General features: G+C 45.1%; 4 protein-coding genes, 1 non-coding gene and 1 pseudogene across 9 annotated transcripts; 3 read left to right on the top strand and 3 right to left on the bottom strand.

Annotated features, from left to right (window-relative positions):
* Positions 1–283351: 283351 nt before the first annotated feature.
* On the bottom strand, positions 283352–340704 carry KCNK9 (potassium two pore domain channel subfamily K member 9). The gene is made up of 2 exons (XM_069465954.1): positions 340422–340704; positions 283352–284202 (listed from the first exon to the last, which is right to left on the bottom strand). Exons 1-2 carry the CDS (start codon positions 340702–340704, stop codon positions 283352–283354), a joined length of 1134 nt encoding a protein of 377 aa, XP_069322055.1.
* Positions 340705–364603: 23899 nt separating this feature from the next.
* TRAPPC9 (trafficking protein particle complex subunit 9) lies at positions 364604–969347 on the bottom strand. 5 transcript variants are annotated; one of them, XM_069465949.1, is made up of 23 exons: positions 968754–969341; positions 965844–965864; positions 958359–958504; positions 955885–956013; positions 947477–947503; positions 933191–933312; positions 926446–926571; positions 914124–914340; positions 901497–901640; positions 873100–873226; positions 860435–860580; positions 853511–853596; positions 850134–850260; positions 846287–846419; positions 839134–839297; positions 821125–821277; positions 798163–798287; positions 610254–610396; positions 581046–581156; positions 512526–512679; positions 493557–493647; positions 366216–366439; positions 364604–365425 (listed from the first exon to the last, which is right to left on the bottom strand). In XM_069465949.1, exons 1-23 carry the CDS (start codon positions 969335–969337, stop codon positions 365258–365260), a joined length of 3468 nt encoding a protein of 1155 aa, XP_069322050.1. In that variant the 5' UTR covers positions 969338–969341; the 3' UTR covers positions 364604–365257. The 5 variants fall into 5 exon arrangements, with proteins under 5 accessions (XP_069322050.1, XP_069322054.1, XP_069322052.1 ...); XM_069465953.1 differs by lacking the exon at positions 965844–965864 and having other exon boundaries at positions 968754–969347; XM_069465951.1 differs by lacking the exons at positions 581046–581156; positions 965844–965864.
* LOC138381883 (V-type proton ATPase subunit E 1 pseudogene) lies at positions 667175–667818 on the top strand (annotated as a pseudogene).
* LOC138382059 (U6 spliceosomal RNA) lies at positions 759384–759490 on the top strand. The gene has a single exon (XR_011233235.1). It is a non-coding gene; the product is annotated as a U6 spliceosomal RNA (small nuclear RNA).
* Positions 969348–1018566: 49219 nt separating the features above from the next.
* Positions 1018567–1021791, top strand: CHRAC1 (chromatin accessibility complex subunit 1). The gene is made up of 3 exons (XM_069465948.1): positions 1018567–1018758; positions 1020203–1020329; positions 1021307–1021791. The coding sequence occupies exons 1-3, from the start codon at positions 1018612–1018614 to the stop codon at positions 1021432–1021434; spliced, it is 402 nt and encodes a 133-aa protein (XP_069322049.1). The 5' UTR covers positions 1018567–1018611; the 3' UTR covers positions 1021435–1021791.
* Positions 1021792–1037532: 15741 nt separating this feature from the next.
* On the bottom strand, positions 1037533–1141074 carry AGO2 (argonaute RISC catalytic component 2). Its single transcript, XM_069465947.1, has 19 exons — positions 1141023–1141074; positions 1090817–1091012; positions 1074448–1074568; positions 1067596–1067777; positions 1065594–1065730; positions 1064461–1064595; positions 1063487–1063574; positions 1062398–1062545; positions 1061535–1061654; positions 1061310–1061432; positions 1058617–1058750; positions 1056715–1056899; positions 1055287–1055446; positions 1050804–1050894; positions 1047436–1047630; positions 1045977–1046111; positions 1041213–1041314; positions 1038707–1038906; positions 1037533–1038436 (listed from the first exon to the last, which is right to left on the bottom strand). Exons 1-19 carry the CDS (start codon positions 1141042–1141044, stop codon positions 1038328–1038330), a joined length of 2583 nt encoding a protein of 860 aa, XP_069322048.1. The 5' UTR covers positions 1141045–1141074; the 3' UTR covers positions 1037533–1038327.
* Between the last annotated feature and the right edge of the window lie 12359 nt (positions 1141075–1153433).

Here is a 1153433-nt window from a genome sequence, read left to right as displayed (position 1 = left end):
GTGTCTAGTTCTGAAATAAGTTACCAAACCGTCTTCCCAAGTAGCTGGTCCATTTTGCATTTCCAGCAGTGAATGAGAGTCCCTGTTGCTCCTCACCATCACTAGCATGTGGTGTGGTCAGTGTTTTGGATTTTAGCCATTCTAACAAGTGTGTAATGGTATTTCAACATTGTTTTAATTTGCAATTCCTTAATGACACATGATGTGAAGCATCTTTTCATTTTCTTATTTGCCAACCATATATATTCTTTGATGAGATAGCTCTCAGACTTTTGAATCATAAAGGAAACAATATTTCCTGCATGTCCACTCTGTGCCCCCTTTTCTCTCTTCCAATTTCTCTACTCACTAGAATATTACCACCATTTCACAGATGGGGAAAGTGAGATTCACAGAGGCTAAGGTGGTTCCCAAGCCAGCAAACAGCTCGGGCTGCAGACCACACTCATGCCCATTTGACTGTACCCTGCTGTACTGTGGCTGGATGCACTATTTGTAAGCTCATCAACAAAGAGGAAGCCCTGAAATTTAAAACTTCCCTAGTACACCTCTTGTGATTAAATTAGAATAGATCAACAGGTGATTGTAACAGGTAGAATTTTGGATTTCTGTATTTCTGCTGGGAGAGAAATGTTTAAAGAAAGAAAAACTATGGTGACATTAGTTTAGGGTTGAAGTGATTAATGTAGAAGTTGGAGGTACTTTGACAGTGGCCAAGTTCTCAGCTGGAGAGGCAGGCAAGACAGCGCCATCCCAGGGACTGGCTGAAACCAGAGCCCAGGGGGTCATTCCTGAAGTCTTAGCACAAGTGGGAAGATACAAGGTAAGTGTCCTGTGCTTAGTGACACAGGATGAGAGACTCTCATCAACCATCTCTCATCAACCACATTGAGGACAATTCAGAAACAACACTAGAAAGCTCTCTGGCTTAGATGCCATCAGGAGGGTCTCCTAGGTGAGAGCTCTAAACTTAGACAAAATGTGCAAAGTATATTCAAAAAACCCCAAAGTCGAAGAGAGGCCATTCTTCTTTCTAGCAAGCCTCTCAAAACTGTACTCCAAACTTCTTACTTTAGTCAAGAGACTTCCACTTTTTGAAGTGTTTACAAGATGTTCAGGTGCATTTCCACTGACTGGGCTCCACCTTCTCCTGAATGTTATGCAAGGTGCTTACTGCACGGCCCAGGGATGATGGGAACAAACACGTGTGTCCCAGCACATCTCTCCAGAGAAGAGAACCCAGAGATCCTGCCTGGCAAGAAGTGTCCTGGGGCAGCTGCCGGCCCAGGCAGACCTCTTCCTGGGGAGTCACTAGCTGGTGCATCCCCTTCTCCATCTCCCACTCCCCCTAAAATTAGCAAGCTCCATCTTTCAAGAGAATTTCTAATGGGTACTCTCTAAGGGTAGAGAGAGAGAAATAGCTTTGAAAATTAATAATAAATAAAGAAAGTAGGTTTAAAGACAGGAGTAAGAGACACATAAACACAGTAGAAGCAGTAGCATAGAAAAAGAAGAGGAAAAAAGCCTTCCCTTTGAGCAGAAATGCAGCGGCAGCCACCCCCAGAGAACAAAGCTGAGTCCAGGCTCTGAGGGAAGGAACTGAGGAGAAGGAAGCAGCCTCACCCAGAAGATGGCTGGTCCTGAGACCAGAGGAGCAGGGCTGGGCCTCTGGGGCAGGAGGAAGACAGGTGGGGTCTGGAGAAGAGCCGGAAAGGGAAGGGAGTGAGTTTCAGGGGGCAGCAAGGCCACTTCAAGGAACTCAGGAGAGGGGTGGACAGATCCCTGTCCAGAGGAAATGTGGGCACTTTATACAGGTGTGAAATGACCTTTCACAGAAACAGCAGGGGGTGGCTGGGGGGCAATAGGGACACGGCACATCTACTGTTTACCTGGACCTCAGAATCCCAGTCCCAGCCCCCCTGCAATGCCCATTTGTCTGAGTAGGCTGAGGGAAGGCTCCCTGACCCACGTCCAGGGCACACATTCCATGCCAGGGGCTCTTCCTACAGGTAGCCTGGCTGTAGGCAGAGAGGGCAGTGGGTGCAACACGTTTAGTCTGGGATGTGGACACCAAGGCTCCCAGAGAGCCATCGCCTGCCACCGTGAGTGCACAGCAGCACCGGGGCTTCCCCCGTGAGACACACACAGATGGCCTTGGGAACTTATGTTCTCACGGGGCCTTAGAAAGGACCTCCTAGAAGTACTTTAAATTGGATGAGAGCATGGTTTGGTTGAAATTACCCTTCCAGCCACCACCCACTTCCAAGTAGGCTCCTGAAATTAGGGAGTTTCTCTCTTTCCTTCCTTCCTTTATTCCTTCCTTTTCTTCCTTTTCTCTCTTCCCCTGCCTCCTGCATAGTGGCAGATTCATAAACAGACAGTGTGGGCTCATGAGAACACAGAATTCTCCATCTGGCCTCCGCCACTCCTCTCTTGCCTCTTGCCCAGCCACTCCATTGACAACTCGTTCCACACAGGCTCACTGAGGTCCTGCCTGATGCCAGCCATGTGCTGGAAGGACAGGCCTTGGCACGTGTCATTGTGATGGGGACAGCTGAGTACCCTGTGGGTCAGAGTTGACTGTGGGGGGCATGAAAGAGGATGTGATCACACCTGCCTTGTGCCTGTTCAAGGAAGCTGTGGGATCATCACTGTGCAGCCACATGCCCCGGGCTGCACCGGGGCTGGGTGTCCTGGTCAGGTGGGGCAGGAGACTTCATCCAAGACAGGGAGGCCAAATTCAGGACAAGGCAGTGAAGAGGACCCATGCATTTCATAGCTTTGAGTTCAATAAAGTGCATATAAAGGAGAAGTTGAGACAGGATAACCAGGAAAGGGGTGGAGTGACAGGACTTTAAATTCAAGGGCCAAGAAAGGGCTCCCTGAGAATGCAGCAGACTGATGTATGGCAGAAGCCCCCCAGGTGGAGCTCAGCAGGGGCTGGGGAAGAGAGAAGAGCTTGAGCACAGAGTTGAGGACCCTTATGGCCTGGGGCTGCAGGGACGTGGCCAGGGAGGCTAGATGGGGAGCAGGGTGCAGATGTGGGGCTGGCAAGGCCTGCGAAGGGTGTGGACTTGGTCCTTAACGTGTTTGAGCAGCATCTGCTGTGGATGCCCAGGATGACCTCTCCCCTCTGAAGTCCTTTGTGTCCTGAGGCTGGGGCAGACTCCGTAGCATGGTGGCTTCTCCCCCAGGGATGCCCGCCTCTTCCCTTCTTCCAGGTCCCAGCCCCTACCCATGGCTGTGCATGTCCAAGCAGCACCATGGACAGGGCTCGAGTCCCCTCAGCACACTACCCACTCCCTGCTGCTGCCCCCTTGGAAACAAGGACACAGAACCGGACCAAGCCCCTCTGCCCGCCCCCATGTCTCAGGGAGTTGCCCGAGGCCCACAGAAGAGAAACACTTGTTGAAGGGCTGGTGGATATTCAGGTCCAGGCTCTCTTTGTAGAACCAATTTCTCTGCAGAAATAGAGCCATGGGGTATGAACCTGTCCTGAAGCTCTAGGAGACATTTATTTTTTTCATCTCGGTCTTTGCCCTGATGAGAGCTGATAAGGCAGGAGGCAGAGGCAAGAAGCCTCCAGGGAGACAGGGTCTGACGCTTTCCCCTATCTGTGCCTGTGAACTCACACAGAGGAGCACAGCCTTCTTACCAGGACATGAAACCCTCAGACCCTCCTCCTAGGCTGTCTCCAGGTGAAAAATCAGTAATATGCATGTGCGTGTGTGCTGCGTGTATGCACGTACCCATTTAAACAGAAACTGTATATTCTTAAAGTAAAAGAAAATGCCCAGTGAACTTAAATTTTTATTTCTCCCAGGTTCCAAGGTAAATATTTTTTAAATGACTGTAAACTAATAGTAACAGCAAGAAAAAAACAGTATGAATATAAATACTTGATCATTAGAAACAAGTAGAAGAAAAGCCTCAGGCAGGCTGTGGACCGATCAGTATGTGTCTATGAGGATGAGGGAATCTATATGATTTACAGGATGTGTGTGTGTGTGTGGTGTGGGCCAGGCTTTTGTCTTGTGTTTGCTGCTCCTGTTGGATTTTTGGTTTTCTTTTGTTTTGTTTCTCTTCCGGCAAGAGTCTAAGCTTTGTGGAACAAGCCCCACCGTATTTTTCTTTACAAGAAACAATGTGTGACTCAGAAGAGCACAATATCCCAGGCAGGCTGGCTTGAACTGGGAGCCCTGCCGAGCCCTGCATGCTGCTCAGACCCCTGAGCCTTGTTTCTTCCTCAGCAAGACAGACATCACAGCAACACCTGCTCTGCAAGGTTGCTGGGAAGACAAGATGAGAGATTTTGGTCACCCAGCCTCCATCAAAGTGCTTCCCCCAACCCCATGCACCTCCTGTAGCCCCCACGAGGTAACACTGTGAGGCATACAGTTGCTCCTGGGGCTCCTGCACCTGCAAGGATACCTGCTCAGGGAGACTCATCTAAGGATTAATGGGAGGACTGTGTACAATCTTACTAATGTACCATCTTACTAATGTAACCATCAAGGAACCTAAAGCACTGGGGGCCAGTTTAAATCAATCTTTGTAAAATCCCTTCATTCAAAAAGTAATAAGTGCCTTAGTCCACTTTAGCTGCTGTAACAAAAATGCCATAAACTGGGTGACTTATAAACAACAGAAATTTCTTGCCACAGTTCTGGAGGCTGGGAAGTCCAAGATCCAGGTGCCAAAGATACAGTGTCTGGGAAGAGCCTGCTCCCTGCTTCAAAGATGGCACCTTCCTGTTGCATCCTCACGTGGTGGGAGGGGCTGGCCAGCTCTCAGAGGCCTCTTTTAAAAGGGCACAAATCCCATTTATGAGTGCAGAGTCTTCATGACCTAATCACCTTTCAAAGACCCCACCTTCTAACACTATCACACTGGGGATTAGGTTTCAACATATGAATTGGGGGGACACAAACATTGAGACCATAGCAATAAATGTTGAAGACCTACTATGTGCCCGCACTGTTCTAGGTGCCAGGAATAGGATTGTGAACCAGATGAAAAAGCACCCTGCTTTCAGTGTGTTCACAATCAAGTGTGAAAACCTGGGTAGACAGTTAGGACTCAGAGACGTGAACAGGATAATTTCAGATGGTGGTGACAGCTGTGATGTCATAAAGTGGGATCGACCTTAGACTAGATGGGCCACCTCAGCTCTTAGAATCCATGAAAAACAACATTAGGGGAAGGAGGATAGAGTTGTTGGGTGAACCTGCCAGTGGGGTGGGGTTCAGGGTGGAGATGATGATAAGGGAGACCCCAATAATGAATGTTGCCAGTGGATGGTAGACCCCATGAGGATGGAGTGACCCAGACCAGAAAACAGCCACAACCCTCACAGGATTCTGTAGAGGGGGCCCCTGCAGAGGGAATTGTGTCCTGCTGGGAACACTGGGATAAGAGGCAGAATGATGCCCGTCCAGAGATGTGCGTGTCCTGACCCCCAGAACCTGTGAAAATGTCCTTTGGTGTGGCAAGAGGACTGTGGAGGAGTCAGTTAAGGATTTCAAGACAGGGAGATCATCCCAGATTATCCACATGGCCCATGTCATCACGGGGACCTTTATAAAGCAAAGACGGAGGCAGAAGGGTCAGAGTCAGAGAAGATGTGACAATGGAAGCTGTGCTCAGAAGGTGAAGATGCTACACCGCTGACCCTGAAGGCAGAGGAAGGGGCCACAACCCACGGAATGCAGGTGCCTTCTAGAAGCTGGAAAAGACAAGGAAATGGATTTCCCCCTGGCACCCCCGAGAGAATGCAGACCTGGTGACAACTTGATTTTAGTCCAGAGAAACCCATTTTGTACCTCTGACCTCCAGAACTGTCAAATAATACATTTGTGTTGGTTTGAGCCACTAGGTCCGTGATAATTTGTTATGGCATCAAAAGGAAACTCAGACATTTGGTGAATCTTCCTGGTGAATGTATTCAGATGCCCATGACAAGGAGGGAACAGAGGGTCCTCAGTGCCAATGCAAAGGAGCAGTGACAAGCAGCAGAGAGCAGATGACTTTGTCAAGGGTGACCATGCTAGGAGTCACCTGACTCTCCCCCTCCCTCCTTCCTGCCCCAACCCTAGAGTCCATGTGGAGTCACAGAGGGAAGAAGGAGGCAGGAGGTGTTTATCAGGGTGGACCACACTCTTCCTCCCCATGCCAAACTGCTTGGGACACCCACTCCCCTGCTCTAGTGGTGACGCAGACTCTGAATCTAATAAGAAGTCCAAGGTTTGAAGTGCAGCAGACCATCTGTTGAAGCAGCACCCTGGTGAAAGGACATGATGTCTAGGATCTGCTTTGCAGCACATCCAGGCCCCACCTGAAGAAATCAGGGCAAAGATGGGACAAGATGAGTAGTGATAATCATTGAAGCTGGTCGCTGGGTACATGGCCCTATCAGCGTTTATTCATGTTTGAGAATTTCTGTAATAAAGGGGTACAGGATAGGTATTTCTAGAGTTTGGAACCAGAAATTCCGTGAGTTTCTCAACTACTATTGGAACTGCAAAAACAAATGAGGAATAGAGACAAAGTAATAGGAAGAAAATAAAGTTATTAAAAAAATTTTTTTTTTTTTTTTAAAAAAGAAGGAACAGAACAGGCTTAAAATCAGAAAGTGACTGAATGGTGAAATTGGCCTGAAATGCTTATAAGGGAGCCCATCACCAGGGGGCAGGAGCTGCAGTCCACAGATCCACATAAACTGTTTGTTAGGACCCACATCCACGGTACAGAGATGCTGGCTCCCCTCTTCTTTGGAGAAAAAGATACAATATACACAAAGTGATTAGAAACACACACACCTCCCACACATGCAATTTTCCTGTGAGTATAATTTCATGTTTTTAAAAAACAAAAGACAGAATTTGCTTTAATCAGTTGTACAAGATTATCTGAAACCACCAAGGGTGTTAAGATGCACAAGGAGAATAAAATGTAATTAGATTCCTTTGTAAGAGATGTTACAAACTCTAAGCATCTGAAATTTCTAAAATTATTTTAACTCATTAGCATGATTCCAAATGATATGTATTTATTTCAGAAGAATTATAAAATTCAGAGAAGCAAAAAAGAAACCATCACCCCACCCTGATCCCATCAATCAAAAAGTAAATTGTTTCAACACACAGGTGAAAGGACGTGATGTCTTAGGATCTGTTTTGCAGCACATCCAGGCCCTGCCCAAAATAATCAGAGGAAAGATGAGACAAGATGAATAGTGATAATCATCGAAGCTGGTTGTTTGTTACACTATCCTCTTAGTGTTTATTCATGTTTGAGAATTTCTACAGTAAAAGGGCATAGGATAGGTGTTTAGAGAGTTAGGAACTAGAAATTCCCTGAGTATACTTGTAGCATACTTTTGTAGACCACTTCTATACGTGAAATAAGTATTTAAAGGACATAGTATTTTCTTTAAAATACTATGTTTCTTTCCTATAAGTATTTAAAGGACATAATCTTTGTCTTTAGTGCTGTGTCCAGCTTTTCTATACTGTGGGGTTTGTTTTTCATCAGGTTTGCTTGGATAGAGGCAGTATTCTTTAAAATCTAGATCTCTCCAGGGTTTGGCAGAGCCTCGTTTTTTAACTATTTACAACTTCTTAGGAAAGACTTTGTAAGATGAACCTAAGATACCTAACAGGTTTTTAAGGGAAGAGACACAGGAAGGAAAAATTCTTGTTGTGATTTAAGCAGAAGAGAGAGGCTCCATGTGTGGGCCCCTGAGGTTCTAATTAGAGGCCACAGTAAGGCCGTTTCCAAAGGCAAGAATGCTCACCAAATACACACTTCTCACAGAACTAGGCCTGGCCAAGCTGGATGTGATCTTGGACATACTTCAGTTTTTTGCATTTTGCAGATGAAGAATCTGAGACCCAGAGAAGGACAGGGAAGAGCCCAAGACCACACAGCAAATTGGAGGGACGTGGAGTTCCAGAAGAGAGACCTCTGCTCCACTCTGCGTTGCATTCACGGAGACCCCCAGCTGCTTTAGGCACTTTTCAAATCATGCAGCCTTGGGGGAAGCAGAGAGACTTTGGACGGGGCCTCTTGGGGAGTCCTGCCCCAATTACAGTTTGCCTTCCCCAAGATCTCCTTGCCTGGGACCCCCTCATCCCACCACCACCCCTGCTTTTTCCTCCTAACAGAGTCCTTTTGTCTAAAAAGAGAACATCCCTGTGGCCATTTCTGCCTTGCCACTCTTCCCTCTTTAGGACATCTGACCATTTGAAGAAGCCATTTGATACCACAGATAGGTTGACCCCCCACCCTTATATAAAAAGGGTGTATCATTAACTTTTATTGCTAAATCCACTCTTTGACAGATGCTCCAGCCCAACCTCACTCCATGCCTGAGTCCTGTAGGTTTATTCCACCCCTCATTCTCACCTGGGCTTCAACAGCATCAGGGTGGGAGAAGGTATCTACTGCACATAGGACTTCAGGGCAAAAGGGAAGAGTGAACCCGAAAGCTTGTTTATCTGGGGCAGCAACAAGACACCTCTGTTGCCAAGGTGAAAGGGCCATGCCTGAACAACAAAGTCACCTCCCCTCCTGACCACTGCTGCCCCTGTCTGAGAGACCGGAGTTCTGGAAGACGGGGACCTTGTCTTCTTCCAAGAGCACTCATCACGGGCCTGGCACACAGTACGTACTGAACAGATGCCATCCTTTGTCATACAGCACTGCCACCATCATCACTCTCAATCCCCCTGACCGGTTTATTTTATTCTTTAACATTTATCAGCAATTAACACGCAATCTATTCATGCATTTATTACTTTAGTGTCTGTCCCCTCACAAGGCAGCCGGCGTATGTTCTCTTCACTACTGTGTTCTTAGTGCCTGCAAAGTGGTCGGGCACATTGGAGACCTTTCTATAAATAATTAACGTTCTAATGGACAACTAAATGAAAAAGTGATTAAATTTAATCAGTGGTGTATTTGACAAGCTATAACGCCTTGTTGCTATATTATGTGATATAGCCCAATAATTTTAGGGACTATATTGAAGAGGGAATATATACATCTCCCAAAACATGTAGTAAAACTGCCACATACACAACAGGTGCTTCGTAAGAGCTTGAAATTTATTACCTTTTGCTAACTTACAAAATGCATCCAGATGTATAGGTTTTTCAAATATCAGATGAAATCATTCTTACTACTTATTGCATAGACAAGGAAATCAAGAATAACTTGAATGTCTCCATAATATAGTGAGAAATGGAACGGAACACAGAATTTACAAACGAACTGTACCTGAACTGGCAAGACAAAGAAACTGTATCGAATTATGCATTACCACACAAAGTAAGCATAAGTTTCTTTCCTATAAACTTACATAACTGACAAACTCTAGCCAATCTGTGCCTGAACCACTCTGTAACTAAAGCTTGCCTCAAAACTTCTCCGTCAACGCCCCCCTTCTGAGCTGGTTCAGAGACTTTGTTCACGTGGTTAGTGCTCATGCTAAGCCTAGCTTTGACTGGCCGCCGCTTTCCCTGCTGTCTTTGTGTGGGGCTTCAACAAAGAAAATTACATTTTAAAACAACGGATATTATACAAAGGATTTTTTTAAGCCTCAAAGCCTGAAAGAGCCATTATTTCAGTACTTTATTTGATAAGTCCAGCTTCCTTTTTGCTACATTTTCTTTTCATTTCAAGAGTAAATTGCACTTAAAGATGAGATTTGGGGATAGAATCCATTTGTTTTATTCCATAAAATTGCACACTTCTCTTTTAAGAAACTACATCTGTGTCTAGCAAAACAAAATGTCGATGTGCAAAGCCTCTTTGTTTCTGGAAACTGCATTATCCCAATTTGGAGCAAATTATCTGTTTTCTGGAGTTCTTGGACTCGTGTACAGCCAGCCTTAACCTGCCCAGGCCCTCATGCCATGTCTGGGCCAAGCATGGCACCACATGATGAAATCGTCCTCCCCCTGGCTCTGGGGTAGACGCCACTGATGTTTCAGGTTAGAACCCACATAAGGGTAGACACATCAGAGTCTTCAGAGGATATTTGGGCAAAAGCAGTTATGACTACAAATTGAATAAGTGCTTTCCCCCAGGGACCTGAGAAGTCACCTTTTCTGTCTTAGCTTTAATGAAATAAAGGGTCCCCGTGTCTCAATCTCCTTTGGAGGTGGAGTGTGAGAGGCGTTTGGAGTGGATGATCCACTGACAGATACTCTGGTCAAGCCCCCATTGCACTCAAGCTCCCATCCCCGTGCTCCCACAAGCCACTTCCAAAGGGTCTTTTTAAAATGTAAATCAAATTGCCTCACCCATATGGGAAACCTTTCCAAGGCTTCGCTTAAGCCTTCCTGGGCCTTTGAGTTCCTAGTGATGTGTCCAATGGCCCCTTCTCAACCTCATCTCCCTCAGCTTGTCCCAGCCACACGGTTCTTCCCAGTCACCACGCTCCCCGCTCAGGGGTGCCACTTGCTCTTTCTTTAGATGTCCTCTGTCCCCTCTTCCTTCTGGTCTCTTTAGATAGTCCTTCCCTGACACCTTTTTCACCAACACCTACATCACACCCCATCTCCTTACTCTGTTTATCTTTTCTTTCCAGTAATCATCGAGCTTATTTTTGATAAGTGTGTTTTCTTATGATCTAAAATCTCTCACTTGAACGTGAACTCCACGAGAGCCGTGGCTGTCCGTCCAGTGTCTAGACCAGTGCCCGGCACAGTGAATGAAGTTCATGCTTCATTCCACCTGTCTCCCACTGCAGTCTCAGGGCTCTGCAGGGAAGAAACGAATAAGAATCAGCAGCAGTATATCCCATGTGCCAGGAGTCTTGCGCTTCCTCGGCGGTGCTGTGTCCAGTGCTCGCGGCACTCCTCGCAGGTGGAAAATGGAGTGACGCAGCTCAGTCCTGCAGCCCTTTGAGTGGAGCTGCACGGCGGGAAAGGGGCAGGGGCAGATTCCCGCCCCTCCTCTGCCATGAGGTTTGCACAACTACACCAAGTGGAAGAAGACTTTAATGATCCTCTTTCTGTTCTAAGATTCTTTGATTTCTGAAAGGCTAGAAGAGATGGAATGCTGAAAAAATAAAATTCAAGTGTCCTAGCAGTTCAGAGTTTTCTTCTGATCTGGTGAAGAAAAGAAAGCGTCTTTTCCTGTTTCCCGTTCAGTTCACTTGAACCGAAGGAGACTGCCACTAACTCGGCCTTCTCAAAGCCACTCAGGGGCCATTTCTTCAGCCACATGAAGCCTGGATGTTTAAGAGGTTAAAAGCAGTTACATCAAGGCCAATAAATGACTCTCAGATCTCTGAGTCCCCTGCCCACTCCTGCCATTGGCTGTGTTCTCCCCTTCGAAGATCTCTGGCCATCCCCTGGGGGGTGGATGACCTACCCATGTCCATGGATCAGTGGCTCTTCCCAAGACCAGCTGGCGGCCTCGGGCCTCCACAGCACCCGACCTGACCCCACAGCGATGAGGTTTCTGTGGGCTCTGCAACATGGCTGGTGCCGGCCAAGCTGCCGTGGCCCTGGATTTGCTATCCCCGAGTGGGAGAGTCATCCCCTCTGCCAATGACATGAGCCCTGTGGTCTGCATGGCCTAGCTCTTTGGAAGTAAGAGGAGAAAGTCTGGGTAGGACAGGAGAAGCAAGTGCCTACTGCCCTCGCCCGGGCTCCCCTGCCAGTCCCATGGCCACCACTTGGGTTGTGCTGCAGCTTTGACCTCTCTCTTACCCTTCGTTAAGCCTCAAGGCTCAAGGGGATACAGCATGGTTGCTCTCATTGCCGGGTTCTTCCTGTCCCTGCTGTCCTTACTGTGAGCCTCTGTGAGCTAAACAATTTACGTTCATTAATCGTATTTTATCGTCACGACAGCCCCTCGGGATGAATGCTCCTATTTCAGGAGGAGGAAACTGAGATTCAGAGGTTATCTTGTTCACAGTCTTGCAGCTGGTAAGTGCTGAACCATTTCATGGCTTTGAAATTAATCAACAAACACAGAGTGCCAAATGTAAACATGAAAAACTTCTCATTTGTTCTAGCACCTAGTAATACACTCTATACAGACAAAGATAAATGCACAGGATGTTCATCTAGGCACTATTTATAATTGTGAAAAATTGGCAATAACCTAAACATCAACACAAATAATGAAAACTCCATATAATGATATATTGGGCAGTCATCAGGACTGTGATGTAGAGTTGTACTTATTTTCATGTAAATTTGTCTAATGCATATTGTTGAATGAAAAAGGCGGATTGGAGAACAGGTCTCCCAAGGCCATTCTCTAGAAGTTAACACCAACCTGTGTCTTCTGCAGCTTTACAGATATTTTCAGTGTGTTTAAAGATATTTGGACATAGACACAGAGAAAGATAGAGAATCTATTTTACAAAGCAAGAACGAAGTATACATGCTGTTCTGCAACTTGCCAACTTGCCTTTTTCACTTAACAATCTTGGGCATCCATTTCAGTTGATTTAGATCTACCTTATTCTTCCAAGCGGTCACATTGCACTTTATTTATTTATTTACACATGTATTTATTCAACACTTACTGAACATTGCCTGGTACATGCCAGGGGCCATGCCATGCACTGAGAAGTTGTTCTCAGTTTAATATACTGTTATTTATTTCACTATTGCCCTATTAGTGATTTTTTTGTTTTTTCTATTACAAACATACTGCAACAACCACCAATGCATGTCTGTATTGCTTTGCTGTATGTCTCTGAGACAAATTCCTAGAAATGGCATTACTTGGTCAGAGGGTAAGCACAGCTCCAATTTTGACAGAATTTTTTTTTCATGAACATCTTAGCTGTTGCTGTTGCTTAAGAGTTGGTGTCAAACATTGACCACTGATGTGAACCCCAGAGGAGTTCAGACCCACAACTACTTAGTAGCCCTGGAAGGAGGCCCTTTTGCCCAAGACAGGAAAATGGGGTTGGAAGGCTCCGGTCCCATTTGCACAAGGGTGGACGACCCCCACCCAGGGCTTGTGCTGTGAGCACCTACTGCATACCTGGCCAACCCAGAAGCTTTTGTATGCTTGCTGTATGGTGTGAGAATGAGTATCCCCATCTGTAGCTGAGAAAAAAAGGAAATTCAGGCAAAGGCACTCGCCAAGCTCGTTTCCTTGGTCTCCTGTGCCTCCTGTGCCCTGTCTGCCTCTCTGCCTTCACCTCTGTCCACTCCCTGCCTTGAATCCCATCCAGCACTCACACCTCTGGCTTTGCATTCGACTCTCCTCTGCTGTTCTTTGCATGCTAACTCCTTCCACCCTCGGTCTCCACACAGGAAGTTACTGGCCATAAAACCGACTACATCCAGAGGTAGCCTGGTGGTCAGGCGTGGGTCAGGCGGGGCTCTGGTTCGGGTCTCTGTGATTTCCTAGCCCTGGGCCCCTCCAGGTGACACTTCCCCATGGAAGTAGAAGGCGGCTGCAGCAGTCCCAGGTCTCACATCCAAAGAAAGGGGCAGCTACCAGTCCCTGGTGTATCTCCCGCAAGGACCAAGAAGTTCTTTCTCAAAAGCACCCAAAAATGCACCTCCTTCACAGCCACTCATTCCCAAGTAGGTCACAAATTCTTCCGCCAGAGAAATCACACTGTGGACTGGCCTAAGTCCTTTCTTTCTGAACTAATCACTAGCAAAGTACAGTGTATGGTTTCATCCGGAATACCCCGGGCCTGGCCTGGGGCTGGACTGGAGTCAGCATCTCTTTAGGCCCCCAGGAATGTAGGGGAGAGGTGACCCTCCCTGTTTGTAGAGGTGAAACTACAAACAAGGAGGAAATGAAATAAATGCTAATCACACCTCTACCTTTTCTATGACCACCCAGGTCTATTTCTGGCACATAGTAAATATTGGAGCAGCACCTGTTTCAACGTGACTCACTGGTTACTCCTGTCGTGTCCCACAGGGTGGTGTGTCTCTATTAAGCACTGGTGATGGGCAGGGACAGGAGAGATCAACCTTCCCATGTCTGTCATTTAACTGCCTCAGAGTTGATAATCCGGGTTTTGGAAGCCTGTTGGAATGTTGAAGGGAGTGGATTCCCCTGCCCGCCCCCGCCCAACTATGGCCTTTGCCACCATTCAACTGAAGCAAGAAGTTCTAGCTGCAAAGGCTCCAGAGTTAAACCAAACCATTGACAATGAGGAGAGAAAATTCTGGTGCTGTCCCACCCCTGGTCCATCCCTTGCAAGAGCTTGAGATCTCTTACCATACTTTTGGGGGTTCCCTATCCCACTTCTATTCTCCCCAACTGCTGACCCTCCATCTTTTCCACCCCAAGTCCCCTTCTGTCCAGTGTCAGTGCACAGCTGCTGGGGCCTCTGTGGGTGTCAGGCCTTCCCTTCTCTACCCGGTTTCTGCAGCTGGTGGGGGAGCAGTTCCCGGCCCTATGAATGGGAGAGAAGAGATGGTAAGGAATTCCCACTTCAAGATTCACTTGTTTTTTTGTTGTTGTTGTTTTCCAAATATCTTTTGAAAAAAATATCTTTGGCACCATGAGGATTAGTTTAAGTTTACATAAGAGATTCATACTGCAATTCAGGGCAGCTGGGGTCATGGCTGAGTTCTGCGTTAGGTAGAGGGAGCCTCCTGGGTGGGAAACAGTCTCTGCCTGGAACAAGGTCAGGAGGTGTTCACAAGGAAGGAGATGCTGCAACTGGGACCCTAAGGATGAACAGGAATTTTCCAGTTGGCAAGCAAGTGATTAACATTCCTGGACAGTAGGTAGACTCTCTTAGTCAGTAGCTGACTTAGTATTTGAATCGAGTCTTTTTGCTAAGGACTATACCCCACCCATCACAACATGTTCTGGAGACTTCTGGAATAAGCTTCCATTTCTTAACAGCGTCTATTGCATTTTACTCACTCTCTAGCCCCTGGTAGGGCAAACTCATTACCTCAAGCCCAAGAGCACTACCTCCAGGTGCTGTTTTAACAGTTGTGTCTGTACCTTCCAGACTTTTCTTTGTGCTCATATAATCATATGCTGATCCATAATCAATATATTGTGATGGACACTTTTTATTTTACAAGTTTTCCACACTTTCTATCAAGAGAAATAATCAGGTTGTAATGTAATAAATATACAGTAATCCCATTTTTCTGGGGTTTTGTCCTGCCACAAAAATGCTGCAAAGATATCATTGTGCATCTATTCTTACATGCTAGCAATTTTATTTCTGTGCTATTATATTCCCCAAAGTGGATTATTGGTCAAAAGTTAGATGCATTTTTAATTTTCATAGAACAGATTACTTTCTGAAATGACTGTAGTAATTTATAATCCCATCAGCAATATACAAAAAGTCCTTTTTCTCTAATCCCTTGCCAGCCATGAATTTCCTAAATCCTATTAATTTTCGTCAGTTGAATAGTAAGAAGTTATATCTCATAGTTAATTATATTCCTGTTTCCCTGACTCTGAGTGAGGTTGAGCAAGTAGCTGACTTCTGTTGCTGAGGCGGCAGCTGGGAAGGTCACCCGTGGCCGTGCAGGAGGGAACAGGGCCTGTAAGTCAGGACCTTCACACCCCCGCGTGCCTGCCGCTGCTGCCCTACCATGTCCATGGCAGATGGCTCCAGTCAACCATGCCTTCCTCTTCTTTAGCCACCTGAGGCAGCCTCAGAATCCTTCTTTAACAATATCACACAGGAGAAATTGGAACACATGTGCACTGTTGATAGGAATGGAAAATGGTGCAGCAGCTATGGAAAAAGTATGACAGCTCATCAAAAAGATTACCGATAGAATTACCATAAGATCCAGCAATCCCACTACTGGGTATTTACCCAGAGGAGAAAAAGACATTCTATAAAAAAGACACCTGCACTCGAGGCTCATAAGTTGTAAAACCAGTTTGAACTGTTAAGCTGCCTTAGTTGCCTTAGTACCCTTTAGTTCATTGTGGTACTAAAGTCCCCCCGCCCCATGGGAAGTACTGTGCATGCAGAACCTGTATTGTATGTAAATAGACAACGATGCAGAGAGAGCTCTGTATCCCTTGTCAAAAAGAAATTTAAGGCTCCACAAACAGGCAGGCAGTGTGGATCTCTCTCTGAAGAACTCCTGCCTCCCAGGAGTGAGTGCCGGGCAGATTCCTATCTTGACTAGGAATGAGAGCCCAGTGTGAGTCACCTCTAATAAACTCATCTAAGTCACCACCCTGGATTGGTCTGGGTCATTTCTTTGGTCCCTCAGCACCACCTCTGTTTGAAGAGCAGTTTTCTACACCATCCTGGGATTTTCCCAAAATAGCATTTTAAATTGTGGCCGTAATATATGTACAAATACACATAATATAATAGAAACCAAGTGAAGCTGTCTTTACCCTGTGTACCACGCTGTCTTTTTAAAATTATTATTCATTACCATTTCACTAAAAAAAAAATACTGGTTGTCACTCCACTAAATTAATTTCACAAACCATGAATTTTAACAACTCAAGCTTTGTAAAGCTTTGAGAAATTCTTATAGGTGAGCAAAGAAATGCCCAAGAAATACACACATGAATTTCATAATGGGGTTTGTTTGTTTTTATTTAACACGTGTTTTAGAGTGTTTACTATGTGCAAGCACTCTTCAAAGCATTGTAAAAATGTTAACACAAGTAATCCTCACAAAAAGCTATGAGTTAGACATTATAATTACTTCCAGTTCACGGCCCAGGAAGCTAAGGAGCAGGTGGAGGTAGAGCCCGGTGCAGCCACACAGCAGGGAGAGGTACGGTGGGGCTTCATACCCTAGTCTCTTCACCTCGATGCTGGGTAGCATTTGTGTACACTACAAAACACACAGACCAGGAAACAGCCAATGAAATTTAGATCACAACACACGCACATTTCACAATGGAGTGAACAAAAAATCAAGATTGAGCTAGTGCTACATACAGCCCCACATAAGCATTTAGAATGTTGAGCAAGTTGCACTGTAGAATACCATAGAATACTATGTTTTGCACAAAAATGATCTTATAAAGCTTAAAGACAAAATAACAATGTTATTTAGAGATTCATATATATGTGGTAAATTATTTCCTTAAAAACAGTATGTTGAGAGACAAAATTCAGGGTATGGGGACTCATAGGAGTTCTATTCACAGGTGGATAAAACAGTATCGGTGATGTTCTCTTTTTGGGGTGTAGTATGTTCTGGCTTTTTGTTTATTATTGTATAGTCATGCATCACTTAACGATGGGGATATGTTTGGAGAAGTGTGTCTTTAGACAATTTCATTGTTGTGTTACACCACAGAGTACACCTAACACACACCTAGATGGTTTACAGCCTGCTACACACCCAGGCTATGTGGTATAGCCTACTGCTTCTAGGCTATAAACCTGTACAGCGTGTTACTATACTGAATACTATAGGCAGTTGTGAGAATGGTAAGAATTTGTGTATCTGACCATAGCAAAGGTACAGTAAAAATATAGTATTATAATCCCACAGGACCACTGTTGTTGACTGAAACATTGTTATGTGGCATATAACTGTACTCTATAAGTTGAATATTTATATGTATGTATATGTATAAATATAATACACATGTGTATATACCCTCTCCTATATAACTTATTGTATATTTTTATTTTTTTATTTATTTTTTTATATTTTTAATTGTGATAAAATATACATAAAATTTACTGTTTTAATCACTTCTAAGTGTACAGTTCAGTGGCAATAATCACATTCATACTGTTGTGCACCATCACCACCATCCATCTCCAGAACTCTTTTCATCTTCTAAAACTGAAACTCCATACCCATTAAACAATGCTTTCCTATTGCTCCCTTCTCCGAGCCCCTGACAACCACCATTTTACTTTCTGTCTCTATGAATTTGACTACTCCAGGTATCTCATGTAAATGGAGTCATCATAATCATAGTGTTTGTTCTTTTTTGAACTGGCTTACTTCACTCAGCGTAATGTTTTCAAGGCTCATCCATGTTGTAGAATGTGTCAGAATTTCCTTTCTTTTTAAGACTAATGATATTCCATTACGTGTATATACCACATTTTATAAATCAATCCATCGACAGACACTTGGGTTACTTCTACCTCTTGGCTGTTATGAACAATGCTGCTACAAACATCTCCTTGAATCCCTGCTTTCAATTCTTTTGGGCATATACTCAAAAACTGGATTGTTGGATTACATACAATTCAATTTTTTTAATTTTTTGAGGAACTGCCATACTGTTTCCATAGCCATTACCCAATTTTACAATTCTACCAACATTGCACAAGAGTTACAATTTTCTACATCCTCACCAACACTTGTTATTTTCTGGTTTTTTGATACTAGCCATCCTAATGGATGTGAGGTGATGTCTCACTGTGGTTTTGATACGCAATTTTTGAAGGATTAGTGATGTTGAGTATCATTTCATATGCTTGTTGGACATTTGTACAGATGCTCTTTGACTTACGATGGGATTATATCCCAATAAACCCATCACAAGTTGAAAATATGATACACAGAAAATGTGTTTAATATACCCAACATACTGAACATCATAGCTTAGCTTAGCTGAACTTAAATGTTCTCAGAACACTTATTTTAGCCTACAGTTGGACATAATTATCTAACACAAAGCCTATTTTATAATTTCACTTTATTATAGATAATATTTCATAAATAATATTTCATGTAATTTATTGAACACTATACTGAAAGTTAAAAACAGCACGGTTGTATGAGTACTTGAAATGCTGAATTTCTACTGAATGCATATGGCTTTTGTAACATCATAGAGTCGAAAACTCATAAAATGATCCATCTTCCTGAATTTTCTTCTAAGAGTTTTATAGTTTTATCATAATTTTAAGGGCTTATTTCTAGGTTTCCAATTCTATTTCATTGATCTATGTATCTATCCTTATGCCTGTATCATACTGTCATAATTAATAAGTTCATGGATAAAATAAGAGGTCATAATGGAAAGTCAGCATACTTAGTCTTAAAATATAATAAAAATATATCAAAACTGGCCAATGAGAGACAAGGTCATGGGCCCTCTGCCAGAGAAATAATCATAATGGTTTATTTTGAGTTTATTTTACTAAGTACAAACAAGTTTGTAATTGTTTTATGTTACTGTTGAGTGGGTCGTCATCCTTACACAATGACTATTCTATCCATCATTATTTTTGCCTTAAAATATGTTTGTCTGCTACTACTTTGTTTACCAAACATCTCCTTCATGATTTTTTGCCTATCACATGCTTTCTTTTATTTTTTTTCATTTTTAGTATTTCTACATCTTTAGTTTTCTAGGTGAGCCTTTTGTAAATAGTGTAAAGCTGAGTACAGTCTCATTTTAATCCAGTCTGACAACCTGTGTCTTACTATGTAAAATTAATGCAGTTTTTCAGATATCATCATTTATATGTTTGCATTAATTTTTATAATTTTTGTTAGTCATTTTTTTTTATTTTCATGCATTTATATATACCTCTTTTTACCTCCTCTATTGGGTTTTTGCCTTATTTTGATTCCCAGTAAGCAGGCCTTGCAACACCGATGTGGGTCTAAGTGGTTTTGGGGGATGTTATCTCAGGAAGTGTGAGTATGAGGGAATTGGGAGATAACAGGAGACAGGAAAAGGAGGGAAACCAAGAAAGAGCATATTAATTATGGGTTAATTATGGGTTGCCACTGTGGCAACAGGTTTAATTCCAGTGGAGACATTGGGTGGTGGGTTGGGGAGGGCACCTCAGAACTGCCCCTCCCAGGGTTGAGGAAGCTGAGGTATTTGTCTACCAGTTTCCTTTCTCTCTGGTGGAGGGTGGCTTCTGGGGCATTCCCTCTGCAGGACCTGAGGCAGACAGAGGCACAGAGACCCTGCCGTCCCAGGAACCTGCAGCTTAACTCCAGCACAGACTGAGAAGGTATAAGAAGGTATGGATGGGTTCCAGAAACTTTTGCTAAACCTTTCGGGTTTTTTCTTCCTCTAACATTATTTGTTTGTTTGTTTATTTCACTTCTTCCAGTTTGGAATTTGTTCACACTTTTTCTATTTATTTCTATTCTTTTAGAGGCTATCCTTGACCATTTACTAATAAAGGTACTTCAGAAATTCCAAAATTAATCACAAATATTAATATATCTTCATTTCCTAAATAATATAAGCATATTATAGTAGTTTGATTCTTATAAACTTCTACTGGCTTACATGCAATTATGTTGGAATTCTATCATGTCTTCTTTAACCACATATATTTTAATTTTTATTATTAAATTCAAAGAATGTTTCTTGAGAATTATCTATTTATCCATCTGTATTTTCACTATTTCTTCTGGTATATTAAGCCTTCCTTTGGGGGTCTTTTTCCTTCTTTCTGATACACATGCTTTAATAATTCCTCCAGTAAATTTAGGTAGAGATAAACTCTCAGATTTCATTGTCCAAATTGTCTATATTTTATGCTTGTTCTTGAGAGACAGCTTTGTAGTACTCTGTTCTCTCAGTTGACAGATTTTTTTCCCTCTCCGTGTACTTTAATATTCCCTTATTGCTTCCAATTTTGCTTCTGTAATCTTAATTTTGATTTCTTTGTAAATGATATGCCTTGTCTCTATAGATGTTTGAAAATCTCATCTTTGTTCTGTAGCTTTAATGCAATATGCTTAAGTATGAATTTGCTTTTATTTATGTTGATATAAATTATGCTTTCTGTCTATGTGGATTGGTGTCTTTCAAGTGTAGAAATTTTTCAGTCTTTTTATCTTTAGATCACTGTTTCTCTTACAATATCGTTCTCTCATGGAATCAGATCAGATATATGTTAGAATTTCTAAATCCAGTTTTCATATTCTATAAACTCCTTTTGTATTTTCTCCCTCTTTTCTTTGCTGCTGCCTTTAAATCTATAATCCAAGTCACTAATTCTTTTTCAGAATCTGTTGTTTAATTTCAAAATATGTCTTTTTACCTCCAATCATTCTATTTTGACTTTCATCATCTTCGTGATTATTTTTAACATCAACTTTATGCACAAAATCTCAGCCTAGAATTCAACAAGTTTTGACAAATGTCTGTAATTATGTAATCACCACCACAATTAAGATATAGAACATTCCTACCACCCCAAAAGTGGTAGCAATCTCACTTGCCATTTGCTACCAAGCTTTCCTTCCTCCCCCAAAACTAATCAGGTTCCTATCATACAGGTCTCTACTTTGTTTACCAAACGCCTCCTTGATGATTTTTTGCCTATAACATGGTTTCTTTTATTTTTTTTTTTCATTTTTAGTATTTCTGCATCTTTAGTTTTTTACGTGAGCCTTTTGTAAATAGTGTAAAGCTGAGTACAATCTCATTTTAATCTAGTCTGACAACCTGTGTCTTACTATGTGAAATTAATGCAGTTTATCTAGAATTTAATATAAATGAAATCATACATGGTCTTCTATGTTTGGATCTGTGTAGTTTGTGGAATGCTTTGAGATTTATCTGTGTCGTTGCACATATCAATAGTCTGTTCCTTCCTGTTGTTGAATGTTTCATTGTGAAGACAACCAAAAGTTCTTCAACCACTCACCAGTTGATGGGCATATGGGCCATTTTCAGTCTCTGGCTGTTATGAATAAAGTCATTGTGTGGACATAGGTTTTCATTTCTTTAGATAAATACCTAGAAGTGGGATTATTAGTCCATATGGTGTATTTGCCTATGGGTATATTTACCTATAAAAGAAATGCCTTATTCTGCCTTTCTTTGACTTATCCAAACTGGACGCTTAGTGATAGTACTTCTTCTAACATCCGTAAGTGTTTGGCTCTCTCTCTAGCATAAACCCTCCCTTACTTCTCCCTATTGTCTCAACATTATCCTAGCACTATGGTTAAATCAATGCATCACGCTTACATTATTTACCCCGACAATGCTTCTCACTGCAGAACTGAGCAGTGTCCTGGGATGATACTTCCCTATTCAGCTACTTTTCTCCTGAGCTTTCTTTTCCATTATTTTCTTGTAATTTTTTCCTTCTATTTAATCTGCCTTGTTATGATTCCCCAAAGCCGTATCTTTTCAGCTGTTTTCTTTAGTCTCCTTCTAAGTCGGACTCCTCTTTCAGAAAAACATATGCTCCTGCTCCAGACTGGGTCTCGTTCCCTCTAGGGGTACTGCACAGAGTTTACCTTGTGGTTTCTCTGATTGTTTCCTGGGATTAGCCCCACTGTTTCCTGGATTCCTTGCCATATTCTGCATTTATTTTTCCCAGGATCTCTGGATGAGAGACTTCAGCCACTTCCTACAGAAAGGAAGCACACAGTCTGCAGATCCACTTCCAGGGAACACATGTGGCTTCAACTGTGCTCCCAGCATCATCTTTACCATCTCTGTCACCTAAATATCTCAATCCTCTCTGCTTTTCTGAAAGGGTAAATCACATCCCTTATTAACGATATCCCCCTCTGTGGTTTCTCCTATGCTGCTACATCAGTTACCACCCAACTGTCTGAATTCCCTCTTCCAGAAATGTCTTGATCATAAACCTGCACAATTTATTTGTATAGGTTTATAGCATTTTATACCTTTACTACCCCTTTACAGCCATCTTCTTGTGGAGAAGGGCCAAATGATTGAGTTCATTCTGCCCTATTCAATTATAAATCCAGAAACATCCATTGGGGATAGTCCAGTCTTTTTTGATGCAGTTATTTAAGGTCCAGTCTCATCTCTACTATTTTCCTTCCCTCTCTCTCTCTACAACACTTTACGCTGACAACTATAGTGATTTATTTATACTGTAAGAAATATAGCCTAATATGATCAACCCAAGTTGAGTTAAGGTGTCTTCTCTGTTCCTAGAGCACTTATCGTTGTCATGGCAATTACCATGTATTTTTCTTTCTTTTTTAAAATATTTTTAAATTTTATTTTTAGTTGACAAATAGTATTGTATGCATTTGTGGGGTACAATGTGGTGTTTCGATATGTGTATACATTGTGATCACTTCTTTTATTTTAATTTCAGAATATTACGGGGGTACAAATGTTCAGGTTACATATATTGCCTTTGCCCCACCCGAGTCAAGAGAGTAAGAGCTACAAGCGTGCCCATCCCCCAGACAGTGCGCACCACACCCATTAGGTGTGAATATACCCATCCTCTCTTCCCCCCTTCACCTGCCTGACATCTAATGAATGTTACTACCATATGTGCCCATAAGTGTTGATCAGTTAATACCAGTTTGATGGTGAATACACGTGGTACTTGTTTATCCATTCTTGTGATACTTCACTTAGTAGAATGGGCTCCAGCTCCATCCTTTTTCAATTTTCTTGTAATTTCTTTGTGCTGCCACTAGACAATGAGATGCCCAAGACATGGTAACTCTGTCTGCTTTATTGTTATATCCTCAGTTCAAAACCTAATGTCTGGCTCATAACAGGTACTAGGATGAATCAAGATACTCCTTTAGACTAAATAATATGTTTTCTCCTGTCCCTGTCTGAGTGTGCTCTTCACTCTTAGGTTAGCATTTTCTCCAGAGGGAACACAAAGTTAAGAAGAGGTAATAATCAGCTTTTACATAGGAAAAAGGATTATAGAGCCTAATAATAACCTTACAAATCAGACTGTTTTCTTGAGAAAATAATGTTCAAGATGTTTACATGGCCGTCTTCCCATTTCAATAACTGAGGATGGAGTGCTTACCTCTTGAAATTGCTTCTAAAGTTTTTTTAAAACTTTTTTCTCCTCCTCACCATTAAGGCCACGAAGAGGGAGGATATGACAAGAGGTTTGTGGAAGATGAGCCTTTCTCCTCTCCACCCTGGGACAGGGTATAAAGAAGGGAAGAGAAGATTTGTCTACATTGATTTTATTCATTTATTTATTCATACTTTACACAACTGAAATCATATTGTAGTCATTCTTATATTGTGATTTTTATCACCTTCCATGATATCATGGGCATTTCCCCATGTCACTAAGTGATCCTAGCAAGCATGATTTCTTTATAGCTGTTTGGCAGTTTATTACATGAATACAACATCATTTATGGACCAGTGATTCAGCTTTCTCATCTCTAGATGGAGAGATAGACAGATGAGATAATATGAAAAAAGTGCTTCTCTCAGGGCCCTGCCACAAGAGCTGCGCAATAAATATGAGTGATTTTCTTCCATTTTTATTCTCCTTTCTCTAACATACTTGGATGCTCTTTAAAGCTGTAGCACTGTTCCTGAATACTTGTCCTGGAGTCTGTCTTTAATAGTCCAGAGGATATGAGGCCCTCAAATCCTTGTCTGCTGGTTGGAGTTGAACAGTGAGAAAAGCAACATGGGTGGAACCCAACCATCAGTCTGCCCTCCCTTCATTTCTCCCAGATTAATGACTTTCCTCACACTTTTAATCTGACCACAGTTTCCATTTTATCTAGTGGCTTCCCCCAGGGCCAGCTGGGACAGAAGGTCAGATCCAATTGACTTCAGCTCCAGATCAAGAACAGCTCCTGACCTGAAAGGCAGGGAAAGTCACGTGTGAGGTCTCCCAGAAGTGGAAATAAATTAGGCAGGTGGGTACGGCTACCTGCTTTCCTGTCCAGATAGATCAGTAGGTAAATAGCCATAACAAATTGGCTCTGTGGCTCCCAAGTAGATTGAAATTTCAGGAAATGAAGGTATATATGTATACATAGACATATAATGTATCATTTTAGTTACAAAATTAATATTGAAAGGTATAAGAAAACATACATTTCTTTCATTGTTATCAGAATGTAAAATAACAGAGATTTTTTTGAAGACAATATCAATTAAACATTAAAATGCACAAACTTTGACCAAAAAAAAAAAAAATCAGTGTTGATGCTGTGTGCTTATGTATTTAAATATTTATGTATATTTATCTAAAGAAATATTTAGAAATATGCACAGATGAATATATTCATTGTGCAAACATTTATTTGTATATGTGTCTTCAACATATACGTGTATTTCTTTGCTTCAAATATATATTTATTTCCTTTCTTCTTACCCAGCTATGATGTTGTTAAAGGATAACTTTCAAAATATTAAAAATCATGACTTTCATACAAATATAAAATGAATCCATATCAAAGATTTTATCAAATTCATTATTTAATGAGGGAACCAGTAAGATGTTAAAACTTTTCAAAAAAAATCTGGAGAAGAGACACATGTAATCAAGAATCAGGAATGCTGAAATAAATTTGCTAACAGATACAAAACTGGTCACTTTGTGACAAAATGTAATGTTTGAAATATGCTTTTCCATTGGGTGGGGTGGGCAATCTACTGACCTCAGCACTAGACAACATTTTTTTATGTCTCTATGGAGGAAATTATATGTTTTACTCTTAAGTTTTCTGAATAACTTACAGCATTGTAAAATAGCCTAGTTAAAGATATTGGAGGGATCAGACCCCTATCAAGTCAGATAATTCCACAGAATTTACTAGGATGCCCAGTATTACATTAAGAGAATACCCAGTATTTTCTTGCCCATTTCCAAGTCTTTCATGATTTTCCTGGCAGTGTAATTAAAAGAGCACTGATTATGGAAAAAGAAGATGTGATTCTGGACCTGGATACCCCATTTCCTCTGTGTGAACTTTGGACAAATTACTTAATTGTTTTTGGGATGTCATGGAGAGCTTCACAGAGAAATAGGCTGAGTCCTTAATCTTGGAGGATGAGTAGAAACATGTCCAAGATGACGTGTAGACACGTGGACATTCCTGCTGGGAGAACGTGTTGAAAGGCACATTGAGGTGGGGTCAAGGAATCAAAGACATCATCCAGGTGTTCCTGATCCTAGAGGAGATAACTTTATACGTGTTCTTCTGTTTTCTTACCTATGAAACTCCTGACCTATGTACACCAAAGAGAACCTGTGAGAATCACATGAGTTCATGTTTGGTAAAGTATTTTTAGGTATCCAAAGGACTGTGAATTTTTTAAGTACTACTGTGCTATATGCTTTACACGTATTATATCACTTAATCCTCTCAACAATCCCATAAGATAGATGCCATTATGATCCTGTTCTCTGAGTCGTATAGAAATGAAGGTCTCTTGGCCAAGGTCACACAGATACCAAGCATTAGAGTCTAGGAACAATTCCAGGAAGCCTCTTAATATTGCAGCTAAAATAAAAAAGTAGAATGTTGAATAAAATATCCCTGGTGACCTGGAGGGAGAACTTGTGTGGTTTGGGGCTCCATCCTTGGTCCTTCTCCCTTCAAGATTTTTCATTCATTGATTCATTCATTCACTCACTACCTTATTGATTTATTTAATTGTCCTCTATTATATCTGCTGTTATCGAACAGACCTTCTGTTTAACACACATTAGGTAGACTAAACTTCAAAAACCCTATGCAGATTCTATTAACTTCATTTATCAATGAGGAAATTGAGGTGTGAAGAGTTCGAGTAAGTTTCTGAAGCTCAGGGAACCAGTACAATCTGAGCTGTGTCCAGAATCCATGAATCCAATTTGCCTTCCAGAATATGACTTACCCGAGTCCATGTTCCAACCCAAGCCAGAATGACTCCAGATCCAAACTAAAAGTCTCCTCTGTTGCACCTTCTTCATCCTCTCTGCCACTGCATTACTGAGGGCCCCCAGCCTCCCTCCCACTCCCCCCGACCCCTGATTATGGCAACAGGTGTCTCACCAGGCTGCTCCACTCTCATCTCTCCTCGTTGTTGTTTCTATGAAATTAAAACTCAAACTCAGCCTCTCACACAAGTCCCTCCAGTTCTGACCCTTCCTTGTCTCTTTAAACTCACATTGTCCCACTTTTCTTCTTTCTTTATAGCCTCATTCTCAAATCTCATGGAAGCACTTCCCTAAACACTTAACCTCACTCTTATTTGGAGTCAAAGTCTGGGTATCAACTACCACGATTAATTTATACTAGTGTCTTTGGGCTCTGTTTTGAACATCCCTGAGCTCAGCTTTTTCTTCTATAAGAAGGGGAGAACAGGAGCCCAATCTCCTGGGGTTCTTGTGAGGATTGTTTTAGAAAGGGCCAGTAAGGAACCCAGAGTATTGTACAGCCCATCATAAGTACCCAGTTCACATCAGTTTGGTTGATGCTGTTAACATCATGTGCTGTTTTCTCTGCCTGGTGTACCACCCAGCCTACCTCACAGGCTAAGCTTTGTTCATCTTGAACACTCAGCTCATTTCTCTGGGAAGCCTTCTCTGGGTGCCCAGACTGGGCAGCCTCATCTCAGCTCTTACAGCACCTAATGCTTCCTTTAGCCGAGCACTGAGTGCCCCGTAGTGTGGTTGCCACTTACTGCTAATTCTCCTCCTTTAAACTTGAGTGTCTTGGAGCTATGTCTCTTCATCTGTGTCCTCCTGGAATGTCAGTTTGTGCCTGATACATAGTAGGGGCTAAATATACATTTGTTCAATGTATGAAAGAATAAATGAATGAATTAACATGATGATCACACCTCTTACACCTTCAAGGGATAGCAGAGGTGCGGAGTTACTTATGCCAATGGATCATTGTTCCACAATTACATTAAAAGCTTGGTTATCTCGGGGATTGTCAATTAGATTACATCTCCATTCTAAATGAACAAGAAGAGAAGTAGATCATTAGAATAATGACTAAGGAAATTCAATCTATGACATTTAAAGGGCACCATCAGGAATCTGGGCCTCAAGTCAATGCTTCTTGCAAGTGACATTATCAAGTTCGGAGGGTCTCATAGCATCATGGAAACAAATTAAGCCATGGAGGTCATTTCGTTTAATCTGCTCATTGTCCTGAAGGAGACTGAAGCCAAAGGGAGAGGAGATTTGGCCCAAGAAATTTTTAAAAGAACCACTTCTGGAGGCTGGTTTTGTGGCTCTCACCTAAATGACAATATTCCATGATATTTGCATCAACCTGTGCTCCAACTACATGAAACTGCTAAACACAGCCATGCCTGCCCTCTTCTGAGCAGTGAGCCACTTTGATACTTCTGTCTGAGTTACTGCCCTGCCAGGGCAGTGCTCTTACCATTAACCAGGATGCATTCCCATCACTGCCTTTGTGCAGGAAGGGGCTAACCCAGCAGACCTGGGCTGCTTAAACCCTGCATGTTCCCCAGGTCTTCAGGATTGGATCTTGGCCCAGGGAGACCTTGGAGCATCCTAACTGATTAGAATGTTTTTATATCCCTGAGGCTTTGATGCTTTGGGCCACACAAGATAAGTTATACCAACAATGGAATTTATTGTGAATGCCTGTTTGTGTGTGCTTGAGGCTTTGGGCCACACTGCATTAGTTTGCCCTTGGGAGAGGTTGGGGAGAGGGGATGAATAGCTAAGGTCAGTCTCAAAGGCACGGCATGCCTAAATGATTGACTCCCAATAAAAATGCCGGACATGAAATCTCTGGACACCAAGGCTTAGATGAGATTCCCTGGTTGAGAAAAATCTGCACAGGCTGTCACACATTACTGCTCAGAGAACTAAGCATTTCTGCACAACTCTGCTGGGAGAAGACAACTGGCAGCTTGTGTCTGGTCTCTGCTAGAGTCCTCCCTGTGTGCCTTTCTCACTTGATGATTTTATTCTGCATCCTTTAGCTGTAATAAACAGTAACCGTGAATGTAACAGCTTTTCTGAGCTCTGTGAGTCCTTCTAGTGAATCATCACAATATAAGGTGTCTTGGAGACCTAGACACAGTCCTCTGCTCTATTGATCAAAACGCCACACACCTGTCGTGAGTGCTCTATCAAGACAAAGAGCACATGGTCCAGACCAGCATACTGATTACATCTGCAAGCTTTAACCATGTAATAATCCCAAGTGGCCTAAAACAACTATTTATTTAGCTCATGATCCTGTATATTTCAATTTGGGTTGGGCTCAGCCAGACTGTTCTTCTGCTCCCTAGTTTACTCCGTGGTTGGCTGACATTGGTCAGTGGCTCTGCATTGGGAGTTACCTGGATTCCAGATAAGGCAATGAGGGAGGCTGGAGTATATGTCTCTCTTCATCTAGCAGGGTAACTCTGGCCTGTCACATGGCAGTGAGGTTCCAACAGCAGCGAGGGAGCAAGCCCCAACGTGCAAGCACTTTTCAAGCCCCTGCTTGCAGCGTATTTGCTAGTATCTCATGGTCAAAGCAAGTCATGAGGCCAATCCAAACTGAAGGGGAAGAGAAATAGACTCTGCACAACATCATTGTGAGGGTGTAGATACAGGGAAAGGAAGAATTTACAGCCATTTTTACAATCTACCACACACTGAGACACCAGTGCTCTGCCAGAAGTGACAGACAGCAGGCTCTGAGCTGGGTAACTGAAGGCCGGCAAACGTCATCACACTGCTTTTGGCAGTCCCTGCCTGGGGCAGACTGTCACCAGCAGCTGGGTCAATAAAAAAGCAAAGGAGGGGATGGGTGTATACATACATAATGAGTGCGATGTGCATGGTCTGAGGGATGGACACACTTGAAGCTCTGACTTGGGGGTGGGGGAGGTAAGGGCAATATATGTAACCTAAACAATTGTACACCCATAATATGCTGAAATAAAAAATAAAAAAAGAAAATGATATGAATATGGATGCATAAATTCTAAATACAGTATTAGCAAATTGAATAAAGCAGTGTATTAAAAGAACAAAAAAAAAAAAAAGCAAAGAAAATACCCCACTACTCACCACAGATCAGCAAACCACAGTATATATTTTTGGTCTAAAAAATAAATTGGGAAAATTATACTAATACCATTAAACTTTAAGAAAATTATCCTGAGTCCTCAAGGCTATGGCAGATTTGGAAGGAATTTTTCAAAGCATTAAGAATAAGCCATAAGAAATGCCTTATTCTTGTTTTGTTTTTTTTTTTTTTTTTTTTTTTTTTTTTTTTTTTTGAGACAGAGTCTCACCCTGTTGCCCAGGCTAGAGTGAGTGCTGTGGCGTCAGCCTAGCTCACAGCAACCTCAAACTCCTGAGCTCAAGCGATCCTCCTGTCTCAGCCTCCCGAGTAGCTGGGACTACAGGCATGCGCCACCATGCCCGGCTAATTTTTTCTATATATATTTTTAGCTGTCCATATAATTTCTTTCTATTTTTAGTAGAGATGGGGTCTCGCTCTTGCTCAGGCTGGTCTCGAACTCCTGAGCTCAAACGATCCGCCCACCTCGGCCTCCCAGAGTGCTAGGATTACAGGCGTGAGCCACCGCGCCCGGCCAGAAATGCCTTATTCTTAATGCTTTGAAAAATTCCTTCCAAATCTGCCATAGCCTTGAGGACTCAGGAAAATTTAATGAGTTAGTAACTATTATCTCCATTTTGTAGATAAGAAAATTGAGGCAGGGAGAGGTGGTATAAGTTGCCCACGCAGATTCATGCTCTATGTCCGATTCCAACGCCACTCTCCTATCACGGTGCTGGGCTGCCTTATGTTCACCGTCACAGACACTTTGAGGCGTGTGTTCCTGCTCCCTTTACACAGATGCTTACAGCAGTTTGTAAGTAAGTGATCATGACATGCTGAGAATCACTTCTTATGTATTTTATAACATTAATCAGACATGTGTCACTTCTTTCTGGGTGCTGGTCCATAGCAAACGCCTCCAAAATGCAGCAATAACACACCCAAGTTCTGCTTTAAAGGAGTGCCAAGTCATTAAAAATGTATCTTCACAGTTTTTTTGTCATTCTGTTTGTTTAAGTAACATACAAGAATGCAGAGATCTGGGCAAGTAAAATTTCATTTCAAGTAGGTGTTTCAGAATATGTGCAAACAAGAGGAATAATCTCTCAGTTTAGAGGGGGCAACAGAAAAAGAAAGAGACAAATACAACCAGCTGGTTTGAGGGCGTAATTGCAATGCTCATTACACTGGCCTCTCCCCCACAGTCACGCTGGGCTCTGGGGCCAGGGAGATGAACATTCAAATGCCAGTTTCTGCCTCAAACAGTCGCCAGAACAGTGAGAGGATTATAACAGTGTGAGAGGTGCCAGGATAGGAGAGCCAGGAGGGGACCCTAAGTCTCTCAGAAGTGCATTGTATCATTATATCATTATTGCACGATAGACTATTGAGGGAGTTGGGCCACTGCTCCTGATTTTTTCACTCCCTGCCTGTATCAGAATGTTGCATACATGCTCTTTTTATGTGACTTGCCAACACTACTCTCTAAGTGGGAAGGGTACTGTCCCCGCCATGGCATTGGCTATTGCAATGTGGACAATGGTGGTTGCTTCATCTCAATGCAAGGAATTAAGAGGCATTGCGAGTTTCTATTTGCTCCTCTCACACTCCTGCTACCAACACCATGGGCCTGAGGACAGCAGAGACACCGGGACCTGGAGACCTGTAGAACTGTGGACCTGGCTGCAGCCTGGAGACTTGTAGAACTGTGAGGGAGAAATAGAAATATGTGCTGCCAGAAGCCACTGAGATTTTGAGTAGTTTATTAGGTAGCAAAACAGAACTCATAAAGGTGCATGCTCTGCAGGCCAGGAGACCCCACTCTTTGCCCCAGGTAAGGGTTTGTGTCTCCCTAGACTTGATCCTTCTCCCAAAGTCAAGAACACCTAAGTGGAAGAATCAGGTTTGGCTCCATCCCTGTGTGCTTTTCCACGACGCCTCATTGGCTCCATGGAGACATGCAAGAACGCTGAATACTGACCCTCAGGCAGGTGTCCCATTGTTCCTGGAGCTGACAGTGGCCCTGAGTCACCATGGGCCAAGGATCAGCCAGAAATAGCAAGTCCAAGCCAAGACTCTGTAGAGTTCCTGGGATGCTCCCCAGAAGGGCAGGAAGGGCCTCTTGGATTCTTCCAACTCACCCTAGGCCTGAATCTCACTTCTCCAGTCTGAGGCACATCCTCAAGGATGAAGGACTTTGAGGCTCCGAAGTCAAAAGCTCATTCCTCACCAACGACCAGGCCCTGGGGCTGCTGATGTTTGGGAGGCTGAAGAGCAGAGGGCAGGACTGGGATCAGGATTCAGAGACCCAGAGGCAAGTGACCTCCAGCCAGGAAGATGGAGGGGCTTCTGGGGCAGATTTCCCATCCTGAAATCACTCTTTCACTTTGATATCAGTCCCTTCCTCTCCTTCCTCATCCTCACTAGGGTGATCACTCAGCAAGCTTGGAGTCCAAAGCACCTTCCTCTTCTGTGCCCACCCGCTACGGGCCACGGGCAAACGAGAAGAAACTAGCACCATCCCAACCTCAAGCATCTCCTAGTCCAGAGGATGAGACAGACAGGTAACGAGGTGGGTTGTGACCTTTATTGAAAGTATTGGACCACTGAAGCACATGGTCTCAAGTGAGCCCAAAGGTGAGAGGCCAATGTTGGCTGAAGGAGGAGAACGAGCCATTAAAATTCCACAGAGCTATTGTGAAGGCAGAGAAAGTATCGATGGGCTTAACATCCAACACAGAGAGCTCAGGAAGGGGTAGATAATGATAAAGAAAATGATAATATGGCCGGGCGCGGTGGCTCACGCCTGTAATCCTAGCACTCTGGGAGGCCGAGGCGGGTGGATCGCTCAAGATCAGGAGTTCGAGACCAGCCTGAGCAAGAGCGAGACCCCGTCTCTACTAAAAATAGAAAGAAATTATCTGGCCAACTAAAATATATATAGAAAAAATTAGCCGGGCATAGTGGCGCATGCCTGTAGTCCCAGCTACTCGGGAGGCTGAGGCAGTAGGATCGCTTAAGCCCAGGAGTTTGAGGTTGCTGTGAGCTAGGCTGACGCCACGGCACTCATTCTAGCCAGGGCAACAAAGCGACACTCTGTCTCCAAAAAAAAAAAAAAAAAAGAAAATGATAATATTATTGAGAGACGCAACTTACTAAGTTTATTGGAAAAACAAGGCTTTTGGAAGTAAAGAGCAGGGAAATAATCACTATGGTGCAAGGAGCAGGATTGTCTGCAGCTACCATGGGGTGCCTATTCTGTTGCCTAGACAACGGGCTCCCAGGGTCCTGGGTCCCAGCCTTCGTCCAGGTAGAAGAAGCTGCACTCATGCCCAGCTTCCCGCAGGACTATCGATTTGACTAATCTTATTGTGCCCCTCTGGCCTGCGGCAGTTGGCAGCTGGTGTTCCAGGCATCTCTGAAAACGTGCCACCCAGAGCTAGACTCCCTGGCAAGTTTTCAGCCCTTCACTGACAAGGCAGCTGTCCCTCCTGTCCTACCAGAAGGCAGAGCCTCGGGGCACGTTCCTCCACTGCTGCACTGAGACACTGGCCCACCATGCCCTGGCCCTCTCTGGGCTCACTAAAAAGATCGACTTAGGTACCACGTTAATAGTTTAACGCGTTTATTTGAGCACTCAGTGATTCATGAATCTGGTAGCACCTGACCACAAGCAGTTCAGCAGTTTAAGGTGAGAGGGGGAAATTTTATGTGGTGTGCATGAAAGCAAGACAAAGAAAATACTTGGTTAAAGTGGAAAGTCCTTAGTGAGGAGTTAGCTGGTAATTTCTGATTGGTTAAGTTTAAGCGTATACCCAGCTGGGTTTCCATTTGCTTGCATGGGAGCCCTGCTGGAGCCATCTCAGCTAATGGCCTCCCCATTAATCATCTTAACAGGCTTGGGGGACACCGAGGGACTCTTGCCTTCCTTCTCTTTACATGCTAACTCTTGCTATGTGTTTCCCTACTTCTAAATCAAGCCTGCTCCTTAACCTCTGCCATGAGTGTTGCAGAATTTGTCTCCAGCCCTGCTCCATGTGTGTTGGTGACCTTAAAGAGAGCACCATGGCATGAAATCATCTTTTTACTTCTGTACTTTAGGCCAAACTGGCTACAGTGCAATTCACTCACTCATTCAACAAATTGGATCCACACCACAACCCCGAGAGGTAGGTTCTATTATAACCCCTACTCTACGGCAGAGGAAATGGATGCACAGGCTACACGCCCGAGCTCATGTGGCGGATCACAGGTAAGGGACGCTGAGGAGAGAGGAGGGGACCAGACAGACACAGTTCCTGCCCTAGGGTGCTGACCAGCTCCTGGAGGTGAGAGACATCAAACAAACGTCACTCTGTAGTGATGTCAGTACTCAGTGTCCTTTGTGCCATAAGGAAGCAGATGTGCGAGGAGGAAATAACCAGGGCAGGCGTGTTTGGATTAGGTGAGGAGGGCAAGGTGTCTCCAGGGAAGTGATGTTGGAGGTGAGGCCTGAGGTTTGAGCAGGAGCCAGGCTTTCAAAGTGCCCCTCCAGGGCTGTCCGAGCAGAAAGACGGGTGTGTGCAAAGTCCCAGTGTGGGGCTGGAGCCCAGGAGGGAGAGGAGTATGTGGGGGGTGAGGATGGGGCAAGAAGTAGGGAAGGGAAGTGGGAAAGATCAGCCCTGGCCTAGGTTCCTAGTAGGTCTTTTGGATTGGGAAACCAATAAGAAGGGGTTTAGAGAACCTGGGCTCTCACCACAGGTCACAGACAACATGAGTGCAGGGGACCAGTGTTTGAAAGCACAGACCCTTCAGCGGGGGGCTCTCTGGGAGTGGGGAGGGCAGGAAGTTCCAGAGGGGTGAGTCACTGCCCATGGCCAAGCAAAGCGTCCCTAAGGCTCCGGAGGCTTGCTCTGTGGGCTTCCAGATAGTGAAGTAAGGAATGGCACAGATACACTGGTATGGGATGCCTTTGTACCCCAATTCTCTTTCCTCTTGTCCCCATAGAATCTATCTGTTTCAAAATGCTGTCCTGGTGAGGGATATGGGATAACCACACCACCGTGAGAATTCTGATGCTACTAATATAATTATGGCAAAATTGATTTGACAGCCATTTCCCAACTCAGCTAACATCCCTATTCCTCCTCTTTCGAAGACTGAATTCTCCTGAATTAAACCCAGTTCCCTGGAGAGACCCTGGGGCAACGAATGTGTTTGTGAGACAGAAGTCTTTGCTAAGCCAAAATTCAGAGGAGGATTGGGACTCCTTTTCATTTCAGAAGGTTAGAAAAAAATGGTTCTCATTTATTCCTCTGCCAGGCCACTGGGGAAGAATTTGGAAAATTTATTCACACAGACAATAAGCTTGGTATATGAGGGGACTGATGTACCCAGCTGCAAAGAAGGATTGGAGAATTCTGGATTGTGCCGCTCTGTTTATCCTTTCATTGTGATGCATAATCACTGTTTCCTTAAAAAAAAGCCTATGTATCCTAATCAGATTTGACTTTGCAAATCTTGTATTTTCCCGAGAGAACCTGCAAATGGTTGCCTTAACTGATAAAAGATTAACCCCAATTTTGCTTCTTGCAAAAAAAACCCAGGAAATTCGATTGAAGACTTTGAAACATTAATGCAAGATTCCAGAGAGCAAGAAGCACAGGGACTTTAACTTCTACCCTATGGGTCCCTTTCTCAACATCCTGGCCTGCTCAGTTGCTTAGGCCTGCCTTCTGCATGCACACCTCTACTGGGAATGGGGCAATCACCACTCTCCCTGAAAGACATTCCCTTGCTGGACAACTGCAGTGCCAGAGATTGCTGTCTTTCATTAAGGGATAGCTGCTTCTGCTGTTCCACCCCATCCTTCTCCCCTCTGAAGGGCTGCTTGTGACGCACTCCTGAGGACAGCCCTGCTTTTGTGTATAGCAAGGGACCCTCCCACTCTCACTGCTCTCTCTGGGGAATAACACAGGTTGTGACTACCTTGGGCAAATCATTTCACCCTTCTGTTATTCAATTTCCCCATCAAGAAAATTGTCATAACAATAATGATTATTTCATGGGATTGTTGTGACAATTTCATTAGGTGGTACACTCCTGACATACAACGACCTCTGTTAGCTAATGATGTCATCAACATCTTCATGATTACCATCATCAACATCATGAACATCTTCATCTTCTTCTTCATCATCATTTTCTCATAAATAGTAATAAACATCCCTGACTCCTTCTACATTTTCTCATGTGCTTCTGCATATTACACTTTTCTTGTCCTGGTTGCCTTTCAGAGAAAATGCTTCTTAGACCAGTCACCCAACTCCCTGACGCTTGGTTTCCCCATCTTTAAATGGGAAAACTCATGTATAAAAATGCCTGTCTATTGCTAACCCAGAGTGGAGGTGGTGACAGAATCAGTCCCCCTGTTGATCCAAGCTCCTCCTCCAGGGCGAGAACATCTTTTGTCTTTGCTCCCCTGAAGGAGCTTGGGCACTGCCATGAATGCCTTGCACATTCACCATTGTTCTTAGAATGAGATGCCTCAGGCTGTTGCTCTTCCTCTACACAATGAAGTTTGGTGATATCAGGGTAGACGTTGCTGCTCCCATTCAAGCTGTAAGGAAATGAAAGCACAAAAGGGTGAACTGGTTGTCTCAAGGCCCCATATAAAGCAAAAGTCCACCTGCCACCGTCAGCCAGGCACTTTTCCACAGGATAGAAGGTTTTAGGATGACATCCTTTGCACCCCACAATTTCAGCCAGTGGCTTAGAATCACATAGGCCTGATTTTTAAATCTACTTAAACTGCAGATATTTATTTAATATCTTTAAGCCTCAGTTTCTTCATCTTGTTAAATGAGGCCATAGCGGTACCCACATCACTGGAGCTGTTGAGAATGGAATGGGATAGTTCATCTCAAGGGCTAGTACGGTACATCTCAGCAGGAAATGCTTGATAAACTGTTCTTTTTCTTCGTAAATTGAGTTTAACACTCACAACACAGCTCTTGCAGAGAGAGCTTTGCAAGCCTGGCCGGGAGCCTGCACGTTCAGTGGCGGCTTCTGTGTTATTATCATCTTTACTATTAGTTTGCTCCAAAGCGCCAGCCCTTATGCCCAGCACATCTGGGCCAGCTGTAGTCATTGCATGTGTCCAGTCTGATTGGCAGAGTTGGCAGCTATATCAGCCATTCCTGACTCTGATGCTTTCACAAAAGTTTTCAAGCCTGATTCCAGACAGTAGCTCCGGATGGGCCGCACAGGGACCCAGCGCTCACACAAGCTGCTCACTCCCCAAAGCCTCCTTGGCTGCTTCGCCTGGCGCCTGTGCACCAAGGCCTGGGGGCTGAAGAGCGCTCAGGTGGTGGATAATTATCCCTGGCCCTGCTGCCAATGCCTGCATTTAGATGAGGCATTATTCAAATCCGCCCTCTCTCCTAGGAGCTTTGTCATCTTCCTGGGCCCCAGGACATGCAGCCACAGAGCCTGCAACCCAGGCAGCCCTGGGAGTAGGCGGTCAGAAAACTCTGCACAGTTAATGTTTGTTTTCTGCAGTTTTTAAACTGTTGGAGATCCTGCTCCTGCCCTGTCTTCTTCCCACCATCTCTAATCTTCTTGGTTCCTTTCAAGGAAGGGAGGGAAGGAGGGAGGAAGAATGAGGGGAGGGAAGGAGGGAGGAAGAATGAGGGGAAGAAAGAAGAAAAATTTCTGAGTGCCCACAGATTTCTGCCTTCTCTTCATGTCCCCAGACTTTCCTTCCTTCCCTCCAAAATGCATCAACAGTATTGCAGAAGGGGACCCAGAGCTCAGAGAACTCACAACAAGTCTTCCCTTCCTACAAACACCACAGCATTTTCACCAAACTCTGCCTAAGAGAACCTCAGTAAGACTCAAGCCTGAATGCACAGAAACCACACATCATATAAATATATAATTTTTTGGCAAAGAAAAATATCTGACTCAAGAATGCCATTGTAGCAAGACAAAGAGGCACCCGGACCCCTTCCGGGGAGGACTTCTTGCCCAGCACTGGGCAGAAATTCAGCAGATAGCCCCCGGCTCTCAGCTTTTTCAGGGCCCACCCCAGCTGCAGAAAACCACCACCTCTGAGGCCACGCTGTCCCAGGGACAGTCCACATTCAGTGACTGAGTCAGGGACATACAGTCTCCAGCATCCCAGCCCACTGGAGATATTCCAGAGCTCGGGGTGAGCCGAAGGTCTGCCAGGTCATCACTGCAGTTTGACCTTCTCCTCTTCCCAGTCCTACTTCCTGCCCCTTCCTTCACACACGGTGGTGCCCAAGAAACCTCTTGGACCCCAAGCTCTGTTTCGGCATCTGCTTCTGTAAAACCCAGCACGTACTAGTTGGTAGTGGGAGTGGGTTGGGAGGGTGCTCAGGTGGAAGGAACTATGCTAGTCTGTGGGACATAGCCATCCCTTGAAACTATAAGGAAGCTATCAGGATAGGAGCATGGGATGGTTGTTATTGGGCGCTACTAATGTTCTTCAGAAAAATAATGAACAGCTGGGAGCAGAGACCCGCAGCTGAAACCCAGGTGCAAACAGCAGAAAGCCTCTTTTGAAGGCAAAGAAATTCTCATCTCCTGCAGCTGGAGGCTAGAGAAAGCTGAGGACCAAGTCCAAGACTTAATAATCAGAGTGGCTGAACTTCAAAGACTGTGCAAAGTCCAAGCAAGCCAGGTCTGTAACGCTTCCAGGGAAAACCTGGGACCCTGACCCTTGGATGCCTGCCAAGGATATGGACTTCCCAAACTGCTCTGAGCCTTCTGAGGCTGCAGACTTAGCCTATCCCTCCCTATTATGGGATGGCACTCCCCCATGCTTGGAAGACAATGCATAGACCCCAGAATGAGAGGCTATTATAGAACTTGGCTCACTGATAGCAGCAGTGATAACAGCCACCCCCAAAATAAATGGGGCCACGTGGTAGCTCTTGACCACCATAAACCAAGGGGTCACAATTACCACAATTGCTGGCAAGGCTGAAGTGTCCCCCAAGGGGCTTGACCCTCAGAGAATCGTAGAGATGGTTGACAGAACATGGCGCCCCCAGGGCAGAGTAGACTGGCAGCCAACCAGTAGAGAGGACTAGCCAACTTGTGCCAGAAGAGCACATCACGGATGAATGACCGGAAGCTGAATCATAATGCCTTGCCCAATTTCTGCACTTGGCATTTCAACTTTGCTCAGTGTGGGCCATAGCAGAGGCCTGACAGGTGAGTGAGACAGAGATACAGTAAGGACTCTGTTACAGGACGAATCCTGTCCTCCTGAAATTCCTATGTTGAAGCTCTCACCCCCAGTACTTCAGAATGTGACTGTATTTGGAGATAGAGTCTTGAAAGAGGTGGTTAAGTTAAAACAAGGCAGTCAGGGTGGGCCCTAGTCCAATCTGAATGGTGTCCCTGTAAGAAGAGGAGTTCGGTATCCACAGGCAGATGCAGAGGGATGGCCAAGCAAAGGCAGAGGGAGAAGATGCCCATCTGCAAACCAAGGGGAAAGGCCTCAGAAGCAACCAACCCTCTTGATACCTTGATCTTGGACTTCCATCCTCTAGAACTGTGAGAAAATAAATATGTGTTTCTTAAGCCACAGAGTCTGTAGGGCTTTGTCATGGCAGCCCAGCCAGAACCAACACAGATCCCGGCTGCGGGAACACGGATCTCCCCGCTGGGTGAGGAGGCTGCACTGGGTTTGTGCTGCTGTTTCCCTTCTACCTCTATCTAGTCTTTCCTTTGAGCCTGCCTTTCACAGGTGTGACCCCTTATGTACGTCTCACCTCAAAACTCTCAGCGTCAGCCTCCAAAGGGCTCAACCCATGACAGTTACACATGGTACAGAGAGGGGCACAAGCCCTAAGTACACGCTCAGTCATCTTCACAACGTGATTTCACCTGTATGACCCCCACCTAGGAGCTCAAAAGTGTTCCCTACGCCCACCCAAGACAATGGCTGTGAAATTTTTCCATAGGATTCCTGGTAGAAATTCGTTCTTTGTAATGACCCTATGGTTTTCCAACATATAAATATACCACAATTAATTTCTTTCATTCTTTTGTTGATGGACGTCTCAATTTCTTCCATTTTTTCTATTATGAATCAAGCTCTGCTATGAATATTTGTGTATATTTCTTCTGAGATATATGCATTTATTTTTCTTGGGTATATACCTAGGAGTAATATTCTTGGATCATGGGGTAAGCATGTGTTTAAACTTAATAGATAATGCCAAGCCATTGTCCAAAATGGTTTTATAAACTTACACTACCTTCAGCAATGTACAAAAGTTCCAGTTCCCCAAATCCTCACCAAGAACTGGTGGTGTCAGTATCTTTATAAAATAAATTTTAGATGATAGAGTGAGCATTGTAGTTTTAACTTGTATTTTCCTAAAAAATAATGGTGTCTGACACCTTTTTGGAATACTATTGGTCATTTATTTATTTTTTTATTTCAGCATATTATGGGGGTACAAATGTTTAGGTTATGTATATTGCCCTTGCCCCCGCATTTAGATATTCTGCCTTGTGAAGTACTAATTCAAGTCTTTGTCCATTCTTTATTGTCTATTTTAATATTTGTAGGTATACTTTATATGTTTGAAATGCAATTTCCCTGTCAGATATATATACTATGAATCTTCTGTTGATCTGTGGCTTGTCTTTTTATCTCATTTAGTGATGTTTTCAAGCAAAAGTTATTTTAATCAAATAATATATATGTGTGTGTGTGTGTGTGTGTGTGTGCATGTATATATAGTCATGTGCCACATAACATTTCGGGCAACAAAAAACCACATATATGATGGTGGTCCCATAAGATAATACCATATTTTTACTGTACTGTTTATGTGTGTAGATACACAAATATCATTGTGTTACAATTGCCTGTAGTATTTAGTATAGTAATGTGCTTTACAGGTTTATAGCCTAGGCATAATAGGTTAACACTGTATAACCTAGGTGTGTAGTAGGCTACACCATCCAGGTTTATATAAGTACATTCTGTGATGTTCACACAATGATGAAATCACCTAACAACACATTTCTTATAACATATTTTCATTGTTAATCAATATATGACTGTATATATATATATATACACACATATTAATATATAAGTTAAATCATTTATATATATGGTTATTTTTTTCTTTTTGTTTACTGCTTTATTGTGTCCTATTCGAGAAATCCAAAGCCATATTCTCTTTTGCTTTATTCTAAAAGCTTTATTTTATATCTTACATATAGGTTTATAATGTATTTCAATTGCTTCACGTGTGGTGTAAGAGTCAAGGTTTGTTGCTTTCCATATGACTATCCAGTTGTGCAGCACCATTTATCAAAAAGAAAAATCTTTTCCCCACTGAAATGCTGAGATCCCTTCCTAGTAAGCCAAGGTGATAAAATATGTGTGGTTCTATTTTTGGACACTTTTCTTTTCCATTTGTGTATTTGATTATCCTAATACCACTATCACACTGTCTTAACTACTACAGATTTAAAATAAGTCTTGCAGTAATGTACAATAAGTCCTTCAATTCTATTTTCTTCAAGTTTGTCTTGGTTTATTCTAGGTCATTTGCATTTCCATATAAATGATGATTTTGACTTGTATTGCTTTGAATCCCTAGATAATTTGAGAATTGACCATACTGAGTTTTCCATATGAATTTGTCATATCTCGTATGTTTAGATGTTCTTTACTTCTCTCACTTAGGTGTCATTGTTAGAAGTACAAGGGCCGGTTTTCCTCCCTTGACTGCAGATGAGATGGGAAGAGTCCATACTGCAGCACAGTCAGAAGCAAGGTTAGGAGAGGCAGCAGGAGCTCTCCCACCAACACTACCCATTGGGAATGGTGCCCTGCAGGAACACACCCGCGGTGGAATCCCTGTGCCCATCTCTAGCTGGCTGAGAGTAGCTCATGGGAAATGTGGCCTTATCAAAAAAGCTATGGCTGGATTACGAATGCAGCAGGCAGGGATGTTAGTAAGTGGCAGAGCCAGGATTTAACCCAATAAACCAGGCCCCACCGTCAATTCTCTTCATTGCTACACTACCTGATCTCATCAGGCTGTCACAAGGGTTAAAAACAATCGTAAGGTGTGAAGCACTGTGCACCTGGAGCACAGTATGCGCTCATCAGCTGTCATTGTACACATCTTTGCACTGCTTTGTGGCAGGTTTAGTTGTAACACCAGGCAAAAATAACTTCAGCCTAGTTCACGTCTGCTTTTACACCAATACTTAAACCAGGACCAGAATTTGTCATCTGACCTGTCTCAAGTTATTTAAAAAAATAATAATAACCATATAGTGTTTATACTTCTGAGACTGGCTTATTTCACTTAGCAAAATGTTCTCCAGGTTCATCCATGTTGTTGCAAATGATAGGGTTTTCTTCTTTTTTAAGGCTAAATAATTGTATTAGTACATTTTCTGTTAATGACAATAGAATACCTGAAACTGGGTAATTTATAAAGAAAAAAAATTATTTCTTACAATTAACAGAGGCTGAGAAGCCCCAGGTCGAGGGGCTGCATCTGGTGAGGCCTTCTTGCTGGGGGGCCTCTCTGCAGGGTCCAAGGCAGTGCAGGGTGTCACATGGTGGGGGAGCTGAGCTTGCTTGTGTGCCAGCTCAGGTCTCTCTTCCTCTCCTCATAAGGCCACCCATCCCCTCCCACGATAACCCATTGATCCATTAGTCCATGAGTAGATTAATCCATTCATGAGGGCAGAGCCCTCATGACTCAATCACCTCTTAAAGCTCCCACTTCTCAAAACTGCCACATTGGGGGTTAAGTGTTAATATGAGTTTTGGAGGGGACATTCAAGCCATAGAAATAATATTCCATTATATCTGTAGACCACATTTTCTTTATCTGTCAATGAATATTGGGGTCGTGTTCGTATTTTGCCTATTGTGAATAATGCTGTGAAGGACATGGGAGAGGAGATCCTGATTTCAATTCTTTTGGGCATATACCCAGAAGTAGAAATGCTGGATCATATGGCAGTTCTATTTTTAACATTTTTGAGGAACCTCCGTAGTGTTCTCCATGGTGGCTACAGCATTTTACATTCTCACCAGTAGTGTTCAAGTTTTCAAATTTCTCCACATCCTCACCAACACTTACCTTTTGGGTTTTTTGGATTTTTTTTGCTTGTTTGTTTTGTTTTGTTTTTTGATAATAGCTATCCTAACAGGTAGGAGGTGATATCTCATTGTAGTTTTGCTTTGCATTTCCTGGATGATTAGTGATGTTGAGCACCTGCTCATATACCTGGTGGCCGTTTGTATGTTTTTCTTTGGAGAAATGCCTATTCAAGCCTTTTTCCCATTTTTTAATCAGGTTATTGGGGGGGTTGTTTGTTTTGTTGTTTTATTTGGTTTTTGTTTGAGTTCTAGGAATTTTTAAAATTTATTTTGAATATTAACTCCTTATCAGATAAATGGTTTGCAAGTATTTTCTCCCATCCCATAGATTGTCATTTCATTCTTATGATTATTCCCTTTGCTGTACAGAAACTTTTAAGTGTGATGTAGTCCCACTTGTCTATATTTGCTTTTATTGCCTGTGCTTTTGGTGTCATATTTGAGAAATCATTGCCAAGACTAATGTCAAGAAGGCTTTCTACAGATATAAGATATCTGGAATACTCAAATCCTAAAGGCAGAGGTTAGAACGGTGGTTTCCAGGCCCTGAAGGGCGGGGGAGATAGGGAGTTGTTCAGTGGTGTGAAGTTTCAGTTGTGCAAGATAAGTGAGTTCTAGAGCTCTCCTGTGTAACATAGTGCCTACGTTAACAACATGGTATTGTACACTAAAACATTGGTTAGCAGGGTAGAACTCCTGTTAAGCATTCTTACCCCCCAACCCCCTCCCCACACACACACACAAACATAGCAACAAAAGGAAACTTTTGGAGGTGATGGATATGTTTGTAGTACCTCGATTGTGTCGGTAGTATCACATGGGTATATACATATGTCCAAACTCATCAAATTGTATACATTAAATATGTGCAGGTCTTTTTTTAAAATTTTAGTTATACTTCAATAAAGCTGTTAAAAAAGAAAATAAAAAATTATAAATCAGCAATAACATTAAATTTCTTTTGCCAGCATACATCCTTTCTCTAAGAACTGAGCCCCTGCCCTGTCCCCTCACCCACTTCTGAACTATTTACTCTCCTGAGTAAATACTTGGCTCCAGCCAAACTGGTTCCTGCTCTGTTCCCACAGTGCCCACTGGGCTTATTTGGTTCACGCTATTCAACTGTCTGGAAACAGCCTCTCCCTGGCATTCCCTTCCCACTCCTCCCCAACCTGTGTACCTCAGTGTCCCAACCCCTCCAGGGAATCTTCCCTGCACCTCCCAGCCCGCATGGAGCTCTCACTTCTCTGAACTCGAACATTGTCTCTATCAGTCACTTAGCAATTAATCATGCTGCACAAAAGCTATCCTACTGTGGCACTGAAACATAAAATTGTTATTTTATTTTGAGTGTTTACATATTGTCTCCTAAACTAAACTGAAAGCTCATTCACGAACTATGTCAATTCAAGAAATCTATTCAATTTATCAAAATTCTTCCTAAGCTTTTTAAGCCACAACAAAATTTACAAAAACCAATTAGACTTTCTTTTCCTTTAAGAAAAGGATGTGTGACTGAAGAAAGAGCCCTGGATTAGAATGCCAAGGATGAGAATTCAAGTTTAAATTCTGCCACTCTCAAACCATCTGACCTTGGGTAAATTACTTAGCCCCTACAAACTGTTTGTCAAAAGGGAACAACTCTTCCACAGGATTTGTTTTTTGAGATGGGGTGAGAGGATTCCAAGCAGAGGAAACAGAGTATGAAAGATCTTTGGAGACAAAAGAGCTCGATATATTCAGGCAAATGAAAGGAAACCAGGCTGGTTATACTAATTAAGTATTTAGTATGAACTGACATTTTCTTAGCATTTTGCATGTATTATCTCACTTCCATCATCATCATAACTCTAAAAAAATTAACCTTACAGTTGGGTAAGTTGAGATTCGGAGAAGTGAAGTCATTTGGCTGCACAGCTAGTGCATGCGAGAGCTGGGATCTCAACTCGGGCCACATGTTCCAGGCCTGACCTCTTCCGTCGCCCTCATTATCACACCTCCTGTAGAGAAGGCTGGACCGAGTCCTGCAAAGCAGTGCAGACCTGGCCAGTGGGTGTAGATGTTCTATTAAGCATAATAGAAAGTACTTATTATGTATAATCAAACTACTCAACGGTTTTAAGTAGGGAAGTGCACAATAATTTTATGCAGTAAGAAGGTCACTCTTTAACAATAGATTTTATCAGAGTACAACCTACATACAAAAAAGTGAACAATATCCAATTTGATGAACTATTTCAAACGAAACACACTTGTTAGCAACACGCAAATAAAAAAATCATAAGCAGAATGTAAAGATGCCTCATACTCCCTTCCAAATGCCACCCATCTCCTGAGAGTGCTCACATTGCTAACTGCAAACACCAGGTTAGGTTTGCAGATTTTATAACTTTATGCACATGAAATCACATAGCATGTTATCTTTTCTGTTTGCCTTTTTTTACTCAAAGTTGTTTGTGAAATTCACCCATGAGTTTGTCTATAATTGTATCTCATCCATCCTCATTGTTAGTATATAATCTATTCAAGGAACAACTACCTTGTTTATTCATTCTACTATAGATGGCCATTTGGGTTGCAAATGTCCAGTTTGGTGCTACTGTGAAAACTGCAGCTCTGAATATGTTTGTTGTTATTATAGACACATACAAACACACAATTCTTTCAGGAATATACATTAAACCAGAACAGCTGAGTCATGGAGCATACCAATGTGAACATGCCGCTTACTGTCATCTGCTGAGTTCTGAGAAGGTGATCACCTTAGGTGCTTGGACCCGATCTCGTTTCTCCCCGTGTCCTCATTGCCTGGGGAGAGGCAGCGTGGAAGGAGCACTGTTGGAGTGGGTGAGCAGACCACTGAGTCATCCTGTCTGGTATTAACTGTCCCACAGACTTCTCTGAGGTAAGTTTCCCAATGTTTCCCTCTTACAGAGGGGGACACAGAAGCTCAGAGCGCTCAAGTATCTTGCAGAACCATATAAAATACAGTATGAATCCACATCTGTCCAAATCCAAATACCAAACTTGATTTTGAAGCATTTTTACATATGGGTAACATATGTAAAAATATTTGACCAAAAACAATCTTTAAAATGTTAAGTGTACCCTGGAGTACTACTCAGCTATAAGAAACAATGGTGATCTAGCACCTCTTGTATTTTCCTGGATAGAGCTGGAACCCATTCTACTAAGTGAAGTACCCCAAGAATGGAAAAATAAGCACCACCTGTACTCACCATCAAATTGGTTTCACTGATCATCACCTAAGTGCACATATAGGAATAACATTAATCGGGTGTCGGGCAGATGTGGGGGGGGAGGGGATGGGTGTATACATACATAACAAGTGCAATGTGCACTGTCTAGGGGATGGACACGCTTGAAGCTCTGATTTGGGGAGGTGAAGGGGGGAAAGGGCAATATACGTAACCTAAACTTTTGTACCCCCATAATATGCTGAAATAAAAAAAAATTTAAAAAATGGAAGAAGAAGGGAAATAACAAAAAATAAATAAATAAAATGTTATTCTAAAGGAAATGTACACCTTCCCCATATATGTATATACATATGTACACACAAGGTAATGCTATTCCTTATATGCAAGACATAAATACATGTCTGTTTAGATGTAGTATGCAGGTATATGTGTGCACTTATACTAACAAATCTATGATTGGTGTCACCATTTTAACAGTGAGGACACTGGTGTTTGGAGAAGGTAAACGTGTTAATCCAGGCTCTAGGGGGACAGAGTTGCTATCTGTCTCACGCTGAAGACAGGTCTGCCTGACTGTGACCACTACGGCTATTCCCATGTATTTGCAGTGTTCCTGCAGGCTATGCTGCATAAGGGTATGGTATACCTGTATGTAGTTTATGCTCAAAGTAGGTATGTTCTATCAGATTTCATTACACATGTGTGTAGAGGTAGCATGCTGCCATCTGTACGTAAAGTTCCTGTTTCTATACCTGTTTAATGTAAAGGGATCTACATGACATACACATATGCATGTAGGAAGATAATTTTTGCTGGCTTAAGAGTAGAATTGTTTTTATCCTCTTTTAATGTGCTTTTTCCTTGCTTACCTGGCATGACATTAATCATGGCAAGTTTAAAATGAGTTTAAATTCAATTTTCTTTCCTCTTGAATGCCAGCCACATAGCCCTGTTTACAGGGAGCATTAAACAAAAGCGGAGAAAGAGAAAAAAAAGGTTCAATCAATTTTCCTTCTTGCTAATTGGGGATTTATTACTGGCTGGTTTGCTCACAATGGCGGGGAGCAGATATGCCCTTCCCGGGGCTCAGGGTGCTAATTGGAATGCATATGGTGTTGCCAGGTTACTTTCCCCTGCCACCTCACAAGGAAGCAGAGGGATGAAGACAATGGGATGAAGATGTTGTAATGCATGTCCGCATTGCTCTCTCTGCAGCATGGGAGCAGCTCTCTGGAGGGTGGTGGGCTTATCCTCTAGCATGCTGAGCTTTAGCAGAAGGGGGTCAGGCCCGCATGGAGTTGTGCTTATTCATTCACTGACTCGAATACTCATAGTTTGATAAACATTAACTGACTTCCTACTAAGCATGAGGGCTGTGCTTGGCCCTATGGGGTTCAAGCACCTCCAGCCTCCAGGGAGCTGAAAGTGTAAGGAGAGACACAGGCCGTGAACAGATAAGGATCCTACAGCCCCATGAGTGTTCCCCTGCAAGTGAGGACTCGGGGGTACAAAACAATCATCCTGGGATTCAGAGGAGGTCAAGTGGCCACATTTTGAAGGGTGAATAGGAGTTCAGAGAGTAAAGAAGAAGCAGAGGCATTCCAGAAGACATCATGGAAGCCCAGAGATGCTACTCTCAGGGAGAGCGAGTGGCCGATGAGAATGGAGTATGGCTGAGGGAACCTGGGTGGCCATCAGCATCCCTGTCCCTCCAGGTGGCCTTCAGTCCCCACGGAGAGCATCCTTGACAGTGTTCAGCATCCATGGCAGACAAAGCCCTCGGGCCCCGAGAGAGCACAGTTCAGAGAGTCATGTCTGACACTCAGAGGAGACCTGACATTGCCTGGGGGCTGTTTTAGGAGGGAAGAGTGGTGTAGCCAAATGTTTGAAGAAAGAGAAGCAGGGCCAAGAAGTTAAGAGACGGATGCCAGGAAGGGAGAGAAGGGGAGAGAAAGAGCCAACTCTGCCTGTGTGGAGTTCCAAGACCCTGCACCTGGGTGGCCTAGAGAGGCTGGGTGAGTGTCAGCAATAGTGCACTTGCAGCCACTTGGGAGATGCATGGCTCAGTGCTAACTTACTAACAACTGGGATGAAGACTATCCAGGCAAATTGTTAAAAGATAAATGTAAGCACATTGAAATTTTAATGAGTTTATGTGAGCATTCAGCAATCCATGTACTGGGCAGCAGCAGACACAAACGGTTCAGTGCTCCACCTTGGGGACAAGATGGGGCTGCTTCCATAAGGTGCTCATGGAGCAAGACAAAGAAAATCTATGCAAAAGAACAAAAGACATCTGCACTAAATAAAGACATCTGCGCTAAATAAAGACATCTGCACTGGAATGTTTATAGCAGTACAATTCACAATTGCAAAGATGTGGAAACAACCCAAGTGCTCATCAATACATGAGTGGATTAATAAGACGTGGCATACGTATACCATGGAGTTCTACTCAGCCACAAAAAACAATGGTGATCTAGCACCTCTTGTATTATCCTGAATGGAGCTATAGCCCTTTCTACTAAGTGAAGTATAACAAAAATGGAAAAACAAGCACCACATGTACTCACCATCAAATTGGTATTAACTGATCAACACTTAAGTGCACATATAGTAATAAAACTCATCAGGTGTCAAGCGGATGGGAGGGGGGAAGAGGGGATGGGTATATGCACACCTAATGGGTGCAGTGTGCACCGTCTGGGGGATGGACACACTTGAAGCTCTAAGTCGAATGGGGCAAATACATAACCTAAACATTTGTACCCCGGTAATATGCTGAAATAAAAAAAAAAATTTTTTTTAAAGAAAATATTTGATTGGTTAAAGTGGAAAGACCCTAGTTAGAGGTTAGGTGGCAGTCACCAGTTGGTTAAGTTTCATTTTGCTGCTTACATTGAGTTGGGTGTCAGTTTGCTTATGTAGGAACACAAGCCACTGGAGAGGTCTCAGCCCTGTGGCCTTCAGTTCATCATTTTAACAGCACTGCACGTACAGTTTATAAAATTCGTTCCCACTCAGAGCCCCATCTGAGCCTCTCAGCAGCCCCCGGACGTGACCTGGTATCTGCATTGCGCTGATGAGGACACAAAGGTTGTGCCTCTGGTCCGTCAGCACCTGCCTTCCCAAAGCTCTGCACTCAGCTCCCCTCCAATGATCCAGCAGGGCTGGCAGCTGCAGGAAGCACTTGCTGGATACCCTGGGTAACCCTCTCCTGTCTGTGCTCCTGGCCTCAACCGCCTGTAGTGGTGAGGGGAAACTTCTCCTTCACCCCCACAATTCTCCAAAAGATCAATTCACCATAAGGCAGATTAATAAGAGAAAGAGATTTATTTACAGTGTGCACAGGGAGAATCACAGAGTGATTATCCAATATCTCAGTGGGGTCCAGAAATTTATATACCCTCATTTTAGAGAGGATGGGGAGATGAGGAATATAGGTACTTCTGTTTAGGGGCAATAAATTGTTACTAGGTAGGATGAATAGATGCTTGGGAGAATGAATGGATGGGGAAAACAGATTTACTTGTAAATGATTCTCTTTGGAAACTAAATTAACCTGGTATTATAGACAGCTATTAAATCTACAATGATTTGGGCCAGATCTGGTTGCATTCTTGATCTTCTTTCCTGCGATATATTGAGATAACAGGGAGGGGGAGGAAAGGCAATTGTTCTTTTTGATAGGTCCGTCTGGTTTTATGCAGATAGAGGGAAAGCCGCTTCCAACCTGTTGATCTCTAAGGGTCCTTAATTCAAAATACTCTTTATACCAAGGAGTTGCATTTTTGTGAAATTTCCTGAGCTCTTTCACCCTGCATAGTCCGGCCCTGCCTCCCTCTCCTCTTCTTCCTGATGGATTTGCCTCCTCTCTTTTGTAGTCTGAACACTCTGACCTGTTCTCCAATTCCTTCGTCTTTCTGCCTCAGGGTCTTAGTGTCTACTGTTCCCAATACCTGGACCAATCAATAATCCACCCCTCCTCTCCCGGCTCACTCCTACACAGAGCCCAGGTCTTCCGAAGCTGAGTCATCACGCTACCTAAAGTAGCCCCACCGATAGTCCTCACCTTTATAATTTAAGTCAAATCCATAAATTATACATTTATTCATGTGATTTTTATTTAAGGTCTCCTACCCCTAGTCTTAGGGCTATAGGCATATTCTTATTCCCTGTAAGTATGTAGCACAAAGTTTGGCTCACAGTAACTGATCAAAAATATTTTAAATGAAAATATACATTTAAGAAGGTTACAAAGAATTAGGGTACAGTTAAGACTGGAAAAAAGTTTCTGGCTCCAACCATGTGCCCTTGTGATAACATTGCACTACCTTTGTGTGGCCTTGAGCAAATCACTCCACTCACTCTGGTGTAAATCCATCCACCTGTAAGAGGAAGGCTCTACATGAAGTGCTACCTGGCCTTTTTTTTTTTTCCACCACCAGGAATCCAACAGTCTGTGAAAGGCCACCCCTTGGGGTTCAGTACTGACAGCAGCACTGACAGTACATAAGCCACAAAGTCAAGATTAATGGGCCACACAGAAAAGATGATTTCCCACAGTACCATGGCTTATTTGACAATCAGCTGTCAGCCTGTTGGCCAGAGTCCTTAATGCTATCATTTTCTGCAGCTGTCTCTGGTTAGGGAAGCTCATCTCTTTGTTCATAAATGGATCCTAGAAGTCAAAGCTGAAAGGAATCTCAGCCATGGAATCATCTAGTTCAGATACACACAACACATGGCATTTGTATCACCCCTCCCATGCTGCACCCTGACAGACATCACTAATAGATCACAGCACTCTTTCAACATACACCACTGCAGGCAGCCATTAGCAATCAATCTGAGTTGACCTTCTGGATAACAGCTAAAGTAGTTAGGGTGCCTGGCAGGAAACACATGTCCCACACAGCTGGAATTTTTGAAGAGTCTGTGAATAAAAACACTCTTTACATAAGGGCCCTAACCTTGTAATCAGAGCTAAGAGAACCAACAGAATGCCAAGTCACCAGGGGCTAGCAGCAATGGGGTTGGGGTGCAGGTCACATCTTCCCCTAAAGAAGAAGGGACGGGAGGAATCAGCCTTAAGAGTTGGGTTTAAAGCTGGAGCCATAGAGAGGAGCTGCCTGACACACTAACACAGGGCAGGAGGAGAGGAATAAACCCCCCAACTTATCTCCCCTCTGCCCTCTGGCCTGCGGCCAGCCTGGAAGCCAGGAGGCAGTGGACAGCAGGCGACACATTTCCCTGGGGTCAGTCAGGTCCCTAGAACACAGGGCAAAACAGAGGAAGTCTGAGCACGGAGTCTCCTGATCACAGCATGGGGCAAAGCTCTGGGTTTGGGAGTCTGTCTTAGGTCAGGTCCCTAAAAGCAGAGCCTGAGGCAGGGATTTGAAATCACAGGACTTCTTGAGGGTCTGACTCTTAGGAAAAACCCAAAGGAGTGAGGGAAGCAGGACAGAAGTGAGGGAGAGCTGAGCAGGACCCACAATTGCGGGCAGCCTTGGCTGAGCTCAGGCAAGAGCTCTCCCTCAGGCAAGGGCTGGCTGGGTGCGCTCCCTCCCCAGCCATGCCAGGCTGCAGGCTGTCCCTGGGGAGGACACCTCCTCTCCGGCAAGGACATCTCCCAGGAGAAGGAGTCACCGGGAGCCCTCTGCGGACAACACTCACAGCAGGCGGGGGGAGGGGTACAGATCCCACCGAGCACCAGCACCCCTCGTCATGGGGCAGACACCAGAGTCTCATCCAATTTCAGCTGCTTATTACAGGACTGACTACAGGCAAATGTTTAACTTCTCTGAACCTCAGTGTGGCCGTCTATAAAATAAACTTCAGTATCAGTGTAAGGAGTAGGTTAATTACAGTACATAGAGCCCCTGGAACAGTGTAGGCTGCACCTCCTTCTTTCCTCCCCAGCCAATGCTCTTTCACCTCTAGCAGCCCAAAATGTAGGGTCATGGAGACCTGACTCTCCAGAAGTCAGGGGAAGGGTGAGGGGTGGGGAGGGAAGGGGCAGCAGTAGGTTGCTCTTTCAGCAGGTAGCAGAGCCCAGGGGCTGGCCCCAGGACTCGCTCCAGCCCCCTAGTGGAACGGGGCTGTAAGAAGCAATGGCTGGGCCCCAGTGGGCGGATGGTGAAAATCCATGAGTGAGGCTGAGGCATTCTTCCAGAAATAAGACAGGATTATGAGAACTGAATCATTGGATCAGCTGGAACTGATGCTAAGTGTCCCTGGATACTCTGGCAAAATCTTCCCTGAGTAAGAAGATGCTGTTACTGCAGCATTTAGCAAGGTACCTTGCAAACAGAAGCCATTGAATAAATAGCATTGATAATCACACGAGGATTACAGCAAGTGGCATCCAAGTGGCTCCAGCTAATTGGTGGGGGAGAGGTGTTGCCGCAAAGTCTCTATGAGAGCTATGAGCTTCATCATGTTCCCCGAAATTCATATGTTGAAGCCCTAACATGTTAAGGTTAGAGGAGGCTCTAAGGGTGGGTCCCTAATCCGACAGGACTGTGACCTTCTAAGAACAAGAAGAGAGAGGAGAGAGAGATCTGTCTCCTTCTGCCAGATGAGGACAGGAAGGCAGCCATTTGCAAGCCAAGAGAACCCACAGCAGGGCCTGTGCATGCCAGCGTCCTGCTCTCAGACCTCTGGCCTCTAGAACTGTGAGAAATGAATGCGAGTTGTTGAAGCCCCCATCTGTGGCATTTGTCACGGCAGCCCAAGCTGAGGAAGTCAGCAAGGAAGGCAGATGAGAGCCATCCCCACCCTCATGGTGCAGAGGCCAGAGTGGTTCCCGCTCATCTCTGTGGCAGGGCTGGGGACAGGAGGAAGGAGGAAGCCCTTGCCTCTGGGAGCAGGGAAGGGGCTGTGACGGAAGGGATATTGAAGATGGCCCTGAAGACCGTGGGCTTGAGGCAGAGGTAGGAGGCCTTCCTGGAGAAAGATACCTGCTGCAGGTTGGAGCAGGGGGATTATCACCTACAGCTGTTCTTTCAAGACTGACTCATCTTCTATTCATTCAGAGTTATTTATTGAGATCTGCTGTTTGCCAGCCCCCCCTCAACCGCCCACCCGCCCCCGTGCAAGGGGCAGATGAAACTGAAGCACCAAGAGTCAGTCAGTCAAGAGGATCATGATTGGGTTTCTAACTTCAGGGGGAAGAAGGCTGGGGTGCAAGGACATAGCCATTCCTTGGTGAGACAGAGATCACATGACATATTCCTTGTCATCTCATGTGCCTGCCTTCATACTCCTACCTCTTGACTTCAGAATCTAAGGTTCTCATCCATCGCCACCTTGAATGTGTTCAAAAGGCTCCTCCAGAGAGCCTCTGCAGGTGGGGCGTTCTGGGTGAGCTCCTTCCTACCATGTCTATGTCCTTGGAGCACTCAGTATGCAATGGGAGAGAGCAGTGGCCAAAGTAACGGTGCAGTGCAGGATCGTGAGACTAGGAGACCTTTGCAGGGGGTGCAGGTGAAGGGAGGAGGGCCAGCTACCCTCCGTGGCCACCGCCTTCACAGCTACCCTGGACGTAGGGCTGGGAAAGTGTCCTGGGCAGGGCACATCTTGTTTTGATGTGGCAGTGGTTTCCATGCTTGGTGGAAGGAAGAAAACAATGGTATTGGGGGGCAGCTCCCCTGCATTTGGGGAATCAGTGGTGAGAGGGGGCAGTCTGGGGAGGGGTGAGGGCCAGATCAGAGGGGGTCCACATAGAAGTTTGGACTTTATATTGGTTGAACAAGAAGCCCAAGAAAAGATTCAGAGGTCAGAACTGCATTTTTGAAAGATCACTTGCCAGCACTGGAGATGGAGGCAGGTGGACAGAGCACACTCACAAGCCTCCTGGTGAAAACAAGGTCACCTCCCTGACCTGCTCGTCTTACCTTCCCCACACCTGAAAGTCCAGCGAAACCCCCACTTCCCCACACAGCTTTTCTTCCCACCGGCTGCTTGCCCAACTGGACATGGGAAGTTTGATTCATTTTCTTCAAAATCAGCTAGTAAATAGGGGCAGAATTGAAGGCAAGAGTCCAAACTTGTGCTGTGGACCCTCACAGGAGAACTGGTGGGCTTGAATGTGGGCAAAGTTTTTGCTGAAAATGAGTCTCTTACAGGGCCTCTGCATGGGTTGGGAGAGCTCAGAAATGAAGCAATTAGGTGCGGACTTCTCTGACTTAACAAGTCCAAGCAACTCTTGCTTCTCAAACTCTGTTAAGCTTGCTTCTCCAACAATATCCCCAGCCCTGTAAATGGCGCTCACTCTACTGGAAAACTCAGGAGACGCACTTGATTCGAAACACAATCCAAATCACCACCTGCTCACTGCCTCCACCCTTCAATCTCACCCAATCCATCTACCACCTGAGCTCCAGCTTCCAAGCTTAGCCTCAAGAATAAGCCCATGACCTTTCACGACCTCTGAGAGCGTGTTCCTGATTGTGGTTGCATCTTGTCCTCTGCAGCTACCTGTTCCTTCAACACACACACACATGCACACGCATATGCACACACACATGCAAGCACCACTGTAATCAGCCCTGCAAAATGCCCCCCTCCCCATTTTTTGTTCCCTCAGACTTTGCCAGCCAAACCTAACAAGCAGACTTAACTAGTCTTTCCACAGGACTCACCATCCATCAGCAACAGCTGAATATTGAATGAGACCAGCTGAACACCCTATGACTCCAAATCCCACGCAGCCTGACCTGCCTCCCGCACCCACTATAAAAGCCCTTCCCTTAGCCAGTTGGGGAGGTGGATTTGAGACTATTTCTTCTGTTCTATGCTTTTCATATTGAAATTCCTTTCTTCCTTGACAATCTATCCTTGTCTAAATAATTGGCTTCTTTACGTGGCAAGTGGCAGAACCTAGGCTGGAGCACTCTGTGCATTCAGCAATGCCATGTCTGGTCAATACATGACTGATTTCACTTCTCTGCATAAAACATGCTTTTCCATCTCATGTCTCTGTTCCTTTGCAGTTTCTCTCCCCTCTATTCAGAAAGCCTTTACCTCCACTCAGCAAGCCTAAAAAACTCCTATAAATCCTCTGAGCTCTTTCAGGTGGAGTTTCTTCTTTAACAGCTTCTCTGATATCTTATCCCCTCTTGAATTACGTGGTTTATATGTGATATACACGTGTCTGTGTTTACCTTCCCAGCACTGCACTGTGAGCTCCTTGGGATAAGCGGGCTTGGCTCCTCCACATATCCCAGGGCCTAGAGCCTAGCAGGTGCTCGTGGAATATTTGTTGGTGTGAGAGAAACCATTCAGGGCCAGCCACAGCACAAACACTCTCATGGAAGAATTGATCTGACCCCTAGGAAAGGGAAGATGAATGGTGAAGGGACTTCCCCAAATTCCCAGTGCAAGTTCCTAGTAAGCAGTCTCTAGCTGAGAACCCAGAGGTGGACTCCAGCCCAGGGCTTGTTTCTAGAATTCGTGCTTCCCAGAGATCTGGGGACTTTGAACAGGACCTTAAAGGCCAGCTGCAGTGGGGACAAGAGTGTGAATGTAAATAATGGAAAGTTATTCATCAGCTAAGTGACTATTTGTGACTAAAGCTGTCCAAGGAACAGAGAGCACCCCCCAGGAAGTCGTGGAGAAGGGCTGGCTCCATTGAGCTCTTAAATCTCTCATTTCCACTCTGTGTGTCTTTGCCTCATCCCCTGGAAAGAGAGATAATTAAAAATGCTTTGTTTTCTTTTGTTGCCAGCCCTTAAAGACTTGGTATGTTTGGGGCTGAGTATGAAGTGTGCATTTGGAGGACTTCTTCCACTTTTTTTGTACCCTCCAAATCCCTGTACAGTTAATTAAAAGCAATGGTATCATCTCACTGCAACATGGAACAATCCCATCTCCACAATCCGTCATCCTAATTAGTAAGGAGAGAAGGGATTTGTGTTCCTTCAGTTTGTATGTTCTAAAGCTAGCAAAATTCACAAGAGATGGACCTGGCTGTATCCAGCATGGAAATGTGCTTAGAAGATTGCGAATTCTGAAATATGATCATTTAGCTCCAGGTGCCCTGCATTATTTCAACTGATAAATAATAAAACAACAGCAATAATTATGACAGTAATACTAACAGCAGATACTACTTTTAGTGCCTAACAAAAGCCTTGCCAGTATTTCCACAGTGTGTTCCAAGAACACTAGTCCTGCAAAATGCTTCTTAACACATCTGGTCCACAAGGCACACACAGCTCACTGCAGACGCCTCTTGGAAGCTTATGATATTCAGTAGACTATGAGAAACTGAAAAATTCTGCAGCTTAGAACAAAAGTAACTTACATTTAGACTTATTCAAGACGGAATTCATTTGTGGCATATATAATATAACTTCTACTCAATACTACCTTTAATTGTAAAAACGCCTGACTAGGTAGCTTCCATATTACAGATAAGAAAAATGAGGACTACAGCGATTGGTCTAAGGTCTATGAGTAAATCCTTGGAAATTGAACTCACATTTTAAAGTCCATGCTCCCCAGTCTGCACTGCCCCATGCTAGCAGCATGGCCCAGGTCTGCACCTGCATAGACAGTTCAAGTTCCCTCCTCATCCCTGCTTTTTAAAGGCTAGCACAGCCAGCAACACCAGGTGGGGAAGGGAACAGGGACAGAAAAGAAAATAAGTACTTAGAGCATCCCTGGGCACCAGACACTGCTCAACCCAGAAAATGCAGAGATGCAAATATCCTAGTCCCTATCTTAGAGAGATCACCATCTAGAAGGACAAAGAGATGAATGACCAGCTTGTTACAAAAGCACAGGCTTTGGAGCCACACAGCCCTGAATCTTGTTAGATGCTGATGATGTGCCAGACAGTGTTCTTAGCACAACCATTCCCTAGCAGTGGACTTTGGGCAGGTCCCTTCCTGTATGAAGGTTTCCACCCACTATGTAGGGTTGCAATAGGAACTAGCAAGTCTCAATGTTCTAATGCAGTATGGGTGCTCCCACCTAATAGGGCGTTTAAGGAGTCCAGTGGGGAAACCAGCTCTGGTCAGAGGCTCAAAGAAGGCACCAGGGAGGAGGAGACGTTGGGGAGAAGTTCGACAACAGAGAGAAAACGAAGGGACAACCTGGCCTGGGTCTAGGAGTAGGAACAGTGTTACCCAGACAAGCTCTGTCTCTTAGCTCTGTCTCCTATGCTGAATTCAGCCAGGCAGGATGGGCCTAGGAAGCTTCAGCTCACACACTCCCCCCACTCAGCAAACTCAGCAGAAGAACATGTCCTTCTAGGACTAGTTCCAGCAAGTGTTATCAGCTGTGGACCCTCCTTTGTAGTAACTACAGGAGAACCACCTGCTTCCCCCAGGAACCATAAAACTTGTTTTGAGATTCACGGAACTTACTCTGTTTCCTTTCTTATGTAATATTCTAGAATCCTTAAAGACTTCTGTGCCTGGTATAATACCTGACTGTACAGGACACGTTACTCTATAGCTCCTACATGAGTTTATTTTTTAAAAGAGTAACAAGAAATTCCAGTGATTTGGGTCAAATAGGGTGGGTGGAATGGATGGCTTTGCTGGGAAGCTCCTGAAAATGCACTTATTTTTCTTTTGGACTTTTAGGACAATTGGAAAATTATTGTCAACTCTTGTGAAAAGAGTAAGGTTTCAAAATATGAGTGTATAGTTCTGCATATGTGGAAATAAGGAATTTGGAGTGAGGATGAAAGGCATTGACTCTTCCCTCATTTGCCTGTCTGGAACTCACTGCAGATCGATTCCTTTTTGGTGCAGGACATCCATAAGGCAGTGACTCAGCCTCTTGGTGGAGAATCTTCTTCCTTCCTGAGTTGGCAACCTGAGTTCTTAGTCTTGACACCTTTTATATGGCTGCTTATAATCCAAACCACCCTTCAACCTAACTCTGTTCACTAGCCCTGGTTCATTATGTTTGACCTCGCACAGATGCCCCATTTATCTAGAATAATTATTCATTAACACTCTAAATGTAACTGTTGGCCATTTTGAGCATTTCTCCAGATATTGCCTCAAATGTCATTTTAAAAATCAAATGAGATGAATGAACCCAAATCCAAGCTTCCATTTGATATCTGAGAAGGCTATTAGGATAACCTTACAAAGTAAATAGTCATTTATAAAATGAGCAATGATTTGTCAGAATTATGTAAAATAGTGTCCCCAAAGTTTGGAAAAACAAATGCAATTTCAGAAGTTTCCCATGGAATTAACTCATTCTGCTCACCTGATTTGTTCTGACTCACCAGGATTTCTTTTTGCTCCTTAAGGAAAAGAAAATTCATGAAAGAGAGCTATAGAATAAGTGACATTTCTTTATTTGTTCATCCATCCAGCATTTTTCAAATGTCTATTAAGAGCCAGGTCTAGAACTAGGCATGAAAGATTCAAAGATTCTGGACTATCAAATAATAAAGGGAACTGAGAGACTGAGCCCCATAGATCCCTCAGGAGTTCTCCAGGAATTCTTTGCAGGACAAGGAAGAAGCTGTGCACAGGTGGCTGTTGTTATAATGCTCCTGGAAAAGGAGGCCTTCTCGTCCTCCTGAGGTTGCTGAGTGGATGGGATGTAAAGGGAGCTTCCTGTCAATCATCTTGCCATTGCACAATAAGAGCCTGCCTGGATGAAACCAACACAGGAGAAAACAGAGCAGAAACACAGACAGATGTCTTGTCCAGGAGACATCTTTTCTACTCCTAGATTTAGCCATGCCTGAAGTAATCTCCCCTGGATGTTCTAATCATATACATCACTGCATGGGATACCTCTTGTGTTCCATTTCAAGGTGCATGGCCTCACATGTTGTTCCACACAAGCCCATGGCAACCAATTCTTCACAGGTTCCCACCGTCTGCATTCCCCTGTGGCCTGACAGGCACCCCAGGTGTATATAACCTCTGGCTTCTGGTCTCAGGCCTCAGGCCTTCTCTGATTCAGTGAATGGGGTAAGAACAGTAAATACTTCATATTCATGCATTCAAAATCCAGAACTCTGGGAGAGTTTGCATAACTTTGGGGAAATCCATGGAGCATGGAAGTCAATGAATTGGTGCCTGCCGTATTCATTCCTCAGGCAGATGGCGCTGAGGCGCATCCCACAAGGGTGCTCAACAGCTCAGGCATCCAATCAACCCTCCCGGCAACACTTTATTAGCCTTCCTCCCTTTCCCACTGTCCCTCACTCATGCACAATATGACCAAAATCCCAAATGAGACATCTCATGTCATCTTTTGTTTCTGATTCAGTGAAACAAAAGGTGAAGGCACCTCTGGGAAAGAGTGGCTTTAAAAACATACCCTCAGGATAGATTTTTCAATCTGGATAGCTCACAACCCAGATGGCAGCAAGACCCCACTGCTGCTGGTAAGTGAGGTGCTGAAAACTGCCCCCCAGCACACAGCACGATCACAAAGGCATTAGTGTATGGTTTGTTGGGATGAGGTACAGATTCAGGGAGAAGCCTTGGAGCCTGCAGCAGCTATGATATTTACACAGTACGATATTTACATAGTACGGAGGCAGCGGCAACTATAGGGTGTGTGGAGTGGACTGGCTTTTGTTAACTGCTTTGGAAGCTTTGAAAAGAAAATGACAGCCTTGGGTTAGCCACATGTGAGTTCAAGACTCTAGGATACAATTTAAGAAGATTCTCATTTCAGCAGCTAGAAGGCATAGTGTGCTAAAAATCAGGCCGGGGTCTAATGGTAAGACTAGCAGTAGCTACAGAGGAGACTGAATGCACGGCCTCAGCTTGTCTCCCATGTCAAAGTTAGGATTCATGGATTCATGTAGGAAGAGAAAGTAGGACCAGAAACAGGACAGCTCAGGATGAGCCTGCTAAACTTGGACCCCCCCCCCCCATTTTCCTGAATCCTCTCAGCCTGCAGAAGTAGTCCTGGCCACTGGCTACAGGAGAGGAGGTCCCCCAAGCAGGGACCCTGAAACACGTCAATCGAGGGAGATACCTTACAAGATATCATTTGCACGGGACTCTTTTCCCTGTCAAGTTCTGCACCCGTATCTCCTCATTGCCTCCAGGAAAATAACTGAGGTTATACTTTATGATACGTTATGTGGGGAAATAAAGTCCTTCCTCCAGGAGGAAATAGCTTACACACAGAAGTAATTACAAGATCAACTTAAAATGTGGCAGTGGGAGTGAGGAGTGGGTTGGTCGTGTGGAGACATGTGGGAGTGGACAGTGCACGAGTTGGAATGTCGGGTTTGAAGGGGAGAATATACTGGCATGGGGGCGGTGCATGCCCCTGTGAATTGGGATTCAATGTTTTGACAAACATTCCTGAGCTAATCCTAATACCCTGCTTGGGTTGCTTCTTGAAACTTGGATATGACAATGACGACCTAGAATTGGAAAAAAAAAGAGATGCCAGGCTTGATTTGAAATAGTGTTGAGGAGAGGGTCAGAAGCCTAAGGGAATTGGGAATATTCAAATTAATTAATATGTAAAACCAGAAAATGCACCACCTACGTTCACCAGATGGACCCCTAAAAGCAGCTGCTTCACTGAGGCAGTAAGAAATGCACTGATGACAGGTGCCACTGGTTGACCTCTGTAGGCTACATTGACATGGGAGATGCTGCCATGGAACCAGCCTCCTTGCTGTCATGGGGATGGTGAAGTTTCACTATGGCAGCAGTCAAGAGACAGAGGCAAGGTAATGGGCAGCAAAGCCATAGAGGTCATCAGAATTCCTTGATCTGCAGGGGGCTTTAATAAGGGCTAATAAATCATAGTGCTCCTACCAGCAAGATAAATGGGCAGCTGCCTAAATTATTTCTACATTTTTTATCATAAGAAAATAAAATAAGGGCTAATGAAAGTGCCACTCAACTTGTACAATAACAAAATTTGAGGGCTGATTGCAGAAGGCCTATATAGCCTCCAAGTTGAAAGTTGCAATTGGAGTACCTCATCCAATTATCAGTTCTGATCACAGACACAGAACCCATTGATTGAAAAACAGGCTGGATACTCTTGAAGAAGTACTCTGCAAAACCACTACTCTATTGATAATATTCTCCTAATCATTCCCTTAAAGAGAACTGCAGCAACTTATCAAGATGTCTATGAATGGTGGAAGAGGCGTAGCCTGCATATTTGAGGATTGTTTGGTATGAAGTTTGGGCTAACATTAATACCAGGGAACCCAAAATGCCATCATGGTCCTTTGGCTATGGTGTTGGCTTCTTGAGACCAGGTGATAAATGGGGTTCTCACCCAAGTCCCGTCACAGTCCAATGCACCTGTGGGTCTGAACTGTGGTTAATCCCAGGTTCCCAAGGGCATAGTTGAGGTGCATCTGGCTTAGCATCTGGCTTACCCTGATGTGTGGAACGAGATCTATTACAGTAGTAATGAAGACAGAGAAGTCCGTGGAGATGTCTGCCAGCCTGGCCAGCATTGTAAATCAGAAGCAAAACTGCATACCTGGAGGAATGGCAGAAATCAGCACCACCATCAAAAGTGAAAAGATTCAGGGATCAGTGACCCCATTAAATCATCACTCAAGTTACCTGTCTGGTTCCTGCAAACTCCAGATGGATCTTTGCTGATTATGGTGGACTTCAGTAAATTTAAACAGGTGCTATTCCTAATCACAACTGCCATAGCATTAATAGAAATGATTTCTTTTCTGGAACAAATAATTGGATTCTGGTTCTTGTTTTGAGGCTACTAGTCTGGGAGTTGTATTCCACCAGCAGTAAAGAAGAAAAATAGATTGCCTTCACATAACAGGGACAGAAGTAAACAACCACTCTTTTTCCCCATGGCTATTCTACCTCTCCTAATCTCTATTAGTATACAGTTCATAGGGAAGAGATTGTCTTGATGTTCTGCAGATGATCACATTGTTCCACTAGATTAAAGACATTATGCTAAGCAAGTAATCCTATGCTCTGGTATAATATGAGCATACCAAAGATGACTGATAAACGCAAGGAAAATTCAGACAGTTACTACATTAATAAAGTCAGTAGAGGTTGCCTAAAATGCACTTGGAAATACTGACTGATTTACCAAGTTACTTGGGAGGTCACCATGTTTGAATGGGGCCCACAGCAGAAGTTGCTCTAGCAGGTTCAGATTGCTTGGGCCCTATGACTCACAGGATTTGATTCTGGTGGAGATGTCCAGAGCTTTAGTTAAGGATACTGCAGGGAGTATCTGTCAAGCCATAAGAGTCACATTACAGACCTCAATGATTCTGCAGCATGGGTATATTTCTGTAACAGACAACATGAAGATGTTTGGAAAGCAATGGCTGTTATGCTGTTAGGCCCTGGGAGAGACTCGGTACTTGAGAGGTTTTATTTTATTTTATTTTATTTTATTTGTTTATTTATTTATTTAGAGACAGAGTCTTGCTCTGCCACCCAGGCTAGAGTGCCATGGCATCAGTCTAGCTCACAGCAACCTCAAAGTCCTAGGCTCAAGCGATCCTCCTGCCTCAGCCTCCCGAGTAGCTGGGACTACAGGTGCGTGCCACCACAACTGCCTAATTTTTTCTATTTTTAGTAGAAATGGGGTCCACTCTTGCTCAGGCTGGTCTCAAAGTCCTGATCTTAAGCTGCAGGACAGCCAGTAATAGAAGCTAAGGAGCTGTTCAAAGTCTTACCTCCGTGTGGAGAATATAACTCATTTTTCTTGGTTAACAAAAGTACAGACCTCTCTACTACCACCAAGCAAAACACTTGAGGCAGCGAGGGCAGAGAGGCTAAGGCCCCTGACTCTGGGTGCCAGTCCTGGTTTAGCCCCTGGAACCCACGAGCTCTTGGACAAATTACTGAATGGTTCTTTACTTATGCAGATTTTGCTAATATCTTGTCTGGGATTTTTGCATCTACATTCATGAGTAGCTTGGTGTGAATTTTTCTTTCTTGTACCGTCCATGTCAGGTTTGGGTATGGAGGGGACATTGACCTTACAAATGAGATGGAGAATGAATGTTAATCTCTGTAAGCATTGGTATAAAACTGGAGTTACATATTTCCTCAGTGTTTGGTAGATCCCAACTGTGGAGACATTTGAGTCTTAGTTGTCTAGAAAATTTTTCATTGTGTCTATTTTTAATTTGTTGACATACTATATGCATACGATGCTGTTATCACTGTGTTAGCATTTGTAATCATGTCCCATTTTGATCCCTACTGTTTATGTCTACCCTCCATCTTTTTTTGTTTGTCAAGATTTTCAGATGTCCAAATTATTAGTATTTCAAAGAAACAAATATTGCCCTCTTTTATATTAAGTCATTTTTTAGTCTTAATATTAATATTTAGATTTTTCTTATATTGGGGAAAAGGGGGGATTTATCTTTTTTTTTTTTTTTTTCAGGCTTTCCGTTTCCTCCAACATAAAATACTATAGTTTGGTATATAATACTTTCCTTATTAGCAGTTTACAAAATATTGACAATTTTCTATTGCAATTTCTTCTTGGAACTGTGAGTTATTTGGAACTTGATGTAATTTCTAATTCTTTTGAGGCTGTAAAGGACACCAGCTGTTTGCCCCCTCGGGTCTCTGGTCTGTTTCCTTCCCCTGCTCCCTGCCCAGTAAACTGACAGGTGGGAACTGAGTCAACCAGCTCTGGGACCCCTGGCTTCCAACTGAAAGGAGATTAGAGGGAGGAAGGAGAATGAAGTCAGGCATATCTTTCCCAGACTCCCCTTTCATTCCTGTGTTTCTTTCAGAGCACATGTCATACCCTGAAATCATGCTACTACTTACATTCACTTAACTACTTCGTTTTGTGTCTCCCCTCTGAGAAGGTAAATTCCACTACAGCACAGTCTCCCAGCATCCAGCCCGGGGCGTGCTGCTAACATAAAGTGAGCAGAGGTCAGGAATGCTGTTAAAACTCCTGTTATGCATAGGATAGCCCTCATGACAAAGACTTATCTGACCCTAAATGCAAATAATCCCAAGGATAACAAACCTTGACCTAAGGTTTGCATGGAAAACTGGACTAATTCCGCAGGACCTTCCATCTTCGTTGGTTTAACTTTCACCATCTAGGATGCATGCATCTTACCAAGGTCTCCAACACACTCGCTACTTCTTGGTCAACCAGTCCAATTGGTCTGATGTCATCCATGTGTGGTCAATAATGTCATATTTTGGGGGGATTTCCAAATGCTCTAGATCCCTTCAGACTGTATGATGGCAAGAGACATAAGATTAATAGGGTTTTGGGCAAGAATGTAAATGTTTACTGCTGTCTGTCCCACGTGAATGTAAACTGTATACTTTCTGATTAAGATTTTTTAAAAAGACCAAGTTTTCCATATCAATGGCCTCTTCAAGGCTACATCTGAAACTCAAGCATTTTTTAGTGCGCTGGGAAAGAGAATAGAATGTGAGTTATGAATAAGGGGGAATGAGTGAACACCCATACATGCAAACATCCACACACAAAAACATGAGAGGGTTCTCATACACACCATGACAGTGATGATGATGGTATTCAATGAACTTGGGAATATGATCAGCTCGTCCCTCCCACTGGGGGACCCCACCCCTGCACATCCAAGGAAGGATAAGAGACAGAGAGCAGATGCAGAGAAAGGACAGTGATTGGTTGGTTTCATATCGGCACACCAGGTGCAGGTGCTCACCAGGAAGAACTGGAGATGGTGACCAGAGACGTGGCTCGAGGGAGAGCCCAGCTCCCAGGGAGAAGTGAAGCCTGAGGACGGATGAGGTCCCAGGACAGCTGCAGGGAATAACTAGTGCAGCAGGCCTAGGAGAGAGCCCTGGGGAACCCCAATCTTTAGGGGAAGAAAGTGGATCACAAGCCCATCCAAAAAACTGAGACAAAATGCCCGAAAAGTATGAAAATTACCAGAATAACAAGGCACAAAGGAAGCTGGGCTAGAAGAGAATTTCAAAGGCCCGAGTGAACAGCAGTTTCAAAGGCAGCAGAGAGATGCTGCAAGATAAAGGCTGAAAGCTTTTTTAAAAGATGAGCCATGATTTTTGCTTTTATCATAAGATAAAGCACTGAATTGAGGTGAATGGGTTTAGGGGAGTGTGGAGCCAGGAAAAGGCTCAGAAAGCAAATCGGCAATTTCTCCAGTGCAGCTCCCTGTTCTGCCACAGACCTCGTCTGGGGCCGGCGGTGAATGTCTGGCCCCCAGTGTTACCGTAGATGGAACAGGGATACTAACATGTGCCTCGCAAGGTTTTGTGTTGCTCAAGTGAGAAAGGAAATGGAAAAGTGCTTTTTCAGTTGTTCCTTAGTTCTTTCAACACATTGGCTACAGCTACCATGAGAGATTTGGATTATTATAATATAAACCACTGAATACCTTCCAGATACGGATTGTGAACTTTTCATGAAGCTCCCTTTCCTCATCTCCCTTAGGATGTCACAAAGCGCAAGCCCAGAGCATTGTCTGAGTCAATGAAAAGGAGCTTTGAAATGTTAAAAAATGCTGATGGGATCACTGTTGAGAGCTTTTGCAAGTCACTGCTTTTGATCTGTCTCTACCCTGTGCAGAGGGGCCCTGAACTTACTGATACTTGCTCCTGCCCCCTCCACAGGCAAGACAGTCTCACTCACCACTGTGCCCTTCCCAGTGCCCAGCAACAAGGAAGAGCACCCCAAAAGGGGTGTTGAGTGGCTGCATCCTAGGGGAAAGAAGACAATACGTGCTAGAAAAAAAAAAAGAGAGAAATAAAGAATAAACAAATGAGAGGGGCCTTTGGCCTGAAAGAACTAGAAGGTTCCATGGTAAAGAAACCAACTGACCAAAACTTTGAAAGAAGGGAGGTCTGGATGGTTAGAGAGTACAAAGAAAGTATAATGCAAGTCTAGAGGGAAATGTGAACAAAACATCACTGAATAAAGAAAATGCAGGGATGTCAGTGGCCACCCCGGTGTTCTTTCCAAGGATCTTGAAGAAAGTCGCCTGAGTTGAGCATATGCTTGCACCAGGCACCTGCTGGACATTTCCCTCATCATTGAAGAGGGAAGGGCATGAGTACCAGAGACGGTCCACCCCAGCAGGTAAGGGGTGGGCTCTAGGCTCAGACCAACGTGCGTTCTAATCCCATGTCCACCACGTACAAGAATATGGCCTTGGGCAACCTAATGAATTTCTTACACTCTCTTGCTCCTCATCTGCTCAGGGAGGCAGCAGTACTTACCCAGGGAGTGTGTGATGATTAAATGATACAATGAACCACATATGCGCCCAACATTGAACATAGTAGATGCTCAAACAACATCTGCCCCGGTCCCTCCCCCTGGAGCCCAGTGATCCTAGGCAGCCCTAGGGCACCTTGAGGTCCTCAATGGCTCCTTTTTGCTCTCTTTGGACAGCAAGGACCGTGGGAATGCAAGGTGCCGTTCCTATGCCAAGAACGTAAACAGCACTATTTTTCTCCCAAGTCAGGTCTTTATGGTAACCTTAAAATGGTGTAAAATTCCAGCACCTTGACTCCCTTTCCCTGCCTTTATTTTTATCTCTTCTCACTCTGTCATGTTCATAGGATGCTGCCTCTTGCTGCAGTGACAGACACGAGGCTGGGTTGGGAGCAATCAGAGACAGATGGGAAGACCTGCTGGAGGAAGCCTGGAACTCGGGAGCTGGAAGTCACATTCCCTGGCTTCCCACAGCCTCCCCAGGCCTGCAGCAGGAGGCAGACCACACCCTCCCCTGCATCTGGGCCTGTGGACCTAAGAGGCCCACCCAGGAAATCAGTAAACTGATTTAAGCAGAGAATGCTGTTATTTAAAAAACGCACACATATTTGATATTTTACTCCAAATATATCAGTCTTCATATGGCACATCAAGGGAATATTTTAAAGTCACTTAAATTTTTTTCACCAAAATCTGTGCATAAAATCGATGTTCCAAGTATAAATCTGCACTGGAATGTTTGTCTCTCCAGTGTCAAGCAGTGCTCATAACACGTCTGTATTGCCTGAGGGAAACGTGGACCTGAGAGTGGGAAACCTGCGTAGATCTCAACGTCAAGCTAAAGCCCAGAGATTGCAAATCAATCTTTTTTATATTTTTACTGTGTTTTCCACTTATCTTCATAAATACTATCTCATTTAATCCTCACAACAAACTTGCAGGGAAAGGAGGCAGAACAAGGCTGTTATGATTTCCATTCTGCAGGTGACACCCTGCCAGGTGATGGGGTTTGGCTGCAGCCTCCCAGGTTGCCATGGTGAGTCCACTCTAGAGAAGAGGATGCATGCAGGGCCAAGGATGAGAGTGCCATGGACATGCTGCAACAGAGGGAGAGAGGCTTGATGGGCGCACTGGGGGGCAGGTGACACAGCCGGGACAGTCACGGAAGGCCTGCGCCTCGGCTCGAGGACAGGCAACCTACGCAAAGAGTAATTGCTCCTTGCAAATACAGGTCCAAAATGGACCAGCCTAACACAGGGCCAGCTACGTAAGTGAGATGACAACTAGACCACACGGAGATGATCTAGTTGGCAAGATGAAGGCTCAGAGAGAAAAAATAAGGATCAAAATATATAATTAAGACGCCCTGGCTGGGCGCGGTGGCTCACGCCTGTAATCCTAGCACTCTGGAGGCCGAGGGGGATGGATTGTTTGAGCTCAGGAGTTCGGGACCAGCCTGAGCAAGAGCAAGATCCCGTCTCTACTAAAAATAGAAAGAAATTATATGGACAGCTAAAAATACATATAGAAAAAATTAGCCGGGCATGGTGGCGCATGCCTGTAGTCCCAGCTACTCGGGAGGCTCAGGCAGGAGGATCACCTGAGCCCAGGAGTTTGAGGTTGCTGTGAGCTGGGCTGACACCATGGCACTCTAGCCCAGGCAACAGAGTGAGACTCTGTCTCAAAAAAAAAAAAAAAAAAAAGGAAGAAGAAGCTCTGTCTACCTTTCTCAAAAGAAATAAGCAGACTGATAATTCCCTCTACACGATGTAAACAGCCCTTGGATGAGTGTTCATCTGACCTGAAGAGCAGCATTAATGAGCAAAAATCCTCCAGACTCGGGCCTGTGAGCTTGTGGGATCCCAGCCTCCACCCTGCTCACATCAGCCAGGAGGCTGCCTGGCCCTGACACCTGCACTTAATTGCCCCTGCTTATTCATGAGTGGCTGTCTGTCTCCCTCAGTCCTAAAGCATTCTGGAGCTTCGGGAGGAGATTTTCCTAGTCCCAGTGACACCTTAGGGGCAGGGGTGGAGACGGATGTGCCTGGGCTAGGTCTCCCTGCTGAGTAGGTGACCCTGTCTCGCCAGAGTATATCGGTGGCTATGCCTCACAAGGATAAATGACCAAACTGGGAATTGACGAAGGGGACAAAAACCCTAAAGGAACTCTCGCTTCCTAAATAGCAGAGCAAATGCTCTGCTCACTTCAACTGCTCTTCCTCACTTCAACTCCTGAGAGAGTCTCACTTGGGCTTGAATTTCTCATTTGCAAATAAATGTGGATCAGTATCCTACGGGACCAAAGGAGCCTGCTGTCAGAACAGGTACATAGAGAAACGGGCCTGCTCAGGGGCCAGATGGCCCCACTAGGTGAGCCCCTGGCCCTGCCACCTGCCACGTGAACACCTGAGTCCACTTCACAGGCAGATGGTCCCGTGAGCTTAGCAGGTGGCCCAAACCCCATGGTGAGGTCTTGGGACACACTTACGCTGCACAACCTGCAACATGTCTACTCGATAACCACTCACTCCTCTACCTATTTACAAAAGCTCTATGATATTTGGGGTGGGAATGAGCACAGCTGAAATTACTTCTCCAGACTCCTTACAGCAGGGATGGGGGGCGTGTGACTTAGTTCTGGACAACTGAACTTGGGAAATTCCCTAACGCGCGTGCACCTCCTTCTTTGATGAAAAGGATAAAGCCACAACAGAAAAAACCCTTCCTCCTTCTCTCTTTCCCTTTCTAACTACCTGAAAAGCAGCAGCCATCCTGCAACCGTAAGAATAAAAGCTAAAAGGAAGAAATATTCCGGGTGCTTGGTAGCTAGCTACACTAGCTCTGGACAACTTATATCTAAGCAAAATTCAGCCTGCATTTTTTTAAGCCATCTATATTAATTTGCTAGGGTAAACCACCACAGATGAAGTGGCTCAAACAACAAAAATTTACTTTCTCATGAATCTGGAGGCTAGAAGTTCAAAATCAAGGTGTGGGCAGGGTCGATTCTTTTCAGGGTTGTGAGGGAAGGACTCTCTCCTTGGCTTGTAGACAGCCGTCTTCTCCCTGTATCCTCTTGTGGTCGTTGTCCCTCTGTGTCTGTGAGTCTGTCCTCATCTATTCTTATAAGAACACCAGTCATAATGGATTAGGGCCCACCCTAATGACCTCATTTTCATTAATTACCTCTTTGAAGACCTTATCTTCAAATACAGTCACATTTGGAATCCCGAAGATTAGGTCTTCAAGATATGGATTTGGAGGGGCTCGATTCAGCCCCTAACACCATTCAGTGTGGGGTTTTCTGTGATTTTCTGCTATCCACATGGTTATTTGCCACATTATATCAACAGAAGGGCTCCTAGTTTGAAGGGCCATTTGTTCCAGGACTGGGATGCAAGGGCCGGCAGCGCTTCCTGGTAGGCACAGGTGTGTGCAAAGGTGCAAACACTAGCCTTTAGGAGAAGAAGCCCCCGGGGAGAAGTGAGCTTGCCAGCTGGTGAACCGTGTCAGACGAGAAGCTCCACCAGCAGACGGCAGGCAGTAGCACCACGCAGGCACCACCTTCCAGGGCCAGCACGTACTAGCCCGGTCTGTGTTCCTGTAAAATGTGCATATGCCCATGGCACACTCCATCAACATTGCCTGTGCCTGGCACTTTGGCACAAGTGGGAAGCAGCTGCTGTGATAATAACTATGAACCTTTACCAGCCCAGTGGAACCTTTGCCAAGACTCTGATCGAAGCTGTGTGATGCAATCGAGGAGCAGTGGCTGCAGCACAGTGAGGGGCTAGAGCACGGCCCCTGAGCGAAAGCCAGAGTCACTCCTCGCTCACTGTGTGACCTTTAATAATTGAATACCCTCTCTGTGCCTGTTTCTTTATCTCTAAACAGGAATGAGGATCACCCACTGGTCTTACTGAGTTATTATAAGGAATAAACCATTAGCATTTATGAAACTTAGAGTACCTGGCATGTACTTTCTTCAAATGAAATTTTTAGGTTTTTGAAATCTTTCTTCTAGCCCTAACATCTCATCCAAAACCACAAACCCGTGGGTCAATCACTACTCATTGTCAGCTTCCGATTTCTCTTTGTAAATATTTGCTCAGCAAATTCGTTCAACAAATATTCATGAAGCACCTACTGTGTGCACAGCACTAAGGTTAGTAATGCCATCCCTGTCTTCCTTAAAGGGTTTGTTGTAAGGATTAAATAAAAATATGCGTGGGAAAATGCTTTGTAAAATGTAAACTGCTGTGCATATTTTAAGAGTTGTTAATATTACCTTCAATATGTATGATCACACATTTTTCAGCATCCTGAAGGAGCACCCAGGGCAATGTGGGACAGGAGACCAAGAGAGAGACCAGGGGCAAGCGGGGAAGGGGCAGCCACTGACAAGTTCCCACTAGGGTTGGGCATTGTGCTGCCCTTGGCAAGCATTTTTCATGGTGCATGTGCTCCTGGGGGTTCCAGTTCCCTGCTCCTGCCGGGGCCCTTGGAGAAACTGCACCTGCAGCCCCCTGCCATTAGGTGCAGCAGTGACCACTTCTGCCAGGTAGGCTGTGCATGGGAATGACACGCCACTTCTAGGTGGCAGGATCAAAGAACAGATGTGGACGCTGCTGGCTTCTCTTTCCCCTCCATGGGGCTTCAAAGCCATGTGTCCCAGATGGCAGCCCTAAAAGATGAAGGAGGTTGGCCTTACCCACATCAGATATAACATGAGCCACAACTAGACCTACAACCCCTTGGTTTGCGATTGCATTGTTGGGGTTAATTTGTTCATTTATAGTCTTCCAAATCCCCCCCCCCCCCCCCCACTACCACTTCACACTCATCCAGTAAGCTGTTCTCAACACAGCAGCAAGAGCAATCCTGCTATAAGGTAAACCCACAGCTCACGGCAGGCCTCCACCCCTCCGCCCGTCCCCCTCCGCCTCTGCCCCTCCCGCCTGTCCAGCACCCGCCTCCTGGCTGCTCCTCCCACACGGGGGCGCCACCAACGCCTCTGCATGGCCGTTTCCCTGGTCCTCTGCTCTGCCCGTCCAGGCTCCCGCTCTCACTTCCTCCCGCTCTTCGCTGGGACGTGCCCTTCTTAGCAAGGTCTTTCCTCACCATCCCACTGAAAACTGCACCCTCCGTGGCCTCCTGTGCTTCATTTTTCTGCATCGCTCTTAGCACCCACGGCATGTTTATTTATGTCCAAGAGTCTGGACCCAGCGCCAGCTAATTGGGTGACAATATAATCTCCAGGAGGCAGAGAGTTCAGTCTGTATACTTCGCTGCTGTCTCTCCAGGGCCCAGAACCGCGCCTCACACGCGGCAGGCACCCCGGGACTGCCGACCAACGATCCTTCAGAACCCATCGGTGGCCCCAGATCCCACAGCTAGAAAGTGGTGATTCCGGGATTGAACCTAGGTTTTTGTCTTGGGTCAGTTTCCTGAGCAATCGACTGTGAGATGGAGATTTGAGAACAGGACATTTATTAGGGCAGGTGCTCGGGTCTTAACCCCGGGGGAGAAGGGGCGGAAGCGGGATTGGGCAGAGAGAGAAATCGGAGCGTGGTGCGGAGTTCCGTGGGCCTGCAGGGTTCGTGGGAGGGCTGGAGCTAGGATGACTTTCAGGGCTATTTTTCTTGAGCCAGGGGACCTGGTCTTTACGCCCTGGGTGGCCCAGTCCTGGGCTGTGAGCTGCACCTGGGCAGGCGTGCCTGTGAGGCCATAGGCTGTATGTGCAGTGACCCCCTGACACCCCCACTTCCACGGCTCTCTCCCTCACTCTAGGCCGGCCTCATGCGGCCTCACTGCTCCTGAATCCACAGTCGCACCGCACAGGGGCTTCTGTCCCCCTGGGCCCTATCCCTAGAATACCTTCCTCCTAACACATCTTATCTTCCCCAGGTCTCAGCTCAAATGTCACCTCCTGGGAGGGGCTGCCTGACCGCCTCACAGAGGTAGCCCTCTCCCTTCCTCTGCTCCTTACCTGCCCTATTTTTCTTCGTAGAACTTACTTCTACCTGATGTCTAACTCTGTATGCATGTATGTATGCGTGGTCCTCCCCCAATCCCAACACGATGGAAAATAAACTCCCTGAGAGAAGGTTGTTGAATGAATGAATGAATGAATGGATCAAGCCTGCCCATCCACTCACAGCCCTTCCTTCCTCCAAACTCCAGCCTGTCTCTCTTCTTTTGTAAATCATGCTATCCAGAGCTGTAACCTCCCAAGAGGGAAATTGGACAAATCAATTGATCGCCCTGGCCTTTGGTTTCACACATGTGGAACTGAGCCGATAATGACATCCTGGTGTCATGATGGGAGTCACAGCACTACGATGAGCTCGCGAAGTGCTGTCTTACGCAGGGTAGAGCACACGGTATGCTTATTACATCAGCATCAAGAAAGGGCCCCACTCACTTCTCTTCCGGAAACAGTGACCTGCGTGGACACACAGCCTGGGATCCCAGCCACTATGTAGAAGCCGGGAGCTTCCTGGCCGAGCCTTTGCCCAGCCCCTGGCTGCAAAGCCAGGGGAGCATCTGGGAAACCGCAGAAGGGCTTTCTCTCTCCTAAAGGTGTACAAACACAGCAAGGGCTCCTAAAAGCTGGCTGGGAAATAGCTTAGCAGAGAAGGTTTCTGGCTTCATTATCCCTTTTACTCTGAAACAGGTGCTTGGGAAAATAGCCCCGGTGGCCTGAGATGAGACACTATCAGGTTGAGAAATTGAACAACAACTAAGAGGGAAGCTCATAAGTCAATTCCCCAGACCCAAAGCCTCCGGAAAGTATTGGCTTGGTCCAAAACAAGGCAACCTTCTCTGCTCGACACAAGGCACGTGGGGTTGTTCCAAGAACACAGGCTCAGTTCAGGCAGACCTGAGTTTCAGGTCTCCCTCTGCCCCTCCATGGGATTCTGGCAAAGTTTGCTCTCTTCTCTTCCATTTTGAGGTTGTAGGTTCCCCCACTTTGAGGATCTGGTGAAAATTGACGCTCCTCCTCGCCAAAACACTCCACGGGCCCATGTCTGCATCTGAAAGATGGGCATACAAAGGCCTGGCACTCACCCTGTCCCCTTCAGTAGACCCAGCTGTATTTTAAGGCTCGTCCCCTTTCTGCCTGGTTTGTGCCGTGTCACACAGGTAGTTCTGTGTCCTGGATAGCACCCCTGGGAGTGCTGTGGGGACAAGATGAGGCTGTAAGGGGCATCCCTGTCACAGAACCTGCCCAGTACCCACCCAGCGCAACACCTGCCCCTTCCTTGAAGATGAACAATTAACTCTAGATGGCTCATGGCATCAGTCCTGGCACAAGTACACTTTGACATTATAAAATCCTTCCTTGAGGTGTTTTCAGGTTCTTCCCTTTACTAAAGGACTCAGAGGCAGCATGGCCGGGGGGTGGGAAGAAAATACCTTGAAGAGAGTCACACCTGAATAAAGGACTTTCCGCTAATAAAGTTTCACTGATGCTCCCATCTTGTTGGAAAAGACAATTTATGGCCAGAAGCTTTTTCAGTTAGTTGCTGAGATATGTGAATTGTCTTTTTTTTCTCCCAGTAAATGTGACCACATGACGAGGAAGTGAGGACACGCATGAAAGCACTTCAGCTGGTTTAAAAAAGTGACTTTCCAGGCTGTTTGTTTAGTGTCTCTCTTTACAGCAGTCAGTTCTTACCAGTAACAGACTTGAGTTCCTATACAGGCTTTTGTACTAACTTGCTGTGTGATCTTGGAAAAATTGTTCATCCTCTCTGTTTTTTATCTGTTTTTTTATCATCTGTTTTTTATCTTAAGGATGATATGACTAAAATAGATAACATCTCAGAACTAGAAGGATTCTTAGGAAGCATCTAGTTTAATTTCTGACCTTTCAGAAGAGGAAGGTAAGTTCCAAAGAGGGGAAAGGGCTTGACTTCTGATCCCTAAAGCCTTTGAGCTCTAAGTTTTAAACAACTCATACAGCCACTGCAGAGAGTGCTAATATTAGATGCAGGGAGACAGCCCACCCGGGAGGCTTAGGTTCTTCCCAGACATGCCTGCCAATGATGAAGATGGAGCCTGAGTAAAGGCTGCTTCCGGATCCTATTCCTTTTCTTTGAACATGTGCCTGCCAGGCCATGCAAGGTGAAGAGGAAAGGAATTGACTCCAGCTCCCTACCCAACTGATAAAGAGGAGGCTGGCAGCAGAGATCAGAGGCCAGCATGTCAAGGGGGTGGCTAGAAATAGTTTCCATCTTCCCAAGATACACTCTCTGCAAGTAGTGAGATGTATTCCTTTGTGGGTCATTTATTAGATGATCTGATGAAAATTGTTGATACCCTCACCAAGAAAAGGCTGTAAATACATATGCAAGAACACAGATCACAATTGCAGGGAGTTCAAAATCCTTGGTCTGTATACATTGGTGGGTTCCATGTATTCCAGTAGCTTCTAATATTCCATTTGCTTGCAAATTTATATCATTTACCCAGAATTTTTCTCAACCATCATCCATTGGCAACCCAAAATACCCTCTTCCATCAATACAATGGGGAGAATTTTTACACTACCTACATACCCCACAGGATTTTTGTATGAAATGAAATACCCAATGAAAAAGGCTAAGGAGCATAACAAGGTATCATACAAACATCTTGGGGAAGATTGAGTGTGCTCTTAAGCTAAGGAGAAGACTATCCACACAGAAGGGGAGCTGTCTTTGTCATTTTCATCCAAAAGGGCAGAATAAGCAATGGAATTTTGCATGGCAGTATACCTCAGGTAGATGAAAAAGGGAATTTTTTCCCAATTAGAGAGCAGCTGTAAGATTCAAGTATCTGCTTCTTGGCTTTTAAGATTTATTTTGGAGGAGAGCTCTTGGTTTTCAAGTATATTTCCAAACCCTGCATCTAGCACATGTACATTTCGATATAGATTTCTCTCCCTCATTGCAGTCTGTAGTGAAGCTTTCCTTGGGTTACAAGTATGCGTGTTATTTCAAAACAGAGTATAGACTGTAAATACTCCATAGAGCTACTGGGAAATGAGATCTACCCTGCAAAATAACTCATTAGAAAATATGTTCATGGTGCTAGCACTTGGTTATCCAAAAACCTTAATCATCTCTCACTCTGGATAGAACAGAACAGGTAAAGCCAAAGATGTGGAATCAAAAAGACCCCAAATGTTTACGTATCAGTTCAATCTGAAATCATTTTCAAGAACTCTTTTTCTGGCACTGTTTATTCTGCAAGCCCTTCACTAACTTGCATGGAAGTATCACCAAAGCCTTCTCCATGATTTAGAACTAAGATTAATTCTAAACGTAAGCTCAAGGTTTGTAAAAATGAGCACAATGTAGAAGCAGAGGCTTGCTGAGGAAATGGTGGGAGAAAAAGAAAACGTTTTTTTCTCTTCACAGTGAAGTTCACAAACTATCGTCATCAACTTTTCTTCAGCAATGAGTGTGCTAATTACTACTGCTGATAACTATTTGTTTATTGTCACCTTTCTCAAGATCCTCGGAGGTGTTTAATTTGATTGACTTTTTCTCTGTCCCTGATGGCTGTGATACTCCACTTACTTGAGATTAATAAAAATCCAGTCCTTGTTAAAATAGTAAATAATGGAGAGGGTTGAGGGTTTTAGAGGCATCCTTGCATAGGAGTTAGGACCATGGATTTGAGGCAAGAACTAGGTTTAAAACTTGAGAGTCATTTTAACTTTTAATGTTCTCACCTATAAAATAATATTAATGATAGTACCTATTGGTAAGGATTATATTGAAGATGAAATGTGGTAATGTATCTGAAGTGCTTAGTATATTGCCCAGCACATAGTAACACTTCCATTGAATGCTTGTAATTTACATTTAGGGCTTGCTACTAATTTTATTATTAAGGTGAGCTAAGTTGTTTCTAAAATTATATGGGAAAGCAAAATATTTAAAATAGCCAAAAAAATCTTGAAGAAGAAAAAGCTGGAGTACCCACACTACTTGGTATTAAAACTTAATATAAAGCTACAATATTCAAGAGAGTGTGGCATTGGTATAAGAATAGGCAAATATATGAATGGAACAATCAACATGGATCATAGACCTAAACATAAGCTAAAATTATAAATCTAGAAGAAAATATAGGAGAAATATTACAACCTTCAGATAAGAAAATATTTTGAATAGGATATGCACCAAAAAAAAAATTTAATTTAATTTCATTATAATTAAAAGCTTCACCTCATCAAACACAGTGCTAATATAATGAAAAAAATCAATCACAGATTAGAAAAAGTACTCAAAATGCACATATCTGACAAAGGACTTGGATCAAAATTATATAAAGAACTCCTTCAAATCAATACTAATACCAAGAACCCCATTTAAAAGTGAGTAAAAGACTTAAACAGACACCTTGAAAAAGGAGGGTAAAAAATGGCAAGTAAGCTCATGAAAAGGTCTAACAGCATTAGTTATTATGAAAATGTAAGTTAAAATCACAATGTAATGTTTTCCTACTCACTAGGTGGTTAACATTAATAACTGATATCACCAAATATGGGTGAGTAAGTCATACACATATTGCTGGTTAGAAAACAAATGGTTCAACCTCGTTGGAAAACTACCAGTTCCTTATGAAGTTACATACCTGCCTGCCATATGACTCAGCAGGCCTAGTCCCAGATATTTAACCAAAAGAAATGAAAAATTATGTTCACAAAAATTATTTAAGAGTGATTATAGGCCGGGCGCGGTGGCTCACGCCTGTAATCCTAGCACTCTGGGAGGCCGAGGCGGGTGGATCGCTCGAGGTCAGGAGTTCAAGACCAGCCTGAGCAAGAGTGAGACCCCGTCTCTACTAAAAATAGAAAGAAATTATATGGACAACTAAAATATATATATATACAAAAAATTAGCTGGGCATGGTGGCGCATGCCTGTAGTCCCAGCTACTCGGGAGGCTGAGGCAGTAGGATCGCTTAAGCCCAGGAGTTTGAGGTTGCTGTGAGCTAGGCTGATGCCACGGCACTCACTCTAGCCCGGGCAACAGAGTGAGACTCTGTCTCAAAAAAAAAAAAAAAAGAGTGATTATAGCAGCTTAATTCACTTATAGTCAACAATTAGAGACAACCAGAACATTCCTCAAAGAGAATAAATAAATATGTTGTGTGATACTATTCCTACCCTGGAAAACTACTCAGCAGTAAAAAGCTATCAACCACTGATACACATAACAACATGGATTAGTACCACAGATAATATGCTCAACACAAAAAGCCATACACACAGGGCAAGTGTACCCAGCATACTATTCCATTCATATGAAGTTCAAATTCAACAAAATAAGTCTGGGATAATAGAAATCAAAACACTGTCTACAAGAGATGGGCATTAACTACATGGTAGAATAAGAGAATTTTCTAGTGTGATAAATATTTTCTGTATCTTGATGGAACTACTGGTTTTATGAATATATGCATTTATCAAAACTCATATAATTATATACTTAAGACTGATTATTCCACTCTATGTACATACTATCTCAATAGAACTTTTTAAATCCTAAAAAAGTTCAAGAAATCTCTGAAAATTTTGGAGTTCAGCCCCCTCATTTTATAGATGAAACTACTCAAGATCAGAGAAGCAAAGCAACTTGCCCAAAGTTACACAGCAGGTGAGACAAAACAAAGATTAGCAGCCAGGTCCCCAGACTCCTTATCCAGTGCCCCTTCCAATATATTGTGTTAATGCCCAGCCAAAGCCACACAGCCTGTGACAGTAGATCTAATGCTAGGACCAAGGTTTTCTCATGTAAAACATTACATTGTTTTTATGATCATTCCATTCTCCAAGAATAATGCTAGGAATTATCCAAAAGAGGAAGCCAAGGCTGTGAAGAGTCATGCTGAGGGAACTGTTAATAGACTTGGAGTCAAGAGATACACACTTCTCTTCTGGCTCTTTCAGTACCTTACTATGCAGTCTTAGGGAAGTTATTTTCCCTCTCTGTGCTCAGTAGCCTCATTACACTGAGCTAAATGGTCTTCAGGAGTCTTTCTCTCTCTAATGTCCCACAACTTAAGTGGACAAAATATCTGCCTTTCTAAGTTTATGGAGTTCTCTGCTGACCTGACACATGCAAAATCCAACATTGAAATTGTCCATTCAGACCCTGCTTGAGAACTTGGACAAATTGCTCCTCCAGAGCTCAGAGGATGGTGTTACCTGACTCTGGAGAGAGACCAACACTTGGTGTGGCTGTCCTCTGGCTGATCTGGCACCATTTGCTCTAGCTTCCTGCTGTGGAAACACTGTAGGTCCCTCCGCCTTAGCTGGTGAACCTCTGCAGCTCCTCCAGGCAGGAAACCTGGAAACCACTGTGCAAGACAATTGGGCATTGAGGTGGGTTTCTTAAATGTTGGAAAATATGAGTACTAACATTCAGTGTGCTCTTACTATGCATGTGGTGTGCTGTGCTGAATGCTTCATAATCACTTGGCTTGTTTAATCCTCATAACCACCAAATGAGGAGGCCACTATTATTCCTCTTATCTTTCAAATCAGGAAACAAATTTAACAAAAGGTTAAATTACACATTTAAGGTCATGCAGCTGAGATATGGTGGGGCCAGGAGCTAATGTATTATAGAATTTTTACCTTCCAATCCACATGTTTAAAAATTTCCCTATACTGCCATTCCAGCATGGTGGTCTGCAAAGGTCCTAAGTAAATATCCAGCCAACTTTTTCAAACCACTTCTCAAATCATTATTTGCAAGGGATGAGAGGATAAGGCAAGATGATTTCTAAGGTAGCTTTAGATTTGGAGAGTCTGTCCAGGCAGTAGAGCTGGGGTGGACTCCAGACCTTCCTGGGCACAGCTCAGCCCACTACACCGAGCTGCCTCCTCACAGCAGGGCCCACCTCTGCAGGCTGGGAACTCATGCCGCCTCTGGGACCTCAGCAGCCCTTGTCATTGCAGAATAGAGATTAATCCAAAAGCATCTCAAGGGCTTGGCAATGCACTTCGTATCCTCTCTCATCCTGGCCCTGAAATTATACTGACGTGTTTTAAACTCCAGAAGTGTATGTAGGCTGCAACTTCTCTCTAAAGTCACCAGAACGTATAAAAATGGTTCCATGATCTACCAGCTCCCAGGCAACACCAACTTAGTCATTCTGCCTTCCTGAGGAGAAGTGGCCTTGGGTCCCTCTCAGTAGCAGGTACCGTAGGCAAATCCCCAATACCCACATCAGGGATCACCTGCCTTTTGGATGATGTGTCAGATTATAGGAGGCTATAAAGAACTAATTAAAGAGTTCAGGGTTGATCCTTAACCCTTAACCCTGCATATATCTATAAGAGGGTAGCAGCCCAACCTGATAGAGAAAGTAATGATGAAATCCACAATATTAAATCATTTCCTACAATATATCAGGTGCTACCTGAGACGAGATGTGGAGCCAAAGCAGACCTGCCATTGCCCTCATGCATCACACAGTGCATCTCCTTAGTCTTAATAAGTCACCAAAGCACCTGGTGACAGGCAAGTGATTATATTGGAGACAGAGCATCCTGATTCAGAAAAGGTCAAAGCCATGGAGATTCTAGAAGGGGGTGACATTCAGGATAGCATCAGGGCTAAGGCTGACGGTGGATGGGGTGGGAAGAATGGCAGGACCCAGCAGCATTCAGAAATTGAAGGGTACAACTGCTCAGGAAGATAGACACCGGGCTAAAATCTGGGGGAATGGCACTTGGGGTGAGATCACAAGGTTTGGCATGAATTGAAGACCAGAAGGATGGGAAGAGGAAGGTCTATACTGGACAGAAACTGCAGCACAGAACCCCTGTATTGGGATGGGCCATGGTATATTCAAGGACAGGAAAGGCTGCGGGGAGGCTGTAGCAAGACCCAGGCAGGGGAAGGCTGGAGGGCTGGGCACTGGCCTCGGGAGGGTGTCTCCCTTCACCCTAAATCAACGGGAAGACACTGGAGGTTCTAAGCAAGGGTAACAATGATGCACTCTGTGCTGAGAAATAAGACAGAAATCTGCCTCTCAAGATAAGGAATCAACAAATGCTTATTCACTATATAAATATGCATCAATAATATAAGCACCAAAAAAGTGGGGAGAAGTGGACACTGAATTGGTTAGAGTGGTTATCTCTGTGAGATGATATATCAGGAGGATTTTGCTTTTCTTATGATACATTTCTATATCTTACAAAATATTTTATATCAGTACCTTTTGCATTTTCTGAGAGGAAAATAAAGTGTTTTGTTTTCCCTTTTCAAGCAGAATCTCTGCAGATGATGACTTCTCAGACAATAGGAATAAATTGCAAAGGAAATTGCCCTAATGTGACCCAGACTGGGACTGGGCATGCTTTAAACATAAATAGAAAGGTCTTTTGATGATGTAATTTTTAAAGTGTCCTTGACATTCTTGAAGGTTTTAGCAGGCCCAAAGAAAAGAAAAAAATAGAAAGGGACCTTACAGTTCAAACAATCCAACTCACATATTTTACCACTGCAGGAAATGAAGCCGAAAAACAGACACTTCAAAGAGAAATCCACTCAATAATCAATAACATTTCTAAACACCAATAATAAGCAATTGGGAATTTAAATTTTAAGAAGACTTCAATCATTAATAGCAAAAACCTGATGTTAACTAAGAATAAATCTAACCAAATATATAATATTTCATCACAAACAATGAGAAAAACTATTTAAAACATAAAATATGAAATAAACCTACACAAATGAAGATTTTATTCACACACACCCCACCATGGTCAAGGATGAGAAGATTGACCATCAGGACATGCAAGATGGACTGACAAACATAGTAGTTGCTCCCTATGTCTTAGAGTGAATCCACCGGATATATGTAAATTCTCCCTATACATTAAGAATACATTCCCGTAAAGCCCTGACAGGATTGGTTGGTGGTTTTTTTCTTTTTTAAATCAATTTTATTAAGACACAACTTACATTAAACAAAATGCATCCAATTTCAAGTGCACGGTTTGATGAGTTTTGACAAACATCTATATCAGTGTAACCACCACCCCAATCAAGACTTCCATTACCCCTGAAAAGTCCCACCAGGCTTTCCAGGAACTTGGCAAATTGATCTTAAAATATACACTGTGGAGCAAAAAGTTAAGAATAGCTTAGACAATTTTGAGGAACAAGTTGGAGGATTTTATCTAACAGATATAAAGATTAATTTTAAAACCGCAGTAACTAAGATATAAACAAATAGTCCAAAGACATAGTTATGAGTTCCAGAAATAGATACACTCTCATGTAAACACTATATATATATATATATATATATATATATATAACTAAATCTACCAAACATGGCATTTCAAGTCAGTTTTATTGGAATACAGCCATGTGGATTCATTTACAGATTGTCTATGGCTGCTCTCCTGTTGCAACAGCAGAGTTGAGCAGAGACCATATGGCCTGCAAAGCCTAAAGGATTTACTATCTGACCCTTTTAACAGAAAAAGCTAGCCCTACTCAAGGCATTTACTGGATTCTGAAGCTCTATGATATGGGAAGCTAAAATGCTGAATTATTTGTATTCCACTTCCCCATAAACATAGAAATTTAAAATTCTCTAATTCTGTATGCCTCCTGTGTTTTGCATTAGTACTTTTATGAATTTTGGTTCTACATTTATATTAAACTGTGGCTCTGCATTCTGTCCTACATCTCTGTATATTCACGTGGGGTCATTTTCTTCTCCCTAAAGAGTGCCTTTTGCTATTTAATGCAGGTGTGCTGATATTAAGTTATTTCTTAATTTTTTCTGAGGTGTTTTTATTTTGCATTCATCTTTAACAAGCATTACTTTTGCTAGATGTGGAATTTATTAGACAGCATTGTTTCAGCATTTTATTGGTTACTGTATGCATCCTTGATTTATTACAAATCTAATACAAACTATTCTTTTCACCAGTCCCCTTGTAATGCTGCATCTTGGAGCATTCAAATTCCAATTATTACCTTCATGTTTTTCTGTCTTTTTAGACTACAGTCAATGAAGGATCCACATTTTAATCACTGGTAAACACTACAAGAATAGGAACACATGCTAACTAATAATTTAATAGAAGAATAAAGGGAACGATAATTTTTAAAATCTGAAAGAAGGTCAAACATAAGGGAAATGGAACATACAATAAATAGATGGATCAAATAGAAACAAATAGTGAGAAGGTTGATTGAACCCCAAGTATATTCGTGCTTTTAGTTGTAAATGGAGTAAATATAATATTTCAATTAAAACCCTTAGATCATCTGAATAGATATAAAAGAAATATCAACAATATTTTTGCTTACAAGAGTCATACATTTATGATGAAATGTAAAAAGAAATATATACAAATATGTGAAGTATAAGGATGGAACATGCATAGCATGCCAATACTAACTAAAAGAAAACTGGTTCAGTTATCCATACTAATATCACTTAAGGTAGATTTTAAGACAAAAACATTACTAAAGAAAATAAACATTCTTTTAATAAAAAAGGAGTGAAACTATCAGAAATAACAACAATTCTGAATCTGTATATACCTTTAAGATATATATAGCAAAAACTGACAGAACCAAAAGAATAAAGAAATTCACAATGATATTAGAAATTTTATCACACTTCTCATAATAGCTGATAGATCAAGCAGGGGAAAAATCCATAGAGATAAAGAAAAACAAAACAACAAACTTAAATTAATTGACACATATTGAACACTGAATCCAACATTGACCATATTATTGGTCAAGTGTATATGAATACTTCCTAAAATTGACCAGATAATAGATTGCAAAGTAAACCTTAACAAAATTCAAAGACCTAAAATTATTCAAATTATAGTCTCAGATCACAGTAAAATGAAGATAAATACTCATTAGAAAGATAATTTAAAAATCATCAATACTTGGCAATTAAGTGGTACACTTTTAAATAATACACTTTAAGTCAAAAAAAATCACAACATAAAGAAACTGAACATTAAAGGTACAAGGTTTTGCATTGCACAACTTTTGCAATGCAACTAAAGCAGTCCCTAGAGAGAAAAGTATAGCCTCAAATACATAGGTTAGAAAGAGAAAAAGATAAAAAGTCGTTCATCTAATTCTTCTCAAAAAAACTAGAATAAGAAAAAACAAATTAAAAGGAAGCATAGAAGAGGAAATAAAACAATAAAGAATGGAAATCAATGAAATTCAAGAAAAAAATGTAAAACAGAGAAAATCAAACCCAAATTTCATTCTTTGAAAATATTAATAAAAACCGTAACTTTCTAGCAGTACTAAAGAGAGAGTGATAGAATGAACATGCATTACCGCTAAGGAATCAAAAAAGGGGCAATAACTACAGACCCTGATACATCCCTGATGGGAGTGTGAATTGGGAAAACTGAAGAGCAATTTGGTAATTTGTGTGATATTTGGAGATCCCGTAATTCCAAGGTATGTCACTGACGGTTAGTGGTTCTGAGACTGGATGCACGTTAGAATTGCCTAACAAGCTAGAAATCAAATAAAAATAAACCAGCCCTTCCCCTAAGAAAAAAACTAGACTAGTGAAATTGAAATGTCTAGGTGCAGCACCTGCAATATGTAAACTTTTAAATTCTCCCTTAATGTGCAGCCACAGTTGAGAAATACTGCCCAGTAGAAACACTTATAAGTGTTTACAAGGAGACATGTTCCCAAGGAGACAAGAATGTTCTTTGTACTACTGATAATAGGAAACAAATAAATAGAAACAATGTAAAATCTATCAACAGAAAAATTAATAAATTTGGAAACATTTTAAAATGACGAATGAACAAGGCCCAAATGTATTAACATACATGACTCTCACATAGTGGAAAGAACAATTTACATAAAGAAAAGTATGGTATGATACCAATTTTATAAAGTTTGTAAAGATGTAAAAATCTATATGTTTACATTACAGTGTAGCATAGTAGTTAAGAACTCAGAATCTGTTTCATATATCAACTTTCCTACCAATAAGTATGACCTTGGCAATTATGGAATCGCTGTGTCTTTTCTCCCTCTACAAAGTGAGGATGCTCTTACTGCCTGCCTCAGAGGATTGTTGTGGGGATTGGATGAGCTGATAGATGGATGTGAAGTGCCCGGCACATCACAAGTGCTTTATAGCTATCTGTTGTTACTGTTACAGAGCAAGCTTCAACTGTATCTGTTTCATTTCTTAAAATCCTCTGTAGAAAGTGTAGCAAGATGTTAGAACTTAATGGAACTGGATAGTGAGTATATATCTGTTTTAAAGCACTGTTCTCTGTTCTTTCCTGCACACTTGAAATATTTCACAAGAGGAACAGTCTGAGACTCAGAGACCACGGTCACTAGTCGAGTCCTCTACTCGGACACACTGTCCAGCTTCACTCACCTGCTTACTGATAACGCCAACAGTCAAACCCAAGAGTTCTGAATCTACATAAAACAGCAACCTAAAATGCTAAAGTCATCTTGCCCCAAATATCTTCCCCCTCATTTATCAAATGTGATATGAGAAATAAAACTCATAATGTGCACTGGAATTATTTCTATTCCAACCACTGAAACCCTGGCCTACCGGAGGCACAGTTTCAAAAGGCTTTTGTGATTCTGTAATTAGTTTTTTGTTATGTTGGGTTATGTTTTGACTTTGCTCACCTCCCTTCACGGACTTATGACTAGAAAGCTAAATGGTAAATAAACACTCCAGTGACTTATCATTCCACTCAGAATAAGATGCAGATCCGGCCTCCGCAACGCCCTGTGTGGTGCCTGGCCCTGAAAGCACCGATCAGATATTCTACCCCCGCCTCTTTGCTCCCCTGCTCTCGCCACGCTCACAGCCATTGTTGTTTTGTTTGTGTGTTGCCTTTGAGACCTGCCAGGCATGCCCTCTTCTCAGAGTCCTGGCACTCATCCGCAGGTGTCTGTCTCCTGCAATCACGCCGTGGCTCCCTGCCTCCCTCCTCCTGAGTCTCTGCTCAGAGAGAGATCCTCCCTAACCAACATGTCGAAAAAAGCCATTTCCTACCATGACTCTCCACCAGCCCTGGCATGTTTTTCCTCACAGCTCTTGCTCTTCCCCGGGCCAGCCCCCAACATGCACAAGACCCAGAACAAGGCTATAAATCTAATTATTTACAAGTTATAAGTCAAGGGGGCAAGTTGTTAGTAAGTTGTCTTCTATTCTCCTACATTGACAAATATGCAGTCATAACCACCTAGCAGGCTAAGTTTGAATTTAGAATTTTCCATGGAGTTTGGTATCGGAAAGCAGGGAAAGTGGTCCTGGACTCTGTCTCGCCCCTGTCTTTTCCACTCCAGCCCCTCACTCCCCAGGGGCCTCCCACACAGACAGCCTGGCGTACTGTCCATGCTCCATCCATGCCCCCCAGATGGTATTATACCTTTCAGACACCCTGGGGCCCAGGGGCGCCTAGCAACCAGGGCAAACAGGCCCTGCCACTGAGTTTCAACTGCCCTATGTCTTTGCTAATGCAAATTCACTGAGAAGGAGTTCTGATTTTCTTGGTTTGGGCAGAGCCTTTCAAGTTATCAGTTATTCATCAGACATCAGTGCCTAACAAACATCTCAGTGCCACTCTCTACTCGGGGCTGGGGCAGAGATGGTTACCTTTAACGAAGCTGGGTACTGCAGACAGATTTTCATGCCTGACACGAACCTGTGGCTCATAGGCATGAAGGCAATAGTCCCAGTCACCCAGTCGTGACAGACAGTGTCAGGCTGCATCCCCGATACGGAGGAGGGTTGACAACAGGGGCTCTTAAGTCATTTGGCTCATGTTTAAATTTTGTCTCTCACTAGCTGGTGACTTTGAAGAAGTTATGTAACTGTCCCTTGTCTGCTCCAGAGGGTGTCTGAGGTGAGAGCTTGAGTTAGTACAAGTGATTAGAACAGGTTCAGGCAGTTATTAAATCCCTGAGAGGTGTTAGGCGCAGCCGTGGTAGTAGCCGTGAAAGAACTCACTCTTCCCCACCACTAAATCCTAGGGACTTAGAATAGAATCAGGGACTAATACACAAATTAAATGTCTCCTTGAAAATAAGTTCTGAGTCGTCGGCTTTATAGTCCGTATGAGTTTAGAGAAAGGAAAGGAGAGTAGGCCCTGGAGTCACTCAGAAAAGCTTCCCAGAGGAGGTAGGACCACGAGGAGAGCAGAGGGTGAGAGTATTTGTCTGGGGAAGGGCTTCCAAGGCCGCTGGTGCCAGGACTGCTTCACTGGAACAAGGATTGAGTGTCCTAAGGGCAGTAGTTTGAAGGACACAATGAATTTGGGTGTTTAAGCACAAGTTTGTAGAACAGTCACATTGTATTCTAGTTGTCACTTACAGTAAGTTCCCTCCCCTGTGCATGGGGAAGGGGAAGGGCAGGTCTGCTCAATCACTCCATTTCCTGTCCTTTGACAAGGCTTTCTTTCCACCTTAAGACAGTCCTTTCTTCCAAGTGGTCATTTGTTTGTGCTGTTTCAAGTGAGCTTGTTAGAAACCCTGCCTGGAATGTTAAGTAAAGTTTGTCCACAGAGCAATTCAGCTTTCTTGTCTAATTGGAGTTTTCTAACAACATGCGGGTGGGCGATGGTCTCTGCACAGACACCGCATCGATTTCAGGACATCCCTAAAGCCTCTCCGACCTCACGCCCACATTATGTTCTCTGCTAATTAAACCCTGGTGGCTTTGGAGCCAAGCTAGATCCAGGAGACTCTCTCTCCCTGCTCCTGGACTCCCCTCCCTTCATCTTCTGAAGATTGACCTAAAGGGCAAGCCAGCACTTATGTCTGGAAAGGCTATTTAAGAGCATGGTGAATTTACTATCTCAAAATCGAACCCAAAAACAAGACAGGTTGGTTTTCAAGAAATCTAGTGTTCAATTATAATATATCAATAATATATATTGTTAGTATAGTATATGATATGACATATTATATTTTCTGTATATATATGTATGTGTATATATCTCAAAGGGAGGAAAGGATACACACGCATACACACATATTAGCCTGGTGGTACAGCTTGTAGCTTTTACTCAAAAATCATTCAGCACATTTCGGTAGCTCTCTTGTAAGCAGTAGTCATTTCCATTTGAAAGTACATTTCCATTTGCCTCAGACCCTCCCCCTCTCATGTCTCACTCCCCTACCCTGTGTTCTGATTCTTCTGAACTTGGTCTGCCTGGTAAATGCTGTGATTACCACGCTTTTGTTCCTTGCCGGCATTTTTCTCACCCTCGCACTCTCCAGGGCCTGATTGCAGTGCCTATAGTTTTATGTGCTGCCTCTGAGCCAGTGTTTGCTAACTCCAGTGCTATGACACTTGGGGCCAGACGAGTCTTTCTTGCAGGGGACTTTCTTGTGCCTTGTAGGATGTTCAGCCACGTTCCTGCCTCTGCCCTCTACATGCTAGTAGTGCACCAGCCCACCAAGGTTGTAATAACCCCAAATGTCTCCAGACATCACTGAATGTCCTTGAAGGGGCAAAACTGTCCCTGCCTGGGCACTGCTGGTCAAAGATGACGCCTTTCCAATCTTCACTTGCAGCCCTGAAAGGAAGCAGCTATAGCTGACCACTGTCTGGAAATCTCCCCGTGGAGCTCCCACAGGGCCCCCCAGCAGCTGGTCTGGATCCCAGCATCTCTCCTCAACCCTTTTCTTCTTTCTGCATTGCTGACTTCAGTGATCCTGCAGTCCTCCTTTCTTCCCTGGCCAGTCAGCCTGCCAAAGCATCTCTGTGTGCAGCCTGTCCTCTGTGTCCACCACCGTTGTTCAAGGTCAGAGCCTCATCTTCTCTTGTCTCAACTGCAGCCTCCCGACTGCTCTCTCAGCCCTGGGCAGGAGCTTCAATTCCAGCTTCCACAGAGCAGCTGGCTTGGTCTATTTAAAATGCAAATCCGATCTGATCACTTATCACCTCACAATTTCAAAAGGGATCCATAGCTTGGTTTCTTCTGTCCCATAAAGTCCAAGCTCCAAATCTTGTCCCTCAAGGCTGTCACCTTCCTTTGTTTCCAGAGTTCTTTACCAATTCCTCAGCTCTGTCAACATTGAGACATTACAGTCCGGCTATAAGTCACATTCTTGTGGCACTGGACCTTAGTTCTTGCTCCTTCCTCTGCTGGGAATGTCCTCTGCTCCCTCTGACATCCAGCTAGCTTCTAGAACTTTCCCAAGTCATCACAGACATCTGTCTCACAAAGCCTTGCCCAGACCCCCAGCCAGCTCTCTCTCTTTCCTCCCGGCTCTCACAGCATCGTGTAAGTAGCTCCAGCGGGCACTCGCCACAGCACCACATTCCCCAGCAGATTGTGACTTTGTTCTTCTCAGTATGCCCAACACTCAAGCAGTGCCTGCACCTGCAGTACCTGTTTGCCAAGCCCAACTTCAGGCCCTGGCTAATCACTTCTCATCCTTTAAGACTCAGCTTGGTGTCTTCTCCTTTCAGAATCCTTTCCAATGCCATCTTCTCACTCCCTGTGTGTGTGGTTAAGTGACCCATTCTGCTCTACACAGCATCCTTTCTGGAGGACTATTCAAGTCCATCATGGGTTGAATTTTGTGCCCCTGAAAGGTATATTGAAGTCCTAACCCCCAGTACCTGTGAATGTGACCTTTCTTGGAAATTGGTGCTTTGCAAATGTAATGAGGTTAAGATGAGATCATTAGGATGGGTTTTAATCCAGTATAACTCAAGTCCTTATTATAAGAAGTGAAAAAGAGACACGGATGCAGAGAAAAACAGGGGAATGTCATGTGACAATAGAGGCCGAGACTGGAGTGATGCACATACAAGCCGAGGGATACCAAGAATTGCCAGCAGCCACCAGAAGCTACAAGAGAGGCTTGGACATTTCCCTCAGATCCCTCCAGAGGGAACCAGGCTTACTTAACACCTGGATTTTGAACTTCTAGGCCCCAGAACTATGACATCATAAATTTCTGTTGTTTTAAGCCACCCAGTTGTTGTCCTTTGCTATGCAGCCCTAGGAGACTAATCCAGGGTTGGTGTACTATTCGTCCTCAACACCACATGGCACATCAGAAACTCAAAGGGAATTTGCTATTGACCTTGCATCCACCAGCTTCTCTGGAGGGGCCTCTTTGCAGGTCTGTCTTCCTTCTAGTTTTTGTGATGGTTTCAACTAAGTGTTAAGTTGCTCCCCCAGATGTAAACTTCTTCTATGCTGCCAGATCTATTGATATAAACCACTCACCTACCCTGAGTTTAGCATGAAGAACCTGAAGCCAATGAACGGACAGAGAATCTTGCTCAAGTGAGAATAAAACTTCCCAGAATGGCCCCTGAGGTGTGTGACTCATCAATTCTGATTATCCAGTCATGGTTCTTTCTGAGAATAGATACTCTTTGACATCATTAATTCTCTAGACCTGTCTCTTGCATTAGCATTTATTCATTTATTCACTCAACAAACATGTATCAAGAGAATATGGTATTGTAGACATCGTTCTAACTGCTGTAACCAATGGGGAGACAGCAGTGACCAAAAGAGACAAAAATCCAGCCTTTGTAGAACTTACATTCTGGAAGGTGAAGCCAAGCGATAAATATACCAAAAATTAGAAAAATATATAATATATTTGATATAGTATCATATATACTATATATTATAGGCTTTGTGGACAAAAAGAAATCAGAAAGGGGATACAGGAAGTCCCCCGAGTGGGAGACAGGTGATTTCCATTTGATAGAGTGCTTTAGTCAACCTCCTCTTTGCTGACAACTAATTGCCAAACCTCATTGCCTCACAGCAATCATTTCTTTCTCACTTACGGGTCTCTAGGTCACTTGCAGTTCTAGATTCATGTGGGCTTAGCCGGGGCCCATTTCTCTTCTCAATTCAGAGTTCAGAGTGTGGGGTGGCCTTTCAGATGGAACCCCAATTCCCCAGCACATTCATCCTCACACCCTTGTGTCACCTCCTGTGGTTGAGTGTGGGCTGGACTTAGTGACTCACTTGTGTTGAATGAATAGAGCAAAAGCAATGGGACATCACTTCTGATGTCAACTATAAGAAGATTGTGTCTTCTGTCCAGCCTGCTGTATCTCGTCCTTTCTCCAAGTCCTTGCTCAGGGGGAAGCTGCCAGCCAGGTAAGGAGCTACTCAACAAGAAGCCTGTGGATCAAGAAACTGACTCTGGCCAACAGCCAGTGAGGTTCTGAGTGTCAGTCTCGGGATAAGTCAGGAAGTGAATGCCTCTGCCAGAGGATGAGAACGAGAGAGCCGTGAGAGTGCCTGGTACTGGGCATGGAAGGCTAGACACCTCCTAGAAGGTGGCATCCTACTAGGATGGAAGAAAACGTACAAAACACATTTTTTCACAAATTTATTCTAAGAAGATCAGATGCTGCTGTATTTCTTTTTTTGGAAAGAGTGAAGTGCGATGAAGACAGGAGATTTTGGTTTTAAGATTCCCCACTAAGGGGCCATTATTATTTTGAGTTCCTTTGCTATTTTTTACTGATCTGATATCTTATCTTTTTTTTCACCATGGTTTTATTAGTTTTCCTTTCACGTGGAACTAGAAAGACAACATTTGCTACTTCCCCCCAAAATCTAGTTTTTGAGATATTTAGGCACAAGACTATTTGGGGTCTTCTCTCTCCCCTTTTTAAAATAAACCTCTGTTGATGTGTTTCAGAGTGCCTGCTGGAGGTGGGAGGCCAGCCCTTGAGAGGAGCTGAGCCCATGCATGGCACAGGCAGGCTGAGCTGGAGGCGGTGGGAATGTACAGTTGCCCCCACAAGCACCCACTCAGGATTTAGAGTAAGAGAACCTGGGTCCACGTCCCAGCTCTGCCACTAAACATCATGTGGCCTTTGGCAAATCCCTTCACCTCTCTGATTAAGTTTGCTCACCTGAAAATGGAGAACCATGACAGTGCTATTCTGTCTCAAAGTTCTGATAGACTTTGAATAACCTGATATGTGAAAAAAACTTCATAAAATAGGGCACTAAACAAACGCAATGGTGTGACACCACCAAATGATGGTAGGTGACATGTTCTGGGAAAAGTGTAAGACAGTGTACGTATATTGTATCTTGCTATTATCACTACTCTAATAAGTGATTGGCCACCCTTCCCCAGGGACAGAATGGAGCTGAGTAAGGAATGAAAGTTTGACTCTTGAAGGAAAGAACTAAACTCAATTCAAGGGCCTGATGACCTTTAAAATCCAACAGTGAGAGAGACTTCCAGAATAACCATCTTATTAATAGATTTTGCCTAAACCTGCTCACCACCCTTGTCTTTTTTCTCCCTTTTCTTCCTTATTTCTTTCTCTTTTACTCTTTCATGTCCATCCCTCTCACCTTTCTTCCCTTGGCAGCATGGAGGTGCACAGCTCAGATGAGCCTGGGAAGTGGACCTTGCCCATCAGCCTGGAGGAAGGAGGTGGGCTGACAGCTGCCCCTGCAGCACCTCCGGGCTCCTCCGCACAGCTGAGCCAGCAGCCCAACATCATGACTGAGCATGGCCTCATGAGGGGCTCCTGTCGGGGACAATCTTTGCTCCAACCTCTCTTGGGATTGATTGAGATGCTGTCGGACCTGCCTTGCAGGGGGAGGTGCTCCCTGCTCAAGTCTGCTTCCTTCTCCATTTCCTCTCCCAGGCGTGGACCTGCACTGGGGTGGATGGTGGATCTGAAGGCTTTCCTTGTCTCTTGTGTTTCTAACTCCATCTCGTCATCTGCTTACTGACCTCACCCGTTTTCCTTCTTTACCTTTCTTTCCTGCCTGCTCCTTTTATCGGACATCAACTGTGGTGCCCAGCACAGGTGCAGGGCATACAAGAGAATGCAGCCCTTTCCCTCAAGAATCTTGCCTTCCTTTGGGGTAGATAAGACATGCTTGTCCATATACAGCCCAAAGGCCTTTCCTTCATAGATCTACATTCACTGGCTCTGGAGTGAACCCAGGAATCCATGCTGTAAACAAATACCCCCAAAGAATTGATGTGATTAGGCAATTTGGAAAATAGTGGTGGGAGACTGGGGCCAGCAAACCACTGCCTGTGGCCAAATCTGGCCCTCTGTCTGTATAAATGGGGTGTTACTGAAACACAGTGACAGTTGCTCATTTAAGTACTGTCCTTTGCTGGGCCCAGAAAGCCTAAAATATTTACTATTTGGCCTTTTCCATAAAATGTTTGCAGCCCCCTGATCTAAAATGGTAGTGTTCAACCTTGGCATTAGAATCACCTAGGGGAGCAGTTAAAAACTCCATGCCTAGAATGCACCCCAGGTAATTAAATCAGAGTCTCTGTAGCTGGAACCCAGGCATCAACCTGGGCAAGAGCATGTTTTAGATCCCAGGTTAGTCCAGTGGCAGCCAAATTTGAGAACTGGGAGGATGAATATACCAATGCACAATGGTCAGACCACATACAAGAGGAAAATAGAACTCCGGCCAGCAACCTCTGCAGCAGCCACCCTGGGAGGCCAAACCACAACCTCTGAAGTAATCCTTTCCAGATGGGCAGAACTTGGCCAGTGCCTGCCAGGTTCCCTAACTTTTGCCCCCACCTCTAACCCAGGGCTGACCAGACAAAGACAAATGCTCCCCAAGTCAAGGCCACAGGGTGCACCACTCCAGGTCAGCCGTGTCCTGCTTCCTCACACCAACAGCCTCCAATCAGAGCCTTCTTTTTCCCATTATCATGATTTCCCACTCCGCTGGCTCCCTCACTCTAGCAAGCTTTGAATAAATGGTCTCTGCTTGCTCTCCTGGGGTGGTCCTCACTTCTCTCTATGGGACCGCTGCTCAGGGCAGATGCCAAGCTTGCCTTGGAGGACCCAGCCATGCTGGAGACACTGTGCTTCTGGAGAGTGAAGAGGCCCAGGGACCCCAATCAAGAAAGGCAGGGGCAACTCTTAGGGATAAATCTGGGAGGGACGTTGACAAAGAGGAGTTCCAAGATGTCCTTCTCCCATTGTCCAGCTCAGGGTTTCAGAGTGTCAGGAACCACATGCCAGGATATTCCCTCTATGGGGTGGGGGCCTCATGACCTGGGCCTACTCTGTGGAGAGAACCCACCACAATTTACATCTTCATCCCACTACAGGAGGCCGAGCAGAAAAGGCAGAAGAGGAAAGGGTAGCAGGGTACCTGTGGGCTGGGTACAGGCAGATCCGTCACATTGTCATGTGTGGGAAAGGTTGGCCAGCTGGGACCTCAGGGAAGTGTGCAGATGTAGTCTCAGCATTGGAGGTGAGGACCAGGCATCGAGTCTCCCAGCATCATCCCTTTGCGAACTCCATTCTCCTTCCAAAGTGATGATGATACTCCAGGCACTGAAGTCATTTTCTCAGGATTTAATCTGGACCACAGGGTCTCCAGGAAGTGGCTTGATCTTGGTCGTGCCAGGGGAGTAGGGAAGAAGCAAAGGGAAGACTCCCAAGAAGCAGCAGCCAGATGCTCCCAGGACCAGGACCAGCAGTCCTGTTTATGGGTCTATCTTGTCTCCTGCTGTGTAGCTTCCCCAGGCCCACACCCCTGGGGAGCTCACAGCCCCCTCCCACCCCAAGTATTTAGTGCCTTTAGATCTCAATCCCCGCTCTAACCAGCCCTGGAGAGAGTCTGGTTAACACAGCTGTGGCTACAGTACCAAGACTTTCAAAAGCTTAAGGAATTTTTTGAGTGACAATTGGACTAACCCAGAGGACATATGTATGTTAACAAGGGTGAAAGACAATGCCTTAAGCCAGAGAAAGGCATTTTAAGCAGTCTGAGTCCCGATCTGGTAGGAGGGAGAGGGCTTTGTTGTGTTCTACTTTACAATTCTCAGATCGCATTGATTATTCACCCACATCTCTACCTGTCAAGAGCGAAAGAGACCAGCATTTACTGACTGTCATTCTGTGTGGCACAGCACTAAGCTTTTAAACATATATTATTAGCAAGAATTATCTTATTCACACTTTACAACAGTCCTCTGAGGTAAATATTGTTAATGGAAAGAAACCTAAATTCTGTAAAATAAGTTAAAGAGGTTTATTCCGAGTGTGTGTGAATGATGGCCAGGAGCACGTTTTCAACAGATTCTGAGAAAATGTGCCCGTGGCAGCCAGGTTACAGTTTGGTTTTATACATTCATGGAGACAGGAATTACATGTAAGACCATAAATTAATAATATGTGGATAGCGTATATTGGTTTGGCCCAGAAAGGTGGGACAACTTGGTGGGGGGCTTACAAGTTCTAGGTGGGTTTAAAGATTCTTTGATTTGTAATTGGTGAAAGAAATGAAGCTTCATCTAAAGGCTTGGAATGTTTTAACTTATAATAAGGATGTCTGTTAATCAGACACAAGCCACCAGACATTTACTGAAATTCAAGTGATCAGTTAAGTAATTGATGGCCTGCAGATGTGGTTAGGGTTATAGTGATTCTGCTCTTTCATGAACATAGTTTATATCACCATGTAGTCTGTCTTCTGTTATATCTTTTAATAATGTGTCAGAATTTTCTACATGAAGGCCTTGCATGTTCTTTTTTAGCTTTACCAAGTTATCTAATGAAATGACTGGGTCATTTTTGCCATTCCAGCCTCTAAGTAGTTATAGAGCATAGCTGTGCCATTGACTTATGTGAGTTTCTATTGAATCCAGCAACCTTGATCCAGTAACCTTGTATCTGGCACCTTTTTGATCAGCTCTATTTTTCTGCATATTATCTTAGATTCTCTATGTAAACAACTTTATTAGCTTATTTGCAAATACGGGCAATTTTCTCTCTTCCTTTGTAACTCTTATGTATCTCCTTTTTTATTCTGCTTGTTTTATGCTTATTAGAATCTCCAGTAAAATGTTAAATAGATATGTTCATAGAAATTATCTGGTTCTGTTTTCAATATAATAGAAATGCTTCTAATGGTTCACCACAATATAATGCTTACTATTATTCTTCAAATAAAGACTTTTTAACCAAAAGAGACTTCCTTTTATTACTATTGTAAGACTTGTAATCATGAGTGTTGAATTTTATTCAACACTTTTTTATGCCAAATGATATAACCATATCTTTTCCTCCTTAAATATGTTAAGGTGTTGAATTACCTTAATGAATGTTCTAGTTTTAAATTACCTTTGCATTTCTGGAATAAGATGTTGCCATTTAAAATTTATTTAAAAATTAAAACCAATTACCTTAATCTATTATAATACAGGATTATATCAATAACCTTTCTACATAAGTGTTTTCTAAGCAGTATTATTTGTCTTCAGGATAAAACCACATATCTAATCATCTCTTTCTCCTGTTTAAAACCTTTCAATGGCTCTCTATCAAAGACAAGATCCTTTGCTGTACACAAAAGTTTCTTCATGACATAATCCCCAAATTGCATCTCTAAATTCTCTGCTTATCTCTGGCTCCTTTTCTTTGCTTATTACATATAACTTATCATCAACACTTGTTAACTTTCCCTTTAAAGTATATTACTTAATGTGTGTGTGTGTGTGTGTGTGTGAATGCTCCTGCTTCTCTGTCTATGGTCGGTTGTTTACTTCAAGAATATCTCATCCAGCTTATTGCAATGGGCTTCCAAATGGTTTCCTGGATTGATGTTGTAAAGCACAAATTGATTTATGTCACTCACTTCTTAAAAATCCTTTAATTGGCTGTGTGCTGCAGTCTACTCATACTGGCTTCTGAGAGTCAATTGTTAATATTCAGGAATTTTTCAAGCTAGTTGTTAAATTGATGTTAGCTTGGAATTGACCATGCTAGAGAAAAAAAAATAGTAAATTCTACAAATCAGTGATTTTTCTTTTTGAGAGCCAATTTTCCAGCATACCACTGAAGAGAGCCCTTCACTTATGAGATGAAAAACACTGCCCACAATCAAGCTTCTATCTTGTGCCCTACTCAGATTTGTAGTTGCCAGAGCTCTTATGCTTTGATTTTGCACCATCCTCCTTCTGGTTGTAATTCACTTCCTTTCTTCAGCCCATAGACCCCTCTGCCTGAACCCAGTTCAATATTCTTCCCCTAAGGAAGCACTTACAGAATTCCTTTTTCCTGCTCTTCTACAAAAACCACTCAGCCCATGATGCCCTCCCTAGTCACTGGTTCCCGGTTCTGTACACTCCTTAATATCCAAGCTCTTTAAAGGCATCCACTCTTATTCCTCATCTCTTTGTCCCCCCGTAGTTAATATACTGTCTGGAACATGACATAAATGTTGGCCATACAAATGATGTTGCATAAATGTTGGCCAAATAAGAAAGGAATAAAAAAATTTTTTTCCTCTTTTTATATCCGTGTTTCCTTCATGCTCACCTTCTTTCCAAGCTTTAACTTCCTGCCATCTCCTAGGCCTGTCCCATAAAGAGAACTCCAGCATGGCACCATATCTAATTCCACCCTCAGCCACAAAGCAGAACTAGTGAATTGACCCCAAACCCAGAGAACATCCCCATATCTGGAAAGAAACCAAAATGAATGGGAATTCTTATATTTCTTCCCATCTGACTGGAGAGAACTGGAAAAGGTTACTGGGGCAATATTGGTGAAAGAGGGTATCTATTGCTGCATCACAAACTACCCCAAATTTTGGTGACTTAAAAGAACCATTTTATTTTGCTCCCAATCTCGTGGGTCAAGAATTCAGGAAAGCCTTGGCTGGGCAGTTTGACACTTATCCATGAGGTCCACAGTGGTGGAGCTGGGGCTGGAGGACCCGCTTCCAAGACGGCTCCCTCACTCAAATGTTCAGCATCTCTGTGTTCTTTGGCCTCTTTGTCTCCATGGGACATATCATCTGCCAGGGCTTCTCCAGGTGGCTTGGGCTTCTCACAGCATGGTTATCTCGGTATAGTTGTCCTAATACCACACCTTTCTTCCAGGAGAACAAGGTAGAAACTGGCAGTGTTCCAAAAGGGTAGCCACAGAGCAGGCATATGATTACTTCTCACCTACTCTATCGGTCAAAGAAGTCCCAGGCAAGCCCAGATTCAAGGGGATGGGGAATAGCCTCCATTTTCAATGAGTATCAAATACTTTGTGACCATCTTTAATCTGCCACAGTGGTGACTCATTGTTGTCTGATGGGAATGAAGATAGCAAAGCTATGCTAAGGGGAAAATATGATGTTCAAAGGTATCTCCCATGCAAATAGTTGCTCTGAGTGGAGTAAAACCTGCCACCAGACAGTTAATCAAATCCCAAAGGAAAGTGCTGAGCTCATTATTTTCTAACATTGACCCCAAATCCATCCTGGCTACCTTAATACCCTCTTAGCTAACCTGTAGCAATTCCCTAAGTCAGAAGAGTAGATAAAATATTTTCTTTAACTGTAGCTATTAGAGAAAAAGTCGTCCTTCACATATGATGAGCAGTGAGTCAAGAAGTCATCCTCACTAAAGCAGAGAAAATAGAAAGGATCGAGCCACCTAAAAACGGTCAAAATGAAAAGGAATGGCATGTAACCACTCAGCCATGCTACTAGAAAGGGAAAGCAGCAAAAACAGGCCCACAAAACAAGCAAGGAAGCTGAGCTAGTTTTTTTCCCCAGACATCTACATTTCAAGGTTTTAATGTGTTTTCTGAGGAATATAAACTTTAATCACTAAAGCCTTTTTATGCTTGCAGATCATTGTATTGGCCAAGGTGAGACAGAAAACCAATGGCGTATTCACAAGGGGTGAATGAAAATAATGGGAACATTAAGGAAAATCAACACACACAGTGAAACTCTGGGTACAAACCACAGCAGGAAGATATTGTGACCCTGGGTCTAAGGAGTCAGGGAAGAAGCTAACCCTGAATCCAATAAGAACTGAAGTTCCAGGAAAGAGCTGCCTGGCATAGGCAGGAGAAAGCCACGGCCACGCCATAGCACAGAAGGAGGGAACTTTGTCAACTATGCCCTGATCGCCCTGTGCTCCCTTCTTCTAATCTCCTGCCAGTGCCACTCTTGCCTGGATGCAACTGGAAGGAGACAGAACACAAAGGGAGCTTTTTTGACACAGTCTGTAGGATTTAGCCTACAGGAGCACACAGCAGGGTGGGAAAGTGTAGAAACCGGATCTGGAGAGACAAACGTAGATTACACAACCAAGTGTTGGCCTGGTAACAATATTCCATTTAATTTGCATAATATTTGAATATATGTCAATAGTGATTCCCTTTAGAAGAAAAATCTTGAAATTATCTTCATCTTCTCCCTTTATATACAAAGCTTTTAAAAATATCTGAATCCATTTGATCCTTATAAACAATGTATATGGAAAATTTATTTAAATTGACATTGTAGAACTAATAAGCTTTTTAAGCAGAATAAACATAGCAGACTATTAGACTATCAGCATAGAAGATAGACTTAAGATAGTGATTTCTGATGAAAAAGTGAAAAAGTAAAGCAATCAAAGCTAAGCTAATTATGCACGTAGGAAAAAAAGAAGCCAAATTAAGTATAATTGGTGGCTCTAAAGTTGAAAACTCAAGAAAGGGTACAGAAGACGTATTTAAAGGTAAAATGCAAAAAGATTTAGAAAATACAGAAATGATGACATATGAAGATTGAAATGAATATATAACCCAGGAAAATATTGTTTCAAATCCCTCAAGTCCATGGCGTATTTGAATTGATAAATTAAACTCAACAATTAATTTTATTTCAGGCAGAAAAAAAATGAAAAAGAAAGCAAAACATTATGCATGACTCAGATATCTCCAGATCAATATTAAATATCAGAAAACAATAATGTCTACAAAATTTCAAAAGGAAAATGTTTAAGCTAAGAATATGATTACATTAAAGGCAAGATGGCCAAACTAACAACCACCCATCTTTTTCTTGGCTAACAGAGTTTAGATTTTTTTTTTCCCCCTGGCAGCAACTCACCCATCAGCCCAGTACATGAATCACAGTTGGTCTGAGGTAGGCACAGCAACGTACGTGGTTGATGCAGAGTAGCGCATGGGCCCACTTCTGATGACTGATACCTGAGAACAAGTCTCATTGAGATGCCAAGAAAAATTTTCCCCAAAAGACTGATAAGAGAAAAGTCCTTTTATTCTGCCCCTTTTGATTCCTGACTTGATAGCTAAGGTGTGAGGATAGATGGTTTAGAGGTCCAGCAATGATCTTAAAGCCATGATGGAAGACATCACCACACAGCAATGGCAGAGCCCAAGGACCAAAGAAGCCTCGGAGTTTAATGACATCCTGCAAACATTAGAATCAATACTGGGACTGCTTGCTTCTGGGCTTCTTAAGTAACTCATAAAAGTCTTGGCATGTTAAGCTATCATTAGTCAGATATCCATTTACTTGCCACTGAAATTATTCTAAGAACGCTCTTCCCATTAACAAAATCCTCTGCATAGCAATTAAATCTAAGCTCCTTGGGGGCAGAAATTTTTGTTGATTTTGTTTACTGATGTCTCTCCAATGCTTAAAAGAGCTCAATGGCATAGCAGGTGTAAAATAAATATTTGTTGAATGAATTACAGTAAAAAGCAAAACAAAGCAACATGTTTTATCTAGGAGTTTAAACATTAGAAGCATCCCAACAGCAGAATTGTCCTGAAATTTCTTTAGAAGGATCCCTCTAAAAACAAACAAACACAAGCCTGGCTCACTAATACAAAATCCATTGTCCATGGTCCATGGCACATGGCTAGGATGTGTCAAGAAAACTGTGAGTGATTGGTTGGTTATGTCCCCATCCATGCAATACAGATTACATGGGTCAGATCACACAGAACCAATGCAATAACACTGGGTGCTCTTGAATATTTCATAAGAGTTGTGACTGTTTAAAAACATGTATATGTTTTAGTGTATAACAACCATTCTAAAACATCAATTTGTAACAGTGTGTGTGTGTGTGTGTGTGTGTACATATATATATGTTCAATATCCCATATTAAAATTCCTATAGGTAGAAGGAAAACCTAAGAGAATATACCCAGATGATGTGGGGCTGGATTAAATTGTCTAATTTAATCTTTAGATAATTAAACCCTCTAGTGAATTGATTGGTCTAATCTCCAGAAACATTATTTGTTCAGAATAGAGCAGGACATAGGAATTCTAGGAAAATTATCTTCTAATGCACATTTTCAGATGGGAACGTTCTCTCGAGAAAGCCAAGACATTTATAAAATAGAAATTAAAAAGAAAGATATTCCTTGTTATCTAGAAGAACAGTTCCCAAATATTGTGTCAAACTCTCTGGTGTATATCAGTGAGCTAAGAGATATGTCACAAGTAATTTGAGGATAATAACCATTAAAGAACTGATGTACTTTATAAATAACTTAGAGAAAATTCAAGGTTACCTCTATGAAAGCATCCCTCTTGCAGTCTGATGTTTCCTTAAAATGTCATGCTGGATATCACCCACTTCTAGGACCTTGCTCTGTGCCCCAGAGGCTGATCTGAATTGAGCGCATCAGTGGAGTCTGTGGGAGATTGCCAGCAATAGCCACACAGTCCTCCCTGACCTGCATCCGTGCCGTGTGCTCCACGCCGTGTGCAATGTGGCTTTGTTGCTCTTCCCACCAAGAGGAAGAGTCTAGTTATCCACTTCCACCTTCTCCTCCAGTCCCAGGAATCTGAAATGGCTTGTGACTTACTTTGACCTATAGAATGTAGTAAAAGTAAATTGTGAGAGTTCTGAACCTGATTCTGGTCCTGAGAAGGCCTTTCAGCTTCTGCCCTCTCTTAGAACCCAAGACCACCATAGGCAGAAGCTTGGACTACTTCCTGGAGGATGAGAGACCCCCAAATAGGGGAGAGAGGCCAAGCCAAGACCCAACACCAATTGCCAGACATGTGAATGAGGCCACCTTAGACCATCCTGCCCTGGGTGAACTGTCAGGTGGCTCTAACCACATAAGTGGGCTCACTCTTCCCCTTGCCCCTACAGACACACACACACACACACACACACACACACACTGATTCATGAACATGGACTCAAAGTTTGGCTAGAAAGTCAGGGACTTGAAAGTAAAATGATTGTAAATTTGGCACCATGGCAGCCTGGGGAGGAGGTCTATGAATATGTGGATAGACCTCTCTTAATGGGCACAACCATGAAAATATTTGTATCACATATCAACGTTCACTGAATAGCAACCTTAGTGGAGGAGAATCTATACAGTCAGATGGATACAATGACTAATTCTGTGGATTCCAGTTAATTTCTTTCCCCAGTCAACCCTATCTTTAACCAATAGGCTCATGAACAGAGGGCATGGTGACAAGGATAGAAATTGACATGAGCTCAGCAGCATGGACCTACAGTCATCAAAGCCAATTTGGTCACAGCTACTGCAGAATGTTTAACTCGTCCAAAGCAGGGACCAACAATGAACACTCACAATGTTTATCAATTAAGTTTGCTGTCTTCTATGGGCATGGTTCATGGTATCCTGAAACAATTATAAAAGTAACATCAAAGATCATGATCAGACAGCACCATAACAAATATAAGAATTAAAAAGCTTGAAGTATTGTGAGAATTATCAAAATGTGACACAGAGACATGAAGTGAGCACATGCTGTTGGAAAAATTGAACCGATAGACTTGTTCAATGCAGAGTTGCCACAAACCTGCAATTCATAAAAAAAACAAAACACTATCTGTGAAGCACAATTAGGCCAAGTGCAATCAAACGAGGCAGGTCTGTGCATAGAACTACTTCCACCATAGAAGAAGCAGCGCTCTGTTCTCACTGAAAGAGAAATTTCCCTGGATGGAGATTTGTCCCTTTTGTCCACAATTCTTCTGCTAAAACCAGAATCTTTGGACTTCTTAGATGCCCTATTCACCATCATAGCAATTCACACTTCATAACTTCTGACCAAAAAATATTTTATAGCAAATGAAGTTTAACAACAGACTCATGCTCATGTAATTTACTACTTACTATATTGTTTCATGAATTAGCTGGCTCTGTGAGATGGTGGAAGGGCTTTTCAAAGACTTGGTTTTGGTACTAGCAGGGTGGCAACCCTTTGAAAGGATGTTATATGCTCAGAATGAGCAATCGATACCTAGGAATTTCTTCCTTGCCATGATTCCCAGGTCCAGATATCAAGATGGAATAGGGATAGTTCTTCATATTTTCCCATAGTGACCTACTAGCAACATTTTTATAATCAATTCCAGCAATTTTACACTTTTCTAGCTTAGAGAGTTTAGTTCCCAGGGGAAAAATGTTCCACCAGGGGACACAGCCATCATTCCATTAAACTGCAAGTTGGATTGCCACCTGGACGTTAGACCTTCTCAGTCTCTGAACCATAAGGCATATCTAGGATTACTGTACCAGCTGGGATAATTGATTCTATCAGGGGATTTTGGGTTGCTATTAAACAACAGCGTCAAGGAGGAGTATGTCTGGAATGCAAGAGACCTTCTGGGAACCTCTTAGTACTCCTAGATCCTGTAATAAAACTTAGTGAAAAGTTACAACAACACAACACCGACAGGACTGAAAATGGTCCTTTTTTGCTTTTGTATGAAAGTATTTGTACAATATTAACCAAGTCTTTTTCTTTTTGTCTCTCTCCCATTTTCAAACTATCTAGCATGAGATATATTAGTGGTTAACCTTATATCTCAGGAATTGAGTTACAGGCTATCAAAGGGGAGTATGATTCAGCTAAAAGAGAAATGAATACCATCAGATGGATGAAGTGAACATGCAGGACTTTGTATTTTCCTGTGAACTAAAAATAAAATCCTAAGCTCTCTGCCAATGGAATGGACTCCTCTTGACCAAGAGGACCCCAGAAACACCTTAAAACTGAGTTCCCGCCATGACATGATGGGCTGGGAGAGATAAAGCACAACTGCATGTGTATGATTTCCCTTCACAAATATTCATGACCCCTCCTATAGCTTGTTGAATGTGTGTATTTGACCACGCCCCTCAGCATAAAATCCTGTTCCCTTTTGTCTCTTCATCGAAGCACGTGTGCCTGGCTTCTGGCCAAGGCTGTGCTTCCCAACCTGTTGGAATGGCCACCCAATAGGCTGCTACCCTTGATGAGAAATAAAGCTCTCTTTTGCCCAAAATATAAACCTAATTATTTTTTTTAAGTTAACATGCCTTTGGGCAGAGGATTTCTGCATTTTTAATTTTATGAGGAATTATGGCTTCATGTTAGGCAGAAGCACGATTTTGCTTGCGTTTTTATTTGGAAGGTAGTTGTGGTTCAAAAGGCACATATGGAGGAAAGTGAGAAGGAATGGGCAGTGCTGAACTGTGCTGTGTCAACTTGGCTGGGGTGGGCAGAGTTTCCCACATTTCCCTCCCCTGAATGATTCCAGATTCCAGTTGTCCAAAAGAGGAATATGTTCACAATTTAGAAGGCAGCAGTGAATCAGTCACCGTCACTCTCTGAAGGTCGCTGTGGTCAGATGCATGGACAGAGATGCAGAAATGTCCACCAGGCTCCATGTTTTCACGTGACTCCTTTCTGTGTCCAGCTCTTCTTCCAGGCAACTCACTCTGCTGTGCCTGCAGACTCACCTCCAGAAGCTTGGCTGTGGACCCACAGAGGGGGTTGCCACACAGACCCTTTCAGCACCGCTTTGAAAGCTGTACAAACATGTCTTCTCTGATTGAGTAGTTGGTACCTCCTGTTCTGATTCTCTTAGTCCTTCCGGACTTTCATTTCCCACCTCCTCCAACAAATGGGTCAGGTCTAATTTCAATGATGAATCCCTTATTCCCTAATCTCATAAAGACTCTCCTCCCTAAATGAATCCTGACTGAGACTATTTATTTGCATCTTGGCTTCTGATGGGTTCAGCTGATGGGGAAGAGCTGACAAGACCTGATCAGAAGAGGTCAGTCAAGGAATTCACTCCCCTGGTTCTCCCCACGTGCTGCTGAGTCATGCTAGGCAGACGTTGTCCTTAACTGCAGGTCACAGCTCCCATCCGTCAGCCCTCACCACAGAACTTTTTCCACGTCTAGTCTCTTGTCATTGTTCTCGCTCCTTGTCCCTTCAGCTCTTTTTCTAGCCCTGGGGAATTGCACTGTCACTTCCGGCTTCCCTTCATCCTGCCCACACCTTTGCAAATATTCACTTCAGTAAACTCTCCTCAAGTTCAAGTATGCCTCATAGACACAAGTGTAAGAGCTAAAACTACAAAACTGTTTGAGGAAAACATGGCCCTTGGGTTAGGCAATGGTTTCTTAGAAATGATAACAAAAGCACAGGCAACAAAAGGAAAAACAGATGGATTGAACTTTAAAATTTTAAACTTTTGTGCTTCAAAGGACAGCATTTAAAAAGTGAAAACCCAACTCACAGAATGGAAGAAAAAAATTGCAAATCATGTATCTGATAAGAGTCTAGTATCTAGAATATATATATATGTATATTTTAAAAACCTCTTGCTACTCAACAACAAAAAGACAAACAACCTAACTTAATAAACAGGTAAAGATTTGAATAGACATTTCTCTAAAGAAGATATATAGTTGGCCAACAAGCACATGAAAAGATGTTCAACATTCCTCAAAATGCTAAACAGAGAGTTACCATATGACCCAACAATTCTACTCCTAGGTATAAACCCAAGATAAATGAAAACATACATCAATGCAGAAACCTGTACATGGATGTTTATAATGACATTTTTTTATAAAAGTAAAAAAAAAAATGGGAACAACCCAAATGTCCATTGCCAGATGAATGGATAAACAACATGTTGCATATCCATATAATGAAATATTGGCAATAAAAAGGCATGAAGTACTGATACATGCTATAACATAGATGAACCTTAAAAAATTATGCTAAGTGAAAGGTCCAATTATAAAAAATGCCATATTATATGATTCCATTTATATGAAATGTCTAGAATAGGTTAATACATTGAATGGTTGCCAAGGGCTGGGGACAGGGCAAAATGGGAAGTGATTGCCAATGGGTATGGTATTTCTTTTTGGGGTGATGAAAACATCCTAAAGGTAAATAGTAGTGCTGGTCGCACTACTCTGTGAATATACTAAAAACCACTGAATTTAAATTATAACTTTAGAAAGATGAATTTTATGGAATATAAATTACATTTCAAAAAATCTGTTATTTAAAAAGTTAAGTGTATTATCTGCTTCCTGCTAGGACCCTGACTGATGATAGTTGGAATAATAGATGTCCCAGCCTGTTTTATTTTAAAATCTGGTTTCACCCACAGGGTCCATCCTGAATCCAGCATCATATATCATGTACATCATGAAAGAAAAAAGGTGGTCTAAAGGGTAAAGTATAAATGCTCAACTATGCCATACAGGCCACTTAAGAAATAGCAATAACTTTTAATAATACCACCTGGCCACAGCAAAACATAGGACTATGAGCCCTGAAAGAACCTTAGCACTTTCAATACTGAACTCATCTTGGTTCAGTTGGGAAAACTGAGCCCCTGGGCAGGAAACCGTTCTTCCAAGAGCACATGAGTTGGGTCACAATGCTATGGATGGGAAGCTTCATGATTTAATGGAGAGAATTGTGAACTAGGAATGAGGAGTTTGTGGTTTCCATTTTTTCACTCAACAAACAAAAATTGAGCCACTACACACATAATGAGGTGAGGGGGCCGGAGGGGGTTGAGGTTGGATTCAAGACCTGGGAACTTGCAGGCCGTGTGGATGATGGCAGGAGGCCCCCATCAGGAGTGACCTGTGTGTGTCCTAGGAGGCAATGACGCTATCTCATGTTCATCACTCACAGCTATGTGTGGTGTTGGCAAGTCCCTGGTCCTTTCAGAACCTCCATATCCTTGTCTGTCAAATGCAATAAGGTCTCCACTGCAGGCTGCCCAGAAAGATTAAAAGAGATAGATACAGAACATGAGTGAAATGCTTGGCAAAGAGTGGGTGCTGCTGTGGGATGATGGGGTCCCAGGTGAGTCTTCTCTCTCAAATGTTGGTGTTGAGTTAGGTTCATGATGACTAAACTGAACGTATATCAGAACCACCCAGGAACTTGTTTAAAACAGAGACCCCAGGGCCAGGTCTGCCAGCCTGGAATATGGAGAGACAGGGATTGGGAAACTGTATTTTTAAACAAGCACAGCAGGGGCTTCTAATCCTCAGATGGCTCCACGGACCAGGCTTAAAAGCTGCTACATGAGATGTCCTCCAGGGCCTTGGAGCCCGCATGCCTCCGGCTCTGGGCTGTGTTGAGTGTGACCCTCTGGAGGTCACCTCTGCAGACAGGCTATTTTCAGATCCACCTCTCAGGCCTCTGGCAGAGCCTGTGCAGATTGCATTGGGCGCTTCTCTCTCTCCATCTCTCTGCTTCCTAATCTAATTATCACAACAACCAGATGTGACAATCTCCCTCTCAAACTCATTTGAAGGTCTCCAAAGGAACCTTTCAGTAGCCAGGCTTCTATTATTCTCCCCCGGCCTCCTTCGCTGGACACCTTGGCTCCTGACACTGCCCTGGCTGTGCCAATTAGCAGTGAAGTATCCTTCTGCCGAAATCATCCAATTATCAGGCGCTGAATAGCAGCCATAGTCTGGCACAATCAAACACTTCTCCACAAAGAAAAGAAAGGCGACTCTCTTAGCATCCTAAGGGATCCGCCTCCTGGACAGCTGTACTTCTGAGCACTTTTGTAAGTCTGTGCCTCTCTCCATATCATTGAAAATAGGGTTGATGGAAAGACCTCATTCCCAGAAAAATGTGCATGTCTGCATTGATTTATCTCCAATTTCCAGAGTCTGGGGCCCCTTGGAGACCATCCCTGGACCCCTGGACCCCTGGCCCACTGCGTCTCCCCCGTGGCTGACATGACCCAGCCCAGGCACATCACTCACTGTGCAATAAAGGGAGTGCTCCCTTCCAGACCTCCTCTTATACTAGACTTTTCTTTTCTTTCTAGAACAGTTAAGTGGGATCTTGTTATCCTCATCCTTCCCCTCACAGTCCTCTTATTGCTGAACAATAATACATCCTGGCCATCTTCCCCTGCTCATCAGTGCTAACACTGTGCTGATCTCATGGCATGGATTTTTCTTAACCACTGGTGGACGACTAAAGTGTTCCCCCCCTACTCTAAGGCAAACGATGCATTGCCAGAACACAGAGAATTTAGAAATTGTCACAAACAATACTGATCAGAAAAGGCTTCAGGGAAGAAAAAACAATATTTTAAAATGCTGCTAAACACAGATCAAATCATGTTCTAACAAACAGACCTGCCCTAGGCCCCCACTGCCTGGCAGATAGACGCACAGTCCTTAGCATGGCCTGATTAAGGCCATGGCCATCTGGCCCCATCTCCATTTCAAGCTCTACCACTCAAACTCCCTGCAAACCCTGCCTGGGTTATTTATGACTTCCTGAGCAGGCTGTGCCTTTTTCTCCTGCTAGTTCCTGTCTGGAAGGCTCACCCTTTCCTCTCCCTTTACTGCATGCTCAGACTCCCTCCGGGAGATCCACCAGACAATTTACATATTAAAGGCTTAAAGATGAGCTGCAGGGAAGGGACAGATTTCACTTCCATTCACAGATTCATCTATTTCTTCATTCAGCAGTTCTTGCACAGGGTTCTATAGCCTGCCTCCCCCACGGTGGCTCCAGGGGCAAAAGAGGGAAGGAGCCCACCAGGCTCCTCCCTGCAGGGAACTTGTGAGCCCTTGGGTACGGAGCTGCTCAGTGGCCCTCCTCTGTTAGGATTCCCTCAGATCTGTAGTGTCCTGGACTGTAGCAGGGTAGTTTCCATCTGTCCAGCAAGCTTGACCATCCTCCTTTCCTGAGGATACACCGCCCTTCCCTGCCTTCCTCCTCCATCAGCCAAGCCTCAGGTGGGGCTCACACCAGGAAACGGTTGCATGGCCTGATGGTGGGCTCTTCCCACCAGGGCACCCAGCCGGGACTGGCCTTGCAGAGAGGGTGGGGGACAGGACGTGAGGCCGCTGTGCAAAGAGAAACCAAGCTGCGGAGGAGGAGAGAGAGGGAGGGCCACCTGGGTGTCACGGACTCAGATCAAGTCCCTGCGGCGGAGTCCGTCCTTGATTCTCCAAGCCGCCCCAGACTCCTTTCCATCAACGCAGAACAGTAAAATCCTGTTTTTAATAAAACTTAAGTCACTTTGACTTGGGGTTCTGACACTTGAAAATTAGTGCTGTGACAATATGTAAACAGTCTAGCAGCTAGACCGGTCCTTTCTGTTTGGTTAAAAGTCTCTGCTTTCACTGGGCTCTTCCACCTCTCTGAACTCATCTTGTTCTCCCACATCCAGAACAGCCCTTTTATTCTGCTTCTGGCAACATATTCAAGGACTTTGCAGACATCTCCCCTCCAGCTTAAAAGTCCCTGTGCCCAGATTTTCTCACAGCAAGTTTCTTCTTGTGATTCGAATGTGAGTTCACAAATCTCAGAAGAGCCTTCCTCACCACCCGTCTAACACAGGGCTCATCCCATATCCAGATCTGCAATGAGCTTGGTGTTTCCTAATCTGCTCATTGTTTGTGGCCCCCTGCAGAAGGTCAGCTCTGAGAACAGAGACCTTGTACAACCTGTTCCCAGCTGTGCCTCTAAAATCTAAGATGGTGCCTGGCACATGGTGTGAAGTTAATAAATACCTGTTGAATGAATGAGCAAAGTAACAAAGGAAGGAATTAACATAAAGCAAAGGGCTCAGATTTTGAAACAGATGACCTGTCTTAGTTCAGGCTGCTATAACAGAATGCCATAAAGCGGGTGGCTTATAAACAACAGACATTTGTTTCTCATAGTTGTGGAGGTTAGAAGTCCTGGATCAGTGTGGCAGCAGGTCGGGCTCTAATGAGAGCCCTCTTCCCGGTTGCAGTTGGACAAAGTCTCCTTGTATCCTCACAGGGAAGAAAGAGAAGGGGAGGGAGCTCTCTGGGGTCCCTTTTATAATAGTCTCATTCACGAGGGCTCCGCCCTCCTGCCCTAATCACCTCCCAAAGGCCCCACCTCTTATACTGTCACACTGGGGACTGAGTTTCAACATACGAATTTGGAGGGGACACAAACAATCAGGCCATTGCATAACCTAAGATCACATGTAAGCTCTACAACTTATAATCTTACTTTTCCTTGGAAAAAAATTATTCATTTTCTGAGACTCAGTATCACTACTTGCAATGAGGAAAGTACTAATGCACGATACAGTTTTATTCATTTATTTGTTTGTTTATTTATTTATTTTACCTCCTGCAAGATTGGAAAATATGAATGTTCTATATAAACTGTGAAGTCTGACCACACAATGATGACAATGTTAACAGCAACTAACAATTATTAAGCACACGCTGTATTTTGTCAATTTAACCAGTACCGTGACAGTTAGGTAGGTGTTAATACACCAGTTTTAATGATGAAAAAGTAAAGCTGAAGCTTAGAGATATAAGTGGTATCCAGAGATCACCTGGAAAATGTGAGGTTCAGAATTTAAAACATGATCTACAAGAACATGCTGAGCAAGGAGACCAAGTAGCTGGTGGGAGGGTTGGGCTGAGTTAAAGGTACCTTTGAATGCTGGATTCTGTGCACAGTGAGTCAACCAGCTTCCTTGTATAACCTATTTCTCCACTGCTGCTGGGCTTCCTCTTGGCCCCTGTTTAATCAGCATGTCACTTGGTTTGGACTCCAGACACCCTGACCATGAAGCTTCAGGTGGATTCAGGACACTCCATTACTGGGAAAAAGAGTGGGGTAGGGTTTAACTTGTGGGCTCTGAACCCAAAATGCTTAAACTTAAACCAGCTCTGCCTCTAACTAGCTGAATGATCTTGGGCAGGTTATAATCTTCTCTTTGCCTCAGTTTCCCCAGGATAAAAGAGGCAATAGCAAGAGTCCTTCCTTACAGGGGGTTGTGAGGACGACATGAGCCAACATAACCGAAGCACTGGGACTAGTGTCTGGCCCAGAGGGAGGCTTCAGTAAACATTCACTATTTCAAACAGAGCTATGAGGAAATAAATGGGAAGAAAACAAGTCAGAATTAGCAAAACATTCTGAATTATACAACACCCTTTGAGAAAAGACAAAATAATCTCAGGGCCAACTCACATAGCACAATACTCTTTTGAATTCTTGCACTTTTTATAGCATCCATCTATACATTCATTCAGGGAAGAAAATCTTACTGAGCACGGATAACACTCTTGCCCCTCCCTCCTCCCATCTGAGACTTGTACAATTATTAGTGTTATGAATCAAGATGGAGACAATGTTATTCAGCAGAGTTCCTCCCAGTAAGAGAGGGATGCAGCACTGTGTATAGTCAGGGGAATCCTGTGGGAGCCTCTTGGGGTGGGAATGAATCTCTCTAAAGGCTCTTTGTAAATTTCCCACTAAAAAGGATGCACCCTGCTCAGAGGTGGCCCCTCTGTCTGCAGAGCACCAGATGGGTCCACATAGGTACGCATGGGGAAAGTGCTCAAGCGGAGCTCACCTCTGCATAATGGACTGGGAGACTTTGATAATGGAGTTGGGGATGGAATCCACAAAGAAAGAGGAGAAGAGTGTGGAAGCTTGATGTTCAGGAGGGAACAGGTGGAGGCAGCAGAGGGAAAACATGACTAAACCATCCCAGTGGAGGGTGAGGTAGTAGAAGGTTCTAGAAGGAAGCACACTTTCCATGCTTCTCCAAAGGGCAAGCTCTAAGGAACTAGATGAATCTTCCAAGGCAATATTTGCTTTCCATATAAGGAAGATTTATTTTTATATACTTGGATGTTCATGGCAATGTTTTCTTTGAGAGGTGGTGAGGTCTCTACCAATGGAGGTATTTAATCAGCAATGGGACGGTCTCTGAGGGAATAACTGGCTTCTGATTCACCTGTTTGGAAAACAGAAAAGTTGACTTGTGATTGTAAATTGTGTGTTATAGAAGGTGTACAATTACAGCCCCTCGTCCATCTCCTCTGTGAAACCTTCAAGCCAGGATTTTCCACACGTGGATTATTTTAGTCCAACATGAAAATCCACTTAGTTCTGTATCCAGGTTGGTGATGGGATGAATATAAGAGCAGTGAGTGTAGACAAAGAATAACCAGGTAGAAGGATGTTATGGGCTGAACTGTGTCACCTCAAGATTCCTATGCTGAGCGCCTAACCCCAGTAACTCAGAATGTGATTGTATTTGGAGATGGGGGCATTTAGAATGGTAATTAAGTTAAAATAAGGCCTTTAGGATGAGGTTTGAATCCAATCTGACTGATGTCTTTATAAAAAGAAGAGATTAGGACACATGCAGAGATACCTGGGAAGTACCGACAGAGGAGACCAGTCAGTCTGAAAGCCCTAGCAAATGATGCAGAGGAGAAGTGACACACAGTCCACCTCTGTTGTATGGAAGGGAAGCCTAATGCTTGGTGAGATTGAGAGATTTGCCCCCAGGTAAATTATAGAAGAGGATGTTACCCCACGTACGCCTGATTCTGGTGTCTGTAAAATCCCTGCTCTTCTGCACTGCTTCTTAAGTGTGGGGTATCATGCTCAACACTATATGAAATAAAAATAGGTGAATTCCAAGTAAATGATCCCCTCAGAGAGCATCCCATTCCTGCTTAAATACCTCGGTTGCTAGAGAGCTCAGCACCTCTCAAAGAAGCCATTTCCAGTTTTGAACATCTGAGTGGATAAAAATAAATCTTCTGTATATGGAAAACAAATGTTACCTTAGAAGATTCACCTGTTTTTTATGGTTCTCTCTTTGGAGCAGCAAGGAAATATTTCTTTCTATTCCCAGAACGTCCTTCATGTTCCGTCAGGCACATATTGTGCCTTCTCTCCTCAAGACAAAGCAACTACAATGTCATGAGTGCATTCTTCTATGACAATAATTCCAAATGCCCTCCTTGTTATACTAAAATTAGGTTAACCAAGAGTTGCCTAGTCCAATTAGTAAAACCATCCTTAAAAAACGTACAAGAATGATTTGAGATGAGTATAACTTGGCATCTTTACCAGTTCATAGGCACAGGAAATTATTCACCAACAGTTTGCCTTCTTCCCGAGCCAAAGGCATATTGGGAGTGACCTGGAGCATGGACTTGGGCTGCCAATGTATGGAGCGATGAAGTGAAAACCACCATCTGTCACATGGAAATGAGAGCACCTGAGAGGTACCTGGAGACAGCATCTTGTCTCAAAACAGAATAAAGAGTCAAGTGCCCACACCATCAATGGGAAAAGAGTCTAAAAAAGACCCTGTCCCTACCCTATACTCCAGCACATGGAGCAGACAGGGGAGTGTGTAACGTGGTGCTAGAATTCCTGGGGAAGCTGGCTCTGGTTGGCATGTTGGAACAGTGGGAGGGACATGTGGCACCCTCTGCATCTTTCTCATTTCCTGGCTGCCATCCCCTCAACCCCAAGGTTCCAGTCATTCCAAATCATTGTCAGGCCACGTTGAGGTCCCTGCCAAAGAGAGGAAGGAAAGAAGGTGTGCCATGAGCCACCCTGGAGCCCAAAGAGAGACCAGTGACTGCAGGGGTTACAGAGAAGTCACTGAAAATTTTGAGTAGTTTCAGCAAAAGGACCAGAAGGTGCAACCCAGGACTGCAGGACATACTGAGAAAAAGTGCCAAGCAGAAAAGACAAGCTTGGGTGATGGATATGCAGGATCTCAGGGGCATAATGTAGTCGTGACTATTTGATGAGAAGACAAGTTGGAAGACATATATCTTAAAGCACTTTTAAGAGGTATATAATCTTCTACTTCCAAATGCATACAAATGTGCAAAGAAAGCTAATAAAGGGACACACAATAGAGAGTCTCAGAGAACTAGCTTTAATTAAGTTACCCCATTAAGTGTTTCTTAATGACTTTTTCTAATGTGCCTGAACATTTACTATTAAGTACATTAAAACATTTTTCTCTCATAAGAGCAACAAAAAGAAATACTTGACAAGCTTAAAATAAATTAACACAACTTATTTGAAAACAAACAAAATAAGGAAACCAAAAATACCCACTATGCACTTAAATATGACAAAAGTTTATTGATGGGTATGAAGCAGATTTGAATAAATAGAGAACTATAATTGTTCCCAAATAGGCATATTCAATATTGTAGAACTGGCAGTTCTTTTTAAATTAAGTTATGTTTATACAACTCCAACCTAAATTTTAGTGTGAAGTTGTGAAAATTCACAAAGGATTTCTAAAGTTTGTCTGGAAAAAAAAATAAGCACAAGGAACTAGCCAAGATGTTTTGAAAATGAAGAAAACCAGGTATGACTTGCCCTTCCCAGCTAGCAAATGTAATAAACCTAAAATAATTTAAACAGGGTGGTACTATTCTGAAAATACATAGGAAACTGGAATAAAATAAATAAACCATAAACAGATTCAATTATATGAAGTTTCAGAGTATAAATTCAATGATTCTTTGAAAACTGGTATTTTTTAGAGAAAAATCAACTTACATTCTCATCTAACACTATATAAAACTAATTGAAGATAGATTAAAACACTAAATATATTTTAAAATGAGTCATAAAAGTTCTAGAAGAAAATACAAGTTCATATTTTTGAAAAACTGATAGGAGTGGGCTGTATAAGAGTAAAAAAAGAATGGTTAAAACTTCACAAAGGAAAAAATAGATTTTGTTAATGAAAGCTTTAACCTTCAATATTTCAACAACAAAAAAAATTAACAGGTAAAGGAAAACCACAGTTACACTGGTGCTTCACATGTGACAAGGGAATCAATCTTATAAATAGTAATAAATATTCACCTAAAGCATGAAAATCTGTGAAGTAAAAGTATACCTTTATTTACTCTCCTATTGGCATGGTATTAGCTGATATCTTTTTTACTTGGTAATAGATTCTAGCAGATTAGGTATTTCGAAAGCATGTCTGTATCCCCACAGTGTTTAGTACAAAGAGTACAGTCTTCTAAAATATATTTGTGCAATCAAATCATTGAGCTATCCAAGCAGAATGACTGATTTAAGCAAAGAGGAGACCAGCCTTGAGAACAAATGTATAAACAAAAGCACAGTTGATTTTCTAATTGTTCCTTCCTCTGGAACATCTACATTATAAAATAAGTCTGTTTCACATATTCAAAGGCAGAATGGTTTTAATCTGCTAAGTACAAACAACCCCAAAATCTGGTGTCTTAATGTAACATCATTTATCGAACTTTCGAGTCTGTAGGTTGGTGACATGAACTGGGCTCAGCTGGGTAGCTCTGCTGACCTACCCAGGTCTGTCTGATATTAACTGGGGCTTAGTGGTGAGTCTGCTGTCAGCTCCAAGGAGGGCTGAGGGCCAGCAGAAATCCACCAATGTTCTCCTCCACAGAAACTCCAATCCTTCAGCAAATCAAACCAGACCTGTTGCTATGGAAACTGGATTCCAAGAGTGAAAGAGGAGCTTGCAACTCCTCGGTAGACTTAAAATGACATCATATCACAGCTTTCTTCTTGGTTAAAGTAAGTCAGAAGGTAGAAAAATAGACTGTACTCTTGATGTTCCAAAAATGCTGCAAAGAATTGTGGCTTTTTTTTTTTTTCTTTTGCAATCTACCGTAGAGGTTCTACCTAAAAAGTCAAAAAAGTTCTGAATTCAATGACAATTTGTACATGTATGTTTTGAATTCTAGACTCTGGGGAAATGATTTACATTAAAAACCATGGGTTATCAAACTACAACCCATGGATCAAATCCACTCTGCTGCCTGTTTTTGTAAGTAAATTTTATTGAAACATAGATACTCATTTTATATTGCCTATGGCTGCTTTCATGATAAAATAGCAGAGTTTAGTTGTTGCATCTGAGACCAGATGTCCCACAAATTCTAAATATTGGTTGTCTGGCCCTTTATAGAAAAGTTTTCTGACCTCTTTTCAGGCCGTCATGCAATATTAAGGGCTTATATGCATTTTTGCTTACAATCATATTGGTACCAAGTGGCTAGTAATACTGCGTTAATTGTCTCTGACTAATGAGAGAAGAACACAGTAGATTAACTCATAAAATAATGGGTTTGTCTCTGGGCAAGCAAAATAAAATAATATTGTAGTTAGCTATATTTATGATTGCAAGTTTCTTGGTAGTTTGGAATGAGACGCATGAGAGGAAATTAGGTCATCACATGGCAAAGAGAAGTAAAGGCATGAACAAGTCAACAGAGTTTGTTTCTGCCGTAGTCATGATCAAAATAATTTCATCTATCATATTAATGTTGTCATTTTGAGTTTTATTGCCTGTGTGTTTGTATTTCTCTTATAAATTTTCTTTGCTTCTTTTGTAATGTTAGGGAGTTCACTTATTCTCCCTAGGTAAGAGCAGAGCCTTTAACTTTGCCAACCCCACTTTTGGTACAATTCACTAGGATATACCTGGATTAGATCTCAAGAGACAGAGGAATCTATTTCCTTATCTTGGCTTCAGTCATTATCTAAAATAAAGTATTTTAACTTGAACTGTGTTTCTCAAACTTCAGTGCACATGTTTAAAATGCGAGGCTCCAAGCTTCATCTCTAGAAAATCTCATTAAGCAAAGAGGGTAAGACAAAAACAAAAACAAACAAAAATGGAGCAAAAACTGACAGAATTTAAGGTAGAAATAGACAATTCAACAGAAGCAGTTGAATATTTTAATACCACACTTTCAATAATGTAGAGAACAAGTAGGTGATCAACAAGGAAATAAAAGACTTGGGCAACTAGAGCTGCCAGACCCACTAGACCTAAAAGACACTCTCTCCAACCAAAGCAGAATACACATCTTCTCAAGCACACATTCTCCAGGATAGACCAGAGGTTAGGCCACAAAACAAATTTGAATAAATTTAAAAGAAGTTAAATCATATAAAGTATGTTCTCTGACCATAATAGAATGAAATTACAAATCAGTATCAGAAAGGAATTTGGGAAGTTAACAAATATGTGGCAATTAAATAATACTTTCCTAAATAACCAATGAGTTAAAGAAAAAAATCACAAGGAAAATTAACTTTAAGATGAATAAAAATAAAAACACAACATATCAAATTTTACAGGATTTCACTAAAGCAGTGTTTAGAGGTAGATTCGTATTTGTTGCAGCTATATTAAAAGAGAGAGAGAGATCTCGCATTGATATCCTAACTTCCTACAGTAAGAAATTAGAGCAAGAAGAATAAACTAAACCTAAATTGAGCAAGAGGAAGTAAATTAGATTAGAGCAGAAATTAATGAAACAGGGAATACGGAAACAATAGAGAAAACTTGTAGTTGGTTCTTTGAAAAGATCAACAAAATTAACAAACCCTCAGGTGGACTGACCAAGAAAAAAGAAGACTCAAATAACTAAAATCAGGAATGAAAGAGGAGATGTTAGTATGGACTTCACAGAAATAAAAAAGACTACAAGAAAATACTATGAAAAATCTTATGCTATAGACATCCTAGATGATATGGAAAAATTCCTAGAAAGACAGAACTACCAGAACTAATTCAAAAAGGTAGAAATCTGAGTAAACTTATAGCAAATGAAGAGATTAAATCAGTAATCAAAAACCTTTAACAAAGAGAAATCAAGGACCAGATAGCTTCCTTTATGAATTCCACCAATCATTTTAAGAAGATTTAACACCGAATTATTAAATTCTTACAAAGAGAAAGAGAGGGAGAGAGAGAGAGAACACTTCCCAACTCATTCTATGAAATCAGTATCATTCTAATATGAAAAACAATGACATAACAAGAAAAAACTATAGACCAATATCCTGCATGAATATAGATGCAAAGTCCTCAACAAACTGGAATGGAATCTAGCAACACATAAAAAGGATTATTAGGCCGGGCGCGGTGGCTCACGCCTGTAATCCTAGCACTCTGGGAGGCTGAGGTGGGCGGATCGTTTGAGCTCAGGAGTTCGAGACCAGCCTGAGCAAGAGCGAGACCCCATCTCTACTAAAAATAGAAAGAGATTATATGGACAGCTAAAAATATATATATAGAGAAAAAATTAGCCAGGCATGGTGGCGCATGCCCGTAGTCCCAGCTACTCGGGAGGCTGAGACAGGAGGATCCTTTGAGCTCAGGAGTTTGAGGTTGCTGTGAGCTAGGCTGACGCCACGGCACTCACTCTAGCCTGGGCAACAGAGTGAGACTCTGTCTCAAAAAAAAAAAAAAAAAAAAAAAAAAAAAAAAGGATTATTAAACACAACTAAGTGGGATTTATCCCAGGCACACAGGGTTGGTACAACATTCAAAAACTGTTAGTGTAATATACCAGATTAGTAGAATAAAGAACAAAAACCCTCTAGGATCAGGAGCAAGACAAGGATGTCCACTCTCACCACTGCTATTCAACATTGTTCCGGAAGTGCTAGCCAGGGCAATGAGGCAAGAAAAAAAATAAATAAAAAGCATCCAGACTAGAAAGCAAGAAGTAAAACTATCTCTACTTCAGATGACATGACCTAGTATATGGAAAATCCTAAGGAATCCATAAAAAGAGCATTAGAACTAATAAACAAGTTCAACAAGGTTGCAGAATACAAGATCAGTATACAAAAATCACTAGCATTTCTAAACACTTTCACTGAACAATCTAAAAATAAAATTAAGGAAATCATTTCATTTATTATAGTATCAAAAGAATAAAATATTTAGAAATAAATGCAACAAGTGTAAACTCTATACACGTACATAATAATATATATGGCACATATGTTAACTGTTAATAGGACTAAAAAGTCATTTATAATGATAAATGGTCCAATTTATAAAAAGGACATAAACATCTTAACTGTGTATGTGCCTTAAAAGAGTGTTTCAAGGTACATGAAGCAAAAATTGTGATAGAACTCAAAAGAAAAAATTGATAAATCCATAAATTACCTTCAGACATTTCAACAACCCTCCCCAATAATTGATAGAACAATACGAATGAAAATTAGGAAAGATATGGAAGACTTGAGCCACATTATCAAACAAATTGAACTGACTGACATTTACAGAACACTGTACCCAAGAACGGCAGAATACACATTCTTTTTAGGGGCAAATAGAGTATTTACCAAGCCAGACCATATTCTGGTCCAGAAGCAAGTCTGAATAAATTTAAAAGGATTCAAATAATGCAAATCATGTTCCCCAACCACCACAAATTAAATTAAAAATCAATAATATAATAGAACTATATCTCAGAAATCCCCACATAGCTAGAAAGTAAATAACAGAATTCTAAATTATGGGTGAAAATAGGAAATCAAATGGGAAATGAGAAAGTGTTTGTATTGAATAAAATGAAAACATAAAATTTTAATATCTTGGGATGTTCCTAAAGCAGTACTTACAAAGAGTTTGTAACATTAAGTGCCTATATTAGAAAAGAGATGTCTGAAATTAATTACCTCTGTTTCTACCTCAAGAAAATAGAAAAGGAAGATCAAATTAAACTCAAAATAAGCAGAAGAAAGTGATGAAGGACTGAGCTAACTAACAATTAGTGAAATTGAAAAAAAAGAGAAATGTAATAGAATCAATTAAAATCCAAGTCTGGTTCTTTGGGAAAATCAATACACTGATAATCCTCTAGGCAGATGAAGCAGGAAAAACAGAATCTGTAGTGACATCACCTTTCTCATTCCTAATATTTTTAATCTGGGTCTTCTCTCATTTTCTTCTACATTCTTATTGACTGTCATTCGACATGTTTTACCAATTTTAAAGGAAAGGCATTGATACGTGTGATGAAGCCACTTTGGCAAGCTCCGATGGTTCAGAGGAAGCTGAGGGTGCAAGAGTCTCAAGTGCATAAAACCAGGTCTCCCAGACCAAGTCTCAGAGTCTTTTCCTCCTGGATATAGATGCAAAAATACTAAGCAAAAGTGTAGCAAATCAGATCCAACAGTTTCTAAAAGGATAATACATAGTGACCCAGTGGGGTTTATCCTAGGATGCAAGGCCAGTTTAACATTCAAAAATCAATCATAATTCACCATATTAACAAACTAAGAGAGAAAAATGATCTCAATAGACACAGAAAAGTCATTGAACAAAATCCAACAGGCATTTCTGATAAAAATTCTCAGCAATCTAAGAATAAAAAGAATCTTCTGCAACATAATAAAGGACAGCTACAAACACCTGCAGTTAACATTACACTTGACAATGAAAAACAATTTTTACTCCCTAATTTGGGACTGAGGCAAGGATGTCTGCTCTCATCACTTCTATTCCACATTGTACTGAAGGTTAGCAAATGTAATGCGGGGGGAAAAGAAAAAGTGATAAAAGGCATCTAGATTGAAATGATCTTCATTCGCAGAAGACAGGTCATTTACACAGAAAATTCTACTTCATCTACAAAAGAGATTTGTGAGTTAATGAGCGTGTTTTGCAAGGCTACAGGAGACATGATCAATATGAAAAGTCAATTGCGTTTCTCTATCCTAGCAAGGAACAATCAAAAATTACACACAGCATGATGACCATGACTAAGAATCATATATTGTATATTTCAAAATTGTTAAAAGAGTAGATTTTAAATGTTCTCACCACAAAAAAAAAAAAAAACAGTTGATGAGGTAATGGAGATATTAATCACCTTGATTTAATCTTTCTACGATGTATACATATAGCAAAACATCACATTGTGCCTCATAAATATATACAATTATTTGTCAATTAAAATTTTTAAATGTAATTTCAAAACAATACTAGTGGGTCTTCCACTTCCAGGAAGATGAGTATGTGCTTTTCCCTATCCCTCCCACTGAGTACGATGGAAAACTCAGGGCATTATATATAAAAGAAACATAAAAAGACTGAAAGGCAGGGAGAAGAAGGCAGACCTACTAGGAACTTCAGGACCGAGGAATGCGGTGGAGCTGGGCTCCCTGGGTTTTCCTTTTGCCTCATAAATCCCAGACTGGAAGCAGATGAAAATGGCATTGCAGAAACTCCAGCGGGGCAAACCCCAAAAGCCCCAACACAGAGCCTGTTAGCGCCAGCCAAAGGCCCAGGAAGGCAGCAGCCCAGTAAGACAGAAAACTCTTAGACAATAGCCACTTTACTCCAGCCAAATGCCACAGAATAGACCGTGGCCCCAGCCCACCCACACCAGTAAAGGCCAAGTGGGGAGCCTAGACCTCCACCCTTTGGATCAATCTCAAAATAATTATACTGAGTGAAAGAAGCCAAACAAAAGAAGTACAGCCTGCATGACCCCATTTTTAAAATTCCCTACTTATAACACAGAACGCTGATCAGCGGTTGCCTGGGAACCTGGGAGCGTGGGGAGGGCTGCAAGGGGGAGACCACCAGGGGACACAAGAAGGCTTGGGGGCATGATGGATTTGTTCATTATCTTCATTCCCCGGGTTCATCCTCATTGACTAGAACAGGAGGGTCTGGAGCACTGATTAATTAAGTTGGATTCCTTCATTAGTAGAAAAAAGAAAAAAAAAAAAAGAAGATGAATTTCCATCTGAATTTGAAAAAAAAAAAGTTATAAATGGACAAGTTTAAGGTAAAATATAAGATTTTATCACTCAACACACTTGGAAAACTTTGCACTATACAAAAGACGGCTTTAACAAATAGCACGGTCCTGTTTGCGTGGTCTGCAAGCTGAATCCTGGATGTACTTGTCACTTCAGAAACATGGGCTGAGCACTGCAGTCAACAGAGCTGAAATTCTCTGAATCCGGAAAAACCCATTAACACCTTCGCACAGAATAAACTGGAATGCATAATGGATCATGCCTTCAAATTTATTTTAATAAATGGTCCAATAATTTGAGGTTAAAATAAATAATTCATCCTCCTCTCTCTCTCTAAGCCCTATAGCTTAGAAGATATATTGTAGGCTGAAGTCATGGTGCAATCTCCAGCAGATTCTTTTACTGAATTTCAGTCTTAAAGGCACGACTGGGATGGTTCTTAATGAGCAGCAGTGCCCTAAACTCCCACGTTTGTCAGAGACGTGGGTAGAAATAGACGTGGCACAGCAGTGGCCCAGAGGAAGCGGTGGATGCTCTCCATCTCTGCTAATTAAATGTTGCTGCTCCTCTCCCCCTCTATTTTATGGGGACCTGTTTGGATCATTCATTTTGGAAACCTTGCTGCGTTGCTAGATCTATCACTCATGACTTTCTCTCTCCCCTCAGCCCCTGGAAACTACTTTTAGTCTCCCATTCCAGGGATTCAGCCCAAATGCATCCAAAAGTGAGACAAAAACATCTCGTGCTGTGTTCTTTCAGTCCCATGAAGTAAAATCAAAAAGCATCTTTATACTAGTCACAGAAGCATCCAACCTCTTGGTTGGGTTCCCTTTTCAGCAGAAAATATTTGTTTATTAAACCCTTCCTGCATTAAACTAAACCAATGAAAGAAAAACATGTTTTTAACAGTCCTGTGTTTCTGAAAAATAATCTTAACTATCCTAAAAACAGAGAAGGGACAAACAAATTATATTTCCTTCACAAAGTACATATTCAGCTCCTAATATACTTATGCTACAAATATTTATTGACCACCTACTATGTGTTTTGCCTGCACTGGTGACACAACAGTGAAAAAAAGACACAGAATGCTTGTCTTTCCAGAGGACATTCTAGTGGGGGCAGAGGAGACATGCAATAACGAAGATAAGTAAATGTGTGAATCTGTAAGAAAATACTACATTTTGGGAAGAACTATGGCCTAGGGATGGCGATGGGGAGTTCTGGGTGAGGAGGGCCAGACCAAGCAGGGAGAGAAGGAAAGGCCCCGGTGCAAGGCGGATGTGAGCGAGGGTTTGAAAGAGGTGAGGGGGAGCCCGTGGGAACAACGCAGGGAACAGCGTTCGGGCAGAGGAACCAGCACAGGCTGGTGCTCAGAGCAGCAACAGGCCCGCGGTGTCTGGGGGACTCTGGCAGCCCCTGTGGCTGAGGAATAGAGTGAGCTCAGGGAGGTCTGGGGCTGATCCCTGAGGGTTTGGGCTTTATTCTGACTGAAGGAGATCACTGAGAAGGTCTAGAGAGGGGTGACATGATATGACTTAAGTTCTGGGTTTTTTTTTTTTAATTTTGGTAAACATAAAATTTTAACTTTTTTTTTTTTTTTTGATACAGATTCTCACTCTGCCACCCAGGCTGGAGTACAGTGGCATCAACACAGTTCACTGCAGCCTCAAACTTCTGGGCTCAAGCAGTCCTCCTGCCTCAGCCTCCCGAGTGGCTGAGACTACAGATACGTGCCACCACACCTGGCTAATTTTTCTATCTTTTGTAGAGACGGGGTCTCACTGTGTTGTTCAGGCTGGTCTCAAACTCCAGGCCTCAAGCGATCCTCCTGCCTCTGCTTCCCAAAGTGCTGGGATTACAGCTGTGAGCCACCATACTCAGCCAATTTTAACCATTTTTAAGTATACAGTTCAGTTGTGTTAAATATGTTCACATAGTTGTACAATCATCACCGTCCATCTTCTGAACTCTTCATCTTGCCAAATGAAAAGTCCATATCCATTAAACACTGACTCCCATTTCCCCTTCCCCCAGCCCCTGGCAACCACCATTCACTTTCTCTATGAATTTGACTATTCTTACATTCCACTCACATAAGTGAAATCATACAACATCTGTCTTTTTGTGACTGGCTTATTTCACTTAGGATCATGTCCTCAAGGTTCACCCATGTTTAGCATGTGTCAGAATTTCTTTCAATTTAAGGCTGAATCATATTCTGTTGTATGTGTGTTCAACATTTTGTTCATCCAGCCATGAACTGGTGGACACTTGGGTTGTTTCTATCGTGAATAATGCTGTAGATAACTCTTCAAAACCCTACTTCCAGTTCTTCCTATTGGCTGCATGGTCATATGTGCAATGTTGGACCATATGGTAGCTCCATTCTTCACTGTTTGAGGAATTACCATACTGTTTTATTGCTGCAGTTCTTAGGGACAGACTACAGATGGGTGAGAACAAGAGCAGGAGGGTCTCTGAGAAGGCTGTCTTAGATCTGCTTCCCTGTCAGACCCCAAGGTGGAACTTTGCAGGTAGGAACGGTACTGGAGATTGCGTGGGAGGGGAGAGACACGTGTGGGGAGAGAAGAAAGTAGGATATGGCAGAGCAGAAGGATGGTTGGAACGGAGATGTGGCTGCCAAAGGTCTTCATCTGATTGATCCCAGAGGACTCTGAATGTGGGAAGATCCTTTAAGGTTGTCCCACCTTGAGACAAGGTCTTCATAACCCCACAGTGACCAGTCACTGGATGCGTGCTGACTCCAGGACGCAGGTGTGACTTGGACTAGGCAGCTCTCTTCATTGCAGAGACACACTGAGAGCCTCAGCTACCATCCCTACAGCAGCTGGGGGAATGTGGGCTTCAGTTTGACAGGGGCAGGTGGGGGTCTGGGCAGCACACCAGAGCACCCACGACAGAGACACCCGCAGTCATCTACATGACTGCTAACAGTGCCTGGCCAAGGGTATTAGCAGTCCAGTCAATGAGAAGTGTTGAATCTTTGAACTATGTTGGAGGTAGAGCAAAAATTGTTTTCTGATGAACTGGATATTTGATGTGAGAGAAAGAGTTTAAACTTGAATGACTTCAAGATTGTTGGCCTAGTAACGAGGAAGCTCAAGGTGCCATTGACTGAGGTGGCGAAGACTGAGGGCGAAGCAGGTTTGGGTGATGCTCGCAGAAGTTTAACTGTAGACATCCTATGTATGTGGTGCCCGCAGACATCCAACGGCAGATACATACGGTGGGCTTCAGAGAAAAAGTCCAGCTGGGAATATAAATGGAGGGAGTTGTTAATGGATAGATGATGTTTGAAGCCATGAGACTGGATAATGTCAACAAGGAAATGGAGACAGAGAAGAGAAGAATGGGCCTGAGGGTTGAGTCCCAGGAATCCACCTTTTAAAGGTGAGAGAGACCCAGTATAGAACAGTCAGTCCCAGGACAAAAAACAGAACATTTAGGGTGTGGTCTATTCTCTGTCTTCTGCTACCAGACTGGGTTCATTCTTTGTCCTTTCCAATTGTGATGTGGCCTGGAAGGTGTCTCTACTTAATCCACCTGCTGGGCCTCCTTGCCCTGTGGCTGCCCTTTGTGTGCAGCCAAGGGGAGGTGCTGTCGGGAAGCGGGTGGGGCAGGGGGAGAGATAGGATGTCACTCCTCGCCACTCCGTCCTTTGCCAAAGCAGTTCTGGTGGGCACTGTCTTACCCCACAACCACACCTTTTGCCTGGTTTCTCCCCTTTCTTTGACCCCAACACTCAGCTAGATTCTGGCAATAACCTTTCCACCATGCATTCACCCCTTCAGGTCTGGGATTGCTAACAGCTCATGGGGTCTTGCTCCTTTGCCATGTTACCCTTCTGTACATAGTCCACTCACTGCAAAGTCTCTTTAAAATCCCTGTCCAGTATTTCATCTGCATCTGCCAAGACACTGACTCATGTATGTGTGGTCCTGGAAGGAAAGTAAAATGAAAAAAATTGAAGGAGAAGGACAAAATCAACTGCGTCAGGAGCTGCTTGTGGTTTCACTAAGAAGCAGGACTGAACAATGACCACAGGGTTTCACAGCAGGGAAAATGGTGGCTGTTATCAAAAGCAATTTCCTTAGACGGTGGTGGTGCATGGATGCTCAGAACGTGTTTAAGGAGAAAAGGAAGAAAAGAATTTGAAAAAGCAAGAGCAGGCAACTATTTTAAGGAGTTTTGCTGTAAACAAGAGCAGAAAATGGAGCGGTGCAGGGAAGAGAAAATGAGATCAACACTGGGTTTTTAAGACGGGAGAAATATTAGCATGTTTTTATGCTTGTGGGAATGATGTAGTTGGGGGGAAGGATGATGCAGGGAGAGAGTGGAAAATTACTGTAGCTGTGTGCTTGAGCAGGTGAGAGTGGGAGCTACCTGGTGCAGGAGAGGAGGGGCTGGCTGGAAAATGTTGCTTAGAGGATTTGTCTACAGTACTCAGAAGGAAGGCAGAAGGTATAGGTGCAGATGCTGACAGGTGAGCAGGTGTGGGAGTGGAAACGTGTGGAAATCCTTTTCTTACCACTTCTATTTTTTGAAGCTGAAGCAATATCATCACCTGAGCATGAGGATGAGGATGAGTGCAACATTTTTGGAGGTTTGAGGAGAGAGGGACAGGGTGCAATTGTTTAGAGTGGGAGAGTAGCCAATGGACCAGGGAAGGTAGGGAGATTGTGGAACGACATTGAGGGTCGCTTGAAAGTCAGAATCATACATTCAAAGTAAGGCATGGTTTTTCTGCGCTTCTCCTGTCCTGCAGGCACAGTGTAGGGAAGATTTCTTTTGCAGTTTTGGAGTTTTTCCAAGAGAGGACTACAAAGCAAGAAAGGGCACGAGAACTGAGAGGGGCACACAGAGAGAGAATGACTGAGACTGCCCAGGAATCTGAGCATGTCAAGGAGAACTATGGACAACATACAAAGATGTGAAGTCAGGCACTAGAAGGCATGATCTGGGACATAGGTGGCATGTTAAATATATCAAGCCCCATCCAGCATACACTGAAGAATACAAACGAGTTTTGTACATATTCCTTGCTCTTGATAGGCTTAAAGTCTGATGGATGGGGATAAATTTCCCAAGGTGGGGGAGGAGTTTACTAGGTTTCTTTGCATACTTCTAAATGCAAGGAATTTTACTTACAATTTCTGATTTAAGACACTTCATGGAAGCACAGTTAGGTGGTATCATTATTCCTTTTTATATATGAGGATCCTCAAGCTTAGTAACTTGCCTCGTGTTGCAGGAGCTAGGATAATTCAAAACAAGTGTTTTTGTCAGCTCAAGCTGCCATAACAAAATATCACAGACTGTGTGGCTTCAGTCACAGAAATTTATTTTCTCACAATTGTAGAGACTGGGGAAGTCCAAGGTCAAGGTACTAGATAATTTGGTTCCTGGTGAGGACTTTCTTCCTAGCTTATATTAATAGATGTCTGCTTCTTGCTGTGTCCTCACATAGCATAGAGGGGGAAATAGCTCTCTATTTCTCTCTCTCTTTCTTTCTTGGAAGACACCAATCCTATCAGATTAGGATCCCACCCTTATGACCTCATTTAACCTTAATTACCTTCTGAAAACCCTGTCTCCAAATATAATCACACTGAGGGTTAGGACTTCAATATATGAATTTTTGGGGAGACACAATTCAGTCCATAGCACCAAGATCTTCTGATTCCAAAATTCCTTGTTCTTGCCTCTTTGTTTATGATAGAGAAATACAGAGAACATTTCTAGATGAAATAACAAACAAATTCTCTGCCCTTTCATGATGTCCTCAACGCCCTTGAAAATTGCTCCCTTGTAAAATAGAGGCTGTAATATATTGCATTCATATCTGAACTTTAAAAGGAATGATGTAATATAGATTTATAAGTTCTGCCATAGATATCCCTGATACAGCAAGTGAAAAAAGCACGCCACAGATAGCCAAACTTACAGAAGCTGAGAATGGGAAGATGGTTTCCAGAGGCTGGGAGAGGGGTAATGGGGAGTTGTTGTTCAATGAGTAAAAAGTTGCAGTTATTCAAGATGAGTAAGTTCTAGACATCTGTTGTACAACTTAGTGTTAATAGTTAACAATACTGTATTGTACACTTAAAAATTTAAGAGGGTAGATCTCATGTTAAGTGTTCTTACCACAAAACAAAAACAAACAAAAAGAATCCAAAAAGGGACAAAAGGAAACTTTTGGAGGTGATGGATCCATTTGTTACTTTGATTATAGTAATGATATCATGGGTGTTTCCACATGACTAAACCCATCAAAGTGTGTGCATTAAACATGCACCATTTTTCTGTATAACAATTATACTTCGCTAAAGTTGTTTACAAAAAAAACCCAAGGTTCAGAACACAAGCATGGTGTGATGATACCATTTGTTTTCAAAGGACAGTATATGAGTTCATTAGGATTGCCATAACAAAGCAGCACAGGCAAGGTGGCTTAATCAACAGAAATTTATTTTATCTTAACTCTGGAGGCCAGAAGTTTGAGATCAAGGTGTCAGCAGAGTTGGTTTCTTCTGTGGCCTCTCTCTCCTTGGACTGCAGATGATCATCTGCTCCCTGTGTCTACACATGGTCTTCCCTCTATGGGTGTCTGTATTTGAATTTCCTCTTCTTATTAGGGCACCAGTCAGATGGGCTTAGGACCTGTCCTAATTACTTCATTTTAACTTAATTACTTCTTTAAAGAGCTATCTCTAAATACAGTCACATTCTGAGGTACTAGGGGTTAGGACTTTAACATGAATTTGGGGGAATTCAGCCCCTAACAGACATCAATATTGTATGTATGGAGTGTCCACGTGTGTGAGTATTTATTTTCATATAACATGCAGGTGTGTTTGTAAATGCATAAAGCAGTGTTGGGAACAGTTCACAGTATCATAGCACTTGCCTTTGGAGGGGGGAATTGGTTTTGAAGATGAGGCATAAAGAAGAACTTTTGCTCTTGATTCCACACAGCTCTTCATTCTTGATTTCTTAGAAAAGAACAAAAGAATATCTTTCATTTGTATTGAAAAGAATAAAACATTTTAAAACAATAAAACGAGAAGTATGCAACAAGGGCCATTTCTACTTCATTAGGTAAATAAAGCTATACACTGTAGACTCCAGGCTTCCAATTTGATACCAAAACCAGGTAGTAGTTGCTGGTATTATGGCTAACTTATGGGGACTTACTCCCTCTGTGAGGGTCCCTAACTGGACCTCAGTGCTATCATCTGTACAATAAAGGGTCTGGTCTAGCAATTACATTTCTACATGTCCACATGCCATGGTTCACGTAGGTTGAGGGGAGAAACAGTGGGCAGGAAAGAAAACTGAATAGTCAGATGGGAATTACAAGCCTCATGTCGATGCCCGTATCACTGTGTGAAATTGGGAAATTTACTTTTCCTCTCTCGGTCTTGATTTCACCATCAGTAAAACAAGAAGCTTGAACTAGATCAGTGGTTCTTACCTTGGCTCTGGAGTATCCTAACCAGGATTAACTTCACATGTGGCTTAAAGGGCAATGGCAGGGATCTCTCTCCCTCTCTCTCTCTCTCTCCTATCACAAATGGGCAACTTTGTATCTGTCTACAAAATAATCAACTTCTGAAGAAGTTTTTACTTAGAAAGAGGAAATGGTTAGAAGGCTAAAGGAAGAGTTTCACAGAGAAAGGGATTAAAGTTTTATAGGTGGCCTGGCAGTTTGGAGGCTTAGGATATTAAGCAGAAGGCAAAACATCTGGTGTGTTTAAGCATTTATATGTATCCTGGAGCATGGAGTGTGCATGGAGATATAAATCTGCATAGGCTATGTGCGACCAGATCGCAGAGGGTATCCTTCGACATATTAAAGGGCTTGACTGTTGCTGTGCTGTATGTATTTGGAGGCTGTGTTATCATGTGCATACTAATTCATTATTATGCCTTGGTAAATCATTTCCTTTATCTCTATGTGATACCCCTTTTCACATTACTTGAAATTAACATTGGCACATTCATTTTTAAATTTTATATCTCATCATTTTCATTTCAGCTATTGGTTTATTTTTCTTTGCTGATTTTGTTTTAAATGTGACTTCTGTAAGCAGCTTAGATGCATTTTTTTTTATTTTTCTTTATCAAATCTAATATACTTTGTCTTTTAATACATAAGCATAATCTATTTACTTTTATTGTAATTATTGATACATTTGATCATTTTTATCAGTATGCTTTCTCTTTCCCTGGTTTGTCTTGGATTAATAGAAGTTTATCCTTTTCTGTTACAGACTATTGATTCTATTTCTTTTTCATTAGGAGTCACTCTTAAAATCTCAAAATGTACACATTTTTCCCAACCACATACAGAGTTATTCTGTTTTATTATTTTTCACCATCTTTAAAAAAAGGTTTAGAGCCCTAGCATGTTTTAATTGCCCTACATTAATGTACATATTACTGTAACTGTCTAATATTTTCCCACATTATATAAAAACAAATAAGCAAATGTTATTTGCTGCTATAGTTTTTTTAAAGGTCAGATTTCATTTTTGATTTACCAACATAGTTTACTAGTTTCTTTCTCTCTCTTTTTTTCTTTTAACTTATATTCTAATCCAAGTATTTTTATTCATTTTTCCTCTTGCTGAAATGCATTCTCAAGGAACCAGATCTTTCAGTGAGAGCGAGGTGAGGTAAACTATCTTTGTATGTATGAAAACATCTTTGTTTCATCTCTCTTTAGAATACTAATATAGGTTGGGTTTGAAATTCCAAGTTGATATTTATTTCTCTTCCACTTTTGCAGATGTAACTCTGGCATCTACCATAATTGATTAAGTTTCCTATCGGTCTGTTGTTCTTTTGTACATAATATTTGTTTCTCATTCTGGTAACTTGTAAGAGCACACCTTTATCCTTGATTTCCTGAAGTTTTACCACTATGTTATTAGGTGTGAATTTATGTTACTTAGAAAGACCATGTCTGTCTTCAATGGAGAAAACGTTTTCTCTTAGAATATTGCTCATTTGACACTCCCCCTCTGTTCTAGTTCTGGGAATAATATGAGATGTGTGTTAGAGCACCACAATCTGTCCCCATTGTCTTACAAAATCTGTTTCATACCTGTCACAATTTCTCCTTTCTGTGCTATGGTCCAGGTGAGTTTGTCACAATTATCTTCCTATTCTCAGTTTTCTCTTTGATTATGTCTAGTTTAGAGTCGTTCTATCTATTGGCTTTGAATTTTATCAATTTTTAATTTTTTCACCAGAATTTCTAAAGGCTTTGATTCCTTATCCACTTGTTCCTCATTTTTCTCTGTTATTTTCTTATTGTCTAATGCTCCAGAATTTTGATCGATTTTTTTTCCTTTTTGGTTTCCTCTCATTTCACTCCCAAACAAGTATTCTTTCCTTTTTGTTTTCTTTTTTAGAGTTTTAAGTGGCAATAATATTCCTAGCAGTTTTTTCTTATTGTTCTCTCTATGTAGTTTTCTAAGTCCCCAGTTCACAACTGTGTTTAATATCATCAGTGCAGAACTCCTGCCCCACAGGGTGCTCCCAGCACCAGTCCCTGACTCCCTGACTTGGGTCATGTTTCCCCAGTTCTGCCTCTGTGTATTCTGCTCCTTTGGAAAAGCAGAGTTCTGTGGCCGTGGCCATGGCCTTGAACCTTAACACAACATCTATCTGCCTCTTTTTAGGGGACAAGTTCACCTCCTAAAGTGATCCTGGGTCATGCATTGTCATGCGCTGAGCCTGAGGCCTCCTTGTTATTCTCCCCTACAGGGCTTGAACACTTACTTGGGTGCGCATGTGTGTTTCTGGCCCGGTGTCCAGTAGGTTTGCATAACAAGCAGTGTGTTTCGGTTTGATTTCTGATCTATGAGGATGCTTTGTTTATATTTTCAGTGTGACTAAGCCCATCTATGTAAATGTGGGTGCATGCACTCACATGCACATGCACCCCACCACCACCCCCCACACATAACACAAAATCATTGTTCCAAATTTAGAGTTGAGATTGAATAACCTCCATCTAATAACCAAACTTAGTCCTTAGGCCAAGGGGTGCCCATGGAACAAAAGAATGATAAGATCAGGTTTACAGTGTGGCAAGATATTCTTGCAAAGTAGGAGGAAGAGCTTGGTCTTGTTACGAAACTACTCAGAAGTCCAGTGCAGAACTATAATGGGAAAAGTCAAGGCTGCGCAGCCTGGTACGCCTGGTTTTGTGGCTCAGCCCCACCACCTACTTCACATGGTGCTGGATAAGTTGCTTGACTTCCCTGACCTTCACTTCTTTATCTGTAAAAATGGGCATAATAGTACCATTTACCAGTAATGTTTGGGAAATAGGCTCAAATCCTGGGGCTCAACAGTTCTGACTATAATTTACTGACCAGTTCTTGTGCTAAGTACTTTGCATATATTATTTCAACCAATGCTTATGAAAACCCTATGAGGTAAGTCTCATTACCCTAAAACATAGATATATTAATAAAATCTGAGCCTTAAGAAAGTTGAAATCATTTACTTACCCAAGGAACAGCAAGTTAGCTGTGGAATCAGTACTGATGTTGCCTCCATCTGGCTCTTGACTAAAGGCAGAGGAAAGCTTTTATTCCACTATTCTTATTGATAAGGCCAAGTCTGGAGGGGTAGAGGGAAGAAGGCAACAGTGGGAAAGGGAGCACAGATGCAGCAGGTGAGGGGCGGGGAAGAGGCAAATGTAACTCAGTGTGTGCACTAGAGGAGATACAAGGGGGCTGAATTCCCCAAAATGAGGGACAACAATTTGTCTTCTATAACCCAGATCTGCAAGCTTAGTTTCAGGCAGACAGACATAAGTTTCAGTCTGCACACCTGTGCTTCCCAACTGGGACCTTGGGAAAGTCACTTTACTTTCTGAGCCCCAAGTTCCACATGTGCAGGGTGGGACAGATAGTCCATACTCTGCAGGCTTGTTGAGAGGATAAAATGAAATAGCACAGTCCTGTTCATAGGGTAGAGCACAGCCCGGAGTCGGGATCAGGTCCAGGTAATTTTGAAGCTCTTACTTCTTTCTTTTAGTATTTTTTAAACTTATTTTTTATCTGTATATATTCATGGAGTTCAGTATAATTTTGCTACATTGATGCATTGCATTGTGGTGAAGTCATTGCCTTCAGTACATCCATTGCTATAGCAACGCACATTGTACCCACTGAGCAACCTCCTATCATCCACCCATCTCCCTCCCCCACCCCTCCAAGTTTCCATTGTCCATCGCTCCACATTCTGCTTCCATGTGCACACAGTATTTAGCTCCCACTTATAAGTGAGAACATTTGATATTTGTCTTTCTGTGTCTACATTGTTTCACTTACGATAGTAGCCTCCAGTTCTATCCATGTTGCTGTAAAAGACATGATTTCATTCTTTTTATGGCTGAATAGTATTCCATTGTGTGTATATGCCACATTTTCTTTATCCAATCCTCCATAGATGGACACTTAGGTTGATTCCACATATTTGCTATTGTGAATAGGGTAACACTCTTACTTCCTTCACACCCACCTTCTGCTCCCCACGGAGGATGAGACAGGGGACCAGGGCTCCAGACACATACAGAACTTGAAAATGCAGAAGGAAGATGGAAGGATGTTTCAGTTGGGGAGAAGTCTATAAATCCAGGAAAAGCTTTATTTATTTTTCAGCAACTTTTAATCCTAAAACATTTTTCATACTCTGGTAATAAAGCAAAATTTCAAACCAACCTAAAGAGTGTAAGGGTGAGGGGTACTTCTTCTGTTTCTTCTTCTCTCCTTTTTTTATGCAACTCTTGTAATTAAACACAAATCTTGAATAATGCAAACCTATAATTCATGCAAATTGATCCCTAATGTGATGGAAACAAGCCAGGTTTTAATTTGTTGAACTTGTGGGAGATAGTATAATGAGTTGGAAGGAACAGATGCAAAAATATGTCCCCTTTCATCTAAAATGATCCCAACATTTCATTTTTGTGCTGTCGCATAAGCTTTTCATGTCTTCAATACAATTTTAATTTTTTTCCTTTTCCTTTTTTTTTTTTTTTTTTTTTTTTGCCAAGGATATGATCACTCACAACTCATTATATTTTTCCTAGCTCTCCATAGTTGACCAGAATCTTTGTTGACCTCATAACCTAAGACTTTTAAGCCCTGGAAGGGAATTCCATCCATTAATGGTATGTGACCAACAAACATTCCACATGCAACCTTATCAGAAGCCTCAAGAATTTTTGTAAATTGTTGGTAATTAGTTCTAAATATGGAAAAAAAAAGAGTAAGATACTCATAAGCTCTGTTCTGTTGGTAATGCTGAGAATGGGAGCCAAAGAGGAAAGCATTTCAGGCAGAAGAACTGCATAAGCAAAAATATGGAAGCATGAATATGCATGACTTGTTTGGCACATAATGACTAGACTGAAATTATTCTCCTCTTGTATTGATTTTCCTCATAGGTACACAGAAAAGGAGGTTAAACACTTAGAATTTCTCAATGTATCCCTTCTTCAGTTACAATCCTCCCAGTGATCTGAGTCTGTTCCCTTAACAGTAAATAATCTTCACTCTGAATGAAATAAGGAAGAAACCAGTGTGACTTGTATGAAATCCATGCTGGGTAATTAATGAGTGGGGGTGCTCCAAAATATGGTCCCCATCTGTGTAGCATTTGCGATTTAATAAGGATGGGATCTAGGGATCCCAAGATAATCCATGAGAAGGACCCCTAGGACTCGGCATTTACTAGCACCCATGGCTGAGCTGTGTTACGATGAAAGAACGCAAAGTGAGCAAAAGGAAAAGTCACACAGGGCAACATCCAGAAGAACCAGGTAAAAGCTTCCAAGAGTCTTTCCCCAGTGGAGTCCCATAAATGCATCTAATGCCCACAGCAATGAGATGTGAAACACACTTGAACTGCTGTCCACCAGGGAAGCTTATTAGGGACCCAGTGCCCTAGGTTTGTATTGGGGGCTGGTCTTGAAGGCACTGTTTTCCTAGCACATACTGAACTCCAGATTCCCTGAAAGAAAACAGTAGCTCAACATAAACTGTACTGTCTGTACAAATAGTTCACACACAGCAAGCTACTCTTATCAGTTCTGGGCATGGTGAGATCCTCCCCCAAAATCCATGTTCTCATCTTCCCTCTGCAAAGGTCTTTTTTGGGATTGTAGTCTCAGGTCTGCTATGCTAAATCTCTTTTTCACAGGAGGATAGACAAGTCCTGAAACAATTATCATCCACAGAAGAATGCAGAAAATGAACCTAGACAATACAACTTAATCTAAATATAAATACCAAGAAAAGGGAAATTATTTCTAAATTAGGAAAATTTAACCAGTGTTTATCACAGGCTTATGGAGCAGCATAGTACAGACAGTATGAGAGGAAAAGTCATGAGCAGGAGTGAGAAGGACAGGCTCTCCTGACCTGGGTCTTGAAGGAAGAAGACAGGCAGGTGGGAAGGCCATGCAGGGAGATGGAACAAACAGCACAGGCAAACGAGTGATTTAAGGAACATACATGATAATTGATGAGAATAGGCTCATTCATTCATATGTTCATCTAGCCTGTGTCAGCTTCTTATTGCTGCTAAAACTAGTTACTGCAGATGGACTGCCTTAAAATAACACAGACATTTTCCTGGCAATTCTGGAAATCTGTAATGAATATTACAGGGTCAAAACCGAGGTGTTGGCAAGAGTGGCTCCTTCTGTGGTCTCTGAGGGGGAATCTGTTTCCTCTCCTTTTCAGCTTCTATGGGCCACCCACAGTCCTTGGAGCACAACTCCATCCTCACACCATTACAGCCTCTTGCTTCCATCATCATATTGACTGCTCCTCTTGACTCTTGTGATTGCATTGAGACTTCCAGATGATCGAGAATAATCTCCCCATCTCAAGATCTTTAACGTAATCACACCTGCAAAATACCTTTTGCCATGTAACGCAGCATTCATGTGTTCTGGGGATCGGGATGTGGACATCTTGTGGGGAGCATTATTCAGGCTGCCACACAGTCATCCATATATTCATTTATTAATTGAGCAGATATATATTGATCTGTTGCATATTAATATCCTGCACTGTACTAATCAAAGGGAATGTTTTTAAAAAAATCATGTCAGTTGATAAGTATGCATGTGTTTGTAGTAAGAGTCTTGGTCAAGATCTTCCCTGGGTGTGGTAGGAGTATACAGAAGTCACATGAGCAAGCATAGAGTTAAATTAAAAAAAAAAAAAAAAAAAAAAAAAAACTAGTCATATCTGGAAAAATAATCAGGAAATTTTATTGGAGTATTGCAATGAGAACAGATAAAGAATGGTCTTGGAAACTTTGCAGAGGGTCTTATCTCTTACAATAAAGAAATATTTGTTCCATGGCAGCCCCAGCTTCAGAAGACAGGGATAGAGCTTCAGCAATTCAGAGATTATATCTAAAACATTATAGTTTTGGAATAGAATGAATTCATTACCCACTGATGGTCATTAGCCTGGGTAGAGTAAAGAAGCTACTTTAAGATTAAACCAAAGAAAGGCGGTCTGAGATAGCCTTATGCCAAATTATGGAATACATTTACTTGGTCAATGCTTGAATCCATTTTTACAGCAACTTAACCAAGTCATTAATTGTTGGTGATCTAAGTTGAAAATAATTAAAATACTCTCAGATATATAAAATCTTATTGGCCATCAGAAATCTGAGTTATGGATAGTACCAATCAAAATGTCATTTAAAACACAGATTGAGTGTGCAAGTCCTTTCTTCAAGTTATAAACACAAATCCTTTCAATATACATTTAGTGAACACTTAAATAGTTCAAGGTATGTATTAAGATGAGATTCACAGACCCTGATCTCTAGGGGTCTAGTGGAGAAGATGCATGCACAAACACTCGTGCAAAAATCTGACCTTGATTAATGAAGCTGTGTAAGTACATTGTACCATGGAGACACAGGAGGAAGTGTTTACTTTTGACTGAAAGAATGCCACAAAATTTACAGAGTGAGGCTTATTTAAGTTAAGCCTTGAAAAATGATGATAATGATGATAATAATAATGTCAATAATGGTATCTACCTTTTGTGTCCCTATGATTTTTTTTCTTGATGAAAAAGACTCAAATCTGTGAAGGAAATACAAAAAACACTGTGTTAAATGTGACCCAGTTCTTGCTAACACAGAGGAAAAGGCATGGGTGACATAGACTCACACAGCCCAAGATTCAAATGCTAGCTCCTACACTAATTATCTGTGTTTATTCGAGTAATTAGCTTAACTTCTGTGAGTCTTAATGTCCTCATTTACAAAACAAAAATGTTAATGATGCAACCTACAAAAGTTATTTTTTTCCATCCCCTCAGCCATTTCCTAACGGTGTAATCCTGGATAACTTCTTCATCTTTAATGTCTTCAAATGCAAAATACAGAAAATTTATGCTATTTACTTCACAGAAATAAATAATAAGTAATAAGGTCATGAGATAATGTATGCGAAATCTGTTCTGTGAATCACAGAATGCTAAACAAAAGTTAATATCTTTAATTTAATATCACTTCTAAAGGGATAAAACTGTAGATATTTAGAGGTTCAAGGAATGGGAAATTAGAATAACCTCAGAAGACTTCCTGTAGGAAATAGGATATGGATTGGGATTTATGTGACTTTGTAAGTACTAGCTATAAATACCACAATTCAAGATCCTGTGATAGATTAGTAAGCACTAAGACATTTCCCCTGGGGGCGTAATCAATGTACTAGACTTCTACATTATAATATTGTCATTAATTATTGGTTTTATTTGATTTTTATAATATAATTTATTTTATTTGCTTTACTGAAATAGAAATTCTTTTATCCAGGAAGTTGATGAGGACACAGCTCATCCAAGGTCAGTTTCTGGTGTTAGGGATGGTCAAAATTATAGTAAATGCATCTAGGCAAGCAGGTGACATTTTGATTTTTCAGGATCATGCTGGTAGCTGATGACAGTTTCAAAGGAGTTAAGGATAATTAGGATGCCTAGAAGTAGGGAGAGATATTGACTTAAGGAAAGAGAACAGACTTGGGATTTTGGCCAGGGGAAACAGAGTGTCAGACAGATGTCATTCAGCACCCTAGACAGTGCCCTAAACACCTTGAAGAAATAGGTCACTCTAATGCCTGGCTGCAGATCTAACAAGTTTCTGACCATCACTTCAGTGTGCCAAAAGGAGTACTATGTGAACAGCCCAGCTACTGGAAAAACTGTAATCTGAAAAATATCAACCTCATTTCATACCAAATAAGCAAAATATGTAAATATATTGGTCCTATGAAGAATGGCATGAGCAGGAAAAGTCAAGTTCATCCACAGAGTAGAGCACTGAAGATGATCTACTGTAAGATCCATGAGAAAAGCCCAGGATACTATTTGGGATTTTCAAAAGGTACAAGGAGATATATCCCTCTGCCCTGAGGACTAGAAAACCACAAGGAGAATAAAACTTGAATCAACTAGGTAAGATGGGGAAAAATGAATGAGATGAAGTTGAAAAACTAGAAACAAGTATTTTAAAAATCATACCAGAGTCTATACAAATAATTTTTAAAGTGAGTTTAAAAATTGATGGAATCTAATAAAAGATATGGATGACAAATTTGCAAGACCACCTCAGGTTGCAGAGGAAAAAGTAGAGGTGAAACACAAATATTCAAATTACTATCATAAAACAAAGCTATAATAATGGAGTTCAAGAAAATTAAAAATATAAAAATACTACCTTAATTGGAAAATATGAGTGTAAATATTTTTATAATACAAAAAAGTAATAAAATAATACTAAGAAACGTAGATAACCTGAATAGAACAGTAACCAGGAGCAAACTGGAATAAAAGTAGTTATGGAATTGCTTCTGAAAAAGTGCTCAGCCTCAGTTTGTAAGTGACCTTTTAAAAATTTTTATCCTTTATAAACTATGCTGGAACATAGAAATATGGAAATGCTCTCAATTTTACAAACCCAGTATATAATCTTGTTTCTAAATCCTGGTGAAGATAGCATAAGAAAATCATTGAAGTCTCACTTTGAAATATTGCTATAAAATCCCATAAAATGTCACAGGCAATAAAATCTAGTAGTCAATTAAACTTAAAATAATAAAATATTATTTTAGAATGAAAGGATGGGTTCTTAATGGAAAACGTTAATATTTCTGTTATTCATGGAAGAGACACAGACTATCTGCCATTAATATCACTGTGTCCTCTTTCTGGTAAAACTCAATGTATTGTCTGCCGTGCACATCTCTATTTCCTCACCTCTGATTCTGTCTTGGCTAACTCCATCACTCTTGCACTCAGTACCTCAGGACCTCAGTGAAGCCTGTCCTCCATCCTACAATGTCCAGCAGTCAACTCTCAGTGCTCACACTCAGTTTCTCATCAGCATTTGACACAGGTGAACATTGTGTGCTTCTCAAATTTGTTTTCTGCATGTTGCTTCTGGGATACCACACTCTACTGGTATTTTCTTCCTGCCTTTCTGGTTACTCGTTTGCTTATTCCTCTTCCTCATTTAAATGTTGGTGGCCTGGGCTTATGCCAGGGACCGCTTCTCTCTGTATACATTTGCTATGTGATCTCAGCCAGCCCTGTGGTGCTATCCACCATTGCCCCTCTGTCAACTTCCATATTTGTATTTGTGTGCATTGCCAATGTGTGAGCTCCAGTTTCTCTGTGCTGCTGCCTGCTTAACATCTGTTCAGATGCCTAGTAGTCAAAACAGCTTCACAGGTCCTGAGTGCAGCTCCTCATTCCTCTCTCCCTCACCTGCCCCTCTGTAAAGGTTTCCCGACAGGGTCACTGGCACCACCTATCTGCTTCAGCCAAATCTTAGGTGCCATCCTTTGTACCCCCCATACAATCTGTTAGCACATCTTGCCAACTCTGTTTTCAAAATTAATCCCCAAATTTGGCACTTCATTTCTCACCACCTCGACCACAATCACCCTCATAGGCAGATGTTTTCATCTTTGAGCTGGGAGTGTGTGAGCATTCTCAGGATGTACGTAAGAACATGTGTGTTATTCCATGTCCATTTATCCTTTGCCTTCTACTCCCACACCAGAATTAAGCTGTCTTAAAAATAAATGACACAGGGTTAAGCAAGATTATCCATGCCATTTAATATGTTTTCATTGATTCAAAGCCAATCTCAAACTCATGTGGTTGTCCCTCCCAACATTGCCCAAAACTCTGGCCACAATTCTGCATATACCACCCTCACAGAACTTACCTCTGCTGGTTTTCCATGAGTTTCCCCTCCCCACCCCAGGGAGTAACATGCTTCTGTAGCAGTGGAAGTTCCTGTCCCCCCTCTGTCCCTCCACAGCTCTGACTCCACAACTTGATTATAAGCATCTGTGAGAGGAGGTACTTAGCAAGATTGAAGTTTACATGTGTGTGAGAGAGAGAGACAGAGAGAGTGAGGTATTGTTCTAAGAGCTGGCACGCAAAAATAAAAGATCTTTGTTCAGAAAGGAATCTTTTTTCTTGATAAGCTACTTGAAGTAAACACTGAATTCCTGAGTGTGCAGGAGTTGACGAAACACATGAGAAAGCTAAAGTGCTTAGTCTTTGAAAAGAACAGAGCGTACTGAGCATATGGTGTGTTGAGAAGAAAGGGGAGAAGGAGGGTTGCTGAGAAGCATGGCTCACTAGCCAGTGTCCTTTTAAGGTCAGGGGACCTAATGTCCAATTTAAACATGATTACAATTGTGTCCATGTAAACAACTTTTGTCCTTCTTCCCAAACTCTCAGGATCATTGACTATGTGTAAATACTACACAATTGTGTGTGTGTGTGAGTGTGTATGTGGCAACGGAAAGAAGAGACTGAGTTCCATAGAGGGACCAGCAGGGGACAAAATAGAGCAGGCGGTGGCACAAACTAAACTAACGCAGCAGAAACAGGACCCTCGAGCCAAAGATGAAAAGGAAAATATGGGTCTACCCACTGCACTTCATCATTGGAAATGCACAGAATTTGAGTACTGGGCTTTCAGAACATGCAAAATAGAGTTGTTGCCCACATTACATGGATCGTAGGGCCAGGGAGACCCCAGTTACCACGTGGACCTTGCATACTTATCACCCTCCAGTAAGCACTAAAAAATGTACAAATAAATGTGAAGCCTGAAGACCTGCTGGTGGCGTTAATGTGGATGGAGGAGGAACAACTAGACCTTCCTCCCTGATAAGAAGATGCTGGTGGCTTTGATGGTTCAGGAAAGGATCTTTGCCAACTCCAAGACATGGCCTTAATGAATGCTGGCAAATCTCCAAAGTAAAGAAGGAAATAAACAAATAGAACTAATCTGTGCTCTATCAAAGGTGTAAACAGATGCTAAGTATTATAAATGTGCTTCAAGGGAGATTTACTTGCTTATAGCTTTGCAATGATCTCACACGCACATCCCAACAAGAGCTTAGCCCACACATCCCAACAAGAGCTTAGCCCACACATCCCAACAAGAGCTTACCCCACAAACATACGCAGAGTCACATCTCTTACCACTTGTGTGCCTCACCCCATTACCACCCAGCCTAACTCTACCCTTTCAGAGTCAAAGAATATCAGGGCTGGACGTCACTGCACAGATTCCCAAATCTCCATCCGTGGCCCAGCGTAGTCCATAAGGAAGGTGCTCCTGATTCATAATAAAGTGACCAGCCCACCCAAAAAACATGAAGATTCAAGTACAAAAAGTTAATTTCACTCAACTGAGAGGATTGATTGACAGACTACATATCATAGGCTCAAGAATATAGTGGACTCTGAAGCCAGACAACCTGGGTTCCAAGCCTGACTCTACCACTTTTTAGCCACACGACTTTGGTTAAGGTGCATGACTCCTTTCAGCCTCAGTTTCTTCACTTGTAAAGTGCAGATCATAACAATAGCATTACCATATAGTTTTGTTTTGAGAGTTAAATGATGTCTGTAAAGCACTTAGAACAGTGCCTGGCACATGGTAAGTGTCACATAAGTGTTTGTTAATAAGCGTAATTTCATTTAATCTTAGATGATGTTCCAACTGCTTGTCTAGTGTTTTTAATCCCTTATGAAATGTTGGTTTTAGTAAATTATATGGCTTTTTGTTGATTGGGTTTTCGTACTCTTGTTTCATAGAATAAACAATTAGCACCCAACTTTATGATGTTTCTGTGCCCTCCACATGTGTTTTTTCAATTCTCATTGAAATCTCCAAATCTGGAAAATACTACATTAGTGAAATCCTCTATTTATAAACAGAGAAACTGAAGTCTGTCAATTATGAGTTCCCATGATCTAACAATCCCATGGGATTTGGCTGCTACCTATCACAATGTCCTCTCTGCCCAGCACTTTCCCACTGTTCAATATCTTCCAACTACACTGGCCTTGCTTCTCTTCCTCAGATGCTCTGAGCACATCACCAACATGGAGCCTACTTTCTTACTTGAAAGGAGAGTTAGGCAGTACCCATAGATCTTTTTGCTAACATACAGACAGTGTTTATGTTGAGTTTTTCATGAGAAAGTCTGTGTTCATGTGAATGATTTTTAATGAATGCACCTGAGATTAAAATTGCAAGGGCTATGATAGCATGAGAACTTTGCCTGATTCATACATTAGCATCAGAATCTATGAGCTGATTGGCATGATGGGTTGCAGTGTGCTCATAGATTTCTGAGCATAAATTGACTGACTTCACCCATGAAGAAATTAGTGAAAATGTGGAATTTTATATGAGACTCTACCTTTTGTACCCTCTGCAATTTTTAAAAGCAGTTAAAAAATAAAACAATGCTTTCTATGAGCATGAAACATTTCAATTTATAATAACTACACAATCAAATTTTAAATGTAAAATTTATTACAAATTTTAGTGAAGAGTTCCCTCTTCAAGAAGGAAGTAGCAGGAATAGTAACAGAATCATTTAAAACTTCCCAAGATATAAAAATAAGCCTCTTATTTTCTTTTCCCCCAAAAAAGTGGTATGGCAAAACATAATCTAGATATCAGTAGACGCATGCTACAAAATGTCCCCCAGATATCGGGTCCTAACTCAGGTAAGAGTCTCTGCAGGTTATATAACTGTGTCCTGTGACACTGGATATATTATAGCTAGCCTGAGGTGGAAACAAGAGTCATTAATCTCTACCAGTGAAGTAAAAATAGTTTCATAGATTGTATTAACTTTAGAATGGTGACATAATCTAAGGTATACATGGTAACCAACTTAAGTCTTAAATAAGAATTCTGGTATTTTAGATTTTGGGGTATTAAAAAAGGATTATATAAAATTCTTAATAATGTTGCCTGAAGATATATCTTGATAAAAATAAAGTATAAACTCTGGAATGTTCAAGAGTCTCTAAGCAGAAAGAATGTATATTCCTGGTTTTATTCCACAAGATGGAGCCAGTTATAGATCCGTGATCTTGCATCTGCAGTCAGAAATCTGTTTTACTTGTAAAATAGGAACGATCCCATCATTCTTATTTTTAGTGACAAACAGTGGGTTATAACAATAAAGCGTTCCACTTCATTTATCATTCTGAAGAGGGTTTTTTAATGCACAACAGTAGCCCGTGTTTCCAAAGAAAAAGTGTCAGGAATGTCACCAGCAGGGAAGTTTGTGGCATGAATTCCTATAAGGCGGCCAGCATGGGAGTAGAGAGGGCAGGAACACTGCCACGCTCTCAGATGTGCTAGCAGTACTGACAGACGCAGTCTGACATCTGCACACAGAGAACCTGAAGCCTGTTCTCCCAGAAACATATTTGACATTATTAAGGAAGAGAAGACCAAAACCCTGGGGATATTTATTACTTAGGAACCTGGACTACTTGGAAAATAAAGAAAATGCTTATTTATGCAAAAACTCCATGAATCACCGAGAAAATGGGAAATAACTGATAAAGCAAACACTCTCATTATGGTCCCCACCCTTCAGAGCCCAATTCCTTTCTATGTCCATCAGAAAACTGAGAAATTGCCAGTTTATACTGATCTTTTTCTCTCCTCTGAAATTCTGCAGCATAACTTACATCCATACCACAAAATTGGCTTTACAGTTTAAGCTATTTTATCATCCACTGGAATGTTTATTCATTAGGCAATTATATCTGATATCCTTCTACAGGTACACCATGGTCTCAGAATCTTGGAAAACATTACCTATTGCAATATCCATGTAACAACTCTGTCTGAAAAGATTTCAGTCTACTTCTTTTCCCTGGGGTGAAACACTATGTAGAATCCTCCAAGTCCTCGCTTCAACTGTACACACACCCACACACCTGCAAAATTAAGCCACTTCTCACATTCAGTTAAATTACCTGAGAATATATCCCTGAACTCAAGTCTACATTAGCCTCCCTTATCTAAATCTTAGCCTCTTTTCCAGTCCAAAAGCTGGGGGTGGGATGCAGTTCCAAACAGAAATGAATAAATGGTATCACCACCATTGTTTAAAAGACCCTGTATTCTGTATAAAGTACATTTGTTGAGAAACAGAGAATTGTTTCTCAGTGGAATTCACAAAAAGTACTTGCAGTCTGAAAGTATGACCTTGGAGTCAGATAAATTTTGTTCAAGCTCCAGCTTTTCCCATTCTAACTTTGTGGCCTTGAGCACTCACTTCACCTTTTCTTGTCTGTGAAATGGAGATAATACAATAGGAACCCACATTTGCCACTCCTGGGTCTGTGTGTCTTCAGAGGCAATTTCTCATCTCTCTCTTCTTCGGCTGCTATTGTCCAAATGTAGGATCTTTGCTTCACATTTAGTATATGTGGTTGTTTTGCAAAGAGTATCCAATGCAGAGGACACATTCAATCCGGTAGACAAGATGACCACCTTGACCAATCAGCATCTTCCCTACCCTGGTGCTTCTTCAGAGTGGCCATGGTGGCAGAGATGCGTAGGTTATGCTGTTTCAGAACAAGGGCCATGGGCTCAGAAAGGCTGCTCTGGTTACCACATGGTTATGCGTCTCATGTGCCAATAGTACATGCCACAGCTGAGTTGCCAGGTATTGCTGATCTCCTGGAGAGATCAGCCAGCCACCCACAGGCAGGTTGGCTATATTGGATCCAGTTCATCATGGAAGGTGCAGTGCTTTACAGTTATTGGAAAATACTTATGTTCTGGCTAAGGATTTGCCTTTCCCATACACCATACTTCTGCTGGCACTCCCATCTGTGGACTTATAGAATTCTTTGTTCATTCCCGTGGTATAACAGTCATTGACCGAGAAGTTCACTTTATCACAAAAGCATCACAAAAATGGGCTCCCATTCATTTTATTTCCTGGTCTACCACCTGCACCAGCTACATCTAGAGGTCATGGACTGCTAGATGCTGTACTGGTGGAATGTCCTACTGAAGCCTGAGAGATAGCATTAACTAGGTGAAAACCTTGCAACCCTGGGGCCCTGCACTATACTAAATGACATATTTTTGAACTAGTGACAAAAATACGATCTTGTTTCTTCCAAAGCCAATTATACAGGACTAGAAAATAAGGGATGAAAGTAGGAATGTCCTTATCAATATAACACCTAATAATCCACTGGCAAAATGTTTGCTTCCTGTCTTAAATCCTTGGGTGCTGCTGAATTAGGGGCTTTAGTTCCCAAGGGAAGAATTCTTCCATTAGGGGACACAAAAATGGTCTAATTAAACTTGAAGCTGAAACTACCACCTGGTTAATTTGGGCTCCTTATATCATAAAACAACAAGCAGATGGGATTTCCATTATGGCTGGGATGATTGATTCAAATTACCAAAGTGAAATTGCTGGCTGCTGCAGAGTAGGGCAGGGAGAATGGTGAGTGCTGTCTAGGGGATTCACTAGGGCACTTCTTAATACATCTTTGTCCAATAGTAAGTGTCAATACAAGGTTACAGCAACCTGCCAAAAATCAGGATCACTAAGGACTTAGACACTTCAGAAATAAAAATTTAAGCACACAAGTTTAATAAATATTAACCAAACAAGAAGCTGGTTGAGGACGAAAGTAATATGGAATGCAAAAAAGGGAAGTAGCAGATATCAACTTGTGGCCTCATCACCATCACATATTTGGGAACTGTAGAGCTACGCATATTTTTTGTATGAACAAAAGACTTCCTTTTTCCTCTACTGTCTCTTACTATTTGAATAAAGAGTTTTGTTGATGATTAACCTTATAATTTAGTTTATAGACCATGAAAAACCTCCAAGAGAAGGACCACTTATCACCTACAGATCCCGAACTTGAGTTCATTGTCATTAATCTATGGCCTTTGGTGACTCAATCCCATTGGCCAGATGGCAGGAATATCTTCATTTAGACAATGTATTCTTGCCTCATGCTAGGAAGAAGCATACAGGTGTTTAGAAGAGTTAAATGTGTGTAGAAGTACATTGAATAGTATGTTGAAGAGAATGTCAAAATGAGAAGGGCTGCGTCTGTCCTGGATCTGTTTTCCCTTACTCTAGTCCTCCCTCTCACCTGTCCTGCCCATATCAAAGGGGCTGACCCCAGAGAGCTGATTTTTCACACAACGAACTGGCAAGAGGCTAGAGGATTAAAAGAAAGGAAAACCCAGGATGTCTCTCTTCTCTCTGTGTGGCTCAGGCAGTGTCCCCACAGCAGCCCCATTCCTGACACAGCTATACCTCCCATCACACGGGTCCCTGGCTGTCTCCACTCCTGTGAAGGAATGCTGGCACAAGGAATTCAGTAACAACACCACCTCACTGTGTCCCTCCAGAATGATGAAGGTAGTGGATTTCTGGCGTGACTAAATCGGGGCAGGCTAACCACCATCCCCTATTCATTTATCAGCTCTTCTAATCACCTCTACATTTCCTGCATTAAGTTCCCTCTGTTTCAAAGACTCAAAATGGTGTCCACTTTCCTGGCTTTATCCTGACTGATACACAACCTCTCTGGGTTGTTTCAAAGTTATAAAGTGAATATATGAATGTACCTAGTACAGTGCCAAGTATCAAGTGAACACTCAATAAATGGTAATTATCTTGGATACATTGCTTTGTGGTAAAGACCAGACTGCATAGGTTTGAAATCTGGTTCTATTCCTTACTAGAGAGGTGACCCCCTAGTGCAAGCTGTGTAAGTTCTGGGCCTTGTTTCCCAAATCTGCAAAATCAGGACAACAATAATACCTACTCAAAGGGTTGTTGTAGGTGTTAACTGGATTCACATAAAGTGGTTGAATAGTCCTAGCTACAAACAGGCTCAATACATGTGGGCTGTTTTCATGAGATTATCATTTTTTAAAAGTCAGTAAGTGCCCATCAATACATGAGTGGATTAATAAAATATGGTATATGTATACCACGGAGCACTATTCAGCTACAAGAAACAATGGTGATATAGCACCTCTTGTATTATCCTGGATAGAGCTGTAACCCATTCTACTAAGTGAAGTATCCCAAGAATGGAAAAATAAGCACCACATGTACTCATCATCAAATTGGTTTTAACTGATCAACACCTAAGTGCACATATAGGAATAACATTCACTGGGCATTGGGCAGATGGGAGGGGGGAGAAGGGGATGGGCATATATATATATATATATATATATATATAAAATGAGTGTGATGTGCACCATCTGTGGAATGAACATGCTTGAAGCTCTGACTTGGAGAGGCAAGGGCAATATATGCAACCTAAACATTTTTACCCCATAATGTGCTGAAATAAAAAAAAATCAGTTGATAAAATTCCAACAGAAAAGGGAATGAGAAATAAATTTTTTGAGCACCTAGTTTAGTCTGTGCTTTGGAATTTCATGATTCCAAAGACAAAACACATATCTTTTAAATTAGTTCAAGAGTTCAAGAGCTAAGAGGTATTATCCTGGGTAACCGACAGTCTCAAACTAGACTCTATTGTTCCCTATAGAAATGAATGGTGAGAATATGTGTGTGGGTGTGAATGTGGGTGTATGTCTTCATAGTTACGCAGTATCAGCCAGTTGGGTTGTTCCTAGCTGGGCACATCTAGTGAACAGGGCCCTGGACTTGGAGTTAGAGGTTAGAAGATTGGATGTGTAGTTCTGGTTGCACTGTGTAGCATTTATGTGATTGAGCACAAGTTACAAACTTTCTGAATTCAATTGCACTTACCCATGAATCGGGCATAATATCTGCCTTCATAGTTTGTCATACAGATGAAATGGCATTTTATCTATCAGAAGATAACTGAGAATTATGAAAGGGATTTCGGGTGTACTCCAATAAAAAGCAGAGGTGGAGTCTCAGTCAGAAGAAACCAGGAAACATGGCTCTATCTCCTTGATCATTCAAAATAAGCCTATGGTTTTGGTTCCATTAGTCCATCCCTTTTCCAGAAGAGGAAACATATTCATAGAGAACCTCACTATCTTGCCCGAGTGTTAGTAAGTTGCAGAGACTGGATTTGAACCCAAAGTGTATGGAGTCAGAGCTCAGGTTTAGCAGCCATGACCCTGGCTAACCAGGTGGGGTGGTGGGGCTGGACTATGCAGACCACCTGTGTGGAGTGACAGCCACTGCAAGGGCAGCTCGGTACTGAAGAGATGGAAAGACCCGTAGGGTAATTTATAATATTGTTCTCAGTAATTTCTCAGGCCCACAAGAGAGTTTTCAACAACATAGCTTGAGTGAAATTTGATTTATTGATAAAAATGGTGGAAGGCTGCAATCTGCACCAACTCATACAGGGTAACTGAGCAGACAAAGACATTTTCAGGTGTGCACAGAGGAGACCATGAGAAAGTGATGGTGAGACATGACAGACATGCTGGGAGGGTACCAAACCCACCTAACCTCTGACATTGGAGGTTCAGGCCTTTGGGGAGGTCCCATGTCACACCCAGGCCCCATAACTGTGTGCTAAGAGAATCTGCAATAGCATAGGAATCAGCCTTCCCTCAGATATGAGGTGACATGAGGATGAGGCAGGTTCATCCACCTCTCTGTGCACAGGTTGTTCATCTAATATGGGAATATTACCTGTTATGTCTATGCCAGAACATTATGATAAGACAACAGATTAAATCATCACGGATTCATTATATGCATGTGTTTACAGAGTGTTTCCAAACACATCATGCCAGTTGAATCTTAAACCAATCCAACATTATTGATAGAAACTCATAGTTATTGAAAACTTATAATGGACCGGGCACGATAGTAAGCACTTGACCTGTGTTTCTAATTTAATCCTCAAAGCAACTCCATTTTACAGATGAGGAAACTGAAGCAATGAGAGATTAAGTTACCTCTTCAAGGCCTCCCATCTAGTGTCTAGTGGGAACATAGATCCCAACACAGACAGTCAGCTTCCGGGAGGCAGATATAAAACCCCAAGCCACTGATAAAAGAGTGGCCATGACACTCGATGACTGATTGGGAAATGACTTTGAAAAGTATTGAGTGCTTGGCAAAGGGATCCTTTCGTGCAAATACAGACCTCATTGCCAGTGGCAGACATCAGTGCCAAAGTTTCCTCTGCAGCACCCTGACCAGATTGCTGCCCTGCTGGTGCGTCTGCAGTTGGCTGCCTCGCCTGACAAGTGCCACACTGGAGTCGGCTTCCGACAAGTGGGGAGAGCCCTCCCCACCCCTGGCCGCATGGACCACATGGCGGATTTTCAGGCCTCTGCTTAGTCATTGCATTTCAAGCAGAGTCAGGCTTACTCCTCTCTGAATATTTTATATTGTCAGGGCAAGAAAGATGCCTATTGTTTACTTTATACTTGCGTTTTCAGCCTTTAACCCCTTACCATTGCCTGAAGATGGAGCTGGAATCTGGAAAGAGCCTAGGGCTGAATTAGGAAGGGAATTGGAGTCCAGCTGTACTTGCTTTATGGCACTGTTGTGAGATCAAACTGAGTTATAGGTGTGAGCAGTGCAACCCACCACAACAGCCCAGGGACCAGGCCAACCTCGGAAGGGCCACAGAACAGCTTTCCCAGCACGACTAGTGTCCCCTTCTTGGCCATGGGTTTTCCTGCTCTAACATAGTTAGTCCTGCTTCTAAATACAAAGTAGAAAGGAGGTGGGAAGACCCTGCCCACTCCATGCCACCATCCCCCTTTTCAGTTATGTTGTTTCTGTCCCTGTGCAGGTTAAGAAGTGACCACAGCCTGCGCACAGCTCACTATCTTAGGCACTGCTTCCTCGATGCTCTTGCTGTTCTGGTTCAGCATAGGCATCAGTGGTTCTTCTAGAAGGAGAACCCCAACCCCTCTGATGTTAGCCTAGGCCCCAGCCCTGCACCGCTGAGCCAATCAGTTTATATTCACAAGCTTGGTCTTTTCTTAGAGCAAACTCTTTGGGCCAGGGTGACTGGGTAGGGGACAGGCTTTCCTTGTACCATGTCAGAACCCTGCCCTCCACATTAGGATGGTTGAGATAGTGGTTCTCAAACACAGAATGCATAAAATAAAGATTTCCAGGCCTACTTTATTGCTATTTCTAATTTTAATATAATTTCATTAAAAAGGCTAAATGGAGACAAATGTTAGAATGAACAGCATACTGATATAATTGGTATAATCCCGTCTGGGCAGGACACACAGGTTCTATGTCATCAAAGCGAATATGGTTCTTATTTCTAAATAGCTTCTGCAAGTGGTTGAAACTCCTTGATTATAAATTACTGTTTATTTTATGATGTATCTGGTTTCTTCCTTGTATCTTAAAGAACACTGTAACAGAGAAAAACACTTAAATGCTGTCTGTCGTGGGGACAAGAATGGAAAGAGTCCTCATGAACAAGGTTTCATCTGAGCCAGGTCTGCAAGGCTGATGGGATTGTAACATCCCTCGGGGGACAGAGAGGGGGAAACGGGGTCAGCAGGAAGAGGGTGGACAGGTGGGGGAGTTGACCGTGGCGATGGGTGTCACAGGACTGATGAGCTGTCCACTGTGGAGGAGGCGGAGGATTAATGAAAAGAGAAGGAAGTGGGATGGAGAAGTAGTTTGCTGGGGCCTAGAATGTTCTCCAGGAAGTTTAAATTTGATTCCCAAGGGAATATAGATCGCCTGCCGCAGAGGATCGCAGTGGAAAAGTAGCCCAATTAGACCTGGATTCAAAGAAAATGCTGGCAGATCTTTGCACATTTCATTAGGGGAAGAGGAACTGGAGGCAGCGCGCACAGCCAGGAGGCTGCTGCGAGGGCAGATGAGAGGAGCCTACATCAGGCTGCAGCGGCGGGGAGACGGGAGACGGGGGCAGAGGAGACATCGCCGAGAAAATCAGCAGAACGCAATGTTCACCAACTGGATAACATGAAGCCCTTGTCATCTGCTCCTTCTGAACCGGGAGACAGGCCGGAGCGCGTGAATAATAGATGAAGTGCTATGTTGATGATGTCGATTAGAATGAGCATTTTAACAATGTGCTTAAATGAAAATTTCAGGGCTGGAGACCCAATTAGGAGTGAGCGTCGTTAGAAGCTCAGCACGAGAGGCTCCAGCTTGGTTCTCTGGATGGTTTGTCGTGGCGGGGCTGGTGGCGAGGAAGGGGAGAGACGGGGCTTTTCAATGATAGATGTCACTGGCGTGGTTTGATTTCTGGAGGGGTCCTTGGGGGCAGAGATCTGGAGAAAGGCAGCTGCTGCCACAACAGCACAGATCTGAGGATATACCATGATTCAACATCCCTCTTGCACCTGTTTCTGGCAAAAATCATCATAATTAATTTTAGGGTCTTTTCTTGGATTCCCTCAAAATAGAACCTGTGCATTTGTACCAACTTTCCCATTTCATAGGATCCAAAAGCACACTCACCTGAAAAGGAAAGACTTCTGTAATTAACAAAGGCCCCGATGTGGGCTCCTGCCATGTGCACTGGCCCTATGACACGACAAACAAAACCACCGGTGTCCTGGTGGTCATGAGCTGGCTGACTCTAACTTAAACTTGGGTCTTCACTGAGAACTTAGGCTTTGGAAATTTACATTGTAACTGTGAAATCAGGCTAAGTGTCTTCAACATTATTTTCAGTAATAATAACACTGGTTAGTATTTACTGACCACTTACTAGTGCCAGGCTCTGTGCTAAGTGATTTACACATGCTTTTCTCATTTAATTCTTACAACCGCCACTGAGGTAAATTCTATTAATTTAATGTACAAGGAAACTAAGGTGAGAAGTGGTTGACCAATTTACCCAAAGTCTCCCCAGTAACAAGTAGCAAGACAGGAAACTGATTTCGGTTCCTTCTGATTCTGAAGATGTTGCAAATATATGTGGTATTGAGACCTAACAAACAGCTTTCACAAGCAGCAATTTGCTGTATGTTTGTGAGTTTTTTCCCCCCAAGATAACACAAGGATGTTGCTATTAATAGTTTCTTCTCAGAGCCGAAGTAACTGAGGCTCAGAGAGCTTAAAGAGACTCACTTAAATGCCACACAGCTTGCAAGTGGCTTTTTAGGGATTTGTAACAAGGTCTTCTCACTCTAAAATATGTGGGTGAGTCAGGTATGGAGCCCACCCTCTTCCTCTCCTGAACCTGTTCCTCCTCCTCTACTTAATCTCTGTTGTGGTGCGTGGCATCCCCAAAACCAAAACCATCCTCAGTTCGTCTCTCCCTCCTTCCTACCCACATCCAGTCACCCGAACCCTCTGTCTTTACTTCCTGCTCTTCTCTTTCCCCCCGTGGGTGTCATCTCCCCGGACTTAAATAAAGCCCTTCCTTCGCTGGCCTTTCCCAGTACTCTCTTCATTTTTTCCCAATGGTACTCAAACTTGAGCATGCATGAGCTGCTTCTGGAGGGATTTTTAAGACACAGATCACTGGACCCCACCCCCAGAAGAGTATGATTCAGTAGGTCTGGGGTGGTACCCACAAATCTGCATTTCTCACAAGTTCCCAGAGGAGTCTGCAGCTGCTGGTCTGAGGACCTCCCTTTGCCCACCTCTGCCTCGCATCATAACCTCCAAAATGATCACTTCTCCTCTGTAAACACAAACTTTCCACGGCTCCTCAGGTCTAAGGCAGACAGATACCCAGCATTTTATAACCTTTAGTCGTTGTGAGCCCAGGTGGGATAATAGCAAGTCCAATACCAATCAGAAACAAGAACTCAGAAATGCCACCACATTGATTGGACTGGCACATGCCTAAAGACCTTCCTCTGCTCAGAGACAAAAACTAACCCTGAGGACAAAGGAGTCTGAGTGACCAGGTCAGGAGGAGCTCGACTTTATTAACAAATCTTTCCCAATTTTAATTTTACATTAATTTGTTTGATCATTCCTTTACTATTCTAGGCAAACAAACAAAAATCTTGCCCTCTTTAATTAAGTATTATGACAGACATAGTCAGTTTTTAGGGAACGTAAAGAAGAAAAAAAAAAAAGTTGAGAGAATAATTCCCAAGAAGGCAGGAAGCACCTTCTCTGCTTGGAGCAGCATGAGGTGTCTGCCCTCGCCACTTCCAGTCCACATGTGAATGGAGGTGCTGGCCAGGGCTATCAGGCAGGAAAAAGGAAAGTCATGGGAAGGAATAAGTAAAATAATTTCTGTTTGCAGATGAATTTATCTTGCATATAGGAAATATAAAGGAATCTACTAAAAAAAACTATTAGAGCTAATAAGTTCAGCAATATTGCAGATACAAGATCAAAATACAAAAATCAATTGTTTTTCTGTACATTAGCAAAGGACAATCCCAAAATGAAATTAAAACAATTCCATTCACAAGAGCATCAAAAAGAATAAAACCATAATAAATTTAACAAAAGAAGTACAATGCTTATATATGGAAAAGCACAAAACATTATTGACAGAAATTAAAGAAGATCTAAATAAACGTAAAGAAATCCCACATCCATGGATCAGTAGACTTGATATTGTTAAATGACAATAATCCTCAACTTGATCTACAGATTCTTTTATAAATCACTTTTATAAACCCAGCTGGCATTTTTGCATAAATTAACAAGAGGATTATAAAATCTATTTAAAAGTGACAGGGACTCAGAATAGCCAAAACAATGTTGAAAATAGCAAAGTTGGAGGTTTCACATGTCTCAGTTTTAAAACTACTTCATTGCTGGGCAAGGTAGCTCACATCTGTAATCCTAGCACTTTGGGAGGCTGAGGCAGGAGAATTGCTTAAAGCCAGGAATTCAAGACCAGACTGAGAAAAAACAAGAGCAAGATCCTATCTCTAAAGAAAAAAAAAAAAATAGAAAAATTAGCCAGACATGGTGGCATATACCTGTAGTCACAGCTACGCGGGAGGCTGAGGCAGGAGGACTGCTTGAGCCAAGGAGTTTAAGGTTACAGTGAGCTATGATGATGCCACCACATTCCAGCCCTGGCAATAGAGAAAGATCGTGTCTCAAAAAGAAAAATTTTAAATTACTCAAACAGTAATCAAGATAATGTGGTACTAGCATAAGACTATGCATATAAATTAATGGGATAGAATTAAAAGTTAAAAAATAAACCCTTACATTTACAGTAATTCATATTCAACAAGTGTACTAGAACAGTCCAATGAGGAAAAAAAATAGTATTTTCAACAAATAATACCAGGACAGCTGGATATTCACATGCAAAATAATGAATCGGACCCCTCCCTCGTGCTGCATACACACAAAAAATCCAATTCAAAGTTGATCAGAGACCTAAATATAAAAATCAAACTATAAAGTAAAGTTCCAGAAGAAAAGCTAGGCATAAATTTTCATGGCCTTGGATTAGGCAATGGTTTCTTAGATACCACACAAAATAAAAGCACCAAAAGAAAAAAAAAATCTACAAACTAGACTTGAACAAAATTTAAAAACTTTTGTGGTGAAATAATACCATCAAGAAAGTGCAAAGACAACCCACGGAATGGGGAAAACATATGCAAATTATCAGATAGGGGACTTTTATCCAGAATATATAAGAATAACTTTTGCAATAATATAAAGAGGAGCTCTGACTCAGGGGGATGGACGGTACATGGGCAACGTATGTAACCTGAACTTTTGTACCCCCATAATAAGCTGAAATAAAAAAAAAAAAGAAAATGTACAAAAGATTTAAATAGATATTTCTCCAAAGAAGATAAACAAATGGCTAATAACCACATGAAATGATGCTCAACATCATTAATCATTACAGAAATGCAAATCAAAACCACAATGAGATACCACATCATATCCACTAAGATAGCTATAATCAAAAAGATTGACAATAATAAGAGTTGGCAAAGATGTGAAGAATTTGGAACCCTCATACATTGATGGTGGGAATATAAAATATCACAGCCACTTTGGGAAACAGTGTGACAGTTCCTTAAAAAGTAAAACATAGCATTACCATGTGATCCAGCAATTCCATTCTTAGGTATATACTCAAGAGAAATAAAAACATGCAAAAACCTATATATGAATGTTCATAGCAGCACTATTCATAATAGCCAAAAACTGGAAATAATCCAAATGTCTACCAATTGATGAATGGCTAAACAATATGTGATATATTCATACAATGGAATATTATGGTACTATAAAAAGAATACAGTATTCATTTATGCTACAGTAGAGATGAACATTGAAAACATTATGCTAAGTAAAAGAAGCCACATATTATATGATTCTTTTTATATGAAATGTCCAGAATAGGCAAATCTATACAGACAGAAAGTAGATCAGTGGCTCCCCAGGGAAGAGGGGACGGGAGGATGAGAAGTGACTGCTGATGGGTATGGGGGTTGGGGAGGGGGAAGAAAATGTTCCAAAATTAAATTGTAATGATAGTTATACAACTCTGTGAGTATACTAAAAAATATTGAAATATATACTTTATATTTATGAAATTTATGGTATGTGGCTTATATGTTAATGAAATGATTTTTAAAATCACATTAGGTTAAACTCTTGCCTAGATCCAGCAGAAGAGATGTTGCATAGGAAAATAGCACTGAAAAAATCACCTGGAATGTCATACAGAGTGATAAAGAAATGAAAAAGAAAATGAAATACCTGGCAAGAAGCACAAAGGCTAGATTGGGAAACTCCAACATCCATGTAATGAAAGTGCCAGAAGAAGAAAATAAATGGATGTTGACAAAGGAGATAATAACCAAGAATGTTCCAGAAGTGAAGAACTTAAAAAAAATACATATGCTCTCACATTAGAAGAGGATATTATTCTAAGTTCTAAGCAATAGGCATAGCTGTCGAGAAGTTTTAAAACATAAAGAAAAATGAGAAAATCCTAGAAGCTTTCCAGAGAGAATAGATTACCTACAAAGAAATCTGTTTGAGAGCAGATTTCTCACCAGCAAGAAAACAGTTGCAGATGGAAATGGAATAATATCTTCCAACTGCCAAAGGGAAATAACTGTCAACCCCAACTTCTAATCATAACTAAGCCATAATTTATGTGCAATGAAAAGTAGTGATTGAATACATAATTCAGAAGCCAGATCACGTGGATATTTAACCTAGCTCTGTTACGTATTATTCAGGTGGTCTTGGGCAAGTTTGCCTCAGTTTTCTCACCTGTAACATAAAGATAACCACCTTATAAGGGGCTGTGAATATTAAATAAATGTGTGTAATGGCCCTCAAAACAGTGCTCAGAACAGGCAAGCACTATTTAAGGGTTAGTTAGTGAGTAATTCAAGAAATACAATTTAACAATGAATACAGAAAATACCTTTTCAGTCATGTAACCAAGAAAGTTATATTAGCCATATGTAGTATCAGAACACACAAAAAAAGAATCAAAGGAAAAACTTTTAAAGAATAAAAGGACCAACTCAACAAAAGGATAACTATCCATCAAAAATATATCTCACTCAAGACCTTGTTTATACCTCTGTGCACAAAACATGGCCTCAAAGTATGTACAATTGATACAACTTAAAGAAAAAATTTACAAATCTACAATTATTAATATAATTGTATATTTTAATCTAATAGATTAGAACAGAACACAACTGAACAAATAAACACACGTGTGCACATGCACACACACACACATTTTCTTTCACAAATCTCATAGAAATGTTTCAATGAGTTGACAAGCAGTTCTCAATCTTTTGCCATATGGTAATTAAATTAGAAATCAACATTAAAAGAGTAAAACAAAACAGAACAAAAAATATGCACTTTTAGATCACAGAGGAAAAAAATAAAAACAAGAAAGAGTAAATATAAATGAGTTAAGTGTTCAACAACCTAGAAAATAGAGTAAAGGGATGGAGCAAATAATAGAGAAGTTTGTTGAAAATTCAGAATTCAGAGTCCAGTAATATTTAGTTCTAAGAGTCTCTTCCTAGTTTCTCTCACATGTAAAATACTGCAATGTTTACTTGCTACATATACATTCAAAATCTTACTAAATTCATTAAAATTTTGAGACTAATCCCACAACAGTGTGCCTATGTGTATGTATTTGTAATGCTTAATTGAGATTATAAATTCCAGGAGGAGATGGATTATGATTTATTCACTACTATACCCTCATTCCATGTAATAGTGCCTGACATCTAGGAGAGTGATAAATATTTATTGAATATTGTAGTTGACTATGAAGTCACATGAGTCAGAGCTAAACCTCAGAGAATTTTTCAGGGAAACACAGAACTGGATTATAATCCTGGTTTGGGAAAACTCTGGCTGAAATCTGGAAAAGTTTAATATGTCTCTCAGCTACAATTTTCAATGACACAAAATGGAAATGACAGAAGCTACTTTGCAAGGATCTTGCAGGACTTAGAAAGATGACCATCTATCAACTATTGAATAACTGTGTTTTAGCTCTGCCCCCACCCTTCTATCCTCTGCTCTGTGATACCAGGGCTGGGACCACAAACCACATTTCTGCTTGGCCATCTGGTTCTGTTAAAGAAAAATTACTGAGTGACATTTGTTAAGGTGCAGTAAGGAAGACTTTATTCAGGAGCTTCCCAAGACCACTGCAACAAGATCTTGCAGTAGGGGAGAGAGCTTGGGCTCAACTACAAATACAGCACGGGCAAGTGGGCATTTATAGCCAAGGAGTAGGGTGGGAGGTTGGTGGATGGGGAAAAAATGACTAAGAGGAAACATCAGAGGTAAGGGGGTTCTGGCTGAAGACAGGCCACGATGCTCAGACATCCCCTGGGAAATGGTGGAGGAGGAGGAACCTGACCAGATGCGGAGGAATAGCAGACATTAAGCATGGAGGTTCTTTGCTAAAACAGGATTGTACAAGGAAGTTCACAGATGGGCCTAGCAGACTCTTCAAAAGCTTGGCTGAAGTTTGGTAGTCTTTGTCAGGTCCTTGATAACCTCTGCCAACAGGGGGCACTGGAGTGGGCTGAAAGGCTGGAGGAGAAAGGAGGCATTTGCTGCTTCCTGTTCACCTCCATGGACTTCCTGTCCATGTCCTGTTCCTGTGAGCATCACCTCACATGCCTTCTGCACTCTGCTAGTGGCTCATTCCTTCCCATAAGAGCCACAGTACTCTGATGGCAGTTTTCCCAGCACCCACAGAACCAGCTTTTTCAGGTCCCCCCAGACACGAGCACCACTGGGGCAGCCCCCATCCTCAGAAGGCTCCCTGATCCCCTTCTAATGTCTCTGTTTTAATATGGGTCCTTCTAGCCTCTCCCCTCTGATCCCTGAGCCCTGTGATTTCTACCTCTGTATCCTTTTGGTTACTTGGTCATTTTTATACCTAGTTAACAATTCTTTATATTAAATTCTTTCTGTTAACTGGTGTGGTTTCTCTCTCCTGACTGGCCCCAGATTGGTAACGAACTCAAAGCCCTCAATACAGTAGTTCCTATCATCCCTCCTGAAGCACTTTAGCGTGTTTTATCACGTGGTCCTCATAACACTGCTGAGAAATCCTACGGGTAGTTGCCCATTAAACAAATGACAAAACTAAAAATCATAAAGCTTAACTTTCTCAAAGTAACACTCTAGTAAGCAGCTGAGTCAGAATCAAATCCACTATTTCCAAGATGCCACCCTGCTCCTTGTTAGATATCCTTTTTCCAAAATTTATTGGCCATTATTTTGTTTTAGGATAACAATCTGGACTACATGTTGAACTAGTCTTGTTTGATTTATTTCAGCAGAATACTGAATTTGATAAAAATCTTTCTATTCTTTTGAAATAGTTTTTCCTTAAAGCAATACTCCAAACAATATAAATATTTGATAAATTGAGAATGTTTGGTATGAAAGTAAAGAATACAGGCCTTATTTAACTTGGTTATTAACAGTCAGCTTTTGGAACCTGAAAGACCTGAATTTGAATCTGACCCCAACAAGTTATTAGCCGTGTGAACTTGTAAAAGATACTTAAGTTCTGAACCTAGATCTTCTCATATGTAAAATGCTAATGCTTGTTGGATTTTATGAAGATTAAATGGTTTATGTATGTACAAAGTATGTATATAAACAGTCTCAAATTAAAATTGTGTTAAAATATCACAGGATATAGAGATAGATGGGTCCTATCCTCAAAGTGAAACACAACATACTGTCTTTAAAATTTCCCCAAAATATAGCTGGATAATTTATATAGTTCTCTGGATCCAGAGAATAATTTCTTTTCCATCCTGTTGCATCTCTGAAAGAAGAGTTGCACTTGATCCATGGTTTTAAGATATATCACTTGCAGCCCCAATGATCCCAAAGTCATTTCAGAGGCTGACATGAAGGAGACTAGAGATCAGTGGAGAACCTTCAACCCTGAGAAGATTCTGGCTGCCGGAAAGGAATTAATCCCTAGTCAAAATGGTACAAAAAAAATAGGGAACTCAATCAACTCACATAATGTTAAGTCCAGAGGTAACATAGGCTTTAGTTCCTTGAAGATACTAACAAGGGCCAAAGTTGGGATTTTGTTTGTTTCTTTTTGTTCTTTTATCTTTCCATTTTGCCATCCTCAGTGTTGATTTTGCCATCAGGCCAACAGAAAGATTGTTTTCAATCTTACAAGCTTCACATATGGCCCACTGACATCTTGTGGAAGAAAAGAGTGTCACCTCCTGGTTTTCTATTAGGACCAAAGAATATTTTGCAGGCTCCTCAGACTTTACCTGATACCTCATCAGCCAGGACAAGACCATATCTTCTTTCATGAGAAATGAGTGGTACAACCTGATGATGGAGTAGGGTTGGCTTTTCCTAAGACACATTGCTGCTTAGAAGGAGAGACTCTCAGAAAAATACAGGTTTCCATTAGCAAGAAAAAAATGGGACTTGCAAAAGAGATACTATTGCAAATAAATATTAGGATACCAATGACTCCAGTGACATCAAATGTTCTTCTTGGTTATCCCCTCTATGGAAGATACCTGTATAGATTAGCATCGTAGGACTGCTGAAACAAGTTACCACAATCTGAATGGCTTGAAACAACAGAAGTTTATTCTCTTACAGTTCTGGAGGCCAGATCAGAGATCAAGGTGTTGGCAGGTCTATGTTCCCTCCAAAGGCTCTGGGGGAAAATCTGTTCCTTGGCTCTTCCAGCTTCTGGTGGCTCCAGGAATTCCTGGGCTTATGGTTGCATCATTCCAATCTGATCACATGGCCTCATCCTCTTCTCCCTTTGCCTCACTCCAATGAGATTGGATTTAGGCCCTGCTCAGGTAATCCAGGATGATCTCATTCCAAGATCTTTGACTAGGCAAAGAACCTTTTTCCAAACAAGATAACATTCACAGGTTTGGGGGATTAGAAGAATGTGGAAATATCTCTTTTTGGGGGGAAGGCATTCACTACACTGTACTACAGGGTTATCATAAGACAGTGTATTTAAAAGCTCCAGCAAAGGACTGGCACCAGTATGCATGAGATAAATATTGGTTGAATCTAAATCCATTTATATGTCTTTGCAGCTTCAGTTGGCATTTTACTCACTCTCTATGCCATTACTTCTGGGGATTCTGGCAAAAGACAGTATTATCTTGGACTGAACAAAAAGAATGAGAGCCAGTAGGACAAAGGGTATAACTGTGGGGATGGAGAGTCAGATGGTTAGGAGAAAGAACAACATGCCCATCGCAGCAAGAGTGTGGGTGAGGGGAGACTGGAATGAGCAAGTACCCAGTACATGCAAAATTGCTGGCCACTCTGTTGCACTGCTTTTCTTGGTCCTGGCATGGGCTATAAATAACTTATAAGCCTCATGTCAAGCAGCAACCCCAAGAGTATGTAACTTCTTCCTTCTGAAAAATGCACAATTTTATAAAGGGTACACTTTACAGATCCTACATCCAAGCTTATTTATTTCTTCTGGGAAAACACATCAATCTTCCCAATCCTTCATTTTTCAAATAATGAGCCAAAGCAGTTTTCTCATTACTCTATATTTCAAAGAAAGGTGATACTGAAATGTTATACTCAAATTTCATGCTCAGAGAATTTCCCAGGTGGAATGAAGGGACCACAGGAGTCACCTGTCCTGGCTCTTCAGGCTACAGAGAAGGAATCTGAAGGTGCGAGATTTCAAGTTATTTGTTCAAAGTCACAGTCAGTGGGTTGGAAGGAAAGGATATGCTGTCAGAAGGAACAGTTTGAGCCAAATCCCAGATGGGAAAAGGTTCCTGGAAATCCAAGATATCAAGCAGGGCTGGGAGTGTGGAATGGTTGATAAAGGCAACAAGCTTGTCACCTTCCTGGGTCACCAACTCTAGTCAAAAATGTCTATGTTTTGTCCCTTAAATTATCCCTAATATTCTTTACACAATCTCATTTGCCAAGGAAAGGTTACACTTTTAAACTGTAAAAGGGTCATTATTCATGTTCTGGAGATTCTGAGCAAGTGAAGTGAATCCAAAGTATGAAATAATAAGATTCATAACTTTGTCATTGATTACATTAAATGAAGCATTTATCACTGACCATTGGCATGCAGTCACCACCCTCAAACCGGTGCCTATAATACTCACCTTTTTAAGAATATATTTTTTCTTTGCTTTGGCAAAAAGCCAAAAGTCTAAAATGGCATGAAGAATAGATGAGGTCACCAAACAAAAGAGCAACCTTGAACTAAGCAAGTGAAATTGCAAAACTGCATCTCTCTTTGTACCTCTGTTCATTCACAGGCTCTGACCAGACATAGCGAAGTCCAAGGGAATGTCAGCCCATGAGGAAAGACAGACCCAGAGAACTTAAGTGACTTTCCCATGACCATACATTCAGCTGACAAAATTGGCAAACTGGGAATTTCTACTGCCTGATTACTAGTTCTTTCCACAACTCCACATTGTTAAACCATCAACTCAAGGTATAACTTTGTCTACAATAAAAGTATCTGCTCAAAACTTTTGGAAAATTGCAAATAGAATAATTCCCTTGGCAACAGAGTAATTGTACCAGTCAAGGTTCAAGCACAGAAGCAGAACCAGTGAGATACATGTGTGTATAGAGATGGGGGGAGAGAGAGAGGGAGAAAGAGAGAGAAAGAGACTAAGATGAGTTTATTATTAGGGATTGGATTATACAATTGGGAGAGTGGGGCCTGGCCAAGCAAGCCTGAAGTCTGTCGGGCAGGCCATCAGGGAGGAAGAGTCATAAGCACCTGGAACCCAACAGGCATGTTACCCACTGGCAGAAGCCTCTCTCCCCAGGAATAGTGTAAGCCCCCTTTTAAGGCCTTCAAACTGATTAAGTCAGACCCACTCAGGATAATTCCTATAATTTAAAGTCAATTTATTATGCACTTTTCATCTGCCAAATTAATTCACAGTAGCATCTACCATTTTAGTGTTTTACTAGGTAACTGGTGACTGTAGTTCAGCCTAGACAACTTGATACATCAAGAAACTATCACAATAGCAAAGATGTGGAAAAAACCCAAATGCCCATCAATACATGATTGGATTAGTAAGCTGTGGTATATGTATACCATGGAATATTACTCAGCTAAAAGAAATAATGAAGATACGACATCTCTATGGTTCTCCTGGAGAGAGTTGGAACCCATTATATTAAGTGAAGTATCCCAAGAATGGAAAAACAAGCATCACATGTACTCACCAGAAAAGTGGTTTCGCTGAACATCACCTAAATACAAATCTGGGAATGACACCAATTGGATATCAGACTGAGGTGGGGGGTGGGGGAGGGGATGGGGGTATGCCTACACAATGAGTGCATTGCACACCGTTTGGGGAATGGTAACGCTTGAAGGTGCTGACTCGGGAAGGGGGGGTTGGGGAAGGGAGGGATATATACCTACATGATGGGTGCAACACGCACTACCTGGGGAACAGACACGCCTGGAGCTCTGACTTGGGGGGAAAGGCGGTACATGGACAATGTATGTAACCTGCAATTCTGTATCCCCCATAACAATAAGATGAAATAAAAAAAAGAAAAAGAAAGAAAAAAAAAAGAAATTATCACCACAATCATGGTATCTGTTCACCAAATTTCCAGATGAGTGGAGTGGAAAGTCAGGACTGAAAAGAAATAATTATTGGTGAGAAAGTGCCTGAAGTTTATGACAGGATTTTCAAAGTTTGTTTACAATGGAAGAGCTCTTTCAAGAGACACAAAAGTTCCAGGTGCATTATTGAATATAAGTGGCTATATTGCTAGACTCAATTTGCTAAGGATCTTTACAACTATTTTTTTTTTCATGAGATGCAGTGGCTTTTCCTTTCTTGTAATATCTTGCTCAGGTTTCAGTATTTTTACAAAAACTTCGGCACTTGCACTCAAGGATGCATCAGAAGAATGAAGACAAGTGGTCTGAGGAAAAGGAAAGAGAAGTGTATTAATTTGCTGGCAAATAAGAAGGATGGCAGACTCACATCTTAAAGTACTATTTTCCTCCCTATAAGCAGAAATACAGAGCCTTTATTTATTTATTTATTTATTTTATTTTTTTTTTTTGAGACAGAGTCTCACTCTGTTGCCCAGGATAGAGTGAGTGCCATGGCATCAGCCTAGCTCACAGCAACCTCAAACTCCTGAGCTCAAAGGATCCTCCTGTCTCAGCCTCCCGAGTAGCTGGGACTACAGGCATGCGCCACCATGCCTGGCTAATTTTTTCTCTATATATATATTTTTAGCTGTCCATATAATTTCTTTCTATTTTTAGTAGAGATGGGGTCTCGCTCTTGCTCAGGCTGGTCTCGAACTCCTGAGCTCAAACGATCCGCCCACCTCAGCCTCCCAGAGTGCTAGGATCACAGGCGTGAACCACTGCGCCCGGCCAGAAATATAGAGCTTTTAAAAGCAGTTTTCAGCTTGGGGGTATTGCTGTTTAGCTATAGTTGATTGTCCTGATCAATCCCATCTCCACGGAAGACGATCTTGTGACTTCTGCCTAGATCCAATGAGTCATCTCCTGTGGTACAAGGAAGAAAGGACATTTCCCTACCCCTCTGATTACTGGCCTTGGGCAGGGATGCAGGTTTTAATTACCAAAAGAGTTTGGGGGGGGGGTAGTTTTAAAGAGACAACTCATAAAACATTTTACTCTTTTTCAGGCTGTTCTCTGTTACAGTATCAATATTGTGCTGTTGAAAGTCAGGATGGCAATGACCCTTGCATGGGGTAGAAACTGTAAGGAAACACAAGGGGGATTTTCTGGCCCTGGGAATATTTCTTTCTTTATCTGTGAGCTGCTAACATGGGTGTATTCAAATGGGAGCTTAAAAAGTAGATCTCATAAAGATAGAGAATAGATTGGTGGTTACCTTACCAGAGGCCAGAAAGGGTAGAAGGGAGAGGGGATGATGAGCACAAATATATGGTTTGATAGAAAAAATAAGACTTGGTGTTTTATAGATCAGTAGGGTGACTGTAATTTACAATAATTTATTGTACATTTCATAACAGCTAGAAGAAAATAATTCAAATGTTCCTAGTATAAAGATAAGATAAATATTTAAGGTGATAGATATCACAATTACCTTGATTTGATTATATGAATGTATCAAATTATAACATGTACCCCCAAAAGATGTAAGTTTTATTGATAAAAAATAAATGCTTTAAAAATTTTGAAAATTCATTGGTTTGTACACCAATGAAAAATGCACTTTTCCATATGTAGATGTGACTGTTCAGGTACTTTCAGAAGTAGACACTAAGAAGGAACTAAGCATGCAAGAGATTTATTGGGGGAAATGTCCGTGCATAGGTGTGGAGAGCTTGCAGGTCTGATACCTATAAAAGGAGATAGGGAAGGAAAAGAGATTGGAAAGAGACCACAGTGCAGCCCTGAGAAAGCCTCATTCAGGCTAGTGGGGTGCCCCAGAGCGAAGACCACTCAGAAAAGGAGTCCACATTGGGCAAAAATATTCTAGCTCTGCCATCCCCACTGTGCTCAGTCATTATCTGGGAGCAGCTGTAGGAAGCAGAGCATTGGCATGAAAACCACAGCTGATCCACAAGGGGCAAAAGCAGGGGGCTGACTGCTAATCAGCCCCTTCATGGTGGGTTCTCTCTTGAAGGGAGAGCTGAGAAGCCCACTCCCCATCACTGCCTTGGGAGTGGGTGGGGGGAAGACAGCATTTGGGATTGAGGACTTCTAGTTTATGGATGAGAAAACTGGCTTAAACAAGTTAAACACACTTGGGCCCCAAACTGGGAAGTCTTGAGGATGCAGAATTCTAGCCTGGATCACTTTGGATGGATCATCTTTGTTTCCTTCCCATTATGCCAGACTCCAAGATGCCAATTCCTTATAAGACTCCAAATCAAGGTCTTTTCTCCCTGTTTCCACATGGTAGTGAAAGAATAGATCTGCCCCTTACAACATTCCTGTGTTATGCAAATGCAGGAAACTTGAAGAAATAATGTGTTAATGAAGGCAAAGTCTTCCTGGGTTATTTTGCAGACAACCCTTCTCAGAAACTGGTGATAATTAGTATTCTGGCTGTTTTCCTAAGGATGAATTCCTCAAAGGTGAAACAGTTCATCTTAGCAATACCTAAAGCAGAAATAATTTGTCATGAGAACAGGGAATAGCCCAATAGCCGCCCAAAGGGTGTCCACTTAGAGACTTGTGATCAGCCCGTTAAGACAACAGGGCGAATTGATGATCACCGCCCCTGCAGAGGGAGACAGGACGCCATAATGCTGGAAAGTCCAGGAGCGATTCTGGGCCAGGCAAGGACTGTCACCCATCCTCAGGCACGCAAGCAACAGCCTGTGAGATTAAAAGAGGATACCTTTACTTCTGATGAAGCCCTAGGGAGCAGGGTGGGAGGCAGACCTCGTGTCCCTGAATTGGCACCCCTGCTTCATGTTGTCCCTTGGGTGGACCCACCCTCTATAGGGCCTCATTCCCCTCTGTCTTTCCTACTACTGCTGTGACAAGTTGCTCCAAAGTCAATGGCTTAAAACAATACAAATGTATTTTCTTACAGCTTCGCAGGACATCAAATCTGGGGGTTCACCTGGAGACCCCCCTTTCTCCCTTCTGCTTATCCTCCTTCCCCAGCTTATCCTGTTATTCTCCCACTGCCACCCGAGGAGGTGGTCTTGGCGGTAGGTGTGTGGTCAGTGTATAAGCATCTCTGTGTGTATGAGTGTACACAGATGAGAGCGTGTATATATGTGTGTGAGTGGGGGGGTTATGTATGAGTTCAGGTGTGTGTGAGCTCATGTGTGAGTTCATGTGCATGTGTTTGTGTGTGTGAGTTTATGTGTATGTGAGTTTGGTAGGGGTTGGATGGGGGACCAAGGTGTGTAAAACATACTTCAACAAGTCCTATATCCACACAAAGATGTTTTCCTCATGGCAAAGTTTCCTCTACTTGCCCTCCAGCATGACCACACACTCTTCTGGTTGTCCTCCTACCTCTCTGTCAGCTCTCCCCACCCCTGGTTCCCTGCAGTCTATCCTTAGCTTCTTGATTCTTAGGCAAGTACCCAGAAAGCAATCTCTTGACTTCTCTCTCTGCACTCCGTCACAGGTAATCTTTTAGCCCCAAGACCACCTTAGCTGCTATCTGCATACTGAAAGCTCCCCAATCCATCTGGAGCTTCAGAGTGGTGCATCAACTTGACCCCTCAACGTAGCCACTTGGATGGCTGAAAGGCATTTGGAACTTACCACACCAAATGCCAAGGTATGGATCTTTCCCCAAGAAATCTGCTCCTTTCATGTCTTTCCCATCTCAGTGAATGGCAACAACCCTAAAGTTGCCCTCAAATTCCTTCTCACACAGCTCATCCAAACTCAGCAGGAAATCGAGTTGGCTGCACTGTCAAAGTCATCCAGAATTCAACATCTCCAATGCTACCATCTTGTGCAGACCACTAGATTTGTGCAGTAAGAGGCTAATTTATCTCCCTGCTTCTATGCTTGTCTCAAGAATATGTCCTGAAAATGCCAAAGTGACTCTTTGCCATCAGGGGTCAGGTGCCCTAGAAGTAGAGCCTGAGGTAGAGATCTTGTGTGCATGTGATTTACTGAGCAAGTTCTCTGTGAAAAATAACCTGCAAGGGACTGAGGGAAGCAGAACAGGAAAGGAGAAACATCAGGGCAAGGATGGGCTCCCAGGTACAGTCTGGCCTTGACCCACAGTGGTGAGGACTCTGAAGCATAAGCCATAGGGCAGAGTTGTCAGCCCTTGAAGCAAGAGGTCCAGGCTTCTGTATCCCTCATCAGCCGTTGGCTATGGACATCTGTGGGCAATTTTCCAGAGAAGGGGCAGCTGAGAGCCATCAGCATCGACACACCCAGCAGTGCGGTGGTTATGCTGGCCAGGGCGGCACGACCTCCAGGGCAGGGGTGCTCACTCTCAGTGTTCAACAGAATCACCTGGAGGCAGGGTCACCAGGGTGAGCAAATACAACTACAGGATTCCCAGTTAAACTTGAATTTCAGATAAAAAATAATTTTTAGTATAAGTATTCAATATGGCATGAGACATACTTATTCTAGAAAATATTCAGTATTTATCTGAAATTCAAATTGAACTGAGTGTCCTGCAACTTCTCTCCTCCCTGGAGGACTTGTTGAAACACAGATTGCTGCTGTTTCTTGCTAATTAGGCCTGGGGTGAGGCCTGAGAATGACCTCTTCTAGCAAGTTTCCACGTTTAGCTGATTCCAGGACCACGCACACATGAGACCACTGTTGTAGTATACCCTTTGTATTGCTCACAGCTGTCCAGGGCTCTCCAAGTCCCTTAAAGGAAAAGCCAAAGTCCTGACAAGGGCTTCCAAGGGTTCACAGGACCTGGCCTTGGAGTTGCTTCTCTTGTCTCTTTCCCTGGTCCCCACCCTTCCCTCACCACTGTTGAAAACTGCTGGCTACATAGCTGTTTCTGGAACAAACCAGGCACAATCTAACCAATGGACATTTGCACAGATAGCTCCCTGTTGAAATGATTCTCCCTTAGATTGAATGAGGGGTTAGTCCTTTGCCTCCTTCAGCCTTTGCTTCATCCCACCTGTTTGCCCTGTTTTAAATTGCACCCCACACACAGCCCCAGCCCCATTGTTTTACTGTGGTTTTTCTCTGCAGCTCCGTCTCCTACAAGCAAAAAAAAAAAAAAAAAAAAAATTATTTGCTTGTTTCCTTCCCCCCTACTAAAATTTAAGTTCTATGAACACAGAGATTTGTGTTTATAATATTCATTGCTATCCACAGGAGTGATATCATTTCCCCATGCATAAGAGGTGTGTGACAAATGTGTGGAATAAATGTTTAAAGGCAAGGAGATGCCCTGATCTGATACTGCAGGCCTGCCATTTGTTCATTCTGTGAGCACCGGCAATGAGCCACCCTGTGTACAGGCATAGAGAACCATCTGCAGAAAAGATCTTCTTTATAAGTGGGTAATACCGAGACATCCAATTGCCTCGGGAAAAATACATGGACTTTAAAAAAAAAAATGCTATTTCAAAATGACTTAGGGCAATTTGGACCATTCAGCAATGGTTGCTTAAGTGTTTTCTTTGTTTGTTCTTAAAATCAATAGGCAGTAGAGGCAGGTGAAAGGTATGTCCTGTCTCCTACAACCCTATTAGCAGACAATGTGTCCCAAAAATGACTTAGAGCCCATTCTTCCCTCGTCTCCAGTTTTATCGAGGTATACCTGACAAATAAAAAATATATTTACCACATGCAATGTGATGCTTCATTATATGGATACGCTGTGAAATGAATACCACAAACCATTACAGCCCATTATGATAAATGTACAACTATTCATGAGTAATCGAGCTCCAGTCATATACCCTGTTTTTGTAAGTCCAGAGAAGCCCCTACACTCTGTTCTCATGCATTCCAGAAACAAAATGCAAGATTTACTGTGAGGCAAATGTAAAGATATTCTCCAGGCAGAACTGGCCAAACCTTTCATCTTCCCAGGGCATTTGAATCCTCTATGAAGGTAGGGAGGCTGGAGAGGAAGACCCCCAAATAGCTCTGGATACAGAGTATAACCAGCAAGGTGGGGGGTGATGGGCAGCTCCTTCCTTAGACCTTGTTCACCCAAGGGTGTTCACCAAGGCACCCATAGGGCCCCTCAAGCCAGCCTCCTGGCATGGCCACAGCTCATCCAGCCAAAGAGAAATTATTGATACTTCCAACATCCCTTAGGAAAAAGATGAAGGTATTTAAAGTGTTCAGTGATCTCCTGGAGAGTATGGAATCTCATTGTTGCTTTGAAGGCTAACTAAAGGCCCCCAGGGTACAGATTAAAGGTAAACAAACAAGTTACACTGTTTATGCTGAAATATTTTTATTTAAAATACACAAAGGCAACAAATGTCCTATATAAAGCTTAAAATTTGTTACTTAAAATCATCACATGTATTAAAGTGGAACATCTTTCAAGAGGCTTTGATTTAACATCAAAGCTGGCAACAGAAACAAGAACTATGTTAATTTATTGAACTCCCTGGATTTCCCAGTCCTGGGGACAAATAAAATGAAAGAAACCCACAAATATTGTATAGTTAAAATTCCAGATTCTTAACTCTAGCCACTTAAATTATGTTTGTAGGATCAACTCTCTTTTATGGCCATGGAACCCTAACACTAAAAATCTGACATTTAACTCCTCAAAAAGGGATAATCCAACTTCAAAAAAATAATCTCCATGTATACAATCGATTTGAGTTTATTCATAACAAATGCTCAGAGGTATACATTTAACAAATCTCATAAAACTCTTAGCCTTCCCACTACAAATTAAAATAAATTTAATTGAGAGTAATAGGAAATGCTTCCTATCTTTAAATAGGCAGAGTTGGGCTATATCTAAGGTAGTTTTAAAAGCTAAGTCATTTAAGAAAAATTCCAGGACGTTCCATTAGTGCGGTGCAGAACATCTTACAGCCGCCGTCCTCTGCACCATGGAGAATTTACTCCAACGCTGGGGAAACGTGCTCCGCTCTCCTCTGTGAGGATGACCAACCTCTGGTTTGCCCGGCTCCACACAGGACTTTCAGTGCTGCCACCAAGCAAGTCTCGGATCAGTGGGGATGAAGACGGTCGTCTACCTGAATCAGTCTCTTTTCAGGAATGACCCCGAGCAGCTGCCCTTAATGGCTGGCGAGAATCTTCCACAAGTAGTTTTCCTTGATCAAAGCAAGCTGAGCCTCAGAGAACTGTTTGCAAGCCTCTCCCTCCGCCTCGCCTCGTGCAGCAAGGTGCATGGCAGCTGCCCCCTGGGTCCAGAAAGCTCAACAGGATGCCAAAGGGGGGAGGGCAGGTTCGAGCTGTGGGCCCAGGTGGGCCTCATTCCAGGTAACTGGGAGGGCGGGGAAAGGAGGGAGCATAAAAGGGAAGCTCCGGCTCACCCAGTTCCTGGGTCTGGGTGGGAAACAGCAAGGGGTTGTCGTGTTTGTTTTTTTTCACTTGACAAAGTAGCTCTCTTGTTCTGGGTCCTTTCTGAGAATGTTTAAGTCTCTCTTCTTCTTTCTCTCTCTGTGCTTGAGGACGAAGAGAGACACGGCCAACAGTGAGCCTTCCCTGGCCTGTCTCCACCTGGAAGGCACAGGCGGGTTCTCGGCAGTATGATCCGAGGCTGCCTCTTCCCACAAAGACTGGGTTCTGCTTCATGGGCCTTTCACTTTCTCTTTCTCTCAGAAAAAGATGCTAGGAATGGCAGCCCCTTAGCTCGGGGAACTGCTGAGAAGGTTTGGTCATTTTATCTAAAGTGAAAGCTAGGCAGGAGCTACCTGGGCCCTGGCGACCTATCCTCAGAGGGGAGATAGAACGGGGCTCCCAAGGGCCTCGTTTCCAGGAAAACGGGGCAGCAGGGGGGTGGGAGCTACAAGGCATGTGAATCAGAAGTTGAGAAATGAGGGGCACCAGGTCTCAGGCAGAAGATGGGCCCTGTGACAAAGCTGTCCCTTAGTGACAGGTCTCCATCTACCTTCCATGAGAACTGGGCTAGCTTGACCCTGGTAAAAAAAAAAAAAAAGCTCCAGGTCAAAGGGAAAGTGACAGCAGTCACTAAAGAGATTAACCCGAGCCCCTCCTGAACAACAAAGTTAGCAGCTGCAGTCCCAAGCCCGACCTCCTAAATGTCACTTCATCTAATACCTCTTGGCGGGGGCGGGGGCGACGTGGCATCTCGGCAGCCTCCTAAGACCGGAGGTGGCCAAGGACACCCAACCCAGCTGTCCCGAAACAGTGGCTTAGTCACTTGACAGATGTGACCTTAGAACAAAGGCTACCTAGCAGAAAGACGTAGGAGGATCTTGCCACAGGCTTTGCCTGAAAGTCGGGATGCAGGTTCCTTCCCTGGGCTCTTGTCCTTAAGTCTCCCTAATTAAACCAGATCGCTTACTCCTGGGAGGGAGGGAGAGGCCTTCAGTGGCCGTAGCTGGCCGACAGGAAACCTTGTTGTGATCACGTCTCCCTGACTCTTGAATCGTGGGCAACGCTGCCTGCTGTCACTTGAAGTACTGCCTGGCACAGACTTGGCAAATATGAGCTGCAGAACTTGTATTACTGTAAGTTTAATAAAGGTCAGCCTCCCATTAAGACTCGGCAGGTCTCAAAATGCCAGAACCTGCTTCTACTAACCCAGCAGGGGTTCAATTTACCTCGTCAACTTAACGTTTCTGTAGTAAGCACTTATGTCACCAAGTAAAAGTGACCCTGATGGCTTAGTGCTATGTGGATGTTTCCACACTTGCATCTTAACCTCTCACTCGTACGGGGTCAACAGAACGTGTTACCCCTACCTTAGAAGGGAGAAAATGTCTTCTCATCTGGGAATGCCTCAAATGCAACTAAATCTACTTACTGATAGATTCAGACCCAGTTCTAACAATCCTGTGGCCTCTTGTTCCCTGATGCTAGCAGCCAAGTGAGTTTAGCTGCAGCTTGACTTTTTTTCAACCTAGTAAACCTGGGCTTAACTGCTGGTGCCAAGTTGGCTCCACCTGAAAAACAAGGCAAGTAGATGAGTTTGAGGCTTTCCCAGAGCCCCTACACCGTGCCTAACGTTAGGGTACCAGCTGTATGACTTCCGTGGGTGCAGGAACAGACACCCAGCTGGAGTGAGATGCCAGCTGGATTGTTGAGGGTGACCCCAAATGCTGTCGTAGACAGCAATCAGATGCAGTTTGCTTCCAACGCAGACGATCAGTCTCCTTGTGGAGAACTTGGTAAATGCAGAGGACTGGGAAGTGCCTCTAAGCACTCACCCTGGAGACAGGCTAACAACATGGCATGTTGCCTAGCTTTTGCCGTCCTGCTACAAGTACTGACATACCCTGAAGTCGCCTTATGGTGCAGAAGATGTTGCAGTCTAACCCATGTGCTTAATGGGAGGAAGCTACTAAGAAACCATCCTATACAGTCACAAGCCTGGCTTTTCTGCTCTGGTTTCTGTGGTCTCTCATCCCCTCTCTCTACACTAAGAATCACCTTCAGGGTTTTTTGCTACTCGAAACAGCTCAACAGTATAAGGCCCTATGTCACGGGGTGACAACTTTTCAGTTAAGTACCAACATACTGTCTTAAGCTACCTTTCCTTTAACTTGGCATTAACATTGCCTTATGAGGTATTGAGTAGATGGTCAGTTTGGTCTTCATACATCAAAGTCTATAACTTTGTGCTCATCTCGGCCATCCCATACCTGCCCTTGTCGCAATCAAATGTGTGTGGAGTGTCGGTGTCCAGAGGCTACTTGTTGAGTAGGTAGCATGCAGCTGGGAAGCTGACCTCACCGGTGAGCTGTGTGTCCTCTCGTGAAATCTTCACTAGAGCCGTTTGGACACCATCCTGCAAGAAGCTGATGGGCCCAGGTGATCCTGGGTTTTGAACTGGGAGGCACCAGGTTCCCAGAGGATACTCGTCACACCTGCAGGGAAGTGAAGCTTATAACTCCCACTTAAAAGCCTGAATGTGCAGGCTCAGGTAGAAACTTCTATGTTGCCAAGACCAGCCTTTCACTCCTGAACCCAACTGAGGGTCTCCTCAGGGTACAAGTTTACTGGGGTGGGAAAAGCATCTTACTCATCTGAATACTAGGCCTGTGTCATATCTATAAGAATACTTAGACTATCCCAACTGAGAGCTCTAAGAGTCTTGTGTAATAAAGACCAGAGCTCATAAGTGTGTACATACAGCATTAAGCGCAGCATAACACCAGTCTTTACCCTGAACTGTATCCACTGTCCTAAGGGGAAGTGGTTGATTCCAAGTTAGGAATATAGTCTGAAGTCGGGCATCAGGGGAACAAGATATATTTAAACTGTTTCTTAGCATGTTCTGATGCTCCAAAACTAGAGTCCAAGCAGGAACTAAATGGGCTAGATTGAACAACTATGCACTTGAATCGGGTCCCTTAGAATTAGCTTGGATGTCTGGCCCTAGGTTAGTGTCCACCTGGAGTGTTCAGTCCTGTCTCTGCTCTATCTTCTGACCCACGTCCCATGTCTGGTCTTGATATGGAAGTGTTGGATCTTCTAAGACATGCATGGCCCCTTCAGAGTTGTGCTCTATGGTCCTTGGCTTGAGTCTAACCTTAGCAGCTAGTATGAATTCCACTTAGAAAAGTCTTATGTCAAACTTAAGAGCTCTAACTGAAAGTGGGACCAGATGTTACTGAGTACTGAGCATGGGCTTGGGAGTAAGAAGCATGAGATACAAAGTGAACAATCGGCCTGCAGTAAGGTTGGCAGCTGCTGGTCCAGGGGATTAGTTTGTAGAAAGGGGGCCTATTGGAGGGCAAGGGCCTGTGGTGAAGCCTCCAAATATGAGCATCCTTGTTCTATTAATATCTGACTTAGGTGTAGCCAGAGGCTTGGTGACTAAGTATGAGGTCAGATGGACCCTGGCCTTGGAGCTTTCTAGGGTTTCTCCTTGCCAGCACTAAACTCCTCTTGGTGAGCTGGGTAACTCGGGTGGCTGTCAATCAGATGCAGCTGGGTCCTGCCCTATCAGTCTTGCCCTCTAGCCAGTGAGGTTGACTGGCATTAGTAACTCGTGCTCCTGACAAGGAGTCGAGCTCCATCTCCCTTGTGGGGGTGGGGATATTTCTTATGTTTCTCTAGTCCCCCTGCCATGTGCAATTGAATAGGACACTGGTATGAAGCCACAGGTATCGACTAAGGAAATCTGGGTTAATTGTACCTTGATGGCCTAGCAAGTATCCCAGGCAGGCAATTGCTACTTTTAACTCGGGTCCTGGGTGTTACCTCTGAGCTAGAGACTGCTGGTGGCACTTGCTCAGATGCCAGGATCACTAAACTTTGAGTGGCCTGCCTTCTAGCCGCAGTATGACATCCAAATGTGTCAAAGTTAAAGCCTAGCAAAATGGGCTATGTGGAATGCATGTACCAGCTGTGATTCTGAAAGATGTATTCAAGGTGAACTCCAGGGTGACAGGGTCCAATGACACAGCACCCAGCAGAGTTCCTGTGACTAGATCAACATCTGTCCTCCTTGTGGTAAGGTGGGACATCCAGGTGCTGACCAAATGGTCACATTCCCTTTGCATGCGGACACTATGGCTAGTCAAAGGCTGCACAACACAGGAGGCCTGGAGAGGTCCTGAGAGATCCAGGTCCCAAGTACTCCTTCCCCTCCTCTGCTTCACTGCCATAAGTTCACCCCAAGGTAGCATGAGATCACTCGGCAAAAACCACAGCATTGTAGTCACTTCTATGCAAAAACAAGCAGCCATTTAACTGATGGACACTCAAGTGCACATATAGCAATAACATTCATTGGGTGTTGGACAGATGGGAGTGGGGAGGGAGGGTATGGGTATATACACGGGATAAGTGTGATGCACACTGTCTGGGGGATGGACGTGCCTGAAGCTCAGATTCAGGTGGCACAAGGGCAATATACATAACCTAAACATTTGTACCCCTATAATATGCTGAAATAAAAAAACTCCCATGGCTAGGAAGTTCCTCACGAAGTTGTGAATGGGTGTCAAAGTGACCCTCTGTCCAATAGATTCCCTGACGTCATGAAAGCTCTGAAAATGGGGCTTTGTCATGGGTGCAAGGTGTCTTCTCACATAGTATCAGGGTGCACCTTTGGGATGGGTAGTGAACAAGAATTCTCCAAAAGAACAAAATGATCTTTAAATCTTTAGTCTTCTCAGGTTCCTGACTCGTGGAGCTGTCTACTCTTAAATGAGAGCTGTTGAGAATTAAAGTACCCAATTCCTAAGGCTATAACAAAACAAACTGCCTATTGCCAAGTGGTCCAGGGAATAAACAAGTTCACACAAACTCTAGCGTGCTTTTACTCGTAAGATCCCGAGTCAGAGTAGACACCAATGTGAAAGAACTCCAGGGGAAGTGACCAGACTAATGTGACCAGATGTACTTTCCAAAGCTTTGTCACTGGCGGTGATGACAAGCTCTGAAAACGGGTAGGGATTACAAAGGAATTTGAAATGTTGATCTGCCAGATCTGACCAACTTCTCCATCCCCTGAGTGGATGGCAAAAGCATAAATTTCTATCAAATCATAGATGTCAAAGAAGACAGAATAATGGCTAGCAAACACATAAAAAAAAATGCTCAACACCCCTAATCATTAGGGAAATGCAAATCAAAATCACAGTAGGATATCGCCTAACTCCAGTGAGAAAGGCCTTTATCAAAAAGTCCCAAAACAAATGCCGGTGTGGCTGTGGAGAAATTGGAACACACACACGCTGCTGGTGGGACTGCAAATTAGTACAACCCCCTACGGAAAGTAATTTGGAGATACCTCAAAGAGCTAAAAATAGAAATACCATTTGATCCAGCAATCCCACTACTAGGCATCTACCCAAAGGAAAAAGATGTTCTATAATAAAGACGTCTGCACTTGAATGTTTATGGCAGCACAATTCACAATTGTGAAGTTGTGGAAACAACCCAAGTGCCCATTAATACATGAGTGGATTAATAAAATGTAGTATGTGTATACCATAGAATCCACTCGACTATAAATAAACCACGGTGATCTAGCACCTCTTATGTTATCCTGGATGGAGTTTGAGCCCATCCCTCAAAGTGAGGTATCATAAGAATGGAAAAAACAAGCAGCACATGTATTCGCCATCAAATTGATACTAACTGATCAGCACTAAGGTGCTCACATGGTGGTAATACTGGGTGCCAGGCAAGTTGGGGGGTTGGGGGTGGGTAAACTCACAACTAATGAAGACAGTGCACTGTATGGGGTTAGGGCACACCTCTAGCCCTAGCTTGGGTGAGGCAAAGGCATTACTTGTAACCAAAATGTTTGTACTCCCATAATCTGAAACCTTAAAAAAATCGAAAAGGAGAAAGTTATGGCATTGGAAAGGGTTCCCACACCTGCTGAGGTTCGGGGTTGGGAGGCCACCTCTCCACGGCAGTGGTTCTCTGCACTTGCTGCAGGTAGAATCAACTTAAGACAGCCTTTTAAAAGCCACTGATGCTAGGACCTCACCCTCAGAAACTGGGATTTAATTGGCCTGAGTGGGACTGTCTCGTTTCATAGCTCCCCCAGCTGACTCTAATGTGAGGCTAAAAACAAATGGGGTCCACAAACCAGCAGTACTGGCATCCTTGCCTCCAGAGGAGTTCATCAGAAACGCAGGCTCTCAGAACCACCCCCAACCTTCTGAATTAGAATCTGCCTCTGAACAGGATCCTCGGGTTAGTCTTAAGCAGATTACAGGTTGAGAAGCTCTAGACTGTGGAGGGTCATGGAATGACTCGACTCCAACCACTCTACACCCCTGAGGATCTCGCCTTGGGATGCAAATCCCTGAAGACAAGCGTTTGCTGGGCCCTGATTCAGTCACACGGTGACAGAGGGTGGAGATTGTGCCTGGCGGTCCCATCAGACCCACAGGCAGGCAGAAGGGCTGTCCCTGAAAGGATTGGGATGGAGGATGGATAAATATTACACAGGCTCAGCACAGTGGACAAGTTCAGAGATAGTGATGCCAACTACCATGAAGTGCCTACTATATGCCAGGCACTGTGCCAAGGACTCCAGTTAGCTTACATAATCCTCCCTATAATCTACGGGGCAGACATTACTATTCTTACATTACTATTCTATTGCTACAACTATAACTACTGCTATTTTATGAAGGAAGAAACTAAGGTTTAGAGCAGTAGATCTCAAACTTTAGCATGAACCAGAATTGCCTGGATTTGTGAAATCGGACTTCAGACCCCACCCTCAGTTTCTGATTCCATGAATCTAGAGTAAAACCTGAAAATTCATATTTCTAACAAGTTCCCAGATGATGCTAGTGCTATTTGTCCATTCACACATGTTGGGAGGTAGGCATTAAACCTGCAAGTCAGGAAAAGGCAATAAAAACCAAGTTAACGATTTTTCAAGAAGTCCAGAAACTGACTATACATTCACCAAAAAAAGTAATGCCTAAATACTAGGCAAGTCCTCATCTTCACAACAAGAACCCCTCCAACCTCAGCTTGGAGAAATAATTTTCCCCAGAAATGGGTGCAGCTGTTCTGCAGAAAGCATTTTGCTGAAAGCATACATTGGAAAGAAGCAAACCTGCTTAGAAATACAGTTCATGGGAATTCTTTGGAATTCATAGGATCAGGAGAGAGTCATTTCCCTCAGCCACATAGCTGGCTGAGAAAGTTACAATGCCCTGAGGAGGGGGAGACACGGGGGGCGGGGGGGGGTAGGAACTTAATATCAGGGGCCTGACTTTTATTTGCAATGTGTAGCAGTGCTTTTGCTCAATTTACATCTTTAGCAAGCTGAGCACAGTAAAGCTAACCACTCGGGTAGAATTACCCTCAACTAGTCCATCTGTCTTGCTAAAAAAAAAAAAAAAAAAAAAAAAAAACCAGCTCGTAGAAGTCAAACCCGGGAGCCACTGTTTGGTGGCTGTGGTCATTACGCAAGGTGCTTAACCTCTTTGTGCTATAGCTTCATCTGTAAATGGGGAAATTAAAATACCTAACCTATAGGTCACTGGAAGGACTAAATGAGATAACATGTAAAATTCTTAGGTAAGATAGCTGAAATATTATAGGCTCAAAGCAAGTCTATTTTATTATTGTTGGTGGAAGTGCTAGTGGTATTAAAATATCGTTGGCAATACCTGAACACTATCTAGATCCCTGTCAACAATTGCAATCATGATTCTGACATCTCCCACTCCCATGGTCGGGAATGTAAACAGTACAATTTTTCTAGAAAGTCATTTGGCAATACGTATCAAGAGCCTTACAAATATGCACTTGCTTTGACCCACAGTCTGCTGCTAGGAATTTTTCGGGACACTGATCCAGTATGGGGACAAAGTGTATGCCCAAGGATGCTATCACATTATTGCAAACAGCAAAAAAAAAGTGTCGACCAATAGAAAAACGTTCTTAAAATTATGCTGTGTTCATATAATGGAATGGAATTTTTTGTAGCTATTAAACTGATGACTTAAAAAATTCTTTGGTTTTTAAGGGGAGAGGTGACTCATCCTGATGAAGTTAGATAACCTGAAGAAAACAAAACTGGTGCTCGTATGCACACGTCCATCACTTGAGTTCAAAAACCCACGGCAGCAAACGGGGAGGAGGAATGTCTCCAGCAGTTCAGTCTTTCCAGATAACACGGACCACACACCACTCAGGATGGACTGAGTGTCTCTGCTCCTTGCCCGGACTTGGACTAGGTCCTGACCTGACTCAAGCAGAAAGACCAGGCATGTGAAGAAATTGCTTCTGCCATGGGTGACCTGTCTGTACTGACGACTCCGTAAAAGCCATAATGGGAGAGGATTCACTTTCCAGTCCTTGTGCCTGACTCTCCAGTCCTAGCTTCTGTCTTTCCACACACACACACACACACACACACACACACACACACACAGGACACTTCAGGCTATACAGTTGCGCCATCGCCAGAGATGGAACTTGGATGAGTGTCTGCTAAATGCAGTCGGGATCCTCCTGGCTTTAAGCTCTCATAGCACAAAGCCCCCGAATTGTTCCTTGGGGGGGCCATGTCTTCTAACCCCTGGACACTAGTGATGAGGAGGCAAGACTTGCACAGCAGTGAAACCCAAGAGGACCCAGCAAGGCTTTGCTCTCAGATTTGGCTTCTCTGCTGTTCCTAGTACTTGCCTGGGTGCTCCCCCTCAGTGTTGAGATGCAACCCCAGGGGCCTTTCCTGATCACTGGCTTTCCTGCACATGCGTATACATAGCAAACCTGGTCATACATGTCACAGGAGGCCTGCGAGTCTTCCTGTGGCTGATCACTCAAGGCTGGCTCTCTGGGTTGAGCAGACATATAGCCGCCCCTGGCTCCACACCAGGGGGTTCCTGAAATTGTGCCAGGCCCACCACCTGTCTTTGTGTTAGCATTTGTAACTCTTCCCTCATGTTCCCTCAAGGGTGGATTCTCAGTCCCAGATGGCATGTTGGGGGGTCTATGCCGTTCTTTGAGGGCAGTCTCTGCCCTGGAGGAAGATATCTCTCATCTACTCCATGGCATTCCTTCCCCCTCTCTGGAAAGTCTGCCACCTCCTAGCAGGTCCTGATCTGCTAAGACCAGGGTCTTGGTCATGAAAACTAGTCTGTCCCCTGCTATACTTGACATGGCATGTTCACAAGATTTCTCCATACTGCTGGAGTCTGAAGACTCACGTTAGTCTGAACGCCTCCTGAGCAAGTAGATTCCAAATCCCTCTCCTGCACCTACCTTGAGGATTTGGACTGAGAGGGCTTTTGAATGCCACCTGGTCTGGTGGCCCACACAAGTCTGTTCAACTTAGACCCCTATGCAAGCTCTTTTGGGCTGGTCCTAATTGCCCCAACTGGGGTTATTTTGGTGGTAACTACCCCATGGCTTCAACTAACAGCTTTGTGCTCCTATTCTCTGACCATCTGCACCCGCAGTGCAGATCTTCTGAGCTTCAACATTCTCCAGTACTGGCTATCTATCCCAGGGGTCTCTGGCAGGCTTATTCTAAGGCAGGTGGCTCTCACTGGCATTCGTCCACTTCCGACACCATCCATGTCTCTGCAATTCCCCATCTCGCTTTGCTGCCTGGAATAAGAGTGGAAACGTTCCTCTTCCCTTCGGTTTTCCACTTGTTCCATGATGGTGAAGCCTCATATCTAAGCAGCTCTGCCAAGACTGACAGGAGAGGCTTGAGGGAGAGATGGCCACTCCCACAACGTGGGTTTTAACCGGGTGGTGCTGCTACTGCTGTAAACCCCCCTTAGATGTGGTGGCTGTTCCTGCGGGGTGTCAACCCCTCTCAACTTCCACCCCCACTGCCTCTTCCCTCAGAAGACCTGAAATCTGTGCCTGGTGACTAAGGCCCTGAGAATGGCATTGGCATCTCAAGGGGTTGGGTGAAGCCTCAAGTTATAAATACCATGAATGGGCAATTGAAGAATGCAAAGCACATCAGCCTTTAAACCTCTCCACAAGCCAGAGGGGCTATGGCATAGCCAGGCCCAGCTTATGAACTTGGCCTTATGGTGACTTGTGACTAATGAGCTTGGTAAGTGACACTGTCACCTGCAATTGACTTAGAATGGCAAAAATGCCAGCTTTTATTATAATGTACATCCCAGTAAGAGCTGGGTGCACTTGAGCCCCAAGAAAGCAATGAAAGTTGAGGCTGGAATGGATCCAGAATTCTGTGGTGCCAGGAAATACTATCTTGACATACTCTAATTGACAGATGTGAAGCCCTAAACCTTCAAAGGGCTGCTGGCAGTGCTGCTTTTCTGGTATCCTGAGGTTCTGCAATGAATTTACCAAGTCTTCCAGAATGACTCCATTGGGAATCTTACCACACTTCCCCAAAGCAAGCCAAATCTGTCATATCCACAGTGGCCAAGGTAGTTCTTGGAGGTGCATGTCATGCATGTGCATCCAAGACCCAGACTGAAGGCTCCAGTTGCTGGGGATGGAGGGACATGCCAGCTGCAAACTGCTTAGACTCAACCTGTGAACCTGCTTGTCTCTTGGACATTATTTCACCAAGAGAAGTCAGGCTGAAGGAATGTTGAAATGAACCCACCCATGAAACCACAACCCAATGAAACAAGGAATCTTCAAACTAGGTGCCTTCCCTTGCCTCCTAGTCACTACAGCCAAAAGTAAAACCAGTCAGACATGCCAAACAGTTGTCTTAATCTGTAATACTGACTCTACATGTGCATCTCTTCTCTTCACTGAGACTTGGGCATGTCATATGTAGTAGTAACTTGATCTTCCCATCTCGTACTGTCTTAATATATTCTGATTTGCCCATTCTAGTGTTGATGATAGATTCAGGTGTTAGCTTGGACTATTATAATTAGCAGAGTCATAACGCTGTTCAAATACATGCATGTACCTATGCTTTCCTGGTGTGTGTACACGATGCATGAAAATCTCTGGGCCATGCACTTTGTGTGATTGGCTTTGGCATATACCTCAAACAGTCTTCTAAAACGTGCCACTTAATGCTCTGCTGGTATGAGAGTTGCAATTGCTCTGCATAATCAATGTTCAGTAGCTGTCAGTTACTAACTTCAGCTGCCCTGGCGGCTGGGTAGCAGTATTTTTACAGTACTGTGAGTTGCTGAAAACATCAAGTTGTGTAACTATCCTGTCTGGAATCCAAATATACATGGTATTCTCATCAATGTGACCAGATTTCTTAAGTCTTAATTTTTTTCCAGGGCAGCACAAGGAGTGGTCACCATGGCAGCAATGTGGGCATGTTTATGGGGGATGGGGGAGTGGTAGGATGTCACCAGAAGTTAGACTTGTTCCTTCTTCATTCTAGAACTTGGCATCCAATGGGTAAATGGGTCCTGAATACTTCAGAGCCTTGACTGCAAGGTGAAAGGAGAGCCAAGAATGCTGTGGTAGTTTCTCCTCCACTCTCGGGGATCTCAGTCCTACAACTATAGATCTGGGTCAGAATGTGAGCCCTTGATCTGGAGCTGATATTTTTCTTGCCCAAGAAATCAGTCTGTTGCTGGGTCACTAAGTGTCTCTCCCTCTCCAGCCTCTGTTTGGTTCATGTGCTTGGTGTGGTCTTAGCTCTGGGCAGTTTCGGGCTGGTCGTGCACCTGGGGTGAAAGCCTTCAGGTACTGGAGCAATTAGCTGACTAGGCTTCCTTCCTAAGGTGGGTTCTGACTTTTTGGGGAACTACCAAGAAAATCCTAGTAGCACACAAGTTGACATTTGCAGGGGTTCAGGGCCACTGCTGGCCTTGGCCATGTCCCAGTTCTGGGGTGACTACTTGCTATTTAGTGGCAGCACACCTGCCTGAGACCTGACCTCAGCCGGGATGGTGCTGATCACCTCGTCTATTCCCTCACTACTTTCAGAAAGGAGAACAATGTTGACTCAGAACTTGGGTTAGGTAAGATAGCAGATTCCCCAGTGAATGCCTCCCCTATAAATACTACACAACGTGGAATTTGTTAGAAATCCCAGGTGAATTAAAACACAAATTCTAAGATGATAAAACAAAGGTCAAATATGATCTTGGGAATCGGATTTCTGGGAAAGTATCCAGCTGTGGCTGAGAAAGCTTTTTCCGGCTGGAAACCAGCTTATACCTCACCGAGGAACACTGAGCTATCACTCTGTATGAGGATGCTTAAGCCTTTTCCATATTTCACTGTGATCCTTTAATAAGTAGAGACTAGGAACTCTTGACCCCTAGTCTCTGGTGACTGAGTGACCATAAAAATACAAAACTCATAGTGAAGATCTCGGACCACATGGCCACGACACTCTGGGCCCTCGGTCTCAGAAGGGGAGTGGAGGCAACCGGTCCTGAAAGGCAGAAACCGGACTCTTCTGTGGGTCCTCCCCTTCATGAGGACAGAGCACAGAAGTCTAGGGGTTCTCAGAACTCGTCTGTCCTGGGTCTACGTTGTTGACAGATAACGCATCTCGCTAGCCAAAGTGGGAAGCCCTTGCTTTCCTAATGTCAAGGAGCCCTCATTTATGGTCAGAAGGTATGGTTAGACTATCTGGCTCCAAGAATGGTATCCTAGAATTCCCCTCAACACAGGTGGGTTAGGGCATGTGAATTCTGCAAAACAAAGTCCTACTAGAAATAGCAAGGGCCATGAACCAGAAAGATCGGCCTGATGCTGTGATTGAAATGGCTGTGGAAGCCAGAAACTCTCCAGGGATATTGGAGAATAGTCACTCTGCCTCACGGAAACTGCGTACACCCGGCAGTGATGGGGGAGAGGACGACTCTGCTCACTCTTACTGCATTCTGAATTAAGCATTAATGTCTAACATCACTTGAATAAAACTCAACTAATGAGGTTGAGGTTAGAGGAGATGAAGTTGTGCCCCTAGCCTCACTGTACTCAGAAACCAAAAGGCACTCTTCTCAGTCCTTAAGTTCATGAAATTGGGAAGAACTTCTGGTGTGCAGGTCCAGTCTGGTGGATGAGATTACCCCTTAGGTTTAGTTAGGTGGGAGGAACTCCTGGCTCCAAGGTGAGGGCAAAAACAGAGGTGGGGGTGGGGGAGGGGATGGGTGTATACCTACATGATGAGTGCGATGTGCACTGTCTGGGGAATGGACACGCTTGAAGTTCTGACTCCGGGGGATGGGGATGGGGTGGGGGAGGGGATGGGTGTATACCAACATGAGTACGATGAGCACTGTCTAGGGGGGTGGACATGCTGGAAGCTCTGACTTGGGGGGATGGGGGGGCATGGGCAATACATATAGCCTGAACTTTTGTACCCCCATAATAAGTGGGGAGGGGGGGACAAAAAAACAGTATGGCCCTACAAACTTTTTCACGATCTGTCAACAAACTGTCAGTGGTGGAGATGAATACAGCAGTGTTTCCCCAGTGGGTACCCATGCTTCCAGAGGCTGTTTGAGCAAAGGAGAGTTGGAGTTGGAGGTATTTTGTGTTGGTGGCCAGTCACACCACAGGGTCATCTCTAAGTTTCGTACGAACAGACTTGGGTTGTGGGGCCTGGAGTAGCTTAAGGGCCTGAGCTGTTACAGCTCCTGGAGTGAGTAGAGGACACCTGCTTCCTGGAGCTTCTGTGGGGGTTGTGGGGTAGGCCTCCCTGAGAACCCAATGTCCTGGTACAGAGATCTGACACCAAGGGGACACGAGTCTCTGCAGGGTTGGCTTAGAGATGGGGAATGAATGTGGGAACTCTAACATATCGGCTCACCTAAAACTCGTAGCTGGAAACACCCCCTGAAGCGATCTCACTGGGCAGGTGTCTTCCCTTTGCTTCCTGTGGCACCCACACGTGACTGTTGCCCCCAAGGCTGACTGAGTCAAGACTTCTTCCACAGTCTCAGGCCTCGGCTATGCCAATGGGAAGCTCCTTGTGAGCCTGGAAGGGGCGCGACAAGGTGACGATGGCATGTGTGTTCCTCTGCCTTCTCCCTCAAATCCATCTTGAGCTGGCCGTGTCCCTCAGCTGAAGGTGGCTATGATCCCAAGGTGATCAGCTCTTGGAATGTCCCAAAAATCATCTGTCTCGGTCTCTTTACTATCTAACACCCCGAGTCTGGGGGAAAAACTCCTGATCTTTGGCCCTCACCTGGGATTATGAACATCCATACCAGTGGTTCTCAGTGTTTCCTGGGCTGTCACTACCTGGAAACTTACTGGAAATGCAAATTCTCATGTCTCCTTCCCCCAACCTGCTAAAGCAGGAATTCTAGGGGGTGAGTTTTAGCAGTCTGCTTAAACAAGCTCTCCAGGAGGTTCTGATGCTGGATGAGCTGTGAGCTCCCCTGATCAGGATGGAGCCCAGGGCTCATTCCCTTGGGGGGTCTGATGTGCTCACGTCATTCTACAGATGCTCACTGGGCATTCTTGTTCAAATTCTTAAGTCCAGAGTACCATGTGTTTCCTGTTTGACCCTCCCCTTGCAGATGCCTCAGTTAATGCCCTGGAGCTTTAGGTCTACTGTGACTGTTGATCATCGATATGTAATGTGGCCATGAGGAAGGATGTCAAGCGTTGGGATAGTCCTTGGTAGTAATGTAGTGTTTCCCGAAGGAGTGTCTTCCTTCTGGACCAAAGCAATTTAGCCAAAGTTATAGGACCAGAGAGAAGATGCTGTCAGAAGACAGCCTCACTGAAAAGGAGGCCCTGGTTAGAATTATGGAATCAAAATCTTCTATGCTGTCTTCAGTGCTGAGTAACCTCTCGCTGACTTGTACAGTGTGGCCATATCCTAATACCAAGTCATGGCCGAGACAGGCAAGCCACGGCTGACTTCCAATCCTGTTGCCTTTGAGGTTGCACACAACTGCAGAGCCTGAGATCCTGACTTGGAATTCCCAGTAGAATCCCAATCTGGATATTCAAGCTCAAGACTCCCTAGAGTTACATACGTGGGTGGGGAACAAGGCCTTTTGGTGCCCATGACGTTGGGAATTACTCTATTGGTTAAGAGATCATTGGGATATGAGTTACCTTTCCTGGCCCCTCCTTTGAAGCTATAAACCCACCATTGTGGGCTTGAGCAGTGGTTCTCACACCAGGTACACAGAAAGGGAATGCATAAGTTGCCTTCTGTTAGAATATGCAGAGAGACTAGGCCTGGTCATCCCCTAAAACTTGAGGGATCAGAGTTACAGCTACTCTAAATAGTCCATGAATCTGAAATAAACTTCAGGGAACAGTGTGTCAGGGGATTCCTCCCCACTATGGAGTTGTGAGTAGGAGTTGGGACATGAAGCTCAGCATTGGGAGCAGCAGGTACGATGGGTGTCAACTTCCTGCAGATGAAATCCCTTTGACTTTTTCAGACCTGAGCCAGCTGTCTCTGAGATGCTGTTTTCACATTGACATCTTATGATGTACAATCTTAACCAGCACTTTAGGTGCCATATAGTTCACAGGTAAAAGCTGAGCCACAGGGAACTTTCAGGCATTTGGTGAATTATTTTCAGGTACTCATTGCTACCAAGACTAAGGAACAAGGAGTTGTAGTTCAAAGGTAGAATACTTGTAGGCATAAACTCTTTTCCTAGAACCTCTGCTGTTCAGTTGGGGCTTTCCTGTGGCTTCATATAGCAATACTCCCTGCCACAGGTTTTCCACTATATCCACTGAGACAGTCCATGTGGATTGGCAGCTCATGTCTTAATCTAGAAGTGAAGGTAAGGTCTTTCCTTGCTGTGTCCAACTCATAGTGGCAGCTATAAAACTGATCTGTTTAGTGGATCTTAATGGAATCCCAAATGTTATATGCCGTCCAATTTCAAGAGGACCTACAAGACAATGTCTATTTCCTTTCTCTATAAGCACAAAGATCTTTGTCTTTCGGTAGACTTAGGTGGGGGATATGAGTGAAGTCTTATATGTTGGGTATACTGGGCAGTGGCAGAGTCTGGGCTTCTAGTGTACCCATCACCTGTATGGTATACATTGTACCCAATAGTTGACTTTCTATCCCTCACCCCCCACACTCCCCCGTCTGAGTCCCCAGTGCCCATTATCTACTCTGTATGACCATGTGTGGCTTAGCTTCCACTTAACAAGTGAGAACACGTGGTACTTGGTTTTGCGTTCCTGAGTTGCTTAGGATAATGATCTCTAGTTCCATGCGAGTTGCTGCAAAAGACACTTTTATAATTTTCATGGCTGAATAGTAGTCCATGGTGTATGTATACTACACTTTATCTACTCTTCGGTGGCTGGGCACTTAATGCAGTTGTAGCAACTTGCCCATGTTTTGAGGCTATCATGACAAGTTCCAGACTGCTGTACACAGCAGTGACTTTGGGGCATGCTGCTCCCCAGAGTGAGTTTGAAGCATATTCATGATCCTCGGCCCTTCTACCCCTAGAAGCAAGATGCTTTTCACACAATGAGAAGCCAGCAGAACAGGCCCCTGACCAGGAATGACAACACATCCCCAGAAAAGGTGTGTTCTGACCTGCTCAACCATGGTCTGATCTGGGGTCAGAGCTGTTCTTGCTGCTCAGATGGAACTGGCCACATAAACAGCTGCTTAGAATAGGCAGGCACCTGCTTTAGAGATGTTGGTGATCAGGTGGGCCTCCCTCCCTCAGAGCCTCCATGGATGTGGCTGTCCTGCCTGGCACTACTACACCTCTTTCAGAGTAGAGGGACTATAGTGTCTTAGGAAGAGTCTGTCTACTCCAAGGCTTTGACCAAAACTGTGGAAGGGAATGCTAAAGCCCCCTGCAGGTAACGTGCCCCATGAGGTCATTCTCCCTGACCTTGACCTGAGCTGCCTTGAGAGATGATCCATGGGATGTTCTAAAAGGAATTTTCTAGCTGGCTTCACAAATATTTTTGGAAAACCTGAACTTTATTATAGAGTAGAAATAGTAGGGAGAACAGACTCTAGAAGCTCAAGGCTAACCTGACTTCCTATTATTGGAGTAGGAGCACCTCAGTAATCTGAAGGTGGGTCCTGGTTCCACAGACCCACTCAGTCCTGTCAGTCTCCTTTCTCTCCAGGTTTTATCACTTCTGTTAGCAATCAAGTTCCTTAATTCCTCCTATCATCTCCTTTCTGCTATCTTGTTCATCCAGTGAGTTTTTTACTCTTATATATTCTAAAACTTCCACTGGGTTTGTCTCCCTCCCAATTCTTCTTCAACTTGTTTTAAGAGTGTTCATAACCGTTTGTTGGAGTATTTCTTAAATCCCGTCTCTGGAAATCCTGATATTTGCGTCTTCTCCATGATCACATCTGTCGATCGCCTTTCCTTGTTCAAACTGAAGCGTTTCTGGCTCTTGGTACAAGTAAATCTGGACTACAGCTTGGGCTTTTGGGTACCAGACTGATTCCTATTACTCTTCCACTTTGGCATACATTCCATCTGTGCATTAACTGACATTTGACTCGCACTGCAATTCTGAAAGTGCTGTGCATTCTGAACACTGAGTTTCTTTGCTGCTACTCTGGCCAGTGCTGCTTGTTACACTGATGAGACTCTACCCCAGTGTCTCCTCAGCACCAGCTTGCATGGGGGTCAGTGAGTACCTCATTACCCAAAGGAGGAGTAGTGTGGACCTCAGTCCTCTTGTCAAAGGCTGAGAAAAGAAGGGCAGCCCCTAGTCACTACAAGGGGTGAAAGAGGAGATTGTTCCTGTGAACCCTGCTGCAGTGCCCACCATGGCGGAACTTACATAAAAGGAAAAGTGGACCCACCACTGACTGCTTCGTGGTTGGTGACAATACAGCTTAATTCCCTTTTCCACTAAGAAAACGAGATTAAAGGCACCTACAGTCCTTGAAAGAAATTTAATATTTACGTGAAATGATAGACACTGTTCTTGGCTTCTTCCAGTCACCTATCTTTCTGTTACTCAAGGTCTAAAAACTCTGGCAGTGAATGGGGAGCAGGAAGGTCTCCAAAATCCCCACTGGAACACTGTAATTGAGTCCATCCAAAGAACACTGATCTTGTCATGCAATACAAAGCAAATGTCTTCCTCCAGAATGGAGGGACCAAGTCCTCATCTGACAGACCAAGACTGTGGAGAAATGAGCTTCCCACGGGTGACTTGATTATACTGGGAGCTTGGGGTAAAACTGTGGTTGCAGAAACAGGGCTGTCACTTTGTGCCTGAGCCTCAAATCCTGGATTCTTTCCACAAAAGGAAATGCTTCTACTCACATGGGCTTTTCACCATGCTCTCCAGAGATGCAACTTGGCTGAATTTATGCTAAACGTAATACCATCAGGATCCTTAAGGCTTTGAGGTCACTGGGCCTTGGGGCCTGGACTGGCTCCCAGAGGAGCCATGGTGTTTCTGCCCTGCCCTGATCCCCAATACTAGGAGACAAGAAGGAGAGGGGTTGTACGGCCTGAAATCCCAGGGCCCACACAGATGTTCACTCTTCCACGTTTTCTGCCTCTTTGCTTGGTGTTTGCCTGGATTCTTCCCGCCCTCAGCCTGGGGAGATCTTGGCCCCAGTACTCTTAGATCTCCTGCCTTCCTGTGCCTGTGGGGTTCCTGGTCTTTGAGGTCATGGTAGGCCTGCAAGTCTTCCTGTGGCTAGTCCCTCAAGGCTGGCTCTCTAGGTTGGGTGGACTCAACCCCTGGCTCCATATCTGGAAGTTTCTGGAATCTCTTCTGCCAGCATCTGCTGCTTGCTCTTCATGTTTCCCCAAGGATGCATCCTCAATTGAGGAAGAGACCTTAAGGTCTGTGTCACTCATTGGAGTGATCTGTGCCTTGGAGAATAATATCTTCTACCCGTTCTGCAGGATCCCTGGCATCTTCCTTGAAAATCGTTTGCCTCCTATAATAGGCTCTGAGTCTCCCAAGACAAAGGGTCTCAACCCCAATAACTAATGGTTCCCACACTGGCCCTTACCACGAGGTTCTCAGAAATCACTCCAGATTTCTGGGGTTATACTCTTATATTAGTCTTAATGACTAACTGAACAAGTGGATTCCAAATTCCTTGGACCTGCCATGAAGATTTGGTCTGTTAGAGCTTGGCCCTGAATTCTGCCTGGTCCCATGGTCCACACCCATTGGGTTATCTCTTACCTACTACAGAAGCCATCTCTTGGCTGGTCCTCATTGCCACAGCTTAGGTCAGTGTCATGGTACCTGTACTCCATGGCTCCAGCTAACATCCATGCATTCTTGTTCCCCTCTTTCCATCTGCACCTTTAGTGCAGCTCTTCTAAACTTCAACTCGACGTCCTCCAATACTGACTACCTGTCCAGGAGGTTGGAGGGGCATCTCTGGTAGGTTCTTCAGTGGCAGGTGGTTCTCACTGGAGTACATCCACTCCCTGACATCAACATTGCTGCATTCCCCATCTCACTCTGCTGTCTGGAATGAGAATGAAACATTCCTTTTCCCTTTAGTTTCCTATTGTCATTTCATGGATGGTTTTAGTGATGGCTCAGGGGTTTTAGTAGCTCTGCCAAGATTGATAGGGAGGGGCAGAAGGTCTGAGGGGCAAGATAGTGATCCCTTCTAGGAGGGCTTGAGTCAGACAATGCTGGCATTGCCACGAGTCCCTCTTATGTGCAGTGGCTACTCCTGCCGGGTGTTAGATCCCTGTCCTCCTACCACCCCACTTTATCAAAAGTTCTGAAATCCACATAGATGGATGCCTCGGGCCCCTGATAATGGGATTGGCATTCCAAAGGGTCAGGTGAAGCCTCAAGTTGTGCTAAATATGATGAATGAGTGACTTAGGAGAGCAGTCCAAGGTGTTATCAGCCTTTCTCAAGCTTATCTCCAAGCTGGAGGGGCCGTGGAGTAGCCAGGCCTAGTGTATGAACTTGTTTTATGGTGACTTGTGACAGACAAGCTTGGTGACACTGCCACCTGTGACCAATTTAGGATGGCAGAAATGCCAGCCGCCTTATTAAAATGTGTACTTCAGTTAAAGCTGGGTGCACCCAATGGAATGCCCTTCAAGGAAATAATGGTGAGGTGGGAGCAGACCCTGAGATTTTTGTGGCATTAGGAAATAATTATCCTGGTCTTGCAGCTATGGAAGCCCTAATCCCAAAATGGCTGCTGGCAGTCCCTCTTCCCTGTTGACACCCAGATGTTCTGCAGTGGATTTCCCTGAGTGCCTAACTCACTACTGGAAACTGATTTCCATTTTCCCCTCAACATACAGCTCACAAGAGGTCTAACTCTTGCTGGTAAATACCAGGTGAGCAATGACTAGCTACTTCATCTTGTCAAAACAGCAATTACTCTTTTCTGTAAATCTTGCCATGTTGTTTTTCCAAAGGTGAAACTAACTTGCCTTGTCTCCAGAAGTGATTGCATCTAAGACCCCTGTGTGTTCAGTTCCCTGGGAGTCTGTGATCCACCCTTAATGCTCTGGAGACATGTACAAAGGCCAGGCTGAGAGGCTCCATGGTTACCTGCCATGGGACTTGTGCCAGTGTCCCTCTTGATGAGTTATAAAGTGGGGAGAGGCAGGGTCCTTAGTTTTGGCCCTGACTTCATTCTCCCCAGAACAACTAGTGCAGTACTGAAGTGACTTCTCAAAGTGTCAAACTGTCCCATAGGACACAATGTTAAAGTGACCTTGGATCCATGGCCCTTGTCTAACACTGTCCAGAGATCACCGTATTGAAGTTGATGAACTCAGGGTTGAGTAAGACTAGTCTAGGAAACGCAGTGAGTCTAGTCATCCTTGTCAGTTCTGACAGGTTATTTTTGATGCCCAGTTGTAGTTTTGGCTTCGTGCTGGTCTGGGTGTGATTCTCAGAGCAAGCCAGACTTGAGGCCCTTAGTTGATAGTTCTGGTCTGAGCTCTCTAGCATTTGGAGGACTCTTGTCTACACTACGCACAATAGGGCTATCCCATGTTACTAAGATCAAGATCTATGGCTGAGCAGGGCCTTTATAAATGAGAAGACAGCATGGTGCCAGTCCTGGGCAGGTGGCAAGGATGTATATGGCTGAGACAAGAGTTCTTAAGGTCTCTGCTGGAGAGGAAAGGGAGGGATAGATAAAAGGAGAAGGTACAGTTGGGAGGGGCTGGGTCTCGCATGCTCTGGGAGCAGGAGCAGCTTCTACAGGCTCACTGTAAAAGAATAGGCTGGTCACATGAAGAGTATACAGTGTCAGGATGAAGGATGCTGTTTAGGAAGCAGGAGGAAAACCTAGGCCATGCATAACATTTTCTGTCCTTGGAGCACTAAAAGGACCTGGATAATTTGAAGATGGCACAATCCATGATCTCTAACTGAGCTACAGGTTGAAGAGATGTCTGATTACAGCAAATATCAGGTCTTGATGTTTCCAGGGCATTATCAGTAAATGTGCTTTCCAGTTGGGAGTACACTATGCCTGAAATCGATGAGTTATGGGCACTGTGTATGGTCAAGTTTTGGAGACGCCAAGCAGCCTTCCAAAAGGATATGTCACTTTACTTTGTCGGTGTATGAGAGTTGCATTTGCTCTACACACTTGCCAGTGATAGGAAGTTCAGTCTCTAATCTCGGCTGTTGTAGCCCCTTGATGGTTGTATCTTGTAGTTCTTGAATTCCTGAAGTCTTCTGCAGTCCATAGTTACGTCTCCTATCTGGTTAAACTATCCAAGGCATGCCTATCGGCATAATATAACATCTCATAAGATTTCCTGCATTTTGTTGTGCTGTTTGCCAGGATGGCACAAAGAGCGGTCACTATTGCAAAAATCCGTGTATGCTTACGAGGGTGGGGTGAGTGGGGAATGATTGTCCCTTATGGGATCTTAAACTGGTTCCTGCAACTCCATCCTAAAGCCTGGATGAGTAACACTTCCCAAGTATTTGTTTTGGCTGCAGGATGAAAGGAGAACCTTTATCCAGAGCCCCAGGACTTCTGTGGTTCTCTCACCTCCCTTCCTTAAGGGCCTCAGTCCTACGACCATAGACTTGTGTCAGAAATGGATTTCCTCTCATTGGGGTCCAGAGCTCCAGAGCTGTCCTCTGTCCTTCCCCAGGAAGCCACTGTCAGTTGCTGGATCACTGAGTGCCCCTCCCTGTCCAGCCTCCAGGTTCACATGCTCAGTGTGGCTGTGGTGGCTCTGGGCAGCTTAGGGCTGGTCATACACCTGGAATGAGAGGGGTTCCTCCACCTGGTCTTCAGCTGCTGGCATGACTCCCCATTAACCTTCCCTCCTGAAGTGGGCTTTGACTTATCTGTTGGGTGGAAAGGGAATTCCTAACAAAATCCTAGTTTCATGTCATGAGGTTCCGCTTCCAGGGACTCGGCAGGAATTTGGTGGATCCTCACAGTTCCCTTTGTAGTGCTGCTGCTGGTCTGGGCCATGTCATCTATTTCCAGGGTGGCTGGGGGTGGTGACAGCACTTCTGCCTGAGACATGACCTAAGCAAGGAGGATGGTGCTGGTCTCTTGTTTTTTAAATGCAATTCAAGGGTTTACTCTAAATTTGATGTTTGGGAACTTGCTATATCAGTTGTCAATACCTCATCTACAACTAGAACACAAGATATAATTTGTAGGACATCCCAGGAAAATGAGACAAACTCTACACAAAGGAAAAGTTTTCCATGAGGTTGTTGGAGTCCCCAGCAGTGCCAGGGAGAGACTACTCTGCTCCTGCCTGTTTTATTACATTCTCAGTCCAGTAGTTTCTAACATACCATTTAAAAAAAAAAAAAAAAACTGAGGTCAAGGTTAGATGTGGTAAGGCTGTTACCCACCTAGTGTCTTGTTGTGTATTCAGACGTCAAAGGGCTTTCTATCTAGTCCCTAAGTTCATGAGATTAGTAAGAATTTCTGGTACAGTTGATCCTTCAATAACGTGTCAATCTCTATTCTCAGAAGCTCAAGGGACAAACAGGAGCAAAGATCTCTAGGGGCTAGTTGAGAGTATTTGGGACACTTGACCAAATCGGCCATAGCAGATGAACAAGTAGGGGCAGATAAGCTCTTGTGTGTTCGCATCTAGAAAGGAACCACAAGAGTGAGATGAGTGCCTTCTGTGCAAATGTCATGGTCAGAAATGAGTGGTGACTCCCATAATGTCCAAGTGAAATTAAGCCAGCCTTCCAGCGAGTCTGGTGTGTCCCAAGGTCCCCCACAGATAGCATTGTTGCTGGAGTGGCAATCATTCAAAGTGGGAAGGTTAGAGCAAACTGTGCCATATAGAACAAGAGAATGGCATGTTCTTGTCCACCTGATGGGACAAAGATGAGAGTGTGAAAGGAAAGGGGCTCACTGGTGATCTCCTAGTATTACACAGTGGAGAGCAGGACTGCAGTGTAATCCTTTTACTACAAAAGGAACCCAAGCTCACTATCTTCCCTGTCTCCCAAGCAGAACTCTGTGCCATGTGGGCAAGGAAACTACATTAGTGACTTTGAGTATTTGGAGTATGTGAAGCTTCAGAAAGCTGGGGGGAGAGCACTGAAAAAGTCAACTTCAACAGCCTCATGTAGAGCTGAAGGTAACTCGGGCCTCAGGAGATATTCCCAGGAAATAGGCTAGAGGTGCATAGGGTCAGGTACAGCCATTGGAGCTCCAGGAAGCAAGATTAAACTTGTTTTCCTTACCGTGTGTGTATGTAAACCTATCTTCAGTAGATGTTTTTCTGCTTTCTTATATAAAAGAACCCCAAGCATGCACCTTTCAAGTATGTAAATAATTCATTTCTGGGATAACTTCCAAAGAATCCCAACATTACTATATAGAGAGCCAGCATATCTCAAATAGTCTGGCAAACGAGGGACAGGAAAATGGGCCACAACCCTGGCTCCAGGCCCATTAGTACCAGCTCAAGCCTGGATCACGGGCACTTCACAGAAGGTGCCCCACATTAGAAGATTTCTGTGATTCTACGCTGTATATCCAGTTCCTATGCTGAGTAGCAAAACTACTCCCGGTGACACCACGGGAGCTCCGGGAAGCCTGACCAGGAGGCTGAACCTTCCACTTGCTTGTCACCAAGCAGCAGGGCCCCAGGCTCCCACTGACTCTACAGGGAGTGTGTGGCTTCTCCTGCCCACACAAGTTGTTTCCTGTGTGTGGCTTGTGGGCCTGAACCCAGCTTGCTGCCTCTAGCCACACTGGTGTTGGTCTCTCCCTGGATCTGATGCTATACCCTGAAAGTTCTCTGAACAGCATGCTATCAAGTTAAAGCCACCAGTGTCTCCCATTGACCCACTTTTCTTGTGTTTCCTCCCTTCATCTGAACAGGAAGTCATTCATTGAAACTTAACAGAATGTTATAGAACACACCCTTGAGTGACGCACAATGTGACCTATAGCATGTGGATGCCATCTCCATCAAATATTAGATCCCTACAGTGTGTAGTGTTGCTAGAACAAGTACACCCTTAGGTTATACCTGAGTCAATATGGATAAAGCTATGTGTACATCTGAGCCACTTAAGGATGGGGCTAAATTCTGGGAAATGTATAATTAGCTAACATTGTGTGAACATCAGATACTTACAGAAACTTAAATCATCCAACCCACTGTGCTCCTAGGCTACATGGTACAGCCTGTTGACCTGACTGCTGCTGCATGTGCACTCCATGGTTAACTGGAATGTCATTTGGCATGTGACTATACATGTGTGTGTATAGCTAAGTGGTGTAAATTCATAAGAATAGAGATCATGCAAGGCCTTGTAGGCCTTTGTAAGGAATCTTCCTTTGAAGCGGGGACTGTGTTGGTGAGTGCTGAGTGATCGGCCTTTTTGAAGGCCCTCATTGGCTCTGTGGAGAATCAGTTGTAGTGGATAACACCAGTAAGGACCAGCATGTAGATGCTGTCATGATTCAAAGTGGCAGCTTAGTCCAGGTGTGCCTGGGAGCAGAGGCAACAACTGGTTGGATACTAGCACATGTTGCAGGAAGAGCTGATAACTTCCCAATATTTGAGGTAGGAAGCCTGCATGGGGAAAGACTTTGGGGAGAAAATCATTAAGTTTGAGATGTACAAAAGCAAATGGCTGCTGAAAGCAAATTGCTACTGACCATCTTTCAACTTCATTTTAAACTCTGCACATTCCACTCCATTCTGATAGTAGCAAGGAATGAAGTTCTTTGTGTGGGCTAAAGGGAGTGAGTTTGCAATGGAGTAATTATGGGGATGGATCATCCACACTAAGTCAAAGAAGGAAGTTAGTTGAGTGATAATCAGCTATAATAAGACATAGGATTGACAACTGAATTGGCCTCTACTTCTACAATGGTCCTTGTTAGGACAACAGTAAGTGATGTGGAATGACAATGCTGGAAGTAGAATGATTGTCAAAATTTAGAGACTTCCTCCAAAGATCAAGATGGCATCTATAGACAACCGTGGGAATGGATTGGTGTGGGTTTGTCTGTCTGATGGAAAAAGTCTTTGGATGTGAAAAGAATGAGGCCAACTCCTTTGTCTTCTTCAATATGTATGAAGATGATCCAAGTGTGATAAGTAGTGCTGAGAAAGGGAAGGGTGAGGTGCTGATGTAGTCAAGGAATGAGAGTCGCCATGTCGTGAGAACACTGATGAGCTGCTGAAGATAGAAAATGGGCTTGCTTGGACCCTGAAGGTGCTATGGACTTGAAGGCAGGAATGTTCTGGAGAAGCTAGGAAGATATCCTCCTGCCCTACTCCCTGTGACACTGAGAATATGGGAAGAACATAGTCTTACCCTCAATCCTCATGAGCCAGATGCAGTACCTTCAAGGTACAGCCAAGTTACTATTTCACCAAATCAATGAGGAGCCCCCAAGACTTTGGCTCTTTCTTTGGCAGAGTTGCTAACATCCTCAAGGACTCAGTGTAATGTTTCAGGGCATCTCAGGATTGTGTCTTATTAAGGAGTAAGCTCAGATAGGGAGTGATCAGGGCCAGACATCTTAGCGTTTTCTTTTTGATTCCCTATTTTCCATTTTTTTTTTTAAGAAATTAAGGTATGTTTATCACAAGAATGGAAGAATAGGCACCACATGTACTCACCATCAAATTGGCACTAACTGATCAACACTAAGGTGCTCACACAGTAGTAATACTCTTTTGGGGTTGGGGGTGGGTAAACTCACAACTAATGAATGTGGTCAGTGTTGGGGGGGAAGGGCACATCTCAAATCATGGTTTGGGTGTGGCAAAGTTATAACATGTAACCAAAATGTACCCTCATAATATCCTGAAATAAAAAAAAAAGTGAGGAAATAAGTTAGGGAAGGGAAGGAACCAATAAAGAATTCATTATAATGCTACTTACTACAGTGGGCAACTGGAGCTTATTTCCACGGAGGAATTCAAGGACAAAAGGTTGAAACAGTTTTGATTTCCTATTTTCTTGACCACAACATCTTACACTATTTCCTGATGTTCACCATTCTTCACCAGCCTGCATCCTTCTGACTCTTAAGGCCAGTGCAGAGCCTTGGAGTTCTAGATCCCTTGTTTCATACAAATTTGTTCTTATTCATGGTAAGGAGTGTCTTTGACTTTTCTACTTGATGTTTTTATTTAAAACTTTCCCATTGACCTGAATTCTCGGATCCCGCTGCAACTGAGTGACAGCCTCTGAGGTTGGGTAGCTGGAGGGTAGGTATCTCTTCCAGAAAAGATGGTCTCTGTGACAGAATCCCTAACCTGAGCTGTCTGCACCATGCAGATACGGTTTCTATTTCCTCACTACTTATTCTTAGCTACTCAAAGCTTGGTTAAGTTTTTTGTCCTCCAAAAACAAGAGTAATGGATCCATACCAGAGACAAAGAAGTTGATGTGAGCCTAACTGCCACTTGGGAACAGAACTCTAGACCCAAAAGTGGGTCAGGTTTTTGTGCCAGAATCAAGTATAACAAGACTCGAGAAATACAGGGGACTGAGCTCAGAGCCATCTCCCATGCATGGGTCTGACCTTGAAAAATCCCCCCGGGACCCTGGTGTCCTACTTGGCCTTTGTCCCATCCTCTGTGCTCACTGAGGGGACTCCACTATTAACTCATCCATTGGAGTCCAGCGTCCTACTTGGAAAGGTCGGTCTCTTCATATAAGAAACCCTCATGTCTTCCATCCAAGCTGTGCTTTTAAGGGGCAGGCTAACAGCACGAAGGCCTTTGAAGTCTCCCAGATGGTTAGATCTACAGTGTGAGAAGTAAGAGTATCCTTACCAAGTGCATGCGTACCAATAAACACTGTCATAGTTCTTTGGGGACTAAGGATAAGGGAGAGTGAAATGCAAGGAGCAGGGTTTTGTGGTAACAACGTGGCATCAGGAAGGAGTTGGGAGGCTGAGGTCATTGACTAAAAGAGAAGACCTACAGTATCGCTGTCGGAGGGTTCCTGTAGCCCTGGCAAGAGGGGAGGCTGCAGACTGGCAAGGAGATGGGTGGGGTTTGCCACAGCAGAGGCCCAAGGAACTTAGAAAAACTGATGCTGGGAAGCTCAGTTGGTGGGAAGCAAACTATATTTAGTGAAGAATATTCTTTTAATGAGGTCAGAGACCTCCAGGGTTACGGCCAAAACTGGCTTTGGATCCTGAGGCTTAAAGTACCAATGTTGGGCAATCTGACATCCAACTGAACAGAACCTGGTGTTTCAGTTGAATTTAAAAACTAATTTTCCTTTAGAATGAAGCAAGACTGAGTGTGCCCCATAATGGAATCCAAAGGTCCCTGGACCTCCACATCAACATGAGAAAGCCAAACTTATGTCCAATTAGAGTAACACATTTAGGCCTTGGGCAGAAGGTGAATGCGGAGAGAAGTCCTTCTACCAGCCCCTCATTTGACTTTGAGGACATTGATGTGTGGGCCTCCAGATGATGTGCCCCATGCTACATGCACAGAGGACTGCAGGTCTGGCTTTGAGTCTTCACTTTCTCACTCCTGCCAGGTTCTAGCTGATCAGGTTCTGCTGCCTGGGCACATATTCACAGGCTCATTGCCCATGTGATGAAGGTTCAACTCTGACCAAAAACTGAATAGTCGAGGGAAGTTTGAAACTAGGATTTAGATAGAATCAAGAAAATAACACAATTGGAGGCCCCATGCTGTTGCTTGTAGCCAATACTATGAATGTATTTTAGGTTAGAAACTACTGAAGTGAACTTGGGGTACTGAAGAACTCTCCATAGGTCTCAAGTATTTGGAAGTTAAAGTGGTAATACATTGAGTCTCTCTGAGATGCTGGGAGAAGACTTGTCCCATCAAAAGTTGTATTTTTTTACCTTCACTTTGAGACTTTAACAGACACTTCTGGGGGCAAGAGGCACTTCTTGCCCTTTGTCAGCTCTTACCTGAGCAGGAGTAGGCCTAAGCACAGCCTTTGTAGCTATGCAGTAACCAGCCTTAGCAGCCTGGCAAGAGTCAGATACATACGATGTGAGCAGAAGGGGGAAGTTGGGCTTCTGGGTGTCCTAGATGAGGGGTAGTGGCAGGGCCTGTCTGGTGTATTATATTACCTCATAAGGCATACTGAGGAGTGGAGTTGGGGGGAGGCTCCTGGCTGTCAAAGGTGAAGGTGGAAAAGATAACACAGCATGACCTAAATGACCTTATGAGGTTCTACCAAAAAATTGTCAATGTTGGAGATGAAGACGGTAGAACAGCATGAGCTCCCTCAAGGGGTGCCCATAGTTCTGGGGGCTGTCCAAGCAATGGAGCTAGGTCTTTGGGAATGGAGGCATTTTGGTAGTAATTGGTCACATCACAGGGGCAACTCTAGGCTATATAAAAGCAGATGAGGTTGTATGGCCTGGAGTAGCTTGAGAATCTGAGCTGTCAGAGCACCTAATGTGAGGAGTGGGGGACATGCTAGAACCATTTCTTCCTGCCATGGAACCCCTTAAATATGAGGACCATCCTACTTACATTCTTCCTTTTAAGAAGGGCAGTCATGAGGCCTGATAAATGAGTATTCAAAGCCCAGACTCTCCCTAGTTCCAGCTCTGTTTCCTGAGCCACTTCTACCACTGATGTCACACAGACCCAGGGAAGGGGAGAGGACGGATGGGGGTTTCCACCCTCTGTTCTGCTGCAGCTGGAGCCGCTCGACGCCTCCAGGTGGTCAGGCTCTGAAGAGCAGTCCGCTTGTGTTCCTTTGGTAGCTCAAACAGTGTAACAAGAAAAAATAGAGATTCCTCAAACTCCAGCCAGGTTTTATAGATTAAGAACCGTGATATTTTAGGTGATGACTCGGGATCAACTCTCCTATGAGAGCTCAAGCTTGAAGCAAGACTATTAAACATGGCCACCCTTAATGTTCTAGAAAGCAGCAAGGACTTTCTAAAGACTCTTGGGCTGGTTGAATGTTTTGAATAGCTTTTTCACCTATTAAAGAAGAGCAATGAGACTTAAGTTACTAGGAGCTGGAAACTTCCTACGACCAGTCCCCTTGGGGTGCACAATCTTCCCTTTGCCTCCAGGATGGTGCCATTGCACCCACATACACACTTCCTGCCCCAGGAGGCTGACCTCCTGAAGACTTTTCTCATTTGGTTTGGCCAATGGGAAGCTGTGCAGGAGCTGTATAGAGGGACAAAGTGACAACAGTGTGACTTTGTCTCCTCCCTCCATAGTCGCCTCCAGCTGATTCGTGTCCCTCAATTGAAGGTGGCTGTAATCCCAAAGCAGTCCTCCTCTCTACCCTCCCCACCCCCTTTGCACATCACCTATCCTCTAGCTCTCCAATTTTAGTAATGACTCATGTTCCTTAATTCTCTGGCCTACAATGATTAACTTCCATACCAGTTGTTCTCAAGCAATTCCTGGATGATCAAGTACTGAGGAGCTTATTAGAAATGTGAATTTTCACATATACATCCCAGCTTACTAAAGCAGAAATCCCAGGGGTGTGGACTCAGCAACCTGTGTTTTAACAAGCTGTCCAGGAGATTCTGATGCTTGAAATTAGAGCTCTCCTGCTCTGGAGGACCGAGTGCCTAGGGCTGCATTCCCTTGCAGATCTGACCTGCCTTCTGTGCATCGTGCCTCTTCGAATCTTTTGAGTACAGGATGCCACATGCTTCCTATTTGACCCCCTCTGGTGCCTCAGTAATGCCCTGGAGCTTTAGTTATATTGCAGCTATTGGACATTTTTCAGGAATGTGGCCAGGAGGAAGGACAGATGCTGTAAGCTTTAGAATAATCCATGAGAAGTTAGTGTTTCCAGAATGTTTCATTCCCTCCCAACCCTGACTAAAAGCAGCTTAGACAGTTTAGGTCAAGTTATAGGACCAGGGAGGAGATGGTGTTAGACAGCCTCATTGACAAGCAGGCCCTAAATAGAACTGTTGAATCACAATCTCTTGTGTTGCCCTGATTCTGATTCTAGAGTAAATTCTCCCTGATTTCTATCATGTGGCCATATCCTGACATGAAATTGTCATCTAGACAGGAAAGCCATGGCTGACCTCCAGCTGTTATCTCTGAGGTCACCTAGAACTGCAGAGCCTGTGCGATCCCAACTTGGAATTCCTGGTAGTGTCCCATTCTTGGTACTGAAGATCAAGACTCACTGCATATTCATATTTCAGAACAAGACCTTCAAGTGCCTGTCATGCTGGGCACCTTCTATTGGTAGATCACTAGGGTTACAAAAGTTACCTCTCCTAGCCTCAAGTTAGAGGCTGTAAACCCATCTGCCCATCTTGGCTTCCTTGGGCTCTGCTGCTTGAGCCTCAAATTGTGAGAAGGGAGAACACCTAGGAGTGACCTCATCAGAAAATGCAAGACGTTTGGCTTGGTTATTCCCCAAAACTATGGTATCAGAGTTTTTGCTTCTCTAGAGAAATGATGAATTCTAAAGAGAAGCTAAACCTGAAAACAGGATGTCAAGATACTTGCTTCCCACCATGCAGCCATGGGTAGGAGGTGAGTGAGGATTAAAGCCTGGTGCTAGGAGCAGGTGCCATGGCTGTCTCAACTTCCTGCAACTGAAGTTTTCTAGAGGCTTCCAGACCTGAGTCAGCTGTCTGATATTTCCATGTTGTGTTGGCATTCTAATGTGTGGTATGACTCTATGTACTGATAGCAGTGGCATCTAGCTCGTGGTATGAAGTCCAGCCACTGGGAACTTCCAGGCATTCAGTGAACTACCTTTAGGCATTTATTGCTACCAGGACCCAGGAACAAGCCATGAAGTTGGATTTCAAACAGTATTTGCTTCCAGAAGTAGACATAGTTCTTCTGGAGCCTGTGGTGTTGAGCCTTCAACTGGGGCTTTCCCATGGCTTCATGTAGCAACTCTTGCTGCCATAGGTGTGCTCTACTTTTGCATCTACTGAGACATGGTCCTGTGGCCTGGCAGATCACATCTTAGGCTGGACATGAAGCAAAGCCTTCTCTTGCTCTGTGTCCAACTCAATGGCAGCCTTAAGAATGACCTATAGAGTGCATCTGAGCAGCACCCACAAAAGTATCATATGCCTTCTTGAAGCCTACCAAGTGCTGTCTCTCCAATGTTAGTGCAAATGCAGCACTAACTTCTTTTGAGGCTATCCTGACAAGTCCCAGGTCACTGTAACATAGCAATGACCCTGAGGCACACTTCCCCTAGAGAATGCTTACTGCCTATGTTTGAAACAGCCAGGTTCTGGCCTCCTACAAGCAGGATGTTGTCCTGGCTTCTCAACACAGACAAGATAGAGCTCTGACCAGAGAAGGTACCTGTCCCAGAAGGAGGTATGTTCTGAGCTGCTCAGCCATGGTCTGACCTGGAGTCTCAGAACTATTCTTTCTAGTGGGAGGGCACTGGTCCCACCAGCCAGGATGCTTGGAACAGGTACCTGCTTAGAGATGTCAGTGATCAGGTCGGCCCCTGAGGCCTCCCTCCCTCAGAGCCTCCATGGCTGTGGCTGTCCTGCCTGACCCTGCTATGTTTTTCCTTCAGATAGGAGGAGGGACTATAGTGTCCTAGGAAGAGTCCATCTACTTCAGGGCTTTGACCAAAACTGTGGCAGGGGGATGCCAGAGCTCTCTGCAGGTATTATACCCAATGAGAGTGTTCCTGACCTTGAGTTTCCTTGAGGCAGTTCTTTAGAGTATCGTGAAGGAACTTTTCTAGCTTGCCTGCTCCATCAAGTTTTTTTTGGAAGACCTGAGTTCAATGTGGAAATGGTAGTGAGAACAGAATCTAGAAGTTCAAGGCTGACCCAAGTTTCTACCTATTTACTGGAGTTAGAAACACATCAATAACTTCAAGGTGTGTCCTTGTTCCATAGACCCACTCAATTTTGTTAAACTATTTTCTCTCTGTTCAGACTCTATCATTTTTTTTTTTTAAATTTCAGCTCATTGGAGGGGTACAAAAGTTCAGGTTATACACATTTCCCATGCCCCCCATCCCCCGAGTCTGAGCTTCAAGCGTGTCCATTCCCTAGACAGTGCACATTGCATTCATGTAGGTATGCACCCATCCCCTCCCCCCACCCCCATCCCCCCAGTCAGAACTTCAAGCGTGTCCATTCCCCAGGCAGTGCGCATCGCACTCATCAAGTAGGAATACACCCATCCCTTTCCCCCTGCCCCTACCTCTGTCTGATACCCAATTGGTGTTATTCCCAAATGTGCACTTAGGTGATGATCATGGAAACCAGTTTGCTGGTGAGTACATGTGGTGCTTATTTTTCCATTCCTTGGATACTTCACTTAATAGAATGAGTTCCAACTCTCTCCAGGAGAACCAAAGAGATGCCATTTCTATTGAACTTCAAGTTCATGACATCTCCCTCCATTAGTTCCATCCTGCTTACTGAATCCATCTAGTGAGTAGTGAACTTTCCACTGTGTATTTCCATTCTAAAACTTCCATTTGTTTTCTCCTGATAGCTTCTATTTCTTTGAGAGTTCCTACTCATTTCAAGAGTGTTTATAACCACTCACTGGACTTTCTTAAAGTTTTCGGATATTTGTCTTCTCAGCGTTCACATCTGTTCATGTCTTATTCAAGCTGAAGTGTTTCTGGCTCTCAGTAAAAAGAATAATCTTGGGCTGTATCTTGGGTGTTTGAGTATCCTCAGGCTGAAATTGCCACTGAGATTCCCTGTTTAAACTGGCACTTGATTCACAGCCCACAAAGGTGATGTACACTCTGTCTGAACATACAGTTCCTGTGATGCTATTCTGGCCGATCCCATTTACATGACACAAATGATGACACTGCCCCACAGTACCCTTGGACCATCTTAGGGAGAGAAGTGTGGTGGAGGTAGGCATTCCTCCCATAGGCTGGAGGGTGGGGATAAAGAAGGCTCTTTCCACAATTCTACTGCTACAGTGTTCATTAAGATGTGTGTGGGGGTGGGTGGGCAGCATTAAATTTTTCTGCCTCAAGAACAGGCAGGTATGGTTAAAGTCTTCCTGTCATGTTGGGCTGTCCTTGTCCCAGACATCTGGCAAGAGAGTAGATCTTCCTTATGACTATTTATCTGAGCCTGTTGGCTTTTCCTACTTGCAGACTTTACTAGTGTCCAGGCAAGGGCATATAAGAGGCTAGACAAAAATGCAGCAAACTCACTGCTGCATGGGTCACATCCCAGGGTCCCTACCAAGATGCCCTCCTCTGCACACCTGAGTCTTCTGGAAGGTGACCTATGTGGGGAGTAAGCTTTCAGCCCAAACTTCTAGCTAATACCGCAGGGAATGGACTGTTTCACCCAAGACAATGAAATAACTTTCCGATTTCCCCAACATCTTTATTTCCCTTGCAACTGCTAGTCTTACCTACTGTTGTATTTTTGACACTTCCTGATGACCAACTAAACATTTCTGTATGCTATTATCCTCCATCTTTTTACTTCTGATCCCTTGTGGTCATCTTGTGATACTTGAGCAAAACCAGCAACATTGTGTGTCTTTTCTCAGACTACGGTGATACTGTGAATTTAACTGATTGCATGTCTTAATCGCCTCCTATTAACCTGCTTGGTGAGGGAGTGATTCCCACCCTAGGGCTCTGACACTGAACAGGCGAAATCAACAGCTGCCTTCACCTGAGCTGTGAGTGTGAAGAGGATGACACCATGCCACCCATTTGCTACACAAGTGGGGTTTGAGAACAGAGTAAAGAACCGCAGTTTGAGAGGCAGGCTTCGTAGTGAGAAGGTGGGTGTCTCCTGACTCCTACGGGAGGGATGTCATTAGTTTGTTTAACTAATCCTATGTGCTGGCAGGGAAGTGAGCCTGGGCCCCATGATAAGGAAAGGAGTGTTGTCTGGCTGGGCAACCTTATCCATGGGAGAATTGCAGTGAGGCCATTCTAGTACCTCCCGGTCTCAACAGATGTTGAGATAACAATATTGTGTCTTAACTTTAGGCCTGATTCCACTTTCATGCTGCTAAACCAATTCAATAGGTCCTTTAAACACTCTGGAAAACATTTCCTTCTGAAGTTTCCTTCTGGTTCTTAAATTCCCCTCAAGCTATTAATCTCAGTCCCCAATCTTGTAACAGTTCGGACTTTTGAGTTCATTCCAACCCTATTAGCAAAACCCGGCCCATCAGGTGTATAGATACTAGTAGTGGGCTATGTTTGCTATAATAGCTCTTTTCAGAGATACTTCTTGCTTTGCAAGAACTGTTTACTCAAAGATATACTCCCACTTAGAAGGACACAGTAGGCTAACTCTGACAAAACTTACACTCAGAAGCCAGTGCTTATCCAACTCGGAAATAATTGCTATGCAGAGACCAGGCTTACATCTGCCCTCATGTCTGGAACATTGACTTACCCTCGTATTGGGGTTAACTGTTAGAAACTTCCAGATATTGAAAACCACCTCCCTTCCAACAGGCCATGCTTCCCTGAGAATATCCAGTATAAAAAACAAATATGAGCTACTCTCAATTTCCAAGAACAGTAATTCACTTTTCATGCACACGATCCAAACCTTTGTTCCCAAAGGAAGAATAATACAAATGAAAGGTGATAACTTTCCTTTCACCCTGGAGGTCTTATCTGGAGGCCCAACAAGTCAGTCTTACATGCATTAGCCCTTGTGACGAACAATCACAGTACTTAGCTAGACGGGAAAGAATTTGGCTAGCACGAACACTTCTTGCTGGAACTACATAAGTACCAGTCGAGGACAACAGTCTAGACTAAAAGAAAAAGCCACTTGGTTCTCTGCAACAGTACCAGCTGGATTTTAAGAAATGTTTTTGATACTGAAATTTTAGTGATATGGGTTTCTGCTATGAGTCCTGTTTATGAGGACTAGTAAGCCTTTTTCTAGCAGTTTCCTCTATTACAGTGGGTTGAATCCTGCCCAGAGTCTTCAAAGCTACTACTGTGCACCTGTTAAGTCAAATGATTCTACAAATTGGGCCACAAAAGGAGTATGAGGGATGAACAACTCTCTTCTGACCGCGTTACCAGATCAAGTTGTTCCCTACACAACCTCCTAACCAGAACCGCAGTGGTGTGAGGGTCTGGGTTCTGTGACTTCATATGCCTTTGCCCAAAAGGAAACAATGAGGACAAAGCTTGCTACAGCTCTCCATAGCCATTATGACTAGAACTAGTGGCTTTACAGTGATACCAGTATCTGGTCACTCTGGGGACAGTGATAAGAATACAGCTCAGTAGTGTCTAAACACAGAACAGATGCAAAACAACAAAATGGCCAAATATCCTCCTCCTTGATGATGGGCATGGGCTTTTTTTTTTTTCCTCTAAATCTTGTATTTCTGTCATGTCCATATTTTACAGGATGCATTCCTCATAAATGTTGAGAAACAGTCTGATAGAAAGGATGTTTATTAGACTTAGAACCTGGGGAAAGAAGCAGCTAGGACTGGTTGGAGGAAATATTGAACTCTAATGCGGGTCTTGACAAAGCCTTGGGTCAAATCAGGCAGAATCTTGCACCCCACTCTGTGGCCCATCACTGTGGCTGGCCGTCACTGGAAATCCGAATGCCAGAGAAAAGCATAATCCAGGCAAAGCAGCTCACACGAGGCCAGTCCTGCCGGAGTTAACACCTGGAACTGGCCTGTTAACCTCATTCCCTCCAGCTGGGCAGTAAAACCTTCTCTAAAAAGGGAGATCTAGGATCATTCAAGCTTGTTAGAGCACACTCGCCCAAGAACTGGCTAGGGAACAGCTCTTTTGAGAGTAGTTGGTCTTACTAATCATTTTAGAATTTCAGAGATCTAGAATATCAATGCAGATGCCTGGTTTTACAAGGAAGTTTCCATTTCGTGTTGCTCTGTTACTTGTCCGCTCAATGTGAAATTCAAATGTAGAGAGAGGACTAGGCCTGAAAGGGTAAACACACGTTGGGGCATGGTATGTGGTATCACGATGTGCCAAGACCAGAGGAGCTCCAGGGTGCAGGTCTCCTAACAGACCTAGGTCCCCATGGGGGATGGCCGGGCCTTGGAATGACAACTTCTATTAGATGACGAGGCTGAGGGACTTACAGAGGTGTTGGCAAATGAACATGTTGGCAGTATGGCCTTAACTAGATGAAAAGGAAGGTGAAAGCAAAGCAGCTGGGTGAAGTGAATAGAGATAATTAAAAAGTAGAACTTAAACTTTCTCAGAAGTTCATGTAGAAATTGCAATAATCAAACAACTACAAACATGGATAATGGAAAAATTAAAATAGAAACAATCTAACTGGTTAAGTACTTTACAGACACTGTCTTTAAATTCCCACAACAGACCTCCTAGGCAGCTACTGTCATAAGTTCCACCCAACTCGTGTGGAAAGTTCAGTTTGAGTAATTTAAGTCTTAATTTAAGTAAATTAAGAAACAAAACTCAAGCTAAAAAAAAAAAAAATCAGTCTGTAGGATGCATTTAGTGGGGGAGAGTCTGGAGCCAGGTGCAATTTTGTCTTGATATAAGTTTTTAAGTTCATAGTGTTTTTGAACACTTATTAATAGGACTAGTTCTGTGAAATTTGGGTGCAGTCAAAAGGCCCACTCAAGAATCCAGAAGGCCACATGCGGCCCCAAGGCCACAAGTTCTGCACCCCTGCCAGGACTGTGACAATGCTCAGTGGTGGGATCTAACTGAAACCCCGTGCCTTTTGACTGACATCTTCCCTTTTCCCATTCCTGCCCCTCCTTCCCTGCAGCCCCAGCCTCTGGGTACCTGTTTTTCATTTTCCTGCCCCTGACAGGGAGAGATTTCCACAGGGCCTCTATAAGGCCTGAGAGAACCACAAAGCTAGTGGAGGAGGCAGCAGGTCAAAGACTATTCATGTTCACTCCTAACTAAATGAATTCTACTGGGAATTACCAAATACCCACTGTGTGTTCTCCATATTCTTGATAAGGCATGGAGTTGGAAAACACAAGATAAAGGGGCTCTTTGGTCCTGTGGAATATGCCAGGGCTGAATATTCAAACACTATCCCAAGAGCAGGAAATGGCTTCTGTGCAGAGCCAAGGGCACTCACCCAGCCAGGATTAGACTGAGCACAAAGCTCCCTCCAGAGATACGAGATGAGCCTGTGTCAGCCCCTGGGCCAGGCAGGAAGGGAGGGAGTAGGGGAAAGGGCCAGTCTGTCTCAGGGGTGCTCTGAATCCTGAGGTTCTCAAATCCCCCACCCCCACCCCTATCTTGTATTTCTGCCTGTGGTTACAGAAGGCCAAGTTTCTCCTCACTCCAAGAAAGCCAACTTTGTGCTCATGAAGCTCCCCATTCTCTACAACTATGGCTCTTCCCAGGAGAATGCCTGCCACTTCTCAGATAGGGCAGGGCCAGGGTTCTTAATTCTTGCTCTGGGAGTTATTCAGCCCTTGGCATGCATCTCCTGGAGACTTCACCGTGGGCCTCTCTGGAGCACAACCCTGATGCTCACCTGCCTTCGTTCTGAAGGCAGGACACTCCTGGATGTCCCAACACAGGAGCTGAGGAGTCATTGCCAATAGCCTATCCTTCTGAGACAGTGGCCAGATTCCTACCATGTGGGTCCAAGAGAAGATGCAGTGAGGGAACCAGAGCTGCTTTTGGCAAAAGCCATCCAGCAGGTGCCAGGGCAGGACTAGAGCACAAAGAGGCTTGAATCGGAGGGGCTGGAATTGAAATGAGATAAGGGAGCTTGTCGACTTGGAGACACTTTCTTGCAATACGGGATTTAACGCTCTGGCAAAGACTTCATGGGATGGTGCACACTCCATGCCAGGTGTCACCTTGAAGTCCAGGGAAGCCCATTCTGAGCAAAGCTGAAGTGCCATAGTTTCGTGGCACACAGTAGAGAAAGTAATGTGAAGAAGCTCAGGGGAATAGGCACACCAGGTGTGCATATAATGTGAGCCCAGAGGATGAGCAGAGGATGTCTGTCTGTGCAGAGGCCCAGAGGACACATGCACAAGTGAGGGGCACAGCATCACTAAGAAGTGCGGACCAGGGCTGATGGCAGGGGAGGGGTCTGTGAAATTTGGTTCATTGATAGCAATGGGGACTATTCCACACCATATACCCACCCGTGCAATAGAAATCAACCTAGACACCTAATGGCTGACAAGGGGACTGCTGTAGCCAAGGGGCCATGACCTGCAAAGAATGGTGGAGACAACGAGTAGAACATGTCATACAAAGTGATACACTGGCTGACCCTCTATGTTGCACCATGGATGTGATCAAAAGAAAGCAAAAGTGAAAAACAGAAATCCGAGAGTGGTGGCCACAATAGTTACTATTCCTTACCCAATTCCTGGGCCTAAAATGGCTTTTGGACCCAGAATGCATTGACTGAAGAGGTGGTAGATACCCACAGAAGAACCTATGTTTTCATGATCTGATCAGCTCTTTTCCTAAGTGATCTATGACAATTCATTTGACTGTACCCTGAGAAATGGAAAGCCCAGTCATTTCAAGGATTATTTAGAAACAAGATAGGACTTGACATTAATACCTGAAATCCTTATAATTGTTATGAACCTTGTTAGATGGAAGCCTTAGTGACCACTTAAACTGGTCCCATAGACAAGGTCCAGATCCTACTAGATCTATTGCATCTCTAGATACAGCTGGTGGTCATTTCCCCAGTCCCCGAATACATGATTGAAGATGACATCCTTAAGTTAGTAGGACTCACATTGGGCCTTTGGCCTGTTGGGTAAGAGTCATCGCTGTAGTCGAGGTCACGTAGAAGCTGCTTAAACTACCCCCTTTCCCAACAAGACAAATCCAAAACAATATTGCATGCTGGGGCAACAGCAAAGATTCATGCCACTCTTGAGAATACTAAGGATGGTGGGGTGGGGAGGGTTTTTTTCTGTCACACTACATGTTTTCATCTGTCATACCTGTGCAGAGATTGGAGTCTGCAGAATGACTGTAGACCAAAATGGAAGTCCTGATCCCAGCTGCTGTGCCAGATACAGCATCACTGCTAGAAGAGGTTAGTACTATGTACCCAGGTGTATCAGGCACATGCTCTATACACACTGACTGGGAAAATGTATTGCCTTACATCCCAGTTGGGGAAAGAAGGTCAGAATTGTTTTCACTTGCATATAACACCCAACAACATGCAGTCAGTTTTGTTCCAGGACAATGTAAACTTCCCTGCTCTGTCATAGTTCAAGAAGATTGAACTTTCTGAGCATCCTTCAGAACAGCATAGTAATCCATTACATCAACACCATGCCAGTTGTGCAGGATGAGCAAGGTGGGGGGCCCACACGGGGGAGGCCTGGATAAGACACATATGCACATCAGGCTGGGAGAGAGATTCTACAGAACTTTGAGAACCTCTTGCTTCAGGGAAGACTTTAGAGTTTCAGAGATGAAGGGCATGCTGCAAAGGAAAAGATAAATTGTGGTATCTTGCATCTATGACCACGAAGAACTGAAATGCCTGGTAGGCCTCTTGGGGTTCAGAGGCCATGTTCCAAACCTAGGTAACACACAAGAGGCTTCTGTCTTTGTGTGAGGTTGTGAGCATGAAAGGGCTTTGCAGCAGTCCAGGCTGTGAGGCAGAAGACACTGACACTTGGGTCATATGATCAGGCCAGACCCTAAGGTGTTGGAGGTGTCAATGGTGGGAAAGAGCATGTTGTCGAGTTTATGGCAGACTCCCTTGAGAGAAATCCCCAGGGTTCTAGGGCAAGGCATGCCATACCTTGCAGCACCATGCAGAACTGTCCTGATACAGCAAAACGTGATGGCCTGCCATACATGTAGCTAAAGCACCAGCTCAGAGGCAAAACTCTGAGGGTAGGTGCTATCCTGAAGAATGCACACTGAGTTGGACAATTCTATATGGCCTTCTACACTACTTAGAAAGAACACGCATGAGTCTGGAAACCATGAGGTGTAGAAGTAGGTGTGGCCCCACTTGCCAGCATTCCCAAATGACTCATGAGGAACTCTGTGCTTACCATCTCAAACTCTAAGCTCTGCAGGATTGAAGGTCCTAATCCCAAGGGGAGGGTTCATCCTTGCCAGTGGGGCACAAGGGTCCCATTGAAGTATAAGCTATAACTACAGCCCAGGCACTTTGGATTCCTGTGTCCAGGGGCCAGTAGGCAAAAAGAACTGTCACCATCCTGATGGTGCCTGCCCTGATGACTGGGTGGAGGTAGAGCACCATGATAGAGGGAGGGAAGGGGTGGGTGTATGTGGCCTCAGATGGTCTACTTGGACACTTCTTGGTATCCTCTAGCCCAGTTATGCTGGTAAATAGACAAGTGCAACAAGCCAGCCTGAGAAAGATCTGTCTACCAGGGGCTCAGACTATCAGGAAGGTCATTTTATGCCTCCTGAGCTAGTGCATGCAGCACACGTGGTAGCTGAAGGCTAGGGAAACCTAAGACATGGAGAGTGGAGAACGGAAACGGGTGATATGGTGCCCATATGGCTCTGAGACTAACTGTAAGACACAGGCTTTAGGTCACTTCACCAGCCCCCTTTTCCTGGGTTTGCCCTCAGGAAGTGAGGGCCCACCAGAGCCTAGGAAAAGCTCATCCCATAGCTGAGACTATGGAGGTGCCACTCTGCCCTCCTTGTGATCTGCTTCAGACTGTGGCCAATGTGATTCAGAGGCTTCCTGGAAGAACTTTTGCTGACAAGGACTCTGGGAATGATACTTGTGCCCCTTCTCTGGAAGGGTATGGGTTCACTTTCAGAAGCCTGAAGGTCCGTGGCTCCTTAGTAGTAAAATGTCTACCTTACCTGTTGCATAGAAAAAAATGCAAATCTATCCCATGAAATGGGTCTTATGCAGCTTTGGAAGGATGTATGTCCTTGGTGAGGCTCGGGAGTGATCTCCCTGTTGAGAGGTGACTCAGTGGCTCCATAAATGGGTGGATATAATTGTGAGGGGTTTAGGAACCTGGGGCAAAAGTCAAATCCCTTTCTGTCAATTAAAAGTTGTTTTCCCCAGGCATCCCATAATTTGGAGTGAGATGCTTTTCTGTGGCATTTATGCGTCTTAAATTGACAGGACTTTAACAGGAGTCAGATGTAGAAATTACTAATGAGGAGACTAGAAGCATTTGTTCTCATCATGACCTTTAACCAATGAAGTGAGGCTTCTAAGTTTTCATTGTGCTAGTTCTATTCAACTTAGAGCTCATAGAGAAAGGTCATGTGCCTCAGGATATACATGCAGTTCTTACAGAGAAGGGATCCTTGAGCCACCAGTGGAGAATGAGATTCTCCCTGGCACTTGCATTGCCAGGTCTCTATGTCATAGAACAATATCACAAACCAAGCTTCCCAACATTCAGACAAGAGGAAAGCCAGGAAGGTACTATGAGTATAAGGGGGAACTCTCGGAGTCAAGGTATCCACGTGGAGAAGAGCTGATAGAAGTTGGTGCTGAGATGCTGTGACAGGAGTGTCCTCAGAAGAAATGAAAATAGTCTTGGCCTGAATATTCCCTATTCTAAGTGGGTAATGGGGCTCTATTCCACATCCCTGCCTTGCTATCTTACATTCTCCTTCCACCACCTCTGGCTGGGGCATCTCTCTTGGAGTTAGTATGGTCTCCATATGGCACCTTGTGACCACCTCGTGAGCTCTCCAGAATCTAAGGCCAGAGAGTGTTGACCATTCCAGTGCTAAACCCCTGGCTGCAGGTGTCTGGGGCACATAAGTGGGTCACTGAGGGAAGTGGGGTTAAGGCCTCCCTTCTGCAGGGAAGGCTGCTTCTTGGGCAGTTGATTCTTGATATGGACTCATTCCATTGGACGTCACAGAATGTTCTATCTTAGGGTTTTCAGAGAACACTGGTTACAACCTTGAATACTGTCCAGGAGTTTCATACCATCCCTACTACTTTGGGTGACAAGCTGGCCTTTTGCACATTGCCTTTCTACCTTTTAGACCTGGTTGAAACATTACAACATGGAGTATGAGATCTGGATTCCCAAGAAAACACTGATGGGGCTTGAGTAAAGTGTCTAGCTCTTCATGGGGTAAGCCTCAAACTATGAGAAGGAGCAGGCTGATAGTCTCCCTTGTTTCTCTCTTCCACGGACTACTTGCAGTGTAACTGTTTCTTGTGACTCTCTGACCCTAGCAAATGTACCTGTTAGCAACACCTATGTCAACTTACACCTCTTCATGACAAGGGTAGTCGGAGCAGGAATTCATTAAATCATGTTGTTTCACATCTTCCCTTGCATCTTATTTCCTCACCCCCACCATCTTCACCATCCTAGCTAGGTCCAGACCACAATGTGGATTTGACAATTTTAATTAGCCAAGCTGGGAACTCCAGAGCACAAATTGCCCCTTCAAGAGCATTGGGCAGAGGTGGCCAGGTGCTAGTACATCAACATGCTCAGCTGCTGGCAGAGCCTGCCTGGGAAGAATATCTACACAACTCAAAGGCTGAGATGAATCCTGGAAGCACTGACAGCTGGAAGCCATCACACCCATTCTCCCGGAAGGTGGCCACCTTTCTCCACAAGGGAGGATCCATGGCATGTACTTCCATGGCTGCCACAGCCCAGCACTGTGCCATGTGGGTTCATTTCTGTGTGAAGAACAGTCTCCATGGCCTCTGGCAGGACTTTCTGGGGGTGGGGGGAAGAGGGATTAACTGAGGAGAGAACTTAGAATGGACAGTGGGGGGAAAAGAAAGTGACCAGTGCAGCTCAAGCCTACCACAGCAACCAAGTTATAGCTCACCCCTCCATACTCATCTTCCCAAGGATCTGAGCCCTGATGACCATCCTTTCCTAGGCTAATGTTGCTGTACCAGTTTGTTCAGCCACAACTGAGCAAGGTGTGCCCCAGGAGACCACTCGAGTGCCACAAATCCTCCAGTCGGCCAACTTGTGTCACAGCAACACTCTCGTCTCAGGCCCAACAGCCCTACCAAGGTGGTGACTCCTCTTCTTGCCTGCTAGGTCCTAGATACAAGGAGCCCAAAGTGTCCAAGCAGCAGTCATAACTCGAGGTCCTGCAGAACCCTTGCTAGGCTCCCTGGCGATAGTGTGCTGCCTTTGTGGGACAGACCTCTAACCCTACAGAACTGAGAGTTGCACGGATAGGAAGCATGAAGTCCCCCAGTGGGTCACTGGAGTTACAGCAAGTAAGGCCTCTCCTGTTTCTACCCCTTGGTTCCCAGACCTGTGCAGCCCTCCTACTGGGGACACAGTACCACAGAGGCATGTTTGAGTTCATATTTTGCATCCTAGTGGATAGCACTCATCCTTGTAGAATATTGCCTCTGAGCTGGTGCCTTAGCTGTGCCTTCAGGAAGCTGTTTCAATACTCTAATAGGCCAGCAGCCTCTGAATTGTACAGTGATGCCATCAGTGGATCCTGGGGGTCTCCCTTCACCACAAAGTGACTCTGCTTGTGGGACACTGTGATGTCCATGCTGTGAGTCAGATGTTCAGTAAACCTCCTAAAAAGTGGTTTCCTACTTGAGGTCCCAACTATAGGAAAGGCAAACCCATGTGTATTAATGTGAGAAGGAATTGCCCCTCCAGGAAGGAAGGAAGGAACCGGATAGAATACACATGGACACCACATGGCAAGCTTGTCTTCTCAAGGCATGGGGCCATGACAAGGGCTCAAGATTGGTCACCATTGCTGGCAGGGTGGACAGTTGGGCAGCAAGAGCTGGCTTCACTATCCTATTTGGCTTGTGTGTAGCTGCTGTTGCTGACACCATTGCCTCTCTATTCGCGTGTCTACTGTGCCAGTTCTCAGGTGACTGCTGGGCAAACGCCAGCTGATATTTTGACAGACTTGAGATGAAAGTCACATACCATAAAGTTCACCCATTTAAAGTATAATTCAGGGATTTTTAGCATACTCAGAAAATTTCACAACCATCACTATCTAAATCTAACTGTAGAACACTTTCAGCACCTGATGATAAGGAGCCCTGGGCCCCCTCAGCAGTCACTTAGCCCCCTAATCCCCAGCTCTAGATACTGATCTACTTCCTGTCCATGACTTGCCTTCTGGACATCCCCTAAATGGGTTCATACAACATGTGGCCTTCCATCTTGATTCTTTCACTCAGCATAATATTAAGTTTCATCTGTGTCATAGCTCAAGTGCTATCAGCAAAGGTGAATGCTGTGATATCGGTCAAACATAAAGGTTACACCCCACCTCTGTCCCACCACATATCTACATCTGGATTTGATGGTGAGTTTTGAGCAAGAAGTGCCTTTTTTCCTGTCTCATGACAGGAGCACAAAAGGCCTACAGAGCTGGTTTCTCAGTTGGAAGCCTCTCCCAAAATAAATCAAAGTGAGTCTGTGACCTCAGCAGTCCTTAGGCCTCCTCCAAGGACAAGGACAAAATGTCACTATGGAAGAACCTTGATTTGTTACCAAAAGGCAAGGGGTGTCAATTATTCTTCCATTGTCCACTGACATCCAGAGGTGGAAAGGCCACAGGCTTTTGGAGCTTCCAACTAAAAGTCTTTGTACACAGGCCAAAGGAACTGTTTCCAGTCACAAACAGCACTTAAGCATCCATAGGAATGTCCAGACTGTGTGGTGCCCTCGGGGGGGATGCTGCCCTGTAGAGTTCAGATCCTGTATATTCTGCCCAGCCCCTGTGCTGTTGGGCATCTAATGCCGCAGGCAGGGTAGGACAAAGGCCAGACAGTGTCTACAGCTATGAAAATCCATGTCGTGCAATCAACCACAGGTGATTTTTGTGGGGCTAGAAGCATCTCCTCTGATTCCAATCAAGGCTGGGCCAGTGGTTCCTTTTTAAGGTGAAGTACTCATTGAGCTAGATGTTAGTAAGGAGAGCACAGCTGAGTGGAGTGTAGGCGAGTCTTATGTGTACCAAGTGTGCAAGTCCAGGAGTACTGGTTCCCAGAATAGGATTCTACCCCAGGAGGGTTGGCTCTGCTGACTACCAAAGGAGGTGGATTTCTCCACCAATGGGCCTTTGCCATAGCCTTTATCTGCTTCTAGAATAAGAAAGAAAGCCCTGGACTTTTGAAGGTTGTCATCCATAGAAGGTGGGATGCCATGAGGTCTAGCCCCCAGCATTCCAGCAGTGTCTCTGGCCTGAACCACAGTGATGGCCTAGTTGATGGCTGAGTCCAGCTATGGTGCCTGATTGGAGCCCAGTCATAGTTGGTGCTTCAGAAGCCCGGAGAACCCAGAGAGGCTCCAGACCTATTTTCTCAGCACTCTATTGAAGAGAGTTATAGGAAATCTCAGTTCTCCTTGGCTCTAGCTGGGTCTCCTGCTAGATTTGGTCCAAAACTGAGGCAAGAGCCACCACCCCAGGGCTTTAAGGGTTGGCTAGGGTCCACATTCTCACCATATTTAATGATGTTCTCCACCAAGGGTGGGAATGTCAACCCCAGGTGCCACTTTTGCCACAAGTGTCCCTGTGCTTGTCCACCCCAGTGCTTCTGAGCCTTATCTCCAGGTTCTGTCCACTCCAATTCTATCCCTGGATTCCTTCTCTGGGTGCTGCTGTCTTTTCTCCTTTGCTGGCTCTTTTTCCACCATTTTCTCTTAAATGGGTGTGTTCCATAGGATTCTACATGCACAGTCTCCAGGGGTATAACAACATCTATATGTCCTTCTCTTTCCCAGTCTTATACCTCAGCCTGAATGTGAACTGAGCTCCAGATCCACGTATTTCAATTGTAGATCTGAACATCTGTCCTTTCCAACTCATTTTACTCTAAATGTATAACATGATATTTCTCTCCAAACCTGCTCTTTCTCTCTTGTTCCTCTGTCTCCAACAGTGCCCTGCACCCAGACGGTTGAACCAGAATACTCAGCTCCTCTCTCCCCTACCACCAAAACTAACTTTTCATTAAGTCTAGATTATTCTAATTATCAACCTCTTGAATTCGTCTACATTCTTTGATTTCTACTGCTTAAACCCAAGTTCAAACCAACCTCATCTTCTCTCTCTGTTCACTACATAAGTACCCTAAGTTAATTCCCACCTTCTAGGTTTACCTCCCTATAACCCTTCATATTCCCTGTATAGGTTTGGTCATATCCATTTCAGTGTATTGCCTTATACCTCCTTGTTCTGATTCTGATGTCTATACTAAGCTGAGGCATGAGGAGGGCATAAAAAGGATTTGGAGTCAGATTGTGTGAGATCAAATCTTAGCTTTGCTTTAGTGGATATGATTATGGACACCTAGTTAGAGTTTGTGTCTGTTTCTTTATCTGAAAATAGGTGACCCTAAAAACCCTATTAAGTCAACTCAATTTACACATAACTTAAAACCATGCAAAGTCCATAGAGTAATGTCTGGTACATGTTAAGTATACAGACATAAGTAATTGTACTACATTTGCTTTCATCTGATGTGTGTGTTTTAGGAAAACTATTACCATCCCCACTAATTTCTTGAACTTTTAGCTTGATATGCTGCTGTTTTGTAAATGTTCAAAATATACATTATCTTAAACTGTTTGCATGAAAGTATGGACTCCCTAAGCTGATCTTTATAAAAGTCTGACATTAGATGACTTCATATTTCCCCTGCCCTCTCCCCCTTCCAGTTTTGTTTTCTTTATGAAAATTGGCACTTCTTTCCCTTTTTATAAATAAAGCTTTTGAGATGACTGTAGATTCATATGCAGGTATAAGAAATAATACAAAGAGATCACATGTATCTATACCCAGTTTCTCCCAATGATAACATCTTGCAAAACTATTGTATGATATCACCACTGGGTGTTGGCTTTGATACAGTCAAGATATAAAACACTTCCATTGCCACAGGACCCTGCACATTGCCCTTTTATAGCCACACCCACTTCTGCCCCATGCCTACTCAGTCATCCCCCCCTCCGCCCCCCGAGGGCAACAACTCATCTACTGTACGTTTCTGACTTTTTTGTTTTAAATGTTACAAATGGAATCGTTCAGTATGTAAACTTTCAGGATTGGCTTTTCTTCATTCAGCATAAATCTCTAGAGATACATCAAGTTATTGCATTTGCTGAGAGTAGATCTCGGGCATTCTCACCACCATGTCAAATGGTAACAAAGTGATGGAACAGATGTGGCCATCAGGCATGTTTCTACATCTCTGGTGTAAAGGAGCCCTGGTGACCCACAGTCATGCCCTTCAGGTCCCAGAGGTTTTTCCATCTAGTACTTTCTGCTTCATTTCTTTCCTTCTCTCACAACACATTAAATTATCTGCTCCTAGTCTCCCACTCCCATTAGGCCAGGTCACAGAGCTGAAGAAGAAACCATGGAAACGAGCAGTTTCTGTTTCTGCTGTCCAGCACCCCGCTGTGGCAGGCATGTTTGACCCTCAAATCGCACCCCTCAGAACAAGTGATTTCAGCCCTAGCTGTGCTGGACAGCTCCCCTACACACAAGTGATTTCGGCCCCATTTGTGCTGGACAGCTCCCTTCAGTTCCAGTTGTGCTGGACAGCTCCTCCTACCCGCAGGGCAGACTATGCTTCCTTCTGGCTTGCTTGCCAGTTTCATTGTTCTGCTTCAGAGCTTTTTCCAGTGTCCAAGACCACTGGGCCTTCCAGCCCAGCAAACTGGGGGCCTTAATGCCTCTGGGTAACCCTCATACGATGAGGTGAGTCAGATAAAAGCTCCTGAGTCTATACTAGTTTGCTGGTCCCAAGAGACAATTGGTAGGTCCTGAAAGGTTCTGTTGCTGATAATGTCAACCTCCACGATGCTACCTTACTGTGACTTTTACTACCTCCCTTTTCTTTTTCCACCACCACTTGCTTCCTAGAATTAGCTCCCAAACTACAGCATCAAAATTCCTTCTTCAGGAAGAACATGGCCAGCTCGAGGTGATGTGACATCACGGAGAGGAATCCAAGTTTTAAATGTCTAGACCTCTCTCCCTTCCCTTTCTCTGTCCTCCTGGGACTCCCCTTAGCTAGATACCAGAGGGCACTGGAGCCTGTGGACAGGAACCAGGTAGGCTGGCCCCTGAACATACAGTGGGGGGGGGGGAAGTAGGGTAAGTGTGGAAACTGGATCTGGAGGGCCAGAAGAAGATACTGTGTATGTTACCTCCTTTTTCTTAAATTCAGACTATAACTTTAAACTAGAGTACTGATTATATTTACAATGAATACAATTATCAATAATTAACTCTAATATCCTATTATGTGCTTTCTATTAATCCCACATACTAAGTTCTGATCTTCCTCCTTTCTTGCTTTTGCTTTTTTTAGGTTAATCTTTATTTTTCCTTATTTCTCTGCCAAGCTCTAATATTAATTCTTCTAGTAGTTATTCTAGGGATTTCTATAACATTGACATCAGAATCTGATATAAACTGGGACACTTACCTCTTCTGCAGAAAATGAGAGGACTTTAGATTACTATGACAACACACTCCTGGCTGTATCTTATTTCTATGTATGCTATTTTAATACATATTTTTAAACCCCTTATGTTGTCTTAGTAAATATCTATATTTACTTTTTGTTACTCCTCATTCCTTTGCTCATTCACATGCCAGCCTGTGATCACTCACTTCTTCCTGAAAAACAGTCTTATAATTCTTGTGGTATAAGTCTGTTGGTGACAGCTTTCTAGTATTTTTTCCCACTAAAGCATTTAACTTCATTTATAATATAAACTATTTAGCATACAACATAGATTCAGAAAAGTACCTACCACCAGAGAAATTTGGAAATTAATCGCAATTGTAACCACATCCATGTAATCAGTACTTCTTATTCTACTTTCTGCTGCTTTGTTGCTGAGTATAGTATAGAAATACAATTGACTTAAGAATATTGACCTTATATCTAGCAATTTGTTTCTTTAAAAGTATTACAGATTGTCTGTAGCTTCTTTTGGATTTTGTATATAAAATCAGATCATCTGTGCATAAGTTCTCTTTAAGAATCCTTGGGCTTTCAATATCTTCTTGCACTATACCCCCGATACATTGTTCAGGGGAAATAGTAATATCGGCCATCTTTTTCTCATTTCCAAGCTTGAGGAAACTTTTCACTATTCACCCAAAGGTACAATGTTTTACTTCAAGGTTGCTTTAATTCTTTATTTGCTGGGACTTAAAAAAAAAAAAAAAAAAAAAAAAACTATGAAAATGTGTTGTAATTTTGCTGTGCTATTTCTGCACATATCCCTATTTTTTTTTTAACATGGTGAATTTCATTGTTTTAAGTGTAAAACAGCCTTTACATTTCTGGGGGGGGAACAATTTAATTTTGCTGGATTATTTTTACGTCATTGGCTCTGATCTGTTAAAGATGGTTTAGAATTTTTTAAGCCATATTCATGAAAGGGATTAGTTATAGTTTTCCTTTTATGCTACCTCCTTGTCATACTTTTATGCTGGCCTCAAAGGATGAGGGACTCTTCACCTGTAGGTGGTAAAGGGGCCCTGAGGGGAGCACTCACATTGTCCACAGAGCCAGCATCTGAATGGCCATTGTCTCTTTGCATGTCCAGCAATTTGACATTGTGAATAAAAACCTAAGAGCTAGCCTCCTGCCAGAGATGACTCCTTCCCTATTAGGCACGTGGATTGAGGGGACTGGCCCCTCGCCCTAATCAGAACTTACACTTCTCTGGGTCAGGTGGCAGTTCTAGTAAGACCTTATCTACCTTCTGGGTTGTCCTTATTCCTGGGCTTCTGGTTGAGAGCCTAGAACTGTTTTTCCAGCCCTGGAGGGTGCAGGAGATCTGGTTTTGCCTCTCAGAGGGACCCTGTATAGCTTCCCAGCCTCTCTGCCCGCAGTCTCAACATCTGGCATTCAGGGCAGGCCCCCTTCGCTGGAAGGTCTATGTCCTGAGTGTGGCGCGGCCTGCTGATGGTTTCCCTCCACTGTTCAGAAGCTTTCAGCCCAAGTCCCAGCCTTCTGTCCAGCTCCACAGCCTGGAATATGCTTCCTGGGAAACTGGTTGTGTGCTCAAAGCCCTTCAAGTTTTCCAATTTGTCACACCAGCGATGTATAATCGATAAACGGTCTGCTATTCTCCTGGCCTCAGCCAAGGCCTTCTTGCCCCTGTGTCCACCCCTGCCCATCCACCCCACCACCCCCACTACCCCCACCAGGCTGTGCCCAGAACAAGCAACCATCATCTGCAAAATATGGCTGGCTGTAAGCAGCTCACCCCCAGCCATTCACCCATCTCTGGGAGAGACTGTAAAATGACTAGTTCATCTAGTCATTTTTGCCTTCATGGTTCTGATACCTGTAAAAGTATGATTCTATCTTTATAGATTTTTTTGGTAATTATTTAGCTTTCCCTAGCTTCAACTAGAGTTATGATCTGTATCCTATCTAGAAGTAGACATAACTTAGGGCAACTCTTATTTTTGATATAGTTGCACAAATTTGGGGTACATGTATACAATGTGTAATCAAATCAGGATAACTGGGATATCACCTAAAACATTTATCTATGGTAAAATCATAATTTTTCTCCTCATTCTAAAATATAACTTATTAACTAATTTCCCTACTGCACTGTCCAATACTAGGACTTATTCCTTGTAACTGTATCTTTGTACCCACTAACCAACTTCTCTTCATCTCCCTGCCCTCCCTCCCCCTTCCCTTCCAAGCCTCTGGTAACCACTATTCTATTCTCTACCTCCATAAGATTAATTTTTTAGCTCTCACATGAGTGAGGACATGTGATATTTGTCTTTCTAAGCCTGGCTTATTTCACTTAATGTAACAACCTCCAGTTCCATCCATGTTGCCATAAATGACAGAATTTTATTTTTTTATGGCTAAATATTCCACCATGCATATATACCACATTTTCTTTATCCATTCATCCACTTATAGGAACTTAGGTTGATTCAATATCTTGGCTGTTGTGAATAGTGCTTCAATAAACATAGCAGTGTAGATACCTCTTCTATACACTGATTTTTTTTTCCCCCTTTCTTTCAGAGATATATCCAGCATTGGGATTGCTGGATCATATGATAGCTCTGTTTTTAGTTTGAGGAAACTTCATGCTGTTTTCCATAGTGGCTGAACTGATTGACATTCCCACCAACAGCGTATGAGCATTCTTTTTCTGCATTCTTACCAGCAATTATTTTGTCTTTGATAGTAGCCATTCTAACTGGAATGAGATATCTTACTGTGGTTTTGATCTGAATTTCCCTGATGATTAGCAATGTTGAGCAGTTTTTTCATATAATTGGCCATTTGTATGTCTTTGAAAAATGTCTATTCAAGTCTTCTGTCCATTTTTAATTAAATTATCTTTTTTGCTATTTGAGTTCCTTTTATATTCTGGCTAACTAATCCTTGTCAGATGGATAGTTTGCTAATATTTTCTCCCATTCTCTAGGTACCTCTTCACTTAATTGTTTCCTTTGCTGTGAAGCAGCTTTTTAGCTTGGTGTAATCCCATTTATTTAGTTTTTCTTTGGTTGCCTGTTTTTGAGGTCTTGCACAAGTCTTTCCCCAGACCAATGTCCTACAGGATTTCTTCAAGATATTATCCTCTAGTACTCTCATAGTTTCAGGTCTTAAATTTATGTCTTTAATAATTTTGAGTTGATTTTGTGTGTGTGTGTGTGTGTGTGTGTGTGTGTGTGTGTGTATGGTGAAAGATGGAGGTCTAGTTTTATTCTGCATATGAATAGCTTATTTTCCCAGGACCGTTGGTTCATGAGACTGTCTTCTCCCCAATGTATGTTCTTGGCACCTTCACCAAAAATGAATTGGCTATAAGTACACAGATTTATTCCTGGGTTCTCTATTCTGTTCTATTTGTCTATGTGTCTTTATGCCAGTAATATGCTGTTTTGGTTACTACAGCTTTGTAGAATAACTTCGAATTAGGTAGTATGATCCCTCTGGCTTTATTCTTGCTCAGGATTGCTTTAGCTATTTGGGGTCTTCTGTGGTTCCATGCAAATTTTAGGATTGTCTTTTTCTATTTCTGTGAAGAATGTCATTGGATGGTGATTGCATTGAGTCTGTAGATTGCTTTGGGTAACGTAGACACTTTAACAATTTCTTAATCCATGAGCTATGGGATGTCTTTTTCATCAACTGCTTTCATCAGTGTTTTATAGTTACAGAGACCTTTCACTTTCTTAAAACTGATTTTCAAAGTTTTTTGTAGCCATTATAAGTGGGATTGCTTTCGTTTTCAGATTGATAGCTGTTAGTGAATAGAAATGCTACTGATTCTGTATGTTTTCTTACATTCTACAAACTTATTGAATTCAATTATCAGTGATAAGTTGGTGGTGGAATCTTTAAGTTTTTCTAAATATAACATGTCATCTGCAAGCAAGGATAATTTGACTTCTTCCTTTCCATTTTGGATGCCCTTAAAACTCAACCTCACTTTACTCTTTCTTGGGAGGTTTGGTTTCTAGTAAAGTGTTTAAAGTGCTGTCTGTATTATCATATCTCATCCTAGGGTATAAGCACAATGTATGGATCAGTAAACATACTGACGACAGTATGACACACACAATGAGATGACACACGAATGAGAAATGTAAAACTGGTTACATCTGAATAATGTCTATGGATTATACTAATGTCGATTTCTAGGTTTTGATACTGAGTGATAGTTACATAAGATGTTACCATGAGGAGAAACTGTGTGAAGGGTATACGGGACCTCTTCATGCTATTTTTGCAACTTATAGTGAACCTATTTTTTTTTTTCATGTTTTTATTTTTTTTTTTTTATTTCAGCTTATTATGGGGGTACAAAAGTTCAGGTTACATACGTTGCCCATGTACCGCCTATTCCCCCAAGTCGGAGCTCCAGGCTATTTTTTAAGGATCAATAAATGATGTTAAATAATAGAAAAGCTCAAGATACTATAATGTAGAAAATTTACCTTATGGTGACAAGTCTATATCCCACTGATGTTTAGACATAGTTTAAATGCCACCTCCCCACGTGTCTCCCTTAGCCCGGGCTAGCTTCATGGGCATGAGCCCGGGTCACGAATGGGAATGTTGTCAGCTCAGCCACTATGGAAAACAGTAGAGAGGTTCTTCAAAAAACTAAAAATAGAACTATCATATGATCCAGCAATCCCAACACTGGATATATAGCCAAAACAAAGGAAAATCGGTGTATCAAAGAAATTAACATCTACACTCCCATGTGTATTGCAGCATAATTCACAATACCCAAGATAGCCTGTACTGGGTTCATGTTCTGCTGTCACCTTCTTAAAAGTCCTGACAATCTTTGAATTTAAAGGCCCTTGTTCACTTTCATTTAGCATTGGGCCCCACAAATTAACTGACCACTTCTGCACTTAATCTTGGTTGAGGTTATCATTTCTTCTGAAATCTTAGCTCCACCCCAGAAAGATCCCAAAGGATGACATTTGTTTACATCACAAATGTGCCATGAAAACTATCACCGAATAGTTTACTCAATAAAAATAAGATGTAAGAATCTAATCTGGCCAGAAAACTGACCTAGCCACCCTCCAGAAATTCTCCAAGACCCCGAGGTCCAGAATTCCTTAGCCCAGAGAACTTAAAAACATGCATCTGCAAGAAAAGTGCTCTAGCCCAGATGGTCCTCAGCCCAGTTAAATGGGGGAGGAGAAGGTAGAAGAAGTGGGCAGAGAATAGGCCTCCCTGTTGGGTTGAGCTTGTACAATGAGCTTCCTGGTCTAGTAGCTTGATTCTATTAGAGAACAGGCCTATGAGCCCTGGGAGCCCAGGGTAGGGGTAGGGGTGGGGGGTCAGAAGTGCTGTTAGACTGTGGTGATCATGGCTGCTAGAGATTCTGCCTTTACTTAGGAAACTTGTGCCCCAAGGCTCCCCAGCTGCCTCCTTCCCTCCCTCACTAACCAGCTTTCCTGTCCTCAGTCTTGTTCATTGCAAGGGGTCTGCGAGTATGACAGCCTCTGTCCAGTGAGACCCAGAAGGAGGCCACAAGAAGGTCCTACCACAGTCCCACCAGAGAAAGAGCCCTTCTTTATCATGAGCTTTTTACCATCCTTCAAAAAAAATTTTGGTAACTAGTTATCCTCGGCTCAGGAAGCCAGGGTGAGGCTTGGGTTATTGATTCAGAAGCATAAGGCAAGGCAGAGATGGCTGAGCCCCCAACTGGCCTAATGACCCTATAGAGACTCCACATCACCATGGAAACCATGACCAGGCAGGGAACTTTGTGGAGGTGCAATGGAGAATAGCTAAATGCTGGAGGGATGAGCTTCCAGTCCAAGTGGGAGATCCGGGCAGTCAAGGTTTTCCTAATGCCTTTTACTGAATTTGTCCTCATTAATTTCTGCTTAACCTGGCAATTCTGTAGAGACAGCCAAGCCTTGTGTGGTTCTCTATTGAATGTCAGCAGTCATGTCAATTCTTGAACTGGAAGATAAAGAATAGTCTAACTGGAGACGGTCTCCATCTACATGATGAGAAAAATAGCTGTTGTGGCATTGCCCACCAAGAGCCAGGCACTTCTAATTCAATAGCTCCTGTGGTTTCTGAGGATTTAGCTGTGAGTGTAGTCACTCTCCTCATCTATCAGCAGGTATCTATATAAAGCATCAGCGTATCACTTGCTTCATCTAAATAAACTCATATTGTGGCAGATGTCATATGGAATTGTGAAGAACAGAATGCTTGTGGTAAAACTTGGCCTGAAATTCTCATTGCTGGTTCTTCATCTAAGTAGTTAAATGAGTAAGTTGCCTCTAGGTCCCTCTTGAATAATAAAACCACATTAACTATGCCTGGGGTATGAGACATGGATGAGGCCTCAGCAGAAACATGGGAGGTCATTGAGCCTCTTCTGCCACCCAGAAAACTTGCAACTCAACTTACGAAATACTGACTGGGCACCACAGCTACAGAGCTGTCTTAAAATTAAGTAGTAGTAACCACAGAATTTGAGTATTTGCTCATATAACTTAAGTACTACTGGTCCATTATGACTCAATTTGACAAAAACTAATTTTGGTTAATGTTTCTCCTTAGCCAGAATATCTCTTTGGTAGCTCCCAGTGTTTCCATGGTTTGTCACTGTACACATGGGGACATTAGTACTATGGCCTCAGACAACCGTGGTGATTCTGTGGTTGGGAACATGGAAGCCTGTTGCTGTCTCCCTCTCTCCACTCTGGCATGCCAAAGCCACTATCCCTGCTTTGGAAAAGGAAATTGAGCTTGCTGCTTGACTTGCTCAAAGCAACACAACCAGTTACCAGTAGAAAAGGAATTGACTCCCAGGTCTTCTAATTTAGGTTCAAATACCTTTACCATCTGAAGATGGGAATCGGTGAAATGGAACTATAGTCCCATATTTAACAAAGAATCTTGTAATCTTTTACTAGTCTCCTAAGTAATACAAAGCTTCCCATATATATAAACAAGAATCTTCCTTGAGGTTTCTAAGATCTCGCCTCCATGAATGATGTAGTCAACATTAAGGATCATAGCTGAGAGTTGGTGATGTGACAGCCATTCTATTGGAACTGGACTGTTGGTGACACAAGCTGAAAATGCCACTGACCAGCGAACATGCCATCTTAGAGCTCTCCAGAAAGAGGCAGAACCAATGGGGGGTGTGTGTTGAGAGAGACTTATAGGGCATTGGCTCATATGATTACAAAGGCAGGCAAGTCCCAAAATCTGCAGGGTGAGTTGCAAACTGGAAACCCAGGAGAGCTGATGGCATGACTCTAGTCTGAAGGCCAGCAGGCTCAAAACTCAGAGAGCCAATGTTTTCACTTCTCAAAGGCTAGAGGAAAAACCAATGTCTGTCTGAAGTCAGGCAGGAAGAGGTTTTTCTTATTTGGCAAGAGGGTCAGCCTTTTTCTAGTCGGGTCTTCAACCATGTTTAGAAGAGCCTCACTCATATTAGGGAGGGTAATCTGTTTTATTCAGTCTACAAATTTAAATGTTAATGTCATCCAAAAATGCCCTCACAGAAATGCCCACAACGATATTTGACCAAACATCTAGGGTGCCCTGTGGCCCAGTCAAGTGGGGACCCAGGCAGCCATCATACCTGCTAACTCTCTTTAAATATTGCAGACGAAGTTCAGCATTCTTTATTGAAAACTTGGAGATAAAGGGAAGCACTAGAAAATAGCCCATAAATTTAAATCTCAGATGAGTTTAATGTGGTGTTTCTCTTGGTTGTGGTGTTCTTACATAACAGATGACACTGCTATACGCTAAAGCCCTCTTATGGCGTAGAGAATACTGCAGTCTAACCCCTTCCCTGTGGCTTAATTGGAGAATCTTTCTAAAATCCCTCCAATAATGGTCACAGCTTGGCTCCCGTTCTGGTTTAATTTTCTCTCCATAACTAGCACATTAGAATTTTCAGTGTGCACAAGGGTGACATTGTTAAGATATTTGTTTGCCAGTCAGAAAGATGGTTCTCAAACATCAGTATATGATTCTCTGGCAGCATACATATCTCTCGCTCATTCTACAAATTAAAAGTTAGGGCTGATGCTGTGAGTCTCATATAAACCCAGATAATTAATGTCTTTGATATTCATATTGTAATACTTCTAAAATGTTGAGTTAGATGATAGTTCAGTCTTATTCACCAAAATAAAGTCTACAACACAGTCCCCCTCAAAACTAAAAATAGCTTGAAAATCTGAAAGTCCTGGGCCACTTCTCAACAGGGCATATTTTTCTGGAAATCAAAATTTGCTGGTAATATCTGTTTGCCTGTGAGGTCTGAGTCCAGTATAGTTATGACGCTGTCTTGCAGGAGACTTGCCTCCGGATGGATGCGTGCAGAACCAGTACCACCTCAGGGAGCAGGGAAGCTTGGCCCCAAGGGTAGATTCTGACACAAGGATACATGGCACTAAATATGTTCATTTATAAAACGTATTTGGAAGAGTGAGTAAAAATGTGGTGCTAAGATCAATACCAGGGACACCTAAGGTTAAAGATAGCATTTGCTGGTTCTGTGCTCATTCTTAAATAAAACTCATGCGGCTACCAGATCAAGAATCATGTACAAAGTAGTGACAGCTCTGACTTTCTGGTCACTTAAGCACCTAATCAAGAATAAGCCATTTGACTCCAGACATGAACATAATTCAGTGTTCTGGAACACATTTCCTACAGGGAATAGCTCACACTGGGGCTCTTTAGTCTCTCAGACCTCTTCATATATTTAGAGAATACTATCTAGTGTGTGAAGAATTGGTATTGATCACTGTGTCAGGACTAGAACCTGTGAATATTTATAAGGCAAATGTGGCTCAAAATAAGGATTTTTTTTAACCAGCAGTCAAGAGGTGGAAATGAGTAAACTAGTCACGTAGTCAGAAGCAACTCTTTGGCCTGTAATCCTAGCACTCTGGGAAGCCGAGGCGGGTGGATCGCTCGAGGTCAGGAGTTCGAGACCAGCCTGAGCAAGAGTGAGACCCCGTCTCTACTAAAAAATAGAAAGAAATTATCTGGCCAACTAAAATATACATAGAAAAAAAAATTAGCCGGGCATGGTGGCGCATGCCTGTAGTCCCGGCTACTCGGGAGGCTGAGGCAGTAGGATTGCTTAAGCCCAGGAGTTTGAGGTTGCTGTGAGCTAGGCTGATGCCACGCACTCACTCTAGCCCAGGCAACAAAGCAAGACTCTGTCTCAAAAAAAAAAAAAAAAAGACAACTCTTTAAGAACACTGGAATTTAATAAGAAACTTACACCAACCAATGAGATGCTTAATGAGACAAGCTGCTGAGTGTGGGCAAAAGGTGCTATAGCATTTTAGCTTACCTGCTTACTACTCCCCCCACCGCCTCCCCAGCTCAGCAGCAGCTATGAAGAATAAACCCCACATTCCTGGTGGAGGTTGCTGGTACCAGAGAGAAACATGAACTTCATTCTCAGGGAAATGTGATTGTGTGTTTTTTTTTTTGTTGTTGTTGTTGTTGTTGTTGTTGTTGGTTGGTTGGTTGTTTGTTTTTACCTGTTCAGTGACCTTCAGCCTGTCCTGGCGTTACCTACCTTAGAGCTTCCCCAGAGATGAAGCAGGTGGCATTTGTTCAGAGAACTTAAAGGCAAATGTGTTAGCCACAGCTTCTTGAGGAAATGGATGACAGACAGTGGATCAAAAGGCCTGGGGAGAAAGGATAGGGAAGGAGATTTTTGGAGGAATAAAGGCCCTGAAAAAACTCCCATATACACTGAGAGAACTAGAATGCCACACACACAGGTGCGTGACAGACCCCCACTCAGGAAAGACCTGAGAAGACCCCAAGCTTTTCCCTTGGGCTGACCTTTCAGGTACTCTACAAGGAAGTGAAGGCTCAGATGGAGTCATGATGGCCTGACAAAGCATCAGAGGGGTGCCCAATACAGAGGCAATTTGCAAAGATTAGGAGACTACTTTGGGGGGGGCGGGGCTTGAGTTCAAAGAAATCTGTGAAATTACTAGCTGAACATGAGACTAAAAGTATAGAGACATTAGTGGCCACACATGACAAAGAATACAAACCTTACAAAAATAGTTCAGAAAAGTCACTAAACACAATCCACAATAAGAAACAAACCCTGGGTAATGGGGGAAAGTGGGATTTTTCAGTCTTGCTATATTATAATGTCCAGTTTTCAACAAAAAGCATACAAAGTAGGTACATCTACAGGGAGGAAAATGTTAATAGGTACTGCTCCTGAGGAAGTCTAGATGTTGGACTCATTAAACGATTACTTTAAATCATTTGTCTTAAACATGCTCAGAGCTAAAGGCAACAATGGGAATAGAACTAAAGAAAAATAAGCAAATGATGTCTTAAATAGTAAATATAAATGAAAATACAAATTATAAAAAGGAATTACATAGAACTTCTAGAGCTGAAATGCACAATAACTAAAATGAAGAATTCACCATAGGGTCCAGCTGCAGATTTGAGCAGGCAGTTTAAAAAAAAAAAAAAAAAATCAGCGAATTTGAAGGTAGATCCCAACTGGTCTTCCAGTCTGAGAAACAAAGAAAAACAAACAAACAAACAAAAACCTAACAACCTAAGAGACCTGCAAGGCACCACCAAGCATACCAACATGCTCATAGGAGAAAAAGGGCAGAAAGAATATTGGAAGAGAATGGCCAAAAAATCCCAAACTTGATGAAAGACATCCAAGAAAAGAAGCTCAAGTTCTAAGTAGGGTAAAGTGAATGAGCTCCACACTGAGGCACAGTATAATCAAATTGTAGAAAGACAAAAAGAGGCTCTTGAAAAGCAGCAAGAAAGAAGTGACTTGACACATACAGGGGATCCTCAATGAGATTAAGAACTGATTTCTCATTAGATTGTGGAGGCCAGAAAGCAGTAGGATGATGTATTTAAACAACGAGTGAGTTTATCATTAGTAGATCTGCCCTACAAGAAATACTAAGTAGTCTTTCAGGCTTAAATGAAAAGACAACAGATAGTCACTATTTACTCATATAACTGAGTTACTATGGTGTTTTCTTTTGGGGTGATGAAAACATTCTGAAACTAGACAGTATGATGGCTGCATGACATTGTGAATATGCTAAATTCTATTGATGTGTATACTTTAGAATGGCTTATAATTGATTTTATTTGATTTTATTTTATTTTTTTGGTAAATTTTCCATGAGTTAAAAAGTCTTCTGGGATACATACAGTAAACTGAGGAACTACTTAAGACCCATATGATGGAACTATTGTACTCCCAAAAGATCGTATGTCTGCAAATCCAAGGTGTATTTGTTGGAGCTATACAATCTCTTATTTTGGAACAGCCAAGATTTCTGGAAGTTGTATTTGGAAAGACGTGTGCACAGATTAGTTTGCCTTAGTAGAACTTACTTCAACCTTAACCTTGATGAACCTTTAATAAAGTTTTAGTTCAAGAACCATCACATTAAATCAATGCCATCATGACCCAGGCCAAGATTACTGCTGAAAATCTCTAGACATTGAAAGATATGTGTTCAATGCTATCTTATCTACTATCTCTTCCTCATATCTGATTAACTTCAGGATTTGGGAATAAAAGGTAGATCTTTTCCCAGTATCTTAGTTACTCCCCTTTTTTTGAGCTATGTTGGCTCTTCCTATCAAAGCAAGACCAGCGCCTAGCCAAGACAACCTAGTCCTTAGCAACAATGGTCTCATGAACCACAACACTTGAATTTCTGAAGATGAGGTCCCTTTTTCTTTCATGCTAGGTCCTACAGGATGAAGCCCCCATGGCTATAACTGTGGCTTCTCTGTCATGGATCATTAATGAAAATAAAATACCTGCCACTTAATGCAGAGTCTCTGGAATTAGATTCTTAGTCTTAAAACTATTAGAGAATGAGCCCAGAAAGTCAAATGAGTCTGGACATGATTCGTAAGGGCATAAGCTATTGCAGATGGAGTTCCTCTAGAAGCATATTGATGTGTGTAAACTGTTTATTACAGAGTGATTTGGAGATTAACACCTATAGAAAGAAAGTAAGCAGGATGGAATAGAGAAGTTGACCTCTGACACAGTCCAATGAAGAGCATAGCTTACCCTGCAGGACATTTTGAAGCCAGGATGATGGGAGAGCTAAGAATCAAGATTTATGGAGAGGACCAAGACTTAATGCTCCTCAGTTAGTCAACACTATGGAAATGACTAAGGTGCATGACCTTAGGCAAAAAAAAAAACCCTTCAGCTGAGGCAATCACCACAGAGCAGGTAGTAGCTTAGGGTTTTCAATCCTCACAGAGCAGTAGTAGCTTGGGTAGCACTTCAGGTAGCTACCTGAAGAAAGCCCTAAGGAAAGTGCTAAGGAGGAGCAGCCCTTTGTTTCTGATAGGGAACGTGAGCAGCATATGACAGTGTCTACCATATTCTATCCTTGTACCACCCAGATCTACTTCTTGGTATAAGCTTTATGAAGTTACCCTAGGATTCCAGAGGGGCTCCCTTCCTGAGAGAGAGAGAGGGAAGGAGGGTAAGAGAAGTTCTATCCCATGGAGCAGCTGGTGTGTGCTGGTGTCAGTGGCTTACCTGGTAGCATGAACCAGATCCTCATCCCTCATGGGTCTGAGTTCCTTACATCACATTCTTCTCAAGCTGTGGACTCTGTACACCTACCCCTTTGTGGTCAAAACAGAGCAAGAGATTACCAAGAGGTACCCAATAAGTCATCTGAGTGCCAAACATACCCTTTCCCACTCCCCGGGGTAAAAGCAACCCTATCTCCTCCTGATGATCAGAGTCGATTACTTCTGTCCCTTCTTCTCACCTGCTTGTCCCTTAAATCAAGGAGTCTGGCATGCTGAGGGAGCAACCATAGCTTATAGTCAAACAGGTCTCTTGTGGTGCCACCTTTGTAGAGCCACTATCTCTATATCTGAGAAGCCCAGAATTGTGAGATCAGAAAGAGGGAAAATCCAAACGTGGGTCACTTGAGGGTCATAGCATATGAGAGCCACACCTACCTCAAGCCCTTGGTTCCCAGACCCATGACAATGTCCACCATAACCACCTCCTGCATACTTAAATCCACTTCTTGGTATTAATGATACAGTACAATAGGAAGGTCTCTGATTTAAAGTGTAATGCTCAAGAGATTGTCACACCAAATATTGCCTCCAAACTTGTGCTTCGGCTCCAAAACAATTGTACTTGAATAGTAAAGGAATTAATTCAGCACATCTGAGTGGTCTATACCCTGTTTATTCTAATGACAAGTTTGGCCCCTGCCTGGCTCCTGGGGGTAACTTCAGACTTTGGAATATCCTGCCAAATAAGAGTGTCTGTTTACCTGGGGGCCTTAGGCCACATCAGATAGTCTTACTAACAAAGGGATTTATGGTGCCGGGCCTTGGCCAACATGACATCAGCCTAACCTCTAAAGGGGCTAAGACTAAGGTCATCCATGTGGGTGGTCAGCCCATCTGCTCCCAGTAAAGAGCCTGGACACTGAGGCTCAGGTGAGCTTCCCTGCTTGGCCACACTGTGTATTGTCATATCATTGCTGGGAGAATGAAGCACTGTCTGCCTAGTTCCACTGGGAGAGGACAACAGGAAGTTTGTGCCTCATCTTTCCTGGACTTGACCCTATATGCCTTTTTTTGATGCTGGTTTTAATCTATATCCTTTCACTGTAATAAACTGTAATTATAACAGCTTTTCTGAGTCTTTCAAGGAAATCACTGAACCCAAGGGAGCATTTGATGATTCCTGAACAGAATACCCTAGAGTTGATCCCACCATGAATCAAAGAGCCAGGTCTTCATACCTGATGTCTATCAGTCATTAGTCCCTGGCTTTCCCCAGAAGGGCTGGGAAAAGACCAGCCAAGTGAGACAGTTTAGCAAAGGAAATTCTCCAAAGAATGGGGCAGCTGTAAGCTGGTAGCAGCCTGCACTGGGGCTGTGAAATGGGGTCTGGGGGAAGGGCAGGAGCTGAGCCCACTGCAGTGGGACTTGGTCAGAAATCATGCCCTCATTTTAGTCCTTCCCTTCCCATATCCTGTCACCCCTACCCCAGCTGCTTTCTCTCAGAAGCACTTCTTTAATAAGTCATTGTCCTAAATCATCTTTAATGCTTTGAGTAAATCAAACTAAAATGGTGGCAGAAGTGACTCTAGGAGGCAGAGTTACAGAATGGGATTTTTGGAGGTGGACAACACACCAGCCATGTGACAACAGGGGACCCTCTCTGGCAATAGGTGGGCTATCAATAGTAATGGTAAAGCCAGACCAGTGGTCCTCAGAGCGTGGACCCTGGAACTTGTTAGAAATGGGAATTCTCAGGCCCCATCCCAGACCTACTGAATCATCACCTCTGTGGTGGGGCCCAGCAGTGCTTGCTGAAAGGCAAAGACTCCACCCCTGGTGCACCTGGATGGTACAAGGGGATGAAATGACTTGAGCAGTATCTCTGGTATGTGACAGAGAGAAGGGAAATGCTAACTATAAAGACAAGAATTAGCTGAATGTGGCTAGGTCAGCCATTTATATAGCTAAGTGTAAAAAATTAAAAGGGCCCCAAGGTGATGTTTAAAGAGGACTGAATCTTCCACAGCCCTCAGTTTCACGAAGGCAGCCTGGCCTCTACGAGGCTACTCGTGTGGAGTTTAGGGCCCTGTTACCTCACTGATCTTAGGCTCCTGGACACCTCTATTTCCAAACTTAAAACCCAGTAGGCTGCGGCATCATTCCTGGCTTTGTCACTTCTAAATGTATTATTTTTTCTATTTTGAGATTGTGGGAGATCTAAAAAACGTACTCACCATGTTGGTAGTCTGGGATTTATTTTAAAAATAGGAGGCTAGATGTCTGGCCTGACAAGGACTTTAAGCCCAATAATTTAAAAACTTTCCCAGACTCGGGGGGATGGGGGAGCATGGGCAATATATATAACCTGAACTTTTGTGCCCCCATAATGAGCTGAAATAAAAAAAATAATAATTTAAAAACTTACATGTAGCTAGGAAAGGGCTTTTTCACCCCAGAAGTCTAAGACTTCTGAACGATTGTGCGTAACTGGTCACCAATTTAGATGCCATATTTGCTTCCTCAGTGGTATTAAATTTTCTTTCAGACTTGTACAAACTCCTTTTTAGCACCAATTAAGTGTGTTGCAATTTAGTTTTGTCCACATTCATAGAATCTCCAAACTGAAGTATCCAACTTAATGAAGTCCTTTCAGGAGAGATTGTATCTCTGGACTTTTGCGTATTTTAACACAGTCTATTGTTTCTGAAATGTAACTTCCTTTAGACAGGCTTGCCAGATAAAATGCACAATGTTCAGTTAAATTTGAATCTTAGAAAATAATTTTTAATATAAATATGTCCCTAATCTTATGAGGCATACTTATGCCAAAATAACATGTATTGTTTTTCGAATTTAAATTTAACTGGACAGCCTATGTTTGCTAAATCTGAAAAACTTCTCTATACTAAGGGCAATAAAAACAAAGACCCCTGCAGCCTTCACATAACAACTTCCTTAAACCAATATTCCAATTTCTCGGTATTTGCCACCAAAAACAAAGCTGCTAACTAAACAAGGTATTGGGATCAGAGGCTATCATAACTCTGTGAATGACCTCCAGGATAGGGGGACCCAGACAAGATTAAATCACCCCAAAAGTCGCCACCTTATGCTCACATTCCTGATGGCACCAGTTGCATGAACTGAACTATGAAGTAGGACCCTGACTTCAACTTTCAACACCAGCAAAAATAATATGGAAAACCAAGCACTGGGATCTGAGAAATCAACTGGAGGCCTCTAACTTTGCAATAATTTGGAATCCAAAAATTTTTTAAATTCTTATTTAGTATGTATTCCTTGATTCCCCTCTCTTCATTTGTCTCCTGGACATTTAACTAAGTCTTAGACCCCCCTACATGATTGGGTGAATTGGGGGAATCTGTCTTTTAGCATTTTCTTTATGAATGTCCTTCAGTAAGTCATTTTCAACTGATTCCCGTATATTTGGTAACTTTTTTTACTTTAGGACTATGTTTTCTCCAAACAACTCCCTTACCTTTCCTCTATGCTTATTTTATTACACTCCAACGTGCCAGGCATTACCACCTGGGCATCATGTGATGGCACGCAGTCCTCTAACTTCTTATAAACCCTCACATCACCACCGTGGCTAGCTGCATGGTGAGATGGCCCAGATGGCTTTCCCTGACAGCAGCATCTGAGCACAGCCAGGCTGTCTGAAGACAAAGGTCGCACCAGGGCTCACCTGTGGACACAGTGGAACAACATATAGAATCTAGGCACTTCGATAAAACAGCAAAAAGAAAAACACAGGTAGATATCACTCTTGAAGTTTTGTCTAAACCTTCTTTGTTATGTAGGCCAAAAATCTAGATCTTCATATTTATTTAAAACATAAAATATTCCTAAATTTTTTGGAAATTTTTAAAGCTATAAAAACCAGTAGTCTATCCTTCACCCAGATCACCATTTAATACTTTCTTATATTTGACATCTAGACTCCTCTTTTATTCTTCCTCCACTTCTCAGTTAAGGTTCTTGCATTGTATTTATTTATATTTCAGTCTTTTTTATACATTTTTATAAGTTTTAGTCATAATTCATAAGCCATAAATTCCACCCATTTAAAGTGTACAGTTCAATAGGCTTTAGCATATTCCTAGACTATGCAACCATCACTGCTACCTGATAACACTTTCATCACCCCATACAGAAATGTCATAGCCATTAGCAGTCATTATTTATTCCCCCAAGCTCCCTGCCCTAACCACTGGCAAACACTAATATATTATACTTTGTCTCTTTCACTATTCTAGATATTTCATATGAACAGTCATACAACATGTGATCTTGTTTTTTTTCATGTGCCTTAATGTCTGTGTTCACACACATTGTACCACATATCAGTATTTCATTCCCTTACACAGCCAAATTATATTCACTGTACAGATATACCACAACTTCTTTAAATCTATTGATGGACATGTGGATTGTCTCCATTTTTTTTGGCTATTAGGTATAATGCAGCTATAATTTGCATACACGTTTTTATACAGTCATGTTTTCATGTCTCTTGAGTTTGTACCTAGGAATGCAGTTGCTGGATCATATAGTAACATAATGTTTAACATTTTGAGGTAAATGTCTGTTTTCTAAAGTAACTGCACTGCTACAATCTCACCGGCCACATGAGGGTGCAGTGAATTCCTACACTCTCAGGGCACCTGTTTTGAATATAAGTTGGCCTTTCTCATACCTGAGATGGGGCTCAGTCACCCTTGACACATGTGCTAGTTCTCTGCCTCCTCCCGGTTCCTTGGTGTGGTCAGTCCAGATACCTGCCTTGTGCAATTGCCTCCTGGTGACCACCTCCCCGTGGACTGCCCAGATACACCACAGTGGCCACCTCTCAGTCACAGTGTGACCCCGTGGAACTCACACCTGCTTGCTCTAAACCTACCAGTTAGAACTCCCCACGAAAAATCTGTAGGGTAACACCCTGGACCCCAAAAAGGACTCTGGCCCACAGGTCCTCTCTCAATCCCCACCACTGGCTCAGTGAGCATGTCTTAGATGGCTCCTCTCCTATTGGCACAGTGTCCTCTTCCTAGCATCTGTAACTAACAAACTACTTCTGTTATTTTACATGTGTTAAATTGCTGCCTCTCTCACCTTACCAATATGCCCAAATCTAACTCTTCCCAGAGGAGGCTCTCCTAGAGAGCGGCTATCTTGGTAGAAATAAGCTGGACATAGGTCAGACAAGAGCCACAGGCTGTCCGCCAATATGAACAGGTTTCCTGTGAGAGGGACACCTGGCCATGCATGGGTCAGACACTTGGGCATTAGGCCATCCACCAGGATGAGGAAGTGCCCCAGGAAAGGCACAGCATAAACATCATGGTCCAATCCTCTGGAGCCTGGTCAGAGCAGGGCTGAAGTTCATAGTCACTCTCGAGAGACCTCAAGACCACGTTAAATATAACAGAAGTTTCCAACTTCTCCACATCCTCATCAATACTTGTTATTGTGTGTCTTTTTATTTTGTCCATTCTGGTGAGTGCATTAGTATCTCACTACATTTTTATTTCCCTAATGACAATGACTTTTAGCACTTTTCTTATACTTGTTAGTCATGCACGTGTCTGCTTTGGAGAAATGTCTAATGCCCACTTGAAAAATGTGGTCATTTGTCTCTTTGTAAGAAATTTTCACATTGAGTCACATATCCTACATTTAATATTCAATTATTCAGAGTTTATTTTGCACCAGGCTACTTGGAAGCATAAATCACTGATTTTCTGAGTAATTAAGAAACTCAAAGACTTATTGCTCAACTTGGCCAAGACACAAACATATTATAAATAGGAGATTCTAAAATAAGCATCTGACAAATTTAGCAATGGAAATTTCATGTCTCCAATTAAGGATCATAATTGATTGTTGAGAAGGCATCTTTCCAAACAATGACTTTAAAAACTTTGCAGATGCTGAGCACTAATTTTAACTCAATTATCTCTCTATATATTTGAACAAATTAAAATCCAAGACCAGAGTTCTTTATCAAGTTTGCTATCCAGTTCCCTTGCCAAAAGTGGGATTTCTTTTTCACCGTTTCAGAACCTCCACATTTTAAAGCCAAAAAACTCAGGAACATATTTAGGTATGTGTGTGTGCTGGCTATTGTTTACGTTTGTTTTGGGGGAAGACAGCCACAACTCATTCTGTTCTCCCCTGTGCCATAGGGGCTTACAAGTCTAGTAACCCTTCACTAGAGCCCTTTACCTCCTAGATAAAATTTACATTTTGCTTGTGAGAAATATTCACATAAAGCCTGGAAAGTGAAATCGAAATAGATTCCATTGCTTCATCTCTGTATGTGCTTGCCAAATGTGAGCTTCCAGCAGTGTCCTTCAAGTTCCTCGATAATCCTGCCTCAAGCCTGTAGAAGAGCTATGAAATCTGCAATGATTCTTTAAGAACCTCAACTCTGGGTAGCAGCTGCTGTCTGCCTCTTTGTAGCAGTTGGTCCCTCTAACTTCCACTCCTAGCAATTCTGGTAGTTTTGTGCGATTCCCTAAGTCAAATAATTTCTGCTTGAAATATCTACAGTGATTTGTTTGTTTTCCTGTATGCTGAATTAGATGGTATTTGATGCCCCAAAATGGGGCTGCCTGGCTACTTCTGGTGGTACCGAAGAGCTTACAGACTTAGAAGTGACAAACTCAGGCCTTCACATTGTCACTGCAAGGAGTTGTCAGAATCAGAGTTTCTAAGGCTTTCCCAAACATTTCTCATCTCTCATAGCTATGGGGTCAGTGTATCATAAAATCAAACCCAGACTTTGATCCTTCAAGTTGTAAAACAACTACAAAATTTAGCTTAATATCTGCATCAGCTCAACGTAAAAGTCAGATTCATTCTCACCATTCCAAACCTCAGGATACTGTTTTCAAATCCCATCACGAACTCCTAAATCCTACTGTGCATCATTGTTACAGAGGTATTCTTTCCTTACCTGTCTGAGGATTCAATCTCCTTTTGCTAAAAGATCCTGTACTGATTTCACCTAAGGAAGTGACCCCTCACGGGGACTCTGGCTCTCCACAAAGCCCACCTCCACCAACCCTCATCTCTTCCAGACCAGTAATGAGAGTTAGAGCCAAACGTGCCCTGGAGACAGAGTTGAATACAGAAAGCAATAGTTCCCACGCTGCTGGAATTGCAGTGCTTGGTGGGTTATATCAGCAAAAACCTAAGTATGTGTGTGGAAATAGATTATAGAGGTGTTAGAACAGAGAAGAAGAAATGTAGCATGGTGCTAATTCAAAATTATCAGAAACAGAGCACTTACTGTAAAAGTCCAGATTTAATGTGTTATCTAGAGCAGTTAGCATCAGTCGTTCAGCTTGAGCATGAGTTCAATGATGCCCTACACTAAGTGAAGTTAATATGCCAGGACTTCTTTCATAAAATATAGAGAAAATAATCCAAAGACTTAGGTGTAGATATTGTTGGAGTGTAGATCTAGTGATCTTTTAGGCCCTATCTCACATATTCTTAGCCTACCTTCTTGCTCCAGGTTGCTGCAATTATATAAGCAGCCTAATGACATGCCAACTCATCTGCTTGTGCCACAAAGCAAATTAGCACTTGAATCCTTGCACCATGTCTGCTTTGCCGCTGCCATGGGAATGCCTGTGGGAGCCACTTCTCCAGTTTCAGCTCAGGCACAAACCTAGACTTGCAAGGTAGCTTACCATGGGACCAAATTGCATGATGGAATATGGTAGAATTATACTGTCCTGTTTCATGCCCTATGTGGCACATTCTACATGTTTCTTCGAAGGGTTCCAAAAAAGTTTAGGGTAGTCCCAGTTTCCAGCAGTGATAAGAACTCCAATAATTCACTGCAGCAGTTGCCAACAGTTCCCCCCATCGCCATGCACGTGGTGACCACCACCATCTTCCCTCTCCAGGTGAGCACTGTCTCCAACCGCTGGAGCCTGCTCTGCTCACACACACTGCAGACCTGAAGTGCCTGAGCATCCACAACCCTGAACGCCCCCTCAGGGACTGATAGAAAGTTGGTGCATAAATCCCCAGCCCCCTTCCCCTGTGGGCGGGATAATCCTGAGCCGCTGGTTCTGAGTCCTCCAGTGATAATAAGCTCTGGTTACCCACAAGAGTAGCTTGCTTAAAAATGTGCCCTTGATTCAGAAGATGATCCTGGGAAATGGTGAAGGAAGGAGCAAATAAAGGGAAAGGCAGCAAGTTAGCACTTGGATCCTTGCCCCAAGGCCTGCTTCTAGGGGAACTTTAAGACATTTGTTACTGGAAATGTCACTAGGAAACATGCTCAGAATGGAGATTGCTGGACAGATTGCAACAAGGATCCCACTCTAGTACGTTGTGACACTCCCCACAGCCCAGCATGCTAGAGATTCCATTACTAGGACTCTTGATGCATTTCATTGGGATGGGACATGGGTGGACTGTCTTACGTGGTATCTTTAACCCAGGGAATGCTTGGCAATGTCTAAGACAGTTTTGGTTGTCATAGCTGGATGGGGGAGCTGCTGGCATCTAGACGGAGGCCAGGGATGCCACTGGACTTTCCATAATATATGGGACAGTCCCTCACAAAGAATTATTGGGCCCAATATCACCCAGTGAGTATCAGAACCCCAGGTACTTTTCAAGTCTTTAATTATGCTAGTCTCTAAGATTTATATTTTTTATATTAAAACGTTTAACTTTTAGATAAAATTCAAATTAATCTGACAACTGTTTTCAATCTACATACTAGTCAAACAAAATGCTAATTTTAAAGAGCACTTGCAAATCCTCAAATTAACACTTTAAAATCCCCAGATAAAAAGCAAATGACACATGCAAGTCTTTCTTTAAAAAAAAAAAAAAAAGTGGCCAATAAGTATGTGGGACAATCTCCTCATTTAGTAATCAATGAAATATAAATGTATCAGTCAGGATTCAGTTAGGAACACAGAACCATGGTTGGTAACTCAAGTAGGCAGAGATTTAAAACGGAATAATTGGGTGTTTATAAAACATCTGGGAAAGCTGAAGGAATGAAATTTGGTGAGGGTCCCTGCTAGCTCTCAGGAGTTCCCCCAGAGAATCAGAAAGTTGCTGTGGCCACCCAGGCCGGAACAACAGGAAGCCACGTGAATGGCCATCACTTGCTACCAGCAGCAGCAAGGAGAGGTTGGGGGAGGATTTCCAAAGAGATCAAATCAAGGATTTCTAAGCCCCGTGTCTTTGGCTTACTTGCAGGAGAAAGAAGGATGGCTTCTGCTTCCTGGAATGGTTCCAAATCTTGCCTGAGGGCCTCTCAACTAGTACTGAGCTGGAGAGGGTTTCTGGAAAATGTAGCTTCCAGGTCCCAGTCCTTGTGAAGTAAGGAGAAGAATAAAAGTGAACGAGAAAGGAGAGCTGCTAAATGCAGACAGGGTTGCACCTTAAGTAAAACAGGTGCCGCAACTGCCAATCATGGCTTGCTTATCAGACACTGGCCCTCAGTGGATGAAGCAGCGGACCTCCAGAAGGGTAGTACAAACTCACACTTTGACCAGCATGGATGAAATATGATCACTTAAAATCTGCATTATCAATGGATCCACCAACCCAATTCTGGGAATTTATCTTAAGATAATGATCACACAAATTTATAAAAGCATATGCAGTTACTCATCACATCATTGTTGAAGATAGCAAAATTGACATAGCTTAAGTATCCATTAATGGGATTTTGACCAAATCATTCTATATCACACAAGTATCATGCAGCCATTAAACATAATGAGGCATATTTGTATTTACTGATACATTCGTTTTCTGTGCTGCCTTTTGCCCTTAGGATAAAATCAAAGATTCTTACCTACAGGTGTCTGGGTGCCAAGGCCCCTGCTTGCTGGTCCAACTTCATCTGATGCTATTCCTAGTGCCAACTTTGCTGCCTCCCTCCCCAGGGCCCCCATTCACACCATTGCTCTGCCTGGAACACTCTACCGTCCTGTTTAGGTATTTATGTGAAAGCTCACATAAATATATGCATAAAGAAAATGGGTTTAAAAAGGAAGACTTTCTTGTATTTCTGTATCTGTGGTTATTTGCAGCTCTACAGAAGCTTATTAAATTACTTTGCAACTCTATGACAGTTAATTTGAAAATCTAGAGGAAATTATACCTGCAACTTCACAACAGATTTGAAATTCTAGTGGAAACAGATGCTTTTCTCACAAAATGTTTGAAAGAGAATGACTCACCAAGAGGGAAAAAATTTGGCCAACCCCATAACCATAGAAAACCTTCCTGAGTCACTAAGTTTACAAGTTTCTCTTGAAATATCCTAGAGGTAAATGGTGTTTTACAAACCAGTTTTGAAAATCATGGTGTTTTTTTTATAGTGAAATGTGTCATCGACATAGAAGGGAGTTTATGACATGGGTATCATATTTTCCTTTAAATACATATTTACTATCCAGGTTAAAACATAAGCCACTAACCAGTGCCTTGGAAGCCCTCTGTGTTGCCATAATAGCGTCTCCTTTTCCTCCCAGAACCCAAGAGATTAACACAAAAGTTAGCATACTAATGATGACTTCCTTATTTTTTAAATAAATCCTACATAGGAATACCAATACAACATATTGTATACCGTTTTTGTTTGTTTCTTTGAGATAGGATCTCACCCTGTTGCCCAGGCTGGAAGGCAGTAGTGTGATCATAGCTCACTGCAGACTCCAACTCCTGGGCTCAAGAGATCTTCCCACCTGGCCTCTTGAAGTGCTGGGATTATAGGTATGAGCCACCATGCCTGGCTTGCATACCTTTTTAAGTGACTGAATAACAAGCATAATCTTAGCTAAGGAAAAGATACTATTACCTTTATTAGACAAAAGCTCCTACGAGAAGATAAACAGGTTCTTTGGGTCTCATTCTGGCATTACCTTCTCTGACCATTTGCAAGGGTCCATTTGGTACAGTTAGTGGACAAGCTTGTGAGTGGGTTCTAGGAGATAAGGAAGTTCACCATAGGTGGGGCATGTAGCTAATTTATTCTTTATCCTCTCCCTTGCCTACCTCTAGTTCTGAGAAATTTCTGAGAAAAATTGTTTTGACCTGAGTGTCCTCCAGGGACTCCAGCATCTGGAACTGGAGGGGAGAGCAAAACGTCATTAATGTGAACTCAAGACAAACCAAATACCACGAATATAGGTCTAGCTTACCTGGAGAATTTTGTCTTCTGATTGAAGAAATAGGTCTCTTGGGTTGCTCCTTCTTGGGACACTGTTTCTGAGAACCCAGCCAGCAAGCTATGAGAAGTCCAAGCTCCCTGAATAGACCATGTGAGAATGTTGTAGTGGTTCTCCAGCCAGCAGCTGAGCACCCAGCATGGCAGCACCAACTGCCGACCCTGTGGGTGTGAGCCATTGTACCATCCTGCCTGGTGGAGCCTTCGGATGACTCCAGACCCTGTGTGATGGTTTATCTTATGTGTCAACTCAGCTAGGCTATGGGGCCCAACAGTTTGGCCAAACACCAATGTCGATGTTACCGTAAAGGTATTTTTTTAGATGTGACTAGCATCTAAATAAGTAGACTTTAAATAAAGCAGATTACCCTCGTGGGGGGCAGGTAGGCCTTATCTGATCAGATAAAAGCCTGACTAGAACAAAAAACTGCCCCTGAGCAATAGGGAATTCTGCCAGCTGACACACTTCTGATGTGAACTGTAATATTGGCTCTTCCCTGGGTCTGCAGCCTGATGGCCTTTGAACTTGAACTACTGGAACTAGCATCAGTTCTTCTAAGTCTCCAGCCTACCGGCCTGCCCTGCAGATTTTGGTATTCCCAGCCTCAAAATCACATGAACCAATGCTTAAATCAATCTCAATAGATACACATCATATTGGTTCTGTTTTACTGGAGGGCCCTAATATATCTGCCCACAACAATCAAGCTACAATAGCAACTGCAAATAAGATACACAAACATAACCACAGTCATGCAAGCATTCCCAAGCAAGGACCACCCAGCTAAGCCCAACCAACCCCCAGAACCATAAGAGAATCATGAACTGTTCTAAACCACTAAGAATTGGTGTGGCTTGTTACACAGTGATAGATAACTGGAACACTCAGCTAAAGTGAGTTTGTTTTTTTTTTTTTTTTTTTTTTTTCATTCACAACCAAAAGAATCTTCACACACTGTCTACACTTTCCTCTCAGTTTTTCTGTGAGGTCTTAGTATTTGAGGCTTCTTCTGGTCTCTTCAGTTTCCCCTAGCAACCCTGCTTCATTGGAGAATATTTGCTTTGTTCAGACTAATTTTCTCTTTTGACCTTATATTCCAAATATCTGTAGAAAAAATTGATTTATGAGGAGACAAAAAAAAAAAAAACACGAAAGTTCCTTTTGACATTGGTTCTGCACTGATTTCTGCTGTAACCATTTGAAGTTCTAAACAAGGCTTTTCACAAGAACACACTAGCACTAAAGAATTTTCACCCTTAGATCGGACATTTCAGCAGGATTTGAGGAAAGAAATGAAGTCACATATAAGCATGATTGGTAATTCTTAGAACTTTGTACCCAGATTCACAAAAAATAGACTGTGAGTATATTATCAATATTTTGTCTCATGAATTGGATCACTTATGAATATAAAACAGCCCTTCATTCTGTTTTATGCTATCTGATATATCCATCCCAGCTCTCTGTTTGCATTGCCCTAAAATAAAAACAAGGTTAAAGAAAAAAAGATAAACAGGTTTATGTGAGTTTCTGGTAAGCCAATGTACAGTTGAATTTTTAGCCCATCTGCGAGTTGGGCTTTTTAAAAAATTTCTTTTTAATAAATGAATTTAATTCATTTATACTTTCTTTCCTAATTTGAGGGTTCTTTTACAATATTTTGTGGTGCTTTTAATTCTGGTGGTTCACGTATGAAGGGAAGACAAGTTCAGTTACATATGGCCCTAGAAGTTATTTCCCAGAGAGCTTTTTATTTAAAAAAAAAAAAAAAAAAAAAGATAGTATTTAAGCCAGGTAAGCATTGCTGCTATAATTGAGTTAATTATGATTTTAATCATGTACTGTTGCAAGGATTAAACTAGATGATGTACATAAATAACATGTAACCCTACACATATATAAGCTAAATCTAGATTTAATGTTTGAATTAAGTTTAACTATATTGATCAGAGAATTTATATTTTAGTAACAGTAATCTGTAACTGAAAAAGTAATCTGGATCAAGTTATTGCAAAAACTTGAAGTGTGAATAACTAAGAATGTCTTACTCCGTTTGGGTTACTACAACAGAATACCATAGACTGGGTGGCTTATAATCAACAATTTCATTCCTTATACTTCTGGAGGCTGAAAATCTGAGATCAGGGTGCCAATATGGCTGGGTTCTGGTGGGATCCCTGTACCGAGTTAGAGGGCTGACTTGTCCTCGTGACCTCAGGTGGCAGAAGGAGGGCTAGAGAGCATTCTAGCTTCCCTAACCCCATTCACCAGGACTCGGCCCATAACCCAATCACCTCCTAAGGGTGAATATGTTAGTGAGCCCCAGGGTTTGCTCCTTGGTCTCCTTTTCCATTCACATTCACCTCTCTAAGTCAACTCTTTTAGGGCTTTGAATACCAGAAACAATTATCTATATTTAATGTAACCATAATATCAAAATCTAATTAGCATAAAAACAAAATGAATATAAATGCAAAACATGAAATCCAGTACCATGGCGAAGTATCAATTGTAGACAGTGCTGTAGTGCACCACACGGATCTCTGCACACCCCTTTTATTGACTCCAAAAGGATGGGAGCATTGGTGGCTGGTAGTTTTCAGCTGAGCTCCTCTCTGGGCATTGGCCTTGGCTGATTGGCTGAAGAGAGCCATCTCGCCCAAGCACCAAGCACCCCCTTCCTAGTGGGTACATGGGTACTAAGGCCCGGCCAGCTTGCCTCAATCCAAGTCAACTCTGAGCCATCCAGTTCCAGAGTTCCCTGTGGGGTTAGCCATTCAGCTTCTCCTTCCCTATAACCCTGCTTCCCTCACTCCCTTGCAGCTCTACAGCACATAAACCTCTATCTTAAAATCTGTGTTCATGAAACCAACCAGCAACGTGAATAGACAATGACCAAGTCAGTTCTAATCCAAGAATACATAAAGAAGTCAACATCAGGAATCCTAGTCTGTTGATGTACTATATTACATCATAAAATTGCTAAAAGAAACAAAGTAGGTTACCTCTCAGTATTAGCAAGCCCCAGGGGTTGCTCTGTGGTCCTCTTCTGTTAGTGTTCACCTTCCTAAGTGAGTTATTTAATATGTTAAATATCAGAAACAGACTGAAATATCAGTCTGTTAGTGGTGCCCAAATTGGCATTTCTTACAACTCCTCAACGGTAATGCCTGATAAAAAAAAATTATGTATAAAATAGGATTAAATAGATACTACTTACTGCTCACTCTGGGTTTAATGAAAATTCCCTTAATATTTTTCCATGGGTGTTTGTCTTTACAATGTGTAACAGCAATCTAACAAAAACTATTATTCTCAGATATTGACAAGCACAATATGAAAAGTAAATGCTCAGAACAAATAGTTTTAAGAGACAAATTATTTACAGATGCTATAATTATATAACTATAAATCCAGAAAACCCTGGGGACTTGGGTTAAAAAAATTTTTAGATCTAATTTAATTTCTTAGGATAAAGAATCAAATATATTCAAGATAGCTTTTCTCCATATTAAAAAAGCTAGAAATAAAGATGGAAGAAAACCCCATTTACAATAATAAGTCTAAGATTTCTAAAAATAAACTTGCCAAGAATTATCCAGGATCTGTATGTAAAATATTGCAAAGTCTTATTGGAAGACAGGATAATACCTGAACAAATAAGACACATCGTGTCCCTGGATTGGGGGAGAATATATATAAAAATTATTGATCTTCTAATGATATAAACATACGGATACACTATAATATAAACATGAGTATGATGTTTTCAATCAGAATTCAAATTGATAATTAAGTTTAATCAAGTCATTTGAGAATTTAAATGAAGAAATGTTCAAAGTATTAAGACTTCGACTCCTGAATTTGTCCTGACAGATATCAAGACTTACCATGAAGCCATTATAATAGAAACAGCAAGGTATTGAAAGAACAGATACGTGGGTCTATGACCCCCTGTTGTAGGGAAAAATTGTGCTTCACAGAAGAACTGTGCACTGCCTATAGCATGCACTTTATCTGATTCTGGGGGAACTATGTTACAGTGCTGAAAGTTGTAGATAACAGATACCACTGCAAAACAATTCAGTTCCGCTCTCCTCCTTTCACCCTGGCACTCCAACTGAGAAAAGAAACTTTGCTTCCATTTACACATTTATTTCAACATTCCTTATCTAGAAATGCCTGTTCTTTGGATTATCCTTTGTGTACTGACTGTAACACTTCTAGTCTCCTCACTAATTACATAAAAATGTTAAATAGAAGTGTTGAGAGCAGGCATCTTTCCCTTGGCCTTTATCTTTTTTTTTTTCATCTTATTGTTATGGGGGATACAGAATTGCAGGTTACATACGTTGCCCATGTACCGCCTTTCTCCCCAAGTCAGAGCTCCAGGTGTGTCTGTTCCCCAGATAGTGCGCGTTTCACCCATCATATAGGTATATATCCCTCCCTTCCCCCCCTTCCCGAGTCAGCACCTTCAAGCGTTACCTTGGCCTTTATCTTAAAGGAAATGCTTTCAGGTACTGGAAGTGCTGGCCAGAGCAATTAGGCAAGAAAAATGAAGGGCATCCAATTCAAAAGGAAAACTGTCTCTTTGTAGATGACATGATGTTACATGTAGAAAATCCAAGGATTCCACCAAAAAAAAAAAAAGTTAGAATTAATGAATGCAATGAAGTTGCAGGATATAAAATCAACAGAACAAGAAGCAACCTAAGTTTCCATCAACAGATGAATGGACAAAACACATAATATATATGCACACAGAAATATTGTTCAGTCTTTAAAAAGAGAGAAATCCTGCCATTTGTGACAATATGGATGAACCTGAAGTACATTATGCTTAGTGAAATAAGACAGGCACAAAAAGACAAATATTGCTTATGAAATATAAAAAAGTAAAGCCCATAAAAGCAGAGTAGAATGGTTATTGCCAGGAGTTGGGGGTGGGGCAGGGAAAATAGGGAAATGTTAAAGGGTGCAAAGTTTCAATTATGCAGGATGAATAGGTTCTGGAGAACTAACATACAGCATGGTGACTTCAGTTAATACTGTACTTGTATACTTGAAATTTGCTTAGAACAGACTTAAGTGTTTTCATCACAATAAAAAAAAAAAAACAACTATGTGACATGGACATGTCACACAAAAGCACACAAAAAGATGCTCAAAATCCTTAGTCATTAGGGAAATGCTAATCATGAGAGACCACTCCATACCCAGCAGAGTAGTTAACGATAAAAAGGATAATAACAAAGATGTGAAGAAATTGTAACTCTCATACATTGCTGGTGAGAGTGTAAAATGGTATATCCACTTTATAAATCTTAAACATAGCTATGACCCAGCAATTCTACTCCTAGGTATCTACCTAAAAGAAATGAAAACTTATGCCTACACTCAAACTTTACACAAATGTTCATCGATGTCTTATTCATAACAGATCCAAAGGGGAAACAACCCAGATGTCCACCAACTGACAGAATTAAAATGTGATATGTATGTACAATGAAATGCTACTGAGCAATAAAAAGGGAATGAAGTTCTGATGCCTGCTGTAACATAGGGTTAGCCTAAAAAGCATTATGCTAAATGAAGGCCAGACAAGAAAGACCACATGTTATGATGCTGTTCATATGAAATGTCTGGAACAGGCAAATCAATGGACACAAAAGTAGATCAGATGTTGCCTAAGGCTGACGGGAGTGACTACTGGTTATGGTATGGAGTTTATTTTAGGGGTGACAGAAACAATTAGATTGTGATGATTTTTACTTTCAGCTCTATACCAAAAAAACATGAAATTGGATAATTAAATGTAAATTGTATCTCAAAGATATTTTTAAAGAGTTAAATCAAGGCCGGGCGCAGTGGCTCACGCCTGTAATCCTAGCACTCTGAGAGGCCGAGGCGGGTGGATCGCTCAAGGTCAGGAGTTCAAGACCAGACTGAGCAAGAGCGAGACCCCCGTCTCTACTAAAAATAGAAAGAAATTATCTGGCCAACTAAAATATATATAGAAAAAATTAGCCGGGCATGGTGGCGCATGCCTGTAGTCCCAGCTACTCGGGAGGCTGAGGCAGTAGGATTGCTTAAGCCCAGGAGTTTGAGGTTGCTGTGAGCTAGGCTGACGCCACGGCACTCACTCTAGCCCGGGCAACAAAGCGACACTCTGTCTCAAAAAAAAAAAAAAAAAAAAAAAAAGAGTTAAATCAAGTAATTTAAGAAATCAAGTTCATAAAATTAAATCTTTAGGAAATGAAACTATTTTAATAAGGATTTATCTAATCTTAGACTTATCAGTGTTAGCATAATATAAGCATATTTTTATTCTACTTGGGTATTCTATTTAGGTTCTTCCTAAACTGATACAGGTCTACCAATCAAAGGAGCTAATATTATTTCTACATATTTAAGAAAATAGATGTGATTTTGCATTTAACTAAATTGAACTATTATTATGATGAACTTGCATTTCAACATTTTGTTTGTCAGCTTATTTCCAAGATCTTTATAGCTTAAAACCTTGGACTGATATTGAGTTACTTAATGGATATTCATTGAATATCTAGATAATTTCTAAGTAAAATGGAATTGTGAAACATGGATTACTAAGCATCATTTTAAGATGACATGCTTTTGCTTAAAGACAGACTGTACCTTTGGGTTTGGTGAGATCATGTTCATTTTTGTCACTTTGAGAAGTTGTATGAGGAATATTTGTGGCTGTAGAAAGCTGTCTCTGTATTTATGCGCTCTGATAGCTAAAATGCTGCTGTGTGACAGACAGTCCTCGATTGTCCACCGCCTACTTTCTCTGTTAAATAGTTATTTGTTTAAAACTAGTACAGCGGATAGAAGTGGTTGAGACTATACTTAAGGGCAATGGTTTCAGAGAAATAGAACTATGCATGTACCTCTGTTTTTCCAGGAAAAGAGTAGTTTTGTCCAAAAGCAGCAGCATTCAGGGCGTTTTTATTCTCCAAAACCCCTTTTCATTTTTCAAAGATCTTATTTTTTCCCCAGTAATTTAAACTTAAAGCTGTTATCTTCGAAGTTCTCAAGGATTCATTTATTAAAAGTACAATCTGAGATTCCTTATGAAAACTTCTAGCAACACAAACTTAAGGCTTATAAGGTAAATTAATCCTCTTGGCACATCGGTGTGATAAGAAATATATTTTCTTTGAGATTAACTTTCTTCAAAAGTATGGAGATAGTAGGGAAAAATTGTACTTCAATGGAAAACTATAGAAAAATATATCTGAGTTTGATTCTCATGGGAGCTGTTTTACAACTTTAAGTTGTAGCTGATTAACAATGCAAGTCAATTTTTGTGTATAGAAACAAATGAGCCCTCCACGTTCCCCGCGCCCCAAATTAAACCCATTTCAGTTCCATTTGCACATTCGTTTTAACATTTTGATTTATAAATGTGTTTTCTGCATTCTCCTATGAACTTGTTGTTCCACCTCAGTTTTCTCATTAATTAAAATCTTTAATGTTTTATCTTCAGATCTGTATGATGAGGGTCATGATTTTAACCTCTTTGAAAAGTCTTCTAACACTGTTTTGTTGAACTGATTTGCGTGCCTTGGAGAGCTGTGTGATGAAGGCCATATCATAGTGTGGGGAAAGGACTGTCTCATTTACAAATGTCACTGATATAATTGGCTCCCCATCTGGAAGAAAGCAAAGCTAGATCCCTTAAATGATACTATCTACAAAAATGAACTCCAGATAGAGGAAATACTTAAACGTAAAGATGTAAAAAATCTAAAAAACATAAAGATTTAAATGTAGAAATAAATGTATAATAAGACCACAACAGTTAGGAAACATTTTAATAAGCTGGGTGTGACAGAGGCCTTCCTAGGCAGGCCCAGAGAGTGTGCCACCCGCATATCAAGAATGCTAAGGTTTCTCTTTTGTGTGGGTTATAGACGACTCCTGCCTATCAAATCAGTAGTAAAAGGTCAAACATTTCCTCAGGCTATTTGCCTTTTGACTTTAGCGTGCTTATTCTTATTCAAAATTTCAAACTTTAGTCAAATTTATCTATTTTACTGTATGGTTTCTGTGTATCTTGTCTTGCTTACGAAGGTCTCTGCTATGCCAAAGTTATTATTTTTGTGTCCATATGTAGAGAGAGCTCTTTGGGGATTTAATAATAGAAAACATATCTGGATGGTTATATACTAAAGCATTCATAGTGACTTTTTTCTGAGGGCAGGATTACAGGTAATTTTATTCTCCATTGGTTTCTGTTTGCTTATCTTCATTAAACAAATAATATATGTTCATTGTGGAGACATTAAAAAGGAAACATAACTTTCTAAGAAAACGTAAAATGCTACCTGTAGAAGAATACATAAAGACCTGGGTGAATCGGTTGCCTCTGTGGCAGGGAACTAAATAGATGGGAGGCAAGAGTGAATGAGGAACATCTTACCAAATACTTTCTTATACCTTTTGAATTTTGAACCCTGGAAATGCATTACCTATTCAAAAAAATAAGTTAAAATGTGAAGATTCCTATCCAAAGGGAAATTCTCTCCCCCACTCAGTGTTTTAGGTACCAAATTGTCCAATCTTATATCCCACCAGCATCGTGTGGGAGACCCTTAAGGGGTGATTAGGCCATAAGGGCTTCTCCCTCAGGGGCGGGTCAAATGCCTTAAAGGGCTTTCAGGCGTGGGCGCTCTCTTTCTGCCCTCTTGGCTGCTACCAGTTTATGATGTGGCAAAAATGCCCTCACCAGATGCTGGCACCTTGATACTGAACTTCTCAACCTCCAGAACTATGAGGCAGTAAGTTTCTGTTCATCGTAAATTACCTAGTCTACGGTATTGTCATAGCAGCACAAACAGACTAAGACAAATATCTTTCCATCAGGTTAAACACAGCCCACTCCACAGCTTGGTAAACTCTGTCATGGGTGTGTGTGGCTCCTTTGCCCAGGGTTCTAGACACTGAAGGACTAAGTTTGAGTCAAAGCAATCTCAATTTTGTCAACCTAAAAAGAAGCTGAGGCAAATTAATATAAGTAGAGTTTATTTGGGCCAAGCTTAAGGATTGCAACCCAGGAGCATAAATTCAAGTTGTCCTGAATGGACACTGCAATTATCAGCTACAAGTGGATTTTTAAAGGCAAAAATAAATAGAGCAAGGAGTGGGCTGATACAAAGTTGTTTGTCAGGAATTCTCATTGGTTTATAGAAATTGATTGATTAGTGAATGGCTATACACTGTTAAGCTATAGGGTGTATGTTAGAGTGTCCAGGGTAGTAGTGTTTGGCTAGTTTATAGCTACTTATGACAACAGCAAGCAGTTTCCGGAGATGAATACATAGCTCAAAGTGGAGAGTAATTGCTGTCTCATTTTAATGTCTCTTGAGTCTGATAATTAAAAGGACTTGCAATTCCTCAGATAAAATTTCTGTTCCTTTCTCAACTTGAATCCATGTCCCAGGCCCTTAGTGACAGATCATTGTGAGGAACTTGCTTCTGCTCTCTGCAGAGTGTCCTCATTTCCAACATGAAGGCAGTTGACCTCAACAAGCCTGAGTCTGGAGTTGAAATGATGTATGCAACATGCTTCATACATAGTAGATGTTTAATAAATGGTAGCTGTAATTGCATTTGACAACCTAGTCTCTTCTATAGCAGAGTTTCACAACTTGGCATTGGTATTTTAGATGAGAGACTTACCCATCTTGGGGCCGTCCTGTGCACTGTAGGATCCTTGCAGCACTCCTGGCCTCTAGTCTGTAGATGACAGCTGCATGCATCCCATGAAGCTATGACAACCAAGAAAATATCTTCAGACCTGTCCAAATATCCCTTGGTGGGGTAATATCTAATACTTAGATATTTAGAGGTCTAGAGTCCAGAAAGGTCCTCAATTAAGTCAACCAGTGCTCAGTTCTCATATACAGGCTGGCTCATCACCCTTCCTATATACCTGCTTCAGAAGGTGATTGCAAGAGTTAATTTTCCTCATTATCCTGTGACTTGCCCCAGGTACCAGGATCATGAGGAAGGGAGCTAGGGTTGGAGTCTGGGTCAATCTCCCAAGCCCATCCTCTTGCCATGGCCTGCACTACCTCAGCACAAGACCACCTCACCTATACTTTGCATTTCTTTATAGAAATGTGGAGAGAGGACAGCAAAATGATAGAAATCAGGCTTTCTGATCCTTCTCTGCTCACATTTACAGATATTCAAAGAAAAAAAAAAAAAACCCTGCACTTAGACACTTGTCATCTAGTGGTCACCTGGTGTCCAGGATAAGGCACAACCCTGACTTCCTGAACCTTAAGACATTTGAGGAATGAATGAGCAAATCTCCCTGGGACACAGGAGCGAGTTGTGATGACCTTTGGATACGCAAGCTAGGAAGCCACCTCACCTTTCTGTGGGACGTAGTGGCTTCCTGTGCCACCATGACTGTGTCTGCTGTTAATATTTTTTACCACCCCCACCACTGGTGGAACTGCCTGGACATTCAAAAAGTGGTTGCAGCCACAAGAGTGGAGAGCATGAGAACTTTCTGAGAACTGCAAAGGGCTGACGACTTGAGGGGAGTAGCTTCTTTCTGGGGCCTTCTGTGTTGAGCCATGAGTCCCTGGACTCTGGCCTTGATGGTAGTTCCTCTTTTCAACCCCATTAGGAAGGACAATCCCCCAGAAGGATGGAGGTGGACATTAATGGAGGATCCATCCTAGAAATATTAATAGTTGGAGCTGACACTGTGTTCCCAGAAAGACTGAATTCCCGCAGGACAAGGGAGCACTAGGCACAAAATAGCTTCTCAAGCCTCTTAAAATTAGTGGAAAAGAAGGCTGGAATCAATGACTGAATAGTGTTTTCTATGCATGGTGGGAATAGGACCCACCACTGTGTGTGTACTCATGGAGGTGATAGTGGGTGACACTATGTCATCCATATCAGAGCCATAGAAAGTTCACTGTCTCCAGGGGCTGCCTTCTGATTTTTGAATCACCTGAAAACATTGTAGGCTTACTCAGCCAAAAAGCTCCGTGGAGAGACAACTAGAGATCTTGACTGATGGCTGACCTGGGCTTACACAGAAACCAGTTTGTCTCAGCATGCCATCATGAAAACTGTCCCAACTCTCTGCTTTGGTGATGCCCAGAGTTGTCTGAAGCCACACAATACCCACAGTGGGGTCCCAGAGCACGAGCTCCTTGGCTTTCCTGCCTGAGTCAGTTGTCATCCCAGCTGAGGTGGCTGACTTGAGTTTGAAGCAGAGACATTGTCCTAGGTTGGTCTCCCACCTTCCCCAAAGCAGAACTTGGGCCAATGACTTTGGAGTAGGGAGGTTATTTGGGAGGCTACACCAGGAGACACAGTTATGGACTAGGTGAAGTGTTAAGAAGAAAAGCCAACAAACCAAAGTGCTTGAACACTGCAGGCAACAGGCCCAGACACACTGAGTAACCACATCTGTGACCCAGAACCATCACACACAGGACTCAGGAGTTGGCTCTGTGCAGCTGCTCCCACCACCCTCAGTTGAGGTTGTTCCTCAGGGACATTAACTCCCCTGTGCTTCAAAATTATGCCTTTATGTGGCTGAGCAGTTTTTGATGGCCTCAGAAAAAGCAGAGGAGGGTCACCTTATCTGAGAGGGATGTGGAACCATGCGTGGAGCTGTCCAGCACCCCAGTGCTAAAATCAAATGACACCATGAATGTCTGCTACAGATGTCACCAAGCCTGAGGCTCCACCGTACTCTATGGAGCAGCATGACACATGGCCACATTCCTATGCTAGGGTCTACTGAATCTCTGTCTCTCCAACAACCCTCAGTTTGCTAATATTTACTCCATGCACCACACCAATTTGGCTTCATATTATCACCTACACTGTGCCCTCTGCCCAGACAGCCTCACCCAACCTTTCCTGTCCATATGCCTCTTTCTTGCTCATCCTGTGAGTATCACTTCAGCATATATTCATCTGACTTTTGGGTTCCTCATCTGTAAAATGCCAGGGAAAGGAGGGTATTGTCAGAATTGTGAAGATTATATAGACATATATGAACAAACACACAAAGTATATGAAGTAGAGATGATAGCTAGCTAAAGTACCTGGCACACAGTACATTTTGTCAGTGAAAATTGTTACAATAACCATCGATCCCTTAACCATCTCATCCCAGGCCCTGCCTCATTTCCTTGGCAGGATTGCAAGAAAAGTCTTTTCTCAGATAATATTTCTAAGACATCTGTGAATGCTATCTTGAGCTTGGGCATTGGTCTGCCTGAGGGGGGAACCCCCAGCAATGTGAAGTAGAAATGTCAATCAGCCGAGCAGGAGTATCCACTCCCCTCACTGAGAGGTCCTTAAGTGTCTGCATTGTGCTGCCCCAGTCCTGGGAATGTGGACATGAAGGGCTTTGGGGAGCCTTGTCCTCCCCCTCAGATGTGTAGTCAAGCAAGAGGGACTGTGAATCTAGTTCCTGGTGCCTCTCTTCTCCCCACCCTGTGAACCATAGAGATATACCTCCAACTCTCCCTTCAAGAAAGAACTTGCCATTCAGCTGCGAGTAGTGCTGTTCACTGACAGCTTCCAGCTTTTAGCAATTTCAGGCTCCACCACAGCTCTTGATCTGAGGCTATACTCTTCCTGGGCAGCCAACAGCCCATGACCAAGTGCTGCAGGGGACAAGGGCCTGGCCTTGAAGGAGCTGTCTTTGCTCCAAAGCTCCTTGTTGGGTTGACCTAGACTTTGTAAGATTTGTTCATGATCCAAAGGCTTTCTCTGTCAAATCCTGCTGCTTCCCTGTTCTGTCATAGATGTTGTCTTTGAATATATCTCTTGCAATTCTGTCTTGTGATCAGATTCCTGGAGGCCTCCATCACTTCCTTGGCCAGTGCTGCCTCAGGTGCCTCAGTCTCCCCATCTGGTCATGGAGGGATTGGCCTCACTGAGCTCTAGGTTTCTTTAAGCTTTGGCCATTGCTGAGCTTAGCCTCATTAGGATCCTTACTTAGAAAGCTTCATCATCATCATGTTGACATCATACCACTGGTTTTAGCACCCCAGGAGGACTTTAACCCTCCACCACTGACAGTTCCTGCTGTTTTGTTTTTTGCCATATTTTAAAATCCCTCTATTGGCCCTTCTCCTCCCCTACAAAGCTTCATGGTCTCAGTTCCTATCTAGGGGGCCATGTCCTATATGAGCATGGATTTGAGAGAATCAGAGTTTTCCAGTATTAATCTCCTCATCTGGACAAAGAGGGCTTTGAAATAAGACACTCTGAGGCCTAGAGAATGGAAGGACCAGGCCAGATCACATGGGGGACTATGGGCAGAGATAGCACAAGAGAGGTGTGTTCTGGGGATCTTCGACCTGAAACTTTGTCTCTTCTAAAGTTGGCATATTACGTGAACATCTGATTTCACTCTCTCCTGAATCCCCACTAAAACTACAGAAAAGGGAATTTTTAAAGCTCTAAGTCCAGAAGAACAAGAAGAAAAGAGTAGTGGTCAGCAACACATTATAGTAACAGGAGGGCAGCCTGGATGGTCATATTTAGCTTGGCCTCCCTGAGAAAGTCAAATACTGTAAGCAGGCAGCTGGGAAAGCCAAGAGTTAACTGGAAATGCACCATGGAAAATCCTCAAAAGACTCCACAGTTGATGGTGCCAGGTGCTTCTAGAGGTGGAGGGAGGAGGCTAGAAGAGAGGCTTCATTGAGAGAGCTGCCTTGGAAGCAGTTCTAGCCTAGAACCCTCACCCAATACCCGATGTGGCTTTCCCTCCCCCACTATGGTAGAAGACGAGAGCTTATTCACTGGAGTGAGTAAAACAGAAACCCTACCTCAGAGGACACCAGAAACACTGAAGGACTGAAGCACTTTTAGAAGTCCAGGGCATTCCATGGTCATATGCACACTGGATACTGAGACATTACATCTCTTTTCCCTTCTTAGCCCTCAGTCATGGGCAGCCCAGCCTTAATCCTTCAGACAGGAGTTGAGAAGGGTGCTCTCGGGGGACTCTGACCAACTTCAGGGGGTCCTCCTAGGAAGGTCTTGCTAGATCACCTTATGTTGAAGTTCACAGTCAACAAGTCCTACCATGTGCTTAGAGACCTTATAAACTTCACTGTTCACCACTCTTAAACATAAGCAGATAAAGATTCCCAGAAATCTGAGGAAAATGTCTAACATGAGAACATAACAAGTAGATAAAAACAAAGTTGGAAATAATTGAAACAAAGCAGGAAGAAATGTCAAAGTCATCAATATCGTCAAAGACACTGCATCCATGACATAGAACAGGATGCTATTTTTTTTTTTTTTTAGGAGAAAATGTTAGAGAACAAAAAATGAGGTTTTGTGATTTGAAAATAAATGTAGACATGAAAAACTCAATAGAAGTAAATTCAATAGAAGCTGTTTAAAAAAAAATTGAAATTTCCAGGAAGTAATAACAAAGATAAAAGGTATGAGAATACTAAGAATATCCCAGGACAAATAAGTTATAAATAATAGGAGTTCTGGAAAGGGAAATCAGAATAAGAAAACATTAATGAAATAAGTTTAAGTGTTTTCCCAGAAATGAAGGACATGACTTTCTAGACTGAAAGGTCCTAGCAAATTTCCTGTGTACGGGTGCCCATCACCATGAAATATACAGAACGACAGAGATGAAAAGATTGTATATACCTGTAGGAAAAACAAACTCCCATACACAGGAGCAGGAATCGGAATGTCTTCAGACTACCTGGCAATGATGCTAAAAGAGAAAATTCTAGAGCAATACCTTTAAGAATTTGAAGGAAAATAATTTTCAAATCATGATTCTATTCCAATCCAAAGTATTAATCAAATGTGATGGTAAAATAGATATTTTTAGACAGAAAAAGGGTCTCCAAAATGTCCCTCCCATGCAACCAGTTTGTATGAAGCTGCCTGGGGGATGTGACCCAGCAGAGCAAAGGAGCACAGAGTGAAAGTGGAAGATGGAATGGAGGAAACAAAAGACGAAACACAAAGTCGAAGCAAGGTCAAGGGTGACTGCAGTGTAGTGAGCAGTTTGTCTGAATTGGAGAAGAGTGAATCGGGGACAGACATTTTGAGGACCGTTTTTACCAACAGACCTGCTGCCATTGTTAGTAAGATCCAGGATTCATTTTGCCTGAAAGTGTTTTTATTCTATCACCACATATAGTTAATTTTGCTGGATATAGAATTCGAAGTTATAAGTCATTTTTCTTCAAAATGTTATAATAAAATACAGAGCAAGTATAGCTTTAACTCAAATGTTATGAACACTGTTATGCCAATATTTGCTGACTCTGTTCTTTCCAAACAAAAGTTAATGCCTGGCTAACCCGGCACTTTGCACTCTCAAATCACTTGTGTGCAGCTATTTTATAAAAGATATTCTATTTAACTGTTAGGTAAACTTTGTGGCCTACAGTTTCTATCAAATTTTAATTAAGGTAAAATCAAAGAAATGTAGGGCTTATGATTATGAATTTCTACCAAAAGCACATGAGATTTGCTATTCAATGATTGCAAAAGAACACTAATAGATTGGGCATCTGACTTCTTCAGCAGTACAGATGTCTCCATAGACACCAAAGTTTGATGCATTTTTTTACTCTGTCTATAGACTGGGCTGGCCTACCCTTTCTCTCCATTCATATGGTCACTGAATTGAAGATCTGAAGAAGCTACCCACTATCTTTTCCTGCTTGGGCTATCTCCATAGCCTTCTCAGTTATTTAAGACTATTTAAACTTTCTGTGTCCCAATTTCCTCCCATGCAAGTTGGGGATAATAATAGCACCACCCCATAGAGGCGTGATTGAGATGATGCACGTACAGCACTTAGGACCGTGCCTCGTGCGCAGTAAGTGCCATGGAAGCATCTGCTATATGAGAGATTCAGAGATTGATGGAACAAAAGAGGAAAGTTCATCTTCCATAACAGATGACTCCCCAAATGTCTATTTTCTCTTTCAATGAAAAGTCATACTTCTATTTATTCATTTAATTGAACAAACATTTATTAGTGCCCACTGGGTGGTAGGTGCTCTGGTGCTGAGCGCTGAAGACGTAGCAATGACACATCAGATTCTGCTCTGAGTAGGGAGAGGCATATACAGTTGTCCAATTACTTGGTTAATGTCATCTTAACACGTTTTCACAAATGCCATAAAAGTTCAGGACATCGTGAGAGAGTAGAAGAAATGATTTACATTGAGGGGCAGGAGGGGGGATGGTCAGAGAAGCCCCCTCTGAGTCCTAAAGGATGAGTAGGAGTTGACCAGGCCCCAGGAGGGGCATTCGAGACAGAGCAAGGGGGGCAGGTTCTGAGTCAGGAGGACACTGGGTGCCCTGAACATGCAGCAAGAAGATTGTGGCTAAGGGTAGAACAACAGGAGGGGCAAGTTGGAGGACAGGAAGGTGGCTGAGCCATGCCTCAGAGTCTCATGGTCCATGGCAAAGAATTCAGACAATGGCCTTCCTCTGCCCAAAACCCACTCATGGCTTCTCATTAGCTTAGAACAATAGTACTCTGGTCCTGTCAGGAGTTGTCCATCAGAGAAGGTGGAAAGTAGTGTTGTCATCACCCAAATGGGCTCGGATTAGGTTCAGGGCAGACAGTGACCATTTGGCTCCCTGGTGAGATTTGAGTCCTTGATACCAGTTTGATCACCTCAAAATCCCCTGGAGGAGTTTATTGACGTGACATTGTTCTAGTTTCTTTGGTTCACCCAGGGGTAACAAGGAGGGTGACAGACATGGGCACTGAAGGGGCCCTGTGCTACGGCTCTGCTGTTGGTTCTGTTCTGTGCCGTCTGGAGGATGCCTGGCTCAGAGTGAGCATTGCAACAGGCCATCTGAGCAAGTGAGCACAGGCACAGGCTCTGTTATCAGTGAGGCAAGGGATGCCCAGGCAAAGGCAGGCTCATATAGCCTAAATTCTCTGCCTGGCATCACTGATTAAACACAAACTTTTCATCCTTCCCTGTCAGGACTTCAAGAGGAAGTAGCCTATGAGTTGACATTGTCATTATAGGAATTAAGTATGACTAGGGTGATGCAGACCCTACAGTGAGAGGCACAGAGAAGGAGCACTTATCTGGTTATATTTTAATGACCATTAAATTCTCAGTAATTGTGCTGGGCCCTGGGGATGTAACCTGCCACGCAGTTACGCTGAGCTGGGCCTTCAGAGGGAATCTGGTGCTGGGGGTGGGGAGGGCATCTCTGGACTGAGCTTCTGGAGATGAGACTGGAAAGGAGAGGGCCTGCCAAGTTGCTCCTTTCCCTGGGCCTTGGTCTTGGCAGGGTCAGTCGCTCCCACATCCTCTGCAGAGCCTGGACCAGAGCACCTGGCGATGGCTTTGGGCATCTCCCAAGGATGACCCATCCCTCACACCAGTGAACAGAGTGGCTTGACTCGGAGTAACCACTGTCCTGGGTTCCTGGGACTGAGGGGATTTCAAGAATGTGGGACATTTGACCTTAAAATAAGGAAAGTCCTAAGTAAACCAAGACAACTTCAACTTCATCACCCTGCTTTCTCCCTTACACATTCAATGGGACCAGGCCTGGCGATCCTACCTAAGGCTCATAAAATGTGATGTCCTTTTGAAGAGGCTACAGTGGCCCTGCTCACCCCCTTCTTCAATTCCTATAAGGACCCCAGGTGTTCCCCCATCGAGCAGTCCTCCCAGCCTACCAGTTAATCAGGGCTCCAACAGGGAGGAGATGAAACACCCAAAGAGTTTCCTTGGAGAGTTTAAGGGAGGGACAATAAAGCGATTAACATAGTTAAGAAAGGACCAGGAAGGGATGGTGAGGTACCTGGGAAGCATTTTCCACCTGGGCCTGGAGGGATCTGAAGGTGGGGTAGTTGTCAGAGCCCAGAAAGAGATGGGCTACTACCAGTTCATGTCAAGGCAGGGAGGTGCCAATGGTTAGTGATATACATCCTGATATCTTCCTACTCTCCCACCTCCTACCAGTGTCTCCTGTTGATCACCTCCAAGTAGAAGCCAGAGGGAGCCTGGCAGATCAGCTGTGGAGTCAGCCTTCTGGGGCCCAGAGCAGGGAAGGGGTGGGCAGAGAGCAAATCTGCAGAACAGCTAGCATAAACATCATGAGGCAGTTACTCCAAAACTGAGCCTTGGAGCTTAAGACCCCAAGGCCAACCAGGCAATTCCTCCAAAGATGAAGAAGTATCTACAGGTGTGCTGGCCTGGGAGTCCCCTGGACTTCGGCTTGACTCCTTGCCTTACCTACAGCCAAGTGTCCTCAGTTACCACACAAGGAAAATGCCACCCACTGTATGGGGACACTGAGGACTAAAAGAGAGTAGAGGTGTAGAGCATGCAGTGGGGGGGCAGGGTCTATCACCTGCTGCGAGAAAGACAGGGGAATAATGGGTGAACACTCGAAGTATTTCTTCACCCTTACTGGACTGAATTTGATCCTCTCACAATACTTACATGTAAAGTGCCCACCATAGCATATGGTAAAAAATATCATCATCTTTGGTTTCTGGACCCTGCTGGTTCTTGTGAGATCTTAAATTTAGGTTAAGTAATTTGACTCTGTTTCCCCTTTGGTAAATGAGGATTGCTATTATTTGAATGTGTCCCCCAGAATTCACATGTTGAAAATTTAAGCCTTGATGTAATAGTATTGGGAGGTGGGACCTCGTAGGTAACTGGATTAGCGTTATCTCAGAAGTGGGTTGTTACAAAGGTGAGCCTAGCCCCTTAGGCTCTCACACCAGTCCTTCCTTCTGCCTTCTGGCACTTCCACCCTTTGGCCATGGGATGACCCTGGCCAGATTCTGAGCCATGCTCTTGGACTTCCCACTTCCCAGAACCATGAGCTAAATAAAACTATATTCTTTATGATTACCCAGTCTGTGGCATTCTGTTATAGGAACAGAAAACAGACTATAAGACAAGAATCGAAATGGCACCCAATATATAGGCTCATCGTGAGAATTAAAGAGGTGCCTAGAACACGCCTGGCCCATCTCAGGCACTCTAAAAAGGCTGGCTACAGCCATCAGTCTTGTTATTGCTGGAATTAGGCTTAAATGAAATACCTCACATGAAAACCACTAGCCTCATTTTACAAAGTAGGTACTTGGGAGAGTCTTCCTTCATGTATCAACTTGGCTAGGCCACAGTCCCCATCACTCAACCAAACGCTAATTTAGATGTTGCTGGGAAGGTATTTTATAGGTGTGATTGAAGGTCATAATCAATTGACTTTACAGAAGATCATCCTAGGTAACCTGGGAGGGCCTGATTGGTCAGGTGAAAGGGCTTGAAGAGACCTGAGGCTTCCCTGATGGAGAATAAATCCCACCTTTGGTCACTATCTTCCACCCATGTCCTAGAGTCCTGACTGCTGCTCCTGGAGGCCTGCCTTTCAGAGTCCAGACTTGCCTAGCCAGACCCTGCAATCATGTAGCCAACTCCTTGCAATAAATCTCTCTATATTTCCTGCTGGTTCTGTTTCTCTGGCTGATGCCTGGCTGATAAAACATCTGAGCCTTGAAAAGGTTAAGGAACTTGCTTAGGGTTTGCTCAGCAAGAGGTGGAGAACTGGAGAGCTGGAATTAGGAAACAGAGCTCCTGACTTAAGGCTTGCACTTCCCCATTAACGGTGGGAGGTGGACTGTGTGGCCAGGCTGGATCCTGACCTGCAGGGCTCCCAGTCCCCATCCCCACAGCAGCTCCTGAACTTTGTCCCTCACTTCCCCACCATGCCCTTGACGGTGACCTGCACTCCAGGCAGGTGGTGGGTGTTTGTCTCAGAATGAAAGACAGAAAGGCAGACCTGCTGATGGGACAGCAGCCCTCGAGGGTGGCAGGACCCTGGACCATAGCACCCTTGAGGAAAAGTCTCCTCACTCCCAACCTACTAATATTTTTTCTTAACAAGATGCCCTCCCCCATTCCAAAACCATCTATTCCTGGTGCTGCACTGGGGGGTTGTCATGGCAACAGGCAAAGCGGGAGGCCCAGCAAACAGACTCACTTCTCTGATGGCTCTATGGGGACTTCACTGCTCTCAGAGGCTATGTGAGCCAGCACCATCTGCTCTGAGCAGCAGCAAACGCAGACCACCCCCACCCCTCACTTCCTTCCCTCCTCACCTCACACCTAGACCCTGGTTGGGGGGCAAGGGCCCCGGATGCAAGGACCAGAGAAGTCCAGAAAACCCCAAGTTCCAATCCCAGTGCTGAAGTCATGAGTCGGTTGTACCCCTGTGCCATTTGGGCCCAGAGTGAGGGAGGGTGGGGTTCCCCAGGGAGCGAACAGGACTGTTATCTGTGAAGGGGGAGTGCTGGGTGGGTGATGCTTCCAAGAGGAACAGTGAGATCAGAGAACTGACATGTGTGGTCATTTCCTTCAAGAGCGATGCTGGAGCCAACTGTCTCCTGTAGCACTAGGAAGTTACATCACTGGATGGCAGGGGAGGAGTAAAAGGTACTTGTCCCTCTCCAAGGTCACATACATGGACGGCAGTTACCACCCTAGCCTTGGACCCTTCTCCAGGCTACTGCCACCCATCAGTCTGAACTGGTACCTACACCAGGCAAGATAGCATGTGATGGCAGACCCATGGGTGTCTGACATGGATGCGTGGGAGGCAGGAGCAGAGTGGACACATGGACTTGCACACTGGCCATCCTCACCACACCTTATCCCATGGAGCAGGCACACCAAGCCTGCCTCAGAGCCCCAGACCATGTTGTCTCACAATTCTTAGCCATAACCCCACAAGGCAGGGTCCCAATGAGGTCACTTGCATGGAGCACATGTCAAAACTCCCACCATCATGGACCCTAGAGCCCCTAAAAGAGAGGGAGGGACCACCAGGCGGGAGTGTGCTTCCTTCTCTGCATCCCACCACCCTCCTGTGTGCGGTTCTACAGATGGCCACACCTGCCTCCCGATTCTGCCTGAGGTGTCACCTGCCGAGTCAAAAACTAGAAAGCAAAGATGTCCCTCAAGAGTAGACTGGCATGTTCACAGAATACCATGCAGCAATGAGAATGAACACACCACAATGAAACGTGGCATGGATGAAGCTTACAAATATGTTAGGCAAACACAGCCAGATACTAGACAGTACATGCTTAGGACTCCATTGATTCAAAATTCAGAAATGGAGATTAGAAGGTAGGAGAGTAGTGACCTTGTGGGGAAGGGGACAGCAGGACAGCGGCTGGAGCACCTGTCAGGTTCTACATCTGGACTTGGGGCTTTGGTGCCATGGATGGTTCAGTCTGTGGAAAGATTGTCAAGCTATACACTTAAAATGGGTGTATGATTCTATGGTGCATGTCATGCTTCAATAAACTTAAAAAAGAAAAAAATCTGAATTCAGAATTGCTTCCAGCAGAGGATGAGCTGATGTTGGATGGGCCATAAAACATTGAACTAAACTCTAAAGTTCTTCCGGAGTAGTAGGGGAAACCTGGCATCAGACGGTGCTCAGCACGGTGTGTGGCAATAGCACAATGCCAACTCATGAGTCAAGCAGTTACTTTGCTTTCCAGAATGACCTATGTTAACTTTCCCAAGAGCCCTCCCTGGACCAAGACTTGCACCCAGGCCCCACGTTGAGATGCTCTCGTGATGATTGTAATGACATTTTGTCCATTCAGGCTGCGCTGTCCGGGTGTAGCAATCAAGTGGTGTGTGGGGCCAGCAGGGTCCACCAGGAGACAGATGGCAGCTCCCACTGGGTGGTTTGTGGATGCTTTAATGAAGGGACTATTTTCAAGAGCACAGCAGAGTACAAGGAAACCATAAAGGATGGTGCAGTACTGAGGACTGAGAATGGCAGGGCATCATTATCTCCCTAGGCCAGGGGAAGAGGGGCCATTCAGAACCCCGGGAACAAGAAGCTGTGTGGGGAGGGCCTCCTGACAGACCGAGATGCTGGCTTTAGAAAACATCCAGACCCGAGAGTTGCTACAAGGCAACTGGAGGGAATGAATCCCCCACCCCCTGACATCATGCCAGAGCTCCCCATTGGCCAAACTTCCCCATTGGCCAAACCTATAGAGGAAGCCACACAAGTTCACTTCCATGGACACTGGGCAGTGTGGGTAAAGGTGGAGAGAGATTTGGAGGGGAAAATAGAGGCTGCCCACCGCAGTGACTCAGGCCTCTAGAGCCCGTCATTGCATCCAAGATCACACTGGCATATTAAAAATTGATCAGTTTATATCATCAGCCAGTGGAAGGAGTAGGGAGTGGATCTGGCTGCAGGGACTACCTGATCCAGAACATAACCACTCCTGGGCCTTGCAAGGTATCTGCGTGCTGGCTCCATCCCTGCCTGCCTACCTCCCTCAACCCACTCCCATGCCACAGCCCACAGCGGCAGATAGCTCTTCCCTTCCAGTTCCTTCTGGGAAAGAATAGGGAGGCCTCTGATTGGCCAATTCGGGCCCCATATACTAGGCAAGGTCTGTTACCAGTTATGCATCCTGGAACTTGGGGAGCAGCCACAGTGTGGATTGGGGACCCACTATACCCACTTTGAGATGGACCTGAGCTAAAACGCCATTGATAACTGACCTCTGTAACCACCTGCTCTGCCAGACCATGGTGATGGTCTGAGGCTCCTGGACTCAGTGTCAGTTCAGAGCCAGTGTCTGGTAATCCCCAAGGAGTCTACATGTCCCCTTTCCTCAGTGCAGTCACCCTGGTGAATGGCCACAACTCCCTTCAAGAAAGGCTAGGAGAAAAATTAATATTTAAATCTCTGGCAGGGTGTCAGGGTCCTTAAGGAGTCCTGGGTCTCCCTATCATTCCAAGGTCCTGGGTCTGTGCCCCGGCTCCAGTCTAGACTATTGCTGGAAAAAAATGGGGTGGGCACCAGGCCAATAAACACACCAGAAAGCTCTTTACATGGCAGACACACAGCCAGCAGGAACATGTCCCCGAGTGTATACAGCTGAACTAAAAATGATAACCACAAAGGCAGTGCCTCCGACAATGCCTGGCACATAGCTGCATTTATTACGAGCATTACATACATTATCTCAGTAGGTGCCTTGACGCGTGGGGCGATGTTAATAATAATAATTCCTCAAAAGAGCCCTGTTTACACATGAGAAGCCTGAGGTGTTGCAAGGGTAAGCAGTACCACCCAGGATCTGTGTGACATGGGCGCTGAGCCTGAAAACAGACCCAGTCCCCACCCCAGAGAGCTCTGATCCTCCCAAACCCCCGCTGGGCCCTGCCAGGCGGCCAGGTGAGTGAGCTGTGGACAGGGCAGCCCACGCACTCGGGCTCCTTGGGCTCATTTATCCACGTCATTCTTGGCCTGGCTCAGATGGAGTTGTCCCAAGCTGCCAAGGCAGAGGACTTGAGCTTCTCTGGCGGTTCCCCCAACTGAGTCAACAGACCTAACTCCACGGCAAGGCCTCAAAAAGGCTGCCTGGGTTCCGCCAGTGAGCCACACTCCTTTGAGCTCCATCCAAACCTCCTCTGTTCTCTCTTTGGATGAATGAGTTGGGCACTTGTGAGGACTTGGCAGGACCAGAATCACAGCTGAGGCTCGATTTGTTCCTTGCAGCCCCCAGCTCGACATAGGTTTTGAGAAACAAGATCTGGATTTTTATACCAAGCCCGTGCCTTTCTAATCCACCCTCTGCTGCTGTGGGTTAAGAGGTGTTGAGGATCCAGAAAAGGATGTGACTCCCAGATGTCCTCATTTATAGAGGCGTGTCACCATCCCCTGATGTGCCCCCCACAGTCCTGTTTTAAGGAAGGAATGTGGAGAATTGGAAGTGAAAGTCAAATTTAAAAGGATAGAGCTGTATGTGCAAAAGAGACTTAAAAAAGAGAAAAGTCCCCAGAATGAGGATAGAACTAGAGTGGGCAGTGCCTAACCCAGACCAGCCCCCTGCTAGTGCCTGCAGTGTGGGATTCCATTGCATATAAGGCTCTCCCTAGAGACCCCTCTTATTGGGCCAGTCCATTGATTCAACAGATTTTTATCATGAACCAACCATGTGCCAGGCACTAACCACCTGAGGAACTCGTGTCCCTGGGAACAAACGTGGGTCAGTAAGGACAGGCTGATACCCTGGTGTCCAGGTAGTTTACAGGCACTTTTCTCTTACTGTTTGTGTCCACTGAGGGCCAGCTGGAACGTCTTCACCTCACTTCCTCTCCTCGGGACCTGGGCTTAGCAGCCCCTATCCTGAAACTTACCTCTCAGTGTGACAGAAGGAAGGAAAGTTCTAGAGGGTCTCACACTGACAGTTAATGCTGTCGCCAGGAAATGACCTGGGCCACTTCACCCATGACCCACTGGCCAGAACTGATCACATGATTGCATCCACCCAGGGGACCAGGAACTGCAGCCCTGTGGCCTGGAGGGTGTGGCACTTGGCCTACAGCATGGCTGACCCCAGGCGTGTGGGGGTGGTGGTGAAGGTGCAAACCGGGTGTTCTGGGGAGAACAGATGTGCCAGGAACCCCTGAGCTAACACAGCTCAAAAGTTTCTTTAGGACAGTAGATGCTGTGAGCCATCTTGTGATGTGGACAGTTGGAAATCTGCAGGAAGGGGACTTAGGATACAGCAATGCACACAACCTTTTATGGCCGTGGAGAGAACTTACAGGACTAGCATTCCATGGAAAGCACTTCAGGAAATGCTGAGTTATTACATGAAAAGAACTTAGCACCTGGTGCCTGGCACACAAGTAATAGTAGCAGCTCAATAAAGGTGAGCTACTAGGTTGTTACTTAATAAATTCTACCTGTTTGCAGATGAAGAAGGTGCCCAAGGACACAGGGATAGTAAATGGTAGAGCTCACTTCTCTGTGTTGCTTGCCAGAATTATAAATCATCATAAAATAAAGAAGTTCCTGATATTGCCCATTCTGGAGCAGGACACAGAGGTGCCCACATGAGAAGCTCAACTAAAGATTAGCCCCTGCAATCTGAAACATTTACCCTGTGGCTTTTGATTATAGGATTTTTTATTTGTGGAAAGGGAGAAAAAACATCTTTGAAACCTCACATTCTTTACACAGTGGCACTTCGCTACCAATCAGGGGTCACCTTGGTTTCAGTAACCATGAAGTGTAACTGCTTTTCCTTCTGGGGTCCTCTTCAGGAACCCCACAGTGAATGTTGCGTACGCCTGCTATTGTGGACTCCTGTAGCTCATGTCAGACGCGCAATGTGTTCTGCATACTTGGTGAAACTCTAACCACATGATATGGTAACAAACAAAGATATATAGAAAACCAATTATTCTATTTTAAATGATCATTTTTATTAACAACTGCATGATGATGACAGTGTTGAAGATGATTTCGTGGAATGTGCCCCAAAGTCACTAGCCTGCCCCTGTGGTGGATAGGGAGCCACACGTGGACTGCTAGTTTGGTGGCCTCTAAAGGCCCTGCGTGTCTGGATTAAATAAGGCACAGGTGAGCCAGCAGGGCCAGCAGGGACAGCGCTGCAGTGGAGGGAGAATCCCAAAGAGTTGCAATCAGGGAGTGAAAAGAAGTTGTGGATTCTCCACTGATTAGCCAGGGACAGGAGAAAACTCCTCATCTGTGACCGCCCTGGGCGTCCCTCCGAGCTGAGTGGGACTCAGCCAAAATAAAAATAGAATGACAGGAAAGGAGCCCTGCCTATGTCATCCCTCGAGGATTCTGGAAAGCAGAGAGTGTGTTCTTAGGAAGCACTGACTTCATTCATGGAGGACAGAAATTGCCTTTAGAGAGAAGAGAAATAGACGTTGTCTTAGGTCTTAAAGCAAGAACCAGCCCTGTGCCGTGGGTCCTGGATGCACACACTGGGAGCCACCAGACCCCACGGGGTGGGGGGGAGGTGCGAGGGGCGGGCAAGGGTTTACACTGTTGCAGTAATCCAGGTGCCACCAGGGTGGTTTGGTGTGGGGAGCAGGAGAAATGGGGTCAGATTCTAGAACTATGTTGCAGGTAGAGCCAACAGGATTTTCTGAGAGATTGGATTTGGGGTGGAAAAGGGAGTTAATAATCCCAAATTCTTAAGTTTGAACATCTAGAAGGGGAGGGCCTTTTACTGAGAGGAGGCCATGTCCGTGGACAAGTGATGTCTAGATGCTCGTTAGAAATCCAAGTAGAGATGCGGGAGAGGCCATTAGATATATAAGCTGGAGGACTGAATGGATGTTTCTGGGATGGAAGGAAAAGGAGATGGGGGGGAGGAAAGGGGAGGAGGGGGACAGGCCAGACCCATAAGCACCCTGGGGCCTTGGTGTGGAGCATGCAAGACAGAGACACTGTAACCACACAGGGAGGCAGAGGCTCGGAGGGGAGAGATCTCCCTTTCTAAAATGTGAACAGAGCGTAGGTTTAAATCCTGTGGCAGATGTTGCATATCATCTTTTCACAAGCCCAACAGAGGAGGGGCTGTGGGGACCTAACCTGCGCAGGTTCCCTGAGGAGGCAGCAGGTATCTGTGGGTGGGGGTGGGGCGTTTCCTCTGGCCCTAGACAGTGACATTTGGCGATGATGGCGCATTGTCTGTGGGAGGGAACTGAGGTGGTGCAGGACAGGACGACGGGAGGGAGGGACACATGAGCTGAGGGTCAGGGAAGCCTTGCCTGGGCTCTGGGCCTTCCAAGGAGTGGAAGCCCAGGGAGGATGAATAAGACTAAGACTCCCCCCATCCAGGACCTGTTTTTAGCTCTTGCTGCTCTTGAGAGAATAGTGTCATGGCTGAAAGTATGGGTCCTGGCAGCGGCCGACAGCCTTCAAGTTCTGGCTATGCCACACGTTTTACAGACGGGCACATCGAGGGGCTAATGACGGTGCTGACCTCAGTGTGGGAGGATGGAAGGAGCTCAACTGTGTGAGAGAGCTCAGGACAGGGATCCTCAGACCGTGGGCCCCAGGCCCAATCCAGACCAGTCTGTATTTGCACGGTTCACTAGCTAAGAATGGGTTTTTAATCTTAAAATACTAGGTGGTACAAATGTTTTAGGTCACATGAATCATTTTTATAATGCTTGAGTCCTGGCTATAGATGTGCCTGTCACCCAAATAGTGTTCATAGTACCCATTAGGTAGGTTTATTCTCCTCCCCCCTCCCCCTTGATTTCCACTGAGTTTTCTTTTCCTCTGTGCACATGTGTGCTTATCAGTTAGTTCCAGTTTAATAGTACATGTGGTGTTTTTCCATTCTTGTGATACTTAGGAAAATGGCTTCCAGTTCCATCCAGATTGTTGCAAAAGGTGTTAATTCTTTTTTATGTCTAAGTAGTATTCCATGGTGTATACATATCACATTTTATTAATCCACTCATGAATTGATGGGCACTTGGGTTTTTTGTTATTAAGTGGTGGTGGGTGGATTGAAAGAATGGTATTTTTGCAACACATGAAATTTGAGATTTGAATTTCAGTGCCCATAAGTGTGGCTTTATTGGAACACAGTCATGCCCTTTCATCTATGCATTGTCTATGGCTTCTTCTGTGCCACAATGACACAGTTTGGTTCTTTGTACTGTGTGGCCCATTACAGAAAAAGTTTGCCAACTCCTGGCTTAGAAGACCCAGCTCTTGAAACCAACTTTTTTTATTAGGGGACACACTACAGTGACTTAGTGTAAGTCATTAAGAGTCAAAGTTTCTTACCAAGACTCGGGCCCATCTGTGTGCTAAGTGACCTCCTACCAGGTACTGGCAGAAGAGAAACAGCTGAGCCGGCAGCTAGTACTCAGTGAATGGAGACACGTCCCCCAGGACAGGCAGGAAGGAGCCTGGCTTGGTGCAGCCAGAGATCCGGAATGTGACCTGTGGCTGGGGTCTGCTCTTGGCCAGAATCTCCCAGTGATCTTAGATTTGGACAAGGAGAGGCCCGGTGGTCCTGAAGAAGGAAGAGTTGGTGTCTCTACACCAGCTGCAGCAGCATCACCTGAGTACTCACTAGAAATGTACCTTCTCAGCCCCACCCTGGCCCCCATCTGAGGGCAGGGCCCAGCTATCTGTTTCCACCAGCCCCCCAGGTGGACTCCCAGAGCCCCTAACACTTGGGCAGCTCCTGCAGGGTTTGAGGGAGCAGATTTGACCTTTGACATAGAGATAATACTGAGCCCCCTTTATCTGCCTGTCTTTTTCCCTCTTTTTTCCACACACACAGTAAAAAAAGGGACGACATGTGTTATCTCCCATTTGAACTAAGATTCCTTGGCCAGGAAGGAAAAATAAAAAGTCAACAAAGGTAGTCTCAGTTCAGTTGGAGGTCAAACTCTCATTTCGATTTGGTTTTATTCCCTCCTTGACACAATACTCATCTACCTTCTGGTTCCTGGAGCCAAGTCAAGCCACACAAAATGCGTTAAATACATCTTTCTTTGAATCCACCTGCTGACTGAGTCAAATTCCTGACTCTACTAGGGTTTTTAGGGGAAGGGCATCTTAGCAGAGCTGTCTGCAAGGAGGAAGACCAATAGCCCCCGTGATGCACGACTGGGGCTGTCCACCTCCCCTTCTGCTTTCAGAATGTAGTTTAAAGGCATATACAGGCTGAGTCAAGGTGGCTCTTGTCCTACTCTAGCAAAGAAAAACACCAAGATACATTTGCAAACATGCCAGAGCTTTTAATGAAAAATTAGAAAGGTGCATTATTTTACACCACCACAGTAAATGATTCTTTTTTTTGTAAAGACACAGTAAAACATATACAGGGTTGCTTAGTGCATTCATTACAAAAGAAAGATGCAATCCTTGCATAAGTTACATATTTTACATGGGCTGGATGCGCACTTGGACTTGTAAACATTGGTGATAGTTTTTATATATTATCACATAAGCTGCAATAACAATAAATAACTGATATTCATTTGGTAGTCTCTTTCTGCCAAACTTGAGAACAGCATTCTAAGGCCATTTGTGAAGGTGCCCTCTCCACACATGGAGAAGCCCAGAGAAGATAAACAAAAGGAAAGCAGTTAACAGTAGGCTTCTTTGAACTTGGTTCTCCGTGGATGAGTTGGAATCACTGGTTCTGCCAGGTGCGGTGCAGCTTCCCACCAACAGTCTGGAACATAGACCACAGTTGGGCCTATTGTCCAAGTCCCAAATGTTCACCACGGTGGGAAGGTAGGTCTCTGCTAAGCACTCAGGACAAACTGTGCCGCCATCTTGGAAGGTGAACAAACTGGTCTCTGGGGTCACTGACACCACTTCTGGTAGAACTTTCCTGACTTCCATCGCCCTGCCCCCAGAATGTTCTGGTAGTCCTCTGGCAGCATCTTCATCAGAACCCAATCCAGGTCCTCTTATCACATAGTCACAAATGTCCAGCAATGCCGGAAAAAAAGAAAAAAAACAAAAACAAACAAACAAACAAAAAAAACCCCACAAAAATCCAGAGACCCACAGATACCCAGTCAATGCACACGCGCATGTGCCCCAAATAAATACACAAAGGGTGCCTGTCCCCTGTGCTCAACCCCCCAGGATGGGCCTCCGGTGAATATATGCTGGTCATTCTGATGGGTGTGACTTTGGAACTATAATTCAAGCTTAAGTTCTATGCCTGGGGTCACAAATCACGGGTTCTCTTTGTGCATTTTTTGTTTTGAGGTACAAGGATGCAGTTTGCTAAAGTCAAAAATATTATACATCTAAGAGGGATTATCAGCAATTTTTGGGCCTGCTGGGGATAGACTAAAAATTCTTCCTCCTTAGTAATCAGTTCGGTGGTTTACATTCCACTCATCTTTGATGTCTTTGTCCTGTGTCTCCTATGTTTAATTGCAAACCTCCTAATGTACAGTTTTGGACATATAAGATATCCTCAAATCTCCCAGTTGGGGTAAATCTTTTATTTAAATTTTACTCAAGGATGCAACAGCTTCACTTAAACCCAAGGCAGGGTCTATGCAGTGGAGATTTCTGATAAAGCAGGGAATAGACTAAGATGACCTAGTAAGGTCCTCTCCAGCCCTAAAACGGATGTCAAAATGCTATTTGTGGGCCGAATAAACAAATATATAATTAGCCTTCTTCAGGAGTGGGCTCTTCTGAGGAGCCATCAAATTATAGAGAAATCTTGTTAATTGTGGGTTCTGCTTCATTGGGTTCCCACTAATCATGTTTTTCCTTTCATGAAATTTTTAGTTTCCTACCCAACTTCTAAACTTCAGCTTGACAAAATGAAACAGTTGCCCAGGCAAGTTCTGATTCCACTCCCTGCTCATGGGCTCTTGCTTCCAGACCTCATGCATCCTGGAAGCATGTCGGCCACTGGGATTGTCATCTTGTGGGCCAGGGACTTGGCCATCTAGGGCACCACAGTGGCCCCTTCACTGAGGCTGACACACAGCAGGTACTTGGTGTGCTCAGTGAGTAGTGGCCCAAGCAGTGGCCAGCCCTGCACAAAGGGGCCCCACAGAGCTGCTGGGCCCATGGTTGCTGCAGCTCCCACCTGGTGGCTGCATCCTCCTCTCAGTTAAAGAGAGGTAAGACTTTCCATAAGATTCAGCAGGGAAGAAGGGGACTTGGCTCCCTGGAAAACACTCTGGCCCACACCACCATCCAAGTGACTGGGATCATCAAGGGAGTGCCCATTTGATGGGAGAACCCATCAACAGAAGGATTAGAAGAGCTGGGTGGGGACATGAGTCATGAGTCTACAGAATGACGCTACCTGAGATATGTGAGGGCCCAGGGGAGAGGAGCTGACTCCCACCCAGGAACCAACCCCGTGCCGGAAGGACTTGGCCCTGTCCCTCCTTCTAAGCCCCCACCAAAATGTCAGTCTAGTACATGAGGACACTTAGTTCACTTCATCCTCAGCAGCGGCTATCTGGGAGACACCTGCTTCTCACCTGGCCATCTCATCTTTTCTAGAAGAGGTTAGGAAGTGACTTACCGGGGCCACGTGGCCTGATTAGAAATTGAGCGGAGGAGGGAAGCCAGGGCTAGGTGCTTAGGAAGGCCCCTGACATCTCCACTCAGTGCCTGATCATGAGTAGGAAGAGGCCAGGCTGGGAGCTTACACTTCTAGAGGCCAAGACTCCTGGCTAAACTTTACAAGACTCCATCCTCAAACTCAAGTGCTGTTCTCTGGGTGCTAGAGGTCTCCAAGGAACTAGATTAGAATTTTCCAAGAGGCCCGAGTTAGGATCGAAAAGTGAGTGGGAAGATGTCAAAAATAAAAATTCCCCAAATAAAGTCTTCTTGCCCCTCAAACGCTTCTTCCCCTCCTCCCTCCAGCCCTGGTCCCCCCTTTCTGTCCTCCCAATGGTGCCCTTCATGTGCTGGAACCAACTGTGTCACCATGTGAGGGAGATAGATGGTGGGGACAGGAAGCCAAGTCCCACTTCCCCAGATGCCCCCCCCCCGCCCCCGTGAGTCCCACAAAGTTTCAAAAAAAAAAAAAAAAAAACCCAGGCAGCCCCTAGGGGTAGACTCCTGGCCTGTGTTTTGGACAGGCAGTCACACCAGCAGTGGCAGGACAGGGGTTTCCGTCATCGCCCGGTCCTTCTGGAACAATCTCAACCTTCCAGACCCTTCCTTCACAGAAGGGGACATGATGGCTCACAGGTGAGGCACATTCGTCAGATGATATGCTTGAACATTGCCGTCCCCCTCTAAATCATTCTCAGATCTACCACCCAGGAAAGGAGACTGGTGTGGGTCACACGGTGCAAAGTGGAGAGAGGGGCCCAAGAGAAGTTCTCTCACCCCCCAGCTGGGCCCTTTGTCCTGTGCAGGGGGCGGCTGCAGGCATTCAGGGAGCCTGGGGCCCTGCAGTCATAATCTGCTGCAAACTGCGCCCCACTTGGGTCTGCTATCCCACCCTTCGCGCCAGAGAACTTACTACCGCTGGTCTCAGGTCTGTCCTCCGGGCTCCACTGGCGTGGGGAAAGGACGTCTGAGGACAAAGGTCTGCATGGTTAATAGCAATCAAAGGCTTAGTCTGGGCACGGTTCTCATCTTGGAGTCTTGTCCATGGTGCCGAGCACAGAGCTGGCAGATCCCGCAAATACTCGCTGCCCTGGAACTTTCTCCTGGCCAATACCCGCCCATCTGGAACACTCCCTCCCCAGCAGGAAACCCCCCACCAATGTGATTCACCTGAAGACACCCCTCTGCCTTCTCCTGAGGCATGCCCCCATGTCCTTCTCTTGTGGCAACTGGAGGGACCCACCCCTCCCTGCAAGTTTGAGGACAGGCATCCTGAAATGTGCAGGTCAGAACATCTGGCTTGGAGTTGTAACTTTGCCACTTCTCTGAACCTTGTCACCCCACCAAATGGGGGTGCTCTGGCCACCCCTGCCCAGCACAGAGAACGAGTGTGCAGTGGGAAGTAGCGTCTTCGTGTGCACAGTGCTGCACTCAGCGCAGGTCTCCGAGCTCTCACCGTGGTTTGGGCCCCAGCAGAGCAAAGACCAGGTGACTTGGGGCAAGATCCCTTGCTGGGCTGACTGGCCTCTATGGGTGGGGAACATATCCTCCCAGGGAGCAAAGATAGCCCTGGAATAAGGACAAGCCAGCACAGGACATAGGGTAGAACTGCACCTTTGGGGTACATCTGAAGGCAGATGCTGGGGGGGAGTCGTAACCATGTCCTAACTAGGAAGGGTGAGCTCCAGGGCCAGGCCGGTGGGCTGCCCTACAGCCATCCACATCCCATGGCTCTGATCAGCTTAAGGCTTTCTCTCTTGAAAGAAGGGCACCTCAGGCAGTCAGGATGGGAGGAGAGCCTACCAGGAAATTAAGCAGAGATGCAGCACAGGGGTACTGGTTAATTAAGCATCTAAGTGGGAAGGAGACACCTGTAGCACAGGTATCCAGGGAAAGACTTTCCAAAGCAGTTGACGTCAGCCCAGCCAGTCCTCCCCAGGCTGGTGTCCCATCAGTGGCAGGCACTCGGGGGCCTTGGGGACTTGGGAGCTTGGCCTTTAGTCTGGAAATGAGTAAACCCAGACCCAGAGAAATGACTCGTCCCAGGTCACGCAGCAAATCACGAAGACAAGATCCTGGTTGGATCCGTGTTCCCTGGGCTCCACTCCCTTCCTGCACCACCCCACCCACGCCGCATCACCCCACCCCACCCCGGCCTCTGCCTCCCCCGGAGGCCTCTTCCCAACATCAAGTTCATGTTGTAATCCCTCATGGGGGCAGCTTTGCTCCAGAGCTCCTCACCAGGAGATGCCATCCCTGGGCCACCAGCACTCACCATGATGGCAGACACCGCTGAATCTTCTGCTGACACCCTCAAACGGACCTTGTCCTGGGTACCAGACCCAAGGAGCGGCCTCATCTCCATGGGAGAAACACATAACGGTAGCAGGTGCTGAGCACTACCAGCTCAAGCTCCCACAGGGCTGAGCCGCCTTCTGTCCCTGGGGGCCTGGTCACAATGTCAGCTGTTCATAAAACCAGTGAGCAAGCAAGTTCTTCATGCCAAGCAAGCCCAAGAACTTACTTTATACCTCTTTTATACAGTTTTCCTTTTTTTTTTTTTTTTTTTTTAAGTGTCATGCTAATCTTTGGTAACTCTGTCCAAAGACTTCAGGACATGTCCCCAGGATGCTTAAGTAAATGACCAACTAGATCTTACTTAGAAATATTCCCATATGCAAATTAGAACTAACGTTCATCAAAGAAAAAAACAGCAATGAACTCCACCTAAACAAGAGCATGCCACAGAATGCAAGTTTGGTGAGACTCCATGATCTGTTTTTAGACTTTTATTGTTTAGAGAAGGACCAAGGAGGGGGACACTGAGATTAATAGCTGTTCCAACAATGCCTGAGGCTCAGGCTTAGGGTTATCATAGTACAGGACCTTAAAAGGAACTTACTGTGCACACAATGGGGAGCCAGGGACGGTTCACGGTTTCACGGTTCATGGTTTCACGGTTCACGGTTCACGGTTTCACGGTTCACGAGCACAAGAACGACTTGAATAACTCGGGATGTGACCAGGTTTGAAGGGCCTTCAAAGTTACGCTACCTCATTTCTCAGGCATGGCAGGGCCCCCCTCCGGTTGCAGGATGGGGTCTGTGCCCCCTGCGCCTTCACACTACTGTGCCTTTGTCCGTGCTGTGCCTCTGCCTAAAATTGCACCCACCTGCTCCACCAAGCCTGTTCTCAGATTTCCCAAATCCAGTTCCTCATCCAGACTTCATCACTTTCTCTCCAGAGTTTGATTTCCAGTAAAATGCCCCAGGAGCCACCTGGGACTCAGGCCTTGCTGTTCTGAGAAATACAAACATGTCTGAACACACGAGCACAGTGCTTGGCACAGAATAGGTGCCTGTAAATGCCGTCTCGTCTAGTTCTCATAGGCACCCTAACCAGTAGGGGCTATTCACAATCTCTGACTGAAAGGTGGAGAGGTGAGGCTGAGAGGCGAAAAACCACTACCCACCTGTGCGTGGCAGAGGCTGGTCCCAGATGTGTGAGATGTCATGGCCTCCGCAGCTTCCAAGTTCCGCGCTGTTCTATGAGGGCAAGAGTCATCTGCTCTTGCCTTTTTCTTGGGGCCCTAAAGCCGAGAGGTGGGCAGGTGCAGGGCCACGGAGGCCCAGGCATCCTGTGTCACTGTGAGTGTCCCCACACTCGGCAGTCTCCACCACAAGTGCTGCCGCAAGCGAAAGGTGTGGACCCAGTTCCCTGGTGACGTTCTCTTCGCAGGGCCCATCCACTCCAGGGTGAAACATCACGAGCACACTCCTGGAGTCTGAAGACGGACCAATCACCAGCCTTATGGGAAACGCCCAGCCTGGGAAGCTCCCAGCCCTCTTGTGCATGGCACGCTCGACCCTGCCAGGAGAGTGCCGTGGCGGGTTTTCATCACAGATTCGGATTCGTTTCCAGGGGCACACCAAATGCCTGCATTGAACGACCCTATTCCCATTCTGGCAAGTTCAGATGCGCCTTAATTATGGCGGTGCATAGCCATTTGGGCAAGATGCTTAGACATCTGACTGCCTTTATTCTGTGACTGTCCTCCCCTTTGGGGAGGGGTGCCCTACACTTGCTGCCACTACAGCCAGAGCCATAGAAGGTTTGGCCCCCGGTATGTTCACCCACGATAGAAACAAGGACCAGGGCAGCCCGGAGGAGGATGTCACTGAGTCTATCAGGGCAAAAGGGTCAGAGGCAGAAAGGAGGCGTCAGATGCTCTGTCCATACCTCCAAGCTGGGCAGCAACAGGGAAACCTTCCAGGTGGCGGGAACAGCACGGGCAAAGGCAGAGGTGGGAACCCACGTGGACGAACTTTCCTGATCAAAGTGAAAGTTTCCTTAGCCACTGTAGGTAGGCTGCTTCCTGTCATCAGAACTGACAATGCTATGCTATAGAACTTGTCCGAGCAAATAGCTCAAGGACAGAGGTCACAAATCTTAGCCCTTAATGGCCAAGAGTACTGCCATAACAATAGATTACATTATGCTTACTAACGAGGAAAGGCTTGGTAATCCTTACCACCTACCGGATGCCAAAATACCCCAACTTCTTTGCAGAGACCCTTACAACAAGCATTTCTCTGTGCTTTGTGTCTATTTATAGCTTGACCATCCCCACCAATGTTCAGGGGAAAGTACTGACGCTCGCCCAGCACAGAAGAGGTCCACGTGAGAAGTCAAATCCCGAAGCCTTGCCCGGCTTTGGCAGTGAGAGCCAACATCCATGGACGCCTCTCTTGAATCTGCAGTTACTTCCCCTAACGGAGGAAAACAACATTTAATATGACTTATTTATCCACCATGCAAGCAGTAACCACAGAAATCCCCAGAGAGCCAAACGTCAAATGTATAAATCATGGCTACACAACATCAGCTACATTGTTTTCTTGCCAAAAATTCTTTAACCTGAGGAAACAAGTAGACATAGCCAATCCTTGGGCGTTCGCCAAGACACCAGCCTGGGTTCTCAAAGCATCATCATGAAAGACAGGGGTGCAGGGGTGTCCTGGATGGGGAGTCTGGGATGAGGAGACAAACAAGCATGGGACGTGGTCCTGGGCTGCATCTTAAACCCACAAAAAAAGCCCCAGAGGACGATTTTGGAGCAATTGGGGGATTTGTTAGATAATATTATATGAATGCTAAATTTCTTAGGTATGACAATGGCACTACTATGTAGGAGAATGCTCTTGTTCATGCCAGATAGATAAATCTTTCTTTGGCTGAACCACCTAAAAGTTTCAGAAATTACACTTTGTCCTCCAAATTTTAGTGTGGATGTGGGAAGGGGGAGAGGACACTAAGGAAAGGTGGCATTGTCCCAAGGCTGGGGGTCTGGGTGACAGGTTAGGGAAGCTCGTCAGACTCTTCTTCCAACATTTTTCTGTAATTCTGGAATTTTCAAAACAAAGTCTGGGGGAAATCACAGCCCTTGACTTGTTTTCCTGAATCGGCAGCCTCTATCAGGGTGTGGTCAAAGAAGAACCGCACAGCAGGGGTTCTCGCTTCCAGGAGCCCAGGAGGCAGTGGGCCTGGCCACGTGCCAACTATCGTCCTCTTTGCCATTGCTTGTTTATCTCCATCTTCCCAGCTCCCCGTTCCCTGCCAAACTGATGACTTTAGTTTGCTTTGTTGGCTCAACCTTCAAATGTGCCCCGTGGTCAGAACATCCAGGACAAATGTCTTTTGGGGACAAATTCACGCTGTGCCAAGTGCCCATGCATCTCGCCCACTGCCCCATCATGCACATGACGAAGGAACAGAGGCCCTGGGAGTCGAATGACCACCAGGAGCTCAGTGGAGCAAGACAGGACAACAAGGGCCCTGCCCTGCCCCCACTTCCTCACCTAGGATGCTTTCAGGGTCCCCGTGCAGACCACAACTCTGGAGGAAGCACACTTTAGACCCCCAGGCAGCTGGCCTGCACGGGGCAGGCCCCCAAGTCTCAGCACTTTGAAGACACAGTGTTTGACAGTGGACAGCATCCAGCACACTGATAGGATGGACACGTTCCAGCACATACCTCCCACTTTGCTCAGTGACCCTTAGTAGATAACTTAGTTAGGACCTATTTTAAAAAGAATATTACAAAAAGAAATGGGGCCATAAACCTCAGTGATGGGTGATTTTCCTTCCTTGACCATCATCTTCTCCTACCCTCTCCCATCTAATGCGCACAGGCAACAGAGGCCTCTAAATAACTGTTTCCTCCAACTTCCAGATGCAAGTGATTGTCACTGAGAATCGGACCCGTAAGGCTTTGAGACATGTGTGGGGCAGAAAAAAAATGGCCTGCCTAGGCTTATCTGTCCAGATGTTCTCTTCATCAAGGCCTGTGAGCCAAGATTAATCAATCTCCGCCTTTTTTAAGGGTGGGATTTTAATGAGCGTCACCCAAGGAGGCTCTTCAGGTAATGATTGACGTCAATTTGCTTTCTCTCCTGGAAGGATTATGGACCCAGTGGGGACTCCTTGGCTGCAAAGAACCTGCTGTGATCATGCCCAAATTCAGGCATCCCCCTCCCAATCGGCCATGCACAGTGGGAACACAGATGCCTCAGAGAGCAAGTTTAAATTTAGAGCACCAGGCAGCTTGCTGTGCTTAAGGGACCGCTGCCTTGGTCTCAAGATGGAATGGTACAGGCAAAAAGAACAGATCTGATCCAGCTCTGGGGATGACCAGGTATTTTAAAACCCAAAAAAATACTTGGTTCACTCCAAGGTAAGAAGAGAAGAAAGTCAAACAGGCCAAGAATAGCACCTTCCACCCTGGATGGATGTGATGAAGATTAAAGTGGGATGGTCTCTTAGCATTGAGCCCAGGGATCTTAGGGATAATCAGTGCCACTGGCCACCTTCCTTCTGTCTCTGATAGAGTGGAAAGATGAAGCTTGAGAGCCTTAACTGAAAAATAGGTCAAGTGAGAGTCAGAAATCTAAGTATCAAGGCATGTTGAGTTTTAGGGGCTGGCTGGTGGGCCAACCTCCCTGATTCTGGTGGAATATGTGGCTCTTAGCTCATTCTAACAGAAGCTGAATCCTATATCCAAACAATCTGGTGTGATGTCATCTTCCTTGATGAGTGGGCATGGTTAACTAGAGGAAAGGTATGAGAATCACCTGGCTGAAAGAAACAACCAGGAGGAAGAGGGAGGAAGAGAGACTTGGGCCTGAGACACTGAGAGGTCCAGCAACAAGGGATCTTTGGTCGTTGCTATTTACAGCCTTCTAAAGCAGGCTGGAATATGGGAGAAAGGGAAACCCGTGAGAAGAGCTAGATTCTGGTTGTGTGACCTTAGGCAAGTGTTCACCCTCTCTGGACCTCAATTTCCTTCTCTGAAAATGAGGGAGTTCAGTGAGATGACTCAGACTAAGCTTCCTCCTGGCTTTGAGGATCTGAAGATTATCGAATGGTGGAGATCTCAGCAGAGATCTTTTATCAAGACAGAAGAGCCCTGGAGACCCTTAACTTGGTCCCTGCCCCAAGAGATTGGATGCGCCTAGAGAACTTCTTGGCCAGAGACCATGGTAGGGAACAGATGGACCATCTGAGAAGATGACCATCACAAGGGAAGAAAGCCAAGGCTTACTCCCTCCCCTAAACACAAGCAAGGATGTTTAGCTGTGGAAGAGAGACTCAGTGGTTGTCCTTCAGGGAGCTAAACTAGTAGCAAGGAGCAGAAGGTAGGAGGGAAATAGAACCCAGACCAATTGTGAGTTACCTCAGATGCTTAAGTCAGTGGTCACCACATGAGAAGACTTCATCCTATAATTCTTAATTCTATTATTTAAAAGTCAACTCGGTGAAAATATAGAGCATTTTTCTGTATTTCCCTGGGAAGAGAGGAGGTCCTTGTTACTGGAAGCATCCAAGCAGAAGTACGGCCCCTGCATGGCCACTGTGCACAGATATTTCAGTGGGGCAACCAGCTGTGTGTGAAGGGTTGAGCCAGTGTCCCTCTGCCTCCCCCCGCGGGCCTGGCACATGCCCCTGTGGGGAAACAGCAGGCACCCTCGTGTGAGGGCTGTTAGGACACCTTGGTGCGCTGGAGACAGCTCCTCAGGTCCTTCTGGGGCCCAGGCTGAGACTGTCTCAGTTTTGGCAAGGACCAGCTCTGTGACATTGAACAAATCACTCATCTTCAGGGTCATTTATACATCAGATTATCACCCACACCCCCCTTTTGAGGGTACATCTTACAGAGGTTTTTCACGAGAACCCCCATGTTTATCCCAGGCAGCCTCCTCCAAAGCATAAAGCATAAATGCAACAATCTCTTCCAAGAGAAAAATAAATTAAAAACAACTGCTTCTATTCTCTGGACACACTTCAGGGCCCTAAATAAGGCATTCCACAAAACAAAAATCTTAAAATGAATAAATTGATAAAGACCTTTAAGGTGGAGAACTGTCAACTTTGGCCTAGAGAATCTGAGGTTCGCAGACTCCTTCGAAGGCCCTGTGTTCTAGACGAAGGGGAAATTTCAACAAGGGATGTAGCATTAAAGTACATGCACAGCCTTTTCAGAGGAGTCTTGAGTGCTCCTACGTTTCGGCCCAGTGGCCCAAATAGCGTTCGGGTGCTGTCTCAAAGAAATCCTGTAGGTCTACTCTTTCTAGGGAGCAAAGCCTCCTTTCTGGGAGATCTCGCTGGGGCCTTGAGACAGGCCCATGAACGTGCTCCTTCTGAGTAGAACAGCCAAAGTCCATTTCCATCCAAGAGCCATGAACTTCCAGTTTACGAAAAAAGGGAGTGGAAGGATGGGTGAATGGGTGATTTTTAGAAATGGCAGAGATGGTAATGAGGGAAATTAAAGTCCCCTCTGGGAATTGGGAGGTCAAACTGTCCTTTACTCCTGCCAACCTAGGGGCCTCCCATGTACTATATTCCACAGCCTAAACTGCCCTCCAAGAGGTTAGCAGCTCTTCCCTTTGGGGTGATTCCCCTATTCAGAGTGGGGAAGAATTTCTACACTGCTCAAAATCGTCCCCTGAGATTGGCAAGTTCCCAGCAGGCCAAGACACAGATCCTTGCCTCTAAACTCTTCCTGAGACCAACATGAACTTATTTACAAATTAAATGCAATTAGAGAAAATCTTTCTTGAAATATATTTAAATGAGGAACGCCCTGTCCCTTTTCATTAGGACAATAAGAAACCCTATCCACATAGTAGCCACTCTCTTCCAAGCATTCCGGAACTAATTCTTATTCGTGCAGGTAGATGCTGCACAAAATCATCAGTAGGAGGGAAATAATAGATACTGTGGTTCCAACAATTTTCCAGTTTCTCCTAACAATTCCAGTTTCACGGTAAATTGTTGGAAGTGGTGGAAGTAGAGATGATAAAATTAAAAATGTCTCAAATTAATAGAATTGGCTTTTGATTATTCCATTGCTAGTTTTGTTGTGTCGATAATGTATACCAGTTTAGATGCTTCTTAAAATTTTTTCAACTGGCAAGCTTAAAATGATCCAGGTTGTCTTGCCTGCCCACCCCCTAAAAAAAATGTTAATATAATTTAGAAACTAGCATTTAAAAAATACAATCGTGACCCTATCTGGGATAAAGACTGCTTGTGAAACATGCTTGATTTGGCATGATGATAAATCAAAAACCTCGTGGGTTTTTTGTTTCGTTTGGAAGCAGCCAAAAGCAGGCTATGGCAAAAGTGTTACGGGAAAAATACCTGATACTTCCCATTTTGTCACATTACACACACATACTCACACCATACACAGTCACCCAGTCCTTGGGGAGAAAGGAATCAGGTCAGAGACCCCACTACAGGTAGGCAATCGAAGACTCTCAGCCTGGTGTGCAACTCTGGGTTGGGTCTCCTCTCAGCTGTCTCCGTGGTCTCAGTCTCACACCTGTCTTGGGAAGGCCACCCTGGAGATGGGGCAGGTCGGGGGAGAAAATATAAGGTATACTTTGCCGGGAAGGGGAAGAAATCCATGCTTCGTGATCAGATTTGAGTTTCAGAGGAGGATGGGCCTTTTGTTTTCCCTTGGGCCTGGTCTGTCTGGGTAGAAAGGTGGAGAGAGAATGAGACCAAGAGACCAAGAAAGGAGAGAACGTAATGATGACAATAATAATAAATAAATAAGAAAAGACGAGTTGGACCAATGGAACTTAATGTTAACTATGAAGAATGACTTTCCTGTTTCCCTCCCATACTTAAATCGACCTCCGACGTCTCATCAGCCTGCACTGGTGGACAAAGCTCTGTAACCCAGGAGAGATGGAGCTAAGAGGGGACGGAAAGAAGCTGTGCTGTAATGTGCTTGCTGAGAGCTCCTCGATCCTGGACGAGATGGATGGGGGGGGCATGGCCCTGGCGGCGGCGGCGGCAGTGGCTTCCAGCTCTGCCTCAGGGGGGTCAGCACCGTCCAGCTGCGACTGGGAGCATGGGCAGGTCCACAGAGACAGCAGATCCAAGAGGTCCAGCCAGTACCTGCGCCGGGTCGGCTGGTCCTCCTCGGGGACGTCGATGACCGTGCTGTCTCGGTTTCTGCACCAGCACCCAACCTCCTCAAGGGCGCGCCGCTGCTCCTCCTCGCTGTTCATGGTCAGGAAGCGGAGGACCACCAGGTTGAGGAAGGCCCCAATGACTGTCAGCCCCACGAGTATATACATAAAGCTAAAGGCCACATAGACTGGCTTCTTCTGCAGCGCACCCTTGCTTTGCAGGGCCACGTAATCCCCGAAGCCGATGGTCGTCAAGGTGATGAAACAGTAGTAGTAGGCATGGAAGAAGCTCCAGTCTTCGCACTGGGAGAAGGCGGCAGCCCCGATGCACAGCGTTCCCATGCAGGAGAAGAAGCCCACGGTGACCATGTTCTCCATCGACACGTCGGTGTTGCGCAGGCCGCAGACCTTCTTAAGACGCTTCAGCAGGTAGCGCACGCAGGTGTTCATGCGCTCGCCCAGGCTCTGGAACATGACCAGGGTCAGCGGGATGCCAAGCACAGCGTAGAACATGCAGAAGGCCTTGCCAGCGTCGGTACCGGGAGCAGCGTGACCGTAACCTGGGGAGGGACGAGAAGAACAGGAAGAAGGAGTGAGGAGAGAAGGCTCTTGAGGTGGGGGCATGGGGTTCTCCTAGAGAGAGAACCAATTAAAAAAAAAAAAAGTCACATGAGGGTTGGGGCAGAAGGGGGTCAGGGCCATTGCAGTAGCGAGGGCTTGAGGTGTGCTGTGACCTGAGAGGAAGGAGAGAACAAGGGAGAACCAATCAAATATCACTTGGGATTTGGCATCAAGGAGTTTTGATGGCATTCCACTGTTGTCTTAGAGTGATAAAAGTTTTAAAAAAGAAAACATTTATTACTGTGGAACCAAGCTCAAGGGAGAAAATTATTTATGCCCCCAAACCACATGCTCATGGTCACAACCCGTTGCATTACCTTGGGCCCTAGACAACTTCTCCCAACCTAGGTTTTTTTATCTGTCATATGCAATAATAGTTCCCAGGTGGGGCTATTGTGTGGATCTACTGAGATCAGAAAACACCTACCCCTGAGCCTGATCCACAGTGGGGACCTGTCAGACCCCAGACTTCTACCTGTACCTGCAGGAAGCCCCCCCTGACTGCTGTAGCCTACACTTTTCTGCCAGGGTTCAGTCTGCCTATGTCTTTCCCTTAGCATGAATATGTGCCAAGACCCACTTGCCCCATCTCACTAGAGAAGTGACATCACATGTTTGCCTGTAAAAGGTCTCCTCCTCACCCTCTCTCTGGCCCTCAATCCCACTACCCTAGCCCTCACTGAGCTCTGCCCCCTCAGAAACCCCTTAGTCCTTACAAAAGGAAAAATGACAACATTGGAGTCAGGCCAGGAAGGATAGGATAGGGAGATAGATCTGTTGTGCTCTCTTTTCTATGGATGAAAATCCAATCTGAAACCAAAGACTGTATGTTCTCACTTATAAGTGGGATCTATGCATGGTCATACAGAGTGACTTAATGGACATTGAGATTCAGGAGGGGAGAGGAGATATGGGATAAAAAATTACCTATTGGGTACAATATACACTATTCAGGTCATGAGTATATTTAAAGCCTTGACTTCTCCACTATGCAATTCATCCATGTAACAAAAAACCACTTGTACTCCCTAAATCTACTTCAATAAAGACTATCCAATCTGAAGAAAAAAAGCCTTGGGGATACATAAGACAATATCAAAAGGTGTCCCATAAGGAAAGGAGAAAGCAAATGAGAAAAGAAAATAGAAGAAATGATGGCTAAAATTAACAAAATTTGGTGAAAGACACAAATTTACAGATTCAAGAAGCTCAGAAGGGCAAACACAAAACTACAGCCCACAGAGAAACAACACATCACATACAGGGGAACAACACTGCTGACTTCTAATCCTAAACAATGGAGGCCAGGAAACAGTGGGATCATATCTTTGAAGAGCTAAAAGGAAAGAATGGTAACCTAGATTTCTAGATCCAGAGAAACCATCCTTCAAGAATGAAGACGAAGACATTTTCAGGTTAAATAAAACTAGGAGAATTCATTACCAGCAGATCTGTACAACACCACTACTGAAGGGAGTTCTGTCTGGGGGCGAGGCTACCAAATGGAAACTGGGGTCTTCGGCAAAGAGCATGTACACAGGCAGGGTAAATATAAAAGATGCAGGAGTGGGACTCCCACTAATCACTTTAGAGGTCACCTGTGGAACTGATACAGAAGCCAGATGGATGTTAGAGGATAACAGTAGATTGGTGGAAACTTAATAGTAATACTGACGGTTCTGGATATATTTACTGAAGGAAATCAGCATTTTCTGGGTCAAAAACTGCACACCAGGTGGCAGGTCCTACCCATACTGGCACACACATTTCCATCACATAGTGTCTACAGATTGTAGAAGATACAGTGGAGAACATAAAATACACATTCTGGTCATACGTGAAGGGAAGGGAACTGCCAAGCCCCTTGCATGAGAAGAATGGGGTACAAATCTGATACTCCCACAGCACCTGAATGACAAGAGGGGGGGTCCCCACAGGATGACTTCTTTAAATGAATGTATCTTAGGCCTCCTGGGTTGGCAGATGCATTCGTCTGCTCAGGAGACCCCAGGGAGCCAGGCCCAGTGCTGCACCCACAGCAGCCACACCCCAAACACCATCTTTGCTGAGATTCCAGGACACCCCAGAGGGAGCTATCCTGAGTCACCTGGCAGTCAGTTTCACTTGATTACCTATCCCAGCTTCAGCAGCCCTGCCTACACGCCCTGGCCCTGCCCAGCCCTCAGGTCACAGGACTTGTCATCACCCCCAACCTCCAGCCAGTGGTGTTTGCTGAGCACCTGTGGCCTGCCTAGGGCAATCCCAGTGGGAGGCGGCTAGTGCTGGGGCTGACAAGGACACAGCTTTCAAATCAAGTGCCCCTGTGGGTCTCCAGCCAACAATGTCTGGGCATGAGGGACTGACACCCTGCTTGCCTCACTCTGTACCTCCTTCCCACCCCAAAGCTGGGGCTGGGGCTCCCAGGGCAGTACCGCCCAGGCTGCACACCTCACTCTCCCACAGGCCCTGATTGGCCCCACTGGGCACTCATAGCCAAGGCCACCTTGGGCCAGACCATGAGCTCTCCAGGAGGGCAGAACCCACCCTTGACTCAGCTCTGCATAAGGCAGCTCTCAGTGTCAGAGAGGCGTCCCAGCCACTCCTGAGACCCTGAAGGTGCTGGGTGGGGGCAGCTTCGCCCAAGACACTCATCAACCAGCCTGATTTTCATGGCCCCTTTAATACACTTAACAGGTCTCTTTGATCTGTCCTGGGAGAGGCTTTGCAGAGAAGAGGCCTTCATCTCTCTGCTGCAGCTGGCTAACAAAACAAAATGAATAGGCTCCGTCTTCCCTGAGGGAAAAGAGGCAGAGGATAATAAAACTAATCATTTCAATTGGGTCTGGGGCTCCCTGAAGAGCCAGCTGTGGTTGGAAGGTAGCGCTCAACTTGCAAAATGCCTCGCTCCCCGCTGGCTGCTGTGAGATTTCCCAGAAGCGTGACAGCCACCAGGTATGAGAAGCTTCCCAACCCGGCTCCTATTCTGAGCAGTATTTCATGCACACGCCATGTGCATCCCACGGGCTGTCCCCACTGGAAAAAGGCAAGTAAGGCCGTCTGGGCCTGGTGGATTGCAGACCAGCCCCAATATTCCAGAACTGTCTGTGGTTCCCTCCAGTCTCCTGGCAATCTAGGCCCATCAACACCTGGCCATTTCAGTTTGCAAAGCCTCCACCCTCTGTTGTGGAGCACATTGGGGAACAAAGTGGGGGCCCTGTGCCTTTCTGCTGCTGCACCCAGCCCTTCTACTGGAGGACACCCTGATCATCACCCCACTCATTTTTAAGGCCAGCTCAAAAAGCACCCCTCCAGAACCTGCCCTCATCCCTTGGCCAGATGCCATCAAGCTGAGCTTTGAATTCCCACCGAGACACAAGAGAATGGAGATTGGCCACTGGCGTCAGGGCAATCTGAGTTTGGCCCTGGCTCTCCCACCTTGGGGACTGAATGGCCACCACCCTTGCCATTCCTCTTCCTTCCCTTCTGTCATGCACACTGGGATGCAGACCTCCCAGGGAGCCTGGGCTTCTCTGTGAGCTGAGGCATCTGTCATGGCCAAGTGTTGGGTGAGGGGTGGTCACAGCTGTCTCCCCCCAGCTGCCAGAGTGCAGACTGCCCAACACAGGGAAGGAGAAGGCCATGCATGTACTTGGGCATCAAAATTTGCTACCGGAAGAGTGAAATATTTATAAAGGACATACAAGGTTTTGTGTTGGCAGGAATTAAAATAGGCGCAAATCCCATCAAAGCATGACGCAGGTGGCTCTGAGAAGGGCATGCTGGAGACACGAGCAGCCTGCCCCCGGTGGCCTCTGGCTGGCGCCCCGCTGGATCCTGCAGCAACCATCCCACTCACCCTCCCACGCGTGCTGGCCCTGCTCAAGCCCTCGAATGAGCTCAGGATGATTAAGACCCAGGTGTCCCAAACATCAGAAGGAAAGTGATTCATAGGCCCCATAGATGGGAGAGGTTGGGCAGAAGGGACTTTCAGGAGGCTCCTGGGCAGGAAATCAGCAGGTCCCAAGGTCTGAATCCAGCTCTGTCTCCCACTTACCAACCATAAACTTAGGCAAGCCCCCTTAGATTCTCTAAGTCTTGACTGTTTCTATAAATACAAAATGAGGCAGTCTCTTCCAGTTACACAGCACTTTACAGTTTACAAAATTCTCTTAGATTCATTCTGTCAGTAAGGGATACCAGTTGTTGTGGCTGCCCTGTGTTGTCATCACCCTTTTTGCAGGACAGCAGACCCCAATTTCTACTGGGTACCACCACACGGCCCAGGTGTCCCATTCAGTCCGAGTGGGGACTGTGCTTCCAATGGGCTCTGATTGAGTCACCAGCCAAGCCCTGAACCAGGGAGGCTTTTGCCCTTTCCTGCCAGACGGGAGGGTGCCAGGGTGTGAGGTCCGGAGCCACTGTAGTCATTTCCATACCATGAGGACGAGCCCAACCACAGAGGAGAACATCCCTGATCTCGGAGATGTGGAGCCATATGGAAGATGGTGACTTGTCCTAGAGTCAGCCCCTACTCAGAGACAGTCCCATCCGCCCCCTGATAAACCTTGTGGCCTCAGCCAGTGTTTTGATTGCAAGTGATTAGCACGCAACCTAGAGTATATCCTAATACCTTAGCATGACTACAAATAATGAATAACAGCTTTGTTAACAAAGCACTGTGCAACTCACACTTCCCTGCATCTCAGCTCAGAAGCTGCCTCAGATCTGTTCAGGGCAGAGGGGCTGGGGTGGTGACCAGGGCTCTGGGCAGGCAATGGCCAGCAGGAAGCCAGGTCCTCTCACAGAGCAGCTGTTCCCCATCCCAGCACCCAGGATGAGGGCCAGGGTGACTCAATTTTCTGAGTTTTAAAGAGACGCTGGAAATATGGATTTTTAAATTGTGCTATCTAATAAGGGTCTAATTAAACATTCTAAAACATGGCACAGGCCAAACAAAATAAGACAAAACAGACCATCTGTTTGTCAAAACAGAGGTCACACATGCTTCAGAAATGGTGAAAAGGGAGAAGAGAGAGAACAACAGAGGAGACATGACGTGGGAGGGGAGTCAGTGGGACACCCACAAATGCCGTGGCTCCCGTCCTGGTCACACAGGCTACGGGCGCAGGGATCCCTAGTTGGCTCCAGTTCACAGGTGCACAAAGGCAGTAAGGATGGCATCACATGCAGAAGTGCCTCCCCCCGGGCTGAGGCTAGGCCCTGCCCTGCACAGGGGGCCAGGGAACACCACATGCTGGCAACCAGGTCATGCTGGGGAGTCCAAGGCCCCTTCCCACACTCCCCACAGGGAACCCGACCCCACAGCACCTGGGACCCCATTCCACAGCTGGGAACACGGAGGGTCTCTGTCCTGGACCCTCGCTCACACCATGCAGGCAGGGCATGCCACTCACCCTCTGCGTCCACCCAGGAACTGGGATTCCAAGTCCCAAGCTCTTAGCTGTGCTCGGAGCCACCAGAGGCCCTAGGGACTTGCTTATTTACGGGTTTGGCATTCTGTTCCCTAAAGGAAAGTCTGGCAGATTTGGTGTTTTATTTAATGAGAGCAATTTCCTCACATGATTTATTATTAATTTCCAGAAAGAACTTCAGTTCCCTTTTGGCTTTCCTTCATTTTATGTCTTAAGGGGGAAACAGACTAAGTATTTAATTTTTTTTTTTTTAAAGACACAAGCTTGCAAAGCACAAATTTCCAAAAACAGCTAATGACAGGCCTTTCTCCTCTCTTGTTCTGTGTGGGGCCTTAGGTGAGGAACCCCCTTGGGAGAGCCCTAATGTCCCTCCCCACAGCTGGCCCCTCGCCCCCCACACTCACGCTGCCCACTTGACACCCACCCCCCGGGCTGCACTGAGCGAACATCTCAACCCCTGGGTGGCTCATGGTTGTCACTCACCGGGAACCTCTGGGGGGCCCAGTGGGCACCAGCACCAGGTCCTTCTCTGTTATAAGGAGCCAGTCGGGATTAAATGAAGCATCATCATCCCCACTTTATGGATGGGGAAACTGAGCCTCGGCAGCCATCGATGCACATCAGTTGCCACAGTTAGATGCGATTACCCTTTAGTCCCTGAGGTGATCCTGTCAGGCACATGGGGGTGCCACCGTGGGCGAGGGGAGGTAGAGCCTGTGCAGCTTGCCCCGAACTATTCTCAACTCTTAGCTCATACCCAAGTAATAAAGAAATACCTTCTGAAATCATTTTGAGCAGCCCCACGCCTGGGTGTTTACCTATCATAACAAGTACCTGTAGACACACATTCATGGCAGCGTTATCCACAGTGGCCAAAAGCCACAGGCAGCTCGAATGTCCTTCAGTGGGTGAACAGAGGAACAAACGGGGTCTGACCATGTGACGGCATGTTTCAGCCTTAAAGAAGGAAGTCCTGACACATGGCGCGACATGCATGAACCCTGAAAGCGTTATTCTACATGGATCAGCTCCAGCTGCCACCTCAAGATGCCACAGACTGGGTGGCTTCAAGAAGAGATGGTGATTCTTCCCACAGTTCTGGAGTTCAGAACGCCACGATCACGGTGCAGGTGCATTCGGGTTCCGGAGGACCCTCCTGCCGTCGTGCAGGCAGCCATTTTGCTGTCCTGTCCCCCACATGGTGCATGGACAGCGACGGCTCCAGTGTCTCTCCCTCCCCGTATAAAGACCCCAGCCCTACTGGATTAGGGCTCTACCCTAGTGACCTCATTTATTCTCAGTTACCTCCGTACAGGCCCTGTCTCTAAATACAGTCCCATGGGGAGTTAGGGTTTCAAGGTATGAATTTGAGGAGTGGGGTGGGGCGTGTGGAGACACAGTTCGGTCCACAACGCCAAGTGAAAGAAGCCAGTCATGAAAGAACAATTGTTGTAGGATCCCACGATGCCCAGAACAGGGATCTCTAGGAACAGAAAGCAGATCAGCAGTGGCCTAGGGGATGGGGGGAGGGGGCAAGAGGGTAGGACGGTGACAGGGTGTAGGTTTCCCTTGGGGAGGATGAAAATGTCTTGGAGCTCAGCAGGACTGGTGGTTATACAACATGTGACCGTACTAAATGCCACTGATTCGCATACTTTGAATTTTGTTATATGAATTTTGCCTCAACCAAAATGAAAACGTTGCCTTTAAAGCCTAACTCCTAAGCTTCGCCTGGAAGGCTGAGGGAGTGGTGGGGGAGCAGCTTTGTGGGGTCCTGGAAAGACAGTGTCCGCTCACAAGGCTTAGAGGCTTGGAAGGCTCTGCAGAAGCCTGGCCCTCTGTCTTCTCCCTGGGAGGATGAGGGACTAGCACCAGCCCTCCGCCCCAGACCTCTCAGAGGCCGCGCCCAGCTGCACCAGCCTCGGGAGCTGCAGCCACCCAGACGTGAGCCCCTGCTGACAGCAGGCCCCAGAATGTGGCTTTGCGAGCACAGCTTGGACCGCAGGGGGTGAGGGAGGCACTGAGAAGGCCTGCATCTACCCAGGGGCCACGCAACCCTGACCTGGGGGGCCGTCACCTGACCTGAGCACCAGACAGACTCAGGGTGCAAGGAGGGGGACATGGTCAAGGCACCCCCTTCCCAGCCCCGCCAAGATCCTGAGCTAGGAATCACAGAAGGATGCCATTACGTCCCTCGGAAGCGGCTGAAGGTCAGCTATGCACCAAATAAGTTTGCTTTTGAAAGAGACTCACAGAAAAATGTTGCCAGGGAAGAGCAGCGATGACGGTAAAAGCCCCTGGCCTTCGTGGTTTCCAGGACGCTCACCAGAAGGGACTCAGGACCGGCCACTGCAGGTGCAAGATTGCCCTCTGGTGGGCGCTCTGACCACTGCAGAAACGTGGATGCGGGAGCAAGGACCACCTGTGTCCTAGGGGGACTGTACCCAGAACCCAGGAGTCCTAGACCACAGTCTCCCATCTCTGAGCGTGTGTCACGTGGTGAGTTTTTTCTCCAAAGCTACCCCCCTAATCAATTGCATTTTAGCGTTGACAATATATAATAAATAATAATGACCACCTGATACTGAGTGCATGCGGGTGCCAGGAACTGAGCTAAGATATTTTATACTCCTTCACTCCTCTTGGGGAGGGGGGGGTGCGGCGGTGCCCTCTGCCAAGGTAAGTGGTAATTTATCTGTAGCATGACTGAGAAAACACCCCGCCCTGCATCCTTGGGCAAAATATCTTTCCAAGCCCCCAAGTCAGGTCCAAGTCACTGCTCTCAGCTGCCCCACATGGCAGGCATGGCACCCATACCTTCCCACCGGTCAGGGCACTAGAGGGGAGCCCGAGTTTTCCATCTGGCTGCCTCCATCCCTTTCCAGTAAAATCTCCTCTGTCTCCTCCATTTTACTCACCTACCTCCCTCACCAGTAAGTAATTCCTCTCCCATGCCCCCTCAGAAAAAAACAATACTACAAGAAAAATCTAGGTTTGTTTTCCTAAATTCCCTACATCAAGAACAAAATGAGTAGGAAAAATAATATAAAATTTGGCTGACTTTTGAAAAACCTACAGGAGAATAAGAAAATTTAAAACCAAGCTAGGCCCTGAGACCCACTCATTAAGTAATAATTGATACATTTTGTTTGAAAGAAGTAAGACAAGTCAAAAATGTTAAATCTCAGGCTTTGTTTCTGTTGGATTCTCTCTCAGGAGCGCATGGCAGAGAGCAGGTGCAAGTCACACTGGAAGATCCACCAGGTCAGAAGAGCAAGAGCCTCGAATGCCCAGTTACTCAAGCTCCAAGTTCTGGCCAGACCCGACCAGGGGAGACCGCCATGGCCCCCAGGGACTGTTCCTGCCCCTACACAGGACAGGTCACTCCCCCCTCTCTGGGCCCAGCTCCAGTGCCACCTCCTGCAGGAAGGTTCTCTCCTCTGAATTCCCAAAGGAGCTCTGTGCACACAGGGATCCAAGTGCCATGGAGTCTGTGTGTCCCTCACCTGTGAAATGAGCATGAGGCAGCCCGTGGGTGAGCTGGGGCAGAAGCCAAGGGTGTGTTTGTGACTCCTAAGGCATCTCTTCCCAAACTTTGACACCCGCAAGGATGGAGTCGCCTGGGGTCTCGCTGCAATGCAGGTTCTGCATCAGGGGGCCTGGCACTCTGCATTCCTAACAAGCGTCTTGGTGCTGCATGGCCCCAGGGACCTCACAGATGCAGGGGAGGGGGCTGAGGAGAAGCAGGGGTTGGGGGGGAGGGTGCGGCCTTGCTCTAAGCACGTTCCAGTTGTCATAACTGAACCCACTTCGCATTCACAGCAGCGTCAGCCCACACCGGGGCTGGGGGGCAGCAAACTCGCTCCCAGGGCCTCTCAAGCTGAGGACGCTCATTTAGTCGAGAAGCAACAGAAGCAGGTGGGTTCTGGCAGAGACTGTCAGTGTCCACCCACACACATGACCCCTCCTGCTCCTGGACACACAGCTGGGCCACAGGGTCCCTTGCAAGTAGAGTGGCCATGCAGGGGTCCAGGCCGGCTGAGACCCGCCTCCTGATTTTGTCTCTCTTTGCCCCTCTCCCCATGTCTGTCTCTCTCCCCCACTAAAGATGGAGAAGCCTCAGCCTAAGGGAGGAGGGACCCTCGAGCTGTCAGGAGCCTGGGTCCTGAGTGCGTGGAACAGAGAGCCCCGCTGATGCGCAGTGGCCGTGACATCAGAGAAAGAACAATCAGTACTGTATTTAGCCAGTGACATATCTGCTGTGCACCTAGCTGGTGACAAGGACTAAATAAGATGATTATTTACCAGCATAGAAACTGACCTCTAAGAGCAAACAGGTACAGACAGGACCCACCCTGATGCTCATGTTACTGTTTAACAAAACCCCAAGGAGAGCCCCTCGCTCTGGTGCAGACAGGGGCAGTTCACAAAACCCTTTGGTACCCCCTTCTCACATTGCAGGCCATTGACCAGGCTGGGGACAGTCATGTCCACTTTACAGGTAAGAAAACAGGCTCAGGGACACGATTAGCGGTGGGGCTTGGCCCGGGACGTGCCTGTTGGCTGTGACTGTCGAGCGTGGCCTATTATATGATGCTGACAGACCACACACCACACGCACACGCACAGAGACATCATACAGATACGCACTCGAACACAGACACACACACACACACACCTGTGCCTGAGATACTCTATTGGAATGTACTAGAAAAGAAGATAAAGCTGAAGAATATAGGAAGGCCCATCCATTCCTTGCCTGATCATTAACAGTACACACACAATAAATGTGAGTGTTTGTAAAAAGCTTAGAATGAGGTTTGACACATGCTTGTTCTGTTCTGGGCGTCCTTTTGGCCAGACAAGGGTAATAATAAGGACCTTCTGGAACTGTGAGGATTAAATGATTTCAGCCAAGTCTCTCGCCCCAGGACATGCACTAATATGTGGACAATCCTCGATTGCTACAAAAGTCCCCCGTGCCGACCTGCAGCTGGCACCTGCAGGCACGCTCCCTGACACACACACGGCCCAGAGCCCCGGCTCTCCTGGACCCTTCCTTACGTAACAGCAACCCGAGGTGCCTCGAAGTCTGCAGAGCAGAGTGGAAAAACCCAGGCTGAGAGGCAGACCAGCTCGGCCTGACCTCCGTCTGTCTGGCTTCAGCACCTGTGCCCTGGCCTCCCGTCCTAGATGGCCAAATACACACAGTCCCTTCCCCCAAGGCTTGCTGTGAGCCTTAAGAAGCTGACAGACAGGAAGCAAAGAGTACAGGCCTGCCTAATAGCCCTGGACCCCACTGGTCTTTGATTTGGCCTTCAGGTTTCCAAGAAGCCCTGTAAATGCTGTCCATGAGCTCATCACAGGCATGAGATCCTTGTTTCTTCTGCTTTCTGCCTTGGGGCCTTTTCATATGCTGTACTGGGCCTCAACACTAGCAGCCCTGCTCCAGCCCCACACCTCGTCTGCCGGTTCATTCCCTTGTTCCTCAGCCTCGGTGGACCCGGGGGGCTGAGTCAAGGGGCCCCTACTTCTTGGTTCCCATAGGCTAGTGGCTTTGGGGAACAGGTAAGTGCCAGTCTCAGGGAAGCAGGACCTCTTGGAGAGGTCAGAGGGAGGGTGAAGACCCTGATGAAGGGGAGAACATGCACCCATCTAAGGGGGCAGCCATCACGCAGACCCCGCCACTTCCTGCCTCAAGGGAGTGTGGCCAGGGAGACCTGACTTTCTTCTCCTCTGACGGGCAGGCAGCTCGACGTGTCTGTGGATGGGTCCCAGTGTCCCTGCCATGTCAGCATGTCTTCCCAAGACTCTTGGCAGGGAGCCCTTGTATCTAGGTGCCAGGGTCTGCCATCTGCCCTCCAGATCCACTGTCCCCAGCCCCCTAGGATGGCACCATTTCTGGAGATGCCCCCAGCCCCTCTCCTCTATGTAAAGTGCCCCTATGGAAGCCACCTGGATCATCTACCTTCGAGGAGCCAGCTCTGCCCCGCTGAGACCCCCCGTCCTCCCAAAAGCAGCAGGATGTCTCAAGGGCGGCTCAGACTCTGATTTGTTTCTAGATCCCCAGGCCAAGCTTGACACATAGTAGGTGACTTTGACAAATGGCTGGACAAGCAGGTCTCCTGCCTGGTGTCATTCTGCGCTTGACTGAAACCAGAAGAAAATGGATCCTTGGGTGAAGCAGGCAGTAGGTAGATGATAAAGACATAAATTAGCCAAGGCACACAGGCCCTTCCCCAAGATCCTCAGTGAGGGTTGAGGACCCTCTCTTGGTGTTCGCAGGACTTGTATTTTGCAAAGAGCTTTCAGCGGCTCTGTCTAGAGGGTGTTAAAGGGGTGGGAACTGCCCACACAGATAGGCTGTGCCAGGTGCCTGGGGGCAGCCGCGGGCTGGTCTGCTTGGCCACCATCCGGAAGGCTCCCCTGCTGCAGACCCACCCTGGGAGGGGTCGTGAGCAGCCTGCGGGCAGGGCCAGCCCTGCCTGTCTTAGAGCACTGCAGAGCCTGTTTCCCTCACTCTCACGCGTATCCCTGTTGTCTGGTACACAGTAGCACCACAACAAAAATTGTTAAACAAATGGATAAACGAACAAAGAAACACAACCAAGCACACAACAAATGCTAGCCATGTGGTGGTTACTGTTCTAAGCACCAAAGTACCTATGGGAGGTCCAATTACCCATATTATAAATAAGGAAACTGAGGTCCAAAGGTTAGTAACCAGCACAAGGTCACCAAGCTGGTGACACAGCAAAACATGGTGTCAAGCCCAGATCTGCCTTCCCCAAACCCCATCTCCCCATCCCCTTTGCTGCCAGGGTGGGATCAGGTTTTCTACACCTGACAAAGCAATGCTCGCTGTCTGAGGGTGAGGATGGGAGCTGGGAGCCAACCCCCTCCCCACCTGGCCAGCAGAGGGGAGCAGGTTCAGGGCTGGGCCTTACAAAGGGGACCAGGGTGGAAACGAGGGCAGGTGACAAGAGGAAAGCTGAGGGCCCAACATCAGGGTCATAGCTCTCCAAGGGTGTACACCTGCCTGTGTATGAACAGACTGTCACAGCCCCGGATGGCAGAGGACACCTCCTCCCCTCCTGTCTCGGGGGCGAAATGGTTGTGTCTCATCCCTGCAATCCCAGTGCCTGGCACAGGTGGGTACCTTATCTCAGTCCTTCCTTCATTCAACAGATAACTACTGAGCACCTGCCAGGGGTCAGGCACCGTGCTAGGCACTGGGGAGCCCAAGATAGTGATGACAATGATGATGATGCTATGTATCCAGCACTGTTCTAAAAGCTTTCAGTCGGATGCCTTGTCAGCAGAGGGCACAGTAATAAAGAGGGTGTCGTAAGCTTGTGAGAGAGAACAGCTCTTGGGAAGTCCTGCAACATCCTCAGTTCAGAGGAGGAACTGAGGCACAGCAAGGGTGTCGCCCACCAGGGTCCCCTCTGCTGAACTCCCTGACCAGCACCCAGCTATAAATGGGGAACTCAGGCCCAGCACCTGAGAAAAGGAGGGCACCTGTCCCCACAGAGGTGGAGAAGAGTCTGCCCAAGTACCTCTGTCCCAACTGGAGGAGGTGTTTGTAAACAGGAGCTGGCCCCAATTCATCTCTCTGGAGCCAGGGAGCCCTTTTAATTAAAGCGGCTGCCCAGCTGTCTATGGATGAGGAATGGCCCTCGTACTGTGAGAGCAGCCCCACCTCTGTCTTGTTAGTGGCTGGGTGTCCGGGAGCCGCTTGTGCAGGGCAAGAAGACTCCACCTGGGCCAAAGGAGCTAGACAGGAGAGGGATGAGCAGGCCAGCCACCCCCAAACCTCGCTCCCTGCCAGGACAGCCCTGGCCCACTCCTGGCTGCAGCCTCAGCCCTGGGGGAAATGAGGACCGCCTCAGCTCCTGCAGCTGTGGTCCCCTCCTAGCTGCACAGTGTTCCTCTGTGACCACTGGATGCTGGCCATGGGGAGACTATACCAGAAAAGTCAGCCTTGGAGGGGTACCTGGGAAGAGCCCTGGGCTCAGGTCATTAGGGAGGTCATTGACTCCTTTGAGACTCAGTTTCTCCTCTATCACTTTGGGACAAGACTGTCCTGCCACCTGATGTGGCTATGAGTATCGAGGGGAGCAATATGAAGCACTTGAACTCTGATAGGATGGCAATAGGTACATAGGAATTGCCATCTGTGATCAACCTTCTTCCTCAGAGCACCATGGCACATGCTAAGTGAGCTCACAGGCAAGAAGCATACAGCAGGCTTTCAACAAATGTCAGTGGAAATCAAATCCCCCCCTCCCAACATCAAAACCTGTCCTAGGACATTATGACCCCAGGAGGAGCTCCTGGAAAAGTTAGGGAAGGATGATGGTCTCTGCGACCCTTTCTAGCAGGATGAAGGGGACGCTCAGAGGAGCCCTACAGGGGCTGGGCTGAGAGCCTCAGTTTCCTCGTCTGTCACAAAGAAGCCTACGGCATCCCTCTCTGTAGCCTTTGGAGGTAGGCATCGTGTGTCACATACACACAGCCCTTCCTGAGCTCCTAGAAGTACCAGCAGTGACTACCTTTTCTCCCAAGCCGCCCTGGGCCACCCTCATGTCTTCCTGCCAAATCCCACATCCCTTGCATTTGAGGCACCAACCACTCATGCTCTCCCCAGCCGTGTTTCTCACAGTATGGCCACAGACAGATTCTGGGCCCTGCTCCTGACACACTGACTCAGGACCCCGGGAGGCCCTGGAATCTGCATCACAGAACACCTCAAGCTGGGGTTTGAGAGCTGCAGCCCCATATGAGTTGGGGTCTGTTGCCCACCACGGGGCCTGCTGTGAGCTGGAAAGCTGGCTGGAGTTCCAGGGGTTGTGCAGTTTAGACGGAAGCCCACAAGGTCCCCAAATATCCACGGATTTAGGCTTCTTGGCCCCCACTCTCCAGGGAGAAAGCCATGCCCTATCATAGCATTGCCTTGGATACCCTTCTGAAAAAGCCAACGGTGACAGTTGCTGGGGTGGACACTCTCCTGCATCTGTCACTGCCGATTCACATCAATGGCCAGTGTCAGACACCACCAGCAAGGGGGGTGGCTGGAGTCACCCAGAGGGATGCTTTGCAGTCATAATTACTCTAGTAACACAGAAGACCCAGGTCCTAGTGAAACCTCCTCCATGTCTCAGCCATGTGACCTTGGGCAAGTCACCTCACCTTGCAGAGATCAAAACACGGAAAGAAATGGAAAAATTCCACTGATCTAATCCTGATTAATTTATCTCCCAGGCTTCCAGCCGCTTCTCTTTATTTTCTACTTTTCAGATTTTTCCATTTTATAATTTGCTGATCATAGGGATAATACTCACTCACTGAAGAGAATCACAAAGTTAAAAAAAAAAAAGTCTAAAGAAGCCAAAAAAATTACCCACAATCCCACTGCTCAGGAGGCAGCCTGTGTGCATTTTGTTATGTTTCCTCTGAGTCTTTTTCCTAAATACATCCTCCATGGCCAACAGTAATCTGTGTATAAACAATGTGTTGCCTGCTTCTCCTACTTATCAGAAAATGCTTATGCTATTATACTGCCAATAAAAGTTCTTCATAAACATCACTTTTAATTCTTCATAAAATTCAAGTAGATGTGCCATAATTTCTCCACAGGGCATCTGTTGGGCTCCAATTTGTTTCTCTTGCTAATAACCATTTGTGTTTTAGCCAAAGGCACGTCGTTTCTGGCCCCTAGGACTTCATTCCTTCCGCACGCAAAGACCAGAAACCAGTGAGGTGGCCAGGATTTGGGCAGGGGACAAGAGACTCAAAAATGAGGAAGACCCTTCACTGTCCCCTTTCCTAGGACAAGGTCCAAGCACCTGTGAGATCCTTGCCCTCATGGAATGCCCAACCGCAACAGATGATGCTCCCATTTTCCTGGATGAAGAAACAGGCTCAGAGAGGTCAAGTGCCCTGCCCCAGTTTGCATAGCTCACAGGTGATGATACTGAGACTCCCACCATCATCTCTCCAACCCCAATGCCTCAGTTGTCCTCATGTTGGTGTGCTTATTGTCACACCACCAGGGTGGTGCCACCCCAGGGGTAGCATCCACTATTTGAATCTTTCACTTGGCTAGATCCAGAACCTCTCTTGTCCCCTCACTATGGCCCTTTCCTCTCAGCAGAGATGGACCCCCATCCTGTGGATGATTCAATCTGAATATGCTTTCTGAGGTCACAGGACTTCAGCCAGCTTCTGGCATGGCAGAGCAAGGACCTCCATAAAAATGGGAAAACTGGCAAAACTGTCACATCAACTTTTTGAATTCTGCAAGTTAACTAAAGACTTGCAAAAGTCCAAGAAGTGTTTAAATAAGAAAATTGACTAAATCTCAGTAAGAAAGGAAAACTTTCTGGTGTTTTTAACTTGTCCTGGTCCCATATCCCTGGCCCAGCTCCATGGTGGCTTGAACACCTACAGCTCAGCAATCACAATAGCTGTGAAAACAACATCCTAGAGGCCACAGGAGAAGGTCTGGAGCTGCCCCCAAAACCCCATTCCCAGAGAACTGGCACTATTTGACCTGTCTGGCATGTGACTTGAAAAGCTCCATCCCCGTGGCTTGTCTTTATGTGACCTGCCAGAGCTCACTCAGAGACTACACTGGACATTTGCAGAAAACTACCAGAGACAGTTTCTTCACATTGCAGCTGCCCTAAGTGGCATCACCACTGGGGGCTACCAAGGGGCTGACCAAACACTAAAAATGGAAAACTGGGATAGGAGGATCATAGGTGGATTTGGAAAGCTGAGACATACTCCTGGAAATATGGAAGGCGTGTACAGGGCAGCGCGCTTGAGGTGGCCCTAAAAGCTCACCTCTGGGTGTCACTAGGCTCTGCACAACCAGGAAGTGAAGGCTAAGACAGAGTTGCCAGCTGCCTGCCAAAGCAATGAGTGTGTACCCCAACACACAAAGATTCCTTGGCAAAGGCTGGGAGATTTATTGGCTGAACACATTCAAGGATATCTCTTTCCAATTGTCAGCTAACCACTAAACTAACCAAGCATCTTACGTACATTTGGAGCACTGAAAGAAACTATGCTTGAAGAATTAAAGGAAAGTATGAGAACAATGTCTCACCAAATAGAGATTATCAATAAAGAGATAGAAATCAAAAAAAAAGAAAAAAAAGGAAATCCTGCCAGTTGCAACAATGTGGATAGACCTGGTGAACATTATGCTAAGTGAAATCAGCCAGACACACGAAGACAAATACTCCATGATCTCACTTACATGTAGAATCTAAAGAGTCAAACTCACAGAAGCAGAGAATAGAATGGCAGCTGCCAGAGGCTGGGGGAGGGAAGACGAGGAGGTGATGGTCAAAGAGAATGAAGTTATAGCTGTGCAAGATAAATAATTTCTGGAGATCTACTACGCAACCTAGTGCCCACAGCTAATGAGACTGTGCCATATGCTTAAAATCTGCTAAGAGGGTAGATCTCATGTTAGATACTCACATATAATGATTATATTACGGGGAGGGAGGAGACTGAGAGGTGATGAATATATCTAAGGCCTGAGCCTAGCAGAACCCCCCTTGTCACCCCCTAACTGGGCCTCTGACACCTCCTCCAGCCTCCTATACAGCCCTCCTTCCACCCCAGTGTCCAGCCAGATGGCAGGTGAATGAAGAATTTGTGAGCAAAACAACACACATCAACACACTCCTAGTGCCAGATTCTTTGTCTGGGGGACTCCCTCCCAGCATCCCTGGGTGCCTCAAGTCTTGGGCATCCTGCAACCTCAGACCCCAGGGCCAGGTAAAGTCCCAGCTGGGAGCACAGCTCTCCTTAGGAGTTCCCTGTCCCAGCATATGGGGAGTGGCTTCAGTGGGCTACAGTCACCAGGCTCCCCAGCCCTAGCTCTGCTGGCACAGAGATGTCATCAGAGGATAGCATACCTGGTGAGGCCAAGGGCCAAGCAGTAGTCCCTCCTGATTCTTGCATCAGCCTCCACCCACTTCCCGCCAGGCAGCCCAAGCAAGCAGCTCACACCCACATGCCTCATGCCACTCTGATCCCTGGCTTGTCCCTGGTCTCTCAGGCCGCCTGTGTCAGGGCTCTCTCTAGCCCCAGAGGGCAGGGAAACCATCCTTGACCAACACTCTCCGTCTGTGTACCCCAGATGTTGTGCTAAGCTCTGAGGCACAGAGAGGTGGCTGTGAGGCTCTGTGGAATGACATGCATGGCCTTCTCACCTCTAAAGCATCCCTACCTTGGACACATCAGCAGTAGAGCTTGTGACTAGAACTCTAGTTTGTCTGTCACCAGACTTAACCAGCTCAACTGCCCTCTCATTCTACCCCAAAATATACCCCAAACTCCTGATGCACTGTACTTCTTCCATTGCAAGAATAAGCCAAGTTGATTAAGGAGATAGATGACCTGGTCCCTCAGCCTGCGACACCTCACACCCTTCTTCAAAAGAGTGGGTCTGGAGTCACCTCCGTGGCCCCACTAGATTGGTTGGGGATCCTCTCAAGGCTTCTGCAGCCCCCTCACCCACCAGCTTTATGTCTTTAGCACAGAGTACTATACATTCTGCAGTGCTGCCTGCTCTGGTCACAGACCCATGCCTTGAGCCACCTGGGGCTCCCCAGGACCTGTGTGTCCTAAAACGATGAGCCCACTGCCTGGCAGGGCTGGCCGAGGACAATCTTGGGGAGGGGTTCTGAATCCTTGGGAGGCTATGAATAGAATTAAGGAGGGTCCAAGAACTTGGATGGGAAAAAAACCCATAGTCTTCATTTTCACCACCCTCTGGCTGAAATTTAGCATTTCTTGTCACTGCGTCATCACCAGAAACAAGACACATGTTCCTAACATGTTCTGCAGTTGCAGACCTCCCGAGACATTGCAAATGTGCGTTATCACCTAGAATTCATTGTAGTCTCCAGGCCTCCAGCAGCTCTCATTACTGAGTATATTAGGTGGGAAGCACATTAACCACTGAATCACATGTTCTTTAAATTTTTCATACCTGAATTTCAGTGATATTATTTTTTTTAGAGAGAACTAAATGAGATCACCAGGTCCTGGCACCAAGCAGGGGTTCAACACAAGGCAGTGAGTTCTCTGTCCTCTCCCTCCCTGGGACCTGTACTTCAGGAGGTTGCAGTGGAAGCTGCAGTGGGGACCCCAGGCCCGGGCCACTAGCAGGAACAGTTAATTCATGTCCCGCAGGGGAGAGGCAGAGGGCATGCCGCCAAGGTGTCGAGTGGGCCACATGGAGTATGTTAGGTTTTGGGGTGCTCGGTTATTAGACCTGAGAGTCTGGGCCTCATTGGAGGAGGTGGGGGGAAATGAACAGCTGCAATGATGAAGGTGAGGAGGAGGGCATGGCCCTGGCAGAGCACATCTGTCCCCCTGGTAGCTGTCACCTGGAGAAGCCCACAGCTTCCCCTTCCAGGGCTCGAATCTGACCACCCCCAAGATGCATGAGGATCTCAGGGGCCTCTGCTCCTTCCTTGCTTCTCTGCCCAAAGCCTCACCCCTCCTGCAAGCCCTGGCTCACTGCCTTCCCCTCCAAGGCAAGCCCCCATGGTCACCCAGCCAGGGTGCCTGCCTCTCTGCCCAGCACTTCTTCAGAGCAAGCTCTTCCCACACCTGCCCTCGACTCCAGCTCCCTGGGCCTAGAACAGTGTTGGCCCAGACCCCTGCCCCATGAAGGTGGTGGGTGCAGTCTCCACCCCTCCCATGACATCTGTGCTCAGGAACTGGTAGCTGCTGCTGAAATAACTGTGATCCTGGTTTTATAACTGTTGTTATCAGGAAGGGCCAAACCCATGCAAAATATTCTGCAACAAGAGCCTTTCGGGCACTATGGGATATAGGTACTATTATTATCCTTATTGTCCCTGTCTGACCGATGAGGAACAAACCAGCATCCCCAGCTTGCAGGTGGCAAAGTGGACATTCAAACCCAGACAGTCTGAACCTGACCCATAGCAAGAAATGTGCTTGGCATCCTGTCACAGTAGCCATGCACAAGGACCAAAGTCCCACAGAACAGAATTTATCCTTCCAGCGGGGCTCCCATTTCTCCTACTCCATTATCTGATTCCATTCTATTCTGTTTCATTTTTCAGTATTCTAGCTGTGACCAACTAACTCAATTTCATGACCCATTAATGGATCACAGACCACAGTTTAGACCATATTGCAGGGCAGCGTTTTTAGCCAGAGGCAGTTCGGGGTGGGCTCCAGAGTGAGTGGGCTTGGAACACCAAAGTGGGTTATGAGGGTCAGGCTCAAACCCCTAAAGTGGGTATCATTACCCCCAGTTCAGAGACAGAGAAACTGAGGCTCGAGAGGCCAGCTTGGTGGCCCTGGGTGGCACAGGTAGTTTCACAGCCAGCCCCTGGGTACCCCTGCCCTGCCCTGCCCTACCCCACTCCCCTTGGGCTTCTGCAATCCCAGCATGCCTTGCAGCAGTGCCCACTCAGGCGCTGACCAGCTGCAAAGCCGGACAGCAACCCAGGCCTCAGGGCCACCTCCATGGGGCCAGTGCGCCTCTGCCAAGAGCCCTGCCTCCCCCGCCAGAGCTGTCCCCACCCTGTTCCAAAGGCCACTGCCATCTCTGATCTATTTGTGCCTCTCCCACCCACAGTGCAGACAGACACGGCCCGCCAGCCAGGCCCCCGGAGGTTACTGCCAGGGGGAGGCTGCAGAAGCAGGATGCTGCTTCCCTCCCTACACTGCGCAGGTTTTTGTTGTCTCAGAACTAAGAATGCAGAGGGGGAACCATGGACCATGGACCTTTCCAGCAGGGGCTCCCACCAAGCACCTCAGGGCACTCTGAGAGACGCATAGGGTGGCATTCCACAGGTGCCACGGGGCTTGAGGCAGGTGGAAAACTCAAGGAAGATCTTGGGCACCACAGCCTCTTGGGCCACCAGCCGTCCCACCCACAAGAAGGTGTCAGGGTTCCTTCACTGTCCTTCCGAAGGCCCGCCTGACTCAAGGATTTGGTTCTAGAGGACAGGGCTGCCCGCCCACACACAAGAGTAGGGGCCTTCAGGGTCCAGGCTGGGAGGCTGGCACAGCAGGCAAGGCAGTGGAAGAGCAGGACCCTCCCAGCCCTGGGCTTTCCTGTCAATCAAGGCCTGTACCACCGCCCCTCAGGATTTTCAAAAGCTCTACAAGCGAAAGCATCTTAAAAACACCGAGCCTGATGAAAGGCCCAGAACAGATGTGGGATGGAAGTCAGACCCCTGCCCTCCTGTCCACACCCACTCTGGAACCCTGGACCTGCCACCAGCAGCCTGGCACATGTGTGTCTGGGGGACAGCTTTAGCCAGAGCTCTCTCATGTCACCAGGAGCCAATCAGCCATCCATCTTGAGCACCTGCCCTGTCCATGGCCCAGGGGTGGGGACAGAAGGAATACGCCACTGCCAAGGGTCCTCACACCTCCTCCTACCTGCTGCCCGGCCCCTGCGCCCCAAGGCAGTGAGAGGGAACTTCCTGAACCTCAGACTAGATGCAGCCCTTTCCCTGCTGGAACCCCCCAAAGACTCTCCCAACACTGAGATGGTGCCCACTTCCTCAGGCCAGTGCCCCAAGCCCTTCCCAGTTCTTACCATCCCCTCTGCCCTCTCACATGCTCAGACCATCCCTGGGAACTCTCACTGCTGCACAGAGCCCACTCCCTGCCATCCCTCTGCCCCTTTCCCTGAGACTCACTTTCCCGGGATCCTTGCCCCTCTGCTGCTCAGGCTGGAACTGTACCCAATGTTCAAGGCCTGGGGCAGATATCACCTCTCCTGGGAAGCCCTGCCTGAGCCTAGCGAGCAGGAGGAGCCACAGGGTGGCTGCCATTGGGAAACCCACCCTTCTGCAGCTCTGGAGCACACCCAGCCACCTTCCCCTCCATGCCATGTGCTGGTTTGGCTTTGCAAAGCCCAAGACTGACAATAGACATTTTGCCAAATTGATCCATTTCTGAGTCTTTTCCAGTGTCCTGTAGAGAAAGACAGGTGAATGGGCAGATGACCAGCAGCCCAGTGGCCGCTGAACTTTGGTAAATAAGCAGGACAGAGATTCTAGCAGCCAGGTCTCTGCATGGAAGGATGTCTCTAGTGGCAAGCCACAGGGCTCTACCTTGGACCTGACCAGATCAACGCTCCTCAGTAATGACCCAGAAGCCTCTTACCCAGAGCAGTGAGGGACAGCCCACCAGTAAATGGGTGGTGCCCTCAGGGACTGTACCATGTCTCTGTGTCAAGCAGTGTGCTAGACCCTGGGAACAACAGGTATTCCAGGGACCATGTGTGTTGACTGAATGAATGAAGACATTTTGGATTGTAAATGGCCCCCATGCCCTGCCAATCAGATCCCTTGTGACCTCCCTGCTATCATTGCCTCCTATAGCTCCTCCCTCTCCCACCTGTCCTTTCTGCTGCCCTCCAATAGGCCAGCACAATTGTGTCGCAGGGGCTTTGCACAGCTGTCCCTCAGCCATGGGGTCACTGAGTGAGAAAGTGACATGTGCCTGTGCCACCACCTGCCCTACTGTATAGTTTCCCTATTTATTGTGCTTGTTGCTCATTGTCTATTCCCTGAGCCGGGACCCTCAGACCTCTCAACTCCAGCTCCTCATCATTTCTTCCCAGCACCATCCCTGGGCCCGCTCCCCTCTGTCAGAGCCCCCTACTACAAGCCACTCTCCCCAGCACAGGCTCAGACCTGCAGAACCTCCTGCTGCCAACAGAGGGCATGAGAGTTCACTTGTTTGGGGTCTGGGAGACCAGTGCACAGATGATCTAGCCCACCTTCATGTGCATTGCACAACCTGCCTCGTGGGCGTGTTCGGGCTGGTGACCGGTATTAGGACAGGGAGCCAGGGTCCCCACTAGAGATGTTAGACCTCTGCACAGGTGCCACACCAGGCTGCTGCTGTACTAAGCTAACATGTGCTGGCTGGTGTTTTAAGTCTGTGTTTGTGCTACAGGTGTTTTGAGTCCATTTGTAGGAATTCATGTTTATTATGATTTATCCTGTTAGATTCAAGATTTCAAAAGCCTGGAAAGATGGCCACAACTGTCATCCAAAATGTCTTCATTCATTCATTCAACACACATGGTCCCTGGAATACCTGTTGTTCCCAGGGTCTAGCACACTGCTTGACACAGGGACATGGTACAGTCCCCGAGGTCACCACCCATTTACTGGTAGGCTGTCCCTCACTGCTCTGGGTAAGAGGCTTCTGGGTCATTACTGAGAAATGTTGATCTGGTCAGGTCTAAGAAAGAGCCCTGTGGCTGGCTTGCCACTCACTAGAGACCTCCTTCCATGCTGACCTGGTCGCTAGAATCTCTGTCCTACTTATTTACCAAAGTTCAGTGGCCACTGGGCTGCTGGTCATTTGCCCATTCACCTGTCTTCTCTACAGGACACTGGAAGAGACTCAGAAATGGATCAACTTGGCAAAATGTCTATTGTCAGTCTTGGGCTTTGCAAAACCAAACCAAGCACATGGTGTTGGCTTTTACTCTGAGAGAGACAGATATTCTAGAGGGTCTGAGCCCCAGAGTGACCTGCCCTCACTTCTTTTTTAAAAGAAACCCTCAGGTTTCCGTTTCACCTTCGGCTCCTCTCAAGAGACTCCCACAGAGTGTAAAATGGTGCAGCCACCATGGAAGACAGTGTGGTGGGTCATCAAAAACTTAAACAGAGAACTGCCGTGTTACCCAGCAATGCCACAGCTAGGAACATGCCCAAAGGCATGCATAACAAGAGTCAAACAAATACTTGACTGTACAAACATTCATTGCAGCATTCTAGCCAAAAGGTGGAAAAAACACAAGTGTCCTTCAAATAAAATGTAGCATATCCCTACAATGGAATATTACTCGGCCACAAAAAGGAGGCAGTTTGGACACATGCTATAACACGGTGAACCTCAAACACTGTGCTAAGTGAAAGAAGCCAGACACAGAAGCCACCCAGCGTAGGATTCTATTTATACAAAATGTCCAGAATAGCCAAGTCCATTGAGACAGAAAACAGCACTGGTTGCCAGGGGCTGGGGGGAGGGAATGGGGAGTAACTGACCCCACAGGCTATTATTAATATTTGGAGCGAGTGATAAGATGTTTTGGAACCAAACAGAGGTGATGGTTGCAAAATACTGTGAATGTACTAAATGCCACTGAATTATACACATTAAGAAGGTTAATTTTATGTTATGTGTATTTTACCTTAATTAAAATGAGGGAGGCATGGCTGCCACAGCACCCAGATGCAAGGTGGTGGCGGCAGCAACGTCACCCAGACTCAGACCTCCTGCCTGTCCCCATGACCCCCAGACTGAGGAGGTGGCCACTAGCTCAGCACACAAATTCAGGAACTGGCTCACCACCGACTACAGATCAAAACACCCATTGGCGCCAGCCCTGTCACCAAGCAGCTGTGTCTCAGCCTAGAGCCTGGCGCAAGTGGGATTAACCAGTGAAAAACGCTTCCCCAGCTGACAGATGGGCGAGGACCCAGCCCCTGCCCTCGAGGAGCCCACCACTGGGCCCCCGCAGGGCTCCGTGACAGGCTGGGCTGGCTGCAACAATGGACGGCGCTGGCCATTGAGGACACGTGGGCAGAGGAGGACTGTGTGGCACGTCCTCAGGGCTGGGCTGGGCATTACTGCTGCCTCCCCATGTGCCTTTCCCAGTGTTCACCTCCACCCTCCGTTTCCCCTGTGGGAGGCAATCGTCTCAGCACATAAAGGGGAAAGAAGCCACTGGAAGCCTAAGAAATGATTTCCATTGATTTCCATAATTCACTTCTATGAATATGTTTTTAAAAAAGAAAAAGAAAACCCAGAACGCTGAGCTACCACCCATCCTCCGAGGAGCGCCCCCCTCCCACGACATCACTCCATATTTCAGGACCTCCAGCTACAGACGGGGCAGAATTGCTCACTTTCGCTGAAGACGGATGGACACTGGTTAAATTATCCTTTTTCACTGTAACTCAGCTGGTGGAAAATGACAGGATTTTCAAGTCGATGAGATTTGGAAAATTGGCCCAAATGGCGTATCAGAAGTATGTGTTTAATTATGTAAACGCTGAAGCCTGGGGCAGCGCAAGCTGGAGATGAGCTTGGACCCTTTGATGTGGAGGTTGGCAGCAAGTGGACATTATGGGTGTAGAGAGAGGGCGGATTTAGCAAAATGAAGGAGTCATCAGGGTGGGCTGACTTCACTCCCAAATGTGTCCCATGTGGCATGCTGGCCCTCACTGGGTCCCTGCCACCACCTGGCCTACTGTGGACTTTTCATCCCACCCCTGGGACAGCCACAGCCTTGTATGTGGCCTTTCCACCCCTGGCCTGGCTCCCACAAAGGGACTGGGTTCCTTCTCCACATCAGGGTCCACGAGCATTTGACATGTGAGCAGGCAGGGCCTAGCACTGAATTGGATAGAGATCGAAAGTTTCCACCTGGACCAGAGTGGATTTCAACACCAAAAGTCCCTGGGAAATGAGGAGTTCTTTCCAAAATGTCCACCCAGCAGGCAGCCACACATGGAACAGATGCAGCAGCCAGCACCATCCCCCACCGAGCTGAGCTTGGATCTCCTCATTCGAGAATTCCCCAGCAGAGGCCACCAAGCCCCTCTGCACCCTCAGAAGTGACATCATGTGGTCCTGGCTGAGCCTGGGTGACCTTTAGAGCCCCACCCAAGCCTAAGGATATTGCTCCTATTAATTCTGAATGCTCTAGAACATCCGGATGGACACAGAGTGCTGGCCGCTCGTTAGGATCAATGCGTTTCCTATGGGTGGGTAGGATAGGATAGGGGATGCCAAGGCCAAGTAACGCCCTTTGAGCAGTTCCCCAAATGTGTGAGGAGGGAGGCTTGGAGATCCTCCCAGCCCCTGTCACCAGGTGCTGACGCCCATATGGTCAAAGCCTGTGTCGGAGTCTGATACACAGGGCTGCTTAAGACCTGCCTTTCCAAAGGCATCATTCCAAGTGATCCTTTCCCAGGTCTCCTGATTCCAAGCCCAGTGCTCACTTCTCAGCCCATCACACCTCCAGGATTCTGTGTCCTTGTCTTCTGCTGAATGCATCTAAAAATGAACACCTGAGCACCTGGACAGAGGCACACTGAATGCATGAGGGGTTGTACACATGTGACGGGGTTCTCCCCTGCTCTGCCTAGTGCCAGCACCCACTCCCTGTAAAGCCCAGGGGGCTTCCACTCATGCTCTGCCTGCCCTGGCACTCCTCCAAGGGCAGAATCTCGTGTCAGGAGCTGGAGGTTGATTAAATGGTTATTTGTTCTGCCTTCCAAATGGGGGAAATATAGACCTTAAAGGCCTTTCAAAAGTGCTGCGTGATGATTATTTAATGTTTTATGGGTCCATAAATACATAGCACTGTGTATAATTTCAGTGGTCTACACTTAAACCCCTCACCAGAGACGCACCCCACTTCTCACTCTCTCCAGACATTTCTAGGGGGTGGCTGAGGCCCACGGGGGAAGTGGGCCCAGACCTGGCTCCCTTGCCCACTGTATGCAAACACTTTTTTAATAGCTGACATGAGAGAAAGTGCTTTCAAACCCATAAATCGCTCTACAAACACGAGGCGGCATTATCAGCTCAAGAAAAATTCATCTTCTATGCTGTCCAGAGGCCCACACTGAGCTCATTGCCTCCCACCAGCCAGCTCAGCGCTACGGCAACACCCCTCCGAGAATTCCAGCTCCCTGCAGCCAGAGACCTGACCAATCCCAAACCCCTGGGCCCAGGGACTCGAGGTGGAAGGGGCCGGCTCCAAGCTCCATGTTCTCTTCTTCCACCGGGGGGGCACATCCGTGGCACATCTGTGGCCCGCAGGCCACACAAGTTAGCGCTGAGGCCTAGATCCCGACCCCACCCTGTGCCCAAGACCCTGTCCACTGAACTCCCTCAGGAATGGGGCTTTCAGTTTAATACTTTGGGGAGGAAAAGGAGGATGCTATTACTTAAGAAAAGAGAAAACTCTAAATAAGACCAAGAGTTACCTAGGAACAGCTGAGGTTTGTCTGAATTTTCTACTTATACAGCCAGGGAAGGCTCTGTGGAGTGGTTTTAATGTTATCACGTAAGGCACAAGCCACGAGACCACTGGCACCATGACCTGCTGTGCTCAGCCCCCCTCGCCTGGGGGTAGGGCTGCCGGGTCAGAGGGCAGGGCCACCTCCAAGCATGTCCAGACCCTGTCAGGTGTCCCAGGACTGCATCTGATGGGAAGACAGAAGGACACTCTCCCACCCCCAGGTCTGGCTGGTCTGACCCACTCTCCCCTCCGGTCATCTCTGCCCCATCCCCCACTGAGCTCCCTACCAGGACAACAGACCCCTCCCCACCCCAAGGCCTCCCAGGTTCTTCCCTCAGGTAGGGCAACAGGAGAGGAAGCAGATTCCCAGGTGGCCCTCATGCCAAAGCGGCAGAAGGGGCCAGGTCTGAGCCCCACGATCTTGGATCCTGTCACCTCCCCCAGGAATCTTCCATTTTGGTCCCCGCACAGGCACACACAGTGTCCTGTTCAAACCCTTCTCTGTGCCTAGGGATACTGCAAGATCTACAACAACAAGCATTAAACACCAAATTGGTTGTTTAATCACAGCCTCTCGTGGGGAAGGCAGACTGGCAACAGTATGTCTTGTTTACCATTCTATCCTGGGGGCCCAGCACAGCACCAGCAAGATTTACAGAGCACCTGTGGCATCTGCTGCCCGGGCTGGGGGGCGAGTGGATGGCGCGTGGTGGGTAGGTGGGAAGATAGAGGGTAGGTGGGGAGATAGAGGGTGGTTGTTGGAAAAGACAGGTGGGTGGGTGGATGGAGAGATGATGGATGGGTGGACAAACAGGCGGATGGCTAGATGGTCAGCTAAGCTGTTCAAACGGACAAGAAGATGGACAGGCGGGTGGACACACGTGCAGATGGCAGAGCTGGAAATAAAAGTCTGGTGTGTCAAGATCCAAGTGCCCTGGTTTCTCGGCACTCCCCTCCCCCACTGCCCTGCTCTCAGATACTGCCTGGGCTCAAGCTGACAGTGACAAGGGATGGGGTTGGGCTGCAGACCCAGATGGCCTGACAGTCCCTCCCTGAGAGAGCCGTGTCGCTCCTTCCCGCCTCGTCCCTCGCTCAGACCTCACTAGGTGTCCAAGAGCATGGAGCAGGACTCTGCCACCTCTTGTGAGCACAAGGGGCAAACAAAACAAAACACTCCTTCCCTCGCTCCTTCCCAAAATAGCCTTCTCGCCACCCAGACACGCCGGCTGGCTGGCTCTCAGATTTGAACCTGATGAAGCAGATTTTTTAGAGCCTGTGCTGGGGCTGAGGGAGGAAGGGGCATGAGCGGCTGTGACCCCACCCAGGTCCAGGTGGGGGAAGGACAAAAGTGGCACCACTTCAGGAGGGGGTCAGGCGCTGAGCTTACAAGCCCTGCGGGGGACAGGGGGCTTTGAGATCATTCCACGTGGTGGGTCCCCAAAGCTTCCCTGTGAGAAACTGAGGCACAGAGAGATGTAGCCATGTAAGGTCACACACATCAGAACTCGGGCAGATGTGGCTCCTCCCATACCCTGGGGCTCCTCAGCTTGCTCTCTGCCCACCAAAGTCCAGGGGGAGAAAGCGGACATGGTGGGCAGTGCAGGGAAGCCAGGGGAGGCTTCCTGGAGGAGAAGATGAGACTCCAGAAAGAATCTGTGGCCCCAGCAAGAGAGAAGCAGAGCCCTGTGTGCAGCCCTGGGAAAGGCCTTGGAGCTCCATGAGGGAGGGAAGACAAGCGAAGTTCAAGTCAGACCCAGGCTAGGTGCAGGCAGGGCAGCCCTGTAATCTGTACTCTGCCTGGACCCCGAGGAGGCTGAGGTGACTTGGATTGTCCCCGTGCCACCTCTTCTCATGGACACAGCAAGGGTGGTTTGCATGAACCAGGGTGGGGTGCAGGTAGATAAACTCCACCCCCCGTGCCCAGATCTGAGCTGAGTGGCAGCCCCAGGCCCTCTCTGCAGCTAGCTGGGCCCTGTGGAGCCCCTGAGCAGCCCCCCACCACACTGCTGAACACACAGAAGCTGGGTGAGCCTCAGGTAATGTGGGCCACACCTGACTCCCACTGCTGCCCAGTAAGCCCACTGGCACCCCTGTTCTGTAGCTCCTCCTCCATCAGAGCCTCACTACCTCCGCAGGGCAAAAGATACCAGGGAGCAAAGAGCCAGCCAGCCCCTGCCTTCTTGGGTCCAGCCACACCCTCCAAGAAGCAAGGACTCAGTTCTGGCTGTTGTTCTCTCACAAACAAGACAGGTCCTCGTGGACCACCCGCGAAATGGGTCAACTGACTCCAGAGCCCAAGCTCTGCAGCTGTCGGGCCTGGACTCCCCCATGGCACACCACCCGCAAGTGGCAGAACCAGTGTCCATGAAGTAAGGAAGGGCCCCGCTGAACTGTTCCCTGCCAAAGTCCCAAGTCTGTCACTAGAAGCCCTGGACCTGGCTTCTAGGGCCCGCCCACCGCAGGCGCTGTCCACGGTGCTGACATTCCCCAGCGGTACATTGGAGGCTCAGTGAGTACACAGGGAGGGCTAACATTGGCTGAGGCAGCCATGGAGGGGGTGGTCCCGGCAAGCTCCCCAAGGGAATGAGATAAGAAGTAGGTCTGGATACAAAAATTAAAGTTCTGTGGAAAGACAAGTTAGCAAGAAAGGCATTCTAGGTCAAAGGAACATGTGCAAAGTCACCAAGTCCTGGGAGCCTTGAGAATGTCAAATGAATTCATAGGCAAGAAAGTGCTTTGTGATCTCAAGCACTCATGTGGATGGTCCCCTAACCGTCAGCTGTTGTTGGGGACAACAGCTAGGGGTGGCTCTAAGCTAGAGTCCCAGCCTCCTGAGACCAGACCCAAGGCTTTCCCTACCCCACCACAAGGGTATCCTTCAAATGTCTGAAACAAAGCCCATGCCTAGGATTGAGGATGCAGGGTGGGCTTCCCTATTCTTCCCTCTGCCTCAGCCATGTTGATTAAAAATAGAGAATACTTCCCTATCCCTCCTCTCCAGCAGCCAGGCACTGGATTCCTGGCCTCTGGCTTGGACCCTGCCCCATGTTGATCTGTGAAGATCTCTAGGATTTATTGTTATTAGAAAAAAGCAAGAGACAGAGCAGTGATTGAGCATGCTGGCTTTTGTGCAATAAAAGGAAGATAATATATATTTGTGTGTGCACTGGAAACACACGATATTAATAAAAATGATTCCCTATTATTTGCAAGAAGAAGATAAAGCAGAATGGATGGAGATGGGATGGAACAGGGTGGGAAGGAGTGGGAATCCCAAAAACACCTTCATGCTCTGTCTTAATGTCTGAACTATGTAAATGTGTTGCCCATTCAATAAAATAGCTGGTCATGGCTGTTGTATTTGTTGATTTTTATGTGACCCTAGCCACATTTCTGGAGGCACATTATATTGCAAATAAAACAGAGCCTCAACCTCTCTAGAATATTATTATATTGATTAAATGAGGGACTCTCTAAGAAGCACTTAGAGCACCACCTCACAGGTAGCAAGCTCTCAGTACTAACAGCCCACAATGAAGACTGGTGACATGCCCCCCAGCTCCTTCACCTAATGCACAAAAATGTCATGATAAAGCCAAAATATTAGAAGTATTTTTCACTCAGTCAACAGGCATGTACTGATTAAGCATGACACATGCTGGCAGTCATTATTAAGGGGCTCAGCACACGAGACAGCCACTGCTCCACAGGTTGTGGGAACACGTGTGTCTTATGATCATCCCTATTTTCCAGATGGGAAAACTAAAGCTCAGAGAAGTCAAGTCACCTGCCTAAGGGGGTATCAGAGCTAGTTGGTAAAGGAGCCCAGTTCCTCCCAGCTACTCATGGGGTTTCCAGCCTTATTGCCCCAAAAGGGGAATCCTCAACCCCCAGCTTGTGACAGTCACCAGCACTCCCATGCATCTTTGGTAGAAATGCAACAAAAATGCTCAACTCACAATAACTTTCCAGAGGTCTCCATAAGAAAATGGCAGATCCAGGTCTCAAACCCAGGTGGTGGGCCCCAGAATACCAACTATCCAACCACCCTCAGCCTTCAAACCACCCCAGTGGGGTCCACTCATGCAGGCCACCAGGGTTTGGAGCTCCTAGCACATGCAAGTGCTGTTCTAAACACTGAGGACCCAAATCAGGCCTGTACACCTCCTGCTGTGCTGTACACATATGCCCTGTGGTCAAGCCTCCACACCCACGGAGCTCATATTCCACTGGGGGAGACGCTTTCCCCAACTCAGTGCTTTGGGCCACTTCCATTTTCCAGACAGCCAGGACAGGGAGCTGCAGGTTCAAGCACCAGCCCCTTCAGTGGTCAACTCTGGTCCTCATCCAGGACATCTGCCAGAGCCTCTTGAAACCACCTTCCCTGGCTATATGGAAAGCACACACAGTGGGGTCATGTGTGCCAACTCCTGGGCTGACCCTGGCCATAGCCCTGGGAAGAGGGCAGGGCAAGCTCCCCTCTGGGGCCTCAACTTCCCAAAGAGTAAGAATCACCTGGGAGGTGTCGTAAATGCCCGATCATTCCAGCCCCCAGCACCATATTTTTGTTGGTGGAGGGTCTTGCCTTGAAGCTCATGGCTGCTGACTGATCGGGGTGGTGGTTGCTGAAGGTCAGGGTGGCTGTGTCAATTTCTTAAAATACAACAACAATGAAGTTTGTGACATTAATCAACTGCTTTCATGAAAGATTTCTCTGTAGCATGTGATGCTATTTGACAGCATTTTACCCATAGTAGAAATTCTTTTAAAATTGGAGGCAATCATCTCAAACCCTGCTGCTACTTTATCAACTAATTTGGTTTAATATTCTAATTCCTTTAGTTGTCATTTCAACAATTTTCATAGCATTTTCACCAGAAGCATATTTCATCTCAAGAAACCACTTTTCTCATCCATAAGCACAAGTCCTCATGCATTCAAGTTTAATTATGGGATTGCAGCAATTCAGTCCCATCTTCAGGATGCACTTCTAATTCTAGTTCTCTCGCAATTTCTACCACATCTGAAATTTCTTCCTCCACTGAAGGCTTGAACACTTGAAAGTTATCCACGAGGGTTGCAATCAACTTCTTCTAAACTCCTGTTAATGTTGATACGTTGACCTCCTCTCATGAATCACAAAGGTTCTTACTGACATCTAGAATGGTGCATCCTTTCCAGAAGGTTATCAATTTACTTCACCCAGATCCATCAGAGGAATCACTATCTATGGTAGCTATGGACATACAAAATGTATTTCTTAAATAATATGATTTAAAAGTCAAAATTACTATTTGATCTGTGGGCTGCAGAATGGATGTTGTATTAGGCATGAAAACAGCATTCATCTCCTTGGACATCTCCATCAGAGCTCTTGGGTGACTAAGTGCATTATCACTAAGCAGTGATGTTGGAAAGGAATCTGTTTTTCTGAGCAGTAGGTCTCAACAGTGGGCTTAAAATATTCAGTAAACCATGCTTTAAACAGAAGTGCTGTTGTCCAGGCTTTGTTCTTCCATTTCTAGAGCACAGGCAGAGTAGGATTTAGCATCATTCTTAGGAGCCCTAGGATTTTCAGAATGGTAAAAGAGCAGTGGCTTCAACTTAAAGTCACCAGCTGCATTAGGCCCTAGCAAGAGAGTCAGTCAGCTTTGAAGCCAGGCATTGACTTCTCCTCTCTAGCTATAAAAGCCCTAGATGGTATCTTCTTCCAATAAACGCCGTTTAATCCACATTGAAAATCTGTTGTTTAGTGTAGCCACCTTCCTCAAGGATCTTAGCTAGATCTTCTGGATAATTTGTTGCAGTTTCTCCCTTGGCACTTGCTGCTTTACCTTGCACTTTTATGTGACGGAGACAGTTTCTATCCTTAAACCCCATGAACTAATCTCTACTAGCTTCTAACCTTTCTTCTGCAGCTTCCTCATCTCTCTCAGCTAGGACTCCAGTCCCATTTCCTCCCCAGAGAAAGGAGCGGCTGGGGAAGAAGCTTGGGGGTCCAGTGGCTGGGGAGTCACCAACATCCTAGCACATGTGGGCTGGGGAGGACCACAGGAGCAGAGAGCCCAAGCCAGACAGCACCCCACAGGCTTCTCCTTGCCCAATCTCCCCCAGCGTCACAGGGCAGAGGCCCTGTGCCCAGCCAGAGAGGGTGGGCCCACGGTAGGGAACAGCCAGTCCCATGGGGAGCACCTAGACAGGTGGGGAGGAATAAATAAATAGACAGCCACAGGATCAGCCCACCTGCCACTAACACAGCCCCTGCCCTGTGCAGAATGGGGTGTGAGCAAAGAGAATCAGAGACAAGGGAGTCCCTGCACCTTGAATTTGGGGAGCTAACTGCCCCCTTAGTTGCCAAATGAGCACCCAGCAGAAGCGGGCTCCACACCTTGCCTACTGGGGACAGAAAGTAGAGGTGGGCTCCGGGTAGGCTCCAGGCTGGAGGGAACAAGGAGGTGGGGAAGTGACTAAGGGGCACGGGCTTTCTTTCTGAAAGGAGGAAAAGGTTCTAAAATCAACTGTGCAGTTGCATGTATCTGTGAAAATGATAAAAATCACTGAGTTGTACACTTTAAATGAGGGAAATGTATAGTACGTGAGATATATCTCAGGAAAGTAGCTACAGAAAAGGAAAAAACCTTGCTGGGCCTATGCCAGGAGCCATGAAGGGCACCTAAGCAGCACCTGGCTGGTGCCAGGTGAGCAGTGGGTACATGTGCCTCCCACCTGTCACCTCAACAGCCACTGTCCCATTTAAGATCCCTACCAATCTGACCTAGGAAACACCATTACCCCATTTTACAGACGGAGACAGCAGGGTTGGAGCTGCAAGGGCTTACCAGGGCTGCACAGCTGGCAACCAGCAGACCGGAAAGAGAATGCACAAATATAAGCAAAATGTCAGCTGTATACATTTGGGACAATGGGTTAAGTCCCTTTGCCAGGTGTAAAATGCCACCAAAGAAACGGCAGGCCTCCCTTCCCTTCTGCTGCAGCCAAGAGTGGAGCGGGGCCTCAGGGTGCTCTGGGACACCAGCCCCCACCACCCCCAGCAGAGAGAAAAGTATTCATCCCAGTATCACACCGAGCCCACACCCCACCCACACCCCAGCTCCTCAAGGCCAGATTTGGGGCTCCCTCCTCCTAGAGCCAGAGCCGACTGCGGCAGCCATGGCAGCGCCCTGTCCCCACTGTCGCCCTGTGTTTACTCCTCATCTGCGCGCTCTTCCCACCCTTCTGGCTCGAAACCCCCACAGCAGACCAAGAAGACGATAACCCCACGCTCGTTTCCCACAGCCCTTTTGGGTGAGCTGGGGAATGACAGTTTGCATCCCCCACAAAATTCTTCCATTGAAATCCTAACCCTTAATGTGACGGTATGTGGAGGTGTGGCCTTGGGAGGTGGTCAGGTTTAGAAGAGGCCATGAGGGTGGGGCCCCAAGATGGATCATTGTCCTTAGAAGCAGAGGAAGGGGCAGATCTCTCCTCCTCTTTTCTCTTTCTCTACGCCATGTGGGGACACAGCAAGAAGGCCACGGGCTGCAACCTGGCAGTGGGCCCTTCTAGAGCCATCTTGCTGGCACCCTGACCGTGGACTTCCAGCCTCCAGAGCTAAGAGAAATAAATGTCTATTGTTCGAGCTCCCCAGTCTATGGTATTCTGTTACGGCAGCCCGAGTGGACCAAGACAGGGTGCCAGGGCCAGGTGGACAGATGCCAGTGTCTCCTGGAGCCATCTGAGGGCCAGGGGAACTTGCCCTTCTCTTTCAGAGATAGGGAGCCTGGGTCTCAGTCACACCTGGGCACACAGCTATGGAGAGAGGCCTTGAACCAGGACCCCAGGACCCCATGACCCCAGCCCCTGGCTCTGCCCAGAACACCTCTGCCGCCCCTCACCTGGCCAGATGGCCTTTCTCCTTCCCTCTCCTGTTCTGCTCGAGACCCTCCTCTGCTGCCACAGATGCTATGACAGGGCCCAGGCTGTTGGTCACTAAAGCCCTAACACCCCAGCAGCCCTGAAGCCAGGCAGCAAAATGGGGCTTTGTCCCAGGGCGGGGCCTGCACTGGCCCCGTGTCAGCAAGCACTTCCCTGAGAACTGCAGCAAAAGGCCATCTCCCTCGCATGGCACCCAGGGACCTGCCTGGCTCTTCCTCCCCATAAAGCCTTCCCAACGCTGGGCCCTCCCCCCTCGGGCTCCCTGACAGCAGACACAGTCTGGGCTACTAGAAATAGCGCCGGCCGTAGAGTCAGACACACTGGGATTCAGTCCCGGCTCTACGCTTTTTGGCTGAGCGAGCTACAGGAAAATTACCTCATCTCCCCAAGCCTCGGTTGTCCACCAACCCCAAAAGGAGCAGAGGACTAAATGAGGTAATAAGGTCCCCGGCAGGGCTCTACTCCAGGGCACAGGCAGTGCCTGACCTGGAAACACATGGAGACACGTGGGGGCCAAGGCTGGGCTGGGGGAGAGAGCGTGGGTGGGAGGAGAGATGTCCCAGCACCTCCCTGCACACCCTGCTGACCACCCTGTCACCTGGGCCTGTCTTTCCCCAAATGTACTCTGCAGTCTCAATGGGCTCAATGTCCCCCAAATTCACATGTTGGAAACCTAACCCTAATGTGACAGTATCAGAAGGTGGGGCCTTAGGTCATGGGATGGAGCCCTCATGAATGGGGTCAGTGTATGTCTGAGAGGCCAGAGAGCTCGGTTGCTCTCTCCAGCATGCTGAGATCATCTGACCGGAAGGGGGCCCTCACAAGAACCTGACCTGCTGCCACCCTGATCTTGGACTTCCAGCCTCCAGAACTGTGAGAAATAAAATTAAATAAAATTCCGTTGTTCAGAAGCCCCCTAGTCTGTGATACTTTGTTACAATAGCCCAAACTAAGGCACTCTCAGTCCCTGCCTTGGCCAAGCTGACCCCCTGCCTGGAGGGCTTGTGTCTCCCCTCTTCACTTCCCAGCCATTTCCACAACCCAGGTCAACCATGACATCTCCCAGAAGCCTCCCGTGACAGACCCTGCTGGTGTTCACCAAACTCACAACCTTGTACACATTTCCTCCTAGGCACACAGCTAGCCTACATTTCCCAGACTGCTTTGTGGTTAGGTAGGGTCATGTGACCAAAGTGCTGGCCAATGGAATGTGGGCATAAATGATACACACCACTTCCAGGTCTATCCTGTGAAATATGTCCCATGACACCTGCAGGTTCTCCTGCCCCATTGCCTAGTTGAATGGAGAGGGTGCCAAGGCCCCAGTAGAGGGCAGAGACACAAGATGGAAGGAGCTTGGAGCCCTGAGTGACCAAGTGGAGCAAAGCCTCAACTCTGACCTGCATTAATGTACAAGCAAAATAAATTTATACTGTGTTAAGCCACTGAGAAGCGAGGGCTGTTTGTCACAGCAGTTGGCCTATGCTGACTAATACACATCCTTCCCTCTTCTCATGACAAGAGCGGCCAGTGGCAGCTCCCTCTTCAACTCCCCCTCCTAGCCCTTTGCTCTGAGGACCGTCACCGGCTGGGTACTTGTCTGTCTCCTGCGCCACTCTGTGAGCTCTTTGAGGACAGAGCTACAACTGTGACTTTCTCATTTGTTTCCCTAGCTGGGGCTGGTGCAGTGTAAATTTTGCCCAACAAACACTAGAATTTCTCAGAATAGGGCCACCTGGAAAATACAAAGTTTGCCTTCAAAGGGCCTTCTGGACACAGCCTGCACCTGATTCTCCAAGAGGAAGCATGTACTATGTGAGCCTCATGCCACACACTGTCCTAAGCACTTCCCTAGTGTGTGCTCCCTGTAACCCGCACAAAATGGAGGCACAGAGGAGGGGCCTGAACGTCACAGGCTCATGGCTGGTAGGCTGCAAAGACAGGACGGAAACACAGGCCAGCCAGGAGGCTCCAGAACACACACGTGTCCCTTGGAGGCAGTCAGCATGGTGCCCTTGGGCCTGTCACCCCTCCCGCCCTGACCTGCTGCTGCAGAGGCACATCCGGGCAGGCCCTGCACAATTCAGCCCACCCCAGCTCAGCTGAAGATACTGAAACCTGCCCCTCCAGCTGACCAGGTGTGAGGCATCTGAGAGATGGATATTGGCCCCCAGGCTGGGGCCTACATGCCAAGGAGCCCACCGAGGCTTGAGAATGAGGACCCCATCCCTGGGGCTTGGAGACTAAAGGCAGACCCTTCTGTATACAAAGTGCCTCACAGACATTGCTGTCCCTCAAGATGTGTGTACACATGCCATTAGTGGCTCCCACCATTGCTAACACACTGAAGTTCTCTGTCCCAGCTGGGAAATAGCCAGTCCCTTAACTGCCACCCCACATGCCCCATCCTCTACAAGGACCAACTAAAGGCCCACACTTGGCAAGGGGGTCTTGCTGGATGCTAGTGCTCTCGCTGTCACCCATGAGTGTGCGCCCCTGTGCTGCAGATGAGGAAACTGAGGCACAGACGCTGAGTCACACTGGGAACGAGGGCTAGTGCTGGGCTCCTGTGCAGGCCCATCTAACCCCAGAGCCTATGGCTCTTTCCACAACTTGTTCCGTGGGCTAGTCTAACCCCAGATGCCAAGAAGTATTCATCACCCGGCTTGCCTGGGCTGCTGGTTTGTTTAAACCTCAAGAGACAGCTCAAGGCCAAGAGAGAACATAATTCCTCTAAATGCCAAGCATTTGGCTGAGGGAGAAAGAGTGGGCCGGACACCCTTACAAGGAGGAAGACAAATAAACCAGATGCTCCCCAGTCCTCAAGGCCACAGAGCAAGACCTCGCACCCAGCCCGACAGGCCCCGAGCACAGCCCGGCACACCCGCTAGGGCCGCCCAGCTGTGGCTGGGGCACTTCTCCACCCACTGGCCCCAGAAGCCGATACCTGCTTAGGCCTGGAGACCACTGGACTCATGTGGTCCACAGCTTCGCCCAGGTGTCTCGGGGTCATGAGAATTCTTTGGAAGCCTCTGGAATCAAGATTCTGTCCAAAGTGCAGCACCCCCTCAGCTCCGTTGAGGTCACTGTCCCTCTGGGACCACTGCCACATGTACATCCAGGCTTTCAGGAAGATCCCCCAGGTCAGGGCGAGGTGCATCTGGGTCTTGGTTTGCAGCTAGCTCAGGCCCCTCTGCTCCTGCTCTGAGGCCATTGCAGGCCTCTTGCTATGCTGGGATGAGGCTCCCGGAAGCCCAGTCCTCACATGACTGGGACGCTTTCCCAGCACCTCAAAGGGCCTCACAGAGTTGACAGAAATTCCATGGCCAGTTCTAACGTCCAGTGGGTTGGGCAGGCCCTCAGGCCTCACCTGGCCCTGCTGCCACATGGGCTCCTGTCTTTGAACAGATGGTAATAAATGGCCTCTCTCGCCAGACTGTATAGAGGCAAGAAAAATGCAACCTTCATCAGGGGGGCCCAGCCAAGTCCAGCTCGACCTCCACAGGGTGCACGACGGGGCGGCTGCTGCAGAGGCTTGGTCTACACTGGCTGAAAAGATGCACTTGTGTGTTTGGTTTTGGATACCAACACCTCTCTCCCTTCTCCCTCGCTCAGGGAACGCCAGTTTTATTTGAAACAACGATGGGGTGAGCTAAAAATACTACCAGGAGCAGCCACGTGGCCCAGCCCCAGCCAATGAAAGCCAGCTGAAGTTGATGCCAGGTGGGTTCCGGGAGAGCACCAGCACCAAACAGGCCCAGCTGGCACCAACCTCTGCTCTTCCCCCTCCCGCACAGAAGGCAGGATGAGGAGTGGCAGGTGAGAGCCATTCGCCGAGGACGGGTGCAGGAGGCTGTAAGGGGCCCAGGGTCCTGACAACTTCCCATGTATCCCCACCAGCCCAGCCTGCTGCCCCCTGACCTCTTGATATGCAGGAAATCCCAAATTACTCTGAGTCTTCTTACAAGAAGACAACACAATCTAATCTGATACAAGTAGCCATCCTTCAACCCCAGGCCTCCGGGCATGCCTGTCCCTTGTCACCCACAGCTTAGCATTTGCTCAGAGAGGTTAAAGTGCTTGCCCACAGTCACACAGCCTGTGAGTGAGGGGTCAGCATTTGAACCCAGATCTTCTCAAAGGTGCCCAGGGTCCCCCCTCATGGCAAGTGAACCAAAGCTGGAGCAGGCAGCCGGGGCAAGCAGGGCTCCAGGCTGGTTCACTCAGCAGTGAGGAGGCGCTGGCTGAGCCCTTCCCGTGCCCCAAACCTTAACTTAGGAGACTTGGGAAGAAGGAGGTCATGGTAGAGGCTGCAGCCGCCATCTCTGCTCTGGCCGCAGCCCACATGTCACCTGCAGCCAGGGTGTCTTTCTCCAACATACCTTGCACCAAGTCTGAGTGACGGAGCGTCCTGGGTGAGGTGAGCACTCACTGTGTGCCAGGCATGTCCCTGTGTGCTGTCTGTCCACACCCATGATCCCCACTTGGCAGGTGAGGAAACCAGGGCCCAAAGAGGGCAAGTAACTTGTCTAGGGCCACCCACTACTAGATGGCCACTCCAGGACTGAACCCAGGTGGTTTAAATTCTCCCATCCCAGAGCTATGCCACCTTCCTCTGGCTCCAAGGTCTAGGGTGTGAAATCCAAACTCCTCCACACAGCTTCCATGGCCCTGGCCACTGGCCTAGGGCTCCCTGCACCCTCCCCCCGCCACCTCCTCCTCACAGCCCTCTCCTCCCACAGGGCAGAGCTCCAGATTTGCAACTGTCCCCCCAGAGCACACGCATGGCCTCCAGGTCTGCCCTCTCTGTCTCCGAGCCAACAGCGTCCAGCACAGCGTCCTGCACAGCACGTGGCAGGCAAACGTCACACACTGTGCACCCACTGCGTGCCATGTGCAGGTACCAGCCAAGCACCTCCCCACGTCATCTCAATTAATCCTCACAAAATCTCCAGGAAGCAGCCACCATTCTACCCATTTCCTCTATGGAAACACCAGGCTCTGCGCGACGCATTCTGTTCAGCGAGGAAGCAGCAGACCAGGACGCATGACACCCACAAGGAGGCTGTGCCCCCAGCTGGCTCTAACCACTGCTGCGCTCCCTCGCTAGCACACCCAAGCAGTCTGGGCAGGGGAGTGAGGCAGAGGCACAGGCCACACTGAAGGGATCAGTGGCCAATGTCCAGAGCTCCGCAGGAAGGCGTGAAGAAAGAAGGGTGGAGTCGTGTGGGGGAGATCCACACGTCTAGGAAGTTTGGACTTGACCCTGCAGACTTCCTGGCAGCCCTGAAGGTTTGGGAGCTTGAACAAGAGCCACTGGCTTTAGGCAGATCCCCCTGACCCGAGGGGCTGCAGAGGGCACAGCTGGCTGCTCCCTTTGCCGTAAGCAATGAGAGTCTAGGCTTCTGGGGTGGCTTCCCTGGCGAGGCTGGCAGGACGTCAACCCTCCATGGTGGTGTGGGGTGCTGGGCAACCCAGAGTGGACACCTGCCCGGCAACCTCCTTGGGAGAGAAGATGTCACGGCATGGCCACAGCTATTGAACTAACCGGCAGCTTGCGTGGCCTGGACAGTCAGAGCTGTGCTTAGAGCTCAGGAAAGGAGCCACCTGGAAGAGTGGCCAGCCCCAGGTAAAGAAAGATGGACTCCTTCTGGTGGCCCACCCATATGGAAGCTTCCGGTGGCACCACCAGAACCAGGCCAGGCCCTGCAGCTGCCCTGGGATTTGGAGGTCAGCAGGTGCTGTGAAGGGAGAATGAGGGGTGCATGGAGAACCCCAGATCCACAGGAAGCAGGACTGCCCTCCCAACTGGACCACCCACCACTTCTTGCAAACACCTGCCATTCAGATTCGTGGGCTGCTGTTTTTCAAGGATTTGCTTTTCTGAAAGACCTGGAGAATATTCTAGAACAGTTAAATATAGCTCTCATCAAAGCTGTCCCATTTACATGCCTATGTTCATTCAAGAAACATTCTCTGAGGGCCTGCTTGGTGCCAGACACTGGGGGGTGGCCTCAGCCACCATGAGGTGAAGAAGCTGGACCCTGCTGAGATGTGCTGGGGGCAGGGGATGAAGACTGGCTTGGGAAGACCTGAGCACAACACGGGGTGACGGGTGCTGAGCTGGCAGCCACCCTGGAGCTACAGGGGCACACAGGAGAGGCACCTAACCAGCCAGAGGCTGACAGAGGAGGGGTCTTTAGTGGTTAGGAACACCCTGCCCAGCCTGTGACTCAGTCTGCATGGGGCAGGGGTAAACTGAGGGACAGGGCTGAGTGGCAAGCAAGAGCTTGGACTTTAAGGGCCATGGTGAGCAATGCTTGTATGCTGTAGGCCACTGGGGGCCATCGATGGCTTCTGAGCAGGAGAGTGACTTGACCTGCTCTGATGGGTGGGCAGCTTGCTGGACATCAGCATGGGCCTTGAGCCATTCAGAAGTGCATGCAACTGTTGAGTAACACCTTGACTTAGGAGACTCGGGAAGGGGGAGGTCATGGTAGAGGCTGCAGCTCCCATCTCTGCTCTGAGGGTGCACTCCCAGCCTCTTAAAAACAAATGCTTAGGTCATACCCAGGAGAAGCCAGAAATTAGAGAGGGCTCTCTGTGTGCCCAGAATGATCTAGGCGGAGCTGGAAAACAAAACCCAAGGGAAAAAACCAGAGCGTTTCCCATGGCCAGGTCTCCTGGGTCTTGGTGGCGGGCAGTGGGAGACTTCAGCCAGGAAAAACAGTGCTGGGGAGGAGGTCACCGGCCGTTCCTTTCTAAACCACAAAGAGGGCAGGGCCCAGGTGGTGGCAAATGCCCACCGGATAGGAAGGAGAAGAGCAGCACAGCACTCAACATCGCCTCGTAGGGGAAGCTGCAGGGCGCAGGACTAAGGCTTACAGAGACGAGCGCAACGCCCTACCAGCTTCGGACTTCCTACCAGATGGGGTGAGGAGTAGGTTTCTGGACGCCAGGCAGGAAGAAAGCAGTCAGAGAGAGTATCACCCGCCCTGCCCCTGCCAGCAGCTTCACCCTGCTCATGCCCTCCTCCCCTCAACTCTTCTCCCTTTGAGGTGCTCCCCTGCTGACAGCATTCCCCATCTCAGCTCCACCTTCTCTTCTAATTCTTTTACTGGGGACTCTTGGGACATCCCAAGATGCCAAATGAAGCAGCAGGTGGCCTCTCTCTTCAGCAGCAGGTCTGGGGGTTACCATTACCAGCCCCTGGACTTCAGAGCCAACCTTGTCTGTGGGCTCGTTTAGAAGACTAAAGCCCAGACAGGGAAGCAGATCTGCCCAAGGGATCGGAGTCGACCATGTGTTACCAGGTCACATCCAGGACAGGTGGTAGCTGACCACAGCCGGGGGCTCAGAGGGCTACCCCTGTCACAGGAGGTATGTGAGCAGAGTGTGCAGGGCCTCTGAACAGGCCACCAGCAGGTCCCTTCCTCCCCAGGAGTCTAGACTTGAGGTCCCTTAAGTCTCAAGGCAGGAGTGAGATGGGGAATGCAGCCATACCCCCTTCTCCCAGTCATCTTCATACGATTGGTCTAAGTGTGGTCATGAGGCGCAGCCGTGGCCAATGAGGTAGAGGCAGAAGTTATTGGAGGGGGATTTAGGAAAGTTTGTTAAAAGGACAATGTCAGCTGCCATAACCCTTCTGACCTTTGCCCCACTTTCTTCCTGCCTGAGACAAATGCCAATACATTCCAGATGACAAAGCCAAAAAAAAAAAAAAAATCAAAAAAGGCCAAGTCCCAGGTGGTGTACCCCAGGGACTGGCACCATCACTCACCTGACATTCCGCCTAGACATCTCCTGGGAACTCCGTGGCCTCTGGTTGCCTCCAAGTCAGCAGCATTTCAGTGTGGTCCTCACACCAACACAACATTACCTGGTGAAGCCTCAATGAAGGCATGCGAGCACATTCTTTTGTGCAATTTAGCACCAAACATTTCTGATAATAGCATTATAATATAACGTAATATAACATTATCTGATGATATAACATTTGACATGTTTTCTTTCTGTCCTTTCTCCTAGGAAGCGACAAGTAAATTTGAACCTCTACCACAGTCAATATGAAAGTTAGTATACATGAATCACACATGCACCTCAGATTTGGGAGCTGGCTTTATACCTTATTTTTATGCCTTTCTGTTGTAAGCCAAGCCAAAACCTTCCTAGAAGGAAAAAAGGTAAAAATAAGCTAAAAACATGAACACATATATATAACAAATGCTAATAAAAGAAAGCAGACATAACAATAATATCAGAGGGAAAAATAACTTAAGGCAAAAAGCATTAAATACAATAAAACAGCACGTTTTGTATAGGCAAGCTTATATCCACCAAGAAGAAATAACTAACATGAACCTTTATGTACCTAACCACATAGCTCCCAAATACATGAAGCTAAAATTATCAAAAATACAAGAAGAAACTGACAAGTCACAGTGACAAAGCATGGAAAGAGACACTAATGGATCCTCTCAGAAATTAAATAGACCTAATAATAATAATAGTTAAATTATAAAGTAAATGAGGTGAACTGATGTGATGATGCTGGGGACTGCAGTGAACTGGAAAGAGCACATGCTCCATTTAAGGCATAAAAATTAACAAAATAATGATAATTTAAAATACTATATCTGCTAAACCCAATATGTGTGCAGGCTAACTGAGCCAGTAATCATTAGTTTTCAAACCTTGAAAAGGATCTGAGTAAGATGAGTTTGATTTAATATATTTGTGCAGTACTTTATACACAACAAAGAGATAAATGTTCTTTTCAAATATCCATGGAATTCTAAAAAAGTAATTATGAGCTATAAAGAAAAAGTCCAATAATGTTTAAAATATAAAAATTATGCATTAGAAATGTATCTACAGACAGTGAATGTCCAATACATGTTAGCTATTTTAAATGTTTGCAATGCAATAACTAACTCAATCTTCTCAACAACTTTGAGGGCTGCTGTTGTGTTGTCATTATTAGGTTATTAAGTATGAAATGTCCAATTTCATACTTACGAGGGTATTTTACTTTAACACGTTTTGTTTTATTTTTATTGTAAAGGTATGTCTTCATTCTTTCAAATGCACATTTTGACTTGTAATTATCTTTCAATTTTTTAAAATAATTTTTGTACAACCATAGATAAGTCAAAAATTCATATTATTTTCAAATATGAGTTCCATTATAAAACCAATACAACATAGACAGCTCAAAATATCAACAAAGTGTTTTGAAAGGATATGGCTAATGTACACCCTGTACATCAATGGTTTAAAAGGTTCTGTTGTGGTAATTTTAATCTTAAAAATGAACCACATAGACTATCTGAGACCAAGGTGAATAACAATAAATTAAAAACTGTAGGGGAAGTGAATTCATATCAACCTACACATAAATTAACACCAAGGTTTGATGTTATTATTCCAACAATATTAGACCATTTAAAACAAATCAACAAGGTAAAGAAGCTGGATAGATGAGTACTATGTAAATTAAACAAACGTCAAAAGAAAAATCATCTCAAAGCTTGCCTTTCTTTGCTGTCATGACATAAAGATGATCCATTTCTACACCATATTGTTACTTGTGATAAAAAAAAAATAGATTCTTTTCGACAATCACAATGACTGGATAAAGACAAAGTGCTGAAACACAGTCCAAAACCAAAAATTCATCAAAAAAAAGTAATGGTGTCTGTTTGGTGGTCCAGTGCTGGTATTATCCACCACAGCTTCATAAAACCTAGTCAATTGATTACAGCAAATGTCTACTGAACCCAATTGTATGAAATGATGAGTTTGTTTATGATTAAACAGCCAAGATTGGTCAATAGGGACAAGCCAATCCTCTTAAAAGACAATGCTCAACCACATGCTGCACAAAAAATGCTGTTTAAACTGCAGAGCCTGGATCTAGAAACTCTCTGTCATCCACTGTATTCACCAGACCTTACACCAACTGTACCACTTCTTCCAGACTTTGGACCACTTACTACAAGAAAAAACACTCAATTCTCAACAAGTTGTGAAAAATGCCTTTTGCAATTTCATCACCACTCACTCTTCAGGCTTCTTTTCTGCTGGCATAAACAAGCTACCATTAAGATGACAAAACTGTGTCAATAGTTTAGACACATACTTTGATTAATTGTACTGCTTCTTGTTTGAGATAGAATAAACTAAACTTTTGATTCGAAATCAGACATTTCATATTTAATGACCTAATATCATTCTCATTTTATATATGGCAAAAGCCAAGTCAGAGAGAGGCTGAATTATATGCCCAATGTCACACAATTAGTAAATGAACAAGACAGAATAATAGACTTATCTAATCACTATGCTAATGAAAGTGTGTGTGTGTGTGTGTGTGTGTGTAACTTCAAAACACACACCTCAAATAACCCTTGGATTAAAGAAAAAACTCACAGATTATTTATAAATAAACAATGAGAGAATGATGGGATGCAGCCAAAGTGGCACACAGAGGAAAACATATAGCCTTTAGTACATTTATCAAAAAAAAAAAAAACTTGAGAGAGAGAGAAAGACTAGTGTCTGTCAGTGCATGAAGCTAGCAAAAAATAAATAAACCTAAAGAATGTAAAATAAGTACTTAATAAAGATAAAAGTAAAAATCAATGAGATAGATGGCATACTATAATAAAACCAAGAGCTGGTTCTTTTAAAAGATTAATAAATGTTGGCAACTAATTCCCAATATTTTTAAACAATGTAAGAGCCAAAGAAAACACATGTGCACACCAGAGCCTGTGAGAGAGTCAAGTGTTGCATCCTCCTCTATGCTGTGACTTGCTGCCAGCTGTCACCTCTTGGAAGTGGGGCTGAGGGGCTGAGCCATGAGCCTTCCACTTCTATGCTATGTCCTGTTTGGTTTTTCTTAAGTTTTTACTATGCAAATTTTGAAATATATACCAAGGCAGAGAAAAAAGAATAATTAACCCCTAGATATGAATAATCAAGCTTCAGCAATTAAGAACTCGTGGCCAATCTTGTTTCATCTAGATCCCCAACTACTCTCCTTGTGATTCAGGTTGTTTTAAAGCAAATCTCAGAAATGTCATCTATAAATGCTTCCATATCTCTTTAAGATAAGGACTCATTTATTATATATATCCATATTAAAATAATCACACCAAAAAGTTAACATTAATGTGTGTGCATATGTTTAAAATACAGAAGTGTGGCATGATACCTATTTAAAAATCCAGTTAAGAAAAAGGTTTAAAATCATGATAGATTTAATAGACCTCAAAACATGCTGAAGGAGACAGGATCCCCCACAGCCTGAAAATGGGGACACTGAGGCTGAGGGCAATGGAGTGGCCTGCCTGCCATCCCCAGCTAGTCTGAGGTAGAGGAGGGATTTGAGCCAAGGCCCCTCCATGACCTGTTCTGGGCTGGGTCCACTCTACCATAGGAGGTTTTCAAAATACAGCCAGATTTTGAGAATGATAATAGGTGAATTAACATTTGGGCAGCAAAATATTTTTGACACTCATAAGATAAACTCAGATTCATGTGTGACACGACAGAGAAGCAACGCACGTTGGGTGACTTGCACATGACAGGCCCTGGACAGGTCTTTCATTTCCTTGATCTCACACAATCCTCATAGCGGTCCTAGGAGGTTGTTGTGAGCTGAACTGTGTCCCCCTGTACCAAATTCATTGTTGAAATCCCAACTTCCATTACCTATGAATGTAACTGTATTTGGAGGTAACTGAGGTAAACCGAGGCCCTTAGTTTGGGCCCTAATCCAATCTAACTGACGTCCTTATAAAAATAGGAGATCGGGACACACATACATGCACACACACACACACACACAGAGAGAACAACCATCTACAAGCCCAAAAGAGAGGCCTCAGGAGAAATCAACCCTGCTAACACCTTGACCTCAGACTTCTAGGCTCCAGAACTGTGAGAATGTTAATTTCTGTTGTTTAAATCACCCTGTCTGTGGTACTTTATCATGGCAGTCCTGGCAAACTAATTCAAAGGTAGAGTGTGGACGATTTTGCAGATGAGAAAACAGCACAACATCTGAGAGCTATGCCATGTGCAGGATTTGAACCTGGTGAGAACCCGATGCTATGCTCTCCACTGCCCCAGGCTGCAAGTCATGGAGGAGGCGGGGCTTGCCAAGAGGCGTGGACCAGCTCCTGGTCAGACAGCACAATGAGAAGTTGCACCACTGCCTTGATCTCATTGTGGGCAGGAGGTAGTTCCCGCCTTGGTCACATGACTTGCTTCAGCCAGTGGTATGTGAGAGAAATAAAGCATAACAGAGGAGTCTTAGCATAAGAGGTCTCACTGGCTTTCATTGCCCTCCTATGCCTTTGCCATCATCAAGAGAAAAACATGTAATGGCTTGGAGGAGAGCTGCAAAACACTGCTGGCCAGCCGCACCTCTCTGGAGCAGTCAAGCCCAGCTAAGCCACAGCCTGTGAACAATAATAAATGATTGGGTTCCAAGCCTCTGTGTTTGTGGAAGATTTGTTACACATCACTAGCTAACTGATACAGAAGGTCAAAAGAAGCAGTACATAACAATATAGTTACAAGGACACTCTCTGAAGTCAGACTGCCTGGGTGTAACTCCTTTCTGCCACTTATTAGCTAATGACCTGGAGGGAGTTGCTTAGCCTCTCTGATCTTCCACGTCCTCATCTGTAAAATGGGGATACAGAGATACATGAAGATATCTATCTCTCAGGGTTTTTGAGGGGATGCAATTAACTGAGATAGTGTCTGTAAAAACCCAGAACATCATAAACATGCCATGAAAAATGGCTCTCTTGTTGTGGCAAGGTTACACTTGTCTTGGGGAGCTCTGGCCATTGTGCAGTTAAGTGACAGGCACCTCCTAGCACACCAGGCACTAGGGACCCTGAGATCAGACAGATCCCAGCCCTCAAGCAGCTTTCACAAGACCAGCCCCAGCACAGCCCAGGCCCTCATCCTCACCTCCTGGCCAGTGTCAAGGGGACAGACATGAGGTCAGGCTCAGCACCTTGTAAGCACCCTGTGCCAGGCTGGGCAGAAGAAATGGCCTGGGCAAGGTCCCCAGGCTGGGAACTGCCAGACTAGTGGGGTCCCAGGGTGTGCAGCCCAGAAGTGGATGGAGGCAGGGAAAGAGGAAGGGACGGGCAAAGGCAGGCCATGGACTCGGCGGGGCAGAGGGCTGGGTGCCATGACCACACGCCCTGTGCTTCCTGCCCAGGTGACACTGTCTGCTGGGAGGCCTCTCACCTTCCTGAGTGGGTTGCACCTTGCATGTCTGACAGGGCCAGTGACAGCCAAGGGCCATTTCATAAGTGGGCATCTCTTCCTGCCCGATGCCCACCAGACTCTCATGTGCCTGGTACTAACAGGCAGCCTTGGGGACCAAGATCACACATTTAAGCCTTGGGAGTGACAAGTGCCTCACTTGGCAAGGTAGGTCCCTAACCTGCCTTCTCTTGTTAAAAGCAACAGCTCAAGTTTAAAAGGCTGGAGCCTCTGTCCTGTGCTGCCCAGTGGCCCAAAGGCACAGCTGAGCAGAAAGATGTCACCTGGACCACTCAGCTCTGAGCTGCGTGTGCCTGCTCTCAGGGACCAGGAGGGCAAGCTGGTGTCGGTACACACAGATGCTCCACCTTGTCTCGTGGCCCCCACTGGGATCCGCACATCAGCCATCACCTCCTCTCTCGGTCCATAGCACATCATTCTGTGTCAAGCTCAGGTGCCACAGTTTGTATTTAGGTCCCCACCAATCCAAGACAGAAAATTTTTGCTTAGGAGCACAGAGTAGAAGATTGTGTGCTCAAAACAAGTTAATGCGGGAAAGGGCTACCCAGAAAAGCTGGTGTACCAGCCAGGGACGTTAACAGAAGTGTATCACCCAGACAAGGGGAGGTGACAGTCTGCTCTCCCTGCGTGGTCAGACTGGACTTGGTGAGCACACACAGGCCAAGGTTGCTCAGAGGACAGGAACCAGTCCCTGAAGGGCATCACTGGAAGGAACTTAGGGGCCCGGGGCTATCTCCGAATCCCTACAGACTGTCACAGGAGAGGAGGTGAGCCAAGCTCCATGCAGCCCTCCCTTCGGAGGACTGTAAGCTACACAGTGGGTGCCCTTAGCCAAAAGGGGAGAACTTACTATAGGAGGAGGTCCCCAGCGTGGGGACAAGAGGGAAAAGACACCCTCAAGACAAAATTCCTGGAGGAAAGGAACACCAGACTCTCCTCCCCTGGAAGGCTGGCCATGGAGGAGGATGTTCCAGCACGAGGTGGGCAAGACCCACCCCAAACGATCGTGTTCCAGAACTCCTCTGCCCACGGGCACTCGCAGGAGTGCTCACTGCCCCCCCTCTGTCAGCCCCGCCTATCTGGGGTCCTTGCCTCCCATTCGCAGGGCTCTGCTGAGAACAGGTGTTGTGCTTATTCCCGTGTCTCCCTCAGCTTCTGGCAGGGCTGCCGTGAACACGCAGCCTAGGGCTGCTTGCTGTGCTCTGACTCAGAAGGGCCGATCCTCTGGGGCCAGCAGCCTACCCAGCCTGGCTCCGTGGCCCCCCTCAGCACACCCTCCCCACATCAGACTCACCCACACATCGCTGTGCTGAGATCCTTCTCCTCTCCTAGGTCTGAGGCCCTGGAGTTCCAGTTTCTGAACGTATGTCTGCTGGTTTCTCCTCAGGCGACCGTTGCAGAAACTGGCAGCCCCTTTAAAAGAAGACCTCCACCCACGTACACACACACCCTCACGAGATCAGAACACCAAACAATAACCTTAACATTCATCTAAACATACACACCACTTCATTATGTGTGAGGTAATGAGCTCCCTGTCACTATAGGCATTCAAGAAGATGACTGATAGGAGGAGTTCTGGGGTGCTGGTAATATTTTGTTTCTTGTTGTGAGTGCTGGTTATATGGGCATGATTTCTCTATGAGAATTCATTAAACAATACACTTTTGAAATGTGCACTTTTTTGTATGAATATTATACTAAAATAAAAATGCTTAAAAATAAAAAATGATTGGGATTGGCTAATCACTTGGCAGGAAGGAGATGGGGCTGGAACAACTTGGAGATTCCTCAATGGAGGCCATCAAGCCACTAATACTTACTGAGTCTCTAATTGGGGTACTGTGCATGCCTACCACTGTTGCCAGCACAGGGCCCCCACCCAGCACATGGACAGAGAGGGGAAAAAGTCCTTCCAATGGAGAAATAAGCAGATGAGTGGACACCCAAGGGAGCACAGAGGAATGAATGCGTGAGTGATAGAGTGAATACACAGAAGGATGGATGGATGATGAATGAATGGAGGATGGATGAACAGTAATGGATGGATGTATGGACAGTGGATGGATAGATGATGGATGGATAGATGGATGGATGGCGGATAGATGATGATAGAAGGATGGATGAAGGAATAATGGATGATGGATGGATTATGGATGGGTGGATGAATGATGGATGAATGAGTGAGTGAGTGATAGATGGATTATGGATGATAGATGGATGGGTGCCAGAAGGATGGATAAAGCATGGAAAAATGAGGGATGGGTGGAAGGGAGATAGGTGGATGATGGATGGGTGGATGTTTGGATGGATGATAAATAGAAAGGTGATAGAAAGATGCATGAAGGATGGAAAGATGATGGATGGATGGTGGATGGATGGATGGATGATAGAAGGATGGATGAAGGATGGTGAATGGATGATGGATGGGTGGATGGATGACAGATGGATGAGTGGATGAATGGATGACGGATGGATGGATGGATAGATGATGGATGAATGGATGAAGGATGGATGATGGACGGATGGATAAATGAATGGATAGATGGATGATGGATTGATGATGGACAGATGGAAGATGGATAGAGTAATGAATGGATGGATGGTATATGGATAGATGATGGATGGAGGGATGGATAGATGGATGGATGATGGCTAGATGGATGATAGAAGGATGGATGAAGGAAGAATGGATGATGGATGGGTGGATGAATGATTGATGGATGAGTGAGTGAGTGATAGATGAATTATGGATGGATGAATGGATGGAGGATGGATGCATGATAGAAGGATAGATGATAGATGGATGGATTATGGATGGATGGATGATTAATGGATGATGGATGGATAATGGATGTAGGTGTGAACAAGCAGATTCATGGAGGACCCAGTGAGTGAGTATATCGGGAATGGAGGGATGGAGGTATGAATAAGAGGTGTGTGGAGGAAGAGGTGTACACCAAGGCCTGATTCCCATCTTCCTCCTGCTCTGACCGCAATAGACTTAGCTGGTGAAAGTGACCCAGGAAAGAGCAGGTGAAGGCACTGGGTGTCTGAAACTCCTAGGGCTTCTCTCACTTGATCCCCATCCCTGCCTCAGAGCACCTAGCTGGGTGTCTCCATGTAACTGTGTAACATGTAACTGGAGACATCTCTTATATGTCTTCAGAGTCAGTAGGAACCCTATTCCACCCAACTCTGCCTCCTCCAGGACATCTAAAAATAGGCCATGTTTTCTGGAGGGCCCAGGGCTGTCGAGTGAGCCCAGGAACAGGAAGGGTCTGGGGAAGAGGAGCTGTCCACAGGCATCTCAAGTATCCCTGCATGGCCAGCTAGCCCACTGGACATTACCAGTGGGCTCCTCCCAGACTAGCTCAGGGGGCTCTAGGTGGCCCCTTCACCTGGGTCTGGCTAAGTAGATTTCCTAAGCATTAGAGCTAAAGAGAGAAGCAAAAATACCCAGAAAGCTGTAATCCTAGCACTCTGGGAGGCCGAGGTGGGTGGATTGTTTGAGCTCAGGAGTTCGAGACCAGCCTGAGCAAGAGTGAGACCCCGTCTCTACTAAAAATAGAAAGAAATTATCTGGCCAACTAAAATAGATATATAGAAAAAATTAGCCGGGCATGGTGGTGCATGCCTGTAGTCCCAGTTACTCGGGAGGCTGAGGCAGTAGGATCGTTTAAGCTCAGGAGTTTGAGGTTGCTGTGAGCTAAGCTAACGCCACGGCACTCACTCTAGCCCAGGCAACAAAGCGAGACTCTGTCTCAAAAAAAAAAAAAAAAAAAAAAAAAAAAATACCCAGAAAGAATAACCCAGAGGCTCAGCCCTAGTCACAGGGACAGCTCCACAGTGGGAGCCTGTGGTAAGGAGATCCCAACTGCATTATGGAGTTTCAGGCCCTCTACTCTGGCGGGCACAGCCTTAACTGCCTCAGTTCCCTCATTTGTAAAGTGGAGCAATGCTCCTGTCAGCCTGGTGGAGGAATTGAGTGCATGTCTGTGGAAGCTCCGTGCGCCCTTGGCACAGTCCGCTGGGTGGGGCTGGTGCTGCTTCCATCCTGCAGTCCTTCAGGAGATGCCCACTCTGGGCCAGGTGTGGTGCAGGGAGGAAAGACACCATTCAGGCCTGGGGCACAGTAAATGGTATCAACAAGGCCAGGATGGAGAGAGGAAGGGGGGGGAGGGGCACAGCCCAGGGGGGCAGGCGCATAGCTCAGGGAGGCAGTGTGAGGGGAAGGCTGGGAAGACTTCTTGGAGGCCAAGGACCTGTAGAAAGGCTTCCAAGGAGCCAGCCACGGTGCATGTCCTCTGTGCACAATGAGCTGGGTGGCACAGGAGGGTTAAGGCAGTCCCTGGCTTAGCTGTCTCTGCGCTTCACCCTGGCCTGCCACCAGCTGTTTGGGTTTCCAGCTCCCTCTCCCTCCCACCTCAAGGCCAGGCCTTATCTTGTCATCTAGACTGTCCCCAGAGCCTCAGAGGCAGCACAGGCCAGGCAGGGCCAGGTGCTAAACAAGAGTGTGAACCATGTATCCAAAGTACCCTCAAGGGTGTCAGAAGAAATGGAAAATGCTATCCATTTCGTGAGAACTCTACTCAAGGCTGTGTTCACGAAGGAGAAAAGGATGGTGTCCCAGTGCACTCTGTTTTTAAACAGGTGTAGGACCTGGGGCAAGGAAACTATAGGAGCCCCAAAGCTTTTTCTCAGATGTGCCCTGTCCCCTGCCAGCAGATTTTTGCTTCTGCGTCATTCACCTCAATTCTTGCAGCAGCCACCTCTGGCTTCAGATGGGCCCCGAGAGTCCGGGGAAACACGGCTCCTCCCTCCTCAGAACTGTAGCAAAAAAGGAAAAACCCACGTCTCCTACCCTCCTTCCTTATGGCAATCCAGTTTTTCAGTTGTCCACCCCTCTGCAGATGAGATCTGATTTCTAATCACGGTTTCTTCTTTTTTAATGACCCTGAAGGTGGTAACCGATCACAGATGTTGGACTGAAAAAAGAAGCGTCATGGAGATTTCAGTTCTGTTAGTTAGATAGTGGGTAGCAGCTGATTGTGGGACATAGTTTTGGCCTAAAGCACCTACTGTAGGAAGGTTACAGGTTTGCATCAAGGGTCCCTTCCACACTGAGGCTTTAGCCCCAAGCAAAGCAAATTCAAATAAAGCACCTTCACCTCTGTCCAGACCAGACGCTGGCCCAGCACTCTCGATATCTGCCACTTTTACCAACAGGTTGCAGAGGAGGAAGCTCAAATTGTCCTGCTAATCAGAGGAACGGGGCAGGGTACACTTGGGGTTTCCCATCCAAAGGTCTAGGGCTTTGCACTGAGCCCGATAATCTCCTCGGAAGTAGCTACAAGTGGCACAGACATCAAAGGAAGCAACTGGGGAGGAATGGTAGCTGGAACGGGATCAGTGATGTAACTGAATTTGCCCTTTTCGGAGCCCAGCTGGACTCGTGTACTTCCCTGGCTATTCCAATGGTCACTGTTCCCCAGGATCCCAGGAGAGCTAGGGGAGGATTCAGGTAATATCCCTCCAAAGCCTTTTACAAAGGCGCAGCCACAGATTCAACGCTAAGTGGTAATTATATGTTTTTAAAATCCATTTCACAGAGTGAGCTAATAACTGCAGAGAGAAGAAATGTTCATTAGTAGATGCCCAGTGCCAGCCTCAGACACTTGGGTGCAAAGTGGAAGCACACTTGAGACATCGCTCAAGGTTAGATTAAAAATAAGAACGCCCATGAAGATTAACGTGATTCATTAATATCACTGTCCATTAAGGGGCAATTCCTTGGAGGGCATGGCTTGGGGCTGGGTTTTGTTCTAGGCCTAGGAGCACCTTAATTTGCATTTCTATTTAAAAAATAGAAAAAAAACAAACAGAATTAACTGGAAAGGTGCTCTGTTTTCTATAAATTTGAGCTCTTCTGCTAAACAGCTTCTTAGGGCAGAGAGCATGAGGCTTGATCAGACTACGTCCAAGAGCATGGATACCTACTGAGTGCAGGGCACACTGTGCCTGGCTGCTGCAGGCTTGTGGATTACACCCCGCCCTTCAGAGTCAGCCCATCAGGTGGTTGTTGTGTAATGTCCCTTCTACTGGTGGGGAAACTGAGCTCAGGCACTGGGAAAATGGCCTCCCTGCCATCTTACACTACGCAGGATTCAGATTCCAAGCCAGGTCTGTGGGCTCCAAGTTCAGTGTCTTTCTGCTGTTGGGCAGCTGCGTTAGGACAGTCTTTTCTTCATATGCACACATACATGCACATACACACACACACACACGATTTCAACCTCTTTTCCAGAAAATCAGTTGAAAACCCAATAAAGGAAGTGAGAAAACCAGAACATGCCTCAGATGCCCTCTGGTCCTGTACCGACGCGAATCCCACCACCACCCCGACCCCAGCTGAGACAACCTCCTCCATTTAGCTGCACCTTCCTTGACATCTTCTCTTTGGAGTCTTAACGGTTAGAAGCATATACGCAGAACTACCCATCAGAATCCATAATGAAAACAATCTCAATAAAAACTTCATCAGTCTCAACAACGCACTTCCTGAGGAAAACTGGAACATTTCTGGGTTTGCTTTTAACTCCAGTCCTCTCCTCAATGCTGTAGTTCAACTCTTGGGAGCAGACACACATTTTATGTGCTTGTTTTACTACTGGAAGCCAGCACACCAGCCAATTTCACCTGCCTGCTATCTAGATCAATAAAGGCATGTTTAGGGAGTCAGGAGCTTTTTTCCCCCTCCCCAGGGTGGTCAATTTCAGAGGCATATTTCTTGCTCTCCGGCTCTCCAGCCAACAGGCCCCTATCCCCTGCAACCATCGCCCTGTGCATCTGCGTGCCACTGCCACAGTTTAAAGACAGAGATGATGGCAATGACTGACTGGCCCTCTCAGATGCTGGAAACACAGTGTGGGGGGGAAGGACCCGTCTGTGCTTTGGGTGCTGGGCAAAGGGCATGGGGCAAGCAGAGGCAAAGCTGACTTTGTTTACAACAGAAGGACAAATTCTTTTACAAAACATAAAAACCTGCACCAATGAATTAAACATTTAAAACAAGATGACTCTCTAAAAAGTCTTTTCAACCAAGAAGGAAAGACAGACCGTCCCGTGCTGGCGCTTCCTGTTGCATATGGCACTGAGAAATCCTGTTTTCCAGTGCGCAGAGCTTCCAGACAAAGGAAAACATCAAGGGGCAAATTAGAGGAGAAGGTTCCCAGAGTAAGGCAGGAGGGCCTGGGAGAAGGGTGGGAAGGAGGGGGCACAGGAGGGGTGCAGGAAAGAGACCATCTCTGAGCCAACACACTGGCCCTGAAAGGTCCAAGGAGATGGCCCTGGGGAGGCAGCCTGCCATTCTGGGACAAGTGACAAACCACAAAGACACCACCCTGCCTCCTGCGACACAGGGCATCCACCACTTCCACTGGCATGAAAGGGCCTGCTCTAGTTCCCATGGGTCTCAAAGTGTGATGTCTGTGAGTTCTTCCAACCCAGACCTTCGTGGGGCTAATGCCCTAGGAACTCGCCAGAGACTGCTCGGTGAACAGCACCCTTGGGTGTTGGACCCACAAGCATCCCTGTGGTGTATCAACTGGACCCTCTCCAGGGACTGGGGCTAAACTTCTCCCATTTCTGGGCAATATCCAGACTTGCTTTACCCACTGCCACAGCCTAGGGGGTGGGCTGGTTCTGCCCTGCCCCTACCCTGGACCTCAATTCTAGAGCATTTCACCACAATACCCCCCACCCCCACCCCAAGCACCAGAGAGCAAACTCTCTCCTCCCAGGGGCCTGGCAAGTCCAAGCTCTGAAACTCCACAAAAAGGAACCAGGAGGGAAGAGAGGTGAAATTTGGGCTCAGGGAAGCCCGGAGAGGGGCCCAGAGGCTGTGGATGGCCAGTGCCTTCCAAGCCCCAGGAGCACTCCTCTGCCACCAGAGACCCCCTCGGAGGAGTCTCGGGTGCCAGGACAGCCCTCTCCAACTCCCGGAGAGGTAGTAAGTGTAAGGCTTGGAACCGGCGCAGCCCAGCCCGCACCGGGGCGGTGGGTGGGTGGGTGTCTGCTATAGGATTATTCTTAGCGCTCCACTCTCTTCGCAAAAGTGGCGCCTCCACCCTCCGGCACACTCGTTCAGGGCTCACCAGCCCGGCCCAGACACCAGCGCGGTGGAGAGCCCGGGTGGGCTCCCCGAAGGGTGAGGCTCTAAGCCATGGGCGAGGCGGGGGCTCCCCAGAGAGGAAGGGGCGCTGCGGGAGGTCCCCCGCGAGAGGCTGCGTTTAACCCTCGAAGCCCCGCACCCAGCCCGGCATGGCGCGCTGCGCCGCCTCCCAGGACTCCTGCCGGGGCACGGGGAGCCGGCGGCGCACTCAGCCCTTACCTATGGTGGTGATGACCGTGATGGCAAAGTAGAAGGAGCCGGCGAATTTCCACTGGACTCCGGCGCGGTGCGGCTCAGACTGCAGGATCACCAGCTCCAGCTGCCGGTAGTCTTCGCTGGTGATGTTGTACTTGCCCCTGATGCGGGTCTCCTCGGCTTTGAGTTTCTCCTCCTCGCGCATCTCGTTGTCGGACTCGAGGGCATCGAAAACGGCGGCGCCCACCAGCAGGTAGGTAAAGGTGCAGAGGATGAGGGACACAGTCCGCACATTCTGCTTCTTCATGGCCGCCAGAAAGGCAACGATGCGAGGGAGATGCCCCGAAGGCTGAGAGCGGCGCGTGCCGTCCCACCGCAGCGCTCGGCGGCGGCGGCTAAGTTGAAAGCGGCGGTAGCAGCAGCAGCAGCAGCACGGAGGCGATTCGGGAGCCCGAGGGGATGCCCGAGGGGGTGCCCCTTCGCTGGGACCGCCAGAGCCATCGCTATCGCGAGGCGGCTCACCGGCCTGGGGCGGTGCGCTGCCGGGCTCCGCTGGGGAACCGGACGGGCACAGGAGGCTGCTCGTGCGCCGGGGCCAGCGGTCTGCGAACCCCGACACCCTGCGCCAGAGCCGGGCAAGCCAGCTCGTCGCACTCTGCATGATGGTGGCGGGCGGCTCCTCTGGGCTCTGCTCGGGCCCCTCTGCCCTCTGCTCCTCATCAACCGCTTCCGCGGGAAATGCAGAAGCGGGAACGCACTCCGGAGCGGGGCCGGCGGGCGGCCCCGAGGGCTGGCCTTCCGTGGGCTCCAGCTTTCCGGCAGTGGTGCCCAACGAGGAACCTTTAGGTCTGCGCGCGCCTCGCGGGACCCTCCTTACCTCGGTGGTGGGGAGGAAAAGTTTGCGAAGTGGCGGTGTCTCTAGAGTCCCCTGCAAGCAGGCAGTGGGGCGAGCAGGTGCGGCGAGTGAGGCAGCCCGATGCCCGAAGGTCCGAGCGCTCTGCGCCCACCCAGGTGCAGGGGGGCGCAGCGAGGTCCCCGCCGGGCGTCGGCCGGTCCGCGAAGTTTGCTCGGCTCAACCCTCAAGGCACCGGAACGGGGTGCGGCCCCGGGACGGCAGGGACCGCGGTGGAGCGGCCGCAGGGGCGGCCGGCGGACAGCGCGGGGGCTGTCAGCCAGCCGGCTCCTCCGGGGACGACGAGCGCGGCAGTGGGAAGGGTCCGGCTGGTCTTGCGAAGCTGCAAGGCTGGCGCGGGCGCACGATCTGCGCAGAGTCTGGGCTCTCCGGCGTCTGGGCGTCCGAGGAGGCGTCTGCCCGGGGCGCTACGTGCGTGCGCGCGGGAGGGAGCCCGAATGTGTGTGCGTGTGCGTGTGTGTATGTGCGCTAGGCAGCCCCGCTCGGGCGGGAGGGCCTGGGGAGTGGGGGCCGGGCCTCCCTCCCTCCCTCCCTCTCTCAGCCTCCAGGGCGCGCCACCTCCCGTCTGGTCCCCAGCCAGCTGGCGAGGCTGTTGTGGCAGCTCCCGCAGCAGACCAAGCTCGGCTCAGGGCGCACGCGGAGGGAGCCCGGCAGAAGGGGCCTGAGCCGCAGGGGCGGGGGCGGGGGCGATCCAAGATTTGGGTGTCGCCAGAGTGGGGTGTGGGGTGGAGCCACAGGCCGCTTTCGGCGGGGAATGGGAGGATAAACGAGGCTGCTGGAGTTCTTCTAGCCCCGCTCCCCTAGAGCGCACCTGGCTGTGGCGGGCGGAGAGTTTGAGAGACTCGGGGTTTGGGGAGGGAAACGGGATTCAGCCTGAGACGGCAGACTGGCAGCTTAAGGAAGAGAGAAGAGATCGGGCAGGGAGAGGCGAGCAGAAGAGGAAGGTGCCCTGGGTACCCCGGAGCGCAGCGGCTGCGGTCCACGGTGTGCCCCCTCCCACTCTGGCCAGACACCTGGCGAGGGAGCGTGTCACTGGCCTGGGACACTGCCTCATGGAGTGGTGGAGTCCCCAGCGCATCAGCCCCAAAGAGTGGCGCCCCCAGGGTGGCCCAGCTCCTGCAGCCCTTTCCCCAGTAGAGCGCTGAGAATAGCATGTGCCCCAACTCTTGGAGTCAGGACCGCAGGGGAGGACGTCTCATCTTCCCTACCCAGTACCCTCTCTGTTGCTTTTCTGAAAAACGCTTCTTGGTTCCCCATAGCTGGGAGCAGGTTGCGCCTGGGACGCAGCCCTTCCCCTCCCCAAGCCACGCGGTGACCTTCCCGGGGACCAGCCTGGGAAAGGAACACGAGGCTAGAGCCGGGGGAGCAGCTATTCCTTGTGTCTAGAGAGGAGGCCTGGCCAGGTTTATCTCCTACCCATTGCGGCCTCCTTTGCCCCCCTCCCCTCCTCCCTCCTGCCTCCCTCCTCACTCTGCCCCCTCCTTTAGGTCGTCAAGGGGCTTTCCCTCAACCACCGTCTCCTAAATCTCCCCCTTGGGCAGTGGCGCTCCGAATGATAGGCCCAAGCCTGGGAGACCCCCCGGGCGGCCTCTCCCGTCCCCAGCCAAGGAAGGAATGGAGACTTGGGGAAAGAGTGGCCCGGGGGGCGGGCTAAGAGGCTAAGAGACTGGAGGTCTAGAGGCTGGCCAAAGAGATTAAGGGTAGACACAACCATCAGGTGGCTCGCGGGCTCCAGGAGCCCTGTCCCCTCTGGGCCACCCCCTAGGGCCATACTAGGGCTCCCTTGTCTGCAGGGACTCAGGATGCAGTGGGTCTGGGACCACTATGCCCCACCGAGGCTCCCCAGCTGGGACGTTCTCCACCCGCTTGGGTGGCCCTGGGGGAAGTGGAGCCCGCGCAGGGCCCTACATCTGGGCACTCAGGTCTCTGCTGGGACTGCGGGCTCCCCTGGGCACCCGAGTGGGGAGCTCCACCCTGGGCAGGCACTCTCCCCAGAATTCGTTTTGGAAACCGAGGCCCCCGCGCTCGGCAACTGAGCCTCGCTGCCGGGTGAGTCACCGCGAGCGGGCGACAAGGATTCCCAGCAGCTGGTAATTAATTGCGCGGTGGCTCAGCCCACAACGGAACCCCAGTCAGGCCTCCAGCCGGCCTGGCAGCGGCGCCACCGGAGTCAGCCGTCGGGCCTCCGAGCTGTCCGGAAGCGGCCTGCCCGCCTCGGCGCCACCAGGGGGCACTGGACTCCGACCACAGGTCGGCGGGTTGCGCCAGCCCGGCGCAGGGCAGTCCGGGCGGGCCCCGCGCAGGCAGCAGCGGGGGATGGGACGCGCCGCGCGACCGATCCCGAGCTTTGCAGACAGCACTTTTAATTGGTTTATGGAACTCCCATTTACATGCAGCCTTTCAGGAAAATGCAGCGGCTGCGTGTAAGCGCTGGAAGGGACTTCAGAGACGAATTACTCCAAACCCCTTGTTTTACAGATGGGAAAACGTCCAGCCAGCGAGGGCCACGTGCCCAGGATCACACAGTAATGCCGGAGCCCGCACCTGCCGCGCGCTCACAGCCTGTCCGCGCCCCTCCACGGCCAGTCCCTGGGCCTCACTTTTGTCTTTAGTAAACACACTCTGACTCCGGGGGGGTGGGGGGGGGAAGGGCAATATAGGTAACCTAAACTTTTGTACCCCCATAATATGCTGAAAAAAATGTATCTTATTGGCTAATAAAGAATGCCACAGTTCTATAACTCTACCCACTGCCTAGGTGTTTGCTCCGTTCTTGACACACAGTGGGCTTGCCTGCAGTCCACTGTCTGCCCAGAGAGGCCCATAGGATCCGTTTATCTTGGTTCCACGTGAGTAAGGGAGGATCCGACTTCCAGGCCAGTGCTGCGGCCACATCACCCGTGTGAAAACAGACTCTGCTGCCCTGCAGGTAGGAGGCACCAGTGCTCTGGGACGGGCTGATGCCCAGCTGCCACCATTGCTGTGTCTGTCACTCCCCTCCCCTCCCCCCCCCCGGGGGCCAGGGCAGGTTCTATGTGCTGGGAAGAAGCCAAAGCTGTCTGCTGCTCCCAGAACATCCTGACCCCCTGGGTATCTTTAATGCTTTGGCACTTTGATACCTACATCTATGAAAATCGGCAGACGGTCGAGAATCATCGTACCCATTTTACGTATGGGAAAGGTGAGGCACCACCTTCCCATCCAGGTGGCCCTAAATGACAGTGAGGAGCTGGGACGAGTCTGCCCTTACTCAGGGCCCCATTGCCAGAAGTACATATTCCTCCCTCTACTCCTAGCAGATTCCTCAAAGCTAGTGGTATGTGCACAGTGGATGGCAGATCTCGGCCCTAGACCTCCAGCAGTAGCAGATTCCAGAGAAAAGCACTGCCAAGGCCGGCCCATCCAGGTGTTCCACACTTTAGGATGTAAACAAGTGTGTCTTACAGTTACACGGTTTGGGGAACACCAGGTTAAACAGTGGACAAGTCAGGACTTCTCAGAGCCTTTGGTGCACTAACCAGCATCGTGACTCCTGGACAGGAATACTTGAACAGTGTTTCCCAAACTCACTGGACCACAGAGCCCGCTTTTGGGAGGCCCTGCCTCTGCAGGGACAGCTGTGTCTTCCTTCACCAGGCACAGGCAATAGGGGTTCGGGCCAGCATGGTGCCAAGAAGACCCGGGTGGGAGAGGGAAGGGCGGCTCAGCCCCTAGTACACAGTAGGTGTTCAATACTTGTTTCATTGGCTCCCTGATTAAATCCAAAAGATGCCGAGACAAGTCCCCAGGGCTCAGTGGTTAAGGATGTGGGTGCCAGAGGGAAGAGATGTAGGAAAATGGCTTGGAGCTTCCAAGATACAAGAGGCAAAGCCAGTGATGGAAGAGGGAAACTGAGGCTGGGCCTGGCTAAGATGATGTGACCTTTGAGTTGTCAGACCTCCAGCTGCCCAGGATGTGGGCAGGTGACATGGGGACATGAGCCCACACTGGCTAGGGTCCCCCACTTAAATGCCAAGCCCTGGTGGGTCTTTCTAGGGATTTCCATGCCCCAAACTTCTCTGGATGCGGTGGATCGCCAAGGGTGGCCATGTGGGCAAAGGCTCCTGGATGTTCACACTCACAGCCCTGCAGGACCTGGAAGAGAGGCAGAATCGGGGCGCAGAGCAGATCTAATCTGTCCCAGAGTTAGAGGGCCTTCGGAGGCAGGAACTTCATTTTAATGGATGATGAGCAAGTCCCCCTTGGACTCAAGGTCACAGAGCAAATGGGAAAAAATCCAACCCCTCCTTCAAGCCCTTCCTCACTTAGGCCAAGGATGTCCCCCAATGCTCTGTGCACACACACATCCTTGTTTTATTAGAGGAAATCTGATTAGTGGATTTCAGGATTCTTAACGCGGCCTCAGCCACTGCCTGTCTCTGCACCTAATCCATAAATAGCTGCATCGCGTTCCCCACGGAGCCCATGGTGCTCCCGGGATCAATCGGACAATTGGCAGTGGCTTCTCCAGCCGACAGCTCCCAAGGGGGCTGCATCGGGTATGAACCCTGTGTCTATCATGACAGTCTCATTAACCCAGGCCCAAGACACAGGGCTGATACCATAGGGACACCCTACTGTTCTGAAACCAAGCAGAGGGGGTGAGAGGGCAGCTATGTCCCACCCACAGGCCGCCATTGTGACCGAAGCTAGTCCAAGGAGCTGGGCCTCCTGAGCAGCAGAGAGGACATCCCTGTCTGCACTTGTCCCCAGCTCCACTCCTGGGTGCCCTGGGGCTTGGCACAGAGCAGAGGCTGCCAGGCATCTGTTGCTTTGATTAATGAAATGGATGTGGGGACAGTAGGGATACCGGTGGCCAGAAAATAGCATCGGTCACCTCCCTACCACCCAGTGCCCAAAATAAGTAGACATTCATAGTAAAGTGACACGTGTTGGACCCAGTTCTTCTGTCTTCTTAAAAATAAAGATAAAAAATAAATTGATTAAAAATAAAAATATTCTGCTATTAAAAACAAACAAACAAAAATAGCAATGTATCAAGAACTCACTAACTGTGAGTTAACCCAGGAAAGTAACCCAACCAAATTTCCTGGTCTTGACCTTGGGGATGAGATGGGGTTACCTCCTCGGGCCGTTGAGGTGATTAGACAGCAGCTCCCGCCTGGTATCCAGCTCAGAGTGGAGCCCAGGCTAGGATTTGAACCTGAGTCTGAGGACTCTCTCCATGGCACCAGCCGATCCCCATCGTGACCAGGTGCCCCATTACTAGAAGCGTCCGTTTTCCCCAGACAAGCCCCAAAGACCACCCAGGCTGTGGGGTGAGCCTGGCTTCCCAGTCAGGCCTGGTTCCAAATCCTGATGCTGTCATTCACTCCCTGTGTAACCTTGGGCAAGTGAGGGGCCAACTCTGCGCCTCTCTCCTTGTCAGCAGAACAAGGGGAAAGAGCTGGTCCCCGTCAGGGTGGAGCGACACGAGGCCGCCCGGCTCTGGCAGAGGCCCGGTGCCCAGTGGGCGCGCAGTCAATGTTGACTCTTCCCGAGCGTAGAGGGCACGCTGCCCTCCTCTCTGCACCTAACTGCCCGCCAGCCGGGGAGCCGCGCCAGCAGCCACATGCTTGTGGTGGAGACGCTACTACACCGCCAGCTCCCTCCCTGGTGGGAGCTAACTTCAGCCCCATCACATGGAGCATTAGTTGTGCCCGTGCCGAGAGTTTACAGATCCCAGTGGAAGGTGTTTAAATATTTTTCCTTTTCAGAAGCCTGGTTCTCACCTCTGCCATTTTCACCTTTGTGTGACAGAAGGTATTTTTGCAAACGCAGCCGAGGCGACAGCAATTTCGCAGCGTGACACGGCGTCCCTATACACACTGCTGCTATTTCGGGGGCTCACAGGTGTATTGTGTGTATCATTGTGGGCACTGTCAACTCCCAGGGAAAGGGAAGAGAGGACCGGGTGCTTCCAGAGGTCCCCAAAGGCCCCTCTGCCCTCTGTTCTACAGGCACCTCCCCCAGGAGGCCTTTCTAGACCCCCAGACTGGGTAAGAGCCGTTTCTAAGATTTTCCCATTGCAAACAGCCCAGGCACTCGGTGCCACTGTTACTGTCCCCTGCGCTAAGCCTGCACGTCCTGAGGACAGGGCCTGTGTTTGATCCATCTGTGACTCCAGCGCCCAGCACAGCGCCCAGCACAGGGCAGGGGCTCGGTAACATTCCCCAAATCGGATTAACTCCCAGTGGCCTCTGGAACTGCATGGGCACCTTGAGGAGGCTTTCTCTGCCTCTGAGTTGCTCTCTGCTCCCGACATCACCTGCTGGTGACACAAGGTAGGTCAGAGACGACAGGAGGGGGAGGCCTGTGGGAGCACATGGCGGGGCATGGCTGCAGGAGCCCAGATCAGCTCATGCTTGGAATCCCAATGGGCTTCCCAGTAGAGGAGACTTTAGCCCGCTGGTCCTCAGGCTGCAGAACAGGCCCATTTCCAGCTTGCACGGCTGCTGCAGGCATTGAGCCAACAGAGATTAGGCCTCTAGGACGTGTCCGGCACATAGTAGGAAGTCCCCTCCCAGGGGGCAGGAAGGCATGCTGGCAATTACGCATCTTCCCCACCTGATGAATAAGGAAATTATGGCCCAGAGAAGTCCAGGGACTTGCCCCAGGTCACACAGATAATTGTTGGCATAACCAGGACACTGTCCACCTCCCAGGTCCCCTGAGGTCCCCCAGGGAACCCAGGGAAGGTCAGCAATCCAGTCCTTGCCTCTGGTACCTACAAGGGGTAACGGGGACCTAGTGGCAACACCAACCAAATTCCTTCTACCATGAAGTAGACATTCTAGTGGGAAGAGGATGCTTGCACGGAGGTGATAAGACAGAAGGCAGTGATGGGGGGAGGTCTTTTGGATGCAATGGTCAGGGAAGCAGCCCCAAGGAGATGGTATTGGAACTGAGTCTTGCATGGCTTCTGTGGACCCTGAGGGAGGGCGTCCAGGCAGAGGGGACGGCTGATGCCAAGGTCCTGAGGACAGAAGAGCACGCAGGTGGATGTGGCTGGGATGTGGGCAACCGGGAACAGCTGGCACAGGACGAGATCAGAGGTCAGGACCGTGTGGCCCCGAGGAGGACGGAGGCAGAGCCAGATCACCGAGGTTCCTGAAGGCCAGGGAAGGAGTGCAGACTTCCTTTGTACAGTGGTAGAAATCGACTCTGTGCCTTGCATGAAGGAAGCTGCAGTGTGGGACACCTCTGGGTGGCTGTGGGGTCTCTGTGCCACACCCTGCTGGCATCTGCAGCACAGGAGCCGGGGCCTGGGGAGCTCTCTGACAGTATTTCTGATTCTGGAAGGGAAAAGGCTCCAAGAAATGGGTGGCCAATTAAAGCGATAATGACCTCGAGACTGATGACTGCGAACGCACTGGGGTCAGTGTGCACAGCTCAAGTCACCAGCCTCCCAGAGGCCAAGCTGGCATCCTTGCCACCCTGACCACCTCCGCAGTGTCAGGGTCCACTCACAGGGACCACAGGCTGCCAGGGGTGAGTTTGGTGAAGTCCCTGCAGCAGCTTCTGATACTGCCTGGCTCCTGTGCCCTGGACAGGTCTGGTGGACACAATGTGATCTCTACAGCTCCAGGAAGGGCCCCCAATTTTCCAAATCCCTCCCCAGTTCCCACCCCAATGCCTGAAATCTCTTTAATGGTGGCAGGTTGAATCACTGACTCTGATTTTGAAATCATGTTAACCTTTCTGTTTATTTTTGACTGCAAAGTTAATACTTTTTGCATAAAATCAGAAAAAGTAAAGTATAAATATACGAAAACAAAGAATGACCCCAAGTCCTAACACTGACTTTCATACCCTAAAGTCAACTGACACTCCTTTAAGAGTCAGGTTCAATGTAAAGGCAATGGATGTTCAAGAAGGTTCTGGGAGGAGGGCAGAGGAGGCTCCAGAGAGAAATGAGAGGCACTGACCGCCCCTGGCCAGTGGAGCTGAGAAGCTCCATGCAAGCCCAGGACCATGCACCCCCCCACCCCCCAGAAAGCACACGCTAAAACATCACAGTTGTGCTCCTATGTTTGAACACTCACTCACCGTGCAGCCCAGGGTGGGACCAGGCAGAGGGTCATGCCTGCATTTGGCACAGGGCTCTGCCCGAGGCCACAGGGCTGCTTCAGGATGTATCTGAGAGCAGAAGCCCATACAGCTGGCCCAGGCCCCGCCTGTGCCCCATGTGGTCAACCTCCCCAGGCAAGCCTTGTCCTCTCTGGTCCTGGCCAGCTCTGACACAGCTCAGGAGGTTCCCAGAAAGGGCTGGAAGAACTTCCTGAGCAGGAGATCAGGGAAGGTGCCACTTCCTGGAACTTCAGGAGGTCTCAGGCTGGTCTTCCAGACTTGGGCACAAGTACTTAAGGAGTGACATGCTTGTGGGAGGTGGGTGGCTGAAAATAACACCTTCTCAAGGAGGCGGGTGACAATGGCCAAGAACTCAGGCTGCATACTCTGGAAGACATGGCTCAGATCTTGGCCCAGGCACCCAGATTTCCTGGGTAAGGAGCCTGGACTCTGAGCCTCAGGCCCTGCCCTTGTAGAGTGGGTGTAATGAAGGCTCCTTGCTAATCAGGCTGGGTGGCAGGGGGTGGATGAAAATCCCTAAAGTGAACCATGTACCATACTAGCACAGTCTCTGGCCTTGAGGCAGGGGCTGTGCAGAAGGGTGGGCACTGACTCAGACGTCCTGAGCTGGAATCCTGACTCCACCAAACAATGGCTGTCTGACCGTGGGCCAGTCACTTTGCTAACCTGAGTCTTCGTTTCTTCACCTGTGAAATGGGTATGGGGTGTATGTTTTCCTCCTAGCAGAACTCCCGGCACAGGTGAGCACTGAATGAATGTGAGCTGGCCATGTTTGTCTCTGTCTTTGGCCTTGAACCTCGCTCTCTAGCAGGCTCTGTTGCTTCTCCTAATGGGGCCCCCCTGACTCCCATGCAGTAGTCCCAGGGATTTGAAACCCAGCAGGGCAGAGGTGGCAGCACGAGAACTGGGGCATCAGAGAGAAGGAGGGAGAGACAGGGCAGAGGGGGGAAGAGGGGGTCTGAGCGAGCTGAGACGGATGGGAGAGATGGCAAGGAGGGCTTAACCAAGACGACGTTTCTCTGACTCTGGTTCAGGTAGATGCCTCCCTGGAGTTTGCACCCCAGAGTCCTCCCTCTCCCAGACTAGACCTTAGAATAAGAGAGCCTCACAGCCAGAACAGAGATCCATTTGTTTGTTCTTTCCTGACAAAAACATCTGTTCAGCATCTGCTTGGCTAGTTCCCGAAGGGCGCAAAGGTGGGGTGGGCACAGTTTCTGCCCTCTAGGAGCTCACATTGCAGACTGAGGTGTATGTTCATGTCACCACCATCTGGTCTGGTCTGTCATCAGCAGTGTCACCCACAGTTCAGCCCCAAATGCATCCCCATGCCCCCTTGCATAGCCCATCCTTGGCCGCACTGACCCAGCGCATGCATCTCTCAGCTGCGGCTCTGCCTCCTCCTCTGGCATCATGGACAGTGCGCAGGAATAGGATTCAAGGCCAGGCTCTGGGGACCAGGGTTCGCCTTGTCCTTCCTTCCCTCTTTCTTTTCACTTGGGGCCAGACCTACATCACGGAGTGATGCCTCTCTCGGCCTCTCCCAGCTCCCTCCCCATTTTCTCTCACAGACCTCCTTGCCTGATGGATTTCTCTCTCACGGGTTCAATTGCATCTCAGCATCTTAACCCAGGGGCATTCAGCAGTCAGACCTGAGACCCCAAGAGCTGACAAACAAAAATTATAGCGTCTAAGGGGGCCCAGAGCCAAACAGGAGGAGAACAATTACACCTAGAGAAACAGGATGGGATAGATTATGCAACAGTAACAAAAGGTTTTTAAAAATTAAAAATCAGTGGCTTAAAACAGCAAAGATGTATTTCTTGCTCATGTGAGTCAACAGGTGGCTCTGCTGATTGAGGTCCCTACCAGACCCAGGCCGGGCTCCCCCTGGTAGGGAAAGGGAATGTGACAAATGTGGCGATGGTTTCAAAAGCTTCTGCCCAGAAATGTCCGACATCCCTTCTGATCCCGCTTCGCTGCCACAGCACATCCCGTGGGGACTGCGGTTGGACCTCCCACCCAGCTAAGACCTTGACCCAGAGTCCTGGGACCAGACAAGCTCCCACCCACCTGGGAAGGCAAATGAAAGATATTTGAGGGGTGTTGCCTGAATCCTTGCATGTCACCTGCATCCCCCATTTGAGGAAAGGACTCAAGGGAAGACTCAGGCCCAAGAACAAATGAGACAGAACAGAGTCCACAGAATGAAGAGAGATGAAAAGGGAAAGACACAGTGGGGAGCAGCAGACCTTGATATGTGGATAAATTAATTCGAAATGAATAAGGATAGACCTGTCTTAGACTGTGCAGCGTATGTGCTAAGTAAGGGCTCCTGAAATAGAAGGTTGGACTGGAAGGAAAAATTCTAATGATAGGCTCTTCATAAAATTCAGAGCTCAGCGATTTCTAGGAGTTGAGGAAAGGGGGAAGTTAAAAACTTTCCAAAGATCTCATCCTTGAGGGAGAGGGGAGAGGAGGAAAATAAAAGAATTCTACAGGTATCATCTTTTTGGAACAAGGAGGAATAATTTTGGAAAAAATAGAGCATCTTGTTGTGTGAAAGAGTTGGTGTATGTTGTTTTCAACTAAGTAGAGAAATCTGTGTGTGGTTCTATAAGCAGGGAAAGGGGTACTGAAGGCAGTGGATGGGCGCAGTAGTTAACTCCCCCAGCTAACAAAGGGAAGCAAGTGGAAGGCAGGACAACATAATCACAACATCAAAACGAGGGCGAGAAAGGACAAAATAATGGCACAAAATAAAAAGCAACAAAAGACTATTGTAAGAATGACATTAAATTAATTAAATAAATAAAGTTGGTATTCTAAGTGGAAAGAACTGAATTTTCCCTTTAAAAGGCAGACACTGTCATACTGGGTTCAACAAGAAAAACAAGCAAACAACAACAACAACAACAACAAAACCCAATAATAAGCTATATATTAGAAATACACTCAAAACAAAATGATTTCTTAAAATATCTTTTTTAAATGGCTGGGTAAATTGTACAAGAATAAAGTAAATGAAAATGAAGTAGGACTGGCAGATACTGATCTCAAAAATGGTTTAAAATATTTAAATGTGATAAATCAGAACGTTTTTACAATGAAGCAACATATAGCATAAGCCTGTATGGGGGAAAATTAAAGAGGCTCTAAACATATAGAGCAAAAAATATTAGAAAAGAAAAAAAATTTAATAAAAATAAAATTGTAGTGAGAGACAACTGCGTGTCTCTATTAGAAATGGATGAAAATATTAGACAATTAATAAAGAAGGAACCCAATGCATTGCATGCCCATTGATTGCATCCTAGCATCCTAGTTTGAACAAATCATATTTAAAAAGCCATTTTATGGACAATTAGAGAAATTTGAATACGTATAGAGTTTTTGAAGATCATAGGACATCATTGTACTTTTTTCCTATCAATAATGGCATCATGGTTATGTAGGGAAGCATCCTTTTTTACTAAAGTTGGGAACTTAAGTATCTAGGGATGAAATGCCATGAAGCCTATAATTAATTTACTTTTAAATACTTCAGTGAAAAACAAATATGGCAATATGTACAGTTATTGAATCTTGGTGATGTATATATGGTGTTTATAATACTCACCTCTGCTTTTCTGTACATTTGAAATTTTTCAAAACAAACAAACAAACAAAAAAACAACCCAAAGGAATGACATCAGAATTGGAAAATGTAACTAACGAATGTGAATATCTATATAATATGCAATAGAGAATACATTGTTTTTAAGAGGTGTGGTCTCCATATGTTGCTCAGGCTAGACTCAAACTCCTGGGCTCAAATGATCCTCCTGCCTCAGCCTCCTAAGTAGCTAAGGCTACAGGCATGCACCACCACAGCTGGCTGAAAATCAGTATGTAATAGAAAATAAAAAAATTTTTACCAAATTGAAGAACATAAGAACAAAGTTTTTCACAGGCCACATGTTCAGGCCATGTTCTATACAAGTAGAAATATATAAAAGGTAGCAAAAAAAAAAAAAAAAACACCACTTTACTTGAAAATTTAAAATGTTCCTTTTGGATCGTGGAGAAAAATCAAAGGTGAAATTAAATACTATCTGGAAAATAAAGACAAAGAAAACACTTCCTATTACAAGATAGGGAGCAAAGTTAAGACTGTTTAGAAACATCCATCCTTAAATGCCTTCACCACAATAAGCAAAAGATTAAATATAAATCATTTTTAATGCTTTTACCAAGAAATTAGGAAAAGAAATGAGAGAGAGAATTCATAAAGATGAGAACTGAAATTGATGAAATAGAAAATTAAAAAATAGTGGAAAGAATAAGTAAATGCAAAAGCCAGTTCTTTGAAATGGCTAATAAAATAGAAAAAAACCCTCATGAGTCCAATTATGAAGAATGAAGAAAGAGAGAGAGTGAAATTATACAAGATTAGGAATGAGAAGGCAGACATAACCAATATAACTACAGATATCGGGGAGATAAAAATAATTATGAGAGAATATTATATGCAACTCTGTGATAACAAATTGAAACCGCAAGTAAATGGATGGTTTTCTATTCAAAGTAAATTACCAAAGTCAGTCAAAGAAAAAATGGAAAATTTTAATAGACCAATTACCATAGAAGATATTATTATAGAAGGTGATTGTAGATCTATCAGTGAAAAGACACAAGAATCAGACAGGCTCACAGCTGAGTTTTACCTAATTTCTAAAGAACTAATCATTTCAATGCTGTTTAAACTATTTTGAGCCACAGAAAAAGATAGAAGAGAAACTTCCTTATTCATTCCATGCATCTAGAATAACTTTAGTACAAATAATAGAACATAATTGGAACTACCTACCAATGGCACTTATTAATATAGGTAAAAATATATATTCTAAATAAAATACTAACAAATAGAATACAGCAATGTATCAACAGAATAGTACATTACCATAGTCAGGTTTGCTCTGGGAATGCAATGTATGGCTGAGGACCCTTGGCCATGGGGACATTTTATAGGATATTGTCACCCCTATTCTCCCAGAATCTCTTGGCATGACAGAAGTAAGGGCATGTTAGGCAATGGTCACTAGTGCCCTGAGGGCTCAGATTAAGAACACAGTGCAGAACTAAGACATCCAATGGAATCTTAATATCTTTTACCAAATGCCAAGATTTTATGTGGAAATTTTACTGGGTTTATTTCCAAGGCAGGCTCTAAAAGACAATATTGTTTCAGCATCTTTTAAACATTCCATAATAAAACCAATTCCTTTCTGATTTGAAATCTACTGAGGGAAAGGCTAATTTTTCTGTTTTTAACTGAGCACCAGTACAGTGTACAAATCGCTGTGCTGAGCATGTGATGTGCCTAATAGCATTGACTTCTCCCAGCAGCTGTGTAGGGAGGTGCTATAATCAACACCGAGGCTTGGAGAGGTGCAGTGACTTTTCAGGGCACTGAGATGGCTAATGAGCTTGGCTGCAAAGTCCAAGCTTTCTGTGGCAGACATGGAAGCCTCACATATCCCCTGGTGACTTCTTGGTTCATGGAGTATTAGTTGAACAAAAGTTCTTAACTTTCATATAGTTGAATATAATTTTTTATGGCTTGTGCTTTTTGCGTCTTATTTAGGATATCCATTCCCTATGCCAAGATCAATAACTAGTCCCAATCTAAAGCCAGGTACAATATAACGAGCACTGAATGAGGTGTCAGGAGACCTGGATTTTATTTCATGCTCTGCCACCATCTTGTTGGGGGCCTTGGTCCAGAGTTTTAAGACTTCTGCCCTTCTGCAACTCTCTGAGATCCTGGTAAGGCTCCTCTCTGCGGGGCCAGCCGTAGGTCTCTGTCCGTGGTGCTGAAGGACCTCCTGCCTGAGGGCTCCAGCTTCACCCATTTTCAGAAAAGCTGGCTTGGGCGGCTGCCAGGAGCAAACTGTGATTAATCAGCAGGTTTGAAATGGCAAACTAAATTCTAAAGGTGGATGGAAGGAAGAATTCTTTATTGGTTTGCTGGGTCAGGGCCAAAGGATCTTTTTTTCTCTCTCTTTATTTCTTTCTAACCAAAAGCCACGTCTTTTTCTATTCTCATCACCTGAATTGACCATCTCAATTTTGGGACAGAGACATAGACTAAAGTTTCTACTGTCCAGGTAAAGAAATAGAGCATTACCTAATTCCCAAAGCCCCCTGTTTGCTCCTCGCAAATCCATTCTTCCCCCCAGAGGGAATCAGTATGCTAAATTTTGTGTTACTTACTTGTTGGTTTTTATTATGTCTTTGGGGTGTGTGTGTGTGTGTGTGTGTGTGCGCGTGTTTCAACTTGGCTATGTATCCTTAATAAACACATTGATTTGCTTTTGGAACTTCACTTAGTTGGAATCATATTGCATATATTCTTCTTTGTCCTGCTTTATTCCTTCAACATTATATTTTTGAGATGCATTCATGTTGCATATTCACCATTGTACAGCATGCTGCTATATGAATATGTTACAATGTATTTATTCATTTCATTCTCAATACAACAGATGGGTTTTGTCCTTTTATTCTATTATCAGCAATTCTTCTATAAACATTCCAGAAGATACCTTGCATTGCACAAGACCTTGAGTTTCATTACGGTATATACCTGATAGTGAAATTGTTAGGTTATAGTGTACAACCAGTCCAGCTTAACTAGAAGTGGTAGAGACTTCTGGTGCTCACCATATCCCATTCTCCCCTACACTCTATGGTAGTCATGGCCAATTTTCAGTCATCGGAGGCCATATAACTTGCTCTGATCCATGAACTGTGAACGTAAGTGACATAGCATTTCCAGGTTGAATATTCTCATTACAATGTGTCAGACCCTCACCATATTACCCCCAGTTTGTGATTTGTCTTTCCACTCTCTTTATATGTTAATGAATAAACGTCCTTAACTTTCATATAATTGAATATCATTTTTTATGGCTTGTGCTTTTTGTGTCTTATTTGGGATATCCATTCGCTATGCCAAGATCAAAAAGATATCTATAATGTCTTCTAAATGTTTTATATTTTGCCTTTCACATTCAGGTCTTTACCTAGAATAGATTTTTTGTATATGGTATGCAGTAGCCATTAACATCTCTTTTTCCCTCTGGTTACCCACTTTCCCAAAACTATTTCAGGAAATTTCCATCCTTTCCCTCAAGTATGTGATAGCAATATTTCATGCATTGTCTCCATATGTGCATGGCTTCATTTCTGGGCTCTCCATTGGTCCATTTGTCTATTCCATACTGTCTAATTGCCTTAGCATAATGATACATTTTGATTTAGTCTTCAAGAATATGTTGGCTATTATTGGACCTTTGCATTTCTATATGAATGTGAGAATCAGCTTGCCAAGTTCCACCAAAAAAAAATTTGTTATGATTTTTATTAGTGTTGCACTGAATCTGTAGATCAATTTACAGAGAATTTACATCTTTATGAGAAGGCATCTTCCAACTCATTTATTTAGATATTCTCTAATGTCCTCCAGTAAATTTTTATAACTTTCTCCATAAAGGTTTTGGACATTAAAGATTTATTCTCAAGTTCTGTATCAGTTTCTTTTTGTGGCTGTAACAAATTACCACAAGGTAGTGGTTTAAAACAACACAGTTTCATTACCTGACAGTTCTGAAAGTTTGAAGTCTGAAATGCATCTCATTGGGCAACAATCAAGGTGTTGGCAGGGCTGCACCCCTTACAGAGGCTCCAGGAGAGAATCTGTTTCCTTGCTTCTCTAGCTTCTAGTTTGAGGCATCCCTTAGCTCATGACCCCTTCCTCCATCTTCAAAGCCAATAACACTGGGCTAAGTTCTTCTCATGCTTCCATCTCTCTGGTTCTACTTTGCCTCCCTTTTCCTCATTTTAAGGACCCTTGTGATTACATTAGGTCTACCTGGATACACTCCCTATCTTAAGGTCAGTTGATTAGCAACCTTAATTTTATCTGTACCTGTAATTCCCCTTGCCACGCAACCCAACACATTCACAGGTTCTGGGAATTAGGATGTAGACATCTCTGGGATGCCATTATTCTGCCTACCACAGGTTCTTTATATTTTTTGCAGTTCTATTATATGAATTATAACATTTATAATTTTATTTTCTAAATGTTTGTTGCTGTGGTACAGAAATGCTGCAGATTTTGGTATATTGATTTTGTATGCAACCACCTTGCTAAATAATAATTCTAATAAATCTAAAGATTCTTTAGAATTGTTTATGTTATCAATGATACAACGAAAGACAGTTTTTTTTCTTCTTCTTCTCTAGATTTTATGCTTTTTATTTGTTACTTTCTTTGCCTTTCTGTGCTGGTATGGACCACTGATACAATGTCGAATGAAAGTGGAGATAATGAGCATCCTTGTTTTATTACTGATCTTAAAGAGAGTGCCTCAACAGTGAGAATAAGGTTTTCCATATGCACACTTTGATCGGATTAAGGAAACACTCTTCTAGACCTAGGTTGCTAAGAGTTCTTTTTGGGCTTGGGGGTTCTTTAGTTATAAAAGGATGTTGAATTTTATCAAATGCTTTTTCCATATCTACAAAGATGATCATATGATTTTTCTAATTTGTTAATGTGGTGGATTCATTAATAGCTTTCCTAATGTGAAACCAACCTTGCATTCTCTGAAGAAAGACACTTTCGTCATGATACACTATCTTTTTCACACATCACTGAATCTGTTTGTTAACATTTTAGATCAGAAGTTTTGCATTTACATTGATGCCTGATTCAGCCTGAAATTTCCTTTCTCGTCCTGTGTTTTCCAGGTTTGGGCATTAAGATTATACTAGCCTCATAAAAAATAGTTGAATGTTTTCTCTTTTTCTACATTTAGAATTATTTTGTGTATCATTATTATTTTTTGTTCCTTGAATGTTTATTAGAACTCACTGTTTAAAACTATCTAGGCCTACAGTTTTCTTCTTGGAAAAATTTTTGACTTGATTTGCTTTCTTTAATAGCTTTAGGATTATTCAGCCTACTTATTGTCATAAATTTTATTACATTTTTCTAATTTATATTTAAGTTTTCAAGCTTATTGATATAAAGTTCTTCATAATTTCCTCTTATTTTATAATATACTCCTATTATTGTCTGCAGATCTGATCTCCCCTTTGTATTCATAATATGGTTGTTTGTGCCTTTTCTTTTCTTCTTTATTAATATAGTCAGAGGTTTCTCTATTTTATCAGCTTTTTCAAGAAATAACCTTTGGCTTTTTGCTACTGTGTGCTTCTTTCCTATTTTATTAATTTACGATCTTATCTTTATTATATCCTTCTATTTCCTTTGATCCCTACTGCCGTCATTTTTAGTTCCTGAGGATGGTGCTTGGCTCATTAACTTTCACACTTTCTTCTTTTGATTATAAGTCTTTAAGTTTATAAATTCTCCCTCTAAATACTGACTTATCTGAATCACACAAGTTTTGACATATACTTTAATATTGTTCATTTTCAACTTTCCTACTTTCCATGGTGATTTCTTTTTTTCAACTACAAGTTATCTAGAAATGTTTCCTAATTTCCAAATACATGAGACTTCTATAGTTACCCTTTTGTGATCAATTTCTAACTTAACCATATTGGGTCCAGAGAATGTGATCTATATGACAACATAGACTTACACTACATACTGGGATATAAGGCAAATCATAACATATGTGCTTGGTAAAAATGTTTTTCTATAACTGTTGAGTGAAATAACCTACATATGTCCATTAAGTAAAATTTATTAAAGTTTTCAAATATTCTATATCCTTAATAATTTTTGTCTTCCAGATCTTTCATTTACTGAGAGAGGTGTGTTAAAATCTTCCACTATAATTGTGGGTTTATGTAATTCTCCTTGGAATTCTGTCAGGTTTTCCCCTATGAATTTGAGGCTATATTATTGGTTGCATACAAATTTGGAGTTATTATAGCTTCCTGGTGAGTTATCACTTTATCATCATGACATTATTTTTATTTCTAGAAGTAATTTATTCTTTGACTTAGAATTTCTTTTCATTATGACTTTTCTGGTACATCCTTTCTTAGCATTTATTTCAACCTTCTGTATCCTTATGTTTTAATGTGTGTTGTAAAACATAAGTCTCATTTTGTCCTTTTTGTATAATTTTCATCTAGAAGAGTCTATTTTAATTTATTGGAAGTGCTTATATACATAATTTTTACAATTTATTTCATAATCAGTTTCTAGCTGTTATTGTAACTGCTTTGTGCCTCATTTTTCTGTAATATGGGTATAATATCTACTTTAAAGATCTTTGTAAGAGAGTTCTAAGTACATACCTATGTATCTCAAAGGGAAAGAATAGTTCTTTTCTTTCATTTCTTGTTTTCTTTTAGGCTGGTTGATTAGTTTCCCTTATTCTAATTTTTGAAATTCACTAATTTAGAAGTTGTTCATGCTATTTTCCTATTGGTTATGCAAGAAATTTAAACTTCCATAATTAAACCACCAAAGCCCAAGTGTAAGTTAATCAACATCTTTACCCTTGTCTTGAACCTTTGAAACTTAAATCACATGGCCTTATAATACTTTAATTCTAATCATCCCATCATCAACATTTATGTGTTATTTTGATATATATGTTAGTTCTATTATAACTCCATAGCTCACAATTATTTATACTGTAATACTTATTTAAATTTACCCACATATGTATCACTTAATTTGTTCTCCCATCTTTCCTGCATCTCTGACATTCCATCCAGTAGCAATTTTCTTCTGCCTATAGTTCATTCTTTCAAATTCCCTTTAATGAAGTTTTGGTGGTGGAAAACTCTATTTTTGTTATATGAAAATGTCATTGTTTCACCTATTGAATAGTATTTTTGTTACTCAGCACATTCTCAGGTATTCTCCCACTAACTTCTGGACCCCGTTGTTGCAGGTGAGAAGTCAGCTGTCAATCAATTGCCACTTCTTTGAAAATAATTTGTCTTGTCTTTCTAGATCCTTTTAAGATAATCCCTTTGGATCTGATCTTCTGAAATTGCATTTTGATATGTCAATTTTGTATTTTAAATGTTATGCTACTTGGAAATTTGGTGGGCTTCTTGAATCTGTAGCTTTTTGTCCTTACCAGTTCTGAGAAGTCCTCAGTCATTATTTCTTCAAATACTGCCTTTTCTCCAATTTATTTATCCTTTCCTCCGGGAATTCTGATTAGATATATATGAGAGCTTCTCACTTTGTCCTCCTTGTTTTTTGAAGTCTTTTCATATTTTCTGCTTTTTCTGAGATGCATTTTTATAACATCTTCAGTTCTATCTTTCATTCACTAATACTTGAAATGGGTTTAATCTGCTCTTCAACCTATTCATTAAATATTTTATTTCAATTCATTTTCAGTTATAGAAGTTCTGTTTGATTCTTTTATGATGTTCTAGCTCTTTACCCATTTTAATCTTCTTTTTAATTTCTTAGAACATATTAAGCATATTTGTTCTATAGTCTATGTCTGATAAGCCCAATATCTGGTTCTTTTTCAAGCCTGCATCTGACTTTTTATATTCTGGCTCTCCCTCATGATGCATTGTTTCTTTGTGCATTTAATGACTTTCTTTGTTTATAAACTCTGAATTATTCATGTTCTTTGTAGAAATCCTTGTAGGTTTGGGATAAAAGTGGATTCCTTCAGGAAGGATGTGCTTACTTCTGTAAGATGTCTGCTACATTTGTGTGTGAGCGGTGCTATCTGTCTAGGATCACTTTGAAATTAATAACTTGAGGTTTGGGAGAGGCATTTAGGGAGTGCAATTTGAGACTGCAAATTCATGAGAGGGCCAATTTAGGTTGCAATCAAAGGGTCAAGATAGGGCAGTTTTATTTCCACTCTCCTAGTAGGGTGGGAAGAGGATTATTTTTAGTTCACTCTTTGCTAACGATGTAATTCTTTGGCCCCCAAATTAATGGGGAGCAGTCTCCTGTTAGATTCTCCATTTGGTGGGTCCTGTACTTTTACTTCTTTCATCCAGTTTTGTAAGGCTGCAAAAATTGATGCTTACATTTTGGCAAAAACCCTCAAAATGAAATTTGGCATAAGTGCACACTTCACCTCTCTGGATTTTGCCTACACGTAGGTACTGGGCTATTTTCTACTTTCTTGCCGGCTCACAGATGTACTTACAAACATGTTTTTTAGTTGTTTTCACTAAGAGGCTTTTTAGTTGTTTTCAGTAAGAGGCTTAGTCTGGACCCCTACTCTGGGTCTGTAGTCCTTCATGCTGAAACCCTTTTTTTGATCTGTATTTATTGTCTTAATCCCTTAAGACATAGTTTGGGGACCCCAGGAGCCAGGTGGCTACATATATCTTACTCTCTCTTCCCTGCTTACTGGAACCATGGCTGGCTCTTAAGATATCATAATGACAGCGGTTTTCTGGGCTGGCAGGCTCAGAGGCCCCTTATGCTGCTTAAATTTTTTGAAACCATCTATGAGTTCAGCCTTTGCTTGAATATCTCTAATGACAAAGAACTCACTCCTTCATTATACAGACTCTTTCCCATTTAAGCTTTTGTGTTAGAAATTTCTGCCTTATACTACTTCATGTTACCTAGTGAATTAACCTATGCAGGGGACCCATGGGGCACAGCAATGTCCCATGTTAAGGGTCCAGGAGAATGTTGGAATTTCAGGCACACGACATATGGTTGGAATTAAAAAGAAAGGCAATGGGAAGGCAGTATTTATTGAGAAGTTGCTATCATGTGCTAGGGAAATTAAGGAGACTAAATCAAACTATTAATTTAAAAGGACCCAGGAAACAATATTTTTATCTGCATTTTTTTAGATGAACAAAATCAAGGCTTAATTTAAGTAACTTTTCTGAGGCCACAGAGTTGACAAGTGGCTAAGCTGGAATTCAGCTTCTCAGACATCTTCCTCTGAATCCTTGCTCTTCCTTGTGAATTTCAGATGACAGAGAGTGACGGTTGGGTGATTACAGGGGCACTGCAGGCTTGTCCTGCCCAAAGGGAACAAGTATAAGAAGGGCAAAACCAACCCACTCAGCTGGTGAAGTGAAATGGACACAGTCTATTCCTGGCTCAGCCTCCTCTGGCTCTCAGGAGAAAAGAGGTTTCTAGATACACCAGGGACCTAGGGAAGTACCAGCTGCAAGACTTCTGAGGAGCTGACAGCATGGGCCCCTGGAAGAACCAAGAGGACGCTGCGCTGTCACTGTGACACCTGTCCCAGGTCCGCTGTCTCAGCCACTGCACACTAACACAGCTCCACAGCCAGAATGATTTAGTCACAGGAATGCCAGCAAACAGCACCCCTGCTCAGAATGGTTCCCTGGCTCCCCACATCCCCCCAACAAAGCTCTGAGTACTCACAGCACACCCAGGGCCACCCTTGTCCTGACTCCAGGTCATCTTCTCCACCAGGACAGAAAGGGCACCCCAAGCATGGGAAGGGCCTGGGGGCATCACAGCCAGACCTTATCTGGGTTATTTTCCCAGGTTCCTGGGTTATTTCTAACACTCTCTCCTCCGAGAAGTCAATCTTCCCTCCTGCCCCTGTGACTCCTCTCTCGTGGCATTCAGCATCTTCTCTGGTAACTGTTGTATTTTTTGTGTTTTTGGAAACTAAAAAATGTAGAAAATTTAAAAAGAGAATTATAATCACCAATATGCTTGCCACTCAGAATCAAATACTGCCAGAGTTTTCCATATTAGCTGTTCTAGGTTTGTATTTATGTCTGTATCTACATCTGTATCCATATCTATATCTATATCCATATCTATATCTGCATCTTTACCTATATCCATATCTGTATCTTTACCTATATCTGTATCTATATCCATATCTGAATCTATATTTTTATCGATCTATTGTACATTTGAAAAGAAAGTAAAACATTACCAAAGTCCCCCTTGACCTCATTCTGACACCAGATGAGGTATCACTTGCAACCCCAGTCAAGGTCACAATTCTAAGAGAGGTACGTGTCCTTTCCATGTTTTAAACATGTTTCTATAGACACATTCCAATGCATAGAAAATGCACAGTAGGGGGGACATCATTCACACGAGTGGGTTGGGCTGCAGCCATTACTCTGAAATGTGCTGTTTCATTCAACAGCATAATCTGGGGGTCTGTCCGTGTTGATGTAAGCAGATAATGTTTCTGTTTACCAACAGTCCAGTGGCCAGGCCACCCCTGCTCGGACTTGTTCTGGAGGGGAGGGCTCTAGGGGAGGGTCCCCAGCCCCTACTGCAGAAGACCTTCCCCAGTTGCTTGCCCTGTGGAGCCCTGAGCCGCAGGCAGATGATGAATGTGCTTGAGAGACTGGGGGGGCGGGGCAGCTGGGCACCTGCACAGCACTAACCCCTGCCCACGTGCCATGGCAATGCACCTCCCACCATCTGCCAGGTGACAACAGGAGGCCACAGATGGGCAGCCAAGAAACCCACTCCCCGGGCCCAGAGGCTGCAGGGTGACCCTGCTCTCCCCAGAGAGGCAAGGGCCTGGAGTTTCAGGCCCCTGGGAAGTTCCCCAGCCCCACAGGCTCCTGATGCCAAGAAGACATACTGCCCTATGGGGGGCCAGGGAAGCCCCTTTCTGGCTCTGCCTGTTTGGCCAAGTGGCCTTGGGTAAGCCCAGACCTGACCCCCAGTGTTCCTGGGGGCTTTCACTGCCCAGAGGCTCCTACAGTGCTGATGTCTACTGGGGCCCGAGGGCTGCTCATGCTCGCTGGGCACCGAGGAGCCCTAAGCCACCCTTGCAGGCATCAGGCTACAGTGCGAGGAGTGACCACAGCCAAGAAGGAGCCCCCAAGCCACGACTCTCGGGAGTTGGCACATACAGACGCCAGCGCTCACCCCGTGGGATGTTTCCGGGGTGTGTGTTTTCATTCTTTCCCCAAGTTTCCCCGGGGAGTTCAGGGCTAGCTGCCCCCTGTGGTAGCGGCTCAACAATGCTCCCTTTACTGGCTAATTCCCTGTGGAGGCCCCTCCACCTCCCAGACAAGCTGCCTGGGCCCAAATTCCCTTCTTGCTTATGGGGGAACTCTAGCTAAGACCCCATCCCTTCCCAGATCTGGCCTCTGCTGACCAGGTGGGGGCGGCCCCCAGAGCACACTGGTTAGGCGGACGCAGGGAAGCGGTGGCGGAGGGAGTCAGGCCTTTTATTGAAGGACTTGGTACAGACATAGACACACAGGCCACAGCATCCAGAGCCCAGCCTGGGGTGAGAGCGCAGACATCCCTGGGCTTCAGAGCACCTAGCACAGGCCTGGACGGTTGCCTGCAGTGGGCAGACGGCCCCTCTTGGTGTCATCCACCACGACCACCCACAGTGCCATCTCTCCTGCCTGGGTTGCCCACAGGAGCCTCTAGAAAAAGAACTAGCTCTCAGGGCATTCCAAGGGCCAAAGGAGGGAGGGAGGGTCCCCCAGGCCCACTGGGCTGAGCCCACCCTCATGCTCACCTTTTCTGCCTGCAGCCAAAGGGGTGAGAGCAGCAGAGCAGGGCTGGAGTCCCCAGGTCATGGGAGCAGGTGCAGGGGCCCCCAGACCTGGGCTGGGTGGGTGCCGTTCTCTGGGGTTTAGTCAGCTACAGCCTTTGTAGGGGGGCCCGGGTGAACAGTGGGGGAAGGGGTGCAGCTGCGGTGTCTGCAGGTCCTGCTCAGCCCAGAACAGATGCTGCACAAGAAAGGGGAGGAGAGGGCTGGGCGGGGCAGGTGGGCCAGGGGTAGACAGGAGCTGCAGGGAAGACCTTGCCCATCACAGGGTGAGGGGCCAGGCTGGGTCAAGAACAGGGACCAGGGCAGGCTCAGGCCTGCGCCTCCAGGGCGCGCACATGCACACTGGGCAGGCAGAACCACGAAGGCGGCAGCTCCTTGCTCGTGCTGTCCTCATGGAACTGGATGTGGAGGAAGAAGTCGCCAGTGTAGAGGAAGAGGAGGGCCCCGAGGCAGGCCGACTGGCCTGACGGCTGCACCTGAGCAAGAGGAGGAAGAGCGTTAGCCTCGACCAGCAGCACGGAGCCTGCGAAGCCGCCAGGAGCCCTGTGGGCCGGCCTGGACGTGGGGCTGTGGGGAACTGAGGGTGGCCCAGGCCTGGCTCCAGTGCTGCCCACTCTGGGGCTTCTTTGCTGTGCTGCCTCGGGCAAGTTGCTGAGCCTCTCTGAGACTCAGATTTTGACTCTGAAAGCAGCTGCCCACTTTTGCCTCCCTGAACTGTTTGGGGCTGCAGTGAGGTCGGGAGTGTGGGGAGAGGTGACAGTGAGTGGAGCGTGGGCCTGTGCTGGGGCAACAGTGAGGCGCTGAGAGGCGGGCTGGGGCATGGGGGCGAGCACCAGAGCCTGCACTCTGTGTGCGTGGTCAGTCCCCGGGGCTGGGCGTGCAGCACCCTCTGAGCAGGAGTGGCTGGCGTGGGGCGGGTGGTGGTGATACCGTGGCACCACGCAGCAGGGTCTGACCCACTGAGCAGCTCTGTCCTGGGCACAGCCCCCACCATCTGTGAGTTTTACCGCCTTCAGCAATCCTCAGGGGGGGGATTATCACCTCGGTCTCATCAGCCAGGACTCAGGGGTACAGCAAGGTGAAGGCGTCAAAGCTCTCACAGCGAGGTGGGCGGAGCAGTGTTGGCACACACGGCAACAGAGCCCCTGCGCCTGCTGACGCGTGCAGACTCTGAAGCCTGCTGCCTGGGGAAGCGGCCGACGACTGTAAGGGCCCAGGCTGTGCATGGCTGGAGGCTCCAAGGCCACCCCGTACACCGCCACCTACCGCATCCAGGTAGAAGGTGCTGGAGCCCACGAAGGAGATGGTGTCGTGCAGGTCGTAGTTGTGCACGCCGTTCTGGTGGTCCTGGAAGGGGACTATGGTGAGGGCAAAGGGCCCCACGCTGCACGGGCTCCGGTTGGTCAGCCGCACCTCCAGGCTCACCGGGTCGCCCACCTGGCAGGCCGCTGCTTCCTCATGGTCACACAGCTGTCCATCCACTAGCACATCTGGAAGGCACACGAGACAGTCAGGGGCCGGCCTCCCCCGCTAGCTCACTGATTCATTTCTTCCTTCCCTCTTCAGGGCTACCGCCCACTCCGCGCCAGCCTGGGCGCTGAGGACGCAGATGTGTGACCAGTCCCTGGTCTCCTGAAGGGCAGCCTGGCAGAGATAGGCATGGAGGGGCATAGCTATAACTCAGGGGGTCTACATCCCACAGGACTGGGTGTCTGTGACCCCCGGGTCCATGTGGGGTCTGGGAGGGCTTCCTGGATGCTCCTGCCACAGCCACCTAGAAGGGGCCCAGCTCCAGCCACAGGCTCCAGTGAGTCAGGGGTGACATGGAAGGGGCCCCCACGGGCTCCCAAGCACCCAGGCCAGGCGAGCTTTGGAGCACAGGCAGGCCCAGGGTCCTTTCCCCTGTCTCACACCCCTGGTGGTGGTGCCTTATTATTTGCTCCCTCCAGCAACCCCCAGGAAGGGGCTGCACGCTTCCTCATCCGCTCTCTCCAGGGTGCCAGCACAGAGCCTGGCACAGAGCAGGTGCTCATGGGGAGCTGCATGGGCCTGAAATCCACAAATCCTTGCTAAGTGCAGGGAGCGTTTATCCCATCCCTCTGTTCTTCCCTCACTCACAGACGCCCGGGGCTTGCAGACAGGGAGGTCACCCCCTAACCGGCGCAGCAACAGGCAAGGGGCCTGAGTCTGGGCGGTGGGGCTGGGAGGGGGTGCGCTCCCTCCCAGGGAAACGAGCTGATGGTCTGCGTAGTGGGTCAGACGGTGACCCCTGAGAGATATGCATAAATGTGAGCTTATTGGGGAAAACGGTCTTTGCAGATATAATTAAGTTAAAGATCTTGATATAAGAGCATACTGGATTAGGGTGGGCCCTATAGCAAATGGCAAGTGTCCTTATGAGACAAGTAAGAGGAGAAAACACAGACACGTGGCGAGAGGTCACGGGAAGATGGAGGCAGAGACTGAAGTGATATGGCCACAGGCCAAGGATGCCTGGAGCCACCAGGAGCTGGACAAGGCAGGAGGGAGCCTCTCTACAGCCTTCCAGAGCCCTGCTGCACCTTCACGCCAGACTTCCAGGCTCCAGAACTGAGAGAGAACAGTATCTGCTGTTTAGGGTCACTCTCCTATTTTCCAGTGAGTCCTGGCTTAGAGCCTCTCTGCCTCAGTTTCCTCCTCCTCTCAGAAGACCTGGTTGGCAGGGAGGCTGCAGGGCCTGGTAGACCATAAGGAACCTTACCAAGGCAGTACGGTAAGAAGGATGCCTGGAACCTCAGTGTTCTCCAAAGTATGTGTGAGAGAGATCTAAGGTAACACAATTCTTATGCAATTAGTGTCTGCCATGTCCTTATTTTAATGCATGGTTTGTGATGAGGTCAATGATAAATGGGAGATTAGAATACTGGTCTGTGCCATTAGGGAGGAGGTTTCTGAGTGCGTTTAGAGAAGGACACTCTGAGTCTGACTCACCAGCCTCCTAGGGTGGAGGGGGCATGGCAGGGGATCTGAGAAGTGGCTTCCAGGGTTGTACAGGGGTACAGGCGAGCCCCCCCCCCCCACCTCATGGGGGTCCTGGAAGGCACAGGTTAGGAGGAAAGAGAAAGCAGCTGGCCTTGGAACACCCAAGCAAACCCTCCCCCCAAAGCAGGAAGATGACCTCTGGGAATATTTGCATCTCCTCAGTTGACCTTCCTGCAGGAATATCCGGGGCTCCAGGGAGTTGGTGGGTGGGGAGGGAAAGTGGGAGAGAGGGAGGGAGAAGCGGGGAGAGGGGGCGGGGGAAGAGGGGGAGAAGGGGAGGGGGAGGGAAACAGAGAGACAGAGGCAGAGCGAGTCGGAGCACCTGTGGCCGGGCTCTGGCCAGGAGCTGGGGCTGGAGTGTATCTGCACAGCCAAGACCCGCCTGACAAGTCCGCTTCTCCACGAAAGCTTTCCTTGATCAAGCCTCCCCTATATTTTGTTTCTTTAAAATTATAAGCTTTTACAAAACATTATAAAAAAAAAACTTGGAAAAGTCCTGGAAGTAAAAATAATTTTTAAGAATCCCACGTAATTCCAGCCCCACCACCACAACCGTTCCTGGCATCAGGGAGCTTCTTTCCTTCTTGTCTTCTCCTCTGTATTATTGACGTGGCTGTCGTAGCTGAGGGACAATTCTGCATCCTGCTTTCTCGGGCATGGCCCACATGTTGTAAGTTTTGCAAGAGGGTTTTTAAAGGCTACAGAAGATTCCATTAAAGGAATAAACCATGATTTATTCGCCCACTCACATTTAGCTTGTGTCCACTTTTTTAGTACATAAATAACTCTGATGTACACGTTTTTATATTGAGCGTTGTCTGAATTCTGAGCTTATGTTCCTAGAATAGCACATCAGGGTGGAATGAGTGGGACGCTAAGAGTGGCTGACATGTCACACTGCCCCCCAGGAAGGCTGGCCCTGCCCTGCACCCAGCCACATCCTCCCCATCCCCAGGTGGAGAAGCCCCCTCCATGCCCATAGCCCCCCAGCTGGCATGGAGCGGCTGCAGGAACCCCTCAACAGCATTTAGTTGTTCACACCCTTACTGCCAGGCCCCCAGCCACTGCTGGCACCTGCAGCCAGCATGGTGAGGAGCACAGAGAAGGAACAAGTCCCAGTGCTGCAAACTCATAATCCAGTGAGAGAAAGAGAGGCCAGCCAAGAGCTGGGCCACGCTGAGACACTGCGTGACGGAGCAACAAGAAGTGCTCACTGTGGGGTCCAGAGGAGAGGCCTGCACTCAGTGCAAGTGTGGGAGTGGCATCAGGGTGGCCTTTCTGGAGGAAAAGACCCCTTTCTCTATTCCAATTCTGTTTTTAAGGCTGTGATTGCCCTTAAGTCCAAGATTTTGCTATATCTCACATTTTTGGATGTGCAGGGCCACCCGAGCCGAGATTTACCAGGCTAGGATGAGCCTGGTGGCCCTGGGTCCCTGCTGCCGGTCTATCTGCAGTGGACCTGAGCAGCTCCCATGGTGCCTGGCACACAGCAGGCAGCACGAAGGTGGCTCTTCTTTCTCCTAGCTGCTCTGTTCCGCTGCGCCCAGGAGCTGGGATCAGAGGGACCTGAGCTTGATCACTTCTCTCTGGGCATGTCACTGCACCTCCTGAGCCTCAGTGTCTTTATCTGTAAGACGGAGCTGATGCCAATGTTAACAGTTGTGATGAGATGACATAACTGCTGTGCTACACAGCCCTATGGGCCGTAGTGCATATGAGAGATATATGTTCTGGTTCTAGAAATATCCCCCTAGAAAAACTCAGTCACAGCATCATCTCATTCCCTTCTTAATGCAGAGCAAGCATCCAAGGGACTTCCGTTTTGAGGCCCAGTGCTGGCAGGGCAGCGGCTTCCATCGGAAGCCTTGGTTTCCTGTCCGTGACAGGTGTGCGGCCTGACACAGAGAGGCACCCATCATTCCTCTGCCCCGCCCAGGCCAGAGCTCAGCCAATGTTTCCTGAACAGTAAACCGAAGCAGGCCTGGTCTGAACCTCTTGAATAAAATGGGGGAAGATGAAGAGAGCAGGTGTCGACTTGGCCTCGGTTGCTGGTTCCATTAAAGGAAAGATACGATTATGTGCAAAATCAGTGAAGGGTGGCTGGCTCATTACCTCTCTGTTCTCCTTTTTTTTTTTTTTTTATTTTGCAGAGAGCTGTGTGGGCTGCTGGGGCAGCTAAGGACTGGTCTGTGGGCTCATGTGCAGAGGTGCCCCCCAGCCTGGATGTTTAACCCTTCCCTAGCCCCGGCTCGGCATGGCCCCCAGGGAGGGCAAGGCTGAGGAAGGTACAGAGCCAGCTCTCCCTGTGAACGCTCTTCATGGAATCTTTCCTTGCCATTTTCTCCCTAGGAGGAGGACAGGGACTTGTGGCCCTGAGGTCAGGCCAGGGCAGCTGGGGTTATGGACAGAAAGAAACCCTGGTCTCACAGGAGGCCAGGCTGGGGTCTCAGCTGTGCCTCTGACCACTGCTCATCCAGGGAGAGGCCCTCTGCCAAGATGAGCCTCCTTTATCTAATCTTCAAAACTGGGATAATGATCTCGACCTCCTAGGTTAGGGTCGGGGGTAGGGAGCAGAGAAGACCCTACTAGGCAGTCCCTGCCCTGGTCCAGGGAGAGCGCTCGTGCCATGGGCTGCCATGCGTAGCTGTAACCGCAGAAGGAAGGCCATGCTCTAGAAGGGCTGGCTGTACCTGCCCTGCTCTCTGCTGCGTCCACAGTCTCAGGGTGACTAACCCTCCCAGTTTGCCTGGGGCTGTCCTGGTTTTAGCACTGAAAGTCCTGCATCCCAGGAAGTCCTCAATGCCAGGCACACTGGGACGGGTAGGTCGTGCCACCCCAATGCCTGACCCTCGCGCTGACCCCCGAACTGAGCCCCTGCCAGATTCATGAAGTTCTGTGCTCAAGAAGCAGCTGTTTTCTTCCTCCCTCCTTGGTTACGGCAGCTCCGGCAGCTGCGGCATCGCAGATCCCATGGTGGGGTGGAGCACAGGTCTGTTTTTTCTTTTCTTGGAGAGTATTAAGCTTCCTGAATTTAAAAGTATGCCATTACCTGCCTCTCCTGGGACCCTGGGGTGCTGTTTAGGAAATACGGTGAAAATGAATCTAGCGATAATAGTGATGATGATGACGATGATTGCAGCTGCCCTGGACTGAGAACACAAAACCGCACAGCAGGGCTGTGCTCAGGTAGGATCTGCAACCCCATCAGTGCCAATGCCCTAACACAGCCACTGCTGGACATTCACTTCTGTCCCATCCTGGGGGGAGGGAGGAAGTGGCCTCATTTCTGTACAGCCCACTCTGGCGAGGACCCCCTGCTGAGCAAGGCTGCATGGAGCAGCAGGGACCAGAGAGAAGCTCAGGCTACACACCATCGGGTCACAGCTAGGAAGGAGCTGGGGATAAACAATGGGATAAATGCCTTAAAGATAAGCTGTTTTGGAGTAGTTTCTAAATTGCCATTGAGGACTAAGAACCACATGTAAAAGCAGGGGCTCTGTCAGGAGTTCAGCCTGGCCCTGGGCCCTGCAGGCTGGCTCCTCCTTTGGCTGCCCCAGCACCCAGCCTGTCTGAGTTCCCAGGGTGGGCCCCATGGGGACAGAGCAGGTGGCCTGCTTCCCAACCATCGCTAGGTGAGCACCAGACCTGGCCCCACGGGGCTCCCTGTCATCCTCCATCTCCTGGTCCATCCAACCATAAGATGCTCCAGCCTCCCTTCCCTTCCCCAGCTGGGCTGGGGCGGGTTCATGCCCGTTTTGGAGGCAGCACAGTGGAGCGGCCAGTAGCTCCTGATTGGACCGTCTTGGGTTTGAGTCATTTCTCCATGACTCCCCACTCCTCTGAGCCTCAGTTTCCTCATCGCTAGACAGGATGAGACTGGAACCATGTCAAGTGGGGCTTTGGGAGGGGACTCTCAACCTCATCACCTTCCCCAGTGGGTGGGGGATCTGCAGGAGCAGCCAGACAAGACCAGAACCTGGAACGGGGACACTCTGCACCTACACAGCGTCTCTGGGCCCTTCCTCATGCACAGGGTGACTGAGTGTAGACGGAGCCCTGAGCAGGATTCAGTGAGAGGACAGATGCCACAGGGACACGTCCTTTTAGCCTCTCCAGAGCCACGTGCCAGGCAGGTGGCTTCTGCCCACTCTGACCATGATGAACGCAGACCCGCAGCTCTGAGCGCACAGGTAGGCCTCTCTGCCTGGACCTGGAATGCCCCGGTGAGGGGAAGAGGTGGGCCAGGGAGGGAAAGTGACTGCTGATCCCAGCCTGGACCCATCTCTGACCTCCAGGCAGGGGCAACCTCACGAGGGAGCCCTGGACCCCCGGGAACTCGGGGAGTCGTGAGTGAGAGACAGAATGCCTGCGGGTCAAAACTTGCCCTGAAAAGCTTCCTGAACCTCCTGATTCCTCTTTCCCCCCAGAGGGGGACGCATAGCAGACAGAATAACACCCCCCAACCTGTGACTGCATCCCCTCACATGGCAAAAGGGACTTGGCAGATGTCATGAAATTAAGGAAGGATCCTGAGGTCGGGAGAGCATCACATGGCCCCAATGTCATCACAAGGTCCTTATAAGGGAAAGAGGGGGCAGGAGACAGAGCCAGAGCCAGAACCAGAGCCAGAACAGTGGCGGAGACAGGGTGGAAGGTGCTCCGCTGCTGGCTGAAGACGGAGGAAGGCCGAGGAGTGAGGCGCCTCCACAAGGAAGCAGGTCCTCCCCGGGCCCCTGGGGGGAAGGCAGCCTGCTGACCTCTCAGACTCCGGCCTCCAGACCGTAAGGTGGGAAATTTGTGTTGTTTTAAGCCTCTAAATTTGTGGTCACTCATTAGAGCCCCTCACCAGTGGGGCTGGGGACACCGGGGCCCCCTGTGCTCAGAGGCCCTGCTCAAGGGCAGGCAGGTGTGGGCCGGCAGCCGAGCAGTCCCCAGCAAGGTGCTCACACTCCTGCAGCCTCAGTTTCCTCATCTGGGACGGCAGCGTCTCCCTCATGAGGTTGCTGGTAAGTGTCAGATCCTCTGTGAGAGGGCCAGAGAGGGGCTCCAGGAATGTCAGTTGCCGCCCGCCCCCAGCTTCTGAGATCCAGCACAGCCCAGGCCAGGAGCACGTCATTCGTCGATTTTCTACGAGCGTCTGAGAGGCCCCGGGCTGCCACTTACGTTCCTCTGGGCAGTCCTGACATCTCTGCCCAGGCATCTGACGGTGTCTCACACTTCACTTGGCCAAATGGGACCTTCTGCTCTCTCTTGAGCCCCTCTCCCCCGGTTTCCCCCCACAGAGTGGTTCCACCACTGGTGGCAGCTCAGGTAGAGTCCCCTCTGCCTCCACCCACCCGCCCTTGCCTGCTGCCCCCTTTCGGGCCTCCCTGCACCCACACCCCCCAATCCGACCCCTCCCACGCACAGCCATGGAGATATTGGGAAATCGCTAGCAGAAGTGCCACTTCCTTGCTGGCCCCTGCCTGGCCCATGGCTTCCCTTTACACTCAGAATAAAAGGGAGTCCTGGTCAAATCCTGACCCCACTGCAGTCTCCGCAGCCTGCATGGCCTGGAGCTGGTTCCCTTCCAGCACTGGGGTGTTCTCCTTCCCATACTGCCCCTGGTTGTCCCTCTAGCATATCATTCCTGCCCCAGGGCCTTTGCACCCTCTGCCCTTGCCAGCTGGCCAGCTCCTTCCTGATGGTCACGCCTTGGCCCTCTCCTCCTCTCTGCCCCTACCGATCATTCCCATGGCCCTCAGCATCTTACCTGGAGCTACCACATTTATCCATTTGTTTAATTATTAACTGTGTTTCTCCTTCCCAGGAAGCTCCAGGAAAACTGGCACTTGCCTGTCTTGTTGCCCCTGGTGTCCCCAGTATGCAGAACTAGCAAGCACAGGCAGACACTTGTTTTATTTCACATCTGCTGAACGAACGGATGGATGAATGAATGAGTGGGCTACGGGGTTGGGTGCCCAGGTTTAAACCCTAGCAAAACTACCTGCCGGCTGAGCCCTGCCTCAGTCTATCCCCCTGCATGCCATCCATGACACGAGGGGATCAGAGCTGTGTCCCAGAAGTGCCTTCTGAATAGAGGACTCTAGAACCACCTGCCACATCCCGCTCTGGGCTCCCCACCCAGAACCAAGCTTTCCTGGAGATTATTTATGTAGGAGAATCTCGTGTTGTAAGAAATCTCCTGGGAGTGGATCAGTCTCATTTCTCAAAGCATTAAATCAGCCACGGCCCATCTTTTCCCTCCCACCCCCGCCCCGCTTCTGCTTCACATTTAATACCAGCCAGAGTCACGGACTTAATTGTGTCTGGCCCAGAACTCCTCCTGAAATCACTGCCACGCTTATGCTGCGGCACTTCGACGGGCTCTGGCAGGAACGCAGCGTATAAATAGAGGCGGGATGAGGAAGGGCTTGCTGGGCCCACTCTGGGGGCCCCTCTGCCAGGGCACCAGGAGAAGGGAAGCACCAGCCAGCCTGCACTGGGCCAAGGGCAGCCACTGTGGGGCCTGAGAGAATAGGGGCAGGTGTGCACCACGGGCAGGGAGAGACCCAAGGCCCCTGGGAGGTACAGTGTGTCTCAGGTGGCCCCACCTGCTGGGCAGCCCACCTCCTAGGAGGGCAGAGAGCACAGGTGCAGCTTTGTCATGTTTGCGTAAGGTCACTGAGTGACGTGGCCATGTGGCAGCAGGCTGGGGGCCTGGTCCTGGAGAGTCTTGGGAGAGGGGAGGGAGACAAGGGGTTGTCCCACACAGTGCACTCAGTGGGGTTCAGTAAGCTTGGGGTGCTCCTGGAGGACAGATGCCTGACTCAGGGCCATCATCCGCATTCTTGGAAGAGCCATGGAGGCTGCAGTCCTGCTCCTGGGGCCAGGCCCTGCTCTCCAGCCTGTTCCCCATCTCTCGCCGCCCTGACCTGCTTAGGACTTGGGCTACTGAGGGCAGACTTGGGGCTACTTTAGGCTTCCTGCGCTGGTTCTGCCAAATGCTGCTTCTACCGCATTCTGCTGCATTTAGTGAGGGGCGCCAGGAGGGAGCTGGGTCAGACCAGATGCCGAGAGAGACACAGCCCTGGGCAGCTGCCATGAGCATTTCACTCTGCAGCCCTGGGGGTTCCAGTCAGAGGTTTCTGTGTCCCCAGGGAGCCCCAGGAGAAGAGTGGGGAACATGGGGAAGGGGCCTCCCCTCCCTCCAGCCTGCTCCAGTGCATAGCACTCCTCACTGTGACTACTATGCTTGGTGACAAACTGTCCCTGGAACAACGCCATTAGGCGGACACTCTCCTTGTCCCCCTTCACAGGTGAAGACACCGAGGTGCAGAGCAGCAAGTGCTGAGCTTCCCTGGAACCCTGACCTGCAGAGCTGGTCTGTGTTGGTCATTTTTTTCCAGCAGCTTTATTGAGATATGATTCACAGACCACACAACTCACCCAGGTAATGTGTACAGTTCAATGGTTTTTCGCATATCCACGGATAGGTGCAACCACGGTCAGTTTCAGAACATTTTCATCACCTCAGAAAGAAACCCTGTGCCCTTCGGCCTTCACACCCCCCTCCCAGGTCCTCCCACTCCAGCCAGGCAGCCGCTCACCTGCTCTCCAGCTCTACCCGTTCCCCACTCTGACTCGCACACGAATAGAACCACCCAGTGTGTGGTCTTCTGTGACTGGCTCCTTCCACTTAGCACGACATTTCAAGGTTCACCCGTGCCGCAGCCTGTGTCAGCGCTCACGTCTTTCCGTGACGGAATGATATTCCAGTGCACGGATGCGGCACACTGTGTTCATCGTGCCTCCCTTGGCTATTGGGAGTGATGCCGCTGTGAACATGCACGGGTGAGACTTTGTGTGGACACAGGTTTTCATTTCTCTTGGGTGTACCCCCGAGAGCAGAACTGCTGGCTCAAACAGCAACTCCGTGAACTGTGGCAGGAACTGCCAGACTGTTTTTCACGGTGGCCGCACCATTTCCCATTCCCACCAAGCCTGCGTGAAGGCTGTGATTTCTCCACACCTTCTAAAACACTTATTATTGTCTGTCTTTTTGGTTCTAGCCACCCTTGTGAGGGTGAAGTGGCATCTCACTGTGGTTTTCATTTGCATTTTCTTAATTTAACTATGCCTGGCCATGCTGCCCAGTGCCCACTGTACCCCGGGCAGACAAGCTCCCCCGCACCCCTACTGCTGGGTCAGGTGTCTGGGATGGTCCTATTGTGCAGTCTGCTTTGCTTGTTCCATCCATAAGCCAGGAGAACCCTCTGGAACCCCAAGCCCTTAAATTCCATTCTGTAGGAGTTTGCCTCACTTTGGAGACTGGGGCCTGACAGAGGGCTGGGACTCATGCTGGAAATCTCTCCCCTCAAGCATGGCAGAGCACAGTTTGCAGAGTCAGGGACCACCAGAGACAGTCAGGACTCAAACTCTGAGCAAACCACAGACCAAGAGCACGGCCACGGGCAAGAGACAGGATGGAGAGACGGACACAGGGGTTAGGGAGCCAAGAAGGGCCAGGTGGAGAACAGACTCGAGGACCTTCAGCTTTCTTCTAGTCTGGTCTGTGGGATGGGCGGGTGTGGCACCCAGGAGATGTTTGCCAAACACTGTATCTGTCGGAGGAGAACAGCCCCCACGTGCAGGCGCTTGGGGTTAGTCTACAGCAGAGGTTCTAAACCACAGTGGACTTTTCAAGAGACCAGCCTGGCCACACGGGGGTCTTGGAGAGCCTGGCTTCCTCCACTTAGGGTGGTGCTGAGCAAGTGTTTCTGGCGTGTGTGTGTCCAGGGCTGCAGGCCCAGTGCACATGCTCAGAGTGGGCACAGAGGGGCCAGGAGGGGAAGTGGAAGACGGTGGGCGGAGCTTCCCCTGGGCAGAGCCTGCACTGCCGGCTCCCTTAGGTGGTTGAAGGAAACATCTAAAATGTCCTAAAAGATGGACAGGCCCCGGGGTCACGTTCAAATCACTTTTCAGTGGCAAAGAGGAACGACCTGTGGATTTCTTGCCCAGCTGGCTTATCCAACAGATTGCATATGTCTCCCGTGGGACATGCCTCCCAAGGCCAGTAGCTGAAGGTTGATTTTTCCTCCAGAACTCAACATCCTGGCAAGGATGTCTTCCCCTGCCTCAACCCACAGCTTCACTCTCCTGCCTTGGGTGATGATGAGAAACAAGGGACCAAACAAAGTTTAGAGGCAAAAGTCTCATCTGGGATAAAAAATGAGATATAAAGACTTAAGAACCATGCAGTGGGAATAAATGAGTTGAAGACCTAGGAAGAAAATGAGTCACGTTTTCAAGGCTCTACCAAGTCTGCTTCAGCTAAAGCATATTTAAATTTTAAATTTCAGAAGACACACACATTTTTCTAGTTGACATACATCTTGGGTGGTCCTAAATTTTAGAGCCAAATTGATTCAGGCAAGGCTTGGCTTCAGAATTGATCAAGGAGCTTTTTCGCTTGCTAGATGAAGCAAAATAAGTTCCTATGGGGGAAAAATAGCCGAGACTTGAGAGAGAGAGTTAAGCTGAGGGTTCCCGGGCTGTCAGTGTTGCTTCCTGCTCTTCAGCAACACCTGGCCAGCTGTCCTGTGAGGGAAGGCCCAGGGCAGATCCAGTATGAAACCCTTTAATTTCCACAAACTGGTGAACTTTCTCTAATGCCAACGTAGCTAGTTGCTAGGTACACAATCACCCAAGCTGGCGTGTTTTCCCTCTTTACTGATGATAGCCAAGTAACTGACCTTTTCACTTTAGCTGTTGGGAAGCTCAGAACCAAATATGTGCCAACCTAGAGTACCATGTTGGCCCTCAGTAGCTGTGTCTTAGCCCCCACGATCACCACCACACACATGTGCTCGTAGGTAAGTGCACGAGTGTGCACGCACACAGCTTCTCCCACACAGCTGCTCTTCCAAGCCTTGAGCAACTATGCCAACTACGGTTTCTCATGGCCCAGGTGTTTGACATTTTATTTGCCACTTTGTTGTATATTGAAAGAGAGTTTGGAAAAGAGGTCGGAAGTGTGGATAATGCCCAGGAGTGTGGGTGACAGTTCCACGAGTGAGGGTCTCATGTAAAGACGTGGTGCACAGCCTGGGGAGGGGGGTTCAAACCGCACAGTCCCCCTACACCAGCTGCCCCTCACCCCTCCTGTTCCCCACCTCTGCAGCCCCCTTCACTGCTGGGCAGGGGCCTCTGTCAGCTGTGCTGGAGCCCAGGAGACTCAGACACAGACATGTGTGACAGCGTCTCCCCTAGACCCAGACATGGCCTTCCGAGGGCCGGACCACAGCAGGCTTGGCTCCCCAGACCCCCATGGTCACACCTGCCCTGACCTGAATGGGGACAGAGCACAGGCTCTTTGTCCCCCTCAGCCACGGTCAGGGCACGCACTCTGGGAAGCTGGAGCGTCACTCTCAGTCCAGCAAATGGCATGAGTGTCTAACAGTTATTGAGGCAGCTAATTAGTTCACAAACCAGAATACCTCTTCCCAGCATCCAGGGAGGGAGAACGTTCCACACCCACATGTGTAATTACCCTCCAGTCAAGAGCAGCTCCTAAGGAGCCGCTTGGCTCTCTCGGGTAAATAATTTACTTTTACAACTTTTCATTAAAGATTAAAGGGAATTAAATTAAAATTAGGGCAAATTGGAGTTGGAGAAGAGACCCGTGCAGCTTGGAGTTCTCTCATCAGAGGCTCTCTGGCTTTACGAGCTCAACCCCTCGGCCCAGGGTCCCAGGGTCCCTGTGAGGGGAGGGCCAGGGGACATGCAGGAGTGGGCTCCAGAGAGGAGCAAGGGTCCCCAGCCAGGTGGCCTCCAGGGTATGTCCTGCATGCCCAGGGCTGGCTGTGGACCGTGGCTGTGCCACTGCCTTGAGCAGGATGGAACACCCATTGCCAACACCACACACTGAGTCCAGGGTCTCCCAGCCCATGGACATCCTCCATAGCCACCAGGCCAGGATTCGTGGGCCACGTGGCTTTGAAGGCTTTATGGCTCAGACCTGGGCCAGTGGGTACGGTGGCTGGGGCGTAGGTGTGGAGTCAGGGCCTGGGTAAGCCCCTTTGGAAGCCAGAGCTTCTGCCTTCTTGTTTGGGAAAGGGCAGGGGTTGTGGGAGAAAGGAGACGTGCTGGGAGAGGCTGAGCTGCAAGCCCGGCCAGAGAGGAAATGCCCATCAATAGAGGGGTCTGGATCGCCGGTGCCCTGGTCACCCACGCCCAGGAAGGCTGAGGGAGGAGTGATGAGTTAGCCAGGCCACGCATTCACAGTGGCTCTGGCCTCAGCACACTTATTGCAACTGGGAGGACGGTGGATGATTTGGGCAGGTCTAGCACAGAGGGCTGTGCCTGCCTGTGGCCTGGGCCCTGGGGACTGGGTCACCAGGTCTGCTCGGTGGGGGCAGGACACCCTGCTGAAGGGAACTAATCCTCCCCCAGGCCCAGGAGCCCTCAAGAGGCTCTGGGATTTGCTGTACTGACTGGAGCCTCCTTAGGGAAAGCAGAAAGAAGGGCAGGTGGAAGGAAGGAGGAAGCCAGATGCCGCTGGAGGGGTGGGCAGTCTGGAGACAGGGTCTGGGCACCACCCCTCCCCTGCTGTGTGACCTTTGGCCAAGACTTTACCCCTCTGAGCTCAGATTTACAGATCTATAGAACAGGAATAAAAGAAGTCCCCAGACAATAGCCCACCTGTACACGCCCAGGCCAGCGCACAAACATTGCTCTGTCCTCTCAATGGATCAGGCCACCTCGGTTTACAGAGACTAAGTTAGGGTCTGAGCTGCACTGGACCTGGTCTCCCAGGCGCCAAAGCCCGTGCAGACCCTCACCCCAGGGCTCTGTGCTCAGGGCGGCACCTGCCAGCCTCTGTGCTGGCTCCTGCGCTCTCCAAGGCAGCACCCTTGCTCTGCCTCTCAAGGTCTGCTCCCGCGCCTCCTCCACAAGGGGCCTTCCCTGATCTTCTCTCACAGAACACTTGACCTTGAGAAGGTTCTGGCTGCAGACACTGTCTGGGGAAGCCATTTCCTTCCTTCCTGGGCGTAGCCAGACTGCAGCCCCAGCCTCCCTGGCTGTGAACACGTGGTAGAGTCCCTGGCCAGTGGGACATGGGGGGATGACAGACCTGGGCCGTACATGCATCCCTCTCACAATCCCCCCTCTCTAGGCTGAGAGCAGAAGTAGCAAAACTGAGGAATGGAGGCAGGAGGAGCCATGAGACGGGCAGGCCCCTGGGTGGGAAGGACCATATAATGGACAGAGTCACAGGGTGGTCAGAGCCACAAGATGGGGAAAGTGCCTGGGTCCCCAGATGAGCTCCAGAAAGGCACCTCCACCGAGAACACCATGAGACATAAACGAAATAAGCTTGGTGTGTCAGGTGCCTGCAGTTTGGGAACTGTTACAGAATTTAGCTGTGATGTTTACAGGCCCCAGAGCCCATCCAACCGAGCCCTCCCCTTTCAGAAGAGAACACTGGCACCCAGGGTGGGCGGACGTGCTGTGGCCATGCTGGAACTCGGCCCTCTTCCCTCCCCACAGAAGCTAAGTGCTTTTCGCACCGGGAACACCTTGGCTTGCGGAGACAATGACTCTATTAAGTCCTTCCCCTTCAACCTTCTCTTTTTGGACATGCACTTCAGACAACTGAAGACGCACCAGAAGAAAAAGATGGGAGGAAAAAAGTGGAAAATATGCCTGCTGGTTGGTAGCATTATGCAAGACAGATTTCTGAGAACAGCAGAGAATTTAAAATGACTCCTCTGTCCCTGAGCGATGTCTCTACCTTTTCAATCTTTCATTTTTCATCTTCTCTCAAGCCTGTCTAAATAAAGCAAAGACTTTTGCCACCCAGGCAGGCCCCTCACTGCTCTGGTAGCTCTGTGTTGAGCCCTTCTCCCCGTCATGCAATTCCATTCCAGTCTTGGACCTTCTCATCGCTGGTCAGATCATACTCGTGGGTGTTGCTGGCTCCAGGGGGGTTGGAGGCATCACGGGACCCTTCCTTTCCTAGAGGAAGAAGCTAAGGCCTAGAGGGGAAGGAGCACGGGAGGGTCAGAGCAGGTGTTGGGGCGGTGCAGGGGTCTGAGTGAGTGTGGGGTGCATGCAGAGGTCAGAGAGGTTGTAGGGGGGTGTGCAGGAGTCAGAGCAGATGTGGTGGGGCGTGCAGGGATCACAGTGGGTGTAAGGGTGAGTACAGGTGTCAGAGTGGGTGTAGGGGTGAGTACAGGTGTCAGAGTGGGTGTAGGGGGCCGTGCAGGGGTCAGAGAGGGTATGGGGGTGTGTGCAGGGGTTAGAGCAGACATTGGAGGGGCACACAGGGGTCAGAGTGGGTACGAAGGGTGTGCAGGGGTCAGAGCAGACATCGGGGGGTATACGGAGGTCAGAGAGGGTATGGGGGCTGTGCAGGGATCAGAGCGGTTGGGGGGTGTGCAGTTGGTTTTGCGTGCTGGGCCTTGCACAGGTTGCTAGTTGCCTCTGCCTGGGAGCCTGTCTGTCTGAGCAGCGCAGCGTCATCTCTCAGGAAGCCTTCCCTCCCCAGGTCTTGGTTGCCGCCCTCAGCATTCTGCACCTCTGTTGATGTGTGTGCCACCCAGAGGGCTTTCACCCTGGGGCACTGGGGGGTCTGCCTCCACCACCAGACTGGCACTTTCCGTCCCATTCCCCAGTGCCCAAGCAAGGCCTGTGTACGCGGGGCCTCCGCCAGGATTCATGGACCTGTGACTGGCTGGCCGCAGCCTAGAAGCCAGGTCTCTGGACTCCTGGGTCTGTCCAGTGGGAGAGACAGCCAGGGGGATGAAAAAGGGTTTCCACAAAATGATTACGGGTGCAGGACTGATGTCCTCCACTGCTCAGAGTCTTCAAGGCTACCTGCGTCTCCTCCTCTGTGGCCATTCGCCCAGTGTCCCACACGTCACTCCCTCGCGGCCACAAGCAGTGCCCCTCACACCTCCCTCCTGCTGACTCCTGCAGACCTTTTCAAAACTCAGCTCCAGTAGCACCTGCTCCAGCAAGACTTCCTGAACCACCTCCAGCCCCACACAAGCCCCTGTCGCAGCATGTACCTCCTCACACTGGAATCTTCTGGTGATGGACTGTCTCCCCTGAGCTTCTTGGGGACAGGGGCTCAGAGTTCATCCACTGTATTAATGAATGAATGAATAAATGACCTTTACCCTTTGATGCTTACTGTGTGACCTTAGGTAAATCACTTAACCTTGCTGAGCCTCAGCTTCCCCATCTGTTAAATGAGAGGAACGGGCTGGACAATTTCCAAGCAGGCTACTATTTCATGTTCGCACCCCCGGGCTCATACCCAGCCCTTCCTTCTACTGAGAGAAGAGGGCGTTTGCTCACACAGTGTGCAGGAGCCTCCGCCTTTCTGGGCTCATGCCCACAGCCCAGGGCCTGACACCTACCTGGCCCTGGGTCAACATTTACAGGGTTAAACAGACTCCAAGTGATGACAGCCAAAGCTTCACAGAGAACCATAAAGCCCCAGAGCACAAACAGATCAATCAGGAAGGACATGGGGCACAAAAGAATCTTCCAAGTGACCTGTCTGCCTGAACCCCTAGAGTGGGGCAGCCGGGTGGACAGAGGGGTGGTGAGCCCGCTGCCACTGTGCTCAGCCGGGGACCGGGTCAGGGCAGCTCCTGGCCAAGAGAAAGGGCTGCCCCTTGGAGCCCGCCAGAGAGTTTAGAGTGAAGGGGCTTCTGGAAGGAGGGCCACAGACAGCCCAGAAGGTTCCTGAGGAAATGGTCAAGGAGGTGGGGGCCCTCACGTTCCCTTTGTCCTAGGCTTGAGCTGGCAACACAGAAGTGAGCATGACACAGCTTGGCCCCTGGGAGCTCCCAGTACTGGGGAGACTGAGGCTTGCACAAACCCAGGACCGGGTGAGGAGTGCCCTACCCCATTCTACCCCAGTGGGCATGGTGGGGGACAGATGCAGAAGGCTGGCCCAGTGTGGCACGGACTTCGCCAGGGTCCTGAGGCCCCATCAGTGGTCGCACTACTGATTGAGGCACCAGGGGTGACCTTTCCTGTCTGGGCTTCTCTGACCAGGGCCTGAGCATGGCAGAGGCAGAGGCGTTAATTCACACCAGGGTACCAGATATATACGAGATTCCTGCTCTTAGGGTTTGGCAGGTACCCTGAGAACGGTTTTACCAGATCCCAGAGGCAAACCACATCACCCCAGGGCCCGGCCAGGCTCCTTTCTGCTCTTCCTCCTAGTTTTGCTCTGCTCTACCCACCTCAGCACAGATAAAAGGTGCCCTTGGGCTGCTGCCTCTGTCTGTTGATTGGCTTTGGTCTTCTCCTTCTAAAAAGGAGGAGCTTGGGATCAGGCAGCACCCCTACATTGCACTCCTGCAGCATGAAAAGGCCCGTGGGGCTGTGTTGGGCACAGGCTGAGCAGCTGTTGGGCAGCCCTGAATCAGAGAAGAGAAGACTTGCTGGAGGCCCCAAAGCTGGCTTGTGGCCCTGTGCTCTTGGGCACGGGCCTCTGCCCTCTCTCCAAGGAATGTGTGGCTTTTCTAAATGAGCCTTCCAGCATTGAGAGGGCAGGAACAAAGAGCCCTGGGATCTTCCCAAGGGCCTGCCTGGGGTGAGTCCTGTGGGGCCGTTCAAGACTGCACCTGTCCACCAGGTCCCCGTCCTCTGCAACATCTGGCAATGTGCCCTTGGGAGGAACTGTCTCAGCAGTCTGGGTGGCTGCACGTCAGACCAGCCCCTGCTCCTGCCAACTGACGCAGTGCCAATGCAAGGCAGCACCAGCCCAGGCAGTGCCTAACATCCTGCCGGGGCAGTCGGGCTTCCCAAAACGAGCTTTCTGCAGGAATCTGCTAAATGTCGTCACCACAAGCCTTCCTTCCCTGCTTCTTCTGAACATCAAGACAGCCACCAGCTGTCCTCAGAGAAAGGGGTCTGGGTCCTGTGATTGCACAGATGATGTACCTGAGGCAGGTGCAGGTTTAGGGGAAGTGCTCAAGAGGAAGGATGCCCCATGTGGGCTGGGACTAGCGTTGGCACACAGGGGACAGGCTCGGAAGGCTGCCAGGTCACTGACCAGTGGGATGGCTGTGGGCCGCCGCTGTCCCTCTCGGCCTGTCTTTCCCTCTGTAAGACATGATGGTGACACCCCCTGGCAGGGTCACTGGAAGAGCGCCTGAGATAAAGGGTATGGGTGTGTCAGGATGTTCTCCACGTGCAGGGTCACCAGAGTTCTGACAGGCGGTGTGTCCTCATCTTGGAGCCCTTCCTCCTCCACCGCAACCATGACTGCTCAGCTCAGTCCCATTCCAGAGCCCGGGGCCTCTGGGGCTGCAGCTGTAGCTAACTCCCAGCCTGGAGCACCCTGGCCACTCTCCCCACGCACTGGGAGCCCAGAGAGCAGGGGCCAAAGTACATTTGTCTGTGCCCAGTGGATGTCTGTGAATGAGTAGACATGTGGAGCAAATGGAGATGATCCCTTCTTGTGTTCACAGCCTGTCGTCCAGCTCCTGAAAGCCCCTGGCAGCAGCGGCGGCGGCCCCCAAACAGGAGCTCCCTCTCCCCTGAGCCCTCACTGTGCACCTGGGGCCTCTCCAAATGCATCAGAGGGTTTATCCCACTTAGTCCTCACAAGAGCCCTGTAAGGATGGAAAGAAGTTTATTGTTCCCATTTTATGGACGAGGCACATGGAGTTTGGCTCACCTGCCCAAGCTGGGACTCTACCTGCACAGCTCACACTCTCCATGAGCCCCTTTCATCCCTACAGCAGCAGCAAGTGACATTGGCAGGTGGATCGTCACCCCGCTGGACACAGAGACAACAAGCGCAACTCCAGCGCAAGAACCGAGAGTCCCTCTCCCCACAAGCCAGGCAGTGCAGCGGGGTCTCGGCCTGCTCCCCGTTCCAGCCGATCAATATGCCATTTAAAATGAGCACAGTCCAGCCCAGGAGAAAGGTTATGGGTGGTCAACATAGTCAGAAATTTCTGGCCCAATTCTATCAGGTGATTGTCTGAAAATCACAGCCATGAAGCGATCTGTGGCCAGAACTAAACAGAATGCATCTTTGCAGGGGTCCAGAGGCCAGAGATGTGCAGGATCCAAGCCCGCAGCACCTGGGATTGACCCCAACCTTGGCTCCTAGATAAACCCGGCCCTTCCAGAAAGCAGATGACCCACAGCACCCCTGCTGCAGGTCCCAGGGCCATGCCCCGGCCCCTGCTCATTTCTGTCTCTGCACGCTGCCCACCTGCTTCCAATGCCAGCTTGTAGCCACTGACAAGGATTGGGCTCCCCTGTTTCACTTACTGAAGTCCTTGACCTCAGCCCTGTAGTGCCCCCAGCAAGTGTGACTCACATGGCTCTATCTGCTTAGCTATCTGGGCTCTCATGCCCCAGTGCTGGAACAAAGACCTGGACACTATTTCTTCTGCCTTCAAAAACTCAATCAACCCTAAACTACATGGCACCCAACTGCCACTATCTGCTGTTGGCACTTTGGTCAGCCACTCAATCCATGAGTCCCGGAACCTCACCTGAATGGGCTCTAACGCTCAGGGCTCTCGCCCTCAGCCAGCATTATAGCTGTAGGACGGCTAGTGGTCTGCTCACCTGTCCCCTCAGCTGGAGCACAGCCACGGCTATCTGTGCATACCAACGCCATTTCCTGGCACATAGCAGGTATTCAATAAATATTTGCTAAATCAGACTGACTTCATGTCAGCCAGTCTGAACCCTGAACTTAGTGCAAGAAGAGAGACCGTCTGGTGGGCTCTTAGCTCATTCTGGCTCTACGGGGAAAGTCGGACCCAAGTGGCAGCAACTGTCAGCCTGGGACAGCCAAGGTCAGTCACTCTGGCCCACTGCTCCTCTCAATCTGCTCCTGAGCCCCCGAGGAGCCCGGTCCTCTCTGGACCTTGGTTTCCTTCTCTGTGAAATGAGGCAATCAAACTAACGACCCCCAAAGCCCTATCCCTTTGACTGCCCGGTCTCAGCTGCCTAATTGAAAGCAAATGCCATCAAGGACTGTGGCTGCCCATATCTGCCCAAGGTGTGCAGAGGCATGTAGAGGTCTGCAGAGGATGCAGCAACTCCTGCCCAGGTGCCCCTCAGGAATGAAGGCCGTAGTCCACAGGCACTGGGGTGCTACCTGCAGACAGCCCCCTCCGAACACTGCCTCGATTCACGGGTGCTGCCTTGACCAAGGCCACAGCCCCTTCCCACATCCAGCAACTGATCCCCAACCTGGGATAATAGCAAGAAGCCATCCCTGCTCTCGTGCATGGGTGGAAGCCCTCGTGGGCCCGCCTGGCCGCCCAGCTGCTCCCTCTGCACGTCCGCTTCCTCTCCTCCTTCCCACCGTGTGGAGCCAGGTACGCACGTGCTGGTCTCCATCCCAGGGTGCTCTCCAGGGACCCCAACAAGCTGAACAGCACAACTCCTTGCCGCAGCTGAAGGGAGGCCTCCTGCTGTCACAATACCAGCGCCCAATGTCCGGTCGGAGAGACTTAAACTTTGGCTCTACCCCTTGCTAAGCCAAAGGACTCTGAGCTTCCATTTCCTGATCTGTAAAATGGGGATAAAGTACTAAGAACATGTGGTGTGGCTGTGCCGATGAGGTGAACCACAGGAGCTTGGTGGCACAGGAGCTGTCACTGCCAGGAGTCCTGGGAGAGACTGGCTAGGGCCATCTGTCTTGGCTGTCTGGGGCCAAGAGGACAGGCGGTGACAAAAGGGCCCTCGAGCAGCCTCGCGGTCACATGGTTACGGTAACTTGGGGAGCCACGAGCTCCAAGCTGGCCAAGCCTACAACCACCGTGTTTTCCACTGCCAGCTTAGTGCTGGCACAACACCTGGCACACCTAGGTCCTCAGGTAATTTGTGCTCAGTGAGTCAGTTAATCTAGGAATATACATGGCAAACACTTGGAGGAGACAGCCAGGGACTCTGGACGGTTGTGGGTGTTAGGACAACGTGACACCGGAGGCCTGGGCTCACTGCAGTCAGCCCTGAAGGAGGGTGTGGGGTGGCCCTGTGGGCACCCTGGCAGTGCCTGTGCAGCAGCACCCAGAGGAAGGGCCCGCAGCCCTGGCTGTCATCCACTTCTGGTGCCACTAGCCCGGCACATGTTGGTCTCTTAGGGCCCAATGACCCTGAGCACAGAGAAGCGCTTATGCTGCTTCTAGACCAGTGGCACTGTCCACCATTTTTACACTTAATAGGTGCACAATCAATGCTGCTGGTTGCCTCTCCTTCCTAGCTAAGGGAAACACCTAAACCTAGAGCAAGGACCCTTCCTGCCAGGCTCCCGCCAGCAAGACATGTTCCAGGAGGCTACACGCCCTGGTGCCGGGAAGATTTTTCCAGTGATTAAAACTGTGGCCCTGCTGGAGTGGCCTCATTTTTTATTTTAAACAAACATGGTTCTAGGGATCATGCTGGCCCTGTAGCGGCCTCCTTTAGAGAAGAGTGCAATTAGAAGATGGTTTAAAAACAAATTAATCTTTGTCCTCTTCCACTTGGAAGGGAACCCTGCGACACAGAGGAGGCCGGTGTCCACCCCTCAGGGATGGACATCGTACCAGGGTCTGTGTGGGGCAGGGAAAGGTGTGCCTGCAGAGGAGACTGTGTCGCTGGGGTGGGACCTACACCGAGCACTGACTGTATTGGGTGCCTCGCATTTTCTCATTCGCTGATACAGACTTCATCCTGCCCATCTTGCAGACAAGAAAAAACAAAACCTGAGCTTGGTTCATGTACCGATTCCATCAACATCCTAGCTCTTGTACTAGTTCTGGGACTACCAAAATAAGACCGGGAATATCCCCAGCTAGAAAGTGAGGCAAACGCAGAAACAGCGTGACAATCCTCCTGCCTGTGACTGCGAAACCAGGTGGGGATGGGCAATGCGAACACGGAGGGATGCCAGGCTCAAGGAGAGCTTCTCTCATCTATCAGAACGTCCTCATGACTGAGCACGGACTAGGGGCGGCTTCCTGGAGGACGCGGTAGCCCCAGGGCAAGGGGACCTTTGCATGGCAAGGCGGGGCCAGCAAACCTTGCGTAGGAGGGTGACAGTGGTAGGGGTAGAATAAGGAGCCTGGTGCTTTCTGAGCTTTTGGTGTGGGGAGGCGGTGACAAGGAAGGAGGCCAGAGAGGTAGAAAAACTGGATTATGACACAAATCAGCCAAGTGAGCGAGTTATGGAAATTGCCTGAAGTCACAGTTGGTGAGCCTGAGTTGGGATTCTGATGCCAGAGCTGGTGTCGCCGCCCCTCCTCCAGTGGTTCCTGCGCAAGCATCTGAGGAGCTAGATAGAGACCATCGTGGAAGGGCAGGAGCAGCCTCGTACTCCCAAGATGCTGCCCGTGTGAGCAGGGGCCTCTGTTCTCTCTCTGGTCCAACTCAGAATGAACAGTGACAGCATGGCTGCTAATGATGGCAGCCCACATTTGTGCAGAGCTTGCATGGACCAAGGGCACTATTTCAATCCTCCCACACCATCTGAATTAGGGACTATTACTGCCCCATTTTACAGATGAGGAAACTGGGGTTCAGAAAAGTTAATAACTTGCCCAGGCTGCACATTAAGGGGCAGGGCTGGAGTCTGAACATAGGTGGATGTTTAAAAACCTAGCAGCAGGCTGTCCCTTGGGGAATGAAAAGCAAAAAATGGGGGTGGGGGATACAATTTATTGAGTTTATCATCTTCCTGGCCCTGCACTAGGCTTTTTGCACACACTGTCCCCTGGAATCCTTGCCACAGTCTTCTGTGCACTGGGTGCTATCCTCACGAGGAAGGTGAGGGGTAGCGGAAGAAGCACCTTGGCCAGGCTGGAAAGATAGGTGCAGGAATGTGGCTCGAGTCCTGGGCTGTGCCACGCTGGCAAGGCCAGAATGCCAGAACCCCAGGAAAGCTGGGAATTCTAAGGCCCAGAAAAGTGCAGAGAGGACAGACCTTCCTTCCTGATCTTGGGCTACATCGGTTTCCTCCTGCAGGGGAGCAAGGAGTGAAGGAGCCTGGCGATTTTTCAGACAAGGCTGAGACGGATGAGTGGTGTTCTAAACAAAAGCTAAGGAGCGTTTCTGAAAGGCAGCCTCCTCTGGGAGACGCCAACTGCAAGTAGACTCGGAGGCTGGGCTCTCTGGGGAGGAACACAAATTCTGCATCCAGCTGCTGCTCAAACACTCCCAGGAGGCCGGTCACCCACTCCTGCCCTCCCCCAGTCAGTCCTGCCAGGTGTGGAGGCAAGACTGCTCCTCCACACCAGATGTGGGGAGGGGTCCAGGCCATCTCGGCCTGCCGGCAGCCGGCATCACCACTGTCCCCAAGACAAACTCCCAGGCCAGTGCCCACCCAGCCATCCTCGTAGGGCCAGCTCGGCCCCAATCCCAGCCCGGCCTCTGGACTACCCCACTGCACATCTGACCTCCAGTCTTTGTCTAAAGATGAAGTGTGTGTGTACGTGCATGCACAGTGTGTGTTTGTGTGTGTGTGTGCACACGGGTGCAGGGTGTGGGTCACACGACCTCCTCCAGTGGGGCTTGTGAAGCTGAAGTGAGACCATGCCAGGGCCAGGTGACAAGGGCGCGGAGCCTGTGCACACTCTGCCTGCCCCCCAGCCTCCAGGTGGCCTGTCTCAGGGCAGGCAGAGAGCGACCTTGTGCTTAGGAAACACCCCAAAGGATGCCCAGCTCCTTAGAAAAGTGAGGAAGATTCTCTCCTTGAGCAAACTCTACTCAGGCTCCCCTGAGCTCTTTCTCAACTAGGCTTTGCCATCTCTGCATTGTCCAATTTTCACAAGAATCCTGCTAAGTCAGTTTATCCAGCCTCCATATCTGATCACCCTGGACATCTGACAGGTTCCTCGTCCTCCACCAGCCCCAGAGGATGTCTGATCACCCCGGCCTGTCTTGGAATCCCCCATGCCCCAAGGCTGCCTCTTAGTAATTTTCCATCCACCGATGCCTCTGCTGCTCCTTGGCTATAAATTTCCACTTTCCCTGTGCTCGGAGTTGAGCCCAATTTCTCTCCCCTGCTGCAAAAGCCACTGCAGTGGTCCCTACACCTATGACACTGGCCTCCCTTGAATCAAGTCTGCTGCTGTACTATTCTTGAACAAGTGTACAAAATAATGTTTTTTTTAACAAAAGCTCCTGATATGTCCTCAGAGGCTCCTGGTTGCAAAGAGGGTTTCCTCCTGGCCTTTCAGGCTCCTGTGCCCTTGGCCCCTCCTCCATGAAACCCTCCTGGACTGGCCCAAGTAGCACCAGGGGCTCCCGTCTGTGCCCTGGCCCCCACATACCACTGCAGGCCATGTCTCTCCCTGAGCAGGCAGCACCGAGTCTGACTGACAGCTGTCCTTGCCCATTGTCTCTGCACGGGCCCTGAGCTCCTCCAGGGTCCAGCCAGGGCAGATGTTGATGGAGCTTGGGCTCAGCTGATGGAGGAGGGGTTGCCTCAACCCTCTGGCCCTGCCCCGGCCTCCAGGGGCCTCCACCGGTGCCTAATGCTGGCAGACGAATGAACGCACACACAGATCTCTGCCGGCTCACAGCACTTTCCACCTTTCGGTGGTGATTTGTAGGTTTGTCCCTAGTAAGTAGCAGGGCTTTCTTCTACCCCCAAGCGCTGTGTTTAAGTTTCAGGGTGAGGGCTGCCAAGCTTCTTATGCCTGCGTTGGGGAATCCCAGAAGAAACAATCTTGGCACAGTCATGAAATCCAACCCCTACCCCGATAAACCAGAATTAAACCTCATGTAAAAACTGATGCAGATCTTATCAGCCGTTTGCCAACTGGTTTCTCATTAACTGAAAATAAAAAATAAAAGACAAAAAAAATCCCACAAGATGCAGGAGGGGTGGGTGTGGGTGGGGATTAGGTGCCTGTGATGTCCCCTGGGGGCCAGGTTCTGACCACACCATGGGCATGGTGGTCACATCCTCATACCTGCTCCCATACCCACTCCCAGAGATGGGAGAAGCCAGGTGAGGGGTGTAACTGCCAGTTTGTGGCAGGGCCGGAGGGAGACCCTGGGTCTGCCTGACCCCATCAGGTTCTACTTCTGCCCCTCCCACCAGCAAAGGCCCCGTGAGGCCCAGGACTGTGTCTCTGTACTCCCCACAGCCCAGGGAGGGCCTGGCCTGTAGTAGGTGCTCAGTGAACATTTGCTGCTGAGCGAGTGCCACCTGCTCCTGCTCTGAGCAGCTGGCACCCATCTGTCCACCTGGGCCAGTCTCCTGGGGCTGCCATCTGCCCAGGGCCTCCGAGCCTTCTCTCGTCAGGCTCAGAGGCTGGTGGCAGGTTTGTAGGAATAGCCTGCTCCTCAGAGCCAGGGGAGGGGGGTCCTGACCTAACAACCAGGATATTTAATTAGGGCTCCTAGCTCCTCGGCAAGGCCCGGAAGATGCAAGTCCAGATCCCGGTTTCCTCCTGCTGGTCTCCTCAGAGAGGTGGGGAGACAGAGCCCTGGCTGGCCAGCACTTGCCAGGCATCAGTCACGTCACCCCCACGCCACCCTGGGGGCCATGCGATCCCAGCCACCCCAGCCATCTCTGGCCTGAGAAACTCCTGGCTTGCTGGCTCAGTGAGTGGCACTGGCACCCACAGTCAGCAGAGCAGAAACCAGGGCTTGCCTCTCTCCCCGTCCTCTCGTCCCCACCCCAGGGTCTGCCTAATCACTCCAGCTACCCTGGCTGCCCTGTCTACCACCCCTACCCGGCAGCCAGCTGGGGAGCAGAGGCTCAGACTGTGGACTCTGGGGACCCCAGGCCTGGGTTCAAATCCTTAGCTAGCCCACGACATCTGGGGGTCCTGAGCACCTGTCTCCATGCTCTGAGCCCCAGAGCCCACTCTGGTCTCTGTGGTCCCACAGTCCCACTGTGCACACTAATGGGTGGCCTGGGAGCCCTCGCCAGCACCGGGTGCAGGGCAGTGCTCACCACACGGAGCCCTGGGTACTCTTCTATGGCCCCTGTGCCTCTGGATTCCACTGCATGGGATCCCCTTTCCTGGCAATAGCCACTAAGCAAGCTCCTCTGCCTCCTCCACCCCTCCCATGTCCCCCTCTTCACATCTCTCCCATGGCTTTAGTCAGGCCTGGGCACCGCCCTTCCCTCTTCTACACACTCCGACCCAGCATCTGCCTCAGATCGTCCTCCTTGGGGGTCCTGCCTGCCACGTGGACTGTGCGTTTCTCAGGGCAGGGCCTGTCCCTAGTGCAGGTACAGCACACAGTGGCTCAGATAGCCCAGCTGCCTGATGGAGCCTGACCATGCCACCCTGCCTGGCCAAAGTCCAGCCCACTGCCACAGGTGCCGGGTCCGGTTTGTAGCGCAACGGGGAACAGGGCTGCCTCCCAGGTGCTTCCCGCAGAGAGTTCACCGTGATGAAGTCCAGGGGCCCATGAACACCACAAATGTGACGGCCACAAGTCCAGCCCTCAGAAATCAAGAGCTTTGAGGCAAACACCAAGCCTGAGCCCCTTAATCCTAAACAGCTGCGGAATACCCAGCAAATACAGCTGACTTCCAAACCGGCAGGATCCAAAGCCCAGAGACAAGGAAATCAGGCATGCTTTATGGTTGCTGTCTTAATGGCCAGAGACCAAGAAACGATCTGAAAATTAGTGAGCCCTGGTTGTTGGGGAAAATTGGAGGCTGAGGGCCTGGGTGATCTACCCAAGAGGTCTCTTGGCAGCACGATTCAACTGAAGAGCTCACCAGGGATACTGAGATACCAGGGGCTGACTTGCCAGCCACCCTGAAGCGGTTCCCAGTGTTACATCACTTTGAAGAGTAACACGGTGACTCCCCCCTGCTGACTTCCAGGTGTGCTGGGCAGCACGTGAGAAACTGTGCACTTTCATCTAATCTTGTAACAATGCTGCGGAGAAGCCATAAATATGGCCACTTTGTGGATGAGGAAGCTGAGGCTCAGGGAGTCAAAGGACCAGGTAGGTGGCCCCACACCTGTGCTTGTACCTGGACCACCTTTGCTGTGCCGCAGCCAGCCTGGCCACTCACCTGCCTGTCACACTCAACGCAGGGCCTGCTGCAGGCCAACCAGAGGAGGAGGAAGATGACCCAACTTCAAACCGTCTGATGAGGGCTAAGTAACACCTCCACAACGCCACCAGTGTGCAGAGCAGCCAGCTAGAGAGGTTTGTGGAGTGCTGCTTCAGAGAACCAAGAAGGATAGTTTGTAATTAGCATATTAAGAGCCAGTATGCAAATCAGGGTGCTTTAAAACAGTTTGTTCTCTTACGTACAGATGGGCCTAGCTTAAGGACTGGTATGTGTTCTGAGAAATGTGTCAGGTGATTTCGTCCTTGTGCAAACATCACAGTGTGCACTTACACAAACCTAGAGGGTGTAGCCTACTCCAGAGCCAGGCTCTGTGGTGTAGCCTATCGCTCCGAGGCCATAAACCTGCACAGCACACTACTGTATCGAATACTGTTGGCACAATGGTAAGTATATGAATATCTAAACACAGAAACGGTACAGTAAAAATGAAGTATTGTAATCTGACGGGACCGCTGTCATATATGCCGTCCATCGTTGAATGAAATGTCACTATATGGCACGTGACTGTAATTCAGTCATCTCCACGCCATCTTCCCCCTGCCATGCACATTTGCTCAGGAAACAGATGGCCCAGGTAGGAGAGGGTACCTGGGTTCAGAAAGCCCCAGGCTGCCCATCGTGGCTGTGGGAACTTCCACCTCTCATTCCACCTTTGAGCAGCTCACTCCTCACCCAGAAAAGAAAAACCTGACCAAGACTCCAGCCCTGTGGCCGTCTGGGTTACAGAGGTGGGGCAGCAGCCCAGGGCAGCCCTGCATATGCCCAGGGTATGGGCACCGAGGCTGCAGCTCCAGCTGAGACAGGGCCTTCACCTCCCCGCAGCTTCTTGAATATGGGGTGCGGGCCAATTTATGCCCCAAGAGAGCTCTTTTGCCACCTGAATGTGGACCATCCCAGCCTGCGCTGCTCCCCCGCCGGCACCTGTGCTGGGGTAGGGAACCGGAGACCTGCTCGGCCAGGCTCCTCCAGCATCTGAGCACAAGGGCACTGAGTGGCCCTGAAGCTTCATCTGCCAAAGGGCTACAGGCCCCAAAATAATCACTGAGTAATCTCCATAGACACAACATCTAAAACTCGAAGTAATCTAATAGTGAAATGTTTTGCACTTTTGTTTTTCCCGCAAGGTCTCAGGGAACCTGTCAAATCCCTTTGGCCCCAAACACCAGGGAGCAGAGATGGCAAGAAAGAGGAATTCGACAGCTCTAGGCTCCCTTTCCAGCTCTGCCAGCCCTAACGGATGTGTGTCCTTGGACAAATTGCCCGCCCATCTGTGAAAGGAGGGGCAGACCAGAGAGTCACCCTGCTCCACTGTACAAGGATCTGGCCTCCACAGCTGGCTCCATGGCCCTGTGGCCTATCGGACTCCAGAAATACCCCTGGGCTGGGCCCAGCCTCTGACCTTCCCATCCCCAGAGTGAGCCTCCGTCCCCAGGGTGCCTCTAAAGTGTCACAACTTATTCTCCAAATGCAAATTGTGCCTCCATCTAAGTCCTTCAACAAATATGTACTGACTTTGAGACCAGGGGCTCTGGAATCAGACCTGTGTTCCAACCAGGGCTCTGCCACTTACCACCAGCAGGACCCGGAAGGGCACCACGGCCCTTGGCACTTGTGTTCTTCTCTGTAACAGGCCTGACTGGGGAACTAAGTGGGGGCTCAGCAAGTGCATCCATGACAGGCCCTCCACACGTGGTATTTATCATTAAGGTCCCCGCTGCAGAGGTCACCCACTGAAGGGGATGACGATTGGTTTCAGGGCCGAGCATTCTGTCCACAGTAGCTTCCCTATCTGGCTTCTCCTAAGAACACCTTCTTTGAGGTCAGAGCCAACCTAAACGTCGTATCCTTTGGGAAGCATCCCTGTTCTCCAGAGGGAACCGCATGCCCGTGTCCCTCACAGGCCTGCTGTGATGGCATATGTCATATGTCCTTGTAGGGCCTTACCTACAAGTCTGCCCAACACACGACTGTGAGCACCTAGAGCCCAGCCTGACCCCATGCCCATGGCCACACCCTCGTCAGCTGAGGATGCTGACAAGGATCCGGCAATGGCAGCAGCTACTGCTTGGCTCCAGGTGCTTCACGTGCATCAGCTGATTTCTCTGTCACGACACCCCTGCAAGGCAGGACTTACTATTTCTTACATAACAAATGAGAAGACCCCTTCTGAGAGGCTTGTCCAAAGCACACGGGCAGGCAGGGTGGAGCACAGACATGAAACAGGTCTCCCTGACTCACTCCAGAGCTTTTCCCACTCTGCTGACGCTTCCTGAGGTGAGCTGAGTTAATCAACTTAATGCAGGTAGAAAATGCAAACTGCTGCGAGAGAAGAGTCAGTTTTTTCTACTGACACCAACAGAGCAGGAGCCCTAGGAAGTGCCCTGTCCTCCTCACAAGGGTCCCAGCCCACACAGGGAGGCCTCCAAGGCTGGGTGAGAGGAGTCCAGGTGGAAACTCGGGCAGGTACAGGCGGGAATGGGGGGGGGGAGGGAGAGAAGATTCCAGATGGAAGAAACAGATGAGCCACGATGCAGAGGCAGAGACATGGGTTTGAGCTGCAGTGAGCGGCCTCTTTGGCTGGGCCCAGATTCCACACAGAGACAAGGGAAATGACAAACGGGATGGGTACTTCATCAAAGAAGAAACACAAGCAGCCGATAAACATGTGGCAAAAGGCCAAGCCTCGCCAGTAATCAAAGAAAGCAGATTAAAAGACTGCAATGCCATTCTTTTTGACCTAGTAGACTGGCACAGATTTTTAAGGAAAATAAAAGCTATTGCTGGCAAGAGTCAAGGGAAATGGATATTTTCATACACGACTGATTAGAGTCTAAAAGCTGTAATATTTATGGAGGGCAATCTCATAATAAGTAGCAAACAGCCTTGAAAAATATATAGACCCTTTGACTCAGCAATTTAACTTCTAGAACATTATTAATATGGGAAGATTTATAACATGGGCAGTGTTATATCACTGAGGAATGGGAAACTACCTATAGGCCAAAAATATAAGGGGATGGGCTGAATAAATCAGGGAACATTAGTATAAAGGAACACTATGCAGCTATTAAAAATCATAATTCAGATGTATATTTGGCATGGAAAGCGAGTGACTATATATATTAAGCAAAGGCATACTTATATACCCAATGTTCAGTTATGTCTCATTTTTATGAAATATGTACATAGAAAATAATTAGATAACACATACCTATTGGTTAGCAGTTACCATCTCTGGATGGTAGGATTTCTGGTGATATTTAATTTCTACTTTGTGTTCACCTATGATTGCTATTTTTCTATTAATACAATGAACATGAATTACTTTTTCATTTTAATTTGCTAACAAGGGTTATCTGAACAGAGAGAACTCATAGCTCACTTTTATTCTAATCTTTGTATAATTGTATTAAATGTATATTAATATATGTCACATCCAGTGTTACAGGCTGTATTATGACCCCAAATATTCATGTGTTGAAGCCGTAAAACCCAGTATAGTACTTCAGCATGGGACTATATTTGGAGGGCATTCAAAGAAGTAATTAAGGTAAAATGAGGCCCTCGATGAGCCCTAATCCTCTGTGACTGGTGTCATAAGAGGAGGAGATTAGGACACAGACACACAGAGAAGGAAGACTATGTGAAGACACAGGGAGAAGGTGGCCATCTACAAGCCAAGGAGAAGACCTCGGGAGAAACCAACCTTGCTGACACCTGGATCTTGCAGTTGTTTAAGACATCCATACTGTACTGCTTTGCCATGGCAGCTCTAGCAGACTAATACAGTAGCCCCCTGCTACCTGCAGGGCCATGACCCCCAGTGGATGCCTGAAAGCGAGGAGAGTTCCAAACCCTATTTCGATCATGGTTTTGGATCAGATAATACAGAGGTGACTCGGGTGGGCAGTGCAGACAGCATGGATATGCTGGACAACGGGATGATTCACATCTCAGGCAGGATAGAGTGTGATAGCGTGAGATTTCATCACACCACTCATAACAGTGCACAATTTGAAACTTATGAATTATTTCTGGAATTTTCCATTAAATGTTTTCAGACTACAGCTGACTACAGATAACTGAAACCTTGGAAAACAAAACTGTGGATAAGGAGGCGGACTTCTGACATTTTTAAAAAGAAATGAATTCAAACACAGAATATAATTGAAAATAAAATTAAGAATAAAAATAAAATTAAACAAAACAATAACTACCCAGAGGTTTAAAATAAAAAGTAGATACAGTGACACGGCTCTTATATGGTCAGAGAAGATGAGTAGGGAACTACTATTCTAGAGCATTCACTATATTTTCGGTAGAGCATGAATTTCTTTTATTAATATATTGATCTTTTACAAATTATTTAAAATGTGTTTTAAAAAAGAAAAAATACATAAAGGTACCAATCATTTCCTCGGCAGCTGCTGATGGAGTGCCTCCCTGGTGCCGGGCCCTGACCCACAGCAGTGACTATGACAGCCATGACCCCAGCTCCTGCAGCTCCCCAGGCAAGCAGGTTCTGCCACGTGCTGGAGCAGGGCAGGCTCAGTGGGCCACGCTGACTCTACTGGCCCGGCAACCCCCCATCCGCCTGGGCGGGCTCCAACCAAGGCCCCTCCGCGAGAGCTGGACACCCACCTGCGCTGCACTTGCCTCGTGAGAACCCTTCGTTGTCTAACACGCCCACAGCACTGCCACTCTCTTTATTCCCAGCAGCCCGGAGCGGAGGGCAGTGGCAACGAAGCGTAGCCTCTACAGATGGTGTCCTGTGGCTCAGACCCCTGGAGAGAGGACCAGCTGCCACCTCCTGATCTCGTGCAGTACTGGGACCTCCCACCTGAAGCCATCTTGGCTGCTGGAAACCTGTCCCCCAGCATAGAGGGGCTCTGTCCCCCTCTCCACACTCACAACATTTCTTTCCAGACTCTACTTCTTAGCAGAGAGCAGATGACATAGAGACTCACGGTGGGAATGTCGTCTTAGTGATGGTCCCTGACACAGCTTTACAAAGGTCACATGAGAGAGAGGCGGTCTTTTCAGACAGGCGTGGCTCTCCACTGAGCCCTGTCATTTTCCAGTTCTGTGACCTTGGGAAGTAACATGAACTGTGCCTCCACTTTGTCACCTCTAAAATGGGAGCAGCAGCACCTAGCCAAGTGCTTAAACATGGCCCTAGGGTGAACGCACTTGGCCAGTGTGTCATGTTCCAGGGAAAGAGGACACGCGTGGGGGACACCCTTTTCCTGAGGAAGTGGGGCAAGACGGTGACTTCATTAAGAAATAGCAGTAAATTCAACAATTTGAAAATGGAAAGGAGGTGGAGTTACGAAATGAGATGCAATGATCTCTTAGCGTGGTGGGAGAAACCATTCAACAACCCAGGCCCCAGCCCGCAGAAGGGAAATTCCAGAACACAGCAGTGCAGGAAGGTGACTGAGGACAGGTCCATCGCCAGAGACCTTGAGCAAAGGCTTGTCCTGAACTGGCTCAAGGGGTACAGGGGAGAGGATCACCAGACTTCGGATACATCTGGGTTTCTGGGACCTTCCCGCAGGAGTCTTTGGGCAAATGGAGAAAAGGGCTGGGTGAGGTATTGAGCCTAGAAAGTGCACTCCTGGGGAGACAGCGTGCTGGCCTGTGGCCAGCCCACACACACCCTGCCCTCACCTGCAGTGCCTCCTGTCCCTGCCCCTGAACCCCTCTGGAAGATTCTCTATATACCTGCACAATTGGGGAGCACCTACCTGCCCACTACTGCCTCTCCGGGGGCTTGCCTGGCTCCCAGGAAACTGTGGCACCAAACTTACTTTGTCGGATGCTCAATATATCATCCTCTGCCCACACCCGTTCCCTCTCCAAGATCCCCATGTCAGTGAATGGTGCCACCCAGTGCTCCCAGGAGAAACCTGGCATCATCCCTGATGCCTCCCCAGCCCTGATTTCAAACTAGTCACCACGTCCTGCCCATGACAACTGATCCCAGTCAACACCAGGGGCCAAACTGGGCCCAAGCACCCTTCATCTGTGCCTCTGGAGCCCACAGACCTGCCCAGGGCAGGTGCACAACAGCTAGATTTCAGTAGTGGCACTAAGCACTCCTTACATACAAGCTCTTCTGAAGGAGGGGCTTTGGTGTATATTTTGAAATCAAAAATGTACAGCAGAGAAAACAGAGGTGTGACCAGGTCCCTGAAGAATGATCATCTGAACTAGCTTCCACAGAGGGAGGGACAGGAAGACCCCTCCTCCATGGCAGACTCAGAGGACAGCACCGACATGGGATCAGGGTCTGGGTGTCAGTGACTCCAGCCTGTGTGTGCCCCTGAGCTGAACCTGAACCTGCCTGCACAACTCTCCTGCCAGGCCAGGCAGCCTCAACCTTCCAGGTCAGGTGTGTCCAGTAGACACAGGAGTTTGAATCCAGCAATCCACAGCTCTCCTTACCTGCCAAGAGATGGGAGCAGGAGAGGTCTCTCCCCTGGCACAAATCTGGATGGCTGTCCAGGTTTGTTGGGCAGGAAGATGACTCAGCTAGCAGTGACAGCCCCTTTGGTGGAAACTTAATTAAACTGCAGCTTGGCTCAGAGGGATGGAAGGGGCGCTGGCTGCTTAAATGTTGCTAATGGCTATTGATTTGTCCCGCCAATCTCTGAGGCCTATATATAGCCTGCTTATAAAATCACTTGGGATCCAAATGGAAGGTGATCGTTAATCAAGACAAACAGCCCACATGGTGCACACGTGCTTACACGCATGCACGTGCTCCAGGTAAACACACTGACAGGCAGGTCTGAGGTCTGTGCAAGCAGCCAGAGAGGCCCATTCTGGGGAAGGGAGAGGCCAGGTGGAGCATCCCCTGGCACCTGATCCTCTCATTCACATCACAGGAATTCAGCAAAGGAGAGAGTATCGTCCCCTTTTTACAGACAAGGAAACAGAGGCTCAGGGCTCAGTGACTGGTCCACAGGCACCCTCCCAGCTCCTTGCTGGGAGGCAAGAGATGGGCAGTCACTCCTTGCTTTAGAAGGGGCCGGGGGCCAAGGGCTCAGGGACTGGCCACTTTCTCCCAGATGCCCGTGTCCTTCTTGGTGGAGTGAAGGAGAGGGTACAGATTAGTCCTCTACAGTGGACTGCATATGGGGTCTTGTGAGCTCAGAGAGCGCCTGGCAGCCCTTGCTCTCAGGAGCTGTAGAGTCTCCTTGGAGGGAAGAGTGGGCACGAGGGACCTTGGAAGGGACTCGCCTGACAGTCTCCAACCCCTTCACTCCAGCCATCACCATGGCTACCATCTCTGCCCACACACCTGGGTCCTAAGCAATCAATCCCATGCTCTGCCCATGAGCGCCCAGGTGTCTGTCTTCAGGGCTTCCCCTTCTCTAAGGGCCTGGTCCACATGGCTGGCCCCACCACCCCTGCCTGGGGTCCTTTGCTTATCTCCCTGATAACACTTGGGGTTCCTAGGACCACAGCTGAGACCAAGTGTATCTCTGCAGAACAGCCTCATGGACCTGGTGGGGCCATGGGCTGAGACGGCCTTGTTTCTTTCCAGACTCAAGCCTGTTCTCCCCAATGTGACACCTGCCCCACAGGTCCACAGCTCATGCTTCCTGCCTGGGCCCCCTCACCACGGCTGTGAGTCTTGGGGCAGGGCCTTGCCCTGGCGGAGTGCCAGCTTCCTCAGCAGTAACACGGGCTGCACCTGCCTGGCAGGCGGGGCTGTGCAAGGTGAATCACCCCAGCACCATCCCCGGCACAATTCCGCATGCTAGTGGCTGCAACAGGTTTTAGCGAAAATCCAAAGTAAAAGCTAGAGGGTATTTAGTGCTAATGGTACCATTAAAATGAACACAAATGAAGATAAAGGTCCCAATGGCTGCCAGAGGCCCTGATGACACCCGTGTAGTTTATCCTGAGCACTAAAATCACTGTCCTGGAGCAGACAATGCAGCAGACGGACAGAACTGATCTCTGCCATGACAGGAACCCAAGGGGATGACGGGGTGAGTTCTCCCCTTAGACAGGCCTCAGAGGTTGCTGGGACAGCTGGGTCCCTAGACTGAGCTACACGGTGACAGCAGCTTCCTGTTTACCTACACCATCCCCTCCACCTCATGCTCAGAGACCTCCAGGACCTTCCCCTGCAGCCTCCAGCCCTGGCTCCCAGGAGCTCTGCCGCCTGACCTGCAGGCCCTCGCCACCCACTCGCTCAGCCCAGCAGCTACACCAAACCAGCCACCGCCTCCGAGGGCCCCTGCACATGTGTGCGTGGCAGTTCCTTTGCCTGAAATCAACCAGCCAATCAACCAATGCGTCCATTCACCTGATGACTCTTAAGTCAGCTCCTCCTATGTGCCTGGCATTCTTCTAGAAAGAAAACTAAAATTTCTAGAAATAAAACAAATAGAAGGACAAAGTGCCTGTTTTCATGGAGCTCACACCCTAGTGGGGAAGGCAGAAAACACTCAAGTGTCACCTTCCATACTGGGTAGCGCTCAGCTCTATGAAGGAAGGTGAGACGGGGTGGGAGAGGGTGACGGGTGCTGTGTCGGAAAGGTGCCCGGGGCAGGCCGGAGCTGCGCGTGAGTGAGCACGATGGGACAGGCGGCGGGAGACTCTCATGCCGGCTCCGGGTGAGACGGGAAAGGCAGCCTGGGTTTAGCAGACGACTCACAGCCTGATTTATGGGTCCAAGGCCACTCAGGCTGCTGTGTGGGAAGAGACTCTGGGTGGTGACGCAGAGTGGGGACAGATGGAAGGCCCTGGAAGGATCTAGAAGGATCCCAAGGGAAACCCAAGGATGGATGCCTGGATTGGGGGTGTGGTGGGGCCACATGTGTGCATATGCATGTGTGTATCTGCGTGTATCTACCCACGTGTGCATGTGTCTGCACGTGTCCACGTGTGTGTGTCCACACTCGGCTGGCCTGCCTTGTCCCCCCACATGGCCTCATCTGTCATGACCTTCAAGCCCACTCACGCGTCATCACCCTGGGTGGACCAGCTCTTCCCACAGACCAGCAGCAGCCGCACCCTGTGTTTCCAGCCCCAGACTCACCGCCTTGGGACAGGCACTGTGCTTCCTGTCTCCCAGGGTCAGAATCGGCATGTGGCAGGGAGTAGGCACTTAATAACATTTACCGAAGGAATGAGGACATCTTCCTGTCAACTCTGAGAGCGTCTTATTATCATTAATTATTGAAATTATTATTTCCTGATAAGGACAGGAAAGGTCAGCAAGGGAACGGAGTCTCTCCAACCAACAGGCGAGGGACAGAGCAGACCTCAGAGCTCTTCTGGCCCAGTCCTGACCCGTGTCCACGGCACATACTTCAGGGAGTCCTGGGGGTGAAGAAGATACTGTGACGACAGCAAAGTCTACAAGTCACAGGAACAGGAAACAGAGGGAAACACCGATGGCATCGTGCCACCTTGGGGCAATGCCTGGTGGAAAAGCAGGTGAAGGCTCTGATTCAGAAGTCCTCAGGGCTCTGGTCCCAGGAATGTCAATGAGCCAGGGGGCCCAGGAGGCATCCTCAAGGCTGTCGTGGGACTCCCAGGAAAGCAGGGGACTCTACACAAGCCCACATCCCCCCGGGGGCCCAGAGGCCGCCCCAGGCCACTTCCTTCCCGTTGGCTGGGGGCTTTGAGGGGTGAACTTTCCTGGCTCACTTCTCGAATAAAAGCAAACTAGACTAGAATATTGCTCTCTGGGGCCCAAGAACCAGGGCATGATTATTCATTCGTTTTGTGTCTTCCATTCCTGTAAACATTTCCCCTTTGCACAAGCTGATAAATTTGCCTTTCCCAGAAACTCTTAGAAAAGGGCCTTTGGCCCCAGCTGGGCACAGCGTATCGCTCAGGGCTGGAGTCACCAGCCACTCTTCTGGGGCTCTGGGAAGTGGAGGGGTATGGGCCAGCCCAGGCACGGTGCCCACCCAGGGCTGAGTCCAGAGAGGGTCTGAGGGCTGGCTTGGTTGTCCCCGTGCAGATCAGGCCTGGTCTGGCCAGGGTGTGAGCACAGAGCCTGGGCTGTGACTCTGGCAGGCAGGGGTCACCCCCCTTACTGGCCACTTCCCTCTTTTTCTACCACCCCGTAGGGTGAAGCCCAAACTCTGGAGCCTTCAGAGGCCCGCCAGCCCCAACTGAGATAAAGTGCTTGGTCCTCTGTACTTCCTGCCCAGCGCTTGGGCCTCACCGTGCCCTGTGCACGGAATGCCCCCTCCATTTCTGCCGCTGAGATTCAACTCTGCCTTGGGGCCCACCCAAGGCAGGCCCCCTCCTGAGTGCCCGCAACTCTGGGACACCAGGCTGCCCAGGGCCTTGTGGCCCCTGCTGCTTTCCACTCCCAAGTTATCCATCCCCTCTCACCAGGCACTTTCAGAGGTCTTGGGCATCAGTTAGCTACCAGCCCTGACTCATGGAGGACAGGAGGCTGAGGCTGGGCGGACTCTGCCAGGCCTACCTGCTAGTTGGTGGAGACATGCTCCCAGCCAGAGTTCTTCCTGCCCCTGGGCTCCCTCGCCTGTGCACCGACGCCAGGCTGCAGCCTCCCTGGCCAGACGACTCGCCACACGAGGCGAGGCCAGCAGGACTCAACAGGGGAAAGTCAGTCGCTGTGTGACGTCATCCCACTAGTCACAACACAGTATTGACCCAGCTGTCCTCTGTGACCCAAAGAGAAGACAGGCCAAACTGAAAAGACAGGACAGCACAGAGGTGAAGACAAATGCCTGTTACCCAGGGGTTAGCAGCGGTTGTTTACACAAAGGGGATGCATTGCAACGCATTCAGGAAATAGGAGCTTAATTAGAAAAGTACCTAATTAGGAAAGCACAGTGACCACCATAGTGGCCCAGTGGCCTCCCTTGCAGCTGCACCCTGAACCTGGCCTCCAAAGCAGCTTCTGCCACACAGCTCAGAGCCTATAGGATTTTGGTCCCGTGGTCTGTCTGTGTGCATATGTGTGCATGCACACAAACAGGGAAAGGCACATGTGTGCTAGATTCAAGAGCTCGGTGTGGGATAGGCTCCCAAGTCAACAAAAGTAATCACAAATTATACCCAGGAAAGGACTGTAAATAAAGTTCCTCAGGGAAACCAAATATAATTTTGAGGCAATAAAAGCAGAAGTCCACTGTGCCTCTGAATCCACATAAAATGACAACATAATCATTTTTCCTTCAGCTGCAGATAGATGAGGCTGGGGCTGTGCCCTGAGCCCCTGCAGCTCCACATGCTAGCCCCGCTCACCTGTGACCCCTCAGCTGCACCCTGACCTAGCCCCAAACACTGAGGTTCCAGCTACACCAGGCCCCTCTACTCTCTGAACACACCAGCACAGTCTTTCAGCTTCAGGGCCTCCTGCTCTGATCATCTTTCAAGAGCCAGTTCAACTACCACCTTCTCTGGGAAGTGGTCTCCTTCTACCTCATGGTCAAAATTAACATGATCTTCTTTTCTATGGACTTCCATTCCAGTGTTAAGCAGACAGTATTTTGATTGTACATCTACCCCTATTAGACCACGTGCTCCTCAGGGGCAGCTGAGCAGGGTCTGGTGGACACTCGGTGCTCAGTAAATGTTTGCTAAATGGATGATAGAGAGCTTTATTTTTCTTAAGTTTACTGAAGAGAATTGTTAAAATTCCTTAGGTCTGGTTCCAAATAAGCCCCAGAGGGAAAAGAGTGCACCTATTTTACTTATTGTTTTATCCCCACAGACTTCTAAAGACTAGGTAAATGTTTTCTGAATGAACAAATAAATGAATGAATGAATTTCTCCTTGACAACATAGATTTCCTAGATGATTTACTCATTTTGGCCATGAGACTTCTTACATATTAATGTGCATGTCGGCAAAACAAAATCTTATCAAAACAGTCAGAGTGAAAGGGATTTCTGTTTCCAGCCAAGATGGAGTAACAAGGACAGATTCACCCTCCTCTTAGAACAAACAAAATGAAACAGTAAAACAGACAAAATATATGAAACAATGATTTCCCAGACACTGGCCATTAGGCATCAAAGAAGAGTGAGACAAGACACAAATGAAGTGAGCCCTATGACGCTCCCGCTCACTGTTTAAAGGAGCTGTGAGGCCATAGCACAGGGAGTGGGGACCTCACGGGGACCCCCTAAAGTCTCTGTGAATTGAGGAGATGAAACTGAGAGTCTAGGAAGGTGAAAGTAGCTAACATTTACAGGCCAGAATGCTGGAGTAGAGAGAAGAGAGCTGTGAAGAGGGCGAGGGGAAGAGAGAAAGAGAAACTACAGAGACCGGTGGAGGGTTTCCCTTAGGTGTTCAGCAAGACACTGAACGTCCCCAAGGCTGGGGGCAAAAACACCTGAGAAGATTGTAGGAAAAAGTACCTGATACTCATACAGAGCCAGGAATAGTGCCTGTTCTCATCGCTCAAACAACAGAATGACAGTATTCTTAAGGCAATGGTTAGTACACTTAGAAAGCTCTTGCATTAGTAGTGGGGAATAATTAGCCCCAGACTAAACACTGCGCTAGTCCTGCCTAAAACATCTTAAAAGCAAATCCCAAAATGACATAACTGTTTGGGTAATTCAACAGTATCCCAGCTTCTCAAGGATACTTATATCCAGCACCCAATAAAATAATTTATAATGCCTGGCATCCAATGAAAGATTACCAGGCATGCAAAGAAACAGAAAAATATGACTTACAATAAGGAAAAAAGCAACTAATCAAAACATGCCCAGAACTGACACAAATGTTAGAATTAGCAATGAAGACATAAAAACAGTTATTATAACTGTATTCCATTTGTTCAAAAAGTTAAGTAATGACATAGAAGATATAAAAATGAACCAAATTGAACTTATATGTCAATGAAATGTATAATATCTGAGATAAAAAATGAACAGGATAGGATTAACAGATTAGACCTTGCAGAAGAAAACTAAGTGAACTTGAAGACACAGCAATAAAAACTATCCAAAATGAAACAGATAAAAAATTTTATGAAAAGAACATCAGTAAGCTCTGAGACAATTTCAAGTTGCCAAAATAGCTGAAATTGGAATCTCCCAAAAGATAGAAGAGTGGAGGAAGACATAAAACATAATTAAAGAAATAATGGCCAAAAAATTTCCAAAATTCATAAAAACTCACAGACCCAAGAAGCTAAACAAACCCCAAGCACAAGAAATATGAAGTAGACTATACCAAAGCACACTATAATCATACCGCTCAAATCCAGTGATGAAGAAAGAACCTTAAAGCAGCCAGAGAAAAAAAGACATGCTGTATAAAGAGGAGCAAAGATAAGATAGAGAGCCAATTTTTCATCACCAACATTGTAAGAGAGGTGACCGTAAGTAACACCTTAAAGTGCTGGGTGGGTGGGGGAGAAAACTGTTAATCTAGAATTCTGAATGCAGCAAAAACCAACTCTTTTAAAAAATAAGGTGAAGTGCAGACTTTTTCAGAAATACAAAAGCAGAAATAATTCAGCAGACCTGCATTATCAGAAATGTTAAAACAAATTCTTTTAGGCAGAAAGAAAATGACACCAGAGGGAAACATGGATCAATAAAAAGAAATGAAGGCACAGGAAATGGTAACTACATGGATAAATATATGAGTTTTTATCCTATTGAAATCTCTTTAAGGCCGGGCGCGGTGGCTCACGCCTGTAATCCTAGCACTCTGGGAGGCCGAGGCGGGTGGATTGCTCAGGGTCAAGAGTTCGAGACCAGCCTGAGCGAGACCCCGTCTCTACTAAAAATAGAAAGACATTATATGGACACCTAAAAATCTATATAGAAAAAATTAGCCGGGCATAGTGGCGCATGCCTGTAGTCCCAGCTACTCGGGAGGCTGAGGCAGTAGGATCGCTTAAGCCCAGGAGTTTGAGGTTGCTGTGAGCTAAGCTGACGCCACGGCACTCACTCTAGCCTGGGCAACAAAGTGAGACTCTGTCTCAACAAAAAAAAAAAAAAAAAAAAAGAAATCTCTTTAAAATAATAACAGTGTTCTCTGGGGTTTAACATGTATAAATAAGACATGACAATAATACTATTAAAGCCCATAGGGAAAGATTGGAACTATACTATAGTAAAGTCCTTATAGCAAACATAAAGTTGTACAATTTCACTTCAATATAGACTGTGATAAGTTAAAAATGTATACTCTAAACCTGAAAGCAACCAATAAAATAATGAAACAAAAGAGTTATAGCTCATAAACCAACAAAGGAGATCAACTGTCTTTGTTTGCAGATAACATGATTGTCTATGTAGAAAATCTAAAAGAATTGAATAAAGAAAGACTCCTAGAATGAATAAAATTACAAGGTTGCAGGATACAAAGTTAATATATAAAAGCCAATTGCTTTCATATATAACAGCAATTAACAAGTAAAACTTGAAATTAAAAACATAATAACATTAGCACCCCAAAAATGAAATACTGAGATATAAATCTAACATATCTTTGTACAAGATCTACATAAGGAAAACTACAAAACTTTGATGAAAGAAGTCAAAGAAGAACTAAATGAGTGGAGAAATATTCCATGTTCATGGATAGAAAGACTCAATATTGCCAAGATATCAGTTCTTCCCAACTTAGTCCATAGATTCAACGCAATTCCAACTCAAATCCCAGAATGTTATTTTGTGGACATTGAGAAACTGATACTAAAGTTTATACGGACAGGCAAAAGACCCAGCATAGCTAACACGATATTAAAGAAGAAAAAAGTCAGAGTAGTGACACTACCCTACTTTAAGACTCGCTATAAAGTTACAGTAATCAAGACAGTGGGCATTGGTAAAAGAATATACAAATAGATCAGTGGAAAAGAACAAGGAGTTCAGAAATACGTCCCTGTCAATATAGTCAACTGATCTTTGACAAAGGAGCAAAGGCAATAAAATGGAGAAAAGAGGGCCTTTTCAAATGGTGCTGGGACAACTAAACATTCACATGCAAAGAAATTAATCTAGATACAGACTTTATATTCTCCAAAAAACTTATCTTGAAATAGATCACAGACCTAAATATAAAATGCAAAACTAAAAAACTCCTAGAAGATAATATAGGAAAAAAATCTAGACGACCTTGGGTATAGCAATGACATTTTAGATGCAACACCAAAGGCACGATTCATGAAAGAAAGAATTGGCAAGCTGGACTTCAATACAATTTATAGCTTAAGCTCTGTGAAAGACACTGCCGAGAGAATGAAAAGATAAGCCATAGAATGAGAGCAAATATGTTCAAAGATTGGGCAACGTATGTAACCTGAACTTTTGTACCCCCATAATAAGCTGAAATAAAAAAAAAGATTTATCTGGTAAAGGATATATTTTGTATAACTGTAATCCAAAATATACAAAGAATGCCAAAAACTCAATGACAAGAAAATGAACAACTTGATTAAAAATAGGCCAAAGAGCTGAACAGACACTTAATGAAATAAGAAAAAATGATGGCAAATAAGCATATGGAAAGATGCTCAACATTATACGTCATTAGGGAATTACAAATTAAAACAATGAGACACCACTGTACACTTAACAGAATGGCCAAAATCCAAAACACTGACAACACCAAATGCTGGCTGGTTGGAATGCAAAATGGTACAGCCACTTTGGAAGATAATTTGTTGATTTCTTACAAAACTAAACATACTCTTTCCATATGATCTAGTACTCATGCTCCTTGGCATTTACCAAAATGAATTTAAAAACTTATGTCCATACAAAAACCTACACACAGATGTTTATAGCAGTTTTATTCATCATTGCCCAAACTTGGAAGCAACCAAAATGTTCTTCAATAGGTGAATGGATAAACTATAGCACATATAGACAATGGAATATTAGTCAGCACCAAAAAGAAATGTGTTATCAGCCAAGAAAAGTTATGGAGGAAACTTAAATGCATATTACTAAGTGAAAGAAACCATTATGAAAAGGCTACACACTGTAGCATTCCATCTATATGCCATTCTAGAAAAGCTAAAAACATAGGGGTTAGGGAAGAAGGAGAGATGACTAGGCAGGGCACAGAGGATTTTTTAGGGCAGGAGAACTATTTTGTATGATACTCTAATTACAGATACATGACATTATACATTTGTCCAAATCAATAGCATGTACATCACCAAGAATGAACTCTAATGTAAACTATGGATTTGGGGTGATATTGATGTGTCAATGTAAGTTCATCAATTGTAACAAATGTACCACTCTAGTGTGGGATGTTGGAAGTATGAGAGGCTGTGTACGTGTGGTGGGAGGTACGGGGTATATGAGAACTCTGTACTTTCTGCTCAATTTTGCTGGGAACCTGAAACTGCTCTAAAAAATAGTCTGTTAAAAATAATGGAATCATAAAATAACTCAGTGAAACCAAGATAAGGCAGGAAAAGAGAAAAACAGAACAAAGAACAGTTGGGAAAGACAGAAAACAAATAGAAAATGATAGACTTAAACCTAAGCATATTAATAATCACATTAAATAGAAATGGTCTAAATGCAAATGGATGTGATAAAAGGCAGAGATCATAAGGATGGAAAAAAAGCGAATGCTTACCAAAAAAATGTACTTTAAATATAAAGAAACAAATAGGTTCAAATTAAAAGTATGGAAAATGTATATCATGTTAATACTCATATAAAGAAGGCTGGAGTAACATCAGAACAACTGATATTATAAAGTTAAGAATGACATTTCTTAAGTGTAAAGGGGTCAATTCATCAAAGAAGACATAAGAATCCCAAATTATGTACCTAATGACAGAGCTTCAAAATTCATGAAGTAAAATTTGATAGGGCTAAACAGAAATCAACAAATACACAATGGTAGTTAGGCCTTTCAAAACCCTCTCTCAATAATTGATACAAGTCAACAGAAAATCAGTCAGGGCATAGAAGACTTCAATGACACTATCAAACAACTTGATCTAATTAATCTTTATAGAATATCCTACCTGAAACAAAATATACATCATTTTCAAGTGTACACTGAATATTTATCAGCACAGACTATATTTTTTACTATAAGTTTAAAAAGATGCAAGTCATACAAAGATGTTCTCTGGCAACAACAAAATTAAAATAGCAATCAATAATGGAAAGATATATGGAAAATCCCCAAACATTTAGAAACTGAACGATATACTTCCAAATAACCCTCAGGTCAAAGAATAAATTAAGTGGGAAATTAGAAATTAATGTGAACTGAGTGAAAATTAAAGCACAATATATCAAAATATGTCAGATGTCGCTAAAGCAATTTGTAGCACTAAACACCTACTACAAAAAAAAAAACACCTACTACAAAAAAAAAAACCTCAAATGTATGATTTCACCTTCTACTTTAAAAATCTTGGGATAGAAGAACAAATTAAATCCAAAGTAAGAAAAAAAGGAAATAATGGACTGCAAAGTGGAAGTCAATGAAACAGAAAACAGAAAAATCAATAGGAAAAAAAAAAAATCAATGAAACCAAAAGGTAGTTCTTTGAGAAGCTCAATAGAATTAATAAACCTCTAGCCAAACCAATTGGGAAAGAGGAATGAATATATAAATGATCAATGTCATGAATTAAAGAGGTAACATTACTACAGATCTTCCAAATATTCTGAAAAGTTTTATTCCATTAAATTTAAATGAATAAAATGGATAAATTCCTTGAAAGACACACACTACCAAAGCTCACTGAAGAAGAAATAGATAACCAGAATATTCTTTAATGTATCTATTAAATAAATTGAATTTGTAGGCAACATCTTTATCACAAAGGAACTCCAGGCCAAAATTATTCCACTAGTAAATTCTACCAAACATTTTAGAAAGAAAGAATACCAGTTGTTTACAAACTCTTCCAGAAAATCAAAGAGGGAATACTTCCCAACTCATCCTGATCCAGCATTATCCTCATGCCAAAACCAGACAGAAATGTTACAAGAAAACTACAAATATTCCTTATAAACATGGATGAAAAAATTGTAAAAAGTTTTTTAGGAAGCTGAATCCAACATGTATGAAAAAAATAACATATTATTACCAGCTTAAACTTATCTCTGGAGTGTAAGGTTGGTTTAGCATTTGAAAATCAATCAAGATAATTCATCATATTAACAAATTAAAAAAGAGAAACTGTATGACCATCTCAATAGTTGAAGAAGCATGGGATACAATCCAATATTCATTCCTGACTAAAATTCTCACCAAGCTAGGAATAGAAGAAAATTGCCTCAACTGGATAAAGGGCATCTTTGAAAACCCACAAATATGATACTTAATGGTAAAAGACTCAATGTTTCCCCCTCAGATCAAGAACTGGGTGAAACATCTTACTTTCACCATTTTTACTCAAAGTTACACTGGAAGTTGTAGTAAGGAATAAATAAAAGCATCAGATTGGAAAAGAAGTAAAATTGTCTTCATCTTCACATGCTATGATTGACTTTGTAGAAAATCCAATGGCATCTTTAAAAACAGCTACTAGACTAATAAGTAGGTTTAGAAAGGTTGTAGGATATAAGATTGACATATAAAACTCAACTCTATTTCTATATACCAGTAACAAACAATTGTAAATTAAAATTTTAAAAATAATACCATTTATAATAGCATAAAGAATATGAAATACTTAGGGCTAAATCTGACAGCTGATGTGCAAGAATGGCACATGGAAATCTACAAAACACTGTTTAGAGAAACAAGTGAACAGATATATCTTGATCATGGTTATAAAAACTCAATATTAAGATGTCAATTATCTCCAAATTGATCTATATGTTCAACATAATTCCAGTTATCAGGCTTTAAAAAAAACTAGAAAGTAACTAACTGATTAATAGATTCATATGGAAATATAAAACCTAGAATAGCCAAAATATGATGTGACTTCAAGAGTTTTCATACAGCTACAATAATTAAGGCTCTGTGATATGAGCTTCAAGATAAACAAGCATATCAATAAAACTGAATACATAGTCCAGAAATAGACCCATGAATATATGGATAAATGATTTTTGACAAATGTGCAAAAGCAATTCAGTCAAGAAAAGACAGTCTTTTCAACAAACGATACTGTAATAATTGAATATACATGTGCTAAAATGAACTTCAATCCCTACTCTATACCATATAAAAAAATTAACTCAAAATGAATTAAAGACCCAAATGTAGAACCTAATACTATAAAACTCCTAGAAGAATACATGGGAGAAATTCTTTGTGACTTTGCGTGAGGCCAAGATTTCTTAGATACAACATCAAAAGCACAGTCAATAAAAGAAAAACTTGATAAACTAGACTTTGAAATTAAATATTTCTACTTTTAAAAGACACTATTAAGAGAATGAAAAGATAAGTTATAGTCTGGGAGAATGTATTTGCAAATCATAAATTTGGTGAAGGACTTTTGTACGTAATATATTCTCAAATGTTATTTAATAAGAAAATAACCTAGTAAAATAATAGGCAAATGATTTGGACACTTCACTAAAGAAGGTAATATGGATAGCAACTAAGCATATAAGATACTCAGCACCATTAGTCAGCAGAGAGACACAAGTGCAAACCACAACCACAGTGAGATGCCACTTCACCTGTTAGAATGGCTAAAGGTAAAATGACCAACCATATCAAGTGCTAGCAAGGATGCAGAGAAACTGGAACTCCCACAAATTGCTAGGGGGAATGTAAAATGGTACAACTGCTTTGGAGAACAATTTGGAAGTTTTTTAAAAAGATAAAAGTACAACTATCATGTGACCTAGCAATTCCACTCCTAACGTAGTTACTCCAAATAGATGAAAGCAAATATCCGTGCAAAGACTTTTACCTAAATGCTTGCAGCTGCTTTACTTGAAACATCCCGAAGACTGGAAGCAAGGGGAATACCCATCAAGTGAATGCATAAGGAATATTGTGGTATATGCAAACAATGGAATACTACTCAGCAATAAAAAGCAACTAGTGGTACACACAAAAATATAAATGAATCTCAAAATAATCATGCCGCATGGAAGAAAAAAGTATACAGTGTATGAATCTATTTAAATGAACTCTACAAAGCACAAACTCATCTACAGTGACGGAGGCAGATCAGGGATGGTGGGGAAGGAGACTTTACACGGAGCAAGACGAACTGTGAGGGAGATGGATACAATCACGTTCTCCACTGTGGTGAGGATTGCACGGGTGTACACACTTGTCAAACTTAGCAAATTTTACCCTTTAATTATGTCTCCTTTATCATACCACAACAGAGCTGTTTTTTAAAAAAATCCAGAGATGGAATCAACCATGGTGCACCGATGTTTACATTTATTACTACCAACGCCCAGCAAGGCCATGCCTTTTCTAGGAAAAAGCATTGAACTGACAGGACTGTTCAAGTGTGGCCACCTAGTACAGTCGTGGCCTGAGGGAATGTCCAGTCTCTGCTTAATTTGAATTTGAGGAGGAAAAATCTTGTTCAGAGGCAACTGAGCTGCTTATGTGTCTGTCACAGCCTGCGGAGAGAGGGGCTGGGAGTACAGGCTGGATCCTGCCATACAGTCAGTGTTGGCTTTTATCCTGCAGCCCTGGAAGGAGGGCTGCTGTGCCCCCTCTAAGGACCTGGATTCAGAGAGGCGACTTCTTCCCTGAAGTCTCACTGCCAGGCGGGGACAGAGCTGGGGGAGGCAGGAACCAGGACAGCCTGCCGGCCCCGTCTGGCCTGCTGCCCCTACCCTGGGCAGCTTTCAAATGCCCAAATGGAAAAGGGTCTCACTGAAAGCTAAAATGTAAATGGATCAAGCTAAAGACACTGAGATATGTTTAAATTTTTTCTAAATCTTTATCAAGTTAATAATTAAAACTTGGTGACTATTTAACTTTGACTTTAAATTCATTTTTCCAGTTAACTCCACTGTTTTTTAAGCTGTGAATCTAAAACTTCCCTGTACTGGGTCAGCACTACCTACCAATGGGCACACAGGCCAGTGTCTGTCCAGGGACCACTGGGTGCTCACCAGGCCCCATGGGAAGGCCACTCCAAGGGGTGTGACTTTAAGCAGCCTTTGATTTCATCAGCAGGCTTCAGGGTTTGTCCTGGGTAACTTGGGGGTGAAAATCTTGATTAGTCCTCTCTTCCAGGCTACTATCAGGAAAATACTGGTTGGGGGCATGGATGGGCTTTGAAAGGCAGCGGGCCACTGGAAGGGAGAGGAAGGCCCCCCACTGTGGACACTGGACCCCGGCATCTCCCCTCTGCCAGCCCATTCACAGGGCTGCCCATGGTGCTACAAAGGGCAGGACCCTGAATCCCAATCAGGCTCAGACCTGCAAGAAGCCTACCCCTCTGTGCTTGTTTCCTGCTGGGGACTATGATGACAATGCCCTGTGACTAAGAGGACCGTTGCCCAGATCAAAGACCCAAGTGCCCCTCAGGATACCCTGTAGAAATGCCCCTCCTTTCCCCAGCCCCTCCTTGGGCACAGGCCTCTGTCAAGCTCTGCGTCAGGGTGGATACCGTGTGTGTGTGTGTGTGTGTGTGTGTGTGTGTGTTAGTGTGTGTTGGAGGAGGGGAAGGGTGGAGGATTAATTTTAAACTTTAACTTGCTTTCCTTTTTCCCACAGGGAAAAGGAGTGGGAACAGAGTTTCTAAAAATAGCCCGGCCTGTCAAAACTGCTAACTATCAGGCAGGGCAAAGTTGTGGGCTGCTGGGGAGGGAGAGCCGGGAGGGGCCGCGGGAGCTGTGAAGGGTCCACGCCCGGGACCTTCCCGGTGCTGACGCCCGCCGGACATGGCCAGCCACCAGGCAGCCCACAGTCCTGGGGCCACAGAGGCTATCAGAACGTGGACGTGGGGGTCGCATGAACGCATCACAACAGCCACCACCACTGTAGAAGAATGGTGACCAACACCCATATCGGATGCTGGCCCTGGGTCACAGGCTTTGTCCTCCCACTCTCCGCCCTCACAGCCACGCTGGGGTTGGAGGTACTGTTACTCTTACTGTCATAGGTGCAGACCGAGGCTCAGAGAGACTGAAGCTGAGACAGGCACCCGGCTGGCACGCTGCCAAGTGGGCTGCAATCCCTGTTCCCCTGACATTGATGCTCACGGCTGCTGGTGCTGACGCCTCCCGTGCACCAGGGTCCCCAGCTCCCCTCCCACGGGTCCTGGGGCTCCGTCCACTACCTGCTTTCCTTTCCAGGGAAAGAGCAGACTTTCAAAAAGAGATGAGATAAAAGCCAGGGCAGTATCAAGGCCACCAGTGCTAGTGGAGAGAGAGCACAAGGTCCACAGCCCTCCCCGGACACAAAGTCAACTCACTGTGACCCACAATTCACACTCAACACCCTAGGCTGCTTGTCCTCCCAGGATGGGTGGGGGGAATTTCAGGGACAAATAAGGTATCAGGGGCCAGGCTGGGGACCGTGCCGCCAGCACTCTGCAGGTCAGACGAGATAGATTTGAAAGAAAAGTCCAAATAAAGGGCACCTCATTTTATAAACGCCAAAAAACAAAGCACTTGATTCTTTTTAACTTGAAAAACATTCTATACGTGAAGATGCAAAGAAGCTATGGGGAGCTGAGAGGACAGAACAGCTAAAATCAGCATGCACGTTAATGTAACATCACAGACCACACAAAACCCACCAGAGCATCTGCTGCCATCTCCTCCTTTCCAGGTGGGCACCTGGACAAGCAGCCCACAGCCACAGCCCCAGTGGCAGGGGAGCCCCACACCTGCCTTGAAAGCACAGAGCCAGGGTGACCTCAGGTCCAGGGCCTGCACCAAGCCCTGGCACTGCCCTTGGGGAGCTGTGTGGTCATGGGTGAGGCAGCAGCTGAGGGCCCCGCAGTCTTCCCTGCCCACCCACGACTTGCTGGGAGCCAAAGAGACGTGTCCCAGAGGTGTACACACTGTCCTGTGCCATGCCGTGGTTGGTTACCACAGCGACCTCACCAGACCTGTCCTGATGCACTTGTTTAGATCCAGCCTCATCACTCCCCAGGCTCCTTAAATTTCATCCTAGCTGAACCACAACATGCAACACACCTGCATGGTCAGGAGCTTGACGCACATCGAGGTGGCAGAGGATGATGGCTGGGGCCAATGAGCCACCAGAATCCATCCCCGAGCCGGGGCAGCCTAGGGGTGGCTGCTGCTGGAGCCCAGGCACCCAGGCCTCCCTCTTCCAACCGTCCTCACACTTCTGTCTATTTGCTCGTGAGTGTCCTATGCTGGGGTGAGCGGTCAGTACACCTGTGACCCTGGAAGCGTGTTTTAGTCCCAGAGAAAAGCAAGTGGGTGGGAGATAGAAAAACGGAGAGAATCGTGTTACCAAGGGAGGACAAAACAGTGGTGTATTGAGCGGAGACCTCGACTCTGGGACCAGCACATCCATTTTATTAACAAGCCTGAGCTGGAACATTTGAAATCAGTAATCTGATTAGGGAGGGCCCTGCTGGCCGCCTCCTCTGGCTCTCTCCCCTCCCAACCTACGGGAAGGACATTTGGTGTGGATCATCTTTCTCAGTAATGGGGTTATTCGGGGCCTGGCCGGGCTGGGGAACATTACGACGTGTCGTTGCTGAACTGGAACAGCAGGTGTTTGTCGATGCATCTGTGGAAAATGCTCGCACCACAATCTCTACATCAGGACACACACACGGGCAAGGACACGGGGAAATTGAATCTTATTACTAATTAATGGCTTTAATGCCTATGATTAGGCCTCAAAAACAGTCTATTTTCTGAAAGATAAGTTTAGCCCTGTTTGAACAGGAACTCAAGTGCTCTGCTCAAGCTGACGCCAAAGAGCTCAGCTCCGCTAATCAAATTCAGAAGTTCTGAATCTACCGCCTAGATTTTCAAAAAACTGTGATCTGAGAATAAATGAGACCAGGAGGGTGCTTTGTTCTCCAGCAAGAGGTGCCACAGTGGGGGAATGGATGAGCACGGGCTGTGGGGTGCAGGACCTGGGAGCCAGCACTTGCTGGGCCAGTCCCCTGGGCCAGGCCCTACAGCTGGCGCACGGGAAGGCCGCGTTCTCTCCCTGAGGGTGGGCTCAGGGTGTTGTGAGCACTCCAAGGCTGTGGTCCCCAAACCCCATGCCACAGCCCAGCACCGGTCTATGGCCTGTTAGGAACCAGGCCGCGCATCACAGCCTGAGCTCCGCCTCCACCCCACTCCCCTATCTGTGGAAAAATTGTCTTCCATGAAACTTAGGAACCTGGGCCACACAGCAGGTGAGTGGTGGGTGAGCGAGTGAAGCTTTATCTGTATTTACAGCCTCTCCCCATCACTCACATCACCACCTGAGCTCTACCTCCCTCCCCCACCATGGAAAAATTGTTCTCCATGAAACCAGTCCCTGGTGCTAAAAAGGTTGGGGTCTGCTGCTCCAGGGGACAGGGGTGCAGAACAGTTCTCAGCTGGGAATGATTCTATCCCCCAGGGAATACTTGGTGACATCTGGAGACACTGTTAGCACATCTGGGAGAGGGGGTGGTACCAGTATCCAGTGGGTAGAGGCCAGGGACACGGCTGAACACCCCACCATGCACAGGACGGCCACCACAGCAAAGGAAGACACAGTCCCAAATGTGGACTTTCCCAAGTGGAAAGCCCTTGATGAGAAGAAGGCAATGTGGCTGTAGGGGAGTGCCTAGCACAGCCTGGCGAGAAGGGGGTCTCAGATCTGCAGGGGCTGTCCTTGTCAGCGTCTCCAGCTGGCCAGCCTTGGCCGTGCTCTGCAGCCTGCACACAGGAGCACACTCTGTCTCACACACCCAACTCTCCCCTAACTTGGCCTGCCCACAAAATCAGGGCCTGGGCTCTCTGATCTTATAATAGATCCCCTTCCAGTCTGGACGTTGTATGGATCAGTTCTAGAGCCCAAAGTCAGGGACTCAGGAGCAGTCCTGGCTCTGCCTTTGCCCAGCCGGGTGATCACCAGCAGGTTAGAGCCACTGTTGCCTAACACACGGTGGTCACGAGTGTCCACTTCGGAATCACACAGATGGGCTGAGTTTGAGTCCTGCATCTGCCACCTACCAGCTGTGACAAGAAGGTGGCAGGAAGATGCTGCAGCAACACATAGAAGAAGAGAGGGGGCCCGAAAGGATGGGCAGGAAAGGAAGAACTGCTTCATTGGGAGCCACGGAGGCTTCCCCCTTCCTAGTCAAAGAGCCTGGGCCACTTGTTTAAAAATAGAGATAAAAGCATGATCCAAGGGAAGTCACTGCAGGTTTCAATGCCAGGTCCCAGAGGCAACAAGTAAAACAAATCTCAGATTATACATCTTCAAGTGGGAACAAGACTGACCGGAGTGAGAGTCAATGATGCTCACAACATGCTGCACAATTCAGCGTGGGCCAAGGAGCTGCCGTGAGCAGGGGCTGGGTCTGTCTCAGTGCCCCAGCCCCCAGCGGTACGGGCCTAGCCCAGCGTGGGGCAGGGGCCGCGGAAAGGGACATGCTGGTGCATAGAAGACAGGAAAGACAGAAGTGCTGTGGACACTCTCCTGCTCCCGGCACCAGCCTTGTCCCCCTGGCCCCACCTCCTAATGCAGACATTCATACGTTGGCATCTCTGTGGCCATGATGACTCCCCTGTGTTCCGCCCACCTAGCTGAATCAGTAGGAAACCTGTCTGATAAACTCTGAGGGAAAGAGCACTTTGAAATCCTTCCTTCCTGGGTGCCATGACATGACAGTCAGCAGCAGTGGGTATGTTCACTGGGTTCTGCAGGTTCCCACTGGGAAGAGACCAGCAAGGGACATCTGTCAGTGTAGCCAAACCAGGCACATGCTCAGGCCCTGCCCAGGCACAACCTTCTTGTGGACGAGCGTCCTCGTGGGCAGGGGTCCCTGACCCTTGGGGTTGGCATGGGGACAGAGGGTCTGCTTGTTTAGGGAGGCAGTACAGGAAGCAGAGCTGCCATGAGGTTCAGCCCATGGAGCCCCATCCAGCTCAAACAGTTCGGGACTATGGAGAACACCAATTCATCTCACCAACCTGCATCGGAGCAAGGGAGAGGGTGACATTCAGAATAAAACGTGAAAGCCTCATTCAGGATCACAGGGGCCACCTTGACCTTGGACCTGAGCCCTCTGCCGTCACCCTTGTATCCTCCAGCACCCTGTTCCACCACACTGGCCACAGCACCCTCCTGACACAGAGCCTCCACATGCACGGTGCTTCCAGCTGGCAGTCCCCTCCTTCCCCCTGCAGGTCTCTTGGGACAGTGCCCCTCCCCCCACGACTCCCCTACCCCCACCCTGCTCTGCTGCTCTTCCTCGCACTCAGCACCACTGGACAGACGCACACCCACTGCTCACTCGAGCTCTGACTGACCTGCCCCCCGAACTCCAGGAGAGCAGAGGCTTGGCTCCCGGCTGTGTTCTCAGCACCTGGAACCCTACCTGGCATGGTGGCCTTGGCTGCCCACTAGCACCGTACTGAGGGAGCACACAGTGCTTCCTTTCCTCCCTGGACGCCTCCAGCATTCATCCTCTGCAGCTGAACCTCAGCACCTACCTACGGAGGTCTCTATCGCCCCAGTCTAAGGCAGTTTCCCAAGGTTGCTGTCCAGACAGGTGTACCAGAAAAAGAGGGTTCCAAGCCCAAATGAAGGTGTTCTTGCTAACAAAAGGGAGCCAGTTCCATTGCAGGGGACTCCTGGGAGCCTCGACTGTGCCAAGGTAAGTGCATCTCCACAAGGGGTGCCGCCATGCAGCATCACAAATACAACTGGATGTCGGGCACACCTGAGGGACACACTTTGGGAAACTCAGGTGTGAACCCCACCGGCAACTGTGTGTCCCCACAGAGCAGGGCAACGACCTGGCTGTCCTCTCAGCCCCTGTTCCTGGAACAGGCCAGTTTGTCATCCATCTCCCACACCCCACAGACCAGCTTCCTTCCTTCCCTCTGCAGGAGCACTGCTGGGCCACGCTGCTTTTGCCTGGGAGCTATAGGTGTCTGACCTGTGCTTGCCCTCATCTCCCCCAGAGGGCTGGCAGGACAGGTGTTAAATAAAGACAGGCAAGTGATCAGTGCCACCAGCCTGCAGGAGTTGCCTCACTGTCCAAACAAGTAGCACCAGAGTGCCGAGAACTCCTCGTACTTTTAAGGTGGTTCATGTGGCAGAGGCTGTGCTACCCTGTGAGTCACCTGACACCAGGCCCATGGCCTAAGACACACCTAGATCCTTTCCTAAACCTGAGGTGAGGAGAACACAGGAAATAAAAGACAATAACCAGCATTTACCTACTATGTGCTGGGTACTTTTCATACTTTAACTTGCTTAGGCTTCTCAACTACCTAGGAAGAAGAAATGTACCGGGTTCTTGGAGGGAGACCTAAGATAATGGGCGTGCATGAAAACTGATTCTCTGTGTCACGGTGGGGCAGGGATGGGGGCCCTGTGTCCTGCTCTTCTTTGCGTCCTGCCCATGACTCCATTTACCTGGCAACTATGGTGGGCAGAAGGGCACCGTCAAGAAGTCAGGAGAGCCAGGCAGCCATCCCATGTCTGCAGATAACTCCCCACAGGCCCTTCGGCAACATGCTTGTCCTGGATACAGAGATCTCAAAACACTGCCTACAAGATGAGGAGTTGGGCCAGATAATCCCTAGGGACCCTTCTAGCGCTAGCGGCCTGTGCTGCGTGATTCAAACACAGCTTTTCCCCTGAGCAACACATGGCTTAATTGCTAGGCAATGCAGCTGATAGGATCTGTAATCAAAGTCGGGCAAGGAGGGGTGGTGGGGGTGGTGGGAGAACTGAAGTCATCGTAAGTGGACACTTTGATGAGTACTTACAACCACCATTTAGCATCTGAAAGCATCCTTTTCAATTATCTGAAAAATAATCCACAAACTAACCTGAAACTCAGAGTACACAATTAAAGTGTTGGGAAACAATCAGGGATGTCATGACGCTCTCCTGGGCCCAGTGAGCTTGAGGGGTGGGAGGCAGACCTCTGGAATTGAAAATCAGCCAAGCACGAGCCAATTACCACCCTGAGATGGATCCTCCAAACAGCACAGGGAGGCAACTGGATCCCAGCGGGAGACTCAGGGTCATTAGCCCATGGTGAACAGTCACTGAGCAAACACAATGTGGGAGAAGGGGGCCAAATTCAAATTGCTGTCTTTAAGAATCTGACACCCTGAGTAATAGCATGAAATGGGCTTGGAGGAGGAGGGGGGGATTTTGCTCAGGACGCTCCCTTTCTGTGCTGTTCACAGATATATTTATAAAACTCAGCCCATTGGAGCAGAGCCCTGGGCTTCTCCGGGGCTCAGAGCCCTGCTCTGCCCTGTCCGTGGGGCCTGGGCAGGTCATTCAGTGCTCAGCATCCAGGGAGAGGAGCTGGCCTCACAGTCACCAGGTAGGTTGTTGGCCCCAGCCTGGGGACCATGATGTCGTGACGTGTGCTTGGGAGCAGGGTGGCCCCAGACACCACCACCCCCAGGAACCACTCATTGAATGCACATCTCTGTGGATTTGCCTATTCTGGACATTTCATATAAACGGAATCACACAATATGTGGCCTTCTATGTCTGGCTTCTTTCACTTAGCATGAAGTTTTCAAGGTTCATCCATGTTACAGTATGTGTCAGTGCTTCATTCCTTTTCATGGCTGAGTTAGTCCATTGTGTGGATATGGCACATTTGTTTATCCACTCATCAGCTGATGCATATTTGTGCTGTTTCCACTTTTTGGCTTTTATGAATAACACTGCTATGAATATTTGCATATAGTGTTTGTGTGAATGTATGTTTTCAATTCTCTTGGGTATGTATCTAGAAGTAGAATTGTTAAGTCTGATGGTAACTTTATGTTTAACTTTTTGAGGAACTGCCAAACTGTTTCCCAAAGCAGCTGCACCATTTTGCACTCCCACCAGCAGTGTATAAGGGTTCCAATTTCTCCACATGATCATCAACACTTGTTATTGTCTGCCCATTTGATTTTAGCCATCCTAGCTGGTGAAAAGTAGTATCTCGTTGTGGTTTTGATTTGCATTTCCCAAATGACTAATGAATGATGTTGGATGTCTTTTCAGGTGCTTGTTGGTCATTTGTATTTCTCTTTGAAGAAATGTCTATTCAAGTCCTTTGCCCATTTTTAAATTGGGCTATTTGTCTTTTTTGTTATTGAGTTGCAAGAGTTCTTCATATTTTCTGGATACAGACCCTTATCAGATACATGATTTGCAAATATTTTCTTCCATTCCACAGGTTGTCTTTTTACTTTCTTGATGGTTTCCTTAGAAGCATAAAAGGTTTTAACCTTGATGAAGTCCAATTTATCTATTTTTCCTTTTTTTTATTATTTTTTTTGTTTGTTTCTTCTTTTACCCTTCAGCCCAGTTGTAACATTTTTCCTTTTTTTGCTTAAATTTTTGGTGCCCTACCTATGAACCTATTGCCAAAGCCACGGTCATTAAGATTTATCCCTATGTTTTCTTATAAGAGTTTTATAGTTTTAACTTTTACATTTAGGTATTTGATCAACTTCATTCTTTTACATATGGATATCCAGTTGTTCAAGCACCATTTGTTAAAAATACTATTTTTTCTCTATTGAATTGTCTTGGCACCTTTGTTGAAAATCAACTGGCCATAAATGCAAGGGTTTATTTCTGGTCACTCAATTTTACTACATTGATTTATATGTTCATTCTTATTCCAGGACCACACTGTCTTGATTATTGAAGCTTTGTAGTAACTTGACATTGGGAAGTATGAGTCATCCAACTTTGATCTTTTTCAAGATTATTTTGCCTATTCTGGGTCCCTTAAATTTCCATAAGAATTTTAGGATCAGCAGCTTGTCACCTTCTACTGAGAAGCCAGCTGGGATTGTGACAGGGACTGTGTTGAATCTATATATCAATTTGGGGAGGATCGCCATCTTAACAAAATCAAGTATTCCAAACCATGAACATAGGATATCTTTCTATTTAGTTATGTTTCTGAAACATTTAATTACTTTTAACAATGTTTTAAGATTTTCAGTGTACATGGGATGCTCTTTTTATGTTAGATTTATTCCTAAGTATTTTATTGTTTTTTGCTATTATTGTAGATGGAATTATTTCCTTAACATCATTTTTGGATTATTCGTTGCTAGTATATAGAAATGCAATTGATTTTTGTATACCAATCTTATATGGCAATAGAGCCTTTTAAACAGAGCTGGGATTTAGAAATACTGCCTTAGCATCCTAAAGAGAAGATTCTGGAGATATTGAAGATATAGAAATCAAAGGAGGGCTATTGTACTAACCCAGGACAAGAAGACGAGAGCCTGGACTACAGCAATGGCTGTTCCCAGCTGTGTTTCTTTAGTTTTTTCAAAGATGGGGTGGTCAGAAGTCTGGGTAGGGTACGGCCAAAGTGTGGCTATCTCAAAATCTGTGATTTGAAAGAGGTCAGGCCTGCCAAGTGTGTAATTAGCTACAATCCACTGATGTGAGCTGGTACTCCAATGATTACCTTCTGAAACTCCGGGTCCTGGCTTCCGTAAGTCAATGCGGATACACATAACAGGGTATGAGAATACTCCTGCAAGCATTTCCTGTGGCTGTTGCAACAAATTACCATGAACTCATATAATCCTGGGGACCCCAAGTCTGAAATCAGCACCCCTGGGCCAAAGCCCAGGTGTTGACGGGTCCACACTTGCTCTGGAGGCTCCAGGAGAGATTCTGGTCTTTGTTTCTTACAGTGTATGGTGACCACCAGCGCTCACTGGCTTGTAACCACATCCCCCCAACCTCGGCCTCCTGGTCCACATGGCCTCCTCCTCTGCTATGTATGAAACTCCCCTCTGTCTCCCTCTTATAACAGTACATGTGATTGTATTTAGCGCCCACCCAGGACAATCTCCCAATCTCAACTGCCTTCATCACATCTGCAAATCTGCAAAGATCCTTTTTTTTTTTTTTTTTTTAACAATATAAGGTAACATATACAAGTTCCAGGGATTAGGACATGGCTATCTTTAGGAGGGCCATTTTTTAGCCTACCAAACTTCCCTTTGTGCAGGTGAGGATAACTGCAGACAAGTGGCATCCTTATAACTAACTCCTTTAAATGCCAACCCTCAATTTCCCCAAACTACCAATCCAAGCCCCCAATCCACTACTCCTCACTGGCTTCCTAAGGGTCTGTTTCCTCAGACTACATTTGCTGTGCAACGGCAGAAGACTCTGAGACCATGTACTCCCCATTCCATATCATTGGCATGGAAACTCTACACCCTGTCTCCAACCAGCCACACCAAGCCCCTGGGCCAGGAGCAAGGAAGAGCTCCCGTGAGCCCCTCTTACAACAGCAGCAAGAGGAACCTCCTGCTGGTGCTGGGGGTGGGAGGAGTGGGGCCAGGCAGCCTCTGGGGAGGCCTGCAGTGCCCTGTGCTGGGCATGGGGACACTGAGGCAAATACACATAGCTGCAGCCTTCAGAGCTTCTCAATCTGATGGTGAAAGACAGGCAAGAAAACTGATCATTATAATCTGGAGAGAGAAGTGCCGAGGGACCCAGAGAGCAGTGGCTCGTACACACATATAGAGCGAGGGACAAAGGGTGGGACCAGCTCCAGTCAGTCAGATCTGCTGCAGACATAGAGAAAACATAAGCAAACAGATGTCACGAGACACCCAAACATTTTAGCAGCTGATCAGAGTTGCCAGAAGATGGACCAGGCATCCTACTGGCCAGGCTTACTGGACACACAGCAGCCACTTTGCACCAGGGCAGTGTTCTGTCGTCTGGCCAAAGCCTGGGAAGGGGTCAGCCCAAGAACTCAGCCCAACAGGGATGGGAACTGGATTACTCAGAGAAGCTCTCTCGGAGCAGCTGCCTAGAGACTTAGCGAGGCTGAGCTGTTGGCAGAGGGCACACGCGTCCAGACTGTGGAGCAGGGAGCAAGGTTTCTGGTGTGTCAGTACAGAAGTGGAAAGGCAGCCTGGAAAGACCAGCTGCTCTCCTGGCCCATGATCCCGCAGCTGAGGTATAGCAAGACAGGCTGCTCCCTGGAAGAGCAGGGCTCCTCTCGGGAAGGGCTGATGCTTAGGAGGCGTCCGCCATCACTGCCCAGTCAGATGTATTTTTCCATCCATGTGGCAGATGGGACTCAGAGACATTCAGTCACTGGCTCATGATCCCAGGGCTAGTCCATGGCAGGGCTGGGACTGAAGCCCAGGACAGCTGTCTTCAAAATCACACTTTACTCTCCTCTAGCAACTGTCACTTAGTGAGATGGATGTGCTCACGGGGTGAGTGCCAGGCAACGTGGTGATGTGGTGCCCAGGACCAGGATGGCGGCGGCTGGGTGGGGGAGGACCTCTTAGAGCTTCCTCTTCCAGGAGATTCTGCTGCTGGCCTCCCTGCTTCAACCCATCCTCCTGAAGCTGACACAGTTGATACCTCCCTAGTGCTTAAGGATGCCCCAACACACCTGCTGGGACATCTTGTGAGCCAGGGAGCTCCCCAAGAACAAAGCTGCAGGAATCAGGGCTCACACGTGACCGGGTGTGGCCAGAGTTTGGCCGAACCTTGGTGGGTACAGGCACGCATGCCAGGAGGCACCACCCCCAAGGAGGGGCGTTTGTTGGAGTTCCTGAACCATGCCCCACCTTGGCTATGTCCCTGTCACCTAATGAGGCAGAGGAGGTGCAAACACTGGGGCTATAGCAGGAGCTGTGACGGCATGGGTGCATCAGCCAGGATCACTGGTGTCCTGGCCAGGAAGCACCAAGCCCTTTAGAGCTGCAGGCGGGACTTGCCAGGAATCCACGCTAACTGCTTGTATCAGTTATGCTGTGTTACCTCCTTTCTTCAATTCTCTTCTTTATCCTTAAACCTCTCAAGTGCCAATTAGCTAATAAATGGGATTTGCCGAGCATACAAACACCAAAGCAGTGGTTCTGTCTATTAAAGAATCAGTGTCTCAGTAACCTTCTAATCCAGGATTGGGCCTGCACAATCTGCCAGGGAGTCCCCTTGCCTGCCGACACAGCTCATGGACCTCCCCTCCGCGGTGCCAGAAGCCCTTTCCTGCCTGGGTGCCGAGCAGAACCCACGCCAAGGTGCTGAGTTCCCCAGGACCTGGCTGCAGCTTCATTGTCTAGCTCTGGGCTTCTTCTTCCAACCAGCTCCTCCCCTCCTGGTGTCCCAAAAAAACAGATCCCACGAGCCAGCTGAGTACCCAGTGTGTGCCAGGCGGTCAGTGAGGGGTGTCAAGAATCTGCCCCAACACAAACGTACTTGGAGGGAAGACTGCCCTGTTAGTCATGAGGCAGGAAAGATAGGAAGGTGAGGCCACTCGTCTTCGTGCACACCTCCGATTTGCTGGCCCCTAGGGGACTGGCTCTTAATAAGGGGTGGAGGGGAGACAAGGAAAGGCACTATGTTTGGGGGAAAAGGATCCCTCAGTGATCTAAGACCCCGGCCACGTGAGAGGCCACTACGGCTGTGGCAGGAGAAGTGTGGTCAGAGGAATGGGCTTCCCATCCTGGCTCCCACCACTGTCCAGGGAGGTCTTGGACATCCCTTAGCCGCCAACTCAGTTTCTTCATCTTTAAGGTGGGGACGGTGCTAAATCATTCACAGGATTGCTGCAAAGATGGAATTCACAGTAATTGCAAGCTATCAAGTCCTATAAGGTGCTTACGTTAGTCCAATAGAGGAAAGTTGAGTAATAGTCTCTTTTACGGGCAAGATGTCAACTAGTACTTATGTCTGATGATGACGGGAATGCATTCTATGCAGAACCTTCTGTTTGAAAAAAATGACTGTCTTTGCCTCTAGGATTAGGAAGCTGGACTCTGACTTGAGAACCGAAGCTTCGCAGTGGAAGCATCAGCAGGTGTGCAATGTGAAACGTGTGTGTGGGTGTGTGGTTGTGTGGTGTGTATGCACATCCGTGTATATCTGTATGTGAATGTGTGTGTGCCTGTGTGCTGTGTCTGCCTGTGTTGTGTGTCCATGCACTGTATATCTGAGCGTGTTCGAGTGTGTGTGTGCTGCTGGGTGTGCGTGTTGCTAGGTGCCCTGGCAGGCTCTCACCAAGCCCACAGCCTCTCAGGAAGGCAAAGTCGGAAGGAAACTTTAGAACACCTAGTCCTGCAGTCTGCCCCCACCTGCTGCCCTCCAGCCCCTGTGCAGAAACTGACATTGCTGTCACCAAGGAGGCAGGGAAAGGTGCTCCTGTCTGCTCAACCACACACAGCGCCTGGGGACACAGACACATCACTCAGGAGCCCACTCCCAGAGAGTGCCACTGCAGCGAGGGCTCAGGCCCAGAACCGCTCTCTGTGCAGGACGGTCAGGCCAGGAGCCGTGGCCTCAGCCCACAGTCTGGTGGCAGGCACACACACACAACTAAAGGCCAGCACCTTCTCGGGGCTCAACCTGGTGACTCGCACATATAGACCACCAACAAATGTTCACTTCCTTCCCAATTTACTGGTGGAAGGTTTTCCGAAGAACAAAACCCACCTTCTTCAAAGGAGATGTCTAGAGGCCCCCCGGCAGCTGGGAAGGCAGGCCTATTTCTCAAGACGAATGTAACTTGCTCTCTAGTTCCTTTTCTCGGAATCCGCTATTCTGCTTCACCGCTTCCCCAGGAGGACCAGGCTGCGGCTGGCATTTTTATTTCAGCCACTTTGGCAGCAGTCTGAAATAAATGATATCCAAATGTGCCATTTGAACTCCAGTGGAGTTCACTGTAGATGAAGCCAAGATGTTCCTCCATCACCTTTCCCCAGCAGGCCCCTAGAGTCTGCAGGCACAGGGCTGGGAGCGTGGCTACACCACCACACTGCTACCAACAACCTCCCCATCGCAGCGCAGCTCTCCCCAGGGGGCTCCTGCAGGCAGAGTTCAGATACACTGCTGGCTCCTCATGACATCCCCTCTATGGGGCATAAGTGTGAAATTCAACCAGGCATACGTCCCCAGTAGCCCTCACAGCTGGGAGCAGAAGAGCTGGAATTTAGGGCCAGGTCCTCTGACTCCCCAGCCACAGCCATCCTCAAGCAGTAACGCTCCTGGCATGTTTCAGCCATGAACTCAAAAATCCCCCCTCCCCAGGGAGGGGTCCTCACATTGGGGGATAGAGGCAGGATAGAGCCTAAGCGCGGCATCTCCTAATTCTGTACCCTGTTGAGGTAGCTGGTGAGGGTCAGACTAAGGCTCTCTCCTTGCCTCCTTCAAGTGTCTGATCGACACCAAACCCTCCAGAGACCCCCCACCGTCCCCCGGCTGCAAGCCTTGGCCAGGTGGTGGTGGTGGGGGTCAGATGCAGAGCAGGCATCCCCTAGTGTGTGCATTCCCTTGGCAGTTTCGATGCGTTTGTGAAACATGGGTGGTGGGAGAACAGGAGCAGGGGTGTGCTGGGGCTGCCTCTGCCCAAGAAGTCTGACAACTCCAGCCACGCACAGGCATCTGGAGACCACCTAACCCAACCTCCTCCCAGCTTGGGGCCCTCACCAGGGCCAGATAGGGGCAGGTGCCCCAGGCTCAGCAGGTGGGGGCCCACAGACGTTATGCCGTTCACCAGCTACACACCCGGGTGAGCCACTCAACATCCCGGGGCCCCCGTTTCTGTGCTCTCTTGCTTGCTGAGGAAATATTTACTGAGCATCCAGTAAGTGCTGGGACTTTACTTGGTACTTTCATCTGTAAAACAGGACTAGCCTTCCCTACTTTGCAGGGACAGTGAATTAATTATTTCTAAGTAGTATATATTTTGACAGATAAAATCTTTCAGAATGCAAAGTCCACGAGAAGAGTTATAAAAGGAGTCCTCAGTATACATAGAAAGGCTAGTTAACTTCTGACATGTATTAAAAAGATCAAGCAGAATCTGGCCTTAGAGAACGGTTATTAAGCAGAGACTCTAATACACTGTATGAAGAACGGCTCGTGATACGGTTTAAAACACCAGAAAGTCCACTTCAGATTGGACTGAAACCCAAGTCTAAAAGTACTCAATGTAAAAAAGCCTGGTTAAGGCTAAGCTATAATCCTGTCATATCCATATAATCACATAATGACACTGTCAGAGGTAAGAGTGTATGTGCAGGACACTAGAGAAGGATGCCCTGTCTCCTCGTGTCACATCCAAGGGCTCCGAAACGTAGCTCTAAGAGAATAGAGCATTAACTGAAAGCTTTCCACGTGCCAGGCATCATGCTAGCACTACACATAGCCTCAGAGGATTAACCCTACCACCATCTGACAGGGCAGGTGTTACTCCTGTGTCACCAGTGAGAAAGCCAAGGCTCAGAGAGGTTGAATGGTCGCCTCTATCAAATGGAGCAGAGGATCTTTGCCACTTTTCTTGTCCTAAGGTCTTGCTGCTCCCCACGGGCAGGGTGGGGTAGATGTCCCTCCTCTGTGGAATGGTGGTGGCATGCAGGTTGTGGCCGCCTTTGAGGCTGGGCAGAGAGAGCTTTCCTGCCCCCTGCTCGCCACCCCATCCTTGGCAGCTAAGGCACAGGCACATGACCTTGGCCACCTGGGGCTCAGAGAGAGCGACACCAAGGACTTGTACAACCTATCCTATAGCAGCGGCAACAGGATCACGAGTGGAGCAGAGGCAGGCTCAGGCCCCAGAGGCAGCTCCCTGAGGGTGTGCCTGAACCAGATGGCTCCAGAGTGTGACCTTAGCTGGGATCCTGGCACTGCCCCGCCTCCTGAATCCCCTTTCTGAATCTGGGTGACTCTGTGAACTCCTCAGTGTCCTTCCAAGGCATTCCTTTTCTGCTTCAGTTGGCCATGAGCAGTTTATGCTCCTTGCAACTAAGAACACTGCTTCTCAGCTGCAAGAGTCACACCAGACCTTTCTCATCAAAAGCTGTGCTCCTTCCTCCAGGACCCTGCTTCTCACAAGGTGGAAAGAAAAGCCCACTCACTCCTCTCGGGTGACAGGGGCTTGTAGAAGGGGTGGGGATGTTGGGGAAGGTTTTTAGTTTGACTTTGGAAAAGAGCCAATGCCCTGGTGGGCAGTGGGCAGGGAGGCCTGTGTGCTGAGAGGCCCTGGTGAGCTACTTGCCAATGCCTCCCTCAAGGCTATCTCAGTCCACTAAGGACCCTCGAAGGAAGAAGGATGGCTACCACCTAATAACACCCTGCAGAGGCCACGTCCTCATGCTCAAATGAGCCCCCACCCTCTCTAGAGGGCTGTGGCTTCCCAGAGAAGGGACCGGGAGCCTCAGGAAGCCCCTCCAGTGTGGGGCTCTCTGTGTTGGGTGATGAGGGGCCAGAAAGCACAGCCAATATGTCAAGAGTCCTTCGAAAAGTCACAATTATTGTTGAGGCCATTGCTGTGCAGGTCACTCCATGTAGCTAAAAGGATCAAAGACCCAGCCCTAGAATCACATGCCCCACAACTCACAGATTCAGGAGAGCCTCTAAACTCCAAGATGCAAGGTGTACAGCTAACAGTCTGCCCCCTGGCCAGTACAGGTGACCTCTTTCGTACAGCTAAGTGGGGGAAAGGAAGGAAATTTGCTTTCTGATCTCCTTCTAAAATAGCAGGCACTGCGCCGGGTGCTTCCCAATGGTGCTCTTACTTGATCATCAATGAAAATCTGCAAGGAAAACCCAGTGGACAGCACCTGACACCTATTAGGTGCCCCAAACACAACTGCTGACTGAGCTACTGCAGGTGAAAGTGCTCAGACATTAAAGTAGGCGCTCAACAAATGTTGGGTGCGCTGCACCGAGTAGTAACTGGGTTCTGGGTTACAGCTCCTCTCTGTTTAACGCCCAAGAAATTCTTTTTCTGACTGCAAGCACAGAGGTTGTTGGTAATAACCCTTAAAGGAAAACTACACAGTGTAGGGCCCACGGTAGGCGCTCAACACAGCTTTGCTGAATGAACAAATTGCAGACATCTGATCGGTGGATCCTGGAGGCAGGGCTGAGCTCTGGCTTTGTCTGTGATGGGGTGGACTCGTAATATGAGAATTTCCCCACACAGGAAATTCAAGCAGCAGCACAAATGTGACCAGTGTCCCTGCAGTAGGGCATCATGAGCCTTGCTGACACAGAGAAGGGCAAGATACAGGACATTTAAGGAGCTTCACTGAGGTCGCAGAGCCCCAGCATCGCAGAAGGGCATGACTGTTTTCTGCCTGACTTCTTGAAAAGGATTATCTTTTAACATTTTTACTGAGACATACTTCACATACCATACAATTCGCCCACTTAAGGTGCACAAGTCAATGGGGATGTTTTTTAGAAAAAACCATTTGTGCGACTATCAGCACCATTTAATTCCAGAACATTTCATCTCCCCCAGAGGAAACCTTGCACCCATCAGCAGTCACTCCTCACCTCCTCCGACAACCACCAATCCACTTTCTGTCTCCAGGGATTTAGCTATTCTGGATGGTTTGTATAAACAGAATCACATACTATGTGGCCTTTTATTTGTGGCCTTTTCACTTAGCATACTTTTTTTAACATTCATCCATATTTTCACATGTATTAGTACTTCATTCCTGTTTGTGGCTAAGTGATATTTCACTGCATGGACATACCACACTGGTTGATGGACAATTTGATTGTCTGTTGCCACTTCTTGGCTACTCTGACTAATGCTGCCATAGACAGCCGTGCACAGGCTTTTGTGTGGACCCACGTTTCATTTCTCTTCGCCTAGGAGTGGGTGTGGCCAGCTCTCCAGCCTGTGTTCTCTCTGCCTTGCTCCCTGCAGAGGTTCCAATCAGAATAAACACCAGGTTCTCCACTGACTGCAAATTTCCATCACTAAAAACAACTGATGTGATAACCCTTGTGCGACTAGGCAACAAATGCCAAGTCCAGATAATCCACTTGTCCCACTCAGCATTTATCACAAAAATGAAAAAAAAAAATAAGGCACCTTGAATTGTACAGAAGCCATTTCTAAAACTGACTTCCTAGTGCAGGCCTGTCCAAAGGCAGGTTCAGCAGTTTATCCTGAGTGCACCAGCAACATTTTGACTAAGGGGGCATGGTGGCTGGGAGTGACATGTCCTCTTTTAAGCACATCTCAGAGCTGACAGTGCCGGAGAGGGAGCGGATGGGGAACTGAGGAATAGTGGGAGACTTCCCAGGAGCCACTGGGCCGTTTCCTATGCCAGACGGGAGGCGGGCACTGAAATCATCCAGTGTGGACGCACCTGCGGGTGTAAATCTCACTGAAGAACCAGCCCTGGGCAAGCATCTTCGACGTCAGTCTCTTTCCCACTGCAGAGCCCTTCCGCTGCCTCAGGCTGTAAGTCTGGTTCTGCCAGCTGGCACCGGGGCCCCATAGCCCAGCCTCCCTACAGCGCAGCCCTGTGCCTGCCTCCTCGTTTCCCTACCAAAGCCTCCTTCTCTCTCACGGAGTCCCCAGATGGCAGTCAGCACAGCCCTGCAGGCATCACCCTCTGCACGACCACAATAACCACCACCCGCACCTCAGACCCAGCAGCCATGACCAGGCCCACCACAGAAACAGCTGCCACAAACAACCTCAGATCCCTAAGGGAGGACAACCTGCACGCCAGCCCCCTGAGGTCTGCAAAGCACATTCCCGAGCTTTCCGCTTCCTCCTGCCTTCCCAGCCCCTCCTCCCTGCCTCCGGTGTGCTCTAAGAGCAGAGGTTGCTGTCTGGTGCTCAGCACATCTGCCTGATGCTGAATCACTGGGGACCTGGAAACATGCAAGTTGGGGGAGCGTCTGCTCAGACAGGCCGACCTAGCACCGACGTCATCTCTCTTCCCTCCTGGAACCCTGGAGAGACAGTGATAGCATAAATAACGTATGAAGCCACAAGGAAAAGGAGACAATGGCAGCTGTGGAAAGAGGACAACTAAGTTTTGGAAACAGCAAAGAGGATGTGTAAGGGATACCTGACCTAACAGAGCCGCAGACGCTGAACCATGGGAGGGGATGTCGAGGAGAAACCAGCAACTGCTGGGCCGCGGGAGAAGGTGAGGGTTCAGGAAGTGGACGCTGCAGAGGGGTGAGGGCAGAGAGCACAGAGCAGCAGCTGAGATAGTACGAGCTGAGTCCAGCCAGAGAGGATAAAGTTGCAGGGACTTCATGAGTTGGTTGACATCATGATGGGAGCTTGAAATTGGCCCATATAGGAGTTTTTACATCTCAGAAACCAGCAAATGCTACCAACTAGGGCTCCCCCTCTTATGAGAGATGGTTGTTAAACATTTACCAGCATACCATTGCTCAAAACCCTCCTCCCCCAAATGGCCTGGGATTGGCTGGACCTGAGTCTGACAGCACAGAAGTTCTACTGTAAGCAGGGAGCCTCAGGATCCCATGAGTGGGGATTAAGTCAAAGTGGCCATCCTCTGAGATGCGGCTCCCGGAATGCTGGCAGTAAGGCCCATGCCCTAGTGCAGGATCGTCTCTGGAGATCCAGCCCAGAGGACAGATCTAAACATTGGGATAGTTGTGGGGGTCGTCCCCAATGTACCAGGCGGGTCTCACCATATTCTCCCCGTGAGCCCAGTCAACCAGCCCAGCCCAATCACCAAGCTCAGGGCTTCCCACCCACTTTAGGGCCTCATGCTCAGAAAGGAACAGAGGCCAAGGGCATGGCCATGTGAGGACAACCTTTCAAACAAAAGAGACCAACAGAAATAAGAGAGATGACAGAGGAAAATAGAAACAATGCAGGGAACAAAGAAAGCTGCAGTTAGCATTCTCAGAGAGATAAGAAAAGACTGCCCATCCATTAAAAAACAAGATACTATGAAAAGGAATAGAGAACAAGGAAGAACTCTTGGAAATGAACAATTAAACAAGAGATATTTAATACACAGACTGGAAATAAAACTCTGAGCATTTCTCAGGAAGCAGAATAAAAATTCTAAGAGATGGAAAATGGGACAAAAAAGAAAATTGAAGAACTAGTCAACGAAGTCCAATCTCCTATAAACAGGCATTCTAGAAAACAGAGAAAGGAAGGTAGAATTAGTAAAGAAACCATTTTAAAAGTCCTTTTTGTTTTTGTTTATTTGTTTACTGAAATGGCCCACTGAGGGCTTAGTACAAATGAATTTCAAAAGAACAACAGCAGAACACATTATATGAAATTACAGAACATTGGAGATTGAAGAGAAGATAGCAAAGGCTTCCCAAGAGAAGAAAGCAGGTCACCTACAAAGGATCAGGAATTCGGAATTCATGGCAGGACACTTCTCAGTAGAAACACTGGAAGCTCATTTTTTAAAGCTATACATTTTTGGAAGCTAAAAGATATAATTTTTAGAGGCTAGGAGATAGGAGCAACACCTTCAAAATTCTAAGGTATAAAAAATTCTAGAGTCTAAACCCAGCCAAACATCAATTAAGTTTGGGGGAGAATCAGGATATATTTTTTCAGACATGCAATATTTCAAAAACATTTTTGTCCTACACCCTCCTTCCCAGGAAAGCACTAGAGGATGTGCTCCAGCAAACTGAAGGAGTAAACCTACAAAGAGAAAGACAAGGAAGCAGATGTAGGGGTCTGGCACAGAGGAGAGGCCAGTACCGCAGTGCTGCTGCAGGCCTGGAGGATGGCAGACCAGACCAGAGCAGGGCACAAGCGTGCCAGGAGAGAGGGCTCCCAGACCACACACACATTGATGGTATAGCTGATAGGTTTTATGGTACTGGGAGGGATTTCGTGGTCCTGTTGGAAAGTTCAAAAAAAATCAGTGATACGTCCACATAAAAATCAACAATAAGAAAAAATAGGGCAATTGTTAGCTATAGAAAAAGCAAAAAAAAAAAAAAAGTGCAAGGAAGAGAGGTGTCATAGTACACACTTGGCTCACTGTGGAAAAGAGTCACATTGTCATAACAAAAATGAACAGAAGAATCTGTGGATTAACCAAAACTTGCGACAGAACTGTGTAGGAGGGTAGTGGTAAGAAGTCACCAGACGATGCCTGATGCTGAGATATAGGTTAGATAAGGGTACTCTCTGTAGCACTAATTTAGTCACATTTTTCAAGGTAAGTATCTGAGGAAACAGCTCTGCATCTCAAGTGGTGGTTCTAAGGGTCAGGACCAGTGACAGGGAGGGCAGGGGAGAGGCCTGCTGCTGTCATCATGTGCCTTGTGGAACTCATCAGCGTTTAAGTCATGGGTACATATTACTTTGAATAAAAAATGTACAGAAAATAATCATCAAAGGACAATGTTAATGAGAGAAAAAATAGGTATTTTAAACTATAGACTCCAATATAAATTAGTACGAGTATTTTTTGTACCCGCCAAATCATACAAACGAAGTGTAGGGGTGTTGGAACCAGGGCCGGGCCTACAGTTTGAATCCTTAAAAGAGCTTTTCTTCCCAGGAGCACAGGCTGTAGCTAGGCTCAACTATTAAATGGGACAAAACTAACCTACTTTACGTGGTTGCTGGGAGGATTACAGAAACTGAGCTCATCGGGCTGGGTTGTGAAGGTGCTTGGCAGACATCTGTGGGATGGGCACACTGGAAGCGAGCTCCATGCCCTGTCCCAATTCTCCGACCTTCTCTTGTGTTGTCTTCTTGGGGGGCTGAGGACGCAGAGGCCCAGGCCAGCTGCTCAGGGCACTGCCTCCCGTCTCCTGTCTCTCCATACAGGAAGAGTGTGGCCCAGCGAGCAGAAGGGCATGTGGGACCCACTCCAGCAGGATTTCACATCTGTTTGACTTTGAGTAAGTCACTTACCCTCTTGCGCCTCAGTTTTCTCCTCTAAAAATTTGTCATGACAACATACCTACCCTGAAGCTGGTGTGAGGGTGGCGTGAGAATGAGTGTGAGGGCCCTGCCAGGGCTCCTCCTGTCCCATTAGCAGCAACACACAGCTGCATTTCCCAGGGGCCAAGCCTAGCCCCTCTCCTCCCATCATGATCCAGAAAGGGGACACCCTCCAGAACTTTTCTTTACAAAGACAGCGGATGCCAGTTCTTGGGTGAGCACAGGGCCTCCTAGAGCACTGTCCCATCACTGTCGTGGTGGCAAACAGCCCCCTGCGAGGTCTGAAAAGCTGCCTCTGGGCCCAGCTCTGCTCAGCACCAGTGGGGGCCTCAGCAAGCTGGTGCCCAGGTCAGGAACAAAGGCTTCCTGGGATCTAACGTGTGCCAGGTCTCAGGCTGGGCTACCTAGGGACACAGAATGAATCAGACATCAGAGCCCTTAAGGAGCCCACAGAATCACGGGAAAGACAGGCCTGCAGCAAAGACCACATGGTGACAGTGCTGGGGCAGAGGGCAGAATGTATTGCAAAGCACAGGAGGGACTGCTCCGTCCAGCCTGGGGGAAGGGTACCCCAGAAGGTTCCTGGAGGAGATGACACCAGAATCCTGCCCAGGTCAAATGACTCCAAAGCCCTCTTTTCTCTCCCTCCATCTTCCCTCATGCCCTCTGAGCTTCCCCCTGAGCTCGAAGCCCAGGAAATAATAATCATGTTGTTCCAGCAGCCGCTGCAGCGTTCAGTCCTGTCTGGCGTACTCGTGCTCTGCGACGCTGGCAGTGGGCGGCCAGGGGCAGACTGTGATGTCAAACAGGGGGCCGTGGCCACTGCGAGAGCGGGCAGAGACAGAGACCAGCCTCAAAGCCAAGCCTGTTTCCATGCCAATGGCCTTCCCAGTGGAGACAGGAAGACCAGAAGCCAGGAACAGTCACCACTGCTGCTCAGAAGCCCTCAAGCTGTCAGGAAGGGGCAGAGGGTTTACTTAACTTGGAAGAGCAAGCTGTCTAGCAGAAAGGACGAGATGCCCCTCGGGCCAGGGCCTAAGCCAACAGGAGGGTCCCAAAGCCCCCAAGTGGCATATTAAAGGAAAGCAAAGGGAATCCACAGTTCAGAGGCTCACTCTGAGCTGGGCTTTATCTCCCTGGGTTCAGAGCTGACAGCTCTCCGTCCAGGTAGACATGAAACCGAGATTTCAAAATACTACCTTTTCCAGGGTTTTACAGCTAATAATTAGCAGAGCTAGAATCTGAATCCAGGTCTGATTTCAAAGCTTTCCCTCCTAAACTCCTATAGTTAGCCTTGAGAAAAGAAAAGGAGAACATTAGCTGAGAGCTCCAAGCTTTCGTACCCTGAAAAATTCCCAGAAGGTGCCAAAGATAGACAGAAAAAAGTGGGTTGTTTCAGGATTCTATACCTGCAGGTTCCTATAATCACCCAACGAGCTTGCAGAACGGGATCTGGAAAACACTACCGTCAGCTCTCTGAGGACTGACGCAGTAGGGTACTAATCTAATGACAGCAGGGCCATGGATGTTATAGAAAACCCACGTGTCCCCTGCTCTCAACGTGGCAGGCACCTGGGCCAGGCACCCACGGCTTCGCCCATTTCTTAGCACGGTCAGCTTCAATCCCAGGGTCAGCCGAAAAAGTTCTGCTGCGGATCATCTGCTGCAGTGGGTCTCTCCTCCCGTCAGCAGCTCAGAACCAAACACAGGGACCACCCTTGCCACACACGCAGGCACTCAGGCCACTGTGGCATGCAGTCTCAGCTTTACCTCTATCTCCATTTAATGACTACCCTTTTTCTTCTTTCTCCTTTTGCTCCAGATTAAATGTATGTTAGTTTGCATTCTTCATGAATCCTTGTAAGCCATGTAAGTCCTATCTGCAGTAAGGAAGGCCATAAACACATACTCATGCCAACCGCTGTTTTCTGAGCACCCACTGTGCACCAGACACTGGGCCTGGTGCTTTGCATACGTCAGCTCAGCTCCTTGCAGGCCCCTCCTAGCTAGTATTCAGCACTCAGTCTAGAGTTAAGCCAAGGAAGTTCAGAGAGGTGAGTCCCTCGTTCAGTGGACACAGCTGGTGAGTAGCAGGTTCAAGCTCGAATTCTCTAACATTCCCACTGCGCCATGCAGCAGCGGTGGGGACAGTTCTTTTTTTGAGGACAGAATCTTAGAATGTTACTAATGACAGTTACATCTCGGGAGTTCCTTTTTCCTTAAAAACTGAGAAGTTGATGGGCTACTGAGAGGATGAGTGAGTGGGAAAGAAAACAGCTTGATGTTCGCAATTCACTGATGCGTCAGGTGGCAGGACCCAGAAGATGTCCTGGCAGCTCTCAGGATAGCAGCTGCGGTGTGGCGGGAGGCTCCTCTGCCCTCCTGGTCTCCCAGCTCCAACAGGCCTGGTCCAAGTGCGCTCTTGTTCATTAGCCCTTTTTACCTGTGGCCGCTTGCTGGCAGTGGGTGCTTCACAGCTGGCAAGCAGAGCCAGGTGCGAGCCTAGGGCTGTTGCTCACAGCGCAGCCTTTAGAAGGGTGTTTCCTTTACAAGGGTCTGAATTATTTCCCCTTCCTCCATTACTAGAGGCCACTCAGCCATGAGCCGCTCACTTCTCCAAGGGATGGATGGTGGAACAAGAGCAGCCCAGGTGAAGGAGCTTCAGGAGATACCCCCAGCCAATGGGAACAGCATAGAGCCACAGTATAATATGACCTGAACCCTTGGATCAGAGAGAGACATGCTTATTTGTTTTACAAAGCCATCCCGAGATCCCCAAAGCCAAACAGGAGGATCACGAAAATGTGTTGAATTAATCAATGTATAATTTCAGCTCCACAATATTATGTTTAAGCTACTACTTGTGGCAGTATATGCAGGGATGTAGGGTTTTTTACCCTAATTTCATGATGAGGACAGAGTGCTCAGGGACTTTAGGTAATCTGCCCTCGACTAGTAAGTGACTGACCCCAGGGTATTCTGACTCCAAAGCCTGTGTTCTTAGTAGCTTTGTACATGTCCTGTCTCTAGTGCCAGGCCCCGTGCAGTGACAAAATGACATGGTCCCTGCCCTCAGGGGTGCAGAGTTTGATTAGGTGTCAAGGACAGGAAGACAGACAGTAATACAGTCCAGGGTGTATTATTGGACTGTTAAAGGTTTAACAACCCGCTGTTTGGGGGGAAAAACAAACAAGCTGATTTTTAATATTTGCCAGTTTCCATGGTGTAAACACTTCCCACCTGGCTGATTTCTAGCTACCAACATGCTGTTGTTAACTGGCTCACAAAATTCCTGACAATGTCAGCCAGTCCAAGTGGTCTCCCGCACGCCCCTGGACAGTCTTCCTCCTCCGCCTCCGGGTGAGGTCATACTCATTCTGTGAGAGACAGTTCAAATGTCAGAGCTGGAAGAAAGCTTTCCTCAACCTCTTGAGACACACTATGTCACACTATCTTCTGTGCTCTCTTGGCCCCTTGTACACATCTCAATCACAATACTTATTCTCCAGCATTGATCACTGTTGTTTGGAAACCCCCCAAAGACAGGAACAATCTCATTAGTGCACAGAGATGGCATATGGAAGACAGTGGTATGTTGGAGACAACTATAGATAAATTCCACTCATGAGCATAGAGGCAAAAATTCTAAATAAAATACTAGCAAATCATATCCAGCATTGCATCAAAGGAATATGTCATTATGACCAAGTATGGGTTAGTCCAAGGATGGTTCATGTCAAGAAATCCATCAGCCTAAATCATTACATAGAAAAGGGAAAAGTATGATTATGTTAATAAATGCCCATAGCTATTTAATTTAAAAAAATTCAGAAGACTTCTGAAAAAAAAGAAAAACAACTCTTAAAACAGGAAGAGAAGAAAACTATTTAAACTATAGGAACTATTTTACAAAAAAAGCAAATATTCCATATACTTTTTTTTTATTTCTAAATAGAATCCTCATTTTAAACTGTATAAAAATGCTCTTGACATTCATACAGACACATAACTAAGAAAACTGTAAAAGGAATAGTGAGAAAAGGGCTTGTTTTGACAGGTATTAAAATTTATCCTGAAGCCATTATAATAAAAGGGCACGGCATTAGCACAGGAACAGACAAATCTTTTCAGTAGAACAGATAAAAGAATTCAAAAATAGATTCACATTTATATAGGAACCAGATATATTACAAAGGTGGCAGGCTAATTCACACAAGAAAGGAAGGTTTTTAAAATAAATTGGTTCTGGCATAACTGACATCAAATAAAACAAAACAAAGATCTACCTCATTCTGTATGCACAAATTCCAGATAAATTAATGTTTTAAATGAAAAAAATAATAAATTAAGAGGGCATATATACATGCACAAAAAAAATCTGGTAATGCGGGGGGCGGGGGGGCGGGGAACATTCCTAAGAAGACACATTGAGTTGCAGAAAAATGAACAAATTTCATATGGCAAAAGCCATGAAAACAAAGTCAAAAGAAACAAAAGGCTGGAAAAACAAATCTGCAGCACATACACAGTCAGTTTCTACACCAGGTCACGATTTCCTACAAATGGGTAAGAAGAAGTCACAGTTTTGTAGGAGAAGAGGCAGAGAGTATGAATAGAGCATCCATGGAGAGAGTCCCATGATGGATAAACAGAAGAGAGACACCCAACTTCAAGAGCAGTCAGGGAAAGGTAATTAAAGCCACGACGATGTGTGTCACCCACTGGGTTGCAAACCATGAACACAAGGACGTGCGCAGCGCTGCAGAAGGCACGTGAGCTGCCGCAGCGGCTGTCACTTGGAAAACATGCCGGGGCATGGACGGAGATGGCAAGTGCATGGATCTTAGGGGAACCCAAGAATAGCAGGACCTCATTTTTGTAAAGCAAATACATTTCATATATATAGATATACGTCCATATACTTTTATACGAGCCTGGAAAAATGTATAAAAGGACAGATGCCAGTGTTGAGACTAGGATTCTCCTCAGAGGGACAGAAATGGGGAAGACGGAGAAGATTAATACATGTTATACCACTTTGTATGATCTCACTAGTTAAAATGAGCTCCTGCTCATTCCTATTACTTTTACAACTTAAAAAATGTAAAGAGCAGTTTTTCGGTGCTTTCTAGACTGCACACCAACAGCCCGGCAAGGCTTAATGAGTGGTTCAGCCATTGCTGCTCACAGGACCCCGAGCTCGTTAAGACGTCTGAGCAGAGAGCTCAGATTCGCGCACCGCAATAGCCTGGTAAATAGGAATCAAAAAGGTAGCAGCTGGAGCTCTCCCCGCAGAGCTCAACGGAGAGAAAATGAATCGCAGTGCCCTGCTCAGCTATTGGCTGGGCCTAAATTGGTCCTCACTCTGAGAATTTGTTAAGTGGCTTAGTAATAAAGGAGAGAGATTCGCAAGTCCTTTCTCGCACAATGGTTTTTGCCTTCTGTCCCTCGGTCAGGATGGCTTTATTAGGGAATGGAGTTGCTGCAAAGATCCTTGGGGCTCTGGGAAGACCAGTCCATCCAGGTCAATTAAAAACCCATCACCTGGAGCTGCACTGGCCCAGAGCTGGGGTGGGAAGCAGAGGTGACTGCCCCAGGCCTATCTCGGTCCTGCATCAGAGCCTTCCCCAGGACAAGCATTGGCCTTGAGGAAACAGATCAGAAATATGGACCCTGCCCCAAGGTGGCTCCCAGGTCACTGGAGTCAGCAACACTCGAGGAGATGATCTCAACAGCTTTCTAAGTTGCGGCTTCCCATTTGTGAAATGAGAGGGTTGAACCTGAACACTGCCCAAGTACTCACAGGCTCTGAGGGAAGGATGCCAGGTGCCAGGTATGCAGGGCAAGAGAGACCCAGCCCCAGGCTCCTGGAGAGCCCAGGTGAGGGGAGGGATGCTGGCAACCCATGCCTGAGTATTCACAACCTGCTCTGCACTTGAAGAAGTTGTACCAGGGGCCAAATCTCAAGTGGGTACTAAAGATGGCCTCCCCGGAGAAGAGGCATCTGACTGAGAACTGTAGGATGGGGAGAGCTTGCCTTGACCTCAGGGGAGAACAGCAGTGGGGCTGCCACCTGCCAGGGGAGGCCTGCCGAACAGACCCTCTCACACACACTGCCCACTGCCGGCATGCCAGGTCTTCAGACACTGGGCTATGTGCCAGATGGGGCACTGGCAATGGAAAGATGAACAAAGCCTCGTCCCTGCCTGCCGCAGTCAGCTCGGCCTGCCGTAACAACATACCATGACTGTGTGGCTTGAACAACAGACACTGGTTTCTACAGTTCTGGAGGCTGCAAGTCCAAGATCAAGGTGCCAGCAAGGCTGGTATCTGGCGAGGGCCTCCCCTGGGCTTGCAGTCCACTAATGTCTTACTGTGTGCTCACATGGCCTTTCCTCGGTGTGGGCGCAGCCCTCTCATGTCTCTTCTTATAAGGACAATAATTCTGTTGGATCAGGGCCCCATCCTTATACCTCTTTTAAGCTTAGTTACTTCCTTAGGAGCCCCATCTCCAAATACAACCACACTGGGGGTTAGGGCTTCAACATATAATTTTGGAGGGACACAAGCATTCGGTCTATGTCACTACCCTTCCCAGTGCCTGGTCACACCAAAGGCACAAAGAGAGGGGCAGGAGTATCGACTGTCATAGAGAAGGCAGTCCTTGGGCTGGGACCAAGGTGCACAGTGGTCTGCCATGGAGAATGGGGTATACATGTGAGTGGGGGCCCTGAGAGCTGGCATCCAGGTTAAGGGGTTCGAATGAGCAGAGGCCTAGTGCCCAACAGCAGAGTGGGGTTAGAGGGAAAGAAAGGATCAAGTTGCTCCTGGTGGGGGTGGGTGAGGAGCCTAAAAAGACACCAAGGAGAGCCTAGAATGTCCTGCCAAAGAGTTTAAATTTGACCCTCAGCCCCCTGAGACCCTGAAGCCATCAGAGACCCCAGAGTCACTGGTCAGAGGGCTCCAGCCAGGTCAGTGAATTCTACCATTTATCCAACAGTGACTGGACTTCAGGCCTCCACTCGGGGAGCTGCCACACCCAGTAGAGGGGTGCATCAGGGCCTGGCCTTCAGCTGGCAGTGGAGACATACTCGAAAAGTCTTGGCCACCTGATGAAGATTGTTCCTGTGGAAACGCTGCCTCGGAGTTGCCAGGCCTTCCGGGGCATCAAGCTGAGAGGCCGAAGCCCTGAATTTTAAAGGGCAGCTTGACCGCGGTCCCGGGCGGGCATCCTCAGTACAATAAAATGTCAACAGTCTGGGATCTTTTGGCCACTTGACTGCTCTCTCCAAACCCACACCTGCTCCCCTAGATTCTTTCACTTGCCCTTGGCGCAGAAGGTCTTTGAGGGGAAGCTGAAAGGGATTGGACTAACCTGCGGAGAATTTGTTAGATGTGCCTGTGAGGATCAGGATAAAAATACCCAGGCCTTCTATTACTGGAGCAGGCAACAGTTTAACAGGGTTCTCATACGTATTAGTTCACCCCATTTCCACTCAAACCCAAAACATCTGGGAGGGAGGTGATGCCGCCCCTGTTTTGTAGGGGAGGAAACAGGCTCAATGGATTTGCAGGGCCCATTAAAGGAAGCGGTCAGGTATTGGGTGGAAGTTTTTCTGGGTTTTGGAAATGGACCTTAGAGGTCAGAAAAAGCTGAGCAACGTGTGGGCAGATTAGGTAATCCTTGAAGCTCAGTTTCCTCATCTACAAAATGGGGGTGGGATCAAGGGCACAGTTCCTATAAGGCACTTCGGAGGCTTGTGTGGAGTCCAGCATGTCACCATCCTGGACATCAGTAACTGCACGATCAAGGTGGTAATGGGGGCAGGTGCAACACCGGAACACACCTGACTGTGGCGTGAATCATCACAGCCCACGGTACGGTGAAACTCCCCAAGGCACTTCCTGTGGGAACACCAGTTTTAAGGGATTTAATGGGCCTCACCTTTTTACAGGGCTCCATGATCCGATACATTTAGGACTGGCTGGTGTGATCTAATTAACATATTTCTTTACTCTGGGCCTTCTCAGAGCCTCTCGTACGCTCACGTGAGTCCCTAGTAGGGAGGTGGATGTGACCAGGGAAGCCCTCCTGTCTCCTCACAGAGCACCACGAGGAACAAGCATTCCACAAAAAACACTTGGGGGGTGCCAGGCAGGAGTAAGAGATGACCCAGGTCCCAGACGTGGGACAATGGGACCCATGGGATTGTGGTCACGTAGGTCCAAAGAGAAGCAGAGAGGCTCCCTGAGACAGGCAGAATCAGGGGCTGGGTGAGGGTAGAATCCACTGTGAGCAGAGTGGGGGGATGCTCCTCTCACTTGGGGTCCCGAGAGGGGCAGCAGAGAATGACATCTGGTCAGCACTGACTGTGCCCAGTACTTGCAGCACTGTTCTTACTGCGGCCTGAGGAGGCAGGTGGGCCAGAACCTGCATCCTGATTCTGCCTCCTAGAATCTCTGACTTGGCAGTGAGTTTCCCCAACCCCCAAATAAAGACATACCTCACAGAGTTATAATGAGGATCAGAGGGTTCTAATGAGGATCAGAGGAGGTGACATGTGCCAGAAACATCTCTGTTTACGGTGAAGTGGTTCCTCAAATGGAAGGGATGATTATTATTGAATTGTTACTCAGACGTCTGCTCTCAACAAAGCTTCCCCATCCATCTTGAATGGTGCCCTTTGGTGCTGGGTTCTGTCTTCCTTTGTATTAAGCTCCAGTGGGTGATGTGTCTCTGCCCTGTGTCCCAAGACCAGGGGCAGGGCATAGGGAAGCGTCAGCTGGGTGTAGGGAGCAGTGACCCAAGAGAGAGGGGCTGGGAATGTCTCACAGAGGGACAAGCTGGCCTCAGTGCAGTGGCTTGGAAGGGCTCAGGCATGAGCCAACAGGGCAGCCATGCAGGGTGGGGCAAGGGGTGGCTCCTGTCTCTCCTAGAAGTAGCCTTTCCTAGGGGACCCGCTGGGCCCAGGAGCTCATCCCCTCCGAGTGGAGGGAGGACAAGCACAGGCGCTAGTGCAGGCAGCGCTGATGCCCTCCAAGGCCAGCGTCCTGTCCTTCCCATGGCTGCACAGGATGAAAAATACCGGGCTGTGGGCCCAGGAAGTGCGTGCTGGATGCTGGATGCTGGATGGATGGGGCCAGAACAGGGAGTCCAGGGCACAGAAGCATCAGCCACACGCAGCCTCAGACTGGCAGGATCTGAAACTATTCAAAGAATCTCTGCCCTCAGTCCCTTTGGGATCAATTAATGTTCCCAATAAAAATGGAAATTTAATCTCCATAATAAGTTCTGAGAGAAAGGTCACTTCCACCCATGGGAAATTTCCTGGCCCTGGTGTGTTTGCTTTTGGCCCGGCGTTCTGCAGGACAGGGCTGGTGACCAGACCCCCATGGAGGCTCCTGGGCAGCCAGCTTGCCCAGAATGCAAAAGGGAAGTGATTCTGAAGGGCAGTGGCAGCTCCGAGACGATGAGCTGGAGCCCATGAGCTGGACGATGAGCACAGCCAGGGGCTACCTCACTCACACATGCGTAAATCTGAGTGTTTCCTGTTGTGAGTGCTGTGCCAGGCTCCGGGGGTGAAAGGTGAGCAGTGGACACCATCTGCCTGGGGCCAGGCCACAGCGATACGGGGAGAGCTCAGGGCCCCTGTCCTGGGGGTCGGGGGGGTGGGAGCTCATTCTGCCTGGAGGGTAGGCAGGGGCGGGACCTCTGGCAGAAGTCACCCCTGGGGTTGAAGGGAAGAGCAGGGAGAAGGGGACAAACAAAGTGTCTTTTCTTCTGAGCACCAACACTTTGCCAGTCACTTCTGGTACATTTCTGCACTTTCATTTAATCCTCAAGCAAGCCCACAGGGGTGTCACTGAGCCCACAGTGCCACAGGTGACAAGGCACAGACCCAGGAGAGTCACACAACTGGAACCAGGCCCCACCACTGGGGGAAGGGCCCAGTCAGATGACAAACTCCTGAGCTCTTCTTCCATTCTACAAGTAGATGTTGAGTGTCAGCTCCCCACAAAGCTATGGATACTGAAAAGTGTCGGAGCAAGGATCATTGTGCACACCATGCTACGGAACCTGGAGTGGCAGAGCCACTGAGAAAACATTAGCCGTGAGACTGACCTGCTGTGTTTAGGAAGGTCACTCTGGATCGCGTATGGAGGTGGATCAGAGGCCTGCAACGGAGGCAGCACTCACGCGTGAAACCCTCGCTGCATCCCTGCTGGGCAGCAGGCGCGTGCTGGCAAGTGGTGCTACAGTGAAGCCCAAAGGGCACAGGCAAGTAAATGACGGCCACGTGGCAGAGAAACGAGGCGACGTGGGAAGTCTGGCAGCTGGGACAGCAGAGAGGGGCTCCCCCCATGCAGGTGGGAAGAGAGGCTAATAATGGCCCAGTATGAGAGGGACGGGTCTGGACCAAGACTGCAGGTGGGAAAGGGGAAAAGGCAGCAAACTGGAAAGATTCCAGACGTAAGATTAATAGGCAGTTATCAAGAAGGATGGAGACTTGGGTCAGAAGAATCCATGACTTTTCACAATTCCAGATATGACTGATGAATGTGGGATGCCACCCTCTCATCTCCCTCCCAACCCCAGCCTGCAGCTGTGCCCCAGCCGTGTTGAGACGATGCTCTGGAGGGTGACCCCCAATTCGGGGCGCCGGGAACAAGCCGTTCAAGCCCTCATAACACAGAACGCGATTAGTAGTAGTCTTATACACGGATTGTTGACAGCCAAGGTGAGGGAAACAGGTCTTTCCTGTCATCTGGTCACCCCAGGCACATCTACATACTCTACTTTTTCTAGGTGCTCATCTGACAAACTAGCACCAAATCCCACAGGGTAATATCTGAAAACTTAGGAGCCCAAGGTTCTGAATCCAGCTTTGATTTTGCTTTATCAAGTGATTTCCTTCACTTATTAACAGGTTGAAGCCAAGTTTTATAGTGCCAGTCAAAGCAAATTCATAAGCCACAGTCCCTAGGAGTGACCTCAGGCCCTTGGGTTTCTTTTGGACCTTGCCTCCCTCCCCTGCCACAGAAGCCCACACCTCAGTCCCCAGCAGATCCCTCCCTGGCCTCGCTGCACTTTTCTGTGTTCTTCCCTCCCTGCTTGACTTCTGCACAAAGCAATCACAACTCAAGAGAAGGGAAGTGTGGAAAGGTACCTTGAAGGGACCATAGAAGTCCATCCATCCATTCGGTCCAGGATTCAGGCCAAGATGTCACCTGGAGTGAAGCCGAATACCTCAGGTGAAAGTCACCACCTTCTGGAGTCACCCATGCAGCCTCTGAAGGCTCTGCTTGCCAGGAAGCCCTCCTTAGTCCATCCCCTGGGTCTTCCGATTGCTACGGGAGGCTTTGCTGCCAGGGTGTCCTATGGCAGGGCCATGGGAAGGATCCAGGAGGATAAGGCTATGATGTTTCCCAATGGCAGCCTCTCAAAGATCTAAAGACTAAAATTCTGCCTTCGATGACCAGTAGATCACAAGGAGCCCACAGTAAAGTCATAGTGAATGTCACTATATACAAGAGCACTATTCCCAGGGCAAAGACTGATAAGATGGGGGCCCCAGAGCTGTTGGTAGTCCAGAGCATGCCCATGGCCAGACTGAGGCCCAGCCTCATGTGCATGGCTAGTATTTGATATTTGTGACAAAATTTACATTTGTTTGCTTAGCAGAAAAAGCAGGACCTGTCCAGAGAGGTGAGTGCCTTGTCTTAGAATTTCAGGGCTACCCAACAGTCCTTCTGTGTGCAGGTGTAACTGCGTCAGATCTCAAACATACCCCTATAAAGGGAAGTATCCAGAACCAAGCTCAGGTCAAAGAACGTGAGGAAGTTCAGGCGGAAGGGAGCTACAGGTGATCGCCTGATGCAAACCCCATCATTTATAGATTTAAAAGTACAGGTCAAAAGATTATAGAAAATTGTAGTTCCTACTGGTTTTGATAACCTTAGGATAAGTCCTATAGTCACTTGGCCTCATTGCTGGTGGCCCTGGATGTAGGACAGAGGAAAGCTGAGCCATGGCTGGTCCCTGCAATCCTGATGCAGCTTCTGAAGACAACATACCACAGTGGGAACTGGCAGGTGGAGGATGGGGGCTCCAGAAGTAGGGTGGCATTCAGACAGGGCTGAAGGAGACAGCCACAGAGAACACCACTAGCTTCCTTGGGAGTATGGGTAGCAAGCGTGAAGACTGGGTCAGGCAGCTCCACCTTTGAATCCTGGCCTGTCATGTGCTGGGGTGTTGCTAGTGAGGACTGCTCACCCCCATTTGACTGATGAGTAAATTGAGGCTCTGGGAAGTTGGGAGTCCTGGCAAAGGCAGCCAGTAGAGCAGCAGGAGAGAGGAGCTCCTCCCAGCCAGTCTGGCTGCAGTGCCTGTGTCCTTCCCACTGTGCAGCACCTTGCCCAGTGTGCTCGCACAACGCCCACCAGCTGGGTGCTGTGCAGTCACTGGCACACAGAGGTGCTCCGCTTCTACTGGCTTGGTCTGAACTGGCCTTAGGACAGAACACCCTCTACCCCACAGGGCAGCTGTTTTTCTCCTAGCATTCTCTTTTCTGATCTGTTTGACATCTCTGGTCCCCATGAGCTAATCTAGGAAACTATAGTACCCGTTATCCTGAAATAAGCTGGAGAGTGTGGCCAAAGGCCCACTGAAAGTTGTCAGTTGAAGATAACTGTTCACATTTTCTATCAGGTGGATCAGAGACCAAGCTCTATTGAGAAAAGTGATTACTGAACCAGGAAATTCTCCTTTGAAGGAACATCCTGAGATTTCTCAGCATGGGGCTGGACAATGCAATTAATATTCATTGCTTGATAACCCCAGGTGTCTGACACTGGGCTGGGCTATGACATTCATTAAGGGCCAGGCCTACAAGTTTAATCAACACATCATTTTGTTTCTCTGCAGTTGATCACCAAAGAGCAACTTGAAGGGACTCTGCCCAGGTCTGTCTGGTTCTGGAGATGGCACCCTAGGACCATGCCAGCAGGCCCTCTGTCCCCAGAGCTCAGGGTACGAACTGAGGCAGGAAACCAACAAATAATCAATGAGCAATATTTACACAAATGCATGCCAACTGAGAGAGAGCTCAACCAATGAAATGACAGGTCTATTTCAATAAAATCAGCTAAATATACCCAACTATTCTATATTTGTATAATCAAACCTTAGAAAAGAAACTCTTCTTTCCTTCCATAAAAATTCCTACAGAGCAACATGGCAAGCATCTCTTTCCTCGTTCATGTACAAACCTTTTCTAAGTATAGAGAGGGTTTCTTTTCTGACTGTAACACATATATGTGAACTAGACTAATGTGTGAGAATGTATAAATGTACAGAGACCCTCTTCTGGAGCCTTCTTTCTCTCTTCACACTACATATAATACAATCCCATTCCTGCTTCAGCTGTGTGGCTATCCTCAACCGAGAGAGGGGGAAACTGAGGCCCAAACAAGTTAAATTGATTGTTTCAGGTGTCTTGGCCCATGGGGGGAGAGCCAGGAGGCTGCCCAGGCCTGGCTCCACTGCCGTGATCTTCCACAGAGCCACCTGGTTAGCGTTTCCACCTGTTTCATCATGTTTCTGAGAACAGCTCTTGCTGTCCTAGGACATTTCAGAAACACACATTACTCAATTACCCCTTCTCCTCTGTGTGAAGTGTCCACTGACCTTATCTCTCCAGGTTCCCGCTTCCTACCTTTCATGCTGTAATGGGCATCCCCTGCCAGTAACCAGTCTGAGAGCGGTGAGGGCAGGGGCTGCCTCTGAGGGCTCCTTCTAGCTCGAAGGCTTCCCTTAGGAAGGCTTTCCAGGCTCTGCGAGACTCATCATTCTCATCAGATCGAGTCTGATATCTCGTGAGCACATTTTCTAATCAAAGTGCAAAACAGCCTCTTTCTTCTTTGGCCTTCCTGTAAAAATAGCAACATTTGCATGATAACATTTGACTACCATCCAGCTCAGAGTCTGTTTTTAATACTCAAAATCTGACAAGGCATGCACCACATGGAGACAAAATGCTCAGGATACACAGCAGGAGCCACTAGTGAGACCTGCTGTCCCTGCCAGAAAGCCACACTACTGGCTAGTTCTGGGGCAGGTGGGAACCGTCTGCAGCAAAGGAGGCCGGGAGGGGTGAGAGGAGCGGTGGGCGTGGAGTCAGGAGAAGGCCTGGCAGGAGGACCATGCCTCCTACCCCTGGACTCCCCAGGACTCAGCTTTGCCATCTTGAACTCAATGAACTCTTAGCTAAGCACAAGTGTAACATCCTGGGAAAAGGTACATAAAGGTCCAGCAGAGTGAGCAGCAAGCTCTTCCCTGGATAATTCTTTCCCCAGGAGTGTGGAAACTGTACATGTGAGAAGTGGCTTCCCTGATTATGGCACATATCTGGCCAGTGGCAGGTTATCTAGGTGGCCTGACCTAACTGAGTGAGCCCTTTAAAGGCAGAGCATTTTTCCAGCTGATCTCAGAAGAGGAAGTCCGAGGTTTAAACACAAGAAGGATTCAACACACCATTGCAGTTTGAGATGGAGGAGGCCATGTGTCAAGGAATGGGGGTGGCCTCTAAGAGCTGACAGTGGCCCCTAGCTGATGTCACCAGGAAACTGGGGCTTCAGTCCTATAGCCACTAGCACGTGAATTCTGCCAACAGCAAGAGTGAGTGTGGAAGCAGATTTTTCCCCAGAGCCTCCAGATGAGAACTTGATCTGACAAACACCTTGACTTTAGACTGTGATACCCTGAGTAGAGAACCTTCTTAAAGGATGAAGCTTGAAGCTCCTTTACCCCAGCTGAGTTCTCCTTAGCATTAAGGTTCTGCCTCGGTTTCTCCAGAAGTCCCCTGCTATCTGCTGTACAGGAGTGATCCCAGGCAGGCTGCCCCCTCTCTGCCTTCCCAGTGCAGGTCCAGCTGCTCGGGTTTAGAAGGAGCGGCTCACAAAGCACCTGGCCATGGGCACCCAGCTGACTTCTGAGGTTGGCGGGCACGTCCTCTCCTCACAGGAAGCAGAGACTTTCCCTGAAAACAGGCCTTGGCCTGTGGCTCATTGGCAGGGCACTGCACTGCCCTCTCCTACCGGAATAGGTAGGAAAGAGAGGCATTTCCAGAAGAAGCTGCTGCCAAAACAGAGGGGTTGATGCTAATGTACATTCTTTACCTTCTTGCTAGACAGTTGAGAGGTGTGCCCTGTCACTGGAATGACATATTTTAGCCTCATTCTGCTTCAAGTGCAGGAGGGGCTGAGTATGAACTTGACTGTGGGAGAGGGGCACAGGGCCACGCTTGGTGTTATCTGCAGGTGTCACAAGCAGCTAGCGGCCACTGCCAGAGCTATCGTGAGTCAAAGGGATCAGACACCATGAGGAGGAGCCTTGCAGTGGAAGAAATGCAGGCTTTCGCCTGGAACAATCTTCCTGCAAATCGCTGCCTGACACCTACTGGCCCCGTGACCTTGGGCAGGTAACGGAACCCCAGGGGCCTCTATGCAAAATGGGATAAAAATACGCACTTCACAGACTTACTGTGAGGACTCAGTGAGGTTATGGGTACCGAGTACCTAACAGAGCCGGACACAGAGTGGGGACTCGGTGGCAACCCACCACTCTGGTTTTCCACTGGTTCCTACTGTTGCGGTCAGGACTGTGCTAGGCTGTGCCAGGAAACTCCTTCGGTCAAGGTGGGTATTTTGCTATCAGGGCACACGTGGTTGCTGGTTCTCCTGGTTGCAGAAACCTGAGACAACTCCATGGCTGCAAACTGGTATCTAGGGGAAAGCTCCACAGACGGCAGAGGGCTGTATTAGGAATGATGAGGCTGAGATTCCTAATAACCTAGGACAACTATGGCGTGCACTCACTGCTGCTGTGCAGGATCGAGAGATGCAAGGTGGCTCCATTAGGAAGATGGAGGGCCACAGCCGCAGGGCAGGTGGGAACCCCCAGCCAACAAGCAGGGAGTGAGCAGCCATCTAGTAAATGCCATTAGAGTTGTCCTCCACGTCACTGAGTCCTCAGCAACACTGGAGCAGCAGGGACCATTACTGTCCTGTCTCACAGCTCAGGGAGCTGAAACCCAGAGTGATTGGCTTGTCCATGGCTGAGCAGGAGTTGGCAGAACAGCCTGAACTTGGACTCAGGTCTGGTAGGCTATGAAGCTCTTGGTTCTTCCCCCTCTCCTTGGTATGGCTAGTTCTCTTGAGAGGGATTGCACACCTGATGGACACAGGCCTTGTCACCATGACTGTTTTAAGGTGTTAAACCCTAGCTCAGAACATAAATCATCCGCCCAAGTAGCAGAGCTGGTCTTTGGAGCCCTATCAGCTTCCTTGCCCAGTGCTTTTCCCACTGCCCCACAGCAGTCACTAAACTAGGAAGTTTCCTTTCCATGTGTTGTGGGCTTCTTCTATTTCAGTGCTGACTCACATGCACCGAGCCACTAAGAGCCTGACGCGATACTTCAAAGATAAAAGTGCCCCCTGTGAAGTGGGCAGGGGGCCAGCTAGAGAAGTCTTTGGCCCTCCTGGTATTTAGGTGTTTCTGCCAGTTGGGGTTTTGCTGTTAATGAATGTGACCTTGGGCAAATCACCTCTCCTCTTTAAGCACTAGACTAGAGCACTGGATTTTAAGGTGGGGTACGTGAAGGAGGTGGGGTAAAAGCATCCCCAAATCTTCACCCCGCTGCCCAGCTCCTTTGGTTGCCTCACCTCCTTCAACCAGAGTAGAGCTGATTTTTGTTTGTTTGATACATTGGAATGTGCACTTATGGCCTTTGATTGATAAATTTCTAAAGCCACTGAGCCCACGAATCCTGAAGGCCTTCTGGGGTCTGCCCCCCAGGAGCCTGTGCATCCTTGCAGCCCCTCACCTACTCTCCTACGGCCCCACGGTATCATTGTGAGTGTGTGCACGTCCACTGGCTCACTCTGTATTCGTGTATGTATGTGTGTCTACATATCTATTCATCTACGTATCTATTTTTGTACCCACGACATCCTAGCTAATAACTCTGGGGACAGAAGTGGAAAGCAGCAAGAATGGCCAGTGACGCTGCTGTAAAGCGACCGAGTCCCAAATGACAGCAGATAAGAGACACTGCTGCCAAATCTGCTTTCTTTAATTAAGGGGGAGATTGATAAGAGCTGTCAGAGTGAAATGAAGACAATACAAGCCTCACTGCTTTGCTAAGACATGAGAGGGAAAGGCAAAGATTTAAAAAAAAAAAAAAAGTTTCCTTAGCAAGCCCACACAAAGGGCAGGCACAGAGGACAGCAGGAAGGATCTGTGATGCCACTGATCACCGCCTCAAGCCACCAGCAGAAGACGTGGCCTGATCTTGCCAGCTATTTGCACAAATGATATATATTATATCTGTATCTATATTTACCTGCCCATCTATCTATCATAAATTGTATTTTTCACTGAGGAAAGCTGGTGTAGCACAAAGGGAAGTGTCTCTGGAAAAAGAACCAGCTCTCCCTCTCAGACACTAGCGAACGCCTGCCATGGCTCTGACCCTGTGCTGGCCACTCCTATGCACTTGTCGTGTGCAGAACTCCCCAAAGCCCAGGTGCACTGGAGGCCGCTCAGAGGCCCCTGTCCCAGATGCACTTGGAACGAGAGCCTCCATGACCAAGCCCAAGGAGGAGGCGCGAAGGCCCAGCCCAGGCCTGCGTGAAGCCCTCACTGCTCCTTCGTTCAGCCGTGGAGATGCTGCGGCCACACGGGACTTAGCTGAGGTAGATTGCAAACACACGACTCATGTGGATTCCAGAGAGAACTGAAGAGAAACAAGCATCACTGGAACCTTCTATTGAATTCCCATGAGCAGACACCAAGGCTCTAAGAAATCTCAGCATACATGTAACTTGTTATGAGAAGAAACAAATGCTCTTTCAGAAGGATGCTTCTAATTGGAGATATTTTACTTTGTAAACTAAAAAATATGATCTTTTAAAAAACTTCAATGTTGGCTATCGTTGCTGAAAACGGTAAGATATGATTGGGCCCCACTGTCTCCAGGGAAGTCAGAGAGGCTTGATATGAATTGCTTTTTCCATCTCTACGTTTTTTTTTCCTTACAAAGAAAATAAAAATGAACACTTGGAGCCTAAAGACCGGGGTTCAAGGCCTGCTTGGTTCTGTGACTCGGAGCAAGGAACCAAGCCCAGTACAGTTCACAGTGAGGTCTTCATCATCTACCTACCCGTGGACAGAATAATACTGTGTCAACTATAAAGCTCAAGATAACACATCTGCATAGCACAGAAAGGCCTGTGCAAGGCCGGCGGCTAGATCATGGTTCTCAGGATTACCGTGACACACATGTGACAGCCTCCCACTGGCGGTGTTCCTGCCATGACATGCCCTGGGGCAGACTCGGAGGGTGAGCGCACTAACTGGAGGTGCCACTCAGCGTGCACAGCTTCCCACAAGGGGGTCTTCCTGCTCCCACCCACAAGTCCACCACAGCTCCTGCCAGCTCTTCAAAAGGTCCCAGTCTTCCCAAAGACGTTGCCCAAGGCAAAGTGAACCATTGGCTGGAACAGGGTTTTAACTTCAGAAAAGGAACCCTGAGGTTACTTCTTGCCATGGCGGGAGCTCATCTAGGAAGGACCCTCCCCCTGCAGGGCCCTGAGGCTGGTGCCTCTGTCTCCTGCTCCATGCTCCCACTGGGTGGTCTCGTGGAGTCCTGTGGAGCAGGTCTGACCCCAAAGGAAGGCCTATCTCCAGCCCAAGGCTCTCCTGAGCTGCAGAGTCCCAGCCAAGCACATCCTCAGCACGTCCACTTGGCTGTCTCCTGCCATTTTCCCACACACACTTGGTCCCCTGTCCTTCCAGGTACCCAACCAAGATGCTGGGAGGCCCTTCCACTCCTCTCTTCTCTCCCCACTTCTCACTTGCCACTGAGACTCTCCTTTCAGAGTCCAACCCATCAGCCCACATCTGCCCCTCCTCAGTGCCACCATGGTGGTCCAGGCCACCAGGAGCTCGTGCTTGACAGCTGCCATCTTCTCACAGCTTATCTGTCCTAACCAAGCTGTACTCTCCTTGGGCCTACCCTGCATGTCCCTTCCAGACTGTGCATCTGATTGTGTCACCCCAAACCCTCCCACATGCTGCTCCCATGCCCTTGTGACTGGTGAGCTTTTACCCTGTAGGAATCAGCTGAAGCGCCTCCTCCTCCATGAAGCCTTCCTTTACCCACTGTACTGGGCACTCACATCTGCCTCCTCCTGCTCTTCCACTTAGCACTCACTGTACGTCATTGAAGTTTTATGTATTTAATTTCTTCTCTTCCCTGCTAGACCGTGAGCTCTGTGAGCACAGGGGGTCACATGGTCATGCTGACTGTCCTAACCTCAAGTGCTCACGGAGCGAACAGGAACAAGCAAACACAGACGCAGGAATGAACAAGTGGCCCATGGGGAAGTGCCAGCGACTGAGTACAGAGTGATCCTGTACTGTTTCCTTGAGCTGCTTGAAGCCACTCAAGGAATAGAATCTGGAAGCCCAATGGCCGTGATGACAGGACAAATCAAGGCTACCCAGGAGGCCTTCTCAGCCCTAGGAAGGAGACGACCAGCCTCCTGGAACACTGTCGGCCTGTTCAAGGCATTTTTGTAGCCGCCTCTGAAATATGGTCCTTTAAATGAGGCCTGGTGTCCATGGCTTGCCTAGGAACTCGAACATCAGTTTTCTCTCTTTGAACCCCTGGAGTGCCCACGGCCTTTCCCGGGCTGGCGGTGGCAAGTGCAGCTGGGGCTCTGGGTCAGTAGCCTTGTGGCGATGGGGAAACTGACATACCGGGGAGAAAAACACACTTGCCACGTAGCTGGAGGAAGTGTCTCCCTTTCTTAAGGAGAGGGCTGATTTAGTAGGAACATCCACCAAATAATACCAGATAGTATCACAAGATAGGTCAGCCCCTGGCCTTTTGTTCAAAGTGTTACCTTTGGCAAAATGCTCTTCCACCTTTGACTCTCTGGCTAACCACTGTGCCTGTCCAAGACGTGATACAGCCTTGGTCTCAGGAACTCATTCCTTCATGTACTCAGCAAACACTAAATACCTACCACGTCCCAGACACTGCGTAGCACTGGGGACACTACCAGGGGATGTGAGCATCGTGGTTTTGCCGTCATGGAGGCTACTCTGAAATGGGACACCGGGCTGGGTGGTAAGTGTGGTATAAGGGGGCCCCTTCCCAAGGCCCCACCCCTGCTCAGCTGTGCCAATCAAGAGGCATGCACAGCCCACCCCTCCACTGCCCCAGTGTCATTAGTGGACATCTAGCTGCCTCTCTCTGGCTTTCTTTCCCTTGTGCCAATTGTCAGAGAGTTTTCTGCCACTTTCTACTGTGGTTGCCTGACAGACATTCCTTCAGCTATCCAGATACCCTTCTAGCTTGCTTGCAGAGTTAGGAGCTGATGCCTGGGGCCTGGAAGATACAAATAGGATGTCTAGTGTCCTATTGCTATAGCTTAAAGCAACACAAATTTATTCTCTTACAATTCCAGAGGTCAGAAGTCTGAAATGGGTCTCACCTGGTTAAAAACAAGATGTTGGCAGGGCCACAGTCCTTCTAGAGGCTCCAGGGAAGCATGGCCCACTGCTTGCCTGCTCCTGCTCTGGAGGTTGCCCATGTCCCTCGGCACACGGCCAGTCCTCCAGGTCTTGCACATCGTAGCACTGTGACTGCCACTTCTGCCACTTCTAGGGACCCTTGCGATTATGCTGGGCTCACAGAAAATCCAGGCCAATCTCCCAATTTTAAGGTCAGCTAATTAGTAGCCTTAACTCCATCTGAAACCTTAATTTCTCTTTGCCAGGTAAGATAACATATTCACAGGTTCTGGGGATGTGGACATGGACATCTTTGGGGACTATTACTCTGCCTGGCACAAGGGGTGAGCAGGAGGAGCCTGCTGCTCTGGGTGGGCATGCCTTGTTGTGCCACGTTTCTGCCCCGTCCCTCCCAGGACCTCTGCTTGCCTGGCAGGAGGGGCGTACCTGGCAAAGTCAGCCAGCATGGAAAAGCCTGTGCTGTGGCCACACACCTGCTGAGTGCAGGCTCTGCCTAATCTGTCCCAGGGCAGGCTGGCCAGGCAGGGAGGGGTGCTGACAGCATCCTCCTCTCTAAGGTCCCCAGACACCTCATGGATGCAGGGGCTCCTGGAGCAGGCCAGACCTCCAGAACCCATGTTGTTCACAGTGGGGAGCTGAGGCCCTGGGGAGACACACAGCAGGCCCAGTGCCCACCCACAAGGCGCTTGCTGACCCAAGGGAGACCCAGCCCTCTAAACCCCCCTGAGGCCATGTGACATTCCAGGACAGAGCCACCCCCCACCAGAAGCAGTCCTGGCAGGCTTCATAGCACAGGGAGCCTCTGAGCCTTCGTGTGAGTGACAAGCTCAAGGTTTTACTGGGTGGTATGCAGGAGGGAAGCTGTTGCGCTGGAGTGGGGGGCTCTGGGCAAGTGAAGACATGGGACAGTGGCTCACTTTGAAGAACACAGCAATGTAACTATGGCTGACAGGCAGGGGCTTTGAGAGTAGGAGGAAAAATTTAGCAGAAGCCAGTCCATGAGGTCCTTGTATCAGAAACTAAGAAGTCTGGACTGGACTTTTGGCCATTGGTCAGGGCTGTGCTTTTAAAAAATTGTCCTGGCATCAACCTGGCCAATTTGCAGCCTCTCTTTTGACAGCTGCAGGGAGAGTTAATTTCATTGCCTGTTGAAATATCACTGCTGCTTGGCCTTGGGGCTTGTTCTCCTCCTCCTTTTTAAAGAACAGCCTGGGCCTGGAGTTTGCTACCTGTGGAAACTTGCTCTAAAATTTCCACTAGCGCCCAGCCCTTTGTCCTGAGGAGAAGCCCTCTGGCCAGGCCTCCACACTCCACATTCAAAGTGAACAGAAAGAGTTTCTCAGAGAAAAAACAAACTCTCCTTGTAACTCCTGTCAAAGCAGATCCTAGCTTCGATCAGCACAGACATCCCCCACTGACACCTGGCTTCACAGCAGCCCTGACAAATAAACACAGTCAGTGGGCGATTCATCACATTTGTAAATTGAATCAACATCTTCTCTTGCCTTCTTGCCCAGGGCCAGGATCACAGCTTCCCCTGTACAAGGAAGCCTGACTCCCACAGAGGAGGGGCAGGCAAGGGGGTGGGCTCAGGATGCAGGGGGCTAGGTGCCCAGGAGGGCAGGGGCAGTTGGCGCCATCCCTGTCCTGGGGCTCAGTCTTGCCCATCGATAGTTTCCGCTCGCTGGTCTTTCTGCCTCTGGGAAAGCGATCCTCCAGCTGTGTACTCACCACCACCACTGCAGAGCATCTAGCCCTGCCAGGCCCTGGGACGAGGTCTGCTTTAATCCTATGCCCTCTGGTCCCAGGAGATGGCTATACGAGCATTTTCATTTCACAGATGAGGAAGCTGAGGCCCAAGGAGAAGAACTGACAGGTACATAGCAGGCTGGGCCTATCTTGCCAGGTGCTTCCTGCAAGCCTGGCCCGTCCAGCCACCACACAGCCCCAGGACTAGCAGTCCAACTAGAGGCAGCCACAGGGACACACTGGCCTCTCCTATATACTGGTTCATGCCCAGTGCCCAGCACCGTGCCTGGCTCATGGTAGGCAATCAGCAAACACTGAGCCAATGAAAGAATGAGTAGCACATTGTAGGCATTCAAATATCTGTTGAATAAACAGCCATGTGAGATAAACAGGGCAGAGACAGTTGGCCTCGTTTTACACATGAATAAACTGAGAACTGAGGGAGAAGTGAAAGGAGGTTAGCAGGTAGCAGGGCTGGGACTAGGAACCAGGGCTGGTCCCCAGCTCACTGCTCTCTGGGGCTTCCAGGCTCCTGCAGCACCAGGTAAAGAAGCCCTGAACTGTCCGTTTGTGTACCAGGTTAAGCTGAACTCCTCTGGAATTCTGTCTCATAGCAGAGCTGAGTATCTCCAACTCGAGGCAGCTGAGAATGATGTAGGCTTTAAAAAAAAATAGGAGTTTTGACACCTGGTTTACCATTTACTGGTTCTATGACTTAGGCAAATAACTTCAGTTTTTCTAGGTCTCAGGAATGAGGCTAATGCCACCCAGGCACTGCAGGGCTGTGGGAGGACGAGAGGAGCTTCACAGGACAGAGTCCTGGCACAGGCTGGCATCTGACAGATGCTCACTCCCTCTCCTTTGCGCCACTGTGTTCCTGTCCTGGGTCCTTATAAATATATATGATGCTCCATCAAAGTTTTCAAACTTGAAATGAATCAGAGTGGCAGACTTCTAATTGCTGCCTAATAGCCACTTTCCCCTTCTTCAGGAATGGAAGCCTGTGTCCAGCTGGGCATATTAACGGAGCCTGGACTTCCCAGCCTCCCTTGCAGTCAGGCCAATGGAGTAGAAAAGGAGGAGGCTTGTGCTAATTCTGGGAGGTCTCCTTAAACAGAGGAGGGACTTCCCCTCCTCCTTTACCCTGTGCTTCCTGCTGGATGAAACCTGGCATGTCAGCTGGCATGGGGACAGCTTGGATTCCTGTGGGCCATGCGTGCCAGGGCAAGAGCAGAGGAGCAGCCCAGGTTCCTGGCATGGGGCAGGTCACACCAGCTTTGGCCTGTCTGCCGCCAGATTTTCATGTGATTGAGACAGAGAACTTTACCGATGCCACTATTATTTGGGGGTTTCTGTTACTTGTAGCCAAGCAGAACCCTAATCGACAGCCTGCAGCCTTTCGTGTGTCAGGCAGGATTCTGTTCTCAAGGGGCTCTCAGTCCAGTGAGGGAGCCCCTTAAGTCAGTCTGTGATCTGCAGAGGGGCGCAAACACTCTGAAGAGGGAGGACAAAGGATCAGGGCATCTGGGAAGGCTTCACAGAGGAGGTGCGGACTGGGAAGCTTCAAAGGGCCAACAGGGAATGCAGAGAGAGGAGGGGGAGGGCGCCACAGGCTGAGGCCCACTGTCAGCAGAGAGGCCGTGGGGAAGCAGCTGTGAAGGTGGCCGGCCAGCCCGTGATGGCCCTTGAACTTCACCCAGTGAAGGAAGAGCTTGGAAGGGCTGCCTCGAGAGCAGCCGCTGTTGGACTGCACTGTAGGAGACGGCTGGGCTCAGAGCGGAAAGCAGTGGGAGCTGTAAATAGTCCCAGCAAGGGCTGGCAGTGGCTGGGCTGAGGCCCCCACAGAAGCCAACGTCAATCCTGAAGTGAGTTGAGCTCTCAGCCCGGGAGGGCAGTGACCAGGGTGAGACTCACTAGCTCGACTGCCATTTTCCCCTCCAACCTGCACCAGCCTACAAACCTGGGACTCTCATTTCTCCAGACTCACTACCTCTGGCAGGATAGGGTGAATTACATCCTAAATCAAGTGGATGCAATGAATACGTTATTTCAGGAATAAAATGAATAATGAAGATAGGTATTTACAAACTTCTTTAAAGAAAGTCACTCATGCACACATGTAATTTTAATGGTCTGTGAAAGAAAATGTAACAGTTTCATTGAGCTCCAGCTTATCTGTATCAGCAAACTAATCTAGCCACCCTGGAAGCAGACCGAGGCATTCACAAGCCTGACAGACACAAGGCCGTCTGTCCTACCGGCCTTGCAGATAGTGCAGAACTGTGTGTGACGCAGTCCTTCCCACCCCCTCCATCCGGTCCTTGATGCTCGGCGCTGTGCCCAGCTGGCCACCCCCGGCGCTGCCCGCGGGGAGGACAAGGTGAGCAGGACGGGCTGGGACTCAGATTGCACACGCAGGCTGCTAGTTCAAGACCACATCAAATCGATATCTTTATCACACAAATTGATTCTCCAGCTTCATTAACAAGCTAGTGAAGCTGTTTGGTCCGGTCAAAACATTCATTCTTTCAGTCATTCGTTCCGTGATGACTTATTAAAGGATGACTGTGTGCCAAGATCTGGGCTTGCAGCCATCCCTGCCCTGCAGGGGCCCTGAATGCCAGTGACTATGGGCGCACAGGCAGAACGAAGCCCTGACAGTGGAAGGGAAGGAGATGCAAGACCATTAAGAAGCAGACCAGAGGGCTTGAGAAGCAAATGTACCAGTTTTCCAAAATCAAGGGCTTGTGCCAAGAAGGCTGAATGCTGGCTTATGGCAAACAGAAAAAATAAGAATTTTTGAGGGTTCCTGAGCAGGGGAAACCTGTACACATACCCAATACAAATACTTACACACTCCGATGTGTGAGGTGAAAATCAAAAGGAACCAGTTTCCATCCTGGATGAGGGTGGCCTCATCCAATTAACTCAGTCACAATGATGTGCACACGCAGACACACGCAGGCTTCCGGAGCCAGCTGATTACACCGTTCACCCAAATGAGGACCACGGAAACCGCTCTGCCTGGACTGGCGCAGGGAGGTGTGTGAGCATCTACCTCCCCAAGAGTCGTGGGAGACAGCAGGAGCATATTTAAAGACCCCTCCCAGGCAAACGGATCACCACCACCAAAGCCTCTGCTCCTCAGCTCACTGCGCATGCGTGTCACAGTGCAGCATCCCTGGGACATCAGGGGCTTGGACTTGAGTCTACAGGATGGGAACAAGGGACCCATCACTCACACAGAGCCTGTGCCAGCAAGCTCCATAGCTGCTCTCCTTGGACAAATCACACAATCTAAACAGCATTCACAACAGGCTTTGGAGAGAGAAGCAAGAGAATTGAAGCAGTTGGTGGAAGAACAGGGCAGATGAGAGCCCAGCTCTAGACTGCTGGGCCTGCAGGGTGAAGGCAAACATCCACTACACAACCGGCCGCCAGGTCTGGAGCCCTGGGTGTGCGCCCAAGAAACACTGAGCTGATGAAAGAATGAGTAGCACACCATAGGTATTCCAAGTGGGAGGCGCTTGTCCAGCGTCTGCAAGCTTCCCATCACTGCTGTGGAGAAAGTGTTATTAACTGGCCTCCCTGGCCCCAAAGCCCATGTTGTCTCTCTAAAGATTACAGAAAAATAGAAGAAGCACACACATGCCCGAGAGCGTGTGCACGCACGCACATTCTAAAGCGGCATGTCACACAATGGTATATTACCTATAATAAATAACCTGGGAGAGAAAAACTTCCAATGTTTATCAGAAAACCAGGATATGATGGATGAAACATACATATATATGTGTATTTTATACATATGCAAAATCTGTGTGTGCATATATCTCAAGTTGGCTTGCTTTCTATATAGAGACATACAAATGTATAGATTCAGCTCTCTCCATATGAATATGCATGTGTGTGTATATATATCTCCCAGGTCCTAAAATAGAAACCTATATACTTAGATAAATTACAGTGTTTAAAAAGAAAGACTCCAGAGCTCCGTGTGCCTGTGTTCAGACTAAAAGCATTCTTTTCTTTCTTTTTTTCCCTTAGGCAGCCTTCCTCTGGCTCAGCGTTTGCTTCCCTGAGTCTCAGTGATGTGACTTCACATGCCAAAGCACCATTGCAGGTTTACTGTCTAGACTGGCCGTGCCATGCAAGGCTAGAGACAGATTTGTTCGGTACTGAGTGTTTTGCAGACAACAAAAGTAGGCTGGATATCATCTTGAAAAGCTTTTGCCTGGTAAATTCATAATATTCAATGCAGGTGACTTCCCGGGGCACAAACCCAGCGCCCTAACGTTTCTGCCTGAGAGTTAGTCAGGGTGCCCACAGGATCCGTGGCCCCCAGATAAAATGAAGGTGCTCAGCATCCCCTCAGACCCTGGATGGCACATCGCCTGCCATGCCTTAGGCGAGGCCATTCCTGAATCACATTATTCCCTCCAGCCTTTGCCTAGGACACCTGGAGAAAAGAACTCCTGGGACCCCCACAAACACACCTAAAGGCCACAGCAAGAAACACAGAGCAAACGGGAAACGGATTACACGGGGCTGGGCTGTCAAGACACTGCTCTCCCGTCACCAGGAAGAGATTCACTGCTGACACCAAGCATTCACCATCGCTCCCTCTGAGGCTGTCCTTGTGGGACACCCCTCCCTGCCTGCCTTGCCCTGCTCGGGGCCAGCAGCAGCAGAGCCACCATGCTGGGAAGGTGCACCAGGAGCCAGGAACAGGACAGACCCTGCCGCACAGCACTGCTCTCCCTCCTCCTCTCTGGTGCTATGTTTTCTTTATGTTCCTCATTCTAACAGTAAGACTGCCTTAGTAGCAGCAAGGGGACTATGGAAGAACTACAGTTTTAGAACGTAAATGTATCATGTTTACAATATTAAACAGATACTAAATTTGAGGACATATATTATAGGATGTAATATTCCATAATGTAATGTGTGATAGTGAATGCTGTCGTGGAAACATTATCATGTGTGAACATTTTTGACTATGTTCCACACTAGGAACTATGCTAAATGCTCTCTGCCCTCCGCCTCGCTGAACTCCCACGCTGCCCTGCCAGGTAGATATTAATGTGCCCCTTTTGCAGGGGGGAAAGTGGCATTCTCAGGGTCACCCTGCTGAGATTCACATCTGAGTCTGTCTGACTCAAAGGCCAGCTCCGCCGGGACACCTGGCTTCACCCTGGCGCAGTATCAGTGACCGCCGACCCGGATGCCCCAGGACCTTCCTGTCTAGGAGAGGGCTGGGCTGTTCTCACCCTCCTTGTGTATCGGTGACCAGGCCTCCCAGTGGCTGTCTGCTCTCTTTCTTGGTTCCCGCACCAGCTCCCGTGTAACACCTGAGCCCAACCCTGAGTCTTGGTCCAGTTGTTTGGGGCCCTAAGCCCTGCTTGGCCACCATGAAAGTGCCCTGGTGTCCATTTTTTTATCTGGTACAAATTACAAATGGCTCAGAACGTGACATGAAAACTAGAGTTTTTGAATGCCTGCCACATGCCAATCACTGTGGCAATTGTTTTCTATGCATGACAGCAATTAATGCTCAGTTCTGCAGTTGCCTGGTCCTCAAAATGAGCAGGTGGCAGAGCCAACACTAGAACCCAGGGCTCCCGAATCCCAGACGCCCGTGTTCCTTCCACGTAGCCCAAAGCATCAGTGCCCCCATGGGGCAGGAGCTCCTGGTGACTCTCTTGCCAAGGCAATCCCAGCAATGCCTTTGTCCTGGGGAGAAACTCGGTCACCTGTGACAACATTTTAATCAGAAGTCACAACGTTAAACAAAAGTAAGAGTGAGACTCTAATATACATGCCAATGCATCTGAAAAGGCTGGGCCATATAATTTGCCATTTTTAGGGATTTAAGTCACAGAAGGAAAATTTTTTTCTTGTCAATGAGTTGGGCAACCAAATCATCTACCCATCCCCACATGCATACAACCATCCTCCCATTCGTTACCATCCACACATTTACCCTTTACACCATCCAGCCATCCACATATTCAATGTTTCATTCAGCCATCCCACTATGTGTCCATCCCCCAACCATTTGCCCATCTAGCTGTCAACTCATCTTCCTGTCTACCCAGCCCCTGTCCACCTCTCCAGCAATTACTTATTGAAGTCCTAGCACATGCCAAGAACCATTCCAGATACTGGAGTGCCAAGATGAGTAAGATATGCTCCCTGCTCAAGAGAACTCAGTCTAAAAGGAGAGACCATCATGTAAAAAACAAATTGCAGAAGTTCTCCATCTATAGATTTTTCCCTTAGGAACTTTCACAAGAATAAATAATGGAGAAAATTCACATCAGCTCAGCTCCCAACTAGTAGATGATATCAGGGGTCACTTACATGGTATTACTTTCAGAGCCTAACCCATTGGTGGGTAGCAGAACTTCTGCACAGCATGGTAGGAGAGAGGTATGAATCTCTAAAGAGAGGTATAAACAAAGGACTATGGAAGCCAGGGGAGCACTGTATCAGGGTCGGGGAAAACTGTACCCGTTTGAACTTGACTGGATTCAAACCTAAGTCAGTGTGATTCCAAAGTTCACATTCTCCCCATGTCACCATACTGCTTTCAACAGGAATTGAGGAGCTCAGGCCCAACGCAATTCAAGCAATAGAAATGCTGACTGCAGATGCTACCAACCACTCCTCCATCTGCACTCCAGGAGCCATGTGAGAGTGATGAAGGAATGGTGGTTTCTCTGGAAAGTGGCATGTCCTGGGAGACAGTGTTCTAGGCTAAGCTCTTCAGAAGGTCTCTAAGCTCCAGTCTCCAGAGGAAGCATAGCAAGAGGGGTGCCTTCCATGCAGGGAGACAGCCTGGGAAGCTTAGAAAGTGCTAGGAAACCAAATAGAAAGAGTCAATGAAGAAATGAGTCAAGAAGGGAAAGGACTTCCTGTAGACTTATTGGAAATATTTGTATTTAATGATCTTTGGGGTATATGTGTGGCTGCACAAATTAATTTTACTGTGAACATTTTGGAGGAGAGTGACCTGGCATCAGAAATACCTAATCTCCAAAGTCATTAGGCTGCAAACAGCCTAGTCGCTCTCCCATGAAGGGGGTGATGGAGAATGGACACTGGGCCATACATCCTGCAGATGTTCCTGGATGGTCCGTGACATAGGGAGTGCTCTGCCAGGTCTGGGGGAGCAGATCTCTAGGGTCTACTCCTTACCCTCCCTGGCACACTGCATGTGCTCACCTGATTTTTGGTGTTGGGTCCTAAATTCATCAGTTCACGCCTGTCTCCCCCACTGGACTGTAAGCACCTTACAGAGGGCTGGGTTCAATCAATACCTGCTTTCTTCCCTAGTCCTTGTTCTGCCACTTAAGAATTTCCTTCTCAGGCCGGGTGCGGTGGCTCACGCCTGTAATCCTAGCACTCTGGGAGGCCGAGGTGGGCGGATCGTTTGCGCTCAGGAGTTCGAGACCAGCCTGAGCAAGAGCGAGACCCCATCTCTACTAAAAATAGAAAGAAATTATATGGACAGCTAAAAATATATATATACAAAAAATTAGCCGGGCATGGTGGCACATGCCTGTAGTCCCAGCTACTCGGGAGGCTGAGACAGGAGGATCGCTTGAGCTCAGGAGTTTGAGGTTGCTGTGAGCTAGGCTGATGCCACGGCACTCACTCTAGCCTGGGCAACAGAGTGAGACTCTGTCTCAAAAAAAAAAAAAAAAAAAAAAAGAACTTCCTTCTCACGGGCATAGTTTCCAAATGCAAAAAATGATAGAGAAGAGTCAGACTGATGGCTCTTACCAGGCTCCTGAAGACACTGATGGTATAAATGGTAATGATTTTCAATATTTCAAAGAATCAACTGGAAATCATATGTTTATCCTCCATCAGGCAGCACAAACCAAAGAAAATATTACATTTCTCCCTTTGGTCTGGAATGATCTCTGTTCCATGAGGTTGCACCAGTTACCTTGGGCTGGCCAGAAGCTGTGGTTGGCAGATATGTATTTTTGATTAATGACATGAAAAAATGAGTTCATCATCCTTCATTGAACAGGTTGGGATACAATCTTTCAAAATCTGGGTGGACCCTGGGGAGAGGGAACCATACACAGAGCTTCTCAGAGGTAGGTGGAGTGTTCTTGGGTCCCGCCTGCTCCACCCTGAGCACCTGTGCCAGCTGCTGACCAGGACATACATTGTTCTTTCCATTTTTTTCTCCGGAACAGTTCTGAGTCTCGGCATCTCATGAAGTGTTCCGAGGTAACACCAAAGCCTGGCGTTCAGCCACTCCTGTCCTGTCAGCACAGGAAGTCCCATGCTCAATTCTGGGAAGGCCCATGGCCCCCAGGCCTTCCCCGCTCAGCCTCTTCTGGCCTGCTTTCCCCAAACTCAGCACCCACCCCCAACGAGGCTGTGGCTGGAGCATGCACGTCCAGGATGCCTGCCATCCTGGAGACACAAACAGCTGGTCTGGTTTCCCACGTGCAGCCTGGGTCCTCACGCCATCACGAGGAGGGGAGGCTAAGTGATCAGCGGGGAGTCACTTAGAAGCACTTTCCAAATCATTTCTTCTTTTTGGAAAGAGCTAGGAATTGTATCCTCACACCCGCGGTGTCCTGTGATCCGTCCACCTTATTCACCACTGATGTCCTGGGGAGAAAGGGATGGGACCCTCCCCATCCTCATCACCAGCACCTAGCACAAGGCAGGTGTTCATCACACACTTGCTGAAGGAATGGATAAAGACACCAAGGACACACAGATAAATGGATGAACAAACGAACAGGGCTCTAGCCCTGACCTTCCGAGGGCAGGGTTCAGGTCTGAGCTCCAGAAGGCGGGAAGCATGTTTCCCCATGAGGCTGTGACTACTTCCCATGGGGTTGGCGTCATTCAGGAACCAGGAAAGGACAGGGCCAGATGAGGGTTCAGGATGCAGCATCGTGTGCTCACTCCGAGGACAGAGCCAGGCGGGGGGCCTGAGGGCCAAGGTGGGTGACTGTCCAGAGGAAGCAAAGGGCTCTTGTTTAAGTTTGGGATTTTGTAATTTTTATTTGTGAATTAATATGTAAATATTTAATATGTGATGCTGCGTGTATTTCATATATGCAATGATCACACATACATGTAATTATATACGTATTTATGTAATACGTAAATATTATTTATTTTATTATTTTTGTTTTGGTTTAATTCTCAGGGCAAATGGTCTTACTGCAAATGTCATCTAAATAAAACAGTAAAACCAGGAGTATTAACACATGTGATCATGTTTTGTCTTTGAGTGTTCCACTGGAGAAAATGCATCAGTTCCTATCAGATTATCAGACCCTGGGAGGGTTTTATGAGGGCTTACTCTGCTCAGAAACCGCTGCAGGTTGAGTTCTTCTGACACTCCGGAATTTTCTCTGCTCCCCACATGACTTTGAAACATCAAGAACTGAAATCATCTCATTCTCTTTGAGTCAGAATCGACAGGGCTGGCTTTGTTCCCTGGGGCCGCAGTTCGAAGATGCTGCCATTAATTATGTCTCGCCAGAGCAGGCCTGGGTGAGAGTCCCACTCTGCCTCTTGTCAGCTGTGGAAGCTGGGCACTGGCCAAACCCCTGGCGTCCTTGTATGTGCCCTGGGGTCAAGCAGGTGACACCTGGAGCACCCAACACAAGGCCCAGCACACAGGATGTCCTCAGTAAAGGCAGAACACCAAACCGCCCAGGTCCAAACCTTGGCTTCTTCATTTCCTAGCTGTGTGGCTCTGAGGAACAAGCTTAACCTCTCTGGGCCTCCGTGAGATAACAATGACAGCAGTGGTCACAGCAGTGATCAGCATCACACCTGGCACAGTGTAAAGTTGTAACAAATGCTGCTCTCACTGACTTCTCTTTTCTTTCTCTCTCCCGGTCAACCTCACAGAAGACTTGCTAGCAGTCACCCCCAGCCAGGTCCAAGGATTAGCAGTAGAAGGTTCTCGAAAGGGCTTGGCAAAGAGGGTGCCAAGCGGGTACTGAAGCCAGCGCTGGACTTCCTAGAACCCGTATGGGAAACACGTGGGCCTGATGACACCCCCAAATCACCGCGGCCTTGCTGTCCTCTTCTCAGGTTGAAACAAGGGCCAGTGGGGTCCTCAGCCTTGGCACAGCTCCCTAGTTCCTTCTGTCGTGAGATCAATGGTCTGCATTCGCAGCTGGCCCCATGCTCCTGGGGCAGACACGTCCATCATTAAACCATTATTTGTGCATGTCTCTGAGAGGTGGGAGCTGGCTTCCTCCACAAACACCCCAGGAAGACTATTAGGCCCCCCTGATTACCTTATAACCAAGAGCTGAGCTACAGATCAAAAGACAAATAAATAAATAAAACAGGCCCAAAGATTCCAAATCTGAAACCATGGAACCCACAGGTGTGAGAGGTGAATGGAGAGCAGCTAGATATTTGTTTTTCTCGGTAATCAGGTGAGCAGGCTGGGGCTTTCCAGACCTTCTGTTTAGAATTCCAAGCTGCTCCCTGGCGGTGCAATGCGCTGAGCTCTGGGGCCCTGGCAGGCAGTGCGACCTCGCCAACTTACTTCGATTCTGAGCCTAAGATTCAACGCCTTTCAAATGACAATGGCATCACTGACGCGGCAGGTGCACATGGAGATCTGTGACAATGGAAGGCAGAGTCCCGGCAGGCTCAGCACAAGAAGCTGGTGCTGACTGGCCACGTAGACATGGGCTCCACTTCTGACTTTCTAAGTGAGGACCCTCAAGAGGCGAAGGGCCCGGAATCCTCCTGCCCAAGTTCTTCAGGTGGGTCTTCTGCAGCCAACCAGCTTCTGCTGCCCTCCCTGTGGGAACCTCTGAGGAGGAGCCCTGTCAGGTATGGGCCGCCGGGGCTGCTTGGTACACGAGTGCTCTTCTCCTGGAAGCCCCAGCTCCACCCTGGCACCTTAGGGCTGCCCTGTGACAGAAGCCGCTTAATGCAGGGTTTACAAAGTCCGTAAGATGGGCAATTCCCAGAGGCAAAGGCTGAGCCATATTCCTCCTATTTCACCAGGAACTCCCAGTCTGGACCCCCAAGAACCACAGAACAGGGAGGCATGAGGCCTGGGGAAAGCACACACCTTTTGAGTCAGAACTGGGTTCAAATTCTTGATCTTCTCTTTCCAGCTGTCTGACCTTGAGCAAGTTACCCCAGTTCATGAGCCCCATCCTTTCACTTGTAAAATGGGGATGATGTTCTCCACCCGGGTTACATTGGAGATTACGCGAGACTACGAGACTACGTACAGAGAGTGAGGATTTAGCACAGACCCAGCGAGTGCTGTGATCTGCTCCTTCCCCTGTGAGGCGGTCTCATTCACCTGTCATTCACCTGCACTCCAACGTGGAAGTGAAGTCCCAAACACACACACACACACACACACACACATACACACAGCCGCAGCACCTCAGGGCCGGGGCTCTGGAGAGGCCTGCAGGACCAGGGGCTGCAGGTCAAAGACTGAGCTGGGAAAGCTCAACGTGGGGGCAGCAGTGTGCCTAACTTCAACGCACCTTTTCTAGATGTTGCCTACCTCTACCTGGAACCGTCTCAGGACCAAGGCTACTACTGCCCTCAGGGGCCTTTGTCCTGAAGCCATCTCTGCTCGTGCAAGGAGAAAGACCTCAGAGAGCCCCGGTGCTGCCCTTCTTTGCCACTCCAGCCTCTGGGTCCAGGAGGCAGAGGAGACTTGGCCTTGGGAAGTGAACCCACGGCTGCCCACTGCAGCCTGAATTCTGGCAGGAGAGAGAGCGGGACCCCCTCTCTCCTAGGCCATCTCAGCCACCCCTGACAGGTCGACAACAACACAGCTGCACTGGGGTGGGCAAAACAGATTGGAGAATTTCTTTATTTGAGAGCAATTGCATTAACTGCACGTGATCACTCTCTCCCCTTGTAAATAGGACGGCTTGCTTTCAGTGTAAATTTCTTCCCAAGTCAAAACCCAGTACCTGCCAGAAAACAACTGACTCGGGGAAAGGGAGAGCATGGAGGGAAAGTATAGCAAAATCAGGTGGGGTGGAACAAGAATGTGCTCATTCATTCATTCAATATTCCTCCATCCACTCATTCATTCTAATACTGTTGGCTCATTCACTCATTTTTCATTCAAATATTCTCTGAGTAACTGTTAGGAAGCTGACATTGCTCAGTATGGGACACAGACATGACTCAGCCACACACCTCTGCTCTCAAAAAGGGCTTGTGGTCTGTGAGAGGAAACAAGGCAATCAAGTGAAGTAGAAGGACATGCAGGACGCTCTGGGAACCCAGGGCGGGGAGCTGGCTCGGACAGAAGGGGGTGTCTATCCTGCACTGTGAAAGAGCAGGAGGGTGCCCAGGGCACTCCAGGCAGAAGGAAAAGCATGTGCAAAGGCACAGGGGTGTGACAGTCCATAGTTTCCAGCAATTACTCATGGTTAAGCATGGCAGAGGAGCTGGCTGAGTGCCAGGAGAGGAGGCGAGTTCGGCAGTAGCTCACGGACTTGGCCTTGCAGGCCACACTCAGGAGTCTAGTTTGTATCCTGGGGACAGAGAGAGTCAATGAACACTGAAGGTTTTTAGAAGTCAAACCAAGAGCTTACATGCAATTCTCCCATTATATCCTAACAACACCACTAAGAGATGGTCCCCATTTTATCTCCATTTGACAGCTGGGGAGACTAAAGGTCACATAATAAGCAAATGGGGCAGTGTAGACCCAGGCCAGGCCTGCTGACACCAAGGCTGATGCCCTTTCCTCTCCCACGGCCAGTACTGGCCAAGGAAAGCACGGGGGCCACAGAGCAGCCACATGGCAGCCACAGCAGCCACAGGGCTCTGCGTCGTGCCCTCTGAGAGTTGGGAGCGCAGTGCCGGGCCCTTGGGCCATCCTCTGCCCCTCCCTGCCCAGGCTGCTCACTGCTTAGGAAGGAACTTCCCCAAACCGGCAGGGGCCCCTGGGCTTCCTGTCAGGAGCTGCGCAAAGCCTGCGGGGCAGGAGGGAGCAACCAGCCTCCCAAAAGGTGTGATGGGCCCTGCTGCCTTTCAACGCTTTCGGCAGTTACTGAAGAGGCTGCGCCCCCCCCTCCCCCCGCCCACCCCGCCGCCCGGAGCGGAGGCGTCGCCATTTGGAAGAACTACCAGCAAAAAAAATGGCTACTTGAGGTGAATCTGCTAAAAATGGGGCCAAACTGGCATGACAGTAGAAACAAGATGGGATTGGGGCTTTGCCTTGAAAAAGGAAATGCAAAAATTATGAAAACAAGTTTATCATAGGTTTACTTAATAAACTTCATGTTATCTTTGCCAATGTACTAACTACTCTTTAAAAGAACAGTGGAAGAGTCCAGTTTGGGTTGCTTTTTCCTACACTTTCTGACAAGCGTGTGTGTGGTGGCACAGTACGGTAGGCTTCCTGGGCCCCTGACTTCACGGCCTAATCATAAAGAATATGTCCTTGCACAACTTCTGGAGCCCTTCCCGTTGCCTCCGCCTCGCCCGCTGAGGCCCAGGGCAGCCCCCTCGAAGCCCCTGCCAGGCCCTGTGCGCTCTCCCTCAGATGTGAGCGGCTTCTCCTCTGCTCAGGGCAGGGTCCGGCCGGCAGCAGCTCCTCCATGCTGCTTTCACTGACTTCAAGAAATACTGCCTCTTTTCCAAGATTTTAAATTATTTTGCAATTGATTCCCATTTTCTCTGCACTCTACTGTCAGATGTTTACATGCAGTATATAACCAGGAAGGCCCAGATGGAACTGGTGACTCATGGGGAAATCGATGCTGGAGAGGCAGGCGGGACAGGTGCCAGGGGCCCATTCCCTAGGGTCAGCTCATCTGTCAGTATCCACACCTGTGACATGACCCGCACCTGCGGGGACCTGAATACTGAGTGACAATGCCCTGCACATTCGAGAAGTGCCAACAGTTTTGCCAAGGCCAGAGCCAACAAGCTGCCACCGCAACCTAGGGCTGCTCATTCAGGGACAGAGTCTGCACTGCCACCCACCCTCTTCACCTGTCCCTGTAAACACATCTTGAATAGTCCCACCTCAATGCCTTGGCTCACCCTGCTGTCTCCATCCAGAAACCTTTTCCTCTATTTCACATGGTGAAGTCCACCCCTGCCTTTAGAGCTCTCTGAGATGTGACCTCTTCCATGAATTCTCCCTCATCACCCCCAACAGATATGGGCCTCACAGCATCCCCTGTTCTCTATGCCACGGGAGTGGTGTGTTGGTCGAGCTGACGGCTCTGAGTTTCTCCAGGGCTACCCCACCTCCCTCCAGGTGCCCAGCCCAAGTCAAAGTTCAGGAAGTCTCCTTCACTTGCAGTGAGCACCTCTGTCTGACGCCCAGATGCCCCACGCAGCCCTGTGACCTGAGGGGTCCCTCTGTTCCTAGAGCCCTGCCTCCCAGCACCCAGGAGGCTACAGGCCAGTTCCCTTCCCAGTCATCATGCCCTTCCCGGTTCTAGATGCAGCAGTCACTATTGCTGCCTGTCCTAATGATCCACACAGACACTGAGTTACAGCAGGGTTCTACTGCTTACTAAGCAAACTGAATTTCTACATAATAAAGTTCATGCTTCTAGAAATAGAAAAGGCATCTGGATGGTAACATGCCATGGCTTCAGAAAGAAGGGAAATCAATGCTTCCTCCTAAAGACAGCATGACAGTTTCCACATTCCAAAAAAGAGAATGACCAACAGGGACGCTGCTCCCCAACCAGAGCTCTGCCTGTGGCATTTGTCCCTGCACACACGGGGCGGGTCCTGGTGCCAGCTTTGCCCTACGTGGCCATCAAGGCCCTGGAGATAGGAAAGAGCCCAGCCAGGCCCTGGCCCCCAGAGGACATGGGATGCCAAAGAGGGAGGCATGTGGATGACACATATATGGGAAGAGCTGGAGTTCCGGGGGGCACTGTGGCTGAGGGCAGCAGGGACAGTGAGCTGTGCCCGGAAGGATGGAGCCAAGAGGGGAGAGGGGAAGGAACTGCTATGTTAATGCCTTAAATAAGCCATTCCAGCCCCTTTGGGGCCACAAATCTGATGAAAATGATGGACCCTAGTCCCAGAAAAATGAACCCACACTTGTAAAGTGTATATAATTTCATGCCCTTTGAGGATGACTCATATCCCAATTCTTGGTTCAAACATTTGCTCACTGGAATGTGAGCTTTTTGAGGACAGATCATTTTTTACCTCTGCATCTCCAGTATTAGCACAGTGTCTGGTACACATAGTAGCTGAACAGATGCTTGTGGAGTGAATAAACAATCGAATAAACGATCCTCCCAAACCACCAATGGATGTGAACACTAACCAAGTTAATGCATTTTTCTAGAGAAAAAAGCCACATCATCTTCAAAACGTAGAACAAGCTCTCTGAAGACCACCTGGGCATGACCCCATGCATGCTGAGGCTCTCAGAACTTGGTCCACATGTGACCATCCCAGGGTTCTCAGGGGTAGAGGGAGGGGACACACCCCAGGGAGCCAACTGTCCATCCTGCCCAACGCATTTTGGTGGCTCTGTGTTTCTCCACCATGGGCCTCTTTGCTTACTGAGATTAATTTCCCAAAGATTCATTCACACATAAGACCAGCATGAAGGCCAGGTGTGGTGTGGCTCATGCCTGTAATCCTAGCACTTTGGGGAGTCCAAGGCAGGAGGATCGCTTGAAGCCAGGAGTTCAAAGCCAGCCTGGGCAACATAGTGAGACCCCATCTCCACAAACATTTTTAAAAAATTAGCCAGGAGCAGTGGTTCACACTTGTAGTCCCAGCTACCCAGGATGTTGAGGAAGGAAGATCGTTTAAGCCTAGGAGTTTGAGGCTGCAGTGAGCTATGATAACACCACTGCACTGCAGCCTGGGTGACAGAAGGAGACCCTGTCTCTAAAAATAAAATTTAATGGGGAAAAAAGACCAGCATGGAGTGGGGAAAACAAGTCCTTACTGAATTTCAGGATATTTCGTTCCCACTGTAATTTCTGCCCCCAGCTGCCATGTTCTGACACCGCTCCACCCCATGTCCTCGGGGAAACAGGGCTCCTCACTGACAGCCTGTGGTTTCTGGGAGGAATATGAAAGTTTATATCTGCATGTGTTTATTGTAGATTCCCCAAAGAAGCCTCGACAGAAGGCAGGCGGAGCACCACTGTCCTGTGTGAAGGTAACGCCCAGCAGGCACTTTTGCTAGGCAGATACAGTATGTGCATTGCCCCATTTGATCTTCTCCACAGTCCTATCAATTGCTATTATGGTCCATTTTGCAGATTCAGAAACAGGTTCTGTGAGGTGAAGCGTGGTAAAGGTCAGAGAGTGAAAAGAGTTCAACTGGGAGAAGAACCCAGGGCAACTGGCCCAGTGCCTCGGCTCTTCCTGGTCTGCTGCCGTGTCAGGACGGAGGGTGATGCCTGCACCTTCCCTCCCCCACCAGAACCTGTACACTCCTCACCGTCAAGGGAGACCTGTAAACTTGTTTCAAGCTTAGGGGCTTGTCCTTTGATAAAGCTGACATCTCGGAGAGCGAAGGTTGCTCGGCTGTTTTTTTCCAGTTGTTGGATTGGACCAGCCATCCAGTGACGAAGCAGCAACCTTGGGCCTTGGGGAGAAGGACATCGTCAGGAGCTGCCTGGGAAAGGCCAGGGGCTGAGTCTTTGATGTTGCCTTGTCAGGCTCAAGGTCAGCTTCAAAGTGGCCTGGAGGCCACGTGCCTGTGAGGATCACTTCCTTTGTCGATGCTCCAAGAGGGAGGAACTTATTTTCCCCCAAACCTCTCAGTGCTGAGGCCTAAGCTGACCCATATTTGCTTCCAGACCTCCTCTCCTTCCTAAGAAATTAAACATCTTAATTTCAAACACTTCATTAGGCACCTGCTCTGGGCTTATTTTGCAAGTAAGTCACAAAGAATAAGGGGATCACATAGCAGAGGTGGGACCTTTCCCCATCTAAGGGCGTCCCCACCCTGCCAAGACAGTGCACAGGGGCTTGGCATTTCGTCCCTGGGCCTCATGTGTGTTGTGTACAGAGAGGGGCGAGATGTGGCTTCAGAGGCCCCGTTCATACCCACGCTCCATGAGCCCTGGGCCTTGAGCGAGTTTCTTGGTCACTGCACACTCGGCACACAATGCCTCCCCGCAGGATGTGGGAGAAGTGGCCCCTTCTGAACCCCTCTCCCACAGCCCAGTTCTCCCAGCAGGCCCACCATTACTGTGATCGGCGCGGGTGCCATCTCTCTGCGCAGGGACAGGCAGCATGTGGTGGCCTCCCTCCATCTCTCAGCACGTGCCAAAGGAAGCTCCAGAACCTGGGGCTGAGGCGAGGGGCTCTGAGATCAAGTAGATGGTTCCAAAACTACTGACAAAAGCTCATTTGGTTCATCTTCCCATGAGAAAGAGCCACAGAATAGGCTGCATTCAACGCAAAGTGGCAGAACCCACAAAGGAGACGGTTTCTACGGCCTTTTCAAGCATGGGCCTAGCACAGTACCCGGTGCAAGAACCCGACATGCTCAGCACTTGTCTTGCAAGGACTAAATGAGTGAACCCTGAGTAGCAGGAAGCTAGGGGTGTATGTGTGTGTGTGGGGGGGCAAGCCGGAGAGCAGGGACCGCAGCAGGGAGGTGGGCACAGAGGGCGCAAAGAAGGGTGAGTCAGGCCCACTCCCCTCAGTGCTGTCTGACAGGATGCCGTCTGCCAGGCTGCTCCCCACACTGGGTGGTGAAATCCCAGGGCGCAGCTTCTCTGGAGAACAATGATGGCCCCAGTGGGACCCAGCATGGCAAGTGAGGCCCCTTGCGCCCATAGGACCACATGAGGCATGGTGCCCCTGGCAGGGGCACCGTGGGGGAAGGAGGGCACCGCTCCCCACTCAGGCGACCTGCTGTCCCGCGTAGGTGTCACTCAGCAGACGTGCTCTGCATGGGGATGGGAGGCTTCCCGTCCAGAAGAGCTGAGACAGTAAACACATCGACGTGGGGAAGGCAGAGACAACCCTCGGCCCTACCACGCTCATCCGCACTGACTGTAGCCTCCATCTGAAGGCTGCAGCTAAAAATAGATCTGCCACCAAGAAGCACAGGGAGGGGCTGTGGAGCGGGCAAGGAGCAGTGTTCTGACCATGGCCGGCTGGAAATGGAATCCAGGATTAGGGACTCCAGTCAATGTCACCCAGGATGGCTAGAAAGCCCAGTGGTGCCCAGCCAGGACTGGGACTGGGGGCACCACGGCACCCTCCAGTGGGAGCACAAATGCTGCTCCACCCCGTTCAACTCCCACCTTCTGGGCCTAGCTCCATTAGGCCACGACAGAGCCCCTCTCTTCTGCACACAGGGTACTCATGGCCTGAATCTCAGCTCCTTAAGGTCACGTCTCACTTCTTTAAAAGCTGCCTTGAGGGGCTGAGGGGGAAATGGACACTGGTTTCACCATCTGTTGACTACCAGCCCCCAGGTTACCTCCTGGATTTCAGGTCAAGAGAGTCACTTGAGCTCTCAAGGCTGAGCATAGAGCCCAGGTCAGCTGCCTCCTGAGTCCAAATGGAGGTGAGCAAGGTTGGACTGCCAGCCATCTCCCCAGATCCCTGCCCCCAGGCTCAGCAAGGAGACGGCTGAGCACCCAACCGCTCGCCTGCACTCCCCAGTGGAAGCACACCCCCCCTGGGGTCCAGCTCTTGGCAGATGTCTTTACCTCCTTGCCATGATGCCCAGTAGGTGAAGTCATGGGGCAGCAGTCTCGGGCACTCAAAGAGCTCACCTACGGGAGTCAGAAGCCTGGATTTGATTCCTGGCAGAGGTACCTTGGGCAAATCACGTCACCTCACTGGCTATCCCAGGGCACTCGTTTGGGAAGCAGGGATGGATAATGATATCACCCGCCAGGGTTGTTCAAAGGCTCTCATGCAAACCAGGGCATATATGTCATCACCCTAAAGGACGAGTAATGTGGACGTCAGTATTCAGCATGTTCTCCAGTGAAGTGGGAGAAATAAGAAAAGCAAACCCTCTGTCTGTGCTCAAAGAGTTTCTACTGCAGATGCTGAAACAGGAAGCAATTTAAGAAAGTAAAGGCAGTCCCCACCCAAGGGCACAGAGTTGGCACAGAGACACAGATGTATCCATGCACACAGGGCCTGCACTCACCTGTGTTTGTGCTGAAGATATCCAATGTGAAGACAAGAGCCCATGGGCTGGGCAGTATAGGAAAAGTTTCAGAGACGTGATGTGAGCCTCAGAGGACTTGTGGGGTTAGGAAAAGAGGGGAAGGACAGGGAGGCAAGGCTTCTTGGAAGAGGCTGCCCTGGGAGTGGACATGACCCCCTGGCAGAGGCAGGTTCCTTCCTTGGGGCACCTCTGTGGACCAGAGGTAAGTCCTGAATGAGCCTGGGGAGATGGACAGGGGAGAGGCTTCAGGCAGAGGGAGCAGGTGTGAAGCAGCCTGCAAGTGGCTCTATGCAATGGAGCCCCTGGAGAGTGGGGGCCCCACACGCCGGCCTTCAGCTCTATCCCAGGCAACAGGGGCCCATGGCAGGACCTGGGACAGGAAGAGCCACTACTGTCAGGGAGTCTTTTGGAAGCAGCAAAGAACTTGGTGAATGGAGAGGAGGCTGGAGACTGGCCATCCAGCAGAGAAACCCATGTGACAGACAGGGTGATGAAGTAGGGTCACTGCTGGGCCTCCCCAAGGAGTGGGATATAGGGAGGCCATCACCCGCCAGCACAGAACAGCCTGGAACAGAGCCTGCCCAGAGTCTGCGGCTGCTATTGCCCACCCCTAGCCCAGGCAATGACAGGATTTGTCAGGTGGATGGTCTCTACTACGCAGAGGCCCCAGCTAACCTAACATGTGCTTAGCAGAATAATGAACGCCAGGCTTCTCAACAAGGCCCTGTTTGATGACCATGACTTTTGGTGCTCCCAGGCAGCTCCAACAGCTACAGAAACTTGGTCAGCAGACCCATCCCTCTCCTTGAGCAAGCTGCCCTGCCAGAAGCCCTCAGTGCGCCCGGCTAGTTTAAGGAGCCATTTAGTCAGCTGGCGCCCGAGGCTGTTTTCTGCGCCGTCCTTGGACAAGGCATCCAAGAAAAACAAGAGATTTCATTCACTGGTACAGTAAGTCCCAGCTGATCCACGTCCAGACATCCCATTCAATTACTCTTATCTCCATCAACAACATATGTTTTCTCCCTCCAAGCCCTTCAACACGAGGTTTTGGAAAGGCTGCAAAACCCACAGATACAGAATTTCCTGCAGGAGGGACACACCAGGGGTTAAATTGTTTTTAATCTTATAAAAAAACAATGGGAAATTGGAGAAAGATTGAAATCTCTATCACTTATTTTTAGCCTACCACATATCTTGAAATTCACTCTCTTATTTAAGGATGGAACACACCTAGGACAACGTGACATGGGCCTGTGGACAACACCAAACAGACAATGATTCAAATGCCAGCTCTGTGACATCCTGGCCGGGTGACTGCGGAGCCCCAGTTTCCATCTCTATGAAATGAGAGTGAAAACCTGCTCCACAGGCCTGCAGGGAGCAAGGCAGCAGTGTCTGCAGAGCAGGCAGCAGCGAGCCCAGCAGCCCCCAGCCCCGCGGAGCTGTGACCCTGCCACCCTCCCCAGGGCTATTTTCCTGATCCTGGAGGTGAAGTCTCAGCAACCAGAAAGGGCCTTAGACCTGGATGAGCTGGGTCATTTACCCACACTGCGTCTGCCTCCTCTTCTGGAACAAAGGTGCTTCGTGCTGGCGGTCATTCACCTGCGCCATGGTGAGCATGAGCCAGTAGGAAGCACCTCAGGGTGCAGGGAGTGAATGTCAGCAGGTCCGAGAGTGACGACAGAAGCTCTGCAGGAAACATGTCTGTGAAGTCTGCCTGGAAGCTCACGTGAAGCTTTGGAACTAAGAATCCCACGGAGACCTGGCTTGATTTACATCTGCACTAATTAGCACCAATTCAAACCAGCAGTCTAAGTTCTCTTGATTTCACTGTGATTAGGAGGCAGCAGAGGAAAGACTCAAGAAGGCCCAGCAGAAGCAGCTGTCGTCATCACAACTAGGGCTGTCCCCATGGGGTCTGACAGAAGAGCTTCAGGACGGGGCTCTCAGGGTGGGAGCCACAGGCCCCTCTGCAGACAAACAGGGGTGGCTCTTCCCCACAGAAGAACTCCAGCCTGTATGTTTTGGTCTCGCAGGAACATGGCCTTTCTCCCCAGCAAGCCAGTGGACTCACTGAGGAAAAGGATTGTTTTTCTCCCATTCATTCATTCACAAATATTTGTTGAAGGCTTGGTATTTACCACTCATTCGACAAGCATGTACTTCGTGCCCACTGTGCTGTGAGTCCACAGCGAGCATGAGACAGACACAGATGATCAAAGGGAATCACAAAGAGCCACCCTGGAGCTGGGAGCACAGAGCAGAGCACAGCAAAAGATGTGTTTGAGAAGAGGCCACAGTCTACCTGGGCCCAGAAGAACGAGTCAGAGTGACCCAGCCAAGAATGACATGAAAATGTGGCAGGGAAAGGGGCACCATGGGCAAAGGCATGAGTCACACAACAGAGGCAGCCTAACAGCCCCGCCATACCCCACAACTCAGCCCTGAGGCCACTGGCAGGACAGGGTAGGGAGAGCGTTTGCTGTGGCCCAGGGAGGGGTGTTGAGTTGGGCAGGGAGAGGAGGGAAGCTACAGAGTCGAGCCACCCCGTGCAGGGAGTGTTCCGTGTGGGGTACCAGTTGAACACCTGTAGAAGATTTTTTGTTTTTTTTTAAATGTTAGACAAGCTCTTTCTGAAATTACATAAAAAATTAATAATAAATATGAACATTGTTGTTCATTGGATATAGAGTTTCAGTTTTGAAAGATGAAAATTTCTAAAGATCTATTGCACAACAATGTGAATATAGTTAACATTACTGGATTGTACCCTTTAAAATGGACAAGATGGTAAATCTGGGGTTTTCTTACATAAATAAATAAGGCAAAAAAGGGAGGGGGCATTGACGAAGGATGTTCCATAACAGATATTACAATATACGGTACTATAAAACTATAATAATTACAGGGGTGGTCTGCCTCTTGGGTAGATGAACCAATGGAAAAGAGTCCAAAAATTTTCCCTAAACCTATGAGAAAAGTGATATTACTTATTAGTGGAAAAAGATAGATTTATTAAATGACAATTAGGTACATTTCTGGAAAAAGAAAGGGTGGACTCATGGCTCACTCACACCTTATTAAATTCCAGATAAATAAAATATTTAAATGTCAAAACATATGAGCCCATGAAAGTATTACCAAAAAAAATGGGATACTTTTTAAAAAATATAATCCATATTAGGAAGGTATTTTTAAGTATGATACAAAAACAGAAGATATTTTTTAAAAGATTGTTCAATTTGAATGAAATAAATATCCCACGGTGTGATTCACTCCTGTGAGGAATGACATATTTACAAGAGTATTTATTGCAACAATGTTTATAATAGCAAAAGATTAGAAATAACCTAAGAGTCCATCTAAACGTGAAGAGTAAACAAATGAGGACACACCCAGGCAATGGCTGGAAAGAACGTGGCAGCCCTACACAGCGTGACATGGAAGACTGAGATGGAATGATACGCAAGACATACCACTAAGTGAAAAAATGAAAAGTGGCAGAACAAAGCTCACATGCTACCACTGAGGAAAAGAAATCAAACTGCACCTGCAGACACAACCAGGAACAGGGATGGGGCAGCCTACAGAGAGAGGACTGGGTTAGGTAGGAGACCTACTTTTCACTGCATATCCTTTTGCACCTCCCGAACTCCAAAGTATGTTTGTGCATGGTTTTTCTTTGCAAAATAAATAAACCAAGAAAATAGTGTGTGGGCTTACAGGGGTTACACTGTAGAGGGAGGAGGGCTTTCCACTTCTGTTCTGAGTCTTTCCCTTGGAGGGGGAAGTGCAAAGAGAGAGAGTCTAGACTTAAAGTCAGATCTAGAATTGCTCTACACTCTGCTGGTTGATCGTCAAATGATGATTTTTGAGTTCTCTCTCTGTAAAATAAGAGTAATTTTATCTATCTCAGGGGGTTGCTCTGAGGACTGTGCACATGAGTTACATGAAACATCCCCATCATAGAGGATTTTCAATAAAGGTGGTTACGGTGACTGCTGGTGAAGGTCTGAAAGCTGAGCTGTTCCTTGGTGTTACAGCAAATTTTCTTATAACCTGGGTGGGCATAGAGCATGCTCTTTTTAGCCAATTCTTATTAGCTCTTGGCTTATCAGGATTGATAACCTGGCACCTGCTACTATACGGAGATTTCAGACTTCTTTCCTTAGCTTTTTTTCAGAACTTGAAATCTCCACTCATGTCTGCCCTTTTCTCGGGACTTGCAGGCTGTTGTGCTGCACAAGCATTTATACCGCATCTCTCATCTGCTGGATGGCCTGTCCTGGCCCAGTGAGCCAGGAGGCACTGGGAGCACACCAGTTCACCAATGCCACACTGGGGAGGACTATTAGAACCTTAAATTTCCTGGAGTCTGAATCCAAAGGTGAAAGGCAGGGCCCATGCCCCACTCTCCCACAGGAATGGACCTCCTGCAGAAAGTTCCCCTCCAAAAAGGTGATGCTTCCTAAAGAAAGTGGCAGGGAGCTGAGCGGGGTAGGAAGAGCTAGGGCACCCCAGGGCAGTACCTCCCCCACCCCAAGTCTAGCATAGACCAGCACACAGAAGGTGTTTACTGGATACACGGGTGGCTGGGTGGACGCATGGGGGACATAAGAGAACACAGTCTTGAACAGAGCTTCAGGGCTATTCTTGAGGTTACTGCTGATTTGCCTGGGAACCCTGGTCAGTCCGTCAGCCTCTGCTAGTCTCATTTTCCTCACAGATAGAAAGACAATGACAATACGTTGCTCATCTATTTTCTTTGTAAGAAGCTAAGAGTAATAAGTAAGTACTCACAACCGAGCCAGCTCAACTCTTCCCAGTACCCTGGGTTGAACAGGACTATCCTCTTCCTGAGCAGCACCTGTCCCCCACTGCCTCCTGGTACTTCTGCCACCACTCCCATCAGGTTGTGCAAGAGCCACAGATGTGGGCCCTGCCCTGGGCCACAGGAAACTGCTCCTCGTACTTGCTCACCCCCAGTGCCGGGGCCTTCTCAGTGGGCCCAGGAAGCCTTGCAACGTACCTCCTCTAACCTGCCTGCACTTGCTTAGTGCTCCACGGTGGTCTTGGGATGGATGGACCAGGGACAAGGCAAAGATACCCAGGATGGTATTGGGTTGTCATGGCGCAAACGGTGGTGACAAAGGCTTCCTGCAGGGAGGATGCACAAGTCTGGAAGGGCCAGGGAGGGTGATTTCAGGTAGAAGGAGCTGGGGGCTGTGGGAAAACTTCATTCCATTTGGCTTATGTTCTGGGCCACACTCCTGTCCTTCGTACTCAAGCACTCTCCAGGGACCCGGCTCCAAGACCAGAACCCCTAGTCTGCCTCCTGCCCCCAGGAACACCAGCCCAGACAACACTGTGCTGCATTCTCTGTCGGCATTGGGGAAAGACAAGTGCAAGGCCTGGGTCTGACTCAGCACAGAGCCTGAACTGGGGCAGGCTTCCTCTCTAACTGGCTGCAGCACCGTAGAGAATCCAGAGTGACCACGGTTAAGTCATTCTCCTTGCCAGCAGAGCGTGGATCAACACAACCACGCTGGCCACAGGCACACGAATCCTCACAAAGCACACATACTCTGCACCAGTAATCCTGCTCCAGAAACTGATCGTCAGGAACTGACCAGGGCGGCCACAGGCAGAAGCCAAGAATATCTGCCTTAGTGTTACAAATGGAAAAATGAAACCATTAATAACCAATAAGAAGGGATTGTCTAAGTGCATTAGAGCACTTCAGCATGGAGCCATTTAAACCACGTGGGGGAATGACATCTACTCCTGGGGCTCAGATCTGGCCTTGAGCACATGAGAGGAGGATGGCCTCACTCGCTGATTCTTCCCTGCAGCCAACAGCACTCCCTGAGCACCCACTAGGTGCTGGAGATGCTGTTCTGCATTCTCACAGCATTCACTCGGCAGTGAGGACACAGTCAATGCACAACAAAAATTTAAAGAGAAAGGTGCTGTGCCAAGGGATAGGGTAACACACGGGAGGAAATGTAGCTCGGTTGTGGAGGGGCAGGAGGGCATGAGGGTGGAGAGCAAGGAAAGCTTCCTAGGAGAGCCCGTGTTGGAAGAAAAGGGCTGGATGAGATTGTGGGGGCAGCAGGTATAAAGGCCTCGAAGAGAGAGGGGTGGCCCACGGCTTGTGGGGACAGTGTCCACAGTTGAGAGAGCCTGGAACAGGCCCCACAGGGAAGACGGATGGGCACTGCCAGGCAGGAGGGCCTTCTGAGCCACAGCGGAGGCTCTGGAGTCCACCCTCAGGGCCCCAGAGCCACACAAGGGTTTAGGCAGGAGAGTGGCACAGTCAGGGTCACGTCTAGGAAGGTCACCCTGAGCTACAGTGAGGACGGTGGATCACAAGGGAGCAGAGCTGGGGGGTGGACAACAGTTCTGGGGCAAATTGCAGAAGGTTTTTACCCATGAGTTTCTTCCAGAAAATACACAATGCTCATCCCACTGGGTTAGCAGGAGGAATAGATGAGGTAACACAGAAAGTCACTCATGCAGCTCCTGACACACTGCTGCAAGCACTCCACAAACACAATTGTTCTTTTGGGGAAAATGATCACAATTGAGCAGCCTCCCAAACATTATTTTGAAATGCAGATATTTGGGGCTAAATAAAGGAATAAGGGGTGAAGGGGCAGGAGAGGGGAGGGATGGGGAGGAGAAACGAAGTGGCGGAGACGCGCAGGAGACAAGCCCTGGCACAGCGATGAGAAGGCCACCGCGTAGCTGAGGCTCTCCGGGTTTCGGTTTCCTCATCTGCACAAGACAGGTGCCTCCTCTGGGCCTGCCGTGGGGACGCAGGAGGCATCACAAAGACGGTGCCCGCGGCAGAGCGGCCTGGCGCTGCAGCCAGAGGAACGGCAGGGCCTGTGAACAGGGCTCTCTCCAAGTGGGGAGATTAGGAGTGGGGGCTTTTTCTTTGTATATAGGTTTTTCTTTTTACTTTTTTCCCTTCAAAAAGAATAGAACTACGTTTGTAAAGAAAAATAAGTGAATAATCCTCTTTGTCGATCTGTGCCCTAGATGGCTAAGGGACACTGAGACAGCCCTTGGCATCCGACACCTATTGCCTCACCAGCTGGGCTTCTAGCCACTGCTGAACCCTGGGGAAGTGGTCCTCAGGTTGGCCAGCCTCTCCGACCTGCCGAAACCACCGAATTAGCCTGCCTCAGCGAACGCAGGCCCCTCAACCAGCCTCCGAAGTGCTGCCTGACACTCTGCCTGGAGCAGATGTGTGGAGATGCGGGCTGTGCAGGAGAAATCTACAGCCCGGTGCCAGTGCTAAGTTACCTGAGAAGTAGGCAGAGGGTCAGTGGCAAGCCCAGCTGCTGGGGGGCCTGGGGTGCTCACAGCCACATTCATGCCGATTGTCCCACCAGCGGGCTGGGTGGGTGCTGGTTTCTCTCCCCCTCTGCCGAGCAGTCTGAGGTATGAATGCATTTAGCAACTTTTAGCAGCCATTCTGCATGAACTTCATGTTAGAAACAAACAACTCCCTCGCCCCTCGCCCACCACGATGCGTGCAAACAGTCTGCTGACCAACCTGGGACTCCAACCCTCACTAGACCAAGAATGTCTCCAAGGCAAGGCTTCGGTTTAATTTATTTTGGGGCCCCCAGCACCCACAACAGTGCCTGGTGCAGAGTAGTTGGTCAATAGATATTTATTGAATGAATGAATGAATCAATCAATCCATCTATCAACATATTCCCTGTGGCCTTAGGCAAAATTTCTCTTCTCTGAGTCTACTTCACAATTGGTAAAAAGGGAAGAGCAGTGATGACCTAACAGACTTGTGGGGGCCAGACAAGACACAGCGAAGAGTTTGGACCCTGAGTCTGCTCCCCAAATGTGAAGGAGCCACACCCTTTCTGAGGCGAGGTGCGGAGTGTCCCTTGCACAGTTATCAGGTGACCACTCTGCTTCCCAGACTGGCATTATCATCATCCCTACAAGAGCTTCCTTCACATGATCTCCAAGAACTTGAGCTCGTGGGTAGGATTTGCTTGGTGATTATTGGGAGTCTGTGTACTGAAAATGTCCATTCTATAATGTAGCCAAATCTACTTTGCATTCACCAGGTGTCTATGAAAGACTTCACAGACCAGTCATTGATGTATCTGAGGAGATATAAGGCACTAAGAAAAGTGTTATCAGTTGAAGAGGGTGGAGGGTGGCACAGCAGTGGGACATTCAAATCTGTGTGGCAAATGCTTAGTCCCATTAGTCACCAGACGTATCTATAGAAACGCCTGGAAGATGGTCCTCAAAATAGTATAGTCAGGGAGCATGCTGGGTTTCTGCCGCAGGCACAGAAAGGCCCAGCCTGCCTTCCCCCTTCCCACCTGCAGTATCGGACCACCGTTCCCAGGACCACTCACAGAGATACGAGGCATCTCGGCCGCTCTAGCCTGACGTGAGGACTCGGTCCTGTCCTGCGCTGGCCCAGCTCCTGGCCGCCCTGCCCTGTGTCCCTCTTGCAAATTTGAAGGGAGATCCTGGTGGCCCCCACTGCCCGTGGTCCGGCTCCAGCACCCACGACACAGCCCCCGAAGGCCACACTCGCCTCGATAAGCCTGAGAAACTCGCTCCCCACTGGGATCACGGGCCTTTCTTCAAACCGTCACTGAGGATCTGTTACCTCAGCATCTCCATTTTACAAAAAGGAAACTGAGGCTCAGGGAATTTGACCACTAGCCCAAGTCAAGACTCAACATGGGGACAGAAACCCAACACGAGACAGAAACCCAAGTCTCAGCACAGACACTATGCCCATCCTGGCCACGCGATTGCTGTCATCACACAGTAAAAGTTGATGGCTTTGCTCTCTGCCAAGATCGCATAAAATATTAATAACTTCTGAGAATCCATGCTGAGGGAGTAACCCCAAAACACAGAAAAAGCTCTGCATACAAACCACTGCATATAACTTTTATAATTGTAAACATTTTGAAATAATCTAAATACTCAAAAATAGAACAAGTATTAAATTATCTTATACCCACTTGATGAAATATAGTTTAGCCTTTAACAATACGTGTAAGACATGTTTATGACATGGGAAATGTTTGTGTTTTGGCAAGCATAAAAAGGGACGCAGATACAAATACAGTATGATCATCTCTATGAATAAAATTAAAACCGGGAAAAAGGCAGCAAAAAGACTTGGAATGCACAACAAAGAAATAGAGGTTGTTTTAGGAACAGGAAAAGGCTAATTTTTCTCTATCTAAATGATCTGATTTTCTCTCGATTTCTAGTGTGAGAACATATGACTTTCATGAGGTGACTTGCTGGGAGGGTCAGGGTCCTAATGTGAGGGAATCATGTTTGCACCTGGACGGACCCTCCCAGCTATGCAGGCTGTGCGGCCCGCCTCGCTGAGCGGCAGTCCCTCTCTACAGGCAGGATTGGCTAAGCATGTGGGCTGATGCGGGCTCAGAGCAACAGCACAAAGTCCTCACTCCTTGCCCAGCAGGTGATATGTACTTGCAAAATGGTTACTTTAAAATAACAACCTTTTTCTTTTTCAAATGACCACATGAGCCTGCTCTGAGTCAGAGAAAGCCAGGCCAGGCCAAACTGGCAGTGGCTGGGAAGCTTGAGACAGGCCTGCAGGGTGGGAGGGCCCAGCCTGGGGCGGGCCCAGCCTGTGATGGGATCTGAACTCCCTCAGGCCATGGGGGCTTTTGGAGAGCTGCAGCCTCAGTTGCTGCTCTAGGGACCCTGGTAGAATCATTAGGGGAGCCCAAGTCGTGGGAGTGGAGGACGAGGCAGCCCAAAGCCCTGGCTGGGGACTGGGAGCAGGTGGGCCCAAGACAGAGGATCTACTACACAGGTGACAAGGGAGGTGGGAGGTGACTGTGCCAGAGCCAGGGATGGAGACCCTGCACCACCATGCGCCACCAGTGGGCTGGGGGCAAGCCCAGGGTGTGTGCTCAGGAGTGAGGAAGGCAGATAAAACTCACCTCCTTCTCTCATGTGCTGCCACCCTGGGCCTGGCCAGCATGGTTCTCCGCCCAGCCCTGCCCAGATGGCCGACTCTGGTGGACTCAACCCGATTAGCCATCCGGCCAAGTCCAGCTGAGCATCCCCCCAAGCTCACAGTGATCTCCCTCCTCCCAAGGGCCCCTGCTGGTGGGGCTGGCCTGCTCTGCCACCTCGGGTCTCACCAAGCACCCACCATGCTGTTAGTGTTGTCGTCCTTATTTGAGGTACATGTTTTCTTTTAGGCTAGGAGCTCCTTGAGGGAATGAATAGAGAGAAAGAGACAGAGAAAAAAGCCAGAGAGACAAAAAGGTTCAATTTGTGAGCACTAGTTCCATGGCAAGGACAAGGTTTGTGTTAGCCTGTTTGATTCTCCCCAAAGCCCTGTGAGGTAGTTGTGTCACAACACTTCCCAGAGAGGACCAGAGCTCAGAGCATAAGTAACTGCTCAAGGCACGCAGCCAACTCGACAAAATATGGCAAAGTCAAGACCAGAAGCAGCTCTGTGGGGTTTCAAGCCACAGTCATTCTATGGGGTCTGTGTCTGGCTTATTTCTCCATATCCCAAGGGCCTGAACTATGAGTCATGGGGCGAGGGTGCTTGTTCTCTTTCTCTCTGTGCATATACACAGATACATAAATACATGATATGAAAAGATGTTCAAAGAGAAAGTTTAGTTAAGAAATGGAAAATCCCCATATGGCTGCCTTGGGGAAGAGATGCCGTTCAACTCGGCCGAGATCCTTGCAGGCGTTCACTGTGATCTCGGTGATCAGACTAACTCAGGGTGTGCAGGGGGCCTGCGGACCCACGGCTCCCAGGAAAAGCCAAGACACCGCGCGGCCTCCTGAGTGGCAGAATGCAGTGGGGAGTGACGCCCAAACCCTGGTGGCCGTGGCAAGACCCCTGCCCTCCCACGGCTCATAGATCCATCCGTAGTATGGGGGGTCTAGGACACGATGGCCTCTGATACACAGTCCAGCTCCCAGGCACTACAGCTCTCCAAGTCCTAAGGACACACTAGAGTCCTTGAAGGACTTGACCTGGGCCCAGGCCCTCCCTCCCCGCCACCCCCAACCTCAGAGGGGAGGCCTGGGAGTTCTGTGCTCTCAAAAAGGGTCAGAAAGTCACCTCAGAAATCCACGCTCCCACAATGTCCCTATCACGATCAATAGTCATATATTCATTTGACAAACATTCAAGATCCTTAAATATGTTCATATTCTTTGACCTAGTAATTCCATAACTAAAAAATTGGTCTAGTCAGAAAACCAAATAAAAATTTGTATATAGAGATGTTCATTAGAAACAGCCAGATGATAATAGCTAAATAAATTATGACATCCTGAACAGGAAACTATATTGCAGTGTTTCTGGAGTCTCTACCATCCGTGAAGACCGGCACTGGGCCGTGCAGGCGGCTGCTGGGGACTAAAGCACAGGCCTGGCCCTACTTGCTGGGCCCAGCAAGGCCTCTCAGCAGAAATGCCTTTCAGGTCTTAGAATTATGTTTAAAAAGCTATGCGTTTTCTCTAGGATAAAAGTATTAATACTTGCATTATTTGCCAACATACTGGCATTGCCATGAAATGTGCTCAGTGACAAGTGACCCAGTGTCAACTGCCAAACAGAAGAGAAAACCCCTGTGAGGAAACCAATGCCAATGCTGCAGAAGGAGCCACCCGCCCCCTTCTCCAGATCCCCGAGGGTCTCTGGCGTGACAGACCCTCCACAGGCTTAGCCATTGGACTACCACTTCCCAGGGAACTGATTTCTTTCAACGGACGTGATGCATTAAGACATATTTTACTTCATTTTTATTAGCCTTTTTGGGGGAACCCAACTTACTTTAGATCCAGAAGGGTTTTCTGCACAAATCTTAATAATATAACAAAAATAGGTCACACTGTCAATCACAGTTTATAAGGTCCTGTACAGTTTATTAGCTTCAGTCATTCGACAGTCATTTACAGAGCCTCTCACACGTGGTGGGCACTCCCCACCCACTCCTGATGCTCTCTGAGCCACCCAACAACCCAGTGGGTATCACCGGGTCCTACAAACTAGAGCATCTTCTCTTGTCTGACGACAAAGAAGTCAAGCCACATCTTGAAACTGTCCTCAGATTTCCAATGCACAGCATTGTAAACCACAACCCTGAAGGCACTCTGACCTTTCTTTACTTATGAAGAAAAGAGTTGGCTCCCAAACTGTTAACCATCTTTCTCTGCCATGCAAGTGAGACCCAAAAACAACCTTCTCAAACTCTCCGAGAGCAAGAGAGAGTAAGAGACAGCAACTCTTGGGCCAACTCCGATTCACTGGCAGCAGGAAAAACGTAATCCTTATTAACAACGTGCCACACCCACCAGCCCACTTGGCACTCCCACTCTCCCTCCCCCAGGCTGCTGGGGAGAGCGACTGCCTGGGTAGCTCTCTGGGCTCCCTCTGAAGGTGGCCCATCCTTGTACAGATGCCAGGAAGGGGTCCTCCTGCTGCCCAGTCCCCAGGGCATGGGGATAGGGATGAATAGCCCAAATTCACGGAGGGCCCCACTGCAAGTTTATCACATCAGGGCTCTGATACGTGGCTCCTAGAACTGAGCTGATCTTCCAGGAATAATAAAAATATCTGTATAAAAGACTCGGTAGCTTTTAAAACATAAGTGATTATAATAAATCTTTGCTCTGCAGCCAGTAGGGATTTATGGTTTGCCAGACACATTTACAAATGTCATTTCATTTTGATTCTGATCCTCAGAGCAACACTGAGAGGTTGCTGTGGGAGACGTCCGTGCCATCTTGTGATGGGGAAATGGAGGCTTGGTGATGTCCAGGTGACCCCCCAGTACATGGCAAAACCAAAACTGAAATCCAGGCCTGTCTGACTTCACCAGCAAGGTAACTAGGAAAGCGTGCTGTCAAAGGCCCTTGCTTTCAGAGAAGAACGCAGTTAGAACCTCGGGTTCTGTTCTCTCACCCTGCCCCCACATTTTCCCGCAGGCTGAAAGTGTCTGGGCCACTGGGAGGCAATGAAGCAGGGGCAATGACATCAGTGGAATGTCATCTCACACCCTGCATGGAGGTCAGAGGCCCAGCGTGTACCTGAGCATGCCTCGTCCCAGCACTGGCCGTGCTTCCTGTGTAGAAGGAGAGCCCGAGCAGGAGCTTGGAGGGGGTGAGATGGCAGGTAGGAGATTTGGGGGAAATGATAGGGCAGGGAGGCAGGGACGGCGCTGGGCATCTAACCGACGTCATCTCATGTGAGCCCTGCAGTAACTCACACAGCAGGCATTATTATCCCACTCCATAAATGTGGAAACTCAAGCTCAGAGAGGCTAAGTGAATTGCCAAAGGTCACGAAGCTGACATATGACAGGACTAAGATCAGAGCCCAGGGCTGCCTGATCCAGAAAGGCCATGGGACAAGGCCACATTTCCAAAAGAACTCCCCTATGAAAAAAGGGTGCTACAGCTGGAATGTTCCCTTCAAAACTCACATAGAAACTTAATCTCCAATGTGGCAGTGCTGAGAGGTGGGGCCTTTAGGTGGCGATTGGATCAACAGGGCTCTGGCCTCATAAATGGATGAATCCACTCACGGATTAATGGACTAATGGGTTCATGGGGTTATCGTGGGAGGGGACGGGTGGCTTTATGAAAAGAGGAAGAGAGACCTGAGCTAGCATGCAAGCAAGCTCAGCCCCCCACCATGTGATGCCCTGTGCCGGGACCCTGCAGAGAGGCCCCACCAGCAAGAAGGCCTCACCAATGCAGCCCCTCGACCTGGGACCTGGGGCTTCTCAGCCTCCATAACTATAAGAAATAAATTTCTTTTCTTCATAAATTTCCTAGTTTCAGGTATTCTGTTAAAGCAACAGAAAATGGACTAATGCAAAGGAGACAAAACAGAGCAAGAAACAGAAGCAGCAGCGGAACACAGTGGGGTCTGTGCCTGGCCCACGGCCTTCATGCGCCTCAGCGGGCGCCTCTGCCCACACCGCCCACACGGCCCCAGGCTGTTCCGTGCTGGAAGGCATCCCAGCGCCAAACTAACTTCTCAGTCCTGGCTCTAATGCCCATAGTTTTTCCTAATTTCCCCACTATTGTAAATTTTTAAAGGATGTTCTTAGTACACCCGAAGGAGAGGGCAAAATGAGCAGAAAGGACCTTTATTATTGTTAAGTATTAAACCTTTTCTTCAACTGAAATTCCCAAATTGCCTAGCTTCTTCTAGTCCAGCTGGTTTCCAGGAGGGGCTGGGGCTCAGGTTCCTCCAGGGCTGGTCAAGGCACAGTGGCTCATAACACAGTGCTCCCACCTCTGCTTACCTGGGAGCCCTCGGGGCAAGTGCCAACCTCCAAGCCTCAGTTTCCCTGAAAGAGGTGGTGATAACCCTCACTCATGGGACTGTGGCAAGGAGTAAATGGCATCTCTTATGCAAAGTGCCTGGGATAGAGGATACTCGACAATCCAAGGTCCCTTCCTCTTCTCTGTCCTGTGCCCTTCTAGTCCCAGAACTCTCCTCTTAGAGCCTACCTAGAACAGCACCAGGAACAGTCCCTGCTCTAGGAAGGGCGACCTCGCCAGCCTGTCCTGTCAACTCAAAGAGTGCTGGACGGGGGAGGGCCTTCCTCCCCCTCAGCCTGGTACTGCCCGAACTTCTCTCCAGGTCTCTGCTCATGGGCGCCCATTGGTCATACCTCAACCAAGGGCCCCCAAGACAGCTTGCAAACCTTGCCTGTGGCTGGGGCTACCGACCCTGGGACAGAAGGTGGGGAGGCTACCTGCTGCCCACCTCTCTACCCCAAGTCACCCTGCCCTTTGCTCTTGGGCCCCACCCCTGTTCTGCCTGTGACTTCCATTTGCTCACTTGCCCCATGAAAGTCCTGCTTCTCTGCCAGGTGGAGGCTCTTCGGGCTGTAGATTAAATAGGACTAGCTGGGCTCTGTTCCAGCCCCATGGCCAGGACGGTACCAGTGTCTCACCCTCTTCAGCTGCATGAATCTGGTAGAAGCAGCTGACTGTGCCCAGATGATCAGGAGATAGGACACTGCAACCTAGAAAAGTGGGCAGCAGGGAAGCCTCCAGAAGACCAAACTGTGAAAACCTCTGCAGAAACACCAAACTCTTCCTTCCTTCCACTGAGGCTGGGCCAGTGGGGAAGAGGATGCCATGGAAAGAACCCCCCCCCCCAGTGTAAAACACACACCATTCACAGCTGCCACGAGGGTGCCCCTACCTGGCTCCCCAGCTTTCACCTGTGAAGAGCCAGGAGCCAGCAGAGAGGAGGCAGCCTCTGCAGGGAGGGGGTCTCAAGGCTGAAGGGGATGGTGGAATGCAAGAAGAAAGGCTTGTCTTCTCTTCCAGCTGCTGGGATAACGTCCATATGTCTCTAGCGCTACGCAAATGGGGCAGATCAAGCTTATTAATCAAACGGATCCCAGATCAAAGAGGAGATGCTCATTTGCAATGATCTCTTAGGTAAAGAAGGAGAAAGAGGATATATATGTTTGCAGTTGATCCAAAATAGATTATCTGATGTAATAATTTCCAAATAATAATGAAGACTCTCACTTCAATAGAAATACTGTTTGCTTCTCAGCAAAATATCTTTAGAATTTAGAAAGGCACGGATAGGGTAAAAGTTCCTAGCTGTAAAAGGAAGCAGGCGTTCAAATAAATTGTGCTAAGTGTTAAATAGTGGTGAGCTCTTTTGGGTTGGATACCAAGTTGAGTTGAGGTGTTTATAAAACACATACTTTTCCATAAAGACAGTGTGAAAAGCTGTCAAAGCCCAGTCCAGCTGAGTAGGGTAAAAGCAAGGAAGTAATCACACTCTGTACTCTTCCACCATCCAAAACCACTCTAAGTCCCAGAAACATTTGCAGAATATATACCTTGTCAGACATGGTCATTTGCCATTTTAGAACACGGCCCACTATACAGCACCTGGAAGTCAAGGCAGAGCTCGAGACCCTCCTACCGCATCTGTGTTCTCAGGGGCTGGCAGCACTTACCTGTGGTGCTGAGTGTGGAGCTGCCCGCCCAGGTGGATGCACACAGCTGCGTGCAAAGGCACTAGTGTGGCCTACTGAGCTCCCCTTTCCTCAGAGTTTCCCATGCTGACCTTCAGCACCTACCAACATCTGCGGCGTCTAACCACATATTCCTCAAGAACTTGCTTGCACACTGTGAGAAAAGGAGCACGTTCGCCCAGAATGGACAGGTGGCCGGCGGCTACTCACCCCACTGCAGAGGAGCCAGCTGCAGGTGCTCCAGGACAAGCTGGTTCAGGAGTCCTTCCACACTCGCCTCACCGCTGCGTTTCAGAGAGGGGTGAGATTCGGTCAAGGAAAACTCGGCTCCTGCTGAGCCTGAGACAAGAGGGGAAGTTCTAGAAGTCTCTAGGCAGAGACCTCCAGACGGGGAAACTCATACAGCAGATATGTCTCCCCTTTTCCCAAGTGATGTTCTAACCCACCACTAAGACATCACGGTAAGCGTGTGCAAATCAGGGGCACATAAACATACCCAGTGCCTCTTCCCTCACCCCGAAATCTGTTAAATTAAGTGACTACTATGTAAGAAAGGGAAATCCACTGGGATAATTTTAATCCAACAACTATTCTTGCTGGGGGAAATAAAGAAAAATGAAAGGTTATTTTTCCTTAATAAAACATGCACACTGTGGTTCACTGTTCAACACAACCCATGCGTTTCTCAACACGTATCAGTTTCACGCTGCTTTCATGTCTGTCGTGTTATACATCTTAATGTAATTACACATATTATTACAAATGGGCTCACTTAAGCGAGTCCATAATCGAGGAAGTCATAAAGTCTCTCAGCAAGTATCAGTGGATGAAGAAATTAGGTTTGGAAACCGAGAAAATAGAAGTCTCCTGAGCACTAATATTAAACTAATGTGGTTCTCAGAAACAGATCTAAAAACCTCTTTCCCCTTCCTACATAATTTAAAGCCACCGTATTTAAGTTGTAATCCAAAGGGAAAATTTTAGTTTCCGACATTCTCTAGTGATTGGGAAAGTGGGGAAAACACCCCACTTCCTTCTTCCTCCAGAAAGTTAATTCCGTTCCATAAACACATCCAGTGCGTCCAGCAAGCCAGGCACAGCGGGTGGCAGGCACCGAGGATGCAGGAATGATGGGGCATGAGCCTCCAAGTTGAGAGGCTCATGTTCCGGTGAAGACGGCAACGTAGAAACTGAAAATCACATGTGCCACGCCGAGGGACTGTCCAGGTGGAAGAGGTGTAGGCTGGGAGCTGGGGTGAGAGGGTGGAGCAGGAGGGAGCTCCTGCTGGCTCCATGGGGTGCCAGGCTCAGGGGCACCAAGCACAGCGAGCACATCTCCCCCGTCGAACAGGCTGACCAGGCATCCCTGACAAGCTGTCTGGACCAGGGAGCTGCCCAAGAGAGCCAGGGTAGTCTCACCGCGACTGCCACCCTCAGGAGTACAGGCTGAGGCTTGGGAACCCCTGCCCACCCTGAGTCCCATTTTAGCTATTTTGGACTTCTTTCAATTCTTCCAAAATACCACGTGCTCTCTCCAGACTCCATTCCTCTCATATTCTGTGATTTTTGCCTAGAAATGCTTTTCCCTGTCCTCCCTCTACTCCTTCTTGACTTTATTCATCCTTTATGTTTTGACTTAGACCTTGCTTCCTCCAGGAAGTCTTCCCTGACCATCTGTTTGGAAGGCTTGTGTACATCCCCTTGCAACCTGCGCTGGATGCTGTCCCGAGGGACTTCCTGCTGTCACATTCGGCTCACTGTGAGATCAGTGAGGGCACAGACCTCATCTGGGGGCCTAAAACAGTGTCTGGTTCACAGCAGTTGCTCAGTAAGTACTGTCTGATAAATAAATGAACACTGAATGAGCAGACATCCTGGATAAGTAGAGCAGGGCCAGGCCTCGTCATTGCCATAGCCCCTCAGCCCTCAGCGTGCAGCTCCGAGGCTGTTGCACTGAGGCTGAACAGTTTCTGCACATGTTCGGGGCTCTGAGCATTTTGCTCAGAGCTTTCTTGCCACCTGCTTCCCCCGTGCTATTTGCTGCATTCCACACCAGCCTGTCCCTTCCTCCCTCATCACTGCTCAGCTGAGAATTCAAGAGCTTGATAGCTGTCACTGTAGCTCTGGGGTCCTACAGAGGCGGCCCAGCCCTGGGGAGGCAGCACCTGCTCCTCATCTACACTACGCCCTCTCTTCTCCCCATGGAGCTCAGCGCTGAAAAGGGCAGGTTCCAGAGACTCAGCCCACCTTTCAATCCTGGCACCACCTCTGATGAGCTTTGATTAATTTGCTCTAGATCCCTGGGTCTCAGCTTCATTATCTGTAGGGTGGGCGAGTCACGAGGAGTAGATGTAGTGATATTCCTGGCCCACGCAAGCATTAAGTAAATGTCACTCACTGTGAGTGTTGGCCCCACTCTCCTACTCTCTCCTGTTCCTCCTCCCTCTTAGGAGACACAGAATCTTCTCCTATTGCCTCAGGAATTTGGTCATCATTTTTGTTGCCTCAAACTTCTTTTAGGGATCTTACTCTCCTACAAGCAACTTATCAAAGTGTTTCTTTTAAAGATAATTCTCTCTCTTAGAAGAATTCTCCAAATAAAATTTTCTCCATGTCATTACACACACAGTCTATGTTTGATGGATTGATGTTGTTACTGACAAATACTGTTGCAGTGCATGTTTAATTATTTTATTTGGTCCTATGACAATCTTGGGGGTTAGATTCATGCATTCACCTCATTCATTCAATACTTCCAAACGTAGCTTTGAGAATACCTTTAGGGATACTGAGCTAGGACTGTGACCCAAGGCCCAGGAAAGACAGCCTTGTCAGAAAATGCTGACTTCCAGCAACCCCACTTCTGGGTCTGTACCCAAAATAATCGAAAGCAGGGACTCATACAGACATCTGCACGCCCGTGTTCACAGCAGCACTATTCACAATGGAAAATGTGGAGGATCTGTAAAATGGAATATTATTCAGCCTTAAAAGGAAGGACATTCTGACACATGCTACAAGGATGATCCTTGAGAGCATTATGCTGAGAGAAATAAGCCAGTCACAAAGGGACAAACCTTGTGTGGTCCTACTCACCTGAGCTCCCCAGGGGAGTCAACTCTATGGGGACAGAAAGCAGGACGGTGGGGCCAGGGACTGGGGGAGGGGGCCAGGGAGTCAGTGTCTAACGGGGACAAAGTTTCAGGTTGGGACAGTGAGAAAGTTCTGGGAATAGATGGTGGCGATGGTTTCACAATAATGTGAAAGTATTTGACACTACTGAACTATACACTTAAATATGGTTAAGACAGTAAATTTTTTTAAATGCAGCCTGGGAGGAAAGTCTGTAATTAGGAAAAGGATGCTATGGACGTGAGGAGGAGCATAATCAGGTGCAGAGAACTGTGAAATTCCCCAGGGAGGGGCCGTCTAAGCTGAGCCCCCTGGAAGGAGCTCAGAGGTGCTAGAGGGTGGGGCGAGGCAGGAGCCCTGGGCTTGGACCTAGAGAAGCCCACGGGAGCTGGGAGAGCTACAGAGGAGGGACCTAGGTGTCTGTTGGCCCTTCCCTCCCATCTTCCCAAGACCACCTTTGGAGGTAGCCTTCCCTAATCAAGGCCCTGTCCTGTCATTAACATTTCATCAATGGCTCTATTTCCTTCCCCATCAGGCCACATCTCCGCAGAGGTACCCGCTTCTCAGGGTGCAGGTGCACCAGTAATCTGGGCAGCACCCTGCCAGTTTGCATCTCCCAAGATGATGGTGCACCCAGGCCCGTTCTGACCAGCAGCAGCAACTCGCCTTCAGGGAGGCAATGCTCTCCCGCTTCATCATCTCTTCGAAGAAACAAATCCTGCTTTCTCTCCCAAGGAGCCAGTGCAGGTAGAAAACAGCAGGTGCTATGGGCACCTGGGTTGTCTGGGACCTCAGGCATGACCTGCCCAGCCCCACGACGGGCAACTGGACACTGGGGCTGTCCGTGCAAAGCCCCCACCATGACTGAGAAGGGTGCCCTTTTCCAGGCCCAGGGGCACTTGCAGAGGTCAAGCCAGCACCCCAGGGCCACACCCTTGTCAGGAGAAATGCCCAGCCAGACGCCATGTCACTCACGCCGTGACTGGCTGACACTGGTGGGGGGTTGCAGGGGCTACCTCTTGCCTCAAAAGGAGACTAACTCTGGTCAAGCCAAGCTCCCGATGCATGGTGGGGGCAGGCTGGGGCCCCCCTGGCTGCCTCCCAGGCTCTGGGCATGTACCAGACTCAGGCTGAGCAGGGCCTGCCTGGCTCAGCAGCAAAGGGGGCCAAAGCCCCCATGGGGGTCCGTCTCCAGGCCTGTTTTCTTAGCTTTAAAATGGGGAGGGCAAAGGTTTGTCTCTCTTATGGACTGTGAACTCCCAGAAACGTTTGTTCTTCTCATAGCCCAGCACCTAGTTCAGGGCATTTAGGCCCAAAGTAGGGTTAGAAAATATGTTTTTTCTGTGCCTGGCCATCTGGCTCCTAAGGAGGCAGAGTGGTTCAGCCCAGTGGTTAAGTTACCTGCAGAGACTAAGGGATTTTCACTTCCCCACACCAGCCCACAGGTGATATCACCTGTCCAAACAGCCAAGTTCCTGAGTAAGTGGCAACCCACTCTCAGTTTCTCAGCAATTTAAGTTTCTTAAGAGGAATTGCTTGTATTAAGAATTTATTGGCAGGGAAGGTCTCTATCTTTATCAGCAGGGCATTGCACAATGTTTCATTTCCATGGATAATGAGCGTTTTCTTCTTTTGAACCCACAGATTTGAATATTCTAATTTTAACACTCAATGCACCACATTAAATTACTTCTCAAGGTGAGGAATGTGAAAGTAAGGGCATCTCATCAGGAAAGATTAAAGAACTGTTCTGAAGGAGAGGGGAGAGCAGAGCAGAGCACAGTGCCTGGCCCAAAGGAGGGACCCAGAGACATCTATAAGGAGAATGAATGGCAAGTGCTTGGCTGAGGGGACTTCGCTTTGTCCTGACTGCAGTCTTGCTGCGTGGACAGATGGAGCCAGGATGGGCCCCCAGGGCTGTGCGACCCCAAAGCCTATGCTTACCCATGCACTTCTGCACTGACTCGGGCCAGGCCTGTGCTGGACGCAGGGGTCAGAGCTGAGGGCTGGCGGACTTTGGGGCAGGCAAAAAATTCCAACCCTATCATAAACCCATGGATCTGCACACGTGTGAAGGTGTGCAGACTAACTGCCAAGAGCTGACATTTCCGGGTCCTGACTACAGGCAAGGCCTGTTCTAAGCTGCTGACACATACTAAGTGATTTAAATTTCATCATGGCACTACACGGTAACATTGCCTAATTTGCAGAGAAGGAAAGGGAGGCATAAAAAGGCGAGAAAACCGGCCAAGGCCACACAGCCACAACGAGTGCCCACCGGGCTCCAGAATCTGTGTTCTCAACCACTGCTCAGGCCTCCAAGTAACAGAAAATGAGCAATAGCAGAAGGTCCCAAGTGTCAAAGTTCTGTGGGTGAACACGTATGTGCACACCAGTGTGAACGGGCATACACTCACACAGACAACCACGAGCCCACACAAAGGCAGGGCCGCTGTGCAGCCCCGCTCCCTCCAGGCCCGGGAGCCCCCTGCCCTGCTGCACTCCTGCAGCCCCCACTCACCCAACAGGACTCCCTCGTGGGGCCCTCCCCTCTGAGCAGCACCCAAGACAAACCACAAAGCTCAGAGCAGGGCCCTCCCAGGGAAAGGCTGGGGACTGAGGGGGAAGCCGCCAAGGTGGTCCTGAGACTCCAGCTGCCTCTCATGGAAAAAGGGAGTGAGGGAGAAACTGCTGCAGACGCACCAGTGGGAGTCTGTACCTCCCAGGATGGTTTCCCCTCAAGAATCCAAGAGGCAGAGTCCCACTAGCATAAAAGAGAGACGAGCAGAAAAACATGGAGACAAAGAGGAAGGTAAAGTGCAGGCCAGCAGGGCCAGCCCTGGGTGCACTGTGACAAATCATCTCCGCTGTCACAGATCCCACACCAGCCACAGCACAGACACCATCCTCGTCACTGGAGGGGCCACGGTGATCACTGCATGCTGTGACACTGCCAATGGGAAACACAGCAAGTGTCCTTTCTGAGAATTCTTAGAGTTCCAGGCAACTCATTTTCATTTAGGGTAGGTTTCTAGAAGGCCCCACGCTGGCTCAGGGCAGCCCCTGCACCAAAAAGACCCTCACCAGGCAGCGGGAGGGGCTGATTGCCTCCGGAGGGCAGAGGCTCAGGGACGAGTCTGCGGTGCTGTGCTGCCGGTCAGTGCCGGCCCCAGTGAGCCCACAGGTCCCTGTGCACACACTTGCTGGTCCTGAGGGGGCACTGTCCTTCCTGCGAGGGGTCAATTCTGCCACGTCAGTCTCCCCGAGCCCCCAACCAGCCAGAGCCCCAGCTCAGTGTCCCACCGCTGTTGTGTACTCCCAGTGTGCCATCTCAGGGGCCACCCCGTGGAAAACGCTGTCCCCTGAAGAGTCAGACAGGACTAGAGCTCAGGGACATGGCTGCAGGGGGCAGAAGCAGAGTTGACACCTCCACTGCACAGCCATTACTGACGGAGCTACTTTGTCTTTCATAAAAAAGACATCAGATCTCCCCTCCCTTAGCTCATGACCGAATCCCCGCGAGGCATGCTGTGATTCACTCTCACCAAAGGCAGAGGGGAGCGTGGTGACACACGCACCTTGCTGGCAAGATGAGCCCAGTCTCGCCAGTTCAGTCTGGGTGCTCAGCTGTCATCTCACAGCCCACGTGACGCACAGTGCACACACGCACACTGAGAGTGGTGAACCCTTCTCGGTGAAGAAACGCTCCCAGCGGGGAATTCTCGGTCTCAGAGTCATTCGAATGGGCCTCAGAGAGCAGGAACAAGGAAGGGAAGTGATGCTGGCACGGTCCTGAGAGGTGGTGGGCACTATGGCCACACTCCCTCAACCAGGGGACTGGATGGCTGACACTCGTGCAGGGGAAGAACCAGAAGCCAGAGGCTCAACAACTCGCCTTAGACCTCTCAGTGACAGAGCAGTGACCCACCGGAGCTCCCGTGCATTCCCACGTGTCCAGAGAAGGAAAGGACTTGCCCAAGAGCACACCTGCCAGACTGGCAAAAGCCCAGAAGTTCAAAAGCATCCCTACTAGCAGAGCCGTGGGAACACAGGCACACTCACGCTTTGCTGTAATATTTTGTAGGTGGAAAGAGGAGAAAGTTCTCCATGAAATGATATGCAAAGTTTTCCAACATATGTAGTAAGTGAAAAAAGCAAGATGCAAAATAGATATACTGTTAGTATTAACAAAAAATTGGGTTAAAAAAATGAGACTGCATTTACTTATAATTTCAGAAAGAAATTCTGAAAGTTTTTACAAGGAACAAATAAAAGTGGGCACTCTGGGAGGAGGTGGCAGGAATAGGACAAATGAGAATATCTATTTTTTTTTTTTTAATTTTGAGCCATGTATACCTATTTAAAAAACACAGAAATTATTTTAGAAAAAATTAAAAATAAAATACCCTTTATAACATTATGAACAAAACTCAGCTCTGTGAGTTAGCCACAGACCTGGGACGCAGACACAGATGAGCGCAAGTGGGCCTCACCCAGTCAGAAAGGAGTGGATCTGGGGATGCAAATCGTTGATACATTTGGGTTTTAAATGCACATTTTTGTATTTCTACTTTCCTTCCTGATTCTCTCCAGGGTTTATTTTCACTTGTATGAAATTGAGACCTCAGCCCATGCCATAGTACTGTCTTATTAAAAGACTCATGCCAGACTTTCAAGGCATAATAGCACCACGGTGCCTGCAGCACAGAAATGTGTCTAACAGACCTGGCCAGGTTGAGGAGCTCTGGAACGATTAGTCAGAGAAACAAGTTAACCTGTGAGTAATTACAAAGTTGCCAAATGGCACTGGGGCTTTGGAAGCCATTCCAATAGCATATTTCTGTATTAATTTGCTTTCGGACGTGAGCCATAAAATTATACAGCTGAGCTAATAAAGCTAATTACCTGCGTGCACATCCTCCTTCCTTTCAGCCCCATAAGCCACAGGGACAGCCTTGCAGCTGAGCCTGTGCACAGGGACGGCAAAGCCGCTCGACTGGGCAGCCTTGTCACAGCCCTACTGCAACACAATAGTACAGCGACAATGGTGCCAGTGGGGTAGTGGCTACTGTTTCTTAAATACACAGACTCTGGCACTGGGGGCAGGAGGTCAGGAAGTCACGACGAGGATGCTAGTAACTCCTACCGCTACTGCTACCACAGAACACATCTCCAAGGTGCGCGTCCTGAGAGAGGCCTTGTGGTGAGTGTGCAACACATATCGTCTCACTTTTTTCAAATTAAGACTTCAGAACATGGTAGGTGAGAGATAGGTATTGCTATCTTCATTTCAAATATTAAAAATAAAAATAAACTCAGGCCCAGGGAAGGGATAAGAAAGCAAAAGTGCTAGGAGGTGGCGGGGTCCAGGCTTGACCCCAGGCAGGCTGACCACATTCTGGACCCCACTTTCAGACATGTCCAGATACATGGGATCAATTCCTCAGAGTAAGCCTGGAAACCAGGAACCGTGAGCCCACTTGACAGATGGGGACCCTGCTGCCCACCGGCCCGGGTCATGCCAGGGCCCTGCGGCTGGCCAGCAGCCAGTCAGCGTCCACGCCCAGCCCAGCCTCCCACCAGCCCAGAGGGAAGCTCTGCTGAGAGCTGTCCCCGGTGCCAAACAGTCCGCCTCCCCTCAGGGCTCTTTCTAGTCACTTGGGGACACAGCAGTCACATTTCCAAATCATCAACAGGTTCTTGTCCCTGCAGTTAGGAGACAGAGATGACGACACTGGCAGCAGCAGGACTGTGAAATCACTGCTGGTGCTGACCCGGGCTGTGCAGAAGTCCTCTAATCCACACCGGCTGTGGAATGACTGACACCCTGTGTGTCTGAGCCCTGAGAAAACTCAAGTCCCCGCTCATGTTAGCCCGGCTCACACTCTCTTCTCTGGAGCTGCCCACGGGCGGTTTCTCATGCCCTTGCAAGGACAAGGTCCTCTCATAGCGCCCTCTGAGCTTGCTGCTTGCTGCCTTGGAGACACAGCTGAGTTACGTGGAGTCCACTAGGGTTTGTTCACACTTCCAGCTGGTCCCAAGCCCTTAGGGACAGTAAGCCACAAGGCCCAGCATCTAGGGCTGGCCCTTGCTCAGTGGTACCTTCCTCTGCCTTCCCTTGCTCAAAGCAGCAAGGTCAATGGGCAGGCAGCCTACCTTCCCAACTGCTTGGCTGCTTGGCCTTCCTGTGGGAATGCATTATTTCATAGAACAGAAAAAAACGCAATCCAATAAGGAAAAAAGTCAGAGGACAGCTTGTGGTTCTAAGCCCCAGGGGCGTGAGGGGTGGTGTCCCTGGTCACCAGCACTCTGTCCAGCACACAGCAGAGGTTCAGTAAATACCTATCATGTCTTAGTCATCTAAAGATTCTCACTTAGTCCTCACAACAATTCCAGGTTGAGGAAACCTCCTCAGGGATGTTAAGCAAAGCTCCCAGAGCAAAACAGCTAGAAAGGGTGGGAGTGAGGATTCAAAGTCTGAGTCTTCACACCAAGGGGAGCGCTCCATTCCCTACCCGGAGTCCTCCCATCGGGATCAGACCTCTCCCCTTGCACACCGCGTGCCCTCGTGTGCGTGTGTGTGCAGCGGCCATGCTGAACTGCCGGTCCTTGGGTCCGTGGGCTTTCCTTGTGGCCAAGCACTCTCAGCCTTGCCTTTTGGTGAACACCTACCTGTCTTCTAGAGCTCAAACATCACCTTATCTGGGGCGTCCTCTCTGGTCCACCCCTACCCTGGAAGCCCACCTTCCTTCCTCCCCGCTGTCACCACCACAGCCTGCAGAGCACTCACCCTGCCTCTGCCACATGGCACTACACCTGTGTCCACGTGCCTCCGCCCTTGACTCTGAGTGCTGTGACTCACACCAGAGTGGTTATCAATTCCCGCTGCGTATGCTGTGTTAGGTGCTGGGGATAAACAGATCAAGACGGGATGCTTCCTGCTTTTAAGAAGCCCTGTCGCTTCTGCAAGGATTATATCCCATTCTTCATTATGTATTACATTTAATTGATGAATCAATATTTGTACAGAGCCTTGTTGTTTACAAACATTTTCACTCACACTGTCTCAGTTAATCTACGTATCTTAGGAACCATGAATATTCACTTCCAAATCTTTGAAAAATATGGCCAGATGCAAAGAAAACGCAGGTTAACAAACGCCTTCCCTGTCATTTTCTGGTAGGCCGTTAGCAGTGAAATATTTGGTAACATACCATAATCAAAGACTGGTTGAAACCACTGGGAAGCTTTCGAGATCCTGTCTACATATTTATGTGACTAAGGTTTACCATGACTCAATTTGACATTTTAGAAAAAATGATCACTCAATCAACTCCGCCCTTGGGGAACATGAGGCCCAGTGGAGATCTGCAAGGTTCCCCTCTGATCCTGTAGACCTGAGGTGTGTTTGCCTCATTTCTCAAAGGAGAAGTAAGCACCGTGCTCAGAACATCTGGTTATTAGCCAAGGTCTACTGAGCAAAAGCTGGGAATTCATTAGGAGGGAAGCTTTAAACTGGCTTTGTGAAGAGGGTGCTCTCAGATGGGGCACGTCTTCCCTTGGGGCATCTCCCCACTTGGGGCATCCCCCGCCACCCACCCCAGAAGACAGGCTGTCTGCACCCAACATGCCAGCTCTGCGGTGAATAAGTACAGGTGCAGGGACTTAGCCCAGCCCTACTTCAGATCAAATAAATTAGCAAATTGTCATAAATAGAAATTACACTAATGGAAAGACTGCTTTAAATGATTAATGAGCCTCTTTCCCATGACTATATTTTCTAATTTGCATCACAAACTTTCAGAATGCTGATGCTATTGTTGTTCTCATCTCAGTAAGTGCACCAACACCTCGGCTAAGCTCCCTGGCGTCAAAGACCCAACTGGACAGAACACGCCACGCAGCAGGATGTGCTGCCAAGGGGAGAGGTCTGCAATTGGTTCATTGCTGCAAGTCTTCCATGGGTGAGAATGTTCCAGACTCCCACAATGGAAAACATGAAATGGACCAAGCTCTGCATGGGGAGGTTGGTACCAATCAGCAATGTGACCAAGGAACGCAGCCACCTCTATAGGTTTCCTCTGAAAAGTGGGAATAACTTGAAGGCCATGGCAGAAGCCAGAGGCTCTTGTGCTATTCCTAGATGGAGCTAAGAGCACAACATTGAGGGCAGACAGCTACATGTGATCTCAGCTCTGCTCCTTACTCGCTGGGGGACGCTGAGCGAGTGAGTTAATCTCATTAAGCCTCAGTCTTCTCATCTGTGGAGCATGGATAAAAACTACTTCCGACAGTTGTTGTAAAAATCAAGTGAATAAGCCTACGTAAATTGCTCAGAACGGTACCTGGCATCAAGTGAGTGCCATATGGGTGTTAGCTGCTACTTTGGCTTTGTGAGTTTATGATTCTATTATATAAGATACAAATGTTCACAATAATTGTCACACTAAGAATACACAGAATGTGTACATGCCCAACATGTAGTGATCACACAAACACAACGCATATCAGTCCGAGTGCGTGTTCACACATGAGCACAGGAGCACACACAGATTTGAAACAGTGCTGTGCGTGCTGGGGACACGCCCTTCCCTGCTCTCACAAGTCAGCCAAATCCAAAATCTGTGCTCTCCCTGCATCAAACCCTGATTCCTTTCAAAGTAATTTCAAGGTGTACACGCCCACCAGATCTGCAACTAGGAGAGACAGTCTCTCCCACCTCAATCCCTCTGACCCCCCACCCTTCACCTACCCAAGGCCAAATAGCCAGGGCAATGTGACAGCCTCACTGGCCAGGTGCAACATTTGTCTTTGGCTGGCACAGCTTCCCTGCTAGGAGAGATTAAAGGCCTCTGAGCCACGTTATTATAGACGCTATAAAAGCCAAATTCCCTTAAGGCAGATACAAAATGCAACCCTGCATTTTACTTAAGAAGATCAAGTAATCAGCTGTACTGATGACAGGAACCATTTGTATTAAAATTCATTTAGATAAAACTATTTCTCCAAACATGACTACTAGAAAAACATAGTGTACTGTGTTTTAAGAGTCTTGTTTAAAGCGATTTTTTTTTTTTTCAGATGAGAAGACAGAGCTCCACTAGGAAGCATCTTTGAGGATAAATGAGAAGCCACTCCGAGAGGTCGGAGGCCGTGCCTAAGCTGCCTAAGCAGCCCGGAGCAAGCAGTTTGGCCCCCGCCTGTCTTAAAAGGGAGGAGAGGTCAGTTGAAGGCAACTTCTCCTTAGTGAAAGGAAAGCGGTCCTAAAAATTGAGAACAAAGCCCAGGTGAGCTGTATTGCAGGTGGGGTGTCCTAATCATGATCACCCACATTGAGGGCATCATGCCTAAAATCCGTATAGGGTTATACTAGTGAAATCCCAAATAAAAAGTGCTGACAAATGTCTCAGACACTGCTGAGCCTCTTTGGGTTTTACAGGGTGACGTCTGTGAGGCCAAGCACAAACACCACTGCACAGCCTGAGACCCGACCTGTCCTTGGGCTCCTCTGTTCCTCCAGGGAGCTGACCCCCTGTACTCTGAGGCCACAGTGCCCTGTCCACATCCTTTACTTGCCAAGTCATGTCCGTGTATTTGACCTCTGCCTCCCGCAAAGATGTTACACCTCCTGCTCTTAGTCATAGATTCCTAGGTGTCTAGCACCCAGTTTGCTGTTGGGCTCCTCAAATCTCTGCCTCACTCTAAAAGAAGCCACACTGGTTAAAAACACTTCTCCAGACCTAACGTGGGAAGTGGATGGTTATCAGACCACCTGGAAAAGAATGCCCAGACAGTCCAGGTCATCGGCCATGGTGGGGATCAGCTGAGCTGTGCACCCAGCTCTTCCTCCTTAAATCCATCCGGGTTGGATGCTGGTATGTCACCAGGCCTTACATCCAATACCTGAAATGCTCAAAACAAGGAAAATCAGACAGTGAGGTGACCCCCAAGCTTTCTTAGAGCTTATCTCTCCCCTGTTCTACCCACAGATGGTCTGTGCAGGGCTGCCTCTGGCAAAGGAGTGAGTTTCAATTCAGACTAATCTTGCTAGTTGCAAATGCCTTTCATATATTCATTGCAGCACTGAGCACAGCACAACTAAGCTGCATCCTTGGCACGGAAGCTATTCATTCAACAAATAGTTCTAATACCTTTGTGATGGGGATCATATTCAGTATGGGGCCAGGAAAAGAGAATGCATCCTCTCAGGGCAGGGTCTACAACTGAGTTTGCCCACCATGGTGTCCCCGGGTGCTCAGCACAATCTGCAGCACAGAGCAGTCCTCAATAGCTAGGTGTTGAGTGAATGGCATTCCTCCTGAACTCAAGATAGCACAATCTGGCAAAGGAGACACCATTCAAAAAAATTAATTTTCTGTACTTCTTAAAAACTGTAACAAACAAGAATGAAGCATGGGGTGTTGCAGGAGCCCATGGGAAGGGTCACTGCAGCCAGGGTGAGATGGGAGGGAGGCCAGCGGCAGGGAAGACTCTTGAGAAGTGGATGAGCGAGGCCCATGATACAGGCAGAGTGAGGAGGCCAGCCAAGGTCAGGCAGAGCAGTGTGAGGTCTACGGCAGGAAATGGGCCAGAGGAGCTCACATTTGCTGATACTTTCCAAGGAGCTATGACTGCACCTTGCAGATGTGACCTCAGTTGATGTAGTCAATGAGAAAATAATTCAAATTTTGAGATCCTGGCTAGCCTACTAGCTGTGCAATTCTCAGGTGAGTTACTGAACTACAGAATTTGCATATTTTGTAAAGGGGTAGATATTACCTGTTTTGCAGGTTTGGGGTAAGTAAAATGCTAGGATACTGCTTGGCACCTGGAAAGTGATCAGAAGGGCAGATGGACTCTTAGAACTAACCCTAATAGTAACACTCAGCAGCAGGTTTCCTCGCCTAGGGTGGACAGAGGAGGACACAGGCCCTTTAGGTTACACAGCCTCTGCATCTGGATGCTGGAAGCAGCAGGGCCAGCCTTCTGACCCCATGGCTCTGGACCCCAAAAATGCAGCATCTTTAGTCCTAAACCAAAGTCAAATATAGAAGATTTCTGGATCATGTGCCGAAGGCTATTATCTGCTATTAACAGAGTTCACAAAGAGTTGGCTATATTAAGGTTTTTCAAGTTCAGTAAAAATTGTCCAATATTGGTAGCTAGAGGGTAAGAAGAAGGTTAAAAGGAGAGGATACTGAGGAACTGAAGGTAAGGGTATGTTTTATACAAAAAGCATCAATGTATATCAAATAAGCCCAGCTCTCTGGGGCCAGATGCTGCCTGTGCCAGGCAGAGACACCTCCGCCCCCAGGGAAACTGCACAGACGTTACCAACAAGCATGTTCTCATCAAGAAAGTGAGCTCTGGGTGAAAAATTCCCTTTCAAAATCACCAGGCTAATGTGGGCGATCAGGACTTCGCAATGTAGGAGAAAGAGCTTAATAGACAGAGCACGAGGCGTCCTTTGTGAGGACTCTGATCCTGGGGCAGAATGAGGATGAAGCACGGAGACGGCGGAGGCCTCCAGGACACGTGTGCTTAACAGCAAGATGGTGCAGAGAGGCCGCAGGCCCCACGGGCACCACAGGAGCATGGCAAGCCTGCGGCTGCACACACAGCATGGGCTGTGCACACGCTTCTCACCAGCACCCTGGGAGGTGGCCACCATCGCTGTCCCTACTTCACGGTAAGAACAGAGAAGCAAGCGAGAAGAAGGCCATGACCAAAATTGCACAGGGAGGGAACTGGTGGGGGAATGCAGGAACCGCCCATGTCTGACTGTCCGGTCTGGGTGCGCTGCCCAGCTGCTCATGGGAAATGTGACCGCAGACTTTGTGGGGTCTAGTGAGGACAACACGCTAAGAAGCTAATACATAGTAGCCATACAAGAAGTCATAATGATAATAAAAATGATAAACAGGGTTTAAGAACAGAGGTTTCTTTTGAAAAGTGGTATCTAATACATTAGCTCATCTGGTTAGGCCCAGTGCCAAGGAGTGTAAATTCTACCCCAGAATTAGTGAATTCCAGGGTTGAAAACACCATTAAGGTCCCCAGGGCTTACTACCACTTGGGTGGCTAACTGCCCCGGGGCCACCTGCTCCACGTGAAGTCACCCTGTCCCTTGTAGGGATGGGGCCTTCATGGCTCTCCAGGCAGCCTGTGGATGCGCAGCCCTGGGACCACCACACCTGCTGCCAGGAGGCTTGAGGTGTGCTGGACCTACCCCCAGGGATGCGATCCTAAAAGCCTTCACTGTAAGCTCTCCGGTCCCACGCCCCGTGTGATAAACCCTGCTGCCTCTGTCACAGAGCAGGCATGAGGCTCGGGGGAGAGAGGCCTGACCCAGTGAGGAGCTGGTCAGCACAGCCGGGGGATCCTCAGACGCCATAGCAGCCCCCCAGGCCTGCCAGGAGGCCACACTCCCGGGAGGAGGGCCCTGGAAGTGCCCACTCAGACTAGGGTGGCACAGGCATGGGGGCCACTGAGTCTAGCCCTTTTTCTTCACCAGAAGAAAGGGAGTGGGGGGGAGATGGGGCACAGAAGCTCAGAGGCTCAATCCGAAACCTGAACTCCGCAGGCACTCAGTGATGAGTGTCCCCTGCACTGAATTACAGGGACACGTGGCCGTCTTTCACTTCTTTCCCAGGCCACCCCTGTTCAGTCCCTCGTGGTCCCTGCCCTAGAACTGCTCACACAGTGGCTCCTCACCTGACCAACTTCCCCAGGAACTCTGGCTTCTTTGTAATCCACTTGTCACACTGTGGCCAGAGTGGCTTTCTAAGACACCCATCTGGCCACACCAACACTGCCTTTGGAGTCCCCGCTGCCCTAAGGAGAAAGACTCAATACCCCAGCACAGCACAAGAGGCTCCTGCAGACCCCACTGCCCTCTTTTGTCTCACTGTCACCAGACACACAGAATGTCTCAGGGCCTTGCTGCCTTCTGGGCTCTGGAACGTGCTCAGAACACTGCCCACCCCTGCCGGCCCTTACCTGTGGGAGCTCCTGTCTCAGCCCTTCCAGGCTGCACTGCAAGTGCCCATCTCTCCAGAGCCCAGCACAAAAGAACAACCAAATCTGCACGATACACATCATTCACGGGAGAGTGGGGCCAAAGCTCACGGTGGCCCAGTGGCTTATCTTGTTATTGCAGATACTCCGCACACATGTGCATATATAGCTATCGCAAGAGCCCCAATTTCCTTTAAAACACGTCTCCTCAGCCTTATGAGCTACATATGGGCAACAGCTATAAATATGAATGGGTGTCAAATTAAGCTCAAATTTTTGTATAAAGTCTAAATATTTAGAACATATTATTAAAATGCATAATGAAATTATTAGCCAATTCAATCTTTGGTCTTTCCATCTGCTTGAATTCAGGTTTACAATAGCAAAAGTCTGCTATTCAACCCATGCCAGATGTCATTACCAGATGAGAGAGAGACAGAGAGACAGAGAGAAAGGGTATGTGTGTGTGTGAGAGAGAGAGAGAGAGACACAGATAGACAGACAGACAAAGGATGTTCTTAACGATAACTCTCTTTAACTAAATCTGCCTATAGGAACAATCTCTCATAAACTTCTAATCAGTAAATTAGTGGGACAGATGCGCCTGGCACATGGTAAGCATCCAATAAATATTTGTTGCATGAATTATTAAGCAAATACAGAAAACAGGAAAGTCAATGCAAAGACATTTTCTGTACTGTTATTTTTCAAAGGACTTGGGGGTTCTGTAGGTCACTGCAATCCTGTTAGAAAGCAGCATAGGCAGGGAAAGGTGCACAGGTTTGGAGGCAAGCTCACAGGGCTCAGGTGCCAGCTCCTCTACTTTCTGCCTGTGAGCTCGAGTCACAATTTTCATCTGCAAGACAGGACAATGAAACCGCCCTGGAGCTGAGTTGGAGAGACGGGGCGACATCCTAGCATAGCGCCTGGGAACTGGTTGCTAGCAGGGTGCACCAGCGCACCCAGCACTAGCGAAGCCGGGGGAGGGATCGGGCCCCATCGCTGTGGAGCATGGGGATGCAGGGATCGCAATCCCAACCATCCTGGGCTTCCTGCTTCTACCTGAGCCCAGAGTGAGATCATTCAACAAAAATGAATGCCTTCCTACTAGGTACCCCAAGCGCCCACTGGGTGCTACTGAGGTTGAGCTGAGGCTGAATCAGACCCATCCAGGCCTTCCTTGCTCTGCAAGGGGCTCCCCTGTAAAGCTAAAGCTCCAAGACTCCAAGTGAGGAGCATCTCCTGCTTCACATGAAGGCTTCCACAGCAGGAGGTTATGAGTCTTTCCAACCCTTGGCCTATCAGAAAGACCCAAGCTATGCCCGGCTCCAGCATCACAGCATAGATACCAGGGGTGAGAGCTAAGGGCCCTGTGCTTCCCTAGCCTGACGGTCTGTGTGTTGTTTGCGTAGCCTGGGACTTGGGTGAGTGCTTTGCTGGAAAACCTGCCTGGTCGGTCCCTGGCTCCAACCCTTACTGGCTGGCCCCTCACTGAGATTCCGTTTCCTCTGTGGGAAGGACAGTGCTGATCTGAGAGACGTGGAAGCATTACGTGAGATGTGCGAGGCAGCGTGCCAGCACACAGCGGGAAGGGCACCTGCCTGGCACCCTCGCTCATCACTCTGCTCATATTCCATCAGCAAGGACTGACTGACCCTGGCTGTAGAGGGGTCCCTGGGACCGTGAGAGGACACCTCCCATCATCCCTACCTTTATTTCTCTCTCCACCAAAGTCAACACCTGTAACTCCTCAACAGGCTGCTGCTGTGCCCTCTGCCAGTCCCAAGCACTCTATTTTCAGTGTCTGTTCATAAAAAAACCTTCCATTCACATGTAAAATTCTTATTTCGTCACAAACTCCTTGGAGACAGTGGGTCTACCAGGCCCACATTCACTTTGGCTTGACCGAAGGAATCTGCCTCAGGTCCAGGAACCTATGCCATGTATACACAGAGGATGTTTTCAGAATCCAGGAGGCTATCTGGAACAATCTGAAACCATACCATGCAATTTGACCATCCCCATAGCCACAGAATCCACACACGGCTAAGATAATTAACAGACATGCACACCAGTGTGGCCTCTTCATGGAGACGGTCTCTGAGTGAGTACTGCTCTCATGCCTCAGCACCTCTGGGGCCTTTCCCACTCTTGTGCCTTTGATAGACTCCTATCCACCCCTAACAGCCATGCAAATGCCACCCCCTCTGTGGAGCCTTCCTTGATTGCCCCAGCAACTTCTTCATCTGAACCTACAGCACTGGGCCCAGGGCGCTGTCCTTGCTCCCCTACAGTGCACTTAATTCCCAGATGACATGCCCACTTCCCACTAGACTATGCAACTGCCCTGAGACCTTGTCTTTGCATCTCAGCCTCTTAAGTGCCTCACAAAGTAGGTGCTTGACCCAAAAGTAGGTGCTCTGTGAAGACTGCTGAACACACAAATCAGTGAACCGGGGGTTTCTCCAGAGTGTTTGCTCAGTCAGTTGAATGCCTACTGTAAGTCAGGCAGATGTGAGGTTCAGAGCAGGCTCCATCATTTTATGGACACTCTCTCATAGCACTGTCCTCCTGAAAACTCTCCCAGTCTCTGCAAAATGGCATCTTCATGCCTCGGTAAGCTGTACAATCCGATTCCAGTTTCTCAGACAACTGCACCTGTGTTTTCAGCTGTCAGTCTGTGAATTCCTCAAGCCCGGCCCTGACAGGTAGCCATTATTGGCATGAATGAATACCAACATGAATACCAACATTGGCAAGAAACATGTGACCCAGAGACAAGAGCACCACCAGCTCCATGAAGACCCTTCCTCACACCCAATCAATACTTCATTAAGTGGGGCCTTTGACGCATTGAGAGGTTAAGAAATGGCCAACCCTTTGGTTCATATCTCCATATCTCAGAAATGGAATTTCTGAGCTATCTATGGTTAAAATTCAATAGCTAAACACCTCTTGGGTCCTTCTCAGTGGCCAGAAGCCCTGGGCAGGGTCCACCAAGGTCCAAGGTGGGCACCATGGGAAGGATATGATCCTCCAGTGGATGTCCAGTTTGCTGCTGATCTCCAGGCCTCGCGCCTCCTGCCGCTCTTCTTCCAGCTGCTTTGGATTTGCAAATTGCCCCTTCTCCCCAGGGGATTCTGGGAAACTCTCAACGTTGAACTTGTCCACTTGAATCGCCATTCTAAGAGAAGGGAAAACACAGCAGAGAATTGATCAGTAGGGCAATTTCTCCTGCCTGCTGTTGGGGGATCAGCACATGCCAGCGTGAGACAGCATAATGAATCATTATCGTTAGTAACGCATAACAGATTCATTCCAGGAAAATGAAATAATAGACTCCCAAGGTGGCCCTGACTTCAGAGCTGGTTCAACGCACAGTTTGGAACTGAAGACACATTCATAGATTCAAACCTCTGAGAAGACAGGTGTTACCTCAGATGAAAATTTCAATTCTGTAAGAGGGGAAGGCGGATAACAGCCAGTGTGCTGCAGACAGTGGGCCGGATCAGGATTTAAACTCCTAAGGGACGATCACCCCAGAGACCCCAAAAGCCCACTGAGAACTCCCTGCTCGTGCTCTGAGCTCTACCTGCCACCTCCCCACGCGCACATCCCTCCCCAGCCAGGTGGACTCGCTCACCACCAGCTGCCAGCCCCCATGAGGCCACACCCAGCTTCCTGTGTGTCGGGCCCCACTTGTCTCTGCAGCTGCTGCCCATCCTCCCTGCAGGCCTCTGCTCAAGATCACGTCCTCCACAAAGCCTCCCCACCTGCTGCATTGCTGATCTGGCCCTTTTGACCTTCTGACAGTTTCTGGAATATACCAGACTCTCCCTGCCTCATCCTTTGCACTCTCTGCCCCCTGTGCCTGGAATGTTCTTCTCCAGGCCCTTGGCACAGCTAGATCCTTTCCACTCTTGAGGTGGTAGCTTAGGAAAGGCCTCCCCAGGCTCTGGGCTATAGCAGCATTCTCTCTCACCCCTCCCCTCATTCTCTCCTGCAGCATCCAGCTTAAGTCTGTCAGAGCATTTATCATGCGCTTAAAGATGTATCTTTGGATTTGTTAATTGCCTACCAATTCTACTGGAATTTAACTCCCTGAGGGCAGAGATCCTCCTGGTCTTGTTTAACATTTCCCGGGCCTAGAAGAATGCCTGGCATGCTGCAGTGATTCAGTAAATAATGAGGTGAATAAATGAATGTGTGAATTAAAAGCCTTCCCTGATACCGCATGGCAATGTTTACCTCCACGTCCCCGATGCTCACCAGGCCCTGCACTACACCCATGTCCTGCTTCATCCCCAGGTCCAAGCACAGCACCAGGTCTGCAGAAGGCACGCAGCCCACATGTCTGAAAGCTCTGAAGAACCTTGTAGGCTGTCTCCACTCCAGACCACGACACTCATATAGGCAGGGGCTGTGTCTTACTAATGTTTGAAACCCACCACTTAGCACAAAATCAGGCAAACAGTAAAGGCGCGTTACACGGATGAAATGAAGGGACAGAGGGAGGAAGGGGGGGGTTTCATGTTAGGCCCAAGACTGAGAATTCATCAGCCAATGGATGGAAGTAGGCATCTTGGATTGTCTCAGAGACTGTGCTATGGCCAGAATTATTCAGCAAAACCAGGTTCTAACTGGCCTTGGTGGCTATTCTCTTTAACAAACAAGAAACAGGAGGAACTGCTTTTGAAGGGGTGAAAATACAAGATTAAATCCAAAGAAGAGATCTTGGTAGTCAGGACAGCTTGCGAAAGAAGCACCATAGTGCCAGTAAATCAACAGCTCTTGGCCCAAGGCACTGTGTGTCCAGCTGAGCTATGCCGGAGACAACAGTTGCTCCTGGTTGAACACAGAGGACGGTGCTTTTGTGGCAGAAATCCTTTATTAAAAAATCACATTTGCTGTTTTTCTCTGATTCTTTAAGTAGATAGCTTATTGTAAAAAGTTGGAAAATAGAAAAAAGCATGAAAGAAAATAAAAGCACTCAAATCTTATACTCTAATGTTAATTTCTTAATTATATGTAGTCTTTTCCCTAAGCGTGTGTATTTGAACATAGTTTAAATCATTACATATGTATAAATCATTATGAATCATTTTTATATATGCATAATTTGAAGTCATGTTTTATTCTCTTAATACACTGTGAACACTTTTCACATTATTAAAAATTAATTTCAACATATTCTACCATATGGATGTATCATAATCTACGTAACAATTCCCCTATTTTTTGGACTGGCAGATCTTTCCCATTAAAAACAAAATTACTGCTATAAAAAAAGTCCTGACAAACATCTTCGTGCTGAATGCTCTGTCTGTGTTCATGGCTGACTCCCTGGGTCTATTCCTGGAGGCAGAATCACCGACTCGAGGGTGTGGAACGTAAGGCCCAGATGCAGAGCGCCAGGTTCCCGCCCAGGTGTCCACAGAGGCTCGTTCCGCAAATGGCGCAGCAGGCGCCCCCTCTCCCTGCACCCTTGCCAATACTGGCAAAGATCAATTTTTAATCTTTGCTAGTAATAGGCAAAATGCCACCTCATTGATGTTTTAATTTGCAGGTCCAAATTATCTTTGAGATTGAACGTTTTTCAGGTGCTTATTAACCGAGTATCTCTCTACCTCTGTGAGTGATCTACACGTATGGCAAGAGAGCTTCTTGTTTTCCACTCAGCAAAAGCTCTTCTTATTCCCCCACCTGAAAGGTAGATTGAAGCAAACTAGAGCTCTCTTCAAATAAAAGGTCAGAATATTTCCTAAGTGTCACTAAAAATGCCAATTTAAGTTCATTGCCTGATAACCCAAAAGGAACTGATAACTTTGACTTTTCAATTGGGTTTGGAAACAGTCCTCAGTCAGAGACTCTCTTCCTGTTGGACACAGAAGGGAGAGAAAAGCCTGCAGGCAGCAACCTTAGGGTCAGAACACACCCTGGCCGCCACAGCCGCTGTAATTTCATTTGTCTGATTATCTGGGGGTATCTTTCAAACAATTTCTGGTTGAGTAAACATCATACTACATTACCCACCTCCAACTGTAACAAAATTGTGGCCAACTGTGCCCATAAAACTAAAAAGGGTAAAAAAATAAAATGTAAGGAACATTTACTATGTGCCAAGCCCTATGCTAGGTGTTTCGTATATATTCATCTTACTCAATTTGCAGCCAGCCCAGGAAAGGCCGTGATTTGCTTCATGTTGTCAGTGGCAGGAGGAAGCTCTGGACGCATAGGCCATCTGCCCAACATCACAGAGCTAGAAAGCCTGACACCAAGTCTGTCTCTCAGACTCAGTCCTCTCTCTCTGATTGTCTGTGGCTTTATTTGGTTCTCCTTTGCTTAGGCAGAGTACCTACAAGGAGATCATTTCATGCTCAAGCTGTTTGCAGAGCTGCACAGGACACAGACCACAACCGCAGAGCCTGCCCTCCACGAGCCTGCTGCCCAGGTAAACAGCCAACAACTTCCCAAGGTACAACCACCCCTGCCCCCAGAAGCCCTGGGGTGGCCATGCTGGTAAGTATCCCCTACTATGGTGACAAAACTGAGGTACCAAGAAACTGAGTAACTCAACTAGGGTCACCCAGTGTAACACTCTACTGCCAGGATTCCAACTCAGATCCGTCTGACTCCAACAGCCGAGGATTATAACCCAAACCACAGCAGAGTGCTGCCCAGCACCTGCATCCCTCTATCCACACAGTCCCAGGCACAGCCCTAAACCCACCCCTTCTCCGTGCTCCTCCAGACCAGGAAGTGATGGCAGCTTGTGACTGTTAACCAGGAAAACTGCCAGGGGTTTTCCTAAAGAGGAGTCTCCACACCTGAGCTCACTACCTGCCTGGAGACACTGCTGTATTATGTCAAACGGCTTCAAGAGCCGGCATTATCCAAGGAGAGACCCATTGGCCTGGGTGCCCTAGTTGTAACCTGGCTCTAAATCCAACCACAGAACTGGCAGGACTTTTAATGAGGGCTGAAGCCATCATGTTCTGAGGCTTGTCACTTTTGTGGATATCGGAGCTCTGTGGTGATGGCAGGCAGCTTGAGAGATGTGCGTGGAGAATCAGCCACAAACAGGCTGCCTGCTGGAGAGCACACCAAGCTCACAGGAACTGACCTGGTGGTATGGGGCCACACAGGTGGAAAGGTAGAGGAGAAACGCAGAGCCACTGAGGGGAGAGAGGGAGAGACCGTCTACTGCCATCGCCTCCAAAGGGGAAGGAGTCGAGGACAGAGCCCGGGCTTTGGTGCTGACCATCTGGGCAGGATTCCCAGCTCTGGCCTGACTTGAAGGTGATCTTGGGGCAAGGCCCTCCATTGCCCTGAGTATCTCTGTGGAATGCGACTGGCACTACCTACATCTAGGGGGACAGCCGGGAGGATTCGAATGTTCTTACTGTCAGCAGTGGGGTCTGCCACACCCCTGTACTGATGTGCTTCATGATTAGCTTAGCACCTTTGACACCTTGATAGCTACCTTTTCAACCAGCCAGCCACTTTTCATAATGATAATGAAGCAATAAAACCTTGATACCAAATTAATGCCGCAATCCTCACCACTTGTCCCACACAGCCTCTCAGAGGCCACCTGCCTGCCAGTGCTGACCTTAACCCGGGGCACATGTCCCTCCTCACTCTGGGCTTAAGCTTGAACATGTAGGTGAGATCTTTTACTGGGGTGGGGCAGCATCTATCAGAGAATATTTGTGCAACCCCCATTAGAAAGTGTCCAAAGAGTAATTCAGAAATGTGGCTGATGCTTCTGGCAAACCACAGCAACATGGTAGGAAATCATCATCTTTGGAAATGGCATAGGAAAGGAGAGCAGGCAAGCGTGCACATGGCCCCCAGCAGAGGCACCTGCTTCCTTCGTGCTGCAGGTGTTGGAGGGAGTGGTTGTTGGGGTGGGCTCCCGAGAGGCAGCAGCACGGGGCCTTTGCCCAGAAGTCTGCCCATCATACTAATAGCTCTTTTGAGCAATGCCTCTTTGCCAGAGTGGTTTTTGCTGTTATTGTTGTTTCGATTTTTAATAAAGTAAGGGCATTATGCCAAGGATAAGGTGTATTGCCCACTGACAATATCTGGCCAAAGATGAGAATCCAGTCCCCGGATCCCTGTCCAGCACACTCTCAGGAATGGGAAGACTTTGCAAGGAACATCAGGATGGAGGTATCTTCCCAGTGAATGGGCAGAGTGGACGGGAGGCCAGCCCTTGCCACAGGCATCTGTTGTCCCAGGGAGCAATAGTGGGGCTGGGCTGGGTGCTCTGAGGGAAGGGCTTTCCTAGTCATCTGAGTCTCTTCCACATGCCCTTAGCTTCTCTGCAACCTGGACCACTGGTCACTGTGAAGAGCGTGCTCGTGTTTGAGCTCACTGGCACTTTGACACGATCCCTGGGGTCAGTTGAAGGGACAGACTAGAACCCCAGGTGGAGGAGAGGACCTGGCAAACAAAAGGCTTCCAAGACAGGACTTCTGTGGATCTTATAAAACATGCCATCAAATGTCAGCTTTTCTATGAGGCTCATCCAACTACATAACTCCCCTCGGAACATTTTCCTCCTGGAATGGCCATACTATCTCACAATTTTAAAGTTCCTCACGGTATGCAAAACATTGAAGATTAGTATTTTCAACTGATTGAGGCTAATAAATATTGTGCAGATTAAATAAGATAGTGGATACAAAATGGGCAGCCCAGTGCCCAGTACACAAATCACACTTTACAAATAGTGGCTGCTGTCATGATTACGATTCCCATGTCACAGATGAAGGGACTGAGTTGCTGAGAAGTTTAGGAAACAATCGAAGGTTGAAGAAAAAGAGCAAGGCCATGGAAGAGCTTATTTTGAATATCAAATTCAGTCCTGATGTCCAATCCACGACTCTGAGTGCTGCACCACCCTGCCTCCGGCCCAGGACTGTCTCTATCACGGCTTGGTTCTCTTCATCTTTCATGAGTGGTAGTTAAGTAAAATTAATACTATTATTGAATGCCAATTTTTATGTTTAATTTTATGGCCAAATGTGACAATAATAGTCAAGAGTTAGAACTAAAAAAAGGTGCTGTGATTTCTGAAGAGTCTATAAAAAAGCGATGGTTTTTAAAATACCATATCATATGATTCAGTCTCTGAACAGCTGATAACCTCACCAGGGAAGTCATAATGATGACATTTAAATACAAATCAAGGAGTCGGATTTAAAAGGACTATCCACATATAATTAAATTGAACTTTCAATGGAGATAATTGTTAGTTATAAGACTGGTATTCTAAATTTATGTGGTGCATCATACAGGAATCTATTTGACTATGCAGAACACCAGCCTATGCTCTGTTTTACAATGAAGTACGGCGCCCAGTGAGAGGGAAGCAGCCGCCTTTCAGAGTCATCTGTCCTGAATGAGAAGGGACTTTAAGCAGATAAGGAATGAACATTGACATCTGGCTCACGCCCAAAGAGAAGATCATTTTCTCCTTAAGCCTCATAGATCAATTATGGTAAAAAGAGAAACCCTCATTATCATTGTTAATTGAAGGGAAAAGATAAGCTCTATTCTAAAACTCAAAGCTCTATGTGCTCCAACCAAAACATCATCTGGGATTGCACCAAAACCAAAGCAAGGGCGCCCACCACATCCTGAGCCCACTGTGGGACCCTCGCACGCCCTGGTGCCAAGTGACATGCTTTATCCTCCCCATCTCCATTCTCACAGCAGCGCTGGGAGGGAGTATACCCACCTGCTGCAGAAAACAAGGTCGCTTGCCCAAGGCCACAGAAATGGCAAATGGAAGACAGATTTCAAAACCACACTTGCAAGAGCCTGGAGCCTGCAGCAAGCAATGGTTAGAGGGGTCCAGAGAGCCGCCCCCGTCCCCTGAACTGGGGCACAGACTCAACAGGGTGCTTGACAATCACACTGCTCACATGTTAACAAGCAGCGCAGCCCTCCCACAGCCACCTGCATCCCACGCAGCCATGGGGCTGGAGCACTCCATCAGGGTCAGCGCAGCGCATAAACAAGCTTTGGCCTGGGGCCAGGCAGCCTATGCTCCTGTTCTTCGCTCCAAGCATGCGCTGGAAAATCACTCGGTGGCAGAAACCTAGGAGATTCAAGTGTTAGACAGATCCTCGGTCTCTTTAATCATTAAAGTCTGTGATTCTGAGGCTTTTAGTTTTTTGGAATCTCGAGTTCCTCACTGTGAACTGGAGGTTGTTGGGGCCCATCTATTTCTTCAGCTGGGTTCTGGGAGTTGCGACAAGGCCAAGGGTTGGGACTGCTGTGGCTATCAGGTGGCAGCAGCCTATTGCTGCAGGGACGGCTTCTCAAAAGTGGTATGTGGTATGAACACCCTGGTTCGCAAATCTGTCTCAGTCCAGCTGGTCCTACAGGAGTGAGACCAGGGAAGAGACCCCCATCCTGTGCTTAGAAAGCCCCTGAATATGTGTGATCTCATTTTAGGCTTACAGGGGACCTGTATGACTACCCTCATTTTACAGAGGGCTGAACTGAGCCCGTAAGAGTGAAAACAAGCCACAATCACTGGAGTGCTTGTAATAAGACAGCCAGACTCTAAGCCAGTTCTCCTCCCATCCACAGAGTGCCTGAGCTCAGGGGACCCCTCGGCTTAGAATGAGGCCTCGCCAGGCCAGCCCTTCCTGGCTCTCCCTTCACGGAGCTAACCCCACTCCCAGATGCCACCTTCGCCGAGCAGCCTCCCTGCCTACCCACCCCTGCTTCCCAAGCCTGCAGAGGCACCCTGCACCTAACCCCATACTGCCCCTCATGTCCACTCCATAATTACTGTGTCTGGGCTGGTCTCCTCCCTGAGGCCAGGCACCAGGTCTCAGTGGCTTTCTGTATCTCTGCAGCTCAGTGTTTGCAACATACAACTGCTAGGTAAGACAAAGTATGTTAATGAGTGATGCTGGCACATAGAGCCTCAGGAATATTCCCTTAAATGCTGATAATCGCTCACATAAAATGTGTAAGTATTTATTCCACATTAGAGGAAAAACATGAAGTGATACTTTTGATGGCCAGAGACTGAGATGTTCTGGAGAAGCCAGCTCTGCAGTGTCAGAGCGCTGGGAGCATCTCCCTCTGTCCCAGCCAGCACGGCGTGGAAAGCACAACCCCTTACCTTGCATTTCTATACGTGAACATTTATTTTAGTGCCTTTAAGTACTTTCTTTCCTCAGCACAGAAAATAGTGCTTAATAAAATGAGATTCGCCCTTAATGCCACTGGCTGCCAGCTGCCTTCCCTCTCCAAACTGCAGAAGGCAAGCAAGGCTGGGTTCCTGCATTACGGGTCATTTCTAATTGATTTCCCTCTGCACAGGCCTCCTGAGGAAGCAGTTTTTCCATCTTAACAGGGCTGCCTGGCCTGCTGGATCCAAACAGCTGATAGTCCAGCAAAAGCAGGGCCCTGTGCCCTGTCCCCCACGGCCTCTGCAGTGCAGTGAGGAGGGGCAGGGTTCCAAGTCAGCAGTCAGGAGTTCAAGCCCTGCCACTCCCGACTTCCCACCGTGTGCTGTCCGGGACAGGTCTCCCAGCTGTGGGGCCGCGTCTGGGACGGAGAGCTGTGTAGAGGAAGGGGCAGTGGGCCTTGCAGCAATGCAGACTGGACTCCCACCCACTCTTTGTCACCTTGGAGCTTTGTGGCCAGAGGCGAGCTACCTGAGTGTCTCTAGGCCTGTTTTTGATCCACAAAATGGACATCGTACATTGCAGGGTTAGTCAGGATTTGGGAAAATTAATTCGAACCACTTGGCACATAATTAGTGTTTGAAAAATTATAGTTGTTACTTTCTGGGGTAATGAAAATGTTTTAAAACGGATTGTGGTAATAGTTGCCCAACTCTGCAAATATGATAAAAACCACTCACTTGTACACTTTAAATGGATAAATTGCCTGGTATGTAAATCAAATCTCAATAAAGCTGTTTTAAAAAATTATGGCTATTAAAGGAAGTTATCATAATGTACATCAAAGAGGATAGCGTTCATGAAGACACTTTGTGAAATATAAAATGCCAGATAAATATTAGCTATTTTGTGTATTATTTTCACTCGTTGACTTGCGTTCATAAATGACATTTCACTTAAGTTGACATCGAGGTGCTCAAGTCTCCCACGACATCCTCACCTCAGTCATGTCAAAGCTGTTTCTTCAACGTTTCCCCCACGCTACCAGAGCGCAGTGCAGAGCAGGCCCTTGGAACCCCATGCTGAAGTGGGCAGCTGCTCAGGGACATCTCACACCCCCTCGCGTGGACCTTCACCACCCCGCACAGACCCCAGGAACACCAAGAGGCTCCTGCCAAGCCCTGGAAGTCATTTCAACATTTCTCCAGATTTGCTCTATCTCCAAGGGTGGGTTTTTGTTTTTTCTCCAATGTTCTTCACTGAATATTCCAGGGATGTTTGTACTAAGATTAAAATTCCTATCAGATTCTCTACTTGTTTTCGGCTATTCTTGCAAAGCCTGAAAGACCTGCTTTCTGCCCAGGTCTAATTCTCATCTGCTGTGCTTTGGAGCAAGTTGCCCCATCTCTGAGCCTCCACCGTGGTCTATAACAGAGAAAAGAGCTTCCTACAGAGTCACTGCAAGGTACAGGTAAGTTAACCTAAGCAAGACCCAGGACAGGGCACCCAGCTTGTGCTCAGTCAGGGTTACTTCTTTCCTGCTTTCTGAATATAACGGAAAGTCAGCTATTTTGAAGTTTCTCTGCCTTATAAGACTGAGAGAACTGGAGTTCTTCCTTGCTTCTCCCAAAGGGTCATGCTTAGCTCACAGTAGGACTAGAAAAATCTGCTGCCACAGCAACTGCCTAGGCGAAGGAGCTCACACTAGGACCAGCAGCACCTGTCGAGGCAGGTATGTTATGGTTCCAAATTTCCTTAAATGCAAAGCTGGTACATAACAAAATCTCAGGCTTATTTCAGCTCCTTTTAAGTTCTTATAAAGTAACCAGCCAAATTTGGAGGGGTGGGTATTAAGGAGTGGCATGTGGCAGTCAGAGTCTGCTTGTGCTTCCCTCATCCCCCCAGCAGACAGATCTGCTGTAGTCAGTGGGTCTCTGATGTTGTGGGCGCCACAGCCAGGAGCCTGTCCTGCCTGGTGGGTAGGACCCCGGCAGCTCTCATCACATTCATGTAATTTGGACCTTGCACAACAGCTGGAGGACACTGACTGCTCCCATGAGACACAGGCTGGTGTGACCACCTGGCTGCAGTCTCCTGAGGCTCTGCAAAGTCTCACCACACTGTGCAACTCCACTAGCTAACCTGTGAGGGCAGGCAGGCAGTAACACCATGGTTTAAACAGGGATGCTGCCCAGGGCCAGGTCTAGGGGCAGGAACCTGGGACAAACCACACTGCGGTTAGCTCAGCAGCATTGGAGAGTAGCTTCCATGTTGCAGGCCCTACGCTTGGTGCACAGGGACATTGAATGACTCAGAAACAGGCCCCATCCCTCCAGCAACTTCAGAATCCCATGGGTGAGATGGACCATAGAGAACCAGACCATTAGGTTTGTGGTAAGTTGTGACAAGTGCTATGATACAGGACCTTCAGGATGTTATAGGAGTATAGAAGGCAGCAACCAATTTTGCCTGAGAAACTTCAGGGAGTTGGAGAGAGTATTGTCCAGGCTCAGACATGCAGGTTAGGGGAGCGGCTGTTGGAGGGGTGCAGGTAGAGGACCATCCTAGGTCCAGAAAACACTACCTGCAAAGAGCCAGGTATAACAGTGAATGTAGGCTGGCCTAAGCCTGGAGGATCAGTCTGGACAGATGGCAGGGCCTGGAGAGGGACTAAGGTAGAGAGGTAAGCAGGGCAAGGTAACACAGGGCTCACAGACCTTGCCAAGGACTTTGCACATCCGCCTCTCACTGCTGCCCTGTAGAAGGCTAAACAGATGGGCAGGTGGCCCACACTGAAAGGAGTGTCAAAGGCTAGTTCTCAGAAGAGAGGAAATCCAAAAAGGTAGCACAAAAAGGAACAATCAGAGGAGGTAAAGAGAAAGACAATACGCTATAGAGGGAGAGAATATTTGTTGACTGCAGTGATCATGTATATTAACTCCTTTATTTTTATTCCCCTCCAAGTTTAATCCTTGAAATGGGGTTTTTATCTTCACAAAGCAGATGAGGTGAATGAGGCTCAGGCAACGAAGTGACTGCCAAGGGCCAGGTTTCTGTGGACGCTCCTGGCATGTCCTTCTGCAGAGCCTCCCGGAAGGTGTGGCTGGCAGCTGCAGCCAGGGAGACCAGAGGCCTGCTATGCACACAGGGGTGTCCAAAGGAGAGACAGGTGAGGCACAGCCTCCTCCTCAGTTCCAGGTGAGACACTGCCCAGAAGCCCAAACCCAGGACCTCAGTCCAAGCTTCTAAAATAAGTACACACCTTCCCACGTGCCTCACATTAGGGCAGAGAGGGGAGGGGAGTGGTCCAAATCCACTCAGCTAACACCAGGCAGAGCCAGGACACAAATCAATCTTCTAACTGCAAGCCCAGAGAGCTGAAGATAAAGAGAAAAGAAAAATTTGGAACATCTCTGGCAATTTTTTTCCTACTATGTCACTAAAGAAAGAAAGCAAGAGAATTCCATGGAATTATTTTTGACATCTGGATTTCAGAAAGACTATGGCAGCTTCCCTCATCAAACTAATCAGAAGCCAAAGAATCAACAGAGTCAAATCCTAAAACAGCTTTTGTTAGAACAGCTACAGATGGATCAGCCTGGTAAACCAACTAAAAGGCAGAATAAGGATCCCGTACCCCACCAATTGCAAAGGTAAATGAAAATATCCTAAAGGACCACTGTGCCAGTTATCTGGCCTCCATGGAAATAAAAAGCCCTTGTATACAAATGTTCTCCTTAAATGGAGCTGATCCTATAAATGACTGCCATGTTGCATCAGTCTTTTTTGACAGAAATCTTTCCATGTTAGGATGCAAATTTCCCTACCTTCCGGGATGTGGGCTGTGCCATGAGGGTTCTCTGCATGCCTGGTGTGCGGGCATAGCGTGGGCACATCAGACTCAGATGCTGCTCCTGGGCCCGTGGGCGGCCCCAGGGAGGGCTTGCCGTCACCACGTCCTCCCGCAGGCCAGGCTCCCTGCTAGGTGCTCTCACTTAATTCTCACGACCACCCCACGCAGTAAACATCGCAACCGTCAGAGCCCACATCCCACTGAAGAGGAAACAGAGGCTCAGCAGTTCCCCACTTTGCATGAGCCACAGAAGCAGTGTGCGGTGGGATCACGCATGCACTGATGAGGCAGACGTGGCCCTGCATCCAGTGGAGTGAAGCCTCCTTGCGACACAGGGTCACAGGAGGCCTCGCAAACGTCCGCTCAGTGCCTAGCATGGAGCCCAAATGTGCACGAGTCATGTCTGCTGGACTCTGCTCACACCACAAGACCTGGTTTCTCGTGTTAGCTCTGCCACACTGGTGGTGACCTGGGAAACTGTCCTGATCACTGCGAGCCTCGGACCGTCATCAAAAAGTGAGCACAATACCTACTCAGACAGAGATGATCTGTGCTTTAGTTGAGACAGCATATATTTCATAAGGAAAATCTTTTCTAAATTCTAGTTCTTTTACTGCTATTATTACTATGGCTATAACTTCCCACTGGCATCTCAAACTTGACATATCCAAAACCAGACACACCCTGACCAAGCCTATTTCTCTGGGGAAACTCATCACTTCCCTGCCCTGCCCAACCCTCGCAGGGCCAACACTCACCTTGGATTCCTCCTTCTCCTTTGCCCCACCTGACCCCTGCCACATTTCACATCCGTGGGCCCCAATCCCCCACCCCCATGCCTCTTCCCCAAGCCTGGTGCAGGCCTCTGGCTTCCTCCTCTGTGGCTCACATCCATGTCATTGTAACTCCCAGCTCCTGCCTCTCCACTCTCCAACCCCGTTTGCCTTGCAGTCCTCAATTTTCCTTCAGCAGGTATCAGGTCACATATGGACATGGATTGGCCTGGTTCTAAAGGGCTCCTGCTTGCCAATCACATGAGCCAAAAATCCTACTCCTAGGTATTCACCAAGACAAATGAAAACATGCATCTATTCAAAGGCTTGTATGTGAATGGTCATAGCAGCTTTTTTTTTTCTTTTTGAGAGAGGGTCTCACTCTGTCACCCATGCTGGAGTACAGTGGCATCATCATAACTCACTGCAATCTCAAACTCCTGGGCTCAAGTGATCCTCCTGTCTTAGCCTCCCAAGTAGCTGGGACTATAAGTTCATACTACCATGCCTGGCTCATTTTTCTATTTTTTGTAGAGATGGGGTCTCACTATGGTCCTCAACCTGGTCCTGAACTCCTGTCCTCGAGCCTCCCAAATTGCACAGCAGCTTTAGTTATAACAGCCAAAAAAGCAGAAACTACCCAAATATCCATCAACAGATGAATGGATAAACAGATAATGGTATATTTTTAGAATGAAATACTAGTCAACTATAAAAGGGAAGGAACTATTGTTACATGCCAACAATGTGGATGAATCTCAAAATCATTGTGCTAAGTGGTGTCAGACAAACATAAGTACATACTATTGATCTCATTTATATAAAACTCTAGAACATATAAATTAACCTATTGTAGCAGAAAGCAGGACAGTGGTTGCCAGGCATAGATTACAAAAGGGCCACAAAGAACTTTTAGGGGCTGACAGAAACGTTTGTGATAATGAACGCTGAAAATCTCTTGGGCATATGCATATGTCAAAGCTGATCAAATTTTGCACTTTAAATATGTATAGTTTATTATACTGCAATCATCCTTCTATAAAAGTGTACCAAAAGATATATCCAGTGTAAATGTCTCACACGAGAACTGTCTGGCTTTCAACCACTGGAGTCAGAAAAAGCTGGGTTTGAAACCTAGATCTAGCAGGAGACTGAAGTTCCTTGACCTCAATTTCTTTGTGTGTAAAATGGAAAAACCCATTGTATCCACCCACCTCAGGGCTGCTGCCGTGTCTAGAGAGTGCGCGGCTACTGCTCCTCGGCCATGCCGGTTCTGCCATCTCTGTGCTGCTGCATCTGCTACAGCGTCCTGCCCTCTCCCCACTGTGCAAAGGGGACTCTGGTTCAAGTTCCTTCCTCTGAACCCCAGAGCACTGTATACGATCTGCTACGGTGCTTCTGGGGTTTTGTCCTACCCTTTTGTTGGGACATTTTACATCTCTAGGAAACTGTAGGCACCTCACGAGGAAAACTGCGTCGTACTCTGTTGAATCTCCCACAATTCCTAGTGCATGGACAAGTAAACAAGTCCTTAAACGACAAGTCCTTAAATACTGCTAATGAAGAGACGAGCGCTTGGAGGGTGGTGAGGAGAGTCCCCAAATGTGTTCTACCCGCCAACAGCAATTCCATTTTGTGGTAAATCTGTGACTAGCAAGTACTTAATGAAACTGGAAATTATCATTAGTTCTATTTGTTTAAAATAAAAAACGGATTCTCTTTAAAATGCATTAAGTAATAAAGAATCCTCTAAACTGTAGGTATTCCATACTTTTTTGTTGCTTTCCCTGACAGTCACACAGATAGGGATCACGTCTGTCACATTTTAAACAATGATGTCTCTAAAGTCTTGCACAGCGCAGGGTGGATGATCGATAAATGAATATACTTAAAGCTTAGAGTCACCACAATAAAATGTAAAGTCTGATATAGTTTAGTTAATACAAGGTGCCTTTAAATAACGTTAGGACAAAGCCGTTCTCAAACCCAGTGCTGGCTCAGATCTAGCGGGGAGGGGAGTGGGCTCGGCCTTTCCTGTGGCTCAGGCAGCCATGCTGCCCTTGGCTTTGCTTTTCGCCTCTCACAGAGTCACCACACCGCCTGCCTCCCTTTCTGATTTGCAGGGCTTCACAGTGCCTCTGCAGGCGTCCTGCAAGCTCAGGGACCATGATGCCAGGTAGCCGGTGTGTGAGGAGTACACCCCCAGACTCCCCTGGCCTGTGACCCTGGCTGAGTGAGGCTATGCAGGGTGGCCGAGGGTGCTCAGGGAAGGCCGCAGGGGAGCAGGGGGAGCTGAGGACGGGCCTCTAGGACCCACCCTCAGGACCTGTCTGCCCTCATCTCCAGCCTAGTCCTTTTTGCTTTAGCCCCTTCAGGCACCTCCAGGGTCCAAAATACAGCCACTAATCTGTAAAATGGGGGTGACCACCACCTTATAGGTTGGGGCTTCTCCAGTCCTAGGAGCAGTACTGACACACAGAAGGCCATCAATATAAATATCTGGTGCTACGAGTGGATTCTGCTGTCTCTCCAAACTCCTCTAGGTAACTTAAAGAAAATACATCGTGTACGGCAGATAATAGATGTTGAACAAGCATAAGTTCACTTCACTTATTTCTGGGATCTCCTGGATGTCTTAGATGTGACAGATGAGGGGACGATACTTAGGGAGTGTTGTGCCCCTTGGGCCTTGTATGTGCTATCCTAACATGTACTTACCCCTGCGTTCTGACTCAGGCGATGGGGCAGGCGTGTTAAGCGGGATCACAGGGCTGTAGCCAGCCTGTGGTTGACATACAACTTAGGCAATACAGAAATAACGTGTGCAACAGGGAAACAGCATAAAGGCACACAAAATGAGTCTGTCTCTGGCGAACTTCAACTACAGTGTAGGTAGGATAGATAGCTCAGGGTTACATGGGAAGACAAGGGAGTTAATGACTAGAACAAAGCCTTGGAAATGAACTTCTGTTTTGCATTCCAAATAGCAAATGCTAGGCAGGTCTTTAAGGAGACAGATTGATGTTATTTATACCTCTCTATTTTCAAGCCTAGACATAAAAAGGACAAATGACAGATTAATATTCAATGGCAATTTCAACCCTTTGAGACCCTGCAAATACAATCAGGGGCATCCCCATGTTTGACCCCATGGAGGAGGGAATTTAATATGCAAAGGGATTTCATTTTTAGCCAATCCTAATGACTGGCCTTGCAGAGCTAGAGATCCCTTGGAGACCCAGCCTGACTCCACTACTGTCTTGCGCATGAGACCCTCCGGAGGAGAGGCTCAGACTCAGAGGAGGAAGGAGGAGTGAACAGGGCCACCCAAGGTTATCATGAAACACAGCAACAACGACATTATTAAGTGCTCAGTGCACACCGGACACGTACATTAACTCATCGACTGTTCACACGGGTAGTACCTCCTTGCACAAGTGTGAAAAAAGGCACAAGCAACTAACCACCCCACTGGAGTTAGCCCTCAGGCACCGGGGCCTGTCCTTTATTGATTCTACGGTCTGAGCAAGAAGCAAGCCCAAGGCGCTGGCTCTCATCCTCCCACTTCCCAGCCCGCCCCAAAGGAGTAAGGAAAGGAGCTTCTGGATGATTCCAATCCCATCTCTACAATGACAAGCTGTGAGATCACTAGGAACCAATTCAACCTTGTGAGGCTCGGCTTTCTTATCTGAAAATTGAGAATATTAATAATAGATAACTGCCAGTTACTGAATGCCAGCTGTACTAGACCCTATTTTACCTGTAATCCTTACAACCACCTTAGGAGCTAGACATTAATATCTCCATTTCACACAGGAGGAAAAAGAGGACTGGGGAGGTCAATGACATGGCAAATATATATATAATGACAATTTTCAACAAGATTTTGCTGGGTAATCACATGCAATTTGAGCCCTAGAGAGAAGGATGAATATTTTTTCCACAGGGCCTGGCACACACCTTGAGACAGCTGCCCCCTGGAACCCTATCTGCAGCATTAGGAATTTTCGAGCTGAAAGGAACCTAAAGACTCCCTAGTCCAATCCTCTCTCTGCACAAACTAAACAAACCTGAGCCCCAAGGCTACACAAAGCTTTGGGCCAGAGCCTCTGGGCCCTGCCATCTGGAAAGAGCTCCCTCTCTGCATACTGCATGGGAGTGTTACCTTGACATGGTCCAGTCTGCAAAATCAGATCTGTACAATCTTGGTATAGGCAGGCAATGGATCGAGCACAGACCTCTATAATTTGTCAACCCATCTTGACAAGACTGAGGCTCTGACCATCATATCTTATCATAGCATCATTAAGGATTACCAGTGGCATGCGGTAGAGGAGGAAGGGAAACATGTATGTAACATGAGAAATTAGGCCCATTTCACCTGGAAAATATGACTCTGATTTATTTGCTCTATAGCAGCTGACGATAGCCTGTCAGAGAAATTCTGTGTTGAAAATAAAGAATAAAAATCACCCAGAGTTGTTTTGCTATACATCCAAATTAGAAAATGCTACTCTCTGGATGATTTATGCTTCAATTTTTTCCCTTATTCATGGAGAATTTGTCAAGTATTATAGGAGCACCTAAGGGCAGCAATACAATTCAAAATGAAAGAAAAAGCCAAAGAAATCCAGATGCACAGCTAAGGTCTGGGTGCTACCCCAAGGTCAGTGGTCTGGTCCTTGGAAGCACCGACCTCCCAGACAACGACACAGAGAAGCCAGCTGGGCAGAGCCCTGAGGCAGCCCTCAGAGCCACCTCACCATGAACAGAGGGACTTTTACCCCCTCAGGCCTTGCTCAGAGCAGCCACCAGGGAAGAGTCCATCCCACACGATGGACATCAGGCTTGGACACATGGCTTTGGCTACTGGCCCTGAGCAGAGTGACATATGCCATGTAGGATCAGAGGTACATCAGACCCTCGCATAGTCTGGCCATTTCTCTTTCCCCTGACATCACGAGGTAAGGATGGCTGACCTGACTCCTCGGATAGAAAAGGATCCTCAAGCCTCAGCCAACCTCTCGTTGATGTGTCATGTGAGATGACATCAACCTTTGCTTTAATTCACCAACATCTAGGAATAGTCTGCTGCTATCACCGTGTAAACAGGTGAAAAATCACACAGCTATTCTTCCACATGCCCTGGCACCTCTGCTACAGTGCACGAACGCTGTTTCTTCAAGGCCTTGTGCAAAGGCCATGACTTCCAGAAGCATTTCCTCATTCCCAGCCAAGAGCAATCTTTCTCTTCTCAAGACCCCTAACCCCTTATCTGTCTACTTGTGGACTTCATTGGTTTTTTGTTCTGTTTTTCTGCATTATGATTCTCTAGGACCAAGCTTTATTTCTCCTGCTGCCTTGAGGACATGCCTCAGGGAGCAGTGCTCTGAATCTTACCTGGATCCTATGCCTACTTGTTCCATTTGTTCTATGTAAAACAGGAAACTCCACAACCAAGATCTCTTCCAACATTTCAGGAATATGGACTAATTAGCACATGAATATACATTGAATTATGAATGAATAAATGAATAAGGAAATTACATTATCAGTGATACCTATAAAACCAAAATGCCCAGTAAGATATTATCTCTCCTACAGGAAATAACTCCAACCTCTCATTAATGCATTCAGCACATCGCTTGAACAGAGTAGAGCAGCCAGTCCCAGACCTCAGATTTGGGGTCAGAGTAAGACTCTGCTGCCAACAGAAGTCATGTGAGCCCAGGGCCAGAGTCTTGAGCCCACACACATTTCCCCCCACCCCTGGCCACAGCAGAACACTTCTCCATGGTTTTGCCTAGACTCTACACACCTCTCTGAGGCCACAGCTGACTGTGTCTCAAGCTGGTCCCTATCCTGGTGTCTGTTCTTCCTACACTATGTTTTGGTACTTGGTTCTTACAAATTTGAGATTAGTCCAAGTCCCTGATCAGTTTTGAACTGATATGGACTCCAGAGCCCCCTCACATAGCAGTGTGAGCTCATGCAAATTACATAACCTATCTGAATTCCAATTCCTTTAAGTCAGCAATCATTAATTAATTAGTGTCATGCAAGATTAAGGTAAAGATGAGAAATAATATCTAGAAGGCATCTGCTATAGCATGTGGTTACTAATAGGTACCATCTATTATTTTATAAATCTATCTGATTGTAATAGCACCCTGTCCATATTTCTCTATCCGTAGCTGATATTAAATTACAGAAAGCTACATGAGAAGATATACTTGGCAGAATCATTTTTGAAAACAAATTAAAAAAAATAGATCAAGCCCCCTCATTGCTTTCATTCATTCAACAAAATGCTTTGTGTGCAGACACTGTAACAATTACTGCTTTGGCTGGATCCCTGACTTTAAGTGTAGTCTGAGAGAGAGAGAGAGAGAGAGAGAGAGATGAGAGCAACCGTGAGCATGGCATGAACATGCACAGGCTGCTTGGAAGGGGTGTCTCCCACTGTTATGGTTAGTGATGACAATAATGAGAAATATTCCACCCCCATCGATGATGATTTGCACAGACAATGGAAAATCTGGGCTCTTTAAACTTCCCTCTTCCAATCTCTTTGAGACCATGTACTGCTGACTGGCTTTCCTGGTGCTATTTCAGTGGTACTCGCAGGGTGGAGAGTCTTTTACTTAATAGTCAGCCCCTTTTTGATTCACCACTTGTAAAATGCTAAGCAATTCTCTTCTGTCTTCAGGAAACTGCCTTTGTCCTATTGAGTAACCTCCAGGGCTGAACAAATGGCCAGAGGCCCCAACCCTGCAGAGGGGAGAAGGCTCACCCTCCCTGCTCTCCAGAGTAGACACACTGGGCCAAACTCCAAGGGTTCTTCAGTCAGTGATCACAAATGGGGGACATTGGTCTGGACAGGACCGTGTGCTGGCCAAAGGATGAAGACAGCCTGAGCTGGAATCACTCACACTTGGGCTTGGGACCTCACCATTGCCAAGTCCCACTCGTGGCCTGGGTCAAACCTGGTAAGTGTTCTGAGGTTTTGCTTTCCTCACCTACAAAATGGGAATAAGGATGCCAGCTTCCCAGATTTTTTGTGAGAATTAAGATAATGTTCAAGGAATCTTTGGTACAACACAAGTAGAAGACAGGCAGAAGTGAAGGTTTTCCCTAGGAAACTTGTCACTTCACCTCTCAGGATTTCAGCATCCCCCCTGAAAATCATCTTACAGGAGCCTTGTGAGGACCAAGCAAGAAAGCACCATGCATGAGAGAGAGAATGTGTGGGAAACAAAAGATAGGTGGGCCTCCACGCAAAACCTTCTGTCCTAGAACCCCCCAGAGGGTGGACTCACGAATTCAGTAAACGTAGTCACTGAAAGGGAAGGAGAAGGGCAAAGATATTTTTTAATCCCATGTGCATTTGTGTTAGTCTCTGAGCTGAGGAGACCCCACTTGTCCTATTTCTCAGGGTTATAGGGTGGTTAGCTCACTCTGGAACCTCTGACGGTGCCTTCACCTCTCTGGGCCTCACTTTCCTCATCCTTAGAAAAAAATGAGAAAAATACCTATCCCACTGCATTCTTACAAGAAGAGAGAGAGAGAGAGAGAGAGAGAGAACTACGTGCTTAGTGCAGTGCCCAGTGCAAATCCACGACCAGCACGTGGGGCCCTCCCTCCACCCCGACTCTCGCCTGTGGACACGGGCACAAAGAGGACAGTATGTAGTTTCCTCCGAGAGCTCAAAACTGGGAAGCAGGGATATGATAAGGCATTTTTGTACTAAGCATCCCTCGGATCTGTATCCCACAGCAAAATATGTTTCTTCAGACTTGGAATTTTTTCACATTAGTTTCAAGTTCAGCTAATTTGCCAGAACTTTGGTAAGCCGCTTGGTGATGATCACAAATAAAAGCATTCTTTTTGCTATTGTGACCCACCATGACTTACTGTGCTATAATTTAACACACCTTCAGATTAATCACCTCATTTCATCAGCATAAGAACCCTTCCTCCTTCACTAATAGGGAAACTGAGGCACACAGACGCCATATTAGGCGTCTGAAGCAACAGAGCTGGAAATGCAGCACCAAGACTTGCCGGGGACCTTCCTCGCTCCAGGTCCTGCAGTGGGGAGGCCCGCACCGTGTGGGGACCCGGCCTGAGCGCCAGCCTAGAGCGGCGTTGCAGGCTCATGCTCACCTCCATCTCACCTGCTCCATGCTTTTCAGCCTCTTAAGGCTCCCATGGTCCTCACCAGAGGATTCCTGGAACCCCTGACTACTGCCCTCTTGAGACAGGACCCACTAGAGCCGGAGAGCCACAGTCTGACAAACGGCCCAGCACATATCATCACAGCTCTGTGAGTCCATTTAGAGATCCATTTAGAGATGGAAAATCCCAAGCACTTTCCAAAGTGATTTCTGAGTGAGGCAGTGCATTTATTCATTTACAGCATGAGTCCTAAGTGCAGCCCTGTGAGCAGCACCAGACCACATGCTAGAAACAAAGACAAATGAAATGCAGCCCCTGCAATCAGGAGCGAATGGCTAGTGGGTAGACAGACACCTATCTGCAGGGTGTGCCGGATGCTGCAACAGCACTGGGGACAAGACCCAGCGGGATGAGTGGTGATCACTCAGCTCCACACCTCCCCAAGAAGGGGGGACCCCAGGCTGAGAGCCGAGAGGGGAGCACACGGCATGCTCAGGGCTGAGCCAGCCCTTCAGCTTCGTGCTCAAGTGAGTCGGGATGGGGGCTTCCAGCTGGAAGGTGGGCAAGGTCACACCAAGACATGCCTCATCCCCAGGAGGGGGCTGCTTAAGTCAACTGTGTTTATAGGATATTGTGAAATCATGAAAAACTATGTTCTTCAAGAGTAGGTATAGAAACTCTAGTTACATTGTGGGGAAAGGGCCAGCTATAAAAAAGTGAACATAAAGTGATACCAATTTTGCATAAATGAAGTAAACTAGATACAGATCAATATGGATGTGGGTCTAGAGAGTGAGGCATCATCTTTGGGCAATGGGATTAAATGTAATTTTTAAATTATTTTCTTCACACTTCCCTTATTTTCCAAAATGAACGCATTAATATGTTATTTTTGTAGGGGTTGACTGAAGTTATCTCAAAGAAGAACAGAAATCGCTTTCCTGGGAAGTGGCAGGCAGCCTGGGGCTGGAGCAGAGGTGGTGGCCTGGGCGGCAGGGGTAGGAGCAGGGCTGCCGGAAAGAGGGAGGACCAGAGCGAGCAAAGACACAAGCATCGTCCACCGGAAACAGCAAGGAGCGAGGTGGAAGGGGATTAAGGTGAGGGGCTTCTGGAAGCGCTGACAGATGGCAGGACCATGAATGAAAGCACTCAGAAGGCACAGGGTGAAGTGGAAATGCGAACATAAATGTCACGTATTATTACCACGCCGCTACGGTTTCTAATCGCGTCAAGCATGGGTGACAGAGCTTTCTCTGACCAGCGCTTGACAAAGCCATCACTGCTCAGCTGCCAAAGCATCCCTGTACTTGCCTCGATGCTGGATGTGGCTCAGAACACAGGAGAAAAAATGTTACCAAGGCGTGCAGAGACACACGTCCTAAGCTGTTCTGCATCTTTAGGGATTTGAAAACAGAGAAGTCAGCCTTGTGGGAGATCAGTTCAACTAGAAAAATCTTTCAGGAGCCTGGCTTAATATTGAAAATGCCAAACCCTTGAAATATAAATAGTAAAAGGTCCTTAACAATATAGAGTTGACAATAGGGGTAAGAAATAAGTTCCTGATTTGAAACCGTAAAGCAGTGGCCTCTCCCCACCTCACGCTGACTGGCGTCAGTCTTCATCTGGGGAGCTGAACAAAGGGCCCCCCTCCCTACCTGTCAATCCAGTGGTCCCTAAGCCAAAATCAGATGAGAAAATCAAACAGGAGTCTGTCATTTAAAATAGTCTATTTTTACATGAAAACTTTTAAATGTGCAATTGCTTGAGACACGCAGTTATCCCAGATTAATTTTTGAAGGCAAAGGAAAAATAAGATGACTGAATAAAGTGTCATGTCCTCTGATTCATCTCTCCTCCCTTCCTCCCTGGCCCTCAGCTAAGGGTTAAGGATTGCCCACTGTTCTCTAGACACGCTGCTAGGTACCGGGCTACAGAGGCAACTCAAACATGGTTTTGCCCTCAAAGAACTGGCCAGATGTCACAGGGGACAGACAGACAGGCAGACAAACAAGCAGATGACTGCACCATACTTTGGTAAGGGCCACATTTAGGGGACATGTCATGGTTGCCAGAGAACAGGCGAAAGCCCAGACAGAGGCCATGGACGGTCTCAGAAGAGGTAATGCCTCAGCCAGGTGCTCCCTGAAGAAGTGGGAGAGCACAGGAGCTAAGGCCCACGTGGTGAGCGGCAGCACACAGGAAGAAGCGTGGAGCACAGGTGCTGGAACCTGCAAAGGAGGCAGGAAGGAGGGTCTGAGAAGGGGGGCAAGCCAAGAGAGGGCGGCATCCCATGAGTCAGACTAGAAGGAAGGGGTCCAGCACATTCAATGGGGCTGGAAGATCAGAGCATGCCCAGCCGACGCCCTTACCCACCCGCCCAAGTCCCATTCCCAGGGTGAGATCTGCTCTTGGCCTGCCCAGCTCCATGAAGGCTTCTCACAGGCTCCAGGTCTGTAGGCATGGGGGTAAATGAGTACCTCTTTTTCAGGAGCTGATGTGCATTCCTATAGCCCTGTATCCCAGGTCACCCCAACTCTGGGGCCTCTGTGCTCCCCTGTGGTCCTTCTGAGCAAGTGCTCACATATTCTGATGATCTTGAACAACCTGATCCTATTTAATAATGGTTTATTGTGTATTGTCCAAAATATTTTAAAATCCTAAATCCTAGGATTGGAAGGAAATCTCTCAGCTCAGGGTGGCAACAAAAATGCCTCCAGGGCCCAGGAAGAAAAATAACAGAGAGTCAGGCGCAAGGGCCTCACTTTCAATGCTGTAGCTGACATGGCATGTGTGTGTGTGTGTGTGTGCATGCGCACGCGTGTGTGTGTGTGTGTGTGTGTGTGTGTATTATGGGGGGGCCTACTGGGGACTGAGCATCCAAGACGGGCAGCAGCGCTTGGCCCCCAGATGGCTGAGCCACAGCATGTGGCTCTGTGCTGCCCAAGCTCCTGATCTTTCAAGAGAACCAGAAACTTGATTGAATCTGAAATTTCTGTATTTTTAAAATGACAGCTCAATTTGCCAGTTTTTTTTTTTTCACCCTAGGCAGGCTGAATATATTTGTGAGCTGGAGTGGGCCTGCTGGGCTGTACTTATGATTCTCTAATGGGTCACCTGGTTGGCATACACCCTCCTCAGGGCCCCTCACCCCCAGAACACCTCCTGAGAAGATCTACCACGGCCCCCACCGTCAGGCACTAAGAGCTCCATTAAGCTACTGACTGGAAGTCTCTGTCATTTCTGAACAGCTCTGTTAGTCAAGCTTTTCTTAATACATCTTTCTCTGCCATCTCTCCATATATACTGACACAAATTACTGGACAGAGAAATAGGGAAGAAACCACATTCTGAAGCTTGTTTTAGTTAGGGAGTTTTGACTACGGTGTATTCCAACCAATATTATCATCTTCATCATCTTCATTTCAAATTTCAAACTGTGAAAACCTTGTAGTGTCAGATGGAAGGAAATGAAACATCATAATTACATGGGGGGAAAAATTCAAAAGTGAATGAATCAGACACACGGTCAGAACATACCTGCTTCCTCCCTAAAGAAGCAGAACACAGTGTGGGGAGCCCTGGACGCAGCAGAATCACAGGCCTGCCCTCACCCGCACAGAGGGGCCAGCTGTCAGCCCAGCAGAGCTGCTCAGGAAGAGGAGCACAGATGGGCTGGCAGGGACACGGGGCAGGGACCACACCCCAGCCAGGCCAATGGCAGCTCACTGCCACCCACCGAATGTCCTCCAAGAAGCTACAATCACACCAGCCAGAGGGGACCAACAAGCACCTTGACAAATGTCCCTGTTCCCCCTCCCAACATCACAGCTATAGAGATATTTGGGAATTAGGATCCAGTGGCATGGCCTCCAACTGCCCTCATATTGCAGAGGTGGCAAGGGGAGAGCGCACTCCGTTCCCCATCAAAGGAGACTGCGTTCTGGCAGAGGGGCCTGGCCAGGGTGATTCTGAAGACCAGTGTGCAGGAAGAACAAAGACACACAAGGCTGTATCAAGAACATGAGCTCTAGAATCAGACAGATCTGGAATTGAAACCAACCCCTCATTAAGTCATTTAACTTCACAAGCTTCAGTTTCCTTGTCTATATATTAGGAATCAGGAAACTGGCCTCCCTGGTTTGTAAACATTAAACTGGGCTGATGAACATGAAAGCACTTAGTGGACGGTGATGGTAACAGGGTGGATGGTTGTCACAGTGTGCGGCAACACGCCAGCTCTTCTCTTGTTCTTAGCAAGGGTTATGCTATTTCAGTTTGCTTAGCTCTGGGGTTTCTCCCCATTATGCCACACTACCGTCCTACGGACAATTAAGGAATGGACAAACAATTGTTACCATTTATTGCATTGCTGGACATTGACCAAAAGAGCCCTATTTGGATCAGGAATTTGGTCATTTTACTTTAGAAAATAATGAGAACCTTAAAAGCTTCTCAGGGAAGCAACATGCTAGAAATAGAACTTCCCAAGATATTTCAGAAAAACAATTGTTCCCAGAACTTCTTATTGGTATTTAATAGGAATTAATATAACAAGAGTTCTACAGTCAGAGAAATGTGGGCAACATGAAATTTTAAAAGGTAGATAAGTTCCAGTATGTCTGAGCAAGCTCCAACTGCTCCTGCAAATAATAACTATAAATTGTGGACAAAATCTGCTTAAATAAACAATCTGAAGCCACTGAAGGGCTAAGAAAAACAGGCATATTATAGAAAATAGGCATTTGGAGGAGGAAAAAACACGGAATAATATACGTTTTCTTTATGAATTGGCCTGAGAATAGGACAAGTCAGCACCGCATGGAAACTAAAACTCTGGTAGAGAATCTGCTATTTTTCTTGGCCAAAAAGTCAGAAGATAGAGTTTGGAGCAGGAAAAGCAAGGGAAAGCAAGGGGGAATGCAAGAAAGGAGAGGGCCAAAGTGTAGAAGTCCAAAATGTTGTATATACACAACCCAAATATTTCACTTACTCTTGAACCATGTGTGAATGGAGCAGAGTCAGTGAAGTCCAGTTAAGCATAAAAGAAAAAAAACAACAACATTTGAGATGTCTAAGAGGTAGAGTTTTTAGAGTCTAATAAAGATGAATGCCATCTAAATAATAAATTTTAAAAAATCAATTCTCTTCAAAGGAATATAACAGAATCCAAAGACTACACAACATAAGATTATAAGGTCCAGGATACAACTGAAAATTAATTGACCTATGAAGAACCAAGAAATGTTCTTAATAAAAAATACAAGCAATAATTTGACATTAATTTTGAGATAATATACATGTTGTAAGTAGGAGACAGAATTTTTTTAAAGTCATTAAAACTATACTTAGGAACATTATAGAAACTATTTTGGCAATGAATCAAAGGATAGAAAACCTCAGCAGACAGATAAAAATTGTAGAAAAATAAGTGTAAAAGCTTAAACTGAGAAATAGAATATCTATAATAAAAATGCACAAGAGCAAGGAAAGAGTCAGTAGACTAGAGGATAGAGCAAAAGAAGTAATTCAATCTTAAGAAGAGAGAGAAATAAAAAATGAGCAACAACAATAACGAAAGAACAGAGCTTGGGGGATTTGCAGAACAAAATAAAAAATTCTAATATACCTGTTCTTGGAGTCCCAAAAAGGAAGAATGAGGCAGAAAAACACATGTATTTAAAGAAATAATAGCCAAAATTTTCCCTAATTTGGTGAAAGGCCTAAATAAACAGATTCATAAAGTTCAGTAAAGCCCAAGCAGGATAAATGCAAAGAAAATCACAAGTAAGCATATACTAGTCAAGCTGCTGAAAACCAAGGATAAAAAGAAAATCTTGGAATCATCCAGGAAAAAAAATGACACATTACATACTGGGGAATTCCAATTCAAATAATGACTGGTTTCTCATCACAAATTATGGAAGCCAGAACACAGTGCTGAACAACACTTTTAAAATGCTGAAAGAAAGGAACTATCAACCAGAATTCTATATCCAGCAAAAATATGCCTCAGACATGAAGGCAAGATAAAAACATTTTAGATAAAAGAAAACTAAGCGAAATTCACCAGAAGACCTCCTCTACAAGAAATGTTAAAAAAAAAAGTTCTTTAGATTAAAGGGAAAGTGTACCAGATGGAAACTGGGATGTTCAGGTGAAAGTAAAGACCATCAGAAATAATAAACTCTTGGGCAAACATAAAATACTTGTTTCTTATTCTTTTTAAATGCATAGGACTTCTTAAAGCAAATATTACAACATTGTCTTGTGTGGTTCATAATATATATAAATTTAGTATATATGACAACTATACCTTAAAGGATAGGGTGAGGCACATGAACCTATATGGTTGCAAAATTTCTACATTTTATGTGAAATGGTACAGTATTAACTTTAAGTACATCATGAAAATTAAGGTTGTATATTTTAATCCATAGAGCAACCATTAAAAACATATAAAGAGGTATAGGTAAAAAGCTGACAGATAAATTTATATATGAATATATAATTCATGTATAAGAGCATACACATAATGTATTATATATAATTAAGTCATTCAAAAGAAGGACGGCATGGTGGACTTAAATCAAATATCAATAAGTACTTTAAATATTAATGAACTCAATACTCCAAAAGACAGAGATTACTACAATAGATAAAAACAGCAAAATTCAATTACATGTTGTCTACAAGCAATGCAATTGAAATATATAAAGGTGACTTTAAAGTGAATGGATTGAAAAAGATACCCCTTGCAAATAGTATGGTTATATAAACATCACATAAAATAGACTTCAAGACAAAGTGTATTACCAAAGATAAAGAGAAAAGTCCACAGTGGTAAAGAAGTGACACTATCAGGACATATAATCATAAACACGTGAAGATATAATAAAAGAACTTCAAAATACAGGAAGCAAAAATTGGCTACAATTAAAGGGAGTCACAGACAATTCCACAATCATAGTTTGAGAGTTTAATATCCCTCTCTCAGCAAATGGTAGAACAATTTTTAAAAAATCAGTTAAGACATAAATGAAATGAACAACACTATCAGCTGTCAAACTGGTACGTGAAGAACACCCCACGAAACAACTTCAGAATGCACATTCTCTTCCAGTGCATAAGGTGCATTCCCCAGGATGAACCATATGTTGAGCCACAAAACAAGCCTTAATATATTTAACACATTGACTGACTGCCACAATAGAAAAAAAAAATTTCGTTGGAGCCATGGTGTTTTGTTATGACAATAGAATAAAAACTTGGAAAACAAAATGATCCTTTCTAATTTAATGAAAAATGTGTGATTTATGCAACTTGAAAAATGGTTCTCACAGCCCCCAAGGTGAAGAGACTTGTGAGTTACATATGCTTCATGAGGCCCTGGGCTCAAAACTAGCGAGTTAAATACAAGTCACATGGCAGTTAAAGTGTTAAATGACTGAAATCGTACAGAGTATGCACTAAAGTCCAGTTAATGACACACATGTTGAAGTTCTCAGGGGGAATATACTTACATTTATAATTTATTTTTAAATGCATAAACAAAATATGATATATTAATAGATGGATAAAAAGATGGACAGATAGGTGATAAAGCAAGTATAGCAAAAAATGGTAGAATCCATTGGTGTACTCATCACCTAGATTTAACTTTGTTGTATGCTCAAAAATCTTCATAATAGAAAAATTGAAAAAAATTCAATCATTTTCTTAAATGGAAGACTTCTAGAATCCTTAAGACACTAATACACATGGGGAAATCTCTAAGGGGGAAATGGCTCTGCAGTATTTTCCCAACTTATTTGTCTCAAGAACACCATACACATTCCCCTTTCTAGGAAGACCTCAAAGACACAGAGGCCCAGAGATCCTACTGGTATAGCAGGATAGGCCCAACCATGCTTTGCCAGGCAGACTCAATCTTTAGTCTAACCTCACCGATTCCTCACTGTGCAATTATTTCATTTTTCTGAGCTTCAGCTTCATGATCTGTAAAATGGGGCTAACGACTGCATGAACTTGAAGGATTACCTAAGAATTATTAATAAATGGGACCAGGTACATGAGCAGCCTTCCTCAATGCCTGGTATACATAGTAGGCACTTAAATTACTAGTAACCCTTGCCCTTGCCCTTAGGAGCTGGGAGTGACATGCTTGGAGCTTTGCTTCTTTACTCTTTCTTTAGCAGTGCTATTTACAAGGAATGAGTATAGAGGGAAAGAATTGGGAAAAGCAATCACTTAGGAGAGCACCCCAGTGTTAGGCCAGCTAACAAAAGTGTTAATAAGGCTGGTAGCGGCACAAGAGAGAAAGGGAGGCAAGTGGAAGATGATTTGATGTGGGAGAATCCACAGGATCTTGTATCTAAAAATCAGGCCCTGGCTGGAAAAAGAAGGGTTTTCACACCCTGCATGAGGAAACGGAGAGGAATGAGTTTGTAATTAAATTGCAGGGTTTCCATGCAACTCACCTGGCAAGTCAAATAACTGGCGTGTGGTCGCAAAACAGGGTGGTATCATTAATGAAATATTAGCATGCTGGGGAACAAAGGAAATGAATGACAAGCACATTCATTTTCTATAAATATTCTAACACTTCAGATGGAAGTAAGGAGGTTTCCAGCATTTCATCAAGTACCATGTACTAATCTCCATCAACACCATCAAATAGCATTTACCAAGTGACAACGTGGTTCTGATGTCATAAAAGGCACCGGAGAAGCAATGTTGGATATTACGCAGCCTAAGGGAGCTAAGGATATAAGGATAACAAATTAACAAGGACAAAGTAGGAAGAAAAATGGAGCTTTGTTACATGTACCAAAATTTCCCTTGCTTTAAAGTTTTTTTTATGTCCTTCTTGGAAAGTAGAATAAAGATCTGTTTATTCCTCTTAAAATCCTTTATAACCAAAATATGGTATACAGAGGCATTAGAATTAAGAGCATAGGCTTTTGGGTCCAACAGACCTGGATTCTAATCCAAATTCTGTCCCTTAGTAGCTTCGTGACCTTGAGAAAGTTATTTAACTACTCTGAGCCTCAGTTTCATTATTTGTAGAGTGGGAATAATGAAACCATATTTTAGGGGTTTTGAGGATTAAGTTCACTCTTTCATTCAGAAACTACCCCTGTGCCAGGCACTGTTTTAGATGCTAGGGAAACAAGAGAACAAAACAAAGAGTGGGGAAGATGGATAATAAATACGTGTGTGTGTTTATTACACATACGCACACACACACAGTGGCAGACAGACCCTAGGGTGGTCCCTATGATCCCACCTCGTGCTCACACCCAATATAGTGCCCTCCTCTCATGAGGGCGGGGAAAGCATCCAAGGAGCAACAATGACAGCAAATGCCAACACACTAAGGCAGGAGGACACCTGAAAAAGTCAAAAACCATCAAGGAAGCCAATGTGGCTGAGAAAAAGAGAGAGAGTGCCCGCATGAGTGAGAGCAAAAGAGAAATGACAGCTTACAGGGGTGCCCCAACACCCTTCTCCCCACTTTCCTCTCATTACCGCAGTCCCTTGCTTTAGGAAGTGCCCCCCACCCCCATCTCCATTTCCATTCACAGAAGCCCCGATCTCTGGCTGCAGAGGTGGAGCTGTGAGCTACGCCTGGCTCACAAGGACTCTGTCTCTGCACCCTTCCCTGTTATCAGGGAGGAGCCTGTCAATCAAGCCTGATCTCTGAGATATTAAAAAGACAATAACAAACTAATTACAATAGAACTCTCTGGTGAGAATGATCTGGGGGAAAAATGAGACAGCACAAATAGAAATATTAAAGAATAAGAAAACCTGACTTCATTACTGACCTAATACAGTAAAAGGCTAAGAGAAAAATTATGAACTTTTTGCCAATAAACTTCAAAACTTAGATAAAATTGACAAATTCCCAAGGGAAGAAATGTAACTGATTCGAGAAGAAATAGAGAAGTTAAACACAGCATTACCATATGGCCCAATAATTTCATTCCTAGGTATATACTCAAGAGAAATGAAAACAAATGTCCACACAAAAACTCGTACATGAACCTTTATAGCAGCATTATTTATAACACAAAAAAGGGAAGCAACCTGGATGCCCATCAACTGATAACTTGATAAAGTGTGCTATATCCACACAAAGGAACATAATTTAGCAATAAAAAGGAAAGAGGCATTGACACATCCTATACCATGGATGAATCTTAAAAACATATGCTAAGTAAAAGAAGCCAATCACAAAGGGACACACGTATGAATCCATTTATATGAAATGTCCAGAATCGGCAAATCTATAGAAGCTAGAAGAACAGTTGCCTAGGGCTGGAGTCAGTAGTTGGGAAGGGGCAGTGATGGCTATTGGGCAGGGGTTTGGAGGGATGACAATGTCCTAAAATTCACTGTGGCAATGGCTACACAACTCTATGAATATACTTTTAAAAATCATAGAATTATACACAGTAATGGTTATAACATATTATAAGATATGTTAGTTATCTCAATAAAGCTGTTATTTAAAATCGTTATTGATCATATGCATCTATTATTAACTCTGCCTCTCCTTCAATAGGGATATCTAAATCTATACACAACACTGCAGAACAAGTGTCTATAATATCTTTCAAGATTATAGAAGATACCCCCTGTTCATCCAAGATGGCAGACCAAGCAACAAACCGAGCTCGGGGTGACTGCAGGGGCAGTGGAGGCAAGTATGGCCAAAGGAGCATTAGACAGACTGTTGTTCCAAAGTTCAGCTTCTGCTTAATTCTCTTCTACGTAACGAAGGTGACTTTCACCTTCAAGTAGTTATTGTGAGGATTAAAAATGATAACATGTGGAAATACTCTGTAAACCACAATGTTTAGGCTGGTGATGATTCACATACTAAATAGAATCTGAATCTATCGGCAGTTGGAATCAGCAACTCGATCCCTGTCAATTGATTATTATTCTTCACCAATTTAAGGGTGAGGTAACTCAAGTTCAAAGTGGTTAAGGACACATCTAGAGTGGCATTGCTAATTCCACAATTAGTGAACTTGGACTCAAATCAAACCTGCTGCTGAATAGATAGGTAACCTCCCATTAAGCAAGATATCCAATTGGCCATGGCATAACTTTCAACAGCAAGAATGTTTAATTTGCTACTGTGAAGCAGAACAAGCATCATATTGATAACGTCTCACCTGCAAAGGGCCTTCCAAGCACTGATGGTAAAAGCAACAAACAAAACCAAATAAAAAAACCTAAAAATACTACAGGTGTGAACCAAGCCTTTCCCAAATCATTTCTTGATATAGTCACAGAAATCAACAACTTAAACACTGGTGAATAAATGTGGCAACTGACAATTCAATTAGGCAAAAGAGCAGAAAAACTTATTAATGTAGTGGTTGCACACCACCCATAAATGAACACTAGGCTCCAGCAGCTTCTTTGGTATGCACCAAAATATATTGGCATGCAGCACTGGGCTCTGCGGCAGGAGGGAGCAGGCGCTGTTCCGCTTTACAGGCCAAGCAAATGAGCTATAAAGGGGTTAGATGAGTCAGCCGAGGACACACCCCTGGCAAACAGTGTGCCTCGGTCTGTCCATACTCCGGAGTCAGCCAGACACAGGCCAGGATGTCCCCACTGCCACTTCCTCACCTGTGACCTGGGGCCAATTACATCACCTCCCTGAGCTCAACTTCTTCATCTCAAGAATCAGGAGAATCATCCTAACGCCTCACAGAACTGATATGGAAAGGCAACAAGAAAGCATTTGTAAATGCTCTTAACACAAACCCGGGCACACACGGGTGCTCGGCAGGCACAGTTCTCTCTGTGTCCTTAGAAGTAGTCCACAAATTCACATCCCAGTGACTAGAACACAAGTTAGGCTGGTTGAAGCTAACCATTTCCTCTGGTCACCTTAGTATCCAAAACAGTAAATGAAATCTGTGCCCAGAGAATTAAAGAGGGAGAAGAGAAGAGAGAGCCACATTCTGGGGGCAGCTGTTACCATGGCCACTATCACAGCCTTCACCGTCTTCCCCAGCAGGTTGTTCTTGATTGTTTACAAAGTTCTTGGACCTCCATTACTTCTTCTTCTGTTGATGCCATTAGAATGTGAATTCCAGAGGGCAGCAGGCACTACATACATGTTGCTTGTTTAAGGAATAAATGCCCATTTTCCAGACAAGACACTGAGGCCTGGGAGATGTTTTACTCAAGGCTGTGAAGTTAGCAGCTGAGACAGGCACAGGCTTTCCTCTTTTCACCACGTGGTTGCTGGCTCCGGGTTTACTCTCAGTCTGCACCAAAGGACTTTGGCCAGACAGAAGGGGGCTCACAAAGACGATCTTAATCCCAGAGCATTAATACTGACTAATCAGTCAACTGTACTGCAATTCAAGGAAAATACAACCTTGAAACTCTTAAGGCCAAGCAGCGAGCTAACATGCATTATCATCACTGTGTCTATTAAGCATAATGAGGGAGGAAGACATTCTGGTCACCTAAATTGCCATATTTCAATCATTTGTTCATCACCAAAAAATGTATTTTAATGAAGGACAAAATTTATCTTCTAACTTTGTTCTTTCTAAGGAGTAAGGATAAGAAAATGAACCATCACTCTACATTTAAAATATGAAGAAATATTTTGCTTTCTCTCTATCCTACAACTTAAGCTGTTACTAAATTTAGTTTCAGAATGATTGTTTTACTTTCTTTTGCATTTTTGCGGCTAAAGCCCTGATCCATGTAACGTTCAGAATTAGACTAACTAATAATAAGTGTGTTCCAGTCACTGTGTAAGGGGCTTTTGTATCCAGCGTCTCAGTTAATCTTACCGATAATCACAATAATGAAGAAGGAAATCATTCTTTTTCTTATTACTACAGATGAAAAACCAGGCTCAGAGAGTTTAAGTGATTTGTCCAAATCAAACAGTTAAATAAGTGAGCAAATCATGGTATGAACCTGAGTCTGTCTGACTCCAGGTCCAGTGTTTTCTATTTCACTGGACTTTTAAGTAAAACTAAAGTAGAATGTACAAACAGGACCTGAAATGGCAAGATTGTACAGGAGTCCAGCAGCTCAGATTATGAGAGGGCTCTCTCTAGGAGCAGTGAACAAAGGCCTGGGCAAAGAGTGTACCCAGCAAATGGAACAAGAGGGAACAATGTTCCAAGAAAATGGAACAAGAGGATATAAAAAAAAGACTCAGATGTGAAGATTCTAGGGTGCCTATGTTTGAGAACAAGATATTACGAGACACGGCACAACACCAAAGGATGGGGCTGAGAGGTACTGGCAGTGAACTCAGAAAGCAGCTCAGGCAGTAGACTTACTGCCCAGGATGACAGCGGCAGTAACAATGTCGATGCCACTATTTACTGAGCACTCCTCTGCACCAGGTGCTGGACTAACTACAGCACATACACTCTCTAGTCAGATTCCTCAGCAACCCTGACTAGTACACTCTACCATGAAGCACAAGTTACAGATGAGGAAACTTAAGCTTAGGAGGTCAGTTAACTTCCCAAGGTCCCATAGTTTATAAGTGGCAGAGCTGGGTGTGAATTCATGAAGTCTGACCATAGAGCCCATGCCTGAGACGCTACGCCAGACCGCCTGCTGCAAGAAGTACAAGGCTGGCAACTTCCCTGGATTTAAAGGCCGAGAATATGCTGGAACAATTGGTTACATGCCCCAATCCCCACTTTGATCCATGCCTTGCACTACCTACAACAATTAACTCAAAATGGATCACCATAATAAATGCAAAACCTAAAACTATAAAACTTACAGAAGTAAACATAAGAAAAAAGATTACCTACAAATGATACAGAAGGCATGATTCATCAAAGCACAGACTGATAATTAGACTTCATTAAAATTAAAAACTTTTGTTCTTTGAGTGACACATGAACAGATAAACCAGATTGAAATTAAGTATTTGCAAATCAAATATCTGATTAACAACTTGTATCTAGAATATGCAAAAATCTGAAAACTCAAAAGCAACAAAATAACCCAACTGAAAAATAAATAAAGGGCTTGAATATACACTTCACCAAAGAAAATTTACAGATGGCAAATAAGGACATAAAAAGACGCCCAGTATTCATTAGGGAAATTCAAATTAAAACCACAGTGATATGCCACCAAACACCTATTAGAATGGCTAAAATGAATAAGACTGACTGAATAAGCAAATGTTGGAGAGTAAATAGGGAACTATGACACACTATGCAGCATGGATAAATCTCAAAATAATTATCCTGAGTGAAAGAAGTCAGACCAACAAAAGAGTGAGAGCCACGTGATTCATCCACATAAAACTCTGGAAAATGCTAAGTAACCTATAGTGACAGAGAACAGATTAGTGGTTACCTGGGGACTGGGCCAGGGACAGGGAGGGATGTGGGGACACAAGGAGACACAAGGAGACTCTTGGTGGTGATGAATATGTTCACTGCCTTGATTGTGGTGATGGTTTCTTAGATGCAAACATGCCCAAACTTATCAAATGGTACACTTTTATATATATATAGTTTTCTACACATCAATTATACCTCAGTAAAGCTGTTGCTATGGATTGAACATTTGTGTCCCCGCCAAAATTTGTATGTTGAAACCCTAACCCCTAATGTGACAGTAGGAGGTGGGGCCTTTGGGAGGTAATTACACGTGGTCATAAGGGTAGGACCCTCACGATAGGATCAGTGCCCTTACAGGAAGAGATGGCAGAGAGCCTGCCTCCTCTCTCTCCATGCTCACAGTGAGGAGAGGCCATGCGAGGACACAGCAAGAAGGCGGCCATCTGCAAGCCAGGAAGCGAGCCCTCACGACGAACCAAACTGTCTGGTACCCTGATTAGACTTGCAGCCTGTAGACCTGTGAGAAAGAAATTTCTGTTGTTTAAGCCAGTCTGTGGTATTTTGTCATGGCAGCCTGAGTGTACCAAGACAGCTGTTAAGAATCAAGATAAGCATATTCTAAATGTCCATATTGTAAGAAGAAACTACCACGTAATCTCAGGACCCGCGTTTGCATCTGCAACTGTGCTTGTGCAAGTGTTACTACTTCACTGTCACCGGCTGACAGTAAAAGAACAAAGGCAGGCGTGCTTACACCACTCGGCACTCAAATGACATCGGGGCATGTCAATGAAGGTTTTTTCCCCTGGTTTGAATACAGGCAAATGTAGAGAATATAGATCCATCCCATTAGCCAGCTCTGTAGCTGTCAATATTATGTTCCCAATTCTACTAGCAATTTAGTCACACCAAAACATCTTGTCAAGCTAATCTGGTAATTTTATTTGTATTGGTCTTATAATTCGGCACATAATTTGAAAAAGTAGTTTCACAAATATAAGTGCTATGAACATAAGGATTCTCTGTTTAATTTTATGTTAATGCATATTTCAATATTTATTACAGTATTAGTTATATCAACAGTACGGATCAAAAATCTTTTTTCTGATTAAAGGGTCAGATTTCCAAGCCTCTGCCCCAGGCCAACTGGTGGTAGTTCACCCTACCTGCCTCCCAACCTCGCGTAGCCCATTTCTCACAACAATCAGAAGAGAACTATCAGGACAAGAAGGATCCTGCAAAAGAAATGTGCCGGCCTTATTAGTTTGGTGCTTGAACTTCATCATCGCCTTGTGAGCTCTTGGCATGTTGAGACAGACAGAACCAGGGGCTCCTCCAAGATGGATCCAAGAGTCGATTTAGATTTAAGCGCCTGCCCCGCATTCAGCACCAACAAATGAAGCAAATATCAACAAGAAATAGCTTGTTAGAAAGGGGAAAGGCTTCAACTCCACTGCTGCGAATGCTTAAAACAAGAGGGAACGAAGGTTAACTCTGGAAGGCCAGTCCAAAAAAAGATAATACATAATCATGTACGAATTGAATGAGAGAAAAGTATCAAACTGGAAAACAACAACAAAAGTGGGAACATGGACCAGGACTACTTTTAATAATCAGAAAATCTACTCCTTTAAGGCAGTTATCTAATAGACTCACCTCCATTCTGAGTTTCTTGCTTTTGAGGTCTATGCTAAGTAACACTCAGTGTCTAGCAAACCCTAGAAATCCTCAAATAGGCTAAAATCTTCTTTAGCAACCCCAGGCTAACTAGTAAGTGGCCTATAGGTGGTGAGGCCTATCTGATTCCCTGGTCCCTGACCTCCCCCCACTCCTCTAGTGATGCACGAGCACCAAGAGCAAAGGTCTGTGTCTGTGTCCTAGTCCCCACCATCTCCCCATCACCGGCTGAGGGAAGGTGGCTGCTGAGCACGCAGAGTGCAGGGGATGGGGCAGGTGTGTCCCTCGACCCAGACACAACCCTCCCTGTTTGGCATGCAGCCACCCCTGCACACAGTCCTTTGTTCTTCTTTTCACATATTTCACTCTACGCAGAGTATTGTTACTCAAGTGTGTGTCTCCACGTGTTCCCAGAGCAGGGTATCCCCAACACGGGGGCCGATGCCTGACCCAGTTCTCCATCGTCCACCATGCTGCTGAGTGCACAGCAGATGCTTCAGAGGAATTGTTTGAGATCAGGTCAGGCCCTTTTTGTTAACAAGAAACAAAGACCTGCATGTCAGCATCAGCTCTGTTCAGCTCACTGGAGCCTAACACCTGTGGAAAGTGTCGAGTGGAGTGAGCCACCTCGTCTACCGGTTGCTCAGAAGCACAGGAATAGGAAGGGCCTGAATTTAGCCTCGGCGAAGGCGTCCTGTAGAAGGTGACAAGACACCGAAAGTGAAACTTGAGGAATGGGAAAGACTTAGCTAGGGTGCAGTGGTGTGATGGGGCAAGATGGGACCAGAGGCAGGAGAAAAACCAGGTCTTAGTAGAGCTTCCCCGTGTACACACTGAGGAGCCACTGAGGGACATCGAGTGGAGCACCCCACCGCAGCCCCGTGCTTCTGGGACCACTCAGGAGCAGTGCAGAACAGAGGCCGCAGGTGTGGAGGGGGTGTGATGGCCGGGAGGCGCTGCTGCACAGCCCTGGCGAGAGACGGTCAGTCTGAACTCGGGCAGAGGGCACCTCCCTCCCTTCTCTCGGGTGACCACAGAGGGTGGAGGAGAAAGCACAGGCAGGGCTGTCATCATCAATTTGGAAATCATTCGAGGCTTGCCCTTCTGTGCCCAGCAACCTTGACAATAAGCCACAGAGCTGGGACAGGATCCTGAGGTCTCCCAGTAAACTGATATCCTCCAAACTGGAACCAGCAGGTGGCTACATTGGCACGTGGCCCTCGTTCAGGGGCACAGCACCATGGTGGTGTTGGCACCAGGCCAGCCTGCCTTCCCATCCCAGGGTCTCACAGACACACTGTGTGACCCTGGGCAAGTAACATGCCTCGTGTTCTTCTCTGCTGCACAAAGCAGACTCCCCACCCTAGGAGGAAAGCACCTTGCCTTCAGGCCAGCTCTCATGGGATAAATTCCACGGGCTGTCCCAAAAGTCACCATACACAGGGAAAATGGGAAATTGTAGCTAAATGTACCTTTATTTACAAAATATTCGTTACAAAATTTTATAGAACTTTTTCCTTTGTATGGACTTTGTTGAATATTTTGTACAAAATTTTACAAAATTTTTCCTTCGTATAGAGACTTTGTTGAATAGTTTGTGTAAAACTTTATAAAATTTTTCCTTTGTATGGAGACTTTGTTGAATATTTTGTAAATAAAAGTACATTTAGCTACAATTTCCCATTTTCCCTATGTATGGCGACTTTTGGGACCCTCTAGTTGGTAAAAGGATCATTATCTCTTCTAATTAGCCCACACATCTTCAAGGGGTTTCAGGAGCTAAAAGAGCAGGAGAAAATAAATTGGGAAGAGTGAAGAGGCACTTTCAGAGTGCGCCTCCGAGTTTGAGAGAAGCTGGCATCAACAGGCCACTTTCTCGGAGATAGCAAAATCACATTCCACCGTGGGTGCGTTTTACACTCTAAAAACATATTTGATCCTGTAACATTGATAAGTCAAAACATTTTCCTCACAGGAGCTAAAAATAGCTAACACAATTCCAATTAGTCCCAACAGCAGCCACCACCTTTGTCTGCAGGAACCTGGGTGAGCACTGGCCGAGAGTTGCCATAGAAACAGCAGGCACTGGGAAGGCGCGGTGAGCAGCAGGCCATGGTGGCACCATTGCACAGCCTCCTGGGGCTCCCACGACCCGAGGAGTGGCCATCCTGGAAGGGGGCACGCTGGGGCAGACAAGCTTTAATGCTCTAATGTGTAATTTAGCCTTTTCTTTTTAAAATACATTAAGAGATAACGGGATGTTTTGGAAAGGACAAGAACTCTGGAGTCTGAGAGAGGAGGGGCAATGGGAACTGTCGCATACTGACTGCTGCGACCAAGGCAGATCACTCTGCATCTTGGATCCCTCAGAAATAAAATGGGGATGACAACGTCTGCGCCATAGGAGTGTCATGTAACAATGTGATTGGCCCTCTGGTGCCTGGCACATGTGTGCCCAGCAAACAGGGTTGCTCTCTCTCTACCTCCAGCTATATATATCCAGAGAGAGAGAGAAGATAAAGAGGCGAGTCCCAAATTCCCTGGCTCGGAAGGGCCCGGTATCAGGCACACCTCAGGACAGAAGCCCATGGTCACAGCCAAGGTGCCAGCTCGCTTACACCCCGAGCTGATGGAGAAGCCCCACATGCAATGCAAATCACACTGTCCCCTCAGCTTGAGCCATCAGTGGCGTGAAGTCAGCCTGCTCTCAGGGCTTGCCCAGCACCCCCAGCCTATCTGTACAGTTGCCTCCTATTATTCCTCTCCAACTACCCTGTGTTCTAATCAGCTTGACCTATTTTCAGTTCTCAAATGTGTCAGACATTTCTGCCAATTCCCCAGCTCCATCCGCAGCACCGCACAGAGCAGCTCTGTGAACAAAAAGACCCTGAGTCTCAAGTGGTAGCTGATCAGCCCATGATGGACACTTGATCCAAGCAGCTAATTCCCTGGCCGGCCAGGCACCAATCATGCACCTCAAAGTGTGAATTCACAGACTCGAGTCAGTTGGTGGGGACTTGGGGTGAAAGGGCTTGCTACACTAGGACCAGAGTTGGATACATGGTAGCCAAAGCTTCTGGCAGTCCACAGTCAGGGGAGACAAATGTAGCCCAACTGCAGAAACAAAGAAAGCAACCAAAATGAGACATTTGAGACAAGAGGGAAGAAGAGAGTGGCCACCCCAGGCCCTGAGCTTCCCAGCCCCAGAACCCAGCCCTGTGGCATTCTCCCCTGACGGTATACTCACACTTCCGGAGCCGACAGGTATGTATCTTTGTCCCTGCCACTATATATTCTCATTTATTTAACCTCCACACCTATTCTTTGTTTTTTCCCCATTATCTTAGCATGTTGAAACCCCACCATTTCACAACTCAGAGCTCAAATGCCTCCACTGAGGCTTAAGCAAGTTCCTCACACTCAGTCTTTGCCAATACCTGTTTCCAAGTGGCTATCACCTGCTCCACTCTGCATCACAGCTTTAGCACATGTGCCTGTTTGGTCTCCTTCTCTAGACTAACTTCTGAATAATTTCTGTTATCCTGATTGCACTCAGCCCAGAGCAGTTACTCAGTAAAACGTTTCTGATGGACAAGAGACCCACACTCTTCTGCAAAAGTGCTGCTTCCACCAAGAAAGAGACTCGAGGTTTCTGAAGACCATACGCCTGGAGGGAGGAGCAACCAATGGCAGCACAGAAGCAGGTTTCTGAGCTGGCAGATGCCTCAACCTCACTCACAGACACACTTTCCAAAATAGGACGGGGTGCAAAGCAGGTGTCCTTGGGCGTGAAAGGAAGTGCCCTTTCCTTTCCACAAGGACAACAGGAGCTGTGCAGATACCCTGAGACAATGTGACCAGGACCACACCCTTGGGTGCACATACCTGACAGAAAAGACAAGGCGAATTGACTGGACCATGTGGGGCCCAAGCACTGGGTTTGTGCCACACAGAAGAGGGTCAGCTCCCAGCTTCGCCACATTCTGGACAAGTGACCAAGGGCAAATCACTTAATCACAATTACCCCACATGTGAAACAAGGATACACAACCGTCTAACCCAAGAGCTGTCAGGAGAGTTTGATGAAGGATTCGTGGTCCAAGCACCTGGTCTAAGGACTCCAACACGTATGGAGCGCTTTAAACACCAATTTCACTAAACATTCGTCAAGTGCTTACTATGTGCCAGCGACTCACTGGGGAGCCACAACATCCATAAATCAATGGCCTTCAAGGAAAGCTTGTAAAATAGATCGTTATCCCCATTTTATGGCCAATAAAATTGAGGCTCAGAGAGGCGATGAGAGCTGAAGCCAAGCCTTGAACCTAGAGTTGTCTGGCACCTCTGAAGAAGCCCTTGGAAGGAACACCACTGCCAGGGCCATTATGCCACCACCAGCATCCCCTCCCCACTGGCTCCTGGGCACTGTGAGCTTTGTTACAGGGGTAAATGCAAGGAGAACAAGAGACGGGAGACTCCACTGAGCAGGACGGGAAATCCCATCAATGGAATGAGCTATAATTACAGGCACTGCTTTAGCCAAGATAGCAAGTCGATACGCAAGAACTGAAGGTCCAGTGACACCCACCCAATACCAGGCTCCGTGATGGTCATCGTTCAGAGCCAGAAAGGTTGAAGACGCTAACTCAAGAGCCCTTGTTGAACTCGCTTCAGATAGATGGAGACTTCAGAGGGACAATAAGGCTACCTGGCCATTGTTTCAGACCACACAAGACCTAGGAGTCTTAGGAAAACCTCGACTTAGGCCCAAACAAAAGACACAGAGAGCAAGGGCTGTGGGAGAGGGGAGGGGATGGTGGTAAGCAACTCATGTAGATTGAAAGCATCCCTAAGATACTCAAGCGGACACTTTATATAGACTAGCTCGTGTAATAATCACAAGAAATCATTTTTCAGATGTGGAAATTAAGGCTTCAGGGGTTAAGTATCTTGCACAAATGCCAGGGCTGGAATCCAATACGATTCTGCCTGGCTGCATCACCTGCCATGGGCATAGTCTGGAGCTCACAGAGCATCACGCTGCTGTCAACAGAGACCACGATGGAGTCCCATCCCTCGATGAGGCCCCTCTAACCACCACTGCACTTCCCACAGCTTAGACACAAGAGTGGCAAAGACTTCCCCCAAAATAAAAGCTCAGTAAGACTCTGGGCAGGGTGAGTCTTCCCGGAGGATGCCATCTGAGGGAGTCAACCTGGCCCTGTGCCCTTGCTCACACAGTATTCCCAAGGGTGTGGTCTCTGTTTCTGTCCTGGATGCCCCCCGCCACCTCCTCTTTCAAAGTTATTTATGCCTTTTGTCAGCTTGACTCTCTGGCAGGCTGAATCCCTTACCACCTAGGTCTGTGGCCCATCCAAAGAACAGACCTCCAGATGGCCACTGACTGCTGCAACCAGAAAACCCGGCCGTTGAGCCCTGACTCCACCTCTCCAGCTGCATTCCATTGCTGATCAATCTCTCTGAACCTCAATGTCCTCAACTGGCAAACCGGAATAACACCTGCTGCCCAGAGCTGTGAAGAGGATGGTGATGTCATGGGGGACCACGTGGAGGCTCAGGCAGAGCCCTGAGTGACAGAGCTGCTGCTGCCCTTCTTGTTCTGCAGCAGTGACTGCCGCTGGGGGCTCATCTCTCATGGGGGTCCAGGACAAGTCAAGCCACATTGGCAGTGATGCCCACAAGGCATCAGGAAGGACAAATAAAGGTTGTTGGGAGGCTTAACCCTCAACTTCTTAAGATTTGCCTTCAGGGTCCAGTTGTCCCCAATAACAAGTTTCATAAAACCATCAAACAAATAACAAGAAAACACCTTTTGTGAGCCCTTCTGAGACAGAGACAGAAAGAAAAAAAACAAGTAAAGTAGACTATGAAACATTAGATCCCAGTACAGGATGCCCTTCTCCTGGTATATATTTAAAAGGAGAAGAGATGACATTTAAACAGAAAAAGAGCAGCAGAACATATTAAAACCCAGACCAGACAAGCCATGTCTGTGCACAATTGCACCCTGCAAGGTTCGCTGCATGCCCGCTACACAGAGGTGGGGCTAGCTGTGGGGGCAGTTTCAGACTCAAGGGCCTTAATTCTAGTAAGACTCAGTGCCTGTAATACGTCAAGTGCTACATAAATTGTGGTTATAACACAACAGAATAAACTTGATAGATATTCCTAAGCAGTGGGAGCCTAAGCAAAGGCCCACACATGTAGAAAAACATGTTGTACGTTCTCTATCTTTTGTTCATCCATTCATTCAACAAGCATTTATTGAAGACCAAGTAAGTGCTGAGCAGCCTCCAGGTATAGAGAGTTTCAAAAAATGCAATCCCCACAGCCAAGAAGTTTAGTATAGGTGACAAATGTGGAAATAAATTAATAGACTATAAAGAGTTAAATACAAAAAATGGAAATATATACAAATTACAAAAGAACGAAGTGGCTCACTGTGTCTGGGATGGTCGGGCAAAGTTGCTCAGAGGAAAGTACCTCGTCAGACAGATGAGGGGAGAAGAGATTGCACAGTGAGGGCGCAGGCAGAAGGAACAGCATGTGTGAGACCACATAGATAGGACGCACCCTGGTGTGGCCAGCTCATTTAGTGCATTTAGCTATAACGCAAAATGCATGGGAGCTCAAATAAACAAATGAAGAAACCTAAGAAGATAATGGCATGAGATGAAGCTAGAGGGGCCCTCGAACCCTGTCCTTTACAAGTGTTATCTGTCAGCCTCCTTATTAGACTGTGACTTTTCAAGAGCAGAGACTAGATCTTCTGCCATTTAATCCAGAACAGCGCCTAGTGTGACCTTAACACCTGTCTGAAGAAAGGACAGGAGGAGGGAAGGGAAGATGGTGAACTTGTCAGTCATGTGAAAGAATTTAGACTTTATCGTATAGGTAAAGAGCAGTTCTGAAAGGATTTTAAGTAGCGGTGAAAAGACCATCTGTGTGACAGTCCTGAAATGGACAGACAGACTGGAGGGCAGGGAGCCCTGTCAGGCTGGCAGATGGCAGAAGCCTAAAAATGAGACTAATGCCTAACAGTAGAGCTGAGAAACAGAACGCCCTGCAGGCTGGTCTGGCAGGGGCAAAATGAACCGAGAGAGAGGCAAGTCAGACTGCTGGCCATCAGATATCGGGCTGCACACAACAGCTACAGAGAGCTACCTACACTACCGAAGGTGCTGACGAGACTGTCCCGTCAACAATACCTCCTCACGTTGGGGTAACACATACAAACGTTCTTACGCTTGCTCTGGGATGCTGGAGAAGGACTTGGTGGCTGAGCAAACTCAAGTCACAATAGCTGGAGAAAGGGAATGAGTGAAGCGAAAAAACAAGGCAGTCAGCTGCATGGGTTGTAATGATTTCAGAATTATAGTCTCTCCTCAAGGGAGCACTGACCAAATGCTTCTTTTCTGCACAGGTTTGACTGTATTTCAGGGCTCAGAATGGGTAGTCTGGAAATCCCTGCAGATCTCCAAAGAGCCCCCAGCCAAGGCAAATGTCCAACTGCTCGGCAAAGCAGCCCCAAGCAGTGCAGGAAACTCTGGAAGTACCTGGATTGCAATGGGAGCCAAAATGAAATGGGCAAATGTCAAGTTCAAGTCTGTCCCAAATACATATAAGGCTTCCACATCCCCAGGAGATACATGGCATTCCTGGTGGACAATAAGTGAGCAAATCGAGAATAGAGGCAAGACAGCGCACAATAAACACTTCCAGTCAGAGTGCCTCTGCAAGAAGAAAGGTTTTAGATGAAAGTAAAAAAAAACAAAAACAATCAGGCAGGCAAACACAGATCGGAAGAGGGTCGGAAGGAAGGGTGCCTGAACCTGCAGAAGACTCCACGGGAAGTGGCTGCGGAACAGAACTAGAAGGAGAAAGGCATCAGCAGGGTCTAAACCCCGAGAGGCTTGAAGACCAGTGACAAGGATAGGTAGAGCAGTTAAATTTCCCCTCCCTTGCATCTCAGACTACTGGTGGGCTCCCATGCCGCTAGAGAGACCCACCAACACCAGTCCAGAGATGGCTGCCGCCAGTGAGCGGTGAGCCTCTTGTGGACACGGAACCAGGCTCCCAGCTCCCTTGGGGCACATCCTGCCCCCACAGACCTCAGCCCATCGGCAGGCACCACAATGCTTCATTCTCCCCTTCCCCTTCCCAACCCACGGCTGCCAAGAGAGACAATTTAGCCACCACCCAGATGCATCCACAGGGAACGGGACCTTTCCTTTTGGGGCCCTGCAGCAGACTGAGGGGTACTAGGACTGTGAGCTCCCTACCCACGGGCCCTTCCCAGTGCTGCTTGCCTGGTGACTCCAGCAGAGCAGGGCAAACTCCAAGACATAGGGATGTCTATCCAGCTTGGGCACCATGTGAGTGACTTGAGATCAGCATTCTTCTCCCTGGTAGGGTCAGAAATTGATCTCTGGGGCCCAGGGGAGAGGCCTGTAGGCCAGATCCCATAAACCCAGGTCTCGATCTCAAGCAAAAGCAATCTCAAGCAAAAAGAACAAATTAGGAGACATCAATTTACCAGACTTCAAGCTATACCATAAGGCTATAGTAACTAAAACAGCATGGTGCTGGCATAAGAATAGAGACATAGACCAATGAAACAGAACTGGGAACCCAGATATGAAATCATCCTCATATAGCCATGTAATCTTTGACAAAGCAGACAAAAACATACACTGGGGAAAAGAATCCTTATTCAATAAATGGTGCTGGGAAAACTAGATAGCCACATGTAGAAGACAAAATCAGGATCTCCTACCCTTCACCTCTCACAAAAATCAACCCATGGTGGATAACAGACTTAAATCTAAGGCATGAAACTATAAGAATTCTAGAAGAAAATATTAGAAAAAGTCTTATAGACATTGCCCTAGGGAAACAATTTACGTGGAAGACCCCAAAGGCAATCACAGCAACAACAAAAATAAATAAATGGGACCTGATCAAATTAAAAAGCTTCTGCACAGCCAAGGAAACTATCATGAGAGCAAACAGACAACTTACAGAATGAGAGAAAATATTTACATGCTACACATCAGATAAAGGGCTGATAATTAGAATCTATATAGAACTCAAGAAAATCAGCAAGAAAAAACCAAACAATCCCATTAAAAAGTGAGCAGAAGATAGGAACGGAAGCTTTTCAAAAGAAGATAGACCAATGGCCAAAAAAACACATGAGAAAATGCTCAACATCTCTAACCATCAGGGAAATGCAAATCAAAACCACAGTAAGATACCACCTAACTCCAGTGAGAATGGCTTTTATCAAAAAGGTCCAAAACAATAAATGTTGGCATGGATGCGGAAAGATAGGAACACTCATACACTGCTGGTGGGACTGCAAACAAGTACAACCTCTATGGAAAGTAATATGGAGATACCTCAAAGAGCTACAAGTAGAACTACCATTTGATCCAAAAATCCCATTACTGGGCATCTACTCAAAGGAAAAAAAGATATTCTATAAAAAAGACATCTGTATTCAAATGTTTATAGCAGCCCAATTCACAATTCCAAAGATGTGGAAGCAACCCAAGTTCCCATCAATATATGAGTGGATTAATAAAATGTGGTATATGTATACCACAGAGTTCTACTCAGCCACAAAAAACAATAGTGATCTAGCACCTTTTGTATTATCCTGGATGGAGCTGGAGCCCATTCTACTAAGTGAAGTATCACAAGAATGGAAAAACAAGCACCACATGTACTCACCATTAAATTGGTATTAACTGATCAACACTTATGTGCACATATAGTAGTAACTTTCATCAGGTGACGGGTAGGTGGGAGGGCAGAAGAGGGGATGGGTATATTCACACCTAATGGGTGCGGTGGGTACCGTCTAGAGGATGGATACACTTGAAGCTCTAACTTGGGTGGGGCAAAGGCAATATATGTAACCTAAACATTTGTACCCCCACAATATGTTGAAATAAAAAAACAAATAAATAATAAAAAGTGAGCAAACCCAAAAGGAAACACAAAACAATAAAAATGGGATAAATGAGCATGATCATGCTTCAAAAACCAAATGGCACATTGTAATACAATGTGGTAAAGGGTGTTTTTTACATAGCTTGTATACATGTCAAATAATAATACTACATGCCCACTATAAAAATTGAAAAATATAGGAGAAATATCACCCATGATTCTCTCCCTGGGAACATTTTGCTGCATTTTCTTCCAGCTACATGTACATATACATACATTGTTTATGTTGGTTGATTTTTATATACTATATATTATATTCTAAATACCATTTCATGTCCTACCTTGTCCATGTATTAAGTTGAACATTTATCCATGTTGCAGGAATAAATGAGGGGTGAACCTAAGCTGGGCCTCGACACAGGTGCCGGGGGCAGGAGGTCAGCCTCTCAGTCCAAAGTCCTTGGGGGACTGCCAGGTCTCCTGCCCTGCTGTGGCCATCTTTGTCTAGGAGAACATCCCCTTCACTTCTTTCTCTTACATTTAGGGAGCTTGTCTCTTTTGCCTGTGTCTGTTGGTGTCACTATCCTTCTTGTGACAAGTGAGCATGGCATTAAAAATTCTATAAAAACACAATTTCTCAATAGCTGTATAACAATTATACAAATGCACCATAATTTATTAATCATGCCCTATTGTTGGACATTTTGGTTGCTTCCATTGTTTCTATATTAAAAATAGCATAGAAATAAGCATCCTTGTATTTAAGACTTGGACTATATGTAGTTTAGGTATTTTTTCATTAGAAGAGCTTCCCAGGAGGGAACCCTCACTGACTCCAAGGCTTTCAAGGCTCTGTGTTAGTGTCAAGAGGCTGTGCAGTAAGGATGTGGCATGAAGGTGTGCTTACTTTCACGAAAACCCAAACATTTCATGGTAGAACGTCTAAAAGTGAAAGGAAGAGGGATCGACATGACCTGAGGCCCTGAGAGGAGAATGAGTTGTGTTGCCTTCAATTAAAAGGCGATGTACCCCATCCCTCCAAAAGTTCCTACATACCTGTGGGCTACAGGGAGCCATGCCACCGAGAGAACAAGGAAGAAAGTATACCCTGATTAACATCCTCAAAGCCCACGTCTTGAGGCACCACACCCAGTAATACAAGCACAGACAGCAGCTTCTGGAAGCATCAGATGTAAGGATAGTTGCCGGGCTCAGAAGCCAGAAAGACCTGGGTTTAAAACCCAGTTTCTGGACCTAGCAGCTGATTCCTCAATGACATCAGTCAGATTGTGTCAGTCCTTCTGCTGAAAGCCCCTGGGCCACCCTGGCTCTGAGTCAACTCCATATAACCCCATGTACTTTTGTGACTCTCTGCTTCTGTCTTGCCCCTCTCCTGCTCTGCCTCTGCTTTCCTGCAGAGCAAATCTCATCACCCAAAGCAGTGTGGTAGCTAATGAAAGCCCCCAGGGGAACAGAGACTCAGCTCTGGTTCACTGGTTTCTTTTTGTTGTTGTTGTGTTGTGTTGTTTTTTTGTTCTGGGTTTTTTGTTTGTTTGTTTGTTTGTTTGTTTTTGAGACAGAGTCTTGCTCTGTTGCCCCGCCTAGAGTACAGTGGTATCATTATAGCTCACAGCAGCCTCAAACCCCTGGGTTCAAGCGATCCTCCTGCTTCAGCCTCCTGAGTAGCTGGGAGTACAGGCACATGCCACTGTACCTATCTAACTTTTCTATTTTTAGTAGAGATGGTGTCTCAGCTCTTCCTCAGGCTGGTCTCGAACTCCTGAGCTCAAGCAATCCTCCCACCTTGGCTTCCCAGAGTGCTAGGATTACAGGCGTGAGCCACCACACCTGGCCTCTGGTTCACTGTTAAAGCCCCAGCACCTAAGACAGTGCTTTGTAGGTAACCTGGCAGGCCCTCAATACATACTGGGGAAGGAATGAGTGAGTGAGCAAAATAATAAGTAACAATAGATAAATTACTTAACTCCTCTGAACCTCAGCCCTTATCTGTGGAACCTGGAGTGAACCTACCCATATTATTAGGATTATATACACTCTTTCTGGATACCTAGCATGAGCTGGTACAAAGCAGGTGGTCACACTGTCAGCCACTATTTGGTGCAGTAGCCTCCAAGGTGGAGTATGTGATCCACAGGGGTGCAGGGAAACAGTACTGTGACTTATTTCTAGGCATTTTAACCAAAGGTATATGAAAAATCACTACATAATATTTAATATGCAGGCTGAGAAACACTTCACTCTTACTTGTATTAATTTTCCATTGTTGCTATACCAAATTACCACAAGCTTAGCACCTTAAAACAACACATTTATTATTTTATAGTCCTAAAGGTCAGAGGTCTGAAAATGAGTTCCTTCTGGAAGCTCTGGGGGAGAATCTGCCTCCTTGCCTTTTCCGGCTGCTAGAGACTGTCGGCATTCCTTGGCTCGTGGCCCAGCATCCCTCCAGCCTCCTTCTGACTCTGACCCTCCCTCTTTCCCTTACAAGGACCCTGTGATGACACTGGGCCCACCCAGATGACCCAGGATCTCCCCATCTCAAGGCGCATAACTGAATTGTATCTGCAAAGCCCCTTTCCTATTTGCCATGCACAGGTGCTGGGGATTAAGATGTGCCCATCTTGGGGGGGAATTATTCTGCCTCCCACACAAGCTAACCCCTTGCCACTGCGTCAGGCACTGTGGACAGATAAAATGAATGAGGTATGGCCCCTGTTCCTGGTGCCCCCATCTATTGGGGGACATGACATAATGGCACAGGGACAGGGTGGGTAGAGGAACTGTAGGACACAGAGAAGAAAGGACTCATGTCCAGAGGCCAGGGAAGGCCTCGGGGCAGAGAGGATGCTGGGAGCAGCCCAGGAGGATTAGCAGTGATTCTCCAGCCTGACAGACAAAAGGAGAGACACAGGGTGGATTCAGCAAGCCCTGACTCAACCCCCTGCTGAGAATCCACTGCCATGGGGCAGATGAAATAGCTGTGATCTAAGAATCAGAAAATGAAGTTCTACTCTGCGCTCTTTGAACAGATCTGTTTTTTGATTTTTTTTTTATTGGGGGGGAGAAAAAACAATTTTTATTTTTAAATTTCATGCTTCAAATTTGTATTATGTACGTTAAGTACTATATAAACTTTAAGATATCAATATTTGACTTGGGCAATACTCATATGAATTTAGTTGGAGAACTACAATAGCTACTCTGTTTATAAACATCAAATCAACCAGGTCCTGAAAAAGCCACGCTGCTTTCCCTGAGCTTCAGGATGCTCCTCTGTGAAATCGGGGTCTGGACTGTCTGTACCTCAAAGAGCCCTTCCAATGTTAACATTGGGACATAAAAGGCATTTTCCAAAACAATCATTGCAAATATTCAGAACTGCATCTCCAAAATAATATAATAGTTTTTCAAGAAAACATTAAAAGATGAAATGGCGGGGAAATCTAGCAAGATTGTATAATGTCAAGCACTCAGCAAATTTGGGGAAAAACATTTGATGGAGGCTAGATTTTTAATTTCCCTAAATTACTAAACATTTCTACCAAGGAGCTTTGACCTCAGTGCTATTATTAATATATGCGCTTGAGAAGATCATTCAAGAAAAGCTGGAGAGAAATGCTGTCCATAAAATCACCCAAACAGTAACCAATTTATTCCATCGCTCTGCACATAACTGGAAGCTCCACTCTCATACTGATCCTGTGGAGGCAGGGCAGGGTGGAGCAGCTGGACTGTCCGCAGCTCCCTGGGCTGAGTCTACACTTACTTGCCCAGGCTGACATTACTCCCTGGACTTGCTGTCTTGGTCCCTTAGTCCAGGAGGTCCCTGAGGAAGGGGCTGCCACCTACCTTCCACACATTTGTAACTACAATACAAGGCAGCCGCTAGTTCAACTGCAGACTCACACCCCTAGCACAGTGCCTTGCACACTTGGGCATTTAGAAAGATTGTTCAATGGAAAAGAACTACTCAGAATATTCTGGTATAATCTGAAATGTGCCCTCTGTAACTTGAAATGCTAGGCCTTGTTGTGCTCTCTAAGGTTACAGATTCTTCCCACATGATAACCCTTGAAAAATTGCCTTTTCTCCAGGCTAAAACCCTGCGGTGCTGCAGCAGCTCCCAGAGCACTCAGCCACCCACCCCCCCGAACAGACTCAGGTCTGCACAGCCTTCTCATGGGGAATCAGGAGTCTCAGAGCACAGAGCTGCAGAACTGGGGCTAACAAGGTGGTCCTGAGATCTCATTTGGCAGAAAATGACACATTCATGAATTTTTAATGGTCATAAAATTTATCAAGAACAGAGAACAAAGGTTTCCAAGGCAAAGCAGCTTGGCCTCCCAGTCTCCACGAACCCCAGCAGATGCCAGCTGAGACTTGGATACCCAGGTGTCAATCAGCATTCATCAACCATAACCTCTGCTTCCTATTCCCGAGACAGCCCCCAAACACAAGGAGCAAACACAAAACAGTGCAATTACTTTTTAAAAATAGAGAAGAATCACAAAGGGGAGTGAGGAAGCTCCATGATAGATGGAGAGTCAGCTATGTGCAAAATGTGCAGTACGTCCACGAGGAACAACTAATTGGAAGTAAAAGCACTTCCTTTAACCTAATCACCAGCAAACAGAAGTGAAGGAAGCAAGGCCGACTGACATCTCAGAGCGCTGTGCAGCATATATTACAGTGCCTTCTAGCACAACGCCAGGTCCTAGCTGAAGGGAGTTTTATAGGGAAAAAAAGTCCTCGGTATCTACCAATTTTAAGAACAACTTCTAAATAGAACATTTCCATGAAGTCACGAAGAGAGTTCCGTTCAGCCAGTGCTTATGCAACACCTCCTCTGAGCCAGCCTCTGTCAGAGGTGAGCATGCAAGACATAAAGACAAGGCCCCCGGCTTCACAGTCTCTAATCCTAGAGGGGAAGTAGACACAGGGCAAGGTCATACTACACGACCCCAGAGCAGGACACCAGATGCCAAATGATCTGCACCCACATCCTAGCTTGCCAGATTCCTGGGCACCTGGCATGGTAGGAACACAGGACCACTCTGGGCCCTGCTCGCTCCTCTCTCTGACGGGGCAGGGAGCTCTCACAGCAGGGCTGGGCCTTCTCCCAGCTCAGCTCTCAGATCCTGCTCTCTGCTCCCACGGGACACACTCTGCACCCTTACCCAGCACTGGTTCCTGTGGCAGTGGAGCATCGCGCAGTGGAGCACACAGGCCCAAGTTTGCTCCTCCTTCCAGAATATCCTACTGCTTTTCATTTCATTTTTAACTGTTTCTCAGTCTCAGTTTCTTCATTTGTAAAATAGGTATGAAGTTGCCTCCTCTTCAGGGCTACAAGTAGCAGGATGCCTGGCACCTGATGGATGTCAATAAATGCCACTATAACAAAACTTCCTGCCTGCAGAGACTGGGCTGTTTCTCTGTACTAGCCATAGTAGTGCAAGCCTAATAGGCACTGATTAAGCCTATGAAAATGACAAGCTCCTCATTTACATGCTGAGCGCACGTGTGCATCATCATGCATTGCTCCAGGTGTTAACTGTTATTTCTGACATGCTGCTTAGCATACAATAGGTGCTCTGTTAAAGTCTTCTGAATGAATACAGGAAGGAGTAAAAGAATACAGCGTCAACTATAATATGGCATATTATATTAATATAGGATAAGAAAAAAGCACGCATCCTTTTAAGACGGCAAAAAATTAAATATGAAGACAAAGTTTTAAGAAACATGGTAGTTTTCCTTTAAATGCAAAGGGAGTGTGGTGGATTGTATTACTGTCCAAAATACTCAGTGCCCCTTCCTACAGGATTACCCACCCTCACCTCATTGCTTTTTGGCAGCTGCATAACTTGTTTGGCCAAACGAACATGCATGGAAGTGACAGGAGCCACTTCCCAGCAAGACGCTCAGGTGCTGTCCCGAGGTCTTTCTCCTCCCCACTTCCTCTGCCCAACACCAGCATGTCTTAGAGAGGACAGGGCTCACTGAGTGAAAACGGACTGCAGCAGAGCCCAAACCAGCCTGTGATGGGCACAGAACTCAAACGAGAAACAAATGTTTTTGCTGTGTTGTCACTAAGATTCTAGGTCATTTGTTACTGAAGAATAAATTATCCTAAACTGAATGATACAGATTAGGCTTCAATTCAATTCAATCCAGTTCCTACTGCACTGGCACTAGGCTAGGCATCAGTGCAAAGAGATGATGAAGGCGGGATGCCTGCCAAAGGTGGCTCCCCATGGAGAAACAAACACCTAAACAAATAACAGTACCACAGCATGAGGTATACAGGACATGAGAACAAGCACTGTAGGAGTCCTTGACCACAGTGGCGTGGGGAAGCCCACAGGAGTCCTAAAGGATGAAGATGTGATTAGACAGATTGAGTGTGGGCAGGGCCCTCCAGGAAGTTGGAAGAGAATTAGCTACTCATGACCTCAAGCCCCCACAACACTATAGGCTGTACTGTTCCAGCATTTTTTCTTTGTTTTTTCCTTCTGCTATGGAATAACAACTGAAAACGGTACAATGAAAGAAGTGAAAGAGCATGTATTGTCTCTGGCTTTCAGAAATGCACAACAGTACTCCTGTATGCTCTTTTATCATGTCCAGCTGAGAAACCTGCACCCTTTGTTCTGTGGCCCAGCGATCTCCCCTCTGCTCAGCTGCCTGCTCAGTATCTTACTGCATATCCCCTGGTCCCTGCAAGCCCTGGAAACAGCTCCCACTACCAAGACTCTTACATTCTTTCCCAGGATGGGAAGCCCAGTATGTCTCCTATAGTCCTGGGATCTTGGGGATCTCCAAGACAACCCTGAGATCAGGTGGGAGAATAAAGCCAGAGGGGACAGCAGGACTCAGCAGGCCTTTGGGACAGACCAGCCTGGGCATGAATCATGTCGCTAGCAGACAAGTGACGTGTACATTCAGAGTCACCCATCCTCAAGGTAGATGCCGCCTACTCATTGCAATCCTCATCTAAAATGAGGATTTTTTTTTTTTTTACCCTTTCTCCTCTCCAGAATGATGTATTATAATACTAATACAGAAGAGTACTCTAAGTTCTCCAAGGAAAGAGAAGCAACTACTATTTACAGATCAGTGACTACATACTAGACAGGCACTGTGCCAGGGACATAAGAGTTATTCACTCAATTAATCCTCACACCAACCTAGCAAGGATGGTATTGTCATCACCCACATTTCAGAGAGGTTAAGTAACTTACCCAAGACCATCCACTGAGCAAACATAGGAAGAGAGGAATCTGACCCAGTCTCTGATGCCCTGACAGCCATGACGTTCCACCATTTGTTAAATGGAGAGAATATCAGCTATTAATACAATGGGACTTCAGACACACCCATGAGCCACAACAGCAAGAGTCCACAGATAGTAACATTCGTCATTTCATGTGCACGTGCAGGCAAGTGAAAACATAGCCATGTATCTCCAAACACACAGCACACAGACTGTGCATGTCTAATGCAGTCACTCCACATTGAAAGATTGGCGAAGGCAGTAGACAAGATGGCCCAGAAGGGGCAAATGTCTGTTTTCACACTTTGAGATTCAGCATCTCCGCTTCAGGGATGAGACAGAATGCAGCCCATCGGATGCCTCCCACCCAGAGTGCCGGCCGGGCCCCACCCCTGGATAGCCCCACATGCTGTGCTTATCTGCAGTGCAGCCTGTCCCTCCCATGGGACCCTGAGGTCCCAAAGCCACCGTCCTTTCACTATGTGTATCTCCAGAGCCTGCCACACAGCTTGGCGCCTAGTAATGACTTGATTCATAGTTGGGGTGAACGAGCAAGTAAAGTGTGATGGAGCTCACCATAGTAGGCTTCTGACGGCCTCAGTTCAAATCCTAGCTCAGACATAGACCAGCAATACCACCCGGGGCATGTGGCTTGACCTCACCAAGCCTCAGTTTCCTCAGGTGGCAAGCAAGGATATGATAAGGACCACAGAGGCAATATGGCAGATCTGAAAACCTTCTGCTAACACTGACGGCCTATACAACATGAACTCCTATAGTACAAAGGTGTCAGCAAATGGTCAGTGCAGAAAGCCTTGGAGTACCCCTTCTCCTCCAGTGCCAACAGGCATTAGGTTCAAGCTCTAGAAGCCAAAAAAAGCTCTCCTCTGACATGGCTGGTTTTACTGTGTCTATCTTGGGCAGATTCCAGTGGCTAATAGGTCTTTTAAGTTAATGTAACTTCACAAAGACTTTCTAAACAAACACAAATTAAATGACTCCATTATGCCAGCCTCATTCCCGCCAACAGTTCTAACAGGCAAGCACCTTGCTCTGTGACACTGCCTCATTACCCAAGTTCCTAGCCAGTTCTCAACACTGAAATATTTCTCTCACTATGTGAAAAATGCTATATAAGCCACAGTCCAAGGAAAGACTCAGTGATTTTTCTGGGCCATAAACAGCCTGCTCATAAACCGCAGCATGCCTTCTACAAGACCCGCACCCCAGAGAGGAAAGTCCTCAGACTGACCTCGGCCCTGCCAATCCATGCAGGCCCAGGCCCCAGGGACCAGCCTGTCCAGGTTCAGGCCATCCCCACAGCACAGACTCGATAAGTATCCTGATCCTTCTCTTCCTACTCTTTCTCCAACTCACAGCAGGTTGGGGCCCCATTCCTGGGCTGAAAATCACTGTGTGAGGTTGAAGGGGGTCTCCTAAACTGAGGAAACAGAGGTGCAAGCTATGTCCAAACAGAAAGAGCAGGGCATCAGGAGCCCACAGACAGAAGTCCAGGTCCCACCTCTGCCACCAGAAGTGGGTTACAGCCTCTACTGATCCCCAGTGCTGCTCACGACTCCACTGGCATGTCAAAATGAGACGGTAGGTGGAAGTTGGGAATTATGGAACCTGGGATACAAGAGGCATTGGGAAACTCAGAAATGGAGAGGAGGGAGAGGAGGGTGAGGAGGGAGAAAGAGAGAAAGGAGGAAGGAAGGGAGACGGGGCGGGGAGGACCCAGGTCCCAGGAGCCTGAGGTCCCTCTGGCTCTCCAGAGAAAGGCCCCATTCCCAGGAAATGGGAGAGGAGCTCGGCCTCCCTCTGCCTTCCCCGCAGTCTAACTCACAGGAGGAAAGGGAATAAAAAGGCTCATATTTTCTGGGTGCCTTGCAGCTTATAGTCAGCTCTACTTCTGTTTTGTCATAGGACCTAATGGAGGGCCCAGCTGGCTGGACTGGACCTAAGTGAAGCCAGGCCTGTGACACTCACCCAGTGCTCTCTGTTCAGGGCTACAGTGTAGCCTTTCTGGTGTCACAGGGAGGCAGCTGTGCCCTGAAGGGACAGGAGCCAGGTGGTTGGACAACCTCTGCCCTCTGTGGAATCTACCCCTCCCCAGCTCCAACTCCTGCCTTCCCCGAGTGAGTGAATGGCAACACACCCACACAGATGCCCAAATCAGAACCATCCTTTCTTTCTCCACACCCCACACCCACAAATACTGCCAATTCTTCCTCCCTCCCAATGATCTCTGGAATCAGCCTCTTCTCTCTGTACCAAACAGCACCCCAGTCCCAGCCCCTGTGACCCACCCTTAGACCAGCTCCCACTGGCCCTCACCCACTTCCAGGCTCTTCCTGAAAGGCCAATCTCATCCCCTCAGCCTCCTGCCCTCTCATAATCACCCTTTCCCCTCACAAGAGACCCAGCTTTGACCTTGGCTCCTGGGCCCCGCTGCCTCTGCAGTCTCCCCCAGACTCTACTCTGCCCTCTCACCCCAGCTATGAACAGCCTCCAGCCTGCAGAATCCAGTGTGACCCCCTCCCTGACCTCCTGGCCTGGGATAGGCTGTCTTCTCTGCCTAAGCAACCCACCACCCAAATTCTGTCAGCCTAGCTCCTCTGGCCCGTATAGCGCCCTTGAAGGCCACGTCCACAAAGAAGCCGCCCCTAAGACCCCACCCAGGCTGGCTGGGGGATGAGTCCGGCTTGACAGCCCCTGCCTGGGCAAGTCCCCCACCTGCCTGGGGGCCTGGGGCACTGAACAAAGAACTGCGCCTTGTTCTCAGCTCCTTCACCAGTACCAAGCATGCCTGGCAGGATGACATGCATTCGATAAATGTGGAATAAAGGGTATGAATGAATGCCAAGGCAGCAGCTACATATTTTTGGGTTTTATTATAAAAGGATGTACCCTATTGCCAACATTCTCTATTGCCACCCCATCCTCATGCCCTTGTGTCACCAAAGCTCTTGGGAGAAGTTAACGAAATGCATGTCAGAGGACAAATACTTTTATCTCTCTTGGCTTATAAAACACCCACGGCACAACACTGAGGTGGGGGTGAGCCCGAGACTCAATCACGGGGAGGTGGCTCTAGACGGAACAACTCTTTACACTTGTTTTTACCAAAGTTTTCCCATAGGAATAGATTTGAATTAAGATGATGAAAAGAAATTTTGGGAGGATCTACCCAGGACTCTGGGAGCACACAGAATCCTCCTGTCCACTAACAGGTGTGCCCCTCTGAGAAACTCTACTCCCTCTGGGCAGCCCACTTAGAGAAGAGCCTTCTCCCCTCCAAGCCAGCACACAGCCCCGACAGGCTCCCAAGTAGAATGCAGGAGAGGTTTCAGACTCCTCTGCCACAGCCTACGCCCCACACACTGTAGCCCTGGCCATGACTCAACACAGGTCTCTAATGTCATGGTCAAAACATTTTTCCATCTGTCCCTCTGCCAAACTGTAGCATTTGAGGCTAGACTCCTGAGATAACACAGAATGACAACTTCAGACCCCAAAGAATTTCTTTAAAACAACATGGAGGATGCAAAAGTTTTTTTTTTTTTTCCCCCCTCCATTGCCAAGATGCTCACAGGTGAGGCAGAGGGAAAAAAGATCCAAGTTCAAACTTTCCATGCCTGACATTTGGCCCAGCCCCTGGCCAGGGCCTCCCCTTGTCTGGGTGGTCAGCATGAAGGCACAGCAGCCCTGTTTCCTCTAACTAAGTGCCTCTGAAGGAAGACAACCAGGTTCTCCTTTCTGTTCCCAGCTCATCCAATGGAGTAAGGAGAGGAGGAAGAAATGGTTTCAACAACGAGAGTGCAGGGGGAATAAAAGAGCCACTATTTTTTATGGTGCATGTTTCTACAACAAGGAAAATAAGCTTCGGTATTGCCTCCCTGCATGAGCAGATATTGAACAGGCATGTGCAGATATGGACCCAATGTAGATTGGCTTTTGAGGCGTCTATCCAAGAGGACAGTTCTAAGATGAGGAGTCAGTGCACGCAGCCACATGTCCCCAGCTGAGCAGTCAACCTAGGGGCACGGTGGCCATATGCTGGCATTTCCTGGACAGTCTGGGTTTAGTCCTGTTGTCCCTGTAAAATTACTTCTGTTATCATTGTTTCCATGTCATTCTCAAAAATACCCAAGAAAGGATGAAAATCCTATGGTCACACTGTCCGCCAGCCTCTGCTTGCTCTTGGAGTGACCATGAGGTCAGCAAGTCAACCTACCTACCCAGGCCCAACCCAGACAGGTGACCAAACTGAAAAAGTTGCAGTGTTATACTGAGAAGAGAGGATATGAATGTAAATAAAAATCATTGAGAAATTTCTGTGAAATTAGAAAATTGCCAAATGCACAAAAGTGGTTTTTTGCCTCTAGAGTCGCTGACACTGAAGGCACTGATGAAACCACACTTGTCTGAACAGCTCCAGGTGCCAAGTCAAAGAAGGTGCTGAGAAAGGTTTTCTTTCCCTAACTGCCCATGTCCACCTGGGAGGCTGGCAGGTGTTGTGGTAGGAGATGGGTGAGGGCCAGGCCCTGAAACTGCTCCAGCAGCCTCCCTGGCAGATGTACTCTGGAACCTCAACGTGCACAAGCACACCCGGCCCTCCAGGGCACTGCTGCCCTCCCGAGTCCCCACTGGCCTCCCCCAGGCACCCCGTGGGCCGCCAAAGAGGAAGAAATGAGCCATAAGGATAAACAGCATGTGAGCAACAGCTGAGCAACATAGAAACAGGTGGGAGTGGGAGAACTGCCTTATCCTCCCGCACAGGAACTGGGGCCACACTCCATTACCCAGGGGCTTGGTGAGGAACGGAGCTCGAGGTTACTCAGGCTTGTGTTTCTCCCCCAGGCCTGCTTGGCTGAGAGATGGATGGGGAGTCTGAGAAAATAAGAGGCTCAACTCACAGCTCGCCCCAGCTCGACTTCTGCATCAATACTTAAGACAAAACGGGTGTTTGAACAGAGACAAGTTACAGGCAAAACATAATATAAAATGGAAATTGTGTCTTGGGGTCTTAGAATCTCAAGAGCTTGGATATACAGTCTCCCAGGAAGAGCGGGAATTCCCAAGATGATGTCTCTGCCACCTGACAGGTTCTTCTTGCACCGTCCAATGATGGGAAAACTCAACGTCCGCCCACCCCAGCAGCTGCAGCACTTGTAGAGAAGACTCTACCATTTATTACACCGAGTGTCCACCGTGTAATAAAGTGACCCATGTCACTTCACAGAAACCTCACGGTAACCCAGAGAAGTAGATAATAGAGTCCCCATTCTGCAGATGTGGAAACTAAAGCACAGAGAGGTTAAGTAAACTAAGTCACTAAACTCAGGTAAGTTTGAGTTCAAGGTTCCTACCGTGACATCCAGCAAGTGAGGGAGGCCCCCTGGCCCACCAAGGCATCGCCACCCACTGCACTGACTCCTCTCGGGTGCTTGTCATGTGTGCTGTTTCTCACTGCGAACAACATTCTCTCTTACAGATGTGGAAATGCAGCTTAAAGACCACAGTGTGTAGAGGCAGGTGGGGACCCCAGTTTATGTGCTCTTCTGGGGCAAGACTGCGGTAGGACCCAAGAATCTGCATTTCTAGCAAGTTCTCAGGTGACAGTGCTGCTGCTGGTCTAGGGTCCACACTTTGAGAACCACACTCTAATGGGAGGGTTTCAAGCAAGCAGAGAAGTGGTCATTTATGCTGCAGTTGAACACGTGCAAACCCCATATGACCAAGACCAAGGCCAAGGCATCCTCTTCAGAAACTTTCTGCAAATCCCTCATTAAAAAAATGCAATAAAGCTCAGTCTCCCTCAGCCTGGCATCTCCCCGCACACTCCCACATCAGCACCGGCATTGGCACCCAGTGCACAGGACGCACCCACCACCCCGAGACAGCCTCTCCCTCCCCGTCTTCACCTGTGCTCAGGCTCTGCCAACGCCCCCACACCCCACTCTGTCAGCCCATCCTTCCAGATCCACATCAGCTGCCCTCTGTTCTAACAATCTCTTCAGAAAATAACCTTCACATTTATGGTCAGCTGACTTCAGACAAACGCACTAAAGCAATTCAGTGGGAAAAGGACAGTGTCTTTAACATGAGGTCCTGGAACAACGGGATATCTACATCCAACAAAAAGCTTTTACCTCACATCATACACAAAAAATATTTAGCTCAAAATGTATTACAGACCTAAATGTCAGACATAAACTATAAAGAAAACATAGGAGAAAATATTTGTGACTTTAGATTATGTAAACTTTTCTTAGATATGACACCAAAAGCACAATCTATTAAAAAAATTGATAAATTGGACTTCATCAACATTTAAAACTTCTGCTGACTGTTAAGGAAAAGACAAACCATAGACTGGGAAAAAATATTTCCAAATCATATATCTGACAAAGGGCTTGCAAACACAATATATGAAGAACTCTTATGACGCGATAACAAGGAGACTACCAAACCGGTTTTAAAAAGTAGGCAAAAGCCAGGCATGGAGACTCACGCCTATGGTCCCAGCTACGTGGCGGGGGTGGGGGGATCAGGCTGTGCTCGTTTAGCCTCTGTCCAGCAGAGTAAGCAGCGGAACACTGATCTGCTGACAAGGAGGGGCACCTGTGAGGATGAGCCATGTGCCACACACCTCCCACAGGCTAAGGAAAGGCTCCGGGCGTGTCCCCACTGGAGAGGCCACTCGAGAACAACAGAGGAAAAAACCCAGAAGGAAAACCTCACATCTAAGACTTCTGAGGAACAAAAAGCTGCACAGTGTATGGAGACCCAATCAAATAAACGTATTTTTCTTTTCTCACAAAAAAGAATTTCTCCTGTCATCTGAGTCAGCAAACCACTGCATCTTCCAAAGTATTGAATTTCTCTAATCAAATTGCTTCTCTAGGCTGAACTCTAACATTTCTTCCTTCTGCCTATTAATCATTCGGAGGCTCCTATTGATTCAAGAGCCATCTGGGTTTCTATTAGGAAAACTTTAAAAATCGTAATTAGTAGGGAGGCAGTGTGGGGTGGCAGAGACCCCAGACAGGGAATCACGAGCCCTGGCTTCTAACAGCCGTCTGCCAAGGGCTTGCTAGATCAACTTGAGCCTTTGTTTCCCCTACAATCAGTTGAAGGGACAAGAGCACATCAAAATGATTTCTCCTTGTTTCTAGAAGCTAAGTTTGTAGGGTGGTGGTTGTTGTTATTAAGCTAAGTTTCTGAAGGACTCTCCTGTTTTCCTTTTAGATGAAAAACAAAGTACCTAGAAAATCAAAAGAAAATCATCTGCATTTCAGAAGGATTGCAGAAGGGAACACAGAGGGGTTGAGAAATGCTAAAATAATATAAATAAGGCTAAATAACAACTAGCAATAAAACTGGGCTCCACACAATTAAGTATCACATTGATGATTCATGATTCATAAGGTACTTTGAAATATTTCAAGGAATTAAATCAAAAACAAAAAGAGACAGTTGAGAGAGCGAGCTAGATATTTGAGTTCGGGGCTGTGCTAGGCTTGGATAAACAATAATGAGAGACAACAGCATAACCCCCAGGAGATGAGACTGCACAGAAATCCTCCAGGAGAATTTCAGAGGACCCCAAGTTGTAGATTGCTCGGGGAGCTCTTCCCCGTCCCTCTTGCACCAAAGCCACTCTCTGATCCACAAGGGTGCACCATCAAGACAGATGACAGAGCTGATCCCCTCAGACCCTCCCAGCAATAAATCTCTCCAGCTGTGACGGTGTTTGGATGCATTCTCTGAACACAGTGCCTCTGCAGAGAGGGAGGATGGAATTAAACTGGGTATCTTGAAGCATGTAATGAGATAACATCTATTACCATAAATTATAAAGAGATTTATGCATAAATGAGGGTTGTCACAAAATTTAATTTTAATGGTTTGATAATTAAACAAAAAAACACAATAATTATCATATCTTAATTTTCCAGTAAATTTGCTGCTGTTGACACTGTATCTTCTTGAGAAAGTTCATGCTGTTTCATTCAGAAAAGCCTCCTACTGTTTCCGGTCAGCCCTTGAAACTGGATGAGAAGGAATGTCCAGTTCTGTGGGATACAGCCTCAAGACTTATGGGTAACTCTTGCGGAGAGGCCTGTGGTAGTGAAAGGCGGCTGGCGCTTGGCAGCCAGGTGCCAGTTCCAACTGACTGCACGCCCCCCGGCAAGCCTCGGCTTCTCTGACTCAGAGGGGAAAATGGGTGCAAAGTCCGTAGCCTGCAGAACCACTGTGAGGATTACAGAAGGCAGGCATGTGAAAGTGGTCTTGCATGACACCACTCCTGGGATAAAAATGAAAGTTAATACTGGCCTCCAGCTGCATGACTGGGGACAGCGTGTTGAGTGTCATGTCTGAAGGTGCGGAGCCTGGGAAATATAATCACTACATGCCAGGCATCACAAAGCATGTTGGGCAAGGGTGAAGTTAACTAATGGTCCTTAATTACAGAACCGAGGCATCAAGCATGCCACAGAAACTCACAAGCTGAGAGATGAGTCACTAATTTCCAAAGGACCTTTTAAAGAAGAGATTAGGAAGATAGAAAAGCACTTTCTGCACTCATTTGATTAAATGTTCTATTAATATTTTAAATTATAAGATTAAGAAGATATCTCTAAGAAATAATGGTGACAGGAGTGGTCTTTCTAATTTTGAAAAATGTGACTATTCAGAGTCTGTGAACAACCCTTCCATGCTACCACCGCACACACCCACCCCCACAGCCCTCCCTGCAGCTCACTGCTCCTTCTGCCTGCACGGCTCTCCCCTTCCACTCTGGCCCTAGCTGACTCCTGCTTGTCTGTCATGTCCTGCTGCGGACTGAATATTTGTTTCCCCCAAAATCTGTGTGTTGAAATCCTAACAACCAAGGTGATGGTATTAGGAGATGATTAGCACATGAGGATAGAGCCCTCATGATTAGGATAAGTGTCCTTAGGAAGCTAGCTCAAGAAAAACCCCTTGCCTCTTCTCCAATGTGAGGATACAGCAAGAGGCACTGTCTATGAACCAGGAAGTGGGGCTCTGCCAAATACAGAATCTGCCAGCACTTTGATCTTGGACTTCCAGCCTCCAGAACTGTGAGAAATGCATTTCTGTTGTCTATAAGCCACCCAAGTCTATGGTGTTTGATATAGCAGCCCAAGCAAACTCAGACATGTTCCATATTAACATCACTTCCTCTGGGAAGCCTTCCCAGCCACCCTCTTCTGCCCCCCAGCCTGGGCTGGGTACCCTCCTATGTGCTTTCAACTCTCCTCGCACTGTGTCACTACTGCTGTGTGTGTGCTTTTCCCCCACACCAAAATATCAGCGCTGTGAAAGCACAAGCAGTACCACACTTACTCACCACCCTCACTCCCAGCAAAGCCTGACACCTGGCAGACACTCAGGAAATATTTGTTGACTGAACAAATGAACACCCTAGAAGCCAAAGATCCAGTTTGCTTCTCTGCCTCACCCTTTCTTCTGCTGGCTAGAGTTGGTCTTCGTGATGCTCAATGCAACTTACCAAAGGTCACACGGAGCAAACAAAGGGGAAATAAACAGAATTGGTCCCCGCCCACCCTGCTCCAGGCTCTCCTGCACCACTCCAGGCTTAGCTCACAAGTTACCTCCCCTTGGCACATGGTGCAGCCAGGCACAGCCTTGGCATGGGACAGACGTGGTTGCCTCTAAGTGACTTTGATCAACTTACTCAGTTTGCTTATCTATTAATATAAAATGAGGACAAAATCTCCCACATAAGGATATCATGAGGATTGACTATGATTTCACATGGGAAATGCTAAGTCAATATTATTTCCATCCTTTCTTCCCCTAGGAGCATGTTGCTCCTCCTCCGTGCTGCTAGGGATACATTTCTACCCATAGCTCTTTACTGGGTAAAATGAGATCACCTCTTTCTACCAGGAGGAGGGGAAGAGGCAAGCAACACAAAAATCTAATTGGGAGAGGGGGTTGGTTTCTCTTAGATTGCAGACCACCCTTCAATGCAGGGTGCAAACAGCAGCATCAAAACCACATTAATCCCAGGAACATGGCTCTTCCTTTAAGACTAGGCTGTGCTATCTCCACAAGGAAGCATTGTGCACCTGCCTACTTCCTAGGGTGCAGTAGGAGCATCACCTGCTGCTCTTGTTGGTAGAGAGATAAAGATGGGGTCTGAGCAACACTAGCACCCACCTACGGGCAGAGTCCACCTCTCCCCACTATAGCAAAGCCCAGGCAGAAAGAAGCTTGCTTTGGCATCTAGCAAAGCTCACGGGGTGGCAGGGAAGAGTCCTCATTGGAGAAGGGGAGAGCCAGGGAAGGCGTAAAGCTCGGGACTGTGGGAAGGACGGGGCACTGAGGAGACAAAGCCTGGATGTATCAGAACCACATCCAAGGCCAAGATCTATACGGTGCTTCCTGGTGCTGCCAAGTAAGGTATAACCACCTCCCCTTTCTCTACCTGAACTTCTCCATGAGAACAAAAGAACTGTGAACCCCTCCATGAAGGCAGAGCATGCATCTGACCCACGGGAGACTGGCAAAGTGACAGAGGTTTAAGAAAGGGAAAGGAAGTGATTCCCTGCATTCTGAGCCTCGGGGCTCAAACCTCCCAAACAGGGACTCACATCAGAGTCACCATGGGTTAGCAGGTGTCCTCAGCAGTGGAGACACTGGGGAGAATACCTATGATGATGTCCCGGACAGATGAAATGTCATGACTTCCAGTTTGCCCACTGCTCCTACCGCCCCCAGGATAGCAAAATGCCCTGGTCAGGCAGAAGAGGTGGGGCTGCCCCAGCAGGGGCAGACACTTGTCACACTGTGTGATGCTCCCCAGCTAGGAGAGGTCCTTATGTATTCATCTCAGCACTCCTGGAGCCTGATGCAGGGCTTACCACATAGCAAGTTCTTGAAGTATCAATATTTATTGAATGAATATTTTATGAATGGATAAAAAAATATGTGAGCTAGGAACATTCAGAAATGAGAATTTAAATAAAAAGCTTAACAATGAAGAAGGCTGACACACAAGACTAAATTGCAATTATTTGCAACTAGATTGTTAATATCATTCAGCCTTCGGTTGCCAAGAATGATTCAAGCTTACTAATACTGACGAGCTTAGCAATTTATAATTTTTACAAAGTGCTTTATATTAGTGCCATAAGAAGACAAGATTTATGTTCTTTGGGATCTTGGGCTACATCAAAACACCTAGACATGACAGACTAGACAGAAAGCAGATAGTTCCCTATACAATTATAGAGAACATCCCTGGATCCCGCAGCTGCCAGCAGCTTAGACCCCAAAGGATGCATCAGTGCCTTCTGAGATCACCTGCCTTTATCCTTAGGGGCCTGAGCACCACATTCAGCCACAGCCCTCACGGCTCACACATGGAAGAGCACGTGAGCCCCACACACATATCCATACCCACGTGGGAAGTTCTGTCCTGGGAAAGAGAGAAAGGTGATCTTGGGAAGGAGGGTTTTCTGGCTCCCCTCTAAGGCCACAAATGCCCCCCAAGCCATTGAATCTCTGGCTTCCAACTGCAGGGCTACAGGGCCTGACTTGACATTCATGTGTGTCATTAACAATCATCACATTAAATATGAATACCCTGGAAACCACCGCACAGTGAGTGCATTAGCATGGAAATGAATAAGTGGCATATTTACACAATGAAATATTAATAGCAGTCGAAATGTAAGAACCGGATTTGTATTTGGCTCCAAAGGATATGCTGATTTTTAAAGTTTTAAAAGGACATATATGATATGGAACCACTTATGGCATTACAAAAAACTCTCAAAATAATGTTTGGTTGTGGCTATATGGATATACAATAAAGGTAGTAAAACATGTATGTGAATTGACACCATCACCTCCAAGGCAGAAATTACCCTGAGGAGGAAAGAAAGAGAAAAGAAGATGGATGAGGTGGGTAGGAGAGTAGGGTTTAGCTATTTTTTTCTTTTGCTTGTTTTTCCCAACATTTTCTCATGAAAAATTTAAAATATAAAGTTGAAAATATTTTACAGTGAACACTCTGCATTCCCACTGCGAGATGCTGCTGCTAACATTGTGCTCTACTTGCTTTATCACCTAATTTGCCCATCTGCCCATCCCTCTGCCCACCCATTAATCCATCTGATATTTTACACATTTCAAAGACTATTGCAGATATCACGCACAGACCCCAAATCCTTCAGTTATTGACTAGAGTTCAACATTTGTTTACAGTTTTTGAAACACAGAAATCTCAAGTGAACATTTGCTGACTTTTACCAAACGTACACACTTGTGTAGCCCAAACCCCTAATGAGTTAGACACCATGACCACCACCTAGAAAGTCACCCATGCTCTTTCCCACTCAGATCCCCTCCCGAGCCCTCCAGAGGAAACCCATGTTTTGACCTTTTTCCATCGTAGACTGGTTTTGCTTGTTCTAGGATTTCATATAAATGGAATCACACAGTATATGCTCTTTCAGGTAAGGCCCCTTTCACTCAGCACAACGTTCCTGAGATACATTCGCTCATGTTGTTTTCTGTGTGAGTAATTTGCTCATTTTTGCTGCAGAGTACTGTCCCATTTGTAAGAAAATACCACCACTTGTTTATCTATTCTCCTGTAATGGACACATGGGCTCTTTCTATTTTTTGGCTAGGAACATTCTTGTATATGTCTTTTTGGGACAAGATTTATGTGACAAGATTTATTTAAAAATATGTTTTATATTTTTCTTGAATAAATAACTAGGGCTGGCCAGGCATGGTGGCTCACTCCTATAATCCCAGCACTTTGGGAGGCCAAGGCAAAGAGAATCATTCGAGGCCAGGAGTTCAAGACCAGCCTGGGCAACATAGCAAGATCCTATCCTTACAAAAAAATAAATACATTTTAATTAGCTGGGTGTGGTGGCACACACCTGTAGTCCCAGCTACTCAGGAGGCTGAAGCAGGAGGATCACGTGAGGCCAGGAGTTTGAGGCTACAGTGAGTTATGATCTGGCTACTGTACTCCAGCCTGAGCAACAGAGTGAGACCCACTCTCTAAGAAAATAAATGAATAAGCAGGGTTGAAACAGCTGGGCAAAGGATAAGTGTATGTTTAGTTTTATAACAAACTGCCAATATTTTTCCAAAGAAGTTGCACAATTGTATATTCACACTAACAAGGCATGAGAGTTCCAGTTGCTTCACATCCTCACCAACATTTGGTGTTATCTTTCCTCCTTTAACCATTCTTAGGAATGAGTAGTGGGTATCTCATTGTGCTCTGGATTTGCATCTCCTCACTGACTAGTAATGTTAATGTCAGCTATTTTTAAAAACACTGTATTTCCTTAAAATAAAAGAGAATTAAAGAGACAGAGACAGAAAGAGAGACAGATCTGGAGCATATAAAGCAAAATGCTTAAAATTAGAACATGGACACACCAGTTTCTAAATTATTTTCTGTATGTTTCAAGTATTTAGCAATTTAAAATATGAATAAAAAATTTTATTCCATCTCTAATTCTATCTCTGAGTGTATGCTCCTAAAGCCCAGGCTGGGCTTGGAGGCACACCTTCTTGGTATGCAGGAAGACCCACGGGGAATGGGCCACGGGCTAATCCAAGGGGCTGCACCACAGAAGGACAGCAGCTTTCCGAAGTCACTGAGCTATGTCTGCCTCAGGGACATGTCCTAGTGGCCCTGGCTTTGGTCCTGACTGGTTCTAACTTCCACCTTAGCTCCCCATTCACCTCTGCTCACCCTGGGCTCAGAAGTGCCACCTCTCTCTTCCCTCCATGGACTGGGCTCAGTGACAGTGCTCCTCTCTGAAAGGTCTGAGCCTAGCCTGTGTTTTAGTAGAATTAACTCCTCAGAGGAATTCCTATTGATGTTTATAATACAGCTTCCAAATCAATGCCATATATTTCCAAATACAGCTTTCTTAAGAATTTAAATGTGAAAGATGCTCAGAGGAGTCAATGTCTTCAAATGTGGTATCTGAAAGCACATGTTGGTGCTTCCTCAGGCGGACCCCATCCAGTTTTGCTGACTTTACACTTGGCTCTAACGTGAAGCCATCCCAGATTCTTTCAGCAAACTTGAATAATTATTAGAATACCTGTGAAAGGGAGATGAGACTGGACTGTCCCATCCTCCAAGGTTTCAGAAGGTGATTATTTCCACAACCAACCCAGTGGGGTGATGAAAGCACAGCGGCATGTGGGACATGGGGACACTCACCGCTGGCACTCGCCGGCATGCAGGACAAGCGCTTCATTGCTCCTGGCACTGACTGTCAGCTCGTGCTCAGTGGAGTTGAAGACGTCTAGGAGCAGGTGGCACTGCCGGGTGCTGTGTTGAAAGACAGAAGATAAGTTCAGCATCCTCTGACAGCCAAACAGGAGTCACTTTGCCCTTTTCTCCTCTTCAGAGATATTGCACTACTTAAGATGTACAAAGTGTGATATATGAAAATGCCCTCCCTCCAGCCTTATCAGCTACACACGCAAAATGAAAAACAAAAACACATGTCATTTGTGTTAGCCACCATTTGTTAGGTTCCATTGCAGCTGAGCGTCTAAAACTAACACAGTATCTCAAATACCAAGCACCACAGCTAGCACATGACAAGTGATCAGTAAGTACCTGCTGATCTAAACGGGCGGCTGTATCTAAGGCAGGACACACAGAGACGCAGTGACAGAGCAGAGCCATTCTTGTGGAGGGGCAGGCTAAACAGTTTTCCCTGGAGGGAAAAGACTCAGAGACAAAGATCTGTGCTCTGGGTCATTTTTAGCTTAGTGTAACTTCAAAACATGGCCTTCCGAAGAGTATTTGGATGCTCAAATATATTTCCCAAGGTGGCAGGCCAGGCTTTGCTGGCTGTTAAAGGAAAGTCCAGACAGGGGAAAGGGGCAGGGGGGTCAGCACTGCCGGGTCCCCGGGCTGCTTCACTCACTAGCCCTGTGAGGGTGTCCTCACGAGCCCCGAGGACACAGGAGCGGAAGGCTCCGCAAGGGACAAGCACACTGTGGAGATGACTGAGACCTGAGGCTCAGGGCTCAAAATTCAGAGCCTTCCATGGTGGATAGGGACCCATGTTCCTAAGCCACACCTGTCTGTTCCTTCCAGAGAAGGGAACTGAAGTGCAGAGGGTGCACGGATGTGTCCATGGGTTCTCTCTCTCTCTCACACACACACGTACAGACACTGTCAAAAGGCCTGTGAAATGTCAGTTTTTTCAGAATATATGGGTGTGTGATCTACCATCAAAGGGGAAAGCAGGGTGCAATGTTACCATTTTTATTATACACCACGGGGTGGACAGGGCGCGGCATGGCTTTAGATGATTCTCAGATCTGGGGGTGCAGTGTCTTCCCCAGAGGTTCGGCACTGGAAAATATTCACTAGTTCTGACAAGAGGCCACCTTACTCAGCTCACACACAAATGAGCTTCTAAGAAGGAAGATCTATTCCACCATTGTCATAACTTCATGAAATCTTTAATCACAGCAAAATCTTTCATCAGAAAAGGGAACTCGCAAAACATTTATCAGAGGAGGAAAACTGAAGTGATTTTTAAAAGACTCACATATATGTTGTTTTCGCTCACAGAATATAGTACTTAGAAAACTGCACAGGAATCAACAGCATCAATACAAAATGGATTTTTTATCCGCTTTCTTTTCTGACTCACTGTCTGGTGAGGGGGCATCTCGATGCAGTGTTTCCATTCCTAATTGTTGACATTATGATTTATTGGTGGATCTCAGCTTTCTATCTGTTACTCATAAATAAATTTCCTTTCCCAGACTGCAATAGCATTTTGTGCCCACCATAATCTCATTTGCTCTGTGTATCTTTCCATATCACTTTGGATGATTTGTTTTAACGGTTATGGTCTGTGGGAACATCCAGTTTATGTTTAATTCTTGTCTGCTTTTTGTTTTTGTTTCCTGGCTCTCTCTTTCTGAAGTATGGAGAAATCTGAGAAAGCTTCCTGGAAGAAGTGAGATCAGAGCAAGTCTTTGAAGGACAGATCCATTTGCCTCGTGTAGAAGAGGGAGGGACAAACGCCCAGCAGCATAGTGGAGCACAATTATTTGGGGAATCTGGAGCCAGGGTGAGTGAGGGAAATGAGGCTTGTCAGGGGAAAAAAGAGAAACACATTCTAGGCAAAGAGAGCAGCGTGTGTAAAAACACCTTGCTACAGTGAGTGTGCATTATTTCCTCAGCCCAGAATTAGGAATTTCATTAATTAATTCATCTAACAAATATCTACAGTGTCCCTCCTATGTGCCAGGTACAGGTCTAGGCACTTGTGACACGAAAGTGAACAAGAAAGACAAGATCTCTGCTTTCACGGATATTGCCGTCTGTGAGGGGGAAGGGCAGAAAAGATGGAGGAGTTTAAAAAAATACAAATTTTAGCCATTTTTTTAAAGTTAGAAAAACAAGTTTAAAAAGGTTATTGAATAAAAGATTAAGGCACAAAATCAATAACGTTCCTATACATCAACTAAAAATAACCACAGATAAAATTTTTAAGAAAATAAATTTACAATCACAATGCAGTCCACAATGCAGCTAGGAATAAATCTAACAAACTATACACAAGATATTTATGTAGAAAATTACAAAGTTTTATGGAATTATATTAAAGAAGATAAATAAATGCAGAGATATACAGGTTGAATATCCCTTATCCAAAATGCTTAGGACTAGATGTATTTCAAATTTTGGATTTTCTTGCATTTTGAAGTATTGGTATTATACTTACCAGTCGAGCATCCCAAATCTGAAAATCTGAAATCCAAAATACTGTAATGAGCATTTTCTTTGAGTGTCATGTCAGCATTCAAAGTTTCCAATTTTGGAGCATTTCAAATTTCAGATTTGTGGATATGGGTTGCACAACCTGTATTATGTTCAAAGATGGAAAGACAATTATTTTTAAGTCACCTCTTTCTAGATTTATATAAATTCAATGCAACTCAATGAAAAAATTCCAACATAATAATTAAAATTTGTTTTAAATCCCAACAGAGTTTGTTTTTGGTGAAATTTAACATACTGATTCCAAAATTCATATGCAAGCCAAGAACATGCAAAACAATGATGAAGAAGATTTTTGAAAGGGATTTTGCTCATCAGATACCAAGAATTGTTATACAGCTATACAAATGAAGACACTGGTACCTGCGCAGTTACAGATAAATGCATCAATGGAAGAAAAGACAGTCCCAAAGCAGACCCACACATATAAGGGAACTGGGGATATGACTGAGATGGCACGTTGACTAATGAGGGGAAGATTCATTAAATAGTGCGGGGATAAATGGTCATGGTGATAGAAAAGTAGATTCCTACCCCCACACCATGAACAAAAATAAATTCCAAATAGATTGAATATCTAACTAAATGTAAAAACAATATTTTAAAATCTTTAGGAGAAAATATAGATGAATAGCTCATTACCTTCAAAAAGAGAAAGATTTCTCAAATGAGTTCCAAGACATAAAATATGAGAAAAAAGACTAAAACGTTTGGCTGCATTAAAATTAAGAACTCTGGTGGAATGAAAAACATTAAAAACCAAATCAAAGACAAGCTTTGTTTTTCATGTGTTGCAAATACCTCTTCACAGTATTTGCAACACATTAAACTGACAAAGGATTCAAATTCTGAATTTATAGAGAACTCCTATAAATCAATAAGAAGGAAATGACCCATTAGAAAACCAAGCAAAGGACAAGAATCAACAATTTAAAGCAGAGGAAACCCAATAACCAGTAAACAGAAACAGAAGCTCAATTTAACTACCAGGCAGAGAAATGGAAATAAAACCCTAAGATATTATTTCCCACCCAACCTATTAAAAATATTTAAAAAGTGTTCCTGTAGCAAGTATTGGCCAAGCTGTAGATCAAGAGGAAATGTGGGAATTCTTATTCACTGTTGGTAGGGGTATAAATTGATACAACTCCTTCAGAAAGAAAATTAGGAATATCTAGGCAAGCTGCAGATAAGTACCCTTTGACCTAACAATTCTACTTCTAGGCATATTTGGATCAACTCAGAGTTCTGCAGAAAGACACATTCAAAAGTGTGCAATACAACATTGGCTATAAAAGCAAAGACCTGCTTTTAACCAAGTATGCATCAAGTGGAGAGCAGATACAGTTGTACAGTGGTATGGTTATACAATGGGAATATATGCAGAAGCGAAAATGAATTTAAAAGAGGTATATAATGCACTACAGATAAATTTTATGTTAATGATGTCAGGTAAATAAGTTGCAAAAGACACCACACAATATACATGTACATCAACTTTTAAAAATATTTTTTAAAATACCCTATATTGTTTATAAACACTAAATTTAATAGTAGTCATTCTTCGTAAGAGAGGAAGAGATATGGTGTTAAGGAGAACCACACAGAGCTTTAATATTAACAGTATATTTTTATTTCTTTAAACTGAAAAAAAAAAAAAAAAAAAAAAAAAAAAGAAAGCAAGAGCAAATCACAGTAGCTCACACCGGTAATCCTAGCACTTTGGGAGGTCGAGGTGGATTGCTTGAGCGTAGGAGTTCAAGACCAGCCTGAGGAAGAGCAAGACCCCATTTCTATATAAAACAGAATAATTAGCTGGGCATGGTGGTACATGTCTGTAGTCCCAGCTACTCTGGAGGCTGAGGTGGGAGGATAACTTAAGCCCAGGAGGTCAAGGTTGCAGTGAGCCATGATGAGGCCACTGCACTCCAGCCTGGGTGACAGAGCAAGATCCTGTCTCAAAAAAAAAAAAAGCAAATATAATATAGTGAAATCTTAAAATTTGACAAATATGTGTGGTAGATAGATATCCTGACCTTCTTTATATTTCCTATACTTGACATGTTTTATAAAAAGTATTTTTAAAGTCATTTAGAATATTGTCTTAGCCTGAGATCCCCCCAGAAAGCAGAGTCTGAGAAAAGGGTTTGCACAGAGCTGGTGTTTGGGGAAGAGATGCCAAGAGGAGGAGATTGTGAGCAGAGTGGGGCAGGAGGAGAGAAAGCAAAACCAAAGTGCACTATTACTGTGTGTCTTTGAGCTGGTCACCCTGTGGGCAGCTGGAGCTCGATCTTACTGGTTCCTCTGAGGAGCTGTGGGGATGGGACCTCAGAACTGTGCACCTGAGGCACAGAAGAGAGAATAATTTCTCCACCAACTCTTTCCCTCACTGGTCAATCTTTCCCCAGGGAGGTCAATTCTCTCATACTTCATGCATGCACTGTGCAGAGTGGGTACCCATGGGCATCCAATCTTAAATGCCTCAGAGAAGGTATTTAGAATATTCTAGAAAGTAAGAAATGCTCAGCACAGCTGAGGTGAGATGCTGTCAGGTTACACCTGCATAAATATGGTTGCCATGGCAATGGCTAGTGTAAAAAGTGGGCCAGTATATAAGGAAAAGCATAAGACATGCATGATACAAATACTTTTTTAAAAATTAAGTGAATCTCTTAAAAGCATAAACAGAAATTTTAAAAATGACTTCAGATTTGATGGGAAAAGAGGGCCTCCCTGAAGAAATGATGTTTTATTTGAGGCTCAAATAACAAGAAAGCAATCATGTGAAGGTCTTGGAGGAGAGGTTTTCAGAGAGAATGAAAAAGTAATGCAAAATCTTAAGGCACAGCACAATCAAGGAACAGAATAAGCAAAGAAGAGAGGGGTATAAAATTAATAACAGAGGAAAGGTTGTGGAAAAATATTCATATTTTATTCTAAGTATGATGATAAGCTATTTTGAGAGTTTTGAGGAGATGAGGGCCATGAATTGGTTTATGTTTTTAAAAAATGATGAGTTCCAATTCTGGAAAAGACAGAGTAAGCACAATTCACCCTGTCTCTCCTGCTAAATGCAACTATAAATCATAGATAGAATGAATGCATGGAGCTGAAGAGAAGACTCAAAATATAAATTGTAGAAGGTGAATCACAGTAGGAGACCAGAAACCAAAGCTATTCTGAACTGGCAGTGATCTCCATTTCCCTCCAATGCCACCTGGCCTGAACTGAAAGGCAGCCTGGGACTCAGGTGTGTGCCCTAGGTATGGACAGTAGGAACTCCAAGAGCAGCCTCTCTTCCTGGTCTGACAAGTGGGAAAAAGTATTAGGAAGGGCCAGAGAAAGTAAGGGAATCCATGGATTTATTTTCCTTTCCCTTTTCTTCCTGCCCAGCCCCTAGGCAGACCACAAGAGATAATGTCATGATGGAAGTCATGGCTAGACAGGCACATACAACTCCCTGACACAGACCACCTTCCTCACCCAAGGAGCTCAGGTCCCAAAACCACAGGGCTAGTCCCCATCACTTTATCCCCCTCTCTGTGTTTCCAGCCAATCAGTCCCACATGTAGACAGACTCCACAGTGGGGGAAACTCAAACTCTGGCTTTGTAGCAGGCACATAAGGATGAAAAGCCCCCAGAAAGTGTTGGGGAGATTTCAGAAAAGAGAGAGATTATGAAAGCAGTCTTGATAAACTTATGCTTGAACTCCTGGGTTCACCATGGAGCTGAGAATGAGAGAAATCAGACGCCAAACAGCAAACCATGAGCCTTGGTAACTCAGCTCCAGGGAAGAATACTGAGAAACCATGGAAGGCAGAGAAAATGAAACATTTTCAAAGTGCTGGAAGAAAACAAATGTCAACCCAGACATCTCTATCCAGTGAAAATATCCTTCAGGAATGAAGGTGAAATAAAGACATTCTCAGCTGAAGGAAAACTAAGAAAGTTAGCCATCAGTAGAACTTCTCTAACAGAAATGGTAAAGAAATAATATACAAGGAAACATGAGGAAAGAAAAAAGAGCAAGAAAAATGATATGTATCTTGCTAAATGTAATTCCTTATTAAGTTATTTAAAAAGCTATATGATGATTAAGAACACAGATTATAACATTGCCTGAGTTTACAATGTATGCAGATGGAATACATTATGTAACTACAACACTAAGGGGGAGCAGAGATGAAAGAACCTATATTGTTTTGAGATTCCACATTCCACCAAGTGATAAAATATTATTTCTAAGTAGACTGTGAAAAGCTAAGAGTGTATATTATAATCCCTAGAGCAACCACTAAAATAACTATACAAAGAGATGAAGTTAAAAACTCAACATAAAAATTGAATAAAATGCTTAAAAATTAAATAATTCAAAAGAAGACAGAAAAGGAGAAACAGAAAAACAAACAACAGAGTGAATAAACAAACAAAAAATAAAAAGGTAGCTCTAATCCAAACATATCAAAAATCACATTAAATATAAATGGCCTAAATACTCCAATTAACAGAAATTGTCAGAATGGATTTTTTAAAAAACAAAAAAGTAATACCATACTTTTTATCTACAATAAATCCACATTAAATACAATGATATAGATATGTTAAAAATAAAATAAAAGATATACCAAGAAAACACTAATCAAAAGAAAACTGGAGTATTATATTAATATCAGATACTTCAGAGTATACTTCAGAGCAGGGAAAATTAGCAGTGATAAAGAGGGACATTATATAATGACAAAAGCATTAATATACCAAGAACATACAATAATTCTTAATGTGTATGCACATAACTATAGAACTTCAAAATATATGAAGTCAAGCAGAGAAGTGAAAGGATAAATGGACAAAACCACAATTATAGTTGGAAACTTCAATACTCTTCTCTCAGTAATTGATAGAACACACAGACATAAAATCAGCAAAGATTTAGAAGATATAAACACCATCATCAATCACCTCAATCTGATTAACAATTAGTGAACACGCCACCCAACAATAGCTACACTAAGGACAGTGTGGTATTGGTGAAACAATAACCACATAGTTCTTTGGGGTAGAATAAAGAGTCCAGAAATAGAATTACACAGATATGGCCATTTTATTTTTGACAAAGAGAAAAGAGAATTGAATGGAGAATGGGTAGTCTTCTCAACAAATAGTATTGGAACAACTGAATATCCATGTGCCAAAAAATAGAAAAACTTAACCTAAACGTCACAATTTTATATAAAAGTTACCCAAAACATATATATAAATACAAAACAACACTATACAATTTTCACAAGAAAACATGAAAGAAAAATTTCCATAACCAAAAGTGGAATCCATAAAAGAAAAAATTAGATTCAATAAAATTAAAAATGTTTCTCTGTGAAAGATAGTGTTAAGAGGATAAAAAAATAAGTTACAGAATTAAAGAAAACATTTACAAATTACATATTAGATAAAGGACTTGTGTCTATATTATATAAAAAAAACTTTCAAAATTCAACAGTAAGGAAACAAATAACCTAATAAAAAAATGACCAAAAGACTTTAAAAGACACTTCACCAAAAGGCCGTAAAGACTACAAATAAGCACATGGAGAAATGCTCGATATCATTCACCAATAAAGGACTGCAACTTAAAACCATGATCGGATACCACCACATAACTATTAAATTGGCTAAAATTTAAAAACAACCTTGACAATATCATGTGCTGATGAGGAAACAGAGCAAATAGATCAGTTGTACACTGCCAGTGGGAATGAAAAATGGTACCGCCACTCTGGAAAACAGGCTGGCAGTTTCTTATAAAATTAAATTGCTAAAATACATCATATAACCCAGTAACTCCACTCCAAGGTATTTAGCTTAGAGAAATGAAAACTCAGATTCAGAAAAATCACTACATATGAGTATTTATAGCAGTGCTATTCACCGACTCAGAAAGCTGGGAACAACCCAAATGTCCTTCAAATGGTGTGAGGCCACACAGCTGTGGCACACCTATATGATGGAATGCTACTTGGCAATAAAAAGGATCAAACTATCAATATGTTGCACACCATGGACAGATCTCAAAATCATAATGCTGAATGAAGGAAGCCACTCTTAAAGAGTAACATATGGTATGATTCCATTTATATCACATTCTGGAAAAGCCAGCTGTATAGGGATAAAGAACAGACCAGTGGTTGGCACGGGTGAGGGCTGGTACAGAGCATGACTGCAAGGGTAGCATGGTGACATTTGGAGGATAGTGGAACTGTTCGTCATCCTCATTGTGGTGGGCACACCAATCTATATGTGTCTGAACTCATAAACGTGTACACCAAAAAGTCAATCTTACTGTATGTTCATTTTAAAAATGTTTAAATGAATGCAATTAAAAAACATCATAATGAGCCTGAAGGGCTACAGTGCATAAAGTTTGCTCCAAATACCAGCTTTGTTGCTTAAGAGCCCTAACATCATAAGCAAGTCATTTAACTTCTCTATCTCAGTTTCCACAGTTTCCCAATGGGGATAACAATGCCTATGTCATAGAATTATTAGGAGGCTCTAATGAAAAAAAAATAACTGAAAGTGCTTTGTAAAACTACAAATAGAACACCACCCAAAATATGAGGGATGGTGATTATTAATAGCTTGATTGCTGTCAGTGGAGCTGTAAAACCTGCCAGCTAATTACTCAATATTGACTCAGCTAAAAATGAGTACAAGAAATTCACATGCCAAGGTCTAAGTGTGTCTAAAAACATGATGCCATGACTAGGAATTAAGTGGGCTCTTCTTCCCCCAAGCCCAGCTGATATTTCCAAGGCCTCCCCGGGGCCAGACATCAATGTGTGCTCATTCCCAGGAGTGCAGTAAAGTGAGTGAACACAAAACTAACACAGGCAATGGTGACCACGTATGTTAATACCTTTGGCCAAATTCATGTGGTCTTTTAAAATTCTGTAAGTCCTCCTAGTTTCTTCATCTGTCTCCTTCCCTGAAAGAATTGGTAGCTGATAAGCGGCTGGAGAATGCTCCCATAATGAGCCTTAAGAAAGCCACGGAGCCTAATTCAATCTGAAGTCCAGAAAAACACAGAACAAATGACCTGAATGTTATCTGATGATACAATCTCACCTTCACCTCTGCCACACTGAGTTATGCAGCTTCTGAATCTTGTCGAAGACCATAAATGACTGCTCATCTACTAGATCAGGGTTTCTCAGATTTAGTGCTAAGACTACCCGAAACGAATTCCTAGGCTGTAGACAAGACTCAGTGAATCAAAACCTCTGGAGGTGATGCCTAGAAACTCTGATATTCTCTGGGTTTGGGCTTCACTATGCAGCCTGGGCCTAAAGAGTTGGAATGAGCTCAAATCTCAGTGGGGAGAAAGACAAGCACCCAGCAGCAACATAGCAAGCATAGTAGCACAGGCAACAATCAGGGAAAGTTTCTGAAAGGAAGTGCCTTGTGCACTCACTGAAGGGATCGCAGGCTTATGAGCAGGTCCACTGGCGGTAGGGCCCTCTACACGGAGTGAACAGCATGTGCAAAGGTCTCGAGCTGAATCAACATGGCTTGTTTGGGGGAACTTCCAGGATCTTTTGGCAGGAGGGAGGAAGCAGGAGTGGTTTGGGGCAGGAGACAGAGACAAAGGAGATGGGCTGCATCAGATCGTCGTGTGCCAAGGTCCAGAACCAGAACTTGACCTACAGATAGATGGTAGGCACTCACTGAAAGGCACTAAGAAAAGAAGGGAAAGGTCATGCAGGTGTTTTAGAACACTTTGGCATCTATTGGGAGAAAGAATGGGAAAAGGAGAAATTGAAGGCAAGTGACTTTAAAAAGTTGTCACAACTACCCAAGAAAGAGATGAGGAGGTTAGTCCTAAGGGGACAAAGGTGATGGGCCTGAGTCAACGCATGGCTGTTAAAGTAGAAAGGGCGGGTTTCGTGGCAGAGAGGAACATGGGGGCATTTCTCTATCAAAGGCCAACAAGCATCCAGTCCTTGTGAAGGGTCTCTGGAGCTTCACATTATTGAAGGCAGGAAGAGTGTCTGTCTCTAACTTTTTAATTAATAAATTTTAAATTATGTTTTTAAAATGTCCTCTTAAGAGAAACAATTTAGAGTGGCTATAACCAAAAGATATATACAATAACAAATATTTGGCAAGGATGTGCAGAAACTGGATATTCATACACTGTTGGTGGGAATGTAAAATGGTGCAACCACTTTGGAAAACAATCTGGCAGTTTAAACATAGAGTTGCTATATAATCCAGCAATTTCACTCCTGGGTTATAACCAAGAGAAATGAAAACATACATCCACACAAAAACTTGTACAGGAATGCTCCTAATAGCATTATTCATAATAGCCAAAAAGTAGACTCCACCCAAATGTCCCTCAACTAATGAATGGATTAACAAAATATAGTACATCCATATAATAGAATATTCAGCAATAAAAATAAATGACATACTGATACTTCATTGTGGTTGAACCTTGAAAATACGCTAAGTGAAAGAAGCCAGTGACATATTGTTTGCTTCTGTTTATATGAAATACCTGGAATAAGCAAATCTACAGAGACAGAAAGCACATCAGTGGTTGCCTAGGGTGGGGGACCAAAGCTGGGGGCATGGGGAGGGACAGCCAGAGGGTGCAGGGTTTCTTTTGAGAGGACAAAAAGTTTTAAACTTAGATTGTTGTGAGAGTTGAACAACTCTGGATACATTAAAACATTTGAATTGTGTAGTTTAAGTGGGTGAATTATACGGTATGTAAATTACATTTCAATAAAGCTATTTAGAAAGAAAGAAACCACTTGAGATGATGAATGTACAGGAAGCACCCAGGACCTGGTAGGGATCAGAGGAACATGCTCATGACTCAGTCACACCTTTGCCTTATCTCTGAACTGACCAACACTCAGCACCATAGTGGTTTTGATAAGCAAAAAGTTTAAGCTCTGTTAAACTGTCTAATTTGTACTCGTAAATGATCACTGATTAGAGACAAGAACCATGAAGAATACACGTTAAAGAGGGACATAAAAACAATCTTGCCACTGTGCCTCCAGGTGATTGTCACCAGGTCAGTGAGCTGGTTTCATCTAATCAGAATTCATGTGTAGGCGCCTCAAAAACAATGTTAGAATTATAACATATAATGATGATTATGTCCAATTTGGCTTTTCATTTTCCGGGAATTAAGACATCCAAATTTGCAAAAGATTATCTGTAGAAAATTACTTGCAAATAACAAATTCAAATCATGATTCATGTATCATCATTTGGAAATTAAACTCTACAATGATTGAACAAACAGAACTTTAAAAATGCAAGAATTCAAAACATAAAGTAAAAAAGAAACTCTGACCACTTGTTGATGCTGAACATTCCCCCTTTCAACACACATTCAATCCCCAAACCAAATATGACAAATGCATTTTTAGTTAATGTTTATAAATCAGGCCTTCAAGTATATTACATAGTGCATAGTACTTATTAGATAGAAAAACTTTAAATCTGTCCTTAGATAATATTAATACTATTTAAAAACCAACATTAACATATAACATATAGAAATATATCAATCTAAAAATACGGCTCACTTAAAATTACCGGTTTTAGTAATTTAATAACATTTATCAGTAAAACATAAAATATGTCCCCCGCGAGATATACCTGTGAGCAGAAACAGAACAATTACATGTGAGGTAGTTCACTAGGAGGTGGTACACTTGGGTGGCTCACAACTGTTTGACACGTGGAATGAGGGAGCGTTAATTACAGAGTCAATGTCAGTCTAGATAGAATGTCTACCTGCTACTGCTGTGTGGCAGGCTGGGCCCTAGCTCCTGGCCTATACAGCTCCGCAATATGTTAATAATGGGAAAGGCAACAAAAAGCATGCTTAGCAGTTCAGGGGGCACAAGCCAACAGGTGAGGGGTGGGGTGGAGCACAGACATCCAGTTGTTAGGATCCCTTCCAACCCGAGATTCCAGGAATCAACTCTGACAGCGATCTTGAGGCAGCATGATACGCACAGCCTGCAACAGCAGCTCAAACATGTTCTCTAGCTCCCTTGTCTCACAAAAGTAGGTCTCTGAGCAGGCCTTGCAGCAGATCTCTGTGACTTCCCCGGTGTTCCTCAAGGGCCCACCATAAATAGTGACTGATGGCACAAAAGTGGTGCTGATGCCCATGGGCCAAGGGCTTCGCTCTAGGCGGCACAGCCCTTTCCTCTTACCAACTCCCAAGATGAGATTCCCCAGCTGGGCTGTCCCTCTGCAACTTCCACAAGGAAGAAGGTGAGCCCCTTACCCTGCCCTTGAACATTCTTTCTGAGAACTTCTGAGATGTAAGACAGCTGCTGATGGCAGCGTCTGGATTATAAAATCACCGGTCTAAGAGGGAGCAAGGCCCAGTTTGCTTCGTGGACCCAGCCTGGCTTGCACGTGCATTTACTCTGGAGAAATAACGGCAAAGCACAGGGCACGGTGCTCAAGAGGAACGTCTGTCCCTTCACCTTCATCTGTTTTGGCCACCAGTCATCTCATGGCCCGCCGTGTCTCATCTGCATCAGATGCCTCGTTATAGACACAAACTTGGAAAGTTGATCAGAGTTTTAAACAATTACAAAGGCATCTTAATTTGGCACTTAAAATAATTCTTTTCAGTATTTGTTTTCTAAATATCCCAACCAAAGACTTGAATATTTTATATCCCGGTAGGGAAGGCTGGTTGTAGGGTGCATAGAATTTTCCTGTACAGCTTTATTCTTTTCAACTTCCTATGAATCTATAATTATTTCAAAATAAACAAAAAAAATTGACATAGGTCTGAATCAAACCAACAGAATCTAAAAACTATTTCTATTTTTAGTCATCTAAGGAGGGGAGAAAGAAAAAAGAGGTTTTGTCTACAGTTCTAAAACTCCTTCCAGGGTTTGGAAGCATAATGGAATTAGTACATTTTCTCCCTCTGCAGAAATGTACTTATCGTGGGGGGGGGAAAAAAAGGGAAGTCTTAAATCCTTGATACTTCAGAAGAATAGAATCCTCCGTTTCCACACTAGGTCAACCAACAGACAGTTTAATATCACTTCTATGATGCAAATATGGCGCTCTTGTTATAAGAACATACTGATATTGCCAAGATGGCACAAGATAAATGAGCAAAGGCCCAATTTATCATTTAAAAAGAAGTACAGTGAGCAAAGGTCGGGGAAAAAAATCATAGGTATGATTAAAACAACATAAATGGGAAAATAGCAAAAATATATTTATTTATACCTTGAACTTATTAAATTAACAAAAGATTTTAAAACCTGTTTTTCCTACAATCTTTCCCTTCTCGGTACATGGCACTTCTATTTTCCCAGATTCTCAAGACAAAAGCCGTAGAGCCACCATACTCCCCATGAAATGGCAATTCTTGGCCTGCATTGTTCTTTCAAAACAAATCCAGAACCAGCTAGATTGTGATCGCCTCTAGAGACTACAGCCCAGGATCATCACAGCCCAGCTGACAGCCCCACCTCCCCCGCTGCTGCCACTGCTGCCGAAGCACCGCTGCTTTCCACGGTACTTACCACCTGCTGCGAACTCTTGCAGAGCATGGACTTAACTTTATTCATTGCTGTGTGTTCAGTGCCTAGGACAGTGCCTGGCACAAAATAGGGTGCATAAAATATTTGTAGGAAGGAAGAAAGGAAAGAAGGAGGGAAGGAAGGAAGGAAAAAGGGAAGGAGGGAGAATGCAGTGCTGGTGAGGCTGTAGGGAAACAGGTATATTCACGCAAACTCAGTTGTACTACATGCTGGTAACTTCTGATGGGCAATCAAAAAATATACACACTGTAAACAAGAAATTACTTTTAACTGTTGTAGGCACTCATTATTTATACCATGAATAATTAACCAAAATTTAGTTTTTAACAGTTATGACAACTAAATTTGTGTAATACTTTACATTTTACATTGTTCTTTAGATTTTTATGGTTAAAAAAATTAGTTCCCAATCTTTACCATATGCAAAAAATAAATGAAAAATGGAAGAATAATATAAATGTAAAATCATAAATATATTAACAGAAAACCAAGAATATTTACTAAGTCTTAAGTAGGGGAAGTTTTTCATAAAATACATGAAACCCAGAAGCCAGCTAAGGACATGAACAGAAACTTTTCAAAAGACGACAGACTAATGGCCAGCAAACATATAAAAAAGTGCTCATCATCTCTAATCATTAGGGAAATGCAAATCAAAACTACAATGAGATATCACCTAACTCAAGTGAGAATGGCCTTTATCAAAAAGTTCCAAAACAAGAAATGCTGGCCTGGATGTGGAGAGATTGGAACCCTCTCACACTGCTGGTGGGACTGCAAATTAGTACAACCCCTGTGGAAAGTAATTTGGAGATACCTAAAAGAGCTAAAAATAGAAATACCATTTGATCCAGAAATCCCACTACTAGGCATCTACCCAAAGGAAAAAAAAAAGACATTCTATAAAAAAGACTTCTGCACTCGAATGTTTATAGCAGCACAATTTACAATTGCAAAGATGTGGAAGCAACCCAAGTGCCCATCAATACATGAATGGATTAATAAAATGTGGTATATATATATACCATGAAATACTACTCAACTACAAAAAACAATAGCAAACTAGCACTTCTTATATTCCCCTGGATAGAGATTGAGCCCATCTTTTGAAGTGAGGTATCATAAGGATGGAAAAACATGTACCACATGTACTCACTATCAAATTGGTACTAACGGATCAACACTAAGATGTTCACATGGTAGTGATACTCACTGGGTTCTGGTCAGGTTGTGGGGGTGGGGGGGTAAACCCACAACTAATGGAAGCGGAGCACACTGTAGGGGGAAAGGGCATGCTTGTGGCCCTAATTTGGGTGAGGCAAACGCATTACATGTAACCAAAATGTTTGTACCCCCATAATATCCTGAATTTAAAAAAAGAACAAAATGATCATTTTACTACATAAAAGTAAAGTATACAGCCAAAAAAAACCCCATAATAATTCACATGAAAATGCAAAGGACAAATTAGGATAAGGTTAAAATATATAGCACACAAAAAGTTCCTGAAGATCAATAAAAAGGATTAATAAAAATTTTAAAATAGGCTAAGACTAAATATGAGAACACATAGAAGAAATGTAAATGTTCAATAAACATATACAAAGATGCTTTATCCTACTCAAAATTAAAGAAATTAAAATTATAAACAGTGAGATATTTCACATCCATCAAACTTCAAACAATGAAAAAGAATGATATATTCAGTGATGTCTGTGATAGAAAGATACCAGCATTCTCACACACTCAGGAATAAATTATGGAGGAAAACTCCACAATAAACATTAAAACTAAAAATTATTAGAATTTATATTACAAAAACCATTCCACACATGCACAAATATTTATATATTAATACAAGAATATTCAGTGCAAAACTGTTTGTAATGGGAAAATATCAAAAACAATCCAAATATCTCTCAATAGAGAAGTAATTAAAACATTATGGTATATCTATTCAATGAAAAAGTATGCAATCTATAAACAAATAAGGAAATCTATATGTACTGAGATGGAAAGATGATCAAAATGTATTAAACATTTTTTAATTTGCAAAAGAATAATATTTTATTTCTATTTTAAAGATAATAGTAGCAAATATTGTTTATATATTTAGATGAGTATGAAATTTGGAGAAATTTGTATTAAACTGTTAATAGTAGATGTGTCTGTGAGATGACATTGCAACAGATAGTTAACAGATACATTTTCTACTTGACATATTTCCACAAGGCATGCATTTTGTATAACAAGTTTGAATGACTTTGGCTTTCAGGAAAAAAATTATGGAAGAAAACACATTGTTTTATATAATCTTCCTAATATTTTTAGATAAAGAAGGGCTCAGAGCATCTGAGAGAACTGTTCAAGGCAGGAACTAGAGATCCATGTCCTCTGATTCCAAATCCTTTCTTCTCTCCTTAAAATCAAAGTACCCATCATAGCCATTTGTGATGTCCCTACCATGCGCCAGTAATCTCAGGGACTTACTTAAAAGGAGAAAACAAAGACAAGGCATTGCCTGCAACACATGTACAAAGACAAGAGGGAAGGACTGTACCAATTCCCAGGTAGTGCATGCTTGCTATAAGCCAGGCTCTGCTTTAACACTTGATACATGATTTCTTACTTTAATACTCTCAACAACCCTATAAGGTGCCCTATTTTATAAAGATTCTGTAACTTGCCCAACGTGGCAAGCTGGGATTCCAACACAAGTCAGTCTGCCTCCAAAACCCATTTTCTTCATCTCTCGGCTCTGCTGCCTTCTGCTGGCTAGCCTGCGGGTCCCCAATGGCCAGGGACCAACTGCAGCCATGGATAAGGACAGGCTAGTTATTTCTCCTCCCTATGCCTTAGTCCCTCAGCTATAAAATGGGATACAATGTTACATAGCCAACACTCCCTAGCACTCACGTGTGGGGTCCTAGTCCAAGTGCTTTGTGAGGACAGGCTACTTAATCTCCCACGGGCCTCTGGGGAAGGTGCTGTAACAACCTCATCACACAGAAGCCACCTAAAGCACAGAAAAATGGAAAACCCAGAAAATACTTCATAAGGGGGCTCCAAACGTCTCACTTCTCCCCACGCTGCACTTGTTGCCTGCTTAAGCCATTCCTGATTGTAGGAAAAGTAAACTGTCTCCTACCTACTTAAACAAAGAACTCCTATCGCACTTCCTCTGACTATTCAGTGCAAACTTAGCTGCTCTTTCTTCAAAGCTCCTGCCACACATTGATCATATCCCAGTTGTCATACTGCATTTATTCACCAATTCAGTTGAACATTGACCGTTTATTCAATGCTAGGCACCATGCGAGGTGCTGCCAGAAGGACAAGTCACAGTGTTTGTCTTCAGAGAACTGAGGATAAAGTGGGAAGGAAGGCCAACAAACAGGGCTTTCAGATCCACTGAGGCAAGTAATAGCCTCAGTGCAAGGAAGCTACTGCAAAGCTGGTGTGTTTACAGGACTGACTCATCACTTTATCCCTGGAATTTGGCACATTCATAGATCACACATACAAGAAAAAGACGACCACCAATTTTCCATTATGTACCTTGTGTCAGACATTGTGTACAATTTTTCAAACACGTTACATACAATTTTTAAACACACAATTTTGTGACCCTGCAAGATCAATGCTATCTCCATTTCGAGATGAAGGGAAAATGATGCTTAAAGAAATGGGACTGACTCACTCAAGACCACAGTACAAATAAGGAGGAGAATCAAAATGGGAAATCAGATACAGGTACATTTTGTTCTGAATCTTGGTGCTAAAATTCTAAATTCGTGTTAAATTTAAAACCAATTTAATAAATAAATATAGAAAAAGATCTACCATGATAAAACTCAACATTAAAAGGACCTTTCTTACGTATCCAAGAACATCCGCCCCGCATAAGGTTGAGCTGTCTCTACCCCACTGGGGCCAATGGGATGTTTTGAAACAACTGAGGGTAAGTGCTGTGGTGTCTTTAGTGGTACAATTTCTATCAGTAATGCAATAACTATTACACCCCACACCCTCCTCAGAGGAGTGCATCTTCCAAACAGCTCAGAGCTCAATGGCTAAGATTGGATCATTTACTGCAGCAGGCTAGAAAGAAATTGCTCCTCAGGAGAGAGGGAAGCTCAGCACTCAGACAGGGACAGCGCGGCCTAATCCATTTCCTTCCAGTCCCTAACAGCATTACCAGGCAGCTCTGTGTAAAAAGTGAATCTCAAAGGTAATTGATCTTCTAAATAAAAGTCAGCTGAGACCTAGGTACTCCCCAGAGGGAGAATGGTAAAAAAAAAAAAAAAAAAAAAAAAAAGGATTCCACCTCACATCTATATTGTGCTTCAGTGGCGGTGGTGTTTAGGAAAAAACGCCCCCTCTGTTGTTTAATTTGATTCTCTTATTCTAATGAGGTGAGCAGAGCTGAGAGGATCACTCCAGTGAGGGACAGGAAAGCTGCTGCTGGGAGAGATAAAAACAAAACAAAACAAAACCATGCACAAAACCCTCCAAAGATACGTTTCCTACAAAGTGTGTAAGCAGCAGAACAGAAACCAAGACCCAGGTCTGTGGACTCCCAGGACAGAGAAAGTGTGGCAGAAAGCTTCGGTCTGGGTGCCAAGAAGGCCGTCATTCAAACTGCACCTCTTCCACTCATTAACGTGCAACGCAAGGTCAGTTACTTAGCGTCTCCAGATAGTAACACCAACTTCAAAGGGTTCGCTGGAATCTAAATGGGAGGCTGAACACAACGCGCCTAGGACAGCCCCTGGAATATAGTAGGCCCTGAATAAATTGGATTTCCTTTTCCCCTGTCTCCTCCAGAAAACTAACATTTAAAAAAATACCAATGAGAAAAGTTGCAGAAATTATTAATATTAATAAGAGGAGTAGATACACAGGCTATCCCAGGGGCAAATAACCAACATCCATTTGTATTTTGGTTTCACAATAGATGATTCTGTTCATGCCAGCAGTAAAGTGATCTTTTGACGTATACTTGGCTTCTATTTGCACTAAAATCAGCCTGAATCTCCACGCAGGCTCACACTGACATAAATGCCTAAGGTCTCCTTTGCTGTGAGCCTCCTTGCAGTGACCTTGAAGCCGGGATAGATACTGGTGCTGTCACCAGCAAGCTGTGTGAACCCAGGCAAATCGGATAACCTCTCTGGGCCTTCTTTGCAATGCACATGTGTTGAAATAGGCCATCTCTGGGCATGTGTATAACTCTAACATGGCATGATGCTAAAAGAAAAATCTTCACCTGTGAGCAAAAAGAAAAATAATGAATTTGCAATATACTATGTCACAGAACTTCAATAAGCCCAAAATGTATGCTAATTCTGTTGTATTCCAGGCCATGCAATTTACACAGATGTCTAAGAAAAAAGAGAACTTAAATGTCTATATGTGGGGTCATTTCTTTTACACAGAAAGACACCTGAATAAATACAGTCTGGCTATTTTACAACCAGTCATTCCTGAATAGATATTCACTGGCTGCCTGCCATGGGCCAAGGTGCTGGGTTCTGAGGTACAAAGGTGAACAACCTGGCTCCAGGTTCCACAGAGCTCAACTTCTCGTGAGGGAGTTGGAAGCATGTTGTTAACACTGCCCCCATTCCTCCCATGAGGCGGGGTGGTGAAATACTATTCATTCTTCAAGAATGAGTACAATGTTTCATTTTCTGTAATGCCTTTCCAGACCTCTCCAGTCAAAATTAGGGGTTCTCTCCAAGTGTGTATATACTTTTATATATGAGCATCAAAAATGTTTCAATCAAGGTAAAATTTACATATAATCAAATACACAAACCTGAAGTGTATACTAGTTTGACAAGTTTTTACATTTGTCTACAACCCTATAACCGACACCCTTATCAAGATATACAACATTTCATCAAGTCAGAAAGATATTCTCTTCTTTCTAGAATCACCAACGGTCCTGGTTTCCCAAGGGAATTTCAGAGGTAATGTCTGGAAAATCCCAGGCCAACACTATTCCCTTCCCAGTTAATTCCTGCCCCACCACACCTTAACCCAGAGTCAACCACTGTTCAGATTTCTTTTATCATAAAATAGGTTTTCCTGTTCTAGAAATTTATATAAATGGAATGATATAGTATGTTTTCTTTTCTGACTAGATTCCTTTGATGGATCAGTAGCATGATTTTGAGCTTATCTCATGTTGTTCCATGTCCTAGTAGTTCGTTTTATTTCTGAGTGGTATTCCACTGTATGAAGAGCCCACAAATCATTCATTCATTCATCTGTTGATGAGCATATGGGGTTGCTTCCAGCTTAGAGTCATTAAGATTTGCTGTTCTGAAATTCATGCAGGAGTCTTTCTGTGGATATGGATTTTTATTTCTCTTGAGTAAATATCTAGAAATGAAATTGCTAGATCACTGGAGAGGTATATATTTAAATTCATGAAGAACTGCCTGACTAATTTCTAAAGCGGTTGTATCATTTTATGCTCCAACAAGCAATTGATGTGAGTTCCAATTATTTCACATTCTCACCAACTTTTGGTGTTATGTTTTTTAATTTTTGGCCATTCTAGTGTGTATATAGTGGTATTTTTTTTATTTCAGCTTATTATGGGGGTACAAAATTTTTTAATTGTGGTCTTAATTTCCATTTCTCTAACGATTAACAATGTTGAGCACTTTTCAGGTGATCGTAGGCCATTTGAGAAATATCTGTTCAAATATTCTATTTATTGTCTTTTCAGTATTTGTTTTATAGCTTCATTTTATATATATGTATATATACACATATATATTAGATGCAAGACATTTATTAAACAAATATGCTGCAAATATTTTTCCCAGTGTGTAACTATCTTTTGACGAGCTGAAGTTTTTAATTTTGATGAAATTCATCTGATCAACTTCTTATTTTATGGTTAGTAGTTTCTGACCCCATCTAAGAAATCTTTTTCCCAAAGTCAAGAATATACTCTGCTATACTTCAACTGAATTTTTGGGTATGATGCTATATATGGGTATAAGGTCAATTTTTTTCCACATAGATATCCAGTTATTCCAACATATTTTGTTTAAAAAGATTTTTCTTTCCCTATGAAACTGTTTTTGCACCTTGTTAAAAAATCAACTGATGAGATACGACTGGATCTATTTCTGGACTATCTATTCTAGTCCATTGATCTCTTTGTCTATCTTCACACCAATAACACACAGTCTTGATTACTGTAACTTTATATGGTCTTAAAATCATAAAGCCTGAGTCCTCCAACTTTATTCCTTTTTGTCAAGTTATTTATCTATTCTAGGTCTGTTCTATTTTAAAACAATTTATTTTATTTTATTTCCTTTCAGAGTACTATGGGGGTACAAAAGCTTTGGCTACATAAATTGCTTTTGTACAGTTTGAGTCAAAGTTATAAGTATGCCCATCACCCAGATAATGGGCATTGTACCTGTTAGGTATGAATTTATTCATCCCCTCCTCCCCATTCCTACATGCTTGATTTCCAATGAGATTTATTTCCATATGTACATGTGTGTTCGATTAGTTCCAATTTAATGGTGAGTGCATGTGGTGTTTATTTTTCCATTCTTGTGATACTTCACTTAGAAGAATGATCTCCAGTTCCATCCAGGTTAATACAAGAGGTATTAGTTCACCATTTTTTATGGGTGAGTAGTACTCCATGGTATACATATACCACATTTTATTAATCCACTAATGAATTGATGGGCACTTGGGTTGTTTCCACATCTTTGCCATTATAAATTGTGTTGCTATAAACACTCAGGTACAGGTGTCTTTTTTGTAAAATATCCTTTTTTCCTTTGGGTAAATATTCAGTAGTGGGATTGCTGGATCAAATGGTAGGTCTACTTTTAGTTCTTTCAGTTATCTCCAAACTACTTTCCATAGAGGTTATACTAGTTTGCACTTCCACCAACAGTGTATAAATGTTTCTATCTTTCCATATCCATACCTGCATTTGTTGTTTTGGGAATTTTCATAAAAGCCATTCTCACTGGGGTTAGGTGATATCTCACTGTGGTTTTGATATGCATTTCCCTGATAATTAGAGATGTTGAGCATTTTTTCATGTTTCTTGGCCATTAGTCTATCTTCTTTTGAAAAGTTTCTGTTCATGTCTTTTGTCCACTTTTTAATGGGGTTATTTGATTTTTTTTCTTGCTGATTTGCTTGAGATCTTTGTAGATTCTAGTTATTGGTCCTTTATCAGATGTATAGCATGCAAATATTTTCTCCCATTCTGTAGGTTGTCTATTTGCTCTATTGATTGTTTCCTTGGCTGTGTAGAAGCTTTATAATTTGATCAGGTCCCATTTATTTATTTTTGTTGTTGCTGTGATTGCTTTTGGGGTCTTCTTCATAAATTCTTTGCCTAGGCCAATGTCTATAAGAGTTTTTCCAACATTTTCTTCTAGAATTCTTATAGTTTCATGCCTTATGTTTAAGTGTGTTATCCATTATGAATTAATTTTTGTGAGTGGTGAGGGGTGCAGATCCTGTTTCAGTCTTCTACATGTGGCTGTCCAATTTTCCTGGCATCATTTATTGAATAGGGATTCTTTTCTGGTATGGAACCGGAAAAGAGCCCGAATAGCCAAGGCAACCTTAAGCAAAAAGAACCAATCAGGAGGTATCACTTTATCAGACTTCAAGCTACACTACAAAGCTACAGTAACCAAAAAAGCATGGTACTGGCACAAAAAAAAAAAAAAACAGAGACACAGACCAGTGAATCAGAACAGAAAACCCAGATAAAAATCCATCCTCATTTTGCCATCAGATATATGACAAAGCAGTCAAAACAATACTTAAAACTACCTGGCAATTTCCACTAAAAAAAAAAATCCTAGTAGGATTTTGATTGAGATTGCATTGAATTTATTATCAATTATTGTAAAACTGATATCTTAATAAAAACTGACTCTTTCAATCAATAAGCATGATATATTTCTGCAATTGTTTAAGTCTTCTTTAATTTCTTGTCATTGTGGTTATTTTATAAGTAGAGATCATATTTTTAGAAAATTTTCCCCAAGTGTTTTATGGTTTTGATTCTATTACATAATTTTTAAAATTTCATTTTCAAATTGTTAGTTGCTGGTATATAGAAATACAATTGATTTTTAAATACTGAAAGGTATCCTGCAATCTTGCTAAGTTTATTTAGTAATATTTCTAATAATTTCTTTGGTATTTTTCTTGGAGTATTTATATATATGATCTTGTGTGCCATGCAAAGACAAACGAATAATAATAATTTCTTCATTTCTGATTTTTATGCCTTTAATTTTTTTTATCTTATTGCTCTAGTTAGGACTGCCAGAAAAATAATGAATACAGTGGATACTTGTCTAATTTTCCTCATCTTAGAGAAAAAATGATCAGACTTTCAACTTTAAGTATAACATTAACTATAGGGTTTTTGTAGATGGCCTTTATCACATTAAGATCTCATCTAATCCTAGTTTACTGAATGTTTCTATAATAAATAATTGTTTATTTTCTTAAATGATGTTTCTTCATAAACATAATCATATGACTTTCTCCTTTATTTTGCTAATGTGATAAATTTCAATGACTGATTTTTCATAGGTAAAACCACCTCATACTTCCAGGTAAAACTTGAAATGTTCATGCTGTAATATCCCTTTGATATATTGTTGAAGCTCATTTGATAAATATTTTGTTTTCATATTTTACATTTTTATCCATGAGGTTATTGGTCTAAAGTTTTATTTTCTCATAATGTCACTCAGATTGGCATCAAGGTGATACTGTTGTTATAAAATGGGAGATAGGAAGTATTTCCTCCTTGCTTATTTTCTGAAAGAGTTCTTATAAAGGTGATATTATTTCTTTCTTAAAAGCTTGGTATATTTCACAGTGAAGCCATCTGGGCCTAAAGTTTGCTTCATGGGAAGTTTTGAATTAAGAATTTAAATTCTTCAACTGATGCGTGACTATTCATGTGTTCTATTTCTTCTTCCATCAATTTTAGTAATTTGTGTCTTTCAGAACATTTGTCCCATTCATCTAAGTTGTCAAATTTATTAGACTATGTCTTTTCACAATATTCTCTTATCCTTTTAATGTCTGCAGAATCTGTAGTGATGCCACTTCTTTTGTTCTCATTATTGGTAATTGTGTTTTCTCGTTTTTCCCTAATCATCTTGGTCACAAATTATTAATATCATTATTAATCTGTTCAAAGAACCAACTGTTGGTTTCATTGACTTTATATATTCTTTTTTCATATTCTATTTCATTGATATCTACTCTTATTCTTTATTATTTCTTCAGTTTACTCTGGGTACACTTTGCTCATGTTTATCTAATACAGAAGCTGTATCACTAATTTTAAGCCATTCATTTTTTTCTAACACAAGCATTTACTTTTTTACAAATATTGATTAGGTAGAGTTAGTTCATAAAATTGTTCAAGTCTTCTATATTTTTACTGTTTGTTTTTTTTTGGTTTTTTTTTTTTTTTTTTGTCTACTTCTTCTATCAAATACCAGGAGACAAATGTTGAACTATTCAACTGTAATAGTAGGGTTGACTATTTCTCCTTTCAGTATATCAGTTTTATTTTGAAATTACATTTGCATTTAGGATTGTTATGCATTTTTGGTGGCTTGATCCCTTCTATTATTACAAATTGTCCTCTCTTTTTCTCTTGAAAGTCTACTTGTTTAATATTAATATACCCTAACCACATTTCTAATTATTAACATTTATATATCTTTTCCTCCATCTTCTTTTTACATTATGCATATTTAATTTCAGTTTCTTATAAAAAGCACATAGTTGCCATCTTGCTTTCTTATATAGTTTGACAATCTTCACTTTTAAATGTAGTGTTAAGTCTATTTACATTTAATGTAATTCTTGATACAGAAGGTTTAAGTCTACTTGTTTGCTATTTTACTATACGTTCCTTGCTCTTTTCTCCACCTTTCTTGATACCTCTTCCCCCTTTTCTGGATTAAGTATTTTTTATTATTCCATTTTATCCCTCCTGGCTTATTATCCATACCTTAAGTGGTTGGTCTAGAGTTTATAATATGTATCTTTAGCTTATCACAACCTCTCTTCAAATAATATTTTAACACTTCGCATATAACACAAGAACTTCTATTTCCCTACCCATTTTTTGTCCTGTATTTTTTGTTACATATTTTATTGTATATATGCTTTACACTACAGAATTAAATATTATTCTCTAAACATTAGTCTTTTATAGAAATTAAGAAATGAGGAAAATAAATCTTTTATATTTATTCACTTATTTACCATTTCTTGGGTTCATCATTGCTTTAGACAGTGTCAAGTTTCCATCTGGTGTTATTTCTGACTGATGAGCTGGTGGAAAACAAGGACTGTGCTCAATCCATCTCTTGGCCCAGAGAGTGTTTCACAAAGCACCTGAAAATTTGGAGGTGGGGGCTTAAAGAATACAAAGAAGTACCTCCAATACAGTCTGGTAAGTGCTTTATTAGAAATACAAGGAATGCACAGGGGAACCCACGAAAGACCAACCCTCCCTGCCTAGTCAGGCTCAGGAAAATTTTACAAAAATGGTAACATAGATAAAAAGCAAACATATTTTCCAAAAGGTTAGATGAAAGAATTATAGTTTAATAAAGATAATGGCTTTAGAAAAAGATGTGTGCAAAAGCTCATTGGGGTAAACTGCCTTGACATATTCTAGTGATGGGGGGAAATGAAGTGGATTGTATTAGGTAATTACGTATAAAATGTCTGATTTCCTTAAGTACTAAGTTTAGACAGTTGATATCTCTGACATTTCACTTTGACACTACTTGTTTTATGCTTATTGTGAAAGTACATCCTCAGTCTTTCAAATGCACTTTTGGGGTTGTTATTATCTTTCACATTTTCTTTAGAGCAATTTTTGTGAAATCGTGGATAAGTCAAAAATTCATGTTATTTTCAAATATGAGTTCCATTATGCCACCAATCAGTGCAGACAGCTTGAAATATCAAGGAAGTGTTTGGGAAGGATGTGGCTAATGAATGCACAGTACATTGATGGTTTGAGAGGTGCCATTCTGGTGATTTTAATCTTGAAGATAAGCCACATGGGTGACCTGGGCCAAGGTGGATAATGATGAGCTAAAAGCTATAGTGGAAGTGAATCCACCTCAACCTAGGCGTGAATTAACAGCAAGATTTGACATTACTATGCCAATAGTACTGGACTATTTGAAACAAATCAGCAAGGTAAAAAAGCTGGATAGATGGGTTCCACATGAATTAAATGACTATCAGAAGAGAAATCGACTTGAAGCTTGCCTTTCTTTGCTGTGACAACATAAAGGCAAACCATTTCTATACCATATTGGTACATGTGATGAAAAATGGACTCTGCTTGATGATCACAAGCATTCTGCACAATGGTTTGATAAAGATGAAGTGCCAAAACACAGTCCAAAACTGAATATTCATCATAAAAAGCTACTGGTGTCTGTTTGGTGGTCCAGCACTAGCCACTGGTCCATCCACTACACCTTCATGAAACCTGGTCAGTTGATTTCAGATGTCTACTGCAACCAGTTGGATGAAATGATGCGGATGCTTGTGATGAAGCAGCTCAGACAGGTCAAGAGAGACAGGCCAGTCTCTTGCAAGATGATTCTCAACCACATGTCGCACAAACAACACTGTTCAAACCACAGAAGCTGGACTTGGAAACTCTCTGTCATCCACCATATTCCCCAGACCTTGCACTAACTGACTACCACTTCTTCCAGGCTTTAGACCACTTTTTGCAAGAAAAAGTATTCAATTCTCAACAAGCTGTGGAAAATGCCTTTTGTAATTTTATCGCCACTCACTCTCCAGGCTTCCTTACTGCTGGCATAAACAAGCTACCGTTAAGGTGGCAAAACTGTATCAATAGCTTAGGTGCATACTTTGGTTAATTGTACCGCTTCTCGTTTGAGATATAATAAACTATACTTTTGATTCCAAATTGGGCATTTCATATTTAATGACATGAAGTGTGGAATTACGGTAAAAGAAGTGAAAGAAGAAGGTCTAGGTTGGATCTTTAAGCACCTTGAATATCATTTGGACTTTAACTCATAAGCACTGGGAAAGTCTTTAGCAGGGCAGTAGAATGGGAACACTTGTAATTAAAGGATAACACAGGACAAGACTGAAGGCAGGGAAACTGATTAGGCAACTCTGTCTACAGTAACAAAGATGTGCAGTGGAATGCAGAAGGCAATCAGAGACATTTCAGAGGCTGGTGATCACAGGACCTGATGATTAATTAGATTTGGGAATAACAGAAAAGGAGAATTAGGAGAAATCAACTCTCAATCCCAACAGTAGGGAAAAGAAACACGTAGGCCAAAAGAAAAGAGAGTGGGGTCCCCATGCTGGGGGATCAGGATCCACATACCACCTCCGCTAACAACAAATGCTTCCAAATCTATGTTTTGCAGCATTTTTCTCATCTTAAATTGTCATTTAGAATTGCAGGGGCCATGACGTGAAAGCCAGATATCAATAGGAGGAAAAAGGGAAAAAAAAAAAAAAAAGAGCTCAGTGATAACCTGTGCTGCTTCCAAGAATTATTTATATAGGAAGTGGCAGCAGGAGATGAGGGGATGAGAAAGAAACACACACCAGGTTCATGATGGAGCAGATCTAATGCACAGAAAGGGCCTGAAATACTCTAATATTGTCTGGCAGCAGTCTTGGCCAAACTTTCCCCAGGGGCAAGCGTTTTAATGCTTTATACAAATTCAAACTAGAGGTGAGCCTTGGCAGGAAAGGCTCTTACTCTGAGGACTGAAAAAGTGATAGATGATGAAATGTGATGCTAAAATACCCAGCTAAGCCATTAATTCTTGCTGAAGGCATTCTCCAATGGCTGGGAAGAAAAACAGTCTTTCCTATAAACTAAAACCACACTTATGATTTGGAGCTTTATCACTGTAAAGCGATTTTTAGGTCAACATTAACATACCTCTATCAACATAACTCTATGTTGGGGTGTGCTGCATGTGAGGCCCCCACACACATTCAAGGACAGACCTGTTTGGCATCACTGCTGCCGTGACTCTATTGCGAGTAAACAATAGGACCCCAGGCCGCCCCATCCCTGTGACCAAGGCCCTGCTGAACAGGAACACGGGGAAGAGCTCGGTGGTGACCAGCCCCTGCTTCCCAAAGGCTGCTGGCTCCAGGCCAGGAACCTGAGCATCCGAGGGTCTCCAGCTGGCTGGAGCTCCACTCACAGCTCTCAGACCCCATTATTCCCACTTCACCAAAAATGAAATTTTGGGATGAGAAACTGTCATCTCCCACCTCAAAGAACACCCTTATTATCTCTTGCCATTTCTGGGTTTAAAGTAGACAAACCGTCCAATTTCCTTCTCCCTGAAGGATGACTAGGCCTGAAAAGTAAACTAGAAAAAAACCCTTTGTATGAGAAGGGCTCCCTGGGCAGAAATGACCTGATGCTCCAAATGGTTGGGAGCACCATGAGATGCTGGATAGCCGGGCCCTGAAAACAAGGCTCTTGTCTTACTGGGATGCCAGGGGTGACATAGAAAGAGATGCTGGGCTCCTCCAGGAGTCCCCAAGACATGTGGCTTTCCACTGAGCCCCCAGCTAGTAGGAGAGGTGAACCAGACTACGGCAAGGCCCAAGCTGAGCAGGAAATATGTCTGCACAATGAGATCCAGGTACACGAACACTGCAATTGTTAGTATTATTATTACAGCATGCTATTAATATGCGTGAAGCCCATTTGCTTCCAACCACCTGAAGAGGCAGCTCCCTTATAAGGTCTGTTTTTCTAATGAAGAACCTAAATCAAAGAGGGGCTAAGCAACTTGGTATCATGAAGACAGGACCAAAACACACACTGAGGTCAGCATTCCAAACTCAGCAGATTCTGTCAGACTCTAGAACAAGCCTGTCTTGCAGCAGTGAGACGTTTACCTGGTTGCTGGCAGAGTACTGACTCGGGTGAAAAATACAGATGGCTCAACTTCTACATGCAGCCCCAGGGAGAGGTTCCTGTAATATCCTTCAATGTGGCCCGGGCCTCCAGAGTATTTGAAATTCAGGATAGCTTCCAGGGTCTAAAGAGATGTAAAAAGAAAAAAAAAAAGATAAGTTAGTACCCTGTACATTGATCAACGTTCCTTATAAGGAGGCAGGTTTCACCTTCACTTATGAAGAGTCTGAAGATAATCCCAACTGGTAAAGTCATCAGCAGGAGGCAACTCTACTAACTCACTCCCAGTTGAGACCTGGCACCATCTTTCCTATGATGCCTCAGTGTCTACACAACAATTCTCAGGCTGCATATGCAAACAGACAGGGGTTCTAAAATTTACTCTGAGGTTGGACAGAGCATTTTAGAGAGAAAAACACAGTTCAATGGGGATTATTTAAATATACACATGACATGAGGGGCAGGGAAGTAGGTGTTTCCATCAAGGAGGTAGAGCACGGCTCCCAGGCTAACAGTGAGTAAAAACTAGCAAACTCCATACTCATGACACCTTCCTGAACTTGTCTGAGACATGAGGTCACAGGGCAACAGGGACCCTTCCAGAAGGGGCACGATGCCACACCTTCTCCCCAGCAGCAGAGCAGGGGATAAGGAGGCACCAGTCACTCAAGGGTAATGACTTGCTAAAGGCTGAGTAGAGGCTCACATGATAATACAAAGACTGCACCCCCAAGAGCCCAGACAGGAGAGCAGTTCCCAGCCACTCCCAGGCTCTCCTCCGTGGATCTCCCTGGATGCTCACACAAAGGACTGCCGGGAAGGCAGGAAAGCAGAGACACTTCCCCTCCCCCTACCCCAGTGCTGGGCAAAGTATGACTGGGCACAGAGGAGAGGGTCAGCCACCACCATGGGACAGGTGAGAAACTAAGACCTCAGCCCAGCTCCCACCCCAGTGGAGTGCCCACCCAGACCCTTCTTTCCTATGAAGCAAAATCTTCAATTGCTGGGAGAAAGGTAGCAGCACCCTGAGGCACAAAGGTAAGGATGAAGCCCCTCTCCAGGAGGCAGTCCTGAGCCAGGATGCCACACCACTGCCATCGGAGGGGTCCTGCCACTGGGGCAGGGGCAGGGAGCCACTCATACACAGCACCCGCCAGGCCACAAGGCAAAGCCTAGCTGCCATAGGCAGCAGGGGCAGGAATACTGAGAAGGCCGTACAGGAGACCCAGTCACAGCACCTGCCTGGGGCTGAGGAGGCACAAGGATGACAGCACCTAGAGAAGCCCCACTGGGGAAGGAAGAGAGGTGTGGAGAGACCCACCCAGGGTGCCGGCATGCAGGAGGGATTGCTGAGCAGGGAAAGGAGCATTACAGAAACCCTATTTTCTTCACCAGAGGCAATTTGGAGCCTGTGGGGCACCAAAAGTAACCATAGCAACAAGAAATCCAAGCCCAGCTCAACTCCTGCCTGAATGATCCAACCTTCCACAGTAATGTCCTACAACAGGAATCAGCAAACTCTGACCCTGGGGCCAAATCTGACCCACAGCCTGTTTCAGTATGGCCTGAGAGCTTAGAACAGTTTTTACATTTTTAAAGGCTGTAAAACAAAACAAAACAAAAACAGAGAATATGCACAGAGACCATATGTGGTTGGCAAATCCTAAAATATTTCCTATATGGCCCTTTATATAAAAAATTCACAGATAAAGCTCTTAAAAAGTGGCTGGGCATGGTGGCTCCTACCTGTAATCCTAGCACTTTGAGAGGCCAAGGCAGGAGGATTGCTCGAGGCAGGAATTCAAGACCAGCCTGAGCACCATATAAAGAGACGCCCCCCCCCAACCCCTACAAAAAAAATTATAAAAATCAGTCTCTGCTACACCAGAGGCTGAGGCAGGAGGATCGCTTGAGCCCAGAAGCTGGAGGTTGCTGTGAGCTATGATAACTCCACTGTACTCTAGCCTGGTCAACAGAGCTGTTTAAAAAAAAAAAAAAAAAGGAGAAAACATAGGAATAAATCTTCGTGACCCTGGATTAGGCAATGGTTTTATAGATATGGCACTAAAAGCGCAAACAAGCAAAAAAATAAAACGACAGTGTCATAGAAATCTGAAAAGGGCAGAGCTTCAGGAAGATGGGTCAGAAACGTCCACAGCTGCAGGGAAGTCATGGCAAATAAAGGGTCTGGCACTGACCCTGCCCAGTCAGGGCCCAGAGTCACGTACTAAGTGCAGAAGTAAAAGCACACTCTCTCACCTGGCAAAAGCAACCGAAGCCATGTTTCCAAAAGGCTGGAACGGGGCTCTTGCATTCCTCCCTTCCTCCCTAAGCTTCAAGAGTCTCATTTCAAGAACGTTTCTGGGCAAAGGTACATTTAGCCTTTGGTTATTGCTTTTGTTGACAACCTACTTCTCCTCTCCAATGGTGGGGCAGCCACAGCTACAGAATTTTTTAAAAATAAAGAAAAGAGCCTGTATGTGCGTGGTGTCATAGCGAGGGCATGCCAAGGAGGAGAGTGACCTTCCCGTGGGAAGGCCAGCTGACAAACCCTGGCCGCCAGCACTGCAGAGGGAGAGCAGGTGTGGACGCCGGTTACCTGGTTTGCCATTCTGGCTCCATGTGATCTTCGGCACCTCACCTCACCCTTCTCAGCCTCAGGTTCTCCTTTGTTAAATGGGGACAATAATTAGCATAGATCTCACTGGATGTCAGTGAGGATTCAATGAGAAAATGCAGTAGCAGAACAAGTAGTCACTCATTAAAGGAACTCCTTTTTCCCTCTGCAACCTTACCCATCTGATACCCTGGGGCAACAGGGCTTAGAATGGGAGGAAATGGCTTTCAGTCCTATTTCTTCTATGTTTTTCACTTTTTTTTTATTGTAGTGAAATATATATAACGTAAAAGTTACCACTTTCAACTGCTTTTAAATGAACAGTTCTGTGGTGTTAATTTTAGTCACACTGTTGATGTACCATCACCATCATCTATCTGCAGAACTTTTTCATCTTCCCAAATTGAAACTCTGAACCCATTAAACAATAACTCCCCGGTCCCCCTTTCTCCCGCCCCTGATAACCTTTCTCCTTTTTGTCTCTATGGATTTGACTACTCTAGGAACCTCATATAAACGTAGTCATACAATATTTGTCCTTTTATGACTGGCTTATTTCATTTAGCATAATGTCCATGGTGCAGCATGTGCCAGAATTTCCTCCTTTTTAAGGCTGAATAATAATACCCTATCGTATGTATGCACCACATTTTATTTATCCATTCATCTTTCAATGAACACTTGAATTGCTTCCACCTTCTGGCTCTTGGGAATAGTGCTGCTATGAAGAAAGGCTGTACAAATATCAAGACCCTGCTTTCAGTTCTTTGGGGTATATACCCAGAAGTGGAATTTCTGAATTATAAGGTTACCATATATTGAATTTTTTTGAGGAATCACCATACCATTTTCCATAGTGGCTGTACCATTTTACATTCCCACCAGCAGTGCACAAGGGTTCCTATTTTCCCACATCCTCACCAAACACTTGTTATTTTCTGTGTTTGTGATAATAGTCGTCCCAACAGGTGTGAAGTGGTATCTCACTGTGGTTTTGATTTGCATTTCCCTGATGACTAGTGATGTTGAGCATATTGTCATGTGCTTATTGGCCATTCATGTATCTTCTTTAGAGAAACATCTATTCAAGTCCTTCATTTTAACAGTTCCTCCTACGACTCCTCGAAACATCTTCCTTGCCTACATGTTTACAGGTTCCCTTCAACTTTTGTATTATTAGAAACACCTTCACAGATTCCCTCCACCTATATAAATATTACTCCTCCTTATGCCATATCTTCTCACTAACAAAGTGCTCAATGAAATACAGATTTTTTTTAATATTCAAGGATCATATTTTGGCCTTACCAAAATCCCAAATCCTTTATCCACTCCCCTTAGCCCTATCATCTCCAAAGCATTGCTGTTTTCTTGTGAATGTGTCTTAAACCTCTTGAAATTGCCCTTGTCATCAGCAGAAGGTGAGACCCAACATATACACACTCCATAAGCCTTTCTGTGAAAACCTTGAGTCTAACTGACTTTCATCTATTTGATCTATTCTTTCATTCATCTTTTCAAACGCTTGCTGGGTATCTTCTGAGTGCCAGGTTCTGTGCTTAGTACAAGACGAAAAAGATGTGGTCCCTGATCACAGAAAGCACAGTAAATGCTGAGTGAATAAATGTATGAATAAATTAACTAATAAATAAATGAAACCAGCCCATCACCCAACACGTACATGGAGTAGTGGTCAAGGAAATAAACAGACTCTCAATAATGGCCTCAGAGAGCCAAAATCTGTGAAGTAACAACAAATATCACACTGGCTTTTTTGTTTTTTTAAGGTAAACCTAAAAGTCATTTCCAGACAGTGATGTAGAAAAAATCACCCAGAGAATGAGCAAAAAATACTGAAATAGATAACTGTTGACATAACAAAGAAATAGTCTCTGTTTCTATTTTCTTGGAGTTGGCTGGTTCTTTACTCTGTAGAGAACCAAGGAAAAGATATAATTATGGGGGAAAATACCTAATTTATGAAAATTGAGCCCTGAAAAGGTTGTGTGAAATTGAGTATTACTACCTTTCCCCATAATTTAAAAAAACAAAACAAACAAAAATCCTCCTGAGCCTGGTAAAATTAGAATATTTTCACAAAACCATAAAGTGGGTTGGTAAGGCCAAAGATACAGATGGTCAAGCTTTTTCTCAGTCCCAGGTAATGAGAAGCTGGGTGCTACTCGGCATGAGACTTTCCCTTCAGAATATTTCTCAGTCCTCACTTGGAGAGAGGACTATTACAACAATCAGTAATGAGCAAGGCACTAAAAATAAAATATTTCCTAGGCATATTACTCACTATTCAAGCTAAAATGAAAGGCCTTCAATGGTTACCTTTTACTGAGCACCTCGTAAGTGCCAAATGCTCCACTAAGCGATCCACGCACATTGACTGTAATAGTCCTAAGAGCATGACAAGGAAAGGGCTGTTTTCATAAATGAGGCTCAGGGCAGTTAAGTGACTGGCCCAGGCCACACGCCAGGAAGTGCCACATCCAGGATTTCAACACTGAGCTACATGGCTGTGTAGCCCATTCTCTTTGCCATTTATGCAAACTGCTCAGAACAGCATTCATTCACCATCTAATCATTCACTCCCTGACCCCGGGTGGGTGTCTACGATGTGCAGGGACTATAGCAACTGAGAGGAAGAAGACAGAGTGCTGCCCTTGAGGCACTAAAGTCTAGTAAAGGAAACAAGCCCAGAGCCCTCCAAGGTAAACTGCGATGTGTTAGTCATAGATAAGGGCACGAGGACATGTGAGGACGCAGGAGGAGAAAGGACTGTGTGTGCCTGTCAGGCAGGAGCTGCACAGGAAGGAACAACAAACTGGTAAGGAAGACAGGATGCGACAATGGTTAAATTGAAAGTGCACAAATAAGAGAAAAATCAATTAAACTAAAACCTACTTCTTGAAAATATCAATAAATATGACAATCCTCTGAGCTACGTTAATTGAGGGGAAAAAAGAAGAGAAAAATTACCAACATCAGGAATGAAAATGAATATCAGCAGAGACCATACAAACATTAAAAGCACGATGAAGGAATAGTGTTAACCATTTTGTATCAACAGATTCAACCACTTAGATAAAATGGACATATATTACCCAGAAGAATCAGGAGAAACAGCAAACCTAAAGAGCTTCATGTCAACTGAAGACACGAGATTCATAATCAAAAACATACTCTTAAAAGAAATGCCAAGTTCAGATGGTTTCTCAGCTGAATTCTATCAAACATTTATGCTAGAGACAATATCAATTTTACACAAAAATTTTTTAAAAATAGAGGAAAGGAGAAAACTTCCTCATTCTTTTCACAAGACCAGTATTACCCAAATATGAAAATCAGAGAGTTTAAGAGAAAACTATTTATGAGACCTATAGCTCTCATGAATTTCAATGTAAAAATCCTTACCAAAATATTAGTGAATCAAATTCAGTAATATATAAAATAGGTATTATATCATGGACATAAATAATGCAAGGTCAGTTCAACTTTCAAACCTTCAATTAATGTCATTCACCAAATTAACAGACTACTAACGACAAAAAAAAAAAAAGAAAAGCTGTATGAACAATAGCTTCAGAAAAAATAGCTGACAAAACTCAAAACCCATTTATGATTTTTTAAAAACTCTCAAAAAACTAGGCATAGAAAGGAACATCCTCAATCTATGAAATGCACCCATTAAAAACTTACAGTTAAAACCATACTTAATGGTAAACAGCTGAATGTTTCGTACCTAAAATCCAGAACAAGGCAAGGATGTAGCCATAATCATTTCTATCAATATTGTACTCGAGATCCTAGCAACTTTAATAAGTAAAAAATTAAAGGCATACATGTTGGAAAGGAAGAAATGAAGTATTTGTTTGCAGACAACATGGTCATGGACAAAAAACTAAGAAATCTACTGGAACTCTCAGAAATTCCTGGTAATGATGTAAAATATACAATCGCTTTGAAAAACAGCTAGGCAATTCCTCATAAACTTAAACCTACAATCAACATATTACTCAGCAATGCAGCTCCTACCAAGAAAAATAAAAACATATACACACAATGACATGTATGTAGACGTCCACAGAAACTATTTATAATAATCTCAAACTGGAAATAATCTCAAAGTCCAATAAGAGGCAGGTAACTGGATAAACAAATGGTAATATATCCATAAAATGAAACACAACTCAGCAACATAACGGAACTAATTACTAATAAAACAACATGGAAGAATCTAAAAATATCATTCTGAGTGAAAAAAGCCAGACACCTAAGAGCATCTACTGTATGCTTGCATGTGTATGAAACACTAAAAAAGGTTAACCTTTAGTGACAAGAAGGAGATCAGCAGTTGCCCAGGGTTGGGAGCAGGAGAGGACTGGCTGCAAAGGGGTCAGGGAAACAATGAGGGGTGAGGAAAACATTCTACATCTCAATGATGTTCTGTATGGTTAATGAGGCTGCATTTTATAGGATGCAAACTATACTCGGTAATACTGATTTGAGAAACTCACCCTGACCATTAATAGGCACACAATCACTTGTGAACATTAAAACAAAAGACTCCAAGGCACAATGTGGGTCATGCTAATGTGCTGCCCATGTCTGAAGATGAATGTGAAGCCCTGGCTTCACATGAAGGTTCAGGGTTCCCAGGTTCTGCAGCAGAAATAATGGAAGTGAGATTATGATTTAATATAGTCAAAACTTCCCATCATCCCCTCTAGTTCTTGGTAAGCTCACCTTAAAATCTGGGTGTTGTGCCAGATATTGCCTGAGGTTTTGACCAGCTCTTACAAGACCTGTTATCGCTCATTTTATATCACTAATCTAATGCTCCATGACTTCTAATATAACTAAGGCTATTTCCAGAGAAAAACAATCACCCTCACACGTATACTAGCCAATTTAAATGTATATGAAGTAGATTACTAATTTTTAGAGACCCCAACTGAAACTGTCACCATAGATTTCTTTCTGCTCTATTTCTGTGATATGACATAAAATTAATAGCTATGATGTGATCCACTTAATAAGTCAAACGCTCAGGACCAAAGGCTGGGGCTCATTCCCCAGGAGACCAGCGCCATGGTTTACTTAAGGTCAATGAAACTTACAAATGAAAGCCATACCATTACTTTCCAGTTAATTAGCACTTTCAGCCAAAGTCTTTCTTCAGTGTTAATTATGCCTTAAAGATGCCAAGTGACTACAAATTAAGTGGTACGTCCACAGTAATGCAGAATGGGCTTGGGCAACAGCAGCCATCCAAACAGATCCGAACCAAGAGGCCCAGCAGTCCTGCAGTGACCAAGAAGAGTTGGGACACAAGGTCCAGAGGAGGAGACATGTGTCTGGGCAGTGTTAAAAGATGAAGTCAAAAGTCTGGTTTGGGGCACCAAGCAAAGGAGCAGGTCAGAGACTCAAGGGTTAGACTGTACCTACCTGCCTGGGTGAGCAACAAGAACCACTCAGAAGGTAGCTGATGAGCTGGAATCCCACAGACTATAGCAGAGCAAAGGGCTGCCATGTCCTAGATGTACTTACTCTCAGGTCAAATTCTGCCTCTTCTGGGAAGCCATTCCAGTGTCTCCAAGGACAATCTGTTATTCTCTAACTTGTACCACCAGGGCACCCTGCTTTTACTCTACTCTAGCACCTGTTGCCTTTGAATTAGATATTTTCCTCAATAGGAAATGTATTCACATCATGTAAAACCTAAATGATATAAAATGGCAGACATGGAGAGGGCCTGCACCCATGCCTGCCCCCTGTCCTTACCATTGTCCCTCCCATTTCATGTAGGTAACTGCTTTTATTAGATTTTTTTTTATGTGTACACCAGGTGTTTATTAATACAGACACAAGAAAATGCAAACTTTTCTCCTCACCACCCTCCCCCAGTACCCCCCAGCCACCTTATCAAAAACAACAAAGAAACACACAAAACAAAACAAAACCAATATCCACCTTTGGGCACCTTCTTGTTTGTTAATTTTCACTTAACATATCCCTGGAGAGTTTTTCTTATCAATACAGAGAGAGCATTCTTTGTAGAATATTCTTCACAAATTTTGTGTGGACATGTCTGGTATTCCATTGTGTGGATGTGCTATAGCTTATTGAAAACAGTCCCCTAGATATTGGCTCTTTGGTTGTTTCCAGTATTTTGCTATTAATATTATGAACAATGCTACAATAAATAACCATGTACACAAGTCATTTTCTTTAAATGTTGGTATTTCTGAAAGATATATTTTCCAAGGGGGATTTCTGGATCAAAAAATAAATTGATTTGTAATTTTAATAGACACTACCAAATGTTGAACCATTTCACATGCTAACAGCCATGTTTGAGGGCACTTTTTTTCTCAAAACCTTGAAAACAGTACATGTTGTTCAACTCTTGGCTTTTTGACAGTCGGACAGATAAAGAATCTCAGTGTAGTTTCATTGTATACTATTCTCATTGTTAAGAGAATTGAACATCTTTTCATATGTTCAGGGCATTTTCATGCCTTTTTGTGAATTACCTGTTCCTGTCATTTGATCATCTTTTATTGACCTGTCAGTCTTTTTCTCACAGGTTCCTGGGAGGTTTTCTAGATTAAGGAGATTACCTCTTATATAAACCCATGTCTGCAAATAAAGGCAGTTTTACTGCTTCTTCATTTCAAATATCTATGCCTTTTAAAATTTCCCTTTTTTAGCCTGTTGCACTGGCAAGGACCGGTAAATCAATAGAAGAGAATAAAGATTCCAAAAATAAACCTACATGGTCACAGGTAATTGTTTTTTGACCAAGGGCTAAGACAATTCAATGATCAAATTCACCTTTTCTACCAATGATGGTAGAACAACTACAAAAACGTATAGAGACAAATAAATCTCAACCTCTGCCGCATACCACACACACAAAAATTATTCTGAGGTGGGTTATACGTCTAAACATATAGACACCTAAAACTTCTAGAAGAGTAGAGTATCTCTGCAACCCTGGGATAAACAAAGAGATCTCAAAGAAGACACAAAAAGCACGAAACTTTAAATGAAGAAATAATTTAATTTCACTAAAAATAATTTTTTTTCATCCAGGGAAATCTCCAAAGAGTTAAAATACAAAATTTATCCACTTCATCCAAATTGTCAAATTTACTGAAATGAAACTATTCATAATGTTCTCTTATTAACCTTTTCATGTCTGTAGAATCTATAGGGTCCCTCTTTCATTCTTGATGTTAATAATCTGTGTTTCTCTCTTTCTCTTATTGGTATGTCTGCTAGAGAGTTATCAACTTTATTAATGTTTTGAAAAATTTATTTTTGTTTTTGTTAATATTCTCCAATGTTTGTACCCAACACAGGACTTGGCACAGAGCAAGTATTCAATAAATGCTTGCTAGGTGGAATTAAGTTTGTTGATAATTCATACACTAGCTATATATCAATGTCTGTTAACTGGACAGATGAATCATCTTATTAATAAACACATTTTTCCAATACTACGTAACCTGGCTTCAGAAAGCTCTCCTCCACCTCCTGGTCCCCACTGGCAAATTCTTCCTTGGCTACTGGGTTTCTGCATACCATTCACACCACCGAGGGAGTCCAAGGGATCCTGTGAAGTCCAGGTTGGCTGCCCCTCCGTAGGTGATATTATAGTGCAAGGCACTTTCCCTGCCTGTTACGTACCACACTACAGCACAAGTGCTTGGATCCTTTGATAGAATAAAAGCTCCCCGAGGGCAGGGACCATGCTCTACACTAGCAGTGCCGCAAAGAGCAGGTGCTTAACATATGTGTTTGATCTAACTGAATGACAGCATCTTCATAATGAATCTCAGAGAAAGAAGGAAGCCAACATTTATTAGGCTCCTACTACATAGTGGTAAGAATTAAATGGTTTTAGGTATGATTATGATTATGTGATTATTGAACGCTTAAAGAAATGAAGAATCTCGCCACAAAGTTCAAAGTTGGGTCTGAGTCCAAAGGTCCTGTTCTCCAGCAATACCATAATGTCTCCCAGGGAAAAGCTAAGGAGACTGCAAAAGAATGGGACTGTGAGCAGAGGCTGATGTTGTCCTGAAAAAGCAGGCCTGATTCCCATAAGGGAGGATCGGTTACATCAGGTGCCACGACATGCATCTCCCCTGAACTTGGTACTAAATGCTGCATTCGAGATGTTCACGGTTTTTCTCTTTCTGTGTATACAGTTGGAGGAGGGTGGGCTGGGAAAGGGACATTTTTAATACATTTAGTAAAACTTAAATACAATCAGCATGGAATTAGCAGCAGAGATTTGCTGGAATCAGCAGAATCATACTTACATTAATACATCATTACAAGCCATAAGCAATTAGGACATTTTCCATCTCCACTCATTTAGCTATGAGAAACACTCTCTGGCCATAATGTATGGCCTTTTAAATACTGCTTATCTTCAATATTAGAGAAACATACTTGAAGACAGAGCACCCCAACAAATTTCTGAATTACAGAAAGGAAAGCTGTATCCTTCAAAAGCTCTATGACTGAAATTCAGCTGAAGAACAAATACTAAGGTACTACACAGGCAGAAAGTTTACGGGGACCCACAGTAAAAATCCCAAACTAAGTGCCTGCAGAGGGCTAGAGATTGCTAGCAGGTCAGCAATGAGCCATCATGACAACCAGCACACGGTAGGTGGCCGGCACCTGCCAGACATGACGCCAGGAGCTGCATGTGTTCCAGTCTCTCTCGGACCTTCCCCCATCCTATCAGAGGGAAGCACCTGCATAGGAACTGAGCTCAGTGGGGATAGGTGCATTGCCCAAGTTCCCACAGATAGTAAATGAGAGGGCCCAGGTGCATCTGACCCCAAAAGCCTCATCTGCCAGGCCCTAACTACACTGGAGGCCACTGATGAGGGAAGGGTGGGTATGACATCACCAGAAGTCATGCTCCACGTGAGTCCCTGGCCAACAGCAGGCAAGGTGGGGAGCTGAGCATCCCTGTAGGAGAGACCTGGAGTCTGCTCACAGCTCGGCCACCAAGACTAGGGTTGGCCTAGACAAAGTTATTTTTCCTTTCTTGACACCAGCTTTCCCGTCGGTGAAATACGGATTTGGACCAAATAATTTCCAGTGGCCCTTACCACATTACTGTTGTATGCATGCTAATTGAGTGCCTGACATCCACACATGTGACATTTACTAAGACGTGCCATGTGTCAACGATGCAGACTGAGCAGAACATGTCTGTTCCCACAAAACTTACACACTACCAAGAAGGGCCAAACAATAAGTAAGCAAACAAGCATGTGTCAGGTGGTGACAAATACAACAAAATATAAAGCAAGTTGCAGGGCAGAAAACACTGGGTGAGGCTCTTCCATCAGGCAGGGTGAGCCTCTCACACAAGGGCACCTGAGGGGGAAACGGAATGAAAGATGAGGGCACCAGCACTTTACGTATCTGGGGAGGAATATTCCAAACAGAGGAAGGTGTTAGGACCGTGTGTGATGAGCTCCAGGGCAGAGGGAGGCAGGGAGAGGGACAGTGGATGGAGATAAGCTCAGAGGAGCGGCCAGCACCAGATCACACAGGTGTGCAGGAGACAGAGAGAGGCCCAGCTTGTGCTCTAAAGGAGGTGGAAAGGCTTCAAAGATTTTTCAGCAAAAGTATGATCTGAACAACTTCTTTAAAAGAACACTCTGGCTGCAATGTGGAAACAGACTGTACGGTACAAAGCTAAAGAAAAGGTGCCAAGTCAGAGGGCGAATGTCACTGTCCAGGTGGAGAATGGTGGAGAAGTGTCCACAGGTGGCAGAGAAGATGCTGCATTGTGTTAATTGAAACAAATCATAATAATAAACTTATTTTTATGATATGGTTTTTTGGGCTTCTTGCTATTAAACATTTGTCATGTGAAGTATTTCAAATTTTCACAAAATACATTTTAAGCTGCAATGAGTAAAACATTAATAGTTAATAGCACCAACTCAGAAAGCAGACTGCCTGGGTTCAGACCCCGTCTGTCATTTCCTGCCCATGTCACGGAGAAGAGCGAGTAGTTTGATCTCTTCATGCAGCAGCTTTCTCATCTGGGTTATCAACAAGATAAAGATAAAACCAGCTAGTCTTAAAAAAAAAAAAAAAAAGCTTAGAATAGTGCCCAGCATTTGGAGAGTACTGTGATAGCTAGTATTACTGTTACTAAGTAGGTATTCAACAGTGAGAAAGGAAGACAAGGTACTTGGAACAAATCACTTCATAAATAGATTCAAGAACAGAAAACAAATTTCCATATTTGTCCCCCACTTATAAACCATCACTTGCCCCAATCACCCAGACATAGTTAAGCCTCAGCACTAAGGCACTCTCAGCCATTCCAGATCTGACTCCTCGTGCCCCCTCTGCCTCAGGTCTCACCACACAGACACACACACGTGCAGGGACCTAAAACTTCCCCCATCCTGCATGCTGGGAAACCTGCTAAAGCTATATTGTTTCACTCCCCTCTGCCTCACATGAATGCCCTTTTCCACTCTCTCCAACTAAGAAATGCCTACTCCCTATTCCAGAAGTACTAAAGGAATCCTCTCTAATACTCCCTTCTGGAGCTCCCCACCCTCCATGTGGAGACAATCTCTCTGACCTTTGTGTCACTATGACATCCCAGACATGTCTCTATCCCACCAAAGTATACTTTCATCATATGAAGACAGGAGAATAATAACGATGTCATAGTACTGTTTCAAGAATTAAATGAGAAAACTTATTTACCATAGTGGCTGGCACACAGCAAGGATTCTACAAGTGTTGGTTCGATGTGTTCCCTTGTTTTCTGCCCACTAGTGCTCTTTGGGCAGGGGCCATGTGTGCCTCCTGCACCTAGAATGGAGCCTGACACCCCTGCAGGCTAGATCCCAAGCTGAGCCTCAAGTCAGGATGAGTAGGACCAGGTCCCCCACTCTAGAGAATAGAGATGACAGCATTGTGGGGAAATAACAGGCTACGTCCTATCCATCATGGGGTCCAAAAGCATATGTGGAAAACATCTCCAATGAACAATCCATCAACACAAGATGTGTTTGGACAGATGTGTGACCCTGGCTCCACCAACAGTACCCTCTAAGTGACCAGTATACTAGTGGCAATACAGAAGCAGAGCACACAGCAATGGATTCAGAGGGAGGCAGACTGGCCTTATTCAATAACACCCAGTGTTAGGCATGAGAGTGGTCAGGGTAGGATCAAAGCAAACCATTATGAAAGCAGAGAAGTAGCTGAGTAGTCTAGATAGGAAACAAGGTGTTATAATATCTGCTCACTCTCTCTGTCTAATCCCCATGTTCAGACTGTTCCCACCTTCATGACCAGGTGAGAGGCCCTTCCTCCTCAGAGGCATGCAGCACCCTGTGCTCCTCTCCACAGGACATGAGTCACTGCTTCAGAATGGTGCTGTCCCCCTGGAAGTCCATATGCCCACAGGGACAGGGCACATATCATTTCATTGTTAGCCCCTGGTGCCTGGTACTCAAGGGGAACTCAGTACTGAGCTGTGGAAGCGGCAGAGAGAGAAAGACCTCAAACCCACACCTCAGAATTCCTGGCCCAAAGCTGGTGATCTCTAAGATCCCTCCCTCCAGTGTTGCCTCTGTGATAACAAGTCTATCTTTGACCTCATTAGTTCTAACACCCTTCCTAACATTGCTGCCCCATCATTAAGTCCCTAACAGCATCCAGCCTCAGAGTCTGGAAGCACAACTGAGTCCTCTTTCACCATACACTGCCTCTCTGCTGGGCACAGGGCCACAGGGCCATGGGGCCTCCTAACCAGGACTAAAACCATGGAGCTCATTTACTGAAATAGTAGAGATGCAATTATGGCTTCACCCAGGAGATATACAAGAATCAGACAGGCTTAATTCACAGGGAAGGATAATTTTTTGTTGATGAGATTTGAATAAATAGCCAGGTTCTTATTTTGGGAAGCTGTAAGCATACCAGATAAACAGTGGGAGGATTTTCCAGTATACCAAGTGCTTCCCTGAATTATGTGATTTTTAAAAAATATAATGAGATATGTAATTATTACTCACTTTTTGTAGGTAAGGGGACTTAAACAGAGAATGGTCTAATGTGCCCAATAATTAAGTAATTAAAATGCCAGCTATATTTAAATTCAAAACCTGTGTTCTAGTCATTAAACCATGGCATGCATTTGACTTCTTCTTCCCCAATTTTCACTTCAGTGTTTTGATAAAAGACTTGATGTAAAAATGTCTGTGCAAAGGAAAGGTTCAGAGTGGAAGCACTCTGATCCACTAAGCTTTTGCTGTGGTGCTAGCTACATCCCTAGGAGCTGACAGTGAGGTCAGAGTACATGGATTGGGCTATATTCGGCACCTGCTCACCAGGGCTGATTTCAACTCTGGAAAGATGGGCATGGCGGCCATTAGTAATCTCTATATTGCCATTTTCACTGATCTCCTCATTGAACCAGTACATGGTCTGCACATTCCAGTATGATTCTATACATGGCAACTCTAAAGGGACCATCAAGGCTGCACACAGGAAGTTTGTGGTTAATGGAAAACCCATATCACATACCAGGATCAAGAACCCACCAACATCAAATCGGGTGATTCTATAACTGAATATGTTGTCCAGTCTACAGCTACCAAGAGAAGTGTGAGACTCACCTGAAGGGAACCAAAGGAGGCACTTTCTCTTCCTTCCTCCTCTGCTGATAGCCCCATGTATATAATGAGAAGCATGAAAACTCCCTTGACAGTGTCAGCAATACCAACTCCACCACCAACTAATTACCACCCACGCACCCCTAGCCAAGATTGTCCATGACAATTATGGCATGGTAGAGGGACTCACGACCAACACTGCTTCCCAGAAAACGTTGATGGCCCCTCTAAAACAAAGTGAAGCTTGACGGCCTTGCTCAGAACATAATCCAAGGTCAGTGTCAAGTGGCAGGCTCATCTCTGAGTTTAATGGGAGCACACTGGCAAGGCCTTCCATGTCCCCACCCTTAAGGTATCTGTAAGCGATAGGACCTGCCATCTGGAGAAAGCCTAGTACAATAAAGCAGGTGGAGAAGCAGTCACTGAAGGACTACTTGGAAGGCACCCTAGACTATAAGGAGGCCCAGGTCTCCTGAAACTATAATAGAGATATCCACTGATTGATAGGTGAAAACCTTTGATGCTAGGGCTGGCATTACCTTCAACAACTGCCTTATCAAGTTCATTTCCAGGTACGAATTAGGCTACAGGTGCATAGTGGACCTTGTAGTCCATATGACCTCCCAGGATGACCAGTCCTAACAAGAGAAGAGGAAAACAAGCCCTCAGCTACTGGGATTCCCTGAGCCAGCTCTACCCCCAACACACCTACAATCTCCTACTTCTGACGATTTCTATCCCTAGATCCTTAAAAAGGGGAGATTAGAAGAGCCATGTATAATCAACACCATCAACATAATGTACCCAGCAGGAAAAATATATACATATATACATAGTGAAATGTCCAAATATCTAGAGTCCTGCAAAATGAGCTATCAGTACAGGTATTCAGTGTACAGCTGTTAAGGCTACACTGCATGGCAAAGTAGACTAAGTGACTTCTCAAGTACTTCCTCCAAACATCAAAGATTAAATAATTTTAGCCACAGAAAGTCAAAATTAACCAGGGGCCTTAGAAATAATCAAGTCAGCAACCTTGTTTTTCAACTGGGGAACCCAAGGTCCAGAAAGGAACAGACAGTTGAGCTGGATCCAAGGCCAAGGCTGTGTTCCAGTCTGGCTCTTGCTACCACACCAAGCCCATTATGGAGGGATGGGAAGAATGCCCTCACCGCACTCATCCTCAAGGTGGCCACACACCACTGAGAAGCCCCTCTTCATAGCGTTTAGATCTATTCCAGCTTCTTGTCAGTGACGCAAACAAAGAGAAAACATCTTAGAACAAGCTGTATAGGGAGAAAGAAGAATTATGGATGCTTTATCAAACAAAGAAAAGAATTATCAACAAACCAATATTTTGGGATAAGTGGGGAAATTTGAATACGGAATCTATATTAGATAACATTATTGTACCACTGTCAAAGTTCTTGAGTGTAATAATAATGGTTATTTAGGAAAACACCATTGTTCCAGTATTTAAGGAGAAGTAATATCAAGTATGTAACTTACTTTCAAATAATGTCCAAACAGTGTGTGTGTGTATGTGTGTGCACAAACATATACAGAGAGAGAAAGAAGAGAAAGGGTATGGATGTTCATTATACTATTCTTTCAACTTTGTATCTGAAATATTTCAAAATAAAACATTGGGAAAAGTATTAACAAATCAAGTCTGCTACAGACCTTCACTTTAAAAATAATCGAAAATTTGTAAAGGATATAGCTACCTTACTGAGCACATACAAGCTCCAAGGAGGGTTCCAGCTGCTTTTTATAAAAGATTCCTAATCTTCCCAAGAAACATCTCAGCATATATATTAGTATGTCCCTTTTTCAGTTGAGCTACATGGGGCTTGGCCAGGGTCCCAGAGGCCACTCGGTCTTCAAGAAGCTTAGCTAGACTCCCAGGTCATGCTCGTCCTCCCCCTCAGGGTCCCGGCAAGCACACAGCCCTGTGGACAGTCAGTGGCTGGCTGGGCCAGGGCCCTCTGCATGTGCCAGAGGAGGCCAACAGGACAGCAGAGGCCACGAGCTTACTCTCTGACAAGGCTCTGGCCTCCCCAGTGCTGAGCTGCTCTCAATTTAATTTCTCTTCAGTTATTCAATGGCTCTTCTAGTTTGTGGCCTTTGCTTCTTTCTTGCTCCAGGAAATTCTTTATTTAAACAGAAAACAGAAACTTTCTGCTGCTGAGTGAGCAATGGTGCTCCTGGGCTCCTCCTAACTAGTCAACCCCAGGTAAACATCCAGCTCTCTCAGAGCCTCAGTCCCCTGATCTTCCCAATGGGAATTAACTGAATAACTTCCCTACAGAATTATTTTTCAGTTCAATTGGCACATCAGCACGAGAACTAGAGCCCACCTGTCCTGTCTCTTCTGTGGACATCGGTTGCCCCCACTCCCCAGGATGAAAACTGAGCAGCTGAGATTTATGGAGAAATGCTCTTCTGAGCTCTCTGTTGGCTTCTAGCTGCCGTAGTCAATTTTCCAGAATTTCTTCCTATAGTCTATAAACTGCTCTTCCATTTTTGAGAACTTCCAGAATATGTTACATAGGCCAATAGGAAAAGAGGGTAAGGAAAGGAAACTGCCTTTTAACGAACATCTATGGTACACTGAATCAGTTTTGTTTGTTTGTCATGTAGTTTAAGCCTCAACATAATCCGACAGAAAAGAGCCCAATATCCCCATTTTATGGGTGAGGAAAATGAGGCTTAAGGAAGAGTAAGTTGCATGTCCCAGATCACACCTTCGTGGAGAAACCTAGTTCCCCATTCTTCCTGTTTCCAGGTGAAGGATTCCCCAGAGAAGTCCCTTTACCCTGGCTACCCCAACCCCCCTCTGACCACCCTGAGGCCTGAGGGACTGCTATCATTACCTTCCAGAAATCCACTCACAACACATCTCCTGAGTGAGAAGCTCTGCCCTGAATCCTGCATCAGAACGACATGGAGAGCTTATTCAAACCCGTTTCTGCACCCAACACCAGGGTTTCTGACTTATAGGCCTGGGAGGGGCCTGAGAATTAGCATTTCTACGAAGATCCCAGGTTGCTGAAGCTGCTGGTCCAGGGACCACCCTTTGAGAACCACTACACTGGAAATGGGGATACGAGGAGGGCAACTTACTGAATTGGTGAGGCAGGGGAGGCCCTGCCAGCCTGCCCTGGGTCCTACAGCTTGCCCCTGACCACACAGGTAAATGTAATTCCATAGTGAGGTGCTGGTGAGTCTGTCTGCCCACAGCTAGGCCACCCTCCAGTGGAGCTCAGTAGGCCAATAGCCCATGTCACTCCTGCATGCTCCTGCCAGCTGCTCTGAACTTGCACCTGCAGGGTGTTAGCTAGGCCCCCTTAAACCTTCTTACTCACACTGAAGACATCCGAGGTTGATGGTCAAGGCAGGGCCTTACTCCAAATGCCATCCCCTCCTTCCTCTGCTTCCCACCAGGCCAACAGAGACCCACACACCTTGACCATTCCATAAACATTTGATAAGCACCCTGCTCATGCCAGATACCATGCTGGCCCAGAAGCAATTGAACCACAATAACCAAAAAGAAAAAGTCACAATAAACTGGGACGCAACATTATACTTAGGCATCGACTTCCAAGACTTCATCCTTGACCACTATCGCCAACTACCTCTCATGAGTCAATAAAGAAATCATGGCTTGGATTACCTTGTCCAAGTAATCGCACAGTTTTCCAGTGGCAGAATTCAATCCTATATCTGCCCAACTCTAAAGCCCCCACTAATAGGCAGGGCCTGTTTGACTGCCAGGCCCTTCCCTGAGAGCCCCTCCAGGGCACGATGGTGCCTTCCCGTGCTTAGCACAGAACTCGGCACGCTGCACAATGAAGAAGTTCCATCCATACTCATTGAATAAACGAATGAATGAAAGAAACACCTTTAGCATTGATATCCAGGGCTTTCAGAGGATTACGGCTTCTAGCTTCTGGGAGAATAAGTTCCTATTATAAATGGAAACCTTAGAGTCTTGCAGATGCTATTTATTTTTTCTAATGCACAGCTGTGAAAGAGAAAATTATCCCTTGTGTGCTAAATATGCATTTCTAATTACACTCACCTAAGACTATTTCACTCTAAAGACTAAGAATAGCTAAATGATATAACTTACAAAGGAGTGATATTCTGTGTCAGCTGAAAAATTAAGCAAGAGGTAAGCTAGGATTAGTGAATAGTCAATAAGTCATCACAAGGAATCACAAGTATTAAAAACAAAACAAGATGCAGAATGAAGACATAGAACGTCACCCCTAAAACAAGAGCCGAGTTGCCACCAAGGCATTTAACTGCACATGTCACTTGAGTCCTTGCCTTTGGTTACCCTGTCTCCATGATGGAAAGGAAAGAAGTAGACGGGAGTCCAAAGGCCTGAGGTCAGACACCAGTCCTGTATTTCACAGGTTGTGAGACCTGGGCCAATGACTTCACTACTTGCACTTCAGGCTCCTTATGTGCACAATGAGATGATAAAGGTGTACCTGCCTGCAGGTGGTTGTGAGCATTAAGTGAGAGAATGAAGACCTTGGGTTTAACAAGCCCAAGTCAGTCCCCTCTGCTTCTGCTTGGAGAATACCTTGCTTCCTAAGGAAGATGATGGTGGCCACTCAGTCTTCTGGGGAAATGAACCTAACGGTGTCCAAGGAGAATACTCCCAGCTCAACCTCAAGGCAGCAGACTGCCAGACCAGTTATGTTCTTCTACTCATCCTTTGGCTAAACAGTTGTTCTGAGTCAATACTATGCTATTTAAGAAAAATTAAAAGCAGTTATCATCAAGACTACAATTTAAACTTAGTTGATATTCTAGCATATTGACTTTCTATAAATCAGCTCTCCTTCTCAAAAGAACAGTGAAATTTTAGCCAGAAGAAAAAGGAATTTGAGGATTCTTTTTAAACAAAACTTGGGGCTATACCTAGACTGGGGACTCCCATGACATGGCAAGCCCGCCTTCTCCTTAAGGAACACCCGGCTAAGAACTGGTGACCTTACCAGAGACCAGCATCCCCTGCTTCAGACTAACACTGTACTGAGTGGTCTTGCTGCCCACAGGTAGTGCTTGGCATGCTCCACTGTATATTAGAATAGAATTCTTCCTAGGAAGCAGGACACTTGCTTTATCATCCCGGGCCCTCTCTGATGGGCTGTGAGGTCAGAATATTACTTAATCTGTAGGCTTGTTTTGACAAATACAAACGTATACAGAAAAAGCCTAGAAAGGTCCCTGTTGCACCTGCAATAAACTGCTCTTGTTCCTTTCTGCAGAAATGGCTGCAAGGATGGGCCAAAACTGTTTTGTGACTGGCTATCTGTGAGATGTCCTGGAAGGCAAGCCTGAGGCTCCCCACCTGAGCTGCTAGTCCGGCCCTGCCTGGGTTCTGCCAGCCTCTCCCTGCATAGCTCACAGCACGGCATGCTGGAACAGCTAAATATAGCTCCTCCAACTCCGGGGCGTACAGTCATGCAGCTTGTGCTGTATTTCGCCCCCACCCCCACCCCCAGTACATGCACGTTCCACAGTGGAGGCATCTTTTAGAAACACACACAGAAGCCCAATAAATCCACCTCTAGCACACAGGGGAGGTCTCAAATTTCAATGTGCTAAGAATAGTCCAGGTTAGAATAAGAGTCCAAATGTGAAGGATATGTGAGTCGCTCTCTGAGGAGGCCCAACTGGCATCTGGAGAATTGGGACCGGGCAGCCCAAGGAGTGAAAGGCGGGTCTTAGGGCGTGCAGATGGGAGGCTGAGAGAACTAGAAGAAAACAAGGGACTGCCCTGGGATAAAGAGTAGAGACGACAACACACCGTGCATGAAGAAAGGGACAAGAGCAGGCCAGGTGGGCTCCAGCAGCCGTTGCCTAGCTCCTCCTCCTCCTCAGCACGCCTGTCTGAGAGCAGACACCGCCCAGCCTCTGCTGGAAAATGACACAGAGAATGACAGGAGCAATAACTCACGGGTGGTGCCCTCAGGAGCTGGGCACCAGGACTGAGCTGGTGTGTCACAGTACTCCTTAGAGCAGGCTGGGGACGTGAGCCCAGGTCTGCTGGCTCCACCACCACCACTAGCAGAAAGCCAAGTTGGACTCCAATCAGACACTGACGCAAATAGTGTGGCACAACACTTCATTACCCAGCTGAGGTGGGGGCAGAGCGGGGGGAGAGGTCAGGAAGCAAACGGCCATCAAGAGCCAGGGGCACGTGCTGGCCAGCCAAAGCCACAGGTCCCAACCAGAGCAGGAATGGGGACACACGTGTAGCACCAGCTGGACCAGCCCGCACATCTTCACAAACAACCCAGCACCACCTGGGCCGGCTGGGAGCCTCTCTGATGGGAAACCCCTCTAGATTCCCCTCCTGGAAACGCTGTCTTTGGAGAGGGAGACATCTGGCTTTCCATGCTAGCTCTACACTAGCAGCTGTGTGCCCCTGAGCAAGCCCATCTCCTTGTCTGAAACAGAGGCCAACCACTCTGACTTCACAAGGCTGCTATGACAACAGAGCCTGGCATATAGAAAGTGCCCAATAAATTGTCACAAAGAAGACAATGACAATGACTCCACTTTCCACGTGAGTAACACGTGGAAACACTTACATGGAATACATACAATCTTACTGGAAACTCTGAAAGAAACAGGCATTGACTCTTTGAGGGCTCATCTCTGTGCAGCTCTGGGGAGGAGGGAAGGAAAGTCAGGGGCCAACATTCCTGGGCACCAGCACTGTGCCTGGCACCGGGCTGTCTATGAAGTAGAGGCCAAGAGCTCCAACCAACAGATGAGCAGACCAAGCCTCAGAAAGGTTGACATCCATAGCTCAGGCGTAGAAGGACAGGGCTTTCATCTATCTGAAGTCCTGATGTAAATTCTAACTCCCAGTTGTGCTCCTCACAGAGGAAGACTGAGACTTAGAGAGCTGAAGTGACTCGCCCAAAGTCACAAAGCTAGTGGACATGTAGATCAAGCAGGAAGGGAGTCGTCCATGAGCCCAGGACTCACTGTCTTATACAAATGGCAACACTGGCAGAAACTCCTGCTTGGGTCCTGAGCATCCATCCTGCACTCCCCTCATTCCTAGTTCTTATCAATTAGCCTGCATCACTCCTCTCTTTGAAGGTGGGAATTGGACATTACTGAGCTCGATAACTTCAGTACCTGGAATACAGCAGAAATTCCAGAAATGTTTATCAAAAGGAAAAAATGAAAGACTGAGGTAGAAGGAAGGCAGACCTACAGATTGCGTTACAAAGAAAAGCCAAAAGAACAGCACATACAGAGTCATATATCCATATCTGTATTCCCCTTGATTATGGAATTGGTCCCAAGCCTTTTATTTCCTAGCTAGAAGGATTCTAATAGAACATTCATCCAACCCTCTTACTTTACAGACATGGAAACTGAGACCATATAGGTAAATTCTCCAAGCTCACAAAACCAATGGAGGGCAGGGCTGAAATTAAAACCCATGACTAGGGACTGCTGGTCCAGAGTTTGTCCTACTGCATGAGGCTCTTAAAACTTTCAGCAAGGAGAGTCATGTCATCTGACTTATTTAAAAAATAAATGCTCCCTTCCTGACCTAAATGGAAAATCAATGCGCTCCAAATCAGCCTTGCTATTGCCTGAGGAAGTGGCGCTTTCAAAGGTCGCTGCTATCGAGACTGGGCTCCTGTTAAGAGGGGCCCTGTGGAAGGCACATGAAACCGGCGGTCTGCTTGAGGGAAGAGACAGCCCACAGCAAAACTGGATGTGTTCACTCAAATCTCTCACCAAGTATGAAGATAACTGGCCTTCTTCAAAGGCCCCTAAATTATTTCCCTGACTACCGAGGAAGTGGACAGAAGGGTTCCTAATTATGTCTCCTTCCCATTTTGTTCATTAGTCTTTGAAAACTAATATGCAGCTCGAAGAGGAAGATGGCAGCGACGGCTGTCCAAACCCCAACCCCGGGGAATCCTTGAGGTAGGAATGAAAGAGGAACACTGAGCTGCCTCCCTGAGCGCCTGTGCCCACACAGCGCAGGCAGTGCGCGAGGCCTTGCCTGGGGTCTCCCACTGAAGACACAAAATGATTCTGTGAGGTGCTAGCTTTTTTCGTCATTGTACAGATCTGAAAACTTGCCCAGGACTAAGTGGGAATGCCTCGTCCTTCAATTCCACTGCAACCCGGCCCCCAGATCAGACAGTCACTGAGCAAACAGCGGAACTGCGGGTAAAACTGCTGCCTGAACTACCAGAGGATGCTCGCCCATGTTAGGGGATGACTGTTAGACAGGGAGGTGGGCCGTACAACACCGAAGGCGCGAGGAAGGCGCGAGAACAGAGTGAGTTGACAGGCCTCATGGCTGACGTACAAGGGACACTCAGGGATCTGAGGTCTGCAATGAGCTGGTCAGAGGACCGGGCAGCCCAGACCTCTGGTTTTCACACCGGACAGTCAAGTGCCAGGGCAGCTCGGGCATGAATTCCTCCAGTGCTTCATGAATTGTAAAAACTCAATAAAGAACTCCTTTTCAGAGTATTAATTTGAAGTTTCCTTTGACATTTCAGCTATGGTGAGTCTGGCATGAACAATGTACATTAGCTACTCTCTAACTGGAGAATGCTGGAGTCCTGGGCCCCCCATCAGAGAATTAACTTTGTGAAAGGCCTACTATGTGCTAAGCAATGCACACACATCCTCCTATATGATTCTCACAGCAGATCCCCATTTCACAAATGAGGGGACGGAGGCTCAGCGAAGCAGCCACTCTGCCCACTAGCCTCTTGCCCCTACTAGAACTCAGATGTGTCCAAACTCAAACCTCATGCCTTGGAATGGCCTGCCTAAGCAAGATACCCAACCCCAACTTCCAACTCAGGCCCCCACTGCCCACCAAGGCAGCCACTGGCCCCACCCTCCTCTGCACGTAAACGCAATTTCCCTCTGTTACTGCATGTACCACTCTCCTGTGACTCTGGGGCTCAGGGCCCATCCCTGTTCTCAGAGGGACTTAGCACACCCTTCTTGATCCCTACCCACATCCCATATGGGGCACAATAAATGCTCAAGAAACATCTGTGGAGGTGGAGAGAAAGAGAAAGAGAAAGGGAAAGGGAGATGGGGAGGGAGAGAAGAATGGAGGAAGTGATTAGTCACGAGCCAGGAGTCTCACTACATAAAGGACCCTACGCCCCCCGCAGGGAGGAAGTACCGTGCACCTTACAGAGCACAGGTACTGGGTGGACACAGCCCTGCACACTGGGAGAAGGTGCTTGTGTAGACCCCTAGTTTGTCAACACAGCATTTCATTTCTCCCGTGTTCTTTCGGACACTGTCTTCCATGTTGACGGAACGGAAGTCACTGAAGCAGTCCTTGATTACTGCTTTTAGATTTTCAACTGTTGTTAAGACATAGCTTCACACACAGAGCCTTTGTGGCCACTCTGTACAAGGAATTAACAAGGAAGATGGGCTCCCACTATAGTCAGTTTCCTTAGCTGAATAAGTCATCAGAGATCACTGGACATCAGCAAGAGAGATGTGGGTGAGCTACTACCGCACACCCCTCCCTCCCTTTTAGCCATGAGAGGCCTGAAGGGGCAGTGGGGCCTTTCACAGCGAGAGCCTCAGGGCACATGAGAGCTCTGTGATCACTCTGTGACCTGCCGAGATGGACAGAGCAGCGTGCAAGACTGGAACCTGAACCCTGGGTGTTCCTGTAAGCCCTGTGCTGTTGGTTGGTCATTTTTCACACAGGTATGTGTGAACATCTGCCTCCACCTTGGATTCAGAAGTGTTAAAGGCTTCAAGTTTCTCTGTGTTTCACAACAAGCATCTCATTGGTCCCTCTCTCTTTCCTGACATAGCAGATAAGCACAGGGTGCGGCACATGACAGGTGCCCACCAAACATCTTCTGCTCACACCTCTGAAAAATGGGCTTGCTGGCTCCCACCCCATTGCACCCATACAATAAAATGTGCTTGATCTTTTTTTTTTTTTCCCCTTTAAGAACACAAGACAAACAGCAAACATAAAGCAAATTCTTGGGAAAGGGAAAGTTTTGTTTTCCAGAGGTTTACGCTAAATGGCCCACAAAGGACATTTACAATTATTTAAAGATGCTTAATTAGGATGGCTGCTTTTCCACATAAGATGGAGATATTATTGCGGTCTGAACTGCTTCTGGGTAAGCATATGCAGAGAGGACCTCACAGAAGAGCACACATTTAAACTCATTATTAGTGACTCAATGTTTTCAATTCTCACATAAGATCACAGCAGGGGTTTAAATGTTTTTCCAATCTAAATGCATCCACCATATTTCTTTCCATTGTAATCAGGGTAAAAGAACCAGAAAGAGGAGGAGAAGAGTGAGGAGAGGGAGACATTCTCCCACTTGCCACTTCTGTCCAGCACCAGAAGTGGCAGCACAAGTGACTCAGGAAGGGAGACTGGCCAGGTGACCCCAGAGGTGGAGAGCAGGGCAGGCAAACAGCCAGCACCTGGCAAGAAAGGTAAGAGTTCTGCATCCAGCTCACAGGTTTAAATGCTACTTCAAATCCACTGTAGCAAGTTCAAAGAACATGCAAAGCTGTCTCATCACATGGTATTCTCCAGAAAAAACAAAAACGAAATAAAATAAAACAAAACAAAAAACTGTAGCCCTTTCTTTTAACTGGAAGGAAGGAAATCCAAAAAAAAAAAAATCTTCTCTTCAAAACTGACCCTGGGATAATTTGAGCAATAAAATAAATGATGATAGTAGTGGATTCTAATCCATAGAATAAAACAAATAACCACGACCCCCTACTATATTAGTAAATAAAAGGGGGAAAAGAGACATCTCTTTCTTATAGTAGAATTCCCACAAATGAATGTAGGAGGAATGATGGAAACAGAAAAATCACCATCTTGCAGACACTACAGTAATAATCACTGAAGGTCAGAACCACCACTGGATGCTGAAGTTGGAGTAAAAGGAAGATACAAAACAGGGTATTTATATAGTCTCAAAGTACCTCCCACAGGTATTTACTAAACACAAAAGGAAAACTAGAAACTTGTTAGTGGAGCAAAATGACAGATGCCACTTGACCATGTGACCAAAGTTGCCATCTCCAGAAACGAGCATCATGACATCACGTGCCTGCTGGTCTGAGGCCCTCAGAAGGGCATGCATCATCCTAAGCTATTCCTACCAAAAATGCCTCCATTTAATCACAAGGAAATACCAGATAATCCCAAATTAAGGGACATTAAAAAAAATAACTGGCTGGTACCCTTAAAGTATAAAGACCATGAAAGACAAAGACTGACTGAGGAACTGTCCCAGATTAAAGGATACCTAACAACTAAATGTACTGTGTGGTCTGTGGCTGGATCCTGACCCAGAAAATGAACACAGGTAAGACAACTGATAAAATCTGAATAAGGCCTGCAGATTAGTTAATAGAATGGTATCAGCGTTAGTTTCTTGGCTTTAATAATTTTAGAGACATTAACATTTGAAGAAGATAGGTGACAGGTATGCAGAAACTCTTTGAACTACTTTTGCTATTTCTTCATAAATCTGAAATTTTTTCAAAATACAAAGTTAAAATTTTTTTAGTGGTAGGCAAAGAACGGGTTCAGCATCAGCGAACATTTACTGAGCACTAGTGCTTGACAACACATTAAATGTGGTTCCTGTACTAACCAGCTCATTTAATCCTACCCACAGTCATGTGAGGTAGGTTCATTTACTATTCCCACTTTACAGATTAGAAAACTGAGGCAGAAGGAGGTTAAGATCACATAGCTTATAAGTGGCGGGTCAAGTTTAGGAAGATAGGGCGATGAGTGGGTACTGATCACAATTGCTGCCTTACCTAAAGGGACTAGCACACACACCAGTGTCTAAGGTCACACAACTAGTCAAGAAGCCTATATTGCAGAATAGGACCTCTGACTGCACAGCCCACAGACAGAATGCTCCTGTAGCACTATCTAGGGCCATCCTCTCTGAGGGAGGCAGGAGAGAACTAAAAAGTCAATGGAATGTGAACACAGGTCTCAGAACAGGGCACTAGAAGACTAAGGACATGAAACAGAAGGCCTGAGCACCTGACAGTCTCACGTGAAACCCATGTGTGCCGCCTGGGCTCATTCATTAACCCCTTGCCTCTGGGTTCTCACCTTAAAAAGGAATCATGGAAGCCTCCTTCTTCCTGTTTGAGAGCATTGGTGCCAACTCAAGCGTGATTCTGGAGCAAAAGGTGACTAGAGGGGCTCATTCATTCACAAAGATGTGGGATTTCCCATATTCCCTCAACTCTGAAAGCTAAAGATCTCCAGGACCACAGAAAACAGGAAGACTGTACCTGGGCCAGGGAGGGCTGGGCAGGAGACTACCATTTTGAGTGTCTGTGTAATGTGATGTCCAATATCTTGCTAGAAATTTCTACATATGGTTTTACTTAATTATCATAAAGCTTCACAAGATGTTTATTATACTTACATTTTACAGAATAGAAGATAGACTTGAAAAGTCAAGATACCAAAGTCCCTGAAACTAGAATTGGAAACAATATCTGCCAGACTCCAAAGCCAATTCTTTCTCCATTTTATGAAATTTCCTCTAAAGATGGACACAAACAGCCAAACTGTCTATTGATTGTTCACATGCAGCTCTTCTCATTTAGATTGAGAGAATTCTTTTACCAAAAAAGAAAAAAAAAAAAAAAAGAAGAAGCAGTTGTTTTTTTTTTTCCCAAATAGTTCCTTGAAACAATGTTGGGGAACAACATTGCCATTTCAAGGAGGAGGATGGGTCACAAGAAGCAAAGAAAGCAAGCATTATAATTTCTCAAATAAACTACCAAGCGGGATTTATCCCTGGGATGCAAGGATGGTTCAACATAGGAAACCAGTCAATAAGCTACACCACACTAACAAAATAAAGGATAAAAATCACACGATCATCAACCAATGCAGAAAAAGCATTTGACAAACTTCAAAACTTTTTCATAATAAAAACTCTCAATAAATCAGGAATAGAAAGAAATTACCTCACCATATAAAGGCCATATATGAAAAGCCCACAGCTAACATTATACTTCATGGTGAAAAACTGAAAGCTTTTCCTCTAAGACCAGGAAGAAGGCAAGGACATCCTCTCTTGCCACTCCTATTCAACACAATACTGGAAATCCCAACTAGAACAATTAGGCAAGAAACAGAAATAAAAGGCATCCAAACCAGAAAGAAAGAAGTAAAATTACCTCTTCTTGCAGATGACCTGATCTTATATATAGAAAACATTAAAGACTCCACAAGCTGTTAGAACCACTCAACAGCTACCAGTAAAGTTATAGGATACAAAATCAGCATAAAAAAATTAGTTGCATTTCTAAACACTAACAATGAACAATAAAAGGAAATTAAGAAAATGATCTAATAATAATATCGAAAAGAGTAACATACTTAGAAATAAAGTTAACCAAGGGGGTGAAAGACTTGCATATTGAAAACTACAAAACACTGATGAAAGAAATTAAGGACACAAATAAATGAAAAGACATTCCATGTTCATGGATTGAAAGAATATTGTTAAAAAATCCATACTACCCAAAGCAATTTACAGATGCAATCCCATCTAAATAATGGCATTTTTTTAAACAAAAATACAAAAACCACCTTAAAATTCATATGAAACCACCAGGGACCCAGAATAGCCAAAACAATCTTTAAAAAAAGGAAAAACAGGAGGAAACTCAATTCCTGATTTGAACATGTATTGCAAAGCTAGAGTAATTGAAACAGCATGGCACTGGCATAAAGACAACATATAGACCAGTTAAACAGAACAGAGGGCTCAGAAATAGACTTATGCATATACAGTCAACTGATCTTCAATAAAGGTGCCAAGAATACACAGTGATGGGAGGACAGCCTCTTCAACAAATGGTGCTGGGAAAACTGGATATCTACATGCAAAAGAATGAAGTTAGGCCCTTACCTTATACAATTCACAAAAATCAACTCAAATGGATTAAAGATTTAAATGTAAGACCTACAACTATAAAACTCCTAGAAGAATACATAGGGAAAACCTTCATGAGATTGGTCTTGGCAATGTTTTCTTGGATACGACACCAAAAGTATAGGTAACAAGCAAAACTAGACAAATTAGACTACATAAAACTAGAAGCCTTCTACACAGCAAAGGAAACAACCAACAAAGTGAAAAGGCAACCTACAGAATGGGAGAAAATATTTGCAAACCATATTCTGATAAGGAATTAATATGTAAAATGTGTAAGGAACTCCTACAACCAAATACTGTAACTATTACATAATAAATAAATATTAATAAATAAATTAAAAATGAGCAAAAGACTTGAATAGAAACACTTCTCCAAAGACAACATATAAACACCAACAAGTATATGAAAAGATGCTAAACATCACTGATAATTAGGGAAATGCAAATCAAAACCACAATGATCTATTGCCTCACGTTAGGATTGCTATTATCAATAGCAATGTGGAGTAATTAGAACCCTTGGGTACTGTTGGAGAGAATATAAAATGGTGCAGCTACTATGGAAAACAGTATAGAGGTTCTTCAAAAAATTAAAAATAGTTGGGCTCATGCCTATGATCCCAGCAATTTGGGAGGCTGAGACGGGAGGATTGCTTGAGGCCAGGAGTTCCAGACCAGCCTGGGCAACATAGCAAGACCCTGTCTTTACAAAAAATAAAATAAAATAAAATAGCTGGGTGTGGTGGGAAGCTGAGGCAGGAGGATGGCTTTGCTTGACCCCAGGAGTTCGAGGCTACAGTGAGCTATGATCCAGCTACTGCACACCAGCCTGGGTGATAGAGCAAGACCCTGTCTCTGACATGACATGACATGACATAACATAAAATAAATAAAAACAGAACTACTGTATGATGACCCAGCAATCCCACTTATGGCTACTTATAGAAAAGAACTGAAATCAGGACCTCAAGGAGAGATTGCACTTCTATGTTCACTGTAGCATTATTCACGATAGCTGGCATGTAAAAACAACCTAAATGTCCATGGAAAAATAAGTGGACAAACAAAATGTGGTATATAAATACAATGAAATATTATTCAATCTTTAAAAAAAAAATTCTGCCGTACACTATGACATGGATGAACCTTGAGGACATGATGCTAAGGAAATAAAGCAGTCACTGAAGGACCCTGGTTCCACTTACATGAAGGATGTAAAATAGTCAAACTCATAGCAGCAGAAAGTAAAATGGTGGTTTCCAGGGGGTCACGGGGAGGAGAAACAGGGCATTGTTGTTCGACGGATATAAAGTTTCAGTTATGCAAGATGAATATGATCTAGAGATCCACTGTACAACATAGCACGTACAATTAACAATACCGTATTGCACACTTAAAAATTTGTTAAGAGGGCAGATCTCATGGTAATGTTCTTACCACAATGGGAAAAAAATGAGAATAAACACATACATGCAGCAATTAAGACTTGTGCCTGGCATCTAAGAAGAGCTCAGTAAAGCAGAGCTGGCCAGCAAGTCGCCACCCCAGGGCCCACTGCACTCTGGGCCGCATCAAACCTCCTGGAAGGGGAGTAACCACTCTACAGTGAGCTGCATTACATGTAAGCTTTTGTTTTGCTAAGCACATTGCATACAGGAAGCTCTTGCAAATGTGACAGCTAGCAGGGCATGTCTACTCCCGTCTTCTGGGATACTATCCTATTTGGCTTTATAGGATTCCTGGGTCAGCCCTTTAATGACAAGAGATAGAAATCAGTCAGTGACAATGGAAAATTAATTTCCTTTTCCCCAGTCACTTCTCAGAATCTTTAATATATAAGGTGCAGGGGAGGGGTGGTTATAGATAATGTTGTGTCACTTTGACAGCTAGTTCCAGGATGCCCTCCCTGTAAATGTCCACAGGGCTTAGTGTCAACTTAGCAGCCTATAAATGAGAATATAAACCCATTGATGAAATCTCCTTGAAGTCCCCTTCACAAATTTTTCTCTTTCTCTCTATCAGAACGCAGCCCCCACCTCTTCAAGCCCCATTCATCTGGTTTCCTCAACTATTCATTTGTTCATTCATTATGTATTTATTCAGCCTCTCTTGTTCACTAAACCTCGGGCCCTGGGCTGGCTGCGCACCAGGAACAGAGAGATGGAAATGCAAGCGCCTGGGCCCATGAGGCTCTCACGATAAAGGAGAAGAAGAAACTTCAGACAAAGACAAGCCAGGCAGGAAGTGTCCCAATGGAAACACGCAGGATGCACAATGGAAGGAGGGATAAAGATCGGCCAGCACCACCAGGGTCACCAGAGAGACTGCAAGTAGAAAAGAGGATGTGTAAGACACTGCAGGCAAACAGAACAGATTTGGAAAAGAAAAACACACACAGGACGCCTCGTTCAGGCTGAATTCTGCGTGGGTTCTGGCCAGAGCATAAAGAGCAATAGGTGAAGAAAGAGGCAGGAATTGAGATGGGAGAGGTGGCAGAGGCTCGGTTCTGAAAGGCCTCTGAGGCCGTGGTTCTCTAACTCCACTGCATACTAAAAACTCCTGGGGAGGCGGGTTCTTTGTTGCTGCTGCTGTTTTTTAAACTCATGATAGTGAGGTATAATTTCCATACAGTAAAACATACTTATTTTAACTGTTGAGTTCAATGTGTTTTGACAAATGTATAATTGACACAGAAAAAAGAAAAAGCCTCTCCATCACTCTCCAAAAGTTCCTTCCTGCTCCTTTACAACCAATCCAAAGCCCTCCCACTCCCCAGGACAACAAAGATCTGCTTTCTATCATTATATAGTTTTGCCTAGTCTAGAGTTAATATAAATGGAATCATACAGTATATACTTTTTGTGTCTGGCATCTTTCACCCAGCAGGTTTTTGAAATTCATTCATGTTCATAAGTGTACTTGTAGTTTGTTCCTTGGCCAGGCATGGTAACTCACACCTGTAATCCCAGCACTTTGGGAGGCTAAGGCAGGAGGATTGCTTGAGGCCAGGAGTTAGAGACCAGTGTGGGCAACACAGCAAGATGCCATCTCTACAAAAAATTTAAAAAGTTAGCTAGATGGGGAGGTACATGCCTGCAGTCCCAGCTACTCAGGAGGCTGAGGCAGGAAGCTTGCTTAAACCTAGGAATTCGAAGTTATAGTGGCCTATAATCAGGCCACTGCACACTAGCCTGGGCAACAGAGTGAGACCCTTTCTCTAAAACAAATGTTTTAAATTAAAAAAACTTTTTTAAGTAGTTTGTTCCTTGCTATTATCAGTAGCATTCCATGATACCACAACTATTGATTTATATATAGTTGGACATAGGAGTTATTACCAATTTGGAATGATTCTGAATGAAGTTGCGATGTACATTAACGTATGAGTCTTGTGTAGACATACATGTTCATTTCCCTTGGGTAAGTACTGCAGAATGGGCTTGCTTCATGGTACAGGAACCCTATGTTTCACTTTAAAAGAAGACTTTAAAAGTGAAAGTCTTTTCTTTCTTTTCCAAAGTGGCCATACCATTCTACACTGTCACCAGCAGTGTGTTCCAGTTGTCCCACATCCCTGGTCTTCTCCATGTAGTGTGTGTGTTTAATCATGGTTTCAATCTGAATTTCCCTGAAAATCTGTGATGGCAAGCATCTTTTCCCACATTTATTGGCTACCCATTTACTTGCCTTTGTGAAACATTTGTTGAAATTTTTGCACATTTTTAACTGCATTGTCTTGTTACTGAGTTATAAAATTTCTTTGCATGTTCTAGATGTAAGACCTACATTTTCAGCTCTAAATGTTCCATTTTATCCTTTTCCTTCCATTTCTTTCCTAATCATATTTGTGTTTTCCTTTAAATCCTTGAGCATAATTGTAACAACTATTTCAAAATCCGTGTATGCTAACACCACCATCCTTATCATTTCTGAGTCTGTTTCAATTGACTGGCTTTCCTCCTGGTTATAGTTCCTATTTTCCTGCTACTTTTGGAGAACATTGTGAGTTTTAAGTTGTTGAATATCTCTTCTCCCAGAGATTATGATGCTGTGCTGGTGGTTTTTGTTTTGGGGTTTTTTTTTTTGTTTTTTTTTTTTGTTGTTGTTGTTGTTCGTTGCGGGGGGAGGTTTGGTCTGTTATCTGAAAACCCTTATTTAGTTCATCGCCCCACCCCCTGAACCCCAATCTTTTAGTAGTTTGCAGCAGGAGAGCAAGCCTGGAACCAGTTGCTCCATCATGGCAGAAGTGAATGTTAACCCAGTGAGCTTTTAGAAATCTCAGTGTGAACGCCACGTTCCAGATCAACTGAATCAGAATACCTGGGAACAGTCCCCAGGCAAAGGTGGTTTCAAGCTTCCAAGGCAATTCCAATATTCAGCTGATTTGAGAAAACTGGGCTTTAAGGAGGAGGAATCTAATGCTACAGGTCAGCACTTCCCAGTCACATTACAGCAGTCTGGGCATATTTTAAAGATTCCCTACTTCAGATTCTGATCCAAGCAGCCTGGCATGGGGCCCAGGTATTTTTCTTTTTCTTTAATATCCCCAGATCATTCAAATCTAATGTGAAGCCAGAATTGAGAAACAGATCTGTAGGCACTGGGAGCCACTGAAAGATTTCAAAAACTGTTAAGGCTAACATTTGGTTTCATACTGAAGTTATTATAAACTCTCAGTTACAAATATTCTCCTAGCTCAGTGAAAGGAGCAAGTTGCCCACAGGGAGACTGTCATTCCCAAGACTGCTTGGCAGCCTATTGTGTCCTCTCCTACGGCTCTTGAGGCTCCAACTTTAATTTTGATTCTTTCAATCAAGAAACATTTACTGAATACCTAATATGTGCCGGATACCATCCAGGAGCGAGGAATATGGGCGTGACTAAGGCTGGGTCTCTGCCCTCGAGGGGCCCACAGGCAAGCGGGAAGCAGGGAGGCAGACGCGTGGCTGTGCCACAGTGAGCACAGTGCAACGGGCGCTCTGACGGGGGCTTGGCAGCACACCACGGAGGCACTGGGTGTGGCCCTAGCGGTCTGGGAGGCTACCCCAAAAGACAGGCTGCTGAGCTGGGCTCTGAAGGATAAGGAGATGTAGATAGGCAAACAATGTAGAGCATCAGGCACTTGCTCTAAGTACAAAGCAACAGAAATATGAAACTGCACAGGACAGGAGCCTGGACAGAGGGTGGGGAGGGATGGAGAGGGCTAAGAATGGGAGGGGGGCAGCCGAGGCCTGTGCCATGATGGCTTTGGCTACCTCTAACTGTGTCATAAGCACAGCATTAGAATCCATTGTCCCTGATGGAACACGTTCTCCAGCCCAGTCCCTGCACCATGTGTACAAGACCAGACCCACTCCTAATGTTACCAGGAGCTGGGTGAGAACACAAATGGGAGCCCATGTGCCACACATCTCAACACTTACAAGTCATAAGTCAAGCTAAACTCACAGCCCGGTCCCGAGCTCCACACAGGTGCACACACACACTTGGGGGACTCACTGGAGCTCTCCCTCGTGATCTGAGGATGAAGGAAATACTTTCCAGGACCAGCCTGACCACTGAGGAACCTCAGTGGAGCATGGATCTGCTGGGCAGGACAGGATAGGGCCTGGGCTGGACCTGCCTGAAAGGAGGCTGGGGACTCTGTCTCCCCTGTATGTGTCAGAGTCACTGTCAAGGGGGTATGCTTGTCACCCCCTTCCTGAAAGATTTCCAATGCTCAATGATAGTGCGCATGATCATACCTTAGCATAATTTCAGGCTTAGAAAACAACCAAACTACTGAGCATGGCTCACTGGCAGGGTGTGTGAGACCTGGATCCTGCCTGCTCTTCCAACTTTATGTCCCATCACTCTCTCCCCCATTCCCTGTAGCCCTGCCATGCCCCCTCCAGCCCCAGGGCCTGTACTCCAGCTGCTGCTGCTTCTTGCTTCTTCCTCTGGCCTTTGGGTTCTTATTCCTCAAGGCTCACCTTCAAGCACACCCTCAGAGAGACCCTCCCTGCTTCCTGTAATCCCCATACATTGCTAGCATGTCACTGTTGACAGCCTATACAGTACTTATCGACAGCCACACTCCTGTTTTCCTAGTCACTTGCTTCCTGTCTGCCCTCCCCCTAGAAGATGAGCTCCCTGCAGGCAGGAACCTTCCCTTATTCACTGCCCCATCCCCAACATACACAATGGCACCTGGCGCACAGTGGTGCTCACTGTTCAGTGCATACTTCATCCATAAAAGATTTATTTCAGCAGGATGCTGAACTAGTAAGAACTAAAAATATCTCTGCTTTTGAAGAATTCATCTAGGTGTCTTCTTAAGAGGAGGCACTTGCAGGTGAGTGAGTCTGACTTCTCCTGGCGTCCCTCAGAGGCCAGTGTCCCCATGCTCTCTTTTATCCCCTAGGTTCATGTTACACCTGCTCCCTACCACATGCCTACACTCAAGGCGCATGGGTGGCCCCACCTCCCAAAGCACGCTCATGCTCTGTACCTCCATTTGACGATGTGTCCCCTCTTTTCTGCCTACCAAAATCCTACTTTCTCTGAAGGCCCAGCTGAGATGGCAGTCCTTTAGTGAGGTCTTTCCTGGGGAAGATGAATTCCTTTTTCTCTGTCATTATATGTCAGTTAGCCATTTATCTAGTGTGGTTTTTTGACTCTACAAATCAAAACAGCATACCTGTCTACAATGACATATTCAAATAATTAATTTCCCCAACTCAACTGTTATGTTTGGCAGGAATAACAAATTCCTATGCCAATTATACACTAACCCATATGACCCTTTCCTAAAAAATATAAAGAATAGCATTGTGTTCACACAATAATGGATTATGTGAAATGGTCAGCTTTCTTTTACTTTTTCTTGTTTTACCAGTGACATTCATTGATAGATACCTAGAATTCTGTGTAACGAGAGTTGGAAATTGCAATTCTAAGGGTAAAAAAGAAGTAGAAACAGAAAAGCACAGGAGAGACAAGAAGGCATTTTAAAATCGGTGCACTAGAAAGGCTCGTAGATAACAAGAAGCTGGGAGGACAGCCCTCAGCTCTGCCCACTGGTAGCGGAGGTATTTGCAGGCAGGCCTGGAACTCCTGGAAGGCAGGAATCATGTTTTACTTGTGAATTTCCCCTGTGCTCAGCATAGGGTCCTAACAGAATTAGAGACTTGATAGATGAAAGAGAAATTGACATGCATATTCTAGAGCCCTAAATGCTGGAGGGCTATGTGGGTGGGCAGGAAGCTGTGTGAAGAAAAGAAGCCTTTAGATTCTCATCCTGGGAATTTTGCAAACATTGGCCAATGTATCTTGGCAACATTCTGAACTCTTAACAATAGGATCTCTATAAGGTGTTTCTCTGGGACTGGTTTGGATACCAGATTAAAGAAAAGGGAAAGAGTATTTCGGTCTGGATGTACATAGAAGATTTCCTCCATTTACTGCAGGACTGTAAAGGCCTCTGACCATGCAAGTCCTCTTAAGCAATGTTCGCCCATGGGAACTGAAAGTTCAATACACATTTCCTCTACAATGGGAAGGAATGATCCTGTTACATTTCTACAACTGTCACCTCCCCTTTATAATGAGCACAGACTTTGTCCAAAGGAAAAGGTTGGTTCATCTGATACTGGAGATAATTATCTGAAGTGAAACAAGCCAGGCACAGAAAGTCAAATATCACATGTTCTCACTCATAAGTGGGTGCTAAAAACTATGTACACAGGGACATAGGGAGTGGGATGATAGACTATGGAGACTCAGAGGGTGAGGGGAGAGGAGGGGGTGGATGAGAAATTAGTTAATGGGTACAATGCGTGTTATTCAGGTGATGGATACCCTCAAAGCCCTGTTTTGACCACTATGCAATCTATGCATAACTGCACTTATACCCCATAAATTTGTACAAATAAAAAAACTGGGGAGCATGATACCCATCTCATGAGGTTACTATGAGGATTATGTAATGCATTTCATAAAGCATCTTTTACAGCACCCAGCTCATTGTGGTTGCTCAGGAAATGTTAAGGGAACTTAAAATTTGAGACTACAGGGCTCATTTCCACTTGCAAAGTATTTGTACCATCTCTGAATCTTCCACAATGTAACAAGTTAAGTGACCTACATTCAGCTATAGTCCTGCTTCCAAGTGAAGCTTTCTAAACGATGAAACCACTGTGTTAACTGACCTATGTTAACAGCCATTTATGGAGCCCACTGTAACACTGGTCTGTACCGTCAACTTTAGAAATTAATAATAGATTATTCTGTAAAAATAAAAAAATAAATAAAAATAAAAACACTTGGGTAGTTTTAAAAAAGTGGTAATTTAGAAACATCACCAACTGAGTATACTGGGAAAGCAGAATCTGATCAAAGTTCTGCCTTTGGGGGCTGAGGAGCATGAGGCCTCCCTTCCTACTTTCCTGGCCTCTAAAACAATGACAGCAGAGCAGTAGAGCACGAAGGAAGCTTCTCGTCACACACCTTCCCCCTTGTACCTGTTCCTCCTCTGCGCACTCTTAAAAGCTCACCTTAGGATCTCCTTTTCCAGGAAGCTTTCTCTGAAGACCAACATTGATGTATTTAAGACAGGGTGTGACTGTGCCTGGTGTGTGTCTGCCATCCATCAAAACCATCAGTGACTTGTGCTTTCCCCCCAAGAGTCTAGGACTCTCCCTATTTCTCAGTACAGGCATACCTCATTTTATTGCACTTTGCTTTAATGTACTTCACAGATGTTGTGTTTTTGTTTTTACAAATTGAAGGCTGGTGGCAACTCTTTGTCAAGCAAATCTATTGGCCCCATTTTTCCAACAGCATGTGCTCATTTCATGTCTGTGTGTCAATTTCCAAATTGACCTGTTTTCTGAATCTCATGGGTCTTGCCCCAGCACATATTAACTTAATTCATTTCAATTTACTGCACTTTAAGAGATCCTCACTGTGCCAACTATGGGGGAATCACATTAAACACAGCACAATCGCTGTTCGTGAGGAGCTCATGGCCATCTTCAATGCCTGTCTTCACACAGGCTCAGGTTTCCCATGGCCTAAAATATGTTCTGTGAAATTTCCACCACGCCTGTTGCCCCCATGTCTCCTTCATGTGTGTCAGTGGTAGACTTCATCAAAAAGAATGAAACATCTGTTGAGTGTATACCAGTATCAAGAGAAAAGTATAAGCATACCTTGAAGATATTGTGGGTTTGGTTCCAAACCACCTCAATAAAAGCAAGTATTGCAATAAAGCAAGTCACACAAATTTTTTGGTTTCCCAGTGCATATAAAAGTTGTGTTTAGGGCCAGGCACAATGGCTCACACCTGTAATCCTAAATCTTTGGGAGGCAGAGGCAGGAGGATTGCTTAAGGCCAGGAGTTTGAGACCCGCCTTGAGCCACATAGTGAGACTCTGTCTCTGAAAAAAAAAAAAAAAAAGAAAGAAAGAAAAGAAAAATTAGCCAGGTATGGTGGCAAATGCCTATAGTCCCAGCTACTCGGGAGGCTAAGGCAGGAGAATCACTTGATCCCAGCAGTTTGAGGTTGCAGAGAGCTATGATGATGCCATTGTACTCTAGGCCCAGCAACAGAGCAAGAACCTGCTTAAAAAAAAAAAAAAAAAAAAAAAAAGTTGTGTTTGCTCTATACTATGGTCTATTAAGTGTGCAATATAGCATTATGCTTTAAAAAAAAGTATACACCTTAATTAAAAAATACTTTGCTAAAAAATGTTTTTGCTGGTGGAGGGTCCTGCCTCAATGTTGATGGCTGCTGACTGATCAGGGTGGTGGTTACTGAAGATGGAGTGGTTGTGGGAATTTCTTAAAATAAGACAGCAATGAAGTTTGCTGCATCAATCGACTCTTCCTTTCACGAATGATTTCTCTGTAGCATGTGATGCTGTTTGATAGCATATTACCCACAATAGAATTTATTTTAAAATTGGGGTCTCCCTGCTGCTATTTTATCAGCTAAGTTAATAGAATATTCTAAATCCTTTGTTGTCAGTTGAACAATGTTCACAGCATCATGAGATTCTATCTCAAGAAACTACTTTCTTTGCTCATCCATAAGAAGCAATTCCTCATCCATTCAAGTTTGATCATGAGATAGCAGCAATTCATTTAGTCACATCTTCAGGGTCTGTAGTTACTTCCTCCACTGAAGGCTTGAACCCGTGAAAGTCATCCATGAGGGTTGGAATCAATTTCTTCCAAGCTCCTGTTAATCTTGATATGTCAATCTCTTCTCATGAATCATGAATGTTCTTGCTGGCATCTAGGATGGTGAATCCCTTCCAGAAGGTTATCAATTTACCTTGCCCAGACCCATCAGAGGAGTCACCAACTACAGCAGCTATAGTCTTACTAAATATGTTTCTTAAATAATAAGAATTAAAAGTCAAAATAACTCCTTGATCAATGGGCTACAGAATGGATGTTGTGTTAATGGGCATGAAAACAACATTCATCTCCTTGGACATCTCCATCAGAGCTCTTGGATGACTAGGTGCATTGTCAATGAGCAGTTATATTTTGAAAGGAATATTTTCTTCTTGAGCAGTAGGTCTCAAGAGTGGGCTTAAAATATTCAGTAAACCATGCTGTAAATAGATGTGCTGTCATCCAGACTTTGTTGTTCCATTTATAAAGCACAGACAGAGTAGATTTAGCATCAGTCTTAAGGGCCCTAAGATTTTCAGAATGGTAAAAGAGCAGTGGCTTCCACTTAAAAGTCATCATCTGCATTAGCCCCTAATAAGAGAGTCAGCCTGTCCTTTGAAGCTTTGAAGCCAGGCCTTGACTTCACTTCTCTATCTCTGAAAGTCCTAGGTGGCATCTTCTTCCAATAGAAGGCTGTTTCATCTAAATGGAAAATCTGTTGTTTTGTGTAATCACCTTCATCAATGATCTTAGCTAGATCTTCTGGATAACCTGCAGCAGCTTCTACATGAGCACTTACTGCCTCACCTGGCACTTTTATGTTATGGAGATGGCTTCTTCCCTTAAACCTCATGAACCAAACTCTGCTACCCTCCAACTTTTCTTCTGCAGCTTCCTCACTTCTCTTAGCCTTCAAAGAATTGAAGCGAGATCGGGCCTTGCTCTGGATTAGGCTTTGGCTTAAGGGAATGTCATGGCTGGTTTGGTCTTTTATCAAAACCACTAAAATTTTCTTCATATCAGCAAGAAGTCCATTCTGCCTTCTTATTTTTGTGTGTTCACTGGAGTAGCATTTTCAATGTCCTTCAAGAATTTTTCCTTTGCATTCACACTTGGCTAACTGGTACAAGGGGCCTAGCTTTCGGTCTATCTCAGCTTTCAACAAGCCTTCCTCTCACTAAACTTGATCATTTCTAACTTTGGGTTTAAAGTGAGAGACATGTGGCTCTTCTTTTTACTTGAACACTTAGAGGCCATTATAGGGTTATTAATTGGCCTAATTTCAATATTGTTGTGTCTCAGGAAACAGGGAGGCCCGAGGAGAGGGAGAGAGGTGGAGCATTGGCCAGTCGATGGAGTTGTCAGAACACCAACAATATTAATCTATTACGTTTGCCATCTTCTGCGGGTATAGTTCATGGTACCCCAACATCACTGCAATAATAACATCAAAGATCACTGATCACAGATCACCAAAACAGATATAATGATAATGAAAAATTTTGAAATATGAGATTTACCAAAATGGAATGTCTCCCTGAGAAAACTACTACCAGAATTTTTTATTAGGTTTACCCTAGAAAACAATTATTAAATAGGTCATATAAACAAAACTAATTAGTGAGCAATTATATTCAAGATGCAGTCCTTAATTACCAAGGATGTACTTAACACCTATGTGTGCAGCCGATATAAAACCAACACCTAAGGGATACCTACTATATTAAAAAAAAGAAAAATCAAAAGGAAGAGTGATCAGAGCTACCTAGGGCTAACACAGGGAAACTACAATCTAAGGGAGCAGTGCCCAGGGGCATGGCTGACACCTGCCAACTTCAGACCCAAGGCTTGCTTTTTGAGAGGATGCTGCAATCTTTCCCATGGAGCACTTGCAGGTAAGCTATCAGAAAAAGCAAGGCACCTACACGTCAAATCCAAGCCATCAAGTGACAGGCACCCTCTTCACGGCTCAAAAAAAAAAAAAAAAAACATATCTAGAAAAACAGGTGAGACAAGCCATGAATAGGGCAAAAAAGTATTTACTCTCTTTGAAACATTTTTGGGACATATCCATTTGACAGAATGTTAGAGTCATTCAGGGAAGCATCAGTGGCTTTTATGAAAGACCACTCCCTTTCTAATCCAACCTGTAAGTTTTAAAATGGTCCAACTGGGCTTTTGACGTAGACTGCCTCTTCTGATTTCCCTCATGCCCAGGAGAGCTCCTGTCCACGTTCACTTACATGAGGAAAGGGCTTGGTCTTTGGGTGAATCTAAGCAAAGGGAAGAACTAGAAAGGAACTTGGAGGGCATATTCCCCAATTTCTTCATTTTGCAGATGAAAAATCCAGAGAGGAAAGTGACTTGATCAAGGTCTCAAAGCAAGTAAATAGACAGCATACGCACATTAAAGAAGTGAGTATAAAATACAATTGTTTCATTTTCTTTCAATCAATAGGTGCTATTAACTAGACCAAGCAGAGCCTATGGAGAGAAAGGACAAGATATGTGAAAAACAGCTGACACCACAGAAGGAAAGGAATCTAGGGGAGCGTGGCTGCCAATGTGGAAGCCCTAAGGGACCATGGAGAGAGGAACTGAGGCGTGTGTGGTATCTACCAAGCGGTGAAGCCAGGCCCCACACCTACAATGTCTAAGAAGGCATATTTTGCATATATATATACAGAGGGGCTTTCTTATTGGGCAAATACAATGTGTTTATGCATTAATTTACTCTTTTTGGTTGGCTGTACTGCTTCTGAACTTTGCACTTATCTATATTACATGTGTGTGTGTGAAAGAGAGACAGAGAGAAAGCATGCACCCAAGCCCCGACCTCGTGTGGGAATTGTTACTCTCCTCATATGTCTGAGCTCCTTGCAAGCAAGGATTATGACGGATTCATCTTTACATCCCCAATGCTGTACTTGGCACTCAGTAACAGAACAGAGCTGCCTGGGAAGTAGATAAGGCTTCATGGAGAAATGACATTTGAGCCATTTAAGAAAGAAATGGTGGCTTCAGAGGGGATGGCGAGAGGATGGAAGGCTTTCCAGGCAAGGGAAGTAGCTATATTTTCTGCTGGCCTTGGGCAGCCTTGAAGTCACCGATGCCAGAAGACAACCAATCAAACTTCTAGTGGAACTGTGAGAAATTCTATAGTCACCTCCCATCATGGCAAAAAAAAAAAAAAAAAAACTCTTGAATTTTTATAGAGTTTTACTTTTACTCAGAGGACTTTTACTCAGAAATTTTATATAATTATGAATTAAATAATTTTCACTTTCAAAGACATTTCCATCATTAATATTCCTCTTCCAAAAGAACAATTCAAACTCAGCCACCCTCCTAATGAAATCAGGCTACTGGATAATGCAAGAATGGGTGATCACCTATATTATGAAATTCCAAAATCAAAATAGCTTAATTAGTCCATTTGCATTTTGCAGGCAGTTATCAAAGTCCGATTAGTTTACCACAAACAGCACTACTCTAGACACTTGGTCAATCCTCATTCATAACAATGCTTCATTTGGTATAACCGTATAGCTTTGCCTAATAAATTAAATCAGTGAGTATTAAGTACCTGAATTATAGCATGAACCCTGCTATGTCAATGCAAGTTTGATTATTTAATCTGTGCTACCATATTGAATAATTCACCTTTGAATCTCCGTTGCATTAACAATATATAAAAAACACAAGAATGAAAAGAAGATTTTAAAATGACACTGAGAAAATTACTTTCTGAAATGCATAAGCCAACGGTCTGTGCCTGAGCTCAGTTCCCAGCACAAACAGAACAAGTTTCCCAGCCCCAAGCCTCTGAGCACAATTATACCTGTAAAGAAAGAGATATCCCAATTCCCTTCTGGAAGCCACTGGGCTCATGTAACTGTTAAAGAATGCAAACATAACAGCAGAATTCAATATCTTACTGAAGAAGAAAAACATCCAGCCCGATTTTGCTTTTCTCCCAGCACCGCCCAGTGGGGTAGTAGTACAGAAACCATGGGCACATAACTTATAAATGCATATAATGTGGGTAAACTTAGATAACTTACATGCATATATCTTCTAATTACCACATAATATGTTATCACCTAAATGAACCATAAGCCACCAAAAATGTTCCCTGTTGATGGATCCATTAGTCAGGTTTCTCTAGAGAAACAGAACCAACAGGATATATGTGTGTATACATCCTGTTGGCTATAAATATATAAAGAGAGACATATACGAGAGGGGATTTATTAGGGAAACTGGATCACTAGGTTACAGGGAGAGTCCCATGAAAGGCCGTCTGTAAGCTTGAGAACCAGGGCAGCTGGTGGTGGCTCAGTCCAAGCCCAAAAGCCTCAGAAGCAGGGAAACCGAAGACCTGAGAACCCAAGGGCTGCTACTCTAAGTCCTGGAGTCCAAAGAGCAGCAAGCCTGGAGTTCTGATGTCCAAGGGCAAGAGAAGAAGAGTGCCCTAGCTCCAGGAAAGAGTGAGAGACTAATTCACCTTTCCTTTGCCTTTTCTTTCTATCCGAGCCCCCAGCCAGTTGGATGGTGCATGCCCACAACGAGGGCAGATCTTCTCCACTCCGTCCACTGACCCGCATGCCAGTCTCCTGTGGAAACACCCTTACAGGCATACCTGGAAATAATCCTTCACCAGTTCTCTAAGTATTCCTTAATCCAGTCAATTTGATACCTAACATTAATCATCACAATAGGCATTTAAGTTGCTCTCATATTTGCTAATACAGATAAATTGGAAGAGTATCTTCATGCATACCTTTTTTTTCTACTTGAATTATTTTAAGGTAAAAGCAAAACATAGAAATGTCATTATAGCACAGATGTTGTATATTGACATTCAACCTTCTTAAGAGATTGTACCAACTTACATTGGCAACAGAAAAATATTAATATATCAGTCTTTGTACACTTTTGCCAGCATTGGAATTAATGTAAAAAAATGCATGCATACATATATAATACATATATACACATATAATAGTGACTCAAATTTAAGTGAATTTTTCTTTGAATAATGAACATTTAATTAGTAATTCCCATGAGAAAAAAATTATTAGACAAACCAGACTATTCTTGTTCCATAACTAGACAAGGAGCTCCCTGAGGGGAGGAAAAATGGAGTTTTATTTTGAAATCCGCCATGGTGACAGAGTAGTATGACAGGTTCCCAAAACATGCTAAAAATTGGCTCAGAAAGATCAGACCACTCACCAGTATTTCACAGGAGCATGGCTGTCCCCAAAGCCATACACATACACAAACTCTCAGTAGAGTCGCACATGATCAAGGCCATCAACAGGCCTAGGAAACACTTCCAGAGGGGCTTGAGACACGCCAACAAAAGCATCTTCAAGCTGTCATGCATGTTGGCTCCTTTACGTCTCTTCCCCAAAGCTCAGGACAGTGTCATGAGGCAGAGAGGCACAGGGGCACAGGCCTTAGTGGCATACACACCAGAGAAATGGGAACAGAAACAGTGCCTAACCCAGAGCAGCCCATCAACAAGCACTAGTGCGCCCGATCAACCCAGCACATGGAGCTCCTTCCATGCCAGCTGCAGTACCAGCTGTTTTATCCATATTATCTCCCCTAATCTTCATAACCATCCTAAAAAATAAACAGCATTTTTTTCTTCCAATTAACAGATGAAGAAATTGTGGCTCAGGTAGAACATGCAACTTGCCTGAGCCAATGCCGTGGCTAAGTGACAGAGCCAGTTCAAACTTATATCTGGCTGACCTCAAAACCCATGGTGTCATCCACACCTGCAATTCCACCTAACGGACTGAGTCAAGTGAAGAGGCTGCTCCACATTCACGGTCTCATCCTGGCTCCTGTGATCATGCTGGTCCCTGGCCCTAAAAGGCACCAGAACTACTCTGTCCTTTAAGCCCCAACCAGAGTCCTACTGTGGGTGAGCAGGTTGACAGAAAGGAACAAGCACTTCCCCTGGATGAGTGAGAAAGCGTGGGCTCAAATGCTGAGTCTCCCTCTTACAAAGCAGCTGTGTGGTACTGGACAAGGCCTCGATGTCTTGGGAGAGCCTGAAATAGGACAAAGCGGCCTTCCCTGGAGTCACACAGACCTGCCTGGAGGCAGAGTGCTTACATCTGGAACCCTTAGTCTCCCAATACAGAGGGGACAGTAATGCCTGCCTCATAGGGTATTTTGGGGGTCAGGTCGATTACATATGCAGTACACCTAGTGGTTCTGCAAGTAGTTCTGCAAGTAGTGGTTCCTTTCTCTTACTGGGCCTCTCTGAAAAGTGCAGATACCACACTCTGGCTTGTGGAATGATTCTGAGGATAAAATGAGGTAAGATGCATTGTGTCAGTGACAAGTGGTGGGCAGGAAAAGACAAAAACACCACACCCAAGTGAGATTTATCCCTGGGAGGCAAGCATGGTTCAACAGAGGAAATCAATCAATGTGCTGTGCCACATAAATAAAATAAAAGATAAAAAGTACACGATCATCTCAATTGATGCAGAAAAACTGTTTGACAAAACTATAGGACATAAAACAGATCAGTGGTTGCCAAGAGCTTAGACTAAAGGCCAGGTTTGCCTACAAAAGAGAACGAGGAAATTTTTAAGGTGAAGAAACTCTTCTGCATCTTGATTTTGGTGGCAGTAGTTACATGTATGACTGTCATCTAAACTTTTAAAAAATGAAGAGGGAAACCACAGACTAGGAAAAAGTATTATATATCTTCACTGTGTGTGTATATATATAGCTTCACTGCTATATATGTATGTATGTATACATACTTATTAACATATCTTCACTATACATATCTTCACTACATATCTGACAAGTGATTTAGATCTAGAATATATGACGAATTCCTACAACTCAATAAAAATACAAACAACCCATAAAATGGACAAAAGGCTTGAAGAGACACTTCAGAAAGGAAGGTATATGAATGGCCAATAAGTACATGACAAAGTGTTCAATGTCATTAGAATCAGGGAAACACAAATCATAATATGTAAGATGATCACCAGAATGACTAAAATTTTAAAATTTAATAACACTTATTATGACGAAGATGTGAGCAACTAACTCCTATCATTGCCAGTAGGGATGTGAAATGGTACCACCACTTTGTAAAACTGTTCTGATAGCTTTCTATAAAATTAAACACATACTTAACATATGACCCCAGAAATTCCATCCCTAGGTAAATCCCAATATGTCCAAATTACCAATATTTACAAGAGAAAACAAATCATATGTCCACAAAATTATTTGGATAATAATGTTCATAACAGCTTTATTAATAATAGCCAAAAAGTGAAAACAACTGAAATGTCTGTCACCCAGAGAATGGATAAATAAATTGTGGTATGTTCATACGCTGGATTACTAATTAGCAATAAAAAGAAATCAACTAATGAACTGGGACAACAACATGGATGAATCTCAGGGACGTTGTACAGAACAGACGCAGCCAGACACGAGAGTACTTACAGCATGGTTCCTGTTACATGATGCGCTTAACGTAGGCAAAGGGAAAAAAAAACAGAACAGAGGCCGCCTCTAATTAGGGTATGAGGATCAACCTACAAGGGATACGAGAGAACTTTCTGGGGATGTAGAAATGTTCTTTATCATGTGACGGATAAAGGCTAAAAGAATGTAACCATCCATCAAAACTCTAGTTTGTGCATTTAAGTGTATGCAACTTTACCTTCCAAAAAAGCAACAAAATCATTATCGTCAAAAAGTTAACTGAGGCCAGGCGCGGTGGCTCACGCCTGTAATCCTAGCACTCTGGGAGGCCGAGGTGGGCGGATCATTTGAGCTCAGGAGTTCGAGACCAGCCTGAGCAAGAGTGAGACCCCATCTCTACTAAAAATAGAAAGAAATTATATGGACAGCTAAAAATATATATAGAAAAAATTAGCCGGGCATGGTGGTGCATGCCTGTAGTCCCAGCTACTCGGGAGGCTGAGACAGGAGGATCGCTTGAGCTCAGGAGTTTGAGGTTGCTGTGAGCTAGGCTGACGCCACGGCACTCACTCTAGCCTGGGCAACAGAGTGAGACTCTGTCTCAAAAAAAAAAAAAAAAAAGTAACTGAAATCATTATCGTTGTCATCATGGACATCGTCGTTCAGGAGGGGTGGCATGGGCAGCGACAATGAAAGGCAGCAGAACGCTAATGACTACTGAAGTGGGCCAGGGGATGTGCAGGGGATTCATTACGCTATTCTATTATTTCTTATATGGTTCAAATTTTCCATAATAACTGTTTACAATTTAATCACCTGTTATGTCCTAGATACACACCCGCTGAGCACTTTCACATCTGCTACCTCATTAAATCCTCACAGAAACCCTGTGAGGCAAGAAGAAAAAAATGAATGAGACTTGGGGAGACAGAAGTCACTGACTGGGGTCACTTCACAAAGGAGCCCTGAGGCCACCTTTCCTCCCTGCCGCCCCTTCCCAAACACAGGTCTTTATAATCACAGACAGGAAGTGATGCAGGTCACAGAGCAAGTCCCAAAGGCATCATGGGCAGGTGGCAATGGAGGCAGTTGTGCAGGGTAGGCAGGCAAAGCCCACCAACGTCAGGGGGTAGGAAGCAGGTAGGGCTGCTTCCCTTAAGACTCCGTCTCCTCCAACCCTCCAGCACCAGGTGACACCTGGATGGGCAGGCCACTCTCCATCCCTGGGGCACAGCACCCCCCATCCACAGCAGACATTCCTGACTCCAGCCATTGTGCCTCAGTGTCACTTTCCCTTTGAGTGGAATGTAGTATGTGCCCTCACTGAAAATTGGTGCCCCTAGAAAAAATTCTCAAAAAAGCCACACTACTTTTGGCTTTGGGGCATGTGCATCCCCTCCACTTCCTCCCACTCCCTCCTCATCTCCAAAAAGGTGGCCACTTCATCAACATCTGTTACCACTGGGGCTTTGTCTCCCTGGGTCCCTCCCTGGTGGAAAAAGGAAGACGTATGGGAGATGACGGGGTGAGAACATGGGGTTCTTGGCTGATGTTTCATTTAACAAACACTGAGTGGGTTCCCACTGCAAGGCAAGCTTTGCTCTAGACACTTGAAAAATTTGGAAGAAAGACAGTCTATGCCCTCAGGGGGCCATTCCTCAAGAAGAAGACAAACACAATAAAGCTGTGAAAGAAGTCAGCTCTGCAAGTACCAATCTGATTTGGGGGTGAAGGCGGCCTCAGGAGGAAGAGGGTCTAGGGGAGGGCTACTTGGGGGGGCTGGGAGGCCCCCCAGGAAGACAGAGCACACCAGCAGACACAGGAAGGGGTGACAGAGCAGGGCTACTGGCAGCAGCTGAGCCACTGGATCCGTTCATTACTGGTGGTGGGACCTGGATTCAGACACTGTCCCACTGGAGGCACCTCAGGGAAATTGCTACAAAATTTCTCAGATGAGGGAACTGGAGCCTAGAAAAGAGACATGATTTGTCCAGAGTCAATCTCATAAGAGATCTCAAACCTAGATCTCCTGCCTCTGGGCCACTCTCCTCTCTGTGATGACAAGAGGCAGCATGTGCATGTCAAGGAGGTGGCTTGGTCCCAAAGTGGGTGACTCCAGAAAAATACCTCCCTTCTCTGCCTCCTAGGTCCCACGTCTGTAAAATGGATTACTAATCCCTGCTTCACGAGACTGTCTTGGAGGTTAAATGCTGTCATGTATATAAAACTATTCAAGAGAAATTTCATTTTTGTTACTGTAATTATGAATATTATTTTTAATAACTGACTAGTCAGGGCCAACCAAGAGTGCAGGGGCTCCGCTTGGTCACCGTGGAGTGGAGACAAAGACTGGCCCACAAGAAGCACTTAGCGTTGATACGGTGTCAATATGACCAAGTTCCCACCTCCTCCTGCTCCTCCAAAATGAAGAACCAGCCTGCTCACTACCACCATGTTGGATGAGTAGGCACCGATTCCTCTCCCATTAGGAGGTATCTGAACTGCCTTCACCCCACCATGTAAGCAGCCAGCAGCATCACTGCCACCATCATCATCAACCCCACCAGGTATTAAGCATCTACATTATATGCAAGACAATAAAATAAGCACGGCACATCATCATTTGCCTTACTTCTTTTTTTGTTTTTATTTTTTAATAGAGATAGGGTCTTGCTCTGTTGCCTCGGCTAGAACTCCTGGGCTCAAGCCATCTTCCTGCCTCAGCCTCTGAGTAGCTGGGATTACAGGCATGAGGCACCATGCCCAGCTAATTGTTTTTGTTTTTTTTTTTTTTATTTTTTCAGAGATGGGGTCTTACTATGTTGCCCAGGCTGGTCCCCAACTCCTAGCTTCAAACGATCCTTCTGCCGTGGCCTCCCAAAGTGCTGGGATTACAGGCGTGAGTCACCACACTCGGCCTCGCCGTAGTTCTTATAATCACTTTTCCATAGGAGAAAAGAAGAGACTGCCAAGTAGTTGGAACCCCTTCACCATTGTGATGCCAATGTCTACGAACTTTCTAGGGTCCACCTATGATCAACCACACAGTTTCAACTTGACCTGGGCGGCACTCATAAGGGAAATAACTTCTGAAACTAGGCATGTGGCATTTTGACTCACTTCTTCTCTTCAGGTGCTTTTTGCATTACTGCCTTTGAGCAACAAAATTCTGGAGTAAAAGCACTTATGATAGCCTGCTTCTAATGTGATAAGAACAACAAGAGCAATGCTTATAACAGCAGCTAACACGAAGTCTTTACTTTTCTACAAGCATCATGTGAATGATTCTTGTAAACCTCATGTCAGTCCTGAAAAGAGGTACTATTATGATCCCTATTTTATAGGTGAGGAAACAGAGAGGCAACAAGCTGCCCAACCACTCTAAAGCACCACCTGCATACATAGTATCACTATGACCATTCTACATAAGGAAAAGCGACTCTGATTCGCATCACTAGAAGACAGAATGGCCTATAAACATGCGCTTGATAACATCACTGCAAAAATGATGCTCCCAAGAGGCTCTCAAAAGATCTGGCACCTTCCTCCAAGGCCCTGTTCTTCATGGATCCTGCTCATCAGTGGACTTTTATATTGGGTGCTCTCCAACCTATTTTATGGGTCTTAGCCTTACTCATATAAGTTGTCAAAGGAAAAGCATCCTCAAATACTGTTCTCTCTGAAAAAGCCAGGATTTAGCCAGGACCAACCATCCAAAAAAAGTGAAGACAAAGGAAGAGTCCAGAGGAGAGAGACAGGCCTCCCAGGTCCTGGTGCACATACATCCTCAGTCCCGCTGTGTCCTGCAGGCCATGGGCCTGTCCCCTCAGGGTACCTCAGTGCCCATCTAGAACTCAGATATCACAATATCCAGTTCCTCAGCAGGGCACATAGGGTCTGAATATAATCAGGAAGATCAACCACAGTGCCCCAAAGCCAACCTCAGCATTTGTGCCCAGTGTCACACTGTCCCCACCAAGACCACGTCCAAGCTGCTAGTAAATGATTTCCCCCACTAAACCAACTAACTTATAATGCCATCAGTCACAATTTATAGTTTCCATATATGTATTAATATATGCCATATGTGTATAATTATATGTAACATAAATATAAAATATAAATAATATATATTATATATAATCACAAAATACAAATAACATAATGTAACATATACTTGTTCAATTGTGTGTTGAACAAATATCTATCTCCCTGTTAGACTGAAAGCTCCATGAAGACAGAGACCTTGACTCATTGCTCAACAATGGAAACTCAATAAATACTTGTTGAATGAATAAATAAGTAGGCATAATCCATAGTCCCTGCTTTTAAGCAACATGTAGCTTAATGGAAAAGAATAAAAAATAAACAGATAATCTAAAGGTTTTCCAGCTTTCTTTCTGTCATCTCACAGGGAAAGGCAAGTGTGACCTGACCTTCCCTAGTCTCAAAGAGCTGAGCGCAGAGGTCCCAGACTGAGCCTCAGGGCCACGGTGGCCCAGAGAAGGTACGTCAAGATAGCTCTGCTTGCCTGCCTTTGAGCAGAGCATGTGCTATCCAGAGCAGACTCCCATGCAAAGCAGGTGGGTGTGACCTGATGGAGGAAGCAAGCGAGGACACAGGGCACGGAGGGGCCTTCCACTGCGGACACCCAGAGACGCTTCCTGAATGAGGGGGCAGCCACACAGCCTGGGGGAGGAAGGACTGGGAATGTTGAGATGTTGGGAAAGGCATCCCAGGCAGAGAAATTATCATGTAGAAAACAGAGAGGCAGAAAAGTTGTAGGAAGACTAAAGGCTAGAACAAGGAAATCTTGGGAGATGAGATGAAAAAGTCCACCACAGTCTTAGATGGAGAGAGAAAAGCCCAACATAGATAATCATGGTGTTTCTTACAGAAAAAATATGGTTTTCTTCAGAGAATGAAGAACTTTATCCTACATTTGTCATGGAATTAAAATAACTAGTTATGAAGCATGTGAAAACCCAGGAAAACTAGTAGAAACACTGCAAGGCAAGGTATCTTCAAAGCATTTGGTTCATCTCCATTTAACTGAAAATTACTCTCAAAGAAAGAAAAAACTGTCCTGCAATCAGCTTACAGACAAGAAGGAACCTACTTCAATGCATTTCCTCATTGCTTTCTCTTTCAAATTTCACTTGCAAGAGTACAAAGTTTTAAGGAATTTTAAAACAACTTTTTAAAGAAAAGTTATTTTTAACAAAAGGCAAGAGGAAAACTGCAAAAGTGCTAGTTGCTTTATAGCAGTGGCTCATTCAATGCTGTGGGGAAGATACTTCCTTTATGCTCAGAGGAGTTAAGTGTCTCCAGCGTGTCTGGGTTCAAATTCAAACCCAGGCTTGTCAGCGCTCTTTGACCCCACCCAAATCTGGGCCTCAGGAAGGAAAGCTGGGGGCTCAGTGAGATGCCGGGTTGAGCAGTGGAGAGCTTCCAGAAAGAGATGAAAGGCTAGGGATAGGCTAGGGGCAAATGGATGTAAAGATCTTCCTGGGTGGGGAAAGGAAACTTTTCCAGAAACAGAAGTCAGTCTGGGCAAAGCCCTGAATCACAGGGACAAAGCATGGTCTGATCCAGGAACTGCACCCACTTTAAGAAAAGGCAGCTCAGGGTCAAGCACGTGCTGTCTCCTGGGGAGCCTGTGAGGAAACCGAGAGGGTGTTACATCCAGGTACACGGAAACAGAGCCCCAACTCAGAGGTCGGTGCTCTAAAACCTGGTCACCACCAATCAAATGGGAGGCCCAACAGTGGCTCAGGCCTTTTCGGCTCTGACATTCCTGAAGCTGGATTGTTCCTAATCGTCTCTCAAGAAACATACAGCTTTTCAGCCTTGGACAGCCAGAAGCAGCAAAAAAGAAGAGTTCAGGCTTTGAATATGCCAAACTTAATTCAAATCCTGGTTCTGCTCCTTCATTAGGTGTGTGAATTTTCCAAGTTCCTCAACCTTGTGAGGCCTCAGAGATGCAAGGTGGCACCCCCTGCAAACTGCTCCAAGGGGCAGAAGGGATATAGGCAGGGACTCCACCAAAAAGGAGGCACCAAAAGAAGGGTGGTGACATTTGCTAACATTTATCACAAGTGCCCTCCTTAAATTCGAACACCCAGACTGTTGTTTTTCTCCCTTTATAATGACAGGAGCATACTGGTAACAAAAAAATCTAACCATGGGTAATAATAAAAAGGTATCATCTTCACCTGATCAGATGTTGCATCTCTAAGTTTTGCTTCGAGAAATCAAACCTTGGGGCGGGGTGTGGTGGCTCATGCCTGTAATCCCGGCACTCTGGGAGGCCAAGGCGGGAGGATCACTTGAACTCAGGAGTTCTAGACCAGCCTGAGCAAGAGTCAGACCCTGTCTCTACTAAAAATAGAAAAAATTAGCCAGGCAACATGGTGCACACCTGTAGTCCCAGCTACTAGGGAGGCTGAGGCAGGAGGATCACTTGAGTCCAGGAGTTTGAGGTTGCTGTGAGCTAGGCTGATGCCACAGCACTGCAGCCTGGTCAACAGAGTGAGACTCTGTCTCAAAAAAAAAAGAAAAAGATATCATACCTTGTAATGATTAATCCTGTTTCATCAAAAAGCCAAGATTCCCAGATAGTGATGTTGGATAATCCAGAAGAATCACGGATATAAAGGATCATAAGTAAGGGGGTGCCACATGTAAGTCCGTGATAGTTTTCCTTTCAACTTACTGCTCAGCGCTGTGGAAACTTAGAACGTCAGTAAACTTTCCTGAGCTTACAATTTAGAACAGCTGAGAGTACAAAACACACACATACGCACATTTGCACACACATACACACACTACATTCACTCTGCCTTAGTCCATTTAGTGTTGCTATAATAGAATACCTGAGGCTGGGTAATTTATAAGGAAAAGAGGTTTATTTAGCCGTGGCTGAAAAGTCCAAGAGCATGGTGCTGACACTGGCTTGGCTTCTGGTGAGGGCTGAGTACTGTGTCGAGACGTGGCAGAGAAGAGGAAAGGCCAGGAGGCAGTGCAAAGAAACACGAGGGGAAACCTCACTTGTTAACAACCTGCTCTCTCACAGTAACTGATCCAGTCCTATGGGAGCCAGAACTCACTTACCAGAGACAGCACCAATCTATTCATGAGGGATCCACCCCATGGCCCAAACACCTCCCACTAGGCCCCACCTCCCAACACCGCCATGCTGGCAATTAAACTTCAACATGAGTTTTGGCAGGGACAAACCACATCTAAACCATGGCACACACCAAACACCCTGAAAACATGCATTCTAGTGCTATATGGCTGAAGCTAGATGAGCTGTGATTATGTGGATACTGATCCTGCAAACTGCCCCAAGTGCCAAAGAAATAAGCACAGAACAAGAAACTCTTTGTTGAATACTTTAGGGCACAAAGTGCTTCACATCCATTCTCTCCCGAGGTCCTCACATCGGCGCTGTGGGAAAGGTGTTGTTATGGCCCATTGTGTCCACAGCACAAACCCTAGGCTCCTCCTGTGCCACTAGCCAGGAAAGCCCCTTTCTCCAGGGAGATACAAAGGCTGGCTCTGGAAGCATGACTGAAGGTTTCTGAGAGAAGCAAGACCAAAATTAACTGCCCCACATCATCTGTCCGCAGCTGCCTCTCCTGCGGACAGATCTGCTCTCCCTCCCCAGTGGCACGGTCCACCATGAGCTTTCCCCAAGCCCAGCCCACCCAAATCTCCAGCTACTAAACTCATCATCCTCACATCCCAGCTCAAGCACCCTCCCCTGAGAAGACACCCCTGATAGCTTCTCTTTATTCTCAGTGTTTTTCTCCATCCTAGTCAAGGTGAAGAATAAAATGAATGCATTCAGAAATGCACAGCTGTTTCCTCTATAATACATTTCTCATAAAGATACTTACAAAGGAGGGAAAAATATGTCAAGTCATGTATTAACATTCTTTTTTTGGTGGGGTGGGAAAGATGGTCACCTGCATGTGTTTCCGTTCACTGTTCTCTCAAGAGACAGATGCCTTCCCACCGATCTGTGTGGCTCTCAACACATTTCTCTGTCCTCAACATGGAGCCCAAAGCCTGGCCTAGAGGAGGAGCTCGGTAAATACGCCTTAAGCAGCACTGACTGTATTTCGCAGATATCGGTACCATCTCTGCCTCTCCCAGGGGACCACACGCACCCTTGTTCACCCCTGATTACTCAGGCCCAACCTTCCCTAGCACACAGCATGTCCCCAAAACAAGCCTGGGAACCAAATCAAATTGAAGAGTAGTTAACAAGGAAAGGATGTTGCCACTGGAAGAAAAAGCTTTAAAATGTTTGACCCATTTTTTCCTTATCTGAAATTTAAGTTTCCATCCAGCCCGTATGAAAACTGCATGTTTCTGTTATCAGACCAAACAGCCACATGAAACCCACAGGTTTTTCTGACCTGGGCCCAAGCAGTGATTTTTCTCCTAAGAATTTAAAGGAATGAAGAATCTAAAACATAACATTAGACAGCAACATGTCTTCTAAGGATGAAAAATGTGCTGAATAAAGTAGTGAATCATTTTTTCTCCCCTACACAAATAACTCAATCACAGCTTGCCCCAATGTGAGCTGGTAATAAGAAGGCCCCAAAAGCATCCGCAGAAAGGGCATTCGCATTTCCCAAATAATAAAGACAGGTGAGAGAGGAAAGTGTCACCACATCTTGACATGTTAATGCATTTTAACAACCTAATTAACATTAAGGTGGTGACAGATACACAAAAGAAAGAGGGTTAAGAAGTAAAGGATGATAAACTACTGAACTTGAAAATACTCTTTTGAATAGCCCAGCCCTTGACAAATTGCTATTAACTTCATATTTTTACAGCTTGATGTTCAAATTAATTTTTCTGCTAGAAACAAGGCTTTTTGAAAAGATTGTGAAACACATTCTCTTCTCCTTTGGTTAAACAAAAGAAATCAAAATGATCTCTTTTAGTTCAAGGTCATGTGCTTGGAGATCAAAATTATATACATTTAAGTTCACATTCCTTTGAGGTTATAATAATGAGAACGTCCATTGCTATACAGTGTGGGAGTAAGGTCAACATCCTCAAACACAGCTGGTGATGTTGACTTGGGATAATTTTTCTGGAAAGCAATTTGACAGCAGGTAGCAAAGGACTTAAAAATGTACATACCTTTTGACCAATTCTACTTCTGAGAATCTATCCTAAGGATATGATCTACAACTCAGACAAAATCTTTCCACAGAGATAAACAATGTTTAACACAACAGTGTTCATAAAATTAACAATAAAAGGGACAGTATCTAAATGTCTAACATTTGGTAAAAGCATTTAGAATATTCTAAATCATATATAGCCTTTAAAATTATGTTGACAATGAATACTGAATGAAATGGGAAAATGTTTGTGGATTAACATTAAGTAAAGAAGGCAGGACACAAAAATGTACATACAATTTGGTAAAATGGAAAGAGCAAGAATCATGGAGTCAGAAAGAAAAGGACTCAAATCTTAGCTCCACCATTTACTAGCTGTGAGATCTTGGTCAAATCACTTAACCTCTCTGATCTTCAGTTTCCATATATGTAAAATAGGGGAAAGAATACCCATCCAAGCTTTTCCCATTCCATCCACCACCCCCTTCAAACCTAAACTCAAACCTGTTGTCCACAGCCTAGCACTGCTTTCATCATGGCCCACAATGACCCTGACATGCAAAAGCAGACCAAGGCTGATCACACCTGTACTCCAAGCACTCCGGGATGCTGAAGTGGGATCACTTGAGGCCAGGAGTTGGAGACCAGACTGAGCAAGAGTGAGACCCTGTCTCTACAAAAAATAGAAAAATCAGTCAGTCATGGTGGTGCATGCCTATAGTCTCAGCTATTCGGGAGGCTGAGGCAGGAAGATTGCTTGAGTCGAGGAGTTTGAGGTTGCAGTGAGCTATGATGATGCCACTGCACTCTAGCCAGGATGACAGTGAGATCCTGTCTCAAAAAAAAAAAGGATTAACGATTATGGCATACTACGAAAAAAAAAGAGAAAAGCAGATTGAGCAGCAGCAGAAAATTCATATGTCCAAGTTGATGAATCAAGCAAGGCTCAAAGTCCTCAGAGTGAGAAATAACCTTATCACAGTTACTACATGAAGTAAAACAGAGACTTAGAAAGGTAGTAAAACATATAATCGTGGACCAAGTGCTGCTGGATGGACTCGTCCTCCAGGGTTTGTACCAGTTGTTAGATCCCCAAATGACTGCTTGATGTGGGAAACAAGATTTCCCTCTGGTAAAGGCCACAGTGCAAAAGGTGATCTCTGAGTACAAAATTGCCACTAAAAATGATGCTGATGTCCAAATTGATCCAGAAGGCCTACCTGCCTGAGGAAATAGCTGGTGGTGTTGAGATCTATAATAGGGATTGTAAAATAAAAGTTTCCAAAACCCTAGAAAGCCGGCTGGATCTCACAGCCCAGCAGATTATGCCAGAAGTATGAGCCTTGTTTGGTGCCAATGCCAATAGGAAGATTTTGGACTTAGCCTTTGGGTGGTAGAGTGCATCCACTGATCTACTGCTACAATATGGAAACTTCTGATATTTTAAGAAACAAGAGTGTCTACGTAGCTTCGTCTTTGCTATCCTGATATTGCTCTGTATTTATCAGAGGACATTCTTTTGGAGCTAATGCCCTTGGCCTAACTGTTAAAAATGGGAGAACATCTCACTTACTGTGGTCAGCTGGTCCTGGTGAGGGATCAGAGGGGGCGCTGCATGAATTTCACCGAGTCTCCTGCTATTTCTCCGGCTCTCAGTTATCTAGTCTAGAGGGTAACTGTTGGGGTGGGAATTTGTGCCATGGTCTAAGAAAGAATTTTTGACTCAGAGATTGGAATAGGTTTGAAATGAAAGGTTTATTTATTTTCTAAGAGAAGAAAGGGCATAGCATAAAAGAAAGAAAGAAGGAATGATGGCACCAAGGATGAGTGGCCTGAGCTTTTGTTGTTGCAGAATGATAACAGGGGGTGGTTTTTTGGTTTTTTTCTTCTCTGTTAGACTGGCTTTATGTTAGGAAAAATGTTTATACCACAAACTAGAAAAAATTTTTTGACTCAGAAATTAAAATAAATTTAAAATAAAAAGTTTATTTTATTTTCTAAGAAAAAAAATGACATAAAAAATACCCACACCAAAAATGAAAGACTTAAACATTTATTGTTATAAAATAATAACAAGAGACAATTTTTTTTCCTTCTCTGTTTGACTTTATCAGATTTCTCAAAATGTGGTCTGACCAATGTAAAAAGGTCTGTCTATTTAGTAGTGTCTCAGTTCTATAAAACAAACTCTTAAAAAAATAAATTAAGCCACAAGTAATTAAACAAACAAAAAGTTATATACAATAATGGTTTGTTTGTTTACTAACAATGCCATCCTTTCAGTAACATGTATGGTGCTCTCTGCCTTGAAGTCTCTGTTCTCTAGGTTTAAAACACATGTGGTACCTACATTCTTTCCACTAGAAGTAGCTTCACATGGGCCTAGAATTTTTCCTCATCTGTAAATGTGATTTAAAAATCTAAGCCATGAGTATGCTTTATTTATTAAAACAAAAGATTCATGTGTAAAAAAAAAAAGAATACCCACCCAAGGGATTGTGTCCCTTATTTTCAGAGACGGGGTCTCCCTGTGTTGCTCAGGCTGGAGTGCAGTGGCTATTCACAGGCACCATTATCCAAAGGATTGTTTCAATAAAAAGCTTAGAACAATATGTACCACAGAGAGGCACTCAAAAAATGGTAGCTATTATTATTATAATTATGCATAGAAAAGAGAATAAAAACCTATAGCAATTAAGTCTGGGCAACAGAACCATGGTTATTTTTTTCCTCCAACATTTTTAACATCTTCTATAGTAAACATCTTATACTGCTATAATGAAAATAAATCCCTATAAATCCAAAATCATCCCCTAAATCCTAAATACATAGGGTAATAAAATATTATTAGTATCCTCACTTTTACTTCCTCTCTACCTTAAATGGGAACCCAGCTGTTTTTAATCCATACATTATGGCTACTTCAGTAGTAAACATGCTGAGCACATCCCATTTGTGGTTAAAAGCCTTCAAAAGCAGCCTACAGGACAATATCCAAGCTCACTGCATGACACACAGAGCCTTCATGACCTGACCCCAACCTACCTCTCCAAAAGGCCAACGTGAAAATCATAATGGATCATTTCACTAGTGCTAATTTTGCCTTCAGAGTTCTGCATGAGAGCTGCCAAGGACAGGGTTGCTCTCTGATTGGCATGCAGGATTAGGACCATCCAAGGCTCCCAATGGTGAACAGTATCCAGAAAAGTCTGTCTTGTTCCTCAGCCAGATGATGCATTTGTCTGAAAGGCACTCCTGGGTCTGGGGCCTGAAACCTTAAAGGATAAAATAATCTTTCCCCGCTTGGAGACGTTTACCAAGCATGACTAAGCACCAGCCACAGGGCTAAGCTCTTGCCTAGTATCTTTTTCATTTCTCACGAAAAAAATCCTTGGAGTAGGCATATCATTATTCTCATCCTACAGACAGGAAATTGATTCCTAGTGAGGTGCGATAACTTGCCCAAGGTGACAGGGCTGGGATGAGGGTTAGGCTGGACTCTGAGGTCTGTGCTCTCAACATTCCACTCTATTAGCTTTGTACCTGTGTGATCTATAGCCAGATCAGGTACAAATGCATGGATGGTGAAGATATTGAGTTATAGATATAGGCATGGATACGTAGATAGAGTACAAGCCATTTTTCACTTCAAACACCTTTGCAAACCTCATGGCCCACGACTTCCTCAAGATGAAGGTGACGTGTTTCAGGAATGATTGGGACCACGTGATTAAGCCTCCAAGAGTCCACATGCCTACTTCTGGCAGGACTACACCACTTGTGATTATTTTATATTTTGGGTTCTCTCTGCATGATTTTTTTTTGCAGAAAGAATTTTGCTGTTTAAAAAAAAAAAAAAAGGAGGTTTGGAAACCACTAGAATAGACTGAAAAATATAAATTTCAACCTCTTCTATCTTTACCATCCTGATAAAATATCTTTCTTTAAATATAAACTATCCTTTCTTTTCCATGCAGAAGGTCTTTCTGTTGTAAAATGAGAACCACCAAAAACTATCTTGAATGGAAACGCGAGGGAAGCATGTCAGCCACCCCAGCCTAAGCACTCTGGGAACCCAGCTCGCTGGAGCAGAGGCGCAGGAGGGGAGCACAGGGCTTCCAATTCTACCAGCTAACCAATTCTGCTGTTTCAAAATGGGCATCTCTCTTCTGTTCAGCCTGTCCACATTTTTAGAGAAAAAAGGGCAAGTCATTGACTGCAAGAACCTGCTGACGTCCACCCCTCACCCCACCCTACAAAAGCAGATGAGAGCCATGACTTTGGATAATAATACCCTGCTTTGGTGCTCTCCACGTGGGAAGCCACCACCTATCTCTGTCAATACCCTGTCTCTCATTTCTCTGATTCATTGTTAAAAATAAACATTTCTTCTTCAAAGTGCTGGCAGAACTCTCCACTGAGGCTATTGCTTTCTTACCCCCACCCCTTTGGAATCACTGTGGCTTTCTACAAGGGTAAGCTGGCAGAAGGAATTAAAAAACGAAGCAGTTCAGGCTTGCACACACAACTTTAAGAAGACTTCTCCATTTTCTAACTTCTTCCCTGACTGAAGCATAAGGCAACCTAGCACGTTGTCAGATCTTCCCATCCTCCTGAAGACTAAACTAGAAACATAACCTAACCAGGGCTTAGATCATGTGTTAGAGAGGGGTATGGTATGGGTGGAAGACACAGGTTCTGAAATGTGCTATCATAAAGAGAGTGCAACAGGAGCTCAGAGTCTGGAGGATGGTGGCGGGGGAGAGGAGAGAGGTGGTAGAGGCAGAAGGAAAAGAGAAGAAGAGGGGATGAGAGGAGTTGGGAGAGACAAGAGGAGAGAGAAGATGAGGAGATTCAGAGGCGGAGAGGGAGAGGCAATCATCTGAAATGGCGTGTCTCTCCACCAACAATTCTGCACTGTAACTATAGCTTCCCTCTGTGACCAGGGAGGCAGCATCCCCATGGCTTTCACAGCCACACCTCACCTGTGCCCTGCTTCTCAGCTCTTGCTGCCTTCGGACAGGTGCTCTCAGGCATCCCCTCCTGCCCTGCACCATCAGTCTCTCCCACTCTTTAATCCCTCTAGTGGCTCACAACCACACACTGCCATCACCTGCCATAGAAACATCACTTTCCCTTCCCCCCACACCACCCTCTAGCCACCATCCTGTTTCTCTGTTCTCCAAAGCACTGCCCGCTCTTACAGGATCTTCTTCTCACCACTCATTCTCTCCCTCATAACTCCAATTAGGTTTCCATCCCCCTACTCCTCTGAAATGACTCTTTCCAATGGCAAAGCCAATGGTCCATTTTCTGGTCTTGTCTTCCTTGACATTCTCAGCGCGTCTGTCATGGTTTTCTGCTCCCTTGTTCCTAAGACACGCTCACCCCAGATTCCTGTGATGCCCACTTTTCCCCCCAGCTCACTGGCTATTCTTTCTTGGTCTCCTCTGCCCACTCCCCTGCCTCGTCACCCTGCAGATGTTGGGGTGCCCCTAAAGCATGGTGCTCTCTCTTGACAACCCCTCAGGAATGTCATCTAGGCCCAGGATTTTAAACGCTATCTACAAGCTGCTCACTCTCACACTTTTTCCGCCAGCCCAGGCCTCTCATTTGAGCACCAGATGGAGCACCCACAGGCTCCTGCACAGACTTGGAGGTCTGAATGGCTCCCGAGCATAACACGCCTAAAAAGAATGATTGTGTTTTCCCCACAATCGAATCCCTACCAAGCTTTCTCCATCTCAGTACATAATATCACAATCCACAATCCAGCTGCTCAGGCGGAAAGTTTACAAGACACCCTTGCTTACTCCTGGTGAGGGTGACACCCCACCTCCACCCCCGCAAGCCCTATCCAAGCCACTGTCATCACTTGTCTGGAAAATGCCATGGCTCCTCACCTCGTGTCCCCTGCTTCTACTCCCCCAGCCTTCCCTCTCCATCCCACAGTCCACCTCCAACCAGCAGCTGTGGTGACGTTCTAAAGCATAAGAGTACTCACATTATTCCGTAGCCTCTTCCTATGGCTTCCCACCCCCACCCCAGTGAGAACTTTGCACAGCTGACAAGGGCCCTGGGAAGCAGGCTTTGTCTCCCTAGCTCCTCACCAGCACCACACTCAGTGCCGTCCCTTTGCATGGGCTGCTATTTCTGCTTGGAAGACTATTGCCTACCCCACATCCTAGAGCTTTATATGGCTATTTCTTTCTCATTGTTCAGACCTCAGAACAAATGCCACTTCCTCAAAAGATGATTCCTGGTCATTTTGGCTAAACCACCCTCCCTAGGCTTGCTGGGCCATATACCCATTTTCTTCCTGGAACAGTCACTCTCCGAAACTATTTATTTGATCACATTCATTCTTTACCTTCTCCCACTAAAATAAATATAAGCTCTTTGAAGGCAGAACTCTATTTGCCTTGTTCACTATTAATATGTTCAGTGCCACAAAACCTGTCTGACACATAGTAGTTATTCAGTAGGTATTTGTTGATGAATAGTGATGTAAGAAATGTAAAAATATATCAACCTAATTCTTAAATAAAAATTCTCTTGATGATAAGATCCAACCAACTTAGAAATAATTAAGAACAAACTTGAGAATGCAAAAGTTGCAGCAAAGGGAAACTAGTTAGCATGGTCTCCACTTAAATACACAACTAGGACTAAATATCTTTTGAAATTATGATTTGAGAACAGAATGTAAACACTATAAACCTTAACAAAAAAGACATGGCCGATACTTAGGGGTGGGGAGGGGAGATAGTAGAAAGAGTAAGAGTATAAATTTCCTCATTTTTCCTAACAAGAAATTAATCAATAATTCAAAATGGAAATATGTAGCTTAACAATATAACTATGCTACTTCTTCAAGTTTTTCACAATCTTTTTTATTCACCTTAAAGAGACTTGACAGGGAATAATTTCTCTTGCCATGACTAAACATACCAGAAGTTTAGCAATTCCTTACATTTCACTTCTATTTCTTTTTTTCTGTTACCCTAAAGTAAAATAACATTTAATAGTTTTATTAAAAATAGCATGCATAGTATGATGTTATTAATACTTTTAGGGGAAATAATTTCTCCTTCCTACCAGTCTTTCGCTGCACACATAAATGCAGAGGATGGGTCTGTCTGAAGGTTTACCTAATGTTAATAACAACTATTTCTGGGTAGTAAGATTTGAGATGATTTCTTCTATATACCTTTCTGTTCCTCCTGTTTTGTAACAAATGAAAGTCACATTTATATTTAAACAAATTGCATTTAAAAAACAAACACAGAAACAAAAACAATAGTTCCTTTTCCTGATTTACCATACGAAGATCTTACTGTAGTTATACAGCTTTCTCCTCAAGGTCCGTCACTTTGCTGGAGTTCTGGAAAAGCCTTTTCTTTGGTCTTCTCTCTACCCGACAGCCTACTTCAAAAATACCTCGCTCCCCGACATCTTCCCTGCCATGTTCCCCACAGTCAGCACCTCACCATCTTCTTTCCTCACCAACTTCTCTATTTCAGAAGTCAGAAAAACACTGGCCGTGGCCGGGCGCGGTGGCTCACGCCTGTAATCCTAGCACTCTGGGAGGCCGAGGTGGGCGGATCGTTTGAGCTCAGGAGTTCGAGACCAGCCTGAGCAAGAGCGAGACCCCATCTCTACTAAAAATAGAAAGAAATTATATGGACAGCTAAAAATATATATAGGAAAAATTAGCCGGGCATGGTGGCGCATGCCTGTAGTCCCAGCTACTCGGGAGGCTGAGACAGGAGGATCGCTTGAGCTCAGGAGTTTGAGGTTGCTGTGAGCTAGGCTGAAGCCACGGCACTCACTCTAGCCTGGGCAACAGAGTGAGACTCTGTCTCAAAAAAAAAAAAAAAGAAAAACACTGGCCCAGAAGTCCTTGAGGCCAGGTGTTTTTCGGAACTGAGACTTCTTCAGGTTTCAGAAAGGCTATGGGGTACACATACCATAAGACCAGGCAGCACCCTGGAGTCAGACACATTAAGTCTGCAGCAAAATCTATAAATAGTCCTACTAAGTGAAATAAAGAAAGCCTTTAAATGACCCCACACAAAAAGATGAGTAGGTACCATCTTCATAAAAAGAAAAGCCTTTCTTTTGGGAGCTTTTCAGATTTTGGAATAGCAGGTAGAGAGCCACAAGTCCACCTAGGCTGCCTTCCTGCCTGTCTCCTCTAGAAATGCTGAGTTCCTTAAGGACAGGAGCTCACCTTCTTCATCACAGACCCCCAGAGCCAAGCAGAGGACCTGGCATGCAAGAGATGTCCAATACCTGATGGATGAGTAGGCTAGTAGACCTTTTGAGCTTACACTTAAAAACCTAAGAGCAGACAATGTTTATGCATATGCAAATACAATGATTACAGGGGTCTCTACTAGCTATTACATGTAGGCTGATCCAGTTTCAAGTCCAGCTGAATGCATCTGTATGAATCCAGGTTCTGCCTGTAATAAATATTCACACCAACATATACAGATGAAAACACACTGTTTGCCTGGCTCCAGACACTGCCTTCCATCCCACGAGCAGCTCCTACAGAAGACCTCCTGCTTGTGGGCTGCACCTGATCAGAACAAAGGCCGAGAGAACTCGGCTCTCAGCATGTCCTGTGCTTAGAGTAAGCCCTCATGAGAGGGCAAGTTTCATTTTTTCACCTGACATTAAATAGCTGATAGTTTTAAAAAATAATCTCATTATCTTACCTCCACTGGTTATATTACCAGGTACCAGGTGACTCACTTCCAGTTTACCTGGGGGACCAGGGGATTGGAGATAATCCAAATAATTCTATATTTACTGGACACTCAGGCTGTGCCAAGGTCTATGCCAGGCCCTCAACACACCTCATCACTAACCCTCAAAATCCTTATCCCCCATCAAGGGTACCTATCTCCCCACTTTCAGAGCAAGGTGTATCAGGCTATCCCAGGATAAGCTGAGCATTTCTCTAACTTTCAGCTCTGATCTTAGGCTCATACAGCAACCTGGGCTTGCAGTTCAGCTTCCCATGTAGTCGCTCATGGACAGCCGAGGCCAGCAGGCTGATAGGAAGAGGGGCAGGCTATACACAAAACCCTATTTCTAGAATGCATTAAGGGACTGGCTTCTGGGTGACACATCTAGCTCCAGGAGCTAGACTGGTGTGACTGCCCCTGGAAATGCATGTGTTCTTAGTGCTAAGAAAATACAGTGCTGGACCTTGAAAGGCTAAAGACAGTATTCGAGGACTGATAAAAGACACAGCAGAGAGAGAAAGACAAAAAAAAACATAAATACATAAAAAGTTGAAACACTAAGAGATCACATCTCTTCTTAATGAATACACAGGCACCCTGAGGTGAAATAGCTCACCCACAGCCCCACAACTAGTGAGTGGAGGGGGACTCAGGTCCAGGCATCCTGACCACCCCTCCCCACCCCCACTCAGCCATAGGCTCTCCCTCTCCAGTCTCTTCCCCCGAATCTCTCTGGGACATCTGCCTTCTTGTAGATGCGCTATCATACTGTGATGGCCTCAGCTGGCTTTGTAACTCCAGGGCCTCACACCAGGCCTGGCATGCACTCAAAACTGAGTACTTGTGTGGAAGAAAAGGCAGAAGGATGGACAGGCAAGGCTCAGTCACCTGGAGGGGTTTCAGTGCTGTGCTCTGGGGAAAGGCAGAGAGAGGCTTTCAGAGCCCCAAGTATTCCTCCCAATGTTTCCAGCTGAGTTTGCTCAAAGCAAGGAGCCTTTTAAAATCACATGCATGTGGGCACTGCTGTCTCTGTTTCTTGGGCACCAAAATGTTACTACGAAGGGTATTTCCTGTGGAAACCAGGAGGTTCTCACTGGAAGATGACAGAAAAATCTCATTATAAAGTCACGGATGGAGTTAATATTTGGAGAAATAATTAACTGCAGAGATCTAGATAAGAGCACAGATGAAAGACGGCAGGAAGTCCGCAGTGAAGCAGGGGCAAGAGGGGCCTCTGAAGTCGGCTTCAAAGGATTCTGATCTTCTGTCCCGCCTGCTGCGATTAAGTTACAAAAATAACAGAGAATTAAAAACTGTCCTCAACCCAGGACTGCTCTACTCAGCAGTCTCCTCTCAACTGTTGGTGACTCCCCACTGCCTGGGGACAGAGGCCAACCCCAGCATGGCTTTCAAGGCCTTCCGTGGTCAGGCCCATCTCGCCTCTGCAGACCCATCTCTTGCCAGCCCCACAGCTACCCCACAATTCAGCCACAGAACCCTGACCACCCCCAAACCCAGTCCTCTGCCATTTCCTTGGTCTAGAAGCCCCTCCTTTCTCCTGCCAGCCAGCTCCACTTAGCCAATTTATGGGCACTCAACAAATACCTTCATTACCAAAATATTAATGGAAACCACTATTAACTGAGTACATACTCTACTAATAAACAATATTATTTCATCAATTCCTCAATAGTTTAGATACTATATTCACCCTTATTCTTATTTAACAAAAATGAGTAACCTGTCCACAATCACACGGGACCAGGAATAAGTCCAGGAATCAAACTACGGACTGGCTGGCCCAAGCACTTCTCTTTTCCCGTATCCTAGCCCACTACAACCAAAAGTCACTACTGCCTATTTCTGGCAAAGGAGGGATGAAGAATACAAAATATCTCACAATGTGATCATCTCTAGGTGCTAGAAAAAGACAGTGACTTTTTAATATTTTCTATACTATCCAAGTTTTTGTCTTTGTTTGAACATACAGTATAAGGGTTAATAAAATGGGATTCAGAGTCAATCTAGATTTTTGGTTTTGTCAGTCAGTAGGTATGAGACCCTAAACTCTCTAAACCTTATTTTCCTAATCTGTTAAATGGGGATAACATATTTACTCCAAGATTACTATAAAATCAAATTAGATAGTATTAATATATATAAAGTGCTTAGTACATTGCTTAATACAAGTACCTGTTCAATAACTATTACTATATTTATAATGGAAAAAAATAAGCTTTTCAAAATGTCCTCCTGCTCATCTTTCTCTTTTATCAATCTATACGTAAACCATCTCCATACACAACTGATTGTAATCTTGAAATAGTTACATTAATGAAAAACTATCTTTGTTAAGCAAAGAGAGAAAGAAGGGTGAGAAAGACAAAGTGGAGGACAGGCAGGAGGAAGGGACCTGCTCCCCAGAAGTGCAGTGCTATCTTTACGCCTCCAGACAAGACTCACAGAAAGCTCGCTGTCCCTCGTGTGCCATGAAAAAGCAAAATAACAATCAAGAACACTTTTGCACACCAATGTCCCTCGTGTGCCATGAAAAAGCAACAATCAAGAACACTTTTGCACACCTATCAGGAGGAATACTTGTAAAATTTATTTATTAAAGGGGATGATGTGCCAAGCACTTGGAATACATCAATAAACAAAACAAAGACCCCATACACAAAACACTTACCTTCAAACAAGGGGAGAAAGACAATAAATGACATAATAAATAAACATATTATATAGTATATTAGAGAATAAAAATTGCTCTGAAAGGAGAAAAAGTAGAGCAAAGGAGACGGGTTGAGAAGGGAGTGCTGGAAAAGAAGAGAAGAATGGGCTGTAATTTAAATGCGCTGCTTGGAATGTGCAGGTTCTATTTTCATGAAGAACTGAAAGAGGTGTAGAAGTTAGCCTTGGAGATAACTGGGGGAAGAGCATCAAGAAAAGGGAACAGTCTCTGCAAAGATAATAATATAGAAGCATGGCCACAAGTTCCTTCTACAGTTAAAATAGGCTGGGGCTGAGTGTCAGAGGGAAGAAAGGCAGCCAGGAGGTAAGAGGTGGGGAAGTAGGAGAGGGGAGTGGGGACAGGCCATTGCGAGGACTTTGAATTTTACTCAGAGCAGCTAGGGCGCCACTGCAGAGAAGCTATATATCCCACTGAGGTGTTAACAGGATCTCTCCAGCTTTGTTGTTGAAAACAGAATAGACTGCAAAGGGAAAAGATGAAAACATAGAACCCAGTTAGGAAATTACTACAATAATTCAAGTGAGTGCCAATGGCGACCAGGATCACTGAAACAGGTGAGAAGCAGCTGGATTCTGGATATGTTTTAGAGATGGAGAAAACAGAATTTACTCAGTGGTTTGACATGAAGTTTAAGTTTAAGAATGACTCCAAGGTATTTGGCCTGAGCAGATGGAAGGATGGAGTTGCCATCAACAAAGACTATGCAGAGCCGGTGCGGAATAATCCATCAGTCCAGTTTTAAGTGCGTTGAATATCAGATGCCCAAAAGATGCCCAGTAGAGGAACTGAGTAAGCAAGTGGATATAAATGTCTGCAGTTCAGAAAATGCAGAAGTCGCCCTCATCCGGTATCAAAAGCCAGGAGCGTGCACGAGACCACCAAGAGAACGAGTGTAAAAAGAGCAGAGAGGCGGACCAGGACGCAGTGTGAGACATTCCTACGTTAAGAAGCCAAGAAGGATGTGTGCTCGCAGCTCCGCCTGCAGCACCTCACAACGCACAACCGGCCGCTCGCCACCAGAACCAACAACAAGGAACCCCCAGACTTCTGCAAAGAGGGTCCTTGGTGTGTGGCCTGAGTCTGTCGCAGTCAGCAGGGTAAGGACACCGCCTGGGTCGTCGGGGCGTGGCTGCAGCTACGCAGTGGTCCACAGGGTAAGGCTGACCCTGGGTCTTTGCCGCACAGCCAAGCCACAATCCGCACGGTAGTATGCCTCCCCCGGGCCTCAGTGCACAGCAGCAGCTGTGCCACAGTCCTGAGTAAGTACCCCCGCCCGGGTCCTCCTTGCGCTGTCTCAGTTGAGCTGCTGTCCGCAGGGTGAGGACACCAAACTAGGTCCTCCTCGGTGCGCAGCCAGGAGTTAATCTGCAGGGTAAGGACTCCCGCTTGACTCCTTGGTGCGTAGCCTCAGCAACGCTGTCGTCCTAAAGGTAAGGATCCCGCCTAGGTCCTGGGTAAGATTGCGCAGCGGTGCGGTGCCGCAGTCCACAGGATAAAGACGCCCGCTGGATGCGCAGCCTCCACCCGCAGGATAATGACGCCTGCCCAGGTCCTCAGTGCGCAGCCGCAGACATGCCGCAATCTTCAGGGTAATGACGCCAGCCCAGGTCTTCAGTGAGTGGCTGCAGAAGTGCCGCAGTCTGCAGGGCAATGACGCCAGCCAGGTCTTCAGTGAGTGGCTGCAGATTTGCCGCAGTCCGCAGAGTGAAGGCGTCAGCGCAGGTCCTCGATGCGCAGGACTGCCGCAGTCTGCAGAGGAAGGGACTGGCTGGGTCCTCAGTACACAGCCGCAGCCGTGCTACAGTCCGCGGGGTAAGGACACCGCCTAGGTCATCCACAGGGTAAGAACCCCCAGCTAGGTCCTGGCACGCGGCTGCCGCAGCTCCACAATCTACAGAGAAAGGACGCCCACCTAGATCCTCCATAGCCGTCCCCGGGGTAAAGATCCCCAGCTAGGTCTTGGCGCGAGGCTGCCACAGCGCCACAATCTGCAGGATAAAGACGCCTGCCTGGGTCTTCCATAGTCGTCTGCAGGGTAAAGACCCCCAGCTAGGTCTTGGCATGTAGCTGCTGCCATGCTACATCTGCAGTGTAAGGACCCCCAGCTAGGTCTTGGCGCATGGCTGCCGCCATGCTACATCTGCAGCGTTAGGACCCCCAGCTAGGTCTTGGAGCTTGGCTGTCGCAGCGCCACAATCTACAGGGTAGGAACTCCCGCCTGTGTTCTCCCGAGCCATCCGCAGAGTAAGGACCCCCAGCTAGGTCTTGGCGCAAGGCTGCTGCAGCGCCACAATCTGCAGGGTAAGTACGCCCGCCTGGGTCTTCCACAGTCATCTGCAGGGTTGGACCCCCAGCCAGGTCTTGGCGCACGACTGCTGCAGCGCCACAGTCTACAAAGTAAAGACCCCCCAGCGAGGTCACCGTGCAGGTGCCTCAACGCCACAATCTGCAGGATTACAGGATGCCTGCCTGAGTCCTCCGCAGCCGTCCGCAGTGTTGGACCCCCAGCTAGGTCTTGGAACGCGGCTGTTGCACCGCCATATTCTGCAGGATTACAATGCGAGTGTGGTTGCCCGCCTGAGTCCTCCGCAGCCGTCCGCAGTGTTGGACCCCCAGCGAGGTCTTGGAACGCAGCTGTAGCACCGCCATATTCTGCAGGATTACAATGCGAGTGTGGATGTCCCCCGGAGTCCTCCGCAGCGGTCCACAGTGTTGGACCCCCAGCGAGGTCTTGGAATGCGGCTGTCGCAGCGCCATATTCTGCAGGATTACAATACGAGTGTGGATGTCCGCCGGAGTCCTCCGCAGCCGTCCACAGTGTTGGAGCCCCAGCGAGGTCTTGGAACGCGGCTATCGCAGCGCCATATTCTGCAGGATTACAATGGGAGTGTGGATGCCCGCCTGAGTCCTCCGCAGCCGTCCGCAGTGTTGGACCCTCAGCGAGGTCTTGTAACGCAGCTGTAGCACCGCCATATTCTGCAGGATTACAATGCTAGTGTTGATGAACGCCTGAGTCCTCCGTAGCTGTCCGCAGTGTTGGACCCTCAGGGAGGTCCTGTAACGCAGCTGTAGCACCGCCATATTCTGCAGGATTACAATGCTAGTGTTGATGAACGCCTGAGTCCTCCGTAGCTGTCCGCAGTGTTGGACCCCCAGCGAGGTCTTGGAACGCGGCTATCGCAGCGCCGTATTCTGCACGATTACAATGCGAGTGGGGATGCCCACCGGCGTCCTCCGCAGCCGTCCGCAGTGTTGGACCCCCAGGGAGGTCTTGGAACACTGCTGTCGCACCGCCATATTCTGCAGGATTACAATGCGAGTGGGGATGCCCACCGGAGTCCTCCGCAGCTGTCCGCAGTGTTGGACCCCCAGCGAGGTCTTGGAACGCAGCTGTCGCACCGCCATATTCTGCAGGATTACAATGCAAAGTGTGGTTGCCCGCCTGAGTCCTCCGCAGCCGTCCGCAGTGTTGGATCCCCAGCGAGGTCTTGGAACGCAGCTATCACAGCGCCATATTCTGTAGGATTACAATGCGAGTGTGGATGTCCGCCGGAGTCCTCCGCAGCCGTCTGCAGGGTTGGAGCTCCAGCTTGGTCTTGGCGCGCAGGTGCTGCAACGCCACAGTCTGTAGGATTACAATGCGAGTGTGGATGTCCGCCCGAGTCCTCCACAGCCGTCTGTAGGGTTGGAGCTCCAGCTTGGTCTTGGCGCGCAGGTGCTGCAACGCCACGGTCTGTAGGATTACAATGCGAGTGTGGATGTCCGCTGGAGTCCTCCACAGCCGTCTGCAGGGTTGGAGCTCCAACATGGTCTTGGCGCGCAGGTGCTGCAACGCCACAATCTGTAGGATTACAATGCGAGTGTGGATGCCCGCCCGAGTCCTCCACAGCCGTCTGCAGGGTTGGAGCTCCAACATGGTCTTGGCGCGCAGGTGCTGCAACGCCACGGTCTGTAGGATTACAATGCGAGTGTGGATGCCCGCCCGAGTCCTCCGCAGCCGTCTGCAGGGTTGGAGCTCCAGCGTGGTCTTGGCGCGCAGGTGCTGCAACGCCACGGTCTGTAGGATTACAATGCGAGTGTGGATGCCCGCCCCAAGTCCTCCACAGCCGTCTGCAGGGTTGGAGCTCTAGCGACGTCTTGGCGCGCAGGTGCTGCAACGCCACGGTCTGTAGGATTACAATGCGAGTGTGGATGCCCGCCGGAGTCCTCCGCATATGTTCGCAGGGTCGGAACCCCAGCCAGGTCTTTGAGCGCCGCTACCGCGGCGACACATTCTGCAGAATAAGAACACCAGCTTGGTCTTGGCGCGTCAGTCTGCCGGGTACGGACGTGGAAAACGCTCACCTGGGTCCTCCGCGTGTGGCTGTAGCTGTGCTGAGAATCGCAGGGTAAGGACGTACAGCCGGGTCCACTAAGGTGCGTGTCCCGGGATATCCATGCTCGACCCTGCCCTTAGCCCCTCCCTTCCTGGGCGCCAGTCAGGCCTTCTCAGTGGCAAGGCTGGCCCCACACCACAAACTGAACACACGGTGCATTCAGGCTCACTTGCTGCGAGCTTGCACACTCTGGAGGGAGAGGGCGCTGGAGATAAGAGTCGGCTGTCTGTGAGCTGTGCAGTCCACGTTTGTAGTTGCGGTCTTGCACGCAGGTGATGGGGCCCCGGAGGAGGACCCGCTGTTCCTTTCCCACCGACTGCCACGAGTGAGTGTTTACACAGGGACTTTCCTGTGCCCTGTTCGAAAGCCTCAGGAGGGTCAGAGGTAAAATATTACAGGTTAAGTTCCAGGGCTTTTCCACCTTATTGACTGAAAGGACTAGTAAGGGAGTCTCAGAGCGCTCCCTGGAGGGCGATCTGTAATGTACTAATTTCTAACAAAAAGTTGAAATAAAGAAAATACCGCCTTTTTATGTTTTAGTACATGGAGCGCTTTTGAACCGTTTGTTTTCTTGTTTGTCCTTACTGTTCCAGCAACAAGTCATCTTTTGGCCAGGCGGCTTCACTCTAAATCATAATGAGCCTTTTAAAATACATTTTAGGTGCTTATCATAGACAAATATTTGAAAATTCTAGTTACTAAGAGTTTGGCTGGTCTTGTCGTTTTCCTTTTTGTCCTTTTTGGTAAATTTTGCACGAGGAAAGAAAAGACTTTGGAGTCAGGGAAAATGCTTATTTTATGATACCAGTATTACAGTTTGCAATGTCTGATCCCAGTTAAATCTCAGATTGGCTCCAGCAACTGCATATTTGTTTGAAAGTAGTTTGCTTTTTGTTCTGTGGTGTTTTATATGCTATTTTGTTGGTTTGCATCTGCCTACTTACCAGACTTCAAATCATAATGGAATGTAGTTAAAACTAGTGATTGATGCGACTTACAATGCTTTGTAAGAGACAATGCCATGTTTGGTGGTGTTGCTACCAACTACTAGTATAACTCAAAATTACTGCTGCTCTCAAAGTTTACAATACTCTGTGTTGTTTAACTTTAATTTTTGAAAATATGTTTTTAATGTGTTTTATGCATCTTAAACAGGTAGAAATGAAAGAGACATAATAGACATGTGGAAATTTAATTGAAAATCTTAACCCGGGCCTCAGACAAATTGAAAATCTTATAAATGTCTTAAGTCAGTGTCTGGCACATACTATTGCCAAGTAAATGTTTGTTCAGTAAATAAAGTACCACACAAACACACACACACACGACGTGGAAAAGAAGAGAAAGACACAGTTTACCATGTTCTTTCCCTGACTGACACACCTTCCTCATTGGCTGCCAAACACACGCCTATTGGTTTTTTTCCTGCCTAATTCACTGCTCACTTTACAGTTTCTGTCTTCAGACTGGAGTGGGTTGAAGGGAGAATGGAAAGAGAGGGACTGGAGATGGTGAGCAGAGACAATTTTTTCAGGAAGCAAGAGTGACAGTCTGGACTCAGAGGACACAATGGCTGTGTCTTACATTTTAAGCTGTCTCATTGCTCGATTCTGGGCAAATCCTTTCAAGTTCTGCCCCTCTCACTTTGCCTACCCACAGAGTCGGGGCACAGGGCAGAATAACCCTCAATCTCCACACTCCTGGGGTCCCTATTCCAATGGAATTGCAAAGCTGAAGGTTTCTTAAGAGCCAGGAGCCTGTCTGACTTGCCAGGATAACCCACAATCTTGACAGTGCAGACAGCCAATAAGGACATGAAGAGCACTAGAAACCAGGAATTCCACTGGCAGAAGGAACCTGAAAGACCTTCTGCTCCACCACTCCCGTAGCGCAGACTAGAGGACCCAGAGGTGGCAGCAGAGGATGAGCAGCAAGTTTCCTTGTACTAAGCCCCTAGACGCCCTCCCTAATTACATTACCTCCCTCTTCTAGACCCCTGGTAAAAACTCTTTAGGAAGCTTCCTTTTCTCAAAGCATTTTAAATGTAGCACTATTAGGGTAATTATTCACCTCCCTGTGCCTCAGTTTCCTCATCTATAAACAGGACTAATGACAGGACCCACCTCAGAGAATTGTGAGGATAGAAATGACAGAACACACATGACACAGGGGCTCTCACCAGGGGCAGTTCTGTCCCCTGCTTCCCTGGGGAACATTTGGCAACATCTGGAGATATTCTGGTTGTCAAGCCTGACAGAGGGGGACTACTGGTGCCTGTGTAGTGGGTAGAAGTCAGGGATGCTGCTAAGCATCCTACATCCTATAGCTCCCCTTCCCCCAACAAAGAATTATCTAGTAAAATATGTCAATAGTGCTGTTGCTGAGAAACCTTTATGTGAAGTATTAGAACAGTGCCTGGAATGTAATAAGTGGTAATAAATAATAGTTGGTAATATATTGTTAATGATACCATCATAACTACAAAGCTCTTATTGGCTGAGTTGTTATCTCAGCTAGTCTTCACAATAACCCTTTGAGATATACTACTATTTTTTTTTTTTTTTAACAGATGAAGGTACTGTGAGGTTCCAAGAGACAATATGAGTTGCAGTCACCCAGCTAGTAAGGGACAGAACCAGGTCTGGAACCCAGGCAGCCTAACTCCAGTCTGTGATCTTTCCACCACTCCATCCTTCCATTAGGAGGAAGGCAAGGTATACCAAGAGCTGACTCCTCAGCTGCAGAAATATGTGTTTTTGAACATATTGAAGGAGATCAGCATATTTTACACTAAAATGTATTTCTCTGACATGTTTTTAGATGGCTACCCCAAGTCCAGCATGCAGAAGTAATGCTGCAAAACTGTCTTTTGTGAGGAGAAATTTGCATCTGTAGAGAATCTCCATTAATGCAGCCAGGTCTTTTCTTATCAGATCCAGGAAAGATTAACTGAGAGTCTGACATCTTTAAAGGTCTGAAAGGGAACATTTACCATCTATTCTGTCTGCAGGCTGCTACCTACTGGGTTTCACTTACATAACAAGACCACTTTCTTCTCTCTCTCCCAGAACTTGTCTTGCCTCTAAAACCTGTTTTGCCCCAATCCAAGCCCCCATTCTTTATAAACTTCTGTACCTCATTGGAAAGTTGAGTCTTCATTCTGAAGACTCTCATGTATACTTGTTAAATAAATTTGTATGCCTTTTCTCCTATTAATCAATCTTTCTCATGTCAGTGATTTTTCAGTCAACCTTTAGGGGGCCAAGAGCCTTGGTCCCTACAATGTCAATGAAGATATCAGAATAAGTAATTTATTAACATGAATCTCTAAATTCAGATACTAGACCATCCTTTTGCTGCATAATGTTTATTCATTTACTCAACATTTACTTAGCACTTATGCTGGGAACCAAGCATTATACTATATACCAAGCTGGAGATATGGGGATGAAATAGTTTCGGGGAAGGCAGATCCGTAAACAGAGTGACGGTGGAATGCAAGTGTATACTATATATAGAAGCATATATTGTATGCTAGAGTTGTAAGCCCTAAGCAGAGGGCTGCAGGGCCAGAGGAAAGACCTCTGCATCTACCTAAATGGAACCAGGAATGCTCCCCCTCTGAACTGGGTCTTGAAGAATGTGGCATATTCTGGGCAAATCAACCAGGGAGGACATTCCAGGAAGGGGAGAAGCATGAAGAAGAATGGAATACTATCAGGAATAAAAAATGACTGAGACACTGATATCTTTGAGACACTCACAGGCTAGTGCAATAGTTAGATGTGGAGTTTATGAAAATAATATGTAAGTAGTATGATACAGGATAGGAGGAGGTAAGAACCAGCTATGGGGAAAAAAAGAAAGAAAAGGCCAAGGTATCCCACATGTTTTCAGCCCTGGTGACTCAATAGCTCTGAGGAAGGAAGAAGACAGCCTGGTTTAAGGGATGCTGTGTTACAGGTACTATGAAAAGTTATGACACATGCCCCCCTAGAGGACGCCGTCTCTCCTCAGTGTCTAAATTGTTAGAACATTTCCCAGAGTTGTGCAAGAGAACTGACACCCAACTTCCTCTTTCTGACCCTTTTAGAAACAGTGTTAAATGGCGATATTTAATGACTTTGAGCTCACTGAGCTAACTCTGCCCCAACTTGCCCCCAGCCAGTAATCTCTGCTACACTATGACAAGGCTCCAACTCAACACCGACAAACTCAACTGAACAGTTTCTCCCAGAGCCCACATGTGGTCAGTCACAGTCTTTGTAACACGAGGCAGCAATGTAGCCTGGTCAGCTCCATTCCCTCCAGTGAGGACTCGGGTTTATACGGAATACACAGACAGAGTCCCATTCTCTTCTCCCTCTCCCCTTATCCATTCCTACTCTTCCCCCATACCGCCCCTCTTCCTACCCAAGCTCCTAAGGCATTAGGGTCCTGTTTCCTTACTATGATTTAGTAGCATCTCATTATAATTAATAGCCTCATCCAGAGGTTTCATCTCAAGGGAAATGGTGGCTGTGCTCAAATAGTGCCTGACATGTAATAAATGCTCTGTAAATATGCAGTAAATTAGCAGATGAATTGGTAATTTATTCTCAACAGTCAGCTCTGGTCTTGAGACTTCAACTAACACTGCTGAATCTGTCTACCCCCTGGTTACTGAGTTATGACTTCCTGGGCTAATCGGATCAATCCTTCCTGTTGGCAGTATGGTACCTTCCTTCTCTGGACTGATTTGGGCTCCCTATCTTACAGAGAGACAGACATCACTATGCTTCATGGAGACATATGCTCAGTAAACAGTCCCATGTATATAAACACCCCTCTTGTGCCCTGTCTTTTCATGCCTCCCTTCTTTGAACATCCTGTCCACCTTCCTAGAATAAACTCCACCCACCTTTCTCTTGCCCACCTGGTAAATACCTTATCTCCTTTCAGACTTAACAGTACCCCCTCTGTGAAGCCTGCCCTCATCTCTCTTTCCATGCCTTCTTTATGTCACCTCTGTGACACCTTCTTTGTCTTCAGTCCTGTCTCCATTACCTAACTCACCACATGAGGAGAGGCTCCAGAAAAGAGGCAGACTACATGGTCTGAGTCATGGACCACCTGAGGGTCTCTCCTCTGTGACGGGAGCCACCAGGCAGCACCTCAGGATTGGCCACCACTTCACATTAGACCTTGTGTGGCAGAAGGGTCTGTCCCTCACCTTTCCTTAGAAGCAGGAATGAAGGGAAAGAGTGATGAAAGGTCTAAGCCTATCCAAAGAGTTAAATCAAGTCGAATGTAGATTTTGTAATGATGACTTTTAAAAAAAAAAAAAATGTCTGGTGCTCAGATCAAAAAGAAACACCAATGACAAAGTGCTGGATGATGAATCACACAGGGCTCAGCTCAACCTTCAGAACAAAGGCAAGGTTAGCACTGCCTCAGTGAGAGCCTCTCTGCTTCCTCATTCAGTTCCTAAACAAAGGCCACTGCGCCATCAGAGCCAAGGCCCTGGGTCCCAAAAAAACGAACACCAGGTTAACATTTGTGGGTCAGACAGTGGTTCACAGAAAAGCCAGAAAAGTTGCTGGTAGACAGGTGCCTGGGAAACTGATTTCGACTCAAGATCAGAAAGAATTTCCCAGCTGTCAGAGTTATCTGAAGAGTGGACAAGATGCCAGAAAAGGAGTTGCCAGTTACTAGGTATGTTCATGCAATGTCCGTCCTTGCAGAAAGCAGGTCAAGCTAGGCCTGGCCATGGTGCCTATGGGGTGAGTCAATGCCAAGGCTGATGAGGCTGTGGGGTGGCTACTCAGAGCAACTACAAGTGGAGAGAGGCAGAGAGTACATGCAAGCTATGTTTTGGGGAAGCAGTAAGGTAGAGCAGGGAAACCCAGGTTTCAGAGCAGGAGAAACTGACTTCAAATCTTTCACTGGATAGCTGTATGACCTTGAAAAAGTCATTTCACCTCTCTGAGACTCAGTTTCCTCCTATGAAAAAAGGGAACAATGCCTGCTTCATAAGCGTTGTTATGAGAATTAAGTAAGATAGTCTGTATAAAGGGCTTGAAGAGTGACAAGTTCCACATGCTCAAAAAACAGATCCCTTTCCCCTCTCTTTGAGTTTTACCTAGCTTTACATCCCCAGCAACTAGCAAAGTGCCTGGCACAGAGTACGGTCTTAATAAACATTTTCAAAAGTTCAGATCTCTTTTAGTGGGTGTCTCTGTCCAAAAAGGAGTTCTCATCCTGAGCTCCAAGGGCTGCAGGAAGCCTAAGAACCTCCCAACATTACAGAGGAGATTTTGTGCCTGTGGCAGTTTATTTTGAGGAGATGATCCATGGCTTTTATTAGAGATTCAAAGGAGTCCTTGACCAAAAATACAGCAAGGACCACTGTACTACAGGCACTGAAACCCTCACCAGGCATATTCTATTCCTCCCCTCTACTCAGCCTTCAAGCCCTAGTTCAGTTCAAATCCCCTCCTTTCAAGCCTTATAGCAATTATTGTCTGTACAAGATCTTAGTAATTATGGAATCTCAGATCCACAGAAAGGCAGAAGTGGAAGGTACCTTCCAGGTACTCCTTCATTTATTCACATATCAAATATTAAATTCCACTCCTACAGTGTACCAAGCATGGTGCTATTGAAACCATCCTTTACAAATTAAGAAAGGGGTGTAAAGCAAGAACTGTGGTAAGGACCCAAGAACTCTGTGAAGGCACAGGCCCAGCTAAAAATGATGATAATAATTAGTCACTGTTCCCTTGTTTGCTTCTCTGTAATTACTACTCTGGAGTCACACAGCTGATGGTCATAAGGATTCTTAAATTTCTCCGTAGATAACATCACCTTTTCGAAACCTAAAGGTAGTTTCTGAGACATCATCCAGGCCCCACATTCCAGGGAATTGGCTGACTCACCCAGACCAGCAGCCCATACCAAGAAACCAGCTCAAGGAGAATTGTGACCCCAGGAACTAAAACATGATTTCTATACCCCTATAATTTTGCCCTGAACCTAGCCAATTAGCAAACCTAATTGCCTAATCCTTTGCCCACCAAACTATCCTTAAAAACTATCTCCCAAATTCTCAGGAAGACAGATTTGAGAAATTCCTCCCATTTCCCCGCTTAGCACTATGCAGAATTAAACCCTTTCTCTTCTGTAAAACCTAACGTCTCAGTGGCTTCCTCTTGGGCAGCAGGCAATGAACCTGGTTAGAAGGTAACACTATAAGCTGAGAACAGACTATAAGTAAAATAGAACAGTCCCTGCTCTCAAAATGATTGCAACAAAGATAACAACAAAGTAAACAGATAATTACAATGTGTCATCCTAAAGGAACTGAAGGACTCCATGGGAGTACCCAGGAGAGGTGTGTAACCAAGTGGTGGAGAATCAATGTTACAGTGGGAGGGGACCCTCAGTTCAAGGAATGCTTCTCAGGAGAACAGACACCTGAGAATTGAGGAGGAGGTAGCCAGCGGGAAGTGGGAAGGTGAAGAGGAACAGTGTTCCAGGCAGTGGTTAAGAACATGCCAGAGCTCACAGGCAATGGAAATGGGCATGATTTCATTCTGGCCAGGCCACATGATAACCAAGAGAAGAGACAAGGCCAGCCAGGTAAGAAGAGCTGTGCAAGACTGGTAAAGGCTATGGACTTTATTCTAAGTGCAGTGGGGAAGCATGACAGTTAGAGATTGGCAACTGATAGCTCACTTTGATTGAAGCTCACTGAGGCAGCACATATACTAAATGTGTGCAGGGTAAGATGATTAAGACTTAAACGTCCTGCAGTCTTCAGCTTATCCACAGTCTAGACAAGGAAGAGCAAGTGTTACAGCAAGTGTTAAGCGTGTTACATCGAGTGGTCCCGAGGACAAACCAAGAGGCACTCGGAGAGTCGGAGAATCAACGTTTATTCGCCGGCGGGCTCAGAGGGGTCTCGCCACAAGATTCTGAGCCCCGTCTACCTAATTTTTCCCATTTTTATTAAGTTGGGGTGATCCAAGGGGAGGGGGGGTCTCAGGTGACAATGCCCGCCAGGTAATAAGTTTAGTGTCTGCATCAGGCAATAGGATTAGTGTTATGCTGATGTACCAAATGTTAGGTTAGTGATATGTTAATGTACCAGGTGTTAGGTTAGTGATATGCTAATGTGGGTCCTCCGTGAGGGGTGGGGGTCTCTGGCGGCTGCTGTGCCAAGTAATAGATGGGAGTTTTCCTTATCACAAGTATGGGGCTCTTAGCTTTCAAAATGTGAAGAAAAAGATAGAGAGAGAAGACTGGGTGTGGTGGCCCATGCCTGTGATCCTAGCACTTCAGGAGACTGAGGCAGGAGGATCACTTGAGGCCAGGAGTTAGAGATTGCAGTGAGCTATGATGACACCAATGCACTCTAGACCATATATGTATTGCTTGAGGCCTGAGCAAGAGCAAGATCCCGTCCCTACAAAATACAGAAAAATTAGCCGGGCATGGTGGTATGCTCCTATAGTCCCAGCTACTCAGGAGGCTAAGGCAGGAGGATCACTTGAGGCTAGGAGTCGGAGGTTGCAGTGAACTATGATGACACCACTGCACTCTAGGCCATTTATGTATGTGCATATGTGGATGGAAGTATGTATGTATTATGTGTGTCTATGTATAAACAGAATATCCTCTGGGTAATATCTAAACTTAAAAGTCACTGGTTCATAAATCCGTGGAGGATGACTGAAAAGGGGGCATGACAGGAGTTTATCCATTCCAGGCCTCTATTTCCGAATAAGGAAACTGAGTCCTTCAAGAGGGTAAACAGCAAACTACATAATTATTAAATACATTCTTTGGTCATTTGCAAAACCAGAATCAAAAGCCAAACTGCCAGTTTCCAGCCCTCAGCCCTCAGCTGCTGCAGGACATAGCCCTTTGTCATTCATCTCAGATCTCTGACAGCCTCGGATAGTGGGTGGCTATTCTCCTTTGCTCAATTTCATGAGCTGTTTTGGTCTTTGTCCCTAACCTAATCACACTGAAGCGCTCCACTGATGCTCAGCACAGTGCCTGGCACAGACAAGTTGCTTAAGTTAATGTGTCCCTTTAACTTTACAGCATTTTTGCTCATACCTCCCCCACCCCCATGGTCAGGCCACTCCTGCCCCTCAGGCCTCCCTAGATGCCTGTGACCAGGAGGGTGAGTGGAAGGTATAAATTATGTTTGAACAGTGGTTTTCACATTCTCCCCACTTAGTTCAGCTTCCTTCTGGCAACGTTTTCTGTCTGTCTTGTTCTCTGTTGTGTCCCTCGTGCTTAGAGAGCCGTGCCTGGCACACAGGAGACCCTCAGCAAATACGCATGGAATTAATTGGCCAACATTCCCAGAACCCAAGACAGCCACTATTTTGCTTCATTCAGAGCAGCTTGACATTTATCTGTTATGTATTTGGGGGTTCTATGAAGGTTTCACTTGAAATAACATCCTATGGGTAAGAATAAATTTAAAACAACTATCCAGAGGGCAGATTTTTTTTCCGTATTGCAAGAAGCATTTTTACTTACTGAAAAACAGCATAATATAAATGGAATTTCTAAAAACCAAAACAGAGGTAATTTATAACTACCCAAAATACTTTACTTTTCCTTTCCAATTCTGAAACAAATGTGATTCCAAAATGCCTCTAGGTGCGTGTTCAAATTTTATAAAAATCACCAAATGAAAGTGACACCTCACAAGCAAAGGGGAGGCGAGGTCAAACCAGCGTCTCACTGCACTGGGACCCTCTCACCTGGTGAGCACCAGGAGCAGGGTGGGGACAACCTGAGTGACTCTAGGACATTGTGGGACAAGGAGGGAGGAGGCACTAATAATACTTACTCCAGGACAAAAGGTGTGAACAGGGCCTATCTCAGATGAATAGCGTTCACCCTAGTAGTAACCAGCAAGAGGTCATCAAATACAAAGTCACCGCTAGTTAGAAGAGATGATCATCTGGGAAGGGTCACATGCTAGCGAAATGTGGTAACTACTCAAAAAATGCTGAAGAGGAGATAGGCCACGTGGTACAGTAAAGCCAACATGTCTGGGCTTGGATTCCAAGCCTGCCATTTACCAGATGTGTGACCTTGGGCAAAATACCATACTACTGACCCCAGAGGCTTAAGAATTAAACAAGAAAAGATAATTTGAGTTTAATCTGGACTGTTCAAAGGATGGTGAGTATAGTGAGAAGCAACTGAGAGTGCCTGGCTGCCATCTCACTCTACCTTCCCCCCAAAACTGGACGATGCAGGGCAAGTTATTAAACCTCTCAAAAAATGTGTTTCCTCATTTGCCAACCAATAACCTCTCCCACCTGAAAACAGATGACAGACTCAGCCAAATGGTCTACGCTGGGACATCCAGGCCCAGCCTGCCTGTTTGCTGGTCTGATGAACACCAAGGAAGGTCAGCAGAGCCTTAGCAGCCTTGTAAAAATTAATTACACTTAAATCCTGCATGCTGAGCATGCTCTGTGTGCTCCTCCCACTCTGTTTCCACCCTGCACTGTGTGCCAAGAGGCCAACTCAGGGGACAGCAGGAGATAAAAGAGCAGAGAATAGGACCAGGGCAGTTGCTCCCCTGACCCCTGACTGCAGGACTCTGCTCTGCCCTCCTGGAAGAGCCCAGCTGCCCTCCTGAAGTAGCCCCCTCCCTCCTGCAGCAGCCCCCTCCCCCCCCTGAAGTTCCCCCTCCTGCAACAGCACCCCCTCCAAGGCAGCCTCCCCCTGTAGCAGCCCCCCACCGCAGCAGCTCACTCCTCTGCAGAAGCCATATGTCAGGCACCATGCAGGGAAGTTAAATCTCTTGACCCCTCCACTCTCTGAGTCTCAGAGTTGAGTCAGCTCCTCCCATAGGACAAGCTCAGAGGTTACGGACTTCAAAACATCCATCTAGACTCTTCTCCGCCTGCTTCTGCCCCAGCTGGCCTCAGCACTTACCCTAGCTCTATGAGCACTGTGCCCTACACACTATGTTCCTAGGTCACCTGTTTGTGGCTGTCTCTGGAACTTGGTAGGGGGAAGGAGGAGCTTAGAGAACAATATTTGTCTCTTTCCCACCTGGAACATGGCAGGCCCTCAGTAATAGCTCGACTGATGCCCACGAGAAGAATTAAATACCCAGAGCCAGAAAGTCCTAAGGTGCCAAACCTGATCACACAGGCTCATGTTTCCTCAGGATGACAGTAATTCAGTAAAGAGCCCCAATATATGGATGAGGACAACATAGACCTTTACTTCAAAATTGAGGTAAAACAGGAAGGAAAGAAACTGACAATAGTATTTGTGACTTCCTGGTAAGAACAAGGCAAGATACTTTGTCTTGGAAAAGTGATCAATATGATAGATTAATATACAGAAAGCAGTGGGCAGATAAAACTCTTTAAAATATTTATGACTTTCAAGCGATTCTGAAAAGAAGCAATCTTTCCCTGTGCACACCAGCATACTCCATCAAAGGGACACTTTAATAAGGTGACTCCTGCAGGAGGCTCAGGCACAGGCGTCATGGTAGGACTCCCCGGTATGTTTCATAAAATATTCACAGCTTTCTCTAGAAAAGAACAACTCTGGGTAGCCCTTCTTCTTTATCAGCTTGGCCATTTCCATAAACAGAGAAGTAATAATAAAACTGGTACAGCAACAGCAAGCTTTCGCTTGTTTTGCCTAAGGCATAAGGGAGGTAGCTAAGAACTCTGGATGATGACAATAGCTACCATACATTAGGCCTCTGCTGCATGTCAGGCACTGGGCTTCAACCCTCTCCACAGGTCTGTGAGCTCTCTCCTCCTGTATATAAGGAACTACAGGTCAGGGCTGCTGGAATGCAGTCACTACCCCACATCTCACAACGCCCTCTCAGAATGGCCACACCTGCTTAGAGGCCCCACTTTTAGTAGGTGGCCTCACAGATCACGAGCTGCAGTTCAAACCAAGGCTGTCTGATTCTAGGGCTTACGTCTCTTCTACCCCATGATGCTATCTCTTACACATATCCTCATTTTTAAAATTAATTTCCTGACATCAAAAAATATATATATTCTGTCACCTAATTTTTCCTTCACTCATTTATTACTTACTGGTCATATTCAATATTTGCTGAGCATCCATACAGCAGACTATTTCAGAGGTGGGAAATTTATTATGTCTAGTGTTATCCGAAGAGCAGAAAGATGGGAGAAGAAAGGAAATACTGTGGCCCAGCACTGATTTGTGCACTACAAAAGCGTGACAGATAGCAAACAGTCCCTTGGCCAACTGAGACCAACAGCGCCTTCCTGGCCAGCGTGTGCCATGTCACCCGGAAGCTAAGGCCTGCTCTCAGACTCACGGGAGGGTGTGGGCATGTCTACCAGGGACATCAGGAAAGCCTCAGGGAGGAGGGCACATGGAAGGTGGGCCTTTCGGAATGAAATGACAGGTGTTTGCCATCTTCTAGGATGGCAGGAAAACCTGTTTTACAAACAGCAAAAATGTTAGGTGGTTATTTCTATGCTGAGGATGGGGAAAGAGTCCTTTCCCAGCTTCCTGTTGTCACGGGGGCAGGGAATGCCCTGTCACTTGCCCGGCCCCTCATTCACTCAGAGGGAGTCCCCTGGGTAGTGAGTCTGAGAGGGAAAGTTCGGTGTGCTCGGCATGGGCCCGCCACTGCTCTCCTGGCCATCTGCCCATCCAAAGAAAGCAGCATCTTCCGTTTTCTGTGCCATGAGTGACACAGGCAGGTTCCTTGGAGGAAGCCTAGAGTTTGGGGGGATAAGTTCAATTCAGCAGAGTCTCCACAAGTCCATTTAACCAGAAGAACAAGCTGAACTCTCCATTACAGACTTTATTAGTAATGCAGATGACATTTTCACCTCCCAACTGATTTCTGTCTTTAAATGGACCTAAACTCAAAAGGCCCTCTACATCCCCACAGCAAAGTCCTGTCACAAAGTCTGTGCAAATGTCTGCACATTCACATTTCCCACTGTATATGAGAGTCAGGCCCACTCTTCCGCAGAATTTCTGGCCCATCTACAAACTGGCTAATTTTGGCACATGGACCGCTCTTCATAAGAGCCTTAAAGTCTCTGATGATAAAGTATCAAGTCCATAATCCCTCCCTCAGCCCTTCCTCTGAGTTAGATGTCTCTCACGTACTTCAGTAGCACCTAGTATGTGTCTCTGTTATCTCAGCTGTTAACCTGAGTTCCCCACAAAACTCATTCTCCTTTGGAGCAGGAGCTGTTTTATTCCTGCTTCTAATCCCCTCACCTAGCCTAGCAAACACCTCCAGGTCAGGACAGAGGTGTATTCCTTATAACGTTTGTGGAGTAAACTGAATGCCACCCCCAGGTCATGTATCCAGCAAACCAGTCAACACACTGAATGTCCCCAGTGTGCACAGCAACAGGTTAATAAGTACAGAAAGGACCAAAAATAAATAAATAAACTCTCCTATAAGAAAATATTCCTAACAGTGACTGTGACATCACAAAAGACACATGGTACTTTAGGGCCATGTAGTCTAAAGTAGAAATCTGACATCATAATGTCATTAACGTGACTGTTCTCATTCACAAAAATTTGAGTTAAGCTCGATCAAAAAGAGGACATTAATGTAGCCATCCTTGGCACTTCATGGTCAGATCTTTAATCCCAGCACAGGATCGAATCCTAATGGGACCCTCCATCACTGGTACAATCACTTTATAATTGCTTTTAGGCCCTGGGTCATTACATCCAAGACTTAAAGGAGGAGGAAAGAAGTGAAGTGCCAGTGATTCGGACAGCAAGTAAGAGGCATGCGTGGAAAAGTATGTGGGGGGGAGGGGGAGAACCCGTTCCCACAAAGACTTCTTGGAAACAGAAAAGGCTGGAAAAGGAAGTAAAAGAAGCCAAGAGATAAGATGAGGGAGGGAATGTTGATGATGCAGAAATAATGCAGTTTTCTGGGCTTTGTGAGTAATAATATAGGCTCAAAGAAAAAGATGCACTATCTACAGCATAATCCATTCAATTAAGTTCAGTCAAGAGTCCAACCACCTCCTGAGAACCAGGTTTGTGCTAGAGCATGGAGGGAAAGCCAAGTATAAGAAAGGATAGTTCCTGATCAAGGGAAGCCCACAATCTAGAGAAAGCAGAACTGCAGGTAATAGATTACAATACAGTGTGCTCATCACAGCAATAAAAAGCACAGCCGGCCCTCAGCGTCCCTGGGGGATTAGTTGCAGGACCCCGCAGATACCAACATCCATGGAAGCTCAAGTCCCTGATCTACTATGGCGTAGTGCTGGCATATGACCTATACACATCCGCCCACACACTTTAAATCATTCCTAGGTTACTTACAATACCTAATGCAATGTAAATGCTCTGTAAGTAGTTGCTATACGATATTTTTGTTTTATTTTTATTGTTGTATTTTTATTTGTTACTGTTTTATCTCCCCCAGTATTTTTGACCCAAGATTGATTGACTCCATGGATGCAGTGCCTGAGACTGCACAGAGAGAGGACTGGTCAGGCATCTGAGAGGAGCAGCCTGGAAGGGGAGAGCACAGACTTGGGTTTAAAACCTTGTCCCACACTCCGGGCTGTGGGACACATGGCATGCTGGCCTCTCAGCCCTGTTCTTTCAAGGGCCTGTAATAATCCCCCTTCCAGGGACTGCTCTGGCTCATAGCAGGTGCAGATTATGAATGTTTTGTGAGGAAGGAAGACTGCAGAGAAGGCAGCACCTGAGTGAGGATCTGAAGGTGCTCAGGGGCACAAGAGGCCAGGAAGGCTGTTCCAAGCAGAGGGGCCACACACACAGTGAGCCTGCGAAGGACATGCTGTTCTGGCACATGCAGGGCTCGGGAGAGGCAGGGGCAGAGTGTGCGTCAGGGGCAAAGGGGGTGGATTTTTATTTTGGTCATGATGAGGAATAATGAAAAGGCCGAAAGCAGGGTGAGGTACCATCGTACCTGCATTTTAGAAAGATCATGCCTGCCGGCAACTCTACAGAAGCTAGAGAGGGATTATTTTGCACCTGTTGGAAGAAAGTCTGGCCAAGTTTCAGAGGCAGGAAATTCGTACCTAAAAGTAACAATCATCACTCTCCAGGAGGCAGGCTATTTCTATGTATGACGTGCTCTCTCCTCGAGAAAATTTCAGAACAATCCAGTTAAGCAGTCTGCTAAACGCTCATTTTTTTTTCCTTTGAGAAGAGGTAAGAATCATACAGAACCTGAGGGAAGAGGATGAGTCATTTGTTTGGCGTTGTCATTATTTTATTGACACTGATGTCTGTAATTTACAAATTTTAGGGGACCATTATAAAGAGTCACAGATATCTCTCAAGCACTAAAATTGATTCATAATGCTATTGTGTTTTAAAGACAATAAATGCCTGCTGTGATTGTGAGTATAAGTTAGCCCAGGTGCTGTGCAGGTCTGAGGGGCACCCTTCTGGCAGCAGCTGACAAGCTAGGGAGAAGAGATCTATGGCTTCCAAATGAGTCCAAAGGCACCCTAAGAGTTCCCTGGAGGTGGGGCAGAGGCTGAGGTGGGGCTCTGTGTGTGGGACCCAGGCTCTCCCCCACCACCCAGATGCAGCCAGAACAACCCACCACATGCAGGATCCATACAAACAGGAGGAGGAGGGTGTCTTCTCGCCTAAAGTTCTGAACTGTGAGGCAATGTGGTACTGTGGGAAGAAGAGTGTCTCTGGAGTCTGAGAGTCTTACTAATTTAAGTTGTGCAAGTCATTTTCACCTGCTAAGACTCAGTTTCTTCCTCTATTCATTGTAGACTGATGCAAAGATAAAAATGAGATGATGCATGTAAAATGCTCATTGGGTAATAAGCATGTCTTAGTCCATTTTGTGCTGCTATAACACAATACCTCAGACTGGGTAATTTATAAGAAGCGGAAATGTACTGGCTCACAGTTCTGGAGGCTGGGAAATCCAAGATCAAGGTGCCAGCAGGTTAGGGCCTGGCTTCTCTGCTCCCAAGACGGCACCCTCTGGAGGGAGGCGAACACTAGATCCTCACATGACAGGGAGGTAGAAGGGCCAAGACAGAGAGCCCACTCCCAAAAGCCCTTTCATTAAGGCATTAAACCCACCCTTGAGGGTGGAGTGCTCGTGGCCTTTTAAAGGTCCCACCTCTTAATACTCTTACAATGGCAATTAAATCTCAACATGAGTTTTGGAAGGGACAGACATTCAAACCACAGCAAGGCACATGATGGCAGCTTTTATTTTGTGCCAAGTAGTGAAAAATATAAATCTACAGGAAGTGAACAAGCCTCTAACTTGCTGTATAACAGAACTCTAGTGAATAGCAAAAGTAAGCTTGATTTTTTTTTTTTTTTTGCTTAAAGAGATTTTGGAAAATAAACTCTGATTCAGCACTATATTTGTGTTAAGAGATATTTAATACATAGATTTCTCCTAAGCTTAAGACCTGCAAAGACAAACAGTGCATTTGTAATTCGCTTCTCATGACTGAACTATGCCATTTACCTGCAACCACTAGGAATTTGAAATCATAACTGTATAATCAATTTAAAGCTTACAAAGTCCATACAAATATATTTTCTCATTTAAACCTTGTAACAACTCTGAGATGGTCACTATTAATCCTGTTTTATAAATTAGGAACCAAGACTTGCTCCAGTCAAAGCTCTGTGAGCTGCACTTGGGTGCTTCCTCACTACCAAGAAGTAGGACCTGGTGGCTAGAGTGCCCGCAGAACAGCCTGACTGCCAGGAATGGGAAGTAGACAACGAAGTCCGCTAAATCCAGCCAAAACAAAGCTTTAACGCAGGTAAAGCTGGATTTCTACCAGGCATCCGGAAGCAACTATGGAAACACACTTTATCCTCAGAATCTATTTAGTGCCTGCCACTACAGGTGATTCATAAATGTTTAGTGAATGACTGTCCATCATTACCACTGGGTCCAGAGATTCCAGGTTAGCAGTCAAAGGATTCAGTAACCTCTAAGTACCTTAATAGAGACCCTCTGAAGTCTCTGCCCAGCCCATAATGGCTTCCTGCTCAGGAAACTGTCCTCTGTATACAGGAAAGGCCACTGGTAGCCATGTTTGTCACTACTGGGCTCAGGTCCCACTGGGCCCAGGTGACAGGATGAGGGAAAAACACCTAATAGAAGCTAGGCCAAGAAGATGCCTTCCTAGAAGTCTGGAGTTGGTGCTGAGAGAATCTAGTTGGTCAGGTGGTTGGTCTCACCTGTACTGATGTGAACTGAGAGCTGGCCCCCAGCTATTGTTAGGGGCCATGGGTTCGAAGAAGCAGAGGAGGAGCAAGAAACCACAGAGCGAGTGACAGCATGTGCACACTGGAACTGGAAGCCTGGCAGGGGGTTGGTGGTTCTGAGGACTTTCCAGCCCACGGACCCACCTGCAGCCTGGCTCTGCAGTGTGTCCTTGCATTCTGTGAGATACCCAAGCTTTTCCCCAGTGCATTCCCTCTTTTTCTTAAGATAGCTTGAAAGTGATCTTGTTAACTACAATCAAGAGTCTTAATGTGGACGGGACACTTCCAAATGCAGTCTAATGTCACGCCAAAGCCATTTGAAGTGAAAGGAGTCTCCAGGAGACTGAGGTGGACACAGCTGTGTCATGGCAAGATAAGGCAAAGAGAAAAGAGTGTTGGGGAGCCCTAGTGGACAGCAGGGGGCTAGGGCAAAAGAAGGCCAGCTGAACCATCCCAGGCAGTGCTATCCTGCAGCCAGCATGCACATGGGCTTGAGGGTTGCCATTTGGAATGAGTTCAGGAAATTCAGGCTAATTTTAGCCATAGCTAAGAAAACTATGATCAGGAGGATGAATTAGCTGAACAAAAATGTAATGCATGATGAAGCAAAACAGAAGTCCTTTCAAGATAGTCCCTGGAGTGGCTCCTCTCATTCATCCCCCAGCGAGGTCCCCACTATGACCAGCACCCAGGCTGAGCAGGAGTTTCTCAGCCCAGCCCCGCCTCCTGGCAGCCCCTCTGGCTGCAGGGACCTCTTTTCCTGCACAGCTCCCAGCCTTCTGCTGAGGGCAGCTTCCGTACACAATTAAAATGAACGTGATCCTCAAGGCACTTTCACACACTGTTAAGTCATTTGATCATCACATATACATACTTGATAGATAGTAACATTCCTAAAACCTGAGGTAAGAAGAGGTCACCGTAACCTCTTCAGAACAGCTAGGATGAGAAATAAAGCAGGAATTTAGCCAGGTCTTTTGACTTGAAATCCCTCCACCTTATGCCATGGGGCCTCCCAAATGTCACCTCCTCTATTAAAACCTTCCAGGTTCATCTAAGCTGGAAAGAAATCCCTCCCCCACTTCCTCTCAACCAGGCTCCCACAGAACTGTGGGCTTCTCAAAGTACTCACCTCTGCCTATCTCTAACCACACCTCTTCCAACATATATGTTAGCACCCCTACAAGACTGAATTCTCTGGTTCCAAATCTTACTCGGATCCCTTGGGTGCCACAGTTACACACGAGTGGTCAGCACATGTTCAGGAAATGAATGAAGATAAATCTGACATAGAGCTTTCTTTAGGATTTATTCCTCAAGGTAACTCATAGGGTTTTAGTGTGTTCAGCACTGGTCCACGCACTATGGCAGATTAGGAAGTAGCACAGCCCCTCAAGTTAGATAGTATCTAGTATGCATCCACAAAATAGAAATTAAGGTAACTTTGCACTCTAACAGAAAATCCCTTCAGCTCGAAGTATGGTGTAATTTCTTTTCATTATTTACCAGAAAAATAAGCACGGCCAGACCTAAGCTGAAAAGGATGACTGAAGCGGGTACTCTGCCAGCTCCTCTCCTAGCAACTGAAAAAAGAGATCCTTAGCATTTCCCTGATTTGCAAGCTTCCGAGTTAATTAATACAATATAGTGTGCTTCTCCCAGAAAAGAATTTTAAACAGATTTTGCTTTTAAGATTTCCACTTCCACCCAGCTTCACTGCAGTACTCTCATTCATTCCTTCATCCATCTATCCATTCACTAATTCAGTCAAAACGTATGGGGCACATGCTTTCAACAAATACTGTGGAAGTTTCTGAGAATACAGAGGTGAGTATTTTAAAAGGTCAAGGAACAGAAATCAAATCACTATGCAAAATGCTGGGTTCTATGAGCAGGGTCTGCTCGGCACTGCATGGTGAAGCACAAGGAGGATGAACCCTTCCTGAGGACATCAGGGAAGCCTCCACTGAGGAGTGACCTTTGGATCACACCTCGAAAGAGAAGTGGGAGTTCACTAAGCCACACGCATATATGGGAAAGTAAAGTGAGCAAGGGGATAAAAGGAGACTTTACAGGCAGAACACAATGGGTGCAAAGGCAGGCGGCATGAGACAGAATAGAGCAATCAGAACATCCAAAGACTTGGGTATTGCTGAACCTGGAGATGTCCAGAGACAGGGCTGGAAAAGTAAGAAGAAAAAAGCCCACGGAGGACTTGTCACAGCCAAGGAGCTTGGGTCTTATTCCAGAGGTATGGGGAAGTCACAGTCAGAGTTTCGTGTAAGAATAATACTCTGGCAGTAAGGAAGAGAATAGACTGGCCAGACCTGCCCAAAGGCAGAGGGGACAAAGCAGAAAGTGTCACAGTGACCCTGGGGAGAAGTGGTAGGGAACGGGGCTGGGGCCAGGGTAGTAGCAGCAATAGCAGCACCAGAGATGACAGAATGGATTCAAGAGAGATGACCTAGATTTCCTTGCCAGTGTTATAATTAATTATAGGCACATTGTGAAGTCATTACCAATGGCAAAATGGTGTGCCTAGCCTACTATAGACTCAACTGTAAGTTCTTTGATGGAGAATCTATGGCTTAAACTTCACCATCATTTATTGAAGGCCTCCTCTGCAGAGCTCTGTGCTCCTTCCAGTAGGGGTAAGAGGAAAAAATAGGACACAATCCTATGTCCATATGGCAGACAGGCTCTTAAGGTGACTGCCATGATTGCCACCTTCTGGTGTTCACACTCCTATGTGATCCACTCCCCTCGAATGGGGGTGGGTCCTGTGACTTTCTTCTAACCAATAGGACATGGCAGAGATGACAGGATGTGTGTGATTACACAGACATGATTACGTTACATGAGATGTAGTGCCCATCTTGCTGCAGTCTCTGTGCTGTGCTATCTTTGAAGAAGCAAGTGGGCAGTCATGTGGCAAGGACCTGCAGATAACCTCTAGAAGCTGACAGTAGTCACCAGCCAACGGTGAGCTAGAAATTGAAGCTTTCCTGTGACCACAAGGAACTGAATTCTGCTGACCACCTGAGGGAGCCCGGAAACAGATCTGTCCACAACTGAGCAGGGAGATCCGTGCTCCCAGGAAAGCGCAGGGCACAACACAGACACAGGGCAGGGCTGGCAACTCCTGCCCTGGGGCTCAGAAAGTCTCTCTCAAGAAGGGGCATCTGAGCGGTCTTGTAGACAGGAACAATTTCATGATGCTGAGGTCAGAAACGCTGAAATCTGCAGCCAAGTTGAGCACAGTGTTATTTACAGTTTGTACACACTTAATGTTTGCTGAATGCATATATGGAAAAGTTTTACCAAGCCCTGGTAAGTATTTACTTTTATTTTATGTATTGAGCAAGACTCATCCACACAACTGCCACTCTGACATCTCCAGGTGGGGTCACACGCGTACCTCAAGTTAATGCCTCCACAGCTGAATTTCTTACTTTCCCTGCAAACTGGGTCCCCTCCCAGACTTCGTCTCAGTACATGGCCCCACCCCACCCCTTGTCGCCGGTCACTATCCCCAATTCCTCACTCTCTCTCATGCCTTGGCCAGTCTGGTTATTTTTCTTTGGAAAAGTACTTCAAAGCCCTCCCCTGTGACCGTAACAGCCACGACACCCACTCCCACCCAAACCCACAGGTGCCACACTGGACCCCCCACTGCCACGTTTGCCCGATTCCACTTGTTCTTCACACTCCAGCCAGCACGGCTATTTGTGTTTAAGTGAAATTGCAAATTTTACTGTCCTGCTTTAAAACCCTCCCTAGCATCTACTGCCTCTCAATCACAAGCAGGCCTATGACCCCATGGCCTCCAAGGCCAGCTCTGGATGGGCCATGTCTGCTCCCACCTGTCCTTTCCTCCCCTTGAGGAAACCACTCTCCCACTCATCCTTTATGCAATTAAAATGGGAGCATTTCGGTATGTAAATTATACCTCAGTAGAGTGGATTTGAAAACAATTGTCAGGAGGACTCAGGCAACCAGAGGGGAGGAAGAGGAGGAAAGGAAGAGAGCTCCTCTTGGGCGTGTATGCTGAGACAGTATGTGAGGGAGGAGGCCAGGCTGTGAGAATGGAGGGGAGTGGCGGGCTCCACTGGGAGCATCGTAACCCTGAGACAGGGTCTGTGGCCACCAGACCGATGAAAACGTGCAGCTCCATTTTAGAACTGGACTCACTAGGCACTAGGTTCCAAACAAGTAAGTTAACTAACCAGCCCCCAACCGCCCCTCAGCACCCATGTCAAGGAGCTCTCTCAAAGAACATCAGCGGAAGGGAATTCAAACACCCCATCACGACAAGTTAATCAGACGCTTGTAAGAACATAATATTTTATAGTGTATAAAAGCTCTGAGATAGGGTCCAATTTAGTCTGCAGTTGAATACAAGAAGCACAATGATCCTGAAATTAAATGACATCATCTGTCAAAACAGCAGCTCTCTAATTTGAATTATAGCACTGTGGAATTTTAAATGAAAAGAGGCATTTAATTAGGACAGTGTATTTACCCAGAGCATAAGTAGCAAGAAGTGGCTCAGTCTGGCTAACTTTCCCAGATCTCCCCAAGTCCCACGTGGAGGGAAGCCTTGAGAGAAGCCTTGAGACCCTGTGAAGTCTACTTGGCCTGGGGGAAGTGGCAGTTGGACTCACAGGCACTGCCATCTTCACTTATTTGAGCAACACTGGACATGTCACTGATTGTGTACCTGGCTTCATGGCACACCACTAGTGGCCATGGGTTCTAATCCTCATAATATCCTTTCCCAGGAGGGGTCAGGGCACCAGTCAGGACTCAGATGGCAGGGGCAGAGAGGGTCTAGAGCCTAGGTCTGCCTGTCTTCAGCGGCCATGCCTGTGCCTCCCTGCCATGGGTACTTGGAGCCTCTGTTTCTTTCCTTGCAAACTGAGAGAGAGAAACACTCCTCCTAGTGGGCTCTGAGAACTAACTAAATATGGTCACGTGCAAAAAAGCACTTTGTACAGTACTTGGCTCAAAGTAAATATTTGATAGTTGTTCCTTTAAAACATGTAGGTTTAGAACAAACAAAGATCTAGACGGAATCTTTGTGGGGCATGTCCCACCCAAGTCAGCTTGGCTTACCAGTGTGATGGACGAGGGCTCGTTGACTGAATGAATGAACAAGTGAACGAATGAATGAAATAGAACCGTGAACATACACATACACAACCAAATAGAGTGTGAAGAAATAGAAGAAACGGGAATTTATTTCCCATGAGTTAGATACTGAAAGGAAAAACTAAATTCCATATCATACATCATACCATATAAAATGCATTATCAACATGGCTCTCTCAAGTCAGACATTGAACACCTTGAGGGCGGTGGCCATGTTTCATGCGTGATCACATTCCCAGCAGTCAGGTTAGTACCTGGCACATAGTAGGTATTCAATAAACATTTAATGAGCTAAATAAAGTATCTTTTGGCCTCCTTAATTTAGAGAGTCATTTTAAGGATGCAAGTAGGGTTTCTTTTTTTAAGCCACAGATTTCATTGATGATAAAAAATATATACTCCAACACTTCGTTTTATCAATGAACATTTAAAGGAGATATATTCTTGGTTGCAAAGGCATTCCCATCACAGGAAATACCTACCACATCCAGAAATATAATTCTTATACATAAACTAGTAGGAGCTGAATACTATGACAGTAAAGAAAATCTGGGTTTACAAATCTTTGTTGCTCCATCAGGTTCTTGCCAGGAAAAATGAAAGCCCAGGAATATAAAGGCTAAGGTGATTTTACTAGATTAACCTAAAGTCATAAATTCTAAAGCCCAAATTCACCTTTATCATGAAAGTGTAAGCAATATTGTAACTTTTTCAGGGTAAGTTATAGACCAACAAACAGAGATAGCATCTACTCACCTTACTAAAATGATTCATGGTGAAGAGCTAAATTGGCTTTCCAGCCAAAAACAAAGACAGGACAGACAGTGACATATACGAATTTGGGATTTACAATTGAGTTAATTTGTTTTTATCAACACCAAAGGCAAGAAATGTTTGTCTTACTTTCCTGTGGCTCTTTACTTGCTGCTTAATTCAGATCACAATAGTATAGTTCAATCAAGATTATGCTAGATAATGAGGCAGCCTAAGCATGGCTTCATTTACCTTGGAGCAGGAATATATGTGTACGAGTTTTCATGGAAACCCACCACAGCTCCGGCATTAGCGAGCTATCTACAGGAGAAGGCTGGTACTGCGAGATCACTGTGAGCCCACCGTCATCCTGTGCCCAACTAAACTGGGGGTTGCATGCAGGAAGCAATGAACAGGGGTCTGAGGCTGCTGTGTAAGCTAAAAGCCAGGGATGGGGACAAAGGTTATGGTATAAATTTTTTCTAGCTTTTCAAAAAAGTCTGGGTGGGGCAAATTCACTTTCTTTGAGAAAAGTGACAGAAGGGAATGAGGACTAATTGAATACTGACTCTACTCCCCTTGCCATGGAGTCTCAAAACAAGCCTGTGAGGCAGGAATTATCAGTGCTGCACTTTACAGGAGAAAACTGGGGCTCAGGGAGAGTGCGACTACCCAGGGGGTCAACGTGATTTAACCAGTAAAAGGCAAAGCTTAGACCTGGAGCTAGGTCTGTCCACCTGCAAGACTACTGCTCTTTCTTCCCACCTAGTCTGCCTCAGTTAAGGCCTGAGGATGATGAGTTAGTCCCACGAAAAGGTCTGCACACAGGAGGATACTAAAGCTGATTCCTTTCAAAAGCAGGAAACTGCACAGGTATTTAAGCTCCGCATTAAGAAGATTCCTCTTCTGAAGATCTTTGTTGCCTTGTCAATGAGGTTGATTTTCATGGGGATTTTTAGTTAGCAGAAGGCAAAGTCCTTCTATCTAAGCCTCAAGTTACCTCTAAAGCATATGCTAATTCCCTACTTAAATCTGTTTCTTTAACAACAAACTGGTGTCCCACCTGCATACTGAACAATTCAGTCCTGAAGTTACGGTGAGGCAGGGCGAGGCAGGTATCCACAAGCAGGGGAGGCCAGGTGAGAGTGTCAAAACCCAGGCAAGGTGAGGGAGCAGTGCCCAGTGAGGGTGTACCCAGCAGGCATGGAAAGCCCGAAGGGGACAGCGAGGAAGACAGCCATCTGTGGGATCTCAGAGCTTGAGTAGGGGCAAGGGTATCTAGGTAAGGGGTGCTCTGGCATGGGAGCCCACACAGCCCAGTGTGCAAAGGAAGGAGAGGAGGGGCTCCCAGTGGAGGGCACAAAGGATACCTATCCATGGGGTGAACAGTATGGGGGTAGAGAGTGAGCAGGGTTGGAAGGCAGTCCCCACGAGGTGCAGCAGCGGCAGGGAGACATGGGGTCCACACAGGGGACTGAGTGAGCAAGGGCTTTCCCTGAGAGAAAGAGGAGTTACAGATACAGAGAGGTGAACTGAGAACAGAGCCAGTGATGTTGGAATGGAATTGGAGGTATGGCTGAGAACTCATGCTTTGCAATATATACAGATGGACAGAGAAATAAATATAGATATAAATGTGTGCACACGTATATACACATGCATACATAGATAACCTGGCCACTGAGAGGGCCTGAAAGCAGTGACATCCCAATCAGCTATATGTATACTTTGAGCCCCAATCTTGGCTTCTAAGGAATTAGGGACTCCTGGGGAAATGACTGACTGCAGGGCTGGAGCAGGAAAAGTACAATATTAGCTTGGAGCATCTTATGCCAGAAAGCAAGGAAAAACTCAAAGAATGAGAATGAAAGCAAGGGAAAACTCAAAGAATGATGCACACATGTTTAAAAGACAAAGGCAGCTTGAAGGGGCTCCCACTGGTCAAATCTGAGACAATTTGAGTATCAAAATAAACCATTGCAATGGATTATAACCCACAGTAAAGTGAAACCACAAGCTCACAGTCTCATGAATAGATGAATAAATTCGAAGTCCGGTGAGGAGCAGGATCCTCAGCTTCCCAGAACCTTCCGACAGACCCTTGTAAATTCCAGAGTAACTTCCTAGTAGAGAAGCCTAGCAGAACCACCTTCCTCAAGTAATCACAGTGACGTCGCCAGAATTGGGAGAAACAAATCATGTACTCCCTGACAGATGCAATGGGGACACAGCACCATTTCTGTGATATTCCTGCCAAATCACAGAACCTGAGTCTGATCATGAGGAAACACCAAACCCAAACTGAGAGACATTCTACAGAATAACTAAATTATAATCTTTAAAGATATCAAGGTCATGAAAATTGAAGAAAGCCCAAGGAACTGCTCCAGATCGCAGGCGCAGCCAGACCAAAGGAGTATCACTGGAAAGAAACAAAGGATTCCAAGCAAGACATTCCCACCATAAAATCCGCTTGTGGGACAGCTGGCGAACAGAGGCAGCGTCTGAGGACCAAAGGGCTGTTTTCTGGTTTTCATGGTTGCACGTGGTTGTGTAGGGAGTGTTCTGTTTCTAGGAAGCACACAGCAAAGTGTCTGAAGGTAGTGGCGTTATCAGGTTGACAGCTCAACTAACTGAAAGGGAAAAAGAGTTTTTGAACTAGACTTGAAACTTCTATGAGAGTGTGATTGTTTCAGTAATTTTTAAAATTACACAAAAAATTGCCAAGCATAATAAATGTTCATAAAAAATTTAAAAAATAGGACATAAAATTAAAATAATGTATTATTTTAATACATTAATCCCATGTACAGCCTCCCAGTCCTTTTTCTATGAATAGATTTTTTTAATAAGCTGAAATCATACTTCAAGTATATTTTATAATGTACTTTTTAGACTTTCTCAGTGGTTACATATTATTCCACTGTAAAGGTGTCCAATAATTCCATTAACCAATTCTCTATTATCTCACATTAGATTGTTTCCAATTTTTCCTTTGTTATAAATAACACTGCAATGCCTCTCTTTGCACACAGATCATTGTGCACATCAGATTTTGTTTTCCTTAGGATATATTAGTAGAAGTGGAACCATTGGGTAATAGGGTGTAGACTTTTTAAAGATTCTTGATATATAAAAGACTGCCAAGTTTCCCTACAGAAACGTTATGCTCAACTACACTACCTACACAAGCTGCATTGAGAGTATCTGCTAAACAGCGCTTCGGATTTTAACACAGTCACCATCTGTCCAGCACCAGCTACTTATAAGGCTTTCTCATAGACACAGCTCATCTGGCCTCTGCAACAACCCCTTGAGGAAGGAAAGAAATTAGCGTGAACCTCTAACTACATGTTGAAAAAGCCAGGCTCAGAGGGTTACTGATTTGCTCCAGGCTTCGCAGCTGGTAAGGGGTTGGAGCTCTGTGGTATAGAAATCGTATTCCCTTTCTCCTAGATGACCTGCCTCTTACAAATGGAGCACTGAATTTTTCTCCTCCCAGAGTTCAAACTCAAGACCTGTTCCTTCAGAGAACCTTGAAGGAGCAAAGTCTTGAGGTTGAGTGACCCAGACTCACCCACTCAGGTGGTCCTCTCCATCCGGACATTCCAGGGGTCCCAGACAACCACTCACCCACACACATTCAGCAACATCTCACCAACTTTAGGGCTCAGCACAAAATCTACTGAAACTACCCTCCAGCCTCGTCTCCCACAAAGGACCGCCCCTCCCTGCACCTCACTGGACACAGACAGGAACTTCCACAGTCTACAGACACAGAGTTCTGGGCCTTCCCGCGAGGACTTCTCTCACTCCTCCCCCCACAGAATTCCAGCTTGCCCCTTAAGGCCTGGCAGCCCCCTGCCCTCCAGATCCTCCCTAGCCACACCTCTGCTGTCACCTCCCACATCGCGCAGGGAACAGCTGCCTGGGGACTACACAGTGCGGTGACTGACAGGGACCTTCTCGTCTCTGCACCCAGGGTACTCTGCCCAAAGCCCCCAGGAATCGGTGCTTCCAAAGCAATGTACTCTTTGGAGTCTCTTTTTAAAAAATGTTAATTCTCAAAAGAGGAAAAAGGCCATTAAAAAGGAACTGAAACTCCTGGAGACTTCATTTCTGATCTTGAAACCCAAGGATATTTTTATTTGCCAGAGTGTTTTTAAAACAGTAGAACTTTCTCTCATATTATTGTATTATCACCCAAATGTCAGTCTCAGTAGCTTACCGTCACCTTCCTTGTTTATGCTGTGAGTCACTGAGAAATGAGATTAGGGCTTCGCTTTTGCTACTGCAGCTTCACTTTATCAAGCCCACCAGTGCAAAGCTTGACACAAAGACGGAACAAACAGCAGTCTTCATGCACACAGGGCGTCCTCCTGTCCTCTCCAATAAGCACTTACCTAGTGACTCCTGTGTACCTGGAGCTGCAGGTGCAAAGATTAACAAGAAAGACCTTAGTCCCCAAGACCTGGAAGAGGCAGGTCACAAGACAATGGCAGGATACAGAGGAGGACAGAGGTGGTGCAAAGAGCCAGAGGAGGGGGTCAGATTAAGCTTCCAAGAGAAGCCAATCCTGAGGAGGAGGCGGGGGAGAAACAGGGAGGGTGGACATGGGAGGAAACCTAGGTGGAGGAAACAGCAGCACATGCTAAGGCTTGGTGGCAAGTGGGGGAGGGCACAGGAATCCAAAGAACTCCACTCAGAATCGTCATCAGAAATCTCCCAACAAGAAGTCGAGGACCAGATGGCTTCAGAGGAGGGAACGCTTCCAAACTCATTCCATGAGGCCAACATTACCCTGATACAAAATCCAGACAAAGATTTCACCAGAAAAGAAAGCTACAGACCAATATTCCTGATGAATATAGATGCAGAAATCCTCACCAAAATACTAGGAAGCCAAATCGAACAGCATACTAAAAGAATTATATGCCATGACCAAGTGGGATTTATTCCTGGCACCTAAAGATGGCTCAACATTAAAAAAAAAATCAATCAGGGTGATACACCATATTAATACAATGAAGGAAACAAACCACACGATCATCTCAATTGATGAAGGAAAAGCATTTGACAAAATTCAATACCCTTTCACATAAGAAGAAAGCCACTCAGCAAAGTAGAAACAGAAGGAAACTTCCTCAACATAATAAAGGTATCTATGAAAAACCCACAGCTAACACCATAATCAATAAAGAGTGCAAGCTTCCCCCTATGCTCAGGCACAGAGCAGCATGTCTGCTTTCCCCACTGTTACTCAAACCCCGTACTAGAGTCCTACCACAGCGTTAGACAAGGAGAAATAAAATGCATCCAAATTGAAAAGGAAGAAATAAAACTATCTGTATTCACAGATGACATGATCCAACATATAGAAAATCCCAAAGAATACACAAGGAAGCTACTAGAGCTAATAAACAAATTCAGCAAAATTGCAGGATACAAGATCAGCACAGCACACAAACAGTTGTATTTCTATCCACCAGCAATGAGCAATCTGAAAAGAAAATTAAGAAAAAGCAATTCCATTTACAATAGCATATGAAAGAATAAAATGACTAGGAACAAACTTAACCAAAGAGATAAAAGACTTGTAAGCTAAAAATTATAAAACATTGCTTAAAAAAATTAAAAACAGCCTAAATAAGTGGAAGGACATCCATGTTCATGGAGTATATTTATTATCAAGATGGTAATACTACCCAAAATAAAATAAAGATTCAACACAATCCCTTTCAAACTTCCAACAGCACTTTTCTTCAGAAATGGAAAAGATGATCCTCAACTTCTTTTGGAACTAGAAGGGGCCCCAAATAGTTAAAACAACAATGAAAAAGAAGAACAAAGTTGAAGGACTCATACTTCTTGATTTCAAAATTAACTACATATCCATGCAACCAAAACTGTGGTTCTGGCATAAGGACAGACACACAGAGCAATGAAATACAATTCAGAGTCAAGATATAAACCCATACATCCATAGCCAGCTGATTTTCAACAAGAGTGCCAAGTTTATACAATGGGGACAGGCAAGAGGAACTCCCTGCTCAGAACCTGTCATCAGACGCTATCTTCATGTGTCCTTACCGAGCACATATCCATGGGCAGGGAACTGTGTGACACTGTGGGAAGTACAAAAACAAGTCACAAACTCTAATCCTGTCCTCAAGGAACTTAAAGCCTAGGGCGGGACCTGGAACCCCAAGGGAGAGGGGGTGGGAGGAGTGGCCCAGGCTTCGGGGAAGAAGCACTATTTGAGTTGGGTCTCAGAGAGCACGTAGGACCCAGACAGGTGCAGGCAGACGGGAATATCATAAGCTGCAGGAAGCACACACACACACCCCGAGGGAGGTGGCAAAGCCCAGGGTCTAGACTCAGTGCTCAGTGTGAGGTCCAGATGGTGCTACGCCCTGAGTACAGCAGACAGACTGGACAGCGTGCCTGAGGCAGAAGGGTAGGACGAGAAATGAGCTGACCACGGGCATCTAGGAAGTGTCTGGTTTCTACACTAGGAAGAATGTGCTTTGCAGAAGACTTCCCACCTAATTAGAAGAGTTAATTAAACCTGAGGTTAAAGGAGAAAGAATAAAAAATGCCCAACGAAGCTACATGACAGAAACGAGAGGGTAGACATAAGCGTGATAGAGCAGAAACCAAGCTTTCTTATGAAAAGAAGGGAGAGAGAGGACAGGGCCAGCACACACAGTTTTGGGGGGCTCTGCGATGCTGTGCACCCACAGTGGCCTAACAGTTTCAACGTGAAGTAAACAGTTACAATCAGCAACTGGACAAAGCTGTGCTGTGCACCAAGAGGTCTCACAGGCACCTCTCACGTGGGTTTTCTTGGTTGTTGGTCTCTCTCACTAGGCTGTGAGCCACTCCCGAGACCACGTGCGCCACCGACCACCTTGGACACAGCGCTTGACACTCAAGAAGCTCTACATAATTAACTAATGCTGAATCTTGTCATGCAGATGAGTAAGCTAAGCCTTGAGAGGTGATGTGCTTTGCCTCAGATCACTCTAGAAGTGGGCACATGAGCTCCCCAATGTGCATAACCCAGTAGCAAGCATTTCCTCGGTGCCGCTTCACCCCTGCCGCCCCTGTGCCATCCAGGGCCAGGGCAGCAGCAGAGCGCCAGCACTGGCCGCCCCCCCCACACCTGCTCAATCCGAATCTACATTTTAACAAGACCCTCAGATAACCGCGTGGTCGTTAAAATCCGAGAAGCACCTGATTCAGGCTTCAGTATTTCATTTACAATCCTGTGAAGCAGATATTAGCAGCTCCATTTTAGATATGAAAAACAGGCTTAGTGATATCACACATTTTGACCAAGGCAGTAACTGTTATAGGTTGGCATTCAAATCCAGGTATGTCTACTTTATAACCCATAAATATACAAAATTATAATTTGTCAATAAAATAAATAAAAACAAATCCAGGTATATCTGCTTCTGAAATTTGTACTTATAAGCAATAAGTACAAACGTGTGGTATTAGTAAATCTCCACGAGATATTGGCAAATACATGGCAATATTACTGTCATGTTATTAAGGCAATAATTAAAATAGCAGCTAATACTTGGGAGCACTAAACTATGTGTTAAGCACCATGTGTTTAACACACAATATCTGTCTGCTCTGTGTTTTGTTAAGAAGGAGCTTTGGAGAAGTAAAAAGGATGCCCCATGTCCTGAAGTCCCTTTCTAACACAGTGTCTTTGCCAGCTCTGTTATCTCACAGTGTGATGTTCTCTCAGTGCATTCTCAGTTTCCTCTATGTGCTAGGTGGAATTCATGGCAATTTTCAGTTCTGCCTGATTGATCCCAGAGGCAAGGCCAGCTTCTGTCTCTCGGTTGACACTTCCCTGTATGGGGACAGCAGCTCAGAACAATAAGCACATTCTGCCTTGTCCACTCGGAGCCTAAACAAGCAGAAATACAGAATGACAGGAACGAAGCTGTTGTGCTCTGCCTTAAGCAGAGAGAGACAAGTAGTAAACAGGCAGGTTGATGCCAGGATTTTTTCTTTTTTTTTTTTTTTTTTTTGAGACAGAGTCTCACTCTGTTGCCCAGGCTAGAGTGAGTGCCGTGGCGTCAGCCTAGCTCACAGCAACCTCAAACTCCTGAGCTCAAGCGATCCTCCTGTCTCAGCCTCCCAAGTAGCTGGGACTACAGGCATGCACCACCATGCCCGGCTAATTTTTTCTATATATATTTTTAGCTGTCCATATAATTTCTTTCTATTTTTAGTAGAGATGGGGTCTCGCTCTTGCTCAGGCTGGTCTCGAACTCCTGAGCTCAAACGATTCGCCCACCTCGGCCTCCCAGAGTGCTAGGATTACAGGCGTGAGCCACCGCGCCCGGCCTAGGATTTTTTCTTAAAAAAAAAAAAAAAAAAAGAAAGAAGAAGAAAAAAGGCGGGGCGGGGGGAGGCGCTTAGGAGACTTGGCAGCATCATCAACTGCAATCCAGGTCGGCGGCCGATGTCTGTAGCCTGGGGCAGTGACTGTCTGAGGGTGCACAGGGCTGAACCATCACAGTAGGCCAGCTGTGTCCAGCCAGGGCCATGGACACAGAGCCACGGCATCCCAGGGTTCACAGAACTGAGAGTAAGCTGTGCATGCTATTTGGGAACTCTGAAGTTTAGGTACAGAAGTCCACATCACATCCACTCTAGAAAGAGCAGCTAAATAAAGGATTTCAGGAGCAAAGGACAGCACAGCTGCAGGATCCTTGAATTCATGAATCCAACAGGCACAGAGGCCCGAGGGTGGATGGCAGGTCAAGGACTGGTGGGTGCCTATGACTCCCATCCCACCCTTTGCTTGGCACATTCCACTGGACACTTTATGACTTGCTCAGATTCTGTGAAACTCTTCTTAAAACCTTCCCTGGGAGAGTTAAGTCCTTTCCTTCTTTGTACCCATTGCAGCTTTACTACACTGCACTCATAAGAATTTCCTCAGAAATGCAGCTACGGAGCTTATGATCAAGTACTTCTACAATGGGGGCCACACCAAACAGAGATATGTGAATATGTGCAACAAAAAGACATACAAGAACGTCCATCCAGCATTCTTATAGAATAGCCCCAAACTGGAAATAACACAAACGTCCATCAATAGTAGAATGAATAAATTGTGGTATATTTATACAATGGAATATTATACTCCAGTGAAAAATGAATAAACTACTGCCTTTGCAAAATCATAATGCTGAGGAAAAGTCAGATACAAAAACGTATTTATTGTATGAAGCCATTTGTATGAAGTTCAAAATAGGCAAACTAACCTATGCTGTTAGAATTTGGGAGAGTTGTCACTCTGGGGAAGAGGGTGGCTAGTGAATGGGCAGGGGCACTGTAGGTGGACTTCTGGGTACTGCTGATGTTCTGTGTTTGATCTGAGAGGTGGCCACATGAGAGTATTCAACAGTTCACAGTTACAGAAGTCTTCAATATTTCATTAAGCTGTATGTAACCTCATGATTTCTGTATTTATCCAACTTTATATTTTAATTCAATAAAAAGTTCATTAAAAAAAGCAAACAGCTACCAACTACTAAGAACATCTTATGGGACTTTGCTTGGTTGGGCAGAGTACACACATCATCTGACATAGCCCTCTCACCAACCCTGCTCAGCTGGAGCCGTCTCTGTTTTCTAGATGGGCCCCTGAGGCTTGGGGCCATTATGGGGAACAGCCTAACATCAGTAACCAGGATTTCAACCAACAGCCTTTTTTTTTTTTCTTTTTTTTTTCCAATAAAGCCTATATGATATTTCTACTATACTGAGGACATCACTAATCATCTCTTTATCCAGTGATTTCACTAACTGGACTGTGAGTGCCTTGAAAGCAGACCATAACCCCTCCTTTATTCTGCATGCCTAACACCTAGCACAGCCTTGGTAGAGGAATCAGCAAGGGATGATAAGCACATAACAACAGGTGAGGTTGGCAGGGCACCAAACAAGGGGCAGGCACTGTGGTGAGCGCTTAGCCTACAGCATCTCCTTTGGTCTTCCTCATGACTTTATAAGGCAGATACTAATATTTTCTCAGCTTTACTGATGAGGAAATGGAGTGAATGAAGATACATGTATGTATACATGCATGTGTGCATGAAAGAATGAATGAAATTTGAAGGGTCCTCCACCTTCAAGGAACTTGGGCAATAAGCCACAGCCCTGAGACATCTTCCCAAGTTTGTAGCTACCTCAATCTATGAGCTCCTGGCTTGCTCCAGTATGAATATTTTCCCTTTAGAGTGTAGTACTTTCAGCTCATTTAAAAATGGATTCCATCTTCTCCTTTTCTGAAGTTCTAAATGCCAGAGAAGCCCCACCAACCATGAGAGAGCTTTCTGTGGGACATGACATGAGCAAATCAAAGACTGCCTCATGCCCACAGCTGCCCTCCTGTTGATTCAATACTTAAGCAATAGATGACCTCATTAGGCCCAAAACAATGCCACAAGGAAGGCACACTTGGTCTTATTTAAAACCTACCTAGAAGCAGATAACTAAGAAAATGTCCAAAATTCCAATTACAGATTGACAGTACAGTCTCTTTACCAACTACATGGCATTTTAAAACAAACACAATTATGCACTGGGAGAAAAGTGGCTAGATTGTTCCTGAAATTTCCTCTTGCTTGTCACTTGCTTGGTTTCACTTGCTTGTCAATTTGTTTACCTTCTTCTTGGGCAACTAATACCAAACAATTTAGGCAACCTTTTAAAAGAGAGAATGGAAATCCATCTCATAGGTGTATCTTTTTTTTCTTTTTAATAAAACATTTTTAAGAAAACAATGTTGTTATATTTTTCAGTTTTCTAGAAGGTTCTCCAGAGGTTTGTAATCCATAATGGGTGTGTAATCTGCAGTAGTTCACTGGCATGCTCAATAAGAAAAGCCTTACTGGATAAAATTGGAGTTATTGCATAATATGCTGATTTTTTTTCTTGTGGTAAGAAAAGCAATATTGAAAAGTCTGACTCATCTAATTTATTTACAAATAAACATGAATAAGTGGAGCCCATAACATTATGTTTCAAAGTTGATGCTGAAAGAAAAGTCCAATTTCTTGGGAATTCATAGCCTTCTGGGATGTTTTTAAGTGTGGCTGATGAAAATCCCTGCAGTTTCCTCATTCATGGAATAATAGGCTATGATTTCTAAGATACAGATGAAAAGAGAAAATGAATGTGAAAGTGCTTTGCAAACCACAAATTCTACATAAAAGCAAACAAGTCCTCATTATTTAAATCACATTAGCAGGTACGACCTCCATGCTGGGTGCAGACCCCACACTGAGCTGTGTTTGCTTCCCAGGCCCTGTCCTGCCACATACTGAGGTTCCAAGACTCACCTCTCTGCCTCTCATGTCTTCTCTCCAAATATGTGCCTGATATTGCCTTGGAAGCTGGTTTCTAAATTCCACTCCAATTCACACAATTTATTAAGAGCTTAAAATATGCAAATCAATGTAGGGATTTTTGAGTGAGTGGTACATTTTTAGTGGAGGCATAGAGCAAAGCATGGGAATGATAAACATCCAGTTGAAGACTGTTTACCTCCATGGAGAAAGTGGGTGGTAGATATAGGATTAATCAGTATACTATTCTTTATACCTTTTCAGTATGTGTCAAATAATTTTTAATAAATTTGATAAAAATCCATTCCACTTTTCAGCCATTAATCATTTCTTAGTTTTATTTTCATCTGTTCGTTCATTCAACACTCATTGGTGCCAATTATGAGTAAAGGTCCATTCTAGGAATGGGAATACACAAATAACTAAGATCAGTTACTGCCTTTAAAGGAATTAACTTATAGTCCGATGGGGGTGAAGGAGAAATATGAATGATAATGACCACACCCTGTGAATGCACCACCACAAGAGGATGCTTGTGTGCAGGACAGGTGAGCTGCTATGTGCCAAGCACGTGAAGGGGTGAGCAGATGCAGAGGGAAGGAGACCAGAGGATGACTTCTTCGGAGAGGTCTCATACTCTTTAATCATTCATTGAATCTAGAGCTGTTCTCTCCTTTCTCTTCATCTTACATGCGGGAAAATAGTAGCCAAAGAGCTGGACTTAGAATTCAGACATCTGGCTCCCAAGAGCAGCCCTGTAACTTCCTAAACCACTCCTCCCATACTGAAAAATTATATTTTACATTTAACTTATCCACATAGACTATTCATTCCTAAGATGCATATTCTCTAATTAAGTGAGAAATTCTAAAGAGCAAGAATCATCTGTTTTCCTACTGATACATGTTTGTGCCTATATACTTAATATCTTGCTTTCCCCAATATGCTTGGTGTTATAGCTGGCATTTAACAAGAGCATAAACATGTCTCTTTGTATACATCAATGAATGAGTGAAATATAATTCAACTCAACAAACTATCTTCCTATATATCTATGAAGAGAAAAAAATTCTATGCACTTCAGAATTCGACCCAGAAAACACTTTATATTCCACTATCTTTCTGCCTCGCAGATCTTGCCACATTACTCACACAGCTATCTTCACAAAACAGAATCAGATCAAGTCAACTCTTCTCCTCAGGAACCTTCAGTGACTCCTCAGTTAAGCAGTAAGTCCTCAGCATGGCATCCTTGGCCTTCAGCAGTCAAGCATGTGTTATCTTTCCAGCCTCAGTTACCACTAGATCCCTCCAGAGATTTATTTATGCTACAACCACTGCCCCAACAGGCTGTGCATTCTCAGTCCCCGCCCCCCCCCAATAATTTTTCTGCTAATTTTTCTACCTATGCTAGTTATAATTAATCCTTGAGGATTAGCTCAAATGGCAACTTTTCTATGTTTCTATAGGACATTTTTGCTATCTTTTTATAATACTTATTTTGTTCTTCATGATAAAATATCTGTTTAATTCCTCTTCCAAACATAAGCTACTTGTGGGTAGAAGAACCAACCATATTTCTAATATGCCATGCCTCATGGTGTGGGCTCATTAAAAGTGTGGGAATTAACAAATCTACTCATTGGACTACAGTAATCCCCCCTTATGCGTGGTTTCAGTTACCCATGGTCACCCACAGTCTGAAAATATTAAATGGAAAATTCCAGAAATAAACAATTCACAAGTTTTAAATTGCATGCCATTCTGAGTAGCGTGATGAAATCTCTCACCCTCCCTCTCCACCCCGCCTGGGACAAGAACCATCCCTTTGTCCAGCATGTCCACACTTTATACACTCCACAGCATAGTCACTTAGGCGCTATCTTGGTTATCGGATCGAGAAAACATAGTGTATATATATACTATCTGCAGTTTGCGGCATCTGCTAGGGGTCTTGGAACATATCCCTCTCAGATAAGGGGGACTACTGAACAACTCTATTCTACGTTTTGAACCCACTGACCCATGAGTCTTTCCAGATAAATCAGGACTGAACTATGCCCTAAGGGATGCCAGTTTCAGAGCTTATTGTGATGTTCTGGTTAAAGAATGAATATTAATAAAGAGATACTTTGATTTTTAAAATCAATAAGTATATGTAGTGAAGCAAGAACAATGTATCTTAAGGGACCAAGTCGTCTTTCTCATGAGTTAGTCTATATTCAAATTCAAAAGATGATTTCAGCACCCCCGATTCCCACGCTCAGCAGTGGCTACAAAGCTACCTTTATTGTTATTTTTTTTTTTTTTTAAGGAAGCGGGGACCTCTACTAATATTAATTACTAGTACTGCCCATTCATTTTTCAAGTTTATTTACTGTTTAAGAATAAAACACACTCAATTTTTGTTTCCATTTTCGAGTACATTTATGCATTCAGATGCTACTGAGCACCCTGGGGGAACAAAGCATAGGACTGAGAGACTCTTCCAAGGCAAAAGGGTTAATGGTAACCATGGCAACTGCCTCCAAGAATAGCATCATCTGCAGCAGCATTCACGCTGGGGCAGTCGACAGAATGGTTATAAATATACCTATTAGCAGCCTGAGCTGAATCTTTAAACAGCACTGTTGGGAGGAAAGGTGCCTAAAAATAGCTCCCCACGCTTGCATTTGAAGACGTGTCCTCAGAAACACAGCATCTCGTGCACACACTTGCACACACACAGAAAGATTTTTAATTTTCTTTTTTCCAAGTGCCAAGAATTGAATGTTGGAGGCACACAATAGACAATGTGACAGTTTATGACCTTTCTTTTTCACTACCATATTCCAAAAAGAAGACCCCAAGAAAGAAAGGGCAGCCAGATGTGGATCCAGATTCAATAGTGGCTGGCACTGGCCAGTACCGCAGTAGCCCCAGCGTCCCACACAGCAGGGTGGCCCCCCACCAGGCTCTGTGTGTCCTGCTCACTAGGAAGGCTGTTACTGCAATGGTCCCAGCAAGGGGGTGGCAGATTCCCACCCTCACAGCCCTGCCCTGTATAGAGTCCACTTCTTCTGTGCAGTCTTCTATTTCCCCCACTTTTACACTCCAGGGACATCTTATCCACATTCCTCCTAAAAGATGGATTATTTTCTGCATATGAGTAGGGGGCTTAGAGCTAGATAATTGCAGGCTTGAATTTCAATTGGCCACATTACTGGTTTACTTGCATAAATAAATTAGCCTCTCCAAACCTTCATTTTTTCATTTGTAAAGAAGGATAATGAAATGCCAAATTTAGAGGGTTGTTATAAGGAATAAATCAGAGAGTAAAGGAAAAAAGCCTAGCACCTGGTAATGTTCAACTTGTGAGGTTTTTTTTTACTCTCTCTCCTATGCAAATAGATTATAACCCTCTGGGAGGCAGGACCATATTATCCAAACTATGTATCTGTGTAGCACAGTGCTCAGTATAAAAGCAGCTGTTAGTGGAACAAGTGATTGGGTGGCCAGAGCTCCATACTGGGCACTCAGACGCAAATATAGGATGAAACAGGGCAGAGAATAAAGGGAGCTGCATGTGCTAGTTAACAAGCATTTCCCTGATTAGCATTACAAGACCAGTATTAAAAACATCTAATCACCAGGTGGGGCACCAGCACATCAAAGCAAGGCTGGACAGCAGCCTTGGCATGGTCGTGCCAGGAGCCCCACGGCAGGACCTGTCCCTGACCACTCAGGCTCCCTCTTCTGGGAAAGGCCTGCTCAGCTCCACCACCATTTCCCTAACTCCTCCTCACTGACTTGTCTATCAGTGAGAAGCACTCAGACAGTCTAGGTACCAGCCCCATGCTAGGTATGTGTCAATCTGGGGATTCTCTCTCCCTCTGTCTTTAATTTTCATTTATTTGGGATATATCATACAAAGCAGAAAAATGCTTAACACATAATGTACATGTAACTTAGCTTTTAAAGTTTGCTCATAGTGTCTTTTGTAGAATTCTGCAGACATTTAACATAAACAAACTGATCAGTCTTTTCCTTTTGGTTTGTGCTTTATCTACCAAGCTTAAGAAACCCTTCCCTACCCCAAGATCATTCAGAGAGTCTCCTACATTATCTTCTAAAATTTTAAATATGTTGCTCTTTCATACTTGCATATTTATCCTACCTGATATTGATTTTGTATGTGGCATTCAAATTTTTTCATATGTACAACCAAATGTCCCTGCATCATTTATGAAAAAGTTCTTTCTTTCTCCCACTGATTTATAATGCCCCCTGCCATTCCATATTCCCTCAATTCTAAAATTCCCCCTTATCAGAAGGTTTTCATAAAACCATGTCCGGTCTGCCATCTGGCTGACAACAATTATAAAACACCATAGACTTCAGAGATAAAACAAAGGTGCTTCTTAAAACCACATAAATAGGGCATATCAAGTTTCTCTTCCCAGGGATCTGATCTGGGGCTTTTTATTTTTTCACTCGTCCATCTATGCCTGTGCATTTACCAGACCATTTTTTTATTACTATTGTTTTATAAGCCTTACTATCTGACAGGGCAAGGCCCCTCCACTTGGTCACATTTTCAGTTCATATTGGCTATTGTTGGTGCCTTCTACTATACGAATTCTGAGATTAGCTTCTAAAGTTGATTTTTAAGTTCCTGTTGGAATTTTCCCAAGAATTACATATAATTCATAGATTAATCAGGGGTGAAGTGGACATCTTCACAATAGTGACTCTTCCAGTCCATGAATATGGTATGTTTAGCTATTTCATCAGGTCTACTTTTATGTTTTGCGTGTTTATTGTTTTGTAATACTCTTCATAAACATCTTGCATACATCGTTGGATTTTTTTTCAAGGTACCTTACAGTACTAGTGGCTTGTGAATGGGAATATTTTCAATTGCATTTTCTAATTGGTTTTTATTGCAATTGAGGAATTGTATTAATTTTTTACCTTGAATCAAGCAAATGTATTGACCTCTCACTAAATCTAACAGTTTGTCCGTAGGTTCTCTTGAATTTTCCATATAGACAACCCTCTCATCTGCAAATAAAGACAGTTTTGTTTCTTCCATTCTAATTCATATACTTCTTTTATCTATTTTTACTGCAGTAGCTAAAACTGGGATAATTTCAAGTAGAAGCAGTGATAGCAGACATCCTTGTCTTGTTAATGACTTAAAATGTAATGAATCTAAAATTTCACCATTAAGGATGATGTTTCCTACAGATGTTTGATAGACATCCTTTATTAAGCTAATAAGCCTCCTTTGTAGTCTTAGTTACAAAGAGCTGTTATTATGAATAAATGGCGAATTTTATTGAATTTTTCTATTACTATTTAAATCTTATATTTTTTCCTCAATTAAGCTGCTAGTATAATACATAACACTGAGAAATTTTCTCACATAGAACCATCTTTGCATTTCTGAGATAAACTCTACTTGTCCTGACATATTTATTTTATACCTGGAAGATTTTGATTTACTTATACTTTATTTAGATTTTTTTGTATTGTGCTAAAATCCTAGCCACCAATGAACCTTTTGGACCCCAAACCCAGCTAACTGCTTCATATTGTATTTTATTTCTATTTCATGAAATAGTCATCTTATTTTCTAACATGCAAGCATTTTTTTTTTCCTCCTTTTGAATTTTTTTCTGTTACTACCTAAGTCCTTTTGCTGGCAAGGACAAATCAAAGCATGGGCCAGCTTGGTTGGAATTCCATGCCAATTCCCTTTCCGTAATTTCATCCTCATTGTCTGTTCTTTTTTCAAACCTTCACCTAAACTCAGTACTTATTATCTTACATGGGACAATGTAAGTTCAAGTTTCTAGTAGAGTATCTGGCATATAATAGATAATTAATAAATTGCTGTATGTTCAACATACTAGTTGAATTTTCAAAACCAAGTTTTTTCAAGGACAGAGAGTTTGGAAATGTTATATATTTAAGGAATTTATGAGGGTATACTTAATAAATTCTTCACCAGCTACTCAATTCTAAATGCTAGACTTTCTAAATACCTCCTCTGCCTCCTCTGGAAATGTATCACACAACGCTATATAGCAGTAGGCAGCTGTGTGGACCACCACAGCATGGATGCCAGTTGCCACAGCAGACACTCATACGAGAGCAGGTTCCAAGTAGGGTTTAGTGAAGAACTGAATCCAACACTTAACCTCTAGGAATGGGTACCATGTATGCACATATGGAGGGGCTGGGGAGGGGGAGATATATGCATGTGATTGTGCTCATATATACTGATACAGTTTGCATATTTGTCCCCTCCAAACCTCATGTTGAAATTTGACCTCCAGTGTTGGAGATTGGTTCTAGTGGGAGCTGTCTCAGTTATGGGGGTGGATCCCTCATGAACAGCTTGGTGTCATCCTCACAATAACGAGTGGGGTCTAGCTCTTTAGTTCCGTGAGAACTGACTGTTAGAAAGAGCCTGGCACCTCCCCCTTCTCTCTTGCTTCCTTCTTCTCACCATGTGACACCTGCTCCTCCTTCCCCTTCCACCATGAGTGGAAGCTCCCTGAGGCCCTCACCAGAAGCAGATGCTGGCACCATGCTTCTTACACAGCCTACAGAACCATGAGCCAAATAAACCTTTTTTCTTTATAAATTATCCAGCCTCGGGTATTCCTCTAGAGCAACAGAAAATGGACTAAGACATACACAATTTTGTTAAACTCAACTTACATACCAGCCAATGTAAGTATCTCCATTTTTATAAAAAGCATGGCCCTGGAAACCAACTCTATTTTAAAATATTATTTTAATCTCTATGACATTTTGTAATTGAGTTTTTAAATTTCCTTTACTTCCACCTTAATGAGATGGCCTTTGTCTATCTCTCTCCTGTTACTTTGCCTCTTATACTCTATAATGAATGAGAACTCATAACCTTCTTATAGCTTCCAATGTACCAGGCCCTGAAACTACTTGCTCTGTCATTTATAAACTCTATACCCTTGGCTAAGTTACTTAATATCTATGAGCCTCAGTTTTCTTACAGGAAAAAAAGTGGGGATAATGGCACTTATTTTGCAGTATGATTTTTTATAACTAAATGGAATAAAGTATATGAAAGGGCCCATTACACAGGTGCTGGATAAAGATCAGTTTCCTTCTATTAATATTTCTATTGAAATTATCAATTTATCCTTTTCTTTCAACATTTTTCCCTCCTGTTCTCACATCTTTTTAGTTCCATGTTTTACTCTACCCTACAATATTAAACAGCTAAATACCCACTTTTTTGTTCCCACTTTTTCCTGGTTCTCTCACATTATTTCTGGTTTTTAATACCCACTTTACTGTGACCTTATGCAGAAAACCCAGTAAATCATAAGTGCTTCCATGGACAATAACATCTTTTTATGTCTGAATCCCTCCCCTATGTCAACTATAATGCCATGCATCTCTTATTTAATATGTATTTAAATGAGTTACTTTATTTAGTGAGGGCAGCACATGCTCTTAGCACACAAGCAGAGCTCTACATCTCATAAATGTCTGAATTTCTCAGTTGATGCCTTATTCTAGGCATGAGACAGCAAGATGTAATAACTACAGCAGACACTGAGGTATACTGGTTAACATCGTAAAGATAAGTTGGTTGTGTCAGATAAGAAGCCCTGTTTCAATTCCTTTGTCATAGAATGATCATAATATTTATTTATAGATTGATAACTTGGTGGCAAGGAGATGAGAAACAAAGACTAAATCAGAACGTACTGACATTATTTGAGTTATTTTTATCATAAGTGTGAACATCACTCTGGCCTAAATGATAATTATAGTGATATATAGTTAGACAGACAGACAGGCAGACACAGTTTAATCACCAATAACACTTTATGGTTTTAAAAGCATTTTCGTATGTATTATTACTTGACTTGATTCTCAAATAAGCCACAGAGAGTTAATTTACAGAAGAAGATACTAAAACCAGAGTAATGACTTCAGCAAAGTGACACAGCATCGTCTGAAGAAAGGCATGTGGGTCAACGCCAGACCACACAGGACAGGCGCATCCACACCTTACGCCAGGTGCCGTTTGGGCACATACAAGCTCCCTGCTCACACTGTGACTTCTGTAGAATGCAAAGGCAGCTGTGCAGCTATTCCCTTGTTCAACAAACATTTATGGAAATCCTACCGTTGCCAGGTGCTGGCTCAGGTTGTGGGAGCATAGCAGTGAATAAGACAGACACAGCCCTGGCCTGTGCAGCTTCCCCTCGGTGTACAACACCCACAGAATGAGGAGTGTGACCCAGAACAAGGGGAGTGCACAGAGAGGAAGGAGAATCCTCAGACTGCTGGAGGGAATCAGATGTATTCCCAACACTTCGTATGTAAACCCCTAGATCATTTTACTAAAAATTATTCTCTCGGCCATTATTCTATAATTTCAGAGTTAATTTCCATTCACCATTCATAGGAATAAACCACATTTTCACTCAACTTTCACATCCACATTCTGGACTCAACTTAGTTATGCTGAACTCTTTGCCATGCCAAGTTTTCTTTTTTTTCTTTTCTTTCTTTTTTTCTTTATTTGAGAGTATTACGGGGGTAACAAACATTTTGGTTACATAACTTGCCTTTGCATCACCTGACAAGCATGCCCATCCCCCAGACGATGTGCACCGCATCCATTAGGTGTGGATTTACCCATCCCCTCCTCCTCCTCCCACCTACCCAATACCCTATGAATGTTACTTCCCATATGTGCACATTCATGTTGATCAATTAGTATCAATTTAATGATGAGTACATGTGCTGTTTGTTTTTCCATTCTTGTGATATTTCACTTAGTAGAATGGGCTCTAGCTCCATCCAGGATAACACAATAGGTACTTCATCATTTTTTATGGCTGAGTAGTACTCCATGGTATATATACCACATTTTGTTAATCTACTCATGTATGGATGGGCACTTGGGTTGTTTCCACATCTTTGAAATTGTGAATTGTGCTGCTATAAACATTCTAGTGCAGATGTCTTTATTATAGAATGTCTTTTCTTCATTTGGGTAGATACTGAATAGTGGGATTGCTGGATCAAATGGTAGTTCTAGGTTTAGTTCTTTGAGGTATCTCCATACTACTTTCCATAGAGGTTGTACTAGCTTGCAGTACCAGCAGCAGTGTATGAGTATTCCTATCTCTCCACATCCATGCCAACATTTATTGTTTTGGGACTTTTTGATAAAAGCCATTCTCACTGGAGTCAAGTGATATCTCACTGTGGTTTTGATTTGCATTTCCCTAATGATTAGAGATGTTGAGCATTTTTTCATATGTTTCTTGGCCATTAGTCTGTCTTCTTTTGAAAAAAAAAAATCTGTTCATGTCCTTTGCCTACTTTTTAGTGGGGTTGCTTGATTTTTTTCCTTGATTTTTTTTCTTGAACTGTGATTTTCCTAAGTTCTATATGGAGTCTAGTTATCAGCAATTTATCGGATGTATAGCATGCAAATATTTTCTCCCCTTCTGTAGGCTGTCTATTCACTCTAGTGATAGTTTCTTTGGCTATGCAGAAGCTTTTTAATTTGATAAGGCCCCATTTATTTATTTTTGTTGATGCTGTGATTGCCTTTGGAGTCTTCTTCATAAACTCTTTGACTAGGCTGATATCTATAAAAGTTTTTCCAACATTTTCTTCTATAATTCTTATGGTGTTATGCCTTAGGTTTAAGTCTGTTATCCACTGTGAGTTGATTTTTGTGAAAGATGAGAGCTGTGGATCCTATTTCAGTCTTCTACATGTGGCTATCCAATTTTCCCAGCACCATTTATGGAACAGGGATTCTTTTCCCCAGTGTATGTTTTCGTCTGCTTTGTCAAAGATTAGATGGCTACATGAGGATGGTTTTATATCTGGGTTCTCAGTTCTGTTCCATTAGTCTATGTCTCTGTTCTTGTACCAGCACCATGCTGTTTTGGTTACTATAGGCTTGTAGTATAGCTTGAAGTCTGATAAACTGATGCTTCCGAATTTGTTCTTTTTTGCTGGGTTGCTTTAGCTATATGGAGTCGTCTCTCATTCCATACAAAGCGTAGATTTATTTTTTCTAGATCTGTGAAAAATGATGTTGGTATTTTAATAGAGATTGCATTGAATCTGTAGATCACTTTGGGTAGTATAGACATTTTAACAATGTTGATTCTACCGACCCATGAGCATGGTATGGTTTTTCATCTGTTTATGTCCTCTGCTATTTCCTTCCTCAGTGTTTTGTAGGTTCTCCCTGTAGAGGTCTTGCACGTCCTTGGTTAAACATATTCCTAGGTATTTTATTTTCTTTGTTGCTATTGTGAAATATATTGAGTCTTTGATTTGGTTTTCAGTTTGACTATTGTTGGTGTATATAAATGGTACTGATTTGTGTACACTGATTTGGTAACCTGAGACTTTGCTAAACTTATTTATCAATTCCAGTAGTGTCTTGGTAGAATTTCTGGAGTTTTCTAGATATATGATAATATCATCAGCAAAGAGCAATGGTTTGACCTCTTCTGCCCCCATTTGAATGCCTTTGATTTCCTGCTCTGGCTAGGACTTCCAGCACTACGTTGATTAGAAGTGGTGATAGAGGGCAACCTTGTGTGGTTCCAGTGTAAGCAGGAATGCTTTCAATTTTTCCCCATTCAGTATGATGTCAGCTGTGGGTTTAATAATATATGGCTTTTATCATTTTGAGTTAAGTCTTTTCTATGCCTATTTTGTTAAGTGTTCTTATCATAAAGGGGGCTGAATTTTGTCAAATGCTTTTTCTGTGTCTACTGAGAGGATTATATGGTCTTTGTTTTTATTTCTGTTTATGTGGTAAATTACATTTATAGATTTGCATATGTTGAACCATCCCTGCATCTCTGGGATGAAGCCCACTTGGTCATGATGGATTATTTTTTTTTTGATGAGCAGGTGAATTTGATTTGCTAGGATTTTATTGAGAATTTTTGCATCTATATTCATAAAGGATATTGGTCTGTAGTTTTCTTTTTTTGTTGCATCCTTTCCTGGCTTTGGTATCAGGGCGACGTTGGCTTTGTAAAATGTGTTGGTAAGAATTCCTTCCTTCTTGATGTTGTGGAATAATTTCTGCAGGATAGGCACCAGTTTTTCTCTGCAGGTCTGATAGACTTCAAGTGTGAAGCCATCTGGTCCAGGACTTTTTTTTAGGAAGGTATTTTATTACCGCTTCAATTTTGGTACTTGTTATTGGTCTATTCAGGAATTCTATTTCTTCCTGATTGAGCCTAGGGAGGCTGTGTGTTTCTAAGAATTTGTCCATTTCCTCCACATTTTCACATTTATGTGCACAGAGATTTTTATGGTATTCAGAGATGATATTTTGTATTTCTGTGGTATCAGTTGTCAGTTCTCCTTTTTCATTCCTGATGGAGCTTATTAGAGTATCTTCTTTTCTGCTTCTGGTTAGTCTAGCAAGAGCCATGAAAATTTTGTTTATCTTTTCAAAGAACCAACTTTTTTTTTTTCATTAATCTTCTGTATAGTTCTTTTATTATCAATTTCATTTAGCTCTGCTCTGATCTTTGTTATTTCTTTTCTTCTACTGGGTTTGAGATAGGTTTGCTCTTCCTTTTCCAATTCTTTGAGTGAATTCATTAGACTGTTGATTTGCAATCTTTCCATCTTTTGGATGTAGGCATTTATGGCTATAAATTTTCCTCTCAGGACTGCTTTAGCTGTGTCCCACAGATTTTGATAACCTATGTCCCCTTTTTCATTAAGTTCAAAGAATCTATTGATTTCTATCTTAATTTACTCCTTAACCTCAGTATCACTCAGTAGGTTGTTTAGTTTCCATGACTTTGTGTATAGATAACTGTTTCTGTTGGAGTTGATTTCTTATTTTATTCCACTATGGTCTGAGACAATGCATGGAATGATTTCTATTTTTTTTTTTTTAATTTTTTTTTGAGACATGTTTTGGGGCCTAGGATGTTGTCTTAGAGAATGTCCCATGAGCTGATAAGAACATATATTCAGTGGTTTTGGTGCAGTATGTTCTGTAAATGTCTGTTACTCCCATCTGTTATAGATTTTTGTTTAATTCCATTGTTTCATTGTTTATTTTCTGTTTGGAGGATCTGTCAAAAAGGTGTTGAAGTCTCTGGTTATTATGGTGCTGCTGTTCATCATTTTGTATAGATCAAGTAGTATTTGCTTTATGAATCTGGGTGCTTCTGTGCTGGCTGCATAAATATTTAGAATTGTTATATCTTCTTGTTGAATTATTCCCTTTACCATTATGTAATGACCATCTTTGTCTTTCATTACTTTTGTTGATTTGAAGACTAAGTTATCTGATATGAGAACTGCTACTCTGGCTTTCTTTTGGTTTCCATTAGCATGGAATATTGTTTTCCATCCATTCACCCTGAGTCTGAATGAGTCTTTGTGAGTTAGATGTGTTTCCTGAAGGCAGCAGACACTTGGCTTGTACATATTTACCCATTTAGCCAACCTATGTCTCTTCATTGAGCAGTTCAAACCATTCACCTTTATTGAGAGAATTGATAAGTGGAGTAGATTTCTGTTCATCCTGTTGAGTAGAACTTTCTTGCTTTATCTCTTGAGCCACTGTGGTATCTGGCCTTTGATCTTTAGCTTTTGGGTGATTTTTCACTGGTGAGTGTTTATAGTGCTGGTCTGTGAATAATGCAGCTCTGAGTACTTCCTGCAGGGTAGGTCTTATCCTGACAAATTCCTTCAGTGTTTACCTGTCTGAGAAAGACTTTATTTTCCCTTCATATACGAAACATAATTTTGCAGGATACAGAATTCTAGACTGGGCATTATTCTGTTTGAGAAGACTAAGAATAGGACCACAATCCCTTCTGGCTTTTAAAGTCTCAGTTGAGAAGTCTGCAGTTGGTCTGATGGGTTTTCCTTTGTAAGTTACCTGCTGCTTTCACTTTACATCTCACAGGAGCACCTCTTTCATGTTTATTTTGGCCAGTCTGATGATTATGTGTCCTGGGGTTTGCCTCTTTGTGATGAATCTCCCAGGGGTCCTCTGAGCTTCCTCTACCTGGATATCTAGATTTCTAGCAAGGTCAGGGAAATTTTCCTCAATTATCCCCCCAAATAAATTACCCAACCTTTGTGTACTTTATTCTTCATCCTCAGGGATGCCTATGATTCTTATGTTAGACCTCTTTACATAATCCAATATTTTTTGTAGGCTTTGCTCGTTCCTCTTATTTCTCTGCTCTACCTCTGTGACTGACTTGTTTGTTTGAAAGGTGTTGTCTTCCAGCTCTGAGATTCTTTCTTCTGTCTGCTCTAACCTGTTCTTAAGGCTTTCCACTGTGTTTTGTAATTCCTTGAATAAATTTTTCATTTCCAGAAGTTCTGTTTGATTTTTCTTTAATAATTCAGTTTCTTTAGTTAATTTTTCATTCATTTCCTGCATTGTTTTTGTGGTTTCTTTGTGTTGTGTTTCTATTTTATCCTGTATTTCATTAAGCTTCCTTACACTCTATGTTTGAAATTCTTCAGCTGTCATTTCAATATTCTGCTTTTGTTTGGTATCCATTGCTAGAGAGCTAATGTTCCCTTTTAGGGGTGACCTTTCACTCTGATTCTTCATACTTCCAGAATTCTTTCGCTGATTCTTTCGCATATGGAGCAGCTGTTACTTCTTACTTTAGGATTTTCTTTTGTTTAGTTAATGACATACACAGTTTAATCTCTGAGTCAGTAGGTGGTGCTTGTGGATGAGAATCAACAACACCCTCTGTGATTGAATCAGTAAATGCTGTAAATGGCATGCAAATTGACCTCCCTATCAGTAGGTGGTGTTTGCTGGAGAGAACAAGGTATACTGTCATTTTTGGATCCTGTGACTGGTTCTAGTTCCTCAGGAGAAGCTCTCTAATGCCCCAGGTAGTGGGTGGGGCCCTGGAACTTCCAGGTGAGTCCTTTATTCTCCACCACACCAGAGGCAGGTGAGGAAGTCAGGGCGGGTGGGGCTGGGTTGGGTGAGCCTGCCCTCAAGCTTCACAAATGCTTTTAGCAGGGATCAAAGGTCTGTTTCCCCACTCTGGGCAAAGCTGCCTGGGAGGGGCTGAAGTAGCCTCACTCAACCAGAAAGTCTGCATGTGGAGGTGGGGCTGAGACTCTCAACCCACCTGGCAGTCTGGAGCAAGCCTCACTCTTTTCAACCCTCCTCTATGCCTTAGTTTCTCCAAGACCTCTGCTAGTAGGCAAGACCTCAAGACAGCCAAGCTCCCCCGTCACTGTGATACAGACAGGGAGGTTCCCTGCCCAGGATCCTGGCCTGAGCTGGGAGCATGGCCCTCCTGTGTGAAGAGGAGTGCCCCAAAAGCAGGCCGCAGCTAGGACCCACAATGCACTCTCCTCCCTGATCTGCCCCTGCAGGCACCCACACCTCCTAAGACTAGATCACTAATATCCCCTCTATGCTCCTGGGCACTGCAATCAAGGCCTGGGTATATGGGATCTAGCCTGCAGGCTTGTCCCTGGGGCCCCAGAGATCAATCCCTGTTCATGCCAGGAATAAAGATGCTGGTCCCGTATCACCCCTGGGGCACCCAAGGTTGTTCAATGTCCCTCCACCTCAGGGCCTGTCTTGCTTTAATGGGGCTGCCAGGCAAGCAACAGCACTGAGGGCTGGTGGGCAGGGGGCTCCCAGTCCAAGCACCCCTCAGACCACTGCAGGACCTCAAAAGGAAAGGTCTGAGCCCCACTCCCTGTGGGAGCCTCCATGTGGTGGCTCAATTGTCTCTCCCTGCAGCTGTGGGCGGGGTAGGGACAGGGAAGAAAAAGAGACTTGGTGGAGGAAAGCCAGAAATCAGGTCTTCTCCAACTCTCCCTCTGGGAGGCAGTCCACCCAGAATGACTGGGCTCTGGGGTCATGAAGAACACTCCAGAACTCACTGGACCCCTGGAGCTCCTACAGTCTGGGTCAGAGTTGAGAAATGTCTGTGTGGATATGACCAAGATGGAACCTGAGGAGTTGAAGCCTCCTCCAGAGGGCAAAGTTGCCCAATGGGTTGAGAAGCAATATGGCACCTGCGTTTGGCTGGGGTCTGTGGGGTGGGAGGTCCCTGGTGGAGGGGCTGGGAACCTGATGTTCTGTTGGCAAGCAGCTCACTGGCAGCAGCAGTCTCTGGACTCTTGTGGATAGAAGGACTCTCCAGCTGCTCAGGAGCATGCACATGGCAGGCCACCCCAACCTGGAGGTCAGGGTCAGGGCCATGCAGGCTGGAGGCAGCTAGGGCCTGGAGGGCAGGCTCAGGTGAACAGGCCACCATCTGCTTCTTAGACACAAGTGTCCCTTGGATGCCAGGTCAGATGTGCAGAGTTCGCAGCCCTCCTCTCCCCGCCGAAAACCCACCAAGGTGGTTGCCCAGAGCCCCTCAAGTCAGCACCTGCCACTCTCTGGTCAATTCCCATGCCCAAGTCCCACTGAACTCTAGAGGTGAAGCGCCTGGCTCCAAATTCCAGGGTACAGCTCAGAGAAGCTACAAATCAATCCAGTCTCTCCCCAGCCAGGTGTAGTCCTGGCACAGTACACCCGAGATTTCAGGATGGCCCCGGCTATTGCCTCTTCTCCATGAGTGTAGGAGGTCTGTAGGGTGGTGGGTGCCTTCTTACTGGTCAGATCGCACTGCACTGGCAAGGCAAGCATAGCCCTCCCACACTCTATTCTCTACTGTTCTCCTCGCATTCTCTAATTTTCATATATGTATTTCCCCATCACCATTCCCCCCCTCCCCGCCCTGCACTGAATGTCCCACATTGCTTCTCTGCGAATTCACAACGCTGCTTCCAGAGCAAGCGATCACCATGCCTGCATTCTTCACCTCCTTCCCTGGGACCGATGAGCTGGCTGGCCCCCTCTACTCTGCCATTTTCCCCCTCCAAGTTTTCCCTTGTTAAAGAAAATTCCCAATGTCCTTCATGGACTTACTATCTGAAAAGAAACTTAAGAACTGTCCATTTATCATCTCATTCTTATGCCCAGAGTCATTTTAATGTACCACAATGCCATAAATAGTCCACACATCAGGCTCAGGACAGTGAGCATCCCTCGGGCAGCACACACAACATCCCGCCATCCCAACTCATCAATTGAAAGCCTCATGCTCCCACTTATCCTGGTCCCTGGAGGGTTCTTCCTATGCCTTCCAGCTACCTTGTTCCAATTCAGAAAAAACTCCAAGCAATTCACTTAGAGACTCATATCCAACACTACTTGTATTCACCTTGCAATAGAAGGCATACGAAACATTCCTAGGGCTGGTGAGTTCACAGTTCTCAGCATAAGATAAATGATATAATGAACAACTCAGATAGAGTAATTCTCACTTTTGTGCTCACTTTTTATATTTATTGTTATAATCTGTTCATATTTTATTGTGATAGCACATTGTTAATTCATAGACACTATTTATAGCCATGCTCTAGTGATTACATTTCCTGAAGGAGCTAACCCATTTGGGGGTGGTTTTCTTGTTAAGTTCACTGTCTCTAAAACAAGAAATTGCACAAGAAAGTCTTTTACATTTCAATCTGTACTTTGCTGGCCTAAACCAGTTTGTCCTGTGGAGCTAACTAATATATATATAAATGCTTTCCAGGTGGCAAGACTAGTATTATTATGATGCTCCTGAGGTCATCAATGCTATCACCCTCTGATCTCGTTTCATTGCTCTAGTCTAAAAGGTCCCACCAGCATGGCCCTTGATGGCAAGCCAATCCTAAATGGGACAGGAAGTTCAAAAGCAGCTAACTGTAGGCTCTTTGGGCTCCCAAATAGGAATAAGAATATTATTCCCGGCCGGGCGTGGTGGCTCACGCCTGTAATCCTAGCACTCTGGGAGGCCGAGGCGGGTGGATCGCTCGAGGTCAGGAGTTCGAGACCAGCCTGAGCAAGAGTGAGACCCCGTCTCTACTAAAAATAGAAAGAAATTATATGGACAACTAAAATATATATACACAAAAAATTAGCCGGGCATGGTGGCGCATGCCTGTAGTCCCAGCTACTCGGGAGGCTGAGGCAGTAGGATCGCTTAAGCCCAGGAGTTTGAGGTTGCTGTGAGCTAGGCTGACGCCACGGCACTCACTCTAGCCCGGGCAACAGAGTGAGACTCTGTCTCAAAAAAAAAAAAAAAAAAAAAAAAAAGAATATTATTCCCTAGGACTAGTGACTTGGCTTCAATTCCCCATTTATGAAATGGGGGTAAAATATCTACCTCACAGGGCTGCTGTGTTGACTCAAATGTATGTAAGTCATCTTCCATAGTGCCTGGCAAGTATTCACTGATCCCCTGCTCATCTCCAAGTGTCTGCTCAACTTGACCCAGTATATGAAGTACATGTGCTAGCCCTGTGGAACCTACATAAGATAACTCTCTATATATGTTGTACATATACATACATGTACAGAGGTATACGTATGTATGTTAAAACACTACTATTTACAGCCCAAAAGATCCCAGACTGGGTAAGAGGAGGAAGCAGGAGAGCTACTCAGCTAGAGCTAAACATCTGCAGCCTGCCATCCAATAACAAAGCACGGGGAGATATACAAGCTGGCCATCTCTGGTGAGAAACATATGCCATGTGATGGTGGCAGTACAGTGGTTATAATGATGGTGAGCATATACTGAGGGCTTAGTATGTACCAGGCACTGCTGCCAAGTTCTCTACTGATATTATCTCATTTAGTCATCACAACAACCTCATGTATGTGTTATTATCCTCATTTTACAAATGAGGAAATGGAAGTCCAAGAGTTCATTGGGATGGGTACTAACTGGATCGGAGGAATTCACACAGAGAGGCATTGACAGCAGAAGGTGGGACCTGGAACCAGAGAGCAGATCATCCACACAGAGAAGGAAAAGTAAAGATCAGGTGGTGCTAACCAAACCCTGGGTAGCACCCACATTTAAGGGGCTAACGGAGAAGAGGAACCTGGGAGGGAATCAGTATGGTCAGAGTTTCAAGGGTCCTGGGACCCAGAGCCCGGAGGACAAGGACACTCAGCAAGGACTCTAGGGCCTGCCAGGGCTTTGCCCTTGGGACTGCCCTTTCAGCACTTTCTCTACAGTCGTTGGTTCATTTTTTTTTTTTTTTTCATCAGTGACTTAAATAAGGACAAAAGAAGTAAGTCTGTTTTCATTCTGTGGACACCACAGGTCTATAGGGAAAGCTATCCTGAAAGATAGCAGAGCTGAAATTGTAAGCGACTTCTACTGCCTGACATACAGAACCAAAACTAGCAAGATGACATTTAACAGAGACTCATCTAGCTCCCACATTCAGGTTCCTAGAAAAACCAACTGCACAGGAAGAGATATGGGGAGGTTGAGACTGACAGCAGGTGAGGGGATAAACAGCTAGGGAGGGGTACCTGACCCCCACTTCTGCTAAAGGGGGGCCAAGAACACGACTCAATGGCAGTGGGGAGCGGGTACTGCCTCAGGTCCTATTAGCACCAAGGTAGCCCGTGCAGGAGGCTGTGATCTAAGGTCTGAGAGCTGGCTCAGACCTCGCAGACAGGTCTGGGTCCATCCCCCCATGAATCTAGCACTGTTGATCATTCCTCCTATGAACATCCTTCCTTCCTCTCTGTATTGGTCTGCAAGCGCTGCCATGATAAAGGACCACAAACTGAGTGGCTGAAACAACACAGATGTATTGTCTCACAGTTCTGGAGGCCAGAAGCCTGAGATCAAGGTGTTGGTAAGGTGGGTTCTTCAGACGGCATCTTCAAGTTCACACGGCATTCTCCCTGTATGTGTCGGCCTCCAAATTTCCCTTTTATGAGGACACTAGACATATTAGATTAGGGCCCACACTAATAACCTCATTTGATTTAGATTGCCTCTGTAAAGACAATCTCCAAATAAGATCACATTCTAAGGTACTGGGAATTAGGAGTTCAACATAAGAATTTGGGGGACACAGTTAAATCCATAATACTGGCTTTATGTCAATGACACCAGCCTTTATGTCAGTGATGATCAAATCTTTACCATAAGCCAAGCACTCTCTCCTGCTTTCAGACCTGAAGCCAACTGTCTGCTGAGCACCGGCACCAGGATGTCCAGAAACCTCTGACTCAACATGCCCCACACTGCTCCTGCCTTCTCGGTCCCACTAGGGAAGGAGGTAGTATTCCATGAGGGTTACGACCAGGGACTCAAACCAGAATGCCTGGCTGGAATTCTGCTTCCCCTGCTCCCAGCTGTGTCACCTTGGGCTAGTTATTTCCCATTTCCTTGCCTATTAATGTGGACTCACAGGCTTCTTATAAAGATAAACTAGTTAATCCATGTAAAAGGACTAGGGCAAGCCCTTGGACAGCACTGTGTCTTAAATGGTGTCAACTGTCTATTAGGTCAGCTATGACTGTGTGAGCCATTCTCCCACAAACTCATGCTAGAAAAATGTGAATTTTAGGATCAGCTTGTCAACTTCTACAAAGAAGCCAGCTGGGATTTTGACAGGGAATGCACTGAATCTGTACCTCAATTTGGGTAGTATTGCCATCTTAATAGTAAATCTTCCAATCTATGAACACAGTATCTTTCCATCTATTTAGGTCTTCTCTAACTTCTTTCAGTGATATTTTCTTATGGTCAGTATGCAAGTCCTATACTTCTTTTTGTTAAGTTTATTCCTAAGTATTTTATTATTTTTGCAATTACTATAAAAATAATTATTTTCTGAATGTCATTTCCTGGTTGTGCATTGTAAATGTATAGAGATACAACTGATTTCTGTATGTAGATCCTGTATCCTGCAACCTTGCAGAACTTATTTATTATTAATAGTTCTAATAGTGTTTTAGTGAATTACTTATGCTTTTCTACATACAATATCATGGAGGCAGCTTAACTTCCTGATTTCTACTCTGGATGCTGTTTATTTCATTTCCTGGCGCACTTACTGCATTGGCTAGAATCAGTGTTGAATAGAAACGGCAACAGTGGACATCCTTGTCTTATTTCTGATCTTAGGGGGAGAGCCTTCAGCCTTTCACTATTAAGTATGATGTTAGCTGTGGGTTTTTCATGGATACCGTTTATCCATTCGAGTAAGGTCACTTTTATTTACAATGAGGTTTTGGATTTGTTTTGAGCTTTATCATGAAGGGATCCTCAGTCTCTTGCCTATAAATCCATTCTCCTCACAGCTGCTACTGTGGTTTTTCTGAAATGCAAAGCTGATAGGTGTCACAGCTTTTTTCTTACACTACAAGACATTGTCCACACTCAGGCCCCTCCCTCATCGCCACTTTTGCTTTGCTCTTTGCCTCCCGGCAGCAAATCAATTGTGATTTCCCAACATACTCTGCTCCTTCTTCCCTCCATGATTTTGCTCTTTCTGTTCCTTCTGTTTGGAATGCAATTCCTGTAACCATCCATTTGCTCCTACAATGCTTTTAAAACTTTGTGTGATTTCATCTTAGAAACCTTCCCTAAACAAAGTGTAGGTGAGCTTCCCTTCTCCTATCTATCAATACTCTATGTACATGTGTTTCATTACAATTACCATACTACATTCCAGTATTATGTTTATGGGTCTGTCTTCCCCCACAATCAGTTGTTAAAGGCATTGTCTCTACCTTATTGACCTTTGTTTCACAGCATTTAACACAGTGCTTAGCATACAGTATATAACATACAGCACGGCTGAATGAATGAATGACTCATCAAATTGATCCTTCATTTCACTGGCACAGTGATTTTTCTAAAGTACAAGTTTTATTATAACATTCAATTGCTTAAAACCCTTCAATAGCTGCAGATACCCTTCAGGATAAAGTCCAGATTTCTTAACACAGCATCAAAGATTCTCCAGGATCTGGCCCTGACCCCATCCCATCCACATCTTTTGTGACACATCCCAAGCTGAAAACACGTAGGACTCCCCTGACACGTTTGCTTATGTCACACCCTCTGCCTCAGACTGCCTTGAACACCCTTCCGTGCTGTTTACCTGGAAACAGCCCAATCATTTTCTCAAGAGTCAGCTCAAACATCACCTTTGAGCTCTAGATTTGTTTATATGGCTGTCTCTTTGCTTGGATGTTTCAAAGGCACCCTAAATTCCCCAAATCTAAGACTGAACTCACGGCAGTCTCTACCCTGCCACTGCCAATAAGATAAGAACATCTCTCCTTATTCTCCTAGCTCCATAATGACTCCATTTCCCATTGTGCCCAGGTCAGAAACCTGTGAGCCATTCCTAATTCCATCGCCTCTCTCTTTCTCTGTCTCATATTTGTTCCCAAATATCTCTGAAATTCATCCATTTCTCTACGGCTCCATGTCTGCCTTACTTCAAGCCATTACAGCTTTTCTCCTGATCTTGTACAATTGCCTCCTCACTGGCCTCCCCACACTGCAGCCGGGGTGCAAATCTCATCATCGCATTCCTTCTTGCCCCTCCCACACCTGCAATCGTGCAAAGGCCCCCCCACTACTCAAAGTCTCCCCACTGCTCTGGCAATAAACACCAGACCCCATTGTGGCCTCCAAAGCTGCGCATTCAAACCTCCCCAATCACTGCTGCAGCCTCCAGCCCTGTTACCTTACTTTAAACACTGTCTCTCTCTGCCTCCACCTAGCTAAAGCTTATTCAATGCTTACACAATGAAAAGCCTAGTCTAATACCCAGAGCCAGTCTATGGCTTCAGAATCACATCCCTTTTCTTCATAGCTTTAGCCACATTTTGAAGTAATACCCTCATTTGAACACTCTACAGCCTATAAACCCATGGAAGAAGGCACCACACCATCACACCCCCATTTTCCAGCACATGGCTGGCACATAGTAACTGTCAAGTAAAATCTTTACTCATTGCAACTTTCAGGTAGAAATGATCAGTTTGCTACTTTGGGCTATGCCCATCCCAGGGACATATCCGTCCCTTGTCAGTGTCCTAGCATAGCATTTAGGGTATCTTGTTAGAATCCCCTGTTGATAGAGCCCCTCCTCCTGGACTGTAAATTCTAGTCAACAAGCTTTTGCATTTCAATCCCCAGCACTTAGCAGATGCCTAACAAATATCTCAGGATTGAAAGGCTCACTCAATAGATGGGTAGATTCTGGGTACTGCAATAAAAGGGGCAAAAGTTTCCATTGGTAAGCACAACAAAAGGGGTGAGGAGATGGGTTTCCAGGCTGGGGTCATTTAGATCGAAGACAGAGAGGCTTAGAGGAGATGACAACCAGTAAAGAGCCTGTGCTCCCGTCCCAGCAGGTGGCCCAGCAGGACCCCACAGCCACTGCACACCCCTGCCTTTGGCAGAGATGGGACTAGATTCCTTTTTAGTTCGGTAAGAATCTGTTGAACACCTATTACAGGAAGGCTAGGAACAAAGAAAATAGATACAGAAAAGACCGACACTGCAACCTGGAGGAGCTTGCAGATGACTGTGCAGATTGCTTTCAACCCTTAGACTCTAAGAAATCACTTTAATAAATTAGAAGAACAGTCTCATTTGTTTCAATATGTAACCTTTCAGCCAAAAAAGATAAATTTATTTGGGTCTATTGACATGTGACCCCCCTGGCTGTCAATCAGTGCCCAAAAAAGCAGGCTAGCTAAACCAATTGAAGGTATAATTTGATTCTTGCAACAGTTGCCAAATTGATTGGCAATGCCTAATGAGAAATGGGTTATGTTCTAACAACAACAACAAAAATATCCTCTTGCTTTTTCAAAGATGCTTGTAAACCTTTAAAATAACTAATCTGAGAGCCACTACTGACATTCAAGGGCATACTGCAGGTAACCACAGTAGTCAGTACCCATGCTTAGGGCCCACAAGGGATCTCGGGGGTCGGGGTTGCAATCAGGGAGCCCAGAGTTCCCCCCAGTCACATGGGCTGTGTCAGTGAGGACAGATTTCTTAACCTCTCTGAGTGAGATGGAAAGGGAAAAATTCAACGTGGACAGAACGTTGGGAGAATCAGAAGAGTCACACAACACGGCCTGACACACAGGAAGCCCTCACATGTGCTTGACACCTCCTGTCTCCACCTGTTTCATGGCTCATATGATCCCTTGACCAAACACACAAACACCTGGCAGCACAGAGACCTGAGCATTCAACCTAACACTCACTGGTTATGTAACTTCAATGCAGTCATTTAACATCTTAAAGCCTTAGTTTCTGCCTCTGAAAAGAGAAAATAATGACAATGCCTGCCTCACAGGGGTCCTGTGAGGCTCAAAGGAAAGATGCAAAAGTGCCCTGTGAAACTTTGGTTATTATCACTGCAAGCACTATCAAATTATTTTTTAATTACAAATTTATTTTCTTTCTTCTACCATACAAGAAAAAGACCACATGATTCCTGAGAGAAATCTGGCAATAGCCTGTATCTGCAGCAGGAGCCTAGGAGAGTTTGCAATGTAAGAAGGAAGCTGCTGAGACACAGCGGAGCTCCAGCCCGGCTCTGTCCCTGACCTCTGCAGTCGCAGGAGATGCAGCCTCAGGCTGGGGAGACAACAACATAATCTGTTTTTAAGTTACAACCATGAACAAAAGAGTACAGCCACCGATACGATATGAAGACTGTCAGAGGAGCTCTAGAATGGAGATATGGCCAAGAAAAATACGTACAAATAAAAAAGTGTGAAAGCAGAGAAAATGACAAAAATTTTAATGTAAGAAGGAGAGAGTTTCAAAAAAGCAGATCCAAATAAAATGAGCATAAACCCATTATGCTGCAGCAAAAATTGGAAAAGCATTCCCTTTCTATTCAAAAGCTTTCCTTTTCTTCTCTCTGTGGATAAGGAGGAGGAGACGGAGTGGAGGGAGGGGGTAACTCATCCACCAGCAACGGATGACGAAGTGAGTGCAGGGGTCTGGAAAGATTTGAGAGCAGAGCAATGAGATTCCATGTAACATTCTGAAGCACTGAGCAAGGGGGCTTTCATCCAATTTGGGGCGAAGGATTCAATTTAAATAAAAAATCCAACTCTTTTCAATGAGTGGAACTCTCAGATGCCAATTCTGCATTAGATCATAAATTTTCTTTTTCACTAAATTCAGTAATCTTTCTTTAAAAAAGAGGGGATTCTTTTTATAAGACTAATGTATTTTCACTGTCAAAACATTAGGAAACAGTGAGAAGCAAAAAGAAGAAAAATTGCCTATAATCCCAAAACACAGAAATAACCCTTGTTAACATCTCGGTGTATGTTCTTCTAGACTTTTTTCAATGCATACATATAAATGCATATTTTTATAAGAACAGGATACCATTCATACTGTCTTATAACTTGCCTTTTATTTCTTAAGTCATAGATATCTCTCCACATTAATATGTCCTTCTACATCTTTTTCTATCATGCTCATATATCAAATGGATATACCATTTATTTAATTAGTTCTCTATTATTGGACCTTTATGTTGCTTCTAAGAATTCTGGTATTCTAAATAACTCTATGACAGACAACCTAGTATACATATCTTGGTGCACTAGTCCATTTTCTTAAGGTAAACTAAATATGGAATTGTTGTGTCAAAAAATTTATACACTGCGGTAGACCAAATAACAGCCTCCCAAAGACATCCACATCCCAATTCCCAGACCCTGTGAATATGAATTTGAGATGGGATGATTATCCTGGATTATTCAAGTGGACTCCCAATATGATCATGGGGTCCTTCTTAGAGAAAGAGGGGGTCAAGAGAGTCAGAGGGAGCTGAGGCTGCTGCACTGCAGGCTTTGAAGAACAGAGGAAGGGGCCCTGAGCCAAGGAATGCAGGCAGCCTGCAGAAGCTGCAGAGACAAGGAACACATTCTTCCCAGAGCCTCTGAAATAAAAGCGTTTTGCCCAGTGAGACTTTGGGCCTCCAGAACTGTAAGATGAAGAATTTGTATTGTATTAAATCACTGAGGTTATAGTATTTGTTATAGCAGCAATAGGAACCATATGCATTTTTAATAAATCTAAATGTTTATTTAAAAAATAGTTACTTCTAGGGTAAACTATATTAGGTGATTCAATACAACTCTCCCATTCTCTTCTCCTCAGCTGATCAGTGTTTCTATTCTGGAGTCACCTAGACTCCACCTCTACAGATGGGTGGGAAAACTTTGCCCTGGAGAATGGAATTAACATTTTCTTGAGCATCTACTATGTGCCAAGCACTGTCCTGGACTGATCTCATATCTTCCCCTAAACTTGTAAACAATGACTTAATGATATGATTTTATAGATGAACAAACTATAGCTCAATAATGCCAAGTGACTTCCCCCAAAGGCATTTATCTATTCATTCATTCAACCAACCATTGAAAGAACAGCTACTATTACCCAGATACTGAAGTTCTAAGCATTCAAGACGCAGCATGAACAAGACAGAGTCTCTGCCTTTGGTGGAGCTTCCATCCCAGGAACATGACTGTGAAGGGGAGAGCATAGGGTAGGGAGCCTAAACCCTACCTGCCACTCTATGGGACACAGTAACCTGCCCTCACCTGCAAGTCTTTCTTCCTCTGCTCTACTTTTTCTTTTGTTCCATAGTACCTAAAATTCCACTTAGGTAAATTTGAATTTCAAATGCCTGAATCTAGGTATCATCACATTCACTCTCACTTCTACTAGAATACAGGCTCTGCCAGGGCAGGGGTCTTTATCTCTTGCGGTCAGTGATGCAGCCCACGCACCGAGAACAGTGCCTTCCATGTAAGCAGGCCGTCAGTAAGTATTTGTTGAATTACTGTCCAAAACCCATACCTTTTCCCCTACATCTCACTGTTCTCCAACTCCTTAGAAATCTGCAGATGTCTTCTCTGCAAAGGTTTGCCTCCCACCTGCCTCTAAATCATGCCCACAAGTAAAGCACATTAGGCAAGGAAAAAAGAGAGTACTGCATTTTAAATAAAGCAATATTTCATAGATAATGCCAGAATTTCTTCTGAATCTCATTAGCTAAAGTAAGGAAGGAAGTCAGGTCTCTTTACAAATCCAAAGAAAATCAAGAATTACATGTAAAAGAAGAGCAAAAAACAAATCAAATCCCCGATACTATTTCTGAAACAAGCCTCTGTAAAGTGCCCGCATACAGCAGTGCAGCTGTTTCGTGAGAAACGGCAACCCCATGTGGCGAAACAGAGGAACTGCAGTGTTCTGTGTTGCCAGCTGCCTCAATCGGGGTCCTCTCCCTCAAGCCAGAGAAAATGGGCTAACAAGTTAGTTTGCCAGCCTCTGTTCTAGAAGTCCCTGCCCTATTTCGTAGTTGATGAAGAGGAACAGCTCCTAGTGGATCAGACTATCCTAAGTTTTGAAACAAAGGCAAGAGGAAAAACATTACTGTTACCACAAGCAAAAATTATGAGCACCCACCATCAATTATGGAGTGCTCACTTGCATCATACAGCATGTCCGGTGCTTAAATTAGTTAGCTCTAGGAGATTAAGTGGCTTGCCCCAGATGGCACAGCTAGCAAGCAGCAGAGTCAATATTCACTCCCTGGTCCTGCTACTTCAAATACAGTTTGAGTATCCCTGTCTGAAATGCTTGGGGCCGGAAGCATTTCAGATTTTTTTTTGGTGGGGGGTGGATTTTGCAATATTTGCATATACATAATGAGATATATTGGGGATGGGACCCAAGTCTGAACATGAAATTCATGTAGGTTTCATATGCATCTTATAACCATAGCCTAAAGGTAATTTTATATAACATCTGTAATAATTTTGTGCAAGGAACAAAGTTTTGACTGCAACCTATCACATGAGGTCAGGTGTAGAATTTTCCAGTTATAGCAGCATGTCTACACCCAAGAAATTTCAGATTTTGGATCAGGGATGCTCAACCTGTACAACTGTTCATTTACCTATATCATAGGGCCCCAAGAGACACAGCAATGGACTCAATACCTAAACCTGGGCAGTGTGGGGCCTCAAAAGGGCAGGGAGAAGAGGAAGGGGAGAGAGGGTTGCAGATGCAGGTACCATGACACAGGCTACCAGGATGTCCAAAGCAACCACACAGTGTGCAGACACTAACAGAGGAGGGCAAGTCCCAGTGTCCGGTAGTGAGGAGTCCAGAGATGTCTCTCCCTCAAAACGTTCTCTGTGCCACCCTGTCTTGCCTTCTTTGAACAGCGGTGCCCCACCAGCCCCTACCAGACTTCTGTTAGGACACTAGTCCTGCTGTATGACACCATCTATCTGCCTTGAGCATACAGCTTGTCACTTTTAAGTACAATTTTTACTCCACTGTACCAGTAGAATCCAACTGAAACTGAAAATGATTGAAATGTCCAATTTTCTGTTTTAAGAAAATCCCACATAGAGGTTTCAGGGCACAACCACAGCCCACCACTCTGCTTTCCTGCCTCACCCCCTACCGCTCCACGGGCCTGCACTCAGTCTCACACCCTGGGCTCCAGCTGTATTAAACTGCTCATGTCTTCCCCAAACTATCATGCTGTTTTCATGGAAGGCTTTTCCGTGCACTCTAACCTAATCCGGAATTGGCATCCTACTGCGACAGTATGAGTTCCTTGAAGACAGTGCCTGTCTCGTTTGATCTGTATTTCCAGGAGTAAGTCCAATGCTTAATACATAGTAGGTGTTCAATAAATATTTAATGAATGAATGAAAGAACAATCAATAAACTCTATGTAGCCTACTACTGCAAAATAATTAAACTGGGGGGGAAGAGAGTAGAATTGAAAGTGTGAAGTTCTGTGGATGGACGGTGGTGATGACTACCCACAATGTGAATGCACTTAATGCCACTGAACTGGAGACTTAAACATGGTTACACTGGTAAGTTTTATGTTACGTGTATTCTACCACAATTTTTAAAAAATAATTTTTCAGAAGCACAGTCTGAACTCTTTCAGCTCTGTTGAACTGCCTAGTTGCTGCAGCCAGGTGGCAGCCATGTAAATACGGAAGGCAAGCTCGCCACCAGCCCCACCGGTACCAGGCAGAGCTGCAGGTCCACTCTATGGCCTTGTCCCCAGCAGAGCCCTCGTCCCCATGGGGGCATACCAGTTTCATCTACCTCACAGTGACTTTCAAAGCCAAATGACTCAAGTTTCTAACTTGGGCTTTGAGTTCCTTAAAGAGAGGGACTAATCTCTTCCGATGCCCAGAACCTAGCCCAGAGTCCTCTACCCAGCAGGCATTCAGTAGGAAAGAACAGTAGCTGCTGGTCATGGAGCAGAGACGATGTATCAGATATTCTGTAAGTTATTGCAATTTTCCACCAAAGACAATCAAATTCAAGTCTGATACCATCTCAGTGCTGAATGAAACTACAAACAAATGAAGTGCTAAATGAAGGAATTCAGTAAGAAAGGGAGCGGGTGGCAGGCTCAGGATCAGAGAGGCTTAGAAAGCCACGCCGCCTGTCTCACATGGAAGCCAACACCTTGGGACCTGAGTCCTGAAATGAGATCAGTCTGACCACACCTATAGAATATATCAAGATTTTCCATTAGTTATTGTAGCCTTTGTTTCAATAAATTGCCTTTTGAAGTGAAAAATCAAGAGAAGAGAAGATTCAGAATATAATTACCAGTCCAGATCTCAAAAAATGGATAAGGTCAATGCAAAAGCCTATTAAACTCCAGGTTAAAGAAGAGAATTGTAAAGAGAAAAGTGACTCACAAATTATATAAAAAAGAAGAGTTAGCATTAATTAAAAAATGGAAAGGAAGAGACATTTTTTGAGAAACTAAAAATATCTCACCCAATAAAAGAATTAATTTAAATCATTAGTGAAGACAAGATAAGGAAAAATTTAGAAAGAGTAATATCTTTGCACTGTGTATCTTTTGTCCAAGTATGTGGCAGACAAATGGGGAGAAGTCAGCTGGCGCACACATCTCCCCAGCAAACACAGCCACGCACCCACCACAAGCCAGGGTAGTCCCAGGCAGTGGAGAAATGAGGATGCGCAAGATCCACATCTCATGTCTGACTCGTTTCTCTCATAATGCCTACGACCCAAGCTCTTGCTCTTACTTCATCCTAATGACTCCTCAACACGGAACTTGGCGTCTGCCCATATACTCTATAGAAACTTCTCCCAAATACTTAATAAGGTCATCAACAACTTCCACATTGCCAAATTCAGTGGATTTTTTCCTACTGCATTTCTCTATTAATCATTTTTGTCATTTCTGGACAAGCCCTTGGTTTCTGTGACCCACCCTTCTTCCCTTTTCCTCTTCAGTCTCTTCCATCAACAGCTCTTCATTTTCCCACGCCTCAGACACCAGGATGCAGAACTCCAGCAATGGCCCAACTTCTCCTCCGAGTGTCTGCTATCATTTCCTGGCTGCTTTTCTCCCTACCTGCTACAGCCACTGCTCTCTGGACCTGCATGCGGCACAGGGGCCACAGACTCAGTGAGTCTAGGCTTGGACCTGCCATTCCCCCCTTCCATCTAGAGCCACCCAAGGCAGAAACCAAAATCCACCCCCTGCCACATCCTATCAATCCCTGAGGTTTCTCAGTTTTACCCTTTGAGGCCTCCTTTGTGCATCCTCTCCCATCCAGACCTAACCTGTGGTTCAGGCACACATCCTCCCTCAGCTTCACCACCAACAGCCACCTGTCTCCTCTGTCTGGTCTACTGTGGCAAGGCTGATGGGGCCACAACACACACCTAATGGGCAACACTTGGCCCTGCTAGTAATAAGACGACACCGTAAGTGCATACCGTGCACTAGGAATTGTACCAAATGCTTTAATGGATAAACGGGTTGGATCTTGATGTCCACTTTATGAAGTGAGTCCTACCATTATCCTCATCTGACAGATGAGGAAGCTGAAGTCCACAGAGCTGAAGTAACTTATCTGAGATTACATGCAAATCGGTAGCACAGCCACAGATTGAAGCCAAAGCAATCTGCCCAGAGCCTGTGCTACTGGCCACTCTATTCCGGCACCTCTGCCCACCTTTCTAGTATCATCTCTCACCACAGCCCCCATCCCCCACCAAAGGTATGATCTGGTGAGACTAATAGATAGGAATGGCTTCCTATTCCACACCTTCCTCTGCTCACGCTGCTCCCTCTGATTAAATGCCAGGATCCTGCCTGCCTTAATGCCTGGAGTGTTCTGACACGTCCCCCCAGGGAGCCGTGACTGTCCATGCTGCCCACTGTCTCCTTCAGGAACCCTCCCTGCATGGCCACAGCACCCTTCGCACACATCCACCTAGGCCCAGGTGGTGTGGGGTCCGACTGGGATGGACTCCTCAGAGGGGTGACACTAATCATGATAAATGTCTTGCCAAAAGGCAAGACAGAAAGCTCATCAAAACAAACCACTGTGAAATAATCTGTGCTGATCAGGTAAGGTAACCCCCTTGCCAGGTGGGGTTTGTGTGAGCATGGACAATGACCACCATTACACCATTTCCAGATGTGAGTTTAGAACAACAAAACTTTAACTAGAAAATATAGAAACAGATATAGCCTCCAGCCCTAACCTTCTAGTGTAGCAACTGCACCACCCATCTAAAAGTATTTCCTCCTGGAGGACCATGTCCCCAGCCACCGTCAGCAACAGTGCAATTACTGGGTGGGTGTTTGCAGCAGCACGTTGATCCTCAGCTTCAGGGCTCTGAGTTCATGAAAGGGAACGAGGACTATAACTACACAGGAAAGCATGCACATGCCATGCTGGAGCGTAGTTAAAGAGGGTATAAAACATGAGTGTCCTGAGTAGTGTTTCTAGGGAAATGTTTTCCCCAGCACGTCCCACCGTCTGGTGACATGTGTAACAAGTTCCTTGAGTGTGAAGGATATCAGGCTGGGGCCCAGAAGGCCATGTAAGAAGGAAAGCAGGTGGCCCTGTGGGGTGGCCATGCTACACCTAGAGCTTAACCAGGTCACCCAATAATTCTCTTTCAAAATGCATCTACAAGGCTGGTGTGGTGGCTCATGCCTGTAATCCTAGCATTCTGGGAGGCTGAGGTGGGAGGATCGCTTGAGCTCAGGAGTTCAAGACCAGCCTGAGCAAGAGCAAGACCTCGTCTCTACTAAAAAATAGAAAAAATTAGCCAGGTGCAGTGGTGCGTGCCTGTAGTCCCCACTACTCAGGAGGCTGAGGCAGGAGGATTGCCTGAGCACAGGAGTTAGAGGTTGCTGTGAGCTATCTCACAGAACAAGACTCTGCCTCAAAAAAAAAAAACAAAGCGTCTACAGCCTCCTTCTTATCCAATGAATAAACATGCCCTTTCCATACACGAAGCCCTAGGCGGGGCCTGAGCTTAAATGTGCTGCCCCAGACCCTCCAACCTCAACAGATGGGGAGGGAGCGTCTGTCTGAGATCTCACAACTGCTTATGCTTGTCTGAACCAAGGCCATACCCCTCCATCACCCTACTGAAGACAAACAGGTAGCTCAATCAATCTAACACAAGTATTGACTGCCAGCAACTGCCTTTATTTTTTTTTTTTTTTGCATTAGATTTTAATCTTTAATATCTACCATTACTGCTTTAGGAAAATGTTTCCCTGAACCAAGAATACAATGCTAATTACATAAAAATATACACATATAAAAAGTAGTACTCCAATTTCCCAGGAAAAAAATCCAAATATAACTTCTAGAATAGCCAAGTATACAGTCTTATCCATTATCTTCTGCTTCCTCTCATCATTTCAGGTAATTTTTTTTTTAATTTCAGAATATTATGGAGGTACAAACATTTTGGTTACATGTAATGTCTTTGCCTCACCCAAGCCAGGGCTACAAACGTGCCCTTCCCCCATACGGTGTGCTCCATTAGTTGTGAGTTTACCCACCCTCCAACACCTGACTGGCACCCAGTGAATATTATTACCATGTGAGCACCTTAGTTTTGATCAGTTAGTACCAATTTGATGGCGAGTACATGTGGTGCTTGTTTTTCCATTTTTGTGATACCTGACTTCGAAGGATGGGCTCAATCTCGATCCAGGATAATATAAGAGGTGCTAGTTCACCATTGTTTTTTGTAGTTGAGTAGTATTCCATGGTACACAAATACCATATTTAATTAATCCACTCATGTATTAATGGACACTTGGGTTGTTTCCACATCTTTACAATTGTGAATTGTGCTGCCATAAATGTTCAAGTGCAGATGTTTTATTATAGAATGTCTTTTTTTCCTTTGGGTAGATGCCTAGTAGTGGGATTGCTAGATCAAATGGTATTTCCATTTTTAGCTCTTTGAGGTATCTCTAAATTACTTTCCACAGGGGTTGTACTGATTTTCAGTCCCACCAGCAGTGTAAGAGGGTTCCAATCTCTCTCCACATCCATGCCAGCATTTGTTGTTTTGGGACTTTTCAATAAAGGCCATTCTCACTGGAGTTAGGTGATATCTCATTGTGGTTTTGATTTGCATTTCCCTGATGATTAGAGATGTTGAGCACTTTTTAATATGCTTGCTCAGCTGCCTTTATTTTCACAAGGATACCAGGGCACACAAGACAGAGTAGTCTGAGTGATAGCTCCTAGTCTTAAAACAAAGCTTATAATCAGGCTGAGGAGATCAGAGTACGCAGAATTAATGTCATTAGCAGTGTCACACAGAGTACAGGTACAGAGTGAACAGCTAAGCCTCCTGGGACATAATAGTGACACTGACAATTAAGGGATTAATGGTTGCACCACAGATTTTTACATAAGGATTTCAAAAATAAGGGTGATGTGGTTTAGGGATTGGATGAGAGAAAAAAATAATACTTTTGCACATATGCCACACACCGAAAGCACAATGTGAGGCACTTCACATACGTCATCCCATTTAATCCTCAGAACAACCTCAAGACAGGCATCACCACTACCATTTTACAAGTGGGGAAACTGAGGTTCTGAGAACTGATCAAGATCATACAGCTCTAAGCAGCTGAAATGGGTTTCAATCCTACGTCTCACTGGTTAAAAGACAGCTTCAATTTTAGACATGTTGAATTTATAGGACTAGGAAGGTATCTGAATGGGAATATCTCAAAGAAAATTGGAAACTCAGGAGTAAAGCTCAGGTAAGAAGATAGAGCTGATGATAAACGTTAAGTTCCTAGTATTTCATGAGCATGAATATGTATTTTTCTTCCATTTCAAAACCAAAAGGCCACATGAAAGCTGGCCCAGTACTTCTATAAAGAAATGACTGTCATTACATGGTAACATCTCTATTTTCCTGATGATGAACTGAAAGGAAAGTCTCCCTCTCACAGGAGAGCTCTGTTCTGAATGAACCTTCTCAAAGAGCGACAGCAACTCCAGCACCCAAGAAATACGCATTACGGGTAGAAGGGCAAGTTGCAGTTTTGCAGAAATCTCTGCAGCTACTGTGTGAAATGGGGCTGATGGTCCTAAGTCAGGTAAATGGATGAGACTGAAAAGACATCAAGCTACCAGCTACCCAGTTCCAAAACATTTTCTTCAACTCAAAAGGAAACCCCACATCCATTAAGCAGCTACTCCCTATCCCCTACCCAGGCCCTGAAAACCACCAATCTGTATCCTGGCTCTATAGACTCACCTATTCTGAATACTTCACATAAATGAACTCATACACTTTCACTTCACTTCTTTCACTTAATGCATTCTCAAGGCTAATCTACGTTATAGTGTATATCAGTATTTTACTCTTTCTAATGGCTGAATAACATGCCATTGTATGGCCCTTCCACGTTTTGTTTACCCATTCATCTACCGAGAGACATCTGGGCTGTTTCCACCTTTGGGCTATTGTGAATAATGCTGTTACGAACATGTGCATATATGTATTTATTTGACTACCTGTTCTCAGTTCTCTTGGGTCTGTATCAAGGTATGGTAACACTAAGTTTACCTTGCTGAGGAACTGCCAAACTGGTTTCCACGGCACCTGAACCATTTTACCATCAGTTATGTTTATGCACTATTGGTGTGTAAGAGTTCCCATTTTTCCACATCTTCATCAACACTTGTTACTTTCCAGGTTTTCTTTTTATTATAGCCATCCTAGTAGATATGAAGTAGTACCTTATCATGGTTTTGATTTGTAGTCAATAACTACTTTTGATTTCAAATAAAATTAATGTTCACTGCAAAAAAAAAGTAATAGTGATTTTCTTTTTATTTAATTAATGAAATTTTCCCAGCTTCCTGAGAGATGTACGGGATCCCCTGGGCTCATGTTTCACCCTGTGCTTACCTCATTCATTGTTGGTTCACCTGCCTGTCCCCCCAGAGGGACTGTGAGGCCCTTGAGGACAGTTTGTATCAGAATCTCCAGCGTCTAGTCATTCATTCAACATGTATTTACTAAAAGCTTATGACGTCCCAGGCACTGCTCAAGACACTGGGAGCACAGCAGGGAACAAAACTTGTCTATGCCCCCTAGCACTCACGTTCTAGCAAAGGAGACACACAATAAACCATTCAGTACGCAACAGAGTTAAGGACTATGGAGAAAAATCATGCCAGGAAAAAGGATGGAGCTGGAGAGAGTGAAATGCACCTCAGAGCTGGATGGCCTGGCCCCAGGCCCGTTCCCAGAGATGCTGGCCCCTCAGGCAGCAACTGCTCACCTGGCCCTCCGCCCATTCCTTCCCTGCCTTTTAGGGAGGACCAAACCTGAGAGTAAGAAATGCCACATACAAGAATATGGACTCAACTCTGAAGATGGCAAGGAGTCCTCAGAGAGCCCTCATAACTATTAGCAGCTATTACTTAACTGTTTGGGGGGGCTACCGGTCCAAGGCTGATGCTACCCACCCTCCTTTGCATGTGTGCGTTAGCGTTGGCTTAACACTTCTCTTTCAGAGACTAGCACTAGTGAAATCTCTTCTGTAGAGCAACAAAAGCAATAGCAAAGAACATGAATTCTGGAAACACTTTAGAGCAAAGCAACAAAGGAAATGAACCACACAGGTGGGGAATGAAGAGGTGGGTCCGAGAGCTTTTAATCAAGAAAGAAGTATACATTCTCTTCCTGTCATCTTACACCTAGGAGAATATTGGCCCGAGTCAGCCATATTTCTGCCACATGGAACCTAAGAAAACAGGGAAGAGAGCTGAGAAATGATGTCTGAATCTGAAAACAAACCTACATCTGAACTTTTCCATTAAATGAGCCAATAAATTACCTAGCTTGAGTAAACCACTTAGAGCTGGGGTTTCTGCCATGAACAACGTCAAGAATCCTGCTACAGAAATCCTGGACTTTGAATAAGTATTACATATGGAAGACCACTGTTGACAGCGGGGGAACTGTAGGGCAAGCCCTTCTAGGCACACTGCTGTATACGAGGTAGACTCAGGTATCTGATGGCCGCACGAGCACCCAACATGGGAGTGAGCGCATGCTGCCTTCTCTACGCCTCCCAGCAGAAGCTGTTCTGACTGGCAAGCATCTGAGGCATGGACTGGATGGCACATGCCAGCAGGAAGAATCACTGCCTCCCTCCATTCTTCCTCTGTGCTCTTGGCCACCTGGAACGCAGGTAGGAGGATAAAATAGGCCAGGCTCAACCCTACAGACCTGGCCATTTATCCCCAGCTCCCTCTGAGAGAGGTATAAGATTTAGAATTAGGAATGGGGAGAGTATAGAAAGAAAACAAACACAGCTGAGGTATCTAGCCTATGGCCTGTCCCCAAGCACATTTGTATCAGAGCTGAAGCCTGCGGGTCACAGGGTCTTTACATAACACACAGGGTGTGATGCTCTGAGTGCCCCTTAGACCTTCTTTCTTACTCAGCTCCCTCAAGACCTCAGGCAGGGGTAGGGAGGCAATTAACAGGTCACCACGGGGCATTTTGGGGTCTCTGGCTAGACAATCAGAATGCCCTCCTCAATCTTAATATTCTTATACATAAGCATTATGGAGACAAAGAAAATTGTTTCATTAACCATAGACAGAAATCAATCAGTGATAGTATATATAGGTAAGAAAAAATACTCTTAAAAGAATAAAAATTACTAAATGAATGCTGGGACATTACTTATTCATCCATCCATTGAAAACATTAAATTTTTACTCTGTATATAATGGGGAATTATCTAGGCAGCCACTGAAGATTAAGCTCTCAGAAAGAACATGTCTTTAAAACTTTACTTATAAGTCACTGAGGGTCTCTGTGATTATTCATGCTTACAGCTGTGTCCTGTTAAATCTTACAAGAGTTATTAATAGCAAGAATTATAAATAACAAGGTATAAAAGTAACTGCTCAAGTCAAAGCACACAAAGAGCTGAGGTCCTCTGCCACTCCCTCAAGCCCCCAAACACCTGCATTGCCTGGCAGTACCTCTGGGTGGGACAAAGGGACCCCATGGAGCCTCAGAGGAACAAAATAGGAGAGCCCAAAGTCTACATTCCTGACATCCCCCATGCTATATTCCAGTGCCATAAGAAATATTTATGCTTTGTCATACACTGAAAGCGAGAGCTTGGTATGGGGGTGTGGCACACCACACCAAGGCACTCTGCAGGGACTACTGAGATGCTAAGGGCCAAAGATGCAGAACATAAGGGTTCTGTCTTCAGAAGCACCTGGTGTAGTGGGGAGGACAGAAAAGTAACAGAAAATGACAACTGCTGTAGGGCCGCATGTGTTCTTAACCCAGACTTGGAGAAAGGCCGGGTTCATATCTGAAGGATAAGTAAACAAATCATGGAAATTCAAGGCAATGATTGTTATCATTCAAGTGTGTGCAAACTGCAGCGGACGCACAAGAAAGATCCGTTCTTTATTCAGGGACAGAAGAGCAGGTTGAGCCGCGACGCTGTGCTGGACCTGAAAGCGCCGGTACACATGAAACACAGCAAAACAGCAGAGCATGCCGAGCGGGAGGGAGTATTCTATGGAGAGAGGAAAGGACGCCAGAAGAGATAAAACTAAAAAGCCAGGATTGTATCAGGTTGAAAAGGGACTTTGAAGACAGTTTTAACTACCTCTGGACAATGGAGGAGGATTTAAGAAAGGAACAGCCTAATTAGAGTTTTATAAGAGATACAACAACAACAATACCAGCTGGCATTTCCTGAGTGCTCACAAATGCTTCACACTGTGCTAAACGCTTTACGTGAGTTTAGAAAGTCTCCAGCACATAGTAAGCATGCAATAACATTAGCTGTTACTATTTAAATAATTCTTTTAACAAACCTATGGAAAAAAGTACTATTATTCCCAATTTGAAAACTGAGGTTCAGTGAAACTAAGATTAATTTGACCAAGGTCAAGAGCTACTAAATGGTTGGGTCCAACAGTCTGATTGTGGAAACTCTCTGAGCCACTATGCGGGCTGGCAGTCCAGGGGAGAAGGGACTGAAAGGGAAGAAACTGAGGCTGGGCAGCCAATGAAAAGGCCACACAATGTCCGTGGTCAAAGCCCAAGATCATAGCCCGAAAGTACAGGATAGTAGCTATGGAGACAGACACCTTGAAAAGTTGGATCCTACCCTTGATAGGCAGAGATAATGTTGTTCTATGCAGTTTGCGTTTGTATAAGACTAGATTTACATTGACCTATGCACAACCTATTAACTGATATGACTTTTGATTAATAATTTACAATTGCAAGAAAGGAGAGAACAAAGAGGGAACAGACACAGCAGGGAAACCACAAACTAGAACCCTCCAGTTAAAGACATCATCTGTTTAGCCCACTCAATGGCTTATAAAATTGATGGATGAATTGCCTTTGGTCAGGGCATAGACCTTCTGGACTTCACATATCTCCAGTAGGGGATCTGATTGCCCCCTGCAAGCTTTTGCTCACCCTGGTCTAAGATATGCCTGTAGACCAGGGTGTAATCTTAGCTGTCCGTCCACTCACTGAAAATATATACCAGGAAGATTGCTTTGAATGAGGTAGAGTATTAGAGAACGAACAAGAGCTATCTAGTAGTCAGACCATTCTCCAATCCTGGCCCTACGGGTTACTGGTATGTGAAACTGGGTAAGTGACTCAGTTTCTCTGAGCTTCTGATGATGTCAGCATCTGTAAAATGGGGTTACTGTAATCATTAGGTAAAATGGCAAATATTCAGTTCCTAGCATAGCAGATGACACATCGTAGGAGCCTAATTAATGGTAGCCATTAGAATTGCTATTCAGGGCCGGGCGCGGTGGCTCACGCCTGTAATCCTAGCACTCTGGGAGGCCCAGGCGGGTGGATCGCTTGAGGTCAGGAGTTCGAGACCAGCCTGAGCAAGAGCGAGACCTCGTCTCTACTAAAAATAGAAAGAAATGATCTGGCCAACTAAACATATATATAGAAAAAATTAGCCGGGCATGGTGGTGCATGCCTGTAGTCCCAGCTACTCGGGAGGCTGAGGCAGTAGGATCACTTAACCCCAGGAGTTTGAGGTTGCTGTGAGCTAGGCTGACGCCACGGCACTCACTCTAGCCTGGGCAACAGAGTGAGACTCTGTCTCAACACACAAAAAAAAAAAAAAAAAGAATTGCTATTCAGAAGGTATGAGTTCAGGCGTAAAGGACAAGAAAAGAAATGAAGAAGAAGGAAAAAAAAGTTTGGCTTTAGGGGTTTTTTTAAATTGAGAGATAATTCACATACCATAAAATTCACCCTTTTAAAATGGTATACAATTCAGTGGTTTTTAGTATATTCACAGAATTGTGCAACCATCACCACTAATTTCAGAATATTACCATCATCCCAAAAAGAAATCCTGAGCCCATTAGCAATCACTCCCAATTCCCCCTCCTCCCTTCCCCCAAACCCCTGGCAACCACCAATCTGTTTTCTGTCTGTGGGATTGCCTATTCTGGACATTTCCTATAAATGGTGTCATACAATGTGTGGCCTTTTGTTTCTGGATTCTTCCACTTAACATAATGTTTTTAAGATATATCATGTAGCATGTACCAGTACTTCATTCCTTTTAAGGACTGAAGGATATTCTGTTTTATATGTAAACTAAAAGAAAATCTTAAGCCCCTCAGCTGAATGGACCCCCCTCTTGGCCAAGGGGACCCCAGAAATACCCTAAAGCTGAGCTGCTGGCCATGAGAAAGGAGATCAGACACGCCTCATCATGCCCCCTCCCTTCTTGGAGATGTCCTTTCTGACTCATGACCAGGCCTAAGGCCATGCCAGACAAAGCTTAAACCACACCTGCAGGTCATCCATTTACTTAACAGATCTCTTAAGTCTGGGTATATGTCTGGCAGCTTGTCTCTGATTAACAGACTTCCTTATCTTAAAACATTCCAAGCCTTTAGACAAAGGTTAATTTCTTTAACCAATCACAAATCAAAGCATCTTTAAACCCACCTATAACCTGTAATCCCCTGCTTCAAGATGTCCTGCCTTTTCAGGACAAACCAATGTATACTTTCCATGTATTGATTTACAGTTTACATGTAATTCCTATCTCCCTGAAATGTATAAAACTAAACTGTAACCCAACCACAGTGAGACCACTTGCTGAAGGCTTCTTGGGCATGGCTCTCTTGGACATGGTCACACATATTCAGCTCAGAATAAACCTCTTTAAATTATTTTACAGAGTTGGGCTCTTTTTCCGTTGACACATAGATATGCAGCAGTTTGTTTATCCATTTATCAGCTGATAGACATTTGGGTTGTTTCCACTGTTTGGCTATCATGAATAATGCTGCTATGAACATCCGTGTTCAAGTTTTTGTGTAAACATGTTTTCAATTCTCTTGAGTATATGCCCATGGTGGAACTGCTGGGTCTATATGATAACTATGTTTTCTAAAGAAGTACCAACTTTTTTCTAATGCACCTGGGGATTGGTTTTTCACTATAACCTAAAGTCAAAGATATTTAAAAATCTCTTTAGAATTTAATAGAAAAGAAAAATGTGATATTCATGGTGTTGCCTGGTTTCAATCATCAAATCTCAGAATCCACTCAATACAATTTCCAACAGATAACCACTTACCACATTTCTTTGAAAAACAGTACACACAGCTAACAGGAAAATCAGCCAACAAAGGGATGCCAAAGAAAATTCATCCAACAGTTCCCAAAATAATTGGTTTTTGAATTATGAACTTCCATTATGCTGAGAGTCAGTGAGAGATTTATTTTTTTCTTTGAGGGAAAGGGAACAAGCAGAAATTGGCATCACAGTTGTCACAAGAGTTTTTTAGCCCTCTACTGCACAGTTAGTTTATTATGCAATTAAGCAAGCAACAATGCTACTCAACTTAAATGCCTGGCCAGTTTCTGAAGATAGGCTGGTTCACCTAGCGTACTTCTTACTTTAAATCACTCACTCAAACAAAAGAAACTGATGTCAGTGAGATTAGAAAATTTAAGGCTTACATCTCCAAGGTAAACTCTACTTGCTGACAAGACCAATTCTAAAAATAGAAAAGTAACTGAGTCTTAAAATACATGCAGACAATAGCTGAAGACCTGTATCTAAAATAACAGAATCTAATAACTTCCAGGGTTTTTAATCCTGACACTGCCATTCAACAGTTGCATGATCTTACGGAAATATTTAAATCATTTGACCTTCAGCCTTTTGTATGATATACTTCATGATAGTGTACAACCAGCTACAAAAACTTCTGGAAGTAGTGAGGATTCTTTATTTGTGTAACAAACATTTACTAAGGATCATAAATAATAAATGAAAAACATCTAGACTATCTTTGGCACATAGTAGGCAATCAACAAGTTATACGAAACACATGTTAAGCAATGAATTATCCATGCCAAACATCAGGCTGTGCTCTGGGGATATACACATTAAAGACATTCCTTGCTCTTAAGAAACAGAGTCTGATGGGGGAGGCAGAAAGGAAGCAACTACAACTCAGTATGTGCTAAGTGACATGACAAAGAAAAACACAGGGTGCCACTCAACACATCTGCAGATTGAATGGTGAGGAAAGACAGTCAAAGAGACCTCTCTTGAACTAGGAAAGTTGTTTTCATCAATGTTATTGAAGAAAGATTAACTTGCAATAAGATGCTACCACTTTAAGTATACGTAAACATTTAATAAATTCATTCACCGGTGTAACCACCAGCACAATTAACACACAAAATATTTCCATCACCCCTCAAAGTTCCTTCTTGCCTCCTCCCTGCCCATGCTAATGTCCACCCCACCAACCAATAACCTGCTTCCTGTTACTACAGTTTCATTTTACACATTCCAGAATTCCTTATAAATGGAATCATACAGGATGTATTCCTTTGTGCCTTGCTTCTTCAGCAGATTACAATGTTTTTGAGATTCATCTGTGTTGTTGGGCATATCAGTAGTTCATTTCTTTTTATTCTTAAATGGTATTCCAAGGGGTGAGGAACCTGCAGCTTTGGGGCCACATGTGGCCTTCTGGATTCTGAGTGTGGCCTTTTGAAGTTTGGATCCAGTAGAGAGAGGCCACATTTGGGGATCTGGAAGCCCACATGTGGTCTTGAGGCTGCAGGTTCCCCACCCCCGCCTGGGATGGACCTGTGTTTTCATTTTTCTAGAGTAAATACCTAGGAGTGGAATTAATCGGTCTTTATGTGAGAATATGCTTAATTTAATAAGAAATGGCTGAACAGTTGTCTAAAATAGTTGCACTACTTCATATTCTCATTAATAATATATAAGAGTTCCAGTTCTGCTAGAACCTCACTAACACTTGGAATAATCACTATTTTTAATTTTAGTCATTGTAATGGGTTGTATGATAGAATCTCATTATGGTTTTAGTTTGCATTTCCCTACTGACAAATGATGCTGAGCATCTTTTCATGTGTCTGTCTCCCATTCATGGATCTTCTTTGGTGAATGGCTATTCAAATCATTTGCCTATTTTTAAAATCAGGTTCTTTGTCTTCTTATTGGTCATGAGAGTTTTATGTATATTCTAGATACAAGTCCTTTCACACATATATGTTTTGCAAATACTTACTCCAAGGCTGAAATTGCTTTTTTGTCTCCTTACAAATGGCTTTTGATGAGAAGTTTTTAATTTTGATGAAGTCTAATTTATCATTTTGTCCTTTATGTTTCATGCTTTTTTTTTTTTTGTATGCTAAGAAATCTTTACCCACTCCAAGATTGAGAAGATTTTCTTCAAAGTTTTCTTCTAGAGAAAGCTTTATCTAGATAAAGCAATAAACTTTATCTTTTATATTTAGGTCTATGATTCATTTTGATTTAATTTTTATATATGTGTGGAGTAAGGGTCAAAGTTAATTTTTTGCATATGGATAATTAGTTGCTCCAGCAACATTTGTTGAAAAAGTCAATTCTCTACCCGTTTGAATTACCTTGGCACATTTGTCCAAAATCGATTGTTGTTTATGGATGGGTCTATTGCTGGACTCCTTATTTTGTTCCCATTAATCTGTGTTTATCCTTATGTCAATACCACAGTCTTAATTACCAGAGCTTTGATATCTGGAATATTTCAGCTCCTATGCACTTCAATATAAATTTTATAATAAAACAATGTCTTAAAAAAAAAATAAGCCTGCTGGAATTTTGATTAGAACTTAACACTGAGTGCTTGCTTCAGCAGCACATATACTAAAATTGGAACAATACAGAGAAGATTAACATGGCCCCTGCGCAAGGATGACACACACACACAAAAAAAGAACTGCACTGAATCTAAAGATCAATTTGGAAATAACTGCCATCTTAGTATTATGTATTACTACCCATAATCATGTATATCTCTCAATATCTTTCTATTTATTTGGGTCTTTATTTCCTCAAGACAATTTTTTGTAACTGTCAATGTACAGTTCTTACACATCTTTTTTTAAATTTATACCCAAGCATAATTTTCTGTTTTTGTAAATGGTATTCTTAATTTCATTTTCCAAATGTCCATTGATGATACAGAAATAAAATTGATTTTATATATTAACCATGTACCCTATGATCCTACTAATTATTCTAGTAGACTTTCTATAAAGTCATTAATATTTTCTATGTACATGGTAATGTTTTCATTTCTGTGAATAGAGTTTTATTTCTTCTTTCCCAAACTGAGTATTTTTGGGGTTTTTTTTTTTTTGTTCCTTATGGCACTAACTAGACTGCTCACTACATTGTTAAAGAGAAATAATGAAAGTGAACATCCTTGCCTTCTTACCAATCTTAGTGGGAAAGCATTTACCATTAAATATGATATCAAATATAGATTTTTCTATAGATGCCCATTAGCAAGTAGCCTTTTATTTCCAGTTTAATAAGATTTTTTTTGTATCATAAACATGTGATATATTTTGTCAAAAGCTTTTTATATATATCTATTAATATTATGGTTTTTATTGTCCTTTATTCTGTTAATATGGTGAACTATACTGATTGAAGTTTGAATATATAACCAACCACCAACCTTGCATTCTTAGAATAAATTCCAGTGGATCACAATGAATTACTCATTTTATATAATGCTGCATTCTTTTTCTTTTAATAAGTATATTGCTGGATTACATTTGCTAATTTTTAAGGGTTTTTACATATGTGTTCATGAAAGATATTGGTCTATAATTTTCTTGTAATGTCTGTCTGATTTTGGTATTAGGATAATGCTAGCCTCATAGTATATACTCCTCTACTTTCTGAGAGTTTTTATAAAAACTTGCATTTCTTTATTATAATGTGATAAAATTCACCAGTGAAACTGTATGGCTAACATTTTATTTTGGGAAATATTTTTAAATAATGAATTGACTTTATTTTATTGAAGAAAGGGCTATTTAGATATTGTTTCATCTTGAATCAATTTTCATGATGTGTGTCTTTCAAGAAACTTTTTCATTTCATCTATCTTACTAAATTTATTCTTACATGAAGTTGTCCATTAAAATCCTTTATTATCCTTTTACTGTCTGTAGGAAAGACTGATGTTCCCTTTTTCATTCCTGATATTGATACTTTACATCTTCTTTTTCACCTTGATCAGTCTGGCTAGAGGTGTATCCATTTATTGATCTTTTCAAAAAACAAGCTCTTGATTTCATTGGGTTCTCTCTATTTGTTTTTAATTTCATTGATTTCTGGTCTTTATTTTCTCCTTTCTGGATCCTTTGGCTTTAATTTCTTCCTTTTTTCTAAAGTTTAAGGGAGAACATAATTCATTAATTTTAAACTATATTCTTTTCCTAATGTAAGCATTTACAGCCACAACCTTTCGTCTAGACAATGCTTTCACTGCATCCAGAAATTATGATACGCTGTGTTTTTATTTTTACTCAATTCACAATGTTTTCAAATTGCCCTTGTGATTTCTTCTTGTAGCCATGAGTAAGTATTTAGAAGTGTGTTGCTTAATTTCCAAATATTTGGGGCTTATTGAGACATCTTATTGTTACTGAGTTCTAATTTAATTGTGTTGTGGTCATAGAACATATTCTGTATGATTTAAATATTTTTAAATTTACTAAGACTTGATTTATGGCCGTGCATATGGTGTATTTTGCCAAATGTTCAACATGTATTTTAAAAGAATGTATTATTTTTGTAGTTGGGTGATCTATACATGTCACCTAGATCAAGTTGGCTGTAAGTGTTTTTGTTCAAGTCTTCTATATCTTTTCTGATATTCTTTCTATTTGATCTATCAATTATTAAGAGCGGTGAAATCTCCAACTCTAATTATGGTTTTGTCCATTTCTCATTTCAGTCTTGTCAGTTCTTTGCTTCATATATTTTGAAGTTTTATTATTAGTTGTGTACACACTTAAAAATGTTACTTCTTGGCCGGGCGTGGTGGCTCACGCCTGTAATCCTAGCACTCTGGGAGGCTGAGGTGGGTGGATCGCTCAAGGTCAGGAGTTCGAGACCAGCCTGAGCAAGAGCGAGACCCCGTCTCTACTAAAAATAGAAAGAAATTATCTGGCCAACTAAAATATATATATAGAAAAAATTAGCCGGGCATCATGGTGGCGCATGCCTGTAGTCCCAGCTACTTGGGAGGCTGAGGCAGTAGGATCGCTTAAGCCCAGGAGTTTGAGGTTGCTGTGAGCTAGGCTGACGCCACAGCACTCACTCTAGACCAGGCAACAAAGCGAGACTCTGTCTCAAAAAGAAAAAAAAAATGTTACTTCTTGAAGACTTTATCCTTTCATCATTATGAAATGTCCCTCTTTATCCTTGATAATATTCCTGGTCTACTTTGTCTTACATTGATATAGCTGCTCCTGCTTTCTTATGATAACAGTTTGTATGTTATATCTTTTCCAATCCATTTATACTTAATCTGTGTTTTTATATTTAAAATGAATTTCTGTAAGCAATATATAGTTTGGTCTTGATTTATTTTTTTTGTCCAATATGATAGTCTTTACCATTAAATTGAAGTTTTTAGACCATTTACATTTCGTGTAATTAGAGATACAATTGGGTTTAGTTCTACCACCTTACTATTTGTCCCATCTCTTTTTTGTTCCTTTTTTGCTCTTTTCCTGATTTTAGGATTAAATATTTTTTAGGATTCTATTTTTATCTTCATTATCAATTTCTCAGCTATGATACTTTGTACTCTTGTTTTGAGGTTGTTCTATGGTTATAATGCGCGTATCTTATCACAATCTATCTTCAAGTGATATCATATAATCTTATATACAGTGTAGGAATTTACCATCATATATTTCCATTTCTCCCTCCCAACCTATGTATGTTTTAAAAACATAACAAAATAGTGGGAGGTTTTTGTTTGTTTGTTTTGCTTAAAATGTAGTTAATTTTCTTTTAAGGAAACTTGAAAATTCCAAAAACTAAGTCCTATATTTCTACCATTTCCAAAATATTTCAAGATCTGAGGCATTATTTTTTCTGCTTTAAGAACCTCCTTTAAGCACTTTTGCAGAGCAAGCCTGCCGGAGATTAATTCTCTCAACTTTTGTTTGTATTTTACCTTTATTTTTTAAGGATGTTTTTGCTGGATATAGAACACTAGGTTAACAGCTGTTTTCTTTTACCAAGAGGAAGATGAAATTTCATTGTCTTCCAGCTGCATTTTTCCTGAAAAGATGCTACAATTATTATTACCTTTGTTCCCATGTAATGTGTGATTTTTCTCTGGCTGTTTTAAATATTTTTTTTCTCAATACGACCAGTTTTCAGCAGTTTGATTACAGTATATCTTGATGTGATTTTCTTTATGTTCATCCTGATTGGAGTTCGTTAAGCTTCGTGGATATGAGGACTTCATTATCATTAAACTTGAAACCTCAAACCTTGACATACTTGTTCAATGTAAGGGCTCATGCACTTCTTAAGCTAATTCTCAGTCACTGTCTCTTTGAATATTTTTCTCTCCAGGATTTTTTTCTGCTCTCTATTCCTGGACCTCCTGCTAGCCATATATTAGAGCTTCTTATTCTACACTCTGAACTACTCTTTCACAATTTCTACCTGTTTCAGTGTAACCCACTGTGAGGTTCCCTAAACTCTATCTTCTGACTCACTTATTCTTTCTCTCTTCAGTTGCATCTAGTCTCCTCTTTAACCCATCCACTGTGTGGTTTTAATTTCTTTTACTTCAATAACTCTATATATTTTTTATTTTAGAATGTCCCTGTGACTCTTCAAATCAGCCTGTTTTTGTTTCATACTTGTGGTTTTATTTCTTGCAATACCATTCTGATCATTTCAAACAGGACTCTGTAAAAATCTCTTTCTTGAGGTATAAATTCTCCCATCTGCCGTACCTATAGACTCCCCTTCATGACAGGCTGTCTGCTCGTGTAGTTTGTAGTCTATGATTGTACACTCATCCTCTGCAGAAATTACTTCATGTGAAAAGTCCACATGTCTGTGGCCAAGGAAGTGTCTCTGTAGGGCAGTTTATATCTGGCTTGGCTGCCCCCTGTAGGTTTCATGAAGCCTTGGTCCCTAAGGGTAATTCTTTGGATCCCCATGGTACTGGGCCATGGCATGCTTCCTTGCCGCTCCCCAATCCTGCTCCCCAAGAAGGGGAGCAGATCTTCCTTGTCCAATTTCAGGGGAGCCCTCATGACTCAGAACCTGAGACCTGCAGCCCAGGCTCCCTTCTCCACATCAGCATAAGAAGCCCAGGGCTGGTTGGTAAAGTTTGCCTCAAGGAGGCACTTCGGATTTACTTTCCATTAATTACTAGAATTTTGAATCTCCTTTGTTTCAGGTACCTAGAAATCTTGTTGCCTAGGTTTCTAGTGCACATTTAATCAAAAAATTCTTTAAATTATATTTTCTGGGTTGAAGCAGGCAAATGTTTCAGAAGACTTTCTTTCCCTAAGAACTTAGTCTATTAATGTGTTTTCTACATATTTCAATGAAATAAAAATAATACAGTTCAGAAATGTTGGCTTCCAAAAGTAACTGCCCATTACTTTAAATTCAATTTCACAAATGTTTCTGAGAATGGCTGCTTCCAAGCTGTTATTCAGGCGACAGAAAATAGCTTCACTACTGATACACTAATGTCTGCTAATTCTTAAACTGACAGCTCTACCTTCATACTTATTTTAAAATGATTTAGTGCACATTGATCTACTGAAAAGTGTCATTTTCTTAAGTATACTCTCAACCTCCTGCTCAGAGCCTTTCCATCTCATTCTCTAATAAAGAATATTAGGAGCTGCCAGAACAAATCCTTGTACCATTTGACTATTAAGTCCTATGAGCTTACTTTAAGAAATTTCAAAATCTAAAAATACAATCTCCTGGCACTGAGGACCTTGTTGACCTGTCTCTCACTGTCAGCCATATGCATCATTACACACACCACGACTTGCATCAGACCATTCCCCCTTCTCTGCCTGATGAACGTTCTCGAACTCTCTAAACCACAGCTCAACCATCAGCTTCCCAGGACAGCCTTTCCCATGCATAGGAACCAGTAGTTTCTCCATCCTAGAGCAGTTTGTGTCACTATATTTAGCTTACTATTACCTTCCAGAATAAGCTAGAAGCTTCCATATACATCACCTCCCTTATTTCTCACAAAACTCTGATGTGGCAAAAACAATGTTATTGAATTTGTCATATTTTTCTCCCAGTTCCAGCTTTCTTTACCACTAAACCGTAATTTCTCTCAGGGAGAGAAACACATCTTCACTCATTCTTTAATCCAAAAAGCATTTGCTGGGCCTACTAAGTGCCAGGCACTGTGTTGGGCACTGGAAAAGGATAAAAATTAAAGAAATCCTGCCTAGAAGTGCTCACAACATAGCTGGGGAGCAGGGATGCTTGGTGGAAGACCTGCAGGTTAGATAAAGTGTAATGAAACTCGTCCTTTTTATTTTTATATCCCCAGCTCTTGACAGTTTACTGAACATATGAGGGGGAGAGACAGAGAGAAAGACCACTGAGTCCAATGACATAATCAATAGAACCAACTCAGGACAGAGATAAACAATATTAAAAAGTGCTGAGTACAGAACTCCATCTCTATTGTTTCTCATTATATGCAGCAGCTCTGAGAGTTCATGTCTGAATTGAAAAGGGTCAAAAAACATTAGCTAGTAAACAGTCATAAGCTTCTGCCAATGAGAAATTAAAACTGACTGTGTTTGAGCACTCACCTTGTCTACCCTATAATGAGGCCTAACCCTTCTGAGAACTGGCCGACATCTCTTCCCACAGGAGTGGGCTGAGGGTGGGAATGGGCCACAGCTAGTAGGAAAGCAGGATGGCAGGGAAACAGCACAGCAGGAGGACATGTCTGCAAGACCTCAGTGACATCTCTGAGAATGCCCTCTCTTTAAATATGTACTATTCTAATTCACCCAAGATACGGTATGTGGCCCTTTTTCCATTTTAAAAGTGTTATACTATTCTTTAAAAAGCAAATACACAAGGAAGAAAGGATTGAAAGGAAATTTACCAAAAAGTTGACACTAGCTGTCTAATTGGTAAACGTAATGCTTTTTTTTTTTTTTTTTTTTTTTTGAGACAAGGTCTCACTCTGTTGCTTGGGCTATGAAGAGTGCAGTGATATTATTCCATAGCTCACTGCAATCGCACACTCCTGGGCTCAAGTGACCCTCCTGGCTCAGCCTCCAGAGTGGCTGGGTCTACAGGCACATGCCACTGCACTCAGCTAATTTTCATATTTTTTGTAGAGGCAGGATCTCACTATCCCAAAGTGCTGGGATTATAAACGTGAGCCACCATGTCCAGCCATAATGCTCATTTTTTAAACCATTTTCATATTTTAAAGTAATTAAAATTAGCTGCCTCCTAAATACTATTTTTACTATACAGTAAAACACACATACAGAAAATTACCTAAAATATAAAGGTTAGCTCCATGAATTTTAACAAAGCACACATCTAAATCAAGTGCTTAGCGGGAGGAGAACTCGCCCACATTCCATGGCCCCTCCTGCCTGCTCTCAGTTGCCAAGCTCGTCCCGTGGGGAACCTGCGGCCTCAGGGCCACATGTGGCCCTCCAGGTCCCCAAGGGTGGCCCCTCAACTGAATTCAAATTTCACAGAACAAATATCTTTATTAAAAGGGGTACAGCAGAGAAAGATGAAGCTTTTTCTTGCCTCCTTTGGTAGTTAAAAAAGAACAATCTTGAAATCAGAAGGCTGCAGTTTCCCCACCCCTGCATTATTTGCATAGAAATAATGAATAAAAATGAAAGCATTTTTCATTCTTAAATTCACTACAGCATTCCCAGATAGGAGTGCACTCTTCCCATAAGCTATCCTGTAGTTAATAATAGGATTAATAATTATAATCCCACTATATTCTCAAATTCAGCCATGAATACAGCTATAGAATTGATAGTCTTTGGCAGTGGCTTGTGCCCATAATCCCAGCACTTTGGGAAGCTGAGGTGGGAAGATCACTTGAGGCCAGGAGTTCAAGACCAGCCTGGGCAACATAGCAAGACCCCATCTCTAAAAAAAAAAAGAAGAAGAAGAAGAAGAAGAAGAAGAAGAATTAACTGGGCATGGTGGCACACACCTGTAGTCCCAGCTACTTGGCAGGCTGAGCCAGGAGGATCACTTGAGCCCAGGAATTCAAAGCTGCAGTGAGATACAAATCCCACCACTGCAGTCCAGCCTGGGCAACAGAACAAAATCCTGTCTCAAAAAAAAAAAAAAAATTAAAAAAAAAAAAGCATTGATAGTTTTTCACAGCCAGAGACCACAACCTACACTGAGTGCCTAACTTTATACCAGGCACAGAAGACATGGCAATCATCCAACAAGCACACAGGTGACAGGCACTCTTCAGCGCTAATGACACAAACAAGGACAAGATGCCCTCCTGCCCTCAAGGGGCTCAGAGTCCAGTTAGCACATACACACATCGAGTTATACAATGTAGTAGATGGGACAGACCCATCTGAGAACAGGGAGGAGAAGAGAGGCACAAAGGAGAGGAACAGGTGGCTCGGGAGATAGACTAGCTAAGATACAGGTTTGGGTGCTATACTATACATATTATATACTATAATATATAAAATATTATACCAGCAACTGAAAGACTATTGAACTGTATTTCTCTCCCCCTTAACAGGCCCCACCAGGCAGTGCAGGCCTAATACAGCAGCTCCAGGAGGTTGAAGACAGATTCCTGCCTTGCTGCTCTGCCATCCTCAGGGTATGGCCTAATCTTTAGAGAGCAAGACTGGTTACCACTTCTTGGCATTTCCAGCCATAGGGAGGAGGCAAAGTTCTGGTTATACTGCCTGCAGTCTAGACATTTTACTTTCTAGAGCTCAGCCACATTCTCACACTGAAGGCCAAGAGCAGTTGCCCAAAGATGGAAGCAGGGACCACATTGTGGAGTGCTGTGTGTGCCATGCTAAGGAAGCTGGTGTTATCTCACAACTGATGAGGCAGTGGGAAGGATTTTAAGTGAGGATTGATGTAAACAAATTTATATTTTAGGAAGTGCTTAAGTAGCTTTATAGCAGAGGGAAACCACAAGCAAGAGAAGCAATTAGGACACTGTTGTGGAATGCAAGAGCCATTCAAGGCCTGACCCAGGCACTGAGGGTAGGAACTAGCTATCAAAAAGAGAGAGGAAGAAGATGAGGCTGCAGAGGGGACCACAGGAGGACCCCTCTGTGCCTCAGTCTCTTTGTCTGTAAAGTTGGTATATTGATACCCAAAAGCTATTGTCATGAGGCTGCTGTGAAGGTCAAAAACACAAAGGATGACAAAATCCTGTGAAAAGTATAAATCACTACACAAACTTAATTTGACCAATTTACAAGATAAATTTAAAGAACTCTATTAAGGAATTCTATAACCACAAGATAATAGTCACTTTATAATTTTTATAATTTTTATTGTTTCTCGCTTAATAGAACTAATTCTGTTTTCTTTGTTTAAAAAGTTATTAATACAAGGCCAGCATTACCCTGATACCAAAACCAGACAAGGACACAATAAAACAAGAAAACTACAAGCCAGTATCACTGATAAACATAGATGCAAAAATCCTCAACAAAATACTAGCAAACCAAATACAATAACACATTAAAACAGATCATTCACCATGATCAAGTGAGATTCATCCCAGGGATGCAAGGATAGTTCAACATGTGCAAATCAATAAATGTGATTCACCACATTAACAGAATCAAGAACAAAGACCATATAGTTATTTTAATAGATGATCATAAAAGTCAACATCTTTTTATGATAAAAACCCTCATCAAAATGGGTATAGAAGGAACATACCTCATAATAACAAAGGCCATCTATGACAAACCCATGGAAAACATGGTAGTGAACAGGGAAAAAACTGAAGGCCTTTCCTTTAAAGCCTAGAACAAGACAAGGATGCCCATTTTCACCACTATTACTCAACATAATACTGGAAGTCCTGAACAGAGCAATTAGGCAAGAGAAAGAAGTAAAGGGCATCAAAATTGGAAAGGAAAAAGTCAAATTAGCCTTGTTCACAGATGACATGATCTTAAAGCTAAAAAAACCTAAAGACTCCACCAAAAACTAGAATTGATAAACAAATTCAATAAAGCTGCAGGATAGAAAATCAACATACAAAAATCAGCAGCATTTATATATGCCAACAGCAAACAATGTAAAAAAGAAATCAAGAAAGCAATCCCATTTACAATAGCTACAAACACTATAAAATACCTAGGAATTGAATTAATCTAACCAAAGAAGCAAAAGATCTATACAAGGAAAACTACAAAACTAGGACGAAAGAAAGTGAAGAGGAAACACAAAAAAGGGAAAGATATTCCACGTTAATGGAATAATTAATATTGTTAAAATGACAATACTCCTCAAAGCAATTTACAGATTCAATGCAATCCCTATCAAAATACCAATTACACTTTTCACAGAAATAAAAGAGAAAAATCTTAAAATTTATATATAGCCTCAAAAGACCCCAAATAGCCAAAGCAATCCTGAGCAAAAAGAACAAAACCAGGAATCACACTACCTGACTCCAAAATTACAAAGGTATAGTAACCAAAACAGCATGTTACTGGCATAAAAACAGACACATAGACTAATGGAATAGAGAACCCAGATATAAATCCATTCATTTACAACCAACTCACCTTTGACAAAGGCACCATGAATTTACAATGGGTAAAGGACAGTCTTTTCAATAAATAGTGCTAGGAAAACTAGATAACTATATGCAGAAGAATGAAAATAGACCCCTATCTCTTACCATACACAAAAATCAGATGAGATCAGGCACGTTCAGGGTGGTGTGGCCATAGACAGTACACAAAAATCAAATCAACATGTATTAAAGACTTGAATCTAGGACCCCAAACTATGAAACTACTAGAAGAAAACTTTGGGGAAATGCTCCACGACATTGGTCTGGGCAAAGATTTCTTGTGTAAGACCTTAAAAGTACAGGCAACCAAAGCAAAAATAGGCAATTGGAATTATTACATCAAGCTATAAAAGGCTTCTGTACAGCAAAGGAAACAATCAACAAAGTACACAGACAACCACAGAAGGGGAGAAAGTATTTGCAAACTATCCATCTGACAAGGGATTAATAAGCAGAATATATAAGGAGCTTAAATAACTCAATAGCAAAATAAGCAATATAAACAAAAAGTGGGTGTAAGATCTGAACACACATTCTCAAGAGAAAACATACAAATAGGCTACAGTTATATGAAAATGTGCTCACCATCACTAATCAGAGAAATGCAAATCAAAACTGCAATGCGGTATCATCTCACCACAGTTAAAATGGCTTATATCAAAAAGACAAGTGATAACAGATGCTGGCAAGGATGTGGAGAAAGAAGAACCCTGTACACTGTTGGTGGGAATGTAAATTAGTACAGCCACTATGGATAACAGGAGGGATGCTCCTCAAAAAGCTAAAAATAGAACTTCCATATTATCTAGCAATTTTACTCCTGGATATATATCAGAAAGAAAGGAAATCGATATATCAAAGCAATATCTGCACACCCATGTTTATTGCAGCACTACTCACAATAGCCAAGATACAAAATCAACCCAAGTGCCCATCAATGGATGAATGGATAAAGAATATGTGGTGTATTTACACCATGGAATACTATTCAGCTATACAAAAGAATGAAATCCTGTCATCTGCAGCAACATGGATAGAACTGGAGGTCATTATGTTAAGTGAAATAAGCCAGGCACAAGAAGACAAATATCACATGTTCTCACTCACAAGTGGGAGCTGAAACAGGGATCTCATGAAGATAACGAGTAGACAGGTGGTTACCAGAGGCTGGGAAGGGGTAAGGGTGGGGATGATGACAGGGAAAAAATATATAAATATACTTAAACTTTACACTTAAAAATAGTTAAAAACAGTAAATTATATATGTATATTTTACCTCAACAAAAATTTTTTAAGTTATTAAATGGCTATTTACATTTAACATTACTATTTATAATATAAGCAGTTATCTTTTTCTTCTTGAGTTTTCTATGTCCCTTCATTTTTCTTAATTACCTGAAGCAGGTAGAAAAAAAGGAATCATAAAATGATCAGATCTTGACAATACGAGTGAGAACTTATGGATGGTGAAACATTTGCTCTAAGGTGCAGAATCATCATGTCTTCTTAATAATTATTTTTGACACTAAAAATTAAACCTAACATTTCAAAACCTTCCCTTGTTCCTTTGAATCAAGAAAATCAATAAAACTATGGTTGAAAGCCAATTAAAAAACACACCAAATATCATTATAACTCTCGTGGAAGTATCATATTTATCAACAATATTCATTTGTTACTTCTCTTTGCACGATATTCTACAGACTGGGTATCCCTTATCTGAAATGCTTGGGACCAGAAGTGTTTCAGATTTTGTATTTTTTCAGATTTTGGAATCAAGTTTACCCTTGAACAACCTGGGTTTGAACTGCATGGATCCACTTATATGTGATTTCTTTTCAACCAAATGTAGATGGAAAATACAGTATTCATGGGATGTGAAACCCATATATATGGAGGTCCAACATTTTGTATACACCAGTTCTGCAGGGCTAACTAGGAGGGTTAAGTACATGCAAATTTTAGCATATGTGGGGGTCCTGGAACCAATCCCCCGCACAGATTGTGTTTGCATTTTACTAACCAGTTATGCATCCCAACTCCAAAAATCTGAAATGCTAAGCATTTCCTTTGAGTGTCATGTTGTTGCTAAAAAAGTTTCAGATTTTGGAGCATTTTGGATTTTGGAGCATTTCAGATTTGGGATGCTCAGCCCGCATTAAGAAGCTAAAGCTGCAGTAGGTCCAAGGGTCCCATATGGCTCAGACTCAGCTCAGGGCTACCCTTCCTGAAGGATGGGTCAATGGCCAGGTGTCATTAAAAGATTCCAATTCTTCACTCCAGTCCCTTGAAGAACATTGAAGAGGAGCCACTGCACATCCCTAAACTCCTTTCATACATTTCAATTTTCTTTCACCAGCACAAAGACTCTAGAGCCGACAGAAAGGCCCCAACTCTAGCTCTCTCATGCATCAGTTCTTGTAGATGGTCGGCAGCTGGGCTCTTCTCACACCTGCGAGCCCTCTGGGCTTGTTTAGCTCTTCTTGTTATCCCAGTTTTCTCCCCCAAAAGATTCAGGAGCAGCCAAGAAAATAGAGCCCTCCTCAGAAATAATGGAAGAAGGAGAACATGAATGTGTGACCCAGACTAGAATATTCTTCTGCAGGTTAGTAGGTGGTTGGGGGGAAGAGTGTCCCCAGTATGAATGAATGGTAGTGTCACTACCTTCAGGGAATTTAAACTTTAAACAATCCCTGATATATACAAGTACACAAAACATAATAAAATCAATGCACAAATAGAAAATTGAGTAAGTATATAAAAACATGAGTAGAAATCCATGAATAAATGCATCTTTCCCAATCCTCCAACTGTTGTCCTCTAGACTCTCAGATTTAAGTAACATCTCCCTTCTCTGAACTCCAAAACACACTGCTTCTCAGCACTACTCTTAGAAAGTTAGTGTTCTGTATTCTATGGCACAGTTATTTATATGCACAGTTTACACCTTTACCTCTACTGGATGCCTGCTCCCTGCAAAAATTCCAAACTCCCACTCTGGCCTTGCTGGTGCAGCTCTCCCAACCACACTGATCCATGCCTGCTTCTAAACACAGGCTTCCCCTTCACCAGCCTCTACCCTACTCTCGCTGACACCCAAGCCTGAAATGCCCTTTCCCTCTTCATCCTGCAAGTCTCTTCACTTTCCTGACTGCCTCTTAAATGGGGAGCCACCTTGCTTCTCTTCTCTTTCGAGTCATTCCAAGGAATCACACAATTCAACCACCATCCCCAGGTCGAGGACCCTAAATTGGCACTCTCAGGCTGCACCTGCCCCCAGAATGCCAGCTGAAACTTCTCCAGCAGCACACGTGGCCTGGATGGCCAACATCTCTAACCTGGGGGGTGGCTGTGCCATCTGCTACATGCCCAAACAACACTACAAACACTTCCAGAGTCTACCCCATATCCAAATATTGTTTTTCACCCAAATACTTCTAACATCGATCCCCTCCACTCTACCTTCACTAAAACTGCCTTCTGTAAACTTTAATCATCTATTTCTGGGCTCTTTCAACAGCCTCCTAAATGGCCTATCACATGCCATTTGCTGAAAAAATGCTAGAATAAGTGAACAGTTTTCCTGCTACCTCTAGTATCTCCTCCTGCCAGTCTAGTCTCCACACAGCCACAAGAGTGACTGCCCTAAAAGTCAAATCTGATACATAACTCCCTGCTTAAAAAGTTCTGCCAGCTCACTGTTCGGTAAGACTAGCTTCTTTCATCAAAGTATCATCATTGTGAAACACTAGCAACCCAAGCATCAAACCAGAGGTGACTAATTTTATAAGTCACGTTATAGTTCTATTGGGCAGTAACTTAAGAATATGCTTGACCTTCTTCCTTATAAAGTCAGGGCAACAAAACTGGGTGTGAAAGTGTTAGGGATGATGATGAGAGGAATGAATCAAGCAGGTATTAACTGGTTCAGAGAGCCTAGGTCCAACTGCCCGAGGGTACACAGAAGCACAGCCAGGAGAATGTGGTGAGAAAATGCTTATAATTTTAGTGGAATGGGCAGAAGACTAAACTGTCCATAGGATATGATGAACTCACCTATGTAAAATGATAACTAGAGAAAAACTGGAAGAAAATACACCAAAATGACAATAGCACTCATTTCTGGGTAGTGAGATTATAGGGAATATTTTGCTCTTCTCCTTCACATTTTTCTGAACTTTCCAGATTTTTCTTACAAGGATCATTCATTACTTTTATGATAAAAAATAATAAACACAAGTAAAGCAACAAACTCCACAATCTTTTGCTTTGCACTTGCAGCTCCCAGCGCACGCCATCTGGTTCCCAAATTCCCCCTTCTCTCCACACCTCAGCCACACAAACTCCTCCTCCTCCTCAGTGACACTGCACGTACACCAGTCCTGGAATAACAGCCAGGGCTGGGGGGCAGATGCATGGTCTCCATCTCTCTTTTGTCTGTCTTGGGCATCACCACATTCAATCGTAAGTTTGGAAACACAAATACTTCCATTAAGATTGATAAACAGAACTGAGAAGACAGAGATATCAAAGCTAACAAGCACCTGTTGATCATTGTCCTATACCAGGAGCTCTGGTCAGAAACCAGACGTGAATGTGTTACTAAAATTCTATAGAGACCAGCTGAGTATTAGGGATGATGATCAGTGGAATTCTGAGCAGATATTAACTGGCTCAGGGAAACTGGGTCCAATTGCCCAGATCTACACAAATGCAGAGCCTGGGGGAACTAGATCTGTCTTACTTGAGAAAAAGGGCTCATCGTGTTAACAAACCAATGTCACAGAGAGAAAGAGGCAAAAAGCTGAACAAGAGAAGAAACGGCTGGCCTCTTTTTCATTGCTTTCTATCCTTCCTCACTCTAGAAAGTTGCTATTTGAGAAGTGATTTATTAAAAAAAAAAAATCCTCAGTAAATTCGAGAACTCACCCAGTTTTCTTGCCCAGAATTTACCAAAGGAAGAAAGTCACATATATTAGAAATTAATAGAGGGTAAGGCAAACCTTTGGAGATGTGAAGCATGTTTTTGCTGCAGCCAAACAGAGTGCCGTCTCTGATGCTACATGGTCGAGGAATTCTCTAAAAATGGGATTCTCAAGTTCACTATCCAGTACCAAAGTCATGTCTGCCATCAATCCCTGTTCACAAATCAGAAGAACCAGCTGTCTTTGAAGAGGCCATATTAGCTGACAGCAGAGGATTGTACAAAGGGCGGTTGGGGTCATACTATCCTCTAAAATTATCAGCATCTGCCCCCACCAAGGCACAAGTGCATTAGTTTAGGCTTTGATCACCAGGAGAGGAAACTAACTTTTACTGAGGGCCTACAATGTGCCAGATGTTTTCATGTGCATTTTCTCTAGTCTCACAAGAATTTTTGGAGGTCCACAGTATCTCTATTTTACAAATGAAGAAACTGAAGCTCACAAAAGCTCAGTAACTTGTCAATGGATAATATTGGTGGCGGTAAACCCCTGAATGTGAAGTCAGGTCAATCTTTAAAGCCCAAGTTCTTTCCCAGTCCCACATTCCCTCCAATAATACTCTGCTGCTCACAAAAAAGCAGTTGTCACTGGGTTAATACCCCCTAGTATAGGGGAAGGAGCACAGGTATATGAATAAGAAACCCGAGTTTAAATCTCTCCTACCCTGTCCAACTACATGACACTAACAAATTACTTACTTCTCTGAGCCTGAGTGACCCTGAAGGGAGACAAGTATCTACCACTCAGGACTGAAATGAAGATTTAAAAAGATTATGGATGTTGCCTGGCACATGGCAGGCATTTGAGAAATACAGTATCCCTTCTATTCTGTATAAATGTTATTAACATCTTGGAGCTTTGGTTAATCGAAACCCTAAATCAGCTGTGTTCATTTCTAACGCCAGGCTTCAACACAGGTTCCTTGAATGGGCTATAATTTGCAAATCCACATCCAGTCAATGAAGGCCAAGGAGGCTGGGTAAATTGCCAAGCTTAGGAAAGGGTTCCAGAAAGTTAAAGCAAGGTCACAAGAGTGGCACATGTGTATTTCACTTATTTAACTGAAAGTGGCTTCCTCAGGGCCATGCAGAGCGATGGGTGCCATATTTCATGGCATAATCACCTCGAGGTAGGTGAGAGAACTCTGTTCAGAAGTCATTGGCTGACTTCTGCCATCAACAGGCCCATTTATCCACAGAGTAAAGTGATATACAGAAACCTAGCACAGTGCCTGGGACATATTTTGTAGCAAAGGGAAAGAACAGGCAGCCCTCCCCTACCCCTCACTCTATGCTATGTGGGCAGGGAAGCCACTTTATATGGAACCTACCTTCAGCACCTGCAAAACCTACTCCAGCTAGGCTTAAGTACTAGAAATAATATGCAATGTTTGCTAATATTTTCTCCCATTCTATAGATTGTCTGTTTGTTGATTATTTCTTTTGCTGTGCAGAAGCTTTTTAGTTTAATTAAGTCCCATTTATTTATTTTTGTTTCTGTTGCATTTGCTTTTGGGGTCTTAAGTCATAAATTCTTTGCCTAGGCCAACATCCAGAGTTTTTCCTAGGTTTTCTTCTAGAATTTTTTTTGTTTCGGGTCTTACATTTAATTCATCTTGAGTTAATTTTTGTATATGAGGAGAGAGTTTCATCCAGTTTCATTCTTCTGCATGTGGCTATCCAATTTTCCCAGCACCATTTATTGAATATGGTGTCTTTTCCCCAATGTATGCTTTTGTCTGCTTTGTCTAAGATCAGTTGATTGAAATGCAAATTAAAACCACAACAAGATAGCATCGTATGCTAGTCAGAATGGCCATTATTAAAATATCTATCGAAAAACAATAGATCTTGGCAAGGATGCGGAGAAAACGGAATGCTTATACAATGTAAATTAGTACCTCTATAGAAAACAGTATGGAAATTTCTGAAAGAACTAAAAATAGATCTAGTATTCAATCCAGCAATCCCACTACTGAGTATCTACCCAAAGGAAAAGAAATCATTAAATCAAAAAGATACCTGCACTCATATGCTTATTGCAGTGCTAGTCACAATAGCAAAGATACAGAGTTAACCATCTATCAACCGATGATTAGTAAAGAAAATGTGGAATATATATACCATGAAGTACTATTCAGCCATAAAAAAATGAAATCATGTCTTTTACAGCAACTTGGATGGAACTGGAAGCCATTATCCTAAGTAACTCAGAAACAGGAAGTCAAATACCGCACGTTCTCACTTATAAGTGGGAGCTAAATGAGTATACATGGACATAGAGAGTGGAATAATAACACTGGAGACTCAGAAGGTGGGAATGTGGGAGGGTGGGAGGCCGATGTGGAGTGAGAAATTACCTAATGGGTACTATGTACACTAACTGGGTGAGGGTTGCACAAAAAGTCCAGACTTCACTTCTATGCAATATATCCAGGTAACAAATCTGCACATGTACCCCATAAATCTACAAAAATAATTTTTAAAAATGCAATGTATTAAATGGAATGCTTGTCACATATGTAGCTATTAACCATTCTATTTATTAGATATTTTTCCTAAACTTCCAAGGAAAGGCTGTTTAAATCTAGCAGAGGTAAAACAAGCATTCCACTGGGGAAAACACCTCTGCCATATATACCTTCATTCTGGTGTGGCTTGGAGGAAACTTTCTAAAGATAATATTTTAAATTCTTCGCTCATCAATCTAAAATGTGAAAATGTGTTCCTAAGTGACTTTCTAATGGAGATCTTGGCTATTCCCCCACAGGAATAAATTTATATTACATACTCAGAGCTAAAGGCTTAGAGTCTTGCAGATCTAAGCTTAAAAATTGTGAGCACAAATTTAACACAAACAGAGTAACCTACCTTCAGAATAGGGAACAGTTTCATGATGTAGACATTGCAAAGTCTAGCTTCTTACCTTAGTCAGTTAAATATAAATCTATAAAGTTGAGCTGAAAATATCTACTAGGACAAACTATTTTTTTACATCACTGGCACGTTTAAGAAGTTCAGATTTGAGCCAGAAGAGAGAAAATGACATTTTTCCACAAAGCTCCATAAAAGCAGAAGGAATCTCTGTACTTTCAGGGGGAAAAAAAAAAAAAAAAAAGCTGGTTTGATAATTGTGCCCACTGCTAGAATGTCCACTGGAAAGTCTAAAGCTGGCCTAGAGGAGGCCAACCATACTAACGGGAAGAACCTGTGCTTTGAGGTCAGACAGCCAGGCCACCTCCAAGCTGTGTGACTGGGGACTAACTATCCCTACAAATGAATACAGTAATACTTACCTTTTAGGGCTGGTCTGAGAATTATCCCTAATGTATGCAAAGTACCCAGCAGAGTGCCTGACACAGAGCAGGTTCCCAATACGTAGAAGCTAATACATTTTGTCATTTTGCATAAGACAACATTCTGGGGAAAGTCCAACAAGTGGATTCAGAAAACACAGGGACCAATCCCAATTCTGGTGCTTACCTGAAGCCACAAACTCTAATCCCAGTTTTAATCCATCATTCTAACCCTAAGGCTCCCGGAGTGAACTCTCTTAAAAATAATTCCATACAGACTGTTCCTGTGCTTAAAACTCCCATGACCACCCATTTGAAATCCAAACTCCTTGTATGCAAATGTCCCTATCTTTTCTGCCTTAACATTTGCTGTACTTTCCCTGCCCTCCTAACTCCTCCTATCCTACCCTTCCTGCACCCCTTCACACCAGCCCATCTGAAATACCATCATCCCTCAGTATCTGTGGGGGATTAGTTCCAGAACCTGAGTCTCAAGGATGCCAAAATCTTCAATGCTCAAGTCCCTGACACACAATGGCGTAGCATTTCCCTATAACCTATGCACATTCTCCAGTATACTTCAAATCATCTCTAGATTACTTATAATACCTAACACAATGTAAATGCTATGTAAATAGCTGTTATACTGTATTGTTTAGGGAATAATGACAAGAAAAAGAAGTCTGTACATGTTCCGTACAGATGCAGTTTTTCCCAAATACTTTCAATCCGCAGATGGGCTAAAGAGCCCACAGATATGGAGGATGACTGTAAATGGAGCTCGTGATACGTACTAAGCACACTCCCATCCCCTGAAGGTACCTGAACACATACTCATCTTTCAATACCCAGCCCACCTATCAACTGTGCTTTGAAGCTTCAAAATCCATGTGCACAGGTGCATGCATGCCCCAGATACTCACAACCCACCCCCCACCATGCCTTCTGTACAGATTACATCTGTGACACTAAAACACACTTAATGATTTACATATGAACTCCTTTTGGGAAAGTACTGTTTTATCTTTTGTGTCCCCAGCATCTAGCAATTGCCAGGAACAGAATAACGCTCAATAAATGTAAACTACATGCATAAATGAAAGCATACTTGATCGCTGCTTCACAGAGAATTGTGGGGACTGATAAGAATGAAAGGGACTAGACTGGGAAAACCAGGAAGATGAGAGGAGGAGAAGGAGAAAGAGAAAAAGAGAAAAATTTGGGACATATTTAGGATAATCTGGAAATATAAGCTTTGGAATTGATAATCATAATCCTACCTAATGTTAATATAAGAGTGCTGCAGTCCAAAAGAAAAACCCCACATATCTATCTGTTACTTCATTTTGACCCTCTTAAAAGGCCTATGAAGAGAGCAGAGCAGGCATTACCTTCCCACTTTGCAGACAAAAAAACCTGAAACCTAGAGCAGCACAGTAACTTTCCCAAAGAAATAAGAATAAGACAATGGAACTTGGATTCAAACCCAGGGTGGCTTCCCTGCTGTTTGCACGGTATGTGGTCCTGCTATTGGACGCACATGCCCCAATATCAAGGACTAACCAGATGAAACACAACGATGTGGGTTTTAAATTCCTTTTTCCTTACCAGATACGTGTTGACATTCAGGCAAAAATCCAACCCTTAGGAATATTTCATTTAATGAACTTCATGTTGCTTTTTAAAATAGCCATATCTCTCCAAGAGCACAGAATATAAAAGAGCATAGAACAAAAGAAAACAAATCAAGATTTGTCATGGGGGAGCCATTGCAGGCTAAAGACAAGGGCAGGGCAGGTAGTCTTCAGGGATCAAGAAGAGTCTCTCCCTGAAGCTTATAGGGCACCTCAGATGAACTGGCTGTCACCTGCTAATGCATCCAAGATTAATGATCAAGAAACAAGAGAATGTTAGTTTGCCCTGGGATGCCTTGTGCAGTGAGGTGAGAAGGAAGCTCAGAGTATGGACTGTCTAGTCTCTCAGACTCAGCTTATGCAACACCCATCCTGAGGAAACTGTCTCTGCTTCCATCCTCAGAGCATCCCCAGCATCCATGTGACTCGTGGTATCAAGGTCTGCTTCAGGTCTGTCTCCTCCCTATGTTAAGAGTTCCTGAATGGCAGGAACCATTTCTTTCCTCTGCTAGTCTCAGAAGTTGGCCTAGAACCAAGAACATTCTTGTATTCTGCAAATATTTATTGAGCACATTTAACGTGCCAGATACTGTGTTTGAGATGAAGGATACCACAGTGAGAAGGACAGAGGGGAACAGATGACATCATCACGGTGGCCTAAATGCTACAACAGACAGTACACGGCAAGAGGGTGAGTGGAGGGCTTCATGGAGGAGATGCCAGTACAGCTGAGGCCTGGCACACTGTAAGAATTCAGAAGAACGAGTGAAGCTGGGGAATTGTGTGGATCACAGCTTCTCAAAGCACAGCACAGAGCAGGGCTTCTCAAACAGTAACACGTACTCTAGTCACTTGGGGGTTGTGAGAATGCAGATTCCAAATTCAGTGGTATCTGAGGGTCTATATTTCCAACAGGATCCCAGGGGATGCTGATGCTGTTAGTTGGTAAGCCACACTTTGAGTAGCAAGAGTATAGAGTATTCCAGATATATGGATACATATAGATATTCCAATCTACACACCAATCTTGTGAGATACAAGTTACAGGTGAAATAATTACTCAGAGAGGTTAAGTAACTTGCCTGATGTCACACAGTAGGTGCCAAGCTAGAATTTGAACCTAGGGCTATCTAATCCCCCAGAACCTTTCTCCCTTCCACTGCATCATTCTGCTTTCTCAATAAATGTCTGTTAAAATCAACAAGCTACTGAGGACCCCAAAGTCAAAGGTAAATATTATATTTTTGCATCATTTGTACCATAATCTATATCTGTAGATCTTTAATTTTCTGACTGTACATGCCTATGAATTTAAAAAAAAAAAAAATTTCTGAGAGTACATCCCCAATATGCACACTTAAATTATACACAAGTACATTTTTAAACATATGCAAAAATAAATATTAAAAAGGATGAGACAGTAACTTTGGAAGGCAGTGTTCAGACTGGAAACTCTGTGACTAAAGACAAAAGAACTGCACAGAAACTCCATACTCTAGTCGGTAGAGTTGTTTCTCATAGGTAAGGATTAACAATTCCACGTATACTGAAAAAAATAAGTCAATGATGGTAGTGGTGGGGCCAGTCTCTCTAAACCTGAGAGGGAAGTTACAGATAAACAGGAGGGGAAGAGAGAACAAACCCTGTGGGACTGGATTAAGTTAAACTTGTGTTTAACATAAATAGATGTTAACCAGATGGATAAATACATAAATAATTAGAGATATGTGTAGATACATGGGTTTCCTAGCGCTATCCACTGAGGGGGCCTAGGAACAATGCCACACCAGGTCAAATCCCCCTTATGGAATTCCAAACAATTTCTCTAGATACTCCCCCCACCAGAAGGTAGTGCTCAGTTCCCGCCTCCCATCCCCCTGTCTCCAGCCCCAGAGAGCGGCCTGCACTTACTGATTTGCTTCCCAAGAACAGAGTATGGAAAGGCAACCAAACAAGCAACTTCCCAATGGAGAAACCTGGCAAACACTACCCTGGCCAGGTAACCAAGGTGAACATCAACAGCAATGGGTCAGGTGGGCACCACTGATGCACTGTGAGGGGGCGGTGCCTCAGCTCTTCCTCACTGTAAGGAACACATCAGGGAAGCCTACAGTGAGGAACACTCTGCAGAATGTCTGACCAGCACTCTTCAAAATTGTCAAGGTCACGGAAAACAAGGAAAAGCAAAGAAATGGTCACAAACCAGAGGAGACTAAGAAGACCTGAAGACTAAAGGTCATCTGCTATCCCACATGGGACCCTGGCACAGAAAACGAAAGTAGTGGATAAACTAGTGAAATCTGAATAAAGGACAGAGTTTAGTTAATAGTGATACACCAATGTGGGTTTCTTGTTGTAGTAAATGTACACTAGCAAAGAAAGATGTTCACAACAGGGGAAACTGGTAAGGCATATATGGGAACTATCTGTGTTATCTTTGCAGATTTTCTATAAATCTAAAACAATTTTAAAATAAAAAGGTACTTTTTAAAAGGATGAGATGAAAATAAATATGTTTAATAATATTCTTCTTGTGTTCCAATGGCTTGTCTTGTACAGAGAGTACTGTGCTGTTCTAATGCCTGGGTGCAGGACTCACAAGTTCAAGTACCTTCAGAGGCCAGATGGCTAAGAAGAACATGAGAAGCAGGCAAGATGTAAGTACCAGAGAGTGGGGCTCTAGGGGATGGGAAAGCACACACCCTGTCTAAAGGCATCCAAAATAAAATATTCTTAGAGCAAGTCTAGGCCAGACATAAACTTGCAGGCTGAATTTCCCAGCCCATCCAGCCAGTTTGCTTCCTCTAAACTCAAGTATAGATACTGGAGACTGTAATGTCATTTTTACAGCAGAATTTATTTTACAGTTTTATATAGTTTCAGCATATTTATTTTTTGGAAGTTTTTATTAATATTAAGGCTCTGTGTACTTATATAGATTAAGTTTCTTGAGAAAAGGTCTCCTACCTTGTATTTCTTAAACATTGCTAACCTGATCTGGCTTGGTGTTTAAAAAAAAAAACAAACAAACCTGTTTCTGGATTCTTCCAAGGATGCCTAAGTTGATTTTTTTTTTAACACTCACTTGATATTTGACAAATTTTATTTTAAACTCTTCCAGAAAACAAATCATATAGTTCTCATCCTCTTATTCAATGTCTACTGTGTATAGTGTTACAGAATATCTTTGATTCCCCAGAGCAAATCTAATTTCAAACATTATACCTCATTGCCATTTATATGTTTTTTCAGATGACAGGTCCTCATATTTAATTTTAAAATGCAGTCATACTGTAACTGAATCATTTTAATGCTGGGGACATTGTTATGCAATGCATGTGGCTCCCACTCAACCACCAATCAATGTTATCATCCTAGAGCTTATCAAAAGGAAGGATGAGGAAAAGGACAGCAGCAGGGATGAGAGGAGGCTGAGGCACAGGGCGATGGCCTGGTGTGGCACAGGCATGCATCACCCTGAGGACACCAGCAAGGCAGGTACAAATAAAACAGTGCCTTCAGCAGTGCTCAACGTCAAGTGGGAGGGAGACAAAGCACTCAATTAACTGTGATACAACATGGTCAGAGCTACAGCAGAGTGGGGAGGGCTCTGAAAAAATAATGTGGAAGGTTCTAGCACTGTGGGAAAAATGCTGGTGTCAAAGCTGAGTTTGGACCACAACAATGGCATTCATTAACTGTATTTTTTTTTTTATTTTTTTATTTTTTGAGACAGAGTCTCACTCTGTAGCCCAGGCTAGAGTGCAGTGGCATCATCATAGCCACTGCTCAACTCCTGGGCTCAAGCAGTCCTCCACTCTCAGCCTCCCAAGTAGCTGGGACTACAGGTGTATGCCACCAAGCCCAGCTAATTTTTTTTTAATTTTTTATAGAGACAGGTACTCATTATTGCCCATGCTAGTTTTGAACTCCTGGCTTCAAGTGATCTTCCTGCCTTGCCCTTCCAAAATGCTAGGATTATAGGTGTGAGCTACCATGCCTGGCCTCATTAACTGTGACAAAGTATCTACTGTAAATCTTAGGTTTTTTTCCCCATCACAAATGGAGATATTGACACATTACAGGTTGTTGGTGAGATGAAAAGAGCTCATCTTTTGTAACAAAAAGCAATAAACCTTTCAAAGATTAATAAGTCATGTCAAAAGGGCATAGGAACCAATTTAAAAAAGTTCTCTTGGCCAATTATGACAATTTGAGCAATCAGAATAATGACTAATGGATCAAAACATTGAATCAATGAAAATCCATGAGTCTACAATGATACTCAATAAAAAGCGGGAGGAGATAAAACCCTAACTTCTCACCATATGAAGAAGCTCTTAAACAGTTCCTTACTTTGAAATTGGAAAGTAAAAGAAAAAGCATTTGTTTCTGTTTTTCTAGTAGGCACTGTATTTCTGGGGAATCAAATAGCCCCAGTAGTTGAGCTGAAAGTTCCAATTTATAAGATAAGGCCACTTCATAAAAGTAGAAGAAATAATAGAGAAAATCATTTTATAAAATTTTAAAGATATTACTAAATCAGGCAAAGATCATCAATTGATTTTAAAACATTAGATGCATGGCTGATGCATTTTTATGACTGCCAAAGTATTGACACCCAGAATACTCCAGTTACAAGAAGAAAAAACACAGTGGGCTCAGAACTTCACCACCCCATCCAGGGGTCAATCTTAACCTCACTAATGGTGGGACAGCCAGAGACTGGGCATCTCTAGGTGATGCAAGTTGAAGTACAACTTCACCTATGAAATATTCTAGGCAAAAATGTTTCATCTGAACCCAGAAAGCCTTTACATACAACTTCCAGTTCAAAGGAAATCAGGGGATAGAAGGAACAAATCAAATAGAACTGTGAGGAAGCAACTAAACAAATCCAAAAGGTAGGACATTCTACAGGACAATTGGTTTCTTCAGCAAGTCAGTGTTCAAAAAAAAAAAAAAAAATGGTGCTAGCTTAAAACAAATTTAAGCAACATGGTGACCAGATGAAATGAGTGGTCCTGGATTATATACAGATTCAGACTAAATAGTTATAATAGAATTTTGGGGTAAAATGGGGGAAATTTTAATATCATCTGCATCTTAGAAGAAATAAAAAATTACTGAAACAGAAAATGGAAAAGCACTATGTGAACAAAGCAAGTTACAAAATAGTATTTATAGTGATCTAATTTTAATTTAGGGGAAAAACACACACACAGGTGTATGTGTATGGGAGTTCACTAAAAAAACAGATCCAGAGTGATATACACTCTGGTTTCACAGTAGCAATCTCTGGGCAGGAGGACAGTGAAATTTCACTCCTTTCAGTGTTGCTGTCTCAACTGTATTATTGGATTAGTTTTTGCTGACACTGCTTCTGTAATGATGAAGCGTTTGCTGTTCCTCTGAAATGTCCCCATGCTCTAACAGCCTGGCAATACTGCTCTGTGAGATCAGGACAGTGACAGTGCTAAATGCTTGTCATTTATGATAATGCCAATGACGACTTCATTTGATGAATAGTAAGTCCTCTAGCAGGAAGTAAGATGTGAAAAATCAGGGAGCTTGCAGGGAGGTTGAGCTAACAGACAAGTGCAAGGTAGATTCCATAGAAGTGACAGATGAGGCCAGCTGGAAAACCAAAGGAATTCAGCTGGAGGCAAGTAGGGGCTCAGCCAAGGTCATGGCCCCGTGTGGTCATGGAAAAGATCACAATGGTCTCGAGACCTTTATTGGGAAGAACCTGCAGGACTTCCTGGCTAGCTGGGTACTGCAGGTGGTGGAAGGATCATCTATGAGACCAGGGTATTAAGCTTCAAAGACTAAGTACATAAAGAGAAGCCAGAAGACTTCTATCACACACAAAATGGAGGGAAATGAGGCATATGAGGGAAATTACAGCATCCAGCAGTCTCAAATTCGGTGAAAAGATGGACAATGAGTGAGGGCAGTGAGAAGATCAACCATGGGAGAAAAGTTCACAGATACTTCCAGAGAAAGTAATTCATAAAAATGCTGAGGATTTAAGCCAGATGCTAGAAGGTTAAAAGGAGGGAAAAGACAATAAAAGAAAAAGAAACAAGGATATGTAGGAATACTCAAACTAGATGCAGAGTGATCATATTAAGTAGCAATAATGAAGTCTCTATTACTATGACTAATGTCAAATTTCTGCTGCCTAGAAAATTCTTAGTGTCAAACAAGGTAAACAAGGGGTTAAACAAAGTATCACTGGTAGTTAGAAGATACAAAGATTACCAAAAACATGGATAAATCATTTGACAACTCAAAAGTTATCAAGAGGAAGTCATTCATATTGCATAATGCATGAAACCATGTCCTGAAGACTACAGTAAATGAGTTCATTTATGCTTTGTTTTGCAAGAATAGGAACCCAAAACTACTAAATATCTAGAAAGATCAGAAACATTCATTACCAAAAGCATCATTTATAAAAAGAGTGTTACGTAAATCTCATTAATACAGTATTAATGTTCTTTAAGTTCTGTGATCCAGAGGAAATGATAAGATTAAGAATTTTAACTTAAACAAATTCTCAGAGGACTGCCACTCGATGGCCTGCTTGAAAACAAGAGATTTTTAACTCATGAATGCACAACATGAACTTTTTTAAAAATGGAAGAGTACAACTCAAATAGATTAATGAGAATACAGATGGAATCCCAGTCCAGGAGCCCTGCTAAATTCTGTTTATCTGCCATCCTGACAGGTGGTTCAGGCAGGTCTGCACAACATCATCAGAATCCACACTCCCGCTGGCTAATCCTCCTCCATTCTCCATCTCAGGTACCAGAGGCAGCACCTGCTCAAACCTTGCAGCCAGCCATCCTTGTCCTTTAACCTCACACTCCATGCTGATTTGCATCATGAGGTACGGTTGACAGGAGAAGCCTCTGAAAGACGGCCACACCTCTCTACTCCCACCTCGGTAGTCCCATTTCAGACCCTCACCATCTGCCCTGTTGACTATCTCAGTGAACAGATCCTTCACACCTTTTGCCATATTTATTCCTAAGTATTTCATGTGTTTTGAAGGTAATGTCAATGCCAAAAAAGATGCTGCATCAGGATCAGGTAAGTTTATCCCAAGAATGCAAGGTTGGTTTAAAGTTCTAAAACCAATCAATGTAAGTCACCATATTAACAAACTAAGAAAGAAGAACTATATAATCATATCAAAGGCACATTAAAAAGCATTTGAGAAAATCCAGCATCCATTCTTGGTTTAAAAAAAAATTCTCAACAAACTAGGAATAGTGGTTCAGAAAGGTAAAATAATTATCTTCCATGTTATGGAACTGCTTTTAAAGTCAGCCAAAGCATTTTCTACTGTATCTGACTCTCTTTATGCATCTGGTCTTATATTTGCTGTCTTGCTTCTCTTTCTTGTCTCAAAATTTTGGCATGGATGCAGAGAGACAGGAACACTCATACACTGCTGGTGGAACTGCAAATGAGTACAACCTCTGTGGAAAGTAACATGGAGATACGTCAAAGAGCTAAAAGCAGAAGTACCATTTGATCCAGCAATCCCATTACTGGGCATCTACCCAAACGAAAAAAATACATTATATAAAAAAGACATCTGTACTGGAATGTTTATAGCAGCACAATTCACAATTGCAAAGATGTGGAAACCCAAGTGCCCATCAATACATGAGTGGATTAATAAAATGTGGTATATATACACCACGGAGTTCTACTCAGCCACAAAAAACAATGGTGATCTAGCACCTCTTGTATTATCCTGGATAGAGCTGGAGCCCATTCTAAGTGAAATATCACAAGAATGGAAAAACAAGCACCACCTGTACTCACCATCAAACTGGTATTAACTGACTTAACTGACCAATAGTTGGTAGTAACATTCATTGGGTATTGGGCAGGTGGGAGGGGGGAGGACAGGATGGGTATATTCACACCTAATGGGTGTGGTGTACACTTGTCTGGGGGATGGACACGCTTAAAGCTCTGACTTGGGCAGGGCAAAGGCAATGTATGTAACCTAAACATTTGTATCCCTATAATGTGCTGAAATAAAAAATTTTTTAAAAATTTTCCTTAGAGCCTGTTATTTATAAAGCAGTGATTTTCTTCATCATAGGATGTCTTACACATAATCTGAGATGGACACCAACCAATTCTTCGTATCCTGTCTTCCTTGGCAGAGCAAGGAAGAAAACCTAGGACATTTCAGTTTTGGTTTTACAAAGGCAATAAACTTAGCTAGGGTAGGTCATATGTTATTACTCCCTATGGTCTAAGGTGGCCCCAGAGCCCATATATAGAGTGTGGATCTTTAAAGTGGCATTCAGGATTCTTCACTTGTGCTCTCACCTTATTTTTCATTTCATCTTTCATTGTCATACTTCAGCAGAATGGCTCCAAATATGTAAAAGAAGCCCATTCCCTCTTGTTTTTGCTTGGGCTGGTCCCTAGTCTTGGAATGCCTTTCTCACTCTGCTGACAGAAAGGATGACTCTTCCTCCTTTCTGCCTATCTCCTTCACAAGCCGCTCAGGATACTTTTAATGGTAACCCTCATTTATCAAGCACCCATAATGTACTAGATAGGGGTAAGGTAAAACAGCATTTTCTGCCTTTGTGGAGCTTTGGTTTTAGTGGGATGACAGACTGCTGATGACTCCATCAAACAACGGTTTGAGACCACAGGACCTCTGGGCCCAGAGAGGGGATGCAGGAGTTGCTGCCTCTCTTCAGTCCCAGGACACCCGGTCATTTTCTGCAGTTGGGTTCTGTGTAATCTGCTTCACTATAAGAACTCTCGTTGATATTACTAAGGATTATCTCCATTTCGCAGATGACTTGAAGTAACCCGTCCACTGTGACAAAGCTGGTAAAAAAGCTTCAGGCAGATCTTTCTAGATCTGTCTGAAGCCAAATAAATGTGGGGTTGTTTTTTTTTCCTCCTTTGTTTTGCCTGTTTCAATAGTGGAGATATTTCCAGGGGGTGAGGGATAGAATTCTTTTGTTTGATGTCATCTCTATTTAAACTGCTTCGGATTTTTTAGGAACTAATAATGTCACCTAAATGTCCTTACCCAAGGCAAACATATTTGCTTTCTGTCAGTCATTCTGAATAGCAAACCTAACTCAATTTTCTTGTTTGGCAAGAATGCAGTAAAAGAACACATTTCTTCCTACTGTCTGTTTCTCTTCCCCATTGTCTTCAGATGAGTCATGCTGAATACAGTGGCAGAAGCTGGTTTTGAGATAATAGTTCACAAGTCTTACCTGGCACTGCGAAGGTGCCTCACAATTCCTATAGACACTGCATATGAACCACCAGACACTTCCTGGGGACAGGGTCTCACACTCAAAGATTTGAAGGTTTCTGGTGCTGTGCTGCTATTAATCCTAACCTGTGGAAATGCCTCAGACTGGAGCAGGGCTGTCAGGTTTATACATTTGCTAGACGTGTATTTCTACATTTCCCCAAAATAAGCATTTTAATGCCCAGATTTAATTTTAATTGTATGCTTTTGTTATGTTAAAACTTATATCACAGATGTTTATGAAAATTCCTTCTCAGGAATCCAGGTACTATAAATCAGTCACTGAGGCACCTCTACGTGAAATACTTAGAGAAAGCTCAGCCTGTGCCAATCTCTGTGAGGTACATCAGAAAGGTCTAGATGTATTCTTAAGAATGCTTACCGTCTAGACCCACAGACAACAAAAAATGCAAAACAAATTGAAAAATATTTCATCTCGTAAGGCGGTGATCCTCAGAGTGGGGACCCCATAGCAGCAGCAGCCTCACCTGGACTTATTAGAAGTGCAGATTCCCAGACCCCCATCCAGACCTACTGAAAACGGGGCCCAGCAAGCTACGTGTTAACAAGCCCTCCAGGTGATTTTGTCACATGCTGACATTTACAAGCCACTGTCTCAAGGCACTGGTATGACCAGAGGTAGCACATGATCAATAGGAAAATGAATTGAGAGAGCACAGCAATTCTTTAGAAAGCATTTCATTTTCTTGTCCATTCATTTGACAGTTACTGGGAGCCTACTATGTGTCAGCCCCTGTACAAGGTTCTAGGAATGCAAAGATTAATACAATATCATCCTTAGTTCTCATTAACTCACAATCTACTGGGGAAAATTAGGCATATAAATAATTTAAAATGTTGGCAGTTGATGCCGACATTCCACACAATGTCCTGACTTCAGCACAGTCAATCATCACTGGCACAGGCTGCAAACACCCTGCATGGTCATGTTCCTCCTCTTACACACTATCTCTGCAGCAATTTGCTCAGGAGCTACCTGAAATAACAAGTTTACACTCCCATTTCTTTACTTTTCTATACAGCACTTATCCCAGCCTGGCATTTGTTTGCTGTTTGTCCCTTCTGCCAGAATGTAAGCTCTGGGACTTTGTCTTCTTCACTGTTAAACCCCCAGTATCCACAACTGGCCATGCATTAGTTGCTCACTAGATATTTGTTGAACGAATGAATTAGAAGAGACATTGCAGAGGGTTCAGATGAACAGCAATCATCACAGAAGGCAAAAGTTCTAAAGAGTCACAGAAACTCAAGGAACATTCCTATGACCTCTCTCTGTCCTGAATATTTGTTTTAGAATTCCGCATGCAGCAGACTCCCTCATCTCTTACGTCTAAATTTCTTATTAAGTTTTGAAATTGTTGAGCAGATTAAAGGATTCCTTTGAAGCTTTTATGCTTAAACTTTATAGAAAGAAATTCTCTGTCTCTGTAACTATTACTGGGATAGATTAGAAATAATTTGGAACTGAATTGGATTTGCCATTTTGTAAGCTTTCTTATCTACCAGGGCTAATAGCAGACACTTAACTCCTTACAATAGCCCAGGAGAAAATATTATTATCTGCAATTCACAGATAGGAAACTGAGGGTCAGATAGCCTGAAAAGCTTATACTCGACTGCTCTATAAATATGGCTTGAATCAATAGAGAATGTTGTATATCCCATAATAAGTTTGACAACTTAGAAATTATATATAGAGGGGCAGCATGGTATCATGGAAATAGCACAAGCTGTGGATTCAGACATTTCTGGGCTTGAATTTTAACTTCTACTTAGCAACTGCTTGACCTTGGGCATATTATTTAATCCTTCTGAGCTGGTCAGTAATTTCCACTTGAATAATGTGAAGTTGTAGTCATGAGGGAAGTTATCTGTAAATACTGTTAAAGTGCTAAATCCCCCTGGCGTGACATCCCTCGCCTCTCTGTCCCACATGCCTCCCTGGCCTTGGCGTGTTCAACTGCTTGCCATCCTCAGGTGCCAGCTGGGAAGCAGCTCAGGGGCCGCTGGGGAGGCCTGGGACCACGAGTTCTGCGATCTGATGGCCCGCTGCTATTGGGGTGATTCTGGGCGAGCTACCCAACACGTCCAAGCCGCCTTGTCTTCGTCTAGAACAGAAGTGCTGAGAGCAACTTCACCTCACAGGCTGTCTTCCCCATCACCTTGTCTGCCTGGTGAATCCCACTCCGTAGCCTTCACTCTCAGAGAACAAGCTTTACTTGCCTAGTCTATAGTAGGTTTTTTGTTTCCTATTTCATTGATTTCTGCTGTGGTCTTTATTTATTATTTCCTTTTCTACTTCCTTTGGGTTTATTTCCACATGTTTTCCTAATTTCTTAAAGTTGAAGCACAACCCCTGGCTCCTATGGGAGGTTCCCATGAATGAAACTGTAGCTATTATGCCTACCTGCTGAAATTTTAAAAGGCAAGATGTTGTTGACAAGGGTGATCAAGTACCCACAAGCTCTCCAAAGCCAAATGTGCACAGAGCCTAAAGGAGGGCCTGGCCCCCTCCCCCTGGCAAACTCTGGTTTTGTTAGGATTTCAAAATGGCTTCCCAGTAAGCTATAAGCAGGTGTGAAGTGTTTACAGAGCAATATTGTAGATGGAGGGGAGAATGGAATCTATTTAGCAGCCAGAGAGCACACTATGATAAATGGCTGCAGCAGTCTTTGCTGGAATTGGCTCCCTGACTATTCCACAGTCGTTCCAGCCTCTCAAAATGCTGTATGCTCCAGGGCTCAGCTGGCTCCCACATCTCCATGTAGTCCTGCTCTGGGGGCTGTGAGTTGGATGCTTTGGATGGGCAAAGCTACAGGTAGCCTTTAGAGACACACAGCACAGTCCAACTCAGGTGAAAGGCCTCCTGCTACCTGGGTATTTCTGCAGCCCAAGCCCGGGACAAGCACCTCAGAGCTTTGGTCCCTTTCAGGAGCCCTTGCCCTGTCCTTGTCATGCTGCCATATTATATGCACATTGTAACCAACGTAGAAGGTAGACACTAGCCTCACTTTATTATTGGGGAAAGCAGTGCTAAGGAGCACTAAGTAACTGGCCTAAGGGCCACAGCTGATCTGTACAAAGACCAGGCTCCAGGCCACGGGGCTGACTCCATAGCCCTGCTTATTCCAGAGCTCCTCTTGCTGTTAACAACCAGCAGGTCAGTGACTGACCTGGGCTCACTGACCAAATCTCATTTTTCTCTTTACAAAGAAGAACGAAGTCCCAATTGATTTGGCCCAGCTTTATTTCCTTCCCCTGCCAGGCTCTTTTATTATTTAAGCCTCCCAACAACCCTATGAAGGAAGCATTATTGTTCCCTTTTATAGACGGGGAAGTTGAGAGTCAGAGAGGCTTTATTGTAGAGTCTGGCTTATATAAATATTATTTCTAATATGCATTCACTTTACACAATCTCTATTTTCAATCCTGGAAGAGTCTTCACAAAGTATGCAGGAAAAATAGTCCCGAACATGGACAGACACAATCACTGCTAGCTAAACAGGGGAAGACATCTTTCTGGAAAATCTGAAGACACACATGTTATCTTTTCCCACTTCTTGGGGTGCTCCCTAGAAGCAGTTTTCACTGAGTTACTTGTTTCCATGACTACGCCATTCCTCAGTGATAATTTTATAGGTTTAGCACGATTCCAATTAAATCGCATCACTCCTGCTTCAGGGAGAAGGGCTCTGTAACAAGCTCATGGTGCCAGAGGCCCCCACAGATAGCACCATAAGCCACTTCACTTACACAGGTCCTGCTCCGCTCCTCAGAGAAGCTCAGCTCTACCACAGAAGACAAATCTTGACAAAGGAAAATGCCACGTAATTTCATAGGTTTGAAATTACCACCACATTCATCAGCAATGGATCTTAGACAAACTGAATTGCTCCCTTTTACCCCTGATGGCTCCCAACATCCCACCCTGCTGGCCTTTGATGGTGCCGTGTCTGTTACCGGGAATGCCCTTCTCTGACCTTTCATGTCAAATCCTATCCTTCTTAAGGGTTGAACCCCGGGATGAGGATTAGCGGAAAGGATGGGGATCCATGCCCTTACTCCACCACTCACCAATGCCGTGAACTTGGGCAAGTCTTCCCTAAACTCCAGTTCCTCACTCACTCATAGGATACTTGCAAGGATTGAGTGAACTTAGGAACGTAAAGCACTGAGCACAGTTCCTGGCCCACAGAGCACAGTCTGTAAATATTAATTCTTTTACTCTCAGTTTCCCAGGAAAAGGCACCAATGGAGGAGGATCCCAGGGCGTTCGATGGAAACAACAGGAATTTCAGTGCGGCTGAGGGGTAAAATGGGAGTTCTGAGACAGAGAGAACCAACAAACTGGATGGTCCACTGGGTCAAAGCATAAAGGGGCTTGAGTGCAGAATACAGAGGCTCTGGGATTCTGGTCCACAAGTAAAATTCAGGAGAAAGATGTAGTAAGAGAAGAAGGTGTCAGAGTGCAACGGACGGAGACCAATAGGGGTGATTTAGATAGTGTGACATTATCTCAAGGAGCCTCAGTTTTCTAACTGGAGGAGAATACCATTTACTCAAGCAGCTCTCATGAGACTCTAGAAGGACAATTTATATATAAGTGCCTGATACACAGGACTTGCTTGGTAAATGGTGATTATATTTAAATAATTACATTTAAATACATCTACAAACCTTCATCTATATCTATATACATTTATCATCATTCAAACAGAAAAACACCACATTCACTCTCGTAACATCCAACTGTAGAAAACAAAATTCATGCCACAGGCACCATTACTCAACCAAGTGTGAACAATATCTCCTGAATTTTGAAATTTTACACTAAGCTGTAAGAGTTTATCCTGTAGGAGAAAGAAAAATCCTCTCATCATCTAACAGAGAGCCTGAGATGTGTTACATGCCCCCAAAAGAAGTATGAGTGAATAAGAAATGAAGGAAGGAACTGATGATGAACTCAGCCTGCCTACGAAACCCTTCACAGCCTGGCCACAATTTCCCTTCAGCCCTGCACAATGTTCCTGTGCTCCAGGACACCAAACACACAGCAGCATGCTATGCACATGCAGACCTCCGTGCCTTTGCACATGCCATTTCCAACTTCAGGAATACCCTCTTCACCCCGGTTTGCTGGCTCACTCCAGTTTGTTCTTCCTTCAATATACCATTTAAGTACCACTTCCTCTGATAGGACTTCCTTGACTTCCTCTGCACAACCATAGCAACGAGCACTACCTGTATTCTAGTAGTTTTTTGTTTTATTTTGTTTCCTTCTATCTTGCCCACCAGCCCATGAGTTTCTTGAAGTCAAGAGCTGTCTGATGCATCCCTGTGTGCCCGTCATCTGGCATGCTACTCAGCACATAGTAGGTGCTTAGTAAACAATGCTGAGTGACTACGCAGTACTAACTACATTTCAGTTGCTGACTTATATGGCAGCCCCCCCAGTTAGAGGGCACCTAAAAAGTAGGCCCCTGAATTCAATCACTGTGTCCCACCTGACAGGGCCGAGCATCATAGCTGACCCACGACTGGAACAAAATATAATGTTGTGCTTTAAAGCAAACACGTAGAGTGAGGGTGAATCAGAAAGGGCCCTGAACCCAGCCTTGGTGGAGAGTCAGCACTGCTGGGATAGGAACCTGTCCAAAGGAACGCACCACCCAATGTGCCGGACACATGCTCAGGGCCAGAGGCACAGGAACACAGTGGTGTAAGGTGGAGCTGCCACATCTGGCCCCACTGCATCAATGCAAAATGGAGGGAGGGACAAGGAGTAGACAGGCAAAATGAAGACCTCGTCTCTGGCCTCTACCCAGGTAGAGGTCTGGAATAGCACAACAAAGGGTGAAAGGAAGATACAAAGCAGAATGAAGTTGAAAAGTAAACTCTGGGGGACAACTGGAGCCTGAGAGTGGGGCTGCTCCGTGGAGAAGGTGGCAGTGGCAGTGGACAGCCTCTAACAGGATTTGAGTGTGGAGAGACAAAGGAGTGGATACTAGTCGGCTCCTTTCCCATGGAAGAGTCCATATACCTGTGTCTGAATTTATGTCATAATACAAATAAATGCAGCACTCCACAGTGGCCTCAGAACCATTTACAAACAAATGTAAGCACCCTGGTCCCCCAAATTTCCTAAGTGTACCCATGCCAGCTAATCCCTACTATAATAAAGGGAAATAAACAGCAAAAGGAATCACACATTGAACAAAGTAATGGAGAAGGCTGTAAGGAGTTCAAGTGCTCAGACAAAAGCACACGGATGATCTACATATAAAAGTTCACCTGCTCTCACACCAAAAAACCCAGCAGAGCTGCCAGAAGTTACTATAAAACTTAAGCCTTTCTATTACTCTGTCAACATTTAGGAAATAAACACTTGAGATATTGATGGGCTCAAAGCACCATCTTTCCAAATAAGCATTTTTCATTCCATCCTCAGCTTTGAAAGAATAACGAGAAAGCATGTGGAGCTGAGGGCAGGCACTTCCAGAATGGCTTAGTGAGAAGTGTGGCTAAACCTCTGCCCAGATAGCAAAGATAAAAATGGACAAAGCCATCAAGAACAATCATTTAAAGATTTTTCAAACTGAGCAAAGGCATATAACAAATTGAGAAAAATTTATTCATGAAAATCGACTTGGTCTTGATAAGAATAAGGGAGACTGCATTTAACCAGGGACTGTTCCCTTCCCTCCGCCTACCCCAGCTTCTCTGTGCACGAGCTCAGCCTGGGCAGGGGAGGCAGGTGGGAAGACTGGCAGCTCCACTGCTGCTGGAAGAGGCTGAATTTTTTTGGAGCAGAGAGTGGAAAACCCATGTCCAGGGGTGTCATCAAAAATAACAGCAGATCTCAGGAGCAAACAATCAGGGAATGCTTACATTATAGCTCGCCTGAAGTCACAAAACTAGTTGGAACAAACAACAAAGTGGCACAGATCAGCCAGAAATTTAACAGAAAGATCCAGGTGCATGAAAGAGGAAAAGAAAGGTCAGGCAAGGTGGCTCACACCTGTAATCCTAGCACTCTGTAAGGTTGAGACAAGAGGATCTCTTGAGCTCAGGAGTTCGAAACCAGTCTGAGCGCTGAGCAAGAATAAGACCCCAACTCTATGAAAAATAGAAAAAAACTCAGCCAGGCCACCTGTAGTCCCAGCACCTCAAGAGGCTGAGGCAGGAGGATGGCATGAGGTTGCTCTGAGTTAGGCTGATCCATGGCATGCTAGCCCGGGCAACAGAGCCAGACGCTGTCTCAAAGAAAAAAAGGAAGAAACAAGAGCAAAAGAAGGCCTGGTAGCATCCCATTTATCCCTGGTGGCCTGCACATCCAGAAGCCCACACACACTCAGGAGAAACCAGACAAGGCCCCAGTGAGCCACTGGTCCCTGGCTCAACATGAGGCCTTATGAATTCAGAGAGGAAAAACCAGGTATTACCCAAGGCACACGTAGATCCATTGGTGAGGGGTGGAAGCCTCGCTGAATCAAAGTGTTTAAGCACAACTCTAATCACGTATTGGATCACTAAGCCCCACTGAACCTGGAGTAAGCCCTAGGAATCCAGGTGAACAATAAAAATAATAATTAGAAGGTAAGAAACAAGCAGAGACTTCGCACACTGTCGGGGAAATAGACTCCACAAAAATAAGTCAAGGCAAATTAAAAAACAAACAAATAAGAACAGCAACAACCACCACCCCAAGGAAGGAAGGGAGGTTTAGAATCCAACATGTTACATTACCTAAAAGGTCCACCTTTCCACAAAAAATTATAAAACACGCAAAGAAAAAGGAAAGTATGGCCCATACACAGGAAAACTAGCAGTTTCTGAGGGAGACACTCTCCCCCTGATTTCCTGAGGGGCATTTCTTTTCCATCTCTTTAGCCTTTACCCACCACCACTAGTCTTACTACCAAACCAGTACCGATCATCTGTTCAAAACCAGACACCAGCTGAGTGAGACGTCACTAGCAGCAGAGAGACCCTGGGTGACACAAACCTTCCTCCCTTCAACATTCCTCATTCCAAAGCTACTGCTGTCTCCAGAAAGCCATCGTGGCCACCGGCAGCATCCCTGACAGCTCTAAGAGGAGACTGTGTATTGCTACGGGTAAGAGAGAAGCGTGCTGGCTCCTCTCTGTGGCAGGCAGGAGCTGAGGCCACACACTGGGGCTGAGCTTCAGTGGCAAAGGTAATGACGCCGAGGTACATAAACACAAAGTCTGAGGGTGGCGAGGATAGGGTATAGGAAGGCTGGGAGTGGTGTGAAAGCAAGGGCCTTCTAAGAAAGTCCCCTGTCCAGCCTCCTCCCCACCCCTCCCTGTCCCAGCTCTGCCCCAGCAGCATCCTATGCTTTGTGGCTTCATGCGTGGGTCATGCTGTTTGCTTCTCTGTGCCTGTGCTCCCTCTGCTGGGAATCTCCGCCCCACACCCAGCCCCCTGGCTAACACAAGAGCCCCACCACGCAGCAACCAAGCAGCTGTGAGGGACAGCACTCCAGTGATGGAGGGCTCCCAGCTATACCAACACCCTCTTTCTTTACTGCAGAGAAAAGAACAAGGGAGAAGACCCTCCCCTGCAACCTAGCTCCTTATAGTTCTGATCCACTGATGTGACTTCCGTCAACCACAACTGGCCGTGACCTCACTTTCGACAGCATCTCACATTCCTCTACCCTTCACCTGAGTTTACTCAGAGCAGCCCCAATCCCTCAAAATCTGTTGTACCCTAACTCACAAGCATCTTGGCTAAGTCATTCTTATGGTCCTAACCAACCAATGCACCTCTTAATTTTGGCATAAGGACTACAAACAGCATTCCAAAGGCTGCCCCTAAACACATGCTCGCCTGAAAGTGACTGTGCGGCCTGCCCAGTCTCAGCTCTTAAGACCTTCAGTCCACCAGCCACACACACTGTCCCCAGCCTGGCTCAAACAGCCAGCGCTTCAGCGCTTTCCCACATGCTGATCACACAAAAACTGGGTGCTCTAGGACAGACCTCTCCTTGGAGCCAGCTGTCTCTGCTCCTGCTGGGCCTCAAGCCCCAAGGCATCTCAACTTTGTACTGACATTCACTTGTTACTGGTATATTCATTTTGGCTTCCTCGGTGCTTATTCACCAACAACTGGAAAGAGCTGACGAAGGATTAAGAAAAATGTATGGGATAAATATCTGAACTGAGAATAATTATGCAATAAATAAACTTTTCAAATGAATAGGGAAAAGGCAGGAAATACTCTACTTTAATCACTGCACTCTTTGAGTCAGCTCACAAAATCTCAATGTTTCAAGGAAACAAGAGTTTGCAACAGGAAAACACAACGCACTTAAGCTTCATTGTAACTGATTTCCAAAACATTGTACAAGAATGAAAAATACTGAGAAAGCAGCTGTCAAATATACACTTCCTTTGCCTTCTGAAAACACTCAAAACTTTGCTTCAGAAAAAGCTTTGTAGAAACCACGAAAGGCACTCAGCAGACTTGCCTTCTATAGCATCGACTCACCTTCACGTGGCTGAAGTCACCAGCTTTGCCACTCTCAGGTGGATTCACAGGTTTGCTCTCCACTCGGGGCCGAACGACTTGTCGAAAAGGACTGGACAGAGGAAAGCCACTCACACTGATTCCATCTAAAAAAGAATAAAAATTGTAAGTTAGCTTGATTTTTTTTAATGTAGGGGATTTTATTTAAAAACAATAACTAGTGGAAACTGAGACAGTAGGATTGCTTGAGCCCAGGAGTTCAAGAACAGCCTGGACAACACAGCAAGATCCTATCTCTGAAAAAAAAAAAAAAGTAACTGGAAGAGCACTCCAACTCCAGTTTCTGTCCTTACTATCCTATCTTATATTGATTACAACTGCCTGATGAATTTTCCATGAGCATACATTTACACCTACTATGCATAAAAAGTAGAGAATGTACCACCCCTGAAAAAGGACAGCTACTTTCCACCTGCAGTTGATGGCCCTAGGCCCCCCAGCCTTCCTTTTAAGCTCAGATCATGCCAAGCCCATCCCTCTCCTCAGGCCCTCTATATGAGCTGCTCCCTTGGCTGGCATGCTTCTCCCCCACTTTGTGGCCAGCTCCACTTTACCACTCTACCTTAGTCTAAATACCACCTCATCTCCCAATTTCAAGCAGCCACCACTCTCTGCCATGGGGCCATATTTAAGCCTTCGAGGACCATTCACTGCCACCTGGTCTCATTTGTTAATGTTAACTATCAGTTGATCAGTAAGTCCTCTCTGTGTCTCACACCCCACGTCCAGTCCTGCTAGCTCTCAGAGTACATCCACGAATGGCTTTCACGGCCAGCACCCTGGTCTGAGTCACTGCCATTTCCATCCTGGCTGCTCTCCCGCGTCATCCTCACTCCTGTACCATCTACTCTCCACACAGTGGGCAAGAGTAGCCTACCGAAGTATAAATCACACCATGCCCTTCCCACAGTGCCCAATTTACTCAAGAGGAAATGCCAAAGTCTGCACAGGTCTCCAAGGCCACCGCCTGATCTGGACCTCAGTCACCCTCTAATTCCTTCCCATTAACCAAAGAGAAGACCCCAGCTGAATTAGTGAGTTGTTTGACTTATAGTTTAATTTTTCAATAACATAAAGAGATTTCCTCCTAATAAGTTATTTTCGAGTAGTTTAAGTTCCCTAACAGAAACCAGCTGGCATGTAGAAGTATACCTATGAGTATGTCAAGTGTGATAGACTTCTAGTGTAAACCAGGCCAAGAGAACAAACAACCAGAGGCAATCTGTGCAAGTGCTAAAAGTTAATACTAATTTTGGCTTAACATGCATGGAAACAGCAGAGATGAAAGAGCAAATGATAGAAAATGAGGTTGGTAAGGTGTCAATTCACGTTGTATGGCACTTTATAGTTTATAAACTTGCCCCACTTTAAGGAAGAGCAATGAATAACCTGCCCAAGGTCATATTAGCAATAACTGATGTTAGACATAGTACCACACATGAATGGACATTTAGTAAAATTGATTGGATGGATGGGTGGGTGGCTGGAGGGTGGGTGGGCAGATGGATAGGTGGATATATGGGTAGGTGGGTAGGTGGATGGATGGATGGGTGGGTGGGTGGCAGATCTGAAACTCACTCAGTGGCTTTGATTCCAAGTCTACTGTCATTTTTACTATAACACAGTTGCTGGGAAACAAAACTTAAATGGTTGCACATGGGAAACAAACTCAATTAAGTGATTTCTTATTAAGGAAGTAAAGCTTCTTGTGATAAGATGAAGAGTATTTACTTTAAATTGATACAAAAAAGATATTTCCAAATTCCCAATCACTTAGACCCAAGGCCTTATCCCTAATATCTCTTTGCAAAAACTTATAATTAACCAAGCATTATAGAAATGGTTCATGATTTTCTTTTAAAATAGAAAAACTTCTCTTACACATCATTTACTAAGGTATGTTCCCTTAAGTAATTCAATTTCCAGGATGTCAAAAAGATATTCAACTGAGATAAAGAAGAATTAAATAATTTTCTACTTAGAGCCTTCAAATCTTCAAATGCTAAATTATCTTAAATAAGGTTTAAAAAATAGTCTCCTTGAAAGGTTTATTATACCTTATCCTCAGAACAGCACAAGCATGAATCAGACACTGAGCACCTACAGTAAGAAAAATCACAAATTGATCTGTTTCTATTAGTAATGCCTATGGAAGACACATAGACGATTGTGATTAAGCCTCTAAGGGTAAGTTTATCTCTGCCCTTCCAAAGCAAATGGAGGCGCCAAACAGGCCCTTGTTCAGGCGTCAAGTGCAGGCAACAGAGGCACATCTGACGCCCCACAAGCAGCTCAAGCTGAAGTGGTGCAAAACAGAACAGCAGAAGATTCTACTCCTGATGACAAGGCCATGCAGACTAACTCAGCTGCTGAGAACAACTAGAAAACACGGACCAAGTATTCTTAAAATCCATTCAAGCCTTAGAGAACTAACAAAAACAAGAGGGCTATGATCTAGCAGAAGGAAACACAGAGACATGAACCTGGCATGAAATTTCCCCTAGAGGTGCAGGAGGTCTGCATCTTGGCCCCCACCATCTGGCTGACCGACCTTTACCAAGTTACATAACCTCTATGAGCATTACTTTCCTCATCCCTAAAATGGGAATAATTAGAACACAAACTTTAGGATTATGTGGAAAAACAAATGAATTACTGCATATGAAGTATTTATCACAAGGCCTAGTGCATGGCAAGCATTCAACAAAAATAGCTATTGTTATTACTGCAGCAACTTATGCACATGTCTTAGATTCCTTACATGACTACAAATGCCTTGCAAATTGGATTCTTGTCAAATTCACAGTAGCTGACACAGGCTCTAGCGAATTGTAAGCCCCCAGTAAATAGTAACTAAATGAATTAATAGTACAGGGTCAAATATGTCATTTGGTTTACACACAGTTTACATACACACATGCACAACAAAAATTCCATCATCCCAAAGTCACATTCAATAACCAACTACTAGTTAACTGAAATTTCATCAGGTTTCTCTTATTTGCAAAGACTCAATCAAAAGCTGTTAAGTTAGAATAAGTTAATTTTCTCTCATTCTCCTAGCACCACAGACACAATTTATAAAACCTCTCTACTACACCATGATGCTTGCTGTGAAGGGAACTAGCATTGTTAACACAGACATTTGCAAAACATAAACGCCACATTTTTTTTTAGCATCCTACCCCAGAAACTATTTGGGCACTAAAACCAGGTGCCCAAAGGGGTATGCCGTCTCCTCCCAACCCACACACACATACACAGCCTGGCAGACAGCTTGGTTAGCTCTTCCCTAGGGAAGGCTCCCATCATTAGCAAACTACACAAATGCTATTAGCTGCCAAGGGACTCAGACCCTTTTTTGCCTTGGAAACATCAATCCTGTTTTATACTTGTAACAATGCTAAATTCTTCATTTCTGGCAAGGGTCCAGAGGTATTGGCCTATAGTGGAGAGATACAGTGAACATCTGGTTTTGTCTGCCCTGCACTCCCCTTTTTCTCTGAGGAGCAGCTCCTTCTCCATCCCGTGTGGTTCTGGTGGGATCAGGGGTGGCCAAAGATGGAAACATCCCACCAACAGAGGATAATCAGAAGACACAAAAGGGTCACACAGAGTCCTTGTATGAGATTTCACTTACAAACTCCAGGAGGAAAAAAAGAATAAGGTTTGTCTTCCTCTGAATCGTGCTCTGAAGATACAGCTATGGGGCTTTCCTGCAGCCATTCTTCCCACCTCACTGAGAGACTCTGGGAACTCACACAAGTCTACAAACCCTAGTTTTCTTGGCTCTAAAATGGGAACCAACTCAAGGAACTCCATGAGGTAACTGGTATAAAAATACTTTGGAAAAATAAAAATCTGCAACATCTTGGAACTAGAAAGCTCTGGGATATGGGCATTTGAAAAAAAAAAAGGCTAAAAATTACATCTGAAAGTTGCCTCCTTTTTTGGACACAGACCTCAAAAACCTGTAATCTTCAAGCTCAGAAAAATACTAAGAAAAACACACTATGGATTCTTTATAGACTAAAGAAGTCTGTTCTCTAATCCAATTGAAGATGGAAGAGACAAGTAGCATATAAATTACAAATGGGGACAGAATATCACCAGCATAGGTAGGAGGCAGAAACCAGCATTGGGAAAACTGAACATGAGCCCTTGACCCATACAAGAACAGAGCTGGAGAGAAGAAAGGAGCAGCTGCAGAAGGCTGGTGAGAGACAGGGTGGAACAAGATGTCGTGAGTAGGGAAGTAAATCACTGGGAACGCCTGTGAAGGATTTCTTTCCAGCTGGGGTAGGGTGGAGGGGAGGAAATTATGTTCAATCATTCGGCCAATTTTTCTGCCAACACAGGCTATCACAAATAGAACAGAGAACAGATTGGGATGACAATTAATAGGAAGACAAGACAAAAAAAGTTACAAACAGATGAAGGCAGCTTAGTAGGAAGACCAAAGAGTCTAGTGGATTTATCAGGACAGAGGGTATTTAAGAATGGTATGAGTCTGGTAGACGATCGTGAATAAAACTGAGCTTTTAGAGAGAACTTCATAGTTACCATTTATAGTGCTCAATTTTTCTATTAAGAGCATTTCTGTGGGCAATTCAGAAATACAATTTTGTACGCTAAAATAATACTTCTTTCTTGAATTCAGCAATATCACAACCATGATGACAATTGGGAAAAGTGATAGCTGAAAGCAGGATTTGTGCAGAGGAAAGAAAAATCAGAGTCAATAAAAACAGCTCTACTAGTAAGGGCTGACGGCTGAGTGCCATGTCCGTGGCTTGGCACCGGGCACTTGGTGGATACCATCTGACTGACTCCTCACCCTACAGCGTAGGCATTATCTTGTTGATCCTACAGATAAGGAGGCTGAGGTTCCAAGAAGATATGTCACTTGCTCCATATTACACAGTCCATCACACAGCCGCAGCAGGAACTCAGGACTGTCGGATTTGTCACTACCCAGCAAAACTGGGCCCAGTAACAAATTTCAGTCCTAACACTGAGCTCCTATAAAAGCCAAAACTGGGCCCAATAACAGATTTCAGTCCTAATGCTGAGCTCCTATAAAAGCTCACAAGCCCAACTTGTCCTGCAGCGCACCACAGGGTCACAACCATGCACCACGTGTTCCACTAAACCTACTGTAGGGACCCTCACAATGGCTTCAGACCCATCTCCAGTGCTGGGGTCTACTCAGGGAATGTGTCCGTTTTTGCACACTTTCAAAAAAGATACTAATGTAACTAGAATAAAATACATTAACAAAGGCAAAAGGAGGCAACATCTCTCAGTGGGAGTTTGTTCAAGTATGCTAGTCCAGGTAGAATATATTCCAGAAATGCTTTTTCATTTATTCATAAAATCCACAGGTGCCAAAAAAGCCCATCTGGTTATCATAAAATATCCTCAAGAAAAACAAAGCAGGAGAAGCAGTTGGCTAAGAAATTAGCCAATACTCATCCTTAATTTCCATAGAGAAAGGGGCATGTTCATTCATTCAGAAACTTTGGAATATGCTCAGGAAAGAAAAAAAATAATCACACAGAGACAGTAGCCTTCATGTGCTATTCAGATGGCAACAGTCCTCATTTTCCACGGGCAGCCTCAGCCTGAGACTGGTCTCCCTCTGTTGGACACTCCCTGCGATGGGACCAGACTTGAGGTCTTCTGCCCTCACTGATGTTAGGAGCTTTCACGTAAATGGATGCTTCATAACTACCAGTTGAACACATGAAATGTTTTGGGTGGCTCCCAACCGATTCCAAACTTAGATTTTGGTGACAATTGCACAACTCTGAACACACTAAAGACCACTGAACTGATGGTACTGAATTCTAATTCAACAAAGATTTTTTCTAAAGTAAAGGAGTAGTACAACTTTCTTAGGATACAAACACACTTCAGGGGAAAACAAAGATAAGGAGAAAAGACATATTATATCCAAATAAATACCAATTAGACCAGCAGCTAACTTAGCAGCAGTGGAAGCCATGAGATGGTAAGAATTCATCTTCAAAGTATTAAAGATAAATTTTCTGAGTGAATGAATGATCTAATTTCCTAGTTACCATGTGGTGAGAAATGCCTCACAGCCTCAGGTGCTGCCTGGCACACAGGTGGCCAGGGCACACCGCCTGGGCCATCATTCATGGGGACAGTGACATGCAGGTGCTCCCTGAAGTTGTGTAATGTGGAGGCCTGGAACTGCACGCCTGCATTGAAAAGCACCTAATAAAAAGGAGATGAATGAATGACTTTGTGAATTAATGTCTTCATAAATGAATAGGTAAATGACCATCTTTCCAGGGGAAAAAAAAAAAAAGCAAAGCAGGTTTTTGCTAGGCTTTCAAATCCAAGGATTATTTTTTAAAACTACTAGTAAATCACTTCTTTTTAGTGTAAGAATGTCAGAATGGACTGCGCAGAAGAGTGGTGAATTCCTTGTCATTAGAACTAGCAAAACAGAAGGCAGACAACCTCCTGACCAAGATCTTGGGGAGAATGAACTGAGGTAACCAGGCTCCCCCCAAGGCAGTACAAACTGCTTCCATCTCTTCTTTCTGGTAAGCAGCTGCAGTACTCTCCACGGCATCAATGCACCCTCTCCCAGGCCTTCTCCCTGTTCACACAGAGGAAGGCAGGACAGAACCCAGCTGCTGAACAAAGTCCCCAAGGATTGAGAGTGTTCTCTGCACGTGTCCAGAAGCAATCTGCCAGAAGGAGTACTAGACGTGGAGGCCAAGCCCTGGCTCTCATAACCCTGCCCCTCTGTCCCGAGGGAAGACATTCAGTGTTGCTGAGGATGGCCAATCACGATCTCAACAGTGCTAATATTGGGTTCCTTGTATGTTTCCACTCCAGGCTTTATCTCTTTTATACCTTGTTTACAGGTGTTACTCCATTTCTACTTGAAGAAAATACATAAATAAATGAACATCAATTCAAGACACAGAAATTGTTCAATTAACGTATGTTATTCTAGGATAAAAATGAGGAAAACAAAACCAGAGTCCCGTTAGTTTGAGATTAAAGTAGAATGCCTTTTTCATAAGATAATAAAGGGTGAATAATGGTGGTGTCCCAAGCCAAATAATGACATGTGCTTATTCTCCTTTTAGAAGCTAGAAATTGAAAGAACAATCTGAATGTTTTGTGCAGTCTTCACAGCAGTCCCAAGGCACTGCACATCCCCAAAAGACAGTGAAAGTCATTATTTCTTCATTAAACAGTCAGCCAAATCAAAGAAGTCACAAAGCTGACAGTTTCAAGGTAGAGCATCGATTTAAAAAGTTCTCAAAAGTAAAGGCTCTGCCGGGCGTGGTGGCTCACGCCTGTAATCCTAGCACTCTGGGAGGCCGAGGCGGGTGGATCGCTCGAGGTCAGGAGTTCGAGACCAGCCTGAGCAAGAGTGAGACCCCGTCTCTACTAAAAATAGAAAGAAATTATATGGACAACTAAAATATATATACAAAAAATTAGCCGGGCATGGTGGCGCATGCCTGTAGTCCCAGCTACTCGGGAGGCTGAGGCAGTAGGATCGCTTAAGCCCAGGAGTTTGAGGTTGCTGTGAGCTAGACTGACGCCACGGCACTCACTCTAGCCTGGGCAACAGAGTGAGACTCTGTCTCAAAAAAAAAAAAAAAGTAAAGGCTCATCCCCAACATCATCTCACAAAACCTTTCTTCCCCACAAATTAGTTTTAATTCCTATGGCCTAAGTCTCTTAGTACTAACTTTATAAAAGAGTTTCTCTCTTTTCTCCACCTCCCCACCCCACACACATATTTTTCAAAAATGTTAAGTTCCTGGGATTTGCTTTGCCCTTTTCTGCCATGGGGCTTTTACAACATGCATAAAAAAACTACTTTCCCACCCTACCACTTTTACCTATTTAAGTCCGGCTCCTTTTGTAAATCTTACCTCCATCGTTATTTCCACAGAAACCCTTCCCTAACCCTTTAAATTAGGTCAACCTTGATTATATACTCACAGTATCATATACTTTTCACACCTAGCACTTAGCAAAGTTATAGTTTTTCATTTATTTGTGAAATTGCTTGTCTCTCCTGTTAGACTTACGCAAATACAATAGCCACTACAGAAATGTGGGTATTTAAAGTAACTAAAATCAAATAAAATTAATAATCAGTCCTTTAGATGCATCATCCATGACTCAGTGACCAAAGCCACACGTGGCTAGTGGCCACCATGGTGGACAGCACAGAATAGGTCGTTTCAGCCAGGGCAGAGAGTCCTGTTAGACAGCGCTGCACTGACATGAGCTCGGGGAGGGCAGGGCCTGTGTCTCACTCCTCGGGGCAATCTCACGAGCAGTCGAGTGCACAGAATAACCCAGACACTCAGTAAACATTTGTGAGGGCGAGAGGGGGAAATAGAAACTATGATTGCTTACTTTGCTAAATTATGTACCACTTTATAAAAACCCAGAAAGAGGAAGGCAATTGCATAAGTTCTGTTACCTGATTAGAACAGAATATTAATCAGTTACTTCTATAACTTAAAACTGCATGACACAATTCCAGATATTCTAGAATGCCTGCTCCCTATTCAACAAATATTAATACTTGTGAGTACCTAACATGTCCCACACAATACTACACAAAAATTTAATTCAGGACAGCACACAGGCCCAAATGTGAAAACTAAAACAATGAAGTTTCTAGAAGAAAATATACTTCATGACCTTGATGTAGGTAAAGATTTCCTAAACAAAAACTGGCACTAACCAAAAGGAAAAGAATGATGATAAGATTAAGAAATTCTGCTCATCAAAAAACATTAAGAGAGTGGAAAGCCTAGGCACAGACTGTAAGAAGATGTCTGCAATAGCCATGACTGACAAAGGACTAATGTCCAAAGTACACTGAGTACTGCTATCAATCATTTAGAAGGTAAATAGCCCAATTTACAAAATGAGAAAAATATTTTAACAGACACCTCACAAAAGTATATCTCCAAATAATAAGCATATGAAATGTATGCAACATCATTGGTTAACTGAGAAAAGCAAATTGAAACCACAATGAAATACCACTATGCACGGACCAGAAACAGCTATAATTTAAAAGACTGACGGCCAGGCATGGTGTCTCATGCCTATAATCCTAGCACTCTGGGAGGCCAACGCGGGAGGATTGCTTGAACTCAGGAGTTCAAGGCCAGCCTGGGCAGGAGCAAGACCCCATCTCTACTAAAAAATAGAAAAAAAAAAAAAATTAGCCAAGAGTCGTGGCGCGCGCCTGTAGTCCCATCTACTTGGGAGGCTAAGGCAGGAGGATTGCTTGAGCCCAGGAGTTTGAGGTTGCTATGAGCTAGGCTGACACCAGGGCACTCTACTCAGGGCAACAAAGTGAGATTCTGTCTGAAAAATAAATAAATAAAATTAAATAAAAGACTGACAATACCAAGGGGTGGTGAGAAGCAGGAGCAAGAGAGAGCTCACACATAGTGTTGGTGTGTATGGAAATCAAAAGAATGACTTTGAAAATCTGTTTGGCTGTGGATCCAATAAAGCCAACAAAAATGTGGGCTTATGTCCACCAAATACATGCACAAGAATATTTATAGCAGCATCATTCGTAAGAGCCAAAAAGTGAAAACAATCCAAATGTTCATCACAAGTAGAATGGATAAATTGTAGTATTTTCACCCAATAGAACACCACCTAGCAAGAAAAAAGAACAAATGCAGCAACAAAGCAATATTCATGGATCTCAGATATAATGTTGATTGGAGAGAAAAAAAACAAGGCACATACACTGATTGATTTTGGACTTCTGATCTCAAGAAATGTAAAAGAATACATATGTGTTATTTGAAGCCAAATAAAGAAAACAAAAGATAGTATGTTGTATTTATTTCTTCTATATGAAATTTAAGAAGAAGCAACACTAATCTACGATGATAGAAGTCATAATTACAATTATCTTTGTGGGGAGATATCAATTGGCACAGGACTCCAGGAAACCAGAGGGGTGCTGGAAATTATTTATATCATGATTTGGGTGGTTATACAGATTAGTATGAGAATAAAAATTAAAATTCATCAGGCTGTAAACTTAACATTTGTGCTCATTATTGTATGTACGTTATATTTCCATTAAGAAGACTGCAAATACCATTTACCACACAACAAAAATAACGTATTTGGGAATAAATCTAGTAGGAATAAAACACTGTAAGACTTTCACAGAGAAAATTATAAAACGTTATTGAAAGATGTTAAAGAAGACAAATAAATGAAGAGAGATACAATATTCATAGATAGGAAGATTAAGTATCATAAAAATGTCACTTTTCCCCCAAATTGATGTGCAGATTCAATGCAGTCCCAATCAATGTTCTCACAGACTACTCTGAGGAAATTGACAAACGGATTCTAAAATTGACAGGGAAGATGAAAGGTCATCTGGTCAGGAGACCTGCCTCCCAGATTCCAAGGCGCGTCAGCACAGGGGAGGGAGAACAAGCAGTGACTGGGGCTGCCTGCAGGAGCCCAGAACTCAGGACTCACCTGGGATTCAGAGAATGATTAGGAGTTTTTCAGGAATACAGGCAGAAGGAAGACAGTCTAATTCCCAAATTTTCTTCACATTAGAATAATCTGGGGAGCTTTTAAAAATCCTAATGCTAATTAAATCACAATGGCTGGGGGTGGGGCCAAGCCGGTTTTCTAAGATCCCCACATGACTCCACACATGATTCCAAAGTGCAAAAAAGTTGAAGAACCACTGGTCTATAATTGCAGGCAGCAAACGTGAGGGCATGGCAAGTCAGAGAACTGTAAGGGATCCAGTCTTTCTGAATACAAGCCACATGAGGGAGAAGGGTGGGCAGTGAGGCTAAGTGGCAGCAAGGGGGCAAGACCACCCAGCCTGCAGGAGAGACACCGTCCTGGGGCGATGGATGCCTCCGGAAATTGTACAACGGAAGAGGAACAAAATCAGATTCTGTTTTAGAATTATGACTGTGATAACAATGTGGAAAAGGGGCAAAATTAGCAGGTAGGAGGGCAATCAAATGACAAGTAAAGTGGTAATGATGAGAAATGGCAAGGGCCTGAATCAGAGCAGTGACGCAGATGGGGAGAGAAGGGTGGAAATACGTAGAAAACAAAATTGGCAAGACTTGGTGTGATCAACACCATGAGCTAACAGCAAACCATCCTGCAGTGATCCATAGCAATCATCCCCTTCGTCTTTGGACAAAAATACTCTTAAATCTCCTCTACTGAACACCTACCTAATTTGTTTCGCGGTGAGTCATCACCAGCTTGGTTGGAAAAGGCAATAATGAGAACAGTGAGATCAATGGTCCGGAAGACTTCAGGCTGCCTGCAATAGGATCACCTGTTGCTGATGAATGACAAACACCTGGGTTTTCATTCTATCCTGGTGGTTTAGGAAGTTATTTTCCAGCCCAGATTTAAATCAAAGAACTGATTCAACCTTCCTACCTGCAGGGATAGCAGTGGCTAGGGGTAAGTGCACTTCATGGGTTAAGAGACAGATGTCTGGGGCAAGAACTCAGCTTAGGGGTGCTGTAAAACTTTCTGTATCGAAGAGAGCCCTGATGCTCAGAGATGTGCTCCTGAGGGCCCCAGGGAGCAGGAGCAGGCTGACCTTTCCCTTGGCTAAGCCGTCATGCTGTGAAATTCCACTTTGTGAGTCAGACAGCTGGTAGGTGGCACAGGCTAAATATAACAATGGGCAGGCTGTCCGATGCATCGTTAACCTTTTTCCTTCAGAACAAAGGCAGATAACCCACTGAACACAAAACAAAAGCAGTGTATAATATGACAAATACCCAACACAATCCAAAAATAATTGCAGATTTGAATTAAAATGTAAGATGTGAACTGATTTCAGCTGGAGACAGCTGGAAGATGTAGAGAACTGCAAAAAAGCATTGTTCCCACCCTTATGATGACAAAAAAGAAAGTTGGATAAACTAACTTTCCCTGACTGATCAGAGAGCTGAAGTCACAGGGAAAACAACTAAGCTGAAACATGGAGAGAAGCAGCTGTAGGGGGAATTAGGACCCCAATGTTGCCGACACAGGACTCTGTCAAGTGCCAGGTGAGCCAGCAAAAAGGTTCAGTGGGACCCTTCAGTGAACTGCTAAACTCAGTGTGGGCTGGCAAGAGGATAAGGCCCCGGGGCTCAGACAGGGGCTGTCCACTGCATGCAGGCTTTTCTGCCAGGAGCCCACTGGGAATATAAAGAAGGACCCTGAGAAGGCTTCTCCTTGGAGCCCCTGCACCAGGCCAGCCTCCCCGTCTCCCTTACGGAGTCAACGCAGGGCGAAGAAGTGTGAGGGCACTGATAGAAACCCCCCACCACTTGGGGAGGGAACAGCAGCCCAGACTAACTTCCCTGTCTCCCTACAAATCAAAAGCCTTACAGGCAGGTAGTTGGATGGGGCAGAGGCGTTGAAGCAGTGATGTGAGCAGATGAGAAAGTCTTGGGGGAACCTAGGAACAAAGTAGAAGAGGATCTTGGATAGAGCCCTCAGGAATTCTGATATTTGATGGCAAAGAGGAAAAGGAAGAGTCTCCAGATGAAATGGACAAAAAGCTACCCCTGAGGCAGAAGGAAAATCAAGAGAGATTTTGATTGAGGAGAGAAAGCATCCGACAGGCACAGAGCTAGGAGCTGAGAATTAAAAGGCAAACAGGACCCTGGCCCTGCCCTCCAGCTGCACATAGTGGAATGAGAAGGACCAAAAGTGCAAGCATAATTCCATTTGTGGGGACAGGTGCGGGCATGGGGTGCATCCAGAGGGGTGCAGGGAGGGGGTACGGTAGGCCAAGACCATGTCTAACCTCTCACCGCTATAGTGAGAACATGTAGAAAGTGCGGCCCCCAGCAACCGAACGTGGTGAGCACTCATACAGTTATGCTCTTTCCGTCCCCTGCACTCTCTAGCCACAGGAAAAAACCCAAGTTTCAATAAAATCTCTGGCTGCTTTCTTTTTTTTTTTTTTTTGATGGTACAAAAACATTTATTTATGCTATAAAATTTGAAACACAAAATTAAAAAAGAACATTACCATATGTTAATTGATATACAATGTAAAAAGACATAATTATTGACATCAATATCATAAGGTTGGGGGCATGGCTGCTTTCTTAATAAAGCACATATCTATGAAAAACTCAATCTAGGAAATGCAAATAAAAAAAGAATTATGGCATTAATATTCCAATCACCTTTGTCTTTGAATTCTGGGTAACTCAGGATGAATCTCTTTTCTTTAAAAAATAAGACTGAGAATTCTAAAAATCAGTATTTATTTCCAAGAGGAGCAGCAGACTAGGAGAAAGACATTGAATAACTGTCCCAATTTCAGAGCCCAATAACCGGGGAAGGGGCAAGGTATGAGAGTCAATATTGTATATTCATAAGTGAAAGCTCTCAAAATTAATTCCCAGCCACAATAAGTTGAAGCATCCATTATCATTAAACTGCAAGGAAGCAAAATATAATGAAATGCCACACAGAAATTTTTCTTCAAAACTGGTCTCCAATTCCCAGACAAAAAACTGAACCGATTCGAACAATTCCAGCTTCCCACAGGCAGAATTTGTCTTTAGCCTGATAAACATGAGGCATTTCAGTCAAGAAGAAATGCATTTTCCTATGGAGACGATAGAGTCTACCAGGAGCTCACCAAACTGCTTGACCAGCTACTAAACTGTGTGCTGTCAACACAGCACTTGCACAGTCTGCCCCTGCTCTCCAGCCTGCCTGGCACTCTCCTGGGTAAGCCCGGCATGCCTCACCTGCCACACCCAAGTGAATCTCAGAGGACACTTCCAAGCCAGCTTGCTCACCTTCTTAAAACAGAGTCTCCATCACATCAACCCTCTTTTAAAAAGCTTTCAGTGGCTCCCTACTAGCTTTCCAATAAAGCCCAATTTACTTCTGGAGTTTCAGGCCTTCCACAGCCTACCTGAATCTGCCCTTCTCACCCAGAACCTCTCTTACTCCTGGACTCTCTGAGCTGCCCAGACTTGCATGTGGCCCACACCCCTACCCAGTGCCATTGAGCTCGTCCCTAAGATGAGTCTCTTGCTTGCCCTTCTGGGTGGATGGCTTTTGTCAACAGCACAAACAGAAAGATGAGCAGGTTTGGAGTAATTACAACGGATCAGAGTTTAGACAGGTTGAATTTGAGGCACTTCGGGGACTGTCAGGTGAAAATGTCAGGAAGCTAGCTAAAAATATAGAAGTGGAATTCAAGACCAGAAATAAAGATCTCAGAGTTGTTACCATAGTGTTGGAGCTTGTGAAATGATTTAGGGAAAATATGGTGTAAGAAAAGGATTAAGGACAAAACTGTTAGGAATATCAAGAGTTGGAATGCAGACGGTGGAGGAGAGTCAGCAGGAAAGTCAGTGTGGTAATGGAAGGGCCAGGACAGAGAAGCATCTCGGCCTGAGAGGAGGACTGTGTCCAAGCCGGTGTCATCTGACGAGGACCGGTAAGTGGTGACTGTGGAACAGGGAACGGAAGTCAGAAGCCTCATTTCAGCAGGCTGTAAAGTACAAGAAGGTGAGAGAGTAAAGGGGGGAAGAGGAAGGAGTAGCTAGAGAGAAATTGTGGTGAGGGAAAGGATTCAGTCTGGTCTGTCCAGATTTTTAAGATAGACAAAACTGAGTTTATCTGCTGAGGGACTGGTACAAAACTGCTCCAACCTCGGGGTGCAGAAGACTCCCCCGGGGGAATGAGTCAGAAACACAGATCCCAGCCAAGTGCCCACAGAGAGGGATGTGGAAGAGAGGGGTGAGCTGAGGAATCTGCATTTCATTAATAGCAAGTACCCTCTGACACAGGTCATCCAGGGACCGTGACTTAGAAACACCAGCAAGTTCAAAAGTCCAAAGAGAGAGGATACCTGATCCAGAACACAGGCCAGAGAATTAGCCTCTGGTGAGAGCAGAGACAGTCTTCCCAGGATCAAATAGATGGAGAGGAGGAAGCTAAGGAAGCTTCTGCCTGGTGGCCTCCACTGATCCTTGAAAGGGTCATCTGCTGAGAGGAAGCGGTGCAAGGGTGGGGAAGGGGCCTTGAAAAGGGTGGCACATTAACAGTAGCCAAAACTGGCCACATATTTGTCCACATTTTTTGAATGAATACATGTTGAATAATGGGAGAGCCCCATGATGCAGATAAGCATACTTTCCCCACAGCACTGAAATTCCTGAGATTAAATGAATGCTACTCACCAAAGTCAACTGGTCCCTTCTCAAGTTACAAAAGCAGCAGATAATTCAAAGGACAGGGTTTACCACCCACCCCCTCTCACCCTCCCCTCTGCCAAGGGTGGGAAGACAGCTCACGTGGACTGGTATCATATCCCCACTAAAAAAAAAAAAAAAAAAAAAATCAAGTGTCCATTTGTCCAACAGAACTGTGACATGCGGTTCCCAAGAAACCAGAACTTTATCTTTATAACCACCACAAAGATGCATCTAGACATATTGTTCTGTTTGTTCCCTAAGGGAGGCAAGAAGCAGAGAACAGTAAGACAAACTCCCATGGTAAGCAGGGACCCTGGTGCTGTGTGTGAGGCATTGGAGAGACTCACTTTCCTGTTTTGTAAAACACATTAGACCAGATGACATCTACCATCTCATCTCATTCTGTGATGCCAAGGATCACTATTTCCCATATTGAAATGGAAATGCCACATTTAATTATCATGTCTAACAGAAACTGTCAGCAGGGAAGCTGACATTTTCTTCATTTCCTTTACAAAACTGAGAACCAAACCACAGATAGAGAAAACCAAATTAAAGAATTAATTAATTGAAAAGGAAACCAAAAGCAGGTGATGCTTTCATTCCACTGTCAAGAAACAGCAACCCCTGAAGGTAGTTTTCATCTAAAGCATCAATCCCAGTAAAATCAAAACACTAATTTATCAGTCTCTCTGACAGCTCACTGTGCTCAGACACGTCCCTCAGACATAGAGGGCGTACGCAGCAGACTGTCTTGGTCTTCTAGATAATACCTTGAAAAACTTCTTGGACAAAAATAATTTTCCACCTAATCAGATGACAGAGCTATTATGCAAAAGTATTATTACCAAGACATTTCTAATTATTTCATTCTATTAAAAACTTTTTTTTTTTGTAAAATATAACACTGATTGACAAAACTGCATAAAATAGGCCGGGCGCGGTGGCTCACGCCTGTAATCCTAGCACTCTGGGAGGCCGAGGCGGGTGGATTGCTCAAGGTCAGGAGTTCGAGACCAGCCTGAGCGAGACCCCGTCTCTACTAAAAAATAGAAAGACATTATATGGACACCTAAAAATCTATATAGAAAAAATTAGCCGGGCATAGTGGCGCATGCCTGTAGTCCCAGCTACTCAGGAGGCTGAGGCAGTAGGATCGCTTAAGCCCAGGAGTTTGAGGTTGCTGTGAGCTAAGATGACGCCACGGCACTCACTCTAGCCTGGGCAACAAAGTGAGACTCTGTCTCAACAAAAAAAAAAAAAAAACTGCATAAAATAAATGGATAGCTTAATGAATTATTATGAAGCAAATGCCATGGAAACCACCACACAGGTCAAGTAATGGAACTGTGCCTGCCACCCCGAGGCCCCAGTATGCCTCACCCCAGTTCTCATCCCCTCCCAGGCCCCAAAGTGCCCACTGCCTGGACTTGGTGGCATCACATCCTTGCTTTTCCTTGTCATTCTACCATCTGAGCATGCAGCTCTGAGTGCTGCGCTTTAGCTGTGCCTGTTTATTTCCAAATACATCGTTTAACTCTCTTTTCAACTGCAGGTAGTTCTTTTGTCCCTTTTTACGTTTTGTTTTGTATGTGTCAAATATACATAACTTAAGATTTGCCATTTTAACCATTTCTAAGTGTATAGTTCAGCAGCATTAAGTACTTTCACACTGTTGTGCAATCATCATCACCGTTCATCTCCAAAACTTCATCCCTTTCCCCTTATAATTTACTTGAAGAAACCAATTCATTTGACTGCAGAGTCTCCTGGAGTCTGGACGGCCAACAGCGTCCCATGGTGTAGTTTAACAAGTTTTTCTGTACTCTGAAGTCCTGTCAATTAGTGGCAAGAGCTAGAGAATGGTGATCGGCCTCAGAGGTGATTTTGGGGCAACACTGATTTGCAAAAGGTGCTGTGTTCTCCCAGCAGGAGGAACATAATGTGTGGTTGTCTCCTATTTTGTTATGTGGATTATTATTATCCATTAACCTATTAGGGATCTTAAGATGGTGATATCCTAGTTCTATCATCCCTTTTTCCATTGTTAGCTGGAATATTTCTATACATAGAAACTCTCCTCATCAACTAATCGATCGCCCAATGGTACAGTTTGTATAAAACAGCAGAGTAAGTACTCACTACTTACCATTTTCAAAATAATGAATCAGTTCCCCATCATTTTCCAAAGGTGAACAATTCTTTTCAGCAGCATTGAAAACTCATAGATTGAAACACAATTCTTTTTATTAATACTCAGATTGCCAGAGGTAGCCTCTTCAGGTTGGGTCCTTTCGACACAACCTTAGTATACTCACTAATGCCTCCCCTGTAGAGGTTTGACAAGATGTTCCAAGGTCACCTTGCTACTCCACATCCTGCTCCAGACCTGGAATTGGCCATTTCTCCAAGAAGCACTGGTTTCTTTGAGTGGGAAAGAGTGTTTTAAGACAATGATGTGTGCATTAGGAATGTCATTGCTGCTGGGCTGATCTGTTTCTAGGCTTTAATAATATACTGGGCTAGGAGATGGATGATTGATAGTTATATTTTTAAATGGCTCATGATTTCTTACTTATTTTTTACTCAAATTCTAGACTATAAGATTTTTATTTAATCTCTTATATCTTACATCAGTTTCCTCCTGTTTTCCATATAAGAATCCTAGTTCAAGACCAGACTCAGATGATAGAATTAGATCATCACAAAATTAATCATTTACTTTACTCCACATTAATATACAGTTTCAGAATATCAATACCAACACTATCTCTACCAAAATAGTTACTGAAAACAGTTTAAAAATAACTTTTGCATATGATTTTCCCATGTTGCCCTATCTTTCAAATTATTATGATATATGGACATTTTAAGAGCAGAGTGCCATGATATACTATATCCTCCCTTTCAACGCTCATCTAGTCTTAGCTATACAAGTAACTATGTTTAAAACTCACCATGAGTCCTTACGACAATGTCTCTCTACTCATTCTAGCTGTCCTTCCCTAGTAGACTCCTCAAGAAGGAATCATGAGAACATAATCTTTGCTTTGCTGCACGTTGACAACAATTTATCTAAGTCCTTAATGCCTAAAAGTTAGTATGACTGGACCTAAAAATCTCTGATTCACATTTTCATTACACAGGTATCTAAAGCACTCTATTCTATTAACTTCTGGCATATATTGTTGCTGTCAAAAAGTCTAATGATAATCTGATTTTCTTTATTTCATAAATCACTTGCTTTTTTGGCCTGAAGGCCCAAGAGATTTTTTTTTTTTTTCCAGGTCTAGTAATTTAATCAGAATATGTCTCGGTCATTCTGGGTCAACGTTCTCAGTGTGCCCATTTAATAAATAGCTTCAAGTATTTTTTTTTTTAATTTCAGAAAGTTTTCTTGAATTATAGTTTTTAACATGTTATGGTTCTATTGTTTTGGTCTCCTTTGGTGTCTCACAGCAGATGATATGTATAGATAGAGATATAGATATGCACACACACATATTTATAAGTGTGCATACATATGTGTATGTTAGATCTTCTTTACCTGTCTTTGAAATGTGTCACTTTCTCTTTAATCATTTTTCTCTTATTCTTTTTTTTTCCTTCTTTTCATCTTCTGCTTCCCTTAATGTATCTGTTAGATATATTCCACTCACTGGAGACTACATTGATGAAAAAATGTTTTCAATTCTTTCCTGAGTTCTATCCATCTCATTTCTTAGTTTTTTCTAATTCAGATTTATGTTATTCTTTTGCACTTATATTATTTCTAATGTCTTTTTAGCTCATCAGCTTTTGAGCATGTTCTTCTAGCATGCTTTCATGGTTTGTAGGTATGTTATTTTTGTTCTTATTACAATAACTTTATAAGGTATTTGACCATATTTGTCCTTTTCTGTTGACTATTTTTACATGAAACTAGTTTACATAAACGTTTAGGAGAGATGATGAGGATAGCTCTTCCCACTGATAAACCTATACTCTGTACTCTGTCTTTCTAGGTAGTTGTCAAAAACATGAGGGCTTATTTTCTAGTCCGCTTGGCTCTGCTCCCATCCGCCACTTGCAGCTGGACCTTCCCTCTCCTTTGCTCTACCATCTCTCATCTATTCCTGGCAGCTTCTCCCCAGCTGAGCCTTTGCACTCATCTGCTATTGGAACATATAAAGCCCCTCCCTGTTTCAGCTGTTGATCTCAAATTGGCCCACTGAACTGCCCAGTGAGTACCTACTGACTGGGGATGCCTGGGTCTGTCAATTACCTAGGTCCATGGGGATATTCTAGCATCTGGTTTTGTTTTTATTTTGCCTATGTGTGTATTTGGTTTTCCTATCTGAGTTTTTCATTGTATTTTATTGGATGATTCAGAGATATCCAAAACCCAGGACAGTTTGCCACCATCTTCCAAGACCTCTAGTCTTAAACATACAATTCTAAGAAATCAGATTTCTGGGTATTGTAAGTATCATAGGAAAAGGACATATCATTTTCCAGGTGAAAACTTGATTACTTTTATGCTAGGCTGATTGTGTGAGTGAGAAAAATAGACAGATAGCTCCCAAGAATTTGAAGACAAAGGAAATAATTTGCTACCTGAAAATTCATTTAGAAATCAAAACAATAGCTAAAAGCTGGCACCCTACAAAGTCATCTTCTCCTATTTTTTAATTTGAAAAATACCAAACCTATAGAATAGTTACTAGAATAGAAATGAATACCCATATTTCTTTATCTAAAGCCACTAATTTTTAATAATTTGACACATTTACTTTATTTCTCTTGATAATCACATTCACATAGTATTTTTTTTCCTGAACCATAGCAAAGTAAATGGAGGCATAATTATCTTTCACCCTTCCTTAAATACTTCAGCATATATTTCCTAAGAACAGGAACATTCTGCTACAATTTCAATTTCATTATCACACTTAATATATTTGTCATTGATACAATGATATTATCTAATATATAGTATGCATTCAGTTTCCCCAATTGTCTCAAAAATCTTTTGTTTTTAAATCCAGGATATGATTAAGGATCATGCATAGCATTTGACTGTTATATTGCTTCAATCTCCTTTAATCTAGAAACTTCTTCCCACTTGCTCTTGTAAATAGGAATTATGAAATTTACTTTATAGAGTTGTTGGGAAGATTAAATAGAAATAAAACAAATAAAGTGGCTAGCTCAGTCTTTATACACAATTATTGACAATGCTCAATAAATATTAATTCTCTTCCATCTGTCTACAGCCCACACTGAATCCAGTATCCTGGTTTGTGTGACAGCTATATTTATTGCTGTAAATTTTAAAAGTGGCATCTAATTTCAGTAACCATAGTTAAGTGAGTCCAAAGCAAATTGAGTCCACATGTGGTCCCAGTTAGAGGTTTCTGAGGCTGTCAGACTGTGAGCCACCAAGGAGTCCTCTCCCAGTCCCAAGAGACCACAGTGAGCCTCTGCCACTGAGTTTGCAACTGTCTGCAAAGGATGGCCTCATGATTCCTTAGACTGAACTGCACATAGCAATGCACCACCCATGGACCACACTTTGTAAGGGTTCTGTGTGTCCACCTTTCTCCTCTATAAACCTTGACCTGGTTTCCTCTGTTAAGACTTGCCCATTAAGATTCTCTGTCTCATTCTACCATTTGCTGTGTAAATGACTGGCCAGAACTTCTATTAACCATTATCAATAAAGTGGGCATCTAATTAATAATAATCATGTGTTGTTTCATATTTGTGCTATATCTAATTAACCAGAAATTAGGTCAGCCTTACACTGACAAACCACTTGATAACCATAATTCTGGTTCTGATTTGGTTTTATTTTAAAAGGTAGAAGAAGATATTCCCAGGCTACAAATCCCAAACCACAATTTTACTCTTGGCTTAGAAGAGGAGAGCAAATGCCCAGTCCCCTCTGTAACAAAAGTCAGAAGCACAACAACAGAACAAAATAGGCCTGCATTGGACACACAAACTCAAATAGCCACCAAAACACAAAAAGCCAAGGTTTCCACCCGGAAGCCTTCTATACAACTCCACAGGACAACATGACACAGGTGGTCGGTGGCAGAAGCTTCAGTCACAGTCACTTCTAAGTGACTTCACTTCTAGCCTAGAAATCTGCCAAGACATACCCCTGGGATGATATACAATCAAGCATTCCTAGGACAGGTGTCGGACACCATTTATCCTGCCAAACTCCTTTCTTGGGAGAAAGAAGTCAGAACCTAGGTAACCCTCTGTCTACTGATTTAAAAAAAAAAAATGTAGTTCGGTGGTATAAAGCAGTTTACCAACAAAAATCCATTTCATCAGACATTTTAAGTCTCGGTATAATTTTAAATCCACCTGACTTTTTTCTAATGTGTCCACCACTAAAACTGTTTTCTTACCTTTGTTAATATTATAAAAATGATGTTTTATTAAGTACCAGCATTACATAAGGAATCTCATGACGACTGTTTAACATATTAATTGTCATGTGAGTTGTATTTAACTCACGCTGGTTTTGAACCTGGGGCACCCTGAAGCAAAACCTAGGCAAAACCCTGCAGTTCGTTCATGAAAATCTTACTTGTTGATGTTCTTATTGTTACAATTAATATGGACAAATTAATTCTAAAATTATGGATTAAATGAATTTTGTTTTTCATTAAAGTTTTCATTAAATTAGAAAGGATCGTTTTGTTTTCTAAGTTTTTATTCCATTTTCGTAATAAAACACCATGGCCTCAAGGAAAAAAATTTTTTTCTGGTGTGGCAGTCAGTGTGTTAGACATTACAGAGAGTACAGACAGCAAATTCCATGGAGGGTGCTATGGACAGTATTAGGAAAGTGGGGCCTTTGGGGGGTGATCAGGTTGAGATGGGGGCATGAGCGTAGGGCCCCCATGATGAGATAAGTGCCCTTATAGGAAGAGAGAGAGACACCAGAGCTCCCTCTCTCTACCACATGGAATGCAGCAAGAAGGCCGCCATCTGCAAACCAGGAAGGCAGCCCACACCAGAAACCCATCATGCTGGCACCCAATCGCAGACTCTCAGAACTATGAGAAAATACATGTCTGTTGTTTAAGCCATGCAGTCTATGGTATTTTGTAATAGCAGCCTGAACTAACACCCCCCACAGTGCCTCCAAATGAATGTTTGAATGCATGCTTCATAATTTGACATAACTAATCTATGAAATCTCAGCCCTAATCAGTCCTAATGTTATAATAAATATAAATTCCCATTTCCTTCTCACTCTGTCTCCACACAGAAATCACCAGACTTTGAAGCAGAACTTTATCATCGCAGCTAATGAGATATCTAAGGAATCACAGCAGTTACACTTGAAAAAATGCAATAATTCCTACATTCCACTAATTTAGAATGACCTCCTGGCAACAGAGTACAAAATTGTCAAGAATGAGAATTAAGAAGTCGTTTAGCTAAAAAGTACTTGTATTACTTTCAGGCACATACAGTAAACTCACTCTATTAACAAAGTACCCAAGAGATGTCCCAGGCAGCTTGAGTTGATGAATGACAAGTAAGTTACAAAGAGAAAACAGCAGGCATCAAGGATGGTGATTGCTACACTGTGTCTTGGATGTGATGTGCTAATTAAAATTAGGAAAGCGCTTACCGTCACTCAGATCCTGGAGGAGGTTCTCCTGGCAGGAGAAATCCAGCTTCACCTTGATGTTGATGGTGAAAGTGGCCACCTTCCCAGGGGGCAGAGGAAACTGGGCAATGGTTTCCTCTAGGTTCCAGCTCAAGAAGTCACCATACAATTTTTCTACAACAAGAACAATAATAATAATCAAGATGATGTAACTAAGGTAATACGAGATTTACCAGTCTCGTAGAACATTCTGGTGCATTCTTAAAAGCAAAGTAAAAAGCATTTAAAATGTGTTAGATCAAAGTACCAAGAAAATTCCAGAATCCAAGAGGTGTTGCGAGACAATCACCCCTGTTTATAAACAAGGCACAAAGAGGAGGAAGAGCAGGTTATCGTTGGAGGCACCGAGCTTCAAGCCAAGTTATCTTTACTCGTAGTGAGCAGCTCCTTCTCACAAAATAAATGCTTTTCTTTGCTCTTACCAACTAAATCAGAGTTAAACTATTAATAAATTTCTCTACAACAAATATTTTCTGTATCATATCACCTTAAAGAGCAAGAGATCCATGTTTAGTAGGGGAAGCATATTCAATATAAGAGACCCTTTTCAGAAAAAGAGAATACAAAATTAGAAATAGAGAATTAAGTACAGTACCTATGAAAGGGTCTGTGGAGGAGAGGCACATCCTTAGCTTTCCTGCACATACACCTCTGTGTTTTAAAGATCTGAGTGTCGAGTCAAATGGCCCTGGGTTTGGCGCCTTTTTGACACTGACTGACTGGAGTACCATGGAGAATAATGATTCCTTTGAGCCAAGGTTTCTTCGTGTATAAAATGGAGATAACAACTGCTACATCACAGGGTTGTTTCATAGATCAAACGGAGTAATGTCTGTAAGGCACCGAGAAGATCACAGCGAAACGTGCTGAGGGGAGGAAGGACAGGAAGGGCACACATACGTTCCCTCCTTCATTAGATGCTGGGGTGGTGTAAGACAAAATTAAGGCCCGATATGACATGCTGCCTTGACATCCAGCGAAATCCAGAGGGCCTCAAATGGCCTCCCCACAAATCCCCTTCCCCGCTCTGCTCCTGCATATAATGTCCCTCAGCCAAACAGCCCTCCTGGTCACAGAGCCAGGTGCAGTCCTGCATATCCCTGAGCGGTGGATTTCAGCCCTGTGCCGGCCTGCAGGATGACTGAACTAAGCCAATCACATCCTCTCACAGGAACTGGGGCACTCCCACCATCTTCACACCACAACACAGGCCTCCCACAGCCTCTGGGTTGTTCTTCACTCTGTTCCTGAGTGCAGCCCCCATGTGACCCTGTGTGGCACGGGGTCCCCCTCCCCTGGGCTCTGAGTAATATACTAATAACCTGCTCTCAAGCTCATCTGTCGAGCATCAGATGTGTGTGTGGCTCTCCCCATAGGGTAGGGCAAGAATCCCTCTTCACAAACAGGGAATAGGAGGCCATTAAAATAGGTCCATCATTCCACCAAAAAGGCCCGGCTCTGTTCTCTGCTCTGGCTGGAAGGGCCCAGCCTCTTGGCCCTGCTAACAACCCTCCTCTGGTTGTGCCTTCAGTATTAGACGTGGGAGCAACTTGCTGCTCTTCCTACCATGCCCTTTTGGTGAACCAGTTTTCTGTGCTGAATTTCCTCTTTCTGAATAAGGAAACTGAGGCTCAGAGAGATTAGGTAACTTGTCCGTGGTCACAAACTATGGAAAAGATCTAGAATTCCAGAGCCAAATGATTCCAAAGTCATTACATTTACTTCCTGCATAAAGATACTTCATGTTAAAAATATGAAGTCCTGGTCTCAGGACCCAGAAACTAACCTTGCAGGAATTTAGTGGAAGACAGATAGCTCGACCATGGTCCACATGAAAGAAAAAAGATCGGTGGGGTTTGCTAACTGCAAGAACACGAGGCCAAACTGTGCTGCGAGTGCAAAATAAGTTAACATCTTCCTGGCCAGAGGTGTGCTCAATCACGGCATAGTCCCCCCCAGAACTGATCAAGCTCCAGCTGGAGCATGTCTGACAGACGACATCTAGTTCTCTCTGTTTCCTTAAAGAAGGTGCCAACAAACAGGGACACGTGCAGGGCATGGAATCCTTGAAAGGTATTTAGAAACCACATCACATTCATTTATTTACTTAGTTATTCACCAAACACCTCAAATGTGCCAGACACTTTCCACGTGTCACTTAATCCTCCACTGGAAACAAAAGCAGTTAACACATGTCCCCGAGGTCATTCAGCTGATAAGCTGAAGCCCTGGCCCATGACAGGTGCTCAGGAAATACCAGCTGCCCTTCAGCATCACCCACTCCACTACCTTACAAGGTGTTCAGGAGTTTTGTAAACTGCTGTTATCACATTATTTTAGAATGATCGAGGAAAAGATAGGCAGGAAAAGGATGAATTGTTGAAAGGGTTGGTTCCTGGAAAGTAAGGCTTTAATGACAGTGTAAGAGATTAATCACCCCATAGGGTGGGATGGCTTCAAGAAGCTGTGGACGCTCAAAGATTCTTACAGGAATTTAGAAACAGAAATGGAAATGGAGAATGTGAGGGAAGTGTTAGCCAAATCTCTAATAAGGTGGGAGAAGGAATGGGTCAACAAAAATAATCTAAAGTAGAAGTACATCTCATCTAAGATTAGCCACTATAATTACAGAATAAAAATATAAATATTTCGGCCAAAGTTTTCGGGAGCAAAGGGTATAAAACACTGATTCTTTAGGCATTTAACTTTGATAATAGTTACTGAATTATCTGTCCAGAAACCTGCTTCAACATACAACACTTGGTTCCCGGCTGCTCACGGGAATGTGGGGATGCTCACATACATGATCTATCCTACAGAAGGAAAGTCAGAAAGAACAGAGAACTGCCAGGTGCGGTGGCTCACGCCTGTAAACCTAACACTCTGGGAGGCCGAGGCAGGAGGATTGCTTGAGGTCAGGAGTTTGAGACCAGCCTGAGCAAGAGGGAGACCCAGACTCTGCTAAAAATAGAAAAAATTAGTCTCGTCTATAGTCCCAGCTACTTGGGAGGTTGAGGCAGGATGATCACTTGAGCCCAGGAGTTTGAGGTTGCTGTGAGCTAGGCTGACACCATGGCACTCTAGCCTAGGCAACAGAGTGAGACTCTGACTCAAAAAAAAGAAAAAGAAAAAAGAAAGAACAGAGACCTGTCTCCAAACTGGAAAAGAACTTCAAAGCCATCTCACAGGTGAGAAAACAGAAAGGAAAAGGAAAGAGTCTGGCCTACAATCATACAGACAGTTGAGCCGTATCTTTCTTCCCACTCCTTCAAAAAGGCCCTAACAACGTCTTGGTTCATTACTACAGAAAGTACCTGGCTTCCTTCCTTTTGCTCTTTTGAGAAACTGATCCCACCTGTTCTCTCCAGCCATGCCAGTTCTCTCCCTGATCTGTCCGGACATGCCAGTTCTCCCCCTGTCAACCGGACTTCTTCCAGGAAGCGCCCCCAGGGCAAGCCCACAGAGCTCCACTTGGTTCCTGTTTTGTGTGTATTCAAATAATCTGGCTGGAAGACCCTCAAAACTATCTAGTCTACTCTCCTACAAAATGCTGAAGTCCCTTCTTACTGTGCTCTTCTGTAGATATCAACCACGTATGAATGGCGGCAAAGGACAAGGTTAAAAATCAACTGAAACCAACAAACTGGGGTCAAACCCCAGCTCCACCCTAGCTTGCCCTTGGGCATGTTACTGTCAAGGGGGCTTTCTTTTACAAGTACGAGGAGGGAAATAATACCTAGGGCTGTTGTGAGGGTAAGAGAATTTAAAACAAGGAGAGTGCTCAGGACAGTCCATGGTATCCAGTAAGTCTTACATAAGCATTTGTTGTTATTATAATTATTCAAGTTTGGCAAGAACACCCCCAATGACAGGGACTCACAGCCTGTCAAGCCTGCTGCTTCCATTATGGGATAGTTCTAATACCTTTTCAAGTGTCTGAGCTCCAACTCTGTGCCAGGCACTGTCTGAAGTTCATACTCTAAGGACAGAGGAGGCACGTGCGTGTAAGCCGTGGTGCCAGGGACTCAACTTACATCAGACCTTTAGTTCTTCCCAAACTCTCCATACATTAGCAATGTCCACATTATATAAATGAGCAAACTGAGATTCAAAGAGATCAAGTATCTTTCCCAAGGGTACAAAGCTAGGATGTCCAGAGCCAAGGGTTGAACTCTGGCCCTCGCACACATTCACCCTGGTTCCATGGTCCGTGGCAGCTCTGGACAAAGTTTCTGCCTCTCTCCACGCAGCAGCTCCCACGCCTGCCTGGGCCTCAAGTGGCAGCTCCCGCATTCTGGCTCTAACTGGGTATCCAAGTTATAAAACTTCTGCATACCTCGATTTACTCATTTATAAAATGGGCTGTGATGCAGAATCGATGAATTGATAAAAGTCAAGTACTTAGAAGAAAGCCTGGCTTAGAACTGCACTCAATCATTGTTAGTTACCCCTCACTCCTTGAAGCCCAATCTCCTCTTCCTAACTGGATAATCTTCGTTATTCCTTCACTAACGCTGTGTGAAGTGAAATAATTCTTGCAGAGTATCTAACACCATGCTTGGCATTCAGTAAGTGCACATTAGTGTCAGCTGCCATCAACGTCCCTTCCCGTTCAGTGACTCACAGGCCCTGGAACTCAGTAGGCACTCAATAGTGGCAATGCTGAGTGTACAAATGCATGCCAAGACATCATTTTAGATTTATCATTAGAACAGATGGAAAAGACTTATGTGAAAACAGCAGAATACTAAATTGAACATACAATATAATTTCAACCACATAAAAATATTCACACAGAAAAAACAAAGAAAATATAGCTATATGCTAATATTGGTTGTCTTTGAGATATGGGACCATGGATAATTTCAAATTGTTTTGTATTTTCGACAATGAATATATATTACAGTTTTATAAACAAATATATATATTTACACACACACACACACACACATATAAAGCCATGCTAATAGTTCACTCTTGAGTCCAAGTTCATCACCGCACCCTCCACCCCTCCATTCACTACAGAGACAAGTCCTATGAATCTGGCCTGCAAGTCCACATGCAAGAGTGACCATGCTGAGGACCGTGGTTGCCCAGGAGAGCAAGGTGGGCTCTGAGCCAATGCATCAGGGCCAGGTAAGAAGTGACTTGGTGACAAGGACAACAATCAACTGGATGGGCACATCACTACTAGAGTCCCTAGACTCAGTCTGTCAGCTGAATAAATTCTCTGAAGTGGTGGATTAACTCTGCAGCAGCCATGCAAACTGGTGATAAAATGCCTAGAAAGCATTTGACCAAGTTAATGAAAAGCTGGTCCAAACTAATCGGGTAAGCTCTGACTCTCCTCCGCACTACCTGTGCTAACTTGGCAAGGGCCACTCTGGGACAAGGAGAAAGGAGCAGGCCCAGGGAAGACAATAGCTGAAGTGACCTCTATTAAGTACGGTCTTCTAACTTCACATTATAGCTATATTATTCCTGTGTTATGAAAGAGGCAACCAATGCTCAGAGAATATAAGCAACTTGCCCAAAGCTAAACAGATAGTAACTAATAGAACCAAGAGTCAGAGCCAGGACTGGCAAAGACCACACTCCTTCCATTATACCACCTGCCTCTCACCCCTTATCTGAAACAATTAGCCCAACCTGCATCATAACCAGAGTGGAGAGTATTCACAAGGAAAACCTCACTAAGGTGACGTGAGATAGCACCTTGAAAAGAGATGCCAGAAAAGAAAATATAATAGTCAAGTACACGAGATTTGGGGTCAGACATATCTGAATTTGGATCCTAACACTGCCACGTTACTAGTTCTTTGAACATGTGCAGTCACGTGTCCCCTGTCATCCCAAGGCATCCCATCAGTAGATGAAGATAGTGTTAGAGTTTTTGTGAAGATAAAATGAGACAATGTAAAATCTTAGCACAGTAACTTGGTACATGGAAACTGCTTAGATAATTTACATGAAAGTCCTCTATAAACTACACAGCACTATGATGAGATTTGCTTTTTATATGCTCCTATTGACCATTTCATTCATTCAATGAACATTCACAGCACAGCCATTAAATATCCTCATGGCAGGTGCTACACTAGGTTCTGGGAACAAAGAGATAAACAAGATGTGGCCCCTGCCCTCGAGAAGGCAAAGGCCTAGGGCGGGGGGTGTCTCTGATTGTAGGAAGAAATTGATGTTGGGGGCATAGGAGAAGCCCCGAAAAGCTTAGACAGATGAGAGATGAGAGGATCCTCTCAATCTGAAAATTTCTTAAAACTTTATAATACCGTTACACATAGAACAGATTCAATAACTGTTTGCTGAATTAATCACCTAGATCTGGGAGGCATATAACTAAAGTAAGACTCACCGTCCTAGTAGCTTGAACTAAAAAGTGGACCTGCTGCAGTCCCAGATCTGTAGAAAAGAATTAATTCTTTCAGCTACCAGTCTAGTCTATCAGGAATTTGTAACCTGTGGGGCAGGGAGGAGACTAAACTCAAAAACTATAATTACAGAACTATTCTTGCCTGTTTGGATGTCTTTTCATTTCTGAAAAGAGTTTTGACTGAGAGATCAACTCTGTTAAAATAAACTCTGAGCCAGGCTCCCCCATGGCCCTGGCTGAGGGACACCTAAGGAAACAGAGACCAGGTGCAGTGGTTGGTAATGGAAAAGTGAAAGTAAGGAAGTATCACCTACTGTGATTTCAACCTGGTGGGGGTTGGCGTGGGTGGGGAACCTGCCAAACACAACCCAAAAGGAAGAGAAGGGGAGGAGACAAACACTTACTGAGTGCCAAGTGCTGTCACTTAAATCACCACCATCAGACAGCTAACCTCCATGGAGTACTCCTACGAACCAGGTATCTAGACCTGTACATAAATTGCCTCATTAAATCCCCACCATTATTCTCTAAATAGACAAATTATTCCATCATACTCATTTTAGGGACTCTGCTCAGGCATTCAGAAGTGGGTACTGCCAGGAGTCAACACTCTGCAGTATAACTGCTCTTTAATAGGTTCACTTCTGTATCCTAAAAAACTGTCAAATGGTGCTGTATTTGAAGTTTAAGTAGTGTATTTTTTTCCCTCATTTTAATGTTTTGTAGAGGCATGACACACCAAACACCCCAAACAACTATCTGGGATTTGATACTCAAAAGTTCCCAAATGGCAGGGCCAAATGTCCTGATTTCTTCTGCCCTCCCTGTTTTATTTATTTCCTATCCATGCTCCCAAGGAGCTGAACATATCAAGTCTCGCCGTATTGATTAAAAGGCATTGCATTTTGTCTTAAGATCAACTCGTTTTGTAGACTTTTCCAGTGTGACCCTAGAACTGTGTAAAATGCTGAACTGCAAAAGAAAACCACTGCAATCATGTATACAAGGGAGCATCAAGTTGAATGACTTCTAGTCATTCAGAAATTCAATGTCTTTCTAGGAGGCACACCAGTAAATCCATTCACTGTGGTTAGTCACATGTAGCAGAAATAATGCAGAATTCAATTCAATTCAGTGAACATGCCTGACTCCTACATTGAAGTGTGAGCTCCTTCAGGCCTGGGTTCATGTATTATTCATGTGCCTGGCATGGTGACTGGCATATAAATGTGATAAATAAATGCATGATTTTTGAATAATACAAGGCCAAGTGAAGTAAGTGTTGTTGTAACAGGTGTAAGCAAGGCAAGGTATGGTAGGAGGGGCACAATTAATTCTACTGGAAGGGCTTGGAAAAGCTTTCAGGAGGTGGCATCTGGACTGAGCTGTGAAGGAGGGACAGACCTTGAGATGTACAGAGGACATCTGAGAGTCAGCGAAGTTCAGAATACACAAAAGGGCATTCCAAGATGGCTGGAGTACAAAGACTGTGCAAGCATCTTCTGCACTCCATGGGGTAATGGCTGGTCAAAGAGTTAAAGAAGGGATGAACAGCTGACAGCCAGAAGGACAGACAAGTGAACAAGCAGAGGAATCAGTGGTGGCAAAGAAAAGCTGAGCAGCTGATCCCACCACCGTCTCCATCCTGCCCTCTGCTTTCAGAGGACATGTGGCACCTGCTCACTGTCCAACCTCCCCACTACACCCTCAGCCCCACAAGGACAGGCATCACTGTGGTCCTGCTCCCCAAACCATAGTACCTGAAACACAGTAGGTACTAGGTAAGTGTTTGTGAAAAAAAGAAAGGAAAGAAGAAAGGTGGGCAGCAAGCCATGTGATGAATTTCTTTGGATGCTGAGCTAAGAAACTTAATATAGGAAAACTATTTTAAAATGTTTAAGAAAGGTGACAAATGAACTGACATTTTTATAAGAAAAAGCAATAGTGGCAGCATCAGTGATAACACCACCACCTATAGGAAGAGCTACTATTTACTGAACCCCTAGTAATGACAGAACTGTATTAAGTGCTTAACATGCACTATGACAACCAGAAGACTTAGATTACTGTCTCCACTATGAGGGGACAGATCGTCACGGAAGCAAGGAACTTGATCCAAGTCATCCAGCCAATAAGTGGCAAAGCCAGGATTCTAACACAAGTTAGCCTGATTCTGATGATTGTGATGTAAACCATAATGAGTAAGTTTAAAACTGAGGATGCCCTGACCTTGGGAGCCTTCCTATAGCCTGCTTCCCCCACTGACCCAGTGCCAGCCACTGCGGCCCACCCTCAGCTCCATTCTGCCTCTGTCCATGCCCACACACACAATTGGGACTTGGCATGAAAACTGAAGGAAAAACTGAAGATTGAAGAAACTGAGTGTTTTTTCCCCACTTCCCAAGACACTCCACTTTTTGACAATGCCAAGAAGTAGAATCCACTTTTCTCCAAGATTTATTTTTAAAATTTTACCCTGCATTGTCATAATTTTTTTTAAAGAATTATATAAAAATACCATAATAAAAGCACTTCAGAAACAGACCAGGCCAAAAAGTCAGAAAACTCAGCAGGCTGGGTAGTTCTTACATGGCACTTCAGCCAGCTTATTACCGAACCCCTCAGGTCCTGAGAATTGCACCGTAACAGGTTTGTCTTTGTCAACAGGGGCAGAAGCCAATCTTCCCCTCACTGTCAGAGCTGCCCATGGCCTCCCAAGGTGCTTCTCGCTCTCTCACCTTTCCCGGCTCCCTTCCCTGTGTAACAAGCAAGGCTTACGCTGACTCTACTAGGTGGTCTCTAGTTTTGATTTGCTACAGCTTTAATGCAAGTACACCCTCATTCATCTGGAGAAATTATTAAATTTCACCTTTCCAGAAAAAGTCTGAGAACAAGGAGAAAGCTAAAAAGTTTACTGAAACAGCTTAGGGGGAAAAAAGAGAGAGCTCAAGCCAGGAAACTTGGACAAAGGCACCTGTCTTCCTCAAGTGGGGCATGCGTTTGCTTATTTAGAGTCAGCCTTAACAATTCTGATCTTCTGTTTTCCCAGGCCCAGCACACTAGGAATCAAAACTATCAGAACTGGGGCTGCAACTTAGCAAGTGCTCCTCCCCCACTGTGTGCCAGCACTGCCCTGGGCTCTCCAGAGATATGAACGCTCATTCTGGAATTATTGCATGAGAGGGACTGAATCCTGGTAAGTATCTAGATGAGAATACTAAGCCTGCGGCAGTCAGTTAACTTGCTCAAGATCAGTCACACAGCTACTAATTAACAGAGCAGAAGATGAAAGCCAAATCCATCAGACTCCAAAACGCACATTCTTGTCACCATACTAGCTGACCTACACTAACAGAAATATTAATAACTAGCAACAGCTGCAACCAGGAAAGGGAAAGAAAAACTACACACAAACCAAAAGAGTGCAACAGGCTGGGTCTGTTACACATACAATGCAAACAGCAGACCACAAGAAGGGATTTGAACTGCCATCCCAATCCATGCCTGAGCCAGTAACTAAATAATATTCAGAGTCCCATGTCCAGAATCTTACTATTTCCAAGTATAAGGTATACTTAGAAACATGTCTACCTACACTGCTTATTTTGCATTAAATTCTGTGGCTTAAGAGTGACATATTCAAATAACAGGCAAATCTACTCACAAGGGACCAGCTTATTCCCCTCTGATACCAGATAACCAAGGTATTTACAGCTAAGAAATAACACAGAGGAAATTCACAGTGCAGACTTTTCTGTAGCTATGGCATTATGGAAAGCTGAATAACTTAGTATTCAGATTTAATACTGTTTTTGTGCCTTTCTGTTTCTATTTCTTGCCTTCATTACTGCAATACAGAATGGACTGTCTAAAGAGGCTTTGCAGAATCCTATGCAATAATATGCTGTCAGGAATAATATGGGAAACATAAATCAATAGTGTAGCATACGTCACAAATTTTTCGCTCTGTGAAATTTAGTTTCAGAAATAATAGGTATTATTCTAATGCTAGAGTTTAATTTAGTGTTATCAAGTGAAATTGGTTATTTTACATTGACAAGAACACAGAAATTGTTACTGCTATGGACCTTCAACATTTGAGAAGCCATTAATAGTTGCTTCTATTTGCAAAGACTGTGCTACGACATTCATGAGAGAAGTAAGCAATAAAAAGAATCTCACCTCGAAACATTTATGAATTTTTAATTATACCAACATGGAGTCATCATTTTTTGTTAAAATATTAAACTATTAATAGAAGAATGAAGAAATAAAGGGGTACGTGTGTGCATTTATGTATATATGTATGTGTATATTTGTATTTGTATACACATTCACATACTGACATATATGTTAGAACATTTGTGGAAAAGCCAATATAGTAAATTTTTCTTAATTTGAGTTTTATTACAATGAAATCTGTAATTATTTATGCAAAGGCAGTTTACATCTTTCAGAACCTACAATAAAGACTTACGAGTGAATTGTAATGAGAAGGATTACATGACATCGCCAGATAATCCTTGTGTGGAAGGGAGGTGGATTATAAATGCTCATCTCCGTGTCAGGAACTTGTGAACCTGGGGACATGCTCACCCCGTAAAAGCCCAAAGACAGTCTAGGATCCTGAAAGGCCCACAAAGGTATGTCTGACCCTTAATATTAATATCACTGATCCTTAAATACTTAAAATGGAATCGTTATTCTTAAAGCAAACATGTTCAATATTGTCGCAAGACCTCTCTATGTCCTGCATTGACATTTCACCCTGTGACCACCCTATGCAGTTAGTACTAGTGTTAATACTTATTGAGCACCTACTACGTGCCAAGCACTGTTCTTAGTTCTTAGACACTAAGGATGTAGCAGTGAAATAAACAGACCACTACCAACTGCCCAAAAAGACCTCTAATGACTGTTGTAATTAGTTGATGAGAAAAATGATGTGAAGAGCCACTCACTTCACACATGGAGAGCACTAAAAGTAAAAGCTATTATTACCATTGAGATACAAAATAACTTTAATAGCCGTACAAAGAAAATAATATGGGAACCCAAAGAAGGGAGCATTTAATCCCATATGCCAGAGTTTCATAGACATTTAAGAGACCATTAAAGAAGCTAAACCAATAGGTCTAAAATAAAGATAATGCTGAAGTGGAAATAGAGGGTACTTAATATCCACAACGGAATCTTATATTGTCTCTGCTCCCCCCATGCCCAACATGAGTCTTGCTATGTTCTCAGCTGAAGATATTTTCCCATCTTCTCAGAGAGAACAGGTCACCTATTAATACTGATGGCTTTTTGGAACCGTAAAACAAAAATGACAGGAATTATTATTCCCTTTGTATATTTTAGAAACAGATGGTTTGTTTTCATTAATTTAATTCCACATGTAAATGTACTACAGCTTGAGACAAGAATAAAAAGAGAACAATAGCTTTAATTGTTCACTCATAACCATGTTGTTTTGGAAACGGCTATACCATGCTGTATATTACATGTCTGTCATGACACCAGAGCTAAGAATCGGGAGAATCCACTCTTGCCCCAGGTCCTCATGAACCTGCTATGTGACCTGAGATGGGTCATTAACCTCCTCTGCTGTTACTCTCCCTGGCCAAAAAGTTGAGGGCAGTGATATTTGCCCTACACATCCTTGGACTGACTAGAGGGGCACTGATTAGAGAAAAGAACAGAAAATTACAAATGCGAGGGGCGGGGAGAGAAGCTGACCCTGTTGAGGGCATCAGTACAGACCACTACTGAAACTCCTCCCTTGGGATATTGTCCAGTTTCTGCCTCATTGCTAATAAAGACTCACCGGGGCTGACCAGGTAAATGGAAAAGAATAGTTGCCTCTGGGGGTATGATAAGGGTTTGGTTAGATAGGTGTACATATATGTCAAAACTCATCAAATGGTACACTTGAGATTTGTACATTTCACTGCACAAATATTTTACACACAAAAAAATTGAACTCTAATTAATCAACGATATGCATGCTTTAAACTGCATTAAAAAATAAGATGGATTAATGGAAGGACAGGAGCCTGGACAGATGTGTAATAAAGCAAATACAGCAAAATGTTAATTGCAGAACTTAGATGGTAGGTATACAAGTGCTTACTATTAATACAAAATTCTTTCAACTCTTCTGTATGTCTGAATGTTTTCATAGTAAAAGATTAGGAGGGAGGGGATGGCAGCTACAAAGAATAAGTTCCAGAAGAGTTCAAAGGCATGAGGAACACCAAGGGCTGCGGTTGCCTAGAAAGGCAGGCAGGCCACATGCTGGACCTTGAGACAGGCAGCCCTCCACCAATAAGCAGCAGCTAAAGGCTCTGCCGGGGAGGAGGACACGTCTGAGCAGAGGCAGAGGCAGTAATGTGACTGAGCAGGTGTAGAGAGGTGAGTCCCTAAAGAGGAGCTCATGAGAAATTGAAAAGTGTTCCTTTCAATTTGTTTCATTTGTTTCTTTTATCCACTCAGCCAACAAGTGAGACAGGTGTACTCTTATCAGCCTCATTCTGTAAATGAGAAAATGTCTTTCCATCAACCGCCCCTCAGCACTGAGCACCCACTATGTGCCAGGCCCGGGAAATAAAAGAGAAGACCCAGTCGCTGCCTTTGAGGGACTCATACCCTGACTGGAGAAAGAGGCCAATAAGTAAGCAGTCACAATACCTAGTAACTCGGGCTATTGTGGAATTAGGACACTCTGAGACAAGGAAGGGGACCCAGTAGTCCAGTCTTAGCAAGGCTTTCCAGAAGCGTGACAACTAAGCAGGAACCCAAACGGTAAATTACTTAAAGTTGAGGAGGCAAAGGCGAGAGGAGCAGAAATCAGCAAGCTGTGCCCTAGGAAAGGACACGTGCATCCCACAGTTTCACACAGAAAGCATGAATGTCCAGGAAACTGAAATTAGTTCCCAGTGACCAATGCAACTACAGTTTAAGAGGAAAGGTGGCAAAAGAGGAAGCCAAAGCATTGGGCAGAGGCTCGGGCATACAGGACCTTGGGCACCAGCGACAAAAGGGAGTCATTCAAGGATTTCCAAAGGAGAGAAACAGGTGGGGATTTGTGCTTCAGAAAGAACAAGAAGTTTTTTCATGAATAATAGGCACATCATTACCGTTTGGGTTTATTTGAAAGAAGGAAAGAATATTTTCCAGTTGCTAAGCTGTGAAGGCAAGATAAATTACAGGAGATGCAAAAAAAGTTTGCCATATAGACCGTAATTTTCTGTCATTCAATATTAGCTTGCTTGTTCAAATATCAACCAAATCCTATAACCAATTAATTAAATTCAGAGTACCAGATAGAGGGTTTTTTTGGTTTTTTTTTTTTAATGCCAGAGAGGCATTTTCTACCTAGCTCAAATGTATTTGGTCCCAAAAATAGGAGGAGAAAAGAGGAAAGCATGAAACTAAGGTAGTATCATTAAATTTCCCAAAGACTGAGAGTATACAAAGTTTTTAAAATAACACACAAAAAGTAACATTTTTAAAAGAAAAAAAAATGATTAGGTGAACCATATTAAGAACTTCTGTTCATCCAAAGATACCACTAAGAGGGTAAAGGCGAACAAATCATCGAGTAGGAGAAGACAGTCACACCACATACTTCCAACAAAGAATTCATGCCCAGAATATATGTAAAGAAGTCCTACAAGTCAGGATGGAAGGTAAGGGGGAGAGAAAGACAGCAACAGAAAACGAGAGAGAGAAAAGACACACAATGGGTAAGGGGAAAAAAGGCAAAGGGCTTGTACAAAAGAGGATATCCAAGTGGCCAAAAACACATGAAAGGTGCTAAATGTCACTGGTCATCAGAGAAACACAAATTGAAACCCAATGCTACACCACTACACTCCTCTCTCACCACCAGAATGGATAACATGACTGCAAATATCAAGTAAAAAAAGTGAAATGAATCTATGCCATTAGAAGTCAAACGGTGGTAGCCCTAGGCAGAGAAGTGGGTAGATACTTGATGCACACAATTGTAATCCTCATGACAACTCTGTAAAATTGTGGTGTCTATAGCAACAGCAATAGTTGTAGGACGATGGTGCAGTGGAGGAGATGGTGGAGGTGGCAGTGATAGTGATGGTAGTGATAGAGGTGGTAGAGGTAGCAGTGATGGTGGTGACAATGGTGGTGGTTAAGGTGAGGTGAGTGGTGGTGATGGAGATGATGACAGTGGTGGTGGTGGTGGTGGCGGCAGTAGTGGTGATAGTGGAGGTGGTGGTGGTAATAGTGGTGGTAGTGGTGGTGGGATGGTGGTGATGATGATGATGGTGCTAGCGGTGGTGGTGGGATGGTGGTGATGATGATGATGATGGTGGTGGTGGTGGTGATGATGGTCATGGTGATGGTGCTAGTGGTGGTGGTGAGATGGTGGTGATGATGGTGGTGGCAGTAGTGGCAATAGTAGTAGTAACAGCAGCTAACAAATCTGAGTGCTCATGATACACCACGAACTGTTCCAAGCACTTTACATATATTAGCTTATTTAATTCTCAGAATAACCCTATGATAAAGGTACTATTAAATATTATTAGCATTATTTTACAGAAGAGGAAAATGGCAGGAGAGCTTAAATTACTTGCCCAAGAGAATACACAGCTAGGAAGTGACAGCAGGGATTTGAGCAGAAGCAACATTTCCCAAAGGGAAAGGGAAGCATGATAAAGAGGGTCACTGTGAAATGGGCTGACAGCACGAGACAGAAGTGTCTTCCTCAGAAGCCTGGGTCCTCTGAACTCAAGACCCCAGTGCTGTAGGCTTGGTCTCTCCTCTGAGGTCTGAGTTTCCACTCCTGGGTACCTTCTCTGGGCTTTCCTCATTTCAGTCTCTTCCCATGTTCTCCTAGCATCCGGGCAGTGGCTTCTTCCTCTCCTTGCTACCTCCATGTTATCTTAGAGTTATCTTTTTACCCTGTAATCATCCGCTTTGTACCTAGCAGACAATTGTTCACATTTCTTCTTTTTGTCCCATCATCTGGTGTGACTTGTACCCTGCCTAGTCCCAGATGACATGAGGAGGGGCCTAGCACTTGGCAGTTGTGACTGGCTGTGACTGAGCTGCATTTCCACTGGTCCCCTTGGCCCAGAGCAGGCTTACCTGGGTTTTTATTGCTCGAAAGGTGGGTGAGACTTACAGTGAAGCTGTTCACACACCTGTGAGCTCCATCAGCCCCTTCCCTTGCCCATCCCTTGTTTCACCTCTCCTAGCCAAGGGCCTGGCACAGAAAGAGAACCCCACAGCACCCCCACTGCTCTGGGGCTTGCCCAGGCCCCTTCACGTGCTCCCACCATTTAGGTACTCTGGGGTACTCTGTTGCCCACTCTTGGGGAAAACCTTTTCCTGACAATGTCCTACGAGAGTGCAGCTTCTACTCTCCTCCTCCCTCACTCCGACCCAGCTTCCACAACTCTCGCAGCCAATACTTCAGTGTTTGGGGTTGAAATAATTTCCTTGCTTCACAGGGAATGATTTTATTTTTACTATCCTTCACACTTTGTAATCTGGGGGAGATTTCAGGAGAAAGAGTAGAATAAAAATGTTACTCTTTCGCCATCTTTGACCAGAAACCACGCCAGGCTAACAACTGCCATTGGGTCCTATACGTGGCCACTTCCCTGCAACCTCCTTGGGACTGAAATGAAGCCCCAGGTGAATTCAAGAACCACTCCTAGGGGGCAGGGTGAAAAGAGGAACCCATCTTTTATTTTGAATAACTATTTAGCATAAACAATTTGCCACTTATGGCCTCACTAATAAGAAATATTTTATATATATATGTACGTATATGTATGTGTGTATGTGTATATATATTGGTTCCATACTGTGTGATCAGCACTGAAAGAAAAAAGAGAAAAAAAATCACAAAGAAAGGAAGGATTCAAGACCAGAAAAAATAAAATTAATGTGTCCTGCCAACCTACAGCGGACTTCCTGTTCCACCCCACTACCTACTCTGGGCACACCCAACCCTCCTGAGGAAGATCAAGAGCAGATAATGTCTTCTCTGCAGCAGCTGCTCAGTCACTCCAACTCCATGACGCCGTACACAAGTCACTTCACTGATCATCACCTAAGAGCACATTTAGGAATAACATTAATCGGGTGTCGGGCAGATGTGGGGGGGTGGGGAGGGGTGTATACATACATAATGAGTGTGATGCGCACCGTCTGGGGGATGGACACGCTTGAAGCTCTGACTCGGGGTGGGGGTTGGGGGGCAAGGGCAATATACATAACCTAAACTTATGTACCCCCATAATATGCTGAAATAATAAAAAAATAAATAAAAATTAAAAAAAAAAAAACAATAAGCCTCAATTATTCCCTAGGACAAGGCTCCTTCCAGGGGAGATACAGACAAGGAAAACAGGCTAGAGAATGTGGATATGGAGATACATGCTTTACTTCCCCCACACACAGATGTCCATCAAAATCAGCGGGAGAAATATGGGAATACAAGATACCCTGAAATTCTCCAGAGTGGTAGAAGCTCAAATTAACCCTTTCTTATATACTCCAAACTCGTCCTCTCATGACATAATTCTTTGCATGAAATTCTCCCAAAGTTATCCCTGGACCTTCCCTCAAGCAGAACTAACCAGATGGTCTGTGTCTCTACCTCTAATAAACTTAGTTTTTCCCATTATAATGTTATTAGCATGAGAAGGGAGCCCTCTGCCAGAGAGTAACAACATCCTTTACTAGAAACTTAACCAGAACCAATCGAACTCCCACTCTATGCCTGGTTCACCTCACTCCTATGTCAAAAGCATGTAAAATGCCCCAAGGTTCTGCCAGCTTGCTTTCCCTCTTTTTCATTGTCTGGTCTCACTCGCCTGTATAATTTCTCTAACTTTATTAAATTACGTGGTTTTATTTCCATGTATTACTCTTGATACCTTTCCCTCCTCCTACAGAATATATTCTTCCTTTGATCAATGAGCTCACTCACCTCTAACACACTTGGTATTCTGCTATTCTGCCACACACTAGCTCATTTCACTCTTGTGACAACTGTACATGGTAAGTACTACCTCCCCTATTCACCCATGAGGAAATTGAGGCACATAATAATACCTTCCCAAGGACAAACAGTAAGTGGTCAAAATTCCAACACAGGTCTTAGGACCCCAACCTACGTGTACCTTAGCAGTAGGAAACACATGGCCGGCCCTGAAGAGGGAGCTCTGAGTGTCAAGTCTGCCGAGAAGCCCAGGCTGGGTGCATTATGGGGTGGGTCCCAAACAGAATGCTAAAGAGCCTGCTAATGTTTCTCTCTCATCCTTTCATTCAAGAAGTAGTTTTGCTGAGGATCTGAACAATGTTCAGACCCGGGAAAGAGCACGTGGGATACTACAGTGCGTGCTTTGTCGAGTTATCTTTTGTGTGTTCTTCATGAATGACTATTTTGTCACTGTCATGATGGCACCAAATTAAAAGTGGAAGAAGCTTTTAGATTTTCTGAACACTGGCTATTTAAAGTATCTCTTCTGCAAGTAAACCACACAAACATTCTTAGGGTCAAAACTGCTTAAAATACTTACCTTTGGTGGTGAGGACTTTTGACGTAACTTCTAATTTCTCCAGTGGTTCCATTCCAATATTTTCCAATTGAACAATAAGTTGCTGAGTTTCTCCATTGTAAAGCTGGACGGATACATTAGCAGATATTTCATCACCAGAAGAGGGTTGCAATGAATGTGCAGATCTAAAATAATAGTAATATAACAATAATAAATCTAAAGAAGAGAGAATAAACCAATGGCATTTTAGAATTATTCACATTAGATAAAAGGATCACTGCATTTATGCATCTCCAAAACAGGGGGTAGGAAATCTTGGCTTTAAATGTGGAATTCAGTGCTGAGCTATCAAGAACAGACAGTGAATTGCCACGTGCCAAGTGCTTCCCATACGTAGCCAAATCCGGGTCTTTGCATGTTAGAAACACGATCACCTTCATTCGACCCTAGTTTCTCATGTGTATGTGAAGCATGGAAATACTTAATTACTGAATTATGGAGGGCAAAAATTAAACAATGAATTAATTCAAATGAACCATCAGAGTGTTGTTCTCTAAAAATCTAAAAAATGTCAGAATTGCCTTGGGAAAATCCATAGATTTAAGAGGAAAACTTACATGAACCACTCTGACTGATAACATGAGAACTGAGGTCAAAGAGAAATGGAAAATATATACAACAGACTCTACCCCACAAGTGAAAACTATGAGCAATGCCCGCCAACACCCTGCCAGACACGGGGCAGCTCAGCCACACCCTGGGGTCAGACCGTGTCCATGGGGCTCCACCCACATGCCAGGCAGAGGAGGCCCTGTACTAGGGGACAGGCCAGGCAGCCGACCCTCCATGGAAGTACAGCCCCAAGGCTGAAGGCCTCCCCTGAGGCTTCTACACTACAGTTCTCGCTCTGTCAGCTCTCACCTGAGTTCTGCTGACTCCAGCTGATTACAGAAAGATAATTATCCTGGTTGTCTCCATCTCAACCCACAGGCAGCAAACAGACTTCCAGGCAAGGTCACTGGTGACCACAGGGAAAGGGCTTTTCTTAGCACAGTGGGGACAAAAGTCATCAGAGAATGAAAAGAGATGTGTGTGGTAGGTGTGGTTAAAATGTACACACAACTCTCTGGAGAAGTCTAGCCACAAAAGAAAGCGGGAGCTAGAAGAGGTCATCTGAGGGGAAGGTCAACAAACCTTCCTGGGACCAGAAAGGTTTACTCAGCACCCACTATCTTCTCCCCATACCGGAAGGATTTCCACCGGCAGCTGCATTAGTCTAATCTGTATGAGCCAATATTGTGCTTCACTGAACCAGAAATGGCTTACGAAACCCACTAAGTAGACTCCAGGCTACGCCATCCCAGCCAATACCCAGTAGCCTTTCCAACAACCAGCTCCTTCCAGTTGTCCCCCTGGCCACAGCACCAAGGATCAGACTCAGGGCCAAACGCTGTTTCTCAAGCCACAGGACAGGCTTGTGTCCCCACACTATTTGGTTCAAAGGGCAGAAAAGAATGTTCCAGACAGTGATGGCCTCACACTTCTGCTAGCCAAGGAAAGAAACGATGCTTAAAACAAGTCAGTCTTATTGAGCCAGTTACACACCTCCTGGGGGCTTCTAGTTACAGACTCTGATAGAGGAACATTTACATCCAAACCAAATTTTCATAAAATAATAGTATAATGAATCCAGGTGAATTCCTTTGCATTTAAATATCTTTAATGTTGTTCATGAGTCGAGAAATAAACTTCCTCTTGTCAAGGAAGGAAAACTGATTCATGCCCTCACCATAAATTACTTCTGCCCGTCTTTTAATAGGCCATCCTTCTCAAGCAAAAACTGTTTGTAGTCGATGTGGATTTGCAGAGAAGGTACTAGGAAAAACATAAAATACATTCAAGACTAATTACTTTGTGTCTCAAACAACAGGGTGCCAAGGCCCTCTAGAACTGTGGAGAAAGAAAAAAGATGGAAAAAAGAAAAAAGTCAGGAAGTCCTCAGAGTGGAGGAACCATACAGCCACAGGGCCCTGCCCTGACACAGGTGGCTGACTGTCCCACAGTACAGCGTCCCAGCGCTGTGGGCACCCCTCAGTGTGGCTCTGCCCTCCCCACCCCTGCACTGAACCAAAAGCTTTTTCAAAGTAGGGACAATATTTTTATTTCTGCACTACCAGCTTTGACCTAGCCAGATACCCAGCACATAATAGGTACTCACTAAATAGGTACTGAACAAATTAATAAGCATCTCAAATTTGAACCACCTGTACAACACAGAAACACACCCTGGCAGTAATTGACACAGGCCCAGGACAGAGTGACCCACTGCATACTTAATGGCGGCCTCCTAGGAGCCTTGCCCTGTGTAGCCCATCTCAGCATGGGCAGCTAGGCCACAGAGAAGGCAGGACAAGGCATCTCCACAGGAGACACCATCAGGCCACCTGCCACTGACTGCCTCCCTTCCCTGCACACCCCCCGCCCTGCCTTCTCCCTGTCCCCCGTCACAGCTGGCTGCCTGCAGGCCTTGGCTGCTCTGCACATTTCCTCTGCAGAGCCCTTTCTAGAGAAACGGCCTGCCAAGCAGGAATTGCCATCTCACCCTGCTTTGAAAAGTAACCTGCCTTCTGTCTCCATAGATGGGTCTTTTCTGGACATTTCATCTTACCCTGCTTTGTTTTTCGTCATAGCTTTTAATTCTACTTCATTACGGTCTACCCTTGTTTGTTTAGTTGACTTGCTATTCCCTCCTCTTTGCATGTTTTTCTTGCTTGATTATCCAGCCAATGTTTGTGAATCCCCAAAAGGCCCAACTTGAGTATCACATTCTTTAGGAAGCCTTCCTGAACCCCAAAAGAAAGAGTCAACCTCTCCCTTCCTGTTTTCATATTACGGGAGCAGTGAGCAAATTTATTTATACTACAGTTACTCTACCTCCCCTCCAGACTGTGAGCTCATACAAGGGATGAGGCCTCAGTCAAGGGCACTTTTTATTAATTGCTAGTCCTATAGCACAAGGCCTAAAGCATGTCGTAGGTGTCAATAAATGTTTGTGAGTGAATTTGATGAATCAGTGACAGAGATGTTTATATTAGATTAATTACAATCCAAACTCAAAGAATAGTCACTTTTTATTTCAGAAAATCACCTTAGAAAATATATATACATAATTTTTTTAAATAAGAAATAAAAAACAAACATTTTAACTCTAAATCAGATCCATGACACTGGGCCCTCCCTCCCACAGCACCTGGTCTCTCATGGCGGAATAAACCCCAGCAGGGCTGTGCTAGGATCCACGCGCCTCCGAGCTGTGGGTGAGCCAGTCCCGGCACAGGTCTTCTCATGGGCGGAAACAGATACCAGAGAAGATGAGTGCAGCACTCATCAAAGCACATCCACAAAAAATGGGGAAGGCGGACATTATCTCTGGAACCTATTCTAAAAGCAGGGGGAAAACGAGGGAGGCAAAGCGCGCTACCTGAATAGCTGTTGTATTCACCACCTTGCACACCTGAGGAGACGACCTTCAAGACAGTTACTAGCAGGACAAATGACAAAGTTGCCTTTTCCCAAAATATTTTTCCCTTTTGTTAATAGCCCTTCCACTTAGGGCCTTTTCCCTTCAGCCAGCCCCACTCCCTCACGGGCCTGCTGACGGAGGGGTGCTGAGTGTGGAGCTGGCGGGCCACCGCCTGCTTTACCAGATCTCCATCGCACACCTCCAGCTTTCGGCCAGGTGCTTGGTGCTCTGTACACGCCCATGAGCATGTGCCTTACAACCACGTGCCAAGGCCAGTGTCCTTCATAACCTAACACCCACGGGGCGCCACAGTACTACAGAAAGCAGTGGCGGATTTTGGCAGGCAAAGCCTGCGCTGGGAGTCTGCAGATTTGGCTGTTCAAGACAATGTGCTCAGAGGTGTCTCCGCCCAAGGAGCTCTGGTTTCTTCACGCCCATCACAAAGACAAGAAAGAATCTCCTGAGGCTGCTGTGGCCTCAGCTGAAATCATGCATCTATCCTACACTGAAGCCAAACCAAAATTCATTTTTCTAAACAGCCTGAAGTATATACAATTTACATACCACAAAATTCACCTATTTTAAGCGCACAATTCAATTATTCTCTAATAAATTTGCAAAGCCATACAACCATCACTGATGGCAGTTTTAAAACATTTCCAGCACTCCAAAGAGATGCCTCAGGTGCACTTAAAATCAATCCCTGCTCTCACTTCTAGCCCTAGGCAACCGCTGAGCTGCATTCTGTCTCCGTGGACCTGCCTTTTCTGGACAATTCACATCAAAAGAATCACATATCATACGGCCTTTTGTATCTGGCTTCTTTCACTTAGCACAATGTTTCCTAGGTTCAACTGGAGCACGTATCCGTTCATGCCTTTTTATTGCTGGGTAGTATTCCATTGTATGGATGTACCACATTTAGTTTATCCAGTCATCAGCTGATGGACATTTGGGCCCTTTCTACATTTTATCTGAATAATGCTGCTATGAACATTAATGTGCATGTTATGTCAACATATGTTTTCATTTCTCTTGACTAGATACTTAGGAGTGGAATTGTTGGGTCAAATGGTGAATTTATGTTTGGCTTTTTAGGAAACTGCCAAAGAGTTTTGAAAACAGATGTACCATTTTACATTCCCATCAGCAGTGCATGAGGGTTCCAGTTTCTCTACTACCTTGCAACCCTTGCTACTGTCTGTCTTGATTATAAGCCACCACAGGAGGTATGAACTAGAATCACATGCAGTACCAGTTCCACCAAGACTAAGAATGTTGAACATTCTTCCAGACAGCTTATTAGCTATTTGAATATCATCTGTGGTGAAACAGCTATTCAAATCTTCTGGCAATTTTTTAACTAGGTTGTTTGTCTTCTTAAGTTTTAAGAGTTCTTTATATGAACACAAGCTATTTATCAGATATATGATGTGCAAATATTTTCTTCCAGTCTGTGACTTCTCTTTCATTTTCTTAATGGTGTCTTTGGAAGCACAGAAGTTTTTAATTTTGATGAAGTCCAATTTATCAACATCTTATGTTATGGATCCTGGCTTTGGTGTCACATCAAAGAATTCTTTGCCTGAGCCAAGGTCATGAAAATTTTCTCCCATTTTATTCTAAAAGTGTTACATTTCTACCTCTTACACTCAGGTCTACGACCCCTTTTGATTAAATGTTTTCTGCGTTTCACTTTATTCCCAAGCCATGCCATTTTCTCCCCGCTCCTTCCTTCGTCAGAAAACTGCTCCTGCCTGGCTATCCTGCACAGCTCATTCCCCCACACCCCCACTCCTTGTGCTTCACTCTTGATTTCGTCTCCCTGAAGAAATCTTCTCTAAGCCCCCTGTGACCTTCCCCAGCACATGGGAACTCCCCATCTACAGTGCACTGGGATTGTTTGGCTACTTGTCAATCTCTCCCACTTGACAGAACTTCCTGTGAGGACAGAGGACTATTGTGGTCATTGTTACAATACTAGCACTTTGCACAGTGCCTGGCAAATGAAAAGGATCCATTAAACAAATGAATGTGCTTTAAAAACATTTCAGAAAATCCCAAGATACATTTTACAAAAATGGCCAAAAGGATGTCCATTAAGTATTATCCATAAAAGCCAAAATTGAAAATATCCCAAATTCTAATAGCAAGGAAATTAATGGGTATGCAATTTTGAGATATATTTATGATGGACTTTTTTCTTTTTGAGACAGAGCTGACTCTGTCACCCTGCATAAAGTGCAGTGACGTCAGCGTAGCTCACAGCAACCTCAAACTCCTGGGCTCAAGCAATCCTTCTGCCTCAGCCTCCCAAGTAGCTGGGACTACAGGCACCATGCCCAGCTATGATGTACTTTTTTGAGACATTTAAAATTGAATTTTTTTTAAGAATTTATAAGAGCGTGAAGAAAAACTTATGTGGTTATGCAAAAAGTAATCTATGATACCATATATGATGTAGTATAATCTCAACTATTCAAATCGGTATTTTAAAAACAGGATGGGGGCCAGGCACAGTGGCTCACGCCTGTAATCCTAGCACTCTGGGAGGCCAAAGCGGGTGGATCACTTGAGCTCAGGAGTTCAAGACCAGCCTGAGCAAGAGCAAGACCCCGTATCTATTAAAAAATAGAAAAAATTAGTTGAGCAATTAAAAATAGAAAAAATTAGCCAGGCATGGTGGTGCGTGCCTGTAGTCCCAGCTACTCGGGAGGCTGAAGCAGGAGGATCACTTGAGCGCAGGAGTTGGAGGTTGCTGTTAGCTAAGCTGATGCCACAGCATTCACCGGGGCAACAGAGTGAGACTCTGTCTCAAAAAAAAAAGAAAAAGGAAAAAAATAATTAATTAATTAATTAAAATAAAAATAGGATGGGTCGGGGGTGTGGTGGCTCATTCCTGTAATCTAGCACTTTGGGAGGATGAAGCAGGAGGATCACTTGAGGCCAGGAGTTTGAGACTAGCCTGGGCAACATAGTGAGACCCTGTCTCTATAAAAAAATTTTTTTAATTAGCTGGGCATAGTGGCATACACCTGTAGTCCCAGCTACTTCAGAGGCTGAGGAAGGAGGATCACTTGAGGCCAGGAGTTCGAGGCTGCAGTGAGCTATGATCACCCCACTGCACTCCAGCCTGGGCAACAGAGCAAGACCCTGTCTCCAAAAGAAAAAAAAAAAAAAGGATGGATAAAACACTGGAAGGAGATATCACAAAGCATTTACAGTAATTGCTTCTGAGATACTGAGAATTATTGCCCTTTCTTCTTCATGCTTTTCTATAACACTCCAAAACAAAAACAAAAAGAACAAACCCTTTTTAAAAATAAGAGTTTTTCTTAAATTTTCCATATTTTTTAGGAAATTTCTTAAATTCCCTAATTTTATATTTTTTAAAAAATTATGATTCCATACGCTAATTTCACATTATGTTCTGATCTTGGTAAGAAAGATTTCAACTTTGTTCCAATTCACTTTAAGCAAAACATATTGACTATTGGTTATCTTAAAGATATCCTCCACTCATATTCTGGTCATAAGAATTACAGATTAAGTCAGCCTCTTTGTGCCATTAAAACAATGTATAACTAAAAAATATTCCTAAGAGCCATTTCCTGTCAACAATTAGACACCTGTGCTCCTTATGTACACTACCTGGGCAGAGAAGTGCTGATCTGTAGTCTTGGCAAAGCAGGAATGACTTCGACTGTGGAGCCACTGGTTTTTATTCCTGGGAGGTTGTCCAGCAAACAGTCACTGAAAACACCAAAGACTGTGGTATGGTAACCTGGAACACAGAATGAAAACCTTTACACCACCTGGCAAGGCTTGGCATCTCTCGCCCATGGCCAAAACAGTGAAAAGAGAACAGAGTTTCTCTTCCAAAGACCTGAGTTCAGATGGTGGCCTGTCACCTGCTGGTTCTCAACCACAGCTCCCGCCCTCAACCTCAAACACCCTCGATGTCTTCATGTATAAAGGAGATGATACCAGCATCTATATTCTTATTTTGTAAGGCTGACTGGGTCCAAATGAAAGAGTATATGTGAAAGTCCTTGTAAACTACACATATCTATATAACTTAATAACCAGTATCTCATCCCTTCACTATTAATAATTCGCTTTTCAGATTTATCCATCTCTAAAATGAGAATGATAGTTAATATTCCTTTCCAGGATATAATGTGACTTAATGAGTATTTGAAAAATGCTTCAAAACCTTCTGTTGAGAGATGGAAGTTCAAGAGCCAATTATTGTGATTATAGCTGCTACGTGATATGGCAAATCTGTAGTATGTGTACAAGTACTTCAATTTAAGATTAACAAATTTTCCGTGCAAAAAAAAAAAAAGTCCATCGGTTAGATAAGCACTCAACATTATTTAAGCAAAGCTTTAAAATGGCTCTTGAAATTTCAAGAGATAATTATTATAAACAACATTCACAGTGTAACAAAATTAAACAATACCCAATGGCTAGATGCCTAGGGTAACAACTTTTCTGCATTCGTATGAAAGTGCTACATCCTAAACAGGGAAGCAAGCCATTCTCTCAAGCGCAAATCAGGGCCCTTAGACATCCCCATCAGCCTTCCCCTTCCCCTTCTGCCAGCTTCAAGCTGCTCTTTCAGCATAACTCCAACTCATAGCACCCACATTCCCTCCTTTCTCAAGTATGTTTCTTCAAAGATTTCTTCACCTGGCAAACATTTTCCTCTCTAGGAACCTGCATCTCTCTGGCACTAATGTCCCTCATAATTTTCTTTTCTATAAAACCTGGTATGATGTGGTTTTGTCTGCTAAGTATCTCTTATTTTGCAATTCTTAACTAAAATCAGTCATTTTCCTTTTCTCACCCTTTGCTTAAAATAACTGCCACATAAACCCAAAAGTCTGATAACAAATATTCAGCACATCATTATGTCTCATAATACAAGGTCAGACCTTTGGCTTCATATACAAGGCATGCCAAAAATGAACACTCGCTAGTCTGTGTCAAAGAAACATAAGAAAGAAATGTGTTACTAAGGCTCCAACGACTCATCTATGAACATATAAGTTATCAGTTATGTGTTATTCTGAATCCTCATTATTTCCTCTCGAATCTGTCTCCTTTGTGCCATAGCCCAGCCACGGCTCTGGCCCTACTTTGTCATTTTCCAGATCGTCGCCAGAGCTCTATAATTGGTCTCCCTGCCTATGGTCTTTCCCATCTCCAGCCCAGACTTGAGCAGGCTGCCAGATCCTCAGGGATCGCTCTGAACTGTCCATCTGACCACATCTCTACTCAAATAAGGCGGTGGCCCCCCGCTGTCCTCAGGAGAAAGCCAACATCCTCTAGCATGATTTACAGGCCCTATAGTTCTGCCCTCTGTCCACTTTCCAGCCTCTGCACTGCCACCCCTGCCTGGGACCACCTACTCTGGTCCCCCAGATACCACCCCCAGTCCCCCAAATACACTATGTTCTGAGTGCCAGGGCTTTGAAGAAGTAGTTCTTTCTGCCTGGAACTTCTTTCTACCTGCTATTGACTACCCCTCCCCCCCTACTGCCCACCCCTCACACATTTGAATATTTCCTAGTTGGCCTTTCTGGGTCACTTACTACGAGACGCCTTTGCCAACCCACTCTCCCTCTAGATACATGCCCAGAATGGTGCGCTTACCTCCATCTTGGGCTTGCCAAACACACCCTAACCTAATTACGCCTTCCTCACCCACCTAATAGGGAGCACCCTTTCCCAGTGAATGTTTGTTCTTCTAGCCAACAAATACATACTGAAGACCTACTATGTGCAAGGCTCCACATTAGGCACTGAGCTGCAACTGAGTGAGACAGACAAGGCCAGCAAGGAATCCATCACACCCAACACAGAGGAGGAGCCTATGGGGCCTGAGTCAGCAAGCACCCTGAGGTCTCCAGCAGGACAGGAAGCCTAGCCAAGGACTGAAAGCAGCACAGGAGTCAGGGCCGGAAGCACGCTGACAGCACAGGCAAGGCTCAGAGAGCTCGGAGTGCTCCAGAACTAGGAGGAGTCTCCTGAGATGGAGTGTGATTTAGTGGAGAAGTCTGTGGAGGGGGCTCCAAAAGCCACATTCCAAAAGCCAAGCTGGGGCCTTCACGCTCAAGAACAAGGGTCCCTCCAAGGCTTCCAATCAAAAGACAACAAAGCAGAGATTTGTACCAGAAAAATCACCTGGCTGCAGATGGGAGACAGGTGTATTAGCAAGCAGAACTGTAGACAGAAATACCTGTTCTAATGCCTTTGTGACAATCCCATAAGAGACAGTCATAGTCTGCAAGACAGGAAGTTGCTGTGGAGGTGGAGAGAAGTGGTCATTCTCAGGAAGTTCCCATGAGGAGTCAACGGAGGGCAGGGGAGTGTGTGACAGACAGGGAGGGGGTTGAAGGTAACTCCCAGGAAGCTGGTTAGGGCAACCGGCTAATCGGGATGCCTGTGCTGAGACGGTCCTGGGGGGACAGGGAGCTCTGGGGAGGAGAAGCTGGTATTTTGGCTTGGACGTGTATGCAAAGTGCCTACGAGACTTTCCAGGCCACGGCCACAGGTGGCTGGATGTGCAGGCCAGGAAGGGATGTGCCCTGGTGATCATCAGCACGTAGACAGGACCGGAAGACAGAAGGGTCCACGGGAGTCATGGGATCACTGAAGACAGCTTGTGTAGAAGAAAGGGGAAGGGAGGGCGGGAAGGAGAGAGGAAGAAGACAGCGCAGGGGTAGGGGAGGGGAGGCAGAGAGAGGAAAGGAAAGAAGGGGAGACGTGGACCCTGGAGGGTTGGGCTGCACAAGTGGTACCTGCAAAAGATGAGAGACCCACACAGAAGGGCCAGGATGCAGGGAAAGGCCGGGAGGGTGCGGTGTTACAGAAGCCATAGGAGGGAGCGTGCTGTGCAGGAGGCATGGGCAGCAATATCAAAGGCCACTGAGCAGTGAGCCTACAAGAAAACTGAAAAGCAGGCCCCATATTCAGCCAGCAAAATGCTGCTGGTGACCTGGGCGACAGAAGTTTTAGCAAAATAAGGGCTAAATTCAGGATGCAGAGGGTTAAAGAACCAATACAGAGGCGGAAACACGGATTCAGTGCGTATGGACAACTCTCTGAGGAGGTCCAGCTGAGGAGGAACTCTGACCAACCAGACCACAGCAAGAGGGTCTAACCGCAGCAGGAGAGCCTTCGCCTGTTTTAAGACATACTGGAGGAAGACAGCAGAAAGGAGATAGAGGAGTGGGTGATGGGGCCAGAGCACAGGACGGACCCCTCCCACAGCAACAGCAGCACGCAGGGAGGGGCCTACCACATCTTGTACACTCAAGAATAGGCTTTTTCACGTCAAAGCCCAAAGATATGGGCCGTGACATGATATTTTCATTATCTTCTATTGGTTGGGACTGAAATGATGGGTGATCAGTGCTTGGCCTCGACAAGGCAACACAAGAGTTCGGCAGTCCTTCCTGAGCAAAAAGCATCACGCAGTCCTCCTTACCATTCACAGTAATGGTGCCAGTTGTCTGTGGGACCCCGACGAGCGTCACTGGGTACAGGCCAGACTCAGCCGGAAGGGAGAGTGCTGCGGGGAGAGACTCAAACGCCACTCCGCTGGTAAGGAGCCCCTGAAACAAGTGACAGAGCATCAGGAGCGCAGCCCGAACCAGCCATGTGTGTTCGGTTCCAGATGAGCCTTAAGACAACACTATGGGCACACTCTGGAACTGTCAGAATGAAAACACTAATGGTCTTTATAAAAACCCAGAGAGAACTTTAGAGACAATGTAAAGTGTGATTAACACAAAACAATCTTGGCACAATAAGCACTGTGGGTCCTCAGGTGATAAACAATTCCTCTTGAGTTTGGCCCTGTTTGCTATATTTTTGTTATTTGTTTTGTTGTTTTACCAAATGGGAATGTGAACCCAAAGAAAAAATATTTTATTTATGAATAAAAAGAAACAAAAACTTGAAATGTGGAAATATATCATCAGTTAATCCCCCTCCAGTGCTTCTAAGAATTATCAATTCATTTCAACATGTCCAGGCACTAAGCTTGCTAGTGAACAAGGCAGACAGATTCTCTGGCCTCAAGGAACTGCCTCATGATTGGAAACAATTGCAGGGATTTCAGCTTTCAGGACCTATTGTAACAGAGGTCCTACTCAGGACAATAGTGGAAGAAAAAGAAAGAAAAGGCACATAGACAACTATTCGTTAAAAAAAAAAAAAAAGCCAGGAACATGGAGATCCTATGGAATCTACAGTGAAACTTGAATAAATATATCTAGCAAAGTGACAAAATCAGAAAAAAAGTAAAGATATTTCTATAATTTAGCAATAAATAATTGGAAAATAAAATGTAGAAAAGTATCATTAACACCAACTATCAAAATATCAACTATATTGGAATAAATCTAATGAATGATATACAAGATTTCATTACAGTTGCAGACACCACTGAAATAAACAAAGACCATCTCAACAAGCCAGATATGGGGGCTCACACCCGTAATCTCAGCTACTCAGGAGGCTGTGGCAGGAGGATTACTTGAGGCCAAGAGTTCAAGACCAGCCTGGGCAACATAGCAAGACCCTGCCTCTACAGAAAAATTTTTAAAACTTAGCCATGCATGGTGGCACATGTCTATAGACCCAGCTACTTCGGGGGCTGAGGCAGGAGGATCGCTTAAGTCCAGGAATTTGAGGCTGCAGTGAGCTATTTTCCACCACTGCAGTCCAGCCTAGGCGACAGAGTAAGTCCCTATCTCAAGAAAAAAAAAACCTCAAAAAAGGGAGAAATTCTGGATCCATCTTAGTGAGTTGGTTTTCTGCAGTGGTATAGTCAAAGCAACTCTGAAACTATTTTAGATGTATTACAGGATTGCGTGTAAAAGTAAATATGTTGATGTTGTGAGCCCAAGTTCTCACTCTGGAAGAAAGGACACAAATATGGAATGGAGGAAGGCAGGAAAGAGCCCTATGGAGATGTGTTGGAATTGAAAGTAACAATGTGACTCAGGATGTATAAAATATGCATTTCTAGTGTATATATGCAGTATATGTGCATGTGTATACATATAGATATATGTGTGTAGATATACATGCACATGTACATTTACATGTATATGTATAGGAATGCAGAATGTCCCTAACTTTGTCTACAGAAAGCACCCAGAAGCAAAGCCACTCTCTCAGCAATGAGCACACCTCGTGCCCAGACTTGGAGCAAAGGTGTGAAATGATCCATGTGTGGAACAGATGTAGCGGGCAAGGGTGGAAGCAGAGAAGCCAGTTGCCTCTAGGCAGATATGCTGGTATGTATTTCTTTTTAAAATAGCTAAAGCAATATGGCCAACTGTTAACATTTGTTAAATATGGATGGTGGATATATGAGTGATTATTCTTCTCTGTAACATTTCTTATGTTTAAAATATTCAATAATTTAGTTTTTAAAATTCTGACCATGCTTTGTGGACTATCTCTATGTGATACTTTTTATTTTATTCTTTACTCTTCCTAATTTTTTATAATAAGCACATATTATTTTTAAAACAGATAAAAATGAAAGCTGATTTTTAAGACAAACAATGTGTGAAAAAGAGCAGCAGGCATATGCCACTTTAGCCACTTTGGGGAAAATTCTCTAAACAACTATTATTCCCTGCTTAGACCAAGAGACAAAGCCACTGGTTGATCCTCACGCCAACATGCCCTTGCACGGTAGGAGGAGGAGAAGCATTCATCCTGAGCGAGCCTCAAGACTGCAGTTAGCTTAACATTCAGCTCAGCTTCTAAGAGCTCAAACAGATTTTGGAAAACTGTGACACTTGCTGGAAGCCTATGCAGCATCTAAATAACTACCAAACAGTCTGCCTGGTGGACTGCGGCTCAGCCCTACAGCCCCAGCTGAGCTGTCGCGTCTGTCCCAGGATGCCTTCCCAGACTCTCCACGGACAGACAGATGCCCCTCACATCGGTCCTGTAACACCTCCTGCACCCCCAACCCAGCCCTGACCACAGGCACAGCCAACACAAGAGCCTGTCCATCTCAGTCCCCTCAGAGCCTTGCCCAGGGCCTGACATGTGGCGTGGGCACTTGGCACAATACCTGCATGGAGAGCCTGCCTGTTACCCTGAACACCAGTCAAAAACTCTAAAAGAAACCACCGACATGGCAGCACCATCCTCTGCATGTCGCTGAAAAGTGACATGGCAGTACCATGTAGCAATGCAGAGCAAACTGCAGGGATGGAATCCACACTGTGGGGAAGGGTCTGCCCGGGAAACACAGAATTAACTTGGAAAGCCAGCACAAATCTCCTTCCCTCAACTATGAGATCAGGTGAGGAGTACCAACGAAGGGGACTGCAAAGTGCATCTTTAACACCCTACACAAAGTACAGAAACAAAACATTAGGATTTCAAACAAGAGAAACCTCAGAGTAGTAGTGCAGTAATTACTTTCTTATTCTACCACTTGTTCTTCCCTTGGGCCCTGATCACCTTATCATCTTGTAGCAACAAAATAATGGTGATATTGAGTAGGAGGCATAACGTAGACTTTATAACTGGTGCTAATGTCATATAAACTTAAAATGATTATTTCAAATCTCACGTCCAGTGAACTAAGTTCAGTGTGTGTTCAAATAGGAGGTTTCTTTGTTGATTCAAATATTTATTGAGTACCAAGCCTAAAGACAGAGGAATGACAAAACATGGTCTTCACTCACAGTAAGTTTATAATCTTTGGCAAACAAATACAAAAACAGACATATGTCCTAAGATGAGTGCTTCAAATATTAAGTAAAAAACATATTTTAATGAGAATTTGGTGCTTTAGCTCAAAAAGGTCAAATGACTGGTGATACATACCATGTTTTCAACTCGAAGTTCAAATGGCATTGGGTTATATACCATCAGCTGAACTTCACAGACATCTCCTTGAACCCACTGGAAATCTAGAAAACACATACACACAGAAGAATCCATGTATTAGTTGGTATTTTTTTCACTTTCCACAGGGTTTCAGATTATTCTTCTGGTAATTTATCTTTCCAACAAGGCACCAGGCACTCTGATCACACTGAGAGGAACTATTCAAAGCTGGCTTTTCCACCAGCTTCCTCTGAAACAAAGCAAAGCAGCTGTCACTGCCACTTTGATGCCATGTGAATGATGCTTCTCGCCACCTTCTGCAGGCGGCATTCACATCGGCATGCCAAGTGCAGCTTTACAAAACCGAAATCAATCCAGACAGCACTGTTCTTGGTGTGGAGCGGTAAGGCACACCACGTTTCACTGGCCCAGAGGCTGGCAGGGGAGGAGGGCACTGGGTCACTTGTGAGTGGCACCGAGCATGATTTCTCCAGCCCCAAGTCTGTGGGAAAACAGAGTGGCTTCTCCTCCCTGCCCGCTCTCAGGCCAACTGCGATTCGGCACCTGTGGGGAGCCAGACTTCTGATGACCTCTGAGCCTTCCAGCCTGGTGTGCATGGCCCAGCGTGTGTGCCCTGGGTAATCCCCTCCCACTGAGTGTGAGTATGACAATTAGGTCATGTTATATAACAAAGGTGAAAGGATATGCAGGTGTAATTGAGGTCCCCAACCAGTTGACTTTGGGTTAATCTAAATGAAGACTGTCTGGGATGAGACTATTCTATTCAGGGAGCCCTTACAGAAGACCACACCCTTCCTGAGAGGGCCACAGAGGGGACCATGTGGCAAGGACTAAGAGTGGCCTCTAGGAAGTGAGAGCAGTGAACCACTGGCAAGAGAACAGGGACCTCAGTTATGCAACCACAAGGAAAAGAACAAAGAACAACCTGAGGAATCCTGAGAGCAGGACTTTCCTCAGCTGAGCTTCCAGATGAGAACACAGCCCCAGTTGACACCTGGATTTCAGCCTTGTGAATCTCTGAGCAGTGGGCCTAGCTGAAACGCCTGATCCATACAATGAGAAAATAAATTTGTGCTGTTTTCAGCCACTAAGTTTTTGGTAATTCGTTACAAAGCAATAGAAGCTAATACAGCTCCCATACCCATTTCCATCAACCCCTCCTCCCTTAAAGATGCTCCATTAGGCAAACCAGAAGCGATTTCAGAATCAATTAACAGGTGTTGGGCACGCCTTAGGTGCAAGGCACTTTCAAGCAGGTCATCTCTTTCCTCTTCATAATTACTTTATGAGATACGTATTGTAAGCCCATTGTTACAAGGCAGGCACTCAAGGTCCAAACAGGTCGACAAACTTGCCTAGGAATCATACAGCCAGTGGTGCAACAGGGATTCAAGCCCAGGTCTTTGAACTCAAAGCGGTATCTAGAACAGATATGGGTGGCTAAAAGGGTGGTGTAGGGCTTTTTCTAGAGTAGACAAGGATATTTATTGACCAGAATTCTTCAACTTTCACAGAGCTTTCATAACCATGTTTTCAAGTCATAGCTTTTTCCAAACACTTTGCACCCTACACAGAGATTAAGACCGGCTCCACCAAATCTATGACATGTGAGCCAAAGTTGGCATGTTGAAATTGCATCACCTATTAAGAGACCACCAGGTGAGTTAATTTACAAAGTGCTTGCACAGCCATGTACTCATTTGAGCCTCTGGACAATGCAGTAGAACAATTATTATTCTCATTCTAAAATAGGAAAACTCCCCCTGGCAGATTGAATTGCCTGCCCATCTTGTGGCCCTGATAAATGAGAGAGCTAGGATTCAAACTCAAGTCTGTCTGGCTCTAAAACCCATGCTCTTTGCACTCTACTGCTTCACCCCTAAGGGCTCTGGAAACGCAGGTCTTGTCCCTCCATCACCCAGCTCCGCACCCACTGCCCCACCCCCAGCAGCTTCACCCAGCCTGCCTGGGTCTGCAGGTGGTCAGTGTCCCAGCCTACTTTTCACCACAGACAAAAAAGCTCATTCTTTTTAAACAAGTTGCTATGCCTGGTAACTAAGGAATTGTTTTCTCTGTCATAGTCAAAAAATAATCATTTTTTAAAAATCGTTTTCTGGGGTGCTGAAAGGAATAATTTATACTTAGATGGTCTTTGTCTACTGAAGGGTAATTCTGAGATAAATTACTGATTATATGAAAAGTTATTTTTGCCTGAAGATGGAGATAATCCCCTTTCTAATCCTTAGTGTGTCACAGCACACAGCGATGCCCCTTCTTCGATACTTTTTCCCAGAAACAGTGGGAAGGACAGGAATTAGCAGCTATTAAACACCCCTTGTCTCAGGCCCTCTCCATCCCGTCGGCACTGCATGCTGTACATGTTCCTGTCTGAGGACCCATGGCATCTGGCGGGTGCTTCTGTTGACAAGCTCATCTCTTTCTGACGCTGTATGGACCACTTGGCAGGAAGCACTCCTGATTTATTACTGCAGCCCCAGGACCTAGCACAGTGCACACAACTGCTACTGCAAACATGATCTGCTTGGCTGCCAGGAACTTTAGAAACATCATCTCCCTGGATCCTCAGAACGACCCTCCCGGTTGCCTTCCAACGTCCCCATTCTTCAGGCAGCACAACTGCAGACCAGGGAGCCATGATCAGTTGTCCTCAGTCACACAGTGGGAAGTGAGAGCTGCAGGGCCAGGCTGCAGTCCAGTCCAAGTCCATCTGACAGCCACAGCCTTTCCAAGCCACCACACTGCCTCCATCAACCTTGGCACTAAGCCTGGAAATGCCACAAAGTCCTACCACAATGATAGAAAACCCTTCACACAACCATGCTCAAGCGCAGCACCTGTGTTGCAATCATCTTTGCAGAGACTGCAGCTCAGACAATGGCCATGACAGCCAACACAGAGACACAAAGACTGGTAAATTATTCCAAGTTAGAGTGGAAAATGGCTCACAAACTGCCCTCAAGGGTTTGCTCATCCCTAAATCTCTGTGCCCCCTGCTATGGTGATACCTCCACCAGTTATACACAAAGATTCATTTACAGAGATTAGAAATTTAGGGTACAGATAGGTGATTCAGCAAGCCTCCAGGAAGGTACTCACTGATCAGTATATATTGCCAAAAAGATATTAGAAGCCAGAGAATATAAATTATCTTTTCCTACCCGTGGGTATGCAACAAATAATATGCATTCTGGCTGAACCTTCTGTTGTATCTCAGAAAAAAATTCCTACATCATCCACTGAATTTACCCTCAGCCAAGATGAGCAGGTACTTCTTACTATGGTGAGAAGCCATATTACAAAGGGAAAAATCCCTGAGCACTGACTCATACAACCTGGGATGAAGACTGGGCCCTGCCACTCACTCACGAGCTTTCTCACCTAACACAGGTAATTTATATTAGTTCAGGCTCAATTTTTTCATCTGGAAATAGGGAATATAATAATGCCTGCTGCATCAACATCAAACAGTTATGAGAATCTCTACATAGTGTCTGCTTAAGCCCTCTTCAGCAAATGCAGAGCATGATTCTCATAAGAAGCAGCTTCGATAATTCCTTAAGACTGAAAAGGAGAAACAGAGAGGCAGGCTGGCTCCACAGGCCTGCAATCCACATAGCCAATGGCACATGGCGCTCAGAGGCCCGTGTCTCGTTTACTGCTCTGCTGTCACTGTCTTTGAATTCTTAGTAATTTTTGAACAAAGGACCCCAGGTTTTCCTTTTGCACTGGGCCCCACACATTACGTCACTGTTCCTGAGAAGAGAGGTCTCACGCCTCCAGTGCTCTAAATCACCTCTAGAAGTTTTTCTTCCTTTAAAGTTCTTTAAGGAGAAAGCTTATCACCAACCTTAATGAGACCCAAAAAGACCAGCCAGAGAACCCTCGGAGGGTCCCAGAGAGAAGAGCCTCAGCACTTCCGTGACAGCTAGCCCAGGTCCACTGGGGAAAGAGGCGCTGGAGAGCAGCCTGCCTGCCGACTCAGAACTGGTGGGACACTGACCAGAATGGGACCGTGTCTCCTGCCTCCAATGAGGTGAAAGAAGGAGTTCCGTAGGGGGCTGGACAGCGATGCCCCCAAAGACAGCAGGGACAGAACTGGTTTTGCTCTCTCCTCACTGGTGTGTGGACCTGGGCAACACCATCTGGCCCTTCCTGGTTACCCACGATGTCCACCCGTCTCCTACACTTCCCGTCACCTCCACATGTTCTCCAGAGCAGAGAAGCAGTGGTAGGGGAGACGAAGTTGGGGTGCCTTTCAAAATCAGGATACTAAAAATGGAATTTCGAAGACTCATACATACATACATACAACACATACACACAGACATTGCAGTAGGCTATATATCTGGGGCTCATGTTTTCAGAACTTTCCCAAAATTCAGTAACAGCTGCCATTTTTTTAAGGACATTACTCCATGTCTCTTCCTTTATTTTCTTGTTGTAATAATGAATAGCTAGAATAATCAGAGCCACACCTTGGGGAGCCCCCCTACTCTCCGAAGGCAAGGCTGCTTCTGAGCCTCCAGATGCCTTCTCAGGGCCCTGCAGGGCCTGCTCCCAGTCTAACCAGTGTTGACTATTTATGCAAGTACACAGGGACACCTGGCAACAGTGCTACAGTTTTCGAGAACTTTCATTTGTATTCTGTCTTGATATTCAGCTTCTCATGTGTTTGTGTCTTGCGTGCATGAACTGAAGGGGAAACTGTTTCGAGGGCGAGGACTGTGTGACATGGTTAATTTAGGCCTCTGTCATGTGTGCTATGCTCATTAGAGAAAACCAGAGTGGACTAACAAGAACAGTATACTGGGCCTGAGAAGATGTGAGTTCAAGGGTTAGCTCTGCCACAAAATAGTTGAGTAATTTTTAGAAAGTCATCTCTCTGAGTTTGTTTCTTCATCTGCAAAAGGGAGATAAAAATTAATTCCTCCAAAAATACGGGGAAAATTAAATGAGCTAATACATGATAGCCTCTTATAAAGCACAATATGAATAAAAGAAATGATACCATTTAAAAATGCACAAGGTCCTTTTAGTACTCCCACCTCAGTTATGCCCTTTATCTTAGCAAACAACTTTATCTCTTCCAAAACACCTTATTTTTAAGGTGCTCAGAAAGAAAGAATGAATGGAGTAGATATTATGAATCCCAGTTTATAGATAAGGAAACTCAGATTCAGGAAGTTTAAATGCCTTGTCCGAGAACTCACAGAACTTAGGTCTCACTACGCAATTCCGCAGTCTTTGCAGGGAGGGCACCATGAGTTTAAGGCAGGAAGGACACTATGAACATTGTGCATAGTACATTATCTTAATAAGCATTTCAGAGAGTTTACAAATTGTTAATAAAGCTTATTATAAGACCTTTATAGAGGCTAAGAAATTTTAGTGCTAGTGTAAGAAATGCTTAAACTGGGATTCATAATATCTACTCCATTCATTCTTTCTTTCTTTCATCATTGTTCTAGGCACTAGGGATACACCAGGGAGCAAGACAGAGTTCCTGGCCTCATAGTATATTGCAGGAGGGTTGCAAATAAACACAGATTTGAGTTGGAGAGAAGTGCTATGAAGAGAAACCCAGGCAGCACAGCTAGAGGTGATAGGAGGAGTGGCCTGAGGGTACCAGGATCAGAGAATGCCTCTCTGAGCAGGGACATCTGAATAGAGCCAGTGACAATGGGGGACAAGTTCCAGGCAGAGGGAAGAACAAGCACAAAGGCCTGAGCCCAGATTGAGCTCGTTATATCCAAGGACCAGAAAGAAGTCATTGCTGCGAAACCCGAGGAGCAGAGCGAGGGCAGCAGGAGGTGAGAATGAAAAGTCAGGCAGAATGGGGGTGGTGAGTGAGTAGGGACAGGTCAGGGAGCACCGCAGCCCATGATCCAGGGTGTAGGTGGTTTGTACGTGCAACAGGAAGCCTATATCCTAGAAAGATCAGCATCGTGGAAGAAGGAGTCAGAATGCCTTTTTCCTAAATTGAAGGTATAGAAATTAAGAAAGAAGGAAAAGAAAGCACAGAATATCAAAAACAGAGTGCAAGTTTTGCAGGTCTTCTACTTACCCTCCTAAGAGGGAATCAGCAATTGTCAAGCAGAAACCAACCTCTTGACAGCCCTGGAGATCTGTCACAGTGACATGTAGGCATAATGGGCAGTGATCACCGATGACCAGCAATCACAATCTCAAATGCAAGGGGCCCCTGGGTTTGTCTTTGTGGCAGCGAGGTGGGGGGGGGCTCTGTGCCACAGCCAGGCTTCAGGAAGGACACCAAGGGACAAAGGCAGGTGATGCACATGAGCCCTAGGCCTGCTGCAGGAAGAATATGAGCAGGTCAAGCTGGGAATTGGCCGAGAGCTTCAACACAGAAAAGCACGGGAGAGATTTTCAAAAGCAAGCGCTCTACTCCCAGTCTCTCCCACCACACAGTGTGATCCCAGGATCGGCTGTCCTGATTGCCAGTGTTCCCAAGTGAAAATAATACAATGACCTCATCTGCAGTCAATCCTGAACACAATTCAGCCCTTAATCTTTCTCTGATGATTCAGAAGTCACTTCAGCACTTGGAAAAATCACTCTGATCTCCAATTATCACTCTTCTGTAGTTCGCAAAAGTCTCAGTTAACAGAAGTCTTTCTGGTTTCTAGAACTTCCACAAAATCACCTTTTCTGAAATAGATTTTTAAATATCAGATCTATGGTCAACTGTCTGACAAAGGCAGCAAAAACCAAATAAACTTATACGACAATATATACACACATGCATGTGTGCACACACACATGAATGAATTGGCCTGAGGTTCTGTTCTAAAAAATCTAGGAAACCCACTGGAAACAGGTGGCAGAGCACAGTTAGAAAGTCAGGATAAATGGTCCTACCGATTTTCTTGTTCCGCTCTTCTCCGCGGTTGTGCGCGATAATTGGTGAATAGATGAAAGGACTCTTGGTCGACACGTTCTGACCCAGCAAGCTTTTCATTTTTTGTGGCCGCAGGCTGGCAGGAAGGTTCAACAGTTTCACACGCCTGTTGTTTCAAACGGAACACAAATACTTCAACTGCCTTGTTAGCTTGGTCTCAGGATAAACACTACCAAACATCATGTTAGAAAAACAGTAAATCAGTCAAAATAGAAGATACACTGAGAGAAGGAAAAGCACTCACATTCAGCAGGACCAAGCAGAAGAATGCTGCATGCAGCAACTCAGGACTATCCCCAGGAGGGAACAATTCCCTGGTGCTCGGGGCCCTCTGTGGGCTCCGTGAATTGGGCCCCAGGACGGTTTGAGTCAGAAGGGCCAGGTTGAAACCTCACTGCGCTACTGACCAGCTGTATGCCTTTGGGCAAGTGCCTCGCTTTCCCCAAGACTTAGGTTCCTTGTCTACGAAATTCAGATAGACCCACCACCTCAAGGGACACTCCTGGCACAGTGCCCAGTGCTCCGCACAGGCTGGCTCCTCTGTCTCTGCCTCTCCCTGCCCTGACCAGCCTGCCTGCAGAAAGTGGATGCCAGATGTCAGGACCCCTGAGATGAGAAGGCACCACATGAGACAGTTAACAGCACTTTGGCCTTAGTTACATGAGGGGCTGCTTCCCCAGAAGGATAATCTGTATCTTAAACTGCTTTCCCAGCTGTGGATGTCTGCTAATCTATGCTCATGCTCAAATTCTAACAGCTAGCATTTACTGAAAATGTACTAATCTGTAGAGCTTGAGCATATTCAGGCATCATGCTAGCCACTTCATATGTATCATCTCAATTAAACATCACAACCACCTTCTTAGTTTGGGTACTATTACAATCGTCTCCATGTTATCAATGAGGAAACTAACACAAGAGGGATTAAGTATATTGCCCCAAATCCTATAGCTGGAAATTGATGACAACAGGAGACACTGTGCTCTTAAACCACAACACAGATCACTTAATCTGCCTAGACCTCAACATTTTCACTTACAAAAAAGGAAAAATAAGAGGTACCTGATAATGTCGTATGGACTGGAGGACACCTCCTTTCCCTGGTTCCATGTTTCCAGTGGGGGTGGGGGGAGTGGGCATCCATTAGAGAAACAGTCCTAACCTCACTCTGCCCTCCCTCGCTCCTCCTGAGGGAGGTGGTAAATTGGAAAGGGAACCAGGTCACGCACTGCTCAGCTCCTTGCTCCTCAGGCTTGCCTGCTCGCAGACAGCACATATTCTGTTCTGCTCTCTGCACACACTAAAAGGGGCCTCTCAACACGAAAGAGGCCTCCAAGACCCAGCGAGGCCAGGGACTACTAGGGATTAGGCTAAGTCCATCTAACTCAGGGGAGGACTCATAAGCCCTCTGGCAAGATCAGACCCATGCTATTCACTGTATCTTCCATCGGCCTAAAACAGGTATTTCTTTCTGCTGATTCCAAACTTGGACGGAAAAGAGGGAGTGGCCTGAATGGGGATACCTTCAAGCCTTTGCAGTAAGGGAATATATGTCGAGTACCCAAGTACCTATACTAGCACTTAACACATGGTAGGTCAACAAAAACTTCTCTTCCCCTCCTTAAAACACTTACGAACAAGAGAACAGCATACCCATTGAAAAGATTACACACTGGACTGGAGTGAAGAAACTAGGTTTTGGTCCCTGCTATGAACATGCTGTTGCTGAACCCTGGATGGGGGTCAGGGGGTGGTTCACAGTTTCTTTCAGCCTGAGAGTTTACTCAGTTGTAAAATGATTCTGTTCTCTTGGGACACGAATACCTTTCTATTCATATCAAAGTTACCAACTAAAATGAGATATTGTCTGTGATTTTAAAGGAATCATCTATGCGAGTAGAGAAATTCCAGATCACATAAATGGTTTCTAAAACATGTAAAAGAATTCTGAGGGGCACGGTTAGGCAGAAAAGTAACCCAACAAGTGGCCACAGCATTCACTCATAACTCAAAATTGTGCATCAAATATCATTTTATAAAATGTGCCCTACAAAAAAACAGTTGTTCAAGGCACCTGACCTAAAGGAAAGATAATTCATCTAGCATGAATTACTGCAGAACTAATAAGATTGCATTTGGCCTATGAAGCTGCCAACAATAAAGCAGAATTCCAGGGATAAGTGTCCAAGGCAAGGATTATTTTGACAGATTCCATTTGGAAATTGTTGACATATTAAAAATCTGATTTTCCTCAATATACTATAGCTAATTGGGACCATGCAAAACAACAGTGAAACACTAATTATGAAAGTGATATAAAACAAACTGGTTGAAAGGAATGACAAAGAAAAAAACAACTCACCTTTTGTTCCTTGGTTTTTAATCCCTCAACCTTCTTCACATGGGAAACATAACTGAGAACTCATCTGATATCTCTTAGCAGATGGGCAATGGGTAAAACTGGCCTCGTCTGCCCCATATTTGAAACCATGTGGAGGTCAGTTGTTCCAAGTCCTGGCATGACTGAAATAGCTGGAGAGGGCAAGCCACGCAGGCTGGGTGAGCAAGGCAGGACCACTGCTCCTGCTTCTGAATGCTACTCTACACCTTATTGTCTCCAAATAGCTCTAGTTAAGAAACTCCTAAGGGAGGTTGTAGCTTGGCCACTATATCAAGTATGAGAGAAAGTACTGGACAGTGGTATGAACCTGGTGGGATCACAGACAATGCATCCTGATTGGTACCTGGGAGGCTGAAAAACTGCCCTGAATTTGGGCCCCTAAGTACCTTTTTTAATAAAAGCCTCTAATCCTTCCTCAACAGTATAATTAATTTAAAAGTTGAAGCTTTAAAAACACCAAAGCTACTGGAAGGTTTTGATCTTTATCAATTTAAATACCTTCATTAAACTCTAGAGCTCTTTTCCAGGCTGAAAGTGCTCAATGTTAGTGCATTAAAAAAAGACAATCAAAAAAAAAAAAAAAAAAAAAAAAGACAATCAAGGGAGAGGGGAGGAGGGAAGGGGCGAAAGCCTGCGTAGTGGGGACAATGAAAACTGTTCGTGTGATTGGCACACTTATGGCCGTGACTTAAGCATTACAAAGGCGATCCATGTAACCAAGAACATTTGTACCCCGTTAATATTGTGAAATTAAAAAAAAAATCAGTGAATTACACTCCCCCATCATTGCCCCCAAATTAAAGACTCATTGGTTAACTGGAAATGGCACCTGAATTTCATTCCAATTTCTTCTTTAATAATTCATAATTTATAGTGTGTTAACAATCTATGTGATTATTTGGGGCCTGATATTCTACTATTGGCTATTGTATACACAGTTTTATCATTTCCATACGTAATTACTTTCCATAAGCAATAAACAGGAGTGTTGGGTCAGGCTCATGTCTGTAATCCTAGTACTTTGAGAAGCCAAAGTAGGGAGGAGGGAAGATCACTTGAGGCCAGGAGTTTGAGATCATCCTGGGCCACATAGCAAGACCCTATCTCTACAAAAAAAAAATTAAAAATTAGCCAGGCATGGTGGTGCATTCCTATAGTCCCAGCTATTTAGGAGGAGGCTGAGGCAGGAGGATCACTTGAGGCCAGGAGTTCAAGGTTACAGTGAGCTGTGACTGTACCACTGCACTCCAGCCTTGGCAAGAGAGTGAGACCCTGTCTCTAAATATAAAAAATAAAAAATAAATTGCTTATAGTTTTAACTAACTGTCCTCTGCTTTAACTCTGGACAGTAGTACCTAGATATGGGCCTGGCTGCCTCCTAGAAGATGAGAACATGCTTGACCATTACTGAAACCCCAGCATTTAGCATTGGGCTGGATGTATCTTAGGCACTCAATAAATATTTGATTAATTGAATTCTGGAATAGAATTCAAACAGGGATGTATTCTGGCTCCTTTTTTTTTTTTTTTCCTCACATCATAATTACCTGAAACCATTTTGGGGTGAGCCTAGTTCATGCTCCCATGCTACAGAGAACAAGTAAGTATTTTCCTATAAATTGCTAAAATCGTTTTCTTGTCAAAAACTAAGAAAAACACTAAGAAAAGAAAATGGTTCTGATCACCTATTCTAAAATCAAAATCATAATTATGAGGCATCTCCAACAGTAAATGTGCTTACATCTAACAATTCTACATAGCAGGTCTGATTGTTTACTCACCGATGTAGATATTTTTCAAACAACTTACTCTGTCACACTACCAATGAGCTGTAGTCTTCCAATGTACATGTTACCGATTTGTAATACCTGACTGAAATAGTCCCAGACTTATTTTCTGAGGAAAAACCAGTCCACAGCGCCTGTGCTGGCCTCCCTTCAAGGCGAAGATGAGGAACAAAGATTCAGGAAGCAGGGACAAGGCTATGTGCACTGTGAACACTTAACCACTGCACACAGACCTGCTGAGGGCCTGCCACGGACCAGGTACTGAGAGTGCCAACCACATGGATCTGCCACCCTCAGTCAGCAACAAGAGACACCTACCATGTCTTCCTGATGCCTGAGAATATATAATAACTCTGCATCCTCTGCTGCCTAACTCCTGCCAAAAGCTCATTTATATGAAATCACATTCATGAAGGAATGCTTGATGTATCAGCAGTCTACCCATTATTCTCAACTGGGTGGCTGCAGCAAGCCAGATGACAGAGGACCACATTGCTTTGTCCTCTGGGAGAACTGCGTTTATTCGAGGTACTCTGGCATCATGCTCTCAGCGTACACTGCAAATACTAACAGCAAAACAACAAGAGAAACCTGCTTAGATCTTTGCCAGGATGTTGCTGAGGATGTTACTCAATATGCCACAATGTTCTCTTTAAAAGAATCCACAAGAGGAGTTTCCCACCCCAGTACCATGAAGAGGTATTATTTCCCCAGCATGACTGGCAGGTGTCTGCTTACAAGAGACAGAGGATCCTATAGCCAATTGTTTCCTTCTCATTAGTTATATCAGAATCATGCTTCTTCCCACCTCCAGCCATGACATAGGAATTTAGGATTTCTAGGTACTAACAGAATTCATTGCTCTATTTTCTTATTCCACCCTTACTTTCCCTTAACTCTGGTTGCTTATTCTTAACATAATATTTATATGAGCCGCCTCAAATGTTTTATGAAATAAGGCAAAATATATATCTGCATCACCCATTTTTCGGTGAGCCTAGTTCATGCTAGACTAAGATCCTATGGACAAGCTTATTTACTGATCAAAACAGATCAAAAAGTGTCCTCCCCTTTCCCTCCTGACCCTAACAATTCAGTCTTGAAGTCCTCAGGGAGGGAACAGCCAGGTAGGCACAGGTGGTGGCTGGCATGGGAAGCAGAGTCCAAGCGGCACAAGAAGGGCCCATGGGGGTGGGCACAGCAGCAGCCCAGCACAAAGTGCCAGAGCACCACCTGGGGAGGGGGCTGGCAGTGGTAATAGTGGGCAACAAACAGGGGAATTTGTCAGTAAGTAACTCTAATAAGGATGAGAAACGGGACTATACATTTGAGAAAACTAGAACAAACCCTGAGCTGCTGGAAATTAGAGGTATCTGCATGAACACATGGTTTTCAGTACATACAGATACAGAAATAAATACAGACATAAACATAGGTGTGTATAATATATGTATATAAATAGATACATTGCCTAGCTATATCCACTGAGAACAGTGGCTCCCAAATAGCAGTGAACACATATAGCACCCAGACCTTAATTCTAAATTCCATTCTCCACCAAAAGGAAACATGGCTCTTTGGAGAAATAGCTGACTACAGGGCTGGGAGTGGGGAAACTATAACATAAGCCCAGAGCATTTTTCTGTGCCAGAAGAAGAGGACATAGACAAAGAATGACTGTTGTATGACAAAAGACAAAGGAGCCAGTATGAGGGCGTTCCCACCAGCTAAATCAGGCACAGCTTGAGCATCAGAATAACAATAAAACAGATTTTATGATTATAATAATATGTAATGGGGGAGGGAAGAAAAAGGAAGGGGAAGGAGGAGGGAGGAAGGAAGGAAATCAACCTGATGAGGAATGAGATATTTACATAGTTTGGTTTTTGTTTTGTGTTTTTTTGAGACAGAGTCTCACTCTGTTGCCTGGGCTAGAGTGCTGTGGCGTCAGCCTAGCTCACAGAAACCTCAAACTCCTGGACTCAAGCGATCCTTCTGCCTCAGCCTCCCAAGTAGCTGGGACTACAGGCATGCGCCACCATGCCCGGCTAATTTTTTCTATATATTTTTAGTTGTCCAGCTAATTTCTTTCTATTTTTAGTAGAGACAGGGTCTCACTCTTGCTCAGGCTGGTCTCGAACTCCTGAGCTCAAACGATCCTCCCGCCTCGGCCTCCCAGAGTGCTAGGATTGCAGGCGTGAGCCACCACGCCCAGCCTGCATAGTTTTAAAGTACTTGGGCACAAAATGCTTATTATTTATTAAGGGGGAAAGAGTAACTACAGTGAAGAAGTCTGGCCAACTCCACCCCAATCAAGTAATGGGACAATTCAAGATCAGGCAGGTACCTTCGGAGAGGAACAGGGCATCACTTTTGTGACAGTCCTACAAGGATGCATGACCTCAACCTAACTGTGAGGAAACACTGTATAGTCTACTAAATAACTGGCCTGTAATCTTCAAAAGTGTCAAGGTCATGAATGTCAAGGAAAGACAGGAAGACCATTCCAATTGACAGAGACTAGAGATATATTGCCACAAAATTACCTGTGAGCTTCTTTCCTAGATGCTTTTGTGATAAAGGGCATTACTGGACTTTTCTACTGTGGAAGCCTGAATGGGGTGTGCAAATTATATGGCAGAAATGTATCAATGTCAAGATGCTAATTTTGATGGTCACATTATGGTCATGTAGAAGATCCTTGTTGAGGATAATAGGAACCCAGTAAGCACTTTACACTTGGCTGGCTCAAGAAAATACAAAGCCAGGCCAACCAACCTTTCCCTACGTTTATACATGCATGTCCAGAGACAGCAGCTGTTTTTTTTCCAAGGACACAGTCTGAGATGATGTGAACCAAGCTATCTGTGGTTATGAGTGGCCTACCCCATCACAAGGAGAAAGTTTCTCAACAGTGAAAGAGAATAAGATACAATACAAAGAAAAGTTGAGTTTGAGAGGTTCTAAAAACTGCATTTTTGCCAGATCATTTATTTCAGTCCTGAGGTCCCTGAGACCAACTCTCTCCTAGTCCCCAGTTACATGAGGCAGTAGCTTCTTTTTTCCTAAGCCAGTGTGAGTTAGGTTCTTATCACTTGCAATGAATGGGAAGAGCCCCAACCAGTGCATCAGACAAGTGATAATGGAGTTCCAGACCAGAGATCTAAGATTCACCAGCCTCAGTACCCACGCTTCCCCCACTCCTTGTCCAGTCACAGGAACTAGCACATGCATCAAGCAATGGCATTCTATGTTCCCCAAATGCAAGTCACTGTCCTCTTGCCTCCCTGCCCTTGCTGCCTTCTGTGCCTAAAAGACCCTCCCAGACTCGCACCCCACTAGGTAACTCCAGACGTATCTCCTCCAGGACCTACTTCCCCAACCCCACTGGACCAACACCCTTCCTCCACACACCTCAGCCCCCACCATGGCACTTCCTTTGTGCACAGCAAGTGAAACACAGTTTTAAGACCCCACTAAGCTAGCAGCATCCTAAAGGCAAGAGATACACCTTCCATCTCCCCAGCTGAGCAACTAGGATCAGTCCTGGCACTTAGGTTTGTGAAGCAAAGAAAAACCAATTCTTTGCTTTTCAAAAGATAAAATCTTTGGCACAGAAAGACCAAGCAAAATACATTAGCTTCTGACCATGGTTGGGTATCATCATTTTTATTTTAAAAACCAACATCATGTCTACAGCCAAGAGTATAAACTCCCAGGGAAGCTCCATTCCCACACCAGAGCTCACCAGCCCCAAAACTGAGAAGTATGAGGAAAATATTCAGTTTCCTGAGAAGTAAGATAATGGCCTGCTAATATAGGAGCAAAAAGATGTTTGGGCCAACATAACCCCACTCTTCAAATTTTCAGCTCTGAGACTTTTTGGCTTTGGTTACATGAATTTTAATAAATAACTAAATAGTTATATATCAGCATTTCTTGAGAGCCTGTTGAAACTCAATTCAACTGACTTAATTTAACATGTACAAACAAAAGTAATAACTGACAGGGAAGAGTAAAGTAACTTCTAATTAGAGGCAAAACTCCCTTAAGCCTCTATAAGAACTCATATCTGCAGAGAGATTTTCTGCTTACAAAGCACTTTCCAAATATTTCATCTGATCCATGCACAGGAGGTATGTATCACCAACTCCAGTTTCAGAAGAAGAAGTTAAATACCTCATTCAGAGTCACACAACTAGTTGCAGAATATAGGATTTGAATATAAGACTACTGAACAGAATCCTACGGTTTCCCCAATTTTACATGAGGAGAGTTTATTAATACTTGGAATAAATAAGACACATCAATAAATTTTAGTTACCATTCTTCCTACAAGCAATATCCCTCACATGTAATCATGACAGAATTTTAGAGGAGGAAATAGCATATAGTCTGTTCTAGAAGTATTACCCATGGAATATCTTTGGAGAAAAAAGATCTTGCTTTGACAAGGAAAAGAAAAATGCTAGAAGGTGAAGAATTATGGAGCAAGGATATCACATTTCTCCTGATTCTTCATACTTTCAAATGACAAAAACTTAGGAGAAAAGCACAAAAGTCAAATCTGGCAAGCACATTAAAGCAAGCAAACTTATCTGTGTATGAAAATTAATTTCAAATAAAAACACAAACCTATTTATTAGTAAGAACAGCATATAATCAGGCCTCTGAGTCAGGAAGTGTCACAAATGCAAGAACGACAAAACGCAGTTCATAAAACAAAGTATGTCCTCACTCCAAGGTGGTGCTTTTCCAAAGCAATGCTTTCTGACTTGGGAAGGACAGCTATGAATCAATGCATTATCTTGACTCATAAGCATTACTGTTCACAAACCAAAAACTGGACTTTTTGTCTGGGGCAACACAATAGCGTAGGTGGAATATGGGCATCATTCACTGTAATGGTTCTTGTCGGATGCCTCCTGACATCCACTTCCCCCTTCTCCTGTGCCAAACAATTCCTAGGTTTTGCTTTAGGGAAACTATACATGCCCTCCTCTCAGCCATGTGGTTTGGGAAGACTGACTCAGATAGGAGTCCACAACCCCATGAGAGGCAGTGAAAAGCAAGGGGACATTCTTTCTCTTGAAGAAAAAAGTCTCATCTTTCCTTCACAGGTGTTGCCAAAAGGCACCTTCTCTCTTTTCCTGGACATTATAGAAAGAGGATGTAAGGTCTGGAGCTGCTGCTGCCACTCTGACACCACCTAGGGCCTGGAACTAAAGCCAACAACTGCAGAAGACAGAGCTAAAAGAAGGAAAGAAACCAAGTTCTGACAAGGTTATCTGAACATGGACTCCATCCAGCCCTACCTGAATTCCTGCCTGGACTTTTCAGCTCTGTGTGCCACAATTTCATCCCTGGACATACCCCTTCTCCCTCCCTACCCTGAATGCAGAGGTGTTACCTGGAGCTGCAGCAGCCATCTGGTAATCATGAGGTAAAGGACAGAGTTGCAGAGAAGCCACCTGTTTCCAGCTGCTCAATAAATAAGGAAAATAACTTCCCATTGGCTATCCATTATTAGGCGTTCTGCACTTACAGCTGAAATAATTCCTAACTCATATAGAAAGTACAGTCATTTCTACCTGGGTGGCTTAGGAAAAGGCTTTATGGAGAATATAATCCTTGAACTAAATCCTGAAAGATGACTAAGTACCATCGGGAAGAGTAATGGAGCAAAGGCATTTCAAGTAGAAGATAAAGCCTGAACAAAGGCATAACACATTTTACCTACTCTAAGTATTTCCACAGGGAAAAGGAGGGTAGTGGGACCAGGGGAACAAGGGGCTCACAGTCTCGAAGTCTGGAGACAGAGCAGGCCACAGAGGGCCTTGTAGGCCACGCAAAGCAAGCAAATTGGATTTTGTTCTGTAAATGATAGGGAACAAAGCCGGCTGTGAGATACTCCAAATCTTCCAGAGAAATTCCCTCCCATTTTGCCAACAGTGCTAATGTCCCTGGGAGCTGTTTCCTGCGCTGAATCTCATGCAGTAGTTCTTTCCAGTTTTTAATGAGACCAGGTATGAATGACGCAATGAATGAGTCACCAGGGTAAACAGGGCTTATTTCTCTAGCTAAAAGTCTCCGGAAAACCATAAAAAAATGTATCTATACAGATGGTGGGTAGTATACAAAATCAGATTCTAAAAAATAGTCCATGAGCACGCAGGCAACAGCAGTGGCGCCAGGACACCAAGCAGGACACAGTGAGCTGTCCACAGGGGAGCTGTGCAGTACAAGCCACAAAGACCCTGACTGTCAGTGAAAGACACGTTGCCACCCCGCAAAGGGGGATGTGCACAGCAGATTTATGAAAGAGTAGTTGCCTAAATGTTACACTATTATACGTTTATCCAATCTGTTCAATGTTTTTTAACAGCTAAGGGATGAAAATGTTAATATTATGATATTTTTCAATCAATGTACTGTTTGAAAAACAGGTGAAAAATGTCTCCAAGATGCAAACTAGTATTTACTGAGAGCTTACCATGTGCCAGGCACTTTGCTCCACGCTTTTGTATGTAACAGCTCAGCTAAAACAAAACCAAACAACCCTGTGAGGGGACAATCTTATACCTAATTTAGAGATGAAGAAAATGAAGCTTAAAGATGTTACATCCTTACCCAAGGTCACACGCTAGTGAAGGATAAGCCCGAGGACTCTAACTTCTATTCCGAGGCTGTGACCCAGCCTGTTTCTCTTCTGCTCTCTCTGGGAGGAGAACAAGCACTTTTCTTCCTTGGTTCCCATGACCTGCAAGGGCCAATTTTCCCCAGCTTCACGGACAAAGAGGCTTGAGTGCTTACAGATCTCGATACAGCATCAAAAGCCCAGAATGTTCTGTGAGGTTCAGAATGTCCTATTATGCAAGGTTTTCTAAATTTAAGAATGTTCCAAGTCATGATGCAGATAAAAAATTATTAAGAAAGGCTTTTCTGGTCTTTAATTTTTAAAAAATGAATTATGCCCTTAATCTCCCATCAAATACATTCCACTTTAAGTCTTACTTATAGAAAAGCCCAAAGAGAACCTTTTCTTCTCCAGTTTGCACCAGTGATGAGGAAGCAGCACGCACAGCAGCGTGACTACACCCCTCCTCCGGGCCCCCACACCGAGGAGCTGCAAGTCTTTTCCGAGACATTCCAAGCAGCAGCCAGAACAATGTCTCAGGCCATGGCCCAGCCTTTTGGATGCTGATCCTTGCACCTCCGTCTGATGAATGACCTCACGAGTTCCCTTCAGAACGTCTTCTTAAAACTCAAGTGTGACCTGCAGGGGACTTTGGTGGACAGCACCCCTTTCTGCCCCCACAATTCTCACTTGGGCAATAAAAACACTTCATTTGGAAGTACTAACAAATGCAGAGAGAAAGAAAACTGACATTTATTAAGCACTGTACCACATGCTTGCAAATGTTACTTCACTGAATTCTCTTAATAACTTAATGCCATGGGTTTTCATTCTAAATTTGGCAGGGGCTAGAGGGAGGTAAGTAAACTGATCCCCAGAGGTTAAGTGACCCATTCAGTAACAGTCAGCTTGTGAGCCAAAGCTCACTGCACTACAAAGCCAATGGAACCTGGGAAACCACAGCCAAGCCAAGAGAATTTTAAAGATGCATCTTCATCACATCAAATCCTAAGGTTACAGCACTTGTACTCAACAGCAAAACATCAAATTTCAACTGTTTCAGCCTTCAAACAAATCTTTCAGAAACTCAGAAATCACGAGATTAGTTTATAAACCTTTCTTAGGTACCCACTTTGCATGTGCCAAAGGGTCTCCACCCTAAAATCTTACAATCTGTTAGAAGAGAGAGTCACATAGAAAGGTAATTCCAGGAACGCACACAGTGGCAAACACCATGGGTGCCATGGAAATCCAGGGGGCTCGCTTCTCACCAAGGCAGTAACAGGAAAAGCTTCCTAGAAACTGGGCTTGGAATGAGTCTACAGGAATGAGCACTAGAAAGGATAAAGTCAAGGAGAGGAAAACAACTGTCAGGTAGATACAGGCCATGAGCAAAGCCACCAAAGCTGGAAAGCACCGTGTGTACAAGGAGTTGCCCACTTCTGTGCTGTTGGGAGTAAAGAAAAGGGAAACAACAGAAAGCTTGTAAGGAGAAGAGTGATATGGTCAGGTCGGTTTCCACCATCACACAGTAGTCATGAGTTGAGCCTCAGAACCAGGCAGACCTGGGTTTGCATGTGGCTCTGCCATTTGACAGGCAGGGGACTGCAGCAGTTATAGAATGTCACTGGCCGTGAGTCTCTCATTCTACAATACTTATACTTCACAGCACTTTTGTCAAGTTTAATGAGATAATGAACCAGATACACAGCCAACAAAAAACAGAAGCTCTTCTGAGATCTCTATTCATGATCAGAGTGGAGGAAAAAGTCTGGGATGAAGCATGCCTTTCCCGCTCACCTGACGATGGGCAGCTTCGTAAAGGGAACTGGGGGCAGGGTGAGTCCACCCGGCAGGGTAATGAGCTCCATGGTCCCAGGACACTTGGAGGTATAGTTCTCCAGGCTTTGAGTCACGTCTTTCTTTTCTGAAGAGAAAATAAAAACAAAATAAAGGTTTGTTAAGCAAAAGTGAGTGGCTTTTATTTTATTTTGAGCAATTCATGATAGTCCGATCTTCTGACATAAGTAAAGGGGCAATGAGCATAAGAGACACGAACAAAGCAGAAGCTCTATTCATCTTATGTGGAAACCGCTAGCAACTCTCCACTTAAGAGCCTGTGGATGAAAATGAAATGAAGTTATCATTCTCTAAGAGACTTCCATTTTCAAAGAAAATAAACCCTTACCAAATTCTAAGAAAGTAGGCAGGACTGCAGAATCAGTACATTTTATAACTTAACAATATTCCTCAAGCAATTACTAGGTACCAAGCAAAATGCCAGGACCTGTCCCTGAGAAGTTTGTATTAATAATTTATCTATAGAACAGATATTTAGGCAAATAACTACAAATCAATATTCTGATGCAAATATAGGGCTGTCTGAGGTAAGGCTGTTTTTCTCTATCCAGCCACATCCCTTTCATGAAGAGAGAGGAAAAGAGGATGCAGGTGATAATAATGTTTGCTTATTGTCCATGGCTGCTCTGGACACGTGCTCATAGACTCCATAATGTCCATAGCACTAAAGAGTCCAAGAGCACCCAGCATGCAGCAGCTCAAGAAGGTGGACATTATTGTCCCCATTTTGCAAACGAAACACCTGAGACCAAGGAAAGACGTTAAACAGCTTGTCAAAGATCATGTATTTGGGTCTAAGCCTGGGGTCTTCTCACCATAGTGTTTTAAAGAATTAAGAAAAGTAAGGAGGCCAGGCGCAGTGGTTCATGCCTACAATCCTTGCACTCTGGCAGACCAAGGCAGGAGGATCACTTGAGGCCAGTAGTTTGAGACCAGTCTGAACAAGAACAAGACCCCATCTCTACAAAAAAAAAGAAAAATTAGCTGGGCATGATGGCGCACACCTATAGTCTCAGCTACTTGGGAGGATGAGGAGGGACGATGGCTTGAGCCCAGGAGTTCAAGGCTGTAGTGAGCTATGATAAGGCCACTGCACTCCAGCCTGGGCAACAGAGTAAAACCCTGTCTCAAAAAAAGAAAAGAAAAGAAAAGTAAGGAATTGGGGATTAGGGAGTTCACTCCTTCAGGCATCTATTTTCTCTGTAAAACACCAAAGTCATTGCTAAAGGGAAAGAGGTCTGGAAGAGAACAGCAACAGAGGGATCACCAGGGACAAGACCCAGAGCAGTAAGGTTAGACCCAGACTCCAAAAATGCCTTGGTCTTTCCCTGTCATGCTACCACTTTGGGGGAAGTTCTTCAACCTTTCAGTCTTGTTTTCCTGCAGTAAGAGTAGTGCCAATATAAGGAATTACTAAGGATAAATGAGATAATGCATTAAAAAAATAGTGGCTGGTAGAAATAAGCACTGACTAAATTGAAATGACTGTAACTATTATGACCATTATCAAATAGCTGCACTGAAAGAAATGGCAGAAAGAGGACTCAGAAGAGGTAAATGGCTGCAAAGTGAAGCCAAGTGCACCAGGAAGGCTGGTGACCGTAAATAATAAATATCGAGGCACAGACTTCATAGATCTCGGGCATGGGGATATTCATTGGTAAATTGCTGTCACAGGAATATTCTGTGTCTAAGTATCAGTCTTTAGGAAGCAGAAGAGCAGAAAAGTGACCAGAATTACTTTTAAATACAACACAGTAAAGTTAATCTGCAACATGAAAAAAAATTATTTAAATAGTCAAATCATTTTCAATCTATAGACAAAAAATCTCTCTAAGAGCTCCAGCTGGTATCATGCAAATTATCTAATTTGCCTAATGTTAGGTAGAGCATTTACAGTTTGGGTATCTTATTAAGTTGAATTATACCACACCTATATGTACTCTCATGCTGATAAAATAAAGGAAAGTAATCTATTTGTGATACCTAATGCCACTTGCAAAGTTATCCAACAAGGAAAAGTCACCACAGTCATATCCAAGATCTCTGCTCCTGAAGCAGGTGACTCCCTTTCCCATGCCAGCAGAAGATTAGTATTTGACTCCCTGCAGGGTAAAATGAAAGCATATCTGGCTGGGAATCATGAGGCACAGCTGGAGAGGTTTAGTTTTTTGAGGGAGCTTCACAGTGTTTTCCATAATGCTGTACTAATTTACAGTCCTACCAACAGCGTGTAAGGGTTCCCTTTTTCTCCACCTCCTCACCAACACTTGCTATCTTTTGACTTTTTGATCATAGGCATTCTAACTGGAATGAGGTAGTATCTCATTGTACTTTTGATTTGTATTTCCCTGATAATTAGTGATGTTGAGCATTTTTTCATATACATATTGGCCATTTGTATGTCTTCTTTTGAGAAATGTCTGTTCAAGTCTTTTGCCCGTGTTTAATTGGATTATTTGCTGTTGAGCTGCTTGAATTCCTTATACATTTTGGATATTAACCCCTTATGAGATGTATAGTTTAAAAATATTTTCTCCCATTCCGTAGGTTGTCTCTTCACTTTGTTGACTGTTTCCTTTGCTGTGAAGAAGCTTTTTAGTTTGATGTAATCCCATTTGTCTATTTTTGCTTTTGCTGCCCATGTGATTGAGATCTTATCCAAAAAAATCATTGCCTAGTCTAATGCCATGGAGCTTTTTCCCTAGTTTTCTTCTATTAGTTTCATAGTTTTGGGTCTTACATTTAAGTCTTTAATACACTTTGATTTGATTTTTGTATATGGTGAGAGATAAAGGTCTACTGTCATTCTTCTGCGAATGAATATCCAGTTTTCCTGACACCATTTATTGAAGAAACTGTCTTGTTCCCATTGTGTGTTCTTGGCACCTCTGTCAAAAATCAGCTGGCTGTATACACATGGATTTATTTCTGGGTTCTCTCTTTGGTTCCATTGGTCTGTGTGCCTATTTCTGTCAGTACCACACTGTTTTGGTTACTATAGCTTTGTAGTATATTTTGAAGTCAGGTAGTGTGATGCCTCCACCTTTGTTCTTTTTATTCAAGATTGCTTTGGCCATTCAGGATCTTTTGTAGTTCCATATGAATTTTAGAATTGCTTTTTCTATTTCTGTGAAAAATGTCCCTAGTATTTTGATAGAGATTGCACTGAATATGTAGCTTGCTTTGGTTAGTACACACATTTTAACAGTATTTACTCTTCCAATCTGTGAACACAGGATAGCTTTCCATTTATTTGTGTCTTTTTTGATTTCTTTCATCAATGTTTTAGTTTTCAGTATGAAGATCTTTCACCTCCTTAAATTCATTGCTAGGTACTTTTTTGTAGCGATTGTAAATGGGATTGTTTTCTTGACTTCTTTTTCAGACAGTTCATTGTTAGTATACAGAAATGCTTCTGATTTTATTTTTATTTATTTATTTATTTATTTTTTTGAGAAAGAGTCTCACTCTGTTGCCCAGGCTAGAGTGCCATGGCATCAGCCTAGCTCACAGCAACCTCAAACTCCTGGACTCAAGCAATCCTACTGCTTCAGCCTCCCAAATAGCTGGGACTACAGACATGCGCCACCGTGCCCGGCTAATTTTTTTTTTTTTTTTTTTTTTTTTTTTTTTTGGTATGTATTTTGGTTGTCTGGCTAATTTCTTTCTATTTTTTTTAGTAGAGACAGGGTCTCACTCTTGCTTAGGCTGGTCTCGAACTCCTGAGCTCAAACGACCCACCCACCTTAGCCTCCCAGAGTGCTAGGATTACAGTTGTGAGCCACTACGCCCAGCCCAGAAATGCTTCTGATTTTTATATATTGCTTTTAAATCCTGCTGCTTTGCTGAATTCATTTATTAGATCTATCATTCATTTTTGGTGGGATCTTTAGGATTTTCCATATATAAGATCATATTGTCTGTAAACAGGAACAATTTAACTTCTTCCTTTCCAATTCAGATGCCTTCTATTTCTTTCTCTTGCCTGTTTGCTCTGGCTAGGACTACCAGTATTATGTTGAATAGAAGTGGCAAGAGTAGGCATCCTTGTCATCTTCCAGATTGTAGAAGAAAAGCTTTCAACTTTTCACTGTTCAGTATGATGTTAATTGTGAGTTTCCTATCTACGGCCTTTACTGTATTGAGATATGTTCCATCTACACCTAATTTGTTGAGAGTTTTTATCATGAAGGGATGCTGAATCTTGTCCATAGAAATGACCAAATGGTTTTTGTCCATTCTGTTGATGTGATGTATCACAGTTATGTTGAACCTTGCATCCCTGGGATGAATCCCACCTGATCATAGTGCATGATCTTTTCGATGTGTTGTTGAATTCAGTTTGTTAGTATTCTGTTAAGAAATTTTGTATCTATGTTCATCAGGGACATTGGTCTGTAGTTTTCTTTTTTAGTTGTATCTTTGTCTGGTTTTGATATATCATATAATGCTGGCTTTACAGAATGAGTTTGGAAGTATTTGCACCTCCTCATTTTTTTTTTTTTTTTTTTGAATACTTGAGAAGAATTGGTATTGGTTCTTCTTTAGCTGTTTTGTCAAAATTCAGCAGTGAAGCCATCAGGCCCCGGCTTTTCTTTGATAGGAGACTTTTTATTATGGATTCAATTTCCTCACTCATTACTAGTCTGTTCAGATTTTCTATTTCTTCATGATTCAATCTTGATAGGTTGTAAGTGTCCAGGAATTTTCCCATTTCTTCTAGGTCATCAAGTTTGTGCATTACTTACTTTCTCTTTTGGTCAGAGGCAAGAAATACAACAGAAAGATGCAAAAAGCAATCATATGACCTTCATGCACTGCTGGAAGGAATGTGCAATAGTGCATCTGCTGTGCAAAACAGTTTGGTGGTTTTCAAAAAGTCAAGCATATTGAAGTTCTGACTGGGGGGGCTGGGGTGGGGGAGGGGATGGGTGCACACCTACATGATGAATACGATGTGCACTGTCTAGGGAATGGACACACTTGAAGCTCAGATTCGGGGGGATGGGGAGGCATAGGCAATATATATAACCTGAACTTTTGTACCCCCATAATGAGCTGAAAAAAAAAAAATAAATAAAACAATAATAATAAAAAAAAAGGTCAAGCATAGAATTACCATATGATCCTGCAATTCTACTCCTACAAACATACCAAAAAAAAATTGAAAACAGATCTTTGTACAATGTGCATAGCAGCATTATTCACAATAGCAGAAAGGTAGAAACAACCCAAATCAACAGATGAATAGATAAAATGTGGTATATCCATACAATGGAACACTATTCAGCCCTAAAAAGAAATGAAATTTTGATAAATGCTACAATAGGGATGAAGCTTAAAGCATTATGCTAAGTAAAATAAGCCAGACACAAAAGATCAAATATTACATGATTTTCACTTACATGAGATATCTAAAATAGGCAAAGTCATAGAGACAAAGAGTAGAATGGTAGCTGCCAGGGACTAAGGAGAGGGAGAATGGGAATTATTGTTTAGTGGGTCCAGAGCTTCAGTTTGGAATGATGAATAAATTCTAGAAATGGAGAGTGGTGATGGATGCAAAGTATGAAAATACTCAATACCACTGAATTCTACTTAAAATGGTTAAAATGGTAAATTTTATGTTGTATATATCATACCACAATAAAAAAAAATGAAAAAATAACTTAAAATACAAAATATAATTTACAAGCTCAAAAAAATAGGTAAATACTTAGGTATAAATCTAAAAAAAATATTTACACAATCAATTGTTGAGACATGGTATGTGCCAGATGTGGTATAAGGTCCTGAAGATCCAGAGGTGCCTTGGGGACCAGGTGAGGGAGAGCCACTGGCCAAGACAGAAGCCAGCCTAAGAGGTAGGGAAGGGTAGTCTCCTCCGAAGACGCCTGCTCAGACACACACACAGGGACCACCCAGAGGATGATGAGACCCCAAAGACTGATAAAGAGTGCTCAGGAAAGTACACTGAACACAGGCAGACTTCTGAGCACCATGGAATCAGCAAAGGCAGAGTTTCCTAGGTAAAGTGTGACAGAGACAAATGAAAAATACAGGGCCCAAGGACGACATTCTGGGGAACACAGAGGTAAAGGGCAGTGAGAAAAGGATGAACCAGTAAATAAGTGTGACAAGAATCCTAGAAGTTCCAGATCAGACTCCAGAGGGTAAAAGATTATATTTTCTGGAAAGACAAGAAATGAGGGTGAATATGACAGAAAGGTCAATTAGGATCACCACACATGGGAGTTAAGCGGTCACATGGGATCTTCAGAAGAAACTTTAGTAGGTGTAGGAACCCAACAGCTCCAGGGTAGGAACTGGAAAAGTGACAGCTAGTCTCCTAAGTAGGGGTTTAAAGCGCACACAGGCGGTAGCTTAAAAGTCAGGCACTCCACTCAGGGCCTCACCTGCATTGTCTTACCTAATATTTACACTCACCCAGCGAGTAAGTATCATCATTAGCCCCACTGTAGGGATGAGAAAACTGAGGATCAAAGATTTTATAAATCTTTTCCAAGGCACATTGCTAGTGAGCACGGCTGGGATTTTAACCCCAGGCTTTTCAAATCTAGTGCTCTTTCTACCATACAAAGCAACTTCCTTGGGTTATTTATTGTGCCCACTTTACAGATGGAGAATTTGAGGTTTGGAAAGGTCACATTACTTTCCTGGGGCTATTGAGGTAATAAGTGGCTAAATTGTATTCAAACTCAGAACTGTAAGTTCAAACTTTTTGCTTTTTTCATTTTGTCACATTGCCCACCTAGATTGTCTCAATATTTAAAATTACCAAAGAAAACAGATATTCTGAAACAGCCAATCCATATGCCCAGGAAGTTAAGCATCTTCCACAGCAAGAAAAATCAACTCAGCTTTTCTTCACTCTGCATACAAAACCAGATCCCCAAATACAAAGGTTGAAAAAGTCATGTGCCACCACCATAAAAATTAATGATATGACAAACCAGGAGATATCAGAGATGATCTGTCATATAACAAGAAAACAAGCCTTTTCCTAAACAGAATACTGATTAACTTAGGTAAACTTGCAGTAAGCCACATTAACTGCGTCCCATCAGCAATTCTTCATATTTGTTCTTCACTTAATTTACATAGTGACAGGTTGGAGTCCCTGATAAGCAATCATTCAAGTATGCCAGGAGATTATTATTATAAATATTTTCCCTTGTTCCTTCCAGGTTTATAAACATGCCCTACCAAAATGAAAGGCAATTTTGTTAAGCTATCAGCTTACTACATAAACATCTATTTAAAGTACTACCTAGAAAAATTGTAAACATCTCTAGAGATCTTAATACCCAGAAGAAGAAATTATCTTAAGAATAAAGACTGTACTACCCAAAGTGATCTATAGATTCAATCCAATCACTATTAAAATACCAATGGCATTCTTTACAGAAATAGAAAAAACAATCCTAAAATTCATATGGAACCACAAAAAACCCTAAATAGCCAAAGCAATCCTGAGCGAAAAGAACAAAGCTGGAGGCATCACATTACTTGACTTCAAAATATATTACAAAGCTATAGCAACCAAAACAGCATGGTACTGACATAAAAACACACACATAAACCAGTGGAACAGAATACAGAACTCCCAAATAAAGCCACCTATTCACAGCCAACTGATTTTTGACAAAGGCATTGAGAACATTCATTGGGGAAAAGACAGTCTCTTCAATATAGTGTTGGATATCCACATGCAGAAGAATGAAACTAGACAGTTATCTCTCATCATATACAAAAACCAACTCAAAATGGATTAAAGACTTAAATTGAAACTACTGAAGCACAAAACTATTGAACTACTAGGAGAAAGCACAGGGGAAATGCTCCAGGACATTGGTCTGGGCAAAGATTTTATGGATAAGACCTCAAAAGTACAGTCAACAAAAGCAAAAATAGACAAATAGGATTATATCAAACTAAAAAGCTTCTGCACAGCAAAGGAAACAATCAACAGAGTGAAGAGACAACCTACAGAATGGGAGAAAATATACGCAAACTATCCATCCCATATTAATGCTGGATTAATAACCAGAATATACAAGAAACTCAACAGCAAAAGAACCCCAAATAATCCAATCTAAAAATGGGCAAATGGTCTGAATAGACATTCCTCAAAAGAAGATATACAAATAGCCAACATATATATGAAAAAATGTTTAACATCACTAATCATCAGAGAAATGCACATCAAAACTACAATGAGATATTATCTTACCCCAGTTAGTATGGCTGTTATCAAAGAGACAAAAATTATCAGATTCTGGCAAGGATGTAGAGAAAGAGGAACTCATATACTAATGATGGGAATGTAAATGAGTACAGCATTATGGAAAACACCATGAAGGTTCCTCAAAAAACTAAAAATAGAGCTACCACATGATCAAGCATTCTCACTACTGGGCATATCTCCAAAGGTATGTAGAGATATCTGCACTCCCATGTCTACTGCAGCACTATTCACAAGAGCCAAGATATGGAACCAACTTAAGTGCCCATCAACAGGTGAATGGATAAAGAAAATGTGGTATACACACACAGTAGAATACTATATAGCCATAAAAAAGAATGAAATCCTGTCATTTGTGGCAATGTGGATGAACCTGGAGGGCATTATGTTAAGTGAAATAAACCAGGTACAGAAGCACAAATATCGCATGATCTCCTTCATGTATGGGATTTTAAAAAGTTGATCTTACAGAAGCAGAGAGTAGAATCGAGGTTACCAGAGGCTGGGGAGCGTGTGGGGGAAGGAGGACGGGGAGATGTTGGACAACAGGTACAATGTTATAGTTAGACAGGAGAAATAAGTTCTGGTATCCTAATGCATAGTAGGGTGACTATGGTTAACAACAATTTTTGTATATTTTCAAATAGGTAGAAGAAAGGATTTTGAATTTCCCAACACAAAGAAATGATAAATATTTTAAGTGATGGATTTGCAAATTATCCTGGTTTGATTATTACATATTGTACATGTGTATTGAAACATCATTCTGTACCCCCATAAATATGTACAATTATGTCAATTGAAAATAATAAAACAATTTTTTTAAGTTTTTTCTAAATAAAAGAATAAAGACTTGATAAGTAATTAGAATCTGCACATCCAACTACAAAGTGATGCTATGGTGGCCGGGCGCGGTGGCTCACGCCTGTAATCCTAGCACTCTGGGAGGCCGAGGTGGGCGGATCGTTTGAGCTCAGGAGTTCGAGACCAGCCTGAGCAAGAGCGAGACCCCATCTCTACTAAAAATAGAAAGAAATTATATGGACAGCTAAAAATATATATAGAAAAAATTAGCCGGGCATAGTGGTGCATGCCTGTAGTCCCAGCTACTTGGGAGGCTGAGGCAGGAGGATCGCTTGAGCCCAGGAGTTTGAGGTTGCTGTGAGCTAGGCTGACGCCATGGCACTCACTCTAGCCCGGGCAACAGAGTGAGACTCTGTCTCAAAAGAAAAAAAAAAAAAAACACAAAGTGATGCTATGGTACAGTAACATAATGCAACTTTATGCAATCATTAAAAATGACATTCATAAAGAGGCTGAAATAACATGGAAAATTATATTATATGGAAAATCAGGAATATAAAATATTTACAAAATAAATTCAGTTTATAAAATGAATCCAACTAAAGAAAATAGAATACAATACAAAAGAAATACACTATAAAGTAATAGTGCTTGCCTATGCAGGATTATGCATAATTTTTCCTATCTGTTTATGTTTTCCAAAATTTCTAAAAGGAATATCCATTATTTGTATAATGAAAACTATTTTTAAATGCTTAAAATTAAATTCTGAAAAATGTTTTCTAAGGAAAAATCAGGGTTTGTTTATAAATGCTCCATATGAGTGAAGAACATAGTACCATAAAATGTCAGTAGAGTAAGGAAACTTTGAGGTTCCTTCATTTTCACAAAGGTGAAGTTTAAAGTAAGGACATTTACAGCCTTTCCTAGAACACAGATGTTCTTGGCCATGCTTACAAACAACGGCCACAACAGCAATGACATTTAATGAGGACTTACTATATGCCAGGCACTGTGCCAAGAACTTTACATATTTACCTCATTAAATGGTCCCTAAAAACCTTACAAAAGAAGTGCCATTGTTATCCCTATTTTACAGATAAGGAGAGTGAAGCTTAGAAAGATCTCACCTCTAGTTCGGTGTGTGTCTTCCACTTCCCCAACACAGTCTCTCATTTGGAATATGTTCAGCCATCTCCCTTTCTCCTAAATCTATTTCACATTTCACTCAACATTCATTTGATGAACAAATATTGAATATCCACTCTGTGCAAGAAATATCCCTATCTTAAATCATTCAGATGGATTCCCATCTCTTCAAGGACAACAGTATAATCATGTAATTCCTTTGTCTCATTCTACGCCTGATGGAGTCTCAGTTAATACATTTTAGGAAATAATTGAGGAGAGGCAATGTTAAATCAAATCAGTTCCACCTGTATTGACTACCTTCTAGGTAAAAGCATTGCCCAAAATGATGAAAGATAAAAGGTAAATAAGACACGGTCGCTGTCCCCAAGGAGTCTGTAGTCTAGTGAGGGAATCGGATAGGTAAATTACTCCTAAGATATAAAGAAATGATGCTGAATTGAGACCTAACCAAGACAATAGGAGATAGGAATAAATTATTAATTTCTTAATAACAGAAAAAATAGGGAAAATACAAGGACAGAGCATGCAACAATTGGCATAGCATGGAAACCATATGATACACTTAAAGAGCAAAAAATGTCCAGTGTATATGAAACAGATTGTGTAGATGGAGAAAGTATGGAATTAGCCTAAAAAATTGTTTGAATCAAATTATGAATGGTAGAGACTTTACTAGACAGATGAGGGCAATCACTGCAGGTTCTTAAGGAACAGAATGTGACTGAGCTCGTGTTCTAAGGAGACAATTCTGGCTTCAATGAGAACAGACTGGAAGCAAAATCAGGAAACAGGACATGACGTTGAGACTCTACTACACTAATCCAAGTTGTAGATGTTGAAAGTCTGAACCAGGGCCATGACTGTGGAAGGGAGAAGAATCATCCTATATGAAATAAACTCAAGCATTAGGATGGACAATTAATAGGATAGAGATAAGTAGGATAATTTGAGGAAGACTCCAAAAGTTTTACACATCCAAGACCAAGAAAATGGTGACACCCTTAACTCAAACAGGAAACATGGGAAGAAACGATGATGAATATCTTTATTCACCTGAGGATATAGTAACTTTAGAATCCTATGAGACTCAGGAGACAACCTAGCCTTCATTTGGAAACTGAAGCTCAGAAGTCAGGAATGGAGGTAAAACTATGTAAAATCATGAGCAAATTTTTGTTAAAGAAAGTATATTTTGAATATACCAAGAGCTTTACTCATAAATGCCCATAAATCATCAGTTTTTACAGACATGCTACTGTTCCCAGATGTGGCTACACACTCCAGCTGCAGATCCCCAATCCTGGATTGCCTCTGGCTACACCACTCTCTGCTTTGCAGCAAATGAGAGAGCTGATGTGAACTGGGAGTCAGAGAAAGGCAATGTCGAAACTGAGAACCACTGGAAATATTTGGAAAATGCATCACTTCTTCCATTTCCTGCCCTTCCCTACCCTCAAGGAATGTAGTAAAATGAGAGACTGAAAGTCCATCCCGTCAAGATCAAGGCCCCAGTAAAGCACAATCTTACCCAGCCCAAGTTCCCATCAGCTTGGACACTAATGAATGGCAAACTTTTAATGAGTAGCAAAGTAATAAGCTGGTGACGAAATGAAGGAGTAGCTGAATGAATTAAATCTGACATCTTCTATCTCATCCAATCCTTGTCTTACAAACAAATGACAACTGTAACTAAGTTGATAGATAACCTCCTTGGGACCAAAACAAACTAGAGGTGTGGTATCTGATTCTGGCTGACACACCCTTCAGTGGGCTCAGCTCCTTGTCAGTATCGGACAGTGAGATCCAACATTTAGTGAGTGCACGTAGCCCGCTGGAGACACCGCGGACAGCAGGCACAGCATGTGCTGCAGAGCCAGACGACCAGGCTGTAAATCCAGTTCTTCCAAACACCACCTAGGAGGCCAGGGACATGTTACCTACTCTCCTCATGCCTCAATTTCCTCCTTATAATTTAAGCCTGATAATAGTAGCTACCCTCATCAGGCAACTTTGGGGGATAAAGTAGTTCATACGTGTAAAGGCACACACACCAGGGCCCAGCATACAGAATGTGCCTAACAACCATTGTCATACAGACTCTCAGGACCCAGAAACCTTCTTAAGGCAAAGGCTGGTCATATTTTTCTCTACATCTTGAAGGTGTTGCATCTGAGGAAAGAACAGGAAGAGTATTCTAAGAAGATAAATATTGGCTGGGCAAGAGAGAAAATTAATTAATCAAGCTTCAGCAGGCCAGGATTGTGACATGAGCCACAGGATGAGAGGATCAGGACCCATCAATCTGGAATGCAGACACTGAAAGCTCAGGCTGAGAACAAGGCCATCGGCAAGAGAGAGAACAAATGAGAGAGGAGAGCACAAGGATCTGAGCCTCGCAGATCCACACGCAAACCTCCCTCTGGCTCCGCCACATGGTGCGCAGGTGTGGGCAGCGGATCTACCTGCCCTGAGCCCACTTACTCATCTGGCACAATGGGCTGCTTGGGTGCCAAGTGGAGCTGTAGACGCCGGGCACAGGGTAAGCACTCAGCACACAGCGGTGCTGTAAGGCTTGCTGTTGGAACAGGGAGCTGGAGATAGGAGGTAAAGAAGGCAGTTAGCAGTAACTGGGAGACTGTGGAGTGTCTCATTTAATCATTTGAGAGATGAACCCTCAGACTCTCATTGCGGCTCAAAAACAGCCAAAGCCTGGTGTCTTGCAGTCTGCAGTAGGTGTTCTTGGATGGACTCCAAGATCAGGCCGGACCCCCGTGGACTGAGTACAGAGTCTGCTCCCCTGAAAAGGGGGGTTACTTGTACACAGTCAGAGAGGAGGAGATAAACTCTAAACATTTTAAAGAGAGTCTCTGTATTTTATTTTACTAACGGATATGCCGTTTCTTCCCCTAAAATAAGTCCCTTTCACTTAGAAGTTGCTAAACAAATAGTATGAATTTGAATTAAAATCAATCTCTTTTAAAAATGATATCCAGAAAAGCCTGAACTGATGCCTTCTTCTTCTCTCTCAGATCACTGAAGCAGGAAACTAGCAAGATTCAATGGCTACGTGGGCCAACTAACTGTATTCTGTTGACAACCACATGTATAAACAGACTTAACAAACATGGACCACTGGTCAGAAGAGACACTGGGGAGGTATTCAGCTGACTCATTTCAAATATGCCAATTCCATCACCACTTCTGAAAGAGCAAACCAAGTGCATAACCTATAGTAAGCTACTGTGACCTCTCTGAGGGTCATAAATCAATTTAGCAGGTAGTGAACAGCATCCCATGGGATGGGATGGGATAGAGCGGACAAGACAGATCACAGTACATGTTAGGGCTCGAATTGTGTTCCCCCAAATTCCTATGTTGAAGTCTTAACCCCCAGTACCTCAGAATGTGGCCATATGTGGAGACAGGTTATGTAAAGAGATAATTAAGGTAAAATGAGGTCTTATGGGTGGGCCCTAACCTGACTGGTGTCCTTATGAGAAGAGGCGATCAGGACACAGACACACACAGAGGAAAGACCATGTGAAGACCCATCAAGACGACAGCCATCCACAGGCCAAGGAGAAAGGCCTCAAAGGAAACCAGCCCTTCCGACAGCTTGATCTCAGACTTCTGGCCTCCAGAACTGTGAGAGATAAATGTCTGCTGTGGAAGCCGCCCAGTAAGTGGCACTTTGTTACAGCACCTTGTGGCAGTTAGCAGGCTAACAAGTATACCACACAGAGCAAGAACAGATGTCACTGCATGAAACGCTTGGTTTTACACAAACTATTTACTTCCTGCTATGGGTGACAATCAAAAAGCTTGAAAGCAACTGCTGTAACTATTCCAGGTTAGGTGTCCTCTTTGGTGCTCAGTAAGTTTTTACAGTATATCTTCAACTCCTCACATTGAAGTGACAGAAAATATTAATAGATTAAAAATTCTAAATCAAATCCCAGATTCAGTATCTAATACAGAGCTATCTGACAAATGAATGAACATACACAAGTGATCACTTAGTCTAATTTCTTCATTTTTTTTATCAAGGCGGAAACTAAAGGCCAGAGAGAAGAGGTCACATATGGAAAGGCTGACCACGGGTGAAACCTCACTTCCCAACTCCTCATCCTTTTCTCTGTCCAGAAAAACTACGCCAAACCCCGAGAAAGACCCACAGTCCTGGTCTATAAAGCCACATGACCTTTTCCAGTGGATTCCACTTTTCAGACTCAGTACTTCCCTGCGAAAACCCTACCATTTCATTTTGGCTTGAATTCAATAATCAGAAATTCTGCTTATCTTACTCTCCACACATTTCTGATACAGAGACACATACATTTTGATCACTGAAGTCACACTTAGCAATAAACAAGTACCTGCAAGCATACCACTGAGATAAACATTTTTTAAAAAAAATTGGTCACATAAAGATTAGAGTCAGACATAGCCAAAAATAAAGGTTCCCCCATCTGTTCCCACCTGACTAAAGTCCTGCTGAGAAACTATCTTTTTATACTATTAGCTGGTTACTCTCTCCTAGAACTTTTGATAATACCCACTAAAAGCTTAACGATATGTAAACATTGACAGTAGAAAGGGCTGTACAGCATCGTCAGGGGAAAACGGCCACCCGTCAAGCAGGTAAAGGAAGCGAAGATGCCAACTCTCCCTGAGCCTCTGCTGTTGCAGGCACTATGCCAACAAGTTGATACGCATTATTTCTGATAATCCCTCAGCTAACCAGACACTGGCCTCTTAATTTTACAGTTGAAAACCAGGCTTACTTTTGTCAGTAAATTGTGAAAGGTCACATTTAATAAGTAGGAAAGCTGAGATGCAAACCCAGCTCTGTCTGAGTCCAAAGATCATAAACCCTATACTCCTCTGCCAAAATAAAGTATCTGTGTCCCCTTTCTACATACTCCACAGCCCAGGCCCAGGAACGTTCAGCATCTTGTTCAAGGTCATTCAACTACCTCATGAATGAGATGCATACATCATCAAAATAGAAAATTGTAGCCTCTTCAGTTTAAAAACAGCATATGTCGAAACACTCTTCTGGAAGTCAAGAACAAATCAATATAAACAACAACAATTACTATTTACTGAGCACACATTATGCTTCAGGCTCTTGATATACGTTGTCTCTAATCCTCACAACAGCACAGTAAGATAGGTATTAATGCTCATGTTACTGATGAGGAAACAATGCCAGAGAAAAACAAAGCAATTGGATTTAACAAGCATTTACTGAGCCTCTACGAGCCACACTTTGTGCAAGGCTGGGGTTTTAAAAAAAAAAACAGAAAGACTCAATTCCAGCTGTCCAGCCTTTGCATATGCAGTCCACGTGCAGGAAAACTAAAAATTAATATACAATGTGATAAACACTGTTATATATTATACATGTGGGGGGAAAACTCTGGAAAGAAAAAAAATGTTTTTCAACTGAAGGTTTCAAGGAAAGCTAGTAGGGGAGAGGGAGGTTAGCGCTCCATCCTGTGTAGTGGGAAGCCGAGGAAACACACAGGATATGAACAGACAGAATCTGTTCTGGGAACAGCAGCTAGGTCTCCTGCCTGGGCTAAGGAGACAGTCTGGGTCCAGACTGAAACAACACTGCACAAGCAGCGAAGGCATGCAGACTGCATTCCCTCAAGCAGTGGGAAGCCTTTGACAGGCAAGAAAAGGGAGACTTGGGAAACAGAGAGATCCCTTAGGATGAGTTGTCATATTCCACAACAAAAATGTCAAAGTTTAGCCTTGGCAATGGTGTCTTGGCACTTTGCACAGCAAATGGTGGACAAGTAAACAGAAAAGCAGGATTCTACTTCACTACTAAAAAAACCCCTCACCATTTGGAGCCACATTGTCCTACAGAGATTAAATCCTTCAATAAATTGCAAAAGGCCCCTTTTTGATACCACTCTGGGATATTCTATTTTGGTTCACCTAAAACCTGACAAATTAGTATTTTCCCATAACTAGTAAATCTACTAATATATTTGGAATTTTGACATACTGATAGTTTTTCTTCACCTCATTATTTACATGTGTGGTTTCTCTACCAAGAATGTATTTTATTAGCAGGTACTTATTATGTTTTACTACACAGTATTTATGTCTTCAACATAGAACTAAAAGTAAGTCAAAAGCTTCCCTTCCTTTCTCCTGGGGTTTGTTCAGTCTCTTCTGTTTCTGAACCAAAGGGACTATATAAATTGCAATGGAAACAAATTATACTCCTGTATTGAAGAACTCCCACCAGGATTCTTTATAATACAACAATTCATATGTATACTTCCTTTCTCCCCAACCCAGGTGAAAAATGAAATATATCAAATCAAATCTCCCAAAGAAAACATATACACCATCTGGGATAAAAACACAAGAGGGGGAAAAAGCACGTCAGGAATGGAAAACAGGAAGCAAAAAAATATATATGTCCTTAACAATACAAAAATCAAGTCCTTCATCTTTGGCCAAAGTATTAATACATATTGTAGCTCTTTATGCTTTGCTATATGAAGCTAAGGGGCAAAAACGCAAATGTGAAGTCTGCATGTACTTCATAATGGGAACAAAATACAAAATACAACATGTAGGGCCTTAAACCCAAACCCCATCTGCTTTAGTTTGTTAGTCCATATAACAGGAGGCTTTTGATAATTATGGTCATGTTATTTTACTCATAACCTCTGATACCAAAATCTAGTAAAATAATTCATTCTTGCTTCCAATACTATTTTATAATTTACTTAAATTCAAAAAAAGTAAAGAACACATATCGAAATACTCAGAATTATAAAAGATGATGACCGGAAAAGTACAATTCACAAAACTGTGGTAAGTGAAAAGCAGCATGGGGTGGGAGATGAAGGCAGAGTCTCCAGACCCTTCTGGTTCTGCACTGGGCAGTGTTCAGCGCAGCCTCACGACCTGAGCTCCCCAAGAGATGACTGTTGGGTGGCAGCACACGGCATCAGCAACCACAGACTGTCATGCTAGCCTCAGCATCCTTCTTTTCAATAAAAGCATTTCACTGAATCTATAACCAAAGGTAATATACTTGTATTGTTTTGCATGACTTTTCATACATATAAGTTTATGAACCATGAGAAATCTCACTGGGCCCATGTCATGAATTTGACTTGGGAAATACTGCCACACACAGAAGTAGGGCCAGGAAAGGATGCAGAAATTCCTCAGAAAGTGATGAAGGCAACAACGATGATTCTATGCATTTTACTTCTTAACCAAGCAAATAATGACTAAGGAGGGGAAAAGAGGGGGCTGGTTTTCAGAAATAGGTGAAGACCCAGAAAAGGCCTTAGTTAAAAATACTCCACTAATAATTTCTAATTCTCAAAGCCTGTATCTCAGACCGTGGTGCATACCTCCACAACCCTGACCTCTCTGGGTTCTCATGAACTACAGACTCCTGGGTCCTGGGTCAGAGACTCTGACTTGATAGGTCCAGAGTGGGGCCCTGGAATTGGCACCATAAATTCTGAAGATTTTCTTTAAAATATAAGTAATAAATCCTGAGAATATGCCCTTTATAAAGAGCTGGGGATTTTGAATAGTCCCAGGGACAGCCTCAAAGGGACAACCCAAAGGGCTCTAAGGGATTGGGAGTATTAAGGAAACAGAAGCAGTAAGTGGTCATCCTAACATCCCAAGCCAGGTCTCCCCACCTTCAAATCCATGTTCAGGCATCCAAGATAGGATGATAACAAATTTAAATTAAGCCTTCTACCTAAGGAACCTAAAACATCTAAAAACCCTGCAGTACCTTGTCTAAGGGAGGGCTAGGGATGAACATGGAAGGCAGCAAACCTTGGCTTCCCATTTAACTGTTTCCCTGGTCCAGAAGAATCCAAGCCAGTCCCTCCCGGAAAAACTACACTCCTCTTATACTGCTTGGATCTAGCATAGCACGCAACTTATGAGAGATGATCAATAATCATTTGTGGAAAGGAGGTAGAGAGTCTCTCTTATGTAAATGTCATTTATCCTCCTTGTCCCTTATCTGAACAGCACTCCTGCAACCCTCAAAATGCATCCTTTGTGAGTCCTAAGAGTCTACAGTAATCACACTCACAACTCAAATACCTCTATTTTACTTGTGAAGACCAAGATTTTTAAAGGAATTAGTTAAGTTTATTTTTTCTTATTCTCTTCACTGTACAATTCATTCTCATTCAGAAAGTATCATATAATATCAGATCAATATTTTTCAATCCAAGGAGGAGGGCAGAAAAGGAGGAAGAGAAGAATTATTATTATTAATATTCCTGTCTAACCCATCTAACCCATAAGTATATACTTGCCAAAGAGAAAACAAAACAAAAAGTTGTTCCAGGTGTTAAAAATAAGTAAAATATCAAATATGCTATAGAGAGGTGCAAGAAAAATAAATGCTTTTCCTTGATGGAGATTTATCTCCTGCTCCCTGAAAGTGGACTTGAGGTTCACACTAGAAGTTAAAATCTTCACCATGTGTCCACTTAACTAAGCTGGAAGGACACTTCCGAGGTCCCCTCTCCCTGTGCGGCTGAGTCAGCACGCTGCATGAGACCTGGGAGGCAGGGGGCGAGGCTGCCTCTGTGCCTAGCTCAGTGCAGGGCACACTCACCCACACGGTGCAGTGCCCCCCACGGCTCCTCCGGCTCCTGGGCTGGGTGTGTGTTTAATGCAGAATCAAAGGTGGGTGCTAGTCTCTCCTCCAGGAGCCCCACCATCAGAGCTGGAGGTGGGGAGAAACCTGCATGGGTTCCAGACCAGCCCCATGGGGTCCAGCTCAGCCTCTCTGGCTCCAGCTTGTCCTTGATTCCCCCACATCACATGCACCTTCCCTGCCTGACTGCCTGCCTGCCATAGGCCTTCAGGATCCAGCAGCAGACACAGGAACAACTGCTTCACACAGCCCAGAAAGCCACTCCCACAAGTGCACAAGCCCATATCTCATAAGGAACAGTTTGTATATGCATATAACTGTATGTATATGTATATAACAGTAAGGAACAGTACGTATATGTACATACAGCGAGGAACAGGGTGCATATGTATCTTCATATGTATTGACGACTCTCTCCTTGATCCAACCTTAGACAGGCTCCTGTGAGCCCTCTTTCCGATTAGGTCTATCCTTGGGCCCTGTCCTCAACCTGCCTAGTCCAGTTTTAGCAACAATCCTGTGAAGTCAGCTTAGCAATAATTCCCCCACCCTTAATATCCCTGCTAGAGTGTAGCTAGAATCCCCCAACCCTTGATGTCTCCTCTTAGTAGTTTTCCACTCACTGACTCCCTCACTCTGCTCATTAAATCCCACTTGTCCTTGTTGTATTTGGAACTGAGTTCAGTATTTCTCCTCCATTGCAATAGAAGTGATCTCTACTGCAACAGTCTTAAATAAAGTCTTCCTTACCATGTAAACAAATGTCAGAGTAATTTCTCTTTAACAGTATGCATAGATGTCTCTCAAACTCTGACTGATACAGCAATTTTTACAGATTTATCATACTGTTCAAGGTGGTACTTCTTCCTTTTCCATAAACAAAGTCTTTTGTGCATCAGAGGCTGTTTTGAAATTGTTTCCAAGACCAATGAGTGTTTTTTCCTTCAAAGAAATGTAAACATGTATCATCTCCCCTACCAGCAGGCGGCAGTAGCACCGCGCCATCAGAAACACGCCATCAGCGGCTCAAACAGCTGTAGCAAAGGCATTCACTCATCTGGCCACTGAACAAAAACACCTCTGTCAAGAGGTGTCACGGCAAGTGCTGCCCTTCTATCAGGGGTTGGATGACTAGAAGTACCAGCGTGTTCTGTCACTCACGGCTGAATATCTGGACGACTTTGGGCAAACTACCTAGTTAGCATCTCAAAACATTAGGTATTTTGCCAGCGCTACGGCCAGGACACCACCTGCCCCACCAAACCCCAGTGAAGTTTCAGTGAGACTCGAATGAGGCAAGGGACAAGAACGCAATCAGAAGACTGTAGAGGAGTTTCACACAAAAGAGATACAATAAACAAACACATTGAAAAAAATCCAACCTTGCAAGTTACCAAGAAAATACAAATTAAAACAATAGGGCAACATTCTATCCCTACTGAATTAGCAGCACTGCTGCCGGCTGTATAATTAGCGCATCCTTTCAAAAGGCAATTTGGCAATATGTTTCAACAGCTGTAAAACGTTCAAGATGGCTGACCAATAAGCCCTCTCCTGACAAAATCTCTCCTGCTAAAAAAGCCAAAGGCCTAAAGATGTTCACCACAGTATTAACAAAAACAAACAAAACAAAACAAAACAAAAAAAGAAAAGAAAAGAAAACCAAAAAAAAGCATTTATTATTATGCATTTCACAATATGCAAAAGCCAACACGTGCCACTAGATAGCTATAGGGTATAGGGTTTCCTTTTGAGGTGATAAAAATATTCTAAAACTGTCATGATAGGTGCACATATCTGTGAATGTGCTAAAAAACTGAAGTGTACATTTTAAATGGCTTTTAAAGGCATGTGACTGAGTGGAATCACCCAGAAAGTGGGAACAGAGACAAGAGGACACAGAACCAAACCCTGAAGCAAGTACCCACCACACAGGTGTCAGGTTTTCCAGGTGAGAACTCGAAAGGTATGGAGAGAGTGGAATGCGGTTAATGGGAAACCGAGGTTTGTGAATCAACAGCCGCAGGAGTCTGGAGAGTCCCCGGGAGGTTGTAAAATCTAACAGACAGCCGTAGACACCGGCATTCCCAACCCCAGTGATAAGGAAGGAACTACCCTCTTCCCTTATCTCTACAGGATGATACTGACCCAGGGGTCCCAGAAATTGGTTGTTTAAAGAAAAAAAAATTATTGCAGTGGCTGTTCTGGGCCAGGTACTCACTCCCCGCTGAGAAACCCTCTATAAAACCCAAGTCTTTCCCCAAGTTCCAGTTACGCTACGCACTTTCATTGCCAGGAGAATACTTCTCAGTGATACCACCTGTCTGCCCCCTTGCCCCTCATCCTTTTTTTCAGAGACCAGCAGCAAGGCTATTGTTAATTATAATACTGTAATACAAACTATAACATCAGCACATCTCAGAAAAGAACCATGTCCACATTTACCAGCCCTTTGGGGTCAGTCTGCTGTTTCCTATTTCTCTCTCAAGATCCTTTTAAGGTGCCCCAGGCAGAAGAACCACCAACCTCTGACCAAGGAGCTGGTGTCCAAGTGCCCAGGAGAAGAACCATGCCATCCTATGACATTTACTGAGCACTTCTTCACACCAAATTGTTAGGCACTTCAAGTATGTTACCTCTAATCCTTACTACAATCCTGTAACGTAGATGCAAAAACTAAGGCTTGGAGAGGCTATCAAGGAAATGCCATCTACCCAGAGTCCTCTAGCAAAATGCTGAACTACAATAAAACAAGCAAGCCAAAAATCACTCAGATTCCAACAAGGACAATCCCAAGAAACCATGTGAAATTCAAATGTTACTAATAAAGCATCAATACTCTAGACTAGCAAGAACATGGTGCTCCTCACCATCATAACACAGTAAAATGACTTTAACAGCAGAAATGCTGTAGGATAAGGTCCACCCTTAATACAAGTTCATTCACTGGCCCTCCCCAGTCTCAGCAGTGGCCCTCCCTGTCATCCCTCAGTCTGTTCACTGCAGCCGTGGCATGACTTATTCATAGCATGCATTTTTTCAACCACATGTCACTTGCAGTAGTATGTCCAATATCCTCTCACCTGGGGCTTTTGATTGCAATCCCCGAAACATTTTACGTAGCTAATTTTTCCCCTTTCTCCCTTTTTAAGTTATCCTACGTCAAAGCAGCAGGCCTTGTCTTTTCCACAAGAACTGGTGTCAGCAACTAAAAGCCCATCCTGGAACAGCCAATGCAAGGATCAAAATCAGTCCCTTTGGCAACAGTTTGCCAAACCCTGCTCAAAAGACTTATCAAAAACCACAGAAGGATTTCTAAACTAGCCAATTAGAAGAAATACCAATTTGGCAGCATAGCAGAGGGTGGGCCTAGAGAGACAGAAGCCTTCATTCAATCAACCAGCATTCAAGGCCTTTAAGGTACCAGGTGCTACTCCAGACATGAGTGACAGCTCCTGCCCTTGAGGAGCTTACAGTCTAGCTGAGTGGGGAAGAGACCAGCCACTCCACTGCCCAAAGCAGTAGGAGCTCTGACCAGGCATATGGATTGGGAGCTCCCAGGGGGACTGCTGCTGTCATGGAGGGGACGAATTCCTGGACAATGTGACAGTAATGGCAACAGCATGTACAAAGGCAGCCAAACAGAAATGCTGTTGTATTTGGAGAACTATCTAGAATTTGGCCAAACACAGCGCACATGTGAGAGTGAGAACAGAGGAGGCTACAGGGGATGGATATACACCATTCTAGACCTTTAACAAAGGAAGGAATCACCTTTCCTTCTCTTTCCTTTTTTAAGAGTCCTTTTAAAAGACTCTTATTCAGTTCGCAGGACCAGGTTTGCATGCACAACCATGACGCTTAAGAGGATGACAGCTCCATTAATCTACTGCCATAATGCCATGGAAGCTCTGTACCCACACCCAGTCAGGAAGCCTCAGCAAAGGTGACCCTGTACCAGTGACAGTAAAAAGTAACATAGTGTGGTTCCAAAGAAAATTCTACAAATCATCAAATTAGTACTCCTATCTTGCAAATAATGACAAAAGTCTTGGGGGAACGTAGAGCCTTTTCATGTAAATCCTGCAGGTTTGCTCATCTGTACATATTGGAAGGTACATGTGGGGGACACATCCCCAGATTATGCTTCTGCAACTCCCAGTAACCAGCACAGGTTCACGATGACAAGAAGGCTGGACAGACTCCTCAAGCCTCATATGATTTTTTTTCTTTCTTGACTGCTCTTCTATTCCACACTTAATTTCAATGCAGCAATATTTAGAAATGCTAATTATCAAGTCTGTGAGTGCCACCATAAGCTCGTCTGAAGAAAGGTCATTCAGTAAATTATATTTTCTATCATTAAAACATAACAAACTGCCACATGGAAGTGCCACATCCCAGTTGTCCAAATGAGAAAATGGAGACCTGGGAAAGATTTAATTATTGATCTGAGGTTATAGTAATTAGAGGTTGAGGTGAGTGGAAAAAACCTTTCAGCCCTCCTGACTTTTGTCCTTTTCTCAGAAGACCCCAATTAACCAAATACCATTACACACAGGCCTTTCAGGAGACAGTTATTTGTTCAAGAGTATCAAATGTCCCAAGTTCTTCTCCTTTTAAACAAAGTGTCTTTAAATCACTAATTAATATGACCTCAAATAACCAGCAAGATACTGTCAGCACTTCATGGACAAATAAATCTTCCTGTCACCTAAAAATATACAGGCAGCACTCCACCAATCACAGTATGCATCATCTTCCCAAGATAAGAGGGAACTCTACACTTCCAGAGGAAAGAGTTACCTGGCCTTCCACCAGAAATAAAAAGTAACTATGTCTAACGAAAATCAAGACAACACGGAGGCATGCTGATTTCATTCTCTGCATTATCCATGGGAATTAATCCACACACATACAAAAAAAAAAAATCCTAGAAAGAAATACATCATTGTCATCTCTATTCCTCCCTATTCCCAAAAACCACCTGATTTGAAATCTAATTGCGTCCAGTTGGAGCTTTGTCAGTTGTCCAAACTGAGATGACGAATCTCTTCTAACTCTATGAGTACCAAGAGAAAAAAAGTTCCTACCATGACTAATTCAAACTCAGATTTTAAATGTATTTTCTCCTCTGGTACTTCTGATAGATCTCAAAAAGAGAAAAGGAAAGAAAGAAAGAAAAAGAGAAGCAAAACTATTTTCAGGATTCTAGTGTGTAGAAGACACACTGAAGAGAGCACAGCATGAAGTGCCATTGCCTGAGGACTCTGGCCACAAAAGCAGTGACCATTCCTGACCACAAAGCCTGACAGGTGAACCACTTCTAACTACCCCACCTGTCATGCGGGGCTCACTTCAGAAAGTACTTCAAATGGTCTCATCAAGACCATAGGCCACAGTGAGATATGTCATGTCAATCATATTTTAAATTTAAATATTTTACATGCATATACTAAAAGAGCCTTCGATATGACCATTATGAAATGTCCAATTACTCAAAAATATGGCACAGCAATCACCCTTTCTGAAAGATCATATGAGGAATAAGGAGAATGATCACATGATGGGTTTAGAAGTAAACAAATCTTAAAAATACAAACAGGATAAGAACAAAAGGAGGAGAAAGGCAAGAGTCAGAGGAAAAGAAGATTGCTAAAGAATCAACCAGAACTCTCATCATATTTTTATTGTACAGATTTTCTTTGTCACCTCAAGAAAGATGCTGTTCTTTGCCGCTGACAGGAAGAGGGGTGGATGGGCAAACATTCCCTTCCACTCACAGGCACATGGGCCTTTTGTCCACAGAAAATGAATGCTATTGACAGAAAAGAAAAAAGCAACAGAGAGATGTAACAGAGAGACCTGATGTGCTCACTGACTCTTTGTTCTTCCCTGCAGCCATTTCATGGACACAAAATATAAACCTCCGGGCATTGGGGTTTAGCAGAAACCACCTACTTCTTGGTGCTATCTTATACAAACAGGACGAAGCCCCAAGTGTCTGGGGTGGGGAAGGTCGGGCTTGTCAGTCTGACATAGAAGGGTGGAATGGATCACTCCACGTATAGATCCTGCAAACAAACTCAGTCATTTCACAGGCACTAAATGCTTCCTATGTCCTGTACAAACTGCAGGGCACCCAAAGGGAAGATATACCCATGCCCCTGAGAAATGCAAAATCCAACAGAAATATAAAATGCAGCATATATATACTGTACATATATATATGTATATATATATAGGCACGTTGTGGAAAAAAAAAAAACGTGTTTTTGAAAAATGCCTAAAGACCCAAGTCAGAATCAACTTTCCCATAAGCAGTCGTGATTACAGTTGGGCTGGGAGGATGTCAGTCACACTAAGCACGTGTCCAGCACCTATTTTTTGCCAGGTCCAGCTCTAGGAGCTGGAGACAGAACAAGAGACCAGGCATATAGAGGTCCTTCTCCTATGGAGCTTCTGAAGGGAAGGCAGGCATTGACCAGCTAAATATGCAGCTGATTATTGAATTATAACTATGGTAAACACATGAAGGAAGACAGCAGATGACAGGAGCACCTGGTCTAGATGAGGACTTGTAAAAGGCTTCCAAGAGAAAGTCAGAACCAAGAGGAGTCACTTGGTAAAGTAGAGCAGGGGACAGAGAAAGGGGAGGTACACAGGCCCTGCTGTGGGGAGGATGGTGTGTACTGAAGAGGAAAAAAGTTCAAGATGTGGCAGGTGAGGTATAAGCAGCTCAGGGGAAGGGTGCAGGGCCACACTGCCAAAAGTTACAGCTGTGCAGGACTGTGTGCACTGAGACGTGAGGTATGTGGGGACGCTGGCACCAGGAGAGAGCAGAGTCATGGCTACAGGGGGAGAGGGATGTGCCATGGGTCAGAGACATGCGGAGTCCAGGTGCTGCCTCTTGATAGTTGCTGGATGGAAAGAAGGTTCGGTGAATCCCAGGGGAAAGGCGTGGGTGGACGGCACCCGCAGGGGATTAGGGGGAGCAAAAATTCACAGGAGCAAGTAAGGAACAGACCCCTGCCCGTGTCGCTCCTGAGCAGCAACCCCCACCAGGAGAGACTGGTCGTTCCAGGAACTCTGCCTTAGTCTGTTCTCTCACTTCACAGAAACTTCAAAGTGCAAATTAGTCATCTAGCCAGCTTCGAGGTGATCTTGCTGCTCACAGACTGAACTCCGCAGGTAAGATGAAGACAAATGCAATTCAAACGCAACACCAAAGGCAACAGAAACCAAGTACGTGCAGAGAAGCCACACAGCTCTCTGCGGGGGCCACTGTCAGAGCACCAATTTGTTAGCGTCATCGAAAGTCCTAAATAGAAAATAACAGCTACTCCACACGCAAATAGCCATAAGTGGTAAGTGCTTTAAGAACCTTAGCAACAAAGAGCTGCAGGAGTTCACGGACAGAGAATTCATTTCTAATAGGGATGGCAATGGAAATCATTCTAGAAGAATTGACATTTTTTTTTAAAGGATTCAACAGGTGCTGCTTATAAGATGGGTTTTATGAGCACAGACAATGGCGTGACAAAGACGTAAGTGCTATTCAAGGAGTGAAGTTCACATCACCTGGTTTGAATGAAGTATAAGGACACATAGGGACACAGATGAGGACAAGACTACACAAGAAAAATCCAGTCAGATTCTGTACTGTTGGAACTTTATCCTGCAAGCCAGGATTCTCAACTCTTTTTCTGCTAAAAACCAATGCCATATTATTTTTTATGTAATAGCTATGACTGAAACCCTTTCCTCTCCCATTTTTGGAAAGCATGTTGGGACACAATAAGTGAGACTGACGCAATGACATGAATCTTCTCCCCTTCTCTGTAAAGGCAAACTTGAATACTTTTGAAGCTAACCATTATTTTGTTCTCAGTATAAGTTCTGTTATAAATGCTTGATAGGAATTAATGCACTTAAACTTCATAACCACTCTAGGAGATACATACCCTACACTACCCGGGAGACAGAGGAGACTGCTACAATTACAGGAAAGAGAGAACAGTCAGAGAACAACGATGGGTAAAGAGAGAGAGAGAAATATGTATTGTGCAAAACCAGAAGAGCACAAAACTTGGTAGATGCCAGGACGTGGGGAGAGAGGGTGGGGTGTTGAGCCATACGGGGTCCCCACTTGGACAGTGGCAGTGGTAGTCCAGGGCTGTGGTGCACCACCTTTCAGGACAGAGTGACTGATCCCCCAGGTGCAAGAGTGCTGCCCTCAGCAGCTGTCCTCAACTGGAAAGGGCACTGCATCTGAGATCATGCTCCTCCGGGAGCAGTGGCATCCAGGACCGGGCAGGATGATGACCCGGCCCCTCCCCACACAATAAGAGGTCTCTCCAATGGGCTGTCCCAGCTGCACAGGCCTCACTGGCGCCACTGAGACCACACCCCCTAGCTGTGGAGGAGAAGTGCATCACCAAGGGTGACCTGCCTCCAAGTGCTGGTCAGAGAGGGAGTAGAAAGGCCCAGCACCCTCAGAACACGGCAGGACAGCCCTGCAGGGCCGTCCCAGCTCGGGGCTCTCCATGGGCCTCCATGTCTGAGGCCCAACTTCTCTCTCTGTCCACTCTGGCCTCTTTCTCTTCCCTTCCCAATGAACCTTCCACACATTAGTCTCCACATCAGGGAACACTGCCCCAAGAACCCACTGGCACCATGCACCAGACCATGGCAAGTGGCGCAGGCAGGAAGCAGGGTTGGGGCAGCTACATCCCATGTCAGAGGTGCTGATTCCCAGGTGCCTGGGCAGCCTCCCAGGGGGAAGGCCCATCGCAGCAAAACAGATGTAGGTGGGGCCAGAGGTAGAAGCTGGGTTGGGAATAAACAGATAATGACTGAAATGCAAACGGCAGATGACACCCAAGAACAGCATGAGAAGAGAAGATGACCAAGGAAAAGGCCCAGGAGGAAAGCGGCCTTGGCATGTGGATAGAGATACTGCGCACCCCATGGGAGCCAACACCAGCAACTCTAGCCTTTGGTTCTGAAAGGCAAGACAGAAGTTACCCTGGAGGGGTGGTGACAAAAGGGCACAAAGGGCCCTGAGCATCTGGTCATGTTCCATTTCTGATCTGGGTGTCAGTTACAGGGTGGCCACCATGAGCTGTGCACGTCTCTATACCAATGCTGTACTTTGACATCTGCATTTTATCAAATGCGGGAGGGGAGGCCACACGGGAGGCTGTGCCAGGAAAAGAGGGTGAGGAGGAGGATGGAGGCAGCACACGAGCACTCTGAGAGGAAAGCAGAAGGGAGGTGTTGGGCACGGGGAGCACGGCACCTTCTCACCACAAAGAACTGGGTGGCATCACCCACCAACCTGAACCCAAACCCAGGTCTGTGAGAACCAGCGTCTGGAGTGCTCACGTTCATATTCCCTTGAAAAAAAAGATCATAGTTGAACTCACGCACCCTGGTCTGACAAGAAGTCCAGCATGGTCTGCAAGAGGAAGGACAGGTGCCTGACAGAGAGAGCCGGGTTCCCCATTCTTCGGGAGGCGTAGACCAACTCGTGGAGCAAACGCATCTGGACAGCAGCCCAGCCTCGGTGGGTGCCTGCAGCAGAAGTAACAAAATGTCATACAAGTGCTTCAAGAGGGTGCAGGAAATACAGGTAATGTTATGTGCACAACTTGACAATTTGAAAACAAATGCCCCAACTATCAAACTCAAAGAGCAATAAAATATTTCCCCTGTGTTTACTGATCCTGGAATAGAACTCTAAAGCGTCATGTCTTTCATATGCTAAAATAGGTTTTATATGATGGTTTCTCTCTTCTGCAAAGACACAATTTCAAAAATATCCCGCTTTGAAACAATTATAACAAGCTTATAACAAAAGATTATGTTGTCAATGGCATGTATTTAAGTTATAGACAAAAAATTTTTTCAGGAAAATACTGATATTTGATTGACCTTAATCATCAATAACCAAGGACAGTAAATTAGAAAGTACAACATTTCTCTAAAGTCTAAGAAAAGTGCAGAAAAGTAGATAGCTAAGTTAGGGGAAAAAGTTATCAATGAACTCTCATGGCTGCTCCCTCCAAAATGGTTTAGCAGGTTTGAAATTAAAGGCAGAGAATGCAGAGGCACAGCCAATTGAAAACTATCTCTGCAGGTAATCATAGAGTTTTATTTATTCCATTCCCTTTTGGCAACATTATTATTTTTAAATATTTTTCACCTTAAAACCCTTCATGAAGAAGACGTGGTAACAGGAACCCCCAAGAAACAAGTCACCACAAAGTGCTGTGAATTTAGGGACTTGAGGGTCTTGGGAAAAAGGGCAAAAAGATTTAAGATGTGAGTTTCGGTCATATCGGGCCTGGTTCAAAGAAGTCGCTGACTCAGGCTCCCTCTCAAGCTACCCAGACTTCGCTCACCTGGTGGATGACCCCAGGGACCTCTGCTGCAGCAATGCTCACACCAGGCTGGTGAGCAGAGCCACTCGCCGGGACGGTAAGATACAGACTGCACAATACCCCACATTACACCACAAGACTCTGATTTCAGTACACCTGGAGTGAGGTGAGGAAATCTAAATCTTCACACACACACCACACCCCAATGACTCTGATAACCAGGTTGTAAGTCACTGCTCCAGCTGACCAAAAACCTAGGTCATGAAAAAACACAGAAAGGTGAATTCAGGCTCAGACAAAATGAACATTCACTGAAAGTCTACAATAGCTCATGACAGTCAGTCAGATAACAAGTATTTCTTGAGAACTTAATACTGTGCAAAGCAGACATAGGAAAAAGAGTAGGGAGACAAGGTACCTGCCCTTATGACATCAATATCCCTGTGGGGAGAGCCAGGCAATGAGCCTGTGGGAAATAGGTACACTGGTGAATGCTGTGAGGAACGCAAATAATCAAGGTGACAGCTGGCAGGGGTGAGTGGCGCTATATCAGCCGGGGCAGGTGGGCAACAAGGTGACGTCTGGGGCAAAACCTTGATGAGAAGACAGCAACACTAAACCCTAAAATGGAGACAGTGGCAGCGTGTGTCATCAAGTCTTCAGGTTTAAATACGATGATCCATTTAACAGCACTTTAGCGGTATATTTATCCTAAATTCTCAGTAATGTTAGTTGCTATTAATATTATTCAATGAATATAATGTGGTTAACACATAACATCAACCTTTGACTCCAGCTTTGAAATGATTAATGATCCAACCTGTTCCGTTGTTTCACCAAGAATGAATCCTCCATTTTTCAGATCTCTGTTGATATATTTATTAGGTAAAATTACCTGTCTGTGTGTCAGAATCCCCTGTTCAGGTTGTGAGCTCGCTCCTGTACTCGAAGACTGTGTGTTATTTATTATTGCATCCCAGGACAGGGCCTGGCTTGGAACTGGGTACTCAATCAGTGTTGACTGACGTGCAAATGGAACAAGAAAGGCAGCCTCCTCAACCACTCGGACAGCACAGATCCTTCCTCCTTCTATCTTGACCTCTCTCTCTTTCCTTACTAACACTGAGACTCCCTGCCAAGGGTTCCTCTGCTCACAGCCCTTACTCACCTCTTCTCCCACCACCCTGCCCTGCACAGCTGACCAGTCCCTCTTCTGTAGTTCCACTGTATCCTGCACAAATTGCAGACCATAAGAGCTCTCTGACAGGTACAGCAAGGCACTGCAAGCTCATGTATTTCTTCCACCAATTTTCAATTTCCTTGGGAGCCACATTTGTGTCTTATTCACCCAAGCATTCCTGATGCCTAGCAGGATGCCTGACACACAGTGGGTACTTAACAAGCATGTGGATCAAGATTAAAGTCTTGTGAGAGAAAATTCTCCTATTTCTTAGACATGCATACTCAAGTATGTAGAAATGAAATGATGTGATTTCTGGGATTTGCTATAAAATACTTCAAAAAAATGAATTAAAAAAAAGAAAGGCAAAAATAAAGTAAATGTGCAAACATGGTAAAATCCTGATGACGATTTAATATGGGTGATGGACTCATTGTTCTATTCTTTCTAATTTGTATATATTTAAAATATTTGATAATAATTTTTAATTGAAATCCTTGGAGCTGACCACACACACACACACACACACACACAACTTTATATCCTAGTATTTTATCTTTTGTAACATAAAATGGAAGCACTTCTCATATGACTATAGGAAAGGAGAAAGAGATAAATCCCTGCAATATTCTACACTGTCAAAAGAAGCTAAGACCAAATGCCTAAACGATTAAGAAGCCAAAATCAATGTCATGACCAACCTAGCCATGAATTCAAAAAGACCCAATTTAATTAATCTCAACACTACCATATCAAGAATGTTTTTTCACATAAGAACTGGGCAAATACCACTTTGCTAATTTTTTAAAAGATAATGATCCAGCTCCTATCGCACAAAGGGGGCGGAGCAGGATGGCCAAATAGAATCCTCCAGCAATCATCCATCCGCACAAACACCAAATTCAACAACTATCCACGCAAGCAAGCACCTTCAGAAAAACCAAAAATCAGAGAAAGATATCAGTTCCTATCACAGGCAATTATGAATAAGACAGAGTATAAATTTTCTTAACAGCAAATAGAGTACTAGTCATAAATAATTTCTATGTGATTCGAAGTGCTTCCCCTATAAAATATGGATTCTTTTAAGACAAATTTGTGATAAAATTTTCAATACTCTTATGATCAAAAAGTTCACCAAGGCTGGGCGCGGTGGCTCACGCCTGTAATCCTAACACTCTGGGAGGCCGAGGTGGGCGGATCGTTTGAGCTCAGGAGTTCGAGACCAGCCTGAGCAAGAGCAAGACCCCACCTCTACTGAAAAATAGAAAGAAATTATATGGACAGCTAAAAATATGTATAGAAAAAATTAGCCGGGCATGGTGGCACATGCCTGTAGTCCCAGCTACTCGGGAGGCTGAGACAGGAGGATCACTTGAGCTCAGGAGTTTGAGGTTGCTGTGAGCTAGGCTGACGCCACGGCACTCACTCTAGCCTGGGCAACAGAGTGAGACTCTGTCTCAAAAAAAAAAAAAAAAAAAAAAAAAGTTCACCAATTTGGGAGTTTATTACATACGTTGACTACTGCCTTTTAGCAAATCCATTTGCCTTACCACTCTCTTCCACAAGAGTTCCGGGGAAAATTTAATCCTGTTCAGGAAAAGAACTGAGTAAAAGGCATGATCAAAAATCTTCACATACAGTGACACAAAGAAGATTAAAATGATCATAAGCAGCCCTGTAAACTAGCAAATACACGCAGCACACATCTGTGTTCCTACCTAACTCCCTGCAAGCAGCTAGTGAGGATAGATGCTCATCTCAAGAACGAGATGGAATACATTTCAGAACCCGAAAGTATAGACAACTTACCTTTTATTCACAGGTACAAGGTTTTAGATTTCCATTTAATTCTCTGAGAAATGTTTACAGTGGTCCAGAGAAATAGTAGAAATGGGGTTTAAAGTGATTTTTATTTTTTGTTAAAAATGTAACCAGCTGCCACCTACCATTTTTACATTATTTGATCTCAGTCCTTTACCCCCTTTCCCTACCGTCTTTCACAAAATGATGACAAGTGTCTCCTCCTCCTGAAACAGAAGTCTAACTTAAAAGTACCAAATCACTTGGAAGTATGCTTATTTGTTTTACTTTTTGAAAGAAATATGTTTCATTCATCAGGCTTAAAAATTAAGAGCAAGAAAAAAATTCTATTCAATAAATGGCAACAAATATATTGTAGCAGCTCGTTAGGGTGTGGTCCCACATTACATATATCTACTTGGACCCCCGCCCCATGGAGCAGTGTGGGGCACATGGTGACACACAGGTGGCTCTGCTCTTGCAGGGTCTGCAGGCTAGTGGGAAAGGCAGATGTTAAATAAGCACCCCCAATTTCTTTTAATGTACTTAAAAATTATGAGAAGTGCTGTGAGTAAGAACAACAGGATTCAATGAAAGAGAAAAATAAAAGGGTTCCACTTAGGCTGAAGGGACCACAGGGGACCTCTGTGAAGCTGAAGAAATGGCATTCGGCTGAGAACTGAGTTAGGTGGGGAAGAACAGGGGAAGCGTGTTCCTGAAGGAAGGAAGAGCCATTGGAAGACCTCAGACTTGCATATTCTTAGATATAGATAATTGGCCCCTTATAAAAGGAAAAAATTAAGACAACTCCTATTGAAACTTGCATAGAACCCAGGAGGCTTGCTATTACCCTGAAGCCAGCCTGGAGTTATAATCAAAGGATACTCAAAAAAGTAACTGAAAAGCAATTTAAATCTTCCCTGAAGCCTCTCAGAAGCACACCAAATGGGGATTCTGTTCACAAGTGCTCAGAGAAACCCATTAAAACACAATCTCGTCTCTCTGAAAAGCAATAGGGTGACTGCACTAAAAACTCTCTCTTCCCTCTTCCTAAATACCACATCACCCCCTAACCCCACTCAATCAAATTTCTCCAGAAGAAAGCCTAATGGAGCTTAGACACTCAACTTCCCCTCCTCAGACTCTGGGATCTATACTCTACTCTTCTGCCAGTAACTCTCAGCCTTTTAAAATGTAAATCCTACAGTAACAGCAGCAAACGTGCTGAGTGCTGTCCTAAGCTCCTCACAGGGACTGACCATTCAATCCTCACAACCTCCCACTAGATAAAGCTAGTACCCCCCATTTACAGATAAAGAACAGAGACACAGGACATCAGGTGACTTAGCCAAGGTCACATAGCTAGTCAGTAGTGGTGTCCTGCGCTCTCACCAGCAGTATGACCTCGAGAATAACAGGTCACCTTGCCAAGCCGCCATTCCCTTCCACGGCATATGTTGCTCGGGGTCCCCAGTCACCAAGCTCTGAGAAACAATGTTACATGTGTAAATGAGGCCACAGCTAGCCTTGTGTGGGTGAGAAAGAGATACTTCTCTGGGCAAATGCAGCCCGCAGGCCAAGCAGGGCTTAGCAAAGAAAGTCCCTGCATGCGAAACAGACAAAGCCACCCCTCCGTCTGGTCTCACGCAGCCCTGAGCCCGGCAGACAGCTGGGCAAGTGCAGCCGGAACTCCTGTGCAGGCCACAACTGGAGACAGTGACCCTGCCTGCACAGCAGCTGCTCAAGATATGCCACTTAAAATACTCGGAAATAGTGAAGAAAATGTGAACAATCACCTTTTGTGAACAATCGATTTTTCATAACATCTAATAGGACAATTTTTTTTTTTTTTTTTTTTTTTTTTGAGACAGAGTGTCGCTTTGTTGCCCAGGCTAGAGTGAGTGCCGTGGCATCAGCCTAGCTCACAGCAACCTCAAAACGCCTGGGCTTAAGCAATCCTACTGCCTCAGCCTCCCGAGTAGCTGGGACTACAGGCATGCGCCACCACGCCCGGCTAATTTTTTTTTTTCTATATATATTTTAGTTGGCCAGATAATTTCTTTCTATTTTTAGTAGAGACGAGGTCTCGCTCATTGCTCAGGCTGGTCTTGAACTCCTGACCTCGAGCGATCCACCCGCCTCGGCCTCCCAGAGTGCTAGGATTACAGGCGTGAGCCACCGCGCCCGGCCGACAATTTTTTTTTAATAAACAAAAACATCCCCAACTTCAAGACTTACTATAAATCTACAGTAATTAAGACAGTGTGGTACTAGTAAAAGAACAGACAAATAGATCAGTGGAACAGAACAGAGAGCCCAGAAATAGACCTACATAAGTACAGTGCATTGATCTTTGACAAAGGAGCAGTGGCAATACAACAGAACAAAGATAGTCTTTTCAGCAAACACTGAACTGGAACAACTGGACATCCACAAGCAAAAAAATAATACTAACCTAGACACAGACCTTACACTCTTCACAAAACTTAATGAATCATGGACCTAAATATAAAATGCAAAACTATAAAACCTCTAGAAGTTAACATAGGAGAAAATATGGGTGACCTTGGCTACAGTAATGACTTTTTAGATACATCACCAAAGGTACAATCCACAAAAGAAAGAATTAGTAAGCTAGACTTCATTAAAATTTAAAACTTTTGCTCTGTAAAAGACATATCAAGAAAATGAGAAGACAAAACACAGACTGGGAGAAAATAGTTGCAAAATACATATCTGATAAAGGACTGTCATCCAAATTATACAAAGAACTCTTAAAACTCAACAGTAAGAAAACAACCCGCTTAAAAAATGGGCAAAAGATCTGAAAAGATACCTCACCCAAGAAGACATAGAGATGGCAAATAAGCAAGTGAAACGATACACAATATCATATGTCATCAGGGAATTGCACATTAAAATGACAATGAGATACCACCGCACACCTGTAAGAATGGCCAAAATCTAAAATACCGACAACACTAAATGCTGGCAAAGATGTAGAGCAATAAGAACTCTCATTCATTGCTGGTGGGAATGCAAAATGGAAGAGAATTTGGCAGTGTCATACAAAACTGAACGTATTTTTACCATATGATCCAGCAATCATGCACCTTGATACTTATCCAAATAAGTTGAAAACTTAAGTCCACACAAAAACTTGCACGTAAATATTTATGGCTGCTTTACTCTTAATTGCCAAAACTTGCAAGCAACCAAGATTCTTCAGGTGAACATACAAATAACTGTGATATATTCAGATAGTAGAATATTATTATTCAGCACTACAAAGAAATGAGCCAACAAGCCATGAAAAGATATAAGGAAAACTTAAATGCATATTACTAAATGAAAGAAGCCAATCTGAAAAGGCTACATACTGTTATGATTCCAATTATATGACATTCTTAAAATAGTAAAACTATGGAGAAAGTAAAAGGATCAGTGGAAGGCCGGGCGCGGTGGCTCACGCCTGTAATCCTAGCACTCTGGGAGGCCGAGGCGGGTGGATCGCTCAAGGTCAGGAGTTCGAGACCAGCCTGAGCGAGACCCCATCTCTACTAAAAATAGAAAGACATTATATGGACAACTAAAAATCTATATAGAAAAAATTAGCCGGGCATGGTGGCACATGCCTGTAGTCCCAGCTACTCGGGAGGCTGAGGCAGTAGGATCGCTTAAGCCGAGGAGTCTGAGGTTGCTGTGAGCTAAGCTGACGCCACGGCACTCACTCTAGCCTGGGCAACAAAGTGAGACTCTGTCTCAACAAAAAAAAAAAAAAAAAAAAAAAAGGATCAGTGGTTTCCAGAGGTAGGGAGAAGGAAAGATGAAGAGGCAGTGCACTGCGGATTTTTAGGGCAGTGAAATGACTCTGTATGATGCTGTGATGGTGGACGCATGCCATTACACATTTGTCAAAACCCACAGAATATACAACACCAAGAGTGAACCCTCGTGTAAACGGTGGACTCTGGGTGATGATGTGTCAACACAGGCTCATCAACTGTAACAAACATGCCCCCTGGCAGGGGTGTTGACAGAAGGGAGGCTGTGTGTGTGCAGGGACAGCGGGTAATGTGGGAACACTATACTTCATGCCCATTTTTGCTGTGAACTGAAAACAACTTTAAAAAATAAAGTCTATTTTTTACAAATAAAATAAAATCACAGAGGGGAAAGTACGGTTATGGGAAGAATATGATAAGATTAATTCTTAAGTGATCTATATTTAAAAAAAAAGAATAAACACCCTTCAAAACTGCTTGGTAATGTGGACGTATAAATAATACTGCTTCCTATGCCATAGAACTGTATATTGAGTGCAGCAGATGTCTCAGATACTGGGATATCCTCCAGCACCACACAGATGCTGTTCGTCATAGTAGAATCAGGACCAGAAGGCCGCCTGCTGGTGTCAGCAGAGCAGGTGAGGGAGGCCAACCAACACCCCTCTGGTCATTGCTCCGCTCATCCTTAAAAGCAAACCCTGGCAATGCCAACACATTATGAGAGCATTGTTTGGTTTGTAGGCTTTGTTCTCACCTTTCCATCTCTCTCTTTGGAAAAGCTGGAAGGTGCTTACCATGGGACTACTGCAGTGCTACAGAAAGGCTGGGAATTGGGAAATGGCCTCGCCCTAGGAGCCAGTCCCCAGAATGCCGGGCACTCCATGGGCAGGAATAAAGTAAAACTCTGACCAGTGAGGATACAAGAAGCAAGCTCTTCTGGAAAAGTGTGTTATCTCTTCACTGATTCCCATTTGTAGCTTTGGCTCCAGCTGAGTTTCCTATGAAACACACCAGCCACAAGGGCAACAGCAAATCTTACTGAGATTCCAAATCCCTCATCCTGGCTCAGTCTGACCTTGGCTCCCCAAATCCAGCAACCTGTTTATCAGTCTTCACGCCTTCCTCTCATGCCTTAGCTGACCTTGGCACTGCACCGCATGGTCATCCTAGATGGAGAGCCTTCCCCACTTGTCCCCTCCCTTTCTCCATCACCAGTGAGTGTTCCCTACAGAAACAACACTGAGCGAAAGCCCACCACCATCCGTAAAGGAGGGTAAGAACTAGATCAGTCTTCTCAGATTCATGTGAGAATCTTCCAAGTATGTACACCCAGACCTCACCCCAGGCATCTGCTACCTGCCATGAGGTGTTGTCCTCATTTCTGGAACAAAAAAATGGAAGCCATAAGGAAGGCATCTTCCTCTTTTTGAAGTGCAGAAAGAGCCAGACCCAGACTCCATGGGGCAAGGGGCCGGCCCCCCACTGTAAGGGCCAGGCTCAGAGCCCAGGGCAGAGACAGCTAACGCAGAGGTCCGCCCAAGGACTCCATCAGCAATGACGGTCCCGTTGGAAGGTTTTCATTTCTCTTTCTCTTCGTTTTCACTTTCTTTTTTTTTTTTTCTTTTTTTTTTATTTTTCCTCATCCTCCCTAGTAATCCTTTATGAAGGTTTTAATTTCTCAACTATGAGTTCCTCAGGCACCAAAATAAAGTTCTGTTAAGGACCACATGGTCTTAAGAGTGCTCTGGGGAACTAAGGACAGTCCTGTGAGCACAGCTGGGGCACAGCTGTCTGAGGGTGGAAGCAGCCCTGAGAAGCCAATTAAAGGCCCACACTAGGTGTGGTGCAGAGGCCACAACAATCTCTGGGGAAGCACCTGACTGCCCTGAAGTTCCTCATATGTAGAAGACAGAGACCAGTATGAAAATCACATGTCATCAGTCTTAATTCATATATGCTCGGGTCCAACTAAAAGTGCCAGTCATGAAACAGGGGCTCAGTAAACCACAGGTTCCATCCATCTCTTGGGGAACGCAGAGGAAAAAGAAATTAGAGAAAGGGAGAGCAGGTGATAGGGCAGGTGAAAAAATCCTATCATGAAATCTGTTTGGGCAAGATGGTAAAATACGATCTGGCAGAGAAAACCACTGAATGGGTTCAGATGTGGCTGAGATCAGGCAGGAGCTTGGCTCATCCATATGTTCCTCCTCAACACAGGGCATGGTGTCCAGTACAAAGCAAAAACCAAGAAATCTCTAGAGAATAGGAGACCTGTTAGAAAGGGTCCCAAATTCTATTCTTGACCTCTTGCACTAAATACCATCAACAGCTGAAACAAAAGCAAGGGACAGAATCCAGGTTCAAAATGAACCGGAGCAACAATATGAGTCAGTGTCACTGATAACGTCCAACAGAGACAAATGTCAAGCCCATGTTTAATTTAAAACGTCCACAGCATGGGTATGGAATGGAGGAGACCTGACAAGGTCACATAGAAGACAGACATGGTGTGCTCTCATACAGGAGCAGAGAAGTGTACCATCTACCCTAATTAGCACTCTGCCTGCCCCGTCTTGCCCCAGGGGCTCCAGAGAGACAGGACATCTAAGGCCCTAAAGATAAAAATCCATGGTTACTTCACTCCTGTGAGGACCCTCCTTAACACACCTGCTTGCACGCAGAGCCTCAGCTCCTCCAAACACAGCTTCAGGCCAGAGCGCAACAGGCCAGCGCACAAAGGCTCTCCCCTAGCTGCACAGTCACCCCCTCCCAGGTTTAGGTCTCCTCCCTCCAGAGAAGTAAGAGCCTAAAGCACTGCGTGTGCTCCAAATGCCCCAGCCCAGCCTCCCTTCACTCCCCTCACATCCTGCCCGGGAAGACCCTCCTTCTGCTACGCTACTCACTTAGTCTCCCTTTTCTCTTCCGAACCCCAGTGCCCTCCTTTTATTAAATAAATGATTTTAGAAAGCATTTTAGAAAAATGTTTTTAAGTAATTTGGGGCAAAAAAATTATTTTAGATATCATTGTGTTCTTAGCCAATGGTTTGGCAAAGTATAGTTGCTGTGCCAAACCTGACCACCATCTATTTTTTTAAATAAAGTTTTATTGGTTTACACATCGTCTATGGCCGCTTTCACACCACAACAGCAGAGTCGAGTAGTTGTGACAGAGATCATATGGGCCATAAAGGCGAAAATATTTACTATCTGGACCTGTACAGAAAAAAGTTTGCTGACCCCTCCTCTAAGCTAACCAGAATTCATCCTGAGAATCTGATTTAGGAGAGATGGAGTCTATCAACTTCAAGCTTTGCTTTGGGAAGATGGTCAGAATGGCAAGAAGTCTAGAGAATGTAACTTATCAGGAATATCACTGCAAATGGAGATGCAGAAATTAGAAGAAAGCTCTGAAAGCACCTGAGAGCTCTCTGCAAACAGGTGGAGGGTTGTTTTATGTGAGAAACTGCCAGTTTATTTTTACTGTAGAGGGCGGGAATTATCTTCTGTTTTTTGGAGACAGGGTCTCACTCTGCTGCCTGGGCTGGAATGCAGTGGTGCCATCACAGCTCCCTGCAACCTCCAACTCCTGGGCTCAAGCGATCCTCCCACCTGGGCCTCCCAAAGTGCTAGCTAGGATTACAGGTGTGAGCAACCATGCCTGGCCAAACTATCTTCTTTACCATCGCATCACTCACCTAACACACCATGTGACACACAGCAATAGTGTAACACATCACCCATCGAATCAATGTATGAAAAAGGTAAGTAGATATATCTTCAGATATTCAGGTAGGTGAAAGTAAAGAGAAATGTGATTTTTCATTCAATCTGGGGGAGAGCCATAACAATCAGAATTATCTAAAAGCAGAACTGGATTCATCATTAAAACCATAAGCTCTTCCAGTCATCACAGGCCTTTAACAGATATGACTATATAAAAAAGATGCTGTAGAATCCATTTTTGTCCTGGTAGGACAATAACCTAGAGGACTGACTTCTCAGTTCCTTTCCTATCTAGAAGCCTATGCCTTTGCTAACTCTAGATTTGAACTGGAGAAAAGTGCTATATGTTCTCTACCTAAAATAGTAACCAAAACAAATTTTTTTCTCCTAATAAAACTTTGCCTAGCTGGGCATGGTGACTCATGCCTGTAATCCTAGCTCTCTGGGAGGCTGAGGCAGGAGGATCGTCTGAGCTCAGGAGTTCGAGACCAGCCTGAGCAAGAGCGAGACCCCATTTCTACTAAAAAAATATAGAAAGAAATTAGCTAAACAACTAAAAATATATATAGAAAAAATTAGCTGGGCATGGTGGCACATGCCTGTAGTTCCAGCTATTCAGGAGGCTGAGGCAGAAGGATTGCTTGAGCCCAGGAGTTTGAGGTTGCTGTGAGTTAGGCAGACGCCACGGCATCTACCCTGGGCAAAAGACACAGATTCTGTCTAAAAAAAAAAGACTTTGCCTAATTCTGTGCATTACATTTGTGTATACTTGTTGTGATAGCTTTATTTTTAATATGCATTACCCAGCATTAACACTGCAGAATAAGAATTTACTACCAAATGCACAGCTATATGTGTACACATACACCCAAGTATATTTATTCCTGGTTCATTGACTTTTGCTAACATAACTAAATTTCATAAGATAAGTAAAATTCTTAGGTATTTCAAGTATTTTGTTCATACACCATGCCAATGAGCTCAAAGGCAACTTCTGTCTACCACGGACAAAGATTTAAGAATTCAAGCCCCAGAGTACCCAAGTACAGGGCAGGGTTTTAGTCATCTTTGTACCACCAGCACCAATCACAAAGTCTGCCATGTAGAGCAGGTGCTCAAACAGTGCACGATTAGTTGAATTAAAGCATCACTTTAGTTCTAGCAGCAGGACTTTCAGTACCTCTGTTGAAGTCACTTGGATCCAGCGACAGACTGTAGCCAGGAAGTGTCTCCAGGAGGAGTTTGTAGCAGGCCCTCCACCCGGGTTCTGTGATGCTTGGGGCCACGCACTGCATGGCAGCCACGCGCTTGAAGAACGCAGACTTGCGGTGGAAACCGATCAATTCGTAGAGCTCGGACAGGATGCTGTATCGCTGGATTTTTTCTTCCTCAGAAAGCTGAAGCACAGAAAGAAAGTAAAAAGCTTTTGAAAGAAATTTATAAGTGAAACAAGAAACACACATAAGAAAAGTTTTTTTGTTAAACAAAGACCTCATGAAACATGAAGGAGAGGGACAGCCTCGTTGCCAGCCCCGTGACATGACAATATCACAAAAGCACTGAGCGGTTTTTGTGGACACTCCAAAACCTTTGACGAGCACACTGCTTCAAGTGTAGCCTGTCATCCTGCTAATAAGGCCCAGATTCTCTGAACAAAGGTATTTGCTACACATCACGTAAGACATCTACTTTAAGTTCCTTTATCAAAGAAAAGAAAAGGAACAAGAGTTCATGTAGACAGTAGGATTTTGGCAGGGACTTTCATCAAATACAAAAATTCTTAAAACCCCAGAATATATATAGTCATGTAACTTGATAATGAATTGTTAATAATAACACCACCTAACTTAGACTTAAGACTTCATGGCTTACAAAAAGTTTTCTTTTATCCAAGACCTAACTGAATCCTCCCAATAACCCTGTGATGTAGTAAAAACAACTTCTGATTCTTAAGCATCTACTACTATATACTGACAACCTTAACATAGCTTATTTAATCAAAGCAACAATCCCATGAACTTGTAGATAAGGACATTTGAAGCTCAGAGAGACACTAATAACCTGCACAAAATCAAACAGCCAAGAAGTGTCACAGACAAGACCTGAGTCTGGGCTCGGGCTCTGCTCACTGCATGGTGTTCACTTCATTGCACTGCAGCTACCTTCAGAGAGGAAGGAAGGCAGGGCCCACACTGCCGCTCAAGGCACGCTGCTAAGGAAGTGGTTCTCCACCTCCCCTGCCCTGGACAATAAACGTGTTTCCCAGATATTTCTGCGAGCTCAGAATCTAAGTTTGAACACCCTTCCAATCTATGTCCTTTAAACCCTCCACCCATTCCCCACCCCAGCACCCACTGTCATGGCCCTTGACCTGAGTCATCTTCACACCACCTTTCTCTACCTTCCTTAAGTCACCCACATACCCTGGCTAGAATAACACTCCTGAAGCACAGCTCAGAGCCCATCATGCCTGCTATGGTCAGAATGTTTGTATTCCCTGCCCCCCTAAATTCACATGTTGAAACCTAACCCCAAGGCGATGGTCTTAGGAGCTGGGGCCTTTGGGGGGTTGATGGTCATGGGGGTGGGGCCCTCATAAATGGGATTAGTGTCCTTATAAAAGAGACCCCATAGAGATCTCCCTCACCCTTTCCACCATGTGAGGACACGGCAAAAAGATGGCCGTCTGTGAACAGGGAAGCAGCCCTCACCAGACACCAAATCTGCCAGCACCTTGATCTTGGACTTCCCAGACTCCAGAGCTGTGAGAAATAAATTTCTGTTCTTTATAAGCCACCTAGTCTATGATATTTTTTATAGCAGCCCAAACAGACTGAGACAACCCCCACCTCAAAACCACTCAGGAACTCATCAGTAAAAAATGAAGCCCAAATGCCTTCATGGGCACACCAGGCCCTCTGAAGGTAGTTAGCCCCAAGCTGGCCTTGGAATTCTAGGTCCCACTTCCTACCTATGGTCTAACCAAACTGAACAACTTTTATTTATTTGTTTTCTTATTCTGCCAACACATATTTATTGAATGCCCACTCTGTGCCAGCCACTACTGTGGGGGGAGACACAGCAGTGAACAAAACAGGCACAGACCCTGCGCCCAAGGGCCTGCATGCCAGGACAGGCTAGTCCTCCTGGCTTAGAATCAGCAGGGAAGATAGCAGTCACCCAGTGAACAAAGAAACAGAACAACTGTGTCAAGTGCAACGAGATGCCCTTTGACACAGGATAAGGGTGAAAAGGGAAGACCCTGCTTCAGACAGGACTCAACCAGGTGAAGATGCTCCAGGGCACAGGGGTTCCCTGAGCGCCCCCGCCTCGGCTCTCTGCTCCTGCCTCCCTCCGCCTGAGAGGCTCCTGCCCCCAACATCTGCTCCGACTCTTCTTCAAAGACACCATTCCAATGTCACCCTCTCCAAGAAGCCTGTCTTCATGCCCTTTAGCTGCAAGCTACCACTTCTTTCCTAAATTCTCATAACCATTCTAGACTATCATTTCTCTCTCTGTCTCCTAAATTATTCATGTGTATGTCACCACTGCCCCCACCCAGGACCGCCAGACCTTTCCTAAAGTGAAAGGTCATTTCACACTCACACCAATGATGTGTGAGAATCGCTGTTGCTCCACGTGCTCAACGACATTTGCTGTTATCAGTCTTTTTAATTTTAGCCATTCTGGTGGTTTTAATTTGCATTTCCCTGATAACTAATGATGTTGAACACTTTTTATATGATTACTGGCTACTTGTGTATCTTCCTTTATGAAGTGTTTGCTCAAATCTCATGACAGTTTTTAAAATTAGATCATTTGTTTATTATTGAGTTGTAGAAGTTCTTTTTATATTCTCAATATAAGTCCTTAGTCATATATGTTTTGCAAATATTTTCTCCCAATCTGTTGCCAATTTATTTCGCAAAGGGAGTCTTGATAAGCAGAAATATTATGTTGTGACATAGCTCGATTTATCAGTTTTGTCTTTTATGGTTAGTGCTTCCTGTGTCCTTGTCTAAGAAACTTTTGCCAAGGTCACAAAGATATTCTCCTATGTTTTCTTCTAGAAGCTTCTTGTCCAGGTCTATGATTCATGGATATTCAAATTTGAATGGGACATAGCCTCTGTTTTCTAGGAGTGTGCAGTACAGCTGCAGAAAGAGATTCCAGTGCTGTGGGGTATTCACTGTGGCAGAGGATTGAGGAGATATATAAACGAGAAGCAGGCATGCATAATGCCTTTATCACAAACCTGCAAACTCCTAGATCTTCAACTGTGCCTGCCGTATAACAAACATGATAAAAGATGTTGGGGAAGATAAAACAAATAGTGATCTTACCCAGTGCCCTTAAGGAGACCACCATCTAAAATAAAGGTGACAGCCAGGGAAGGTCACAAGCCTTGATCTCTAATCCATCAGAACTCCCATTGATTCTTTCATGGAACCTATCTAAGATGAAAAGTTGTAATACTCTGAATGATAATATATTATTTCAATCTTCCTTTTATCGCTTGAATGTAATAAGAAAACAAATGATAAACACTATGTTACAGATGGAATTGAAATCACTTCAAGCCCTGAAAAGGATCCTTGATGGGAAAAGCTTGGACACGACTGCTTTTGAGCACCAGGCAGACACTTGACTAACAAGCTTCTTGTTAGTGGTGAGCCCTGGGAGCCTCAGGACAAAGTCGTGTTAGGTCAACATGGACACCTACAGCACAAGGATCTGGGGAACACAAAATGGTCCTCGGTAAAATACTAGGCCAAGATCCTCATGAAATCTTAAAATGAAATCAAATCCCCAAACTCATTTCCAACCTGCTGTACTTTAAGGCAATATTAATCAGCACATCTTTGCTCTAATTTTTCAATAGGCTGCATAGTCACGAAGTCTGAGTTCAGGGCCCAGATGTTTATGTGAGGTTCCAATGGAAGTGGCTCAAAGACTACTCAAGACAAGTAGCTTTACTCACAAGACAGACTCTGGGGAACTCAAATATTAATTCACTTTTCCATTTCCACTTGAAAGTAAGTTTAGATCTGCTTTATTCTACTAATAAGAAAGAAAGTGGTAACATTAGTGGGAAACTCAAGATATAGGACTAGTCTGGGGCAGGAAGATACAGGGAGGAACACAGGCTAGAGTCAGAAAGTCCCAAGTTCCAGTGCCAAATCTGCACATCACTGGCTTTGGCACTTTCCTTATCTACAAAATGGAGATCATCAAGTCTAACTATGATTGTTGGAAAGACAAAATGAAATAATGTGGACACTTAGCATAAGCCTACAACTCTGAGTGTTCAAGAAACAATAAATATTATTGTTAGTTAATGTCTGTCAACTCACACATTCTAACCCCGTTAGCCAGCCAAAGATTATCTAGAAAATGCCTAACCCCCATCAGCCTTCTCAAACATGGGACCTTGTAGTGATCTGAAGAACAAGGCAGTGGCAGATGGTTTGAGACAGCCTGGTGATAGCACTCAGTTGATGACCACAGAGGAATGCAGGATGGAAAACGGCAGAGACCACACTTTCCCAGGTATGGAAAACACATTCCATTTCTCGCCACAATTATGTCTAGCCATAATTATATGGAGAGAAAATATATGTTCAAAATTACACAAAATTTCTATGTGTCTGTCAGAAAAGTTTGGAAAAAACGTAACTTTCTTTCCGACATCCCAGGGCAGGGGTAATAAAGTGTCCACCAAAAGCTTTTCTTTAGAAAGCATATAGAGCGATGGCTCATACCTGTAATCCCAGCACTTTGGAAGGCCAAGGCGGGAGGCCTGCTTGAGGCCAAGAGTTCAAAAACAGCCTGGGCAATATAGTGAGACAAAAACAGTCTGGGCAATACAGTGAGACCCTGTCTTTACAAAAAATTATAAAAATTAGCCAGGCATGGTGGCATGCACCTGTAGTCCCAGGTACTCAGGAGGCTGAGGAGAGAGGATCGCTTGAGCCGGTAGTTGAAGGCTGCAGTGAGCTGTGACTGTACCACTGCACTCCAGCCTGGGTAACAGAGCAAGACCCTGCCTCTAAAAAAAAATAAAAATAAAAAATAAAAATAAAAATAAATCTGCCTAAAGTAATTGGATCCATTTTCAGTTTTAATCATTCAGAGGGAAGAATGAAAAAAAAAAGTTAAATAAGACCTGGTCCCTCAAAAGGTCATGGGATAGTGGAGGAGAAAGACAAGCCAATGGGGACTCACTCTGTCATGTTCTCACTCTGCCTTGTTCTAGGTGCCTGGGAAGATGGACAGAGAGATGGATGATGTAGGGTGCTGTGCTCCATGCTCTTAGACAGGTACCTAAAAGGCTCGTAGACTACCAGGTATACCCACCATGTGCTAGAGGGATGAAATTTTATAAACAGTTAATACCCTTGGTGAGCACACCATTCAAAAGTGGTACCTGAAGCAAAGTCAAAGCTTGACTCCGATCATCCCAGTTCCCTTTGATTCATTCTTGGTTAACCTTAAAAACCAACTCCTTTGCCTTCAAGAAGTACTGCCTACTTTCACTAGTGAATTTAGTGACCGAGTAGGCTTACATGTACTTTGACAATTACATGAACTTTGACTATGGCCTTTCTCTCCATTCACCTTTCTATACTGAAGAGTACTGAGTTTCTCTGTTTTTGTGTGTCAATGGTTGTCAGGCAGGTGTTGCTGTGGTGGACAAGTGCTGAAAAGTCCTATTCTGCGATCTTGCTGATGTCACTCCTCCTCTAAGAGAATTAATATCAGCCCCAAATCTTCACTGTAACTTATACATTTAAAGTGAAACAAACATACAGAAAAGAAATGCTAGGATAAATCACTTGTCCCCATATAGTGTTTGTTTTATAAAGAATTCTTTATTGGAATTAAATTTGCAAAATAAACATAAAAAAAATTAAGGCCCCAACTAGAATAGAGAATTGAAAGGACATACAAAATTAAGAAAGGGGTAAAGCAGGAAAATGAGAAGACAATCTAAAAGGTTAATAAAATCCATATCCTATAGACGATATCAGTGATTCCTAGAATACCTTATCTAAACATGACAATATGATAAGATGCCTCTCTTACTATAAAACAGCCAATGTAAAAAACAAAAAAAACAATCAACTAAAACAAAAAAGTAAAATTCTAAGTTTTGGCAAGTGATAGAAGGCTGCCAACTAAATGTGTCCTCCTTTTTTCCCTGAAAAGGAGGATTTGTTGACTCTTTATTGCAGACATCCCACGTTCATAGTTTGGAAGGCAATATTGTTAAGATGGAAAAACTCCCCAAACTTATCTGTAGGTTCAATGTAATCTCTATCAAAATCCCAGTTGGCTGCTTTGGAGAAATGGACAAGCTGATCCTAAAATTCAGACGAAAGTGCAAGAGACCCAGAATACCCAGAACAGCCTTAAAACAGAAGAACGAAACTTACTATAGAGCTACAGTAATCAAGATAGTATGGTACAAGCATAAGTACAGATATATATGTGCATATCAATGGAATAGAATTAAGAATTTAAAAAAAAAAACAACCTCACACTTAGTAATTTTCCACAAGGGTGCCAAGATCATTGAATGGGGAAAGAATAGTCCTCTCAACAAATGGTGCTGGGACAACTGGATATCCACATGTAAAAGAATAAAGCTAGACCCCATCTCACATGATAAACAAAAATTAAGTCAAAATAGATCATAGACCTAAATGGAAAACTTAACCTCTAAACTTCCTAAAGGAAAACATAGTAAATCTTCCACCTTGGGTTACCAATGGTTTCTTATGCATAACACCAAAAAGCATGTGATGAAAGAAAAAATAGATAAATTGGACTTCATCAAAATTAGAAACTTTTGTGCTGCCAAGGACACCATCAAAAAAGTGAAATGACAACACCAGAATGGGAGAAAAATTTTGCAAAGCATATATCTGATAAGGAATTAGTATCCAGAATATATAATGAATTTACAACTGAACAATAAAAAGAAAATAAAACCCAATTTAAAAATTGACAAACAGTTTGAATAGATATACAAATGGCCAGTAAACACATGAAAAAATGCTCAGCATCATCAGCCATCAGTGAAATGCAAATCAAAACCAAAATGAAATGCCACTTCGTACCCAGTAGGATGGCTATAACCAAAAGATAGACAGCAAGTGTTGATGAGGATGTGGAAAAATTGGAATCCCTATACATTGACGATGGAAATGTAAAATGGTATAGCTGCTTTGGAAAACAGTTTGAAAGTTTCTCAAAAAGTTAAACATAAGTTATCATATGACCCAGCAATTCTACTCCCAAGTATATACTAAGAAAATTGGAAATATGTGTTCCTATAAAACTTGTACATGAATGTTCATAGCAGCATTATTCATGTTAGACAAAAGGTGGGAACAACCCAATGCCCATCAATTGATGAATGGATAGAGAAAACATAATACATCCACACGGTGGAATACTATCTGGCCATGAAAAGGAATGAAGTACTGATTCATGCTACAACATAAATGAGCCTTGAAAACCTTATGCTAAATGAATAACCCTGACATAAAAGGACAAACACTGTCCTTCAAGGTGAAGGGCATATTAAGTGTTCATTGTACTATTCTTGCAACTTTTCTGAAAGTTTGAAGTCTTTCGAAATAAAAACGTATTACACGTTATGAGTGTAAAATAATAAAAATAATCCCTTATGGAGGGTTTTAAGGATTAACACATTAACTGCCAAGTGAGTTGTACTGAACTCACACTAGTTTTAAGCCCAGGGCCTTGTGAGGCATACGTAACTCACATGTCTCTTCACTTTGGGAGCCACAAGAACTATGTTTCAGGCTGTATATAATTCATGCACGCAAAACAATAAAAAATAAATTTTTCATTAAATTAGAAAGGATCATTTTGTTTTCAAAGTTTTTACTCTATTTTCATAATAAAACACTGTGGCCCCAAGGAAAAATATTTTTTTTCTAGTGTGGCGTGTGGCAGTCAATGTGTTAAATGCAGAAATGGGTATAATGCCCTTGGTACAAGGCCTTGCATACCCACCGATGGTCACTGCTGTCACTGCTGCTCAGAGGAGTGGTGCCAATGCTGGCAAGAACCACAGGATGAAGCATGCGTCATCGCTGGCTTTATTCATCCAACAAACATTAATAAATGCCTGGTCTATGACAAGCATTGTGCTTGGCACAGTGACTATAAAAATGACTAAGATACAGTCCCTGCTCTAGAATATGCATGAATTACCAAACTTTCCTATTAAAAATGTATCACTTTAATATTCATCTCAGCTTTAAGGTAACCCCTAAGGTGAACAGTTTAAAATTTCTAAAAGCAATACGTGTCTGTGATATGCTCTGTTTACGCATTTATTTACATTCTGCCTCATTCTAAAAAAGCAACTAAAATCAATTTTTCAAACACATACAATTTAACAACAAAAAGATAAAAATCAGGGTGAAGAGAAAATGAGGGCTGTAATTAAAGGAAACCTGGGGAAGGTCAAATCACAAAAACGTATGCCACGAAGTAGTTGTCATTATTAAGGGTAAGACCACAGATTCAGTGCTAAGGATCCTAGCAGCTAAAACAAAAAGAAAAAGATGATAAGCTACAAGGTTCACGACGCCCGTGAGATAAATATCTACCCCAATTGCTGGCATGGCCCCACATGGGAAATTCTGAAGCATCATTCTTATTACTGAGCATTATTCTTCCCTGTGTTACATATAACAACACCACGGCACATGTATGTGGCTCATTCTCCAGTCTCTGGCTTTTCTTATTAGCCCCCTCCCTCTTTCATCCCTTTATTGGGCTTCAAATGAAGATGTGAAATGCCAACCTAAAGATCAGGTCAAAGACTCCCACATCTTCGTAGGCAGCTCCTCATCCAAAGCCCAGCTGGGTATCACAGGCCCACCTGGGCTACTCATTTCTCTGCAGCTTTGACTCACTCAGGAGGTTTCTTTATATGTCTGTTTCCCATGAAACTCCTCTCTCCTAAAGACAAGGTGGCATGCCATATCCCAGACTCTCATTCAACCAGAAATGTCTCAGTTCCTTCTCTCTCCTTTTCCTTCTCCAATAAGGAACTTGACTTTCCTCCTTCCCCATCCAGCAGTTTCTTTGTGAGAACGATGAATTCCCCACAAACGATCTCTGAAAGCCAGGCACCCTGCTGGTAAGACTGAACTGTTTCAGCCTTAGCTAAGCTGCATTCTTAGTACTTTCTCCCTTCTATGTTAAAAAGCCTTTCCTGAATCTCCCCATCCCTCTGATTTTGAGCTTAAATTGACATAAAGTTCTGAGCTTGTAATTATTATGTGCATATCTACCAGGTTTTTTTTGCTGGGTTTCCTTAGCAACAGCTTCATTAAGGAAATGCATCAAAAATTTTAAAAAGGCTATTCTTACATCTGAACGAATAGCCTGCATAAAATTTGAACGGCTTTGAAGAGAAAATTAACCAAGGACAAAGAGGTTGCAGGTCTTAGTCAATAGTATCATGAGCCAAAATGTACTCAAATGGCTCAGAATCATTCCTGAACGTTAGGTTTATAGGAAGCGAAGGGTATTGGATTGACTAAACATTGACCCTAGAGTATGTTCTCAAGTCTGATACAGTCAGACTTTTTTTCTAGTTTTTCAAACAATTCCTTACTACCAATTTCTCTTACTATCAATTGCCATTTTCTACTAAGAATTAAAAAAATAATAATTTCAATAATTTGGGTTGTTTGGAAGCAACTACATGATTCAGTTCACAGAGCTTGGATTTTAGAATCAAAACAAACTAGGCTTAAACAGCAACAATGGTATTTATGAGATAATGCTGGGTATCCGGCAAACTCTCCTGTCTCATCTCTAAAATTTCTCATCTCTAAAATTAGGCACAATAAACTGCTTAGCAAAGTTGTCACGATGATTATGGCCAAGATCTGTAAAGCACCTAGTTAAATGCCTGCAAGGAGCCGGCTGCTTAATTAGTACTATCAGTAAGTTTCCTCTTATTTGATAATGGAGAGGCTTTGCCTTTTTGTCGTCTTTGTGTGGTAACAGAACTTATTTTACTGAGATTATACCACTAGAGCAGCCTCAGCTAGAAAATTCCCCAGGTGTACGTGGCAGGGCATGTTCTTTTCCTTTGTAGAAATGATAAAATTTTTAATTACCTATTTTTATGTTTATCTGTTTAGCACCTGTTTCCCACTCTAGACTTAAGCTCAGTCAGTGCAGGACCATGTCTGTTTTGCTGCCCACCGAACATTCAAGAGCTAGCAGACAGCCCCACACTGTGCCTCAGGCCCGGCACCCGGTGTGGCACATGACTGAAGGAAAGAGAGACCAAGCACACTTCCCAGAGGCCCCTTTCCCCTCTGAAATTATGGTCTGACTCTGGACAAGTCACACAGCCTTTCTTTAGCCTGGAGTTCCTCCTCTGTAAATAGGAATAACTGCAGCTGGAATACAGAATTATAAGGACTAAAGGAAATAGCCCAAATTCACAACCTAGTAAAGTGCTGGTAAATGGGACCTCAACAAACAGGAGCTACCTTTATTCCTTTGATACATTACCAATGAGGCAAACACTTCTACTGAATGCTTTGCATGTGCAAATCAGTGTGTTTAGCACTTTATATGCATTACTATACCATTTACAACTTAAAACAACTCTAGAAGTGAAAATCATCACTCCCATCTCACAGTTTAGAAACAGGCTAAGGAGGTTACAAAACTATTCCAAATCACACAGGGAGGAAATTGTGACTTAAACCTCAATCTGGGGTGCCAAAGTCCATGTTCCTTCCATCTCCGTCTCCCTCACCGTGTGCCTGTAAAATCTACACGTGCAATACACAAATTCGTAGAAAGCCGGTTATTAAATGAAACGTGTGCTGTCATTTGTTAATCATAGATAATTATCATAAATTACTCACCAAAACAACTAAAGAAAAGATAGATCAATCTGTGTCCCTGAACACAAAGAGGAGAATTCTGCACTGAATTCTGTAAAGTGAAGAAACCCTTTCCAATACCACTAAATCCAAATGTATTATTTATCAGTTTTTATGTGTGCACGGGGATTCTTAAAGCAGAAGGAACCTGCAATAATCATATCTCAGCTCCTTTCAGAATTTCCATATTAGCCAAAATCATTTCCAGGAACTGATATAACACGTCAATTCTGCAATAGAACACACTTGATCAAGAACCAAAAGCTGGTTCTATTTCAGAGAAACTACAGGCCCTTCTTTTTTATTGTTATTATAAAATCCTACCAGAACTCATTATTTTGCTGTCTGCTCATTGGCAAACAAACATGGAGATGAGTCAACAAAAGCAAAGGATCCTGTTGGGGAAACTCAAAAAAGGCCAGGCAGCCACGACTGCACCATCCTGGCTGCCCAGCCGCAGGAGAGCCGCGGTGTTTGCTGACCTCTAGTGGTCCGTGGGAAAACTAAACAAACAGCAAAGGAAGGGCTGTTCCAAACAGCAACAAATTCCCACAGATTTTAAATGAAAACATTTTATTTTATAAAATATGTGTATTTATATATCCACCTGTGAAAACAGCTTTGCAGCAAGCCCAAATTTTCAACATTAATTTGCAAAGGCAACTCCAGTCGTTAAGGACAAAAGTCTCAAAGTCCTCCCTGCACAGGCTGCCAACCAAACTGTCCACAATTCTGTAGCTTCAGGCCTTTTAAGGATCCGTTTGAAAGCCACAATCCATTTTCTGCTCTGTCACAAAAGTGTCCTTCTAAGCCCTACAACCTGAAAACAACCCTTGCCCATTGCAGTCACTCACAGGATAGGCACTAAAACAGAACTGGACATGAAGTATCTCATCTAAACTAGTCCTTCTAATAAACACCATATCAGTTGTTATTCTACCACTTCACAGAGAACGATATTCGGAATTGGACACACCAAGTGATTTTGCTCAGGGTTATGCAGCTAACAGGTGGCAGAGGTAGGCTTCAAAGCCAAGCCCATGGGACTGCTCCCCAGCTTGGATTCCGTAAGGAGTCTCTCTTGCCTACCTGGTAAGGGCTAGCATTCTTTACTTTTATGCATGATCTTCACCAGGTCCTGACCCAACCTGCCTTTGAAGCATCTTTCCCCCCACTGTCCCTCACAAACAAAACCACTCTGGCCCCAGAATTACTTCTGGCTCCCCAGACACTCAGTGCTTAGCCCCAGCCACACATTTGCACCCCAGCCCCTCAAAGTTGCAAAGCTAGTAAGAGGCAAAGTTATTTCTCCAATCAAAAAAAAATGTTAAAGAACAGCAAATTCTGAATTTTGAAAGTAAACTACCACAAAATAAAGTAGTAAAACATACACATAACCACATTAATAAGGATATCAAGTTAAGACTCCAGTTTTTACTGTGCCATACTGAATCTTAGAATAGCAAAATAAGCTGATCACTAGTGAATGAATTTCACAAGAACTGAATTAACTCTTCCACCTAGAGGCAGGCATACACTCACCTGTCGAAGATTAATGTAAACTGCATTCTGAAGAAATTCTGAGGCTTCCATGCTCCGCTTCTGAATTGCAAGGACACGTACTGCTTTGACACACGCTTCCAATTCAATCACTCCAGCATTCTTATACTGTAGGATATAAAGGAGGAACTTCAGTCGAAAAAGAAGAGTGAAGATGTTTCTGTCATATTCTAAAGGCTGCACCACTGGGACTCAATAACTCTGCAACAGCAATTCCCCAAGTACAAGGCTTCTCATAACCCATCCCCACCCCAAGAGATGAGAATTTGTTTTTGATAAAGTCTATCATTTATGGGGGCAAAAGAATGTGGCTGAGTGAGCCCATATAAATATGTATGCATTCATTAAAATAACACAATCACAATAGCTTGCTATTTTGCAAAATTTCAAAATATTATCAACAGATACTTCGCTATTCATTTCCGCTTATCATCCCTTGTAGTACTCTAAAACATTTTTAGAATCTCACACCTGCAGCTTTAATGTAGTAGTTGTAAACGCATTTTACTTTGTTGCAAAAATTATGGTTCCCTGAACGTTCAATGTCTTTCTGCTTTTCTATCTCAGAGTTGCTTGTTCCTATTTCTCAGATCCTATTATGGTTCCTGAGATAAAGACCAAACAAAGGCATGTGGAACAGAAAAGGCTTTGTAGAACTTCATTTAACTACTCAATAAACTGGGGGAGCATGTCTCAAACCTCACCCCCAATTCTCCTAACTTCAAGCCAGGAGCCACCCCCAGCCACACTGGGTGGCTCCAGACCCGGAGCAGGTGAAGGAGCCGGGTTCCCACACCCAGCCCCACCTTCCTGCCTCCTCTCTCCCAAGCCTCTACCGCAAAAATCCCACACACTATCTGTTCTTCTGACTTTTTTCTTCTCTACTCCACTTTTTTTTTTTTTCCATAATTATCCTGGCAGGAGTGATTTTCAATTGATGTAACTGAAAAAATATTCTTAAAATTAAAGAAAAGGTTTATAGAGGTTAAGTCCATGTGTACTAGTACCTAAAGAGAACCTGAGGTTTTGGAGGGACAACACACTAATATTCTTTTGTGAAGGCATTAACACATATAAAACTTGATGCATTTAATCAGTAAGCATTTACTGAGACCACTATAGGCCTGGCCTGGCATAGCTGCCCATGAAGACGCAGTCTGCCTATTTACCAGTCATCAAGGAGCAAAGGTGTGACTGGTCATCTGTCTCACTGATGTATGTATAATTTTGGACAAGTCTTCATTCCTTCCCCGTTTCTACACATGTAATACACACATAATCTGTGATCTATTACAATTTACCAAAGACGATCAGAAAAAGAAACTATTTGTACTTACCTAAATACCAACACTGAAGTCAGAAATGTATCAATTTTATGTACCATTTAACAACACAACAAAAAAAACTAACATAGGGATTTGATCTATTGAAAGAAAATGATTACCTTTCCTTCAAAACTCTTAAAAACAGTTTCTACTGAAGTGAGCATAAAGGTCAACTCAGGCTTTTTCCACATATTTTTGGATAAATGTATATATTTTCATTTATATTACAAAGAAGTTTAAAATGAAATTATGAAAAATTATTCTTGTATTAGTAGACAGACACCCACAATTAATAGGGATTAGGGAAAAATGGCCATTTGCTAAAAATCTACAACATACCTAGCCTTCTACAGGCATTACCCTGGAACACAAGCTCTGGGAAGCATGGGGCTGGGCCCCTGTTCTTGCTGCTCAGTCCTAATAAGTACCGACCAATGGCCCAGCATAGAACCATGCAATCAATACTTTAGGAATAAATGAGGGAACTATCTCATTCAATTGTAAAACAAAAACCCTAAAGCAAATTTATTTACAGATAAAGAAAATAGGACACCAAAAAGTAAAGTTTCTTGCCCAAGGTCGCAAAGCTAGTAACTGGGAAAGGCTGGATTTGAACTCAAGTCGGCCTGACTCCAAAGCTAAAGTGGAAATGGGAGAAGGTTCAGCACACATACTATTGTCCTCACTTTGTCCAAGGCTAGCCTTACCTAGCCTTAGACAGCACCACACACAGAGGGGACTAGAGGGTAAACTATAATAACAAGGGTTTTACATCCAATAGTTTCTGGGAAATGTGAATGGGTCCAGAGCTTCTTGTTGATTAGAAACTCAGTTGATGGCCTTCTCTGTAGAGGCTGCCATGGACAAAAACTAATGGTAGGTGAGCAGTAAGAACTCTACCAAGACACTGGAAGTCAAGAGGGGAGGGTTCTCTGCCTTCCCAAACCACTGTCTTGTTATCTGCATGTATGAGATAACATAAGACCTAGACTCTAGTTCAAATCATGCCATTGTGTGACTCTGATCATGACACGTAAACCCTGGGCTTCAGTTTCCTTATACCTACAGAATGGCAAAAGGCTATATGCCATCTAAGGTTCCTTTCAATTCAAAATACAATAACACCAATATATCAGAAGAATGTCTAGGGGTTCCATTTCATCTCTTCTAATAGAGAGAATTTCCTTGGCCAAAAATCAGAAATCCAATAAAAAATTGTTCAATCATTCATGAAGCCAGGAAAGAATCTGCTTAAGAGACTTCATTATCAATCTCAATGAATGAAAACCAGAAAAGGTGGTGCTTCTCACTCATAAAGTAGGAGGTGGCCTGCTGTGTGTGTGTGTGTGTGTGTGTGTATACAAATTCAATACAATCAAATCTCTGAAGTGTACAAATGTTTTTTGTATCATTATCATCACGATGATGGTCCAACTTTGAAAGTAACTTCAATTTAAGTGTTGTAGGTAGCATGGGAAAGTCTCAGACTCTTGGTGGAGGAGGTAAAAGAGGAAAGAAAAGAAGAAAAGAGCTAAATGAAGAAAAGGAATAAAAATACAGCCATAGAATAGCAAGACATTAATTTTGTTTTCCTACTTGTATCATATACATATTAGAAACTAGTTTTTCTCCCAGATGTCTTATAAAATACTGAACTAAGGAAGAAGAGATGATAACCAATTGGTTACTGAGCAATACTAATGATCCTGTCTCTGTGCTAAGCCATATATATATATAATTTACCCTAATTAAACACTCAATGCAGCAAGCCTTCATTTCTTCATTTTGAGAGATGAGAAAACTGGAACTCAAAGAGGTCATATAATTTGACTGACTAAAGCCAGATGGCCAGTAAACAGGAAAGGAGAGAGTCCTCAGTTCTGTCTGACTTCGCAGTCTGCTCTTCCCACTCCTAGGACACAGACCACCTGACTACCTGATGTGCCCATGGCAGACAAGTCCTTCCCATAGAGATGAAGCCTCACATTCGTATTACACAGCCCTGATACCCAATCAGACTTGGCCAGTGAAGTGGCATCTGCCTGTCACACCGGTAGGCCTAACCATGACAGCAGGGGTCCTCTCCTGCTATTGGGGTCCTCACTGGTCCTACCTGGCTCTTTCAGAGGTTCTTCTCTGCTTCTCTGGTCCAAAGGCAGCCACTAACCTACTAAAAGTACTTACACAAGCCACATCATTTCTCTCCATCTGTCTCCCCAACTACAGAATTTAGTTATTACCATTTTGATACTCTTGGAAACAAATTTTTTTAAATGGACAAGAAAGGGCTCTGGAAAAAGTACTTATACTTACAATTTTTAAATGGCTACTTACAAAATGAATATTAAAAAACCAATGTAATTTTCTATATATAAGATTTAAACAGAAAATATAATGGCAAAAAATCCCATTCACAAAATTAACAGAAACATATATAAAAATTAAGAATAAACTTCAAAGCAATGCTTATGTTCTATATAAAGAAAACTATAACACTGTATGGACGGACTTAAAATAAGATGTATAATTGTGGAGACATTAACATATTCTTTAGAGGAAAGCAATATTATAAATATAGAAGCTCTCCCAAAAATAATTTAAAACTTACTGCAAGCCCCATCAAAATTCCAATCTGATTTTTTTAACTTGAACAGATTATTTTAGAATGCCTCGGGAAGACTAAATTCATCATACTAGCCACAAAAATTTGGGATGGGAGGAAAGAATTTAAGAAAAAGACTCACATTATTAGATACCAAGTAAACTACAACAGATAAAATATCATGGTGCTGGAGTAAAAAAAAGACAGATTAGTATTATAGAAAGGAATAAAAGTTCAGAAATAGACATGAGTATTTAGTATAGGCAAGAATTCAAATCAAAGAAAAAATATGAATTAATTAAATTGTGGTGAGACAATTAGATAATCACTTGGGAAAAATTGTATTCTTATGTCATAAAACACACAAAATAAATTATAGATAACAATATACTAAAAAATACTAACAATAGACAATGCAAATCTTCTGCATATGGTATCTCAGCTTACCCTAACTAAGACTCTGTGAGATGATGGGTACTTACCGTCATCCCCATTTTAGAGGTAAAAAAAACTGGGGAAAGAGATTTATTCTATTGTTAAGGAAGTATTTCCAAGTAGAATACCAAAGGTAAAACCCATAAAGAAAGGATTTACTACATTAAAAATAGATTTTGACCAAACCTAAAAGAAAAACCTCATAAACAAAATTAAAAGGCAAATAACATTAAGAAAAAGATTTGTAATGTCTATGATACACAAGAAGTTAATATTCATAATACATAAAGAGCTATCACAGAGCAATAAGAAAAGCTCCCCAACTTAAATGTGTGCAAAGGACACAAATGGATAGTTCTTAAAAGAAATACAAATAGCTAACAAGTAAGAAATGTTCAGTACCTTACTGGTGTGATCAAATGCAAACTAAGCTGGGCATGGCGGTGCACCTATAATCCCAGCTATTTGGGAGGCTGCACTGAGAAGATCCCGTAAGCCCAGGAGTTCAAGACTAGCCTGGGCAACAGGGAGAAACCTCATCTCAAAAGAAAAAGAAAATGCAAACTAAAACAATGAAAAATTATTTTTGCCCTTCATATTGGCAAATATTTTTAAAGGATAATAGCTAGTGTTTATTTGTGAGGGAGTAAATTAACAACATTTTTGGAGGACAATAAAGGACTATAGGCTGGGTGCAGTGGCTCACACCTGTAATCCTAGCACTCTGGGAGGCCGAGGCGGGTGGATCGCTCGAGGTCAGGAGTTCGAGCCAAGCCTGAGCAAGAGCAAGACCCCGTCTCTACTAAAAAAATAGAAAGAAATTATCTGGCCAACTAAAATATATATAGAAAAAATTAGCCGGGCATGGTGGCGCATGCCTGTAGTCCCAGCTACTTGGGAGGCTGAGGCAGTAGGCTCGCTTAAGCCCAGGAGTTTGAGGTTGCTGTGAGCTAGGCTGATGCCACGGCACTCACTCTAGCCAGGGCAACAAAGTGACACTCTGTCTCAAAAAATAAATAAATGAATAAATAAAGGACTATATAACCCTAAAAAAATATATACTCTTTGATTCAAGTTCACATCTAGGAATTGTTCCCTTAAAAAAAAATCAGTCCAAAAAAGATTTATCTACAGGGGCATTTATAAGAGCACTGTTTACAATAATGGGAAAAGAAAAATCAAAACTAAATAACATTCAGTAACAGAGGATTGGTTAAATAAATAATTCCTTATCTTTTCATTCTCTATTAGAGAAGAAATTTTGACAGTAACTTGAACATAACCTATGATAAATGTAAAGGTCATACACAGCAATTAAATTTCTAGAAACATCTAACCCAAAGGAATACTCCTACAAGAACACAAGAATATAGGTACAAGAATGTTCAGTGAAGCATTTTTTTCCAACACTGAAAAAGTGAGAAACCCTAAGTATCCATCAACGAGGGAATAATTAAGTAAATTATGGCAAGCTGTGAACACTGCAAGAGCAGGCATTTCGTCTTGTTCTAGGTGCTGTTTATGATAATCTCTCACAAAATGTGTTGCAAAATAAAGGACTGCATCCACATTTTAGAAGACCTTTCCACACTATTTGAAAGAATCAAGCAGGTCTTGAAGTGGGAGGGCATCTATGATCTATGATTTATTGCTGAGCGAATAAAGCAAGATGCAGAACAATAGAGATAGTATGATCCCATTTTTGTAAATAAAATGTGTATGTGTATCTCATAGGCATAGATAAAGGCTGTGAAAGATATATACCACGTGGTTAATACTCACTACCCTTAGGAATGAAGGGCAGAGAAGGTGGAGGATTTTCATTTTTTATTCAATGCCACTCTTCTGTACAACCTGAGTTTTGATTTTCAGTATTTTAGTATGTACATTTGAAATTTACAATTGTTTTAAGTCCAAAGTAGAAAGAATGGTGCATCCACAGATGGAATGTCATACAGGTTATGAAAAATCATGCCATGGAAGATTTAGTAACATAGGAAAACATATAATATGCCAAATGAAAAATTTACTGTCACTACACAGTAAATTAAGTACAGTATGCTCACCATTTCTATATGGATAATATATATTAACAAAAGGACAAGAAAATAGATATTCAAGATTAATAATGAGTATCTCTGAGTAGTGCGGCTATGATAGCTTTTTTTCCTCTTTTCGAAATTAATTATATTAAATGAATTCTGTTTTGAATCAGAAAAAAAATTAGACAGGCATTACAGATTAATACATGAATACTTATAGAAACAAATAATTAAGAGATACTGTAGCATTACATAATGTAAAATGGAAACTTCTGATTAAAACAATACAATTACGTATAAAATTAACAAAGCAATAAAATCACCTTGCTGTAATAAGAAATGGCCTCTTTATATTTGTCGATTATGTCTTCAGGGCTAAGACAGTTCTTAGCTCGTCCAATTTCAGCACTGGTGTCAGGATTTATCCCATTGGTAGTGAGGGCACCTGCAAACCAAGCAGAAGGAAAGAAATAATCTTTTGTTTTTTCTGTCTTATTTCTTTGTTAGTTTAAAGAGGGACACAAATAAGATAAAACTTAAATATGCCCTACTGAAATTTAAATAATGAAAGTGTTTAGTCTTCACATCTTATATACTTCCTATAACAGTCCTACCATCAAAGCATTAAATTAAATGTTAGTTAACTCAGAATAAGTTTTCCTCCCTGTTGAAATTTTTTATTAAAGAACATGAAATGCATGACATAAAAGTAACATGTTTATAATAACTAGCTTAGTTGTCTTGAAGACAAAGTCAGCATGCATTCTCTCACAGCTTGGAGTTCTTAATGCTAGCAAGGGACCACCATGTGTCCTCGAAGAAGATAAACTATGAAAGCATTTTCTGAACTGTACAACATTAACAAAATAACTTATCAACACAAGTATCCTTTCTCTGGCTGTCATTTTCTATTTCTGACCAACTCCTGTCTATAAGCAGAATCACTTAATTCCCTAGCCACCGAACCCAAACAGGGGAGAATTTTGGAGAAACTTCCATTTACAGAATATAACCAACTACAAAGAAAACACTGTCAGGAAAAAAAAATGATGCAATATTCTTTAATTTCATAGAACACTCAAAAAAAAATATTCTCCTAAACTTCAATCACAAGAAAAGCTGGGATTCTCCTAAGCCACTTACTTATCTTGCAGACAGTAGGCATCTCCCACCAAACCCTGCTTCCCTCGTGCCTGCTGGGAGGCTTAGGGACGCATTTGCTGCCCATCTGTATAACTGCACACAGCCAAGGGCATGCATCTCACAGTGCCCTCGACACTGTGCAAGCTCATTTCTTACCCTTGTTTTCTAATCTTGGTCCAATTTTCTAACTTGTTTATTTTTTATTCCCCAATTCTGTGAGCTGCCTCAAATGCCTTTTGGAATAAGACGGAAGAAAAATAAATAGATAACTGGATAGATCAATGAACAAACAGGCAAAGAAACTCTAAGAAAAGGGGAACAAAGAATTTCATATGCAAAATCCTCTTCTAGTAAGGGAAGAAGGAACTATAATAGAGAACTGTGAAGAGGCAGGTGGTTTAGGATTTTGTTTCCTGCAGATTTTGTGAAGATCACAGCAAGAGATGAGAGAGAAGAACTATAAATAATAATAGAAAAGGGCATGCTTGGAAAAAATATCTAAAATATGTACTTTTTTAAAGAACAGATTCAAATCCACAAGACCCAATGACAGAAACCTTGGGTACTTACAGGATTGAGAATTCCATCTCCAAGCCACAAGACATCCCTTTGGAGGAGTGAGAGTTTACACAGGGTTGTTATAATGCCAACACACCAAAAGCAGCATTTTTTCCCACTTAGGGGAAATCGGGCCCTATGCCAAGAACTTCCTTGCGTGTTCTCATCTACAACCCACAGCAACTCTATAACTCTTAGTGTACTCCATTTCTGCAAGTGAGGTGACAAGACCCTAAAGAGGAAGTATTCTTATCAGTTCTCAAGATTACATCGCTGGTGACTCGAGTAGGAGTCGATCTTGGGCCTACGTTCTTAACCACAGTACTGTTGTGCTTTGTGTGTTTGTGCTTCTCATGCTTACAATACATTGTTTGGGGCATAAATTAATATTTAATAAATAACATAGGGTCTTGATTTATTTCATTAGCTAACAAATCACCTTTACATTGTTGAGTTTTACTCTTTTTTTCCATTGGAGAAAGGAAAGATAAGATAACAGGGGGAAAGAATGAGATGGGCTTTTCACTCTTTGTATGGTACCTCATCCCTTCCAAGAAGCACATGATCAAAGAATTAGGGGGAAAGTCCCCAGCCATGGAGAAGGAGCAAATGTTCCCTCCATTTTTCAAAAAGCACCCCTCTAGTCCTGAGGGCTCTTCTCCTGATCAACTTAACTCCAACACCAAGGCTAGAGAAAAAAATTCTGCATAGAGAAACAAAGAACAATATGATCTGTGGGAAGGTAAAAAGAGCATAGTTCCTGAGAGAGATCAGTGGGCCAGACTGATTTAGTATCTCTCAAGAAAAGACTAACAAGCTCTAAAAATACTAGCGCACAGTAGATTTTATCTTTCTTGACATCGATAAAGTTTTGACGTCCACACGTAACATTACTGTGAACTAGTGAAACAAAGAGTCATCAAGACCCGCAGCCTTTAGATGACAGGCAGGAAAATCAATGTCACAGGCAGATTAAAACCCAGACTAGAGGAAAGAAAAAAAAAAGGCATAGTTAAAAAGATGTAGCGGAGAAAAGATTGAAAAAGACACCATCACAAAGGTTCTCAAGTATCAATCCAACAATAGTTTAATCATTCGTTCAAGAAATAGTTGCTGAGTTCCTATTATTTGCAAGATTGTATACAGGCAAAAACTGGAAACTCAGAGAAAACAGAGCAGAAAAAAAAGAGGGAAAAAAGTGGAGATGAACGAGGCTGGAGAGAGAAAAGCAAACCATAAAGAGAAGAACAAAAAGGGCTTAGATAAGACAAGTACCAGTGTGGCAATAATGACTAACAGGCCAGTACCAGCCTGTTTCACTTGTCTGCTATCCAATTAAAAACCAAAACCAAAAACCCTGACATATGGATACTACTGGCCCTATTTACAGAGGAATAGCAGGAAAACAGTGTATCCATAGCCTAGATGTTAAACTGGCCAGGGTATGACAAAGTCCTCCAGCAGCAGGACACTGCACCTGAAATGATTGAGGCTAAGATGGACTTTTTAATAATCATCCTGGGACACTCAGATGGCCATTTGGAAAAAGATAAAATCAGTCCCACACCTCACACCAAACATAAGAATAAACTCTAAATGGATCTGGGATCTAAATGTAAAACAGAAAACCATAAAAGAAGTTCAAAAAACATGGGTAAATTCCTCTAAAACTTGGATAAAAGGCTATCATTCAAATCCAAATGGAATTTTAAAAAACTGATATATTCAATTACATAAACATACAGCAAAAAATACTGTAAACAAAGTGAAAACATATATGACAATCTAAGAAAAAAATTTTGTAACATATTTCAAAAGGCTAATATTCCATATATATAAAGAGGTCATAAAAATTGAAAGAAAAAAACTAAAAATCCAATTGGGGGGGGAAAAGCAAAAGATGTGAGCAGACAATTCATAAAATAAAAATATAAAAATGGCCCTTAAACATTTAAATAGATGTTCAACTTCACTAATAATAAGATATACTATTTCTCACATATCTAGTTGGCAAAATTTTAAAAGCTTGACAACACACCATGTTGGCGAGCCTATGGGTAAAGCACTCTCATGCACTGCTACTGTGAATGCAAAATGGTGCAACCTTTAAGAAGAATTTGGCAAAATATTTCTTTTGGGGGCACAGGAAAAGAATAATTTGGTAAAATCTAATAAAACTATGTTATATGTTTACCTTTGACTTCTAGGAATTTATGCAGAAAATATACTTTCAACGATACAAAAATACACATCTATAAGATTATTTACTGCTGCATTAGTTGTAATTGCCAAACATTGGAAACAACCAAAATTTGCATACATACAATACAGGCAAAATAAAATATGGTATGTGCACACAGTGTGCTATGCAGCTGTGAAAATAAAGGAGGAACATCTCCATAAGCTGATGTTAGCCACCAAAACAAAACAAAAACAAAAAGCCAAATACAAAACAATATACATAATATCCTACCTGTTGCACAAGAAAGAGAAATAAGAACAACTAAGAACATCAAAGGGGTTGCAGGAGAAACTAGAACAAATGAACGTGGTTATCTGTAAGGGCAGATGGAAATGAGGTGAGAAGAACAAGAGAGGAAGTGGCACTTCTCTGGATGTACCTTTTACGTTGATTTGACTTCTGGAACCACGTTGACACCTTACATAGTTTTAAAAAAATCAATAAAGATGGGAGAACTCATTAATGGAATATAAACAGAAACCAATAACTACATTTCAAATAAAGAACATAGTCACATTGTCAGGAAGCATTAAAGAACAAATCCGAGTAACTTCTAATTACAGCACCTGTATATTTATCCTCAAGACAAAAGAACCACCAACAATTCTTGAATTCTCTTCGTAGAGGTTTGTTTTTACAGTAATATTATTTAGCAATTCCAAAACCACTTTCTACATATTGTAGGCCTGAGAAAATGAATAAACATATTGATGATATTGGGAGTCAGATTTCTCACTGTTGGAGAAGGAAAATGTAAATATGAAACAGGGTAAGACTAAAAAGAACCCTGGAATTTGGGTTGGAATTAGAGAAATCAGTATGAAGTTTAGATAACAGCAGAACTTCTCAAAGGGCCTAAAATCAATGCACCTCAGTAGCAATAAACATGTTTACTGCGCAGACCTTGATTTCTAAATAGCATTCTCCAACAAAATAAATTAAAACTCCTTGGAGAAATGTCTGACTCCAGAGCCAAGACAGAGAAAGTATAAAATGAACCTAAAATATCTTAAGCCAGAAAGTAGTGTTCAAAAAAATTATTGGGGAATATGTCAAAAGGATACAGGAGCCAGCTTGAAGGGCTTCCATTGGCCAAATCTTGCAAATGAGCTAAAAAATAAAGAATGACAGCAATGCATTAGAACCCACTGAAAAAAATAATGATCTGTAAGTCCACATTAACAATAGAAGGATGGATAGAAGAAAGGACAGAGAAAAGAAAGAAAAGAAAACTCCTCCTTATATTAGAAAGCTAACTAATAAATGTATAAGGAATGATGAAGTTTGAAAATCACCATTTGGCAGCCATCAAAGTAACAATAACTAACTCAGGTAAAATTCTTCACTGAATGCCAGAACTAGTGGGTGAAAGTTTGTGAGGAACAAGACATTTACATAGTGTCAAAGTATTTTCCCACAAATTACTTATCCATTACACAGAGAAAAATAATAACTTTACAGTGGAAACCCTTATCAGACTATATTTCAGCCAATGATCAAAGTTCTCATCACCAATAATGAGACAAGTCAACATCACATGCCTCCTGATTTAATGCATGATAAATCACTTATTCCACCTCTCTCCTCACCTTGCCAAAACATCTAACCTCATAATCACAAAGCAACTTCAGGCAAACTTAAATCGAGAACATTCTACAGAATAAATGGCCCTATATTCTTCAGAAATATCAATTACCATGAAAAAGAAAGAAAGGCTGAGAAACTATTCTAGATTAAAAGATACTAAGCGACATGGAAACTAAATGCAATGCATGGTCCTGGACTGGATCCTGGCTCAGAAAATATAACTGCTGTACCAAGACAGCTGGTAGAATGTAAATAAGATCTGTAGAGTAGATAAAGGTATTGCATCAATATTAAATTTCCTGATTTTAATTACTGTACTGTTTTTATGAATGACCTTGTCCTTAGGAAATGTACACTGAGGTATTCAGGGTGGGGCATCAGGTCTGCAACTCACTCCCAAATGGCTCAAAAATATATGTATACACATAGAGATCAAGTAATAAAGATGATAACAACCGGTGAATCTGGATGAACAGCATATCAGAGTTTTTTGTACCACTCTTGAAACTTGAAACTTTTTTGTAAAATTTGTAAGTTTTAAATTACTTCAAAATCAATAGTTAAAAAAATTAGAATTCTGGTAAACTCATTAAATTACAAAGTAAGTCTATTGAAAACAGGATGTATTTCAGAAAAGACAAGAGTACTAAAACATATGCAATTAGGAATATAAATGAAATGAAAATGAAAATGGAGAAGACAAATTATGAACTAAAATCATAGGCTGTGAGCAGAATGAGTCATTCATTCACTCATAACACCCACTGTAGCTCCTCTGTGCCAGGTACTGGGCTGGGCAGTGGGAATGTACTACCATAACAGTATGTGCAGTAATTAAAAGGTCACCATCAGGGCACCATGATGAAAGGAACACAAGAGTCAAGCCATCCTTTGGCTTTACTGACAGCTGCCAGGCCCTTACTAAAGAACCGAGTGTAGTACGAGGGTTTGATTTTTTTCTCCCAAGGAAATAAAAACCCTAGAATGAGACTGGAGAGATATCATCAAAAGAATTAAAGGGAAATTCACCCAGGAAGAAATACTGAAGGAGTTGTGGTTTTTAAGCAAGCTGAAAGGAGACAAAGGAAACAACAAAAATCCCACAACAAAAATAAAATAAGAACAGAAGATTTAAACAGCAAGTAGACCTAACAGACATCTACAGAGCACTCCAGCAAACAACAGAATACGCATGTGCACATGGAATATTCTCCAGGATGGACCATATGCTAAGCCATAAAACATGTCTCAATAAATTTAAATGAACTGAAATCACAGAAATATGTTCTCTGACCACAAATGAATTATATTAGAAATCAACAACCAAAGGAAATTTGGGAAATACACAAATACTTGGAAATTAAATAGCACACACCTAAATAACCAGTGAGTCAAAGAAGAAAACACAAGGGAAATTAGAAAATACTTTGAGCTGAACGAAAAACACAATACACCAAAAATAAGATGCTGTGAAAGCAATGCTTAGAGGGAAATTTATAACTATAAATACCCATTTAAAAAAAAAAAAAAGAAAGAAAAAAGATTTCAAGTCAACAACCTAAGCAACTAGAAAAAGAGCAAACTAAATTTAAAGGAAGCAGAAGGAAAGCAATAATATTAGAGTGGAAATAAATAAAATAGATAATTGAAAAACAATAAAGAAAAATCAATAAAATGAAAAAAGTTGGCTCTTTAAAACAATCAAAAAAATTGACAAACTGGCCAAGAAAAAAAAGAGAGAGAAGACTCAAATTATTAATACTAAAATCAGAGCTGAATGAGCAGACATTACTACTCACCTTACAGGAAGAAAAGGATTATGAGGGAATACAATGAATACATAATGTAGGTGAGATGAGCAACTTCCTAGAAAGATGCAAACTACCAAACTCAACTCAAGAAGAAATAGAAAATCTGAATAGACCCATAATGAGTAAAGAGATTGAATCAATAATCAAAAAATTTCCCAGAAAGAAAAGCCCAGGTACAAATGGCTTTAGTGGTAAATTCTACCAAACATTTAAAGACAAATCAATACCAATTCTTCACAAACTCTTTCAAAAAACATAAAAGGGAGGAACACTAACCAACTCATTGTATGAGGCCAGTGTTGTCCTTATACCAAAACCAGTAAAAGACATCCAAGCAAAAAAATCCACAGACCAATATCTCTCATGAATATAGATGTAAACATCCTCAACAAAATACTAGCAAACTAAATCTAGCAAGATATAAAAGAATTATATAACATGATCACGTGAGATTTATCTCAGGAATGTAAAGTTGGTTTAACATCTGAAAATTAATTAATGTAATACACATATGAGTAATATAAAGGACAAAACCACATGCTCATCTCAAAAGATACAGAAAAAGCATTTGACAAATTTAACACCTTTCATGATACAAATACTGAACAAACTAGGAATAGAAAGGAATGCTCTTAACCTGATAAAGGACATCTACCAAAAACCCACAGCTAACATCATACTTAATGATAAAAGACTAAATGCTTCCCCCTAAAATCAAGAATTAGACAAAACATCCAAATTAGAAAGGAAAAAGTAAAACTATCTCTATATTCAGATGACATGATCTTGCATATAGAAAATCCTAAAAAGTCCATCAAAAACTGTTAAAGCTAATAAATAAGTTTAGCAAAGTTACAAGAAAAAGATCAATATACAAAAAAATCAATTATATTTCTATACACTTGTAATGAACCATCTGAAAAGATTAAGAAAACAATTCCATTCACAATAGCATCAAAAAGAATAAAATATTTAAGAATAAATTTAAACCCCAAAAAAGTATAAAATGATACTCTGAAAACTCAAAACGTTGGCTGAAAAAATTAAAGATGATAAATAAATGGAAAGAGATCCCACATCCATGGATTACAAGGCATAGTATTGTTAAAATAGCAATACTCCCCAAATTGATCCACAGATTCAACATAATCTATCAAAATCCCAGCTGGATTCTTTGCAGAAATTGACTATCTGATCCTAAAATTCCCATGGAAATTCAAGAGATCCAGAATAACCAAAACCATCTTGAGAAAAAAGAACAAACTTGGAGGACTTATACTTCCTGATTTCAAATTTTACTACAATTTATGGGGGTGGGGGAGCATAGGTAATTTTAAAATATATTTATTTTATCTTTATTTTATAAATTCTCTACAATGAATATTACTTCTACAATAAGGAAAAAGTAAGAGTTTTTTTAAGCATGCAGACCTACTCCTTTAAAAAAAATTTTAATTATAAAGAGGTAAACAAATACCAGGTGAAAAATAACTTATAAATAAGAGTGGATTTAAGCTTTTCATAAATTTTGGCAACAGTATCTGCTGTTTGTTTCAAAACAACAATGATTCTTCTAGTTCCTAGGGAAATTTATGTAATATATAAACAAATTAATTTTTTTAAATTCTAGCTAAATAATGAAAATTCAAGAAACAAAGAGAATTGCATTTGACAGCCAACTTTAAATACACACAGAGGAGAGGCCTAGAAATCACAGTTCCTATTAACTCTGACACTCAGTCAATATAATGAAAGGAAAATCTTTACCCAGGAGACAGTGGAATTCTGTGCATAAGGCAGGATAAACTCAGTCCAAACTGCATTAGATACAATGATAATTTTTTAAAAGAATTCAAAAGTTAGAACATTATTGAAAAGCTACAAAATGCTCCAAAAGATAGAAACATATGTATATACACATATACACACACACAAACACATATACATATAGAAGATTGTTCCCATGTCACATGCTAACTTACTTTTCTTTACTCGTGGGCACTAATTACTTTAAAAGAGGCAAAATATTTTAATTATAACAAGTAATCCTTATTATACTTTGCTTATCAAATCTAGTTAATAAATTTATTCTGCTGTGTAACTATAACATATCTATAAACTTAATAAAAACATCTTTGCTTTGCGGAACTGTTGTCAAAACCCCAGGCTATTTTAATAGATCTGAGAGGTATTTCTATATTATCTTTTCCTGCTAGTTTTTTTTTTTTTTTTCCTCATTAGGGACCTCATCTCTTCATTCACCTTAGAGAGTTCAGTGTAGGTTTGTTTTAGGTTTAATGCAGGCAGAATCATTGCTCCTGTGAAACAAACAACAGACACTGTTGTCAAAATTCTGTCATTACAGGCAATGATTCAAGAGCATCATGTTCTAACTAATCTGCTGGACAATAAGGAACTATGCTAGACACTATGAGGAAACAAAATGAAATAAAAGGAAGACAATGATCCTATTCCGGAAGGGCTTACAATCTATGTCAATACTGCACCCCCACCATTGGTTAACAAAATGGAACCAATCAAATACTTTCTTTGAACTTTCCATAGTCATGATTCTACTTTTAGAGTGATGACCAGAAAAGGCTTAATTATGACTTTGTCAGGTCAAATAGCAATCATCATAGTGGAGAGTAAGTGATGCAGAAATGAACTCATTGTAGTTTCCTCATCTATAGACTAGGGATAACAACAGTATATATCTATTTGAATTGTGAGGATTAAATTGCTCTAGATGTAAAGGATATATAAAATACCTTAGATCTTAGGTAAGATACCAAAAGTGCAGCAAGAAAGAAAACATAAACTGGACTTAATCAAAATTTAAAATTAGTATGTTTCAAGGGATACCATCAAGAAAATGAAAAGATACACAGAATGGAAGAAAATTTTTGCTGCTCATGTGTCTGATAAGAGACTTATATGCAGAATATAAAAAGAACTGTTACAACTCAACAATAAAAAGACAAATAACCCAATTAAAAAATGGATAAAGAATATGAACATTTTTCCAAAGCAAATATACAAATGACCAGTAAGCACATGAAAAGATGGTCAACATCATTAGCTATAAGGGAAATGCAAATCAAAACCACAATGAGATGGCACCTCATACCCACCAGGACAGCCAGAGTCAAAGAGGTAACAAGTGTTGAAGAAGATGTAGAGAAATTAGAACTTGCACACATTGCTGGCAGGAATGTAAAGTACCGCAGGCTCTTTGGAAAACGATCTGGTAGTTTCTCAACAAGTTAAACATTGAGTTATCATATGACCCAGCAATTCCACTTCCTACACATATACATAAGAGAATTTAAAACATATGTCCATGCAAAAACTTATACATAACTGTTCATAGCATCATTATTCATAATAGCCAAAAAGTAGAAACAATGAAAATGTCCATGAATAAATGGACTAGATAAACAAAATGTGGAATGTCTACACAATGGAATATTATTCAGCAGTAAAAAGAAAGAAACTATTGACACATGCTACAACAAGGATGAACCTTGAAAACATTATGTTAAAGCCGCCCGTCACTAAAGAGCACATATTTTATGTTGCAATTTATATGACATGTCCAGAATAGGTAAACCCATCGAGAAAGAAAGTAGACTAGTAGTTGCCTGGGATAGGGGAGGACAGAGGAAATGGGGAGTGACTGCTAATGGGTAGGGGGCTTCTTGTTGGGGTGATGAAAATGTCCTAAAATTGATTGCGGTAAGGGCTGCACAACTCTGTAAATATACTAAAAACCACAGAATTTTACACTTTAAATGGATGAATTGTATCAAAGCCTTTCTTTTTTTTTAAGCACCCTAAAGGTCCCTAACCCCCAGGCTACAGACTGGCACTGGTCAGTGGCCTGTTAGGAACTGGGCCACATAGCAGGAGGTGAGCTACAGGCCAGGGAGTGAAGCTTCATCTGTATTCATAGCTGCTCCCCATTGCTCGCATCACCGCCTGAGCTCCACCTCCCATCAGATTAGTGGCGGCATTAGATTCTCACAGGAACTCGAACCCCACTGTAAACTGAGCATGTGAGGAGGGATCTAGGTTGTGCCCTCCTTATAAGAATCTAATGCCTGATGATCGGAGGTGGAGCTGAGGTGGTGATGTTAGCACTGGGGAGTGGCTGCAAATACAGATTATCATTAGCAGAGAGGTTACATTATGGTGAGTTGTATAATTATTTTATTATATATTACAATGTAATAATAATAGAAATAAAGTATACAATAAATGTAATGTGCTTGAATCATCCTGAAACCACCCCGCCACCCTCCGGTCCATGGAAAAATTGTCTTCCGTGAAACTGGTCCCTGGTGCCAAAAAGGCTGGGGACTGCTGCCTTAGTGCCTCTGGCATAGTAAGTGCAAATTGCTAATTTTTATTACAAGAAGAAACTCCCCTCAACATGAGTATGGGAAAAGCAAATATGAGTTCAGTAAAATTATCCAAAAGATCATTTTACTTGAAGTAGTTGTTGCAGGTACAAGAAATGTTTAGAAATAACAAGAAAAAAAGAGTTTAAAAAGGAATCATTCCGGCTGGGCGGGGTGGCTCACGCCTGTAATCCTAGCACTCTGGGAGGCCGAGGCAGGAGGATCACTCAAGGTCAGGAGTTCAAGACCAGCCTGAGCAAGAGTGAGACCCCCGTCTCTACTAAAAAAATAGAAAGAAATTAGTTGGACAACTAAAAATATACAGAAAAAATTAGTCAGGCATGGTGGCACATGTCTGTAGTCCCAGCTACTCGGGAGGCTGAAGCAGAAGGATTGCTTAAGCCCAGGAGTTTGAGGTTGCTGTGAGTTTGCCTGACGCCACAGCACTCTAGCCCAGGCAACAGAGCAAGACTCTGTCTCAAAAAAAAAAAAAAAAAAAAAAAGAATCATTCCATCTAAAATGCAGAGAAAGAACCCAAAGTCCTAACTACTAGAAATGCTGGGAGGAGAAGCTTTGGGCTTAGGATGAGTAGTGGAGGGAGCCCCCAAAGACCCTCCAACTCTTGTCCTTCTGGTTCTAGAAATAGTTATAGGAAAGACAGATAGAAAAAAAAATTCTGAAAGTTTGCTTCAAACATTATACCCATTTAAAACTCAAAAATAAAATGAAAATGATGTAATTTTGTGTTACCTTCATGTGAATGGGTTTTCTATGGAGCCAAACAATTGTATTAATATAACCCCTGAGAGAATTAGCTGTTCAGATGTAGAGGCTCTGAAGAATCCAATCACAGTGCTCCTAGGAGTTGTGAAGATTCCCCTCCAACACACCACTGACATCCTGGCAGGGTTTAGATAGCAGAGGAGGGACCAATACTTAAAAGACAGGTAAGTTATGTATTTAAACTTTTCCATTGGAATAATATTGGTATATGTTTATGTCATCATTATTTGTATTGGAATGTGCTTTTCACAATAGGTTATTTAGGAGCTGTTATGTGGCGGAGGCTAAGAAAAGTCAGTGGGACCTTCTTTCCAGAGATGGAAATCTTCCTAGAAAGCCTGTTAATGAGCTGTCATTGAAATTTCCTAAAACAGCCAGATACTGTGGTTCAAAACATCTAGAAAGAATGTAAAAAGTTAAAAAGGTAACCTGGAATTCTCCTCTATCAGAAAAACAAGTGGTAAAGGTAACAGGTGAAGCCTCTTCCAGACAATATAACCTATCGGTAATAAATTGATAAACATTTTAATTCCTGAGTTGTAAATACTTAAGAGTATTAATAAATGATCTTTTAAAGCTAAAAAAAAAAAAAAAGACAGGTAAGATTTTAGTAGCAGGTCAGTCCAGATACAAAGGCCCCTGCTAGCAGAGGCCAGAAAGCACAAGCTGCCAGTGGGAGCTGCCTGGAAGGTGGGAACCGAATGTGGGCGAGAGCAGAATCTCATCTCTTTACTTGCTCAGCCTTGGGTGAGTAGAAGTCAAGTTCACACTGTTCTAATTTGGGACCATTACAAAAGATGGCGTCCACGCCAAACACTGGTTCCTGGGTGCTTTCCTGGTGGTTTTCACCTCAATAGGAGGATCTTGGCACACCTCTGAATAACAAAGCCCTACAGAATCATCCTCACTTTTACTCCCAGCTCTCTTAACTCAATTTTATTCCTATACAGCTTTGTTTGGAAACGTTTCAGAAATAAAAAAAATTATCCCTTTTTTATCTCAACAAATGACTGATGTTTTGTGTAGCTCTAAGCTACTCCTACTTGTGTACACATCTAATTCTCCTACAACTAAAGTGATTGACACATTGAAATTCAGTATTTTATATCAGGCACAATTAGCCAGCCTGGGCTCAATAACTTGTAATGGTCAAACACCAATACAAATACATTCAACGTCAATTTAAGTTTTCATCAGTTTTGGCTGGGGGCCTTCAGTTTCTCAGTCACATGAAGCCTACAATGTGCCTGACTGTGTCAAGTTGTTTTCTCATCAATAACTCAGGTCTCCTGAAAACAAAACTAAGCATTTGTTGTCTTTCGTCTACACTTTCCACAAACCCTGTGAGGAAATTTAGCCATCAACCTAGAAAGAGAATTGAACACAAATGTTAAAACAGAAATCTGCAAGCCTGAAGCAGCTTCATTTCAGAATCAAGATGCACAATGAGGAGAAAGTAAATGTGCTGGTCACTAAGCCTGTGTAAGCACAACTACCTGGCTGTGCTTCATTTTCTTATTTATTTACGCTGTCATTGTTTTTGATAAAACCAGAAAGTAATAGAGCTCATCATGACATAATCACTGTAATAAAAGAGATTTTTGCTGTATCAATTACAGAAGTTTATTAAGAGGGGAAAGGAAAGGCCCGCCTGTGTAAAAAATGCAAAACGTCTTTCCCTGTTAAGAACACATAGACAAAATGCAGCAGAGAATTCAAATTCATGTTGTAGGGAACACAAGCCATAGAATCAGAGCTAAGCCATTACTACAAATGAATTCAAAATTAACAGGATACACATGCTCAATGCATTCAAAGAATTAAAAGTACAATTCTCAAATCATTGACTTAACCATGCTAGAAGAAGAATATTCCTCTTCAACAAACAACATAAAGCAATAGGGCACCCCATCAAACAAGGACCAAATAACAATCACGTTTTTAACAGTTCTGATTTAAAGTTACTTAAATCAGAATGTTCCAAAGATCATAGTCCAGAAATTTTAACCATTCATTCACACCACCATGAAACAAGCACTTAAAAAAATAACCAAAAGAAACTGAACACATAGATCATGTACCTGGATCAATGAGAACTTCTTGTGCCCCTGGAAGAAAGAACAGATTATGGTCTTTTATTTGGAAAACAAAACTACTTTTAAAGATAACTAATAAAACACATTTCACAATTCACATAGCCTTGAAACCTGAGAAACCTGTATGTGATCAGAAAAGCAATTCTGAATAATAGTATGTTACATGTTTGGTGCTTTTTTGCCTCAGAAGAAAAAAAAGAAAAGAAAAGCTACCATTACTCATATCCCAAACAAATCTGGAAAGCACCTCCTCACCTCTTTCCCTCCCCACTTTCTAAGCTCATGCTCTCAACTCTTCTTAACACATTGACTGCCACACTAGAAAAAAAAATTGTTCCCTGGGGCCAGGATGTTTTATCAAAACAAAACGATCCTTTCTAATTTGTTATTTTTTATTGTTTTCTGTGCATGAGTTATATGCAAGGCAATCCACATTCTTTAAATTACATTGTCAATATTAATTTTAACAATAAGAACATCAATAAGTAAGATTTTCACAAACCAACTGCAGAGTTTTGCTTCAGGAGGCCCTGGGCTCAAAACTAGCCTGAGTTAAATACAACTCACATGGCAGCCAGTATGTTAAACAAGTATATCTTATTTCCACAAACAAGTCAAGTGACAAAGGAATATTATTTGTGTAAACATATGTCAGTATCTGGAGTGGGAGAGAAAGAAGAAAAGGTGCCAGGAGACTATGTGGAACTTTGCACTGCCCCTCTAAAAAGTCTCAGTCTATCTCTGTGTCTGTCTCTCTCTCTGTCTCTCTCTCTCTCACACACACACACACACTGAACTACTGGATACTTCATCAGGCTAAGAATTTCCAACTTTTAGAAGGCAGATTTGTAGTTAATTTAAACTACTATGGTCAACAAGTTTTTGAAGACCTTGATCATCTGCTATCCCAAATATCAGTGAAATCCAATTAGATTTCTCTGTAGAATGTAATTTCCTATCATGGCAAAACACACCCCAATAGATACTACTTCTAAGAGTTGTGTTTATTGTTAGCTATTATCATTCTTTTTTTTTTTTTTTTTTGAGACAGGGTCTTGCTCTGTTGCCCAGGCTGGAATGCAGTGGTGTCATCATAGCTCACTGCAGCCTCAAATTCCTGGGCTCAGGAGATCCTCCCGCCTCAGCATCCTGAGTAGCTGGGACTATAGGTGTGTGCTATCATACCCAGCTAATTTTTTTTCCATTTTTTTATAGAGACAGGGTTTTGCTATTTTGCTCAGGCTGTATTATCATTTTTAAACATGTTAAGAAGATTCAAAAAGGTATATCCCAATAAAATGTATTCTTATTGAAATAGCATATTTATTTGTCTATATTGAGAATGGGGCCCATGATTATGGTGTTATTAAAGAGCTATTTTGTTTATAGCAATCTGTTTTTAAGTACAGACTAAAAATCACTGCAATCTTGAAACCACCATTAATATAAAAAAAATATGTGTTTTCTATTGAATACCACCTCTATGTCAAACATAATGCTTGACAAATATCATGGGTGACTCTCAGAGCAACCCTACTAAGGATTAATAGACAGATATTATTAACCCTGCACTGCAGATGAGGAGATGGAAGCTCAGCGGAGCCAAGGAACGCCCCACCACCACACACCCCATGACACCATGGCCTGTGACAATGAGCTGACAGATCTGCACAGAGCAGATATTCAGCTACATGGAACCCTGGAGAAATCTGGATTTCCAGATAACCCCACAAACTTCTTCTTCTGTGAAAAACCTGATCAATATATTATTCTATGCTGTGTCCTTTAAACAGGGGATAGGACTGAAATTTCTGATGCCTCAGAGTCATTATCACTATCATCAATCATTTGATTATCAGTATCATCAGGCCCTAGTGAAACGATTTCACATTAACCAAACTCAGAAGAGACTGATGTAGGAAAACTGGAGGTTTAACTTATTAATGTAACAGGAGACATAAAATTATCAATCAGACCAAAATATCAGGGTTCAACACTCAGCACATTTTCTCCTCAAGGGCTAAATCCCAGGCAGGAGGCAATGTGGCAAGGATGAACAGAAGACCAAGAGGGCTTTTCTAGATGAACTTGATGGACTAAAGTTCCGTTACAGGGATAGATCTGCTGCCTAGACAAACGATTAATGCAAACCACAGTGCACACCTATGGACAGTGGCCAAGACACAACTGCCAATGCTTGCATAACTTTCCCTTTCCCACCCTTGCTAGGCTGGCCAACCCCTGACCGATGTACAGACATACACACAGAGCTATACATAGGCTGATACCTCTAACACACAGAGCTATAGATAGGCCAACCTCTGGGAGCTCAGCTACACTGCCAGGGTTTAAGTCCCAGCTCTTCTACTTATTGGCTCTATGATTTTGATCAAGTTACTTACCCTCTCTGTGCCTCACTTGCCATATCTAAAAATTGGGATAATAATCTAACCGACCTTATCAGGTTGTTGTGAAGATTAAAAAATTAAATTGGTTTATGTAAAATGCTTAGAATAGTGTATACCACGTTTTAAGTGCTCAATAGGTTTTATCTATTAAGGTGATCTTACAAATCTCCATTCCAATCATCTTTTGTATTTCCTTGCTAGTCTAAGTCCCAAAGGATATCCTTAATTTCTCTATTTACAAATTCTTGGAGAGCAGCCTTCTGGTCCTCCCATGACCTGTTTAAACTGTGGGGGAAGCCGCACTTGCTCCCCACTCTTCTGGTTTCCCTAATGAAGGCTTTTCTCTAAACACTGTGGCCCTCTTGTCCACCCCTATTCCTCCCCCACATAAATGGAGTGAGTTATGAAATTAGTGAGTTGGAGAGACAAGCTGGGCATGTGAAACCCTTCTTTTTTCCGTGGGTGCTGGCTACCTTCAGGAAGCACATGGGATGCTCTGCTCCCCTATGCCCTAACTCTGACAGGGAGAGGTCCCCTCATAGGAGGGCCTACTGTGGTCCACAGCTGCCTGGGACTGGCTCAGTCTTTCTAAACCTGGGATACAGTATTAAGATACTCATTTCCCTGTATCCCTAAAGTTGATGGAGAATGTGGCTTTCCCAGTAATAAAGGTGACATTTTGATTCTCTACCTGTTTACTCTTTTGCCTCATGTCTCAATTGGTTGTTAGAGAAAATAGAAGTGTTATTATTGGGCCCCTGTAAAGCCCAACATATACTAATTTGCAAATAATTCTGTGACTTATGGTAGGTTCAAGATGATTCTATTGGCCACATTTCTAATGCTGCCACTAAAACATGGGTATAGGAACTACGGACCCTCCACAAATATTTCCCTCGTTTCTTAATTGGTCTTTCTTCATAAAACCATTTTTTCCTATTTAATTTCTTAATAATTTCCAAACAAACTGGAAAATGATGGCTTTGCGCAAAATAATAAATAGCTAACGGTTATGAGATATTTTGTGAGATGACCACTAAGCTTAACATTTTGCATACATTCTCTCTAATTCTCACAATTCTACAAAGCAGATATTAGCAGCCCCATGTCGCAGATGAGAAAAAAAACTCTGAGCAAGAACTGACTCAATTAGCATGACTAAGTGGTAGCAACTGCATTCAAACACAAGTCAGCTGAACTAGGCTTTTTCCACAATACCAAACTATCACCCACTAATAAGCATACAACAGTGGGTTCACTACTCAGGGAGTTCAATATTCTTTTCAGGTTTAAGGTGCTCCAAAGACAGTTTCTATCTCTTTTATAAAATCATGGCTGACTGGTTTCTAATATTGGAAGAAAAGTCCAATCGCACCACTGTTCACACAGCATGCCTGAAATTTTCACGCTGAGATGACAGAAGAAAAATAAGATATAACTAGAATACTTTTTCCAGGTATCCACATATAATGGACATGGCGCTATTCTGAAGCATTAAACAAAAAACAAAAAACAAAAATCAAATTAAAGAAACGTTGTTTGTCTTCTTTTACAAACAGGAAAATTACAAACCTTAAAATAATTGGTGCAACAGCGCCACCTATGGCCAGCCAAGTTGCTGAAAAAGATGCAACAAAATAAATTGCTGGTATAATAAGAAATGATCAGTAGGGTTTTTTTTTTTAAATAGGATGCCCAGAGACTATAACTAAAAGCTCAACTAGTGCATACTGAATTCTGCTTTGGGGAAGGGAGTGGTATTCAGCACTTAATCTGAAAACTTTAAAATCCCTAAATATAAATAAAAGACACAGATTCACAGAAACTAATCTTAGAACAGGAATCTTGGGCATCTGGTCCAGTCTCTTCATTTTACACATAAGGAGGCTGAGGCCCCGGGAATTTGTCCTTTTATCGACCAGTAGCAAGGCTTTCTCTTAGTTCTTGCATTTGGGGGGTGGGGGGAATAGGCCCTTGCTATGTTGCCCAGGCTGGTCTCAAACTCTTGGACTTAGGCAATCCTCCCACCTCAGCCTCCCAAGTAGCTGGAATTATAGGTGCAAGACATCACATCCAGCTATTCCTAGTCTTGGTATTTTGTGCTATACCAAAAGCTACCTTGATCTATACTAACTCCAAAGTCATAAAAGTCATGTCTGTATTTTTTAATCAGTAAATAGTCTAAGTGCCCTGCAAAAAACTTCCCAAAGGTCTGGCAACTATTAATCACATAATTTTGTTGAAATACAGAAACATTTACTTGTATATTAAAACAGCATAATCTATTCAATGACATCCCTTTTTATTCCCTCTATTTTATAAAGGAAAAGTGGCAGATGTCAAATCAACATTTCTATTATTTTAACCTATTCCAGGTAGAGGAAAAAAATCAAAATTTTCTTCAATCACAAAAAAGATACGCTAATTCCCCAAAAATAGCTCGATATGTCAATTTTTGTAAATTTAACAGCTCTGGTCAACTTCTGAATGACAAATTCCTAGTAATTTAAAGGTTTTACAGGATGATTATATGGCAATATGAATTTTGAGTTGTAAAACATGTTCTGCACAATTTTTAAGTTATTTAGCAAGGTAATTTAGCTATTGCCTATCTTACTAGAATAACACTGATTTCATCAAAACTTCATACTACATTACAAAAACATAACTGAATCCAAATCACTTTAAATCACATTCATATACATTACATATGTATGTACTGAATATGCATCAGAAATAAACCTCCATCCTCATTATGCAAAGTTGATGCTTCTTACCAACTTGTCACTGTGACGGCTCATTTTTACTGAGTGCCCCTTAGGTGCTTTCTATACATGGCATCCAACTCTCACAACCATACAAGGTTAAGTAACATTATATTAATCTCACAAATGAGGAAATATATTTACGCCATAAAAAATAAGGCTGACAAGTCCCAAATCCCACAAAACTTATATATTCATCATCAGGAAAGAAAGGAGTGTAGATTTTTACTTTCAATTCACTAACAATCTTTCCTTCCACATTAAAGACTACATAAAGCCAATTCAGTATAACTTTTTCTTTTAATAAGCATCACTAGAGAAAAACAAGCAATAAGTCATTAGCAATGGTTGGATTTTTAAAGCCATTTTTTGCACTATCATAATTTTTAATGTATTATTTTTAGCTCTTACAAAGCTAAGAATAAAAATATTACCATTTTAGGTTTTTAGCTGAGAACAAAACATTTGTAAAAGGCATAATTTCAATCTGTGCCACTTTGTCCCATATTCTCACCGTTATTTCTTCTCCTAAAGCCTAGTCAGGCTTAGACCACTAAATTCTGTCATTTATGAACTCGAGTTTCAGGCAACCAGTCAAGGGGAGGCTGACTGCTGTAGCAATTAAGAATGCATACTTTGCAGTCAAACCAACCCAAGTTCAAATCCTAAGTCTGCCACTCACCAGCTGAGTTATTTGGGGCGTTTACCCACCCTCAGTCTCCTCACCTGCATAATGGAGCCACTGATACCTACCCTCAAATGCCTGCTGAGAGGTAAAACTTAGCAGAAGCATTGAGCACAGCCACTGGCCTATAGGTGCTGAATAATTCACAACTATTTTGATTAATTACAATGATGACTAAAAAGTAGAAATGACCATAAAGAAGAAACATTTATAAGTCAATGATAAGCATTTTCATTTGGATTGATTTCAGAATGTGCTATTAACTTTTAAACAAAGTTTTGTCCATTAATTATAGACTTCATCTACGAGTCTCCAGAATAAAGAATTAGTGGCCCCATCCTTTGAGTACTGTTTAAATTTTTATAAAAGTAAAACAAAAGGAGAATTAAAGCAAAAAGAGAAAGGGACTACAGAACTGTTTTTTACACTAACTCAATTCTAAGAAGGAAAAAATTCCCTTTTCTCAGAGGAAACTGCTGGAAAATTACGCAATCTGGATCTGAGATGTTGAGAGTCTTTCAATAGTATTCCTGAATTCATATGACTGTGTGACAATCAATTACAATAATATTCATAATAATGACAGCTGCTAACATTATCAAGTACCAGGCAAGGAGTGTTCTGGGCCCTTTGTATGTGTGTCTCATTCAACCTTCACCACAACCCTATCAGGTAGGGAGTATTATTATCTTTCCCATTTTACAGATAAGGAAACTGAGGGACAAAGAGATTTAAAAACTTACTTCAGGTCACATTGATATTAAGTGACAACTGTATTTCTGCTGTTTTGCTGCTGAAAAGGGAAGCTGAGGTACTCATTCCATGAAATACAGGGGAGGATGTTCAATAATCGGTTTGTCTGGTCTTCATCTCAGGTAGCAGATACCATAAATTCCTGACGTGAGATGAGGCTGCCACTACAAACTGACTAGTCTTGAGATTAATATCCAAGATATGACAATATATCTGTCCCTGATATCAAGGCTGTTAACAGATCTGGACACTGTACTGCTTCAAAGGTAGTCAGATCATTACCCAGCTTGTAAATGAGAGTCACTGCCCTTGCACTTGTCATCTGGATGTCACTGGATATTCTTCCCTGCAGACTGTCTTCAACAGTACAAAGCTCCCAAGTTTTTTACACTATGCAAATCTAAATAAAGAGATTTCTCTACTGCAGATAGAGCAGTTTTTCAACTTCTTTAAACTTTCTTTTTCTATATTCAGAAAAGGGAAAAAATGAAATGTTACCCTAAAAAGTTTCAGTCTCACTAACCACATCGGTGGGATAGTCTCAACACATTTACAACCCTTCAAACCACAGTTAAAAAAAATTTTAAAAAAAACACCTCTAACAAAAAGCACTCCTAGAGAGTACAGAAGATTTTCTTTTAAACAAAAAATTACTCCTGCTTTCACCTTTCCAAGTGTGTTGGAGATTTTAGCACTTGCTGCCTGACTAGAGAAAACGGTGAAACTTAAACTGCTGTTATCTCATACCAGAGTCAGCAATTATAACTACAAGGAACAAATACAGGTGATGAACACTGACAGAGCGCACCTCACCTCGAGTCAGATCAAAGCACAGGAAATGAGGAGCAGGGACATGCCTGTTTTAAACCTTCAGACTTTGAATTGCACCTCCCAGCCTGCTTCACTTTCCTCTCAAATAACTGAGATACCACCAATAGGAAACTTCTGCTGAAGAATGATAAAATGTCTTCAAGAATCATTATAGTTCATCTAAGCAGGTGTACATAGAGTATACCTGGATTAGAGGGTGTGGCTACAGTAACAAGCTCATAAATGTATTCTCTGCATTCTTTGCTGATCATGGGGCATGATACAATATAATTTACAGAAAAAAAGAAACTCAAGGCATTTCCCCATCCAATATACATTAACTACCTTTTGTTCTCTTCAGGGGAAAAAATATCTAAAAATCTCATGGACCAAAAAATACCCAGCAGTTTTGTGTATGGCCTTGAGCTCCATATTCGTTGTTATCTCTGTGACCTATGCAACATGATGACTATATCCTGAACCATTAATGGCAAGTTCATTCAGCATTCATGGGTCTGCTCCTCCCAAGAAGTTTTTTTCACTTTTCATTGGTGCTAACAAACATAAGGAAAACAAATGTAACTCATTAAGAGAACTTCATCAACCAAGAAAATAAGAAACAGCCCGCAGGCCCTGAATTAACTGCTAAAGTGACTTCTGGGGCTAGCTTCACCTAGTACACAGAAATTGTGAAAAAGACCCAGACACAGAACCTCAAGTCTGTTGTATCATAAAATTTTATGTAAATGTTCCAAAAATCAACCACTGATTGTAACCCATTAATGATATTCAATAAGATCAATATGTATTCAATAAAATCAGAAGAAAATGTCTCTTGCAAGATTTCTGACAATGGATTTTATACTTTATTCAAACATTAATCAGGCCTAACTCAGGAAAAAGTAATAAATTGCTCCTGCTTTCTTTCATGACTGCACATGAATACAGCGGGCAGAAAAGAGTAGAGCTCACCTGGTCGGTGTCTGTTTGCTGCTTCAGCAGGAAGTGAGCTGCCCTGGGACTTCCGAGCTCCACTCTTACCACCGGTCCCACCAGGATAGTGATAGATGACAGAAGCTGAACACAACCCTTCAAGGGCAGCTGGGCATTAAAAAAAAAACAAAACAGTATAACTAGTAATGTTACTGGCCCATCATTAGCTCAAACTCCAGTGGCTAACAATGATTTAAACTGCTGAATTATTTGGAAATGCCAATTTCCCCCAAACAAAGATAAAACCTAAAGATCACTAGTTTTGTTGCAAATAGGAACTTGCCACCTATCTTCCCCATGCCCGCGCCAAGGCTGGCAACACAACATTCTTAGACCATGCTCCAGGTTTCACTGAGGAGCTGAGGGCACATGTGAAACAGGCCAGCCTCCTTTTCATTCATGTGACCAACATTTTCACACATACCGTGTGGCAGACTCTATGCCAGATTCTGAAACTACAGAAACGTGTAGCAGAAAGTGCTCTAATATTTAAAAGTAATACCACCAAAGCGGTGCAGAATACTTTTCCATACCACATATTCTAAATGCATCTGTTCCTTTCTGGGCTGTAGCAAACACTCGTAGATCTACCTCTGCCTCAAAGGCAGCTGGTACCTACCTGTTACACATCTCTCATTAGCAGTTACGTCCTGATACTCTCAAGCTATGCCACGTGTCTTGTAAATTGTGCTACTGTATTCATCCTTATCATCTTTATTCATTAATTCAGTAGTTCTTAAACTTTGGGTCTCAAAACTCCTTGACACTCTTAAAAATTGCTAAGGATTAGCCAGGTCCAATGGCTCACACCTGTAAATGCCCACACTTTGGGAGGCGAAGGCAGGAAGATAGCTTGAGGCCAAGAGTCCAAGACCAGCCTGAAAAACATAGTGAGATCCCAGTCTCTACAAAAAAATTTTAAAAATTAGCCAGGCATAGTGGGGTGTGCCTATAGTCCCAGCTACTCAGGAGGCTGAGGTGGGAGGATAGCTTGAGCCCAGGAATTCGAGGCTGCAGTGAGCTATGTACTATAGCCTGAGTGACAGAGCAAGACCCTACCTCTAAAAAATAAAAAAATTACTTATGACCACAAAGGATTTTTTTTATGTGGTTACACCTATACATATTCACCATATTGGAAAATAAAACTGAGAAAAGGATTTAAATATTTATGTATTAATTCATTTTAAAATAATAATAAGCCTGTCATGTCTTAACATTTTTATGAAAAATAATTGTTTTCCAAAACAAAAATACCGGAAGGACAGCATTGTTTTACATTTCTACAGATGTCTTGAATGTCCGAATTAATACAAGTCAGCTGGATTCTTCTGTTTGCTTCTGCATTCAGTCTGGTGTGATGCCCGGAGTCAGGCAGCCACTGGGCAACTCCACTAACCCTGTTTTCGTCCTTACTCTCACAACACTCATTTAACAAGCATTTATAGGAACACCTACAGTATGCTAGGGGAGGGACACACCCAGATGAAAACAACATAGCCCATGCCTTCCACTCCCACCCCCAGGAGACACAGTCCCTGAAGGGGAAAAAAACACATAAACAAGCAATTCCAGCACCGAGGATCAGCTCCAACATAGAGTTCTAGCTCTGCCTCACTGCCAGGAGGGGTCAGAAAAGGCTGTCCTTTGAAGTAGATTTTCCTCTTTTTTTCTTTTAATATTTAAAGCTGACATATCATTCACATATCATAAAATTTACCCACTTAAAGTGTACAATTCAGCAGTTTTTAGCATATTCACAGTTGTGCAACCAACATCACTATCTGATTCTGGAACATTCTCATCACCCCAAAGAGAAACGTTATACCCATCAGTAGTCACTCTCCATTCCACTGCTCCTCTGCCCCTGGCAACCAGGATATCTGTTGCCACAGATTTGCCTACTCTGGACGCTTCATGTAAACGCAATCATACGGTATGTGGCCTTTTGTGTCTGGCTGCTTTCACTGAGCACGATGTGGGCAAGGTTCCTCCCTGCTGCAGCAGCATCAGTATTTCAGTCATTCTGAAGGCTGAATAATACTCTGCTGCAGGTACATACCACATTCTGCTAATTGATTCATCATCTGACATACAGAGGAGGCTTTGAAGAATGAGTTAGGAGATGAAGTCCATGGGGAATGGCATTCTTAGCAGAGGGTAGGATGTGCTAGGAGGAAGGAGGAGGAAGGACAGGAGCAAGGACACGCAGCAGTCGTGGAGGAAACTCATGTGAAGTTCCTCCTCCAGAGGACGCCGTGCAGGCCGGGCAGAAGTGGTGGCAGAGGAGGCAGGGAAGTCTCCCCAGGTGACGACTCCTGGCCACCAGCACAGGTCGGCTGCTTTCCTCCCTCATCCTTTCTTTTTAGAGACTTTTTTTTTCCTGCTCCCTCTTATTTCAAACAACAGTTGAAACAATTACATATTAGATCATCTTCACCAAATAATCTTACCTCCAAGCCACAGAAAGTCATTCACCGAGCGGAGAAGTTCCACCGACATGTGGTAATGCACTAAGGAGTCCTGCAGCATCCCCGCCTGAAGGCATAAATCCCCCACATGTTTTCGCATGCGCCCTTGGCACCGCTTCTTGTAATGTCTAAAAAATAAAATGCAATGAAAATGCATCATTATTACTATATGACTCCCACCCAAAAAGCACACTGACTAGGCACTATTCAATTCTCTTGCTACTAAAAAATGCTAAGAAGGCAACATCAGGCTCTATAATTGAAACCAGCAACAATCATTGCCAGTGATGTGAGCTAGAGTGGTCCTGACTTCAAAAATTGACTGCCAAGTGACTGATTGAAGGGGATAGGTATATGGGACTTCTACCATGTATTTATTTCACTTAGACAATATTAAAATAGGATATTTCTTTTCAGATTTTCCAATTGCAACATTAGCATAAGAAAGTTTATGTTTCAGCTTTTTGAAAAATCAATTATGTTCCACTTTCTTAACTTCAAACCTATTACTATTTTATAAAGACAGAGATGCTGCATATTATTAGCCAACCATTTGGCTTTAGGAAACGAGACCTTTATCTTCACTATTTCAGAGCAAGCTTTAATAATGCTTTCAGAGGGCAGGGCCTGGGATGCTCACTAACAGCTCTTTAAATATTGGCAAGGATATGCTATTAAATAATGCAAAGGCTTCTAACTCCATATCAATTCAGAAACCAAAGCAACTGTACCAAAATCTTCCTTTACCATTTTTAAATATTTCTAATCTTTTAAATATTAAATTTCTTAAGAGATATGATTTTTTTAAGAAGAATAGCAGCTGTATTAAATTTTCCCTCACCAAGAAAACAATCTTATTAAGAATAAAACCCCTATGGAAACCCCCTACTGCTAAATTTGACTGGCAAAAAAAAAAAAACACCATGGAAATCCAGAAGGTAAGAAGTTTCTAACTAAATGAATGTTATTGACAGATCTCAATATGCAGTTAACTCCTATCAGGTCTAACTCTAACAAGTTCAACACTCTTGACTACTCTGGAATTTAGCTTTTCTGTCCCAAATATTGCTTGAACCAAGATCATGACACAAGGCAGCGACAGAGGGAAGAAGAAACGCCAGCCTTCATTTGCCTTCCTCCTAGCCACCAGGCAGTGTTAGGACGGCCTCTGCTACCACCCCTCCTCCTAAGAAAATGCTCCATCTGTGCTGCTCCTGCCATCCCCAGCAGACAGCGGTCACCCTGACAGCCCCTATCTGGTCTGCGACCCTCCCCACTCTGTATGCACCCCTCTTCGCTGCTTCTACACACACAGCCAGAGGGGCCTTCCCAAAGCACAAATTATGTCCCTCCCCCACTTCAAACCCTTCCAAGGATCCCCGATTCAGTCCTTACGGAGAAACATGCTTCACGAGTGACTGCACCAACTTGCCCGCCATGGCCTCCCCTCTGACCAATGCTCCCTCGCGCTCCACAGCAGCCTCATCTGCAGCACCCAGGCTCCATCTGCACCTGCCTCTCGCCTCTCCATTCTTCTTTGGGCTCATTTCAATGGCAGTTTTTCAAGGAAGCCTTCCCTGCCTCCAGCCTCTGCACTGTGGGTTAGGTGTCCTTCATGTGTTCCCAGAACATTCTATACTGAATCAATTTCTGACATCTATAAGCTCCAAAAAGGCGCGTATGTTTTGCTTACTATTGTATGCCCACTCCTCTCCCCTAGATACTCAAAATATGTTTGTTATGAATAAACAATCAAATGGATGGGTCTCAAAGGGACAGACTGCTCTGGCCCATCCCAATCTCTTCTTTCAGCAGAGTTGCCAACAGAAGCAGAACCAAGAATACTTTCCCCAAAGGTTACTCCCTGCTGAAACCCCTCACTGCCTCCCTCTGTTGTCAGTTTTAATAAAAACCGAGCTCCTCCAAAGCCCTCCATGACCAGGCTCTCTCCAGCATCCTCCCTCGCTGAGGCAGCCCTCTCACCCTGAACTCTAGGACATGGGCTGCTCAGGGCTTTTCAGCACACAGCACTCTCCCCAAGCCCCAGCCTCTACCCAGGCTGCTCCTTTCACCTGAGACACCCTCCTTGCCCCTTTGCCTGGCTAACTCTTACTCTGTCTTCAGAACTTAACATACAGCCCACTTCCTCCAGGAAGTCTTCCCTGATAATGTCCTTGGCTAGGTTCCCCTCCACAACAGGACTACATAGTTACCACATGGGTATTTGTTTATCCCCTCCATTAGGACCATGACCTCTCTGAGGGCATTTGGGAAGAGGATAGACATGGTAATAGGGAAAGAGGGGGCCAAAGTTAAAATCACAGCCCAAGCTACAAATTCAAGGATTTGTCATATGCCACTGGATTTGTTGGGGGGGGGGCAGTTCAATTTAACTACTGTGAAAGTTTCTTACTCTAATATCAACATAATGTACTATGTAGCCATTCCTATCTTCACCTGATATAAATAAGAGGAGAGAATATAAACTGCACGGAATTTCAGGAACTGTGCTCCCTGCGCTCCTGAGAATATTACTACATCTAGCTACAGACATGCAGCCGAGCGCCACTCACTCTCAAAGGCAGACGGTATTTTGCTCACTTCGTTGGTGTGTTATCCTGCTCTAACCATGAAAAGAATTCAGCATCTAAATGGACCTTTTGCTCCTCTGGTAACATAGCTTCCAACTCGCAATACATGGGTAACTTTATGAATACTACCATTATATTGGCTCAATATATTTTCAGGTAGACTTTTTAAAGACTTTACTCCTAACCAATTAGACAAAGATTTGCTTTAAAGCATCCTGGCTTGACTCTTCCAAAGAAGGAAATTATAACATCTTCACATGAATGTGCAAATCTGCCATAGCAAAGTACAGCCCAGAAAATTTCAAAAATAAAAAGTATAACCATTATGATAAGAAATAATTTGTTTTGAAAACAAGACTTTTACAAAAATAAGTCCTATAAATATGCTAATAATTTTTCACATTAATGTCAAATGATTCAATAAAACTATATAAAACATTTTAAATTATATAAAATAGAATGAATCCTAATACTTTGGGGGAAATCTCCAAACACCATACAAACAAAATTCTACCTAGATTTACAGATAGTACATAACTCTCAGAGTACTATATATCCCAGGAATGGATCATCTCAAGATTATAAGCAATTCTGTTATAATCCTTTGAAAAGCATAGTAATAAACAGCTAACAGATTATCCAATTTCTAGTTAGCTATGAAACGAATAAAAACTAAAAAGTTTTAAGCCAATTTTGGCAGAATTAAGAACATAAACTGTCTCATGAAAACTTTTTTCAAAAAGGCATGGATCCTTTCTTCTTTGAAAATGGTGTCAGTTTTTTTAGATCTCTCTAGAAGCTCTGAAATCTTAGAAAAAAAAAACTAATGGTGAACTTGAAAGACATGGGCAACAGAATGTAGCCACAAAAACTTGAATATGCTCTCACTACTTCAAAGAACGACCTTTATGTTATTTCCTTATTACCACTATACAAGTTATAAACACTAGGTTAAAAAACTGGAATTAAGGATTGCTAGAAAAATTAAAAAGTGATAGTCCCTTAATTCATAAAATGAATTATAGCTAAATCATAGGCAAAAACCTTACAGCCTCCACAAATAAAGGGAAACGCATCCTTTCTAGAAATTGTATGAAAGTATCTAATACATAGCCTGAAACATAGTACAGAAGGCACTTAAATTGTATTTCCTTTGTGTACTTGACACTAATTAAATTTCAATGAAAGATATTCAATTAAAGGCTCCTGATTAGGTAAAAGAAGAAAATGTTTAATATTTTTGTGATTTTAATACTATTTTTGTGGCTCAAGAAAGCAAAACCTTGGTATTCCAGTCCAAAACACAATTTACTTGCAAAGAAGTTTATATATTCAAACCCAAAGAAAAGCTAGAGCTGCTCAACCGAAGTCTGCAATTAAAATCCAAAGTAACTTTAATAAAGAGAATCTCTTTGGGGGTGGTAGTGGTATTATATAGTTTTAGAAGTCTTTAGAAGCATAATTAAATAATGGCTACACCCTATAATTTTTCACTAGACTATCCTGGTATCTTAGAGTGAGGAAATCTTTGATTACGTGCATCATGTAAATGCAATCAATTAAACATACTAGAAGCTTCCCAGGTGCTACATAGCTGAAGCTCCAAAGCAAACAACCTTTAGTTGCAAGACAGCTCTAAACAGAAAGTTAAAAATGCAATGTTTTATACTCAATTTCAGATGCTTTATGGGCCATTAACTAATACTACAACTTGCCTGATAAAGAAATGAAAGCAAATTGTCGGTGCTGATTATCTCCATCTAAAGTTTTTACACTAAAGTTGGATATTAAAACATCATTCTATAAAGAAAGAGTTTTAAGTTTACCCTAAAATTCATGTTAGAAAGAAAGAAAGCTTATCAGGGGAGAACTGAAAAGCTTTTATTAAAAGTTTAGAAGTGCCTTAGTTTTATTTTGCATATGTGCATTATTTGCAACCGTATCATTGTAAAAGTGACATGAAAAAGTTCTCTCTGGGATGTAAACCACTTTGATGCTACCTAACCTTCAGAGAAGTCTAATCTTCATGAAATTGATCTGCAGCACTTAAGCAAAAGAAATTTTTCTGAAAGGGTCCAAAACTGATCTACTTTACCGTTCCAAGTATAACAAGGAGGTAACAGAGTTAGTAGAGAGAAAATGCCTTTAAAGCCTGACAGTCCTAAGTTTGATTCCTGCTAAGTCATTTACTAGCTGTGCGAAGCTGGACTGATTACTTAATCACTATAAGAATGCCTCCTACTCTGCAAAATGGGCCTGCTACCACCCACCTAGGATGGCATAAATGTGACATAAATGAAATAGGAAGATGTGGTGGCTAACTAGTGCCTGACATATAGCCATGCTAGTTTCCCTCCCTCTCCCCTTTTAATTGTATTACCCCCTAGTAAGTATTAAGCCTCTGATGGCAGCCGTCTTATCTGTTCTTGTCTCCACCCAATATGGTGTCTTACACTTAGAAGGATCAAAAAAGAACTGTTTCCTCAATAGTTAACTACCAATGTTCATAAGAGGTTTTTTTTTTTAAGTCTGTTGTTAAAAAAAAAGAACTATTCCAGAACTATCCAAAGTCTTTCTCCCAATTCTCCCTCACCTCTCTCCTCAGATCCCCAACCCAATCTGTCCTTTTAAGTCCATGGAAAAGACAGCCTGTTCAGCTGGGAACTACCACCCCTCATGCCTTTCTCCCCTCCCTCAAGGATGAATCAACTCTACCTTCTCCCCACTCCCACTCAAATGTGGCTCCTACGTGGGCTCACCTCCTCCATCCTGCTGCCAGAGCGATTTTTCTAAAACACAAATGTGGCCACATCATTCCCTTCAGATTTCTTTAGTAGCAACCTCACACCCAGCACCTTTCAGATAAATGGCAGCTACTCCTGAAACCCAAACTCCTTAGAATAATATACAAAAACTCCATGATCTTGGCTTTCCGCCAACCTCTTGGTCATGGTGAGTACCCAGGGGTTAGCCAGGTACCTTCCTCCTGCCTCAGTCTGCATTCTCCCTAGATCAGCTCATCCATATTGATGGTCTTAAATACAGGCTAAATACGCCCATGTGTATGTCTAGTCCGACTCCTTCTCCTTATTCAAATCCAGCTGCCTCTTTAGTATTTCCACTTGAATGCCCAGCAGGCATCTCAAAAACACCTCCCAGTCTTCCCCATTGTAATAAGCAGCCCCACCATATACCTATTTGTTCCCTTCAGAAACCTGAGTGTCATACTTGGTTTCCTCTTTCTGTCATCATCTTTCCTTCATCTCTGTCTCTCAAGTATATCTCAACTTGCTTCCCTAGCACCTACCACAGCACACAGAAGGCACCCAATAAATGTGTGCTGAGTCACCCTGGAGGACACTCGCTAATGAGGGAGGTCTCTCCTGGCACAGGGCACTTAGGAAAGGCACTTGTCTGTCACACAGGAGGCTGAGAGGACAACCCATGGCAAGGATTCACAGTTCTCCCGTGGTCTGGGCTCTGAGGGGCCTAACGTCCAGAAGAGCTCCTGGGTAATGGTCTTAGCAGCACACCTGCCAGAGGAGGGCAGGGGAGGAGGGAAGCCCAGGCCGCTGTCCTCACATCTACCCTGGGATCCAGCAAGCGGCAGGAAAGGCCCCACAGCCCAGGATAAAACAGCCATCCCAGGATCCCCGCCTGGCATTTTCCAAGCTGAATGGTTTCAACTTCTTTTACTAGCTACCTTCATTTATTTTTTGTTCTCCCACCCTGGAATGTGGTGAAATATTTCAGAAAGTCTGGCCTATCTCAACTGAGACAAAGTAAATGAAGAATGAACGTGCTCACATTTGGACCAGAGCACTAAAGAACAAGGCTCCCGGGCAGCACGTTGGTGACAGCAGAACACAAGCGAGAACCTTTCCCTGCAGTGAGATGAAATGCGGTGGGGGGAACTAGGTCAGCCAAAGATTGTCCTGCATGGCTGACCTTGGATGCTGGAGGATCCTAGATCAGTAACACAAATGAATGGCGTGCCAATAGTGACGGACATTATCTTCAACAAGTACGGAAACAGCTTTCTTGCCTTCACAGGGTTAAAAAGAAGGTAAAGGCCTGTGCCATAGGCACAGGTGAATCACCACTCTGGCTCTGAATGCTCATTGGCAGGAGCAGAGAGGAAACAGTGGTCAATTATAGAGGTCTTCGTGCCTACAAGATCCAGGCGAACTAGCTATTTAGGAGAAGGCCGTATTTTCATGATACTTAAAAAAATTGTACTTGAGCCCTCATAAAGGGGGGCAAAAGACGGTGTCAATTTTAGGATGGCCTTTGCCCCCTTTATGGGGGAAAGTTGCTGAGGTGAAGGCAAAGGGGAAATGGCATGCTCAAGGCAAAACAAAAGAAAGGACGGCAGACCCCCCCTCCCGCAGCTCCCCTCCCGCAGCTGCCAGCACCCTGCTGCACCTTCACCCTCATGCACGTCACGGTCAGGCAGCCACAGCTGGGAATCACATGCCGGATGTGTTCTCTTAGAAGCCCAGGGCCAAGCAAGGCACTGCAGTTAGACCTTCCCAGTTAAAATATGTTGTGAAAAATCCTTCTACAGCCAACCAAATAAATTAGCATTTCACTTCCTCGAAACAAACAAAAAAATTAATAAAGCCTCATTTGTTACCAAACACTGAAGACCAAACAAGTTCTCCCACAGCAAGTATTTTAACAAATACTAAACTCTAATGGGTTATGTGCTAAAAAGGCTAAAATTAAAAAATATATTGAAAAAAAAAATTACTCAATTAACAAACATATGGATCTACACAGCAGTAAGTTTTTGTTTTTTAAAGCAATGAAGGCTATGAGAAGGCAGCACATAGGGAAATCTAGCTATTTTTAATGCAATATGTTCACAGCCTACCTTTTCAGACCCAACAACATACTCACAGGGCAGTATGATGGAAAAAAGAAAAGAAAAAGAAAAGAAAGAGGAACAGGCAAAAATTAGAAACACATAAGAACAAAAATAATTTTGATAGCTACAACAGCACAGATACAAGAACTGACCATGGGTTTTATGAGTAGGGGAACATGTAAACTTCTAGGTAAAAGACATCTGCACCTGGTGTTAGTGGGAAGTCTAGGACCTGAAGTTAGACTTATCTGTCATAGACCCTATCAGCATGGTCATGTGTCAAACCAAAACTGCACTCACATCTAGACATTTCCTATGGAGCTACAAAATACTATCTCATTTCAGGTTGGACACTTTCTCACTCCTACGAAGAGCTGCAGGTGAGAGGAAGGCTCTGTTCCTGCACCGAATCATCGCTTCCAATGACGGAGTAGTGAAAGCCACAACCGATTAACAGTTATCAAAGGAGAATGTATTTGATTTGAGTTCACTGGCGTCATTACCTCACCGAAGCCCAAATGATGACTGACGTTTACGACTGCAGTTGTCCCACTAGAGCAGAATGGGCACCATGAGGGCAGTTTTCTTTGCCGCTGTACTTTCAGTGCCTAGAGCTGAGCCTGGCACATGAAGGCTCTCAACAAACACTTGGCTATTATCCACTATGTGTGAGGCACCACATCCCAATACACTCTCTTTATTCCTGCTGAATTGTGAGCACAGATTTCAAAAGCCAAAAGAGGCTGAGCACAGTGGCTCACTCCTGTAATCCCAGCACTTTGGGAGCCCGAGCTGGTAGGATCACTTGAGGCCAGGAGTTCAGGACCACCAGCCTGGGCAACATAGCAAGATCACTCCCATCTCTATAAAAAAATTTAAAAATTAGCGAGGCGTGGTGGTGTGCACCTATAGTCCCAGCTACCTGAGAGGCTAAGGTGGGAGGATCACTTGAGCTTAGGAGTTTGAGGTTATAGTAAGCTATGATCACACCACTGCTGATCACACCACTGCACCCTCCAGCCTGACCAACAGAGCAAGACCCTATCTCTTCAAAAAAAAAAGGCAAAGGAGCTGGCATTCACTGGTGGATTTGTAACCTCACAGCCAAGAAGTTGGTGACTGAAAAATGTCACTGGTGCTCTGTGTGGCAAAGGAGGAAGGCACCAGTCAAGGGAATACCCAAACTGAATACACTACACAGCACCACTTTACAAAAATGATTACTGCAGGTAGCTGCCCACCCTGACAGCAATGTGGGTTATTCAAGAGGCATGGGAGGCATAGCAGTGGGCTGCAAGGTGAGATGGGAAGGCCCCAGGCTCTGGGGTCAGACCCAGTGTGCCCATCAGCTCAGCCATTCAGTGCCTGCCCAGATTTCTACACCTTGCTACCTCAGCCCCACAGCAGCCAAGCAGAGTAACTGTAGTAGATCACAGGGCTGCTGTGAGGATTAAACACAGATCAGGTCTATGACACGCCATGTTCCCATTCCTTAAGCCAAATACATGTTTGGGTGAGAAAATGAAAATTCCTTCCAGGCCCTGCAAAGTGCCACACACAGGTGTGACTGGGGCTACTATGTGCTTCCAACTCCTACGGCTGGACTTGGACTATTTTTCTCAATTCTGTGATATTTTCTCCTCAGACTTACCAACACCCAGAAAGTCACTGTTTGACCTTAGATAAATTCAGGAAACATACTGAGCACCTACTTTGCAGTAGGCACTATGCCAGCATGTGCATTATGCCATTTAATCCTCACCTGTGGATAAATATCTGAATCCTACAGAAGAAGAAAGAGGGATTCGGAGTGACCGGGCGCCCTGCCCAAGACCACAATGCCGGTGAGTAACACAGCTACACGGCACTCTCCCTGTGTGTCTCTGGGCACAGAGTTGCTGCCTAAGCTTGCATCTCATCCTCCTCTGCTGGACAGCCACAATGGCAACATGGTGAAACAGAGTGGTGGGCAGAGCGGAAGAAATGGCAAAGATGAATGAATCTGCAATTCTGGTTCTTAGTAAAGTTTTTTAATCAATAGCAGGCAAGATGTGAAGACTGACATTTTCCTGCTCTACCCAACACTCCTTGGTATACAGAAAACACAGACATACTTTCCATTTGTGTAAGGCAGCTCTTTAGGGACTCTCTGAGGCCACATCTGCCATCCAGATACTCTGTCTTGGGTGCTCTATAAGTGAGGAATCTGACACTGTGGCCATCAGGTGAGAAGAAAGTAGTCTGAGACATGCAGGGTGCCCAGTCAGGGAACCAGGAGATGTGGGCTCCACCTCTAGCTCAACCTGGACCTAGTTCCTGCCTCTCTAGATTCAGCACTTCATCTATAAATCAAAGGTATGAGACTGAAAAAAAGTTGTAAACTGTGCTCTAGGGTAGCAGTGCCCAACAAAAATAAAATGCAAGCCACATAAGTAAATTAAGTTTCTAGCTGCCACATTTTAAAAAGTAAAAAACAGTTAAAACTAATTTTAATAATATATTTTATTTAACCTAATATATGTAAGATAGTATCATTTTGACATATTATCCATATAAAAAATATTAGCAAGATATTTTACATTCTCTTTTCAGTAGCAAGTCTCAAAATCTGGTATGCATTTTACTCTCAGAACATCCCAACTAGCCTCAGTTGTAGTGCTTGAAAGTTGAAAGTGGCTGAGGCTCCTGTACTGGATTCAGCTCCCTGGATCCCCACTTGGGATTCCCCCCTAGAAAAGGGAAATGAGTGTACCACTAGCCCTGAAAGACTCCCCCTAACCAAAGGCTGTCCCTGTTTTTAAAAGTCATGGGTTTTAAAAATCAATGGAAAACACCTTTCTACACCTTGCTGCAATAACTTATCCCTTCTGATATAAGCAAAGAAGCCAAGGAACCCGGGTGTCTAGGTGAACTTACCTACTGTCTGTGTCCAATCCTACAAAGTCTTTTTTCTCAAACGGGACACAGAGAAGGGGGATCTTATCCCCAGATTTGTCTGTGGCTCTGTCCAGACGCTTGGACTCAAGCACAATGAAGAGAGATTCGATGAAGTCCTCAATTCTCTTCTCCACAGTCTCGCAGTCCTCGTAGTTGGGGTAGAAGGCCACGTCCGTACGGGGCTGCTCCGCAATCTCCCCCTGCAGCCCAAAGACAAAGAGCCGGGAGTCGTACAGCGTGGAGCCATAGATCTCCTTCTGCACATGGAACTTCTCGAAGGTCTGTGGCCAGTCCTTGGCCGAGAAGCAGTCTGTGATGGTGATGAGGCCCACGACCTTGCGGTGGGTCTGGAAGTCACCCCACTCATTGTTCTCGGGTGGGTAGTGGTGCCTATAGCGGATGTAGAGCACTCGCTGGTTGTCCCGCACACTGATCTGACTCACGGAGCAAATCCTCTTGTAAATCCTGAAGAAGTTCTCTTCAGACACAATGCCAACAGGCTGGACCACCACAAGCAGAGTCTGGTGGTCCTCAGCACACTGCATATAGTCAGGGACACTCATTTTGAAGTCCCTGTCCAAAGAGAAAAAACAAGGCTTTGAGATGCACAGTTCTGAATGCTGTCAGCCCACTTTGGGATGCAGTAATTCTGACGCTTACTACCTGGAAGGCAGGATAAGCCCCAAGTAAGGCTGTGAAATCAATTGTCCTTAGAGTTCTAGGTATGGCTCTCACAGTTCTTAGCACAATACTGTACTGCTGGTTTTCGGTCTCTTGGACTCAGCTTTGAGCTTCTGCAGAAATGGGGCTGTTTCTTATCTTTCTATTCCCACCACCTAACTGGGTAGTGATATAGAGTCAACGCTCAAAAATGTTTATTGGATGAATGAAAGAACACATGAATAATTGCCCCCCACCCTGTCAGCAAGATATGATGGAAAAAAACCACAGTGAATCACATCTGGATTTGAATTCCAGTCCCCCTGAGCTCCTCATCAGCTACAAAATAATGGAGATAATAAAACTTGCCTTCTAAAACTGTATCTAGATTAAAGGAGGTTGCAAATGTAAAGTGCCTAGCACAATACTGGACATAAAAGGAGGGATTATACAAACATACTGCCACTCCTTTATACATGAGAGAGTTTTTATAACGTCTCTGAGCCAATTTTGCCAGATACAAAAAGAAAACGTTATTTCCTGATTCCCAGCACTGTTGAAGAATGAAATTAAATAACCCATATGAAAGAGTCTGGTTCATAGGAGGTACTCGATAGATGTTTGTTGAAGGAAGGAAGGAATGAACAAATGAACAATCAAACAAATGCTGCCCGTAGCCCACAGACAGACAGATGGAAACACCACTGCCTGGAAGTCAGAGACCATATTCAACACCTAAGTGACCTGGGACAAGCCTGTGCATTTCCCTGAACCCCAGTTTTATCATGAATAAAAATAGAGGTAATAGCACATACCTCAAAGAGTTAGTGAGCCAGTATTTTGGTTTTGATAATGTACCATATGAATCTGAACTATATCTCAAAATAAAAAGTCTAATTTTTTAAAAGATTATTGAGATTAAACGAGCTCACTGTATCAAACAAGGAATGTGAAAAATCTATTCTATAAGATGTACTAAATAAATATTTCTGCTGTTGGCCAGGCATGGTGGTTCACGCCTATAATCCCAGCAATTTGGGAAGCAAAGGCAGGAGGATCTCTTGAGGCCAGGATTTTAAGACCAGCCTGGGCAACATAGTGAGACCCTGTCTCCACAAAAATTTTTTTAATTAGCCAGGCACAGTGGTGCGCACCTATAGTCCCAGCTACTTGGGAGATGGAGGCAGAAAGATCACTTGAACCCAGGAGTTCGAGGTTACAGTACACTATGATCGTGCCACTGAACTACAGCCTGGGTGACAGAGCAAGACCCCCATCTCAAGCAAATAAATTAATCTGCTGTCCCCATGAGTATGCTCAAACTTACAGGGGTACACATGCCAGAGACCGGTGCACCATGAACCTAATGGCCCGTAGGCTTCCGGCCACCACTTGTAGGAACTCCTTCCATGGCCCTTTATCTAATTTTGTATTTGTAATTTTGTTTTATTTTTCTTAAATAGGAACCCCAAATTATATAACCTTCAGGTCACCAAAGACTGACTGCAGTAGCCCTCTCAGTTGAAACAATAAAATTAGAAGGACGTTTCTACAAGACTCTATGATTCTAAGGGCAGGAATTTCATCCTGGACTGACAGGAAGATGACTGGGGGGGGTTCCAATTCTAGACATGCAGATCCTGGGACCATCTATCCCATGGTGGACATTAGATCTCAACCCTCATCCTCCACAAACTTCGAGAACACACATGGATAGAGGGGTATGAACAAAATTAAACTGAAAAGAAGGAATCCCTGGCCTCCTAACATAGCTCTATTTATATCAAGTTCAAAAAGAGGCAACACTAAACAATATATTGTTTAGCGATATTTACACATATGGTAAAACCATAAAGAAAAAATAAATTTGGATAATGGTACTTTGGTGGCAAAAGGAATGCAGTGTGAGAGGGAAACAGCAGGCTTCAGAAGTATGACTTATATTCTATTTCTTAAGCTGGATGGTAGGCACAGGGGTGTTTGTTTTGCCATTCTTAAAATTAAACATAAACATTACATATATTTTTGATATATACTTCAAAATTTTTAAAGAATTAAAAGGATATATTGTATGTCAAATACATATTAGATATATATTCCAAATATTACATGTTGGATATATTACATATTCAAATATATTTGATATATATTTCAGATATTTTCAAGAGTTAAAAATGAAAGGTATCACTTGAAGGAGCTTATAGTCAAGTTTTCAGCAAGCTAGTCAGTTTTAAAGCCTAGCCTTATGTTCTTCTCATCCATCAATAGATTATGCTGCAACTCCTGCAATTCCCTTCTTCAATGAGAAAAAAAAAGATACACAAAAAAGTCAAGTGAGTTATAGATACAGGTCTGCCTGAAGATAAGTGGATAGTGGGTGTTGGACACAAGTCTGAGGGCCGGAGGTGTTCAGTTTCTCTTGTCTGAAGTAAAATGAGAAACATAATAATGTATAAGCTTTTCCTAAAACTAAACTAAGTGCTTCATAAATATTAACTACGATATTTCTTTTTAGGTTAGGAACATCCTTGTTTTTTGGAGTTCAAACATTCTTACTTTTATAAAATGATGGTGAGAGTAGATGGTGGTTGTTTTTCAATTATCCTACCTGAGCAAAAATAAAAATAGACAACCCTATTATTGATCCTCTAGTTTTCAGGATTTTACCAATCTATGAAATCCAAATAACTAGGTCACCCTGGGCCAAAAGACCCTCTGGATCCCTTCTAGTTCTAACTGGGCACTGAAGCACAGAAGCGGTCATGCCCATGTCATGGTACAGGAAACCACACAACCTCAGGCAAAGGTTCTCCCTGAAGTAGCTCAGAATAAGAACAAATGTCTTCTTAACTTCTGCCTCATAGCCTCTAGCACAGGAAGAAACAGGTCTCATATAAGGTGGAAAATGGAACTACATACACTAGGCTCTTTACCACTTACCATGTCTAGACTTCACAACCATCCCAAGAAACGAGCGTTAGCCTCTTCAGTCTTACAGAGGAGAACCCCAGGCCCAGTAACCTGCTCAAGGTCTCCAAATCTGTGACAAACTGGAGCTCAGGCCCCAGTTTACACACTTTTCCATGGGTTTCTTCAAGGGGGAATCTTATGAAATAAAACCTGCCGCTCGTTTCTGGTTCATGGAATTTTCCATTAAATGGGGGAAGCTGTGGAACCAGCATAGTCATATAAAGGCTTGCCTTTTCCAAATTGAGGGACATTCTACAAAATACCTGACCAGAACTTCTCAAAATCGTCAAGGTGATGAGAAAACAAGGGAAGATGGAGAAACTTACATGGATCAGAGGAGACAAAGAAGACATGATAAGTAAGTGCCATGTAGTACCCTAGATGGATCCTGGAACAGCAAAAGGACATTTGTGGGAAAACTGGCAAAATCCAAATAAAAAGTGAAGTTTAGTTAATACCAGTACAGCAATAGTGTTTTCTAAGTTTTGACAAATGTACCACAGAATGCAAACTGTTAACATAGGGGACACTAGACAAGGAAACTCTCAGTACTTTTCTTGCAACTTTTCTATATATCTGAAATTATTCCAAAATAAACCCATTTTTTTTAAATTACTTAAGGAGTGTGCATGCTGTTGATCTCTATCAATGACATATATTACCTTGAAATCATGGATGTGAGAGAATGTTTATGTGGTGGTTCTGATTAAAAATTACATAAAAAGGGCCAGGCACAATGGCTCACACCTGTAATCCTAGCACTTTGGGAGGCTGAGGTGGGCGGATTGCTTCAGGCAGGAGTTCCAGACCAACCTGAGCAAGAGCAAGATCCCCTTTCTACAAAAAGTAGAAAAACTTTTCCTCTGTGCACATATGAACTAAAAAAAAAAAAAGAAAAAAAGAAAGAAATAGAAAAACTTAGCCAGCTGTGGTGGCACACACCTGTAGTCCCAGCTATTTGGGGGTCTGAGGCAGGAAGACCTCTTGAGCCCAGGAGTTTGAGGCTGTAGTAAGCTATGATGACACCACTGCACTTTAGGCCATGTGACAGAAGGAGACCCTATCTCATTAAAAAAAAAAAAAGGATATAAAATGATAAGCAAAAACTTAAAAAAAAAAAAAACCCTGGCATGGAGCCAGTTCTGGTGTCTGAGACAAAGCTAACACACATATTAAAACATCAAAAATAGGCCAGGCGAGGTTGCTCATGCCTGTAATCCCAGCACTTTGGGAGTTCAAGACTTGCCCGAGCAATATAGCAAGACTCCACCTCTATAAAAAACTTAAAAATTAGTGGGTATGGTGACAAGCCCCTGAAGTCCCACCTACTCGGGAGGCTGAGGCAGGAGTATCACTTGAACCCAGGAGTTTGAGATTGCAATGGGCCATGATGACACTACTACAAGAGAGTGAGGTCTTGTCTCAAAAAAAAAAAAAAATCAGGCCGGGCGCGGTGGCTCACGCCTGTAATCCTAGCACTCTGGGAGGCCGAGGTGGGCGGATCGTTTGAGCTCAGGAGTTCGAGACCAGCCTGAGCAAGAGCAAGACCCCATCTCTACCAAAAATAGAAAGAAATTATATGGACAGCTAAAAAAAATATATATATAGAAAAAATTAGCCGGGCATGGTGGTGCATGCCTGTAGTCCCAGCTACTCGGGAGGCTGAGACAGGAGGATCGCTTGAGCTCAGGAGTTTGAGGTTGCTGTGAGCTAGGCTGATGCCACGGCACTCACTCTAGCCTGGGCAACAGAGTGAGACTCTGTCTCAAAAAAAAAAAAAAAAAGAAAAAAAGAAAAAAAGAAAAAAAAAAAATCAAAAATGTATTTCTTCAACATAGTAGTTTCTCAAAAAGTTAGAGTTAAACCAGCAATTCTGTGGCTAGGTATATACCCAAGAGATCTGAAAACATGTGCCACGCCGAAAACTTGCACAGGAAATGTTCATAGCAGCATAATTTGTACGAGCCAAAAAGTTAAAACAACACAAATATCCGTCAACTGCCAAACAGATACACAAAATGTGGTATATCCATACAATGGGATATTATTCAGCCATGAAAAGAAAAGAGTACTGATGTGTGCTACAAAATGAATGAATCTTGAAAACATTATGCTGAAAGAAGCCAGATACAAAAGGCCACACATTGTACAATTCCATTAACATGAAATGTCCTGAATGTGCAGATCCATACACACAGAAAGTAAATTAGTGCTGCCAGGGGCTGTGGGAGGGGGAATGAGGAGAATGCTAATGGGTATGGAGTTTCTTTCTGGAGTGATGAAAATGTTCTGGAATGGTAATGGTTGCACAACTGTGGACATACTAAAAATCACTGAATTACGACTTTAAACAAAAGTGGATTTTATGGTAGGTAAATGATGTCTCAGTAAAGCTGTTATTTTAAAAAATGTTTCTTGACACTTATTTTTCCCTTTACACTACTAGTCTTCCACACAATTTAAAAAAACAAACATACAAAACAAAACACAACAAAACGTTGCCGGGAGATTTTGAGGACTGCAATATTCCTGGGTCTCCACGACCATGCTATTGTTTCATGTTAAAAAATAAAACTAGGCTGGAAACAGCTATAACCGCTTTTAAAAAACTGGACAGTCACTAGTTTAAACTGGGAAGGGAGTGTCACAGCCCGTATATTCTGCTCAACCGAGCCCTGCTTTCAGCAGTTTAATCCAAGTCTCTTTAAAAACACGTGAAGACAACAAACACTGCACCCTAACACCAGGCAATTTAGTGAAAAGGCATTTATGTGGGGAAGTAAACTGGGGATGGTGGCAAAGCTGACAGGAGAAAACCAAAAGCCAGCACCGTGTTGACACTTTCCTCAAGACTTCACTGGGATACATAGAAGTTTACAACACGAAGATCTCGTCCCAGGGAAACAGTGCCTGGTGCCGCCCAGCTAGATCTGAGACACTTTTAATCCCGAAGCGATACGGGAGGAAAAGGGAGAGGAGGCGAGCCTCGGGATCCTGGGCAGGGAAAGCGGAAGCTGGGGGGCGTGGGCCACAGCCAGCTCGGAGACCAGCCCCAGCCGCTGGCCTGCGCCGGCCGGGTCCAGGGGGCGTAGCCGGGCCCAGGGGCTGGGGGTGCTGGGTCAGCGCTGCAGGCGGTCCAGGAGACGAAGCCCTAAGGGAGAGAGCACCCTGAGCTGGGGAGGGGAAGAAGACTACAGCCGCGGGCTGAGGAGAGCAAAGGCCGGGGTCCGAGAGGCGGCAGGTGTGGGCCGGGTCTGGAACAGGTGTAGACTGGGTATTGACCGGGTGTGGACACGGCCCTGGACAGGTGTAAGCAGGGCGCCAGGCAGGGGTAAACAGGCCTCAAGCAGGTGTAAACTGAGCCCCGGGCTGGGCAAGTGGACCTGGACAGGTGTGGGCTGGGGCAAGCCCCTCGGCAGGGCACACGCCGATTCACACGCCGGTGACACACAGACAGCCCTCCCCTCAGCCGGCCCGGGCTCCCTCACCGGGAGCCCCCCAAGTAGCACTTACACAGCCGGTGGCCCGGGCCCGGAGCAGGAGCCAACAGCCTGGCGGGCAGCGGGGAAGAGCAGCCTCTGCGGCCACTTCCCCGGCTCAGGGCTGGCGCTTCCGACTGGCGGGCGAGCCGGCACCGCTCCTGCGCGTGCGCGGAGGCCAGTCCCCGGCCTGCGATCCGCTCCGGCTTTCGGGAGAGACGCGAGGGCCGCGAGGCGGGGGAAGAGGGAGGAGCGAAGGCGGGGAGGAGGGAGCGGAGGAGAAGGGAAGGGGAAGAGAACGGAGGGAGGAGACAGGGGAGGGCCCCGGGCGGGGAGGAGCTGAGGTGGCGAGGAAAACACGTGCTCCGGGGTGGCGCAGTCTCAGAGAAGGGATGGTCCTGCCCCTGCGCCACTCACTAGTGCCTGCAGGCGCGCGGCTCGAATTTCACTTCCTTTGTGGAGCCCTGCGCTGGAGGCCCCTGCAAAACCCCACTGCAATCATCCCGGCCACCCCGCGCGGAGCCAGGCTCTGCGGCCTCGGGGGACTGAGCGCCCTGCTGGCGTCCCCCCTTTTGCAGGTTGCGAAGCTGAGGCCTGTGTGGTCCTGCGTGCCTCCCAGCGCGCGCGAGGCTCAGCCCAGCCTCAGGCCCTCGCGGGTAAAATGGCACTCCTCACTTTGCAGGCCCTCAAAATCAGTCCACACAAACGGCTCCGAACAGGCCGTAGGGGACAGCTGCGTTTAGTTTGAAGGCGAAGACCGGCTTGCTAAATGGGGGTGGAAGCCACCTAGGGATTAAACCCCTCTGACTTTAAAAAAAAAAAAAAAAGCTGAGGGACAGGGGACTTACATCCGTTAGAATGTGCATAGTGCACAAGGAATTAACAGTGGCATCTGCGGGAGGACAGACAACAGGGGAGACAGAGTCTCTCCCCTTATGTATTTTTAATATTCTGTTTGGATTTCTTACCATATGCATGTATTTCTTTTCCCATTAAAGAATGTAAAAAAAAAAAAAAGTAACCAAGGACTAGAGTGGTCAGCAGATACAGCAATGGAAAAATGGTCTGAGCCAGCAATTCTCCTTTAAGCCAACATACATTTATTGAGTCTCTGCTATGTGGCCAAGGCTGTTTTATGACTTATTTTATTATTCATATTTTTTATAAAATAATATGCTATCCCTCATCCCTGCTCAGGGCCAGTGGAAACCCAATTCCATTTTTATTGATTTGTTTTCTAAGGAGTAAGAATGAGTTATAAACAAAACACATCTTCAGGGCAAAACAAATAGAGCTGATTTCCAGCAAGCCAAGACAGCCAGGAAGGGTTTTCAACAGAGGTAACTAGGGGCTGAGGAAGAGCGTCTTCCAGACACTAAAAGCTGCCCGAGGTGGCTGCTCCCTGGTGTTAACAGTGCATGGGGCTGACATTTTAGGCTAAATGAAAAAAAAAAAAAAATTAAGAAAAAAAATAAAAAGAGTGTATGGTTTAGGGTATAAAACAGAAGAGACATTTAAAATGCCATCATTAATGGAGGTCTGTGTGCAGGAACCGGGCTCCAAGCTTAGCTCACACAGTCTTCCTAAAATCTACGTAAGGTAGCTATTCTTAGCGCTGAGGTCCTGAAAGGATACCCCACTTGGATGGGGTCATACAAGTGGCTGGTGCTATTTAGGGATTCAAATCCAGGGCTGTCAGACTCCACAGCCTGTACTATTAATATTTCTGTAGTGCTTTTCTGTTCTTATTCACTCTATAAATGGATAAGGCAAGCAACTTGGAAAGCAAGATTGAAAGCTGGCAAAAGGAAACGTTGCTTATTTTTGTACAGCATTTCTCTGTTTACAATGTACTCACTTAATTTATTGTATCGTCCCAGCAAATCTGTGGGGGAGGGAGGAAAAGGTTCGTCATTCTGCATTTTTACCAGTGAGAAAACTGAGGCTCAAAGAGCGTAAGAGCTTGCCACAGCCCCACAGCTATCCAATGGGAGAGTCCAAATCAGTTCCAGGGCTGTCTTACTCCTGGGGTTGTGCTCCTTTAGTAGCCTTAACATTTCCTAAGCATCTCCTCTGAAAATTAAGAATTTAAAGAATATACAATGCCTGCCTCCCAGGAATTTACAGATGCTTAAAGTTGGAAGGAACCTCTAAAATAATCAGATCCAACCTGATACCCACGCCAGATCCCCTCTATGAAAGTCCTAACAGGCTGTGACAATATGGCTATTTGTCTTAGTCAGTTTGGGCTGCTGTAACAAACCACCATAGACTTGTTAAGTAGTAAGCAAGGGATTCCCGGTCTCCTAGGGACAAAAGTTTGTGCCTTGCCTTGGTGCAATTGCCCCACCTGGGAAGAAGGACAAGCAAGGATGGGCCCCAGGCCCCCATCTTGGTCCTGCCCCACCTTATTCCTGCCCTGAGCTACTGCCATGCCTGGGGGAGGAGGGAATATCCTATGAATCTGCCAATCATAACTTAGTGGCCAGCTGCAGAAGAATGCAGAGGACCCTCTAGCACACTGGCCAAGCAGCATAGGTACCACAAAGTCCGGAAACTGACCTAGAATAACCCGCATGCATAGTTAAGACTCAGGTCATGTGACTCGCAACTGTCCAATCTAAGTGGTTCCATGGTGATGTCTAAGCCACAGGGAGGTCCCAGTCTGGGCACTATAAAACAAGACTGAGGCCATAACCAATCCCTTTTTTGCCCTCCCTTTTGCTCTTCCTTTGCTGCAACACTGGGTCCAGTTGTCAACCGTGGTGTATGTATCATGTTATATAAACCTATTTCTTGCTCCTGCTCTATAATCGTATCTTTCTCTCCTCAGTAAGCCTCATTTATGTGCTTGCCTTACTTTGGTGCGACTGGTCATTCTTCACCCATGAGCGTACCAAGAACCAACATTTCAGACTGAAACCTGACATATTTAAACAACAAACATTTATTTCTCACAATTCTGGAAGCTGGAAGTCTGAGATCAGGGTGCCAACATGATTAGGTTCTGGTAAGTTCTCTCTTCTGGGTAGCAGACTGCCGACTTTTTGTATCCTCACATGGCACACAGAAAGCCAGCTAGCTCCCTGCTCTCTTCTTTAGAAGGGCACTAAATCCCATCATGAGGATTTTGTGCTCATGACCTAGTTACCTCCCAAAGGCCCCATGTCCAAATACTGTCACATTGGGGGCTAAATTTCAACATCTGAATTCTGGGAGAACATACTCAGTTCATAACAAGCTCTCTTAGAAAACTCTCCAGTAAACTGAGCTAGAATCTCCTTCCCTAAAACATAATAGAGTCTCAAAGAATAGGGTCAATGCCCAAAGAAGCATGGTGGGGTTGATAATTATCACAGCCATGAGTTAAAACTGCAGGTCAGAGCCCCTGCTCCATCACTCGCTAACTACATGCCTTCAATGTCTTCATCTGTTAAATGGGCATATCACTTCATAGGTCTGTTACTAGAATTAAAGTATGAAAAAGCAATCTGAGAATGGGACAAATTCTGTCACATACTACTTGTACAACTTTGGGATAAGGTGACCATATATCTTTATTTGCCTGGGACAATCCCAGGTTATGACTGTTGTCCTACCTAAAATTGTTCTGCTTGGGTGATATCATCACCCCACTTCAGATGGCTGAAGAAAAGCCATCATCTTTCAGAGGTTTTGATCCCCCTCCATTATTATAAAAGATTTCTTGCTCCTTCCTATGTTGTAGAGTTCTCTCTTTTCCTGTGAAGTCCAAGAAGATACTTGTCCACAGTACAAGGTCTCACCTGGCCTTTCCAGTTCACAGGCCAAGTGTTAGGGTGTGAAGTCCATATGAAGGTGAGAAATAATTCTCAAAGTTTAGAATAGATAGAAGCACAAAGTTTACTTATTCTCTCTCCAAACAGAAGGATGGTAAAGCACTAGAAATAAGGAGAGGTACTGGCCCTGAAGCCAAACAACTCTGACTCTATTAGGGCAGGCTGAGGAAGAGTAGGGGAGATTTATGACTGTATCCCAAGGAGCAGAAGACAGCAGAGAAACTTCTGTGTTGTCTTCTTCTGTTTCTCATGTAGCAGACTGATAACAGAAATTAGTTTCTTCTTTCCTCTTGATAAGGGGGGGTGGCAGCATCTGGTGCCACGTCTTCTTGAGCAAGCAGAGAAAGTTCGCACTGACTGCGCATGAACTTTCTCAAGGCTGTTTAAACAATATTCAAAAAAAAAAAAAAAAACCTTTTACAGGCAATGAATTTTAATGTCAATTTATCAGATAGTCTGCCCTTTCCTCCCCCCTCTCCTGGAGACGTTTTTCCTTTGGAATGTAAATTGACCAGCTCTGGTGAATGTTAATGAGGATTTACACCTTCTTTTGTTTGCTCAGCTTCTTTTTTTTTTTTTTTTTCATAATATTACAGGGGTACAAATGCTTTGGTTATGTGAATTACTTTTGCACAGTTTGAGTCAAAGTTATAAGTGCCCCTCCTCCCTACTCCTACCTGCTTGATTTCCGTTGAATTTTACTATCACATGTACATATGAGTGTTGATCATTTAGTTCCAATTTGATGGTGAATACATGTGGTGTTTGTTTTTCCACTCTTGCAATATTCCACTTAAGAGGATGGTCCCCAGTTCCATCTAGGTTGTTACACAAGGTATTAGTTCACCATTTTTTTATGATTGAGTAATACTCCATGGTATACACATACCACATTTTATTAATACATGCATGTATTGATGGGCACTCAGGTTGTTTCCACATCTTTGTGATCATGAATTGTGCTGCTATAAACATATGAGGATAAGTGTCTTTTTTTATAAAATGTCTTTTTTATTCCTTTGGGTAAATTCCCAGTAGTGGGATTGCTGGATCAAATGGTAGGTCTGCTTTTAGTTTGCTCAGCTTCTTTTAATTGCTAGGTAAACATCTCTGCATGAGAGATACTCATGTTACTAGCCTTACAGGTAGGGTTCATGCTATCCTAAGTGGCTGCCAGTTAGAAATTTACTTTTCTTGTTAGCCTGTTAGCAAGACAATGATGGTATCTACCATTTATGGAACTCCTACTGGGAAGGTAAAGTACAATGTGCTTGGCATAAATATCTCACATAATCCTCACAAGGACCCTATAAGTTAGGACACAAGAATCAGACAATGGAAATTACAATGTCAATTATATTATCAATATGTCACTTGGAGAGAGAGCTTTAGATCTGGAGCCAAAATTTTGGGTTTAGTATACTAAATCCTTCACCTTAGAATTATTCAGCCTCCAGGCCTGGCACGGTGGTTCATGCCTGTATTCCCAGCTACTTGGAAGACTGACGTAGGAGGACCACTTGAGCCAAGGAGTTCAAGACTGCAGTGAGCTATGAATCCCACCACTGCACTCCAGCCTGGGCAAAAGAGCAAGACCATGTCTCTAAAAAAAAAAAAAATTAAATAATAAGTTTAAAGAAATTTTTTTGAAAGGTATACACCCCAATTTCAGCCAGCGCTGGACAACAACCACAGCCCTCCCCTCAATGGCCCAAAGTCACACAGCTAATGAGGGAGGGAGCTGGAATTCAACCCCACGTTAACTGCCAAAGCTCATTTTAAACCCCTCTGCAAGATAACTATGCAGATGCTCCTCGACTTTTACCCGGTTACTTCCCAATAAACCCATCATAAAAGTTGACAGTCATAACTGGGGACGTCTAAACTCTTCTTTCAGAGGCGAATGCAGGGCGAAAGAAAGGGCTCAGTAATTGAGTGCTAGCCAGGATTCCACCCTGCCTTTCAGCGCTCAACAGCTGCCTTCAGGGGAACCATCTGAGATCGGCCCCGGTAACACTGGCTGAGTGTCACCTCCTTTTTCAAGAATCAGATCAGACCAGAAGGTTGAAAAGGAAGAAAGGAGGGGACACCGCAGTGTCCGCCAAAGCGTGAGCTCCTCAGGGACAAGGACTGTGTCCAACTCATCTGAAAGACAGTGTACACTAGTAAACACTGAGTGAGTCAATTCACTCAATGAATGAACCAGAGCCTGAACGGCAGAGGCCGCCACAGGGGGCTGGGGCTTCTAACCGGCCAATCAACACCTTCGCTCGCCCGCCCCGCCCTCAGTCTCCCCGCCCACTACCCGCTCCCCCACATTCCCTCCGGCTGCGTGGAAATCCCGGAACAGTGGATTTCCCAAGGCGTTCTTGGGCGGAGTGCGCATGCTCCAGGGCCAGCAGCCCCCGAGGCGTCATTTTCCCGCGGCGCCTATTGGACAGATTTGAAAGCGATTGGTTGAGAGGACAGAAATCAAGCTCCACCTGCCAGCGTCCCTCATCCCGTTCGGCTATTCTCCCAGAATGGAAGACTTGTTTTGGACAGCCCCTTCCCAACGCCACCCCAACCCTGACGCCCTAATCCCGGTCGGAATCTAGTCTAAGCCAGGCTGAAAAAAGAGGGGAAAGGCCGGAAGTGACGCACGAGCGCGAGCGGAAGAAAAGGGGCCCAGCGCTTGTTGCCCTGGAAACCTAGCTCTCTGCGTGCGTCACGACTCCGACCGGCCCCTCCCCTACCACGGCCCCAAGCGGCTACTCGGGACCTGGAGTTACCCGCGCTGCGGCAGGGCACGCGACAGAGCGGAGCGGGCCTAGCTCTGTGCAGTCTGCTGTTCAGCCCAGAAATACGTATTAAACCCCGTGTGCCAGGCGTTGTGGAAAGTAACACGCGAGGAGAATTGTGATTTGCCCTGATCTCATCCCCCAGCTCCCTGGTCACCCCTCCCTGGAAGTCCTTCCCCATGTCATCGGTTCATTCAAGTCCTAGCTTCCCGACCTTGGAGCAAACCTTGACTCCTCATTTTCCCTAATCCATGTCCTTCCACACTTCCTTGTCTTGTTCTATATTGTTCCTTCAGTCCAGAATATTCTCCACCTAGAACCTTTCTGTTCCTCCGTTGACATGCTGCTGAAATGGCACTCTTTTCAGTCTTCCCAGGCAAACGTGGTCTGTGATGTGTCAGTGATTGGTGGATTTTCTTCTTTTTACTTTTCTATATTTCCTCATTTTTTCTTTAAGCACACATTGATTTTATGATGGAAATATAAATCATTTTTTTAAAAGAACAGTTCTTTGTTTTAAAAGGGCTTGTTCATTTGGGGAACAATTTGGGGGGTTAACTTTTTATATATATACTTTCAAATCCACAGAAAATTGGCATGCATTGTAACAAGAACTCCCATACACCCCTTAATTGTAGTCACCAGTGTTTTACATTTTTGCCTCATGTGTTTTATCAATTTCTCTCTCTCTGTGTCCCAACTATATCCTTTATAGATATTTTTCCTTCTGTCCAGAATCATACTGTTGCAATTAATTATCAGATCTTTTTTTAGTATCCTTTTATCTAGAGCAGCGTCTCAGTCTTTCTTTGTCTTTCATGGTTTTGTGAAAGTTGGAGATAACCAGGATGAAATCACTCTTGTCAGACCCAAAAAAACTGGAGCTGGAAAAGCACAAAGGAGGAGAGCTTAGGTTTACATATCTGAGCTAAGAACCTTCTCAAGAACTTCTTAAAATAACCCAAGAAATTCCTTCATGTCTTTGATGTGTTTCATACTTTTCACCACCTACATTTTGCACGTGTGCCCATATTTCTTTTTTTTCCCTTAGAGATAGGGTCTCAGTATGTTGCCCAGGCTAACCTAGAATTTTCCCAGGCTTAAGCAATCCTCACACCTCAACCTCTCAAGTAGCTGGGACTACAGGCACGTACCCTTGTGCCTGGCTTACACACGTATTTCTATGACCAGGTTTATCACTATCACCACCTGCCAGCGTCCCCCATCCCGCCCGGCTATTCTCCCAGAACGGAAGACTTGTTTTGGACAGCCCCTTCCCAATGCCAGCCCAACCCTGACGCCCTGATCTCGGTCGTAACCTAGTCTACACCAGGCTGAAAAAAGAGGGGAAAGACCGGAAATGACGCACGAGCGCGAGCGGAAGAAAAGGGGCCCCAGTGCTTGTTGCCCTGGAAACCTAGCTCTCAGCGTGCGTCACGACTCCGACCGGTCCCTCCCCTACCACGGCCCCAAGCGGCTACCCGGCACCTGGAGTTAACCGCGCTGCTGCAGGACTATAGCAATTCAGATACGATGCTCTCAAAAGAACACTTGCCTAGTAACAGCATCTCCACCAATAAATTGACTCTAGCTTTCAGCCTCCAAACCAATGAACTCTGTTTCCAAACAGCTTATGTGAACTTCTACTTTTGGCCAATAAAAGCATTCCCTTACACTCCCTTGTTCAGGTGTACCTTGGCTTGCCATAGAGGTGCATCCCAAATTATAATCCTTTCTGCTTACACCCAAATAAGTTCATTATATTAGGAGACATTTCTCTCTGATCTCTGATACCTTTTTTTAGGTTAACAACTTTAGTATGTTAGAAGGATACAGGCCAGCTGTTGTGTAAAATGTTCCTCAATTTGAGTTTGTCTAATGTGTTCTCATTAGTAGATTCAGGTTATGTATTTTATGCAAAAAAAACCCCACAAAACTATTGTGAGTCCTTAGTGCATTATATCAGGAGCCAATGATGTTGGTTTGTCCTATTGTTTGTAATGTTAACTTTGATCATTTGGTTAAGGTGAAGTCTGCCAAGTTTCTCCACTATAAAGTTAATATTTTTTCCTTTGTAATTAATAAATAATTTGTAGTATGATACTTTGAGATTACACAACTAGCCTATTCTTCATCAAACTTTCATCAATGAATTTAACATCCACAGATGTCTCAAGAATGATTATCAAAAACTGCCTAGTTGTGACATTTTCTGGGAAATAGCATGTGTTCACCTTGAACATAATAAGTGACCAATAAGTATTATTTACTGTTAGGTTTCCTTCTTTGTAGATTAATAAAGAAGTTTCCTGTTTCATGGGATATAATCAGAAGCACTAGGTTAGTTCGCCATCCAGACTAGTCTTATTTCGATGGCAGCATCTACCTCACTGCCTGTCATATAATCAGCAATAAGTTTTTTGAACTAATAAAGAATTATCATCTACATACATAAACACACACACCTAAGAAACTATGTAAAAAAAATCGAAAAATTATGATAATTGAGCAGCTAATGTTTAAACGAGTGTTCTCACCAATGCATGGCAGTCACTTGTAGAACTAGAAAACTTGTAAAAATAAGTTATAGTATATCTAACTTAAGAAAATCAGATTTTACATTTCAAAATAAAACTAAGAAAGAAAGAAGAGAAAAAAATTCCTGACAAGGACTGCATATAAGAAGCTGCAATTCCACGTGTGACCACCAGATGGCGGGACGAGCTATATAGCCATGCTAGAAAAACAAACATCCACATCTGGGCTGATTTAGGCTCTAATTGCCTCAAATTGGCTCCCAAACCCTGGATTTTGTCACTTTGTCAGGGGAGCGTAGATCAGTGAGTTCTGGGCAAATTGGGAGTAGACTGAAGCTGGGGAGGAATTCACAAGAGAGATTTAACTCAATTGGCAGTGCTTAATTCTTAAACTGGGTCATTTAGAAATTCAAGTTATTACACTACATTACATTATATTGTGTTGTATTATATATAGTAATATATAATAATCCAACTGGAAGTATATGTTGCATATTATACATCAAGTTTTATATTATAATTCAAATTATATTATTATCTTTTTTAAAAGAGGGAGGTGTCACTCTGTCGCGTAGGCTGGAGTGCAGTGGCACAATCATAGCTCACTGCACCCTCAAACTCCTGGGCTCAAACAATCGTCCTGCCTTGGTCTCCCAAGTAGCTGGGACTACAGGTGGACACCACCATGCCCAGCTAAGTTTTTTTTGTTTTTGTTTTTGTTTTTTTCAAACAGCAGAGTCTTGCTGTGTTGCCCAGGATGGTCTGCAACTTCTGGGTTCAAGTGATCGTCCCACCTAAGCTTCCCAAGTCTTGAGGATTACAGGCATCAGCCACTACACCTGGAATGTTATTCTTTATGCCTTTTGTGTGTATTAAATATTACAGCATTAAGGCAAAATTTTAAAAGATTGAGACTACATCTCTGCTATCTGCCAACTAGATACAAGGTTTATCTAAATTATTCAAATAACATAGATCAAGTAGAGGATTTGGGGAATTTTTTAAAGCACAATTACCCATACCTTTGCTATTCCTTTCCTTCTTTACCTGAAGCAGGTAAAGAGATCAAAATGAACATCAATCATAATGGGACAAATATAAATGGTCCCCCCTCCACCTGATGGGAGTCAGTAAGGAGAGCATAGCAACATGTCTGTGATGTTCCTGCCAAAAATGCATGACCTGGCTCTGATCATGAGGCAACAACAAAGACAAACCAAAATGAGGGCCATTCTACAAAACCACTGGTTCGTCATCTTCAAAAGCATCAAGATCATGAAAATCATGGGAAGACTGAGGAACCGTTCCAAATTAAAGAAGACTAAAGAGACATGTTTAAAAACCTCCCCAAATCCTCTACTTGATCTATGTTATTTGAATAATTTAGATAAACCTTGTATCTAGTTGGCAGACAGCAGAGATGTAGTCTCAATCTTTTAAAATTTTGCCTTAATGCTGTAATATTTAATACACACAAAAGGTATAAAGAACAACATGCCAGGCGTGGTGGCTGATGACTGAAATCCCCAAGACTTGGGAAGCTTAGGTGGGAGAGTCACTTGAGCCCAGGAGCTCCAGACCAGCCTGGGCAACATAGCAAGACCCTGTCTCTAAAATATCATGTGTGATTCTGAACTGGATCATTTTGTTAAAAAAAAAAATCACGGAACTTGAATAGAGCCTAAGGATTAGATGACAGAAACATATCAGTATTAATGTCCTGACTTTGATGGCTGTGTTATGTAGGAGAGTATCCTTATTTGTGAAAAGTACACACTAAACTAACTGTTCAGGGGTGGTGGGGCATCAGGTCAGCCACTCTAAGATGGTTCAGGAAGATAAGCTATCTGTACTGTACTTGCAACTTAAGTTTGAAGTTGTTTCAAAAATTATTAAAAGGAGGATTCTAGAGAAAGTCCAAGCTGTTAAAAATACACCGTGATTTCCTGACCTGACTCAGACATACTGAATGAGAACACTGGAGAGTGGCCTTGAGATGTGTGTTTTTAAAAGCATCGCCAGGTTTGGAAAGCAGCTACTCCCCACGGCCTGGGAGAAGGAAGAACAGCCTGTGCCTGCAGACCAATTTTCTCTCATCCTCCTTCCATCCGCATCATCCGGGGCAGCTAAAATAATTTGTTCCATACAAGCTGCCTAGTTAAATTCGCCCTCCACTGATCTCTGAGGTTTTGTTTTCCATTCCTGCCAATAAACTGGATGCCTTCCTTCTCCCACGTTAAAAAAAAAAAAAAAAAGTACCGCTTTAAACAAGAAAACTAAGACCCTCTTTGAACATGCTCCTCCCAGCATATCACCGAGCAAGCTCTGGGGCACCTCTGTTCAGGGTTTCCGGGGGCCTCAGCCTGCTCCAGCCCCATATTCTTGGTGCTTTATGGTCCCTTTGCTTTGGCTATGAAGACACAGCCCCAGGGTAGGGGAGCTGTAGCCTCTGATGGGGAGTGGACTTGGGGCCTCCTTCCCTCCCTCACAGGCCACAGGAAACCTGCTACAGCTCTGCTTAGCTCAGGGCAACAATTGCTGCCTTTTTTCTTTTCTGTCTGAACCCAAATGCTGCTCCAGTCTCCCTAGTTAGTCTTTATGTACCCACACACCCCTTAACAGCCAGCCAGGGGGCCCAGGGAGGCCAATTTCAACAGAACACCACAAGGGCTTCCCTGGGAACATACTAAAAACCAGTGAAGCCAGGCGCAGTGGTGGCGCCTGTAGTCCCAGCTACTTGGGAGGTGGGAGGATCGCTCGAGCCCAGGAGTTCCAGGCTGCCCGTGCTCTAGGTTGCCACCTGTGAATAGCTACTGCACTCCAGCCGAAAAAAAGCCAAAGAATTGTGCTCTTTAAATGGGTGAATTGTGTGACATGTAACTCATTCCCAATAAAGTTGTACAGAACAAATTGCTCCTGCTGCCAGTCCAGCCCCACCCCCTATGGCTGCCCCTCACACCATGGTTCAGCCTTGGTGAACTACCAGTTTCCTAGATGTCACTCACCTATGTTGCTGAGCTCTTGTGGTTGATGTTCTTTTTCTCTTCTCTACCATGCCTTTCTGACAAATTTTTGTACTTGCTCTCAAATTTTAATTAAAGTCTTTCTTCCTCTGTGGAGCCTTCCCTGATCCCCCCAAAACAGAGGGAGTTACTCTGTCTCAGGGCTCAACTCCTTCTGCATCTCCTCTCATAAGACCTTTCCCCAGAATTGTGATTGACTGTCCTCATATGTGACCCCCACACTGTTCTGTGAGCTTTGTCTCCAGCACAGGGACCAGCATACAGTAAGGACATAAACCGAGCATTGTCAAGTGAGTAGAAAGAGAAATGTTAATGGGATGGGGGCTATGCCCAGGGAAAGCAGGTTTGGATCAGAAATCCTGAGCTGGCTAGGATAACATAAAGACCCCAGGTGAGGCCAGGCATGGTGGCCTGTGCCTGTAGTCCTAGCTACTTGGGAGGCTGAGGCAGGAGGATCGCTTGAGTGCAGGACTTTGAGGCTGCAGTGGGCTACAATGATGCCACTGCACTCCAGGGGCCTCAAGAGATAAAGTAGCATGCTCCAAAGAATGCAGCCAACAAACCTCCCTATTTTATTATATTATACTGATAATAGCTTTCATTTATTGAACACTTGCAATATGATAGACACATTCTAAAAGCTATATGCATTGTCTCATTGTTGGGGACTCAATTTCCCCACTGAAAATCCCATCTTTCACATGTACTCTTTCCCAGAGTGGATCTGCCTTAGACTACACCCGCAGTGGAGCATCAGATCTGCTTTCCCTTGTAAGAGAGAGTCTGTAAGAGCAAAAGGGAAATTGCAAAAGGGAACATCAAAAGTAGAGACAACTTATTTCACCCACACAACAAATTCATGGCAAAGCCCCATGCCTTATTCATGTATCCATCTTAAAATTATGTAAAATTGTAATTTTTTTAAAGTGTAAAACAAATATAGAGGGGATAACAGCATCCAGACTTCTCTTCCAGTGTAAACAACTAGAAAACCAGGGGGGGAGTGGGGGGGAGAGAAAAGGAAACTGTTTTCAAACACTGTACAACAGGCAGCTCAGGACTGTTCCTTGACAAGGGAGAAATGGACCAGGTGAGCTCTGTGATCACTTGGGCTTTCTTCCTGGAGCTCATATCTGATCCTTGGTACAGAGAGAGGTAACTCAAACAAAGACCACCAGTTTCAGTAAGCTGGGGAGACAGAGAAAGGAGAAAGCTAGGGAGAGTTAATCCCTAAAGTTGTCTGTGAGCTTCTGGACTCACCGCTGAGATGTTCATGCATGGGTCAGAATGGCTAAAATTAAAAGGCTCACAACACCAAATATTAGGGAGAAACTGGAATTCTCATACATTGCTAGTGGGACTGTAAGATGTACAAGTCCTGTGGAATATAGTCTGGCAATTTCTTATAAAGTTAAACATATGCTTACTCTCTGACACAGCAATTCCACGTTTAGGTATTTATCCAAGATAAATTAAAATGTATGTTTACAAAAAGACTTGACCAAGAATGATAAGAGCAGCTTTATTTAAAATTGCCAAAAATTGGGCCGGGCGCGGTGGCTCACGCCTGTAATCCTAGCACTCTGGGAGGCCGAGGCGGGTGGATCGCTCAAGGTCAGGAGTTCGAGACCAGCCTGAGCAAGAGCGAGACCCCGTCTCTACTCAAAATAGAAAGAAATTATATGGACAACTAAAATATATATAGAAAAAATTAGCCGGGGATGGTGGTGCATGCCTGTAGTCCCAGCTACTCGGGAGGCTGAGGCAGTAGAATTGCTTGAGCCCAGGAGTTTGAGATTGCTGTGAGCTAGGCTGACGCCATGGCACTCACTCTAGCCAGGGCAACAAAGTGACACTCTGTCTCCAAAAAAAAAATAAATAAATAAATAAAATAAAATAAAATTGCCAAAAATTGGACATAACTCAAGTTGTCCATCAATGGGAAAATTGATAAACAAACTATTGTATAATATATTCATACAGTGCAATACTACTGAGCAATAAAAATAAACTACTGATATATGCAACAAGGTGGATGAACTCCCCAACATAACGCTGAGCAAAAGAAGCTAGAAGCCCCAGAGCTCATGCTCTATGGTTCCATTCACATAAAGTACAGACAAAAGTAATCCAAGGTGAAAAAAAAATCAGATACACAAACCCATGGATCTCCCTCTCTATGCCCCTGAAACACAGCCGTCCCAGTTGCTCCCCCAACAGACCAGCGCCTCGGGGCAGATCCATTCTGGTAAGAAGAGTTCCCCGTCTCCTACAAGGGGTGGATGCCAGTGTCTGTTTGTCAACTCAGCACCCCTTTACCAAGTCCCTGAATCAGATGAGGCCCATGCCAGGCTGGGGTTACAGCAGTGAGGCAGGTGGACACCATGTCCCCTATCTGGAGCCCCACAGTCTTTTGGGGAAAACAAACAATAAAACAAAGGATGCCAGGATTGTTCTTCAAGTCTGAGATACATGTGTTATCAGCTGGTCCATGCCCCCCCCCCACCCCAATTCATATGTTGAGGCCTAACCTCCCCAGTCAGAATGTGACTGTTTGGAGGCAGGATCTTTAAAGAGGTGATTAAGTAAAGATGGGGTTGTCAGGGTGGGCCCTAGGTCATGATAAGAAAAAGAGATTAGGACACAGACACGCACAGAGGGACGACTCTGTGAGGACATAGTGAGAAGACGCCCAGCCACCCAGCAAGGACAGAGGCCCTGGTAGAAACCAACCTCCTTGATGCCCTGATCTTGGACTTCCAGCCTTTAGAACTGTGAGACAATAAACTTCTGTTGTCACAGCTGCCCAGCCTGTGGTACCTTGTCAGGGGAGCCACAGGTGACTGATACGTCATGTGTATCCCGAAGACTCCCAGCAACCTTGGAAGTACACACGGTCACCCCAGGGGAGGCAAAAATCGGCCCCAGAGATGTTGAAACCCTAATCCCTGGAACCTGTGAATGGTACCTCCTGGACAAAATGGACTTTGCTGATGTGATTAAAGTCGGGATTTTGCCACGGGAGATGACCCTGGGTTATTGTGCGGGCCCAATGTAATCACAGGGTCCTTGTGAAAGGAAGGCAGGAGGGTCAGAGTCCAGAGCAGGGGACGTGATGAGGAAGTAGCAGCAGAGAGATGTGAAGATGCTCCACCCCGGCCCTAGGATGGGGAAGGGCCAGAGGCGGAGGGTGCAGGCACCTCTGCAAGCGGGAAAGAGCCAGAAGATGGATTCTCCCCTACAGCTTCTGCGAGGGAGACGGCCCTGACAGCACTCAGATTTCAGCACTTTGGCCTCCAGAACTCTATGATTATAAATTTGTGTTGTTTTAAGCAACTGAGTTTGTGGCAATTCGTTACCCCCATTTCACAGATGGAGTCATTGGGTCTCCTGGTTGGTGAATAGACAGTGGGCAGAGACTGGCGGAGTCCAAAGTCCACACTCTCTCCCTGCCCGGCGTGTCTCTGTGTACCGGGGCTCACGCAGGCCTCTGAAAGTGTTCCAGCGGAGCTGCCCAGGACAAACCCAGACCTGCTCAGAGGCGTGTGGCCCCTCGGAAGGCACGGTTTTCCCTGGGAGGTTTTCTGTGCAGGTAGCAGCCCCCATGCCAGTCTGCGGTGGGGCCACCACTGCCACAAGCCAGGCTGTATGCTGCTCCGCACTGGCCTGCCAGGGTTTGCAAGAAAGGCTGGTGCACCAGGGGCTAAATGCCGTGCAGTGTTTCTCCTGGCTGGAGGTTGTCACTCAGGACAAACTCCCAGCCCCTCCAGGGCCAGCCCAATGCGGTCGCCAGGCCCAGTTTTTGTGGATCTTTTGCTCCATTATCGTCTGATGGATGCCATCCCTGAGATCTCCCGTTAGTGCTTCTGCTTCCAGTCGAGGTGGATGATGTCAGCCCTGGGAACAGCATGTACTTGAAATGAATTTCCTTTTAAAGGAACATGTCGGAGCCAGAGGAGTCAGGAAAAAGTGGGTCAGCACTTGGCTTTTTTTTTTTTTTTTTTTTAAACAAGTGCACTCGTATCCAGAGCTTTGTTTGGGCACAAAGCCAAGTAACCTTGGCCTTCTTAAGGCCCCACCTGCCCACCATGTCCAGGACAGGGACCGTAGAGGAAGGGCCCTGCACACGACTCAGGAGGCCCAGGCTGGGAGCCTGGCACTTGCCGAGTGACTCAAGGACGGGGCGAGGACAAATGCCTTAGCCCCAGAGGGAAGGGAGTTAGGGGAGAGTATTTGTTTTCTATCACAAATTACTACAAATTGAGAGGCTTAAAACAACACAATCTATTATCTCACAGTTGTGTCATGTGGGAGTCCAGGAGGCTCGGGGAGACCCCTCCCTGCTCATTTGTGGCGCTGGCAGAAGCCAGTCCCTTGGGCACCAGGATGGAGAGTCCCGCTTCCTTGCCAGGGTCCACGAAGGCCGTTCTCAGTTCCAGAGGCCGCCTCGTCCCCCTCTCAAAGCCAGCGAGGCCTGGTCGAGTCCGTCTCCCACCTCTTCCTCCCTCACCGCCTCTCTGGCAGCCCTTCTGCCTTCCTCTTCCTCTTCCTCTTCCTCAGGCTCATGCGATTCCATTGGACCCACCTGGATAATCCCCTTCCCACTCAGGATGTGTAACCTGAGTCACACCTGTGGAGTCCCTTTTGCCACACAAGGCAGCACAGTCACAGGCTCTGGGCCGGGGGCACATTATTTGGCCTAGCCCAGCGAGGAAGCAGAGCAGTTAGGGACCCTTTACCAAGGTCAGACGGGCCGACCCCTGCCTGAGAGAGGACCGGAATCGGCCCGAGAGAGCTGCCATCTAGGGAGCCCAGCGTGGCTGCACACATTACCTGCCACCCCTCCGCCGTCCTGTGGGCACAGAACATCACACGCAAGGACGCTCAGGCTCTGAGAAGGCCAGCGATGCACTTGAGTCGGATTTCAAAGGCCAGAGGGGAACACGTCTGCCTACGGTTAGTAAACACTGGAGTGACAGGGCTGGCATTCAAAACAGTGACTCACCCCAAAGCCAGTGTGCAGGATTAGTCAATGTCCCGTCACCAGCACCGAGGTGTGTCTCCAGGCTTGCCGCTTCTGTGCTCCGTCCCATCCCTCTCTCTGAGGCACACCCTCCCCGTACAGCTCCGGTCACTTCGTCTGTCTGCGTCACCCTTCATCCGGCCCTGCCGACTGCCCTGCGCTGAGAACAGCCCGGTGGGGTTCCGCCCTGTCTCTTCCACCAGCCTGGGTGTTCCCTGGGGACAGGTGAGCGCCGTTGCCTTCTCCGTAATCATACCACAAGACCCAAAATGTGAACATCCCCTGACCTGCAGCTACTTTAAGAACTGACTGCTTTTCCTCCCTACTTTGGTCACACACACCTGGCCATGGTGGTGTCCAGGCGACTAGGCCAGCCTTGGTCAGTGTTGAGTCGTAAGCTAGGGCTGGGATACAGTGATGCTACGGTGGGGCGAGAGCAGGGATTCTAGAGCCAGGCCACCGGCTTCCAACGCTGGGCTCTGCCAATCAATGTGGGACCTCAGTTTCCCGAACTATAAGATGTAGCTAACAATTATTAATAGTAGGGTTAAATGAATTAGATCAGTGCTTGGTGCACAGTGACTATTATATAAGGGTTAGTAAGCTGCAATGGTTATTATTTTGTTGTTGTTGTCACAGTTCAGAGTAAAAGAGAACTGAGCTTGAATCTCAGCTAGTCCACTTAGCAACTGTGTGACCCAGGGCAAGTTACTTCACCTATCGGAGCCTCCCTTTTTCATCTGCAAAATGGAGACAGTAATGCTTACCTCAGGGGTGGTTGTTGCCTTCGGGCCTGGCACATAGTAAGTGCTCTCACTACTACTCGAACTTCCTCCCACATCCTGTAACAGGCTTTTATCTAATCACATGCATTCTAAGGCTCTCTTACCTCCTTGATCGACTCAATAAGCAATTCCTGGGGACCTACTAAGTACAGAGGCTGGTATTAGGTTCATGTGAGAGAAACCTCATGGATCAGGCCCAGGGCTTGCCCCCAGAGAATAGGGGACAAGTAGTCGACCATGATGCCATGGGGACTGTTACAGAGGGGTTTTAACAGACATTCATGGAGAGGCCAGAAAGGACAACCAAGGAGGCAGCATTGGCCCCAGGATATCAAGATGGGCAAAGAGGGGTGTGGCTGGGGGAAGAGCAGTAAAGGGGAGGGCACAGCAACAGCCAAGTGTGGAGGGCAGGCACTTCCTCTAGACTTGCTTCTCTGGTGGGAGATGAAGAGACCCGTGGAAGAGTTCAGTGTGCTCAGGACTTTGTGGAGGGATGCTCTTGGCTGCAAGGACCAGCAATAACTGGCTTCAACAATAAAGACATTGATTATGTCATATTACAAGAAGTCAGCAGGGAGTGGATTATCTAAGGAACTCATCAATGTCATTAAGGGCCCCAGTGCCTCCCATCTCTGTGCCTGGCTGCTGTCTGTGTGTCCAGGATCCCTCATGGCTGCAAGATAGTTGCAGTAGCTCCAGGCATCACATCTTTATATATCAAACCTAGAGACAAGAAAAAGGGTTTATCCCTGTCTTGTGCTTCTTTCTTTTCTTTTCTTTTTTTATTTTTTAGCGACAGGGTTTCACTCTGTCACCCAGGCTGCAGTGAAGTGGCACAGCTCACTGCAGCTTCGAACTCCTAGGCTTAAGCAGTCCTCCTGCCCAGCCCCCTAAGTAGCTGGGACTACAGGTGTGCACCACTACATCTGGCTAAATTTTTTTATTTTTATTTTTTGTAAAGATGGGGTCTTGCAATGTTGCCCAGGCTGGTCTCAAACTCCTGGCTTCAAGCAATGCTCCTGCCTCGGCTTCCAAAATGCTGGGACCATAGGTGTGAGCCACCACTCCCCATCTCTTTTTTAAAATTGAGATATAATTCACAGAACATAAAACTAACCATTTTAAAGTATACAGTTCAGTAGTTTTTATTATATTCACCATGTTGTGCAACCATTACCTCTATCTAATTCTGGAAAAGAACATTTCCATCATCTTAAAAAGAAATCCAATGCACGTTAAGCAGTATCTCCCCACCTCCATCTCCCCGCAGCCCATGGCAACCACTCAGCTACACTTGGTCTCTATGGATTTGCCTATTTGGACATTTCATATAAAAAGAATCAACAATATGTGGTCTTACGTGCCTGGCTTCTTTTACTGAGCATAATGTTTTCAAGGTTTATGTTGTAGCACGTATCAGTACTTCATTCCTTTTTAAACATTTTTTAATTGTGGTAAAATACATGTAACATAAAATTTACCACCTTGGCCATTTTTAAGCGTACAGTTCAGCAGTGTTAAGTACATTCACATTGTTGTACAGCCAATCTCCAGAAGTCTTTTCATCTTGCAAAGCTGATACCCCAACCACTTAACAACTCCCCATTATCTCCGCCCCCACCCCAGTACCCACTGTTCCACTTTTTGTATCTAGGAAGCTAACTACTCCAGGTACCTCAGATAAGTGGTACCACATACGTTATTTGTCTTTTAATGACTGTTTTATTTCACTTAACAGAATATCCTCAAGTTTCTCGTCCATGTTGTAGCATGTGTCAGAATTTCCCCTCCCTTTTAAGGCTGGGTAAGAATCTAAGGTTTTTTTGTTCATCCATCCAGCTTTTGATGAACACTTGGGTAGTTTCTACCATTTGGCTATTGTGAATAATGCTGCTATAACATTTGTGTACATGTTTTTGTGTGAACATATTCTCAGTTCACTTGGGTCTATACTTAGGCGTGGAATTGCTGGGTCATATGGTAACTCTATGTTTAACTTCATGCCTCTTTTTGAGAACAGAACAACCTACCCAGAATGCCTGTAGCCATTTCTCTACGTGTCTCATTAATCCAAAATTGTATCACGTGCCTGTGCTGGACCACTCTCGTGGCAAGGGGCACATGCCCCCATGCTTGGCTTGGACCAAACAAGATACAAGAGGTGGGCAGGGGTGTAGCTCCCCTAAGGACATTGCCACTTTTAGGAGGGGAAACAAGCTTGGGATTTTGTTAGTAAAGAAAATGGCTGCTTACAGAGCCTCTAGATAGATGCCCAGTGTGCTGGGGGTGGGGGGCGGGTGTCAGGGTGAAGATGCTGGGAACGTCAGAAAGGCTGGAAGCCAGCCTGGAAGAAGCCCTTGCTCTTCCAAATCGCTTGTCAAGCCTCCTGTCTGCTTCCTCTCCACTCTGAGCTTGCTTTCATGTAGCCCCAAATTGTCCTTTATCTTCCAACCCACCGGACTCTCCTGTACTCCTGGTTGTTAAACAGAATGGGTGAAGAGTTATGGAGCACCGATTACATCCCAGCACTGAGTCAGGCTGGGACTTCAGAAGAGGTGGACTGTAGTCATTTTCCAAAGGCCTTTATATTAGTCAAGGTACTTTTAGTTGCAAATGTCAGAAACCTAAGAAATGCCTTAAGTCAAATATGAATGTACTGCCTCACTGAAAGAAAAGTCCAGGAGCAGATCTTCTTCAGGAATGGCTGAATCCAGCAGCTCCACGCTGTCATCTTGATACCACCCCTCGGCTCTGCTGCCATCTGTTTCGGCTTCATTCTCAGCCAGGCTTTCCCCTCCCTGCAGCAAGGATGGTCATCGACAGTCCAGCTCAGACCTACATCCTAGCAATAGGACACCCTGCAAAAAGAGATTCAGAAGTTCTGAACCTGAGTTGTGACACATGCTTATCTTAAATCAATCAATTATGGCTGATACGGTGGCATGTCCTGACTGGTCAGTTACCAAGACTGGGGTGGTCAGCCACACCCAAAACACACAGACTGAAAGAGAAGGAGGGTTGATTCCTGAAAGGACCCAGTGTGGGTCTGCAGAAACCCCGAGTGCCATGCCAAGACCCTCACACTTGCTCCCATGGTGCTCACAACAGGGTTGGGTGGAGGAGATGACAGGCAGACACAGACAGGGAGATAATGGTTCCTTCATGACATGAGTAGGGTCTGTCTAGGGCAGGGGTGACCAAGGTAAAGAGGAACAGACAGAAGGACGCAGAGGAGGTGTCACCAGAAGATTTAAACATGTAGCATGTATTAGTCTTCTTTCTGCTGCTGTAACAAATTACCACAGTCTAGTGGCCTAAAATAGCACAACATACAAGTTTATTATCTCCCAATTCTGGAGGTCAGCTTTCTGAGATGGGTCTCAATGGATTAAAGTCAAGATGTGAGCAGGTCTGTGCTCCTTTCTGGGGGCTCTGGGGCAGAATCTGCTCCTCCCATGCAGTTCCAGAGGCTGCCTGCACCCACAGCTCCTGCTCTTCTTCCACCCTCAAAACCAGCAACAGCAGGTTGAGTCCTTACATCACATCACTACGACCTCTTCTATAGTCACACCTCCCTCTGACTCTCCTCTTGTGCCTCCCTGGTCCACTTTAAGGACCCTCGTGATGACACTGATAATCTAGAATAATCTCTCTATTTTAACAACTGCTGATTAGCAACCCTAATTTAATCTGCAGCCTTAATTCTGCTTTGGCACATACCCTAACATATGCACAGGTTCCTGGGATTGGGATGGGGACGTCTCTGGGCGCCACGATTCAGCCGACCAGGGCGTGGGGAGAAGTACCGCGGCAGGGATCTGGGCAGTTGCACACCCTCTGGAGCAGCAGGGGCCACAGCACTCCTGAGTCGGGTCCAGTGAATTTACACTCTTATCTTTCACTCCTGAAATAAACTAGTCAATAAATCTGCTTCTGGATTCAGGTGAGAACACTCAAAAAATTTAGAGTGAGCCCTCCGTCTCAGTGGGTTCCACATCCAAGGATTCAACCACCGTGGAGCAAAAATATTTGGGGAAAAAAATAAATGGTTGCATCTGTACTGAACATGTACAGACGTGTTTTTGTCATTATTCCCTAAATGATACAGTATAAGAATTAGTTACAGAGCGTTTACATTGTATTACGTATTATAAGTAGTCTAGAGATGATTTAAAGTATATGAGAGAATGTGCATAGGTTATATACAAATACCGTGCCATTTGATATCAAGGACTTGAACATATGTGGATTTTAGTATTGGCTGGGGGTCCTGGAACCAATCCTCTGTGGATACTGAGGGGGCGACTGTATTTCCACTGAAAATTTTTAGTTAAGCCAGAGTCCTGTGTTCTTCTGTCTCCATGATGAGAGATTTCTCCTCAAAAGGCACATAGTTGGGCTGGGCACGGTGGCTCATACCTGTAATCCTAGCACCTGGGAGGCCAAGACAGGAGGATCACTTGAGTTCACGAGTTTGAGATCAGCCTGGGCAAAAGCACAACCCTGTCTCTACCAAAAATAGAAAAATTAGCTGGGTGTGGTGGCGCATGCCTGTAGTCCCAGCTACTCAGGAGGCTGAGGCAGGAGAATCCCTTGAGCACAAGAGTTGGAGGTTGCAGTGAGCTATGATGACACCACTGCACTCTACCCAGGGTGACAGAGTAGGACTCTGTCTCAAAAAAAAAGAAAGAAAAAAGACACATAGTGTATTTCTTACGATGGGAGATGATTTCTAAAAGCAGCCCTGGGAAATGCACTTTCATTTTACACCAAAGGCGGCATCTCCCCAGAAAAAAATTAAAAAGAAAAAGAAAAAAATAAAATAAAAGCAGCTTTTGTTGGATTAATTTGGTGCACTTAAAGAAGAATGTTCTCTGGTATTGTGGCAATGGCATTTTCTACTTGATTGTTAATTTTTAAGAAAATTTTAATCAATTTTAAAGGCTTATGTATTTTTTTTTTAATCTCTACTTGGATCCTTGAAATAAACAAACTCTGGGTAAGCCTTGAGCTACTTCTCCCGGGGGTACTGTGAATCTTTTATTTTTTTATTTCAGAATATTATGGGGGTACAAACGTTTTGGTTACATAAATTGCTTTAGCACCATTTGAGTCAAAGTTATAACTGTGTCCGTAACCCAGGTAGTGTGCTTTGTACCCGGCAGGTGTGAATTTACCCATCCCCTCCTCCCGCTCCCGGTTCTGTGAATCACTCTCATTCACAGAACACTGACTGAGAACTTACTCTGTGGCAAGCCCGGTGCCAGGCACTGGGGAAACAAATGAACAAGAAACAGCCCCTGCCCTCTGCAAAATTCAGGGTGGCTTTGTATTTGTTAAATGCATGGGGAAAGAAATGAGCATAAAATTCCATCACTAAGTTACCAGGTTTTCGGGGCACTTTTCCCTCCCCTAGACATGGGTATAATTTATACTGGGCTTATCTCCCTTCAGACTGAAACATCCAGTGTCCTACCAGGTGGGGTTACAAGGTTTTCTTGTGAACATGACACAGCTTGGGATGGAGAGGAACCTGCTCTCCAGCACACAGCACTTGGTCGAGCTGAGACAGGATAGATAAGAATTCAGTACACCGAGCCATGGGTGGTGCCATGCACCTCGTAGTCCCGGCTGCTTGGGCTGTTTGGGAAGCTGAGGTGGAAGGATCACTTGAGCCCAGGAGTTCAAGTCCAGCCTGGGCTACATAGAAAGAGTCTGTCTCAAAAAAAAAAAAAAAAAAAAATTAGGAAGAATTCAAACTACATCAACTAGAAAGGGTTGATATAAACTTTAGCCATATTTTTATTTTAAAATTTATTACAAGAAATCTAAAAATGAGAGAAGAAAAATATTCCATAATTGCACTAGTGTAACACAATCACTGTTAGCAATCAAATGTATTCCTTCTAGTAGTCTAAGGAATTTTGATTAATCACTAAAAATAACAAGAGAATTACTTTAATAATAATAATGTGACAAAGCAGGAAGCCAAGCTGGACACAGAGCAAGAATGCAACACACACAGTGTATCTGCACATAGTAAGCACTTGAGAGGAAATTTATAAATGTGAGAATCATTGAGTTGGGTGGTAGAGTAGTATGGAAACATTTTTATTTGTTTCCAAAACTTTCTGTAATGACACTGCAAGCCTTATGGCTGCAGTCCAGCTAAAAGAAGGGACCAAGCCATGCCAAGTTAAACACAATGAAGCTCGTAAATGAGTCAGGAAAGATGCACAAAGAGTCAGACTCATCCACGTGGGAACTGTGGCAGAACGAACTCAGTCTTTGGAGTTGGTGAAACCTGTTTGGATCATGTCTCTCCCTCTTCTCCATTACTGACTCTGGGCAAGCTGTGTAGCTGCTCTGAGCCTTCATAGTACCTGTCTGTAGAATGGGGGTGAGGGGCTGAGGACAGGACTGCAGTTCTAGAGCGAGTGCAGCAGCACAGCAGGTGGAACATGGGAAGATCCACTGAGCCGAGGAAGCGCCCAGCCCCGGGGCAGGGGCAGGGTTTTTGATGGGACTGTCTTGCTATCAGGCATACAGGATTCTCATTTTACAGCTGAGGCAACTGGGACTCAAAAGAGTTAAGAAATGTGCCCGAGGACATGGCAGAACAGGAACAACTGCAGGACAGGCGAGTGGTTCTGACTCAGAAGTCAGGAGGCCCAGAGGTAGCATTTCACAAAAGGGCAGGAGTCCTGGCGTATGGAGGGCTGTGGTAAGTACTTGGCAACCTTCTCACCACAAAAGCACTTTTGCTTCTTTTTGCTTTATAATACAGTTGACTTTCATCATTTGTGGTAGTTATTAAATTCACTGCCAACACTCAATTAGCAACTACTGAACCATTGGTATTAGGGGAAATATAGTCTTAGGTTGCTGCTAGCCTCTGATTGCAACATTTTTGTCAACTGATCAATATGTAACTTTGTTTTATGTGTGTTTCTGTTTAGAGACATCTTATTTAATATATATCCTTGACATTGAACTCATGGCCAACAGCACTGTAACTGATGCCAGAAAGAAGTCCATCTGACATACACACTTTCTCCATGAGGTACATCACAGTCTTCCTGCATCTAGGAACACTAGACAGTGACTCAGCACTATCCTTGGGGGCAATCGCAAACAGCAAAATCACCAACGAAAAGCACAAAAGTGCCAAAAGCATGACACTAAGTAGACACAGAAAGGGCACCTGTTTACAGTATGGGAGCTGAAACAAGAAGGCAGAGCAACATCACCGTCTTCAACCTCAGCCGGGAATGTGCACATTGAATGACTCATATTTCTTTTACTGCTCTAGGCAGGCACAGGTCCAGGAATGACCTCGAATGCAGTATTGATTTGGGTATTTATTTGGGGGGTACAAATAAACTTTAGCAAGTAGGTACTGAAATTTGCAAACACAAGATCTTAATGGTAAGGATTGACTGTAGACTGTTGCCACTGTAAAAACAGTATATTCTCATTTAGGAAAGAATCATAAATTCTAAAAAGTAGAAAAAAATAGACTAAAGGCCCCAGTGATTTAGGCTCAAGCACTGCTAAAATGTTGTTCTATTTCTCACGAGGGTCTGAGATTTTACCCTATCTGCCACAGTGGATCCTAACAGAAGACACAAAACGCCTGGGTCAGAAACAAAGGATGTTATTAGTAGCCCACATGAGCCTCACGGTTGTGTGAATTCGCCTTCCCCCCAGGTCACGGGAGTGATGTGGAAGTGGGCCAGGTGCCACGCGCTGCACTCTCAGAAGGTTTGCATCATAGCTGAGGAGTCCCAAGCTCAGGAAACCCCAAGCTTTTATAATGGGCTGCAAGCAAACCTGCCTTTGCCCCAGGTATCTTTATTACAATGGGTAGTAGGCAAAACCTGCCCTCTGCTCAGATGGAGACACTCTTTCTAATGCCAAGACAGTTTTTTAAGCAAAAATCCTTGAAAAGACAGTCTGGAACAGAAACCGTCAGTGCCTTTGCTTGCAAAGTGTGTAGAAACTTAAGACACACAGAATTGTCCCCCAAGAGCCTTTTCAGACTTTTTCTAGCACAAGGTTTCAGTTAAAATGGTTATAATCAGTGTGGTAACTTTATGCCTGCTTTCCCATTTAACAAAAGCATTTTCTATGCTGTTAAATGTTATATATAAACATCATTTTAAAGCTTTTATGTAGGCCGGGCACGGTGGCTCACGCCTGTAATCCTAGCACTCTGGGAGGCTGAGGCAAGCGGATCATTATGAGCTCAGGAGTTCAAAACCAGCCTGAGCAAGAGCGAGACCCCGTCTCTACTAAAAAAAATAGAAAGAAATTAGCCGGACAACTAAAAATATATAGAAAAAATTAGCCGGGCATGGTGGCACATGCCTGTAGTCCCAGCTACTCGGGAGGCTGAGGCAGTAGGATTGCTTGAGCCCAGGAGTTTGAGGTTGCTGTGAGCTAGGCTGACGCCACGGCACTCTAGCCTGGGCAACAGGGTAAGACTGTCTAAAAAAAAATAAAAATAAAAAAATAAAGCTTATGTAAAGTTTTTATATCTGACATTGATAATCCAATTGTCCCTTCCACTCAACAAAAAGGTTCCAACCAGACTATTAACACTACTATGAATATCTTTGTGGATAATGCTTTTTGCAAACTTCAGATTATTTCTTTCTCATTTATTTATTTATTTTTTTTGAGACAGAGTCTTGCTCTGTTGCCTGGGCTACAGTGCCATGGCATCAGCCTACCTCACAGCAACCTCAAAGTCCTGGACTCAAATAATCATCCTGCCTCAGCCTCCCAGGTAGCTGGGACTAGAGTTAGTTGTCCGGCTAATTTTTTCTATTTTCAGTAGAGACCGTCTAGCTCTTGCTTAGCCTGGTCCCTCTCGAACTCCTGACCTCAAGGGATCCTCCCACCTTGACCTCCCAGAGTGCTAGGATTACAGGCGTGAGCCACCAAACCGGCCCAGATTATTTCTTTAGAGACATTCCCAGAGGCAGAGTTCCTGAATCAAAGGCTAAGCCCAGGCATGGGGAACCTTTTCATGTTGGAAGGCCACATTAATCTAGCTGTGATCAAATAAGGCCACGTTCAAGATACTTCAATTAGATATACTTAAAAATGTACATCATTTTGTAAAAATCTAAGTACTATGTACTCAATAATTTCAAAAAATGAAAACCATTTGTTAGTTTTAAAGTTAACTAACCTTTTAATGACTTTGTTGTATCTTTTTGTTGGAAAGCATTTGACGATTTGGTTGCAGCATGGAGGTCTGCAGTTCAGCTGATCCTCTAGATGGGTATCAGTCATCTGTGACCTTAAGGGTGTCTTGATTTGGGTTAGGGAGGAGAATGCATATTCACAGCAATAAGTGGTTGAAAAGCAAGAAAGCATTTTTCGGGCATGTTGCTGAAGGTGTGGGTATTCTGCATCTTTCTTAGCATGAAACAATGACTTTAAAATGTCATCTACTGACAGCTCAATCAATTCCATCTGTAGTTCTCTAGGTGTCTTGGTGATATCAGCTAGGTGAGGCTGAAATGCTAATTTGAGTGTGATGTCATAATTCTTAAAGTCAGCGAAGATTTCATTGTATTCTCCGATTATTAATAATAGGTCTTGGCCAGGCACAGTGGCTCACGCCTGTAATCCTAGCACTCTGGGAGGGCGAGGCTGGTGGATCATTTGAGCTCAGCAGTTCGAGACCAGCCTGAGCAAGAGCAAGACCCCGTCTCTACTAAAAATAGAAAGAAATTATATGGATAGCTAAAAATATATATAGAAAAAAATTAGCTGGGCATGGTGGCGCATGCCTGTAGTCCCAGCTACTCGGGAGGCTGAGGCAGGAGGATTGCTTGAGCCCAGGAGTTTGAGGTTGCTGTGAGCTAGGCTGACGCCACAGCACTCTAGCCTGGGCAACAGAGTGAGACTCTGTCTCAAAATAATAATAATAATAATAAGGTTTATAACAGCTGAGTATTCTCCAAACAATTTGCACATGTCATTCTGTTCTCAATGACCTTTGCTAACTGGGGAAAATGCTCATCCAAAATTTCCTTTTGAAGAAGTGTTTGAAAAAAGGTAACTTTTTCAAAATTCTTGGATTTTTTGCCACATGTCATATATAGACTTAGTTTTACCTTGCAAAGAAATATTCAAGTCGTTTTGATTTGACATGGCATCACACAGAAATGCTACCCTCCTATAGTAATGTTTTTTCAGTAATTCACTTTACTGATTCTATTCCTCATAAAATTTAACTATCTGTTCTCGCAGAGATAAAATTTTGGCTAACACCCGTCCCTGAGATAGCCAACGCACTTTAGAGTGATACAGCAAATCCACACTGAATACTTTCTCATTCAATTTTAGCATGTTATGAAACTGAGATGCTGTGTTGCATTTGCATGAATATAGTTAACAATACTTATAACTTGTTGCAAAGTGTCATTTAAAAGTGTTAGCACAGAGGTTTTGCTAATGCAAAATACAATGAAAAGAAATGAGTATGTGGATCCGTTAATACTTTTGTTTTTCTTTCTTTTCTTTTTTTTGAGACAGAGTCTCACTTTGTTGCCCGGGCTAGAGTGCCGTGGGGTCAGCCTAGCTCACAGCAACCTCAAACTACTGGGCTCAAGCAATCCTACTGCCTCAGCCTCCCGAGTAGCTGGGACTACAGGCATGTGCCACCATGCCCAGCTAATTTTTTGTGTATATATATATATATATATATATATTATAGTTGGCCAGATAATTTCTTTCTATTTTTAGTAGAGACGGGGTCTCGCTCTTCCTCAGGCTGGTCTCGAACTCCTGAGCTCAAACAATCCACCCGCCTCGGCCTTCTAGAGTGCTAGGATTACAGGCATGAGCCACCGCGCCCGGCCCAATACTTTTGTTTTTCATCTGTGCAATAAACCCTTCATGTTTTCCTATCATGGGAGGTGCACCGTCTGTCAATAAGGATCACTAAATTTACCAAATTCAGTCCAACTTCACATTTATCCTGAAAATTGTTGAAGATATCTATTCCCCATGTTCTGTTTGCAAGAATGCCCAAAGCAATTAACTCTTTGTAACAAAGAAAATCTTCTGTTATGATCCAAGTGAAGTACAAAACCTGCCCTGAGTCAGTAGTATCAGTTGAGTCATCCAAAGTGATTGAATAATATATATATTTTCCTTTTGAAGTATTACATGGAGTTGTTCTGTTAAGTCGAAGGCTCATTCATGCTGCCGATCAGTTATGGTTCTCCTTGAAAGAGGCAGTTATTTGTACTCTGAAATAATATCAGGGTCTAAGCATCCTACAATTTCCACAATGCATTCTTTCACAATTTCTATGTCACTGAATAGCTTCCCTTTTTTCCCAAGTATATAAGCTGCTTTCTAAGTTGCTTCAGTGGCATTATTTCCAGGTCTTACTGCTGCATGAAAGAATTGTCTTTGCTTTTGCTTTTCATCTTTTAATTTCTGCAATACAACTTTTTTCACCTCTCCCTTTAATTTAAAATATTTGTGAGCCTTATGAGTGTTATAATGCTGAGGAGTATTGAATTTCTTTAATGTTGATGTTGCAGTATCACAAAGCAAACAAATCATCTTATCTTTAGCAGAAACAAGATAATATTGCAGCTCCCAATCCTCATTAAAAATCTGTTTTCTTCCTTCAGCTTTCTCTTGGTTTTCTTTGACATGATGGGCTGTTAAGCAGACAGAATTAAAAAACACTGTTGCACTGTGCAACTATTCACAAATTCCATTTCAAACAGAAACACAGTGCTGATAATGACCCCCGTAAACTCTCACCAACCAGCCTCCTTCGGTAGTGGTGCCAGTGAAGTCGGGGAAGTTAGAACTAAATCACGAGTGTAGCAGCTGTCAGTCTAGCCCTTACAGCTTACTAACGTTCTAATTGTGCCGGTCAATCTGGGAGGATTATTTCGCTGAAACTTAATCTTCTTCTTTGGTATTTTAAATACGTTCATTTTAAAACATAAAAGACGAACAAAATGTATTAATAAAAATAAAAGAATTTGTTCCGTAAAATTTAGATTCAGTCAAAAGGCTGCACTTAAGGACCTGGAAGGCCACATGCGGCCTTAGAGCCGCAGGTTCCGCACCTCTGCTGATCCCATTTTTAAGGCCTTAACAACAGCCCTTCACGTGCAGACTGCCGAACAGCTTTCCAGGAAGTCAGTACAACCCGCGCAGCCCCAGCAGGGTATAAACGAGAGCCCTGCCCAATAAGACACACTTTTTAAGGGACCCTTGCTTTGTCTCCTCATCTGCATTATTAATCAAGCTCACCGGCAAATTGCCACAAGAGCTTCTAAGCAGCGGGGGTGCCATCAGAGTGGCCACACTGACTCGCTGCTATTCCAGGCCAAAGTGAAGGCATCTTTACAGCATTCTAAGTTCCCCGCACTGGGACCAAAGCTTCTTGCTGGCCATGCAGGAAGAGGCAGAAACAGGCCCAGGCACACTAAGATGGCCCTTCCTGTTTATAAGAGGGTGACAGAGCCTTCTCTGCTTTTGACTGGCTTTTCCTGAATGTGCTCACTTTGTTAGTTGTAGTTATTTGAACTTTCATTTGTTGCTTGAAATGAAGGCAAAGGAGTCCCAAGAGCCTTGTGGGATGGTTCATTTTAGGTGTCTGCCTGACTGGCTGGTGAAGCCTGTGTCTGGGTGTCTGTGACGATGTCTCCAGGGAGACTAACATGTGAGTCCACTGAGAGCAGAGTGAGGAAGACCTGCCCCCAGTGTGGATGGGCCATCCAGCTCACTGGGGACCTGGCTGGGACAAACAGGATGAAGAGCGGGATTCAACCTCTCTGCTCTCTCTCCTTTCTGGAACTGGACGCCTTTTTTCCTTCTGCCCTTGTACATCATACTCCAGGTTCTTTGGCTTTTGGACTCTGGAGGCTCTTGGGCCTTCAGCCTCAGACCGGGGGCTGCACTGTTGGCTCCCCTGATTCTGAGGCTCCCGGGCCTGGACTGAGCCACGCTACTGGCTTCTCTGGTTCTCCAGTTCGAGGATGGCCTCTGTGATCATGTGAACCAAGTTTCCTAATAAATTCCCCTCATATTATACCAATCCTATTGGTTCTGACTCTATGGAGAACCCTGACTGATACAGTTTGCCTACCCCCCAACAGTAATACATTCTTGCTCAAAAGACCTCTTAAAAAAAAAAATGCAGGCTGGGTGTGGTGGCTCACACTTGTAAACCTAGCACTCTGGGAGGGTGAGGCAGGAGGATCGCTTGAGGCCAGGAGTCCAAGACCAGCCTGAGCAAGAGTGAGACCCCATCTCTATACAAATAGAAAAACTAGCCAAGCATTGTAGCATGCACCTGTAGTCCCAGTTGGGAGACTGAGGCAGGAGGATCACTTGAGCCCAGGAGTTTGAGGCTGCAGTGAGCTATGATGACGCCACTGCACTCTAGCTGGGGTGACAGGGCAAGACCCTGTCTCAAACAACAATAAAGCAAAGATTCCCCTAAAGGGCTAAACATCCTGTCATATAAGAAATGGTAGGCCAGGCATAGTGTCTCACACCTGTAATCCCAGCACTTTGAAAAGCCAAGGTGGGAAGATCACTCGAGGCCAAGAATTTGAGACCAGCCTGAACAACATAGCGAGATCCCATCTCTGCAAAGATTAAAAAAAAATTAGCCAGGCATAGTGTGTGCACCTGTAGTCCTAGCCATTTGGAAGGCTGAGGCCGGAGGATTGCTTGAGCCCAGGAGTTTGAGTTAGTGAACTATGATCACACCACTGCACTCCAGCCTGGGCGACAGAGCAAGATCCTGTCTCTGAAAACAGAAAAAAAGAAATGTAAGCTTGCTTGGGGCGACTTCTGGGCAAACCAATCTGGGCCCGAGCATCCCCGCTTGGGTTCTGACCCTGGAGTTCTGACCCTGGCTCACCCCGACAATCTGTTACAGGGATGCTGACTCTGTCCCAGCCCCAGCCTCCCAGTCTGGAAAATGACCTAAAACAAGCACTCAGATGGTTCTTTCTAAGGTGAGAAAGGACTGAGGCAGTTGGTTAGTGATGGGGTAACAATATCATTTGCCATCCAAGCCAGGACACTTTGGAGAGTGAAAGGGGGATTTGTTAATAATTATACTAGCTCAAAGGGAACTTCCTGGCAAACCGGGCCATATGCTCGGACACTCAGCTGTTCATTCACAGGGCAAATTTGTGCGTGGACAGATGGACAGACATTTATCTACCGTGTGCTCTGTGCCAGGCCCTGGAGGATGCCTCTTCACACTGGCTGGCTTCAACGCCACACCACTCTACAAGTAGGTGCTGCTCTTCTTTTATGGCCAAAGAAAGGGTGGGCCAGAGACCTAAAGCAACTTGCCTGATGCCACACAGACAAGCAAACCTGACAAAGATGCTTTGCTCGCCCAATCTTTAGTCAGACTCCTGACTCTTCCCCAAGGCCCATCTGTGCACTTCCTTGTGAAATCCAGTTTGACCAAAGAGCTCTGCTAAGTCAGCTTAGCAAGAACCCCCACCCTCCTATCTGATCTGCTCATCTTCCACATCCCTGGGGCAATGTCTGAGCACCCAGGCCTGCCTTCAGCAAGAATCCTCCTCACCACCATCCCATGTTTCCTCCTGTAACTTCTCATCCCTGACCCCTCCCTGCTCCTTGGCCATAAACCCCCATGGGCCCTGGCTGTGTTTGGAGTTGAGCCCAATCTCCCTCTCCACTGCCAGACCCTGCTGCAGGGGTCCCTGTGCCTATCTCCATGGTCCTGGGAAAGGTCTTCTTACTGTGCTCTCGTAAGTATTATCGAAGAATTTTCTTCTTTAACAAACCCCAGGTGGGAAGTAATGAATCTGAGCACCTGAGTGAGCATGAGCAACAAAAAGACTCCAGGAGGTAACCAGTGGGGCAAGGAAAGGCAGGGCTGCACAAGGTCCCTGAGGGCCTTTGTTGAGAGGCATCCAGACCCCGACCAGGTCCCTGGGTCTGAGGGCGAGGGTTTTGCAAATGCTTTCCACCTGGGCTGAGTTCATTCCTGCAGCGCTGCAGCAAGAGGGTGAGGCTGAGCTGGGTGTGAACGCTCTTTGCCAAGGGAAAGGTAGGCAACCTTTAGTGCTCCTTGAGTGTGGAGGAGGAACTGGGGCACTGAGAGGTGCCACCCCAGGCCTCGTTGAGGGTCTCCAGCACAGTGAGGGCCCCCGGGGCCTGCCCACACACAGTGCTCCAATAACCCAGGCCCAGGAGGGTGCCAGGCACAGGGAAAGACAATGGGGTGTTAGAGACACGAGGAGACATTTAGCAGACACTGCTTGGAGAGGAATCTGGCCATGTGGACAACACATGAATGCCCTCGGAGACTGAGGCAAACCATTTCTAAGCCTAATTGCTGATGGGGGGAATGAACAGTTTTGTGGTGAGTCTACAGGTAAATTCTGTAAGTCTGAGGGCATGGGTCCATGGGGACAATGGCACAATTCTTACATCAAAGCTGGATTCCCAACCCCTTCCCATCCCCCTGACCCCCACATCAGGAACTGGGGTCCAGCCTAGCTGCAGCTGGGATGTGGCCTGGCCATCTCTGTCCCCTCTAGCTTAGACCACATCCAGCAGCACGATTCCTAGTGGCATTGCCTGCCTGGAGTTTCCTGCACACCCCCGCCTTCGTCCAGGCAGCTCCTGGGGCCCAAAGTGCCCTTCCCTCTCTCCCTGGCTGGGAACTCCTGCTGGTCCTTCAAGGCCCAACTCAATAGGGGGGTCTGGGGGGGACACACCAGAAATCTGCATGAGGTGTTTCTGTTTCTTCTTTCTGCCTATCTGCCTTTTCTCAATTTTTTTCCATACTCAAGAGGTGTTACTTTTGTAATAAGAAAAAATTTATTTGTAATAATGATGATGATGATAATGGAAATAATCAGTCCCAGGTCAGATTTCATCTCTATTGTGAAACCCACCGTGCCTCCCCCAAGCAGGCTTGCTCTTGGGGCTCCCAGCGTCAGGTCTTTTTATTTTTGTTTATTACAGAGATAGGGTCTCGCTCTGTCACCCAGGCTTGAGTGCAGTGGCATCATCATAGTTCACTACAACTTCAAACTCCTGGGCTCCAGCAAGCCTCCCACCTCAGCCTCCCTGGTAGCTGGGACTACAGGGGTCTGCACTATGCCTAGCTAATTTATTTACTTATTTACTTTTAGAGATGTGGTCTTGCTGTGTTGCCCAGGCTGGTCTTGAACTCCCGGCCGCAAGTGATCCTCCTACCTCAGCCTCCCAAAGTGCTGGCATTACAGATGTGAGCCACCGTGCCCAGCCTGGGTCCTTGTCTTTTATGCACAGCAACTGCACAGGCCATTCCCTCAGCCTGGGATGCTTCCCCCACCCCCACCCCCTTTGACAAACTGATGCCAGCTCACCCTCTGCTCTCAGCTGGGGAGCCCACCCCAACCTTGGGGCTCCTTCTATGAGGTCTTCAAAGCCCCTGAACCTTTTCTTCAAGATACTTATCACGGTTTGTGACTCCGCATGCATTTCTGTCCTTACTTGAATTACATCTCTCATGCCCTGAGCCCCCCGGCTCCATGAGAGCAGTGGCAGTGCCTTTTCTTTCAAACCAACTTCATCATCACATAATTTCATGCAGCAAAAGGCATCCCCTTTAAGTGTACAATTTAATGAGTTTTGACAACTGTCTATACCCTTATAACCAACACCACAGTCAAGATCCAGAACACTCCCACCAGGCCCCTTAGCAGTCAACCCCCATCCACATATCTCTGGCAGCCAGCTACAGATCTGTTTTCTGTCACTATGAATTGGTTTAGCCTGATCTAGAATTTCATATACTAGAGCCATGAACTATATGTCCTCTGTCTGGCTTTTACTTAGCATGATGCTTGCGAGGTTCAGCCCGGCTGCTGTGTTTCCTATTGCTGAGTATTCCACAGTGTGGGTGCGCCACGATTTCTTTATCAGTCCATCTGCTCGTGGGCATTCGGGTTGTTTCCATTCTTAGCCATTATGAATAAAGCTGATGTGAACATTCAAGGACAATCTTCTGTGTGGACATAAGTATTTGTTTCTTTGGGTAAATAGCAGGAACAGAAAATCGATGGTTCACATGGGAAGAGGATGTTTAACTTTTTAAGAGCTGCAATTTGTTTTCCAAAGTGTTTGTACACTATAACATTGCCACCAGCAGTGAGAGCTGCAGTTGCCACACACTCTAACACTGGGTACCATTGGATCATGGCTCTTCTTGCAGAGTGCACATGCCAGCTGCTGGCCCAGTGCTGCCCACTGAGGGTGCCCATGCCATCGTTATTGAATGCATGAGTGAATGCCCTTACTTTGTTACTTTTTTTTAATCATTTCCAAATGATTGGTTATGCCACCTCCACTTCTCTGTTTTATTTTGCTTTTTAGCCTTTATTATTTTTAATAATTACACAAATAATACATGGCCAGGGCCTAAAAATTAGAATACTAATGAAAAATAACAATAATTTTAAACCTACCCCCTAATCTTTCAGTCTAGAGATCCATGTTCCAGGCTTCATCCTGGGCACCAGGAAACAAAGATGGATAAAAACGTTCCCTGTCCTCAAAGGCTCTACAGGTTGCCAAGGCTCCAGCTGCACAGACAAGGCCTGTGAGGCGGGACAGGCATGAGGGTGGCTGGAGGAGAGGGATGCCCAAGAGGAGGGACCCCTGAGGCCTGCTGGGGGAGGCACTTAGACACTCGCCTCAGCCTCCAGAGTTGCTAGGATTGTAGGCGTGAGCCACTGTGCCCAGCTCCTCACAACGCTGGATTTGACAACGATTTTTTTGGACATGACACCAAAGGCACAGGCAATGAAAGAAAAAATAGACAAATTAGACTTCATGAAAAATTTTTAAATTTGGACATCAAAAGACATTATCAACAATGGATAAGAGCAACCCATAGAATGTGAGAAAACATATGTAAAATCATATGTATAATAAAGGATTAATATCCAGAATATATAGAGAATTCCTAAAACTCAACAAAAACAAACAACTCATTTAAAAATGGGCAAAGGACTTGAATAGACATTTCTCCAAAGAAGACATACAAATGACCAATAAGTATATGAAAAGATGCTCAACGTCACTAATCATTAGGGAAATGAAAATCAAAACTACAATGAGATACCACCTCCCACCCATTAGGATAGCAACTACTAAAAAAAAAAAATGGAAAATAACAAACGTTGGCAAGGATGTGGAGAAATTGGAACCCTTGGGTACTGTTGGTAGTAATATAAGATAGTGCATCTGCAGTAGAAAACAATATGGAGGTTCCTCAAAAAATTAAATATAGAATTACCATATGACCCAGCAATTCCACTTCTGGATTTATACTCAAAAGAACTGAAAGCAGGCACCTGGAACAGGCATTTTCACACCATGTTCATAGCAGCATTATTCACAGTAGCCAAAAGGCGGAAACAACCCAAGTGTTAAATGACAGATTTATAGGCAAAATGTGGTGTATCCACATGATGGAATATTACTCAGCCTTAAAAAGGAAGAAGATTCTGACACATGCCACAACATGAATGAACCTTGAAGACTTTTTAGTAAGTGAAACAAGCCAATCACAAATGGACAAATACTGTATGACTCTACTTATATGAGGTGCTTAGAGTAGTCAAGTTCATGGAGACAGAAAGTACAATGGTGGTTACCAGCGGCTGGTGGAGATGGTTGTACAACAATGGGAATGTATTTAATGCCACTGAACTGTACACTTAAAAGTGGTGAATTTTATGTTATATATATTTTACCATAATACAAAATTTTAAAAGGATCATAAATCAGTTCTTGTCACTCTCATGCTGAGAGCTCTCCAGGTACTTCCCACTCGGTCATCCTGTGGGATGGGTCCACCGTCCTGGGCCACAAGGGTCTGCACAGTCTGGTGCCCACCAACCTTTCCCCTTGGCCCAGATGCCCCCTCCTGGCCCTCTGTCCCAGCTGCCAGCCCCCCGCCCCTCCTTGTGAAGACTCACAGCAGCTCTGCAAGCTGCCCGCCTGCTGGCAGCCTCACAACACTGGGGTCTGGCCTGCCCCTCGGCAGTTACCCCTGTGTTCAGGCCATTATCTGTAATGACAGCCTGGCATAATTTATTTTCCCAATTTGTATAATTATATTCCATCAAGCTAAATGATCATTATCATTATTAAATATTTATTAAGCACTTCTAGGCGTGCAAAGCATAGTAAGATGTGGCCTCAACTCTTAAATTCTTCCTTCCTAATTCCATCCCAAATTCATTTCAACCTTGGTTATTCTTCCTTCTTGGAGAAGAAGGGAACTTCTGTGTTCTTTGCCAGGGGCTTTACATGCAAGAGGTCACAGGAGTTTCCTAACAATGCTGGGAGCGGATGCTACTGACCTCTGTTTCACAGAGGAGGAAACTCAGAGTCTGACTGAAGGAGCGAGTAAGTAGCAGAGATGTCAGCTTGTTAGAATAGGTTACTTCCTTTGTTTTTACATGCTATTGTGCTAGTCCAGTGGGAGAAACCTATGGACAGAAAGAGCAGTGTCCTAAGTTGGGATCACAAACGAGAATGCTGACAGGGTCCCAGCAGTAACGGAAACAGGAGAAGCAGGCAGGTGAGGGAGAAGCATCCAGATGGGACACGGATGCCCTCCCATCCCTCCCCATTCTGACAGTCCCATCCACATACTCCTCCCCAGACCTTGTTTTCAAGTCTTCAAACTTGTTCTTTCCAAGGTCCTGGCCCTGCAGTCAAATTGTTAGCTACTGTCTTGGAACAGGTGTAGATCCGACTCCTTTGGCTATCTCTCTGTCCAGGCAAGGGGCCACTGGGGGAATTCCCTTCACCTCTACCTTTCAGCACACTCTGGAATGAAGCTGTTGTGCTACAACATTCCGCTTCAGGCTGGTGCTGGCATGTTTACAAAACAATCTGTTAACTGGGTCGGCGTTTTTCTTCTCCATTTTTCTGCCCACGGAGAATCCCCATGAAGTCATAATGGCAGGGACTGGGGGAGGAGGTGCCATGGAAGTCTGAGCCACCAGCTTGTGTGACTGACTTGTGCTCTTGCAAGCTGCTCGAGGCTGGTCTTCCCCTTGACAATGAAGTGTGGTGTGTGGCTCAATGGATCACATCACACCAGTTCAGGTCACACACTCATTTGGGGTCTCAGAGTCTGACATTTGGTCTCCACCAGTGCCCAGTAGCAAATCTGAAGCTGTCACTGAAATGAATAGTTATTTACAGAAGAGGGTATATCTTTGCTCCAAACCCCTCGGAGTCTGTGCTGTAACTCTCATACTGGGCCCTGCCAGAATTCACAAGAGTGTGATCTGTCCTGGACACCTTCAGTACCACTAGATCTCTGGGGCTGTCTGATAAATGGGTAAGAGCACCTTGCTCAAATGTGGTCTATATTGTCTCTAAAAGTCAAAGAAAGCCACCAGTGCAGACCTCACTCCACCCGCTTAGCTAAGCAACCGTTGGAGCCATTCCCAGCTGTTGGAGCTAACACACTGAATCCAGAATCTCTGGTAAGTCAGCTTATTGATAAATTCAGCCTGATCCAATGTTATGCTCTGGATAAACACCATTAGACTCCATTGCCCATATATTCCCTAGGTTTCTGCTGATAAAAATGGATTAACATTCTATACATCTTTCAGCGTGTGAACATCTCCTCCCAAATCAGGCTTTGCAGTTGTTTCCCTGGGGCATGCTGGCATCTGACTCAAATCATGGACCGGAGGCAGTGAGGGGCAGCTGTTCAGGTCAGCATTCTGTCGCCAGGTACCCACCTCAAGAGAGGGCATTGCATTAATAGGACTTCAAGCAAGCAAAGACTAATCTCCTCAGACAGGCAGGAGGCCATCAGCTATTTCCACTGACAAAGAGGCTCTGAGAGATTGGAGGTTCTCAGATTTGTTGTATCATCCCAATTGTCCCCATTTTAATTCTCAGGACCCCACTCTTCCCAATCAATAGCCTGACTTCACACAGAAGACCTGGTGAAGCTGTTAATTCAATTCATGTTGTAATTATGCATCACGTAGTATCAAAGGTAGGTCTGATCTTCAGCCCTATCAGCCCTGAGGCTGAAAAAAGGGAGTCTCTTCCTAGTATCATGGAAACTGGTTCTCTGTTTGAAATCATGCTTCATCTGAGAGTTAAAAGATGAGGTTTTAATTTTCATTCTGAAATCTCTCCAATACAATCAGAAGCAGCTTGCTCAAGCTTTGTGGTCACTATTCCCACCGTGATGGTCACTTGCGGCGGCCTTGCCTTCAGTGGACACTCCCTCTAGGCAGTGGCAGGCAATGATTTAAGCAACTGTTTTGTCAGAGCGTGCTGTCAGTGAGGCCCTCTCTACATACCAGTGCATCAATTCAGGTAACCAGCACAGATTCTCATTTTTGTGTGTCTGCTTCCTTGCACCAGGGACCAAGTACATGTTTCAATGCGCGAACTAAAAGGCAGAAACTTCTCTAGATATTTCAAACGGAGAGGGACTTTATGCCAAGAGTGTTAGAAGAAAGAACCAGAGGGGTGTGAGGGAGAAGAGGGAGGTGCTCTGGAGCAAAAGGGAGGAGATGTTACCTGGAGATCAGGAAGCTGGACCGTCCCTGGCCTGGAGCCTGGAAGCCCACACTCGCTACGTAACTGCTCCAGGTGCTGCCGCTGCACAGAAACCCAGGGTGAAGCTGCTCAAACCATCACCTGTGCTGGTGCCACTCTCTGTAACCCACTGTCGTCACCACGTTGCAGCCAGTGCCACCATGGCAGATAAGGCTTTCTCCTCCCACCCCACTGCAACCTCTCACAGGTGCCTCCCATTGGTAGGGGATTCTTGGAAGTGTAGTCAGGTGCCTTGTAGCACCCTGGGATACAGACAAGAATGGCGCAGAGAGAGGCATCGCTGGGAAGATAAAGTGAGCTAAGGGATAAAAGAGCTAACAGAATGATACTAACTCATTGTGCTTTTTCCAGTGCAGGGGATTCTCAAGGATAATAGAGTCTTTAGTTCTTCTACTGTCTTAGGTTTGAAATTGGTTTCTTTTTTTAAGCGATGAGCACTTTCCCTCTTTTCCAGCCTGAAGAGTTCCTGCTTTGCTCCTCTCCCTACTTCTCAAATGATTAATGACGGCACTCATTACCTGCCAATCCTATAACCTGACTTCTTTTGGCTTTCTTCCTTTAACTTTCCAGATGCCTTCCTCTTCTGTTATCTTTCCTAATCTTAACCCACCCTGCTCTCAAACATACTCAAAAGAGAAAGACAAACCATACAAAAAACAATAGCCATCTAAGGAAACAAGACATCTCAAAGCTTCAAAGTATGTCAACATTAGAGCTTGTTTCTTGTGTGAACCAAAGGATTCTGTTATGTAGCTGGTTTTTTGTCGGGCAGTTCCTTGCCCTTGTCTTTTGTGAATGTCAAGGGCTTTCCCACTTACAGATGAAAGGTTGGGAGGGAAAGAGCAGAATGCTGAGGCTGAAGCAGCATTCCCTGCCTCTGCAAACCCAGAGAAGTCTGATTCGTACAGGGCATGGTACCATTTAGTCATTACTAGACAACCAGTGTGGGCTTTTAAGTGGATCTTAAAACTGTTATTTTAAAACTCTTCATGGTTTTCCATTGCCCTCAGAATGAAAGCCAAACTTCTTACCCACCTGCCTGAGCTGGTGCCACCTACCTTGGTAACCATGCCTCCTGTGCTCACTGCCTCACTAAGCTCCAGTGACACTGGTCTTTTGGTTCCTCCAGTCGCCAAGACATCTTCCTCCTCCAGCGATATTCCCACAGCCTGTCTTGTTCAGACAGTTAATCTTGCCCCAGTCTGTTTGCATTGCTGGCTCCTTTTCTTTCTTCAGATCTGAGTGCAAATATCACTTCTCAGAGAGGCTCTCCTACCACACTCACATGGTTTTGTTTTCTTCATAGCTCTTACTGTTGGAGATGTTCTTATTTATTTTTTGTTCTCCCTCAGACCAGGAAGTGTATGCCATGAGAGCACCACGGAAGAGTCCTGCTCACCAGCTGTACCCTTGTCCCTAGTAGTGCCTGACGTGTATTTCTGTACTCAGTTATTTGGGCCAGGACCTGAGATCACGATGGTGAAGAAGACATTGCAACCTAACACACTCCAACCCAAATCCCTGCCACATTTGTTCCTCCCATGGTGTGGCCTATCTCAACAGAAGGCTCTTTACTGGGCTAGTTCTTTTTTTACCACCCCCCCCCCCCCCCCGCCCCGGGCTAGTTCTGATACCTCAGTAAATTTTGCTGGTATTCTATAACACGTCAGCAAGTCTTGTTGGCTCTGTCATCAAATGAGGTCCCAAAGCCTACCACTTCCCATGATCCTTGGAAAAGTTAACTTGGACCACCTTACTCTTTCAAAGTCCTCCCCACTCCTTTGGAAAGAATTCTATGGTCTCCAAGGCCATAGAATTGAGCTGGCTACCTCCTGTCATTCTTTTTTTTAGCTAGTTTCACTGTAACCCCACTGGCATCCTGATCACCACCTGCCTGAGTTTTTATAATCAATCACCTTCTTCCTGGCTCTCTACTCCTACCCCGCTTCACAAGCAGCAGCCAGAGGGATCTTTTTCAAACTGAAGACACAGCTCGTGACTCCTTTGTTGAAACCCTTCAACCACAGTCCATTTTTGTTAGGAAAAAAATCCCACAAGTCCCAACCGTGGCTGCCTCTCAGACCTCATCTAGCGCACCTGGCTCCTCACACTGGTCTTCTCTGAAAAGGCTGTTCCTACCAGGCCTTAGGACTTTTGCATCTGTAGTTCCCTCTCCCAAGAAAACGCGTCCTCAGATGTAAGTAGGGCTTATTTTCTCTTTCCTATCAACCTGGCTAAAACAGTAAGCCCCCGTTGCTCTGTATCTTCCCACATTGCTTTATTTTCCTTCCCCGTATGTATGACCACCAGACAGTGTAGTGTATATTTGCTTATTTTGTCTTCCCCTCTAGAACGTGAGCTTCAAGAAAGCGTTACTTTTTGTTCACTGCATTCCCAGTCCTTGAGGAGCAGGCACTTGATCCGCAGTTACTGAGGGACAAGGCTCGGAGTTTGAAACCTTTCCTGGCCTATTGGTAGAACGCTCACCCACTGTTCAAAATGCCCATTTCTAATCCTAGCACTTTGGGAGGCAGAGGCAGGAGGATCCCTTGAGGCCAGGAGTTTGATACCAGCCTGAACAACACAGTAAGATCCCGTCTCTACAAAACAAATTTTTAAATTAGCTGGGCGTGGTGGTGCGCGCTTGTAGTCACAGCTCCTGGGAGGCTGAAGCAGGAGGAACACCTGAGCCTAGGAGTTGGAGGTTGCTGTGAGCTATGAAGACCCCACTTCGCTCTAGCCTGGGAGACAGAACCAGACCCTGCCTCAAAAAAGAAAAAAAAAAACTTGAGCCGTCTACCCTCGCACACCAAGGCACACCAAGGCGAGGCTCCCCCACTGCAGCCGCGCCCCATCCCTACGTGGCTCCTCGCAGCCCCCACGCAGACACCCCCACACTCGGGCGGGGCGGCGCAGGCCCGGAGGGCGGCGCGCGGGGCATCACGGGGCTTGTGGTCCCCCGGAAGGGCCGCGCCCAGCTCGCGGCCGCACCTCCCCACACTACAACTCCCACGGGGCAGCGGGACGCCGGCTCCCCGCGCCGGCCGACGGGTCGGGCCGCCAGCTAGTGCTCGGGCCCCGGCTGCCGCCGCGGGGCGGGGCGGAAAGATGGCGGACGTGGTCGTGGGCAAGGACAAGTGCGGGGAGCAGCGGCTCGTCTCGCTGCCCCTGTCCCGCATCCGGGTCATTATGAAGAGCTCCCCCGAGGTGTCCAGCATCAACCAGGAGGCGCTGGTGCTCACGGCCAAGGCCACGGTGAGCGGGCAGGGGAGAGGGCCGGGGGTGGGGCCGCCCTTAACCGTCGCGCCCCGCCCCGCCCCGCGGGCTCCGGGCGCTGCTAAGTCCCTTTCGGCCTGCGCGCCGCCGGCTACCCTGGGCGGGCTCTTGCGCGCGCCTCGCTTCCCGCGCCCACGCCAGCACGCGCCACGCATCCGCGCGCGTTCTCCCCGCCCACCGGCCCGCTCCCGTCTTCCCTTGCGCGGCCTTGCCCCGCCCACCGGCCTGCCTCATGGCTTGGGGGTTTAACTCCTCCAGTGCCTCGTGGCGGGGCCAGCGCGCCCCTTTGGTCGGCTGGCCAGGGGTCTCTGGAGGCGGCCGGGTGCTTCCCCCGCAGCTCACAGCTGTCCTCCCGCGGGCTCTGGAGTTCCAGGACTTTCGAACCCGCCCGCCCTCCGAACCTGACAGCACATCCCCTGGCCAGAATTTAAGTAATTCCAGGAAACTTAGTTTTACAACTGTATCGGCCCCTTCCTGGGTGCGAAATAAATTTGTCATTTTTTATTTAGTTTTGATAGTGGTGAGCCAGAAACTTTATCGTTCTGAGATAGGGTCATGTTTAAGGTACACAGTTAAATGCTTTAACTTTCCTTAGATTCTGTTTTGCATAGTGTCCTCACAGTGTGTTGGACTAGAGCTGAGGAAAGGGGGAAATGGCAGATTTCTTGCCTGCTTTATGCCAGAGCCATGCTTTCCTAAAGCCCAGGGAAATAATTGCTTACTCAGCATGTGATTTGGGGACATTTGTGTTTTCCTGTATAATTTCATTCTGTTAGGATTAAGGAACTAAGATTTATGCAGGCACTTCTCCAATCCCTTATTAACTGAACCAAGTGGATTAAACAAAGTCAAAACCTTGAGAAAGACAGAGGCTCAGTTTAGGTTGTTGCTTTAGGTCAGTCTAAGGATTGTATGTCAGTTCCCAGCATAGAAAAGTGTTTGGGCACAATGGCAAATGTCAGTTTTCAGCTTCACGTTGTTGACTGTATAGTGTAGTTGTAGGTGAACCACCTTAGAAACAGTGTATTCAAATAGAAGACCAAAAATGTATTCCTGAGCCAAACAGAATTTTTGAATGGTCTTTTGCTCCCTTCTTTTACTGTAGAGGTTGGTCATTAAACAGTTATGATTCATTTTTTAATCAGTTCTAAATATTTCTCATAAGTTAGATACCTAAAATAAGCCTCTGGAAAATGCCTGCTTCCCCGCAAGTTTTGGTATGGCCTTGCTTTCCTTCTGACGTCATGTTTCTCCTTTTCCCAGTGATTTCTTGTAATTGAATTTGAGAAACAAAGATAATCTGAAGTCTTGATTTAATTTTAAACTTAATGTAAGCTCATAAACTTAATGTAATTTAAAAAATTAAGCTTTATGGTAAGTTTTTAAAGCACCCCTTTCATTTTATTTTTTCATTTTGTTTTAGGAACTCTTTGTTCAATATCTAGCCTCCTATTCCTACAGACATGGCAGTGGAAGGGAAAAGAAAGCACTGACTTACAGTGATTTAGCAAATACTGCAGAGGAATCCGAAACTTTTCAGTTTCTTGCAGGTACTTAGTGTTTGAAACATTCTGGTTAAAAACATAGTTATTACAGCCTTTTCCCCCGCCCTGTTCTCCTTTCACTGAATGAGACATTTTGCTGCTTTCTCCAGGTGCCAGAGTTTACCATGGCCTGGCACAGGAAGATATTTTTAATCTTTTCTGTTTGAATGTTTGTAACGTAGTCCGCCTAGAAACAATAATGACGTCAACAATATGCACGAGGTGGTGTGGTTGGCTGGGTGAGATGGGCGAGTCCTGAAGGGGGCAGCCCCCACCCCCTTCAGGACTCTTCCTGCCACTGAAGGGAACACTCAGGGCTGGTTACTAGGCCCCAGAAACAGAGAAACTAGTATTTGCTGCTGTGGAACAGGCCCACAGCTAAAAAGGGGTTAAGTCTACCCATGGGGCCAGCCCAGCCTATCTCAGATTGGGGAGTGTTGTTCACAAAAATATTGCATAGAGCAGTGGTCCTCAACCTTTTTGGCACCAGGGACTGTTTTTCCACAGATTGAGGGAGGCCAGGGATAGCGGAGCTCAGGCAGTGATGCCAGCTATGGGGAGTGGCTGTAAATACAGATGAAGCTTCCCTCCCTTGGTCCCTGCTCACCTCCTGCTGGGTACCCCCACGCCCCCTTCCTAGGTTTCATGGAAGACAGTTTTTCCATGGTTTGGGGGTGGAGGGGTGGAAGAGCTCTGCAGCCTGGTCCTAACAGGCCATAGACTGGTCCAAGGCCTGGAGGTTTGGGACTGCAGGCATAGGGCACCAGGGTTTGTGGTCAGTGGAATGGGAATAGGTCTATAACATTAGTCGGGAGACAATGCTGGTTTCTCTGATATTTCACCCAGAAACATAGCCTGAATTTTGTCTTGTTTTGGAACCTGTTACAAGAAGTCAAAGCAGGAACTAGTACATTCTGATATTTACGTTGTTGTATTCATAGTCTACCATAACCAATTGTTGATGTGAGCTTTATGTTTTTAAGATATATTACCAAAGAAGATTTTAGCTAGTAAATACCTGAAAATGCTAAAAGAGGAAAAGAGGGAAGAAGATGAGGAGGAGGAAAATGACAACGATGATCAAAATGATGATGATGAAGCTGAATCCTAAACCAAGCAAGTGCTTTAAAAGTCAGCCTGGTGAGGAGCCTCCTGGATTAGCACCGAAGCGTGGCACTGTTGTGCCTTAGAGACTTCCAGTTTGTTGTATTCTTCTTGGCTAAGATGAGCATCTCACGCACCTAAGCCATAAATAGCCAAAGGGAAAGTAATCCAGGCAGCAGTCTCGTTGCAGGCCCACACTGCAGTGAGAGGTCACCAAAAAAGGTGCCAGCACAGTCAGGCACTGCTGGTTGACCTGCTGCCACTCCAAACTGTAGAGGCAAAGATGATTTTGCTTCATTTTTTGATTTACAAATAGATTTTGAAGAACTCCTAAATATCAGTTTTGTAAATTCATATGTGTATATTTTGGAATTCTTATAAACAACTAGATTCAATTTCAGCTGAATTTATAGTTTATACGTAGTATGTTACATTTGAATTTTTGTATTTTACAAGAATTTGATTATTAAAATTTTTTTTACTATAAAGAAATATACTTTTCCTTTTTCTATTAAAGATCTGTACATATTTTTACAAAAATGCTTCATGGAACTAGTTTTAGAGTCCTCTGTCCTAATGTTTTGCTTACTGTCTGAGAATTTTGCGAAATTTAAAAATGAGCATTTCTAACACTTTTATTTCCAAAGGAAAATTCCAAGTCAAAACTACCAAATCAAATGGAAAAATAAGTATTTCCTCTGCATAAGCATGTTCTTAAAAAACATTTTTTAAACATTTTGTATATTGAAGATATCTCTCATCTTACTGTTCTTTGCTTTAAATCCTTCTGTTGTCTACAAGAGAAAACCATAAGGCCTATTTTTCCCCCCACATGGGGCAAATGTTTGGCTCCTGACTTTTTAATATCTCTTTTTAAAAAACGAGTTATAATTTACATCCAGTAAATTACCCTTTTTAGTGTTGAAACTCAATTTTGACAGATGCTATGTAACCGGTCAACGTGCAGAACAGTTCTATCACCCAAAATATTTGCCTGTACACCCTTAATCACTTCCCCTACCCCCGGCAAGCACTGCTGTTTTCTGTCCCTCTTGTCTATTAAAATTTATTTTAAAATAAAATATATTAAAATCCACTTTTTAGCATGTAGTCCTGAGTTTGAGCAAATACAGTCATGTAACCACCATAATTAAGATACCACCGTTCTTCCAAAAAATTCCCTTGTGGTCAAATCCATCCCCACCTTTTACCCTGGCAACCACTGAGTTATTCTCTGTCCCTGTAACAGGAGTTTTAAACTTTATGGGCTAATCTGTTGAAACTACTAAACTGCCTTTGTTGTACAAGAGCAGCCATGGATAACATGTGTAAAGGAATAAGTGTGGCTGTATTTCAATAAAGCTTTATTTCTGGGAACAAATTTGAATTTTGTGTAATTTTCATGTATCATGAATATTCTTGATTTTCTCCAGCCATTTAAGAATGTAAATTATTCTTAGCTTACATACTGTGAAAAAACAGGACTGGATTTGGCTCACAGACCATAGTTTGCTGACCCCCGTCTTTTCCAGAATGTCATATAAATGGAATCATACAGTATGTAGCATTTGAGTTTATTATTTTTCTAATTGGCATAATGCATTTGAGATTAACCCACGTTGCAGGTATCAGTAGTCCCTTCCTTTTCATTGCTGAGTAAGATACCATTGTATGGATATACCAGTTTGTTTATCCATTTCCTACATACCTGGATAATTATTTAGATTGTTTCCCGCTTTTTTTTTTTTTTGGAGACAGTCTCGCTCTGTCACCCTGGCTAGAGTGCAGTGGTATCATCATAGCTCACTGCAACCTCTAACGTCTGGGTTCGAGCAATCCTCCTGCCTTAGCCTCCCGAGTTGCTGGGACTACAGGTGTGCACCACCATACCCAGATAGTTTTTTCTATTTTTTGGTGGAGACGGGGTCTTGCTATGTTGCTCAGGCTGGTCTTGAACTCCTGGCCTCAAGTGATCCTGCCATGACCTCCCACTATGCCTGGCCTGTAGCCAGTTTTGATGATTACAAATAAAGCCCTATCAACATTTGTGCACAGGTTTTATGTGAATATAGGATTTCATTACACTTGGGTATATGAGTGGAATTGTATATTTAAATTTATAAGAAAGTGCTGACCTGTTCTCCAAAGTGACTCTGCTCTTCTGCATTCCTACCAGCAGTGAATAAGTTCCAGTTGCTCAGCAAAACTTGGTATCAGGTTTTGTTGTTTTGAGTTTTATATGTTCTGAATGCAAGTCCTTTGACAGATACGTGATTTGTAACATTTTCTCCCAGCTTGTGAGCTTGTCTTTTCATTCTCTTAATAGTATCTTTTGAAGAGCAAGTCTTAATGTGGAGGAAGCCCAGTTTATCAATTTCTTCTTTCATGGATCATGCATTTTGTGTCATATCTAAAAACGCATCACCAGACCCAAGCACAAAGGTCTCCTGTGTCAGTCTCTTTGAAGTGCTGTGGTTGGCCTCAGTGTCTGTGTCTTAACTTTCGTGATGTTGTTTAAGCAATCCCCAGGAAAAATATTAACTGGTTTCTGTGCTTAATCAGCTGAGACATCCTTAACTCACCATAAGCACTTCAGATCCAATCATTTAGGGAACACTTATCTTTTTTGGTTCCTCTTTGAACCACGTGCTAGACTTCACAGTAGCTTCCTAACTCATTTCCTTACCATCTTGCATACTGCTATCAGATTATCAAAATGATTTTGTGGGCCAGGCGCGGTGGCTCACGCCTGTAATCCTGGCACTCTGGGAGGCCGAGGCCGGTGAATCGCTCAAGGTCAGGAGTTTGAGACCAGCCTGAGCAAGAGCGAGACCCCGTCTCTACTAAAGAAATAGAAAGAAATTATCTGGCCAACTAAAATATACATAGAAAATTTATTAGCCGGGCATGGTGGCGCATGCCTATAGTCCCAGCTACTCGGGAGGCTGAGGCAGTAGGATTGCTTAAGCCCAGGAGTTTGAGGTTGCTGTGAGCTAGGCTGACGCCACGGCACTCACTCTAGCCCGGGCAACAAAGCAAGACTTTGTCTCGGGGAAAAAAAAAAAAAAAGATTTTGTGAAGATTAATCTCCTTTTCCTGGTTACAAATGTTAAAAATAGCTAATATTTTGAGTAGCCAGTGGGGGCTGAGCCCTGTCTATGTGCACTGTGTATATTTTCATTGAATCCTCACAACTTGCAAAGTAAATAACCACATTTTACAGAGAAGGGAATGGAACCTCAGGTTAAAGAACTAGTCCAAGACATACCTAGGAAGTGGTGGAACTGGGATTCAAATCCCAGGCTGGAGTCTCTTCACTGGACCATGCAGCTTTGAGAAGTGCAGTGTCTTTGCACTGTCTATGGGGTAAATTGTCAACTTGGCATTCAAGGCCCTTGACATTGACCTCACTCTGTATCCTACTCTCCTGCATCACCCTTCCTTTCCTGCTGATAGGGGCTCCTTATCCTATATGGAGCATAAACATCCATCTCATATCCTCCAATTGAGTAGCTATTATCTGGAATCCCTTCCTAATTCATACAACACTTACCGTCAAACACTGCTTCTATGTTTAAGTCCTTCCAATCAGATCATGACTGCTTCTGGCCATTCAATAAATGGTGGTGAAATAGGGAGAATATAAAAAAGATAGGCCGTACTGAGTATATTCTTGTAGATCTCATCAGTTTCTAAATATTCTTTCAGTTGTGACTAGTATATGTCCCCAGGGCCAGTGGGCACAAAGGTGCTTTGTGGTTCTAGATACATTAAGAAATAAGTACAGGCCGGGCGCGGTGGCTCACGCCTGTAATCCTAGCACTCTGGGAGGCCGAGGTGGGCGGATCGTTTGAGCTCAGGAGTTCGAGACCAGCCTGAGCAAGAGCGAGACCCCATCTCTACTAAAAATAGAAAGAAATTATATGGACAGCTAAAAATATATATAGAAAAAATTAGCCGGGCATAGTGGCGCATGCCTGTAGTCCCAGCTACTCGGGAGGCTGAGACAGGAGGATCGCTTGAGCTCAGGAGTTTGAGGTTGCTGTGAGCTAGGCTGATGCCACGGCACTCACTCTAGCCTGGGCAACAGAGAGAGACTCTGTCTCAAAAAAAAAAAAAAAAAAAAAATACTAAAGAAATAAGTACAGCTTGATTTTGTTTAAAAGAAAATAAAGATTCTGGAACAAAAGACACCGTTAATAGACAATTATCTATTAGTGTGATTACAGATGATTTGAAATTTTCATCTTCATCTGAATTTTCTGTAACAAATACATATTATTCTTAAAAATCAGAAAATAGCTTTAAATGAGAACAAAACCTTGGCTGGCCTGCTTTAGCAACAATGTACATCCTAAGGGTTTTCTGCCATTTCTTTGGCTTTCTTAATCCAACCCTCCCTTCTTTTCCCTGAAGCATGTATTCTTTTCAGGACAGACAGCAGAAGTCAAAAACAGCCCCGTCAGAGTGAAGGCCACCAGCAATTTCTGAACAGGCCGACATGTGTAAACCTAGCCACAGTGGAGGGGCTAAGTGGCCAGCTTGGGGCCTTGCACATGACCGAGGCTCAGTGAATGGCTTTTTACTTCATCTTCCCTCCTGGCTGCTAGAGTAGAAATACCCAACTATCCGAGATACCTTGGTGGTCCCACTCCTGTCCGACTCATGCCAAATTCTCAGGCAGTGCCTAGCTCTGTTGAGTGCATCCTTCAAGGCACAGCCCTGCTGTGTGTAGAGTGGGGCTCTGGACCTCCATCGCTGGGGACATGCTCCCACCTTGGGCACATCTCGACTCTGACCTGTGCCGAAAGAAGTGCTTAAATAAATACATTTGGAAGAGGCAGCTGTAAATACGAGGAATTTAATTTTATTTTTTGCTGACATACTATGAGGCAAAACAAAGTTGACACCATACAAAATAACTTTATAAAATATCATTCACATCATATTTTATCAGATTTACAGCATTCTGTGCATGTTAGGGGTTATGTAAGGAGGTGAAAAAACACTATGCCAAACTTTTAGTATTAGTTTATATACACACAGTAAGAAACAAAACAAGTAACTGTTAGGTTTTCCATGAATTTATTGCAAAAATAGTGCAAACTACTTAACCTAGTAAGCTGTAAAAACAAACTTGAAAGGACCCAGCTAAGCTTAAACATGACAATAGATGCTCATTCTCTCAGCATTTAGCTTTCTTCACCAGTTTTATCTTGTCAATCAAGCCACTCCCCTCTGTTCAGTTTGGGGCGAGTGCTGAGGAATAATAAAGAGGCATGAAGACTGGTGCTCTAAGGGAGACCAGTTGACTGGGATGCCTAATTTTTACCAGTACATTTAGGATCATGCTACTTACTCAACTGCAATCTTTTGAGGTCTGTGTTGAAAACAATTAAGATGCCATGATTTTTACCTTTGAGCTTAGAAATGAGTTATCCAACCTCAATGACATGGAGAAAAAAATTAAGAAAGCAGCATGAACAGAAAGGATTCGGAACATCACTGTCTACTTGTAAACGTGCTATCCTTTTCCTTGGGTGTATTTGTGTAAAGTATCATTCTAATGTAGGGCAAACTTTGAACAAGATATTGCAGTAAGTTTAAAAAAAAGAAAGAAAGGATACTATATCTCTACAAGAGTAACTTTAAAATTTCTTTCAACAGTCTATTGGGGTCCAAAAAGCATATATCTAAACAAAATAACAAAAACAAAATGCTACATGTAAAAGCTAAAGAAATAAAATGCAGCATATTCAGGTTTTTTTTTTTTGAGGTACCTATATAAATTTAATCACCTGCCCCAAAGTACTCTTGATAGGTTAAAAACAAAATGCTTACTGATGAGCCAATTGTAGGGCATTTATTATTATTGAGAAAGTGCAACAATGCCGATCTTTATATGCAGCATACTAAAGGATGATTTATTCTTTATAAAATATAGCTTAAGTATTAACCTGGTGGAAGTTAAAAAAAATTAAAAACATTTATCTTTTTTTTTTTTTTTTTTTTTTTTGAGATCCTTCAGCAAAAAGCTTCCCAAATCAACTTTCAAAGTTTTGCCAGTAAGGAATGTTGGTTCTCTTGTAAAATTCAGAGATCTCTTTGAAATAGTAAAACTATATACTACAGGAAAGATCTCTAATTTTTTTTTTATTTCTTATTGGTATAAAATCAAATTCTTAAGACTCCAAAATATTGTGTTACCTCCAAAGACTTAAGTAAAAAAAAGATTGCCACAGTAGGAAAAGTCTAGAATTGTAAACTGCCAAATATAAAAGCACGGAAAATCATCGAGCTCCTGTCTTTCTTACCTGTCAAAGTTTTCCTAACCTACGGAGACCCTGCGGATGACTGCAGCGCTCTGCCTCCACACAGCCTCGGACTCTCCCCTTTCTCTGTCAATGGTCATTAGCACCCCGCAGGTAGGTCAGGAGAGGCAGAATCGACAACAATCCATTTGCTGCTTTCAAAATAAACTCTTACAAAATGTGCCAGAGGAAGAGGGGCATGAATGGCTAGAAAAGCAATGGTAAGAGGACTGCTGATTTTTTTTTTTTTTTTTTTGGCCGCCCCTTCATTGGCACAGAAAATGAAGTGATGGCTGTAAATATGTGCATAGAAGAGTCTGGAATTTATTGTTTGTAAAATGTTAGTTAATTTGCTCTTGGACATAAGTTTTTTTTCCCTTCACAAGAGGGCAATTGGGATTCCAATATGTTATAGTAGTTGGCTGGGGAATATCTATAAAATTCCATGACCAATTGGGCTTTTCTCCCCACCTGCCATATAAAATATTTAATTTCACACTAATTTAATGCATTAGGGTTCAACATAAAAGGCACAAAATAAATAAAAATATTATTAAATAAACGGAAATTAGGGTTTCAAGTTTCACGTGGAGTTGTATCTCACTGTTTGGTTACTTTTTCCAATTTAATTTGACAGACTTAGTAAATAGCACCCAACTGTTTAACTGAGGTAGATCCACATTGTAGAGAAAGCTGGGTCCCCTCCATTTTATCTCTAAATTTAAGATGCTTTTACAAAAACAAAAATCCATTTTAATCATATGCAGAAGCAATGACAGGTGGCACTACCTGAAGAAAGCTTAGATCATGAGCAGGTTTGCAAATAAGACCCACACCAAAATCGTACACTCCATCAGCCATAAATAAATCTCAGACTGGAGGGAAAAAAAAAACCCAAACATTTAAAAACAACCCTGGAAAAGTCTCAAGACTTTCAGAACAGGTCTTTTTGACTGATTGCCACAGAAAAGCACAATGGTCCACTTTCACCACGCAATGGCAACAGCCAATCCAGACCAGAGAGGGGTAGAGAGAGACAGAGGAGGGTTAGAGGGAGGGAGAGGTAGAGAAAGAGTGGTAGGGAGGGAGGGAGGGAGAGAGAGAGGGGCAGGATGGGGGGGGGAGGAGGGAGAGAGGGAAGGAAAGAGGTGTATCACTGAATGCTTCCCTTTTTAACGCCAAAGAAAAGACTTGTTGAATTATATAGCATCTGAATCTGAACAGTTTAAACTCACTCTGCTAATATTTTTGCATACTCTGAAACTTACAAATTTAACAGCTGATTAAGGCTTAATTTAAAGTGGCATCACCACCCAGTATCATGCAAGCATTGGACATCCTCAAGACACACGGCATGGTAGTAAACTAAAGAGAATGACATGAAGCCTCAGAATTGTATTTAGCAGGTACTATAATTTCATAATTAATTTTACAATCCATGTAGCAAATGAAAACTTATACAGAGAGGCCAATGTATATAAATAATAGTTTATACAGGAACTGTTAATTTACAAAACAGCACTGCATGGTTTCCATACTGCAAGCACAAGACATCACATAGCTCCACTGTATAGTATAAACGAGTCCATAGACAATACATAGAGTACCACCTGAAATGAGGCCCTTTGAGTTGCTCGGCTTCTTAGAAAACAGTAAACTTTAAATGGTCATAATACATTTTGATTCAAAATGTCTTCTAAAATGTTTTACTATGGGGGGAAAATCAAGAAGGGGCAAATCCCACCTATGGAACTTCTGAATTCATTTTTGGTTCTTTTACAATTATTTTATAAAAATAAAATAAAACTAGAAACATTGACAAAACTAAGGGTTAAAACCCCTCAATACATATTAGGCAAGTAATCTGAAGTGTACCAGAGGTAAGAAAAATCTGGATTTAGATACTACATTCTCTTCTTGTATTTGATGAGTAATTAGCCACTTTGCTGCACAGAAACTTACAATTATTCCCTTAACACTTTTAAAAAATAAAAACTTGCTTGCCTCTACAGTTATAAAACATGAATTCATACCTTTAACAACTACATTAAAATTCACTATCAAACTCAGGACTTGAATTTCAATTTAATGCTAAACTGTATACTTTAGGATGTGAGTCACACATGTCTGTTTGGGTTTGAAGAGGAACCAAAATTGTGAACGTACCACCCCCTCCTAGGCCAGCGCCTCCGCAAGAGAAAGGTTGTTGCTGCCTTTCAGAGAGAAGGGTCTGGGGAGAGGGACAGGCCCAGAGGAGCAACTAAGAATGGTGTTCTGTAGATTTAAAAATGAGTGCACTGGGTTATTTCCCCACTTAAAACCAATAAAACCATCCCTTAACAGGGAAGGGTGGGTTTTAATTAGACCATCGGACCAAAAACTGCTCAATAGCTGGCTTTTAAAATTTCAGTTAGACAGAAAAATTGCACGATAGATATGTCAAAATTGGAATCCTATGTACACAGCTCAAGGTGACAACACACCTAAGTAAGCAGTTTCCCCAAGTCACAAAACAGAGCCACGATAATGAAAAGCACTCTAAAGTAAGGAAAGAAGCACTGGATAGCACCTTACATCTGAGGACTCCACACACATTTTACAAAGACATGATTCCAATTCCTTTTCAAAAAAATCTACTTCCATTACAATAAATATTGTTGTTGAGTGACTATGAGAATAAAACCACCAGGTTTTACTGATGGTCATGGTCACTGACTGACTTAAGAGATGGGTCATGCACCAACCTCCTGAAGTCCCAGCAGAGGTGGACCTGTCAGGGCGTGGGAGGAACCACGCAACTAGAACCGAGTGTTTTTTGCAACAGGACCAAGTGCATCACCCGCAGGTTAAGCTGTGCACAGCATCACAGTTTACCACGTCAGGAGCTGAGGAGCAGAAGGGAGGAGCTTCCAAGGCAGGAGGTCAATGACTCACTCGTGGAATGGTACAGGCTTACTTCCCAATAGAAACGCAGCCCCAACATGATTCTGAAAGGACACTGAGGACCGGACTTTAAAGGCACAGAGTCTGAGACTGGGTCTTCCAGAACACAATCAGGCTGGCACTGATGGGACCAGAGGGAGGCCTGGCCACCACCTGCTTCTTGGGAAGGAGGGGCCTGCCCCCTCCCACCCCTCGAGACTGTGCACACAATTTCCAGAGTTCAAACGAGGCTCGGGTCCCCTACAAGAGCACCTCGATCTGTTAAGCAGTCTGCATCGCGCCTCCCGGCCAGTGGTGTGGGATGTTCTTGGGATAAAATTACTGATTTTAAGGACCTTTGAAGCTGCAGAAAGAACTGAATAAGGATGGCCTCAATGTCTAGTTTCTGGAGACACTTTGGGGAAAGAGTTAATATTTGGTGTTTTAGCTTTAACTCTGAACTACTTACATCCAAAGAGGATTTAAGTAGGAGATAATTCAGCCTCCTCTCAGTCCCCCAGAAAGGGGATAAAGTGAGGTGAGGACTTGAACCCTTCAGTCATGCCACCAAGGACATTTTAATGACTTAGCACATCTAAATTTTCCACATCAACCAATAAGATAGAAGTGTTACCAAAAGCACCAGTAATCTTCAGTTCTCTCATTTCGGAGTAATCTTTCACAAACGCAAACGTGGTGAGAGGCCCACCCAGCATTCTGGAGATGCACGTGCAAAAAGCTTACGGGCAGATCTGAGTGCGACAGTTCACATTACTGAATCGAGGAGCGGGCCGCGGCGCAGTGTCCTCTCCAACACCCTGGCTCGGATGCTGGCTGAAACCCGAGGCCGACGCAGAGGACCCAAGCAGCCCGCGAAGCAGGCCAGCAGACGGGCAGGCACCCACCCCCAACGCCCACGCTTCGCGGGTGGCCTGTACGTACAGAACAGTGTGATGGCAGAATTACAAGACATTCTTAGAAAGACTGCAAAGGACACTTAGCTCTTTCAGAATTAAAGCACACCATGTAGCATAAAAAGCATCAAAACCTAAAACAACAGTGTTAAAGGCAATTACTTCCAGGTAATGATGTATTGAACCCCTCTGGGCCAAAGTCAATCTGATGAGCATCTAACATGAGAATAGAGCTACCTTCAGACACCCAGATGTCTGTAATTGTAAAACCATCCGCCTGTCCCTCCGGAATTCAGAAGCAAACCGATGGAGGTGCTTTCGAGGGCATGCTAACCTTCTGAAGATTAGCAAACATAAGGAACCTAAAGAAAAAGGAGGCGGCCAGGGTCCCCAGTACAGCATGTGGGTAAATGACGTTTCTGACAGCAAAGTGGTTAATCACAGGGAGGGGTGTTCAGTCATCAGCTCTCCCAGGACAGCCTTCCTGCAAGTCAGCATCAGACGGCTCACAGCGCCCCTAGTGGGAAGTTGTACTGAAGACGCCAGGTGTGAGTCTTTATGTCCTTTTCAAACAAAGGGCCCTGGATTTGCACAGAATGCTTTGCTTTCAACCCTCAGTTCATTTTTAAGTGGGAAGTGACAGTAATTCAAGGTCCCAAAGTCAAAGGTCAATCAAATCTGCATTGTCTTCTGAAACCACACCAACTATTTTAAACATATTACTAGCACGAGAGTGTTTAAGCGCCTTCGTGATTTTACATACAGCGTGTATAAAATGGGAGAAGAGAGCAGAGGAAGCCATTTTCAACCCATTCCTAAGTAAGCAGAAAGAAAAAAAGTGCTTTCTTACATTAAACAGGAAAGGGAAAAGCCAGGCAGGACGCAGGCTGTTTCAAGGTTTTGCTACACGTAGCCCTGCACAGAGATGCTCCTGCCAGCCTGGGAGGCCAGTACGCTGTCCCATACAGGAAAGCCCTCCCCTGTCATTCATGCTGGCCTCTCAGAATCCTAGAGTCTCGGAGCTGGGCAGCGCTGGAGTCCCTGGTCCACCCGACATGGCAGAGGCGGTGGCGGGGGCTGCCCATGATCACAGTATGGCACACAAATTTTCAAGCCAGAACTGAACAGAGAGATGTTCACAATTCAGTTTATTCAGGCAACATTTTGGCTATTTTCAGTGTGGACAGCTACGCTTAAGAGCAAACACGATGAATCTATTGAGAATTCAGAGGTAGCCTTTATCTGCATCTGTGTTTAACTAAAAGGTTTTTAGAAACCACTTTCTGTAGTGATTTGGCTAAGCCAATACATTCACTTTAGACAATAAAATGGCAAAACATATCGAAAGAAGCATGAGGGCACCGTGACACGGAACACACGTGACGCTGACACACACACACACATACACACAGGTTTGGGTTCAAAAATTCCTTTCTGTGTCTGACCCTGGGTAGCCCAACCACAAACAGACTCGCACGCTGGGGGCTGGAGCAGGAACTTCCAATCCAGCAAAATCACAAGTGTCCGGGAACAGCGTCGCATCTCCAGTCTCTCCGGCATCTGTGGGTGTAGCCACACATGACAGTCTTGACAAACAGTGACCTCGTGGTTTTAAAATGACTCTGACCAAAGAGACGCAAAGGAGGCCCTTGCGTTCTATTAACACGGGCCACACAGACGCCTCTTATCTAAACTGTCAAAGGCTGGATGGAACTAGAAGATGCTTTAGGAGCCATGGCAAATAACAAGGACTTAAACAGACCAAAAGTGTTCAAAAGATTTATAATTAATCCTCTTAAGATAAAATCTTCAGACATCAAGAGAACATACCCTCCTTTTAATAGATTGAAAACTTCCTTTCAGAAACACAAGAAAATGAGGCTAATTTGTCCTTCATGAATGGTCAACAGACACCAGGCTAAAGAGAAGAACAGAATTAAGTCCACATAGCTCTAACGATAATACTGAAAAACGTGGCAGTATCACTAAAACAAAGTAACAGGTTGTATTCATACCATTTCTTCTACCATAAATCTATTTACAATCATTTCAAACAAGTACAGCAGATGCAAAGTTGGACATAATAAAAAGAAGCTGTCAAAAAATCAGTGCAATTGAATTGAAAATTTTCCTTACAAAAATGAGTCAGCATGTGTGTGTGTAATATGGACACCCCCATTACAAAGTCACACGTGCACCATGTCTACATCGAAAAACGTCACAGCAGAGGAAACTGCTGGCACGGCAGCTAGAGAGAATATTCTCGGTTACTTTGGGGAAGGGCTTAAAATATAAATAGAATATTTGTATTTTGCAACTGAGGCGTATGAACACTGAGGAAGCTTCTGTTTCTATTTACTGTACATTCCTTTTCTCATGAGCGTGAGAGATGAGTCAAAGAGAGGTCACAGGGAAACTTCTTATGGCTTGTCTGGGCCACTGGGATTGTCCACTGTCTGGATCATGTCAACTTCTAAAGCTCCTCCTAAAGGAACTGCCTTAGGTGTAGGAGAATGCCCATGAAAAATCCTTTTCACTGTCCAACAGGTCAAAGTCAGGTTGAAGGACTCCATCCATCCAGTTCCTGCAGGCTCACGAAACATGCCAAGTGCTACCATGACAAGCAACCAAGAGGAGCGTCCCAGCCCCCAAAGGCCCCGAGAGACACTCTGGTGTCCCCACCACATGACGCTTGGCTGGTCTATCCTTAACATATTGTATCAAATATATAATTTGACTGAAAAACTGCCTTGTAAAAATAAAATTTAAATCACCCCACAGATCAATGTAAAATTACATTGCTGCATATATAAGAAAAACAATCCATCCAGAAAAATTACATTTGTGGCTTTCAAAAATAAATCATCCGGCAAACTTGAAGATAAACATTAGGTAATTTATAAAAGTTGGGGAAAATAACTTCTATCATATCCATCAGGTACCACATGCACTGGAATATCCACATTGGCCAAGTCAAACCAGAGCAGAGAGGAAAAAATAAATAGCAACATTTGCATTTAACAACAATAAAAATAACATATAACAACAATAATAAAACTCCCTCCCCCCCAACCTCACTACAGGAACTGAACTTACATTGTCCTTTCTGATGAGCACTCAATCATGGGGTAAACATGTAATAGAAGTGTTTAGGCCAGCCTCAAACAGCATGGAAATCACTCCCTGCTTCCGACAGCTCCCTCTCGGGCGAGCCACTGCAATGGCTCTAGAGAGTGCAAACATTCATTCGATGAAGTATGAGAACACTACCAAAAGCAACATACTCTTGAAAAGAAAAAGCAGGCCCTAAAATGTAGTATCAAAAGCGTGTATGTAAATACTTCTTAAAACAGAAAAATCAAAACCAAAATAAAACAATCCCTTTCTAAAAGTATGGTTATGCCCAGTTTTACAAAATTTATCTAAACTAGGAAAATTTGAGCTTATGACACACAAATAACAGGATGGTGTCTTTGCAGTACCAAAGGGCTCTTATACAAAATGGCAACTTTAAACAGCTCCCCTGGGTTTCTCTAATCGCTTCGTTATTGGAACTTGTAGAATGTACTAGATAGTGGTAAAGGGATGGGAGTACATCAATGTTTTTTAAAAAGTGAATATTTTAAAATATATTAGGAAAAGTCCCAGTACAGGAATCTAATTGGGAGACCTCTCTTAAAGAGACGAGATAAATCCCAGTTTTTATTTTAAATAAACCCAGATTCCTACATCATAATTTTCACATTCAGTTTGCTTAAAGCAAGGCACACCTTACTTAACAGTGGGGTGGGGACAAAGCCAGCCAGTGGGCGCCCGCCAACCTGAATGGCCCTAGTGCCCTGGGGGAGCAGTGAAGGCCGGGAAAAGGATGGCGGTTCCTGGGGACCCCCAACGGCCCAGGGCCCCCCCGCTCTGGCTGGCACGACTGGCTTCTGTGTGAACAGGGCTGGGACTTAACCTACTGTACTTTGAGGTTTTACGCTGTCTCAAAATTCATTCTAATAATGAGGGGATTGGTAGAAATTTGGGAAAACAATTGTTTACCTGAGAAATTGAAACTACAGCCATTTAAACTCTGAATCATCAGACATGTACAAAGGTATGCAGCCAACTGAACTGGAGACATTTGGTCTGTCAATGTTTTAGTATTAAAAGTTTTATAAAACAAGCATAGGGCTATAAAACAGTACCTTCTCAAAGTACTTTGGCCCACTAAAAAGAAAATTTTCCTTCAAAATGACAAAAAAAAGAAAAAATTTTATGGGTCTAATTTTCTGCCAGCATGAAATATTTCCTGCGTATCAGCTTAGAAAACGCTTTCTATGTTGCTGAGGAGTCCTCCCTGCTGGTCCCACAGTACGGAGGCAGAAAGCCCCGATCAGGGTCCTCAGACTTCAGGGAGCCCAGGGGCTACAAGTGATCTTTTAAAATGCAGGTGCCATGCCCCAGCCCTAGAGAATCTAATTCAGGAGATTTGCAGCAGGCCCAGGAATCTGCATTTTAATAAAAACCACTGTTCCCGGGACAACCGAGATGCTGTTACAGGTGGCAGAAGCATACCTTTGAGATACACGGTTCCAAATGATCCTAAAAATGGCCAAAAACTAACCTAATTTCAGATTTTAGAAGTTTATTAGTCAAAAGATTCCCTCTTTAGCTTGAATGCACCCGGTAATTTAAGCTACGAGTATATCTACATCCTTCTGAAAAGAGGAGAAAGTGCCACTTGCCATTAAGACGACAAGGAATTCCAACGTTTCTTACAGTGGAGGCTTCTGTCGTTCCAAAAGATCAAAAAAAAAAAAAAAAAAAAAAGATACAGCAATGCCATTAATAAGATGCGCGCACACACGCGCGAACACACACACACACACACACACACACCTTACTCCAAGTGTGAATCTTCACAAATAATAGGCAAACCTTTGTCACTGCCCCGAATCCAGGCGAAGTGCCCAGGGCTGCTGCAGCTGGGCTCCCTGCCCTTCCCACCGCCTCCAAAGCAGGTGGACAATGAAGGCAGAAGGGGGCGCTCACTCTGCATGGGGCCCAACACTGGGCCTCACCCCACCGCAGTGCCAGAGGTAAAGGTCACCAGGGCTGGGGAGAGGACATTGGCAGGAGAGAGAAAACCTAGAGCACAAAGCAGCACTAGGGAAGGGCCAGCCCCTTCCCAGAATTTCTACATGAAACATGGATTTGATTCTTACCAAAATTGTGTACAAGGACAAAAAGCCCATTCAGCACAAACAGAGTTGTCTTGTTATCCTTTATAATCGTCCGTGGTGGCACTCTTAGTGCAACAGTTTCTAGATTGGCAAACCCACGTCGAGGGCCTCCAGGGCAAACCCCCACAGCAGGCTGTGCCCTCTGGGGGCCGAGCAGGTGGTGGGCCTCCCGAGGGCAGGCTCCGATGCTGCCTGCTGGCCTCGTGCCCAACAGAGAGCCACCACCAACAGCTTTCCATGTGTTTCAGTGCATAGATCCTAGGAAACTCGTCTAACAGACGCTCGCACACAGAGAAGCGCACTCTGACACATGAACCTGTCTCCCAGCAATGGAAGAATAAATAATTCCATTTGTGCTTCACCAGCTGAGCGACACGGGGATGAGGAGGCAGGAAGGGCGGCGAGCAACTGTGGTGAACACACGCGTCCCTCCGGAAGGTACAGGCTACACAATCTACACTGGGGGAGGCAGATCGCTGTCACATTAAGTCAATTGCATATTCCTGTACTTAAGCGCTAAGAACCACAAGAGGTGGTCCGATCTCCAGGCTCCAAAACACTGGTAATATGCTAAACAGATCACAAGAAGCACCCCATAGTCAATAAAATGAAATACAGCATCTATCTATCTATCACATTAATACTGCAAACCAGATATATATATTTTTTCTCTTACATTAAAGACATTAACAGTGAAAAAGGATTGTACTGTATTTATCACCACAGACCCGTATTCTTCAGAAACTTTGGAAAATAAATGTCACAGTCCTATAGGACAAATCTTATGATTAGACTGTTGGTATATTGTCTTCTTTTCCTTAAATAATTTTTTATTACAATGGCACTTGTCTGCCAATCTCTCTGGACCTGTAAATGCTGTAAACACATGGGGTCCACTTTCTGCCACTGCCCCTTAGTTCAGGCCACGTGCAAGGCCAGCAGTGGCAGAACAAGACACCTGTGGATGCCTGGGCACGGCCACCTGCCCTCGGTCCCGAAGAGCTTGTGTAAGCCATGTCAGGAGCACACGAGCATCACCTGGAAATCAGCTTTAGTGACAACATCAGAATGTTCAAGGCTTTAAAACCACAATCATGTTTCGTGTTGCTTTTACTCTCAGAGAACGTTCACAGCTAGTTCGAGCCCATCAATTTCATAGAGAATCATGTGTTAAAAACAAGTAAATTGAATGACCAAATAAATTAAGAATGTTTTAAAGCCCTGAGTTCATACACTGGTTTTAGGAGATTTTTAGGAAACACGGGACTCTATTTTAATAAGCAGCTTAAAGATTTTGGCAAACCATATTTCCTACGACATTGGGGTCTCATACAGGTCTGCAGTTCAAAATCCAACTTTGAAATCTGGGACGGAAGGCATTCTGGAAAATGGAGAATCTAATAAAGTTAATGACGTCTCATGTTCGATGCTGGCTGTCACGGAAGGGCTGGCCATCTGTTGGTCTGAGTGTAGCTGGTCTCATGTGAATCCAACTCGGTACACAATCGCTAAACACTAAAACATGTCAAGCAAAGTACATGGTGCGCAGAGTGTCTTGATGAACCTGGACCGCTTTGGCCAGTGCTTGGTGGTCTCGCCCGTTACTCTGCCCGGAGGTATGGCTTCCTTCAGCACTGCAGGGACGAGACAGAGACACAGACAGCATGAGACTAAGTGGCTGTTAACGCACCACAAGGCAGCGCTTCCGTAACTACGTTAGGACATCTGCGCAGGGGAGAGCAGCGTGAAGGCCACACAGCCAACACGTGGCCACAGAGACGCTGGCATTCAGAGGGATCTGTCTCATAGTCGGCTCTGGCCCTGTGGCCCTGCTGCTGCCTGCCCTTCTGGAAAAGCAGCTGTTGGTGCCTGTGCCACAACTCGTAGGCAGACATGCTGCTCACCTGTCATGCTCCTTATCCACCAGGTGGTACCTGGCCCGGAAGGCCACCAGGTGAGCGTAGTAAGCTGGCGCAGGGATGGACACAGAGCGCGTGCAGCGCACATAGGTGTGACACAGCTGGTAGGTTAGAATCTGTAGCTCATCGGAAGAGAAACGATTGTCATCCCAAAGGACGTGATAGTGCGAAGGCCGGCTTGTCCCCTAAAAGCAGATCAAAGGATCAGAGAGTTGGACCTGCCCTGAGATCTTTAAGGAGGATGCTGTAGAAGTATATTTAATGACAAAAAGATACTTACGTTATTAAAAATGCATCAGAACCATATATATTAAATGGCTCCGTGTTGGTAAAATATAAACTATACGTGCACTTACTTACACATAGACAAATCATAACAGAGATAAAGCAATATTAAAAATGGCTATACTGAGGGCAGCGTACTTGTGTATATTAGGTCTTCTACAATGTTTTCTTTATTAATGGCAAGAAAAGAACCCTCCAATGAAAGCTATATAGTAACATGAGCACTATTTTATGTTTGAATGTGAGCACTGTTTTTCGTAGTTTGAAATCTTCTGAAACAAAAGCAGCAGGAGCTGGTTATTCCACCAGGGCGTCCAAGGTGGCTCATGCTGCAGAAGGCAGTGCTCCCAGGGAGCCCTTGTCACTCCCACCTGCCTGCCTCACCTCCCACCCTTCCTGCCAGCCCTCGAGCTCCTTCCGCCCCGCCCCGTCCAGCCCAGCACTGCCGCCTGTTCCATGTCTAACCCTGTGCTGAGGCCCTGGGTACTAGCAGGCGGTAGAGAGTTCTTGTGCCCTGACGGCCACCCCCCCCCACGCTCTGGCACCCACTTCCTGGCATTTAATTGGTGGTGGTCCTGGGCTGGGGGCAGCGACGTGGCAGCTGAGCCCGCGTCAGTCTGCTGAGGACTCAGCAACGACAGCAGCTGGGCCCTCCCTCCTGGGCCCACCCTCAACGTCTCACCAGAAGTACCCCCATCAGAAAGTTTCTGGGCAGAAAACTCAAGGCAAAGAGTTTGCCCAGAAAACAAGCCCAAGAGGCCCTGGAGGACGAGGGCTCCCCTCACCAGAAGGGACGCCAGGAGCAAGAGGGGACACGCTGTGAGGGCGCCAGCCCCGACAGAGCAAGCCAATGCTGGGATGGATGCTGTGCACCAAAAAATGGTGTAAAAACCTTCCTGCTCATGGTTGCCTATTCTTTTAACAACCCTTCAAAAATGCAAAAATTGGCAGGGCGCGGTGGCTCACTCCCGTAATCCTAGCACTCTGGGAGGCAGAGGCGGGAGGATCACTTGAGCTCAGGAGTTCAAAACCAGCCTGAGCAAGAGCGAGACCCTGTCTCTACTAAAATTAGAAAACTTAGTCGGACGTAGTAATGCACACCTATAGTCCCAGCTACTCGGGAGGCTGAGGCAAGAGGATCCCTTGAGCCCAGGAGTAGCTGGAGGCTGCAGTGAGCTATGATGACACCACTGCGCTCTACCCAGGGTGACAGAGCGAGACTCTGTCTCAAAAAAAAAGTCGGGAGGGGGCGCACAAAAAAAAATCATTCTCAGCTTTCGGCGGCACCAAAGAAGGCTGTGGGCTGTGTGACCGATGAGGGGTTTCAGACATTTCCAAGGGAGTATTAAGAGTATGTATAAAGTTCACAGCAAATTCTCAAACTGTAGATTCAAATCCTGGGGGAGGGATATTTAAGTCCTTCCTCATACTTTGAAAAACCAAAAGCCCCCTACGATCAAGCTCTCTGAAAGGCAGTGACAGGCACACAACCGAGGCTCCTCCTGTCTCAAGGAGCCTATCTGAGGCGCCGCAAAGCCCGGTGGATCAGCTCCTACGACGGACGTGGCACCTCTGCAGTGGTCGCGCTCAGGCGGAACAGCCCTCAGTCAGACGTGGTCTACTCACTGGGGGGGCCAGGAGAGTCTCGAGGTGATAACCAACCACACACTGCCCAGTGCTTGGCTAATGCCTGGCCAGCAGCAACCCTGCAGCAGGGGAGCGAGAGGCTGACTGCGCCAAGTGCCCATGAACTGATGCCGAGTGTCCCCCCTGCAGCAGCTTCCAGGGGCCCCCCACACGCCACTCCTCCCCACGGTAGCCCTGGGTGTCTCACTCCCACTCAGATCTCATCTTCTAGCCCCCAAGCTCCAGTGCCACAACACTCCACGTCTCCCCAAAGTGCCCTGGCCTTGGCATTTAACTGCTACTTCTGCCCAGATCTCATCTAAATGGGACTTTCCTTTGGGAGGCCCAGGCCGACTACCCCGACCCTGCACCCCAACCCTGCACCGCAACACCTGGGGCTCCTTCCTTCCCAGCGCCCGACACAGCCCGGAGTCTTTCCAGTTCCCCACTTAACCTCCTGTCTCTCCTCCCCGGAGCCCTTTCTGTGCTGCTCACACCCGCCCCACGTGATGACCACAGCCCAGTGTGCGGACGGCACCGCACACGGGACTCTATCCAAAGGGGACCCCCCTGTGCTTACCTGGATGCCTGCGTGACTACACAGGTAGAAGTCAAACTCAGTAGGGTGGGTGATTTTCGTGTCCACAGTCGTGCCCGCTGGAATGTTTCCACTTTTCCCAACCTTTGGCAACATAGGTATCTCGTTAGACACGGCCAGGGACCAGCGAGGCAAAGCAAGCTAGCAAATTGGCAGCCACCCCGCCGGCATGGCTGGAAGCTAACATGTTTTGAAACTTTTAAATTGGCTAATACACATGCTCAGTTGTATTGTGTTAAAATAAAATGTTACCACGTGTTAACAACCCAAGTTAAATTAGTTAACCTCCCATTTGGGCTGGGTTACTTTTCACATCTCACGCAGGTGTGGGAATTAGGTGTAGCCCTTTACCCTAAGGGTTCTTCAGTGTTATGTGTGCTATTTTTATTTGAGGTCCAATTGAAAAGTGTGACTGACATACAAATCTAAAGCCAAACTGGGGGTTGGGCACCTCCGAGCACAAACACACCAGCGTCCAGGGCGGAGGAGCCAGGATGCTCTCAGAGCTGTCAGGAGTTTCTAAGGCTTTGCTCACGGCCACCACCCAGCAGGGCAGCTTCATGAGAGACCGCCCAGGAGGCTGGAGTGCGGGTAAGGAACACGACGATGAAACAAGGTAACTACTCGTTTACGAGCTTGGATCAGAAAGTCCGCGAAGAGCAGCAGCGTCCCGGCAGCAGCACAGCGCCCACACCCACGCGCCTGCCCCCAGCCAGGGAGCGAGCCCTGATGGATTTCAAGTTGCATAATATTTCAAATATCCGTTAAAAAAAGAATCTCCGGTGAACCCCCCCCCCCAACCCCTTGTAGCTTTAGGTTTATTATTTTACTTCTCGTCAACCTTTCTTTTTAAACCTTAAGATTTTTTTAAAGAGATAAGATATTTGAAAATAGCGGTTCCCTTTGTCTCTCTTCTAGATCCTGTCCTCCCTCTCCTCTTCCCTGGTGCAGTCGCAAATGTAGGCTTTATTCTTCCTACGCGTACTTCTAAATTTTTGCGACATCGTCAAGTCTCCATTAGCACTGTATTTCATTGCTTTGTAGATTTTAAAACTGTACACATGGATCACATTTACATATTCTGCTACTTGCTTTTTTTGTTCAATATTATAATTTTGAGATGTATCCATTTGATAGTTTATTAATTTCCATTGCTGCACAGAATGCTAATATATGAATATGTCACAAGCTTTTCTCCTGTCTGTGGACAGATAACTCTCAGTTTTCATTTTAATTTATTTGAAATTTTAAATTTACTTTTATTTATTTATTTTTTGAGACAGGGTCTCAGTATGTTGCGCAGGCTGGTCTCAAACTCTTGGGATCTAGTGATCCTCCTGCCTCAGGCTCCTGTGTTGCTGGGATTATAGACATGAGCCACCGCATCCAACCCATACATGTCCTCATGTACACATCTCCTTGAATACAGGCACGCTTAGTGTCTCCAGGATAGATTCCTAGAACCGCCAAACTGCATTCCAAGTCGGTCATCAGTCTGTATTCACCTTGACAACATATGAGAGTTTCTTCATAATAACGCATCTACTCTGTGACAAGGACTGGGCGAAGCGCTGAGCATGCGCTCACGTGGCGAATCCTCTCAACATCCTTCCGCAGGCGGTACAGGAGGCAGCTCGAGGCTCAGGGGCAGCTCAAGGTCAAGTGCCGGAACATTCAGGGGCTGGGTTTAGGCCCCAGTGGTCTGCTCCAGACCCTGCAGCCCTAACCACAACACAGCATCCACTGTCCCCGCCAGCTTGGTGCTACAGACTCAGCTCACAACGTCAGGTGACGCTTTCCCCTCTTTCCCGCTCTCTGAGACACTTCATACAACATTATTCCTCGAAGATTCGGTGAGACTTAGCTGTGAACATGTCTGCATTACCCTCGTAAACTAAGCTCAGTGACACACCCCCTGCCCCCTCGCCTGTTCTCTGCCACACTTTAGGGTTGTCTATTCTTGAAGGTTTGGTAAAGCTTGCCGATAAAACTCTCTGTGTCTAATACCTTGTGGGTTGGGAGTCCTTTTTTTATTATAAAAATGATTACTGGATTATCCTTTTGAGCTGATTTTGGTAATTTTGGTATTTATGTAATTCCATAAACATCTGTTTGTATATTTAAGTTTCCAGGTTTATTGGCATAAAATTGTTAACAATAGCCCATTATGCTTTACACAGTGATACCTTTTCTGTAGTTAGAGTTCTTGTTTTGCTCCTAATACTGATATAAGTGTTCCCTTTTTTTTCCTTGTTGAGTCTTGCTAGGTTGATGTATTTTCAAAGTAGGTTTTGATTTTGTTAATCTGCTCTGTTGCTGCTTCATTCTCTGCTCCAGTATTTTCCATCCTGGGATAGGGACGTGGGGTGTGTGGTGATAGCAGGTGTCCCTGACTTTGGAGCCCCATTGTCTCCTTGCCCCAGTCCACAAGCTCCCAAGGCCTGAGGGCTCTTCTTTCCATCCTCCCGGGGTCTTTACTTAGGCTTATTTTATTGTTGTCATTTTTGTTTTACGGCACTGTTTTAACTGCACTGCATGAAGTTGATATGACGTCCTTTTGCTTTTGTTCAGTTCTAAGAACTCTGCAGTTTCTATTTTTGTTACATGTTTGATGCATGAGCTACCTAGAAGTGGACTGCAAATTTCAAGCATTCTTAAACTTTGTTTTTACTGCTGATTTAAAATTTAATTGCATAATGATCAAAAAATATGGTTTATAAAAGACTGAAGTCTGAAAATCTCCGACTGCCTTTGTCCTGGTAAGAGGCCAACTGTCAGAATCCTTCCACGTGAGCTCAGCTGTCTGCATGCGGCAGCATTCTTGTTTTTGTTGTTTTAAATGTGAACCAAAGTTTTATCTGTTCATTTCTTGCATTTGAAGTACTCTTCAATGGCATCGTTAGCCTAAGAATTTTTGCCAGTCCTTAATTACTACACAGCTGTAAACAACTACTCTATAGGTTTTTCCCTCGGTCAGTTTTACACAGGATTACCTACTTACCCTGGTTTCTTGTTGTCATCAACCTTAATTACGTTGATTTGGTGTTCACCCCAAAGGGCCTCCACGGATGTGACATACACATGCTCATCACAGTCAGATGCAAACAAACAGAGAATGGGCTTGGCGTGTGTCCAAGGCATTAGCAGCTTCACGAATTCCACGTGCAAGGCCACTGTGATGAGGGCAGCCTTTAGCACCTCTTGTGAAGCAGCACAGACACCCACTGCACCCCCAGCAACACGGCCTTCCTCAGCCTTGGCAGTGGATTATGGGTAAAGCCAAATCTTGAACGCACCTGAGCCTGAGCCTCTCCTTTTTCCAAAGAGACAGGGTCTTGCTCTGTCACCCAGGCTGCAGTGCAGTGGCACAATCACAGCATCAAAGCTCACTGCAACCTCAAATTCCTGGGCTCAAGCAATCCTCCTGCCTCTGCCTCCCAAGTAGCTGGGACTACAGGCACACCTGGCTAACTTAAAAAAAAAATTTTTTTTTAGAGACAGGGTATTGCTACGTTGCTCAGGCTGGTCTCAAGCTCCTGGCCTCAAGCGATTCTTCCATTTTAGTCTCTGAGCAGATGAGACTATAGGTGAAAGCCACTGCGCCCAGCTTGTAGGCAGGATTCTATTAGATCTGGCTTGTTCGTTTAACCCTTCCAATTTTCGGTTTTTACTCATGTTTGCCTGTTTCCGTTTCTGATAGAGGTATATTGAAATATCCCTCTTTGATGGTGGGTTTGCAAATTTCTCTTTAAAATTCTGTTAATTTTTGCTTTATTTTTGTTTCTTCATATAATTTTAGGTAACGGTGTTAGGTACACTCAAGTTCCTCGTTGCTGTATCCTCTTGGTGAATCACTCCTTTTATAGTGACAAAGTGTCCCCTTTTCTTGTGACAACGCTTGCCTTCTGTTTGCCTTCTGCTCACACAGGCAGCACCCCCTGTGCCCTGACACTCGGGGTTACTCTCCCCTGGTGCTGAGTGGACACCAACCTGGTGACTTCTGGCCCTTCTGTGTCCAGTTCCAGGGCTGCCAGTCGTGAATGTAAGGTCTCTTCTTTCTGGGCAGGGTCTCTTTTCTTAGGTGGCTACTTTGATGTTGTGCAGCTTAGGACAGTGTATCTAGATGTGGATTTATTTTTACTTATCCTGTCAGGAACATGGAGAAGACACTTTTGATCCGAGGACTCCTGTCTTTCTTCAGCTGTGGAGAATTCTCAGCTGTCCTGTCTACAAACCTTGTCCCTTCCCATTCTCCTGCTCCTCCCAGAGCACCTGTGAGAGGAACCTGCCACCTCTTGCCTCCTCTCCGCTCTGCTGAACAAACTCTCAGCACCACCTTCTCGCTAGCCAGGCTGACCTCCTGGGGGTCCCAGCTCACTCCGCTCTGCCCATCTTTGGGACTGCACAGTCCCCTGCCATGCATTCTAACTGGCTCTTTTTCAGAGCCGCCTCTTTGTGTAATTTATTAGATAAATGACATCTCACCTGGACTTGTCCCAGACCTACAGGACTTACCAATTAAGATTTCTCACCAAACCGAGGAGAGCCCTTCTCTGGTGCCTAAGGCTCGGTCCCCATGAAGCCCCTTGGAGGACAGTCTCCCAAGAACCTGGGACATGGCACTGGTAGCCAGCAGGGTCGAGAGTGTGGCTCAGGGTGCAGGGCTGAGGGGAGAGGGGCCCCTGGACTCTGAAATGACCGCGTCCACCAGGAACGTGCACCGTGCGTGAGTCACGGGAAACTCACCCGCTCGTTCTTGTCGGTACAGAACAGCCTGGTGTGGTGCCTCTTCTGCACCACGATGAACGTGATTCCTGGCTGGTAGTCTTTCTCTAGCTTGATACAGGCCTCGCGGATGGCCAGTAACTCGTGGTGGAGAACCTAAGGGAAAGGAGGGGAGAAGAAACATGTTTACAGATTATGTTTTATGTTAGCAATGGGCCTAATTAAACGCTGGGTTACAATGTCTCAAAAATATGTCTTGGGTTCTGGGTTCAGAAAACCTAGTTGTGGTGATTCCCACCGAGTGTGTCTGTTCACATGTGCTGAGAACAGAGAAAGGCAGAAACCTCCCCTCTCACGGGGAGGCCTGTGGTGCAGGGTCAGAGGGCTGGGAGCTCAGAGGAGGGAGAACATTTCCCACTGGAGGGAGCCCAGAAGGTTCTGCGAAGAGGCAGCCGGGAAGCTGGACTGAGAAGGCGCAGCACAGCAGCTGCCCCAGAAACACAGGCTCTGGCCAGGAAACGCCAGCTGCTCAGGGAGCGTCCATTCTGTTCTCCCAGGACACCACAGGCCTCAGGAGTCCCAGCCGCTGCTCCCCGCTGGCCCAGGAAGGCCGATGTGCGTGTGCCTTGGCCTGGGCCATCCAGTCTGGTGGTCAGGGCGGGCCGGTGCTCAAACACCTCAGCTGCACCCTCACCAGGTATGGCCTGTGCCTTACTTCTACCCTCCCTGCTAACGCCTCCCGGGGGCACCTGGTGGGGAAGTGGAGCGAGGCAGAGGCGGCGGCAGCCTTGGCCGCTGGGGAGGGCATCCTGGGCACCAATGGCCCAAGTTCCAGGCCAGGATGGATTTATGACTGCCCACAGGTCACTGTGACCTGAGAGTGACACAGGTGCTTTTAACCAAAGAGAACGAAGAAATCCCCTCCCCACTCACTCCCCCATATCTGTGATGACTCCCCTGCCCTCCCAGACATGGCAGTAACCCACGTGTGGCCTGCCACTCTCTCCACATCCCACAGTGGCCACCCCCGGCTAGCCCCACGCAACAGCCCTCATCCCGCCGCCCTGCACGGGCCCTCCAGCCTGCACCTCACACTGCAGACAGGTGTCCCTGTACAGCTCTCAACCACCCACCACGCAAAGCCCCGACCCTTGCAGAGCACCCGGACAACTGCTGCATGTGGGCCCTCGGCCAGACGCACAGCCCTCTCCCTCGCCTCTTGGTCCCCAAGCACACACCCATCTCTCCACCTCTTCCTCTGTCCTGCCTCAGCATGGCGGGCCCAACTCGTGCCAGTGTCCAGACGACCCATCTCCCGTCTCCTCCCGACCCACCTTCCACACTGTGACCAGATCAACTGTGGGGCAGAAAATAAACTGCATCATCTGTTTCACTGGTCAACCGGGGAAGAGGTTCTGTGCACGGTGGGAATTAAAGACACTGGAGAAGCAGGGGAGAGGGGGCTCAACGAGGCGCCCACCTGCTGGAACTGGCCCTCAGAGACTCCGTCGCGGTAGAAGATGATGCGGGTGGGCTTGAAGCGTGTGGACTTGTAGAACTGGATGAGCAGCTCGCGGACCATGGCGGCCAGGTCCTGGATGATCTCCTGCCGGTGCTGCTGCACACGCACGGTGGCGCAGTAGCGGTTGGGGTGGGCGTCCATGCTGCCCACCACCTGCGGGACACGAGAAGAGCCCGGTCAAGAGCTCCCGAAAGCTCCCCGTTCCGGGCGTGTGCTGCAGCAGGGCCCAGGGACGGACACGAGCACCTCCACCCTGGACTGGGCACAGGTGCCACAGCTGGCTGTGAGCTCGCCTTTCCGCTCTCTGTTGAGTGTCTGGCAGGAGTATTTATAAATATGTTTTAAGGCATATAAGTTTGCCTCAAGGTGTATAATAAAAAACAGATTATTCAGAACCTTACTCTGCTTGTGATCAGATGTGGTTGAATTAATCAGTGCAAAGAAAGCAGCTGGTGACAGTGTCCCTAGTGTTTTCAAGGCACATCCCTCTTCCAAAGAAGCCATTTGCGCATCCACACGCAGTACCCCAGAATTTTGGTCCCTAGCAATGGCAGAGCAGCCCAGAGGCAAGCTGGCCTTGCATACAGTTGCCTGAAGGTGCCAGCCAGGGAGAACAAAGAGAGCGGACTGCAGTCTCTTTGTCAGGGGACTGGGCCGTGAGGCCTGGCCAGACCCTCCCTGTGCCTTTCCACCTCCTGGCTGGGGAAGGCGAATTCCCCAAAGTTTGAAAAACATCGAGGGGAAAAACCTCCTTTTGTGTCACTGAAAAATAGAAACTATTTCTTGGCCATCTGCCTTCTTTGGAAATCCTTATAGAACACCTTTCCCCCCAACCTAATTCTCCCACATGTTCTATATCCTTGGTCCTGACTTGGGCTATAACATTTTTCTCTCAAACCAAGAGAAAAATAAATAGATTCTGAAATGTTTCGAGTTGGGATAAACAGAAAAACATTAACATAAACAGAAATCTGCTCCCAGTGATCGAGAAATGTGGGGATGGGGGAAAAACACAGATTTCTCTGTTCCTGAAAACTCGAATAAATCGGGCTAAGCCTTTAAAATCAGAGACATGGTTCGATGCTACACAACGTTTGTTCAGAAAACCAAAAGCCACCAGGGACCCGGTGAGGTGATGCAGGAACAGGACAAGGGCACAGCCCTGTGAGCCGCTGGCCACCAGCACTGGAGGACCTGGCGGGCTGCTTGGAGCCTGTGCCCTCCCCTGCACCCCAGCACGCGGCTCGGCCGGGGAGCCCTGTGCGCCGGTATTCGCTGATCAAATGAGGAAAGGCCTGGAAGATGTTCAGTGCGATGAGAGATGCTGTGTGCACAGGAAGTGGTGGGGCTGCGACTGTTGGGCCAAGTGGCAGGAATTACTTTACGTGACACTAATTTACTGGAGGAAGTGTGGCCTCTGAATAACACCAAAGAACCTGTCATGCGTTGGTTTTCCTCCACCCAGGGCAGCTCATCTGGCTCCCGCATGCCCCAGATAGATTATCTCGCCCCACATTCCCTCTGGACTAATCAAAGAGTAACGTTAACAGTTTCTGAGTATCTACTGTGTGCCAGGCACTACGCCAGGAGCTCAACTACGACACTTCATAATAGGAGGTCAATATTCACTTCCTCATTTAACATGAAAGTTCACAGATGTTAAGCGAGATTGCCCAAGTGAAACGGCGGAAAATATGGCTCAAGCCTGTCTGAGGTTCAGGGCTGAGCCCACAGCCAGTGTTTTCACGCTTAGTGCAGGGAGCTGGGGGGTCCCCACACCCAAGGCTGTCACTAGCCCCACAGGCCCCCACGAGCAGGGGGTTAGGGTTCCAGTTTCTGCCCAGGCCTCTCTCTGAGGCACTTCTGCCGGGGAGGCCAGGGCATCCCAGGGGGATCTACAAGCATCCCAGAAGGCACTCGTGGGGACAGGCCCCGGGGGGTCCGACAGACCACTGGAATACAAGCCCAACGCTTCCGTCCCACCACATGGCTCCATCACCACACGACACCACGGTCCCCAGTCAAGGACAACTGTGAGTCAACATCCTTTGCTCTCTGCATTCCAAAGTTTAAAAACCAGACTATTAAGCATTCGTGGTTTGGTTCTGTCCTTTTAAACAAAAGGGCATGATGGCAATTACACTGCCCCCTCTAGAGAACAATCACCCTGCGCCTTTCCAGTAAGTGAACAGAGGGCGGGGTGCAAAGCGCCGCGTGCATCGCCGCAACCACCACCCTGAGTCCAGGCGGTGGCCCCGCTCCCACCTCACCACGCTCACAAAACCCGGAACAGCGCTACACTTGAGGCCAGCTCACATGCTTTTTAAAAGATGGCCTGCGGAGGTGGCAGGAGTGGATACGCGAAAACCTACCTAATACCTAACGGGTACAATGAACACTATCTGGGTGATGGGCACACTTTTAACTTGACTCAAGCATTACAAGAGTGACCCATGTAGCCAAAAACATTTGTACTCCTGTAATACTCTGGAAAAAAAAAAAAAAAGATGGTTTGGTTGGGTGCAGTGGCTCACGCCTGTAATGCCAGCCCTTTGTAAGGCCGAGGAGGGAGGATCCCTTGAGGCCAGGAGTGCAAGACCAGCCTGGGCAACACAGCAAGACCCCATCTCTGTAAAAAATTTATATAAAAAAAAATTAGCCAGGAATGGTGGTGCATGCCTGCAGTCCCAGCTACCCAGAAGGGTGACATGGGAGGATCACTTGAGCCCAGGAGTTAGAGGCTGCCGTGAGCTACGATCACACCACTATACTCCAGCCTGGGTGACAGAGCAAGACCTTGTTTCAAAACAATAAAAAATAAAAATAAAAATATAGTTAATAACAACAGTTGCCTTTAAGAGACTGGAAACAGGGTAGAGAAAGAAGGGTGGACTTTTAACTTTACTGTTTATGTTACATTTAATATACTGTAACAAAAAACAAAATATTCGAATGAGGCCCAGAATCTGCCCCCGCAGGCCAAGAAGCTATCAGGTGTCACCTGCGTGCAGGTGCGACTGCCCCTCCCAGCAGGCTGTCCATGCTGGCAGACCCGGCGGGGTCTGGTGCCGCGCTTTGGGACAGTGCTCAGGTACCAACTCTCACTGCTTCCTAGGACTTATTTTATGCCACATCTAGTGTCCTCTCCACACCTATGTGCCAGGAGACCCTGACTGCCCCGGCTGCACTTTAGCAAGCTTCATTTCATGCCTTTCAGGAAGGAACCCCCGGCCCTATTCCTGCAGCGGGACCTCGGGAGGGCTGTGGGTCCAGCACAGAGCAGCACGGCACGCACAGAGGACCCAGGAGAAAGCGTGGGCACTCACGGCAGCGATGGAGGGCTTCTTCCCGTCCCCAGCAGGTGGGTGAGTGACGTCTGCTCCCAGGAAGATGACGGGCTGCTGGAACACTGGAGGCCTGCAAGGAGAAGAGCTGTCAGAAGCCAAGAAGGGCCACAGCCTGGACCTCTGATGACAGCAGGTGCCATCATCACCTTTTGGAGCGGTAAGTGTATTGTGGTCATATTTTTGAAAAGAATCCTATGCTGGGCATGACGCTCATGCCCGAGAGCCTAGCACTTTGGGAGGCTGAGGTGGGATCGCTTGAGGCCATCAGTTTGAGGCCACAGTGAGCCACTGCATTCCAGCCTGGTGACAGTGCAAGACCCTGTCTCAAGGAGAAAGGTAAACAGAAAAAAAAGAATCCTTACCTTTTTACAGTAATATATAAAGTCTCATAGACTAAACAATATAAGGTCTGAAATCTGCTTCAGAATACCGCAGGTTTGGGGAGCCTGCGTGGAGCGTACCCCAGGCCAGACAGCCAGGGCTGAAGGCTGCCAAGGCCGGGGTTCAAGCCCACGAGGGTTCGCTGTTGCCGAAGTTCTACCTTTGTAAATACTTGAATATTTCCAAAGTAAAAAAATTACCCCCAAAAGTCCCATGGTCTGTTACTTGACCTCCAGATCGCAGCTGTGCTTGATGATACTCCTGGTTTCTCAGCCTCGGCACACCGGGGCCGGGTCATTCTTTGTTGGGGGGAAAGTCTTTAATGGCATCTTTGGCCTCTACCCACCAGTGCCTATAGCACCCCCCAAGTCCTGACACCCCCAAATGTCTCTCGACATTGCCACACATTCCCTGGGGGCAAAACCACCCCTGTTGAGAACCTTCCTCGCTGAGTGTCCTAGTGCCACTTCCTGAGATGGCAGCACTCACAGTCAGGGGCCCCCGCTGCCGTGTGTTCCACAGCTCTCCCTGCACCTCTCTTTCTCTTCTGAGAGATGGAGACGACGACAGCACCTCCCTCTGGGGGTGCCTGTGAGGGCGGAATGTGCGCCAAGAGCTACTCCAGACCTGGCCACAGACATACATGCTCCACTGCCGCTGTGGTTACCACGCTTGCTCTTCCCGCCTGCCAGCCCCTGCCCCTTGTGGGCCCCGAGTCCTCCCCCTGCCCTGGGGAGTGTGGTCACGGGCAGGGTGTCTGCATGGAGTTAACACCTGCCACCTTCCTCTAATTTTTCTCAACTGGCCAGCCCCACTTCTACCCTTTGGTGCCTAAAGAAATTTTGTTTTTCTGCATGAAGGACTGGGGTTATCGCCAGGAACTGGGAGATACTGCCACTCCTGGACAGAGACAAAGACAGCCAAGAAGAGGATTCTCTGCGACTGAATGGGTTGAGGGTTTGGTTCCTCTGAACACCAAGACCAGCTGACGAGACGATCGGGTTCCAGGGCTGGCTCAGGACATCAGCACACAGGGACTCGAGAGCCTCTCCCAGCCTTGCAGATGCTGCTCCAGGTGTGCAGAATCCCTGCCTGGGGCCCTGGCTGCGGGGCCCCGCCTCCCCTCACCCCTCGGTGTTCCTGCTCAGCCCGGAGCAGCACCGAGGTGCCATGTCCCAGCACGTGATCCCTGCTGTGTCCCTTCGCGGTGCCCTTCTTTCCTCCATGGCACCGTCTGCTCCCAAGGAACCCTGTGCACCCTGAAAAGCTGGTGACCTGCCAGCAGATGGGTAAGAAGAGCGAGTTTTAGGGGCACCGTGAAGTTGGGCGCTCATACCTACAAGTGTCTCAGGGCCTGTGGCCAGAACCTGGAGGGGACTAGGGAGTGGAGCTGCCATGAGTGAGGTCCCAGGCTCCCAACGAGGACCACCCAGGCCACGCAGCTGCTGTGGAGACAGCACCGCACCCATTTCCCAACTGCGTCTCCACTTCTGGTCACCTTCACAGGTGGAATCAACTGGTAAACGTGCGTATTTCTGGAAGCAGGACTCAGCTAACAGTGTTTCTACGTAAGGGCCTAAGTCAGGAGCCACCACGACAAAAGCTGAGCACTGCATCCCTCCACTCAAGGTGCCATCACTCTGCAGCTGCCTTGGCTGCCAGGAGGGCCTGGCAGGGGGTCCCGGCAGCAAGGCTCACCTTGGCCCTGTGAAGTGCCCTTGGTGGGATTCCCACAGATAGCAGCCCCGGGATGCCTTTACCCTGCTCTGGGTGCAAGCGCCACCCCACTATGCTCCTTTTGGGGGTGCCCTGGCAGAGTGGAGGCAGGAGGGGAAGAGGGTTTTGTGTTCGCTTCATGCGTGCAATGCACACGTCAGTTCCACAGAAAGCAGAATCCCCAGCATGGCTCCAACCACAGCCTGGGGCTCCGGCAGGGGGTGCCCCCCACACCTCAGGCAGCGGCTTGCTACTCCCTCCCCTGGAGGCACTTTGCAGGCACCTGAGTACTTCCCACGTCATCACTGTCACCACCGCCACTGTGTGGAGGTCAATGGCCCAGAGAAGATGAGCCCCCGCACTGCGTCTCAGTCCTATGAGCCACCCTCTGAAAGCCGTCAGACTGGAGCTCTCCCCCTGTCCCCCCACCCGCATCCCTGACTCACAGGCACAGGTGTGACTCACTCCCTGCCTACGCATCCCCCTCACCCCCAAGCCTGCCTTCAGGCAAAGCTCCTGCGTCACCAGAACCCACTGCTGCCCCCGTCGGCGCCCAGACCCCTTCTGGTCAGACTTTACAGCGCCACGGCAACAAGGTCACCGATGACCTCCACATCGCCCAGACCAACGGTCCGGCCTCACACCTGGCCACACCTGGCTTGCCAGCATCTCGTGACACAGGACACGCTGCCCTCAGTGCCCAGGACCCTCCGCTGACCTCTTCCCCTTGGTGTCTCCTGCCCCACACTCGGGCAGCTGCCACTGCAGGGCCTCGTACGACTGTGCCCTCTGCCTGGGGTCTCTTCCCACAGGTGTCTGTCCACGCTTGCTCCCTGGGAACCTGCACTGTGCACACCTGCCACCTTCTCAGGAGACCCTCACCCCGCTGAGCTCCTGCCCCTCCCCCACATCGCGGCTGTGCACCTGTGAAGTCTTGTGTCATGGATCACATTTATGAACATCCTGTTGGGGTCTCTCCACCAGAGGACTTAGGTCTCTGTGCTCAGAGCCTGTGGCCCAAGCTCTTTGCACACAGCACGCACTCAGTAAACAGAGCCTGGTGACGGACAAAACAGCACTTCCAGCTCCTGGCAAACCCTCATCTATCCCCATGAACTCGTGTGAGTGAAAGTATCCTGCTTCGCGGAGCCGGTACCCAAGTTCAAACCTGTCTGACTCTAAATCCAGGCTCTTTTCCATGTTATCACAAATTCAAGAGAGTCTTTCCAGTTAATGCTGAATTAACAGTGTAACTCGGTGGTTCTCAAAGTGTGGTCCCCTGGTCCAGCGCACCAGCAGTGCACGGCAACTTGTCAGGAGTGTAGATCCTTGGGACTCAGACACTGTGGGGCAAGCCTGGTGGGTGGTGCTGGTGCGGCACAAGGACACTGAGGTAGCCCAGGTGGCTGGAGTTCTCTGCATACAAGTGCTGCTCGCCAATAGCCACTTTCCCAGCACAGAAGGTACTCAGCTCACGACGGTTTGACTTAAGGATTTGCAACGCTATGATGGTATGAGAGCCATGGCATCCGTGCGTCCTTGACGTACGCAGGGTTTATGAGCACACGGCCCCATTGTCTTGCAAGGAGCTCCTTAGATAAGCGAAGCACTGGCCGCCCACCGTGCTACCCCTCCCTCACCGACATCTGACTCGCGGCCCAGTCTTCAGAGCCTTTGTTTTCACTGCTGTCATTCATGCCAGTTGCTGGCATCTTTGAAAATGTCTGTCATTCTGGAGACCTCCGTCTGCCTGCATCAGTGGGTGGCGGCCTTGGAGGAGGAACAAAAGCTAGCCTTGGCCCTGCCCTTGAACAAGGGGGCTGCACACCAGCCCCAGGGGGTGCCTGAGGAAGGTGCAGCTCGGTCACCCCCGTAGGCCTCAGCCCTCTGAGGTGCTCAGCCAACCCTTCCTGCCCTAGTCTGGGACCTGCCACCAGCGTGCTCCTACGAGGAGCTTTTCAGTCCAAAATGCGAAGTCCCAGCACAAAGCAGCATCCACGACCAGACTTGCTCTCGATGCGTAGGGGATGCCTTGGTCTATGCAGCAGCTGCTGCCCCAGGGTCAAGGGGGTGAGACAGGGAAGCCCACATTCTGTCCAGTTGGGTGGGCCCCTTGCTCACTTGCATTCGAGGCGCAGCCCCACAACTCCTGTCCTGGGACCACAGCAACTGGCACTGGGGAGGAGTCTCTTCTCTTCTAGCCCTGTCGTGGCCCTCATCCCTGTCTGGACACCTGGCCACGGATCAACCACAAGCAGATGCCCCGGTCCCCATGGGCAGCCAGGCTGCGCCTAACTTCCTTGCCCTGCTGCCTGTGCGCCGCGCCCCCTCCCACCTGGAATTGCAGTGGAGGGACCAGTCTTACCTGCCCTGGGGCAGCAGGATGTTGTTGACACCTCCCAGCTTGACATTGATCTTCAAGCAGAGGTTGGACAGGGTCTGCGGCGTGGTCCTCTGCACGTTCTTCATCTGCACACACTGCGTGGCCATCCCCAGCACTGTGTCTCCCACACGCTTGACCTCGGCTGTGGGACAGGAAGGGCGCACATGTAACAGCTTTTGCTAGCACCCCATCCTTAGCTGACCCTGAGTGGCAGCTGTCACCAGGCCCCTGCCACCCACCTGAAATGCGTGCCAGCATGCAACCACAGCCGCCACTTTGGGCTTCTTCCGTCCCCCTCTAGCTGCAATTAGCCCCGGAGAGGGTCCCTGGCCAAGCTACCTGGAGTCCTGCCTCTGCACTGCCATGCCTCGCTCGGGAGGGGACACTGGGCAAGGGGATCTCACTCCTCTCATTTATGAACGAGACCATTTAAGTGACACACCCAGGGCCCCAGCAGGGATGGGCAGAGCCCAGCCAGAGCAGAGGACTCGGCATTCCTGAGCAGGAATGAAACCTCCTATCTCAGAGCTCATGGCTACAAGCAAACGCTCCAGTAGTTAAAAATAAAAGCACTGGCATCCTTAAAATCCTCGGCAAATGCAAGCCCAACATCAAAGAGCTGTGTGCCACCCCCTCTATTCCTGGAGTCTTTCATGAAGCAACTGGTCAACTGCTCACTGGGCAGCTCTGTGGAAACAGTGACTCCTGGCATAACACTAACAGGATGCAAAAGCCAATGGCTCTCTCTTTCCTTCTTTTTATGGATGTTGAACTTGGAGGGGAGAAGTGTGGCCTCTATGTGTCCGTAATCCGTCACTGGTTAGACGGGAGATCATGTGGGCAATACCACCATGTCCTAGATGCTTCCCTCTGCCCCACGGCCCCCAACACCACAGGTTCTAGTTCCAACACCCCTCCACCAGTGCCTCTGGGCTCCTCCCCTGCTTTCAGCAGACTGCAAAGAGCTCTCACCTCACTGTGTGGGAATCACCTGTCTGCACGTCTCTCCCTCCTACCCTGGGAGCTTCCTGAACAAAGAGGCTGGGTCTGACTTATCTCTGTACTCTCCGGGGGCGGGTGCAGGACATTTCAGCTGGATTAATGTGCACTGCCCTTTGGCATAAAAGACTTGGACCAGTGACTCTTGCGTGGTGTGGTAGACAAGACGCCTACACATGTCCTGGGCTCTGTGCCCGAGGGTCCCTCACTATGGCCCCAGACCAGACAACGAGGGAGGCCCTGAACACGGGCTTGGCAGTGACCAGACACCGCCTCTTCTTTCTCGGGCTCACGAATGCACCCGAAATAAGCATCTCCTCAGTGTGGCACAAACACAAAGGGCCTCAGGTTGCAACAGATACCCACGGAGACGCGACAGCTCCCACAGCCGGCAGGACTGCGGACGCCTACCGTACACAGGGGTTTTGCCAGGCAGGATGACCACCACCAGCTGCAGGCCAGCATACGTGTTCTTCAGGTGCCGGAACATGGGCTCCACGCTGTCTGCACCCTGGGCGTACTTGCAGAAGCACGGCTGGCCCTGGATGGGCATGCCGGCGTCCCTTGAGATCTTCCGCAGCTGCTCGGTGAAGGACCTGCAGGACGAGGTTCACGTCACTAAAACACGGCGAACGGCAGAGAATTCAGGCCAACCTGAGGCCCTAAATAAAAGGCACGATTTTTATAAAGCTAAAAGCACTTTTATTGAGGTCAGCATCAAAGTTGTTCTTAAGTCCTACAGAAAGCCGGAAATCAAAGCTGCATCTCCTAAATCACACTAACTCATGAGAAAGGTTCAACATGCTCAACGTACACAAGCAAGTTTACTGAAGGTCACCTGTGGCTACTCTGCCACGACAAAATAGCAGACTTCAACTCAGGTTCGTGTTGCCTCATTGGCCGTGACACTCCCCGCACACAGTGACAAGACGCTGTCCTTGTAAAGCAAGGCACAGAGCAGCTGCCGCCCGCCCAGCAGCCTGAGCTGCCCCTCACTCGAGTTCTGGCGCGGAACAAGGCCAGGCATCGTCAGGGAGGGAGGGAAGTGCTAGCTAGCTGTCCCTCTGGAATTTTCCCCAGTTGTTCCACTGGGCACAGCTCGGACTTGGATGACATAATCATGAGCAAAAACAAAACAGCCCACAGCTAGAGTAACACCAGCAGCTAGCAGCGGCCGGCCTTGTGAAGCTTGGGGTGGGGCACAGAGACAGATCAACGGCTTCTATTTTAAGATGAAAACTAAAAATCATGTCACTTTCTACAATAAGGATGAGGCCACTGTGACCCATTCTGGCCAGTTAGTGTTCAATTTCCCGTACACTGGAGCAGTTAAAGGAGTATGCGTGTGTGTGTCTGCACTTTTAGTTCTAGCTGAAAGCAGAAGGAAAGGCCCATGGACAGAAGACAGGGCAGGAGAGACCCAGTGTTCACCTACTTCAACTTTGTTTCCCAAACCCTCTTTGTGTTTCCAGCTCCTCTGCCAGCAGCGTGGACAGGGCGGCCCCACACGTCAGCTGGGAGAGCCGCCACCTTCAAAATCAGCCCTTGCTGGAACGGCCAAGTACCAGCTTCACCTCACAGGCCCTGGGGTCCTCCCTCCTCCCTGCTGCCCCCAGAAAGTGGGAAGCAAAAGCTTCCTGTTCCCTTAGAAGTTTGTTTGGCACAAAATCATGAGCCACACTGCTGTGTGATTCCTGCCCTGGGGCAGGCCCGGTCAGCCCCACACCCCTTGACCCTGCCGAAGGAGCCATGCGAGTGTCTGGGTGCGGATAGCCCCCTTCATGGTACTCGTGGTTCCTGGGGGCCTGATCCCCGACCTGAGCTACCTGGGAAGGTAGCAGGGGCATGCACCAAAGCTCTGTCTCTCCTCCTATTTTAATTACTCCCCTTGTCTGGGGAGGGAAGAAAATACTCCCAGCCCCCCCCCCCACCTCTATCTGACTGTCTCTGCCCCATCCTGTCTTCAGATTCTCCTTCTCACTTAACTTACACAAATACAAAACTAAAGCGTTTTTTTTAAAAATAATGTACTTCACGGAACCTGATTTTCTCTCTTGCCTCTACATTTCAACTCTTCCCTCGGACCCTGGTTTGCTTCGCGCGTGGTCCACGCAGCTTCTCTGTGCTCCTTCCTGCGGGGGCCGGGGTGAGGGGCACAGGTGCCCATGTGCCCTGCCTGCCTGGCCCGATCTTTGAAAGGAAAAGGCTGAGGGACCTGACATCAGAAACCCACCCACCCCAAGGGCCAGTCTTCAAAGGGGCCAGTCGCCTGCTCCCCCCCCAGAGGCCAGGCTGGCCACACGGTGGGCTTACTTCAGATGGACTTCCGTGCACTGGCGCTGCGGGGCGAAGCACGCAATGGCCCACACCTTGATCTCAATGCCCGTGTGGAACTGCTTGTTCCTCATGTCCCAGACACCCTGGACAGGGGTGGCAATCGCTTTATTCTGAAATGGTAAAAAGTTCAGGGTAAGAAAAAATGGGAAACATGTTTCTCTAACCCTGGACTTGGTTCCCCTCACTGTTGGTCCCCGACCAACAATGGCTCCTTCTTAAGAGCAAGAACTACACCGTTGTGTCGTCTCCTGTGTCGACCTGCGCTGCACACGTTTGCAGGACAGGCGGGTGGGGGATGGCAGAGGGTAGACAGAGAGCTGGATGGAGGCTGGCCAGGCGGGGAAAGGCGGGCGTGCAGGGGCCCGGCCAGCAAGGCAGGGAGGCCTGAGCTCCACTCAACCTTGAGTAGCCTGGAGAACAGGAGCACCTTGCAATGCTACAGGAAGACTTTCTGTTCTAGAAAATGCTTTCCCTTATTTTCATCCAGTGGGCCATGAGGCCAGCGAGGACCAAGCCCACAGCTATGTCCACTCGGCATGCCACTGCCTGCTGCTATGTGAGAAACGGAAGCTGCTCCCACTTGAAGGGGGAAACACGAAGTCATGCATCTGCCTGGTTTTGCCATCTCTCAACTAGAAAGGACCGGCCCCCAACGTCGTCACATGAGGAATGTCTGAATGGCCTTCAGGTGATTCCCAAGGAGAAGGGCCGGGTCAGAAAGGGCGGGCCCAGGATGGGGCAGAGGGGCCGCTGTAGGCCCGTGGGCACTGTTGGAGGACACAGCCGTGCCTGAATTGCTATCATTTACTCTGTGGTGGCTTTTTTTTTTTTTTTTAAGCACAAACAATCTTCTTACAAAAGAAATAAAAGCTTGTAAAATCAGATGCATTATAGAGACGAGTGCTTTTGTTTGCTGTGCTTTTATAACTGCTGCCTGCTCCCACCAGCCTCCTCCTACACAAGACGCCCACCACGGACAGCCCGGGGCTCCTGCCTGGAGACGCATACGTGGTTTCAACAGAAACAGGACCTTCCTACAGATGTCCTTCTCGACCTCAGTGCTCCTGCCACCGGGGCTGGGGGATTCTGGCCGCTGCCCTGCGCACTGTGGCACTGTGGGCTCTCTGTCCGTCCCACCCACCCGGAGCTGTGATGAGGAAAATGCCTCCAGACACTGCCAGATGTGCCCGGGGGCGGGGGGGGGGGGGGGCAAAACCACCCCGGCTGAGAACTCCGGCTACACACAGCGCTTTGCTGAGGGGATGTTTCTTGCTCTAACAGTGGACCAGGGGTAGGTGGGGCAGGGGATGGGTCGTATTTCTTCCCATTAAAATGTTTCAAGGAGCTAGAAAACTGTGTTCCTTTGGAAACATTACAAGCTCTCTTAATCCCTACAATTCCCAGATTTTTGCAAGGTTGGATTACACGAGCTATTTTGTTTCCAGACGGCTCTGTCTTTGCTGAGAGGCAGAAAGCTGAGGGAACCGACAGAGCAGGGCCGTGACGGATGGCTGGGCTCGAAGCTCCACCTCAGGGGCCGCAGGCCTCTCCCCGTGAGCTGAGGAGGGGCCAACGGGCCTTGCTCAGAACCCCCCTACAGAGACCCGGGCGGCAACCTCCTGCCCACCAACAGGGACGCAGGCCCCGCGCTGTGGACGGCCGAGCAAGTCACAAAGAAGGGGCTCGCATCTCACAGCCGCACGGAAGGACCAGCAAGGTCTCAGTGGGCTCCAGAAGGAAATGTTAAGTAAGAGGAAAGCGAGGCACAGAAGTATCTTTAATACACCATTATATGAACAAAAAAGGGTGAAAGAATACGTGGATAATCCCTGGGCGATTTTACAAAGGAGAAAGATAACACCAACTGCTTCCTCAGAGGGCAACTAAGAGCTGGGAAAAAAGACATTTTTTCCTAGAATTCTTTTATACATTCGAAAACAATTAAAAAACAACTTATAAAATAAGGAAAAAAAAACACAAAAAGAATAAAAGCTTGCTCCAGGTCTCAAGGACTAGAGTAAAACTTCACTAGGTAAAAAGGGTGTGGAGTCAGGTGGAATCCTTCCACCGACATGGCCGATGGGCAAAGGCTGATGCCAAGGCCCCCAGAGAGCCCCGGGCGTCCCTTCTGGTGTGGCGGCCCCAGCCCTCGCCCACCTGCCCGGCGAGCTGAGCTCTGCGCCCGAGGGCCTGCCCAGGAGGGAGTGGGAGGAGATACTTCTCGGGCACTGCCACGCTCAGCAGTCCCAACACCTTTGGTTACCCGCTGACGGAAACTAGAGGTAAAACTGGCAGAAACAAACGCAGAAAAATCCTACCTGCCATGTTTGCTACCAAATACCCACACCAAGCAGAAGTTAAAGAATAGAAAAACAGTACAGGCTTCTGGGAAGTAGTTCAACACTGGTAGAGTGCCCACCACATGAAGAATGGTGCTTTCTAAACTTTGATAATAAGGATTAACTTTTAGAAACATTAAGGATAATTCTGAAAAACTCTGAAAACGACCAAGGAAAGTCATTCCTCGATAACATCCCAGGTCCGGCCTAGAGTGGGAAGAATCCCCGTTCCCTGCACACGGTCTGCGCCGCGGGCGATGGCTCAGGGCGACCGGGCTGCCGGGGGACGCGCGCCCAACACCCACAAGCCCGCCAGCGGCCTGCACGTACCCTGCCCCCGTACAGGATGGAGGGCGGCTGCAGGACCCGCCCAGTCACATCTGTCATCTCATCTTTGACCATGATTCCAAATTCACGCACGTATGGGTCTGTGTTGAAACTCGCACTTCGCATCTGCAAAAGGGGAAAAAGCAGCAGAGTCAGACGGGGTCTTTGTTCTTTCTGGCAGCTACGTGTGCCCAACGCATGGGTCCCCACCCCGGGGCCGACACTCACCAGTTTGCTAATCTCTTCTTGCCGATCGGGCGCCGACCTAGCAGTCGCTCTGATCATGGTTGAAGTCTGATTGTCCGTCAATTTTTTAATACACCTCTGTCCCGCCACTATGTTACAGACCTGTGAAGATGCAGACATGTGTCAGCACCGCACTGGGCACAACCAGGGGCCAGTGGCTGGCAGGAGGCTCTGAGGCAGAGTGTGAGGGCTGGCGCCCTGGCATGCCTGGGACCAGCTCCTCTTCCTCATCCATGGGCTGTGAAGTGCCCACCAACACCAGTGTGTTCCATGGCCTTCTGGTGCCCAGCCTGCCAGGTGGGCAGGACAGGGCAGTCCCGACAACAGTCTCTGGACTCTCTCTGTCCTCACAGGATGTGAGTGGGAAATAGGTGAGCACAAAACTGGCTGCAGGTGCAAAGAAGTCGACCTGCTGGACAGGGCTCTACCAGAATTAGAAAAAGTCTGAGAACCTAAAACACTGAAGGAAAGACATCAAATGCATTGCCTGATTTCAGTGTTTGATCTTTCCCCAAGGCAAGCATTTTTTCAAACAGTCTTAAACTTAGACAAAAAGTGAATGAAGAAACAATGTGTTTATTGAGCACTTATTTCCTCTTACCAGGGACCTGCTGGGCATATTATACCCAATCTCAATCCATCCTCCTACTAATCCTACAAGACAGCTACGAATCCCATTTTATTAAAGGCAAAATTGAGGCTTGACAAATCCATTAATGCACCCAAGGTCCTACAGCAGCAGAGATGACAACTGTACCTGACCAGGGCGTGGCTGTTCTCCACGCAGTGTGGCCCCGGCCCCAGGGCTCCCAGCCCTGTAGGCACAAAGGAAGAGGGCTACTTGCCTCCAAGGGAAGGTAGGTGTGTTTCTGCTCCTGTCCGACTTGTAAACATGGGAGGTGGGGGTAGCGCAGAACCAGCTTGTGCCTGTCCTTGAAGTACTGGGCCACCGTGCACTCTACCGTCTGTCCGCTCTCCTGCTGCAGCGGGAACCTGGGAGCAGAGAGGCAGCTCAGGCCAAGAACTTGCCAGGGCTCCGTAGGAACAGACCGCCAGCGCCTACACGCTGCACCCAGGGCTGCTCATAGTTGTACTTGCATTTTCAGGGTGATGTATGGGGAGCAAACATTCAAAGCCCTTCCCAGGAGTGAAAACCAAATCACATCTTTTGGATTATCTGGAATATTCCTGAGACCCTAAATTCTTGTTTTGCCTCTGGATGTGGGAAATAAAAAACACCTACACGTATATAACACACAATAATCATAAATTACCCACCACATCTACAGTGTACGTAAAGGACACAGGACAAATGAAGACAAATCCAGGAAGCCAGGCCCGTGCATCTTCCAGCAGACCACAGTGACCCTGAAAGGTCATGTATGTGCCAAGGGCTCCAAGTGCCCAGAGGACCCCACGTGGGGCGTGGGGACCAAGTCTATCACTTCCCCCCAAAATGAACACGTATGTAAGACATCACAGCATTCCTGCAGCCAGGCGAATGACTACGTGCACCTGGATACCACACCGTGTTCTTGACGCCACACGCAGCAGAAGGCAGAGGCACCCAGCGGATCAGCCGGGGGCGGGGGGTGGGGCAGCGGCCTCCGCTGATGCTCAGCTCTCGTCGCACCACCCTCCAGCACCGAGGACGGGACAACACACACAAAAGACCCTTCTCTCACCTGTGAGCTTTAGGAAGGAAACACGGTAGGGGCCCCTGTCCTCCCCGCCCACCACATGGGTGGAATTTCATTATTTGAGTTTATTTTATTAGGCGAAGTTTGAAATCTACTGAGCCATATAAGGTATACTTTTGGCATTTAAGAATAGAATGAGATGATCCTTTCCAGCAGAATCATTGCTCCAGTGTTTGGAAGCCTGAGAGACAGTGAGAGCCTGAGCCGACAGAGTATGAAAGCAAGCCGGTTTACGTTTGGTGGCTGGCGGGCCGGCGGGTCACGTTGCAGACACGGTACTTCCTCTTCATCTGCCCACAGTGCGTTATCTCCACCTTTAGACCTGGTGACACAGAAGGGCAGGCCTCAGCGTGTGGGCTTCACCTCGAGTCTGAAGGGCGAGCTCCGCTCTCATGGGCCCCTGGCTACAGACCCGAGTCACACGGGGGCTGGAGCAGCTGCAGGGCTCCCCCAGGGCTGACGGCCCGGCCCCCACAGACACCACAGCAGGACCCATCTCACCTACAGGGATGCCTTTCGCCCGAGAAACAGCTGAAACTCGAAACTTTTGGCCAAGGCCACAAGAGTGAAGATACAGTGTCCACACACACAGGAGACCACTTGGGGCTCAGCTGAGAGTGCGGTGCCTGCCCCGAGGTGTTCTGTGCTCCCCCACGCTCATGACTGTGACACTGGGTACTGCTGACAGCCCTCAGAAAGGACAGGTGCAGTGGGTGTGGCTTTTGGACAGAGCAATGGGCACCGGCCATGGAGACGCTGATGGGCAGGAGGACCCCGGATGGGCCCTGCAGCCGGGGGTCTGCACTAGCTGGAGTGGAAAACAGGCTGCATGGGGGCAAACAGCTGCCCGGGTTGTGTGGGGCTTAAGTGGCCACAAATGAAAATGCACCTCACGTTCTAGCACATTACGAAGTGTCAGTCACAACCTCACCACGGCTCTCTGAAAGGGCATCTCTAGTCCTGAGATCTTGACTCAGACGTTACTCATGCACCAACCTGCTCCTCACCGTACACAAAGTTGTACTTATTAGAAGCGGTTGTTCCTGCTGTGAAGTGGGCTGTCTCCGCCTCTGTGCTAACTCCCCTGAGGACTAACTGCACCTGCCGCCCCCACCTCCCTGAACACACGCAGGGACCGGAACTCGCAAAACGCACCCGGGAAGGGACCACGCCCTGCCCCTTCCCCTGGCGCCCGAGAAGTCCATTACCTTTAATTTCTTTGGTAAACTTTACCCTTTGGGAATCTGTCAGAGGTTTTTGTTGTTCTTCAATACTTTTAAAATCCAAAACTTCACACACAAACTCGATCACGGGCTGTGCTTTGTAAAACGCTGTTGCCGACACTGCGGGCGAGAGGAGGAGGGAGGACTGAAGCGTTGACCTCGCGCCTGGGGGCCTCGCCCGGAATCGACCACCCGCCAACGCCGGGGGCTGCACAGGCCGGGCGGCCGCAGGGGGTGCACGCCTGGCCTCGGTTTCCACTCTCTGCACAGCTCACTTTCGGGCTTTAGAGGCGGGAAAGCCGACGGTGCTGGAGGCCAGGCCCTGCCACCCCACGTGCCCTCTGCTCGGGGGCAGCGGACAGGGGTTGGTTGAGTCTAAAGATGAAGTCACCCTCTGAGAATAAAACTAGTTTTTAAAAACAAACAAAACCTAACAGTTCATGAGCTTTGGATTTTGTAGGATTTTCTATCGTCTGGTATAGATATTTCTGAAAATTTACCATCCCCCTTTATATAATTATTTTTCAATAAATGTATAACTGAGCAAGATATCATTTTCATTCCTTTCTAGAGCTTTTCATATTAATTAATTCCCAAATGAGAGGATGGCGTCCTTCTCTGACCTTTATTCTCATGGTTTTAACAGAGAAGGAAGTGCACAGAGAAGCAGCTGAGAATCCCGAGGGGGGCAGGCTACGCCCAAACCCGAGAGGCGGCCAGCGGATGGCAGCCAGGCGCCCAGTCCTCGGACGCAGGCTGAATACGAGCCTGCAAGATGAAGGGGAAGGATGCCTGGGAGCAGCCACCAGACCTTGCACTGGGGATGCCAGCAGCTGCAGCAGCACAAACGTGTACAGAGGCAGATCCTCAGGCCCCTTGCAGCCCCACCGGCCAGGTGTCTGGGGTGGGCGCTCCAGGTGACTCTGGTGCTCCTCTGAGGAGCACTACCCTAAGTTAGCAGGTACCACGCAGGTGGAGACAGGCCAGGTGCCATACAGCCTTGCCGGCTTTGACGGAGGCTGTGTTTGGAGCTGGCCACTCGGGCCCTCCTCAAAGTCTTGGATTTCAGCATATTCCCCAATCCCACCTCGCAATAAAGACCTCAGGGTGTTGCTTACCATCGATGTTCAGCATCATTTTCCAAAGAGAAGGTCGGACGGACTGATGGAAGCCAAACCATACTTCTCGGCCCCCGCCAAGAGGGTTGGAGCAGCCCTCGGACGCAGTGAAGAAGGAGCGGCCCACCGGGGTGTACCTGTGGCCAAGAGACCAGCGTCCGATCAGATGTGATTTTAGGAAGGAACAGGTCACTCCAAGTCCACTCTCCACCCTTGTCCATCACACAGGCACACACACACACCAAGAGTTCTTTTTCCCTCTTTATAAAATGGCTTTTACTACACTGCTCTCCAGCCTCTGAGCACAGCCTGCCGAGGGATGCTGTAAGCACAGCCTTGGGGACCTATGGCCTTGCTGCAGGAACAGCAAGAGAGGCCGAATGCCCCACACGGGGAGGCCCAGGCCTGTGAGCCCTGGTGTGTTTCTAGGTCAGGGGCCTTGGGGAGATGTGCTGCTTCGGCACGTGGCTGCGAAGGACCATCGCTGACACATGGGATGCAGCATTTGTTCCCTGTTTGGGTCAACTCCCGGTATGGAGTGTCTCCTCTGCACGGCACTGAGGGCTCACGTGCAGGGGACAGTAAGGCCGGCGTGAGAAGATTCACGCACTTCTGCAGCACCAGGTATGGACAGCGCGGCGACCTGGGCTAGAGCCCACTGGACCCAAGTGGACTCGTCTCCAGCACAATCTCGCCGGCTGCACCGGCACACAGTGCCTGGCCGTCCGACGTGCCATCGCCAAAGAGTCCCAGGGGAACTAGTACCCTTCAGCAGTGACGCCACCCACGTGTGGGCTGTACTGTTAATAAAATCACCTAGATGGCCCTTTTCATTTTCCACTTGAAATGGATTAATCCCGACTCTATTTCTACTGTTTTTCAAAAAGGAAATAGCAGTTTCCTCCCCGATTCTAATTAATGTAAATAATCCAAAGGAATTAAAAAAAGAAAAACCACAGTCGTTCCTGTCACTCAATTAAAAAAGTAGACAACATTTTGGCAACCAGCCTTCTAGATTGCCTTGGCACCCACTGGCCTTCTTGCCACCAACAGCTCAAAGCAGTGATGACTATACACCAGGGGTTGGGGACATTCCTACTAGGAGTGACAGCCTGTCCTATACTTGGTCATTCCCACGCAAGCCTGAAGACAGAATGCATGGCCCCCTCTAGGTATAACGTGTGGCTCCAAAACCCCCTCTCTGTGGTCACAAAGAAAGCCTTGACTTTGTCCTCAAATCTTAAGTCTCGGTCAGTCCTGGAGGTCTCTCAGTGTGCAGGTTTGCTTCAGTCGTGGGCTTTTATTCTTTTCCTTGTTCATTCAAATCACACCTGAGGTCCCAGAAGCCAGTGTGAGGACGGGCGTTCCAGGGTGGGACTCCGAGGGCTGGGTGTGCAGAGCTGGCCTTGTTCTTACGACCTCCGGTCTCACAGGAAACCAGTGCAACCCTCCGCCCAACAACTGGGCAGACTATGAGCCACTAAAGCACTTACCTCTTTCAGCGATTTCACATGTAGCAATTTCATTTGTGGCAATTTATGGTAAAAGAGTAATCCCACAGAATAAAAAAAGAAGAAGCCTGAAGCGTCCACGGTATTAACCATAGTCGTGAAAAGCTGGTGGCCATGGTCATTTGCATGTGGCATGCTCCGTGCCATCTGGTACTGGTAACACAGTTTCATTCTAGTATCACCAGTCCTGAGCATGAAGGCAACAGAGAAACACAACAGTGCTGACGGCATAGGGCCACGTGGAAAGTGAACGCACCAGTGTGCACAGGCAGGGAGGCGACCTCTTTGTGCCAGGCCGAGAATGCCGGTGATTTGTGTTTGTGTTAGAATGCATTTGCATCTCAGCACTGTTCATTATCTCCATGGCAGAAACCCTACGGGACCGTCACCACCCTGACCCCAAGAACCAGCTCTTCCTTGGACTGAGGGTTCATACTTTCCGGGTATGCTGGGATTGGATGCAGATGCTCTCGGCCCTTTGGCCCGCTCACCTCATGGATGGCAAATGCCTCATGACCACGTCCAGGGCCTGGATCGTCTCAAAAGGGACACTGGGCAGCCGCCCCGAAAGTGCATCGTGTAACGCCTGTAAGCTCACGCAGGACACCCACTTGATGGACACCTTGAAGATGCGATCTTTGCCTTCTCCTGGCAGCGTGACCTCCAGCTCCACCTGCAAGGGACCCAAAGCACACGAGGTTATTCCCGCCTGTGGAGCTGCCAGGGAGGCTGAGCCAGGTGGTGGTCAGCGTCCAGACACGTGTGGGCTAGGGAATTCTGTCCAGTCCTTTCCCCATCCACTGGCCACATGTGGCGCCTGAGCACATGAAACATGACCAGTTTTCTGAATTTTAACTTTACTTGGATGAATTTAAACTTATGTAGCCACATATGGCTCGTGGCCAGTGTGCAGTGGTCTGAAACATGCTCTCTTGATCCAAGTCTGAGCAGTGAATCCACTTCCTCCCTCCTCAGCCGCTAACTCACCCCTCCCCTCACCACCTGTGCATGCGACGGCAGCCCCACACGCACCCGGGCCCTTCGCTCCGCTATGTAGAGCCTGCACGCCCACCACTGCCTGGCCCTCAATACGTCCCGAATACGTGGCCACCCCGACTCCACTCAGGCCGTGACTGAAGCAACTGATACTTGCCGACAATACTTCCCAGTGTTTACAGAACGTCTACTCGACAGGTTATGGACTATATACATTTTGTCTTTAAATGCCCAGAAATCCCAGCACGAGAAAATTTATTTGCCAGTTCTTATACATAAAAACACAAACTTGGCCTTAAAAAATAGCCCAGGGCCACAAAAGGGCAGGGATGGGATTTGAACCCAGGCTGGTCGGATGTAAAAGGGCCTTCCACTCAACATCTGCTGGCCGGGGTGATGGGGCCCTCGGCAGTGGAGCAACACAACACAGATGCACAGCTCCAGCCCGCGTGCCCGGCCTCCCCCTCCCGGGTCCCACTGCCTCTGTGCCGTGTGCCTGGCATGTCCTCCCTGACTCAGGCTGCACGTCCAGGGCAAGTGTTCTGTGGCCACAGCAGGCACATTCCCTGGCTCGCCCACGTGCCCACCATGCCTATTCAACTCCCACCTGCTCGTCCTCATCGTCCAAGGCCTCTGCACAGATTGGCCCACCTGCCATACCTTGCTTGAACCTCACGAGCGCAACAACCAGACTCTACTGACATCACTGCACACCTGCCTCAGGTGGACGCATCATTCTTGTCTGTCCCGGGCTTGCTCCAGCACATGCCCTCGCTCAACGGCATGTAGAGCACCTGATGGCCCCGAACTGGTGGGAGCCCCAGGATGAAGGAAAGACAAGAGCAGTGAAAAAGGAACAGATCCTTCAAGCTGGGTGGCCTCAAATATCTAATACCAAGCAAAAGCAGCAAGGCACAAAAGGGTGCTACAGTGTGATTCGTTTCAGACTTCAAAACCAGAGAGAAGATAATAAACGTAGCGGAAGCACACAGCTGATAAAACCCATGTCATCCGGACGGTGGCCATGCAGGAGGGAGGAGGGAACTTCTTGGCCTGGATGGTGCATACATGGCATTTGCTCCATCACTACTCTTTAAATGTACGTGTGCAGTTGACCCTAGCCGTGAGCGTCCACCAATATGCAGATTTTCTTATACCTCCACCATCTCTGAGAGAGCAAGACGAACCCCTCCTCTTCCTCCTCAGTGTGAAGACAATGAGGATGAAATCTTTATGAAGATCCACTTCCACTTAATAGACAGAAAATATATTTTCTCTTCCTTATGATTTTCTTAGAAACATTTTCTTTAGCATTAAGAATACGGAATATGATATTATTATGGATAACATACAAAATATGTGTTCCTTGACTATTTACATTATCGGTAAGGCTTCTGACCTACAGTAGGCTGTCAGTAGTTAAGTTTTTGGAGAGTCAAAAGTTATACGTGGATTTCTGACTGTGCAGGGTCATTGCCCCAACACTTGCATTGTTCAAGGGTTAACTGTATATATGTATTTTTTTTATTTAGTGTATTTCCTAATACACTTTGAAATAAGTCATATAAAAGTAATAAAAGGCCAGGGCAGTGGCTCAGGCCCATAATCCCAGAACTTTTAGAGGCCGAGGCAGAAGAATCACTTGAGGTCAGGAGTTTCAGACCTGTCTGGGCACCATTTTGAGACCCCATTTCTTCAACAAATAAAAAGAAAAAAACTAAGTGGGCTTGGTGGTGCACACCTGTAGTCCCAGCTACTCAGGAGGACCGCTTGAGCCCAGGAGTTCAAGGCTGCAGTGTGCTGTGATCTTGCCACTGCACTCCAGCCTCTGGAGTCTCATTCTGGCTCCAAAAAGACAAAAGAAAGTAACAGTAACCAAAAGCAAACATCTGACATAAAACTAACAAAGTGACAGGCGTTATTTCACTTCACTAATGAACCTATTAGTCTTGCCATTCTGGTCCCCAACTTTACTTTCAGTTACAGAAACAGATCCAGAGACCAGGCCACGTGGCAGAAAGCAGAAGAGATGAGTGCCCCCCTCAAACAGTCTGATTCCAGAAAAGGAGACGAAGCCTGATGTGCCAGGACCAGGGCTTGGCTGGGCGGGGGGCGTGATTCCAGCATGGACTGCCAGGGACCTGGCTGCAATGACAGAAGTTACGGGCAGCAAACAAGAAGGCTGATCCACTTATCCAGAAATGGCCCCCCAGGGCTGCAGCTCACAGGTGGGAGTGAGCACGTGAATGGAAACCAACACGCTAATTTCTAAATTACATACCCACCTCGCCAGTAGGTACTTTAAGCCCATTGTGCACATCTCCACCGAACAGCACTCCACTACCTAAACAATAATGCTCTGAATTGGCGCTAATTAGATGCTTGTTCGTTCTCTCCTTCAAAAACGCTTCTGCAATCAAAACTGAGGGGGAATTCCAAGGGGTATATTTTCCTAACAGCAAAACATATGCAATTTTAAAATATATTCTAGTCCAGCCTCCTCTTCGCTGCCACAGGACAGCAAACCACCCCAGGCTCTGCAAGGTTCTTTACCAATCACGCTATCCGCAGCAGCTGGCTGAGCACGTGCACGGGAGCTGCGGGATGAGTGGGGATTTTAGCACAGCCACCACACAGCCACCACACCGCGAGGCCGGAGTGGCACGCCCCTCTCTGAAAAGCAGCCCTCATGTGCATCCTGGCTGCTGGCCAGCAGTCACTCCACACCTGACACTCTTCCATCTCTGAACAGCCTGAAGCTGTCGGTCCCAGTGACACAACATCCAAAGGCCACAGACGAGAAGTGCACAGACAAGGGCTCGACTCGCAGCTCAGCAGCCACCTGTGGTCTGACCGTGGGCAGGTGGCTCCTTTAGGCCCCATGTGTACATGAGGGCACACGGAGGCGGCCCCGCCCACCTTACGGAGCACTTGTGTCAACCGTGGACACGGGCGCTCTGTGACCAGCCATCTGTCATCTAGAGATGCCACAACTGCCATTTTCTGAACACAGACAATGGAAAACGTCAGCCCACGGCCCCAGCTCAGGGCCTGGGAAATTCTGAGGTAGTTGTGAAACCCAACCTTTCCAGAGAGACCATACGCCTAACCCCAAACTCCCTCTGAAAATCATCAGGATGAGAGAATTAGAACTGTAATAGGAAGATTTCTGTTTTGGTTCTACTACACAACTCAGAAACAAAGAAAGGGAAAACAGCACTTTAAAGAACACAAAGAAACTGTGTACGAAGCCCAGAGAGAAAGCTCAAAGAAACAGCTGTGTTTCAAAGGATCTTCTTGCCCTAAACTCGCTTGTGGCACCGGCGGAGGCCCCTGGCCTCCCTGCCCTCCACCACGAAGGAGGGAGCGCGGCACTGGGAGGCGTATCTGGTTGGCCACGAGCACCAGGACCCGGACGCAGCCCTCCCCAGCATTACGGGAAGAGCAGTCACACCCACTGTGCCAGCCAGAGTCCTGGCCAGGGCGACAGCTGCCAGGCTCAGTGCCACAGGCCCATTCCAGAGTGGACATGCAGGTCACGTCTGTTTAAATGTGCCCAGGGGGCTGATGTCTAAAGGCATTTTGTGACTTTGCATAGCAAAAAGTCTCCTCAAAAAGCAGATCATTGTCCCTCCAAAACACCCTACTATAAAAACCAGTCTCACCCAGCATGTCTGCAAAGTGCACAGGGCATTCAAAGTCGGGCTGGCAGGCAACACAGCAGGTACAGGGGTGGCTGCACAGTCAGGCACTTCCTGAGCACCTTGCACTGGGACGGGCTTGGAACAAGGCACATGGACAAACGCTGTGGCTTCACCGGAGGGACCCTCAGCCCCACGGGGCAGCACATCAGCCCCAGAAGTGAGCAGAACCTCTCCCTATGTGCCGCCCAAGGAGAAGCCCCTACCCCTCCACCCCGGTGCCCCCGAGGCATCTCCTCTACTTCTGCCTGCCCTCCCTTGGCCTCTTGTGCCAGGTCAGCAGGTACCAGCTGGGTGCACCTGTGGCCACGGCATGGCCAAGCCCGCGCAGAGGTGGACAGGCAGGAGTGCCAGGAAACTCGCCTCCTTTCGCAGAAAATTTAATGTGTGGCTGACTTGCTCCAAAGCAAATTGCTTCCAGCAGGGTATGTCATCGATTTGAGCTGAGCATCTGCCCTAACTTCCGACTGAGAAGGAGACACCCGCGCTCTAACAGAGAGGCTTCCGCTCCAGGAGGCAGCAGGCCTTTTTGGGCACCCCACAAGGGAGGCAAAGGGCTGGATCCAGAGCCAGGGACAACAGACAATACAGATCACGCCTCATCACTGCCAAGAAAGACCCAGGGGTTAAACCCAAAATGTGGATCGACTTGGACAGCTTCCTGGGCCTCAGCCTCCTGCTCTGAAACGCGAGGGAGGGGCCTGGGTGCTCCCAGGGTCTCCAGCCGTAACAACACTGGTCTCTTTTGCCACGCAGGGGCTGCGAGTGAGGCCAGCGTTTTCATGGGAGAGATTAAGGAGGGGCTTAAAGAGGGACCGTCCTGAGTGAGGGCGACACGACTCGGGGCCCTCTGTGCACAGACCCAGGTGAGAGCTGCCCCGTCCCCGTCCTGCCTGCCAGAGACACTGGGACGACAAAGCACTGGCACTTCTGCTCACACCACAGGCGATGCACAGAAGAGTCACCGCACAGAAGAAAGAGCCAACGCAAAGAACCCCCTGACATGACACTTTGCTGCCTGACGTGAAAGTATGGGCACAGGGGACACCTCCTCATCTGGCTCTCAGACAGGGGGGTTAATGTCTGCACCCCACAGATATCTGACAGAACCCCACAAGTGGTGAAGCGGTGTCGTCTGGAACCAGGGGACCTCTGTGCTAACTGCAGGCTTTGTGTAGGTTCTCTAACTCTGGAACTCGAGTTTTTCATCTGAAGAAAGGACGGTTGGGATTAAACTTAAGAGGCACTGAGCACCCACTCAGTACGCGGCTGTGCGTTTGAAGGGCTTCTGTGGGTGCCTGAGCACCCTAGAAGGCTGCCCTGGCCACTGGAGAGGCTGGCGGGCCAGTTCCTGCCATCTCCAGCATCTGCTGAGTGCTTGGCACGTCCCAGGCACGGAAATGATGTGCTCTAACCCGCAGTGCTCGGTGTGGCAGGCAACAAATGTGTAAATTAAACGCAAAACTTTTAAAATCTGTAAATTTCAAATTCACAGCATGTTAATCTGCAAGGGGTAGTCCTGCTCAGCTGAAACACACACGGATCTAGGATTCCTCCAGTTGAGAACATGGCGGCTGTCACCACGGGCTGGCAGTGACAACCCAAGAGATAGCTTGGTGTGGAGCCTCAGTCACAGCCTTTCCTCTTGTCAGAGCACCACAACCTGGAGCAGGACCACGGGGGCCGAGATCCCAGCCCTGTTGGCCATCCAGGAAGGCTGAAAGGCACTTACTCGTTTTAAGATTATCATTAAAATGCAAAAGCGAAACCATTTTAATGTCTGTAGAGAGAGCCTGCAGACCCCTTATCCACCCCCTAAAACGTGTGTCCCTGCAAGCAGTATGAGACCCTCGGCACTGAACTAGCCTCCTTTTGAAGGACCCGGGGTTTAGGAAGCTAACATGTAGGTGGTTCCCAGAGGAAATCAGCTTTTCCATCCTCACAGTTGGTAAATTACTGGTTGTTTTGTTTGTTTTTTAAAGTATGCAGAGGGATTATTTCTGAGCCAGGTCTCTGCTCTCCTTCTACATCCAAACCACACCCATTCTCACCCTGGAGTAGCACATTTGTTGAAAGATGGTGCCAAGAAGTGACAACTTCTAAGCAGAAATTTTATTACTTTTTAAACAAAGCCACGATAAAGGTAAAGATAAGAAGAAAAGGTGACATTTTGATATAACCACTGCTCCCCAGCTGACTAATTATCAGCATCCTGATTCCAGATGAATCACTGGCTGCAGCAGCACAGTGACTTCGCTCTCCTGCCTCGGGCTCCCATGCACACACGCCCCTACAGGAACACGTTTCCGAGGTCTTCAGCATTCCACTGCTTCATCTGGGCTCCCGTCTGCTGGTGGTCTGTGGCTTGCAGGGGTGTGTGTGTTTGCTACTTAAAAGTTTGGTGGTTTCAAGAAGTTCCCATTATCTGTGTCTGGACCTAGACTAGTTAAGTCTCCATCACTGCAAACCACAACTCTGGGAAGGTTTTTATGGGTCTCGGGGAGAAGCACATGGCCAGTGTGTGGCTGGCTCCTCCCCGGTGAAGGGGTTAGTGTGTGAGACGAGGAATCACTGACTTTACACCACGTCTGAACTTTAATTTACTGCACACCCCACCCCCATCCTGGTGCACCTCCGTCAGCTTACCTTATCCCTCCCGATCGGAAGGGGCATGGCTGTATACAGGTTCTTCCTCCCATCAAACACTGGTTTCCGATCCCCAAAGATCTGTGTTTTAAAGTGCTGGACCATATGCTCCACTATTTCCCTGAAACAAAGAATTCAGGCAGAACATCAGTAAAACCAGGGAAATGGCACATAGGATGGCATTTTTCTGACGTTGGTTTTTAAGCAATTTGTAAGACCTTTGGCTCCTTTTGGTAATGTGACTTTCAACTTTCTTCTACAAAGAATCAAACTAGAACTGTATGTGGGTTTTGCTCATTTATTGAGTCACACAAACACCGGAGAACTTGCTAAGTGCCAGGCATTTTATACGCCACATACACAGATGACAGATACTTCCAGAACGTCCAGAACTCCCCAGGACACTGAGCAGAAGCGCTGGTGGGATTCTGGTTCCACAGCTGTGGGATTTGCTCCCCATGCCTCTGCGGAGGACTGTGCAGGGGCCCCACTGCTCACAGAAACTGCATCCCTGCCACATGACACCCAGGCCGGGCTCGGCTGTGAGCCTCGTGTGGCCACCAGAGTTGGCCAGAGGACATGCTGTGCAACCCCTGCCAAGGCGTCTGTGAGGCTGGCCTGCCCTTTGGCTCCTGTGATTGTTAGAAGAAGGTGTGCCAAGTACTGCTGCCCCTTCCACCTGGGCTCCAGAATGAAGACCTTGAACTTGATTCCAACCCAGCCCAGCCTGACCCAGAGCCCCAGCCAAACCACAGCCGCCCGCAGAGCCATGGGTGTAAAATGGATGTCTGTTGCTGTAAGGCTGCAGTCCCCACCCCCTTGGGCCTCAGACTGGTACTGGTCTGTGGCCTCTTGGGAACCGGGTGCACAGCAGGAGGTGAGTGGAGAATGAGCAAGCAAAGCTTCATCCCACATGACCATGTAAGCTCCGCCTCCTGTCAGACCAGTGGCAGCATTAGATTCTGCATTATGGCGAGTAATATTATTTTTTCATTATATATTACAATGTAATCACAATAGAAATAAAGTCCACAATAAATGTAACATGCTTGAATCATCCCGAAACCATCCCTCCCCACCCCTGGTCCATGGAAAAATTGTCTTCTGTGAAACTGGTCCCTGGTGACAGAAAGGTTGGGGACCTGCTGTAAGGGACTGAGATGTTGATGCAGTTTATTCCTCGGGCATTATAGCAACGGAAGCCCGCTGAGCCCACGGACACTGCTCTGCTGCAACCCCTGAGAAAGGGGACCTCGACCTCCCCTTGCCCCACACCCAGCTCCAGAAACACACTCTACAGATGACCAGACTCCCGGGGGCTCCCGACAGCAGCCTCGGCCCAGTGCAGACGACTCCCGCCCGCCCCCTGTCTGTCCAAAGAGGGCCCCACCTGGCACAGCACTCCCAGCACTCAGGGTGGTGCTGAGGCCTGTCAAGCCAGCCAGCCACACACCTGGCTCTCACACACACGGCCTGTAAAGCACACACAGGAGGAGCCAGGCTCCCTGCCGCCCCACAGAGGCCCACACTTGGGGAACACGCAGAGCTCTGTCGGACGCGCCTCAGCCTTTCGCCAGGAAACAGCAGGCGGGGGCTGTGCAGGGGAGAAGAGGGACTGTGCGGCAGGGGCAGGCGGGACGGCGGAGGGGAGAACACAGGATAGACTTTCAAGAGGAGGTGGGATCGAGCCCACCGTGCTGGAACAGTCCTTCTCCCAGGCAGAGCCGTTGTCATCCCCAGGAAGCAGGAATACAGCGACCCAATCCATTCTCTTCCCAGCATAAGAGGAAAGCTAGCCTAGAGGGCTTTGCCCACTGACTTTCACCAACAATAAAACTGGGAGGTGGATCTCCAGGGATCCAGCTAACAGTACCCTACCACCTGGGTCTGGGGCGTGCCCGCAGCAAATGGCAAATGCAGCCTCGCAGCAGCCGCCAAGAAAGCACCAGCCTCTGACACCACCCCGGAGGATCCAGCCCGGGCAGGCCACAGCCCAGGGCAGTCAGCACCCAGCCAGCTTCCACCTCCGCCACCCTGCCTCACAGACAGGGCACAATCTCACCCCAAGTCTCCCCAAACTACACTGTGCAGCCCACACCCACAACAAGGTGTGCCCTGCAGCCCTCAAAGCAAGGCAGCTCTTTCCTCCACACTGTCCAGACCTTTAAGTCCCCAACCTTAAAGAGTGCCGTCGTCCTGGCCAAGACTTTGGGGTCAACTTGAGGCACAAATGGCTCCACTGGGGGCATTTCACCCACATTCAAAGAAAAAAAATCACTCCAACTGAATTCAAATTCGTCCTGAAGAGAATAAGAGGGCACACTCCCAACTCATTTTATGAGGCTACAAAACTTTCACCTTGGAGCCTGAGGAGGTGAGCACTAAGTGGGATCATGGGTCAACCCACCAAGCAACTCAGGCACTGGAACAAACAATAACAAACTGGGTCTCCCAACTAGTTAAAAAAAATATACACCATGTCCAAGTTCAGTCTACATCTGAGAAGCTGAGTTTAACCGTATAAAACTAATTAATACAGATTATAAACTTAAAATAAAGCTGTAACTGTAAAACTTCTAGAAGACAAGAGAAAAATCTTCATGAACTTTGGGATAGACCAAGATTTCTTAGGACATCAAAAGACACCATTATAAAAAGGAAAAAGTGAGCAACTGGGAGAAAATATTCCAATAACACACAGCTATGTATCTGAGAAAGGACTTGTGTACATACTATAAAAAAAAAAAATCTTACAAGTCAGTAAGACAAATAATCCAATTTAAAGATGAGCAAAAGGTTTGATCAGACCCATGGCAAAAGATACACAAAGGGCCAGTGAGCACCTTAAAGGAAGTTCTTCGCTACTCATTAGGGAAATGCTACCAAAGCCACAGAGAAACACCAGTAGATTGGCTAACATTAAAAAGACCAACAATACCAAGGGTGGGGGGAGGGGGGCAGGTGGGGAGCTGGGCCCTTACACATCGCTGCTGGGAAGGCAAAGGATTCACAGCCACTTTGGGGGAATGTTTGGCAGTTTCTTACAAAGGTCAGGGTGTACCTACCACACCATTAGCAATACCTGATAATTACACAAGAGAAATGAAAACACATATCCACACAGACACTTGTGTACACATGTGTACAACAGCACCAAACTGGAAACAATTCAAATGTTCATCAACTGGTGAATGGGCAATTATGGTATAGCCACACAATGTAATACTTTTATTCTATTGTATGAATCACTGCTACATGCAACTTGATGACTGTATCTTAAAAACACGCCCAGGGAATGAAGCCAGACACACAGGAGGATATCTGTATGATGGTAATGATTCCACTTATATGAAATTCTCTCAGAGGGAAAAACCAATCAACACTGACAGAAACAGGGTCGTCTGGGGGCTGCTGAGGGAAGGGGGTGGCAGGATTGCCTGCGAAGGGACAAGGAGCTTTGGGGTTGATGGCATGTTCTTCACCTTGATTGCGATTGTTTGTGTACATTTTTCTAACGTTCACAGAACTGTAATACATACAGGCATACCTCGCAGATACTGCAAGCTTGGCTCCAGACCGCCAAAATAAAGGAGTATCAAAATAAAGCCAGTCACACAAAGCCTTTGGTTTCCCAGTGCATGTAAATGTTATACTCACACTATACTGTAGTCTCTTAAGTATGCAATAGCATTGTGTCTACAGCAAATGCATATATTAATACCTTAATTTAAAAAATACTTTATTGCTGAAAATGCTGACATAGAAACATGAAGTAAGCACATGCTGTTGGAAGAATGACGTGGATTGGTTAAAGCTGGGTTGCCACAAACCTTCAATTTGTTTAAAAAAAAAAAAAAAATCCCACGGTATCTGCAAAGCACAATAAGGTATGCCTGTAACTTAAAAGGAATGCTTTTCGTTGTGTGTAAATTATATCTCAATAAAGTGGGTTTATGTTTTTAAAAATCAATGTAATAAAAAAAAAAACCCATTATGACAATCTCAAAGATGTAGAAGAAAGCATTTAATAAAATTCAACACCCATTCAAGATTTTTTTTTTTTTAAATGAGAAAACTAGGATATGGAAGCAAATATCTTAATTTAGTAGGAAATCTAGAAGGAAACCTCCCCAAAGTCCACAGCAAACCAACCTTCCCTCTGGGGTTCACAATATAACAAAGATGCCATCTCCACTTCTGTTCAGTTCTATGTTACAGGTCACAGGATCACCACAGCATGAGAAAAAGTGAACAAGTCAACGACTGCCACTACCGGTGGACATTAGGCTGTGTTTGTTGAGAACCCAGGAGCCATAGAGGAACGCTAAGCTTTGGAAAGACAGAGCCCCTGCCTCTGCCACTGTGCCCGCAGGGCCCAGCACAAAGTAAACACTACCTAGATGCTTCCTGAATGAAGGCACCCGTTTTCCTCCCAGTACTCAGTCTTTATTCATTCATTACCTGTTCTCAGGGGAAGAGGTGGGGAAGGGGAGGAGCTCAGGAATGAAAAGCCCAGAATGGCAAAGTCAACCATCAGATAAACACATCCCGGAGTCCTGCACAGCCTCCTGCTGGGATGGCACGAGGGAGGCGTCCCCAGCGTCCCCAGCGTCCCCAGCCTCTCGCCCTCTCTACAGCACAGATGCCCCAGAGCTTAAGTCTCTAGCAATACACGTGGAGTTGTCTTTTTTCTTCTATGAGACAATCTTATACCACTCTGATACGAGTTTCTTACAGCAGCAGAGGAATTCCTGGGTGATTTGCCTACACAGGATGGTCATGTTTGGAAAAAGATTTACATCATGTTACTGTATAATGTAACATAACATCAATACATCATTTATTACATCCCAGACTCTGTGCCACCCTATCCCTTCCCACCCTTTCCTTCTCCCAGTTTCTTTTCTTTCCTTTTTTTTTTTTTTTTGACACAGGGTCTCCCTCTGTCTCCCAGGCTGGAGAGCAGTGGCATCATCATAGCTCACTGCAGCCTCCAACTCCTGGGCTCAAGCCATCCTCCTGCCTCAGCCTCCCGAGTAACCTGGGACCACAAGCACATGCCACCACACCTGGCTAATATTTCAAAAAATTTTATTTCCAGTTTCTAAAAGAAAAGCCACCCATCACCCTGTGCCATGTCCCTTCCCTGACTACCTGTTCCTCAGCAACTACAGAGGTACCTGCAGGAACCCCCTGGGGGGCTTTTCCTGGAGTCCCAGAGTTATGTTCTTCTCTTCTGTGAGCGTGACTACCGGAGGGTAAAATAGCTGCACTGCAGGGGGTGGGCTCCAGAGAAACACCTTTGCTCCGAGCAGCTCTCAGGCTCGACCGTGACCTTGCTCAAGAGGCAACAGCCCAGACACCATCTGCACACATCATGCACCCAGCGTCTTACAGAATGATCTATATGTTCAAACTGAGAACAAGGCTAATCATGGCAAACCTGTTGGCACTTATCCTCCGCCAAGTGCTTGATGTGGAACTCATTCGGTCCTCACAACAGCCCTGAAGGTAGGCACTGTAACCTCCATTTTCTACATGCAGACACTGAGGCACAAAGCTGTGGGTGAGGCAGGGCAGCACCAAGACGCAAACCTGGGCGTCCCTTCTCCTGGGCCTGCTCCTAACTGCCAAACAGAACTTCCCGGCAGTACCCAGGACGCATATGCCAGTCCAGAAAGGCCGATGCACCCCCTATTAGCTTGTTTATCCCTTTGTCACTTTGTCATAATTCTGAGAAGTTTCCTCTTTTAAAAAATTCATTCTTTCATTAATTGCTAATTACACAGGCTTTGCGTTAATACATTCTCGTTGTAAGTTTAACGTTCTGATACAGCTAGAAGTCTGCTTAGACCTGATCTCAAGCCCTTCTCAGAAGTAACCTGATCATTTTCAAAGCTATGCATTTTCATAAACACAGAGGTCCCTAAATTTTATTATAATTTTTATACATACGATATCACACACATGGTTCTGAAGCTTGCTGTTTCCCAACTGTATGTCTTTGACATCTTTCCTTGTCACTATATATAATATGGCCACCAAGTTCAGCAATATAAATATTATTTGACCACGTACCTTAATATTCATAGTAATAAACTACAGTGGCCTGTTTCTGGACGTGGTGGCCACACTGGGCAGCTTCACATTTTTGCTCTCAGCAGTGTCACAGTGTTCCACAGTGTCTTCACGGAACCATCTCCTCCTAACTGACAGCTAGATGGTTTCTTGTTTTGCCATTGTGATATCAGAGTAGACATCCCATATGTATCTCTTTGAGATACAGACTTGGAAGTAGAGCCGGTGGCTAAAGGGTATACTGTGTTTTCATTGTAAACTGCTTCCTAAGGAGTCTAGTCCAATTTACACTCCCCAGGTGGCTGGTACCCAGAGTCACAGCACTCTCAGTAGGAGGCTGCCGAGGACACAGCTGTGCTGCCCGGGCCCTCCCTCCCAGACTCAGAGCCCTGGCTCCTGCAGCGTCCCCCTGAGACACTCGGCAGATCTCAAGAACGGGGATGAACAGTCGAGAGACAAGGCACACACCTCCATGCTACGCTTCTGAGCGGAGGGCTGCTGGCACGGCTGGCAAGGCCCGCCTGGCACAAAGCCCCGCTGCGCACCAGCCATCTCAGACCCACAAAAATACTGGGAGCACCCTGAGGTGGGGGGCCCTGTCTTGTATTGAATCCGAGGCATAGCAGCTGCTCAGCAACAGGGGTTGAGGCCGGATCTCACAACACATTCACCATAATGTCCTGGGGTGACCAAGAGACGATGGAGTTTTTCTCATGGCCTTGAACGAAGTTTCAATGTTGGGCTTATTAAGTACCTACACCACGTGCATGGGTCTGGGAACTCAAAGCCAGGACACCGTCTCTGCTTTCACAGAGCACAGCGTGGTAGCAGCAGCAGGGAAAGAGTTGGGGTGCTGAGCGCTGTGACAAAGTGGCCCCTTGGGGCACAGACCACAGGATGGACTGAGCGCCCTTCTCCTACCTTCCTCTTCTACACTGAGCTCACCTCTCCCAGGGCTGACCCTGGGTACTGCCAATCCCCGGTCTGACTCTCTTCCCTACTAGGGACAGGAACTATGTGTCTCCACCATTGTATGCCCAGGGGCACATCCAACAGAGGTCTCCGAAACGCTGGCTGGTTGGGAGAGGGAGGGAGGCAGTCAAGGTGCTCCACGGGGGTTTTGCTCAAAAACTTTACTTCCAACATTCTTCATATGCTGTTTTAAGATTGGACCTTAGAGTCCATCAGAATTAATAGTAAAAAGAAGAAGAACCCTAAAGTTTCATACGTTTAACTAGGCGGCAACTCTCACAAAACCTAGTGGGCTGGCCTCGGCCCAAACAGCCAGCACAAGTGCTACAGTTGCTGCTTGCTAATGTGTGATCTGACACAGTTTCCAAACATGGCTAACTTACAGGTGAAATTATAATACAACAGGCATGTGCTAGTGTAGTGAGGTTAAGACATCTCTTTTTGGCCAGGTGTGGTGGCTCACGCTTGTAATCCTAGCACTCTGGGAGGCCGAGGCAGGGGGATCGCGTGAGCTCAGGAGGTTCGAGACCAGCCTGAGCAAGAGCGAGACCCCATCTCTCTACTAAAAATAGAAAGAAAGTTAGCCAAACAACTAAAAATAGAAAAAATATTAGCTGGGCATGGTAGCATGTGCCTGTAGTCCCAGTTACTCAGGAGGCTGAGGCAGGAGGATGGCTTGAGCCCAGGAGTTTGAGGTTGCTGTGAGCTAGGCTGACGCCACAGCACTCTAGCTCGGGGAACAGAGTGAGACTCTGTCTAAAAAGAAAAAAAAAAAAAAAGACTTCACTTTTTAATCACCGTCAGCCTGTTTCTGGTGCCAGATGACAAAGCTTCTGATTGGTATGGTGGCAGGTGGGCCCTTATTTGGCCACTTTTATAAAGGAAAGCTTTCTGGGCACTGTAGTTGATGGCGTAAGAGCCCACCTGCCACCATACCACTCAAAAGCCCAGAAACGTGCATGCTTTCTCATTCCTTCATTCCAGTTTTAAAAGTATACCCTAGCACAGTAGTCCCCGACCTTTCTGACACCAGGAAGCGTTTTCATGGAAGACAATTTTTCTACAGACTGGGGGTGTGGTGGGGATGGTTTCAGGATGATACAACCAAATTACATTTATTATGTGCTTTATTTTTTTTATTATTATTACATTGTAATATATAATGAAATAACTATACAATTCACCAAAGGTTGGGGACCCCTGCCCTAGAATATAGATTCTTATGGGTTTCTATCCCAGGGAAACTCAAAAACCAACCAACAAGCCCATTTATAGAAAATCACAAAGCATGAGACATATTAAAAGATCAGAAAGACTTTCAGTAAAGAAAGCTGTTTAACCCAGTTGTGTCCATAGGTTTTGTTCAGAATACTTCTTGTAAGTGCATATTTAAAGAATTTAATATGGGCCATGCCTATAATCTTAGCACTTTGGGAGGTGGAAGGATTGTTTAAGGTCAGGAGTTCGAGATCAGCCTGAGCAAATGCAAGACCTTGTCTATACCAAAAACAGAAAAATTTGGCCAGGTGTGGTGGCACACCTATAGTCTCAGCTACTTGGGAGGCTGAGGCAGGAGGATCACTTTAGCCCAGAAATTTGAAGTTGCAGTGAGCTGTGATGAGCCACTGCACTCTAGCCCGGGTGATAAGGTGAGACCCTGTCTCCAAAAAAATAAATAAATGAATAAAAATTAAAGGATGTAACATAACTCTCAGCATACTGCAGACACACTGAGTGGATCTGACTGCTTAGTTTTATAGATCAGGGAACTAAGTGCCCAGACATCCTTTCTCCTACAAAGGTTGTATTCAGTGAAAAGTATTATGGCAAAGAGTACTTTATATCTATAAGGCACCAGCACAAACCAGGAACCCATCTGAGTTACTGAATTGCAAATGAGACTTCTGTTTCTGACCATCATGAAGTAATTGGTATTGGACTTATCCTCCTGCCTGAAACAACTACAAAACAAGAAAAAATATGAATCCACTATCTTTTTTTTCAGATAGAGTCTCACTCTGTTGCCTGGGCTAGAGTGCCGTGGTGTCAGCCTAGCTCACAGCAACCTCAAACTCCTGGGCTCAAGCAATCCTCTTGCCTCAGCCTCCCAAGTAGCTGTGACTACAGGCGTGCACCAGGCCTGGCTAATTTTTTCTATTTTCAGTTGCCTGGCTAATTTTTTTCTATTTTTAGTAGAGATGGGGTCTCGCTCTTGCTCAGCCTGGTCTCGAACTCCTGACCTTAAGCTATCCTCCTTGGCCTGCCAGAGTGCTAGGATTACAGGCATGAGCCACCATGCCTGGCCAACACAGCTGTTTTTGGCATTAGAAAACTGGCAGCTTGCGACTGTGATCACTGAACAAAGGGAACATGAGTTCAGCCCCACATTCACTGTAACATCCTGGCCTGGAAGCAGTTTACAAACGACAATACAGGGTTGGGAGCGCTGGACAGCAACAGTCTTATTCAGCCAAGGAGAGTGGTGCAGTCCAGGGTGGAGAAGACGCAGTGTATCAGAAAAGACAGCAACTCAACTTTATCAACATCATATATACAATGTCTAAAAGAACAAAAAAATTACTATGTGTTTGATTAAGCAAGAAAAGGTGACATGTAATCTAAAGTAAAGCCTGAGATAACCCATATGTTGTAATTAGTAGATAAGGGCTCTTAAGACAAATATCCTATGACTATAAATACATTCAAAGTAATCAAGAAAAAGATGGAAATAATTGATGAACAGATGAGGAAATCTCAGCAGAGAACATAAACTATGAAAAAGAACCAAATGCAAATTCTAAGACTGAAAAGTACAATATCTATAAGAAAGGCCAGGTCTAGTGGCTCATGCCTGTAATTCCAGCACTTTGGGGTACAGAGGTAGGAGGATTGCTTGACCCAGGAGTTGAGACCAACTGGGGGCAACATAGTGAGACACCGTATTTACAAAAAACAAAAAAAATTAGTCAGGCATGTGCCATGCCTGTAGTCCTAGTTACTGGGAGGCTGGGGCCAGAGGATCTCTTGAGTCCAGGAGTTGGAGGTTACAGTGAGCTATGATGATGCCACTGCCTTCCAGCCTGGGCAACAGAGCAAGACCTATTCTCTAAAAACAATCAAATAATTAAATGGAAAAAAATTCACTGGATAGTTACAATAGCAGAAAACATAGCACAGAAAAAATAATGTGATCTTGAGGAAAAAGCAATAAAAATTATCCAAACTAAAAAGAGGGGGAGGGATATATATATATATATATATTTTTTTTTTTTTGTTGTTGTTGTTGAGACAGAGTCTCACTTTGTTGCCCAGGCTAGAGTGAGTGCCGTGGCGTCAGCTTAGCTCACAGCAACCTCAGACTCCTCGGCTTAAGCGATCCTACTGCCTCAGCCTCCCGAGTAGCTGGGACTACAGGCATGCGCCACCATGCCCGGATAATTTTTTCTATATAGATTTTTAGTTGTCCATATAATGTCTTTCTATTTTTAGTAGAGACGGGGTCTCACTCAGGCTGGTCTCGAACTCCTGACCTTTTTTTTTTTTTTTTGAGACAGAGTATCGCTTTGTTGCCCTGGCTAGAGTGAGTGCCGTGGCGTCAGCCTAGCTCACAGCAACCTCAAACTCCTGGGCTCAAGCAATCCTACTGCCTCAGCCTCCCAAGTAGCTGGGACTACAGGCATGCGCCACCATACCCGGCTAATTTTTTCTATATATATTTTTTAGTTGTCCATATAATTTCTTTCTATTTTTAGTAGAGACGGGGTCTCGCTCTTGCTCAGGCTGGTCTCGAACTCCTGACCTTGAGCGATCCACCCGCCTCGGCCTCCCAGAGTGCTAGGATTACAGGCGTGAGCCACCGTGCCCAGCCTATATTTTTTAATAATAGGCTCAATGACCTGAAGTCAATGTCAAATGGTCTAATATGCTGGTAATGGCAATCCAATACAAGAGGAAATGGGGCAAGAAAAAATATTTGAAGAAATGAAGGTCAATACTTTCTAAAATTTCATGAAAGATAACAACATACAAATCAAACAAACTCAACAAACCCCAGGAAGGAAAAATATAAAGAAAACTATACTTAAACACATCACAAAACAGTTGAAAAGCAAAATAAGAACATTCAGGAAAAAGACGAATTACATAAAGGGGAACTATAAGAATTTTAACTGATATTTCATCAGAAACAATGGGAGTTAGAAGACAAGGCAATAACATTTTTAACGTACTGAGGAGGGAGGAAAAAAAAAAAAAAAAGGCTTCTCAACCCAGAATTCTATATCCAGCACAAATATCTTTCAAAAAATGAGGATAAAATAAATAAATACATAGATTTTTGGAAAATGCTGGCACGGCTGATCACTGGCAGACTTGCACAACAAGAAAGGCTAAAGAACATTCTTCAGGCTGAAGGGAAATGATGCCAGATGAAAACACTGATGCACAGGAAAAGATAAAGAGCACTAGGCCAGGAGCGGTGGCTCACGCCTGTAATCCTAGCACTTTGGGAGGCCAAGTGAGAGGATCGCTTCAGCCAGGAGTTTGAGACCAGCCTGTACAACAAGCAAGACCACGTCTCTACCAAAAAAAACAAAACAAACAAACAAAAAAACCCCTCTATATTGGCCAGGCATGGTGTGCCTGTAGTCCCAGCTACTTGGGAGGCTGGGGTGGGAAAATGAGTGGAGCCGGGGTGATAGAGCAAGACATTGTCTCTTAAAAAAAAAAAAAAAAGATTTAGATATGGGTAATACATGCGTAAATGTAATAACTATCTTAATTTCCTTAAAATAACATCACACCATGGGGTTTATACATATGTAGAAGTAAAATATATAAGGATACCATAAGGATGGTGGGGGACAGATCATACTTTTATTCAGTCCTTACATTTCACATGAAGCTGCATGGTAATGCTAAGCAGACTGGTAAGTTAAACAAACATGCCGAAACCTGTAGAGCCATCATTTAAAAATCAACGAAATAAAATTAAAAGCCCATAGAAGAGATAAAATGGAATACTAAAAAAAAAAAAAAATGTGATGAACCCAAAAGAAAAAAGGAAAACAAGAACAAAAAAGATACAAAAATAAAAAACAAATAGCAAGATGGCAGACTTAAATCCAATCACAGATAATTACATTAAGTTTGCATGAACCTGACACTCCAATGAAAAGGAGAAATTGTCAGACTGGATAAAGCAAGGCCCAATTCCATGATGTCTGGAGGGATGCATTTGAAATACAAACACACACATGAGTTAGAAGGTCAAGCACGCAAAAAGATACGTCAAGCAATAAGGATAAGAATGTTCATGAGTCTGTATTAATACTCGGATTTTTATAAACCACTTTTTAAGAAGTATTACCAAATACAAAGAAGGGGGAAATTATGTAATGATAAAAGCGTAAATTTATCATTCAAGACACAATTACAGATGTATGTATATCCAACAATGGAGCTTCAAAAAACATAAAACAAAAACAGAGACATAAACAAATCCGTATCATCACACTTGGATAAAAAAATTAAAAAGGATATAAAGGATTAGAATAATAATATTAAGCAAGTCCATCTGACATTTATAGAACTCAACATCCAATAATTCCAGAATAAAACTCTTCTCAAGTACATGGGGAATGTTTACCAAGATAAATCACATGCTTAAGCATAATTAAGTCCTAACAAGTTTCAAAAGACTGAAATCTTACAGAGTACGTGCTCTAACCATAAAGGAATTAATTTAGAAATCAGTAATAACGGGGTATTTTTTTTTAAATCCCCAAATAGAAACTGAACACTTCTAAAAACCCATGGGGTAAAGAAGTAAGTTACAAGGAAAATGAGAAAATATTTTGAACTGAATGAAAATTTAAATGTAAATGTATCAAAATTTGTGTTACAAAACCAGGTTTAGAGGGAAGCTTAGGTATTAAATATATTACAAAAGAGGAAAAGTTTAAAATAGAAAATAATAAAGATCAGAGCAGAAAAACGGGGAAAGTCAAACAACCGAAGAGAAAAACCAACAAAGTAAAAAGCTGGTTATGTGAAAAGATGAATAAATTGTAAACCCCAAGCAAACCAGATAAACAAAAAATAGAACATAGAAATGTAAAATATCAAGATTAGAACAGGGGCTTTCACTACAGGTCCTTGAAAAGAATGTTATGAACTGCATGCCAAAAAACCCAACAACTTAGATGAAGTGGAGAGAATCCTTGAAATACACAAACTACCAAAACTGACACAAAAAGAAAGATCTGAATAGCCTGATACTGAGACATTAAATTGTATGAAACATTTCCTACAAAGAAAACTCCACGTCCAAATGGATTCAATGACAAATTCAGTCAAACACTTAAGGAAGAAATTATACAAATGTCACATTTTACTCTTTCGGTATGCAGAGGAGGAGGGAACACCTTGCAGTCTGTTTAATTACGTCACATAACCCTGACATCAAAACCTGACAATAGAAGAAAATTACAGACCAATGTCCCTTAGCAGCACAGACAAAAAAATTCTTAACAAAACACTAACAAATTCAATCAAGCAATATATAAAAATAGTACATAATGACTGAAGATGCATGTAAAATAATACATCATCAGTCTTAGGAATGCAAGGCTGATATAACATCCAAAAAAAAAAAAATCAATACAACTCACCAAATTAAGATAAAAAAGGAGAAAAATATGATCACCTCAACAAATACAGAAAAAAATTACAGAATTCAACATAACAAGGAGATGAACTGCCAGCAAATGAGGAAGAGAATTCCCTCAGCCTGATAAAGGGTTTCTGTGAAAATCCTTCAACTAACATATTTTATAGATGAAAGATTGATTGCTTCCCCTCCTAAGATCAAGAACAAGGCAAGGATGTTCACTTTTACCACTCACATTTAACATTATAATGGATTTCTAACCCACTGCATTAAGGCAAGTGAAAGAAATAAAAATGCATTAAAAACTGGAAAGAAGTAAAAACCATCTTTATTCAAAAATAATGAAAAAAATTGTAACATCTTTACTGAGATATCATCCATATAACCACAATTTATCCATTAAAAGAGTACAATGCAGGCCAGGCACAGTGGTTTGCGCCTGCAATCCTAATACTTTGGAGGCAAAGGTGAGAAGATCATTTGAGGCCAGGAGTTGAAGTCCAGCCTGAGCAACATAGCGAGACCTCATCTCCACAAAAAATTGGGGGGAAAAAAAATTTATCCGGGCGTGGTGGCATGGGCCTGTAGTCCCAGTTACTCAGGAGGCTGAGTAAGGAGGATCGTTTGAGCCCAGGAGTTTGAGGTTGTAGTGAGCTATCATGATGCCACTGCACTCTACTCACTGTTACAGAACGAGATCTTATCTCAAGAAAACAAACAAAAAATCCAAAACCAAAAACAAGTACACAATTCAATGATTTTAGTATATTCAGAGTTTTGCAACCATATCACCATGATCTAAATTTTAAAAATCTTCATCATTGCAAAAAGAAACACCATACTCATTTGCAGTCACTCCCTACCCCTCCTAGAAAATAAAAATTTTAAATACCATTTACAACAGCATCAAAGAACATAACATACTTTGGATTCAAAGTAATCACAATAAAAAAAAAAGTTGAAGGGGCTTTCTGGTAGAAATTGACCAGTTGTTTATTATTTTATTTATTTGGAAAAGCAAAAGACCTAGGATAACCAAAATGACCGTGAAGAACAACAAATTTGGAGAAATTATTGTGGTTTCAAGCCTTATGATAAAACTACAGTTAATAAGACAATCAGTTATTAGCCTAAAAACAAAAGAGAATCCAGAAATAGATCCATATATACAGTCTGAGGATCCCTAATCTGAAAATTCAGAATGCCCCAAAATATGGAACTTTGAGTGGCAACATGACACTGAAAGGAAATATTCATTGGAGCATTTCGGATTTTAGATTTTCAGACTGGGAATGCCCAACTGTAAGTATAACACATGTATTCCAAAGTCTAAAAAAATCTGAAACACTTCTGGTCCCAAGCACTGTGGATAAGGGACATTCGACGTATCCAATCAATTGACTTTGCTTTCAAAGGTGCCTGCAAAGGTAAATCAATGGGGAAAGTCTTTGCAACAGAACCTTACCTCACACCGCACACAAAAATGAATTCAAGATAGAGCTGAATTTTTCAGCTCCATTATAATCTTACGGGGACACCATCACACATGCAGTCTGTTGTTGAGCAAAATGTCATGTGATGCATGACTGTATATATATCCTACTGGTTCTGTCTCTCGAGAACCTTAATACAACTTGATTCTAGAATGTACTAAAATTGATTAGAATTCTAGATTCTAGAATATACTAAATTCTAGATTAGAATTCTAGATTCTAGAATATACTAAAATTGAACCTTAATACAACTTGATTCTAGAATATACTAAAAATTCCTACAAATCAATAACAAAAAGACACATAACTCAATGAAAAATAGGCAAAAGACTTCAACAGACACTTTACTAGAAATAACATATATTTAATTTAGGAAAATAGTATATACACACAAACACATGAAACGGTGCTCAGCTCGTCAAGTTATCAGGGAAATGAATATTAAAACCAAGTGCTGACAAGGATATGGAACACACTGCCGACAGGAGTAAAATGGTACAACTGCTTTGGCCAACTATTCGGCAAGTTCATAGGCAGCTAAACCTACACCTGCCCTTTGGCTTAGCAATTCTACTCCCAGGTATTTGTAAGAACATAGTACCACAAAAAAGGACTTGAACTAGAATATTCATAGTAGCTATATTCATAATGGCCAAAGTCTAGACTGCCCAACTGTCTAACAGGAAAATGAAAAATAAATTATGAAATATATAATAGATTGTTCCTTAGCAAAAATAAGATACTAAAACGCACAATGAGACGGGTGAATCTCAATAAACTGTGCTGAGTAAAAGAAGTCAGGACCAAGGGGATATGATCTCACTGGCTCATCACTTGGTTACCATGGAAACTAATCCGTGCTGATACCAATCAGAACACTGTGACTCAGGCTGGGGACTGACTGGAAGACAGAATGAGACATCTTTCTAGGGTGATGCATGTACGTGTTTGTCAGAACTCACCCATCAAGGTGTGCATATACTATGTGCGTATTTCTCTGTACTGGAATTGTGTCTCAATACAAAAACATTTTTTGAAACACAAATGCATCCAAAACTTTCTGGGAAAATGTCAGATGGATTTGCTGAGAATACCAGATATGGTGTCTGTAGGCACAGACCACCTGCACAGATCAATAAAGGACAGAATATGATACCTGTTAACTCTCCTTGGGCATTTCTCTGGCTTGATATCCAATTCATAATGATAGATGTCAATTTTGGGGATGTCCATTTCGAAGAAATTGGCCTGTAATTTGATTGTTCTCCCAGAGGTCCCAAAGTCAGGTCTAGGTGGAGGCTTGAAGGCATATCCTTGGATGGGGGGTGGCGGCGGCGCCGGAGGCGCAAGCACTGGAAAACAGCAGAGAGGACACCCGTTACGGGGACAGCGGACTTCCTCAGCCCTCCCCACTCCCCTCAGACCCGAGCCACCCCACACCCGCTCTGGTACTTCCCCTTCACGCCTAGCCCAACACCAAATTTCCACAGAGGTCCATCTCCACAGAAAGCCGATTATTTACTAAAATATACTATAATAACTCAGTCATCACACTTGCCATGTGTGCATTCTTTGCACATCAGGATCTAAAAAGATGGGGCAGTGTGAATTATCAGCAAGGGAGACGTGGTCAAAGGGACAAGATTCATCTGTACTTAACGGGGCCAAAACTGTCAACAGGGCATCCTTCCTTTGATGCTGTTTAAACCATTCATTTACACAGGAAATGCAGAAATAAACTTCATCTCAATTCAGGTTTTCAGCAATGCCATGTGAGAAAAATTCAAGCCACATCAGCTCAGCAAGCCCATCCACTCCCTTGGGGACCGACGGCTTCTCCCTAGGAGGCACTGAGGTGGAACAGCGACCGCACACAGTCCCTGTTCTCCAGTGGTGTCCATTTACCCAGCAAGAAGAAACTTTGAGGGTAGAAACAAAGTTAAACCACAAACAGTTACATTTTTGTCCCAGAAAACATCCAGTCACAAAGCCACAGAAATCTGGACCCACAGTCAATTTCAATTTCTGAGCCAGGAACATTCTCTAAGTGGAAGAGAATAACTGTCCACTTAGGGGTCCCCCACAGGACAAAGCAGTCCCCGTGGGACATGAGAATGTCAGAGGCCTGGACAGGTAGGTAGAGCAACGGCTGGTGAAGCAGAGCTGAGATGCTGGCTCCAAACCAGGCTCCTCCACCCGTCACCGCCCGAGGGCCCCCGGCTTGCACCGCAGCTAATAGCTTTATGTCACTTAAATATGACCAAGCACAGATTCAGCCCATTTCTCCGGCTGGTCCTATTTCTCCTAAGTAGCCTCCTCCAACACCCTACTCCTTCTACAGCATTTGTAATGGGTGACAAGAAACTTGTGAACCTGCTTGCAATACTAACCTGTATTAAAAGCAACGAGGAAAATGCAAAGGCAATTCACAAAACATGTAATTTCACAAGCTATCTTCTTCTTGCTTTTAGCTTTTAATAATGAAAATACTGGCACTTCACAGGAAAGCATGTGGCACATACAATCACAAGTTCTCAAGGCAGAGGAAACGGGGTGGGGGGCCCACCCTCCCTCATCTTGGGGAAGGAAACTACCGCTGAAGACAAGGAAACCTCTGCGGGCCCGAGTCCTCGGGTGGTATCTTAGGTCTATTCTGATCATTCACACGCATCCCAAGTATAAGCTGCCAAAACACGCTGGAGGATCAGAAGCAAAATACTAGCGAGGAGAGTCCAGCAGGAGTGTGGACGGAGGAGCCCCACATGCGTATGAGGACAAGGGCGGAGTGTGCCGGCCCCAGGACAGGCCACTGTCCCCACAGGGTGAGCTCCTGGCCCCAAAGGGAAATAACGTACAAGATGTAAACCAAAGGTACGAGAGGCCAGAAGAAGGTGTAAATGGGCACGCACACATTCACCACATTCGACACAGATGGTTTTAAAAATTAAGTCTAATATCACCTAGAGATGAGTTCTCCAAGCACTCGCTGCCGAATGAGGGAAAGCCCGAGTAACAGCCAGTAGGAGGTGGCACCTGGGAGGACGTCGCCAGGGAGATGCCACTGAGCTGGGTGTCCACAGAACAGCAAGCCAGGTGTCCCAAGTCCCCGCCGGTGTCTTAAGGCCCCATCATCTCCATCTCCCCGATACTGCCAGGCCGCCCAGCCCACTGTGGTTCAAGTGATGTGCTCCAGCGTCTCCATCCTCCAAGGAGAAATTCAGGTTCTCTGTCCTGTGAACACTCCCTCCAACACCCAGCTCGTCTTCCCGCCCCCCGGCCACAGGCAGCATGCGCAATCATGCTTCTCATCTGGCAACTAATCAAGCATTTTGTTTTAAATGCTATTCTGATTGTTTCTGTAAGTGTTGATCTTATTTCCGGATCAGGGGTCGAAACCCTTGGCAGTGGGAAAGCAAATCGTTCTTATTCATCCAGCAATTCCTGGAATGTAATATAGGCACGCCTCGGAGATTGTGGGTTCAGTTCCAGACCACTGCAATAAAGTGAATGTTGCAATAAAGCGAGTCAAGTGAATTTTTTGGTTTCCCAGTGCATATATAAATGTTATATTTACACTATAGTCTATTAAGTGCGCAATGGCATTACGTCTTTAAAAAATGTACATACCTTAAATACTTTATTGCTAAATATGCAGACACAGAGACACGAAGCGAGCACATGCTGCTGAAGCATGGTGCCCAGAGACTTGTTTGAGGCAGGGTTGCCACAAACCTTCCATTTGTAAAAAATGCGGTTATCTCGAAGCATAATAAAACAAGGTGTGCCTGTGGTTCGGAGGGACCCTAGCTGTTCCTGGGAGGGGCAATGACTCCTCCCCGTACACACAGTTGGCAGCACCCTCAGCACTTTAACAATTTATGCATTGGGCCAGATTCCTACCTAGAGTGAGTAGGAAGGCCCAGAACCCAAGGCCCAGAACCCAGCACTGCAGCAGGTACAAAACAGGTGCCAAGGGTTTACTGATTTGCTGATCACTCCACACCTTTAAGATTCCATTTTTAGAGCCACATCTCAAACAGCAAAAGGGAAATGTGTAGTGAATGAGTGATCGACTTCCTGTATGAGCAACTGGGTCACGGGGACCAGAAAGTTTCGGTGTGTGTAGCCAATGCCGAGAGGAGGGAGCTTGTGAGTAAGCTGTCCGCAGGACGAGACGGTCCTCCTACAGAAATCCCCCGGCAGGTCTGCACTGGCCCTGGAAGACCAGGCTGGTGAACCCTGCCCCCAAGGGCCACCTCCTGACAACTCCCTGGCCATGGGGGGCTCCTATCCCTAGCCTTCCCTCTAAGTAAGGGACAGGGACCAGGGGAAAGCTGGCACACAGAAGAGGAAGGTGAGGACTGCCAAGGTTCTCAAGGGGCTGCATGCCTGGGTTGGGTGGGAGGGGCTGCAGAAATTCTGTGCCCCAAGAGACAGTCCTGCTTAATGAAAAATCACCAACAGTGGCCCTGCTAAGAGCATTCTCTAGGAACTTATACTCAACAAACCTTCAAGATGGGAGGGTTAACAGCCTCTCGACGGTGGGAGTAGGGCACGAGACTCCGGGGAGCTGCCAGGTCTCGGGAGGGGAGCCCAGGGAGCAAGCTGCAGGATGCCTGGGTGTGGCCTGGGCCACCCATGGATGCCCCCGGTTCCGCAGCAGACAGGCCTGGTCACAAGAGTCACATCGTTGGCACCAGAATGGCCACAGCCTCTGGCCTCACAGCTGACTAGTGAAAAGGCTGGGAAAACAGTCCCCGAACCCCTGGGCACCACACAGGCACCAGGGGAGTGGCCAAGTGGACACGTGTGCTCACCGCATCACCATGGGTGTGCGGCAGGAGGGCTTCAGTAAGGCAGGCTGGACCCCCCTCGGAGGGAAGGAACCTTGGCCACCTTCCAGAAGATCTCTGCACACTGCCTCGTCGTGGACATGCCCGTGTGACGAGAGGGTGAGGGGGGACCATCCTGGGCATGCAGCTCCATCCCTGGCTCTTTCCACTCAACCACAGATCCTTCTAAACCAGCCCCTGTGGGTGACACACCCCCCTGAATGAAGGGAGCTTGCTTCTCCGCCCGTTGGGAGACATGACTAGGTGACTGCGTTCATATACTATAGCTTTTTCCTTGATTACCAAAGCTTACTACAGAAGACAGAAAAAAAACACAAAGAAAATAAAAATCACCCATAATGCCAGTACTCAGAGATAATCCCTGTAAAATGCCAGCCTTTTTCTAGGCACATATATATAATTCTGTGCACATGTGCTAACTTGGGATTAGGCAGTTTTGTGCCCTGCTTCTTGTATTTAACATTACATTATGCGCATAAAATATTCTCCAAAACATCTCTGGTGATTGCATCACTCACTGAGTCATCACCTACTAATGCCACTTCGGTGGTTTCCAAATTTTCACTTTCAACAGTATAAAATGCTTTGCTGAAACGCCTTTGCAGAGCACCTTCACCTACACCCCAGGGGAGGGACCAGGACCCACACGAAGGTGCGCAGTGCCTGGCAGACACCTCCCCGCCGCCCCCTCCCGCACTTCCTTCCACCAGCCGGTGCAAACACACCCTCCACACAGCCCTGCCTTTCCCCAGTCAGGCCCCATCTCTCACCTCCACTGACTGCTGGGTCTGACCCTCGTCCTCGGGCACCAGAACCACCACCATAGTCCCCAGCCCCTGCACGCATGCTGGCACTTCCTGCCACCTAGAATGCCACAAGACACTGTGTGCGTGAGGCTGAGCCCAGTGTGAGATGCTGCTGCCCACTTCTCAGCCTCCCTCCAACCTGGCCTCACACCCCAGCTCCACCACCTCCCATGGCACCAGTTCACCCCACAATTTTGTGATTCCCCCCCTTTTTTGATGTCCTGTGCTTCTTTGAGAAACAGGTAAACTCTCTGGCCCTCTCCCTTAGGACAAATGCTACACACAAAAAGCTTGGCAGGTGAATCACTGGGGTCACCGAGTTACAGCCAGGCCAGTCCTACCCACCTCTCTGCTGTGGCCTGCACCTGTGGAGCTGGTCTGGCTCCCTGAGGCTCACGTCGGGCCACAGAGTGTCCCAGGACCAGCCCTGACCAGAGTGCCCTGGTAGGAGGAGCCCAGCTGGCCATTTGAAAGCCAGAGAAGCCAGCCTGGGAGGGGAGAGGGCCCCTGGAACCAACAGCAGGAGTTCTCAACCTGGGGTCTACACAGAGAACTTGGGCTACTGCGGATGTGGATGGGGAAAATTTTTCAACTGTGTTTCACTAACCTCTAACTGGAACATAGCACTTCCTGCCACTGGGAATGCAAAAAGCCACAGCAACATCAGCAGAACCTGCAACACTGACAAAAGGCACAGGTGTGCCCATGTCACTTGGCAGCCTTTACCTACGCCACACAGTGTGTTTCCAACTCACCTGCTGCTGGATCTTGCACTTAAAAGTGAACAAGGAGGTCATTTACTACTTTGTCACACATTTGAGACGGTATTTTGTTAACTGCCTCAGTGTGACTGGTTTTCTTTGCCATCCTATGTATTTTGTTCTGTGCCTTGAAAACCACTACTCTGGAAGGGACGTCTCACAAGCTCCACCAGGCTGGTGTGGCAGTTCAAGACCTAATGTGTAAGAACTGCCTGCTCACGGGACAGAGCGGCCTCATCCCTAAACACAGAAGACGGTGTCTCGGCTCCCAAAAATGTCACCACAGTCTCCTGTGGTTGCTGCTGTTGTGTTGCGGGATGGGCCGGGTCTGCCCCCTGGGCCGTGGCTCCCGTGGCCTGGCAGCCAAGACAGGAGCGGCTCTGACGACAGGATTGCGCCTGGCGGGGGCTCTCCTGTCTCCATGGCTGCGCTGATGTGCGCTGAGCTCACGATTTACCGGCTGCCATGACAACCGGGCTCTCACATGGGCTGCCTGGGCAAGAGGGGCTGGGAGCTGGGAATCGACGCAGCGTCCTGCCGGGGCCTGACAGCAGAGCTGCTGACATCAGGCCACACGTGCCTGGGGCCACACCAGCACGGCAGGCTGGGAACTGGGCTTGGGCGCTCTGGGAAAGTGGCTCTACCGACACCACTGAGGGAAGAAACAAGCCAGCGCCTGGCATGGAAAGCAAGCTCTTCTGGGACAAGTGAGCAGACAAGCTCGAAAAATTGTCTAGAGATTACATCTCTGCTATTTTCTATAGACTTGTGCATATAAAATTGATTTTTAAAAAAACTGCTTAACACGTTAGGTTGGGGACACAGATCTTGAACCTAAGGGGGAGATGACAACTTGCTGCAACCTGGTCCCCACCCCCACACACCCAGGCTTTTACTGAGCGCCTACTGTGTAACAAGTACACATGCAAATGTCACCAGTGTATATCCCCCCAGGCCAAGGAAAATGTCCTCGACCAGAGATGACATGTAATGAATGAATCACAGGATTTGGAGCAGGAAGTCGCCTTGGGAACTGAGGGCAGGGAGAGAGTAACTCAGCCGTCCCTCCAGCCTGCTGAGTCACCGACTGTGAGCCCAGCCCTACGCAGGTGCTGGGGACACAATGCCCAGGAGACTGCTCTGGGGGCTAAATCTGGGGGAGGGACACGTACACTGAGACTTCCGAGAGAGGCCGGTGCCCAGTGGGGTTCCTGCCTCCCGCCCCGACACACGCATTCCTTCCGCTCATTCCTTCTGTGACATCTGAGTTATGCGACCTTTAAAAAACAAAAAGACCTGCATGACTGTGCACTCCTAGGTGACTTAAATGTTCCTTAAGAAAAATCTAAACCACACAGCCCGTGAAGTAAATGAGGAGCTCAGCTCAGCTCATAAATTAAGCAGCCTTGGCCTCCGGCTAGAAAACCACGAGGCCCGGGGTCTGTATCACATTGCTGTCCAGCCACCACCTGAGCTTGTGTCATGGCTCTGCGGAAAGGCTGGAGCAAGGGCTCTCTTCTAGGAAGCTGCCCGGCCCTCGGCACCCGTGTCTCAGGGGACACCAATACTGAGAGATTTGCTACCCAAATGGTATGCAAAACTCTTTTCAGAACATCCTTACTCAAAGCATGCGTATCCTGTTTTCCTTCTAGAACTCTGTTTTTATTGTGTGGGGCAAAAGCTAGAAATTATGACGGCCAAAGAAAGTGATAAAAATAGCTCAGGGCTGTAGTGCCGGTGGGCATGGGCGTGGTCTCCTCCATGCTCAAATGGAGGCTTCTTGGCTGAGCAACAGATGCGTCCGGGTGCCCTGGCCAGGTGCTGTCTGAGCAGTGCGACCACCTGGATCTGAGCTGTTCGCTATGAGGTATGGGAGCAGGACAGGTCGATGGCTCACTGGAGCACAGACCAGAAAGCAGATGCTCAAACTGGTACCCTCCTGCTAAAACAAGGGTGCGCAGTTGACAATTCACCTGCTGTCTACACAGGCGAGCCTCGGTGACGATGGCCACCCAGGTTGACTGAACTAGATTAAACACAGTCACAGCAGCCTCCCTGGTGAAATGAATGAAGGCATTCTCAGAATGAGCGCTAAGAATGCAGACAGGAACATCTGCTTCTGTCAGCTGGAGACAAAACAACTACACACTCTGCAGAGCTGTAGTGTCAGACCCGGGCAACCCACCAGCCAACTAGGAACAAAGACAACAAAACCAAACCCAGCCTGCTTCCACGGGGAGGTGGATTTGAGTCTGGCCGATTGCCAAGACGCAGGACCGTTCGCTCTTGCGGTCCACCCAAGCATCACGGCCAAGTGGAGCCCGGCTGGGAGCTGGGTCTGCACCTAGACACCTTCACCTGCCCGGTCTGGCTCCCAGACCTTGGTGAACTCTGCTTGAAGTGAGCTCTGAAGCTCCCCAGGTTTTCAGGGACACAAAGTAAAATGTGACAGGACGGTGAGGAAAAGGAACCCCTGTCCTTTGGGGCCCCAGGTCCCAGGCCTAGAGGACCCCTCAGAACATGGGAGAGAGTGGAGGACAGGCAGATAGACGCTCCACGGTGGAAAGGAGTCAACAGACACCTCACTGGCCATGTTTGCAAAGGCTGCTTCTGCCACCAGCCAGAGCACAGAACGTGCCAGAAAGTGCCACCCACCAGTATTTAGCAGAAATTGCATCATGGTGATCTTTTTAACCGGGGGCATCTGTGCCCAGGCATCAGCTGATTACACTAAGGTGTTTAAATGTGGTGAGAAATGGCCCCAAGTGTGCTTGGCTCAGAGAACACTGCACGAAAGCCACCGTCAGCCTGAGCCCTGGTCCTTTGTTCCCTGGGGACAGACCCTGCTGCAGCCTGAGGACCTGGTGAGTCCCAGCGTAGGAAACCACCCCTACCCGTTCTCCTGTGAGAGGGGACACGGGACCCACCCTACACCACAGCCACGCCGCATCTACACCCTAAGAAGGAACTGGCACTTCCGCTCCCCACACCCTTGGGAAGGTTGGGTGGCGCCTCCCACTCAGAACAAAAGAGGAAAGGAGAGACTGGAGGGAACCCTGGGCAGGCTCCCCGGCACGGGGGAGGACGGCCAACTGCCGAGACAGACAGCTGCTCTTTGGAAACGTGTCATCTTCACACACGGGGCCTGGCTCCTGGAAGTCTCATTTCTGATCTTTGTGGGTAAAAATTCTCTGGGCATTTCCAATCTGCCTCAGCCTGGTTCTTGGCAATGCCAAAAGAGGGGGCCCTGGGAGGCAACCTGGACAGGGGAGCTGTCGCTCCCAAAGCAGGGGCTGCGGAGGTGCCAGGGCGAGGGCAGCAGCGAGCACACCCCAGGGAAGGCCCGGCACTGCCTGCCGGAGCCACACCAGCCACCAGCCTCCCGAGTCAGGACTGGGGATGACGACTGAAATTACTCATTCAACTCTTCCGGTCTAATGAGTAATATTCTAAAAATATTTTAACCTTACTGTAGTGAGCAATACAGCGTGCATACAAAGAGTATATGACACATATATACAGTTTAGGATTAATTATAAAACAAACATCCAACTACCCTCCTACAGATGACTAACAATATTGTTCTTTATTTTCATGGCAAATTTAAAGAATTTCATCTACAATGGGGTTTTTAAGGGACTTTTGCGATTTAACTTGAAACTCCAACGATCATCATTTCTTTGAGAAATGGTCTCCAAAACCACCCCTGGGACCTATAAAAAATTTTGTTTTCCTGTAAATTTTGAATAAATTTTCCCTCACAAGTCAAAACCCTGCCCTCTGACCATCTGTCTTTACTCAACGATATCAGAAATAGTATAATATATACAAAGCAGAATGAAAGAAATACTGGTAAAATGTAAATTCCTCCCACAGAAACGTTCCCAAATCACCGTAGCCGATAGGCGTGGTCACCATTACTGCTGGATCTATTAAGGTAACCGCATTCTCTTCAAGCGTTTCTCAAAAACTGTCGCCATGCAATGCGAGCACCTGACAAAAGCTCAGTGAAGACGTGGAAAACATCTCACACGCACGTCTCTCCCTAGCTTCTCTCCAGCCCTTACCGGTTTGACCGTGTATTTCTTTGGTAATTCTCTGATTAGTATCTGCCTCTCCCACTAGAATGTGAGCATCACAACAGCAGGGGTTGTATCCAGTTTTGTGCAACTGCTCACCGAATGAAGGAGTAGATGAATAAAAGAATATCTTAATGTCACACTGACTCTTAGTTAAAACACCTATGGACCCAGTGTGGTGGCTCACGTCTGTAATCCCAGCACCTTGGGAGGCCGAGGTGGGAGGATGGCTTGAGCACAGGAGTTGGAGGCTGCAATGGAGCTATGGTGATGCCACTGCACTCCAGCCTGGGCAAAAGAGTGAGACCCTGCCTCAAGAAAAAACAGACAAAAGCTCACCTTACTGATTTATAACTCAATGCCAAGTGCTTTTAGGGTAAAATCATGAGGCATTCACATGAGGACTGTTTCAACTAAAGAAGCCAGCATTTATCAAGCATCTACTACACCGTAGGAATGAGATTTCAGACAGACACGTTCTCATCTACCCGCACACCTGCCCTCTCAGACACAGGTGTTCACCGCACCGAGGAGGAGCTGGGGCTCCACAGGCTGGGGTGACCCGGCCCCAGGCACCTGGCCAGGGGAGCGCAGGGGCCAGGATCCCGATTTCCAGGTCTCCCTCCACCGACACTGTCCCCTGCACTGGCCGGTCTCCTCCCTCACAGCACTCCACGTGCATCTCCACATGTTCATTTCAGTGAACAGTCTATTCCTCTAAAAAACCTCAGTCCTCCTTTTTTCACCTAAAACATGCAAGAATCTGACCTACCAATCACATGCATCCCCCCAAAACGTACATCTATTATTTATCAATAAAAGCATATAAATTAAAAAACAGAATCTGACCTGTCACCTTCACTCCCCATCTGTGCTAAACAGCAAAGTTCAAAAAACTCCTTTGTGCGTTTACATAACTGATTCATTCTAGATACCCAGAATACTTCTCAATGCCTATGTAAAATGTTTCATTTCCCTTTTTGACACGTGCATTCACATTTTAAGCTCCCATAATAATTTAAGAAGTAATGGCCCTATTGCACCCGGCACAGTGCGAGTTTCTTCACGCATCTCATTCAATCCTTAATACAGGTAAGGCAAATATGGTGCTCGCTTTACAGATGGAGAACAGAAATGTCCAGAAGTCAGCGGACAGGCAAAGCTGCCTTTGAGAGAGCAGATATGCTTAAATCAAACAAAAGGAGACAGAGGAGCTAACAGTGCCTAACAGTCTAGCCTCTCCATGTTCACTTGGTTAGATCTAAGAGGCCATTAGGGAGGTCTGACGTGCCAAGCCCTGTGCTACAGCGTTGTAAGCACCACCCCATGGCAGGATTCCACTCACTCCACACTTTCCAAGCACCTCCTGGGTCCCCGTTCTCAGGGTGCTCAGCTTCAGAAGAGGGCAGGAAGAAGAACCATTGCAGTCTCCCTATGAATAGGAGTGTACAACCAAGCCACCAGCAGAGTTCAGGCTGGACTACGGTGGCACTCTAATCAACGGTACAGGAAAGAAAAAAGCGTGTTGGAACAACTTTCTGAATATTCAAGGGGAAAAAAACAAGGTGAGCTCCCTCTCACATCTTATCACAAAATAAATTCCAAATGGGTGTGAACTGTAAATAGATAGTATTTTGAAACAAAAGCATTCACAGAAATAGATATATTTTAATTTCTCTTTTCTTTAGAGACAGGGTCACACTCTGTCTCCCAGGCTAGAGTGCAGTAGTGTCATCATAGCTCGTTGCAGCCTCCAACTCCTGGGCTCAAGTGATCCTCCTGCCTCAGCCTCCAGAGTAGCTGGGACTACAGGTGTCTGTCACCACGCCCAGCTAATTTTTCTGTTTTCTTGTAGAGATGGGGTCTTGCTATGTTGCTCAGATTGGTCTCGAACTCCTGGCCCACAAACGAGCCACTGAGTCCAGCCAAAATATTTTAAAATTTAGTAACCTTTTATAATTTGGGGGAAGAAACGCTTTTGCTTAGAACCAAAAATCAGAGGCCACAAAAGAACAAACTTGACTACGTATGATGTTTAAAAACTCCTCTAAAGACATGACAAACTCAAAATTTTGTGACATCACAAATTCACAAACCTAAAAAATATAAATATACACAGTTTGTAGAAATTGATAAAGAGAAAATTTAAAACTCCAGCAGGAAATGGGCAAGGGGGATGAACGGACAGTGCATAAGAAACACCAGTAGCCAATAAACATACGAAAATGTTTTTAGGCCGGGCGCGGTGGCTCACGCCTGTAATCCTAGCACTCTGGGAGGCCGAGGTGGGCGGATCGTTTGAGCTTAGGAGTTCGAGACCAGCCTGAGCAAGAGCGAGACCCCATCTCTACTAAAAATAGAAAGAAATTATATGGACAGCTAAAAATATATATAGAAAAAATTAGCCGGGCATGGTGGTGCATGCCTGTAGTCCCAGCTACTCGGGAGGCTGAGACAGGAGGATCCCTTGAGCTCAGGAGTTTGAGGTTGCTGTGAGCTAGGCTGATGCCACGGCACTCACTCTAGCCTGGGCAACAGAGTGAGACTCTGTCTCAAAAAAAAAAAAAAAAAAAAAATGTATTTAGCCTTTGATCAAAGAAATAAATTAAAATTATAAATAATATTTTGCCTAGCTAGCGCTGATAAGAGCAGGGACAATATGACTACTCCCATCCATCCATGGTTTTTGGTTTGTTTTGAGACAGAGTCTCACACTGGCGTCATCGCAGCTCACAGCAGCCTCAAACTCCTAGGTTCAAGCGATCCTCCTGTCTTGGCCTCCCAGAGTGCTAGGATTACAGGCATGAGCCACATCCATAATTTTAACAGAGGTATTTTAAAATTATGTGTCCTTTGGTCTAGGAACTCAACATCTGTGCATTTGTCCTATTGAGATACTCGGGCATCTAGACATGACAGCATGGAAGACTAAGAATGACTGAAATGTCCATTAGTAGAAAACAGGTTAAATGAACTATGATGACAGTTGAGTGACATCATGCATCCACATTAATTACACAGAGAGAGGTCCATATATTGGCAAGTGGGAGCAAGTTTCAAAATGGTGTTTGATGCAATCCCATCCGTCTTATAATCTCTCTCTCTCTCACACACACACACACACACCATATGAATAAGAACATGTATTGAAGGATTATAAAACAAAATTTTCACAGTGATTATCCCCGAGTGCTCGAGCAACAATTGGCCTTTCTACTCTTCTTTATGCTTCTGTACTAAAGGTTTTATTTTATTTTTTTAAGAGACAGGGTCTTACTATGTTGCCCAGGCTGGACTCAAACTCCTGAGTTCAAGGGATCCTCCCACCTCAGCCCCATGAGTAGCTGGGATGACAGGCAGGCACCACTGTGCATAGCTACTTCTGTTTTTAAGAAAGCATACTGTATGTATCATTAAAAAATAACATTTATTTTTTAAAAGCCTACAAAGAAGAGTATGAACAAATTCTGAGAGAAGGACAAATGAATGCTTGATACAGCATTCTATTTTTCTCTGACATTTTCCTACATTGAAGAAAATAAAAACTGAGTAAGCAAGCACACATAATCATTACACCATCAACAGACACCCAGAGAGGTTTAGAGACGTGCTCAATGCAAGGTCTGAGGCAGGCCTCTTTTCCCACTGTATGTTTCACGAATGAGCAAAGTGCGACTTGTATGCGAAGAGGCTTGTCCCTGGGAGCGCAGATGCTGGGAGGTAGGAGGCGGAGCGGCAGCTGAGAAGTGCCCAGCACGGAGACAGGGCCCATCGTCTGCCAGAGGCTCGGGGGCATCGTGACCTCTGCTTCACCCTGTGGCCACACAGCCCTGTCCTGGAGAACTCCCCTGGTGCCTGCCAGCCCCTGGGGACCTGCCCAGCCAGGGCAAAATGCAAACACGCATCCTTGCCCCAGCGCACATCACGCTCTTTTGCATCTTTGCTGGTGAACATATTATTTGAAATAGAAGACTCAAGCCATAATTTGGGTTTTACATCACAGTTACAGGGAACTCATACTAGAATTCTATAAAAGGGGAGGGGGGAGGAAAAACTCCGCAGAAGATCTGTTGTTCCTTCACAGTGTAACCATGCCCTGTGACGTCACCTGGGCAGGGCCCTGTGCCTCCGCTCTGCTGCCGACTCAGGCGGGGAGTCCCGCTCTCCCTCCCGCGCTCACAGGGCTGAATCATTTTCCAAGGTGGCAAGAAAACCACCTCATTTACATACACCTTTTCCAGCAAGCACAAGCTAGGAACTCCAATTCTGAGAGCTTCACTGTCTCTCCAGTGCCAGCGTGGGCGCTGGGGAAGTGTGATGTTCGCATCAGTGCAGGGGGTGGCATCTGCGGTGATGGCATAAGCAGCCCCACGATCCAGCTAGAGCAGTGACCGCTGAGCCACAGCTGGCCACCCACCGGTCAGCGTTCTTTTATTCTGTAATGGCACATCCCACCTACTGAGGAAAGTGCCATTCTGTAAACTGTCACTCCTGTCGTGTCGCCCACGCTCAAGCATGAACCAGGTGAGCTGGAAATGAATTTCTCATCATGAGCAGCAGTTTGACAAGCCTGGCTGCCCCTGCTTTCCCTAACTGCTTTCCTGGCAACAGCCACGACAGACACCAAAGGGCTGGGCCAGGGCCAACCCTCACCTCCCTGCCCGAGAAGGGCCCTTTCCAATGCCTGAGCCTCAAAGCTTAAACTGTGGTACTGGAATAAGAAGAAATTAGCATTCAGAAATCTCTAGCTAACTCAAGCCTGCTTAAACCTGATCTATCAGTATTAGCTTGTGAGGACTAATTTTAAGAGAAAGGGAATCAGGAAGAGAAAATGACATCGAAAATGAAAAACCACAATTTCAGCTCCATCCCACAGGGCTACTAACGCGTCTTAGCCTTTTGCCTGTCTTAAAAAGAATGTCTATTTTTATTAGCTAGGCAGCAAAACCCATCAACATCTCCTGCTCATCTGCTACAACGCACGAGCCCGTTACACTCAGCATCAACGCGTTGTGTCATCTGCAGCCTGGGAGAACCGACAGACAGGTGACCCCGCCTGCCCCGAGCCTCACAGCAGACAGCCACCCTGACCCAGGTGGGGCCCAGCCCTGGGCTGCAGGGCACACAGGGCCCAGCCACCACTGAGCTCACTGTTCTAGGGGTTCTAACAGAGGATGGGAAGGAAATAAAGGACAAGACAAAACAGTGTGAGGAGCCAGGTGTTCCCAGGCAGCTCGGCCACTGAAGGCAGCTCGGCCACTGACGGCAGCAGGACAGGGAGGAAATAGACCGCCACAGCTTCCACGACCCTTGTGCTAAGTAAGAGGCTTGGACCACAAGCGAGAGCACGGTCTCTGTGCTGGAGGACAACTACAAATGCTTTGGTCAGATGTTTTGAAGCCACTGCACCAAAAAGAATTAGGCAAAGGCAGCAGGATTCATTCACCAGGATCCAGAAGTTTAGGTTCAACTACGTGAGCCCAGTGGTCTCCCACGAGCCAGCCTCCCTGTGCATGTTCCCGGTTCTGCTCCACAAGAGAAATGCGACAACACACCACGTTCTCCAAAGTCACCTCTCCCTTCTGGCTGTTCCTGTTGTACTGTTCACACCTCTCATGCTGGAGTCAGTTCTACTGTGTGTTTCAGTAGTTTGCGGGCAGAGAGTATTTCTTCCTGTTAGATCTCGAGCCCAGTGGGGACAGCCATGGCACCCATACCACCCCTCTTGGCACCCCACACACAAAGTCAAAATTGGCAGGTCGTCCGTGCTCAGTAAGCACCCGCTGAAACACAGTTACTGTTCGGCACCTGGGATCATGGCCATGATCAGACCAGTATCTGAAAGAGATGCTCACTGAACATCTGCTATGTGGTGGTGCACTACATTCATTCTCTTAACTATTAATAGTATTAAGCAACCTATGACAAGGACTATCCCTGTATCCATTTTACAGATAAATTAAGTAACCAATATGGTCACAGTTAGAAAATAGGCACCCTGGAATTTAAGACCTAGTCTGCTGGGTTCTGTAAGCCCAACATCTTTGGTGACTACGAAGGCAGAAAGTCTGCCCAAGAGGAGCCGGAGTGGGAGGAAGGGTGGTGAGAGGGAGAGGGAGTGGGCTCCCCCCTGGATATCTGCAGCCATGGGGTCCTATGCTCAGGCTTGGGTTTTGAATTACACCACCTGTAGGGTCCAGGCAACCCCCTAAGTGACAAATTTAAGATGCACATGAAAGTGGCCCCCGAGGGAGTGCTCAAAGCCATTCCATTAAACTAGGTGGCTGCTATACGACATTCATTTTATGATTTATATCTTTTTACCTGTCTGGAAATCAAGATCCTCTCATGATCTAAAAGACAAAAACAATAAACAAAATAGACAAAAGCCCCGAGCAACGTAGGATAGAGGGGTTCTTTGCCCTAACAAGAGGTATCTAAAGAAAACCTACTGCAACCTCATTCCCATTGGGGATGTACCAGGAATTCTTTTGAGGTCAGAACTAAACAATCAACAATGATATCACCACTTCAACAGATCTCAGCAAAGGCAGTAAGAAAAGAAAAAGAAATAAACAACACAACTGGAGACAAAGACACACGCGGACAACATAATTGCCATGTAAAAATGAGGCTGAATCCAATCGGCGGGCGCAGTGGCTCACACCTGTAATCCCAGCACTCTGGGAGGCGGAGGCAGAAGGATCGCTTGAGCTCAGGAGTTCCAAGACCAGCTTGAGCAAGAATGAGATCCCGCTTCTACTAAAAAATTAAATTAAAAAAAAGGAAAATGAGACCGAATCCACAGGCACACTGTTAGAACTAAAAAGAACCCAACCAGTTTGCTTAAATCCATTGCATTCCTGGACGGGAGCAACCGCTAATTAGAAAAGTTAATTTAACCAAGATGCCATTGACAAACAACAAACACTGCAAGGTACAGAAGAGGGACAAGTATAAAATCTACTTAAAAGCATTTCCTTTAATCAGTCCTGCCCTGGGCAGGAGCCTCTGCTGCCTGGCTTTGTGTTAACGTATGTTCTCTATCAGACCCTGCAGCACAATGGTAAGTCAAGATCACCAGGGGTGGGGCTTAAGGAACCAAAAATGTTCACTCATTCTGAAAAAAATTAAACCAGATTCTGTGTGGTTTTGTGTTAGCATTCTACGAGAAGGTGCAGTGTAACTCTGCTCATCACACTGCTCAGCTGAGCTGAAGTGTGGCTGAAAGCACTCACACGGGATCCGTCTTTCCTACATATTGTTAACAAAGAAAAATTGGTATTTGGTGACCACCTTGAACAACACAGACAATTATGTAACCCTGCTTCGTAAAGTTGGTCCCAATTAATTTTTTTGGAAAGATAATACTGGGCAGTTTTAAAACAGCCCCACTGAGAGGGTGGGGTCTGTGACCCCTTCCCGGAACCCAAGCAGCTGGGACCAGCTTGGCAACGGGCAGGGAGAAAATAATGCTGTGGGCTTCTGGGGCTGGGTCACAAAGGCCATGCAGATTCCACCCTGTTCCTGGAAATGTTCGCTTTCAGGACATTTCGTCAGGGAACCCAACCGCCATGCTGTGGGGAAGCCCAAGCCATGCAGAAAGGCCACCTGTAAGCACCGTAGCCGACAGTCCCTGCTGAGCCCAGCCTTTGAGTCATCCCAGCCCAGGCACCAGGCATATGAGAAGCCTCCAGGTGACACCACCCCTAAGCCACTTCACCCCTCCACAGCTGAGGCATTATAGGGCAAACTAAACTTCCCCACTGTGCTCTTTCTAAATTTCTGACCCACGGTATCCACAAGTATAACAAAATAGTTGTAGTCTCACGCCATTCACTTTGGAGGGATTTTTTACATAGCAATACATAACTGGAATACCAATTTTTTTAATAGTGCCAAACCAACCAGATCTTCTTGGCCAAAGTTACGTTCGCTACACGAGGCCCCTGATTCAGTACAGACTATTTACACGTCCAACTGTCACTCAGCCCTGTCGTGGTAAATAGAGCCATAAGCGTGCACCTTAGGAGAAAGGCACATGGAGCTGAGGAATGTTGGATGGGAAGTCCTTTGTCAATCATATTCCCAGTCATGGAAGTGAGAAAATGGCAGCAGATTTTAAAAGTTTAGTCTTGGGTTTCTAGTAGTACAGCCAGCCAGGTACTGGGAAGACATCTCCCGCTGCAAAGCAACTCTGGCCTGGGTGACACAGGCTTTTTGGTGCAATGCAGGGCCCACAGGAAGGGACATCTCTAAGAGCAAAACCAAAATGAAACAGAAAGTTGGCAAGCTCAGAGAAAGTGGGCTCCCCTGGGATCGAGGACTGATGTGATGCTGGTCTCAACCCCAGCCTGCGGCCCACTGATTGGTCCCACGTTACCTTGGTGATGCCACCCTCCTGTGGTCCCTCAGTGTGAGCCAGCATCCCACACCATCCACTTACAGGCCCACCCTCCACAGGGACAACCACCACACCTTCTCCCCAAGCCCCCAGCACCTCCTCCTGCATCCTCCCCAGCTGGGAACTGGCTTTCGGTTTCAGAAGTAAAAGCTGCTGAGACGGCTCCCATGGTCTCCCCAGCCCCACCCGCCTGGGCCTTCTCACCTGCTGCTGCAGGTGAGCTGTGGGTGCCCAAGCCAGGGCCAGCCGCCACTGACAGGCCCCCACACGTGGACACCGCTACACCGTCGGCTCCTGGCTAAGGGCCCTCTCTATCAGATCATTCCCAACATAGACAAGCCTCGAGACTCCATCTTATACAAGACAAGACAAAGAGAAAGATCTTAAAAGACACTAGAGAGAGGCCAGGCACGGGAGCTCTCGCCTGTAATCCTAGCACTCTGGGAGGCGGAGGCAGGCGGACCGCTTGAACTCAGGAGTTCAAGACCAGCCTAAGCAAGAGCGAGATCCCGTCTCTACTAAAAATAGAAAAATTTGGCACAGTGGTATGCACCTGTAGTCTCAGCTACTTGTAAGGCTGAGGCAGGAGGATCACTTGAGCCCAGGAGTTTGAGGTTGTAGTGAGCTATGATGACACCACTATACTCTAGACAGGGTAACAGAGTGAGACTGTTTCAAAAAAAAAAAAAAAAAAAAAAACCCCCAGACACTAGAGAGAAAACAGATCAGCTACAAAACCACCATGACCAGAGAGCCCACTTTAACAGCAACCATGCACACCCAGAACAGAGGAATGTTGTCAGAGTGCAAATAGAAAACTCTCGGCCCATAAACCTATGCTCAGAAAAACTACCTCTAAAGAATGAAGCTCAAGTAGACATTCTCAGAGCAATCACAGGTTAACCACCAACAGACACCCAACTCAGTACAAAAGCAGTCTCCCGCCAGCCACCCCCAACCTGTTGCCTCCACTCATTCCTCTCCATCTCTCTCAACACCCCCAGCCAGGCTGTCACTACCCTGTGTGAGGGAGACTGCTCTCGCAGCCTGTGCTCTCTGGGCCTGTTGGCTCTCAGCGTGGCCGGGCCTGGCTATCGCCCCACCCTGCCGAGTGCTTGCCTCCCCAGGCTGCCCCATCCACCTGCAGCACGCCAGGGGGGCCTCGCCTGGCTTCCAAGGCTTGCTGGTCCAAACATCCGCTGGGACCTCCTGCCGCCCCCTCCATACCTCTCCCTGGCTGTCCAGGGCACACCGCTCACCGGCACGCCCAGACCTGCCTCCAAGACCCACGCCCTCCCTGATGCCTCACTCTGCCTCTTCCTCCTCCTCTATCCACAGCAGCCATTCTGGAAAGAGTCATCTACACTGACTGGCTCCAAGTCTTATCCTCCCACTCTCCAGTCAAGCAGATCCTCCCTACTCTCTGAACCCATGAGACTGGGTCAAGACCCCGCAATTAACGCCCATCCAGGTGTTCCCGTCTCAGTCACGAGGCCACTGCCCAGGCCAAGGTGTTATTCTTTTTTTTTTTTTTTTTCCTCACTTTTAGTCCCAATGATCCTGGATTAGAAATAGGCCAAAATATTGGTGCCATCCCTGACACTCTACCGTCCCATCTCACATCTGGCCCGTGACAATCTTATTGCCCCTTCCTCTAAAGCACCTTTGAAATGACCATCTGCACCATTAACACCCAGATCCAAGCCCCCATCTCTCCCCACCTGCATCACTCCACGGCTCCTACCAGGGCCACTCTGTGTGTCCACACAGCAGCCAGAGACCAGTAAGGATGGCCGGGACACTCCTCTGCTCAAACCCCCTGTGGCTTCCCATCGCCATCAGGGGAACAGCCACACCCTCACTGCTAACACCCCACCCAGCCCCTCTCACCTACTATGATCTTTGCCACCCACTGGCCACAGAATGTCCAACCGGTGCCTGCTCCAGGGCCTCTGCATGTGCCATTTCCTCTGCTCGCACTCTTTCCTCAGAAGTCCCTGTGGCTTGCTCACTCACCTGCCTCCTTCAGGTCTTTGTTCAGATGTCACCTTCTTAGAGACCACTGCTGACTGTGCCGTGTTACAAATGGCCTCTGCCCACCCCACTCCCCCGCCCTGTTTTTCTCCGAGGCACTTGCTGCCTGGCACACTACACATTTTGTCCTCCCTGCACGGGGCAAACCCAGGGAGGGCAGCGAGGTTTCTGTTCACAGGTACATCGCCAGCACTGAGCAGAATGCCCGGCAAACAGTAGGCCGATGAGCGTGCACGACAGTGATGGATGACATCCAGACAGGTTCTAATCTTCTCTCCTCCCCACCCCCACGGCACCAGTCTGGCTGCCTCTTTTTCAACAGCAGTTGGGCACATGCCTGCCAGTCCTCCCTCGGTACCCGAGGGGACTAGTTTCAGGACCCCCAAGGATATCAATTCCAGGGATGTTCAAGACCCTAATATAAAGTGACACAGTATTTGCACATTACCTACACATATCCTCCTGTATGCTTTAGGTCACCTCCAGACTACTTATAATACTTAATATTAAATACAATATAAATACTATATTAGTAGATAGTTGTTACATTGTATTTTTTAAATTTGTGATTTTTTATTGTTGTTATTTCATTAAGAGACAGGGTCTTGCTCTGTCACCCAGGCTGTAGTGCAGTGACACAATCATAGCTCACTGTATCCCGAAACTCCTAGGCTCAGGTGATCCTCCTGCCTCAGCCTCACAAGTACCTAGGACTACAGGTACACACCACCACACCCAGCTAATTTTTTGTAGAGATGGGGTCTCACTATGTTGCCCAGGCTGGTTTTGAACTCCCAACCTCAAGTGATCATCCTGCCCTGGTCTCCCAAAGTGCTGGGATTACAGGCATACACTGCACCCAGTCTGTATTGCTATTTTTTGATTGCTTTTTTTCAAATGTTTTCAACCCGTAGTTGGTTGAACCCAGGGTTGATGGAACTTGCAATCATAGATGGCAGACTGTCCTGAGTCTGGTCATTAGGTGCATGGTGCCAGGTCAGGTGTGAGCCAGCCCTGCGGTCCCCAACCCCCAGGCAGAAGACTGTTACCAGTCCCTGGCCTGTTAGGAACCAGGCCGCACAGCAGGAGGTGAGCGGCGAGCGAAGCTTCATTTGTATTTACAGCTGCTCCCCTTCACACGCATCCCTGCCCGAGCTCCCCACTCCCACCCCGGTCTGTGGAAAAACTGTTTTCCATGAAACTGGTCCCTGCTGGGGATGCTGGGCCAGCCCACAGATTCCTCCCTGCCCTCCTCCTTGGTCTTTCCTTTTAGACAAAGGGTGCCATGAAACCCGAATCCCTGGATGGCTCCATGAGCAGACCCTCTAAGCCCCACACACCTCTGGAAATTTACGTAAAGAAAAATAAGCTTCTACAAAGTTTGAATTCCGGGGCCATGATGCTTGGGTCTATTTGTTTTGAGAGCTCCACCTACCCCCACTAACACATCCCTCCCTAGTAACTATGTTTTCTACAATGAATACAAGTCATTAAAAAAAAAAAAGTAAAATAAATGTTAAAAATAAATATTACGAAGGAAAAATTGAGACTCTGTTTATACTTTTTTGGGGGGGAGTGGGGGACAACTAGCATAGCTTCTTGTTACACATCAAAATATCCACAGGTTGGATGTCTGGGAAAAAATGTCCTCTCCTCACTGATATATTCAGAAATCCAGCATTTCAACCCAGCATATTTTTAGTTATAAGAATACTCCCAAGTATTACCCATTGGTGTAAAAAAAAAAAAAAAAAAGAAAGAAAGAAAGAAAAGAAAAAATACTCCCACAGTTATCTTAAGTTACAATCACTATATATACTGTGAAAAGAAATATTGTTTTAATGTTAGTAAGGTGGGCAAATGATTGAATGGCAAACTGTATGTTACGGTGCTATTAGAAAACCATGATGTGGGTACAAATACATACCTAGGTAGAAGAAATAAGACCCGGTGTTCTATAGATAGGTAAGGTGACTAGTTAACACTAATCGACTGCACATTTCAAAACAACTAGAAGAGAATGATTCAAATGTTCCTAACATAAAGTAAGTATCTAAAATTATCCCAATCACTCTGATTTGATTATATGAATAATAAATTATCACATGTACCCTGAAAAGATGGACATCTAATATGTATCAATTTTTAAAATTAATTTTTAAAAAAACCATGATGTTCTAAGGGAAAAAAAAAGAACATTCCTTAAAAGAAATATCTGAAAAGACAAAGTAAAATAAGCTTTAGCTTCAGGTTAAGTAAAATTTCCCTGCAGGCTTTGGCAAGGCCTGTACAGCCAGTACCTAGGGCTCAATCCAGCTGATGCAAATCCCACTTTAATTCCTGGCACTTGGAACAAATACAGCTCCCTGGGGGGATACTTAAAAGCAAATTTAACAAATGACAGAAATCAGAAAATTTCCCCAATTTGTCCAACCAGATATTTGAAATGTCATTTCTAAATACTGGCATCCTGGAGAGGTACAATTTTTTCTAGTCAGAATAATTAATTAGGAGTAAACTGTTCAAGAATCAAGCAGATAAAATCCCCAGGACTGCTTGGCTTCTTTAATCAATTCTTTCCTGGAGAGAGACAGGCTCACAGTTCAAAACAAATCGACATTGTGTTGTGTCCCTCAGAAGCCTGGAGAAAGTCAGGCTCACACATGGTTTGGATTCTGGACTGTGCCAGACGTGGAGCCCGCCTGCCACCTTTTAGATGACATAATTACAGATCTCCATGCAGGCTGGGCTCCATCCAGCAGCCAAGACCTCACTGATTTGCTACCTGTGAGGTGGGCCCTCAGCTGCCTACCTGAATCTCAAACAGCAGGCCGGGGCACAGGCTGTGCGTCTCCTAAGGCCCTGACAACAGCCTCCAGACTGGAGATGGTCTTGTGCACCCTGGTGACCTGTTTAGCATAAGGTGGAACCCGAAATATCACCTGGGGGTCAATCAACCAAAAACGCACACCTCAAGGTGAAGTACGCCAGGCCTCCCAGCTCCACACTGACTGTGTCTTTGGAAGGCTGGGTTGATAAATATGCATGACATGATCCAGGACTGTTTTTTTTTTTTCTCCTTCATATTAAAATTCACATAAAATTTACCATTGTGACCATTTTTAAGTGTACAATGGAGGGCTTTTTGTACGTTCACAAAGTTGTGCAACCGTCACCACTATAATTCCAGAGCATTCCATCACCCAAAAAGAAAGCTCATGCTCACTAAGCAAGTCCCACTGCCCACCCCCTCCTGCCCCAGCCCCTGGCAATCACTCATCTGCTCTCTGTCTCTGTGGAGGTGTCTGTTCTGGACGTTTCCTACAAGTGGAATCACACATGTGGCCTTCTGTGTCTGCCTCCTTGGCCATGGTGTTTTCGAGGTCACCTATGTTGCAGTTGGTGTCAGTGCTTCACTAGGGCCAGATCTGACAGGCTCCCTCAGGACCAGCTCACGCCTCCACCACCACACCACTTGGTGGACTGGGCTGACGGCCTGCCTGCGTCCTTGACCTACACCCTGTGACTGTGGCCCCTTCCACAGACTCAGGCTCAGCCTGGAGACCTGCCCGGCCAACGGCACAGAAGCCAATGTTCCATGTCCACCAGGGGCTGGCCAGCGTGCCCACCTGCTTCTGCTCAACCTGCCAGGACCCCTGCCTTCCAGGATATGAGCCACCATTCCCCACAAATGGAGGAGCAGTGCTGTGGCGGCCCCCCAGTCATCAGGCACATGAGAGGACCTAGCCAAGGTGGCCGGTGGCCATATGACCCAGAGGGGTTGGCAGCCCCAGCAGCCCCAGAGCCTCAGGTGAAGGAAGAAATGCTGTTTTAAGCCACAAAGGTGTGAGGAGCAACAGGGAAATGACACAATGGAAAACACTCTCAAGCTCCTCTGAGTGACCAACACACAGCTCTGGGCTATCAGAAAAGTTAAAAGCAAACATGGTCTCTGCTCAGCAGGAATTTCCATCCAGCTGACAGTTAACTTTCAAGAACTTGAAAATTACATAAGCAAAAATGATTGGGTATGTTGGGATTAACAGCTAATTACGTGTACAAATACTGATTCAAACAAACCAAGACAACCAGGGAAACCTAAGACTGACCGCGTGTCTCACGACTGAGAAATGGCCATCCATCACGGTCACAGCACTGTGAACTCGGATTTTAGAGAAACCTGGAGCCAGTCACGGTGGTGCACACCTGTAGTCCCAGCAACTCAGGAGGCTGAGGGAGGCAGTTCACTTGATCCGGGAGTTTGAGAGCAGCCTGGGCTACACAGAAAGATCCCGTCTCAAAAACAAGACAAAACACAGCATTGCTCTTCATCAGTGCTCATCCTGGCAGCACACATACCACAACTGGAAGGATACGCAGATTAGTGTGGCATATTAAGAAACATAAAAAAATAAAATGAGAATCCGCATCTCTCGGAGGCACACGTTCAAGTATTTAGGGATAAATGATGTAGTATGTGGGGTTTGCTTCAAAATTGTCAGGCACAAAAATAAGATTGTTGAGACTTCTTAAGACTGGGTGATTAATACATTAGACTGTCTCTCCTTTCATACATTTTTGCCATTTAAAAAAAATTTTTTTTTTTTTTTGGAGACAGAGTCTTGCTCTGTCACCCTGGGTAGATAGAGTGCAGTGGTGTCATCATAGCTCACTGCAACCTCAAATTCCTGGTCTCCAGTGATCCTCCTGCCTCAGCCTCCTGAGTGGCTGGGACTACAGGAGTGCCCCCGCCAGGCCCGGCTAATTTTTCTATTTTTAGTAGAGAGGGGGTCTTGCTCTTGCTCAGGCTGGTCTCAAACTCCTGAGCGTAAGCAATCTTCCCGCCTCAGCCTTCCAGAGTGCTAGGACTACAGGCGTGAGCCAAAAATTTAAAAATATTTTCTAAAGCTTAAAAAAAAAAACACAACAGCAGATGAGGGAATGACCAAAGCGGAATAGGATGACTCGGGGGCAGGGGGTGCAGAGGACCCAGGGGAAGGGCAGGGCTCCAGGCTGGGGGAGACCCAGCCGGGCAGATCTGCACAGGGACAGGGCGACCAGGTTCTTGGCCCAGGCTGCATACATGCCTGAGGCTGCAGGAGATGGTGTGGGTGACTGAGTGTGCTTCCCCCCCCCCCCCCCCCCCCGGGGAGGTTCTGTAGCCTCCATACTGGTTCAAGAACCACTCTACATGAGGGACCTCACACACTCGGGGGGGGCGGGGCAAGAGGTCTTTAAAAAATGTTTTTGGCTTTTTTCCTTGTTTTAAAATATTGCCTTTTCTCTCTTTGTTCTTTTTTTCTTTATTTTCTTTCTTTTTTATTCCCCTCATAGAATCTTTCTTTGCTATGGTCTGGGTTTAGATGCCATTCCCAGCCGTTTTCTCTTTACCATGGACTTGAACAAGAAAAGGAATGATGACAAACATGACTGATGAAGCTAAATAAAAGGAACTTTGCAAGAAGAAAGGAAGAGAAAGCTCCAAACCTGCTCAAAGACTTCAGAATTAGCCCGGGAGCAAAGAGAGAAAGGCAAAGTTAACAGGTAGCTACTGTCCTGGAAAAAGTGCCAGGTGTGAGGAGGTCTTTCCTAAAGGGACATGCTAATTAACTCCTGCAAAATGAAGCCAAGTGGCAAAAATAACTGTTTATTTTCCCTACTTTGCTTAATATTCCCTGCCTTCAAGCCTTGAAATATACTAAACATGACTGATGTTATAAGAAATCATGCAGAATAAGTTGTTTTTTCATGATTATAAATCAGTCATGCTCACAGTAAAATATTTACAACTCAGGTTAAGTAAAAATGAGGTAAGATTTTTCCATAATTACACACACAGAGAAATGGCACTGAAGTCTGTCCTTCCAGGGCGAATACGTTTTAATTTGCCTGAAAAACCAAGTAGATTCTGGCTGCTAAGGCGGGGGCTCAGGGAGACGCCGCAGCAGACGGTTCCCAACACAGGGACAAACTTACACACAGGAGCACACAGCTTGCACCTTCCTCAAAAGCAAACAAGCAACGACTATAAGTCCTCACTTAGCATCTTCCAGAGGTTCTTAGAAACTACAACTTTAAGCAAAAGACATACAGCAGGTTCTCTGATAATTTTTCAATACAATGACGATGAAGAAAAATAATTGGTTTCATTAAACATTATTTCACTTAAAGTTGCAGTTTCCAAGAACCTGTGGACGATGTACAGTGAGGACTTACGGTATATAGCGTTCTCCGAAACTTCATGCTTTCAGCACAAGAAAGAATGGCCAAACTAGCCTATATACCCCAATAATGTTGCACACGTTTATAATTCTGGCAAGGCTTGAAAGCACAGCAAATTAAGAATTTTGTAATTAAAAGATAAGCCAGGCTCAGCATTGCACGCCTGTAGTCCTGGCTACTCAGGAGGCTGAGCCAGGGGATTTGCGAGAGCCCAGGAGTTCAAGGCTGTAGCACGCCCTCATCGTGCCTGGGAATAGCTGCTGCACTCTCCAGCCTGGGCAACGTAGCAAGACCATCCCTAAAAAAGATTTTTAAATAAAAAAAAACATATATAATATTTGGAAACAACCCAATGTTGCAATTGATAAGATTTTAGATTCTACACGGGCAACTAACTTTTAAAAAAAAACTACTATTTGACCTGCCTGAACAACGCAGCTAGACCTGTCTTTACAAAAAATGAAATTAGCTGGGTATGGTGGTGGTGCCTGCAGCCCCAGCTACTGGAGAGGCCGAGGTGGGAGAATCACTTGAGCCCAGGAGTTTGAGGCTGTAGTGAGCTGTGATCTCGCCACTGCATTCCAACCTGGGCGACAGCGGGGGTAGGGGGGGTGGGGGGGAGGAAAGAAACTACTAGCTGTCCAGTTTTGGTGCCGTAGCAAAGAATATCCACAATTATCTGAAATGGCTACTAAAATAATTTCCCTTTTCAGCTACATGTCTATATGAGGCCAAATTTTTCTTCTTATACTTCGACCAGAACAACATATCCCTATAGACTGAATACAGAAGCCAAGTGTTGCCTTAAGCCAAACCTTAAGGAGATTTACAAAAAAATAAAAAACAATGCCACTCTTCCTGTTACATTTGTTTTAGAAACTGTCTTTCGTAAAAATATAATTATATTAATACACATTTGGCTTGTTATTTTCATTTTATTACATTGAATGGTTTTTTAAACTCAGTTTTATTTTTTCTTCTATGGCTACATAATACTTTATATATTTATGGGGTACATGTGAGTGTTCATTACATGCATAGACTGTGCAATGATGGATTCAGGATACCCATCACCTGAGTGCACATCATTTCTGTGTGTTGATATCACTTCAAATCCTCTCTTCTGGTTACTATGAAATGTACGAAATATCCAACTATATGTCAGCACTGTTAACCAACCTCACTTCCCTCCCACCCCAACCTTCCCAGTACCTGGAATCTATCATTCTATTCTCTACGTCCATGAGATCAAGTGTTTTGGCTCTACACACGAGAACATGCAGTATTTGTCTTCGCATGCCTGGCTTATTTCACTTACTCAGCTTTAATTTCTAATATGATAAACATTAATACAGATACAACCCACATAAACAAAAGGTCTTTGAGTTCCTCGATGATTTAAGAATGTAAAGAGGATCTGACTCAAAAGGGTTTAAGAACCACTGTCTGAATATATCATTTTGTGAGTGGGAATTGCCATTCAGAACATTTTCTTAAAAAACACTGTGGCCCTGCTCGAGGTCCCTTCAGAAATAACAGGAACACTGGCACATACGCAACTCCAACTGCTAAGACCACTGCACGATTTCTCATCTGGTTCCACCAGATGATAAGAACAGCAAGAGCATGGGTCAGTTGGAGGAGGACGGGTTGGTTTGATCCACCCGAGGTCACTGAGCTCTCTAACCACTGTTCCCAGGCTCATCTATCTGAGCGTCCAGGGACAGCCGTCAACGCCGGAGCATCCATCCACTGCCAGCGCCTGTGCAGCCTGACTTGGGAGGGGAGAAGTCTGCACTAGACAGTCTAGCCTGCACTTGACAGTCTACTCTCTCTAGGAAACTACCATCCAAAAAAGGAAAACGGACACACATAGAAAACTTCAACAGAAGGAACACAGAGTTAATCATTAGTAAACATGTTGGCATTCCTTGATAGTTCGGAAATAGCTGGGACAATCTACAATAGGCCTGAATGTTTCAAGCTAACTTACAAATGTCTGTGAATTAACTCAGTTATTAGTCTCCTGACATAAACAACGCAGAATGGAGAGGGAGGCAGGTACACATGGTCAGCACAAACACTGAACTTCTGGAATCCTCTACTATAGGGACCAGGGCACATTTCCTATACTTTTTTTTTTTTTTTTTGGAGGAGGGGGGTGTTGACAAATCATCATGTAACCTCTATGTTTATCCATTTACTTCAGTTTATATTTTTTATTTTTTAATAGTATTTTAATTTTTGAGGTTTTGTTTTGTTCTTTTGAGACACAGTCTTGCTCTGTTGCCCAGGCTAGAGTGCGTGGCATCAGCCTAACTCACAGCAACCTCAAACTCCTGGGCTCAAGCAATCCTCCTGCCTCAGCCTCCTGAGTAGCTGGGACTACAGGCAGGTGCCACCATGCTCAGCTAATTTTTTTCTATTTTAGTAGAGACGGGGGTCTCTTGAACTCCTGACCTCAAGTGAGTCTCCTGCCTTGGCCTCCCAGAGTGCTAAGATTACAGGCGTGAGCCACCTCGCCCAGCCCATTTACTTCAGTTTAAGTAACTATCTATCAAGTACTCAACTCAAAGACAGCAAACATCATTCACTTCAAAATACATAAAATTTCCTGAGGGAAAAGACTGAGCAAATGGCCTTCTCCAGCCGCCCGCTAGCCTGGACGGGCCAAGGGCCCACAGCCACACAAGGCCCTCCAGCCTTGCAATCTCGAATCCTGAGCGAGAAAATCATCTAAAGACACGAGTGCCCTCACCCTCATGGCTTTCAGAAATGCCACAGTCTGCTTTCCATTTCCTTTTTTCAGTGTAACCTTAAACAAAACAAAACAAAACAAAACAAAACAAACACCCAAAGCCCAGCACTGAAGTTATGTGCCTTCCTGCCCCCAGCTCTCACTAACTGCACAAGCTCAGCAACGTCCTCAGCACATGATGGGACCAGATTTCACTGCAGTGATGGTGGTGACGCCACAGCAACTGAAGGTCAAGGCACCCTACAGGGTGAAGGTCAAAGCAGGAACCAAGCCAAACAACTGGGGAACATTCACCTTCAACCCTGGTTCTGCAGCCACTTCCCCAAGAGCAGCCCGTTTATTTTGATGTAAGAAGCGGGTGGCAGAGGGAGCCAGCAGCAGTTTAAAAAAGGCCTCTCATTCCATTACCCAATTTTGCCATCATCCTCCATAAAATCATGTGAAGATGACCTGACATCACTAAGCAGCAGGAGTAGCTTAAGAAAATTCCCAAAATGCCAGCCATCGGTGGAAATCCCCAGTGCTCAGAGCGCTGCAGGGTCAGCCTCACAAGAGAGCCAGTGAAACCACAGCCCAGCGCAGCTTAGAGACGTACAGTCAAGGCCGGGTGTTTAATCCCAACACTCTGGGAGGCCGAAGCGGGAGGATCGCTTTAGCTCAGGAGTTCCAGACCAGCCTGAGCCCCATCTCTACTAAAAATAGAAAAAAATAGCTGGTGGCATGGTGACGAGAGCATCTGTAACTCAGTCCCAGCTACTCAGGAGGCTAAGGCAGGAGAATTGCTTGAGCCCAGGAGTTTGAGGTTGCTGTGAGCTAGGCTGATGCCATGGTGCTCTAGCCCAGGCAACAGAGCGAGACTCTGTCTAAAAAACAAAAAAAATCTGGGGTTAAGAAAACAAAAGCAAAGTAGAACTCAAGTCAGTATTCATTTATTCAAAACAGCATCCTAAAAAAAAAATTTGACTCATTTTTCTTTAATTAAAACACTGGACGGCCGGGCGCAGTGGGTCACGCCTGTAATCCTAGCACTCTGGGAGGCCGAGGTGGGAGGATCGCTCGAGGTCAGGAGTTCGTGACCAGCCTGAGCAAGAGCGAGACCCCGTCTCTACTAAAAATAGAAAGAAATGATTTGGACAGCTAAAAAATATATAGAGAGAAAAAATTAGCCGGGCATGGTGGCGCATGCCTGTAGTCCCAGCTACTCGGGAGGCTGAGGCAGGAGGATTGCTTGAGCCCAGGAGTTTGAGGTTGCTGTGAGCTAGGCTGATGCCATGGCACTCTAGCCCAGGCAACAGAGCGAGACTCTGTCTCAAAAAAAAACCAAAAAAACAAAACACTGGAAAATCCAAACCCACTAAGTTCCAAGTCAATTTTTCCTTTTATTCCTTAATGACATTTGCTCTACTTCAGAGAATTCCCTTTACAAGTCCTGTATGTTCGCACAGTTATGGCAAAGCAATGCAAGCCACTCTCCTCGTGTGTTTCCTGACCTGACCGAGTCGAGGGGCCTGTCACGAAACCTCCCTGCCTTGGGTCTAGCGTCTAACGCCCAGACCACGTGCACAGCCATCAAGGTTCCAGGACCTGGAGACGCTGCCCAGGTCGGAATCTGGGACCTACCACTTACTGCCTAGGGACCGGAACCTTCCTGTGCCTCAGTTTCCTCACTTCCAAAATGGGGAGGATGATGGAGCCCATGAGGGTCAAGGTAAGAATTAAATCCTTGTGTGCAAAGCGCTTAACAAGAGCCTGCTACTCAGCAAGCATAACATCCACGGTGACTGCTGTTTGATTATTCTTATCTCTTCCCTCACGCTGAACAGTCTCCACTCAGCAGCTAAAGTCACTTCCCAAAGCTAGAACTTCACCCTGTGACTCTAGGTATGTCTTCCACACCTGAGCCTGGGGCTATGACCTGCCCACCATTGCCATTCATTTATTCATAGCCTTCAGCACAATTCCACTATTAACTGTTTAAGCCCTGTAATTATGCCGTAAATAGCATTTATTTTCATGGTAAGGCTAAGGGTGCTGATTTACCAAATGCAAGCATTTAAAACATACCACTTTTAAAATAAAAAAAAACATAATAAAGTGGATGAGGACAGCCACCTTTGTAGGCCTGCAGGATTCAATGCCAATGGCCCAGAAGCAGAGTGCCCAGGCCTGCTCTCATGCCACAGTGGCCCTGGGCTCAGTGGCACTCCTGCCCAGCACAAACACACTGAAACCACTCTCTGAAGGGGGCCAGGCTTGTTTCTTTGCAGAGTCCCAAGTAAAGTACAATGGCACCATCATAGCTCCCTGCAGCTTCAAACTCCTAGGCTCAAGTGAACCTCTGCCTCAGCCTCCTGAGTAGCTGGGACTTTAGGCATGCGTCACCATGCCCAGTTAGTTTTTCTATTTAGTAGAGATGGGGTCTCACTCTTACTCAGGCTGGTCTCTAACTCCTGAGCTCAAATGATCCTCCCGTCGAAGCCTCCCAGAGTGCTAGGATTATAGGCGTGAGCCACCCGCACCAGCCACCGTAGTCTATTTTGAATTAAAACGCACTATTGAGTTTTCTTGGGGCTTTGTTTGGAAAACAATTTTGACAATGCACAAGCAAACAACTGGGACCAAATACCTGCAAAGTCAGTTAGAAGAAGAAAAGGTTTCCGCTCCCATGCTAAGAGTATTTTACAAGAAACATATGCTACATCACTCATCTGTGTCAACTTGTAACCTTTTATCTGTCATCTCTAGATCACGTGGCTCTAAAGAGCAAGCCCTCCTCAGAACACAAGAGGAAGGGCTAGGATGCGCTGTCACACAGGGCTTCCCAGTGGCTGGTTCAGGGGGACAAGATAGGGTTTGCTCTGAGGCCTCCACGGTCTTGCAGGGGCACCCCTGTAACCAAGCCTTGCACAGTTCCTATGCCCCACGGTCCAAGCCAGTGCCACGACACCCCAGGAAACCCCAACTGCCGCATCATCAGCGCCCTGCTGTGCCCAGGTGACATCACCACAAACTTAACTCAAGCATGCTTCGCAGATCCCTGCACGAATGGCACACTCTTCAAAGGAACTGTGACACCTATTGCCTACTGAAGCAATTTATTATTATTATTATTATTATAATAAACAACACCATGCATTAGGCACTTCCTATGCCCCAGAAGGACTTTCCATGTATTAATTCATTTTGCCTTCACATAATTACTGGTATTATGAGAATTATAACAATTAGTTACTAATAATTAACATAATTATTGATAATCAATTACAATGAATAATTATAATCAACCAGTATTTGTTATAACTAAATGTATATTAATCTATACCATATATAAAATACAATGTATTATGTTCATTATTCTGATAGTTATATTATTCTTTTTTCATTTTGAGACAGTCTTGCTCTGTCACCCGGACTGGTGTGCAGTGGTATCATCATAGTTCACTAGAACCTCCAACTCCTGGGCTCAAGCGATCCTCCTGTCTCAGCCTCCCAAGTAGCTGGGACTATAGGCATGCACCACCACGAGGCCCAGGTAAGTTTTTAAATTTCTGTAGAGACAGGGTCTCGCTATGTTGCCCAGGCTGGTCTTTAGCTCCTGGCCTCAAGCAATCCTCCTGCCTCAGCCTCCCAAAGTGCTAGGATTATAGGCATGAGGCACTGCACCAGGGATACATAAGTTTATATTAACATGTGGTTATTAACTATAGCAATTAACAACAACAGGCACTATTATTTCCCCTAGTTTACAGAATAGGATATGGGCACCGAGAGCTGAAGTGACGAGCAAAGCCCAGGCATGAGCCCAGGGATGTGGCTCCAGAGCCCCTGAAACTGCCTGTGACTGGGCTTGCCCCCAGAATGGAGTGCTTCAAGGGTGGAGAGCTCATTCCTCCCCACCTCACTCAGCCTCGGGGCACAGCCCCCACCCTGTGGGGGCACAGCAAAAGGAAAGCGCCACGCCTCAGTGCTAACTGTGTATGTCTGGGTGCTGTGTTTATACTGAGCAATCTGTCTACCCCCACCCTGCACATGCGCACATACCCCTGAGCCTGGCATTTCCTGGCGCTCTGCTCCCCATCGGCAACCGTGCTGGAGGCTGGGGATGAGCAGCCGAACCGGCTCAGCCCCTGGCAGTGAGAGGCAGACACAGCTCAGCCCTGAGCACCATACCAGAGACTGTAGGAAGTGCTCCAAGGAAAAGGGGGTGCTCCAAGGGTACCATCAACAAGACTAGCAGCTAACAGGAGCACTTGCTGTATACAGGCACTCAGGCTTACCAACTCATTGAATCTACACAGTGACAATTAGGGAAGTACCAATATTATACCCATTTTACCAAACAAAGAGACTGAGGCACAAGGAGAGGTTTGATGTTGTATCAACATCGTATGTGTGTCCCTGTCCCGTGGGACCCCACCCTCTGATCTATGTAATACTATCATCCTTTTACTTTAAAAACTATTGTAAGGCCAGGCATGATGGTTCACACCTGTAATCCTAGAACTTTGAGAGGCCACGGTGGGAGGATTGCTTAACGCCAGGAGTTCAAGATCAGCCCGGGCAACATTAGCAAGACACTATCTCTACAAAAAATTTAAAAATTAGCTGGGTGTGGTGGCACATGCCTGTAATCCCAGCTATTCAGGAGGCTCAGGCAGGAGGATCCCTTGAGCCCTGGAGTTCAAGGTTGCTGTGAGCTAAGACTGCACCCTTGCACCCTAGCCTGGGTGACACAGTAAGATTCTTCCTCTAAAAAAATAAAATACATTTAAAAAATAAATAAAAATTGTTGTGACCACATCCCTCTCACAAAAAAATAAACAGTGATCAGAAATGCTCACAACATTGGGTGAACAAGAAAGACATAAAATTATAACTGTAAGCTAATCCCAATTGTCTGCATAAGCATAGAAAAAATGTCTGGAAATAAATACCTATAAACAGATACGAAGTGACACTCTGGGTGATTTTTTTTCTCTATGTCTCCATCTTCTAAATTCTTTGAAATGAGTATGTATTTCTTCTTAACATGAAGAACAATTTTTTAAAAACTAGAGTCAAAAGCAACACCGGCTGTGGTCACAGCACACAGCCTAAGAAAATTAGGCGTGAAAAGCCTCCAGTGGAGACAGGAGAGTCAGTGCCGCCTCTGGAGATAACTAGGGCCTGCAGCCCTATCGCTGCAAGGCAGAGCTGGGTGGGGGCAGGGCCCCGGTGCGGGTCCCAACCGCCCACATACAGGGCATGGACGTGGAGCCAACGGCCGCTGTCACAACGTTTGGTGGCAACTGTTGCCAAGTCGCTATTCATGGGCTCTGGCACGTACTGGGCAGCAGGTCTGCATAGCAACTCTCACCTTCCCGTGGCAACACCAAGAACGACTGACTCCCTAACAGAAGCTAGCTAGGGTTCTCACTCTCCGAGTGTTTCAGATTTTAACTGCCACACGATCAACAATCTCATTTTCCACTCCAGACTACGAATTCTTAGCCACAAGCATTTCACTTAATTTCTCATATAACAGAACTGAATGCAAGGACACAAGATGGAAAACAATGACATGGCAGGGCATATGCTGGGTCCCACCTGTGTGGCTTGGGCAAAAGCTGTCGGCAAGAGGGGAGCACAGGGGCAGAAGTGGCGCCGGCAGGCGGGCACAGACTGCGCGGTGGCCACACTGAAGGGCGCGGAGAAGAAAGGAACTGAGCGACTTTAGAAAACAATGTTCTTATAGTACCAGGCTAAAGACAAAAGGAGCTATGCACACGTATCAGAGCTCCAGTTAGTGCGTCGGTTTCTCACAGGGCACCAGTTACCAATTCTGAAACCACGTTACACGTACTCTAGGTCTGAACAAACACGCAAACCCGTCGTGGACAGTGAGAGCCGGCCCCTCACTGTCCGATACAGTTACAAGTAAGGGATGGGGCGGCTTGAATAATCCTGTGCTGCTGGAGTTGAAGCAGCAACATGGGCATGAGCCCATGGTTTTTAACATTAATACGGGAGGATGAACAGAGACGCGTGTGCACCTGCCGGTGTGAGCACACGCGCTTCCAGGCCGCGTCCACCGACGGGGTGCGGGGCAGGGGCGGCTGCAACAAACAGCACCCGGCGCCCAGATCTTCGCTCCTGACACCGTTTCCAATAAAAGGAATAAGAGCTCACCGAGAAATGGGCTGGACAGAACAAATTCAACATGAGCCTGGAGCGCCTCACGGGTCCAGAAATACTCAAGTGACAGGCGCCAGGAAGACAGGGACCGGCCTGCAGGGCGCCCACGCCAGGCCACAGCAGGAGCGTCACCACCTGCCAGCTTGGGCTCGTGGGACCCTGGGCGGGACCAGCTGAGCTCGGGAAGCAGAGCCGTCTGGAAGCCAGCCCCTGGCTCTGACGAGTGTCCTGTGAGGCAAGGCAGCGACTCGGGGGAAGATGACGACAGGGGCTCTGCACTACTCCAGCCACTTTTCTGTAAATCTAAAACTATTTCAAAACAGAAGGTTAAAAGAATATTTGTGAATGAAATGACATGATGCTTCAAATCATGGAGGGCGAGGAGGGCACCTGAGCAAGACCAGACTCAGTGCGGGAGGCTGAGGGAGGCCACACAAGGGCTCCTAACAGTTTCTCTTCTACTTTCGTGCACGTTCGAATTTTTCCACAATACCAAGGCCTTTAAAACTTTTCCTCAAAGTTTGCAAATGCCACATAAATCTGGTCTCTTTTGTTAGTGGACTGCACCCATCCAAGCTCCAGCAGCAGGAGCCCTCCCGGCACCTCCTCTCCCCACCCCACACCTGCCCATCCCTCTGGCCTCAGCCTCCCTCACAGGGGCTGCTCTGGGGTACAGGCCACTCGCCCGCGGCTCTCCGGGCAGTCAGCAGGCTGCCCAGAAACTGTTTCTCACACCTGTTCCCTATCGTTCTGGACTGAGATCTGCCCCAGGCCAGCCAGCCTCTGGCCCTGGCAGTACCCCGCAGGCCATGCTCCGGGCCACATTCCCGCCTCTGCCATGGGACCATGCCTGCTTGCATGTGGCACAGACACTTGCCATTTTCCATGGATTCGTGAGCGACCACTCCATCCCTGTCTGTGTTCGAGACTCAGGCATTCCCCAGCACCGGGAGAGCAGAGGTGGCCCTCAATAATCAGAGAGTGAATTTCTTTGAGTGAATTAGACATACGGGGCCAGGCGCGGTGGCTCACGCCTGTAAGCCTAGCACTCTGGGAGGCCGAGGCGGGAGGATAGTTTGAGCTCAGGAGTTCGAGACCAGCCTGAGCAAGAGCGAGACCCCATTTCTACTAAAAAAAAGAAAAGAAAAGATAACATTAGCCCAGCAACTAAAAATAGAAACAAAAAATTAGCCGGGCATGGTGGTGCATGCCTGTAGTCCCAGCTACTCGGGAGGCTGAGGCAGTAGGATCGCTTGAGCCCAGGAGTTTGAGGTTGCTGTGAGCTCGGCTGACGCCACGGCACTCACTCTAGCCTGGGCAACAGAGTCAGACTCTGTTTCAAAAAAAAAAAAAAAAAAAAATTAGACACACGGTGCTGATCCAGATATTGGACTATATTTTTGTTCTCCCAATTAAATTATGTTTAACTTTATCATGTTCATCTAGCTGTCCAGGTTCTAAACATACTCTACACTGTGACATAAAGAAATGAATGTATAATACCTTGTATCTATTAGTTCAATCTGGGCAAAACATGCTTAAATCTAACATTTCTCCCACTTTGGTGACTAAAAGATGCAAGAAATGGTTTACTACTTGAGAACTTTACTTTCTAAAATGCTGAGATAACAATCGTTGATGAGGATGTGAAGAAATTAAAATCTTGGTAAATTGCTAGCGGGAATACAGAATGGTGCGGCTGCCGTAAACACAGTATTGCAGTTCCTCAGAAAGTTAAACACAGAGCTACCATGTAACCTAGCAATTCCAAGAGAAATTAAGACACAGTCCATGCAAAAACTTGCACACAAATGTTCACAGCAGTACTATTCACAACAGCCAAAAAGTGGAAGCAACCCGAACGTCCATCGACAGACAAATAATTTGTGGCATATCCATTCGATGGAATATTATTTGGCAATAAAATGGAACCAAATACTGACACATGCTGCAACATGAACCTTGAAAACATTATGGTAAGAAGGAAGACAAAAGTGCGTACATTGTGTGACTTCATTTACAGAAAATACTCAGAATAGGTAAATCCATAAACTCAGAACACAAATTGGTGGTTTCCAGGGGCTGGGTGGGAGGGAATGGGGTGAGTACTTCTTTGTACGGGGCTTTCTTTTAGAGTGATGAAATGGTTTGCAAGTAGACAGCGATGACGTTGTACAGCATTGTGAATGCCCTAAATGCCACTGAACTGTTCATTTTAAAATGATTAATTTTACCTTACGTGAATTTCACCTCAAAATTTTTTTTAAAAGGTGTGACTTTCAAAAAGAACTTCCTCCCTCTGAAACACCTGTCATATTTCTTTACCCTTGGTCAACAATGCTGACACACTTGCAACAGACCACACAAACCATAGCAACAGCCCCGGAGAGCGCTGTCGGGCTGGACTCAGAGTCGGGGTTAAGAAAGAACTTCCTGACAGCAGCGGGCCCGAAACACTGAAAGCCCCGGAGTTCTCTCCACGGGGAAAGCAAAACCACCACCTGCAGCATCAGTTTAAGAACCACGATCTGAAAGATGACTTTGCAAGATCCTACAACATGAACTTAAAAACACCTTATTTCAGTAAAAATGTGCAAAAAATCAAATAAAACCACACTTCAAATTAATGTTTATTGGAATGACACCTGGGACTATCGGAAAGCTTAGTAGAGCTAATTTTTACTGACCTCTTACAAGCTCTAAGTTAAACTTCCTTGAAATGTCATGTGGGGATGGCCCATGGCGCCACCCTCCCCGCCGTGCCCATGGCGAACACTGATAACCCAACAGGGCGCCTTCTCCATGAGCCCACGCTCAGGTTCAGCCTCTTTCTGAAAGCCAGGACCCCTTTGTCACCATCAACTCAGGTGAGATGACTCTCTGATGGCACGAAATTCAAATGTCCCTCAAAGGGTCAACCTAGTTCTGTGCCTTTCCTCTCTAAACATGCACAATTCATGCCATGCAGGGGGCCTACAGCTTTGCAACGAAATTGCTCGCCATCTTTTCTTTTCTTTTCTTTTTTTTTTTTTTTTTGAGACAGAGTCTCTCTTTGTTCCCCGGGCTAGAGTGAGTGCCGTGGCGTCAGTCTAGCTCACAGCAACCTCAAACTCCTGGACTTAAGCGATCCTCCTGCCTCAGCCTCCGGAGTAGCTGGGACTACAGGCATGCGCCACCATGCCCGGCTAATTTTTTGTATATATATATATATTTTAGTTGTCCATATAATTTCTTTCTATTTTTAGTAGAGACGAGGTCTCACTCTTGCTCAGGCTGGTCTTGAACTCTTGACCTCGAGCGATCCACCCGCCTCGGCCTCCCAGAGTGCTAGGATTACAGGCGTGAGCCACCGCGCCCGGCCCATCTTTTCTATTTACTTTGTACCATTTATTTTTCAAAGAATCTTCACCCAAGACAACCAATTTTCCCTTATTTCACCTCTAGAATTTCATCACCAACCTCAGACAACAGGAAAACGACACCCCATGTCAAAAGACTCCCATGTCACAGTGAAGCCACAAATCCTTACTGAGCCCCAAGTCATCTTGTAACAGCAATAGTGCAGGCACAGTCTGGAGCACTTTCACACATATGAGTACATTTAATTCTCACAGGAAAGGAGATACCATAATTACCCCATTTTACAGGTGAAGACACTGAGCTCAAAGCAACTAAGTGACTTCCTCAGGCCCTACAGCCGTAAGGGTTGGGCCAGGCCGCCCCAGCTGCTTTGTGCCCGTCACCTGCGGGGGCAGCTTTGGACCAGGCCTGAGGAAGCACAGAGGGGTGTTCAGGCTCCACAGCCAGACCAACAGGCCCAGTGGCCGGACACGGCTTGCCCACCTGAGCCAGCAACACCTAGAAACGACTGACGTGGAGCCAGGAGGCTGGTGGGACACCAGAGAGGCTTGTCACCATCTGCCCTTTGGCAAGTTGTGATCTCACCTTCCTGGTACATCCGCTACCTACTTAAGTCGGTGTGGTAAGGGGCTCCGAGGCCCACCGTCCTCCGTGACGTCCACCTGCGCCACCCTTGCGGGCAGATGCTGCCTCCCACGCCAAATACAGCCCAGGGAGCCCACCTGCTGTCCAGTCCAGCCCAGGGCACGACCAGGAAAGGCCCCAGGGCATGAGAGCTGTGGAACTTTTCTAAGGTGTAAACTAGTCTAGACACACCTTTAAACAAGAAACAACTGAATGTAAGAAGCATTTAGTGATGAAAAAAGACGCCATGTCAGACGCTGGACGCTCACGAAAGGGAAGCAAGATGGTGCTGGCAGCAAGGCGTTCACAACCAGGTGAAGGAGACAGATGCGGGAGCGACCCCAGCAAGGCAAAGCCCACTGGGCGCCCCAGGTGTGCAGACTGAATTCTCCTGGGCTCCTCACATTTGGCTCACCCCAGTCACTTCCTGCCCACCTCCACCAGCGACGCCAGGCCAGCTCCAAAGCAGCCACCTGCCCATCCGGGCCTTGCCTGCCCTCCCCACGCCCCTTGGTTCCCTGCAGGTCCCCAGCCTGTCACACCTGCTCTGCACCTTCCAGAGGTCCCACTGCCTACAGACCCCGCCCCTCACTGCAGCCTCACCTGGCGGCCCACTGGGACCAGCCCTCCTCCCCCAGCACAGCTGTCCTGGCCCCATGCCACTCACTGCCATTCCCTCTGCCCTCAACGTGCACCAGAAACCAAACAGCTGACCAGGGCAAGGTTTTACATGGAGAAGTAGCGTCAGAATTTCAGCATGTCACACACCCTAAAGAATTCCTGGAGCCCAGTGACTGCTGGTCGACAGTAACCAGCAAGCCTGCCTGCTAAGAGGGACCTGCCATCACCTGTGATGGATCAGGACAGAAACAAAACCAAACCGGGCCGGGCGCGGTGGCTCACGCCTGTAATCCTAGCACTCTGGGAGGCCGAGGTGGGCGGATCGTTTGAGCTCAGGAGTTCGAGACCAGCCTGAGCAAGAGCGAGACCCCATCTCTACTAAAAATAGAAAGAAATTATATGGACAGCTAAAAATATATATAGAAAAAATTAGCCGGGCATGGTGGCACATGCCTGTAGTCCCAGCTACTCGGGAGGCTGAGACAGGAGGATCCCTTGAGCTCAGGAGTTTGAGGTTGCTGTGAGCTAGGCTGACGCCACGGCACTCACTCTAGCCTGGGCAACAGAGTGAGACTCTGTCTCAAAAAAAAAAAAACACCAAACCGAAGCACTAGAACCTGCATCAGACCGAGCCTCTCGATCTGACTGCTAATCTGCAGGAAAGACACAGGACAGAGGAACGTGCTAAAGTGCACCCAGAAGATGCAGCCAGCCGCATGCGGACAGGCCTCAGGGATGCTAGAGCATAAACCGCCGGTTTCTCCAACAAGTAAGTGGCAAGTGCAACCACGTCCCTTCACCCTGAGTCAACCAACCGCACAAATCCACACCTTGGAAGAGCCTGGGGCGGCTTGAACTCCACATGGTCTGTGGTCCAGAGGGAGGGTCAGTCTTTAAATACCTGCAGCAGTTTGGTAGATGCACAGGTGGGGGCAGACACACACTCTAGCTTCCATTCCTTTAAGATGTTAAACCTGGCCTACTCCAGGCAGGCCTCCCTGTCTCCACACCCCCCACCAGCCTGTTCTAAACACAGCAGACACAGAGGTCCTTACAAAACAAGCCAGCTGGTGCCCCTCCCTCCCTCTCCTGCCAATATCTGCTCTGTCTCAATGGGCCTGCACCCCCCGCCCACCGCTGGACCCCAGCCCTACCCACAATCTTTTTTCTGCCTCACACCCAACACGCTTCACAGCTAACTCCGTGTGTTCGCCTTGCTGCGGCTGTCCAGCCCCTCACACGTGGTGCCACGTTCTCTGCCCCAACCACACACCATGAGCAGCAGCCCGCCCCACTCCGCCTTTTTCAGTCTCACTGAAATGGCACTCCTTGGGAAGCCTTTCCTGGGTATTCCAACCAGAATTCCAGCCTACTCCACAAGTGGTAGATGCCCCACAAGAGTCAACCCGAAGGAGCCGAGAGCTGGGTACACATTTGAGAGCGCGAAACTGGTAGGTGCTCAAAGCCCAGACACCGGCAAGTGCAAACCAACTGAGGGATGAAAGGTTCTCTTGAAAAGGGTGAAAGAATTAAGCCTCAGGGGTTATGCCACCACAGAGAGCAAAAAAGTCCCTGCAGGTATTTCCTGATCTTTCTCAGGTAAGCCCTTGCTGGAACCCTCCGCGCAGTAGATACATTGTGCACGTGGGAAGAATTCTGAGCTCACCTATTTTCAGGCACCCGGTAATTTTCATATTTTCATTATGATTTCATTTTTCTTCATCTGACCGCAACTTCTTTTTTCACTATTATCAAGCATGACCTGGTTGTTACCATTTCTGGGACCTTTAGCGGCCATTATGCTATTACTATTTGGCCCAGGCACTTAACCTTCTTACTTTGCTTGTCTTCAAGGCTTCAGTGGTTCCATGTGAAGCTTATGCTAGCTCGGGGATTCCACCCCACGACTGAACAACATAATACCGGCTGGATAAAGCCCCATGTGACTTCCACCTGCAGCTCCTAAAAGAGGCCGTAGAGCCTGGAGAATATCGTCCCTGTTCAGCTCGAAGCAGCTGCAGAAGATGGACCTTCAGCCCCAAACCCCGGAAGATTTTCAGGCTCCATGCCTCTCAGGGGGGAATGTTAGGCAGGGACCAAATCTAAGGTGGCAGATACAGGCCAGGAGGGCAGTTCCTAGGGGTGGAGAAGCCGGGAACCATTCGGGGGAAGGGCCTGCAGGAAAACACAGGACACCTGACAGTCGTGTATATCAATCACCTGGTACGTCCCATACCCCTGTAAGCCCTGACCTATTCCTCTCTGGAACGTATTTTCACTTAATATAGCTTCCTTCTTTTCTGCAATAAAAGCTGTTTGTGTGGAATTGCCTCCTGTCTGCGATCACTCCGTCACACGGCCTGCTTGTGATTCTTCCAAGCAAAGAGCCAAAGAACCAGGACAACAGTCCGCTAAGAGGCCGGACCTGACACAAGGTCACCCTCAAATGTTACAGAATAGGCTGGTGGCTCACACCTGTAATCCTAACACTTTGGGAGGCTGAGGCGGGAGTATCACTTGAGGCCAGGAGTTCAAGACCAGCCTGTGGCCGGGCGTGGTGGCTCACGCCTGTAATCCTAGCACTCTGGGAGGCCGAGGTGGGCGGATCGTTTGAGCTCAGGAGTTCGAGACCAGCCTGAGCAAGAGCGAGACCCCATCTCTACTAAAAAAAAAAAAATCGAAAGAAATTATATGGACAGCTAAAAAATATATATATATATATATAGAAAAAAATTAGCCGGGCATGGTGGTGCATGCCTGTAGTCCCAGCTACTCGGGAGGCTGAGACAGGAGGATCGCTTGAGCCCAGGAGTTTGAGGTTGCTGTGAGCTAGGCTGACGCCACGGCACTCACTCTAGCCTGGGCAACAGAGTGAGACTCTGTCTCAAAAAAAAAAAAAAAAAAGACCAGCCTGAGCAAAATCGAGACCCCGTCTCTATGAAAAATTGAAAAATTAGCCGGGCATGGTGATGCAAGCCTGTAGTCCCAGCTACTCAGGAGGCTGAGGCAGGAGGATCACTTGAGCCCAGGATGTGGAGGCTACAGGAGCAATAGTCAGAACTGGGGCCTCTCCCACCACAGTGCACCTCATTGATCATCCCGCCAAAGGGCTTCACGCCCACAGCTCAAGGCTACACTGTCTTACCCGTCTCAGGTGCTCTGAGAACCTTCCAAGTCTAACATGACCATTCTTGTCCTGAACCACATGTTTTAATATTTAGCAAACCACACTCTTCACAGAACAGCAGCACACGGCAGAGGGAACAAAGTCCCAGCAACGACCCCCTGTTGCTGGGGCCTGTCACCGATGGGGCAGCTTGAGGCCGCTGCAGTCTCACTTGGCTGGTACCCAGCTCCTAGCCTGGAAGCACGCTGTGGCACTGCATCAGCTTCTCCTGCCCTCAGCCACCACCAGAGTCCCACCCTCACGTGCAGCACGTTTGGGTCTGTGCGGAGCTCGAGGGCACCAAGCATTTAATACACTTTATCTCTCGAGGATACGGTTTTTCAAGTGTTTTCTTATCCATCCCTGCTGCCAGAACTAGGAGGGGGAAATGGTGCTCTCGAGCAGCACAATAACACCCAGCGGCAGTGGACGCAGTGACAATCGGCAGGCGCTCTCTGAGGGCTGAGCACACGTGAGCACTTGGGATCTGCCTGCACCACCTCAGCCGAGCACAGCACAGCACGAGGTCCCGCTCTCCGTGCGGAGAGGAGGCTGAGTCCCACAGCCAGGATCTGGGAGGCCGCCTGACCTGCCGCAGTGGGGGTTAGTGTCGTCACAGACAAGAGCACCAGGCACCCGGACACCCCGTATTTGTCCCAACATTCCCCCTCATCATTCTTGGTTTCCTCCTTTGCTTTCTCCTAATTTTTTTACTCATGTTATTCTATTAATTCCTTTGTTTCCACAAAAAAATAAATGATGCTAGCTCGAGGGGCTGGGGCCACACTGGGTTTCGCATTCTCACCACTCAGCCTGCCACACTGTGTGGACCGTGCTCGGATGAGAGTGGTGTCCAGGACTCCGAGCTGGCCAAGTGCCACACGAATGAGCATCCGTCGTCATCTGTAATGAGGCTCAGGCCCCCACCCCATTCACACAAAGCACCTGCCCCCTTTGTGTCCCGTGTAGGATCGGTTAAAGCAGGCCTGACCCCTCAACTCCATTATTCCTTATTTTTGCTAATGGTGTTTCCTTCTGCCAGTAGCAGAAGCTAGACTCAGTGACCTCAATCTCCCCTCCTCCCTCGGCCCAGCCAGTCACCATGCAATGTCCACTGAATAGGGGCCGTGAAGACAAAGGCCAGACCCCACCATCCATGGGGGCTTCCCTGGGCGGGGCCCTCTGCTGGGCTGGCTCGGCCACACCAAACTTACAAACTACCCTGTGGGGAAGGATCAGACCTGCCGCGCAGACGCACACGCCCTGCCCTGAGTGCACTCCGCACAGCATCCCACCTCACCCTCACAACAGCCTGAGGCAGGTGCCGTGATCATCGCACTTTCCAGGTACCAGAGCTCAGGCTCCAGAAGACAGAGCAGGTAAGGGGTGGCCTGGGGCCCAGACAGGCTGAGTCTGCTCAGTGCAGGCCAGATTCAAGCCCAAGCCGAAACCCCTCACCGCACTCACCCTATCCAGCACACGCACCAGGGCAATGTGCTCTATGTGCTCACACGCACGGCACCCTGAAATGCAGAAGGGAAGGGGCACATCACTCTGCCCAGAGCCGTCCCACCCAGGGGACCTGCTGTCCCAGACCCCAACCACCTGCCTGCAGCTTCTCCTCTGACTTTCACCCTTTGTCCACCCCTGACACAGAGGCCAAGGCCCTTCTCCTCCTGCAGGGCTACTGGAATGACCTTTCCAGACTGAGCTGACCATCCAACACTCAGGATGCAGTTGGTGCACCCTCTTCCCTGCTCGCGGAACCCAGGGCGCTCACGGGCACTGTTCCCCCACAGCGCTCTCAGAGCAACATCAGGGTCACACAGCCACAGCACACCTGTCTCCAGGGAAGCAGGCCTGACCTTCCAGGCTTCCATGACAAAAACCTCCCTGGCCCGCATTGCTCTACGGACAACTGACACCAGCCAGCTGCCAAAACCCCCAACAGCTTCCTGGCTGCCACTCTGTGCCACCCTCAGCAGTGTGTGTCCACTTCCTCCCTAAAACTCACCTCCAGAGGCAATCTTGGCCTAACCTGCCGCTTCCTTGGGCTGCAGGCTGCAGGCTGCAGGCACCCTGAGCTATGCCTGCTTCCCAAAGGAGCAGCCCTGAGCGACCCTGAGGAGTCTGGAGCACAAGAGGCCTGACCACCGAGCAGGCACTCGTGGAGGTGGGTGCCCACGTGTGTACGTGTGTGCATGTGGGGTAATTTTTTTATGCCTTTGGCATCTTCCTAACATTCTGCACTGTTAAACAGCACAGATGCTTCTAAAAAATGCCTGACTCTAGAACCCATCGACTATTCTGACACATCAAACAAGAAAAGCAGCCACAGGCCACATAACTCAGTGGCCAGCAGCCACGCTCTGCTAGGTGGATTTGAACACCGGCTCTGGCCGTCGCTGCCGGCCTCGTGCAGCCTTTTCTTCCATCCTGGGTCACTGTACTGACCCCACCAGAACACTCTGAAGATGAGCTGAGGAAATGTGCAGATTCTCTCAGCAGAGTCCCGGCCCCCCGGGCCACGGCTGTCGGGGGAAGGTCGGAGAGCAAATCATAGGGGATGTGGCACTGCAGGGGAACATGAGTCGTCTGGGCCAAAGCACCACTTTACAGATGAAGAAACCGAGACCCACAGAGGGTAACAAATGCCCAACATTGTGCAAGTGGACGAGGACAGAGCTGGAGCTGATGGCCAGAACGCTGTCTGTCCACTGCTTAGCCGTGACCTTGAGGAAAGTAAGAAGAAGATTAAAAGGTGGGGTTTCAAGTTCTTGATCCAACACCCACAAGAGCCTGGTCAGGACTCTGGTTCTCGGCAGCCAGCGGGGAGTCTGGTGGGCCTTTCCCACCCCCACTGCCTCCCGTTCAAGACTGGGAGACGCACCTGCACCCTCTGGTACAAATTGGTGACAACCTCTCCAAGACACCACCCTCGAACCCTTCGGATTTTATGAAGATTTCACTAAGGGTAGAGCCACTGAAGAGTGAAACAAGTTTAAAATGTTCAAGTCTTGTTATTTTTGAGCCTACATACACGGCTGATTTTGAAAGTGCATTTAGAGAGACCATCCATCCCAGTTTGCCCCCACTGTCCTCACTGTGCCTGCTGTCCCAGGAATATGACGTGCGCCCCACATCCCTTTCAAAAGTTCCCAGTTTAGACGATAAATTGTACAGCCACCCTGGGCACAGCTCTATGGAAAGATAAATTAGAAGGGCATAGTTAATTGGTCACAAAGAGTAAGGGACCAGAGAACAAATAGTGGTTTCAGGCTTTCAAATTTTTAGAGGAAAAAAAATGATGACCTTTCACCACAGCGAGAGCTTGACTTTAACTGGCTACAGTGAAAAGGCACAGGCCCCAACCCTGGCTGCAGGCTGGGGCTCAGAAGTGCGGGTGCGTGCCAGGGGATCTTCAGCTGGGGACGAGATAATGGAGTTGGGGGGTGAGTGTCAAGAATGGCAGGGAACAGATAAGGAGAGACCCGTCTCCCCTATCTCGCACAGAAGAGACACCCCCAACCTAAAGCGGGGAAGAATCCCTCTTATTTGAATAATTATACGAGAAGAACTGCACAAGATTCACAAGTATCATTCACATTTTCCATGCATTATAAAATGTGACTTCTGCTGAAAGAGTGCCACGAAAAACAGGACTCTGCTGCAACTGCAAATTAAAGATGCAGAGTGACCTGTCCACCTGACACTGTCCACATTTAAGATAAATGTGTCACAATTAAAACCACGACTGGGTCTCCAATCAGCCCCCCTCAGCAAAACAGAGACACCAAAAAAAAAAAAAGAAAGATCTTGAACAATGAGGTTCTTTCTAGAACCGATTAAAGAAAAAAATCAGGTGGACTGGGGGGGGTGATATACATGTTCTTAAGAGATTTTTTTTTTTTTTTCAGTGTAAATGTAAAAAGGTGAAAGCAGAGGGAAAAATAGGCAGGCCTAGCTTTAGAGGCTGCATCAAAAAGCCTCGGAAGACAAAAAACCAAATGTATATGTTAACTTTTATTAAAATTTACGATCCAAAACAACCAACTGTAGCACATTTCTGAGAGAATGAGAGAAATTGATTATAGACTAGTAAGTGTGGCCACGGCACTGGGTTATGTTTACAATGTCCCCATGCTTTAGACATGCATACTTACACATCAGGAGTGAAACGACAGGTCTGCGATTCGCTTTGGAAAATGCCCACAAAGAGAAAGAAGAAAGGGGTATATTCAAAGCAAATGTGGAAAATCTTGACAATTGTTGAAGCTTGGGAATGTATAAATGGGAGAGTACTGTACTACTCACTCTACTTTTGTGTTTTGAAAATTATTTCACCATAGAAACTATTTTAGAAACTCAAGTGTTATGTTTTGAAGGTTCACAATAGCAATTCACAAAATAAAAACACATTTTATCAGACTGGCACAGTAGAGTGTTGCATAATTCCTGAAGAATAAACCCAAGTGGCATTGTTAAAAATTCTAACATGGAAACTAGAAGTTAAAAAAATAATTCTGCTTCTTAAAACCTCATAGGTTTTAGGAGTTGAGGCTTTTGTATATATATTTTTTTCTTACACACTTACTTAGATTGTTCCTCAAGGTTTATAATAGACCCAAGGGAGAGGATGCAGGAATACCCAGCCCTGCTGCTATGGGCTCCAGCCCCCAGCAGCTCCACCATTGGGAGAACTGGTCATACCTTCATGAGACAGTGGGGACGGGGGGGGGGGGGGGGGGGGGGGGTGTCGGAGGAGTTCAATGGTACCAGAAACCACAAGAAGTTATTCTGAAAGTCATTATCCTGTTGATACAACTGTCAAGCAAATCTTAGATGTCACAAAGGTTACTTTGTAGCAAATCTGTAAGGAGTGAAACACTCAGGAGTTTGAACACAGCAAAATCAAAAGAAACAATCCCTTTGGAGCAGGCAATCACTTAGACACAATAAGACCTTTAAGTCTTTAAGTGGTTAAAAACAAAACAAAACGCCAAACCAAAAAACTAATTTGTTCATCTAGGAAAGCTTAGGAGCACTGTTGAAACCACCCATCCTAAACCACTAACTCTTTCAAATAGTTCAAAAAGAAGATATAGTAATATTCCTACCTTTATTTAGTCTAGACATGAATTCACATATGTAACAGTATTTGCTCACATGGGCATAATGTAGAGCTATTGTGAACTATGTTTTTAAATTAATCTGCTTAGTTGCTTAATAAGTCCATTACAATTTGAAGTAGCAAAACTATTTGTAATTTTTCTACAATTCAGATCTAATGTCTTTTCATTATTCTAAATTAGGAAATATAATATTAAAAATAGTTTTGATGAAGAGACTCTATTCCAAAAATTCCTTTTAAACAAAATTAAAAGCCTTACTGTGTAGAATAAAATTGAACCGTTCCACACCTTATAATTACAGCACACTCACACAACCTGAAACTTGGGTTCATTCCCATCCTGCCATTAGCTAAGAATTATCCTACAGACACATTTATTTTTTCAACCAAAGCTGTCGGGTTCCAGGAGGCTTCTCCCCACCAGGCCCGCCCCATAACAACCTTCGAAAAGCAGCTAGTGACCAGAAATGAGCCTGGACTAAAGCATTTTTTAAAATGAAATAGACAATATCCCAGGGCGTGTACACAGTGGGCCAATAAGCATAAGTGTTGCTTCCTGAAGCCCTGGTATCAGTTACAGGTATGCAGGCTGGCACTGGTCTAGTCTATACCCAACAGGTATCTCTTACTGTGTGGGTCAAGGTCAAAAGAGACTGAAAGCCACTTCCCTGAGGGCACACAGAGAGCCAGCTCAGGAGTCAGGCAAACTACCCCCATGCTGGCTGGCTGCACCACCTAGGCATAAGATCTTCAGCTCTCTGAGACTCTACTGTCTGTCTTCATAATGAAAGACCACCACTAACTTCGGCAAGCTGAATGCATTAAACAACACATAAAACACGACATAAAATCTTGACCTTCCTCAAGCTTCTTCACTGTTCCTGGGCCTCCAACCTTTAAAACGATATTCTGAAATAAATGTACGGTGTTGTGGCTAACATCTGTAGGGTTCCTTTTACAAGGATGAGCTGGAAGATTCCCAAACAGGGCAAAGGGTTGCTCTGTCCATTTCACAGGTGGGGGGTTGGCCACAAAGGGTCCCCAGAGGCCAACATCTGCCCTCGGGGCTGTGGCATCTCCCAGGTCCAGGGTTAAAACCATTCTCCAAATTGGTGAGAGCCCTGATGGGTTTAATAGTTGGGCTGGCTCAGCTCTGAAAAAAGACACTCGGCATTCACAAGGCACAGAGCCCTGAACAGACACAGCAGGGGTCCACCGTCAAGGGACCAAGGGAGCAGGCCCGGAGCAGGGCGGGCCGGACCAGGAATGCGGACCACCTAGAACCGGGCCGGGTAAACAAGCCGGGAGCCCGGCGGGGCCTGCGGCCAGTGCAGCCCGGCTGCAGCCTGCGGACAAAGGGGAGCAGGCAGTGCCCGTCCAAGTGGCCGGCCGGGAAATTTAGGAGCCACGTGCCTGGCGGGAGAAGGCGAAAAAGCATTAGAACACTTGACTGTTTCCTAGGCCCAGCAAGGAAACTGCCTTCTGCTCTGCATTTAAAAGGAAAGAGAATGTGTTACTGCTTAAGTTTCTTAGAACTTTTCCAAAGAAAGAGAGGCTGGCTGGTAAGAAGGGGTGCTAAAGAGATCAACACATCTCCTACCTCTTCTAGTAAATTGTAAAAGGCAATTAGCACTTGAATAAGGAAGACGGCGTGTCTGGAATGAAAACCAGACGCGCACGCAGTTTTAGGGTTTTAGGGAGCCGCTTCCTATCCCTTTCAGTCTACAGTCCTAACTACCGACAGGAATTGGCCAAAATTCAGCATTTCCAGACTTTCCTTCAGAAAACGGGCCGAAGAAGTGCTGGCAAAAAGAAAAACGAAACTGAGCGCGCCCCAGGCTCGCCGCGGCTCGGCTCGGTGCCGGCGCAGCAGCCTCCTCTCCCCCGTCCGCCCCCGAGCTCGCGCCCCCGACCGGGCCTGAACCCCTCGGGCGCTCAGTGTCGCCCGGCCGCGGCACCCGTCCCCGCCCGGTGCAGCGTGCCGCGGGGCAGTAAGGCCGGAGCCGCAACCCGGCCCGGTGGGGCTAGGCGGGGCGCTCCCGGCCTCCGGCCTATACGCGGCGACCGGCCCGGCCCCGGCCCCAGCCCCAGCCCGCCCGGCCCCGGGCGGGGACGGGGGACGCGGGGCGCGGGAATGGCCCAGGCCGCGCGGGGCGCCCCGACGACTGCGGGGGCCGAGGAGGTCGGGGCTGCGCGTCTGCCGCGGGGCCAAGGGAGCGGCCGGCCGGAGTCCCGCCGCCGCTGACCCCGACCCCGGCCCCCGGCCCCGCCGCCCGCACCGCGCTCGCGCCGGGCCCGCCAACCGCCGCCGGCGCCGCGGGGAGGAGCGCGCGAGCGGCCGGGCCGGCGCCCCGAGCGCGAGGACTCACCGGGGCCGGCTCCCGAGTACATGGTGGCGCCGCTGAGGGGCTCCGGGGCCGAAGGGCGGCCGCGAGCCGCGAGGGAGCCGCCGGCCGCACGATCCGCCCCGGTGCGGCCGCCTTGCCAAACAGGTTTGCCCGACGCGGCCGGGGCGGCGGGCGGAGGCGGCGGCGGCGGCGGGCGGGAGCGGGAGGGGGAGGTGGAGGGGGAGGAGGGCGGGGAGGGGGGAGGGGAGGGGAGGAGAGCAGGAGGGGAGCGGAGGGAGGGAGGGAGGGAGAGGAGGAGAAGGCGGGGCGGGGGAGGGGCGCGGGGCGGGGCGCGCTCCCGCCGGGTGGGGGGCGCGGGGTGCGCGGCGGCGGCGCGGGGGCTGGCGGGGGCTGGCGGGGCCGGGGGCTGGGACCCTGGAGGAGAGTCGCGGAGGGACTGCGGACCTCGCCGGGCGGTGGAAGCGGCGGGCGGGGACCGGGACAAGGACCGTGGGTGGCGCGGCACCGGGGGCCCCTTCGCAGCCTCTCAGAAAAGGGAGCTCTTTGCCGCCGCGGGGGAGCGGGCCAGTCTGGCAGCGCTGCCGGGCTCGGGAAGAAAGACCCCACAGCCCGGCCGTCCCCGCCACCCTGGAGCGCGTGGGGCGCCCTTTCCGCAGCCTCGCCCCTTCCCCGGCGGGGCGGACTGGGCGTCGCGCCGGCGTGGGGCTGGGGTCCGCGCTGGCCGCGGCGTATCAGCCTGGCTCTTTAAGTTATTAACGAAACATGAATGTCGGGAAGCTTCCTCCAGACCCGGAGCTTGAACTTGAACACGTCCCGGCTCCTAGCACACGACCACACCGCCATCTCTCGGCGCGGCCCGAGAACCCAGATAATCCCTTAAAGCACTTAAAAAGTATAGTAAATTCCTAGTCAATTTTAGCTGCTGTCGGTGATCAGACCGAGCAGACACACCCCCACCCAGCAGCCAGGGCTCCCCCTCAGATGCTTTCCTCTGGAGGCCTCACAGGGCCATCGTGCTCCTGCGTTTCTGCTGTCCCACTTGTTGCTGGAATGTTCCTCCTACCCAAATCCTCCTCATCCTCCAAGTTCCCCTGGTGCCACCTGGTTTTTGGAGGCTTTTCGGAGGAAGCCAGCCAGTGGTTACCGCCTTTCTCCCCTAATTGCTGGGCGATTAGAAGACAGAAGGTAAAACAACACCCAGAGTTGCTCGTGGACTTTTCACAGGTCTGCCTGCTCATTCCTTCATCCCCCGAACCCGGACTGTCCGCACATTGGGTGCAAGGCCCTGTGTTCTGGGCCGGGGTGAAAGACAATAGGAGTCCTGCCTGCACGGACTTGGCACACAACAGGCTTGTCACCAGTTCTCTGCAGTCCTCAAGGACAGCCCTAAAGACTCCACAACAGGACACTGGTCTTCAGCACGTCGTTGGTGCTGTCTGGCAGCACAGGCCCAGGTGGGAGTGCACACACAGCTGTCTTCCTCACAGCCAGGACGGACCCCCGCGTGCCCCCGGCAGCAGGATGGAGCGACAGAGCATGGCATGTTCGTCAACGGAATCTAGTCCTGGAAATGAGCAAACTACAGCCAAGTGTGAGTGAATGTCAACAAACAGGGTTGAGTGAAAGAAGCCATAAGCCATACCACGTGATTGCACTTACAACAGTTCCAAAACTGGCGGAATTAAGCCGCACTGTTCAGGATGCATAATTAAGTAGTAAAGACCGACAGGAAAGCAGGGAGGTGGTCCCCATAAGGGTGAGAACGGTGGACACAGGCTGGTGTGGAGGGACTGTGACCACAGCAGGTACCTTACAGTGACACTGCTGTTCAATTTGCCACCATCCCTTAAGCTGCGCGTTGACATTTTACACACTTGTCTGTGCCTTTGCTACAGTACTCCACAGTAAAGAAATTTTTAAACTGCTTGAACATTGTCACTGTCCTTTTTAGGAACCACACACCCAACAAATCTCCCACCTCCCAGATGCTGGCGCTGCCTGTGTCCCTCACGCGCAGCAGCAGCTGTGCCCCGGTACCTAGAGGCCTGACTGGGCGCCCGGGAGGCTGCCTCGGCTGGTCCAGCCGGCCTCGGCGCGGCGGGCGCGGTGCTGGCAACTTTGTTGAAAGGATTCCTTTCCAGAAGGCCCAGCAAGATAATGTCTCCCAAGCACTTCATTGTGTCGCTTGTCTTCCCGGGCTTGACACGCGCGGCCCCTGCTGGCGAAGGGGCGCCATCGCCGCCCGCCAAAGCCCCGCTCCCTCCCACCCAGGGGCCCCACTTTGCCTGCCCTTTTCCTGGACGAACCCATCCTCCACCGCCTCATCCTCCCCGGACTGTGCTCAGGAATCCAGCCCCACCTCCTGCCCCTCCGGAGAACTTTAGGCCCACAGCGTCACACCAAGGCCAGCACCTCCCCCTGCCCTTCCTGAGTGTCCCCCAGGATGGCCAACAGAGAGGCCATCCAGCCATTAAGCTTAAAACTCGGGTCCCCTCTGCCCTCTGCCCCTCCCGCAGCCAGTGAACCCCTTTAATCCACTTGACTAAGCCCCAGTTCTCGCTGTGAGAAGCCTCTAGAACCCTCTCTGACCCTGGCTGCTCTGCCCTCCCGGGCAGGTCCAGCATTCAGATGTCACAGCAAAGGGCCCAGCGGGGTGCTCTGGCCACAGTGTTTCTCCCTGATACTATACGGCCCCTGACGCTTTGATAAGACTTAGGGCTGTAGACACCGCCCAGGCAGCCCAGTCTGCAGCTTTGCACACAGGTGCACCCCACCCAAAGCCATAACACCCCAGGAACGGGCAAGAGGAGGCTGAGGAACAAGCACAAAGGCACTCCTGAGGTCACAGGGCCTACAGAGTTCTCAAGTCAGGGGGCTCTTAGTTTCTTTCAGACTAAAGTGCAGGCACTGGAATAAATCGGTCCTTCCCTGAATACATTGTGCACATGATTAAAGAAGGGTCAGAGCAGTAAGTAACTGTGAATCACTGAGCCCAAAAACACTAAACAGTTTACCGACTGCAGGCCTTCTTAGAGCCTGTAGTATGGAAAATCATGCTTCTGCAGAGGAAGGAGGGAAACAGTTTGCCTCCTGCCCCAAACCCGTTCTTTCACAAGGTATCTTGAGGTTTCCTGGAGCACACTTGGAGAAACATGGAGCTCTTCTATGACTCCTTCCAGCTCTGATGTTTTAAGATTCTTTGAATGAAAGTATTGCTTTTTGTATTTTTTTTTTTTTTTTCAATAAAAACTAAGCACCCGGGCATGGTGGCACAGGGCTGTAGTCCCAGCTACTCTGGAGGCTGAGGTGGGAGAATCCCTTGACCCCAGGAGTTCGGATGTAGCCTGGGCAATATCTCGTGAGACCTCATCTTAAAAAATAAGTAAAAAATTAATTTTAAAAAAACAGGATCTAAGTAGCTGAGTTGCTCCATGACTAAGGTACCATTTTGGTCCAAGTCTTCACACATAACATGCCAAAGTGTTATGCAACTACCTACAGAAGTAAGGAAAGTGTTGTGCAGATCATATTCTTACTACTGCCCCTTTATTCCTGGGATGATGGAACCAGTCAAAAGACACACAGCCTTAGCCGTCCCACTGCAGGGTGGCTGAAAGCCAGGCACATTCAGGGATGAGAGCTGTGAAAAGCAGGGGGTGGAAATGGGGCCCCCATCCACCCTGTTCCCACAGAGGGAGTAGAGCTGAGCAGAAAAAGCCCACAGAGGGCACTGAATGGTGTCATGGTGACACAGTGACAACAGCCTCTTTAAACTCTGCCACCGCCATCCTCCGCTGGGGCTGCTGACCTGGCCCACTCGGCGTGACGGTGAGGAAGCACCTGCAGGCGGCATTCCTGGTCTGAGAGCTCTTCTGAATACTGGCTACACCTTCTGCTGCTTCAGGTGATCCTCTCCAGACAAGGAGTGGTCCTTTTTGGTTCTGTGAATTGTTTCCTCTAAAACTACACTTTTCTAGGGGAGAAGGAGGAAAAAAAATAAAGAAAAAAACCTACATTTTTCTTTTAGTCTGGCACTCTTAACTTAAAGCCCAATAAATTTAATTCAGAATCCAGTTTCACTTCAAAGAACCATGGATCTCACCTGCAAGGTGTGGCACCTCTGTCTTCCGTTGTCCCAGCCTGACGACAGCCAGGGACCCCAAGCACAATGTGAGGACCTCTCCTGGAGCTTGTGCCAAATGCCACACTGAACAGCTCACGCTATATTGCCAAGAGTTATAAACTCATCCAAATGCATGTTCTCAGCTAGTCGCGGTGGCTCATGCCTGTAATCCCAGCACTTTGGGAGGCCAAGGCAGGAGGATTGCTTGAGGCCAGGAGTTCCACGCTGCAGTGAGCTGTGATCTCGCCACTGCACCCCAGCCTGGGCGACAGAGTGAGACCTGGTGATAGAGACTGGATACTTATCCCCTCCAAATCTCATGTTGAAATTCCAGCCCCAGTGTTGGAGATGGGGCCAAGTGAGAGGTATTTGGGTAACAGAAAGAGGGGGGAAAGGATCCCTCATGAATGGCTTGGTGCCCTCCAGGGATGATGAGTAAGTTCTCACTTTATTAGTTCATTCGAGAGCTGATTGAAAGATAGTTGTAATTTATCTCTTTCACTCTGGAAAACATTATGATTGGATACACCACATGTGTACACAGCTCCCAAGAACTTTAGAGAATGTGCATTTAAAAAAAACTTTTTTTTTTTCTCTTAGAGACCGAGTATGTTCGTCTACTTTCTGTTGCTATAAAGGAAATACCTGAGGCTGGATAATTTATAAAGAAAAGAGTTTTATTTGACTCACAGTTCTGCAGGCTGTACAAGAAGCACGGCCTCAGCATCTGCTTCTGGTGAGGGCCTCAGGGAGCTTCCAATCAAGGGAGAAGATGCAGGGGGAGCAGGCATCACACGGCGAGAGAAGGAACAAGAGAGGGAGGAGGTGGTGCCAGGCTCCTTTAAACAACCAGCTGGCACAGTGCACCTCTTCTGGCCCAAGTACCAGTTCTAGGCACTGTGGGAGTATTTACTCATTCAAGTGTCAGATACTACCCTCGTGCTACAGATGGGAAACTGAGGAAGAGAACTCACACAGCCAGGCTTTAAACCCAGCAGCCTGGTCTAAAGTGCCACACCAGCTACTTCTGCAGAGGCACAGGGACACCCTCACACCCAGGGATCCTGCGGTTGATCTCTGGGTTCTTCTGACTCTAAGATTCACTGAGTGCACTCAGCATTAATAGTCTTCAGTTTTGCTTACATACCCTCCAAAAGAATTTTAAATATTTTTTACCCCCTTTACACATTAAGTTGACACCTAAAATATTACATAAGTTTAAATAGTTACAAAGAATACAACTTCTGGCATATTGTAAATATTGACACTTAAAAATAAAACTGTCATATCACTTTAAGAAATGTAACCAGATGGAATATAAATATACCATATCAATTTGGTATCGAACAAAATCCATTTAAAACAGTACAGTCATCCCTCAGTACCTGTAGGGGGTTGGTTCCAGGACCCCCCTCGGATACCAGAATCCACAGATGCTCAAGTTCCTGATATAAAATGGCACAATATTTGCACATAACCTAGGCACATCCTCCCATATAAACTATCCCTGCATTACTTATAATATCGAATACAATGTAAATAGTTGTTACAGTGTATTGTTTAGGAACTAATGACGAGCAAAAAAAAGTCTGTACGTGTTTGTTCGGAATAGACAGAATCATCACAGGCCTAACTACTTTTCTGATCCACAGGTGGTTGAGTCTGAGGATTCGGATACAGAGGGCCAACGACACAGGACTCTCCTTCAACATTCAGATACTTGGCATCTTTCTTTTACTTGCAGAACTAACATTTCCATTTTCATTCGTCCACAGATATTTGTCATAAGGTAACATTTTTATGTTTGAAAGTCTTATCGATTACACTACATACTTCTCTACAACAAAAATTACATATACATTGAAATCTTAAGATTTGTTTGATTTCCTGCGAGGCTCTAAGTGTTAGAAAAAATTCTTCTGGGTTTATTTATCATTACAGTTATCAGTACACAGGGGATCAAAACAAACGGATTACACATTTTGAATGATAATTATGAATAGTCATGAAGAGTACAATTTTCTTGGGAATGAATTTCTTAAAGAAAAGAATGGGCCTTTGTTTTTCTAGTTCCCAGATCCAGAGAAGAATCGTGGCTGGATTGAGACGGGGCTCTTCATCAATTCTATTCCATTTCCCATTTTTGTAGATGTCAGTGCTGAGAGCTGTGGTTCCATAAATAGTAGATGAGAACAGAAGGAAATTCTGTTATAGCGACTCAATTTTCTGAACCCTTTCCAAGTCGTACGCCAAAAGTCGCCCGGTGACCCTCCCAGTGATTACGGGTAATGCTCTACAGCAGGCAGCTCAACGGGCCCGCCTTCAGGGTGATGAAAGCTACAACCTGGAAATCACCTGGCTTTCCAAAGGATCTTTTGAGGCTGGGCAGTGTGATTCATGCCTATAATCCCAGCACTTTGGGAGGTTGAGATAGCAGGATTGCTTAAGGCCAGGAGGTCAACATAGCGAGACCCCCTGTCTCCACAAAAAATTAAAAAATTAGCCAGGCATGGTGGCACCTGCAGTTCCAACTACTCTGGAGGCTGAGGCTGGAGGATTGCTTGAGCCCAGGAGTTGGAGGCCACAGTGAGCTATGACGATGCCACTGAACAGAGGTGAGACCGTGTCTCAAAAAAAAAAAGGATCTCTTGTGACCCCTAATTCAGTCTGGGTGTCTGCAAGAAAGTTGTGGTAGATTACATTCCTGACCAAAAGTCATCCCTCCGTTGCCCTATCCCATGGGAACAGTTTCCCACTCTGCTGATGCTGGCCTCGACCATGTGACCATGTGACCATGTGACTTGTGTGAGCCAATGGGATGTAAGCAGAGCTGCCCTGAGAGGCTTAAGGGTGGTTACCCAGTCTGGCCACAGGCTTGGTCCCCACCCAGGCCTGGAGAAACTTGCCTCCCTGCAGCTGCTGCCTTAGCCTGATCCCTGAGGCGACATGAAGCCAGGTCCAGCTGGAGGCAGAGCCTCACAGCCAAATTCAGGTGCATCAGCCAGCTGGCAGCCAATGCAGAGATGTGGAGTGAGGGGATCAAGTGCTACACAGCAAAAGCTAACTGACTCAGAATGCCCAGGGTCTCTTTAAAAAAATGGAAACTGGCAGGGCCGGGCACAGTGTCTTGGGCCTGCAGTCCCAGCTGTTTCGGCGGCTAAGGCAGGGGGATCGCTTGAGCCCGGGAGTTTGAGGCTGCAGTGATCTATGATTGTACCACTGCAGTCCAGCCTGGGCAACAGAGCAAGACCTTGTCTCAAAAATAAATAAATAAATAAACAAGCCAAAAATAAAATATCTTGAAAAAGAACAAAAATGGATGACTTGCCTTACCTAATTTCAAAACTGACTATACCCAATTTCAAGAATGATTATAAAGCTACTGTCATTGAGATGGTGAGATGGTGTGGTACAGACATAACAGACAACAGATCCATGGAACAGAGTAGCAAGTCCAGAAATAAATCCACACATATATGGTCAATTGATTTTTAACCAAGCAACCAAGGTAAGACAGTGGAGAAAGGTCTTCTCAGTACATGGTGCCAGAGATATCCGCATGGAAGATAGCAAACTTCAACATCCACACACATCACATCCCTCCACAGACTCATTCAAGATAAATCACAGACCTAAACATAAAACTAATATTGTAAAGCTTTTAGAAGACATCATGGTGAATACCTTGGAGTAGGCAAAGATATCTTAGAAGAGATGCAAAAAGCATTAAGTATAAAAAATATAAATTAGACTTCATCAATGTAAAGAACTATTGCTCATCAAAACACATTGTTAAGAAAATAAGGCAAGCCACAGACTGGGAGATAATATTTGCAATATATATATAGCAGCTGGGAGTCTGAGGCAGGAGGATCACTTGAGCTCAGGAGTTCAAGACCAGCCTGAGCAAGAGCGAGACCCCATCTCTTCTCTATTTATTTATTTATTTATTTTGAGACAGAGTCTCACTCTCTTGCCTGGGTTAGAGTGCCGTGGTGACACTCTAGCTCACAGTAACCTCAAACTCCTGGGCTCAAGCAATCCTACTGCCTCAGCCTCCCCAGTAGCTGGGACTACAGGCATGCACCACCATGCCTGGCTAATTTTATATATATATATATACACACATATATATATTTAGCTGTCCAGATTATTTCTTTCTATTTTTAGTAGAGACGGGGTCTCGCTCTTGCTCAGGCTGGTCTCGAACTCCTGAGCTCAAACGATCCGCCTGCCACGGCCTCCCAGAGTGCTAGGATTACAGGCGTGAGCCACCTCACCCGGCCCCATCTCTATTAAAAATAGAAAAATCAGCCAGGCATGGTGGTGCACCTGTAGTCCCAGCTACTTGGGAGGCTGAGGAGGAGGATTACTTGAGGCCAGGAGTTGGAGGTTGCAGTGAGCTATGATGACACCACTGCACTACTCCAGGGTGATGGAGTAAGACTCTGTCTCAAAAAAAAAAAAAAAAAAAAAGGAAATTGAACTCCCCTTCTCACTCCCCCCCATATTAAAAAAATAAATACATATAGCTGGCAAAGGACTTGGATCCGGAATATATATATAAACACTACAAATCAATAATAAAAAGTATAAACTTCTGTCAGAATCTGTTTGAGTGAATAAAAATAAAAAGTAAACAACTCAATTTTAAAATCTGGGCAAATGACTTGAACAGACACTTCACAAAAGAAAATAGTGAAATGGCCAAGGAGCATTGTGAAGGCACTCAACATCACCAGTCACCAGGGAAATGCACTTTTGTTTATTTCTTTTATTTTTATTTTTTGAGACAGAGTCTCACTTTGTTGCCTGGGCTAGAGTGAGTGCCGTGGCGTCAGCCTAGCTCACAGCAACCTCAAACTCTTGGGCTTAAGCGATCCTTCTGCCTCAGCCTCCTGAGTAGTTGGGACTACAGGCATGCGCCACCATGCCCAGCTAATTTTTTCTATATATATTTTTAGTTGTCCAGCTAATTTCTTTCTATTTTTAGTAGAGACGGGGTCTCACTCTTGCTCAGGCTGGTCTCGAACTCCTGAGCTCAAACGATCCACCCGCCTCGGCCTCCCAGAGTGCTAGGATTACAGGCGTGAGCCACCGCGCCCGGCCCATGCCCAGGTATTTTTAAAAGTTTTTATAGAGATGGGGTCTTGCCATGTTGCCCAGGCTTATCACTTCTTTAAATATAATTTTGTCAAACTCATAGAGCTGTAAATTTAGCTTATTCAATTTATGGAAAAACACGGCATATAATCTGATGCAGAGCCAGTCTTCCTTGTCAAACCAGTAAGTCAAATGGACTCACTTTCTGTCAGAAGGTGACTTCATTTTTTAATTCTAATAAATGAGCTAATATACATTTCCAGGATTATTATACTAATAGAATCCACTGAGAAATAACTTAAGGGTTGTATTTGGTAAGATAGACTCCTAAAAGCAGTCAAGATTAAAATGACAAACATGTAATTAATGTATCTATTTTATCATACAAGAGCAAGAAAATAAATCAACTGTATGCCCTTTAACATAATTTACAATAATCCATCGATACCTAGAGTGATACGTTACTTCTGAAGCAAGGAGTATAACAGAAGGCATGATATTCATTTGGTAAATGTGTGTGTATATGTATTTTTGGCTTTGGAGATTAAATGAGAATCAAATACAAACAACAGAAGTAACTCCATTCATTTTGTTAAACATCATGACTGGATTTTGTAATGTTTTTGGATGGTCGGCGCCAGAGAAAGAAAGACGAGCAGAGTTGAAAGAGGTAAGCGAGGAGGCTTTATTTGAGCACTCCCGGGCGAGGGTAATGGGTCCCATGAGACGGGCCCGGGCGAGGTTCACAGGTCCTGGGAGAGAGGGCCCCGAGAAGTCGCGCCGCCCAGAAGTTTTGTGTGGGCTTATATATGTTTTAGAGCTGGGGGATGGGGGGTTTTTGGTGCGAAGAGTTAGGAATTTTCTGTTATGGTTTTAGGGTGGGTATTGAGAACTAGGAGGGGCTGGTGGTATGTATGGATTCCAGGAACCGAGACCCTTATCAGGGTAACCATCCAAGTGTGGCTATTCTTTAACTTAGCCGGGCCTTGCAGGCATTGTTTTTGGCAGGTCTCGTGGGCTTCTTCTTTTTTTTATTAGGGAGGGGAGGGGTGCCCGCCACCAGCCTTACAGATTTCCTTATGAAAGTAAAGAAAGAAAAAAGTATACAATGTTTAAAAACACAATCACTCTGGCAGCTCACATGTCATTTTTACTTTTTGCCGTTAGGAGTGAAAAATATTAAGCATTGGTTAAGATGAAATAAGATGAGGATTGACCAAAATTAGGGCATTTCTTAAAACTGATTTTTAAAAATCATCTTATCTTCATTAATTAAGGCTCATCCCATATGAAAGAGATTGGGCAAAATTCTGATTTTTGTTTTTTGGTAGAGATGGGGTCTTGCTCGGTTGCCCAGGCTGGTCTTGAACTACTGCCCTTAAGGGATCCTCTGCCCTCAGCCTTCTAAAGTGTTGGAATTACAGGCTTGAGCCATTGTGTCCCACTGAGATGAAGCAAAAGTTTTATCTAGGTTTTATCCAATAGATCTTGAAAGATGTGATAGTCCCAGAAAACACTCCAGTTACATTTGAGAGAATCAGCCATTAATATCAGTGTTTCAACACCTTGAAGGTGCTTTCTCTTTACACCTAATGACATGCCAACCGGGTTAAGTCCTGAGATTAGGGAGGAAAAGGATTGATTAAATAGATGGGGAAGAGCCATTTTTGGCATTTACTATTTCTTATCAATATCTTTGCTTTGCTCTCGGGAGAGCCTCCCTCCAGGGCCTGGACTCTTTGTCATCTCTTGGGTTGTGGAGGGAAGGAGAGGCGTGAAGGCCACTCTCCCACCGCCCACCACCACCTCCCTGAACTCAGAGCATCCCTACAGAGACAGGGGGCCCAAAGTCTGGACCCCTGAGGGTGTAGGGGCCTGGCATGGCCCTGAACAATTTCCTGACCTCAGGTTCAGGCAGCAAGGTGGGATTCGGGCAGGTGAGGTTGGGCCTTTCCTCTGCACAGCTGGTCCTTCAAAGCTCTGCAAGTTCCTTAGGGAATTTTGGGATAGCTCAGGGGTAGCCCTCCCCAGCTCGGAGGCCATTGTTCTCTATTCAGACCATACCCTTGACTTTGGGACTGTTGGGTGTGGCTCCCTCAGGGGGGAAACACAGGAGCCACACCTGAGAGATGCAGGGCCTTTTTGTTGTTTGTTTTGCTTTTTTGACAGAGTCTCAGTCCGTTGCCTTGGGTAGAGTGCAGTGGTGTCTTCGTAGCTCACTGCAACCTCAAACTCCTGGGCTCCAGCGACCCTCCTGACTACAGGCATGCGCCACCACACCTGGCTAATTTTTCTATTTTTAGTAGAGACAGGGTCTTGCTCTTGCTCAGGCTGGTCTACAGCCCCGGAGCTCAAGTGATCTTCCCACCTGGGCCTTCCAGAGTGCTAGGATTACAGGAGTGAGACACCGAGCCCAGCCGTTTCCCCTACCTTTTAAAATTGCAGTGAAATACATATAGCACAAAATTTACCATTTTTAAGTGTACAATTCAGTGGCATTAAGTACTGTCACAATAATATGCAACCATTGTCTCTAGCTAGTTCCAGAACTTTTCATCACCCCAAACAGAAGCTCTATACCCGTTAGCAGTCACCCCTAGTACCTGATCCCTCAGCCCCTGGCAGCCACTAATCCACTTTCCGGCCCTGTGAACTTGCCTACTCTGGACATTTCATACAAATAGAATCAAGTAATATGCAGCATTTTGTGTCTGGCTCCTTTCACTTAGAGTAAGGTTGATCCCCTATGTCTTGAGGTTCCTGTTATCTAGAGTGATGTGCCTGTGGCTGGTTTCCAGGTGAATTGGTCCCAGCACACTGGAGTCCCCTCCCCATCACCTGCCCAGAGCCAGCTCTCGGGTTCTCTCCTCTAGCAAGGCCAAAAGCACCAACCTGGGGCCAGGGGCCAGCTCGTGTCACCAGCTCAGCTGTCCCATTTTCTCTGCCTTCTGGTCTCCTTGAGCGTAAATGTGGTGAATGAACCAGGCTGAGCTCTGAGGTCTCTTTCTGTCCTAAGAACCTGAGATTCCCACTAGTTCTTATTAAGGCGTCAGTTATTGATCAGACCTGGTGTGTTAAGTGTCAAGGATATTTCTACTTTGATGTAGACTAAGAAGCTGCAAAGTTATGAGCTATTTATTTTTATGGGGGGAAAAGCTGCAAAGTGCAAGTGTTAGCGTGGATTCCAGGCCCTGGTGTGCGGGTAG

Source organism: Eulemur rufifrons, chromosome 3 (assembly GCF_041146395.1).
Source record: "Eulemur rufifrons isolate Redbay chromosome 3, OSU_ERuf_1, whole genome shotgun sequence".
Classification (NCBI taxonomy): Eukaryota; Metazoa; Chordata; class Mammalia; order Primates; family Lemuridae; genus Eulemur; species Eulemur rufifrons.
Note: the sequence above shows the minus strand (reverse complement) of the source record. Positions and strands in the feature narration are given on the sequence as shown.

Coding starts and splice junctions, on each gene's coding strand:
- KCNK9 (XM_069465954.1), bottom strand. CDS start 340,704: ATGAAGAAGCAGAATGTGCGGACTGTGTCCCTCATCCTCTGCACCTTT. Junction 284,203..340,421: donor CACGGTCATCACCACCATAG/GTAAGGGCTGAG, acceptor GTCCCTCCCCAG/GTTACGGTCACGCTGCTCCC.
- TRAPPC9 (XM_069465949.1), bottom strand. CDS start 969,337: ATGAGTGTCCCTGACTATATGCAGTGTGCTGAGGACCACCAGACTCTG. Junction 860,581..873,099: donor ACGAAGCTGCCCATCGTCAG/GTGAGCGGGAAA, acceptor TTGAAACAACAG/GCGTGTGAAACTGTTGAACC. Junction 366,440..493,556: donor GCTGGCTCCTCTGCAGTGGG/GTGAGTAGCCGC, acceptor TGTGCCTTCCAG/ATGTGCTAGTGGATGGACAG.
- CHRAC1 (XM_069465948.1), top strand. CDS start 1,018,612: ATGGCGGACGTGGTCGTGGGCAAGGACAAGTGCGGGGAGCAGCGGCTC. Junction 1,018,759..1,020,202: donor TGCTCACGGCCAAGGCCACG/GTGAGCGGGCAG, acceptor ATTTTGTTTTAG/GAACTCTTTGTTCAATATCT. Junction 1,020,330..1,021,306: donor AACTTTTCAGTTTCTTGCAG/GTACTTAGTGTT, acceptor TATGTTTTTAAG/ATATATTACCAAAGAAGATT.
- AGO2 (XM_069465947.1), bottom strand. CDS start 1,141,044: ATGTACTCGGGAGCCGGCCCCG. Junction 1,064,596..1,065,593: donor AATGATGCTGAACATCGATG/GTAAGCAACACC, acceptor TCTCGCCCGCAG/TGTCGGCAACAGCGTTTTAC. Junction 1,062,546..1,063,486: donor CGGCCCGCCAGCCACCAAAC/GTAAACCGGCTT, acceptor CTCTGCTCCCAG/GTTCCCGCTGCAGCAGGAGA.